The sequence below is a fragment of the Synchiropus splendidus genome, chromosome 18 (assembly GCF_027744825.2).
Source record: "Synchiropus splendidus isolate RoL2022-P1 chromosome 18, RoL_Sspl_1.0, whole genome shotgun sequence".
In the NCBI taxonomy this organism is placed as follows: Eukaryota; Metazoa; Chordata; class Actinopteri; order Syngnathiformes; family Callionymidae; genus Synchiropus; species Synchiropus splendidus.
In genome coordinates this window covers 10961794-11972500 of record NC_071351.1, presented here as the reverse complement: position 1 = coordinate 11972500, position 1010707 = coordinate 10961794, and the positions used below count along the sequence as shown (strand labels likewise).

Here is a 1010707-nt window from a genome sequence, read left to right as displayed (position 1 = left end):
TACAGAGGACTCAGAGATTAAAAGAGGTCATAAAGGAAGGGGGCGTGCGGAGGTGCTGTATTTATGGCGCTGGGATTAAGATTCAGCCGCTTTTAGGGAGTTGGAGCGAAAGACAACTTCAGCTGGTCAGATTTACAGCCAAGGAGTTTTCTACCTGTCGGCAGAAATTGGTATTCGGCGGCCAGTTTTGTCGCTTGCCGCGTCCTCATTAAATCTGGACGTTTCACTGGGCGAATTAGCAGGAGATGAATCGTCTTTGGGAAAGTTTGGAGCCGCCGAACATGTTCATTCACAACGCTCGGTTGCTCGAGGGAACTGCTGGCTGAACCAGGAGTGGGCGGCGGTAGAATGGACAAATGACCCGTGTCTTGCATGGTCGGACACTTGTCTCTACAGAACTAGCTCACTGACAAACCAGGCTAAAGATTCAGGATGGTGAATCGAACAGGGATTTTTTGGATGTTTGCTACTTTTCAAAGAGCCATCAGCTCTTCATACACCCTCATTGTGAATTCCGCTGCCTTTTGCCTGAACGCTGATGTGTTCGTTTTTAATCTCCTGTGTGAGAATGTGTAGAGGAAAGCGCCAGCACGAGGCTCCCGCCGCATCCCAATAAATCCTGAGACGCGATACAGATGTCAGAACGAATAGCTTTCCGGGCGACGGCTGTTTCCGCAGCAGCGACTGCCGACAAACAACGCTTTAACAATCTTTATTTACCCGGCGAAGGATTCTGCTGAGGGTGCATCTTCTTCCAGTCACACCTGTGAGGCGCCTCTTCCTCTCTCTCACACACACACACACGCACAGCTGCCACAGTAGGAGGCGCTCTGTTGATGGTATTTGGACAGACGTGTGTGTCCCTCGGTTTGAGTCTTGTTCCGGAGTCATACACACAGATGACTCAACGGTCCAGCTCCGGGCGAAAGGTGACTTTCACCTCCTACTGACCTGCTGAACATCACGCTGCACACATCCTCACTCACGTGCTGTCGCCAAGTGACTCAGGACTAGATGGGGCGAGAGGCGGGGGACACCCTGGATCGGTCACCGCTCCATCACAGGGCCCATATAGACCTCAGCATTGAAAGTGAACCTGACACAAGGTCGAGCAGCGGTGCGGATTATCGACTCTCCGTTCCGACTCTGATAATCTGTGAGTGGACATCAACCTCCTGTTGCTTTATGAGAACACTCTGTCTCTGACAAAGCTAGCAGCTCGGCCATTACTAACAGCTGCGGGCGGAGAGCAACAGACGACGGCGGTATCGACGGACGGAGGCAGAGCTCGATAGCGGCTCCTGGAGTTGTTAAAAGCAGCAGCCCAAGCTGGGGCTGTCTTTGTGCACTGTGGTGGAAAGCCGCTATCGACGAACTTGACAGCAGTTTAGCCGCCAGAGATCCGCTGCTCCCTGAGGAGGCTTCTGAAAGGTTCTCCTGCCAGTTTCAACCTTGTTTACCAGCCTGCTAATGTCTCCTGCAGCCCAGACGTGGGAACACGCCCGGAAAGGCTGCGGTTTGTGCGTCAAATGTCAGCGAGACCAAAGCGGAATTTTGAGCTTCGATATGAACCTGAAAGAGCAGTTATTTTGCCAGTGACAAGAAAACCTGATAGTCAATGTCGAGCTAAGAAGCTATGCGTGGAGTGCTAAAAACACTGAAGGTGAGATTCATGTTCCTGCCGCACACTTAGGGAATCAGTCTAAAAACGTTCTACATGGTGAGCATTGCAACGTGTCAGCATGTTAATGCCGTCTTTACCGCTTCAACAGTCTTGCTGGCTACAGTACACCGTGTACGAATGGGCAGCAAAGACCGTGGGCTGGAGAACCTTTCAGACGCACGTCACTGGGGATCTGGATGGAGCACTTTAGAAACCTCAAGAGGTCGCAAACAGCTGAGGAGGATGGAGGGCAGCGAAAGGAAAAGCTTCAGAAAGGGAGGAACGCTTGTTCATGTATGGATGCGCTGGAGTTCACGTCGCCCCAAACTGCTCCACCCACATCAGTAAAAGTTGCGAAAATGACTTTGGCAATAAAAGGGGAAACACTGGCCGAAAAACAGCCAAAATTAATCTATTAAAAGGGGAAAAAAAGTAAAGGACTTAAAAGTGGAAATTACTACAAATGTTGAAGATGTTAAAATTTAATTCATAAATGTCATGTAATAGGATTTTTAAAAACTGAAAATTGAAAAAAATAATTTTGCAAATCAGGAAAAGTGAGCATATAAATGTGTTCAATATAAATATTTAAAATGAAAAAAAAAATCAGTGTAATGCATAAATAAAAGCATATATATATATATATGTATATATATATATATATATGTATACAGTGGTTTCTGTCCTCATTTCCTATTTGTTGCAACTCATTTTTACAGGATGCAAACCCATATGTACGCATGTGTCTAGAGCAGACTTGGGCCCAGGGGCCATATGCGGCCTGATGCCTGTGTTTTCACGGCCCTTTTTGGCTTTTTTTTTTTTTTTTGTTCTTTCTCTTTTAGTCACCGCCACCACTTCAGCAGTAAATATAGCATGTTCTTGTTTGAAAACGAAAGGTTTCTTCTTTTCATTGCCCATTTTTGTGTGTTTTTCTTGTTCCTCAAATTACATTGAAGGAATCCTGAAAATCTATTTGGAAATAATATTGCCTTATAATCTTGAACATCTGGTTATGTTTTATATTCAAGTTAGAAGCATAGAAAATGAAATATTTCAGTTGGTTTCATGGCATATTTACACTTCATATTTTGTCCAACATGTTTTGTAGTCATCGCTGTCTTTCTTTGATGATGGCCCCTCACAACAGTGACAGTTTCTACAGTTCCCCACCATCTGGCGGGGGAACATTCACAGGAAAGCCTAAAGGGCGAAGGATAGCATTCGTAGATCACCTTCACCTTCAGTTCATTTTTCTCTCAGTCAGTCTGAGACGGTTGGGCCGTGCTGCAAGGCTTACTGGACCATTTCTGGCCCTCAGGCTGTGGATTGCCAGTGTGTAGAATGGTAGTGAGACAGAGGGCAGTTGCTCATCTGGGGAGGTGATTGTGTAAATGGACTTTTCTGGATGCTGGGCTCATGGTGAGCGTCGCACAAGCCGACTAAGATCACCGAACTGTGACGCTGATCAGTAACGTTTGCGGCCTCAAACCCACTTCCACACTTGGTAAACAGCTCCACGGCCCTTCAAATCAATGCCTCCTATTTAACTCCAGCGATCGACTCGTCTGCCTCTCGACAGAGCCTGGATCTTTGGGGAAACAGAAGAAGGGGGAAAATTCTCCACAAATGAGACGAGGGAGGGAGAACAACAGCCACGATGACAAGTCCCAGCGTCTGTAATGAGCTGCGCGGCGGCGGCGGCGGCGTTGGTGGCGGGGAGAGGAGTGACGGCGCAGAGGTAAAGGAGGGAAGCAGGGAGGAATGAATCGATGGGAACAGATAAGCACCAGAGCCCGGCGACGACCAGGAGAGAGCGTGACATTGCAGGGGCGGAGAGGATCAATGTTGATCTGTAATCCCTAACTATCTATAAGTCATTAACCTTCAGAGGAGGACGAAACAAACGCACAACACGCTTGGAAAAAGAACAAATGAAGAGCTCCCCTCTTTGCTGCCACTGCGATTTGCCGCATCCGACTGGGTTTTATTTGTGTAGGGAAGCACATTAGCAGTAAATGAGTGCGTCTCCCAGCGGGATGAAGACCAGCATAAATATAGTCGAGCTGGTGTTAGCACAACAACGCTCATTTCAATTCAAGGAAGACTGTGGAATACTTGGATTTCAGCCCTCCAAGTGAGGGGATGGAGGAGGGTTTATGCTAGGGGTTAGAGCGCCCCCTGTAGGCTCAGGAAGAAAACAAGAATATGGATATTATTAAGAGCAATAATAAGGGGATTTTAGGCTTTTAAAAACCTTTTAAATCTCAATAAAGCTTGGTTACTGAGCAGACACAACTGTCCACTGGCTTCAGCCAGCTGCACAAATTGTTACAGTAGGCGCAGTAATCTAGTGGCAAACTTGAAAACTCCTTTTAAATGGCAGCAATCCAACATCTAAAGAAGCTACTCCTGCTGGAGTACCTCAAGGAAGTCCTTCAGGACCATAACTGTAATGTTTAGAATGATGAATACACAGAATTTGTGACGCACTTCTCAACAAAGTTCAGCATCTCGAGCAGTTTGGTGGTGTGCTGCAGCAACTCGGTGAGAAAGTTTATTTAACTTTGCTCATACTGTAGCAGCCGCTGTGCCCCTTAATGTTCTTTCTGAGTTATGAGGAATAACTGGTGTGCTGTTGTATCCTTCGCAGTATCAACATTCACACTGTTTCGCTCGGTCGGATTCAAACATCCATTAGCTTGGAACTATATTATTGAATACTCAAACTCTCCTGTGATGTGTTGCCCTTGAGCAGGACTCAGTGGCCGCCTCAAATAAACACTATATATTGTTTGTGGATGTTTTAATGGCACACAAATGTACACAAAGAACATCATAAAGACTTGTACCATCTGTACGACGTACAATATTGCGGTAAAAGGCAAACAAGTTTTGGAAATTTGTCACATGAATATACAAGGATGTTACAGACTGTGTGTGTGGCGCAGGAGCACAGCAGTGTGTTAGTCAACAAACAGACTTTAGGAGTTAACTCGGAGTCAGTTAACTATAACATTGTCATTTATATTATGAATATTAGATTTTTTTTTTAATCGTGTTCAACATAAAAACATGACTCAAGAGAGTGTTTCTGCCAAACTTGATTCCAGTGACGGATATTTTCAGTGGGATTGTCGAGCGTCCCTGGAAGGGCGGTCACCAAAATGGACACCTGCGGAGAGAAAATGATATTTTTAGCTTCAACACACTTCAATAAAAGCCTCGTGAATGAGGCGACTTTGACTTGGAGTCACAGCTGCCCCTCTGCAGAGAATGGAGCCTCAACACTGACCATCCGATGTAGCACTGGCAGAGGTTCTCGTGCGACGTCGCCTGTTTGATCAGCAGCTCCACTTGCGTCGGCACGTCGAGCGTTTCGTCGTGGGAGAAGTCGCGACCTGAAAACGACAAACGGATCAAAACTCAAAATGTCCCCAGGACTTTTTAATCAGCATTAATGAGCTATTTGGGTTCAGACATCACCAGCCCTCGGTGAATTATTGACGAAGGTTGACAATTAATATGTAATTAGAGAGGCTTTTTGATCGCTACATTATTCACCTGTCAGGTTCCACTGCATTAAAGATGCATGTGAATATTATATTATGAACAATTGGGGCCTTTAATTCATCATTCATCAGTTACAAAAATCAGACTAAAGTATTTTGACTATGAGGCGCCGATGCCCAACGTGTGGAGCAGGGGCCATGTGGGGCCCTTCGATCGATTTAATGCGGCCCACAGCACATCATTCAATGTTTTATTCATGGCTTTTGAAGGTCACATCAGCTCATTTCCATGACACCCCACCAGAGAAATAAAAACACCACAAAGCTGAGCGATCAGGCTAACAGCTAAAGCCTTGCAAAGACCCTTGTAAAGTACAGCTTTGCACAGCCAGCACACAAGAATATAAACTGAATGTGGTGACTGTTCTCCTCGTCCATCAGCCAGTAGTGTGCTGCCAAATAATGACAAATTGGCAGCATAACAGCAAGAAAAAATTGGCAGATAAGGCCAATAACTAGTGTTAGGTTTTATTACTTCAGGTTTTGGATGAAAATTTGCCATAAAGTTAAATTTTTGGACCTAAAATACTGAAGTGATCTGAGGCATCTCTTGCCTCATCTAAAAACAGCAGACAAAACAATTCAAGTTCTGTTGAATTCCACTGTTACAAACAACAAAACATCACACAGTCAAAGTCATTTGCCTCTTAAAAACTCTTTGGACGTGCTTTTAAAGCACACTGACGCAGCACAAGCAAATGACTGAAGTGTTCATGACTTTAATGTCGGCTCATGTAACTCACCTGTAAGTTTGTCTCGCACTCTGTTTATAATCTGGATCGCTTTCTTGTTGAGCGCCTCGGGTTGTACAAGGCCGTCACCGACTGAAGGAAGCACATTCCAAACATCAGTCAGACAGCCAGCGCGAGCAGCTAATTCAAATAAAACTTCAAGTGTTCCCTTGATGCTGAGCCTGAACAGCAGTCGCAATTCAAAGTTTAGTGAAGTGCAGAGGTACAACAACAACGGCGGCGGCGGCAGAAATAATTGATGAGAACAAGAAGGCTCAGAGAGACTAACTAAAGAAGCGACGCCACCAGTAATCCAAGTGGTGACTTACTGAATGAGTGAATGGACTCCGGCACTGTGGTCCCCGGTTTCTTATGCGTGGTCTCTCCGAGATCTATTCCCTCGAGAGCTTCTGCAGATGGAACACAGCGCACATGTAAACACTTCACCTGTCGAGCGTAAAATTAGAAGCGGCCTCAGTCGTGTCGGAGGACTCACCCACTGACTGTCCAGCCGTGTAGGAGTCGGTCCTGGTGCGCGAACGCTTGTTGCCTTTGGTGTTTGCTGAAGCGACAAGGACGTTAGATTTCCCAGCCTGCACAACTGATACAACCACATCGAACTCCATCATAGATGCTCATATTTAAGAACATGAATGCACCATTACATCGCAATATTTTCAAACTGAAGGCATAATTCAACCCATTGCAATGATGATGACATCCCCGCTGAACTCGGCAATAACAACCTTCTGACAGCGGCGGCAACAGAAAATCAAAATCGGAGATAACAACAACCGGCGTCAGCAGGCTCTGCCTCTTATCTGACTCACTTCAGCTGGAAAAGACATGCTGACGCAACATTTTGAAGACTGGCCTGCTAATTTGCTGCGGCACGTTCAGCAACCTGCGCGAAGCAGGAGATGAGTTCCCTGATCACAGGGAAGCAGGTGACTTTACTTTTGAAAGAAGCAGCCCACATCCATAAGTGACTGCAGATTAAACTTGCACACTCAAATGAGACGGTCAAAACTCAAATGACTTACTGTCCATGAGCCTCCAGTTAAGCAAAGGGTCGTAGACGAAGGCCTCCAGGACGGCCATGACGCTGTCCCTGTGCTCCCGCAGGACTTCCATCACCGTGTGGCAGGTAATGCGGTAGTTCCCATCCAAGCCTGTCACCTGAAACATGACGGGAAACCTTCATCAGCCAACTCATAAGCAGCAGCGCTGTGACTTGAAGGCTTCACAGGAGAAAACAAATATTGATGCAAATAACACAGAAGCTTCTCTAACAGGGAACTTTTTTCAGGCGCTCCACATTTTCCAAAGTGATGTCATAACCAAAACATTCACGATGAAGGTAAAGTTTATTCTCTGTTTATTTCCATAAATCCATGCCCTCAAAGTGACTTTTATCCCGACAAGTTACCTCCATGGCGTTGGTGAGCATCCGCGTCAGTCGGAAGGGAATCTTCTCTGGGAACTTCTCTCTGGTCATGGCGACCTAAAGAAGGGTCGCAAGGTAAGATGACCTCGACCTAGTGAGCGTACAGATCATCGCCATACCTCAAAACAGTCTCCAAAGTCAATGTGGAGGATCTTGCCACTCAGTCGATCCAACATCAGATTGGACGGATGCCTGAAAGTTTCTCCATATTAGGATCATTGCAAAGAACAAGAGGATCATGGAGAGTCTTCAGTGACTGACTCACCTGTCACCAAGTCCAAGGATGTAGCCAACCATCGACATCACAGCCAGAGAGCGCGTGTAATTGGTCCTCCTGTCGAACCACACCTGCAGGAAATAGGGGAACATTTAGCTTTAACAAGGATATTGCTTTTTTTTTCTTCTATTTTTTTAAAAGCCTGTTGAAGAGTAGCTCTTCATATCTGCAGCAAAATCATGTTTATAAAATAATAACTTATTTGTGGGCCTTCATTGAGATCTCACTCCTTCACCGGGTGTTGCTTAAAATAATAAGCGGGCGCCACTGGAGCGCACATTAAAATGCAGTTGTGGAGGCGCCTAATGTAAAAAGAAGAGATCCGCTGGCATCATTCTTAAGAAAGGAGGGAGGAGGAAATGGCACAGAAATCATTGTCAGGCAAACAAATGAGCCTAAAAATAGCTAAAATCTAAAGGTCTGTTTGTGAAGTTGTGCTCCGTCAGTGCTTTTGAAAATAGGACACGCAACCTGAAAACAGATACTTCAGAGAAAACAACGGCTTTTAAAAAAAACTTATTTTGCATTTGATGAAGGACGTTCCTTAACAATGACTTTCCTGTCCTTAAAAAAAACTTTCCACCTCAAAAAACAGGGAATTAACTCAAGCAAAGTAGGTTTATTGTTTGCCAGAATATTCAGTTAAGTGGAAGGGAAGAAGTCAAGCTTCCGTATTTTGATTTTTAACAACAGATTCTTCAGGCTAAAACGAGCCTAATGTCGTATTCTGTTTCAACACTTACTTATTTAAGGAGAGCCACATGCAGATTGCTCAGTAAATAAAACATTTTTAGCTCCTTGTGTGACAGTTTGTCACCACCTGTGTCAGTGCTGCATTTGCTGAATATAAGATCCACTTGAATACAAAACTCACCTCAGAGCTCGGGCTCTTGAGCCACAGAAGCTTGGCCAGGTCATCTCCGGCTGTGTTGTTGACCGCATGCTCGAACACTTCCACCTTCTCCATCAGTGTCAGGTGGTCGTAGTCCGGAGCCATCTGGAAAACAGAGATTCAGAAGATGATAAAATCCATGGTGGGACAACTGAATCTTGACATTATTGAGATAAATTAAATGAGTTCCAGTGAAAGTCTGCACGTCCACGAGAGGTTGAAGAGAGGCGACAAAGAAGCGGCAAACACACAACTCACAGGGCGAAGATTTAGATCGCAAAAACTCCCTGCTGCAAACCCTCGCCGTACTGTTACCTTCATGACGATAGATTGCGCTTAAATGTCATCACTTACTTTACTGCAGTCTGATGTCATTCCAATTACCAGGAGTGCTGCAATAAACAGCCATGGGGCAGGTGCGGACTCCAAAAAGGTGATTTAAATATCTTTTTATTTCGGCTACAGCACTGCTGCACGAGGCCAACGGCAAATCTCATCACCTCTTGTGTAGAATGGATTTTGGGAAGTACATATATCTTTCAATGAACGTTATGGACTTCGCTTTAAATGAATGTTTACTGTTTTGGCACGGTGCCAGGAGTTGGGCAATTCACTGTCATAAAAGGTTGTGTAGCTTTGACATTCATCAATTGGTTGCTTAAACTGGCCAAATGTTGCCAGTGAGAATGTGAAATTATGGAATGTCGAAAAAAGGTTTAGAAGGTTCCACACCAGAGTAAAATCTGCTGTTGAAATGTGACTCAATGGCTTTTACGAGTACATTTATTGAAGTAATTCTAACCGAGATGGAAATTCATTTTACTATATCTTTTGCTTAAGCAAGACCAGGTCGCAGGCACTTCTCTTCTCCTGAAAACCTTTGGGAGGAATCATGAAATAACCCCAGGTCAAGCAAAAGACACTATCACTCACTGATGTCTTGGAGTCGTAACATGACTCGAACACAAGATCTCAGAAGGCTTATTTCAACGTGGAGGAGGAGTTACACTTTGATACCTGATGAAAGAGCGACTCTCATTTATGAGAGTTCACACTCCCAGCAGAGAGGACGGGGTTGTTGCCCTCACCTGGACATGGAGAACTGAGCAAACCAACCGAACCAAAGTTCAAGTAAACAACTGTTTTGACTAGCACTAGCATCAAAAAATGACTTGTTTTTCCACTTGTCCATTGTGTCTCTGGGGGCACAAAACTAAAAGCAGATGACAAAGTGGCTTTGATGAACCTATTGATTATGCTGTTTTGGGTGTCTCAGAAGATTGAAAAAAGGGAAAAAGAAAGTGTGAATGGTTCCATACCCGCAGCATAATGCGGTGCTCAATGTTCAGGAGGATCTTCTTCTTCTCTCTGTAGTCTCGAATGAGAGCGTGCAACGTGTCGCAATGGGGCACCCAGCCGATCAAGCCAGAGTTGGTGGAAAGAGGGATGACTGCGTAGCGTTGGATGCTAAGAAATTAAATGTTTAGTCAGTGTATAACTCCCACATGTGAACACCTTCTTAAGTGTCTTAACCCCTACCTGAGGTTCTTGCGCAAGGATGCAGGGTCGTTGGCCAGGAGCGTGTTGACCAGACCAAACAGCTGCATGACTCTTTCATCCTGCCTCAGATCTTCGTGTCCCTTCAACAGGAACATGAACTCATCGCCGTTACTGCCTGCAGGGGGAAGCACAATACATGACATCGACACACTCACCGAGGAGGGAAACAATTATGCAAGCATCTTCATTGTTTCATTTGGCGCGGCCTTATTTGGCTCCATCCTCAGCAGCTGTGTTGCCAAAACACCGACCTCAAGCAAAGTTTGTGTGTTTAAAGTGAGTATAAGCAGGTAATTAACTATCTCATGCAAACCTTATTGTTCTTACGGTGGACCGCGTCCGAATAACCCCACAACAAATAAGCAGACAGCCATGCAGTAGGGGTCGAGCAGAAAATGACTTAAGCAACGGTAACTTCATCATGCACTCATCTGTAATCCCCATATTTAACCACTTAGCCGTGTCCAGTGGAGTTGATTTGGAGGGGTCAGGGGTTTCAGGATCAGCTGTGGACCAGCTGCTTCTCCTCAAGTACATTTGTAATGTCGAGAGCTGAAATCCCCAGCTGCGTCTCAAGTGTCTATTTATGGAGCTATTAGCATTCGGAAAAAAAAGTGTAATTGAAAACATGACCATATCCTTCAACAGTTCGATATGCAATGATGACGTCAGAAGAGAAAAGATCTTGCTCATATGGAATGTCGACTTTGTCTGATATTCTACAGCATGAAACATGATGAAGCACATGATGTAAATGAAGCCTAAGTCAGCATGTTTGAGCCACAATCCTGTTCAAGCCAGGTCTTCATTTGGGAAATGTGACAGTAAATCAAGTCGACCCACACAGGCAGGCCTTCATCGGAAGTCGTGCTCCAGAGGTCACTTGATTCATTGCCCATCATCTTTTTCAGTATGTGTTGCGTATCACTGATGGGATATATCGGAACAAGGTATCACATTGTCCAGGGGAGTAAAGCGAAACGCTGGTGATTGATAGTTGAAGCATTTGGCTGCAGGACAAGGTGACTTTATCGTCTAGTGCCATTTTAGAGGCATTTTAGCTGTGTATTTCAGATAAAATGGGGAAGCAGAGGGGATAAAGTGTCACTTTTATTTATTTCTGGCCTCACATTAATGCCAATGAACTGTGCTGCGGAAATTCAGACAAATTGATTTGTGCCTCTGAGGTACACTACTTTTATAACTCTGCAGCTTAGCAATGGGCTTTTGAAAAGTTTTTGCAGCGTGTTGTTCAGATTGATTCGCCTTTTGTTTAACTTGTGTTTGCCGGACTGGCATGAAACACACTTTGGAATTAAATCTATATCCTTTCTTGTTATGTGGCAGACTTATGTTGACTTCTAAAGCTGCCCCAATCTCAAGGAATTGACCTCAAACTTACCCATGATGGTGAGCTTTCGAGGCCTTTGTTTGGAGGTGATGACCTGCAAGGATGCTGCGATGGACTGGATGCGAATGATGGGCTGGTTGGGGTCATATGTGCCCGGAACTGCCAGCTCAAGGTCTCGGCACATAAGCAGCTTAGGAGAAACATATTGCAGCTCCAAGGAGGTCAACTGAGCAGAAGACATGGAGGAGAAGGAAATGTTTTAAAGAGGGAATGAACCTCCGTTTGAATTTAAGATTGAGATTTCGTACCTGAGGGAGCTGTTTGGAGATCCTCCTGAATACATGGTAGTAGAGGTCCCAGGCTTGGGTTAGGTCTTTCACATTTCCAGAGCGCATGTACTTCCTACACCAGTCTTGAGCTTCCATCAAGTCCCTGCCATACGCCTGCATGAAGAATTTCCATGCCAACATTTCACTCATGAGTAATCCTCATTTCTTTTCAAATATGAATGAATGTTTAACTGAAAATAGGTGGCTTATAGTCACCACAGATGAACCAACAAACCTGGTTGAAGGAGGTCTCTTTGAGTGTCTGGGGCCCACGCTCCATCATGGCATGCAGGGGCTCAAGCACAGCGAACATCCCCTTCACGTTGCGTTCACCGAAGTAAAGCCGAGACGCCTCCTCCAGCCCTTCGTGCCACATCTCATGCCACAGAATGGCCACACGGATGAGCTCCTCACTAACCTGTGTGCCGAAGAATTCCTGTCAAAAACCCCTCCAAAATACGTCTGTCAATGTCATTTTTGATTTAACACTGTGAGACGAAATGGTCTTGATATTCAAAGTAATTCAGATGCAGTGCAGGATTTTACATGACCAAAACCCATATCGTAAAAGGAAGTGACAGAGCTCTATACCATGATGGCCTGCTGGACCAGAGTGTTGCAGTGTTCACACATGTTCTTCAGGATTTTGTTTGCAGCGTTGTGGCGGGCCGTGGTTGTAGACTTCGAGGCCACAGTCAGCGGGTAAATCAAAGCCTATTGAAAACAACAACAAGTCAGTCACAGAACACGGACGAGCCTTCAAATTTACAGTCAGTGTCTTACTTGAGGATGATAACGTCCGATGTCGGTGAGGAGCTGGTGAATCAGCCGGCCGACCAGAGCACGGGGGGTGTCAATTCGAGCAATGAGCTGAGGAATAACCTAAATTTGCAAAGCCCAGGTCAACACATTGTTCTGTCCCATGCTTGTGTATTTACACTGAAACATTTTGGAGCAATACCTGCAGCCAAGTGTCTATTTGAATGGTCTTGATGCCTTCCACCAGGGCCTCATTCACTTCAGGCCAGTGACCGTAGTCAAACCACAGAGTCAGGACCCTGATTATCATAAGAAGTCATTTTATTCAACTGTTGACTGGGGTAAATGTAGCAGATGAAGCACCACTAGAGGGCGTCATATGCATATTCAATTTCCCTGACCTGAGCGTGTCCTGCAGGTTGTTGCCCCTGGACAAAGAAATGGAGCGGAAGAAGCCTTGCACAGCAGGAACGGTGTATAACAGCAGCGTCTTTGACAGATCCTATTGAAAACAGAAGTTGATCAACATGAGCGTTAATGCGGAAGATTGTGAGGCACAGCAAAAGTGGAGTCGAACCAAGCAAAAATAAATGTGGCGTTGTGATCATGATATTTCAGCAGCAATATCTGTCTGTTTCGTTCATTACCTCATTGACTTTCTTCTGGCTGGGTGAAGGCACCGGGCTGTGGTCAGTGCTGTCTGCTTCGCTGTCACTGTTGCTGGCTTCGCTGTTGGCACTAGCACCACTCGCATGTCGCAGTTTCTTCTTCTCATCCCGAGCTTGATTCTGGTGTTTGTAATGGAGCACGGCCTCGAAATTCATCACGGCCCACGCATGCCAGGCCTGCAATGAGATGGCAGAAAGTGGGTAAATATTCAATTAAAAGTCCATCACTCTGGAAGTAACTTTTGGCTCTGAAGGAAGTCAACTGCGTTCGCATGGGAGCTTGACATGTGTAAGATATTTAGCCTGTTATGTAACTATCTCTCGAGATGTTTGAAGAAAGGATGGGGAGTTGAAAGGGCAGGCGTGGAAAAGGAAGCCTCTGGTACATCATGTGCCATGATCTTGTTAACAGCGTAAATGAACCACGGACGTGCAAGTGAACTAAACAAGCAGATTTAACAACTCTGTTTTCAAATGTTTGGTTAAAAGGCCATTAAATGGAGTGTGAAGTTTTCCTTCTGACGCCCAGTGTCAACACAGCTGGGATTTTACTGCACACTGAAAGGTCAGAAATGAAAGGTTAGAGTTGACAGGGAGGGACTGACCTTGTACCAGTTGCGGTCATGCTCGGTAGAATGGCTGTAGTACTGCAGAACCTTGGGGATGGTGCTCTCATTGATGCCCTGCAAATTGAGCTGCCATTCTCCCAGCTTCAGGAAACATCTAGATGAGAGACAGAAAGAAAAAAGAACATGCGCTTTGGAGTTTTGAAGCAACCGTATACCCTGATGTTTACGGCAGGGATGACGAAAATGAAATTCTCTGAATGAACATTCAGCATAATGAAATGGAAAATATCTTCGGCACAGCCATCACATCAGTACTTTATCAACATGAAGCCTGACAAGGAGACACGACTCGAGAGGCCGCGAGGTCATCAATCCAAAAAAAATTAGAAAACACAATGGCATCTATCTGCTGAAAGTGTTCTGGGACCAGGTCCAGACATTTTTAATTAACCAAACCACTTTTCCTGTAATGTAACATGATCATGAGCCGAGTGTCGTGCCAGGGAGAACTTCAGCTCGATCCATCACTGGCTGCAACAAAGGCTACGTTTACAGAGAAACCACTTGTGTTTGGTGAGACAAAAATAAATACTTAGGCACAGAGCAACTAAATTAAACTGAGGCTTTTGTAGTGGACCAATCTATCGGCGCTCTGAGTGCGATTCACAAGACTCCAATAAATTGTCATTGGGGATTACATAATTGCTTCTGAGTGCTTTTCCATGCACGGTTCAGGTTGTGGAGCACAAACTCTGACACTGCTTTAACTTGGGCTGAGGGACAGAGGAACAACATGTTTTTCTTGTTTGGATGAAAACACTGGGTTTATTGATCCGGGGCAACATTACTGAGCATTCTTCTGGGAGACGTCTGTGTGAGACGTCTGAGTCGTCCAGGTGTGCTCATACCTGACTGTCGACCAGCATTCTGGAAAGTGTGTCAGCACGTCTGATGAAAGTCACTGAGACTGACATGAGACCAAAGTCACATACCTCAGACAGGCAACAGCAATGTCTACGTGAGGATCAACACCTTTTGTTTGTCACCACAAGGTTGTTGAAATGATGAATAAATAAAGAGAATGTTAGATGATAATAACAGCGACACTCTCAAAGAAGCTCTGTTTGTCTGACAGAAGATCATAAATACGATATCGCAAAACTTTTTCAGACACATTCCAGACACTATATAGCCATCATAGCGTTGGAGCCAATCCATTGAAACTATTTTCATGACACAAACTGCAGCTAGATCCAACTTTGCTATTAATTTGCTTCCTTTAAATTCCGATTCATTATTGAATTATAAATAAACGTCTGTCCACTCCTTGGATGAAGAGCCAGGCATTTGAAAGATAATGTGCAGGTGTAGAATTCGGGGGACAACAACCGACATTATTGGCAATGCGTGCTTTGAGCATAACTGATCGGTTTGTGAAATCACAGTAGAGACGCTTGGAAAAAAAAAAAATCTGTCAGGTTGACAAAAGCCAGTGCCAATGGACTTGAGAAAATTGCTTCACCAGATTGGCTTGTGTACACGGGAAGGAGGCATAGCACACTCTCCGTGACCCGGTGCCTTTGGAACACACAAGCGATATAAGCACAAAGACAGACAGTGTTGCTTTTTTTGCTCTCTTCTTAACTGTATATTGTTACAACTCAATCCATTCCTAATGACCTTCACAAATTATGGATTAAGTTCCAGAGCTCTGTGCACTGCAACAATAGAGCCATGGCATTTGGACTATCAGTGAGTCAGAAATAAACAGCTAAATTGATGACTGATGGCACGGAGACTTAGCTCATTTTGCTTACAGTGACGAGTGCAAAGCCAAAGCTTTCAGGCGACTTATTGGCGGTTTTAAAAACGATCTAAAAAATGTCCTGCCCGTCTGTGGTCGTAAAAGTTATGACAATATGTGAAGCAAACAAACCTGGCCATCAGTTTATGCAGTTCTAGTTTATGCTGCTGGTCCTCCGCAGCGATGGCATGCTGGGCTTGCTGCTGCATTCCCTGCACAAAGTGCTGCATGTGCTGGAAGGCATCAATCTGTGGAGATGAAACACCAACATTGATTTAGAAATACAGTTACACTTCCAACTGGCGTGTGAGGTTTCGTTCACTTTCACAGAAACGCTGGACGAAAAGGAAGAATAATATATTGAGAATGTCTGGTCCAGGACTGTCACTTCTCTTTTCAGATTTACGAGCCTGTTCAGAGGAACCAGTTGCCATCTTGCCAACAGCAAGTCTGCCTTCACCACCTTAGTCTATCTCTGGCATCCTTCCTCACACATATGGACATTCATCATATGCAAGAACCCTACACACATTCTCCGTTCCAAGTCTTTCTTGTGAATCTGCTTGGAGTCTTTATGTCAGACCAGTAAAGCGTCCCTTTCACTCATCGATTCCAGATCGATCATCCGGCCAGCATCCTCTCCTGCCCACATCTACTCTCAAAAAGATAGGATCCAAAAGTTTATAAAAGCAGGATATTCAAAACAACCCAAACATTTTTTAATGTAATTTACAATTACACATTTTTTCCCTTCTATTTTTCCCAGTAACTAGCTGGCTTTAATTCTAACATGCCATACAAGGGCTGTATTTCCCCCAGGCAAAATACAAGTCCACTAAACCATCACAAGGTTTCTGAACCACAATAATAACAACCAAAGTTCAAGTTGGCCAGCCAACAAGCTACTGCTTGTTAGGTCAAAACTTGCCTGGTGAGTGCCATTATTTCAGTACAAAACAATACTAATAAATGTTCAAGAAAGATCAGTAAGTCCGCATCAGCTGATCATTCTTATTACACAGCATTTTATTTAGCGTTTGTTCCAGGAAAAGGGACCCTATGAGGTTTATGATTGTAAGGCATCAAAAGCAGGAGCACCATACACATCCCAGTGGAGTCAGCATGCCTGAAGGAATCGACCCAGCGACACCAACACTTACCTAAGACCCCTAATGAGGCACGGTGCACAAACGCTGCTCGACACCCGGCAGTAAAAGGGCTCACGCTTATGTGCACTTGGGGTTCTATTTCGTGAATGTAAAAGAGCTTAAATACGTGTTTACGCATGTTTGTCAAGAGTTCACTCTGGTCACATACTGTGCTGTTGACAACCGGCATGAAACAGAGTGAACCGTTCAGTCACCAAGGTTGATCGTTTTTCCGTGCTGCCTCGCACTGGGTTGCGAAGTTGAGACAAAAACACTCATTGTCAAGATGGAGGGGCTCTTTCATCCACAGTTGAGATTGTTTCTCTTGTTAGACATGAGTAAATATCAGTTGTATGACACTGATTCCATTCTACTTTTAATGCTTAAATGAAACAACATAAAATGTCCTCAGTATCAAGAAATGACATGGAGTAGACTATGAGACGGAGTTCTTCAGAGGTGCTGGAGAGTCTACAATATGACAGACTCAATACAAGGAGTCAGAATGTACTTGCACTGGGTTATGATGGATAAGGAAAAGTCATGTAGAAGCGTAGTATGTGTCTTACTCAACTAAACTGAGTGCATTCAATCGACAACAAACAGAACAATTTTCATGTTTGAACTGCAAAAACCATGGTGGGCATTGATGCGGGAAAACAAAATTTGGCTGCCATTTTGTCTGACAAATACCAAGTCAAAACCAGTAAACAACATTTAGATATTATGGCGTTGCTTACCTTCAGGGTACTCTTCCACATGTACTTCATATATGCATAGGTGACATGTGGGTGGGCTGTGGGGAGCGGGTGATCAAGCTGTTTGGAGGGGTCAACACCCAGCAGAAGGACCAACGTCTTATGAGCCAAAGCCTTAAAGACCAAGTCAAGAGGAGTAAGTGAATCACTTGAAACCTCAAGCAGAACAAAACTTAAATACACATACATCATTGTAGTATGCAAGATGTATTCAGAGATCAGGCAACATTAAAATTGGTATTTGTGTATTAAAGAGGCCACATTGGCGACATTTCCACTGCAAGGTGAAATGACTGCACCACCAAAAGTGTATCTCATAACTGCCAAGTTGAGCTTTTTTCCAATCCCAAGTTTACTTCGACAAAGAAAAGCATAGTCCAGAGCCAAAAAAAATCGGATCCCTCAAAACACTAATTAGACGTGTTAGCTTATTGTTTGGTCTCTCGGTGGCCAGGTACTTTAAACAACCTCACTGAGGGGAGATTTGGAAAAGGAAATATTTGTGAAAAATGAAGCGTCCAAGAGAATGCCCTTCCAAGCTAAACAAAATCGGATTAACACAGAGTGGCTGGCCTCTGCCACTGTGTGTTCAGGGTTCAACTTTGAAGCAGAAAAACTGGTGTGTTTGTGGTCTCTTTCACAGATTTGGAGCAACATCTCAACAGAAACACAAATATCACAAGAAATACCGACCAGGCGTCCGCTTTTGCCACAGAGGCTGGCATATTTTAACCATGTCCTCATATCCTCGTGGGGACTGATCACAATCGATCTGACCATCAGGATTCGTTGCCAGTCCTCCACGATCCTCTGACAGCCCTGCGGTGCAGAAAAACACAGAATTAACAGGGGACAGATGCTTCAGTGTGTCACGACCTTTAAAAAGAAGCCCATCGCTACAGTTTGGAGAATAGACTCCAGAGGGTCGTTCAGTTGAAAGCCTTGGGATAGATATTACGACCTGCCAGCCCCCGTCTCAGAGAGCCGTGCACGTGAGTGCCTGGTCACGTGCACTAATAAAAACAGAGAAGGTCATAACAGGAGTCATTAAACGCATTAGTCATGTATTGTAAGTCTTTAACAGCCACAGGTTAGAAGCGCTGTACGTCGGGTTAAATGGTAAATCATAACATCATCAAAAGTTGGACCGACGTCATGTTCAACACAAATCAATGCAATGTGACAAGACTGCCTTTGACATCACAGCAAGAGTTCTGAGGTAAAACAGGTCAGCACCACATCATTTGTTTTGCAAAGACAGACAGACAGACAGACAGACAGACAGACAGACAGACAGACAGACAGATAGACAGATAGATAGATAGATAGATAGATAGATAGATAGATGGACAGATGGATAGATAGATAGATAGATGATAGATAGATAGATGATAGATGATAGATAGATAGAGAGATAGAGAGATAGATGGAGAGATGGATGATAGATAGACAGATGGATAGATAGAGAGATAGATAAACAGATAAATAAACAGATAGATAGAACACATATCATGTGTGAGGCTCATAGACTGGGTCACATAACGCCCCAAATTAAATGTTGACTTGCTCTCATCCTAATCTTTCCAGTGCTTTTCTTGGGAGGCCAAGGACAACATGGCTGAGCTGAAGTAAGCTGCTGCACCAGACATCAAGAATTCAACCCTAAACCTCGGCTTACAGAGTAAAACTTACCACAGCGGCTTTATATGGTTATGAATGTGGTGAAAAGGAGCTAGTGGCAGGTGAAGAAGCGGCGGTTATTTGGGTCAAATGATGAACAAGAATGTCAAAAGGAAGAAAAAAACAGACCTGAGGTCTGCCCGAGTGAATCGTTGCTGCTTTACAAGCAACATCTTCTTTACAAGGAGTTCCCTCTTTCTTCATCTTTTATGATTGGAAAACGTCAAGGTGATCCGGATTATCCTCACTTTACTACCCAGGAATCCAAGTGTAAAAATGTTTCCATTTAACTGTCGAGTTATTGACGCCTTGCGGAATTCCGCGGGGGGCAAGAAGTCACAGGAAATTCCACCCAATTTGGTGCAACAAAATAGTTTTTAAAAGTAATGTCTATATTTACCTCTGAAGGTTCGATAGTCTGTCATAACTCCACTGGTCTGGGGGGATCAGGAGGTCAATGTTTGTTTGCTCAGGTCAGAAGAACAAGTGACAACCAGATAGTTGCTTTGGTTAAGAGGTTTGCCCCCAAATTCAAGCAATTCATGGGCCTTATATGAAGTGTGCGTATCAGTGTCGAAGTAAAACCATTGACAAGATTTCCATGTTTCCGAAAACAATGACGCAAAAGGTTCTGTGTTACAGCAGCATTTTCCAATACATCATATTTCAGACCTTTGGCAGCCACACGCAAAAGACAGAGCCGCATGTTTGCCATTAGAAGATCAGAGCTGTGCTACAAAACAGCACATTCAAGCGCTCAGCTTGGATGTCATTTTATTAAATGTCAGCAATGATGTCACAGATCAAAGCTCTATTAATTAACCGCCTGAGTACCCAAACTTGTACGGATGAAGCTTTTCAAATAAGCAGTGGAAAGGCCGACATGGAAAAGATGGCCCAGAGTGACATTATTGAGTATCAAATTGTCTCGTGCTCCAAAGGCTTGGAGCTGAACTGATTTTTTTCCCCAACCACTGATGGATTTGTGGTTCTTTCATCTGTCTAACTGTCACATTGAGTTGATCATAAGAGTCTGTAACTTTCAATTGACGGTGACAACAACAGTAATCATAATCACAGGCGGAAAGGAGGAAATGTTGGGGTGGGGGTCCAAAAACTATGAGTCATATTAGATATGAGACTTGAAGAAAATAAGCGAATGATTACACCTGGAATAATGGGGAGAATGCTCAAGTCTGTTGACATGTATTTGTAAATGAGTTGACCCAGTTTCAAATCTGTTTTCTCATGAGTCAAGCAACACATGCTAATCAATCATGAAAAAAAGACATCCAGACTTAATATTGTGCAATTCATGATGATAAAATAACAACACACATGTGGAGAAAGGGGTCAACAGACACTTCAACACTTCCTTTCCTCTGCCACTTCAACCAGATTCAAACCAGGGCACATCAAATTCCCCAAGCCAAAGGGACAACTCAAGTTATATACTGTACATGGAAGACTCAAGCGCACTTGGTGTCCAAGTCTGAATCTGTTATAACACCCTCCCCTTGTGTATTTCAGTCATGAGGGACATCTGAGAGTAGAAACAGAAGAGTTGGCAATGTTTTTCTTCACAATTATGATCTGGTCATATTGATGTTATTGTTGAGTTGATGAATACACTAACTAATATTTGTGTATATTTTACCCAAGGTAAGACTATCTAAATCTACAATAATTTGACCTAGAGGAGTTTTTGAATTTTTTTATTTTATTATGTTTTAAACGCTTGTGTATAACACCAATGAGCACCTGACAATTTTTATCGACAAAAACATAATCTCTATGACAGTAAGGCCTTATTCACTTAAAGCACTTGTGTCTCAGTGTGTGTGTGTGTGTGTGTGTGTGTGTGTGTGTGTGTGTGTGTGTACACCGGCTGCGTTCCCCATTAGTAACAGATGCCGCACAGACATCTGGTTTACATTGTGTTTTTACTTTCACACGTAAAAGTCTGCGTGCGTGCTTCCATATATCACAGTGAGCTGCGGAGGTTACCTGAAGCCGCTCCCACCACGTCTCCCTGATGATGTCCCTCCTTTCTGGCACCAGCTTGTACTGGATCACCTCCTCAAGTTCAGACAGCATTTGACATGACACCATTGCCTAGGAGACGGATGTGAAAAACACCACATTTGTCCAATGAGAACACAAAAACAAATCTTATGACAATATGGAGGTTTGCAGGAAACAATAATTTTTACCTTTGCTAACCTCAATGAAACGAAACGAACAAATCTGGATCATGAAACCTTTTAAGATGGCATTAAGTGCTGACTTCATATATAAATATCTGATGAATAAGATGTCTATTTAAATTTATGGGAAAATTGCAGACAGAAAATGCTTCGCCAAGTCAAATGTTTACATAAAATAAAGCATTCTATTAAAGCAAATCCATTTAAGGTGTAGATGAAGTGACAGAGGAAGCGCTGACATTTTAAAATGGACAGATTGAACTTAACAAAAAACAAAAGTTATGGCTTCATCCCAAACCGTAGCTCATGATTTAAAGGAAAAAGGATGCCAGTTGCTGGTCTCTGAAGAATGCTTACCCCGTACGCTCGACTGTAGCTCTCTCCTGCCATGGCTGTCAGCTCAGCATCCAGGAGGTCTCTAGCTTTGTCGATGCACTGCAAACGCAATAAAACATGGTTCACCTGTCATCTCAGATTTGAAAGTATAAGCACAGCTACAGTGCAACAAAACTTCTATGCCGCTCACAATTTTCCACTGCTTATTTCAGAAATTTAATGCGACATACGGGGGAACACAAAACAAAACAAAAGGAAAAGATTATACAAAAGACTATACAAAATAAGGAGGAACTACAGGAAGTACAGCAGAGGGCCTTCGATATTAAGAACAAAAATATCGGTGAAAAGAGCAGCAGACTTTCACAAACAAGTTGAAGAGCAATTAAGATCATCATAATGGGGCAAGGATTTCACTGAAGAAAAATTAAAGTGCATTATTCAAGATGCCATGTGCTTCCTCTATGTCTTTTCTTTTTCCATTGAAGTCAATTTTTCATGCTCAAAGTGCCACTTGCATTTTATCACAAACCATCAAGCTAAAAAAAGAGGTTAGATGCGAGGATGACCCACTTCTGAGCATCAAGAGGAACAAATCAGGGCAAACAATTACAGGCGAAATATTCATTGCTTGGCCTTTTCTGTCTTTGCATCTGTGATTAGAGGGATGGTAAAATGAGTGAAGAAGGCTGAGGAAGTGTTCTGAGGCCAGGACACACAGCTGTTTCAGAGCCACTCTAAGCAATTATTATTTTTTTCCTGTGGGAGGGAAAGGAGAAATGGCGTGCCAAGATGCCTCTTCAGGCATGCACAACAAGGGGAAGGGGTTTTTTTGGGTGGGAGGGTTCCTGGGATGAGGTGACAATGAGGCAGCTTCTTTACAACCTCGGTTATGGTTCTGTTTACTCTTGAATTGCTGCACCGGAGCCTTGTTGAAAGTGTGCAGTCCAGACGACTCCTGATAAATGCAGTGTCTGGCTTCTGGCAACAGAAACGCACCGTGACCCAATCTTTCTTATAGATGTGTGGGTCACATGTCTTGTATTAACATACTGTCGGGGGTGAGTCAGAAAAGAAAAATCAATGGTACCTCATCCCAATACTCCTCATTCACACCTGCCCAACTACGCAAACCACTTCTGCGAACGCATCATCAAAACTTGCAAACAGTCCACATATTAGCATCCAATGCTCATCTATTTTCTTTAGAAAGCATTGACTCTATAATCATATGGACTTATAATAACTAGTGATGCTTCAGTCATCATTCCGGGAGAGATAAGATCCAGTCAGACTCACCAGGATCTAAGTGTGAGGATTACCAACCACATCCGGATGGGTAGACTGAGCTCATGCTGACATTTAAGCTTTCACTCATGCTCCATCTGCTTTTCATTCTTCATCATTCAGCATGAGCGGCTCCGGTGCCCCTTCAAAGAGTCAAACGCTTGCTCCCACTATTCAGCTGATGAAGAATCCACACATGGTCCTAATCTTTGAATTACAGAAGGAGGCGAGCGTGTGGTAATCATGGGGCACAGAGGGCAAATCCAGAGGGTAAAAAGTGACCGACCGGTGGCGTTAAATTGAAGGAGCAGGTGTTTACTGATGTCACAGCGCAAGCTTGTGTCGGTTTGAGATTCTGGCATTTAGCTTGAATAAATCTATGAGCTCATTGACCATCGGTAACTGGGGCCAAATGAGAAGGGGAAAAAAATGTCCCCCAGACATCGATGACAGCCGGAGAGAATGGGCATCAAGCTTTTGGATTTAAGGCTGAAAAGTCAAGTGCTATGCGATTTCTCTCGGTGGGAATGTAACGCAACGTTAAGAGTCATAGAAAGATAAAAAAATAGTTTTGTCTGAAGGGGAATAATATCACATCTGGGATAGCGGTGATGATATGATTCTGTTTTTCGACTGCAGTGATTTTCACTTCCCATACATCGATGTAAGGGCTAATGAAATTTCCAGAGCCTGGGAGACTCGGCAATGTCCCAGAGTTGAGCTTTTATGAGACTTGTTCTAAAAATATGCAACTTTAATGGGCCGTGAAGAAGAATGGAGGATTGCCCTTTCATTCATCGGTGCAATGATGTAACCCACCTGCTGGGCCAATGAGTAAAGGTCCTGATGCAAAGCTAGCACCGCTCGATAGAAGGCGCCGTCATGCGTGTCTCTTGGGATCATGCATGTGTACTCCTCCATGCTGTCCCAGTGTCCTAGACAAACGAAGAGCAGTCAATATTTGGAAGGCAAATATATTTCGCCACGCATATGATACCAATCAAATACAGTGGCGGTCATAAAAACAAATCTTGGAGTGGCATCATCTCATGGTTTGAGTATGAGAAGCAGAAAACCACAGACCACGAACCGTCTCCCTTGCATTTATTTTAAAATTTCACATGATATATTGATGTTATGGCTGAATAATGTGTGGGTGCACGCTGCCTACTTTTCAGGGCAATGCAACATACAAAACAGCCATAGAACATCAATCAGAAAAACAGTCAATAACTCATTCAACACATTTTTCAAGTCACAAAACCACAGCTTGTTGGAGTTAAATAGAAGAAATCAAAACACAAGATTTGGATTGAACCTTACCCAGACCCCAGGCAGCAGCAGCGGCCATTCGAGCCATCTTTGCCTGGGTCTCCTCGCTGACCAGTGTCCACTCCTCACAGCACCGCTGGTGCAACTGGCCCCTGAAATGTAAAGAATTTGTTTCGTTGATAACTTATTTCAAAAGTGTTCAGCTTCATCAGGTCAGAACAGCACAAGTAAAAATGCCAGGAAGCTGGAAAAAAAAAGACCCTGAAGATTGCAGAGTGGGTGGGGTGGGTATAAAATCGAATCAAATCCTGAGGTCAGAGTTTTGAAGAAGCAAATTGAACACCAGGAAACATGCTTCATCCTTTACAAACTACAGAGTTCTTGAGGCCAGGTCCAAAAAGGTATGTACACAAAAAAATAAATTAAACAGTAATGTTTGTCCTTTTTTCTATTCTGGGTTAGCAAATAAAGGAGCCGGATTTTGGCATCAGATTTAAGAGTAAAAGATAAAGATCACTCCTGTTTATTTGTCCGTAAAAAAGAATCATCCCAGAGAAGAGATGAGGCATCCTGCTGGGGTCAGGTGGCCCTCGCCATGACTAATTCCTCAGTAACAGTTATCAGTGGAGCATTGTTCAGTGGAAGATCAGGCCGCTGCATGTGTTGAACAGACAGAATGTTGTGGTGGGCTGACATGAGAGCGAAACAGAGGGGGACTGTCCAGGGAGGATAAAGAGCTGGAAGTTGGTGGTCAGTGAGTTGAAGCTCATTTCCATCTTTAATGTGATTAACAAGACCAATGGGGAGCTTTTGATGATAAAAAAAAATCTTCATTTGATAGAACTGTATTGAATTAAATGAGCAACCAACAATGCTAACATAACTCCAATAAAAGTAGTAAAGGTGGACATGAAGGCAGTGATTTCTGAGTGACTACCTTCCAAGTGTTAGGCGTAAAAAATGTCACATTTGATTTTACAGTGAGGAGAACCTGGACATTATCCATCACCAGCACGGGGAACAATATGTCCTCCAATGTCCAAATTCTCTTTGACTCAGTCAAGTGTTACATAACGTCCATCCACACGATCTGGAAGCAGCTGAATCATCCTTTGGTAAAATTACCTAATCATTTTTGGTGAAGCGAAAAACAGTGTATACAACAGTGGCGCAAGTTACATAAGCAAATTCACATCTGCTTAGCGTCACAAGTTCGAAAACCTTCCACATTAAGGGACCTTTTTTTCGGGAAGCATATGACTTTCTTTTTCCTTAATAGCGCTTTCATGAACGTGGGCGGTCCTTGAGGAATCCCATGTGCGGTGAGCCTTGTTTTCACAACACCCTTTTGGTGTCAAAGCCAACTTCTTTCATAAAATCTTCCTAAACGGGAAATGCAGAGGGTTGATTTGAATTTCGAGGGAAAGAGTAAATCAGAAAGAAATTCACCAAAAACCAGTGTCTGCGTTTGCGTTTGGTACCCACAAATTTCAAAGCCATCACTGAAACTCAACATTCACACATTTCCATCTGGATTCATTTAAATCTGACCCAGTTACGCTGAGATTGAATTCATGGCACCCCACATACCTCTTGAAAGTCTGTAAAATAAGGTATATAGAAGCCTCACTTTGAATCATTTCATAAATAAAATACAGGATTCAAAAGTCAGATTGGTGGACGGCTGAATAGGAACATTCAAGTGTATGAAGTTGGCTTTTTGCTGTTGCGCAGCATGATAATGAGAATTCAAATCCACTTGACTTAAGTTACTTTTGGGACCTCACAGAACGCCTGAACAGCACCTGAAATATTTGCTTAAATATAAAAAGCAAAATCAATTTGCCTCTCGCCAGGAGAACCTCAAACTTTGCATGAATATGGTGTGGCTGTAACTATAGCAGTCACATTGCGCAAGCATTTCCCAGCAAAAAAATGACTTTGGCAAATTCATGGGGAAGTGCTTTCACACAGGTTTCGAGGGCTACAGTCAGAACTGGTTGGGATCAAATACCATTACACAACCAGGAAGAAGGGGATCCAAGAGTCGAGGGAAAATCACAACTTTCTTACTTTGTATATTCACACCACACTTCATAACGTCAGACATTTATTTTAATTTAAAGGGACCTTTTTCATCACTTACCATTCTCCCAAAGCCTCCAGGCAGCGCATTTTCCCTAAAATAAGCTCGGGATCCTCTTTGTTCATGTCGATCTTCTTGTCATATGCGAGCAGGGCATCTTCCCACTCGTGCAGCTTCTCATACCATGTGGCTTGGATTTCCTAGAACAGAATGATAAAGGAAAAATACAAATTTGTATTTTCCTTTAATATTGACATGTATGCTTTAAAATGATACAGATCGACACACTTTCACATGCCGCATTGTTCTGACATCAATGTGACGGTTTTATTTATTCAGATTACATCTGAAACCCCAGTGCAACAACAATATTTCTCTCAGCAGAATACTCCTGAGTCATACAGGGAACCCTGGGAAACCACACGGCCTTCCACAATGAGCTTTTCAATGGTCACCTCGTAAACAAAGTTCCTGGGAGTTTTTCCATTTTTACCATGTTGTTAAGCAGAAACATTGTGCATGCTTGGAAAAGCAAGCGGAAAGAGCTTCTACACAAGAGCTGTTATGGCTGGAAAACAAGTTTGCCTCTGTTTTACACTTTCATTGAACGCGACAGTGAGATGAAACACCACAAAGGTCTCCATCTTTAAAGTGGGAAAATCTTTCGTGATAGTTCAATGAAAGTGCTGAACAATGACATAAAAATTAAAGTGGTGCAAGGACAGATCCTTCAAATACTAGTTCAAAACCACCTGAGGACCTATCTCAAATCTGGGCTCTTGTTGGAAATGACATTTTCAGTTTAACCTCAGCTCATCCCAAAGCCAAAATCTGGAATTTCACTCAAGAAGACAAACACTATTGTACTTGTATTGTACTTGCACCACCTGAAATTCACATAAGGAACTCATAAACTGAGCAAAAAAATGACTAAACAAGTGTCAGGTAAATATACATTGACATCTCACCAGCTCACTAAAATGCTTCATGGCGTACTCCAGAACCCCAGATGCCGCTTCTGGCTGCTGCAGTTTATTGTTGATGCTGCAAAACATGAGGGGAAAAAAAGTGAGATTAAACATCGAAACTGATATCAATTACAAAAAATATAAAAAGAGAATACAAGAATGCTTTCATGGTCAGCCTACTGCCACCATGTTGCAAGTGCACAGTACTTCAAAAGATTGTTTTGCATTTATAGGTCTGTTAAACGACAGAAGAGAAGCTGATGTGGGTCTGACTTTCTGGATAGATTACAGAAGATAGATTTCCAGAAGAACTGGAGGTTTCTAGGGAGAGGTGGGTCTAGGTTTCTTTACTCTGGCTGCTGCCCCCACAAGACCCAATATTGGTTATGAGGAAAAGAGTTGAATATTGGATCAAGCAACTTAAACGTTTGAGAAGGAAAAATATATATATTTGGTACATTAGAAAATAGAATTTCACTTCAAGGTAAGGATCATATCGATAAAAACAAAAGGAAGAATTTATTCCACAAAGAGAAATACAATCATTTCACCTGTTGAGACACACAGATTACTGTTTTCTGTTCCGTACACCCTTCACTTATTTATACTGCCACAACATCTGGAAACGCTTGAGTGAAGCGCAAGTACAATAGATTCCCCCGTTGAAAACCGACTCATACATCTGTGAAACGAAAAGAACTTTGAGGCAACTAGAAGGCAGCGGCGAGATATTGCACATGTTGATGAGAAATTATTGAACTGTTCTTGACAGAAAACTGGCAAAGAAGTGCTAAAAGGACACAGCGAGAGCTCGGTGTAATACACAGAAAACCAAGTGTGAGGACGACAATGGTTGGTTGGCATGTTAAATCACTCTTCTCACCAGGCACTATCATCTATGGAGTGTGTATTTGTACCGTTGCAACGTTGAGTTGTCAAGCCATTTTTTTGTAATGTTTCAACGACATTTTCTGCAGCAGCCTTTTAACTTCATTATGACCATTGGACACAACAGTTGCTACTTGACCATCACTTGGCTAAGTGAATATCACAAGACAGAAGCTTTCCATCATTTCTGTTGTCTCGGCTTGTCACATGCTCACGAGGAGCACGTGGAAGATGTCAACTCCCTATCTCACAAGAAATGTTTCTGACTGCACGTTTTTAATATCCTACAGATTTAAACATCCAAATCCATGGTGAAGACAAATGACTACTGTTGACAAATACCCAACGATCAAACACTAGTTCAACAAGAGCAGCAGGATTTCATGTGTCTGTCGCACACAACGTGCGCAGGAGTTGCTCAGATGTGGTTTCAACAGCACAGCCTGAACAGAATAAAGAACCATCTCTTCTGCATACCCAAGAGATTTCATTGTCCCCCAGCTTAAGTCATCTGGCTGCCAGCTCCAAGCAAACGCCGTCTAAACACATCCAGATGACAGGGCTAAACTCCAATACATCCTACTCAAGTACAAATTCCATCAAACTATTATCAGGCCTACAACCTCTGGGAGGACGGTTGAGGCTCGCTCTTGGTCAAAGCGAGACACTTTGGAAGCTTTGGAGCTCCAGAAAAAAAGTGCAGATCTGAATGCAAAGACGTGACCCAACTTTTACATGCCTCCAGTCTATAGTTAGTAGCAAGCAAACATAACAAAAACAGCTGACTGAGGAATAAATGTCTCTCAGCACAAATTACGACCTTTCAACTCAATTTATGGCAGGAGACTTTTTATTGCCCATTCTATCGCAAAAACAGACGCTGCTCCCCAAATAGTTCTAACTGGGTGGGGAAATATCGATTCAGAATACTGTTTAAACGCAAAAGAAATTATGCAGAGTTCATTTATTATTAATAAAAAAATGAGTAACATTCAATAATAAATTAAATCATGAATTCAACTAGAAACTAGAAAGATAAAATCAAGTGAATTCTGTTTAAAACTCATAGTTTTTAGAACCAGCTTGGCTGAGGAACAGGAAAAAATAAATGATCACAATTCCTGAGGAAATTGAAGATATTTCCTCCCAATACCGGAAAGAAGGTTGTATAAAAGGCTCAAGGGTAGTTGAATAATGTGTTATTGAGTCACCTTTATTGAACTAGACAGGTTTTAAGCTTCATTTCCCTTTTGCTTTCAATCTATTATGTAATATTGGCTACAATTTGGTGTCAGGTATACATTTCCACTCAGACCTCACGAAGCCGTGAATGTGAAATTGAGAGTAACAAAAAGGAGAAGATCACAGATGCAAAAGAAAGCTGGACGATCATCAAGTATTTCAGACACGGAAATAACCTTGAAAGAAGGCTGCAGATTGTATGAGATATGGTTGAAGTTTTGGCTTCCTCTTTCATCTCCTTGAACGCGTTGCTCAAATGTTAACCAGCCTAGTCAACGTGATATCCCTGGGCTTTATCTTCAATTGTGGATTGTCCAGAATGCAGTCATTCTCAGAAGACATGAATAAAACACAGCACTTAACACCTCCTTGAAACTCTTTCCATTGCACGGGGATGAGTTAGTGATGATGCGAGGATGAAAGAAAACAACAACAACTGCATCAACTGTTGTCTCCCAAACAAACAATGTACATGGCAACATGGCATAAGGAGGGTATTTGGAGTAAATGGAATAAAGTAAACATGACATCCCAGATGACTTCATGTTTACAAGAGTGGTACTGCAAGCTGCGGAAGCTTTTTTATTATTATTCCATTACATCCTATCTTGTTCAGATATGTTCTTTTTGTGGAAACATTCTCACAGTTGACCACACACTGACAGAGGTAAAAGGCAATTTACTGTAGAGTCAGAAATCTAACTTGTTAGAGGAAAAGAAGACCTTCAGGAAACCTGAGGATGCCCGAGGATTCAAACCAGCAACCTTCTTGGCATGAGGCAGCTATGCAATAATAGTAGTAATAACAGACTTTTCACGAACAAGAAGTTGAGTTCACTTTGTTACACAGAAGTTTAGCTATGTTTCAATTCATATTTGTAGTAAAAAAAAAAAGCTAGAATTGGTGGCAAATTGGTAAAGTTCCCTTTGGAAACATTTGTGGCTTACAAACTATTAATTTTGAGGGCTAAAATTGAAAGATTGCAAATTGGTAAACAGTAAATATTAACAAAAAAAACTATTTCCAGTGAAATCCAACGCATCCTTCATGAGGCAAATATATCACCATATGGAGCAGGCTTTCAAATAAAGGCTGTGGCCGTAAAACATGGAAAAAGATAGAATGATCACATTTGTGGAAATAATGAGCTGGGTGCCGTCATTATTAAACACAGACCTTGGCCACTGTCTTCAAAGAACAATAAACACATCACTGTATGAGATAAGTATGGGGCCACAGGGTGGAGTGAACACGCATCCGACCATGGTCAGGAGCACATAAACAGAGATTAGTTGTGTTTAAGAAATATGTTGTTTTAAAAAAATAATCTTTTCACTCATCATATCTAACCCATTGCTTATGAACATGAGAACATTTTGCTTATTTTTGTCAATGAGCATTTTGAAAGCCTTAGTTTGATTACACAGGGAATCGGAAACATGCCTCAGGTCGATTGCGTCACATGACATTTTTCTGCTTCCTTTTTCCGTGAGCTCCTCATGTGTTTTGTTTCGGGGACCACATGCGGTGGTGTCATGGAGACATTTGTCTGAGAAACCGGTGTTGACATCACACAGTCACCACATTGGGACGCGACTACAAGATGCGTCTCCCCGGCTCCTCACCTACAGGTCAAGAGGGCAACAGAACAAAGTGTCTTTGGTGTCCCCTGCTCTTTTAAGAAAGGCCTCTCAGTTAGGTCACTGGAATGCTGCTGTTAGTTACCATGTCAACAAAGAGACAAACAACATTTTGAAGGAAGCAGAAGCTAAAAAGATACACCAGCACCAGAATAAAAAAAATAAATGGGGCTATCTGATTTCAGTTTTACTTTTACACCGGTAATAAAGGTAAATAAATGGAAGTAAATAATGTATCCCTCATAACCTGCGATGTAAAAGTTTTATATAACATTTTCACAAATAGTCCCTCTGAAAATGTGCCATAAAAGGAAAGAGAAAGTATACTCCAGGGATAGTAGCAGCTCTTTTACCTCCAGTACTATTTGTCCTGGCTCCTGGTGCTCATGGTGGCAAACACTGTCGACGCCAGGAAGACAGACGCCACATGGTAGCCATCATCAGCCTAAGCCACCAGACCAGCCAGGCCATGAACCCAGTCGTTCAGGGAGCTGACGGACACCTCAGCGCATACAGTTTCCCTTATTATATGAAACATGTAAGCAATTTTTCTGGAGACATACGTGACAGGGTGGAAAAGAGTAGCTATCCTGAAGTTTTCTTCAGTGGCAAAAGAAGTGCCGTCGGACTGTCATCGTGGCCGCGCTTTCACTTTACAGTGAAGTGATTCTCAGATATACAAGTGATGCAAAAGGCAAGGGGAACGTATGACAGAGCTCAAGCTCCACCAAGACTAAATACAAGATTTCAGATTAAAATAGGAATTATTCACCATGACAGTTAAACAATAATTCCCTCAAACCGTTCCGGCACTGCATTTGTGAAGTCCAAACAGACTACAGTGACAGGTGAAAGCTATTACTGTTATAAAATATTATGTAATTCAGAGCACTGAGATAAAAACCCTGAAACACACTGGCTCCAGTTTTCACCCCCCGGCCTTTCCGTAATCGAACCCATGAGGGCTTCGGCTGACAGTTTGGCCCCAGGGGTCAGCGGTGGATTACGTTTTTCCCACTGTATTTAGAAATGTAAGAACTGTCTGCAAGCATATTCACTCAGAGACCTTGTTATCTCAGCTCACTTTAATGAAAGTTAAATGACGATAGCACTGCATGGTGTCTGACTTAACATCAGGGGCAGAGATGGGAAGAAGGAATCAATGAGATGTCATAAAAACGGGGGGTTTTGGTGAGCGTGTAGAGAATACTTTCAGTGCTTGGAGGAGTTGTGCATTCCTCATACTGCCTGGTGACATAGTTGGGGGAAATGATGTTTTTAAGGAGTAGCGTCGAAGGAAAAAACAGCATGACGCTTCGCATATCAAACAGTCTCCAGCTGGATGCTGGTGTACTCGCTCTGAATGATAGAATGCAGGGCCAGAGGAAAAGTGGTGCCGGTGGGATGCAATGCTGCAGGGTGAGATGTGACTCACTGAGGAGCTGGGCCAATAAGAGAATCCAGGAAGGCCAATTAGCAGTGGTTATACAAAATAAAGTGACGCACAGTTATGAGTCAGGGTGAGGTATGAGTCAAGTTCTCAAGTAATGTCAAAGTCGCTTTGGGATATTACAGAAAACATCTTACATCACATAAGATGAACAGCATTCAGGTGTTGATTTTCATCAAAACTTCAGAGATTCTTTGATCGATTTTGATTCTGAATTCCCAAACTTCTTCTCTGCCAAATATTTGACAAAACACAAGTCATTTAATTGTTACACATTTGATCTAGAAGAGATGGACAAGAGCTAATAGCTGTAAGTTAAACTGGACTTCACTTGTAAAGTTCTGCCGAAAAAGACGCTTCCAACTGGCATTCACCATGACGCAACAAACAACACTTTTGCCAATTATTCCGACTCTTTAACCGCATGAATACACTTAATATAATGATTGAAGTCGCACTAGACCCAATGCAAGAGTGATGTTTGCACCCAAATCGACTCTAATATCACACTGAAATGAACATCGACCAGAAATATTTGAACCAACAAATACTTTCTGAAGACAAACTGGCCGATCGCCTCAAATCTTGATTCTTTTTTAAACGCAAGAGAAAAAAAAGGAAAACATTCATCAGTATCAAAACTGAATACGGGAAGGATGAAAAGGAATAACAGATGGAGTGAGTAAAGGAAAAATGTCTAAGTAGTGACCAGTTTTACAAGTGGCCAGGAACATTCAGTGAGCAAAGTCCCGGGAACGACACAAGAGCGCACACTTCTAAATATTTGACTTGGACACTGTCACACCTCAAAGCAGAAACAGACAGTGCTAATTGGCCAGTATATATTTAGTAATATAAGATGGTCGTTTTAGTCATCGACTGTAGCTCCTGTCTCATAACAATGACACAGAGCAGAAGCACTTGAAACATCCAGCACAGGAAAGCACAGGAGAGCTGTGAAGTTTCATTTTAGAAGTTTTGAAATCAGTAAACTTATTTGTTCCAGAGTCATTTAGAGAAGCAAAAGAACGTAAAAATCTCTTCATGCGAGTGTCAAATTTGCAAACAAGCAGCAAACTGTGTGGTTTCTATGACCATTAACACATTTCCCAAAAACATAACCAAGAAATTACAATGCTTGCCTCACCGTACCACAGACTTGCTCTGTGGTGTTCCTCTCATTCTAACTAACAAGAAATTTTTTCCTGCCTTTTATTGAATTTAAAATTGAAATTTCTGTCTTCACTCATGCGAGACCTGTATTTTAGAGGAACAGCAGCGCTCTTCACCACAAGTTGTAATCCATGCTCTTGGATAGTTTTCCCCAAAGTATAAACACAAGAAATCAAAACAACCGCTCCTAAATACAATGTCATTCAAATGAGCCACAAAACAAAACAAAAAGTCCCCAGCATCTCTCTAAATAGAGGGAAAATAAGTGATAGATTTCCACTGCCCTGTGTTTTTTTTTATGTAAATTAATGCAATTTACACTCAAATATTCTTTTTGGAGAACGCAAACTGGCCTCAGACACTCAGTGTGCAGAACCGCCTCACATCTGCTTTAAAGTGGGAGCATCAACTGCATGCCTAACCTGTTATTAAGAGTACTTAGTGACTTCACACATCTCTTGGCATGTTTAGGCCAAATTAATACTCAACCCCAAGGATAGATTAAAATCTATCATTAGCAGGGTAATTTCAGTGTTCAAACGGAAGGAAATTACACTTCAGTTCAAAGACTTTCCACTGAGAATGAATCGAAAAGGCTTGGAGATGAAGAAAAACAGGAGTCTCAAACACCTGACAAAGTGACACGTGAGCTCGACTTGTACAGAATGAGAGAGAAAGTATGACGAAAGGAGGTAAGAGGTGTTAGGAGGGGGGGAAGGTCTTTCAACTGGAGAGGGTCAGTGTGGAGGGTAGAGCACAATATGGCAGGGGGAGGGACCAGATGCAAAATATTTAAGATGCTCAGACAGAGGAGGGCTCCAACAAGGAAATAAAAGTGAGTGAGGGTGAGCCACTGGTCAGAGAAGATCTGGGCGACTCAACCTTTGAAGAGACTTTACAGGCTACTGAACTATCTATTACTTACAAATGGCAAACTTCGGCTTCGTAGCCATGGGGCTCATGCTGCTCCTCCTATTGGAGACACAAGCTCAGAGCCACAAGAAGAGACTCTCGCCGCAGAAGCCGGTAAAAGCCCAGTGTTGCGATGAGGTCCGCTCACTCAAGGTTCAGGTGGCCAATCTGACCAGCCTCCTTGAGGAACTGAGTCGCAGGCAGGAGGCAGATCTGATGAACGTTGTGAGGCAAATAATGGAGCTGGACAAGCAGAACCGGCAGCAAGAAGCCCGGGTCACCGAGGCCGAGAGCAAGTACTCAGAGATTAACAACCGTGTGGAGATCATGCAGCTTCAAACCCTGCAGTCCGCTACTCAGACTTCATCAGGTGAGTGTCTTTCATTATTTTCAATGGTCTGTTTGACAACTTTTTTTAAAATAATAAATACATTATTACATTCAGACCATCTGCATGCTACTATTTTAGTTGAAACATGTGTATTTTATGGAAGCAAATAACCGATGTCAAGCAAATACCACCAGACAAGAACACACACTATGAATGAAAAGTATAATTTGAAAGGAATGTTCCGAAATAGACCAGTAATTTCATCTCAGCAACATCCCCATACACTTATTCCACCTGTGAAAATTCAGTCTCCGGCAGATTAAAGTGCGCCCACGAATCGGAGTTGCCCTAAAGGAGTTGGAAACCTGTACAGCCTCATCAAAGCCATCTCATCTTAACATTTAAACACAGCAAATCAGCACTGGCTGCCACTGAGAGTCGAACCAGGCATGACGTCGTCTATTATTTCAATACCTTGACCGTGCTGCCAAGCCGAGTCATATCAATGCCGTCACTGAGGAGAACACAGGAGTCTTTCATGAAGACCAGTAAATACGGAAGAGAAGGAGATTAGAGGAAAAGTCACACAAAAGATACAAACTACGTCAGAAATGTGGGAATAAATCTGATGTTTAGCAAATATTTTCTCCTCCTCAGATGCGATATATGACTGCGCATCACTCTACAGCAAGAGCTACAAGATCTCTGGGGAGTACAAACTTCCTAAAGACGAGTTCTTGGGAACCCCAGAACAAAGCGTGAGTAGCAGCTTCACTATATTACAAAATGTGTGGCTACAGACTCCCAACTCATGGATCTCCCTGAATGTCTTCAGGTGTTCTGTGATATGGAGACAAATGGCGGCGGCTGGACTGTGATTCAAAGGCGTAAAATTGGTCTGACGTCATTTAACCGTGACTGGAAGCAGTACAAGTCTGGATTTGGATCCATCCGTGGAGACTTCTGGCTGGGAAACGACAACATCTTCCGACTAACAAGGCGGCCCAGTGTGCTCAGGATTGAGCTGGAGGTAACGGTTGGCAAACACATCTTTAGACACTTCACAGGAGGAAGATATAAACCATGCATTAGCCATCTAATAGCACGTCTGGAGCGTAATGACAGAGCTCCTCCAGTGCAATTACTGATTTTCAAGGAGGTTCCCCGAGACATTATGCAGACGTAATGGTCAATATAACTGCTTCACTTTAAATCACGTTATATGTGTTTTCCGATGCAGGACTGGGCAGGAGAGACCCGCTACGCCGAGTATGGCTTTTTCACTGTCAGTAATGAGCTCAACAGCTACAAGCTCCTGCTCGCCAACTACAGTGGAAACGCTGGAGACTCTCTCAGGTACCACAACAACACCAACTTCAGCACCATGAACAAAGACAACGACAAGTGTGTGGATAACTGCGCCTCCCTTCGCAAAGGTAACACCTCGATAAATGCTGATTTATTTGGGGCCATCTAACCCTCCTTGCCTCTGTTCTTGAAGGTGGCTACTGGTACAACTGTTGCACCGACTCAAACCTGAATGGCGTATTCTACCGCTACGGAGAGCACATGAAGAACACAGATGGGATCACTTGGTACGGATGGCATGGGCCCAATTACTCCCTCAAGAAAGTGGAGATGAAGGTTAGGCCAGTGGGGTTTCAACCATAAGTGCATCAGATGTGTCTCCTGGCTATAGATCCCTCACGTGAGCGGACAGAGGATGCGCTATCGCCTGCTAGACTGAATTGTGGTTTTTCACTCGACTGCGGAAAGAATGGAAATGTTGTTTTTGTAATGCTCTGGTTTCCTCTCTGATGAATGTGGAGATTTTACCGTCTGATTGTAAATTGTATTTAAATGCAAGTGGATGCTGATTCTTTCACAGAACTTGAAAGCACTCGTGTGGGTTTTTAACTCCAAAAGACAGAAGCATCTATTTCAGGACTGTTAAAAACATATTTAAAGGAAATGTCAGGAAATGCTGGGTTGGGACCAAAGACATGTGAATCATCCATCAATGTATTATTTCATTCATTTATTCATTTTGTAAAGCTTATCCTGAACCTGTGTGGCCCGCGGGGGGTTTGTAGCCGATCCCAACTGATATTGCTGCAGTTAAACACTAACCATTGATGACTGAACTTGTAAAATGTGTACAGCTCTGTAATTAAGTTTTGTGACAGAAAATAAAGATATTTTTAAAACAACTGGCTGACGACTGGTGAAAATACAGCCATACACTTCCTGTTGGTGGATTACAACCAACAAAGGAGTGAAACTGAGTGATTGCCACATTGACACCAGGGTTATAAGAATTATTGGAATAAAAACAAACAAAGTTTTGATTTGTGTTTGCTACAACTGTCTCCACAACCTGAAGTGTCCCCAATACTGGCTACCATTATGGTTTGTTTATTTTAGCTTCTATGAGTTATCACAATGATGAATACAATAAATCAATAATATTATTATAGAATTTCCAAAACTGCCTCTTGCCACAGCTGTGGCAGTTTCTATACTTGTATCCAATAATGACGGGAAATGTTCTCCGAGCCACCGACCTTTGACCCCAAGGTTACTCCTTGACACTGTGGCCAAAGGTCCCAGGGCATCCAAGTGATTTTGGGAATGAGGACCACACACCGGGGTCACGCTTGGAGTCAAAATCCGACAGGTTAAACCACAGTTAAAACAATAACAACCTTTGTTCAAGACCGGGAAAGAAGATGCTCTGAGAAACTTCACACTGTTAAACTCTTGCCATTTAATAGGGTGACAGGGTTGAAGTTAATATCCATTTAAAGCTTAAAAACTATCAAGCAGCCTTTGAGGAATGCAACCCCATGGAAGATGAGAAGCCTTGGTGGGCATTTAAAAATGACCTTTGGTGAGGCTCTCAGCAACGAGCATTTCTGACAGGGAACCCGAGTCATTTACGAAACGTGCCCTCCAAGTGTTCTAAAATTGCTTTATAATAGGGCACAGCAAATCAGTCTTGCAGGCCTACTGAAGAAAAAGTCTGTGAGGGTGGTCTGACTTAAATTTACTGAAAGCTGAAAACAATTTTTTTTGAAAGGACAATTTGAAATGCTGCTTCCAGTTGTACTCATTTGAATAATATAATAAAAACAAACCTCTTGCACTGGATTGCAAGTTCTTTACCTTTCCTTGATGCAAATATACACATGCTGTTTCTCAACAAAGAAGCTCCACAAACTACAAATATGACAGAAAAAGCAGCCTCTAAAGTTCAACCTTTTGTATCCATTATTCATTTATCACAGTTTTATAGTGTTTTACAGAGAATGGGCAAACCAGAACTATGAGCCATACCACCAGCACCATCTAGCAATAAACACCTAAAGTTTAGGCTCAATTAACTGGATATTTTTGGTGTAATTACATGGAAAATCTGACCTTTTTCCTGGCACCATCGAGAATCCTGGAGCCTGACATTCAAGTCTGGCCACAAACTTATCCCTGCCCATAAGTTGTACCAGTTCGAACTAATAAAGTCACTACTATTAGCGCACTTACTCGGATCCCAAGTCACTCAATGAAGGAAAAGGTATAAAACTTTGGTGCCAATGAGGAATGGGGACAGAGGTCATGGCCCTGCTTCCTCAGAATGAGCTTTTGTGTACATATAAATAAGGCAGGTCAAAGTCAGGTCTGCACAGTTCTCTTAAAATGCAGGCCTCTATATCTTCTACGGGATAACACTCCAGAGGTGAGAACCAGATGGGGATATTGAAAACACCAGAACGCCGGCTCCCATCATTCATCATCATCAAGGCTCCTGAGAAATCGAAAGCAGGCCGACGAGAAACACAAATCCAGACACTCGTAGATGAAACGAAGGAAAGCTTCCAATTAAATGCCTGGAAAACAGATTTCTCTATGGCATTTCGAGTCAGAGGAATCGAGGGGGATGAGAGTAAGGGGTGGAAAAGATGACAGCTGATATCAAAGGGTTATAAGAGAAGGAAATTTATACTGTCATATATTTTGTATTTATTGGGGCAGGAATTTAACTTTGGTGGAGTCAAAGTTTGTAATGCAAGATGCATACATCAAGATAACTCCACACGAGGAAATGATAAAAAAATGATATTATGCAAAAGGCTTTTTGAAAAGCACTTGGATGGAAATAAGAAATGTTAAGGGTCAGTTTATATTTGTAACCTACATGTACAAAAGACAGGGTATTGGCGCCCCGGCTTGTTTTATTTGGCAAAAGTAGATGCACTTTTTAGAGCTCTGTTTGGAATACAGTGCAATATTCCAATTTTGTTGACATTAAGTGGATGAAGTCGGCCAATTCATGCTGACCTCACCAATCACTTGTCCACTCTCCGACGTCTCTCCCTGAAATGCATGATAATTGTGGTTCACATTCTTATTCATCCGCCAAGCGTTGCGTCATTTTAGAATATGCCTTTGAAAATTTAAACAGCTTTTCACACAAGGTCACACGGTGCTTTCACTCGCTGGAAAGATGCACAGCAAGTATATCCCTCCACATCATCGCCTCTTATCTTCTTCACCTAAAACGCTATCCTGCCAACCAACTGGCAATCAGTAAGTTCTCCCTTGGCATCTTTTTGTGTTGCTCTGCTAGCATTGATCTCCTCCAGGTGGTAGAGCTTACAGCCAGGTGGTAACTCAGAGGTCAATAGTTTTCACTCAACTAGCTACAGAGGAAAACAAACAAACGGACACATCTCATTTAAGAACTTCTGATCGCCCGACCTCTTACCTGATAAGGGACTCAAGGATCAGAGGAGAGGGCCCTTTCTGGAACTCTAACTCTTTGTAATGTAGTGCTTTGGCATATGCTCGACATTTGGCAGCTCTCTCTCCCAGCAGCACAATGCCGTTATCATCTCGTAGCGGCAAAGGACCCTGGAAAATAGAACAACGAAATGCAGACAAACCAGCAAGCATCGTGCTTCATGGTGACTGACTGAAATCACTGACCTTGTCACTGTGCTCCATGAACTCGGCCAGGTTGAGAAGCGTCTGTGTAACCTCAGCGATGTCTTGGGAAGTCAGCGCCAACTCAATACTTCGAATTAGCTCATCCTGTTGGTCTTCACTCAACTCAGACCAACAAGACAGGAAGGCAGCGTTGAACAAGTCCCTAAAGGAAAACAAGAATACCACATTAATAAAAGCCATTACGAATACAATAGCAAAGCAGAGGGGGACAAGAGTAATCCGGTTTAATGTTCCAGGTCTGCAGCAATAGAGATACTTCTTTAAACAATCTGCTGCACATTTTCAAATCATCATCTCATCTGGATCCTGCCAGCCAGTAGCAGACTGGAACTGTTTTACTCAAATCGCCTAGGTTTTAACTGTTATGACTCAACTATAGATAAATATTATCCATGTGGAGACTAGAATAAGGACAACAGAAGATACTGGATACCAAATTAAATAAACAGGAGCTGGACTACAAAAGCCGACGAGAGTCAAGTGTTGTACCTGGCAAGAGGAATGTACGTTTGGGCCAGTGACCAGCACGACCGCAACGCCGGGGAAGAAGACTCTTTGAGCAACACCACACTCAAACGCCTCAACCACTCGAGCCAGTCATCTTTAGATACTTTTCTGGCTGCTCCCCACGCCTGAGGAATGGAGAGAAAGCATGATGAGTCGCTTGGTTTTTGACAATGGAATCAAAACACCAATGTCCAAACAAAAGTAGAAATGACTGTTTTCATGAAGTGTCCATGAGTGTAGTGTGAGAAGAATCGCCAAACCATTCAAGCATGTCACAGGAATCTAAGAACATCAAAACTTAACCTAAGATAACAGGTTCTTATCTGCTGAGTCTCTGCATCTTTTGAGCAGCTGTTGAAATTAAAGCGATAGACAAAACACTCAATTTCAAACCAGCTCTCAACAATTTTTACCAGCTGAACCACTTGTTATTCCGCATGACTGAAATGTTGGGCTTAAAGTGTCAATGTCTGTGTAAGAATTGGAATTTTCATGAAATTATGACAATGAATTTTAGAGTAGTGGTCATGTGCACGATGTTGCAGTATGAAAGTGTGCCTTTTGACTTTTAGGAGGAAAATGAGCTGAACACAAACCATATTAGAGCAGTCGTGTACAACTTTTTAATCTGGCAATTTCATTCGTGCCATTTTTACAACCACTCAATTGTGTTTCGCTGGACTTCAAATAACACCACATGGATTATTCTTATTTAAAAGCGTTTGTGTTGCAAATAGTTCCTATTTGAACAGCTTGATGGAAGCATCTGCACTTGATATTTTTTGTGAATCGTGTTTGTCTTGTTTTTTAAGTTTGTCCGTGTGTCATCACCACAGGAACAACAACAAGGAAAGAAGAAAAAAAAAAGACTCTGGGATGGAAAACAAGACAACTGATTCAGACCTTCTGCAGGGCTGTTGTGCTGACGTGAAGCTTCTTCATGGGCCCCGCTTCGACAGGCCCGCTGACCAGAGTATCGCCTTGGTTGCCTCGGAGCTGGCGATGTTGAAAGATTAGAGGATCCTCCTCTTCCTCTGCCAGAGTGTAACCCTATTATGATCGCAAACACACAGACCACACACAAAAGGCCCACACACAGACCAAAACTGTGAAGTCATCACTGAAAAAAGACCACTTTGTATAACACAAATACATTTCCTTGCTGTGGGGTAATTAATGATAAACAGAATGTAAGTGACGATCAAGTGAAACAAGGTTATTGTTTTTTTTAAACACTGTGTAATCCTAGTCTTGACCATGTGGAGCCACTCTGTGTTTGAGCCTGCAAAAGGACAAGGAGTTTTAGAGAAACTGCCTTCATAAAACTCACCTTGACAATCCGACAAATAAGTATATCATAGCGTTGGTGGTTGATCCTGTGCTTCAGCATCACCTTGTTTACCATCGGTATGAAGATTTGGTACTGCAAATTAGAGGGGAACAGGAAGAGTAAATACAAGGGTGTTGTGTACTGCTGCTTGATTATATGGTGCTGCTTTAATCCAGATTATCTTCAGTCTCAAAACTCACTATGTTAAAAGCTAGATCAAAAGCTTCCTTTTCACATCAGTTGCCAGATGTGGCTGGCCTTTAGAGGTTAGACAAGAAAATGACAGAAGCGTCGAGGAGTAAGTGAAGGAAAAGTTCAGGACTGAAGTGAACGTGACCTCATCCGCGCCCATAAACACTACCCCCCACAGCGGAACCGTCAATGACATCAGCAGTCTGGCAGGAAGTAATAAAGATTTGGGAAGGGGCGCTCATGTGAACCCAATGGTGCGCTGTCGTCGGTGTGCTGAATAATGGCGAGATCTAAAGAGAGCCCTGGAGACAGCTACCTTCTTGCCCAACTGGAACACTAATGAGGAAAGGGTGTCCATGGAGGTGGAGCGCAGCTCAGGGGTACTGTCGAGCGTCCGCACAATTGGGTGGATAATACGAGAGGCATAGTCAGTGAAATCCAGGGACTCTGTCAAGCGGTCCAGTGTCTCCAAGGCAACTCTGCAAAACAAATGGAAAAATATAGCTTTGGCTATACATCCTAGAAAACTTCATTAAAGTTTGTCTGAGCAGTTGGGTAAAACAACGCCATCTAGGGATTCTGAGAGCAGAAAAATGCATCCCATAATATCATTCTGAATAATGAACAATCTATATATTTTGTTTCATTTCATTTCATAAAACATTGAAATTGTGTTGTACTGACTTCCGGGCCTGCAGCGGCACATCAGGAGCGTCAAACAACTTAACAATGGGCGGCAGAAGCAGGTGGAGGTAGTCATCGAGGTTGGCACCAAACAGCTGGATGGCATTCAGAAGCTGGAACAGTGATATTATTATTACACTGAGTAAGTAGCACTGTTTTCTAGTTTGCCACCCAAGTTTTCCACTGTTTAGTTTGATAAGACAAAATGCTGTAAACATCTAAAATGTGAAGAGGTGAGTCATGACAAACTCGATTGATGTTTCATTCTTTTCTTTCATCATGGATATAAAAATAAGCAGCAGAGCGGCGCTGGAAAACAGACGCAGGATTTATGTTATCACTGTGTTCTTTCAGGAAAGGTCAATGGGCTTCTAAATGAATATGCTATTAGAAGGGCCAGACATGTCCATCACCATGAGAAATAATTTCACCTTGGTTCAGACTCGAATGGATTCAATAATTGTAAATGTGGAACAGGTTTTTGGCAGAAGTTGTGAAGCAATCCTCATTTATAAATATTCAGTTAACAAGCCATTTTAATTGTTAACTGCATTCAGAGGTTAGTGCGCCACACAGGTTGGTTTACAGTCAATAGTCAAATGAGGTGCTGCCTCTGGAAAAAACGTCATGCTGACGCAGTGTTTAAGAGCGTTTGGTCAATAGATGAGGAGAAAAGATGACGTATGTTCCCGCAGCACACCCCCCAAGCAACACTTCATGAACACAAGTCAAAATTGCGCAGGCGAGACAGCAGGAAGTCGAGGTGGAAGTCAGAACGTGTGTGTGTGTGTGTGCATGTGCTGGGGGTGGATCAGCTCAGCTTGATGAGCTGCTTAAAACGATGGAAGTATATTTTTCTTGTCCTCCCTTTCGCCCTGGTGGGAAACACGATTCCTGCTCCCTCAATTTTAAGACCTCACGTTTGGGTCTGGCTTATACTAGAGACCCCGGACTGAGTTATAGACTATCCAGACTGCGGGGTTATCTAACACTGCAGACGTTGAGATGAAACAGTGCCGCACAAAAAAGGCAGACGGATGACCACACTGCTTATCATTAGATTGTGGTCTGAGTTGAAAGTATGAATTAAGATTTTAAGGAAAAGCCTGACAAGTACTGGCTGAAACAGGAGAGTGAGTCAACTCCAGGTCTATGCTGTCTGTGAACCACTGTGGCCATGACTTAGACTGGCTGAAGAGACATTGAAGGAAACCTCAAACAGAAAACAGCCCTCTCCTAAGTCAAATGTGGGCAGAGTTGTTGTGCTTTTTCAAAGAGTGTGTGGTGACAAGAGCATATTGAAAGACCCGCTGCTCTGTGCAGAGCACATTTAAAGGAGTGGAACTACTCAAAAAACAATCCAGGCTGTCATTTGATCTTTAAAATGTAATGAAAAGACTGGAAATAAATACAATGTGTAGGTTTTGATCAATTACTCAGCACTACTCTTGGTAATAATGTCTTGTATGAAGGACTTTGCATGGGGTGGAGTTCACAGTTGATATCAGAAGCTCCGAAACACTTCAGAACAGGAGCTCACCTTGATAGTAACGCTGCGGCCGGTGCTGTTGTCATGCATGAAAACGCGGAGCATGTGTGGGATGAGCTGAGGCAGGTAGAGTTTGAACTCTCCACCCAGGGCCACGACAATCTGCTCGATCAGAAGGATGATGGTGTTCTGCATGGGGTTGTTGGGGGTCCAGTACTCCTGCAACACAGATCAAAACAAAGCATGTTTAAGGGCTCAGTAAACTGATATTGTTTTATACTCATAAAGAAAAGGATTCAGCTCTACTTCTCTTCTGTTTCAAAAGTGTGTTCCACAGGTGGTTTGATGTTGGTGACCTAAATAATGGAAGGTCCAGCTCGGACTGGTTCCAGAGCACTAAAAGTCTGCGTGGGTCTGAGACCTGAGGTAAAGCGTGCTTTAATCACTGAGCTTAGCCTGTGCGAAATTCCAGCCAACTTTCCTTGAACGAATACGTATTCACTTGGCTGACGCAGACCGTCACGATTCTGGATGACCTCAAACAAACGCACCTTCCAAAAAGGTGATATCATGAACTATCCGGGTTTGGACCGAGGAGTTTATTTTATCTAGACATGACCTCCTTATATATATTAGAGATAGGGATCAGAAGTGGAGGACCTGGGGTCATGCGGCACGTCAGTCAGTCTATGGGCTTCAGCCGTGAGACCTGGCGGAGGTGTTTTGTCAGTAACTAGAGTCCTGAGCAGCTCCCAACTTCCTGCTCTCCCTGCCTGTGGCCACTGACTGGAGTGTACGTCCTGAATGGCTATACCAGCCCCCTCATCTGGATGCAGAGGCTGAGCTGGAGCACAAATGAATAGATTCTTTGTCCCATTTATTAACTCACAGGGACCTGAGACACAGTGGTCCAGTTCTTGCACCAGGGGTAACCGTCATTACAAATGTGTTTGTAACTGTTCCTCAGATTCCGATACAAAGGCGGTCATATGATATTTTGTTCCTCGCTTTGTGATTATGTGTGAGACAAGTCGGTTCGTCCAACTTCATGGACTATTACTTTAGCAGTTGTTCCACCTCATACGATAAAGGTGAACGTGTGATGTCAGCGCCACCAGTCTTATCCTAAAAAGGAACAAGGGAATGTGAAGGAAGAAAGCAGTCAACTGTAACCGCTTCAACAAAATAACAAAACACTGTAACATAAAACTCACCTAGACCTTTTCAAGCCTTTTGACAACCAAGCGGTGCTTTAGTTTAGTTTGCTGACTCAGCTTCATTTTTTTATTGCGGGTTAAATATTAATGGAATAATTGACAATTAGATACAAACAGAATAACATAAGGCAAGACATAATACACAATTTTTTCGTTAAATGAGCATCAGACGGTTCATGCTGTGTGACAAGGAGCCAGGATTTATCCAGAGGCCCTGAACACATTAGTCCTAATGAGGAAAGGGGAGAAAACAACCAACTGCAATTAGAGTTTGCAGCTGTTTGCTCGACTTGAAGGAAAATAAAATCGGCTGGATGGGGAAGCAATATTGAAGTGGTCCTCACCAGAGGCAAATGGAAAAATACAGCAGTCTGGAATAATTCTGGAGACTTAGTGACAAAGGCTGGATATTAAACAAGAACTGAAGAAGTTTCACTGACCTACTTGGTTGATGGGAATATACTTTCATGAAGGATGTAACAATATAATTGAGGAAATGTTAACATTTTCCACATCCACAGATCTAGACGTGCATACAGCATATACTTAAGGAAACATATTTACTACAGTATCGCCACTGGCCTCCAAAGTTGAAAGATAATGCACTTTTAAACCAAAAGTTTGGATTCTTAAGCGGATGAGTTATGATCATAATCAGAATCCTTTTCTAAATTCAACTTATTCATAAGGCCGCTGTTTCAGAGGTCGAATTCCTCTGACAGATGAGCAGCTTTGCCCGATGGGTGCGGGTCAGATCAAAATCTTGTCCATCTAATCCACTAACATTCTGCACTCAACTCAGCTCTTTAAATGTTTCCAAACTTTTTGCTCTGCACACTTACTTCACCGGCTGACGAATCGTTTGAACAAAGGAAGAAATGATACCGCTGTACAGAGCGACAAAGAACATCCCTACTTCCCTTCTCTAAGCCTCCCAATCCCCTCATTCCATGCCTCATTCAAGGCCCACTGGAAAAAAACGACCAACAAAACTACGGGTGAGGTGAGATAATGACTTACTCTGATGAGGATGAAGATGTCATCCATGTACGGCCGGATGTGGATCTTCACGAAGCACACCACCATTCCCATCTGCTGAAAGAGGAACTGAAGGAAACCAAAAGCACGTGGAGTTAATAGAGAGACCACAACTTCAACAAAAGGCTTTCAAGTATACCTCTCGGATACTGGCGTCGCAGACCCTGATGACATTGAGAAAGGTGGGCATGACCTGGGGCAGAAACTGGACACACTTGAGACCCAGAGACTTGAAGATGAAAGTGACTGCCTGGACCACCATGGTGTGGTGGTTGGAGAGCGAGGGGTCTCTGAGGATGCGCATGAGAGTGACTATTGCCACAGCAGGGTAAAACTCATCCAATGGCAGGTTTCCCATGTTGACAAGCATCTCACTGGTGCTGTAGTCAGCTGAGGGGAGCAGAGACGGAGAATTAACAAGGGCATTTCTCAATACATCACTGCTTTAAAACCTCAAATATTAGAAACCATCAGAAGCAGGAAAATAAAATAGTGTCCAGCCCCTTCAGTCAGGTGAAGATAATATCAACATCCTGAGAATATTGAAATTTTAGGTTTTATATTTGACTGAAAAATGACATGTTAAACAGCATTTTCTTCTGTAGAGTTCAACCGTAATAACAATCAGACCTGTTTTCTGTTCCACACTACGGGTCTACTCAGGTCTGCAGATTGTATGCAGACACATGACTCGAGCGAACACAACAACAATTGCAATCATTGTGTCTTCCAAAACTGACATGAACAGCCGAGCTGAAGCCAGTTTCCATCCCACAATCTGTCTTATCAAAGTAGGAATGCAATGCAAAGCACGCCTCAGAGAGAAAAATGGGTCGTCCAAGTCGTGGAGCAGCAGCCACGATTACCACTCGGTAATGCGGCAACGTTGCTCAGCCGTATTTGAGCGCTCATGATCCCCTTAGATTGACCTCGGTGCAACTTCATGAGCATCACAACTTGACTGTCAATTCGCCTGCACTTAATGGCTAAGAAACCTGCTTGCAAAAGCTGCTTTAAATAGTTTTCATAAAGTGAAACCTCATAATAATAATTGAAAGTGTAATGGGAAAAAGCAATATTGGAGAAAGCATCTGGAAACTTGCAATGCGTGACTCAAAACTTCATTACCAGAAGTTATATGCTCACTTGAATGAAAATACAATAATTATTCGATGAATTCACAAGTTCATGATTCGTGAACTGAGTCCAAGCGCAGTATATATTACAGAAAATCCTTTTGTTCAGCATTAAAAGCCATCACTTATTTCCCAGATAAGCAAATTCTGGAAAGTGTTTTTTCAAAGACTGGCAGAACTAAAGGGGCAAGTCTGTCAATGTATCTATGTCGGGCCATTGAGCTTTACAAGCAATCCAAGAAAACAGACGTCTGGTATTCAGTGTTTCATTGGCTTTCTGCACGAGTTCAGTTTCAGCCGCTCCAGTTGTGTCCCTGAAGACTCTAGAGTGCAGACAAAACAGACCGTCGGATCGCCCACGGGCTAAAGACAGGCTTTACAGTTGGACGTTTTACTATTCTAGTTTCACCGAGTCAGGATTGATGGATGTGATAGATGGCTTCATCTCTGCGGAACACAAACACAGTGTGTGTTGAAGGGAGCGCTGTTGAAGTAGTGATCGCACACAAGTAGAAAGGGAAATTTCATAGGCGAGACTGCAAAGTGTAAAAACACTGCCGTCCTTTGATTAAATACCACAACTGGTTAAGCTATGAAAAGCGCTAGAGGAGCAGGTCGACAAGTCACACACGCGTACAGGAAAGAAGATGGATGCTCTGCACTCTCAAAGCACTTTCTGAAATCCAGCAAGAATTAAGAGCAGAGGTAGAACCATTGAAAACAGGATCTCATCGCTCATCATGTCAATAAATCTTCCAGTTACTCTGCATAAAGAAGCAGAGAGATGCAGCCAGCACTTATACATTACTGAGAGTTTAAAAACTTTCATTGCAACTGGGGCGTCTTGCAAAATGATGAAACATGATCGTGATACATGGCCCACAGAAAAGAGATACATTCTTCAGAACCTCGCAGACAAGGTCTGCTTTGATCAAAGTTGAGGCCCAAAAAGAAAAAGAAACAATTCCCCAAAGTTTCAATTCTCTTTGGTACTCTGTAATCATCCTTTCCCGGTTTTATTCAGGACATATTCCACATCAACAGGCCCAACTTTCAGGGCATTTGGAATAAAATATCTCATTAATAAAAAGCATAAAGTCGGGATCTTTTCATGAATAATTAAAGGGCACTATTCATTTTCATTCTACTAAAATAAACACATAACATTTCCCTTTCAACAGACTTCTCATTTGGTTCAAATGACATGGAAAAAAAATGCAATGTTAGATTCTGTTGCTTTTTTACAACCAGCAGATGTAATTTTCTTGCAGACATATCATTTCTGAGGGTTCGGCTCATAAACAGCTTTGGATTTATGAACTGTACAACAGCCAAGCTGTAAAAAAAAAACGGGATAAATGCAGAGCGTTTTCCCAGACAGCATTTTAATAGTTAATGTCAGCCAGATTGAGAAATTCTAATAAGTACAATGAAATATGTTCTTCACTTCAAGATATTCAGTGAAGGAGAAGACACAGTGGGCTGAGATGCACAGAAATTGATCACATGCTTGATGACTGACATTTATTTGATCTAATTTTGCGGACTTATGAGGGAGCGCCAGGGACTGCAGGTTCGGGGAACCTCGCTGCCAGGCTTATAAAGACGTACTGCTTGAGGCAACTTTGGGTTTGGAATGAATCAAGGTGCTGAATCCTGACTCCTTTCTCTGTGGCAGTCCGCGGTACCCCGGGCTCTCACACCCCCAAAAGAGCTGAGCCCATCGAGGGAATATGTAGACTATATTTTATTCATGAGCACTCATGAGCATGTCCACAAACTGAAAACCGCTGAATGCATCGTGACACACTAATAATCAGATCATAGCTAATGTGAGATTCTCTTATTTATACTTGCTGCTACAGTCGGAGTTCAAATGTTAAAATATTGGCTGTGGGTTGCAAATGAAGAGTCTGCGACCAGAAGAATAACAGAGAAAAGGATGCAAAGGCCTTTTCCAGCTGTATCCCAGGATATCCGATACTTAAAAGAACACAAATCAGGAGTTTTAACTAATCCATTTTCAAAATTTCGCTGGGGAAAGCGCAGCTTCTACAGCTCCCAGAGCGGCCATTAGTAACGTAATGACAGGCTTACCAGAATCCTGATTTGACTTGGACTCGGAGAGGCTGACAGCTGAGGCGTCCCGCGATTGGTCAATCATGCCGATGTTCACTTTGTGCTTGTAAGGGTCCAGCGCTCCGAGCAGACCCAACACACGGATGGCCTTTATATGACACACAAGTTAAAGCTTCAGACATGATTTCAGAACAGGCTCTCCAAGCTAAGCTACTCCTGCGTCCTTTCATTTGAAGAGCAACAATATACAAACGTTTTGGTCCAGTGCTGACCGCAATAACAAGGCCTAACATTTCCACACCAAACGTACACAGAACAAATGATTGACTTCGTATTCATTAAACAGCAAACATCTAGTTCTCATAAAGTCAACGAGTGACCACAAAAAATAAACAATTCATTACCAAAAAATACACTCGCCACGTAGTAGATGATTTGAGGCCTTTTTTACATGAGAATATACGAGAATAAAACAAACAAAAAGCATAGCATTTCACAGACATCAACCTTAACAAGAGTTTTATTTCATATTAGTTTTGTTATCTATAATGATAAGAACAGCGGAGGAGATGCAGCGTAACATTGAATGCAACTCCCAAGCGTTCCCACTGAAGGCACTTTCATGGGTGACAAATCTAGTTTGAGAGACATTCTGGGTCACATGGAACGCTACGTTCAGCCCAAACTTCAGACCTGAATAAATTATTTTCACTTTTTTTTCTATTCATCATTTGCACGGGTTATTTGAGTTGCGACATTTCGTTCTGATTGTAAGAGAGCAGTATATTTATGATCCTTGCAATGAGACGAAACAGGTAGGATGAAATTGGGAGCCTTTACCTCCCTCCTGATGCCCTGGTTTTGTTCCGTCTTCAGGAAGTTGAGCAGCACCTCCAGCAGGGACGGGTACTTGCGATAGGGTTCCACAACATAACCTGTGCTTGCAACCTGTTGGCCCAAGGTCCACAGCGCCACCTAGTGCATGAAAAATAGACCACAACGTTGTCATGTGCAGGGCGGTCTGCAATTTGGGGAAAAGATTTTGTTTTTCATTGAAACATAAAAACAGAATCAATGACTTCATTGTCTGTTGCAGCAGGATGTTTACACTTCACTTCAAAGTGTGTCTGCAGTGCATATGGGAGTTCTGCAAATCAGATCTGATCAGTCAGATGGCATTATAGAGAGAAGAACTGTTTTCACAAGTTGCCAACTTGTTTGTTGAATACAATCAGACCAGGCCTTGTTAAATTTGGTCTAGTTTAGAGTGTTTACTTCACTTTTAAGTGCTTTCTTGGCGCATTGGCAGTCTTCCTTTACAATGTTCCACTAAATCCTTTTTTTAATTTTGACTCCATTGAAGATGAAAATTAAATTAGGTCGCATCAAGCTACAAGTACCATCCATAAATGAACCAAAACAACATTCATATATCACGGCAATCGTATCAAGTAGAAAGCAAGCTGCTGGATTGCTGAGGACATGTCTGGTTTCTATGTTGACCCGCCACAGCAGGTCACAGGCAGTAACATAAGGGACATCCCTTATGTCAAATTGTTGTCGTGCTACATGCTATATAAACAGAAATTGGTGGAGGCCACTTTTCAAACACTGAGATGATCACTACAGCTTGCTATGAAAATAGTCAGCGATTTCAATGAAAACTTTCTATGGCCCACATTATCAACTGGAGTGTAAAAATGAGAGTGCTGCACGGCACTTAAATTAACAATGGGCTGATGCTGATGTCAAAACAGCTCAAAAAAGAGGGTTCTGTTTCTCTTCTATTTATTCCTTAGGTCTTTCAAGACACACAGAACTTTTAGAACAGTCATTTTATAAACACACATGTCTCCTGTGACCTAGATGAAGCAAAAATGAAAGGAATTAAATCGAACCCTGTCAATAAATTCTAAAGGCAAAACTGTCAACAACAGTTTCAATTGCATTAGGATCATTTTCACGAGTGTAAGAGGTCATTTTAATGGCACTCAGTCGTCTACAAAATACTGTGTTATCAGGAGAGATGCTCATGTTCATCAGATATTACCTGATTTACATCAGGTATTGATCAGTCCAATGATAATATTTAGGACTGCGCAAAATGTTATTTAAACTAACATACCAGAATTCCTACTCCTCACAAAAAGACATGTAGGTTTCTGGCTGCAATCACCACAAACAGTTTTCTGGTCTCCATCAACGCATCACCGGTTAATACCTAAATGCACAATGAGTCCTTCTTGCATGAGCTTCTGGCAAACAATCGTGTTTAAACAGGAAATACCAGACACACAATACTCCATCTGAAAGACTTCAAATGCTTCCAGAACTTGCATCTTGTCATGTTTACTCAAAAAGAAGTGAATTTACTCGAACTGGGGGATAAATATTTTTCAGGACGATGAGACATTTGGTAGACATTAGATGGAGTAAATGAGGAGCAGATGAGGGGAATGGCAATCCTTGTGTCATACCTGTCGTTTGGCCAGTGAGGACGAGTCCTGCAGCATGTCCATGATGATTGGAAAAAGCTCGTCCATCCATTTCCTCATCTCGAGGCCGCTCACCTGACACAACAGGAAACATCAATGGAAATTTGGCTCCTGCAGATAAAGCGTCTCACAGGAGCGGATGATTCGTCGCTTTTATTTTTAGCATATGTTACCATATCATTGTACTCCTTTAGAGGAAAAAAGTGAGTTGCTCTGGATTTTATTAGAATGTTTTATCTAATATTTCAGTCCAGTCTACATCTCATTTCCTTTTCTACAACATTGCTTCAAACCCATGAGTTCACCTCACCTGGGCCAACTCTCCAATGGTGGCAAGCACGCTAATAACCACTCCAGGATTGGGATCTGGGTCTTTCAACTTGTGGATCAGAGCCTGCAGAAGAAGAAAGGAGGTAAAAAAAGATCACAGGGCGAGTGTTACCCATGTAAGTTCCAGACTCTGGTCAAATCAAAGCAGTGAAAAGGGCGGCCCTGTACCTTGAGAATGGGTTCCATGTATGGTCGTATGAGTCGTGGGGCATTTGAGACCAGATGGCCAAGCATGCGAGCACTTTGCTCTTTATTTCTTCCAACACCACTGTGCTCCAACTCAGTAAGAATCTGCAACATCAAACAAAACATCTTAAGTGCTTGCTTTTTCCCAGTGATTAAAATAGTCAGCGCCCTTCGCTCTGTAACTGGTAACACGACTGTTGTAATGCGTTATGATGTAGGGATGGAGAGCATGTACAAACAATGCATGTATCTGCACTGTATCTTTCTACCTGAATGAGCATTTTGCGCAGGAAGGGCATCACAAAGGCCGGGTTCATGCTGCTGAGTCGCCCAATTGTGCAGATGGCCAGCTCTCTGATCTCGAAAACTTCATCATTCAGCGCCACAAAAAGAGCCTGCAGGTTCTCAGCCTGTGCGAGATGAGCATCGAAGCGCTCATCTAGAGACGCCAGCACACAGTAGCGAATATCCGGATCTGCAGAAGACAGAACTCAGTAAGTCATTCTGACTTTGATTCTTTCTAATTGTGAAATTACCAGGGTCAGTGATGCCAACCACCAACAGCTTGCTGAGCACGTCTGCAACCACCTGCACCGCCGTCTGGCTCACAACATGGCCACTGATCAGATGGATCGAAGGGGTGAGGAGGCGTGAGCAGGTCCGGGCCGCTTCCATTCGGATCTCCTTGTGCTCGCTGTTCAAAAAGTGGTCCGCGCAGTGTCGAACAAATTGAGTCAGAGAATGGCCTGTTGGGAAAGTTTGAAAGTGTTGCATTTGACAGTTAACAATTCATGTCAGCAAAAGACAACAGCAAATTTAGTTATTAAATAACACAATGTGTAATAAGTCCTACCTTCAAATTCAAAGCTTCCTAGTGTGCGTAAAGCTAACGTGATGCTGCCGACATCACTGGCTTCTGGGATGTTTGTCAGGCTTGGTGAAGCCAACTGGTGGGCAAGACCTTTGGGCATGCCAGGGTGGCGAAGCGGTTTGTGCATCAAAACAAGGGACAGCATTTTTAGAAGACCATCCTGGATGTCTTTCTTCAACAGTGGGATCTGGCGGCTCAGGTCGTACAACACAGCAGTCAGCGCAGGACTGGAATTAAACAAAGCGAACAGCATGTTACTAAAGTGTCTGGCCATGTATATTTGTCACGCACGAGAAACAGCATCTAGATGTTGAAATAATGAAGCAGCTCACCTGAGGCCTACAGCTAACATGGGCTCAAGCAGCTCCTTGATATCTGGCTGAATGCTAGGTCCCATTGCTCGAGACAACATACTAATACAAGTGAAAACTGTTGCGTCGACCTGCATGGTTTTCTGCCTCCTGCAGTGAATGAAAACAACACGGTTGTTAGCAGTGAACATTACAAATAAAGTGGCTCTCGTGAGACTGACTTGTGTGCGAAGTCTTTTGGTGGCAGAGCAGCTTTGATGATCTCAAGGATCTTGGAGAGGTACGGCTGGATTTCAGCCTTAACGGCCACAACTAACAACCCCAGAGCCTGGAAAGCTGCAGTCCGCTCCTTCTCCTTCTTCAGACAAGCCAGCAGGTAGCCCATCGTGTCGGACAGGTACTGATCTGTACGGAAGGAACCAAAACATTTCTCATGATATCAAGTTACAAAATACGTATATCCAGTCAAAAGAACTTCAGAAATATGATGCCAAATTATTTTATCCTTCAGTGAAATCTTGACCTTCTCACCTGTGAACGTATGAGGCTGGAAGGCTGCCAGTCTGGGTAGCAGATTAAGGATGGTCATCTGGATCAGAGGGTTCTTACTGGTTCTATATTTCAGCACCCACCGGCAGACCTGGACAAAACAATGTTCAGGCAAACATAATCATACAGAAGTTTATATACATACAGAATACACATTAGAAATAAATGTTGCATTTATACCAGTAAAATCATGTGTCCATTTTGGGGAGAGTTAAGGCCTTCTAATCTAATCTAAAGTTTGGTTACGCTTTGGAATAGGAAACAGATATTACCATAACAGTGATTATATGTTATAAAGCACTGACTGGTTAGTATCTTGCTGAGCATAGGTATATATTGTACCCTGGTAGTTAGGTAATTAACTTGTTAATGTCCAATATCTGTGCCGTAATATTAAGTGTAATAAATATATATCAGAATATAAAGTTGTGTTAAAAACCAACAGCTGTATCTTTCATTTTTGAAAGTTCATCGTGGAAACAGGAAATGTGACAAAAGATATGATGCAGATACCTGGTCAAACCGCTCTTCCATCAGCTCTCTGCAGTATCTGCTCTCCACCAGCGAACTCTTGGCTGGCACTGGCGTGGCTCCAAAGCTGAGGAAGCCCTGCGGTGTGCTGTAGCCCAGCAGACCCAGCAGGGCATTGGACTGTTGCGGCTGCACTGATTGAAAGCTGGTGAAAGGTGTAATGTGGCGCGGCTTTGTTCCAAATCCCATCAGCTCCTTGCAGTACTTGTCATGGACAAGCTGCTGCTGCGTGATCTCCTCCATGTCCTCACGCATGCGCTGAAGGTAACAGGCAGTTACTGGAAAGTGTCGACTATCAGTAGTTTCTGCATTAGAAGCACTCTCACCTCTCCTTCCATGCTACTGATGCGAACCAACTCATTGAGAATAAGTAGTGCTCCATGAACTCTGTCGTCTCGATTCATGCCTTTTTCTTTTGCCAAAGTTTCATCAAAGCCCTTCTCTGCTTCCTCAAAGGTTTGCTGTTGGTCAAAGACAAAACATTATGCTCACTATGTGATCAAATAATGCTCCTGAACGACCACAGCAACTGGCATATTAAGGAAAAATATGAGCAGTGTCATGACAGTAATAAACAGTAGTCGTACTTTGTACCACTGTGGCTTCTGCATTTCCTTAGTTTCCCTCTGTGTGGTCAGTATGAGACAAGCGCGCAGGGCAGACACCGCCCCTTCACGGATTGCCTGCTTTTGATCCCAAACCGCATAGAAGATGTTGTCAAAGAAGGGCTGCACTTGCTGGAAGAAGAAGGTGGGGGCGCTCACAGCCAACTCCCTCAAAACCAAAACCTGTGGTCAAATAATAGATACATATCGAATTCAAAAAATATATTTTTCATTGTAGTTCCATTTACATGTCATTCTGTCATAATCACTTTGAACAGGTAGTTACACAGTCAAAAGGCTTAAGAGTCATGGCACCTAAACACACAAACATTAAGAGGTGTTTAAACCATAAACAGAAAGGTCTTTGGTCTCGGCATCACTTACTGCAGCATGTCGCCGGCCTTCATTCCTGTCTGCTCCCAGCCACTCCAGGGCTCTTTTAACCTCAAACTCCACATACTCTGCAGTAAACGTGTCTCCAGCCATGGACAAGTGACCCATGGCTTTAGAAGCCATCTCCATCACCACCGGGTCACTGGACGGGAGCAAGTTGCGCAGATAGTTGGCAAAGCGACTGATTCTTGTGGCATTTCCTCCCTCCACTCCAATCAGACTCACTGGAGGAAAATGGCACAGAAATGTGGTGACGATGCAGTCAGCCATTTTATCAGCCATCACATGGAGGAGAAGATTCGTCTTACCAATGGCAAGAATCCCTCCCTTCTTCTCATTTACATCAGAGCTGGACACCAGCTCAAATATGTGGTGGTTTAACTCATCGTAGAATGTTGTCGCCTCATCTTGGCTTAACTGAGGAAAGCAGTTAAAGGATAGATGCATGTCAAACAAGCTTATCACAATACCACTTTATAAGTCTTTCTTGTAATAATTTATGTATGTATAGACCTTGTTTATCAATAACAAAACCATGCTTGAATGAGGATTCTTCAATCTATATAATCCCTAAACTCTTGCATCACTCTTTATTTGCAAGTACATTGTATTTTCAATTCAAAACATGCAGTTGAACATTTAAACTTAACTGTTACACATTCTAATGAAATGCATGTTAATACCTCTCTCAACTCAGTCGTCACATAGTGCTGGAGATCTTTGGCTGACTTTGCTCTGGTGTCTTCGTTTCGACTCTTCAAGCCACCAACAAACTGTTGCAGCACAGTGGCTGTGCCCGACATGATCACCATTTGGACTGCCAGGCCTGCAGAACAACACATGGATGAGAATCAATGTCCAGATATAGTCGCTATAATTTACTGCGAAGACTTAAAAGTGAGTAAAGTAAAGGGAGTAAAAGTAGGCTTTTACAAACTGGTTTGCTTACGTGGGGATTCTGGACCTGGAGTCCAGTTGAATGAGAACGACCACGACTCGAATTCATTAAGTGTAAATACCAAGACGGAACATAATAACGCCTTTGTTACCGGAAGTGTTTACAAGTCGACGGTAAATACCACATTAGTGCTGCTGCTATTACAGATGTGTTAGCAGAATTGTTAGCCGGTAGTAATGCATTAAGTTATCGAAGATTAATGAACACTAAGACAACACCAACGATGATTGAAGTGTTACGGATAGTATATAATAAGTAGGTTTCCCAGATTCTAACTATTACAGACTAAACAACAGCCAACAACTGAATTCATTATTGTCATGCTGTTTTTGTTTAGCTAAGGCCAATCGAGGGAAACAACGATATAAGGATAGTACAGCTGCAGTTACACACTTACAGGTTTCCGGGTTTCTGTCGAATTCTTATGCGTTATTTTCTTCATGCATTATGAAAAGTATTCATCGACGAATTCTTTTGGGGCAAGGTTAGCCTGCTAAAGAGGCTATGTTGTTTGACTAGCAGGGCGCTTCATGGGCGTAGTTGATGCGCAGCATGCGCAGCCAGCTCAGAGTGGAAAGTCGCCTCTCATTTCTAAATCTGTCGGTTTTATAAAATGTGAACAGGGTATACTATGAATAAATAAATTAAGAAAGTTAAATCGTTTTTTTAATTAAATCTCTTCGAATTTGAATGGAACGTGAACTCGCGAGAGGCCATCCGTCGATAGAGATCTCGCGAGTTTTCGCACAGAAACACGTTCTCATTTTTATTCTTATTTTTTCATTTTTTTTTCAAATAACACCAGGTCGCGGCTTTTGTACCTTTTCAAAAGAACTTTCAGTGAATTAGGGCAGACGGTGTCACTAGTCAGATTTCCGCACAAAAATATTTTAATACCTATTTGCTGTCTTTCCCACATATTTAAGATTCAAAAGATTTAAAATCCAGCAAGCATGCTAACCATGAAATAAACGAAAACATGGGATTTAAAACTACTTTTATTTCATGAACGCAAAGTTTAAATAGATATATTGTTTAGCCGCAAGATGGCAACATTGGACAGGTTAAACTTTTACTTCCTCATGCTTTAAAATGACTCATGACTGTAATATTAAAACACAAATGCAAATTATTGACAGAATAAAGGTAATAAAAAGCATACTCATACTTTACGCATATTTTAATGAACTGTCAGTGATTGCTTTGTGCTCACCTCCAAGATCCTTGCACACATACAAAGTCCTTATCCTCCCTCCATGCTGGCTCTCAACACTGCCTTCTCCTACTTGTGGCATTCTAAACATGGGTTTGCTCCACTTATTTGGCAGCAATCTTCAGACAGCTGTTCCCCTCTTCCATCCAGGCACATATTAGTGACTGGCCTTGTTGCACATGTGGCCAAGAGATGTCATTGCCTTGTCTCTCAATGCTGATCAATTTCAGTAGCTCCGCCCACCTCTTATCTGTTTAAAGTGAGAAAGATGGGATTAACTCACATTTGAGTCCATTTGATCACCTCAGGGCAAAAATAAAAACATCCTTATCATATACTAAACAGATCACATCGTGATTTGTGTACTTGGTTTGTGTCGGACTGAACAGCTAGATGCGAATGCATTTGAGTTTGTGTCGGGGGCCATTTATTGAACTGCATGTCAAGGCTTGAGCAGGTTATGCATCACTCTGCAGTTCTTTGCTGATAAGAACTGCAGATAATAAAGTTTAAATTAAGCAAGAGAAATATAGAAGCAGATGCTGGATGTATCCGATGAACAACATGAACCAACGTGTAGGCTGAATTGCACTTTAGGTAGAGTATCACTCAGTGGTTGTCACTTTTACAGCCTTATTTCTGGAGTCTAAAGATCACAAAGCTGGCATCTAAATAATCTCAACAGAACCTCAACAACTACTACAATGAGATGTGTGTGAGTGTGTAACCTCAAGTGTGTGTTTGATGTGGTGCCCAAGAGGGAAGAGAGGCGAGGAAGAACCTGGCAGCCTTACAACACTTTACATGAGGAAAATGAGGGTGAATGCTTGAGAGGGTGGGAAAGGGAACGCAGGAACACGATGAAGGTGAGCTACTGTTCCACAGAAAGGTCCCGCCCACTTCAAAACTCTGCCAAGATGGGCATATTTCACCGATGAGACACCACCGTGCTCTATCAGCACGTCCCTGCCGTTTGGCCTTCAGCGTGGAGACGAAGAATGAAAGAAGGTTTCACTGCCACTGAAACACACTTGACTTCAATGCACAGATAAAACCACTGGAGCCGCACAGATGTGAGCGCTGACTAAACTCCTGCCCCGACAGGCAGCTGGACGCTGCAGTGACAGACAGGATGTTGAGCCCACTTTCATCAGCCAAAGGCTTTGATTTCTCGCCTTGCGTCTTCACTCGGCTCCAGCTTTTGAAATATCTCCGCTGTGATGGGGCCTGTCATTATTTCCAACCCACAGAACAAAGATTGGGGTCGACAAACCGACCAAATCCTGCTTTTACACCCCTGAACACACCATATTTTGACCATCAATCCATCTGCTAATTTTATCTCGGAGATTAACTGCCACTCCAAGGAGCTTCTCATTCTTCATCAGGGAGACAGAAGAGTTGTCTTCCACTTGCAGATTCCGTGGCAACATTTCATAAGGTAACATCTGGTTGTGGATGTGATGGGCGGCTCTTGTCCCCCAGCTGGCTTCGGCCCAAAATCTGCATCCTGGCTTATGTGTACCCACTTGCCCAGACAGCATGCCTTTGCTTCCGACCTGTCTGGCACTTTCACTGCATCCTCTTTTGGATGCAGCGGCATCATCTGCAAATGATTGTTCAGTTCAAAGCATCTTATGAAGCCTCACCAGATCTTTATATATATTTCAATGAGTTTCATTCATTTCATTCCATGCGCCTGATGTTGTGCAGTATACCAGGTTGTTGTGTAATCCAAAAGTGTTGCTTCCACAAAATAGTTTGAGCCTTTCTCACTCAAGTTTGAAGAATAAGTAAAAACCTGGCAAGAATGAACCTGAGTCACCTGCAGGACTTCAGTACAAGAGTAGCTGTTTGAAGGTGTGTTCTGGCCATGACTGGTGGTGGAGTCAGGACTGCAGACTGCATGCTCCCGGACATGTCCAGCTCTAATTTACCACACACAATCATGCCTGTTTGTGCATCACTCCTTTGTCTTCAGATTCAAAGACAACCCATTTCCTCCCCAACTACAGCTGAAAAACCTGCAATATATTTAAACTAGGGGTGGGATTTGATTAAAAATAATAACATAGTTAATAAGACAATTTGTGGTTAATTCATAGTTTAATGGTATAAGAATATTTGCCACAAGAAGCCACATTTTTCAATTTAAAAGAATTTGGTATATTACTGAATCAATTATGGACCCATTCATACATTTAAACAAGAAAATATTGTTTATTTTGCATCAGTTTGACAGTAAATCACGATGGCTATATTCAAGTTTTTATATCGCCTTATTTAAACTAAAGCTCTTTTCATGTCTTGAAAATATTTGTATAAGAATTTCAATTGTATAAGAATTTCAAGTACATTCAGAGTAGTGGAAACCTTGGTCATTGTGTAGCGAAAAACCTCCCTGAACAAAAGCTAACAGATGCTTTTGTTTGCTTTTGTTCAGGGATTCCTCCATGTTTGTTGTTGCTGTTATCATCCTAGCTGCCACGTGTCTTGTGCATCAGTGGACCAGGAACTCCTGCACTTACAAAGGTTCCCTGTTGTCTAGAGAGCAAACTGTAAAATTAAATTAAATTAAATTAAATTATTTTTGTTGTAGTTAATTAATTGTAATAAAGTTGTAATAATTATGTTTACCAATTGCGGACGGACGGCAAGGCTTATTTTTCATCTGCCAGGCAGAGAACTGCAGTGGGTCAGAAGAGTGCTGCAATATGATACAGGCATAAAGAGGTAGGAATTATGATCAAACGGTCCTGACAGAAATGCATTATCTTGCATTTAAAGGAGCTCTTACGCTGCAGATATGCTAATATAGGACGGGGAATTGAGAGTTAAGGCTCCTGGCCATCTCTTCTGGCAGCTCCGCCTCACCGTCATCAACCTTGCTTGCAGTTTGTTTCTATTCTTTGTCACAACTCCTACCCAGGATCACCAGCCTGAACTCACCATTGACCCCTCCTGTCTGTAACGTTCAAGTTTTCGGCATTACAAACCAATCAGGATGAGTCCACAGGAATACATATGAGAATTAAGAGCTCAGTGAAATATTCACTGTCTTCTGAAACTCGACTTCCCTGTAATTGTATCAAATGCAAGCCGCATTGAATCAGTGCTGCTCTGATGAAAAAGCACAAAGTGCTCCAAAGACAGTCAAGTGTACAATTAGCTAATGCAGCCGGGCGGTCCTTTTGGGGCCCGACCAATTCTGCAGAGAAGGAGGTTGTGATGACTCCGCGCTTTCTTTTCACAGTTCTGGCAGGACGCGAGGTTTTTGGTCTTCAAGGGCAAAACGCAAAAAGATGCGACCAAACACTTGGGCGAGTCCTCGCCACTGAAAATGCCTTTATCTCATTCAGACCTTTGCTTTTCTTCCAGATATCGAGGAGAGAAGCCTCCGAAAATGTTGCACGAAAAGTGCACAATTATTAGACATTTATGAGCTATGAAAATACTTCGACCCAATTGAAATAAGTTACAGGCTTTATTGTGTTCAGGGTTCAATGAGAGTGTAAAATTATGAAAAGCATGCTCTGGTTCTTCATCCTCAGACCTTATCCACACCTTCATCTGTCCTCACTCTTCACTGTCTGTGGTTTGTCCTTAGTCTTCGCTTCAACTTGAAGACCAGCAGAGTGTTTCCTAAATACCTAATAAGTCAGAGCACTTATGTTCTTTTGCATAGTGATGCTTTTATTTGGAGACTTCATCTTTCTGGTCTGGAAATCAGTCATGCTATCGTACCGGAAACAACCAAGACCCACACACCATTGAGCACAGTTTGCATAGAAAAACAGCAACTGGAGACTGCACCTCAACACCTGGAACCAACGCCCATCACCACACTTGTGTAGCACCAGTGGATGAGAGGAAGTGTTTGTTCGATGTGGTACATCAGGGTTTAGAATGAAAGAAAAGACCTTGTGTGGTGTGATGGAGAGGACAGTCTGAGTGAGAGTTGGCAGTGCGACTCTCCAACAGGATCAACTCTTCATCGGTCAGACAGGAAAAAGGTTTGCAGCATTTTGTTGCCTCACTTTGCGGTGGTCCCTTTTATTTAGATGCTCCCTGCCTTGCAGGAACCAAGTGACCTTGTCCTCTAAGGCGTCAGTGAAATATAATCAAGGTCTGCGAAAGGCCCCTGTGGCCGACTTGACGCACATTACATGCATTTAAAAGTTGGATTCATGGTAAATGTTGAGTTAGATTAGGGGTTTTGAAGGATATTTCACAGGCAGTGAGTCAGCCAGCTCGACCGAGAAAGCAGGCCCGATTTCTCATGGTGCAAAACCCAAGCATCACTTACACAATGGTCAACATGCAAACACCTTTATTTCTTTCAATTCAATAAGATCATGGTTGATTCTGAATCTATATCTAAATCAATGGACACAAACTTTCATCATACAACAACGCATTTTACTCAGTTTTAAAGTGAAAACTTATCTCTTCAAAGAGCAAAGAAGAACAATGCCTCATGGTGGAAAACGTACTGCAATTTGATTGTGTGGGACAAATACTTGACTTTTAAACAAAGTACAGGCATAAATTACGACCCTTCACTGTGTATAAATGTAGGATTTTTGGAGGACGACCAGTTTCACTTAAATACATATGACATAAATCAAATGAAAGTGAAGAAGTCTGGAATATAAAATGGGTTTCGCGTTGATGTTGAAACCATCGTCGGTCGAAGTTTGATCGTGGCGTCCATCTGCAGTGGCGTGGTCGAGGGCGTCTCACAGCGGGCTCATTTCTTAATGGAATCTGCGGCACGCTTGCCAAGGGCTGAGATGGGAATGAGAGCAATTTATCTGACAAACGGCTGCTCTGTAAATTGTGTACTCTTCGTGAACGGACAGGAGCAGATGAATACAGCCGAGTCACAACCAGCTCAGCTGTAAATTGTGGTGACTCTGCATGAGTTAGCAAATGAAGATCTTACATAACCTGCTAATAGTACTATGAACCTTTTTCTTGGTGTTGAGGGGATTGGATTCAAATTCAGCCGCTCCACTTCACAGGGCTATAATGGCTCCCCAATAGTAGACCCTCTTTATGACAAGTGTGGTTCACCAGTTACAACGGTTAGAAAATTATTTTACTTCCCGTTTAATATCTGTAACTGAAGGAAAAGCTTCTACAGATTAAGACAAGCTGTTGTTCTAGTGTGAAGATGTTCCCTATTCTTCTGAAAATTTTCAAGAATCCCACTGAAATGAGGACGTGAATCTTCATGTCAGAGGACACATGTAAAAGTGACGTCCCTCAGCGCTTACTCCGAAACCACAAATACTCGAAATTGGGCCTGCAGGTGAATAGGAATGACTTCTTCTTCAGTGTTTGTTTGATGCTTTATGTCGCCAAAATGTGAAATATTTGACTTCTTCAAGAGAATATGAATATGAAAGCAACGAAAACTCGCATTGAAGTTCGCAACATTCCAGCTGAATGCGCTGAGATAGAAACCAGGTGTGAGAGCGCTGATCCTGTTTGGACTTGAAGGCACAAAGCAGAAGGGCATCTGGCAAGATGTCAGAAGGCTAAACATGGTGTGACTGCGCTCTCCCTCAGCAGCCGTCTGACTGTACTGCTGCACCAAAATGTCCCTTGTCCCTTCTCTCTTTAACAATAATGACAAGACCATTTAAACAGCCATCCCTTCGTGTTCAGCCTCTAATCAAAAAGTAGAGATGCTGTTCAGCTTTGCTCACCATTGTTTAATGCTCGAAAACATCATGATGTCAGATTCAAGGTGAAGAAAACAAAGTGCAAATGAGGTCTGGATGGATGCGAGGTACAGTGAGGAATGTTGCGGCAAGAATACTTGCAAAATCTCTCCCTGTAGAGCGCAGCAATTGAGAGCTGAATAGTCTCTTGGAGCTGTGCATTATAGATGCAGCGTGTATTGAGCTGTATCACTTTCAAAAACGCTCTCGGGTTCAGGGTTGTACTCTGCCCCCTGAAGCAGTTCAGTGATAAACATGGGTGCAGCATTGCAGCTGCTTCCCGCTGAAGTTTGCATCCAATTTGGCTGCCGGTGTTGAAGCTCATGTTACGTTCCTTTCTTTCCAGTGACACACGAATGGATGCCAGGCAACTGGCTCCAGCTGTAGCAAGTTCCTCTATCTAAGCCATTAACTCGTGCCCAAGTATCACTTATCAAAATAGATGACTGTCACAGATTCCATGTCTGTCATGGCTGCTGGTTGACCAACTTGAGTTTTTAATGTCAAGCGTGATGGTGCTGACAACCATTAATAATGCCTCTTCTGGCCTGTGTTTTAAATAGATGCGGTTATTTTATTCCTGCTGCGCACTGCAAAAAATGTTCACAGTTGATTGTATTTCATGAAGTTGGAGCTCATCCACTTATCTTCATGTTCCGAGGGTGTTGAGGCACGTGCATCACCACCCTCCATTGATGCCTTTCAGTTGGCCAGCTTTCTACCCAACCATCTTCATAACAGGCAGGAAATAGCAGGGAAAGTTTGAGGGCCCAAGTAAAGACAAAGACGAGCAGCTGTCTCACTCAAAATCAGAACCTGTTTCTTTCTCGAATTTTGTGTACGAGTCATTGTGTGTCATTTATAGATCCTAAAAATACATTGACTACTAAATATTACATTGAAAGTAATTTGTTATAAGTATGTGAGTAAGTACGGTACCTGGTTTTAATATAAGGTAAAGATGAATTAATTCATATTTATTTCAATTTTACATCAATTCTTTCACCATCAACTTGATCTGATGGATTGAAAAGGAGCAGCGAGAATAGCCTTTCTGACCCTTATTTGTATTTTATTTTCCTACCAAAGTTTAGGTGTCTCTTATGAAAGTCCATTTTTATTTCCAGAGTCAAATGAGTAAATTTAAGTGAAGATTGTTGTACAGTTGGAGCATAAATGCTGATCACTTTAACATTTTGACTGTGTTGTTACACTTCCATGACAATTTTTTATGACTTCAGAAGATTTCTGAATGCATAACTCTCATTCAGTCAGTGCTCCTCACTGCTTGCTTTCTTTAGTGATGCGGCAGTGGCCATAAAATGCCTCCTCTGAGGCTTGGTAGGTTACCACACGACCCTCTTGGAACTTCGCTTTCAGCGTCGCAGCGAAGAGAATATGTGCCTCTGCCTTCATTTCCTGGGGCTTCTCTATTGTGCCATTAAAAAGGCACAGCATATAAAGCTTTAAACAAGACATTTTTTTCCTTTATATTGCTCAGTAAATGGGTGGGAAAACAAATCTATGTGAAACGTAAATGGGGAGGGGCAAAATCTAGTATCGAAAGAAAAAGGCAATATCATTTGAAATAAAAACATGAATAAAAATATTGATTTGACTCAAATGTATACAGAAAATAAAGAAGAAAGTAAATTATTGAGAGCACAGGTCGACTAATTTCTCCATCCTCCACGTCAGCCATGCATCAAGAAGCCTGTCATTTTCCAGAAATAGAAGGGTAGTTAAAATTACAGCTTTTGAGGAGTGGAAATTCACTGTCTGTTTCAGTTGTAGCAACCCTGAACCATCCATATGGAAACGTTTATAGGTTTAAGTACCAGAAAAAAGGGGCTCCTTAATGATACATGACATAGCGTGCACCCAGCATCCCTGGAGCAGCTGTGGAGTTGAATAAGCATGCTGTCATTCGGGGAGATGATGCGTCGGAGGTGTGGCACATTTGTGGAAATTGAACTCTGCTTGATGCTTCTGAGGGTCATGAGATCGCTTTGGAGACGATAAGCTGCTACAGCAAAAAACAATAAACTTTCAGTGTAATGACATTTAAATAACCAAAATGGAAGGTACAAGAATAAGAGGTTGATTTAGTGGGTACTTTCAAATGGAAATAAAAGGAGGAAGTTGGAGGAAAGAGGTTTTTTTTTAAAAAAAAAAAGAATGAAAAGTAATTCGCTGTACACGAATAAATGAAATATTCTTCATGAAGAAACAGACGTAACTGTGAAGAACATTTTAAAATTATTTATTAAACGGATTATATATAAAGCAATGGACTGAAGAGAATAAAGAGAAAAACACTTCTGTACTGTCAAACAATTGCACTTCAATATACAAAATTCAAAATATACCTAGTTGCAAATAACGTTAATCAGTTCACTATAATAAAAAGGTAATTTTAGATTCATAAATAATAATTAAATTCTAATTTATTCAATAAATAATTAAAGGTCAAGAAAGGTTCAGTCTACAATTATGTTCATTAAAATTAAAATTTAGTGTGATCATACTATGATGTTCCAATATATATATATATATATATATATATATATATATATATATATATATATATATATATATATATATATATATATATATATTTTTTTTTTTAAGCTCGGAACTTAAATTGCCTGTGTTTGATGGAACATTTTTAATAGACGGACTGTCATTGTAGCATCCGGAACGTACCACTGACGTGACATATTGATTATTCTTCTGAGTACATTTCGTGATAACGACGAGGTATTTTTGTGTATAACACTATGTTTAATGTTACGTCACGTTGTATCTGTTGAATTGATTTTTCTGTTTGCTTCTCACGGGGCCAAATGGTATTGAATGACCAAAGTGCCAGAAGTGTGGTGATGGAGTTACAGGTAGGTTACAATCACAAATGATTTATGAATTATAAATAATTTGTGGTTCATCTATCATAAATTATGATGGATGATAAAGCATATAATTGGCCCGGTGCTGTGCTTTTCCTCTCCAACAGGGGGCGGTATTGGACAGTATCTTCAGGCAGACACCCCTGCTGGCGACCCCTCTCCCCCACCGGCACCTCACTTGTGGGATCAGAAATTCAGATTGCATGCAAATCCTGGAGCGTCACGGGGAGCGTGTGTGTGTGTGTGTGCGTGTGAAGAGGGGGTGAGAGAAGAAGTGCCGTTGCATTCCTAAAGAGAGATCTGCCCCTTCCTCCTCCTTCCTCTCTGCTCTTCCAGCCGGCGGCGGCAGTCAGGGACACTTCACCCGGGCATAGATGCGGGGAGCTGGGCAGTGCACTCGTCGCTAGTGGGAAGTAGAAGTTGCAGCCCGGAGCTCCATTTAAACTCAGTGTAGTTTGGAATTAACTTGGGGAAGTTTGTTGGTCATGGGTTCACAGCGGACACTAGGCGCCGGCCGGACAGCGTTGCTCCTGGCGGGTCTGCTCGCGGCGTTATGGTCGCCCTGCTCAGCGAGCTGCCCGGAGAAAGACCTGGAGGACCGCGAAGAGGAGGCCAACATCGTCCTGACCGGCACCGTGGACGAAATTATTAACATGGACCCGGTGCACAACACCTACTCCTGCAAGGTGAGAGGGACTCCTGGGGGGTTTCCGAGAGCGAACTTTCCGCGTTGCTTGGATGATGTACACCTGCTTCGAGGTGGCCGCCTCGGTTCTGATTCCAGGCTGTAGCTCTAAAGTAAGACTTAAGTATGAAGTTTCTCTCTTTAAAATGACTTATTTGATGTTTCATCCGCAATGACCCCATTTTGACCCCTACTTCATGGACTTTCCTGTTACACTCATGGGTCATTTGAGTATTTACATCTTAAAAGGCTGTTGTAAATTTGTATTTACATTGAAAAAAAATGAGTGTATGTTAATAATATTAATATGTGAATCAGAAGAGACTATCATGTTTAAATGACAGCTCAGAACTTAAAAATATGTGACTTAACTTCTGTATTTTTTAGGAGAGAGGGTGTGATTTAGGAATTATAAAACATCCTTCACCACATGGTTTGCAGTGAAAGAGGAAAGGGCGTAACTACTGTACTATTACTGCGGATGAGAGTGTCTGCAGGTGCTGAATTGCTCTTTTTACTGTTTTTCTCACATAAGCAACCGGTGGCTTGAATGTGTGCATATGTGCAGTGACTCCTTTGCAATACAAATGTCTTGAACAGCACAGAAGAAGACACAATGTCTACTCAACCTGAGCCATTCACGTTGAACACGTGTCAAACTCAAGGCCCCGGGGCCCAATCCAGACCGCAAAGTCATATCATGTGGCAGGCAAGAGGTTTAAGAGCGCCTCCCTTACATTCAATTCTGCAATAAACCCACAGCATGTGGGGATAAGTGTTTGTGGTTCAAGAGGATGTTTTTCAGGCCGAAGATTCTTCCACAAACGCCCCAAAACAAAACTGATGAAGGAAGGGAATTTGATGAGTCACAGTTGCGGGGATGCATTTTTGATTCACAATACAGAAACACAATGCAAGGATGCTGACTGGCAACCATTTGCCTAGTCATTCCACCTTTCTTGATGGCTGGAGCATCAAACCAAGGGCTTGTTCGCCTCATTGAGATGCAAGGGATTTGAGCTTTTTAAGTACCAAGTACTATTTTTAGAAAATGATTGAAATGGTGAAATGAAACTCCAACCAGTCAGGAAGCTGCTCATTTAATATGAGATACAGTAATACTACTAATCTGATCTATAATATGACTCACTGGCACATTACTCAACTGAACCTTTATTGTCTTTGAACAAGCACAAGTGAGTCAGGAGACAATGGAGGGAATCACCTCTGTCTGCTTCCGGGGGTTTTGAACCAACACCTTGTTGGGCTCTGGGTATCGCCCAAGTTCTGATCATGCTCTGAAATGCACTATTTCACAACATTATTATGTGTTTTTTATATATATGTGTGCCTTAAATAAACAGCAGATTTGACCCACTTGAGATTCAGGTGATATGCTCCGAGGTTTCCCCCTGAGAATGAGAGACTAATGGTTATAATAAATCTGAATTAAAATCCTGTTGAATCAAACACGAGTGCTCCGTCGTCACACGCCTAACCCACGTCATCTTCCTCACTCCAGCGACTTGGAAACACTTTCTGGTTCCCAAATGAGAGTCTCTAATCTTCTCCCCTGACTCACTGGAGACAGGAAGCAAGTGGGTGCTGAGGAAAAGAACAGCGAGTGAGCTGACCAAACAAGACGTGTTTATTTTGACAGATTACAGAGCGGTTTGCCACTACTCCCATTATGGTGCAATGGTTCAGGAATGAATGAATTGTCCAAATGTCACGGGACTTTGGAAAGTGGAATTTTTTTTTTGACTGGGTGAAAAGTTTGAGTTACAAATCAAGTAAAGGGGGATTCCAAATAATTGTTTGGACATATAACTTCTGACACAACTCTTTTTTTTTTTGTTTACATTGGTTGCACTGAATTATGCAAGAAAATAATCATTCAATATTCATAAATATTTGTAGATTGTGCGCTATGCTCTCAGTTATTTCAAGTTTATACCCATTGAAGTGGAACAACATAGCAAAAATATGTTGTACTTTAGTGAATGAGCTTAAGTGCGCAGTAAGCCGGTAAATCAAAAACAATGTTTTGACATACAGTATAGTCTAGCAACGACTGTTGAAGCTATTTGCTACATTTTATTTGGATAAAAGTGCTTTTAGAATGATGTTTTATTGTGCTGTTTCAGGAAATATGGGGCTGCTATACATTCATTTGATTTGCCTTCATAGCCTGCATCCATCTTGGCTCCTGAGTGAAAGTGTCATGACTTTGTCTCCAGGTTCGAGTGTGGCGCTATTTGAAGGGGAAAACCACCATTGATCGAGAAATCCTCCTGGACGGTGGGAACAAAGTGATGATAGGCGGCTTTGGCAACCCGAGCATCTGCGACAATCGAGTGGCAACAGGCGACACTCGCATCTTCTTCTTGAACCCGGCGCCTGAGTTCATGGGGCCGGAGCACAAAAACGAACTCATGCTCAACTCAAGTTTGATGAGGATTACGCTGCGCAACCTGGAGGACGTGGAACACTGCGTGGAAGGTAAGGAGAACTTGACGTCTGTGCCCGCATTATTTAGCTGTTTCCACCTCACCTGTTCTCGCCATCAAGCTGGTTTGTGAATGTGATGCCTCTGCAGGTTTGGTGCATTTAGTCCGTCAGAAAAACATGCTTTGATCACTCTAATACAGCGAACAGGAATATGCTGTTATTACTCGTCGCTACTTTCCTGATCATGTCCTAGCCTCTAGGCCGAGTTAATCACTGCAAACCAGATTCTCATCCTCCAGTTGCTGCTGTAATGACATACCCTCAGGCTCCCTAAACTCCAAAGTTTCCCAGAAGTCTGTTCAAACCATGACACCTGAGTCAGCGCAGGAGCTTTGTTGCCATGGAGAAGCTCCAACTTAGTGTAGCCTTGACGTGGGTGTGTCTGAAAAACACCTGAACAACAGCAGCTAAGTGGTTAAAGGGTGATTCCCGACCTTTGCTCTTTCTTACTTGGGCATTTTATTAAGTCAGAGGTGAAACAGCTTAACACTTAGCATCCACATTACATGTGTCACACCAGCTTTATTGTGGGGGCACACTGGTTCCCACACTCTTTAAACAATCTGGTTTTAAGAGTGCTACTGTGTTAGTCACATGTGCTTTTACATGAACAGTTGCATCAAATACAAGGGTGAAAAATAAAATCAAATTTAAACCAAAATATCAACATAGTGAAATCAAAGTGGCATGTTAAACCTAGTAAAAAGCCTAAAGGATATTCACCATTAAGGTCGGTCTGAATTGCACTTAAGCATTTAAACCTAAGAAACGAAACAGTATTACTCAGTCATGTATTTAGGGGCAATTTTGTGGATTATTAAGTGAATAGATTTTAAGTGCATTTTAAGTCAGACAGACTAACAATTTTGTGTATTTTAATAGTAATATAAAATACTAAGGTTTAAAAAGTATACTCACTTTTGTCTCACACTTGACAGAAAAATCGTATTTCTATACTGCTTCTATTTCATTTGATAATTATGGCCTGGTCTGCTGTGTCTTGGGATTAATAAAATACAGATATTCTCTGTATTTATGACAGTTAATCATACATTTTTATTTGGCATTTACAGTGGCATTTGATGTGTTAAAGTAGTAACAATATTTTCATGCTTTTCAGCAATTATGGACTACATTTAAGAGATGGATTACGGTTACATTTTTTGGGGACAAAAATCCATTAAGCTGAATGAGGAAGATTTTATCGCAATATACATGAGGCATGTACATGAAGACAGACAACATGAAACATGCTTTTCCCCTCAGTTAACACGAGATCATTAAGAGTTGATTCCCCACTGTCATTTGTAGTCGAGAAAAAGATTTGTCAGCCTCTTATCACAAATCATACATCCATGACTAATGAATCTCCGCCTTCACCGTGACTGCGAGACTGGAGCCTCCCCCCTCTGCCCCTGAAGCTCACTGCTGTTTAACTTTTACTGGTGCTTGACAACGTTGGCATCCGTTCAACGTTTCAATCCAACGCTCTGTGCGATCGGGAGCACCAGGGGATGTGAATCAGAGCATGTATCACATTGCCCGCAGGCTCTCTGTATCAGAGACGCCGGCGCTACTTTGTGGCTCTCAACAGATACGGTGGCAGGATGTTCCAGGAGATGGAAGCTTGTTTGCAGTGTTAAGTTGCATTTGGCACTCAAATAAAACTTCTTCTGTTTGTCTGTCCGGGCACGAAATACTGCACCCCTAACCTTTTTATTCTGCTTCCTTTTCTTCTTCTTGGACTGCTGTTGTGGAACGAAGAGTTTTTTGGCTTGAACAAAAGCACTGCCTATTCCCTTATTTTAAGGAGCTTTGCTTGAGAAAGAGCTTGCTTCAACTGTTTGGTGTGACAAAAGAATTACATCACAGATTTGTTTGAATTTTACCATATCACATAATGAGCATTTTAACTTTAATTTGGTGAGTCAAGTCCGACGCTGTGGGATGTTCGCAGCGGGACAAGACTCTACCTGCCGCAGCACTCATCATACCCTTGTCTGCTTTCCCCTCATTCTTGACATTTCGATAGCTAGGATAGACACAGGAATGCCTGGCAGAGAACAAGGTGGAAGTGCTTTTAGGCAGAAGAAAAAAAGCTTTGTTAGTTGCAGTTTTAGAAGAATAGAGAAACAAAAGATGGCAAATGCTGGGGATTTTTGTTTCGGCTTTATGTTTAATGTGGCTTCAATAATATTTCTTTGTTGAAGGAAGTGAGGTTGAATAGTTTGGGGTCATGTGGCTCTTGGTCTTTGTCTCTTCGAGTTTGCTAAGAAGATACATTATCAGTGGGTACTTGAAGAAGGCATGCAGGAGAATGTTTCTGATGCTGTAGTGTTTCTCGCAGTGATAACATGCTGTCTACCCTAAAAACCTTTATTTAGCCAAATGATTTCGAGTGATTTTGTTTGCCAGTTGAGCGCGTCATCTGTTGCTGTGCATTATGGGACAGGTGTGAGTGGTGGCATTGCTTGTTATTGACAATTATTCTCTTGCACAATGCATAAATATGCACAATGAAATGATCATATCTCTTTCATCTTCAAATTTTGGTCTGTTGAACTACAGCACAATGTAAGTGGAAATCTTGTTCTAAGTGAATCAAATTCAGAGCTGTGTTGTACAGAGCGAGAACCCAAAAGTGCCATTGTTGACATCACTGGGGGTAGATCCTGACTGTGCACCATTATTAAAAAACAGCTCTTCAGCTTCAGTATCAGAGAAGTAATGCAGATCCATTGCATGACTAGGGAGTGTGGTGAAAGGGTTAAATAAAGTTGTGATGATTTTCCTTTTGGCTAGCATCTAGCGCAAAGGTGGGGGTTGTAGCTTTTTTTTGGGAGGGGGAAAGGAAGCTCTCTTGATGGAGAAGTGTTGAGTGTAAAGAGATCTTATCCATCTTTTCCTTTTTATCAGCTGCTTTTGTTTTAGCCTTTTGATGGCTTGATGCAAGCTTCCCCCGGGGCCACTGACAACAACCAGCAACCAAAGACTTTTTTTGTCTGTTCTACTTCCCCTGTTTTAGTCTGTATTTGAAGACAGGCTCGAAAGTTAGGGGCCCGCTCTTGCAGTCATTTTCCACAGTCTATTCTGAATTGAATCCTATAACCGCGAATGTGTCCATATCAGCGTTTTAAGTGCTCGATTTGCATCATGCGTTTTTATGATGCTTGTGCATCAGTCTGGAGGCTCAATGCCTAAGAGCTTCGGATGGCTTGCTGAGAACGAGATGGGGGTCCTGATTTAGCAGCATGTGGCCTTGCTTAATGATGGCCAACCAGACAGTGCTGTGGAATGCTGGTCAGAGTGGGTGGGATGTGTAATTACTGTTTGAGCCCACCACCCCCCCGCCCCCAGCTCTCTTGAAAATCCGTTTTTCCCACTGACAGTGCAAGAAGGTGACCTGAAATCGACTGACATTCCTAACCTGCACCAGCTACCTGTTGACCTTCTCCTTCCTCACCTTGATATGTGAGAAGATAATGAAGGAGCGATAAGGCGGGGAATGGAGAGGAGGGAACACGTTGCGTTTTAGCCTTGTATCCTCTTGTAATTCTTCATACCACACATGACAGTCATTGATAGCATGACCGACCTCATTTTAAATTGCAATACAATTTACCCACCTAACAGATTAATGATTTTAAAATAGATCTAGATCAAAATAATAATGACTTTAACCCTGTCCACTCTCTTATATTGGCTTTGACCAGCATACGAGGGCTGTGACTGCATTGGTGACAGTGCGTGTGGATGGATGTTGTTTTTGGGCCACAAGGCAAAGCAATGAAATAGACAATGTTGTTTACGTTTGAAGTCTCAACTTGGAAAAATGTACTCTCAGATTCCATTTGCTTTGTTAAGGGCTTCTAAAACAATGTCACCGTTACAGTGTGTTTTTGTCTGCCCCCGTTATGTCAGTGTAATTACATACTGCAGTTTTATGTGTGTGAGAAAGCTCCCAAGCTGCGCTCAGGTGATGAACTGAACCTGAGGGGTCTACAGCCCCTCCGTGTCTGCACAGGCAGACTTTTGTCTCGCTGGAGTCATGAGAAGTGAAGACTGACTTTCAGGATTGGGCTTTTCTCAGGGTCTTTGAATGGATTAAGGTATTTTCGTAGCAAGAGTTAATTCGCTGACATTGAGTGGAGTCTCCAAAGGTGAATCCTTAAAGCACTGCATGGCTTTGTTTGTGCTGAAATGAACAGTTCGGGGAATGAATTGGTGGGGAGGCAACAGAGACTTGTGGAAACATGGTGCCGGTTGCCAACTTGTGCACCGTCTCCTCAGATATTTTAGGTTTTAATTAAATTGCTGGAGTGGGGTGTCTTGCTGGCATAGTAATAAAGGCCTCCGGAATGAAAAAGCCATGAAAGATGGAAACGACACACAAGAGGAACAGTCCGCTTACCCACAGTCTTTTCACCTCTGCTTGAATTCCAATCTCAAAGCAAGCTTATCAACGTGCAGGAAACATTCATGGATGCCACTGACTGAGCATCAAGCCCTCGACATGTCTGGACAGACTACATGCATGTCAGATGCTAACATGCACTCAGTCAACCTGTCACAACACACCGTATGCGTGTGGAAAAAAATGTGTTTAAGATGACTTCACATCTTGACTGAGTGATGTGAGACTCAAAATTAGTTTGAATTTATTGATCACTGTAACTCTCTCTCTGATTATGGCAACTTTTATAGATGCAACTTTTATAGAAGATATATGTTGAAACCGAACATGACCCTCCTTGTAACAGCTATTTTGAAGTTTAATGCTAAATATTTGAGCAAGATGAACTGACCTTGGTCCTGTTTCTTCTCAAGTGCAAAGTACCTTCAAGTGTCTTGTTTGAAGAACAAAGTCTAGTTCCCTTGTAAATTGCTTGCGAGCTGCGGTCGAAGCAAACCTCTCAACCGGATCAGCCTGACAGTCTTTTTGAAGTTTAAAAGATGAGAATATGTTAAACTCGCTGGTGTCAGTGTCTGAGTCAAACTTTTCTGTGTTGAAGAACGGGGCCAGAAGAGCCGCCAAGAGAGACGCTGGGCAGGGACTTGGGTGTACAGTGACCCGGAAAACATCCCTTTTCTGTTCCAGACATAAAGAACTTAGAGCCGATTTGGGCTCCCTCCGGGGAACTGGATCAGTGACAAATTCTTGCTCTGGGACCGGGTTGTCTGAAGCTGGGCAGCTGCTGTGACAAGTGCAGCTTCTTACTGTCAACCAGCCAGAAACATCGGGTTTAGAGAAAGGGGGTTTGGTTCGGCAGCAGATGGATTAATAAGACCACATCTTTTGTATTTAGGTCGGCTCTGTTGCTACCACAGAGCAGTTCAACTCAGGAGACAGCTATTGATGAAGGTATTTATAGCTGGTGTATCATCTCTTCAGAAGTATTTGCTTATCAACTTTTCGCAATGGCTTCTTCTCTTTACTTGACATTTGCAGCGGGTGTTAAATATTCTCCGTTTTCTGGACTTTCCTGAGTGTCAGTGTCGAGCAAGCTCACTAATGCCCAGTGTGAGCACTGAAGAATCAAATAAAAAAACCGGTGAACTTGAGTCACATGACTTGGAGTCAGACTCCGGTCACTGAATTGGTGACTTTACATTCAACTCTAAAGAGGCTTGCAACTCAAAACATTACGTCACATTACCATTCTGGTACCTTTTCATCAGTTTTTGACAAATCTATGTGATCACAGTGACCTTTATTTTTATTCGGGAACAGCCCACAACATGATTTGAAAGGACAATGGCAATAGCAGCTTGTCTTTTATTAATGCAGAGAAAGCACGGGCGCTTGGAGCAAAACAAAGTAGTGCCCTTCTAAAGGTTAATTGCATTCTGGATGTAGGCTCAAGAACCACTGACCCAAAACTGGTCAAATTGGCTGATCATGTTTCCCAGTGGTCTCGTGGTCAGCGCCTGTTGCGTACCACTGCACATTTCAAACTCATTAACACTGTGCTTTTTACTTAGTTACTGGTGTTAAGTTAGAAGGGTGTGAATATCTTTAGAATCTGGCAACACAGCTGTGATCGAAGGAGGCCGTGTTCCCAGTGCACAGCAATCTCGTAACTGAACAGGAAACAATGCAGCCTTAACAGTAGTGGTCCCACGTGAAGAAACAAATCAAAGGATGTTCATGTTGTCTCCCTGTTATTCAACCCATCAGTTGTCTGCATGACTTTCTTTCTGCCCCCGCCACCCCTTTTCATCCCTCTGTTGATGTGTTGTCATGTTAAAAACAGCCTCTTTTATTTCCTTCTGTGTTGGCGGGACATTTTATTGCCCTCTCTGCTTTCAAATGTCAGTCAAGTTATTGGTGATTTAATCTCACAAATATCTGCCTGTCATCATGTGCACCTCCATCTCACTGGTGGGTAACTGGATAGAGCTGTAGCAAGAGCAGGACGAATCGGTGACCCATCGTGTATAGCATTTCATGTCTTCACTGCTTTGTGCAGACACATTTTTGTCTGTTTTTTTTCCTGGCAAGTGTGAGTGGCACTTCAGTCTGTATTTGTGGCTAAATATCTCTCCTGACTGACCTTTTCACTCTTGAAATGCCCATTTTTTGTCTGTGCAGGGCATATGGAGGTCTCATAGTATAATCTTAAGTTAATCTTACATACATCAGTGTGGTTTGTTTCTCTCCCATTAAAGTGTGAATACTTTCAGTTTTATTTTTTTTTCCCATACTGTCACAATCTTTATTTATTTAATTTATTTTATATAACAACCTTTATGTTCTGATCCATATACTGTATATAGTGTATGGATATCAAAGTTACTTTACATCCTTTGGCAACACTTGACATATGTAGCGCTTATGCTTCACATGTAAAAACCTTGCAGTATAAGAAACATCATGAGCCGGGGAAAGCAATACACAGGCAGGAAATGGTGTGAAATATCCGACCTTGGTCATGAAGATCCCACTGGAGTGTTTCACATCTGGATCCAGCAGCAGCGTATGGTTGCACAATATATTGAGCTGTGGTGTTTTCAAGACAGAGCAGAACGCTATTTTGAGGGATGGACTTTTAATATTCTCATGTCCGGGGTAATGTCAGAGCAAATTTAATGTGTTTTTTCATGACATTTTCATTGAGAGGGATACATTTTCTGAAACAAGCTTGTGTTTGATTTGTGCTCGAACATTTGTTGAGTGATGTTGGAGATAAATAAAGACTGCGCTGCATGTTTTCAGAACGTTCACTTTAAAGTTGCATAGTAGCCATATATCCAACCCTTTTGATTTTCTATGGTTTTGTTGATTATGAAGCAAAAATGTCTCCGTTTGTGCATTATTTTATTTTGGAAAAGTACGATTTTAATACTGGCATTGCATGGGTTTAATTGAAAACTGAGCCAAAATGAACTTCAGAATGGTCGACGAGTCATAAAAAAACTTGTGGAAACTTTCAAATCTATTGCATCATGCTTCTCTGAAATTCAGCGGCACCTTTTCAAATACTGTTTTATCGCTTGATATGCCTCAAGATGACAGCGCTTGTTGGAAATAAACCCTTCCACCTCCTTCCCCTGGAGGTCGAGTGTCTGCTTCTAGTCAGACTAAGTCTGTCAGCCTCAACTCTGCTGTTGTTTTAGCCAACAATGACAAGGACGTGACAGCTTTCAGAGACAAACAGAGATAGCTTGCAAAGGATGTCTCACTCAGTTGACCATATATGCACACACACACACACACACATACAGGCTGAGACTTTAGTTGCCCAACACCTCAGCTGAAGTTCACTTTATTTTACCCTGTGTGAGTTCAAGTTTGCCATTTTTTGGCGACTGGATTTTCTGTAATATCAGATTTTCACCCAATGAATGCAAATCAAACTGTGTTGAAAAGCCACCAAAGATCTAACTGAATACCTATGAGGGAGCTTTTGGCATTTTCCACCAGAAACACGGAGTCTCTGTGAGCGCTGGCTGGAGGGCACAACTTGTGGAACAGACTGTTGCGAGCGGTGTGCCCCGATTGGCTTCTATCCCCTCCCACTCTCACACAAATCCCCTCATATTACCCAGACACTATTGTCTTCTTATCCGGGCGCGCTGTCAGACATTATGATACATTCTTATATTTTGTTTCCAAGACGGCGACAACAAAAGAGGGCAACCGTTTCTACCTGAAGGGCCTGAGCAGGAGTTTTGATATTTACTGGATAAAAGAGGTTGAGTAGGCGCTTAAATAGTGTGAGGTTGCTTTATCACCTCATATTTTTTAATCGATGCCCACATTATAATAAATTCGCTTTCTTCGAGGGCAATCAAATATAATGTATGAATTAGATAATCTTGTTACATTTTTTTGGGTCTTAAAAAAACGGTTGAGGAACAAAAAAATACTGTGAGTAAAGCTCTTATTAAGTGTTGTGATGCAACATTTACATTTTCACTTATTATCCTTTACTTTTTGAATAATGAGCAAATACTTTTGGCCCTAAATGTGATACTTTGAATTTAAAAAAGTCACATCAATGTAGAAATATCAGTAAATAAAACATAATGAAATAATTCAAAATTAAAAGCGGAATAAACTGATTTGAAGGCTAACAAGAGACAGATAGAAACCATTTCAGCAAGCCATTGTGTCTCACTGCGGCGTAAACATCAGTCCGACTTCTTCCTTTCCCCTCAAGACCATTCCAGGTCGGCAGGTTTAGGGTCTTCAGTTATCCTCACCGGAGGCTAAAGGAAATATGAATGAGGGGGTAAACCAGGGGCCAGGCTTGTTCACAGCTTTCCCAGAAACCTTTGTCACATTCCTGAAGAGATGTTAATGGCCTGGAATGGTATTAATGAATAACTTTGAATGGCATGTTGTAAAAGTCAAAAGGGCGGTGCTTTAATACCTCCAGCGCACATATGCAAGGGCCGACGAGAGGGGATCCGTCATCGTAATAGGCATGTAGGTACGTGGATGATCCTTATGACTGAAGTACTCTGGAGCCTCTCCATTCGACTGACACTGAGCAACCGCCTGGTCTCTCTCGTCTCTCACATACAGGATCCTAGCCATGCAGCTCAAATGAATATTGACGATCAGAACTATCTCTCTTTTCCATTTGCAACACAGGCAAATTTGTTCCCCAATTGGAGTCTTTGGGGAAATGGAGTGTGTGGCTCTGCACTGGGTGCAAATTGAACTTGCCGGTTTAAATGCCGTCAGAATGTTGATCAGCTCTGATTTACATCAAAACAATAGTTGGAGGAAAGAGGCGATTTCTCTTCTCTTTATTTCCCTACTTGAACCTCCGATCCCTCTTTCTTGTTCCCTCAGCACTTTCTGTGTTGCTGCCAACATTCCCGTCATCCCTTATTGTGTTTATTGGAAAATGGCTGTCTTGAGAGATATAAAGGATGAAGAGAGGCTCCTCAACACTAGACTAAACTGAATAGCTCTGGACTTCATCTGAGCTCATAAGGTCATTCCCCTCTTCGTAATGAACTCCACTCGGGACTTTGCTTACACTCACAAGCACACACACATGCTTGTGTCCACCATTGAAAAGCGACATCTCCTCTTGGCTGCTCTTCACCATGACATGCATTTGCTCTGATTTTGCGTTTTCACTTGGACTAACACACACACACTTCCCACTTGTTTGATTCCTGCTACACACCTGTCTTCATACATCTGATTTCACGACATTTTAAAGACAAATTTAAAGACAAAACAACCTTTACATTGTCCTACTCCTGACCCACTCGTTCACTGTATGTTGCTTGTAAAATCTGTAGGCATCCAATGTAATATTGCTCTACACTGTTACCACTCACTGTACCAGCAATTCCTTGAAGTGCTTCAAATAATCTGATTGAAGTAGTCCATTATGAGTGAGATAAATGGTGTAATCTCATAAAGGTGTAAGTTTTTTTTTTTTTTTGCATGACCTGAGCTTGACTGGTATTTGATCACGTATTGCCGGGTGATTATCCATTCCATGCACGGAATAGTTTTCCCAACTGGACTGTTAAGATGTGCAAGATTTTTTTTCTCTTTAATGAGCACCTAGAAATTGCCATTTTTCTCTTTGTTTTTCTGACACACAATATATGTGAAGTTGTTTTATCAAATATCAGTATAAAAAATCATTTTGGAAAAATACATGATGACAATTGGTATATTGAATATGATGCATTTATAGTATTTCAAATGAAAAATGGTCTTTTTTTTTAAAGCGTTGTGAGTTTCTGGTGTTCTATGAGGTAGAAAAGAGTGTAAATCATAGTAAGTGTGTCTCAGTTGACTTCCAGTATTACTGTATATTGTGATCCATTTTGGAACCTTACATAAGCACACTGGGGGACACCAGTCATCGGCCCTTCGCAGAGCACATGAGATGTGCTGGTGTGGATCAGCCATTGAACCCATGAGCTTCATGGATGTGGTAAATGGCAACATGAAGAGAATGGGTGTGACCAAGGTGGATGAGCAAGATAGGCTAAAGTGGAGGAGGCTGACTGAGTGGGGCAACACCCCATGTAAGTCTGAAAAGAGCAAACAACATTTTCAGATGTTGTTTGCCCAGACATTTTTCCAGATGTGCATTTCTTGGGAAGTGGGAATGTCGGTCTTGGATGAATTTATTTTGTTTCTTTAAGAGTCAAAAATGGGCCTTTTCTGAGTTAATAAAAGTAGAACTGTTTTTATTTCATTTAAAATGATGAATGCACCTGTAAGTGGGTATGTTTGTGCTCTTGAATAACAAAGGAGAACCAGAATAGCTTGACTTTTAACTTTGCAAAGCACGAGTCTTTTTTTTTTTTCCTTGTGCTGGCTTCAGCAACAAACTTTTGAGAGATATTGTTCCAGCCATCCATCATCTGCCATTCAGTAATGAGTCGCATAATTACAGTAATAAAGATTTGGGGAAAAGATAAACGGCTTGTAGACTGAGAAATTAAGATGTATTTTGCTTTGCTCTTGAACTGAAACACAGAGATGTAATAATTGATCTGCTTGCTTTCGGCAAAGAATTCAGTCAAGTTAAAGATTTCCGTACGTCAAGTCATTTGTTTCCATCTGCCCTAAGATGTCAAATGCCACCTCACAGTCGTAACCTCAAGTTCATGGGGGGAAATGGGATCTAGGAGACGGACCATGACGGATCAGAAGAATGGAGCTTGTTCATTTAAGCATGGAGGGAGATCTAAAAGAAAAAGAGGGAACCTTGCAGCAAACACATATTTAACAATGTTCGGTTAAAAACAGTTGAGTTACAGTGAAACAGTGAACTCACATTGAGTGTAATCTTGTGTCATTTTGTATGATAATTTTTGCATGAACAATCTGGTAAATTAGGGCAGAAATAACTGAACAGCACACTGGAAAACCTGTGCATTCATCCAGGCATCCTCCATTCTGGCCCTTCTGGGTGCTGATGGCATCCCATATCGCTGGATTATTCACGGGGATTTCATTCTCAATGAGGTGAAATCATTTCTCTTTGTTGAGTCGAGCCCATTCAGAAGTCACTCTCAGTACTTGTGCGGCTCCTTTTTGTTCCGCTTCTCTTTGTTGGCCGGCGTGGCAGAGTAACCTGACCTCGGATGTGACATGCGTCTGACTTCAAGCGGGGGTTCTGGAAGAAATTACTTTTCTCCAGCTTGTTTGGATGCACAAAGATTCTCGATGAGGCACAATCGATGTGTTGAAATTCTGAAAGTTGTCGCCAGTATATAACGGACACAGCATTTGGTGGTCAACTTTAAGAATGATCAAAGGAATTTAATAGTTTTAAAAACAAATTACTGAGCTTTAGAAATATGTCATGAAAGCATCTTTAAAAAAGATGGTAGAGTAATCCTATTTTATATGAGGTATGAGAAGAATGATTAAATCCAAAAATGTGTGTGCCATTTATTACAAACTGAAAATTAAAAGGCAGTGTGGAACCTGTGTTGTTTATCCTGAATCGTGCTCTGTTTATCTTTGGGAGGAATCTAAGAGATGAATTGTCCCACTGAGCACTAGTTCCCAAATTCTTCCCTGATCCAGAGGGAAGCACTGAGAGAGACAGTTTCATATAGGCTCTCTCCAGGCTTGGCGGCCTGACTAGTTTTGGTCCTGAGGGTCTCTTGATGTACTTGTGTGGCCTTTCACTTCAGTGGTTGATGTTGTACTTGCAAAAAAATAAATGTTTGAACTGGGGTTTTAGCTCAATATTTGGAGTAAAACTGTTGCACCAAGGTCTGTGTGTGTGTTTACTGAATCACGTCACGCACACAAATCTTTCTTACAAACCTGGCCATCCGTCAGGACTCTCTTCCTGACCCTCCCGTGTCATCTGCAAACATTGTTAACAGACCTGCTGCAATGACACTTCCCGAATGAGTCTTGTCGGAGCCCTGCTCAGGTCGTGTTCAGCCATTCATATGACTTTGGTTGAACAGTGGCCAAGCACAAACATCCACTTCATTTTTCCATTCCAGATTTATCCACTTTCTTCAGGCTGGGAGGGTCTTGTTCTACTCTATTGCACACAGAGGGCCAAAGTGTGAGAGGAAGCATGAGAATAGATGGTGGTTGCAGCGCAGAGCTACATTTGGACTGCGATCGGGGGTCTTCTGCTGTTTGGCCTGCCCCTTTGTCTCCTTAATGACCCGGCAGCGTAAAGTTAGCCGCCCTATTCAGAGAACGTTAAGGGTCATTTTACCTGACGATGGCTATTTCCCCTTGACCTGGGGGAAGGGAACGGTTTTGTGAGAAAGTAGCGGCCCTCTGTTTTAACCGGTAGCTTCTTTGCAAAAAGAAAGTTTTGGTGTGCAAGATCATCCATCTTTTATTGTTTCTAAATTAAGCTACCTCCTTATATATAGATATGAATATTTATGTGAAATATTTTGAGGGAAAAGGTACCCACATTTTAGTGCCTTCATGTGACCCTCCACAAGCTTATATCCTGCGACAGGTATTAAACATGACACACAAAATGCAAATCTGTACCTATAGCATTAAGCTAATAATAAACATGCATACTTGCTGAAGCAATACACATCAGAAGCAACTTGAAGCACTTCCAGTGTCTTCTGAGGTCTTCCATTAGAGTTCAGACGGAGGTCCGGTTACATAAAGTTTCAACATGGTTTTCCATCTCATGGCTATTTTTAAAACTCAAGATATCATTAGTGTTGCCTTGTTTACATCGGTGATCATAATTGTGTTACCCAATTGTTACGATGCTTTATTATGCTCCGGGCTCTGATAGCGCCCCTATCAGTCATACTAAATCAAATTATCAGGACATTTGAAAGACACTGAGGGAAAAACGGGAGTTCTTAGTGTCCTGGCACCAAACCAGAAAAACACTTAGATCTATTCAAGCATGCTGCTTTAAGATATTGATTCACCTGCCATAAAACAGGCCTGGCATGGAGTCAGGATGTCATTTTTATGAGTAAAAGAAGCAAATATCTATATGCATGGATAGTTATGCCTGTTTTAATTTTAAAAAATGGGTTCATTGAAAGTCGAGTGTAGACATGCAGTGAATATTTGTCTGTTCTTTGACTTTATAATGTTGAGACAAGAGCAAGGAATGTAGTCTAACTGCAAATGTTACTTTCAATTTGGCTTCTTAACATTGCTTTACTATTATAATGAAGAGTGTCGCTACATGTTCTGAGGTGCTTTCCGTTCACTTCATCAAGAGTACTTTTAAATCTGTGCTGACCTTGACTCCTGCACCCGATGGCTCTGCAATGTTTTTATCACAAACAAGGCACCACTTACACTGACACTGCCTGTAGCTGCTTATGCTTCCCTCAACTGGTCAGCTAACAGCTGAATAGACACACAACAACCCAAAATTGAGAATGGATTTATCATTGTTTTTAAAAAGACAGCTGTTGCTTCAGCATATTCACACCAGCATTGGCCTTCTCATTAGAATTCAACTTTGAGCTTAGGGTTAAGTGCTCTGGTACCTGCCTGGTTGCTAAGGAATTGGCACTTAGGTAATGAAATGCCCATTGCCAACGGGGGCACTCAATTGTGCTGATACAGAGAGAGCGGGGCCAAGTGAAGGGAATGCAAATGAAGGCAGATGGAGAGCCAGAACTCAGCAAATTAAGTAACTGGAAATGTTTTTTTTTGTCATCAATGTAATTGCAAATGATCGTTTCCAAACGCGACCATCAACATCTCTTTCTGTGAGTGGTGCAGTGGTGAAGAAAGAAGAGAGGTGGAAAGAGAACATGTCAGTGTACTTGATATTTGTTCCTGCACTCTCTGATGGCCACAAGTTTTAGGGAGTGAAATGAGTGATCTCTACATGGTCAGGAGCTTGGTCATTCAGCATCTATGGAGGCCAGTTGAAGTGTTCTGGGCATGTCCAACAAGAAGGACAGACCCTCGACAGGACATGCTGGACAGATGATCTCACTTGGTTATATCAACGTTCTTAAGTTTGGTTTTATGGAGGAGATTGTGAGGGAGAGCAGCCATGGTTCACACCGATCTTCAACAGCGGATTATAAAACAGGGTGATAAGGCACTTGAGTTAAAGAGACCAATTGCCCGAGTAACACTCGACTTTAATAGCCATTCCTTGCACGCATTGATTTTATCCTTTTAGCATTTCTCTGAACCCTCCTGGAATTCTGCTTGGCCTGATTTGAGATGGAGTGGAAAGTCCGATTAGATTAAACAGGTTGCTCTCTGTACAGTCTTGAGAGCCGTCCACTGAGATTTGATCCTTTTCTGACGAACTCAAGATGATCCCAGCTATTGATCATTGCGCCGTTACTCTTGGTGTTCACTGACAATTTGTCATGTTGCCTCAGAGCACAAAATGCCTATAAATGTCTTATTACGATGTGATTCATCTTCATTGTGAAACTTGCTTTTTTACTTTTTAAATCTGAAGTTTTTCTTTTGCATGCTAGAACAGCAGGAAGGATGGCCGTCAGGTGTGGGAACATTTTCAAGTGTTAAAAATCATCAGTTATTCGTCTCTGACCCAGATATTCAGGCGTCCTTTGCTGACTCGGCCTCTTGTGTGTAAACCAATAAATCGGCTGACGGCTTTGTTCCTCCTCTGAAGTGGGATTCTGTGAGGTATCAAGGCTGTTGGGGTAAGCTGATTGAAGATCGGGAAAAACAGGTGCTATGAGTCAGTGTTTGCAGATTTGGATTTGTGAGTGAAAATCTCAAGGATAAGGGCCGGAGTGAGGGAGAAGGTATGACCGACCTGTTCATTAAAACGGTGCCTGCTAATGATTAACAGAGGTGCGGTGAGTGAGTTGAGAGAGGAGCTGTGGAAGAATCGGTGTTTGTCACATTCCTGAACGCCCTTTTGACAAACACCATTGAAGCAGTGGTGCTGAAAATCACAATTGTCTTATGAAGGCTAGCATACTGAGGGTTCATTACCTTACCTCGGTCGGCTTCTCGAGTAATCATTCAGCAGCAAAGTAAAAATGTACTTGGTCGGAATAAGTTATAATTTATTCACGTGTGTATAGCAGATGTTTAAGGACATGTTGAGTCCCTATAGATGTATTTGGAACAAGCACCTTGCAGTGGAGCTGAATCTCTGCAGGTGAACTAAGTAAATTGACACTTGGCGGAAAAAGTCTCGTGCAAAAAAACATCCTCCATGGCTAACATCTGCTTTTCCAACTCACCCTCATTTAAGGCTGAAACATAAACCTTTGACATCTGTTTATCATTTCTCAACTTCTTGAACTTTGGGATTATCCCCGGATCGGTCTTCTTGCTGATGTAACTGTACTGCCGAGCTTAAAGTGGTCTGACTTTCCCAAGGCTCATAAAACAATTCAAGTACTTCCCCAGCGCTGTTATTAGGGGCTGGGGGGCTCCACATTGACCACAGAGGTTAAAACCCAAAGCCAAAACAACCACTGCTATCATCACCATCACCACCAGACAGGGGGAAGAACTGCATGCAACACAGCTGGTCACTTGAGCAGCATATTCAACGATTCTAAGAACAACATACAGATTTAAATGCTGCATTTTTTATTTAATTTAAGGGTCAAGGCCAGACATCTCATTTCCAGAGAGATTATATACATAATCCTCTGCGATTCAAGGTTGCATGTGAACAACAACTTCATTGAATTAATTCATTATTTCTTTCTTTGGTAGCTACTGCACACAGTTCGGGAGGCTGGGGACACCATGGTCAAATCAGTCGTCCATCACTGGGCTCAAATAGATAGTGGCATCAACTCATTCTGTTTAGACTGAGTTATGCCATTCTATATGAAACAAAAGCACGCCGTCTGACTGAAGCAACAGTTCCCACAATAAATCTAATTCTGCTGATCTTTATCTGATTAGCCTTCAGTCATCCTTGAGTCACGTTGAACTTCTAAACCCTGACTAAGAGGTTTTTGTATGCCACACAAGTCTGGTCTTATCACCCATTGTTGAGTCATGTTTGCACTCCCAAATATTGAATTCCTCTCTGAATTCCCTCAAGATATTTTGTCAAGTCATTATTTGATTCCGTGTTACGGGGCGAAACTTAAAGCGTGAACGTTGCATCAAAGGGGAGTCAATTTGTCATCTTGCAGATGTCTTCTATAAGTGGAGCCTAGTATCGCTCTTTCTGCCTGCTTCATGTAAATGAAATGCATGGCCCGGGGCTTAGCACCAGCAGATCATATGGCTTGCTGAACTATTAATTGACGATTAAGGTTATGTCACTGCTTAATCCATGTAATTATTCATCCCTCCATCCTTCCATGTCAGCCACCTCAGTCACCTTGTGGGAAAGGGCCTTTGCTGCTATGGGGAACCTCCTGCCAAGCCTTGTTAACCTCTGGTCTCACCCCCGATGTCTCTTGACAGATGTGTTTGATCACGGCTCGATCATTTGGAAAGCCATGAAATTGGTCTTGTTTACGTTGAACAAATAATTCTATTTGATTTGACTATGTAATTTGCCACATGCCTCACCAGTAAATGCAACACCCATCCAAGTGCCAAGTTTGTCTCGTACAGACAGCCATTGCTCCTCATAATAAGAAACAGATTCCAAAGCAACTTAACTTGCTAAGGCTCTTGGAGGAAATATTACGTTTCTGTGGCACCTGTTAGCCTAGTTTAGCTTTTATTTCCTGGTCTTCAACTATTGTGAAGACGACCAGGTGCTTAAATTGCGCTCATTTTCTTTTCTCACACACACATATGCTTCTAATGCTTGTAATGGGAAACACAGATGGATGAATAGTTCGAAACACATGTTCCCAATCAGAGCAAATAGTGCACGTTCAAGTAATCAAAGGGAATATTTATTCTCTGAATCTGTGTTTGGATGTATAAATATAACTCTGATTTAACTTGCTCCAATGGTCTGGACCCAAACCCAAGGCTTGTAGGCCACATCTGTCCCAAGATGTAATTATATATGGGCTGCAACAATCCACATCCTATATGAATGACCTGTAAAATCATCTCCCATAATGGTATCAATCTAATGGCTTGGTTCTGGAACCAAATGACTCAGAGGCATGTTAGGCTTCCTGCCTGGTTAATTCAGCGATGGCATCTGTTATCTACTTTGTGTTTGTCTGGAAAAACAAACAACAAACCCTCTGAAAGGTCAAAGAAAACCTGATAAGGACGTCCTGCAGCAGACACTTGTTATGGGCTGGTTCTACTTCCATCACTTCATCATTGGGCTGATACAATTTCATGCACATTTCATGTGTCAGATCCTCAGTTTAACAGAACCAGGACAAAGATGAGCTTATATTCAAGACCTGTTCAGTTCATCATGATGTGCACTAAGTGTTTATTTTGGCTTTGGCTAAGACCTATTGTCAGGATAATTCATTATTAACATGACTTTAACAGGCATGATGCTAATGAGGATTACATTTTGCGGTTATGTTTTTGTAACGTGACCTTTATAGAGATCGTGTCAAGGAATAACAGTCTTGATTCACTGAGTGTCGCTCTGTCATCTGTATCACATTTAACCATCCCTGCAACTAAACCAGCCCCTGACTGATCATCCAACTGTTCACTCCGGTGAAATGATCCCCAGTCAGTCAAAATACCAGCTGACAGACTGACAACTTTCATTTTAATAGTGTTTATGTCTGACAAAAGGATTAGAGGAGTGTGACATGCTTGGCCTTTTTTACTAATATTAATCCTTATTTGAATACTTATGGACTGTCTGTCACGCAACAGTTCATCCAAAAGGTTATGCCCAACTTAACAATAGTAGCAGCTTGAGAACATTTTTATAAAATTTTATAAAAATTTTCTATAATAATTTTTGTTCCTGGTATTATTTGCAAAGACATTTATATTATATCACAGTGTGTTTTGCGTTTTCACAACTCTTTTTTTATCTTCATGATAGGAAGATAAACAGTCAGCAATTTGAATGAAACAGCTTTGTCCATCTTCTGGCCATCCTCTTATTCAAAGGCATCTTAGCAACCGTGGGAACAACAGGAGTGCTGGTCATGGCCGCTGTGGTTGTGTGTGGTCCTGTCCCGATTGTAAAACAGCCAAGACAAAGCACTTTGCGAGATCAGTCTCCGGCTCTGGCAGGTCAAGCCGCTTCCTGAGGTGGACGCATGTTTTTGTTGAGGAACAAGCCAGAGGAATGCTAGCGCTGTGACACTGTGACACAGACTTGTGGTTGTGATAGTCTGCCTTGTAACTGTCACATTAACAAGTCAGGCATGTTTGACCTTTTAGCCTCTTATCGCTTTCCTGTTTGAAAGTCTATTTTTGTATTGGATGGTTCAATAGATCGCTATGGTTTGATGTTCCTTCTTCAAGACAGGCTCTTTGTTTTTCCTTAACTAAGTTGGGATGACTTTCATTTTGGAAACTGCAGCTGCACAGTGGATACTCTTGATTCAGTGCCAGCAGAGATCAATGTAGCCACATCAGTCAATGGTCCCTGAGCTTCTCTGTAGCTAATGGGTGTCTGCATTAGTTTTGTCTTGGCTGTGATGAGCTGACTTGATGCGAGCATCAGACCTCTTTTCTATTCAGGGGAATGTTTCCGTCTGCCGTGCTCTGGGAGACAACTTCATTTCGCCGCTAATAATTAGATCACAGTAGCTGCTTGCTGAGAAGCTGGGGAGAATGCACATTGAGGTCCAAACCGCACAGTCCAACAATGGATGAATCAATGGCACCGTATCTCCAGTTAGCCTGGCACTGCCTGGGCAACAGTGAATGGAATGCTCTAACGGTAATGCTGTGGCAACCTGGGAGGAGTTCCATACTGAGTTGTGGGTCGCCATCGAATACACAACCTTAAATCATTTATGCTTGTATGCTAATCTAAGAAAGTGCTCGGTCTGTCGATGCAAACTCTGTGTTTGCAAATTATCTAATTCTATTGACTCAGCGAAAAATTCCAAGCTGATAGTTCTCTTAATGCTAAGTATCCTCAGTCTCCAGTATTTTGTGTCACGCAGTAGTGCAAATGATTATTAGACTATTAGACATGAAACCATGAACAATAATATTTTATGAGGCGGTGTTTCTGGACCACATGGCTTTCCCTCCCTTCGGGAAAGATGCATGTATCTCAGCACAATAGCCTCCTTATTGAACAGAATACCTGTGTCACACTGCCTCTGCACTCAAAGATTCCTACAATGGGATCCATTCTCAAACCTCTCCTCCCTCCTGTTACCCTGTTTTCCAGTGAGAGCGCTGCAGGCGGTCTGCCTTTTGTCGGCACATGCACACACACATTCTCTGCTCCAATACTGTACATGAAGGTTAATGTCACCAAGGCAAATGCAAAACCAATGCCAGCTTGACCACAAGAGGTATCACGTTCACAACGGCCGCCGTGTTACTGTAATTCAGCCCTTTTGAAGGAAGGTTGTTATTTTAGCTCGACCGTTTTGTGCGTGTTGCCGGGAATACAATGAGGGGAATGTTCATGCACACATCATCAGCAATGACACACGCTTTGCATCAGCATGGCTCATGTATGAGAGGTTGCGGCATGCTCAATGACTGGGATTATAATGTCACAGCAAGCTCACTCTTGTTTCAGTCGCTGAGGTCTTTTGTTGATCTGTATAAACTCGGTTTGTTTCACAGTGTGAGGTTCGTACCTGCAGGGCTAGATTTCCTCCTTCCTTTTAACTGTAATGACAAACATGCTCAACAACTGTAGTTTGGATTATTGTTGCTAACCAAACATGTCAGATTCTATTGTTCCTGGAAGTGACTAACTTTATGAGACAAACACCTCATCCAGGGATGGGTCCAAGAGGCTCGAAGGTGTTTTGGTCCACACTGACAGCTCCTGTCTGAAGAGGTTTTTAGACTACTTCATTAATATTGCAGGGGTTTCTGTCATGTTCATGTCATGTCTTCATGTTTGTTGGATTCATTTAAATTTCCCCTGAGTCATGCTGGCCTCCTCGAACTACCTGTCATTCACTCTCCGCTCTTGACCTATTCAGGGTCATTTTCCATATTCCAGCAGTTAAGGGTTTGCTTCCTGACCTCCACTTTTACCTATTTTGATCATTGTCCTTGTGTTTCTCTATTCCTTCTTCGTATCTCCTTTATTCTTCAGTCACTTCCGTTTGTCCACACCACCTACTTTTGTCTACTAGCTGCATTGATATACTCATCTCTGGTCTTCCAATTTTGCTGCTTAGAGTGAATAATGTCATTATTATTATGAAATATATTTCAGATTGAAGCTTGGTAATGAGGCTTTTCATTCAGCTATCAAATGAGTTCGACATCTAAAGATGTATTTCTACTCAATATCTGTTTACTCTTCCTGATCTCTGTTCCCTATTTATTAAGTTTCATTGTTATTAAAACATTCCTATGCTGAGGAGGGAAATATGTAGCTCATCACTCCATTATGACTAAGACACGGAAAAGTCTTTGTTTTTCTTGAGATGAAATTTGGGGACCGCTTTGTGGTGTTCTACTGAGACAAGGAGTCATCGAGGGGACCATTCTAAATAATAAATGACAGCGTGATGAAGGGAGCATGTGTGTATCTACATGAAAGGAGTCAGTCCTGACTTGACCCATATTTGGCTGCTCACGTGACTGGTGGTTCATTTACTACTGTGAATAGGGGGTGTTGGTGCCATGAATGTTTCAATAGGAGAGTCACACAGTCAGTCTCAGTGCTTTACTCTTCCTCTCAGCGTTTACTCAACACTATCTCAGCAGCGAAGATACAAATCTGTCCTGCAATTAGACCTTTGATCGTAGCGCATGTCTCAGTTGAAGGGGACCAACTTTCCCATATCCTCAGGGAAGAGGAGGAGGAGGAGGTGGTGGGGGCAAGAAGGGAAAGTATGTGCCAAAGAGAGGAAGGTTGGAGAGGAGAGATAGATGCAAGATCACAGAGCTGACCAAGTTCTCACCGCAGGGGGTCAAAGGTGAAATCCTTGAAGTGGCAGGAATGGTAAGGAGGGATAAGGCATTGGGTCAGGTAATCTCTCTGGATGGAAGTCAATGGAAATTGGCCGCCGCACACACTTGGCCACTTTAGCTCTGCTGGCAAAGTCAGCAGAATTCTGAACCGTTAATCCGTTGACGTTAAATATTCATATTTAATATTGAGTAACATTAATCAACCGACTGTTTGAAGTATGATAATGATTTGACATGTAAATCCATCTCTCTGTGATATGGAAGTTCAAAGGAGTTCTGTTTTTACTTTTCAATATGTCATAATATGAAATATTTCTCAATGTGTTATTGTTGTTACTTTTCTTTAACCATGCATGCATGTATGTAATAAATCAGCTGATATATTTATGATATATTTCTTATGCTCTCTTCAGTTTAAAATGGTAATGCACAAAAATGCTGAGTCATAACTGTCACATCAAAGCGGGGAAGTGGCTATTAAACTGAAAGGCTGGATTTAGCTGTAATGTTACCTGAACGAACTTGACATTCCCTCTTTATTGCTCAAATGAGTCCTGTAAGGCAGTTAGGCTCTATAAATCTTGGTGAATGCCAATTTGGTGAAAAAGCCTCGAATGTCAGCACATTGCTCCACAGTTTGTGCAGTCAAACCTACATAAATCACATTTTATATTTTAGCCATCCATTGGACTGCAGTTTAGTAAAGTGTTAATAGGCTATTCAATCTTTCCCTGGTTTCTTTTGGAGAAGGAGTCTGAGTGTAGAGTGTATGAGTATAATTCGTTGTGTTGCTACTGACAAGCATTTCACTAGGGTTATATAAGTGTGTATCTCAGCTTGAAAAGAGGATGTGCTACCTTAACTTAGGCAGTGTGAGGTTATGATTGAGAGTGTGGAATGAGACGTGGTCGTGCTCATTGATATACTGTGGATTTTAGAAGGTGGAGACCAGTGGGCCGACCCAATTCCAGGTCGCTATGAATTCCTCTGTGAAAGTTTATTGTGCTAATCTGGATGCACTAGGTTTCACATCCACTGAGGTTTCAACACAGTGCAACATTGAAAACTATCTCTCTGGATTATTGTTGTCAATGTTCAATAGAGTTGCTCCTCTTCATGACTTGGCCTTGGGGGGTATGTTTTGCATCTGAACTACTCGTGACAATGTTATTGTCAGTGTAACCACTACCCAGGGAATGTAACCTGCCACCCTTGAGACACAAGTCATGCTGCTCTGTGCAAACAAAGATGCGTTTTTGTCAGAAGATTTGATGGTGTAGGAAGTGTGTGCAAACACCTGCTGCGGAATAAGCCAGAGCTTAGCCATTCAAAACTTCTTGAGCTCTCGAGCAAATCTATAGCAGTGGTGAATTGGAAGTGAGAAGAAACCGAATGAATCCCCAGAGCGTGTAAAGAATGTTTAAATGAATTGAGTCCATCTATCTCAGTAAAACCAGCCCAGAGCGTGCCAACTTCTTTCACCTAGCACATAATTCTTGCACATGTCAAGTGCTGGTCAATATGCTCCTGGCAGTCCAATCAGGTCTGATGTATTTCCGTCTTTCCCGAGCAGCATTTTGTATCGAGATCTTTGGTCAGAGCTGACTGGAAATATGTTCTCAAATGTTTTGATTTCAGTAGTTGAAGAGAAGTGTGATTTACTCACACTCATACTCAAGCATTTTTATTCTGTTACGTTACATTCTTTGCTGCGAAAAAGCTTTAAAGACGAAGCTGTCCAGGATGTTGTCTTAGCACAAGATTAACTGCTCTCATGAGCTCTGTGATATTTTCAGTTTGTTCTACATTGGGATCTTACATCGTTTTCATTTGGTCCGTGAAAAGTTGAGGAATTTAGTCTATTTTTTTATGAGTCTGACATAAATGTGTAGCCTTAGGATCACTTTCTCACTGCTTAAACACTTAAACCAGTGCGTTTGCCCGAAGTTATTATCACCTAATTTATCTCCGCCTGGTTGCTGTCTCACAGCTAAGGCACTGTTTGACTTCTTTAATGTGGTTCAATGAACTCAGCAAGCATCTCCTGATGTTTAGAAACATCTTAGAAAAGCTCCAGAATCCTAAAAGTGGCATAAATTGAGGTTTTACTGTCCACTTATAGAATTTGATTCTCTTCTCTTTTCCCCCCGCGCAGATTCATTTGTACTTTCACTTTGTGTCTCTGTCTTTTGATTCATAACCAGATGCTGAAATCAATTTCTTGTACTTTGAAGAGCTGTAAATGTGCTTCTTAACATAGCTTGTCAGTTTTTAATGTCATATATTCACTATACTATCTTCTGTTTTTGACTATGTCCATAGCCGATTGTTGACATTTATCATCTTTTTTTTTTTTTTGGAAGACTTAAATGTTCCAAAATTAATGTGAATTGGGGGCCATTTAAAGGTTGGAAGCACATTTTATCACAGCTAGCTATTCACTTTTAATGCCCTCATCTACCACAACAAGATGTCTCTGCCAGATGAGGCCCCCAGGGCACAAGACTAACAAATGAAACCTATTTAAACACTTTATTTTGTTTTGCCTTACTATTGATCAGGTCGGCTGTCTAGATTTGTGAAGTGTGAGTTGTTTACCCTGGTCTTCTTTCATCAAGCGCTCCATTTACTCAATTTTCAGTGTTTCAACAAAGGCGTCGCGCTCGTCTCCTCTCTCTTTGCACAGGTGTCAGGGGGTGAATTGACAAGTGGCCCCTGGAGCATGGCACACACCGTTTATTGCAGCGACCAAATAAGTGAAGGGTCATCGGCGGGACTAGCGGGACAGGGACGGTGGATGGAGTTGAAAGGGTTAAACAATGAGTTGACAGAAGTGTCGGTGGGGGTCGTCTGGCTTGTAGTTCAGGTGGGGAGGGGGGTGGGGGAGATGGGATTGGAGGGGAGAACAAACAGCTAGAACACATGGCGGACAGTAGAGCAGTCCAGGAGGCTCTGGTTCTGTTTTTCCTTACCCTCTCTTCTCTTTGTGGGTTTATTTATCTCCTTTTCTCTTAGTTTGTAAACCAGAGCCAGCTGCCCTTGAGGAAAGTAAGAGGAAGAGAAGCCAAATAAATCACTCTTTGCAAGCTAGAAAAACTTTCAACATCCTTCCACATCTTGCACTCTCTCATTTACCCAATTACTGATGGCTTTATTATCATCCTTAGATTATCTACTTAGCTTCTCTGATCAATTTGAATGTTAAATTGATTTGTTTATATCAGCATTTATCTGGTAAAAGCCTTCATTTTGTGTTGTGCTCTCTTTTGCGATTTTGTTGCCGAGCAACAGAGTATTCGAGCTGCTCTTATGATTCCCTCTGCTCACCTTTAAAACTTTGGTTTCACTTTTCTTTTAATAGCCAACGGTCAGCACAATGACGCACTGTGGCTCCTGTTTTTGAATTCCTCGCACCGCTGGAAAACACGACGTTGTGGCTTTCCTGTGACTCATTTTCACGAGAGGAGTCAGTTCATTTGAAAGTATGCTTTGGAAGTGGACATCTTAGCTCTTTGGAATGGGAACGGTGCCCCTTATTTTATTTGAAAGATGATAGTAAACATAAAAGAAAAGTCATTCAAAGCTGAGTGCAACGGAGAATGCAGTGTGGCTGTTGGGCCCTGTTATGAAATGAAGCCATCCCACCCCTGTGCACAGTCATTGAACTGTAAATGAAGTTGACCGATTATGTACACAAGTGTAATCCTCTATTGCCAAGAAGATCAATACCATTCTGACATTGGTTCTCTAAATAGAAGACACTTTATTGAAGTCTGTCAGAATCTCTATGTTCCCATACATCTGCTTTATGTGTTTTATTGATCAAAATGGAGAGTCAGTGTCTCCAGGAAATGGCTTTTCTCTGCCAAGAGTCATGTGGATGCTGACAAATCTTCATCGCCTAATGTGAAGAACATCTAGTCTGATGAACCAGCTGAGCTCTCAGTCCAGATGAGCATCTATCTCACTCACTTCTTTTAGAGGTTGTTCGTGAACTCCTGGATGTTTGCACCTGTGATCACCCGGACCTTAGCGGTATACGCTCGCCCTATGGCTGCAGAGAATAATGAAATTGTTGCATCGGACCCTGTGTGCTTATTGCATTAAGTGCCAATCAATAAGTGCCTTTTTGTGCTCAACCAACCTCGCTGAGCCTGGATCTCAATATAGCTGAGTGCTTTCCGTGTAATGAAGATTGCTCAGGAACTTGGTTATTCTTAGTGCCTGTGAACATGTAGGCAACACTATCTTTTGTCACGAACACTAAAATGCCAACTTAAAGGCAGCATTGTACGTCTCAGTCCCTGGGTTTAAATCACTGTGAGGCGACTTTCACTTTGTTTTGCATTGCATGACACAACATTTTATGACGGAGCCTGGAGGAGAGTGCAGCTTTCAGGCAGCAGTAATCGCATATACAATGTGATCATTTGATTTGTACCCCCAGTGAAGCATGCTGTCTGCAGCTTGGCATCTAGTACAGTGCTGGGAGATGAAATGAAAGTGAAGGGTTGTGTATATGCTTCCATATTAGTGCACAACCTGCAGCCTGCAGCAGCACTACTATGACATCCAAAAACATGCAGAGGTTAAGTGATGACTCATGTGAGTGGATGTGTCTGTACAGGATGTTCCTTGCTTCTTAGTCTCAGTGGCTATGGCAGACCTGGGCAAAGTGTGGCCTGGGGGCCAAATGTGGCCCTTTGACTGTATTTATGTGGCCCTCCTGAACTCAGCAAAACTATCAAACTGACATTGTCTCTGACATTTTTGTCTTGTGGATTGTTTTTTGGTCATTATGATGCAGCTGAAGCATAACTTTCTTTGAAATGTAAGACACATAACACATTTATCATTGTCAGTACTCACTTAAGTTTACTGTTTGTATGTTACTACGCCCCCTTTCGCCTTCTCTTTCTGCTGCACTAAGCAGGACGAATGTCGTGCTTCACTGCAATTGTTCATGTCCTCTGGGTGAGAAAAGCTTTGGGGACCTGGTGGATCCCTCCCCCTCGTCCCTTGATCTCGTGACCCAGACAAGATAGATTGAAGTGGATAGCAGTGTTGTTTTGTCTGGAGAGCTTTTCCACTTCATCATGTCGCTTTATCAAGGCACCAACATGGAGATAAACCTGAGAGCGTCTTTAAATATAACTGTAGTCCTTCAAGTCATCCACGAAATTTTTTAATGTCACTGAGTTTTGTTTCCTTCAATTTTATGTTCAAAGCAGATGCAGTAAGAAAGTGGAAATGTTTTGTCTGGCATTATGTTACGTTCAAAATGTTGACTTTTCACAAACCATATTCGTCTGAACCAAATTCAATTGAAATATCTCCTGCATGTGAACTTTCTTTTTCTTACCCCACATTCCTGACTTGGCTCTGAAAGATTTTGTTTGGAATCAAACAAGATTTTTGTTCCGAAAAATGCACCGTTACTCTTGTTTAAGGGTAAAATGAGACAGCACAACTGCTTATATTTGGAAGTGAAATAAGCAGAAATGGCTTTGATTTTGCTGCAACTTTAACCAGAAGATTGATTGGCCTCATTTTTGCTTTCCACTTTGTTCCTTGGTCGGATTGATTCTCCACTAAAGTGTGAGCAGGGTTTTGACTCTTAAGAACACTTTAACTCATGCAGATGATTCACTCAATTCTTCTTTCTTTTCTCTCTTTCATGTGCTGCTCTGCTGCTGCTTCACCAGGTAAGAGATGATCTTTTCTTCAGTGTTTTTGTCGTGATGGCCATTGTCTTTTCCTAAAACATCTCCTCAACACACCTTCATTTCAGCCTCACTTTTATAATTATCTCTCTATATTATATTTCCATCTTTACGGACTTCAGATTAATAACAACACTGCATTTCTTGTATTTCACAATTATTTTCAAACTTTTGTTGCCTTAAATGATAAGAGCTTATCAGAGGACCAATGTGTCTTGTTCTACGTTGCCGATTTATTTGTATATTTATTATCTAGTATTGGAACTACTCTGATAAAGCAAAGGTGGAGGAGAGTGATAAAGCAGCTTGTCTGAATCATTAAAAGCAGTCCTTGCTGTTGTGACTGCGTAACATTCTTCAGGTGAATCCACGACCGTGTCCAATGAAAATGTGATGAAATTTGTTGACAAAGGGGGAAAAGTATGTCAGGGGATCCTGCCTTGTTTCCAGGCACTCTCAGAGGGATCTCTTTTGTTATGCATATTAAGAGAGCTCTTCAGTCAAAACAAAGCTGCCCAGTCTGTCATTAAAGCTCCCAGATGACAGAGCACTCCTTTCATGTGTTACCCACTCAGGGCCCTTCCCTTCCTGTACCACGAGTCCCGGCCAAGTGCCACTCTGTGTGCATAAGCAGCTGACAAACTGGAGGAATGTGTAAAATGCCTTTATGGGCACAATGGGAACAGCTACCTTTTCGTTTGGTAGGATTTGAATATTCACCGTCTTGGATTTAGACGGCTCGTTTCACGTTAGCTTGTAAGTCTTTTCTGTTGCATTACCAAGAAACAGTGAAGGCTTTGTACATTCTAATAGGATTGCGATGTCTTCTCTTTGTAGCTTAGAGATTTCGGCTGATTAAATTCCAGACCGACTTGTGAATTAAACCAGTCTTTTTGAATCAACACACCTGAAAGCGAAGACGTTCCAAAACTGCATTGAAGACGGCTGACTTTGATGTGTAGCGGGTCCATTCACTGGTGTTTATTCTTCCTTATTGTTCCGCAGGCGTATTGATTGATGAAAGGTTTGCCATAAGCGTGTTTGTAAAGGCGGTCATGTTTGTTGTAGCATGCCTCAGCTCTTCCCCTACGTGTTTGGTGTGGGGTTCCTTTGGACCATTCAGTGGAAGTGGCCGCACTGAGCCGCACTGAATGAGACAAAACACCTGTCAGGAGTGGTCACGCCTCATCACTATGCCTCTTCAAGTGGGAGGTCCTCTTGTCTCCCGGAGATCTACCCTCATCGTCAACTTCCACTTCTTGTTTGCAAGAAGGACGACCCCGAAAAAGCTTTAGAAGTATTCCAGTTGACATGCACAGAAATGGAAATCGAAAAATGCCTGGCCATCACGCCTGATCGGTGGAGTCTTCTCGACTTGAGGCACCTTTTACCGTCTCAAGTATCTGTGTGTTGGCTTGTTTATCCTACTTTGTGAGAACTGTATGACTTTGGAGGGATATTTGACTGGACCCCACAAGGTTAAGCCTCATGGTCATGGTTAAGGTTAGCCATTTGTTTTGGATGGTTAGGTTGAGGGTGAGTGGCCGGGGGAAGCGTGATGGCAATGAGAAACCTCACAATGACCCCACAAGGATAGAAATACAAACATGTGTGAGTGTAGGTACATGTGGTCTGAGCAGGTTGGAATGCAGATTTCATATCCTCTGAGATAATGAGATTAGGGACGTGCCATCCCAGGAAGGAATTCCAGTTATTCCTCTGAGTCCACATCGCTGCCACTTGTCAGCAATCGGACCATAAATGGGTCACTTTTACCTTAATACAACTTGTGAAATGCAACACTTTTGATGGCCCACAACCCCCTGAATAATTTAGGTGAAGGAAGAGGAACGCTGAGTCATGCAGAAGCTTCCAGTAGCTGCATGTTCTGGCCAAGAATGTTGCTGATTTTGCGCTATATTCTGTGCAAAGCTAGCATCATGATGCCACCTCTACGTCAGACATTTCAACACTTTCAAACACACTGAAAATGCTTTTCCTTTCATCACCTGGTTGACTCTTGCTATTGCTACTGAATCAGTCTCAAAGCTCAACCAGATTTGCTTGCACTGTGCATCACATGTTTTGTCATCTGTGGACCAAAATAAGGATTCCACTGGCAGTTCAAGCTCCTAGTCTACAAACTGAAGAGTGTTGTTTCCTAGTTTACGCTGACAAAATGACAATGCGCGGTGTGTACATGTGAAATGGCAACAATAAGCAGCCAGTTTCCTCGAGGTCAACATTGATCAGGAACATCCAAACACTGACTGAAGTGTCGAGTGTCAGTGCATGCGACAGAACCAACTACATGACTGCCTGTGTGTTTGTGTGCATGCATGTGTGTCAAATGTACTGGAGCCCACACAGTGACAGGCACCGGGACACCCACTACTTCATGTGTGTGGGACTGCGTGTGTGGAACCTGAGCCCCTCCACGTGACACTTCTAGTCCCATCCTGCCCACTCACCCATAATGGCTGGCCCTCCCCAGACACACCAACGCAGCATGAGTGACTTCCGAAATCGGACTTCTCTGGCATTTTCCCAGACCTCTTGCCTCGGTTCATCAGCAGACAAGAACATGATGCACAGCACCGACTTCAAAGCCCATACAGTGCATGCGTGCATGTGAGTAGAATGGGCGGCACACCTAAGCAAAGAGTGAAGATGTCAGGAAAGAATTGTGCAGCTCCAAGAGGCCTTTAGAGACACGACTTGTTCGTACATGTCTGAGCTGATCCTGTGTCAGCCTGCTCCAACATTCTTCCCTTCCAAAATCATGGGAAGGTAAAGGCAAAGGTTTTCCTGGAGGAAGACAAGGGATTGAAAGTATGGCTTTAGGGTTTAATTGCATTGTTTGATGAATTCAGATGTCTCCACTAAGGATGGCATGCGGCTGCACTCTTTCAGTCTCTGTTTGTTGTTTCTGTTGAACGACAATTGTGTGAATGTTGTCTTTATGACGTGATCACGTCGTGGTTATTTCATTCATGGGGAGATAAACGCACGGGCCACCAGCCTTTTCAGCGAATCCCTCTCCAATTCCATCGTCTCACTGAATTTGATAGCAAATGGCTCTGTAATGTCATTTTAATGACAGCGTAATGGCCTAATAATGAGCAGCCAATAATAATCATTTGCCTAATGGGCACACCCTCGCAGTTAATCACTTGGACATGCAGATGATTTCAGCTCCCTCCTGTCCTCGCCCCCACAGATGTGACATTTCTGGTTGCTGGCACCTGTAATCACATTTGAGGTGAAGCTTTTGCAACTGACTACAATATGCTTTCCTTGGTCAGTACAATTGAGGAATGGAGAATAATGTCTGGACTCATCCCTGACATGTGTTCCACTGTTTTCTTTTGAGCATCGGTATCAGAAGAATGTCGCTTGGAAAATGTTCCTCACTCTTCGTCACATCTGCGTTTATCAATAAAACCACTGCTTGACTTATTTGAATGGACACAAGGTAAAACCAGGCTGTCTGCACTCTAGTTATGAAACCTATATGAGAGTTGTTGGTCCAGATAATTTAACAGATACACAGTTAAACAGGGTTCCGGGTGACTATGAATATTGAAATAAAGAGTGATCACCCGGAATCTTTTTGGAATAACAGAATCTGATCATATTTTCCACTATTTTTAACTCATCGAGATATAGACATCGCTCACCATCCATGTTCCTGTTATGTCTTTTTAATTGACTTGTGGTATGGATTGCTGTAATAGTCTTCCTGTCTTTATTTATATATTCTGTTTAGAACAGGTACCATGCATCTTCGACGCTAAAGACATTTAAAATTGTATGGTTGAGTAGGCTAGCGAAGTTCTCGTTGAGAAGAGATATTTTCGATGAATGTTAGAGGTGATCCTGAGTTACTGCCTGGTGATGGGATTAGCAGGATCTCAGATGGATATGTTCATCCCAGATTAGAATCAGGGGTTCTGGGGTCAAAGGAAAACGTGGGGAAAGATTCCTTGTTCGTCATGGTTGCTCTGCTCTGAAAATCTCAGAAAGCATTTTTTAGAGTTTTGTTTGTGAAGCCCATTTATTTCACGGTAAACTCCTCCTCAGACTGTTGCTGGGTGTGCTTCATATTTTTTGTCAATGAGCTGTCAGTACGTGACTGGTACCATGTGAAGTGTGCTTAACCGCTTGTGTTGGTGGTCTGTTCCTGTTGTAAATCGACCTGTCGTCAAGTAAGCGCTCTCTAGGAGCATCCTTGGGTCACTGTCACGTTGGGCTTTTTCTCGCACTCCGACCTCTCCACAGTAATTATACACTTGTATTGTCTTTTAAAGAGTCATTGTCCGTCTTGCATGTCGTCAACTTCACACAAGCGTTCACGGTTTCCCTCCTGAAAGATGGATCAGGCTCTTTGTGCCCCATACAAACACTTTGTATGTAACTCGACTCTTCAGCTCACAAAAATGGTTCAACCAGATGCTGCGGCGGAGCTGTCCTGCCCTGGATTCCACTTTTCTCTCTCTTTTTTTTTAAACCTCTGACAGCTCTTCTTTCACTTGAATTCAGGATTTTGAGGGGAACAGTGGACCTGTGACTGGCGCTCCAGACCTGCTTGTTTTGATCTTTATTGTGGGGATTAGATGAAAAATTGCTGCTTGTGTAAGGTGCGGAAGAGGAAGGTGTTAGCCCATGTAAGTGAGTCTGGCGCCATTTCTTCAAATTACCTCACTACAAGCACATTTACTGCTGCCTGGAAACATTGGGAAACACATGCGTTTGTGTGGAGCCGCCGCAGTATCTTTCACATTCTCCCCTGAGACTATAAGTGGCCATTGTTGTGTGCTGGCGCTAAATCTGGAAGGAAGCCCAAAAATTCCGGGGCAACGACACACTTTGGCGCTTCAGTTTTTGGGATGAACCAACCGTAGCACCTTCAGCTTTTGAAACACCATGTGTGATGCAGAATGGATTTCATTCTGATGGACAGTTCTTTCGTTCACTGTGTCAAATGACACTGGCAAACTGCTTGTTGCTGGACTTTCAACTGTCAATATCAGTGCAACTCAATTTCTTAAAAAGAAAAATATATGAAAATGGACCTTTGCATTTGCAGGACCATCTGCTGCTGACTAACCCAAGTCCTGGCAAGCTAATGGATGTTAAATATGGCTGCGGTATGCCTGCAGTCCCACAAATCCATGATGGGCAGCAGCCAGCTCTCCACTCCTACTGTATCACCAGCTGTTAGTTTTTATTTGTTGATGCAGCAGTCTTGTTTATTTATTCACTCTGATTCATCAAGGCCTGATGAGATGAGTGTGGAAGAGTCCTGTTTAGTCTGTCAGTCTGTTTTCATCTTGTATTTTCCCCTGGTGAAGTTAAGAAAACAACCATATGATTAGTATCACAGAAATAATAGCCTATTAAAAATAGGTTTCCTTTATTTGTATCCCACCACAAAGCACCAATTGAAGTTGGAAAATTCTAACCAAGGTTGAATTATTTCTGATTTAATCCGAATAAAGCAACATTTGGAGTCCGAGGGCTATTAAATAAGTCATCAAATCCTGGGGTGGGCTGTTAATTTACTCATGGAACGTTTTTTTGACTCAAAATAGAACTATTCCCAGTTAAGTTTATGTGGAAAATCACAAGCAATGAAAGGGTGAATAGCATTTAAAACTGTTTTCATAACAAATTAAAGCCAAAATGTTGTAAAACTGTTATAAAGACAACCTGAATATTACATGCATTACCAGAGAGTATTTGATCTGACAGTAATCCAAGAAAAAATAGGACAATAAAAAGTAGATCCATGCCTTAAACATCATAACAGGTGAGGAAATAAACACTTATTTTGTAATATATGGATAAAATAAGATATATTATTCATGAAAAATAGATGACGGTCTTGCAGTAGAAGTTTTTGGTAATGTGTAGGTAGTGAAGTTAAGTATTCTTTTATTAGGAAGGAAAACATCCCATTTGAGCATCGACCACCTCGGCCAGTTCACACATCAGTGTTTTACCTCAGGGTTACATTGTTTTTATTCATCACCAGAGAGCAGGGTCGGATGTATGTGATCGAGTGGGGTGAATTACATTCATCTGCTGGAGGACAAAGATCATTGGTTAAGTTGTCTCAGCAAGATATTAATATACTAACTACAACAACATTGAAGCCCATTGTCATCAATACAAGATGTTGGAATTTGTTACCCTTTAGAATAGGGAGCATATAGAGTATAACCACAAATAAACGACTTGCCACATGTGTATTAGCAATGTATTAGCCTGTTCTGATTTGCGTCTTATTAAGCCAGACCAAACTTTGCCCTGAAATACTCACTGAAGGTTCACTCTAAACAGCACCATAATTACTGATTATTAACAGTTAATAAGCTAGTAATAATGCCTGTATTTTATATCTCCTGCTCCATAAATCATTTGTCAGGCTACTCTTACCTGTAAAAAGCTCTGAAATGTCATAATATTTTCTGAATATCAGTGTTAATCTTGAAGAGAAAATGGCGCGTGTGGTGCTGTCTCATGCTCGGCACTCCACTCAACCTTTTTTCCTCATCTAGAAGCAAATAATTTGAGCCGAAAGAAATGTAGAAAAGGTCGCTGTGTCGACGGTCTTGTTTTCCAATAACAACAGCGACTCCTTGTCGGCCTGACCAGAGCCCACCGGCCTCGCATTGGATTCTCTCTAACACATTCAAAAGCTCTAAATCACCTTTTTGTTTTACTGTCATCGAAAACTTCCAGAAAAAAAAGATGCACAGGAACAGTGAAATGTGTTAGATGAGCTTGGTGCATTTGTATGCAGCCCGTGTGAGTACCTCCACCACCCAACATTCACAGGACGGCTTCTCATCACATCTCATTGTCAGGCAGAACACTTAAGACGATTGCTTTGCTACTGACCTGAGATGTGTGGGAGGCAGAGATGAAAGGATGCTGAGTGAAACAGGAAAGGGTGGAGCAAACTAGAAAGGATGCGAGCGAGGCGAATGAGTGATGGATGGATGGATAAAAACCTGTCAAGAGGATGTGTTGATGACATCATGGCTAGTCCTCTTCAAACTGCCCTGAGGATTCTAGAGGCTTCTACAATTGCAACGTCTAAGTGAAAAGGTGAGCATGACTACTGTGTCACAGGTGCGGCATGACTGAGAAAGCTTTTCCTAAGGTATGTCATGTGTGTTCCTGTACATGTGAACGACAACGCACTGAGTCAATTGACTTCTTAATGAAGTCACTTCCATTTTGGAGGGGAAAAGAGGTGGATACACTTCATTAACCTCGACGTCACCTACAACACACACACGGACACACACAGGGGAACAGCAAAAGACATTGAGGGCGGAAGTAACTAAAGCACATGCCAGGCGGATGAAGATGGATGGCAACCTTTTCACTGGCTCCTTTATCTCGGCCCACGAGACAAAAACAGCTGCTTTGTCCACGTCCAGCTCTGTTTTTCTTCTGAGTGAAAATGTCTAGACATTTATGGGTATTAATGACGTGCTTGTTTAGTATTCATGTTCGTAAACAAGATCAATTAATTTTCGCACCAGCCAGGAAATTTGGGTTCAGGGCCGGTTCAGGGCCGGTTCCTGGCGTGAATGAAAATGAATCTTGACTGTCAGGCCACGTGCTGGTGCTAGTGTTGAAGTGCTGTCTCAAGATTTTATCTATTTGTCATTGAAATGCATTGTCTGAATATTTAGTTCTCATTGTTATGTAACCAAGCTTGTTCGCAAGTCATAATGTCACCTGAAGACGTACAACCACTATCAAAATTGGATGAAACAGCATTTATCTAAACAAAGTAAGAGTAAAAGAACAAGGGCATTGCAATATTACATTACAGTGTTTCACACTGTGCTTTTTTTGTCTTTTGTTCCTGAAATAAACTACTACTATTACTAGTATTACTTGACATTTACACGTACACGTACCGTCTGTCCTAAATCTACGTATTTGCGGTGGTTCAGGCAACACCTTCCAAACATTTCCAATTTGTCGCTCTGCCATTCCCGCGTCCCTCCATCACTTTATTAGCCGCAATGCTTCAGCTCATGTGCAGCGGACATGAATCAATTTAAAATTCCCCTCATCTGCTGAGTGCTGGTATCTGCCAGCAGCCAAGGACGTTCTCAATTACTGTGCCTTGAGAGGCCCTCAATAATCACTTTGTCAGTTCGAGATTCGTCTGCGATATCAACACAATCTTCAACGTGTTCGCGTTTCCGTGTTTAACCAACCTAGATCATTCACTTCATCCTCAAATGTCTTACTCTGCAGATTAATTTATGAGATTTCTAATTGGCGAAATAAAAAGCTATTTCCTCTAACTGTCGGAGCTTTGGGGACAGTTAATGGATCAATCCTTTTTGCTAAAAGGCTGATCACGCTGTTGTTCCGATCAGGGTGAAGATGATGTGAAGGGAGGCAGAGTTGGGTCGAACTTGGTGATGTCATCCGCGAGCGAAGGCTGCATGACTGTGCGTTTTGCTTTTGGACGCCGTACTTCTTTATTTTCTCTTGACTTCTTGACTTTGTACATTAAGCTTTGAAATGAGCTGGAGTTAATGTTCGGCCATTTTAACATTACACGGTGCTTAAGAAATAGAATTGGCTGATGAATTATGGCATTTGTGACTCAGCCAAGACCGCTGCAGTCTCCTTGACCACAGACGAACTGCTCTGTCTTCAATAGTCAAAACATCAGTGAGTAACCACGTTTGATAATCTGGCCCTGAACACGTCCCAAGGCGTCACACCTTTACAAGTGAGGAGGCAGAATCTCAGGAACGTGCCTGGAGCCTCCATATTTCAGCGAGGTTGAATGGAAGCTAACATTTGTTCCCACCTTTGGCTTTTCAACAGTGGCAGGGGAGAGTTTTATGAGTAGGAGGAGTCACTCCATGTTAACTTGACAGGACGGAAGTGGAATTCATACACTCCTGACGACAGTGATATGATGGAGTGGACTGGAAATTCTTTGTCTCATTCAGATCTTGTATGGTTCTCCCTGTCCTTCAAACTAAACCTGGATGGATAAACATGGACAGAACCTGGTTTCCATGGCAGCTCTGAATGTTTCTCTAAACAGTAGTCACGTGCCTGGAGTTTGGTTTATTATTGAAGGAACATGACATTAAGCCACTGTCCTCACACTTCTTTTTCTCTCTGCCATACTTTGTGAAATAAATGTAGTTGTTGGCAGATGTCATCTTGAAGCTATTGGTTTACAAGACAAGTCTTTATTTTGACATCTGCAATGAGACTTGAAGGTCCTGATGTGGTTTTAGAATCATATCCTCAATGAGCGCCTTCTGAGACTGACCTTCAATTCTTGATCTATGAAGTCACATCTATGAAGTAATCGCTCTCTTTCATGGACAGCACCCTCCCTTTTGCTCCTTTTATCAGAAGATTCAGGAAATGAAAACACCAAATGGTGTGAGCAGGTGGACGGGGATCACACTCTGCAGCTCAAACTTTCACACCCACCGCACCCAGATTCAGTTAATAATAAAGACACACTGAAGAACTTTGGTGAGCGCTTGCTCGCAGGAGTCCTGCGGGTCCACGTAAATTGGGGCAACATGAGGGATGGGATATATGAAGCAAGCAAAGCACCAAAGGGATTCCTTCCCTCCTTTTCTCTCACTCGCCCTCCGGCCCATTTCTCAGCCGTTATTTATTCAAGTGTTGGAGAAAAGGAGGGGACAGTGAAAGGGTTGTATATACTTCACAGCTGGAAGCTGATAGGACGTTTTACAACCCAGTGTCCTGCGTGTGAGAAAAAAACTGTAGTAGGTCCAAGTCCCTTAGAAATCTGCCCCCGCTTTCGATTCTTGTGCCTGATTGAGGCTGACCTGTAGTCCAAACTGCCACATGCTGTTTGAAGCTGCCCATATGGCCTCATTGCATTTCTGCTTTGAATCCCACCATTAATTCAGAAAAAAGAAGTTATTTCAGTTGTGTATTGCTCGATCGTCGAACGACTAAAATATTTTTTTTTCCTTTTTGGGAGTCTTAAATTGTGTTGCCAGCACCTTCACAAACTAAAATATTTTAAGTTAGAAAGCGATTGTTTTCAAATAATTAATTTATAAACTCGGTGGCAAGTTTGGGTGATGACCTTCTTTTGTTACCATTTCTTTGACAGCAGGCAGCAAAGCTACTCAGAGCTCATTGTCTGTCTTGCGCAATACCAGCATTGGCCTTGAGTTTGGAATGCAACATACTGCAATTTAAAAATGTCTTGTCCAGACAGGGAAATCCCTTTCAATTTTCTACAGTGCAGCAGTTGAAGCTCCCCACTCCAGCCAAGTTTATCCACTTAATGGGAGTTAGGATCTTCAGAATTTGACACGTTCCCTTTGATAGCCAAACCTTTACTGTGCCACAGCAGCTTGTACATACCTTAGATCAGGGATCTCTTGTGGCCCTGAGGATGCAGATATGGGGCCTGCTACTGGTGCCCAATTTTAGCCTGGGAGTGGCCTCTAGAGGGCGTTGATGAACTGGTAAACTTCCCCTTGCTTTAAAACATTTACAAAAATACTTTCACCTACCTCAGTCATGGTCCAAGAGTCATGACTTAAGGTGCATAGGGGGAAAAATGCTCTTCTTTAACAATATTAATGGACAAAAATGTGTTGAAATTGAAGAACCAGGTCGCTGATGTTGGTACCAATGAGACTTTGAATGTGTTACGGTGCTGTGAACCTCCACAGTCCAGGCCTGGCTGCTCCCTCTCTGACTTAATCACATTAGCCTAAGTGATATGGGAACGCCAGGCCAAACACACTCTCCCTCCTTCTTCGTGTCTTTCAGCCCAAATAAATGGCCACTCCTCCTGAGTGTTAAGTTGTCTTAAGCTCCATCTTTGGAGAATAGACTGTTTGCTCCCCCTGAAGACCCTGATGTGGAATAATGAGGATCAAGAGGGAAGCTCAGAATACAGAATGAGAGAGAATCGAGAGGGTGGAACCGAAGGCGCGCTGACATTTGGCTCGTACCCACCCTGGGACAATCCCTAACCTATCTCATCAGTGTTTGCTTATTGAGCCTTTACTTCTTCTTCTACTTCTTTTCCTTTCCGAAATGAGATTCTGCTAGTTGTAACTACCCTTAAAAGACACCCTGGCATATTTATCCTCGCACACTTGACAGTGTTATACAAAGTATACGGTGATAGCACTGTCATTGGAGTGTAATGATGGTTTTCCGACACATATGTAGCCGAAAATGTCAGAGGATGTGGCCAACTCAGGAGATATTTTTGTGATGCTTTCATATGCATTTAGTTTGTATTGTGATTCTCCATGTCATTGTCAATTTCAGAGGCATATTTAGAACAAGCTCGATGACAGGCTGGAAGGGAGAGTCCTGTGATTGTTAATGGCGGTTGACATAAACGATGTTTGCAGTTGCCAACGTTCTGATGCATTTTCTGGAACAATTTCTCCGCAGGCCTTGTCAGCGTGAATCTAAATCAGATGGGCCAACAGGAGGATTGACAGTCTAATGTGAGCCCTAGTGTGTGTACATGACAGCAAGACGGGTAAAAGGGGTAGATGTATGACTTCCTGAATGAAGTTCTCATCTTGTTTAAGTCCAAACATTTGCAGCAGTTGGTTGCCGACAGGCTTTTCGCCCACACAAGTTTGTCAATCTTGTTCTCTTTACCTCAGAAATGTTCAGTATACACTCAAGCTTTCACTCATTGTTGACACTTTCAATGCATTTCAAGCCTTTGATTATTACCTGATATAAGATACGTTCATCCACATCTGACATTCATCACCCCCCATCAATCATCCACGTCTTTCCTTTTCAGCAACCCACACTGTTCTTATGCAGCTTACCTTTTAATGATGTTGACCTTTCTTTCTTTCATTGCCTTCGGAAGCTCACAAATATCTCGCTGCAGGTAAGAGCCTTACTTTCATCGACCTGCTTCAATGATGTCAACAAGCTAGACAGTGTTAAATGCATATTATTAGTCGTGAAGGCCTGTGCTGGCCGAAGTGAGTCCCATATTATCGTGGCTCCAAGTCATATGTAGACAATAACAACCTCAGGCAGGTTGTGTGTCTGTTTGTTAGGTAGGATAATGACAATACAAGAGGGGGTGGTGATTGTTGTTGATGATTCCAGGATGCATCATTTCACCAAACAGCTGCTTGTCGAAGATGTCAGCGGAAACTTGATCCTAAATATATGCTGACGGAATTCAGGCTGGTGTCTACTATTTATGTTCTGTCTATTCTGTACGAGACGGAATTTAAATGAAATGTTTGTAGAACTGCGGCAGCACAACACAAGGTTGATTTCGACAACTTGCACGACAGACAGCATCCAAGTCTCATACAGGAAATGAGAACCCATGGGCTTCACGTGTCGTCTGTGTTTCATGCAACACTTCTTCATCACAGATGCCATGTACTTACATGAGCTCAACAGTGCAACAGAGAATAGAGAATACCGAGATACACAGGCTTCCACATTTCAGTCGTGTGTACTCAGCTTTCTTGGCCATGGTTGTGGCTAGGGACCAATGAGTTTCAGTTCATCCTAGCGCACCAAAAGAAAAAGAAATGGATGTCTGAATAGGCTTTGAAGGCTTTCAGGAGACCAAATTAAATCAAGGATGAAGCCAAACTGATTATACAGTCGAGGCTCAAGAACAAAATCCACACCACAAGGCCATTAATGTGTTGTTTGCTTTTCACACACAGCCAGATGAGCTCTGGCCCACATAGAAAAGCTCCGTTGTCGAGCCAGAGATTTTAACGTTGGAGAGTTGCCGATACACTTCTGGAATTTGTCTGGTCAGGGCGTGACCGTTGCTCCCACCTGAACTTGGAAAGAAAAGCATGTCGAGTTTTTGTTTTTGTCGACTTTAGAATATTAAACATTCATTGAAAGGGTTTGTTTATTTCTGTTCCGGTCCGTCGATTAAAAATGACGTTAATAATACAGAAAAAAATGCATTCATCTTGCTGCTCTCTTGCCTCAGAGTCAAAACAAAATAGAAGCTGTTGCGGCGGAAAGAACTAGAGTAGAGAGATGAAAACGGTTCATGTCTGAATAAACCTGCGACTGTTCATATCTCTGTGTGGTATCAATCCTCAAGCAGGCTTTAGACTCACACAAGTCTAACTGGCAAGGATAAGGGTAAGGTGAAGGTCAGAGGTCACCTGCAGTGGGGTTTATGGAGGCTCTGGAGCCTGCAAACGTCTGTGCCCCGCTCTGACTTAAGTTTCCTTAGGGAGCTCATTAACGGCCAAACAAGGCCGAGTCAAAGCAAACAAGCACCTGCAGCAGAAGAATGCAACACAGATCGTAAAAGCCTGCGAACAGAGCTGCAAACCAGACATGAGAATTTCACTTCATGTTGGCTGTCGCTCGGTGAAAGGCTGGGCACCTCACCCTACCCTGACGGGTCAGATACGCTGCTACTGTAGAGTTGTCTGCCCTGACCGTGACATGCTGGTTCGATGGACCTTCTCCACCGCCATCATCTCCAACATGTTTATGTGACGTGGGGGTCCCGTCCAAGTACCCTGAGACTGACACCCGGGGAGTCCCAAAAGGCCAAATCTCGACTAGCCTGAGCAGACAGCATTAGAAGTCTGTGCTTGTCCCTCACCGGGTGTAATTGAAGGAGGCAGAACCATCTCTGAAGTTGTCTCATATGACCCAGTCACACGACTGGGTGCGCTGCCGCCATCAGACCCAACAGTGACATCACACTGTGTGCTTGCACCTTGGACTGTCTCTCACCTTGCAAAGCTGGGTGAGTCGTGACATCATTCTGGAGTCTGACAGCTAACTTTCTCCACCGGTCCGAACAGGGAGTCGTCTGTAATGGGCGCTCTCAGGCGTGAGGCGGGGCCTCGGATTGGCCAATCGCGAAGCCTGTTAGAGGGCATTGCATGTATTCATAGAACTGAAGTTACATACTACGAAGTTACTAGATTTCTTTTCCTATAATAATGGACTTTTTTACAATCTCAACAATGTTGTTTTCTTTTAAAGACGTTGCCAGCAAGACAGCCTCACACGCTGTGACTCCTGGCTGTCCAAAATCCCATTTAAATCGCGAAAACCCTCACCAGTCATTCATAGAATATAAATTGTAAATAAACATAAATTATAAACATACTGAGATTATCATTAAACTCGCAATATTTCACATTTTAAATCATTTTTTAACTGCAAAACTGCAAACGTAAAAATAAATGCGACTAAATTAGATTTCTCAATGGAGTGGATCGTTTTTTCGTTGTAATGACATGATAACTGCTCACCTTTCATCTCTCTATTCATGGCTGGATTTCATTTGAATATGACCATAAATATCTAATGGGAGCCGGCAGAGCTGGAGATATTTTCATCTTCTGTCTGCGTGTTCCATTTGACCGTGTTCTGGACCTTCGTCACAGCGCCTTTGTCAGAGCTGGAGCGCTTGATAGCACATGAAAAGAACATTCTGCCATTTACTTTGTGAGTCTCATCACTCACAGAGCCCATTATCTTCCCTGCACACACTCGTCCACCCTCTCCTTTCACACCCGTACAGGTAGTTTGGATCTTTTCAGAGAGCAACACCAGAGGACAATCTTTTGGCTCCACTGCAATGTGTCAGACCCTTGATCCCACTTCCTCTGCATTTCTGAACCAGAATCCCATTAGCCACTTTTTAATGTGAGGTCAAGATGTTTAGAATGCAATTATCGAAGTTCCTGTTTGTGAATTTTTGCTTTTCATTCCTCTCTAAATGCGGTGCCATTGTGTGATGTGCTATGCTTCCAGTCACTGCCAGACAAAAATCTATCCGCTTTGCACATTTTATGCTAATATTTCCCACAAGACCCTTCTTTCTGATCGACAGCCGACACCCCGAACTGGCTGAAGTGCTTGTTTAATTCACACGGATCAACCTGCAGGGTCAAAAGTAATGAAAGTGAAATGACCGCAGAGAGGAAGAGAGCCATGAAAGGAATGAAATATTTTTTTTGTGTGTGAGTAGTTCGACTGAAACCTCTTGCTTTGACCTTGATGTACGACGCTGGGCTGGTGTTTCCTATGGATGAGTGAAAATATTTCGTAGCCAAGGCTGATTGCTAAGTAGTCCAGTGGGGAGGCATGAGAGCTTGCTGCGGTCCTGAATGCGTGAGAATGTGCTGCAGCATGAGTCAGTAGGAACATGGGTTGGTTTTTTTTTTACTATGTTTGGTTGATCAGATGTTCTTGGCTTCCACTAGTCTATCGTGTTGTGTTCCTCCAGCCAAAGTTTGTTTTGTGAGTCAACGCAGTCATTGAGACAGAAGTATATAGTACTCGTAAACAACAGTAGATTGACTTGTAATGTATATCCATATCAAAGGTCCATGTACAATTTTAAAGAAGGTGTCTCTGCATCTTCTTTACCCTGACTGGGAAACGGCTCATTATTTGTGTCCGTTTTAATTCATGTGTAACACAGGAACCATGACAAGTTCCGTTCACCCTCCTACACCCTTCCATCCTTGAGGTCACAGCCAGCCCTCACTTCATGTCCAGTTATCCGAAAACCTCCCTCCCTGCATTCAAGGCCATCCTGACCTTCCTAATCTGCCTGTCTGCTGACACCAGCCTCATGAGATGATGTGCTCCCCAAACAGTTTCAAGGACCAAACTCTCTCCATCACCATGTCGATGATAAGCAGCGATCCTTCTGTTACTCATCATTGTTCCGAGACAATGTTGCCGTTCCAGGAACAGCTTCGTATTGCTGTGACTCTTGTGATGCATTGTCATTTGGTGACATTCATCTGATGTTGTTGGGTCATGAGAAATGCGGAGGATATCCAAACACCAAAGACTGCCAAAACAGCTGCCAAAAAGAAAAGCCTTTAGAGAATGCTGAGAATTAAGTCAAGTGACACCCTGTCCCACTTTTAGTCTGCATTTTTCCATATTTTATCAGGAAAATAAGTGATGTAGCACTTATTATATGCGTGGTTTCCCCTCTAGCTGACAAGTTATATTGATTTCAAGGTGTCCAGGCTTGGGAAGTTTACATGTCTGCTCTTGCTCACTGGTATATGTGATCTCTTATTTCCAGAAGAGGATGTGACTGTTTATTTCCACGACTGTATGTATGCACAGACTTGTTTATTTCCAGCCCGTCTGCGCTGCCTGAAGTTTACTTTCAAATGTTAGTGTGTAAAATAGATGTGTACATGAAGCAGATGCTCAGTGTCATGCAGCATGATTGTGTTTCTTTTACACCTCCTGAATCATCTGCAAGATAAACTTCCCTTGATTTCAAGAGAGGGTTAAACACTGGTCTTTTACAGTGTCAATTCGGTGGCAAGTGAAACCCAGGGAAGCACTTTGAGAGAAACCATTGAGGTGCTCTGATGTCTTCTATTGGTGACTCTTAGGGGCTTTTCACACTGCGGGTTCTGTCTCGGGTGGCCCGAGTCTAAGCATTTCCAATATGGAGGTGACCCTGAGGCTGACCCCAGGACACACATCCCAGTGCCTGGGTGTGTCCGTCCTATAGTACCATGAGTTGTTGTTGTGAGAGGGAGCTCTTGGCCTCTGTACTTTGACTTCGACCCTCAATACATAATCTCGTGGAAGTACCTTTAGGTTGCAATTGACTGCATGGATTTGTTCGGACTTGCTTACTTGTAACCCGCAGGCCTGCTTATCACGTTTCCATGTTGGTATCACCAACTCACCAGTTTGCTTCTCCTTTGTGGAGTTGTTCTGAGAAGCAGCTCACAAATGGACTGGCATTTCATTCCCCTCTTGCCAGGACCGCAGTTGTTTCTTCCTGACTCCCACCCAATGGTTTATATCTGATGCCATGTGCTTCTGTTTTCAGTGTGTTTAGCGACACATCGGTGGCTTTTTTTATTTATTTATTTTTTACATTTGCGTGTCGATGCGTGGAGTCGCAGAATTTTATTTACGCGTCTCAAGACGCGGGGACGGATCAGTGAGCAATTGCTGCCATCTATCGATTGCAGCTGTACACTACAACCCAGACTCGAATAGTCATTTCCGATTTTCCTCGCCTGAGAAATAAAGACGAGGATGACCATGATGTCATTAAAACCAAACAAGAATAAATTTGTGTCATAGTAATGTTATTGCCGCTTCCTCGCCATTGGTTGAAGAAGTCTACAACAAATGTTGATCTGCGCATGAACTTTACATATTACATGTGAGTGAAACATTTATTGGGAAGTAAATATAAAATATCAAAAATGAATGACGTTTATTCTGTTTAATTGCATATATATATATATATATATATATATATATATATATATATATATAATTTAGTTTGTTCAGTTTTGACTTATTGTCAATTAAACGTTCTATGATTTTTTACTTACTTTGTCGCAGTAAGTGGTAGAATGAGCAGAAACGTCACTGAATTGAATCAAAGCATTTATAAAATGTGTTCTTAGAGATGAGAGATTTGTGTATGTGCATGTGTGTGTCACAGTCACAATGGGCGACTTGGTTCCTCCTTACTTTGAAGATTGGTGTCTATATCTCATGAGCTCTTTAGTTTGACATTAAACGCCTCTGATCCTCAAATGTCATGGTAATTCCAAACGGGTCCACTAGGGGGCACACACGCTCCAACAGCCGTCAAAGTGTCGCCTCCAGCTGATCGACTCTTCCAGCACCATCCACACATCTGGAAGGACCTTACCCTTCATCCTCCTCTCATTCCTTGGTATCAGCTTTCTCATCCCTGCGCCCCATGAAGGAGAGCTCTATTGCTCTCACCTCGAGAAAGAAAACAAATGTGGAACTATAAAAGACATTTCCGTTAATGGTGTTTTTTTTATATGTCGCATCTGTTGTGCGTGAAGATTGACTGGATGCTGGGCTTGACAGGATGAAATGTATTTGGGCAGAAATATTACGAGCACATTAGATTCAGTCTGGTCATTAACAGAGAGAAAGTGGGCATGTGAAAAAGAGGACAGTGCTTCATGCACGTTCATATTTAATTCATCATTCGAGCTGCTGTTGCATCAGCTCCTGTCACTCCCATCGCCGGAGTGAAATCTTTGGCGGCCCATTGCGCTGCTGGGGTTATTGTGTTGCCAAGGGCAGCGCCCCCATCGCAACCCAGTAGGTCATGGGGGGTTAGAATATCTGGGTTATGGTAATATAATCTCCTTTACCCATGATTGCGCCTTCTGTATTTCCGCATGGCTGCGGTGGCAGGATAGTGGTGTGTCTGCAAAATCCACGTGGCCGGAAGCATGTTTAGCTTGCACACAGGGTTGGGGGTATCTAGTGTGTGTGTCCATCTCAGATTAAGAGGCTGACCCAGAATTTTTCAGCCCCCTCCCATGCTTAATGCCCCCAACAACTATCCCTATTTCCTTCTGAGGCCTCATGGGAAAGACATGGGGTGAGGTCTCCATTAGCACTTCTATCCCCTGATTTGTGGCTGCGCTGTTGCACTCAGAGCCAAAAAAAAAGGGCAATTGTGTTGGCGGTGGATTAAGGAAGGGGCGGCTGAAAGGAGTTTGGGGGAGACCGCACGGGGTAAAATGTGTTTCAAGTACCTTCAGTCAAAGTGTATTTTCTAAATTGCACGCTTTCATTGTCACCATGCAGCGTGGCGGGGCTCATTCCATAGATCTTGGGGTCACAACACGCACGAGCAGATGAAACTGATATCAAACCTCACTGAGCCGATTATCAAACGATTAGATTGCTCCGATCCCTGCCGGCACAAATGGAAATGCAATTTTCATTAAACCATATCTAAGTGTCGTCTCCCCCATATTACCATCTGTTTCCCTCCTCTGGTTCCCCATCAAGCCACTGACCCACCCTGAACTGTCCCCATTGCACTCACCCATGCAGCACACACAGACAGCTTCCTTCAGCACTGACCCACTACGGGGGGAGCTTTGTGAGAATCCAGGCCACACCCAGGGAAGAGGACCCAGTTTCTGTCTTGTTTGTCACGTCCAACAGCGCTGGAGGGCTTGTTAGAGCGCCAAGAAACACTATTCTACTGTTAATGGATCTTCACTGACCTTCAGACAATGAGGTGGAGAGGCACGCAATGTAGGTGACACCAACCAGATAGGCTTGAAATAACAGCCGAAAAATACAGTGTTATGGTAAAAACAGATGAGATGAATGTTAAAAAAGGGGAAGCTGTAGTGTCATTAGTATCAACAGTGAGAAATGTCGCTCTCCAGCAGCGTCGGCACAGCTTGCTGTAACTGAGCATTCTCATCTACGTCTGCACCGGGGATGTAACAACCCAACATATGGGGCTTTATGACGGAGCTGTAAGCATCCAAAATGCTTTAATGGAACGCATGGCCCATCAAGTAGGATGGAGGCGGCAGCACGCAAAGAGCCATTTTAACAGCTCAGCATCCTCTGAATCCTCAATGACTCGCCTTGGAAGACGGCGTACAAGGATTTCGCTTCACTGCTGGTCAATAATAAAAAGTCCCAGTTTAGTGTTTGAAAATCATCGGTTTTAATATCCTCAAGTGTGCGCTCCCATTACCACGCAAATGAAGCTGTAATCTATTGTACGGTAAATTGATTTAATTGGTTTTGGGATTTATTTAGCTGTGTACTTTATTCATGAGGCGATTGTGCCCTGTGGCAAGCCCCATTTCTCATTTCAGAAGCTGTTATGGTTCCCTAATTGATAAGATAAACCGGCCCTTTATGAGTTTTCTTGTGTTGCAACACCTTGCAGAGTGGATCGAGTCTTTCCCTTCCAGTTGTAAAACACATCTCAGCCTTGTTAAGCGCCGGCAGAATCAAACACTTCAAATCTGCCCGACTCGAACGGATTATTTATGCCAGAAGCAGAAACATCGCTCCGTGCTTTTAAAATTGAATGTGAACGTAGACTTGCACCAGTTGTTTGAACACCCCCATCGACGCAACGAAGCTTACTGCCGCGGATGAAGCGGGGTGGAAGCATGTAAATCCGTTTAAGGTTGCTGAGGCGAGGGAGGTGGAACCGAGCTGGCAGAAGGGGACGTGGTAGTCCAGAGGTAGATTGGTCTAATTGGCACTTTTGGTCGTCTTGTCACATCCCGTCTTAATTGGCGTGCTGAGAGGTCAGGGCAGAGAGTAAGCTGCCGTCGGTGGCAACTGGCTTGCGGCTGCAGATGGATGGGAAGTGTGTTTGTTTGAGCTGCAGGAAGGATTGACAAGAGAACATGATGTGGAGAAGCAATGCATCAGCTCATCAGCATAAGGCATTAAACATTTAAACTGACCTACAAACACAGACAGTCTCCGCTTCCGTCACACCCATTTCTTCTCTCTGTGCTTTGTGTCCTCTTCCTCAGTGCTCTCGCCTCATGCTCACGAGCGAGTCTCTGCTTGGTAATAAGCCTGGAGACATAAAAACTCGCTCTTATTAAATGTGTTCGATCCAACACAGCCAGTGTTTTAATGTGTTTGGGTGGAAAAATGACAAAGCTAATCCCATGATGGAGCGTTACACATACTTCCTTCAGAAAAGTCGCAAGTAAATATGTCGACAGTTGTATGACACTAATAAGCTGCAAGCATCACAGAAACGGGAACTCTTGACACTGATGTAATGCAGCTGGATATTTTTGGACAGCAGTACAGTAGTCTCACGAATATTGGGCGGATGTAAAAAACATTAAGAAAGCCTATTCTAATGAACCTTTTCCATAGTCTTCCTGGCGTGTCTCACCATCTCTGCCTCAGCGTCCTACTTCACATCACTTAGAAGATGCTGAACCTGTCACTGCAAGCCTTGAAGTAAAGCCACAATTTTACATAGTACGCATGAAAACAGTGCAGAGACATCACACGTGGATGTGAAATGAAGCAGCTGGGATGCAGAGATTAAGGCTGCTTGGCTGAGCCAGTCACAGCCTAGGATACCGAATAGCTTGCTCAGATTGTCACATCTCATCTATTGGCCTGTTGTGTGCTGCCTCATAAGTATACAAAAAAAAAAAAAAGAAATGGCTGTGTGACAGAATCCTGTCATCTGAAAACAAACCACAATATGGTGACACATTTACATACATTTACGAATGTCTGCTATCAGGAGAGTGACTGACTGTGTCATTGAGCAGGCAGAAGCTACCACACAACTCAGACACAGCAACACCATGGCACTCAACTGATGCTTATATTATTCATAAAAAACGTGTTTTGAAACCTATTTACTCAGAAATTATGTTAACGTGAAAACGTCCCTAGTCTCAAGTCTCTTTTTAATAACAAAGAACAGGCACAAACCAGCACTTCCCATTGTTTCTATAAATGTAAACCTTCTGCGCAAACTAGATTCTTAATGTCTGAATTTCTAGAAAATACTCTCTTATACTGTGGAGTTCTCATATGTCAATGATGTGATCTGTCAGAAGGGTGTGTAAACCTTGTCAAGATGCATCATATTCTATCATAAGCTTTTTGATTTAGTGGTGATTAATTTGTATGTATTTCAGTGCCTGACTCATATCAGCTGAAATGAGGCGAAACAAGACTGGAACAATGTTTCAGTTAACTGAAAAACAAGCATCTGAAGATGTATTCCACTCGCAAAAAAGAGTAATTGCGGCGTTACTGTTTCAAATTGAAGTATTTTTCTTAGCAACGTGGGTTCTTGTGTGAAGGATAGTTTTGTTGTTTACAGGATTCTGTCTTTGAGATGCTGAATTTTTAATGTTGCACAGGGCATTTGGAACAACAACAACAACTCCTCTGCAGCTGAAACCAGCTGTCAGGTCTATCGCTGCAAACTGCTCAGCCGGACTATTTCGGGTGACACAAATGTTGCTTGGTGTCCTGTTGCGTCATTGATTCACCAAGAGTCACACAAAAATCAAAAAAACATGGAATACGAGGAGTCACCTCTGGGTGCTTGATAGGAAGTTGTAAATGTCCATATTGAGTTTTGAAGTGTGTTAGTGCTGTGTGAAGACCATTTGTCACATTGGTACTTCTTATCGAAGTGGACCCCATGGTGGCTAATGAGGAGGTCGCCACCTTTTGCTCGATTAAACAGATTTTTAGAATGCTGATTTAATCGGTGGGAGAGGTTCTTCACACATGGTCCACAACGGAAGCTGTTCAGATGATCAGTCCAGATCGAGACACTTGCATCCAATGGGAAGTGAAAGGCTGTGCTCGGACACGTTTTTCATCAGCGATGGGATTGGAAGGTTAGATGGTGATACATGATGATGTCATTACCTGATATCAAGACAGGGAAGTTCATTCACATAAATACTTCTCTCACAGTCACACGTCTGCTTGTAAAACATAACCAAATTTCAAGCTTCAGTGAAAAAAAAAAAAGTTTGCTTGTGATTCCAAAATATCTCAAGAGACACGTCCGAGTGTTTTAGCAGCTGCATTTCACCGAACACCAATGTTTCCCTCACCAGTCCTGACGTCATGATTTAATGCAGAGAGCACTCAGTGAAGATGTGGCAGCTGCAGCTTTTACTCCTGAAGCTCTGTGGTTTGTAGAGGAAACAAATGGAAGTGATGAAGACTGTTTATCGTGATGGACTGCAGATGTCTGCCTGTGGCCCGTGCACTCTGCAGTGGAGAAGCGTTTGGGCAGTTAAAGATGGGAGAGAAATACAACCTGGATAAAGGGGAAATGAGAGTCTCCCCTGGTTCGTCTTTCTTGCTCTCATTCTTCCTCGGTCCATCGGTGGCCAGTAATGGAGGTGATGAAAATTGATTTCCAGGTGAATTATTTTGTGGGTGCCACAGTCCTGGGAGAGCATTAATCTGCTTTTCTTCCCCTTGTTCTCTCTTCCTACACACTATCAGTCTGGCAGAGTGTTTTTATTGACCATTTCCATATTTTAGACTATTTATGTCTCTTTCACCTCAGCCGGTGCTGAACTACCTGTCTATTAGGCCGCTGATGTGCCGATCGATAAGCTGGAGAGTGATGTGAAGAAAGAGCAAAGCTTGATTCTCTGGAGAAAGGAGCGATTTAAAGGGCATGAGCGCCAAAATACTTCTGACTCCCCAAACAACATCAGAAGTACTTGCCCTTCCAACAACAATAAATAATCTTGTTTGTAAATCTTTGCTCTTAGATTTAACCCTTGTGCTGCAACTTCTTTCATGTGAAACAAAAAGCGTTGGATTTATCTGCAGCAGCATCTGCTGTGTTTGTTTCTCAAAGTGTTTGAGGGTCATTTGCTTTGTTAGTTCTTTTCAGAGTCTTAAAGGCTAAAGTCGGCTAATGGAAAAGAGAGAATGTTTTGGTCGATAAGTCAACACTATTGACCAAGGATAGTGGGACTGAGTGACGATAAACTCTGCTGAAGGGAAGAGCGAGCTTACTGTTGCTTGAGTTCTACAGCCCTTATGACTTTTGGAGTCATCACCCGACCGAGCCGTAAACCAAAGCCATACGTGAGGATTTGTGTCGATGAAAAGCAGAGCAATTGTCGTGTCGCTGGGAACTGTTAGCACTCTGAAGATGGTGGTGCTGCATGCCATTTGGGGAAGTTGTAAAACATCAAACTGGATTATCATTGATTTAATTTTTTTAAAAAGATGGCAATTTTTTATTGCTGCAGTGCACTATGGGACCGGTGTTCGAGGAGTGGCTCTAGTCATTAAAAATACATGTAAGAATATAATCCAACTGGATTAAATGGAGTTTGATGGCATCAATGTTTTATTTAAATGCCGACATGTCACTTGTCACTGAAGGAAAAGTAAAATCAAAGGTACAAATACCACCATTTGAAAAAGGGTGGTGTGATCTTTTTGTCATGTGAAACTACAGAAGTATTTTTTCATGAAATTTATTCAAATGAGCAAATAGGTATTGACTCAGAAATGGCTGCCATTGTATCCTTGGGGAGTTCATTGTTGTAAAGTTAGTTTACACTGTTGCATTAGGGGAATCGGTGGGGAGAACTTTTTATCCATGTGAAACAATCTTCTGCCGATATATAACTTCGTGCTTAACTGATATGATGGAATTCATCTGGATGTGTTTGTTATTAATGATCTTGCTTGTCCTGTTTCTAGGCCATTGTTCGCAAACATACACACATACATTATATGTTGAAAAGGTCCTGCCTCATTTGGAATATACTCACCGTGGGGTTCCTCCACAGATATTATTTCAACCTGGAGAAGCAGACTAGCCTGACAACAACTCCTGAACCTGCCAGTGCAGAACATGAGTCTTGTCAACATACACATAGCTCTCCTCAGCAGACAGCTGGGTCTGCAAGGTTACGCTGCTCAATTTCTCTCCGCCCCCATCCCCGAGGGTACTTCTTTTTTGGCAGCAGCTTCTCCCATCTCTCCCATCAGCGATTACCCCTCTTGCTGCTTCACCCTCATTTTCACCCTTTCTGCCTTTCACTGTCATTCCTGTTTTCTTCTCCGCTGTTGTTCATTCACCCCTTTCAGCCTCCGCTCTTGTGTTTTTTAAACCTGAATCCTTTCAAAATCATTGCTTAAAAATGTCTCTTTAAACAGTCCGTCGATCAGCTCCCACTCCCCTCTCACCTTTTGCACCTCTCCACCGATTTCCGTCCAAACCTGGCCCTGATTCCCACTCCTTCTCCCGAGAGCTGCGACTGGCTGCAAAGGCGAGAGTTGAGTTAAACTGACTGACGGGTGTGAGGGTTCAGTCTACTGTGCTTGTGTGTGTGGTTTCACCTTCAGCCCACGCATTTTCTCCTGTTATTAAGGCAGATTTCATTAGCAGAAAGTGGGTGCCATAGATCTTAATGGAAGTTGCCCACAGGTCTAATAGGTAACAGACCCACACGCCCCTCACACACACACACATACACCCTGACGCACACCTCCCTCAAGGCAGCCTCAGCAGCTAGAAAATCATTTATCACACAATAATGGCTCCGATGATCTTTCTCTCCCCTTCTCCCCATCGCTCCACTTAAGGGGTTTGCCCCAGATTCTCAATCACAGGCTTCTCTGCCCGCAAGCAAACACATATGTACATTGTAAAGGGCACATATTGAAGTCTTTAAGCTCGCTGAGTTGAAAATTAGTCAAGGAAATTCATTTGTGCTACTTGTATGCAGCTCAGAAAACAAAGTTGGACCCTGGTTGTGAGTCAAAATGATTGAAAATATCACGTATAAGTGCCATGAGTGTGTCTTAGAAGACTGACTGAGCTGGAGCTGTGACCAAAAAGAACTGATCTGGTTCCAAATAAGGATTGGTGGATCAATAATTAAACTTTTCTAACACGGCGGCCGACTAAGTAAACAACTTGTAGTCTCCGATTGTGATTCCTGGAACCTTCGCAAGGTTCCCAAGAACTATTGATCCACTCCAACCTGCCTTCTGGCAAGAAAGCGAATTTTGCAAAGGTCACTGTCTCAATGTTTTCCTCAGTGCGGGGTGGAAGTACAGCGTGTGTGGTGTGTTGGTCTTTCCAAATATCAGAAGACTGCTTTGTATGTCACCAATAGCTCTGTGTCCAGAATGATGGTGTGAAGTCTAAGGATGTATTGTTAAGTACTACTGAATGGAATAAAGTGGAATCTTGCATTGGAAATCTGTTTACCCAAGGGGTAAATGTTTGGTGAGCTTCAACTGTTGCACTGCATTATGGGGTAGTATGATTTGCAGGGCTTTCAAGCCCATGTTATGCGTTCCAAACATTCTAAAATGCATTCACAAGCCTTGCACAATGATACAGTCCACTTCAGGCCCACGGGCCTTAAGTTTGACATGACGTTGCCAGTCGGTTTTTCATTCTCACTCTGAGAAAAGTTCCATTTAAAATTTAAAAAAGATTCAATAATCGCAGAGATCAGAGACAGAAAAACAAATTCCAGGATTACCTCTGAGCTTATCTCTTATCAATTTGGTGATGTCGGTGTGAGGCGTAATGCACTGGCACCAATGTGAAGTTCTCACTTTCCTAATCCCCAAAACTGTTTCTGGAGTGACATTTTCAGGCTAACTATATGCAAGGCTCGGATAATTCTGCTGAACACCATCATGCAATTATGAACCCGTTCAGTGCGTCAATGTCTGCACCGTTTCCACGTTTTTTCCTCTTTAAAAATGAATAGAGCTGAAGTTTACAGAAGCTGTCTTTATTTGTTCATTTTCTGAGAGGTCCTTAAATCATTTATGCATTCATCATCTCCGACCGAGTGCCCACTGGATGGTGCGACTGGAGCCACTCTCTGCTGGCTGGTGCCAGTCTTTTTTTATTGTTGCTATTTCTAAACCTAATTGTCCGATCTCTTATGTGATTCCCAACCACCATCACTGGCTCCTCCATGGCCAACTTGATTTTAGGTTGTTGAAACAGCTACATTACCACCAAAAAAATGGCTTGTACACATCGACTGCTTTAGACAAACTGTCATAAAATAAAAATATACGTTCCACAATGAGTTAAATAGTCCATTAAATACGTCTAAATGTTGATATTCAATGGTGCCATTTGTATCTCTCCTTCTTCTTGGCTTGTGGGTTGGTATAAGCATTCATTTCCTCATTTATTTCCATAATATGTTGTATTGTGGCAAAGGCAAAGGCAGGTGGCGAGACAGGAATCTTGTTACAACTTTATTTTCACATGGAGAAAACCACTCCCCTCCCCTCACAGTGAATATATGTTCATCAACGCCCTCAACCCGTAAACCATCTGGGTGAGAGAACACACCCCTTAATGCCTGCCACGGCATATATTTATTTTAAAAACGTTTTCATATCGTTTCCTTTTGTTGTTGTTTACCAGTGAAAATGTGTTAGAAAGCACCATGTGTCTCCTTTTTTTTCAAATCTTGTTTTTCTCCAATTCCATTCACTTTTTTTCAAAGCTTGGCGTCAGTCTGTTTTTCAACAACTGATCTTTGAAACATTTTCTTTAAATACATTACCATATTTCAAGTAGCATTAGCTTAGAAGCCCTTCATTTTTGGAATGCAATGTTGTGTCCATGGAAGACGAAATGTTGTCCACTGTTTTAAAGTTGTATGGCAGTAAACGTTTAAAAAGATGAGCTACCGTAATTCTGCAGTTAATATTTTGCATCTCACACGCTCGACCTTGCTGTAACTGAGTATTTTGAGGGTTAGTTTTCTCAGACAGCTTGATTTCTCATGTCATAGTTCATGGTCTAAACGCGGAATAAACCCGTCCAGGAAGTCCCGCAGGTTTTGCCTGATCAACTCCTGTGACCCTGAAGTCAAAGAAAGTCAAATAAAACTAATGCGTAGATATCTGAGGTGGATAGAAAGTGAAACCAGCCTGATGTAAGGTCACTCTTGTGTTTAGAATCATATTAAATTAAAACGAGTCGTGATGTTTACTGACTATAAAACGCGCCTCATGACCTCATCTGACAGAATCGTCGATGGGTGTTTTTAGCATCTCAGGACACCTGATCAGGCGAGCCATTTAGCGCCTGGCTCATTTGTTGCTGCGGTGAGGTGAGACACATGATATGGTATGGGGTCCCTCAGGAGTCACCAGGCTCCGTAAGGGCTCGTAGGGTCAGGTGGTGAAGATCTGGATTCGATCAAAAGGTGGGAGAAAGGGGGAGGCTGAGGGGAAACTTGAGAAGAGGATGGGGAATAAGAAGGGGGGGGTGAAGGAGTGGGAGGTAAAGAAGCATAGATTTGCCAGCATCTCTGGATGTAAGTTGATGTTTCCTTCCAGCGCGGCTATGGCGGAGCAGCAATTGCCAGTCTGTTATCATTCAGGAAATGTAGTGGCACGCAGAGGAATGAAAGCGAGAGCCTCAACTGACAGAATGCAAATGGATTGCAGGTGTGGGAATGGAAATGAAATGAATGGCAGATGAGGTGTTCTGCGTGCCTGATAGGAATACAGTGACAGAAGTGACCCAAATTGTCTAAAGCACTCCTGCAAATTGCTGCGAGTAGAGCCTCCACCCCCTCCTCCCTCCCACTGTATCGGCCCCTTCTTTTCTGTTTTCTCACCGTGAATCTTTTGCCTCTCGTCTTCCATCCCTCACCTTCTCCTCCCAGCTTGTCGTCACCGCGATGGTGTTTGAAATGGAATCTCACAAATCACCATTTTTCAAACCGCGCCTGGTGTGTTCTCCATACGAGATGTTGCCGTAGCAACCGACCAATAATTCATCCCCCTGCTGTCTCGCGCAGATGATGTTGCATGAATTTGGCATGACTTTTGAGACCTGCGACAATCCCTCTACCTGGCCTAATGTAATTTTGGCCGACTGCAAAGGGGATTAGTAGCTTGTTTTCTCATAGGAAACATAATGCCTGTTTGTCATCGTCCCATTTATGTCCTCGGGATGAGTCCGGTTTTGTGGACTCTGACCATAATTCTCCTCTCAAGGATAAGGCCTGTCTATGACTGACTGTGTCTGGACCTTGCTTTCTGGCAGATTAATATACACTCAAGGATGCTGCAGTTTCTGCCACCAGCTTCTAAATGTCTTATTCAGTCCACCGCTATGATTTTCCCTGTCATTGTTCCTCTTCATTTACCTCATTTATCAGTTTGTTACACAGATGAATAATGGATGAGGAGGCTTGTTGCCTCGGCGACACGCCAAGCTCATCATTGTCATGCTTTTTGCACGCAAAAAGTAGATGCACTGACCTCCCGTCTGCCTCCCCTGGACTCCGCCCCTGTCACTTTCTGGAAGACAGGCGACGTGATACATCGGTACAATTCGCTCCCGTTGTGATTGAGTCACAGCTGTTGGGCTCGAGCTGAAGAGGGCAGGCCACAGGTGAAGGTCATGCCGACAGCCATTTGTGTGTTCTAAATTGGCTATAAACAAACTTGGAAAAATGCTCCTTTACATGCATTTTGGAAATGGAAGTTATGGACTGCCATTATATGGGTGTCAAACAAGAAATCAATCATGGTGTCAACCACACAAGCATCCCTCCAGTTCTCAAGGGCGGATAGACATGTCGTCGTTCCAGTGGATTGAATTCAAAGATGGCGGTTGAAGATTCCTGAGGAAATGAAAAATCAAGTTGGAAATCGTTGTGTAGCCTGAGGGAACGGTATAGAAGCACTATTATAGATGGCCTGAGGGGCAACGTTCACGCTTTCATCTGTAATATATTTCATTGTCAGACACTGTAGAGCTGTTCTGCAATGATATATACAAGTGCAGGTGTCGTGATCATTCACAAATGAAAGCATAGTGTTGCTGGATTCTGAAGAAATAGTTCTAAACAGGTGTTCTGTGCGGACTTGGGAAGTCGCCCTATTAAGAAATAATAATTTTAAGTGAAAGTAATGGTTGCTTATGATGAATCAATAAAGCTTGTCAACAATACATTCAAAATGGCAGCAGCTCCAAACTCGGGTCCATCAGCCGCCACTGAAGAGTCTTGGTTGGACTTTGACCACTGTAACAAAACCAGGTTGCATCAAGTCACTCGCACAACTGCTTCAAAGGTTGAAGATTTGTGAGACACTCGGCGAAGACTAGTCTTGTATTTTACTTGATTACTTGTTTTTGATGTCGCTTTGTAATGCATCAAATTACTCGAGTTCAGTTTTATAAAGAAACTCTCTTATTTGATAGTTTAATTCTGTACTTGGAAGTTTTCCACCAGTCATGTGTTTGAGAGTCATCCCTAAATCTGCATCACATGACACCGTATTTGGAGAATAAGAGAATCAGAGAGAGAAAACTTCCAGATTTAAGTTGGCACCTTTGAAAAATAGTGCTTGTAAAACACTAGAGTCTATTCCGGATGTGTAGTTTCCTCACCTTTCTGGACTTTTTTTGTGGAGACCCTCTTAATAATTTGACAAAACACATGTAAAACTGAACCACAAAGAACTATAAGTTCTAACATACATGAATCAACTCGCTTAAAAGAGGAACTTCGATACACATTCCAAGTCCGAACTGTAATTTTATCTGCAGACTGAATGAGTTGTTTATCTCCCTGAATTGTACTTTTGCTCTCAGCTGTGACTAATAATCCAAATTCATCAGCAAAGAAAAGAGGCCGACAGACAAACCGAAAGCGAGACTGAAGGGTTGGAAACAACAAAAGGCGGATGTGGGGTATTTTGGAAGAACAATAATGGGGTGAGGAGTCAACCAGGAGTTCAGGAAGGTCATTGTTGTTTTAAGAGGTTGTAAGAGAAACACAGTCCTAGTATGTATAAAGGAAGCGATTTCAGTATGAAAATGTATCAGCAACTCTGAAGGTAAACAGATGAAAAGAATCAAAGGAAGATTTTCGCAGCACTAGCTACATCAACTACTTCAGGTCTGAGTGTAAAGGGGTCAGCTCCCGAATTCAGTAAATGTTAAGCCCGATCTACTAAGTGGTGACCGGCTGTGCCAAAGGAATGTTGTTGCGCTGTGTACTGTACTTTCACCTTGTGTCAAGATTAAATTGAGGACAATCGCCGTCGCAGATTGAGGTTTCCATTCCCTGACCTGACATGAGAAAGAATTATACTTTATTGATCTTGCCTTCTAAAAATGGAAGACAAAGGTCAGGTCCGGCCACAGACTCAATAAATTGGCTTCTACGGGGACAATCTGGAAGCAAGTAAAACGCCTGTCAGTGCGCAATCTTGTTGAAGGGTTAATTGGATAATGGCACTCGTGCCAAGCTGGAGAAAGGCCATGCTCGCTGTGTACAACCAAATATCGCTCAATCTGCTGAATCTAAATCTGGTTTTCTGAGACCAGACAGTCTCCATGCCCTTGTCTGTTATTCGCTTGTAAATCTTTTGAGTCCTCAATTTTTCTTTATCCTTCGGCATTGAGAAGAATCAATGTCTGCTTTCCGTCTGAGTAACTGTGTAAGTGATTCTCGGAATTGCCAGACTCAGCTAATGAAATGGTCGGAATCCGTGTCAGTGACTGATACTCAGTCGAGTTGTCCAGCAGGACGAGGGGCTTCATCTGGTAACAGGCTTTAATGACCTTGCGGCTTTGTTCCAAGAAACATTCTACTGTTGACCCACTTCATTTTTCAAGGTTTTCTTCAACTGCAGCCTCTATGAAGTGATCTAGGGAGAATATCTACGGCAGGTTCTAAGACCTTTAGCTTATTCCTGCTCTTCCTGACACACGTCCTCAGTCTGGTTCCCTTGAGCTTTCTGCCTTAGTCGAGTGAGTTGTTCATTCCAATGCGACTCTGTAGCACATGAATTTGGCATGATGGCGCACAGTGTCATGTAGGATATTGTCACCCTCACACTAGAGCAACCTCTGTAACACTAACCCTAATAAGGACATTAATGATACGTACATGACTAATGATAAGTATAAGTCATATATAATTTCTCATAAAAATGACACAACCTACTTCACTTTCAATACATGGTTCCTGACTAGCAGTTGTGGCACTATTGTGAATGCAAACTTGTTTCGTTGCTGTACTGAATGCAGTACAAAGCACTTTTTAATCAGGAGGAGACGTGTTGTGTTTCATTCGTCCAAATATCGATTGGTGGCATTTGCAAATGTGTTATTTAGGCACAGACGTTGCCTGTTAAAGTTGACGGAGTGTGCTCCCCTGTATATAATTCCTTGTTCCAATAAAAGGATTAAGATAAGTGGTTATTATCGACTGTCGCAGTTTAAACCGATGACAAGCTTTTGTGCTTTTCAGCCAGCCATCAACAAGTATTGTTTATTTGTCAGAGTTGTCATGTTTTGTGTTGCTGTCAGTTCAATGTTGCTAGGCAAGAGAGCTTTCTCTCCAGAGTCTCTTTATACTTGAAACCATCAGAGTTTCTGTCAGCGTTTCCAAACAAGTTTAACATTTCTCGCCGGATTTCAATACCTACTTTCTAAAACAAGTCCAAATATCATCTGTCAAGCAGCCAAATGTGCCGTGTCCCGACAGAGAATAGAAACTGTCAGAGAACAAAGTTGGACTGCCCCCAATTGCAACTGCACGCTGCGTCTGAGAGCCATTATAGCTGATGAGTTTTCCTCATTTGTTGCACATATTTGTAACACATGAGCCAAATCCTGTGTGGTTAAGTTAAAAATTAAATATTTTATTGTTCACTTGCGCTTTTGTTGGGTCACTGGACACACAGAGGGACACTACTTCACTCTTTTATACTACTGTGTTTGCGACATCATGGTTATTAAAAAGTAGCAACTACTTCTGTGCCCTGCCCAAATTGTTGCCATTTGTTTGTGCATCGTGCACGGAGGGAGCTATAGATTGTGAAGTTGAACTTCGATTTTAATGCTTAATGGAACGTCGTCCACCAAGTTTAAAGGCGATTAAATGGATCAAGTCTAATTTACTCTGGGAAATGAACACACATGAACACAATTGTCTTTTGCTGTGAGGTTATTGAACAACAATTGTGAAGCAGGAAAGGAACATCCTCTTGTACTGTTCCGTAGTTGCACCTGCGAAAATCGTCCTTTTTGTCCGATCTTGCCCACCTGTTCTAGGTTGCCTTTGGTCTCTGTAGACAAGCCAAAATATAAAGCAAAAGCTGGTTCTACTCATCAATTCACCTGGGTATAAAGCGCTTTGATAACATGCTGACAATTGCAAGGTAAAAACTGCTGTAATTGTGGTTTGTTGTTCCTTTGAGTAGATCTGCTGTATTCTGACTGTCTTGTGACCCTGGATGTGTCCTTCATGGATCACTCATTCTACATTCACAGATGGGTGCTAATATTCATCCCACCTCGTGCAGATTTACACCTGAATGTTCCTGTTTTTGAGGGAAATAGCAGAGATGCAGTGCCAGAACGCTCCATTTTCCGGCTGCCAAAAATTGTTTTGCCATGTGGCGCCATATTGTCAGAAGAATTGCTGCTCCCAGCCTTGTTTTACCACTCTCTTAAAAATGAGAAGAGCATTTATTTATCGGAGAGCGGATGAGGGAACTGTCTTGTTTAAAAGGATAACTTAAGCACATGCAGTCTGATTAAGAATATAAATTATTTATAGGCGTTTCATTTATGGGCTGCGACTTAACAAGGAGGTATTGCGCCCCAATTAATATTCTTCCTCTATCAGAGAAGCAGCCAGTGCCGAGGAAAAGAAGGAAAACTGTGGCAGGAAGCGAAAAGCAAAATGCGAAGATGCCACTTTATAATTGCTGTTCAATGTCAACGCGTGAAATCATCTTCTGTATAGATGTGGGATGCTTGTGTCACAGCCAGGTTAGTTTCTGTATGTTTCTTTTGTCAGAAATAGCAGCTTCATCCGTGTTGGACGCCAGGGATTTGCAGTACAGAGGAACATAAGGCTTTTGATGGACTCGGAATATTTCTGTTTTTACTGCATAATGACCGTGTTGTGTGCCAGACGTGCGGCTCATTAAATAACAGAAACCTTTTATTTACATAATTTTTTTTTTGCCGTCATTCCTCATCAGTTGGAAACAGCATTTCCCTGCGGCTTTAGCATTGTTAACTTTTGAAATTACATTTCCCTGAATCTTTTACATCGGTGTTAACTCACTGGATGGTGGTAATCAGCGTTCCACGCTGCTATTGTCGCTTGTTTTATTACACACCCATGCTAGCTTTCAGCTCGGGCGCACCACAGACTCTTGCTAAATGTCTGTAACGGTGAAATTAAAGCAAGTCTCAAGGTGCCCGTGCATCCATTTATTATAAATCCTGCCTTTACTCATGCAACAAAACCAACTTTTTCCTCATCAGTAAGCCTGTTAAAGTTCAGGCTCTTGTCCCTGTGAATTCTGTTCATTCCCATATTGTTCACTGAGTCTAAAAAGGTTGTTTTATGCAGCTCATCTCTGAGTTTAGTTTTTGTTATTGTGGTTGCCAATGCACAAGCCACACAGTGAAAATGAAGTCAGAGTTCAACTTGGGCGCAGTTCAATGATGAGGGTCCGAGCCTTGGAAAACTGACAAAAACATTTACACCTCCAAACTATTCAAAGGTTTCACGAGGCAACCATAAACAGTAGTGTGGACAAATATTTTAAGTTCCTTATTTACAGCGTAAATATGCCATTTTCTTAAGGAAAAAAATAACTCGGTCCAACACTTTCTGCCATGATGAGAATTTTAAACAACTAATGCCATGCTGTGTTATGCTTGGGCTTCACACCAACATCAAGCAGAACAATGAAATACAAATGTACAATTTAGAGCTTGTTTGATGCCATAACTCCATTGAGCTCCTCAGCATGGTGGACAGAATCCATGTAAATCACAGAATAGATCCAGCATTAATTTGAGCCTGGCACCTTGATGCCGCTCATCACCACACCAATATAACGCCCCATTTTCAACCACTCTTGTGGTTCGTGGTTGAGGAGAAATGCTCCCATCTTCCAATGACTGGCCATCACATCCCGTCCCTTGCTGCCTCTCTGCAGTAAAGGGCCAGTGTGACTTGGCCGTTCTATCTTGACAGATGGTTGACTTGGCCATCACTGGACATCTGCATCATTTCTTTGCTCTTTTTTGGGCCTGTTTTCCCTCTGATTCCCCACTCTTGGCCTTCCACAATTGGCTCCATATGCCATGCACATGGAAAAGAGTCAGACTCCATGAGCGCTGGTCAATGGTGCCCAGTTTCCAGATCACTCTCCTTCTCCCACTGTTCCTCCTTTTTTATCATTTCACAGTCTGTGGACGCTTATTGTAATAATTTCCTACTCGGCCATTAAGGCTGGAGACTTGAATAAACAGGGCCAGGCAGTGGAGCGGAGAGGATATTACATCCTGTAGTCATTATTGTTGTGGCTGTTGATGTGCACGGAGCTGAGACGCAGAGGTGGCGAAGAACCAGTTGCTTCTTTCCCAACAAGAACAATTCATTTGAGGGATTGGTGGGTAAGAGGAAAGAATTTTGAAGGCAGGAAGAGAAAAGCGCATTTTCTTCTTTTTACTGATGTATAGTTTTTTTTTCAGTATATGCACTGGTACACTCATCTATCACAGCATCAACAGTTCCAGTGATCGGGAGCACTGCAGCAAAATTTCCTCAAAGATAACTGGGGAAACAGCATGAGAAATAGACTTTCTTATCCTGCAGAGAGCTAATCAGGTCTGAAACCTCATGCAAAGGAGGCTAAAGGTCAAGCCATGCTTTCAACAAGGTCGGCACAAAAGAATCAGAAAGTCCAATTAGCAACGGTTTGGTTGGTCTTTGAATATTCATCTTCGTCTGTGTGTAGAATCACCTACCTGAGTCGCTCACCCAGGCTGTCTCTCATTCACAAGCTTGCAACAACAGCTTCACTTGTAACCCAACATGATGCTCTTACTGTAAATGCTCACATGTTTGTGTTGTGCTATCCTGTCACCTGCCTGGACGCCTTGTGATGTCATCCTGTTTGTATTGGCAGGCTTCCTGACCTCCACTGCTGGAGGGCCATCACTATTATTCTGCCCTACAAGTTGGAAAGCAGGATGAATGAAAGCAAACTGATGAATATAAATACTCCCATGCACCACAGAAGGGCTGAAATTACATACCATAGCTGTTGTCATCAAACCCCAGCCCATTTTGGGATCAATGCAATCACGCTCAAATAACTCGGGATGACAAACTGCAGCCCTCTCGCTCCTTTCGCTGAGCTCCTCCAACAGGCTGGACTGGTCGCCATGTTGGTACTAGCAGTGGCTGATCAACACTTGACCATTGTGTATGTAGTTGCATGAATCATCGGCATTTGTTTTAAAATTTTGTGCTGTTACTTACCCCCACAGCATCACAATATTACTATTATTATATTACTATTATAAGGACAAGTGAAGATCCCTTTATAGACCTATTTTCATTGAATACTTTGGTTTGTTTTTGTGGACAACAGTACTCAGGAGTGTCCCTGCGCCTGTTTGACCCTCCACAATCTCAATCTCACTCATAACAAACCCTCACCTGAGTCATGACAGATCATCGATGAAGAAGCCTCATTGAGAAACACAGCTCATAAACATCAAAAGACCTCTTCATACAGTTCTGTTTAAGTGCTTCAAACATAACTGTAAATGAAAATTGTGCCTTGGTTACACTTGTCACACAAAAGTAGGAGCACAGACTCTGGATTCCGAAGCCTTATATTTCATAATATCGGTTTTCAAGTTGTAGATTATGTTCATTTTCCGTTGACAGGTCTGATTAATCATTTTTGTCAAGTCCCAGTTCAGCGGAGGTTAACTCCTCAAACAGCTGCGAGAGGCCCCCGGTCTCCTCCCAGCCGGATGAGTGAAGCCCCTAAGACCTGGAAGTCTGGGAATCATCGGAATTATGAGGGCTGGGTTTTGGATCTCACCAGTTCACCTCACAGGATCTTGGCGGCGCTCTTCCCCGCGTCGTCCAGTGGTTCATATAAATGTTATCAAGTCATTTCTGTTTCTATCAGAACGTCTAATAAAACAAGTGATTTAATGGACAGGAAACAGTTTGGGGGCTTCAGCGCAGACAATTACGGAATCCATTGAAAATTTAACCAGACTCACGACTGTCATTAAAACCCTCATTTCGAATGGACAGGGGGGAAGATGATCTCTAACGCCATTAGCAAAGCTTTTGATAGCTGCTGCTTTGAAAAATGGACAGAAGCTGCCTCTAATGGGGTTTTAGTGTATTCATCAGCATATTTTTATTTATTTATAAACTGTTGTCACTTTCTGCCTGCACTTATTAACTGGAGCTTTAGTTCTCCGAGCTGAAAAATGGACCTCCTCTGCTGTTTTAACCAAACTTCCCAAGTACAAAGACACAAAACTTATTTCCTTAATGCACATTTTATGACTCTCTTTTGTATTAATTCTGCGTCGGAAACATGCTGTCGGATGATAAACACATCTCTCGGGTGCTTAGTCATTCCTTTTTTGACAGGTTTGTCTCAGAGTTGGCCCCTCAGCTGAAATATTGTGGATGCAAATTTCATATTTAAGCCTTTGATTTTCGCCCGCGGGGCAGACTTGTGTATCCTGCACTGATATTGACGGTTATTGCTCTGAGGCGATGAGGAAAACAGGATCATTCTCTCTTTCACTTTAAACTCAGCCAATTAGTCTCCACTCTCTGCCCGTGGAGTCACCAAGAACCAAGAACCTTTTTGAAAATGACACTTGCTTAATAGAATGTCCACCATGCACCTGTGGCAAAACCTTTCATGCTGTATCTTCTAATGTTAAGAGGTCAGTCTGGATGGTCAACCATTGTTTTAATTCATTGTCTTTTGGTGCCTCCCATCATGGGTTGCGTCCTCGGTCACAATTTGTCTCTTAAGACTGGTGATTTTGTTATTTTTGGACATGTAAGAGAGACCATATCCATCTAGTCTTAAGGGCTTACCGCTGACTAGGACCACTGGTGATGTCTGACTGCTGGGCCCCAGCTCTCTGTAGCTGTGTATGCCTCTGTGATAATGTGTGTGCTACCTCGGTTTTATTGTTACCCTTTAGCTGTACAAATAAATATTGATTGAATGGCACAATGAATAGGCAGCAGAGGTATAAACAACTTGAATATAGTGATTAAAGCTCTCGCCCCGACCGGGAGAGTTCTTTTTGGGATCGACGTACAAATCGATCTTTTTTATAAAAGCACTTTTCATGTTTTGTTCAATTGAAAACGCTTCAGAAATAAAATGCAACATGAATATATATTCCCAAAATAAGTCAGATGGGTTTTCAGTGGGAGGGTGGGGCTGAATGTAACTTGAGTTTCTTTTAAATCCTACCCCCCTGTGGGATGCCTCCAGAAACATTGACTGGAAATGACTTGGACCGATCTTTTGTGTCCATCCTTTTGTCCTTCTGAAGAGAGCACTCGACTCATTTCTGTTCAATCAATCACCTGACTTCTCAAGACTGAGCAGCTGGAGTCGCACTCACGCACTGTCTTATTGAAGCATCATTGTTTGATGATCGAACTTGACAAATTTTCTCACCCCGTACATGAAGTGCAGACGCACACACTCCTTGGTATGCACTCACAAGTGCACACACACACACACCGACTTCTCCCCCTACTCGACCATTAAACAAGAGCACGTCTCCTTTGGCTCCTTAATGGAAATTGCCATTTCAAAGCCTCCATGAGAGAGATGTTAACCCTCTGCGATACTTGTGGCATAAAAAATGGATCAAAGCAGAGAAGCTTTGATGTCAACGGAATATTTCATTTGCATGAGCGGGCTAGCGCCCGACTGACTCCACACCGCCCTCTGCTGGTGGGAACCAGCGCGTTTTCTTCAATTAAGAGTTGTTTTTCAAGAAATGAAAAGAAAAAAAAAACAGCATCTGTTTCCTTTTTCTTTGAGCGAGTCCATCAATCAGGTTTTGTAATGTAATGAGAAGTCCGGGTCCGACTCTCCGGGGTGTCATGTCTGAAAAGATGTGATAGTGAAGGGGCGTGGTGCCGATCAGCCTAATGTGCTCTGAACTTTTGACCCTCAGCAGGTTGCCTTTAAAGCCCTAAATCTTGGCTCCATCCAGGGAATTAACTCAGAATGAAGAAGTGAAAAACACTTTTTCATGGTGGAATCTAACAGTGAGATGGAATTGAAGCGCCCACTGTCCGTCAAGCAGAGGAAGTGAGCTTGAATAGAGGCGATCAACAACTGAAACAGTGATGTATCTGTGCGAGTCCTCAGAGGTTGTGCACTTGCTCAGCGTGTGTGTGTGGAAGCCCAGAAAAGATGGAGTTGAAGACAGATATAGAGAGTGAAAAAGCATACATAATTGATGCTGGATTCTGGCTCGCATCTGCAGCCTGCTGTTGTTGAGTCTATTCAAAGTAGATGATGCAACCTCTTCGGGAAAGCTCAGTTTGACCCCCTCTTCATGATCCGACCTCAATAACTCGGTTTTCATTTCACTTCCATGAAATCAACGTTTTTTTTTCTCCAAAAGTTGGCTGTGTGCTTCTCAAAGCAAAGAGGAACTCCAGAGCCAGTTGTCGCAATGGACTCAGAAAATTGGATTTTTAATTAAAGTGAATATCGGCGTGTATGTGCGGAACACATGTGGTGCCTCTGTGCTGTGGAGTGCACGTCATTAATGAAAAAGTAGGCTATGCCGTTTGAGAGACCCTCAAGTGATTGGCTTTAAGTTTAAGGCCCTCTTTTCTTCCGCTCTGCCTCATTCAATGTTAGGAGAAATCCCCCGCCCTTATGGCAGAGACTTTCTTTTTGATTGGGATAAGAACAAACGGCGGAGTTTGTTGACATCTTTTAAGACCATGCCCTCTTTTGTTTTGTTGCTCCACTGTTGCTGCCCCCCTTCTCTCTCTCTGACAGGACTCGAGTACAATTCCCCAATGCTTTTATTCTTGCTCGTTTTTCCCTATTTTCCAACCCCTCCTCCTCCCTGTCTTTGTTAAAGACGGCCCCTCATTCAGTCCCCCACCTCTCCCGCTCTCTGGCGCTCTCTCTCTCCACTCCCCTGCTCTCTCATTATGCGATCAGCCGTTCTGCTGGCTGAGAGATGAGCGTGCTGGAGGATGGTCTTCGGGAAACAAGCAACACAGTGCTTCTGTTTTTTTAAGGAGAATAACAGATAAGGAAGTGTCAGGAGCTGCTTCTCCACCTCCCTCTCATTGACTTCAGCCTTTCTCGGCTGTCATCTCTGCGCACAGACTTCTCTCACTGCGCTCGTCTCAGCCGGCTGTATTGAGCGAGTTGACACCGGGACCACTACCTGCTGCCCACGGATTACTAACCCTGCCAAACATTGCTCTGGATCCTCCGACCCTGTCTCTGAGTGAGGATTTTTGACGAACCAAAGAAGGCAAAAAAGGACCTGAGGTTATTCTAATTCGGAAGAAGGATTACTCACAGAAAGATGTGATGAGAATATTCATTTTTTTGTTCAGCAAGTGACAAGAGTAGAGAAGAGCGGCGCAAGTCTTCACCTCAGGCTTGTGGGTTGGTTTGATTTTTGCCCTCCTTCTTGCCATGATTTCGTCCAAAGTCTCCCGAGCAGCTTCACACTGACAGGTCGAGCGGGGTTGCCCCAAACAACTTCCACCTCCTTTTCTTTCACTTCTTCAGTCATGAAAGATCGAAAGGTGGAAACAACAGACCCTCGCTGTGATCCCGGGAGCATATGGTTCAGCGAGCGGCATCCAGCTGCCTCCCAGTCATCCTGCTAATCAGCTACAGCTTCTGGTGACAGCGTCAGGTTTGGTGAGATCCAGGGAGTCCCTGACCAATTGTTACTGGACCAGAAACAGTCAGGAGCCGAACCCCGACGATCGGATGAGGCAGGAGAAAGAGGGAGGCAGGAAGAGAGAGAGATGCTAGGCTGGGGGAAATACTTGTGACACACATTGGAGAGCGCCGGACCTTGACTTGGATTGTAAGGGATCTTTTTTTTTCTTCAAGTATAGGAGGGGGAGTGCTTGTGGAGCGGCATCCCCAGACCCTCCTCATTACCAACCTGGGTCAACGGAGTGAGAGGCGAGCATTGCCGTTGTGGATTTACTGCCTGGGAAGTTTTCCTATTCACGCTGCATCACTTAGACTGGAGAGTTGAACAGCACTTTTAATACAACACATTTCTTGATCCGGTTCTCTTTAACACATCACCTAATTTGATGTACATGAATATAACTTGATCCTAAAATGTGTTGCTTGGATGCTGATGAAATTTCGATGCTGAGATATTCTACCATAAACGGGAACTCTGCCACGGTGCACAGCTGGAGCCGCGGCTGAGTCACCAACCATCCCGCTCTCCTCTTCACGTTTTCTCATCTTGCAAAAGTTCCCCACCAACCGCCATCATTTTTTCAAACGGGTCCTTGGGCACCCCTCGCCACCCTCCCCGCCCCATGGTGTCTTCCGCCCTGGAGGGGAGGGGGTCGATGGAGTGGACTATGAGCCGATGCCACTATCCTTCGCCGACACCGCAGGAACGGGAGCGTAGGTACCAACACAAAGTGTCCCTGGTGGTGCGCTACTTCATGATCCCCTGCAACATCTGCCTGATCCTGCTGGCCATCTCCACTCTGGGTTTCGCTGTGCTTCTCTTCCTAAATAACTGTAGGTTCACTTTCCTCTTCATTTCAATGATCAGAAATAACCTTGCTTTTGTGGAGCCACAGAACGTCACCCTTAAAAACAAAACTTTTCCTCTCTTAGCTCAGTCAGAGACATCAGGACATTTCAAATCACTGAGGTGACATCCCCCCTCCAAAGCTGTGCCTCATTCTTTGACCTATAGGTTTAAACACGATTAAATGCCTAGAATTTAAATGAAGAAAACAGCTCCCATGCCTCCCAATTATTACCTTGCATTATGCTCTAAGTCGAGTTGCTAATTCAAGGATGACGTGAGCATAAGAAAATAGCCCTGAGTTGTAACTGTAGAGGGAGTTGGTTCTGCTTTCGAGCGATGATTTGTTTTTTTTTGTTTTTTTAAACATGATCCAAATTGTGTCATTACTGACGTGTCTGGAGTTGTGTTCATGTGTGGGTTTTAATTAGATTTAGGGTCATGGTTTTATTGCCCAGTTAATTCACTTAGCTGCACCTCGAATTGTCGAGGTCAATATGCCACCCAGAAGCCTGTTTACGACAACAAGCCTGTTGATTTAAAACCATATATTAGTCTTTGTATTCAACATTTTAGATCTCTCTATCTATCTATCTATCTGTCTGTCTGTCTGTCTGTCTGTCTGTCTGTCTATCCATCTATCTATCTGTCTATCTGTCTGTCTATCTGTCTGTCTGTCTGTCCATCTATCTATCTGTCTATCTGTCTGTCTGTCTATCTATCTATCTATCTAGCTATCTGTCTGTCTGTCTATCATCTATCTATCTATGTATCTATCTATCTATCCATCTGTCTGTCTGTCTGTCTGTCTATCCATCTATCTATCTGTCTGTCTGTCTGTTTATCTATCCATCTGTCTGTCTGTCTGTCTGTCTATCCATCTATCTATCTATCTATCTGTCTGTCGATCTATCTGTCTATCATCTATCTATCTATCTATCTATCTATCTATCTATCTATCTGTCTGTCTGTCTGTCTGTCTGTCTGCCTGCCTGTCTATCTGTCTATCTATCTATCTATCTATCTGTCTGTCTGTCTGTCTGTCTGTCTGTCTGTCTGTCTGCCTGCCTGTCTATCTGTCTATCTATCTATCTATCTATCTATCTATCTATCTATCTATCTATCCATATCAAATTCTCCATTGGTTTTCCTGTTTGAAGCTATTTGCAAGGCTTCATTGTGAAGGTTCAATTCTATCATTATAAGATGGTAAAAGCGGCTGTGTTTGGACTTCTGCTTCGATGTGAACATGAAATGAGCTACTAGTTGTTTGTATTTGTGATGCAGACATGAGTCCTAATGACTGCCTGATCACATCATCACCACTAAATGTCTGACTTTTTGAATCTGAGAACAAGATGTCAAGCATTTACACATGGATTGCTGTGCTTCAGCGCAACACCAACTAAAGTCCTGCAATATAAATGGTTTAGTGACTTTTGGCTTGGTGACTTTTTTTTTAGTTGTGTAGCTGGAGCTAGTCCCTTTGAATGTTGCGATCACAGATTTTATAGGATTGTTCTCATTCATCTGGACACCAGCAGGTTGTGCTCATCCAGGGTGGTCCTGCTTCCTTTCTGCCTCATCTCCATGAAAGTTTCCCCTCATGAACTCCTCAGTGATGGATTTACCTCCTGCCTGTTAAAACAAATCTGGTAGCGAAAAGCTAGTCCTGGGGAATGGACCATTGCTTTTTGGTTCAGCTCCTCGCTGTGCCTCAGATCAGAGCAACGTGCGGCTCAGGGACCACACGCGGTCCACTGCTTGTAGTGGCTTGGCCACTGTAGAACTGGACGCTGTGTTTCTTTTTGCTCATTACATTTTGGGTACTTTTATTTTACTTTGCATGCAGCTATTTAATTCATCTTCTTCCTGTTTTTTTCTTGCAAATCCCTTTTTTTTTGTTATTTATTTTTTGTAATTTTATAGTTCGAGTCCTTGTTCTAGTTTTACATTTTGTCCATGTATTTATATATATATATATATATAAATACAGGGGTAAAAAAACACAATAGACAAATATTCAATATTGTGTCATTATTTATAAACTGGCAGAAATTAAATTAATTGCAAATAATCAAAGCTAATTTTTATTTTTATATTATCATTTTTATGACTAAAACATTTTTTGAAGTGTTTTTGATGTAGCTCTTTTCTGAAAAAAATAAAGGACAGCTGGTAGAATGAAACTGGTGTGACGGCGTTCATGTCAAATATTACTCGACACTGCAAACGTAATAACTCTGATTGCAAAACGCTGTCATGCTGTTTAATATCACACACCGGGCGAGTAATGCCATTCTCATTTGATTCAGTGTAAACTCGCAAGGCGGAATAATAATGGAGGTCTTCTGAATGCTAATAATTTGTATCTTGTTCGACTCCTGTGCTCATAAAGAATTCAACACGTCTCAGTTACTGTCACAATATAATGAGCGCACGCTGTATGTTACATGGAGACATTTGTTTTGTTGTCTTTTATGACTTCACCAACTTTAAGGCTTAGTTTGTCTAAAGGCTCCTTGAAGGGGTTTTATTGAGGTTGATGCTGATGTTTTGATCAATGTAACATCACATGAAATAACTGAATGTAAGAATGTTATGTAAAGCAGACATTTCTGTGTGGAGTTAGTTTGTTTGGCGTGGGTTGAGTTTCCTCTTGGTGCTATAGTTTCCTCCCGCAGGCCGAAAATATACAGAGGTGAATTGGTCACTGTAAATTGTGCTCAGGTGTAAATGTGTGTGTGTGTAAAGAAAAAGGGTGTAGGGTTGTAGGGTTAAAAAAATACTGTAAATAAGGAGTAATGAGAGTAATAGGCAAGAATAAATATTACAAATGAAAACACCAAACAATTGCATCCATGAATATCAATGAATTATTAATAGAAATAGATATCTTCATCCTAATAGAGAATGCAGAAACCGAAACATTGCGACAGGTGGTTGCATTCTAAAATAACTTGTGAAAATATAATGAAATTGAATGTGAACTGGATATGGGCCGATGAAGGCTGAGAACCACCTTGTCTTGTTTAAGTATGAGTACGCAGAAGAGTGCCATTAGCAGCGGATGAACTCTAAGAGTTTTCACTGCACGCCATCCGCCCTGAGGAACCTTTACATCATCAATATTTGAGTCCATTCTTTATTTTAATTGCTCTCGCTGTAGCGAGGAGGGCTAATCTGCAGCCTCACGATGTTCCTGAATCAATTCCAGACAGATTCAATGCAAACTGTGTAAAGTGGACCTCCACCTCTGAGATGTCTGGGTGAAAAGGAAAAACGTGCACTTGAGAATTGGATGAAGTGAAAGAGGCTGCACTATGCTGCCAAGAGGCCCCAGCATGTGGTGGCCATGACAGCTGGATGGGATAGCGATAGTGCCGGCGCTGGTGACGTGTGCTTATCTGCGACCATGTGGTTTGGAGGAGGGGTGCGAAAGGAATCATGCAACCACCACCTCCTCCTCCTGTTTATCATTCTGTGTGCTGCTACATCACACAGCAAAGGCTGAAGTGACACACATACACTGATACACACGTCCCCCTGCACATGGCTAAATGTCACACTCGGACATGTATTGATCTGCCGGAGATATAGAATGAGTGATGGCCACGCTTTGAAATTCGCTCGGCGGCTTGAGGAAGATGAGAATATGTATGGAAATCCTTATCTTGGCCTTTTTGTTATGGAGATGTGTTGAAATTGTTTAGCTTGGCGGCTCACTCTGAACGTCACCTTCCCTGTCGGACCCTCTCCTTCTCTGTTTGTTTTCTGATTTGCTTATCTTCTCTCCATCCAAGAGGACTCTGTGCATGTCCTTCTCTCCATATGTTTTCATGATGGAAGTCATTTACTGTTGTGACGGACTGTGCCACAGCTTCGACAGACACTTCATTATTCACCTCGAGCTTCAGCCTCGCCTCGTTTTTTTTCCCGCACCCCTTTTCTTCCTCGAAGACCCAGCTGTTGACAAGCAATTTTAGTCAGCCTGAACGTAAAAGTCGGCTGTGTCCAGGGACGCCGGCGGCTCACGCACAAGTCCTGAGCACGGCTCCGGCACAGTGGCTGACAGGGTCTCAAGAAAAATGTGTTAGTGGGGTAATTGATGTGATGCGTTTTATCTTCCTCATTATCCTTCAGTGCAGAGGCTTTAGGGAGCAGGCTGATGGCTGCACATCCTGGAGTGTGTGTGGATGTGTGTGTTGGTGTGCAGCAGGTTGTGACAACTCAACAGGGCTCTGCTGAGTGAGTCAGACTTCTGAGCTGTCTGGAAGAGTGCAGATGGTAGTTTGGTTTGGCTTCGCTCTGTGCCCTTGGACCCCGGTTCCTCTGTGACCAGTGTATCATTGAGAAACACTGATTTGCAGACTGTGCCAGACTCTTCATTTGTAAAGTAAATAATTCAGACACACCGAGTTTCTTCTTGGTTTCCTCTCCGGTGTTGTCTTTTGTTCTCTTTTATCGAGGGCTGTGTCTCTATTGAAATTCCACAGTGAAGAGCAACTAGCTTCTTTCATGGACATGCTCTATACTGTTGGACTTTTCACTGTAAAGCTCAACCACACAGCCATCCATCCATATGTAATAATACCCAATCTTCCCTTGTTGCTGTATCCATCGTCTCCCCAGCATGTGCTCCGAAATGACATCTCAGACAAGTCAGGAGTTCTATTCAGCTCTCTGAAGCACAACTACAGGAAAGAAGTGGAGGCTTTTGTTATCTACCTTTCACCACATCTAGTTAAACAGTAGGCTTCAATGACGAAAAGCAAACTTTTGGCCCCATTCACACAAAACCCGAGTCCATCTTGCACCACACAAATGCACCATTTTCAGTCCAAACAACTGATACAGCTGAACTGCAATTTTTTGGGAATGACGACATCATAGCCTCATCTGTCTCATTTCTCTCCCATACGATGGAGAAGTGCTCATTCGGCAACAGCTGTTGAACTCATTGGAAATATCAACCAAAAACCTTCGGTCACTCTTTCTCTCACTCTTTTGTTGTAAACAGTGCACACGTGCCTCCGTTTTTACTGTGCGTTTTTTTTAGAAAAAAAATGTTGTGTACATTGTGGACCATGCCAGATCTTCTTGTGTGCTTTATCCAAGCTTGAAACCCTGAAGTTGACTTGAAATAACATAATGAATACTGATTTAAAAAGTGTGTTGAACATAAACTCGATCTCTCGCAATGCCAAGCGCTTCAACCAGTGGAGGTGACACAAGTTAAAAATGAATCCACGAGAGAAATAAAATGTGGACAAGAAAGATTCTTTACTGGATGATGATGGAGCACATTTTGCTGCGTGTAAATTAGGAGAAAAGCATTTGTATCTTTTTTTTTGTGGTGAAGGAGAACAATTGTGACACCAAACATGGAGGTACTTCTGCTAAATTTAGCCACCCAGCACAAATCATCTGAGAATTGAAAGGGCGATTGATGTTTCTTTATTTATTGTTGAAGCTGTCAGGAGAGATTCAGCCATTGTGCTCCTTTGTTATCTTGTAGTTTGAGCCGCCTAAGGTGTGCTCGAACCTGCATCTGTCTTAACTTTTATTCGCCATATTCAGTCAATTGACACCTCAGATTTGGCTTCTGTGCTTATGTTTTACCATCTTGTGAACTCATGGTGATGTCATGCTCAAACATGTATCTTGAAATCTTGAAGCCTTCACCTACACTATTGTCATGCGCTGAGCTTTGAGACATGACTACAGAATGATGAGTGAGAAAACTATGGTGATGCCACCATCACGCCAGCGTAGTCTCAGCGGGTCCAAGCGCGACACACTCACTGCATTAAATTGTGTTTTATAGAAAAGCGTCTTTTGTTGCGAGTCTATTAGCCGCCCTTCACCCAAGAGGAGTCCCTAAACCCCCAAACTAAAAGGCTATTTCTGCTTTATCTCTTTCAGACAAACCTCCGCACTTCACACCAGCCCAGCCTGTTGATGGTAAGTCCACCGAGGTTTCTGTCTTTTGTTGACCACCGTCGCATGTGTTGAGGGGTGAGGAGGGTTGGAGGGGATCGCATAAATAATGGCACTGGTTATTTCAGCGGACAGTGTTGCGCCAGACTTGTTGTTCTGTCACACTAGAGTGGTGTTTAATTGCTCAGGGTGTTTTTAGAGCTATGGGCAGATGAAAAAAAGCACACGGCTATAATTAAATGTTGGAGACGGCGCTTCATTTCAACAACAACAACAAACGACAGTCAGTTCTTTGACTCAATACGCTTATATGCACCATATGGTTTACTTTGTCTGGGTCACAACCTGGCATTAGGTAAGGTGGGTTGTGATTTTGCTGTTGACTGATCTATGCTTATACCTCTTCATGGTCAGTCATGACAAAACTAAACTAAAGAGTATGACTCAACATTCAAGGTGAGTTAGCTTGTTGACCAGCAGTGTTTTTTTTTTTAACTTTTTTATCAGCAATCCTGTTGGAGCCAATGCTCAGTACATGGGTGTCATTTAAAATCATATTTATTATTTTTTAAATCTTGTTTTAGTTGAGTTCGAAGGCAAGTTGGAGCCGTAAAACCATTTGACTGTGCGTTTGTTGTAAACGTGTTGTTTCAAATCCATATTCTCTTCTATTAAATATTAATCCTTAAGCTCTTATTTGGTTGTAAAGTTGAATATTGCTGCTGTGTTTTTTTTTTTTTTGCTAAAGCTCGCTATTATTTTGAACAACTACCTCAGTACCTCAGTTTTGTTTCACAGAATTCTGCGACCATAAAATCCAAATAAACTCAGGCTTAAAGTACACTTTAAATTGTGTTGTTAACTGGTGTCCAACAACTCTCTGTTGACATCAGGTTATATTCTGCGTGCTAAGGTGGAGGTGTTTTGCCCACTAACAAGGACAAGACTTTCAGGATCTAGTCTTCTAAATACGCAGTACAAATCTTGTTTCTGAACATTTCATATTCACCAATGTTCAGCAGCATCTTTTTATACCAGAAAGAGTGTCCTCAGTGAGCTGGGCTGCACATCTGATCTTGAGCAGTAGTTGCGGCTCTGTTTTGATTCTTCTCCAGCTTTGGAGTGCAAGGCTTTAATTAAAAAAGCAACAATGAATTTCCAAAACAATGGCTCTCGGCGCGATTTAATTGGAGCTAAAACAGCTGGTTTCCAATGAGCGTCTATGAATATTGAATCATTGCTGTGAGATAGCATTTGAAAGTGTTTATTTTGCTTATTATTGACAGCCCTGTATTATTCTACGTGTGTGTGTGGGCTGCACAGATGGGGGTTTTGGGAGGAGAGAGTTGGGAGAAAACTATTTTAATGATCCACACTGGTGACAAGCCTCTGCATTAGATCTAAGGGCTTCACATGGAAAAGAAATGATGATCAAAATCGCACTTTTAGAACGGGTCAGTTTGGATTTTGTTGGCATCGAGAAAATAAGGTGTAATTTTCTTCCATTTTTGTGGCGCGCGTCGGAATAACAACACGCGATACAAATACACGCGGCACCAATTACAGCCGTGATTGTTTTTGCTTTAAAACTAAATGAAATTGACTTGACAAATAATTACATCTCCCATTGAGGTCTCCATTTGTCTGGGTTCCAAGCAAATATTGCCACAAAATATGGCTTTCTGCTGCGAAAATGAGAAACAGCATGCGGGCGGCGGAGCAGCCCATTTCAGCCTCCCATTGAATTCTCTTTTTACAATAGACGTAATGCTGTGCTGATCGATTGAGGCTCCCATTTCCCATGTATTAAAGTTTCTCTTCGCAAGGACTGTTTTTCTGCATGCGTCGAGCGTTTAAAATCCACTATGAGCTCTTAATTAGATTTCCAATAGCAATATAGCTCCGTTTTTTTCCGCCAAAAAGGGGGAAGACACGAGCATCTAGCTCCTAATGGTCATTTTGCACTGAAGATTAGCCAGACAATTGAAAAGAGCTCCGACACAGGCATTTGTGCAGACGTGGTAGAGGTCTAATACAAGCACACCATTAGTCAAATGTGTGCTGGTGTTGGATTTGTCCTCAGCAACAAGGACAACACACTCTCCAGAACGTAATTACAGGAAATCCCAGACAAGATACTGTGCAGTCCACATTCTTTCGCCGAGTTTGTCTCTAATGAGACACTTGTATGAGGAGAAATTAAAGGAATTTGTTCGGCAAATCTGAGTGGTGAAATTGCTGGTCTTCAGGGAGGGAAGAAAAAAACATGCAGGTTCGGAACAACACAAGCAGAGATAGTTATTTTGCACTTCGGCCACAAATAGCCGATGAATCCTTCTCATAATCACCCTTCGAAATACAGTGACGAAAGTCACAACGCAGTCAATAATTTGGATGTTTTCTTCCAAAAGCTGGCGGCAGCACTGTGTGTCATCCCTTGAAGATATAAAACACTTGTTTTTCGGTCAGCAAAGGGGAGGAAATAGGCGTGTGAGTGATTGGTATTGGAAGGGATTCTTGATGGGATGGCAGTGATAGGTGAGTTGCTTGTGGTGCTACAGTCTAAAGTAGAGTTTGCGAGCGGCAGTTGCATCGAAGGAGGTGCAGTAAGCTAGCTTTCCTGTGAGAAGGTCACAGATGAGCAATTCATGCAATACACAATATTTCAGTCAATCGCTTGGTGAGTGAAGAAATAGACAGATATGTTGACTGATATATTCTTGACATCCCTTGTAGGATATTTTAAAAGTGTCATTTTTGGAACTTAGTGGCGGCTCGATGGGTTAGAATGTGTCAGTTTTGGTCCGACTAATAGGAAACTTGGTTTTCGTTCATCAATCCATTTTCAATTTGTCGTTCCAAGTGCAACAGAATATGTAATTTTTGGGAGTACTTTATGGGGGTTGGTCTCTGTCCTAGAAATATTGGCCACACAGAGGGGGAGGTCGCCAATTCATCACAATTTCAAGATTAGTTCCTGAAAATCCCACGGCTTGTTCTGGTACCACATGTGTCAGACTTCATGGTTCGAGCTATTCCTGGCCACCTTGTTGCCTGGAGCTGCCCCAAACTTCGATGCATAAATTCATTTTATGACAATGTGATCTGTGTCTTGAAGCCATCTACCGACAATTAAGTTCTCCTAAAATTATGACGGATCATTCACTGCTGCCTTCAGGCTCTGAGAGATTGAAGGTAGCGATTAACAAAAAAGCAGAGCAATAACAAAGTAAGTTAAAAGGAAATGGGTTTCGGACAGACTGCGTTCCCGGGTGACCAGCATCGTCTCCAGAACAACCTGGCGGCCCAGTCGCCATGAAGCCTTCAATTTCACATACTTTAATGACGCTAGTCCCAAGAGCTTTTAAAAGGCCGACAGACAAAATAAACCCCTGGACTCAAGCGTGATTTGATCTGAAATGGTGGGACAACTTTAAAAAAAAAAGAGTGGCACCACTGTGCTCACTTCCTCCGCCAAGAGATTTGACAGTCTCTTTATCGACTCGGGGAGAAAAGAGTCACTAAACTCTCCAGACCAATTACCCTCTCGGATGCTTTGGAGGACATGCATACATTGGCGCACATGCTTTTATAATTTATTCCACTTCATCCTTTTCCCGGGTTCTTGACAGTAAGCTTGACTATAAGAGCGGCAGATTTAATTATGACTGCTCGGACAATCTTAATTAAATCTTTTCACATCACAGATTTGACACAACAGAAAGAAAATATCTACCTCATCTTAAAAGTGGGATGTGGGAGGGGAGGGGGCGGGGAGGAGTGGCCGCAAAGGTCTCACAGCGAGATATAAAAGATGCGGCGCCAAGTTGTTTTCGCTGTGAAAGAATTTCACAGAAGAGCTGTCATGTCTGGCTTTTGACAGAAATCGTCTAGTTAGCCCAACTTTGTCGGGAGAGTAAAGAGCCTCGACTCTATCAACTTCAAGTTCGGTGCCCTTTGAAAGTACACAGAACTTTTGCAGAGCTGAACCTTTGGTCAGGGTTAATCGTTTGTGTGGACTCAGCATCTGCTTTTAAAACAGAAGCGCTCGGTAGAATGAAAACATTGTCTCTGGCTAATCATTTGTTTTGACACAGAAAAGCCCCGGGGGGGGGGCGTGGATTTAATGTTTGGTTGGCAGCTCTCGGCCTGTCAGAAGATATTGACATCATGAAGAGGAGATTTATTGCCGAGATCAGACTTTTTCTCCTCATGAAAATGTAAATATTCAGCGACCCCTCCCTCCCCTGTGTAGGAGTTAAAGTTATATAACACCTGAAGCAGCGTCTGTGCACATGTAAGTTACTGAACAGAAATGGGGGTTGATTCATTTAAGATATTTCACCTCAACCTCAAATAGGTTGTTGGTGATTAGGTAAATGCCATATTCATACATCCATACTATCAGTATGGTAATTTGCATTCCCGTATTTTCCGAACTGTAGAGCGCACCGGAATATTAGCCGCACCCACAAAATTTCAGAAGGAAAATAGCTCTTTTGCTAGCATAAGCCGCACCGGCCTATAAGCACTGGTGCTGTCTGTGCCACAGAAAATGCTTGAGGATCACATCTAGTGATCGTCTAGTTCTAGTTTTGAAAACCGGGTCCAGCATCAAGACAATCTCGGCAATGTTCTGAACTTGAATCATGAACTCCTCATGTCTTATTTGTGTTCAAAATGCGCTGTTTTCACCCTCCAGTAGATCGTCTCTGTTGGCAGAGCTGTGGACTCGCACAGTTTGAGCACTTTAAAGGTGAAGAAAACGCCCGTGATGTCATGGGTTTGATGTGGGGATGAGGCTCAACATTGTTGCCAGCATGACGCTCTTTAGACTGTAAAAATGAGGGATGCCCCGAGATACGGGAAGCAGATGTCTACAACCTCCTTTCTGAAAGTTCCCACTCTGGACGTTTGCTAAAGTTTCAGATTCAGGTGACCAAAGAAAGCTGCCTCTGACACGTGAAAAACAGCAGCGGATTTGGTCGATCACGTCTCAAAATGACACCGGAGTTTGGCTGGTCAACTGGCTCAGGGAAATTAATTTTTTGTGCAATATGCTTAGCCTTCGAAATGTCACGCTCAGACTGAAGAGTGTCTGCGAGTGACCGCTGCTTCCTGCACCTTCATGAGCACGGAAAACTCCGTCAAGAGCTGGTGTTTTAAATATCGCATTTAATTGTGGCATTCACCGATCACACCGAAGATCCCTATATCCCCTATATACAGGGTTCAGTCCGCGAGAAAAAAGTAGCGGCTTATTTGAAAGGGTCGTTTTCATTTTGTAATCCTACATACTTTGTGACATTTGCATGTCTTTGAAAACGGCTTCTAAGAAAATCAAGACGTGAGCTCGATTCCGGTGTGAGTCGTGGCTCTTTGCTCATTGGGAGATGCCAACGCTTTTTGTGGAGCAGCTGGTTGCAGTAATTACATCTCAACGGGTCTTCTGATCCGCCCAGGATCTTGTCACCTGGTGTTTTCTCACCTGAGCTGACCCGGTATTGATTCAAAGACGGGCGATGGAATGACTTGACGTGTGAAAGACAACAAGCTGATTGCTCTGTCTTTTGATTTTAGTGACACTGTCATTGTTAACTCCGACATAAATAGGCTTTGAAGTTCTGCGGGACGATTGGGGTTACATCAGGACTATGTTTGGATCAGTCGATCTTTGAAGTGTACGGACGTCACGCTGAGATATCAGGCTGCCAGACGCTGGATAGACAGATCGGGTTTTAGAAAATAAGTCAAGAAAGATGCTACAGTTCATGCACCTTTATTGAGTGTAGCTACTTCCCATTGGACAAACGTTGCACAGACTTTGCTCTACTTGCTTAAAATGCTCATCCTATTTGGTGTATGTTTCGACAGCGTTACATGTCTGTAATTGTGTCTTCAGGAAGACAGTTAGTAGAGGAGGTGTGCGCCATTCTAGGAGCCAACTCAATGCTCAGTACAAACATAAGACCATCCCTTCACAACACAATGAGACGCCATGACAAAAGGTGTTCTTATAGAATCACTCTGACATGCCACTCCTGGTTTTGGACACTGCATCAGACACATGGATTTGCAAATTGCTAAGTGTTCGGTTATGTTTTTAGCGAGCAATTATGAGCTAATTAGATTTTGAATTAAATTAATAAAGCAGAATCACACGTTTCCTATTCATCTATTGTCGCCAAATACAATGAAGACGCCCAGGAAAAACAAATTATCTTCAATAGAATGGATCGACATCCTTTAACATTTTCCCTTTAGCCGCGGAAGCGTTTATTCGGAGGCGCAGTTGGCTGCTTGGAAACACATCATTTCCTTTTGTCATTTATTGGCAGTAATTAAAAATGCAAAATGGTCTAATGCCACTTTAAAGCTTAAATATGGCTCCCCGTCCTCGGCATGGTGACGGCAAACATTCTTCCGGAGTGAAAGATGCTGTTGTTCTTCCTGCCGCCCGAGTACAACAGCAAATTCATTTAAATTGGGAGTCGTCGCTCCAGTTTGAGCGGTGATGGGCAGGCTGTAATTTAATTGTTGCGCGAGGATGTCAGAAAATAACCAAAGCATGACGCTAACCACTGTGACAAATTTCATTGTCAGCTTGTTCATTAGAGGAAAATAAGTGGCTGGCAATGTCACCGTGTTGCGCAACAACATCGCGGTGTGATATCCTCCGATTAGCCTGAGTCACATTCCTCCTGTTGGATGTGGAGCGTGACGGGGTACTCTGCAACCCCCTGAAAATACAGCGGATGCTCCACTCTTTTTTTGACACACGTGTGTCACTTTTGCTCCTGTTTCCAACATTATCATCAGACTATTTTGTGTTCATTAAACTGTGTACTCTTGTGTTCATCTCATTCTCGAACCTCCCACCTACACCGAAGATTAATTCCTTCTCTTACTCTAAACACAAAGATTTGTCATTCTCTCGTGCTCGCCTGAGCATCTCTTGGGTGTTGTCATGGAAACCAGGTTTACAGTAAGCAGCCCAATGAATCCCAGTTGCTCCATCCACTCTATAGAGTCTGTTTGTGTTTAGAGTTTAGAGTATAGGTTGTTTTAAAAGGTCTGACTCTGATTATCACGGGAATTGTGGCAAAACCTACATTTACAAATCGTTCATTGTGCCGTACTGTTGTGTGTCTTGGACAGCATTGTCATCGTACTACGTACGTCTCCGGTCTGTTGCTTTCGAAGCAGAGGTGATTGTGATGCATCAACAACACATATTGCAACACATTGTCCGTCACCAGTAGTTGGATTTGTCCGGGTCGATGCCTGCTGGTCGATTCTATGGTAACGGGAACATGTTGAACTTGGCTGTCACATCATTCCCAGCTCTGACTTCACACTTCTGAGGTAACAGGACGCATGTTCAGTTAGTATTTGGATTTAACTTTATTTATTATTATTGATTTGTTTTTGATGTACAAACATTCTAATTCTATGATAAATTATGTGCATGGGCAAATCTTTATGATTTTCTCTCTATGCTGTGTTAATTTAATACGTTTTTTTATCAGCTAGTGATCGCGTAGAGTAACATGCTGCTGTTTGCCAACATTATTTGGAATAAAGTTCACCATCATCTCAGTTCCAGATGTTTTTTAGATGGTAGAGTAGCTTGAACAATGTGGATAAATTGTGTGAAATCATGATTTTGTTGAGGGAAATGCTTTTAAAATTCACCTATATGTGTGTTGATCATTACAGAGACACACACAAAGTCATCATTTATCGTTTAATGTGAGTTGTTTAAGGAGCTGAAGAGTTGAGCGGGAAGTGCAGCGCAGTTTTCTCCAGGCACTTTTCATTATCATATGCAATTATGCCAAAACTATTGTTTAACTCACTAAACTGCTTTGTGCTTCCATTTACCTCTCAGCGGGATGTGATTTGAAGTGATGCCGAGCTGTGAGTGACAGATCATGGGGCGTCAGTGGCGTGATGTTTTGCCCAGCAGTTGATACTGAAGGCTGAAGGGATTCAGAAAGCTGACGGGTGTCGCACTTGCAACCGTCATCGGCAACACAAAGGTAGCATCACAGAGCAGGGACGACCTGACGCATTAGAGAGAGTTTCCATTCCACCTCTTTGCAGGCAGCATTTCCACTTCTAATTCAAATAAAAAATGCTATCTTGATCACAAGCAAGTCTCACCAAACAAGCAGCGCATTGGTCCAGATTATTATCTAAGCTATCAAGACTTTGTTTTTTGGAGGAGACTTTTGTGTATTTTTGAAACAAAGCCAACATTGACCCAAACAGATTCGCTACAAGACCTCAGGACATAGCAATGCATCACTCATGACATGCTCCTCGGTCGAGTTTATTTATTTGTTGGGTCTGGATTCTGTTTCTGAACATATTTATATCATTGATTCATGACCAGATTTTCTATTTACTCCTTCAACATGGTGTTTAACTTGCCCCTGAGTGTTCAGGCAAGCTTGGAGACTGCGTCTCAATATTCCTACTTCACACATGTCAGCTCCATCTGCAGCATGCATCCACGACTGTATGTAACACCGGAACACATGCTCACACTGGACTTCTTGTTTCCTCCATATGTCGTGGTCGTCCCCTCTCATTTGACCTCCGGACCCCGTGGCTCCCGAGGTCAACGAGAATCGGTGTGTCGCCTGCACGGGCTTCACTCCACTGAATGCAATTACGAGGCACAGAAACATGGCCAGCAGCATGTCAGTGACACCATTTACACCCCACTAGTTCATTACAGATACACACACCATGCAAAAAGAGGGAATTCATCGAGTCCCGCTTCGCTTTATGTGTGCACATGCTGGGCGCTGAGACTCTCACTGAGCCTTAATAAGATTTATGATGCCCAGACTCAGACAGAAGGCACAGGAGATCGAGACGCACAGAGAGGATAGGATTGTAAATCACTGTTATTTAAATGTTTCTCTTTGACTCCTTTTCTCGGTAGAAGGAAACACATATAATATGTAAGCAGCAGCTGGAGGAGTGGAGGCAGACGGTGCGTTTGAACAAGTGACAAGGAGCCAGATGTCCACCGGAGAGCAAGACTTTCAATGTTGCCATTGCGGAACAGTGTTTGACAGTAGTCTGGCATACCTCATTTGTACACAATAAGTGACGTTACAACACTTTTTTAAGGGACATTTTTTGTGCAGTTATTGTAATCGGGTGGCAGAGTCAGGGCTGCAGCCTTCCTATTTCCTCTTTCTTACCAGTGGGTTCGGGTGAGCAAAAGTTCGCTGAACTTCTTGCTTTTGTAAAAGAATCTCAACAACGGTTGAGAGAGAATCAGCTGTGCTATGTGTCGATGAATGAAACTGGACTCTGACAGTGAAGATTCATGATGTTCCGCACATGTATGGAGGTCTATGTAAATAACAGGTGGCCTCTTCTTAAATTAAAATGGAGCTCTGTGGTGAGTTCTTCAAGTGTATCATGTTGACCCGAATTCACTCTGTAAGCAAGATTCATATAGCAGTCACATATATATCAAACACCGATCTGACAGTGAGACAAACCCATTCCCCCTTGAGAATATTGTGACATTCAGAATTCGCAAAACTGGCAACAAATTCAGTGAAAATGACAAGCCGCAATATCTCTTTTACTCAACATGACTCTTGCGTAATCGCCCTGTCAGTCAACCACGGGATGGTTTTGATATTTAATATGTATCACAGACATTTAACCCTTGTGCTTGACTTTTCGGGAGCTCTTTAATATAAATGCCAAAAGGGCTGAGTTCAAATTGGATCACGTTAAATAATGCATTAACATTGAATTATTGAAGGGACGAATGCGAATTGTGAAATCGTAGCGACAAGATCAAGAGGGAGGAGACATCTTTCCGGATTCATTAGAGTTACACTGTTGGGGAACTTGGAAAACAGAATACATTTGTGGGTGCAATCCAAATGTTCTCAGAGCTGTTGTACAACAAATACTTTCAGCTTTGCCTCATATTTAGCCGTTTGAAACTTTACAAACCACAACTTCACTTAAAAAAAGGGCTAATTATGGTGGAATCGCTGTATTTGTGTCTTCTCTTCGATGAGCCGTGACCGCAGTGAACTCTGCATTCTCCTCATTAGGATGATGTGGAAGTGTGCCCTTTGATAATCTTCATTTACAGAAGGGTTGGAGTTTAAATGTAAAGAAACTCAATTTCCTCAGATTTGCCAAAGATTAATCTTAGTTTTTCAAGGTTCTTTGAATAGTCACATCATTGCGATCTATAAACCAAAAGTTAGCGGGAGGATGACTGAAATTAAGCTGAGAAACATGAGCTCGTATAATATCAGCTCAAATGACTGAAAAGTAGCTGAATGTCTCCACATATGATGTGAATTAGCTGTGACGTTTCCCAGTGGTGTCAGTCGGCTGGAGACTCCCACAGCTGCCTCCTGTCACGGTGACATCCTCCCACAAGTCACTTGTCATGTATAAAAGCTGAAGGTAAAAAGTTCATCAGCACCATGACAAGTTTGCTCTGGTTCTGTTGTCATACTCAAGTTAAAAAAAAAAAGGTGATTTATCTTCAGAAGCGTTGACTCATGTTTAGCTGACTCAGTCAATCGATAAGTTTTATTTTGTTTTTGTCCAGAACTCTGAATAGAAACTGATATTCTTCAATTTTATCGTCAGCTTTAAACACATCAGAATTTAAAGATGGGGTCTGTGTAATTCCATAGATATCATGAGCAATCCCATAATGCACTGCAGCAAACTAATAATCAGTTAGTGAATAACCAGAATAAGTATTTGGAAGCATATGCGTTGTGTTAAGAAATGGAAAGTTCAGTTCTGTTGTGCTGACTCAGAAGCAAGATGAGTTATACACATGGCAAAAAAACCTTCAAGTGTGTCTATAAGAAATGTTGAAATACGTACGACAGTGAACGGCGCTGGTGAATAATGGGCGTTTGTGCAAGCGTGCGTGACTAATGCAGCCATTTGTCGTGGAGGCAGCTCATGCATGGTATTTGGAAGGAAGAAACGGGGGCACAAAGCTGCAGTACTTCTGCTGTTGAAAGACTTATTTGCTTTAGCTCAGTGGAAGTCTGAAAGGTAGAATGGGACAAAGAGAAGAAATTGAACTCAATGATCTGTGTAATGGTGACGAGTCGACGCCAACAAGTGGTTCAACTCAACTCACATTTAATGCATTTAAGTTTATTTTGGTAGTAGATTGACGGATTTGTTTGCTTTTTACACTCTCAGAAGTCACCATCCCCTGGCATAGAGTCTTCCTCAATGTCAATGTAGTTTCTCACTTAATGTCTGTTGCGTGAGTGTTTTCCTAGACTGCGAAACAAATATAACATTTCTGTGTAACAGCAAGGCAAAAAGATTAACATGATGATACAGACAAGAATATGCTGGTCTCGCTCACAACTTTAACGTTGCGCACAGTTTAAGTTTGCTACGTAAACATGAAGCAGAGGGGTATTATCTTCCAAAAAAAGGTTGATATTTTGTTGTTCATATTCCCATTTCTAACCACCCCATGAATTATGAATTCAGCTTGACAGGGACATCCTGTATCCTTGCTATCAAAGGGCTTATTTGGCCCTCATTTATTGTTGCCTGAACCGTCACATACTCATCTTCATGAAAAACCACGTTTGGTCCACTTTTGAAGGCAGATTTTAGCTTGACATACCTGTTTTAGTGACTCTAAATTGTCCTCATGATGGACTGGTGGTGGCCTGATCCCTTTTTACCGAAGACCCCAGGCTTGTCTGATGAAGATATGATTCACATTTTCGTGGTTGTAAACAGAGATGTCTCCACCTGCAGTCGATATCCAGTTATTTAATAATTGATAAAGATTTTTTCTCACCAAAATGCACCTGAACTGTTGCCATGGTTACGGATGGTCGTACTGAGTGGTGATTTGCTGTTTTAACTCCCTGATGAGAGCTTCTCACTGGAGCTCTTTTTTTTTCTTATTTTTTATGCATCCTTTTCATCATCGTTACGTTTAAATAAGCGCCAATGCACCAGTCAGTGGTCGACTACAAAAGAAAAAATGTTTTTTTGGTAGCGATACATGGGTTCGCCCAGATGAGCCCCACCATGCTCTTGCACCGAATGGCTTTTTGATGTGAGATCAAAGTTGCAGGGCAATAAATCACATAGAAGTTCGGGTCCACATTGCCAGGTGAAGGGTCATCGCCGTGTTTTTCTTCTCAAATGCAGTATTCCGTCACCACGTTTTCCACAGCGAGGGCTGAGGGTTAATTCACAGACTCACAGTCAAGTCATCAATCCCCCCCGCGAGAGGCGATACATTTCTTCTTGTTCGAAATGAGACTTTTATGTGTGAGCGAGGTCGCTCACACACACACACAAAAAAAGAGTGTGCAATTACTTGAGTGCCGTGCTGTGTTCGTCTGATGCAGCCCTACGATTCAATCACTTCCATCGGCACCAGAACACTTCTATTACATCTGAAGGGAGCAAGGATGTGTTTGGGCGAGGAGCCTCTCCCTACTTCAGTCTTTCCATCAGCATATTCTCGCCTGTTTTCTTTCCTACACTCACAGTTTTTGAGCATCAGAAACCGCATACAAAACCTTTGAGCAAATATTATTGATGCAAAAAGCACAGGTGAAAGCGTAAGAATTTGGGTCCTTAATTCTCTAACATTCCAGATCCGTATTGTTGGTGAGCTGAGCTTTAATCTAGTATCCATTTTATTCGTGTTATTTTTCAACCCCCTAAAGCAGAGACAGAAGGGTGGATCAGGAGGAGCTCTTGATTTCTCACAGCAGCCCTGTTGAAGATGGGGTACTGGCGATAGCAAGAGGCAAGTCTGGGCAACTGGACAACACACACGCCACCTCACCCTCTCGGATGCAGACACACTCATTTGTCATTGGTATGCATCGGCACACGCCTCAGCCTGTGACGGTAAACAAGTAGAATTGGTGTTTGTTGCCATAACTTAAGTAGGATGTCCAGCTCTGCTCTCTGACCAAATGCAGCTCTCTATGTAAATGTGAAACGGCTCAGAAGATAGTCAACACCAGCACATATTGAGTAAATAATGAAACCTCCGCATGGACGTTGGGTTGCGGATGATAAAAAATGAATGTTTGCTCTAGTTTTTCTTGACTCTTAGATGCATGATGTTTTAGAATTTACATCCCAAGTAATTGCGGACAGCATCCTGTGTGATCAAACCTATGCTACTTCACTATGTTCGTGAAAAACGGGAGTTTCGTTGTGATGCTGTGAAAAAGTGTTCGGTGGCGTCCATTCACATCACAGTGTTTATCTGCATTAAGTTTGAATGAGTCAGAAGCGAAATCAGCAGCAGACTTTGGCGGATGATATGTGGTTGAGCGCTTCACCAAAGCGATCCAGAAGTGACACCGTCGAATACAAAACCATGTGCCTAATACAAAGCCAGTTTGTATTACACTTGTTAAATATTTAAGCTGTTATTGGGTGCATGGGCAGGCCAGTGTTCCAGGGATTTGTCAGATGGGGAGATGCATTAAAATATTTTGGATCAGATGGGATAAACACACGCTTGTTACAGTGGTACACTGTGTTGAAGATAAACAAAATGTCATCCGAGATAAAACCGATTAGTAGTTGAACCCACAAGCTGATTTTTTTTTTGTGTGTCAAGGCTGGCTCACTGTCACAAAAATGACAGATGAAACGGATTAGAGGATGATATTGTGCATGTGAATGTTCAGTTTCCGCTGCCTCACTATTAAAAGTAAGCCTTTAATTGAAACAGGAACGTGAACTGAATCACTTTAAATGAATTGCACACACTGGATCCGATCATTCTATTAGTAATCTGAGTCATATTTAGTCATTAATCCAGAGGTGCTGATCCTCCTCTGAGTGCTTGAAGTGAAGCAAAAAAAAAAAACATTGTGTTTGTTATATTGCTCATTTTCCCCTGTAGCACCCAAAACTTTCAATATGGCCGGCCTCAAGTATTTATGAGCGAACATATAGACACCCTATATTGTCTCTCCCTTATGTGTCTCATGAGTGTGACAGGAACCCTGTCTGTGTGGTCCTAAAAATGGCAGATAGGTTGTACATCTGTAGCGTGATCATTTACCTTTATTCATGTGGTAATAAAGTGGAGTGTCATGTTGCAAATTGCGGTGTGAAAAGTGCAGTTGTCGACGAATTGCGCTCTTATTTATCCACCATTGACATTTACAGTGTGAATGCGGATATATTCTGGGCTTCCAGGTGGCAGGTGATGGTATCACTATGGGTGGGTGGGTGTGTGCGTGCAGCATCCTCGTGGTAAGGTATCTTATAGAGATGCATCACACCTTTGATGCAGTTGTAGTACAAGCACGTACAGTACAAGGCGCGCTGCATCTCGAGCCACTATCAGTGAGCAGAATCAGAAAGTAAGAATCACGGTTTACTCCGCCACTTCCCCAGAATAAACCACAAACACACGCAGGGATACACACACCATCTGCATTCACAGCTAGAGCTTCTGCCATGTGGTTATGGAGGGTTTTGCACAAATCTGTCAGAAAATTGTTCACAGACATTTAGCGCAGTTTGGAACTGAAGGATACTCACTGATACTGGTGTGTGTCTGTGGTTGTCAGTTGTTTTGTCAGTTTGTAAAAACACTGACACAAGATAGCAATGTGGAGCATCACCTTAGATCTTAGATCTGTCTTGTCATGTCAAGGTAAAGTGATCTCTTCGCTATCTTCCGTTTACCTTTTTTATTTTTTCCGTAGGGCAGTGTCTATCCCACGGAGCACATTAATACAACGTTTGGGGTTGGAATTGGGAACCCAATGCTATCAAGCCACAGTAATAATGATGTAACTAACATGCAGATTTTAAGTTTTCCATAGTTACAAAACAATATTTTTCATTGTTTTCCCAACACCGTGATTAGAGTTTTCCCACATGCTGCTTCCAGAATGTTACTTGCACAATCCCGCTTACAGGGCATTGTTATTGTTCTCTTGGCTTGTTCGCGGGTCGCCACCGACTGGCTCACCTCCTCCGCTTGTTTGTCTTGGCATGGCTAACCGTGCCAGCTGCCCTTCTTGACTCAGCTCACGCTCGTTGCTCATATTTTGGTTCTCGAACCTTTGTCCTCTCGCCGCCAGAATGTCCATCTGAGTGTCACATGTTGTTCAACACTGCCATTTCTGGATCTATATCGTCCCAATAACGTATTTTTTTATTATTATTATTACTTTTTTTTAATATATAGCTCATGGGTGCAAAAATGTGATTTAAAATTAAGTCGTCACATGGACGTCTGTGCATCCTAAAGTTGGACAGGTTGCTGTCCATGCTCGCCAACCTGGCTCCCAGTGTTCTTGTCCCAGCCAACTAACTCTCCTCTGCCACTTCAGGTGCTGCTGCAACCGGAAATCTCTTCAAAAATGCTTCATTGAAATTGTTTTCAAATGTATCCAAGCCTTCCCAGTCAAACTTTTCCAGGTTTATAAACTGCTGGATCATCCACATTTGGGAAGGGACTTAAGGATCTGCAGGGATTATGCGGGATTGCTCCTTCACTGCATGAGCTTATATTCCGTCTTAGTCGCTTGATGAGTGTTTGGGTGTTATTGAGGCCATATGGTCCCGCCTGAAGCTCTAACTGTGGATCAGTGCCGAGCAGGAAGTGTAGTGGTGTTAATATCCCAGGTGTAACATAGCACTTCCTCCTCAGGCCCTGTTTTTTAATATATTCTTCTCCTCTCTGGACTCCACTGTGTGATTTTCTCCTTGCATTCTGTCTTTACTTGGTGAGGAGTGTTTTTTCGAGAATTGTATTCTACAGCTTGTGTCAAGAGGTTTCAGTGTTTGTCTGTGTGGCGGAGGGTTTGGGCTGTGCAAGATGGTGGATTCAGAAAAATAGTAAAAGATTAATAACAGACCGCAGAGATGCAAGAGTAAGGCAGTGTGGGCACGCACAGACCTTACACAACCTCGCTTTGCTGTCACTTTAAGATTCAGCCAGGATGGTGTTTGTGATTATAATCCCCACAAATGTCCTGCGTAGAACTGTGTGCATGTGTGTTGCTGAAAAGGCGGGGGTTGGAACTGTCCATTATTGTACCTGTGGTGATAATAACACAGTCTCTCACATTCTCTGGCACATTTTTCACAGTGGAGGCAACCTTAACAGGCCCAGAATTGCACTAGTCATCTGAAGATTTCGGATTTGCTGTGGTTTCAGCTCGATGCTTTTAAAGTCTGTCTTTCAGAAATGACATCATTCACCTGCCAATATTCTCCCTCTCTGAAGTGCTACTCAGTGAGTCCAACAGATGCGCCAATTAATTTCCGAAAAGTAACTAAAATCACAAAAATTCCGGGGCATCATATTCTCAGACATGAAAAACATGATATATGCTTTGAAGCTGTCCTACTCATAACCTGCTCCACCAATATTAATCCAGACAGAAATTCTCCTAAAACCTTCTGTGGGTCGGAACCTTCTGAACCTCTCCATCTCATGAGTCGGTTTCATTACCATCAGAGTCAAATCCTGTAGTTGAGCCAGTTCATTTCTGTCCTCCGGCTTACGTCAGGCACTCTCAGTCAGTTTTTATTTCCTTTCATTGCTCACATCCAAAACAATTTCCTTTGACTCTATTGTGTATGGGCATCATTGAGGATTTAAGGATTTATTTGAGGATTTGTGACAGTTCAGACACTTTGGTTTGAAGAATTGCAGCAACAGCCGGCTCTTGTTGTTCAAAATGAACCTGAAATTGTGAAATGTAAAATCCTGTTGCAACACATCTTTTATGCATTTGCGGGGAGTGTTGCCGTGCTGGTCCATAAACTACATCCCTGCACTGTAGCCTTGGCTTAATGTTGAACCTGGAGGTGTTTTGTCAGGCTTAATGAAGCCTTTCGAAAGTCACTGAATGTCTATAGAGCCGATTTTTAATTTCCCCCACATGGAACTGCATCTGCTTCATCATGTGACAGTACAAGCAGATCTTGTTGTCCACCTTTTCTTCATTCATACATTAAGATGGTGAGACAAAGCAGAAATAACTCAATCATTATCGTGTTATTCCCTTGAGTTGTGAGTTGTTTTCGGACTGTGGGAAGAAACTGGATGAACCAGAACCTAAGTTGCAGCTATTTCCTGTATTATTTTCCTTCACCTACTGCCAACTATTATTCTCATGTCGGATACCTACTTACCCGTGTTGACATGAAAGCAAGTCCACCCTTGACTCAGATGCTGTTTACATGGAGGGGCGAACGATCAAATCTGCGACTGTTTTGCCCGCATTGGAATTTTAGTGGTGAAGACAGCATCGTCGGCTTGTAAATGCTCCACTGGAAAAAGTTCTGGTGCTATGCGTCACCTAGGCCTTCATCCTAGCTTAGTGCACGTATACAAGCTTCACCATTTTCGTACACAAGCTTCGCCACTGATCCTCACATATGCAAAAAAAAGCAATACAGTATAATGAGACAACAACATACATATTTTGCGTATGCACACCCCCCACCCTTGGCTGATCTACGCTTCGCTTTAGTGCCGCATGCGCATTGTGACCTACCCCCCATTTCTGCCTGGGGTAGTGATCAGCACTGTTGCTGTGTCGACACGTTCCCACATGGTGAGTGAATTTTCTCGTATCCAGTCCTTTCCACTGGTGCGGCGTAAACGTGCCTGCCATGGCCTAAGAGCAACAGAAAACCTGTATCGTTCTTATTGGTTCCTGCAATCGGCCCATTTCACCCCATCTGGACCAATAAAGACTATTTATTTGAGCAATCGCACACTGGGTATAGGTTGAAGGTCACACTTCCCCCCCCACGTTGCCTACCATTGTATTCTGCTCTAATTTCCTGGCTGTTCTCGTGTGGCGCCGGATTTATAAAGCTCAAGCGTGAATATAGGCGAACACTTCCTTGAAATCACACATGGAAAGACTCACAATAGCTGTTCTCAACCCCCCACCCTCCCAGCAGCTGCCGATTATCGAGAGAGATGATAGACATTGAACTGCCTGACTCCACCCTCCCTAATGCACTATTCATGATGACCTTTCCACTGCGGCCCCTCACTGACATCCACACTTTCCAATGCTGAAAAGAAAACCATGACTGGCTCCAGTGGCAGATTTATTAACAGCCAAATCCCTAATACCTGATGAACCCACCTTCACCACTTCAGACATCCGCTGAGCCGACCGAAGTGCAATGATTTACCAAATGAGGATCTCCCAGCAGAGACTTGGGGTCTGTTCCCATATTTGAACTGTTAGCAGATTTATGTCCCGGCTGCATGAGGTAACCATTGTGCACAAAGGCGTGTTTATACGTCCGAAAAAGACATTACGACATTCAACGGTGATGCTAACAACTCTCACTTCTTGTAATCTGGCGGCTTTATTCAAGTCTATTTTTGGGATGGTAATGTGATCAGATTAAAGACCGCCCCCTTGAAATATCTCCCAACGCTATTATTTTACCTCACTGCAGATTCGTCATCTTGTTCTGGATTCATTCAAAAGTCCTCTCACTTTTGTAGTGGCACTTGAACCTCCTCAACCCATTCAGAGCATATCATTAGTCAGGAAATGTTATTTGAATTTGACTCAACAAAGAGAGGAAAACAGAGTTCACAAGGAAACCCCAACACAACTGCAACTATAAAGTACAAGGGTTGGCAACAAGGCAAGATGCTGGATGGTCATAGCCACGTTATTTTCCATATTGTGGCCCAAGCTGGGAATAGGCATCAGAAAATTTAAAAAGTGTGAGTGAAGTAAATAAGCCTATTAATATTTTGACCGTCTTGATAAGCTTATCCACTACAGGGATATCACCATCATTAGAATCGTTGACCTCCCCCAACATCAAGAGAAAGTAATCGGTGTTCCCTTTCTTTATCATTCAGAATCTCTATTTTGTACACGCAAAAGAAAGTGAGTGAGGACTTTGAGCGTCTCACACGTTTGATAGCGCGTAACTACAACTTGACAGCTATGTCTGCGAAACATATGGCAACCTCGGCTGCACGCATCTGCCATGGAGCGGTCTAACCTGCAAGTCCCCGTGTAGCTCCGGCTCTCCAGCAGAGACGTTTGCTGTCACTGCTGTTGGTGAGCGTTTTTCTTCATCCAGGAATTTGTGTGTGCACGCTGTGAAGCCTGATGTCTGATGAAGGAAACTAGACACTGAGTGAAAACACTCGAGCCAGATGAAAGAGAAGAGATGAAAACAAATGGATGAATGATTATTGGGAGCTATCTATCTTCATGTGAGAGCACTTTTAAGACCTAACCTGAAGCTGACTGACTTCCCTTCAGCCAAAGTCAGTCCTTATTTTGCTGTTCTTAAAATGGGAAATCTGTCTTTGCTATTGATGAGGATCCACTGGGTTTGCCTTGTACCGAAACACTCTGTTTTCCTCCCACTGTCAAAGAACATCCAGAGGTGACTCGAAATAGCAGACTGTGTGACCGAGTCTTCTGCTAATGTGACCTGTCTTTGGTTCTTGTCGCTGGGATTTGGCTGCCATCATCCTGGGCTGACAGACTTTGAAGATATTTTTTTGCAGATGCAGAACATTTTCTGCATTTCTCCGCTGCCGCCAACATTTTTCTTCTCTTATTTTGTCTCCCCTTTATTTCCGATATTATTTCAGGTGACCACCCAAAATGCAAGAACCATTACCATACCAAACCATACAGAACATACACTTCCATCTACTTAACTGTTAAACTGAAGAGTCACTAAGAGATTTTGAATGCAGCTGATAGCTGCCTTTTTTTTTGCAAGAAAACAGCAGAATATCTTCTTTTATTTGATGAACTCAGATGTTCTACAGGGGAGATAAGATAGTTGCGGTCAGTGGGGGCACAAATTCAGATTGTATTTGCGGCTCGCTGCTTTTCATTATTTGTGAAACAAGCAATATCTAACGTCGACGACCTCTGTGGCGTTCTCCTAGCAACATCATGGCCGTTGTGTCCACCATTCACCCCGCACACGTCTGGGTCAAGCTTGTCAATATGACCCGGCACAGATGATCATGGTGGCTTTACCTTCTCACATACAGCGTTCCAGTGCAGGAACATTCCTAATACCATGGAGGGTTCATTTTTATGCGAGTCCATTATCGTCTTCATTGTGTATGTATGCAATGATTGTTTAATTAACGCAATTATCTCTTGCAGTATTGAATGTTTGGACTTCAAACAGGCATAATTACACACGTTCAAAGAATCTCACATGTGTGGAAAGGCAAACAATGCATGCATAACAGCCAACAAGCTTCGGCTCTGTATCTCTGCGTTGTGTTTTCCTAATGAAAGCTCTTGCAAGTTTTTATATCTGTTCCACCCAGATATCCATAAATTCACAGTGGAGAAACACATTCGCCGCACCACTTACCATATGAATAGCCCTACGTTTAGCCCTTAAGTGATTCAACTTAATGCAGACTGGCTCTCCATTAAATAGGAATTCTGATGCAATCTAAATTTCAAGGCTGCGTGCCACAAATGTTCTGGCTTCCACTGCTGTGACACACTCCATTCGCAGAGTTTAGCGGAACGCAAACCCACGTACTGCTGTCCCCTCATTCTTTCTTTAGAATATGAGTTCAGTCCAGAATTGGAATTGGATTCAACTGGAGACCAGTTTATCAAAATGCTCAAACACACCAAGAACCTTGAAAAATGAATATGTTCATTTAAAAGCGCGTGCAAAATACACATAGTTTAGCTAAGCTAGATATTTTTTTTTTCTTTTTGCTGCAGCTAAGTAGCTTTGTCGCACTCACTTATCCAAAACACTTCCGCCGCAGAGTCTGTTTTCCAACGTAAGAAAATAGGTCACTTTGTCAACTTGGAGGATGGAAGTTTGTGAGCGAAGCTCTCAGCCACTGTGAGACAAAAGCAGCCAAATAAATTTTAGAGAAGGTCTTTGTATGAGAAGAAAGAAAAAAGGCTTGCAGTGAGGAGCACATGCTGTAATGCTTCCCCGTGCCAAGGACTCCTCTCATCAGTTTCAAAACACGATTTCGCTCAGCAAGGTTCACCTGAAGTCCAAAATGACATGCTCTTTGTCTTTATCTGTGGGTCACTTATTATACACTCATTACATCCCACCTGAGTACTATAATGGCATCTGCAACACCACCATTCTCAATTTCCATGTGTCTTCTGCTCGGCAAGCAAGAGTGAGGAGTGATCGCATTGTGATGATCTTTGTCGTGGCATTGAAATAAATCTGACAATGGCAAACAAAGCAAGTGTCCAAGACTACAGCTATTATCCATCCAGATACCCGTCTTGAGTGAGCAATATGAAGTCCATCATTTCTCGAACAAAGACGGCTTGATTTGGCCCCTCACTGTAAACCGCTTCACTGAGCACAGAAACCGTGGTAGCCTTCCAAATGTGCCACAAAAAGAATCTCATTCATTGCAAAAATGATGGCCCTGACTTCTGTCTCGCCACAGCGCTTGTTTCAAAGTTAAAGGGGTAAGTGGATTCATCTTCACTGTGGATCAGAAGTTTTAAAAGTGCACTCTGTTTTTCACATGTACCTGCCATTTTATGGGGAATTTGAGCTCTTCATCTGCTTGATGCGTGTTTGGTTGTGCTGACAGGACGTCAGGTTGTCCTGACTGACTTGCACCACAGACCAGTTGGAGCGACCTTAATTCATCTGACACTAAGACCCCTCTATAAACGGACTGTTGTAGTAAGGTGGTTTTCTTCCCTTTATTGAGGCTGGTTCCACTCGGCTGCTTTTCTCTCGCTATGAAGTCGCCCACAGTGACGGCACAGAACAGCTCCATGGTGTTTGTTCACCAGGTGCGTGTTTCCGCTGAGAGAACACAAACCCATGCATTTCAACCCCTCACACTTGTTTTGCTTTTAGTTTCCAAATGTTGTTGATGCTTGCGCCATTGCAGACGAGCACTGAGTGAGTCAAACAAAACCAAGGTAGTGAAGGAAGGACTGCATGATAAGGAAAGTTTCATTTTGGATTTGGAAGTCAGTGCTGGTTTGAAGGAGATGTGGATCATCACCTAATCTTAACTTAAGGCTTACATTATAAATAGATGAAAAGCTAAATGAAATGTTTGACATGAGCATTTTAAATGCTTTATTGTCTGTTGTGTTCTGAAAAAGAGCTGAGACACGCTCGATTCATGGCCAGCTGATCCAGATCTCACTTGAAATCGGGGTTCAGTCGCAGGTCAGAGACACGACTCTTCATTTATTTCCATCACATTGTTAGCTCAACACTGCTTTAGGTCATGACTCACTGCTTTTATCTCTCGTAATGATGCTGGAATTATTTGTAATGTTGAAACCCCCCTGTTTAATTCACTTCCCCTTGGCTAGTGTCTTGATCTGAGAGATAGTTAATAATGGTCGGCTTACAGTAGCATCTTCCTCCTGCTGTTTTCAGCCTCTTGTTGAGCTCTTGTTAATGCGATTGTTATTGTGTTCCCTTCAGTCAAATGAAAGACTGTGCGTTGATATATTTTCCCCTGAATTTCAGCGCTCTTGTACTCATTTGGAGTTCAGAGAAAATACGTTGCTCGCCGATAATTGATGGGAATATTCTGATCGTCACTTGAAATGACTTTGGAACAGATTGTGGTTTTGTCAACTATGTCACCTTCCAGGCCGTAAAATGTCCTGTCGAGTGTGAAGTGTATAAGAAGCAAAAGATTGTGAAGAACGCTGGACGGCTCACGCTTTAAATGCCTCCGTGTCAGTAATCATTCCCCACGATTAGCACCACACATCAGCTATTTCCTCCAACCTTTCTTTCTGTCACCGAAACTGCCGGCTCGGAAACGGGAACAACTATGGCAGCCAGTAATTATGTTGGTGGTAAGTGCCAAGTCGGATCTTGCTTTTATTGACATGTGAATTAGCCGCACACCCCGTTGGCTTGTTGTGATTCGTTTGTGAAGATGTCTATGTGTGTAAATTGTTATTGACTTGTCCTTTTTTAATGATGGAGAGAAATTCCGGATTGTTAAATACACTGCTTTTAATGCCAATGGAAAGTAACTCAAATCATTCGAATGAAAATGATGATATTTAAGCATGTTCTCATATTAGTTTCTGCATACAAAATATTTTTATCATGAAGATGTAAGTGTGCAATGTATGTATTGTTTTTATTTTTATTATTTTATTTTTGGGGTTTTTTTTATCAGGTGTTCCTGAAAGAGAAATACAGATTTGTTTATTTGGCCTTATTTCAGATCTGACCTTTTGCTGCTTGTGCATTAAAGTCTCTATATCTGTCAAAAACTGTTCAAACCCCATCGTTGTGCGGGAATCCATCGTGCCTGCTGATGGACCCCGGGTCCATGGCTTCAAAACCCTGAACACTCACAATCCCCAAACACCAAGCTGCGGGTTTAATGCAGAGATTTTCCCAACAGGGAGCGGTAATCCATCACGTAGTAGTATTTACAGTAATGGGGTCTGTGTTTCAGAGTTAACCTTGTAAAGTGCAGATTTAAGAGCAGCGCCTGTGCCGGGGCTTCTTCGATTTATCACCCAGATTATTTTAGGCCCACTTACATTAAGTCAATGTGGTTGTCGTAATACACCCATGATATTTTGTCAAGCTGATTTAGCCTTTTACTCCGCAACCACTGGTGGGTTTGTACCACTGACAGCATTGTCCCTGCGAGAAGAATCTGAAGGCTGTTGAGCGTCGTGTTTCAAAACATGTCTTATTGTGGAGGACATATGCAGGAATGTGGGGTAATTTGACAAGCGAATGCCAGGCCACATTCAGAGACAAATTAGAGGACAGGAAGGGAAGGACAGTGAGTCAGGTTTGACAGCAACAACTACCTAGTTGCCCTGAGCAACCAAATTGCAACTGTTCTGACTGAATCGTAAGCTCCGTGGGCAACCAGCGTTGTATGTTACAGATGTGTTTACCAGGTGGAACAGAAGGACTATTATTAAGGAACTTGGCTTTTCTTCCAGCCAAGAAAGTTATATGGAATTTCCCATCTGGTTTTCCCACTGCCGCCTCCTCTTGTCCTTTCTTGTCCGAACCGATGTTAAAATTTCGATTAGTTTCTTTGAATGTCATATTGTGCCAGAGAATAGATTTGTCAATGTTGGCGGGGTTTCATAAACTACAGTCCAAGAGAATGTTTATAGAGTCTGGCCTGGAAACCTGTTTACGCATTTATGTGTGTACTGTAGGTCTCTGCACCGCATTGCTCAGCCATTATATAGTGGGCGCTCTGTTGTGGGTCAGGGGAGGGGGCTAATGTTCCGAATGAACAGAAATGAAGACGAATGAACAAGAGAAGAGCCAAACTCTGTTCAAGGCAGCTCCATATTATCTGCTGAAATCCTCCCCTAAATTTCTCATCCTTCACTGATAAACCATTGCAATGCTACACACCCACTTGTGCTATGAAGGGACCAACGTGTGTGTGTGTGTGTGTGTGTGTTTTGGAGCCACTGTGGCAGCAGGGGCTCTGCTTTAATAGGAAGATTCACTGGAGCATTTGTGCTGGCTTTAAACTTGAAAAACCACAGTGTCTTGTTTTTGAGACTTAAAAGGCAGCTTTCCGAAGTCTTATATTGTGATTATTAATGCAATATATATGTTGTTGTTAGGTACCAAGCAGATTCTAGAGGGGAACAAGACAGAGCAAGACTAGAGACAAATACAAATGTGATCCCATCCCGGATCCCCATGTTCACTCTCCCACTGCTTGGATGAGGAAATGAAAAGAAAAGTCATTTGTAGATGTATTGATCTTTGGGCGTAGGCAATTGATCTATGGGAGGAGGAGCAGGAGGACACAGAAGAGAGAGGAGGTGAATGATGAGACAGGAGAAGTGGGTCAAGGGGAAGGTGACCTCTGGCTAATGTTATGGATGGATGCAGAAATGGGCTGACGGCTCCCCCACGCTGAGCATTTTTTGTCATCTGTGTCATTTACATATTCTGCTCAGGCTAATTTTAATATTCTTTTATGAATCTATCGGAGTGAGAAGTCGAGGATGAGTCTTCTCAATGCAGCCACCACTGGAGACGGTTGGCCATCGTTCAGCGGTTAAAAACTATGGTGCTCCCCTACAACTGAAGGAACATTCATAACCATAATGGCAATGTTGCTATTACAGAAGAGTGATAGTTCATGCAAAGACCCTTTTATAGCCTCCACCACGGCGGAGAGGTAATGAGGGAAACGTTTTATTGAGCGGACGGGAGCTGGAATTAATTATTTCCAGATGTAAATGTGGTTGTTAGAGATGCATGTGAATGTCCCGTGTTCAGCCATTCATGCGATGATCAGAACCAGCACCTCCTTTCAAAGCCACATCACCTTCTCAATGCAGGAACTATGGGAATCCCATCCTGCGTCGCAACAGCAGCTCTCTGAAAGGTTTGAATGGAATTTGTATTCTAATTTAACACGGTCACTTAAGAATGTCACCTGTCATCGAATAAGTTGCGTTGGAAATGGTGGATACTTTTCTAATGACTTGTTCAGCGCCAACAAATCCCCAAGTGCCAGCGGCACTTAGTGCATGGTCCCACGAATTTGATTAGTCATAGCTGTGAAGGGCGCGTGGAGGAAGCTGCTTCCCTCTTATTCCGCGAGGAACTGATCAGCACTTGAGAGCTTTCTGGTTCTGGCTGACATTCCAAGCTTTCCCCAGGTTGCCTCTGACACTCATCCTGCTGCCATCTGTCTCCGTCCTGGACCTCCTCCAGGAAGTTAGTCAGAAAAAAAAATAGAATAGTGTGAGCTGAAATGGAGGCAGAAAAGGAGATTCTTGTGTGAAGGTGTTGAAGGAAGTTACACTTGTTGCTTGAGAGTATGAATCTGCGGCAACCATCGGAAAATCATAACCTTCTTTTGTAAGACATAAGATGCTGCCCAACGCAGGTCGATGCTTATTGATCGAAGCTTTGTTTACTTTTAAGCCCACCGCACTGTCCTGAACCAGCATGTCGGTTGGTTATTAAGGCCATAAAACCCGACACACACTGCGATAACTGTTGCACCGGGCCATCTTGCTCGGCGCTCCCCTCCACTGACACACAGCTCTGCTGTTTGATTCATGAAGTGAGAGGAGTTGTGAGGCTCATTTTTGATGGTGATGAGACCTGGTGTGAGTGGAAGTCGGACGTGTCAGAACAGTGATACGTCTGTGTGGGTCTTGTCACATGCGTCGGAGGCATTCACCGCTCGTCACCGTTGGAATGATAGAGATGTCTCTTACTCACCCAAAGAGATGCCGATGTCTTACTTAGTCTCTCTGTGTAACAATTCAGGTCTACTGCGTGACTTTTAGAATGTGCGACCCCAAGTTGCGGCACCTTGATCTGTGATACCATAAAGTCGTTGCTTGCCAGAACCATTAGAGGTCGCTGAGAGGTGACGGTGAGCTCCACGATACGAACAAAGCGGCTCCGCTCTCCTCTTAAGACCGGTTTAGTTGAATAATTAAAGGCAGGCATCACGCTGGCAGCAATGCTGGTTGTCTTCATGTATTTTGCAGACCAGCAGAAATCTGTTCGGCTGCGTTTCGTGGAGGAGATGCGAGCTGACAGAAAAGGCTTCTGTCACCGCTGCGTTCAATATTGATAACGCCGAGCAGAGGAAAGCTATAAAGAAGTGCGGAACAGAAATACTTTGAAGCTAAAAATAATCTGCTCAGGCCTCCGTCGATTTTTTTTTTTCCCCCCCCGATTAACTAGAGGTAGGAAGTAGGAATGATGAGGATTAGAACTGGCTCAGCGAAGCAATGCTGCTTCATAATGGCAAAGTTTATCAGGATACTTGCATGGCATTTCATTTGGTCTTAAATCACACTTATTATCAACACTATACTAGTGAATTAGACAAAAAAAATGCCTTGGAATCTTTTCTTTTTTATTTTTTTAGCAGTATTTTATGTTTAATAATGTTTTTTTTTTAAATCCTCGTCTCAACCAATGATATACTGTATCATAGATACCCACAATATTATGTATAATCCCACTTAACTTGAGTTTTTCTCGATGACCAGGACAACATGAACAATTTCAGGATTTAATTTTTTTTTTTTTAATGACACACTCATTGCTCCTTCCCTTCATCCGCCTGTCTGATCAAGACAAATAAGCAGGTTCTCTTCCTTCACATCGCCATCATGTATTTTTCTCCCATAACAAGCGTGATTAGGCAGATGTTCGAAGCTGTCACAAGCTGTCAGATTTTGGGCTTGATTTATGAAGACCCGGCACCTGCTCCGCAACGCCTCGAAGATGAAAATAGAAGAAAGAGGCGCTTGACTATTATTTGAATATGCAGATACAGTGGTTGTCAGATTCGTCAGGGATATATTTAGACATTCATGCCGCAATGTGTCAGAAATTGGGACCTGATCGTACGAGGGCTCACGCTCATATTTATGTTGTGTGTTTAAACACTTAATGCCCGGGGGACTTCATTAAAAATTAAAGGAAAAAAATAGGTACTATAGCCGGGGGAGACTAGAAATAGAGACTGTGATAGTCTCAGAGCAACAAAAGCAGCTGAGGAAAAGATCAGTGTTGGGTACCTCTAAAGTTTCTGGACTCCCTGCAGTTGTTCCCAGACGGACACGTCGCCTCCCGCCTGTTGTCTTTGGAAATAGATATTGCAGTCGCTCGGAATATGTTGAGTTGTTTGTGCTATTTCATGATGTTTTCATGGGCAGCATGGTGGAGTAGTGGTTCATCCAATTACGGTGATGCAAAATGAAACATGGTCATATTTGCATTGCAGGTTCATCACGATTTCCTCACATAAGTGAAGTTTTTTGTAAATGTCTGATATTGTTTGAATGTTTTTCTGATCTTGTAGTGAGTCAAACTTATCAATAGCTCATTGCTATGAAGTTGTAGTTGTTTATTTTATTCCCTCAAAACCTGCTTATTTAGTTGCTCAACAAAAACAAATATGCGTTATAAAGAATTTAGCACCAAGGAACCTACTACAGGCCTCATACATTGCTGCTGGACAAACACGTGACCTCCTTGCTAGCAACCATTTATCCCAGCTTATCAACCCATCGCCACAAAAAATGCTCATTTTAAAATGTAAACCTTTGAGTAACTCCCATAGAAGTAAAGTAGGACGAGTCCCAAATTTATTGCTGTTTGGCATTTTTATAAAATCCCATCTTTTCGTCCCAATTTTAGCAGCAAGAGCGTCTCTTTATGATTAAATTTGCAAGTGACTTGGCTCATCATAACCCTCTGAGTGACTCTCATCTCCTTCATCCACATCCGCTAAGGAACAGCTGCTTGTAACTAGGTCTGCCCTGTGGTCTCTGGGTTCGGCTGTTAAGTCTCTGAAAGGAAGTTTCTCACCTTGAATCGAGTGAAATAAAGTTTAGGATTGTGCTGTGAGCCACTTCCTGTGCTCCTCAATGATATAAAAATACCTTCAGTGTCAAATCAAGTCAAACACACCAGTCGGTGTCATTGCTTAATTCGATTTCCTTTGACTAAAAATACGTCTCAGTGGAGTCATGTGCCTACTTTTCATCAGGAAATTTTTGTGCCTTTCATATTTCTATTTAACCTCGCCTCACCTTTGTGGTGTCTCTTTTAATAAAACACTTCCTTGCCCTCGACGGCGCTCATGTGACTCCAACTTTATCTCCCAATTTCTTGATAGTCAGAGACTGGAGCCGATCGGGCCCCTGCATGCTGAATGGAGGCTGTCGTTTGGTAAATAAGTTCATCCTGCATGTAGCCGGGGTCAGGGCCCGCTGCTCGCCTGTATGATTCTGTGCTGCATTCAGGCAAGCGGGAGAGGAGGGAAATTGATTTCCTCTTTTCTTTTTGTAAAGGAAGTGGAATATACAATGCACCCGTGCCACACACACAGACCAATTCATCAGACTTGAGGAATAAAATAGCTTTTCCCAGCTAATATCTCCGTCCTGCAGGTTAACACCAAGCTGTTTATTTGCAATAATTCATGTTGTCATTCTGCCTATTTGATCAGCGGAGATCATAATTCATGGTTTCGACGGAGGTCTTTGGGTTCATAAACCTGCGTCCATTATGTTTCAATTTAATTTCCAACCACTGGAGGTGAGCTGGTAACACGGAGCTGAACATCAGCTGTTTGTGTGATCGCAGGGAAACCAATAATTGATCGCATCGGACCCGCCAGGGGTTGCTAATAAGAAGACAGTATGGATCTTGTGGGGTTGTTTTCCCCCCTTCACATTTTTTTTTTTTGAAAGTTTCAGCCAGACACTATATAATCTGGAGTCAGTGTTGACAAGTGAAAGACCAACTTTCCTCCAGATGCTTATTAAAGATGATTGTTTCTGCTCCCAACATGGACACAGCTCAACTATTAAATAAAAAAAAAAACAGGCGATCTTTAAATGTGTCCCGAGAGATGTGTGTGGAAACAAATAAAATGTTTTTGTATGCGGAAGAGTTTCCACTCCCGACCACACAAACTAAACAGTTCAGTGTCAATTGCATCAACGACGTCGCCATAGCAACCGTCCCCTCATTGTGAGAGTCTCCTGCGCGTCATGATTTCTGCAGAAGAAGAAGGGAGTAGTAGACGGGTAGCAGACGGGCACAGCAGCTGTATGACTTGAACAGGAAAGGCTTCCTTTATTAGCAGGTAAGTGGAAGATGTTGCCCCAGAGTGTTGCGCCGTAATGGATTTTGGCTCTTCCAGCATTGACGTGATGTCACTCCAGTGGCCCCCGCCTGTGTCGAGCTACTTCCTGATTCCCTAACACGCTGGAGGTCATCTGTCTGTGTTGGGCGCCGTTTAAACTGCAGATTAAATCGAATCATGGGCACAGTTACTCTCACCTGGACAGGCTGTTCAACAAATTTGCCATTTCCGCATGACCGCGCGTCGTCTCTCCTGGTATTTCAGCAGTTGTTATTGTCGGCCATGTAAAGATCATGACTGTTAATTATTCATGATTACCCCCCGCACCCGCCTCTCTCTCTCCTGCTCCTCCGTGGACCGCTGGGATGAAGGCAAATGGAACCACGGCGAAATAATTTGCCACCTATCCCCCATGTTGGGGAGTCTGTTCTTCCCCCAAAAGTATCAATTTAAGTTTGTCGGGGCGGCTCTGTCAGGCCTTATTGGGTCTGAGCGCGCTCATGCTTGCCACTACAGTCCATTTCTCCCCTCCTCACTTTGTTTGAGGTAAATGCAACTCGGCAGGAAAACAATGGAAGTGAACGCTGTACCACAAACACAGGCCGCGGGGACATTTTCCTGACACCGTGGAGACAATTTCAAAGTAATGGGAACCACTGGTTGGGGGGCAAATTTATTGAATCTGTGTCTGTCTGGATCTATGTCAAGCACAAGAAACTAAAAGAAAATATTGCACAGATAATATGATGAAATATCTATTCTTTACTCTTTTCGCTGGAGTTTGCTCAGACTTGGTGCAGAAAACTTGCAGCCACATTTTGAGGAGCAGAGTTCTGTCTTACTTCATTGCTTTTTCAGTTGTACTATGAAGAGTATGCTGACGCCGATGTGAGACAGATGAGATGTTAATATGCAGGGTGGTGATCAAGATTCTAGATGCGACTGTCTGCCCACTCGTTCAGGGTGTCCACCCTCTGCCCTGGGTAGCTGAGATGAGCCCCATCTGGGATATTGGGGATATAAAAATGGGATATTTTTTCCCATTTTTTTGTATTTTATGATGATGAAAAGCCCAATAAAACCCACAGGAAAATCAGATAAAGACGCATATATATATATAAAAAGTTAAGAGAAGCGATATTGTTGCACCTTAATATCATTGCCGCTATTTGACCAAACACGTCAACAGTTTTCGACGCCGTAACCAATTAAATCACAACCTCCACTTTCCTCTGAATGAACATGTGGAGAGCACCGACTACACGGAAAAGGTGTTTTTGTGCGCAACCACAAGCCGACAGCTCTCTGCAATGGGATTTTCATTCTCGGTAGCCAAGAGGGAGAAAGAAAAAAAAATACATGTAAGTCTAGCTTTTAGTGCTGCAGGGCTGGACGGAGATTACCTTACACACTTTCATGGACCAGAAAACATGCGTTCTTGCTCTCATTTAACCCTCTGAGACATATTGGACAAAAAGCTTTGACGCTTGCTGTTACACTTACTTTGGCCTGCGCACGGTGGTCCATATGTTTGGCTCTAGTTATGAAAATAAGGCATGACCAAGATTGAGTCACTCATTTTATAGAGTGCGGTAATGGTGACGTCGAGAGGACGCTCAAATAACTACCCAGAAACACATGATTTGAAAGTGGTTACAAGGTTATGAACGCCTCAATATCACTGGCAAAGCTCCCCAACGGCAGTTGTGAGGGAATAGCGGTGTGTCACAAAATGTGACATTCATTCAAACGTCTTCATCTGCCAAATGTGCGTATCATAACTACTGTAAGATGTAAAATTTCGACGTAGCCTGCATTTCTTCAAATTCACGCTACAATGCTTTCACCACTCAAGTTTGGAAAAAGTCGACAAAGGTCACGGCTATTAAACTCGAACAGCGGCGTATTGTTCTCATTATATCTGCTATCAAGAGAGTCGCTTCGCCTGGATTAGATGAGGCTAAAGTTTACCATTTATTTAACTGTTGTGCTTGTGGAGGTTTTTTTTTTTCAGCTGAATGGACTGAATATTATCTGACAGCAATATCAGAAGACGGTGGATGAGTTTGGAAAGAACAATATGCTCAATATTTCATCAGCACAGGGGAGCTCATGAAGTGTTAAATCATGGAGGAGACTTGAGGATTCAAGACATGGAGCTTGAAATAAACCCCAAAAATGACTTCTTCTTGCTTAATTTAATATTATATACAATCATAAATAATGGATTGTGGTCAAAATATACTTCTTGGACTTTAGTTTTATTCATTTTGATTTTTGCTTTAATGCAATATGTACTGTTTCTTTGACAGTGGTTATCATGAGACATATTGTTCACTGGTATGGTGTTTTGGAGTTCTCTTCTTTTGGCTTGAGTTGTTAAACTACAGAGTACGGCTGAGCGCCTGAACGTTCCGTTTACAAACCAGGGATCGGGTGGGATAACTACCTCCAGTGTTTGTGGCTCAGATGGATTCTTTGTCAGAGTTATCGTTTTTCAGCGGCCTGCAGGATTTTTTCCCAGGAAACTTGCGGTGTGTGTTGCTCGTGAGCTCAGTCCAGGCACTACACTTGATACCTCTGTGCTGACAGAACCCTCAGCTCTGGTGTCAGTCTTTCCTCGCTCACCTCAAGGCTACATTCTGGTTCACTTCATAAAAAAAAAAAACCTGAATCTCTGGTTACAAAATCACCATCGGCCGTCCTGATTTTCATGACCTTCTCCCGTCGTGTGTTCCCGTCTTTGTCAACTTTTTACGTGAATTCATGCCGGTTTTTAACATTGCTTTTCCCCGCTGATCTGTCTAGTCATGTGCATGTCTGGCAAGGCTGGAATAAACATTGTCTTCAGTGAGGGCCCACTGCTTGATGGCAAAAGTCGTGGGGGATTTATGACCCTGACAGACTCCCAAGCAGCTATATGTATGTATGTGAGAGACAGAGGGAGGGTGCCGCCTAATGCTGACACTTCTCAGACACACGCAGAGTGTCGGGAATACAGATGCGTTCCTGGATAGATGTGCACATACACACAAGCATTTCATCTCCCCCGGTACAAAGGGGAGCGAGTTCAGGTAGCTGTCAGGGACGCTCCCACAGGGAACAGTGGGCGAGTCGAAACAGTCTACAGACACACACACATGCTGCTGTGCTTTGGTGTGTGCAGGGAGAAGCTTTGGGCAGATGCTCGACCAGTTGGCTCTGCTGCACACAAAGATTCAGTGTATGTGCATGCCTGAGTGTGTCTGTCGGTCCAGTAGCGTGAAAGCCACCTGCCAGCCGGCCCGAGTGGACATGCCGCCTTGCCTTTAGTCCTGGCCTGGAAGACAGTGATAAGAAGTAGCTGTGTGTGTGCTCACGTCTGTGTCAATGTGTGACATGTACTGTATTTCCTCGACAATTACACTCTCTCCCGCCAGGAAGACTCTTTTTAGTGTCTTCTCTTGTGGGTTCAGATCCTCAAATCAGCCCAGGTACCTGGGAGAGCTTGCCATCTCTTGTGGTGTTGAGGCGAGACCGCCAGCTGGCCGAACAACAGCGGCATTCAGGAGGTGCAGGAGCTGACGGATCAATTACCTTCTTAATTGATGTTCCTCACACAGCTTCAACTGCAAAATGAAGTGAACAAGTCAACCTTCAGTTTTGCACATCTCCATACTGAAGAGTTGGATTGGCTGAATTTTTTACATTTGAGGCATGAAACCTATGTGTTGTTAGTATGTACTTTTTCCTTCTCGTAGTTTGCCAAAAATACTCTGGAATGATGTCTTTTTGTAAAGCTGACTGTCTATATAAGCGAACCAATATGGTGCGTCTTTAAACTTCAATATGTACCATTGAGGAAGCTGCATCCGGAAGTTTGCGATTGCTGTGGTAGCACTTGACTTTTAGAGCCTTGAGTGGTTTCAGCTTGCTTCCTTTCTTGTGTCTTTGTGTCGTGGCTCCCCTCCTTGAAATCCAAGCATCGTGATCATTGATGTTTTCAAAGCCTCCTCCCAAGTTTGAAAATGAACCGTCGGGAAGCCTGTGTATTAGCCGGCTGTCTCTGCCATTGATTTCAGCGCTGTTGCTGACATTTAAAAAACTCTCAAGCCTTTCCAAACTCTGCGATAGGCTTGGCACGTACGACTACACACTGTGCTCGCTCTGCATGGGTGGGCAGATTCTCCCGGAATGATTTGAAAGCATCTGTTTGCTTTATGCCAGGATCACATTTAATCCCTGATGCGCTTGTGTTGCTGAACTGATCTACATAAAAGATCCACCATTGGCAAAAATTGAGACATCGGATGGGACGTGACTTATTTTGCTGAAAATATGGACAACTTTTGCTCAGGTTTTGCTCCGCTGTCATCAGTTTATACTGGATTAATGAAGATGAGAATTGAATTGAGCAGGGTGTCGAAAGCACTGGACAGAAAGCAACAGTCCAATCAGATGGTATTGATGTTTCAATGAATTCTAACACCTTCTCTCCTCCGACAGGCTGCCGAGGAATGCTGTGCGGTTTCGGCGCCGTATGTGAGCGTGACCCCGCCGACCCTGCCAAGGCGGAGTGTGTTTGCAAAAGAACGGACTGCCCGTCTTTGGTGGCACCTGTCTGCGGCTCTGATTCATCTACATATTCCAACGAGTGCGAATTGGAGAAAGCTCAGTGCCAATCTCAGAGACGTATCAAGGTGTTGCGAAAGGGCCCATGCTGTAAGTACACATCATCGCAAGCATCCAGTTAGCACTTGTAAATAGGTGTTCACTGCATAATTATCACAATGTCACTATGGGGCGGAAAAGAGTTTCATTTTTCCAGCAGTGAAATTTAAGCAAAATTGTATTGTATTGTATTCTAAATGTTTTTTAAGTCTTTTGAAATGATATCTGAGATGAAGGGATCATAACATTGAATCCCTGTTCACATTTTGTGTATGTGTGCCAAGAAGGCTTCTTCACTGACAGCTGTAGGTGCTTTCAAGTCAATATTAGTTGTCAGACAATAGATACAATGGCCCTGAAAGATTAAAATAAAACAAATGATTATATATCTCTTGTTGTTAATATTGAATAAATGGAATGCAATTGAGATGACGACAGATAAAGGTGAAATGATGAATGAGGTAGTGGAGGTAAATGGTGCATGTGAGGGCAGCTCTTAATAGCATGACAAATAGGGAGGCAGTTGCTCCTGTTGTTGTGTGCAAGAGCTGACAAGAGAGACCAGTGAACTATGACAGCTTATGACAAGAACATTGAGCAGCAGTATGGTTTCTCCCCCCCGAGAAATAGGAACTCAGATCTGCTGTTTGCTCTCAGGGTGCAGATACAAAAGTGCAGAGAAGATCAGAAGGTGTTGATCTTTGCGATTGACACAGTGATCTGTAGTGAGCGTAAAGATGAGTTGGAGGAGAAGGTACATAGTGGTGGTACAAGCTGGGGAGATGAGAAATGAAGGTCAAGAAGCATGACAGAATACATGTGTGTAAATGAGAGAGGGGCTGGAAGACCAGAGGGAGTTTAATGGACAGATTAAAGGAGTTTCAGAGGAGAGTGCTAGCAGGTTTGAACAGGTGGAGACGACTGTCAGGGGTGATCAGTGACGTGGCGAAGGGAAGGTCTGGAGGATAGTAGTGAGACTGTGACACAAAGACAGTCTCAGCTGAAGGTTGTCAATGGGAGTGTCTAAGAAGGGCAAGATGAGAAGCAATTATATGGGGTAGCATGGTACATTCCTATCCTCGATTATGCCAGATATGTTGACGCCAGTCCCAAAATAAGATCTTGTTTTGTTGTGTTAGGTACTGAAGTCGTCGATCAGCTCACTTGGGAATCACAGTGCGATTCATTTGATCCAAGTCTTATGAAGAAGAGAACATGCTAATGTATTTGAAGTTGCTATTTTGAGAGCTCCTTTTCAGTTGTGCGTAGCATCCAATATTAATAGATATTACTCAGTAGTTACTTCTGCGACTCATATTTCACACTCCATTGCTTTAAATCACATCCATAGGCTCCTGAAAATCCACAATAAATAAATGTATATAAAATCTATTGTACTGCTGGCGATATGTGATCGGCCTACATGTCGCTGACAGTCATTCTTTTCAGAAGAATAGTGAAAGAATGAACTGGTTTTCTCGTCCATGCTTCAGCCAGAAGAGCTTGCAGGGCTACTTCATCAGCTGAGTACAAAGCTGCAAATCTCCGAGCACTGCTAAATTGCATGTTATTGTCAAGTAAATGGATTTCTATTACAGCCTGTCCAAATACAAGAGGCTTAGCTTTCCTATGCTTCCCTAAATAATAGAACCATAGAGCTATTATGTCATCAATTCCAAAGAGGCAGTGTCCCCTAGTTTGAGCACCACCTGCATGTCAGAAACAACAAGCATTTCACACCCAGTTCAAGGCTTTACAGTGGATGATTTGTCTTTTTTTGTAACTCTGAGAAACAGCCGATTCAAAGCTGTGAAGGGAAAAGCACCATCCTGCCAAAGATGAAGCATTTCAGCCGAGCGTTTTGTCAGTAAGGCGCCTTCCTGCCACTGTGGCGCTACCGCTAATTCTAACAATTCTGATTACTGTGCCAGCTTGAAACTGGCACGGAGAGCGACACGAGTGCTCGTCGCTGGCAACTCCGGAGATAAAAAGGGCAGAGAGAGGACAGGAGGGTGCAATAATGATAAGATGTGTCTGGAGGCGGAATATTTAAAGGCAGGTTGGAGTGTTGGACAGGAAATGCAATATCTATGAATTGTGATGAAGATAAAGGTTTGTGTCAACAATTGTGACAAGTACTCTTCAAACACTTGAAATGAAATAGGATAAAAAGAGCAGTGCAGGAAAATGAGAACAGGTGATTACAAAAATGATCTCATGGAAGATAGATAAAAGCTCAGCACAATTCATATCTAGTCTCCACAATCTCTGGATTGTTTCCAGTTGTTGGCCACATCCTTGTGTTCCACTGTCTCTGCTGGTGCCGTTAGAAGGTTCGGTTTAGCTCCATGTAGCTCAGCAGGTGACAAATGTCTTTTAACACCGTGATTATGTTCTTCACCCGTGGCCCAGAAACTGTCCCCCTCGATGTTACCGTAGCAAGGTAGTAGTGTGAGTCTCCTCCTGGAGGCACTCACAAATGGCCCTGGCGTAGTTGAGGCTAATGTCTGCCCTCTGGTGCGGCGTTGCTATATTCGCATAACCTGCTTCTCCATGCTTTTGTCTGGCTTCTTCATCATCATCCCTTTTGTTCTACATGGATGATTTGAGATCTGTGACGCTCGAGGGTCCAGCGGCGAGAAGATAATGGCTGTAGATACCGTGTGAAAATGAAATGTCGAAGCTGTGCCTTAGTCTGCCCAGCAGGACTTTCTGATAACAACACAAAGTGAAAAGGAAAAGATGGTCAGTGAGAGCCCGAGAGAGTAATAGTGGTTTCTGCTTCAAAGGAAGCAGCACCGCTGTGAATGAATGTGTCCATGTGCTGTGCGTCCACACGCTTCAGGCAGCGAGGGACCTTGGACCATGTTGGCTTTTCCAATATTGAACTTCGGAGCAGAACGGTAAATACTCTTCCCCCTTGGTGAGCCCCGTGGAGCTCATCCAGTGTGTCCACTCTGCTGGAACACAGGCTTTCAGTTCTTTTTCTCTTCCCACTTTTTCTTGTGGAGGAAGTGCAACAAGTAATGCAGAGCTTCCATGTGGCCGTGAATGACAGAGTGATCAATGGGAAAAGATTTGTGTCTGTCTGAGTGATTTTTTTGTGAGTGAGTTTCTTGTTCTGAGCACAGGCTGCTGTGCTATCTGTTCACTCGGCTTCACACCCTCTTCTTCACTCCCACCATGCGTTGGAGAGGGCCTTATCTCGCCGGCTCCGGCACACTTGCGTCCTGACAGTAAAAAGAGAAAGGCATCAGCGCCCCACACCTGCAGCACCGCATGAGCCGACACCCGGGCCAATAGAGCGAGGCAAGAGCCTGCCTTTCCATCATAAATCCATAGATATATATAAATCACAAATATATATTTTTGGGGGTGGGATTCGATTAAAAAAACTAATTTCAAGTACATTCAGAGTGGTGGAAACCCTGGCCCTTGTGTAGCAAAAAACATCCCTGAACAAAAGCAAACAGATGCTTTTGTTTGCTTTTGTTCAGGGATTCCTCCATGTTTGTTGTTGTTGTTATCATCCTAGCTGCCACGCGTCTTGTGCATCAGAGTGGACCAGGAACTCCTGCACTTACAAAGGTTCCCTGTTGTCTGGAGAGCAAACTGTTCAATTAAATTACATTTTTGTTGTAATTAATTAATCGTAATAGTGTTGTAATTAATTGATTGGAATAAAATCATAATATATATACATATATTGCAAGAATGTCGGGTAGAACACTTGCACCCCAAAGCACATTTTGGCCCTATCAAGTCCTGAAGCAAATTTGGTCCCCCCTGCCTCAGCCTCAGACGCTGGCATCCTGCTGGTTGCCTATTTGTGCTTTGATTGTGATGCAAAATAAGGTTTTAAAAAAGATTAAAGCCGTGTCATAAGTTCAGCTGTGGAATGTCACGGACTGAATGTGCATGAAAACACCTGTTGTGTTATACATACAAGCTTTGGAGGTGGATGAGTCAGATGCTATGGTAGGAGATTTTAAATGATGTTGTTTCCTTGCCATTTCCCTCAAGTGCAATTGATGTTTTTCTCTTCTGGTCACATTTTCACTCGCACATATAGACGACTCTACGCATGGATTGTACGTGCCAACACATTTTACTCAGTTCCGGTGATTTAAAAATATTTCACTGCCGTCTCTTTTGCAAATATTTTCAGGGCTCCTGCTGCACACGTCCTTGGTCATTTAAATATAAGCTCATGAATTTATCCTTCATTAAATGTGGATCAGAACCTGTCCTTGTGGAAGAGACTGTAAACGCTCCTATATTTTAGAGTTGTATAGATCTTGATCATGTATTAAGGCTGTCTCTGTCTCTGAGGTTGACACGACGTAATGGCAGTGAATTACAGCAGTCATGTGTCCATCGGCAATAATTCTCCAGCTGAACTGGCTTCTTGTCCACTGTATCATTACCTGGGAAATTCATATTTTAGAGTCCCGAAAGCCTTGCAAAGCTCTGTGGAAGCCTTTCTACACTCACCTTCATCTTGCTGTGTAGCTGAACATTAATGAGGAACCATTCTTAAGCCTTACATTTTTCTCATGATTCAAATCAGCCTTCCATGTTGTTCACCAGTTGTGTGTCTATTGTTGTTTGTTTTAAACTGAAGCCAACACCGAGGCTATAGTCTTTTGTGTTGCCGGGCTTGCAGATTGTTAAGGTGTCTACGTTTGGCTGGTTAAAGCCCTGATTTATCCCCTCAGAGGGTCCAAAGCTGGGCGCTCGCTGAGGTTTCAGGAAATCTCCTGTAACCAGAATCCTCATTCTACTGCAGCGCTGTAAAGTCTGGAGATGAAACCCATCCTGCTTTATTCCTCCTTTACCCCACATAACTCCTTCCTCTTGTGCCATTAGGTCCAATTCTCTCTCTCTCTGCTCATGCTCCAACGATCACTTTTGTCACCCCGGTGACATGTCGGTTGCCCCCGGTGACAGTGGACAAGTGGTAATAGCTGTAGAAAGTCAAAGATGAATTTTGGCATCCCAGGCACTCGTTTAACTTTCTATCTTTTTAACACTTGTCTTGTTACCGTCCCTTCACTTTCATATTTCTGCTGCCACTTCCAACCTCAAATTGTGAAACCTCCTCAGTAGCAACATTTTTCAGTGCCTTTCCTATGATTGTTTATTATGGATTAGCTAGTTCTACAATATTCAAAATATTTAATTTAATAAATATGAATATACACATTGTGCTATTGTTAAAAATGTTCAGTAATTGAAAACTGTCTGTATTTATGTGCACTCACTTCCCTGCCCCAACACACATCCAGGGGTCACAGTGAATAACTCTGGCTCCTATATATTCTCATTTCCCGGAGGCATTGACTGTTGCTCAGCATTCACCACCGCAACATAAACATAGCCAGTGTAAATATACAGCACACAGTCACATTTTGTATACTGCTAAAATGCTAAATGCGTGTTATTGTTATTATTGTCGGTGGCCGCACAACTCCCACGTAAAGAGATGATAATGGGCTGCTCCATCCATTTTTGCTCAATCTTCCACTCGCCTGTGACCAGAGATACTTGTAAGTTAATTCCTGTCTTCACCTCTGAAACCCTGCAGGCAAAGAAATTATGTTCATGCACCTCCCCCCCCCCAAAAAAAAATTATCAGCACACAAACACAACTGCTTAATAGCAAACACTGGCTGATGTTTTCTCACTCATATGTTTATGTATTTGGCTTTGAATTAAACATTGTGGGGTGTAGTTTTGCCCTCATATTTCAGTGAATGCAGAACAGTGTGGTAGATGAGCACTCGCTCCCTCGACAGTGCTGGACATTACATTTTTATTTCTGTGGAGGAAGAATGGCACTGGCCATCTGAAGGTGAATTTATGAGGACTGTCAGCACGTCTGTTGAGACTGCATGCGTGTCCAGCTCGGGTGCTGGGACATGTCCTTGTATAAACCTTCCCAGACACAGTTGCAGTCTCTGAATCAATTAGAGAGGGAATGGACTGGTCTGCACACACATTAATTAATGCAGCAAGCAATACGCTTCATCTCAGTCGAGTTCATTTGCTGACTAAGTCATTCCCAGCCAAGTTGGCAACAACAATCGGAAAATATTTGTCTGAAATATCCCGCATATTTTGATAGCCTGGTCTTTTTGGAAAAATAATACTACTGCCTAAATTGTTCAAAACATTGAACAGAATAATGGGGGACTTTTGTATTTTAGACATCTGTTTTGTGCCGTAAATATAATGATGTTTATGTCAGCCATTTTTACAAAATGTTTGAGTGGCTTGAAATGTTGCTGCTGGCCTTTTTTCTGGTGTCACTCCTCTCCAAATGACTTCCAGACAATATTACAACGCGAATGTTTTAGTTTATCCAGAATTGAAATGAAGCTCTTGAATCATAAGGAGACTCAGTGAAGACTCAAATGCTAATCTTGGGTTTCAGTATAACCTGCTGACGGCCAACAGCCATAGCCTCCATCATCTTTGGAGCTATGTTATCGATTGCTAAACACCAGTCATACAATACCACCAACTGCTCACGAATGGGCTTCGAGATGTCAGGTGAATGTGCTGCACAACATGAGGCTCTTCTTTACTTTTAAACCCTATATGTGTCGAATACAGTTCTTGCCCCAAGTGGTGGAGTTTAAGTATCTCGGGGTCTTGTTCACGAGTGAGGGAAAAGGAAAGCGGCAGCATTGATGCGGTCACTGTATCGGACCGTCGTGGTGAAGAGGGAGCTGAGTCACAAGACGAAGCTCTCGATTTACCCATCAATCTACGTTCCCACCCTCACCTATGGTCGCGACCTTTGGGTAATGACCGAAAGGATGAGATCGCGGCTACAAGCGGCTGAGATGAGTTTCTTGCGCAGGGTGTCTGGGCGCACCCTTAGAGACAGGGTGAGGAGTTTGGTCATCTGGGAGGAGCTCGGGGTGTTGCCGCTGCTCCTCCACATCGAGAGGAACCAGCTGAGGTGGCTCAGGCATCTGATCTGGATGTCCCCTGGACGCCTCCCTGGGGAGGTGTTCTGGGCATGTCCTACAGGGAGGAGACCCCGGGGAAGACCCAGGACTCGCTGGAGAGATTATGTCTCCAGTCTGGCCTGGGGACGCCTCGGGATCCCCCGGAAAGAGCTGTAGGAGGTTTGTGTGGATCGGGAAGTTTGGGCTTCCTCGCTCCGAATGCTGCCTCCGCGACCCGACCCCGGATAAGCGGCAGAAAAAGGTGAAGGTGAAGGTGACTTATTTGCTTTCAATTGCAACTGAATGTTGGCGGACCAGTACCGTACTACAGCTATGTACTTGCACCAGATGTACTATGATGTGTTAAGTATGGGCGTATGGTGCTGACGCTAACTGCTCTTCAACACTGCCGTCACTGCACTCATTTTATCAGCTACCTCACCTGGTAATTTTTCCAGCAGAGAATGAAAACAGACTCCATTCATGTAGTCATGCGTGAAAGCTGCGTCACCGCCAGCAGCAGTATTGATCCAGGGCGCCTGGTTCTAGACCGCTGTCGGTGTTCTGGTTAGCAATCTAATGAGACTCTGTTAACACTCAATGTGGGATTTGAAAGGGTCGAAATGAGAGAAACGGAGACGGACGATGTGCTCTGGACCTGAAGAAGTATTCAGAGGAGAATAGGCAGGAATTTCTGCGTCAAACTCCATGCTTTAATTAAGTCTGCATTTGAGCGAATCTGAATGAATATGTATGTTCTTCCTTGTAATAGGTTTATATGCGATTATAATTGTGCGCTCCAATAATGGCCGCCTCTGTTCATAGGGAAAAATGACTTTCTGTTTTTGGGCTGTACATGTTCTTCAACAAATTATAATTAAACACCAGTCACGAGTGGTGATGGCTAATTGCCACTTATGACCGGAGTTACTCACCCATTGCTTTTCATTCAACAATTAATTTTCAGAAATGAAGACAAATAAAATCATATTGTTGTGTGAGGGTTTATATTTTCATCATTTTTCATCTCAGCTTTGACAGAAGTGCAACAAACAACACGTTCTGAAAGTGCGAGTCTGCCACTGGATTTAAAGCTGGTGTCGTCGTAGCATCACATTCTCTACTACAGAACCCTCCACAATAAATATACTGTTTCACTGAGGCTTTTTATTCTAGTGGTTAACCAGAGTCACTTGACTCTCAATCATACGACATGTTTTCTCAGGCTCCGGCATGAATCTGCTTATTGTGAATACATTTATGTGCAATTCCACCTTTATTAAGACAGCGAGGATGCAGTGGGCTGCTGGTTTGTCTTGTGTAGTTACCAGACACGCACTTTACTTTTCTGTCAGTTTGACTGAAATTGAAACAAATAACACAGCCACAGTGTTGTCTGTCTTTTCCTCTGGCTTGTCTCCATCTCTGGCAGTCTTTGGTCATGTCTTAAATTAAATTGTTGTCATGTTAAACTGTCTCCTATATCCTATAGCTGCGGTCCGTTCAAGGGACTTGTCTGATACCAAGTTGGGGTAATAGGAAGTTGATATGTAGCGAGGGTCTTTGTTGCGTTTACAATCGGGCTTCACTTTCTGCTACTAAGCACTCATTACTCTGACATTTCTACCTTGCCTCCCCCCCAAGAGATGGTGCCTTTTTGCTGTGGATGAGATCCCTAGTTATCTCCATTGTTGTTGCAGCCAACTTCAAAACTGTGGGAAATATTAAAATAATAGCAAAGCTTGTGCTGTGAACATTTCGATCAAACATTGATTTCCTCGCGAGAGATTAGTTCCTTTGAAGCCGTTTTTAGCATCCCAGGAGATAAAAGGTGCAAGACAGCAGTCAAAGGATGAGGCACAGCCATATCCGTCGCAACATCAGACCGCTGCCTCTGTTTTAGCCTTTTCATTCTGTGACAGTAATATCCCAGTTTACTTTCACAGGTATTTTCGGACTAAGAAAGTTTTTTTTTTTAATAAATTGCATGTACCTGAATGAGAAATTCCCATTGGCCAGTGAAATGCTGCGTAAAACATGTCCAAACATTTGATTTAAGTGCAGTTTATAAATGTCATTTATTAAGACACTAGTAATGTGCTTTGATATGTTATTTAACTTTATCTAAACACGGGGAATTCAACCATCCATCCGTCCTCACATCCAAGGTCGGAGAGAGACCCCGGCTTCCCTCTCCCCAGAAACCTCATCCTCCTCTCCATGGCAACTGAGAGGCATAATCTATCCAGCCTTGCCCTCCATCTGCCCCTGGGTCTCCTGAGAGTAGGACATAGCCAGAGAAGGAGGCACCCTGACTTCCTCCCTCACTGTGGATGGGCAGCAGATCGACTCAGAGCCTCTCCTGGGTGACAGAGCTTTTCACCCCCTAACAAAGGGTTCCTCTAAATCCAACCTGTTGTATCATGAGTCTTGAAGTCGACTGCAGACTGTAAGAGGTCATTCCTCATTCATGATCAGTTCATTCAGGCCATAGCATGTTATGGGTTGCCTTGAACGCAGGTTTCAGCAGTCTATTTAAACAGGCCTTTTCAATGAGGTCATGGTTAGCGGTGATGAAAGATATTGTGCAGGACCTTCATCCATCTCAAATGAATCACTTTCCCTGACTAAACCTTTGGCTCTTTCATTAGCCAGGTTCAAATCTCTGTTCGGTTTCACTTCGAGGTTGTTTATACAGACCACTTGCTGAGGAAAGTTCCGGTTGAAGCAGCTTTGGATTTCAAATGTGCCATCTTGCTGTGAGCTTAATAAAGAGCTGTTTTTTTACACCGCTTTAATACATGGAGTTTTTATAGACACAAGCAGTTGAAAGCATTTCCCAAACAAATCACCTCTTGACCTATTCCAACAAAGATCTTTGTTGTTTTCAAATGCCCCAGCTTTAATCTAAGACTCTCAAGTCTTTTTATTAAAACTGGCAGTTCTCCAATCGATTCCACAGAGCCTGTCCCAAAGGCCATTAGGATGACAGTGAGGCTTTCCAGTTAAAGAGACCGTCCATCAGCTTGTATCATCTCTCTTTTTTGGCTCCCTCTTTTCTCGCATCTTGGTCGTATGTATGAACGCTGTCAGATAAAGAAGCTCTTTGATTTCCAGCGGGGGAGGGAGCCCCCCATCTGTGCTCAATGGTGTTGTCTTAAGAACGTCTTCTTCCTCTGAATAGGTTCGATCTGTAGCAGGCAGGTTTGTAATTTCAACATGCACTTGTTAGAAATGTTATTTATTTATTTGCCAAATTCTCAGATGGTTTAGTTTGGCTGGTATTCTTGGTGGTGGGTTGCGGAGCTGCATTCACGATGGGTTTTATCCGAGCGCAAAAATGATGCTTTCAATAATCTTGATCGAGTGGGAAACTTCAACTTTTTTATTTTTGTTTTGAAGAGACAAGCATTACATAGGAAACAAGATGTGCTACGGCAATCAAGAATTTACAACCCACATTTTATGGCGCGTATAAAACAGCCAAGTGCCTTTGCGTTACACCCGGAAAGTTTCTGTAAACGTGTTTTCAGCATCAACGACTTTTAACTGAGGGTAGTTTCCATGTTGGCCGCCCCACTATAAAATGTCTTTGGGTTGTTGTGATTGATTTAGCTCTGCTCAAATATGTTTCCTTCCTGCTGGCACTCAGTAGAAAATATGTGGCACCCTCATTTTTACACCTTTTAAATTGGTAGTCGCAGAGTGACAGCATTTTCATCAAGATGATGTGTTGAGTTGAAGGTGAGACAAATGTGCAGTCGCATCAGAAAGTCAGCCGACGGCCTTTTTAAACACTAGAACTCATTGTTTTCACAGATATTTCTGTAAATTAACTCCAGGTATAAAGTCAATAAAAGTGCAAGTATTACAATTTATACTTCTATTTTATGTTCCTGAGTCTGTGTTTTTAACAATTCTTGCTCAAGTCGAGATCCAGGAAATGTTATTATTGGAGCAACAATAATAAACATAACGCACGACAATGTTATGACTCAAGAGCTAAAATAAAAAAGGTCAAATCGAGGATACGTTTGTGTACAAATTTAGCACCACTGAATACATGATGAGAACTTCTCCACCAGAGAGTATCCTACGAGCCTACTGAAATGAAAGCTTCAGCAGTCCATGTAATTACTCCGAATTGCTACAGAGGGAGACAAAAGTCAGAGACAGGTCCTCCTCACATTGAGTCAGGCCTCACAAGGATGGAAGCATGTACCATTTCACAGGGCTCTACTGCGCTGCAAGTGTGGCCAGGAGTAATGAGGATGATGAGGGGTTTTCATTTATGTTCTCTCCTCTTGGGGTAAAACGGCAAAGCATTTGAACGAGAGCAACAGCTGCAGTTCAATGCAGCTCTTTGAAGAACTACATCAAACACTAAATCATCTTCCAGCCATTGGCCTCATAGAAGAGAAAGTAAAATGTGTGTGTTGCTGTGGAGGTGTTGAAGTGTTAATCCTCCAGCCCTCCCTCCGCTCCTGCCTCCTGCTCCGCTTGGTCTGGAAGTCGTTGTCCGTATTTACTTTCTCTGTTTAATCATGTTTATTTTCTCATCCATCCCCCCTGCGTCTCTCCGTCTCCCCCGCTGACCCTCCTCCTTATCTCACGTCTGCACGTTGCTCTAGTTCAGTCCTCCACCTTCTCAGCACTGCACGTGAACCACTTCTCCTCACAATCACTCGGTCATGAATCTTCAGTTGCGCCTTCATCTTTTGCACATAAATCAGCAATTGTTGTGCAGGTACACATATATACGAGCATGGTTTGTCCTTCCTTTTTGGTGGCGGTTGGGGGGGATAATAATGGATAATGGAAAAAAGAAAGCTTTTTAAAGAAAATAGAGTAATATTTTATTTTTCACTGTTATTATGTGCTATAATGCAGTTATTACATTCTCATGTGTAATGCAGAACTATAGGCTGATGTTATTCTCTGGAAGACCTCAGCTTGGTGTCAGTACACTGTTTGATAGACGTAGTGTGGCATGTGACTGAAGACTGACCTTTCTGTCTGCCACATTGTGCTGATACACTTAATGGTCTATGCTTTATCATGTGTGTTCAAGATCATAAAAACAGCGCTGAACTTTTTAGCTTTAAGTTCGTGAATCTGCCCACTCTCTCGCTGTGTGTCACCTGACTGCCTGCCGGTCATGAAACAGTCCCCCCACATTGTGTCACTGCAGTTGATCAGCTCCAGCACAGACTTCTCTTCCACTTAAACCGCAACAGGATCTGTGGAGCCACACAAACGTCAGTTTTAATGCCATACAAATATGTCTATAACTCACTTGGAAACTGATCTGAACCTCCATCCCTCCCTCTCACACTGGTCTGGGTGGCTGTTGGCACAGTGGCGGCGGGGCGTCAGGTAAAGCCGGCATGGGTCTGACAGCTTGCTGTCCCTAATGAAGCTTTAATAAACCGCAGAGTAAAACAGTGTATCAGAGAGCAGCAGGGCTCCACACCTGCCTGGCTGTCTGCCTGCTGCCAGGGGACGAGATGAGAAGGGAGAGGATCACTGTAATCCTGCACATCCTCCAAAATTCCTCTGCCCCACTTTTGCAGGGAGAAATGGAGCACTCCAACCACTTGGGTGAAAAAACGGCTGTAGCTTCCTCCGTATTTCATAGCTAGTTATATCTAATGATCAAAACTGTTGCGTCAAAACAAAAAGAAGCGTAAGCAACAAAGCCAACTGTTGAGTCAAGTGCCAGAGCACAAGCAGGGACAGCGAGTCGACGAATCAATGGCTGGTTAGTCACCTAATTTAACCCTGAATTGTCATTGATCATATGCAAATGAAATGAGTTAGAGAGCAGAAGCTTTTCAACATCATCCTTGGCTCCTCCTTGGAGGGATTGTACAGTTGCACAGATTGTTATTTAGCATTGACGGCTCCATATTCTGTGCGGAGTGAGTGGAAAAACAAGACTGAATCTCCATGAATTTTCAGCTGTTGGAGTGTTTCCAATCGAAAAATTTCTGTTCAAGCGTTCGCTTCTTAAATTTCACCGTAACCAGCGACTTCACTGCGGCGGACATACATCACAGACGGTGAAATTCCGCCCAAAATTTTAAATCCCAATCTGCACAGGTTCTGAAAAGTGCACACTCCGAAATGGCATGAAATCACAATGAAGCACAAAGCTGGTGGAGCCTCAGTGTTTCCCGACTGGCAGCAGATGCCGGCACTAAGATTTAAAATGATTCAGACCTGCCGCGTGTAGATATAGCAGGAGGCCTGGCTATTCAAATTCTGCTGGGCAGCGATTACGCCGTTGTTTTTATTTTATTCAAATCCACATTGTACTCTTTGATGCTGCAGAATTAGAATCAAATTGGCTGGATTAGGACTTGATGGAGTCTTCTTTGGAACCCACTTTTATTTAGAGGTTCTCTACTTATTTATTTATGTCAACATTTGTTGAAGTTAATATTCTTCCAGTGCCATACTCCTTATCTCTCTCTGCATCTTTATCTGTCTCATTATCCGTGCTGCCTAAACCTCGCTGAGCTTTACTCCGCTGATCTAATTGGCACTAAGGATCATTTTAATTTCACAACGGGACCTTCGCTGACTTGTCTGGCTGCTTGCTATTCTTCCCATTCCACCTTTCACATGATCATAATGAGAAAATGTGAGCGAGAAGTCCCTTAAGTTAGCGGTCATGTTGGGTGATATATGTGTGTGTGTGTGTTATTCTTTCTTTGTAACGCTGATCACATTCGCCCAGGCAGTTTTCCATGTTGTCCTAGTCTTGGGGGACACTTCTCTCTGCTGATGGCCCATCGGGGCAGTGCCCGCGACTAACATCAGTCTCGGTCGGCATTTAAATCAGGATTTCACGCCTGGCTTACTAATTCTACCTGGCTCATGCGCCCCAATCCCATCACAGTTATAAGTCAACTACTCTTAAAAACTGAGGCAAATAAAGTGGTGCTTATCATTCAAGACAGTGAATGTTTTGCAAAAAGTACCGGCAAGTACTTCTGGTTGGTCATCAGAACAGCATGATGTTTTCAGCACCACAAAGGTTATGGTGCAATTGCAATGTCAGTTACAGCAGTGGTGCCCAACCCCAGGGCCGTGGACCAGTACCAGTCCGTGGATCAATTGGTCCCGGGCTGCGCAAGAAATCATCTGAGTTTGAATGATCTTTTATTTTGAAAAAAATGATTATTAAGACCAGATTCTCTTTGTTAAGCCTCATGTTACATGAGAGCCAAGATGTAACCCACAAGCTCGCAAAATGAGTCAGAAACTGCCACCTTTGGAAAGTCTCTTTGCAAAGAGGAAGTGGCTCAGTCAAGAGACAAAAGAGCCCACAGCTTACAAGATGAAGAAAGTTTTGACAGACAATAGCAGGAGTCGTACTTGACCGATGGAGTCGTCATGGTCTGTGATTCCCACGTGCCAAGCACACAAACATGCAGAGGCCTTATCTGATGGTTCAAAGTGGCAACTTCATACCCCCCGGGGCCACGTACAAATGGTCAAAGGTAGACGGGTCCGTGGTGATAAAAGGGTTGAGGACCACTGAGTAACTGTACAAATCCCAAGTTTACGTCGTCGCCATGATCTTTAGGATAAAGCACTTCTTCATGAAACTTCATCCTGCAAATGATGACTTTTTTTTCAATAATACAGCAAGTGTGGTCATCTGCAACGACTCCTGCTCGGATCCATATTTGCGCTTCATGCTTAGATTTGAAGGTGAAGTCACCAGCTGCTGATGTTTTTGCAGTAAACTAAGGAGTAAAACCACCACAGATGTAACTCAGCACAACTTTTCTGAGGTTGTTGAGCTCTCCGGCACATTCCCATGTTCCGAAAACACGGCTTAAATCTTTTGAGGGTTAAAGAAGAGTTCCTTAATAAGTCGCACTCAGTGGAGCTCAAAGGGACTTTTTTGACGGGAGGGAGAAAGGAAGAGGCTGGAAATGTGTCACAAACATGAGGGATGGAAATTGGGGTGATATCCTTTGATCAAGAGCAGTGCTCTTATCATCTCCAGCTCCTTGCTTATCCATAATATATCTGCTTTCACTCTTTTATTAATAGGACACTGGTGCCTCTGCTGAAGCAGTGCACCAAACCTAAAACTGTAGGAGGCTGAATCTGAAAATAGGGGCCCCTGTTGATCCTCAAATGTGCTGTCATATGTGATATGGTTATTATAACTTTTTTCTTGCCTATATTGCTTGTCTTGTTATTGTTCTGGCTTGTAATATTAAGTACCATGTGACCATCACTTGAAAAATGAAAGGGTATTTTAAATTGTATTATTTATGTTGGTCTATTGCACTGGCAAGTTTTTTTTGACTTTTTATTGGAAACAGACGTTCTAAATGTACGTCATGCTCAAAAATGAACGCTCAAAACTTCACATCGGAAAGCAGCTTGCGCGGCGAAGCCTTGCAAAATTAAAAGTTGCTCTCCATTAGGGACACGAGTGACTCAACATCAAGTGGCTCGGCGCTTGATTAAGGTGCAAACATAGTCCTCGGGGAGAAATATCAATTTCAATTCCTCCGTTTCATTTCTGTGCTCATTTCCAGAAAAGGTAAATACTCGGAGGGTGTTTTTTTTTGTGTGCCAAACCAAAGTGTTGGGGATCCAATTGTGGAAATAGAAATGAGACTAAACTGGTGTGCCGGGATAAACAGCCGTGAAAGTGCATCCTCATTCCACTATCAAGTAGTTGTTGACACCCGTAATAACTGTGCCTCGGCTCCCAAGTGCGCACCAGCAGCCACTTAAAGATAGTCAGTCAGCAACGATGCACTCTCGTGTATAATAGCTGTTACAGTCGGCTGACAGGTGGACTCTTCAGAGTAATAACCACTGTGCGTCTGAGGAAAACTAAATACTTGTATCTGCCCACTTCCGCAGCTCTCAAAGACCCGTGCAGCGACGTGACCTGCAGCTACGGCAGCACCTGCGTCCAGTCATCTGACGGCTTGTCCGCTAAGTGCATGTGCCCGCTCAGCTGCGAGGGGCGGACGGAACAGACTGTCTGCGGAAGCGACGGAAAGGACTATCGCAACCAGTGTGTACTTCATCAGTACGCCTGCAAGAACCAGAAGAACATCAGAGTGCAGTACCAAGGACACTGTGGTAAGGACTTTCATTTTCTTAGTGCTTCACTCAGCTTCCATTCTACAGGATGAAATATCAGCGCCAGAAAAAAACGCAGTGGCCACTATTTCATGCTTTAAAAAGCTCTCCAGTGACAATGGCAGCACCATCTTCTAAATAATATTCTCATTGAGAGATGGATCTGGTACATTTGAAACAGCCTCTCGGCCCTGCTATGAGAAAAGTGGAAGGTTCGAAAGCAGAATAAGCATCATTGCGTTATTAAGAAAACTTAAGCCCTGTAATGCACTTTTTCCTTTTTTGTCACATTGATAAAATAACTCGAGAACTGTCTGATGAAGTGTATATAAGTATATAAGTGAATTTCATGAAAATTTAATCAAAACAAATTGAGACTTAAATGTGTTCTGTTGATCAGACGTTTCAATCCCTCTGCGCCTGGTAAACAGATTTGTCAGAATCCATTTTGCAAAAATTCTACTTTAAGACTCCAATAAAAATGAAGTTAGCTCCCCGTTTCTGTCAGTTCCAATAATGTGATGGTATTATTAGAATGCTGTCATATATTGTCTCCATGCTGCTATTAGATTCTAGTTTCGATCTCAATATTGACTCAGATGGGATCACTGATATATACTGAATAACCCCACTGTGAAACACGCAGCCCTTTTTCTGAGTGTGCCTTTCACGACTAGTAGTCACCACATATCTAATGTATTCATTACTGTATTTTCTCGACCCCTGAGGTTGTTTACCGCCGCGGTTCCTTGCTAGTCTTTCCACTCTAATTCCTAATGTTGCACATGGGCTCTCCAGTGGTGCAAATTATTGTTTTCTTTCAGTAGACCATTGTTCATGTTGTGTCTTGCATTTCGGCTCCTGTTGCTAACACCCACTTCTGGCTGTTTACTCCCAAGGCAAGGATATTTTTTCTTAAAAGTTTTTGGAAAAAAAGTTATTTTGTTGAAATTAGCAGAATGAAGCAGCTGTGGGTGTCTTTCTTGAGCTGCTTTATTAACATTCAGGTCACTGTGTGTCAGGTCACACTGGGTTTTGTCATGAGAAGCAACTGTGTCCCCTTATGTCTCCATGTCTTATACTGCCAAAGGTCCATGGAACCCTTTCCCAGCGCTCCCTCCTCGCTGTGATGACGGGGCGGTTCATCCTTGGTGTGTCTTAAATGACTTGTCGGCAGCTTGGCAGTGATTTAATGTGTCGCGCCGCTGCATAAATCCTTTGTCTTCCCGCTCGCTCAAAGCGTGGTAAACTCTATAAAAAAAAACCAGCTCCAATTTTAAAGAGCAGCAACCTTCCCGTCCCACACATTCACAAACCAATTCCATTAAGATCCTGGGCTGATACAGCCAAGTGTGCAACACCTACTCTTGTCTCTGAGGGAAGGAGAACTCATCAAATTGTGTCTTTATCTGTCTCCTTGTCTTACCTTCATATTTAACATCCTACTATGAGGTACTTTCAGATAATGTCTGTGGAGTGAAAATGATGGCGATCTTGCCGCTCTGAAAAAGTAGCGTCGCAGGCTCGTATATTCTGTTTGTGTAGATGGGTTTGCATGAAGTGTTAAGTGTTTTTGTAAGATGCTTGGCCGCGCTGTTCCTCAAATTCAAGTGTTATGAGTTTCATTCTGTCTCATGAATTGTTGGATTCACTGTGGATTCTCCTCTCAGATCCATGTAAAGGCAGTGCCAACAGTCTGAAGACGCTGTGTCGGGTGGAGGCCCTCACCCGGGAGCCGCTTATCTTCAGCCTGCCAGAGTCCTGCCCACCTGCTAATGAGCCTCTGTGTGCCAGTGATGGTCACAGCTACCCCAACGAGTGCGCCATGACGGCAACTGGCGTGCAGAAAGGCGTCAAGCTCAGGAAGGTCCACGCGGGACGCTGCCGACGGCTTGGTAATTCTCCTTGTCATGTATTGCTTCAGCACTCGCGAGTGTCTCAAAATGAGGCGATTAAAAACACAACACACCCCATGAAGTCGGGAAAGTGGACTTTTACGGCCTATGTTGACGTCAAAGTCAGCGTTCCACGTTGCATGTTGACGCATTAGGTTTTCATTGAAGTGCATGTTCCGCCTTCCGCAGTATATCCTGACACCGTGGGCAGTGTGGTAAGTCACTTGAAGCTATTTGAAGCCCCTCAAACGGCAATGTGTTTCAGTCAGAGAGCCACGTCAGGGGCTATACATAGCCCATGACATCACTCACTCCCTCGGCCTGGATCACGACACAGGAATGATGTTGACATGTATCTCCGACCGTTGTCGTCAATTTAGGATGCAGTCTTCTTTCCCAAAGTCAATATATTACAACATGGGAGTGACGGTGTGTTGAAAAACCTGCATGGTTCTATGATTTATTTGGAACTCCATGATTTTTCCTGCAAGATAAATGGAGGAATTATAGATATAAATTGTTAAAAACTGCACGTTAACACATTTCCTGATCATAAACAGTGTGAGTTGGGTTTTGGGTTACAAGCTATTTGTTGTATACCCATTACATGTCTACTCTGAAAATCCAAACTCCAAATAAGCAAGCATTTAAACTATTCCCACAGTCAAGTAGATGATAACTAGTTGAAGACAGCCTTTGGTTGATGCCACTTCAGTCCTGAGATCCAACCTCATAACTGTTGATCCCCTCAGTGGCACTAGATAAATGGCCAAGGTCCGAGAGTCTGACTGGTTCCATGTGAGTGGCAAAGTCTTTCCACCGGACAAGAGTCTTGGGGGATGTTATCCGTGTTATTAGACAGGGAGTTTAAGCCTCAGTCAACACAGCGGTCTGCTCCTACTGTACGCCTGACACTCCGAAGGTGATGGAACTCTCCCTCTATTACTGTTTGACTCTTGCCGGGTAAAGAAGCCTTCAACCCTGGTAAGAGTTATTAAGCAATGCGGGGGTCAGTTCAGTCAAATGTCTCTTGTTTTCACTCTCCTGCATTATTGAGGAAGAGGCGGTTTCTAGTGTGTACCATGTCGTCTTCACTGCCACTTTTTCCAAACTCCAATGAAAGAATAATTCAATTGGAAAAGGAGATCCATGAAATCATATCCCAAAGCAAATGACAAATTGGTAGCTCATCACACCGGCCATCTCCACTTGTAACCATGACATTGCACATCCTTGTCGTCCTCTCGCCGAGTTATTGCCGCGATGTGATTAAGTGTGGCATGACAGGCTTTTAAAGAAAGGAGAGAAAGGAATTGAAAAGCCGCGCAATTTTGATCCGCAGATCAGGAGTCAGGGTGGGAAAAAAAATAAAATACCGTCAGCGCAGCTCCAACAGAACAGGCGACGGGCTCAAATTGGATTTTCTCACTTGAATAGCAAAATTGCCGTTTTACTTTTTTCCCCTAATTTGCGCTATGGATTTCTGCTTAGCCAGTCAAAATGAAAAGAATATAATTATGTGGATTTTTTTAACGTGACCCTTAAATTATGCTGTGAAGTGAAGTTTTTGGAGAGAGTGAAAGAACTTCGTGGACTTGAGTTAAATAAGAAGTTTGATGGAGAAGCATGACATCATGACACCCACTTTTTTTTTTTGACTGATAATTTTCTTTAGTCACCGAAAATGATGAGCTAGTGAAATCACAACTTCTGACAGAAAATATGGCCAACTGCTGTTGGTTTAGCTTCACTGGATCAGTACGGTTAATAGGTGAATATAAATGTTTATGTTTTGCCAATGTATACAAGTCAGAGTATGATAAATATGACTCATTTTATCACTTGCAGAAGAGTGCAGGGAGGAGTGTGTCTTCAACGCTGTGTGTTTGGTGGAGCAGCTGAGCGCACGCTGCTCCTGCGAGCCCATCGAATGCGACGGAACGTACAAACCTGTGTGCGGCAAGGACGGCCACACCTACACCAACGACTGTTTGCGCCGCAAATCCGAGTGTCTCGGCAAGACCCACATTCCTGTCAAGCACCCCGGGCCTTGTGGTGAGTGGAGGCAAACATGTTTGACGGCCCGATTTGGGGCTTTTAATCCTCTTTCCTTCAGTGTGTTATCTCCGTTGGCTTTAAGTGTTGTTATCTGTTCTTCATCTTTCAGGATAACAGGCTTTTCTGTCTTCCCTTGTTCCCAAATGTGTCTAAAATGATTTAACCATGTGGGAGGGGTTACACAAGTGCCGTTCATTTTGCGCTCTCACTTCACTCGTTCATTTTTTTCCATGCCAGTCATCCTGATTTCTCCAAACCAAACATGCCCCACACTGTCTCCTGTGGTTAAGTCTGTGTCTGTCTTCGTCCTCCCTGTGGCGTTTCTTGTTTAAAAAGCTATTCTTTCTTCTTCCAGCGTCAGTCTGTCTGTTTGTCTTTGTCCGTGTGGCCGTCTCCCCGGCTGCCCGGCTGCAGGTGGTCACCTCATCAGACGGATTCTGAGGGGTGAAGCCTTCACTCTCACCCTGTGCCACCCTAACCAGAGGGGTCTTGTGCCGCTGTCTTTTTTTTCCTGCTGGTCTCTGTGCCTCCTTACTGTTTGTGTGTCGTTGATTTTGTCCAGAAGGTCATCCATGAGGTTGGAGAATCTGTCCCCTCTCTTGAGTTTGAGCTGCTGTTTACCTCCCTCTGTACTCACCTATTTCTTCTGCTGCATGCTGCAAGCCACTCCTTCTAACTTACACAGCTTCTCCATCTGAGGGCCTGCAAAACACAGACGCCTGATATTAATACAACTAACTGCACCCTCTGGTCTTTTGAGTTGCTCCATAGATGAAAGGATGAATGCAATAATAGTTGAGGCAGAAGATAGAAGAGACAGGTATCACAACACTCAGGACATAAAGGGACAGGAAATGTGACCTCAAATGTGGGTTTCTTCAAATGAAAACTTGAGCACTGCTGCAGTACTAGACTTTTCTTTTCAAAGTGGTGGAGTAGAAGTTGGGGAGTTTGAGTGGAGCGAAGTCAGAGTCACGATCAGAATCAGTTATGAAATACTATATATTATGTCGCAAGCTTTTTCATCAAGCATCAAGGTAATCTGGCTCTCAGATTCCTTGTTCTGAACATCAGACCTTGCCTCGACACCAAACAATATCATGCAAAGTATTCCTCGAAATACGTCGCATTGACACCGGTATTTCTTACCAAGTCATTTTAGCTTATCAGATGGCTTCTTTTACTCTGTGTTTTGGAGGGAGTCGCGACTCCAGTTGGATGAATGAGTCTGTCGAGCAAGTGTGTTGCAGTGGTACGTCTTTGTCACGTTGTCTCAATCAAACCGAGCGCGCACCGAATGTGTTGTTTCACGTTGTCCAGAGTTGCATTTTAATTGTCGGCGTGACACCAGCTGATAAAGCAGCAGTGATCCGTCCCTTCTGTAGGACTGTCGGAGCACCGCTGAATAGCAAAGTTATCTGCAGTTGTCAGCATCAGCAGGCACCGACACTCATTAGCATTATTTGGCCGTCATGGCTGTGAATAAATTAGGCAGCGGGAATGGCGCCGCGCAGGTCTCGCTGGCTCCCATTATTCCTGGCAATAAGTGGCTCTGTTTTCAATCCCCCGTTCCCGTTTGTGTTACTTTCTCTCGCCATGTTCCCAGCCATCCCCCCTCGCAGCTCGCACCACTATGTTTTTTTAATGCAATTCCAGTGGCATTTGCATATATATTTTTCCAAAACAGAGCATCGCAAACACACTCAGCCAACACCCTCCTCCCATTTGCTTCAATTAAACATCAAAAGAGATGCATAGGTGTCTGTGGAGACGCTGGGTTTGCACCGACAGACGATGTATAGGAAGACAGTTCCGCTGCCTCCTCTTGCCTCAACTTTTACAGATCATCTCACACAATTCAATATTTCTGCTTTCATTCGTTCTGGGCCAAAAAAAAATCGAGTTTATTTGCACATTATTTGAATTTATTGGTTCACTGCATCTCCTTCACACACGCGGTTTAAATTCTGAAATGCACTCAGTAATTCAGATGATATATAATAACATTCAGTTCATTTTAAATAATTTATTACAGTACTACATGGAAGTCATTTAGCCTTCTTTACCATCTTTTTTTCCACGTTTTTGTTACAATTTATTTTTTAGACATATTGTTTCGTAAATCTTTTATATATATGACTGCATATAGTATACAACAATAAAAGAAAAAAATATAAATGTATTTTTCTTTTATTCCTGTATACTATGTGCAATCATATATATAAAAGATTTACGAAACCAAAACAATTTTTTTTCGATGATTTCTTTTTATTTATTCATTTATTGACACCACAGTGTATCATCTGCGCAGTCATGCCAGGAAATGCTCCCATAGAAAAGCATGCGATCACTATTTGACGGACAATTATTGCCTTTCCATTGGTTAAGTGGAGAACAGGGCAGTTTGATCGATCGCCCTCCTATTTGTCAAACTGATGAAATTCTCCAGAGTTGACAGCGTAGTAATTCTCTTTTCTAGTAGCCCCAAATGTCGCCCCTCCCCGAACAGTGCTCGCAGCCACAAAGTATGCGCCTGTAAAGGACCCCACATGTCCACACCGTCCTGACTGCTGTCCTCCCACGGCGTGATTTATATGGGACGCCCGTTCATCTTCTAGATGCAGATGCCTTCGTGCCATTTGGCTGATGAACTCGTGTCCAGGTACAGTCACAAATCTTCTGGAGGAATTTCTGGGAGTGAGTCAGAGCTGTGGCAGGGAAAAGACCAGGACTTCACTCCACGATACAAGTTCAAATATCGCCTTTTATTCTGGCTCCTGATTGATTGTCTCTGAGTTTTCATCTTAAGAAAAGCTCTCTGGCCACGTTGAGCCGGTTCTCCACCGTCGTGAGCAGCTCCTGAAATTGATTAAAACATGAGTCAAACTGCAATAGCCCCTGGAGTCATGTGTTGCCTGATTAAAACATGAAAAAGGATGGTGTTCCATTGAAATTGATGATAAAGCCATACTTCTGGTGAGTTGTTTTAACTGGTCCTTGGAATACTGAATACTGACTACAGAATTCTCCACACCAGCCTCAATCCAAACACTACTGCAAGGTCGAAGACAACAGCAGTTTACCTGCAGCTGATTGATGAAAAATGAATGTCAGGCTGCAACAATTCAATGGTTCATGACTAAGTTGAACAATAATAACATGCTCATCTCCATTATGAGGAAATGACAGGCGAAAAGTTTGAGTTTTAAGCAATCCAATTCCAACATTTGATAAATGTCTCAGCATTGTTTTTAAATATGGGTTTAAAATTGAAACCAGGTTCTGTTTTTCCTCTTTTAACCTCAATTCTAGATCACTGTAGTTAATTTTCAAAAGTAAATCTCCTTATTGAGTCCTGCTTTAATCAAAAATACCTGCAGGATTTCATGGATATCACATTTTTGCCATGAAGATTGTAAACACTCGACACTGCAAAAAATGATATGATGAGTCTAGGAACAAGATAGTGAATACCAAAATCTAGGGGCAATGCCTGGTTAGTTCAGGTAAAAATATCCTCATCGCAAAATGAGTATTTTTCAAAAAACATACTGCAAAAAAGCATATAAAAAACAAGAGAAAACAAACTCTTATTGAAATAATGTCACAGGAAACAGGTCCTCTCCTCACATATCCTACAAACTTACAATGCTAACTGTATTTGTGAGAAAGGGAAACATTAACACTCTACACAAACATACCAGATAATAAACATAATGTCATAACAATGCTCTTAAATATCTGTTTTTACACCTCAACCCAGCTCCCATAATACTATCTTCCAAAGCAGGCCTGGATCGCTACAATGTTCTAAATTTAAGCATAAAACATCTGGTTTTAAAATGGTGAAATAAATGACTGTTTGATGATGAGTTGTGATGTGGCTGCATCTGGACATCCTTGGAACTAAGAGCAACAATAAGCACTTGAATGAAAGAACAAGTTTTAGCAATGTAAAACATCATGTTTTACCAGATACCTCATTTTAGGATTTCCTGTATATTGAAGACAAAAAAAGATTTTTGTGAAAAGTCAAAAAAACAGAAAAAAGAAAGCCATGCTTAAAATAAGATAAATTATCCAGCACTTCTAAATCTAAGTTTCTTTTATGTTCAGAACCACATAATTTGCAGTGAACGCTCGGGACGTATTGATGCAGTTTTGCTGAGGAAAAGACATACGGCAATTGTTTGTGTGGAATGACAAGCCAGCTTCATTGGACTTCAATTGAAATCACAGATGCCTTTTTGAAAGACAGATTCATAGCAGACCTTAAAGCAGACAACTTGTCTTTTGTAGCATTATGTGTACAAAGAGCAGTGTGCCGGAGTGCTGCATTACTACACTTCATGTCTTGGAAAAACCAAAAAATTTGCAAGTGTGAATGAGACGTTTGAAATGTCTCGTCTGTCGCCTCCGGAGGTTAACAGAAAATCACTCAGCAGCAGATCCGTTGTCTTTGACAAAAGAGCTTTGCGTGGCAGGAAAGAAAGGAGCGGCGTTCACCTTCCTTGTCGAGACTTGAATATCTAATGTTTATTTGCCGAGCATCTGAGCCGTGGTGAGGCGCCGGTGATTGTGCAGGATGTGCAGCCGGAGAAGTCAGTCCCAGATCAGCGGTGCTGTTTTTCCTAATCAAGTTAATTCGAGGAAGTGCCGCGGGAGCCAGATTGACAGCAGGCACTTTTAACAGCCTGCCAGTCGCCAGCACGGAGGCGCGGCGCAGGGACGTGAGTCAACAGGTTGTCAGAAGCCACTCAAGGTGATGTGGGTGTAGCATGTCATCACGCTGTGATCCACCGCTCATTTCCAATTTCAGGAATCAGAGCCCCTGCTGACGCTTTGGCTCTGGACTTTATTGATGTATGTTAAATGTGTTGATGCCACCATGTAAGATGCCCTTCATCTCCGTTTTGAGAGGAAGAAAGGGTGGTAATGTTAAAGTTAAGGCTGTGCTGACATTAAATGACAGAACACTGGAACATCTGGTACTTGAGCGAGGTGCTGACTCCCATTTGGACAAAAGGAATCGTGCTGCAACCAATGAAGATGCGACTCCCGTAGTGAACATGCCTCTTCAAGGAAGCGAAAATGTATACGAATATGATAATCCACTATGAATCTGCATCAAGCACTTTGTGTCGCTCACATAAAAAAACACAAATCCAATCAGAATTCCTTCGTTCAGGGTAAACAAAAAACACAAAAGGTGGGTCTTAGCGCCTTTGTAGTCCAGTGTTGTACTGTGCATGTAAGTAAATCTTCCATTTGGCGACTACATGCATCGCCAGGATTACTCTGACTCACTGTCCTGCATAATATAAAGGAACCATTTGGAATAGCACAAAGACCGGCATGGAAGGCTCCTATTAACATATGTATGAGATGGGAAACATCTCTCGCCAAAATAATCTCCCTGCATTTTAGTCGAATGTAATGGAGGTTAACTGTGTTTGTGTGCACACGGCAGCTACAATTACAGGCGCCTGCTTTGCTACCAAACAGGTGACATGTCAGAGCCCTGTGTGAGCAGGACGTTTCCATCCATGAGCACGTCGTAGTTCCTTCAGCAAGGCCGTCCGGTTTCCCAGGGGCAAGTTGGCTCGGCACAGTGTGGCCCAGAGTCATCTGTATCCTGAAGCAGGTTTAAAATAGCGCTCTAATTGAATGTGAAATGTTACACAAGGCATGGCAGGGAGGGGGGGCAGGTAGAGGCGATGCTCAGAATGTGATGTCCGCCCAACTGGCAGCGCAATACAGGACAAAGGTGCGCAATTCCTGATGAGAAGGAATATTCATGGGTGTTTTTGTGAGTCTCCCTTCTGCTGTGCCAGGCTGGTCTCAGTACCTGCTCAGATATTGATGTCCAAAATTTAGCTGCGGATGTTGTGTGGTGCCATTTGATGGCCACAGAGAAAAGGGAGAATTTGCCCCTCACCCAGAAACCCCAACAGCCGAGTACTGAGCTAAAACTGAAGTCACTCAGGACGCAATGAGCGACCGCAGAAAGGCAACGTGAGGCTGGAAAACAAGCATGAGAGGAAGGTGAGTGGTCACCATCACTCAGCAGGCATGTGACCACCAGCAGTGTAGAGCTTCGGCAAAATTCCTGGAGGGAGAATGAAAGACAGCTTCAGGTTTCAATTGTTTTTTTCATTTTCTTTACGCTTGGGAAAGTTGGCCTTGTCTTCATAGACCCGCTAAAGATTTGGCCCGTAGAGGGAGTGCATGATAAAAATTAGTTTTGGAGGGGAATTCTTTCATCTTTTTTTATTTGTACTGAGACAAAGACAAGAGCAGACAAAGGCGTTATCAGAGGCTGCAGTTGGGCTTCCCGAGCCTGTCCTTGGGATGTGGGCTGCCGAACTTTTACGGATGCCAAGGTTACACAGTTAAGCTTGGATCACAAGCTTAGCGCTGGTTACACACACCAGCAGACACACAGGAGAGGTGAGGAAAGGATCAGTTGTTTTCGAACCCTGCTAAATTCCGCGGCGGGTGTTTATGTGGAACATCGGAGCTTTTTTGAGCTGATAGAAAGCCTCTTTTTGCAATAGCCTGGGGTTTATTTCCCCTCACAAATCACAAAGCCGTGGATGTTCAGGTGCCGCCGATGCTTATCCGTCTCACCCCTCTTTCATCTCAAATATTTAATTGCCTCAGTTTGTGTTATCAGCTGACAATTAGCATCAGCGTTAGAAAAAGCTGCGGCACTGGAGGCTTCTGAGCTGATAAATAAATCATCGGGCTCCAAGCATGCCAAGTGTGCATCCCAGTGAGGCCATTTAATTCCATAATGGTCTGATAATAAAGCCACAATGGGTGGCTTGATTGCTAAGGGCGATTTTTTTTTTTCATTTGGAACTGAGATTGACACTCGTACAGCACTACTTGCGTGACATTATTTGAAATTCAGAGCTAAAAAAATGCATGCGTGAATGCAGCTTATCTTGTATCATTTTAATACTCTCATTTTTAAATATAGGTGTATTTATTTTACGTTTTTTATTCAGTCCTATGTCACCAAAAACTTTACGTACAAGTTATGGTCAATAAGATTCAGAGCACTAAAAACATAAAGATGTAACTGCACAGGTCTGTGAGGATGACAGGTGATGACTGAGCCCATCTTTTACATGGCCTTTTCAGGTTTCCCTTTCTTCTTGTCAATTCCACTCCGTTAGTCCAGCTCCGTATTACAGCTTGAAAAATCCAGTCCGGGTTTTAATGAAGTCATGTTTCCAGACTCAAGCAGACACCTCTGTGATGTCCATATTTCATATCTGCCTCTGCCCAGAAGCTAGCCTTTTTTGAATTATTAAGCAACAGCCCCTTTCTTCTCTTTGCTTGTTTCTTTTTTTTTTTAATCTCCGTCCCCTCTCACATAGATACTGCTGCTCTCTTCTAACTAGCTTTGACGAAGCGGTGGCTCTCACTGAGATGCAAATGGAAGCCTTTGAAAGGGCACATGGGGAACGTCAATTAATCCAGACATTTACTTGCCCAAGAAAAGAAATGCCGGTGCGAGCGTTGTTCGTCGGCTGTTTCATCTTGACTGTGCCACAGGGCTGGGTTTTTATCCACCGTCCTGCTGCCACCAGATTCAGCAGCCTCCTCAAAGATTTAGAGCAGGTACAAAGGCATGGCGATGACAAAGGGAGCGAAGGTAGACAGATATATCATTCTTTTAGTTCCCCCGACCTATCACTGCTGCTCTCCTAACCTTTCTAACCTGCAACCATTCTCCAACCTCTGTCGTAAACACCCCTGCTTCAGTGGTGCTCCACTAACTTTGTCCTGTTTGGATCCCAGATCTAGATGCGCCGAGCCCCTGCCTGGAAAAAGTGTGTGAACACGGCTCGGTTTGTGTGGTGAAAAACGACGAGCCGGTGTGTGAGTGTCCCGAGGCCTGTCCGCAAACCTCTGACCCGGTGTGCGGCTCTGACGGCCACAGTTATGGAAGCCCCTGTGAGATGCGGGCGATGGGTTGTGCACTGCAGAAAGCCATCCACGTCCAACACAAGGGGCCCTGTGGTGAGTACTTAAACATACATGCACACTGGTATATAGTTCTGCATGCTCCTGACGCTCCCTGTGTGTGATATACTGTCGCACTGACCCAAGATAGTTCGACAGCTTCACATCGTATCAACTGTATGACTGTTAAACTTCAGGTGCGGGGTCTGAAAACGTGTTCAGTCTGTTGTATTGTTGACCTCCCTTCTATCACAGTCATCTCACATCCCCATCATGTTGGCCGCTTTTGAAGACACATTATGTGCCAATGATAGTGTCATTATCACAGTGAATTTTCAGATGAATTTCTTCAGCCGCTCTGTGCCGTCACTGGAGCACCAGTTTGCTGCTTCTGACCTTTTAAGTGTGATGCTGTTTACAGACTGGAAAGCCAGTCTGTAATTAGCACCATGACTCACTTGGCTTCTTCAGTCGCTCAGTGAGTCATTAACAAAGACATGCATTTGCCAAGTAAAAATATAGTGGTATTCAATGTTCACATTTGCACAGAGAGGTACACCCACACACCAGTCATGAGTGGGTATTTTTACATTTCTTTTCCCTCATCCACCCTTTGACGCCAGACAAGTGGCTTCTTTTTTAGATTAATTCTCTATTTTGTGTCGGAATTCTTTTAAAAAAAAAAGGCAGACATCCTGGGAGATAGAAGTTGTGATCAGAAGCCGTGAGCATGAGAGGAGCAGTCCTGAAAATGGGTGAAGTAATACCATTAAATCGCTGAGTCATGGTCTTGCCGAGCATCACCCAGCTGAGGAATTACGGCAATGATAGCGTGGCTTATTTCTAGGCTGTTTGCTCGGCTTTACGAGTCTTTATTCAGCACTATCACAACTCACTGACTGACTGTAGCTATTATCTTACCTAATTATCTCAGGCTATTTCCTCCTCTAATATACTGTTTATGAAGCAGAAAAGGAGAGGGAAGAGGCTTGGAATGACTCAAAGCGGAGTCAGGAGTTGAGGACGTTTTTTTAAGGTGCTGTGTGTTCCGTTTCACGCAAGAAAAATATCATCAAATGCCGAGTTTATTTGTGTGGAGACATGTACATCGATAAAGTATATTGCGACTCATGTTCCATCCAACAGTAAGTATGAAAAAGATGCGCATGTTAACTACATGTGGAGACACTTGAGCTCCATGTTCCAACGAGGTGAAACAAAACAGCCGTGTGAGGCTTACTCAGCCGGAATTTTATTTCCTCTCCTGCCCCTGAAAAAAACGAGGGTGGTTATCTATACAGCTCAGGTTCAACCCTATAGCGATATGACTGACATTTGTTATTATTCTTCTTTTTCCTTCCCTTTTCTCTGTGAGTGAGGGGCGACCTTGTGTGGGAGAGAGAGGGCCAGCAGTTAATAGACACCCTACTGAATATCCTCCGCCTTGGAAAAGTGATCTTTCATATAGATTAAACTAAATCACTGCAAGCCAGCCTCCTGGAATATTCCAGAAACATGAATGACAAATTCACATTTTCGTCTTCTACAGGTGTCGGAGATGATACACACCGTTGAGTATGAAATATAGGCCGCATAAACAGCACGAAAGAGGTCTGAGAAAGGCTGCCAAAAGAGCAGAGGAAGGCAATAAAGGCGGCAAAGAAAGTAAATGAAAGTAAATAAGATGAGGCGGAGCAGGAAAGTGGGGGGCAGAGTTAATAGTGCACTAGGCAGACAGGCTTCAACAGGGGAGTTGTTATCATCCGGCCATGTTCGCGAGCCTTCAAAACATAAACAAACTACCTCTTTGGGCCTAATCCTCAGGTAACACTTTGCCCAGACCCCCGGAGCTGCAATTCTGTCCCGGCGAGGATATCAACACAACAGCACACAACCAAAGAGGCATTTTTGGGGTTTTTTTTACATTTCAGTGGCTCCATCCTTTGTGCTTTCAAAGGTATTTTGTATTCCAAACTGGTTCGATAACTCACCCTCACATCCACCTTTAAACCCAGAGCACACTTCATCCGTTTTTGGAGGAGGTCAGGAGAAGGTTCCAGGAGGCGCACCTGGACTGGTTAACGGCGACACGTCCCACTTGTAACCATTGCAGAGACCTTTTCATTATTTGTCTTCAACTTTTATGGCATTAAACTAACCATATCAAAGTTAATATTCGGGCGGAATTTTTTGTTTTATATTCATTCCTGCATCAGTTTGAGGTCAGATCACTGAGGTTAGTTGGAATTCTTGTGTGGCTACAAGTTGTGTGGCAACAAAGTTTTGATTGATTTGTTTGTATGAAAAAAATAATACCTTAAAAAAGAAAACACAATAATTATGGAGGAACCAATTTTGAACTGATTCAAAGTACAGCCCCAGCGTCCACGCCAAATAGCGGTCCAAAGTGAGCTGCGATGACGGAGGACTCCCGCCAACTTGTGTTGCGAGTGGTTTATCACAACTGCACTGATCTGGTTGCCAGTTCTGCCTCAAAGGTTCTCTGAGTGTTTCTAAGTGTAGAAGCTTCAAAGCTTGGCTTTATTTGTCAAAAAAGAAAAAGAAAAAAAGTCGCCTAATCTGCCAGCTCTTTCTGCTGCAGATGTAGGTCACTTTTGCTGCCAACGCACAAGGACTGCCAGAGCTGACTATGTCGAAGTAATTAGTATTTAACTCATTAAATCTCTGAAATGAGCATTTTGGGGAGATATTATTTCTGTTTGTTGGAATTTGATGGGAACATTTATGACTTGTGAGAGAAAGGCTGTATAAGCTATTTTTCGTGGAGGCAATTATGTTGTTTTATCAGTTCTGTGCTGGTTGAAATTGTCAGAACATTTCAGGAACATGACAAGCAAACATTGGTAATTGATGAACGCAGTTTTTACCGGGGAAGAATTATCCGTTTAACAGTCCACAGGCCTTTGAGGCACCGACTCTGGTCTCAGGTGGCTCAGGTTAAAAGTCAGGGTGCCAACTTTTGAGTAGTTGTGTCGCTCCAGTCACCAGCATTTTTTAAATCCTCCCAAGAGTTCATGAACTACGCTTTTTAAAACTGCTTCAGCAAAGAACTCACTCCTAATTTGGAAAGGAAGAAAGAACACTGCTTTGAAGCGTTTAGCACAGATTACATTCTGCAACTGTGATGAATATTCTCGTCATCCAACCAAAAAAAATGGAGCGGATGAAGCACCATCTTCTTAAAAAGGGCTACCTGGCAGTTGTGAGCGCTCCATTAGGATGAACACATTTCCTCCCTGGAAACCTTCAACAGCTCCATAAGAGATGAAAGAAGAAGAACATTGCGAACATATCAAATTCTTACAAATGACTCATCTTCCTGCTTGGAATCTATCGCTGCTGCAGCTTGTTGTCTGGAGAATCAGGCAGCGTGGAGAAGCAGGTACGGCAGGCCCGCGGCTGATAAAGGGGTGCTATCGGGACACGAAGCCAGATAAAGGACGCCTCTCAGCCTACACCAGCTGATCTATGACAACCGCAGCCACTCTACGTCACACAAATCTGTGTATATTTTTGGAATGTAGTTGGGCGGCAACTTAATTCAAAACTCGGAGTATTCTTCACGGTGACTTAAAATTGTATATTTATATGAAAAGGAAATGGTTTTCCAGCATCCGAACATAATCTTGTATGACATCACATACGTCTCATGAGGACGGGCAGGTCATTCTAAAAGTGGTTGGACACGCGAAAATGATTGGATGACAACTAAAGCTCAATAAGCAAACAAATGTAGTGCAGCCTCTAGCGTGCACCTCGCCTCTCTCAATTAGCGCTAGATCAGTCCTGGTTAATAGTGTGGCCGTAATTGAATGTGATAGTGAGCCGTGTTAATACAACGCAAGTAATTGGTGTCAGAGAGAAGGTACATACGCCGCTGTCTGTTGACAAAGTCCGACATCCACTGGTTGGATCCTTTGCGCCTCCGTGACAAGACAGTCGCCTTTTAACATCGGTCATCCATTTGGGGTGTTTTTCTGCAAAGCTTATGTTAAATTTGACACTACTCAGCAAAGTTAAGGCAGAAGTGACAAAGTTTCAAGAGACAAGGCAAACTTCAAGTCTTCAGAGAGAGGAATGAACTCCGTAAAAGTAGCCATTGTGAAATAAATAGCTGTGTTTTTCCAACCCTGAGTCATCCAGAGCTACTCCAGTGGAAAGAAATATACAGCTGGAGATGAGCATAATAGGTCTCCCTGAACATGTTCTTCTGGGGAAGATTTGGCTCTTGAAGCAGGCAATTTCTTAAGAGATGGTCCAACTGAATCCCCCAGCTAATGAGGAGGGTCTCAAAAGCTCTCTCAGCCCTTTCGAGTGCAGATATCATCTGTGAGATTCTGCTACAAAGTGAAAAAGGCGTATCTTTAGCAGATGGGGATGATAGCCAGAACCAGCGCACATAGATTAAGAATCTCCCTTTTCATTCGGAGCAGAAATCCCTGCACAGGCTGTCTTTTTTTGGGGGGAGCATGCTCAGGAGATCAGCTCCTCTGGAGTCTTGTCTTCACCTGAAATGACCTTCTTGTCATCTTTCAGATCCGTTCTCATCAAATCAAACTATTCAAGTTTTCGCTGTGGCTTTGGAATACGGTGTTCTCTGGGCACATGAGGTGTGGCAGTGTGATTTTAGAGGGCTGAAACTTGAGAGTCACTTTAAATTTCAGTTTATTTGTTGTTGATGGTGATGTCCTGTTGGATTTTCAAGACTAGGTTTTGTCACTGCCCATAGTTTTTGAGAAGATTTATTCTGTTTCAAAGACATGTTTGAGGACCTGCTTTTTATTAGTGGTACTGTGGCTCTTGCTGAAGCACAAGTGTATGAGTCATCCTTTTATGAGGTGTATTGAGAGGGAATATGCTCTGTAGTGCACCTCAAGTGAAAACTTCAGATTTGTGGTATGTTCAAAACGTGACTCCACAGATTTGCTCAATTGAGCGAGAGTTTTTAAAGCGGTAGTCGTTGACACTCGACTTCTCTTCATCACTTCACGAGGTCCATATTTACAAATATTGCCATGCAACCATTGATGGTTTTTATGTGTGAATACTTCATTTAATATTCATGCCTCTGAAACCCCTTCTACTTTATCGCCATCTAGACAAGGCCTGTGCCAACTGCTCATTTGGTGCGATCTGCGATGCCCAGAGCGGAGCGTGTGTCTGCGCCCAGGAGTGTGTGGAGTCGCACCAGCCTGTCTGTGGCAGCGACGGCAACACCTACAGCAGCCAGTGCCAGCTGCACGTGGCCGCCTGCACCCAGCAAGTTGACCTCAAAGTGGTCAGCCAAGGGAAGTGCAGTAAGTTCCTCGCCCCCGCCTTGAGTTATCGTCCATGTTTGAGCTCATAACTGACCACCGTTCTTTCCAATTCAGAGACGTGCGGGAACACTGTCTGTGCCTGGGGTGCCGTGTGCGTTCAGAATCAGTGCGAGTGCCCGCAGTGCTCGGCCGAGACCCTTTCTCCGGTGTGCGGCAGTGACGGAAACACGTACGACAACGAGTGTGAACTCCGCATGCTCTCCTGCAAGCAGCAGACGAGGGTTGAAGTCGCCAAACCCGGCAGCTGCGATGAAGGTAGGAAATGAGCTTTGAAACGCTGCGATTATGTTAACCAGTCGTCCATTGAAATGGTGTAATTATCTTTATCAACTGGCCTGTGGTGCTGCATTCAGTCATGTGTGAGGTTTTAATAATGATGCAAACGCCACCAGCAGCAAGCTAAGGCTCACTGCAGGTCCAGAACATTTCACTTGAAACAATATATTGCAGGAGATAGATGTAAACAAATGATCTTTTGTTTGTCAAAGGGCTTGTGACATTCCCCTCAAATACAGTATGTGTCTCCTGCAATTCACTGTGCAAATCATAGCTGGCTGATGGACTCCACTGAGTTACCTTGTTCTCCCGCCGGGTCTGCCTTCTGAGAGAGCAACAGGAAAACAACTGGTCGCCATGCAGACGGTGGCGAGTGAATCCCTCACGGGCCGGTGGGCCTTCACTGCACACGTAGTCTTCTGACAAGGTGTGAAGGGGAGCAGATTACGACTGCCTGCGCCGGGTTCTGGCGCGAGGAAAGAAAAGTGAAGAGGACACAGCAAATTGAGATGAGAGGAGCCTAGTTTCATTTTGACTGCTCCCCTGGGGTGCCCATCCGTTCTTGCCTTTCTTTGCTCTTTTTTCTTCCCGCCATTGTCTACCACAGTGGCCCCAGGCCTGAGAGGCGAGTCCTGCCGCCAAAGCCTCATGTCGTCGATTTCACATCACTTTATTGAACCAGAGTTTTTGTATGTAGAGCATGAAGAAACGGGACAAGTCTATTCCCACATTGCCGACTCACTGTACCCGCTCGCTCCACATTGTCTTTTAGGTGTGTGACAGCTGACGAAAACACACTCCTCTCCCTCCCAAGGGGTGTTGCAATGCTCGTGGCGCCTCAATGTTGAATTCCATTCTCTCTCTCACGCTGCCCCTTGAGCATTCTGCTATTTTCCCGTCTCTTGCTCATTTTGATTCAAAGAAAACCATCAGACTTACACAATAGAATCATCTTTTTTCTTCCTTTGCGCCCCATCGTGCCATGCCAGTCACATCTCTCTACGTTGTGCGCTCCGCTCCATCAAAATCGTTCCCCTTTACAGCGGGGGGCATGATGCTTTCCAAAATGGGGGCAGACAAGGGTTAGTCTGACATCAGTGCAATTTCCCTCCATGGGCGAACACCTGCCCTGTTGTGATCAATTTTCGACCAAGTGTTACCCAGACCTACCTGGGGTGTGGACGAACCTGACTTTTTAGTTGTGTGACTTCTGAGAAAGTACTCAACCCCATTTTCCTTTTAGCAGTGGACTTGAATTTCTGTGCTATGACGCTTGTTAAAATACAACTTTCACTGCCCAACTTTTAGTATTTTGTTCATCTGCCAGTTGAGCACTGCAGTGTCCAGGCATTTTAAGCGAGTCTGGGTCGGAGCAGCCTGGTGGTCTGACCTTGACTGAGACTCACACAAGAGAATGAAAACTACCTTCCCAAACTAGCCCTCCAACCAAAATGAATTTTTAAACTGCTGTAGTGTCTGCCAGTTCTTGCCTCTTGAGGACCTATGAGATACTCTGTGTATGCATTTGGATCAATCGCATTTGTGCAAATGGAAATATACTAGAGTGAAAGCCAGTTAATATGACTAGAAAATAAGGATAATATCTTGCAGAAATGGCAATATCTTGCTGGAGACTTCATTATTAATTCCCTTTGTGCATAGTTTGCTTCTGACTTCAGTCAAAAAATATGATCTTCCATCATCCAAACTTCTTATGCCATGCTAGTCTGACTTGATTTATCTGCGTACATGCAGCTGACGGTGAGACCATCCTCATTAGTCTTGCTGAGGAAAAGGAGGGTGCAGCGCATCAAAATGGAAGTTGTTTTCTCTTTCCTTTTATTTAGCACTAATGAAAAATGACAGCGCTCCAACTGTTGGCCATACAGTCAAATTTATCACCTGTTTAATTTCACACTCTGGTAGGTCTGGCCGCTGCTTCTTCTTTTTGACACTGACAGAGTGGCAACTGAGAGCAGCGTTTTGCCATCAGCATCGGGCCCCCTTTTTTTTTTTTACGTTGACATTTAATAAATATTTACTTGAGTTCAGGCAGTTCTTTTACACCACTGAGAGTGGATCAAGAAAGTCAGGACAGGAAGTGAATGGCCAGGTGAGATCAGCAGGTTGTTGTTTTTCAGTCCATCTATCACTGAGGTTGTAGCAGTCTGTTGAGGCTACAAAGCTGCTTTTCTCTGTCTGCCACCTCCAAACACCTCATCCTTCCTTTCCACTTCGCACTCGCCCCTTCAATCTTGCTGGGACTTTATTTGGACAAGGTGCCTTCACATCCATCAAGAGCAGGTTGCACGACAAATAGCGAAGGAAAAAAAAGTAAAGGTCGTCGCCATATATCATTTTCACAGTAAAATGCCGTGATTGTTTGTTTGGACTCTAAAGCTGACGTCAACGTGGGTCATGATATCATAAGTTTATTGGTGTCGCCCCCTTCCAGGTTACCAACATCACCAATGACATCTCTTTTGTCCAGCTGTATGCTCTTTCTCCTGAGCGCCACGCTTATTTGCCTTAATGGAGCACCCACGGCGAAACAGACCTGACATGATAAAGAAATAAAAGGATGAACGGGAGTGAAAATAGGCCGTGTACTGTCGCTGTCTTGGATTAATTGAAAGGTTCACAGGCAACGCGGGTGGTGGGCACTTCAAAGACTAACAGCTAATGAGGACCTTCACTTTTATTTATTCAATTCTAATGTCTTACCTCTTTTTTTTATTTATCTGAGCACTGTGAGGTGTCCTCCCTGGAATTCATTGGCTTCTGCTTCGTGTTTTTCTGCCTTGCTGAACAAGTGTGTGATGGTTTTTGCATGTCACTGAGTGTCTTCAGCTTGTTTCAACTCTGATGCTCTATTCAACTGGGTGTTGACAGAGTGATTGTTCCACTCCCATCTGGGTAAGCAGGACGCCAAGCAGTAAGGTCGAAACTGTGGCTATTCTTCACCCTTCCAAAGGGCCTTCATTGTCACAGTGTGTTGTAAATCTCATTTTCTTGACGTCACCAAGAGTCCAGGGCAGAAATGATTGTCACAACGGGCTCCTGCTGCTGGATTCTTTCTTTCATAAATCCCAGTGAGCTGCCTTCACTCTCCAATATGGAAGACTGGAGAACCATCTCCCTCTCAATTGTGTTCCATTAGCGCTGGATATTCCGCTGTTTTCCTTTTGCCACCAAAAGCATGGCCATCGTCTCAAAGAGCCCCGACTTCTGAAGGTTATATAGTGTGAAAAAAAAGTTTCATTGGTGGATTTATTTATGCCAATGTGTTTTGGTTGGTATCTCAGTTGGATGCAAAGCTCCAGCGTTGTCTCCTTACTAATGAGGTAAAGGAGTCACCATGATATCGACTGTTCAAAGCCGCCACAGACTATTGCAGCGGCTTCATCAAAGAGCATCCACAGCGTCATCCGCCCTCCTCTGCACTGTGACCCTCTATAATCTAGTTTAGAAGACAAATTATACTAAAGGCTGCTTCCATCACCACGACATTGATTCCACCATTAGACCTGGTGCATCAATACTCAAAGAGTTGAATAAGCCCTGAAAGCAGACAGGAACAAGCCGAACTAGCCTGTTTGCCTGATGCTTTTTATTCTCTCTGCTGCTTTGGGAGCTTTTAGTGGAATTGTTTCCTGTTTTGAATCACAAATTTGAGTCAAATGAACCCCACGCCTGCCCCCCGCGGATAAATCTCTGTTTGTCTGACACTTGTGCACCACCTGATTTCACTCCCTTTCTTGGTGCGCACTCCCCTGGTCTCCCTCAGGACAGCGGCGATGCACGCCACAACATCCCGCCGATTTGTTTTACATAAATGAATCGGCAAAAAGGCCTCCTGGAAAAGGTCCTTTTGCTCCTGTTGTGGATTGACTCTCTTGATGCTGTTGTGTCCTGGAAGACGTTGCTTGATCATTATGGATTTCCTCTTGGCCTCGCTTGGCTTTAATTAAAAGAAGTTCATTTGAAACAGTCATCGGGAAGTTGGCGAAAACTTTCTAATTAGATTTTTAAAACATTGTGCAATTATTTGCATTAGCATATTAGAAGGCAGGCACCCATGAAGAGGTGCTGTCGTCGGTTCGGGGTGCACCCTCCGAGTCCAGCGTTACTAATTCTCTTTGCATTTTGTCTGTAAAGTAATGACATGAAAAGGAAGACTGGCCTATGGAGCTGAGATGTTAGTTAGTCAATCTTTTGCCCTCGCAGCAGCTGGTCATTATCTGGCGCTTTGGAATATAAATTCTTCCGACCCGGGTGCCTGTTTTAAAACTTTATCGCTCACATTTAAAGGGAAATATCATCTAAAGTCTTTGTTTACCTGGTGTTACGGGCAGGTGATGAAGGGGTGTGTGTTTTCCTGCAGACTGTGGTTCAGGAGGATCCGGTTCAGGGGCTGAGAGCTGCGAACAGGACCGCTGCCGGACGTTTGGCGGATCGTGGGACGAGGATGCCGAAGACGACCGCTGTTTGTGCGACTTCACCTGTCACAGTGTCCCCCTCAACCTGGTAACCTCGATTATGATATAACTGACACAATTGTCGCTGATGGGGTTTTTAATTTGGTCTCAAGCGGCAGATGACTTTCGACTCACGCAGACTCCCACGCCATTACTTTGTTGCACCTGCTATTTATGAATGAAATTCCCTCTTACAGTTTCCCCGACATTTGTTCCGTGTACAGATGTGATGAATCGTGTTGTGACGTTGCTCGAGGCACAGTGGCACCAAAGGAGAACGCTACAACAATATCACTCAACACTGTTTCTTTTTTTTTTTTAGGTCTGCGGTTCAGATGGCAAAACGTACAACAATGAGTGTGAGCTGAAAAAGACCAGATGTGACAAACAGCAGCACTTGTTGATTCAAAGCCAGGGAGCTTGCGCAGGTCGGTGCATTCACAGCAGCCACTCATTGGCATTGACTCATTTCCTCATTCATGTCGTCCATGTTGAGTGTTTTTGTGTTACACATCTGTTGTTTTTATGTGGTTTCACCATGCAAATCTGTGAAACACAGGGGCGCCAAAAACAAAAGATGCAAAGCTGAAAAGGGTGGAACATGTGTTGAAATTGGTAAGACACAAAAGGTCGATAGAAAATGGTCTTGATTCATGGTCAACCCAGGTTCTGCGATCTACTCGAGCTGTGGGGTTGCCAGGTGTGGGTAGTGACCGAAAGGATGACATCATGGAGTGGCCAAATAGAGATGGAGTGAGGAGTTCAGCAATCCTGGAGGGACTCAAAGCAGAACTACTGCTCTGCCACATGGAGGCAGGAGGTTTCTGTGGATGGATTAGATGGGTGGATGGATGGTTGGATCGATGTATTGGGGAGTGGGTGGATGGATAGGCGGGTGGAAAGATGGATGGGTGAGTGGTTGGATGGAAAGATGATGGAAGGGCTGCTCCATTAATGTGGACTGTAGTGGGGGTTCACCTGTTGCAGTACATGCACAGTGCATATGCCTTGTTCCATAGGAACCTTGCCCAAGTAACGTAGTACACTGATGGAACCTGTCTTATGTAAAGAATGTTGGTACTAGGAATATGGATTTACACAACAGCAGGTATAACAGCTATAAAATAGATTACAGAAATAAGTGTTTACAAATATTGATGAATATATACAGTCAAAATTCTATGTTGGGTTTTCTATTCTATCAGAAGCTTCTCAGTAACAAGGTCATGGCTGGTAAGCCAAGGTTACATGGATGAATGTTCTCTGGCCTTCCTCCCATGGTTGGGAACTAAACATTGAATTGCATTGCAGTTCTACTCGTGTGTATTGGTGTCCAGTGATGGACTGCAGACCATCCAGGATGGCCTGGACCTCCACCACCCAATCACGACTGTGATAAGATCCTGTGCCTTGCTACCTCACGCTTTTCAGTCCCACGTTCGTGCTCTTAGGTCGTCATGGGAAAGTCATTTTCTGACATTACAAGAAGAAAAAAAACATTACTCTCGGGAGAAAGCCGTGATGTTTACGTCTGTAAGTCCAAATAAATGGCCTCAATGCTACCCCAGATCTCTGAAGTGCTCCTGCAACTGGTTTAAATCTTGTTCCACCGCCGTTCAAATGCATTACAATTTGTGGCGAATCAGAAGGATGTGTTTAGCTCCGCGCCAACTCCAACAATCCACGACTTTAACTGCACAGGCGTGTGATTAAAGGAGCCCAAATCTTTCTTCTGGACAATCAGCGCACCACCTCCCCCTCCCTTATTATAAGATTTAAATCCTCGGTAAGTAAATGGACTTTTATCAGATGGTGGCGTATGTTCGACTCCTTCCTCTTCATGTTAAATTAAAAGCTTTGCCTGCCTGTTACCGTGGGCTGGATAGCAGAGCAAAAGGCACTTAAGGGATTTCTTGTGATCATTCCGCCCCGTTTGATTCCCTCGTGGGCACAGACAGGAGAAAGATGGAGAGGGTGAGCAAGAGGGAAGCTGCGCGTGTTTTCAAAGACTCCCCCTGCAGATTCCTCCTAAGCTGGACTCCTTTGGCGCTGACTGTCACGCCTCGCGACCGTCCATGGATAATCAATCCTTTTTTGAAGAGTCCTCTATTGGGCACAAGGGCTTTGGGCTCTCCTATCCGCTTGGCTAATGGAAAAAAAAAGAAAAAAAAAACTCAGGTCTTTGGGAATTTCACTGCCCTCCGTATTAGTTATGTAAGTTGAAACTTGGTTTGACCTCAACTTCCCGAACTTATCAAAACAGCTGAGGTGCAAAGCAACGCCGTCTAGTTTGCATATGTCAACAATGTCAGCAGCCGCATCGATATTTCTGAAGTTCACACTGCGTTTTGTTTGAGACACTGACTATTTTAGGTGAATATTCATGACGCTGAAGCAACCATTTTGGCCCAGCGTAACCAAGTATTTCGCTTGGTGTAAGTGCATCATCACTAGATCAGCTCATATCCACGCCACTAACCGTGTGAATCACCAGCCCAGTCTGTCCCCAAATGGAAAGCCTGGAGTATTCAGAGCAGCAATAGATGTAGAAAGAGCCCAGGAAGAAAAAAATCCCTGCTTTCCATTTTACCAACTTTACTTCTCACTCCAAAGCCTGGCAAGCCTCTGCAATTTCTCTTCTCTCCAACTGTGTCTTTTGTTGTTCTCCGCCAATTTCCCAATGATTTTTCAGGGGGAAATATGAATGCATTCAGAGCTGCTAATTTGAATGGCTGCGCTGGAAAATATGGAAGACAGCTTATCACATTTCGTCATATTATCCGGTGTGTCAGCCGCGTGGATCCATGGTATTACACAAATGAGGAAAACTCGCCTTCCTAGTTGGTGGTAAATGTGAGTTACTGCCGATTCAGCAGCGGCACTATTGTTTGTTTGCGCTGGAGGTAATAGCATCATCCTCCTTCGCCCTCTATGAGCCATTGTGGAGGTTGCAAATGGAATTGTTATCATGGAGTCTGCTTCCAGCGTTTCTAACTCTGGTGCTCCAGCAGATTTTATTGTCCATGTGAACTTGTCATCGCCATCCTAATGATTAAAAATCCCTCTCTCTTGTCGCCACTCCAGACACGTCCCCACCTGAGCTGACAGCCCCGAAACACTGCAGCCAGTCCACCTACGGATGCTGCTTGGACAATGCAACGGCTGCCTTAGGGGTGGGACTGGCTGGCTGCCCCAGTGAGTCTCATGAACTTTCACCTTGTGTTTGTCCTGTGCTTATTATGTGCACTCAGGGAAAGATACCATCAGGCTGCTTCAGCACGCTGAGCGTATTGTCCTTGACTGTAATTACAGTGCCGATTTTTGCAGAGCCAAAACGTTTCATCCTAATCCAATGAATAATTATTGTAACTTTTGAAGATTTCCACGAATGATAGCGCGCAGATGGGAGAGAAAATGCTGCCGCTTGCTCCTTGCAAGAACCCGCTGCACGGATGGAGAAAATGCAGGCATGGAAAAAAGGATAAACAGATTTAGTGGAGGGGAAAGTCACCGAAGAACACTTTATCCACATTTTATTTGTGGAACTGAGCTTACCCACCGTTTGAGCTGAGCATAAATCTTTAATGCCGACTTTTCATCACAGCCGGGGGTATTGAACTGTTGTCACTCGCATGGAGATCAGTGTCTCTCAGACAGACAGGGTCAGAAAGTGACATCTGTGTTGTTTGGTTCCGCTCAGGTACTTGTCAGTGTAACGTCTACGGCTCCTACAAGGGGACATGTGACCCAGCCACCGGCCAGTGCTCTTGTAAGCCGGGCGTCGGGGGACAGAAGTGTGACCGCTGCGAGCCGGGCTTCTGGAACTTCCGCGGGATTGTCACTGAGAACATGAGCGGCTGCACACGTGAGGAGATTTGGGTTTTCATTTGGTGTTTGTTTGCTTGTCATAACAGTGGTAAACATGTACTCATGAAGCTCGAAGAACAGGGTAATGTCTGTCCTGTTGCAAATGATTTCATTCAAGCTAAAAGATTTTTCTTCCACTCTAAACCTGGCTTTCGATGATTCTTGCTTTTGCTTCTAAGTCGTCACATGCAACATCATTTATCCACCGTCTATTTTACCCCTTGAAATATTCTCAGATAGAGTCTAATCGGAAGCCGTTCTCCATATTAGTAGATGGATCATGTTTTAATCATTGCTAGTATTGAAAGGCATGGACATGAACAAGGTTTTAAAATGTGTGTGCCCATGGTCTTATAAATGTAGTAATCACTCTTTGTCTTTGGGATTTGCCTGTCAGACCTCCTGTACACACAGGAATCTGTGCTAACACATCAGAGCGTGTGAGGTTTCATTATACACCTCAAACAATAAGGCTTGTTACTGAAATTGAAAAAGCTGTGAACAAACGTAGCACGCAATAGGATTCATTTATTCGTAAACCAGCCAACTCAACGACACTAGATATAACTCAAATGTTTTACTTTGCCCTTCAGTTGTGTCGGAATTGCGTGGAATGACCTGCTTTCATTTGTATTCCTGCCGAGAGCCGGGTCGAGGCTTGGTGTTTGCCAAGTTGTAATGCAATGGAGTGGCCGGCTCCGTCTCCTGCTGCTGAGGTATCATAGGACATCAGCCCCCAAAGCTGTTGAGCATTTTCAGTCACCAGCAGGAAGCCTGCAGGAGCCTCACCCGTGCCCTGACCTTAACAAGGTTTACCAGCTGATAGCAGGGAGCATGCTGTACTCCAATAGAGGATTGAAGGGGCAAGGAGGAAAAGAAAGACATGCATTATTGAGTCCAGAAACATGGCGGGGTTGATGTCTTCCCCGGGCTTTACACTGATTCCCAACGTGAAAAAAGTGAGTCAGAAGTGAGTTTTAAATGTGAAGGTTTATAGGTCTTCTTTATTTGCTGGCAGCCTGTAACTGTGACGCCGCCGGGTCTGTCCGGGACGACTGCGAGCAGATGTCGGGTCTTTGCTCCTGTAAGACGGGGGTGAAGGGCATCAGGTGCAACGTGTGTCCAGATGGAGAGAAGATGGGCATGAACGGCTGCGACAAAGGTAAAGACTTGAGCGATTGGGAGTGATCTGGCAACTGTCCCGTTTAGCTATTTAAAAACCATCCTATCTAGTCACATCTGTGAACCTCATTGGTTGTCCTGTTCTTTGTCCGACCTGTCTCCCCTTTAAATGTCTCCAAGACATATGGTCTCTCTGTCAGCTGGAGCTGTCCCTCTGATGACTCATTTCCAATCTTCTCCTTCCTAGAACTGTCCCATTAAGATTCCTTTTCAAGCCAGTTGTCTCCACCCTGGCTTCACTCTCTTCTTCACCTCCCACAATTGCTTTCCATAGTTTAAAAACACAACACTTTACCTGTCTTGTCAGCCGTATTACAATACAAGTAACATCCGACTTACCAGTTCCGACCAACCGGGACGTAAATCGAATGCCATTGAAAATAGCCAACGCAAGGGTTATAGGTGCTACTGCAGTGGTAGATGGCTGTGTGAGAGTGAGATGCTGGGATACTCTGCTGCCGTAACTCTTGTACGCGATGCCAGGCTTCTACGTCCTGCGGTGCCAGACATTGGAAAAAAAAAATAAAAAAAACGTAAGTTGACGTAAGCAGGTCCTAAGTCGGATGTTACTTGTATATGTTCAGACAACCAGATGGGAAAAAATCCGACAGCTTGAACTGTAACAGCCACAATATGCTTTGTTAGCATTACTATAGTCAATGATGATTACTGCCTCAGTGTCATGCACTTGGATCAATTCAATACTTTTGTTTATTCTCTGGATGATGCACTTCTGCACAAGCACTATCGATTACCTGGATAGGTAATGACCCCCCCAGAGATAACACTAGGTAAAGAGCAGTGCAGGGAAGCTGGAGGTGGGGGTCCCACTTCTCCTTGATGAAGATACACTGTCACATACAGTATCGACTGGAAGTCAAACACTTAATGAAGCCAGCAGTCCCAGAGCACCAAAGGGGCACTAGGCCACACACACACCCTTCAGATGAAAGGACAAGCGACTGAGAGCAGGTTGCACATGAAAGCTGTAGCCATAGGGTGGGGGCCACTCTGAGCCCGTGTGATGTAGCAACAATGCAAAGCCCCCTTACTTAGCACCTAGCAGGTGGATGGCGAGCTCCTGCTGCAGACATTTCAAAGCTTCAAAGGCTTCTTTGGAATGCCCTGGAAGATATGTGTGGAGAAAATGGCAGAGCCCAAATGTCGCGGGCGCTTACCTTCACACATCCTCCGTGCTTAGCTCTGCACTACTCCGACAATATTCTCTGTTCTCTGCAGAAACTTCTGACTTGAAGAAAAGTTTTCCACTTCTTCTTGAGATTCAAAACGAATATATGGCAAAGGGTTTTAAGTCGTTTGGCTTGTCAGCAATGAGCTTTTTCTAACGGAATATTATATCCGCCATATACTGAGAGGGAGACAAACGCAGGGTCGCGCGCAGTTCACATGTGAGCAGAAGAATACTGGATGAAATTGGCTATTCATGAGGAAGAATTCTCTCCGACTGTGACAGTTTTTTTATTTTATTTTATTATTCGCAGGAACTGAGGGCCCCAAAACATGTGAAGAATTAACATGCCATTTTGGAGCTTCTTGCATCGAGGAAAACGGTCAGGCCCATTGTGAGTGCCCGTCGCCAGACTGCAGTGAGAGAAACAAAACCAAGGTGCGGCTTTCAAACAGACTTTATTGGATTGGCGTCATTTTCCGATGCCATCGATTCAGTCTCCTCTGGGGAGATAACATGTGTTCTAATCTCTGCACTCTCCACATTTGTCACTGGAGCAGGTGTGCGGCTCAGATGGGGTGACCTATGCTGATCAGTGCCAGCTGACCACAATCGCCTGCAGGCAGGACAAAGACATCACAGTCAAACACTCTGGACAGTGCACAGGTGAGCCTGCTGGAAAACCTCAGTGAGTCACACCTCAAGTGAACTGTGTGACTTCAAGATAATGACCCACCACGTAAAAATATCCACACATCTACACCTTTCTGATTTAGATGTTCCCTATTAAATATTGCAGGTAATGTCTGTGTAATTTGCTGCTTGACAGAACAGTAGTGACAGCTTTGTTTGTACGCTCTCGGTTCCGTTTATACAGGTGTTGTCTTGCCCATATTATTGTATCATATAAACAAGGGCAATTACTCTTTTTTACTGCTGGTTCTACACAATAGTTTAATAGAAAATGTGAATCTTGGGAAAAAAAATAAGTGGAAATATATATATATATATATATATATATATATATATATATATATATATACACAAGGAAATTTTAAAATATTAAGGCTCAGTAAAAATGATAAATTTACATTTTTTTTTTACAAATAGCTTACAAGAAAGTCCACAGAATATCTCGGTCTTGAGCCACAACTGATATCCCAAATTGTGAAAAGCTTGGAGCAAAATGACACGACTCGTCCCGCCAGGTCAGTTCCAGTGAGAGAGTGCGTATCCATCTGAGGGTAGCTCCTTCCGATCACCCTTTGTTTGCAACTAAAAAGTTGTTGACTTGAAATGTAAATTTAACATGGAGCAAAAATCATTCAAATGTGCTCAGGGCGAGGTCCACGAGGATTTTAATAAGCCCCTCAACATCTTGCACTTACAAATCCGGAGCTCTGGGTTACCTGGTGAAGATACCCAAATCCATTCCAGATTTACATTTCGCTGTTGCCTGGCAATAGCGAGGTGGGCCGTGTGATAATCCCTTACCCAACACCGCTGTACGATGAAGGAAGTGCCGACCCTCGGGAGAACCAGACAGGCCAACGTTGGTCCCCGCAGAGGATGTTTCATTTCTTCCCCCGGATGTGGTTGCTCTGCGGGTAGCTGCTCTGCCACCGTGGCTTGCTCCAGGGTGAGATCCTGAGCTCATTTCACGTGTGGCTGGGTGCGAATTAGCATTAGCTCTGCCTCCACCCCTCACCAGCCTGAAGCCCGGCCCGCCGCCCTCCACCCCCACTGTTTACACGTAGCGCTTCCAGACGCCCGGCTTCATTTCTGCGCATGCAAATGCTGGGCGCGCTGCTCTGGTGCTCTGCTCAGAGCAAGTGCCAAGGGCTTTTATAAACGAATGAGCCACTCTAATGTCACTGATCTGTTGAAAGTTTTTGCTTAAATGAGGATGATGATTTGTGCACGGTTGGCCACTAATGCCAGGAGAAATTCATTATCCGGCAGCAGATGCTCAGCTAAGTTGTTTGGAGTTTCTGAAAAGATCTAGTTTATGGGGGAATAAACAAGCTGACTGGGGAGTGCATTGGACCGTTCCTGGTGCCGCCGCAGGATATGACCAGTTGGCAGGGACCGGTTTCTCCCATATGCTGACCTGTAGCTTCACAGTCCGCCATCTTGCCTCCGCCTCCCCTCCACCTCCTGATATCTTCTGTCATTATTCTGTCTCTACTCTGCTCTCACAATTTGCAATTCAATCGCTTCCCTTTGGACTTCTAACAATCATTATCCGTTTTTTTTTTTGACGAAACTCCCTTTTGTTTTGGTATTTTGTTGCAATCATTTTCTTCTTCCAGGCAGTTGGCTCCATTGTTTTTCCTTCCTGTCCTTTATTCTGCTTTCTGCTTCTCGTAGTTCAGTCGGGCTACCAACAGTCTTAGTTACAACCTCTCAGCAGTAAATACGCGCGGCTACAGATAAGACGGGAGCGCTGATATCGCTCTCGGACCATTGCTTAGGTGAGGGAAATGTAGACACGGAGAGCTCTGCTTCCATCCTTGCTGCCATTGAGCGGGAGGTGCACACTCCCCTGCACACATTTGGCAGATCTCTGAGTGCGGCCTGACACTAAGCCGGCCTCCTGAGTGGCAGGTGTAGCCAAGAGGAAAAGCAATGCATGCCACCCCTCTCCATGATAGCATCGCTGCTCTTTGCTCAGCACTCCAAATCGCTCTCCATACAAATATCTGCTGTTCCTTAAGCTGACACCTCCAGCGTCTCTCAACCCGCCGCGGTAGGTGCCACGTTTCACACCTCAGTAAATAATTGCCATCAAATAGAAGATTATGTCTGTATAATTAAGTCCTACACATGATGTTTGTCAAATCTTAATGAGGCGCAAATCTTTCTCTGGCGTCTGCTGGTGTCATCTTTTACTCTTGGGAAGGAAAGAAGTAAAGTAGGAGGCTCAGTATTGTCACGGCAGGTTGCCTTGGCGGAATGTGAAGTGCTGGTTTCCCCCTCAGGAGTTTTTGTCCTATTTATCAGGATTTCATCACAGACAGTTTGTCCTTTTGCACCAAAGCTTTCTGCATTAGTAATGAAGCTCTCTCAGAGAGCCTCTTTTGCTGCATGTTTGTGCGCATCTGTTGACACTGTGGTGGCGTTGACGGATGCTCACGCTCTCCGCAAGCCGCGGTCTTTGAAGCTGGAGCTAAACTGGATTTTTTTTGCCCCATTTCTATCAATCATTCATCACCAAAGGCTCTGGCTGTTGGTGATTAAAGCTTTGCTTCTGCAGGGCAGCATTTGAATATGGATCTATAATTCATAGGCGCTGGCAGTGTGTGAATTAAACACACAAACATGTTCCAAGTGCACACAAATGCATGGTTGAAATGCACATCCTCTCGCCCGCCACCGTGCATTGATGGTTTAACCTGCGTGGGCAGCATCGCTAAATGACACAGTGCTGGGAATAAAAGTCCATTCTGTCGGCTGCATATGGATGTTCTTTCATTACATAAGATCGGTAATTTTGACATTTCATCAGTTCCAAGGTTTCCCTTGTGTGTGTGAGTCATTTTCAGCTCCGTCATGACTTCGGCGAAAAGGGTTAGACATGCTTGTGAATAGTCCAAACCGGGGGTCTCAAACCTGTCCTCAAAGGGCCGCAGTGGGTGCAGGTTTTTGTTCCAGCGTGGCCCCTTTGTGGATCAGTTTGAGGCCCCTGGTCGAAACAATCCTTGACTGGCGAGTTGGGGATGCAAAACATTTTCATCTTTGCTCAGTCATTCATCCATTCCTCCCTTCCCTCTGCCAGAAACCATCACTGACCGGGCAGATCGACCCACACCAAACCCACCCACTTACGGCGTCATGACCACGCCTGCCCCCTTGCATCCCAGCATCGTATGGGCCATTCCGCCTCCAAGAACAGAGACCAAGAGCAAGCCGCCGGCCGCCACCCCCTCTACCACCGTCACCCACGATCACACACCACCAAATCACCACCGCCGCATCAACATTCAACCAACACCGCCACCTTCACCCTCGCCATCCCACAGCGGCGCCGCGCCCTCTGTCGCGTCCTATGAGGAGTCCGGCAGCGGCGATCCAAGTGGTGATGATCAGACGGGAGAAGAGGAGGAGCCAGAGCAAGAACCAGGTAGCGGCGTTGCCCCGGAGGTCAGCGGTCAGCAGGCAGAGGACTCTGTTGGTAAATCCCTTTCACTTCATGAACCATGATGCTTCTCATTCGTGTGTTTGGGCGGGTATGAAGCAGCCATGTGATTGGTGGACAACATTTTCGTGCTCTCATTTTTGTTTTTGTTATAAAAAATAAAAAAAAGTTCCAGCTTTTTAGATATTTATGCAAATAGTTTGTTTGACATTGTGAAAGTCAAACATGTGGGGAAGATACAGTTTGTCAACAGAGGATGTTCATCTGCTCTCACGAACTATCTCAATTTCAAACTAGACACAAATCTATTTGCATGGTTCACTGTTGCTACATCGCCCATGCTCCTCTCTGTCTCGTCTGACTAGCTCGCTGGCTTGCTGCAGCTAGCAAAACAAACCCTCTGTAAGCGACACTGCAGCAAGACAGATGAAACCGTCGGTCCGTATCGTAGGATCTCTGGAGCCTCGACAGGCTGATTTGACCGCGAGGTTAAGGTGTGAGAGAATGCAGAGGCTGATTATGTTGTCACATGACTGGTGCCAAGTCTCACGGGACGTGGCCTACAGACTGCTGCGGTCTGGTGTGATTTGTTTTCCCATTGACAGTAATGTATGGTTGAGATATTTCAATCTTTTGTTGTTGTTTTTTTCTCCCCCTCTCGCTACCTCCTCATCTGTCAGGTTTCAATAACAGGCTTGATGGAGGAATCTCACTTTCCGCTGCTCTTCCCTCATCCTTCCCCTGGAGATTCACACTTGTCCGTGGTCTTACCGCCGCTCATAGCGTGTCTGACAAGTAGCCCAGCTGTCCTGTTGTTATGTCCCTGACATTCCCTTTACTTTGTGTGGCTTCTTTGCAAAATCCAAACCGGCTTTCATATTTGATGTTTATGTAGCCACCTGTTACGAATGTGTGCGTGAGTCGGCATTTAACTTAACTCCCCTGCCTCCCTATGGAGTCGTTCAGATTCCACTTGTTATACTACATTGCCCTCTGTCCCCCTCCAGTGCGATCTGAGCATCTGTAAATCTGCAGACCACACGCCAACAGATGCCCTATAAACCCCCGCCTCCCTCCTTCGCCCGCACCCCTGCCCCCCACTCCACCCTCCCTCTCTGATTTCCTTTGACCCTCAGTCCTTGAGCAGGGTGTCCCTCGCCGCTGACGTCTTTACGACTTGTTTAGCCGTTAACTGTTTTCTACCGCGATTATTTCTGATCGCTTCGCGGTCATAAAATGGATGGCTCAGACCAGGACACCAGCAGCCGCATTAATAAAGTCCAAGGTTCAGGCCTGATCCCTCTCACTTCCACGGGCCAGCCATCTTTAATATTCAAGATACAGTGAACACATCCACCTTTCTTATCCTCTGGGAAACACTGATGGTAACTCTGAGCCAATGAGCACGCTGCACTTAACATCCCTCATCATTTAAAGTGCTCAGTGCATGACATTACCAGTAAAAGCGTCCAATAATGCTATTTAATCTTTCCTCCCTGCCGCTTGGATCCACTTTCAGACTACAGAAAGTTCAGATCCCAAATGAGCAAAGTTAACCTTTGCGAGGCTGAAGATTTCAAGTCATCTGAAGCGTTTATCCCCCTCAGGGGTCTCTGACTCTGGTGTCTCAAGTTGAATGAATTCTAAAAGCCCCCGTGTATCACCCTCAGGTCCCAAGGTGGCCAGCTCCACCGTCCCCGCAGCTGAGGAGCGGTCCTCGTGTGACAACACAGAGTTTGGCTGCTGTCCCGACGGCAAGACGGCATCCAGCACTCCAGAGGGCACCAACTGTCCCCGTAAGTCTCTCAGACTGTGACTTTGATAGATGTGAGTCTCTTTCACCTTGGGATATCATATTAGGTCGGACCGCTCATCCGCCTCTTTATTGCTTTCAGCTTGGTTGTTGCACTACTGTGTGTTGCCATACTTTCAACCTTGAATTCTTCATGAGGGTTATTACAGATTAATGTTGTCATAGATGGTTATACTGAGCCTTTCTTACTATATGATAGCAGCTCTGAAAACAATATTGTAGCCTTAGAATGGTTTGAGGAGAGGAGAGACAGGGAACATGAAGGATAAGGAACTTTGGAAAGGGAAGCACCAGGTCAAAGAAAGGGAGGCAGACAACCACTGATGTGATCAAGGAGGACATGAAGATGGGCAGGATGGTCAGGGTAGGTTAAGGTGGTGGAGACAACCCCAGAGGGGAGAAGGGTTTCCACAGAGTTTCTCTTTTACACACTGCATTAATAACTAATGTATCACTTATTTATCATCTGCTGTGTTGTAATAATCATTAAATAGCCTCTAAATTCATAAGAACAAAGTACAGACTTGTACTCATAAATCTTCCCTTTTATCAGTCTTTTATAATTCTGACTTTTTTTATTTTGTTGAATTAAAAAGAACAACGTTGGTATGATGTCCTTTATTTTATCTGAAAGAAGGCCACATAATAGAGCCACTTGGACTTGAATACCAATAATGGTGCTTGAGAGTTGGTACTTTTTGTGATACAGTGTGATGTGTTCTGATCTTATTACTCTGCAAATAGTCTTTGCTCTCTCAATAGATCTGATGAACACGCATCAAAATGAAGCCTGTGAAGCAGTAGCTTTGGCATTTACATTGAAAACAGCTGAAACCAAAGGGGTCTTGTCAAGATTGAATGGTATTATGAGCGGGTTCAATGTTATTACACGTTGCTGGAGATTAAAACAAAATATTGTGAAACATGTCAAGACTTAACATTTCCAAAGTGTCATTTGATTTATCAGGGTGAAAATTCTGTGGAAAAGAAACAGAAATGAAGTTGAATAGCCACCCTCTATTATTCCATACAGTGCAGCCCCGAACTGCATGTCCTTACTGGACATGTCAATCCTAAATCTAGAAAGTTAAGTGAGGAGATTTATGAGCATTATTATTCGAAGCATCATCCCAGATTTTACTTTTTAATGCTTAGTGAGAACCGTCCAACTTAAATGAATATATTCTCTTAACTTCAGATGCATAAATTATCGGAGGTTAGAAATGATTGAATGACCTCAGTAAACCAGGGGAATTGGTTTTAAAATTCCCAGTGAATTCTCTGACTGTTCCTCTTTGACAGACCTCCTGCCCTTTTTCTTCAACCCTAAACCACATGAAGAAAGTTCCCCGCATGGTTTCAGATATATGGACACACACACACACACCTTTCATTGTATTTCTCTGTCCATATCTCATCTATATCAAAACCGAATTCTCTCTCTCAGACCAAACTGGCAGGCTTTAGTCGTGCTCTGCTTCATTTCTCTCAGGAATTGAACAACCAAAGGCCAAGACGGAGCAGTTGTACCAATCAGGGGCTCCCGCCAGGCCGGCTTCATATAGATAAAGTGCTCCTTATTCTCTTTCTCGCCCTTATCTCTGTTCTCCTTTTTTATTCTTCAAAAGAACCATGCAAGATGTGGTGAGTGGATGAGGGTTCTTCTTTTTAAATCTTGACTCACTTATATTTGCCATGGAAGTCAATTGGAGTTAACCTGGACTGGCGATGGCCCAGGGCCATGAAAAGGCTGCGAGCTTGATGTTGATAGTGGCACCACGGAATCGCTGAGTCGATATGAAGGCGAAATGACTTCTAACCTGTACTTCGTACACAGTGCCAGAAGCAATTTTAAAAAATCTGCAAAACACAACTCACAGGAAACGGTTTAGCATGACTGGCTCTGAAAGTTTGAACTGTCTGGGCAAAGAGATAATTGAAGAAAAGAGGCGAATACTCTGCAACCAATGGGATAGTAGAAGGCCAGAGTACGAGAAGGAACCATGTCTTCATATGTGGTGCGATGTGACAAACATGAGGTGAAAATGCAGTGGCACATTCCAACAGTCCTGTCATATATGTGGTGTAACTGGACAATCGCAGGCAAGAGAGTAGAATAGAGCTGAACATGTTAAGTGCGGACACGGACAATTGTGACTTTAAAAAGTCTTTTCATCGTAAAAGATTTTTGTTGCTCCCCAAAGTGCGTGACCTTAAAAAATGGTATCATACAACTCTCAGACCAATAGGACTACATTGTTCAGTTAGAGTAACACATTAAAACGTGTCTTTCTTGTCGTGAAATTAGTCTGCCATAATTTGTTGGTATTTATCTGGGATACAAGAGCAAATAATGTATTGTGTTAGAATTACAGCAGCCCTTACAAATTGTCAACAATGATGTACACCAGAGATCAATTCTCCCGTCAGCTCGAGTGCCACCGATAAAAGCTGGCGGCACAATGAACTGATCGATTGGCTGGATATTTTTGTTCTCCTGAGAACATCTCGGCACATCCCTCGCTCATTAGGAGTGAAGTGACGCTTCTCTCTCGTAAGACTATCCATCAGATGGTTTCATTCCGTCCAGCGCTATTGATGTCACCCTCAGCCTTATTAAAACAAATTTGTTGAGATGCCAATACACCTGCCGTGCCAGCCACATAAGACAGTAGGTTTGTCAACGAAGATAAAGCGTGGCCACGGAAACTCTTCCAGCAGTCAGGCTACTTGTGACACCCCAACTATAAAAGCTGATTGAGCAGGAAATCAACTGAGGAAAGTGAAAGTGAACCTGCTCACTAACTGTTTTCATAGTGGTTATTGTTGGTGATTGTTTTTGTATGTCAACAATTGCATTTTACACATCATATCATTTACAATAATGGCAAATACTTACTATTTTTTAAAGAGCAAAATAAGGGAACACAAGAATATAAGGAATGTAAGAAACATCTTTCAGTGTCACCGTGGTATCATTAACTTCCCTGCTAATGAAATATAAAAATCACTCCATCGTTCTCGCCATTGACATCAGTGCAGCATGTACCTTAAGGCTCTATATGTCTGCTTAATAGTGTCAGTTTAATGTTTCAACAAACTTTGTACATAAAATACTTTTTTATCACGCCGCTTGAGACCCAAAGTGCAACACAAGATATTACATTGAGGCAAATAAAAGGGAGAGAAAATGCGCGGGGCAGGCAGCCTCCCCAGTCCCACGAAAGGGATACAGTTGGTCGTGTAAGCTTTGTGACGTGACTTTAAAATGAGATACTGCTCCGACTGCATGATTACAGCGGGAAGCACAAATTGGTTATTGACAATTTGCTGACTTTAAACGCTCGACCCCGCCGTGATACTTTGTTACTGAGTAAAAATGTCAGGTTACTGATCTGGTTTGCTCATGTTTCAGAGCATCTCCTACGGCTGAACACGGTTGCTAGGCAACTGGGCGTGGTGGGAATGTAAAGAGGGGCATTATACTGCTGTTATCACATTGTCCAACCTCCAACGTTCGCATCAAAAAGGCTACAAAGTTCGATTGTTGCTGAGAAATCTGAATTGGGTTTGTGTTGGAGAGTGTTTTTTTTCCCCCGGCTGAAACAGTTATCTAAGATCTCGGGCGTGTTACTGAATGTGGAGCACTCATCTGTCATGGCTTAATGTGTTGTTGCTGAAGGCCACGAGGTAATACCTGGTTTGACATCAGAGGTAATGACCAATAAATGGTCCTGGGCGCTTGAGCGAGCCGCTGAGCCACCGCCACTGTAGACTCTTCCTTATGGCTCTGCTCACATGCATTACAAGCTCCAATTGAATCTGGTCATCAAATGGTTTTTTTATGGCTCGGTCTCCAACTTCGTACGCAGCGAGCGAGAAAATCGCCGTCTCTGATGTGCGTCTTGGTCGCGGATGAAAAGTTTGATCTGCCTTGCCGTGCTTTTCCCCTCCCTCCAACCCTGTCTTACTGACCGCAGCCATTTGCTTTTGTTTTATGGCCGCCGTCCCTTCTTCGGAATTGATGTGTGCTCGCGGGGAAAGGAACTCCAGAGGATGATGGGGCAGTGTCTGCTGTCTCCGCTGTCCTTTGCATGCAGTTTTCACCAAGCGACGCCAGTCGCTGTTCTTCAGCTATAAGGAGACAATTACGGCTATCTTTCATGATAATCATACAAGTGCTCTGCTCCTTCTTCCTGCCGCTGCGCAGGAAGGGGGAGCCATGATTGATTTGGGCAATTTGTTCTGTTGATTACGAGCGGCGTGGAAGCTCAGCATCAGCGTCTCACGCGCTCTCGCCCCACGCACACGCTCTCTCATCTTTATTCTTCTCTTCTCCGGCAAACAAATCCTACAGAGCACTGATAGATGTTGGACTCTGTCGACTCAAGGTCGCTCACCGACAGAGTCTCTCCCTGCTTAGGGAGGCACTTTTGAGACAACCTGAAAGATGTTTGATCCAGAGCTTGTGGCCTGTCTCTCTGTGTTTCTAACTTGTTGTCTCTTCACTTAGCCCTCCGTGCTTCGGCCAGCTTTTGGGATGAATCTCCGTCTGGTAAAACCTGGCCCATTTTCCTCCAGCTTATCTTTTCCCCCCCTCATTGTTTCAGTTCCTCACAACGCACATCCTTCACCAGCACTTTTTACAGCCACAGCCGTTTTGAGAAGTTCAGCAACAGTCGCACTAACCCTTATTTTACACCAACCATCACTAACCTGGAACGGGCACTACTCTCCCAAAAGAGGTGGACGGGCTTCAGCAAATTTAAAAGCCCATGTAGGAATCAATATTTCTTTCTCTCTCCAGCTACCATGAGATTCAGCGGTTTCCTGCATTTGGACCAGGTGGAAGGGCAGGAAATCTTCTACACGCCGGAGATGGAGGATCCAAAGTCAGAGCTGTTCGGCGAGACGGCCCGCAGCATCGAGAGCGCTGTAAGTGCGGTGAATCTAATATCTAAAATTGGATTTACTCCCAGTAAGGAATTGGTTTTAACTTGATTAAATGTCACTGTCAGAGCTATACAGTGTTCCGGAGGGTAAATATAATGGCTTCATAACGTGCACGTCCAACAATCATACTTAATGTCTCGCAGTATTAGCAACACCATGATCCATCACACTTTGAATCCCATCATGGACTGCAACAGTTGATGATCAGATAGCAGTAGATATCACCATGATAGACTGACAAATAGACAGAAAATTCTCTACAAATGGATATTAATACGACGGAGGAAAGGTAATCGGAACAGTGGAGTCAGTTATTGCATGCAAGCTCATCTATATGTATCTTGAAATAAACACATTTACTCACTGTGATAATACACACCCTTCGTATCTATGCATAAGATGAAGAAGAAGTCATTTTTTAAAGGATATTTAAAATGAAAGTGGTAAATAAAGATGCCAGTGACTGAGCTGGTACCGCAACATTTTAAATAAAAGCTCGAGTCTGGGTCCCAGGGCAGGTTGTTTAAGCCAAACCTCTAGTTAGATGAATATTCTGTAAGGGGAAATCAAAGCTCCGTGCTGTGTAACAGTTCTTGTTTGCGCAGCATTGTTCAATTTTTCATGGGGATGAACCAGTGGTGCAGTTCAACCAGGGAGTGAAGAAAAGTTCCACAACTTTGTTCAGAAATCTGTCAGAATAGTTTTTCCAAGCCCGTTTTGTTGTTCTCCAGCGCGTACCATGAACGACTGACGCTTTGAAGCAGAAATGAAAGAACGCGTCCGAAGAGCTTTTGAACAATGCTGCTTGTCAGTTTCATACATTCCGCTTGTGTTTTTGCCATGAGCCGCACACACACCAACGCTGGGGTGGCGTTTCACTGCACTTTTAATTAACTCCTCTGATGCTGCTTATACAGTCTGCCGTCACCACAGGAGTTGAGACGAAAACAGCAATATTAGAAATCATATAGGCTCTCTTTGATCTTAGGGAACTCTTGTGTCAGTGGGAAACTACTTGATCTTGTTTTAACTTGAATATATCTGTGGCACGTTTTTAGTTATCCAGGTGATCAAAGGATCCATTTTCTTTCAACACAAATTAATATTTTCAACTCAATGCGTCTTAGGTATTGAGCATTATTTGAAGTTAAGGGGCTAAAATGTTGGAAGAAGCGTCAGAGTAAAGGCATCTCTGCTGATTCAACCTGTCTTTCTTCACGAAATGGCTTGCCAGGTTTTGTGAGGCGACTCAACAGCCGTGACTCATAGGTGGATTGGGACGCAGAAGCAAGGTGGGAGATGGCAGAAAGGGAAAGGAGAGGAGACCATGTGGGTTTAAACAGGTGGCAACAATAGGAGTCCTCACAACATGAATGAGGTCGATGGGATCCTGCTTGTTCACGTGTTCTCCATCTGAGTTGTTGATAGTCTCGAGATAGATCGGAGATACTCAGAAGTTAAAGCACTGCTCCTCCTCATGGAGACATGCCAGATGGGGTGGAACCCTTCTAGGATGCCAACTTTGAGGAGGCCCAGAACACATCAGCAATGCAATGTCTCTGCATTGCCTTGGGAAAAGCGTGAGGAGGTCACTGGGTAGAGGAAAGTCTGCGCCTCTTGACTTGGATAAGTGATAGAAACTGGCTGGAATGAAAAATGATTGAGAGGCCACGGACACCCTTGAGACTTGAGGAGTCTCAGTGTGACTCACAACAGGGAATTGTGTGGTGTGGTTCCCATGTAGTCAGCCCAGTCTTCTCCTCAAATGATGAAGCAGGTTCTCCAGTGTGTGAGAGCTTCATATATGTGCGTGTGTGTCGACACATTATGCATCCACCAGCTGTCAGTAGCACCCACGGGACCTAATCTACTACCTCACAGCAATGTGTGTGCACGTGTGTGCTCTTGTTAACACTCGGAGAGGGCGAGCCTCTGAAGCCTGGCGTGCCACTTGACAGCAAGCAATCTCCTCTTGCTACAAACTCACCAATTGAGCCTTTGGTTTTGAACAATGAAATAAGATTCTGGTTAATTCCTGCCCCAAAATAGACCTTCTGAATAATGCCTGTTTTAGCAACTCTTCAGTCCAGTTCTTCATGAAACCGCAGCCACCACAGAGAGGATGAGATCAGGCATAATGTTTCTTCGTTCCCAATTCATACCCGTAATGACTTCCACGTCCTGCTCCCAAATGCCAGTGGTTCAGGAAATGGCAACAGGTTTCTCCTTGTATGGCAGCAGGCCTTGCTCTGAGCCTGACTTGTGTGTATCGTGGAGCTCATTACTCGCCCTTGCGATTGTCTCTCCTCCTCCATGTCCACTCTTGAGCCCACTCTTATGCCTCTTTTTTTGCAGCTCAATGAGTTGTTCAGGAAGTCAGGAGTGCGCAAGGACTTCATGAGCGTTCGCGTTCGAAACCTGGCGCCCAGCAACTCCATCCTGGCTTTTGTGGAAGCCCACTTTAAACCAGGTGAGTGAGCATTGCAGTGTTGGTTCACTTTTGCTTGACATTTTAGTCATGTTCACATTTTTATTGGAAGCATTAAAACTATTCTAAAATTTCATTTCAGCTTAAATTAACAATTGCGTTGTATTTCTCAACACATTTCCCGTCATGTGGGCTGTGATCAGTGCCCTTCACACTTTTATCTTAGGCGACGGGTGTTGTTAAGTGGCCGTCCTTTGTGGCCTTTGAAGCGAACATCTGCGGCGAACGTTATGAGAGCAATTCATCTGGTGAAAGCTGGACAACCAGCAGGTGGAGGACAAGTGAACCCCAGGGACCCTCAGCCTGTCACACGCAGGGTTTTCTCATATATCTACTGTACGACTTAAGAGGCGCAGGTCCTGTGTTTGTTCTGGAGAGCTCCTGCGAGGCCTTGTGCTCAGCACCTGCACCTCTTTATTTCTTGTAGATACACGGTTCACTGTGGAGGACATTGAGGGGCACCTGATCAAGCAGCTGAAGGCCTCCAAAGACGCCGGCATTTCTGTTTCCAAGCCAGAGGAGGAGAATATTCGCTTCAATAATTACGGTAATATAAAACATGGGGATTATTGAAATGAGAATGGACTTCATCGTAAAATCCCAGAAATGCAGGATCATCATGTTGAGCTCCCTCTCTTAATTCCTTATTCCCCTCCTCAGGCTTGTCGTCTGTGCCGCTCTTCACCACCACGGCGACTGTGACCACCGCCGCACCCACCACCACCAGGATTGCAGCCACGGCTCCCTACGTCACCCGCCGCCCTCCGGGAACCACCCGCCGGCCTTTCGTCAGCAGACGCACCACCACGTCCATGCCGGTCACCACTCGGCCCCCGACCACCACCGCTGCCCCCATGACCACCACGGCCCTTCCTCCCTCCACCACCGTCTCCCACAGGGACAAGACCCACAAGAAACCTCAGAAGGCATGCGACTCCCACCCATGTCTCCACGGAGGAACATGTGAGGAAGAGGGCTCCGACTTCAGTTGCAAATGTCCAGCGGGGCGAGGAGGCGCTGTGTGCGAGAAGGGTGAGTCAACCTGGGCCTATAATACCAAAGTCGCACAGGTAAAAAAATGACTCGGGTTCAGACCCAGGACTAGATGGTAGCGTTACTCCTACTTTGCCGATGCTTGTCCAGCATCTCTCAATGTGGAGGAGCAGCAGTTCTATTTTTAGCCTCTCCCTGAAGCTCCTCACGGTGTCTCAAAGGTAGCGCTTTCCTTCGATCACTACCCAAAGCTTATGACCATATGTTCGGCTCAGAATCTAAATCCAATGGTATATTGGCACAGATAATGCCCATGACCCTGCTGAGTATGTGATAATAGATTTGCCTTTTTCTGTGCTTAAACTACAAATTTAATGCCAGTGTTCAAGATTTTCTGATGATTCTGTGGAACACTTTTCCAGGTGTAATGTTTAATTTAACTTTTTTTTTTCTTTGCAAGAATATGCCTTAAACAGGCACAAAAATGTGTCTCCAGGTTGTCCATTTTTCCGCAGTTTAAATTCAATATTTATGAAGGCTCCCACTCATTTCAGTGAGAAGAAAAAAGCAGGTTGATTCAGTGCGGAGGCAAATGAGTCAGCGTATGCCTCTCTTGGGCAACCCTTCCAAGACCGATCACGTTATTCAAAGATGAAAACAGGGCGCTGAAATATGGAAGAAATCTTTTTCCCGTAATGTTTAATTCTTCCGTGCGGAAGTTTTAACAGGTTTTTCCCACGGCTGCGTCTTGACAAATCTGACAGTAATTGCTGTGATGGAGACAAGGTGGTTCGAATCAGCACGTGCGTGTGATGGCGAGCGAGTTGCCATCTGCACGCCGGCTCCATTAGATCAGTCAAGCCAGCGGGATGGAGAGATCCTCAACACTTGCCATTGTTCTCTGACTAATGGACAGACTGAGGAGAAAATGGATGATGATCATAATTATTGTGTTGGCGAAAAGGTTGTGTGCTTGTGGCTGGAGAGCACATTCCCCTCCTTCAGTAGAAAAAAATCATACAAAGAGCAGAGTCTTGTCATTAACATGCACGGCCGCTTCACTTCATTACACACATCAGACACCGATTATCGCATAATGGAGTAAATGCCGCGCTAATGGATGGTCCGCTGTCTGTCTTCATTCCTCCGCAGTGATAAAGTATTTCACTCCGTCTTTCGGGGGGCAGTCCTACTTGGCCTTCCAGACCATGAGCGCCTACCACACGGTGCGCATCGCCATGGAGTTCAGAGCGTCGGAGAAGAACGGAATCCTGCTCTACAACGGCCAGGAGGGAAAGAAGGACTTCATTTCGCTGGCTCTGGTCAACGGCAGGGTGGAGCTCAGGTGAGCTCCGTCGTGATCTGGACCTGCAAAATGAAAAAAAAATGATAAATGACATATCAGATGGCAACTCCTACACAGCTCCCATCGCTATTCATATTCGCCGCACCTGTCTCAGGACCTGATATTTGAAAGTACTGTCTGTTTACATCATCCTTCATAGCACAAAGCAGTTTCAGCTGAATAACATTATATCAGTGATCTGGCTGAGTTTAGCCTCAGTCGTCTGTGCGGTTACCTTCAAAACACAGCTCAGGAGCCAGTCTTGTTTTCCTCTTGAAGCACAAACCATCATCCACCTTCCCAGTAAATTCCCTTTTACTGGCATCGGTTTTTAGGAATTTTCCAGATGGATTCTTGATGTTTATCATTGCCGCTTAGCAGGCAGCTGAGGACAAAGCTTGCAAGCTAATATTTGTCATCGACTTGCTTTGTTGACCGCTTAATATTTGGGGCCAGATTTGGCTCCTGGGCCTTTAGTTTGATGCTGTTCATCAGAATCAGAATCAGAATTTTATGTATTGCCATGGTTAGTGGGGAGCCCACCAACTAGGAAAGTGTTTTGGAATATAGTGCTGACAATAAAATAAAAATAAAAATAAATAAAATAACAACAAGGCTGTTCAGGAATTCAACAGTCTGACGGCCGAGGGGAAGAAGCTGTTCCCTTCACACACAGGCCTGTATCTGCACTCTGCCTTCGGAATGTCTTTTGAGTCCTGTGATCTTAGAAAACCTTTAACTCCTCGTCCTCGGGTGAAGCTGACCAATCCAGTCGGCTGTGTTGCTCAGATCATTGCTAAGTCTATCAGATCTGTGACGTCGCCATCTGGAGAATTAAGATCCTGGAACGCTTCACTCCTTATTAAGGAGCTCCAAAAAGTCTCTTAGAAGCCTGAAACAGATACTTCGGACCACGATAACGAATGAAATCAAGCGGCGCTTTGATGTGGAGGCTTTAAAGCTCGCTTGAAGAATTTCTGCTGATCATTATCATGGCTGGAAATGTATCAGTATGTGTGTGAGGTCTTCATCTAAAACAAGTTTTTGCTTCGTTTCTCTGTGACTCCACCTGGGTCCTAATCACAGGTGGACACGATCGGAGTCAGATAGATTTTCTGTCAGTCAAGGCTGGAGTTCATATTTCACAAGTTAAGTCCACTTTTCTATCTTGAGCACAAAGTGTGAAACTCCAGCTGAACACAAGCATGTCTGAGAAGGTCCAGTATCACAGTCATGAAGACCATTGATGTCAATCCAAATACGCAGAATTGACTTCCGCTCATCAGCACGAGAAGACAAATCCATTTATCGCCCAGTAACAGCTCATATTTTGATGCTTTTTAAACCTTGAAACATGATCCGATGGTTTCCCTCTGCTGATGATGAATCATCGCGCGCTCTCTAATGAAGCTTGTCGATGAGATCCAGCCGTGAGTGCCTGCTCACGTTTCCGAAATGTGATGAAGAACAATTACACCGAGGAGAAACCTGCTCTCATGAATATGCAAATAGATTGTTGTCGCTTCGAAGTCAACATATTCACGGCAAACTTTTGGGGGAAAGTTAGTTTGGTCTGGAATGATCCCGTGTTGTGCTCCTCCTCCTCCTCAGATTTAACACGGGCTCGGGCACCGGCACAGCTGTCAGCAAGGTGGAGATCAACCAGGGCCGCTGGCATCAGCTGGTGGTCACTCGCAATCGTCGCAACGCCATCCTCAGCGTGGACAATGAGCAGCACGTCTCTGGCCAGAGTCCCCGCGGCACTGATGGTCTCAACCTGGACACCCACCTGTTCATCGGAGGAGTGCCAGGAGAAATGTCGCAAGAGTACGTGGTCTTTTACACTTTAATGCCCACAGTGTTTGACCCTGATGTTTTCTGTTTACAGCGAGGAATGTCGATGCAAGACATACATGTTTTCACCTTTTGTTCTGCCTCAAAATTAAGTTGTGTTTTAGCTCAACAAGATAGTGCAAGTATTATTTATGACCTCCACCAAAGAGGTCAGGCGACCATCTTTTAAGCAAAATCGCTGGAAAGCTATTTCACAGAAAGTGTCAGGAAATATAGATTATTACATTCTGGTGCCCAACTTGACTTGCAAGTGCCGAGACAGTTTGATCCGGATATGACAATTCTCCATCCGTCTTCAGCGTCAGGGAGAGGACTGGGGTGTCCACTGGCCTGGTGGGCTGCGTCCGCCTGCTGGACATCAACAACCGACTGTTGAACCTGCAGGAAGCCGGCGGCGACAGCCTGTACGGCAGTGGTGTTGGCGAGTGTGGCAACAACCCGTGTCTCCCCAACCCTTGCAAGAACGGAGCAACATGCCAGGTCAAAGAAGCGGAGATGTTCCACTGCAAGTGCACCACAGGATTTTGGGGTAGGTTCGCTGCGCACACCTCAATTTTGCTTGGGTTTGGAGGGAACCTGGGTTTTGGTCTGTCAGCTGAGATCAAGATCAAGTCCCAAATATGCCTCTCACTCAATGAGGGTAATTCACAGGCTGAATTCGGGAGCTCCACTGAACACATAGTTTTAGATTATTATTATTCAAATAAGACCTTTTGATGTGGATGTTGATCAGATATTTTATATGAGACACAAATAAAAATGATGATGATTTTAAATTCTTCTCAAGGACCAATCAAGACCTACGTAAATAGAAATTCAACACGGGTCCAAACAAAGGTAATCGCCATTAGTCGTCGAAAAAAATCGACGAATAGAGGAGTGGACAATGAAAATAATCTTTAGTTGCAGCCCTTGAACCATTTATATCTATCTCTAAAGTCAACCATGGTAAGAAGTTTCTTTGCTTCCAGAAAGAAAAGATCAACAAGCATTTGGAAGAACCATTGGTGTAACCAGGCATGGAGCAGTGAGGGGTGATAATGACTTTCCGACTGCTTACCACTCACTTTACAAGTGGCTGGTTATTATAGCAGAGCGATGTGGATGCTGAATGTCATTGTGCAAAAAGGATCCTAGAAAAAGGAGTTAGATTCATGGATTTTGAAAGCAGCTTTTCAATGATGACTGCAAAATAATGAAATTAGATTTGCTGCGGGCTGTTTCGTCTCTCATGTCTGGTTCTGTGTTCGCAGGTCCAACATGTGCTGACGTCCATGACCCATGTGAGCCCAACAGATGCCACCCGTCCTCCCAGTGCCAGGCCCTGCCAGAGGGAGGATACAAGTGCGAGTGTCCAATGGGACGCGAAGGAATACATTGTGAAAAGGGTAAGGCTTTGCTCATTTTACAGTCAGTTGCAGTGTGGATGAGTTAGAAACAAAAAGCGGTGAGGTCTGAACTCATTGTTTTGGAGTTAAAGCAAAAGGAGGGAAATTGGATAACACTCTGAGGGGAACAATTCAAGTTGGATCTTCAGGTATTTTACCGAAGCATCAGTCCAATTTGCCTCATTTGTACGCGCTGATTCATACCGTAGCATCGCCCTCTTCAATATCTGTGTCGCTTCCCCACCACTTTCTCGCATCTAGGTTTGCACGACAAGATCAAACGCGGCGAGAAGGAAGGGAAGTAAGCTAACTAAGGTAGCTGATTAGCCCCTTCGAGCCATGACAGTGTCAGATCAGCCACGCTTGTTTGCCAAATAAACAGCTACAAAGGCTTTCTCCCGATCCCTCTGTCCCGTCTATCCGCCCACAGGTGGGGTGTTCAAACACGTTCGCTCCCGCTTAGCGCCACATGACTGTGTCGGGACACAACCGGGAGAAAAACCAGCGCGGGCCTCGGCCGCTTTTGATGCGCATCATTAGTGCGTTTGCCGCCTGTTTTAAACTTGTCGCACTTTTCTTCCTTCTCCTTTAAAACGTCTCTGACCAACTGTAAAAGGATGTCACTTTTACATTGAGACATTTCCAAGAAGAGGCATGAGAATAAATAAATAGACGGTGATAGAAGGTGGTGTTGTGCGTCCACACGTTCCCGAGGCCAGTTTTGCCTCCAAGAATCAATGAGATGACTAATCGCATCACTCTTTGCTGCCTGCTGTGATGAATGGGTGCGTCAGTCTGCCGGTGTCAGGCGCTGACAGATAAAACAGCAGCCAGGCGGAAGTAACCTGTGAGGGTTCAAAAGAAGAGACGGCCCTCGGAGCAGACGTCTGGAGGTCGAACGGTCACAATGTAGGTTTGTGCGTTCATGATTTGCTGAGCTGCATTCACTGCTCTGGTATCAGATTGGTCTGATTCTGAAAGAGAACTTCACTTGGCGGTCAATTCTGAGGCTTTAAATGATTCGAATTTGGCAAGCAGGACTTGAAAACGTCCAGACCTTGAAACACTCACTGCAGGGGGAGGTTCAAATGTGCTGACTTCCACTCAGCACCTCATTAAAAAGCTTTTGGAAGTGAAGTAAAATTGAAGGCTTAAACTGGTGAAAAAAGGGAAGCTGTTTATAGTTCTTTTCAAGTTGTGAGTAAATCTGGAGTTGTCGAATGTTAGGAAGATAATCTGTGCCTCAAAAGCATGGCAATTGGAAGCAGTACGTTGGAGAAAAGCTTTAGATGTGAGGCATCCTTACTCAGGAGACAAGCTGGACCCTGAGTCTCCAGTGGATGCCCAGGCTCCCCTCCATCCACGTTTGTCTTCTTCACACTTCACAAGGATTGTGCTTTAGCCACCCACCACTCACTATCCTCCAACAGTTCCTCCTCACCAGCAGAGCCATCGACCACCTCGACAGGCATGAACAATTCCTCCTGTCTCCCTCATCCAATTCTCTCCTGTCTTGTCAAAAACTTTCTCTCTGCCATTTCTTCACCCATCACAGGCATCATCTTCTACACCTGTCACCCACTGGAATGTGGAAAATGGGGAGCATCATGGCCATCTATGGCCTGCACTTTCTGTTGCCGCCAAAGTGATGATACCTTCAGTAGCGAGATTATTACCCTTCGCATCACCGATGAAGCATCTCAGTCCAGTTTCACCAAGAAAACCTGTCAAGAAGTGCTGTGAAATAGTCACCTCTCTGCAGAATCTGTCCACCTCAGTGTCGTTTTCGACACACATGGTCCTCTCCACAGCCACTAAGGAGGCACTGTACCTTTCTGGTTAGGGATTACTTGTATCCTGGAGCTTTGCTGGTGTTTATTCCTCCAATATAAATGTAGCTTGTTGTTGCGATAATAGTAGCAGTGTATGTCTCTCCAAAATTTCCCGGCACCATCTTCATGAATCCACTCCCACTTCAAACTGTTGCCCTTGTGCTTAATAAAACAGGCGCAGCGCCTGCATCGCTGGTATCCTCCTCGAGCTTCACTCTTTTCAAAATCAAATTTAAAATTCCCCTCGTTCACAAACCCGCAAATGGCTCCTCAATGTCAGTCCTTCAACTAGCAGCCGACCAGGAACCTTCTCAGCCGCTCAATGTATTTGTTCTACGACTTATTAATGGAGCAGCTTTCATCATTCAGTGATGAAAGAAGGTTTCGTCAAACACCAGGGATCCACTTCCTCTCTGCAGTGACACGAATACGGGGTGTCAAACCCATGGCACGTGGGCCACATTAATGCCAAAATATGAATGCACCTGTCCCATAACGCACTGCAACAGAACTGTTTGCCGTCTGAATGTGAGATGTAGTGGCTATGAGGGGAATGTTGAGTTGTTTGAAGCCATGTTTAAAAACATTTTTTGAAAGAGCCTTTTTTTACACCCCATGTCTCTCATTAGCTCAGAGGGGAACATCAATGACCACAACATACCGTGTTCTCCCACTGCTTCTAAGGCGTAATATTGGCTTTGAGCTGAGGATTACTATGAAAACTTTCTCGTGGTCGCTCCACTTATTCGGGCGGCAGGACCTCTAGTGACTTATTGATTATGTTTCACATGAGGGAGAATAGAAAACTCCCTCCTCACTTCTCAGTTAGAGACAGATCTTTTTCTCTTTTAAAGTTCAGTTTGGAGCTCGATTCCCCGCTGTCCGTGCGAGACTATTTCTCTCTCCCCTCCATGGTGCACGCCATCATCATTAGCACTCCTCTGCACAAAAGCTAATTAGCTTTCTCTTTGCCGTCTGCCTCCTCATCCCGACTCCACTCAGCTAATCCCAGCCAATTACGAATAAAAGCTTTCTTGCCGGCTACATAGGTATTTGTGTTTCTTTGTGTGTGAGCCGCTATTGCGCCAGTTTTGAAGAAGAACACAGAGACCCGCGGGTGGCTCTAATGTCATGCTGATAAATATTTAAGTGCCATCAAGCCATGTTTGCCTCTTTAGAGGCCTGTCAAAGTCATATCCTGCACCATTCAGCCTGTGTCAAGGTGCTGGAGCTCTGACTGTTATCGGAATGTGCCGACATGTTATCTGTCTGACATGAAGGCTTCTTTAGTTATTTTTGTTTGGAAGTTCTCAAACAGAATCTCTCTATCCCCAGGCTATGGAAGAAAAATCCATCTCTCTCAATAATACCACCGTTGGAAATGCACAACACTTGAATTTTAACTAGACAAATCCTGACTGGTGTGTGCGTTTTCAGTGACAGAAAGGAGAGGAGCGTACATGCCCCAGTTTAACGGAGACTCCTACCTGGAGCTGAAGGGACTGCAGCTCTACGGACACGATCTGCGGTAGGTCATGTGTCGGCATTGATCTCTCGCACTTCTCTGGAAATGTCTTCACATATTTGGCCCTGAGTCCTGATAACGCGAGGTTTTCATCTGCTGAGCATGTTCGCCGCCTGAGGCAAAGAGACCTTCTTTAAAATTGAATGGGATTGACAATGAGCGATGCCGAGACAACACCGCTGAGCTCACAGATTATAGACTACTTTCACCATATTTTCAGCCTCCAAACGTGTCTGTCCTCAGTCAGGTTTGTTTGTCTCCGCAGCCAAAAGGTCAGCATGACTGTGGTCCTCATGGCCAACGACTCCAACGGCCTGATCTTCTACAACGGCCAGAAGTCTGACGGCAAAGGCGACTTCATCTCTTTGTCACTCAACGAAGGCGTCCTCGAGTTCCGCTACGACTTGGGCAAAGGACCTGCCACTATCAGGTTTGAAACCGAAGTGTAATAACTGCAGAAATAGCCCGTCTTACTGTGAATACCCTGTCTGTGTGTCATTCAGGAGTAAGGACAGGATCCAGCTCAATGTCTGGAACACCGTCAACCTCGAACGGTCAAACCGCAAAGGCGAGATCGAGGTCAACAAGAAGGACCCAGTCCGAGGAGAAGCACCGGTAAGAGAGAAACTCATTCATGTTTCCAGGCTTTGGGCATGCAGGGCTTCCGCTGTGTTCGCTAACGCTTGTGACAAATGGACTGTACTCGTGCGTCCCATCACTTCATCCTTCAACTTGCCTCAGGCACAGTTGAACCAGCAAACGCCCCTCCCATTCTTTGCTGACTGGCAACAGAACCCCGCCACGACTCCCATCAAAGTCATAGCTCCACATGCGAAGAGCCATTTTGACGCGCTGTCTTAATTCCGCCAGCCTAATAATCCCAGCTGTCTGCCTTTCATCTTTCTGTTTGAAACTGAAGATAGAAGTTTCTCTTGCGCTCAAAAATAGCCCCAACCGTTGATATGAAGTCAATGCTACACACCCCGCCTTTGAGGTGGTTGTCTGGAGTGCTGGAGGCAGATGAAGGAGATAGCAGCAGCCAGGAAGAGCGTAATGAAACTCCTCAGCTCCTCATGTCTAAAGCAATAAAGCAGGTACAGGCCTCTAAATAAAGGCGCTCCAATAGTGCCATAAGTCATCTAATTATATTAAACGCAATAATTTGTGATTATGAACATGCACTCTGCACTCCATCCTCTTCTGCTCTGGTTTCTCCTTTACTTCGGCCGTACTTTACAGCAGCAGCGCAGGCACAAATCTTATTAAAGGAGTGGAGCACTGAGGAGAGGTGGGGGTTTTAGGAAGATGATCCGCTGCCTGGCGATGGAGTCAACGCAAAGACGCCATGCAGCGTCACCCTCAGCGACGCGTCTCCTTTTTTTAAGAGCAAGCATGGAGATGCTGAACACTCTCATCACATCAAAGGCAGTCACATACATGAACAAGTATGGCGATATATATAATGCCACATGCTGCGGGTGATCAAAGATGGCTGCACAAGCTTTCAAAGGAACATGCGAGGATAAATAAAATACTTGTCGTGAGAAGGGGGAGCAGTTTGAAAATGAGGTTTGGTTAAGGACCACGACTCACTATTCAGGCTCCTGTTTTTGTTCTTTGCTTCTCTGCTTGGTGCATGGCCTTTATGTGCACGCTTACGTGTCTGAATCCAGGTGTGTTTTGCTGTCTGTCCTTCACTGCTGCTTTGATTTTAATGAGGCTGGATTGATGGATGCTTGCATGGAGCTGCATGTCATGTGTAAATCTGTAGTCGAAGGTATGAACATAAAATAACATTTAAATGATTATAAAATCATGTGCTAGTTTATTTGCGTAAGCACTCAACTGTAGTATAATAGCATCGCATAGCAGTCTGTTTTCTGAAACACACTTTTGAAACGCTGATATTAGTTTTATGAATTTGCCTCTTTTCAACGCTAATATTGTTTTGAAGTACTGATATGCTCCTCAAGTTCATTCTTGATTTAAAGTAGTGGGGTAAAGTGAATGTAAATGCAAATTAAAAGTGAGTTTAAATCATCTGTGATATCAGAAATGAAGTGGGACATTACAACTTGAAGTCCTTAAAAACATTTGCGATGAGGAGGGGACTAAAAGCTGTTCCCAACTCTGGCTTCACCACAGTGTTTGCCAGCGAATTGAATTCCATTCGATTATTCATACATACATACCAGTGACTGCTGTGTAGTGTTCAGCTTTTGCGATCTCACTCTTGTGCATGCGGACAAGGTGTTTTATTAGATCTATCATTATTTTCTTCGGCTCAGTCCACGAGCTCTGCATGTCTTACCCGAGCACAGATGCCTCCTAGTCCACACCTAATAACTTTCTTCCTCCTTATTGTTTTTCTTTTCTCTACGATGTGCTGTCTGGAAATAAGAAATCACGCAAGGTAATGAGACAAGTCCCAGTCACACCTTAGTTCATATTTCATTTGAGCCGCTCACCTCCTCGATCCACTCTCACTCATCGCCACCCGACAACAGCACTGAGTAAAAGGTGCTTATTCAGAGTGACAGGCAACTTAGGCTCTGTCAGTCCTATTAAAAAAAGAAAAGCCATTTCATAAGCCTGTGCGCACACAAGTGGCGCCGCACTCGAAGAACACGGTTTGGCTTTCACCTCGGTCCATCTGCTGTGGGGGTGGAAAGGGTGTGAAGGTGGGAGGAAAGGAGGCAGCCATCTTTGCGATGGCCATTGTTTTTTAGCAACAAAGGAAGGTCTTCATTAGTCGAGCGTAGGTGGGCACATCACGCCGGTGCTGTGCGGCTGGAAGTGAAAGAGAAGACAGCGGAGGCAAGCGCAGGGGAGGAAATCTACCATGGAAGACAGCGAGGTGTCAAGCCAACACCGCTCGTTCTTCTGTCATCTGCTCTCAGTTCCTTCGCAAACAGTAATGCCTCATATCATAAAGTCGCTCACTCTTTCACCCACTCAATCGCCTGTAACAACACAAACAAGCTTCCGCGATCCGAATCACTTCATGGAAACAGCTGTCCCATCTGCAGGTGCGGAACAAAACCCTTTCTGTTGCATGAATTTCTAACAAGAGGGTTGGGTTATGAAAGATCATGGATCCACAGATCAGGCCGGATTAGTATCGGCAGAGGTTCCAGAGAGCCTGAGGATCTTCCCTGTGGACGGTGACAAAGCTCTGCTCCGTGTGCCGTGTGGTTTCCCGCCTTGTTTTTGTTGGACCTAGCTGGAGGTGCAGCGACACATCCCAAGGCATCAGTCAAGCCCCGTTGCTCCTCGCACTCCAAAAACCTGAATACAAAGCCGGTGCCAGCTTTCCCTCTCATTGCTGCCTGTTTATTTGGCCCCTTCCATCATTTTTCCAGCAATTAACTCCACTTTATGCCTCTGGCAATTACTGTCCTACATAAAAAAGCCCGTTAATTCCCTCCCTCTGAAGTGGGCCCACGTTTGCCTGTAAAATAATCCGGCAACACCTCGCAAGTACAAAACAATTGTCTCAAAGGTTCTGTGGATAGAGTCAGATTTCACCGCCGTCCACTGCCAATGAATGTCTCTTTATTTCATAATTGAAGCCAGAGTCCTGGCGCCGCCTCATTTCTTCTTTATGTCTGGGTGATTATTGACCTCTCGCACAGGCAGCCTTAATCAATTATGTTGTTATGAAGTGTGAGCATATTGATGCGGTCGGAAGGTGGGAGCGTCTGCGGCGTGAAATCTTTTAATGCCACAGTCGAAGCCATGGTTTGTTCTCACTCTTCATACTCAACTGAAGCAACCAACTGGTTTCTCAGCTGCACGTGCCTCCTGCTTGTTTTTCATTGTTAGTGGCAATAAAAAATCCGCCCTCGGCGAGCGAGACTTCATAAGACTGGTGGTAAGTAAATAGAATAGATGCAGACAAAAACAAGCCGTTTCACTGGTACATTGGCCGTGGAAGGTGTGCTTGATAAACTCTCTGGAAGCATTGGATATGACCTCAAATGTAGCTGGACGTTCGAACAGCAGGTGTTGATTTCTGCCATAAGTTCTGCATGTTAAATATGTTTCGAGGTAAAACGTACGCCTGATCTCAGTCACTTCCTTTCTTCCTTTGTCAGAACCTTCATGTCGATCTTAACCTGAAAGAGTCTCTCTTTGTGGGCGGAGCACCGGACTACAGCCGGCTCGCAAGAGCAGCTGCCCTCACCGAAGGCTTCAAGGGAACTATCCAAAAGGTATTTAAGCTTATCTGTCATGGTGTCTCTCATTTACATGCTGTGATGTTTACTTTTTAATGAGTCCTCGATAGTGGTCTGTCCAGCTGTCACCCTCCAATCCAAATTACGAGCCGGCACTGTGACGGCCAGTGGCTCTGCTCATTTGGATTAGCATGCGCTAATAATAGAGTGCACATTTTGAAGTCCTTCCATTTTGCTTGTCTCAGATCTCTCTCTGACAGTCCTCCAGTTTTTCTCCTCCAATATCCAAGGAAAATAGCGCCTCTCAGAGAGCCAAAAATAACCCGGCAGAACAAAAGCCGGATGTTTCTGTTTGCTCAAACTTGTCATTAGTTCTCCTCTGCAAACTTTCCCTTGACAGTCTGGAGCAAATCAAAAGTTAAATGTGCCGTTTGTCTTACTTGGCCCATGGGGAGTTGGTTAATTATGAGAAAGCTGCTTTGCATTCTCTGTTTGATGCGCTGCTTAACTGTCTTGTTTACACCCTCAGCAGACATGGAGATCATGAGAGATTACAGCGCGAACGGCGCATCCCGTGTCCACTGGTGACACTGCTGTGGTTTTTATTCAGATGATGATCCCATTGAGAAGTCAAACCTCATAAATCATGTGTAATCATATTTATAAACACTCTAATGAATTTTGAAACCGTTGGTAGAATACTCTTCCTGTAGACAATTGTATTGAGTTTGTCATGGCTTGTCAAGGAGATCGAACCCAGTAGCTGAATTGGTGCAGGTTTACAGATGACTTGGGAGAGCGAGGGTAGTTTTAACAATTGATGACAATAAATAATATAAACAGGAACGATGAACCAAGGGCGTCAACGCCAAAAGAGTGAGGAACACGAGCAGGGGCGGGGAAAAACCTGAAACAGAAATGAGGCAAATAAGATTAAGCCTGACTAAGGGGGACAATGGAAAATGCACTTGGCAGTTGCTCAGAGGCCCAAATAACACAAAGCGCTCTGTGGTGGATCTACTCTCACACACACGAGGAATAACAAAAATACTCACACGCAAACTAAGAGCAAGAGGCAAGAAACACAAAACGGAGGAATGAGGAAAACATCAAGCACGCACAGAATTTAGATAAACAGGAGGACGAGAGTCAAAGGAGTTTACCTTTGAGGATGCAAAGCAACCATCTGGCAGCACAGACTGGAACCCAGGTGTAGAAATCAATGGAGTCTGGGATCCAGCTGCGCTGCTGTGAAGCTGAAGAAAGAGAAGGAAACAACGCAGGAGCGCAAGAAATAACCAAATAAAAGCACAGCAGAAACAAAACAAGACGAATAATTTTTGATCGAACAGATTCCTAAAAATTGTAAAGCAAATAAATGAACATAAATTCAAGATAGTAGCGTACAGAATATCAGAACTGCAACATTTTATATGCTCCCAAAGCCATGTCAATTTCAGCATACAGTTTGGAAGTTTCTTTCACAGAAGGGTTGAAGAATAGACAGGGCTGGCGCCACATTTGTGTGGATTTGTGGTTCATTGAGCGCAAGATTGGCTTCATGATGTGCTCCAGTTTGAGGGGAATCAGAGGCATGTGAAAGGTCAAGAGTGTGTCCAGCAGCTGAGACCACAAGCCAGTCCTGGAAGTGTTTTCGAACATGTTTACAACATTAAGTTGGAGCCACTATTGATTTTCAAACCTTCTCTCCCCAGATCACCCTGATGGGAACTCCTATTCTCAGAGAGGAGAACGCTCTGCGCTCCAGCGACGTGGCCATGTTCCAAGGTCACCCCTGTTCCCAGGAGCCCTGCCACAACGGCGGACGCTGCAACCCCATGCTGGACACTTACGAGTGTATTTGTCAGAGTGGGTTCTCCGGCGGACACTGTGGGAACGGTGAGTCCCTTCACTCAAATTGATGTGGTAAATACGGGTGTAGGGCGTCTCGCCTTCTGCTTTGGTGGAGTCAGTGTGGCTCTTTAGCGTCATCTGACATGTTAAAATTAAACTGATATCATTTAGTCAATGGCCCATACTTATGGCTGAGTGTCACCTTTTGTTGTAATGACAAACCGTTGGCTCCAGTTTCTGCTTGTACTTGTTGCACTCTACTCTCAAAAGCCTTGCTTCATGTTTATCCAGCGCTGTTTGTTTGTGTATTGTTCTGTAATGCGCACTGAGCTCCACAGCACCCCCTCGACCCCCACCCTCATGTGTCCTTCTCTGCCACAGTGCTGATATATTGTTTTCACACCAAAGCAGCAGTTATGAAAATGACGAAACATGTCAATGGAATATTCATGAAATGATCTTTTCGAGAGTTGCAAGCGCCTTTCATCATCCGCAAGTCACCCCGCCAAACATACACAACCCGGCTCTGATCTGTGCCGCGGCAGCAGCCGTTAACCTTGCTCGCCCCTTTTATCCAAATTAAAACAGAACAGCCGCTCTTCCCTTCTCCGCTAGCCTTCCGATTTATTGATTTCTATGATCTCATTCTCATCTCCCCTCGCTCCCTCAGCCATCCACGAGAAGTCTGCAGGGGAGACGGAGGCCATCGCCTTTGACGGGCGGACGTTCATCGAATACCACAACGCTGTTACAAAGAGGTAAGAAGCAGGACAGTGAAGGCGTCACCGTTTCGTTCCCCCGGCGTCTCCTGCTAACAGCTATTAGCCAAATAACCTTCCCTGGGACGCTGTGATGATGATGTGGCTGCGCTCACAGATGACTTCAGGGGACAACTGTGTGTTCACCTCTTCCTTTCTTCTGTCACGCTTTTGTCACTAATGAGAGAAATGTATCTACTTCGCCATGAGCGTGCTCAGCTGGCTCCTTTGTAAGTCGCTGCAATATTACCCAACAGATCTGAAGACACAGTTGTATCTCGCAGCGCTACAGCAGTGAAGCACACCACGATACAGAACTATGATCCCTGGCTGAAGGAAACATCTCCAGGATGATCCAGCCTTAAAGTCCAGTCATAGGTTACTGATGAATAAATACATTTATAAAAAAAGCGTGTGAGTTGCACTGACCTCATCGCGATTTACCTCCATGTGGTTAGCGCTAGAAAACTCCATCAGCCAAGTCCCATTCTGTAGTGCAGGATCACCACCCTCTTTAGATGGAGTCTAGTCCCAGGACTTCTGAACTGGAGTCAGTTGGGCTCAATAAGAAAACTATTGTTGTCATGGGATAAACTGTACCGCCAGGAAAAAAGAAAAAGAGTTGCACTTAGCTGCTGATCAAAAGTTGGTAACAGTGGTGTTATTAATATCTTGTTATCAGTGTCCAAATACTCCAAAATACTCAAAACATTGATATTGATTTTGTGAAGAGCGATCTATTCAGGGACCTATTTTTCCGCTTTGGTAGTTTTCATGTTGCTTTCTATTCAGTATGGGAACATGACAACAGTGAGTGTTTTATTGACTTTACTTCTGTTGTTTGTTTGTTGGGAACATTCATTTGTTTATTTTTATTAGTTATTTTGAGAGTGTTTTTTTTCTTCCATTTTTAAATATTTATTATATTTATCTTCTTTCTTTTTTTTTCACCAAGTGAGTCAGCAACAGGATTTTTTTCGTTCGCTTTCTCAAATGTGTCCTCCCCTTTCCATGTTCTAAAAAGATAAATATTGACACATCTGATGGGAAACTTTGTTGCACAGACAGCAAAGTGTAGAAGCCAGTTCACGTCAGAGCTCAGCCCACATAGAAGTAAAAAGGTTTCAGAATAGAGCTGAGGATTAATTTGGCTCGTGATGTCGTTTTAAACATTAAAAAACTGTCCCTTTAGGGATCCAATGTTTTTATCCGTGCGCGTTCATGCAGAGGGTTGGCACGAGGCAGCCTGCAGGTTGGCTTAATCCAAAATGTTTTCGCGCTGAACCTGAAAGACATAAGCATACGGCACTCTCCTTTTGTTTTTTTGCTCACACTTTCTGTGAACCCAAACAGCGGGGAAACTTTTCTGTGTGCATCTGTGTTGTTGAATCCGTCTTTGGTTCTGTCTGCGTCAAGTCTTGTCTCACATACGTCCTTCGCTGTCTTTCCTTCTCACCAAAGCCAACTGACCAATGAGATCCCAGAGTAAGTAGACCTCACCACTGGCAAAGGTCCAGTCAAACCCTGACTAACAGCAACAACAGAGCCCATCCTTAACCCCCTAAACAAAAAGACCTCGCTCATTCTGAGGACATCTATAATGTGTTTGTTTTACTCATGCTCCATCTCCATGATTCAGTTGGAAATATCCGATGTTTCTCACACAGATTTTTCCACAGTGCAGCCAAGAACAGCATGAATGTATGCATGATGAGTCTTGTGCTCATGTCCCGGAGAAGATGAATCGCTGTATGAAGAATGTGCAATATTTCATGCATGGTTGTTACTCCTTCTTTAACAAAATGAATTGCCACGCGCTTCTCCTCTGAATGGCATTATCTCCTAATGAGGAGAACCAAGGAGGAGGACGCGCTCTGCTGTATTTATTTCTACATTTGCTGGTTCTGAGAGCCAAGCGGCGATAGTTGCCGTAACTTGCTGCTCATTAGCTGGGTAAGTGGAAGCGGATGGAGCCCAGGGTCGGGCCGCACGCCGGGCCTGCTGAGTCCCTTCTCTGTTATTGTGAATAATTACAGAACTGGCCCATGAAAAAGGGACCGACTTGTTCATCACAGATTTGTCCCCTTATGTGCATCAGACTCTCCGCGGAGTGCCGCCGCGGGCATCAATCTAACTTAGCGGGGGGGCGGCCACCGGTCCTCAGGGGGGCGGGCTGTCAAAGGTCTAATGGATGTCACATTTTCTAAAAGCCTCCATGATTGTCAACCAAAGAGGAGCACCCTGGCTTCTCTCCGGGGAATCAATTCTGCATGAGCAACAAGAAGTGGAATTAATTTCTCTAACAGACGATTGAGCGCTGCGCGGCGGGCCAAAATGTCAAGCGCTCACCTTGGGTTAATGTTGCTGTTGCTATTTACTGGAGCCTTTTTTTAGGAGGATCATGGTCTTTGACAGAACTGTTGGAATCGTGACGCTGTTCAACGAACCGTGGCTCAGATTTGATCTCAGGAAAAAACACATTTGTAGGGAGTGTTGCAGAAATGAAACTGATAACTCCATTAAAAACCTTGCTGCAGAAACCTCAAAAGAACCAGTGTATAGTGCACAGAGGAGGAGCGTGACAGAGAATATATCTGTGTTTTAGGTTTCATTTTGTCAACAAACTGAACTACTCCCTCCCGCCATTTGGAGAACAGTTCAGTTAGTAGCTGGGAAGGGTTCAAAGCTACAGCTCAGTTGGGTTAAGAGCATAAGTCAGGAAGTGGAAAACTCATCCAGTACATGATCCCGGAGTTATTAATGAGGTTTTTTTGACCCCTTGTGAGTGAGCCGAGACATGCAGCATCGCCGCTGACGCTTCATTCAGGATGTCAGCTTTTGTCGCTTCAGTCGACGCTACCAGAATGGCAGAAAGAGCAGCAGATTTTTGCAGATTACCAGGATGCTCAGCAGCAGTGGATCGCTCCCCGGAGTATTCCCGCTCCCTGAAAAGCTCCCCTGTAATGACAGCTGGGATCGGCTCACACGCTGGGAGTTAGAAAGGCGCGCGGTGATCAACACTGACTGAGCGCTTGCTGGTTATTAACACGACAGCCGCTTAAATAACACCGGCGAGCGCGAGACGGGCTTCACACATGAAGAGAGAGTTTTAAACGGGGGGAGAAGTTACGCAGAATTGTTTTGCTTGATTTGTAGTTCAACTGTTCGCTTGTTTTGCAACAGCACTGGGTCACTTCTTGCTCAGCCACTTGCTGCGTGAGGCCAAACAGCCATTCCCAGCTTGACAAGAGAATGAAGTTCAACATATAGTCTGATTCATATATTTCTCTTATGGTGATAGAGACCTTCTTCAGTTATGGAATACTGGATTCTTTCTGCCCTCTCAGGTTTTAATGTTTTTATTCTATTTAGAAAAAGGGGGAAAAAATGTCTAAGATTGCATGTTTAATATGGGATGTAATAATGGGGTTAAAGTTGGGTTTGTGTCCAAGTGACGCTATTGTATGGAAAAACAACACATTAAAAACAGCCATGATACTTCCATTTAAGTAAAATATGACAAGGTTATTTCCTGACACACTAAACATGCTAAAAATATGACAGAAGACAAGATTTTTCTCCAATATAAATGTCTAATTTATGCTCAAGAGGGCCATACGAGGGATGCTTCCGGGCCTCATGTGGCACCCACACCATGTATTTCTCTCTCAGTGTGTGATTTAGGCCACTTTCTTGTCACTGTTGCATGGATCAGAGTCTTCAAGCTTCAAGCTGACCCAGGACCGGTTGAGCTGGGTTCACAGTGGATGTTGCTAGGTGATGCGTCTGGATGGAAAATAATAAGCCGCAGTGAAACCAGTCAGCTGAAGACTTGCTAGGCAAGAGTGCAAGGTTGAAGACAGTTATCAGTGAAAGCTTCCCAAGCGCTCTTCCTCGGACAGTCTGTCACCGGGCTCATCCATCTCGATCCGCCCGTCTCCCCAGGCAGCCTCTGGTTTTTGTAGCCGTCCTGTGTTTGGGCTTAAGTTGCACACTTCCTCTGATCACACAACATTTGTTATCGACTGCTGCCACGGTCGATATGGTAGTGGAGCAGATAAGCTTCTGCTGCTTTAGGTCTTAGAGTGGCCTCTGTGAGTCGACACATGGACTCACACCAGCCTTCCCTCCCTCCCCTCCCTTTTGTTTCCTTCTTGCTTCCTGCGCTTACACTGCATGCGTTGACTTTCTGCCCTGCTCCGTTAAGTCCCGAGTCTCTGGAGAACCCTTCTGACCAGAGGTGAGTTTCTCAAAAGCCTTCAGATCGCTTCCCTCCTCATCCCACCTCCTCTCCAGACAGACCCCTCCCCGACCTCTCAAGGGCTTCATCCTCCTCCTCGGACGCAACACGGTTGTAATTAGTCGGCTGAAGTCACTAACGTGAATCACAAAGAGCCTCTCAATTAATTCTGAAGTTCAGAATTCTGATAACGGCATCCTGTCTGCGCCGGCTGCCCTCCCCTTTCATCTGAACACCACTGCCACCTAGGGGTGAAAAGCGACACCGCACCCTTTTGGAAGCCTAGAAGTTAAATTCATGCCAAACGATGGAGGTTCTCAGCTCCTTCTGAGCTCGGAGGGTTTGTCTGCAGAGGTTCCTCACGCTCTTATCCCCTCACCCCTCAAAAAATATGATACTCAGATATCATAACTTTTTTGTTTACCTCAGCGACCTGAGCTGCGCAGCATGTGTCATGAGACGGAAATTAAATGTACATTCATTTTCTACTTCTGCTGAGGTGAACTGTGGATATTGCTGGAGCGAGCTGTCAAAAGGATGTTGCCTCAGGTCAACACAACATAAAATATCTCCTGCCATCTCTTTGTTCTGTCTCATTTTTAGAGAAAAAGGGAGACGTAGTCACGCTCCTTGTGCTCTCTCGTCACACTCCCTGAGCCGCCGTGACTCCTCTGTTGTGTCATTTGTCTTGTCTAATCTTTGTTTCCAGCTCAGTTGTGTGGCTGTGTGTTTTGAAAGCCATGTTCCATCGCTTCTGTGACGTCCGTGTCCTCGTCTTGTCCTTGTCTGCGTGTTCCTCTGACGAAGACGGAGGAAGCTGATCGATAGCACGTGTGCTCATCTTGTGTCGTACATATTTGCAAATGGCCGACATGACGCGTCCCCTGCTGTGGGACGTGCGAAGGACAGAGATTATCAACACGTCTCTATGCAGGATGGATGTTCCTGTGTTGAGCGCTTCTCAAGTCGGACGACTGGCAGAGCTGCTCTCACGCTCACTCTTGATGGAGAAGAACTAACTTGGTTGTGTTTGACGTTCCAGCGAGAAGGCTCTGTTGGTCAACAAGTTTGAGCTGAGCATCCGCACCGAGGCCACCCAGGGACTGGTGCTGTGGAGCGGCAAAGGCGTGGAGCGCTCCGACTACATCGCCTTGGCCATCGTGGACGGACGCGTCCAGATGACGTACGACCTGGGCTCCAAGCCCGTGGTGCTGCGCTCATCCGTGCGTGTCGACACCAACCGCTGGATCCGCATCAAGGCCAGCAGGTGAGACGGCGGGCGACAGGTTGCTCGGGAGGAAATGTAATCCATATTCTATTTGTGTCGCTGGAAAACTGTGGGATCTGGCGCGTGTAAATCCTCGGCTCCGCTGTGATCCCAGATGATGCTGATTAGTTCCAGATTAAGGTTATTTTCATGCCTGGTCGTGCGTTCGTGTCACACATCCAGGAGGATGCACTGATGAATGTTGGGCAACATTAAACGCCTTTTCTAAACCCGATGGAAATAAGCAAATCCATCGTACATCAACTCCTGCGGTGCGGAATGAATCGCATATTTAATCATGTTTAGACGCCACGTGATGTGTTCATGCAGGAAAGTCATGCTCTGGTATGTTGAAATGACGCCATTCCGTCGACACATATATACTGTCAGGCAGCTGAACGTTGCTTCACTCCTGACTAGTATTTATCTCATATTTATTTATTTTTGGACATTACATTTTGTTTCTGGAAACCGGAGGCCTCAGACTGAAATTCCGTTGCCATAATATAGTGATATGTTTTTGTGCAATGACACTAAAGAAAGTCTAAGTATTTCATACGTGTTATGAAGTGAAATTGCAACCTTTTTCTTGCATTATTCACAATAAAATATGCTACAACATGACCAAAACATCCACGACGAAGGAGGAAAAGCTCCACCCTTTTGTGTCCAGCTTCAACTTCAATTTGATCCTTTTGGTATGTTGTTGGATAATAAAGAACTCCTCATAAACCTTTGCTTTTTACACACTTCTAAAGTCGTGGTTTTGTGAGAGGACTTTAGACAAATGTTTGACTTGGGAGCGCTGATAAGAATTCCCGGTCTTCCCAACATGTAGCGGCACATTAATGGATTCCTTCATTAGAAACAGATTAACTGCCTGAACTTTGAAAATGACCCATTTAGCACCTTCATCCTTATCGCGGCCGAGCGTTTGCTTTCGCCGCGGCTGCGAATGGAAGTCGGGGGGGATAATTAGATTGGTTTCCTGGTGTAAGCCGAGCCGAACTCATCCAAGAACATCCATTTCAGACGAGCCCGGCCTGATAATGTGATGTAGATGATGGTGTAAATCACAGCATGTGCCGAGTTAGACGCCGATCATTGTTTGACTTTAAACACCGCGGCCCCCCCCTCGCTGTGTTCCTCTATTAGAGGCGTCAAAATAGCCTCATTGTCACAAGTGTTCGGCGCTTGCTAATGCTCTGCTAAAGTGACTCACACGGCATCTGTTCGGTGTGAGACAGGTGCTGCTGGAGTGTGTGTGAAGCACAACCTGTAATGCATGAAGGATGGATAACGTCTCTCTCTGCTCTCCTCTTTAGAGCACTTAGAGACGGCTCCCTTCAGGTGGGCAACGAGGCTCCGGTTACAGGGTCATCGCCTTTGGCAGCCACACAGCTGGACACAGACGGAGCTCTCTGGTTGGGTACGTCGGCCTCTCCTCACTTTACGGCATAGTTCGCACCTGTTCAGCTGACACTTGGGGGCGGCTTTCAAAAAGCCATGCAGGTTTATGAAAGTCTGGGTCAAAGAATGAATGAAAGCAACCTTTGAACTCTCTTGCCTTGGAGGTTGCCCATCCCTCCTCTTGCGTAAGGTAAGGTTTATGAGTGATGCTGTTTGACAAACATGCAGCTGGAACTCCTCCTCTTACCCTCCTCATCATGTAACACGCATGAAATTCACCCTGTCGATCCCGTGCTGGCCGCCGAGCATCCCATTAGAGTGGGGCAGAGTGTGAGGAGCTCGACAGGGATGTGAGAGGCGAACCACCAGACAGACGGTGAGGAGGAGAGCAATGAGAGGGAGCTGGGAGAATGGAGTCGTCTCCTGCTGGGATGATGGGAAGAGACGCTAATGACGGGCTGGACAGAAACCTCATCAAAGGCTAAACGGAGGAAGACCCCGCCATGAGCGCCGCTCCTTCTTTTAGGGGGAGATGAGCTGGAGTTCAAGGGACTGAGCTGCTCACTTTGAAGCCCGTGATACCTTCACATTAGTTTTACTCAAACAACATCATTAAGAGAGCTGCGATCTTGAGGGGGAGCGTGCAGCGGTGAGAGGAGGAGGAGGAGCCTTCAGTGGGGCTCGACTAAACTCTTCTCTCTACCCCCCTCAGGTGGCCTGGAGGAGCTGTCGGTGACCCGCCGACTGCCGAAAGCCTACAGCACCGGATTCATGGGCTGCATCAAGGATGTCGTCGTGGACGGCGTGGAGCTCCACCTGGTGGAGGACGCTCTCAACAGCCCCCAGATATTACACTGTTCAGCTTCAAATTAAGCAGAGACAAATGGGAGAAACGGAATCTTAAAAAAAAAAAAGAAAAGAAAAAACACCACCCTTCACTCACCCCTCCCTCCCCTGCATACAGCCCACGTCTCCTGCTGTAATTATTTTCTATTTTTATATACGTTTTATCGCTTTTTATATTGAAAGAAATTTCTAATGTTTTGTTTCATATGATTTTTCTGTTCCACCTTTTTTTTTATCGCCCCCCCCCTTAAAGGTTTTCTTCTTTTACCCCCCATTTTTGTGCTCATTCCCGAGTCGCCTCATCCTGTTGCCACATTCCCCCAAATCGAGGCGCCTCGCATCCATTATTAATGAACATTCCCCCGCCAGAGCCGGACGACCGCTTCAGACGTGGAGCTCTGCATCTCCTGAATTCTTCTAACGGGACTTGTAGATATCCGTCAAGCTGCTATGGTGAACAAGTACAGTCGACTCATCAGCAGTCATCTCACAGCGCCCGCAAAATATCAGCTCGAATCCTTTAGTTTTGAAATGTGACTCACTAACACTCGAGAGAGGGAGGGAGCGCTGTGTCCACCACGCGTCATTAGTCACCATGCATCATCAATAAATGTTATAAATATAGAGTATATAAATAAAACCTGAGACTGTGAATATGTGCGATGGGTTTGGAGAAGTTGTGCTTTTCATGTTCTGTCGTGCGTTCAGTTTTACAAGCAGCAGATTGATGACGTCCACTATAAATGCATGCACTTCTGCGGTGTTGAATCGATTCTTTTCATGTTTGTTTCTTCCCTTTGGTTTCGGAGTGGAAGCAGGACTTTAATGGTGCATCAGGGCAAACGCTGCCCCCGCCTACAGGAGGCGCTGAAGAGACACAGGGTGGCGGCGACGACAAAAAAAACAAACTCTTCAAGGATTTTTTTGAAAAAAAAAAATTTGACTTAGCAGCATTCCTGAAAGACTCTATTTTCCGGCTGATGTTGAAGCCATAACCACGGGGGAGACGGACGCAAAGATGTTTTGATATGGCAATATTCTGAGACGAAATCATGTCTTGAGTTTTTTTTTCCTTTTGTACAGCCAACAAGGTGTGATCTGTGGAGCTGTTTCTTTTTGTCCTCCTTTAGTGATATACACTGGAACTACGTCTGACTCGTACACCTGTTTGTGTCATCTGAGTGCGGATCAGGACGTTTCTTTTACAACTGTGGCACTCGCTCTGTTTAGTTTACCTCACCCGACAGTAATAAAGGAGAGTGTGTGTGTGTGTGTGTGCTGTTCACGGACTCAATCAATAATGAAAAATGGAGTCTGTGGATTGATGGGAACAATGACTTGCCTTAAAAACTAGTCGCCTGGACTCTAAGCAGGCGACACATCCATGTTTCCTTATATCCAGTGTATAAGCCTCATCCCTGTTATGTACATGAATAATACATGAGAATAATAACAATTATATTAGTAATAATTCTCTGCTTTTTACGAAAAAAAAAATGCTTTTTTTTTCACTGTTTCTTATTTATGTCTCATGTGGATCTCGCGTCATCGCTGGCCTCCAAAAGTGTCTGCAAATCTCCCCTGAAAAAAGAGCCAGCGCACCCAGTTAAAGTGGCATGACCTCAGCATTACTAACTTTATGACCTTTGTCTTGTGTTCCTCCCACCAAAAATAAAATGTCAAACAAACCGAGTCAGCGCTGGTGAGACGCCTGCCTTCTTTCTGTTCCCGTCACTCACAGTCAGCAGGTCGCTGGTTCGAATCCAGCTTGAGGCAACGGAATGCTTTTCTGTTGAGTTTGGCACTCCGCTTTCCTCCCACAGTCTGAAAAACATCCGGAAGATAGTTGATGTTACACAGTTGGGTGTTGCCTTGTGGACTGTCGGAGTACTGCACTCATGCGCTTGTGCTTACATGAAAAAACAGTTCTAAAGAAACAGAAAAATCTTGTACTAAAAATAGAGGGAATAATGAAAAATGTGTTATAAGTCATTTTAAACATGTAGAGAATATAAGGCTTTATGTTCTGTATACATCAAATTCATTTTTTATTTATAGAAACCTATTGGGAAATAAACACACTGATTTTTTTTTCAACATTTATGCTGTCAAATATTAGGAAACTGATGGTTTCATGTGGTTTAAATGTAGTCTTCATCATCAGAGGTAGAGAATCCTCTTCCTCGGTGGCTCATTTTTCTGTCCCAGGTTGGCAAATAACTGTTTGACGAATCGTTCAGGAGACCTTTCGACTAAATGTCACGGGCTTCATCTTCAAATGGATAAATCGCGGAAGTGTCAGTGTGTGACCTCAAAACCACCGCGACCTTCAGGGATCTAGAGCGGAGAGGGGTTGCGGAGATGGGCGACGCCAAAAATAGAATTAGTTACTTCTTTAATGGTGAGTTTTGTTTAAAGAGACCCTCCTGACGGGGAGAGGCGGGGCAAGCACAGGTGTGATGGATTCCTAAACTAAAGCTAGGGAAACAAAAACACCAGGAAAGTTCGATTTAAATAGTTAAATGATAATAAGTTTTTGGCTCTCTGTGTTTTGTGCAACCTTGTGAGTTTGGTGTCCGTCTGCGGCATCATAGATGAAGAGCCGCCGTGAGTCATGACCCAGAAGTTTGGCCTTTTTGACCTTTCCTCCTGTGTGAATTAAAACGTCGTAATAAGGAATATTTTCCACATTAATGTGCGTGGTTTAGATTGACGGGGGTGGAGCTCAGGAGCAGAGGAAGCTGCTGTCTCTGGTTCAGACTGTCTATTTGAGCCGTTTCCACTTGTGGCTGAGGTGTGTGTGTTCAGACTGCGAGCCAGGGTCAACCACAAACCACAATTACAGCCAGTTATTGTTCATTGACATCACAAAAAAACAGAGCGTGAAAGTCAGAAAAAAAAAAGTCCCCCGAGGCCCTGTACATTTTGTCCGCGCAAGCAAGTCAATAATATAGAAGATTCGAAAGTACAATGTAGCGCATTTCACACCAACGCAAGGGCATGTGAAGCCCACTTTTAGGACCTGACTCCAGCTTTTGGGGTCTCCAGCTGCATCGCTTCACATAAGTTCTCTTTGTTTCAGATCTTTTTAAACACTCAAAACCAGTCTGGAGGCGAGGAGGTCAAAGGTCAGTGGTCTATGCCGGCCCCCAGACCGGGGAGAAAGGGGGACATCCTGGTTCAAACAAAGCTTCTCACGACAGGACGTCTTTCTGGGTGCTGATAAAGCATGAACCATGCGACCTATAAGGTTAGATGCAAAGCACGTTTATCTGTTTGTGGACCCCATCAAGCGCTGCTAATGTTCCCTGAACGGTGAGTGAATAAGCGCTGACACAACAATCGATGCGTCCTCTCCATGTGTTTATGAGAGGCCAGCAACCATCACTTTGAGAAAGAAAGCTTCCTCAGGGGAGAACTTCCTGCCTGGGCCGGTGGCAACGCGCCGGGTGGAAAACCAAATCCTGACATGTGAGGCCTTCGGGCTCACAAACAATTGCATAAGCCCATCCATCCCCCAGTAGATTAACCTCCGCTGATAACCACAGGCCGCTGACGTCAATGCAGCGCTGCCTCATCACCAACGCCTCCGTCCTGCACAGCTCAGAGGCGGGTCACGTGACCCGGCACAGCAAACTGAACCCATTCCTGAACGTTGTGGATGAGAACAGAGCAAGTCTGCTGAGCTCCTTTGTAACCCTGACTGGAAGAGGAGTCTCTCTCATGTCATACTGAGAATGATAGTGATGCATTGGTTGTAGCTTCTCAGCTTGACACTTACTCATTGCTGGCTTGTCAAGTTCCCTCTTAATTTGCTGCTGTCACGGGCTTCTGCTTGTCTTTTGTTTTGAAAGCCTGACCGGAAGCGCCGCCGCGTATCCCCGCCAGCTTCTCGCTGTTGCCTCAGCTCGGCTCAGAGTTGCCAGCGGCTCAGAGCAGACGGCAGATTCGAGACACACGGCGGCTCCCAGAGACTGATATGACATCTCGCAGGTACAGTGGCTCTTTCCAAATTTTGTTCGCACGCGTGACCGGTGTCTGACGCCGTCCTGCAGTCGTGGCCAGGTTCATGTGCGGCAGCTCGGCTCGGGCTCCCGGAGCACCTCAACTTTTCCTCCCAGACGTTGTATCATGTCCTTTCAATGGCGACCGTTTGTCGGGTTTAGAATCGTCCTGGATCCCTCGCAGCAATGGCAGGTGACAGGAGACTGCAGGGAAACGCTGTGTTGACATGTGTCTGAGCTGCAGGCTGCGAAACTAGTCCTCCTCTATCAAAGTTTCTGGATGAAATATTCTCCAAAATCAAATGCAGTAGTCTGTGAGGAGCAAGTCTGCTGGTTAGGTTGGTCACTGAGCCACACTGTCCGTCTTTAACCCCCCTGAAGTGTGCGTGAACCCTCCAATCTGAGCTCGTGAGTGTCAAGAAGTTCAACTCTTGCAAGTGCTGCAGCAGTGAGCTCTGCATATCCCGATGCTTGTTAGCTGTTCACAACAAAGGTGCATGAATGTGATTGAAACCTGTCATGTTTGATACTATATATTTTTTGTTTTTCAGAAAAGAAATTTGAACAGCGTGTAGTATTTAAATATGCAGAATCTAAGCGCCTGTTCTTGAATAGAAATAATAGGACAGAATGGTATTTGGGTCAGTTTGACAGGTATAATAAATGTCAGAATAATATATAATATAATATAATATAATATAATTTTCTTGATGATAAAAATAATGACTGTGAAATAGTGAACATGTCATGTAGAAGAGTGTTTCCCACACACTTTTTATTTGAGACTCTTGTGCCATGGAGTGGGGGGGTGTTGGGGGTGTGATGTGGGATGTGAAGGTGTTGGTAGCTTTGCTGGTGGTTTTGCTCTGTAAATGCACAGCTTGCTTGGCTTGCAAGCGGTGCATCGCTCCTGCAAACAGCCATGAAGCTCTTGTTGTCACTGACTGTCTTCTGTCAGCTTTATTTTGGGGTCCAATTGCCAAAGTGACGGGTGACAGAGAGTCTGGTTTTGGCTTCTCTTTTGGGGGCGTCTTTTCCATCAGCATGTTTCTCGATGATCAACCATCGCCTACAGCTCAGGTGGAGACCGAGATGTGTGTTTATGTCCCCATTCTGGGGGATGTGGTCAGAAGCGCTGCCTTAAGTCCTGTGGTTTATCAGTTATTCTTTCCATTAAACTCTCCTCTGTTGTGTCGTAAGCACTGTGATAATGTACTTATCTGTGGATAACATGTGGAGACACACATGAGCTGAACATTTGTGGAACGTTTCTGAGGAGCTCATGGTTTAGTCACCGCAGTAGGAGTGGAGGAAGAAGTTATTGTCATTTGAGCAGGAGGAGACGATTCATCATGGAGACCATCATATGATCATGGCTGGTCCTGCCGTTTGTCACCGTGTCTCACAGCACGAGGTCAGGCCTGAAGTCTTGCAATGATTGTCTGAGTTTGTTCACTCAGTCGCTCGCTCACACCGACCTTTAAACCGCCCTGTGCCTGCATAACTTTTATTACCGTCACATTTGCTGTGTGCTCCTAAAAAGCTCACAGATTGCAATTTCTGAGTTGTTAGTGGACACAGCGCCGTGTGGGTCATGAGAGAAGTCTCATGATTCCTTCCCTGCACCGTGTCAGGTGTGTGTTGGAGGTTGTTTTTATCGGGCTGTGGTCACAGACGTGGATGACTGTTGCAGCAGGCGGGCTCTGCACTTCCTGCTCTACCACAAGCGAACAATACAACAGCGCATGCCATCTTGATGCGACAGACCTGGGGCTGCCGTTACATAGTTTCCACGTAAAAACAACAACAAGAAAGATCAGTTGATGAATTCCAGGAAGATTCCATGAGCCACTGTCTTTGTGGAATTCCAAATTTACCCCGAGTACCAAGTCATTACTTTTAAAGCATAATAGCCCTTTGACACAAAGGAATGCTCAGAAAGAAATTGTGTAACATTTCACTAGTTTTAATTTCCCAGAAAGAGACTGAAACAATTTGCTGACTTTTGTTGAATAAGCAGCTGAATGTTTCAGAAGAGGCTGGGATCCTGCATCTCAACTCCTGGAGTTTTGATCTTTAACTTGACTGTGATGGAGTGCAACTATCGCCAGACATATGAATTCAACTTGGATTCAGGTGTATCAGTCTTCCGTCTGCGTCTCCTCCTGTCAACAAACTTTCCACTTTTGGAAACGACACTCACCAGAACAGCCCTCATCTGTCACCGGAGCTCATTTGGCCCAAACACTCGATAAGCTGACAGGAAAACAAGAGTGTTTGGAGGAGTTAGATTGGTCACGTTCTGAGCCAGTGATCTTTGGATCTTTAGCTGGTCGCTGTCGCTCTTAGCTTGCTTATTCAAACTCAGATTTGTAGTCGATTTTCATGAAGGTGACAAAAATCTCTCTCGTGTTCTGGCCACTGACGCACAAGTGTATTTCTGGAAGCCAGGAAAGCTGCTATTTGTCAGCGTGTTTTGTGCGCCAAATGTGCTGGCTGGTGGGGAAACAGAGTCATTTTTCACACTTCGCTGCAACTAAACCTTCAGATTTGCTCAGTTAAATATCATGGAAGAGAGGAAAAGAGTATGTATTTCTAGGGCTGGAAGTGGCAAATAAGTGGGTGGAGATATCAAGTATCCATCCATCCAACCAACCAACAAACCAAAATCTATTATTGTTTTTATCACTTCTCAATTGTAGTGGTTGTTCGTGTGTGTTCAAGTTTACTTCGGAAAAACTATCAATGGATTTGGATGTACATTTTTGGCTGTGTGTCCCCGAGTTACTCCCCCCATAAAAAAGAAAAGAACAGAAAAACAAGGAAGCAGCAGGAGGAGTCGCCTTTTTTTGAATTGGTATCAAGAAATGGGAAATAAATCTCTGCCCACTCCGTCCTCATGAGGTCCATCCGGTTGCATGGCTTAAGTTCTGCAAGGAGCGGCACCTTCCTGATATTTTGTTATGATTTTTTTGTTAAAACCACGTCAAAAATGATTGATTTTCAATGTGATGATTTCACTCGTAGTACATTTTGCTCTGTGAACGAGAGTATTACTATCTGTGTGGGACTTCACCAGTTGACTATTGTTACTGTGCTCCACATCCTACTTCAGTATTCAGCTGTAGCAGGAGTGTTTTGGGGAGCGCGTCGTCGCCCGACTTCAGACATCAAACTACCTGTCCAGCCCTGTTGGGGGTCGGGGTGCCTCATGTAAATACCACAGTTCCTCAGCCAAGATAAAAATACCCAAATCCACACCCCGGGTTTGTCTGCAGCAAATATAGCGTGGGTCATGCCGCGCTACAGATACTAAGTTTAACACCTATTTGTCAGTGAGCCCAGACAGGTCGGCTTTAAATATCTGACCCGGACTCTATTGAACTTGAGACATTATGTAAGAGGACGGTGCGCCGGCTGGATGCACGCCGTCTGCCCGAGGCCTCCCCTGCAGCTCTTCACCAGAGGATTGGTTTTACTCTCCTGCTCCCCGCCGCCGCCGCCGCCACCGCGTCAGACAATAGCAGGTGATTTGGAATGGTGTTCTCTTTATCTTGGCTGTGGCTGGTAATCTCACAGACAGGACCAGCAGCGGGAGAGTGGGTCTGCTTGTGGAATCCTATTCTTGGAAAGACCTGAGTCACTCCAGCTGCTGGAGTCATGATCTGGAGGGGGGAGAGGGAGGAGGTGATACAGTGGGGAACTGTTGTGGAGTGCAGGCTTTAGGTTTCCACAGGAAAAAGAAATCAATGAAGGGAAGGCTGTTTGTTCATCACTGTGGCTAGTTGTTGGTTTTAGTTTTTCATTCTCAAGAAAGTCTTTCTATATCCGTGGGATTGTATGATGTAAGGCAGAGAGATGTGTCTTAATGATTTTGGCGATCTCCTGACCTTTTTGTGACAAAGCTTTAAAAAAAAAAAAAATCAAATTTAAACATAAAAGTTCAGCTTTAGACAGATGGATTTCTGCGCTTGGATAATCTGATTTGAAATCCCTGAATATTCAGTCCAGTTTGAGGTGGACTGTTTGAGGGGAGACAATTGAATTCTGCTGGGAAGTGCCCTTTCCTCACTAAACCCATTTGAAAAGCTTGTTTGCTCAGGCTTGGTGAAACAGGAAACTTTTCTCCTTCTTTATCATCTCAAACAGCTTCGCCATTATACCAGACTCCAATACTCCTTTTTTCTGGACTTTCTCAGACAGAAGAAAGAATAGAGCCCATCTACTTTTAAAAGCCTGTGTACAGGGTTCTCCCCAGCGCTTTAGCAGCGCGTGGGAATATACTGCATTTTTTGGTCAACGTATAACTCACAGTGCCCGTCGACCTTAAAATAGCCTGGAGGAGGAACAGTGCTCTCTGTTTTTGTCGTCAAACTGCAACACATCCGAGGCGCCCCCGATGCAGGGGAACATCCCGGGGAGAACCCTGCACTATTTTATTGGTCTCATGTCTATAGTGTCTCCGGTAGTTCCGCCCAGACTGCGCTGATTCGCAACCGATGGTCTGAGATCTCAACTTGGTGCCCAAGGGGAGTCTGTGTTGGCCATAGCTTGTTGACTGACAAAAGCGTGAAAGACTTTATGCCTGTTCTTACCGAAATGTTCAGTCACCCTGGTGCAGTCGATTGTTCTTCTCTTTACTTCAGAGAGAGGTGACCCAGTGGTACTAAAGTATATTCCCCTCATGCCAGGCTTTTAGCAAGGGGGGCGTCTGGGCGTCTTCAAAGCATGGAAAAAATGGACGCCAGATTCTCGACCATTGCTTGGCCGGCATATATGGCAGCATCTGGTGGCCAAGCTCTGGTCAAGAATCGAGCCTCACGCCCACCTATCTTCTCTCCTAACCTGTCGGTGCTGGGTGAGAACGTGAAGGTTTCACTTGAGAAAGTTATCAGGCCTCACCGAGGCCATTTTAGGGGTGGTGCCAACTTTTGTCTGCGACGCCTGGTTCACTGATTTACATATGGACCAGCTCACCCGTGTGGTTTCCTAATCCTTACTCCAAAATTAATAGCCTAATGGCAGGCTGCTGAATTGGCTGGATAGAGGGATTTGCCCCGGCTAGCGCTGCCGATGATCCGGTGTAACTACTCGCTCAGCGATTAGGTGTAATCTGCACAGGCACGGCCAACACAGCTGTTGCATTTAGCCTGCGACAAGATAGCGAGGACCTTGTAGCCCCGCCGGCCCTGGCATCCTGATGTGGCCTGGCATGTTGCGGCCGGTGTCTCAGCCAGGGAGAGCTCCGCGGTGTGGGATTAGTGCCGCGGGGTTGGGCCGCAGCACCTGTTTCTTCAGACTGCTCTGCTGAAGCAAGTGTGTCTGAGGGGGAAGAAGAAGGTGTTTGGACAGAGATTGCCAAAGCTCACTGCATTGGTGTGAGGTGAGGAAAGATGGCGGGCGAGGGAGGCTGATAGCACAGGCTGGAGCTACTATCAGACTTGCTCATGCTTGTCCAAATCCCAGATTACAAGTCCCCCACCCCCTAACTTGAGCTCCCATCTGCCCATACTCTCGCTCTCTCCAAGAACGTACCGTGCATTTATTCTTCCTCACAGTCAACTAGCGACAGGGCGACCGGCATCTTCCTTTGGATTCCACCTCATCCCCCGGCTGTAATTTGTGGATTACTAATCTGAGGGCAGGCTTTCTCAAGAATGGTGAGGTAGGACATCTCCTGAGTTACAACAGCCTCTTTCCAGCTGTGAGAAGCGTGTGTTTACACCGAGTGTGAAGAGCTGGAGTGGCATCCTGCTCCTCTTCACTGTTTCATGGATTGTCAGAGACTTTCCCCTCGCTGAAGGATTAGATATGGATTAGCAGCGTAAGGCATTTGTGGCTCCTGCTGTATTATTTTTCTCTATGAATCTGAAGGATTAAAAAACTGTACCGTGCGTAATCTGTCCACCAGCTGACGCTCCTGACCTGTGGCTGGCGTCTCATTGTAGTAGCCCGCCGGCCCCAACCAGACAATAGAAAGTCAGATTGCATTTCAGGATTGCAGCTGCCCCATGTGTCGCCCGTGTTGTACGAGGAAGACGACTTGTTTTATTGTAGCTGGCGTGCAGGTGAGGTCATGAATCACATCTGCGAGCCTGTTGTCTGAACATGTCGATTAAATATTTTCTAACATTAAAAAAAGCAGTGTATCTTCTCTGACAGATACACAAATATGAATGTGCTCAGGGACTTCAGTTTCAGGTCTCGATCTGGATCTGACTCCCAGTTTAGATTGTTAAATACGGGACTTGACAACGCAACACAGCTTTTCATGTCGTCTCACTTCTTCGTAATTTTTGACGTTCAAGACTCCTGATGTCAGAACTTCCAATCTGTGGATTCATGAGTCAAATGTTGACGTGCAGAATTTCTGGTTGCCAATGGTTGAATTGGGATTTCAAGTTCCATCGCATTCATGACACTCTCATCTGGGACCTGTACTAGTCGAAGGAGAGATTTTCCTCCTTGAACTACAAGTCATCTCGTAGAGTTAGAAAAGCTGTGAAATGAAGAAGAACCTTGGACCCTGACTTCATGTCCTGAGGAAATACACATTCTAAACACAGATTATGCTGTTTCTTGAATGACTGAAGATTGAATTTAATGGTGGTAAAAGCATTTATCGATGCTAAATACGGCCTGAAGTCCCAGTTTCCTCTGCTCTTTTCCCTTCCTCGCTCCAAACAGTATAGTTTTAACCCACCTTGTTGTCATCGGACATTAATCATGTCCCTGCTATAATCTCTTCCCTGAGCTCATGGAATGAGAGAAACACCCCCCATCCCCCACCCCCGATGGGGATAAGGGGTCAAGTGCAGTCTGGGTCAAATGTCTGGCCCAATCCGAGCAGTTTCTCTGAGTACAGTTGATCAGCCAAGACTCCTCTGGATTGAAAGGGGTTTTCCAGCAGCTTGGTCCTTGTTTGCTCTTCCTCTACTCGACCACGATAAACCTGTATCTTCATGCTGAGAAGTTGCAGGGCACGTTACTGCAGGTGAAGGAAACTATAAATGTTTGGTTTTTCACCTCTAACGTGGTGACTGAAGGTAGAATATGTCGCTGTGCAACAATTTGGCAGAATAGCTGCTCTCCTGTCAAGCACCCATCCCACAACATACTTGAGGATGTGTCCTCAAACCCACAGAGGGCGCTTGTCCTGGCTCCACTCGAAGCTGAATAGTTCCAGAGACATTCTTGAGTTGTGCTTCTGTCAGAATGGGACGTTTGGCCGGATCCCCGCAGTCTGAATTCTTCCACCAATCTCCTCCAGGTGCTCTTCCATCCTCCAAAAATATGCAGTCGTAGCTTAAAGTAACAACGTGTAGTATTTGGACATAAACAAATTATTTTCAGATTTTCTGAGATGACAGGTTTAATTTTGAACGATCCAAAGTCCTGGAGTCAAACTCTCCAGCTCTCTGTTAAACGCTCCCTTGGAGTATGTAACTTTCCCCTGGCGGGCCGCCTGAGGCGTGGTCTGAGAGTGGCGTCACAGCCCCAACTCCACCCCCACCACAACACTTTACGGCAGGGCTACCTCTGCAGCCAGCTGAGTTCAATTTACACCACAGCAGCCTGGAGAAAACTGAGAGCTACCCAAGGATTTTCTTCTGATTCTGAAGTGGCGATATTTCTACTGGACTTGGAAGTCAATTTTGTGTTCACTGCTGTCTCTGTTGTGTTCGCAAATCATGAAACAAATGTCTATATGCTTGTTGTTTGTATATAGGTGTAGTGTATATATGTTGGCAGCGAAACAAGTGAACTGCGATGCTAAAACGGGATAGATATATTTTGTGTATGGTGAAAATAGTTTTTCAATGAATTAACTGCCAGCGCAAATTGACAGTTATGGATGTTTATCTGCTGTTTGTCATATTGCACTGTGGAAGCGTACAGTGAACATATAGCTGGCCAAACCGATTAGCCACAATTCTTTGTGCTAACTGTGGGTCTGGGGTGTGTTATCAAATGTGGGCAACTTATTTTTGAGATGATGACAAACATGCAAGTGTGCGTCCAACAAAACATTAGCCACTAGCGGCTAACTTCCACGAGCATTCATCAGACAAAGAAATGGTCTCACTGTCATTTGCAGTGTTTATTGTCCATCTGGTTTGGACAAGTGTAACATGTTATACCTCACGTTCTATCTGTAGCTGCTGCCGTTGAGTCCTCTGGTCTGCAGACCTGCTCGGAGCTGCTGAGAGGCGCGACCAGCGCCACATTTCATCATCGCTGGCGATTGTTCTGGAAGTGATTGAAGAAGAATAGTTTCTAACTCTGACGTCTGTGTCGACAGTCAACTCGAAATAAACGTGTGAACGGACGTGTTGATGCTCACGCTCTGATCACTGTTTGTCTGCTGCTCATTGAAACACATGACAGTCATGATGTAATAAAGCCAGAGGAGAAAACGCTGCTCCTTCGTCTTTAGTGTTCTACAGCGCTGTAAATAGGTTAGGTAACTTTACTGTCAAATAAAGTTAACCTAACCTAAATATATGAGAGCCGATGATGGTTTCAGCAGGACGGTCTGTCTCCACACCTCCGAGACTGGAGCGAGAACTCCAGGGTTTTGATGTCGGACAGAGATGAGGCGAGTCTCGGACAGAGTGTTGGTTTATGACTGTGTCACAGCCAAACTGCACAGAAGCGCACATTCAGAGCTGGACACGCACCGGGCACCTCTTCACTTCTGGAGAGACGTCACTCACTCGGCAACCCCTCCCACATGCAGCGGCCACACACATAGACGACATTCGACGTTCACTCCTCCAACACTCTTAACTAAAAGATACCGGTCAGTAAATGTTGAAACTACCCCCTTTGCTTCGTTCTGAAACGTGCAGTCAAAATAACGTTTTATAAGTCTGGGTCCATCGGTCTTGCAGCTGCTTCCGCCTCTCGCTGGATCCTGCCTCTCCTCACTGGCTGCATGACGGAGTGTTGAATGATGCTTCGCGAGTTGACTTTGCAAGTACAGGCTGGACAGTCTTGTGTATATTGCCATCTGTGATTTTATTTTTCGCTGTTTGTCGCGGTCTCTGCTCATAAACAAACGTGGGAAGGGGGGGCGGGACCGGAGACCCAGCTTTACGACAACCTGCAATGACACTCGTTTACCTGTGGCGCCGCCAAAAGCAAATATTTTCAATCCTGCCTACAGCTGCTTGAAGCGCCTGCTCTTGAAAGGTGTGTGAGATGACTTCTGGAGGGTTTCGCACTGGCGCTCAACTCAAACTCGCACTTTTTCCGTGGCGTCTTTCTCAGTTCCATTTGAATCATCCCCTGTCTTCTAATCCTGCGTTTGTGCCGCGCAGGTGGTTCCACCCCAACATCTCTGGAATCGACGCAGAACAGCTCCTGTTGACCCGGGGTGTCCACGGCAGTTTCCTGGCCCGGCCTAGCAAGAGCAATCCAGGGGACTTCACCCTGTCTGTCAGGTGATGCCTTCTCTCAGACGGGTTTTTCAAGTTAATGTTTTACATGCGCAGCGCTTGCAAGAGGAACACTAACATGACTGTATAGAGCATATGCTGGCAATAACAGAGCAGAAGACTTCAGGATTGAAAATGGAGATATTGTTGTAAGCAGAAGATTTCATGCGATGCATTTATCTGCCCAGACTAAACCCAGATTCTAGAGATGTGTGCACTTTGGTGTGAGGGAGAAACACTGGCTGTTAAATGGGCATTAGCCAGCACTTTGAAGTCAGGGACCTGCGCAGACTTTGACCTTCACCGGCCGTGGTTGGTGTGTGTTTGAGTGTTGTCATAAATCACACACTCCACGGGAAGACTGCGGAGGTGATTTGTAGCCACGTTTTGTGGACAACTTAAACACGCACACAAACGGACTGAGGTCAGGTTGCCGGCATGCACAAGCCCACCATCTGCCGCAGAAGTCGGGTCACTTTCAACTCAGAAAAGAATCTGAAGTGACTTAAATGCAGTCACTTTTAAAGTGAATTCAAATGCTTTTTTTGTTATTTAGTACAAGGCCTTTGGGATCATAGAGAGTGTTCATATTGAGGGAGCTTAAGAAAACTTATTTGACTCTGCTATTGTTGCCAAAGCCAAGAAGATCTCTGAAGAAAAAGGTCCGATCGTTGACCTTGAAATGTGAGGAAGGGCTTGCATTTGCCATGTTTGTGATTCACACGTGTGATGGGGGAAGTGGCCACCAGCTCTTCAGTTCAATGGTCACACTTGACCGATCGTATCAACTGATGTGGGGCGTGTCATCTCCTCTGGGGAATAGGCTGCGTGTGTGTGGTGCACAGTCTTTTCACCAGTCCGTCCGAACAGAATGGTTGATTTCAAATGACCATAGAAGGTAGAGAACCGTGCGCTGCTGTCTTCATGAAGCAAAAATGTCAACATTTGCAGCAAAGGAGGACACAGTGGTGAGGAACCACGTAATGGCTCACTGGAAGACTATCCTTTAACTACAAGTCCTTTCACAGTTCTAGTTGTAGTTTATCATTGGCCTTCAAAGGAGGTCGCTGCGTGTTTCATATGATGGTGTTAGCAGCACATACCACTCAGTAAAAATGCAATACAAGATGCAAAATATAATTTATTACTTTTTACTTTTTTTTTTTAAATGAAGAGACGCAATATTCATGCTCTACCAAAATGACGTTCCCACTAAGATGGTTATCTCTCTCTTTTAAAAGTGGGAAAAAAAGTTTTTTTTATTTTTTGGAATAGTTATTGAACTTCTTTTGAAGAACTATTTTCATACACCATGCCCTTTCTTCGTGCCTTCAAAAGCATCCAAGGAGGAAATTCAAGAACAATCATGGGAGAGAATTTTGCTGGGCGAATTATCGCTGTGAGCAAATGGATTTTCTGCTTGTATCTATTATATAATGCCAGGCCGGGTGCACTTAGATCTCTTTCCATCGCTGCCAGGCTATTTATAGGGCTTCACAGTTTATTACCCGAGCATGAGTTTATGTGCAGTGAATGCATTTGTCAAATCATTGAGCCGTTGGCTTCAAATCAAAAACATTTTACCCAACATTCTGTCAAAGCAAGTGGCAATGGCTCCAGCGCCTCCAGATCCAAAACAATATTCTACCTTTTCTTTCCACTGGGGATTGTGTTTTTATTACTTTCTGTTGTCTGCCAAATCTGCCTGTAAATTCAGTTGTGAAAGGAGAAAGAGATGCAGTTTACCCTCCCTGTCACTTCCATTGTGTCTGAGAAATCTGATTTAGGATCTGTTTATTTGTTTGCCTATTGGTTCCTAGTGTCTCTAGTTTTAGGTTAGTTTCATGTTATACTGTAGTATAGGAGGTAAATAATGTTGCAGGTAGTTTAATTTGAAGTCGGTTTTCGCTGCCTGGATGATAAGAAAGGACAAATCCAGCTTGTGTTAGTTGGCAATGTCCAAGATGTGAGATGGTGTTTGGTTATATACCTGAGAAATTGCTGAGAATAAGAAACTTATCAGGAAAATTCAGTCGTATTGTAGTCATATAAAGTGAATATTTGTTTTTCTTTTCTGATAAAAGAGGGATTTAGCTGCGGTCGTGTCCCTGCATGCCCGCGCCGGGACTACCATGAACTTTGTTAGCGCCAAAGAGACGGAGAGAAAAGTGCACAGAAACGTAATAGGCTGTGTTTTGACTCGTTTTTACATTAACCGTGTTTAACTCTGGAAGAGGCTCTGAGGAGGAAGCTCTTACCGGACCATCCGCTCGTGGCATCCTGCCAGCAGCCAGTAATGGCCCCATTAGACAGTTATCAGGAGTGATGGAGCTGCAGGGAGGAGACGACGGATGATGCTGGAGCAAGCAGTGTAACATGAAGGCGTGAGACGGCACGAGAAGTTTCATGAGCATCAAATTTGGGCCATTCGATATGATCATTTCCCGCCCATGAGTCGGAGAGTGCGAGCTTTCGTTTTGTTTTGTTCGCTGAATCTGTTGGTTTGAAGTCTGCGCCGCTGATGTTTACAGGATGTTTAAATTCTGAAGAGCTCCGGAAGATGACGTGAATAGAGAGGGGAGCTTGTAAAGCCATCCACGTAATGGGCTAATAAATGCGCTTGCAGTCAAAGAAGCTGCAGCACTGTGAGTCTTCGGTGAGTGAGTCGTGTTTCCTGTGGCGGTGTGGTCCTCCGTATCGCCCATGGAATGAAGAGTGGAAACAGTGGCTCACGAAAACGTGAACATGTCTACCTTTCATGTTTCAGTGAAGCCTCAAACCTGACACTCTGATTTCCTCCCACGGTTTTAAAGCCTCAAGCAGTGGAAAAAAAAAAGAGTAATGTGGCCTTTAGCTTCACAAAGCTCCCCGTCACCCCTGTGTCGTTACACTGTAGTAACTGATCATTTCACCATGCGTTCATGCTGAGTGGGCGTCGGTGAAAATTCAAATAACCTTCAGTTTGTGTGTGTGAGTGTGTGTAGGTGTCGGCTCGCTTCCCTCTGGCGCTCTGGAGAACTATGGAAGAGCATATAAGAGCGAAGACGCTGCCTGGGTTGTTTAGTTTGCTTTTCCTTTTCTCTTCTCTTCAGGCGTAATGAGGAGGTGACCCACATTAAGATCCAGAACTCGGGGGACTACTACGACCTTTACGGAGGCGAGAAGTTCGCCACTCTCGCTGAGCTGGTGCAGTACTACACGGAACAGCAGGATCTGCTGCGCGAGAGAAACGGCAATGTCATTGAGCTGAAGTACCCACTCAACTGCCAGGACCCCACGTCCGAGAGGTTGGTGCCCACACAAGAGCGAGGCAGAGCACAAGCTGTACATCACACATGTCAGTCATGTGCCCCCTGATCATCTCTGCTCCCCTGTGAGCTGACAAGGTTGGAGTAAAGATGAAGTGGTGATAACAGAAGCTCCAGAGCTGACTTCCTCTTTTCCTCTGTTGAAGTGGATTCTTTGACCCCCCTGCCCACCTTCAACACCTGCAACATGAGCTGTTTACGTCCGGGTGTTTACACTCTCCTGGATGTCCAGGGAAGATTTTCTGGTGGCTGTGTAAACGAAAATGCAACTCCTATACTGCATGCACAAACACTGGTATCCTCTCGTGCGACTCATTGACTCAGTGGGCGTTTTTGTTTGCGGCAGCCGTTTGCAGGCATTTAGATCAGCGCAGGTGGAAGCCTTCTGAAGATGAGACTCCCTCGCATCATCCATCCAACGTCTCCATTCCTCCTCTGCCATTGTCTCACGTCGTGTCCACACATTCTATTTTTACACGTCAGCGTTTGCCGACGTGTCTGACTGACTTGTTATTTAGGCATGTGAAGAACTTGTAGCCTATGGTTTTGGTTTCTGTGGTTTTTCGTGCAACAGGCGTTTCAGAACACGGTTTTGCTCACCACAGTGGAAAAAGTGCTGCTGTGTCTTGATCAGCAATGTTCACAGTTGATTTCTTTCATATACTGACACAAATGCTTTAACTTGAGGCCACGCACATGGAACTTACTGGTTTCCTGAATATGCTTTGTGACAGTTTACGCTGTCAGACACGCGGGGACCGATGGTGTCTCCTTGTATGGAACATAATACTACTGTGTGTTGCTCCACACTTGGTGCCGCATTATTCCTGTTTTCACCTGTCCTGTACTAGAGGTGTGAAAAAACATTCATGTGACTATACTGCTATACTTTGACCTCCGATATAGTGTTTACATCAGTTTAACGTCACAGTAGTTTCTGTGACAAACTTGATGATGTTTTCTGGTCCTGTCTACGTGTCCACGACATTTGACTCCCAGTGTTCATAAAACGGCAACATTTGTTTTCACTGAAATAGTTTCAACTTTATGGGTCCTGTCCAGTTTGAGTAATATTGTGTGGTTTTATTGTATATTTTAATGTAATTTGTTATGAATATTGGTGCTGTAGTCAAGAACGTAGTGAGACTAAGTCCAGACCAAGACCAAATTTGATTTGAAATTCAGAAGCTGAAGACTACTATTACATAAAGACACAATTAATCAAGAAGTTTCATGCCTTCTTTGGATGAAACCAGTCATTTGGAACCTCAGCCTCTCAGTTTGGTTTCACTCCTCATCGGGCTGGACCCAATGAAACTGCGCGTGCTGCTCTTCCAACTTGAGTGTGTCTGCGCTTCAGGTGGTACCATGGACACCTCTCTGGCCGTGAAGCAGAGAAACTGCTCACTGAGAAGGGCAAGGCCGGGAGCTTCCTGGTGCGGGAGAGTCAAAGCAAACCAGGCGACTTTGTCCTCTCTGTCCTCACCAATGAGGAGAAGCATGACAACGTTGATCGTAAAACCAAAGTCACACATGTGATGATTCGCTACCAGGTACGTTGGTCCTCCGCTGTTTCCATCCCGTCTCCTGCTCATCGCACCGGCGCTTCCTCCAGCAGGACGGCAAGTACGACGTCGGCGGTGGTGAGAGGTTTGACACGCTGACCGACCTGGTCGACCACTATAAGAAAAACCCAATGGTGGAGAAGAGTGGCATCGTGGTGCACCTCAAACAGGTGAGCCTCGCCAAAGATACGGACTGTTGTCTGAGCTGTGATTCATGTGCTTCTTATCTCTGCACTGTTAGCCCTTTAATGCAACCAGGATTAATGCAGCCAACATTGAGAATCGGGTGCGAGAGCTCAACAAGGTAGCGGACAATTCTGAGAAGCCAAAACAAGGATTCTGGGAGGAATTTGAGGTATGACTCACAGCTTTCATTGAGTTTTGTCTCCTCGCTGTGAGGAAATACTTGCAGAAGACGAGGACACGGAAATACATTTAAGATCAGCATGAAGTGGGAAGAGATTTTTGTGTTGTGGCGGGTCAGTGTCTGATATTTTGCTTCTTCTTTAGGTACTTCAGCAGCAGGAGTGCAAACTGCTGTATCCCCGGAAAGAAGGGCAGAAACAGGAAAACAAGAGCAAAAACAGATACAAGAACATCCTCCCCTGTGAGTGAAGTGTCAAGCTGCCGCTTCCTGCCGCTCCCACTTCCTATGGAAAACATGACGCAGGCTGAGTGAACACTCGCATGTGCCTGATCAAGTTTCCCTCTGGTGTTTGCAGTCGACACCACTCGCGTTGAGATCCAGGAATCTGATCCAGAAGTTCCCGGTTCAGACTATATCAACGCCAACTACATCAGAGTGAGTCACGTGTAGCTGTCGTGTGAGGTGAAACCTTTTGGTCGCCCACCTGAAACGTTCCTCATTAGAAGAAACGGCAAACAATGAACTGAGACACAGATCTGAAGCAGCAAGACAGGAAGTTGAGGCGCTGAGGCAGACAGACACCTGGTTTGTGGTTAGAATCAACATTTTCCATTCAGGTTACAAATGGAAAAACTTGAAAGGCTGGGCAGTTTATTTTTGCAAACACTGCACTGCATGACTTTTGTTGATACTGATCACTAAAGTTCATGCTTTCTCAGCTTTCAATTGATTTGGTTTGATGCTCACAAAGAGTCTCCTTTGTTCTTATTCAGTTGCCGGTGAGAAGTAATGCTCTTTTCGTTCTGACTCCAGCAACCTTTCCATGACGAAGGTCGCTCTGCGGAGCAGGGCAAAGTCTTCATCGCCACACAAGGCTGCCTGCAGAACACCGTGGTGGACTTCTGGAAGATGGTGTACCAGGAGAACACGCACGTCATCGTCATGACCACGAAGGAGATGGAGAGAGGGCGGGTGAGTCGGGGGGGGGTGACAGAGCACCAACCTCTGGTGTGAGAGGTCAGAAAGTGCCAGTGAGGTTTGAGGGTCGGGACCGAGACGGCTCACTGGTGTACAATGACAGTTAAGCTGCTTGGAAAGCTGCTTGACATGATCTGGGTCTTCAGGTGGTCTCATCCCCCTCCCCCTTCTGTCTCTGTTCCTCTTCAGAACAAGTGTGTGCGTTACTGGCCCGACGTGCACGGCACCAAGGAATTTGGAAACGTGCTGGTGAGGAACATGGAAGAGCGGCCGGCGCAGGACTACATCCTGAGGAAGCTGGAAGTTACGCGTCTGGATCGGGTAGGGAAAGCAGCGTTCTTAATCGGCACTGACTCACTGACCCGGGGTCAGATTATCTACCACACGGTCCGACTGCTGCGTAGCTCACTGGCCTGCTGCTGCTTGAGACTGCAGGAACTGTGAAGCACATCCTGTTTGTGGTGAAGTGAATGATCACTCTGAAGTGAACTCTCCTGTTAAATAAATGTGAGGCGGAGCTATTGAGATCTATTTTTCACGGTCACTTCATGAACGTTTGGGCTAAGGCAAGTCCTCATCCTCTGTGTGTTTATTCCAGAAAGAGCGAGCCAGGTACATTTCACATTACCAGTACCTCAGCTGGCCCGATCACGGCGTTCCTAATGAGCCAGGGGGTGTCTTATGGTTCCTAGAAGAGGTCAACCGCACCCAGGCCACCATTCCTCAGACTGGACCCATCGTTGTCCATTGCAGGTATGGTCCGTTTATGACTATAGTGGCACTCATCTATATCTTATTATTATTATCAATATTGCGTGTTCTTCTTTTTCTTCCACTCATTTTCCATTCAAATGAATAATCCTGACATGATTTTATCAAAGTTGTTGTGAGCTGATAAAGTAGTTAAACAAATAACACCCAACTTCTGGTCTATAAGCTGCGACTTTTTTCTCACAGCCTGAACCCTGCAGCTTTTCAAATGACGTGGCTAATATATGGGTATTGACAGGGGAATGCCGCCAAAATATTCAGCCTCGGCACATCAAACTGATGAAAACACAGGCGTTTTCTTTCACCTTTCGCCTGCGTGTCCACAGCTCTGCCAACAGAGCTGATCTCCTGAGGACCGGAAAAAAGAAGCAGCAGCTGAGACCGGCCGTGGTTTCGGAACATAGGACTCGCGGGCGAATACAGCGCATTTTGAGCGCTTTAATGTCAATAAAACATGTGAGGAGTTCATCATTCAAGTTCAGAACATTGCCCAGTTTGTTTCATGAGTCAGTCTCAATGCTGGACCCCGTTTTCAAAACAAGTTTAGAAGTGATTCTCATGCATTTTTAAGCACCACTGACCTTTCTATGGTGCAAACAGCACCACTGCACCTGTGGCTCGTGTATGAACAAGATGTATTTCCCTTCTTAAATATAGTAGGTGGGGCTAATATTCAAGTGCGCCCGGCATTTACGGTATATATAAATCTAAACGTTAACTGGGGTTGATTAACCTGTGTGTTTGTTGACCTTCTCAAACTTAATCCTGAGAAATCACATATTACTAGGGATACTCTGATCGATCAGTGACTGTTCATGATCGGCTGAGAGTTTTCTGGGCTCATGAAAGTGACCGCTGGTTGTTAGCACAGCCTACGCTTAGCAACACCCGCCGGTCTGAGCCTGACACTCAGATAAGAAATAACTTTTAATTTCACCGAGCTAGATGACCAGCCTTTCTCAGGCGTTGTCTACGCGGAAACAGAAACAGCGTCGACGCTTTAGAGTCGGGTGCAGCGTTCGTCAGCCACCTGTGTCTGAAACTTTTGAAAACATCCGGAGTGGAAACTTTCATAAATGTGGTGCTCTCTGTCTAGGAGTCTTGCTACAGCATAAAAATATTTCACAGACTCAGCACAGTCTCTCGAGATTCACCTGCGACGTCTCACATAGAAATACATGTTTTTCAGTTCTTCTTTTGACGGAATAGTTGCGGACACAGAAGGTCATTTTGATTCCAAATTCATTGTCAAGCAAAAATCATTTCAGTTGTCCTCCATGATCACAGCTTTCAAGGATTTACTGCCTGATAAGCACCAACGTGTTCTAACCTGTGGCTCTGTCGTCCTCTGCACAGTGCTGGCATCGGCAGGACCGGCACCATCATCGTCATCGACATCCTCATTGATATCATTAACCGTCAAGGTGAGATGGCATCATCTGTGGTGGGGTTTCTCTGACTCATCTGGGTGTGTGTGGAGCAGGGCTGGACTGCGACATCGACATCCCGAAGACCATCCAGAGGGTCCGGCAGCAGCGGTCTGGAATGGTGCAGACTGAAGCCCAGTACAAGTTCATCTACATGGCAGTGCAGCAGTACATAGACACGTTTCAGAAGAGGCTGGAGGAAGAGCAGGTGCCGCAGTCTTTCTAAACAAGACGTTCATGAGTAAATGTACTGTGAGGACGCTGCACCTTTGAGTGTCTTTTTTCATTTCTGGATTGTTTTTACTGATAGAAATTTAGAGTTTCAAATCTGCTCCTCGATATGTAGTTTTTGGGAAAGACAGTTCCAGGCTTTTGTTGAAACACTGTCCCATTGTTTTGGGAAAATACTTGCGGACTAAACGTTGGTACTCATTTGCTTAATGGTGGTCAGATCGTAAGGATTTTCATGACTGCTCTGTTGTTTCTGCAGAAGAGTAAGTCAAAAGAGAGCGAGTATTCCAACATCAAGTACCCTCCGATGAGCAACTCCAGGTCCAAACACAGCGTGGCGTCCTCGCGCTCCTCGTCTGTGTAGGTTTGACTCCAGGTGGAAGGCTTTTGTTCAGAGCTGAGCTGGAGCCCTGTCCTCTCTGTTGTGTTGCAGGATGACAAACGACGACTCGTCCAGCGTGTACGAGAATATCAACTTTAAAAGCCCACAAACGTCCTTCAGCAGCAACACCAGGAGGTAGAAGTGTCTCTCTCCGTGTCCACTGCTGTCTGCCTGCCTCACTGTGAGTACTTTATTGGCTGCATATGAAATCCATCATTCATCCCGCTGTTTCCCCCGACATGTTGTGCTTCAATAATACATTTACAAGAGCTCAGCAAGTCTTAAAGGTCAGCGGACTTGACTACTTTCACCTGTTTTTGCATGGCTGGTGGCAAGACTTGTTACTCAGGTCACAGCCTGTTTGTGGCGTGACATGAGGGTTGTTGCTGAGCCAGTCTCTTTAAGATCTCTGTCTGACGTAAAGGATTTCAAAGCCATGTGTAACGTCAAGGGCCCCTTTAAGTTAACAAAGTGTTGCTGCTCCATGTGCGTTTGTTCTTCACCATTCAAGTCTGACCTACTACTGCGGGAGCTTGACATGACATGTTTAGATTTTGAAGTGAAAGATTACGAAGTGGCCGTCTCACTCGATGCACTGACTTCCACTTCACTTGCTGAAGTATAGCTTGAATGTACAGACTAAAAAGACGGTTCCATCTCGCCTTCTCGCCGACTCTTCATTCACCTCGACAGGTGAAGTGACAGCAGAGTAAATCTCCTATCAGTCTGCGACGCCCCTCCCCTCTGATCCTTGTGCTTATGATTCAGACAGACAGCAGCCATTAACTCCGCCTGTCTCTCTTTGCTTCAGTTTTGACTGAGGTGGTTTCACCAGCAAGTGAAAATCTCCCCGGAGACTCTGGACGGACTGAACCTGGCAGCAGGCGGCTCCTCCCTGGCAGGACAGTGGCGAGCCGACTGTCTGACTGGGACCTGTCCGTCCGTGACCTTTGTGATGTGGGAGAGTCCGGCGCCAAATGTGAGGACCCCTGACCTTCCCTGCCGCTCTGCTCCAGCCTGCAAAGCCTTTACCTCTTCTGAGCTCAAGTGCCTTCTCTCCGGAAGTCGTCGTGCTGATACGTGTCACTTCTTTCAAAGCCTCAACTCCATGCCCTGGAGGGAAAAACAACGCTGCAATCTAAACCACAAAACAGCATGATGGGGGGGCGGCGTTGTCAAGGTCAGACATGACCAGCTCCAGCTCCTCCTTTTTTTGTTTTTGCCAAGACAGCAGTGCCACTTCATAAGGTTGACATGAATCTGATGAGTGAATCCTGTGAGAACATCATTGAGAGAGTGTCTAAAGTTGCATCATAAGAACCTCAAACCAGTATCTGAAACAACCGTCTGTGGTGGAGCTCCCCCTAGCGATCCTCCACGGGATTTGCCGTTTGTCAAGGAGCCCAGATGGAGTCAGGCGGTGGTGCTGCTGTTGGAACCTCAGTACTGAGTAAAAATGCCCAGGCTGCTTCCCGGTCAGCTTCCCTTTCTCTGGATCAGAGAGGCCAATTGCTTCGGTCAGAAATGATGCTCCCGCCAAAACAAGGCCAGCACTGGTTCCCTGCGAAGGTTTTATATCTCCGCCTCATTCGTCCCACATCTAGCAAGGGTGTCAAGGCCAGGCATGCGTGGACCACTGTGGAATCCAAAGATCGTACGCCACCACGAAGGTACGGACGCGTGGCTGTCAGGGCTCTGTGGACAGCAACAGAGATTCCTGGAGCAGCGTCTGGACCCGGTCTGAGTTGGGTTTGACCGGCCGTCCTTGTAAGTCAACACGTCTGATGTGGTCCAACATCTGTTGACCGGGATTTGTCACAGGAAGGCACTGAGAAGGGGGGGGGGCGATTACAGCGGGCCAGATGGCCATCCGCCCGAGATTGAAGAATAGATTTGTCTCCGAAAAGTAATTTAGAAGATGGCGGTAATCCAGGCCGGCGTGCCCGCGTCACCTGACGCGATAAGGAAGCTGCCGATGTCACAAAGAGCTGAGGTTTTTATTCATTTATTTCAGCAGAGATGGCGTCTAAACAACTCCCAGTCTATCTGCTCCAACCATTCCTTACCTCTCGTCTCCATGGTCTCTGGTCAGCTCTGGCTGCTGCGCTCACTCTTGAGCTTCAAAGGACGGATGACAGATCGATATATATATTTTACTCTGAAAAACGGCACTGGAGGAATCTTTTGGCTGGATATTTATATGAAAAGCTTGACGCTTATTCTTCTATTTAAAAGGCTTTAACAAGCACAGAATGTATGTGGAAAAAACTCAGGATTCAAGTATCTCGTCCATCCAGATACTCGCTGGCAAATCTGTTTTTAACATTGATGTTTAAGGGATGTTTCGGCGTCGATGAGGTTTCCGTTTGTTTTCCTGATTCTGTTCCTCCTCACGTTGTTGTGTGTCCCGCGAAGGAAAATGACCTGTGTGCTTTGTGTTGATGAGCTCCTGGGTATGTTTTGAAATTGTTTTCACTTTGCCTCTTGAAACTCACTTTTTGAATATCAATACTTGAAAGTGTGAAACTGCTGAATCTGTCTGCCGAATGTGAAAGTATCTTTTGTAGCTGTTTAGTTTTTGCCATCAGTGTTTTTTTTCCTCTCTCTCCTGACGTCAAGTCTGATTGTGTTTCTTTCATGATAATTCAGATTTTTATTTATATCGGTGCATATTTTTTTCACCACAAACTTGGAGGGATGCTGAGTGACATGTTACGTTTGTATCTGCTTTTCTTCAACTTACTTGAACATCATGGTGAATCATGTTTCCATTGTTGGTCCTTCCGATGGTGGCAGTCCACATGAACTCGACTGAACTATTTTGGGGGAGGTGCTTCCTCCTCTTCCTCCTCCTCTTCCTCCTCCTCCTCCTTCTTGCACTGGCTGACTTGACCAGCCTCCTGCTGTACAGGCTTCACCTGCTGATGCTGTGAGCTGCCGGGAAATGATGATAAAGTTCAATAAAAAAAATTTATGATGGAAACTGATCTGATTTGTTTTTTATCCTGGGCCACGATTCTGGTTTAAGAAGGTCAAAGTGAGGCCTATTGACCCCATTTTACCACGAGGTGAGTCACTTATTATCAATGACATTTCCTTGTCTTTTAGCTGGAAAAGGTTTAGGTCCTGGAGAGAACATTTTCCAGGTACAACATGCATCCATCTGCGCCAACAACTCAAACAAGAAAAGTGCATAATGCATGACTTTTTGCTCTTTTGTCCCTCACTTTTTTACTTATTTAATAATGCGCATTACAATTTATTTTATTTTATTTTATTTTTTTAATCTGTGTCACAGTTTGTACTGTGCTGTGACCCATTCATATTCAAAAGGTCATCCTTAACAATAGCGCAGTAATATGCTCCATTGAAAGTAAACGGAACACCAAATCCTTGTCTTGGTGAAAGTGACTCAAATGTGGTGTGATGCCTGACTATTTAAATCCAGTCACACTGCGTTGTAACCGCGTGCTTTTACTCTGACAGTGACATGTTTTGCAAGAGGTGTCTTTTACACTGCTGCAGTACCAAGAAGCAACGACTCGGGGGCGCTAAAGTGCCAGAAATGTAGCTTCAGACCCCAGTGTGGTTTTGAAACTAGTCACCGACTATTTCAAGCGTTTTTTTCTGTGAATATTTAGCCTCTCATATTAATGTTATTCATATGAATTAAACTTAATGTCCAGTTCAGCGAGATAAGAGGTGTTTAGGAACTGTTATTGAGATTCTGATCTTCCTCAGATTCATGATGACTATTTTGAACTCCCATATTTTGTTATTCATATTGGATCAGGTGACGATTGACCGAAGCTGTGATTGCTGGTGGCAGACCTCGGAGGTCACGTCTGAACAAAAGCGCCCTTGAGTTGAACCCTGAGCAGGTTTTTGTCAGTGTCACTGAACTGTCGTCTCTCTCACAAAGACCCCTCAGTGCTGCGGTCCAGTCCTGCCAGATGGCCGTGGATCTAAGTCTTGGCTGCTCCCTGAACACTGACCTGGATGTGGCCCTCTCAGCTCCACAGAGGCCAGGTACTGGTTTTCATGTTCACACGTGTGTAATCTGTTGGCCTCAGTTGCCTCTCACCCTGAACTTGAGGCTGAGTTCTAAATAAATACAGTGAAATGGGACATATGTGGTGACACTGCTGCCCCACAGCAAACATCGGGTGTCCTGGATGGCCCGGGCCACGCGGCTGGCCTACTTCACTCTGTTTGGTTGAGTAAAGATCTCTCAGTGACCAGGTTGGCGAGCGGTTTCCAGCGTTGTTGTCAAGTCAGAGGAGAGTTTTGGAGGGAAAACAGCTGTGATTGTGGCCACTCCCTCTGGTAATTCACTATTCCACCTCATGAGCTTTGGTCTGATGACTCATGTTTCGGTCCTGACCCTGGAACTCACATGTGCGGGTGGTAAAACCATTCACCTTTATCTGTTCGAGGAAGCGATTGCTCTCCCATGGCTCCGACTTTCCTTCAGTTTACAAACATTTACCGGCACTTGTGCGGGATTAATTATTGCCGTCCTCTAACCCGCCTTATCTGTGTCCATAAAAACCCACTCCTGTTTGTTTTGAGACATTTTGTACGTTCCCAAAAACTTCCTGGAAAAAGCTGGGGTGGGGTTTTTATCATGATCCAATAGAACGTGAGCTCCAGTTAAGAGCAGCAGAGAACCTCACAGTGGTGGAGGAGCTGCGGATGGTTGAGACTCATTTACTGTCAATGGCAGCAAAAAAAAATGCAGGTGTATTTTGGCACAAATGAAGTGGCTCCATCTCCATATGACAACGCTCACTGATGTTAGGGATCAGTTTGGCAGCTGAGACTGCTTGACTCCACCATGCAGAGGGCGCTGTTTGTGTGTCACCCCTGGATCTGGAGCTGCACTTCTTGGTGACACCAAGATGCCGAAGCTTTACCTTCATGGTCCACTGTCTTTCTCCTGCTGAAGTCAGAGAAGAGTCAGTGTAGAAGAAACTTGGAGAATGTCATTATAAAACAAGGACGACGTGAAATCATTTCCGATTTATTGACAGCCTCCTGTAAACACGATCATGAAATCAGACTTTCAGCCTTGCCCTTCCATTCTGGTGCGGCTTTCAAACAGGACTGTCTCGACATGACATGCACGCTGCTATTCCAAACAGCTGGTTTCAAACTCCAAACTGATTAAAGTGCAAATATAGGACATCTGTCTGTGTTTTTATGGCGGGGAACGTGACTTGAAGGAAAACAAGGAGACACACATTGAGCTTTATGGCTGTGTACACAGTCCACTCGCACAGGAGCGGCACAGAAAGGCTTGGCTGACTCTATCGCGGAGAACATGTTTGAAATGCACGCGCTGCTGGAAGCTCTGAGGAGTCGCTTTTGTTCTCCTGACTCCCTTCATGCTTTTACCTGACCAGTTCAAGATGGCTGGTGTTCTACAGGAATACATCGCGAGCAAACATGCCAGTTTGCTGGTCCAGTTCCCAGCAAACTGTTCAACCAAGCTGTTTAAAAATAAGTTCATTCAGTGTGGAAGGTCTCGGCAGCAGCAACTGGGATCAGCTGTCAATCATCTAGAAGCGGCACGTGCAGGTCCTGGCAGGTGAACTGGGGTTCATCTGGGCACCTTGGATTAGATACAGTTTGTTTCCTGCAAGCCGGTTCCCAGGCTTGGAAAACAGTGTTTAAAATGTGACATTTCATTGTTAAAAGTCCAGTGATTCGCTGTGCGTTTGTGATCTGGTATGTTGAGGCTTCTAAATCAATGGGATCCAAATGCTTTTCAACAGTGAACCACCGGCAAGTCACTGCTGTAAACCCTTTGTTCATCGGTGAATCATAGTGGAGTTTGGGAGATAAACAGGTTGGAGCTGTTTTGAGTCCAGTCCAAACCTGGGTGTCTCCCCAGCGTTCTGATTTTCAAGTTCAGGTATGTACATTGAGTCCGGAGATCACGCGGCGAGAGTCTCTCAGTGGTGGAGGGGGGGCCTCTCAGTGGAGGTGTGCGACGTCATGCTGGCCACTGTGGTCAAGGGATCCTTGGGTCTCTGGGTGCAGCGCATGTTCCCGGTGCTGAAGACGCACTGCAGCGGCCACAGGACCACCACCACCAGCAAAACCATGAGCAGCACGAACAGCAGCACCCGCCTCCAGTCGCCGAATCGACCCGTCGCCCTGTGAGTCCGGGTCTCCGTCTCTACCGGGGAGTCGACCGACTTGCTGACCCCGATGTCGATGCAGATGCAGAGGGCCGTGGGGCTGTCGGGGGCCTCCGTGCTGGGGTTGTGCCTGGTGCTCTTGCTGCACAGCTTCTGCCCGTCCAGCCACACCGACTGCTCCTGCCGCTGGTGCGCCGGCAGCTTGCACAGGACCTCGGCGCTGGTGGTCAGAGCCGGGGGTCCGGCCTCGGGCAGCAGGGTGGGCTGCCGACAGAAGGGGCAGGAGAGAAGAGGGGTGCTGTTGCCTTCAGCGCGGGACACGGACATGAGGCGGGAGAGGCACTCCAGGCAGAAGATGTGCGTGCAATCCAGCAGTTTGGGCGTCTTGAAGACGTTGTCATAGCTGTTGTAGCAGATGGAGCACTCGGGCTGGTTGGCAATGGAAACCTTCTTCTGCAGCTCGCCTGCCTGGTCGGAGGGGGGCATGTGCCAAATCTGTGGAGGCCTCTCCATCCTGGACGTTTCACCCTCTTGTTCGGGGATTCACCTGGAAGCCAAGGAGAGGAGGATCTGTCAACAACATGGAGCGCAGCTAAAGACAGCTGCTGGCCACAGTCGCGCTTGGACCGGGACTCTCAGTGAAGTGGTCTGCAGCTTCAAGGTCATGTGACGAGCGAGGAGAAGACTGTTTTCTGGTCCGCACACTGGGTTTGATCTTGGAATTGGTCACATTTATGAAATCAGCTCATGCCTAACTGGGTTATGGACCGTGGAAAGCTTGTTGCCGTGGATTATCTGAGGAAATTAACAAGGAGTAATTTGATAGCATTCATTCTGGAATGGACGTCCGTGTAGTTGCTGTTTGACCTCCAGCTGCTGCTGACCCTGTCACATTTGCTCTTCTTAACGTTCTGATATGAATGTAAACAGTAACACACACCCACCCCAACATTTGTGACCAGTTCTGTCTGGACTTCCGACAAGGTCACATGACTAGTTTACCGTCTCCTCACTGTTTCTAGGAAGACAGGTTCTTTCCAAAGCCTCCAACACCAGGAGGTGCGGTGACGTCAGCGCGACCTGGTGTTCCCCCACACAAGTCTCCTCTTGTTCTGCTTCATATCTCTCCATCTACCCTTGGATTCACACTGAGGATTGTCATTCAGATATGAAGTGCCTTCCATAAACCGGTTCCTTCCTCAGTACCAGTCAGCCGATTTATAGCTTCATGAAAAATACACTGTCTTCTGACGCCTGGAGGAGGCACCGCTCTGCTGCTGACTCAAGAGCCTCAAATATTTGCTCGAGTCTCCGATTCAAATGAGGCAGCGGGGAGACTCTGAGGTCTGCCATGAATGCTGGAGCTGAGAAGAAAGTGCTGAACACATGTGGACTGGATGCACTGGAAAGAAGTGATGGATACCAAAGGTTGAATTATGAACCCATGAACGTTGACTGGCATTTGACTCTCAATCAAATATTTATGAAGTCGTGCTTCATTTTGCTGGTTTTTGGTCCATAAACATCACTAGCAACAAGTGGAGTAGAATGAAGTATATCTGAAGTAACGTTATTCTCATGAGTGAGTGTTTGAATTTCGCACATACGTGATGGTTCCTGGTGTTATACGTGTGTTTCGACGTGCAGTGTCTTCTGTGCAATCATTATTCTTGTTTATACATTTGAAATAAGGAATTGATTTGTGAAACAAGCTTTTAAAAAAATCATCACCAAATATATATATATACACGCTTACTTACTATATACATATAATATAATATATATCAATATATATATTATAAAGAGACATATTTTATATATATATATATAAATAAATTATAATCTTTATGTCTTTATGTGTCTGACTCAATGCAAATGACTGTTCAAAGTAGCTTTTAAATTCTGCAGCGGTCATGACACACATCTATAGTCTATCACTAAAGTCAAACTCTTGACATTTAGATTCGGTCATCAATGGTTTGTAAGTGAAGAAATATTTTTTTACAATGAGTTTCTGTTAAACCTGTCAATTCTACATGAAGATACTCCGTCCTCTATGACTGGTTCATCTGAGGCGACGCAGGCTTGAGGTCGCACGCTATAAAGGTCAGAGTTGGCAGGGCGCCATTTTTCGGTCCCTTGTGAACAACATGCTGCAGAGTAAACAGCAGATATACTGCTGTTCCTCAACATAAACTGTCTGAAGTGAATGTCAGAAAGTCAGTCATTGGTCTTCTTCTGTTCACTTCAGGGTGGAAGGAGCTGCAGGAGGGCCCATCACTGTTCGTCTATTTCATGATGTGTCTGACCTCTGACCCAGCCCTGACTGAGGACTGGTCCCGAGCCAGTGTTGAGAGATGACTCTTCCCGTCTGATGTATCCAGCAGCACCTCCTGAAGAAGTCTGCCTGGTAAGGTCCTATTTTTCTCAGAGAGAAACTCCCAACAAGCTCCTACATGTCCTGCCCCTCCCTGTGCATCATGGCCACGTGCACCTGAGCCACTGACCCATTTTAGGCTGGGTCACGGGAGCTCATTTGTCTCTCAGTCAAATCGTCCTGCTGGACGTCCAGTTGTGCTCGTGCTGCGCTTCCAGTTTGGAAACCTGACGAAACTTGAGCAGCCTGCTGTTTGAACTTTGGGTGGGGGTGGGGGGGGGCAAACGGTTGAACTGAGCGCACGTGTAAACTTCACAATGGAGAGCAGTGCGGAAGCAGAATTTCTGGTCAGATGAGATGAATATCTCCTCATGAACAGCAACATGTTTGCAAAGCCAAAGGTGAGCTTTTCAAACGCAGTCTTTCTAAAGACATTTTCACCTGCCAGAAATCTGTGAAAGCACAACATAATGACGGGAATAAGACGCTGCTCTTGCTTTGACCTACATCTTCCCAGGTCCCATCTCCTCTGTCAGTTAACAAAAGACAAACAGAGCAGAGCAAATAACACGCAATTATGTCATTATTAGTTTTCCTCTCCGGGCTGTGATCCTCTGTTGATCATGTTGATCTGCCCTCAACTGCCACAGTGTCCGAGAGGAGAGTCTTTACATGATTCTGTTCTTTTTTTGTGGGCGTCTTCTGGCGTCACGATAATGTGTAACTGTGGCTTGTCGAATGGCACACTCACTTGTTAAATATTATCTTCTCCGTGCCCATGTTTCAGTGAAGATCACTCAAATCCCCCTGACCTGCCTTCTGAAAAGCTTCTCATCAGCGTGCCATTCGTGCCTGCAACACGTCCTCATAAGCGTCACTGAACAAGTGATGCTTCTATGCTTCAATAGCAGCCTGTGAAATGAGTCTTTAGCGTGAAAGCCTCGGGCAAAACTGGGAGGTCAAGTTTACCTAGTTGCTGAAGAAGGTGTCAGATGATTTCCTTGTGATCTGCCGCTCACTCCTCTCAGTCCAAAACCATCATTTCTTCCCAAGCGGACTCGCTGGCTCCTCAGAGTGGGACTTGTCTTGCTGTCCTGTGGTGGTTTGCGCTGCAGTCTCAGGTGAGCCGGAGGTGCCGTGGCTGACTCCCCTCCCTCCTTTGCATCTGTGTGCTGGTTTCACCTGCTCTGCTCCGCCGACTGTTGAGCGCTTGATGCTAGTGCTGCTGTGGGTGGGGCCTGCAGGAGAACTCTCGTCCGGACGTCCCACCCTCCTCCTCTCTGTGGAGTCTCCTTTGTCCTCGACTGTCCCCGCAAACAGGCACACGTCATGCAAATGCACCCAAATAACCACCAGCGTTGGAAGCACGTTTGCCTTGAAAAACAATGTGTGCTCATTCTAAGATCTCAACTGGACTACTTTCCACCCTCTACCTCGCGAATTTGTCACGGTCACATGGTTTCAGTCTGATGCATGTCATGCATGCAACTTTCAGTTGAGCTCATTCACTTTTCACTCGCCGCTGTTCCAGGACAAGAGAAGTTCAGAGCGAAATGAATGGGTCAATTCCATTTGACTGATGTTTCGCAGAAGGCTGATGTATGGCCTCTCACATGCCGCAGTGGAAACCTGATGGGAAAAAGTAACACTTGAATTATCCTGCCGTAATTCACTGCACTGGGAATGTTATTGCATTTGCTGTGGTGAGTGACGCTTGTGTAACATCTAGTGTCATGTCAAGAAAGCAGTTCAGTTTCACGCCCAATTCCAAAGACTCCTGAGTGGATAAGAGTCAAAGCAAGACTCCTGAATGAATGATTTGTCCTGTGTTGTGGTTTATCAGGTTTTGATCTTCATGTCTTTGGTGTTTTGGTGGCAGCTCCTGTTTAAAGGTGTCCAGGCTGAGGTGGTCGTAATGCAATGGCCAGTCACAGGCATTCTGATACTTGTTTTCAAATTATTTCATGGCGCTGCATGAAGAGGAGCGGGAAGTCCGGACTTGCCCGCGTGGACCGACGCTGAGGCCGACAGACATAAACAACCGCTACTGTTATCTTTGTTATTCCCACTTCATAGGTGTGTATTGCAAGTGGGGCCGGGGGGAGGGGTTGGGGGGGTTAGAGACACTGCTCAAGAGCATCAACATCCTGTCATGGCGACGACTGAAACAAAAACAAAGTGACCAAAACAACTTATGTGGGGGGAACATCCCCCAGTTTGGGTCAAGCTGTATGCTGATGACACATTGTTATCCTGAACGTGGGTTTCTATGGCATCCTTCTTGGATGAGTCAGCAGTTTTTCAAGCCACTCATCATGATGCTGACATTTTATATGAAGTATTGCATCATCACTGTGTGTTCTAGTGATGAAATAACCGTGAATTTTGTATCGGAATGAAACCAATTGAGGAAGTTGGGCCAGCGTGTGCTTTTGTCACTCCGGTTTAGCGGCCGCTGGCAATAAAAGCTCGAGCCGACTTGCTTATCCATTAACCGGCGCTCGAATGCTGCTGTGGAATACGTGGCAGGCAATTCTGTTTTTATCGCCCTGTGGGAGTTGAAGGAAGGGCTTGTTTAAAACAGCGTTTGCCGGAAACTTGTGAACTTGGGTTCAGCTGTGGTCAGAGATTTATGATTTGTTGTTGAATCTTTGTGTCAACAGAGTGTGTGTCTTCAGCCGGATCATGTTTGGGAAAATAAATAAGAATAACAGGGTAGTCTTCCATTTTGTGGGATTGATGTGTAAACGCTTCAGGTTGTTGGACGCTGACAGTGTTGGCTGCTGCTCCATCGAAAGCCTTCAGCCTGACTCCGTCCACGGGTTCTCCAGGCGAAGACAGTTTGGTGGCTAAAATAACAAGCGTGAAGCGATGACTGGAAGAGAAGGATCAAGGATGTGACTTGGTTATCTAACGCAGGATGTGTTTCTAAACTGCGGCGTCCTGGAGAGACGCAGGCAGATGGGTGTTCTTCCCTGGAAGCGTCCATTCAGAGGGGTCTGGAGGTCACAGAGTTCAAGTGAGGGAGCTCTGTGTGAATGTTTTCTCAGGAGAAACAATGGCTTTGTTGGAAGAGATCAATCCAGAATCATCCAGGTTGTGTTTCTCTGTACAAGGTGTGCAGTTTCAGAAAGATAAATCACCTGCCCAGTGCAGTGTTCTGACAGAAAATGCCATTGTCAGCGTCTCTTTCGTTGATGGTGGCATCACGTTTTGGAATGAGCGCAGTGAAATGTCTTTATAGAATGACTTTACAGGGTTTGTGTTTGTCTTGCTAAGTTTTATTGTAGCCCAATACAGTGCAATATTGGCTTTTCCAATGTTTGCTGGCAAATAAAAATCATGTTCATGTTGTCTTTTTATTTTATCGATGGACACTTTTGCTTTTCGACATGGCCTGAAGAGTCAGTGTCTAAGTTCATTCAGAGTCAGGATAACCTTTTTTTTTTCTCATGCAATTGTCAAAAAAAGCTAGTGTACTCCACCAGAAAAAATGACGCAGGGTTGTCCCTCGAGGGTTTCTGTAATCCCCTCCAATGTTTTCTCCTGCGTCGTGTTTATCGCATACCAGATCTAGGGCGACTGCAAACATGATTATTCACATATTAATGACAATATTCCTGCTTGTCATGATATCAGGGTGTCCAAAACTGTCTCTAACCTTGAAGTGAATGTTCACAGAAGCATTGCGTGATCGAATTTTCAATGAATTCGGTTAGTCTAAAGTGGTTGTTTTAGTTTTTAATGAGAAGGTGCTCACAGTTTTCTGACTTTAACATTGTTTGCGTTCAATGTAGGATCCATCTGAGGAAACAATGTCATTCCTGGTGAAGGCGTCACCCTGTGGCGAGGTGAGTCAGGGGTTTCAGACCTGCTGTCTTGCCAGACAAAGCTTGCCTTTGTCCTTTTCAGGTCCACGATCGCACGTGCACGTGGGACACAACCAGGAAGCCTTGCGGTTTTCCAGCCACTCCGACTGTGATCAAGGTTGCTTCAGGTAAGGCGACGTTTAGCAAATGAGAAACCAGACTTTATGATGGTCACTGATGGAACTCTGCTCAGTTCCTGGTTTGAAACATGCGCTCCTGTCGTCACTTGGATCATTTCAGTGCATCAGTGTAAAGGACACGGTCTTGAAGCAGCATTTCTCCTCTGGGTTGCCGAGTGTGTCCGTGGCACCACACTGTAACAGCAATGACAAGACACAGGAGTCAACTTAGGTCCGGCAACCCATCCAACATCTCATGCTCTGGCAGCTGACAGCCCTCCTGCTTGGTGCTTCACTCTGTCGACACTGACATCAGGGTGACCGACGCTCCTGATGCACCTGTTGGGTGGGAGGGACAATGTATTTTGAGGGCATTAGCACTTCATTCGCAACACACATGTAGCAGATTCACTCCACATGTTTACATCACCGACACATTTTGGAACTCCGGTTTAATTCGGTTGTTGGCGACTCAGTTTTTCCTCTACTGCACCAGAATACACATTGTTACAGATATACAGAGAGCAAGGTTGGAAGTGCGCGCCCCACCATCAAGGCTTTTCGGACGCTCCACTTGTCTTTTTTGCTTACACGAGGTGTAAGGTCAATTACGCACCGGTTACAGCACCGACACCATGGATGTGTATCCACTTTCCTCCGTCCTCTAAATGACACTTTACGTTTGCTATTGTCTCTTGAATTCTTTGCTTCTGAAGTTGCTTATTTTGATCCGTGCAGTCAGAAAACTGGATGATTCACACCAGTGCTTTTAAAAGCCAGGATTGTCCAGCAGGTTGTGGGCTCTGCTTCTGCGGCTGGTGACGCAGAGGCACAGGTTGAACACAAGAGGCACGTGATGAAGTCAGATTTTACCTTGAAGCGCGTGTCCCACCATCACGGCTTTGTCGGACACTTCACTTTCTGTTCTGATACTCATGAGAGAGAGAGAGAGCAGGAAGTGACTGGACACTGAGCCGACACCAGCGATGCAGCAATCGTGAAGCAGCATCATCACAACCATCCTCACGTCCTGTGGTGCGCGTGTCCTACCATCGGGGCAAGTTCGGTCACTGCACAATATGTTTTGTGGATGGTTGTGATAACGCTGACATCACGACTGTCCTGAATGACCAATAAACAAAGCAGACGCTCAGATAAACTGCTCTACGCTTCGTGCTTCCAGGTTCCAGAGAGAGGAGATTGATCGAAGCCTTCAACGCAGCGCGTGCGCCCCACCATGAAGGCATGTCGGGCACGACACGAGTTCTCCGACTTACAGCGGCGTGTAAGTTTAGCCAGCGCTGCTGTTTCCTGTTGGAGCACAGTTGACATACGGCAACAGATTAGTGGTCACAGTCGGGGTCAGACACCTTTAAGACACCAATGTTCCCACAGTGCAGCAGCAACTGATCTGAACTGCAGCTGCAGCGTCCACACTTTCTTCAGTGGGTCTCAACCGTCGGGTCACCGAGCCTGCAGGTGAGAGAGCTCTCTGGCAGGAGAGTGGTTTTGTGTTGAGTGCGCATCCCACCATCATGGCATGTTTGGACACTGCACTAAGGATCATTTAGGTTTACATTCTGAAGGTCTTCTGCAAGGCAACCTGCCGTGTGTTTGCTGTGCTTCTGCTACGCCTCAATAGCGAGCCACGACTTACCTGCCAGAGCACACGAAAGGCTCAGGACCGACTGTCACACACCGTCGATACGTCACCATGTCCAGGTCACATGGTTAGTCATGTGTGCCTCTTGAATGAGACTGGAGTGGATCATGATTCTGAGCGTGTTGCTGGGTGTTTTACCAACAGTCATGTTGACAGAGCTTTGGCCCAAGGTTGTTGCTGTGATCGGCGTGAAGCGTGGACAGCATCTGCTGGTGTCATGGCACTGTTCTGCTCACCTGAAGACAAGCTCAGGGTGCAGCACTTATATAGACTCTGCTCCTGTGTTTGGCTGTGTCCTTCATACATCATCAGCGGCATCACTTGACTCTTCCTATCCTGCAACACACCATAAAAAACACCTGTTATTATTGGCGGCAGCTTTTGTAGTTCTTGTTGTTTGTGAATGATGTGAAGTTAGAAGGCGACTACATGGCGTTTTTACAACTTTCCTTGGTCGCTTTCCCACCATGTCACTTTTCAGGGTGCAGAGGAGGGAGAGGTACGAGCGGAGGTTATCTTCTCTGCAGGTCGACTCAAGTCAGCTGCTTTGTTTTGTCCTGCTGCTGTTGGACTTGTGACCTGACTGACCTGGACATTCATGTCAAGTTCAAGGTTCATGTGCTTCAGTCACCAAACTCCTCACAGCGTCTCTCTACACTGGTGACAGGTCTCTTTGAAGCAAGAGTGGCGGAGCATTTGGACACCAGTCCTGACCCAGGACCCAGTGGAGTCAACAGGTTTCTCAAAGGACTCGGTGAGCGAGTCTCTGCTGTCTTGTCTTTGTTGATGTTGCGATGAGATGCTGCCTTGAACCTTGGCAGAACGAAGACAAATCGCCTGTAGTGTGTATGACTGACTTCTCTCATGTGGAGTCTGCGTGTAGCTCTGTTGTTGTCGCTGCTCCAGTTGTTGACCTGTCTTGCCTCCATCTTCTCTGCCTCTTCAGGTTTCTGTCCTCTGTTTTCTTCCCACCTCTGGCTCTCTGATCTCCTTCCATCTCTTCCTCCCCCCTCACCTTGTCACTCTGATGCTCTGCATCCTTCCCTTTCCATCCATGGATGTATTTGCTCCAACACAACAGATCAACCTCTCACACTCTCTTCAGCACCATCAGCAGAGCGACGAAGAATAACTGGTCAAACACCGCCCTCGTGTGGTTGGACTTAAACACAATCAGTCAATGAAATAACCCACTGTTTGTCCATGACGTCATGACGCCTCCTCATTGGCCAATGGCTGGCCAACTGGCCCCGCCCCCGAGCGCCAGGTGAACTAGTCCGCTGATGAGCAGCTTGGTGAACAGGTGGATGAGGTGAACGACAGGTGAGAAGAAGAGGCGCTTTGTCTCCGGGAGCTGACCTTTGTCGTTGTTGTTGTTCAGGTCAAACGTGTGTGAGCTGGAGGCTGCAGGTGAGCTGTGTTTGTCTTGGTCTCACTGACACTGGGTGATGACGTCTTCTCACGCACGGTGCCACTGTCTGTGGTTCAGGTCACTGACATGACGCAGCAGTGTCTGCAAGATGTTTCATGGTCATGTGGAAGAGATGCATGTGAGTTGTGTGGAAGTGTTTCCTCAGGAGAAGAAACCCTGCAGCAGCTGGAGGGTGAGACGTCACTTTGCCATTTCAAGTGTTTCCTTTTGGATTTTGGGCTCTTTGACATCCTCAGAAGACCCAGACCTTTGTTGGTGTGAGACCATGCTGCTGCTCACTTGCTTCCTCTTGTTCCAGGTAGCTGCACTCAGACGGCCCCTGCACACAAATGGAGTCAAATCTGGCTGCAGCACAGTAGTTGGTGACGCAGCACTTTTCAGTGAGGGGCGACTGCTGTTTCTAACCAACTGTCTTGGTCCTGAAGCTCAGCATTGGAGGTTGTAGTCCTCCTGAGGACTCTGAGGCTTCCTAGAGTGCCTGGTGACCCTGTGGCCCCTGTATTCCTGGGGGCCTGTGATGTGTGAAACTGATCATGCAGGAATGTTTTGGTGCTTATTTGCTGAGACATCACTCTCAAGTTACTGATGAACCTTCTGTTTCGTCTCTTCAGATGGACCCGCCCTCCTCAGAGCAGCTCACCTGGGCTCTTCACCCACCTCCCAGTCACTTCTTTGTACACCTGCTGCAGTGACTTCCTGTTTGAGGTTGAAGGTCCTCTGCACCCCTGGAGGTCCAACTGGTGAAGAGGTTTACTGCAAGCTAACATGGTCCATGTCAGAGGACCATGGATGTCACTGTGTTTCCCAAGTTATTTTGACAAATCATAATCCCTGTTCTTGTTCCAGGTAACGTTTGACTCTGAGTCTTTCTCCTCAGCTGCACTGAACAACCTCCAAGAGGGACGAGGAGCTTGAGGTGGTCCCTTCCTTCAGTGGAGGAGCAGCCCAACTCTCTTGTAAGTTCATGCATCCATGAAAAGTGCTCAGTCCACAGCATGTTCATGCTGGTGTCTTTCACAGAGGTACTTTCCATTCAACTAGATCCATGTTGTTTGTGGAGAGGAGCCCAGCACTGGTGTGTGCTGTCATGTTGACGCCATGTTCTTCAGCAGTTGCCAACATGGTAGTTGACATCTGAGGACGTGAAACCTTGAGTCTCAAGAGGTGACTGGCCTCATGTTTGACTCACCTTTGTTCTCACGTCATGTTGATGCTGAATAAAGTGGTGTCTTGGTGACTGTTGTGCCAGGTGGACTCTGCTGCTTTCACTTCACTTCAGAGGAGTTTGTGGACTGTAAACAAGCAACTCTGAGGTTGAAAACCAAAGAAGCTTCTCTTTCTTTCTAAAGTTTGTCCTCCAAAGGTTGTTTTGAAACGGTCTCTCAAACGTGATGTCACATGACACCCATAACTCTGACTTTTCCAACGGTTTTCGCGTGACAGTTGCGATGCCTTCAGGTGAATCATGGCCACATGGATGTTGGACCTTTGAAGTTGTGTGAGGGGGGTTTGATTTGTACTGAGTTCATAAGCTCCACTCTCATCTTCACTCTTTCATGGGGCCGTTCCTGCTGCTGTATTTGCTCTTGTGCTGTAGCTCAGGTCACGTGACCTCATACCTCAGACTCGACTTTCATTTTCCCTTCAAAGCAAAGTCCTCATCAGAGGCTCAATCATCATCTGCTGCTGCTGTTAACACTGGTTTCTAACTCCAGCTGGTACCAACACCCTCATGGTGCATCTCCTCCAACATCTCTCTGAAGACAAACCTTTGTCCACCAAAGTTCATGTCTGGAACTTGTTTGTCCTGCAGTTCTCTGTGACTCGCTGACTCATGCTGACCTGACTCACGACTCACCCAGACTTCCCTTCTGACTCATGTTGCAGAACTCCATGTAAAGTTGGTGACATCACATCTGTCCACACTCTCATATCATACATTCCAGTGGTATCTGTTATGATGCAGCACGTTCACTGACTCCTCTGTAGCGTCTGTACTGCAAGAGCTGCGTGGAAGTGTGTACTTCCCTCGCAGCTCTGGAAGTATGTACTTGTACGTACTCCTCCTCTTGGTAGTAAATCTCTCTGTATTGCTCAGTCTTTGATCTGTCAGTGTTTCCATGAAAGCATGTCCTCATGAGGACCAGTGGCTGCTCCACATGTTCCTCTCTCACTGTAGCAAACACCAGCAGTGTCATGGTCCAGCTGTGCTGCTCACGTGGCCCCTGAAGCCTCTGGAAATCTTCTGCTCTGACTCTCTCTGAAGTTTCTGCTTTTGCTGACGTGATCCGTCTGAAACCGTGACCAGTCTGACCTTCACAGTTTGGGATCTGAGAGCTCAAAACTATGGCTGTTTTGAGCTCTCTGATGCCAAGCCTCAGTGCAGAGAAGCACATGAACATCACAAAAGCCCGGGTCAAACTCAGCTGAGACTCACTGAAGCCTGGTGGTGAAGGAAGAAAGTCCTGCTTCCTTCAGGGTGGTGTGTTCCTCTGAAGTTAGAAAAGGTGCTGTTCTTCTCCTGACACTCGCGGAAAACGTGGCCCTGTTTCCCTGCGTCGTGTCTGAGTCATGGACCAAATTCAAGACTGAACCCTGCTGCTGCCCTTCTGATGGTCCAGTGCTGCTTCTACTTGGGATCTTGAGTTTGACAGACTTTATGGCTCCATCTCTCATTCCTCTGGTTTCTCCATTGCAGCTGGACAGTTGTGGTTCTGCTGGAGGCTCTGGTCAGGATCCTCAGCTGCTGTGGAGCGACGGCCATGAAGAAACTGAACCTGAGACGTGATCACATTTGTGCCTTTTGACTCCAGTGGAAAGACTCAAGAGCAGCGTTTTTCCTTATTTACTAAAGCAGTGACATCTATTGATTTGGTGATGAGAGTTTTTAACCATGAGACACAAGTCTCGCTCCAGTCTTGCAGCTGTCCTCATCCGCTCCGTCTCTTCAGTTGTCCGGCTGGATGCGCCACTTTAGTTCCGCGAGCAACGGACGCGTTCCCGTCATTGAGTTACATATAAACACGCGTGACCAGCGCTCGCGGTGATCGTCCTGCATGCAGTTGTGTTTGCAGCCACAGGGGGCGCTGCAAGAGGACGACTGACTGGAGCATCCTGCCGGGATTAACGTGGTCACCTTCTTCTTGTGAGGTAAACCAGAAGGTGGAGGCTGTTTTCTTTGGTTTTTAGTTCTTGCAGAACATTTTAGACTTGTTTTTATTCGTCAACTGTCACGCACATTCACTCAGTTTTGTTACAACGATGGCGTCACCTCGTCATCGTCATGAGAAAATTGCGCGTTGACGATCGTGTTTCGCTTCGTCTGACGAATTTAACGCTGACGTTGACAATGTTGGAACAATATAAAGAAGTATCGTTTCGGAGGTTATGGAGAATATAATTTATTAAAATGATTTAAAATATAAAACGAGCGCTCTGTTAAAACTTTTTTCAGTAGATTCATTCAGTAGAACTAAATACATTAAAAACATAAATGTTGTCATGTCAACATATAAAAGTCACCATCACTTGAGAATAACTTTAGGAAACTGTTTCTTCAACTCGAACTCACGTCACTAAAGGCAGAAGTGGAGAAGGAACTCAGTCGACGTGTTCAGTTTTCTGGAGCTGCTGTCGACAGCGAGGCTCGTTAGCTTCAGTTGCTAACCGAGGTCCGAACATTTCTTGTCTCGATAGTTGCTCATGTGACGCTTATTCACTTCAGATCAGCCTGGATTTAAACGCGTGACTGATCTTGGCGTCACATCCACGCCTCCTCAGTTGAATTGGGTCACGGGTTGTTGTTGTTGTGAGTCAGGGATGTAAAGTAACCGGATGTCACCTGTGTCTCCCAGGAAGCCATGAGTCAACTGTCGGATATGATCGAAGCTCTGTTCCACCAAGGTCAGGTTGATGCACCTGATCAGGAGCTGGTGGTGGTGAGCCAGTCCTGCTCAGTGGAGACCAGGGAGCCTGGTGACATCGACCTTCAGCCCTTCACAGAGGAAGTTGCCCCCCGCCAGCCACGGCCGCTCCTCTCTTCAGCCGCTCCTCCGTCGCTCCCTGAAGCAGGTCACTTCTCCACCTCCAACGCAGACGGCGGTCAGAGGGAGGCACGTGGAGCCACGCAGGAGGTGAGCCTGGTCGCCACTGGACCATTGATGCCAAACTCCCACTGAGCTGTTTGTGTTTGTTTTGAAAGAACATGGACCCTGTTCACAAGCGTCGTCTGCGTCTCGCCGCTCGCCTCCCTCCCCAGAGTCAAGCTTTAAAAGACAGCAACAAGAAGCTCACAGCAAACAAAGGTGATGTTTTACATCAACAGTGTTTGAATGTATCCAATGTTAGCAACAACTGACTTGGCGCTCTCTTCAGCAGATCAAGGTTGTTGTGTTCATCCTGGCCCTCAGACGACTGGGCTGAGTCTTCGGAAGGAGAGACACAACAAGAAGGAGAGGCAGCGCAGGTGAGAGGTCACATGGTGCTGCTGCTGTTTGTTGACCATTGGTGCCGAAATGTTTCAAACTGGCATCAAAAGAGCGAGACGTTTTCCAACTGACTGACCATGTTGGGTTCATTCTTCTGCTGAATGTGACTCTGTGTTCCGTGCAGGGTGATCATCCGTTCGTGTTGCGACAAACTCAATCTCCTGGTGCCGTTCTGTACCAAGTTTTCCGACAAAGCCACGACTCTGAAGTGGACCACAGCTTACCTGGAGCACCTGCAAGACACCTACGGAGACGCGCTCAGAAAGGTGCGCGAGCTCTGTGCATCTCAGCACTGACCTCCAGTGGTGTGCAGCGGAAGTGCATGTGATGAAGCCGTCTGAAGTGAAACACTTTGCTTCCGCAGGAGTTTGAGACGATCTTCGATGAGAGTGTGGACCCCACTGAGAGATCCACGCTGTGAGCGACACTCAGCCTTGTTCCTCCTGCCGCCGATCACTCGGCTTTCAATCGAAGCACATTCACTTTGTTGAGATTTTGTTCTGATCAATTGTCAAACGTTTCTTGAGTCAGTTTTCAGTTCATTAATATCTCTGTCCTTTAAACGTATTTGTTCCTTGTATGAGTTTAGTGAGCTGCTCAAAACGACCCTCAACTCACGCGTGCATGAATTGGTGCGTGTGACTCCCCCTAGTGGTCATCAGTAAACATGGCAGTTGGATGAACTTGGACCTGTGTTGGAATGTTGTTCACAGCTGGAGAAAAGAGGGACGTTTTCCTGAAAAGTGGCTTTATTTGTTCCTTCTTACAACATGTCGCTGTATCATCTTACTGTACATACAACAGTCACCAAAAATAATAAATGGTATTTAATAGTTACAGCACCGAGAGCACAGGTGTTGATGCTGGTGGAAGAGTTTCAGAGGTATTTTACACTCTGAATCTTCCATCTACAAGTTTCATTTTGTTGACTCACATGTTGAAACAATAAAAGCAGAGCGTCTCCGTCCTGCCGGGCTGGACACCTGTCACCCCCGTCCTTGGTGACTCCTGACACTCCAGGTCGACCTTGGAAAAGAGAGTGAGACGTGTTGGTCTCCATGATTCCACTGAATCACAGGTGAAATGTACAGCGCTCAGTCAGCATCACTTGAGAATAGAAACCCTCATTCTCATCAAAGCTACATCTGAATCACCTGAGTGTCGCTGCCAGCAGACGATGGCGTCGGTTCTCTGCAATTCTACATGTTGACCACAAGACGAGGTTAATCCAGTGAGTGGTTTTGGTTGACTGAATGTGCAGGACAAACCATAATGTGGAAATCTGGATGAACACACAAAGGTCAGGCAAGCAGAAACCGCCTGGGTTCAAATCCCACTCATGTCTCAGTGAAGTTTTCCAGGTGCAGTTGTTGGAGAGAAACGTGCTGGCAGCCCAGCGTGAGGTGTGAAGGTGAGCTGGTGTAGTGGTGGCTTCAACCGAGTCCTCAGCAGGCAATGCAGCAGTGCTCGTACGCCTCGATTGGTACCGAGTTCGAATCCCACGCTCCCCCGGTGATCTGGATCGGCCGGCCTGGGCGCAGGTCGGGGTGGGGGCCGTGTCCCCACCTCGGGGTTCAGCTGGGTGCTATAAGGGCTTATGACAAATACTTCCATCCTCCATTGGAGTTTTGAAAGAGAGAGGGGTGTGGCTAAGCAAGGGATAAAAGTGTAAAATAACGTCAGGAAAATGTCACAAAAATAGTGAAAGAGAAGGGTGAAGAGGAGACAAGAATCCTTTTTGTCTTTTGGTTTCTCATTTTCTTCCCTCTTTTTTTTTTTACTTTCTTCCTTGAAACAAATAGTCTTTGGGATCCTGCAACACGCAGGAAATAAATAAAAAGTTATTATTGAAAGTAAAAAAAAAAGGTATGTATGCGAAGTTAGTTGGCGACGACATTGCATTGTCACTTTTGACGACATTTGCATTGTTCATGTTACTGAGGATTCTTTATTCTTGCCTCCTCTTCACCCTTCTCTTTCACCATTTTTGTGACATCCCCACTTTATTTTTACGCTTTTACTATTATTTAGTTTTGTTAAGCCACACCCCCTCTTTCATTCTTTCAAAACACCAATCAAGGATGGAAGTATTTGGTGGGGACACGGCCCCCGACCTGCGCCCAGGACGGCCGATCCAGATCCAATCGAGGCGTACGAGCAGCTCACCTTCACACCTCTCGCTGGGCTGACAAACAGAACAACATAATGAACAATGTTAAAATCATGAAAGAGACAAACACAAGTGAAAATATCTGTGACACATTATAAAGTCTTTATTTAAAAAAAAAATCTAGCATCAACTGTTGCTGGTGTCACAGCCCCAACAGTGTTGCCCTCAGTTGTTTCAGTTGATAAGGTGCAATTTCAACTTCATAAAAGCCTAAAATTGAATTGTAAATTCCCATCAAACAACAACATTTGAGAGAGATGTGCTGAGTTTCTCAGTTCTTGGTTGGGCCTCTTTGGCTCAGGTGGCTTTGACTTAACAACAGGATCTGGTGCCTCATGTTCCTCTTGACAACCCTCCATCAGTTCTCCATGAGCCACAGGTGAGCAAGAGCTCAGGTCACATGAGCAGCCTTCTGTACCTTCAGCAGTGTGGCAGGTGCCACTCCGTGAAGCTGAACAGTTTCCTGGTAGATGTTTGTGCCGACAGTGGACTTCAGGAAACACTGTGACCCGACCTGAACAGACAACAAGGCAGCCACTGCTGACTGTGGCTTCACACTGGACCTCCAGCAACATGGACTCTGGGCCTCTCAGTCCTGCTTCTGACGTGACAACATGAAGGTCAGGGTCTGGTTCTGAGGGCCAAACACAGCAGGGCAAATCAGAATTGGAACCTTCCAAGTCTGGGATCAAAACAGCTCAATGGTTTTTGATGACTTTTACTTTCGTTAGCAACCTCTCACTCCACTGCTACATTTGTCATGACAAAAAAAAAAAATTCTGAAATATATTGGGAGGGTGGGGGAGGAGGAAACCATGAGGCAGTGACCAACTCTGCAGAGAGCCAGTCAGTTTATTCAAACAAGCAAGACAGTTGTTTCTTCAAGGCCAGCTGAGGATCCTGACCAGAGCCTCCAGCAGAACCACAACTGTCCAGCTGCACGTGAGCAGCACAGCTGGACCATGACACTGCTGGTGTTTGCTACAGTGAGAGAGGAACATGTGGAGCAGCCACTGGTCCTCATGAGGACATGCTTTCATGGAAACACTGACAGATCAAAGACTGAGCAATACAGAGAGATTTACTACCAAGAGGAGGAGTACGTACAAGTACACACTTCCACGCAGCTCTTGCAGTACAGACGCTCCAGAGGAGTCAGTGAAAGTGCTGCATCATGACAGATACCACTGGAATGTATGATATGAGAGTGTGGACAGATGTGATGTCACCAATGCTGTGGACTCAGAGCACTTTTCATGGATGCTTGAACTTACAGGAGAGTTGGGCTGCTCCTCCACTGAGGGGACCATCTCAGGTGGAGCCAGGTGTCTCCTCATGTGAAGATGCTTCGGTGAAATATTCCAGCTGCACAAGCTCAAACGCATCTATCTAAACCACCTGCTCCCAACCAGACTGTTGACCCAGACCATCTGGAGAGGAGGAGCAGACGCCCTATAAATGACAATGAGTGTTAGACTTCAGTGGAAACACAAGTTCAGTTCACCCAGAACATCACTACATCCTGAGGACATCAGCTTCCAGGGATCCATCACCACCACCAAACAATGTGAATTAACCATTGCAGCACAGTGACAAAACAATTGTGCTGCTGCCTGAACACCAGTTTGGCCATAAAACCGGTTTGGCTCCAGATACGGTTTCCTTTCCGTAGTGGTGTCAGTCCTCCAGAGTCTCCCATCAAGTCCACTTTCAGCCAAACAGACTCAGCTCAGATGGAATTTCCCTGAGAGTTCTGAGCTCACAGTTGGAGTGACAGGTTCCAGTTTGCTGGTGTCCTGAGAGACAACTCCTTCACTTCCTGTGTGCAGTGTGGTGCACAGCACAAACGGAACTCACCAGCTTCACTGATCCAGCTCTGAGAGGAGCCTCGAGGAACCCAGTCACACGGCAGTGAAATCACACCACAGTCATGGATCAGAAAAACAGGGTTCCACTCTTCATCACAGCGACTCGACACACGTCACAGCAATGTTCCTGAAGCATCTTGCAGACACTGTTGCGTCATGTCAGTGACCTGAACCACAGACAGTGGCACCGTGCGTGAGAAGACGTCATCACCCAGTGTCAGTGAGACCAAGGCAAACACAGCTCACCTGCAGCCTCCAGCTCACACACGTTTGACCTGAACAACAACAACAGCAAAGGTCAGCTCCCGGAGACAAAGCGCCTCTTCTTCTGGGCTGACAAACGGCCTCACCTGTCGTTCACCTCATCCACCTGTTCACCAAGCTGCTCATCAGCGGACGAGTTCACCTGGCGCTCGGGGGCGGGGCCAGTTGGCCAGCCATTGGCCAATGAGGAGGCGTCATGACGTCATGGACAAACAGTGGGTTATTTCATTGACTGGTTGTGTTTAAGTCCAACCACACGAGGGCGGTGTTTGACCAGTTATTCTTCGTCGCTCTGCTGATGGTGCTGAAGAGAGTGTGAGAGGTTGAGGTCCTCAGAGAGGATCTGTTGTGTTGGAGCAAATACATCCATGGATGGAAAGGGAAGGATGCAGAGCATCAGAGTGACAAGGTGAGGGGGGAGGAAGAGATGGAAGGAGATCAGAGAGCCAGAGGTGGGGAAGAAAACAGAGGACAGAATCAGAATCAAATGTATTGCCATGGTCAATGGGGATCCCACCAACTAGGAAGTGTTTTGGAATAAAGTGCTGACATAAAAATAAAATAAAATAAAATAAACAACAAAGGCTGTTCACGAATTTAACAGTCTGACAGCCGAGGGAAGAAGCTGTTCCTGTGACGGGAGGTTCTGGTCTGGATGGACCGTAGCCTCCTGCCAGAGGGAAGAGGAACAAACAGTCCTGAGGGACCTGATGGTCAGCTCCCATTTGAGGCCCTCGGTGATGGTTGACGGTGGTTCAGGATCGCAGTCTTCCAAAGGTTCAGCTTCCTGAACTGAGCACGTCCTGCTCCACGATGTCAAGAGAAAGAGAAAGAGGGGGGAGGTGAGGGGTTGGCTCATCAAAAGTGACTGAAATGATCGACTTTGCTGTCTCAGTGACGTCGTTCGTCTTAGTTGTGTCACTAAGAGACAGCACAGTCCTTTGTTTTAAAGTGGAACAGGGTGCTGGAGAGACCACAGAGGTGTTGGTACAAAAAAGTTGCTCAAAGCGACAATGGAAGTTGTTCAGGTCCTGTGCAAGAGCGAGGTTGTTCAGACTGTGGGGGTCACGTGGCTTGTAGTTAGTGACCACCTTGAGCCCTCTCCACACCGCAGCCGAGTCATTGGCTGAGAACTGCTGCCTGAGTTTGTCAGAGTATGCGGCCTTAGCTTTCTTCAGCTCCCTCTGAAACTGATACTTCATCTCTTTGTAGCAGTTCCTGTGCCCACTCTTGCGAGCTGCCTCCTTCTCCCGTCTGATCTGGCTGAGTTTAGCTGTGAACCTTGGTGCGCGTTGGAACTATGCACTCTTCACAGTAGCTGATCCATGAAGTCACAGTGTCTGTATACTCATCTAGATTATTGGTCGCAGCCCTGAACACCTCCCAGTCTGTGGTCTCCATACAAGCCTGCAGCTCCTCTCTCGCTTCACATCCTCATGCTCCTCACAACAGGCTTTGCCAGCTTCAGCTTCTGCTTGTATGTGGGAACAAGATGAACCATCATGTGGTCAGAGAGTCCCAGTGCTGCTCGAGGGAGGGCGGTATAAGAGTTGTGGAGCAATGAGTAACAGTGATCCAGCACGCTCTGCTCTCTGGTGGGACATTTTACAACCTGCCTGTACCTGGGAAGCTCCTCGCTCAGTCGCCTTGTTGAAGCCACCAAGCACAATCACAGGAGAGTCCGGGAAAGTCCGCTCCACATGCTGAACCTGAAGAGGCAGGGAAGATGGAGGCAAGACAGGTCAACAACTGGACCAGCAACAACAAGAGCTACACGCAGACTCCACATGAGAGAAGTCAGTCATACACACTACAGGCGATTTGTCTTCGTTCTGCCAAGGTTCAAGGCAGCATCTCATCGCAACATCAACAAAGACAGCAGAGACTCATTCACCAAGTCAGACTGTAAACACTGCCCCTGCAGACCATGACGTGCATCACGTTAAAACATTTCAACTTAAAATGACAGTCCATATGAGGAGATGAAGTCACTGAAGTGTGTAGAAAAATATATCTAATATATTCTCAAAGTATTTACATAGAAACGTTCTCTTAGAAAATACTGTAAACTGGTCCCTCCATTGTGCAAAGTCTTTAAAATGTATTGACACTTCCAGTTAGCAACAACAGCTGACACAACAACACATGGAGCTCAGAGTGTAAACAGAAATGCTGGACTCCTTTGTGACCACTGAGTCCAGGTGGAACATCCAACATTACATCCACATCCCAAGCAAAGTTCCTGACACACTTCTTACGTCGCAGATTTGATGGAGTGTGATTTCACAGAACAGTGCTTCCCGCTTTGTTCTTCTGACTCAAGTCCTTTGGGTCAGGACTGGTGTCCAAATGCTCAGCCCCTCTGGCTTCAAAGAGACCTGTCACCAGTGTAGAAGTTTGTTCTGTGGTGACCTCGTGAACAACAATGATGCACACACAACAAGTTCCAATCGTCTTATGTTCAGAAAAAAAAAAAAAAAAAATCACAACAAGTGCTCACACTTTGTCTTACATAAAAAAAAAATAATTTGCAAAACACACAAAATAAAAGAGATCACGAAATCCTGCCCGAGGCCAAAATAAAAACACATAACAATATAAACATCCTCACCTCCTCTCTCACCGTGTGGGACAGCAGCGCCACCTCCAGGGACAAGGGCAGACTACAACGCACTGGTCGGTTACAGCCTGCCACCTCCTCATGACCTGTTTGCCTCCAGGACCCAGAGACCCTTCTCACCCTGGTCATGGACTGTTCATCCAGACCAGAACCTCCCGTCTGGTGAACTGCCCTTGTTGTTTGTGGTGTATTTTTATTTCTATGATTATTGTTTCTTTGTATCCATTTATTTTTGTGTATTTTGTCAATTATTTCACACAATAAAGCTGATTCTGATGCATTGTGAAACCTCTTTCACGTCTCCAGTATTTTCATGAGAAGTGAAAGCACCACGCTAAGTTTCGTTTTCCGACTCCTCAGCTGGCTTTCAGTTTCCATTCAAAGCAAAGGAGCCTCGGTGCGTCTTGCTGCACTGCGCAGCCGCGATCTGAAGTAATATTCGCTCTCGGCTCTTTGCGCTCACATCATTCGCTCATTCGTTTGGGAGGGCAAGAAGTCTGGAAGAAGACCTTCGACTCGAAAAGAACTGCTCATCTTGAGGTCAGTCGTTGTTGCCCAATACTTATAATAAGTGTTATTAAAATGATTAAAATGATAAAATATCATGGTAATTCTTATTGAAAGCAGAGCAACTTCTCATTTACTCTCATGCAAAACGCTGTGTCCTTTTTAAATATCGGCTATATTGTATTGTATATTATCTTCATGATTCTCTCTGAAAGGAGGCACTTGAGGGCGTAGCTGTTACGTGTCAGTTTGGCTGAAGGGTTATCAGATACTTCAGCAGATACTGGCAGTTATAGAATTATCCATGTTACCATCCATATTACCATGTAATACGCCATGGCCTGTGTATTACAGTGGGAGTCTATGTTCCACACCAAACAATTTAACATGCTGTTCCGCATTGGAAAATTGAGGCTGGAGTATTAACCTTGAGTGATTTATTTTTTTGTTTTTTTTTGTGTAATAGAACGACCCTCATATCCACAGCTTTAGCCTGCGTCGTTTGATTTTTTTTTTTTTTTTTGTCATTTCTCCTCCAGTAAAGTAAACCATGGAGGCAAGACTGGAAAAACTGCCGTGCCACTTTAACTGGGATGACGTTCTGCTGGACGATAATAAACTCTCCACAGGAAGATACAAGCTGGAAGACTTTGGCGACGACGAGGGAAATGTCTGGCTCGGTCCGATCTACAACGCCTTGGCCTTCGTTCATCACCGTCTGGGCTCCGACGCCGAGGCCTTGCAGTGGCTCACTAAGGCCACCGAGGTCCTCCAGCTGGGTCGAGAGGAAGATGCCAGGGACGGTCCCTGGCTGGTGGTGAATTACGGGAACCTTGCTTGGCTGCACCATCACATGGGAGATGACAGAGAGAGCCAGACGTACCTGTCCAACGTGGAAGATCTGCTGAGCCGATATCCAAACCCCTCCGAGGATGAGCTGCTGCCAGAGGTCGCCGCTGAAAAGGCCTGGACACTGATGATGCTCACCAACCAACGGGAGCAAGCGGAAAATCTGCTCCGAGGGGCCGTGGAGAAGCAGCCTGGGCGAGTGGAGTGGAAGAGCTCCCTGGTCCTCAGCATGCTGAAGGCTCGCAAGCATGATGAGGGTCCTCTGGATCCGCAGGTCTGGGAGGAACTAGAGAACGCCAGAGAAGAAGATCCAGAAAACATGTGCATTGCAGTCAAGTACCTCCACTACTCTGGTGCAAGAGGAGAAAGCGTGGAAGACCGAGCTCGAGAGCTGGCTCAGAGGGTTTTGAGTCGACCTCCTGGGATCCACAACGGTCTGAAGTCTGTGTTACGCCTGTACAGGCAATACCTGTCTCTCTCCGAGGCGGTCGATCTGGCCGAACAAGCTCTGAGGAAGGACCCGGATGAGCGTTACGTGAAGAGATGCGCCGCGCTCTGCTACTGCTGGAGGATAACGTTCAACTCCGAGACGCCGCCGTCAAGCAGAACCATCGACAGAGGGGTGGCACTCACCCAGGAAGTCATCGCTCTCTACCCTCGAGGCAATCTTGTCAAGAAAATAAACCTCGCCAATATATACGCAAACACGCGTCGCCTGGCTGAAGCTGATGAGATCTACGATGACCTGCTGGCTCGGCAGCTGCCACCAGCTGAACAACAAGTGCTTTACCACCACTACGCCAAGCATCTGGCCTTCAATCGGAATGATCGCACCAAGTCAGTGAAGTACCACATGAAGGCGGCCAGGATCTCAATTCCTTCCTACTTCCGTAACAACAGCATCAAGTCGCTGCGGAAGATTGTGGCCCGTGGCAGAAACCGAATGTGCTCAGAAATCCAAGAGTTCCTCCACAACCTGAACCTGGATGAGCCCTAAACTTGGTCTCCACCGTGGGATCGGAACCGGCAACTCCCTGCTCCACAGCGCAGCCCTCCTCTGTTACCTAAACCGCTCAGCCTTAGCCTTCTCTGCCAGTCGCCTGTACTCTGATATAACAGCCCATGGGTGGAATCTTCTCTGACTTCTTTTTGTCTTTCCGCATCAACTGATCGTTGCCCCATTTCTGATAACAATACCGAGAATGTTACACACTCTATCTAAACTTGTCTTGTAATGTTGCTTCACCAGATATGAACTTTGCTTTCAACAATGTGAGAATAAATCATGCCTTGTGTGCGTTCGTCGTGCCGTGTTTCCTGGGTTTGATCGATGCTGTAAATATGCAACATTTGCTTGATCTAGAGTTGAAACTAGAAGAAACAATCATGGATGTGATGTGTGTCTCTCATTTCACTGCTATTTGAAGTTGCCTATCTCTTAAACCGTCAAACCAAACTCAAATTGATGTCACCAAAAGTGCACCCGCTGTCATTCTGGGGTCCTGTGTGACCCAAACATAAACTGGCCTCGGCTTCATAGAAGTCGTTTTGCCTTTGAAATAATGCGGAGAGCTGATGTTTGCGCTTTTCCCAGTAGGGGGCGCCCTTGTCACGGTTATTGGAGCTCTCGAGGTGGACTGACTTTTTGTGTCGCCAGGAGCCATTCAAGGTTAAGTCCGAGGAGGCGTCATGGTCCAGGACTCAAGAAATTAGTTTCACCATCTGTTTGAAATTGTCCATCCATCCATCCATCTTCACCCGCTTATCCGTTGCCGGGTCGCGGGGGCAGCAGCTTCAGGAGGTCACGCCAAACGTCCTTCTCCCGAGCGACATCCACCAGCTCCGACCGGGGGATCCCGACCCCTCGCTCTCCTCCCAGCTCCAAAGGGAGGCGTCCAGAGGACATCCTGATGAGATGCCCGAACCACCTCAGCTGGGTTCCAGACGCTCCATCTCCTGCACTGACTCAGGTTCCTTACACCACAGAGAGGTGACATTCCACGTCCCCAGAGCTAAGCGATGCAGCCCAGGGTCTCTGTGCCAGCCTTCTCTCCTTCCACTGCCACCCAAATGACAGCGCACGTGACTTCTGGAATGCCCTCCACAGGTGGTGAGCCCATGGGGCGACAATGGGATGGATGGAGTACGGTCCACGCTGCACAATATGCAGCTGTCACCAGTTTGCTATTGCGAGGAGTGTGACGTCACTACCTTTCTGTGGGTGGAAGTGTACACAGTAGTTTGAATCGATCGTGTCTTGTGAGCCTCCGCTGGCTGATGTCAACAAGTGGTGTGTTGCTTCTCGTCCTGGAGGGAGTTCAGAATCTAGACACCAGGGAAAACATAAAATAACACACCGAACCAAGGTGCAAGGTGCTAGTAAAAAACAAGCAAATTGGCATCATCCTTTAATCAAAACCCAGATCCACGTTTTTAAAGATGCAGACAGAGAAGACGTCCCTGGCTGAAAATATGGGAAGATTTAGAGAAAACCTGCTACATCATCGGATCTTGTGCTACATTCTTACTCTTGGAATCAGTCGTGTAGAAAACTTCAGCTCAATCGCCACAATAAAGAAAAGCCATTTTTTAAATCGTAGTAAACCCACAGAGCTACCGAGACACAAACTAGTCCGGTAAAAAGACATCATTGAGCGCTTGCATCTCAAGCTTCACATGCCAACAGTGGAAATATGTGCAGGGTAACACTCTTTAAATGACAGTCATGCGATCGACACATTCCGTAAAGCATGCGCTGCACTTTGGCCTCATGCAGGGAGCACATCATGGCATAAAAAGGAAGAAGACGTCGTTGAAGTTTCTCATCTTGACCTGGTGTCTGCATCAGGTTTGTGTGGATTGAGGCTTTAAAATCTTAGCGTCTTATCTTTCCTAGCCCTGAGGAAATGTGTGGGCCCGTGATGTTTTAAACGTAGCATTCAAGAGTGAGAGTGGAAGGTTAATGTTGAGAACCGGCTTCAGATCCAGGTTTGTTTTTCAACGTTGTTTTGCATGCAGAGTCAAACGCAGAGGGGACACATGGGAGTCATTTTTAGACTTTTGCTGTGTTCTGAAAGGGTGTATTGTCGAGTGGAACGCAGCTTCGTGCTGCTTGTTTGACAAACCAGCAGTCGCTTTAAGAGAAGCAACTCATCCGCTGAATTCTTTTCCGATGCATTGGTCTGATAATCACTAAAAACACAACCTCTGGTTTCCGATGGCGCCTCCTCTCACATGCGTCGAACACCGGATTAGACGACGGTAGTGCAAATAATGATTCAGTAACTTTACAGCGAGTTCCTCCTGAAGCGAGGAAATTCCCGGAAGCTGCTCCCTGGGGAGGAGAGTCCAGTGTGGTCCCTGTAGACCGGCGAGCCACCTTGGATCCTGTAGGAGACTGAATTGTAGTACACTGAATTGAAGCCGCAGTGTTTATGGTGTGCATCGTGGATGCCGAGCTGGTAACACACACTGGAGCACAGCGAGCTGAGGCTGGAGCCCGACCCGTGGGAATGCAGCTTGTAGTCGCGGGGGCCCCTCTGTGCATCTTCAACGGGGGAAGGGATCAAGTTGGTGCGGCTGGTTCCCTCCTCAATGGGGAGGAAGAGCGTGCTGGGGCTGTTGGGCCTCTTGCTTCTTTGCCCGCGGTCGTCTCGGCCCTTTCCCACCACGTGCAGACGTAAGGCACCGTCCAAAAAGCCACGCTCCCTCTTCAGGGAGGCCCTCTCCTGAGCATCCCTCCTCTCATCGTCGCTGTTCATGGTCAGAAAGCGGAGGACCACCAGATTCAGAAAGGCCCCAATGACTGTGAGCCCCACAAGGATGTACATGAAGCTGAAGGCCACGTAGGGCGTCTTCTCCTGGAGGTCCTCCTTTTTCTGCAGAGCCACAAAATCTCCGAAACCGATGGTGGTGAGGGTGATGAAGCAGTAGTAGTAGGCGTGGAAGAAGCTCCATCCTTCGAAGTGGGAAAACGCCGCCGCTCCGACACAAAGTGTCCCCAAGCAGGACAGGAAGCCCACCAAGACCATGTTCTCCATGGACACCTCGGTGCGACGGAAGCCCAGACACTGTTTCAGCTGGTGGAGAAGGAAACGGACGAAGGTGTTCATCCGCTCCCCCAGGCTCTGGAACATGACCAGGGTCAGAGGAATCCCCAGGACGGCGTAGAACATGCAGAAGACCTTCCCGGCGTCGGTGCCCGGCGCCGCGTGACCGTAACCTTTTTCACACAAATACGTCGGGATTAGTCCACAAGAAGTGGAACAAGTCAAAGGAAACGGCGTCATGACTCACCGATGGTGGTGATGACCGTGATGGCAAAGTAGAAGGAGCCAGCAAATTTCCACTGCCTGCCGGCGCGATGGGGCTCAGCCTGCAGCACCACTCGCTCGATCTCCCGGTAGTCCTCCTCGGAGAAGCGGTACTTCTTCTTCATCTCGCTGCGCTTCTGCTCCAGGATGCGCCTCCGGGAGCTCTCCGACTCGGACTCGAGCGCGTCAAACACGGCGGCGCCGACCAGCAGGTAGGAGAACATGCAGAGGATCAGCGACAGAGTCCGGACGTTCTGCTTCTTCATCCTCGGTGTCGGCATCAAAGTCTGGCTGGTAACAGGTGGCGGTCGCCTCAGCGAGGACTCATCACATCACCGCAGCCTGTTGCGTGGTCGGTGGGAGCGAAGTGGCGGTGGAAGCGGGACGAGAAATCCGGAAGTGAGAAGCGCCTCGTCTGAACTGGACGCTAAACAGGAGCATTTTCTGTGATGCTAATGATTTACCATCACTCCAGTCAAACACAGGAGACTCTGGAAAGTGCCCTGAGGCGCATGCGCAACCAATAATATTAAAAAAAAAAAAAAAAAAAGGAACGTGCATGTAATGTAAGCGAGACGCGTCATCCGGGAAAACTTATCAAAGATGCGCAACAGGTTGATAGATGGGAGAACATTGACGCGGGAGCCTGCTACTATTGATGACGCTGAAGCAGAGGTGACGTTTCTGAGGGTGGTGTCGCTTCAGGTGGTTTGGACTTCACTTGAAATGAATGGTGGCAGGATGGTAGTGGCGGTGATGCTGTCAGCATGTGGGTGACTGTAAACACCATTGCAGTCGGTGGTGGTCTGAGTGCTTCACCCAGCTGTCCCTGGTGCTGAAGATGGAGGATGCTGAAGGTGGTGCTGATGCTGGAAAAGGGTGATGAAACCATGACAGGGGATGACAGAGGATGGGGAAAAAGGGGGGGAGGTAGATGAGACAAAGTGGCCACCATGTTAAATACTCGAGGACAGTATTGCTCCACTGAGCAAACGTCAGCAGTATTGAAGAGCACAATGTCAGCGTGAGCGCGCGCATGCCTGCTTGTGTGTGTGATCTCTGCACATTAGGCAGTTGAAGCATGCAAGTACAGGAGCTAAGTAAATAGCATTGCTGCACTGGTGTGCTTCAGGAAAAAAAAAAAAAATCAGATGGTTGCCATGGTTACCGGTACCTGCTGCACAGTCCTGGTCGAGGAGGAGTTGAATACTCACCACATGTCATTTGTGTTACCTGTCACGTGCTAGAGGAATCCACGTTGGTTGTTGGTTTTCAGGCCCCCGGTTTTTGAATGTCAAACCCTAGAAATGGGTCTGCAACTCTCACCATCCAGAGGAGAAAATTGCCTTTTATAAAGCAGGTTTTGCTGCTGTGCTCTGAGACTCTGTCCTCTGGGCAGAGAGTAAAGTGCAGATTGAAGATCTGAAATTCAGATTTGAGATTTGAGTATTCTCTCCCACGCCTTTACGGGAACTGCAAAAAGAAGAAGGAAGAAGGAAGAATAGGATCTAACTCGAGGGGAACTTGTAGGAAAAGCAATTTAATATAGTGGAAACTGTGTAGTTATTACTATGTCACCAACATCTAATTCCAACAGTCAATGTTTTTAGCAATGGACCTTACAATTGATGGCCCTTGCTGTAGCATAAATGGTAGCACTGTACAAGACTTTGTATGAACTGGAACGGTCATAGAAGATCAGGGTTTTGAGTTTGCAGACAGTGTTTCGTGTCAGCAGCACGAGGCAAGCAACACTGTGTTTGCATGTATTGAAAAAAAATGAGACTAAATAGCAACAGCAAATAGTGAATGCCTGCAGAGTTCACTGGTCTCCACAGTAACCGTGGCCAAAAATAGCATCCAGCGCCAGCGGCCATTCAACACTCACTCCCCGGTGATAATACATGACTCTATTTATACCTTCATGTACAAACGCGTCGACCAAATTACTGCCAGATTGTGGGTGGCATCAAATGTTGGCAGGTGCATATTTCTGTCGTTTGCATTCAGCGCCCATGAGACGGAGACTGTGCTTTTGTTTGGTTACAGAAGCTTCTGTTTTCAGGACTTTCTTGAGCTCCAGTTCGTGGACCTGGATTTGTTATGGGGTCTGCTCGGGTCAATCCAGTTGAAGTCAGGACCGTTTCCCACGTCATGTATCCTTGTAAATAGGCAAGGATGCACAGCCTCAGATGATCTTTCTATCTGACAATTTCATCTGAAATGTAATATATATTTGATCTTGACCTAATTCACATCACGTTGACTAAAAAATAATTTTACTGATTATTCATAAGAAATTATAGGTTACATTTATAGGTGAAATAACTGGAGTATTTTTGTCAAAGTTTGCCGGGTTAGTTTCAGAATCATTTTTTGTCCATTTCGTCACCAATCGGTCTCAATTGAAGAGCGCTCGAGGGGGGGAAAGGAAACATGGTAATGTTGCGTTCATGACTGTCGGAGAGTATGTTGCGCGCTGTCAAATTCGGTTGTCACTTGAAATCGCCTTGATTTAAAAGTATATTTTGGTAGTTTTGTTTAATTTTTCGACAGAAACATTCAATTGCTCGACATGTGTTTATTACGTATTTATTTATTTTAATTTTTTAATAGTGTTTTGAACTTAGTCGACCTGCAGTACTGTCGTGTTTGTGGAGCTTTTGTGTTTACAAAAGCGTTGTAATTGGTGTTTCTTGATGGACAAAAAAGTCATTTGGGGAAGGCGGCGCGCGGTGAAATGTTTACGGGTTGGCACTTGAACGCACCATCATGCTGCATCAGCCAGCGGTGCGGCTGTGAGCCGAGTGGTCGCCGAGTCCGGGCCGCCCCCGTACTGCCCTGACATGCAGGTGTAGCCGCGCTCGTCGGTATTCACGGGGAGTTTTTGCCGCTGACGCGCGTTGTTCGCCTGTTTCCAAGTCATGGAGGACGACTGTGCGTGCGAGTACGACTCGACGTGGGACACCGAGAGTGATGGAGAGGAGCCGGCCGGGGACGGCCAGAGCCACCGCTCCAGCCAGGACAAGAACAAGTCGAGCTGGACTCTCGTGACGGTAAGTGCTTCGTGGATGAAAGGGTGACGCGTGGGACTCGCCCCAGGAACTCGGAGACTTTGACCTGAAGCGCCTTACATTGGAGCCACCTTTGGGAAGCTAGCGTTAGCCCCATGCTAATGCTACCGCTCGCTAACTGGCCTAGCCCCTTCTGGCGTGAACCTACTTTGAAATTCACCGTCGTTGCTCTGAAGTGTTCTCTCCAATATACGGGCGGCCGGAAGTGGCGCGAGACCCACGGACCGTGTGCGGTTCGAACCTCCGTGACTTGTTGAAGCGGCGTCTCCTGTCACGTCATTGTTCGCGACACTGCTGTGTTTTCATTCTTACGTAACGGCGAACTGTACTTTGCCGTCCATGTGGGTCTGCAGTGGCACCACACGCCCCGGAACATGCGAGCGGCCAAGGACATGCAGAACTACAGGAGAGGGTACCCGGTGAGTGCCGCCCCCCGCCTCTCTCAGCCGCGCTCCGCTCATTGTTGCTGTCCCACAGAACCTGACTGAGGACGACTGCCCCGAGGACAAAATGAATAACCTGCAGTTTTACCTCAACAAGTTCCCGTCTGCACCCGACGGTAGGGCTTTGTCACGTGAGAGAAAAGGAGCGCTCCCTCATGCCCCTCTGTGTCCTAGACGTCTTCATCGAGTCGTTCCTGAAAGAGTGGAAAAATGACTACAAGAGGCTGGAGCGGGTTCATTCCTATATACAGTGGTAGGTGTCGTACGTACCTTGAAACATGAGTGAAAATCTGATTCAAATGTTCCGCTTGTGAGGGAATAAATAGGAAGTCCTTCAGAAGTGGGATCTCTTCCTGGACCTGCTTTTGTTGTTGTTGTGTAGCGGTTCAATTCAAATCTCAACTCCCTCCCATTCCAGGTGGTGAGGAAAAGACGCCTTGTGACTGCCATCGACGTTATTCACTTGCAATTGCTTAACAGTTTTCCTTCCGTTTCCCGCCGTCCACTCGCAGGCTGTTCCCCCTGAGAGAGCCGGGCGTCAACTACATGGCCACGGAGCTCACCAAGAAGGAAATCGAGGTGAGTCGCAAGGCAGCCGCCCTCTGAATCATTCAGCTAGCCCAATTTCTGTGAGAAGGCGCTGTGTTTTTAAAATGTCATTCATTTTTAATGTGCCGTGTTTGCGGCCATCAGGCGTTCAAGAACAGCGAGGACGCCAAGCGGAGGCTGGTGGAGTCGTACGAGCTCATGCTGGGCTTCTACGGCATCCGCCTGCTCAACAAGGAGACGGGGGAGGTGAGGCGGGCGGAGAATTGGAAGGAGCGCTTCGGGAACCTGGAACGGTGAGAAGATCCGCCGAAGGCCTTTGATGAATCTGGATTTATTTCCTGTTCTGGTCTGGTTCTGCAGGAATATGCACAACAATCTGCGCATCACTCGCATCCTGAAGAGCCTGGGGGAGCTGGGCTTCGAGCACTACCAGGCTCCACTGGTGCGCTTCTTCCTGGAGGAGACTTTGATCAAGAAGACCCTCAGCAGCGTGAAGCGCAGCGTGCTGGACTACTTCCTGTTCGCCGTGCTGGACAAACACAAGCGGCAGGAGCTGGTGCGCTTCGCCTACCAGCACTTTGAGCCAAAGGATAAATTCGTGTGGTGTCCCAGGAAGATTCAGAAGCAGTTCCGCAAGGCAGAGAAGAGATCAGAAGCCGCCGGGAACGGAGAGGGACGGGAGGATTCGCAGGTGCGAGCGAAAAGCAAAGATGGCGACGCAGCGGCGGAGAAGACTCCGAAGGGAGCTGAGAAAACAAGTAAAGGCAAGGCCAAACCGTCGGAGTCGTCCGTCGACTCCAAGTCAGAAGCTTCAGAAGGTCTAGTCGACAAAGTGGAGTCGAGCAACGGGACCGACTCCGTCGACGACATGGATCAGTCGACAAGCCCCGAGAAGGAGTCGAAACTCCACCCCAAGTTTGCCACCGACTCTATTCAGGAACCCGACATCATTATGCAAACCGACGACGGCACGGAGAAGCCGTCCAAGAAGAAGAGAGAGGACGACGCTGCGCTGACCAACGGTGCGGCGAAAGACTCCGAGGGGAAACCCGCCGCCGGCACGACCAGCCCGTCAGCCCAGACCCCCGTGAAGAACTCCAAACACTCGCCGTCCCTCTCGTCGGGGCGGGAAGAGAAAATCCCCAGGACGGACTTCAGCGAAGTTCCGGAGAGAGAGCGAGCCTTGGACACGTGCGGCTCGCAGATGAGCACGGACAACAACACGGACCTGGACGAGAAGAAGTCGGACGATATCGACATGGAGTCCAACCCCGACAACTCGGATTGAGTTAGATGACTGGACATAGTGACATTTCAATGATGTGGGCCTTATTTTACATTCTTTTCTCATAGGATTAATTTATTACTTTTGAAAATAGGAGACTGATTGATGGCTCATTGATGTGAGTTTTACTCTGTGGAGGAGCAGCACCTCCAGCTGTGTCCACGGCAACGTCGCCCGGAAGCTGTCAGAAGGAGATCAGTTCTCAAAGGAACCTTCCGTCAATGGCTCACACAACCTGTTTATTTCCGCTGTTTTCTTTGGCCACTCCGATCAGACTTTGAACCTCACTGAAATCTTTTTATCACTTTATATGCGACTCAACTTGGGGTCTGTCCTGAGCGCCTTCGCTGATGTTCCTGTTCTTTTGTGTGAATGTCACTCGTGTTTCCAAAATGTTGCACAGTCTGCTCGTCTCCCTGCAGATTCCGGAAGCGTCTGTCCACGACTTGCCAAAAAAAAAAAAAAAAAAAGAAAATTGATTGTAAATTGTCCGTGTTTACTGAATCGACAAGACGTTTCTTATGTATTTTTATTCTAATGTTCCATGAGCCACGGCATTTGACTTTTTCTGACCTTTGCACTTCGTTCAGAAGAGATTAACACGATCAAACGGCGGTACCTTTCTATACGACCTCTCCCCACATGATGATACCTGGCTGTGAAGGAGAATAAAGCTATTCTATTTTCTGACCGGTTGTTTTGTAACTCCCCTCCTCCCACCCCCAGCACGGAATGCTTCCAGAAATGTTTTATTTTTGCACCCTGCTGTGAGTCATGACAGAAGGCTGGACGAGAGTTCTCTTACACAATGCTGCTCCAGAGCGTTTGGGCCACGAATAGAACTCTGGTTGGTAAGACGGTAGACAGCCTGCTTCTTCCTCCGCAGTGACCTCATCGATCATCCTCCCGAGTCAGCAGCTGAGTTTTGACAGCCATCATACCTTGCATCAACAGTTCCTCTCCAGGTGTGTGTTCATCGTCCTGTTCTCCGTCTCCGCAGATGACATCGCCCTGATCCGACTTGGAGAAGGCCCTGCAATAAGAAGTGAACATCAACAGCGCCATCACCATCTGGTTTGCTGCTGCAACCACACACTGCACCTGACAAAGTATGATGCTAGTAAACAGTGCTGTGTGTGCCTCCATTTTTTTTTGATAGACTGCCTTCATCCTGAGGAGAAAATTGGTTTATTATAGTAAACATTAATAAAGAGCACTTGTAGTGTCATTGTTGCCTAATATTAGTGGCTGCGCTGGCTTTTAAGGTTCAGCCAGATGTTTCTCTTGTCTTGACGTGAAGCTGAGCTCCAGGAAAAGAGACCTACATAGTTCCTGACTTGACCCAAATACTCGAATGTAAATGAATGGCAGGGCAGTGTTGGTCGAGCTGTCCCTGCTCAGATACAGTGACGCGCGTCGCGACGTCATCGGCCAGACGGATGTGACCGAAAACTTCTAATGGGCTCGGCACGAGCAAGTGCCGCTCAACCCACCTCCCTCCATCCCTCCCTCCTCCCCGAGAACAGAGGGCCAGTTTGAGGTCGGCCCCTTCTCCTGGAGGCTCGGGTTTATCTGGAGGCAAAGAGGGACGCATTTAGGAAGTGCGCGCCGTCAGGTGAAGGAAGGACCGTTGGGGGGAGTGATCCAGCGTTCGGAACCGGGGCTTTGGAGTCGATTATTCCGCTCTTTCCGTTGGTGCGCGAGGGCAGGGAGCCATGGCGGTGTTCTGGGCTCTGTGGGTCCTCCTGCTGTGCCAGCTGCTGACATCCTCGTCCGCCCAGGTAACGCTCCTCTCCTGCTGCTCGGGTTTATCCGAACTACAACAGCGAACGTTCGCAACGCAGTGGGATCGTTTGCCCCACTATTCATTGAATTCATAAAAAGCGTGGCCTGGTGGAGCAGGATTTTTTTTGGTAACCTGTGGAATGCGCAGATTGTGGATCAGCGCACAATAGCGCCTCTGTTCGCTCAGACTTGCGGGGACGCTATCGAGAGGTGTTTGCGTCTAAGCTTTTAAATTAATGTGAGTTAATGTTCTAACGTGTTTCATCCACATTTGCCTCAGGTTGCGCCTAAACGCGCCTTTTACGCATGCGTCTTTGCGCACTTGCTGCCTCTGATATTCTTCAGCAGATGCATTACTTTTGTTTTATTTCGGCTTGAACGAAGCCACGTCCTCTGATGTATTCTGGATGCTTTTCAGAGGCCAGGACCAAGAGGTGCCACTGGGCCACCCGGGCCACCAGGGGCTCCAGGACGAGATGGCACAGACGTGAGTGACCTCCTCCTGCGCATTAGATCAATGAACTCGTGCTGTAGCACATCTTCACTTTTGATCCCGCTGACTCCTCCTGAGGTTCCGCCCACCAATGATGAATCATGATCGATACGATCCGGTGGGCAGGGTCGCAGTCTGAGGCAGTCCAACTGATTTATATGTGTTTTGCGTCCTAACTGGGTTTTCTTGAGCGTCAACTGAGCAAAAGAAGGAAACACGATAATGGGATGGACTAACAACAGTAACCGTGTTAGAGGACTGACTCAAAGATCCTTTGTCCTGGCTGACTCGGTGTTATGATCCATAAATGAGTGGTGAAATCAAACGGATCCTTGTTGGTGCCGCAGTGAAGCGAGGTGCACAGAGGCTCCATTCATGCATTCCCCATCTGAGTGAGAGCATCTAGGATTTCAGCTCGCACCTCCAGACCCCCACCCGAGCCGAGCGGAGGCCTTCCTCATGTGACCGCGGCGGGTCACTTTAGAGCTGTTTGTTCTTCCAGTGGCGGTGCGGAAACTAAACACTGGAGGCAGATCACTGAGCTTCACTCATACAGTCCTGTGTTGAGGAGTGTGGAAACTGTTTTGTTTTTTTTTATTTGTGAATTGTCTTTTTTTTGTGCTCACGGACAGGGCAAAGATGGGCCCCCGGGGCTGCCAGGCAAAGCAGTAAGTTGTGTCACTGCATGGGCTCCACAGCACATTGAAAAGATCTACCACGAGTGACTGCATTTTCTCATGCTCAGGGTCCCAAGGGCAAAGCAGGAACTCCAGGGTCAGCAGGGAAGCCAGGGCTGCCGGGACTTCCAGGGGTCGATGTAAGCCATGTCACTCGAATTCAAACAGAACTGAGACCCGCTTCTGATGCACGCTCTCCGTCCAGGGCTTGACGGGACCGGACGGCCCGGCCGGGAAGGACGGACCCCCGGGGGAGGCGGTAAGTGCGTCTCATGATGCTGGTGCCTCCTCTGTCACCCCTGGTTTGTCAGGCCGGCTCTGTGTCCTGGTGGGGATCTTTTTAATGAGCCAGCACAAACCTGCGTCTCACTTTTTTCTCTTGCTAATCCGGCCCGGAATGCGCCACGCACTTCACCTCAGGAACCATGGCTTGTTGCTAAGAGACTCCTCTCGCAGTTCACTCCAACCATCGGAATCAATTCCCCCAATCTAAACCATCATCATAATTGGTGTCTGAGTGCGAGTTGTTTGGTCTGGAATCAGTGTGTCAAACTTCACAGTTAGCTCTGTTTGTCTGGAGCCCTCTGACCTCCACACCACAAACACAGCTGGAGCAGGGTAAAGAGAGGAGGCGCTGGGACCAGCAGCAGGGGTTAAGACAGCATGGACAGATGCAGCAGTGACTGAGGTTCTGCAGGAGAACAGTGCTCTCCAGTGTTGGCTCCATCATGCCTCATCATTTGGCCTTCAGCGATGGTTCGATGCAACTTCTCATCCTAACTGGTGCCTCCTCTGTGCCTCCAACAGGGTGACGCTGGACCTCCAGGGCCTGCTGGACCTCCTGTAAGTACCCACCCCCTCAACAAAAAAAACCCAGACGTTACTAGTATCTTGAGAAGCTGTTTACTCTGGACACCTCTGGAGTTTTGATTTCTTGATTCCCGGACCTGCCCCGGGGCTTCCACCTCCTGGGTGGGCCATCTCAGCCACTCATTTTGGAGGCTGGTCCTTCTATCAGCACATGTCGACTTGCTGTCATGATGTATTGGAGCTCACTGTTTGTGTTTTCGGTGACTTCATTTCCTGTGTGTTCCGTAGGGCAGAGGGAGACCAGGAGCTTCAGTGAGTACTTTGGAACCGGCTTGATGCTTTTGTGTTTGAGTTGTGAGCTTCACTCACTGTCCCCTTTGTGTCCAGGGTTTGCCCGGAACCAATGGGTTGCCTGGCGGACTCGGGCCTCAGGGTCCCGCGGTGAGTCGACAAGTGGTCCTCGAGTAATATTGTATCACTTTGTCACGTCTAATAATTCTTTGTCTGTCAGGGGCCTGAGGGTCTCCCAGGACTTACAGGACCTCCCGGCCCAGATGGACCTCCAGTGAGTTGTCACCCTCAGTAGTGTAATGAGGCCGTTTCTAAAATGTGTCCGTGTGTTTCCAGGGTCTTCCGGGAACTCTCCAGGATCTGAGCGGTGACCTCCTGGTGAGTGGCCCCAAATGAGGTGGTCTCACTTGAACCTCATTGTTACTGGAGAGAGAGAAGGAAGTGCATGCCATGAGCTCCATACTGCATGGCAACAGTTGAAGCTCTTAGAAGAGTGAGAATGTATTCTTTAGTCATGTTTGTGAGACAAATGTGTGCTGCTCTTCAGTGCCCTGCCATCTGCCCGCCTGGCCCTCCTGGTCCACCTGGCATGCCTGGATTTAAGGTATGATTCCCGGGTGTAGTCTACCAAAGAACTTTTGGGGTTCACCTGTGCGTCGCCTCACCCGCAGGGCCACACCGGACACAAGGGAGACAAGGGGGAGGCCGGAAAGAACGGCGAGAAGGTGAGTTGGCGATTGGACTAAGAGGTCGTGAATTGACTTGCTGTTGTCTGTAGGGGGACAGCGGCCCACCCGGTCAGCCTGGGTTCCCCGGAACAGTCGGTCTCCAGGTAAAGCTGTTTATATCAATATTCTATTGTACTGTTTCTATTCTCACATTCTGATCTGGTTCAGGGGCCACGGGGACTGCGAGGCTTGCAGGGCCCGATGGGAGCTGTTGGAGACAGGGTAGGCGACCTCGTCTCATCTCCAGAGTCACAACACCTCACGACACAATGATCTTCTGTTGGTCTCCAGGGCCTGCCAGGGTTCCGCGGCAAGCCGGGCATCGCCGGCCTCATCGGCAAGACAGTGAGTCTCAGTTTGTCAGAGTGCAGACCTGGCGAGTGTTGGGGCTCCTCTGAGGAACAGGTGTGGGGTCCCATCAGTGAGTAGCTGTGTGTGTTTGATCTGATTCTTACAGGGGGATTCAGGAGAGAGAGGACCTCAGGGCTTCAAAGGACCCAAAGGAGAAATCGTAGGTTTGACACAGCAGTCTCTGAACCCCACAGACTTGAGCTCATCCTGCTGCTTCTTCTTCTTCTTCTTCTTCTTCAGGGTAAAATTGGTCCTAAAGGAGCTGTTGGTGGAGCAGGGATAAAGGGGGAGCCTGTGAGTGAGTCACTGTTGCTGCCTGCTGCAGAAGACTCGAGGCTCACGTGATGTCTTCTCCTTCAGGGGATTCCGGGTCGAGATGGCAAGGACGGCACCCCTGGCCTGGATGGTGAGAAGGTGAGTCCGCCTGGCTGGCTGGGGTCGTCGGACCCTTGGGCACAGTAACGTTGGTCTGCGTTTCAACAGGGCGATGCCGGGCGCCATGGGGTGGTCGGAGAGAAAGGGCCAAATGGACTTCCCGTGAGTGGTTGCTCTGTTCAGGCCTGAAACTGAGGCCACTGGCCACTCATTCTGATCTTCTCTGCCTGTAGGGTCTGCAAGGAAAGGCGGGCGCCAAAGGGTCCCAGGGAGAAGTGGTGAGTACCAGTGAAGTCCTCCCTCCCCGAGCGCCTTCAGGAGACCCCTACATTTGCTTTATTTCCCAGGGTGACCCCGGAAAAGCAGGGGAGACGGGACCTTCTGGAGAGCCAGGTATTCCAGTATGTATCAAGGAGAGAAGATTGCAAGGCCTCAGATCTGACTCAATGATTCAACCATCCTTCTTCTTCTCAGGGTGACATCGGTGTTCCGGGAGAGCGAGGCATTGCCGGCCCCAGAGGAGTCGCTGTGAGTAGTTGCACTCGTCTTTTTCATGGAAAAACACACCACGATTGACGTGTTTCATCTCTGTATTGTGCTTGAGCTTGTGTTGAACCTGAATCTCACAGTGGCTCAGACACCCTTGTTCTTGTGTGCAGGGTGGTATTGGACCTGTTGGTAACCCGGGTCCTCTGGGAGTGAAGGGCTTCCAGGTGGGCTGCACCCCGGCTCCTCACTTCTAATAACTTATGCTGTGCTAGATATTGAAAAAGTGTGTTGTCGCAGGGCGTCAAAGGAGGTCTGGGTGACCCGGGTCTTCCAGGACCGACTGGAATTCGAGGGGAGTTTGGAGATAGGGTGAGTGTGATCACATTCCTAACAGGAATAGGTCCGAGTGGCCTGTAGCTCGCAAGTGATGGAACAAAGACGCTCTTTATACTGCTGCGCTTGCCGTCCCTCCACCCCCCCACCTTCGCCCTCTCCCACCCAAGTTACCCATGTTATTCACATTCTCTCTGCCTTCAACCCTGCAGGGTCCCGTCGGAGCTTCAGGAGCTAAAGGCGACATGGTAAAAGCACGACTGACTTCAAAATGTGGCCACTTAGCTGCTGAACCTCTCAGAAACGGCTGTGTCGTTGTAGGGTGTGGCAGGAAGTGACGGTTTACCTGGAGAGAACGGAGAGCCTGTAAGTTCTGCTCCGACTTTCGCACTCTGTCTGTGCTCCACGGCGCTTCTGACACTCTTCTCGTCCTCAGGGGCATTTCGGGCCAGTTGGACAAAAAGGAGAGGTGAGACGCTTTTCTTCCAGTCCCAGTTTGACTTTATGAGTCAGTTTTGACCAAAACAATTTCGGTTTTATTTCGGTGGCTTGAGCGTGTGCTCCAGCTCTCCCCGCACCCGTGAACAGGACTCGGCGCTGGTTACCTGAAGATGTGTGTTGGTTTGAAGGTTCGAGAGATAAGCCGCTTTAAATGGCAGTGAAATGATTCACGAATATGGTTCCGAATGTAGCATATTTACATGAAACTTTGACTCCATTCAAAACCCGTGAGTGTGACATTGCCTCTGTACAAAGAGCCGAGATCCCACCTGCATAGTCCAGGTGGGTGAAACTCTGAAGGGGAAGCCTCTCTGTTGGGGAGGCACCAGTCCTGCCTCAGGTCAAAGCTAAACTAAATGACATGGAAAAATCCTGAAACAGCGTACATTTGGTTCACACCGCTTTTGGAAACCTCTCTGTAATCTAGGGATTCTATAAAAACAAAAATATAGATACATATATAAATAGAAAGAGGGAGACAAGTTCAAACCTACCTTCCACCACAGTAAGGAGAGCAGCTACCGTTGAGCTTCGCCGCATGATGTATTGAGTTCCCAACAGTGACAACACTTCAACTCCTTTAGGCCGGGAAACGAGGAGAGCTGGGACCGAAAGGTGTGACGGGGCCACAGGGAGAACTCGGAGCTCGAGGACCACCAGGAAAGCCGGGTCTCATGGGCTTCCAAGGGGAGCAGGGGAATCCTGGAATCGCAGGGAAGACTGGCGTCCCAGTGAGTGGCTGCAGGAAGACAGCAAAGCGTCGGTGAAACTTCAGAGAGCGCAGCGCTGACTTCATTTCTGGTCTATGTTAAAGGGTAAACTGGCGAGTGAACAGCACATCAGAGAGCTGTGCGGCTCCATGATCGATGGTGAGGGTTACGATCTGAATTCCGAGGTCAGTCAGTGGATTAACACTTGTGCTCTCTTGAATGGCTCAGACCAGATCGCACAGTTGGCTGCTAACCTGAGAAGACCCCTGGCACCTGGAATGGTGGGTCGCCCTGGACCTGCGGGACCATCGGGGGCACCTGGGGTCGCTGGTTCCATTGGCCATCCCGGATCAAGAGGTCCACCTGGATACAGAGGCCTGCCGGGAGAACTCGGGGACCCGGGACCTAGAGGTACTGAGATGAAGGCACAGTCAGCGGGGGGTTCCTCTACAATCGTACGTGATGACCACAACATTTGTTCACTTACCAGGTGATGTGGGTGAGCAAGGAGACAAGGGACCCATTGGAAAAGCTATTGAAGGTCCCCAAGGAGACCAGGGCTATCAAGGTAGGCTTAACTTTGTGCAACCAACCCACACAACACTGATGGAGAACAGAGCATGCGTGTCCATGAAGCTTGGTGGCAGCAGGGGGCACTCTTGATCCTGCGATCCCTCTGGCTTCAGCAGACAGTGGGACGGCATGGCTGACTGGACACTTCAGGCTGGACTGGAGGCAGCGTGGATTCTGTGCCCCTCCTTCCTTGCCTCAAGTCCAGCCTGAAGGTTTCACTCTGAGCTTCAAGCAACGTGGATTCTGAGCCCAAGTTTCTCCTTCCTTGCTTGAAGCTCAGAGTGAAGTCAACGCCATGTTGCCCGCTGTTTTCTGCTGCGCACAGGCAACACGTGTCATGCGAGAAATGCAGCAGCATTACTCCCGGAAAACAAACAAAGATGGTCTCCAATGACCACAATAGAAACAGAATGCTGGATTATTATTTAGACATCTGAGGAATAACTGTTCCAGTTTTCTGGGCAGTTTACTTCGCCCATTTAGTTTTCCAGAGACACCAAAAGCACTTCATCATGATGACTTCTGAAAACACAATGCTGACGTGAGAAGATCACACTTGTAAGTTGTACTGTGGCATGAACTGTTGGGATGACACAATCTCATGACCATGTTCACATGAGGGACATTCATAACAAGGAGAGATTTCAAGTGAAAAATTCAAGGCATCAGAAAACTGGAGCTCAACGAAAATCCTGTAACGCGACATGTTGGGAAGAGCATCTCCGTCTCTGCACTCGGTTGGGCCACTTCGACACGAGTCACGGCATCACTGCAGGGTGGCGTGGAGGCGGAGCCGCACAGGTTCCTGTGAGGTTCAGGGCTGGAGAGTTCACCCATCGACCTGCGATGCCGGTCACTGAATCAGCCCCCAGTACTTTCAGTGGCAGGGGCCACGTTCAGACGGAAAATGAAATCGGCATCTCTGCGACACTCGCCAGCAGAAGGAAGCAAGACGTGCTCTCCAGCCTCTCAGGAGTTCTTGTGCTGACTGTGGACTGCTGGAACCAGCCATCAGTGACTGGGAATTCAAACTGGACTTCAAGCAAGGAAGGAGGAGGAAGAGTCAGAGAATCCACGTTGCTTGAAATAGAGTGTGAAGCCACGGTCAGGCTTGACAGACTCTAGAGCACTTCACGTTTCAGTCCACTGACCAGCATCACAGAGGCGTCGGCTTCAGTTTCCAGCAGGACGTGGCCCCTGTCGCTCTTCCAAAGCTACCGGAGGCTGGTTCAGTGTTAGGAGTCACAGACGTCTCCAGACATGAACCTCACGGGAACCTGTGCAGACCCGACGACTCAGACCCATCGCCACCTGGGATGCGTCGTCCCTGAGCTGCACCGCAGGATGATGGCTCCACAGCACCCTGCAGTGACACAGTGACTCGTGCCGAAGAGGCCCAAAGCGAGTACAGAGAGTAGACAGTCAAAGACTATTCTATTATGAATCTCACACAGCATTCACTGAGCAACCAAACCTGAGCTCAAGAGCCTTAACATTGACATTTCAGATGGTTTCCTCCCTGTTGCACATGCCCAGAACACAGGGGTCCACTTGACAATCCACCACACCTCTCTCCCTCCTATTTGGAGGAGCAGTACTCTGACCTCACTTTAAAGTCCAACCACCTCCATAGACTTCACTCCATAGACAGCGCCCTCGCAACTGATCCATCTGTTTAGCGGAGTCATGGAGACCAACACGTCTCACTCTCTGTCCTAAGGTCTACCTGGAGTGCCAGGAATTGTCAAGGACGGGCGTGACGGGTCCCCGGGAGACCCGGGCGAGCCTGGAGAGCCCGGCAGGATGGGAAGGACTGGCCACCAAGGACCTCCTGGAATTTGTGACACGACGGCTTGCCAGGGAGCAGCGGCTGCAGGAAAATCGTCAAATCCCAAAAACCATTAAACGCCACCCCTGGAGAGGAGCGACGGCGGACAGAGGAGTGAAGGAGAGGGGGATAGTGAAAGTGTCCTCTGTCCACATCAGTAGAGGAACGACTGAAAGCACCATCTCAGTCCCAGAGACGATCCACCAGCGTGTGCCGGAGCGACGCCCACCGCTGTGACTGGACATCGACAAGTCTTTTGTGTATACACCTTTGTACATGCTTCCCAGGCCCCACCCCCAGCGTGCATTCACCCCGAGAACAACAGTGAGACTGAACACGCACAACTCGCAGCCCTTTCATGTCCATCTCATCTGCCCAAAACACCCGTGTATGAAATAAAGAGCAGGTTCCCAGAACGTGTGTAGATTCCCTTGATAGCTTTTTTATGTTTTTTTTGTTGTTTTTTTTACAGCTTTCGTTTCAACATGTGAGTCTTAAGGTATTTAAACCTGCCAAGTCAACAAAATAAAACTTGTACATGGAAGATTCAGAGTGTAAAATACCTCTGAAACTCTTCCACCAGCATCAACTTCTGTGCTCTCGGTGCTGTAACTATTAAATACTATTTATTATTTTTGGTGACTGTTGTATGTACAGTAAGATGATACAGCGACATGTTGTAAGAAAGAACAAATAAAGCCACTTTTCAGGAAAACGTCCCTCTTTTCTCCAGCTGTGAACAACATTCCAACACAGGTCCAAGTTCATCCAACTGCCATGTTTACTGATGACCACTAGGGGGAGTCACACGCACCAATTCAATTTTTGACAAATAATAAAAATATCTCAACAAAGTGAATGTGCTTCGATTGAAAGCCGAGTGATCGGCAGCAAGAGGAACAAGGCTGAGTGTCGCTCACAGCTTGGATCTCTCAGTGGGGTCCACACTCTCATCGAAGATCGTCTCAAACTCCTGCAGCGTTGAGCACAGAGACGCACAGAGCTCGCGCACCTTTCTGAGCGCGTCTCCGTAGGTTTCTTGCAGGTGCTCCAGGTAAGCTGTGGTCCACTTCAGAGTCGTGGCTTTGTCACGAACGGATGATCATGGTCAGTCAGTTGGAAAACGTCTCGCTCTTTTGATGCCAGTTTGAAACATTTCGGCACAAATGGTCAACAAACAGCAGCAGCACCATGTGACCTCTCACCTGCGCTGCCTCTCCTTCTTGTTGTGTCTCTCCTTCCGAAGACTCAGCCCAGTCGTCTGAGGGCCAGGATGAACACAACAACCTTGATCTGCTGAAGAGAGCGCCAAGTCAGTTGTTGCTAATATTGGACACATTCAAACACTGTTGATGTAAAACATCACCTTTGTTTGCTGTGAGCTTCTTGTTGCTGTCTTTTAAAGCTTGACTCTGGGGACGGAGGCGAGCGGCGAGACGCAGACGACGCTTGTGAACAGGGTCCATGTTCTTTCAAAACAAACACAAACAGCTCAGTGGTAGTTTGAAATCAATGGTCCAGCGGTGACCAAGCATGTTCTGGTTTACCTCACAAGAAGAAGGTGACCACGTTAATCCCGGCAGGATGCTCCAGTCAGTCGTCCTCTTGCAGCACCCCCTGTGGCTGCAAACAGAACTGCAGGCAGGACGATCACAACGAGCGCTGGTCACGCGTGTTTCACGTAACTCAATGACGGGAACACGCCCATTGCGCGCGGAACTAAAGTGGCGCATCCAGCCGGACAACTGAGAGGGGACAGCTGCAAGACTGGAGCGAGATTTGTGTCTCATGGTTAAAAACTACTGATCACTATTGTTACCAATTCAGTCAATGTCAAAGCTTCCCTTTTTGACTGGCTGCTTTCCATGTCGGTTTTATTTATTTATTTGAGGCATGTTCCAAAAATCCTGGCAGACACAGTGCATTTTAAGTTTATACACGTTTTGAGAAACATCAACACGTTTTTAAGACCATTGATAGTTTGTTGGTGTTTCTAATTCAAACATGAACAAGTGTCACAAGTTTTGTGACCTTTAGTTGACCAAAACACGACTCACAAAAATGATAAGCAAATGATTAAAAGTGACAAAAACTAAGACCAAATTGTAAAAATGGGCAAGAAATGAAAACGAGTCATGTCCATGTAGGGTGGCATCTATTTGGTCAACATAAAATCTGTCAGTGCCAACCAACATTACAAGTTATTGTATATATTTCATGTTATTTTGCCTTCGTACAAACTCAACACACTTAGAAATAAAGAATCGTTTTATTGGTAGATTACTTTCTTGACGAACCACTCCATAAGAACAAACATAAAACTGACAACAAAATCTTCAGGTTGTCTTTTTAAACAAATGCTATACACTTATATTTACATGGAGATAACAGTCATGTCACATTTAAAACAAAAGTCTGAAACATTTTCGTCATGTGCCAGATCATTGTCAACACTTTCAATCTAGTCACATTTTGATGCGACCACGTGCATCAACGTCTGTTGACCATGTGACTCGGTAAACACGGGGGGCCTTTTGGTGTGGGCAGCAGAGCAGCTCTGTGAGCCAAATATGCTGCTTGCTGTTGAGGATTTCCGCGGAACTTGGACTGTGGCCCCAGTTGTCTTCTACGATCAGGTCTGGGGACTCCGCAGTCACCCTGGCTGTCTGGCTCAAAAGCTCCCTCCACTCTGAAACGCTCGGCACCAAACCGGTCTGAATCGCCGCCATGGGATGGTCTCGCCCCCCTGTCGTCGATACCCCTCCATTCGTCTCTTGAATGTCCCATATTGGCAGGAAACCTGCCGCGGGAGGACCTGTTTCCTCTATTTCCAGGATGCCCCCAGTTTTTCTCTTTGTTTTGCTCAAATCTGCCCTCCTTGTTAGGACCTCGATCGTCACGTCTAAATTTATCGACTTGTCCTTCAGTTATTTGCCCTTCCACATCAGGCCAGTGCGTCTCACAGTCAAAGTTCCTTGACTCTGGTCCCGATCCTCTGTGAACGGGATGACGACCACGTCCTCTGTTATTTCCCCTCTGTGGACCAAAACCTCTGTAGTTTGAATGTGGTCTGAAAGGTTCAGAAGTCTGTTCGGACCTTTCTTGAACACGATTGGAAACAAATTCCCCTTCTTCCCATCCCTGCCTGCTGGAATGTCTTTGAAGCCCCAATGAACCATCCGGGACAAATTCCTCATCGTTGAAAGGTCCCATGCCATATCTTCGACCTCGTCTGGCGCTGTTCAAAGACCCCCTTTCCTGTCCAACCCCTTTAAATCTCGGACATTCAAATTCTCTCCCGTTACAATCGGAGTCATTTGTTTGTAGATCGACATGTGAGGGTTGGCACCTATTTATTGTTGGATCTTCCATCATGGGTCTTTCGAAGACATTTTTCCCAAAAGCAGGTCCATCTTCCATTCTCACACCAGGCTCTAAGCCTTCGGCACATGGGTCCATGTCGAGTGTTTGTCTCGGGCCCCTTCCTTCTGTTAGTGGTCTGTCCCTGTCCAAAAGTTGCCTTTTAGGATCTCGACCTGAAAAACCCGAGGGTTCTGGCATTCTTTGGCCCCGAACATGGTCACTGAAATTCAGTCCCTCACATTGTTCACTGGATAAACGTCCTCTTGTGGGTTCTGGCCCTCTGAATTCTTGATTTTGTATACCAATGCCTGGGCCTCTAAAATCGTTTGGGTGGCGTTCTGGCCCGTCTACATTCCTTGGGCTCGGCCCTCGAAAATCAGGAGCTTCTCTATTCCCGGAACCTGGACCTCTAAAATCAGCGTTTTCCCGATCTCGGTTGCCTGACGGTTGAAAATGAGAACTTTCTCTATTCCTGGGGCTATGTCCTCTAAAATCAGGGCCTTCTCTATTACCAGAAACTAGACCCCTACTATGTGGACGACCCTGGCCATGAATGCCTGGCTGTTGAAAATCTGGACCGTCTCTGTTCCTTGGGCTCGGACCCTTATAATCCAGACCTTCCCTGCTTCCGGGACCTCTGTAATCAGGACTGTCCCGATCGCGAACGTCTGGCTGCTGGATATTTGGACCTTCATTATGCCTAGGGTTCGGGCCTCTAAAATCTGGACCTGCGAAACCTCCGGAACCTGGACCTCTAAAATCAGGACCGTCACAACCTTGGACGCTGTGCTGTCGGACATCTGGACCTTGTCTATTCCTAGAGCTTGTCCCTCGAAAATCTGGACCTTCTCTATTTCCAGAGACTGGACCGCTAAAATGAGGACGGCCCCGGCCTCGAATGCCTGGGTGTGGGATGTCCTCTATTTCTCTATTTCGAGAGCTCGGCCCTCTAAAATCTGGACCTTGACTGTTTCCGAAACTTGGACCTCGAAAATCGGGAGCATCTCGACCTGGAATGCCTGGTGATTGACTATCCCGACCGTCTCTATTCCTTAGATTGACCCCGCTAAAATCTGGACGTCCTCTATTACCCAAATCTGGATCTCTAAAATTAGGACCGTCTTGGCATCGAATACCTGGTTGTATGACATCCGGACCATGTGGACCATCTCTATTTTCGGAACCCATACCTCTAAAACCAGGACCGCCCCGGCCTTGAATACCGGCCTGTTGAACATCTGGACCTTCTCTATTCCGAGGGCTGGGACCCCTAAAATCTGGCCCTTCTCTGTCTCCGAAACCTGGACCTCTAAAGTCAATACGATCCCGATCTCGAACACCTGGCTGTTGAATATCGGGACCTTCCCTATTCCTAAGTCCTGGGCCTCTAAAACGTGGCCCTTCTCTATTTACTGAACCGTGACCTCTAAAATCTGTACCTTCCTGACATTGAATGTCTGGCTGTTGAATATTTGGGCCACCTCCATTCCATGGGCCTGGCCCTCTACAATTCTCATCTCCTCTTCTACAGCTGCCAGGTTCTGCACAGTCTGGATGGCTTCTTTCCACAAATCCTGATTCAGTAAAATCGGAATCTGGTCTTTTCCAAAACTCGGGTCCTCCAGAATTTGGACGTCCTCTTTTCTCAGGCCGTAGATCTCTAAAATCTGGATGCACCCTTTTTCCTGGCACGGGTCCTTTGAATTCGTCAAAGATTCTTAGTTCAGACTCATGTCCAAAACAAACACCTTCGGGACGCTCCGTGTTGGATTCCCTTCCGCTGGGTTCAGCCATATTGTACACGGGGTCTTCACATATTCTGCTTTGTGAATCTGAGTCCGGTCTAAACCCCATTTTCAGTTGTCTCGAGCCCTCAGAGGTTGGACTTCTGACGTCCTTAGAAATAGGACAATTTGGAATCTCTGGAACAGTTCCTCGAAAATCCCTCTGCGTTTCGTTGTATCCCACTGGCTCTTGAAAGCGTGGTACTTTTGCCTCATGCCTAGTGAGTCCAAAATCCCTTCCGTTGTGACTCCTTTTGCCCTGAATTCCAGTATTGGGAGTGCTCCAATCACAAGGAAATTCTCTCCATTCCTGTTTTGACGGTTCAGTTCCTCCACTTGGACGGCATCTGAAATCCTCCCTCGGATTTAAACCGGGAACATTGAAGTCTGGATTTCCATTTCCGTCCCGCTGTCTATCTCTCACTTCAGGACTTGCATTACTTGAAGCAAAATCTCTGCGATTCTGATTCATAAAATGTGAAGACGCAACTTGTCCTGCATGATTGCCGATTTTAGGTCTTTCATCAGGATCTGTGACTCTCTCTTCTTTAATTGTAATCGATTCTCCAGTGATTTCTGAAGCTCCAGTGTCACACTGAGGTCTGTTCTTTCCGACTTTAGCGTCTACCCATGGCTCAGCGAACGCCGCTTTATCTATGTCAGGTTTAATGTTAGCGTTTACTTGAGTCGTGGATGAACCGGGTTGAATCTCGGGATGTCCAACTTCCACAAGCTTTTCCATGCTGAAAGGGTTTGTGAACTGTGGTTCAGGATCTGGACTCTGAGGAGAATCACGCGTGGGAGGGTCAATTTCTCTCAGAGGAATAGAACTTTCTAGTTTGTCGTGTACAAACGTATCTCTCGGACACGGATTGGTCACCTGCGCTGGGGCGATTTGGTCAGGTTCGTTCTTAATGGTCAACGACATTTGTGATGATTTATCATCATCGCCAAGGTGAACTTCAACGGAGCAAAGTTCTGAGTGCTGAGGAGGATCAACGAAGGAAGTCTCTATTTGTATTCTGGGAGACGGAGATTTTCCACGTCCACGTGAGCGGTGGCGTGTCGAACGGTCTTTGCGATGGTGCTGGTCTCTCGTTCTATGCTTGGACCTGTCTCTTTCCCCTTTCCTGTGGCCTGACCTTTCTCTACGTTTCCTGTGCTCCGAAGAAGATCGACACTGGGATCGTTTTGAGGGGCGGTGACTGCGCTTCTTTGGAGAGGACCTTCGTTTTCGGTGGCGTGTCGGACTGTTGCTCTTTGTTCTCGACAAGGAGGAATCCCGGCTTTTAAAAGATTCATCTTGAAATACCTGTTCCTGGATCTCACTGAGAAGCGTTTCGTCTTCCGGATCGTAAGCTACATCGGAATCGTCAATCTCTCCAGCGGAAGAATACTTGTCACCTTCGTTTGCACCTTCCAGAACTTCATCTTCTTCTGGAACAGAATCTCCTTTATTCATTTGTGAATCTGTTTTCCCTGTTTGGCTGCTATCATTGCTTGACGATTCCAGTTTACCGCCGCCTTGTTGACAAGACAGTTGACTGAGGGCTAGAGACTGAGCTGAAGAGGACTTTACCGATTCTGAGGCCGTGAACTGTGCCATGAACATTCCTACAGCCTCTCTTTGTTGACGCAGTGCCTCCTCCTGCTCCTTCAACTGGCGTTTCTGCTGTTCGATCTGTCTATTTAGTTCTTCGAGCATCCGCTGTTGCTCTGTTAGCGTTGCGGCAGATACAACAACTGTATCTGTTGAAAGGTTTTCGACCGCCGCAGGTTGAACTGAAGGGGGTGCTGGGGCGGACTTGACGGCACCTGCCTCGGTGTTGTGTGAGGCTGGAGTTGAACGGGTAAGGTTTGAGGTTAGAGGGTTTGCGACAGTTTTAAACAAAGTCTCGTCCTCTGGATCGTAAGCCACGTCGTCGTCTGCCGGATGCGGTTCACTTAGCTGACTTCGATCAACACTTTGAGATTTCTCCTTTACGTAACCCATTGCAGGGTCGTATTCTTCCTCTGGATCGTAAGGTCGCTCAAAGTCATCCTTGCCTTCTTCTGCCTCCTTGCCTTTGGATTTTGCTTTATATTGCTGAACGATGGGGTCGAACATTGAAGTGGACGCACCGGAGGCCGGAATCTTGGCGCTTATTGTCGTACGGGGATCGGTGGGGGGAAGCGAGTCGGCAGGTTTGTTTCTCAGCAAAGTGTTCAAGACAGACTTCCCGGCTGTGTCTGCACTACTCGAGGTGCCAGCCATCAGGGAAACAGATTGCGTGGTATCCGACGGCATGACAGACGGGGTCGGTACCGTATCTGTAGAGGACCCCAGGCTGCCAGCGCTTGGTTTGAAAACGTCTATTTTGTCAGAGCCGTACAAGATTGGAGGTTTTGGGATCCACATATCATCTCGAGAGATCGAAACGTTTGGTCTTTTCTCCTCAACTTCCTGTGCTGGGTTTGGCTTCAATTTCTGGACAATTGCCAAACCCAGGAGAAGGTTAGGTCTGTTCTTTTCAAGCCCTGTGAATCAGTGACAAAGCAAATTCTGTGTTTTATTTTCAAAAGGAATACGCAGCTATTTTATAGTTGAGCTTCAGTATTGCGTGTCTTAACAGAAGATTAACTCTCATGGCATAAGTAATCTTCGACAGTTTTGAAATGAAACTGTCGCCAGACCATTATTTAGTCCGTTGCCTAACTTCAAATTATAGATTACCTTTCAAATATGCAAAACAAATGTACCACACGTAAAAAATGAATGTACCACACATAAATTTGCGTCACTTTCGTGTATGCACAAAATAAATGTGTGTACAGTCTGTCCACTTAACAGAACTATGCCTGCAAAAGAGTTGAGGGATCACACCTGGTCCTTCCAAAGGTTGAAGCATGGATGGGATTGATTCCTTTGCACTGAGTGGTACCAGGTAGATGTCTTTCACCGAGTTTCCACTGTTGGAAACCACACCAAAACGACCCCTGCTGCTGAAATATGAAAACAGGGACACGTAGGCCACCGCTTCCTCCTCTGTTCCAGGGTGAAATCGGATCACGCACAACTCCTGAAGGGCCCAAAGTCAACAAGTCAATGGATTGGCACTTGAAAGGACCTCTCAATCTTCACTTGCCTTGGTCAAAGAGGTCTTTAATTTTGCAACGTAGTCCCACACCGTTTGAGGCATGATTCTCCCACCAATTTGAATGGTGTCGGGCAAATCCTAAAAAGAATATAAATATATGCTGTTTTACTGAAAACTAAGTTAAGTGTGTCGACATGCTAGTGTGCATTATTTTACCATTTTTAAAGGCTCGGCAGAGCCTGAAACCAAATATCCCTTGGTGACAAACTTGGTGACGGTGAGCATGTTGATAAAGCCTTTCCACAGCACCTCTTGCTTGGCAAGAAACTGGGAAGTGTCGCCATCTGCTGGCGACTCAGATAACACATTCCTAAAAATTACAAAGCACAGTTTGAAAGTGACCTGAGACAGAGAATTGGGGAAACGTCGTACCTTGACGGGGTGGCGTAAAACCTTGGATCCGTCAGTGTGGACGGCTTCATTAAAATGGATTTTGGCATCAGTTTGGGAGTCTGTTGTGACGGCGCTGATGGTGCGCGCGGAGCCTCTTTGAGAGGAGGGCGAGAGGTTGGCGGGATAAAGACTGAGGTTGGAGTCGGGTCTATAGATGGAGGAATTTGTCTGGCCGCCGCCGTGCGAGGGTCACGCTGCGTGGCGCTCACAGTGGAGAACGATGGGATTACAACCGGTGCGTACGCTCTGTGCTGGACGGGATTACAGTCGGCACTTGGGGATGCGGGAGACTCCAGGAGGGGAGAGGCAGGGGATTCCAACACGGGGGAGGCGGGAGACTCCAGCACAGGGGAGGCAGGCGATTCAATGATAGTCAAAGTCGGCGAGTCGATAACCAAGCGGGATGGATGTTCCACGATGGTGAGGGGTGGAGAATCCATGTCGGGCGAGTCGGGGGGAGCCCGGAGAGGGGAGTCACCCCGAGCAGACAAGGGACGACGAGAATAATGTGGCTCTTTAGTTTCCGATATCTTTGCCTTTTTCTTCACCGGCTCCTCCTCATCCCCGGGTACTAGTTGTCCTGTGACAGAGAATGAGGCGTTAATTCTTCAGACACCATAAAACCTAAAAATATTGTCCTGTGCTCACCGGTGCATATCTTGCATTTCAAGTCAAAGAGGTGAGCCTTGTGCTCGGATGTCGTGTCTTTCAGCATGCAGGTGAGAAGATCTGGCGACCCCACATTCTTGCTGGAGTCGACAAATCTGTTCTTCACATCGGACGCGGGAGGCTTCTTCTTCTGCTCCTGAGCACATTATTGTCACAATAAAGTTGGAGTTCATGTTGAATGAGCTCCATTTAAAGATGGACGACATACCATTCCTGGTCGTTTGTTGGGTTTGGTGGAATTTAGACAGGACAAATCCACCTTGGCGACGGAAGAATGTGGTTCTCTTGTCTGAAATAATTCACAGTATTGACATAAAAAGGACCAAAGTGGAGGTAAAAGAATAAGAGAACTAAGTTCAAGTCCATGACGCACTGCAACACTGAAATTCTTTTTACAGTTTACAGTGTCAGACCTTGAGGTTCCTGAGGACCAAACGCTGTAAATGACTTAGGACAGTAGCAGACATTTGAGCATAAACTATGTTTACCATGGCATTAAAAGCAGCTTCAATCGAGAGATATACCTCCGCGGTGCTTTGGGGTTCCGGTTCCTTCATGGCCTGCATGTCCTTCTGACTCATTCTGACCAGCCTGAAGGGACTTATCTCTCCTCGTACGAGTCGGTAAAGCAAGCCCTGTGAGGGAATAAACAAGTCATTCGTCACTGACGTGTCCGTCACCTCAACATTTGCATTCAGTGAACGTGTGTGCGTACGAACCCTGTTCCTCGGGTCCTTAAGGTTGAACATGATGGTCCGGTATTTGTTCATGTACTTGCTGTCCGTGTTGCGGAATATGTCAAACATCTCAGACTCGATGTTGGCCACAAGTTTGGCCGCGTCGTTCTCGGAAATGTGCAAATCTTCACAGTCGCAAACCCTGAAAAAAGAAACAGCCGTGGAGTCAAAGAGGTTTGGCACAGCACTTGAACTAAGCCTACACAAATATTCAATATTTCCCAGTACTATTTATGCAAGTTGTTTCAGTAAACAATGGCTATTGAAGTGTTTTTGATCCCTACAAAAACTAACTTTGGCTCTTTGTGAGGCAGTGACTGATGTATTTGGTTAAAAGATGCACATGCACAAACACAAGAACATCATGTGTATCATTCATTTCAGCCTCACCTCTTGACCAGGATGCCGGAGAGGGTCTTTTGGATGCTCTGTCTGACCTGAGTATTGGGCTGGGAGGGTCTGGAGGAGGGAGCGCTGGGGGCAGGGGGCACCAACAAATTCCGGGCCTCATTCAAGAGCACTCCTGATGTTGGCTTCTGCTGTGATGCAGAACTGGGCGCGGCGTGGGTCGAAGGTGGGGGAGCTGCCGGCTTTTTCGGTATCACATATGACGTCTTGCTGATGAGGACGGCGCCGCTTTCATGACGTTTGGTGGCTGAGGAGTCTGACGATGGAGCAGGTTGACACTTTGGTTCTGGCGCTGCGGGATCTTGATTTACGTCTTCCACTGGCTTTTTGGATTCCCTCTGTGGGTCGGTGGTTGTCTGAACTGGTTGACCAGCAGGCTCGGCAGAATCAGTAGAATTGTCCTCTGGTGTTTGTTTGGGGGAGTTTGGAGGTTCAGTCTCGGGCGGTGACTCTTGGTCACTTGCATCGCCTGAAAGACATGTGACAAATATTCATAAATCTGCTATTGAAATAGAGGATTCCAGTTCATTTCATAAAGGAATATGACCATGTAAAAAAATAAAAATGTAAAAAAAACTCAAATATATGAGAGTGTTTTAATGGGATGAATTGGGATTATGAATTTAAATTCAACCAAGGACAATTCAAATAGCTTGAAGCTAGTATGACACGTGCTTCACCCAGAACAAACACCAGTTTACCAACCACCCACTACAGTTGCTATTATCCAACTCCTGTGACAAGGGCCTTCAGTCATCAGTGAGTAACTTTCCGTGACCATCTGATAAGAAGCCGACCACCAAGATGGCACTGCCCTCAAGTCACCAAGATTCTCAGGTTTGTGCAGAGGAACTGTTCTTTTCAAAACCCACTCCAGTCACAAGTCTGGTATCACCATCCTGATGGAAGCATCAGTGTTCTCGAGGACAGCTGGGCAATATCCCCAACAAATTCCCGTAAAATGATTTAATCCTTCTGCACCACGCTGGGTTCCAGAGCCAGAGGAAGCGAAGCCGCAGCAGAGCATCACTATGCCACCACCAATCCTCACTAAAGGCATCCATACATCCAGAAAATTCTTCGTCAAAACATATAACTGAACTCCTAAAGCTCTTTGACGCACAAATTCTGCTGCTTGGGGACCTTTCCATTTGGTGTTAGTCTGCATTCGACTGTATTTCAAAGAACATCCAGTGTATTTGTCACATTTTGTTTCTTTTCCCTTGAATTATTTGCATGATTTTCTCTCACAATATGGTGCGATCAACAGCTAAAGCCAGCCAGTGGCAGACATCCAACTTTCTAGATCCTGTTGTATCTTTTATTGGCACTAAACCCATTGTCACACTGCATCACATCTACTGTAATTTCCAGACTATAAGATGCGATATATACCGTAAGTTCCGCACTATAGAGCGCACTGGAATATGAGCCGCACCCACTAAATTTAAGAAGGAAAATCTTGTTCATACATAAGCTGCAGGTTATGAGGTGTGAAATTTTGGTCACAGTATGCAACCCTAATTCTCTGGCAATAAATGCACCAAACATGAGTGTCGTGAAACTCAGCTGTGTCACTATGAGCTGGTAAATGCAGTACAATGAGAAACGCTATCCAGGAAACTGACTCATTTTCCATGATATGTCAACAGAAGCAGGAGCTACTAGTTGGTACATTCGGAGAATGGAAACACTCTTTCAGGATGGACACAGTCGGCCCCACATTGGTCATAATCCACACCCATGACCCCGGCACACAGGCAGTGAAGGGAGAAAACAGATGCAGACCTGTTATTGACCTGTATAAAGTGTCAATGAATCATGATATTCTTTTTGTTTTAAAACGTTTTTCAATGATCACTTTAATTTCAACAAGTCATTTGTTATGTACTGGACAAAAGTGTATTGGATTTTCACTTGTCCACTGCTGATCATTCACTACACATTTAAATATATCTGATCACATACCATATATCACATTCTACTATATCTTAAAACCATGTGATGGTGATATAGCTTGAAAAAAGTACACGGTGCCGAGAAAATATCGGCAAATACTAGCACAGGGAGTGTGTAGACTTGAGGAATAAAAAAGAAAAAAATCACATTTGTACGATCGAGCCTCTGAAGTTGGAAATATTGTAATTATTAATATGACCAGTAGGGGGTGTCGAGTGTTGTCTTTCAATACAGCCGTTGTATTATTATAGTTTATGGGGAGAAGGAGGAGGAGGGTCATCATCTACACAATTGGCACTCATTTGTTGGGGATGTAGAACTTTTAACAAATAATAAACCACTGATAAAAAAAAATAAAAAAAATCTTTGGTGAGTGCTGAATAGTTGAGTCACAGTGGTGAGTGACATGGCAACTTCTTTCTTTCAATAGAAGTGCTTTCAGTAATTGTTTGCTTTATAGGTTCACGGATTCTAAAGATTTTTTGAGCGTCATAATATGTTTTTTTTTTTCAATTTAAAGCGTGCTGAAGACTGAAATGCTGAATTTGCTCTGCCACTACGTTCGCCAGCTTTGTTATAGTGGGGTTGCTGACGCTGCACGAATAAACCTTGAACTATTCAAGAACATTATGGGAACACTTGTGGCAAAATCTGGCATTTGTGAGCAAGAACAAGTTCATTTGTGAACATTAGCTTTCAAAACATAATATCAAAAGAAAGCCATTATGAATTATATCCAAAAGAAACATTTTATTGAAGTTATTTTTGTTCTATATCCGTCACTCTTTCAGGGGTCGCCCTTTATAACCAGGCCAAAATACAAAAGGGGACTGAGGTCACCTGGCCCCTGAGAACTGAAGAGCAAGTGGGGGGTCAGAGAGGACCAGGTGTCAATGTTGTTGTGCCAGTGAACCATTTAAATACATGCAAAACACCTTCGAAACAAAAATCGTACTATTGGGACGTCTAAATGTTCTATCTCCTTTTGCGTAGACCTTAAAGTCAATAGAGCATCTGTGGATTGTAAAACTAGGAAGAACCAGTTCGGTGTTTCAGGCCTGCTGAGACTGAAAACACAAAATGGTTATTAGATGAAAATGTAAACTATTATTGGGCTACTCCCTTGGTCCCTGCAGGCTACCGTGTTGGTGACCCCGGTTCTAAAGGCTACTTTTGAAAATGCTGTGGAACAAGTGGTTGCACCCCAAAATACACGTCCTGTCAATAAACCATTTATATAAAGTCAGTTAACTCTACTGAGATGCACAGTGAGGGTGGAGTGCTGTGGGGAATATGGGGGATTTGAGTCAGCTGTCTTGACTATACTCTAGACTATAGACCTTTTCACAATCCCCTAAAACAGCCAAGTCATTCTGAAACGACTTCCTCTTCTGCTCAGAGGTTTCCACATCAAGTCATTCTGGCCTCTTTTGCATCTTCCCTGGTGACTCCTTTATCATATCCACAAAACTAAACTTCCTCTCCTTTTGCTTTTTCCAAACGTGGTACATTCTCCAACATTGGGCTTCCTACTGCTGTGTAGCTCAACAAACAAACACAGCCATCTTACAACCTTCACGACCACCTATGACTGCTTGAGCAAATGTTAAGGCACCAGTCATCGAAGTGGTATGGGAAGCTTCCCTTCGGTTTCCGAAAATGGGATTTGAATCAAAGGTAGGTTCCAGCAGGATGTTGTGATGGGTATGTGAAGTGTACAGGGATATTCTTTAGAGAGAAACAGACTGACAGACTGAAGAACATACTATCCAGGATGTGGGTGACAGGACTTCAACAGACACTACGCAGCCTTTTTGCTTGGCTCAGAAGTATAAGAACAAAACCTCAGTATACGTAAGAACCAGAACAGTCCTCACACATCACAAAGAAAGGCCATTTTGTGGAACAACTACTTGCATTTTCTATGCTTCCTAAGTGTAGAAATGGACCACTTTATTGTGGACAAGGTGAGCTTTGATGCACAGATTATCCCTGTCAAGGACAGAATATATATGTGGGCCAGATGAGATTTACATATTTATAAGAATTCAATGTAAACAAATCAAACGCTACATTTAGAGGAGGAGCTTCTTTAGCCTTCTAATTTATATTTCCAGGGCAGAAATGATGACATGAATGATAAAAAATGATGGACTGGCATTGGAATTCAAGAGATCATTTCAACGTTTGTTTGAGCAGGGAGAGAGGGTTATACAAGGCACTTTATCCAGGACAAAAAATGCCAAAAAATGAATGTGAACAATGAGAAAAAGTATAGTATTGGTAGGTCTCCAGTGGTACTGTATTTATCCAGCTGAGTTCCAGCGGTCTACGTAAAAATGTATTCCGAGAATATTCTGCTGCATACATGATGCGTTTGTGGCCACCAGGACAGAAGACTTTATTTATGCAATTGTTTATCTGCTTGCACTTCTGAAGGTGTACCAGGGAAAATAAGGGTATATTTAAAAAAAAAACTGAGAAACACTGAAGAAGTACTGTCTTATGGTCATCCACACATGAATGCCAACATAAAGGGGCAAATGTGCGAGTACATGATGGTCGGGTGGTCCAGTCTGGTGTGGTTTTTCTCTGCCACAGAAATGATAAATGGGCCGTGTTTACAGGAGAATAACCCACAATCTTGGGGGTTGGGAGTTCCATGATCCACTCACAGACCAAAGTCGGCTCTGCGGCCACACTCTTTGGGTTGCAGGACTTGGATTGGAGTCGAGATGTTGTCTGACCATGGTTTCCATTCAACTTGAAAATCTTGAACATGTGATAGTTTGGCGCATGACTGGGTCGAGTCAGTCTGGACGGGCCAGACCTGGAGATTTGCAGTTGAAGGCGTGTTGCAGAACGGAGCTCATTGGCTGTTGAATAGATTTCCGACACATGCTCTGAAACCGGTCATCCAGATGGTCCATCAGCTTAAGTGCGGCTTGTTTGAACACTGTGAGTCACCTGACTAACTCGGGTCCTGCATGAGCGACTGGCTTCAGCCCGGATGGGAGCGGTGGACCACAGCGTGTGGCATGATTTCCAACAATGACAGTCGACTGGAGAAGCATCTCAGTTATGAAGTGAAGTGCTGAGGAGATATTGGTGCATTTCTGCCTGTTTTTGTTCACGGAAAGATGCAAGATCAAGAGTCCAGGAGGAGCAAGGTTTCACAACTTGTGGTGATAGATGTATGTAGTATGTAGCGGCTCCAGAGTCAACAATGAGGGCAGCTTTCCAAAATCTCAAGAGAGGAAACCCGAGGTTTCACTGATCTTTTAGGCATGCAGGTTTGAGATGACCAGGCCCAAGGCAGAGGCTCTTGCAGAGTGAGGACCGAACCGTTAAAATAGTACAAAAAAAAAAAAAACCTCACCACTATGGTCAGGACGTGTTGACTGTCCCGTCGAAACTACTGAATAAAAATATAAAAGCAACACATTATATTGGTCTTCTATTGGGCCGGTAAGATTATTATTTATAAGACCGCCGTGTGCCATTATTTTGAGTAAAGTTGAGGGTCAACCACTTGTGTCTTCCAAACATACTGGACAAGCAGCGTGAGCATATAAAAAGCTGTTGTCGTGTCAACATGCCTCCGATGGCTGCAGGTGTGTGAGGGAGTGTGCCATTGGCATGATGGATGCTGAGAAGTCTCTCCGGACAGTTGCTGGATGTCTAGGAGTCCGTTATTCGACGGCCGCGCCCGTGAGTTGAGAAGCAGATCTACAGGTCACGTGGGCCACGTGTTGCCACCAAGGTTGGCGACCATGACATCCAGCTCCTGCACCCGTGCGATCATCTGCGACCTGCCATACCTACAGCTGGAGCTGGTTTGCGCAACAACCGATTTTCCGAAGTCAGGCACCAGCCACATACAAGGTGATTTTTGTGAGAAAATTGGCATCGACCCCGGGTGCAATGGGGAATAGTTTTACACATTAGACCCTGGATTGTTTGCATTTGACCCCCTTTTGTTTCTGTAAATATTGGATACTGTGACAGAACAGGAATTGCAGAATTGCACGTCACGTTTACACTTTTGTTCAGTAAATATTGTGCCCGTTGGAAAGGCAAGTGATCAGTTATCGAGGTGTGATATGGCATGTTTTAACAGTGAAGGGATGCAAGGAAGTCATACATGTCTCCAGGTGTCAAGTAGAGAGGTTGCAAAAAGAGGAAGAACCGTCGCTGCAGATTGATAAAAAAAAAAAGCTGAGGTGAGCTAACTGGATTTGTATTTCGTATTCTGTGTGTGGAGCGGCTGCTTTTTAAATACATTTTGAACTGCCATGCCATACTTCAATGTTCTTGTGGGTATTAGGTCCATCAAGAGGTGGACTGCTACAGCAGTAACAGGTAGCCATGAGACTGAAGCAGGAGGAGACTGGTCAGAGCAGCCTGCGGCCAGCCAGCCTCACAGGAGGGTGTATATCATGGGAAAAGGCCAAAACACCCCGTGACCGGGTGTGCACCACTGACCATGTGATGTACTGGCACCAGGGCAAGACCAGGCCAACAGTATCAAGGCACGTTAACACCAAGTGCTAGTACGTATGGGGACTCTCGATTTTGTGATGTCTGGATTTAGATTAGTCAACTGCATTTAAGAATGTATTTGTATGAGTATTTCTTTGTGACAGTAGGATTCGGATATAAAAATTGTGTGCAGTGATCTTGAGGTATTCCACCAGAGACTGTTTATACTCATGACAAGAACATTTTGGTTTAGCTAGCGACCTCACTTAACCGACCAAAGTAGCAACGCTGATCCAAGGGATCCACCAGAGCAGTCATGTGCGTAGGTCTTTGTGCTTGCTCACAGTTATGAACCAGGTGCTGAGGAAGAGGACTGCTGGAATACATGAGAAGGTAGGTGGGATAGTCGCAGTAAGATATTATAATAGCTCAAAGTCAATCGAGTTATTTTCCTCTGGAGTCACAACGATCACGTGTTCTCTGTCAGTCCAACCATTGGCTGTGTTGTGCACATATTGCTATTGAGGTGTTGCGTGACCATCAGAGAGGCGGACTTCAGGTCAGACCCCACACTAGTGAGAAGACACCAATGGACCGTGAGGGCATGGGTTGCAGAAGTGTAAGGGGGAAGAGCAACTCAGTATGTATGTGGGCACAAGAGATGACAGAGATAGATGACCGACTGATTCTGTCACAATAAGTATGTATTTATCCCGCAGCTCTTTGGTGTAGTCAACACTGAATGTGCACCATGTCGACCAAGATCCACGGCTCATGCTCATTCTCGAAAGACAAGTCACATCAAAGTTTGTTTGACCACAGTTGTGTTGATTTGTGTGTCTCACTTTCATATAAACCTGAATACATATTAAATTTGTAATGGAACTGGCAGTGTTTTTGAAGACTGGAGAATAGATTCTACATTTACAGAAAATTAATTTCCAGCTTGTTGGTTGTATTTTAGGTCTACTCATAATGGTCAGCCAATAACGTAAAAGTGGTGATCATGCTATCTCTCGATGATAAAAATATTTAGTACATTTTCGTGCAATTATTATTAATCATCAAGAATTAATACAAAAAAAACAGGTGCAGGTGACGTGGTATGCTGCAAAAGTAACTGTTGAGAGCTGAGACCACTCTTTTTGGGACGATGCGTGTGACCTCGGATATTATATAGTAGATTTCAAGTTGGACTTACGAAGGCATTTGCGTAGTTGCAGCTATCATTCGCTACTTCGGGCCAAATGTGACTTAATTGTAGTGTATTTGTTGTGTGTGTGTGTGTGTATATAGATATAGATATATATCTATAGATATATATCTATATATATATACACACACACACACACAAAGTGGTACCTCGGTTCTCAACCACAATCCGTTCCAGACGGCCGTTCGAGAAGCGATTTGTTCGAAATGTGAATCGATTTTTCCCATTACAATGAATGGAAAAAGAAATAATGCGTTCCAAGCCTTAAAATAGGCTTTTGTAGGAGTGAATGTAGAGTGTCTGCTGCAGGTGCGCTGTTCCTCTATGTGTGTGGCCGCTGCATGTGGGAGGGGTTGCCGAGTGAGTGACGTCTCTCCAGAAGGGAAGAGGTGCCCGGTGCATGTCCAGCTCTGAATGTGCACTTCTGTGCAGTTGGGCTGTGACAAAGTCATAAACCAAGTAACGCTCTGTCCCAGACTCGCCTCATCCCTGTCCCAGCTCCAGCCCACAACAGGACATCAAACCCTGGAGTGCGCTGCGCTCCAGCCTCGGAGGTGTGGAGAGCGAGCACCCCCCCTGTGACACTCTACCACGGTCCAGTGTGGAGACAGGAAAGGTTTTACACCTCAATATGAAGAAAAAACAGTCAGTAAATGTAGCTAACGGGACACGTCTGCATGCAGAGGCTGCGTTATACACAATAAAGCGCGTCGTGGGTCAGCTGATCGGTCCGCGCAGGTTATGTTTTTTCCTGCTTTTTTTCAGGGGCGTTCAGCGAAGTTTTTGTTCGAACGCCGATTTGTTCAAATTCCGGGATGTTTGAAAACCGAGGTACCACTGTGTGTACACACACACATTATTATTTCAGACACTCATATTCCATTCATGATTTCAGTACTTATTTGATCATTTGTGGATTCAGTTTTTTTTTTAGAAACATATCTGTTCTTTGACTGGAAGAGATGTGTGTCTGTCATACACTGCCATGTTTTCCCCAGCGGAACGTACCGTTAGTGTGTTGTGATAGTTTAAAATGGGGAAAAAAAGATCATATACTTACCCACGGCTGATTCCTGCAAAGGGAAGATTTCTATAGACAATGAACATGGCAGTGTGTGTGTGCTTGTGACACCCAGCGATCAAAGAGGGAATAGTCTCGCCGTAAGAAGCGATAGTGTTTTGACAGTGGCGTGAGTTGTAAGTGCATGAGTGGTGTCGGGTACATACACGCTGTGTAAAACTGAGATGATGGTATGGCAGTGGCCTGAGCGTCTGTGAGAGAGCGGTCACAGACTGAGGTTGCAGCCTCCTGCTCCTCTGCTTCTTCATTCTTCAACTCCTTGACTGCTATCTTTGCCAACCTCTGTGAGGTCCTACCTGATTTCTGGCCCTGAAATAAAGATCAACATAAATACGTAAGATACAAAGAGTTGCTTTATCACAGAAACATGCAGTGAAGCAAAAATTACCGGAACAGGGGGCTTGATCTCTGCCTTCCTCTTGGGCCGCCCTCTGGCTTTGGGAACTTTTGGTCCCGAGAGTGATTTCATAGCGAAAGCTGCATGTTTTAGAATGCAATCACTACCACAGTAAACAGAATCAGCCAGTGCCGACTTCAGGCACTCGGGCCCGATACAGCGAGGACGCGAGTCGTCATGCTCGACCTCCTCTTGTAAACCAGATTTCACAGTTTCACCAGGACTCTCCTCCTTCTTTTCCACACCTGTGCATTCCTGAAATCAGATTTTTCATCTCTTGTAAGAGCGCAGACTGTACACGACTTCACAGATGACTTTTTTTTAATTCAACAAATTCACAGACATCAGTATTGCAATCGCATTTTGTGCCATCTGTTATTGCTTTTTTTTTTTCTTTTTTTTAACAGGGCAAGTTATGCCAAAAATAAAATCCTTACCACAGTGGACTGCAGCGGCGCCAGCAGTTGTTCTGAATCGTTGGGTGAAGATGTGCCAAGGTGTGATTCAAGTTGTGGCTGAGAGAACGATGGAGCCTGGTTCTGCGTCTTGATGGTGCAAGAAGTGCACAAGTAATCTTTGCCTTCGCTCTTCATGATTTGACTCTGGGCGGCAGTGATACCCACACACTCCCCATGAAGGCACTTCTGGCAGGAATCGCAGCAGATTGTGAACCTTGTGACCAAAATAAAAACAGATTAGTTCACCGGGTCAGGACACGAACCCAGTGCTCCGCCTCCATAAATATCAACAAACCTCTCGCCGCGTTTTTCACGACAGACGCAGTCGAAACTGTCAGTCGCCGCTACAATTGAACTGTCTGCCAAGTTCCCATCATCGTTGAGAGGCTTCTGATCCGCTTCTTCTGGAGCATGATCAAACTGTCCTGTGTTTGATTCTTCCACCGGGTCTGAGTCTGTGTCTATGATGATGCAGTCTTGCTTTGTTATTTTGGACTCGCTCGGAGAGAGTGCAGGTGATCGCTCCGGGGACACAGGGGTACTATTGTTCTCCTCCTGGTTTGGCTTATCTACTATATTATTTGGCTCATCGTCATCGCTGTCATCTAAAATAATAGGCTGCATTCCTGCTGGCTTGCCCCTCCCTCTGGCCCTACCTCTTCCTCGCCCTCGACCTCTGCCCTTGCCTTTAGCCCTTCCACGTCCACCTTTTCCTCCTCTCCCTCTTGCGGGTTTAGGACTGTCTGCCCGTGTTATTCGCTCTTTAATGGCCATCAGAGTCATTTCATCACTGTCCTCTGCCTGACTATAGACGGACAATATATTGTCAACTTCCTGGTCGGTCACATCGTCAAGAACAATGGGGTCAGGAATGTCATCGCTAGCGTTGACCACTTCAGGATCACAAGCAGCTTGGGGGGGATGAGGCTCGATGAAGTCATTTGCTTGGAAATTGTTGGAGCCAGCCAATACGTCAGACATATCCAAGCCGTCACTACCACCAAGTAGGGAAAACGCTGTGTCAAAAGCAGACCCAAAATCCTGCCACATGAGGGAGTCCAGGCCTCCTCCTCCTCCTCCTCCAGTAGACGCCAAAGGGGCAGGCTGGCCATCATCTGAGGCAGGTGATGAAGGAGCAGACCACTCAAGGTCATTGATTATATTCTGAAATGTGCCTTGTGTTGCATCTGGGTCGTCGGCTGTGTTGTTTTCAGTTCTATTGGACCGCCGACCTCTTGGTCTCCTTGCAAGTGCAGAACAGTGGGCCAGTTCTCCAACTTCTTCGAGGAATTCTCTTCTCGCAATGGTTGACTGCCTGAAGCCCCATGACTTTGTAACATGCGAGTGGCATGGCTTAACATTCAAATCTCTCGCCTCTGACTGACGATGGTACTCATCTAAAAGGAAAATAGAAATTAAAAACACGGATCCATCGAACAATTCTCATCATGGCAGACAAATACAAGCACCTGAGTTCTCATCGATTGTGATGATGTTTTCCATGGTCCAGTCAGTTGCCTAGAAATGAACGATGGACACATATTAATCCTGATGTTAATGATTGAAAAGAAAGGTGGAATCCTCAGAATACCTCTGGAATCCAAATGTTTTTTGGTCAGCCAAAACCTCATGCTTCGTTTCTAAGTGAGAGATGAAAGCACAGCATTGAAATCGGGTGGGTTACGTTTAACAGACAAAGAGACTGTCATTGACCGGCAATTAAAGGTATAGCACTAAACTACAGTCTGGATTACATATTTTATTACTCTAAAAATGCATTATATCGTTGTCTTTCACATCTAATGCCCGTATACATTGGAATAACTCACCTCAGGCAATAACAATAACTGGTTTACAAACTAATCCTCCCACTTCATTGTTGGTTAAGTAAACACGTCAGGTCCAGTTTGGATAAACTGCTTGACCCAGATATGCAGTGTACTGATACGTCGCCAGCGTTTTTGTTGAAGACGAATATAGAATGGCACAAGGCTGCTATAGTTATGATTACAACATAATTGTATGTAATAATATGCTCTTTAACAGCAAAGTTGAGTCAAATTGCGTTACGACTAATGTATATTCGTGCAGGTTTAAGTGTTTAAAAATGTTTAAAAACAAGCGTAATACTAACAATAAATAACTACACAATGCTACATATCTTCGTGAGAGAAAAACATAGACATTATTCTTGACGAAATCGCGGTCACAACCGACATTGTGCGGTTAGCAGCTAGCTTTTGCGAAGCCTTGTATCGACGCCATACGAACGACACCGTAGCCCCGAACTTGAGTTCGGCAACTAAACCACGCTTCGACGATGCAAAAAACCCCCACAGCATTTTAATCCAAACGTTACCTAGTGAGATAGCTCTTCAATTGCGACCTTGCAGTTTGTTGTTTTAGGCTAGCTACGTAGCTCAGCCTCCATTTCCGACTGAGTGTGTGCGGAGTATCGCGAGATCTGAGTGCGGGATTTCAGCTTCGACGGTTTGGAAAGACAATAAACTAATCTAATTTCCAATTTATAGCAAACACCTTTGTTGCGATACAAAGAAAAAGGTTGCATTTAAACGGTAGCCTTTTATGAGAAACCATTGAAGCAGCCTTGCCATGAAGATCTGAAATTGGGACCCTAAAGAGGTATTTGTTTTTTGAAAGAACTCAAGCGATGACGTATAGAAACGTGGAATATTGTGGATTTTTATTGTTTTGGATGAATATCAACACCAGCATGTAACAATCAAGTGTGTTTTCATTCAGTGATCACTGTACAAATGAGTTTTTATGACTGAAAAAGAACATGGTGGATTGTCTGGCTGTCTTTTGTTGATGTGACACTTAGTTTTATTGTGTTTACAATATGTAAACGAGAACAGGACACAAGCTCACATGGACATGCTCACAGGAAAGAATACAGGCCCCATTTAGGTCTATGCACCTTTTTGACACAGTATAACCAGAGTTTACATCAGCTTTGGATAACCAGTTCAACAGACTTTGCTCAGCACTGACATTCATGGTAGTAAAATCTTTTCAAATAACTTTTTTAGACACATAGAAATGTAATTTAAATTTGCATACTATAAAAACATATAACACAATAAATATCGTTTCGGTATCTTACAAAACTTTGTACATTTAAAACTTTCCTTTTAATAAATCACACCTTTTTAAATGAAGGCCTATACAACAAACAACTGAAGTACAAAACCAAAGTGTAAGCCACTGAGAAGGACATGGATGAAGGGAACAGTTCCCACTGGGAAGGCCGAACGCCCCAGATGGCACCGACGAAATGATGAAGTGCTTCAAAGCAGCATTTGAAGATCTGTAGACAGTCGGCTGACGTCACCATTTCCTGATCAGAAATAATGCGACATCATCCAACACAACTGTTAAAAACAAACACTCACATTTTATTTCTTGAGACAGACCAAGTTCACTTTAGATAAATCCACTAATCGACAGAGTTCTCCTGAATAACCACGTCCACTATGAATATGGGAATGAAAACAAAAAAGGCAAGAGGATGGGTTTGACACCCAGCCGCATGAGCCAATATTTACAGGAGTGTAGTGTTCCAGTTATGTCACAGTAACAGCAGCATTGTCTTTACTCTTCTCTATGTACGTAGGCGAGTTGTTTTTGTCTGCTACGGCCCCTGCTGCGGGGGCCAGTGCCTGAGAGGCTGGAGAGTGTCCAGAAGGCTTGGGGTCAGACGCGGACTCCGTCTCTGGCTCCTGCTGTGATGCGGTTGCTAGAAGAAAACCATGACACATCAGGTTTGTTTGGTGATCCCTGCATTAAAATGCATCATGATAAATAAGTACCATTTGATTGACTGTACTTACTGTTTAATGTTTGACAAAACAGGACGGAAATGATGTTTAATTTTGCGTAAAGAATATATATATATATATATATCGTTGCCACCCCCTACATCTGACCCCCATGCAGATAAATGTTACCTGACTGCGTGCACGACTTCATGTGCTCAGGCCAGTGGGCTTGCTGACACGGGTAATCACAGTAACTAGTGTTCCAGCAGCAGTAGAAGATGGCCTCTTTCCTGCAGTTCGCACACCACTGCTTCTTCTTGGTCTCATCAACCGCTTGTTGCTTCTCCATCTCACACTGCTTCTTCACATCGGCGACCAGCCGATCTCTCTCCTGCTCCAGACTCTGCCTCATCTCTGCCATGGTCAGTTCTGTCAATGAGGAGCAAGGATTATGACAGACCTCTTGGGTCAGGACTCTTTTTTTATATTTTCAAAATGTGACACCAAGGGTAAATCTCAATTCCATCCTCAATCCTAACCCTCAACCTCACCCCTCAAAACCAAGACTTGAGGAAGATATTGTTCCAAAGAAATGGGACACGCTTTAATACATAGGTACATGCATATAAGCTGCAATCTCTACTATACAACAATATTACCGCTGAGAAAAATAACTTAAACACTTGTGACATCGTAAAGTAAAACAAAATAAATATGTGGTGAGATAAAAATCCATAAAAAGGGCATGAACTAAGAGAATAAAATGTTTTTTGTAATTTTATATCACCATTAACAATGAAATCATTACATTTGAAGCACGGTCTTTGTTTTCGACGCCATCTTTGATACTACAAAAAAGGATTCTGGGTATTCCTTTATACTGAGGGAGGTCGCAGAGTTCCTCATGATTGTTCCTCTGGAAGAATTGGGATAGTCCTTGCTCCTCGCGAGAACACACATTTTTGAGGATTGAGGTTGAGGATTAAGGAAGGAACTGAAATGCACCCCAAGACTATTCAGCATTGCTTCCTGGCAAACTGTGGCATGTATGCTTACAAAACAAAAAATAAAAGATGTCTATGGAAAGTTCTCAGTGCAAATATGAACAACGCACTGACTTCTTGTTTTCACTCATGTCATCCAGAAACTAGGAACTCACCCAGGTTGTGCTTCATCTCTGACAACTCTTGTTGATGCAGCCACTGAAGCTTTTCAATCTCTATTCTTAACCGTCGAATCTTTACAGAAAGAAACGTGAATGAGCACTGAAGCAATTCAGATGTAACACAGTTATGTTCTCACCTCTGCAATTGTGTTTCCCGATGTGCTTTTGGAGAGATCATTATAGATTTCGGTCATTGTTCCTTTAATAGTGTCCATAATCTGGCAGATGAAAAAATAATGTGACATTAGAGGAAACCTACTTTTTACATGTGGTTGATTTACAAAATGACTTACTTTGTTGGTGTACTTGGCGATATCAGCAGCCACATCCGCTGACACAGTAGGAATCTGAATGTCACTCGTGCTGCTCGAGAGCTGAGACGTTGAAGAACTCTGACTCGGCTCCTTCTGTTGTCCTGTGAGGGATGAAAAGGAAGCATCAATAGGGTCTTCCTTTCTTATGCCGGGGTCACTACCTTTGGCTGCTTGTCTGGTCTGGTAGCGGCCACTCAAGGAGGAAGTCTGCTGCTGTGGACCCTGTGTCTGTGCCGGGTCGCCCAGTTGCTGCTGCCTCTGCACCTTCTGCATGTGCCATTTCTGAGAGGACGTCTGGATCTTCGTGGGATTCCAAACAACTGCCCTCTGTACAGGCTGTGGCGCTTCTTTGGGCAACAGGGGGCGCTGTTTCTTCACAGCAGCTGATGCTGGAGCGGGTGCCGGGACAGGGGCGGGGGCGGGCGAAGCAGCGCTGGTATTTGTGGGAGAACTTGTCTGACCGGACGTTGCAGTTGATATAAGGTTCACAGCGGCTTGTAGAGAAGACTGCAACGAGTCTTTGCTATTTGAGTCTTTGTCTTTGGCTGTTGCAGACGTGGACGAACTCGCCGATTTACCTGAGCAAGAAGAGCATTTGTAAAGAGCATTAATAGCTAATAGAAAGAAATAAATGACTCCAAAACTGCACCTTCAGATTTGACAGCGCTTGAATCTTTGAGCGTTTTGGTCGCAGAAGCTCCAGCTTCCCGTCTGATCCTCTTTGAGTCCCGCCCACGCTGGTCGTCCCCCAAATCTATCACCAGCTCTCTTTCGGAATCAGAATCTTGTTCAGCCACTGGTGGCGCCCCAGCTGCTCTGCCCTCCTCAACGGCCTTGGTCTTCTCCGAGTGGCTCGTCCGCAACCTGTCCAGAGCTTCCTTCTCTTGGTTGCTGCCGCTCTGTTTCTCCTTGATTTGGGCTTCAGGTGGAGGTTTCTCCGCCGGAGCAGCGACTCCTTCCTTAGTGTCACTTTCTACGCTCTGCCTCCGTCTCTTCCTTTCCACTTTGACCTTGACGTCCTGGTTGGTGCTCTTTGGCTTGTGCTCCTCGTCGCTCAGATACTCGCTGTCGCTGGAGTCCGATTTGTCCGAATCCTCCGACTCGCTGTGGTCCACACCTTTGTAGACGTCCTCAGAAATCTCATCGATCCCTGAAATAGAGGGCGACGAGGATCTCAGCGGCTTGCAGCAAGCGTCTGCGACGACTGGGTAAGACAGCTGAGAACGTACCAAGCTGAGCCTTGCAGCTTTCAATCGTCCTGTCCAGACTCCGGAGGGGTCGCTTCGGAGTCGGCGGAGGCGCTGCTGCCCCGTGCTGCTGTTGGTTTTGCTGCTGCTGCTGTTGTACTGTCTCACTCAGCTCTTTCAGGTCCATCTCTGCCTTGACTCGGTCTAAAAGAGGCAAACATGAAACCAATGATTTGACCCTTTAATGTCCAGTGAGCATGAAAGCAAACAGACTGCACAGCTACAGACGCTACTGACCCAGGTTGAGGTTAAGGATTCCACCAGTGGATGCGGTCCTCTCCTGCTTAGGAACAAGTCCTGGGTTAAAAGGCTTGGGGCTGCTTGTGATGCTGGCAGCATGACCTGCCTTCCCAGACACAGGAGAGGCTATAATTTGAACGTAGAGAGACTATTTCAGTGAAAACCTCAGGTAAGTGTCACATAAGCACCATTTGAAGGGACATTTACCAGTGCAGTCCATTGACTCCTCTCCAGTGCTGTAGTGGAAGCCAGAGATCCGACTCGATTTATCCAAATCCTGCTCCCCATCTGACCCCGTGTGAACAGAGGAGTTGGTGCTCATCGGCGAGCGAGGCATGTCCGTCATCGAGACTCTCCGACTCATGCCGCTGGGCGTGGAGTTTTTGCCAAGGACCATCTTCGGGGACGCGGTGATATCGAAGTTGAAACGGAGTTTATCGGTCTTCTCGGTTTTGACCGTGCCAGCGCTAGGATTCGACGGGTCCAGCAGCATCTGCAGCTGGTTGTTGGGCGTGTACGGGGTGCGGAAGGGCGCGTAGTTGAAGACGCCGAATTTCTTGCGGATGTTTTCCACGTAGACTTCCATCTCCTGCATGGCGCTGTTGAAGATGCTTTTTGTCTTCTTCACGGAGAAGGGAATCTCTTTGGACATGAGATAGCAGTTGTTGATGGGGACCCAGGCTCTGCACGAGACACAGCCACCGTAAGAAGCCTGCCACACACTTCCATACCAGAGGAATCATCCATCTCAAGTCATGAACCTGTCGTGTTGTCCAAAGAATCTTGCGTCCACCTGGCCATCTTTTTCTCGCAGCGCTTTCGCCGGCCAGAAGGGAAATCCTTTGAGTTTAGCCCAGACTAGAGTGTGAGGTTGACTCTGTTATGAATAAAAAAAAAGTCACAACGATTCACTTGAAGACATTTCAATATGAATCCCCTGATCGCTTGACTCACGCAAGGCTCACAAAACCAGTTGTCCCGTTTCTGGCATGATGACAGGTAACACTCTGGACACACCTCGATCTCATTCATCTGCAAGAAGAAACAAGTCACTCTCTTCTGCTGCCAAACACAGCCAGGATGATTCCCATCTCTCACCTCATGTTCACAGATCTTGACTATGACTTTTGCAGTTGCTGTTAATTTGTGATTTCCTGTAGCGAAAAGACATTTGACAGCTGCACGTTGTGATGTGGAAACTTCAGAGGAAGTGTGTCATACCCCCATTATAGATGATGCAGTTGTGTAATATCCACTTCATGTCGGCCAGGAACGCTTCTGTGCAGCCATACATTTTCTTTTTGATATTCTGAAACAGATGAAATGATGTGAATGATGTGGTTCGTTTCTGACTCCCTCACCCATAAGGGTTGTTGACATATTTACCTTTTCTAAAGTACTTAAGTCCATAGGATGGAAGATGTACTCTGCGTAATCCGGGTGCTGCTCGAGAGACACCGGCTTCAGAAAAGGTTCCGTCTGCAGGGTCAAAAATAGGTTCAGGTGATTTCCATCGAGTGTGAATTGACTCGGCGGTCAACACGCTCCAGCGCTCTTACCCCCGGCTGCTTGATCTTTTGAAGTGCAAATTTAAGTAAGTATGACAGTTGGTCTATAGACAGCATGGTCATCGCCTTGCTCTGAGTTTCGATGCATTCGGCAACCGTTATCTTCTGCAAAAGGCAACACAAATGATCCATAAAAAACAAGAAGCAACTCTTCATATTCGGACTCTTTTAAAAACTACATTGAAGTCACGCTGAATTTAAAATGATTTATATTGACGTCACGAAACTTAAATGGGTGTCACATTATGCACTGTTTTCAGGCTATTTCGGATAAAGCACTGAAGAGCGTGCCAATATTTTCCTCATCTCAAGCAGCAGCACATGGTGCGACACCCATTTCGTCAACAGATTATGATTTGAGTGTGAAAACAGTGTGCAAGAAGGACACTCAACTTTCCTTAACACAGTAAAATGAAATCCATTTGAGACCCGACGGCTGGACGGCAGCACTCATGTGCGTTTTCCTGTTTTTTTTTTTTTTTTTTACTGCAGATTGACCTTAAAGAAATGAAGTTCCACGATCTTGTTAGCAATATTAATATATTTACATAACTTTTATTTGATTTAAATACTCGCTCACTCGTTGTAGCAGTGTCCACAAACAAACAGCTCCGGCGATTCGGAGACCCACACCAGCACCAAAAAGGAAATCTGAAAGTGAAACCGACTGAACGTCGGCCGAGTGTCCCTCTTGCACATCCTTGCTGCACATCCACACACAAAAACACTTCTCCACAGTGATACCTCACACTCTGGACAGAACCAGTCGCCCTCGGGCTCGGCTGGTAGTTTGAGGCACTTGGCGTGGTACACCCTGGGGCAGAGCTCACAGCAGAGCACCTGGCCCTCGCGGTGGCACAGCCAGCAGTAGAAGTCGTTCCTGCCGTCCTGCGGTACAACATCAACAGGGTCTGTGGTGAGTGCTGGCTGCTTCATATAGTAAAAGGGACCATGTCTTAGCTCTGACTGAAATGCAGGCAAGAGAAACAAGGGGGCAGGTTTCAAAAACACGCAGGAACACAAAGGTGCAGTGAAACAGAAACAAGGCAGCAATACAGCAGGGTAAGCAGGGTAAGCAACATGTAAGCAACTTGGTTGCACTAAACTTTTTTTCACTATCAGTATCCTTAGCTTCTGATACATTGACATTATCATGAATATTTACACTTCAATTTCATACTTCATTTGCTCTACTTAAGCAGCTAATCTGTTAAACTCGGCTATCAGTATCAACACATTAAAATGTATTTATCTCTGTAAATTAAAGCTAGATGTCTATTCAAAACACACTTTCTGCTTGTGGTTTAGCTAACTCAGAGGCATTTCGATTAGCGACAATGCAGACTACATCCACACGACTGAATTTCCGTCAAAATGAGAACCAAAGACTGAAGGTCTTACTTTCACTTTAGCGCATGAGCAAACCAAAGGAATCCCTTCAGATTTTTCTCCTATTACTCACACTTTCTCGAGAAAAGGTTGCAGCATTTGAAATCCATTTCCGTCTCACTGACCAAAACACGCCACATTTCGTCTCAGCTCAAGCACAAGTCAACAACTGACTCAACTACTGTAGCCAGAGAGGCCATGACGCCACCTATACCACATGTCGATTGCAGTGAGTTTTATTTTTGCCTCAATAGGGTCTGACTGAGTGAGTGCAGCGGATTCCAACGTCAGCCCCTTCTATAGTGACAGACAGACAAGGTTGGACAATGATGTTTGTTGATGAAATAGTGATTAGAAAGTGAAAGTAAGTTGGAGAGGAAAGAAATGAAAGGGACAGAACATGTTTGTGAATGAGAGGGAGGCACTGATGAAGATGCATGGAGCAGAGGGAGGGAAAACCAAGTCAATGAGTCACTGTTGGACAGGGATTATGGGTGGTGAGGAACAGAGTGCAGACAGGGTGGAGTGGATGATGTGTGGTTTAGACACAGCAGCACTGACACACAGACAGGAAGCTGAGCGTGAAATAGCATCGAAGAGGATCAGTGGGTCAGTTAAGTGGAGTGGTACAAACACATGGTATCGAAGGTTGGATGGTTTGGACACGTTTAGACAGTGGACACGTCGGAGATGGAGGTAAAAGCAAGAGAGGAAGACAACCAGGATGATGAAGATGAAGCTCCTGACTCAGCAGCAATTGTGTATTGACATCATGGGCCGCAGGACTAAATCTAGAGGGTGATGGCGGCTCACTTGACTATCCTTACAAAAAGAGTGGAAGACTGAGGACCCTGAAAAAAACAATACACCCTCCTTAAAATTCCCAGACTTTAGAGGCCCAAGATGACCGCACCACAAAACGAAAATGAACGACTTCCACTTGTTGAAAAGCTCCTGTACAACCTTAGACTCCAAAATATTCTTTCCATTTTGGCCAAAGCTCTGCTCCCAAGAAAGACAGTCGTGTGGATCAAGCCTTCAATGTCACAATCTGCCCCACAAACAAGCTAGCGCCTACAGTTCCGCGCGACACGCACTTACCTGGTCTTTGCTGTTACTGTTCACCGCTCCGGGTTTCTTCTTCTTTTTGTGCGGGCTGGGGGAGCTGTCGGAGGGAGAGTGTCCATTGGAGGAATGGGATGGACTTGAGACCTTTCTCTTCTGTGGCACCACTGACCGCTCGGTTGACCCCGGTGGATCGGGGACTTGAAAACACAAGAAGACCAGGTCAACACATGACACAACCGGTCCACAAAAACACCACAAACTGCATTGCCCGGCTCATAGCCGACAGTGAGCTGCTTCTTAAAGGGTAAATGGCAGCCTCAACTAAACCGATTCAGCCGTTACATATACATCAGCCTTGGACTACTCTAACAAAAGGGGATGACCACCATGAATTAGACCTACTGCTTTAAACAGGGAGGAATGAGCCTCTAAAGGCAGCATCATGGATGCACTGCTTTGCAAAGGCCAACACTATGTCGTCATACGTTGCCAGTGAAATCCTCAAGGACCAAGAAAATGCTCTCCTATTCGTCTCAGCTCTGCCTTCTCCGAAGCGTCGAGAAAAGGTTCAACTCCTAAATGGCATCAGGCCTGGAGACTTACCTTTGGATCGTGCTGATGCATCCATCCCCTCTACCACATCAGACTCGTTCTTTATCTCCTCCTCAGCCAGACTGCAGCGCGCCACACACACACATGCAGCACACAGAACCACAGGAAGAGATGCAAAACACAAAGTCAGAGAGGGTGCTGAACAACCACATCAGCATAACAGTAAACAAGTGGAACACCTCTGAAAGCACAAGTCCCTCATGGCCCACCGATGGGGATTGCCCGTTACTATCACTAAGGCTTTCTGCAGCTGCTGTTTTAAAAAAATGCTCTCCGTTTTATCAGCCGCTAATAACTGTAAAAAAAAAAAAAGAGGTAAGGTCAGATCGCCATAGCAACACTCCTTGGTGGCGAAAGCCAAGTTGGTATTCAGAACACCACCTTGGCCGTGTCGCCTTCCTTCATGTAACCACACCAGCGCGGAAGTTAAGATGAAACAGGTCCGGTATCTTTGCACCGCTTTCTGTTTGGCTAACAACCTAAAACGGCGTGGGACTGATCCACACGAGGAGAAGGCAAGAGGTCTCTGAACAACAACACACCCAGAGGAACTGAGGCCATTGTTGGCTGAATCACATTCGAACGATGAGCACGACCAAAAGGTTTGAGAGTTAGTTTCAAATGAAAGACAGTGTTTGCACGGCCTAATCCCGTAAACAGCTCGGGTTTCTGCTGCCTTGATAGCTAGGATCCTGTTTTTGATGCCCAATGACCGAGCGATATGAAGCTTAACAGCCCAAAACAAGGGCTGGAAATTAATATAAAGGGTTAAAGCACATGCCAATAGCAGAATTATGTCCATTAGTGCAGAGCAAGCTCATGGTTGCAGGAGGAAAAGGTCGGCAGTGTCGCTCCCACACCTACTGCTTATGCTTCTAAGTCATGTAACTATTAAAGCACGATGCAGCGTAGCAGTGTCAGTTCAAACAACTTCCTTCCATAAAAGGAGAAAATCCAAGCAAACGATCTGAAAGTTCAATTAAATTCCAGACCATAAAGGGTACAAAAATGCTTTGAAATATTACGAATGGATTAGCATTCTTGAGAAGGGCAACCTTTTTCTTGCCGTCTTCTGGAAAGCAGCTATAAAGGTTGGTCTTTGAAATGTAAACAGCATCAAGGCAGACTCCAAACAGTCGTCTAGTGTTCGTTAATAACGTGACGTGAAAACGCCTGGCCACATCCCTTGTTTGGGCCAAAGATCACGCAGGCAACAATGGGTTACACTTCACGACTCAAAGGTCAATCCTTCCTTGCTACCAACAGCTGCCCCACTTCTAAGGAATGTAGCTCATGACTCATTGACTGTTTGCGCTTCCTTCAACAGCAGTTGATTTCAAATAAGACCAGATTGAAACACATCAAGATGATGGTCTCTCTCACTCTGAACAAGTCAACAAGTCCAAACCAGTCGTGCCACAACTCTTCCTGTGACTGAACAAACAGTGGCCGTGTTCCTTTGTTCTTTCTCAGAACTGGAAAATCCCGGTTATTAAACTGAAACCAGGAAGAGTCCGGAGACCTAAAATGGCAGACATGGGTTGAGCAGAGTTTCTTTCAAGCCAGTGGCACATGGGGATCTGGTTTCAGCCTGCCAACAGTCGCACACCCACACACATCCAAACCCCTTCAGGGCCTTCCTCTTCCGGACAGAGAGAACAAACAGGGCCCACATGAAAATAAGAGCCAGCCAAGTCCCTTCTGCCATGTGAACTAAAGCAACAAGAAGAGAGCAGTTGCCATGAGTGAGCGAGTCCGTGCGGCCGGAGGAAAACTCCCAACCTGCAAGTACAGTGCACAAGCAGCAATGACAAAACACAATAATGACCATTGGATATCCAGACAGTATTCCCAGCCACATTAGGAGCTGTGATCCATCACACAGGAAGAGTCAGCAAAATAAATCCACGGCAGATTCTGGGAGAGATTCCTGACAGCATTCCTCTTGGCGAGTGCTACCTGATGGACAAAAATGAACAATACTGACTCTTTATATTCCTCTCCTGTGAGAGCCGAGCAGGGTTCCCTCGTCACAGAAAATGGAGGCCACAGCTTGCTCCCCTCCCCCCTCGCCCCCATCCCCCACTCCAAGGCTCAGACTCAGGCACTGGCACATCCATGCAGGAGAACCAGAGAGATCTGTGGAGATTACAGCCTGACATTAAAAATAGAGATATCTGGAGCCACACTTGTGCCAGGGAGGACCATCTCTCCACGCACGCTTTCAGGACCACAAACCGGCGCCCTGTAATCTTCCCCTCTTCCATTCACTGTACCTTAAATTGCACATTGGAATCGACCAAAAAAGTAGAGGGTAGATGCTCTATGTGTGGCAAACCACAGCAGGAAAGACACCGGCTCATGTGTCATTCTGTCATTTTCATCGTGAAGGAGCTGCTCTCAGGAATCATGCAGCAGACTGGAAACATCCTCGCCCCTTCCACTCTGGAGAGATAACTCTGCTTGCATTTTCAAACCTCTCAACACAAGGCGGAACAGAAAACAGCCCACTGAACTACATCCCCTTCGTCATTGTCATAGCATGCCACCAACACAAAGCAAACACTCGCTTCATACAGAGCCTCGAATAGAAGAGAAAAAAAAAATTGACCTTAATTGTTTACACGGCTGTAAAGCTTGCATCAAAGAAGGCTGTGGAATTTTCCAGAAGGCCCTTCTCGCTGCTGCTCTCTCTCTGATTGTCAATCTTTAACCTCAACTGCAGCAGCAATTGGCTGCAGGGCCAACAGCGCGGAACGCCATTGGTCGAGCCAGTTATGCCACACGGATCACAGAGAGCACACTACCCTCTTCCCCTTAAAACACACTTTTTGCTGCAATGCAGAGATTTCTTCATGTGCCCGTTGTGTTTATTTAAACGACTGCAACTTATGCGTGTCGATCCGTGATGTTAGTATCGATCTTTAAAACACATAAATATAACGTTTCCAAAACATGCACGGGCGTGCGGATGACACCCACTGTGCCGTGGTGGGAGTGTCATCCTGTGGCTTTATAGGATATTTGCATCAGTTGAAACAGAAAATATGTCCTGGCACTTCCAATTCAGAAAAACTATCCTGTCAAAACAAACAAGTAGCTGTGTCCTCATGCTCACATGACACCATGTAACAGATCCCACAACTGCTACTTCAGTCACCTTCCATTTTGCTTATTTTGTGGACACCTTTCCAGGCCCTCTTTCACTCTGGAACCAGGAGTTCAGCCCGTGCTGTGCTTCAAACAGCTCTGCGAACATAAAATGGCCACGCTCAGAGTGGAGGAAGCAGTTTCACAACACTGCTGCGTCCTTGACCGTGCCAGGGAAAGTAAACTCTGTCAAGAAATCCTGCCGTGCTTGAATAATATAAGTGAATGAGCTTTCTTTCTCGACGTGTTTGCAGTGGTAACGTGGATGTGTCATGCACACGGCTGGTTGCAGCCTCCTGTATAAATGACGTGGCAGGAAAACGTGTGCTTCCGACACGCACACATCTGTGACATGTGAGTTCAATCCCTGGTCTGGCACCATACACGTCTACTTACAAAGGGTACATGATACCACCCCCTCTCTCCCCCCCCACGCCTCCTCAACTGCCCATCCCCCATTCTCTCTCTGCCAGGCTGCAACACTAGAGAAGTAGAGGTGGGTGCCATTTTTAAATCCAACTATTAGCATTATAAAACAAGGAAAAGGATTTGCCATGGTCCACTCTGTCCCCTGTATGGCAGCCCGGTTGTCTGGGGCACCCATGTGACCCTGAGACACAGATAAAGAGCAGAGGTGAGAGTCGTTCTCCAACCCCCCTCCCCCCAGCACGGAGGAGCACAGAGGCCTGTGAGGCCTCCACTCCACCCCAGCTCCTCCTCCTGCACACTAAAGAGATTTTTTAGGTGTATACAGTCATGAGGAGAAACAAGCAATCACAACAACACGCAGGAAGCCATGTCTGGTCGGAGAGTGGATATAAAAAAGACAGAGCTTACCTCTGTGGATGCATGGCTGCCTGAACACACTGTTAATGTCAACACTTATAAAACATGGAGGACACTCTCAGTGTTCAGCCGGGGAAGGCTCCGCTCTTCAGGCAAGGCGATCAGGCCCCGGCGATGACAGCCCGATCCTGACTGGCTGCTCTCGGCATAGGCAGGATGTAAGGCCCCGCCTGATTGGCCAGAATGTTTCCTGAGTAATTATCTTTGTTCAGTGCAGGCAGGGGCAGCACTGTGAGTGTCACACACAGGGGAAGGAAAAGAAGCGTCGAACACAGCTCACAAACCCGAAATAACACCATCAATGACGACAATTTGGACTTACTAACCCTGTTTGACTTCTGGGTTTAGGATCCTGCGGCGGTCGTCTTATTTGGAGGCTCAAAACGTACGAAAGGCAGCGAGCAGAGGCCGAGGAGCATGAGACCATGGCTTCACTGCACAAGCCTGCATTTTTTTTTCTCGCGGAGAGGGCCTTTGTTTAAACTCCTCCCTTCCTCCTGGCTGTCTTCAGGGAGGACGAGCTGCAGATCTCCACTTATTCTGCAGGAACATACATGAAAACATGACATTATATCACGTTTGCAAACCACTGTAACAAAAGCAAAACAGCATCGCAGGAAAGCCTCGGTACAAAAAAACCCCCAAACACTGCGTGTCATGTCACGCAAGCATGACAGTTTCACTTGTATCTTTGAATGTAGTGAGTCATCTGAATTAGCAGTGGTTTGGCACTAGCTCTTGCATTAAATACTGTTTGATTGACCATTGTTTCATTCAGCAAGACTGAGGCTCCATTTTCATTCACAGTGTAATCTAATCTATTGGGAGACAAACAGCCATTAGAATAAGGAGGGCTTATCTTTCCACTAATCACAAAGTAAAACACTCAACAATTTGGACAAGCGTATAAACTATTATCATACACATGACGATTACAGCGGTCAATATATTTGACCAGAAAGTATTCTGCTTTCAGGTTTGTAGGACTGTGACCTGAGACAGAACTGGAGGATTGAACCCATGACCCTGAGGTTAAGAACCTCATCCACTACCAACTGAGCTTCCTGAACAAAACGATTTTTTAAAAATCCTATGAATATTGATTCATCACCAAAACAACAGACGTACAAAAAGTGTATTTACAAAACGTAACTGACGAATGCTTGCATGGGTTGACCATGGCATACAGGAGAACGCAGTGGAATGAACAATAAAAGTCCAATACTGCACTCTGGCGGTGAACACGGGGAATGCATCTCGACATCTTGCTGTGTGACAAGTTCGACCTTGATATTACTACAACCGCCGCATTATATTAAAACATAAACGACCATGCTTTGAGCATAACCATGCGACAATAGCCCTCGGAAACAGCAAGCCCTAAACCCCTCGGTTAATTCCTTCACCCGAGTAGGTTAATGTTGCGTTCATCATTCCTGCTTTTTAAGTCTCGTCAGCTGTTTCCTATATGATCCACTCGTTGCCTTAAAAAAAACTCATCGCAACAAAGAGCAAACAAGTTGAGTACAAACCTTCGGCAAGCAAGAAGGTAACACACCAACTACTATTTAGGATCTCTTTGCTTCCACGTGGCTGGAGGACAGACTGTGTTGCTAGTCATAACTTCCGGTTTATACTTTCAACATACTTTCAACGAGCATGAGAAGAGGAGCGAAATAACGGCGATGCGTTCGTGGTTCTGGTGCATTTTGTACAGCAAATATTCACAAGTTAGATTCGACCTGTACAAACTAAACTTCCCTCTCGGATTTCGCATCACAGAGTTATCAAACAGTTTAATTTCTGAAAACAAAATAGCACAAAACAAAAATCGTGTGCTTCCGTAAACAAGACGTTCCTGACCTGCCTCCATTTGCTTGTCATTTTCTTGACATGAGCCGGTTTTTAAATCTCATTGAATAAATTACATCGTGATTAACATTACGTTTTTATAAAGAACAACATGCTTTCGTGAATTGCGAATTTGTGCTTTGACATTTTCTGAATAAAAAGGCGGACGAAGGACTCCAGGACATAGCGGCAAGAAGGCGACGTGGGTCCCTGAACGCAGCACGGGCCTTGGGCTTTCCTTGTACGTCGATGACGCTCGGTGGTTCATGAATGGGCTTTTCGGAGTGGGAGGGCCCATCATCTGACGGAGCAGGCTGGAGGGAAGTGGGCTGAGTTGCGGCGTGTCTCTGGGCTGCCAGCATCTTCATGAATGTTGTTTTTTTTTTTTCTTTCTTGTGAAGACACTAGCAGAGGTACGCGTGCACCTAACCGGGCCGCTTCGGAACCCCTCTCTGCACAGGCGGCTTGCTGAAGAGCCTGGAGTGGAACCACTCAGCCTCCGGGAGCCATGGGTTTCCGCAAGAAGAACAAGAGCCCGCCGGTGCTGAGCCACGAGTTTGTGATCCAGAACCACGCCGACATGGTGTCGTGTTTGGCTATGATCATCCTGTTGGGCCTGATGTTTGAGGTACCGTGCGATCCAGTCCTAGCCCGGGTTGCTAACTGTTAGCGGCGCTCCAGGGGCAGGGCGCTTTGCTTCTCATGTGTCTCTTGATCCACAGAAGATGGGGAGGAGGCCCACTGACACAGCAAGCAGGTCGTTTTACCGGCTACATTGCGAATCATCCCACCCGTTCCCGTTTTTAGCCACGCCATGGTGTGTGCTTGGATCAGGATTTCAGCTAGCAGCTGGTCCGATCCCGTTTACATGGCACAACTTGTGCATATTCAGAACGGAACTGGTGCAGAAATGGCCCTCAAACATGAATAGCTGCGGCCAATATTGAGCTGTCACGTTCAGAGGACCCCCAAGAAGGTCACTCAACATGGAGCCTGAACCCACTCAGTGTCTTTCCTGTCATGGCTTTCAGGTGACGGCAAAGTTCGCCATCATGTTCATCACCGTCCAATACAACGTCACGCAGGTTCTAGGTGAGCAGAAGGTGAGGTCCACCACCAGTGTTGTTCCTCAATGTTTGTTTCCCGCTGTGGTTTTAGATGAGAGGCACGAGCCGGTGAACTTCTACCAGTACGGCCCCAAAGATGTGGCCACCGTGTTTTTTTACCTGCTTATAGCCGTCATCCTTCACGCCTTGATACAAGAATATATTCTTGATGTAAGTATTGAACATTAATGTGTGTTATTGCCGTCATCTGGAGCAAAACATGCTGTGAATGAACTTGTATTAAGTTCATATGATGTGTTTCTGAATAGATTTTCAGGAGCATTATTATTTGTGTGGAGACTGGCTTTCTAAGTGTGTTACCCTCTTGACTTGCAGAAAATGAACCGCCGGTTACATCTGTCGAAAACCAAACACAGCAAGTTCAACGAGTCCGGCCAACTGGCGGCATTCTACTTTTTCTCCTTCGCCTGGGGATGCAGCATCCTGACAGCGGTACGAGGTGCAATCGCAACATCTTCCAGCTGAGACTAATGAATGATTTCTTTGGCAGGAGGACTTTGCAACGAGCCCGACCTTCTTATGGGAAGGTTATCCACACACTCACATGGTGTATGTAGACACCTTTTCACCCCTCTCAAACACTCAACATTGTGGTTCAACTCTGACTGTGTCCTTCATCCAGATTTCAGGTGAAGTTCTTTTACATTTGCCAAATCGCTTATTGGCTCCACGCACTTCCTGAGCTGTATTTTCAAAAAATACGAAAGGTATGGACCGCAGACAATTCAACTTGGAATAAAATTCCCATAGTTTACATTGAAGTATCTCAGGCAGTCTTGTATAAACTATAATAAAATCCACCACTAACATCTTTCTTGACTTCTTTCGCACAGGAAGACATCCCTCGTCAACTTTACTACATTTGCCTTTACGTTGTTCACATCACTGGTGCCTACATCTTAAAGTAAGTCAACTTTTGTCACTACAGATGTTCTTATTTTGAGAGAATTGCATTTGAATTGCTGCGAGGTGCAGATCGTTGTTGATCAATTGGAACTAGTCCGAGAGAAGTTGGATGCCCTTTTTATGTGGAAAACCAATGTCAAACAAGTGAAGCTGAGTTGTTAGATGAGTTCCTGTCCAGAGGATTTGCTCCCTATTTTGCATCTACGACATGGTGCGATCTGTTTTTAGACCTTCAAGTGCGCACACCCTTGCTCAGCTTCCTCTCTTGTGTTTCCAGTCTGCACCGCCTGGGTCTGGTGCTGCTGGTTCCTCACTACTTGGTGGAGCTTTTGTTCCACGCTTCCCGCCTCTTCTACTTCAGTGATGAGAACAAACAAAAGGGGTATTAAAAACTTTTGCCGCTTCCACTGTTCAATGGTGAATTCATTTGGAATCGGTTCTTGTTTGGTTGCAGTTTCACTCTCTGGGCGCTGCTCTTCGTCATCGCTCGCCTACTCACCCTCACCGTGTCGGTTCTCACCTTCGGTTTTGGGCTACCCCGAACAGAAAACCAAGGCTTTTCTCTCGCAGAAGGCAACTTTAACGTACTTACCATAAGGCGAGTTCATCAATCATCTTCCAGAATATCATGACAGAATTGAATGTATTATTAATGTACATCTCTGACCCCTCTTTTTTCCGACCCCTCAGGATGACTTGCCTGGCTGCGATCTGCCTGACACAAGCTTGGATGATGTGGAAATTCATCAACTTCCAGTTGAAGAAATGGCGGGAACACAGCCAGAACCAAGCCTCGAAGAAAAAGACAGTCAGTCCAAAGAACAAGCCTCATAAAAGAGACCCAGGAAAGGGTGAGTCCCGGGCCCGAGCAGCATCCTACACTCTGTACTTCGCCACAAATGAAGCGCAGTTATGGAGTCACGTGTGTGAAACTACTTCGAGGTTTCCGCCCACTTTTCAGGCTAACTCTGTCCTCTTCTTCTCTTTTTAGGAGGTTCTTCCAATGGAGTTGTGAAATCCGAGGATAAAACATCGCCACGGGCAAGAAAACCTAAAACCCTCGTCGGGTGAAAGCAAATCTGGCAACGTGGGTTAAAAATACACAAAGTTCAGAAAAGAGTCCTCTGCTCTTCAAACGAAATCTTAAACAGCACTAAGCAACCTTACGTAACCGTCCCTGTGGAAAGCTTCGTGTTCCTGCCGTTCGAAATGTTTCGACTTATTCATTTGGTTTCTGTCCAGACAGAATGTTGGACGCGCCGGGCTGGTTGTGACGCTTTAATGGAATATTTGCTTGATAAAGTGTCCTTCTTCATGAGGCGATGATCTGTTTTTGGGGACTCTGGAACTGGCTACATCCACACTTCTCTGGGCTGATGTCAGATTTTGGCTCACGCCTTCATTGACACTGACATTATTTGACACATCAGTGATCCTCTTATGTGTTTTGGTGCCTTTTTTTCCCCTCACTGACTGAAAGAGATTAATTTAATCATGATGTTTTCTTCAGCGTTTTTTGAAAGTTGAACCATCAGTGCCGTTTTATTTTCTTTTTTAGTCCACTAAATGAGGATTTATCTCCCCCTACTGGTGAAATGTAACTTCAGCTGCATATCAAGTGGTTTTGCTTGAGCAATACCGCGATCATTTAAATGCGAAATAAGTGGAAGACAGCCAAGTTAGACCTCACCAGTCACTGCCCACGTAATAAATATGTAGTCATTTCCTCGGGTGAAAATGACAGGAGATTTGCTACGTTCCTCCCTCCGTCTATTCTGTATGTATGGAAACCAATTGCAAGGTTACGTCACATTTGGGCCGATATATATCCAATTAGGAAGCCAGTTATGTCATACATTTTATAGTATTTAATGATCGTAATGAATCACTTTCTAAATGTGAACCACATAAATGTTGCCCTCCAAATTACACTTACTGTATATTATGGTGAAACTGAGGGAGTTCTGGAGGAATTGCAGTGTGGATGTAGCCAGAGTTTTGTTCCTTGACTGGTTACAATGTTATTACTTCTCAGTAGGAGCATGTTGATATTCCGAAGAACAGTTGTGTTCCAGCTCTAAATATCGCCGGTTTAGAACCTTTGCTTCTGAAATCCAAGGGTTATTTTCTGAAGGCATTTCTTTTTCCACGTAGCTCTCACGACAGTGGGCTTGGCCAGATGCTGCCCAGTCTGTACACAGTTTTCACTTGACTATGGCATGATTTGCGCAAGTGTTTTCTCCGGTTGCTGCATGATGGTCTGGGGTGTCATGGCTACCTGCGGCGTTCAAACACTAGCATTCAGTGGCCTTTTTTTTCCACAACTGCTGCAAGAGTTTTCAGTTGGTTATTTTAGTGTCACGACGGATCACTCGACGCTTTGAGGGGCTAGAACCAGCAAACACAGCCGCGTTTTCCTTCGAGTCCTAACTACAATCGTTCTTCAAGTGCCCTTACGATGTCATTGGTTCGTGTCACTTCTTTCAGGTCTGCTCTTGCTACTCCTCAGTATCAGAGGAGAAGCCAAACACTTTTTACTCTTTCTTTCGATGGTGCGACATGTTTTTGCCTTGTGTGAGTTCTCGGCCTCAATGATGACTATTGCTCGTCCTGTATCAGATGAATTGCCTGTGTGCGGCGCATGAAACGTGACAATCCGTTTATTGACTGTTGTGTTTCAGAAGCTTGTCTTTTTCCTCACTTTGGTTTCGTCTCTCGGCCGATTTGTGGCTTTGCCGGTGGTGGAAGGGTCTTTTTTCTAGTGCTTCTGTGTTGTCATGTTTCCTGTGTGAGAGACCTTGTGATACCCGTTGGTGTGTTTTTACTGGCTTCACTTCTGCAGTGATCTTGACATTGGAATGGCGCACACACATCCAAACCCGTCTGTTTTGATCGCAGGGTGCAAGAAAGAATGCTAACCTGCGCACCTCTGGCACTGCTGGCTTAAACCACCAAACTGTGTGCATCAATGTCATTTGAGCAAAGGAGAAGTCACAAATGAGTCTCAGCAAAAAGAGGAGGGAGAACTTAACCTAACACTGTACTGAAATTAGTCAGATTTCTAAGCTATTTTTATAAGACTAGTTTGTGTCACTGTTGCAATTCACCCAGTCGGTGTGTGTGTGTGTATTGTACCTGTGCTTTAATGTTCTTTTGTTTTGTTTTTTTAATCCAAGAATGAGCTGTTAAAGTGAGTCAACACTATTAATGTGATTCAGAGCTGATCCTTTGACTTAACTGCCTTATCAGCCAAACACTTGTCCCGAAGTTGGGAACAGTCACACTAAACTGCCGGGGTGATGGCAAAAGACTACTGGTGCAGTCATTCCTTTTCTGCTTCCGATCCCTTTCCACTGCTCCTGAACTATATAAATAATGAATTGCCAGCTGGTAGAAACACACTAACACGACCAGTTCCATAATGCACTGCAACAGTTGAAGTACTAGAAGCAGGTTGTGTGCAAGGAGCAGTTCTTACAACACTGTTTTAGCTGACTCATACATTCTCAAAACACATGATCTTCATCTCACCTATGAGTCCAATATTCTTAATGCAACCACTTCATGTATGGCATCTCTATTCTTCAACTATATTAAACATTAATAACAGTTTTTGTTGGAATTAATCACAGAAAAAAAAATCTATATAAATTACTGCAGTTCTGATAGTATATTTTAGTCCTGTCCCACTGAACACACACAACTTCCCTGCTTCAAATCCCGCTGTTTTTCAGTGAAGATTGCTCACACTTGTGTATCAATCTACTTCTTTTTGGCTGCGAAAGTATTCTATTTTTTGGTCAACAAATTTTGATCATTATCCGATCACGTGACATGGCACATTCACTCTTCATTACTTTTCTGCACCTTCTTCGATGACTTTGCTGCTTGTTCGCTGTGTATTTTATTTCCAAACAAGTCTCTGAAATGCTGTAGTTCTATATAAATATATATATATTTATGAAAGGTCCTGTAAGTTCTGCTCACATTTATTGGTCTATTTTTTATTTCATGTTCCAATAAATCTTCTGTTCGACGCACATGTCTGATCGTTTATATGTTACTTATATGTTATTTATTGGCCTCTCAAAACCGCCCCGAAAACCGCTAGGGGGCGAAGATGAGCTAGGAAGGAATAAGAGTGAGCCGTTATCCAAAAATCACAAGACAAAGAGAAGTCAATTTTTTTGTTTTCAATAAACTAAAGACTACGGCAGGATTTTCATCGGGGTCTGGAGAGTGAAATAAAGTGACGATTGAAATGTTGACTGAGCTCGGCTGGAATGATGTATCTGCGGATGGTGAAGAATGGACAATACCTGCAGATCGCTGCTAATGCATGACGCTGTTCCACTGTAATGGCTCTTCTCTGGGAAGCCTGGCAGGTTGATGGATCAGTGTGAAGCAGAGAGGCAGACTGGAGCTCTGCAGGGTCAGCACAAGGACAAAAGTTCACACACATGCTCTCCATCACACACACACACAGCCTTGTGAATGCATCCTGAATTGCCAAATACAGATGGATATCTTTGTATTATCTTGACCAAAATTCATTTTTTTAGCAAATAATTACGACTTCGAAGGACTGAAATTTACCTAAACAGCACTAAATGTAATATATTCTTTTAAATTCAAAGAAACATATTGCGTCCTGTTTATTATAATGTCTTGATCTTAAAAAAATAGTTCACCGTCATAATAAAATTGGGTCAAAATATATCTAATTTAAGTTGAAGTTCATTAAATGAGTATGAATCTGTTGAGAGATAATCTGTATTATATGTAATTTCCATATAAATGAGCTTCATTAAAAGGGGAGTACTTCCTTCTTGAACCAGCTCATTGTAAATTCTCTATTTAATAGGACGTGTAATCCCAGACTTGCAGACTAATGGCCGACAATTAGCAGAAGAGGGGACGTCGCCTGTGTGTGCGTGCAATCTTAGGGACGTGACGTCGCCATGCTGGGTTTTTATTTTCACCGAGGATCTCAAATGAGCGGATCTGGGCGAAATACGGAGGAGGATTTTACGAGCCAATGTCCAGCAGACGAGGGGGGAGTGTGCGAGGTGGGGCGGAGGCAGGTGCGGGCCGGAGAAGGATGGAAACATCTGGAGAGATCTGAGGCATGACAATGTTAAAAACAGACGGGAGGGTGGATGGAAAGATGTTGGTCGGGAGACAAAACACAACAGTATGTGAAAGCCACTCTCTCCTATGGAGCAGGCTTTGGCCAGGGGCCACAGGTACCCCTCGATGGCCCCTGTCTGTCCAGTATGGAAGCGGTGTGGATTCTTTTATGAATCTTAAGGCCCAGGGGCCAAATCTGGCGCTGCAAATATTTTTTTTTATGTGGCCTGCAATAGGTGTAGATGCTGAAAAGTTAAAAAAATAATAAAATGCAGTATATGCAAAACTAGATCACCTGCAAACTCTTCAACATGCGAGGAAAAAAAATGACAAATGCAAAAAATTATTCGGAAAATTCCAAATGCAGAATGCAAGAATTCCATGAATAAATTGTACAATAATAATAACATAAATATACAATACAAATTGGACTTAACTGTTGCACTCGTAGAGGCTAAGAGGAAGGGCCACCCCATGAGACATGTGTTTTAGATGCCTGGTGACGTTCTGTGTGGCTCATGGACTTCTCAAGACGCTACCTTGAGATGGTGAATATGATATCTGGACTGAGGTCATGCGCATGCAGCTGTGGAACAACAAGCCGCATACCTACAAGCATGCGCGCACACCAACACATGTAGCGCCTCACTACTAGGACGGCTGACAGCTTCAGCAAGGTCACGTGTGTTTACAGTCTGTTCCTTCATTTCGACTGCTTTTTGAGCAAACCACACACACACACACACACATATATATGTATATATATATATATATGTATATATATGAATCTCATGTCCCTGCGTTTGCTATAACACAGAAATGGAATTAGGTTGAAGTGCAAATGAATCTACAGTAACCTGTTGTTTACACAAAGGAGGCCACCTCTTCACCTTCCCGTGTCCTTAAGTCACTCTTGCTATGGATCAAAAAGATGGCTACTTCAGAAATTTCGCCGCAGCTTGTGTCCAGACGCGGCTGGTGGAAGTACTTCACTGTCAGATTAATTCACAGTGATACAGCCTTCTCGCTCACGCTTATGTAAATAAGATACATATTTATTTTTTTGTATCCAGGCTCGCCTGGTTTCTGACACACGTGTGTGTGTGTGTGCGTACTGGTAGCAGTTCCTCTACCCTCCTGAAACCTCGTCTCTACCTGTTTGGAATTTTAAACAGCTTCCCTCTTCTTCACCTTCCTCCAACTCTCTCTGCAGTCTCCCAAATTCTCATGGAGAGGCGTCTGAACAATAGAGTGTGCATGGGTCTGTGAGCTTCTGTCTTTATCGGACCGCCCTGAATTATTCTAATGGATTTTTGTTTGATCATGCGTCCAGCATTATGAAACTATCGCTCATATTCGGAGACACTTTTTGTCAACCGTAGGCTCTGATGGAATTTTCCTGTTGATAAACAACTTTTTAAAAATATTTCGGCGCTGCAGAGCCAGTTGTTGAGATGCATAAACATGTAGTTTTAATTGAATACCACTGGAGACCACATTCCATTATGAAACCTGTTGACCTTAATATTGACAGAAACTATGTCACTAACAGTGATAAGAGCTTATTGAAGTGCATTATGGGACTTGCAATATGAGTGGTGGGAGTGGACGTAATGAAAAGGAGTTGGGGGCCATGCAAATTTACATACCAGGCAGCCCACGAGCCTTGCGTTTGACATTCTCATTCTCAAATTTATATCCTCCAAATATGGCTAACAAAGTTGCCTTTGCCGAGTTTGCATCCCTCCTTCAACCTTCAGGCAAATTCATGTTATACTAACAAAACAAAACCTATTATTTTGAATATCATTTATGAGAGCGCTTTGCCAAATCCTTCCATGTCAAGTGTGTAGCCTTCAGTTAGCATTATAGCATGATAACCTGTTTTATAACAAATATTTGCCAAAGCGTCCTTCTGGTGTGCACCAGCTGCTCCAAAAAAATATTCCAGTTCTCAACTATTTTTCATCATTCCATAGTGAGCTGATAATAAAGGCGGTTTGTGGTGCGACGTGGCGATGACAGAAACAGCAACCTGCTGAGAGGGTTGTGTTCAGTGGCCGCCTTTCCAACAAGCCGGATCTGAGGTGTGGAGGTGGGAGACAGGTTCTGTAAACCTCCCTCTCCGTGATGGATCTGGAAGCATGGAGGCCCGCTGGATGTGCATCCAGGACCCAAAGTAACAAGCGACACCAAAGAAGAACATGGAGGAGTGTAATTATAACGGCCAGCGTTATCACTCCTGCAACATTATTTTTATCCATACTGACTGTTAATCTAATCAAAGGCTCTTTTCCTTAGTGAATTTTTCAAATTTGCTTGACGAATTATGTCTGACCCACAAGGCTAATTACTTACTTAACCCTCCGGAATCTTCCCGAGTCTCTGTGGTCGCCCACACTTCATTCTTCCTGAATAACTTTTCCGTGGAACTTGTCAAGTCCCTCTCTTTGTTGTCCAAAACAGACTCCTGATTTTCCTCGCTTGAGATTAATACGCCATAAATATGTAAAACAAGGATTCCCACCCCCCTCACTTGTATTCAAACACTCTAGTCTGTGTACATCTGTCTGTCCGTCCTCTTGACTACCTGCTGTCACCATGGCGACAGATTTCAGTGCTATCTGTCCATGCCTTGTATGTTTTGGCAGCAGTGGAGGCGATGTGTCGATGTGACCTGGTTCATAGGCCACCCGCCACCGACTTCACTCCTCAGCGCTGACCCTGCCAGCTCACATATGAAGCACACATATGGACCTCATCTTTAAGAGATAGCTGGCCTGAGGAAGAGGGGTGGACGCGGGGAGGGGCCGCTTCGGACCCAGCAACAGACTCTGATCACAGACGGAATGGCTGCAGGATGTAGGGTAGCATTTCATTGTTTGTTTGTGCCTCGAGGAAGGAAATCCTGAGCTGATGGCATAAAAACGCTTCGCCATTTACACGAGTGCACAATTTATCTCCGGAAGGCTCCCAAGAAAAACAAGTGGAAACTGGTCGTAACAGGGAGTTAACTCAACTATTAAACCAAACCCATATTTATACGAGGATCCCTCTTTGGCTGCAGCACATTCGAGGTGGGGTACGAGTCGTTTCCTCGACAGAAAACACTCGATATGTGTGAACGCGAGTGACAGCTCCTGCGAGCAAAAGAGTGGTAGCAGCAGACTAAATGGGTCGCCTGAGTCTCTGCTCTTGTTCAAGTGAAAACCAAGTGTTCAGAGTCAGGCCAATGGAAGAGCTCACCTCCACTCTGACTGAGGAACATCTCTCAGCAAGAAGGTCAGGACAATTTAAAACAAATGGTGAACTTTGAATAAAAAACGTCTTATGGAGTAATTAAGCTCTGATAATGTTTTTGCTTGTGTTCAGTTTTTATGTTTCACTTCAGGAAACAACAGGGCATGTTTACATTTTTTCGTGACAAATGTGAGTTGTAAATGTACATTCAATATATTTATGTTTTTAGGCATGTCAGAAAATTGGTTATAAAGGCGAGCAAATATGGTTTAATGTGATGTCATGTGTAATACCGTATTATAACAGTGTAGTACATACATCATGTACATAAATGAGTCTGATTTTAAAGACTAGAATGCAGTGCAGTTTTATAACTGGATGTAATTCATTGTCAAATCTGGATCGGTAAACTAGATTAGTTTGATGTTTTAGATTAAAATGTCAATTACAGTGTTCATTGTTGTGTGTGGTGGGAGAAACATTCATATATAACGCCCCATGATTCTAATATAATATTGCTTTGGAAGCAAAATAAAAGTGCAATACATGGCATGAACTTCATGACTTGTATTTAATTTGCTGTCAGTTTTTTGAAGCAGCATGATCTATATTTCAGTTCAGTCGTGATTCGACAGCGCTCTCCTCTCATTCTAATCGTGAGGAGAATTTCGCCGAGGTGAGCCAGAGTCTCACCGTGGCATCTGTCCTGGCTCTCGCCGCTGACATCCGTCTGCAGGCTGCGAGACAGACAGCGCCTGCCCCCTGCTTCTCCACCTCCCCCACCGACTCCTGAGCTCACGGCTGCGTGTAGTCCGCATCCGGGTGTGGCACGGGTGCCGTAAACGCGCCACCACGCGCTAAGAAACATCATTACCCACAAGCCCCCGCGGCGCCTCAACTTACAGAACTGGCTTCTTGGGCTCCGGGAGTGTTTCCCATTTAAACAAACAGTGCCGAAGATGGCGGAGAGTTAATGGTGTAAAGAAGAATTTATCGACCCGGCGGAGAGACACGTTCGTAAGGTAGGACTTTGTCTTTTGGCTGGCACGCTTGAAACGAGGGTTTTTATTCCGTTGGAGTGCAGCTCACTGACTTCCCGGCGACGGTGCTCGCAATATTGGCATCGGCTGCGACGTCGGGCACCGTGTGTTTGGTCATTTCCATGACAGTGGAGCACACCGACGCGCGTTCCGCACACCTGGCGACACCTCGGTCCTCAGGTCCGTGCTGGGTGGCGGAAGGGCACTGTCATGTCGAAACTTTCGTTCGCACGGACAACACAGCCTCTGCCTTATATGTAGCGGGAAGTTTCGCGCAAGCGGACTTTTGCATTCGCACACTTTCATCCCAGACTCGCGCGAACCAGCCCGGCGAGTTGAGCGTTTTCTCGCGGCTGAATGTGTCGAGCGGCAAGTGAAGCAGATGCTGTCGCGCGCGACCACGGGCTGGCGGTGGAAATGGCCAGGTAGTGCAAACACGCCGCGCGGAGAGATGCGGGAGACGCTGCACGATCCGAGCCCTGGCAGGTTCAGAAAAGTCCACCGATTCGACCTCGGCGGTTCCGAGCCGCGTGTTCGCATGGAAGCACCGGCGTTGACTTCAGCTGACGCGCGGGTGGATGTCTTACTTGCACGCTTATTTTTGATGAAAAACCACACCAGTCCTGTCACGTCTCACAGTGCATCTGCAGGGGGCAGCAATGGGACCATGTAAGGAGACTGTCCTGTAACCCCGCAGGTCCCGAGTTCGATTCCTAAGCTGTATTTTTTTGCGTCCTTGAGCATGACACTAATGCTCTGTTACAGTACTGGATAACAGTCGTCCGCTCCTCAGACTGTGTGTAGCGTGATCTGGATGGCCACAAATACTTCACAATAGGGAGCTGCCTCCGCTGCCACTGTGTATCGATCAACCCCAGTGGAAACATATTCCAAATTCATATGTGCTTGTGCTATGTATCCTATCGATTTCAACATGACATACTTCATGAATCACAGCAGCTCTTGTGACTTACGCATTACTGTAGAAAAATAAACTTCAGTGTATCAGTGTGCAGTAATAACTGATAATAAAGCGATAACTACACACAAAACTTCAGCATTAACAAAGCCAACAGTTGCACACGTTTAATTTCTATGATTCTAGTCGGAGGTGTTTCCTATTTTAATATCGGATCATTGGCTTCATATAAATAATCGGGATGAATTAAAATCTAGAAGGCTGTTTAAGGGTGTAAGAAAACTAGGACGCGTCATCGACTGCTCGACCCAGCTGGACTGGGTCCTGCCCTCAGACTGAACCTGCGACCTAAGGTGGAAGCCATAACCGGGAAGTCTATGAAAATAAAAAAAGCATGAGCATGGCATGACCGTGGGCCAAATAGCGGTATAAAATAATAAACAACAAATGGAAATTGAAGGACCAAGTATTGATGAAATTTAACATGATTTTTGTCTACTAAACTAAATAAAAATCAGTAAAATCACTTATTGATACATGGAAAGCTGTACACTTTGACAGTTTAGAAAAGGAGAAAACTGACAGTGTTTTGTCGTCGGTTATTGGAGCTAATTTTCTCATGGAAACGCTTGTCTGATGTGGCGATCAGAGCTGGAACATGAAGAGGTGTGGCAGCATGGAGCTTGTGCCTTCCTTCCTCAGCTGACAGATTTACAGCCATCTCGCACGTGTGCGGACGCTCAACACGTCCGAGCGGGCAACAGAGCCACTAGCGCCTTTTGGGGGTCTTGATGCGATATAAAGAGGAGGTAGATGACATTGACGGATGATGTTTGCTGAATAGGGAAAAGAGGTGAGCCGGAGATGCTGGTGACTAGGTCATGCACTGGGGGTAGGGCCCATGAGGCTGAGTGAGGATGAGGCTGGACCTCACACATCAGGCTAGAGAGAGGTCGTGTATGCACAAGAGCAAGCGTAGTGAGGATGGGACCTGAGAAGGATGAGATGATCGACTGAAAAGGTGCGACAGAAATGTTTGCATGGAGGACATTTCCTCTCGAATGTTGATTCTGTTTGCAGAATGTTCTTGGGAATTTAGATGGCTTTCCTGAAGTAAATTGAACACACAGCAGTAGTTTCCGAGATGAAACGGTTCACTCGTCGCTCCCCCTTTTGGTGGCAGGTCCCTTGTCCTCGTCTCACCCGACTGCAATGTGCGGCTCACTGTTGTTGTTGAGGCCCCTTCTCCATGTGTCAGCTTGGGTTAAACAGGAATTAGTCTTAACCAGCTCGCATTGATTTCCCTCAATGGAGGAGGGGGCCTTTTTGTGTCTTATTTTGTCCCCCTCTCCCTTATTCAAGCCTCTCTTGTAAGGCGGTAGATACCCTGTGTCTGATTGCTTCTTCTCCAAAGGAGGGGGATTCAAGGGCCGATTTCGATGGTCATGGTCACACTGATATTATTTTTAGGAGGATCTTTTTAAAAAATCATCCGCACCACTTCAATTCAATCTTCTTAATAACCGTTTGAAACTTAAACAACACCAACTGATGATTCTTACCAGCTGCCGTCTCACTCTCAAACTGGCTGCCTGTGGTCTACTTCCTGGTAATACATGACTGTCTGACAACTCACTAGAAACACACGAAGACTTGTTCGACTCTTCAAACCTCTTAAGCCGGTCTACCTGAACCAGGGGACGTACCAAGCGCGTTGCTAAGGGATCACTCGACTGAGCCTGTCTCGTAACACTCGAGCCGTTTTTTGGATTTCAATAACTGTGGAGTCAGACTAAATGGGATGCACACGTCACCCATTACAGACATAAACAAAACTCATGTTCAATGTAAAATTGGCTTGTACATTTTTATTGCAGCTAATTCTTTTAAATCCATAGACTCATGTGAACTAAAGAGATCGACTAAAGTTGATAAAAATCCAAGATATATTTTCAGTTTAACAGCAAAATGGATTTCTCTTGGATTGATCGAAGAGTGTGGGGCGACGGGACACTTGAAAATTGCAATTGAATTTTGTTTTTCACTTCAGCGAGAAGCAGCGTTATCTTATCTGTCAGCGTGACTTAGCCACGTGTTGGTTACTGTTGGTTTTAAAAGCGCCGTCGCACGTGAAGCAGTGCCATGCAGGTAGCAGTAAACCACTCCCTTTTTGGAACGTGGCTAAATATGTAAACAACACAACACGGAAATGTTTTCAGTCAACTATTGACTCATGTTAACGGGATGTATTTACCATGCATAACTGACTAGACTGTTATTAATTGATAAATAAGTCTTAAAAAGTAATCGCAAAACATTTTTTAAAAAATTGTTCAATTCCTAATCTCTTCCCGTCATGTTTGCAAACACCTCTTCTCATAAAGGGTGTGTGCGATCGTGACTGTGACTGACCAGTGCACAGTATTGTCTGATCTCATACCTGCTGCGGAAACTGGGTCGTACCAGTTTGAAATCATTTTCCAGGGTAAAAGGTAGCCCCTAATAATCTGCAGCACTTTGTTGCATGGGTCACAATCATAAATCATAATCGATCTGAACTCCACGTAACAATGTACATCCATTTGACGCAGAGAAGTGATACGAATTCCGCAGATAAACAAGCAAGTCCCCCCTCAGTGTCAGGTCTTTCATCTGAGAAAGATGAGATGGTCATAATGGATGTGCTCAGTCATTAATTCAAAGTTGATTTAGAGTCAATCACTGTTGCACTTTCTTGACTCCTGATTGAGTGCCAAACCTGCCCTCAGAGACCAACTGATGAAATTTAAAATATCATCTTTCACTTCATACCTCTGATGCTACTGTTGACAGCAGTGATTTAATTCTCATCAAGCCACAACTTGCTTTTGAACTGACGTCTTAAACCTTTATTTATAAACCTGTGGCTTCACTATTGTGTACGGTTGATATGATTGATCATTCTAGTCTTTGATATGAAAGTTAGCAGTGTTATTTTGACATTATAACATGAGCGTCTTATGGTTTCTCCAGGTGCCATTGTAACCTTCAGTTACAGAGGGACGTGAACACAAACTGTCAATATCAAGGCGTAGTGGGAAAGTTTATTAAATGGTGAGATGAAGTACTGTGACTCCAGCATGTGTTGTCGACATATTTCCTCATTAGATGAGAAACTTTTCAGGATGCTTCGTGTTCATGTCAGATTCCTGCAGGTGTTAATTCACTTGCCAAAAGAAAGGCAGTGAAACTGAGCGGAATGACAGGAAGACTTTCTCCAGTCTCCGTTTCTGTCTCCCTTCGCGAATGCTTCATTGCAGCTCGTGTCCTCGGCTGCTTTATTTTTCTGAGAGCCATTTCTTCTGTGAGAGGAATGTCAAGTGCCCATCTCGATGCGCTTCTGGTGTGTGTGCGTTTTGTTTTGTTAGTTGCGCTGCGCTTTCTTTTTCAGTCTTCCCCGTCTGCCAAGTACTTCACCTCAGCCCCTGTTCTGGTTTTGCAAACTCCTGTTGTCAATTAAACAGCGCCAGGCGTTTATCCCTCTGATGAAGTCAGTGAAATGCGCTTTCGCTAATATCATGTCAGCGAGTGTTTTTGGTACGAGGCTGGTGAACAGTACGAGGTGGAGAGAGTCCTTTTATTAACGTGGTGACTCCCGCTAAAATTCAGGGAGTGCTGTTGCATCCAGCTGTTACTGGTTGCGCGAGGCTTCGTTGCCGTAGCAACGCAGCCCTGTGCGCCTGCTCAAGGTCGTTCATCCAGTTCTGAACTGTGCAGCACGCCGCACACAGATGCACATGGTGGTTGAGCGGGGAGAAATGGACCAACTACGTGAAAGTGACCAATCGAATGTGCCTCATTGACGCCGCGTACGCTCACCGTGTCTCACGCTAACCCACTCACACCAGCATAGAGGGAGACTTTTGTTCAATATAGAAGCAGACAACAAGGAACCCCTGGCCTTGGGGCTTGTTGGTTCTTTTGCCAGCTGATAAAATATTAAACTGGTCAGTAGCAGAGAGAAGAAACCAGTGACTGAGGCGATGATCAGCAGCAGAGCTGGATTTCATATTTTCCTTTTTCTAATGCTGCTGCATTGCTCGCAGGCTACCTGAGGCTTTGTCTCCTCCTCTTCATCTCCTCTCCTCCTCATCTCCTCTCTTCCTCCCCTCCCTCCTCACTCCGGTTCTCCGAGGGCTGCAGATCCCCTGGGGGGAAGGAGGGGGCTGTTAGTGCTGACCGGACTCAACACATTGATGAACGAAGAGCCTCTGTTATTGCACAAATTGGGAAACATTTTGCCTCAGAAATAGCAACGTTTGTATGTCAACATTTAGATTCCCCCCGGGGAAGTGAGGCAGACGCATTACTGCATTCGTGGGCTACAAATTGGAGCAGGTTTGTTGGGAAAACTTGCAATAGTTGGTTGATATTGCAACAATAGTTTCACGCGTGTGCAGGTGAATGAAGACATCAAACCATAATTCCTCCTTTTGCACTGAAGTTTTCCAGTTTAGAAATCATATTTAGATTGTATCAACAAATAGAACTGAGAAAGTAAAGTTTTGGAAAACTGAATCATTCAGTTTTCTGACTGCTACTGGCTGGAATTCAGCGGCGAAATTCCCACTTCTACAGAAGAAAAATCCTTTTGTTGGGAACTGTATATGCAAAAAAGGTGCACAATAATAAGTGCGAAAACTTTGTTGGGAAAGAACGACACCTTTACTTTCCACTTTTCATCAGCCAAACTAGTGTTGGACTGAATCCTTCTTCCGTGGATGAGTTCAGGTGAGCTGAAAGAAGCTCAGCTACGCAGAAAAAGAACTTGGCTCCTTCACAAATGGTCATGGTGGTTTTCTTCTTCTGTTTTTCTCTTCCCTGTCCAAGGGGTGCACGTAGAGTTCAGCGGGCTAGTTTGCGAACTCGGAGACCCTAATTCCGGAGTGAGTCAATCATCGAAATGCAAGGCTTTTTTTTGACCGTGCTGTGTTTTAAGAAAGAAAAACTTGGTCTCGGTCCTAGAGCGTGGTGGGTCTCATGTTTCTACTGGCTGGAAGGTACAAGATGGTTGTTAGAGGGGTCCGCCGAGGGGGGGGCGTGACTCTGCGAGGGGAGTTCATTACTGATTTTCCATTGTAAAAATCCAACCCTACTTTGTGCATTTTGGAGCGCCTTTATTTGCACGAACACACACATACACACGCAAGGGTTTATGAGGTAGGACTTGAGGTAAATGTTACCAGCTGCAGCACAGTGAGCGAGTGGCTTCAACTTTGCCTGAACCCGGCTGTTATGTGACCGCCTCCTCAACTTAATTCACTCCCATCCTGCATTCCCCTCAGCCACCACACCTCCTATATCACTATACATCCGTATAGCGCCGTGACACACACACACTCATCATCTCAGTTCGCTCGTTCTCTGCACCGTTGGCAGCAGCATCCCTTGATGGAGGAGAGAGCTCCGAGCCTGGCGACACCCTCTTTGTCACCTTGGTGAGGGCCGAGTCGGTGTCACATGACTGGCTACTACTGTGACCATCCTCTGCTCAAGTCAGCTTCAATATCCTGCAGTGCTGAGTGCAACACCAGTGACAGTCCATACAACGGTGCCGGTTCCACGTGTGAGATGAATGCTGGGAGCAAATACATAAAAGGGCAGCGGGACTTCAATCAATGTCGGTGGAATCCAATTTAGCTCTGCGCTAACGTCAAATTACCTTTGTAATAGGTCCTAAATTATTGATTGTTTGGTTTATCGACCAATTGATGGATTGATCGTTGAGCTTGCAAATTCTCCACGGCTGTTTTAGAATGGCTTATTTGGATGGTGTTATAGACAAGGCTGCACGTGGGTTCACAAGCTTCTCTTTAAACTTGAAAGGCAGAATCGGATGTCAAACATTAGGGTGGAACCGTGAACAATGATGATGAAAAAGGGCCAAAACATGTTGTGTTTTGCTCACAGCTACAGGTGTGTGTCTTCATTGATGTCTTCAGTTGTGACTAAGTGCATGTTCCTCTGTCAGATCACTTGTAGGCATGAGGATGAAATATCATCTCCTCTTTGACACGAGCTCAGGTAACTATTAGATGAGGAGTTTTAACTTGCCCACTACGAATGACCGCTTTCTGGCGGTGGATTCAATGCGAATATCGGACCAAACTTTCTTTCTTGACATATTTTGAGGTGCAACCACACCTTTGTTCTCCACATATAATTGTTAAATTGTCATGTACGCCACTAACTAATGGTCACTGACTATTATATCCTCACTGAGGTCCATTTTTCAGTCTCCACTAGGGCCCCGACGAGTGTTAGCTCAGCACGATCTCATCTCTACGCAGCTAAAAATATCACCCTTGACTCTGCCACAAGACAGAGGAGAAACAGGGGAGAGAACATGGAAAAGCAGGAAGAGTATAACAACAAAGATAAATGAGCGATAAAGGAGAGTGGAGTGGGGCAGAGATGGGTTGGAGAAAAAGAAAAACAAGTCATTAATAATTTACCTGTGGGACAGTTCTGCTGCGACCTTTAGATCTGGTCAGTGCTTGTGCTGCATGTTGGAGTATTTCAGATGCCGTTCCCTCTGGATCATCAGTCACAGGATGAGTTATGAACCAAAACCAGCAGATTTGAGTGAACAAATAAGAGTTGTAACTGGTCGATTAATTACCATTCACTCCAATTTTGGGGAATCTTTAGTCCCGCTGCGCTTGTCAAGCAGATAAATCCTCTCCAGTATTCAAGAAAACTTCCAGGAATTGAAACTGTTTAATCCACGCATCAAGTGATTTTGTCTCTGCCCAAATCGGGTTTCAATAATTTGTATCAGTTGACTTTTGCAGTTGGCATGAAAGCGATTGGGTTTATCTGATTTTAACTTTCACTCTTTCTGCATGGTGCAAAAACCGTGACCCTTGCTGGAGTTGATAGCAATAAGAATGTGCTGGTTATTTACCTTCACTCCTCTTAAAAAGTGGGGGTGATTCTGCATTGTCAGACATGTGGTGTGGATGTCTGAGGCTATGTGTTGGGATGTCTAGGGTGTTGCCCAATAAGGGCTTGCACTGGCTTTCCTGAAGAGGGAAGTCTGGGCATCTTAACTTAAGCTGCTGCCCCTTTGACCCGACCACAGATAAGCAGAAAAAAAGGATGGCTGCAGCTTTCTCCAGCCTGGTTTGAAGAGTTCAGCCCCAGCATGTCAAGAGTGAGGGGCTTCCCTGACTTTCCTAGAAACACTTTGCCGGGAGTGTTAAATAGAAGACTTGATCAGACAAGGCTGTCTACATTTAGTGATTCGCACATTCTAATGAGGCAGCTTTGAGTTGGAACATAGTGATAATAAGGTTATCACACTTCAATAAATTGAAAGCTTAACTCTGATTAAAAGCAAATTAAAATGTTCCTTTAGATTACTGTCTTTTAAACCTCCGGAAAAGACGACATGTGGCCGCAACTCCATAGCTTTAATCTTCATCTTGATAGTCTGTGATATGACAGTAAGCCTCTGCCTCACCTTGACTTCTTCAGTGAAGGTTTCACTGCTCTGAAATCTTTACCTCGCTCTGTGCTATCAGTCTGTCAAGTTAGTTTGGGTCAATACAGATATCACTCCCCGCATAACTATTCTCTGTATTTAATATTGGCTTTTCTTGTCCTTTTGACATTGTATCGCTCAGAGGCAGGCGTGCGTTCACCTTCTGACGGCCGAGGGCTTCATGGTGACCAATATCCTTTTAACCTTTGCCTCTCTGCAGACACATGAGGCATATCTGCAGTGTTGGGTGAGAACCTTGTTGCTGCATGACTGTGCTGCAGAGTCGAAAAACCTATTTCAACTTTCAAATGCATTCAAAGTGCCTGCTTGTTTGACTTGGGTTCGCTAAGCTCTTTTTAAATTTCACTTGGAGACTCAAACTGCTGGACTAGATGTCAGGTTTTGGAACCACCCGACAACAGCCTCAGTTTGATTTCTTAAACAGGAAGAGAGGGTGACGATAAGTGCTGCTTGCTTTGTTGTTGTAGGCCAAGTTGTATCGTGGCAAAACTAACTTTAGGGCACCTCGAAGGAGACAAGGCTGTCAATGAGACTGATCATCAATGAGTTCTGCGCTGTTTCTGTTATGGTTTTCCTCTTGTTTACCAACATCTTGGACTAAAGAATAGAAGTACACCTGTACAATTCATAATATAAGTTGTTAATATTGCTCTTTTAGATTTGACTCATTGTTGGTTGGGCACTCCAATGTTTTTGGATGGGCTTCGACAATGGCCTGCCATGCTCCATTTTGTTTTGATGTTCTTGAAGGTTTTCTTGGTTTCTTTCAGCACCTAAATATGATACAAAAATTGGATGCATTGGATATCATCATATCATAGCGTAGACAGCAGCCCAGTCAAACAGAAATGAAACTTTGTCTCTGTGGCTTGATTCACTTTCTGTGTCAAGTCACCTGTGTGTACAAGCTGTTCTGCAAATGAGTATTCACATACTATTTGTCTACTGTTATTATCACTGATGAGGTTTGAGTTATTTATCCTCAACCTTTTACTGAAATGAGAATAATATTCAACCTGTTGATCCTTAGTCGACTTCACCATCGAGGACATGCTAAGATGTTTGCTTTGCCAAAGAGCATTTTGAGAGAGGAGCGCACTCAATGTTTGACTCTTCAAATAACTCCTTACAATGGGAGTTACATCGAGACTATTTATAGTCCACACAGACTGTAGTTTAGAATCTTACATGAGGATTATTTATTTATAGGGAAGTGGAAGTCAATCTGCATGGTGTTTGCTTGCCGCAGACTTCATGTCCTGCAGTCTATTTGTCCATATGAAATCAGGAATTATATCTGATAGCGATTCAGTTGAAGAAAGAGCACAGGGTTCTCATAGTGGAGTGTAGGGGGCCCCGACGCTGAGTTTAACCCAGGTCAGGGGGCCTTTTCTGTTGTCTGCGTCCAGTTGTCGTGACGTGTGATTCGTAATAAAAGCTCTGCCATGTTGTTGGTTCACACTACCATCTCCATTTCCAGCGTCTTGCTTGAGCATTTTCTTTGTTTGTAGCGGAGCATTACAACGCCACCCATAGGACTGGCAAGTGTACTACTTACTACTGGATTCTAGCAACCTGAATTTCAAAGTATGTCGTTGATAATCTGTGATTGGAGAATATATATTGAGGAAGGAGTTCATAAAAGGGATTGAGATTCAATGTGGGATGATGCAAACAGATGCCAAGGGACTTCGACCTAATGGCGGTTTGAATAAGTGGGAGATAAATCACAAAATATATGGGCTGTTAAGCCAAGCTCAGAAGGTTCTCGAGTTTCTAATGATAGAGCCTGGGGTTTTATATTGGCTCGTATTTTGTCCCAAACCTTTGTGATGTGACTGATCCGAGTGGCAGCAGGGTGACTGGGACTCTTATCGGGTCTTAAAGTCTTCATTACATTCAGGTTATCTTTCAGCAGAGGATTGGACACCACCCTGCTCTCAGGAGGAGTGCGAGTCTTATTATCACAGTCAGGTGAATGGAGGAGGAGGGCGTAGGCAATTGTGCTGATGATGTAAGGGGGGGGGGGAACGACGGGGGGCTTCTTTCGTCGCCATGACTGTTAATTAATCAAACACACAGACAGACACGGGCGCGCGGATGCAGATTGCACGCACACACACACACACACACACACACACACACAAACCTGGACTCCTCTCAGTACGCCAGGCTTGAAGCCATTCCTGCCACTGACTGCTCGCTCTATTTGCAGAGCCTCCCCTCCCCTCACTGATGCTATGATCAAACTACAACCTCCTCCCCCCTCTTAGACACACACTGCACACTCGTCAGACACACACACACGCTGGTGTTAAAACACACTGGCAGCAAGTGGGTGTGTCTCCGCAGTTTGTGTGTGAGTGTACAGTAAACGTTGTTTCCCTTTAAAGGCTGTGTCGCTGCTCGGGTGGCTGCTTTGTGCAGAAAGTTATTTCCAATTCTGCCCCCCTCTATTCCTTCAGATCAACAATTGTCTTTTTCCCTGATGTTTGTCTTCACTTGCTTGTGAGGAGTGGTGTGAAAATGGAACAAGTTTTTGTGGAGTCGGCGTCCGACTGTCCGACTGGGTCAAAGTTCCTCAGCAGCCGAAGACGCAATCCGATTGGCTGCGCAAAGGTGAAATTAAAACCACGGTAAACTTTTGACCTCGCAGGAAACCGGGGAAAGAAACGCCCATCGCTGTGGAGAGAGCGAGCTTATCCCACCCACTCCAGTCTCCCTCACTCTCTCTCTCTCGCTCTCCCCCCTTTGCTTTCCATCTCATCTCTTCATTTTCATTTCATCACTTTCATTTGCCTTCTATCTAAACTAGCTCATTTTTTTTCCGTTACTGTTTCCCTTCTCTGTGAATTTGCGCCTTCCTGCATGCCGCCTGATGCGAGGGAGGGGTGCTGGGAGCAGGAAAGAGTTGGGGGAAGGGTACAGAGAGGGAGGAGACTGCCTGGGAGGGGGATGGGATTAGAGACTGAGGGAAGCAGCAGAAGAAGACTTGCAGCGAGAAGGGCACGAGGAATGTAGCCCTCTTGAACGTGTGCCATACGTGCACAGACTGCTCCCTGTTGAAGAAAAAGAAAAGCCGAAGACGAGTGAATGTATAAATAGACGTGTAGCAGCAGCAGCCCTGACTTCCATGCGATGAGTGGCGGGGCGGGGAGAGCCCGTTTTACTGCTAATGCTTTCTCTCATTACACATCAAAAGGCTGGAGGGGCTGATTTTAAATGATTTCATGAGCCAACTAAAGGAGCTGCTGGCCTCCCGCGTGCCGCTTTGATGCGTGTCCATGGACACTTGTGGCCGCATTCTCTCCTTAGTGTTTCCTCAAGTACACGGCTTGCTCGAGAACCCTGTAATTGTTTCCTGCTTTAAGTCTCGTAAGGATGTAGAAGTTATGTCAGCAACTTCCTGCTCTTGTTTTGCTCTGAAAACCACACGTGTGCTCACAACTTACAGAGGCTTACACAAAATATTGCATTCCGGCTTGGAAAAATACCCAAATACTGCTGCGTATTTGGTATATTTTCACTTGAGGAAGTGAATAAAAAGTGTCTTGATCCTGGAAGTCTGTGATCTTTAATGCTACCTTGTGTGTGGAACTTCGAAGGAAAGTTTACTGTGACTGCAGCCATGACAATTTTAGCTGAGGATGAGGTCTTTATCGAGCACTTTTCATTTTACAGGCTTGAGAATCCAATAAGGAAAGTGCAGTAATGCATATGTAATTATGCAGTACTGTATTGTGTGGCGGTAAGACAAATAAGACAGGTAAGATATAGGTATGTTTGAATGCCGCCGAGCGCTACACTTGAGTCCGCAAATGATTTTCGTCGATGCTCTGCCTTCTGAAGCGAAGAGAAGATGAGAGGCAGTCGACGGGGATGTGAGGAAGCAGGAGGGGAAAGGCAGAGATTTTCTCTCTTTTCTTCTCTGCCAGTAAAAAACAGCGAGTTAAGTGAGGAGGCAGTGGATGCTATTGAGTAAAGCAGACAGAGCTGGAGAGAGGGCGGGAGAATAGTGGGAGCTGAGAGGCTGCTTCCATAGACTGGGGCGGTGTGGCAGCGCTCTGATGCCGCACCATATGGTCTCAGAATGTAAAGAGCACGTGTCAACTTATTACTACCTTCTGAAAACTTCTCTTCCTGGCTTTGTCAGCTCATTACCTCACCCTGGAGACAGCCTATTAGATTAGCAAACCACACACTTGCCATGAGACAGAGCCAGCGCCCCCCCCCCCCCCCGTTGACACCCACCCGACGGGAGAAACCCACAACATACATGTGGGTCTTTACACACAGTTGGAGGACGAGCCCCTTCCCCCTCTAATAGGAAAAAGATTGATACCGACAGGAAGGAAAAGAGATCTCACAAGATCTCTCTCAATACTTGCTTAGCTCGCTCTGCTTTAAATATTTAAAGCAGCCATTCTTCAGTTTTACAGTCACATCATGATGAAATGTATGCTTCTGGTCATGCACAAGTTCGCCTCTCAGTGCCATTTTAGATTCACGACCAAAGGATATTGTGAGGACGGACGTCTCGGCAAGGTGTGACGGCTGCTGGGTGTTTGTTTGTGGGTGGTTCTGCATGTTGCCATGCCGTTTCCCCCGACTTGCTGGCATGTGCTTTTGTCTGTGGGAGTGATGGATGGCAGGCAGGCAGCTAATGTGATTTAGATGCGCTACCAAGAGTGTGTCTGCGCCTGTGTTCGCTGCGTGTACTGGCCACATGTGTGCAGCAGAATCTGCAGTGTGTTTTGTGTATTCTCTCTTCTACCTCTTCTCCTCCACCCCTCCCTCTGCCATATTTTTTTCCCTGCGCTGTGCAGTTTTTGGACTCTGAGCAAATAAATAGAAGTCAGGGGAGGGGGGGGCTGTTTATGTGGCAAATGTGCTCTCTCACTGTCACCGCAGAAAACAAGAGGAGGAAAGTAGAAGTGGAGGGAAGATGATGTTTTTCTGCTAAGACCTCACTGATGGGTTATTGTGAGCCAATTATGTGCCATTCCCACTTGGAAAGTCTCACGGCTTATTCTCTCACACGCTCTCGCGAACGTATATCAGCCAAACCAAATCTCTTTCTCCTCGCTGCTCGGCCATCGAAGAGCTTCAGCTGTAGCTGCGTGCAATTACCTGGTGAGGAAAACAACCTTCGCCGTGACATACCGTTTCCTCACACTGACCACAGCGCCCCCCGCCAATCATTCATCAACTTTCATTTGTCGACCTTTACGTCCGCGCTTTAATCTGCCGCCGCTTTCACGCTTCCCAGGTCATCTCTGTTTACGCAGACGCGCAAAACTTTGGATTCCCGCTAATCCGGGAAGCGAGGCTTCAGCCGTGAACACACGCTTCTCTTCGCTAAATCTCAATCTTATGTCATTTTTTTGTTTTTTTTTTCAAAAGTGCACCAGCCTGTTCCCACAAACTGTCGTGTATGGAGGCAGATATTGGCCTAATGAGCTCATTTGCATGTAAATCACTGATGCTGCTCATTCACCCTTTAGTCAAGGCAGGGAAACAAAATTGAAATCATGGGTGGCGAGGTTGAGTGGAAGAGAGTGATTGCGTTTCCACCAGCAACATGTTCCTCAATCCCAGCGTCTCACTGCTCTAGAGCTCTTGAAGCCGACACACTGTTGCTCTTCCTGTGATGCCACCTCCATCTGCATGTCACTGAAGTAATCTGATCCAAACTGTGTGTCACCGAACAAAGTCTTCTCCCACAACTGGGACCAAAACATACTCATATTCATCTCCAGTATGGTTGTGAATATCTTTGAGCGTATGACATTATTTTTTGCCAGGTCCTCAGGGTGAGCCTGACGTCCCTCTTCCCAGCCAACTCAGACGGTGGGATCCAGAGGAAGAGTTAATAATCACTCCATCTGGTCCCGGATCTCCAACCAACTGGAGGACCCTGGAAAATCCCCAAAAGTAAGGCATTCGCCAAATAGACTGTGTGTGATGTTTGTGAAGGCTAACTAATATTTCTCTGGCGTGGGGAGACTGATACGATCTTGCTAAATGAAGTTTAAACCTCAGAAAGACTTTGGCCCACCAGCAACTATTGGTATCAACTAAGGATGAATCTTCAAATGAAACATAAATGCAGAGAATTATGGGACCAAACTTGAGTCGTGGAGTGGATATGGCAAGGAAGGGTTAAGGTTATCCGCCTCTCTGGCACCACAGTGATGTTTTGCTCATGTTTATGTTTTGCCTGTTTCGCTCCTATGGTCCCCTTCTTTATGCCGGGGAAATGCAGTGTAAACAACATTCATCATCCGTCATTTGCAGATCTGTCGCTCTCGCCTCTCGTTTCGGAGTTAATTAATTGGTGGAAGTGGCCTCCATGCCATGATAATGCATCGCTCGTGCATAATTGATGGCTTCCAATGAGGCCCTCTGATTGAACCTATTTCTCCGTTTGACTTGCTTCACTGTAACTCTGAAGGTCCACATCGCACTCAGTAGTTTTGACTGCTGCTGTGTAGAAGCACATTGTGGCTGCAAGTGTAAACAAAAGGTGGAACTACGGCGACCGTACAAGAACACAAGCTGCTGAAATGTATGCAGCCGTCATTCACAAATCGTCACGATTAGAATGACACCAACGATAACTTGAGCAACAAGCAGCACGTCACCTGGGAGCCAACAAGGTCAGGAGTGAATGACTTGCAATAACACATGAGCCACAACAGCACGAGCAGTCGCTACAACATAAACAGCTGTGACAATAACAATGACACGGCTGCAGCAAAGTGAAAGGAAATAAAAGAACACTTTCCACAGAAGAAAGTTGTTGGGTCTTTAGAAGTCTCAAATGTGCAAATAAAAAGAAATGAAGAAAGTTAAGTCGACCTTTCAGGCTTATTTACAGTCTGATGATGTCAGCAGTTTGCTGTGAGCTTTCCACTTCCAGTTTGAGGTGGTGAGAAGAAAGCTACAAGAAAGATGGCATGATGCTGTAATGCTAGTGTTTTTCCCAGCTGATACCACGTCACAAAGCCTGAGACTTCACAACAGCAATGGCCTCAAACAGCTTCCAGAGATTGGAACAAGCTGATGATCGTCGACATCATTTGAATTTCTTTCCCTCACCAAACAGGATGGGCACTAACTAAACATTAACTCACCAAAGCCAGTAAAACCAGTCATCAACAACCTTTGTTTGTCGAAGCGCACAAAGGCACTTTCTATGCTATCTTAATTAGAAACTGCGAGCTGAGTGTTTTTCACAATTATATTATTTACCCAAGACAAACAGCACGGCGGCGTGGCAGCCAGTTCTCTGAGCAGAATTTGGACCCACTGAGGCTTTGTGTGTAAATAAGTGCTAAAGAAATTAACATCCGCGTAACAGTCTTGTGCGAGAAAACGAGTCAGTTATAATAGAAACGGAACAGCTGACTCATCTTTTCAACAGTTTTATGAAATTAAATTATATATACATATATATATGAATATATATATATATATATATAATATATAAAATGTATGTATACAGTTCCGATCTCTCTCTCTCTCTCTCTCTCTCTCTCTCTCTCTCTATATATATATATATATATATATATATATATATATTTACACACATAATGTGTCCGTCTATATGCATGACCTGTTCAAGGTGTCCCTAAGCTCCACCCCCTGCAACACCATTAGGGGATTGGCAGAGGAATGACCCAAGCTGTTATGGGTAAATTCAACCTGCTCCATATGAAAGACACAAGTTGAACTGAGGTCACACAGTTCTGAAGTCTGCACACAGATGAGTAACGTGGGTGGCGCTGTAACTTTTTGCCCTACTGTAAATACTAATTTGCCCAAGGTGTCGAGAGCTATGCTCGGTAAATAATTCAGAATGTAATGTTAGTTTCTCAGTTCAGTTCCTTTATGTCATGTGTATTGCAAGTACATGAGATCTCAAGAGCACAAAACAGATTTAGATAGAAATACAACCCATGGTCCAGTTGATTTTTGTCATGATATTTGAATGTGCCGGATGAGTGATTTTGAATGCAGAAGCCAGGGACAGGAAGAAGTTGTATTGTTGCTCTGAGCGACACACACACACACACACGCGCGGTTTTTAAACACAGAAGTGGAGGACGTGAGTGCCAGGCGAGCTAGATTGGAAAATATTCCCCGAATGTGTGTCAAAAAATAATTTCCTGTTGAGCTCTGATGTAGAAGTTTAAGACTAGATGGAGGATTTAAAATGACTTTGTTCGACTCGTCCTCCACCACTCATCCATTGCCAGGCCGTGGGGCATTATCAGATAATCTTCAACATCCTTTTTTTTCCGCGGAATCCCAAGATGTTTTTGAGAAGAGCGTAATCTTAGTGCTCTACCTCCACTCTAGATTTGATAATCCGGACCTTTTCCATGAACAAGTTTGAAGTATTTACTCGCTGACGTTTGCTGTTCTGAATTGACCTGCACGCTGACTCACTGCTGTTTTTGAATGTGATGTAAATTCACGCCTGACACACCCTGCGCCGTGGAATTTCACTGTCGAACCTGCCGCTCCTAATTGAGCCACACGCTGTATTCAATACTTCTCATTAACCGGCATCTCCCTGTGAAGTGTGAAGTTTGAAGCAGCGGGCTGTGATATCATGATCCTGCCAGTAATTTGTCTAAAGATGGAAAGCTCGCTCGTGGAACTAAGAAGCAATTTGTTTTTAATAAGCCCTTTTAGGGAGGCTAGCTAATAACAATGTAACATCAGAGCACTATTTGGCTGCCAATAGAGAGAGTTCAGTTGATAAAGACGTTGCGAGAGACTGGCCCTTTTTGTCCGAGCTGAAAAGCGGCAAGTTCGTTTTGGACGGCGAGTGGGGGTATTTCAGAACAGCCCCCCCCCTCCTCTCCTTGCCCACTTGTCAATGGAGGCGAGCTGTGGACTCTACTTTTTTTTTTATTAGCCTCTGTGGTCCCATTTGTTTAAGAACAGGCAACACGCCAAGATGTGTCTTGGATCCGATTTTCTCTTCCAGTTTGGGCGCTGGATTTGTCGGAGCAGACTGGGCGAGCAGAACTGAAGCGGAGTCACCCAGAGTACAATCACGCAGACTTACTCACAGTCTACTTTTATACATTGTTCATTGTGCGCAGTGTGTATGCTGGCAGCGCCGTCGCCTGCCTTTATTCACACTTATTACAGTAGCAGAGGGCTTCGTGCGGGAAGAAAAGACATCATAAAGAACAGTGAGACTCAACAGCCCCAGTGAAACATCTGAATATAGAGTCTCAACTCGCAAGTGCTCGGCAAACTTATAATTAATCGTCAAAATCTCATTGACTAAAATGTCTTTTAATAGTGTTCATTGTACGGAATAAGACGAGGTTTTGAGACGATAATGAATATGAAATTTATAGATGTTATCATATGTTAATAAGAATGTATTCTACTTTCATCATTTAGGATTACAGCCCAAGAGTTGACTCTTCTGCTGCAAACTCGCAAAAGACAATCCTGCAGATCCAAAGTCAAACGCTCAACTTTTAATTTTTTATGACTTTACACAGTGCAGGAGGATGATGACAGAAGGTTAAATTCACTTTATACTGGCTTTGTGTTTAATAGAGGGGGACCCAGCCCCCTGAGATTAACCCTTCACAGCCGTATTTTATTATTGTATTCTATTGCTTCCGAAGGAAAATGTCTTGTTTTGAAAACATAATTGAATCGGCTTAGTTTGCTAGACTTTAACGGAGTCCCTTTCTAACAAGAAACATTGTTTTTTAAATATTGCCAAATAATAAATCAATATTCTGAGTTGGTAGCCTTAATATTTTTGATCAAATATAGTCCATAAATCACCCAGAATGGAGTTTCAAAAGCTGAAAAAGAGCATGAAAAAGCTTTGGGAGTCAAGGCATTTTGATAGAGCATATTATTAACTTGACAACACGTGGTCTCACTTTTCGCCTCTTGTATGGACTTGGTTTTTATTTCATGAGCCGGACTGAAGTATACATCGTGGTGTGGGGCTGCTTGAATGGCAGAAGATGTACCACTGAGTACAATCATCCTCTATCACCAGCAGCGTTTCCTGAGACAGCATTTTGTTTAGACTATAATGCCTGCTTATGATGGTCTTTTTCTGTTTCACTGCCGTCACTTGGTTGAGAAAATGGAGAACTACTCTCTGGTTGTCTAAGTAAAAAGTAATTCTTAGCTGTATTCTTATGTGTAGGGATTGAATTAAACAGAAGTAAGGAGTATACTTTGAGATAAAACACATGGCTTTTCATCTATACATATTGCCAGCAGCGTATGGTTATAGGAGAGAAGTTAAGCACAACTATACCCATGTGTGGTTTGGTTGCCATGACAACCTGGTTGAGCACAAGATTAAAATCTGCACCGTTAACCAAATCTTTTTTTTCTTCTCTGAAACTAATTTTGACATGTTGGCAACTGTGTTTTGTCATTGTGAGTCAAAACCCCAGAGTGAGTGCTGTTGAGCTGAGCCCAAATAAAAGTGGTATTTTTAGCGTGAAAAGCCAGTAATGGCTTTTGTCAAGTTTTACTCAACTTTATTTAAGACAGGCCTTCAGTCGTCCATGTGATCTAATGATGCATTACATCCATAAAACCTTAAGTATCTCCACTGCTTTGGTCGATAAAAGTTCGTGACAATGGCGTGGTGCAGGTGATGCACCCCTTCACTTCCACAACTTTTAGTACAGTAGCTCCTCCAGCACTGTATATTTATTGCGTGTTCAAGTGTGTTGATGAAACATTCATGCCGCCTGCGTGGAAAGCTTGATCAGCTCCGTGAAGAGGAGTAATTGAAGAGCAGGAGAAGATAAACAGTGCCAGCTTAACATTTTTCCACTGAGTCAACCCCTGAATCTTAAGCTCATTCATACGGCTTTCATATTCAAGGCTGTATGAGCAGCGCTGCATGCCATTAACTAACATTTTTATTCACTCACTCTCAGTAGCTGTGTCAAAGTGAGCATGAAGAGTGGTAATGATCACACTGAAGGCTTTTTTTTCGCTTCTGCTTGCACATTTTTTCCGCCAAACTTGAGCACCAGTAGTTCTCCTGCCATCCGGCAGACGGTTCCGCAGCATCAGATGCAGAACCACCAGATTCAGGAACAGTTTCGTTCCTGGTGCTGTCAGGCTGCTGAGACAATAGCTGCAATACTGTTTATTTGTACATCTTCCTGGTTAGTATTTATCTCATATTTATTTATTTTTGGACATATAGTTTTGTTTCTGGAAACAGGAGGCCTCAGACCGAAATTTCGTTGCCATAATATAGCGATATGTTTTTGTGCAATGACAATAAAGAAAGTCTGAGTCGAAGTCGAAGTAACTCACACTTGCTCTCTGACTTTATTTTCTTTGACTAGCCAATACCCTTGTTGGAGAGAGTCCATACATCACCTAAACTATACACTGTCTCTGCCTCTTTAGCGGCACACCAACAGCCTCCATCTGCTTCCATTCAGGAGTGCAGCCAGGGGTCACGTCTCTACGCGTGCAGGCACTCTTAAGTCAACGCGCACATGTCAGCATGCCCTATAGGAACGCGTCATATATGGTGCTGCAGGTTAGCGTTCCAAAGTGCAACATGCAAGTGTCCTCCCTGTTTGAAATCTCTCTGAATGCACCAAGTACTATGGACCTCACACACACACACACACACACAGGCGCAGTGACAGATGAGCGTGAGACATCCTGGCAGTGTGCTTTCCTGATGACAGGGTGTCATGGAAACGCCCCGCGCTCTCCATGGTTACGTACGCTTTACCCCCACGGGATACTCTTGTGATTGTTCAGAGAGAACACTTGGGCTGCGACAGCGACACTGGCAGAAACGGAACACACACATACACGATTGTTTTTTTTTTTTTATCAGGCCCCAAATGGACACAAATTTGTTTATGATGAATTAAAAGAGTGATTTATCCTAATGGTTTGTTTTTCCTCGCCTGAGTCCATCAAGCACAGGGAAGCAGACCTGTACTCTATGTGTCTTTCCTTTATTGCTAAAATGACTGATGTCATTTGCTTGACATAAGCCAAAAAATGGGAAAATACATTCAAGAACGTCCGGAATCTATCTGTGAAATGATCGGTTCTTGACATATTGGTTTAAAGTAAGTCATCTTGAGTCTAGAAATAAGCTGTCTGTGGTATGTATGTGGCCTGGAAATAACTTCATGAATACTTAATTCAGGTACTTAAAATAAAATGGATGTTGAAGGGAGCGAGTTTGGGTAAATTCCCATGAGGTTTTGTCACTACTTTTAGTAGCCAGTCCTAAATTTACCTGACTAGATGTTACATGCTGTAAACTCAAAGTTCGTAAATAGAAAATGCTATGAAATTTGCCGTTATGCACGTAAGTTTGTTGAGTTTTGCTTATTGTGTGTTGCATGTCAGAGCTTGTGAAGAGCTGTGTGGAGTGACTTTGTAGTTGCTTTAAACAATATGGCTGCTGTTCAGCTACTATTCTGACCTGTTTTTGTGAGGTGCCCCATGTGGCTCCACACTTAGTCCAGGTCCAAACACATACGCCTCCCCAGCTCGCGCGTGGATTCCTGCCAAAACATCACTTTCTCATACTGTAGTGACCAAAATACAACTTCTCCAAGCTCCACCCATGTTCTGCAATCTCTTTGGTTCTGCATGCAGAGGTTGTAAAAGGTTGAGAAACTCATGAGTACCTGTCTGTAGCTACAGTAGCTAGGCGCATAAAGATGGCTTGAGGGTTCACTAGTCTGTTAAGTGTTCAATAAAATAAAACTTGTTTTTATTGATATCATCCTCGTGAACTGACTCTTGAACTTTCCCGTCTCCCTCCAGACTCCAGTGACCAGCTCCACGTCAGACCACACCCCCCTGCAGTAAGGGAGGCATCTGATCGTCCATCATCTCCGCACCGACACAAGGTGGGCTAACACCCCATTACGTTGGCATAGTAACCGCCTGCTAGGTTTAGGTTGAGCGCTTTCCCAGAGACAGTTTCTTGTTGTTGCCACATTCTTGCAACATCTCCCTGACCTGACCGCGGAAACAAAAGAATGAGGGCGGAGGATTTTTTTTTTTTTTCCCGAAGTTTTCCTGGGGTTTCTAACAAGGTGTACACAGGAGTTGTTTTGGAGAAACAAAGGGAATGATTTCCACCTCAGTAGAAGTCAAGAGAAGGGAGATATTTGAGAGACAGGAGGAGAAATCGAATCATCCTCAGCGCTCTACCTGCCACAGAGGCTGAGGGGGAGCATTAATCTTTCAGCCCTGACAACTGCACTCACACACAAATGAACCTAAAATCAACAGCCAGTCTCCGCTCTGGCGTGGTGCTCCACATGCTCGTGCAATTACAGAGACGTCAGGAGTGACCATAAGAAGAGCAGGTCATTCTGGGGAGGATGGAGACGTCATGTCAGAGGAAGGCAGAAGAGCTACTGGTCACTGGGGATCATGAGCTTATGAAAAAGGGGACACTGATTTATTCCGGAATTGTTCAAGTAACAACTGGTTAGATCATTATTAAATGTTGTTGATCTAATGTTTTTGTCTGCTTTTACTGGTGACATGTCAGACTTCATGTGACTGACATTTTTTACATTTTGGGGGAAACTGATTATGAAATCTGTCAAATAGCTTCCGTGGCAAAGCTAAACTGCGGCAGAACTTTTTTCTCTTGGGTTTAAGTGGTGACTTCCTTGTGGTTACATAGCCTCCGTTGTCACGGCGACCGTAACAACAATAACATTTCAACATGCTGTCATTAATGGTGACTTGTGGTCAAACACGTGAAGGTCACAAGTGGAGACAGAAACTCTGTGATACGCCTCAAACTCCATCTCTGCTGCCTCAGAATCCGCATTACTACTTTGATACTGCCAAAGCCTGGCTGGCTCCAAGTGCCGTTCATTTGCTTGTCAGCTGTAAAAAGTTAGGGAGCATCCAGATGTAGCCCCATGCCAATTGTTGGTCTTATATTCCCTTTTAACTGACAGCAGGGCTCGAGCCGGCGGTGAGTTTGCACGCGAGGTGTGTGATCCGTGTTGACGAAACCGATTATGAAAGACAGGTGAAGCAGTGACACTGGGTTTATTTGCATCACCAAACTTGAACACACCTTTTGTTCGGCCATTTTTTTTGTCCCTCCCTTTCCATCGAAGCTTCACAAGAAGCGAAATAAACCCGCCTCGTGTGCAGTTCAGTGGAACGTGAGCTCACCCTGCATTTTATTTGTCGTCTTCAGTCATTTCCATGCAGATTGTTGCATTCTTTTATTTTTTTTGCTATGACTCATCGCACACTTCCTACGTCCTCAAACTACTTCATATAAATCAAACTTAAATTCCCCCTTTTATTACGGCAAAACAACCTCCTCTCATATCTTCTGAAAAACAGATTCTAAAGGCTCAGATGTTGCAGGTAAATTAATAAAAGATGTCGCCTCACAGTGAAATGATTGTTAATATTGCACATTTAATATCAACTCCAAATTAAACTTTTATTTGAGGATATCTTTGGAAATAATAAAGTCGTCAGATATAATCGTGTTTGAGAACCGGGGGATTTTCACACAAAAGGTGCTGAGAGGAAAAGAGCTTTCACACTTAAGTTTGCAAGAACTAACTTTGACTTGAGCATGATGGATCATAAAGACGTGACAGGAGGAGTTTTGGGGTGGTCCTCCCCCATGAAATGAAACTATGAAATATAGTTTGAATATGAAAAGACTTTGCACCAATATAATGGAATATTCTCTTCGTTAATAAAGATCAAGGAATAGCCTTTCATGTTATTGTCACTGTGCCTGTATGGGGAGAATTGCTCCACCATGTCAATATGCCAGTCAAATACATGAGGAACTCCTCACCCTCCCTCTATACTCGACTATAAAACAGCGTTTTAGCAAGGCTTCTTATGAAATATCAAGCATAGAGTAGCTTTTTCAGAGGTTGGCTGAGCTGGATTCTCTTCTATATATCTGTGGGAACCATGACTTTTGTTCTGAAGCTGTCGGGCTCCTGGACTTGACCACTGTTCTTCAGGGTCACTGGCAGGCCAAAGAAGCACGTGGGTCAACTCCCATCTTGAAGGCGTTGACCTTTTGAATTTCTACGGTCACGATCAGGGTTCAAGAGGAGTTGAGGGCAGACACCGGTGAGCATGTAGACTAGCTCCCTCACCTTTGACAAGAAGGTGAAGATCTCAACCCGTGTTGCGTAACTGTCCCTGGTCTGATTCACCTCACCATGCAATTCAGACTCGAGTTAACTTGTGACCCAGACCGTTTTAGCACTAGATTTTACAGATGTCAAATGTCCACCACACTTTTACTCTTTCAATTGCTTGGTCTTTATTCATGAAACAACACAATAATTTTAGTGTTTTTAGTTTGAAATCCAAACTGGAATGGATTCATCGTGTTTCTATTCAATGGGTTCTTATAAAGTCTTCCAGTCAACAAGTCAAAATAATGTGCAACTCGCTCTGTCTTCACATGAGCTCCGGCTCGTTCAACTTAACATCATTCTCTGTGGACTCACCCAATTTGTGACCGCACCACATGACATTCTGTCTGGAGCCAAACTGATACCATGGTTTTGAGACCGACAGAGGAGAACTTCAAATGTATCTCACATTTTTCAAGCAACTTTCAAACGAATGCTGCCTATATTTAAGAGCTGAACTCCAAATAGGCAGCAAAATATTTGGTTTCTACTCATTTTCTGTGGCCACCTGTGCCCTTCTTTTTTAAAATGACTACCTCCTCACCAACATATCGCTCCTCCGGTGGCTCATTCCCGCTGCCCCCTGCTGCTGCATTGTGTCCCCCACAGCCCGCTGCCTCTCTGCCACCAGGCCCCATTGCCTGTGGCATGTAATTGACTTTCTCCCTGCACTGGAAAAGCGGGCGGCCCGCGCCAGGCTGGAGGTGACCCATTTCCCTGGGGCATTCAGCAGCCTCCTCATCAAGCGTTCTCAGGGGCCGCCTCATTCACTCTGCAATTAGAGCAACTCTCCCTTTGAGAACTCCATCAATAGGCTGTCGGGCAGACGAAGGCAAAGATGGAGTCTCACTCAAACATCCACGTCAAGTCCTGAACCCCACGACTTGGAGCGCTGTCCTCACTGTTTTCCTTCTTTTTTTTTTTTTTTTGCCTGGGCCCAAGTGGGAGGTTCCAGCAGGCAACAGTGAGTGAGGGTTTTGTTTAGCGCCGCACATCAGACGGGCACATGGGGAGGCACACGGGCTGATGGAAGAGGAGGTGCAGGTAGGCGAGCAGACAAAGGCAATAAGAGAGACAGACAGATGGGAGGTGCTCAAGGGAAAGATTAAAAGCAAAATTTGAAAGAAATTCCTTCCAGACGGGATGGAGCACGAGCATCGGCATGCCTTCGGTGCATCTCCAGCTTTTATCACGAGATTCCCCAGCGTTCCCTGATGTTGTCTTCTGAGGGAATGCTACTGTGCCTCACCTGGTTTCACACACACACATATCTATATGAAAGCAGCTATTGACTCAACAACAACGTGTTTGCCTTTGTGTCGCGCCAAGAGTCTCTCCAGGAATGAAAAACACAATCGCTCATCTGCACGGTCCTTAAATTCAAGGTAACTCTCAACTCAACAAAGACTTTGTGTGGTAATAGTCAATCCATATAGTTACTCATATTTATATAGGATGGTGCGCTACTTCTATAATGCTGGTAAAAAGCATTTGAGCTGATGGTTGGTGATGATTAAACCCCCCCCCCCCGCTGCCATTGGCCTGATTTGCAATGCAGGAGAGGCGACGCTCTGGTCAGGGGATAACCATGTAATCAATGGAATGAAAAAGCTACTCTGGCTGTGAAGGTTAAGAGGGGGACCGAGGCTTTCAGCCCAGCCTTCACAGCAGACATCCAGAACACACACAGCAGACTGTCTGAGTCTCCTCTCACCTGAGCCCCTCCCCTCACTGCCACCAACACGTCTTTCCCACTGTTGTTTCACTTCTGCGTTTGTTCGGTATATCCTCCTATGCTTGTGCTTTCCCTCCCCCGCGTGCGCTCCCCACCCACCCACCAGCTCTACCACCCTTTCCCCCCTGTGTCAGCGCTGTCACTGTGGCAAAGAAAGTGACAAATCACGGCAAGCATTTCTCCCGCCCGCTCCTATTTCTCCTGTATTCCCTCCTGCTTTTCTCGCCCCTTCTGTCCCATCTGCCTCTCTTCCCCGCAACCTTTATCAGCTCACTTCCTGGAGACGAAATGTGATGCATTGTGGGAGACGGACGAGCGTCTAACTGGGTTAGTTGTGTAGCGTGGCTCATCATTGGATAGCCTGCTAATCCTGTGTGTGTCAGTGACGGTGCTGTGTGAGGTGATGAACTCCTACATACACTAGAACACAAGCTCGCTTGCTTCTGCTCATTTTCTCCGAGGAAGACATGTTTCTGATCGTCTGTCTCTGCTGGAAGAATATGATTTGCATGATATAAGCATATTTTATCCTGGTGTGCACCATGACACATTTACATGCAGCCTCTTTGTTGCAGAAGACCCCCTTAACTGTCAACCCGCAGCACACGATCAGCTAAGAGGCCTTTTGGGGACAGTTATCCTGACGTCTCATTTTGCCCTTTTTCTCTCAGGTGCTGATGTGTGTGCACGATGAGTGGATTGGGGGAGAACTCCATGGAACCGCTTTGCTCCGAGAACCGGAAACGAAAACTCTCCACGTGCGAGACGCCGGGTCTCGGGTGAGTTCAGTAAGAATGGTCGGATTAAACGCCAGACTTGTGTCATTCAGAATTTGACTTTGTAAGTGTAAAAATAACTTCGATATAAAAGTACTGAATCTTTTTTAGGCATTCGAGAAAAAAAAACGTGATGGCTGCTCTCGAGTGTGATCAAACACTGTTGGTTTGACCCTTTCGGATTCATGCTCGACAAGAGTGACCCGAACACAAGTCATGAATTCAGAATGAAATCATAGTTATAGATTTAAAAAGCAGTGCTGTACGAGTTGAATAGATACAGATCTCGGTGTCAGCGTTTCACTTCAGAGACATAAGATGGCAGAAATTAGGGCATCATCATTTGCTTTCATTTCTGCACGTCCCCTCCTACAGGTGCGAGAGGAAGCGGCGGGAACAGGAAAGTAAATACATCGAGGAGTTGGCAGAGCTGATTTCCGCCAACCTCAGCGACATCGACAGCTTCAATGTCAAACCAGACAAATGTGCCATCCTGAAAGAGACGGTGCGCCAGATCCGGCAGATCAAAGAGCAGGGTGAGTGGACGCCGCCGTCCAGAAATTTTACTGAGGACAGGAGACACCAGCTGTGAGTCAGACGCGCTGTTGTGAAGCTGCATGACGGAATAAACACAGGCTTTTATCGGAGCCAGGTGCAGGGACCAATCGTTCTTCCACCAATCATTTCAAAGGGTTCCTGTTTATGTCTCCGAGGGAACCTTCCGAAGCTACCCGTGATTTAGCTCTGCGTGTGCGTTGTGGGCTCGCACCACTGGGTGCTCCCCTCACCAATGGTGGCTGAATTGGTTGCAAGCAAATGCATGACCATCTATCTATTCAGCTGCCATTTCCATGATTCCAACTGGATGTGTCATTGCAATAAGTGGCAGCGACACTTTTCTGTTTTGTGTTCCTCGCCGGCTCAGTCGGCGCGTCTGCCACCTCGACAGGAAGGGGAAGAGGCTACAGCTGGCCCTCACTGGCTGCTGACAGGTTGCCATAGTTACAGGAAGTGAAGACAGACATGACACGGGCTTTTAGACTCGTCTATGATTTTGCACCTTGTTCCTTTTCTCTTCTTGGCACGTGCTGCTGCTCTCCTGACCAGCGTGTGGTACACCAGTCCCCGACATTATACATTGGGTATATTGATAGCGAGGCGCACAAAGGAGAGCAGCTTTTCTATCACGCTTGTCCCTTCCCTGTCTGCAGTTCTCTTGCTGGTAGGCAGCAGTTTTTTGGATGTGTGTGGGTATCTGCGCCCCCCGGGAGCTAATCAGGTAGAATGATTCCTGTAGCTGAGCAGCCCCCACGTCGTTCTTAGACCCAGCATTAATACAAGAGACTAATGCTGCCTGATGTTTTGTGCAGACATCCTCCCCCTCCACTGTCCTCTTGTCTGTTCCGTTCCCGTCTCTCTAGCTGGATGTTTCTCTCCACCTATACGTTAACTCAGGTGCATCAGCTTGTGCCCCTGCACCATTGCGCCTCCCAATCCCCCTCTTTCTCTCTCTCTCCCTCTCTCTCTCTCTCTCTCTCTCTCTGAGCCCGACCAGTCGACGGTCCCTCAGAGTCTGACACTGAATATAAAGCATCAGGACAGCTGCTACCTGCTCCACATGCACGCAACCCTCTGCTGCTTCTGACGGGCTCTTCAGAAACCTGCTCCAACCTGTCTCTCCCCTCACCTGCTATTTGAAATCCCCCCAAAATATATATAAATAAATTAATAAGTCAGTCTTGAGAAACGCTGCCCCCTAGTGGCCATGCAATGCCAGTGACGGACGGTTCAATTAAGGTGCCCCGCTTGATTCGTGGGTCGAAATATTTGTCATGGTTCTAATCTCTTTCTTCCTGTGCTTCTTCTTCTCCGCAGGAAAGTCATCGTCCAATGATGACGACGTCCAGAAGTCAGACGTATCCTCAACAGGTCAGGGGGTCATCGACAAGGACCATCTTGGGCCACTTCTGCTGCAAGTGAGTTCACGTGTTCATTTATGACTACATCAGTTGGAAATGTAGCAAAGTCTTTTTTGAGTTGAGTTTCCTATTCATGCGCTTAGAGAGTTGACAAACAATGTCAAAACAGTCTCTATAAAGTTGCTATTTAATTTATACAGGGGCCACATGAAACCAGTTGGGTGTTGACTCCCAAAAAATACTCTCTTCAATTTCAAAATAGTCTCTTCAGGAATAAAAAAAAACAAGTAACTAGTTTGATTCATGATTTTTAAAGGTAGAAAAACACAAATATTATTATTATTATATTATGTGTTTGAATAAAAAGTACTCAAAGCGTTGCTATTTTACGTATTTGATATATTATATTTTGATAGCCATGAAAATACTAAAGCAAATTCTCAGTTGTTTTCATCATTTTATACACATATATAGCTCTAAATATAGCAAAACTATATTCCTCAATGACTGTTGGGTTTTGTGGTTCTAGTGATGTTTGCAATTATTACTCTTGCTTTGTCACCAGGCCCTGGATGGCTTCCTCTTTGTGGTGAACCGTGAAGGCAACATCGTGTTTGTGTCTGACAACGTGACGCAGTACCTGCAGTACAAACAGGAGGAGCTCATCAACACCAGTGTCTACACGATCCTCCATGAGGAAGACCGCGAGGAGTTCCACAAGAGCCTGCCCAAGTCCAACAGTAAGACACCCACACGACACACTTCACGCTGGGAGGTTACGACGACTCCTCAACCCTTGGTTATAATTATCTGCCCCTGGGAAGTTGATCATGTGCAGGGCTGAATTTCAAAAAGGCACACACACCTGAGAAAACACACGTGTGCCATTGGAGCCCGCCCACTCAGAGCTAAAGAGGTAGAGCGTAGCGCAGCTGTCAGTCACACTCAGTGGTCCAGACAGTGTAAAACAGGCCTGAGCTTTAGTCAGATCCCATGGCAGCCATTTGGAACCTGCTCACTGCTGAATAATGTGCCTCCACATCACTCAGCGCACACATGTGCTTATGTATGTTCACATTTGCATGTCAGCCATGAGCCTGTGTTTTGGGAGAGAGAGAGAGTGAGTATGTGTTTGAAGCCACCACTATTTATTATGCTCATTAATTATAAATATGTGCTCAAATGAAGCGGACTTGATCAACATGGCAACCATTTTCCACAACATGGGTTTGGCACGTCCACCTTTTCACTCTCTCCTCTTCAACTACCTTTCCTCTCTCCGTCCCTTGTGCCCTGCCCGACTCGCTCATTTTCCGGCTCATTCATACTTAATATGGCTGCCTGCTAAGATGAACATTTCGGCCGTCTGCTCCTCGGTACGCGCTCATTGTGTCTCACATCGACGCTCAGCCCCTTTATTATCTTTTTCGGACTGCTGAATGAAATGCCCCCGCGCTGCACATTCCTGCGGGACGGTGCTGACCACGCAGGCGACAGTTAGACACACACACCAAACATACTGTAACAGACGCTCTTGTTCTGCTGTGTTTTTGGTGGTTCATTGTCAGCTAATTATGTCTGGGGGGAGTCAGCTTAAAGAAAAAAAAAACCTAAGGCCTTGGTAAATCACCTCGCCTTATCAGCTCACCCCTCCTCAGGACTTCCATCTTCCTCCTCTGACATCTGCCTCCCGAGTCCTCTATCCTCCCCTGCACCTGCCAGGCGAGAACTCCAGCCAAACTCAAGGCCACGATAAGACTTTCTGGAGACCTTGGAGGGCAGTGGGATATCTCTGTGAAGTTTTCCTCCCCTTCCCCTGTGAAGGTGACCCCGTCTAAATCTGCGAGTCTTGATGAGGAGTCAGGGTCTAAATGAGGATAGATGGCTGTGTGTCCCTGGCCTCGACCCGCCACCGAGCAGCTTGAGAGCTGGAGATATTGGAAATCGACACCTTAGCTACATTAATCCCATGCTCCATTTAGCAGTTCTGAGCAGCCTGCGTTCTCCATTCAGGAGAGCAAATATGTGATATAGTGAAGACCAGAATCTTCCGGGAGGATGTCTGGGTATGAGGGGAAAGCAGAGCTCTTATTTACATCACGTTGGTGTCTGGCTATCAACGCTATCTGGAGTGTGACTGTGATGTTTTATCGAGCGCGGTTGAATAGAAAAAAGTCAATTCACATCAATATAGACAATTCACACTCATAATTCACTAATCCTACATTAAAATCTATACATCTTTGTTTTAATATAATGTTTTAAATGCAGTTTATTTTTGACCAGGCAGGGTGGTCTGGTTTCTCTGCCAATCCTAAATTTGACATCACTTTGCCTTTGCTTTTAGCTGAACACATATTCCTCTGCTCTTGCTTGTAAATGCAGGTTTATGACATTGTTTCTGTTTGCTCCTCAGTTAATGGAGTGTCGTGGGGGAACGAACAGACCAGACAGAAGAGTCACACCTTCACCTGCCGGATGCTGGTCAAGTTTGGCCACGGCACCATGGAGGAGGCTCCTGGGGGACCACGCTACGAGACCATGCAATGCTTTGCTCTTACTCAACCCAAGGCCATGATCGAGGAGGGAGACGGTGCGGCTGAGTTCTACAAAATCATAACCACCTGTTTATTTACATTCTAATCTAACAATTTCACATAAAAATCTGGGACTTTACATTGCAGTAATGCTCACAGTTTTCATCATTTTTTTTCTCTTTTAATCTGCAGATCTGCAGTCATGTATGATCTGTGTGGCCCGGCGTGTCACTGCCATCGAGAGGACTGAGAGTTTCAACACTCGGCATGAGCTCACAGGTCAGCACCTTCTGAAATAATAAAAAAAAAAAACATCCTTACCGCTAAGTTGGTTCCACTTCTTGTTTCGGCTTCCCTGACTCGTGTCCTCCTCTTGTCCTCCCCGCCAGGTAAACTGATCCAAATCGATCAGAACTCTCTGCGAGCATCGATGCGCCCGGGCTGGGAGGATTTGTTGCGGCGCTGCATTCAGATGTTTCTTCAGCACAGTGACGGACAGCCGTGGTCACACAAGCGGCACTACCACGAAGGTCAGTCGCTCACAACTGGAGTCTTGAAAGTAGACAATGGCTGTATTAATGGAAGCATCTGACTGAGCTCCACGTCAATTTAAAAATTAGAACAATAACAATTTTTCCTCTTTAATTATGTTATTTTTAACTATTGTTTTACTGGATAATTGTAAAAGAATTATAGAATATATAAATATATATTAATATAGGCATATAATAATAGTCAAAAACTGTGAGAAAAAGAAAGTTTGAAATGAGTTATGCTTGCATTCAACTGGCTTATTCGTGAATCTTGACTTTCTGTCTGCTCAGCCTTCCTCCACGGTCACGCCGAAACCCCTCTCTACCGTTTCTCTCTATCTGATGGTACTCCAGTCACGGCCCAGACGAAGAGCAAACTGTACCGTCATCCGATGAGCAACGAGCCACAAGGCTTCATCTCCACTCACTTACTTCAGAGGTCAGAAACTGAATGTACTCGCTATTCAAGCAGAGCGATGAATCTCATAGCGACAATAAAGCACTTCCAGCAGATCTATGTAAGGCAGCCGGGGTATTCATACCACAAGAAAAGCTCAAGTAGCTGGAACAGCTTTTATATGCTCTGGTCTTGAACAGTGAAAAGACACTACTCCGAACACTGTGGCTGTGCTTTTTTGGAGATGCCGAGGTCTTTTCATGAGTTATTCAGTGTTTGCAGGGTTTTAGCACTTTCCAAGCTCTAACATCGCTTCTTTCTTTCCTACCAGGGAGCCAAACGGCTACCGCTCCTCTCAGGGAGGCAGCATGATGTCAAACACCATGAGACAGCAGAGCATGGGTAGCCAGAACCCCAACAACCAAGTCAACATGAATCCCGGTGGGGGGATGGGCATGGGCAACATGAACAGGGGCTTTGGGATGAACGAGCAGGCTCACATGGGTCAAATGGGGGGCAACTCCATGTATGGAGGGAGCAGCGGTGGGGGAGGTATGGGCAGCCGCATGATGCAGATGAATCAGATGGGTCAGATGAATCAGGTGGGACACATGAACCAGATGGGCCCCTTGAGTCACCCAGGGCAAGGGATGCAGCATCCGCAGCAGCCCCCATTCCAGAGCAGTGGAGGGTTCGGGCTGGGCGGACTGAACAGCCCATCGGGAAGCCCGAGAATGGGCGGTCCCCAGTCTGGCCTTCTGATGTCCCCCAGAAACAGAGGGAGCCCAAAGATGGGGGCCAACCAGTTCTCTCCAGGAGGCAAGTTTTTTTTTCTTTTACACCGGACAAACTCTGACTCCAAACCAACCCCTACTTCCTCCCGAGATTGAAATCTGTTGATGGAGTTTCTTTTCTCCTTCAGGCATGCACTCTCCTTTAAGTGGGCTTGGAAGTGGGGGAAGCACCACCACCTACTCCAGCAGCTCCCTAAATGCTCTACAAGCCATCAGTGAAGGAGTGGGGAACTCTCTCCCCTCCACTCTGGCGTCGCCTCCACCTCCAAACAAACCTGACAGCTCGCCCAGTGTGCACTCATCCTCCTCTCAGCCGGGGCAGCCAGCTAAACCATGTACTGATGGAAGCAAGAGTCCAGCTTTGGGTCCTGGTGACCATCACAGCCATCATCAGCAGCAGCAGCAGTCGACGGATGAGGTGCTGGGAGAGCGGCCAGACAGCCAGGGAGGCAGCAAAGAGGCTGCTGAGGGAAGCGGCGAGGCAGGCGTGGGGAGCTCCGAGCCTGCACGGAGGCTGCCGGACAGCAAGGGACACAAGAAGCTGCTGCAGTTGTTAACATCCCCAACTGAGGAGCTGGGAATCAGCGGGAGTGGGCCAGCAGGACCTTCGGTTCCACTGCCTGCTGCAGGCACCACCCCCCCTGCTTCCTCAGAGACCAAGGACTCTGCTGGTGGAGTGACGAGTCCTTCATCCACAGGAGTGTCCTCCTCCTCGACCAGCACAAACCAGACAAGTGGGCATGGGGGAGTCTCAGCCGCATTGTCTTCCGCCCATTACACCGGCTCATTGCAGGAGAAGCATAAGATCCTCCATAAGCTTCTTCAAAATGGCAACACACCAGACGAGGTGGCTAAAATTACAGCAGAGGCCACGGGAAAAGTGACGCTGGGCGGACAGGAGGGCGGCGAGGGCACAGGGGGTTCAGGAGCTGGAAGTGGACCCGGGCTGATGATGGAGCCCAAACAGGAGCAACACAGCCCCAAGAAAGAGAAGACTCACGCCCTTCTTCACTACCTCCTCAACAAGGATGATTCCAAAGAGCCGGTGGATGTCAAACCCAAGATCGAAGAGCTGGAAGGGAAGACAGGCCCACCACGAGGGGGTGCAGGGTCAGGACTGGGGCATGGACTTGATCACACTGACAGCAAGATTAAGTCAGAACCTCCGGATGATGTAAGACGTGTTGACGATCGATGCAAGTGATGCTTTGAAGAAAAAAAAAACAACTCTTGTTTGTATTTTGATCTTCAGTTGCACAACCTGGAGTCCATCCTTGGAGACCTGAGAGGATCCAACTCGGACTTCTACTCAGATCAGGCTGGAAGCGGGGGGCCGAGTGAAGCGGGAGGCAAAGCCCAGGGTTGCCTTGACGACAGCTTGCAAGGCATGTTCTTCAGAGTCACCTTCGTGTTGACTGATGTTGAAGAGTGTACAGTTGACATGACTCATGACCTTTTCTTCAGGTGCAGCAGGCCTGGGCCCAGGATCTCGGGCATCCTTCCAAAGGACTTTGTCCATGGATGGGAAGCCTGCTGCTGGTCCTGGGGGTGGCGGGAGACGACCCATGCTCATCAAGCAGGAGAACATGATGGGAAGTCCAGAAGGTTTCCCAGGAAATATGGGTGTGTATCACTGCGGTGTGTTCGTGTTCCTCCCTGGTCTGTTTATGTTTCAAGTGCTGCCAACTTTGCTGTGATAGAACCCCCCACTCACCTTTAAACTGTTGCCAAAATATCTTATTGTTACACTTAAACTCACCCAACATGATTATGAATTGGAGTGACAAGCCATAACCATACGTCTTGCTGTGTACTACCTATTGTTTCCATCCTTTATTCAGGACCGGTGAATCGGGCAATGGTTTCCAATAGATCCCCAATGGGTGGTTCTGGAGACTGGACTATGTCCCGGTCCAGTGCTAGCCCAGTGGGATCAGGAGGACACCCCTCTATGATGCGACCAGGGATGGAGTACAACGGTGGAAAGGGAATGATGCCAGGAGCAATGGTCAGCCGCTCCAACACCGTTCCTGGGTCTCGGTCCATGCTGCAGCAGCAGCTGATGGATATGGGTATGATGGCTGCTCAAGACTTCTGCTCTTGTGAGTGCTCACCCAGACAGAACACGGAGACTGTTACTGTCTTGTAGGTGGGTCAGGTGACATGGGTTTGAGTCCATTCAGCCAACAGCCCAACCAGTCTCCGTCCTGGCCAGACAGCATGATGGGAATGGAGGGCAACAGGTGAGTTGTGCAGTCAACACCCTCGTGTTTGTGTGAGCTTGAGCTCCAGTGTTGAGTGTTTCCACATTACAGACGACAGTTCGGCAGCACCCTGGATGACCTTCTTGTGCCACCAACCACCAGCGAGGGTCAGAGTGACGAGCGGGCGCTTCTGGACCAGCTGGACTCTCTGCTGAACAACACAGATGGCATTGCACTGGAAGAGATAGACCGAGCGTTGGGGATCCCAGACCTTGTCAGCCAGGTGAGGAAATACAGACGCGTGTTGTCCGCCGCATCGTGCTAATTTCCTTTGGTGCTATCCCAACCAGACGCATGGATCAGAGCAGCCGATGGAGCCCTTCCCAGGGCAGGACCCGTCTATGGTACTGGATCAGAAGCCCCTCTATGGACAAGGCTACCCAGGACCCCCCACCATGCCAATGCAGTCTGGTTACGGAGGGAACCACATGCAGGGTCAACCCCAGCAGGGAGGATTTGGACCTATTCTGTCTCAGATGGGCCAAGGCGGCAGCTTCCCTGGTATGGGTGGGATGGGGGGCATGGGTCACCCCCGGGCCAACATGATGAGACCCAGAATGATGAGCGCCAACAAGCCCATGAGACTTCAGCTGCAGCAGAGGCTCCAAGGACAACAGGTACACACCTGTCGAAAGCCTATATTCCCATGGATCTTACTATTCAGATGTTAAGCCCCACACTCTCATGTGTGCGTCTTCAGTTCATGAATCAGACGCGGCAGGGGATGGGCATGAAGATGGAGATGCCAGGCAACAACAATGGCATGAGGTCAACCATGCAGCCCAGCATGCCAGGACAGGTGAGGGATCTTTCAGTTGACGCTTTTGAAATTGAGATTTTGTTCTCATAAACCTCTCTCCATGGGCAGCCGGGCTTCCTCAACACTCAGATGATTTCTCAGCGCAGCAGGGAGATGGTCACTATGCAGATGAGGAGGCAGCGCATGATGATGCTGATGCAGCAGCAGCAGCAGGCGGCCGCTGCCGCCGCGGCCGGTGGCTTCAGCCCGCCTCCGAACGTGACAGCTCCTGGTGGCATGGATGGCCCAATGGGTGGGCCGAATATGGGTCAGCCCGGTGCCCAGCAGTTTGGCTATGGTGGAAGCTACGGTGGGTAAAATCATTTTTGTACTATTCTGGCTCCCTCTAGTGGTGTATAACTGCAGGAGCAAGTATAGAGATCTGACTTCTGCCTACAGGAATGAGTCAGCAAGGGGACCCCTCCTTTGGCCCTTCAGGGAACAGTCCACAAACTGGCATGATGCCAGGTCGCCTGGGACCTCAAAACCCCATGATGCAACAGCACCCACAGGGTGGTCCAATGTATCAGGGTGCCGATATGAAAGGGTGGTCACAAGGAGGAATGGGACGCAGCAGGTCAGTTGGGTGTGTTGTGGGGTTTGTTTGGTGTAAAGCAGGTTCAGAACTCACCACGTCCTGCTTCTTGTTTTCCAGTTCCTATCCTCAGCCGCAGTTCGGTCAGCAAGGCCCACCTGGGCAACAGCAGTTCGGGCAACAAGGGAATCCTGGCCAGTATGGTGGCATGATGATGAACGGGGGCATGCCAACCAACGGAGGAGGTGGAGGCCACATGAGTCAGATGGGGGGTCAGATGGGCATGAATCCAATGGTGATGGGCCGGATGCAGATGGGGCCTGACCAGGTGAGTGCAGATGTTTCTCTGCTCTTCTCTTCCTGCAATGAAAAGCAAACATTTAAAATGTGTTCTCTCACCTCTTTAGAAATATTGCTGAACAAAGTAAGGACTTGCTTGTAGCCTTGGAGAACGGTTCGTGTGAAATACGAAAGGCTCCCCTGGACTGGACAAGGTCACGCGTGCAGAGGAGTCAGAACCTACAGAGAAAACAGTAGCAATGAACATTGGAGAGACTTTGTCACACACACGCAGACTGCAGTGGATGCTTTCTTCTGTTCAAGCAATGTGTGCGCCTCACTTGAGGCACACCTCATGCTGTGGACCAAACATGTGGACAGACACAGTCACCGACCTGAACACGGACAAGCGTGTAACCTCAGTGGAATGTACCCAAGAAGCTGCGCTCAAATTCAACCTGCGCGGATGCTCGGGATTTTCACTCGGGTCCGTGACGACCAACCATCTGATTGTGACGCTCGGATGAATGTCAGACCGCAGTAGCACATTTTTATTTCCTTTACAAAACACGGCGAGTCTAAAGTACGACTGAATTACTCGTTGGCTGACTGCACTTTAAGGAAGAGGCCAACGTCATAAAAGGATTGTGGCAATATAGAGGCCTTTACCAGAGAGTTGATACTTAGCAAAACCATAATATTCTTTATTTTTGTGGCTTCAGCTTTCCACTTTCTGAGAAAAGGAGGCCTGGCGGTGGCGATAGCTAACCATTGGAAGGTAAATGAGATGACAAATTGTCCAGTTTTAAATCAAATGTAATATAATTTTATCTATTTATACAGACCTATTGCTTCAGAGGTCATTTACAATTTGCAATTCAACCTGATATTCAGTGTTAATGATGAAATTAAAGTGGATAAGGAGTAATGAAAAGTTTAGCAATAAGCCTTTCTGGTTTCCATGGTGGACGAAACATCAAATACCCAAAGCAACGGTACTGCAGTATTAGCCGTGGGCATTCTTTCTTTTGTCTGTGAATATAGAATTGTAAATATGCTTCAGATGTACTATATAAATATATATAAATAAATATAAATATATATATAAATATATGCTTTTGTAGGTCACATACTGTTTTTGCACAAGGCTTAATATTTAAGAGTGTAATTTTCTTATTTTGTTGTAGGTCAGCTTTTACTTTTTGAATTCGGGACTCTTATTCGTCACCATCTAGACTTCTCTTGGAAAGCACTTTCTTTTCTTTGTGATTTTTAGTTTTCGATGACAAATAGTTGTTTTCTTTTCAGGATTTAATCTTAGCTAACCAGGTGCTAGTGATTGTGTCATTTTTGATAATATAAATTATTATTTTTTTGGAGCATAACATGAAAAAGAAAACAAAAAAAGACAACAAAAAAAAAAACGTTACATATGCCGATAGAAAGCAAGTTGACACATGATTGTGTTTGGCTTCTAGGGCCCAGATGTCTTACCTGTTTGTGAGGTGATATTTTAAAAACCTTTTGCTTCCATGTGTGACTTGAGATTTGCTCCAGAGATTTTTCTGCTTTGAATTATGCCAACTTGATTCTTCAGCTTTGTCTCCATATGTGACATTCTGAAAAGCAGTTCATCACATAGAAAGCAGTGTCAGTTGCTTCCATAAAAACACAGAAATGGACTTTAAATTTGAGTAAAAGACAACAGTGGAGTTCCACTGTAACTGAATTTAAAGAGTCGTGCACAATCCAAAGATTTTAGTTTCTCATTCCGCAGCGGTTTCCGTGTGCTTTAGATGTCGCACATGAAGCACAGTATGTTTAAACCTCTCCTGTAGGTCGTAGAGACCAGTCTGGTTCTGCTGAGATGGGTTTTGTTTTCTGTGATCGTTTCCTCTTTTTTGTGTCGGCCAGTTTAAATTGTGGTGCTGAAAATAGTGATTTCACAAGAGATTAAGACTTTTTAAACTGGAACTGTATGATGTCATAATGTCTCATCATGATAACAGTTTGGGGTTTTTGTTGGTTTCCTCAGTCTCGGAAAAAAAATAAAAAATCTACGATATTCTGCTTTAAAAAAGATGATAGAAAAGCTCCACCTGGGGAAGACGCAGTTGTTAGTACAGGATGTTAACTACTGTTTCTTTGTTTTCTTACATTGTTTCTTGATGTTAATATTGATGTAAATACAAATTTATATTTAAACATTGAAAGCCTCTGCTCATTTATTTAAATAAAACATTCCCTGATATCCTGAGTACGTCATTGATAGTTATTTTAACATACGTCTATGTTTTTCTCACGAGATTATTTCATGCTGCCCGTTAGTTGGCTTATTACTATGGTTATAACTGTATTACTATTATGTTGTTGACAATTAAACGGCTGTAACGTTGTTATATGACCACATGGTGGAGCGGGTATTGCTCCTCAATTCGTTGGGGAGGTTGCAATACATTGGTTCGCCACTAGATGGTGCTAGATCGTTTGTGCTGCTGGGCGGGAGCGTGCGTCTCAGAAGGACGCACAGATCGTCTATTGGGTCGGTGGACTCGCATGAAACCGCCCCCTTTAAGCTGCTAGACTTTGCCCCCTTTTTTCTGGGATGCGAGAAGCGCTTGTGAAACACCTGTCAGCGACTGAGAACCCCCCAAAAACCACATCGAGGATAAGGTTATGACGGACGGGACTAGATTTTCCTCATGAATCACTCCGCCGTGGCTTAAAGTTGCAGCTCTTCTTCGACGCGGTTTTTTATTTTTTATTTTTTTTTTGGTCATGACTTCGCCGCTGTTTCTGGGTCACCTGGCCGGGGTTCCGTTAGAGATCATGAACCCCGCCAGCGACAAGGACACCACCTACACGAAGATATTTGTGGGGGGCCTGCCGTACCACACCGACGACGCGTCTCTGCGGAAATATTTCGAGAGTTTCGGGGACATCGACGAGGCGGTGGTGATCATCGACAAGCAGACCGGCAAGTCCCGAGGATACGGCTTCGTAAGTGCTGTCAAACAGTCGTTTCTGACCAAGTTTCTGCTCCAACTTCTGTTTAAAAACACCCGACTCCTGAGTGAGAACAAGACAGTGACTCAGTGTCAGCATCAGATCAGTGTCACATGCCGAGAGAATGAGAGGCAGGTCTTGCCAATAAGTGTGACATCAATTGCACACACACACACACACACACAAGGATATTACAGCAGCGGATGGGCAGCACCAGGGTGCAAAGGTCAAACCATAAGGGAGCATTTCACACATTCCGTCCAGGATGAACAGGTGGACATATGTCATGTGACATGGCAGATCCAGGAAAGAAATAAAGAGATCAAGTGGAGAAACCACAGCAACAATATCCATTCAAGGATCCTGGTTCTGACTCACTTATCAGTTTCATGCTCAACACTGGGCAGATGTTCTGTGTCCAGTTGCCTAATATTTCAACTGTCGTGTGTTTTCCATCACGGAACCTGACCTATATCAAAGACCATGTTGGGAAACTGAGTGTTTACAAGAATTATTGGTTAAAAAAATAGTTCCCATCGATATTCTTGTCTTAGCTAGTCGGAATCTAAGTGTCAAACTGCTCTCTCTGGCAGAAACTGCTCTTATATTTTCACCGGTTGAAGGATGAGTGTTGAATCTCTGACTACAGAAATCCATTCAATGAGTTCATTATGGTTACTGAGTGTGTGTGTGTTGACCTTTATCACCCTCCTCCCACTGCTTTCTGCCCACTCCTCATCTCCCTCCAGGTAGATCCCAGCATCTTTGGCATCCCAGTTTGCAGAGCGATAGCTCAACTCCTACGACACAGCCCACATCACAACTGAAGCTCACACTAGTGCACACACACACTGCATCGTCCTCGGAAAGAGCAAATGCTTTATATCATTAGAGGACAAGGACAGATTCCACCCCGCCGCCAGCGCTGACTGTCACTTCCTCTTAGCACTAATACACGGTTGAACACAACATAAACCAAGGCTGTCTTATCGATCAAATGGTCACAGTCATGTCACCACGGTGATCGTACGTCTACAGGTGACCATGGTGGACAGAGCGGCAGCAGAGCAGGCGTGCAAAGACGCCAACCCCATTATCGACGGCAGGAAAGCCAATGTAAACCTGGCCTATTTAGGAGCCAAACCTCGCAGCACACCGACTGGTGAGTGAAGAACGACACCGTTGTCTCATGATGTAAGGGGAAATATTGATATTTCTATTGCTTTACTAAGAATGTGTGACCACCTGTCAAGGAAAACAAAATATGTAGTCACCAAGGACTAACAGAATAAACATCAAAACATCAGGTAGACACCACTGAAATGTAAGTCGGCCATGTTATGTACTGAAAAAAGTGTCATGTGTTTTATTAATATATAAAATAAAATGTTAACTCTACCTAATATTATTTTATTCTCTATAAAAACAGTTATATATACCGAAAGATGGTTAAACAAATATGTAAATGTCGTGAAAATCTCTGGCAATCCTCTCCATTTTTGCTCCGTCTATAGGCTCTTCCTGCACATCATCAACGTCCAACAACTTCCTCACCATCTGAGTCTTCCTCTTCCATGTCACTTTTTTGTCACTGTTTTCTAACTGGATTTTTGGCTCCATTGTCAAATGAAACTTGATTTATTTCAGTAAAATGATGGAGGCCTCACTTTCCCTAGACTTTGACCGACACTTTATAAACCCCAAAAGACAAATGCAGAGTCAAAAACTGACCACCCTGCTTTGGATTTAATAATGAACTTCATGTGATTTCAACCCTCCATTTGACTGGGAGATTACAAACTTCTAACTCGGCTGATTCACACCTACATGCTTTAGTTTGCTGTTTTGACAGTCACACATTGCAAAACCTGTGATCTTCAAGAAGGAAAACAAAAAAACAAGGCCACTTGTCAAGCGTCAGAAAACCAAATTTCATGGCTTCACTCACATTTTTGTGGCATCAAGTGTTCTGAATGCTTTCAGAAATGTTACCCAACAAGCTTTCATGTGGAGCTGAAGTTTGTTTTTTTTGTCATGCATCAATCCACTGTCATGTTATGGAACTTCGTGAGCCACAAACCAAGCAAAACGCACAGTCTTCCTCCTGGAACATCCTCATTTCATTACATGTCAGCAAGCTAACACTTCTATCTGAGCGGACTTACAACAAGTCCATTAAAGCATGACCTTCCTCGGCTAATCGACTCAATGATCCACTCTGTGAGAGAGCAGCTCCAGGTGGGCACTTTGGTTCAGAAATAGAATTTCAACACGGCTTTCCACCAGATGTAATGCTGAATATAACAACGAAGGGTGAGCGAAATAATCCCTCCCCATCCTCTGATCTCAAATAAGAACTGCTGGGAGCAATGCAGTTGTGACACCAGCCAACTCATTTAGATTTATTCAGTGATTAATATTTAGAATTGAGATCTTCTCTGGGCTCAGAGCCATCACACATCGGCGCTTTGTTTGCTGTGTTTTCCTGGGCACATCTCCTGCCACCAGGCTTTCTCAGCTTGAACCCATGCTGCGTTCAGGGCCCTGACAGCGGCGCTCCCTCGCTGGCCTGTGCTGGTTCAAATACCACAGTGTGTAGGTGTAATTGACAAACAGTGGCTCCAACAACAGCTGCCCTTATTCCGAGCCTGCGCCGCGATCCCTCCCGGCTGATGAGAGATGGCAGTGCTTGGGAAACTGTATTGTTGTGATAGATGGGTGGAGGGGCTTTTCTCTGAACGGTCAAGAAGAAACATCGGAATCCGGAGATAGAGCTGTGTCCTTCTTGCCCGTTCCTGGTGAGGTGTTTTGGTGCGAGGAAGTGATATCCTCATATACATGGAAACTTGTGAAACAAACTAGCAGAGACAGGCTGAGAGGGAAGCGGCCTCGTCCTTGTCTGTTCGTCTCTGCTCAGTCGTCTGCGGTGCCGATAGCTGAAATCTTTCTCTGTGTATCCGCAGCTCTCTCTGTTGGAGTTCAGCAAGTCCAGCCGTCCTGGGCTCAGAGGCAGTACGGGTAAGACAGAAGCTCTAGCCTCCTTTCCTCCTCTTTCTTCCCCTGTCTCTCGCAGGCACATGGCAACGCTGTGTCACTCCTCTGACCTTGACTTTTCTCACTCGTCCACACTCGGTGATTGAGAAAGACCTGCCGCACATTTCAGTCTCAAATCACTGCACGCCCCACTGGGTCCTTTATCTTCTACCCAGCTGAAGTCACTGTCTGGCTACATGTGTGTTACCCTTTTCAAGAGCTGTCGCAGAGTTACTGTGCTTCCATCTTGGTGAACAAAAGAGCTCAGCATGCTTGTAAGAAATATCAACACAGCAGAGCATTGTGATACTTGGTCTGTACTTTGATTTTTAAATTCTTTATATTGATTTTTTGGGAGGATAAAAATAAAAATAAATATTTTGAGTTTGGCTCGCACGACTCGGCTGTGTGCCACCTTGGCATTTCCTGCAGAGGCAGTCCACAGTTTACAGCCGATGTTTGGATGCGTTTCGGCTTCCAAGTGAAAGGAGGGTGCAACACTCGTTCCAAACTTGACCCACTTTGGTTCTTGGGATTTATCGTGCCGCAGGTATCATGAGGTTGTTGAGCATTCTCTGCCTCTGAGGTTATTCTAAAGCACGTTCTTGACAGTATCTGTTATGTCGGGTTGTTATCGTAAACAAATGTTTGCATGAGGAAAACATCTTCCTTTAAGTTACATTTGGAACACATACCGAAAGTGCGATTCATTTGTGATTAATCCTTGCCTAAACTATGGCTGTAATGTGTGTATATATTTAAAGGCTGTAATATCAAAATGTGCCAAATATAGGTTTGAAACACAACAGTGTTTCATAGAATGTCAAAAAAGTTGGGGTGAAGACTGAAGACCGCATCAAGTTGGAGATCTGACTTTGCCAAATACATTCAACCTTCAGTTTCTCAGAGTGAAGGATGATCTGGCTGACGGGAGAAAATCCCATTAAAACCCTCAACTCTTCTGAGTGCTATTAATATTGCAGTCCTCAATTTGTGAATGAGTGATGAGGGAGCTGAGGTTGACCCAGATGAGGCTCTGAATGAGCGGTGAGGGTTTGATTGGACGTCTCCTGCGGTTCTCTGCGACGCATTTTAATCTCAGCTTCCGGGAAAAGTAGCAGCTTTGGCGTCTGACAGACCCGCACAAAGAGGCGTGAACGTCACCTCGCCACACGCCCGAAAGGCAAACACCAACACACACAAACACGCAGCAAAGCTCTTTGTTTGGATAAACAAAGCAGGAGATACTTGGTCTTTACAGTAGCCTCCTTGGATGTGTCCCAACATGACTCCACGGTACCGAATTATCGCCTCTCCAGACCATCTCAGACTCTGACAAAACAAGAATTGTATTATTCCAACCAAAGCAGGTATTAAAATGGACCACCGCTTCCTCAATATTCATGGTGCAAACCACAGACTGACACTGAACTTGAACTATCACAGCAGCTGCAACATTCACTCCTTCCTCTTTTGTAAACCGTCAGCTTTGCATCCACCTGCATTCACCCTATGACCAATCGGATTCTGCAAAGTCAAAGAATTGCCACAAATATATGATATTGGAGACAAGTAGATATGAGTATGAATACAGACAAATCTGAAGTTTATATCAGGTGAAGGGTGAATGTGCTGCTCTCAGGCGACTTGTATCTTTGACATGATCAGGATGACTGCATCATCTTCTCTCTAGATGCGATGACTTCTCATCGCGCCCACAATATTTTAATCATATCTTGGTCTTATAAAACCATTTTCTGTTTTATATTTAAGTTGAAATGTGTGCGGGTAGCTGGTCATCCTTGTTAATTCTGGGGTTTAACACACGAGCTGTTGTCTCTGTGCGCCGCACCCCAACAGCAAACAACAAAGATAAACTCTGGCACTGCCAAAGCTCATCCTGCTACTTCGTGTGTTTGGAAAGGACAGCTGACGCCAACAGTGGCTATGAGCGGGGGTGAGGGAGGGAGTGGAGGGCGGGGGGGCGTCTGTCACCAGTGGGGTGCCTGCATCTAAAACCAAATCAGTCGGTGGCTCAACACGAAGTGAGTTGTTTTTGTTGTGGAGGTGGGCAGCCAGTAATGTGTCATTTGGGAGATCATAGCGCGGCGAGGGGGGGCGGCGACACCTGTGGCGTCGGGGTTGGGGCTCCTCTGACATTTAAACCAGGCATTCCTCATGAAGTGGAGGGTGAATAATGTTCGATGTGAATCATTGAAGAGCCCATGAGGTCGACGGAGGTCGGCTCCTTAAAGCCTCCGCGCCGCTCATGATGAACTCCGCTCCTCAACACATCGCTCAACACATCACTCTGGTCCGGGCCGCATCATGTATCGAGGGGTTTCAGTTGATGACAAAACTCCCAGGTGGATGTGCCTCTCGCCCGGAGACCTAATTAGCGGCAGCACTTCTGTCGGATAAAAAATAAAATTTGCTGAGGAAAAAAAAGGGAAATGAAACCTCCAGACTTAGGAAAAACTGGGGAAAAGGAATGTTGAAGTTGGAGCTGGAGGTTTTGGTGTGAAGCTGTGGTGGGTTGTGTTCAGGAACCAGTTTGGGGCTAAAACCCACAAGTGTGAGGGAAGTGTGACAAGTGACATTGGAGCAGAAGAAGATTCTTTTTGATAATTCGTGAGCGCTAACACTTTCATCACAATGACACGCTGTCAGGAGGATTTCGGTTGGCCTCTGATTGAGGAGATAAATGTCCAGCGCTGATTTGGGCCATCCATCGCTCACCCCCCTCCAGCTGTGTGTGCGTGTGTGTGTGTGTTTACAGAGAGGATGGAGGGTCAGCAGTGGATCTGGTCTGACTCACCCTCTTCACATCCCTCGTCCGTCAGACTATTAAAAGCAAGGCTGTCTCAAGGCATGAGAGATATGATGGCTGATCCTTCACCTCTGAGCCCCCGCCCCTCCACCTCCTCTGCCCCCTCCCTCAGCAAAAGTATCTTGACCCTGAACCCTGCGCAAAGTAACAGAAAGTGTCTTTTTAAGGGGGTGGTTCGCTGTTATCTGCTTCAGATGGGGGAGTAGAGAGGAAGCTGGCTTGGAGGGAGTGAACCCCGAGCGCAGGGGGTGGGGGGGGGATTCTGCTCTCATGGGTCTGTTAGTGAGCAAACACCCATGCAGCTGCACCAATTAGCCCGCCATGGCTCAGCCCTCACACATCACTTTAGAGGACTTTACACCGAATTACATTCATTTCCTGGAGACTTGCTTAACCACTGCTTGCTGAACTCTCAAACGCTAAACATCATGAATTATGAAAGAGGGACTTGCTGTCTTGCCCCACAGGGAGGTGAATCCCCACAGTGGATGTCTACATGTGCTTTTTAATTTGTGTTTGTACGAGTGCTTGCGTGATGCGAGGGGCGCTCCCGTCCAGTTAGTGCGTGTTTATATTTATATAAATCTGTCTTTGACAGCCAGTGATGATGCCACGCACGGGCAGGATGGAGGCGAGGAGCGCGGCTCTCGTACGATGCGGCTGTCACATCACATCAGTGTGTTTGGGGCGCAGGCAGGCGGCGGCGTACAGCCGTGGGAATGACACTGCACTTCTGGGAGAGACTCTGAGGGGCGAGCGGAGGGCTTATTAAAGACAACTCTTTTGAACTTATTTACTGCTCTCTTACTTCGTAATCGGACTAATGGCCATGTTTCGGAGCACATTCTAGAAATCACAGAACAGAAGCTACAGCTCAGTATTTAGCTGAGCAGGATCAAAACATGAGACCATAGTGCCGTCAGTATAGGTGTCTACATCATAGATGTTCCCAAAAATATCTTTTTTTTTTTTTTAATGACATTCAACAAAATAACTCCATTTCGCATTTGAAGCTTGAGACAAATTGTCTTTTAACTTGAAGTCTTTTAAATAACAACAATAAAAGCTGGTTCTGAAAATACAATTCAATTCAATTGTTGTCACCATAATTTCAGTATTTCATTTGGGACGCATTCATTTTAGTTATAAGCTAATATTACTTGGCACTAGTTCAGATACGTGCCACTAAAAATAGAAATGCAACTACATTCATTTAACAGAGCTGCTGCTAAGAATGTCCTCTGACCTGCAGCATCAGTTTGTGGAGTCTTGTTCTGCCAGCATATCGATACATTTTATTTGGATGTATTAGGATTGTCCTATATATTATACAGTTGTGAAAAGGGCCACTAATTCACCTTGCTGTCAGTTTGATAGTTTGTATTAATTCACCTGAAAAAAAGTTGATGTGATGAATCAGCAACTGTATGAAGGACAGCAATGTGCTCTTGTGTTCATTTGTTCATGAACTGAGATACAGTTGGGTGTCAGCTTGTCCTCACACAACTACTACTACTGTCTGCATGTGCCGGACTGTGACTGATGGGAACGTAACAGTCCAATTCCAATGAATTAATCCCAGGGGGAAAAAAGTGATTATTCTGAATTAAATTGAATAGATGGAGGGAAAATTTAAGTTTGAAAAACTTAAACATAGAGGCATGAAAGCTGTTTTTCCACCCTCATGTTTCAGCTGATAACTTACATCGGATGAATCTAGTATTGAAAATCATGGTGATTCATCCAACATAAAAACACAAGCTAGATTTTTTTAGATTAAATTCATCACGTTGAATAGAATCTTTTTTTGGTTCATTTTTGGCATTAGTGGCCACATTTACCATGATAACTACAATTTTACGGTCGCTTTTTTTTGCTCAATCTTCATGTAATTTGTAATCCAATCTCTCCCATAAATAATCTGGAGTCCAGGTGCAGACATCCAGAAAACAAGTCCTCACATACACTCATGAAATTCTGGCGTCAACTAAGTGCTCCCCTGACTGGAGGTGTCACACTATATTCCCGCCAACATGTGGTGGCTGTGAGGCAGACAAAATGTTTGTGAGCCTCCACCTCATTATAATGTTGGCAAGCATCTTGTGCTTCACATCAGTGGGCTTAAACACAGACCAGTGAGTCAGTCAGATATCATCACTCAGGAAGCTGGAGGGCTCCAACATTCTTACTAATTGATTTAATTACGCTTTGCTTCTGGAAGGATGACTGAAAGGCAGACATTGGCGGTTCATGCCAGCTTCGGAAAGCTAATGTGTGTGTGTGATCCGCATGTGCAGTCGGTGAGATGATCAATTTGGTCGATGTGGCGACAACAACAAACATCTGCATCGCATCATAATAGTGAAACAGGCTTCCCTCGGTGACCAGTAGCTCCTAAAACAGACCATCAGGGGAGGAAATGTGAGTCAAAAGATCGGCGATGTGGAAGCAGGAGCTTCCCTCTAACCCCATTTTAAATCTGGAGCAACATTAATAAGCAACTATTAAAGAGGCTGGCAGGCAGGAAGTCAAACCCAAATATCAGCAAAACAGTTATTGTATTAAGATAGAACTTCACAAACCAACATGTTGGCCTCCTGGAGCAACTCTACACAAAAGCTCTTTCAAGAAATCATTCGGATAGAAATGTGTTCCTGCAGAGATCACGTGGAGGTCTCCCAGTGTGCGGCGGTGTGTGTGTTGTGTATACAGTATGGTGGCTATGTTTGTTGTGTATGCACTCTGATGCCCATGATCTCTGTGTTTCGGGGGTAAATAGCAGCAGCAGCAGCAGCAGGCCGGTGCTCGCTGCCATCGTCGCCTGAGTCAGTGACAAGGTGACCAAAGGGTGAAAGGCCGTAGGTGCCGATTACATGAGCGCTCCTGTTAAATTCTGTCATCTCCACTTTCTTCGACTCCACTTGGCCACTCCAGCCAGATGTTAGCGCGGGTGCAGGTTAAGTGGGCCGCCTCAGGGGAGGTCATGACTGAGCATGAGAGGACAGCATGTTATTTTTCCTCATAAGATGGGTGTCTGTTTTGGCAACGTATAGGAGTGTCTGACTTCTGTGACCCTTCAGCTCATTTTACTTGACTACATTTAGTTGTGAAGGAGCCAGTGGAGTGTCTGTGTGCTACACGCAGACAAGATGGCTGCCACAGTCATGACAGCATTGTGCTTGTGGAATGCAAAGTGAGCGATTCAACTCTGCTGATATACACAGCTCTTAAAATGTAGCATCCATTATCCAAAACAGAAATGCATGGTTAAGATAATCTAATCTAATCTAATAGTCAAGAGGTTTGCCATGATTCAGACTCAGTTTTCCGTAGAACAAAAACAGGTTGTTTTTCAAATAACTGAATCTGAGGTCAAATTTATTTTGGAGAAAACATAGAGAAAAAATAGAGAAGACCAACATGACTTAATTTACTGCCAATTCAGGACTGTATTGTCTCAATATAAAAAAATCTTCATCTCCTGCTTGTGTTTTTTAGAAGTATAGGTGTTAGCTTTGAATATGACCTTGTTTTAAGTGGACATTTTTGTCCTTTATTTTTCTATATAATACACATTTCCAGAGTCACATGCAAGGGAGGCCAGTGGAGAAATAAAATTGGCCAAAAGAGGCAAAAAAATGAATGTCATTTACCTAGGTAGATACCGTGCTATTTACTGAGGCTCACCCAGGAACGGACCTGTCATGAGTGACAGAATGACACCATGAGTATCAGACGTCACCCAAAGCTGCACAATTCTAACGTTGTCTTGCTGTTCTGTGTCCAGGCTGATCCAGCAGTACGTCATCCCTCAAACTTTCCTCCAGCCCAGTCTGGTTCTGCAGTCCCAGCTGGGTCCAGCAGTGGCAGCACTGGCCTCCCCTTACCTGGACTACAGCTCTGCCTACAGCCACTACACCCCCACTGGACTGGAGCAGTACACCTGCACCCCCTCACCATCACCTTCTGGTGGCTACCTCGGCTACAGTTACTCCCCAGGATGCGCAGCGCCCGCTCTGACCACGTCGCCAACCCCCCCAACCGCCCTCCATCCTCCTCTTGCTGCTCTGACCACTGCGTCGGTCACGCCACCACACGCCTTCTTCCACTACCCTCTCCACTCCCCCGATCGCCTGCAGTGATTGATGAGTCAAAGCAGCGTGACCTCCTGACCTGTGACATCATCAAGATGAGACAGGATAAAGAGATATCATCAAAGGGCTTGAGGCGGGAACATTGTTTTTTATGTTGGTCAACTCCACGTTCTACTGGTTTCTCAGTGTTTGATGTGAATGTTCTCTGGAGTTGATGTTCAACCGTCACGGCTGGAAGCGTTGTGACTCATGGACACGAAGAGACAATGTGTTTGACATGATGCTGCTGCAGCACTTTTCTTTTTTAGAGGCACTGAGGCCTGTAGGTTTGCCAAGGAAAGACAGCGCTCCACTCCTTTTCCCTTCAAGATCTCAGTTCCATGTGGACGTGAAATGTCCACATCTGGTGTTGGAACTCTAACATCATGCTGCCTTTTTTGTTACGTTGATAATCAGAGAAGTGGAGCGTCGATAAGAGACACTTTGTATGGTCACATTCCAAATTTAAAATGCTCCAAAAGCTGTTTTTTCTTCTCTTTTATTTTTATGTTATTTTTTTATTTAACAAATGAAGAGGTAGGACAGCAAATCTCCAACAGTCCACTGTTAACTTTCTGTACCTTACAATTGCATGAAGATCACAAGTGGTTGTAAAGATAACTCTATTTATTTTAATTTGTCTGCCTCATCGTGTGAGAGGTTTTGCTTGTGGAGTCTGTGCACTCCACAGATAAACCTGAAGGTAATCCGTACTGAAAAATCCCCATCGGAGGGAGAAGAAGACTACAATTTCAACTGAAAAAAACAAATCTAAATACAGAGACAACCTGATATATGGACCGGGTATTAATCGTCAATAAAAATGGAGAAAAAAAACCCAAAAAGTAAGTAATTCACCTGATTTTCTTTACTATTATTTTCAAGAATAAACCAATTTGGAAGTACTTCTCCCTTTTATTTAACCAAATTCACTAAGGGAGGATCTGGAACAGCCTTTGATTCTGATCAAAGCAGTTCACTTTGCTAGGAGAAGAAGAAACATGTTCTTATAGTTCTACAGTTATACAGCGAAAGATTTAAAGTTCGATTGATCAGGTTCGACTTGTTCCTACATATCATGTCAAATGTGGAATTGCTGCTGAATGTGTGTGTGTGAGACACATGCTGTCGCTCTGTGTGAGAGACAGCGAGAGATTTATGGACACAGTTGACATCCGTGTCAGGACCAAGCTCGTCCTGCAGTCTATTGTGCCCCTCAGACTCGTGTCTTTGTTTATCTCAGCTGCAGAACAAGAAGCTGAGGCAAAGAGGCTCTCGGTTGGTGTCTTAAAACTAAGCCATATGCCAACGTACGATATGCAAAGTGAAGTTTAATAAAAAAATGTTTCCTTTTCTGAGGGATTCATTGTGTCATGTTTATTGTGTATGGTGATCGACAAATATGCAATGAAATAGTATTATATAATATTATTATATTGTTTTGATAACAGCCATTTCAGTCAGGATCTCTATATTTATCACCTGTTTATCGTAAAATAAACCTTCAAGACATCACACTGAAAGGACGTTTGCAAGTCAGAGCCAAGACATTATTATTATATTATTATATTATTATAAGGAATCACACAGGACAGGTGAATGAACCCTCTATATAAGGAAAATATATACACTTTCAATAAAACTCCATAAGACACGGACCTTATATTCTGCACCTTTAAGCAAACTGAAGTATACATTAAGTCATACACATCAGTCAATGAAATTGGCTTGTGTTCCAAGTCGTTTATCAGCACGATGCAGCACAGCAGAAGATTAACGCCTGTTATCAATCCTAAATTCACAGTCAGCACCAGGGTGGATTCAACCTTATCCAAAGACGACTTGAAACAACATACTCCCATTGCTAAACCACACAAATACCTCCAACCCAGTCAACCTACTCTGGAGGAAGGGGAGTTCACGTCCCTCAAATGAGTAATGTAACAATCTTGCCATCTAGTGGATAGTAATAGTAACTGCAAATTGTTTCACATTCACAATGGATTGAGTGAATTCGTCGGATAAGTTTCGTTCACATGAATTAATTTCAAACATAATCTTTATCATTCGACTCATAATAAAGTATTGAGTTTCTCAGAGAGCAAACGAATTCCATGAAAATATTGGACTTATATTCTATACTATTGTGTCTGAAACTTAACATATACTTTGACGAATAAGAGTTAGACAAATTAAACGACACTTAAAGTTAAGTAAAAGAAAGAAAATGGCTTCTCACCGGTGTAGAAAGTGTCCGGCTTCCAAACAGTTCGACGCCTGCGGCTTCACGCTGTCTCGTGTGGCACGGTGGGTGACTTATTTTGAGTATTATATTACTTTTATTTTTAATTAAATGTCACTTCTAAGAAAAAAAAACACGAACCATATTCGAAGCCCCCTCAACATTGAAGGCAAGCGTGAACTGCACTGCGTAACATCATCAGCAGGTGGCAGCTCGGTGTAAACAGAGTTTGGACATGACGCAGCTGTCGTCAAGCACGCTGTAACTGCCGTAAGTGAGTGTCGCAAAATTGTTGTCGCATGAAAAGACGCAGTTTTGTTTTAAGCAGATTAAATATATACTCGAATTAATTTGCATCGCTGTATATTTTTTTTCCACAATGTTTGTATATTTGTTTTTAAACAGTTTTTTGTGCTTATCGTTTTTAAATCGACACATTTTAAAGACCGTTTCTCCACCCGTCGATTATTCTTCTTCGCTTTATGTTTCAGTATTTACATTTTCTTACAATGACCCAGGTACTAGATAAAGTAGAAAAAGACAGACACAAAAACCAAAGACTTTTTATTATCAAGTTGTTTTTTTTCTTGATGTTTATTATCATTGAACTGTAATTGAAACACTTTGTGCTCAACGTAAAGCTTGCACGACTGATCTGTGGTGAACAGACCGTTATTTTTTATCAAAGTTTGGGGTACAACATTTCCTTGGGAGTGAGCTGGCTCAGAACAAAATAAAGCAGGTGGTTTGTGTAAAAATGAAAATCATAGCAAATACCACGGTGAAGGTCAGAGAAGTGATCATGTCTTAAAAATGAACACATTGAACATCGTTTTTGTACAAAACAGGAGCTTGGTTATGAAAATAAAACAAAATAAAAAGTTCTGTATCTGCAGTCTTGATCTTCAGGCACATGAACACACACATACAGTATGCACGCTCACTTGCACGCACAGACATGCACCGACTCTCACTCTCTCACATTCTGCGGCAGCGTCCACACACACAAACACACAGATAAAATGTAATGATGTGAAAAGAGTGAAAGCCTGGTCAAATCTAAAAGTATCATACCTCCACGTCTGGAGTCTGAAGTGCAGAAAACAAAATGAACTAACCTAAATTGGAGATAAATTCAGATGAATAATGAAAAGCATGCCCATCTTCACTGGTCTCCCCCCGCAGCATGACCCCGTCCCTGTCCCTGCACTCTGATCTCACCCTCCGTATCACCCCCTCATCCTGTTCCCCCGTCCCGAAAATTCCCATTTCAAGTCTCTTGATGATCCTCCTCAGCGCCAGCTAGCAGAACACAAACACAATCTCCAGTTGTGAACACAGAGTTAAGGTCAGGTTTAATTATGTGTTGGTGTTTACACTTAAATGATGTGTGGTGTTGGGGTCAGCGTTGCTGGTTCCTCAGCTCCAGTCAGTGATAGCGGGCAGGTTTACAGAGCTTGAGTCTTGAGCTCGATGGGCTCCCCGCGGGGGTCCTGCTGGTTGTCGTTGTCCTGGGATCGACTGCCCTTGAGCACAGCCAGACGCTCGGACAGACCCTTCACCCGCGGGAAGAGGATGAAGTCGTAAAGGACAGCACCGATGGCACCTCCTATGATGGGGCCGACCCAGTACACCTGCCAGAGACGTTGTCAAAATTGTTTGTCTGGGAGCCACCAGGGAAGAAGGAGACGCCTTACCCAGTGGTTGGTGAAGTTCCTGAAGAGAACCGCTGGGGCAAAGGACCTGGCAGGGTTCATGCCAGCACCTGTGTAGTACATCTAGAACACAAAACAATTGTGAGTCAATGAGGACCAGGGGCGTTTATGGCAGGGCGTCTCACCCCCATGAGATGGCCGATAGTGACGGAGAAGCCGATGGAAAGGGCGGCTGAGCCGAGGCGGCCGTTTCTCCTCTCGTCAGTCACCGCGAAGGTGCAAACCACAAGCTGCAGGGTGAGGATGATCTCCACAGTGGTGGCCATTCCCTGGCTGATACCAGGCTGCAGCTGTGGAGATAGTTGGTCCGTCATGAGAGGAAAAACGTGAGGAGGTTATGGAGAGCAACGACGGTACTTACAGTGTTCAAAGCCATGTTGCCCCTCATGTTGGCCGGCGTGACACCGTACAGTACAGCAGCCCCGGCGACAGCACCCAGACACTGGGCGATAATGTAGAAAATGGCACGGAAAAGAGACAGCTGGGCGCCCACCAGGTAGGCGAAGGTGACGGCGGGGTTGATGTGTCCGCCGCTGATGTGGCCGATGGACTGGATGAGGGTGGCGGCAGCCAGACCAAAACATAAGGCCACGTGGAGGACTTGATGAGGCCCAGTGGTCCAGCGCAGGGCCGCACCCATGCCGAAAAACACGAAAAACATGGTTCCAAAGAACTCGGCAAAAACTGCCCGCCAGAAATTAATTGACCTAAACTCCCACATCTTTGGCTCTCGACGCAGCTAATGGATTCCTTTAAAAAAAAATGAAAAGGTAACGCACACCTTTTCAAACGCCGATTCTTTTTTTTTTTTTTTTGCTAAGTCAGCAAACTGTGCTGACCAAAAACGTGAAACTGAGATTCTCCAAAATGTCCCAATCTTCACCAAACCAGGTTGATAAAGCTCAGCTCAGGTGCATTCGCTAGCCACCTCTGTCCACGTGTTGCAAAGACATAGGTGAGTGGGAGCGTGGGTGGAGGTGAGCTGTCAAGAGAACATCAATTCTAGGGGGTGAAGATGAAGTAAAGATGGACAAGACGGCGTGTCCGGTGGAGCTTTCAGCCTCTCTGACGGAGGAGAGAGGGCCAAACATGGGGCTTTATAATACCCCCCAGGGGCCCCAGGTGACGCCATAATCCCGCTGTAAGGCCAAGGGCGGGGACAGCAGAGCAGGACATCCTAAATCAAACAAACTTAACCCCTCAGATGCCCCTTCTGTCTGTGACTATCAAACTATTTCTGACAATCAAAAAGAATTGGTGTCACTATCATAAAAACAAATATCATGTAAATTCCCAACTTATTTTCAGGGTTCTCATATTCATCTGCGGTTGCTGACGTGGAGCCGAGTCCCGCACCAACCAAGAAAACGGATAATACAGTAGGGGGCCCGGGTGGAAGTGCCCAAAACTAACAAGCTGACCTGACCCAGACACGAAAAAGCCTGACCCCGTGAAACCATTGTCAGCAGAGGGGACGTGACAGAAGTCCCACCTGCATCATTTCACCACGGTTTTCATCACTGAGGTTTATAAGTGTGAACTAGAAACGGTGGGGTAGAAACAACAAGCAGTCGGCCGTGACTGGAGCCTTCTACTCTGGTGTCCATTCTGCCTCTGGCTTGAACAACCAGTGTTTGTTGGGAGGACGACGGGGTTACTGAGTGGCCACTGACCAGTCCAGAGCCGTCAGTTTGGTCGGAGCTGTGGTCAAGGGGGGGGGGTGGAGATGAATGCAGAACGCTGAGCTCGCCATTTAAATTAACACACACAATGCAAAATGCTGGCTGCACATTGGCAGTTATGGCCTTTGTGCGGATTTGTGAGGGTCGAAGTGTGTGGATGGCTGTTTGTGTGATGCTGGGTGTGCAAGGATATGATACATGGCTGATGTATTTTTGATCACGTCTCAAGATGACAGACTTGAATGTGCAGATCTTTATTGCAAAAATGACATGAATAGCTTCGTCCCCCAGTCCAAAGGCTGAAAACAGTGGCTTGCTGTAGTGAGCTTTCCAGGGTGTCCCTCACCTTTCAACCCCCAAAATGTGACGCAAATGTGCTTCCTTCAAAGCGCCTCACGCCTTCCGCACCTTCATCTTCTGTTTATGAAACACTAATTAATCTGAATTGCAGCACTCATCTCCAAAGAAGGTGTTTTGTCGCTCTTTCACTGAGGTTCATTTGCTTCTGAATAGGAACCTGAAAAGCACGAGGCAGCAGATGAGAGATGATCGAGCGGAGCGAGGGCCTTTTTAGCATTTCAAAGCAGCGAAGACACTTTAGTCCAGTGGAGTCTGTTGGCAACAGGCTTTTAATGAACCCATTTTGTCACACGTGGAACATGCAGACGTTCTTCATCAGCATCTGATACATCACAGCTCTTTTATCATCTCTGGCACAAGACACTTCACTTGCGGCAAAAACACTTTCAGCTGGAGCATTAGAAGATTTGGAAAATATAGTTCTACATTTGGTTCATCACATAGACTCCCATTTCTTTTTCTCTGAAGGCTTTGTCCAAGTCACATTCTTCAGTACTCAGTTGTCTTGTTTGTGGATCTGCTTGGCTCTCGTGGGGTTCTGCGTGACCGTGGACAGTGAGGACCCAGTCATGCTGGTGGTGTCCACGATCTCAATATCCCGACAGGTCAGGCACGCCACCAGCTTCTGACGGGAGGCGCTTCGAGCGAAGAAGAACTCGTGGGAGACTCCGGCTAGCATCCCACCCGCGACCGGTCCGATCCAGTACACCTGTCGTGGGGGGGGGAGAATGCTTAGGGAAAGGTTTCCAGGTAAAGGTCTTCCAAGTTCCACCTCTAAAATATGCTATTGTAGAATCAATAAAGTGAGAAAGAAGGTGGCCATAAACATACAAACAATGCCCTCACCCAATGGTTTTCCCAGAAGCCAGCGATAATGGCAGGACCCAGAGAACGTGCTGGATTCATGCTGCCCCCGGAGAACCTTCCCTGCCGGGTCAACAACAGAAAACATCTGACAACAAGCCTGATGCCCTGAAAAAGGCACTGAAGCTAAATAAAAACATGAATTATGTTGTTTCATGCAGTTTCTACAGCCCACAGAAAAGTTAACTTTAACTTTCTTCAAGTTGTGGGGGCAGCAGTCTGAGTAAAGAGGCCTAGACTTCCCTCTCACAAGAAACCTTTACAAGACGTTTTAGGTTCTTCTCTTACTCCGATAAGAACTCCAGCAGTGTGAGCGAATCCGATGGCAAGGTTCCCCGGCACTGGGTTCTCCCTGCGGTTCTGTTCCTCAACGGAGAAGACTGTGAAGACCATCTGGAACGTGCAGAGGATCTCCGCGGCTAGCGCTTGAGCTGCGTTCAACTCCAGAGGAACCTGACAGGAAAAACAGTGGAGTGAAGTGGCGCTGAAGGAAACAAGATCGGCCGGGGAAGAGGCGACACGCACCTTGTTTACAAAGTGCTCTGCATTAGTTTTAACAGGCAGAGCCAAGTAGAGCGCCCCGGCTCCGAGGGACGCCCCAAGACACTGGGCTGAGATGTAAACCAGGGCCTGGAGAACCTCTAGCCTGCGAGTGGCCAACAGAGCCAGCGTCACAGCGGGATTCACCTGACGACAGAGGGATGTTATTCAACCATCAGAAACATGAGGGGTCATAAAAACAGTCGGTACCTGCGCGCCGCTTATTTCTCCAAAACACTGCCCCAGAGCAACAATGGCCGCCCCGACAGCCACTGCGGGATACATGGGTCCAACAGGGGCTCCTCCAGGAGCTGGAACAGAAGCCCCTAGGACTGCACTCACTAGCACCAGGGTCCCGATCATCTCAGCCAGCGTGGCACGCCAGAACTGCCGGGTGCGGAGCTGGTGGAGGAAAGAAGTGCTGAGACAAGCCAGTCAGGAGGTCGGCGGACACCCTGGACAGCCACAGGGCTCATATATAGACAAGACAAACACATGGGCTATCAAGAGTCTGAGCCCAGAGTTCACAAAAAATAGTGCCTGGCAACTTCTTTCTGGAAGATGAATTTAGACTCCACCTGGCTCGATGGGAAAACCAAAAAAAAAAAGAAAAAGAAAGAAGAAGGATCTTACCTCCCGCCACGTCATGTCGGAACCTGGCTGTGTCGGTGCTGCTCCAGTCAGGCCGCCTGTCCGTCTTCTCTGAATCCTTCATTAACAAGGGGCTTTGATAAGAGCAGCCTCTCCCCCCGCCCCTCCTCCACCCTTGATCACAACACAGTCTGCAGCCTCAGTCAAACGCATCTCTTGAGGTTGTGGGAACAGGACTAACCTTGAGCAATCTTCACGGGAAGCTCGAGTGATTAGCCCACTCAGTGACCCTTGACAGTCCCAGCCAGCAAGGGTTGTGCCGAACGCACCTCAGAGTTATCATGTCACGTCTTCACACGATGACTCAGACTCAAGAAGAAAATATTTCTTCTCAGTCAGAGCTGCATTTTTCATTTGCACTGAAAGGCGTGTGTTATGAGGCTGGAGGCCCAACATTTTTGGGACAGCGTTGTTGTTTAAGGAGGGCAAATGGCGTCAAGCTTGGGATGAGGCACGGAAACACGTTTTCACTCCGAGTTAGAGACATACTGGGAATAAGAAAGCTGTAGTCACTGAGCAACAACCCCAGGTGTGTCACAATGAGCGAGTCACAGTAGTTTGATGGTGACAATATTGAGTTGTGACTCTAATCGTGCTGTTGCTACGGTAACTTCAGTGATGGAGCATAGTATCTTAAAATGATCTGACCTCAATAGACCAGTTGATAATGCCATATAGGTGTGGAGGCCGGGGCGCAGTGAGGGGCAGGGATGGGGGGTGTTGCATGGATTACCCCTTTCAGCCCAGAGCAACAGTTTAACTGTCATCCCCTCTTTTGTGGGGCTAAGCCCGAATGTGCAGAGCTGGACGGGCATGGGGAGGGGGGGGCACGCTAGAACCCGCTGGCGTGGGGAGTTTTTGCCCCCCCCTCACCCTGCAGTGCTGACACCGACACAATTTCACATAAATACACACAAAAACGCTGACTCAGAGGTTTGAAGAACTGAGAGAGGGACTATGCACCTCCCTCTTTTTGTTTTTTTTACATTTTAAAAAATTTATTTTATGTCTGCTGGCACCTGCTGGGAGACTTCGAAGGTGGGCACAAGTGCGCAACAGCTGAGATTGAAAGGTTTCCAGCAGCATGTGTCTGCGACAGCACAGTCATTGTCATTACACCTTTATGGCTGTGTTCAAAGCGGTTATGTGGCCGACATTAAAGCATTACAGCCTCTGAAGCCAGTCATTTTTCTTCAGAAAATAAATATATACTGAGGATGTGAAGTTGTCTATAATATTCAACTGTCTTATTTCTTATTGGGAGTAAACAACTCCCTGAGATGATGGGGTCGCAGACCACTCCACATGCCAACTAATCTTCACCACAGAGTTTTCTAAAAACACAGTTTGCGGCAAAATGCACTGCTTTAAGAGAGTTGATGCTCTAATATTGTTGACCAAGTATGTTTAGTTTGAGAAAATCTGACCCACTGCCATGAACCACAAGTGATCCATTTAACAATGGAGAGATTGCAGAATAAAAACAAAGACAACAGACAAGACCGCTCCTAGATGTGTTTTTAATTCAACTCACAGTACATTCTACAGATGCACACGTGTTACATCACCTTAACACAACAGAGTCCCGGAACGACTCTGCTGGAAAATAATGAATTGGTCCTAAAAATATAAATGAACAAAATTTTAAATCACCAAACTGTACATTGTAAAAACTCACCACTGAACACCACATTTGGTTGTTTTTTTCTTTTTTTCTTCTTTTGTCTGGTCTCGTCCCTTTAGGTGTCTGAAGGAACGTCGTTGGTTGGGGTTCGGTTTTCGGTGCGATCCACCAATTAGTTTTCAGTGTAAGAAACAAGTTTAAATAAAAACCAAGAATGAGGGGGGTCGCCCCGCTGCCTTCAGAGAGCATCAAGCCACGCGCACACCGCTGTGTGATCGCTCCCCGGCGACATGAAAGAAGGGTAAAAACCAAAGGAATGTGGTACAGACAGAAGTGCCAGCTTTCTGAATGTATAAGCGGCTCCGAGGACTTGACGTCGCCATGACGCCAGTCCAGAGTTGGTGATCCGCGACAATTGAAAAGCAAACCGGTGAACTATGCAAAACTAGTTTACTGATTTTATAGAATTTGTGCTGACACATTTACAGCTGATTACTCACGTCTAAGAACAAGTCTTCCAGTTTCAGTGTACTTCACACAGCAGCAGTGTATACCTGTGTGTGTATGTGTGAGTGAGAAACAGTGCGTGTGTGCGTGCAAGACTGGAGGTTATCATACAACATCAATCCAAAAAACAGATTCCTTTAAACTGAACTGGCCTCATATGTGATCAAGACATTGCTATAAGGTCGTCTGTACACAGTCACTACGAGCTATTGCTATTAAATAATCCCAGCTATTGAAGTCTGTATATATAGTTTTATATAGAATATATAATAAAAATATATTGAGCGGAAGAAAAAAAAAAGTTCTAGGCGTAAGACCACATTACATTACATTTTCATAAAACCGGGTCGAAAATGGTCCGAGAACAGTTTGGATCCATTTTAGTCTATGGGTGTTGCTAAGCAGGTCCAGTACAATTCGATCCAAAAGCCGAAATATTCAAGGCCTTAAGCGAAGGCGATGCTACGATGGAGAGCTGGTGACGGGGGAACGTACAAGGGAAGGGAAGATTTGATGCACAACATGAGCTTTGGGAGGTGAACGGAGACGTGTTCCCGGAATGGTTCAAGTCACTTCAGCTGTCGGCCTTTTAAAGTTCAGGCCGGTGGACTAAACATTAACAGACAAATAGCCAAATCTATACACATATATATATTTATATATATGTACATTAGCGAATACCCTGGAACGACTCCAGTCAGTCTTAAAGTGGAGGGTGAGACAGGGTGAGGGAGAGCACCGACAGTCTGTAGTCCCACCATCAGGCGGAATGTTGAAGGCTTCTATTTGTCCTTGTTGGAGTAGAACTCGGCCCAGCGGCTCTCGAAAAAGCGCCTCATGGAGTGTCCTGCCACACCCACCTCAGAAGTGTCCTCGTTGAAAAGCTCGCAATTGTTGAAGACCAACTGAGCATCGGCGGCGAACTCTTCGTGGCTGCAATATCTTCAGGAGGAGAAGGAGAGAGTTAAAAAACAATTACGAGTCAAGTCTGACTAAAACTTCAATGCCCAGTGGACAGTTTTTCCATCTCAAATCTTAGATCGGGATGACAGAAGTAAAGTGTAAATAGAAACGGCGCTGCTCCAATGTTTCACCACTAGATGGCGCGGACTCCAGTGAAGACAGTTTCCAAGCAGTCACTCACCCTCCCTGCAGTAGCCGTTCCCTCATGGTGAGGAAGTCCATGGGGTTCTTGATAATGCGACGGTAGCCAGGCACCAGTCTGGGGTTTACAGGTTCAAGGAAGGGCCATGCGTCTGCATGCGCCTCCATCTCCATGAGAATGATCCTGCGTGACACAACACACCTGCGTCACTGCACGGTTCCAGCTGAGCCGGGCCCAGACAAAGACAGTCAGCACTCACTCGCAGAAGGTGAGGTCAGGCTGGTTGCGGGTGGTCATGCGTCGTCTTTTAGCAGCACCTGCATCCCCAGAGGAGCGCGGGGACGAGGAGGAGCTTGCAGGCTCCTTGTGTCGCGTCGCCATGGCAGCAGTGCGGCGGGGCGGCATGTCTTCGTCCGAGCTCCCCTCTTCATACCGCTTCCTTTTTACCCTGGTGCGCTTTTTGGACGAGCGGGGCGAGTCACTTTCCTCCTGAGGGCGGAACACAACCATGAGCACGTGCTCGCCTTCATTTAAAACAACCAGTGTTCGCACCTTAGCAACACAGTGTGGACAGAACCAGTCTCCCTCAGGCACCCGGGTGATCTTGGGCTTCAAACAGTACATGTGACATCCTCGATCGCATCCGTCGCACAGCAGCAGACAGTCGTCGTTGTCTCCCTTCCGACACACCTGGCACGTCTGTCGGAAATCAAATATTTGTCGAGGTGTTTTCCGAGAGGCGTCACAGACAGAATAAGCAGACTCTCTTACCACTTTGGTCACAGATCTCTCCCAGGCGATGGCCCTCTCCAGCTGGGCTAAACACAAACACACCTGCGGAGCACTTCGAACCCGATCCAGAGCCTGCCGCCACGTCCGCAGTCTGGAAGTGATCTCACTTTCCAGGCTGGTGCACAAAACAACCCCATTTGTTCATACTCCATGATCAGCACTCTGGAATTGTAATCTCACCAGCTGGCATCCATGGGCATCTCTTCCTCTCCCGGGGTCGGGGTGAGGGGTGCGAGCTTCATCACCTCAGCAGGGTTCCACAGCGGCTCCTTCAGGTAGCGCCTCTCGATGTTGCGCTCCAAGTTGGCCAGCCGCAACACCGCCAAGTCTAACGGGTGCGTGGCTATCCGAGGAAGGCCGGACCACTCCTTCTTCGTCCGGACGATCCAATCGTCCCTAGGGTCGGCGTCGTGCTCGTAGTACTGTAGGTCGTCACGGGACGAGTCCGGATCCGGGACAGTGTAGGCCTAGAAGACAGCAAAACTCACAGTCAGTCTCAACAACCACACTCTGGTGAACCTAAAACTACTGAGAAATGCTTTTGGTTTTGGGGGATGTGTACCAGAAATTCTGCTATTGGCGTCTCAGTGTTTGACTCTGCATCATTTCCTGCACTCTGAGGAGGGGCCTGATTGAGACACAATAGCTGAAGTTTGCATCCATTTCATTTGCTTGACATCACAACAGCACAAATCACCCATGACTGGAAATCAACTCGCCTCAATGAATGGATTTTCAAGCGCTGCTTCACAAGGGAAAAAAAACATCTTTGTTTACCTTGAGCTGGAGGTCGGCAGCAAGCACACGCTGTTCTAAGTCCTCCACCCACTTGAGGGCGTCGATGTCCGTCTCCATTGCTTTGTCTTGCACTTGCCAGGGTTGCTGCAGAACTTCCAGGAGACCATCCTTTGCTTCCTCCTTCAGATCAAATATGGAGTCTGGAACATAATGGAACAGGTATTATGAACACACCAGGCTGCAACACGCACACACATTAAACAGGAACTGACCATTAATGGATTTTTTGCACATTTCAGCCAGACTCTCCATGTGTTTTGCCAAATGCTTGTGAAGAACTTTCTCTCTGATGCCTCGCGGATGTAACGCTTGCAAGGTGCTGTAAAGTTCCTCTGGATCACTGATCCACCACCAGCCACGCACCATCGCTGCCACATAAACATTTAAATGAGTAAATTGAGAACACGTTTGGTCACATGTCTTTGCCAGACTCACATGTTGGAATGGGCTTGACCACCATCTGAGTGAAGTACTGCTGCTCAAGCTCCTGGAACATGGAGTTGGGAGGACGCCCCCTGCGTTTGGCAGCGGGTCCTCGCGGACCTCTACGTGCCGGACTGCTGCCTCTACTCCCGCGGCGGCGTCTGCGACCCGGTCGGTTCGGAGTGACTGGTGTGCGGACTGGATTGGTGGCCGGGAGAAGAACAGGGGGTGCGGACTGAGGACAGGCGGGGGTCGCAGGTGGTGTGGAAACATTATGCTGCATAGAAGGAAGCGCCGGTTCTGCCATTGGAACGTCCTGCTGGTCGGTCACCACATCCTGCGATGCTGTGCTATCGTTTCCTGGCACCGCTTGAATGGCCGGGTCAGTGGATTCCAGACCGGTAGGAGGTAAGAGAAGATCCGTCTGACGGATCAAAAGCAAAAAAAAAAGCAGTCAACAGTAAGTCTTCATGAATCGATTTTGAGGATTGCAAACCTGCACTTGTGGATCATCGACCACAGATGGAGGACTTGAGACCTGAGGGAGGAGTTTAGGTGGCGATGAAGGTGCCTGCGATTCTGAAAGCGAACTGTCATCACATGGTTCTTTTGGCAGCAGGTTGAACCACTGGCCTCGTTTCTCAGCCATCTCCTTCACACTCTCGTCTGGTTGAGCAGCAGGATCAGACGGATCGGTCGCGGCGCCAATGGTCATGGCATCCTCTGACTGGGCATTCCAATCCTGAATGGAGGTCTGCATGAGGTCGAGCGAACAATTGTCCGGAGACTGTGGCGCATCTGCAGCCCCCGATCTGATGCTGCTTCTGCGGCGACGGCGGATCTTTGCGGTACGGAGGTGCAGCTCCACTTCTGGTTTAATTTTTCGGGGTCGTCCTCGTCCTCTCGGCCTGCTCATGAGGGAGGCAGTGCCAGGGAGCGGATCGTCGTCTTCAGAGAACTGGGCTTTTACATGGGCAGCAGAAGACGGTGAGGAAGGTTGCGTCAAAGGTGGGGAGGTAGTTATTGGAGATTCCTCTGTTTTGACCTCCTTTTTAAAGAAGGTGACAGGGACATCAGCCACCAGCACGTCTTCTGACGCTGCAAGAATAAAAAAAATAAAACGTTTTGTTTGGCATTTAAAAACAAACTATTCCATCAACTGTCTTCCACACTCACTCAGGAGCTCCTCCGGTCCCTCGACCAGAACCCCTCCGAGATGAGGTAGAGCCAGGTATCTGCGGCGGTAACGGTCCTGACCCAACATAATCGCTCGCATGGAGTGAGAAGACTGCTGCAGCTTTTTGCGGAAAAAAGCTTGGCGCTACAGACATAAAAACATAAATTGGTGAAAATTATACAATAAAATGGTGAGGCTGCAATGGTACCTTTGTTAATTTATCGATCTGTCTCTCTAGCTCTGGAATGCTCGCAGTAGTGGGGCTCTCATTCTGTAAAGGAAATAAGGAAGTTAGATGTAGAATATTGAAGAGTCAAAAGCAGCAAGTTTCTCCACGTACGTCACTAATTTTGGGCTCTTCTTTACGTGAACGCCGGCTGCTCCTCTCCAGCAAGACTCCACTCTCCTCCAGGTTGAGGTTCTCCTCTTCAGCCACTCGTGCACTGCGCCGCCTCTCCTCAAAGCACAGCTCTTCCTCTGATCGTCCAGTGCGTCTTGCAAGAGCTGCCTTCAGTCTAGGGAAAACAAAAGATGATCTCACTGCGAATAGAAATATGCCTACCTTTCCAGGAATAAAAAAGATCTTACTTGCGAAGTTTCCCCTCAATGACCCACTTGTTTTTCCTGTAGGTTGACATGTTTTCCATTGTGTTGTCAATGTCACTGGAAGGATATAAGGCAGTGTCAGCAAGAAATATCCATGTGGAGAAGAAAAAAAACCCAAAACATCATGCTCCTCCTACTTTGTCACAATGTTGCAACTGTTCAGTTCATCCACCACGAATGCCAAGATGGCTGCCTTGGTGTCAGGATTCAGAGCGTGGAAGGGTTTGGTTCTCAGTGTGTTGCACACCTCGCTTTCAAAACCGTAAGACTCCAGAAAGATCCGAAGAACTTCTGAAACAGTGCTGCGGGTCAGCTGCAGGTCAGCCAGCTTGTCGCCCAGGATCTTCACCGACTGTTTGGATGAGAAGGTCAATGGCTGAAGGTTAATTTGGAGAACCTAACAATGCAGAGAAAAATGTTTCAAAATATAACCTCACTTGATAAAAGGATGGTAGACCAGGGTCATGCAGTGCAGCATCCATTAGCTTGATCAGGAGGTCGAGGACCTCACCCTGGCTGTCCCCCAAGCCAAGAAGGCCCTCCTGTAGAGTAGCTAGACCTGGGATGTCCTTTGGCACATTAAGACCTATCAATTTTCCATAACCATGGAGAAATTCGACCACAGTCAGGAGGTGTGCAAAAGCAGATCCAGAGAGGACCAGCCCCCGGATGCGGGAGAGCTCTGGCAAGGGCTGCAAAAAGCACATTGACAATGTAAAAATTAAACTTATGAGACAGTTCTGAGTTACAGATGACGAAGACCTACTTTGTGGTCAGTGAGACACATGTCCTCTGCAGGCTTCCTTAGCTCTTCTGTGATCAATTGCTGCCTCTTCCGTTCCTCCAAGCGTCTCTGCGCTTGCATCCTCCTCTCCGCGGACCTCTTGGCTGCCCGTGCAGCCTGAGCAGCAGCTTCTGCGTCAGCCTGGGCTTTAGCGATGGCCTTGGCTTTACTCCGAGCCCCCAGCACCCTCTTCCCTTGGGCAATCCTCTCCTCATCTGTCTGCTGGACAGGTGGGGCCTCGACTGGAGTTGATCTCTTTCGACCAGGCCTCTTGGGCTCAACTAAAGAGGCAGCGTCAGGGGCGTTGGGACCCACTGAGCCATCATTCTGTTCAAGATGTCTGATCTCTTGCTCAAGCTGCAGGGGAAGAATGTAAGTGAATAACTGAGACAAGTAATTTTTCCAAAGATGCATCTGTACCTTGGCTCTTTTCTTTTCCTCTTTCATCTTCTTGATCTTTGCATCCTCTCTTCTCTTCATTCTGGCCTAAAAATCAATGAAAAGGAAAAAATAAGACATGTTGTACAGCATTACTTAAGGAAATTAGACGACTATAAAGAACAAACCTTTTTCTTCATTTTCTTCTTGATTTTTGCCATTTTCACCTTCTCTTCTTCGGTGAGCGTCTCTGCAACAAAGCAACAAATGTCTGAATGCATGCATCCACACATGATGGTACAATTAAAAAGCAGCAGCTGCTCACCCTTGGCCTCGAGTCGGTTCAACAGCTTTGCATCAACTTTACTGAGCAGGTCGATCATCTTGAGTTTCGGGGGCCTGCCCGGGCGACGCGGAGGCCCTACTCTGAAGGGACGAACTGCAAGGGGCTTGTCGGGATTCGGAGGTCGACCTCGCCGTCCAGTGATGGCCATGATCATGGAAGGGATCTCCTCATTAGCCAAGAGGAACCACTTCATGCCCTGCAATAAAACACAATGAGACATTGAAAAACATATTCTGCTCAAAGGTCACTTTGTTCATCAGTTATTGTTGAGGAGTAATATATCATTATGAGGGGCCAAAAATGATACAATTTCAAGGTCTATTCATGACAGTAAGGTCACCAGCTGATAAAAGAACTTGCAAAGCAAATACCTCTGGGGTTTCTTTCTCAATGTAGTAGTCGCCAACAGGCATACGGGGGCTGAAACTGAAGTGTTCCCTGGTCACAATACCATCCGGGTGCTTCTTCAAGTACTACGACCAAGAGGGAAAAAACAAAGTCAAGTTTAAACCAAATATACATTTGAAGGAAAAATGCTTTCAATGTGCATCTAAGGTGTTCCACCTTGATTATTTCAGGGAACTGCTTCATCCTTCGTCCACATGGTGTATAGTACCATGTTTCACCTTTCAAGCGATTCTCTGTTTTCCTCACACGAATCTCTCGCCGCCAGCTGTCAGAAATAGGGCAACCATTAGTGTTGAGTCATGTTGACAAGGGAGGAGACGTGAAGTCAAGAGAATATGAGACACTGACCCATGCATCAACGGAAACTTGACCTGCTCCTCTGTTGCCACTCGTCGTTTGTGAGGCTCACCTATAAGGACAAAAAGCGGTGTGAGCATCTGAATGTGTCACAAAACACAGCACGAGAATCTTTCATTTTTACCAGTTGTATAACTGTCCTCGTTGTCATCAACATCATCTGCAGTGCTGTCGGCATCTTGTCTGGGGAACTTGATGACCGTTTCGCCTTTCTCGTGTATTTGAATTTTTCTCAGATGCTGAGGAATCTCCAGTGTTGTGCTGAGTGTGGATGTGCTGGCAAGAACTGCCTCTATCGTAGCAGAAATGGAATCCATCACATCTGAACTCACACCTGCAGACTGCTTCCGCTTCCTCCCCCGAACTCCTTTCTCTTTCACATCTTCATCAGGCTGGACCTTGGGGGTTCGAACGCGAGGTGATCTCTGAGGCCCCCCCGGAGTACCCGGAGCAGCATTTGGAGTTTGAACTTTCCTCGGTCTCCCTGGAGATTTCAGACGTCCGGCAGTGGTCGACAACATCTGTTGAGCGGCAGGTTGAAGTGGCTCTGCAGCAGAGTTGTCTGCTGAGGCCTTGAAGGAGGACATCTTGAAAATAAGAGGTGCTTTTTTACACCCCGCCGAGTCTGTTGTGTCAAGCCCTTTGGATTCTGAATCTGCTTCAAGCTCTGAAAAAAAAATATATATATATTTGCACGGTGTTAAAACAAAGGACGTTCATTGCTACATTACACGATGTACACGTTTCACATTCATACCTTGATTTTGGTGGTACAATGGCATGCTTGAATCAGCTTGATGTTTTTCCGTTTGAGAGGACCCAACCATGGATTCTTCAGTCATGCTAGAGGTGTCCATAATGTCACCTGTCTGAGAGGTTTCAGCTTCATTTCCTAGCATGTGATCTTCTGAGGATTCCACAGAGGAATTGCTTCCTTGAGTGGTGTCAAAAGGAGTGGAGAGGTCGTCTTCGGCATTTGACGTGCAGTTAAACTGAGACGTTCTGTCCCTTGATTGAGAATTGTCTAAGTAGCTGCTGTCATCATTGAATGAGGTTTCACTCTCCATCGTTTTATCCAGAGCGGTGCTGCTGTCAAGATCCGAAGGAACGGCACACGCTGAGCTGTACTCCAGCTGAGAGGCAGAATGTGATGAGTGGTCCATCTGTTTACTTGCTGTGGTACGCTCTGCCTCTATGCCCGTAAAGCACGCTGATTCCACCGATGCTGTGACCTCTGAAGAACTTGTCTCGTCCTTGTCTTTATCGCTATCCATATTTTCAAACTGGCCCTTGTTGGGGTGCCTTCGCTCAGGAGTTGAGGTTGAAAAGGGTAATCTGGGAAGGTCAACTGATTTGTGTTTGTAAACTTCAGAATTCTGAGTCGCAGCTGATTTAATGTCTGGCAATGTTGATGCAGCGCCAGCATTAATGTCAGAGAGGCATCCGTGTGTTGTTGCAACTGTCATAGATTTCCAACCCTCGCCATTGTTCTGGTGCTCCGGCTGTTGAGACAAGCTAGTGGCATTAGGAGGATGCAGCTTCAGTGCAGAGGTCACTGACACCAAGGCAGGAGGGGCAGACAAAGGTGCAGTCCTGGAGGCTTGAGTGGTTCTAAGAGGTAGGGTAGACAGAGGTTGCATTGCACTACTTTCATGGGGTGTTCCAGATGAGTGGGTCTGGGTTGTCAATGGATCTACAGAAGACAAGGAAGGACCAGAATCAAGAGCCGGAGGAGTTTGCTGCTGAGGGTTGAGTGCCGAGCCAGAAGATTGAAACACAGGAGTTTTGACCGACGGCAATTCGGTGGTTGATTTATAGGAGTTGAGATTTGTTGTTGTCCCTAAAGTGGGCATCAGCATGGGCGGCCCGCTATTAGAGGAATGTACATTTGCTAGCATACTGGACCCAGGGGACACCCCAGGCTGTAATTTTGAGGCTCCGTGTTGTGGCGGCTTTGCATCTGGACGGTAGGAAGAAATGAGAGGAGGCATTGACCCTTGAACCATTTGTTGAAGAGAAGAGATTGGGGCAGAGTGAGAGGGAGTGAAGCTTTGGGAAGAAAATGAAGGGGGTTCAGATGCTGACGGAGTCAAAGTTGACTTTATCTGGTGAACTACTGATTCCAATGACCGCGAAGGAATTGAAACCCCTGCTGAAGGCCGAGTCACATCGTCAGCATGCAACTTTGGAATTGCTGAGAGGGGAGGGGAGTGATGCTTAGATCCCTCAGGAGATATCTCGGTGGAAGCAGGAAGAGGTCGGATTTCTTGTTCTACCCTGGCAGTTGGGAACAGCTTTGGAGGAGCAGGTAGAGATGTTGCAGAAGAAACATTAGATGGTGGTGGTAAATGTGTCTGAGGTTCCATTTCACTGGAAGATATGGTCGCAGTTGTTTTGGGAGTCAAAGAGGGCGGTAGACCCACAGAAGAAGAAGAAGCTTCAGGGGGTTTGGACAACATGGTGAGGGGAGGAATGGTTTCTGCAGAATCCCGTAAAGGAGAGACCAATTCTTTTTGGAAGGATGGAGCTAAAGACTGATGAAAATCACCCTTGTGTCCCACGTCGGCATCAGAATGGGGGGATTTTCTTGGGAGGGTCTCTGGAACGAGTGCCTTTTTCGTGCCATTGTAGCTATTGTCTATGATGTTGTGGCCTGAAAAACACAGATGAGGGAAAACATTCAATAATTTGCTATATATCTAGTAAAACAGCATGATGTAAATACTTCAAATGACCGTCTTGTTCTCCAAAACACAAGGCATAACATGGATTTTAATTAGTCTGTTGGAATAAACATAAATAATCCATAACTTGAAGCAGGACTACATTTATTAGAAATTCATGGATGGACAAAATTATGGTGAGACATGAAGCATCACAACTGCCCCATTTGGCATAAGATCACTCCAATGTAATGATAGGCGCTGAGATTTATGAATAAAGAAAAACAGTAATGCAACAGCAGATAACAAAGTTTTCTTCTAACTAGTGGCATTTTCAGTGTGTATGTCTGCGTGTCAGGATAACAAATGTTTTCCAGCCATAAGCAACAAAATCCTGAGGTAGTTTGTTCAAACTTCAAGCCTGACAAAACTAATGTCAAGAGACTAAAAACGCAAGTAAACAGTGACTCCCACTGGTAGGATCAGGCACGAGCCACAACAAATTCACTGAAATAAACTGGTACTTTGCGGAGGAGGAATAGAATTATAAATCCCTCAGGTTGTTGTGTAAAGTATGGACTAACATGTTTCTAAATAACTACATCAAATTCTTACTTGATGTGGAACTATGTTGCCCATGACAACAAAAATAAATAAAGCAGCTGTATACCAAGAAATATGAAATCTGGAACTCATTTACCTGGGAAGGAAGAAGACAAGCTTCCAGCACTTGGACTCCTCTTATTATCCTCAGTTTTGGCTGACTCCTTATCCTGCAGATTTGGTGATGACAGCAATGATGTTGAGGACACCACTGCAGGTAGAGGACTGCCAGGGCCTCTTGCTCTGGGGTTCAGAGGACTGTCACACAAAGGGCTAAAATTTCGGGGACCTGGGTGCATCAGCTGAGACTGTCCAAGGGGCAAGGGTTGCTTTGACATCTGCTGCTGGGTGGATGGTTGCAAAGATGGCTGCTGCGGCTGATGCTGGTAGTACGGCATTCCATTCGGCATCATGCCATATTGTTGCTGGTGTAGATGATGTGGCTGACGGTGGGACTGGAGGTGCTGCTGCAACAGTTGGTTCGCTGCCGAATGCGGAGGTTGCTGCTGGTGATGCTGTGATGACGAAATAACAGGATGTGTTTGACCCTGGTAGGTTCCATACATACTGTGGGAATTATAGGGGAGAGACTGTGGTCCAGGACTGTTTCTGTTCCAGTACTGGCTCCCGGCAAGAGACATGTTCGCTGAACCTGTCACAGGAGGCGGAAGGGACCCTTCCCCATTAAGTTGGTACTGTCCACGATCCTGAAATTGGTGCTGTGGCTGAGATTGCACAGTCCCAGGAGGAAGCTGCTTCTGGTGAGCACCAAGCCCGGGAGACATAGCTGGACCATACTGTGGGTGACCTCCCCATCTGTAGTCATACCCCATGTTGCTTGGGTGGTGGTTGCTCACATTAGGAAAAGGAGCGGTTGGTGGATGGGAACCAGCCACACCAGACCCGGCTACAGTAGAGGTGCCATTCACATTCATTTCGCCGTTCATATCTGTCCAGCACAAGTCAGTTTGGTCAGAAAGAACAGTTAGATGACATCACAAAGACCAAGACAAATGTTGGGAACTCACTCTTTCCTTGTTGAGAAAAACTCATGGAGGAACCGTTAGAATAATGAGAATCCCCTGAGGAGAGTTTCAGTCCTGAGTTTGTAGAAGGGGGGCTGCCATAGTTGAAATGATCATTTGCTTCCATCTATGAAACGTAAATAAAGGAACAGGATAGAAAAGGGTGGTTAACAGTCACTCTTCCTGGCCACATGATTGCTGATGCTCGACATGCGTCATCGCGTTCGGCGTTAAATGTTCCTTTTAAGCACTTTGTTGGACACAACCCGTACGACAGAAGAGTATCGCACAAGGCAGAGTCATTATAACCATGGGATAAACTGGCCGTTACACTTTTGACATCCGCCGGTCGTCCCTTGAGGAACAACCCGTCAAAACGTCGCAGTCAATGTGAGCAAAAGCAGATACCAGGCCCCGGCGAGGCGTAATGGACAAATGGAATATTCCGATAGACGCACTTCATTACTGCTGATGAGGCGCTGCTAATGTGCACAGCCTGTTATAGATGGCCCTCCATGGCCTCCCCATTCCGAACTGGACCACTTCAAACAGTGTTCACGTTTGTTCGGCGACCAACTGTCTCAAGTCAATGAATACTTGATTCCCTAATTCAACAAGGCCGATGCCGTAGCCGCGGAAGCTAAGTCGCGCTAGCCGCATTCTCAAACAAACCTTCCCAACTTACCACCTTCATAGCTCCACGGAGGAGTCAAAGCGTTCAAAAAGCGAGTTGGGGGGGTTAAATCTACACCATAGATGTTACTTTTATGTTCCCAGATAAATTCGCTACATCATCATGATAGAGCGTCGCGTGCACGCTTTTAGCATAATGGCTACTATCATCAATAGTTGAAGTTAAGCAGGTACCGCAGCCACGCTGCTTGTATCCATGGTGTCCACTCTGAATGGGGAAGCCTTGCAAAAACCCATCTATTTATTAGGTACTACTCAACATCGTAAACTCACTCAGACTGCCGGAGGCGTGCTCCCTTTTGTTCACGGGCTAACGTTCGTTAGCAGCCAGAAATGAAGTGACATTGTTTACGCCGCACAGAGCATCATCATCCTCATCCTCCCACACAGACGCCGTCAAAAAGTTTGACTAATATCGCACCCGAGCGGCCCAAACGGCACAGTGGCAGCTCCCACTAAGTCACAAATACCTTTTGGAACCTTGGTTCGGCATTAAGGACAGTATTGATGCGGTGGAGACTCTTAACAAGAACTATTCACTAACCTTTGGGTTTTAAATGAGCAAACATGGCTGGTGATCCAGCGCAGCCATGATCACAGAACAAAGTGAACTACGTCAATGGCCCGGCAATTACCACACACACATCCGGTCACAGTTGCTGAACACTCTTCAAAAGAAAGTGTCGATCATATTGCATTTTAAGTTGCATCCTCTTCGAAGATCTGCGAGGGTATGACCGCGGCCACAAAAAACAAAACAAAGACTTTTAGCAGTCTTTGATATTTCTTTCTGACGCCACTGCCCCATATTACGTCATATAGACGCACACATTGGTGTATTTCCAAAGTCGAGAATATTTTTCTGCCTTCGAGGACCACATTTTGTTTCCTCTTTTAATTCACGCTATTGAATCTATATGATCTATTTACCTCATACTATATTTTCAATCCCAACAATACAACACATTCATGAGACTTTATTTGTCCTCGTTTTTTGTATTTAGCATGTATTAGATCCGATTTCTCTGTGAACCCTTTAATCCTGAATCTCACTTTGCATGACATGCCGTGATGTCATTTTGATTTTACAATGTTGCCTCAAACACGGATTGTGGATTCTTTTATTATTTCACTGTTTGCCATGGCATTTTTATTGAAACAATTAAAAGCTTCAGCGATCCATTAAGGCGATGCTCTTATTGTAAAAAGTGTGTTTACGTGGGCAGGAAACAAACACTCTGATGTGACAGCTAACTTTTTAAAGACTGAAGAGAGGAAATGAGGCCTAAAGAGGAAGTATGCTAATAGACGTGACCGGGCACATGAACGTTCCAGGGCCCTAGCGCCGACTACGTATGAGTCTGCAGTGCAGGTTCAGCCTAGTTCCTGGTTTATTCATAAAATATCCACATTTTAAATTATTAAGTGACAAAATTAAAAGCTTTTCTATACATCTAGCACATGCATTATCATATGTATATTTATATGGCTTTATTTATTTATTTTTAATGGTGAAAGTTAAAAGACAAGTTACTAGATTCTGTTGCAGGATTCAGGAGTCGTCGTGGAAGATACAATATGTAAACTCATCCACAATGAATAAAACGAGAAATAAGTCTTAAACAGTTTATTAGAAAGATGGAGACAATAAAAAAAAGAATTTTTCCCCATGTGTTTTTTTTTGACAGTGCAATTACAATTTGGTCACCAAACACTGCCACATCGATCCAAGTCCCATTACTGATGAAAGAACGGAAAGATCTCAAGAGGAGAAGAGTGGGACATTCAAAGAGGATTTGAACTTCAAACCTCACTGCAAACCCACCAATTATGCGATCCGAGCGTGCACATCACACGGGTACAAAGCAACAACAGTCAAGATTCTTCATGTATGGGGACAACTGCAAGAGGTGGCAACCGGAGGGGAAGAAACAGTTTCCGTCGGATGATTCTCAGAATTTCCCAATTTAAAGACAAAAAGCAAAAAGTGAAAAGGAAAACACTTGAAACTGACTCGCTGGATATCAAAATTCAAAAGCACGTGGAAGTGTTTTAGTCGGAACCCAATCAGCAAATGCAACCAATTCCCTTGTACACATAGCTAGAAATGTATTCCATCAGGATAAACTACAATTTCACTAACACAATATCTGGAAAAAAAGAGTGCCATATCACCTCAATGCACAATTTATATGAAAGATGGTGCTTTTGAACACAAATCGCTCCATATATTGGGCACAATTACAGCTTTTGGTAAAATAATGTGTGCTTGGTATTAACAGTAAAACAATATATCCAGAAGGTGCAGTACAGCAAAAGGAAGTAGAGATAGCGCTGTACAGTACAATGCCATGCACATCACCCTTCAGTGGACTGATCAGTTTGGAGCTCAGGTTATGGATTTAAATATGGCTACCGACTCATATGTACAGTTGTTTGTCACCGACTTTGATTTCAAGATAAAACATTTATTTTGATTTCACTTGGACTCTGGTCTTCAGTTTCAAACAAGTGTCTCTTTATTCCAAGTCCGGCATTTCTGAAAGGTGAGAGAAAAAAATACGTCAGTTGGGCATAATATTTATATTTTCAAAACAATAAGCAAACTTACTTTCATCATCGCTATCTGCGGAATCGTCCTTAAAAAAACAAACAAAAAAAACATTTAAATGCATGAGTAATTTAACAAAGCAACATTTGGGAAAAAAGGGTTCTTACTTCATCATCTAGATCAGCGGGGTCGTCGACACCTCCCATGCTGTTCATCATCTGGAATCAAAAACTCATGTGAGCAATCTGGGAGACGCTATCGCCGATTTGAATGTGCTCATCTGTTGCTCAATTAAAGACTGTTATATATGCAAATTGTATTCATTAAAAGGCATAAGGTTGACATGACAGCACTCGAAAAAAAATCTGACTCACGTCGGAGAATTGATCCATTTGGCCAATATCCTCATCAGATTCTTCCTCCCAGTCCTTCCAATTGTTGAAGTCAACACTGAGCCAACTTGGCTGTTGAGACACGCAGAAAGGTTAACAGATTTTAGTCACACGATATTTACATATCACGTCGCATCTTACCTTTGGCTTGTCTTTTGTTAGCCTTGGCCATGCCTTCCCTGGTTCTGCTTTTCGGAGACAGCACAACACTGATCGGTCTGTGCGTTTGTGTTTGCATTCCTGCAGACAGAGAACATTTAAAAAAAATAATAAAAGCAAGCATGAACAAGACATTCACTATGAAAACTGTTTTGCAAACTTACATTTTCATCAATGGCTTCAAAAAGTTCTATTTCGTTCTCATGTTTGACATGGTCAGTTGCAGCAAGGCAGCTGTAACAACAAGATTTATTTGAAGATTTATTTTTTTTAAACAAAGAGTTTAAGAGTAATTTAAACAACACGTACCTGAATGCACATTTTGTTTTGGCAAAATTGACCTTAACATCTTTGCTGTCAGCAACATAAAACTCTATAAAAACAGAGTCTCTGCGGTCATACCACTTTGCAGTAGCTGGATGCCTGTTGGAAAGAAAAGATTAAAATGAATAAACATATATATATATATATATATATATATATATATATATATATATATATATATATATATATTCAAAATAGGGCTGCAACTGACAACTATGAAAACTGTCTTCATGTCAGCATGTGATAGGTGACGTTTAACATGATTATAGTGTTGCAAATAATTATTAGAAAACTGACAAACACCAGTATAACAGATGACTAGTAACGGCCAACATAGTGTTGTGAATAGGAAACACTTGTATTGTGTTAAGTGTTGTCAGGCAGTTTGGATGGTTGCGGGGCCTGAAGTATCCTGACAAATCGCTGCAGCCCCAGTTTAAAAAAACATTCTTACAAGTCACAGTTTCCTAGCATCGCTGTCATAATTTTAAAAAGTGTCCTATGAATTAGTCATATTCAGGGTAGGCAATACGTTCGTGGGCTTCAATGAAACAAAAGCTGGCTGTGAAAGGGACCGGATATAAGGTTGCCACATGGCCTCCAGTTTCAAAAGGCTCGAGTTCCACGACGCTACCACCTTGACTACCAAAACAAAAGCTCACGTTTTACAACTTTCACCATTTTGATTTGAGGCTCAGGCGTTTGAGAAGAATTAAATTGGACAAAATAAAGCGCGGGGTTCACAAAAACTCTTTCAAAGATGCACACAGGAAAGTGGAGTTAGGTGAAATTGTGTCAAATGAACACGAGCATTTGCTCCACTCCTGTCAACGGTTGAACCACCACTTTATAAGTCACAAAATGCTAACAAGGTGGTGACGACATTACTGAGGCACTCGAAATATCGACTTGGTTGGCAACATGAATCAGCAGACGACTATTTAAGCGTCTTTGCACTCGTGAAAACAGATCATATTCGCAGTATCATGCCAAAGTCGCCATTTACTTAAGAGAAGACTAATCTGGCGTTAGCCTGCGTGCTAACGTTTCAATGAGTGGCAGCTAACCTAAGCTAACGTAAATAACGGTGCGTAAGCGGAGCCATGCGGCACGGAGTTGTGAAAGTCTGGTCAAACGGGCCAAACAGACATAGAATATGGGATATTTTTTTACATTACGGTCGCGAATGAGAACCATCTATGGGTCTACAGTTAACCGTCATGCGTTCAGAAGCAGGGCCAACCTCCCGCCTTTCCCCAAAGCATGTTGTAGCATTGCTAATCCTAACAAGCCAACACAAACTACAGTGCTACGTCGCCGATTTCTAAATCTAATGCAGTCACTTACATGTCTCGGCGTCAAATGAACGTATTTGTCCCAGATAATATGCTCTTGAGAGAATCGAGTGGAGCCCAGAGTAAGGTAAGGTTCCAACACTCAGTCAATGCAAACTCATCTAGCCTGTGGACTTTACGCCGGTTATTCTTGCGTATAGTGGCCCCCAGAATAGGAGGAATGACGCAGTTTGAGCGTAGCAGTTTCTAGACCTTTCAATGGCAGCTGAGGACGACTCGAGGGAGGAGGAAGCGTTTCCCGGATTACGTCGATCAGATTCATTTCAAACTTCACACTATTGTGCGAAAAGATTAGCAAGTTTAACCAAAAGTGTTTTTGGATATTTGCAATTATATATGCATGAAAACATGGCGGTAATCCAGACGCACATTGAACAGTGATCCAATTTGTCAACGCTCGGATTAACTCAGGGTTGATGTGTGTTGTGCAGGTGCTAAAACTGTAAACGTAATAAAAAGAGAATAAACAACGAATACGGATATCATACAAAAAATGATATCAAAAAATATTTTTTCTCTATTATTTATTTGTGACAACGAATCTTTACCTCACCTGGCAACTGATTTCCCCATGGTTGCAAGAATAGGAGGATTACGCTCCGATTCAACAAGGAGACTTTATAGGTGGCATGTTATCTCAAAGCTTTGACTTCAAAAAGGCACCAAAGGCAAAACCTGCCATTGAAAACTCAAATGTTTTGCTCCATTATGATCTAAGAGGTCAAAGAGTGGCAGTCATGACTTTGCAGATCGGCACAATATGAGATAAGATTGGCCTTTATTCTTCCAACAATGGAGATCTGCAACTGAACCTTTGATATAAGTGGTATGTCGATTCGCATCTCTGAAGTTCACATTTCACACAATCAATATAAAACCTTACTAACATTTGGCGCTAAAAAAAAAAATCTTCAGAATCTTTAAAATTAGAGTTGCAGCTCCAGCATTTGCAAAAAAGCACATTCGTCATGACACTATATTGTGGACCAGGGAAGCATCTTTATTGAATGTGTGTTCAGTTATATGGAAGCTGGACAATTCACATTTATGGATTCACGATCAGGAGTGACTAAATTTTCCACCAACTATGAACATGGCAGATTGAGAACATAGTTCTGGACATATTTCAATAGTTTTAAACCAATGTGGGATTATGTATTGAAGCCGATTTGATTCAAGGAAAGAAACATGGTCATCCACATTTATGCGAGGCATGCTGGAATATGAGTAATATGCCATTTCAGACACATTACTAGTAAGACAAAGTGGAAAAAGGTCATTTGGTGGAGATCGCAATCCTTTTGGATTCTTATCTGAACAACCATTCACCATAATCCCACCAGTCATTTCACCCCAAGATTAAATACTGCTTGAATAATGAAATGTGCTGACTTATGGTGTGCCTTAAACATTACCAGTGGTAAATATGGGGAACACAAAGACAACATTTGATTTTATTAAGCCACACGTTTATTTCCATCTCGGTATAAATTGCTTTTTCACAATCAGCAACCGCTCTTCAAATCTGTCCTCCAGGGTTCCTTTACATTGTCAACTCCTGAAAGGACAGAAAACATTGTCAGTAGGTTCAAGACCGCAGCAAGACATAACCAAAGCTTTCAGTTTCTCTCCTCAGGACAGATTTTTTTGTCTCCAGCAATCTCAGAAGAACGAAAGTCACTGTATTAAATCATCACAGAAGAGAACTTCACACCACTTCCTCAACAATTTGAACATGTCAACACATGAGAAGTTTCTGTAACATACCATGATGGCATTGACAATGTCGTTGTTGTTGTTTTTCAGTGCCCGTACAGCCTTCGCCCGCGACACGTTGGCTTGTGACATGACGAGTTCAATGTCCTTAATTTCAACGCCAGTCTCATCAACCTATGATGAATAAAGACAATGAGAACGATACAGAGGCAATGCAATGCATGGTCAGAACAGTGATGAAATATTACCTCTTCCTCTTCGCTTTCCTCCTGTACTGTTGGCGTTTGTGTGTTTTCCTGGATGTTTGACACAGGCTCTCCTTGTACTTTGAATTTTTCTGCAGCTGCAAGTTGAGCCTGCTGAGACAGGTCCTCAATCTAGAAGGGGAGGAAAGAAGTTTAAACTTAAACTTCAGGACTTAACGGACACGTTCAAAGCAACTCCAGGGTTCTCCCCAGGATTGTTATCCAGCTTAGGGGGTGTCTTAAGTGGACAGGGTGATGTGTTGGAGTATCAAAACAGGGACCACAAAAGCAGAGCCAATTGTACATCCATCATGCTCCACCTTCAGGTCCATTCATGGTCTAAACATTCGGAATCTTGTTCAACTAACAGAGGCAGTCATAGGCGGCCCCTATGCTGTTGAAGCACTGTGGAGAACCCTGAACACAAATAAAACCCCAACACGTCCAGACATCACACCTAATCGGCAAACCACGTCTCACCTTGGCTTCACCGAAGACGATGTATGTGTCTGATGCTGGGCTTTTGTAGACGTCTGGTTTAGTGATGACAAACAGGATGTTCTTTGACTTGCGAATGGTGACTCTGGTCACCCCTGTCACCTGCCTGAGGCCCAGCTTTGACATTGCCTGAATAGGAGGAATATTAATGAGTGATGGAGAACCAAACTCAGGTTTTTAAAGCCATTGTGAAGACCAATGACATGTTAGTCACCTTTCGTGCTTTCTTCTCGCTTCTGCTCTGTTTGGCTTTACTGACTGGTTCCTCATCGATTTCAGCAGCTGCTGCAAGCTACAGGGAAGAAAAAAAAAAAATCAAGCATTAAAAATCAACCTCAGGTAAATGTAGAAACTTTTGACATATTAGGCTACTCCATTCAGGACAGAAAGTGAGTCTTCAGTAGATTTCAGAAGAACGAAAGTCACTGTGTCAAACATCATTAGAGAGTCCACACACATGGAAAAATGTGGCCGTATTTTACATCACCTGTGCTTGCTGCGTCTGTGTCTGTGCCGAGTCCTGTTCTTCCAATTCTGGGACCGAGTCATCACTGTCAGACTCTGTGCCAGATCCTGGAAAATTCATGTTTGTTAGATTATCATGAATAGTTTTCTGTGGCGATGTGTCACTCCTGAAAATAAGTGTCAATTTCATCATCATTCAAATAGTGATTTGATCCAGAACAAAGCACAGAACTGACTATGAAATTCACATTCAAAGCAGCGGTTCTTTCAAAAGATTCCTAAAATTTGAGCAAACCCAGGTAGATTACGATTACAGACGCACCGTCTAACGGTCATTAAAAAAATGTCCCTGAGGGGGAAAAAAAGCAGTTGAAAAGTTGAATGCTGTGTAGGACCGAGCACAGTAGCAGTTTCCAGGTCACACTGACAAACAAGGAAAGAAAATTGAAAATACCCTCATCATTCTTGATGACATCATCCACCTTGGTTGAGGTTTTAGCAGATTTGGATGTTGGAACTGTGTCTGACATGGATGTACCATTTACCTCAATCTCAGATTTAACAGGAGCAGGTTTGGCAACTGCTTCTGCAAACGTGAGCTTACGGGGAACCGGTTCAACAACCGACTTGGCTACATTGGTAGCAGTCTTTGCCTCCTTGGGGGCGGGCTTGGCCGCCTCAACAGGTGCAGCTTTGCCTGCCTCAACAGGTGCAGCTTTGCCTGCCTCAACAAGTGAAGCCTTTTCTTTAGGGGTGGGCTTGGCCGCTTCAACTGGAGCGGCCTTTTCCTTGTGTGCGGGCTTAGCCGTCTCAACAGGAACGGCCTTTTCCTTGGGTGCGGGCTTGGCCGCCCCAACAGGAACGGCCTTTTCTTTTGGTGCGGGCTTGGCCGCTCCTGTTGAAGCGGCCTTTTCCTTGGGTGCTGGCTTGGCCGCCTCAACTGGAGCGGCCTTTTCCTTGGGTGCTGGCTTGGCCGCCTCAACTGGAGCGGCCTTTTCCTTGGGTGCTGGCTTGGCCGCCTCAACTGGAGCGGCCTTTTCTTTGGGTGCGGGCTTGGCCGCCTCAACTGCAGGGGCCTTTTCTTTGGGTGCGGGCTTGGCCGCCTCAACTGCAGGGGCCTTTTCTTTGGGTGCGGGCTTGGCCGCCTCAACTGCAGGGGCCTTTTCCTTGGGTGCGGGCTTGGCCGCCTCGACAGGAGCGGCCTTTTCCTTGGGTGCGGGCTTGGCCGCCTCGACAGGAGCGGCCTTTTCCTTGGGTGCGGGCTTGGCCGCCTCGACAGGAGCGGCCTTTTCCTTGGGTGCGGGCTTGGCCGCCTCGACAGGAGCGGCCTTTTCCTTGGGTGCGGGCTTGGCCGCCTCGACAGGAGCGGCCTTTTCCTTGGGTGCGGGCTTGGCCGCCTCGACAGGAGCGGCCTTTTCCTTGGGTGCGGGCTTGGCCGCCTCGACTGGAGCGCCCTTTTCCTTGGGTGCGGGCTTGGCCGCCTCGACTGGAGCGGCCTTTTCCTTGGGTGCGGGCTTGGCCGCCTCGACAGGAGCGGCCTTTTCCTTGGGTGCGGGCTTGGCCGCCTCGACAGGAGCAGCCTTTTCCTTGGGTGCGGGCTTGGCCGGCTCAACAAGAGCAGCCTTTTCTTTGGATGCGGGCTTGGCTGCCTCAACTGGGGTGACCTTTCCCTTGGGTGCGGGCTTGGCCGTCTCAACTGCAGGGGCCTTTTCCTTGGGTGCGGGCTTGGCCGCCTCAACTGGGGCGGCCTTTTCCTTGGGTGCAGGCTTGGCTGCCTCAACTGGGACGGCCTTTTCCTTGGGTGCAGGCTTGGCTGCCTCAACTGGGACGGCCTTTTCCTTGGGTGCAGGCTTGGCTGCCTCAACTGGGGCGGCCTTTTCCTTGGGTGCAGGCTTGGCTGCCTCAACTGGGGCGGCCTTTTCCTTCTGTGCGGGCTTGGCTGCCTCAACTGGGGCGGCCTTTTCTTTGGGTGCAGGCTTGGCTGCCTCAACTGGGGCGGCCTTTTCCTTGGGTGCGGGCTTGGCTGCCTCAACTGGGGCGGCCTTTTCCTTGGGTGCGGGCTTGGCCGGCTCAACAAGAGCAGCCTTTTCTTTGGGTGCAGGCTTGGCTGCCTCAACTGGGGCGGCCTTTTCCTTCTGTGCGGGCTTGGCTGCCTCAACTGGGGCGGCCTTTTCTTTGGGTGCAGGCTTGGCTGCCTCAACTGGGGCGGCCTTTTCTTTGGGTGCAGGCTTGGCTGCCTCAACTGGGGCGGCCTTTTCCTTGGGTGCGGGCTTGGCTGCCTCAACTGGGGCGGCCTTTTCCTTGGGTGCGGGCTTGGCTGCCTCAACTGGGGCGGCCTTTTCCTTGGGTGCGGGCTTGGCCGCCTCAACTGCAGGGGCCTTTTCCTTCTGTGCGGGCTTGGCCACTTCAACAGGAGCGGCCTTTTCCGTTTGTGCGGGCTTGGCCACCTCAACTGGAACAGCCTTTTCCTTTGGTGCAGGTTTGGCTACATCAACTGGAGCAGTCTTAGCTTTTGGAGCAGGCTTGGTTACCTCAACAGGAACAACTGTGTTCTTGGAGGCGGGCTTGGCTGCCTCAACAGAAGCTGCCTTTTCCTTTGGTGCAGGCTTAGCTGCCTCGGGCAGAGCAGCATTGTCCTTGGATGACGCTTTGTCACACTGTACTGGAGATGACTTTACTGTGGTTGACACCTTGGGTTCAGCTGGTGTCTGAATTTGCACCTTCACTGGTCTCTGGGGTGGGATAAGAGGAGGGAGGTCATCATCTGCAGGAATTGAAGCAGGTTTTAAAGGACTTGACTTCTCATTTGGTTTGAAAGGGCTTGAAGGAATCGCATCAGAAAATGAAACAGGAGCTGCTACAGCAGCCTTAGATGTAACTTTAAAAGCAGTTGGTGCTGCAGTTGGCTTTACTGCAGCTGGTGAAGTGGGTTTTAGGTCATCAGAGGAAGGACTGCACACAGATTGAGGTTTTGATTCAACCTGAACCGGCACAGGTGACGGCACAAAGGCCTCCACTTTCTTTGGATTGCTCTGTTTACCAGCTTTAACAACTTTTGGATTTGAATGGCAAGCTTGGTTAGAGGGTGACGATGCCAAGGGAGACAGCGGAGGTGACAGGGGAGTAGAGGAAGGAGTAGATTTAGGTGAGGTAGGAGATGAAGAAGAGGCAGACATTGAAGAGCGTTTCCTTCTGCCAGGGACAGCCTTTGGGGCAGAAGCGCCCTGAGCGCCCTTGTTATCTTTGCCCTTTGGCTTAGCAGTGCCAGAAGCTGCCTGAGGATTCTGGGAAGAAGCTGAATGGAAAAATATATATTTCTTATTTCCAATTGAAACAATGCCAAAACAAATCCATGCAAATTAGAGATCAAATCCAAGCGTTAACCACCTCGGAGAGGTTTGGTGAGAATAATGGAATGCTTTTCCAAAACCATTTTATATATATATAAAAAAAGACTTTGTTGCTCAATCCAGAGTCCACACAACTAAAAACTTTGCCTACTCCAGCATGCAACACAGGCACAAAACATTGTGATTATTGACCAAAGAGATTAATTTAAAATGTAAAAAAAAAAAAACCCAAAAGAAAAGTCTTTAAGACACTGTCTAGTCTATGGCAATAAGATTCAATGAGCCAACTAGTCGACAAACAAATTAAAATTAGGTTCACATCTGTTTCGAGCATCCAGGTTTTTACAGAAATCTGTGTTCAAATTGCTCATGTTTACACATGTATCGTGATCTGAAACAAAACCTGACTCCAACTTGCCACTGAGATTCTAATGTCGTAGGTGAAGAATTCATCTACCTGAAGCTTAACATTTGTTCTAAAAATGGAGGTCAAGAACACTTCAAAAGTAACTAACCTGAACCAGTGTGGGTGGATGATGGCTGACCTTCACATTTTTGGGTCTTCAATTGACTGGCCTTGGCGAGGTGAATAACTGACCCTTTGTCACAATTTTCATTTTGAATTTCTGAACAGCTCTTTCCAGCAATAACTTCGGTTTTTGGGACTTCATGGCTCGTTTCTTCAACAGGCTCTCCACAGACCGGTGATTTTTGGTCATCGTTTTTTACTATCAGAGTTGGAGGTTTATCTTCGGATGCCACCTCCCCCACAGACTTATTCGCAGCTGACTGTTCAGGTGTCGCCAGTTCTTCGCTTATTCCCTCACCCAATGTAACAGGAGGATCCTGAGAAACACCAACACCTTGCTCAACTGCTTTTGCTGCAGTTTTTGCAACTTTTTGATCATCTGTGTTTTGTGTTATAGCTAAGCCATTAGGTTTCTCAGCATTAGGCTGATTGCCAGCTGAGACGGCCAGCGAAGAAATGGAGTCTGGAGGATTCTCAACTCCTGAAGCCGGAGGGGCTGCGGCCATCAAATAAGGTAAATTAGTTATTTTCCCAATGACAAATAAAATGTAAATGTGTATATTTTTGCAGTGAAGTAAGGTGGAAAAAAGGTGCCCAAGTTATCCACACCATGCAGTGAAAAATTCAGATGTTAAATTTGAGATCTGGTGTACACTGTTACTTTTTAAAATACTTTTGTGGAGGCATTAGGATTCACAACTTTCTAAGCCACAAAATGGTCATGAATGGAAATTAAGGCATTTATCCATTCCCAATTTGGAGAAAAAAAAAAGTATTAGTGAGCTCTTTGCTTGACTTGAAAAACCAATATGCATAGTAAAATTAATAGTTCTTTTCCAAAAATAATTCTCATACTTGCCAAACATTGCCAACAGTTATGGCATTAAAACAGACATTTCAACATTTCAATGTGAAACCAGTTGAGTTATGAAATAAAACCAAACGCCTTGTTACATTTCATCAAAACACCTACAAAAAAAGTCAACCAACCCGCTTGTCATTTATTGTGCTACAAATTAAAAAAAAGATTAAAACTATATAAAAACAAAGCTCTGGGATAACATAACACCAGCTGTAACAAATCTTTCAGACAAAACCAACTTGTGCAACCTTTTTAATAGTGTCAGTATACAAGCAAATAAAACATTGTACATGCACTGTGGATCAAACCTCTGTGACAACCACTCCACACCATTGTGAGTTTTGAAAAAATGGGGGAAGGGGCCCTGGATTACTCATTTGCGTCTAAAAACAACACCCACCAGTCGCAGCAACTGTCACAACACCTGGTTTGAGACACTCAAGTGCCTGATGTCAAACATGACTCCCATCCTCGTGTTTCAAATTTGACAATTATGTTGACAGTTAGCGCACTTCAGTATACCGAGTTCCAGGACCCCTCAAGTCGCCTTGGTGCAAAACGTGCAAGTCAATGAAAAGTAAGAAGAAACATACCAGTCTCCACTTGGGGCTGCTGCATCTCCTGCTCGGCAACAGGGACAGTTTCTGTAGCTTCACCGGGCATGGTTGCTGTTTGGAATGGAGAACAGCTTTTACCGAAACATCAACACACTTTGCTTTGGTTTTCAAGAAGATTGCGTTCATATTTGAGCATATTTCTAAAGTAATCGGAAAGATGAGGGAGGACAAGTGACACTCATGCTTCACGGTTAGCTAGTTTAGCTTCGCCTCAGTTGATCTGCCTTTTACTCTGCTCTGTTCAACAACAGTCCACTTTTAGTTATTGAATCGAAGCCTAACAAATAAGCCTCACACCTCAATAGATACATGCAAAAACCATTCCAAATGGCTTTGACCACGGTCTTGAAAAATGTTAGTCATCATGTTCCCCCATTTTGAACCAGTTATCGACAGAAGCACATATCATATCGCATTGAAACAGGGCTAATTCATTGACATAATCACCGCAACCCGACGATGGCAGTTCCCTTTATCTGATAGAGTTAAAATGAAGACCGAAAAGTGTTTCAAACAACAAGATGATGTTAGATTCAAATCGGAGGGTCTTACCGACTTGGGATGCTATATCCAAGATGGCTGTGAGAAAGATCGTTCAACCTTCCGTCTTACGCAATATCCGGTTGGAACTCGCTTCTTTTCCGGATTGCTTAAAGGGCCAGTAGATCATTTGTACGTGCAGTCTTTTAGTTAAATGCAGAGCCGTTTTTGGAATCTTTGAAAAACAGCTTTCGCAAATGTGTATGTCTTTAGTCCACATTGCATTAAGAAAAACAATTAATGACGTTATTGATTCATTTTTTTCATTTACTGTGCCAGGAAATTGTCAGAACTACTCAAATTGGCGTGTATAATTTATGTATCTGTGTGTTATGGTTTGAAATAATATTACTGTTGCCTGAAAACTTTACTTATAAGAGAGGATTAAGCAAAATACTGTGTCCGCTGCCAGGAATACCCGTTTCCAGTTAGGACTGCTGAGTCAACATCCTAAAACATACATCCTTCCCATGAAGTAAAAAAAAAAAACCTTGAATAGCACACAATAAATGATTTCCCACATCACCTGTTTTAAGTTCTCAACTAAAGAATGAATTTAAAATTGTATAACTTATTGGCTGTCACACCAAAGTGACAGATGAGAAGTGTCCCACGTTGTTTACTCCCCTTATGTTAGTTGAAACCCTCCAAGGTTGTTGGTGGGACCCACAGAGTACCGACTTACAAATCATCATGCTAATAAAATGTAAATGTAAAACAAAAGCAAACGGATTAATGTAGACTGGGAGCAGCAATGAACAACTTATTTTTTAATCAATACTCAAAAAAAAATTTTCTCTCAAACTAAGATCATCTCTGGCTGAAAAACCACATTCCTACACAACAAACAGGTTGTGTGTGTTATCAGCTCAGTTTATCATGGATTCCATCCAGGTCAGAAATCTTTCTGAAGGTCTGCAAAAGAAAAGAGTTAATCAAAAAACAGAATGGTTATTTCTTTAGATTACGCTCCAGCAAATATTTACCACTTTTCTTAAGAAGCTCTCCTTTCCATGATCGACAGAGGTCGTCCAGAAACTGATCGAAGAACTTGACGTACTTGGCAAGGCTGGTTCTTTTGTAGTCTGCAAAGAAGAGTGGTATTGAGAAGACTGAGTAATAATAAGGCATAGGCATTGGGATTTACTTCAAGCATTGATGCCACCTTGTGGACATGTTGCAAACAATATTTTAATATCACCCCAAACTCTAAATTTCAATATCTAATAACTAAAGAATACCTACAAAATATTATTTAAAGAAAATATTTTTACTTTTCAGTTTGGGATTGCTCCCTTTGCCCATGATAAAGAATGACAGCTGTCACCTCTGATCTTTCTTTTCTCTGCCCCATCTTCAGATTCTTTCTCGTAAGCTTCTTCTTCTTCCCCAGGTTTGGGGCGATCCAGCTCCTCACAGATCATACTGCAAAATATGTTTCAGGAACTTAAATGCGTCATTCAACATGGTCTCCATCCCCAAACCAAACCATTACCTGATTGTAGGAACAGCAAAAGGATCAAATGAATCCAAGTGCTTTAGGTCAATGGGGACAGAAATTCGACCTAATACAGAAGAAAATAGAAAGGATTCACTGAGGACAAACTGGTTGGTACAGGTGGACAATTATCTCACAACATTTACCAGTTTTGGGGTGCACACTGAAGGGGCTCTTCAGTAAATGATTGACTCCCTTACTGACGTTGACGTCGAGCCGTGGGTAACAGTACTGCAGCATGATTTCTTTCTCAAAGTGGTGGCCCTTTTTGGAAGTGCCCTTCAGGGGAAAAACACAAATTAAGAACATAATAATAATCATAATAATAATGTAAGATATGTTGGGTCATTCCCGCAATGCAAACCTGTTTCCGTTTGGCTTGATCTTGTATTAGTTTCCACCGACTCTCTGGTTTCTTCTCATTTTGGAAATCCTGTTGTAATTCTTTTCTTGCATGTGAAAGCACAGTTAAGAATAATCGCAACATTTTTTGTGAAAATCTTACCAGGGGTTCTTATTTCATAACCTTATTGTGAAGTAGAAGAAAAGGATATCTTCAGGGATGAGTCCCAACACTTTGTCGACAGACTTTTTCCCACTCAGTATGTCTTGGTCTTGCAGAGCATACTTTGGAAAGTATCGTTCCACCACAGATAAAGACTCTCTATTAGGATGGAATGGAAAGATAAGACTCCTATAACAATGTATTGAAATCACTTCAAACATTACCTGATGAAGGGGTGAATTGGATCAGACAGAACTACTTTCTTCACCATCTCATCACCACCCTGCAAGAAGAGCAGTGAATACGGCACAATAGCATCATAGTTATAAAGTTTATCATACACCATGGCCACTGTACTTTTAAGATAAAGAGGTAAGTCCAAGTTGTTTAGGAATTATGTTTACGTGAGCTAGTTCAAATAACAGGCTATATTCAGTTTGTTGGTGTAGAAGCAGAACTAAGCCAATATGATGCCTGTTTACCAAGCACTTTCTAAGGGAAATCTGCGTGATACACGATTGTTTACATTACCTTACCTTTACAAGGCTGAGGTATTCTGCCACAGCAGAACGTGCTGCCACTGACAGCTTCCTGGCTGATTCATCACAGACCCAACAATGTACTCCTCTTCTGCCAGAGTAAACCCACAAAAGGTACTGGAAACCAAAATCCTCTGGAATAAAAACATAAATTAATGAAGACGTAAAAGTTGTCGTAAATTATTGACAAAAGAGTTGAACCTCTGAGCGCTCGATCGAGGATCCGTATGGCAATGGTCATGAGTGTCCAGCACTTGGAGCAAATGTCTGCAGCACTTTAAAAAAAACAAAAAATTTTCTTGGATCTTAAGTTCAACAGATAACTGTTCAACACAAACAGGAAAATGAGAAGTATTTGAATAGTACCTGCAACAGCTTCTGACATCATCATAGTCTGTCATATCAATATCAAACACCAGCTCTTTCTCAAGTGCCTGGAAAGTTCCTGACTTGACAGTGTTGTGTTGGTTGGGCTGCACAAGAGACAAGGAAGGTGCTTTTAAAATGAGCACTGAAGAAGTTGTGTGGGATCGTGGACGCTCACCCTGTGGCTGTATATAGCTCCGATGTCAATTTTGTACGGGTTCATCTTCTGCATCTCCTTCTCCAGCTCAGCTTGTGTACTGAAGGACTGGTATCGGACGTAGATGTCGTCTCTCAAAGTGAAGGAGAACTCCCGGTTCTGAAAGTAGTTCTTCTGAACTGGTGGTAGGAGGAAACATTTACATTTAAAGTATTGTTTCTTACTAGCTAACTGGGACGTCATGCTAGCAACACTCACCTCCCCCATAGTTTAGCCACCGATAGTACTGGGAGAAGGGGAACAGTCGTCGGTAGTAAAGCGGTAAGATATCCGGTAAGCAAGCTGGGTCGAAATCTGACGATGATGGCATTTTAGTGACCGCAAGAATACTCAATATCCAATAAACTATCAAAATATGGCGAGCTGACAGCTAGTTTGCTGTTTTGCTTGGAGCTCAGCGCGCGAAAGACGGAACCAATGAAACGAATGTAAATGAATGACGTCACTCAGTCCAGATTATTTTAGAATTTCAGATGATAAAAATGCATATTATTTCGTGTGTACATCATTGTGGCATACAAAAAAAAGGAATATTGGAATTTGGAATATTTTAAAAAATCAGACAGAATGTAAACAATTTCATTAACTTTACACAAGGAACCGCCAGGAAACCGGATACGTCATCGCGACTGAGACTAAGAGAATCATGGGAGTTGTAGTCATCACAAAGACCTTGTCCCCATTCAAATTGAACTCAACTTAATCCAAAATTACTCATGATCAAGATAAATTAATAGATGTATTTGCTTTAAATGATGAGTATACATTGACGTATTTTGAATTGATGTCAACATCTTGTATTATTAAAATATCAACACTTTTGCCAGAAGTACATAGAGCATTTCTGGGAGTTTATATAAATAGGATACGTTACGTTCTGTTCACGAGCGTTAAGTTCAATAAGAAACAAATCGCTTCCACGTTGCAGCCTATAGAGGGCGATGTAGTTCTGACCAGTTCAAAACGTTTCACTATGCAGCGTTTATGACTTACTCTCAGTGTGACAGGAGTTGTGTTGTTGTGGCGTGTGGTTTATCGATCGAGGCGGATTAACATGAAAAAGTAAGAAAACACCGAGAAAAGCTGATCTTGGTGGATGCAAAAAATCTCCTGGTGGGACAATTAAAATGTAGTAGTCAACAAACTTTTTTAACAATTTCTAACAATTAATAAAAAATAATCAATGCAAAACATAAGCGGATGCTTTGGTTTCCTGTGTTTCTCTCCACTTCTACACTGCGTGAATGCGCACATTAGCTTTAAAATAACATTTACATAACCTTCGTAATTTGTTTGAATCACCCTGTTTAATCTTCAACCTCTAATTGGCTTATGCAAATGACAGAACAGTGGAGAAATTCAATGTGATAGACGACTTTCAGTGGTGTGAGACTTCCTCTCAGATTAACACATGAGCGCCTTCCATTATATTCAGTATCAGACACCATAGTTCAATAAAGTTATCCCGTTACAAACCGTGCCCTCATAGACTGAAGTAAGAAAACACTATTACAGCGTAGGTCTGATTTGCGTCTGAGAACTTGGAGTTCAGGTAATATCTAATTTCATTAAAATTTAACATAATGAATTGCAGTATCCCTTTGTAGAATTGAATGACAAACTTTAGCAACTTGTTACCTTGGAGTTATGTGGGTTTTTATGTATTATTGTGTTCATAATAGTTGTTTTTAGAATTAAAATGGTTCAGCTCCTCATGTTTTCGGCGGTGTTTGTGTGTGACACTGAAAGATTTGCATTATTCGTTAAGGAATTCCAAGTCGTGAGATGCATATTCAGAGTTTCGCGTGACAGTTTTGGGGCCGCCATCATGGATGCTCCAGCCGCGTGCGCTGTCCTCCGCCAGCGCTGATTGGCTGGCGCGTCAATATAAAATTCCGCAGTGTCCCTCCGCTTCGGCGAGACTGCGTGTTCCGCTGCATTCACCGTCAGCCCGAGCCGAGGACCGCACGCTGCACTGCACTAGAGGAACTTTACTCCTTTACCCTCCACTGATCCTGAAGAAAAGGCCGCCGCAATTTTAGCCATCGTCAACATGAAGGAAAGAAGAGTCACTCAGCCGTGTGTAGCGAGATGCAAACTAGTGCTGGTCGGGGACGTCCAATGCGGTAAAACTGCGATGTTACAAGTCTTGGCCAAGGACTGCTATCCTGAGGTAATTACACAACACTCCGTCATGCGGGTCTAAAATATCTATAGCAACGGTGATTCTGTCGTATATTTGACAGTCGAACTGATCCAATGTATTCATTTTCTGTGATGTAAATGAGTGCTTAGTGACGGATGGATCGTTATTGAAATTGCATCATATAGATTACGAAAGAGCCTTTTTCCAATGCTACTTCCAACACCGCCAGGATTGCAATATAACGCACAGTTTATTGCAACATTGTGAGCTAAAATAGAGCCTCTCAGCTCATCTTAATCTGAGGACCTAGTTGTCACATTTAGTGATCTCCTTCTCCTTATAATTTGCATGTTTGACCAGGGTTCATGCCTTTCTCCACAGACGTATGTCCCAACTGTGTTTGAGAACTACACAGCCTGTCTGGAGCTTGAGGATCAGCGGATTGAGCTCAGTCTTTGGGACACATCAGGTGAGAATTTGACTCCATGAAGCGCTGTGTTTTTGTCTGCCCACTTGTCTCCTGTCCCACTTTTCACATTTAATTAGAACAGCCGTCTGTGTCTTTGCATTGATGGAATTAGTTTCAGTATTGTATTCAAAGTAAATTAGTGGAGCTTGTTTACCCTCCCAACACCTCAGTCTGCATGGAGTCAGGTAACGTCTGTAAATGAAGCCCCGTCTCCCTCACTGATATGCAAAACGGTCTTCATTTCATTTACACAAGCGTGACTATCTGTCAATCCTGTTTTGATACAGTTAAGCTGCTTTCTCTGATATCTGATCTCACAGCTTCCTTCAGTACCATATGGTGTAGTCAGCGGATGAGAAAAACATCCAAACAAAGGCCAGATTCTTCATGCACATATGTTACATCTTAATAAAAAACAGTAGTCACATGGGATTTTAGAAAGGGAAGCATTTATGCAGTTTAGTAGGTCAGTTGTTAGGGTCAGGGTTTACATTACATTTACCCACGTATACAAACACAAAAAGACAATAGCAATATATAGGGGATGAACTTTGGAAGCCTACATTGGGTCTGTTATTCTCTCATATTTAGCACACAATCCAGCATTAGAATGTGCTTTGACACAGATAAAGTTTGTGTGTAATTTTCCCTGTGTTATCCTAATTCCACTAATACCAAATGACACTTCTGGTTACACTGGTGCAAAACCCATCTCACTGGTTTCTGGTTAAATTTACCATTCCCTGCCTGCATCTCAAAGGGTTTTTGCGTTTCTTTTCCCCATGAGAAAGGGGTGAGAGACCATCCCAAAAACAGGTGATTGAGATGGGATCAATGTCTGTATGCCACTGGAGTGAACTCAAGACTTGATTTCAATTCAGCGAAAGTCTAATAGTTCTTCAGTTGAACCCAAAATCTCAGAGTTCAAGAAGTGATAATGAATGAACCATTTCTGCCTCGCTTTCGTGCAGAGGTTTCGACTAGAACCTGTTTGTTTTGTTGTGTAAATGTTTGTATATCTTGAACTTGTGGGGATTCTTTTGTCCTCAGGGTGGTTGTCTGGTGATGTGTAAATAGGTTAAATACTTCGGCCTACTAACATAAGTAATGGCTACTCACCGTGACGTTGATAAGGTCATTACTGCAGTTGTAAAATAGTTTATAGATTTGTTTCATAACATGGGTTAAAGAGGCATGGTGCACAGAGGAAGCTAAAATTGTGCCAGTTGGCCGGCGGAGGGGTTGTTTTCCCAGTGCAAAGGGGTTGCCTTGACCATGCGGGGGGTGGAAGTGTGTCAAGAGCGTGGGCATGTGTGTGTGGAAGTGTGTGTCCTCTCCTATTGTATGTGTGGCATAATGTTGCGAACAGAAGGCAGAGGGGAGGGAGGAGCGTGGTGAGAAAGTAGATGAATGGCCTCCTCACTGCCTTATGGTGTGTGCTGCCTGAAATGGCTGTATAATTAGAAGCAGTAATGCCATTGTACAAAAGAGGACAACTTCACAAGCTTTCCTTTTACCTTAGAGCCACGTTACTGTTGCCAAAAAATAACCTGACTTTGACCATGACTCCTTTGTCCAAGCATTGTCTTCATCAAAAGTTGGTTGTACTTATTCCTCCTCCTCGAACTATAGATATATTCACGTTGTTTATTACACCTTATTGAACGGCCATGATCGGTGTGAAAAGCCACTCATGTTTTCTTTACTGTCACTGTTTGTGGCGCAGCATGTGTCTGTTTGTTTAGCGTTAACAGCCAGGCAGGGGGCCTGTTGATATGTGGGAGTTTGTAGATGCCAAATGCTATGTCCTCTTGGATCTGTCTGCCTCCTCTTTCTCAAGTCTTACGTCACCCTGGGCAGTTATATGACAGGCTCTTTGATACCAGCTAAAAGTAGTATTGATAGACTTGAGTTGTGTAAGATGCCCTACTTGCAAGTTTAAGTTTTGGTTGTATAATGCTGGAGAAATTTTAGGATATGCTCCTTGTGGTAGATAATGCTTATCAGAAGTCTTTTTCACTTCCCAGAGTTTCAGGAAACAAGGAGGAAATTTCAAGTTGTTGGTGTGCTGAGTGATGCAGTTACTTGGGAAGACAATAGTGAACGGACATCCTGCCAGTCCAATTTTAGCATGGCAGCTTTCTCTATGTGTGAAAACATTTCCATAAATATAACTTGATGCTATTTATTGAAATTCATGACGGTTCCTAACTGCAATGATCATAGGTTTTTCAGATAAATAATGCTCTCCCTCATCAGCTTATCATGGTATTGTGGTGTTTATTTATCTAAAAAATAGTGTAATTTTATATTGTAGTAGTTATTTTTTCCTTGTACTTGTTTGTATTTTGAGTTCTTCGATTATGCACAATTTAATAATGACCATTGAACACTCAATAAACTCGGAAATAAGTACAGTAAATGTTACAAGAAAATGTTTTTACAATGGGTGAGGCAGCTATGAAGCATCCTCATGAGACGCCTGAACCACCTTAAATGACTCTTTTCAATGTGGAAAAGCAGCAGCTCTACTCCAAGCCTCACCCAGGTGACAGAACTCCTCGCCTTCTCTCTACGTGAGACGGCTGCCACCTGTTGGAGAAAGCTAATTTCAGCTGCTTGTATCTGGGATGTCGTTCTTTCGGTGATGACCCACAGCTCATGTCCATACATAAGGTTCGGGACGAAGATTGATCGCTAAACAGAGAGCTTTGCCTTTTGGCTCAGCTCTCTTTTACTCATAACAGTGGCAGCAGCGCAACTACAATACAGATCCTGCTGCCCCGATTTCTTTCCTTGTTCTGTTTTTCTTTTATTATATTAAAAGTCAGTTTCATTTTCTGTCTCACCAGGTTCTCCTTACTATGACAATGTCAGACCCCTGTGCTACAGCGACTCAGATGCAGTGCTCTTGTGCTTCGACATCAGCAGACCAGACACAGTAGACAGTGCGCTGAAGAAGGTATGAAGTGTTGACTCCTTATCACGACTCTGACTTCATGTGTGCTGTACACCTTACATTTGCTTTTTTATGTATATTTATACACTTCATATTTTTAATTTTTTAAATTTTTTTTTGTTTGCAGTGGAAAGCAGAGATTCAGGATTTTTGTCCCAGCACAAAAATACTGTTAATTGGTTGCAAAACAGACTTGCGCACTGACGTTTGCACACGTATGGAGTTGTCAAATCAGAAACAGACTCCGATCTCCTATGAGCAGGTGCGTCCAGCCACCGTTCTTCCTGTTTTATTTCTCATATATATGAGCTTGACCTCACATATTTTCCCTCCACAGGGTTCTACCTTTGCCAAACAGCTTGGGGCGCAGACGTACCTGGAGTGTTCCGCCTTCACGTCAGAGAAAAGTATTAACAGTGTCTTCCGTGCTGCAGCTCTGGCCTGCATGAACAAACTCCAACCTACAAATAAGCCCACCCCAGCTCGCCGTCTCTCAAAGAGACTCCTTCATCTGCCGAGCAAGACTGATCTGCTTTCCTCCACTTTCAGCAAGGACAAATCCAGGAGCTGTGTTATTATGTGAGCAATGAGTGGGAGGCATGGACTAGCTGATGCTGTGTCTGCAGGGGGAAAAAGAATGACCATGTCAAAGCAGTCTCTTCAAATCCCCTGTTGGTCCCCCTGAGAGATTTCTATCATTTGCTTTGTTCAACCCTGAACTCTTGATCATGACTCATCACCAGCATCCAATGCAGAGAGATTATCTGTGTATCCTTTGTAACCAGCACATCTGCCCATATAGAACCCTGCAGAGATCAAAACGGGCCCACTTATTGGTCAAGGATGATCGTAGGACTATTTGACCATTACCCATTAACAAGAGTAATAGCTGCGGCCAATTGTGTAACCTGTTTTAAAGAATTCAGACTGGGCCGTTCGGAACAGTGTCTGTGGAATAAAGGTGAAGATTGAAGGCAGGGCTTTGGAGACTTGTTTACAAGAGGGCAATATTTTGATGACAGGCTGCCATGAACATTCTTTGTTTATATACTTATAAAGAGCTTTAGCCTGACTATAACGTGGAAGGATAAGATGCCACACTTTCATACGTGTATTTTTATGCAACAGTATAACATCATGGCAAGTTTAGGTCCCTTACTAGAGAAACTCCACACAGTGCTGTATGAGAAAGTGAAGATAAATGGAAGTTGATCACATAAGCCTGTGCCGTTCCATGTATTGCTGTTTATTTATTTTGGTGACTATTTATTTTTATCTGTTATTTGACACACTTGATGGAGCTGAAACAAATGGCTTTGAGCCTGTTCTCCATTATTTAATTCAAACCAACGCCGTCCAACTATGATTCAAATGCACCAATGATTTGATTCCATATTTAACCAAAGATGATTTTTATGAACTCATTTTGGTAAAAGTCTTCCTGTTTGTGTTGCGCCAGTTTTGTAAACTAGTTGAAGGATCCCGAAGACAAAACGATCAAGATTAGTCCTGAGTCAGGACAAAGTCTTCTTAGATTAAAAGACATTATGAAATCATATAATATTGCCTTAAAAAAACATCCAAATATGGCTGCCCTTTAAGAATAAGCCTCGGTCTAATTGATGTTACAGTATTACCGGATAATCCCATCCTGCTTCAGAACTGATCCACCTGTTTTTCCTCTTTCATTTTCAGAGAAAAATTTAAATGCTGCATCACTATATTGCTAAGAAACCAGTGACCTAGTGCTGAGGATTAAATATTACTGCGGCCTTTCTATGTGGACTTTGCACGTGACTAGTTTCCTCTGCGCACCTTTTTAAAAATTGCTGTCGAAACGCATCCTATTGCCATTCTTTTAGATGAGTATAGGCAGAGACATTGTGAAGAACCATTGCTTAAATATGTGAAAAAAGACTACCCCTCTGCAACCTACTCATGATGTTTACTCAAAACTGTTGCACGTTTGAGTGAAGTAGGCTGATGGTGGTCCTTTGTCTTAAAAGTACGATGTCCCAGAACAACTCTTAACCCTTTTGAAATGAACATTTCCTTTGTCTGATGTTTTGTTTTTTATTTTTAAGCTATTGGTGTTGTTGTATTCACTTGAGTCTCCTGGCGCTATTGGCTGTTGACAGCTCAGCTAATGGAAGATCCCGTGATTTGTAGTTCTGCAGCAGGAAGCCCGGCGTTGTCTGGATGTAAAGACCACTGGAATTTGACAGGTTGCCTAGCAACAGCGCGAGAAGGGTCAAGCGTGAACGGGGTCTATGGCTCACACAGAGAGGGAGTGATGGCTCTCCTAGAGGGCGCCTCACCTTTCATTTGTAGCATTAGACAGCAGCCACAGTGCACAGGACGGATGAGCAGTTACGGGTGCGGCGGTCTGAACGAGATCTCTGTGGGCGTTTAAAGACCCCAAGCTGGTAGCAGCCAAGAATAAGATGTTTCAACTGACATCTAAAATATCTGTAGCTCTTCTGAAGTGGTTCCTTCCCTCCTCAACATAATGGATATATTTCAATCAAGCTTCAGTGGCTTTATATACCTTCGAATATATTCAAGTATCTCGCTTGTTCTGTAAGACTTTTTGTACATATCCTGCTTCCTAAAGCTTCAGAAGAATGTGACTGATGCAAAAGAATTATGTGTGACCACTTTGGGTTTCATTTATCGACAGGATTCTGTATTTGTTATTATGAAATTCAATGTTGAAATTTTATTTTAAATAAAGACGTCTGAAAATCAACTTCACTGGTTGGGAATTGTCTCTGTTGTTATAAGGTTAGCACTCCACTCCACAGGTTTCATTCCCCTGACACCAGTCATTCCATTTATTTTGGTCATTCGTGGTCCTCTCTAGAGAAATATTACCATCCTCAGTGAGCCATTTCTGGTTTGACTATTTATGAAAAACATCGGAATAATTTTAGATTACAAAAACAAAGGTTGTTGTTTCAGGTGTATCCTTTACAGTGAAACAATAGATGCACGCTTTGATGACATCTTGCTTCACAAAATGTGTGTCAGTTCAGCTGCATGTCATCAACTTCCAAGACTAGGTCAGATTGTTTTTCTATAGAACTGAAATAAACCCTTCATTATTTTCACAAGCAAGTGTTCTGTACGACCCCAATCTCTTTAACTAGCAACGTACCAGACGTCAATGTTAGAATTCCTTCTGAAGGATCACAGTTTGCTGAACTAATCCCACCATTATAGGATTGAAGTCATTGAAACTGTGGAACCTTGTGTCTTCGCTGTGGCCTCCCACATAGACAGTCCAGTCCAAGAGCGACTGAAAGCAATTCACTTTCCCTCCTGCTCAAAGTGTAATTTCAATCTGTTCCATTGAGTTTTTTGCAAATGGGAAATCATTATTTGGATCTGAAACATTTCAATTTAATTTATTTATTTTATTTGGTGATGGTTTGTTTCATGACTGAATGAAGTCTAAGGTCAATTGCTCCAAGAATGGTGCAACAAATACATTCTTGTCAGTGATCAAATATTATTTTGGTATCAAATCAAGGACTTGTGGGAAACACAGTTAGATCTGAGCAGCACACTTCTTTATCACCAAGGAAATAAGATCCACTTACATGCCATAACAAAGTTCATCTCAGTTCCATGAGACATAATAATTATTCAGCTCCACATTCAGGCCAAATTTTCTATCTGAGTAACTGATGCACTGGTACAGTGAACACGTCATATTTGTGTCGACTTTTTTTTGGCTCTTACACATTGAACATAACTTTATTTTACGCCGTGCCAGGGGGATTGTGTGGCCTACAATCTGATGACTGCAGCTGCGTCACAACTAGACTGTGGAAGTTTCAGCAGTGAAGCATGAGCGTAGCCTCTGGGCATTAACCCTTCCCCCATATCACACGGTTGGATACGACATGCATACATCATGTTACATGCATGATTCAGTTGGTCAGTAGGGGGCATTTGAGTAAGTCAGGACCGATGGGAGAACATTCTAAAAGGCTCCACTAGAGTCAGGTTTTTTCATCCCAAAATGTATAGCTGAACCTGTCCAGCGTGTACTGTAGCGTTTCCCCATTTGAGCTGAGATCATTTCCACGTCATGTGACCCTGTCATATCAGAATTAGGTGGTGAGTGTAGTGTAGCCCCCCTGATCTTGAGAGGTGTAAGCTGTTCAAGTCATTTCTTAATACTGAAGTTGATTCCTGTGGCCCTGGTGTGGTTTTACTGTATTATTGATCCTTCTCCACCTCCCACCATGCAGATATTATGTTCGCACTTCTCACCCATGAGACAAAGAAAGCTGCATCTTCGAAGATAGTTTGAAGTTAGTCTCCCACTGCATCTATTTCCACTGCATCTCTTCCTTATGTAACCGAGCCGTCCTCCATAACCCACATCACTATATTTACTTTCTTCTTATCGGGCTCTTCCTGTCTTCTGCATCCTTGAATGCTTGTCATTCCTAAACTATCACAGACGTGCCACGGTGACTCATGACCTCCTTATCCGTCACCTTGAAGCACCCGCAGTGAGAATCCAGCCTGCATCACTTGACCAGATAAACCAGATCTCAGTCTGCTCAAACATTGATTTCTCTTCTCTGGAAAATGGAGTAGCAGCTCTAATGTCTGCTGGATAAGCTGCTCGACCGTCCGTCTGTGTGACACTTCTTTATCTGCCTCTGCACTTTCAGTCCCAGACTCTCTCACACAGATACCAGAGTGCATGCGCGTCAGTATTTGTCTGCAGCTCCTGCAGATCAGCTGGGCCAGTGAGCCGGGACATAGTGAACACACCAACATTGACTGGTGGATGTGTTCGTGATAGTATTTGGGGGTATGATATGTTTAAGAAGCAGATTTCCCTTATAAACGCCCTCAAAATTATGCTTTTCAGGTCAATATTGTCACATTCACTTGTCCTGCTTGAGTGCTCTCGGTATGATTCATGTCAACCAGTTATGAAATAATAAAATCCGAACTCTGAAAGCACATTTATGGTTGCAACAGAAAGCATGATGATAAATCTCCATGCTTGTGTTGGCACACGTTTGATGTGAACGAATAAACATGACATTCCTTCTCTTTCCCAGCGATTTTGTCAGTCCCAGCCATGAAGCAAACAGACGCAAGAGAGGGATGGTTTGAGGAAAAGTGCAGCAGACTGAAAAGAAAATGGACGCAGAGAAGGTTGGCTCATTACCACACAAGCACATCGTCGATCAGACATGGATTCACGGACACACTTCCACCTCTCCGACTACGGCGATGCAACTGTGCAGACTGTTTACTGATAGCCATATCTGGGATGACATATAGATCACATTCCCTCATGGTCCTCTCACTGCACGCTTTCACAAAGAGTGTTGCCTCAGCTGCTCTGATGGCATCATAACTCCTCACTGGTAGGAAAATAGGGCTGTATGTCAAAGGCTCAGCTGGGTTTAAAGTGACTTCTGCAGAGTCCCATATGTGCATCTGCGCTTCAATCTAGCGGCCACACCGTCTTCCCAGATATGACTTTGATCTCATTTACTCGGAATAACCCACTCACTTCAGCAATTTACTACAATTGTAACATGCATCTTCTTCTGCCAGTAAATATTCTTCTAGTCCTGATCCATTTTTATTCCTGCTGCCCGGACTTGAATTGTGTTCCCCAATAGAGAGATAAACCGGATTCAGGAATAAATGACGCCCAATAAATATCCATTGTTTTGGTGCTAATATGCTGAAATGTGGCTGAATTTGAGGCTATCGCTAGCTTATTTACAGATAGCGTTTTACCTTTCAACAAAAGTCAGTTTTAAATTTGCAACCAAACAAGTTAATATAGGACATGATGTATTTGTGCCAAATATCTGAATGCAGTTATTCTATTTAAAATGCAAAATAATGATGATGAAAGCTGCTAAACCTTAATTCTAAAACCCTTGTTAAAAGCATGACCCCTGAGGTCTAAATCATATTAATATTCTCCATATCACATTCTATTAGTATATGCTAATTACCCATGATCAAGATCACAAATGCAGCCGCTTTTTTAAAGTGAACATGAAACATCTTTTCCCTAATCTGTGTCAAATGATGTGTTCATGTCAGGGAGAAGTGTATTTGGTCCTAAGGCGTTCATGCATGATGCTGTACATGTGCATGGATGTGTGTCAGTGTCGGCACTTCCTCACCTCTCAGAGAAGTGTTGGGGTTCTCGCATGTTGTTGCCCGCTGCAGCATGCAGGTCTGAAGCGGATGGACCCCATCCTTCACTTATCATACAAGAGCGTGCTTCACATTGTTCACCTTCAGCACATCCACCTCCCTGAACACGGCGCTCCCTGCCCACTTGCTCGGTTTGGCACAGCCTGAGGGCATGTCATGAACCAGTACGCTTCCAGTGGTTGAATTAGACAGCACACTTGGCATCAGTGAATTCGGGGGGAAGGGAGCTCATGCCGGTGCACATGAGGTGCATGGGGGTTGCATCTGATTTTAAGTCCAGAGAGGGTGTTGTTGCTTTGGAAAAAGCCCATGCTGGAGTCACGGCAGTCTTATCTGTGTCATCCAATCATGAACCTCCAGCAATATCACTGTTTCTATGGCTCCAATATGCTGATCACTGAAATCTAAAATTCATTTCATCCACCTATTAATATTCCTCAGCACTCTGCCATATCAATAGTCTGATATTGATGTTTCACATGCACAACTCGAGCAGTCGATGATCAGAGTGAGGTAATAGACGGCATTACACAACATCTGGATCAGAGGAATCATTAACTGGCGCAAACATCATAATAAGCATTAGTGTGTCAGTATGTTGCAGATCATTTCACAATATTCATGTGCTTTTTTCAAACTTTGTAGGTATTGATCTTAAACGGATCATGATAAATTTAACCTCCATTGTGTTCATCGCATTCGCATATGTGATCACAGATTAATGTTAACATAAAATACCAGGATTAATGTATTCAGAACTGTGTTTTTCATATTTAGGGATCAAACATAGTCTACTGAATTTATATTAGTCAAGCGTAAAATACATTTTCATGGCGAAATTAGCCAGATGTCTTGGTATTTTTGACCCAAAGTTAGAAAATCTATATTTTCCTTTTTATTCTGTGAAGACCAATTGGAATTTAATAATAGAAAAACCTTCACTATTTCACCCAGTTTCAGCGTCTGAAGGGTTCACTGTGTTTTCCGTGCAACATTTCCCCTTCATCTTTCTATTCCTCCTGCTTTGATCTCCTCCTGCTGAAACTGTTTCACCTTCATGAATCTGGCCTGATCTCTCTGAGGGTGGAAAGATAGGATCGGAATATGAATCAGCATCAAGTCGATCTGCAACAAAGTCATGCACAATAGAATCCATCAATGTGCCGGAGCAGGAGAACTCACACACACACTCTTGAGCATCACTCACACAGCAGGCCCCCAGCTCAAATTGCTCTTTAATGTTTATGTTCTCCTCGGGGGAAGGCGTGAAAATATGTGTGTGGTGAACTATGTGCTGTGTTTATAATGTACATTCACAATACTATTCATGATATTAGGGCAGGGGCTCTGTGGCATGTTTGTCCAACTACATTTAAATCATTATTTTACAATACCGTCCTAATCTACATCGCCCTCTCGTGGTTTAAGAGAAGCATAAACCTTTAGTGCTTATAGTGATGTAATTGTATCGTATAAACTGTATATTACGCTTCTTGTTATAAAGAAAAAGCTAAAAATATCATAAATATGTAAAATTAGTGTCATGTGTGGACAGGCAGCAGGGGAAGATATCATTTTCTAATCCATTTCTTCGCAATTGTTTAGTGTATATATTTTTTTAAACTAATAAAATACGTCTTCATGTAATTTAAATTTCCTTCATTTTATTTCAATGTTCACGGTGAGCATTCCGCCATACAAGGACTGGTTGATCTGTTGACTACAACTCCCATAATCCCTTGTACTTACGTAGACCGCGTCTTTACATGGCGTCTGATTGAATCGTACACACGTCGCAACAGTTCTGTTGACAAGAAATAACAGGATATTAATCGTAAGTATTGCTTTTCTAAGTAATGCACGGGTGTGTGTAATTGTATAATTGCAATGGTGCTCACATTTTTGGTTAACATTCGGCTGTATCATGCTTTGTATGTAGCGTGTTGCTAAAGTGTGTGCTAACTCTTGAGGCTAATTCAGTGTCGCTATCACGTTTAGTAAGGTTATCGTGAACGTTGCGAACAAAATGCCAGTTTAAAAAACGTTTTTAAAGGACGTACGCATCACATTCATTTTAGGCTGAATCGGTCCTGGCACGCAGGTTATAGCGACATTGTTGATCATGTCTAAATGCGTCTCTTTTGAAATCTAGATTTATGGATAGTGAATGTCTATCACAGTTAATAAAAGTACTTTGAATCTTGTATGAAAGCCTCTCTCAGTGTTTCATTTTCTTGTCCTCAGATGGCAGCTGACTCAATGGATAAGAAGGATTCAGAATCTTCTGGGACCAAAGACAGAGAAAGAAGACGAAGTCGCTCCAGAGACAGGGATAGAAAACGACATCGATCTCGTGAACGCAATCGGTCCAAATCAGCAGAAAGGTATGTAAAATTGTGTTTTGGAAATGAAGTAACAACTAGGTTGTTAAGTGTTTTCATTACTCTCATTCTAGAGATCGTCGGGCGAAGGACAAAGAGAGAGACAACCAGCGAGACAGAGAAAGGGACAAGGATAGAGACAGAAATCGCAAAGAGAGAGATGCACGCGATCGCCGTGACCGTAGCAAAAGATCCAGGTACAAAAACTATTTTGTACTTTGTAACTATTATATCTTGTAGTTGTTGGAAATTTGGGAAAGATTTGGTTTTGGTGGTCGTAGTTATTGTTATTCATTGCATTGTATGCTGTGTTTTAGTTTTGAATTCACAAGCATCCTTCATTGTTTCTGTAGAAGTTCTTCTCCAAAGTCCAAGGATTCCAAAATAAAAAAAGAAAAGGAAATAAAAACAGAAGAAGAGGAGGAAGAGAAGAAAAAAGAGAAGGTATGAGTCTGAATCATTAAAATTTCTCTGGTCCTATTCAGTTTAATTCGTGTTTTAAAGCCTTACTTTATCTCGTCAGGTCCAGCCTCTGTCATTGGAAGAACTACTCGCCAAGAAGAAGGCGGAAGAAGAAGCAGAGGCCAAGGTCTGAGTAATTCTAAAGTTCACCTCTGCCATTGGCTTTTGATCAGTCTTTGTCTCATGTTAAATCTGCTTTACTTTCCAGCCGAAGTTTCTGTCACAGAAGGAGAGAGAAGCAGAGGCTCTGAAGCGACGAGAGCTCGAAGTTGAGGAGAGGAGGAAAAAAATGGATGAGGAGAGACGGAAACGAAGGCTTTTCCAGGAAACAGGCCGAAAGATGATGGGTGTGCTCTTGCTGCTGATGCCTGTGTTGTCTTGTAGCTGGCTTGTCATGGTTTATCCTAATTGTTGTTGTCTTTAACAGAGGATCCTCAAGAACGAGAGAGAAGGGAGAGGAGGGAGCGAATTGAACGTGAGAACAACGGAAATGAGGAGGACGATGGACGACTAAAGATGCGAGAGGAAAAGGATAAAGGGAAGGAGCTAGTAGCCATCAAGGTTTGGGAGATTTTTCTGTTTTAATCCCATAGCAGGCGAAAGAAATCTTGCTGAAATATGTGTGCATCCTGCAGGAACGTTACCTGGGAGGGATCAAGAAGCGCAGAAGGACACGTCACCTCAATGACAGAAAGTTTGTTTTCGAGTGGGATGCTTCTGAAGACACATCAGTGGATTACAACCCCATGTAAGTGAAAATAGTAAACAGATTATCCTCTTTTTTGCCCTCTGGATTCAAACTATTTTGTTTGACCGACCTTGCAGCTATAAAGAGAAGCATCAGGTCCAACTCTACGGACGAGGATTCATCGCTGGCATTGACTTGAAGCAGCAGAAAAGAGAGCAGTCTCGTTTCTATGGCGACCTGATGGAGAAAAGACGAACACTGGAAGAGAAGGAGCAGGAAGAGTAAGTGCTGCATGATCCAATTCTTGGAAGTTATTAAGTAGTATTGAGCATATGTTTTTAATGAGATGTAAATAAGATTTAGCGGAATGTGGTTTGATCTCTGCAATCATTCTCAGGACAAGGCTGAAGAAAATGCGTAAGAAGGAAGCTAAGCAGCGCTGGGATGACAGACACTGGTCACAGAAGAAGCTGGATGAGATGACTGACAGAGACTGGAGAATCTTCAGAGAGGACTACAGCATCACAACCAAGGGAGGAAAGATCCCCAACCCTATCAGGAACTGGAAAGAGTACCAGCTGCCCGCACACATCCTGGAGGTCATCGACAAATGTGGATACAAGGTGAGCATGATATCAGTTAAACTGGTGGTGACTGAGTTGTTCCAGCTGTTATTCTGCTTTTATACAATTCATTTATTAAAATAAATAAAATATGGTGCTTTTTCCTGCAACACAATTATTTTTCAGAATCTTTCTTGGAGATTGGTTGTTGAACTTCTGTTCCTACAACTTTGTAATGTACATTTCTCTCTTCCCATTCAGGATCCAACACCCATTCAAAGACAGGCCATCCCCATTGGTCTGCAGAACAGAGATATCATCGGCGTGGCTGAGACTGGTAGCGGTAAAACGGCTGCGTTCTTGATTCCATTGCTTGTCTGGATCACAACACTGCCCAAAATTGACAGGTAATGTGCTTTTTTTTATTGTCAGTATTGTTGAAGACATTTATTTTTGCAAATGAAATATCCTGTGTTTCATTTTTGACACATTTTTGCCTGACGTTTGATAGAATTTAGACTCTTACTTCATGTATCGTCTTTGCTCTATCACACAGGATCGAGGACTCTGATCAGGGTCCGTACGCTGTGATCCTCGCACCAACTCGTGAGTTGGCGCAGCAGATTGAAGAAGAAACCATAAAGTTTGGAAAACCACTCGGCATCCGTACGGTTGCTGTGATCGGAGGAATTTCCAGAGAGGACCAGGGTTTCCGACTCAGGATGGGCTGCGAGGTAAATGCCAATTTTATTGAAAATTTAAAAAAACAACCTCCATCCCAGAGCATTGCCCAGAGCAAGGTTTTGAACAGTTATTGGACAACATGAAACATGAAGCTTTTGTCTCCCTCGTGTCACAGATTGTGATCGCCACTCCTGGTCGTCTGATCGATGTGCTGGAGAACCGCTACCTGGTCTTGGGCCGCTGCACATACGTGGTCCTGGACGAAGCTGATCGTATGATTGACATGGGTTTTGAGCCCGACGTGCAGAAGATTCTGGAATACATCCCAGTGACCAATCAAAAACCTGACACGGATGAGGCAGAGGATCCTGAGAAGATGACCATGAACTTTGAGTCTGGAAAACATAAATACAGACAAGTAGGTTTAGCTGCAAGAGGGATGGGACCATGTCAACGGTCAGATTACTGAGCTCGCGTTTTACTTTGTTTTACAGACGGTCATGTTCACAGCTACTATGCCTCCAGCTGTGGAGAGACTAGCCAGGAGTTACCTGAGGCGTCCAGCTGTGGTTTACATTGGCTCCGCTGGTAAACCTCACGAGAGAGTGGAGCAGAAGGTTCTGCTCATGTCCGAGGGAGAGAAGAGGTGAGAGTTGTGGGATGTCCAGCAATGTAAAGAGAGAAAAGCCTGACCTGTTTCTGATCTCGTGCGATGCAGGAAGAAGCTGCTGGAGGCGCTGTCGCATGGCTTCGAGCCTCCTATCATCATCTTTGTCAACCAGAAGAAGGGCTGCGATGTGCTGGCCAAGTCTCTGGAGAAGATGGGGGTGAGTTATTCTTCAATGGGTTATATTGCTTTTTTTTCTTTTTTTTTTAGAATATCTACCTTCCAAACCCTTGGAAGAATTGAGTGAAACATTTGAAGACCTTCCCAATGATCTGCATCCCTTGTTTCTCTCCACAGTACAATGCTTGCACACTTCACGGTGGCAAAGGTCAGGAGCAGAGAGAATTTGCTCTCTCCAACCTCAAAGCTGGAGCCAAAGACATCCTGGTGGCCACAGATGTCGCTGGTCGTGGTATCGACATCCAGGACGTCTCCATGGTTATCAACTACGACATGGCTAAAAACATTGAAGGTGTGGATCCTCAATTCTTATTCAGTGTTTTTCTTTTTATTTGACTTCACTGACCAACTGCTTCATGTACTTCCTCCAGACTACATCCATCGCATCGGTCGAACTGGTCGTGCTGGAAAGAGCGGTGTGGCCATGACCTTCCTCACTAAAGAAGACTCGGCTGTGTTCTACGACTTGAAGCAGGCGATCCTCGAGAGCCCAGTCTCCACGTGTCCGCCAGAACTCGCCAACCACCCAGACGCTCAGCACAAGCCTGGAACCATCCTGACCAAGAAGAGGCGCGAGGAGACCATCTTCGCCTGAGTCACTTACAACTTCGTTGTCACGGGTTATATCTCATTCCCATGATTTGCTAATGAAAGCTTGCGTGGGATCAGCCACTTTGGTTGATACATTTTTAATAATTAGGTTTCTCTGTTTTTGATAATTATATGCTTGGTGGACCGACGTTGTGTGTACCGATGTTACCATAGACAAGCGGCTTATCCTGAAATGAGAAAAGTAAAGAACTTTTTGTACATGATTGTTTTCTTTCTTTTGTCAAATACGAAAAAAAACAGAATTGGCCCCATTTTTTAGGCGCCTACTTTGTGAGAATGTGTGTGACTATCATGTGACTACCGCAAATGTATGGGGTGAGATTTGTTTCCAGAGAAGAAGTGTTGTCACTTTTCTGACCTCATCAGACTGTGTTTAGTTTAAAGGTCCTGTCGTCAAGGTTGTGTGGCCGAGGGAGCAGAATATAGCAGGGTGTCAGGGTGAGATGGTAAGTCTGCCAAGTTGAATGTAAATCAGTTGCAAATGATTGATATTTAATTCAGTGTTGTGTTGCGAAGCTGCTTAGCCAGCCAGCAGCTGTCTTGCAAGTCCCACCAACTGCAACTGAAGGACAAAGCTCTGTGCCTCAGGTATGATGACGCTAAAAAGATTTTAATATCATTTAAAAAGGTGTTTTTGTGTTTCAACCATTCAGAATGCAGCCTAAACCTAACACTTATTGAAATAAGTATAGTCAGCGACTCGGAGCTCTTGAGGGCCAACTAGTGGCCACTCAAAATGTAAATTGACCTATTGACCAGCTTCGTGAAGTGTGTATCCTTGCTGGTTTGTGTAATTTTAAGTAAAAAAAAACTATGGTAATCTATGAATAAAAACTGACAGGAACTAAGTAGCTGAAGGTAGGTGAAGGTTTTGTGTCCCAAGAAAACATTCAGGGTGTTGGCGACAACAACATAAAAAGACCAAACCAATAAAAGTACACAAAATGTCATGTTTATTTTCTTACTCATCTTTTTTAATTTGTAAATCTATTTCCAAATAGAAAGCATTCTTTACAGCATCAGGCAGGGAATGTCTCACTTTGCACATGTTTGATAAATCCAGGGAGTGGCGTGTTGCCGGCCCCGTGTGGTAATCCAACTGATGGTTATATTTAGTGCAGTTATTGCATTACAAAGCAATCATCCCAAAAATAACTAGTGCAATATATTTTTTTAACTCACACAAAATAGGAAGTCCAGATGGTCTAAGGCGTTCACATTTTTTTTTTAACATGAAGCTTCATATTGCATCCAGAATAAGAGAAGAAATCAATAATCACTCTTGTAAAAATTGTGCTTCAGAGGAAACTGTTCTCATTTGTGTTAATTGGTCCATTTTTTTAAAAATAAAAATGTAAAGTAAAGCGCAAGATGAGCTACAAACTAGATATAGTGGGTTTGAAGGTTTTGTTAACATTGCCAAATTGCAGACAATCATCAATCACAAGCTGTGACAGAAATAATGACATTTATTCCGATTCAAATTCGTGTTTTTGCAAACATACCCTTCTTACAAATAATCTTTGAATGAGTGACTTGTGCACGAGCCCCCGACGTGTCAATAAAAGTTAAGAAAACCTGAACTGAAACATGCAGGGCTCTCATGTTTCCCAACAAATGAGATTCATCATCAGGAGTCACCGCGATCGGTTTGAAAAATAATCCCATAACTAGGTGGGGTGTCAATCGTCCAGCAGGGGAGGCAATCACTAAAAGACGAGAAGAACCAGGTCAATGCGAAAATACATCAAAAGAAACAATCAATTCATGCAACACTTGCATAGTTTTTTTTCTTTTTTTTTTTTAAATCATGCTGTTTTATTTTTCGTCTTTAAACTATACAGAACACTAGATAGAGCAACCTGTGTGACACGGACACTGTGTACCAGATCTGTCTTGACAGCAAGGATACATCCTTTGGAACCATATCTTGCCACTCGAGAATCAAATTTGACCTCTTTGACTGACTGGTGCATTAAAATACATATCTTTCTGGGTAGCTCATGTTAGGTGGAGCCTTCTCGGTTAAGACTGAATGAACTGAGCTTGACTTGAAGAGTGCAGGATGCATCCTTGATAATGAGAAATGACGTGTGGAAGCAGCTGTTGTTGGCTCCCATATCAATGACGCAGAAACAGAAGAACTTCGGCAGGTGCTACAACAGCGACTCCTTCAGCAGCACGTTTAGAATGACAACGGTGTCGACCTCGCTCGAGTATCAATCGCAGCTGCGGCTGTAAAACTGCAGTACATCAACAAAATGTGTCGAGGGGAGGGGAGTCGGATCCAATGGATGCTACAATCAGTAACGTGCTACAATCGAATCACGGGAGGGTGGAGACACCAGGGTGGTGCAGGAGGTGCAAAGGCATGCAAGCTTACATTCTTTGCAGGTGTGGAAAGGAGCTGCAGCCGGCAGCGTGTGCTTGAGTTAAGTGACGGTGTAAACAAACAGTCTATATATCCTGGAAGTTTCACATTCCCTTTCTGAGTGTATTTACATTCGGAGTGTGCCCTTTAGAAGGTGTGATAGTGCAACGGCAAAGACGAGGACGGACACTGACACTGTACTGCAGCTTCACACTGTGACCGCGTGGTGGCTCAGTCGGAGGAACGGTGAGTGTGTCTTCCATATCTTCTGGGGTAAAACATATTTGCACATTTCTCTGAAACAGGAAACCCATAAATAAACAAGCAACTGAATCAGATGCCCAGTCAATATGTACATCTAATTTAAACGCATCACGAAGAAAAAAAATGGATTCTGCAGTTGACATTCCTACATTAAATATCATTCACTTCCTGTTCTGACGTTAATGTGCAAATAGAAATAATTAGAGTGGTGCATGCAGAGAGTAGAAACTGGGAGGAAGTTTAAGGCCAGTATGAGACACTGAAGGAGCAGCTGAAGTTTGTCAGCTTGTATCGGAGGAGCAGCCCTGTCGACCAGCTCAAGTGTTCTCTAAAAATAGAGCTGCGGATTTGAGCTGGGCATCTGTTTGGGTGTGACGTCTGTCATGTGAGGGGCTTTCTCAGTAGGTGTCTCGGGGCCAAGGGCGGCTGCGCTGCCGGTTGTTCCTCTGGTTGTGACCTTGCTGGGCTTCACGCTGGAGCAGCCGGTTCTGCGACTCGTGTCCGTTGGTGCTGTGTGCGCCGCTGACCTGCCCGCGGTGAGGTGGGTAGATGTCTCTGTACGTCCGAGTGTGACACGGGGAGGTGTACTCATCCTCCTCTTCCTCTTCTTCGTCTTCCTGGGCGCTGCGCTGGCCCGGGCTTCCCCTCCGACCTCGGGACAGAGAGTCGCTGGCCTCGTCCGACGGCATCAGACTGTCCTGCTCCAAAGGAGAGTGGGCCTCTTCGCCTCCCTCCTCCTCTTCCTCCTCCTCCTCATCCCCCTCCAAGCCTACCTCCTCACAAGGCTGCTGGTTCTTGTTCTGGTTCTGATGATGAGAAGGATGATGAGCACTAACTCGGTACTGACGGAGGCAAACTATGAAAGCACTGAACGAAAATCAAGAACTTAAAATGGGGCCCCTGCAATGAGTCTTCACTAACTGTCTAATACTACATGAACTTTGGGAACAGGAGCATGCATATGTTGCTTTATAGCATTTAAATGGAGTTTTATAATGAAGTATGAACATTTAGAATGGAACTTGAAAACATGTGACACAATGACATGTGATGGTGGCACTCTTCTGTGTATTTATATATACACAGCGCTGTTTATACAATCTTAAAGTGACAAGCACAACGTGACAATATCATCTATATTTATTCGATTTTACATTTCACTAAAACCTATTTATTTTGTATTTTATATTTGGGGGGGGGCTGAACATTATGGCTACATTATTGTGGAACAAAAGATGGCATCTTGCGTGTTACACTTAAGTATGTCCCTCTTCCCACGCAAGCTTTATGTGAGTGCAATGTGGAGAATGAAGAAAACACAAGTCCACAAGGGTTAGAGTTTGACCTCTTGTTTGGATTAAGCGCAGCATATTCAATTGAAATGATGCAGCATTGTGACGTGTTGCTGGGAGCAAAGAAATCATTCACAAAGAACAAAATATTAAAACAAACAAACCCTGTTGTTCTGTTTGTTTTACAGTCTTGGCCAAATATTTAAGAACATCATCATCACATGACTTCATTTTAGATTCAATAATGAATGTAACTTAAAGATTAATGAGGCAGAAAATAAATCAGATCTTTTACATTTATCGATGTAAACAACCTGAAGCCCGACAGTGTCAACACTGAAGATACAAATTTTGGTGATGCTCTCAGACGTTTGGCCAAGACCGTGTAGGTAAAAGCTTTGTGAATATCTTCCCAGAGCAGCATTGAAGAGTAAGAGGCAGAAGTGGAAAAAGTCAAAAGAATAATTCAGTGATACATCAGAGAATAAAACACTGACTTCGCCTCGTGTTTTGTTCTGGAGTTAGAGAGTGTGTCAAGGGATACTTATAGAGATGTGTCATCCCTACTACTCACCCCATTTGTAAGCGATCATTCAATTAATCCCTGTGTTTCAGAAAACTGCAAAATGTTAAGCATGGATGAGTGAGAGGACATTTTGGGACAGCAAAGCAAAATCACAAGAGATGAAGGAGCTGGGAGAGACAGTGACAACACGGTGAGTCGCAGACTTTCTGACTGTGCGAACTCACCTGCAGGCTGGAGAGGGCGGAAGGTGGGGTCATCAGGTTCTGATCCAGTAAAGGATTCAGAGGCGTGGTGCCGGGGAGATGAGTGGCCCGCCAGTACACCTCCAGGTATTCTGACAAATGCTCGCACGCATCTTCCAGCTGGTTTTCATCCAAAATGACATCAAACATATCCTACAAGGCGATTTCAAAGTTCTGTTATATTATCACTGTAAAGAGTTTATGTTTAGTTTAGGGGCGTCTCTGCTCACCGGGGGACACTGAGAGAGTTTGTCTGCAGCCATCATCTGCACGTTCAGGTGCTTGCTCTGAGACTTGCCCCTGGATTTGATCAGCCTCTGGAGCACCTGAGAGGAGGTGAAAGGTCAGTCAGCCTCAGTCTGGATAGGGGTAGTGTGTGACCAGGATGGCGACCTTTGGTGAGGAAACCTTCACGTAGACAACGATGGGGGCCAGGGAGGTTTTGGCGAGCTGAGCGGGATGATTGATGGTGTCTGCGTCCAGAACCACCAACTGCAAGGTTTTGGCGAGTTCGAATATCCTCTCGATCTCACTCTGGACTTCCGCTGCAACACAGGCGACACATTTTAAAAGCTTGTCTCACCTCAGCAAACACTTTTCGAGCTGATACCGAGACTGGAGCGAGCGTTGGATCTCTCCATGATTGGTCTCTTGTTGAGGACGGATCTTTTAGCCAAGGACAAGTCCGCTGTGACACGCGTGATCGAGATTCTGTAGAAACAGCATCAAAATATCATCAAAGAGGTTTGTTTAGATTTGTATTTCATTTCATAATTCAGCTGACCTTCCTTCAAATCTGTGCTTCAGGAAATCGAAAAGAGCTTTCTGCATCATGTCTGTCACCTACACAGAGGAGATGAAGGTTTTAGACACACAAAAACATTTCCAAAGCAAAGGCGTTCTGACCTCATAGCCCTTCAGTGATGGTCCCACCAGCACTACCGGCCTCATAGAGGGAACCACGTCATAGGGAGGGACATGTTCCTACCAAAAATAGCAGCCAGGTGAGAGGGACATGGCCGATGGTTAATAGGATGCTTCTTTACAATGTTAAAGCTTCACTTTTAGAATCACAGTAACAAATCTTGTCGCTCAAACTTACCTGTTTCTGCTTCTGTTTGGCTTGTTTCAACAAAAATGAAGAAGGCAGTCAATTGAGGCGCAACAATATATGATCATATTGTGGTTTCACTCCACATTCTGTCCAAATATGATCCATGATCATTCGCTTTAAATAATGACTTTTAATACAATGAATACATTTTTTTGTTATTATTGCCCCCCCTTGTTTTTTATTTTATTTTATTTGTATTATTATGTAGTTGACTGCACGTTTTCCAAAGCACTTTCCTAGTTGGTGGGATCCCCACTGACCATGGCAATAAATCTGATTCTTCTTTATTCTTTATTTGGGCATCATCTACAGTGTAGTACTTACATTCTCCAGCCGATGGCGGCGTCGTCCTCCAGTTGCCAGTCACCATGTCTCCCAGACTGGAGGAATTTCCTCCAGTTTTCCTGCAGAAACAACGAGATATTACAAAACGAGTCTGAAGTCCAGCTTTGTCACCGACCTCTGCTTCTGCTCCTGCTTCAGTCGCATCGCCTCGAGTCGCAGTGGACTGGGGATGAAGGTGATGTCGGCACCCTCTTTAACCAGCCTCCCGATCCACCAGTCATTGTTGTACTTCTGTGAGTTTCAGAATAAGAGGCGCTCTGAGTGGCAGCGTCCTTCCCTGCTGCGATGACTCTCTGTGTTTGACTCACTTCTTTAATGTGCAGGAAGTCTTTGGCATCAAAGTTGACCGCAGCTCCCTGGACAGGACAGTCCTCATCCAGAGCGCCACAGTAGCTCACATTGGTCTTCACAGCAAAAGCTACAGGTTTGGACTGACACAGAGATATACTTGTTAACTATAGAGTAATACGTTTTCCAGGATATTTAGAAATGTATCGCAAGATGCTCTCCTTAAGTTGAATCCAATTGTTCCATGTGAAATAGCGTCCGGTATGATGTGTTCTTTTTTTTCCATCAGTTTGGCCTAACTTGCCAACTCTGACCCACCTTTGCTCTGTCGAGCTGCAGTTGTGCCTGGCGCTCGGCTTCACGCCGATACGCCTCGCGGTCCTCCTCGGCTGACAGGTCTGAATCCGACGGTCTACTGGTGTACGAATCAGCCGACCCCTGCCAGAGATGAAAAACACAAGGGTCCCTGAATGCACCTTTCTTATCGCTACAGATAAATACTCAGGATCATGTGGCTCTGTGGAGGAATGTGCTTTCACCCCAGCCGTCATCTGGAAGCCCAAATATAGCACAAAAGAGGAAACTGCTTCCTCTGCTCTGAGCCTTGGCCCCGATCCATCCCATCATCCCCCACAGTGCAGCATATATTCATCCTTTATCCCCTTGTTTATTCTCCGAGGACACCTTCTCATTAGCAAAATATATTCGAGGCATCATTTTTCATTGTAAGTGGGTTTAAAAAAAATAAAAAAAAAAAAGTCCTGGCGCTGCCTTACATATTTACTCTGACAATGACGGATAACACGAGCAAACGATGCTATATTCAGAGCATACACGCCCAGGGTGCTGCGGATGTGTTGTGACGTGACATTTTCCCACTTTCATCTGAGATATTATTCATTAGAACACTTGTTTTACAGCCAGAAAATATGTCTTTGGATTAATCTGAACTTATACGTGGCTCATGTCTGGTTTAATCTGACATAAAACATAAGAAAACACAAGTTTAGCCTTTTACAAATGTTTTCAACTTTGCCCACTAAACTCAGTCAGACAGTCACAGTCCAAACTGTCATTTTCTGAGCTGAAAAAGCTTCAGTTTCCGGGCAGTTTTTCTGTTTAGCATTTTGATTATACACTTGTTTATGTCTCACAGAGCCTCTAAATATAAAGTGGAACACAGAATTGGACAATCTTGTCCTGCTAAAAAGTCAGCAATTCCTCCTGAAAAATGTTGAAAGCAAAATGGAACGTGTCCTGTGCCTACAGTTTTTAATAGTCTGAGGTGTTTGGTTAAGAAAAAAAAAAGCCACGCATGGTTTAGTTTTTATACCGCCGTTGTGCCCACACTCCGTCCTGGTCATCCATCATGCCAACATCTAGACAACATCCTCCAGAGGACTCATTAGCCGCAGCACAGTGGAAGGAAATTCAAGCTCAAAAGTGCCAATACAAGTAAAACAGGCTGCACATTTGCTTGCTCTGCACTCCTGAACGTTTACGTGATACATGTGACTCTGTTCCGGCTGCAGCTTCGTCTCTGAGCCAGTGCGGCCGGGAGGAGCAAATGGAGTCCGGGGGTGGGGTGATGTACTGAAGAAGATGGGAATCATGACTCGTATGACAGATAACGGGGGAGACAAAAGAGGTGTACACAGTTTACACAAAGAGATAAAGGCTGGCGATCTCAGGAGGAAGATGAGATTAGAGAATAATAAAAAGCTGTGAGGGAGTGAGGAGGAGAGACCTAGATAACCATCTTCATCTCAGAGGGGGGACACAGGCGGTCACCACCAGGGACGCAGATGGAGACTCGCAGAGCAGAAAGATGAAAGTGATGGCGCTAGATCGAGACATAACTAGTATAAGACTCGTGCATAGCTTGTTGACTGAGCTTCTTATAGACACGTATTTCCACCAGACAACAGACAAAATAAGACACTATTCTGCTAATGTTCACATGTTCAGCAAAAGCATGCAGATGACATTCAAACATGCAAACCTACCCCCCAGAAATTAGGTAAACAAACCTCTCACGCAACATTACAACACAACAGTGAATATAGAGATTGCATTCCAAGAACTAGGCAGATTTTAGGTTGTCATTTTGTCTGAGTATTTGTGTGAAGAAGAAGAATGCCTGTGCTTTACAGCAAAAGAAGAGTGTGCTTCACTCTATTTATCATCAAATATTTCCTTTCCCCGTGTGGTTCATTCTTCAAAAACGGAGTGTCTTTTGGCCTGTTTCCTACATTGGAACGTTGTGGTCAAAATAGGTTTGTGTTATTGTGATCATCTTATTGTTTGAATATGTTCCGCTGAAACATCGAAGGCGAGCGATTCTTTTCAGGAAGTTCAATATTTCACGCCACTCCGTCTTCTCCTGAGGTGTCTGGTGTATTGTTCTGGTTCCGAGCAAAGTTTATTTAAGTAGATGAACAAAGTTATCTGTGCCGTTAGGACAGAACTGCAATGCAGAGACATGGTTGTGTATCTCCCCAGTTAATGCCCCCGTCTGGCTGCTAAATTTAACTCCATTCCATTCTGCTCCTGTGATTATTCTTCACACACTGCAACACTGATGGCCTCCCCTCCACAGGGAGGAGCAGACGGGGAAGTGTGTCATCTCAGACCTCCAGAGGCCCAAGTCATCCCACAGACACAGGCATCAGAACCACAGGGGAGCATTGCTCGGAGTTCATTAAAATTCCTCATGTGCAACACTTTAAATATGTAGAAATGGAACAGAACGCACTTCACTTCTGTGCGACCAACAGCTTTGTTTTGGTCTGCAGAGATAGATCCTTCATTGACATGACGACAACTGGAGTTAATTCTACTTTGAGAGGCTCAATAAACTTTTGTGGATATTTGCGGGTTTTGAAATGAATGAATCCCATTTTAATACTTTTCATTAAATTTAAGTTGCATCTGCACACATGATCTTAAACATCAGGATGGAAGTGCTAAGTTTTCTCCCCACTTCATGGATGTATTGCCGGCGACATGACATTGTGTAATGTGTTGCAGCTGGATTCAGGGCAAAGAAAAATGTTCCCTGTGACAAAAGTTAATATGCGATTGATCTGTGACTTGCATCGATTAACTGTCTTTATTTGAATTAATCGAAATTAATCTCTTAAAGTGTTGACCACATGAAGTCAAAGGTTACTGGGAAACTTTTCAGTTATAGCTGTTCTTTGTTTCACCTGAGTGAGTTTATTTCCTAGTAGTGGCACTATTGTGACTCCATAACCTCGAACCCATGCACGGAGCATTGTACAGCTGTTCACAAAATTAAATAGAAACATTTCTTTATGTACTTTCAACCTTTTTTGTTTGGGACATAACAAATATGTTATTCACAACACTGACAACAGTTTTCCACCTCTACCTCTCTAACAAAATGCAAGCCTCAGCGATCCCTCGGGTAAATATCCAATGTCTCCCCACGCCACCGTAGTTGGAGTTGGTGCAGTACATCACACAGAGCTGACATCAATATCAAAGTCAGGATCGGACCAGTGTCAGATTAGTCACGACAAGCGAGGGACGATTGAGAAGGGGAGATAGAAAGACGGACAGAAAGGACTGACAATGGGATTAGAAAGGAGAAGAATACTGGCTTGTACTCACTCAGTTCATCTGCTGCTGCTGTTCCCGCCCTCCTCCTTCACTACATGCTGCTAGCAGACACATCCGCTCCGTCCCGTCCACACACGTCTATTTAACCCCTCCTCATCCCTGCACACACACTCCCTCACGATCAAAGCACCCCTCTACAATCCACCTCCATTATTCTCAGTGTCAATATAAGATGACATCACCGCACACACTGACATACATTCCCGGCTCCTGCTGCTTCCTGGTGTCCTACATACAAACATACATCCACACTTATGGCAGCAGCTGCTTATTGCATCCTGCTGCAGAAATGAGTCATACTCGGCTGCTCCCGCGCAGACACCCCACCTCTATCGCAGACCGACAACTATCTGCTCTGCTCCTGAAAAATGACTCTGTCCGCATAAAACGTCACATCAGCAATCGACGAGGGATGTTTTACCGATGGAGGCGAAGGAGAAACGGGACTGGAGTGAACAATAGAGTGGTGACCGTGAATATTTTAAGCAACATTCCAGTGGAAGGTTGTCATGAACACTAGGATAACTGATGTCTAATGATGTGAAGACACTGTCTGCTCAGCCCTTTTCTGATCATCATCCTTTCACCACAGTTTTCTTGTGCTGTTCAGGTTAATATGAAAACAATGGCTCCAGTCTGTTTGAAGATGAAACTGCTTGCTAACTGATTTTTTTTTTCAACAAGGTTTAATTCTTCTTTGTACACATTAACACTGTTAAAACTGTTAAAAACTCAAATCTTAAATTCAGCTGACCCTGAAAACATGATATTTTCACTCAATATTAAATGTTCAAGAGCAGAGTTTGTGAAACAACAATGACTCCATCATGCTATTTATGAACAAATCAATACTTGTCTGATCAGTTGAAACCTTATTGCTGCTCCGTATTATATGAAAGTGAAAAAGGAAAACACAGATATTTGATGTAAATGCAGGGAGAGAATGACAGACACACTTCCTGTCTGGACAGGAAATGGACATGTTTGAAGAGGCAGTGATTCAACCAATTGAATTGTGCAATTGAAAAATAGTGAGAAAAGAGGCTAAAGCTAAGTACAGCTGCTACACTTCTCCTTGAATTTAATGCTAAATGGTTAATGCTAAAGGTGATATCAGTCATATTTTAAGGGTTATCAATTTGTTGGTTGGGCTAACCAAGCTAGTGACCTGCTAACATTTCAATTAGGTTTGACACGTATTCTAAACTGCAAGACAGCTTTAAAATGTGCTCTCTACATGCTAACTTTTATCTGTGGGGGTCTGTCAGCAGGATTATTATGAAATGACTCAATGGTGATCGACAACCATCGATACAGGGAATGCAAAACAAAAGTTTAGTTTAGTACAGACTAGCACTGCTAAGCTAACTTTGAGATGTCTCTTCTGTAATATAGCAAACTCTCGGTAGGTCACAGTGAGAGGTAATGTTTATTATTCTAGTCTTGATAATATGTTTGACACTTTAGAGTCTGGATTTGGAACAATTCTGCCTCAATAGGTGTGAATGGATTGAAGGAACTAGTCAAAGGTTTCCGAAAGAATCTCTTGGTGAAGGTGTGGAGCCTGCCGGGATCAGGCGAGAGACTCTTGTACTCTGCTATTAATCCTGTATTCTCTATTGAAGAGAAGATTTTTGAATCCTTCCTGCTGCTGACTTTCCCCTCTTTGATGTTTTCAGGCTCCAGGGCTCGAGGGATCTCACACTTTGAGATGAGCTCTGCGTGAAACACTCCGTCGGCAGGTCAGTACAATGTCTTCCGATTCCTCACAGAGGTGATGAGTTCTGCGGCAAAACTTGGCCTCCATTGCGTTCACTCTTCCAGTGGCCTAAATGAGCGTCATTCTATTGCAGAGAGTTTTAAATAACAGCGTGTATCCATCAGGGTCTCGCACACATGCCTGACCTGAAAACATTAATTATAAAACCAGCGTTGTTTTGCAACTATATTCAGTTTTGCAGCCACGCATCGCCCTCTAGTGGACAATATTAGAAATGTCGTAGAAATGGATGAAAAGTAAATAGAACTAGTGAAGTCTACTGACAGGAAGTAGCATGGCCTTCATCAAAAAATGTGTATTTATCTATCAATCTCCTCTTATACATTGTAAATGACATTTCCATAACTATTATGTAACATGGCTTCATGATTGTTACATTGCATACAATACAGCCAGTGTTTCACCTTACATTATACAAAGATTGAAAAGGGCCAGAATGAAGAATTGTTCTTATAATTTCTGCCCCTTATTCGACTTTTCACTGTTTTTTATTGTGTGTAAGTGTATGTAAGATTGTGTCTGCGATCAATCCGTTTTTTTTTTTGTTTATATAGAAATTGGACTTGCTCCAAACTCATGTTGAAATCATGACCAAATGCTTCAAGTTGTAAAAAAAAAAAAAGATTTTGTTACCTGACGTTTGATGAAACTGGATGTCGTGTCGCTAGAGGTGCTGCCATCAGAACGTTTAAAGCGACTTTTGCGTTTAGGCAGCTTCCTGGGCAGCTGTGGAAAAAGTAGAAATGAAATTATTAAAACAAGTAAACATTAATATAATGGACATTAATTCCCACCATAAAGAAAATAAATTAGTTTGTCATTAATCCATATCTAAATTATGAATATATGTAAATATTTTGTCATGACCACATCTCTCTATTGTAGTTGCTATTCACTTAATGTTTTTTTTGTCACGCCAGGATCTATGTGAATCTCACTCAGTGCCCAAGAGAAGCCCACATCTGAGTGTGTTCTTATCTTTAAAACCGCCTTTGTGTGTGTCACAGATGGTGTGGAATTCAATGAATCAGAGCAAATCTCAGGTCTGAGCGCTATAGCTTTCAAACAAATGTAAGCACAGGCCCAGTAGAATCTGGCCACAGGTGAGTCAGAGCGCTGGTGTGGACCTTAAACGCATCACGGTGAAGCCCCCGCTCGTCTGATGCGATCGTCATGGAATTAAATCGTTAACTATTCGTGTTTAATGTGACAGTAACCAGGAGCTTTAGTGATGTTTAGATGCTCTTGCTGGACATCGCCGGGTCCTTTTTAACTGAGCCACCATCAATCTGCAGTTCCAGAAAAGGCGGGGGTGACAAAAGTCGCTGCCAAAACGCGACGCCTCGTTTTTCCCTCAACAACAAGTAGCAAGACCATCGCCTGCAATGTCGCACTTGTAAACTCATGTCATCCAAAAGAAAGAGGGGTGGCTTACCTGGAAATAGTGCGACTGCGAGCCGGTCTCCACGGCAGACAGAGGGTCTACGGGCGATTTGGACATTTTGACTTGCACCATCTATTGAGAGCGCAGCGAGGCGGACTGCACACAGACATGAGCTGCTCGAGGAAGCCGCGGACCCTGAACGCATCGAGATGCAGATAAAGCAGCAAGGACGAGTCGAAAAAATGTAGTCTGATTTATCCCAGATCACGACGAGCCAAGGAAATATGCGTTCTGAAGAGGCTCAGTGAAGACATTTAAAGGCAAAATCTCCGGCAGGAGACCGAAGCGTCATCACACGAGCAGCCCAGCAGGGCCGTACTGAAGGGGCGTTTCGGCCGTGGGCGTCAGTTCATCCAGCCTCCTGGATTTTCATTTGAAAGAATAAAATGTATAAAACCATATTCCCTATAAAAATCCACTGCAACTCATCATCAATTCTAAGCACATCATGCTATGTTTGAAACATACAAGAGCTGAAACTGTGAGGGGATGTGGGTTCCAAGAGGGCTTTCTTTTCTGATCGAAAGTGGGCGACCACAAGTTACTAGGATGGGGCTTTCTTTGAAACAATAATTCAGGCCTTTTATACGCACCAAATTCACCTGTCCTTTTCAAACAAGGCTACCGATGTGTCCGCTTACCAAATGTGTCTGACCTGCCGCGGAGTGATGACGTTTTTTTAATGTTTTAATGAGCGAGAGGAAATTGAAATAAAGGATTTCAAGGTGCTTTCTACCACATGCGTGGCATATATTTCCACGAAATACGATGTTTGTCATTGAGTCATTTGCGAAAAGTTTATGTCCATTCTTCACTGCAGTCTGTGGAACAATGCGTCGTTATTGGCTGACATGTACGGAGCTTTGTTTATCTTTGATATCGCGCAAGAAATCACAATAGTCTCCACAGTAGGCACTTATACACATCCAGATAAATTTTTGCTCATTCACCAGGGAAAATATGCATCTATGAAGGAGTTTTCACCCCTGCCAAATGGTCCTACCACCTAAAAACAATATCCCGTACATGTCAGCCAATCACTACATGTCTTTCAGCTAACGTGGAAGTGGTATGACGGATTTGGCAGGGGTGAATCCTGGATGCACATTTCCCCTGGTAAATGAATAAAAATGTATCTGGATGTGTATAAGTGCCTACTGTGGAGACTATTGTGATTTCTTGCGCGAAAACAGAGAAAAACAAAGCTCCGTTCAAATCAGCCAATCACGACGCGTTGTTCCGCAGACTGCGCAGAAGAATGGACATAAACTTTGCAAACAATTCGATGATAAACATCGTATTTTGAGGAAATAAATGCTATGCATGTGGTAGAAATCGCCTTGAAATCCTTTATTTCAATTTCCTCTGGCTCATTAAAACATAAAAAAAGATATCATATATGCCGGATGTGACGTCATCACTCCGCGGCAAGTAGGACACATTTGGTAAGCGGACACAATTGGTACCTACACCGTCACTGATCACATACTTTCATACGTTATTTACGTTGGTATTGCTGTTCACCAATATATCCACTAGGGTGGGCAGCCCAGACAACAAACTCTAAAACCAAGATGGCGACTGCAGCAGAAGTATTGATCATGTACCTCTGGCACAGAAGACAGGCAGTGGTGAGGCCATTAAATGTTTCATGACTGGAGGACGGAGAATTTCTTCTTCGTGTCTCTTTAGAGCTACGAGTCAGCACTGCTAAGCGTTGTCGAAAGAAATAGGGACAAAATGAACACAGAGCACCGGCAGCAGGCTCCGCCCATATCCGGATCGATATGCAACGTTGAGCATAAATGCATAACAAAGGAATTTGTGTCATGATTAAGAAAGCAAAGGTTATTTTTGGTATGGAAATGGATTCATTGCACAGATGGGAAGCAACATGCAGCTCGGGTCATTACTATGGCTCACGACCCTGAGACCAACTGACAGAACCCCCTGTTGTGTTCAATCTGGCCGACCCTCTTGCAGCTCCAGAGAATACCGCAACAATTAGAAGTAGATGCAATACCTTCAATGTTTGTCGCAATTGCACCATATAATATTTTTATATTGTGGATTATGTTTTCTTCATGTATCTTCTTGCTCACATTGAGCCTTTCTTTTCTCTGGGATCCATGGGGTTTGTTTTTGGTATGAGCTCGGTGAAGAGTTTGTGAACACATCTGATTCTCCAGCATTTTATCACAATACTGGCTGCTTTGACCTCATTGATCCATGGCCTTCAGCATCACCTAGTCTGAGGACATGACCTTTCACAGGACAATAACAATTCTCACTTAGGAGTTGTGTGTACGAAATGTGTCTGTTTATCTACCATGCTTTTCCACTCACAGTTAGTTTTTTTTTTCATTCCGTAAACTTAACTTTTTAATGTGTTGGTTTTTGGATGTTTGGATAATATAATACATCATTCCTTTTTATATGGATTTATTTCTCCATTTGAGCCCCCCAGCATGAATATATTGTGACGTCTGGCTGTTGATGCTCATTCGATAAAGTGACAGTTCTGAGTTTTAGTCGAAGCACTTGGGAAGCATGACAGCCATTCCTAATTCCGTGATGGCCATGTGCGAAGTGGAGAATATTGCTGTGACCTGAGTTAACTTGTCCAATCGCTTTATGACCAGTAGCTTGTAGTACTCAAGTCTAATTCCTTTGAACATAATCATAAAGTAAATATAGCCTTGTTATCATAAAACAACAGTAGTCAGCCTTATTTTAGGGTGTGGACACCATGTGACCACCGGAGCTTGTCAATCAGGAACGATGTGCAAACACTGCTGGCTTGGCTGTGTCCTTCCAATGGTGTTGGTACGTTTTCATGGCTTCCACTGAATCTACATGAGAAAATGTCAATCGTGATAAATCACAGGTGTGTGGCTTTGCTGTTCACCTGCTTCCGTCTGGACGGCGAGTAAGCAAAGTGAGCTGACCATTTGAAATTCAGCCTGCTCCTGCTTTTAAGCAGGGTTTCCCACTGTGTGGGTGCAACAGTTTTGCCTCACGTTTCTAGCATGATTCAAGGAGAAAACGGTTGAGACATAAGGTGAATCATTTCTAACCTGCTTAATTACACCCCTGTTACAGTCAGTGTCATATGAAGAAAAGCATATTTATATTATTACATTATATTTCTTATTCCACCTTTAAAATAAATAAAAATAAAGATCCAGAGGGATTTTTAATTGTTAATATTTCCATGATCAAGCAGCATATTTGTTAGCAGTGGCATAGATGTAATGAAGGTCTCGTTTTGAATGCGACACTTTGTCGCCACACAGCTGATGCTGCTTATTTTCACAGGATTTTGTCATTCTGGGAATATGCGGGGATAATGCCGTACCAAAGTCCGCCACTAGAGGGAGCGCCGAGGACCTGAAAGCTGGCGAGTGGTGAACGGCGCCTGAGGACAGATGAGTCAATACGCCAAAGTTAGACAGTAGAATATCGGAAGTACGAGTCCAAACACTTCAAAGTATGGAGTTTACGTTTGAAAAATTCGTAATTGACAAATGCTGACCAAAAATGACTGTAATGAAACGATTGAAGTGTGATTAGATGCCTGCTGTGCTTCCATAAACAGTATGTTTACATTCTTCTTCTGTATCATGTTGTTTTGGAGTTAGGGTGGCATCACATTATCATCAGGGGTCAGGAGAAATGTGATGTTGGGAAGGGTGATTCTGGCGACCAGTTCTCAATGACATCATGAAGCAATACAGCAACCAATGACACATTGTTTTAGCGGAGGAGGTGGGAGACAAGAGGACTGTGGCCAAGCTGGCCCTCCCCATCCAGGACTCAATGATGGCACTGGGCAGCGCCTTCAGCGACTGTGTTTTCTGTGTTCCTTCCTGACCACTGCTGTCAGGTTGCACAATATTACTTTGTGACTGGACTCACTTTCATTGTCATTTCTTTGGTCACCTTCAACTTTGTATTATTATTATTATGATTATTATTAAGGTTATAATTTCCAAGTATTCTTTTATCTTCTACTTCTCATCTTTAGTGGAATAGACTGAAAATATATTTATATTTAATCTGCTTTCTAAACTAATTTAATCGAAAAACATTTTTTAAAACATTTAGTAAAGAAATATTTTTTGTTGTTGTTTTCATTCAGGATATTATGTGAAAACCAACGTCTTAAATGTCAACCTTTTCTTAACGATTAATCTACTTGTACGGTAGTTCAGTTTAGTGGCGTCATGTGTTTTACGTTGAAAGTCTGACCGGAAGTGTGTTGTCTTCCTTCTCTTTAGTTTACCGCGAGTGTTACGAGCCGAGAGGGTCAGGGGGAGGAGAGGCAAGGGAGTGGAGCGAGAAGACGACAGGAGGAGCTCCACTGGGTGACCAATTCAAGCGGACCATCCTCGGACAGCTACCCAGTTAATGCTCCTCCACCCCGGCTTAAGCCGCCGACCAGCTCGCAGAATCGGATCATCCGCAGCGGCGCTGTCGGGCAGCAGAAGCGGCTGAAGATGATCATGGTGAGTCCTTCTTTCTAGCGGCAACTGCTGGTGCACACCGCAGGCCGACATGTATGATATATATCTGCAAACACACACCGATCTGGAGACACCTCCTCCACTTGTCTGGCAGTCCCTGTTGGCCGGGGACAAGAGCTTCTGCTGGGCCTCCGCTGGAGGAGAGGTCTCCACTGGAGGCTAATAACAACAGTGTGTGTGTGTGTGTGTTTGTTGTGTGTGCACGATGATAGCCGCATCACTGTCCCATTATAAACCTGCAAAGCTCCAGAAAAGGATCTCCAACTTCCAGCTCCTCACACTCATCCATCCTCCGCTCATCCAGCGGAATGATGGAGCGTTAATGTGAGCTGATGCTGAGGAATGCTCAGCAGCAAGTGGATGTTTAGATCGAAGCCTGTTTATGCGGCTCCTGGATGACATTCATGCGGTGATGTGTCCGGATAATCGGCTGTCAGCGGTGAGTCCGAGCCCTAACTTGGGCTACAGGAGGGGTTCGCGTCCCCGCCACGGTTGTCACATAGGCCACGGTGTTATGTAACAAGGCTGCTCCAATGCGGGCCACAGACCGGGATTCTACTATTATGACGGCTGCTGGTGATCACTGCGCCTCATCGCGGATATATATATTTGATGAAAAGGCACACACGGCTGAGAAGGCGCTTTGATTTTGCTGTCATTTCTGGATCTGTTTTCGCATCTGGCAGAGATGGATGCTCAGCCTCGGACATCTAAAGTGGAGCAAGGCCTCGCTAATGACTGATTCTATGCCGCTTGTTTGTGACCGTAACGGCGCTGCTGTAGCGGCTGACAACACAAGTCCCCTTGGTTAAGTCGGTCACACGCCGTCCCCGCCTCCCCGCTCCTCCTCTCTCAGCGCCGGCGGGGGGAAACCGGAGCCGCGTGCGAACACGCGCCGGGAGACTGGCAGCACCGCGCCGCGTGCAACCGCTACAAGCTGGCCGACCTTGTGGAGGGGGAGTGAGGTGCAGGGGTGGAGGAGGTGTGTGAGGGGGTGGACGGTTCTCCTCGAGTCTAGTCGATCGGCTCGGGAGGAGGGCTGTGGTTTGGAAGAGCCAGTGAAGACATGCTATTTTTTGCACATCACGCCCATGGAGTGGGGATGTTGGTGAGGCTTTGGAGGCAGAAAAGGAAAAGTGCGGTTGAAATCCGTGTTACTCCACTCCAAGACTCCGTCCGATGACTGAGCTCATGCTAGTGTCTTTTAAGAATCCTGTGCTTTTCTGTTGGGATTGATACTTTTCTCATTTTCCACGACTTTAGAAATGAATGAACGTCTATTTCAATCTCCTCTCTCATGTCTTACATGATCAGTTCTATGGCAGTTGTATAACTATTATATCACATACAATCCAGTCAATAATTCTTCCTACATGATAGGGAGATTGAAAAGGACCAGAGTGAAGAATAGTTTTGATAATTCCGCCCCTTATTTCAGATATCTGAATGCATTATATGAGACGTGATGAGTGCATAAATTTGGGATTCTCTCACCCGAGTATTTATGTTGCCCCAAGCCTCAATACGAATCATAAAAAAATCGTCGACACTGACCTCGTGGGTAGAACTGAATATTTAGATCGCCAGTTTGAAATTAAATTCAGTAGTACTGACAACATCATAATGGATCCATTTGTCCCTGACAATACCCAGTCCAAGGTCACAGGTGGTCTGGAGCTATTCCTGTCAGAAATTAACTATCCACCTTTATATTTAGCCGACCTTTCTAAATGTAGATTGTTAGTGTTGTTTCCCCGCCTGATGGACCACAGAACCAAGAGAACACGCAGTTTCCTGGGCTCCAGCCTGTAAACACTTGTTCTTTACTTACACATGCTGCTGGTTAGGAGTGTGACCACATGTATGCTGGCCGCTAAACACCCTGGACAAGTGGGTCGCTGCACAAGGTTTCCCTTATGAAAGAATGTGACACTAGCTTTGGTCAGGGAGGACATAAGTCACACTGGTCAGAACTTCACCGCGCATAATGCTATCAGAGCTTAAGGTATTTCGAAATGCAACATGAAATTCCTCGCGGATCAGCTGGTGACATCAGAGTTTCACGGTAGATGACAAAGATTTCACTTTGAGAATGAATTCATTTCCCTTTCCTTCCTTAAAAATGTGTTGCATCTTGAGATGTGGATTTGAATGGGGGTCAGAAAGAGTTTTTGTCTCACCGACCTCTAACCCCATCTGTGTCCTCTTGAATGTTCCGCAGCAGCCTGTCCTTCTTGATGCAGACTTGAGGAGACCGGCATCTGGTTATCCAGGAAATTAAATTTATGTGCGTCTAGCTGACAATGCTCCATTTTATTTCCTGTCAGATTTGGGATGAAGGAACTCTTTGTTAGCAGGCTAGTGAAAACACTGGCTGCTTTATAATTACATTAACGTCAATGACAGGCTGCACATCCATGCATCACTTGCATGTCTCACCTCAGAGATCTTACTGGTTCCCTTTGTTTTTTTCTCCCACCACCAGGCCCAGCAGAAGCCATGGAGATAAACCAGTCCTCTCATTAACCTTGCTCTTTGATCGCTGGCACGAACACCAACTGGAGATTTGTGGACGGCTGGTGCCCCCTTTGACCACATCGAGTCACTCCTGCTTCGTGGCCTCTTAAGTGTGGCCTCCAGAAACTCCTTACTCCTTCATCAATTGTCCAGGTGGTATAAATGAGTGAACCGGCTGCAACAGAAAGGGAGGGGACATGTACCAGAACCCCAACAGGTAGAAGACTATTTGTGTTTGCAATGACATGGAATTGGGTCCTAATAGTGCTCTCCTCTTTGTGCTCCCAGAATGTCCTGGTTCAGTGGTTTCCTAGTCGCCAGAGTGGACGACCGCAAGACTGCGTGGGGGGAGCGCAATGGCAAGAAGTCCAAACGAAAGGGAGGTTCTTCTCTCTGCAACCCGCGTTACATGAGCTGTCTGCGGGACCCAGATGCTATGGAGCCTCCCTCTGGAGCCCCCCTCCATCAGCACCACCGTGGAGCAATGGCGGGGGCTGTTGGAGGAGGGAGCAGCTTCGGTGTCCGTTGCGGATGGCAGGAGGACCACTACGGCAAAAGGCCAGGGGCTTCCGGTGAGGGTGTGGGGTTAAAGTCCGTTGACCTAGACTTTGAAGATGGGGATTTAAAAGGCAGGAAAGGCGGGTGCAATGGCGGCAGCGGCGATATGGGCGAAGATGGCCCCAACGGCTCGACGGGTGTGGTGACAGCTGCGGACTGCTGGCTTAGGGTCGTGCAGGTTTTCCAGTCCAAGAAATTCCAATCCCGCAAACTGGAGCGTCTATACCAGCGCTACTTCTTCAGGCTGAACCAGAGCTCCTTGACCATGCTCATGGGGGTCCTTGTGATTGTGTGCGGCATCATGCTGACCTTCCACTGTGTCCACGCCCCCCCTCATGTGGCCTACTCGTCTGCGTTGTCTGTCGCGATGGCGCTTTTCATGGCCCTTATGGTGGTGTGCAACCGAAACGGCTTCCATCAGGACTACATGTGGATGGTCAGCTACCTTGTGATCGGAGTACTCGTGTCAGTACAGGTGTTTGGAGTGCTCATGGTGGCCCCGCGCAGCGCTTCAGAGGGGATTTGGTGGTCTGTGTTCTTCATCTACATCATCTACACACTGTTACCTGTCAGGATGAGGGCGGCAGTGCTGAGTGGAGCAATACTGTCCATCATACACGTTGTCACCACATGGCAGATCAACCAGGAGGACAAGTTTCTCTGGAAACAGGTAAGACAGTCTGTGTTTCCGTGGGCATTTCAGTGTTGTATAGGACAAGTTCAAAATAATTCATTGTAAAAATGACAGTTACAGTCATGAGTAAGTAGTGTTATAGTGGTTTAATTTAATTGAACTTTACAGTGGGAGATTGTTGTCTCTAGTTTCTCTTCATGTACTATGATATGCCTCTCTGCTGTACACTGTGTTGTTTGTGCATCATGCCAGAGATCTGGGGGCTTCTTGAAGGTCACTGGCAAAGCTTTGTGTCTGCAAGTATATGTCAGTGGGAGAAACCCATGATATAAAGCATGATCACTCAGATCTCTGTGCTCACCAACAAAGGACCTTTGTACCGTCCTGACAGTGGCGGAATGGCGAGGGACATGTATTCCTACATATGAGCCAGTTTTAATTTAAAATTTTTTTTTTAAACAAACTAGACTGCAGTCTTTCTTTTGAAGGTTCTTTTGTGGGAGCTGTGTTACCGCAGCGCATCATTTAAAACCACGCATGATATACAGCACTGCAATCCATCAGGAAATGCTGTTTGCCATTGTTAAGTGAATGAATGTCATGAGATCGCTGCAGCCCAACTATAGTGTTTATTACTGAGGGTCGTCTCCGTACTACGAGACACGGGAGAACACTGTCATTAATCACTGTTTCACGCTTGCATGTAAGTATTTCCTCTTTCTCCAATAACTCATTAACCTCACCATGTTGCCGGAGGTGCAGAGCGCTGCAGATAATGATAAACTTGTGTCGGAAGTATGATGTAAATGGTCGTCCCCGGTTGTGTGTGATTTCAGTGCAACCGTTGCAGGGTTTATGGATGGATTGGTGTCCCAGTCCAACCAAAATAATGCTGGAAATATCAGTGAAATGTGGTTTTGTGGATGCTGTAAGATAAATATGCAGGAAAAATTGGAGTTGCTTGAAGGGGACAGGAAGTTTATAGGACATCAATGGCAAGCGGTGGTAAATCGGTGAACAAGGAAGGTCTTATTTTGTATAGTGTCTGTATATGGCTTTTAGTGAAGATATTGCATGCTCCATCCTGAACACGCTCCCTTCAGATGCATATGTTCCTCCTTTGTGCTCGACTCTCTCCGGGACGCTATCATGTTTTGCAAGTGCATTGTTTTCCCCTGCAGATATCGTCACGAAAGAAACCTCACATTTTGTCCCTGAATCTTTTCAGCACTTTCTCAATGCCGCCCTTTTTTTGTGCAATGCCCCACTTGACAATGGCTTTCATTGTGGGATAGATGTTTCTGACACGAGTGTTGTGAGAGGTCAAAGACTGGCTCCTAAAAATACCCAGCCTGTTGCGTTTCAGCAAAGCGTTGCGTCACATGGAACACTCTTATCAGAGCCTGCGTCAGAGCAACAGGCAGGTCACTCTATCCCTATTCTCTCTGCATACATGGCTCTGCTGCTTTGTGATCACTTTAAAATGTATGGAAATGATAAACTCCTTTGAATAATTACACCCTAATACATTGGTCTGTGACTTGACTGCAGTATTATTCAGACTCTATAGTAATGTACTAGTATATAAGTAGTGTCAGTCTTGCTCAGGTGGCGGACTTTGGAGTCCAGTACTGGATTTAAAATGTGACTTTATACTTAATATATTGTTATTATTCATGAAAAATCTACTAAAGACTCTAAAAGACTTGGGTCCAGGTGATGTGGAAGAGTCAGGTGCTGTTCTACCTGTGCAAAGCCCTAGAATAATACACCATGTTTACAGGAAGGCGGAGGGATCGCAGGAGAATCCGATATTCTCCCCACGCAGTCCTTCCACTGCCTCCTTGATAAATAATTTGTGTGTTTAATGCAGCAGCAGGATTTTTAACGAGGATACCTGTCACATGTACACTTTTCTCACAGAGCGGATGGTAGCTGACACACACACACTCACATCCAGCCCATTTAGCTGATCAACACCATCGCAGCGACGCAGTGATTAGAAATGCAACCTGATAATTATAACGGCTTATGTTTGCTTTATTCTCATAAGCACACAATAACACACACGCACATACCACAACAGAGAATTTATGAGCCAATGGGAGTGCTGGAAATGAATTATCAGTTTAGCATCACTTCTGAGAATGATGTGTAATAAACAGCATCACTAAGTGTCTCCCTCAGTGCTCGCGCTCAGTTGGTCCCGAGGTTGCCATGGAAACAAGTAGGACTCAAGCAGTCGAGGCCCGGTTCAGTCTGCTGCTATAGAGTTTGGCAACCGTTGCTTCCAGTGGAAGATAAAAAACAATCTCCGCTTTGTTCCGTTTCTGCAGATGTCGAGAATGAAGAGACGTTTGGAAAGAAATGTTGCTGTTTTGACAACTAGACTAGATTCCTCTGATGTGACAGGCCACAATTGTACCGGGGCGATGACACCAAGAGGTCACACGAGTGATGTAGTGGAGTTTGTTATTGCTAGGAGTCTGAGGCCAAACAGCATTTGACTTGTTGGCTTCAATTTGAGAATGTCCAGAGTCATCTATGTTTCTTTTGCTTGTATTTGTCCCGTCACAGCAAATTCTGGTTTCTTACCATAGTGGGCTGCGCCTGACTACATGCTCATGACTTGCATTGTCTGCAGGTAATGCTTGTAATTTCAAGATACTAGCGAGTAAAAAAGGACATTTTCTGACTGTACACTTTTTAAATGGCTCATTTAGAGTTTAATTTAGTTGTCCTCCACTTTAACAAGCCTCTCTCTGTGAATCCTCAAGAAGTGAATTGGCCTCTTTTCTGTTATGGAAATGTGTGTGTGTGTGGGCTGGACCGTGGAGCACACTGATCATGTGAAAACATTATTTTCCACAACCATACATCACAAACAAGCGAAGCATGCATTCTTCACGGATGCAGTTTGCTCTTTGTGAAGTCGTATCACGAGATAAATGGAAGTTCTAAATGGAACATATTGTTTGACTTCTAAAAAACAAATGGCTTTATTTCGGTTCACAGAGTTTGTTGAGATGGGAGCAGCTTGTCTTGTATGTTGCAGAGAAATCCAAGTTGTGTCGACGTATCCGGCGTAACTTTGAGGATTTGTGGCCTCATGAATTTAGACAGCTGTATTACAGGAGGAAGTAGTTCGGATGTTCTGAGAATTTGTTCACTTGTAAATCAACATTTAATGCCTTTTAGTCCTGAAAAGATTTTCCAAGTTTACAGTTGCCTGTGCAAACCAGCAGGTCAATCATTAACATATGACGTGAGGAGGAGCCTTGTAGCATGTAGGATTGAAAATGAGAACAGCGGGGCAGGATCAAATGACTGTGTGGAATTTTTCTGATGAACAGGGGAATGGATCACTTCAGACAATAATTGGCGTCACATAATCAATGTATAGCAGGAAGGAGAGGTAAAGAAAAGTTTGACCTAGATATACATGAACAGCATGTACAGAACAGGGGGTCGATTCACAGCCAAATAAAGTAGACAGAAATAAAAATATATATCTGTATAAGTAAATCATTTCTAATGCAAACATCGGTTTACTACAACAACCAAACTAGAGACACTGTCAAGAACTGTTTAGAACAACCTCAGAGGCACTAAAATGGCTCAAAAACATGTTTAAAGCACAGCATTATTGGTCACTCTGGTGTTGAGAAACTCTACCTTTATATTACATTTACAACAGAAACAAAATGTGTGATTCATTTGGCATTAGTTGTGAGTTAACACAGCTTTAGTGCGATTAATTTAGATTAAAATAATATTTTAACCCATGAAATGCCTGTGACCAAAGCTCACAGTTGTTTTTGTAAAAAAAAAAATTCAAATTTAAATAAGGAATTGAGTTGATCTAAAGGATTGGAACCAGAATAAATCTCCATACTTTCTGTGGCAATTTTAGAAGTGTGAAATGCATATTGAACTGGATTCTCTGCCACGGTTTAACATGTTGTCCTGTACATTTAACATGTACAGGACAGTAACAGAAAAGGCTGGGGTCTAATAACTTTTTACACCGAACATGAGTCTGCTTTGTGTCAGTTGATGGCTGATTTTTAAACCTTTGCAAAGCTTCAAAATAGTTTGATGGATATCATCCTGGAAAGGTCCTGTAACATATTTAGAATAGACAAAACTGTACTGCATTCCTTCAACTGGCCATTGGATGTTATAAATTATTCATAGTATTATGTAACTTCAATGTATACTTTTAGTATTTTTGAACAAGACTCAGTAGCACTTGGCCCAGTAATGGAGCGTTGTGAGCAGGCGGGGCTTCACTCTTTATCAGCTGATGTGGCTCTGGTCATTTGTGATAAGGCCAGTGAGAGCTGTGTGTAGACATGAAGCTCAGGCTGAGTACACAAACCCAGCAGATGCCTGGTACGGCACACACACTCTTTCACAAAAGCCGGAGTGATATGGTGTGCAGGGGAGGAGGAGTGAAAAAAAGGATATAGAATTAAATAACCGACGCTCTCTAGGACAGATAAGCAGTCACGAGGAAAAGCACAGTCATTGTGTTTGGGCTGCTTGTTCGGAGCCTGATCTAACACAGATGTTGGAGGGAGTTCCAGATGCCGCACAAAAGGCTGATGAGCTTTGACTTCCACTCTCCATGGCCCCGTTTAACCAAAATCCCATCAGTCAAAAGGTCTTGTAAATTTATCCTGCGGTCCACACACTTTCCTTGACAGCACAGTTCAGCTGAATTATGATTTTTCCATGTGGAGCTGACACTTGATTTAAGTTGATGTTTGCCGCATGTCCTCTCGCTTGATGCAGGTTTTTGTCGTGTCTGTCAGCTGGTAGCTTCACAAGGGCAGCGAATGTGTTCAGCCCACTCACACAGCCGACGTTAACGCAGTTACCATGCAAGCTGCAGCTGATAAAATCTGCTGGTTAGACATGAGAAGCTTGTTTTTATCTACCTCTGTCTGAGGCTTAGAGGTAAATCTGTCAAGGTAAACCGCTGTGCAAGAACAGAACTCCTGACAGGAGGAGGAATAGCAATAAAGGGTGTTAAGCCAGAACTGTCAGGGCCGTATTATAGCCACGGTCAATATCAAAGGCTGATGCTTGTGATCTGAATCTCAAAAATGGGGATTGCTGCAAGTAATGATGTAAATATATGTCATGAAATGTATAGGACTGAAAGTCATTTTGTCAATTGTCAAAAGTATTGATACTTTGCAGTGGTATCGATCCTACTATGCGTGCGAGAAACCGCCACAGCTGGCTTCCTACGGGTCATTTCTTGTTTTGTTATTATTGTTATATATATTGCTGTGGCATATTTTCTACAATTAAAAATGCAGACTGAAGCGGAGAGGAGTCGCATTCTTACTAAAGCTACAGCAGCAGGTTGCAGCCGACTCCACCAGTCCAAACAACAAAAATATGACGCTTTGAAATGAAACAGAGCTGTGGCCGAGTTCGTCTGTGAAGCTCTAGCACCTATAACTTATAGCTGTTATTTATTTTGCTTTTCTACGCAAAGTAACCCCCAAACTTGTTTCTGTTGTATTTTATCGCAGTTTTTTTCCACATACTCAAATTGTCCATAATGCTTCACTATTTGTTTTTAAGGTGGATATGAGCAGAAAACTATGAATCTGTCATGTTTTATAGTGTTTTTCTCCTTGTTTAATTTACAGCTTATAAGAGGGTTGTAAATTAAACTGGAGCACCAAGGTTCACATTATAAGTTCCTAAAACTGACTGACCAGGATTATGACCTTGAATATTATACTGAATATTAAAAATGTGCTGTCAATAAATGGCAGCATAACATAAACCTCCATGGATTAGAAAAAATGTCATCCGCGCTTGCCTTTAATCCTCACCTCTGTTGCTTGGTCCTGTCTCTGTACTCCTCCTGAACCCGAGTGGGGGGCTGCAGGTCTTTTGTGGGAGGATGAGGAATGTATGTGATAGTTGCTAAGTGAAACTGGGCTGCCATTTTTGATAACGTACAGTCAGGATTTGGTCAAACCTCCCGAACACACATGCGGTTGTAGAAATGCTGAAATGAAAACAGACGGCTTTATTTTTACGGTTAAAGTTTGTTCTCTGTCACTGCCTTATTTAAATATTCAAAGTATTGATTTGTTGTCCTTGAGTTGAAGTATTTTAGGAAACCTATGAAAACTGTATGCTGCCGACAGAATTCTACTGCTTATGAATTTGTTCTTGTGAAAGCAAGTGTTGGGAGGAACGCGCGATCTTCAAGACCTGCTAGTTTTTGCATTTGCATGTCTGCCCACACACACATGTACACACACACACACACACACACACACACACACACACACACACACACACACACACCACTGTGTGATCAGCGTCAGTGTTGGTAGTGGGCCGGGGATACTTGAAGTGGGAGGAAGAGTAGCATAGGAACTGGTCACTTGCTGTGGTGGAACTCTCTTCGACAGAGTTTGACCTTTGTGAATTAGAGCCTCTGCTGAACAACACTACTTGTATTACATCATACTATCATATCAAGCTATGAGCTTTCTATGGAGTAATTACATAGTAATAAATGCTTACACTGCATTTGTGAGAGGATAAATTAAAAAGAGTTGAAGTTAGATGGGCCTTCAGAAAGTAAATGTAAACTGAACTGTAGAAATTGAAGGTGCCCAGACATTTTATTTCCCGAATATATTTGAATCCTTACTGTGCTAAATCTGTCTTGCGATCATCCTGTCTTGATCAGAGCAGCTTTTACATAATGCCATTATGATCTATGGGGATTAGAGTCCTCCACCCTGACTGGTCCCAGGCTGGCTTGTCGCCTACAGGACACTATGGCGACCTCTGCCTTTGCGTCCAGCACCTACGTCATCCAATCCCCTCTTTCCTCTAATGTCTCACAACCATGCCAAATCACTGTTTTCAGTCAACAATTCATCAGTTTTGCTCAATTCATGACAGCCTCACGTGAGCCTCGGCCAAACTCTATTTTGAGGAACACATGTTTTCATCACAATGGAAGTTTCAGTCTTGGTAGTCAAATTTAAACCTCAAAATGACTACTAATATACACATTTTAGGGGCCTTGCATGACATTTTTTCATGTGCTTTTATTAAATTGTTTTACTGTATTCCTGCTACAAAAAGAAAAACAAAGTGCCCTTGGAATAGCACAAAGATTAGTGACCCCTGCTATGAGGGGTCACAGAGTCACAGAGTTGGTGACCTGATCTCATCTAAAAATATAATAGATTATATTAGTAGAGTAGTTTGGCAGGGACCTGTTCATAAAGGGAAGGCAGTGCTCCATTGTTTTCGTTATTGGAGTGTTATTGAGTGGAGAAGACGTGTGCAGCCGTGAAGATGGCACCACTCATAGGTAGCAGACCGTCTGAAGAGCTCATGTGTTAACACAGGTCAGCTCTGTGTGCTGTGTCAACTCACCGTTTACTCCAATAAAAACAAAACCTAGCCATTAGTGAAACCACAAAAACGTGTTGTGAAACACATCATATAAATATGCTCATAAAAGGTGGAGGGATATGAGCCAATATAGAAGTGTGGACGGGCCACTTTGTGAACCAGTTCACCTGCATACAGGACCCACACTTCACTCTGGTGTCTGTTTTGCTTGAACAGTGAGAGTAATGTAAACAGAGCTCTGTGAGCCATCTGCCCAATGTCACTGTGGCCCACATCTGTCTCGTCTCTCCCTCTTTTCATCTGTTTTTCCCCCTTCCTCCTGTTGCTCCTCTCAACTCTTCCTTCCTTCTCCTTCTCAGTGTCTGTCAGTCCTAATCTATTATGCCCATCAAGCTATTTTTACAGCGCCCTTTGTTTGCCGTCTCTTTAAACTCATCTGTCCATTTACCGTCAGTCTCGTCTTAGACTTCACTATGACCCTCTACTACGCTAAATACTTAGTGTTTTGACTCAGAAATGCATTTGACTTCTGTTTTTTTGTGAATATAGACCTTGTGACAGGAGTTGAATGCAAAATACATGTCATTTTCTCACCCTTATTCATAGTTGTGAGAGGTCTTGTATTCCTAGTGCTGCCTTAAATATAGTTTGCTGCATGATGCAGCAGCCTGTGACTTTACATGCATTATTTTTGAATCTCACTTTCTTTGGGGCATTTCTGAAAATAGCGAGTGAATAAATGAATCGTTACTTTTGTGGCTTTTTGTCTCCTGCTTGTGTGCACGCGTGTACTCACATGCCAAGCTATTTCTGGCTGGGTGTCACCACTGACATGCTTGAATTCTAGTAGATGTTTCTCATTGCAACTAAGTCCTGGCAACCGTGATGTTTTTGTGTATGACTCAAGAATTCAACCTCAGTCATACAGTCATGTGACCTGTGCACCTGAGCATTCTGGGAAAGCTTCTGCTATAAAACATAAATTAAATAATGGACTATCTTTTTTTGAAAGCTGATGAGTACTCTTCCTTTGCTGGTGTCCAACTCGCCCTCCATCACTTCATCAGAACAGACTCTTGCAGGAAGTGAGGGGTCAGCACCAATTCCCAAGATGTTTGTGGGGCCATTTTTAGAACACTGTGGATTGAGCTGTGTGCTAGAACACATTAGGTTCTCTGGATTTGCTGGCTGGGAAAATGATCAGCTGATCAGATGCTGCGAGGAGCTGTGGAGACAAATGATTCCATAAACAGAAGTCTTTCCTGTTTTTAGGAAGTGTGTGGGTGTCATTGTGAGTGTGCATAAGCGAGAGAGACATATATGGCAAAACCCTTCTTCCCCAGGAACATGGTGATATGCAGCTGTTTGTGCATATTTGATATAGGTGATGTATTTATGATGTTCACTGCTGCAACATAACTGAACACGCTTTTATTTTTGTTAAAATAAGCAGCCACTTTTTTGCCATTTCTAACAGTATAGTACATTATCGTGTCCACGGCAGATATATTTGAGGATGATGTTACACAGATTGCAGTTTATCTCAGAGGAATATTGCATTTTGACTCAGGGAGATGAACAACAGAAGTACTGGGGAAAACAGACCTTGAATAAGCAGATTATATTCTTTCTAAAATGGCATAATCGCATGTTTAAATGAGATAAAGTGATAGAATAACTCGCAAAAAAAATGGAATGGAGAAGAAGCGATAGAGAACCATTGAAGCAGAATGGAAATTTTGACATTACTGAAGTACGATAAAAAGGCTTCTTGCATTTCTTCCAGGATTTATTTCGTGAAGACGTTACATTCATGTCCACCTCCATGATGCGTTGTTTTATCAGTTTGTTTCGATGTTTCCACTTTTAAATACCTTTGAAACTTGATTTTATCATCATTTTTCTGAAGGTGTGGCGCCGCTGCTCCTTAGATGCAGCAAAAAGTTTTTTTTTTACTTATTGTTGCAGTTAATTGTTGTTTTAAATGAGTCTTTGCCCAGGTCCATAATGTCTCTGGTTTTCCCTAGAAATATGGGTGTGGCATGACATAATGTTGACTTTAAATTTCCACGCTGTTAAAAACGTTCATTCACACATTTGCATGCTCAATATTAATCACTTCCACGTGAAAGTTTGAAAATGTCTCATATCATTTCAATATTGTTTAGCTATTATTAAAGGGTGCTTTGTTTCTGTCGCCCTAGTTTCAAGTGTTTTATGGGCTCTGTTTTGCAGGTGAGCGCCAACGTCCTGATCTTCCTGTGCACCAACATCATCGGGATTTGTACCCACTATCCGGCGGAGGTTTCCCAAAGACAAGCCTTTCAAGAGACCAGAGGATACATCCAAGCCCGACTACATCTGCAGAGGGAGAATCAACAGCAGGTTAGTGAACACAAATACACAAAGTACACCAACAACAACATGACGATTAATGTTAATGTGTTATTACTCCAGAGAGGTGGCTGGCAGCTGCAGACAACATGAAGATAAATCATTCAGTCAGTTAGTGAGTGTGTGAGGGAGTTTTCCCTGCACGTGTCGCAGCGATGAAGTCATTTTCCAGTGACATGAGAGCACTGGCTTGTTTGTCATCAGCGGATACTTGATCCGCTTCGCCAATCCATTTCAGTCAGGTAGCTCCTTTGCAATAGGTTATTTACATGTGAAGGCAGCGCAGCAATAATTAATGTTTGCCATCTGAGCTCTGACCTCATTACTTCCTGCTGGACACTGTGAGGGGTGGATGTAGTGAAGTCAGGACCTGCAGGTGCCGCATGAAAGGACTTTTATGTAATATACTGCCCCACCTGCGAAGAAGTGCAACTCTTTTTATGGAGTGCATCCAGTTAAAATGCGATTCACACTCCTAGGCTTGACATCATTAGCAATACAATTATACATTAACTCTTCTTTTGTGTGTTTCAGGAGCGTCTGTTGCTTTCAGTGTTGCCAAGGCACGTTGCCATGGAGATGAAGGCTGACATCAATGCCAAGAAGGAAGACATGATGTTCCATAAGATCTATATACAGAAACATGACAATGTCAGGTCAGCTTGGTCACAAAATCCTTTGAGCTTGACAGCGGTTATTTGGAAGATGATTTCATATTCATTTTGGCCGGCTCCACGGCCAATAGATTATCAGCATCAGGTCACTTCCTGATGTTGCCTATAGCTTTTGTGAAAATGAATTCTGTAGCGCCTGGATGAGACTGCTGGGAAGAATGAGTGAAGAAATATAATATCAATTTACACATGAATCCACCTGACATTGTGGCGCCTTGCAGATGTTTACAAGCTTGGTAGGGATCCGTAGTATCCTTTATGAATATGCAAATGTTGTTTCAAGTTTGTAGGGAGACCTGCGCATACACGCACAGGTTTGTCACACGTTGACATAATGCTCTCACCATAAACCTAACCATCCAAAACAGATGGCTAAACCAGGACTCTGAACCAAACGTAAACCTCATACCCTGTTGTCTTGGAGTCTTCAGCCTCAAGTTGAGGCTTAACCTTGTGGGGTCTGGCCAAACTGCCCCACAAGGAGGTGTTTTCCCCCACATGGTCCTCAGTAGGATAGATATGCTTAAACACACACACACACACACACCGGCAGAGTGGTTTGGCAGACAGGAGGCTAATTAACACTCGTGAGGGAATACTTAATCACCAGCAGCCAAGATAAGATAATCCCAGAAGAAGAAGAACTTCTTCAGCGCACATTCAATTACTCCACTGAGCAAACGCTCCGCACACAGTCAGCCCCATTCAGACACACACACACAACTTCAAAGAACACCACATAACTAACTGTAAGTCGCATTCGTCGATTCGAAACTACGAACATCCGCCACAACTATGTTTATAAATCTGTGTACCAGTAACAGTGACATGAGAACTTTAGAAACTCAAACAAAACTGCTCTGCTGCTTCCTAGTTTTAATGAGGCTGCTCAAGCCTTTTTTTTTTTTTTAAGTTAGCAGTCGAAGAGAAAACTAGCTCGAAATGAAGTTCAGAAATTCCTTTTGTGAAATAGAATAACTCAGTTTGACATTAAATTCGGAACTTTATAATCTGTTCTGCATTTGAATGAGCCAAAAAATGTCATTTGTATCTCCTCAGTATTCTGTTTGCCGACATCGAGGGCTTCACCAGCTTGGCATCGCAGTGCACGGCGCAGGAACTGGTGATGACACTCAATGAACTCTTCGCCCGCTTTGACAAGCTCGCGTCTGTAAGTGCTGTGTTTTTTCTTGAAAATATGTATTTCTGCTCTACATCAAACAACAATATTGATGTATTAATTCATATTCATCTTCACTTTTGATTATTATATACTTATTTCACAAGGTTTTCTTCCATCTGATGTGATACTTTTCCTGTTGTTCACCACTCCTTTGTTGTTTTCTTTGGCGCCGCCCTTCAGTTTGACCAGTTCTCATTCTTTCCTGTCTGGGTTTGATGACTTTTCTCAGGAGAACCACTGCCTACGGATAAAAATTTTGGGCGATTGCTACTACTGTGTGTCTGGCCTGCCTGAACCTCGGGCTGACCATGCCCACTGCTGCGTGGAGATGGGAGTGGATATGATCGAAGCCATCTCGTGAGTTGCTCGCCAAACACCTTTTGCATACCAGGTGGTGTTTTCTTTCATCATGCGTGCGTTTCGCAGGCTGGTGCGCGAGGTGACGGGGGTCAACGTCAACATGCGGGTCGGCATTCACAGCGGGCGTGTTCACTGCGGCGTGCTGGGTCTCAGGAAGTGGCAGTTTGATGTGTGGTCCAATGATGTCACACTAGCCAATCACATGGAGGCGGGAGGCAAAGCAGGGTGAGGGAAATGGCGAGATTTGCACATGCAAATAGGGACACTTAGATGCTGCTTAAACTTATGTGAGGGTGATAATAAAAAGGGGGTCTTCCCTCCTTGATTTATGTCCTAATATATCATATTTTATCAAGATAATAATTGTTTCTGTTTGGTTTTTGACTACTAACATACGTTTTATATCTAGCTATACGTGTCTTGCTTTTATAGGTCGCAACACATACCTTTGGTGACACTTTTAAGATTAAGTAAAAGATGTTTGAATGCTGATGTTTTAAATGGTGATGTTTGCCTTGCAGTCGGATCCACATCACCAAGGCCACACTGCAATATCTGAACGGAGACTATGAGGTGGAACCAGGTTTCGGAGGGGAGAGGAACGCGTACCTGAAGGAGAACAGCATTGAGACCTTCCTGGTGCTGGGCTGCAGCCAGAAACGGGTCAGTGCATTAAACCATCCAACACTTGACTAACTTCAAGTGATAATCGTGAATACTGGTTTTATTTATGAACCTAACTTTTCCAAAATATTAGTAGAGAAAATGTTTGAATCTGAACTCATCTTCAGCTGGATTCAGTTCCTCTCATCCGGTGAAGTCAACACGACGTGGTGCTACTGAGGCGTTCACGTGATCAGCCCGTGTTTTAGTCATGAATACATTTTAATGAAGAAATTTGTGAATGAAGTGTCGGTCCAGATAGTCAGCTGATCAGTCTCCCACGTGGGTGTGAACAAAAGCCAGAGTGACAAGAGAGATCTTCTGGAGTATTCATGTTCTCAGTCAGCGTGGGCTGCGTGAGAACAGTTGGTCGAGCCGTCATGTTTGTCCTTCTGAGCAGAAGGAGGAGAAGGCGATGATGGCGAAGATGCAGCGGACCAGAGCCAACTCTAATGAGGGGCTGATGCCGCGCTGGGTTCCCGACAGAACCTTCGCCAGGACCAAAGACTCCAAAGTCTTCAGACAAATGGTGAGAGTTCCAGCCAAACAGCGGTCAGATTTCAGATTAAACGTTGATCTCTGTCTTCATCAGGGGATCGACGAAGCCTCCAGCAAAGACAAGTGAGTATTGTTGGTGAGGCTGTAGCACCGATTAAGAACCGCCTCATCTCTCCATCTCTGGTTTCAGCCGAGGCGTTCAGGAGACCATGAATCCTGAGGATGAGGTGGATGAGTTCTTGGGACGAGCCATTGACGCTCGCAGCATCGACCAGCTCAGAAAAGATCACGTGAAAAAGTTCCTCCTCACGTTCCAAACCTCAAGCTTGGAGAAGAAGGTACAGTGTGATGCTTATGTTTTAATGTAATAATATATTTAATATTCATTCTTGATGTTTGCAGTACTCCAAGAAGGTTGATGACCGTTTTGGTGGCTATGTGGCTTGTACTCTTCTGGTGTTCTGCTTCATATCCTTCATCCAGATTGTCATCTTTCCACAGTGAGTATCATTCAGCAGGAAATGCTGTTGAATTATTGCAGTATGAATTTGCATTTTTTCTCGCAGCACCCCGGTGATGCTGGGAATCTACATCAGTATCTTCATCATACTTGCCAACATCCTCTTCATTTGTGCCATATATTCTTGTATCAAGGTATTGAAACCTCCTCAGCACATACCAAGCAATTGATAAATTGGTACAGTCCAGAGCAATTTTTCCTTCCTGTTTGGCAGCTCTTTCCGGCTGCTATGCAGACTGTTTCCAGGAAGATTGTCCAGTCTCGCACCAACAGCACTCTCGTTGGAGTATTCACCATCCTCCTTGTCTTCATCTCTGCCTTTGTTAACATGGTGAGAGACGAAAAAAAACCATCTGTTTGGTTCCAGACTCTAAATAGTTTGTGTGTCTGCTGCAGTTTGCCTGTGACACCAGGAGCTTAGCAGACTGTGTTGCTGAGCAGCTGAACACGTCGGCAGACTTGGTGACTCCGTGTGTGATCCGCAGCTTGAATGTGTCAGTAGATGGCGGTTTAGAGATCTGTCCGAGCGAAGGAACCCCCTGCCCCTTCCCCGAGGTGAGACACTCGCCGTCCTGCCGGTGCTCGTGATACATCGCTTTGTAATTTGCATTTTGTTTTTCTGAAATCTGTGGTTGACACAAACCCATGTTTTTGTTTGTGTCAGTACTTCAGCTACAGTGTGCTGCTGACGCTGCTGGCCTGCTCGGTGTTCCTGCAGATCAGCAGCATCGGAAAGCTGGCCCTCATGCTGCTCATCCAGCTCACCTTCCTGCTGCTGGTCGAGTGGCCACAAGTAGCTCTGTTTGACAATGCAGACCTCTTTGTCACCTCCAATGCCATGTAAGTGCGGGACAATGGCTGAGCGATGGAGAGGCAGGAAGCAGGATGTTTTTGTGTACACAACAACTACGACATTTGCACGGAACATTTGTTTTCGAGCAATTCGGATCAACACTTTCATTTGTGTTTCACAAAAATATGCTCGAACATGAGTGAGAGGAGGTGATTAAATTACCATATTGTGTTCACTTCTATTGTTCATGTCAGTGCAGGTGACGCAATAGAGTCCACTTGGTACAAACTACTTTTGATGAACAATAACTCAACAAAATTATTAATTTCTCATGGGATATTGGAATGATTAAGAATAAATATATGAAATATGAAAGTTTAGAATGGAAAAAGAAACTTGGGGTTATTTTAAAAGACAATATTTATTGTTTCTGTTCATAACCATAATGTATTGTCCCAGTTCATCCACTTTATGTGAGTCATCTATGATTATTATTATTATGGTAATTAATCTATATTTTATTTTGTTGTTTTTTTTTAGAAATTTAAATGAAACAAGCACTCAATGGTGAGTAATTTGTCTTCAAAGTATCATTTTATTAAATTATTCGTTTTTTTTAATACTAATTTTCTTCCATGATGATTCATAGGTCCAGTTTCAATGAAACTATAAACGAGTGGTAAGACGACACAAACTTGTTTAAAGATTTAAAGTGTTGCATAAGATCCGACTTGATGTAATATTTTTTGTTGCAGTCCATTTGTTGTGACCAAAGTGTCCCTAAGGGTCATGACTCCAGTGATCCTCACAGTCTTTGTACTGGCTTTATACCTGCACGCACAGCAGGTAGAATCCACTGCACGCCTCGACTTCCTGTGGAAATTACAGGTACTTCATATCGTCAGTAGAGGGCGCCATTGCACCTACTTACATTTATGACAATATGAGAGTGAAAATGCAACCGTTCCTCCAAGGCCACAGAGGAGAAGGAGGACATGGAGGAGCTTCAGGCCTACAACCGACGTCTCCTCCACAACATCCTTCCTAAGGACGTAGCTGCTCACTTCTTGGCTCGGGAGCGACGCAATGACGAGCTCTACTACCAGTCGTGCGAGTGCGTCGCCGTCATGTTCGCCTCGATCAGCAACTTCTCCGAGTTCTACGTGGAGCTGGAGGCCAACAACGAAGGAGTGGAGTGTCTGCGGCTGCTCAATGAGATCATCGCTGACTTCGATGAGGTAGGTCGGCACGTCCTTTTGACAAAGCAAATGCTTGACCGCCGCATTGTTCTGTGTGAGCAGATCATCAGCGAGGAGAAATACAGGCAGTTGGAGAAGATCAAGACCATCGGCTCCACCTACATGGCTGCGTCTGGACTCAACGACTCCACCTACGACAAAGAGGGACGCTCCCACATCACCGCGCTGGCCGACTACGCCATGAGACTGAGGGAGCAGATGAAGTACATCAACGAGCATTCCTTCAACAACTTCCAGATGAAGATAGGTGAGACGATGTCGACGCCACTGAGGGCCAGAACATACATGCTCTTTATACGTTCCTTTTTATGACTCCAGGTTTAAATATTGGTCCGGTGGTCGCTGGGGTCATTGGCGCCAGGAAGCCTCAATATGATATTTGGGGAAACACAGTTAATGTGGCCAGTCGCATGGACAGTACAGGTGTGCCTGACCGCATACAGGTGCGTATCGGAGCAGGAGCCATTCTCTTCCTCGCTATAGTCAACTGTCTGTCTGTCTGTCTATCTATCTATCTATCTATCTATCTATGTGTCTATGAGCTATCTATCTATCTATCATCTGTCTATCCGTCTACCCCGTCTACCTGTCTATCTATCTATCTATCCATCCATCCATCCATCCTTCCATCCTTCCATCCATCCATCCATCCATCCATCCGTCTATCTATATAACTATCTATCCAATTGTCTATCCCAGCTAGCTAGCGTTACTGGATGGTCTCTCACACAAGCCTGCGGGTCCAAATTCATTCTCTCAGTCAGCTGAGAACCTCTTTAGCATGTTCCAGTCTGAATGTTAGATAAAATGGTTTCGCAAAGCGGGATAATGCATCCATAACAAAGTGACCTTTTCGTTTTGCTGGTGACTTTTTTGTCCCAAATCACATGGACTTTGAAGAAACACTGGGGGCATGTTTATGGTTTAAAATCAATTCCAGGAAACGGCTCAGTATTCTGTCAGATTTGTGTCACCAGACTTCAATTTCATTTCCGCCTCTGGCTTCTAAGGTTAGGAGTCATGTTGTGGTCTGAGAATTATTGCAGGATAACCCAAAGTAAGCTTATATAGTTGGTTATTTGACTGAGGCAGCTTTTGTTTCCGACCGGCGTTGGCTGGTTCCCAGTCTACAGCCCTGACCCTACCACCAACCAGTGCACTTTAACATGATAAGTTAATAAAAAAAAAAACGATTAATGTCACTTCCTGATTTACATTTCCATCTCTCTCCAGGTGACCACAGACCTCTACCAGGTGCTTGCAAAGAAGAGGTACGTCCTGGAGTGTCGCGGGGTCGTGAAGGTAAAAGGTAAAGGGGAAATGACCACCTACTTCCTGAATGACGGGCCGCCCAGCAGTTAGCAGCCGTGGTGAGCGCAGCTGCAGGGACACTCGACACCGAGCGAGGACTCACCACGTGAGCACGCGGCTGACAGAAACGACCATCACTTGAATCTGGAGGGAGGAGGGAGAAATAACTGTTAACGGATGGAAATTTCTCGGCCACTTTGGCTCCCCCACCCAAGATGAAGGACAAGAGTTCTCACGTCTGGCCTCTCTCTCAGGCTTCTTGAAAGATAAAGTCTGTTTATTAAGAAAAAAAACAAACAAAAAAAAGCCTTTAAGCCTGTGTCAAAAGAAGATTAGCGCTGTACATAAGGCTACTTTTTATTTCTCTTTTTTTTTCCTTATTTCACATGAATTCAAAGAAGGTACTTTTGATTATTTATTTTGACGTTTTGTGCAAAAGGTCCTTTATGACTCAAATGTGCGCACAAATATCCGGTGGAAGACACACTCGCATATTTGTGTGACTATATGTATAAAATGAGGAGGAATATATTTGACCAAAGACTAAAGTATTTACTGAAAAGCAAGATCAGACATGTTTGATATGTTCTCGCTGAAGATCACCCGCTTACATGCTAGGAGTCCGTGCCGGCGGCGCTGACCGCTTCTATTTTTTTAATAAAGTATGGACATTATTAGTTGTCTGTCATTTTGGCAGCAAAAGGGAAGAGAGTTTGACCTTAACCACGAGATGGAATGTGAAGCAAATGTGACCTCGGAGAAGTTCTGTTGAGGCTTGGCAGAGAATTGGAGAAGTCGGAGGTGAATATCTTCTTTTATTTATTATTTATTTTATTAAATTCATTTGCTTACTAACCTCACCTGTGGACACGAACAACAGTTTTTTGAGTCTTTGGCGGCTCTCCTTCCTTTTTAGGACGTCTTTATTCAAAACCCCATCACAGTCAACAATTGAATTGAAGAAAAAAAAACACACACTAGCCCTATTATATTTTGAGGAAATTCCGAATGAAGGGACCTGGGATTGAAGCGCAGTGGCACCACAAAGCCTGATTCTTCTGTGAAGAGGAAGTGGATGAAGGAAATAAACATATATATTGACTGACAACTGTGCTTTGTAATCCTGAAGGGGCAGAGCTATTTTCACTGTGAGGTTTTTACGACACAACAAAACTGCTTTCTTGCCAAACATAACCGCTATGAAGCATGTCTGATTGTGGTATTTCTTTATATTTTGGTTTAAGGTATTTTGTATCACTTCTGTACCCATTATTTGTATATTCTTAATGTTATTATTACTGATTCTGATTGATTATTATTCTGCGTATTATGACGATGATTCCATTCCGATGAGAAAGGATCAAAGACCAGCACGCTTTCTTTGTCAAATGTCAAGCGCACTGGTACCAACGGATCAACTGCAGCTACTGACAGTTCAGCTGTTCTCCTGATGTATGATATGAAGTATTTCCACTGGTGCGACTGCAAGGAGGAAGTAATAACCATTAGCTGCCTTTTGCTCACTGAAACATGGCAGTCAACACATAACAGTTGATTCACTGTGCTTTTTTATTTCTACCACTACTGCAGTATTGTAAACGTCGGAGGCCGACCTCCTCTTTTCCGACAGATTGGGCAGGTCAACACTTCTGGAGAGTCATTCCCCTTCTTGTATTATTTCCCCCGGGTCTGTCAGTGAAGTGCTAAAATGCAGAGAATGAATTGCCTTAAGTTATTAGAAACAAATCATAGAATAACACTATATCGGAACTGTGCCTGCTTGCCCTGTCTGGACACTTTTGGACGGAGAGAAAGAGAAAAGGGCTCGTCGTGGTTATGATTTCACATCTCATGGTCACCCACCAACATGTCAGCCCTGACTCGTCTCTGCAGCGACCAACCGTTGATCTTGTTTGTACCAAAGCCAGCTGGCGCAGCCTTGGTCCCTCCAGTGTGACGACCCGACGGTGTACACGCACCAGTGGACTGTAATGTAGACCAGATCACCCACTAACATGAACTGTGACCAATGAATAGAGAGATTCATATAAGCAGAGCGTTTATAGAATGGATATGAATTTATTTAAGACGTGTATGTATTCTATTTCTATCAGCTGTCCATAGACCTGTGTTCTTGTTCACTTTTGGGATGTTTTTTGGGGTGAGTGGGAGAGAAAGCTTGTCACCCCCATACTACTGAAACAGTGTTTTTTTTAATTATTATTATTATTTCTTTTTTTTGTTCGTTTTGCTCAGGCCTGATGAATTCTTCTGTTTTTGTTTCATTTGTATTTTTCCCTGAGTTTGGTGGGTTTGAAAGGGAAGTCAAGGGCAAGACGAGCAGAGGACTAGGACAGAGAAAAATAACATCTCCCCTTAAAGAAAAAGAATAAAAAATATATATATCAATTCTTGATGTTTGAGCTCTTATTGACTAAGTAAGGTGACATAACATATCCTCTTTATTATCTTTGGTTCGGTGCTGCACTTGTAAAAGAGTGTCTCTGGCTTCTGTTATGTCACATCGATCATGCATGGAGCACGGTGGTGACGACAGGGCGGGATGTGGGATGGTGTTTTCCGATGTTCTGAGAACCCCTGAGCCATGCTTAAGTGATGTGCACACCTTTTTGGACTCCCCAGGAGCCTGTTAAGGTGCTTAGGCACAAAGGAAAAACGGTCCAGGAACAGTTTAAAGACCATAACAATTAGCTGACCTCTAAGGCGATCGTCACTCCAGCATGTTGGATGCGACAGAAAAACAAGTCTGATCCATCTTAGCTACATCTAAGAGCATCTGCTGCACCCCCGTTGCCAGACTCCAGAGCAAGCCTGGGTCAGAGAAGGGGCAGGAAGTCACAATGTATAGCACGGGCATCTCTGCCTGGGTCCCTTTAACACAGAGTTCATGCTCACTTGGGCTTCCTCTGGGGACTCCGTTTTCCTCCCACAGACAGCACGCAACGGTTCACTGATGTCTCTATAGGTGAGTGAGAGTGGCAGAACTGTATATGTGCAATTGCCTGTCCAGGGTGACCCCCATTACCCTTTAATGCAGGGGTGACCTATTACATTTCCAACACATGCACAACAAAAATATTGTTTTATAAATTCATATTTTCAATTCATAATTGGAAAAGTTCAAAATGTGATTTATGCTAAATCATCCTATATACTGTTCTAAGATTAAACTAGTTGGTTAATATATGAAACAAATACATGCAAAAAAAAAAAAAATAGGGAAATTATCTCTGAAGAATATTATCCATGCTTTTTATTGGATTGAAGAAAATAAAGATGTGAGAAAATAAAGAATTGAAACAATTATTTTTTAAATGCTATGCATTTAAATAAAAGGCTGAAGGAAACTTATTATATTAAAACATATTAAAACAAATTCATTGTCATTTTCATTCATTTTACTTCATGCACACGTGGTTGGATTTTATTGTAAATTCTGAGTCAGTTTCTGATGTTATTAACAGGTCGGATATCATTACAATGAATCGAATGTATTTTAAAAAACAGTGTTGCGGAAACTGAAACTCCTCACCTGCGTAATAAGCCACGCCCATCGTCGGCTCGTGTGACGTCACAGACCGCGGGAGTGATGGGGAGTCGAGCGAGCGCTGGTGAGTAGCTCTCAAACCAATAAAAACACGCATTTGTGCCTTGTCACTGCAACAGGGAAGTAGACGACTAGCAGCCCTGCCTCCTAGAACTAGTGTACACCAAGCTATTCGCCCCGTCCCTGCTCCCTTTATTCTGGAATTATCCCAACAGACGCCGTAAGTAACTTTCGCTTCAGTAACCACTTAGCTTAGCATGCGGCTAACCGTGCCGTTGTCATAACAGCATGAGAAGCTAAGACGTGATGACGGAGCAGTTTGACTTTGCTGAACGTTCCGAACTCATGTTTCCCTGTTCATCTTCTTAGCTGGATATGTGGATGCAACACAGCCGCTTTGTTTGGCATCTTGCACTAACGTGTTCTACTCATCCCAGCGTCGCGTTCCTGTAAATAACTAGGGCTTTAGGGGTGGATTTCACTAATAACATTAAAGTGTGTTTGTGTGTGTGTGTGTTTGCCGAGCTATTCCTGGTACCAACACTAGGAAGGCCATCTGACACAAATCCACGTGTTGACCTCAGTGTGCAGCTTGTCATGTAAATACAGTTACAGCACCTCTTCCCTCGATCAATGTTCAAGTACGTCACATTGAATGTCCTTCACTGGTTTTCTGTTGCAGAGAAAATGAGCAACATCCCCCTCTCTCGCTCTGAGGTGTTCGGGGAACTCAGGAAAGAGCTGCACGATGACAAAGAGTTCCACCAGTCGGACGCTCACGTCTTCATCATCATGGGAGCCTCGGTGAGAGATGCTAACTTCCTCCAGAACAATGCGTTGCATAACAGTGGAGGAAATGTTGACAGTGATTTCACAAAGCTTCTGCAAACAAGGCTCAACCAAGATTTCAAAATAATGAGACGGCGATCGCTTCTCTTTCGTGTATGGTGGCGCAGCTGAGACAAAATATAGTTTGGGAATGGATTATTGTGGAACACCAAGAAGAAGGCAGTGTTTATGTGCAGGCAGGATCTAAGTGGTGCTCTGGGGGGAAAAGTTAATTCAGTTAGCAAGCTGATTGTTCTGACTGCACCAGCTGTGGTGGATCGTAATGGAGTTGTTTCACTCAGCTCTGTGACGCTGGACCTCAGATGCTCATGTTCAGAGTTTATTCCCCTGAGTACTGGCTTTCCTGAATGACCTCATTGTCTGTCGAGTATTTCCTTATGAGTCCAGTGGAGATGAGAAACTGAAGGAATCTCTGGCATCTTCTCTGTACTTCCTTGTGTTTGAATTAGTCAATGGTGTTTCCTCTTTCTATGTCTGACACGACAGGGTTCTTCCAAAGTGTTTCCTTCTCTCTGTTGAATGAAAGCAACCTTGTGCTTTGTGCACTGAAGTGTGCAGATTTAAACAAAATGTTCTTGCACGTTCGTCCTAACAATGTTAACCGCCCATTTTCTCTATGAAAGAGGCTGGTTCTATTGTCACCACTTCTGCAGCGTCATGGAGTGTCAGCGTTTTCTTTCACTATCGTGCTGTCGGACTGGAAAGGGTGGAGCTCGAACTCATACACGTGAACTTTACTCCATTTATTAAAGCTGAACAGTCTCATGACATCCCCAAAGTAGGAGCATATTCTTTATGTGAATTTTATGATGATATCTTCTGGCCTTTTGGCTGCTTTTCTAATATGAATTCACTGTGGTTGAGGGTGGTAGTTTTAACTCCACGCTGTTGTCCCCTCAGGGCGATCTGGCTAAAAAGAAAATCTACCCAACTTTATGGTGAGTAAATCCCTCCTCTGCGAATCTTACTAAAAACTAAAGTGAAAACTGAATTGCAGGTGGCTGTACAGAGATGGTCTCCTCCCTGAGCTGACTTATTTTGTTGGGTTTGCTCGCTCAAACCTCACAGTAGACGCCATCCGGAGGGCGTGCCTGCCTTACCTGAAGGTATAGTGGTGCGGCCAGGTTGTGACAGGTTTCAGGAGGGTTAAATAACAGTGGAACATCTCTTGCTCAGGTGGCAGACACAGAAGCAGACCGGCTGTCTGCCTTCTTCAGCAGGAACTCGTACATCAGTGGGACGTACTCGGATGAGGAGTCCTTCTCCAAGCTTGACAGACACATCCTGGACCTGCTGAAAGATAAAGATGGCAACCGGCTGTTTTACTTGGCTCTGCCTCCCACCGTCTACCATGACGTCACCAAAAACATCAAGCTCAAGTGCATGGATCAGAGGTCAGTGAGCTCATCGGGAACCGCAGAACGATGCCTCGAGCAGCTTCTGCAGGATATGCAAATAAAACCAAACATAAATTTGAATTCTGTGAGAAATAACTGTTGTTTGTCTAGTTCAATTGAACAAGGTGGGAAAACAGAAATTTGCATTCTACTGCTGTGAAAGATGCTCTGGGTAAAATGGAGGTTGCTTCTCCACCAGAGGTTGGACCAGGGTGATCGTGGAGAAGCCGTTCGGGCGAGACCTTCAGAGTTCCGAGGAGCTGTCCACTCACCTCTCGGGTCTCTTCGCTGAAGAGCAGATCTACCGTATTGATCACTACCTTGGCAAAGAGATGGTGCAGAACCTGATGGTGCTCAGGTGGGAACTGTTCCGGGTCCTAGCCAGAAGATGGACGTGCAGCTTTGAAAGAGTCGTTCAATCTTCAGCTGTGGTTGTGTCCTCCTGCTGCGGATGAGACACTCATCTTTTCTTTCCCCTCCTCCTGGCAGGTTCGGGAACCGCATCTTCGGTCCAATCTGGAACCGTGACAGCGTCGCCTGTGTTGTTCTCACCTTCAAGGAGCCCTTTGGCACGCAGGGGCGCGGCGGCTACTTTGATGACTTCGGCATCATCCGGTGAGTGCAGTGAGTCCTGCAGTTCAGTGGCCAGTCGATCGTAACGCTGACTTGCTTGGTCACCAGTGACGTCATGCAGAACCACCTGCTGCAGATGCTGTCCCTGGTTGCCATGGAGAAACCGGCCTCCACAAGCTCCGATGACGTCAGAGATGAGAAGGTAAAGACTCACAGTTGGTCGGTTTCCCTCACCATGTGGACACGCATCCCTGCTGCTGCAGGTGAAGGTGCTGAAGTGCATCAGCCCAGTGTGCATGTCAAACGTGGTGCTGGGACAATATGTTGGCAACCCAGAGGGGGAGGGGGACGCCAAACTGGGCTACCTGGACGACCCCACTGTCCCTAAAGGATCCACCCAGGCTACGTTCGCGACAGCTGTGCTCTATGTGAACAACGAACGCTGGGACGGTAAGGAAACTGGAGGCGTGTGTTGACTGGACCATGTGACGCTGTGGTTTGCTCAGGGGTGCCCTTCATCCTTCGCTGTGGCAAAGCCCTGAACGAGAGGAAAGCTGAGGTGCGTCTGCAGTTCACCGACGTCCCCGGGGATATTTTTGAGAACCAGTGTCGCAGGAATGAGCTGGTGGTGCGCGTGCAGCCCAACGAGGCCGTCTACGCCAAGATGATGAGCAAGAAACCTGGGGTTTACTTCTGGCCCGAGGAAACTGAGCTGGACCTCACATACAGGAGCAGATACAAGGCAGGTTTGAGCGAATCTGCTCCGCCATTCCTGTCTTTTATTGAACGCAATTTTATTTCAGGATGTGAAGCTTCCAGACGCGTATGAGCGTCTCATCCTTGATGTCTTCTGTGGGAGCCAGATGCACTTTGTCCGCAGGTCAGTCAGTCAGAAAAGGCGTTTGACAGATGAAGCTCGAGAAGTCTTTTTTTGTTCACGTAGTAATGCTGTTTGACCACAAGGTGGAGTCATGGTGCATAATTTCTCGTCTACAGCGACGAGCTGAGGGAAGCATGGCGGATCTTTACACCTCTGCTGCACCACATCGACAACGAAAAACCCAAACCTATCCCTTATGTTTATGGAAGGTGAGTGGAGCCCAGTTAATACCCACTGCTTTCAGACGGATTTCATCACTGCTTCTCTTCTCAGCCGGGGTCCAACTGAAGCAGACGAGCTCTCGCAGAGAGTTGGTTTTCGCTACGAAGGCACTTATAAATGGGTCAACCCTCACAGACTTTAAAGGAGGAGGAGGAGGAGGCTGCGTCTTTCTGCTGTGGGGGTTCATCGGGAGCTAAAGAAAAGATGACTTCTCAGGGAAATTGCTCTGAGCCAACATCAGACGATGACGGATTCAAGTTTCCAGTCTTACATAGCACTTAGTTTCAACCACCGGGACCAAGTAGTGAAGGTGAGTGACAAGAGCAGCACCCATGACCTTTAGCAGAGATAGAAGTCACGCAGCAAAGAGGTGGAGCCACAGCGAGGGCCAGCGAACGCTTGCATTCATTGATTGTAACAATGCTTCCAGAGCATTTATTTATCGCTCCCTAGTCTTTTCTAATCATGTGCACTCCATCGCGACATGTAAACCTCAGACCCACGGGAAGTTGTTCTCTTCTGTCAAGTCTTATCTTCTGGTCAGGTGCAACACTCTTTAGTTTCAGCAGCCTTTACTGTCTGGCTGGTTTACATGTGTGAAGTGACTGATGTGCATTCCAGAGTCCAGACACACAGCTGTGAATGTCTTCGTCAAAACGTGACGCTAATGCTGCCCACACTTCCTGTAATAAACTAGCTTTGCCACTTTGAAGACGCTTGTTTCTTTCCTACTTTCACAGACCTGATCCCATTGTGTTGAGCAAAAAATAATATCCAAAGTGAAAGTGACTCCAGGGGTTGTTGGTTGCTTAATTTATTCAGAGACTTAACTAAAAACCGGGTCACAACTGGACTGGACAGACACGGAGGAGTTCAGTCTTTGGTTAAAGAAAACATGAGGATTAAGACTCGGCAACTGCATGATTGAAGGCACTTGCATTGGAAGTGATACAGTACTAGACAGGAAAAGACACGGATGACACAAAGACACGGTCACGTCTATGGCGAAGACCTGATGATGGACGGCACCACAAAGGTTGGTTAACTTCACTGCCACCACTGAAGGCTCTTGGTCGTTGTCCTGAGTTGCTGACACGGCTGAAGTCTTAAACATTGGGTAGTGTTAATAACGCAAAGGCAGTGGAGAACTATAATGATCACAGCAAACTGCCCAGTTATCCTTCAAGTCTTGGGATAAGGCAGAAAGTAAAAGCACTTACAACAAAATCCAGATATGTAAAGACACAATGACTCTTCAGAGTATCAAAGTTGAGTTCTGTAAATCTGTTGCCGGACAGCTGGAGCTGGTTCTTTCAGGTGGAAGTCCAAAAGGCACGCGGTCGCCGCAGGTCTCACATGTGCTCCGGGTGGTTCTGCAGGCAGCTGATGAACTCGGAGACTGGATGGCCCTGGTAGCAGATCTGGTAGACGGCGTTGAAGAGAGGGAACCTGTGGGTGGGAGCAAGTACGGTCAACCAAAGAGAATGATCTGCAGTGTTGGCAAGATGAAACGCCATCCTAATATATATTTACATGCTGTCACAGACGTCACGTGGCGTCAACGTAAAACTGACGTGCTGAACTGCATGTTGTTTTTTTTATGCTTATGAGCGGTGCTAAATCTTTTGTATCAGTTGAAACATACAAGCACATGTATGTTTCAACTGAAAACAAAGATACTACCTTGCATGGGTTCATTTCCATCCACTGTGGCCTGTTTTCATAATGACACCGTGTGAATCGGGGTGGTGAGGATCAAACAAACAAAGGACAAAGAAAGGACATGTCTGGAGATATGTCATACAAGTGAGTGCCTTCACTTCAAATGACAGGACAAGATCTAGCTTGAAGGCGTGGTAGAGTCGACAACTGCCCCTCACACTGGATCAACTTTGAAAGGAAGAGAAGGGTTTTGAAAAAGATTGGTCGACATTTTTTGCCATGCCTAAAGTCTATTAGCATCCTGCTCTCCTCCGTATGGATGACGTGTGGCTGCAGTCACATGGGTGAAAGAAGAACTCACTTCTCCACAAGGTTCTTGTGCTTAAGGATGGTGAACACCTCGGCGGCTGTAGCTGGTCCCTGCAGCTTCTGACCGTTCAGCATCTCCTTCTCCAGATCTTCAATGGACTGCAAGGAAAAGTGCTCTTAATAACCACTGTTACTAGTTCTGACCCACGGACTCCTCACCTTCCCAGTCTTCACAAAGGCTTCAGCCACTTTGCGGTTGCGTCCCCCATAGCAGGTGGTAATGAGGTCGGCCACGCCGCAGCTCTCCAGGAAGGTGGCAGAGGATACGGGTCCGGTGGTGCAGAAGATCCGAGCGAAGGCGATCATCTCCATCAGACCTAACCGGATCACCGCCGCCTTCGTGTTGTCGCCGAAACCCAGACCGTCGCAGAAACCGGCCCCGACTGCCACGATGTTCTGTGGGGCAAAAGTGATCATGAGCTGTCTGTTATTAACCTGAAAAAAAAAAATGAGCGTCTCTTACCTTCAAGGCGCCACAGATCTCCACCACATCACTCTCCTCCACAACTGTCACTCGGAAGTTGGTGGTCTGCATCAGTTCCTTCAGCAGAGCCCCGTGGTTTTTATTCTTGCACCCTGCAGCCACAAAGCCGATGTACAAGGGGCTTCACTATCACATCATTAGGGCTGGTAAAACCTGACTCTGCCCACAGGGCCATTCATCATGAGGACCGCAGCCTCGGTCATGAGATGTGGCTCACCAGCATCATCCAGCAGAGAGTGTGCAGGAAACTCCACAACTGTTTTTAAAGTGGTCATGACTGTTTAGTTACAATTGAATGTTGTATTTGTAGCGACAAGTTTAACCTCTCACCTACATGATGACCAGGCAGAAAACTCAAGAACACAGACTCACTTCCTCTTCGGAGCCTTGTGATTGACACTTTTGTGCATTTGGTCTAGCTTCGTCTGGAGTCAGATTTAACCCTTTCACTGCCGATTCTGTTTTGAAATGCCATTGAAAACACTCAACATATAAGCTGTAATTGAGGGGATTTATGCAGGCGAAAACTAAAAATGCTGGTCTGTTATTCAGCGGTGCTCGAGGTTGAACTCAGACTCACCGATGGTTGTCTCGCAAAACTTTTCATCGGCGACCTCATTTGCGATGTTGGCCCCCATCAGGACGCTCATGTTGATGCCCAGCTTCTCCTGGATCACGTCAGAAATGAGCTTCAGACCATCGGGACCCTCGTCCACACCCTGCGGGAGACGAGAGGACACTTCTAAAGTCGAATCTCCACACTGGCTTTTATGACCTGGCAGAAGATGACCTGGCCGGATGAAACTAACATTTGACTTGGAGACATATTCAGAAGACAAAATTCCCATCTTCAAGCAGCTCCCTCTACGTCATGCAAATTAGAACTCGATAAGAAATAAAAGACTCCCAAACCTTTATTAAGGAGATCCCTAAAGCGTCCGTCTTTATTTTGCCTTTCATCGTGTCGCACACTTTCCCTATGAATTGGTGTGGAATCACAAACACTAAGATGTCTGCATCAGTCGACGCGTCCACCAGGTCTGGAACCGCCAGCTGGACAAACATGAGAACAGAGATAAAATAAGTCGACACAATACATGACTATGTGGTAACTGTCACCATTTAAATGGGCAGTTGCTGTCTTACCACATTAGCAGGCAGCTTGTGCCCGGGGAGGTACTTGACATTCTCATGCTCAGAGTTGATTATTTCGGTCAGTTTGCGTCCATTCACCGTCTCCTCAAACACCCACATTTTCACAGTGTTGTCAAATTTGGGGTTCTGGGCAGCGTTGGCTCCCACGATTTTGGCAATGGCGGAGCCCCTGAAGTGAGTTTGTGAAAAGAACAACACATTAGAAAACACCTTGACTAAACCACACAGAGCTGCGTGACTCATTTCTATTGGTAAAACAGTTGTTTGGCGTGTACTTTGAAAGTCACTTGTCATCACACACCCACTGCTGTTTTGCTGTCACCTACTTGTTTTTGTTCAGATCCATTTTTTATCACTTTCAATGACCAATCCAAAACATCTGTAGCGATGACCTATTGTTGGTTTTAATGCCAGGTGTTGTGCAAAAAGACGACCACTCTTCGGTTAGTTATTTGTGGGGACGCTTGTAGTGTGCCATGTTTATTAATAAACACGATGCCTGTTGAGGTGTCAGCATTTTTAAAATCTCTGCAACACTATCTGTCCTGTCTACTACAGGAATTACCGCACAACTTTCGCGATACCGTTAGACAAACGCGCGGTATAATTGGCTCTTTACCGCCATGTGACACAGAATGCGCTCGGCGATTGGCTGCGAATTGCTGAGGCAGCCACCTTTAGCAATATTACCTTAAATGCTACATTAATAGCGCAGAATAAAACGCACTCTCTTTAACTATAAAGGTGAGAAGGAAGGTTGTTAACCGATCGACTGGTGACTAAGAACCGCGGATCAGAAGTGTAAATGACAGATCGGAACCACTACATCAGAGTGGCTAGTTAGCTGCCCGGTGATGCTAAGTTGGTTAGCTGCCGCCTGCTACACATTTGCACGCCATTTTTACATGTCACTGTCAGCCGCTCACCAGTTCCCGGAGCCGATAATGCAGACTTTCTGTGGCGGCGCCATCGTGAAGCGATGAATGGACACTGAGCGAGAGTGGACCTGCGGTTTGTTATGCAACCAGGCTGCTGGCGGTGCTCCGATCTCATTGGCCGGAATGTGGGGAGACTCAGGCCCGCCCACTGTGGCCGCTGTCGGCAAGTGCACCCGCATGAGAGGGAGGAGAAGTGGGGGGGAAACACAACAGAACCGCTCAGAAAATGGACTCATAATGTTTAATCTTTCATGTTGTATAGACGCGACAACAGAGTGAAGGCGTGCTGATCATGATAAACATCTCCGATTGAACATTGTACCGTCACATTCAGCAGGATTCTCACGCAGGTGCGTCTCGCCCTCTTCTGCCTAAGTGCCTGAGGTTTGCAAAAACCCAGCTTCTTCTGGTGACTTTTGGGAACTGTTTGTTGAATTTTAACTCATAAAGGGTGCCATCAAAAGCATGTTTAAAAGGTGAACGCTTCTCAAAAGTCATATCATATCTACTTTTGGATCACTGTTTACACCTTAGATTTAACCTGAGCGTCGTGAGTTTCAAGATCCAGACATCAGTGGAACTGACGCCTACAAACTATAGTTTGACAAACTGTGGAGACAAGTGTGTTGGTGCCAGATCTCCAAGAGTCACAAGAACGACCTCAGAAACACTTGGGGTCTGGAGACAAGTGGGGACTTTGTTGCGCAACGTTGAGGAACTGTGGCCAGACTGACTCTTCTGAGCGCAGGAGCTTTTTTTTCTTTTCCTTTGTGGGAACTGTGCGGGTGTGGAATACGGACTGCAGGGTCTCCTCTGTCTGGAGTGTCTACTTGGGTTTCCTCTTCTGACTCTGGTTTCCTCCCACGGTTCAGAGGTTAAAAGGTGACTCTAAATAGCCTGAGGTTGTGTGTGCACATAGTTGTTGTTGTGTGTTTTCTGTGGTGGACTAGTGACCAGTCTGTCCTGCCCCGTGTCTATCTTGCCGGCCATCACTGAATAATCTATACCAGAGCTTTGCAAAGCTGATTCAACGCCTCAGTCTTTCTGTTATCTTGCTTCCTCTGATTCAGTCACTGGATCTCGTCTGGCCTAATCATGTGTAACAGTTGTTTGGTGTCCCTCCTCCTCCTTTTGGGTCTCGCTGCACCGACTTCAGTTGTCTCAGAAGGAATTTAACAAAAATGAAAACGGCAATTTAAAAAGAAAAATGTGTATCTAAGGACTACAAAGTTGTAAGGAACAAATGTGTGTCTGGAAAATGTTGCATCTCATGTTAGTTTTTGATGTTCCAGGGGAATGTTCCAGTACTCTCCATGTTTTGGGTCACGATGGTCCCAGAGCCTGAGCCATATCTCCTCTTAGGTTTGGAATTTAATAGTCGATCACAGTCAACTTCAAAGTAAAGACATGATACAAAGCTGATGGGAAAATGAGGTGCTGACTTAGCATAGCATTGTAGCATTGTATAAGTCGACTGAAAAGTAGTTTTCTCTTTTCAATGAAGACAAATGTGCCTTCAATCCTTGCTGCCTATTAAAATAAAGACAAGTCTTCTTCAGTTCAGTACTGCAGTTATCATTGTAAATCCTCGATGTTAAACATTACCCATGCTAATGGCTACATTATGAAATCGATTCTCTTCTCCTGGAGGACGTTGACTTTTGACCATGAGTATAAAGAAGTTGCACATGAAGACAGGTCAGATAAAGTTAGACCTTTAATTCCACAATGACTCATCTATTGAACATCATGAATCAATCCTCTGTTGCTAAAAAAATAAATGAACCCCGACAAGTCGATGGTCTCATGCAGCCGACAACACACATCAATCCGAAGACAAATCACTGATGGGGAGTCTGGGAGCATCAAAGAGTAAACCATGATTCCTGACCAAAAAAAAAAAAAAAAGGCTGTCGCACAAGCCTTTAGATTGTATTTACAGAAAAATAGACAAACATCTGTTCAGACTATGCTAATTCAATATGATTATTCCTCATAGTCATTGCAGTATTTACATGTAATTACAACCGAGGTTCAGTGCCTGTAAACATGAACCATCCCGACAAGGCCGATACTGTCAGACGATGATACCCGAAACAAGAGGGGTTTCCATTCTGATGATGTCAGCTTCAGTAGCAGTTTGTGACTCTCACAGAGGAAAACATGCTGACACAGTTGAGCTGGACAGATGACTGGAGGTGCAGCGCGTGTCACAGTCATGGCGTCGAGTGCTACATGCAGCTGGAGCCCTAGAACATGGAGAACATTCAGCAGAGCAAGTTCCTCATCCAAGTCATCTTCCTTGTTTCGAGTCCTGAACATGGTCATATCTATCAGATGTTTGGTTTTGGCGAGCAGTGACATTTATGTCATCAATAAACATTGTTACAAATACATTTAAACTAATAAAAATGATGCTAAAATAGGTTATTCAATTCTGGAAATATTTAAAAATGAGACAGTTGTGAGTGGTCTTTTATATGAAGCAAATACAAATAAATATGATTTAAAATATGACACATAAAAAATATATAAAATGAAAATGCTATAAAAACACTAAACATGTATGGATCACAACAATTTCAAAATACAATATTAAAATGTAACTGACAAAAAAGTGGCCAATCTAATATAGAAAGAAATGGATACATTTCATATCATTATGACAATCATGTGAAATCAAAATGGGGTATTGTTTAAGACCAAAAAGACAACATCAATAACACAAATATGCTGCATTGACATGACTTGGTTTCGTTTTTAATGATGATGAATTTGAAATGTTTATTTCAGAATTACGCATCATGTTTGACATAATATAATATATTTGAGATAAAAATATCCAGCTTCAATTTGGGAGCAAAATATCGATTCTGCACTGAAAACTGAACAGGTATTTTAAGGCCTGGCACGGAATTGAAACATTTTTCAGTTATTTAAAAAGCCTGTTGAATGTTCAAATTGTTTTGTAAATGTTGACTCAGGCAGCCCTCAGGACTCTTCCTCTCTGCAGGATGAGGTAGTAAAATCTGTTTGCCAAATTCACTGAAAACAAACATGAATGCAAAATAGAAGCAAAGAATAAATCAGCTCGGTGGTCTTCATCATAAAGCTGGAAAACAAGAGCCATGCAAGAGCGAAAAGGAATAACTTGTGACTGGAGATAATGTGTGTTGACCAACTGAAGACGTGATTCCTGTCTGCTCCCCCACTGTTCGAGTGACTCCGGACGGACATGCAGGTTTAGTTGATGCTTCAGGGTCCACCAGATGATGGTGTTGGTCTAGAGCAGCGTCCACTTCAGCGACACCATCAGGCGCATCAGCTCAGTAGTCTGCGATCACTAATGGAAGTTACTGACGTGACACTTGACGTCGTCCAGGCTGAGGACGGTTCCCTGGTCGCTGATGTCGTGGTGCTGGTGCTTCCGGCCGCAGCAGCGACACAGCTTGTGCTTTATCACCTGAGGAGAAGGCCGTTTCTTAGACTAATGTTATGGTCAACACAGCTGAACACACAGCCCCGTCTCACCTCGTACAGGTAGTCAAACAGCTCCAGGATGGTCAGAAGGCTTGCACCAATAAAGAGTCCCATTTGCCCTCCGATATCACCTGAAGAGGCAGAAAAGATAAGAAACAGCCAGAGCAGCCATGAGGATTTGTTTGCTGAAGCGCGACAAATTGTTGTGTCAGCAACTTCACCCAATAATCCAGCCACTTCATATGCCTTCTTCTGTTCGATGGTTTCATAATTCAGAGCCTCAAAGAAAATATCCAGCACCAGGATGTTCTCCCTAAAACCAGATACGGATCAACAGTGACAGATTAGTGTACTGCAGTTTCCTTTGAACCTTGTATCATTATGGTGTTCAGCATCACTTGAGTGCAATGAGCGCAAATGGACAGCAGATGGCAGTCGTGTTACGGATTACAGGAACGCAGGAGATGAGGCGAATAAGAAACCTTTAAAACATGTCACATGAAAGTTGATTGATCACAGTTGCGTTTTATAAAATCCGAACTTCCGCTATCTGCTGGTGATGTGACCCAGTGTGTTGCTTTCAACGAAACTTTAAAACATTCATTAATCCACTGACTACCACTATAATGAATCGATGGCTTTTTTTTAACTGACCCTGAAACTGAAATATGATGGTCCGTTCTGGAGTTACTGTGTTTGCAAACAAACAAACAAATGAATGGATGACATACGAGTTTTTGCCTTTTGACAAATAATTTAGGAACAATATTCATAATTCGTCTTTTAATGATGTGCATGAATGTGTTATTACCCCACTACCACCTGATATTGCCATATTTTACGCCGCATTATTTCACTTCTTGGTTTCACGAGTGTTCCCACATATTTATCGATTTAAACATGTAACTTTAACAGCTTATACAGTGGTGCCTCGGTTTTCGCACGTCCCGGACTTCGAACAAATCGGAGTTCGAACAAAAAATTTGAGACAGACGTGTCCCGTTAGCTACATTTACTGACTGCTTTTTCTTCATATTGAGGTGTAAAACCTTTCCTGTCTCCGCACTGGACCGTGGTAGAGTGTCACAGGGGAGGTGCTCGCTCTCCACACCTCCGAGGCTGGAGCGCACACTCCAGGGTTTGATGTCCTGTTGTGGGCTGGAGCTGGGACAGGGATGAGTCGAGTCTGGGACAGAGCGTGACTTGGTTTATGACTTTGTCACAGCCAAACTGCACAGAAGCGCACATTCAGTGCTGGACACGCACCGGGCACCTCTTCACCTCTGGAGAGACGTCACTCACTCGGCAACCCCTCCCACATGCAGCGGCCACACACATAGAGGAACAGCGCACCTGCAGCAGACACTCGACATTCACTCCTACAAAAGCCTATTTTAAGGCTTGGAACGCATTATTTCTATTTCCATTTCCAAAAATCGATTCAGATTTCGAACAAATCGCTTCTCGAACGGCCGCCTGGAACAGATTGTGGTCGAGAACCGAGGTACCACTGCATTATATGTATATTGATAGCTAATCTCTCGAATTATACAGTTTGTATAACAGCCATCAGGGGGTCCTGTATACAATGAAACTAAAAGGTTGGGGGGGGGGGCACTCTTACTTGATGTACTGCTCTGACTTGTTGTACTTCTTGGCCAAATATTTCGCCGAGGCCTTGCTGGGAATTTTGACAAAAGACAGCTCTTTGCTGAAGCGGGTCATGTTGCACGGCGTCTCACACGAACAGTAGTTGTTGTCCCTCTGCACCAGGAAGTCTGTTGTTGGGACCAAAGATGCGTGGTCGTAAGAAGGGATGCGCTTTCAGTGAAACTCTAGACAAGTTAGTAGCTCACCTAGAGCTGGGTCGGCACATTCTTTGTAAAGCTCAGGGGTGCAGTACGGAGCGTCACCTGCAGACAGCACAATGTTCAGCTCAGAATTGAGATATTATGGCATATTTTCTTTTGAACATCAATAGTTTCCTGACCAGGCATGTGCACCATGCGGCAGTTGCAGTTGTCGACCAGGTAGCGTGTTTCACAGTCGATGCGACAGGCGGTGATGCTGTACGTGTCGTAGAAGTCCGAGTTCATGGAGGTCACCTTGCAGTCGCCCCAGGGCGGTGGAAGGTAGATCAGCTGCGCGCAGACACAATGACCCAGAGTCAGAGAAATGACATGATCTTAAAAAGAGCCGTTTCATATCACACGTCGTGCAGAACTGCAAGTACCCGCTGTTCCTGGCAGGAGACGAATGTCTGGAATCCAGGAGCGACACCGAAGCCCAGCTGATCAACGAAGGAGGGTTCGTCCTGACTGTGAATCTGGACTTTGATTCCAGCTTCAAATGAGGTCTCATCTTCAAAATAAAGCGGAATATTCAATGTCATCTCCTCCAGAGAGCATTTCTGAGGTGATAAAGTGAGTGCCCTGGAGTTCAGTTCAAACATTTGACATGTGTACAAATACTTTTTTGCTCTTGTTGACGCTCACCTGTCTCTCCCCAGACAGGCAGGTACTCATCCTGCTGGATGTCTAGCATCAGCTCCAGGCCGTTTCCCATCCCTCCTTTCGTGGTGACGAGAGACGGACGTCCGTTTCCTCCAGCGTTGAAGGTGTAGCATTTCCCATACCGAGTGAAGACCTGAAAACCAGACACTCTGAATTCCAGATTTACTCAAGTATCACATGTTTTCAGCTCAATTTCCCAGCTCCAAACGACCACATTTGACCTCACTCCCAACAGAACACCTAAGATAGATGTCCACTAGGGGTCAGTAAGTCTTCACGTGTGACTGGTATATGGGTGAAGGCAAAAAGGATGAGAGGACACGGAGCCTCTGAGAGAAGAGGGGGGGAAATGAAGCTGAGAACAAAAGTATTCTCCTGGGTTGAAAGTTACACAATCGACTGGCTGAGGTGATGGAGAATGGCAGACTGGTGATTTAAAATTCCCTCACATGCACTTCATCGCACTTTTAATGGACCTGGTGTTACCATGGAGACCGAGGAAGATTGGGGTGCGATACATTTTTAAAAGAATCTGATGTTAGATTAAAGAGCTGAAAGGTATCAGGGAACAGAATCGACACATTGCAAAGGACGGAGCATTGCAGAACAATTTTTTTTCTTGAAATGCAATGCATGCAACGCTCCATTTTGGATGAATCATATGTAGCAGGAGTGAGGGGGGGGAGGAAGGGACGCAAAGTGGAAGAGACAGAAAGAGACAGAGCGGAGTTCTGCAGTGACTGCGGACGATTGTTCCGTGTTGTGGCACAGACTGACAGATCTGTGATCAGGAGGAACAAAACCAGTGCGATAATGCTTTGGACAGAGTTTGGCCAGTGCCCCGGGCCATTTCTGCATTCCAGTCATCTATCAGTGAGAGTCTGCTGCGTTCAGGAGCATCCATCTGACCAGGAGGAACAAAAGGCTTTTGGATAAACAGACGGCAGAGGAAGCCACAAATAACCAGATACAGTGATTGATTCCATGTGACGCTGACAACCAGGCTGCTGAAGCGCTTTTGTTTTGAAGCACACACTGGAACAATTCGCTCTCTGAAGGTTTGACCCTTCAGAATCGATTCAGAGGGTTTAAAAGTATCAATTCTGGTGTTGTGAACAGGAATTTATTAATAAAAAACACTTCGTAAAGAACATTTGCAATTGTTTATTTTTTTTATGAATGACGCACCAAGCCATGTAAATATTCAAAAGTCGGAAATGATATTTTGTCTGGTGAATTTTACAAATATATGGTTCTTCAGATTTGCATCATTGACAGAAGCTTTCCTTCACTCATTCTTACAGGGAGAAATGTTGTTCCAGGTCGTCTATATTTCATGGCTATGCCGTGGGCGGCGTATAGATCTTTACTTATAGATCAATCTTTCAGACTCTCTGAACGCTGACAGCGTGTCGAACATCTGTAGTGACGAATTCAGCTGTCAAAAAAGGCTCTGCCTTTAGCTGGGAGCTGAAATACGTCAGCCTGGTAGCACACTATATCTACACATAGTAGATATGAAAGTGATGCCGCCATTGATGGTTTATTTTATGAATATTTGTTCTTAAGACAGATCTTTCTACAGCATGTTTTTCCGGACAAAAAAAACCTTGTAAAGCACACATCCCATAAAATGATGTTCTTTTTATGAAATGTGTTTTGAGCTGTAACTTTGGACCGTGGATGAAAGCAGAACAGCATGTTGGCAACGGTTTCAAAAACAATATTGAAAGACGGTGGTTTTGTCAGACGTTAATGCTTGCTGACATCCAAAACCCACTAACACTCATCTACAATTTGCTGGAAATTGAAAAGCACTCAACATGCTTTTCATGTAATTCCGTATGCACATCTCTGTTCAGATGACAGCCATAATTCGAATACAATCACAAATACAAGCACTTTCTCACCCACTTAGCAAGATTTTACTGTCAATAAGGGGGTGTCGGGATGTGAGCTTAGACCTCCATTCCTCTAGAAGAATGTTGTCTTTTATCGCCGGGTGAAGTATAAACACATTTAAACAGAAATCCCAAGAAGTCCACTGTGTTTCGCCATGAAACAGTCCAGGTTTGTGTGATTCGTTTTTGTTTTTTTTGGCGGTTTCAAGGCAGATCAAGAGAGTTGGACTCCCAAACACATGAAATATTCCATCCGTGTCTGTGGTGTGATCAGAATTAAGAGCGCCACGTCCAGTGCTTTCCTTCAGTGTTGTAGCTCAGAGTTACGACGACACCAAGCCTCGTAGAGAGCTCTGTACTCCAACGTCTTGTATTTAACATCTAAAATACATCTGACTGAATCTCCTCGCCAGACGATCAATGAAGTCTTATCTGGCCTCTCTACTGGCTTGGGCTCAATTTCCTGTAATTCCTGTTTTTATTAGCATTGCTAGGGTGAGACAAATGAGTTTATCATGAATGTCAGATCCCATCCTGGGCAACATCAATAGGAATGCACATAGGAATCAAAACACACACACACATTATATATATATATATATATATATATATACACATATATTAGTGGTGGTAGTAGTTTAACTAAGGTTATATAAAAACTTGAATATAACCACCATTGTGGCAAATATTCTTATACCATTAAACTGCGATATATTGATATTAATTTCACAAATTCTATTCGAATTCTATCGAATTATTAGATTTTTTCCCACCCCAATATATATATATATATATATATATATATATATATATATATAGTTTTGAGACTTAATTACAAGTTTATTGCAATAAAATAAAATTACATTAAATTCACAGTTTGCTCTCCAGACAACAGGGAACCTTTGTCAGTGTAGGAGTTCCTGGTCCACTCTGATGCACAAGACACGTGGCAGCTAGGATGATAACAACAACAACAAACATGAAGGAATCTCTGAACAAAAGCAAATAAAAGCATCTGTTTGCTTTTGTTCAGGGAGGTTTTTCACCACACAGTAGCCAGGGTTTCCACTACTCTGAATGTACTTCAAATTATTATAAAATTGAAATTCTTATAGAAATATTTTCAAGACATTAAAAGAGCTTTAGTTTAAATAAGGTGATATAATAACTTGAATATAGCCACTGTCCTGATTTATTGTCAAACTGATGCAAAAGAAACAATATTTTGTATTGATCATACACAGAAGTGGTGTCATATTCTCCCCTCTGCTTGACCTTCTGATAGTACTTTCCGTACGCTGGTGTTGACTGCCTCATGTCTCTCTCTGCGCCGAGCATGTTGTGGCTTCCTTGCTACTTTCTCTTAGATGGAAAGACGCCACGCTGGTCGAAAGTCTCCCGTTATTTACCCAGGCTGCTGTCGTGTCCATAAACTTCGGTGACTAATCTTAGTAGTTGGCATTGCTCTTGGAAAAACAACCCGAAAATAAAGCTACGGGGTGAAAATGCAAATGAGGGTGGGTGTTTACGAGGAGGGTAATTGATCAGACCCGGCTGGCCTGCAGGGAGCTTGGGAGGAAACCCAGCCAAGGTGATGACAGCCACCACATAAAGCAGCCCACTCCTCTGTCTGGTACTGAATGATCCGCTGACTCACCGCGTGAATAACTTGTCTAAGATGGACAAAACACGCACAAAGGAAAAGGGAGAATCAGCAGAAAGATCGGAGTGTGTCGTGCGTGTGGTGGAGTCATGCCCAGAAGATGGACTCACGGGCTCTCAGTCATCGCCTGTCAGGATAAAGGATTCACGTTGGGAAGTAAACAAGACTAAGAAGGGGGGAGGGAACGGTCCACAATCTGAAGAGGTTTTCACCGAAAGCATTTTTCCTTAGATAAATAAAAACATGAGTTCAGACATTGTCAATGCAGTTCGCTAGCAACCGAGCGCTAAAAATATCTTTGCTACTTTTCTTTCTCGAGGTATTTTTTTAAACACACGTGTAACACACACTGGAAACCTTGCAAAATTGAAACCTTTAATAAAAGTCTGCCCACAGAGAGTAAACACCTCCTTAGAGTAATTGATAAAAAAAAATGCTTTTGCATTCAGGGGAAAAACATGAAAATGAAACCAAACAAAGGAAAATATTTTCTTGTGTTTCTTTTGTATTACTTTGTCGAGCAAAATCTAGTTTTAAAAAAAGAACAATGTGAATTGTTCGGCGCACCTGCTCCTCTTGTGTGTCATCATTTTGCCCGTTGTTGTGTGTTAATGGTTCATGCAGCGTTTTCTTAATCTTGTCAGAACTTGCTCGTGAGGCAGCTGCAGCCACCACAGATCAGGGCAGGTTATTATATCTGGAATTAAAAAACTAATTGCCACAACAGAACACCCTTTTACGTATCCTCCTTTTGTATCTGCTCTTTGATGCTGGTTGTCTTCGGAGCTCCTCTCCCTGTGGACCCCCCCCCCACCACCCACTCCTGCTCCACTCCTGATGAATATTTCACAGGCCAGTAGAGACGTTCCTCCTCTCTCATCCTATTCCCAGGCTGCGGTCGGCCTCTCACTACCTATCACCTTCATAGACGATAGCATCATCGCAGCATGAAGGGCCAACCTCAGGAGACCCCAGCATATCATAGGAGGACCAAAACCTGCTCTATACCGTCTCAGGGAGTCGCTGCCGCCGACTTCAAAACAGTGCTGAGCTCAGCACTCCCACAGCATGACTGAGTACATTGGAGATTAAAACAGAGCGATGTTTCAATCCCAAACTGCTGCACCCAGCATGTAAAGCAAGACATTATTCATGACCTGCGTCCGACTGGAACATCTTAAGTGAGAATTATCGGTGTTCAAACAGAAGAAATAACTGATAAAACATCAGTGAAAATATGGTGCTGATGTTTGACTTTAGTTGAAATCCTTGCGCTGCAAAGATAAGAGCGAGACTGTGGATAAAAAAGCAGTCAATCTCAGCTCAGACAGGGCTGTCGCAGGTGTGTTTGTCTTTTCTTGTCTTTTATGGTTAAGATAAAGCTGACTTTATGAGACAGCAGAGAGCCAAAGTTTGAGCTCAAGAGCTCAGAGTGGCTTTTCTCCACAAATATTATGGAAGCTGATCATGAGCAGGCAGCAGAGGCGAGGTCTGTCTCGGTCGACGGCTAATTGTTGATTCAGTGCGATCTCCGCTGCCTGTAAAGGATTGATGTGCTGCAGGTCCTCTGTCTCAGAGGAAATAACAGCGACTTCAAGTCTTCCGCCAAAACTCTTGTATTACATTTTCGCGATGACCACGATCCAATCTTTTTTCTCTTGACGGCGATGGCTGCGCTGCGTCGGTATGTTTGCTTGTGTGCAGCGTGACTCAAAAAGCCACGGAACGTAATGAAGCGACAACATGATGACGTGTCAAAAACAGGTAAAACAACAAGTTTTAGGGCAAATCTTCTGGTTTGTTTGGTTTGGCTAATGCTCGGAAAATTTCCCATTCATTTCTATTACTTCCAGTCATGTGATCAGCCCAGAATATCCGGACTTTATTCTTCGTCTTGAATGTACCTTGGCCTTCACAATACGCTGGTGTATGGCGGCATCTGCCGGCCAAGATATGGTCGTTTTTTCATGTTTTGCAGACGCCCTGACGCCCTCCTAGCTAAAAGCCTGCTGAAGTACATCGACTTTGTGTCTATGCTGACAACCAAGGTTTACTCTCTGTGTTGTTCATGGAGCTGCTAGCGCCAATTGCTGTCCAATTGAACACATTGCACTCCGGACACATCTTAAAAAAATGTATAGATAAAGTATGTGAAGGGCAATAATGTCAAAAGTGTGTGAAAATGAGTAGCTTGGCGGACATTTATGAAGATATTTAGATAGAATTACAACGCAACATACCCTGATATTTAACATATTCACTCCCTCAGTCTCTTAAAGAAACCCTCATACATTTTAATCCTGTCAAAGACTTATTTTTTTTAATCCTTCCAGGCCTCACTTGCACCTTTAGTTCCGATTGTTGCCTTTGTTTCTCTGAATAAATTTGTCCATCAAACCCAGCAATATAATAAAACACTGTAAAAAGCAGAGCCAAGCTTACAGTTCCATAATGCACTGCAACAGTTGAAACTTGTTCGTAGTACCTGAGGTGGCTGTTTGTTGTCACCAAGTGTTGCAGGGCTTGAGGAGGGCGGGTCAGAGCGACAGCCTCTTCGACGTTCTCTTTATATTTTTCCCATTTCTGGAGCTGACTGGGGAGATTTTCCAGCTTGTTGGACCGTCATCCTGACAGCAGGGAGGCAGAGTTCTGCTGACTAATTGTTACCTACACTTCCTCCCCAGCCTCTATTTTTAACCATAGCATGCAGCAGACACATCCAGACTCATCCTGCCTTATTCCTCCTCATGTTCCCTTCACCACCCACAAATCTCCAGCCTGCCCACTCACAGCAGGCATGTGGAGAGCCCACGCTTCCATCTCCGCTGCGAGGAAACACGGGCGGAGATGCTGCCTCTCTCTTTACAATGACTCCAGAGATCGCTGTCCCCGTCAAGCACAGCTGAGTAAACATGGAGGCATAAACAGCCTCGGGGCCAGTCAGCGCCCAGATACAAGCAGTGACAGTTTAGGGAGCAGACAGAAGGGTTAACTAGTGCTGAACTCATATGTGCGAGTGCAATCTCTCTCCCCATCTATCACGTTTGAATTATACATTCATACAGTCTGCAGCATGAGCAGCTGAGCAGCAGGACATTCAGCCACCATGTTTTATTCTACTGTAGCTTTATATTAAACTTCATGTACAGTAATGTACAGTAGTGGGAACCAGACGGGGAAACGCTTATTTTTGTTACTGGGAAAATGCCTTGTCCATGTGTACAACCACATGGATTCACGTCATTCAACATCATATGTGATGACTGGTGGTTTCAGGAGAGTCAAAGGTGGGAAATAAAATTTCCAAAAGGGCCACATTATAAACTGCAACTGTTGTGAGGGGCCATCACGCCAAAAGAAAATCGGCGATGACTATGAAACGTGACGGAAAAAAGTCAATAAATAAACATTTTACACCCATTTTATTCGTATATAAATGGACCAAACATCGAAGATGAAAAGGCAATTTATTTCAAAATATATTTTGAATTTTCTTTCAACAAATGTTGAGGAAAATACCAAAATGACAAACTAAAAATTAATTATGATTCATGAATTACAATGAAAAATTTATTTAATTTGATTGAGCAGTTTGCATTCTAGACAACAGGGAATCGTTGTAAGTGCACGAGACACGTGGCAGCTAGGATGATAACAACATGGAGGAATCCCTGAACAAAAGCAAATAAAAGCATCTGTTTGCTTTTGTTCAGGGAGGTTTTTCACTACACAGTAGCCAGGGTTTCCACTACTCTGAATGTACTTGAAATTCTTATAAAATTGAAATTCTGATACAAATATTTTCAAGACATAAAAAGAGCTTCAGTTTAAATGATACAAAAACCTGAATATAGCCACCGTTGTGATTTATTGTCAAACTGATGCAAATATTTTGTTGTTGAAATGTGTGTATGGGTCCATCATTTGATTCAGTAATATACCAAATTCATTCAAATTGAAAAATGTGGCATCTTGTGGCAAATATTCTTATACCGTGAAACCTCACAAATCAGTTGTATAGTTTTAGTCTGACCTCATGAGGGCCGCAAAAACACAAGCAAAGGGCCGCATATAGCCCCCGGGCCGCACCTGGTCTGGTCTAAGTGAGTCTAAGTGAGAGACCGGACAAAAGGTACACTGGAAACAGCTCAGGACTAGTGCTAATAAGTGCTGGAGTACCAGCGTTTTGTCTGTGACAGCGTCGTTCTTTATTCAAATGTGAACGGATCTCTCTTCAGAACATGTCGGATAATAAGCCATAATCGGTGGCGAGGAAGGGAATTCACTGGGCAAAGCTAAAAGCCTGTCACTGACCATTTCACCCAACACGTGAACCGGACCCGCTAATGGTCTCAGAAGGCTTCCCAAATTACATGTTTCACTTTGGTGGAACGTTCTCTGTAATTAACCCTGACACAATCGATACCATCTCCACTGGTGCATGAAATTGCTAATGCAGGGGAGTTTTTTAAAATGTGTTTATGGGTTAAGAATGTCAAACATATTTTGGAAACAAAAATGCAAATAAAGGAAGGTGGCCACAGTTCTGTTCATAGACTCCATTGGAGTCACTCAAAGCTGCAAAGCAAATGGATGGAAAGCCACATGAATAAGTCAAAGTCCATGAGAACATTGTTCTTGTTCATACTTACTCATGTCAAAGGGTAAAACTACATGCATGCACAGACGCACCGAGTAGATGTGCAGAGGATGCGTGATATTTATGGCATGCCAGAGAATGTGCATGAGTTTATTTTAGGAAAACCTCTGTGATTCAACATCTGCAGTTGAAAGAAAGCAGCTGAAGGCCTCAGGGGTCACGTCTGGATCAGCTTTACAGTAGATCAGCCCAGGGGTGGAGGTGTCAGAGCAGAAGGACGGCGGACAACTGACTTAAAAAAAAAAAAAAAAAAAGCTGTGTTTATTTCCACAGATGTGGGAGAGTAAGAAGAGTCATTTTACTGATATGCAATATCTAACTTTGTTGTATATATTTTATCCCCGTATGCCTCATCAAGATATTATGCTGGCTTGCTTCTTGCCCTCTAAAAATATTCCCAAAATACCACCTCGCAAAGTTAAGATAAGCCTCAAGTAATGAGAGCAGACTTGACAAGGTTTCCCATCACTCCTGCTGCAGCTTCAGGGCTTTGGCTACCACAAAGGGAGACAAGCCACCGCTGCTCCTCCTGGGTAGTGAACCTCCACCGAATTTCATGCTGCTGATAGAATTCTTTCAGAAAGTCAAAAGATGGAGCTGTTTTTAAACTGGCGCACACGAGCGGCTGCGACTGCTGGACGCACATCGCTGCCGCGTGATTCATCTCTTCTGCCTCTCGCTCTCGCAGGGAAGATGCCAGCTGGGAGGGAGGGAAATAGAAGTGCTGTAGTACTGTAGTAATACTTAGAGATCTTATAATATACATCTGTTTTATCCTTCTGAGTCACAAGGCGGGATGTGAGTCCAATTGAAAATGGTGCTGGAGTTTTTTCGCCACTGCAAATACATCTCTTTAAAGCACAATGTTCTTAGAGTTTAATATGTTTTATATGCCTAAAGCAAGGCTGTAAAAGCTATTGAGGAAATCTCCCTGAGGTTTTTGGTTTGTGTGCGAGTCAGAGCAGGCTGTCGTTGTCCAAGCAAATATAATTAATTATGCAAAGTAAAACGCTTGAGCCGTAACTCACACTTGGTGGTTAAGAAGGGGTGAATAAACAGCGAGCGACTCTTTCCTGTGCACTCATAGAGCTCAGAAAGACCATACTGGTAACATTAAGAACAGCTGGTTTTCTCCATCTGGCTGGTCATTTCTGCCGCAGAAACACCGCCCGATTGTCATGGCTCCGCTTCCAGGCTCCAAATCCTGGTTTTGGTTTCTTCCCCTCTGTTCCTTTGGCACACGGCTGGAGCCGATTAACCTCTAATGACTGGTCTTCAAAAACACCTGGGCTCCAGCAACGGGTGCCAGATCGTTGTGTTTGTTTCCTGCCAGTTCTCCTAGTCCCGGTGTGTTTTCCATGTTTCCCTGTGATGTTTCCTCTGGTTCCTGTGTTTTTTGGACTCCTCTCGTTCCCCTGTGGTAACTCCTGGTTCTCGTGTCTCTCCCTGTGTTCGGCTCCTGTTCTGTTTGCCAGCTAGTTCATTTAACTCTTGGTTCTCATTGTTTTCAGTCTCTTATGCCAGCTAGCTCATTTAACTCCCGGTTCGGTGACGGTCCTCGTGTCTCTCCCTGTGTTCAGCTTTTATTGTTCTGTTTGCTAGCTCCTGTTGCAACTCCTGGTTCTCGTGTCTCTTGTTCGGTGAGCTAGCTTATTTTGGATTTGTCTGATTTAACTGTGGTTCCTGAGTTAGTGTCTTTGGTTTCTTGCTGTTGGCCGTGTGTTTCTTGGTTTTCTTTTGTAGTTTATTCTCGGTTTCATTTGTGATTTAAGTTCATTTAACTCCCGGTTCGGTGACGCTTTCTGTTTTGACTTTTTACTAATGTTTGTGCACTTCTGTTAGTTTCATTACTGTTTTTACACTCTGCGTTTGCTCTGTTTCTTCCCGGTTCGGTGACGCTTTCTGTTCTATTTTAGTTTGTTTAATTATTAAATATTATTTATAATTCCCTCCTGCCTCCTGTGCCTATAACCACTTGCACTTGGGTCCTACACCACGTCCTCCTACGTGGCTTTAGCTCCCTCGTCCCTTCGTACTTGTGACACCGATGTCGATCCATCCACTGAATAGCCGTCATTGCAGCACACATCACCCGTTCAAGTATATAATATAATATATATAATAATGCGCGTCCTTATAAGAGCAGTCTGTGGCTCATAACTGAGCTGCACTTGAGACTAAGTTTTCTTCTTTCTTTCTTTCTCCATCCTCCACATTGCAGTTCAGAACAGACACCCACCAGAACCTCACAGTAAGAGGGTCCCGAGGGCGCACCAGTGCATGATGGGATTTTGCTTCTGTTCGTCCTGTGACCCCTAATTAGAATTGGAAAATAAACCGAGCTGCTTTGGTATTCCTCACGCTGAGGTTTGAATCTGTGCAAGTGGCCGAGCGCCGCCGCCTCATATCAGTGTCGGATTGGTTGTCGCTCCCTGGAGCAACGCGAATAATGGTTTAATATATCCACGCGAAAACTCAGCAAAATATCAGGAAAATGTGGAGGATGTTGCAACGCAGTGCAATATAAGTTAACTGCGGTTTGTTGTCATAAAAGAGTGACATAAAACAGAGCCATAATGCTTTTTTTACAGCACTCATTTTTGCTTTCTTTTCATCCTCTAATCCCAAGGGGTCGACAAAACTTTACAGTGACAATTTAATTGAAACAGACATTTAATTTTAAAAAAACTTTATTTGTCCATAATGAGGTGGCAGAGGTGACAACACCCAGTGAAACAATGCTGCTAGAATTAAGGACTTACTCCGGAATATTGGAACAAATGTCATGGCCGCGGGAGATAAGTTAGTGTCTGCCATTTATTGAGCTTATTAATACTATTTTTTCCGACAAGTCACTCCGCTGAATTGCTGTGATAGCCGATCATAATTACTCAGTAATAATGAGTTTTTTAATTACAGCACCCTTGTATTCAGTTCTGCTAGTGTTTTTTAATGCGGGGATCTTCATTGTAACTGTTTCATGAGAAGCGTGTCGCTGGTGTTATCTATAAATCTACCTATTTGAAAGGTGAGCCGTGACATTGATGCAACATCAGGAGAGATCAGAAGATGTGTAGATCATAATGGAACCTGTCGTGTTGTTGCGGTCTACTGTGAAGTGAGAGTCCAGGGAGACGCTGAGTTTTATCAAACTATTTTTGTGCTTTTTTTAATTGAACTCTGAGGGAGTGTTGAGGCTGGCAGGTAGGCAGGGTCCTGGGGGTCAGCCAGCAGCAGCAGACCCTGGTGACTGGAGGCGCATAGCAAGTCTCTGCTGCCGCTGCTTAAAGCATGTTCCTGTCAGCCGGAGGACACACACACAGATGGAGGTGGACAGGACGTGAAATCTCTCCCTCTGCGTGATGAGAGTCGCCAACGCTCTTAGATCAGAGGAGAGTAAACAACAAACGGCAATTTGTTTTCCACTGATATGTCAGTCCCGAGCGAGTGCCACGACTCACGCCGGCGGAGTTTGTCTGGACATAACTCACGCAGTGGTTAGAGCAGTTTTATCAAGTGCGATTTCTTGGCAGCTTGAGTGATGGGTTTAATTCCACTGCATTATGTCTTAAGGCAACATTTGTATCAATGTGGCAGAGCGTGGTGACAGGGGAAATAATTGAATCTCCTCAACATTCATTTTACATTCAGACTTATTATTATTATTGTTATTAGTAGTAGTATTCTGCATGAAGTCATGGTAATATATTCTGTATTTACAGCAATGTTTTACAAGCTTTTTGTTGGGGTGATCATTCCTCTCGTTGAGACCTCTGCGTGTCAAAACAAAGTTGTTAGCTTCAGCCTTGTTAGCTATTGCTAGCTCTTCCAAAGCGTCTCCTTGGTTTGACTGTCGCTCCGGTTTAGCAACAGACACCATCGCACCGGCATCTTGTGGCCCTGCCGCTGTCCGATCAATTACATCTGTGTGAAAACATTCATGCTTAAACGTGGAAACACTAGCTTAGCAATGTAGCGACAACTTGGTCCGCAACCAGGGAGTAATAAAAAAGAGGGAGTTCTCTATGTTGAAGACTGGATTTGACACACAAAATACACAAAAATAGATAAAGATATTTTGTTCTTTTATTTGTGAGATGAAAAAAAACAACGTACGTCTGGGACAATAGTAGTTTTAGCATGATGCGCTCATGAAAATATTGCCATCTCCCAAACGTCAAGCCAGTAATCCCAGGGTGATACACATTCTGCCTCAATGACGGGAAATACAGCCACTCCTGCGACTGAATGAAACAAGTCAACAAAACTCTAGCATCGCGCGCACAACCCGACATGCACCGACGCCTTGTCCTGCCGACCATACACCATCATGGAGGAGCAGTCCCCCTGGCAGGCCTGTCGACTGAACCCCGGCAGCGGAAATCTCAGTGTGGGGTTGAAACAAAAGTGCAGGGCTGATTCAGGAAATTCGAATGAGTCAAATCACCTGTGCGTGTTTGGCCTCCCGAAAACGTTCTGACCATTTTTAGTGTCGTGCATTTTGAGTTTGAGTTCCCACACCTGTCACTCCGTCACTTCTACTGCTCCCATCTGCTCCCTCACTTTGTCCTGCCCCGCGTCTATTTCTCTGACATCGCTACACACACGGAGGCTCCGTCTGCCTGCTCTTCAAAACCCAACAAAACAGCCAACTCACTGGAGAATCCGGCAGCTGCTGCTGCCGCTTTCTCCTGTTGGTGTTTGTGTCTGTGCTGTTTGTTTCTACTGAGGCTGGAATGTTTGATTGTTTACAGCTCTTGTGTTTGTAGGCACAGTCCTGGAGACACATTTATGTACATGCCTGCGTTGAGCCTTGTTTACTTTAAAGCTGATACCACTGACCGCCTCGAGCTTTACAGATTCTTTAATCCGTGCCATATGCGCTTCATTACGGTCAAAAAAAACGCCTTCACCTCAGGAAGCCGTCTGCTTCGAGCCCACACAGAACCTGGCCCTCTAGTCACCTGCACTAATCTTTAGGATAAATAAACCATGCACAGAGCTGTGCAGTCAACCCGCTCTATTTTCAGACCCACTGTGCTGCTTTTCCCTCCTCCTTCCTCCCAGTGTCCAAAATGTCTATGAAAAGCATTTCCCTCTCAAGCATGGGAGAAATAGACTACGCTTGAGCGGCATTACTGATCCGTCTACGAGAAACCAGCTGGAGTCATGGAGAGCCTGTGCTGCTGTCTGCCCTGAATAAACAGTAAACACAACAGAATCATTGAGAAAGGAGGCCTAAACCCGGCAATAAGCACGGCAGGATGATGGAAGGCTTGTGGAATGTTCGCTCGCCTCGATCCATCACACCTACGTTTTATGATGCAGCAAGAGCCCCGTGTGGATCTGCTGGTGGGGTGTCTGGGAACTCAATTCTCAGGAGGGATAAAGCAAAAGTTGCAGAAAATTGAGGGGTCTACTTTAGGTCGACACGCTGAACAAGTCGATTTGGTATTTAAAATAGCATTAAAGTTGCATGCTGACAGGACAGTTTACACTGGGGTAGGACATGTTATCATGAAAGCTCCTGCTGTTTTTCTGAGAAACTTTTGAACTTTACATTACAATCTACAATATGACTTGTGAATGAAAATGAAGATAAAAATTAGGAATGTTTGACCAAATGCTGATCATAAGTATAACTAGTACTATACCTGAGGATGCATCTGTCTGTTTTATTGTGGATCCAATGCTTTGCGATATTGTGTCAGCAGTATATTGTCATAAGAGCCATCATTTTAAGAGAGAACATCAGACAATGCACTACAGTATAATGCTCATGAAAATGAGTTTATTGCAATGATGTCAGTCCAGTTAGACTTTCAGTTCCTCCAACTGAGGAATGAGTGGCAAATAAACAAAATAACTCCAGTATACGGAAAGAAAAAGTTAAACGTACTACACACGTCACAGATTCAGCCGCATATCCAAGTATCTATGTAACCAATATTGATATAGCCGACATAAAATATCAAGTCTTTCATACCTATCAAGTCTTGCAAACATATTGATGCTATATAACACCATCGAGTACCACAATATTTGAGCATATTTTCTTACACAGACTTTCAGTTCCTCCAACTGAGGAATGAATCGCTACCAAACAAAATAACTCTAGTGTATGGATAGAAAACACGTCACAAATTCAGTAGCATATCCAAGTATCTATGTATCTATGTCTATGTAACACTCCTACTATTGTTTCCATGAGAGTATATGTCAACCATTACGCTTACTGTTGTTCCCACCACATAAATATCTCACTGTTCCCTTACTTATTTTATGTGGTTAACATCAGAATGTCTGTTCCAGGTCTGTTTGTTTGTGTCTGTTGTGTATTTCATGTTTTACTAAACTGTTAAATTTGCTTTTTACTCCATGTTTTCTAGCCCTGGAGAACTTGCAATAACAATACAAATCAAGTCACAAGTTGGTTTGGGTGATTCAAGTTTCAATCCATGAGGCAGCTGCTAGTGTCGCAACTTACCCTCAAAATCTGTTTTTTTTTCTTCAGTATTTATCTGGGATGCTGTGCTACTGTCGTTGACAGGAAATCTGTCCACAACTCTTTCAGTTATGCTGCTCCCAAACTGTCGGAACACAAGGCAGAAGAAAGCAATCTGACTTATATAAACAGCATCTAACTCTGAGGAAAAAACAAAACAAGTTTGGTGATAAAATCACCGATGTGTAGCTACACTAATCATACTCATAAAACACCCAAGGCTGACTCGGGAATCTTCACCTAAATGGCCAGAAGAAAAAGAATCGACGATCATGAGGGAGAGGAAGAGGTGAGAGCGTGACATGAAAACATCACTAGCATTGCTGTGCCCATGGGGTTTGATGTGAAGAGGTAGAGATAAAGAAGCGGTGAGAAGAGATGAAAAGAGGATGTAAATCGAGGATAAGTCTCAGCGGTGATATAACTACACGCTCAAAAAAATGGGAACGCAGCCGATCCGCGGTGGCCGACTCGCTGGTGGCAGTGTGGGCAGTGGCTCCAGCTTCACATCTGGAGCGCTGGGTCACAAACCCCCACAGGCAACGCAGGTGTTGGCGTGATCTTGTTGAGAGCTAAACATCAAACCGTGTCACGAGTCGGTGGGCAGTCAGAGAGCGCCGTGCTTTTAGAGGGATCAAGCTGCAGAATCAGGCGGCGCCACTTTTGCTCAGCCTGGCGCAGACAGTTTAAAAAAAGTCAATGCCATTGCATCAGGATAATAAAGACAGATGTTTGAGCTTTGACTCAGTGATTTGTTTGTCACTGTATCTTCAGACGATGACTGCTGACCGGCGGCTAACACTTGTTTGGGGAGATGGCTTGTCATGTATCGTTCCAACGTCTGGCAAAAGAGGAGCCATGATGGAGGAAACGCGATCAGCCAATTCTCAAACATTTTTCTCTTTAATTTTGCGTCACTCTTCAACTGCAATGCCAGTTTGAAGCGTGTTTCTGCGGTACGCGCAGAGCATGCAAACTTTTATTCTCCTGGTAGCACTGTCAACGCATCACAGGCTGTCGCACGGTAGAAGGGTCCAGAGTGTCAGAGGAAGAGTGGGACTGGAGCTGGGATCCACTGGCGAGTGGGTGCTTCAGTGGCCACAGCAGCAGTCCAACTAAGCTGCAATGACTCTCCTAGGTGGCCAGGAGTGGGACTCCAGCTTCCCTCCATTACACTCGGAAGGACATTAGCTGCATAACTTCTGATGACTGTACAGTGAAGTGCAGACTCGCAGCAGCATTCATTAAAGATGTGCTGTAATTGTTAATGCTAAAGAAGTAATTGAGGTTTGTTTGAGGCTTTCCAGCAATAATGAGGATTACTGAGGAAGTCGGCTTGTTTTTAAACACAATTGCAAGATAACAAATGACGACGGGCAGTTGGGATATACAGTATACTGTGAAACATTGTCACCAAATACAAATGAAAATGACGGAAATAGGTTCTGTTCAGGTTATATTTTACATTTCTTCCCTATAATATTGAACAAAAAAAAGAAAAAAAAATCTCTCTCTCTCTCTCTCTCTCTCTCTATATATATATATATATATATATATAAAGAAAGTCATACACTACAAAAACAGTTGTGTCATTTTGATATTTTTTTTAACACAACCCAGTTAGTTTTATGAAGTAATAAGAGCTATTAGTGTGACTTCCTGTATTGCCATTCTGTATTACTGCAGACGTGCAATAAAAACCCTGAGTACCTGATACCTGAGTACAGTAGAACACATTTGATTCAGTTATCTCCTCAACTGCCTTTGTTCAGAGAGACTTTATCGACAACTATGGATCTGTGTTTGCAATTTTTTAGGCGTCTTTTGTGTACACTCTTTTGTGTGAATTTCTCTCGTATTACAGCCAAAGATGCGACAGTGCAATGAGGAAAACACTTCTGATTCAGTGTGTCTGTACATTACCGGTGGAATGACTTTCCCCTGGAGACAAAACACCGGTTCAGTTCTTTATGCGACTGTTTCAGATCTTATCATCCCTTTTTCCCCAACATTTTTTCTGCCGAAAAAAAAAAAAAAAAAGTCATTTGGGATTTAACCCTTGTACTCCATTCACTGAGCACTGTACAATGAAGAGATTAGCGATGCAATGCCTCAAAGACACTCTTGGAAAGGAAGTGCATTTTCCAGCTTGATGGAGCTGCTGAGATAAGAGAGGATTGGTGGGGAATGAGAGCACGCGCCCCCCTCTGGGGGGACCACCTCTCTGCTGCAGACAGATGCAATTAAGCCTTTGGTCTTAAAAAACAAAAGCTGTTGCTGTCGAGTCCTGAACTATTTCCCGATGTCAGAACTTTGCAAAAGAACCCGTAAAGGTCAAACGAAAGCCCGGGTGGGTGAAAGCCTTCTACATATGGCCACACATGGAAAACAAGGGTGTGTTTACCAAGTGAGATTTGCAAAGGTCAGTACAGAAATGAATGATCGAAGCAGCGCTGGCTAAATATTAGGAGACATTAGAGCTATTGACAGTGCTGTATTAGTCAAGCAGAAGGACAGCGAGAACAAACAGGGTCTAATGAAAGGGCTTCACCTGGGAGGTGAGACGGCTGCTTGTTTGGAGAATCCAATATTCTTTCAAACAAATTACAGCCTGTTTATTGATGAGAGCCGAGGCGATCCCTTTTGTTTCCCCGACAAAGGTCCGAAACTAAGCGTGGTTGTGCGATGGTTCTTGTTCTATGGAAATGCTAAACATGGAGGCGGATCACAACACGCTTTGTTATTGTGTATAACGCAGCCTCTGTATGCAGACTTGTCCTGTTAGCAACATTTACTGACTGTTTTTTCTTCATATTGAGGTGTAAAACCTTTCCTGTCTCCGCACTGGACCGTGGTAGAGTATCACAGGGGAGGTGCTCGCTCTCCACACCTCTGAGGCTGGAGCGCTCACTCCAGGGTTTGATGTCCTGTTGTCGGCTGAGTATGGTGCTAAACATGGAGGCGGATCACTCAAAGCCGCTCAGTGTCACTAAGTGGCGCCACTTCTTGCTCACTTCTGTAAAACATGAAAAACGCTTCATGGATTCCATGCATGCGAGGATCTCTTAATACCTCCACCAGCAAAGATGCTCTTGAAAAAAAGGAGGAGAGGGAAATACTGGCATTGGCCGATCGATTCTTTGTGACCGCTGCGTGGAATGATCAATATCCAGCTTCAAATTAATATCCAAGTGCCAGCCACTATTGGTGTTGGAGTCCATGTGGGCCACAAGAAACAGTGGGGCTTTGGCAGATAGATTATTGCCTGGAAGACCACGGCTCTGCTCTTTGCCACAGGGAGAAATCACAGCCTGACACATACTGCATTTCAACACGTCCAATCTCCTCTAATGGTCAAAGCTGCGGGGCACTGCTGGAGTAATTATTGGAGTTTGCAGCACAGAGTTGATTTCATTATAAAAGAAGTGAAAAGCGAGCTGATCTCTAATGGTGCGGCGTATAAAATAAAAACCTGTGGCGTGTTTTTGAAGGACGAGGTCATTCCACCATTTTGTGCTTCAGACGATTAACAGCGGAATTATTTGGAGGTTGAAACTTGTGTCGATGAAAAATTCAGGAGAATCTCCAGAAATATGGAGCTTTAATAGCAGCCTGTCGCCCAAAATACAAATTGAGATGTGAATATCACTGAAGGTGACATGAGTGTTTAAGGGACACATTGATGGTGGGGCATCAGTACATGAGTCAGTACATACATACATATATATATATATATATATATATATATATATATATATATATATATATATATATATATTACAACATTATTACGATTAATTAATTACCATTTTTAAAATAAATATAATTGAACAGTTTGCTCTCCAGACAACAGGGAACCTTTACAGAACCTCCTTTCAGAGCAGGAGTTCCTGGTCCTCTGATCACACTGATGCACAAGACACGTCACAGCTAGGATGATAACAACAACAACAAACATGGAGGAATCCCTGAACAAAAGCAAACAAAAGCATCTATTTGCTTTGTTCAGGGTGGTTTTTCACTTTATTGTGCCATTGTCAAACTGATGCAATATATAGCCCCACCCCTAATATATATATATATATATATATATATATATATATATATATATATATATATATATATATATATATATATATATATATATAACGCCCCTGAAAAAAAGCCAGAAAAAACATAACGTGCGCGGACCGATCAGCTGACCCACGACGCACTTTGTTATTGTGTATAACGCAGCCTCTGTCCCGTTAGCTCCATTTACTGACTGTTTTTTCTTCATATTGAGGTGTAAAACCTTTCCTGTCTCCACACTGGACCGTGGTAGAGTGTCACAGGGGAGGTGCTCGCTCTCCACACCTCCGAGGCTGGAGCGCACACTCCAGGGTTTGATGTCCTGTTGTGGGCTGGAGCTGGGACAGGGATGAGGCGAGTCTGGGACAGAGCGTGACTTGGTTTATGACTTTGTCACAGCCAAACTGCACAGAAGCGCACATTCAGAGCTGGACACGCACCGGGCACCTCTTCCCTTCTGGAGAGACGTCACTCACTCGGCAACCCCTCCCACATGCAGCGGCAGCTTTTGTTTTGTGATCAAAAGTCAAAGAATCTGGGATGAGGTGCAATATCGAATCACTTCTACCACATCCTGTTTGTGACGTGTCATGAAAATTTCATTAAATTCTGTCGGTAACTTTGTGAGTTATGTTGCGCCGAAACAGACTTGAAAACATTCAAAACTGTGATAAGGAAGCATCTTATCATCATATTGTTAAACACACCACGACAGTTTTGTTTTTCAGAAAGTTCTGGACTGATATTTCCTTTCTGTGTGGCCACACGGGGGTCATCATTATTCATTCAACCAGAACACCTCACCATTCTTCAACCCCAGCGTTTCCTACAGTTTGGCTGTGTGTCTACGATTCATCCGAGTGTCTTACGCAACATCCCAGAAACCTTCTGTCAACATCCTATTCCCACACCCCAATGTGTCTGAAGCGGAGCCAGCGGATGTCCTTGCAACAGTGTTTTTCTCGGAAATGACTCTCGCTTTTGGGGTCTTCCATACGCACCAGCACAGTCCTCCAGCAACACAGAATAAACATATGAGTAAACAGCCGAGATAGGCCCCATTTGCTTTAGAGGAGGACAAGTTCAAGCCTCTTCTGATCTTGAAAAAGATCATCCTGAGGTCAGACAGCCACATGGCTCTACAACCTTTAATAAATGTAAAACTCATGTGCATCATCATGTATACTAGTTGGATCAGGCGGTGTTTGTGGTAAAGAAGTGCTTTAAACTAATCGATAACATGCTGAGATGAGCAGTAAATGGTGCTGAGAAAACATTATGAATGCGTTTTCCATCCCAACACTCAGTGCTTTGTGGTTCATGGAAGCACCTTCAGAAAGTTGGATGACTTTGCTTGAGTCAGTGATGTCCGAGTCCTCAGACAGTCCGCTGACCTTTCAGATCCAAAAGAGAGCGAGGCCATCTGTTGTTGCTGCTGTTGTCGTAGTGGTGGGTTTGTTGTGACTCCTAACGCCATTGTTTTAAACCTGGGCTGCTGCAAGCGTTCTCGTCGAAGTCGAGTGTCGTCATTCATTTTTTTGTCTCAGAGTAAAGCTGAAATTTCAGCACTGCTGGATGCACTGAACTCCCCAGCGTTCTCTCTCACCTGAGAACGTTGCAGCACGACAGCCAGACTCTGCCTCAACTGCAATGGCTCTCCATTAAGTCGCTCATCAATTATAAAACCCTGCTGCAGACATCACTTGCTTCAACTGTCTCCTGCGATAATGCCGCGAATATACATTTCCTGCAGTAAAAAACTTGTTATTCGGGATAGTGGTTGTGGCCAGGAACTACTAGATGCTTGGCATTTCGTGTGAAAGCATTTCCTTCTGAGACATTTGGTCAACTTTAAACCAAACCAAGACCTGTCATGATGCATTTTCACACCTGAAAACTGATATTATTGTTGGTCGTGTGTAAAAAAAAAAGTTCCTATTTCTCAATTATTCGTTTGTTTGGAAAATTGGTTTGAAATTTAAATTTAATAATTTAGTTATTTTCTGTTACATCTCATATAGCTTGGTGACTCATGATCTATTGCTTGAGAGACACAAAATTCCTGCTGTCTAATAACGTGAACTTGTGTGGTGCTAAATACAGCAGTAAAAATAAGATGTGAAGAAGCTTCTCCTACCACTTTGAAGTCCGCTGCTGTGCACTCTGAGCCGTGGAAGCGGCAGGAAAGGAGCATCTCATTGATGTCATGGCCGGTGCGATCGTAGAACTCCAGCATGTTGAAAGGTTTGGGCTTGAAATTGTGGAAGTCGGCTTTCACCTTCAGACTCTCCAGGACGCTCTCCTCGACAAGGTGAACGTCTCTGATCTCATACCTGCCGAGACAGCGGCAAGTCAGATTAACACTTCTCACAGCGTTGATCTGTCCTCTCAAGCAACACGAGCTCCATCACTCTGTCGACAAACTGAAAGGGAATTTTCTCTCTTTTTCAGACTTTGTTCAGCAAAGTTCGGTACCTTTGAATTGGACAGGAAATAAAACGGTGTCGAGAGAAGACTCGGCGACCGGGCTACACCGGACCTGCTCTTCATCTCGACAAGTCCATGATAATTGAAACCAGAGCCAATGATGAATTTTTCATGAAACGCTTGAAAGAACTGCTGTCGCTCACTCAAAGTAGGTCTGACTTAGATATTAATGATCGGCGATAGCAAGCCAAGAAGAAAGGGAATTGTTGAAAGGATTTTTGAAAATGAAATTTTAATCTCCTAACTTGGAATTACTGTTTGGTCTGCTGAGCACTCTCTTATTCCCTTCTTTGATCATCTCAAAAGGTGGTTTTTGCAATTATTATCAAGGGAAACCCAAAACCAAGCCGCTGGTGAAATTGGAATTTACATCAAAAACCTACCTTTGACAGTCAAAAATAATCAACATTCACAAGGGAGTCCTTCCTTTCCCCCCCTCATCTGAGAGCGTTCCAGGGCGAACCTCCCAAAAACTTTTCTCTCCACGGTGAGAAGTACATTTAGCAGCTAGGGGCTGACATTTAAGAGTTTTGCATGATTGATGAAAAGCTGTGAAAGAGAAGCGCAGGCCCAACTTTGAATGTCGCGAAGGAGCCGGTGCTTAGGTCTGTTGATAGAAGAGAAGCACAGTCGACGGTTGCGTGAGGAGCCGTCCTTTTGCAAATGCTATTTTTGGAGGTATTATAGCAAAACAAAATGCCACAGCACCAGCAGAAAATATGTTTACAAACAGAGGAGTCTTTGCAATGATTCCTCACCGGGTGGTTTGGCAATGGCTGGATAGCTTCCTGAATTCCATTTACAAAACACACATACAGTCGAAGCGGTTAACTGGCTGTGCCACAATGTGTTCATTTGAGATTGCGCCAGCGCCGCTCAAGAAGATAACTGGATGCTCACCCGCTCAATAACTATTTATTCACAATAAAAATCTGGCGGCTAAACTGTCAACATTAAAATAAAATAGCAGAAATTGATATGGCAGCAGACATGAACGGAAAATGTTTTGTTTCCCTTTTTTTGTTTTCGACATGCACCTCTTGTGTAAGTGTATTTTCATGGAATAGAGACAGAAAATAGCTGACCACCCTCTCGATTTCAGCTCCAGAACACCCTGGTGTGAAACACCGTCCACGAAAGCCTGATCGCTGGTGATAAAAGTAAGCAGAAAAGCTACAATTACATCCGTGCTGTGACCCCCCCGTGCTGCTATTATCAACCTCACCACTTTTAAGGGACTGAAACACAGGGCACAAGACTTACATGCTGTATTTCTGTGTTCAGATATATGCATGGTGAGAATGGTTTTCACTCTGACCTATTTTTATTTATGCCGCCGGTAAGATTAATAAATCGTGTAAAAATAGCCTGTACAAAGGCTCATAAGCGGAGGTTTGACAGAGATCCTAATGAGGTGTAGCTTGGTGCTCCCCTCTGGTGCGAGGCAGACAAACCTGCCAAGAAGGCACTTACGAGATAAAAGCACAAGCCGGCGGAGTCAGTGGAGGCTGACACTTCAGCATGTATGAAGCTTAAATATTGTGCCACAAGACATTTCCCAGACCACTGAGTCCAAACATGGGAAGAGGTTCGGGAATATTCCTAAATGGATTTCATGCCACGAGCGCTTTCATTTCAGGCCAGAAGTGTAACAGCGACTAAGTGTGCCATCGCATGGCCCCGCTACCTTGCCAGGGGAGGCGGGATAATGAGCACTGAACTGAGCTAGGACCAGTACACCGAGAGCATCTTCCAGACCGAATCACAGCCTTTCACTTGTGTGCCAGCTGATGCTTGTAAATTTCAATTTTATAAATTAAGAATGAGAATGCAGGGGTTTGGATCAAGACCAGACCAAGATATTTTCTAGAGGTTTGACATTTCCCCAGGGCATCTTTAGCACCTCCACGGTTCAAAACAACCGCTTCTTTATCTATTTGCGGTTTTAAAGGTAATCCAGTTAAGAAAAACACTACGTAAGTTCTGTGTTGCTGAATACCTGCTGCTGTGGAAGCCCAGGTGTAACAGCTTTAAGGTGCATTCATCTGTGTGTGTGCACCAGGTTTGGGTATTTCTTGGTGATTTACAAATATAGAGATCTTTTTTTTATTATTTATTTCATGTCTGAAATTAGATTTGTCAGCTATAAAATGTGTTTTCCAGTCCAAAGATATTTTAAAGATGAAAAATCAAGGGAATATAAACATATAGCAAAAAGTAAAAAAAAATTAAAAATACATAAAAGAAGCGGAAAACTCAACACATTGTTTTTATATTAAACTTAAGAAGGGTGTGATTTGCTCATGTGCTGTAGTTAATATCCAGGGCTAAAATAGCACATATCTTTAAAGCAAAAATCATTTTATTAATTAATTATATTTATTAATTTTTTTTCAATATGATTTCTGCTGGTGAGCGAGCATGACGCAAAGCATTTTTATTTTTACTTTATTTGTATTTAAATCTCAAGTGCTTTTTCTCGCGGTTTTATTTCGTTGATAGTTCTTTTAGCTGTTGGTATTAAATAAAAAAAGTGCCTCCTTGTGCCTTTTTAAGACACACTTTAATGTTTAATGACATTTCAAAACTACTACTGCCTCATGTGACGCTTTACTATTTAAAACCAGAGACAAATTTTCCAGTTTTAGAAACCGGATTACGTCATTGTCAAACCCGGGGTCGTGTTTGAAAGACATGACGAAGGTGGTGGAAGCGACTCACCTGTGGTTGAGGAGAGCCAGCAGCTCACCTGCGTGGTACAGGTCGTTGCTGCTCACTTGGCTGAAGCGGAACGCGTTCAAGTTGCAGAAAGTGACGGCCGGAAAGGTCATGATCTGCGTCGCGACCTCGTCCAGTTTGGTGACGTGCGGGTATTCGAGATAAAGGTTGATGCGGTCCACGCACACGTAGATGAAAAAGGACAGGCATCCCAGGAAGAAGACGAGCCACAGGCAGCGCTTGACGCAGACGCGCTCGTTGGTGAAGATGTGCGAGATTCCGTGGAGCGTGGACCTGTGGGCGAAAACTTCTAAAGGCGGTGGCTGGTCGTGAGAGTCCGACTCCTCTGGTTCTACTTTCAGATCCATGTCGTGCGGATGAGCTCGGAACATGACCTAGAAAGGAGCCGTCGCGCGTTCACCTGTGCGGTCCATCATCTCTCGTGGTCATCGGAAGAGTCAGGTGTTGTTAACATGGCAGCATCGTTCGGGTGCGGATGTCCGGATCCATCAGTCACAGCCGCGACTCGCTCACGCTGACAAGAACAAGTCTGTCATCCGATCAGATCAGCACTTGTCGGACTGGCCAACGCTCATTCACGGCAATGAGTTGCTTCACGCCTCTCGGTCCAGTCGCAGCTCCATTGATCCCCTTCACTCCTAGAATTGGGAAGCGACAGTGGTCGGCTCCAGTCGAGGGCGAGTCGTGAGCTTCTATTCGTTTGTCTGCCAGCAGGAGAGAGAGAGAGAGAGGCAGAGAGGAGGAACTCTCACTCCCAATTTCAACGTCAGCGGAGCGATTCCAAACGCCGCTGACAAGAACTCGGAAACGGTTTCCAGGCTGCAGGTCATCCGGGAGAAGCACATTTTTACATGTTTGCTCTACTTTCTCCTCCAACGCTTCAAGTAATTTTGAAATTCTGCGAACGTGCATTCTATAAATAGACCAAAGAATTACTTCAACTTCACTACTCATTTGTTGTGGCACGTAAAAATCAAACTATAAGGAATGTATTTAAATGTCGAGAAATGTGATGTTGAACTGTCACTGATCTCTCTCCTGGTCTAAATGAAGCCCCCCCAGTGCTTTATAAATTGTAATAATTGGAATAATTATCAGTGAAATACAATGAACTCTATGCTTCTCACGTCTTCAGTATTTAAAGTGTAAATAATGTAATAATTTTATTGTTCTGCTCTTCTTTTTTGGTGTTTTGTTGGAAGTAACACCTATTTGATTTCACAGTTCAAAAATGGCAACACTAAAATAAATATTGAGAATTGGCGATAAAACAATATTAAAATGAAAGAAATACATACAAATATTGGCTTGTGTGATAAATCGTGTGCTGTCCAAGGTGCTGGTTGCAGTTCCTCTCCTGTCCTCCAGCGGGCAGAAGAGTGCGCCAGCTCTCGGAGTAGCCGCAGAAACAAGGAGCACATGAACAGGAAACATGGCGTCTGCAGCGACTGTCGCTCGCCTTCTTCGCCTGACGGGGCCAAGTGTCCACTCTCTGTGCACCAAGCTGGCTCCGTTGGCCGAGCTGTCTGCGGGGAGATGCTTTTTGTCCACTTCCAGTTTGCACCGTAAGTCGATCTTTGTTAGAATTCCAGAAGTGGCGTTGCTTTTCGAGGAAGTCGGTCAAAGGTCATTGCAGCTACTCTGTTGTTGTCACTGCCCAGAGGTGCATGTTGGATGCCCAACTCCAGTCAGCGGTTAATCCCCGACAAAAGAGACACGTTTGCCTCTATGGTTTGGGCAAACAGTGTGTGTACTTTTGAAACAAAAATAAGTAAACAAGATTACAATCATTTACTCTTACTGTCATACAGTATGTGTGTCATATGTGCAACGTGTTTTACACATTTACTTAATGGTTGTCGAAAAATGCTTGATAAAATTGAATGTTTAGTAGTTTATCAGCAATGCAGTATCACGATTTCGTGAAATATTTTGCTTGGCTGTTTCAATTCCCAGAAAAACAAACAAGGCATATCGATTTTTGCTTCTGTGCATGTACTCAGATGGACTGTGATTCAAGTCAGTCAATTTCCGACCATGTTGTTATGTCATATTGGAGTGAGATGTTGTGCAACACGTGTTATCTGGACATCAAAAAAGGAGTTACACCGTTTGTTTCTGTTGTTCTCAGGGCTACAGTTTAAGCTCGACGAGAGAACAGCTCACAGCAGTTTGGACCTGTTCAAAAAAGACACTGGCGTCATCTATCGCGTGTTGGGCCTGGATCCGAGCCAAGTACAAGACAACCCCGAGCGCTTCCGAGACTGGGCGGTCGTTTTGGGAAATGAGAAGATAAGCAGCGGCCGACACTACTGGGAAGTGACGGTAAAAAAGTCCCAGGAGTTTCGGCTGGGTGTGGCAGAGGCAATGATGTCCCGTGACGACTGCGTGGGCACCGACGGCGCCTCCTGGGTGTTTGGCTTCGCCCAGAGAAAGTGGTTTGCCATGACCAACAACAAGATTGTTCCTGTGGCGCTGGTGGGGAAGCCAGACCGTGTGGGCATCCTGCTGGACTATGATGCAGGTCTCCTGGCCCTGGTCGACACTGAGAAACCCAGGCTTGTTCATAGCCTCAGGATTCACTCTAAAGCTCCCATTTGCCCTGCGTTTGGACTCTGGGATGGTGAGCTGCTCACACACTCTGGCCTGGAGGAGCCCGACGGCCTCAAGTGAAGGCGAGGCTCAGTGCCAACGTGGGCATGATTGCCTAGAAATGAATTTGCTGCCAAAGCTGGTGCTATAACCGATGCTCAATAATTTCAATGCAATGCGCTGGGATCATTTCCTGCTTTACTACGAGTGATTGTTTATTTTCAGCACGACAGCATCAGAACATTTCTGAATGAAAGTTTACGGTTCTCCCGACTTAAGCTACTCTGTGTACCTCATGTTTCCTACAACTACACCACACTTACAAGGATACAACAATGTAATGCCTGTTTATACTTATGTTTCATAAAATAACCAATAAAGATCATTTTCATTAAATATGAAGACATGAATTTATTTTGTGCACAAGTCTTGGATTAGTATTCATCTAAAAATAGAAACAATATTACACTGACACACACGCCGATTTATTCCCGTTTATTTTTATTTGAACAAAAATGTACAGTGACAACAATAACCATGAAACAAATAGCATGTGGATGAGAAAGAAATGAAGCATTACAGAAGCATATTCATCGTGTTTTGATGACAACTCTAAACAGATCACGGATTGATAAAATATTTAATAAATAAATTGGCAAATTATTTATATACAGCAAGGACAATAGAAAAAGGCAAAAAAAAACCTGCCACCTACAGTTTGGAACACTCTAAAGTTGAGTGTCTCAAACCACCACTGGCTGCACATTAAAGGAAAGCGTTAAGTCTAAGAAAGTCTATAGACAGTTGTGCAAAGAAAAACATGTCACATTTTATCTTAAAGTGTGATAACTCATCCTACTTTGAAACAAAAGTACCAGTCTCCTTTTAAAGGCTGGACTGAACCTCAGTACTTTCATTATATTAAGAGTTACAAATGAAGTACATGGCGGTTCATCTATTATTGACCGAACTCACATCTCAGCCCGTCCACTTCCTTTATTTCAGTTTTCCCCTGCTTAGAAAATGCTTGAATAAATGATAGTGACAAGGCACGGTTCGACATTCCTCTGCCACTTGAGGTGATCCAAAGGGTTGGACAAGAGGGGGGATTTTGGTCGAGTGGCAACATTCTCTTCCTGCTCCACACATTATTCACATGAAGTTCAGAGAAGTTGTGAGGAAATGATTTTGTGCCTCGATCTCTTTTGGAAATAATCTTAATTTCTAGCACAAATTCTTATGTTTATGCAGTGATCTGGGAAAAACGGATGACCTGGTTTCCTATGTGGCTTTAATGCTGGAGGTCTCCTGGTCCTCTGTGTCGCTCGCTGCTTCAGCGTCCATGTATCTGGCCTGATACTCCCTCAGGACTGAAGCGACGCCATCGTGGCCAAACTGCAGCGCGTCTTCTATCGGCGTGTTACCCCATCTGACCAACGACAAACTGGCATTGACATTTTTCCCCGCTTTTAAGTCACAATTTTCCATGTGTTTTGTTGAACTCTAGCTGTAGATTTTCATCAGAGGTGTGTAATGTAGCTGCTAACTTCATTTCACTTCCTTTACCTGTCTTTCATCAGAGGATTCACTTTGCATATCTCAGTGAGAAACATCACGGCCTCCACGTGTCCTGAAAGAGTCCCCCCCCCAAAAAATAGTCATCTCACTTCAAAGCGACTCACTTTTGTCACATTTCCAAAAAACACACAATGATGCAAATGTGATATTTCATTTTCAATATCAAAGCCGAGACGATTGAGCGAGTTAATAAAGTGTCACCTTCAGCGGCGGCAATGTGGAGCGCCGTGCGAGAGTCGTAGTCTGTCTGCTCCATGTTCAAAGCCGAGAGTGCGAACCTGCGGGGAGAGCAGAGATGGAGAGGGAATTAAAGTGGGACCAAAGACTTTGTTCCTAACTTCAGATTTGTGTCTGCCAACTGAAAACTGGAACACTGAACAGAAGTCAGTGATCAGCGTGTGACTCCGTCAGAACAAATCAGTTTATTCATGAAGCATAAAAATATTAGGCTTAATGGATGACATTTGTAAGCATATTTTTGCTTATAATATCTGTACTTATTATAATTTGTATAATTGTACATGATAAAAATATGTATATATTATATTTTTATGAAGCATAAAATATTCAGACTCAAAAATTCATTCTGCCATCACAATCCAACTCTTGGTGTCTCTATTTCATACTAAATTTTTCAATATTTTACTTTTAAATTCAATAAACATTAAATTATCTTGTGTTATTGTAACAGATTTTACATATTAAAGGAGTCTGAGTAGTGACTATGTGTCATGGTTTGCCTGGGAACGCCTCAGTTTTCCCTCTGTTGAGCTGGCAGAGAGGACAGTCTGGGTCTCTTTGCTCTGGCTGCTGCACCTGCGACCCAGCCTTGGCTCAGTGGAAATAAATGATGGATGGAATTCATGAACTGTTTTGGATTATTTAGATTTGGGGGGGGCAGGATTACATTGAATACAAGTATATTTTTAGAGGTGGGATTTAATAGAATGTATTTCAGATGTTTTTTTTTGTCCATCTGCACACTGTTCATCCTCCTGGATGTTTTGGTTTTGATCACATTGTATGATGTGGAGTTGGAATATGCTTAAGATAGAGATGGAGGTTTTACCTCCTGAGAGCAGCGACGTCTCCACTGTAGGCTGCAAACATCAGGTTTACCACTGACTTGTTCTGGAGAATCAGAGAGCAAATATGATTCATTTGGGGAGAATCTCAATGGCAGAAAGAGGACAGCTGGATTGGAGCTTACTGGGTCTTCATCTGATCTTCTTCTGGGATCATGTTTCTTTGTGAAGTGTCTCAAATTGTCGTAGTTGTGAAAGTTAAAGTGGGAAACCAACTCCTTAGGAGGGGAGGATGTGATCAGACTTGAGTGAGGATTGGCTTTGTGGCGTGAACTTTACCTGACAGAAGTGAATGGCCCTCACACTGTTTCCCAGTCGATCCAACGGTGGAGACCAGCACATCACACCCATGACATTGGGGACCACCAGGAGAACAGCGCCTGATATTCCAGATTTAGCTGGCAAACCCACCTGCATGGTCAGAACAAGCAAAGCATAACAGCGTCCTGGCTGCCGCGCTCAGTTAGCGTCAAGAGCGAAGACGTTTCCGTGACTCACATGGAAGGCAAACTGGCCAGAGAAGTCGCACATTCCACACGAGTGCATGAGACTCAGGGTGTTTCGGACGGCTTCAGAGCTGAGCACCCGCTCGCCGGTGATGGGACAAATACCCCCGTTGGCCAAAGTGGCGGCCATGACACCTCCTGACTCACAGGTCACCTCTATGGAGCACAACTGGAACACAAAGAGTCAATAGAAAAATGGAAGATGATGGAAGTGATGATCAGAGACACTGATGATCTTCACCTGGAAGTAGAAATCAAGCGCCGCCATCATGTCTGCATTGTGCGGGAAGCACTGAAACACACAAAAGCTCTGATGAGACTCTGGCAGTGGAGTGGGCTGCATCTCTCACCTTTTTCTCCCTCAGGTAGTAAGCAATGGCGTAATTCCTGTCGCCCAGCTCCCTCTCCGACTGGAAGCTGCAGATACAAAGCAGAGGCTTGAACAATCTGCAGCCAAAGCCATCTTGACTGACACCTACGTGGCGTTGCTGAAGCCCACGTACTCCGACCCCGCCATGCTTTTTAAGAACTCCATCACCTGAAGGGGGAATTGTCATTACAGCAGACCTTTCCTGCACGCCAGACGGATTTAGAAAGTGTTCACTTACGTAATCAAATCGTGCAGCTTTATTGGCTCCGGGCTGTCAGGAAGAAGGGAACACACTTTTTTTAATGGCAGCGTTAAGTTACAGGTGGCAGTGACTCATGTGTACGTGGTGTATCCTGTTCATGAATTCCTTTCATGGCACTTTTTGAAGTGCATGTCCCTGGAAACTTTCACAGTTCACCAAGGAGTGAAGTATTATACACACATAACACCTGAGTCAGCGATTTATTGTGTGGCTCTTTGACCATAATGTTAGAATCGGTTGCCATTTTGCTTTCCTTCTTGTACCTACCCTTTACTTCATGTTTCCCGCTCCATCTCACGTTTATAAATTTGAATCTGTGTAGTTTTAAGACTGTGTGAAATCTCATGGCTAAAATAATGACCTTCAAAACACGACTCGTCCGTTCGTGTGAAAAAGCTTGTTATCTACTTATAGCCAGTTAAAGTAAACATTTGCATTCCGACGTGACTGTAAATTGTAATGATTTGCTACATTGACCATGTTTACATTCCGCTGCCCTTTCTCAACCCCGTCTGGAGAACACACCCTCTCGATGAAGGCTGCGATTGGTCAGACACACACACACACCCTGCTTCACCAACAGCCCTATCTTTGACCTATATTGGGTCAAGTTGTGTAATGATAAGAATAAATCTGATCGTACAGTGTAAACTTTACCTGAATTAAAGAGCTGATGACGATGGCTCCGGCGTTCACCATCGGGTTGTGAGGTTTATCTAAGCAGAGAGAGTTTTTTTTTCAATGATACAGTCAGTAAAACTGGACATAAAGAAACTTGAGATTGCTTCTGAAAAAAAAAAACACTCAGCGAGCGCAGACCCCGACCGAGCCTTGAAGTTTTGTTTTTGTTTTTTTTATTAATCTTAAATTTAAGACAAAAATTATTATCATTCAAACTCGTATTTTATGGTAATATTTCACGTCATTTGTTCTGAGTGTAATGAGCTTAAATGGACAGCAGATGGCGGTGGCGCTATGGGATTCCTTGCGCCGTGAAGAAGAAGAAAGGCATTTTTAAAATAACATTCAAAACACAGGTAAATCCACTTCTTGTTACCATGCAAGATGATTAGTTACAGTTATTCAATAGTATGTTGCGTTTTTTTACCTGTTTTAACCCCCTGATATCAAAACATCAAATTAAGTACCATCATACCTGCAAAAGTAATAAGATTATATACACACTGAACATCGGCAGGACTCAAATAAATATTTATAAATAGAGCTAAGATGTGAACTGTCTCTCGTCCCAACATAAACGGTTCTATTCCCACTGCAGCGCTCAGACTGGTGCAACTGCATCAGCTGACCCACTTTCCTCAAAAAGTAGGTTTGTTATTCAGTCCGATTTTTTGTAAATATTGTCCAACCTTGTGCCAAATTGTCAATAATTAACAGCGCAAGTGCATCACCAGAGTGTCGACACTCATTCGTCGCTCACGCCAGACAGAACTGGGGTGAAAGTCTCTGAAACTCTATTTGCTTACCTTCGTCACTTAATGACAGTTTGTTGAACTTGAATCCACTGGGCTCTTTGCCGACAAAGTGGTGCACGGCCTCGCTGCCGAGCTCGTGCACGGCCATGGCGTATTCCAGAGGCTTTATGCACGACTGCAGACAGAAGGGAACCTTGGTGTCACCTAAAGACTGTCTGTGGGATGATGGGATGGAATGGAGACAGAAGAATCAAGGACGGAGTGAGCTGGAGGGTTAGTGAGTCATGAATGAAGGTTACTGACGCACAGAAGTACCTTTGTCCGTCGATGGTGCAGAGTGACATCCCCCACAAATCTGGGCTGAACTTGGCGAGCTGAGGGAGATACTCTGCCACCTGCATGGCGACACAATGCGTCAGCTTGAGCGAGCAATGCACAGGACTTTGTTGGACTCACCTGCCCTCCCTCCTGCTGTTTAGCGCTCATGTACATGTTGTTGATTTGCTCGGCGAAGTCTTCAAATTCAGGGATGATGAACTTCTTCCTGAAGGCCTTGGTGAGCAGCATGATGTTGTTTCCCACACAACTGGAAGGTCACACATAGGTCATGATTCACATTGAGATCTGAGAGGATGAAACTAGAGATGTCTTCTAAGATGTTTGGGTGAGAATTCTCGTGCTTCTCTGTTCACATAAATAGAACTTACACAAGATGTTTTCTATATTCATGTGCTTGACTCAGATTTCAGCGGCCAACAACCACTTGTTTAACACAGTTTCTGACCTCTAAATTTAACACCCAACATGTGCGACTCACTAAATATAGGCCTGCCTGCTCTTGCCCTCCAGCTTTGACAAACTTCAAGTGACTGATTCATCTGGGGGTGGTTCCAAAATTGTGTGATACAGTATCAGTTGGATTTAAAACTTTATCTCTAAGACATGTACTGCGATAAAAATGACCCAAACGTGAATATTATTTTACTCGGCAAATGAGAGTCTTTGCTGTTGTGATATTTTAGGTGCAGCAGTGAGAATAAGCCGGTATAGTTTGCATTATTAATAAGGGTTCCCGCTTTCCAAAGCCAGATAGCGCTCTCTTTCTAATAGCATATTTATGGCGAGCCGTTGACTGTTCTTGGAGAATAACTTTACAAATGAAAAAAAAATGAATGAGTGCATTTAACCTAATTCAGCTGTTGACGCTCTCCAGGGAAAACCATCCGATTCATTGGACAGCGGGGATGCATACGTGGTAGCGCCGGAAGAAAGAGCAGGTTGACGGTGTTTGGCCTCACATGTGTGCAATGTGACTCAAAGCAGCTGCTGGCTCTGAGAATGGCCGCCCTGGTCACTTGTTCGGCCTTTAGGAGCCACAGACTGCCAACCTTATGCAACCTGGAGTTAGATTATGACCTTCCACAGCTCATGTTAAGTCTGTGACCCACTTGCTTTTTGGTTTAACATGTTAGAGAACACATAAAAGAGACATTTTGAGTGTTTTTCTGAGCCTATTTTAAACAATTGGAAAGACTCTCACCCTGGAGATTAACCAAACCTGGTGCAAATATAAATATTGTTGCCTGTTTATCATCTCTATGGGGTCAATTTTTTTGTTTTTTTAATTTGGTAATTCCTCTTAAACTCCCTTTATTTCTTTCAGTAAGAAGCCGATTGCTTATTTAAAATCCGTGTCTAGTCTAGTGACAAGTATTTCATACCTCCTGAAGAGCCGCTTGTCCATCATGACTTGTCCGACTGAGTCACGTGCCGACTGTCGCATCTGACGCACACAGTCACGCAGACGGGGATCGGAGGTCAACAACCCAGTTTTTTTCAAAGCCTGAATGTTCAAGAGAGAAATCCATCAGACCAAGTAAAGTGATTCAACTGGAACCTGCTGCAGAATCATAGTTTTTTTTTTTTAAATAATTGGATGCACAGCTTCATAACCATGACTGATCATTTGTAGGTCATGTCAGAGGTATACATCTGGGTCAGGGGAGGAAATGGAGATAGGTTCGCATGCCAGTGTCTGCGTTATCAGTCGTAAGCGACACTTAAAGCTGACCCAAACTGCATCGAGGTCTATTTTGGGGACAACATGTGCATGGCCCTCTTTGCTCGTGAGCGCTTCACTTCAACTTATCATATGTGTAAACAGAGACATCACGTGGCTGCTACTGTACATTGAGACACCAGGCTCCATCAGAGGGAGGTCGAAGACTTCTAAGCTATAAAAGAGTTGATCATCGCTGGGATCAAATATTCCGATATGTTATTGTAATCTCAGTTCAAAAACACGGACAGCATTGTTGTAACTGGACTCTTGCTTTAACACCTCAGCTCTCTTCAGATGCCTGTTATCTTCAACAAAAACATGCTGGCTCCGGTTGCATAACTGCTGACTTGTGTTGACACATGCCTCTCCTACATGCGGGCTGCTTTTAAAATTCTCTGCTTCCATGAACACTAAGGTCACCATATGTCTTTGTGTACCTTCTGGCATTTCATGTGAAAGACCAGTCTGCAAAGCTAAAATAAAGAAGGACATGCCGCCCCCCTCAGTATGTTGGCCTGTGACTCAATGTTGGTGCCAGTATTCGACGTGACAGTTCCATTTAAGCTACTTTTTTGGCTCTTGAAATAAAATTAGAGGTTGTTTACAACCCCAAAACCCAACTATATTTAGTCCTCTTATGTAAGAAAACATTAAACTTGACCCTGAGTCCTACGGATTGCGGCCCGTCACATTTTTGTTGTGTGTGTGTCACTTCTCAGGTGACTTACAGTGACTTGCTTGTGGGAAACACAACAACAGGGAATGTGTGTACATGTCCACACACAATGTTATGGAAAATGACAACAGTAGCGATGCATACATGTGGTGCTGACTCACAGATATGAAATGAGAGAGGGGGATCATCTCTTTGCCCTCAGTGATGGTGTAGAAAAGTAGGTCTTCCATGCCAGACATCAATCTGCTTCTGTCAATACAAAAAGTCCACATCTTTAAACACACATCGAACACTTTATTGGCAAGCATCTACCTTTCTGCTGAGAAGCATTATACAGATCTATTCTTGCATCGCTGGAAAGAAGTAGTGTATTAAAAAAAAATAAGTTAGATGCTTTATCTCGTGACTGGTTTATTTAATTTCAATTTCATTTGACACTTTAACTATGGCACTACAACAAACGGACGCGTCGAAATGATGTTTAAAACGAGATACTTGTGTGCACACCGAACGCAAACGGCGTTCTTTGAAGTCACGTGACACACGAGCTTGTTCATGAGCTTCATCTGTTTACGTTACGTTATTTGACATGGACGTGCTTTGGTAAGATAAGTCTCCCTTACTGCGCAATTTCAGAATGTTTCCGCTGCTGAGCAAGAGCTGGAAACTTACGCCCCGGTCATGCGGTGTGACACGGTTTTGGTTCGTTTGTCTGCCAACTTTGCGTGATGTTGAACAATGCGCTAACACGTTAGCACGCGGAATAATACTTTGTACTTCATGTATTTGTCCGGAGTGTTAGTATGTCATTCAATACACGGTGTAATGATAGACTGTTGTTTTGTATTTCCTGAGTATATTGCTCCATTTAAATGTTAAAAGGTGAATGAGGTCTACGTGTTGTGTTTCAGTTGCATCACTTTAAATAGGCAAACTGAATTGTTGCCAGATTGTTGACACTTGACTGTATCACATTCGATCATCAAACGCGTCCCTTAAATAGAAATGTTACAAGCAAGAGAGCCATCATTAAATTTATTTTTAAATTCAGTTCATCATGAACAAGCCTATATCAAATGGTTATGCCTCAGTTGTTTTGTTACGCTCTGTTTTATTTTACTTTTGCACGTTGTTTCACAATCAAACATCTTTTACATGTAAAACTAAATGGTGTACATTGATATTGTAGACCTACTTGGAGTGGCCGTGGTCTTCTTCCAGACCCGTCTGGAGGTGCACTGCTCTCTGGGAGTAGGTTGATGCTGCGAGCCAGCATGGATGAGGGGCTGCGCTCTGCGTCCTGGACAGAACACTGCTCTCACCTGCGAGTCTGCAGGGGATCCCTGCATTTTTCAGGAGCTGCAAGATTCCCAGGTTGGCTGTCTTCAGACTTTTCAGAAAATGCATGATGAAAAACGTATATTCAACACGTCTAAAAGAAGATCTTCAACAGCTGATCTGAAAAGTTACTCTTGACCAGTGCCCTTGCTTCTCCAAGCATAAGTGGCAGCTGCTATCTCTTAGACTGGAACCAGTATAAGTTGCGACTGGGGTCCAGGGGGGTGGAGCAGTAGCGTTGCATGGTGGGTGAGATAGCAGGGTCAGTAGCCAGCAGCTGTTGTAACTAAACAAGCAAGGTAATGCCCATATGTGCCTGAACTATACCCACAGCTTTTCCAGTCAATACATATGAGCAGGAATGACTCACCCGCACCTTTATTGAATAACAACAATAATTCATTCCACTTTAAGGTTAGTAAAACAAGAACACTAAACAAATAGGAACAGTGGAAGGGCTCATAGTTTTCCACTCCCAACAACAAAAAGTCACACCCACTGATAAGTACAAATGAAAATAAATGAATAGATACATCTAAGATTAACTTGTATTGCTTATGTATTTATGGAATTGGCATTTAGGGGAACATTACACCTCATTTTTAGGATCTTCAATGGCTTCTTAAAGAGGCTGCATGTAACATAAACTATAAGGAGTCGAGACCTTAACACCGATTACTGAATACTCTGCTCAACCGAGGCCATGTTCCTCTTCACATTAAACACCAAGCAAAAGGTAGTAGAAAGTGCTATGAATGTGTGTGCATGAAGACGTGAACACACACAAGAACTGGCCTCTTCAGTTAAACACTGACAGTGAGATTGTCCCCAATTTTTCCTTTTTCATATTGCTTATCTTGATGCCCACGACTGGCAGAATTGGTCAGATAAATCTGGGTCAGAATATTTTTGAAATGTAATCTTTTAATATTGATGGCATGGAAGTGAGAAGAATTCTGTCAGCAAAATAACATTGATAGCAGTTGGGGTTAGACATATCTAATCGTGTTATTTTAATTGTATTATTCAATGTATTTTCAGAAAATAAACATAACATTTGCTCAATATTTACATCTTAATAACAAGTAAAGATACACAGTTTTATTAGCATTATGCCAAGCAGCTTGTTTTATTACATTTCTTTTAATTTAGTATTTTATGGGTCAAACCTTGTCATGATGTGGAGCCAAAGCGCTTGTGCCTGCTGCATTTTTGCAGAAAGAGATACCACAGTGACACCGTGTGGTGAGACCACAGTGGTAATGTCTCGCTCTATTGTCCCCTAGGTGGCGTCCTGACTCCAGGAACCTCACCTCAGGTGATCCAGTCTCGTCTTATAATGGGACAGTCACTCAAGCCTGTGCAGACTTTGGCAGCACATGTGAGCCTTTGACACGCTTAACTGTATAGTTTCAGTCCTCATGATCTTCATGACTTTGATGCGCTCAGAGGGTCTTCGCATCCTTTGCTTCCTTTCACTGAATAATGCTGTTCATCCGAAGAGGATATTAACCTCTGTAGTTTTTATCTGACCACCAAGATACCACACTTAATACCAGACCAGGTGATAGGAGGCTACGGGATCAGGACCAATACAGATTCCTGTCAGCAGGGTGTGTGAATTGACTTGCTGTCATCAATTCAAGACCGTCTCGGTAGGTTCAGGTGTTTGACTAAGCCATGGCCTCCCTGCACTGCTTCTGCTGGTCGTACCTTCTCTGTTTTCAGGAGAAAATGTTTTCCATTCCTAGGCCAATGAATGCCACCTTTGTCCCTTCATCCTCCATCTTGTGTGAGAAAGCCCCCCTTGCTGCACTCACCAAGCCTGCACAAACTTAACCTCTTCCCCCCTCCGCCTCACACAGGAAAAGAAACATACCGGCTCTGGGGCTTTGATACAGGCGCAGTTATCTGGTGGCCTGAATGAAGCAGCGGCTGTAACTGGCCAGTCTGGTGATGTCTGAGCACATGCTTGAATGAAGCGAAAGGCCTAGATCTGCTACATTACTACTACTGTGAAAAGGTTGTTGAGTCTAATGTGAATCTCAACTGAGATATGACTATAATGCTTTTTATCTAGGCAATGCATAGCTGTGTAGTGCATGTGAGTTTGGTGTTCAGGCCTCTGAATTTTAATTATAATGTGAAATACTGGATAATAGTCTTTCACAAACTCACCTTGTGTCTTGGAAAATGGTACAGTTGGAGTGAAAATGGTTTATGTTGATGCCTCTTGAGCAAAGTGCGACCTGTGGGCCACATAAGGTCCTCATGAGGTGAGTGTAAACTACCAAGCTGATCATGTTGAGGGCCTTCTTCAGCATATTTGGATTATTATATAGAGACTATTTTGTTTGGCTTAAAAAAAAAACTGGTCATTCTTGGTTCAACTTGAAATATAAAGTTAAAATTACTTAGTTTTCTCTTGTTTTGTTGTATTCATTTACGTAATAAAGTGAAAAAAAATATTTTATGTCATCTTAAAGTGTTGCGTCTTCAGCTTGTCATTTACTGTTAAACAAAAGACCTGAAATATATCCAGTGAAGTTACACCTGTTGCTTATTTTTACAATGGCAATACATTATGATGGTTTTAAAACCCTTATTTGCCATATATGATCTTCTTTTAGGTTCATTTTTTTAGCTTTTTGCCTTCATATTGAGGCTCTTTTTAGCTTTTACCTTGATATTGAGGCTCTTTTTCTTTATTCCTTCGGTTTTTTGACAGCATGGCACAACATTCTCACTGTAGAATGTGGCCCCCTAGGGAATGTAGTTGCCCACCCCCTGTGTTAATGTGACAGTCCATGTTGGAAGTGTCCTATAATACACAACCTTGCCTCAAATATTTGTTTTTTCTTCTTTATATTAGTTGAAACAAGACGTACGGCGTTCATTTTTGGACTGCTTCCCGGTGACACAAATTTTAGCAAAAAGGATCAGCTTCAGTTGAACACAATCTTTTGACAGGGTTTCAGCAACCGCAAAATGGGTTCAGTGTGAATTTCTGATGTGGCAGCGACAAATCTACCTGACTTCCAAGTGGAAGACCCCGTTGTCCTTCAATGGGAGTGGTGGCTATTGATGTGGCAAAGAAAGGAGCAGTTGCTGTTGTAGAAAACTGAATTTCCAGATTCATATCTGCGGGACTCAGTAGAACATATTGAGTGGTGAGTGAGTCACTCTCAAGGGCCGGGTACCGAAGTGGTTTATGTATAAACGATAACAGCTCATTATAGCAACAGCCCTCTGTTTATTCTGCCCCAGACCTCAAGACGAGAATAACCAGGTTGTTGTAGCTGCGCACCATTCCCTTCTAATAAAGTAGTAGGCGCTAGTAAAGAATTATTCATCACAAGTGTTTACCTCCTTCTGACTGGACCCTGTTAACCTACTGGGCCCGTGTTAAGCACTGATGATGCTCTGACTGTGCTCATACCCAGACACCCTCTAGACCCCAGGAGCCTCTCTCCTCCCGTACAGTCAGGAAGGATCACCCCCATCTCTGCCATCTCCTCTGGTCACACTCCAACCAACCCCCCCTGCTCCGTCCGTCCAGGTTCCACACCCTTCCTCACCCACCAACCCCCATCCTCACCATGGAGCTATCCCACTGCCTTGCCATCTCACAGCATTCCGCGGGCCCTGCACACAGAGGCCTATTGTATGTACAGAGAGACGGCAAAAGTCAGTATACAGTCCCAGCAGCAGAGAAAAAGGCTGCGCACTGATGAAGTGGCCTCAGTGTTGCCTCTGGACACCAATGAAGTCTTTAAGATATATTTTTATCAGCTGTCCTTCAGCTAAGACGGGCACCGCTGAGAAGGGATGTCTCATGTGCCTTTGAAAAGGAGTCAGATGAAGCCTTCTATTGGTATTTTGTCACTTGTTTTTGAAGTATTTAAGCTTGCATTCAATGTATTGCTCAAACAGCAGGATTGCAAAGCAAAGAAGCATTTACCAAAGAGCTGGAGAATTTATGTCCCCAACCTCCATGTGACAATGACTTGGCCCGAGACAGCAAACTGACCGAGTGAGGCTGTTTACCCTTTCTGTTGTCAAAGATTATTAGTTCAGCTGGTAAACTGGCTGTTGAAATTCCTGGGATGTTGAAACTGTACACCTGAATTCAGCTGGTGCGCTATCAGGAAAACATCTAGATGGAGTGGAGGGTGTCTTATTCTTTTGTGGGTCTTCTGGTGGGAAGAAAAGCATTGAGATTTCCGATCAGTTCACATTTGATATCTTGTAAGGCTTAGGGTGAAGAAGCCACGTCCCAAACACCAGCTGTCACAATGGCTTTCCTTCAGCAAGTTGCTCCTTTAGATGCCTTCGGAGGTGGCGCTTCTTCCCGTGGAAAGTTGCTAGCTCAGGTGTTTTAAGAATCTATTCAGGATGTCAGCTGTTCCGCTTCTCTTGAGTGGTTTTCAGTGATTTATTGTGTGCTAGAGTTTTGTTCTTGCTGGGAATTGTCTTTGGGAATGGTGGGAATAGATGGATCATATACAGGGAAAGGAGAACCATTTGTCCTGTATTAGTTTAGATTTGTTTCTTGCTGCTTTTCTATCCATCTTCATCTTGGCAGACTGCAGTCAAGATGGTGAGGCTGAAATCTTTCTTTGCTGTATGTGGAATGAGGGGGGTGCTGTGGTGGGTCACGACCCTGGAATTACTGTGCCTTTTTACCAAACAAAGACTTGCTTTCAACCCGTCTCACCTGCCTCATCCACTACAGAGGGATCCAGGATAAGATCGCTGTCATTATCACTCACGTTTTTCAAGGGTAGATGGAGATATTTTCCGGGAATGCAACAAAACCCTGACTGAAGTGAAACCGATAACCGATATGTAAAAATCGACTCAGTTTATTTGCAAAACTGCATCTTGTATCTATTCACCCGGAGCTTTTTACTGCTTTGACAGACTACTGTAAATGGTCTTTGTCCAAACACACAAGCATCTAAACCGGACTGTCATGAGTTTGAAGACCTGAACTACAGGACTGGTCCACTGAAAATCTAATTGTGTTTCACAGTCTGATGATTAATCCATAATCCAGCAGCTAGACCAAAACAGGAGCACCCAGCTGACCCATTCCAAGTTCCCACCGTTTTTTGTGTCTTGTGATCGTGTGAACTTTGTATTTTGTTTAACAAACGTGTTTCGAGTACAGTGCTTTAGTTCACTGATTTATAATTCATCTTATTCCTTTTCATTTTAACGCAGATTTTGGTAGTAAATATTTGATGTCATTCATATATAATCCATTTCATTTCATGAACCTTATGAGCTTCAACATTGCTTTAAACTGGGTAGTTACATTGTAGTAACCGGTATCTTACCTTCTAAAAAAGTTCAATGTGTTATTTGCTGTGTGGAGCATCACAGAAAGACTGAGATATGTGTCCAAGGGCGCAATAACTTTATGGGTTTATGCAGGCCGTCCACTTGATACTTCCTGCATAACACTGATGCTTTGAAGGTTCCAGGCCCATAGACACAATCATTGGGTCAAAGAAAGGCCCCCTGCCTGCTTCCATTTTTAATGTGGAAGTGATGGTGCATTTCTTGGCCCGGCCAGGCAGGTCAAGGGAGGAAGGAGGGTCAGAGTTAAAAAAAAAAAAAATCCCTGGGAGAGTGGATGCAGCTGAATTGAGGGGAGGGAGGTGAGGTTCAGGTTTCAGCTCGACTGGGGGTCTGGGGGAAGGACTGGTATTTTGGAATATACGAAGATCCAAAGAAGGCACAGTGGACATAAAACCGCGGTGCTTGCCCTGACGCGGTGGGTGCAGAGAGCCAGCTGGGGCCCCGCGGTGGATTCCACTTAGACTTTGGAGGGTTTGACTGCATGGTGCCATTAGTCTCTGGGAGCTCACACTTGACACAGCACTGACTGAGCTCGCCCGACTCCATCACTTCATCTCTCACCCGAGCTATTGCATGTCTAATATTTAGACATGTTCGGCTTTGTGGACTCAAGGACAGTTCTGCTACTTGTAGCATCCCAACTTGTTTTACTATCCGTCGTCAGGTGTCAGGAAGAAGACGACCGTAAGTAACTTTTTCTTTCTCAAAACTTAAAAACTGTGCCTAAAAGGTGTACTTCTCCTTTTGTTCTCAATCTGGAGTTTGAGAAACATATTTCTAAAGTGGGGTTATGTCAAGCTAAATTGGGGAAACGACTGTTGAGCAGAGCTCTGGTGTAGATGCTGCATGAAGAAAAGTTGAGGATGTCAAGGTGCATCTCTCTTGGATGGAGCACCAGGTGAACAGGTGCTCATTTGTTATTGCGCAACCAGCGTCTTTGGCTACTCAATAAATTCTCTCTCATAAAATAGCTGTCGACTTCAGGGTGTTTGTTATCAAGCCCTGTGACAGGTTTTGCTAAGATCCAAGTTGCGTGGCTGTGAAGTGACCGGGTCAAAAAGTGCTTGACCTCAGACTAGAAGGCTCAAAGGGGAGCAAGAAGGGCAGTCCTGAACTCACCGGGGGTGTCAACAGATGAGTTGTATTTATAGTAAAAGGGACTTAAGTTCTGTTGAGATAAACTTCAAATATTTTTGTGAGTATATTTTGTTTTTTAATGAGAGCATTTCTCATGTCAGTATAACCATGAATTGAACAGGTCCCCCGGTCAAACAAGTCACCCCCTCTTCACTCCCTGGTGTGTTTGTGCTTCCACTTGACACAACCATGGGATCCAGATGAGGACATTCAGAGAAACCACTGTTGACTCAAGGCAGCAGCCTGTCAATTGGGCACAGTATCCTCCCAAGAGTGGGCTCATTCATAGAGGTAGCCGAGCAGGCCCAGGCGATTAAATATCCTCCGCCAGCAAGGTGAAATACCTCAGCTGAGTCTTGGGACACAACGGTCGACTGTGGCTGTTGTTGATGTTGGGTTTCATGCTGCTGTGAGACTGTCTGCCCTCCGCAGTACACAGCGTCATTGCCATTTTAACCCGTGAGTTATAGTTCTGTCCAAGAGTGTTTGTGTATTTTAGGCTCCGTTATAGACAGTAGTTGAGTTAAAATCTCAGCGTTGTTAACAATGTTTTTGAATATTTTGCATGTTATTAAGCTGACACAGGATAACCTTTACTTTTTTCTTCCCCCTGCTTGTCCCTTGTCCTCTTTGACCGCCCACTCCTCCCTTATCTTGGATGCTGCTCCCTTTCCTGCTTTGCTCATTGACCCCCTCGATCAATATCTACATTTGTTTTCTCGATTAACCCCTTGTTTTGTACTAACCCTGAATCGTTTCCTTCCATGAAACCTTTCCTCACACCTGTCCTCTGTTGCTCCCTCCGCCTCCCGCCCCCTGCTGGTCACCACAGAGGAGGCAGGTGGCTGCATCCAGGACGGCCAGCAGTATAATGATAAGGATGTGTGGAAGCCAGAGCCGTGCCGAATCTGTGTGTGTGACACCGGAGCGGTTCTGTGCGATGAGATAATCTGCGAGGAGATCAGGGAGTGCGCCAACCCTGTCATCCCATCTGGAGAGTGCTGTCCCATCTGCCCCGCTGACGCCACTGCCCCCACTGGTTGTAATTTATTTATTCACACACCCATAAATAAATTACCCTTCCATCTTGCCTGACACTTTTGAATGGGAATGATCCGAGTGATCGCAATTCCGTCACCTCGATCATTCCCATTTCAAAGTGAGCCTCTGCACCAGATGAGCAACATTCACAGAATTATCTCAGTGGAAGTGTTTCCATGGGCCATAATGACTGTGGCTTGTTGTCTGGCTGTGGACCTGCAGAGATGCTTTTGCTTATTGTTAACCCATGGCTAAGATGCTCCGGAAAAAATGTACCATCAAATAGTGCCATAGTGTGAAGTGATGACGGCCATATTTGTATTTTTGTATATTTATTGATCTGTGGAGACTAAAGGTGGTTTTGTCAAACTCTAAAGTTTTTACGACAAGGGAAAACATTGAGAAATATTTTACCGTTCATGCACAGTTGACTGAAATGCTAACGCTTGATCACAAGTTTAATATTTGGTGAACACTAAACTGTAAATGATTTGTGTTTAGTGCACATATTTTAATGTCATTTCTCTTTTATTTCATCTTCCGCTGGCAACATCAGAGACACTCGGCGCTAAGGTAAGCTCCTGCGTGGCGTTGTCATGCATGTGTAGAACAAATGGAGATGAGAGTTTTAATGCTGTGGAAACGTCAGACTACTCATGTATGTTTCCGTCATCCCTCAGGGGCAGAAAGGCGAACCTGGAGAGATCGCAGATGTAAGTAGAAGCTTGTTTTTATTGATTGTTGAAACATTGTTTACATTGATGGGATAAGTTTCCGTCCCTCTATCTATTTAATTTTGCTGTTGTTATCCCCTTTTTGGCCTGAAATGAAACCATGCCTCTGACAGAGTGAGCCATTTGGAAGATTAGCCGCAAAGTCGCAGAGTTTCTGCTAAATTAGGGGTAAAAAAAAAAAAACAGACTAACATTCCTTGAACATAATGAACCTGATCAAATCCTGTTAGATCCTCTCAGCAGCTCTGCTGCAAGTGCACCCATCAGCTGCAAGCAGAGGTTAAAGAAGGGTGATGTTTTCAGGGAAACTAGGCTTGTCGAGTAAAATCAGCATCTGATATCCACCTCTTCTGGGGTGGGAATGAACATCAAAGCTTTCATTTTTAAGGAACAGACACAAAGTGAGTGAATGCTTTTGTTTCATTTTATTTATTTATTTATTTTGTCTTGGTGCAGGTTGTAGGACCAAGAGGACCAGCGGGCCCCATGGTAGTTACCACACACATACGCATTGTATTGATGTATTTGCCTCATATATTTATCTGTTATCAACCCAATGTTTCTTCTGTTGCAGGGCCCACCAGGAGAGCAGGGAGCACGAGGACCAGCTGGAGCTAAGGGAGACAAGGTAGAAAATAATCCATCTTTGAAACATTGTTTTATTGAAGAAAATATTTTATATGAATGACATCATTTAAGATAAGTTTTATAATGCTAGCATTGCATCAAAATGTTGTGTGTAGTATCTTACGCATGCATACGTTGCTAACAATAGTCTATTAATGCACCTCAAAGGGAAACGTTGGACCGCGAGGAAGAGATGGTGAACCTGGTATTCCTGGAAACCCTGGACCTGCCGGCCCACCTGGACCACCTGGCCCACCAGGCCTTGGCGGGGTGAGTCACAGTTAAATTTGCTGTCACATGGTGTTGAATATAACTTTTATTTAGTGTTCTAGGATCATGTACTATGACTCTGTGGGCTGCAAAAAATATAATATTGTAGCTTAAAGCATTTCAGTTCCACATTGGCTCATTTTTAAGGCTCAAATATACCAGTCTTTGAATATTAAAAATATGGGAATCTGATCAGTAATTCTAATCTGAGCTAAGACGTATTTAATCATTGTTCCCTTGCGTCTATTATGTCTCTGCAGAACTTTGCTGCTCAGATGGCGACAGGCTTTGATGAGAAATCTGGAGGTGCTCAGATGGGTGTGATGCAAGGACCGATGGTGAGGAGAAAGGCGTTCACGGGAATGTTGACAAACCTGCCACCTAGTGGCACTTTAGTAGTAATACCACTCCTGATATATTTTTTTTATATAATGCTGTGAGAAAATCGATAAAATTGGGACTTTTTCGTCCGAATAATTGTGTGCTTTGTATGTGTACACAGTAAGATTTATGTTGAGCTTCTACGAATTGAAATGTCTGCTGCTACAGATTGATCATTTTATCCTTATACAATAACATCTTTTATTGTAGGGTCCAATGGGTCCCCGTGGTCCCCCGGGACCTTCTGGAGCACCTGTAAGTAAATAATTGTTATAATATCAATTTAATATTGTAATACTAAACAATTTCATGTCATTACATCTTCAGGGGCCCCAGGGTTTCCAAGGTGGCCCAGGTGAGGCTGGAGAGCCTGGCCCTGCTGTAAGTATTAATGCAATAGTTCAACTTGTCATCATGTCCATGACTTTACTCACAATCCATGTAGACCCGACTGAGCTGGCAGTTCATTGACGTTTTCTGTCTTCTTAATTTGTTGGCAGGGATCTATGGGACCTCGTGGACCACCTGGCCCTTCAGGAAAACCAGGAAGTGATGTAAGAGTCACACTTGACACAGGAACGTTTAGAACTGATGGATAATATTACTTTTTTATTAATGCCGTTTCCACGGCAGTGACACAGAAACATGCTCTTCAATATTATATTGTATTTATATATTTTTTTAAATTGAGAAATCATGTCGTGAACTTTAATTTCTGTTATCCATACAAAAATATGGTAAATTTTTTATTTTTTACATTCAGGGTGAGGGTGGAAAGCCTGGCAAAGCTGGTGAACGTGGACCTGCTGGGCCTCAGGTAAACAACCCACCTTTTTTCATGTCAGATAAAACTTAAAAAAAATATTGTAATATATTTAGGTTATAAAATATATATATTTTTTAATAATTACATTTGTTTTATAATTTAGGGAGCTCGTGGTTTCCCTGGAACTCCTGGTCTTCCTGGAATCAAAGGACACAGAGTGAGTTTCTGACCAGTCAGCAAGGAAGCTCTTGCTTCAAAAACAGAAGATTCAATCAGGACTGAGAGGTTTTTTTGTTCTGATATTTAGGGTCACCCTGGTCTGGATGGAGCAAAGGGAGAGACTGGTGCTGCAGGAGCCAAAGTAATGCAGCATCTCACATGGTCATTTAATACTTGTTGTGGCATCCTTCCTTTTAACATTTCTGTCTTCATTAGGGTGAAACTGGAGCAGCAGGAGAGAATGGTGCTCCTGGTCCTATGGTGAGACTTCAACAGAGAGGGGAGAATACGGCGCCAAAGATTCTGTATGATCAAAAGTGAATTCTGTCGCAGGGTCCTCGTGGTCTGCCTGGTGAGAGAGGTCGTACTGGAGCTGCTGGTGCTGCTGTGAGTGAACCGTGACCTCAGATGTTTCTGATGAAGGGAGCGATCGTCGCTCTCTTTTGACCAGCCACTGTTTTCTAATGACCTGTGTCTCATCACAGGGTGCCCGTGGAAACGATGGATTGCCTGGTCCTGCTGGCCCACCTGTACGCATCAGTTCTCATTTCCCTTGCTTGTAGGCCTCTGCCGTGTTTCAAAAATTAGAGGTTGAATTTGTATTTTTATTTTCTTCAAGGGGCCTGTTGGTCCTGCTGGAGCACCTGGTTTCCCTGGATCCCCTGGAGCCAAGGTCTGTAGCTTTCCATCATGAACAAATGTAATGAAAATGTATTGAATTATAGTGATTTATAAATGATGTAAAACTGAACGGTGTTATTTGTCTTATAAAATCTTAATTGTTTGCTGCCAGGGAGAAGCCGGTCCTACTGGATCCCGTGGAGCAGAAGGACAACAGGGACCTCGTGGAGAGGCTGGAACCCCAGGATCTCCTGGACCTGCTGGAGCATCGGTTTGTCTTTCTTCTCTCCATTTTAATTTTGGTTTTTCCACAGATTTGATGTCAATTTCTGATGTCTGTGTCTACAGGGCAACCCTGGAACTGATGGTATCCCCGGAGCTAAGGGATCTGCTGTAAGTCCTCGTACCAAATGCATATGTCCTCATGAAATAACTGTCATTTATATTCTGATTTGATCCTCTGGTCAGGGTGCTGCTGGTATTGCTGGTGCCCCTGGATTCCCTGGCCCACGTGGACCACCTGGACCGCAGGGAGCCACAGGTCCTCTGGGGCCAAAGGGACAGTCTGTGAGTTGCTCGAAATGTACTCATCTCAATATAAATGCTCTATATCCTGACAATATAATTCTTTTAGGGAGACCCTGGTCTTCCTGGATTCAAAGGTGAAGCCGGACCTAAAGGAGAGCTTGTGAGTATCAATAAATATTGACTGTAGCTCCAAGAATTTTGGAGCGTTGTTGTTAAACTGAGGTATTTTTTAGGGTCCCGCTGGTCCTCAAGGTCCACCCGGCCCTGCTGGGGAGGAGGGAAAGAGAGGCGCCAGAGGTGAGCCAGGTGCTGCTGGCCCACTTGGACCACCTGGAGAGAGAGTAAGGAATAGCTGTTTAAATATCCGAAAATATATCAAAGCTTGATATTACATTCCCACTCTAATCCAATATTTGTTCAGGGAGCTCCTGGAAACCGTGGTTTCCCAGGTCAGGATGGTCTTGCTGGTGCTAAGGTGGGTCCTTCTCTAGATTTCTATCTACAGTATCACGGATTTAGCCTTGATTCCTGTGTTCCTGATGTTAAACCCTGTCTCTCTGAACATGTAGGGTGCCCCTGGTGACCGTGGTGTTCCTGGTGCTGCTGGGCCTAAGGGCAGTACTGGTGACCCAGGGCGCACAGGAGAGGCTGGCCTTCCCGGAGCAAGAGTGAGTGCTGCTGCTCTGAGGAACACACATCCTACATAGGTCTTTTCTGAGCGGACATCTCTCCTTTTCCCAGGGTCTCACTGGTCGCCCTGGAGACGCTGGTCCTCAAGGAAAAGTTGGGCCCTCTGTGAGTGCAGTTATAATCTCTACCATATCTTTAGCTTTCATGTCTGTTTCTTTCCAAAAATAAACCTACAAATAATGTTGTTGAGTCTAGTCGTGTTGGCTAATTCACTTGATGTAAAATTGGGATTAAATCACGTGCTTCCTTGTTGGAAATACTATTGAAATACAGCTTCACTTCAGCAGATCTAGGTCATTTCTCCCTCTGCACTTAAACTGAGAGAAACATTTCCTCAAGTAAAATGTGAATCTCCTTCCAATGACAGGGTGCTGCTGGTGAAGATGGTCGCCCCGGCCCTCCTGGCCCTCAGGGGGCTCGTGGACAACCCGGAGTGATGGGATTCCCTGGACCAAAAGGAGCCAACGTAAGTTTGTGTGGTATTGATAAGAGAAGCAGTCGAATCTTGTCTTAAGTGGATGAGTAGTGATGAACATTCCATCCCATCAGGGTGAGCCAGGAAAGACTGGAGAGAAGGGTCTTGTTGGTCGTCCTGGACTGAGGGTAAGCTCCTCTCTTCAATGACACTCTTCAGTAGATGGGGCAAAAACCTGATCTCAATCTCTTGAAACAGGGTCTGGCTGGAAAAGATGGTGAGACTGGAGCTGCTGGCCCTCCTGGACCTGCTGTAAGTATTCAGCTTCCACTTTTGAGAAGATAAAATGATGTTTTGCTCACTGTTTTTTGGGGTTGTAGGGACCTGCTGGAGAGAGAGGAGAGCAAGGACAGCCTGGACCTTCTGGATTCCAAGTACGTTCATTTTCCAATCTGGTTAATAAACGTGTAAAAACCCTCAGTTAAAATACTTTACAAGAGGTTAACAGAGTCTGTGTTTTCCCCAAACAGGGCCTGCCTGGACCCACAGGAGCCCCTGGAGAGGCTGGCAAACCTGGAGACCAGGTGAGATGTCAGCCCACTGTGTGATCAGATGAATGTCACTTTCAAAGTCTGCAACGATAAAAGGGATAAAACTGAAATTACGAACACGATTAACAAAATTGTGAATCCGATGAACATAGAGGGTGTTTTTTTTTTCAATTGTTTATGAAGTGGAATGCAACCTATGTCATTCTGGCTGCAGGGTGTTCCTGGAGAGGGCGGTGCTCCTGGTGCTGTTGGTGCTAGAGTAAGTTATATTTTTAAGTGGTTTCTTCCGAACATTTTGGAGATCACTGATCGTCTGTATTTTCTTTTCAGGGTGAACGTGGTTTCCCTGGCGAGAGAGGTGGTGCTGGACCTCAGGGTCTTCAGGGACCTCGTGGACTTCCTGGAACACCCGGAAGTGATGGACCCAAGGTGAGCAGATGATACTTGAGTGTCACGTATGAGGACAAGCACATTGAATTATACAGACCTAAACTGAGATATTTGGTTGACTAAAGGGTGAGGATAAAATAAATATATCAATAAATACCCAGTATGAAACAGAAGTCAGTACTCAGTCAATTTGACTGTTGAGTCTTCAAATCTTGGTGTTTCGACCAAAGCAGCAATGACTGAATCTCTGTCAAAACAGGGTGCTATTGGACCTGCTGGAGCCCCAGGATCTCAGGGACCCCCTGGTCTGCAGGGTATGCCTGGAGAGAGAGGTGCCGGTGGCATTTCCGGACCCAAGGGAGACAGAGTCAGTCGAACCTTCAGTGTAATTTTTAAGCAAGACATGCGCATCATTGCTGAGTTTTGTTGTGTCCTTTCTAATAGGGAGACAACGGACAGAAGGGACCTGAGGGAGCTCCTGGAAAAGATGGTTCTCGAGTGAGTGAATCAAACTCAACAGCTCAAACAAATATGAACGTTGTCACATATAAATTATGTTTATTATTTCTCCCAGGGTTTGACTGGTCCCATTGGTCCGCCAGGCCCATCTGGACCCAACGGCGCCAAGGTAATATCATCTCCTGGTTGCGTAGAGCAGTGTTGTACCTGGTCTCACCACTTGTGTTAATTCCAGGGAGAGACTGGACCCAGTGGACCTAATGGTGCTCCTGGATCCCGTGGTGCACCTGTAAGTCAAAAAAAATTTCCCCCACTTCACAGCATATATCTGTCCTTTTTTAAAGTTATAGACGTCTGATCAACACTTTTCAATCAGGGAGACCGTGGTGAGGTTGGTCCTCCTGGTCCCGCTGGATTTGCTGGACCTCCTGTAAGTCAAATTCCTCTTCAAGCATAAGTAGCATAGCCTTCATTAGCGCTGTTGGTAACTCTGTTTCGCCACACACAGGGTGCAGATGGTCAGCCTGGTGCGAAGGGAGAGCTTGGAGAGAGTGGACAGAAGGGAGATGGAGGTGCTCCTGGACCACAGGGACCTTCTGGAGCCCCCGGACCTGTTGTAAGTGCCTGGACCTAAAAGTGAATTACGTCCCTGTAGCATGAAAGCTGAACACTTCACTTCATTTCAGGGACCCACTGGTGTATCTGGACCTAAAGGAGCACGTGGAGCTCAGGGAGCACCTGTGAGTCAACGCTGATTTCAGGAGATGATGATGTTAGAAATCATGATTCATATCATAATGTCAAGCTACAACCTGGTCCTTCTCTCATCTGCTGAGCTCATGGTGTGGTTTTGCCATAGTCAACAGGTTGTTTGTTTCCCTCTCTGACAGGGTGCCACTGGTTTCCCTGGTGCTGCTGGCCGAGTTGGAGCTCCTGGTCCAAATGTGAGTCCTCCATGAGGGACACATGTCTCACAGGCTCCATGAGGTTACATTTCTGATGTTGAGCTTTTTCTTCACAGGGCAACCCTGGTGCTGCTGGACCCGCCGGTCCTGCTGGTAAAGACGGACCGAAAGGTACTCGTGGAGATGCTGGACCACCTGGAAGAGCTGGAGATGCTGGACTTCGTGGACCTGCTGGGCCTCAGGGAGAGAAGGGAGAGCCTGGCGAGGACGGACCTCCTGTGAGTTTGCTTTATTTTCCATGACTTCAGTTGGTGAGTGTGCTGTGACTAATGTCATGTGCTGTGCTTCTGTAGGGCCCAGATGGACCTTCTGGCCCTCAGGGTTTGGCCGGATCCAGAGGAATCGTCGGTCTGCCTGGTCAGCGTGGAGAGCGAGGTTTCCCTGGTCTTCCAGGACCTTCTGTGAGTGCGGTTTAAAACTCACTTGGAATGACGATGCTCTCCATGAGCTTAAGGACCAGCATGTCCTTGTCATTTAGGGAGAGCCTGGCAAACAGGGAGCACCTGGTTCTTCTGGCGACCGTGGACCTCCTGGACCAGTTGGACCCCCTGGACTCACTGGACCCGCCGGAGAGACTGGAAGAGAGGTCGGAACCCTCACATCAGCAGATTAAAGTCTACTCCCATAAAGATCTGTTCTTAGTTTGTCTTTCTTTGACTGCATTTACTGACAATATTCACAAAGGAATATCAACTGTTTCTGCATGGCAGGGCACCCCTGGATCAGATGGACCTCCTGGTAGAGATGGATCCACTGGTGTCAAGGTGAGAAAGGACACCATGAGATAAAGTTCTCTCAAGTTCACAGTCATTCAACATGTTGCTCTCCGTTCCAGGGAGAGAGAGGCAACACTGGACCTGCTGGTGCTCCTGGAGCTCCCGGAGCCCCTGGTAGTCCTGGACCAGTTGGACCACTTGGCAAACAGGGAGACAGAGGAGAGGCTGTAAGTAGCAACTAACTTTAAAAACATGACTCCATCATTCTGAACTTGATTCCACTCTTAGGGAGCACAAGGACCTGCTGGACCTCCTGGACTGGCCGGTGCCAGAGGAATGGCTGTGAGTGTCATCGACTACAGTATTGTCAATACAGGTTTTCAGCGGCGCATTGAATGCCTTGTTCATCCTTTACAGGGCCCCCAAGGACCTCGTGGTGATAAGGGAGAGGCTGGTGAGGCAGGCGAGAGGGGACAGAAGGGTCACCGTGGTTTCACTGGTCTTCAGGGTCTCCCTGGACCTCCTGTGAGTTGCTGGACTCTTGCTCTCCTTCATATATCTGCCTCTCTTTCAACTCACGCGTGTGTTCCACCAGGGCCCCGCTGGAGACTCCGGAGCAGCCGGACCTGCTGGACCTAGTGGAGCTAAGGTGTGTGAAAACAGCTCGTGGTTCTTTTAATATCCTGTAAATGTGATGTGAATGAAGGGCAGGGCTGAGTCTCTGTGTGAGTCACCTGACCGGGGCCAGAGAGGCCACCTGCTGTAATTACCCGCCGCTGTGATAAGACCGTGTAATTACTCTCTGTGAGGAAAAAAAGGCACCAGACAGGAGAGACAGTCAAATGGCTGCTGCAGAGATTTGAAATGGAGCTGGAGTGGGGCGACGCTGAGATGAGGAAGGAAGGGACATATCACAGCGAGAGAGCGTCGGGAATGTTAAGCTCAAGGAACTGGAGTTGATGTCGGTTCATGTGATGTCTTCCTGTGTCCGCAGGGACCGCCTGGATCAAGTGGACCTGCTGGTAAAGATGGAGCTAATGGACAGGCCGGACCTATTGGACCTCCTGGACCCCGTGGGCGATCTGGAGAAGCTGGCCCTGCTGTGAGTAACCAGGAAACACCAACATATGGAGGATGGATGGAGTGAGTGGTTCCTATTCCTCTGCAGGGTCCTCCTGGTAACGCTGGACCTCCTGGTCCTCCCGGTCCTCCTGGACCTGGCATCGACATGTCTGCCTTTGCCGGCCTCGGTCAGACCGAGAAGTCCTCCGACCCACTCAGGTACATGCGGGCCGACGAGGCCTCCAGCTCCCTCAGGCAGCACGACGTGGAGGTGGACTCCACGCTCAAGTCGCTGAACAACCAGATCGAGAACCTGCGCAGCCCCGACGGCACCCAGAAGAACCCAGCTCGCTCCTGCCGGGACCTCAAGCTGTGCCACCCTGACTGGAAGAGCGGTACGTGGATTGAAAGCCTCCGCATCAGCTGGCAGAGGAAGAATTGCGGAGATCTAATGGTGGTGCTTTCTTCAGGTGACTACTGGGTGGACCCCAACATCGGCTGCACTGCTGATGCCATCAAGGTCTTCTGCAACATGGAGACCGGAGAGACATGTGTCTATCCAAGCATCGCCAAGGTTCCCAAGAAGAACTGGTGGAGCAGCAAGAGCAAGGACCGCAAGCACGTCTGGTTCGGAGAGGCCATGAACGGAGGCTTCCACGTGAGTCACCAGTGAGCTGTTGACTGATGCCGCAGTTCTCTCTGACACCTTCTCCGCCCCACAGTTCAGCTACGCTGATGACGGCCCCGCCGCCAGCGTCCAGCTCACCTTCCTCAGGCTCCTGTCCAATGAGGCGTCCCAGAATCTGACGTACCACTGCAAGAACAGCATCGCCTACATGGACCAGAGCACAGGCAACCTGAAGAAGTCTCTGCTGCTGCAGGGCTCCAACGATGTGGAGATCCGGGCTGAGGGCAACAGCCGCTTCACGTACAGCGTGTTGGAGGACGGCTGCAAGGTCAGTGCTGAAGCTGTCGACCGAGCTGTCGTGACCGAGCGCTCACTAAACACCTTCTTCCCTCCCCCCACAGAAGCACACAGGCCGGTGGGGCAAGACTGTCTTCCAGTACAAAACACAGAAAACCTCCCGCCTGCCGATCGTGGACATTGCTCCCATGGACATCGGAGGAGCCGACCAGGAGTTCGGAGTGGACCTAGGCCCCGTCTGCTTCTTGTAGACTGGAATATCACCCAAGCCCCCAGAATAACAGGAAACGTATAAACTCCTCCATGTAAAGCAGAAAACACTCCACGATCACGAAGACTGGAAATAGCAAAGAAATTGGATTTTCACAGCAAAGTGCTCTCCGTAGTTGTACTCCCTGGATGTTAGCACTGATGGGCACCGGCAATATCTGTGCATCCTCCCAGCATTCTCTGTCAACCCACTCCTGATGGACGGGAACCAGTCGGAGCCGGGAGGACGAGGGACCAGTTATGAACATGAGTATTTATTGTCCAGCGCGAGTGGACAGAGCTGAGGTAGGACTGGACGGGTTCATTTCGGAAGTCAGAGAAGCCCATTTCCACTACAGAGTCGCCGCACAACTCTGTACCAGTCCTACTCCAACTCCCTCCCAGTGTCCTTCCTGTCATTCTGAATCAGTGTAAACCAAAAGCAAAGTAAAATACCAGTGAAACCAAGCAGGAGCCGAAACTTTCCTGTGTATGATATAAATCCTTGGTTCTATTGTTGTAAAGGTTCATGTTTATAAGCGACCAGAGATGTGTAAATCCACATGATGTGTGTACATGTGTGTGTGCGCAAGCTTGTTTTGAGTGAGGTTACATGAAGAATCGAGGTTCCTCTACCCATCAGATTTCAACCCCCCCCTCACCCCTCGTCCCTCTAACTCATTTTCACTGTCGTCATCCAGATTGTTGAAAGCTACCTCACGCTTCAAAACAAGGTGAAATATGGAGATACAATCTGAGCTCACCTAATTCTGGCTCAGGTGGAGCTGAACGGCCTCTTTACTTTAGGTTGCTCTCTTTTCAGATGGTGCTGTGAGTTCTGTAAGTCCACCCAAAACACCCCCCGCCCCTTTCCCTTAACTCCCACTAGCCTCACACCACACACTCACACACCACCCTGCAGGAGGGGGGAGTCTCACAACGAAGGACGGACGGAGGTCGCTGAGGGAGAAACAGCCAGGGTGGGATGTCTCTGTGTGCGTGAGGGCATGTACATTTTTAAATTAATTTTATTATGATTTTTCTTTTTGGTTTTTATTTTGTTACACTTCTTATTGATGTAAATTGGAAATAAAAAGAAGAAACGAATAAGAGCGAAGCTGCTTTTGGGTTTTGAATAAAAACCAAAATAATAGTGTGGATTTTACAGGAGTATATGAAAAAATAATATTATGATCAGACCTGAAACATCAAATATCCCAGCAGTCATTGTGTGAGAGTCAGGAATACACCCTGGATGCAGGTCACACCATTCATACACCGACTTTAGTGCGCATGTCTTCAGGCATTGGGAGGAAACCGGAGTACCAAGAGAGGACGTGAAGCGACCCACTCACACGGGGAGAAAATGCAAAGCAGTCTGACCTGGGAACCAAACCCACAACCTTCAATAAAATGATTGGGACTGATGTTCTGAGGATGTAAGTTCAAATCCAGCTCATGGCAACTCTTCCATGCACGTGTTGGGTACTTCAAGCCACTCTGATTTCCTCTCACCAAGGCATCAAGCTTTAGCAGTGACTGAAGGTGTCTAGTGATGGACTTGCAGCTAGTCCAGGGTGTCCCTCACCTTTCACCCTTTGTAGCTGGGATAGGAATAGCACAAACCTTGAAGACCAAAACAGCACTGAAACCAAAAATGTAGACAGTTGAGTTGTTTTGGTGACTCTCTTGTGAAAAGATTTCACCTTTTAAACTCTGAGAAACAGAGTCAACCAACTGAGTCAAATAGTCCAGCGTGACCGCAGAACAAGACAACACTAGAAAGTCAGATCAGTTCCAGCATTTTATTAACAAACAGCAACAATAATCCTCACAGTTCAGGAGAGGAGCTCCGTGAACAGCGACTGATTGCCAAAGTCAGCCGTGCGCTCCTCAGGCCGTGGCACCGCTGGGCTTCCGTTGGCGCCAAGATTTCTGGCCGTGGCGCTCAGAAAGTAGAAAGGCACATGTGTGATTCTTCCACTGGACCAACACTGCAAGAAAGTTGCCTCGTGAGAACCTGGACATGGCTGGACATCAAGGTAAAACAAGAGGAAGAAAGCTGACCACGGTGAGCAGAGCTCCGTGCTGGAAGTTTGGGTGAAACTGGATGAGCCTGGGCTCAGCATCAGGCTCCCCTTGAACAAAACCACTGCAGAGAACCACAACATGACAAACCATTAACAAAGGAGAGGAGTGACCTCTGAGGAGACGGTGCGACACCAACCACGGCAGCAGCTCGAAAATGGGGTGAGTTCTTGTCTTAAAAACGGCAATGACAGCCGGTCGGTTTGCTATTTGAGGATCACCTGAGACAAAGGGAGAAAACTTGGGATGAGCACAGATTAAGGGGGCAAATACGAAAGAAGCACCTTTAAGAAGAACTGCAAGTCGCTCTCCTCTCGGGTCCCAAATGAGTGACTGGATTTCTCCGCCAACACTGTGAGGTTTCATTCAGTCAGATGTATGTCTAGATATGAGGAGTTATTGAGTGCGTCTTGCTCACATGACACTTCCGTCTGGCGTGTCAAAGCTGGTCTCGGACAGGTCGGCCACCACAGCCGCCGCCTGGGATCCCTTCAGAGTGTCGGTGGGCGAGCCTGGAATCCGTACACAGAAAAAGTCTCCATCAGATTTGAGTCTTTAATTCCTGCCTGTAAATCCCCAGTGACCTGGCACGTCGCTGAAGGTCAGAGCGTAGATCAGCGACTCCCCTTGCACAGAGAAGAGAAGGCGACTTCCATCCGGACTCCAACAGCCAGACTTAAAAAAAAAAACAATGCTTATTTGAGGAGTTGTTTTTAAAAGTAGCAGCGGTTGCTTCTACCTGGCAGCGACCTTTGACACTGGGCCAGCGCTCGCAGGTCCACATCCTCGTCTCCCAAACCCTGGCGTTGAGGAGAATCCATGAGCCACAGCAGCTGGACAAAATGCTGATTTAACCTTGAATATAACTTCAGAAACCTGAAGAGAGCCGAGGGCGTGGAGGCCAGAACGTGGCCGTCATCGGGGGACCAGGAGAGGAAGGTGACTCCGCCTCCTCCCACGCGCTGCAGGGGAACACAGTTCTCAGCGGCGACGTCCCAGACCTGTGGATTCAGCACAGGGATGAGGGTTTTCGGACGGGTTGTGGCAGGATTCCCTCTACCATCATGGCTGTGTCCATCGGCGAGGCTGACACCAGCAGGGAGCCGCTCGGCGACCACGCGATGGAGGTGACCGGAGAGTGGCCGGGGTGAGACAGGATTTGAGCACAGCCAGAGGAAGGCCTTCAGGAAACAGACACTTTAAATCAAACTGCTGAAGGAGGTGACCAGGGAGGTCACTCACCGAGTAGAGAGGGAGCAGGGATCCACATTCCACACCAGGATGCAGTTGTGGCAGGCGACGGCCAGAGCGGAGGCGCACAGCGGCTTCCACTGCAGCGCCGCCACGCTCTTCTGCAGACGGTGCTTTAGCGTGGGAGTGGTGGCGCTGCCGGACAAACCAGCTGTGAATCTTAAAGCAGCGTTTATGATCGACTTTCAAAATTAACTTCAAAGAACCTTTTGGGGTTGTAGATTTTAATGGAGTCGTCCAGGAGAGCTACGGCAAATTTATCCGTGTGAGGGTGCCAGGCGAAGGCTCGCACCACCCCGTCTGACCTGACACAGAGGAGGACCACCTTCATAGGAAAAGATTTTCACATCTGCGGCGCATGCTTCATCCCTGACTCACCAGTTCAGCACTTGGGAGAACTCTGCAATCATGTCCTCACTGCTCAGCTGGAGAAAACACCACCCGCATTAACGTGAAAAATCCTTTGTTACAAGGGGAAGAGAGCGGGAGGATGCACTTACAGTGGCGTGTGGAAAGAGGGAGTTGTGAAAGGATGAAACTTTCTGCAGCAGCGCCAGAACACATGAGCAGCTCACCGACAACCAGCGAGGCACTACGACAACACAAGAGAGTGACGTCACCAGGCGCCTTGAGATTCATTTAAAAAAAGACCAAACCTTCTGTGTGAGAGTTTGTGATTTCAGAAAGTAATCCAGTGAAGCCCTCATCTCGCCTGAAAACAAACACAGACAAGTAAATAAAAAAAGATGGCTGCAGTACATGATTTAACCGGCAGGTGCTGCTATTGCTCAATAATTAAAAAGCATTTCAATTACAACTATTTTAAGACAAAAACAAGTAGAGAATAGGATCTTAAAGTAGACAGTACTGCAGCAGGGAACTGAGGCTCCTCGCTTGACCGTACCATGCAGCTGCACTTCTCATCCAGAGAGTTTCTGAGTGGTCCAAAAAGGCTGCTTTACTGCTGCTTTCTGTGCGATTGTGCGGCTTCAGACTCTCTCGAGGAAAATACAGACTCAGTGGACTTGACTCCTGCATGGGGGGGGGGAGAAATAGGTGTCATTTTTGGTCACTTTGTATCAAGTTTTTAGTGCGTCATGATTTATTTTCAATATACTTTGCGTCAACATGATGTGACGGCGATTACGTTGCGTTTGCTCGGGACCTCGGTGATCAGTTATTGTAGCTGATGGATAGTTATCAAAACATTAAATAAATCAATCAATATGAGGTGAAAACTGGCAGTTTACGATTCGTAGACATCACTATGGAGCAGTTAGTTTCATTTTGACGGACGAACTGAGAAGTAATTTGGACAGGAATGACTATGTTCCACGGTAATTGAACGCAGCAGTCGGTCAGTGACAGCGATCACTGCAAACCTGGGCCAGTAGTTCATCAGTGGCAGTTCTGGACAGGAGCTCGTTGTTGGACTCGCACAGGGTGGTCTCCCCCGATGGCAAAGGAGGGGGGAACAGCGCCAAAGAACACATCTGCGGCGACACAGAAACAAAAAGTCCAGGTGAGAAGCTGGTGCATATGATGTTAGCATGTTAGCTAGTGACAAATCCCGTCACGTCTCTGCCGTTTTGTCATCCTACATAATGTTATAACGAACTAGGTTTGTGGATAGTACCTCGTAGAGTCCCAGTGATCGGTCGTTAAACGTGGAAAGACACGTATAACGTGCCGGGTGAGTTGTGTTTGATTTCAAGCCCGCCGTGTGGGAGTAGTGAGCTACGGGTCTTGCCGAGGACCAAACCTCGCTCCTGAAGGAGTAGGTGCTGCCCTCTGCAGGGCAAAAGAGAGAACTCGCTCACCTTTTCGTCACAAAAACTTATTTTTGGAGCTTTTACTGACTAAATTCTGGTCGCAAATCGGACAAGTCAATTCTTGTGCAGTGATCCACTGACAATTAATGACAATTCATTTCTCTCATTGGTACGAATAACAGCCATATTAGATAATTAATAATGAAATACTTTACTTTTAACCCCACAGTTCTTCAACATAAATAAGGCGATATGCTCCTGATTTTGCACCGTCGAACACAAGAATCATTAACATGGAACAAGCTTGTCTAACTGCAACAGTCTGACTGGTTCATTTGTTTTCTTCTTCAGCTGAGAATGAGTGAATGAATGTGCATGATTTTTCAAGTGTTGCTCATTGTCATTTTTGTAGTCATCGCCATACATAGTGAGTGAGTACTGACAGTCACTCTCTTTGCTTTGGCCAGCTGCAAACACACCAACATGCCTCTGGGGAGCAAGTGTTGTTCAAGGACACCTCAGGCTCCGTCGGTGGAGTGGATGCATGCGGATGTCGTAAAAAGGTATGACTGAAGTGACGTGCTCCTCACAGTTGGGAGTAAAAAGTACCGATCTTCCGGGTGTCGAACTGCAGGTTTGATGTGTTTATGTAAAGCTGGCAGCCTAGTTTCTTCTGCTAGCACGGCTGCTGCAGCGACGCCTAGTGGTGGAGCTTCTTCTCCGTGACGTCAATTCAGCACTGGGAAGGAGACAGCTCCCTCCCCCCAAAACCCAGCGCGCCTCACGTTGCATGGGTCCCCGCTTATTGATAACACCATTTTCCCGCTGGGATCCATCCCAGTAGCGTGGATCTCGTGGATACAGGGGTAAACAGAAAGATAAGAAGCGCCCCGCTCATTCCCGCGGACAACCAGAACCGAGCCCACCCCGTCACTTGACAACGACTCATCCAGCAGAAAGGTAAGGGAATGTCACTGTCTCCGCTTGAATTCGGAGCGAATGTGATGGATGTGGAACGAGTCGACGGTGAGATGCGACGCCGAGCTCCCGCGCGGTTCCACGCCGCTCACCCACTGCACCATTCCGCCGAGGCTGCCGTGGAATCATCGTCGATGGGAGCTGGAGATTCATATTCGCGCAGGGAAACGCGTTTTCGCCCGATTGTGTACGCGGATGAGACTCTGCGGCAGTTTCACTTGGCGTGGAACATAGTGGGCTCGCAACTCATGCACGTCGGACGTGTGTCACCATCTTCACCATCGTCTTGGTTATTTAAAGATTGATCTCCGTGCGTGCGCGTGTTCATCACCAGGCCACCTCGGCTGTTTATTGGAGATGATCTCCACGCTTCCTTCTCGCTCCCTCGCTGAGGGTCTTGTGCAGTGGTGCGGAGCTGGTGTGGGATATGTGAATCATGCACATGTGCGCCGTCGCTTTCCGTCACGCACACAGCGTCTTAAAATGCACCTACGTACCATCCACACACAGGTGATTATGCAATTCTCCATTCTCTCTGATGCTCAGGCGTGAGCGAGTATGAACTCTGATCTGCTGACAGGTTGGGACGAGGCATTGAAAACACGTTTGTAGTCCTGCATTTTCATTCATAAAGACCCCCCTGAAGCTCCGCTATCTTGCCATCAGTAAACTCAGGATTCGGTGCACAGAAATGTTATCATCTTGTTCACACTATTCTAACCCAATAGTGCCTTTTAATATCACATTTGACTGTACGTATAGATGCATATGTAGTGGTTTATGTAATGTGCATGAATGCATGTGTATAGTGTGAACACAAACGTTTTAAATCAAGTTTTCAAATGGGTTGTAGACATTTAGTATTACTAGAAAACAACTGCAGAGCTTATACAATGATATATTTAAAGAGGAAGCTTTGCTTCTGGAGATCCGCAGATAAGTGGCGGCAGATTTATGGACATTATGAATAGGAACAATACATGGCGCACCCCGGACTACCTTTGGAAAATGGGCTGAGATTTAAAAAAAATCTTTTGGACTCTGAGGGGTCATTGTTGGACGTCATGGAATTCTGCTAGAAACTAAAGAGCTCCTGAATCAATGAGTTTTAAGGACTTGGTCCTGGACTTCATAAGGATGCCACATCAGGCTGTGAAGTGAAAAACAAAAGAGTTTAGTGACCCCATACAGTTTCAGAAAAATTATACAAAATAATCCACAGAGGTCTCACTTTCAAGCAGCAAAAGTTAAACACGTTTCTTCATCTGAGTTTCTTTGTCTCCTCAGGCTGAGTTCTCTTCTTTGTATCCTCCATCCACCCTGACCTGCTGTGGTGGGGGAACCCCTGATGAGTGGTACCTGTATCCATGAGCCCCGTGCCCCTTCCCCCTCCCTGTCAGGCTTCAGCACCCCCATATCAGAACCGCCCTATCGACGACTGGATGGAGACACCCCTGCCTGCACACCAGAAACGGACCTGACCCCGACACAGTGCGTCCTCCGGAATGTCCTGTCTATTGACACCGGTTGTCAGGGGGCACCGGGCGGCGGCAGCCCCACGCCCAGTGATGGACCTTCGGGCCACTTTGACAACAGTGTGCTGAAACTTCATGAACATGAGGCCTGCCAGTGCGGCGGCGGGGCTGAGGCGGGCCTCAGTCCGGAAGCCGGTGCTGTTCGGAGCCAGTCGGAGAACATTAGGCTCCAGTCAGGAAGTGGGGGGTTTTTGGAGGGACTGTTTGGCTGCCTGAAGCCAGTGTGGACCATGATTGGGAAAGCCTACTCCACCGAACACAAACACAGCTATGAAGGTATGTGAAGAGAGACGGCGACCCTCTTTGTCTCGCCACATCAGCCACGTAGGAAACTGACCGCTGCCTTCTATTGTGGGTCTAGAGTCTTGGGAAGTGCCGTTCGAGGAAATCTCAGACCTGCAGTGGGTCGGCAGCGGAGCACAGGGAGCCGTCTTCCTCGGCAAGTTTCACGGTGAGGATGTAGCTGTGAAGAAAGTGCGTGACATCAAAGAGACCGAGATCAAACATCTGCGCAAGCTGAAGCACCCCAACATCATCACTTTCAAGTGAGAACCCCTACGGTTGATCTCACCGCGACGTGTTTGACTGAGTCTTGTTTGCTATTGTCATGTGACTGCCTCCCTCCAGGGGTGTGTGTACCCAAGCTCCCTGTTACTGCATCCTCATGGAGTACTGCGCCCAAGGACAGCTGTACGAGGTGCTGAGGGCCGGCCGCAAAATCACACCCTCGCTCCTGGTGGACTGGTCCATGGGGATAGCGGGGGGCATGAACTACCTACACCTCCACAAAATCATCCACAGAGACCTCAAGTCGCCCAAGTAGGTCACATGAGCGTGTACAGCCGCATCAGTCCACACAGAGGTTCTGCTATTGTTGCTGAAGGGTTTCAAGAAATTGTTGACAGGATCCATCAGCTTGGGTTTCTTCATGCCAGCAACTAAGATCAGATCAGGAGGGGATCTGCTTTACGGGTCTATGGGAAGAAAGTTGAGATCACAGGGTTTCCTGATCAGTCTCAGTCTCATCTTTGTGTGACCTGCAGCAGGGTGGTCCTCCATCCCAGATGACAGTTGTGATTGCCTGTATGTCTCAGCTGTAACCAGGCTGTCGAGACCATAATTGAAAATGAATTCGCAGCAGCAGCATCGATCCATCTTAACTCCTGTCCCTCATCGCAGCATGCTGATAACCCACGACGACCTGGTGAAGATTTCAGACTTTGGCACCTCGAAGGAAGTCAGCGACAAGAGCACCAAGATGTCCTTCGCCGGCACCGTCGCCTGGATGGCTCCGGAAGTCATTCGGAATGAGCCAGTTTCAGAAAAAGTTGACATCTGGTAAGTTACAGCTCTGATATTATTTCAGTTGGGAAACAGCAAGGCATCGCCGTCATGTCCCATAATGCACTGCAACAGTTCACACATGGTCAATTTCAGAAAACACATAAAATAGCCTGTTTTTTGTGATGAGTTTTGACACTTTTGATGTGTGTGTGTGTGTGATTATGAATGGGAATATTTATTGGAAAAATTGCTGATGATTCATATTTAAATGAGACAACCAGCATTCAGATGTGTATTGTGCTTGAGTTTGAATCGACGAGTGGAAACCCGCCTGTGATCTGGGAGTCAAACTTGCTAAGGCTGTGTGAGCGTATAAATAAATCAGTTATGGTGTGAGATCATTGACTTTCTACTGAGGTTTTCATACACCAACGGCAGGTGAATGAGTGGTTCAGTTGTGCAGACGGGATGCTTTTATTAGTTTCCATTCAGATGAATGATGCATGAATAGATGACATTAAAGGTTTCCAAACACCGTCATCCATCATCCGCAGCGCTGATTTTGGCACCTCCATCCAGCTGCATCTCGATGGAGACAACATTAGTTTAACACGATGTTGCATTTATGTCATTTAGCGTCAGCGCTTCCCTCCTCATACTTGCTTCCCTCATCCTTAAAGGTCGTTTGGGGTGGTGCTGTGGGAGATGCTCACAGGAGAGATCCCCTACAAGGATGTGGATTCTTCCGCCATCATCTGGGGGGTGGGCAACAACAGCCTGCAGCTGCCGGTGCCCGAGAGCTGCCCTGACGGCTTCAAAATCCTCCTCAGACAGTGCTGGTATGTTGGAAATGGATGTGGAGAAGCCAGCAGTAGTGGCTGACGTGCACTGGGTGTTTTGCTGTGGTTTATTGATTCGGTAGTGAGTTGTAAATGTACTCCGTTCTCTCTTCTTGCAGGAACTGTAAACCCAGGAATAGACCGTCTTTCCGCCAGATTCTCCTTCATCTTGATATCGCCTCTGCTGATGTGCTGTCCACCCCGCAGGAGACGTACTTCAAGTCTCAGGTGTGTTGTTTGCAAATTTGTTCACAAGCAGACAGGCATTCTGGCACATGCATCCTCAGTCATGGCATATTGATTCAGTAGCGGTTCAGGCTCGACGCAGCTGGTTAACAGACACTGTGCTCTCATCAGGCTGAGTGGCGAGAAGAGGTGAAACAGCACTTTGAAAAGATTAAATCGGAGGGTACTTGTCTGCATCGACTGGACGAGGAACTGATCAACAGACGTAGAGAAGAGCTCAGGTTTGTGCTGTTCCTCTCTTAGCCCAGATTCTGATCATTTCATGCATGAAAGTGTAGGAGAAAAGTTACTTTTTCATTGACTGATGAGCAATGATCTCAGGTAGAGTTGGTTTCTGCTGTTGAGCTTAGCATATTGTCATGTCAATAAAAGACACTTTTTCTCAGAGGCCCATTTAGCTGAGCACCATCTATTATTGCCACTGAATTTGTCCGACACGGGGCGAAACGGCGGCCTTGAGCGTGTGTCTGTGGGAGATGATTCGGGTGCTCTCATGCGGATGCACAATGACATCATCTGCCTCTTTTCTTCTCAGGCATGCGTTAGACATCCGTGAGCACTACGAGAGGAAGCTGGAGCGGGCGAACAACCTTTACATGGAGCTGAGTGCCGTCATGCTGCAGCTGGAGCTCAAAGAGAAGGAGCTGCAGAGGTGCGATTTCCTCCGCCAAAAGCAGGGAGGGGGGTTCACTGCTCAGTACTGAGACGACGTCTTTCTTTCAGGAGGGAGCAGTCGTTGGATAAGAAGTATCCCGGGTTGTTCAAGCACCACAGCTCCAGACAGAGCACCTCCTCCAACACCGTGGACAAACTTATAAAGAAGAGAAATGTCCCACAAAAACTTCCTACTGGAAAAAGGTGCAACTCCTCCTTTCATTTCTTTGATCTGCCTTTAGTCTCTGCCTAACTCAGTAACCCGATTTCAGGCCTGACATACTGAAGTCTGAGGTCATCATTCCCAAAATGGACTCCTCTGTCATGCAAGTGACGATCCCAGCGTGTCCCAACAGAAGCTCCACCTCTCCCAGCCGCTCCCGCAGGGTAAAGACTCGCCACAGGAAGCCCGGCAAGGGCAGCAGCGGCGACCTGGCGGGACTTAAAGCCACGCAGTCATCTCCCAGTAGAGACAGCACCGCTCAGACCGACACCTCAAACACAAACGCCTCCAAGCAGCTCCTGGACCCGTCGGCCGCCCTGAGGGGCCACGAGCAGCAGCAGAGGCTGCTCTCCTCCTCCAGCCCTGACCTCATCTGCACCACACTGGAGGCTGAAGGTCATGGAAAGGGGGACACCTCTGTCGGTGGGCTGGAGAGAGGGGGGAGTCTCAGTGCCTCTGCAGGATTAGGGGGATCAGAGGGCGGAGGAGCGGGTCTGGATGATCTCACAGAGACTCCTCCTCGCAGCGACACTCCCAGTGAGGATGCAGCGTCTTTCCCTTTCTCCAGCAGTCCTGATTCCCCGTGTGGGAGGGGTGCAGGTGCAGGGAGGGGCTCGCTGGGTTCTCCCCGTTTGCCCCACGATGGGGAGGAGAAGGACGATGCAGCTGGTGCTGTGAGGTTGCCCAGGGGGGCTTCAGGAGGAATCGGAAGTCAGCACCTTACACCCTCTGCTATTCTCTACAGGGCAGCTATCACACGGAAACAGGTGCGTGACTCTTTTATCCACTCTTTTAAAATCATCTTGTGTCTTTATTTAGCGTTTTTGCCCTGAAGATATTTCTGCGATTGAATTAACCAAACGTATTTACAAGTGTTTACACTTCAAGCAACAGATAATCATACATTTAAAGCGCTACGTTGTCATTGCTCAGGGCACTGTTTTTGTGGATGTCCCACCACTCTTCCAGCTTCAGGGATAATTCATGTTCCTCTGCTCTTGATTCCAACCACAGAGACGTGGAGTGTCATCTGAAGAAGAGGAGGGGGAAGTTGACAGCGAGGTTGAGTTGCCACGGAGACGGTGAGTGAGTCGATGTCCTTGCAAAATCACTGCTAACTATTTTCTCTCTCTGACACTTTATCGATGAACATGCTGAGGCGGAAGAGGAATGTTAAGTCTCCTTCCTGTTTCCCCCTTGACAGTCGCCCGACCAGCATCACCAAGTGCCAGTCGGTGTCCACCTTCAGCTCTGAGAACTTATCTGTGTCGGATGGCGAAGAGGGCCACACCACTGACCACTCCCACAGCGGCACCCCGGACGTGGTCAGCACCAACACAGACGACAGACTGGACGACCGAAGCGACGACCTGCTATCTCAGGGGTCGGAGATCCCGGCGGACAACACCGATCCTGCGCAGACCTCAGATGGCCTCTTGGAGAGAGATGGGCCAGCGGGGCAGGGCAAAGCTCAGATGGATGCAGGGCAGAATCCAAATGAGGTAAATCTGCTCTGTTCTGGAGCCAAAGTGTCAGCTTTGATGGTTGAAGTGAGAAACCACTTACGTAAACAAAACATGTGTGACATCTCGCCTCTTCCCCAGCAGAGTCGGGCCTTGTGCGACGATTCGGACTGTGACAGTGCCGAGCTTGACCAGTCAGGGAGTGGAGAGCCCAGTCGTCCTCCAAGTGCCGGAGCCTGGGTACCACCAACTCAAACGCTACCCTATCAGGGAGCCCCATACACAGGACCACCATAGATCACCGGACACGATAAAAATACCTCTTAACACTGAACAGCCATCACGCCATGGAGGGTCACACCTACGTCACCACTGACTCATGATGACTTTCATCAGGACACACGGGGCATTTCTCATCCAAGATTGTTTGGCAGCTTTTTGACAGATAAATGTCTTCTAAGTTTAGTAGCGTCTTCTTTTTCCGTTTTAGGCAAAATAGTTACCATGGTAACCTTAGCCACTGAACCAGTTGAGCAAAAGCCACGCACAAGACACTACACTTACTTCCTCACTCTGGGACCATCCTGATACACGTAATGCATCAAAAATGAATGATTAATAATGTAAATATAATAATGTGATGTACCACATAAGAAATATCAAACTTTATTTTAATTGTAAGATAAAATGTAACACTAAGACGGTATGCAGCCCAGTAAACAAATGCATGTCAAAAATGTCTATACTTTATGGTTCGAATGTGTGCGTTTTATATTTTGTGAAGGTTTACACTTTTTTAATCCTCGGAGAGATACTCCAGTTATCTTGTTTATGTTCATAAATGTCAGCACTTAAAAAGAAGAAGAAAAAAAAGAGAAAAATATTGAATGAAAATCATCAAACATTAACTAACTCTCAGTAGATTAAATTTTATTTTTTTTAAACCCAACTACTGAGTTTCAAATGTGAGGTTTTTATCAAGGTTATCAAATTTGTGATAGACCAAGGACCTTTGACTTCACTCAAAAAGCACTCGATGGATTGTTGTCCTTTGACTGACGGGTGAAAAAGAAAACAAGTCCTGCGTTCCTCATGAGCATCACCAACCCGAACCATGTCCTCTGCTACAACTACGACGTTACGGTGCTTTTCTAATGAACCAAAAGGAATCCTGCTGGTCATGATGATGGTAGGCTTCATAAAAACCTTGACTGTTGACGACCTTTTTACCCTTTAAGATTATAGCAGAAGTAGCCCGGAGACGGAGTAGAGCACTTCTCTTAGGTGGATCACATAGACGAGCAACTATCCTTTTGGGTTTGAATAGAAATGTTTTGTTTTTATACAGCATTGCACATTGTACCTGTAAGATAGGAGTTATATTAAAAGAACAAAATATAATGAAACAAAATAAATAATGTATTGGTTAAAAAGGTGTGGTGTTTATTTATAAAAGCAAGAAACTGGTTCAGGAAAGCTCAACAACTGACGTTTCTGAAGTTTATCTGACACAGTTTAGTTGACTAACTTTGGGAGCAACGCTATTTTCGGATAGTGAAGAGGTCAGAGCCGTAAGCGACCGATAAACACGTCAACAAAGGGTGCGTCAGAATGATATTTGTAAGCTATTAATGAGTCATGTCTGACAAGTACACGGAGGATTAACACAGGAGCGGACTTGATAATGAATGCCTTTTTAAAGCACATTGTTGCCGAAATAGAATTCTTTCAAACACCTGTTAAATGAAATGACACACATTTAAATGAAGCATAATATATATGTGTGTGTGTGTGTGTATATATATATATATATATATATATATATATATATATATATATATATATATAAACGTGCACAAAAAGTGAGTTATTCATCCTGCAAAGAATAAAAAATAAAATCTGAGATTAATAATTATGTAATAATAATGTAATACTTCAGCATTTTATATATATATATATATATATATATATATATATATATATATATATATATATATATATATATATATATATAATTTATTTTTTTATTTTTTTAAGGGTAATTCTGCCTGATTTATCACGAAATAACGCTAATGTACAATTCGAATTTTGAATAAAACAAGTTTTATATTGACTTATTTTTATTCAAAATTAAAATTTTATTTTAAAGTTCACTTTGCTGGAGAGTTCCAGACTCTTCGTTTGACCGTTTCACACTTGAACTCGCGAGCCCATCTCGGAAAAGCGGCGCGAAATCGATGGATGAGGGACCGACAAACCGGAAGCAGACAGTCGGCACGACAAAAAAAAGGAAAGGTAAGGTATTCACCACCTGGTTTTATATCTTTCTCAGTGTGTTTATGACCCTTTAAGCGATTTAAACGAGAAACAATGGCAGTGTTTCTCAATAGCACCCGTTGTTTCTGTATTAATTCGGAAAAGAACATCGAAATTATTCGTGTTTTAATGTTTAATATTCCAAAAACAATGAAATGTTTGAAACGCATTTTGGCTTCTGTGACGCTCTACTTCGTGGAAGACTTGTTGTTGAGGTAAATATGGAACATAAACATGGAATTTTAGATGAGCGCTTCAGAGTATGAACAGCCATGACAGTTGAAGTTCTTTGACTTCCAGGAAGTTTCCCACACTTGGACGGTTCAATGGTGGAAGCTGACGCTGAGCAGAAATGATGTGATGTCGAAAGAAAGCGACACATCCCCATCCTCCTTCACCGCGACGATAAGATCAACAGCAAAAGTAAGATTAATCTGCGTTTCCGGTCCAAGACTATGTGGTGTTAGACATTGAACTGCAGTTCACTAAAGAGAAATCAGATCCTTTATATTGATAGAATTGGGTTTACAAATGAGGATGTTCACCCTCCCTCTATTTTCATCTCCACTTGCCTGGTTGAACAACCCACTGCGTTTCCCTTCATAAATAAATCAACATGTCATGGGAGATCAACAATGAAAACAAGCCACACTGAAGCATTTCACATCATTTTTTAATTCTGCATTTCATTTCGTCAACAATTTATTTGCACCAAGATCTACAATAGTTTGAAAACGTGCACAAAAAGTGAGTTCTTCATCCTGCAAAGAATAAAAAATAAAATCTGAGACCCAGGCAAAAAAAGATAGCAAGAAACTAGTGCTAATTCTATAATTCTCCTTCTTTGTTAATCATAATTTAATACTTCAGCATAATATATTCATAAAGACCAATGTGTCTTGTAGTTTTTTTTTTTGCCCAGCATTCCCCGACCCCGCAGTTAAAAAAAAATATTTTCTCTATTTAAAACAAACCTTTCAATATTATCATTGCGATTACTGTGGTAATTTTAGAGGACAGAAAATATTTTCATCTCATTCAGACCCGCACCTGGTGACCAAAGCCCACCCACCCGCGTCAGAATCCAACAGTACACAAAAAGACCTGATCAAGAATCAAAGAAATGGAAACACAGGAATGACAGCAAATCAGAGGTGAGACATAGTGTTGGTTAGAACTCTGGTCTAACAAGGAATAAATGACATTTCTGTCTGGAGAGGTTCCACGACTCATTTAAAACCCGTCATGCCAAAAACACCCCGTTCAGGAAATACAGCTTCAAATGGCTAATATCAAGGATCCTACTCTTACAAGCAGCTGTGCATTAAATAAAAATAAATAGATTTTCAAACAGGAGGAGGGGAAAGAACAGTCCATCTAAGTTATTGGATGTTTTTTTTTTCTTCATTTTTTTTACATTTTCTAAGAAAAATCTGACATAAGTAAAACATGTCTTCAGATTTTTCTAAAACTTTTTACCTATACCAAGATCATACAGATATACAGCAAAACAGAAAAAAATACAGTAGAAGAAAGTCTTAAAAACTATGAGATTGGAATATTTAAAACAATAAATAATTCAAATACTAACGTCATGATAATGCTGTAATTACAACCCAGGTGACTAACAAAGACAGGGGAGACTGGTGACTTCAAAATATATAATAGCTGATTTTTGCATTAAGGGTCATATTGGTAGAAATTAGTGGAGGGGGTGACGTTATTAAGTGAGGATGAGGAGTCTCCATGTCAGTTGGCAGCCAGTCCAGTAGCTTCAGAAGACAGCCTGGAGGTGAGGGACAAAACGATATGTTTACCATTTCAAGTTTGGTATAGAACCAGAGAAGCACTCAGCACATTGCAAGAGGGGGAAAATATCCCTCAGCAGCTCTAAAGCAACGACACAGAGTTTGTTTCTGGGAAATGCCATTGAAATAGCTCTCCAGTCGTTATTTTACAAACAGTGGAGTGGGGCACCCACAAAAATGTGACCTCTTTTGCTCTTAAAGAAACGTTTGCAGTTGTCATGATCCCCCTCTAGAGGTCACCAAAGCGCGCCTCCTCATCTTCGCACACAAACATCGGTGGTTTCTCACCGAGCGTTGATCAGGTACTCCGCCAGGTTGATGCTAGCATGGGAGCCGGTGATGGTGACCTGTCTGCCAGTCGATCCCTCGACAGGATTGGCGATCTTGATCTGAGCCCCTGACATCTGACGGATCTCATTGATCTTGGCGCCTTGGCGGCCAATGATGCAGCCAATGAGCTGAGAGGGAAACAAACAGGACTTCAGTTCGCTTCGGGTTTCCTCAGCAGTTTAAGAAATACCCATCTGACGTACATCATTTGGAATGGTCAGCTCCTGAGAGCCGGTTTGTGCAGAGGCATCCATTCCAGCTGTGGAAATAATAAAGCAGGATTTCATTTAATGCAACACCGCAATCCAGTTTCCTGTTATGCTCCACCCAAAATACTGATTTCCTCTGCCACATGTGGGACTTCCCTCTTTCATAACTGGTCCTCAAATAGAAATTATTCGCCTAAGAAGCCGAGTATAAACGTAAAGAACAACCCCTCATTCTTACCCTGGAAGCCATGGTTGCCGTGTGCAATAGGGAAAGGACTCTGCTGCATGGCCAGCTGGTGAAGTTTGGTGAGCTGTTGAAGGAACGAACAGGAGGACACACAGAGAGCCAAGAAAGGGGTGCAGAGGGGGACATTGTATGAGAACAAATAATGCTTTGATAATTGGAATTTTGCTCTAATCCCCTTAAATATTGACTGTTGTGATGAGAGGAAATGTGGAATGGATCGCGGCAGACATGATATCTGGAGGTCTAAAAATACCGTTTGCAAATCGACTGGATCTGTGTCGTAAGAGTGGTGGGCTCAAAATTAAAAAAAAAAAAAGGATGAAGAAAGAAGGTGGCATGGCATCCCAGGACCTAACTGGCAAATATATAGGATCACTTACAGAGGGCCCTTCACTTACATCAGGCTGTGGAATGGCGTGCTGCCCTTGGACAGCGTAAGCCTGCATGGAAAAATAGCTTCATTGAAACTGATCATTTCAAACTCGGAGTCCAAAAGTGCAGGATTACTTACCTGACCCCCTGCAAAGATGACAGAAGAGCCTGAGGGTTTCGGTCTGTATGGGATGGTCACTCCCTTTGGTGGCGACTGAGGAAAAAAAAATGGAAGAATTTACAATGGAAATGACACAGTCAAAGATAACGCTCCACTGTACCTCAAGCATGACAACGCAGATCTGCTTCACACACTCGATGATGGACTGTGGAGTCCCTGCAACAGTGATGGCACGCTCGGTGGAGTTGGGCAACATGTCCCCTGCTACTTGTACCTGAGCTCCCGCTGACTGTGGAAAGAACAGCGCTCAGACAAGGCCAACTTCAGAGCGCAGCTCGGAATACAAACCTCTCTGATTTCCTTGATTTTGCAGCCGCCTTTTCCTATGAGTGACCCACACTGGCTGGCAGGCACGACGAGTCGCATGGTGACGGGTGGTTTGCTGGTGGCCGTGCTGTTAGTCATCGACGTGCTTATGTCCTAGAACAAACAGGTTAGAGCCCAACAGATGTCAAGCATCAGCAATCCAAGCACCTACCTCCTCCAGCTTCTCGATGATCATGGAGAAAGCTTTGAATATGGAGGTGGTGGGTCCTGCTAGAGTGATGATCCTCTCTGGACAGTTCCCTTCAGAGATGTTGATGCGAGCGCCACTCTGCAGGAGCAGACAGCAAACACTCAACACCCTTCCTCTCGCCACCTGATTTCAAGTCATGATTACCTCCTCTCTCATCTTCTTCACCGACTCTCCTTTCTGGAGCAAAGACCAGTGAATAATTATTGGAAAGCACATGGTGCAGAGCTGGGCTAGATTGAATCATTCTGGCAGGAAAAACAACGTACCTTTCCAATAATGCTGCCAACCTCCTACAGACAAGAGCAAAAATACATGTTGAAGACAGAGATGCACCCACCACTCACCAGAACACACAACTAAAAACCAAAGATTACACTCCAGATTGAGACACATCACAGAAGAGATCAATAAATGCACACGTACAAGAGACTTCAAGAAGAGTATGTTCAAAATTTAAGCATAAAAAGGCGTCACCCAGCCGTTCAACACGCCACAAACACTGTGATAACTAATGATTTAACCTGAGCCAGACAGAAACTACATCATGGTGCGTAAACACAATTCACTGCTTGAAACTTGCGAGGGATCTATAGTGACTCTTACCTTCCCATGCATGAGCAGTCTGATGGTTAAAGTGACGTTAAGTCCTCCCTCAACAAGGCTTGAATCCATGTCTGCAGTGCAATCCAAAACACGAGTGATATGATGCGTCTTTGGTCACCGACTGTGCTCTGCAAATCATCACCAAAAACTACAAGTTAATGAATGAATGTTGGCTGGAAACGGCACAGACTCTTAATCAGCTAAAATACAGTGCAAGTTTAGGTTAAATTTTGTAATATTTTGAGGTTACAGACTTGTTGTGACATTGAAGTGGCCCGTGTCACCAATTCACGTTGGCATAATAAGCCTCTGTTTCGCGTCGGCATCGTCTATTTCATGGAAGTCAACGGTCGCGGAGACCCGTCATATTCAATGTTCAGCGATTAAAAAAACATTCCGACTCCACCGATCGGTCAAAAACTAGTGTCGACTGTGATGCAGCGTGAGAAGACCAGGGTGAGATCACGAAAACATCGCAGAGGCCTTCACGGGGAGAGCATCACCGGTTGTCACGCAATCGCAAGCTAAGTTGATCGCCTTACGGTTCCAACCGTTATTGAGCAAATCCGCTGCTAAACGTGTGACTGTAAGGACATTAACGCCTAAATATGTGTTAAATAAATTAAATGCATACAAGCCGCCAGTGGTTTGTTTACGATATCCATTCAGCTCGCTGGCAATAGCGTCCTGCTCCAGAACATAGTCGCTGCCCGCGGCCTATGGAGCGCACCGGGTAGCCCCCGTCCTTCACTCGGAGTAAACCAAAACACGCAGAGATCCAGGAGAGACTCACCCGAACCGTCCCTGGAAGTGCGTTCAGGGGGTGGGTAGGGTGACAAGGGAAGAAAGGGAGAGGTTCGGGAGGGAATTTTGAGAGGATCCGGGGAAGAGGGAAGCGACGCCGCTATTCGATCGGACTCCACTCTTCTGCTCGGCACAAAAGATTCGGATGTTGTCAACTTTGACCCGGCGATCTCCCCGCCCACATCCACCGTAAACCCACGCCCACTACACCCCCCAAACCTCGACCCCTTTAAATTATAATTTCGTCCTGAAATCTGTTTTTTGCATGGTGGGAAGTGTCTCTCTTTCATGTCAAATAAGATGGCAGGATAGTTAAATTTCCATTACTATTCTATTTATAATGTGTCTACAAGCAGAATATCAGGATAAGAATATGTTTTTCTATTACCCTGTTGAAAGTGTGAAATGAAAAATGAAATGGAAAAAAGTCTGTACTGTGTTTTAAAATTGATTCCGACAGTTGAAGTGAAACATGCCCCACTACTCAGGGAAGCTTTTTAATTTCCCGTTTAGAGCTTACGTTCTGTGTAAAAATGAAATAAACTAACTATTTTCTCGTCAGAAATTTACACTACAACTGAAAGAATATACCACGATAACCCGTAATATCACTCGGTATATTGTCCTAATGTAATATTATTATTTGGCAAAATATTGTTAGATAGATAGTTGTGCGTCGACACTATTTAAGGTGTATTTAAATATTAGTTTCATGTTTTGTAGTGTTATAGGCCACTAATCTTCCGTCCCATCTTATGTTCTTCCTTCATCATGAAATGTAATGCTTATTATAAAAACGCATACTGCGTCCCTCAGTGTTTGTGAAGTTGCTTGAATACACTCTCTAGCCACTAGATGGCAGAGTCGCACCGTTAACTCTATGTAGCATTGATGTCAGTGATTCTAATCCCCTTCATGTTTCTGGCAACATTGGGCCCTTTGTGTTCCGAGTGCCCTGACCTTTCTGTGTGGAATTGGAAACGCATTCAAAGGGAACTGTCGCCGCAATATTGGACGACACTGCTCCCCCCCCAGAAATATTACACAGCGACAAATGAGTGAGTGCATGACCCTGTTTAGTTTGATTTAAAAGGAGGGTTTCACTCACTCTGTGATCTTAAATAATTTAGTCAATTTTAAGATTGAGTTTCTCTTGTACAAATATGATTGATGACAGAGAGCTGTATAATGGAATGCTTCATTTATGTTGCATGAGAATTGTTGCTGAAATATTGATGGACAAAACCAGGAGTTGATTTCTCTGCTGGCTTTTATTCAGAATGAAGGCAAAGCACTGGGCGAATCAAAGCGTAAAGATGACGGATCATTTGCAGCCAGACAGCCCCGTGGTCATGTGTTCATGGTCTGGTTGACGGTGCATTTTCCCTGGACCGTGAGCACGTTTGTTAATCTGATGCACATATAAGCCTGTGGAATTAGATAATGAACAGAATATCCTGCTCCTGACGCAACATCTGTCTGCTTTGTACTGCACTACTTTTAGCTAATTCATATCATTGTGAGTGACTTTTGGTTATGTTTGTGTTCCTGAAAACTAACATTGAAACTGCTTGATAATTTACATGTTTATCTTGGGCACAATAAATGGTCAGCCAGCAGTCATGAGTGGTTTGTACTGTGAATTGGACGACAAGTGTGTGTGTCTTTTGATCTGGAGAGCTAGCATGAGGAGGTCGTTCAAGCGAAAGGAGATGTGGCTCTTCAACTTTTTCATCAGCACATGGTCTCCCAGGTCTTTCATGTCTCCTCCTTTTTTACTAAATGTAATGTCCTTCCCTTCTATTTTTACACAGCTGATTTAGTGAAGCTCATCCTCTCACCTGAGCTCCTGCTCTCAGCCACGTCATGCATTTAAAACAGTTAAGAAGCGAGGTTAATGTGAGATGTCATGACTTCCACTTTCAAAGTGAAGTCTGAGCACAATTCTCCTGTAGAACTTTGAGCGTTAAGATGCGCAGCAACATTTCAAATGAAGGTTTGACTTGTCTTACTTCACAGCAACATTACTATTTTAGGTTACTACATTATACATGTGGGTGTCTGGAAGTTCTAGTCTGACTGCTTCAGGCCATGAGCAAGCCTTAAGAAAGGCTCGACTTGCATAACTTAAAAATAAAAACTCATTCAATAAGTGAAGTGACGCACATTCTCTTGTCTATTTTTTTGAATCCGCGGTAAATATTCCTCTCTGCTGAGGTCAGGGGAAACAATTTAAAACACAGCTAATGCATCGCGCCTGCGATGTCAGCGTGATTCCATTGAAAAAAAGGCTGTTCTCTGCCATGAGAAAACAGAAAGGTAATTTATTCTCGCTCTTTGTGTGTAGCTCATCAGTGCATATTAAAGTAAATGATCTGGATTAGATGCGCAAAGCCTTTGAAAACACTCAAAGCATGCTTTCAATTACAAACCTAATTAGCGACTGAATGTTAACTCAGATATTAAAGGTTGCTAGGAGGACGGGAAATATAATAACAGAGGATTGGTAAGAATCATGGACCTTCTCAAGAGTGTTAAATGATGAACAGTACTATTACAAAACTGTGGCGTGAAGTCAGTGTGTGTATCTGTGGTTGATCCTTACTTGTGAGGACCTCATGCTTTTGTGGTGACCCTTTTGCCATACATCACAAATCCAAGCCTCAATTTGAGGATGCGGATGATAAAGTGGGTCATTATTATTAGTTGTAAGTTTGGTTTATTGTCCTGGTTAATGTTTGCCATTTGTTTTGGATGGTTAGGTTGAGGCTGAGAGGCTAGGGAAAGTGTTATCGCAATGAATAGTCCCTTCTGTAGCTGTACTTGGGTCCAAAACACACCTCTTTGGGGGAACATTTTGTGGGGGACGCCACACATGTTTAAGCCTCACTTTGAGGGTTGCAACTTCTAGATTATAATATTCAGCAAAATAACAACAGAATAGGTCATTTTAAATAGTTTGGTGAAGGGTCATGGCTACTTTTATCCATTTGTTTTGGGTGGTTAGGCATTATGTCAGTGAAATGACCCCACAAAGATCATGGTACAAGTGTGTGTGTGTTTTATAGACCTGTTACCATTGTAAAACAGAGATAAAGAGATGCACAGTGGGATTGGATTGTCTCTGCAGGGGTGTGAACCGAACCAAAAATCTGTGCAGCGACATTACTTTCCACAGCCATAGTTAGATGAGCCTGCAGGGTCACAGCAAGAGCTCAAATGCAGCTTGTCATTTGTCCACTCAGAGACCCGGAAGGATGCAGAGCGCCAGTGACTTCCACATATTTTAAGAAGATCTCGCTCAAATAGGGTTGCACCCACAGAGACAAATAATTGGCGTGGTATCTTACAGGCACAAGCATGAAGAGCTGCATGCATTTTAATGCCAGCGCTCCGCAGGAAGACTCCAGTTCTGTATGCTAGTGGGTTCGCTCTCTGCTCCTTCTGTGTCACTGGGTTTAGTGGAACAAACAAAATGTACCACATACTTGACAAAGATGAATGCATTTTCTCTGTTCAAAGTGGAGGTTTAGTTGTAAATACAATCATGGTCACGCACTCAGCATGTAGGTTATCCGTGTCCATGGTTAATCCCACTGGGGGGCAAAATTTGAAACGCAGGCCAAGTCGCTGACCGAACAAAATTCATATCTATCGAACAGTCTGTAATTTGCATCCTTTGATCGGACCAAGTAGTTCAAACAGACTGCGATATCAGCGTCCCTTTGAATTTTAGGATTCTAGTTTTAGCTTCTCTGTGGTTAGCTTCACAACACATAACACAATTGTCCGCCTTCCCCACCGCAAACACAGGACACAGTCTGGGAGTCCAAAGTCCCTTTCACCTGCATCAGTTTTTAGGAATTTTCCAGATTATTTTTTTACATTTATAATCTCCACTTGCTCGCTTGTTTGAGGGCTAAGCTTGAACGCTAATCCATGCAGGTCATGATATCGACATGCTTGGTTCATGGTGTAGTTTCACTGTACTTTAAATTAGTTTTTAATCTGATTTAAACTATATGTATTTTTAGCTGCCACAGGCTACATGAAGCATCTTGGACTGTGAGCTTTGGCCCCAAGGCCCCAGTTGAATTCGTGCACTGTACCGACCTTGACTTCAGTTTAGACCTGTAAAGCATTTCACTGAATCCAAAAGAGGGAAAGAAGCGCCTTATAGACACGACTAGAAAGAAGCTGAGGGACAGTTAGGCAGGACAAGTCTCTCAAGACTTAAAAATCAACCCATTTAACTCGTGATCATCGTGTTTAAAAACTGTCATGAAGGATGACAAACGGTGTGAACTGTGAGTTAACTGCTATAGAGAGAGGTGTGAAATGTGTTTCAGCAGAGTTTCAAACAAGCCATGAGTGCAGTACATTGACAGTTTTCAGTTGAGTTGAATGAGATAATCTGACCATTCAGGATTTTTTATGGTGTCAAGCTTGAGGTACACAGTCCACACCTGGTCCACAACATGACTATTTTTGTGTCGAACTCCGCAAAAAGTACTGACTTAACCGGTTCCATGGTGCCCTGCAACAGTTGTGCTGGAATCAAATGATTCCAGATATGCGTGTTAACGCCTTTGACCTTGACAAAGTTTCATAGCAAACTGGACCCAACAGACGCCTCACCTCAATAAACGTGCTGTTCTTGAACATATTATAGACAGGCAGCGCGACCCATGAGGCTCAGAGGGCTTGTGAAAAATCCTTTTCTGCAGACATCACACTATTGGTTTTCCTGCGTTCTTTTACGGCTTCCTCTCTTTGATCGCATATACAGAGTCATTAGTCACGGTCTTATCCAATCTGCAAGTGTTAATACTTGTGCCACCAGGACTCAATAGTGAGGACAGATTGTCTTTCAGTGTCAGTTTGATTGGAAACTACAGATTTGTCCTGTGTACTGGTCAAGTTATCTGATGATGTGGTACTGTGAGGAGTATCGCTAGGTGTGTGTCAGTCAAATGTGTTGACATCAGTGGTTTGTGGTTCAGTCTTGACTGCGAGTTCAAATTCAGTTCAGTCACAAGGCGTAGATGCAGATGCCATTTTGTTGTGTGCGAGCTCTCCCTTTGAATGATATTTGCGATGCAGTTTTTTGAAAATATTTTGCTCTCTGACGTTTTCGTTTTCTCAAAATTGAGAAGATATCTGTGATAGTAAAGGACATGTGCCAGAGGCTGACGTATCAGTCACTTCCCCTAGAGAATGATGGCGCTTGTTCTCGATCAGATCTGAGTTGTTTACGATGAGAGTTTGGATTTTGCCCAACTGATGCATAGACAAATTCATGAGACCTTAAATCTTGTTCTGTTGATGTGTACTTCAGTCGCTGACAGCACCATAAGGCATGTCTGTCGCTGAGGTCTGCAGTCTCTGTAGATTGACACCTCATTTTTTCTAATCAAGTGACTGCAGGGATGTCAACTGGTTACTAAAAATAGATCTCGAACTGCCACGACGGACTTGGTCTGGGAAACTCATGACTTTTACTAAATTGTTGATATTACTGTCAAAGAGATGAGAAAAGTGGTCAATATTTGAAGTGCAGTTGAGGAACTCTCATGTGTTAATGATGCTTTAATACTGTTTAATTTACAAGCTGGATTTCAAGCGATTATTTGTGCCCAAAACAGAGATAGAAAAGCGTGGATGTCTCTGCGGCACTCCACAGAGCAGACAAAGGACTGGGGGGGAAATAGAAAGCTCTAAGGAAAGACTTTTTGTGACCTCACAATTCTGCTGAAAATAGAGCTCCAGCCTCAGTAGACAAGTCGGCTTCTTGGGAAATGGAACACATCCAAACTCATCTAGAAAGACATGCCTTTACACCACACAAAAGAACATTACACTCAGAGGGGAAATCTTAAGGTCAAACAGCACTCAGTGATGAATACAAACCAAAAACATTTTTTGACCATGCTGTCAATAAGTGGGTGGTTCAGTTACATCAGATATTTCTATATGTAGATAGTATTGAATTATTTGGGGGCATTATAAGTGAGTGTCTTCTAGCCTAAAATGGTTAGCAATGTCAATATAGAGGCGAGGAGCCATTCTCAGCTTCACACTTCTGGTCATGTGGACTTGAATTTGAATGGCTTCATCTTAAAGATAAGTGAATGTGACTTGTTTTAGTGAGCTCAAGCATGTGTCGAGAACTACCAACTCGGAGCAGAACCTGTGGTTGACCTATGACACGCTTGAGAGACTTCATCTTCCAGTTGGTCTTGGTGTTCCCTGAAGAGGGGCTGGAGGAGGTTTCTGAGACGAGGGAAGTGGTGAAAAAGTGGTGAATAGGTTGGTTTAAGTACTACAAATGAGAGCACTGAACATTATTTAAACATGACAATCACCTTTCCATGTCGGAAAAACAACGGGCATATTCATATTATAGTATAATAGTAACAACTTAGTGGTCATTTAAAAAGCAAGAGAAAGCAACGTAGATGAAATGTCGCGACTGCGTGAGTCCGTCACGAGTTGATCCGACTGAACATGTGTGTTAGAAGTCGGTGTCGTGAATCATCTTCGCCTCGAATCACACAATCCACTCTTTACTCATGCAGCCTCTCATGGTGATTCATCCAGCCACTGTTTGCTTATGAGACTGGGTCCTCTTCATCTTTTTGGTGGGTGTTTGTTCGTGGGCTCTCGGATGCCGCCACCCCATCTCCCCCTCCTCCCCCTCCTCCTCCCTCTCCTCCTCCCTCATCCCGCGTCTCGACGGAGCGAGAGCTTCTGCAGCATCACTGGCTGCCTCCTAACTGCGTCTCCTCCACCGCGATGGATCCGTCTGTGAGGCGGCCAGGGCAGTAACCGAGGACGGACCCTGGAAATGACCGCAGCGAGGCGGTCAAAACGCGACACCTCTCTCTTTCTGCTGCGTCTTGTTTACCTGACAGACTCGGGCGTCATGTAAGTGCTGGATAACTATTCGTGTGTGACCGACACCCATCGCCAGCTGATCCCCATCATACTATGAGCGAGGTAAGCTCCACTTCAGCCCTCCACATCGGGCGTTGCGGGTCTGTCACAAATGAACCCCGGTGCTCGTCAGGCTGCATTGTTGCGTCGTCAATCCTTCTACTTGAGTTGGAATTGACAATTTCCTGTGAACGGCGCGTCTGTGCTCACCTGTCGACTCGTGAAAGATGTTGCAGCATCCGAATGCCGATATGTGACTTGTAAACGTCATGTCAGCTGCCCGCTTATGCCGTCAGTTTGGTGATTCACTCTGAGACGTTTGGGATGCTGAAGCCTCAAGTCTGTCTGGGATCTGTGCGGAAAGTGGTCCTGTCTTCCTGTGGTCTACATTTTCACACTTACAGGATGATGAACTGGATTCCTTCATGTCTCTGTCGCATTCCCAGCTGGTGAATGTGGATCTTGAAAAGGCTCACAACATGAGGCTTTTAAAGGCAGTTACATGTTTGGTTTGAGGATGGAATTGAATTATTTCCTATAAATCTAGCAACATATTCTTATGATACCTGTCAAACTTTCAGCGAAATCTGTTTCACCTCATCCGATTTTTTTTTTGCTGCCTTCAAGCCCATTAAATACCTTTTCATAAATGTCAAGTTTATCTGGAAACTTTCAACAACCAAAAATATCGTGGATAATTTATTGAGAATTTATGATGAAAAGATGTAATTTAACCATAAAAATTCTTTGCAATTAAATCAGATAATCTGTTTAGGCTCATATTTGCAGTTCAAAAATGTGTTGTGCCCCCTGATACTTCTGCATTACATCACCACTTTATCTGCATTCCTATAGTAGAGGGGTGTTTGGTGATTTCAAAAACTGTGATTTACAAACCATATAAAAACAATATGAGTGTTTGTCTGAAATACTTTTTTCCTCTAGCACACACAAACACACGGTGAATTAATGTCATAGAGTGAACGACAACAGGAATGGGTGAAATTCTTCACCAAATGGATCAGAGACAAAACACTTTTAGATCAACATAGAGCTACATTTGGTCACCCACGTTTTGAAATTTCAGCATTTATATTAGATCTCAAATGATCCAATCTGCTTGGATGAGACATTACATCATTTAACAAAATATTTTTAGTGACCTTTGTGCTTGAAAAACAATCTCAAATAAAGATAAAATCAATATCATTGTGATGTTTAGAGCCAACAAATTTGATACTTATATTTAAAATTTTAGGACGTAAATTTTAAAGTACTTATTGATATGTGTGTTAGTAGATATCAGCCCGGGAAGAATCACCTTAAGTTCACTTGTAACAACACCGTCATTACTGATTATTAACAGTAAATAACAAGAAATTTGCTTATTAAAAGTTAATATTAGCTGTCAAATGGTGTTCTCTTTTAAATAAGAGCAGGAAGACATCACTTAGAAAAGTATTTTATTTTTCTTACTGTAGCCTTGTACACGTTTCTGTACCCTGGGTTTCATAATGTAATCAGCAACCTCCATCTGAAGTCCCGTCTCCTTCAATATCACAAACAAAAGAGCGCTATCTGGGCGATCACACGCTCTGTGTGTGGAAATAAACCCGCTCCCTCTGAAGCTTAAGATGAGCATCAGCCCAGCGAGGATGATCGATAGCACTTTGTATCACAGCCTGTGTTCGGTTGTTGTTGTCAAACAGGAACCCTTTCAATTAAAAGCCCATTCTCAAAGCGAAGGGCTGGTTAATAATTAATTCAGCTCAATGGGACCACAAATCTTTGGATGACATGCTGAAGTGTGTCATTGTGTAAACACGCTTCCCGATCATATACATCCTGCAAATTCTGTGCAAGTGTTTGCTCTGTCAATAAGAAGTGGTTCGCACAAGTGAGTCGCTGCAATATTGCAGTGGCCTCACCGGCGGCAGTGTTGGTGCTGGACTTAAGCTATTAAATTTCAATGTCAAATCGCTTGCCAGAAAACAGTCATGATGATCCCCAAGAGTTTGAAGGAAACCCAGCTGGCGTCGACTCAGAGTGGTGGATGTTTCAAAGTGGCTCAGTGGGAATACTGCAGGGAGTGATTAGACAATATGTAAACTGCTCCGCATCACACGTTGGTATGATGTAAAAGGACACACCGCAGCACTGATTGTTTTCACAACAGGACCCCGAGGACTCCTTCAAAATCTGAACCACTTTCTCATGAGCTACGGTCACCCGTCAGCCAATTATCAGGAGGCGTCACCATTTTGGGTTTCAAATATGGATTCCTCCATGTGGTAGAATACTGTTAGATTGTGGTGCTGCTATTTCACTTTTGAGAAAAAGGACATCTATCTGGCTATATATCTATCTGTAATGGAAAAAGGTAGGACTTGTATGTTGATGAAAAATAGGTCAAACAAGCTGGATTTCAAGCGAAACCGTCATTTGAAGAAGGGTGTGCCAATACTTTGCAGTTGGAGAAAAAGAAATTCAAGCTACTTTGTTTTGTTTCAGTTTTTGTTATGTTCTCTCTTTCTTTTTAACACATTGAAAGTGGCCCACATGAAATGACTTGGCTGGCCAAATTTGGCCCCTGGGCCATGACGTGGACACCCAGAAGGACTCACCCAACTGTGATAATGGAACCTTGTTTTTTAATTTTAAATCTGGAGTACGCCCTGGATAAAGCAAAATGTGTAGTGCAACACACCATTGTGTTGATCGTGTTTACCAAGTACGAACTATAGGTACGGAACAGAGTCCTATCACCTACAGTAAATGGCCAGAATGTCTTTGAAACCTCCTCTCTCTTTGCTCCTCATGCTCTGCTGACTTATAACTGTAGTTCCTCAACTGTATTTGATGCGCTCGCTTAGTGTATGGCCAGTTTACATCAACGTGTTTCAAGTCTTTCCCATGCCATACTCCTCTGTATTCAATCACTGCCTGAGCCTGCTCACTGGATTTATGAATTGCCAGTGTCTCCATGTCTTCAGCATGCGCCTGATGATTCAATAATCTGTCTCTGCTCTTCTGAAATATATCAGATAGATCGATAAAACCTTCATTAATGTTCTCCATAGCAACAAGGCATCGGTGTAACTTCAGCTCATGCCCAAGAATAAACTGTCTGTTTACTTCCTGCCACTGGTACAAATGTCTCAGTGATCCATCTGTCCAGCTATTGTCTCATTGTCGCTCTCCCGAGTTTATGATGAGAAGAGATTCAAACTGCGACCCTAATGCTGTGAGTTAAAGTGGATTTATTTTTATTATGTCCCACGCCGTGACTTTTACTTTGGAGCCTGATTTACTTTGATAGGTGTAATGAGGACGTGTAACCTGGGGTAGCTGGGATTACAGCTGTCCCCGGTTTAATTTGAGGAAGAGCTCCAGTGATGTGGATGGAGGTTTGAGAGCATTTGTGATGGTTATATTGTCAGACTCAGTCGGTCCCTGATTGGGTTTTATCTTTTTCCCCGGCAATATGTTTACCTGACGGATGCTGTCTTCGCCGCAGCTTTTTTCTGACTGGTTGATCACAAACACACTGATTTTGAATTGAGAAGAAACAGTTTCATCTATCATCACATTTGTTGGATTGTGAGTCTTCACTGGCGCAACATAAGTGCACGTTTCTCAAGATATTTCTTCCTCGCACTGTCAGCAGTTGCAGAGATACACCACTAGTGAACGGTGCGCTCAGTCACATGACCTGTGATTTAAAGGTCACTGCAAGTGTCAGATGTTTTTCTCCCTGAAGTTTCAAGAAAAAATTGCTGTTTTCTGACTTGTGGGTTGCATCAAAAGTTCTTGTTAAATATGATGTCCAATTTCAGTCCAGGTCATCAGTACTTTGTACCGGCTGCTCTGGTTCTGAAGAACCCACTTGGCCTTTGATGCTACTAGTTTCACTTCTTGTTGACCTTGTCACATTGACATCCAAACCGTGTTTATATAACATGATTGTCTTTAAAGTAAATACATGGTACAGAGGAATGCGCTCATGTTTTCCCTGCAGGCTGACAGTTTGACCTTGCTTGTGTTATTTTCAGTTCATCTCATGCAGGAGCAGCTCAAGTGGCTTGAGGTGTTTCGCGTCTGCTTCCCATGACGCATCCCGCTTGCTGTTAAGTCATTGACCTTTCCTGTCGTCAGGGCAAACCCCTCCTGCACGCTCATCCGGATTGTTTAACACCGCGAAACACGACTGATATGAAATGATAACAAATCTGTTACATCACTGCAAACTGTTTTCCTGCCTCCGAAAATAGCAGCGACTGGATTGCAGCAGGCCTCTGACGAGAATCTTGTTATCTCACCGCATGTGTCATTTTACAATAAGTCCTTGCCGGGGCCGCGTCGCCGGATGGATCCTTTGACACAAATTTGCATGTTAAGCTGAACGTTCCTCACCAGGGACAATTAATCTGCGCGTTGCAATTAAAAATCTGTGTCTATTGGTGATTAATTATCTCTCAGGTGTCCGACGAGAGGAAGAGCCAACAACATCTGTGCTTTTCAATACCATTAAAACTATGTAATCCAATGTCTGAACGGTGGCAAGGAAACAGCCCTTCTTTTCCATTTAAATTCAAATACATTTTATTGCAGGCAGATTTTCCATGAGCTGTTCTCATTCAAAAGAAAACATTGCTCCATTTTTAGATGAAAAGAGGCTTGTGTTTGGTAGCTGTATATATTGGCTGTGGGCTAACATGACTGAGAGGCATTTGCTGTGTGGACGAAGAGGACGTGGCAGATGAGCAAAGCAGAGCAGCGCCAACAAGGCTGTGGACGTAGCGCTGGTGATATATGGAGCTCGGGGATATTTTATTTTGCAACTACAAAGACAATTTCTTTAACCTCAGATTTCTGGGGGCGCTCTGTGGCGTTTGTGTCTGTGGGTTGTTTATAATTTTCTGACCTGCTCGCAGCGTTTGGATCCACGCTTTTTATCACGCGTTGGCTTGTTATTAATGTGCTCTAAATATCAGGAAAACAGGCTCCGCTTCATCAAATCACATACAAAAATGCGCAGAAGAGAGGATGAAGACACATTTATTTTATATATTTATAAATTATTTTTATATCTTTATATATATAATACATATTTATTTATTTAACTACCGAAGTTAGAACACATAGCTTAAATAATGCGTAAATGTTCATACAACTGATAAATTGATATTTTAGTTGAACTCCATCTCTGTGCAACAAAGCAGTTTAATGTCAGGCCGTTGTTATGGTAGATCTCATCTTTCATGTGTTTTCCCAGGCACTGCACTGGCCAGGCTGACCAGCATTATTATGTCTGCAGGCTATTGCAACATTGTTCTGTTCTATTTTGCCTTTTCCACCTTTACCTTCCTTGTCCTAGTTCTCTTCTTCATCTGCTGTATCTGTGAACTGCACTGGTTGTCTCCTTCTTTTACCAGTTACCTTCATCTCTAAAATTCTTGTCCATCGTGGTCTGGCCTTCCAAACTGTGTCTCCAAACCGGCCAAGCCACATCTGCTTTGGGTCTTGATATCTGGGACTCGAAACCATACGTCATGGCTGGTCTCACTACCACCATATGAAGCTTCCCTTTCACACTTTCTGCAACTGTCCTGTCACAGATGACTCCAGTGGCTGTCTAATCTCCTCCTTATCTCCCTCCTTTGGATGATGTCTTTTGGCATCATACAGTATATATTGTGTTTTTTGTTATTTGGGGGCACTGACTGGTTGGTTGTCAGATGAAATAACATAAAAATAATTAGTAGACAGGGACTACGATTAACACCATGGAATGCCACATCACTTTCACATCCTGCCCATGTCTGTCACAGCTTCTCACTCTGGACGGCCATATGGACGCTGCATCTCATATCCGTCGCCATTTGCATCTCAGAAAAACAAACCATGTTCCAAGAATCTGCTCAATACATGTCAATAAAGACAAGTGACACTTGACCAAGACAGACTTTCTCACAGAGCTATTCTCTGATTTGTTGCACTTCATATGCTTCATACAGTACACTAACTCAGCATCTTCAACCTCTACCTGCTGATGTATATCATCAGCCAAAACTAAAAAAAAACAGCAGATGTTGTGTGATTTTTGACTATTGTTGGGAGCACCAGTGAGCTGAGAATGTAGCTAAATGGATTATGTATTTGGCCACTTAAACAATAGGAAGATTTGCTCATATTTGACATATATCTCAACAACAGCAAACACTTTGTTTCCTGCTCTCATTCTATTATTAATCCTGACACACTCTGGTACACTGTGTACTACAAACGCCAATAAAACTGGTCTTTTAATTGGTGTTTTTAAAATTCCAATCACATGTGACTGGCCCCCTCATGTATGTATGGATGTGTGCTCACTCATCACAGGAAGAAAAAAATCTAGAAAGCTCTTTGGGAAGTGCAGATTAAACTAAGCCTGACTTTGAAACTGGAGCATCACACCATGGCTTTTTGCTTTGAGATAATCCCGAAGTGCTCTGCCAAGATCCTGCATAATAAATTGGTATGATAATCAACACAGTTAGAAAGTTTGGGGGTTATATATTGAATTTTTTTCAATCTGTGTATGAGCCTATTAAGGTTTCGGAACAGTGCTCCCTCTGGATCTTTGAAACACACTAACAATCGAAGCACCAAATTGATTTTGGCGTGGCAGCAAGTCTGCCTTCACAGCCAAAGTAGATGTATTACACCATTCACTTCCTAATTTCAATTAGGCAAAAGTGTGTCTTACACCACTGAGATTTCTGCCAACACTGATATAGTCGTGATTAATTCCCGGGACTCCAAGAATGTGAGCCATAGTCGATCGACAGAGGTCAACGGAAAGGCAAATATTTTTATGTTGCAATCAACTTTTTGCTATCCTCACATTGTCTGCTGCTGTCTTGGAAGCAAATGGTTCAGTCCAGTTCTTGCTTGGATTGACCAGTGAGTGCTTTACTGTGAAAAGGTCCATCCTACTGTAAGATAACCGGTGTTCATCAACCAGGTAAATATTTAGTTTTGTGTGGCTGTAGAGCAAACACAGAGTTGGTTTGGTTCTGGTACTGTTATTTTTTTCATCGCTTCTGTATGAAATGCTTGAGCATGGAATGGTTTTAGGAGCTTTGTTTGACAATGTAATATGTCAGTGGGAATGGTAGTCGCAAACCTGACACCAGAGGATTTATGCGATGTGCCACAGGCATCAGCCTGCTGTCAGAAATGGTATACTTTAGCCATTTCATTGCTTTCGAGGTTGGGCAGGACTGAATACAGTGCTCCTTTTTTTGTCTCTCCCCCTCTTTATTTTGGTCTTGTCATATCAGAGTGGGGAAGAGAAGATGTGATGAATGATCTGGGCCGTGTTAAGAGAAATCTGCTCAGGATGGTAGATACTGTTGGCAGGAAATACTGTCTCCAGCACAGGTTTATTGACTAAAATGATCTGTGCCTGCAGTTCAATGGAAAGATGATGAATATCACGCTGTAAAATACCATTTCATAAGAAACTGGGTTCTACAGTTTAACCTTCTAGTCTTTTGCAAGTATGACTGTCGGCTTCCTTGTGTGCTGTTGAGTAGACTTTTGAAGGGACACCTCACTATGCATTCACACCTACGTACCTGCAACAGGGTCCTTGAGGCCAAGGTTCATTGAAGCATACTGGGAGCCTGGGATTTCCCATGGGATTTGACTGACCTGAGCTAGTTTAGCGGTAATTAGACAGAGGGTTCATTATTGCGATTAAAAGGCATCAGGGAAGACAGCAGTTTGGGACTGTATCTCCACAGAGTAGTTGCCATGGTGACCCTCTCAGAATGGTAAATCCCAAACAATCTGGACTGTGGATCTTTGCAAGATGGTTTCTTCTTCAACCTGTATTAGCTTTGTTCGGAAGCACTGCTGCGTGACATCAAAACATCACACACGCATCACAGAGCGTTCGGTGCCCCTCAAACAGGCAGCGCATGTTAGGAACAACACGCTACAGCCACCTCTGTCTTCCTCATCACCCAGGGTAACTTAAAAGATGAAGAAGAAATCCGTCTCTCCCTGCTGTCGAAATCGATTCTCTCAGCTTTTATTTTAGTGGAATTTCCAAAGGTTCTCTCAGTTCAGCGCCGCTTTCATCCTTAGCGTTCCCAATGCTGCAGCAACACACAACCTTTGGTGCTGCGGTGCTGAATACTTGCAGTTCTGGACCTTAGAAGGGTGAAGAACATTTCATGCTTTGCTACTGCATGTTACAACAGGTTTACCAGGACAACAGAACAGTGATCACCAGTCTTTGGAATTTTTAACATGGAGCCAAATTGTTCGAAAATTCACGCTAATGAATTTCTCAGTCATAAGTTCCTGCCATGTTTGACCAGCTGAGATCTCCAACACAGGAGTCTTGGCTGGATGGGTGAGTGCCAAAAAGATGAGCAGACCACTTGATGCGCTGTAGCGTCCCCTAAAATAGTAAAACTAAAAACCAGATGTTAAATAATATATCTGCCCTTCTTTTCAAGCTGTCTCCACTCTGCACATGCACACTCTGCCCTCCGCCAGTGTGAGATGAACAAAAAGATTTGAAAATAGCGGCTTATTAATTTTCAAACAGTGTACATTTCCCCTGTGTTTTTAGTCCTAACTGCTCACCTTTTGGCAGATTTCAAAAATGGCAATGGCTGAGGTTAAACATTTAATCAGTCCGAGCTCAAATATAAACAACGGAAACTGGAACTGGAAAACATTCCATGCATGTGATCATTGAGTCCACCTCCTCCTCCTATGTACGTGCATTGGATGCTGCTGACTTTATCTCATGGCTTCATCATGTGCACTGTATTATTTAACATGCTTTCATGTACAATCAGACTCCATGCAGACACAAAGGCCTGATGTGTTTAAGTGGCTTTCAGAGTCACATGAATAATTGCCTAGTAATTTGAGAATCAGTTATATTAGCACTGTGTTTATTATATTGTGATCTCTTCCATTAGTGGTAGGTGGCGAATAATTACCTTAAGATAAGACACGATTCATTATCAGACTTTCTGGTCTGGTATTTCAGTGTTTTATTCTTTCAATATTTGAGCTCTTGTTGTCTTTCAATGGAAACTGCATTCATTGATAGTACAGATAAGACAATCATTTTGGGGGAAATAACATTTTTTATTAAAAACAAGTTTTTAAAAAATGCCAACAAAAAAATTATGAAAAATGATTATGACCTGAAGCATTTACATTTAAAAAAAAGATTTAAAATCTAATTATAACTCATTTGGAAAGACAAAAAGTCAGAGTGAAATAAAAAGTAAAACTCATGAAAAACTATTATAATATTATATATGTAATATATATGTTTTTTATATGTAAAAATGGTAATATACACACAATGTAACTGATTTGTATTTAGTCATTAAGAGAAAAAATACCCCATTTTAGGGGAGCGAAACAAAAAAAGTGCTCATATATAATCTGAGTTCCTTCATCCTGTTTTTGTCGCACTACTGTTCCATCTTTCTGAAAGTGGAGCTCTGGTTTGACACGGGAGCTGTGTGACATCCCCCACTTGACTGTGGCACCAGAGAAACAAACACGAAGCATTTGCAGCTGACTAATGACAGATCTCATGTCTGAGATTCACCACATGCAGAGAGAGCGCGTCTGTCTGTCATCAGGCGGCAATTTCCCTCTTTATTAATCTGTCGTGTCGAGGGTGGTGATGAACTCAACCTGGAGGATCCCAAAGGTGACTCTCCTCATCTCCTGTGAATGTCACTTTTGCTGGTCGGGTTTTTGTTTACTTTCAATGTAATGGATTTTCTGTGTGAAATAGATCTGAAACACCAGTATTTTGGGGGCGTCCTGCCATTTAAGGACATGTTTCAGTATTTAGTTTTGGACTGACAAAGCAAAGATTAAAAAAAAGGAAAGGAATCCTTCACATATTTTAATATTAAAACTGATATGAAAGTCCTGTAATTACAAATATTTATCTCAGTAATGTGTAATATTCTGGCTGGTGATAATGTTTGTCAATGATTTAAGGTCATTCATGTCGGTTTTAGTGCCCAGTTGATGTCAACTTAACTTAAGTACCTGCCATGTTTGATGTGAAACTTAAATGACAAGCGGGATTTTGCAAAATGAATGTAGAGCTAATAGATGTTTGGCACTTGATAATGATGGTGGAGAAGGAGGAAAGGTTGCACCGCATAAAAGCTGGTTAAAATGCTGACTGCCTGCACAGTCCAGGATGAAAGTGAGCTGAAATTGCAAAGCGGCTGTTTTCTGTTTCCATCTTGTTTAGATGCATTATATTTAAGTGTGAGAATAACATGACTCATTATCAGGCTGTTTTTTTTTCTCCTCTTAAAGGTGCAAAAATCTAAATCAATATCCCCCAGGCAACACTGCAACTACCTGCTCACAAGAAAGAGGCGCCCATAACAAATCCACAAAATAGCCTTTAGCTGCAAACTATAAAAGGTGAGCAAAGATTTGTCTGGTTAAATGGAACGTTATTGGACCCGCAGTTAAGTGCACTTGAGCCTTCCTGATGAGCAGAGTTGCTTTCTTGCCAATTATGTTGCGTAACATTGTTCTGTACGTAGGAGCGCTAACAATACAAGATAATAAGCGTCATTGTGAATTAATTCAATTGCAATTCAATATATTCAGCCTGAATACATAAGGGATTTTGTAAATCACAGTGTGGACCAGGTTGTTTTTGTTGCCGCAGTAACAGGATTGATAAGTGCTCTTCGTCTGGATTCTCTCTTGCCGATGAATTTGTCAAAGTGTTTCCAAGCTTGAGAGGATTGCGATGAAAAAGGAGATAAATGGAGGCAGGAAGTGGGTTTCCATGTGGTGCCACGGGATTGTTTCTGCCTGATCCTCCTGCGTATGTGTGGTCACCGTGTAGGCTCTCATTAGTATGAGTGTCAGTGTCTCTCCTTCAGCTGAACCGGCCACTACAGTAGTGGAGCTGCCGCTTCACTGCCGCATTGTCCCTGGTCGGCTGATCTGTGACTGCCAGCTCTGTCTTGGAAATGACCCTAATGTCACATTTCAACATCACAGGAAGCGTTTGAATGAACTGAGAGCAGTCGTATGGATGCATCACAATGAGGGAACATAAAAGAGGCCATTATAATATTCCGCAGCAAACACATGCAAACATAATCTCTCTGTCAGAGGGAAGCCGAAAGTGTGGCAAATCAAAATGCTCCTTGTTTTCTCTGACGTTGTTTCAGTTGAATTCATTTGTGGAAGCTGTTATAAATCACTTTCCTTTGTTGGATTCATCTCAAACAAGGTTTAATAACAGAAATAATCACAGCGGTTTGTACCGATGCTAAATGATTATATTTACTGTAGAAAAGTAATGCGCTGAAAATGTTTGTGGAGCACTTTATACATTTAACTGTAGTAGACTGGGGCCACAAAAGGCCAAAAACTACAAGCTAAAAAGTCCTGTTTTTAGAGTCCAGTGCGCCTCTAAGTGGTGTTTGCAATGTCAGAGCATCGCTGTTTGTATGAGCTTGAAAAAGACTTGGTAGAAGGACTGTCTCGTATTGTCCAGCCCTCCTCCAGGCCTGATGTGACCTCATGGTGCTGGTCTTGTCCTACAGTCATTTGTGAGATTCTGAACTATAATAGAATAGAACAGCCCTGGACATGTGAGGCTACCTGATTATGCAATATCCCATTTTTGTTTTACATGCAGCTATTTATGTACCACTGTTGCAGACAGCTAAATGGCTGCCAAATCTGGGACTCAAATGGAATTGACACCACATTTGTTCCCAACATTGATCCCTAGACGTCACAGCAGGGTTGAAACCTGGTCTCTACCTTTCTAAATGACTTTAAAAAAATGTCAATTAAATATGTTAAAATAATGTTTTCATTTATGTACAGGATGTGTTATTTTGACAAAACTTGAATTTGACGTTTCATATATGTGTTTATTTATTTATTTATCTACAGATGGAGTTGTAAACTGACTTTGGTCCATAAGTACAACCCTCACTCTCTTTCTATCTATTTTCCAATTCTACATTCTCTGCATACATTTTCCGACCCCACATGCTGCTTTCCGAAAATACCATTTCTCAACAATCAGACAGTAAACACCAGATACAATGCCATTTAAAATGAGAGCGTCTGGGCCTTTAAATTAGCGGCGCTAGCAGCCCTCGGGTCAAGACAGACTCATTTGTCACCAGCCGCAGCCATAAAGGCCCAGCAGACTTGGCAAACAGGTGAGAGAGGTAATTTCAGCTGAAGCCGCGATGTCGTCGGGTGATGAGGAGGTTGTTTCTGTGATTAATTGACCATTAGCTGGTATTGGAAAAAGGTGGACGGAGAAGTCCAGTGCACCAGGGGCGTAAACACCACAACATATATGTACTCGAAAATACAATACTGGTGAAGTAGGAAGGTAGTATTTTCAGTGTCGGACTGGGTCTTAACAAACTTTTATTCATTCACTGCAATGACATAAAACCGTTGAATAATTGTTTCTTACGGTGCTTTGTGTCATTTAAAATAAAAAAAAAGTTATTATTGTTTTAGTTTCTTTTTTATTTTAAACCCTTTTACTGTGATTTTTGAAAGATGTTTTTATTTTTATTCCACACAACTGTAAATGACACAATCACTAACACTCGTTCCCAGTCGCATTTTGCATCATTCTTTTTCCACGCTTGCAGAAAAACAGCAAATCTAAAATTCATAACTATTTTCTCTGTGGGTTGATGTCACGGCGCACCTCGTCTGCGGATTGAAGCCACTTTGTTGTGAGATCAAGGCCTCCCCTCCTGGCTCGACATGTCGTCAGTATTAGCATTTCCACATCGCAGTATCAAAGAGTTCTCAGGGTAAGCTGGCACCCAAAACGCTGATCCCTGGTTCTGATGTATCCTTGAATGCATGAGTTTTGTATTATTTATGAGATTGATGTTTTTTTTACCCTCCCAGGTGGCTGGTTTAGTCAAAAGCAGAACCTGTAGTTGAACTAGATTTCACTCTGCTGTTGCAGTAAGTGCAAGTATTTCATGATGACTGACATCTGCAGCTAATTTTCTAGCGACGCAATAAAACGTTTCCTTTTCACTGCAACTATTTTCTCTATACAATTACATGCAATTGAAGTAGCGCTCTTGTTGCTAAGGTGCTGTTTAAACAGACACTTTATGAAATATTTGATTAGTTGTTGTCCATCTATTTCTCCACCTGCTGTGCTCAAATTTAGTTTCAGGAAGTTATGAAGAGTGAAAACCATTCACACACCCACCTAACTATCCATAGTGTCAGTCATCCAGAATGTCTGGGCTGCTGTGGAATCACACTGGTCCATAGTGCCCTTAAAATAAATTCAAGAGGAATGACTCAGGCACAACTTGTGTAATCAGTCGAGAGAAGTTTCCATCTATTGTGTACCATAAAGTAGTAGTACTTTATGATGCGTTTAATATGACTACCCATTCCGTTGCCCTCTGGTATTTGTTTGAAATTATTGAAGTTACTGAGGAGAATTCATGAAAGAATGCAACCGAATAAATGCTAGTTCCTGTTGTTTATGTTTGATAACAAAATGCAGACTGCAGTATTTTGCTGTGTGTTCGTCGTCTATTGTGTGCAGTGATGGTTTGCTGAATCCCTGCACTCCCGTTCAAACTTTATCCAGCCTCACCTCTGCCACTCCGCATTATTCCCGACACTGCAGAGGAGACACAAATACAGATATTAATGAACTGTGGGACACCAGCAGATTCATTTGCTTTAGGTGAAACTTGTCATCTTTTCTGTGTTCCATACAGCCAGGATGAAGTCGAGAATTACTGTGTTAACTGTCAGATTACAGGATCTGAATTCACAGTGTTTATTCCTTCTTTTTATTCATGAAATGTTTTTTCAGTGCTTAAATTTAAACTCTTTCAAGGCAGATTCTGATGTAATTACCATATAATTAACTGTGGGTATGGATTGAAAACTATGATGAATTGTTATTTTTTAAATATCATTACAAAAGTTGAAGACAGTGTTTGTTGTTGAGCCATTTAATCATTCATTGATCATGTATTTGGGCAGAGGCGGAGTAAGGGTTATTCAAGGTCAGACAGGAATGAGTTTTAGTGTTCAAATCTTCATCTACCCCTGTGATGGTTACTTTTATATAACAACTAAATATGTACATCATCTTTTTAGACATACTCTTTCTGTTAAGGTTTGTTGCCCTCCTACTGTATTAAATCTGCCCAAATATTCTTCTTCTTCTTCTTCTTCTTCTTCTTCTTATTATTATTATTATTATTATTTATCTGTTTAGTATGCTGTCTTAGCCAGAGAGCTTTTGCGATCAGGTTTCTTTCTCGATGTCCAAACAATACCCACCATGACGTCGCTCCAGAAAATCTCCAAATGACTCAATGAAATCTCTGCATTTCCGCTTAATTTAGTTAAATGGAGTAAAGAATTGGGGTCATCCAGCTGCTGCTCAAACAGCCGCTGGCTTTCTTGGCAAGCAACAACCCAGAGCTCAGTGAGCAGTCGCTCATTAAACTTGCTGAGAACTCATTTTGCTGGTGATATGTTTTGGGCTGTTTACTGACACAAATTTAACCTTCTTTTTGTGACTAAAGTATCTTGTGTTTGACTGGTTGTCTTATGTCATAAATCATAATGATGAATCCCTAGTTGATTCACCTTTTATTATTTCGGATGGAGTGCGCCCAGTGAACGTTTTAAAATTGCTTATTGCAGTCATTTATTCGACGACAAGGTTTCCTGAAGTCGTGTGTAAGGTAATGCATATTCTTTCAACCAATTCAAATCTATTTTGACTTGCAAGCACAAAAAGAATTTCTGTTTGTGTTGTCCACCTGAGCCTGGGAGGAAAACCTTAATGGTGGTTGAGAACATGTCAGTCGATACCTCTGTGATAGATGCCCCCCTTACACATTTATGCATACATAACCATTGATTATTGTATCGATTACATCATCAATTTCTGCTTGTTTTTTTCCCTCTTTGTGCGGACACATCAGTGACAAATGAAGAAGTCGCAGCAGTTTACCGATGAAGAATTCTCTCTTGACGTCAGTGAGCCTCGGTGATGCAGCTGATCTCCGTCCTGACATTGTCCCCCAGCATAAAAGGTTTGCAGTAGGTGTGTGTGTGTGGGGGGATGATGGAGTGCTCAGAGTCGGCTGACCAGCCTAATGAGAAGTGCATGGTTGTAGCTGTGACCTCATGCCATAAACATAGAGCATTTAAACGGTAACAGATCACCTCACAATTCAAGCATTTCCCAACACTATTCTTCTCCTGAGAGGGAGATTCATGCGTGATGCTACTGTGGTTTTGTAAGTGTTGCAAGAAAGTTCGACCACCGGGAGATAAATGATCTAATATGTTAATGGAATCTTCTGTTGGCTTTTCTCGTATTGCACTTGCCCCAAGTCTCCACTAACCACACGAGCTGATGTCATTTGCCCTCAGGGACTCGTCCTCTACGAGCCACTTGGCAGTTATGTGATCTGACGGCAGGTTCGTACTTAGCACAAGGGCAGCAAGTGTTCGCTTTGGCACAGCTCAGGTAGTGGGCGAGTCCCTCCTTTAGATGCGTCGGCGCTGCACAAATACATTTTTAGTCTCATGACATATGTCGACTTTTCACAACTAGATATTCTTATTAGGTTATTGGCTGTTCCATCAACATTATAAACTTCAGCGTGATGACTAAATGTTAGCATAGCCACACAGCTGTCCATGACCACTTATTATTCTCTTTGGCCTCATTGTATTTCTGTTTTTTCATTACAACAATTCAGTCATGTGAAAAATGTTAAGGCCCTAGGGCCAGGCATGGACTGCCCCATGAGCTTGACACAAGTCAACCACACCTTTTTTATTTATTTATATATATAGATACATTAATCTCCCAGTAATATTTAAAATAAACACTCTTCATTTAATAGCAAAACAGCTCACAGCACTGGGTGAATGTTAATATAGTAAACAAAGTACAGACTATCAATAACTGGCATCGTGTAGCATTCTTTGCTGGGAGGGGTTGCTAGGTTACGGACGGTGGTTTCTTTACAAATGGATCGAGGAAGTAGTGCGGCAGAAGAGTCTCTTCATCTCTACTTCTGGCTATTTGCACTCAGCTGTACGGTGGAGTAGTTCAGTTCCGATTAAATGCTGCTTGAGCATGCACCTCTGAATTGGACTGCGTTTTGCGTGAAGCACACAGGGAAGATTCAATCTGTGATCAGAACACATGCTTTCAGATAGTGGGAGAAGTGCCCATGAAACCGCAGCTGTAGTTTGCTCGTGGTTGCTCCCTGCGACATTAGAACTGGTGGTTTTTGATGGGCCAAATGAAAAGTTTTTGTGGCCCGGATGTGGCCCGCGGGCCTCTTACTGAGTAACAACTCATGCCATTTCACATCAAACGTTGGCCGCTCCTTCATCGCAGTTGATCATGTTAAACTTCATGAGAGAAAGGAAATTACGCCACAATGAACTTGAACAGCGTGTTGCTTTAGAAACACAGGATTGTAGACTGGAGCCGTCCAGCCACACACACTCAATGAAAGGCATTTGAATTATGAATCCACATTTGCATCATTTATTTCTTTCGTTCCCCTCTGCCACCTGCAGTGTTTGGCTCTGGGCTGCTCTTCTTTGTGGGAACGAAGTAGGTGCTGCCAATGTTTCTGTTGTCACTGATGACCATGATGGAGCAACAGCGCTTGATTCTGCTAATTTGTCTGAGTGTACTGTTTGCTTGATCCTGATTCAGTTTGTGACTCGCCTATTTCCAAGTGCCTTGATGTTCACTTCAGGTTGAAACCAATGATCTTTTTTTTTCCCACATTTGTGTCTCTCTGTGTCACTTTTACGGCGTGATAAATCATTCCTCCCTAATGCTGAAGCATTAAATCTGTTTTTGACTGCCATTTTAGTCTCCATAAGTAGCTTATTCTTCAACATGCTTAAACTGCGTCTGAGAAAGAGGTTTGTTTTTACACTCACTCTGACTTGAGAGTTTGAGTGATTGTTATTTTGGGTGCTCTCTCTCCCTCCTCCTCCTCCTCTCTCTTGGCGTGTGAATTTCTGTTTGCTTTCTATGAGCCTCGCAGTGTATAACTCACACCAACCCTGGCTTTGTGAGGCATCGTTCTTTATCCTATTTGATTTTGAAACAAGTCAACACCAGCCAAGAGAGTCAAACCAACATCCAACTTTTGTGAGCGCAATGATTTTCACTTTTCAAAGACCTGAAACCAATGGATTTTTGTCTGTTAAGGTGTTCACAAACATCATTTTATACCGTACTTATTTGCAGATTTAGACACGCACAAGTGTTTCATGTTTCTGGCTTCAAACCAAGTGACCTCATTTTTAACCAAAATATATTACAGTCATCATGATCATCAAAATGACCATTTGCACTGTCATATGACTGCTGCTTCATGGTGCTGCAGTGAGACGTTATTGCTCCTTGGAAAGTTCCTGAGAGAAATTATTAGTCACTCAGGTTCTGTTAGTTCAGAAGCAGCCCTCTGGTACAGCAGCAGCTCCTTCATGCTAAAGGGAGGATGAAGTCACTGAGGGGGAAGAAGAAAATCGGAAGTATCCTTATATATAGCGGGGCCATATATAATCCCACAGATGGTAAAATGTGGGTTTAATTTGAGAGGTTGAAGCCTTTACTCAAGATGTTTGTCCAAGTCTGTCAGCAAAATGTAATTGCTCGACAGCCGCGGCCAGCTTTGTGTGTTTATTTTAGTATGGAAGTCTGTCTCATTAAACCCTGAGGTTTTCTCGGCGTGGTCAGCGTTTCTGTCGTTTAATTGCGATCTCTGGACACCCACTTTTCTTCTTCACTCGTCAGCTATTACTCTCCACCTCCATGACCTTGCATCTCACCTCACGCTGCTTTTCTCCAGGCGGAAAGCGGAAAACAAAATTGGCACTACAGATTGTGGGACAGCTCCACTGTGTAGACACTATTAGGTCAGTTTAACAATGTATATGGGAAACAAGACACTCAGGAATCGGGAAGGTGGCAAACCACAAATGAAAAATCTGCTTTCAGACTGATATTTCATTTTTATTTTACTTGTGTTTTCAAAATATGCATTTGTTGTTAACCTCTCTTTTGGTTGAGTTTCCACTCTTGTTTACTGTTGTCAATGAGTGTCACTGAAAGACAATGACCGACTGTTTGACAATGTTGGGGGCGATCTGACACACTTTTTGTCTGCATCTCGCTTCCACCTTCCAAAGACTTTTGGCTGTTTTCGGCACCATACCTAATGTTCTTCAACTCCCTGTCTATTAGAGCGTGATCAGCAGTTCATTATGTAATCCAGCAGGAGCAAGGACATTGTTATCGCTTGCTTTTTCCCGTCATCTGATTTTTGAGACAGCTGTGTTTTCCGACCACCCCCACTTTTCAATTCTGCTCCCAGGGCCAAATGATTCAGAGATGCTGCCACATGACACAAGATAATGAGTCGGCTGCAGCATGACAGCAAGGAGGTCGACTCAAATACATTGCGGCAAAATGTGCCTGAGCGTCCAAGGACATAGCTTTGCCACTTAAGGGCTGTTTGAGTTGTGTGGCTGTCTTTGCAAAGTTTTCTGTCTTCAGCAAGATCACCTGATAACCTCACACCCCCCTAGCTTGGCTTTTCTCTGCCCCTGCAACATAATAAACATGGTACTAGCTAGCGATAGTTTTTAGAGCTGCCATTAAAATAACTTATGTCATGATGATCAAGCCACTATGGAAAAGTAGTGTTGAATTTAAACAGATTTTTTTTGTCCAAAAAAACATAGTACATTTATTTTACTTTCTTTCTTTTTGTCTTTTTTTCTATATTTGATTTTTTTTGGGGGGTTCATATTGTGTTTTGTTTGTTCAACACACCAGCTTTAAATAGATTGATATTTGTGGACAAGTACCTTTTTAAGTTGATGCAACATGTCTTTAAAGTACACTTTCTGGTGTACTGTTTATAAAATTCCCTTAGTCTCACGATTGTATTGCCATTTCTCTTCATTACAGCTTCATGTCTAAAGATTTTTACTGCCTCCGCTTCCATATTTGGGGATATTAAAAGAATACATTTTCGTATTTTTCATATTTTGTGATTTATTTATTTTATATTTTTACACGTTGGATAAATTCCATTTGGATTTTCTGTCGAGTTCTTTTTGCACTCCAACCGTCTTGGAGCTCCGTTCACAAGAAATGGAGGCGTTGTCTTCGAGGGCAACTACGAGAAGAAACAGCTTGACTGCTTAAGTACGCTCAAAAATTAAGCAATATTACCCTTGCATTCATTATTTCCATGTGCTCATGCTGTCATGGTCACATAAAAATATCACTTTTTTGAAGTGCCTACATTTAATAAGTAACTAATGGTTTATGTGTGGTCTATGCACAGTTTCATATGATCTAAGTGAGGAAGCGTTTGTTTAAATATTAAAAAGATTCTGCGCCATGTTCAGCCTTGAAGGGTTGAGTCATATTTCCTCGCTGGTATTTGATTTATTTCATATTCTTACACCCACTTGCCCTGGTGAAATCACAATGATGTCACCATCGTGAGAAGTTGTGATTCACCATGACCTTACAAATGTATTAAATCTGTTTTACATTGTGGCCTTCACTTTATAATGGAACAGTTGATGTTGTGTCCTCTAAGATCCCTGTGTCTTTACAGTTGCAGAAGCAAATGCAATAAAATGATAAATGCGTCAAATAGGAACTTTTTCATGAGCTGCTTCAGAAGTCAGCCTGTCACTGCGTTTTTTCCCCCCTATCACGCTCCAGTGAACTTCAAGACAGACTATTCTCCCATGTTCTCATAAATGTACTATACATGTCGGCATCGTGCTCTTTTTTTTCACTGCAGAAGGAGCACAAGGGAAGATCAGTCTGGGCACTTGTGAATTCAGGCAGAAGGAACAACGGTCGGCTGAATTGTAAAGTGAGGACAGTGACTTCTAGAGTTTTGTGAACGTTTGGAGGCAGATTTTAGACCGCACTCGAGAATATGCCGATCCTAACATTGAAAATGTTTTTGGAATTCGAGTTCATATTCATAAACATTTCTCTCCAGCAGGAGTCTTCATGTGGAGATGTTTTGTCATTGTTTGCGGGTCTTTTTTTAGCAACCCTTACATGGGAGCTGTTTTCATAGCTGTGAATCGAAGCACAACCTATGAAAGCACATATGCTCTGTACTTACCCAGCACGAGTGCAGCACAAGTGGCCTGTGCATCAACACAACACATAAGCCGCCATTATGAATATGGATTGTAATGAGCTTTCCCTTTATATCTGGGTTCACACTGTCAAGAGGGGATTTTCCCTCGTGGACGTGGTGGCGCTGGCACCAAATGAAGATATGAAGTTCATCTAATATTGAATATCATCACGGATGGGATCCATAATTCATTATCTAAGTGAAAGACGTGACTCCTGTGTGGTGGATGAGATTTAAAAGCTTAGTGGGAGGGGTTGATAGAACAAGGGCCAACGCCAGTGGCGCCTTTTCATCCTGATAGCAGAGCCCGCCGTCTCTTACACGTCCTTCTAAGACTTGGAGTTCAACGCAGTCATTTCAGGAGGTTATCTTTTTAAGACTCTGTGGTTATACTAATGAAGCGCTTAGATGAATGTAGTTTGTGTGGGTTGACCCCGGATGAGGTGATTCCAGAGTGGAGCAAAAGGAAACATCCACGTTTCATTGTCCATGTGATGTCATTGAATTTAAACCATTATGTAACATGAACTGTTTGACTTGGATACATGCATCAGTATGGCGTGTTGTGGAGCTGACGGTCATGTGTTTGACTAAAACAGCGTTAACCTTCATGTGTAATTCTACTTTGCAGACATCATGTCATAAGTACCGTACGTTCACACCTGATTTATTACCATGTGGAGACGCTTTCCCTTGGAAAGTAATGAATTTGAAACTAAGGTCACAACAACCCTGTCCTCAACTGTCCTTAAGAGACACGTCAACTGCTGCAAAGGCAACATGTTGGCAACCCTGGTTCTTTTTGTCCTTTTATTAGCAGGTCGGTGTCAGCGATGCAGTTGGCGCGACCACAAAGGGTGTTTCCATCCTGTTCCGTAGGTGCTACTATCGATTGTATTGTATAGTGAGGAGGGTTTGTGGTGAAAGTCAAGACTCAGAGCAGAAGGACTGGGGACAAGACGAGGAAGAAGAAGATGCTGTTATGGAGGACATGAAGAGGATAGATGGTACTAGGGAGGATGGATGTAAGAAGACGGTGGACTTAGAGAAAAGCAGGCACTTAAAACGTAAAAAATTCAAAACAAACATCAACCTTCATTTTTTGTGTTTTCCTCTTTTCATTCAAAGCCATTCATTATAATGCAGTTATTTTAATCACATTATACACAAAAATACTCCTCAAATATTTGATAAATAATTTTATTTGCTGTATAATGATGGTGTATTTAGTGTAGATCTGGGACTGTAATACATTACTTTTGATAAATTCATGGCAGAAGAAATAATACTTGCAAGATTAAGATTAATTGCATATAAACTTTCTTCCACTGCCAATGCGATATCACAACCAAAACATGAGATCACAGTGATGGATGGAAAATTGTAAAAGTAAAAAAAAAAAAAAGAAGCACAGAAACTCCTGTCTGTGCACTTCATTCGACAAAGAGTTCCTGCTCTACCAGATGTCTGAAAGATGGAACTGAAATTTGAAAGCTTTGCATGTGTGAAGAACAGAAATAAAAAGTGTGACGTTGCAAATACTGCAAATACTCAAGGCTCTGGGTACTTTAAAGATGCCACCTCATGCTTTGAAAAAAAAAGTATATATATACGTATAATATTTGTGAGTTATCTCACCATTAATAGTTTCTTACTATGACATAAGCAGAAACATTTTATTATTTTAATCTACATAAAAGCAACGTTCTGACCCAACTTCTTCAAAAACTTTCCAAAATAAAAAGGCATTCTTTCTCTCTAGTTGTTGGGGGTCACCTGTGGGAAAACCATGAGTTTGGGAGGTGAGTGTCAACACAGCAGATGTACAATGAGTACAAATCGATCGAACAAAAACCTCGCTGAACACGCAGTAGCAATTTAAGGAGCCATAATATAAATTTGAAGCGTCATTGTAGCTGCTGTAGACGGCACTACTGTGAATAAATTCACTGCTATATTTAGATAAATGCCTCCCTAATTGTTCTGCGCTCCTCACACATTTATTCCGTTTTGCCAATTTGAGTAACCAATTATCAGTGTGGTGTAGTCAGACTCCACCCAGCGTGTGACTGTGAGGCAAATGTGGCCGACTATCCAAACTCAATTTATTCTTCTTGCTGTTGTAAATCTGAATGTGTATTATCATGAATAATTCAATGAAAGTGGACGGCCACTTTAAATTTAGAGATTCAGAGTGGGTATGTTTACCACACCGGTCCTCCCTGTCAGCACTTTTCACTTGGTGTTGTGCTCTCCAGTACGAGGGGCGGACAGGAAGACAATACAGCGAAGGAATACATGAGTAAGCATTTATGCAAGTCTGTGTTTGTTAGAGAGTGAATTCTACTGGAGGTATGTCATTCCTAAAACTGTCGTCCAGTCAGACCCAGTGGTGTGCTCCTCTGCACCATTGACATTTCACGATTCAACCTTGTTATTGACAATCCTGCCCTCTATTATTGGTAACTATAGCTGTTGCTTTATTAGAGCTGATTGACAGCAGGGGGTTCAACTGCTGTGTTAGTTTGGATTCACTCACCTTGTAAATAACATTGATGATGTTTACTGAAGTATGTAATGGACTGAAGACACACACAGGGCAGAATAATCTGAGGGTGACTTCTTGACACCGTCTGCATCTATATTTTTTAGTGGTGGGACTTTAACTAGTGAATTACGATTAATTAATTACAACATTATTACGATTCATTAATTACAACCCAAAATGAATTTCATTTCATTGAACAGTTTGCTGTCCAGGCAACAGGAAACCTTTGTGAGTGTAGGAGCTCCTGGTCCACTGATCACACTGATGCACAAGACAGGTGGCAGCTAGGATGATAACAACAACAGCAAACATGGAGGAATCCCTGAACAAAAGCAAACTAAAGCATCTGTTTGCTTTTGTTCAGGGAGGTTTTTCACTACACAATGGGCAGGGTTTCCACCACTCTGAATGTATTTGAATTTCTGAATTTGAATATAGCCACCATTGCGATTTCTTGTCAAACTGATGCAAAATAAACAATATTTTGTTGTTTAACTGTATGTATGAGTCCATCATTTGATTCACGAAATTCATTCAAATTGAAAAATGTGGCTTCTTGTGGCAAATATTCTTATACCATTAAACTGCGATGAATTGAGAATTCATTTTTTTTAATCGAATCACACCCCTAATATTTTTTTAAAAGTCTTGTACATTCTTTTTATGAAAACAACTTTGAGTGATGCAGTTAATGGCAAAAATAGGCTTCTGTTTGGCACGCGTGACTGAAGAGTGATGTTCTGCCACCTTCTTTGTGCATTACTTTCATTACAGTAATGTGCATTCAGTCGAAGTGCTTTCAATTAAATGTATTTTATTGATGGAACTTAATTCAACCATTTTAATGTTTTGTGGTTCGGAGAAAATGAAAACCAGGACCGCGCTCAACAGCGCTAACTAGCAAAACTGAAATGGGCCTTCGAGATGTGTCTGGTGAAAGGGCAATAAGGAGAGGCAATAAAAGGTGTAATTGTGATTTTGCTTAATGACCTGATCACTTAGCTTTTAATTACATGCTTCACCGTGGTCTGGTAGCCAATCCTGCATCTCCCTCTGCTCTCATCTGCTTTTTCATATGTTAAAGATTATTTGGCACCGACTGGCAGTTTAAAGTCCAACATGAAAAGTAACTCTTAAATGGATGGTTTTGAACCGATAGCTGTGACGCAGTCATATCACTATTCAGCTCAGACATGACTCATGGAGAAGCAAACCTGTCTTAGCCTTGGGTCAAGAAAACAGAAGCCATGACGCACTTCAGGGGAACATTTAGAAGAGGAGCATAAAGTGAAGGCTTTTACCAATAACTGAAGAGCAACCAGAAATAGCTTCCAGTTTATCGTTCGGTGGGGAAAAAAAATCGTTTTCAGGGCCATTGTCTATTGAGATGATTCATCTTTTTACACATCGCACAGGCAAAACTTTTATCCAGATAATTAACACCAGTTTAGTCGAGGGTCAACACCCCGCCAAATAAAGTCCTCACACATTTGTCTCAGTGTCACTGTGCATTTACGTTTCCACCTTTTCCCTGGTCCTCAGTGGGCCAACGCTGACCGCTCATAATGCGCCACATTTATTTATAGGCAATATAATTACTTTGGAGTTTGGCTGACTCAGCAGAAACTAGTGCAGGGCGACCTGACCAGCTGCACGTCTCTTCACTCAATGCATCATATTGTTCATTGACAATGGCGGTTTTAAAAACGGAACCTCATTGGTACATCTTTATCACAGCACTTTTTTTATGACAGTCCAGCATGCACTTTTTTCTCTTTGATCTATGGCTTTGGCGCTGTGCCTGGTATGTTAAACACCAAGTGGACAAATGACTTCCACATCTTTGTCAATCACGTCTGGACGTAAAATGACTGATAAGGACAAATCCTCCGCAGCACACCTCTTTCCAAAAGCAGCGATTCCCTCCACCACTGATCTGCCTCCTGTGACAGATCGCCTCTTTAGTAAGAAGGTGGGCTTGAACAAAGGCGACTGGAGAGGCCGAGGCTCAGCCAGATTTGTCACATTCTGACACTCGCTTTGCTCCACTAACCCTTGTCGCCCCAGGTCAATGTAATCCCCCGCTTTTGTGCAGCCCCATACATCCATGTGGGTAAAGGATGCTGCCAGTGTTTTCAGTGTAACAACACAATACAGCAGTCTTAACTTCAAAGAAAAAGCCCATTTTAATCTCTGTTATTGTCTCCACCATTGTGTTTCTGTGCACATCACCATTAACCTTCATCACTCCACATACTTAGCTTAGAGAAATAACCTAAACCGCACACATTATCACCTCCCCAGAGATTCTCCGATTTAACTATTCCCGAGCAGGAAGATTTATGTGCTGCTTCTTTTACATAATTCCTTATCTCCACCTGCATGAATAATTCATGTGAAAGTAGAGACGAGAAGACAATGTGCCAGAGAGAGCTGGGATGAACAAGGACAACTCTCCTCGTCTTCTATCCGTGTTGTTAAGCAAACACCGGGGAAACGTTGTTTGGAGACAAAGCACTTAGCAAGTGGAAACACCCGGCCTCGTCGTTCATTTGGCTAAATTGTTGCTTCACCGACAGTGACGCATCAAAAAGTTTTAATTCTTTATAATCTGAGAAGTTCCATTAAACCTTCTTAGGAATGATGGAGCATTATTATCTTTGAAGGTGTATGCTTGATGATGAGACGGATATTTGAAGAGCGAAGATCCGGGTGTGGAGAAGAGAGCTTTTAGTAGAATGGATGGAGAATCGTAGTCATAGATTTGAATTATGGATTTCTTACAAATGTAACTGGTGCTGCTTTGGAAAACACTCTTGGAATGTGGACTGTGTTGTGTGCTTTTTTTGTGGACTAAATAAATACATGCCATTTAAGGAAAGTGCTTCTTACTTTGCTCTGAACTCTCCAGATGGAAAGTCTAAAATTGTCTCTAAATATCGGTACATATTTGTAAGTATTGTGAGTATGTAAAAGCACTTTGAAGATGCAGCATAGTTACTCTATGATCCAATCTAATTCCCCGTACCTTCTGGTGTGGCCCGGAGTCAGATAATAGAACTCATGAATGGTTCCGGATGTCATTTGCTGAAGGATGTCTTCAGCGTTACTCAAATATCCATGAACTTGGCTGGAGGTTTGCTTACGAGAGACCTCCGATGAGAAGAGTTCACGACTGATGTTCCTTGTGCAACTCACAATTTGAGCATGCAGAGTCATTAAAGCATTTCTGCGAACCAAAAGGTTCATCGTCAATAATGAGGCGACTTTTGTGGCTGTAATTTACGAATTGCCTTCTTCCAGATCTGGCCTATGGCATGTATCTAAAGGGCATGTCAGTAGCTTTTCTCTAGTGTGCCGGTAGGTCACTCACTCCTTTTGACCCCAACTAACCTGCTCACACTGAGCATTCATTACAACTGAATTACAACCAGAATTGCTGACTGAAAGGCAACGTGTTTTTGAGGCCCTGTGATGCACGATAATGTAATGCATCAAAACATACCGGCTGATGTGAAATCTTATGTAACATTGCAACACCAAGAGTTGTGCTGGATTCTTTGAAAGCTGGCAGCGTCTTCTTCGCTTTAAAATCAATTAAGTCCAAAAATAGCCGCGATTTTCCTTGGGAACGAAGGCTTTATTTTCCCATGATGCATTTTGAATTTGAGCCCTAAATATTTCATGCAAACTCTCTTTCTCCCTGTCAGAGTCCCGCTTTGTGTCTTCTTAATACTCTATCATCTTACAGCCTTTGAATTTGATGTCTGTTCGCGTCATTTCACTATTCAGCAACTGTCATGCATGGTAGCTTCCTGACCAGGTCTCTGTTTGTCAGCTTCATAGCTCTACACTGCTAAATAGTTAGCTAGCCTACAGTTGTCTTAGCCGCTAGCAACCAACCCGATATTGACAATCCTCATGGACTTCATGAAAAAGAGTGCAAACTGATGCTAAAGCTAGCTGTATGAGAATGAAAACATCCTTCAGTCCAGCGCTGAATATTTTTTCCAGCGCTTCAGGATTGCTTGATATCTGCCAATTCGGCTCATGCTGTTTGTTTACTCCTAGATTGATCGCTGAGTGACTGCCGCAGAAGCTGTTGCTTATAAAAACTAATGAGTCCTGCCTAGATAGCACTTGTGATGGAACTGGGCCGAGGGAGATTAGAGTGAAGGCCACCATCTCTGGATCAAGTCGCCCTTCCCAGTGTGATGAACAGACAAAGCTGGTGACCTTTCGACCTGTAAACCCAAGGCGCAAATGAAAGACAGCTTGAAAGGATGTGACAGATAATGAAGCCGCATAAGCTGCGATTTCAGACTCTGCTGAGGCTCCTCGCTTATACAAGACTCCGGATCTGCCTGCCGTGGCGACGACTGAAGCTTTTCCTCCGGCTGATTGGAGAGTGGGGAGGAGATTGATGGAGACCAGGGCCATGACCTTATGGCTAGTGTGTGGTTCTGCTCTTCATGGCGACCCAAATCACACAACTGCTGAATAATTTAGTCAAAGTCTAGTTTGACAGAAGACCACATCTGTGACAGTGTCAGAGCCAGAAACGAAAACAGAGTTTTGAGCAGTGAATAGCCAGTCTGTGTTACACTGAGCCTACAAAGCCTTAAAATAAAGTGTCAAAGAACAGCTTCGATCATTCAAACAAAGCACACAAAGCCCGTAAATTCAGTACCATGGACAGCACTTCTTGGACCACGCTGCACAATATCAGGATTTCTAAAGCCAGTTGTGGTAATAGAATGACCAGAAAAATGGAAGGTGAAATCACCATACCTTAAGTGCAGGTTTCCATGTTTAGATTTGAAAAAGTGGAAAGGCTTTAAGTGGGATTTTTCAGCATTTATAGAAGCGTTTTTGGATAGTCACACCTATTAACAGCCTGAGCAAGGACATTTCAGCCATCTCATCTTCTCTCCAGGGCTTTCTGTAAAGGTAGTCTTCCTCCCACTCACCGAAGACAATTCATTACAATGGTCACAAGGCAATTATTGTCCCAAACACACAGTATCTGTTTCAGGAAAATCAGTTGTGATCGTTTCCTGTGATCCAACTCAGGTTCAAGCGCTTGTGAGCTTTAGTCACTGCAGAAGAACATTCTTGCAACAGTACCGCCTGAAAGTAATTACCACCCCGCTGCTACTATCTGTATCATTCAGTTAAAAAATGATGTGCTTCGTGTTTCAACCATCCGAACGGAAATCTAATCGCTGTATAACATGTCGTCTATTGGCACCATTGAACCATTGGACAGACATCACTGGCCTCTCAGCTCGTGTCTCCTTGGAGCATTGTTACTATTCATCAGGAAGCCATTCGCCGCGGTGTATTAAACCTGCTGATGTCGAAAATGTGACACTTGATGATTACCTGGAGGAAATCAATGGTGATCACCACACCGTAAATGGTCCCTCAGCAGCATCGACACGCAGTTTGGTCTGGAATCAGTGGATTGAGGACTGTGGTTTAAAGCCTGGATGGAGGTTTGAGGAGCTGCCTCGAAGGAAAAGCAAATAACATTGTCTTCCTCAGGTAGCGAGGAGGAAGTGGCTGCGCCCAGCCTTTCGTGCAGAGGGTGATTCGGCTTAGTCCTGCGGACAGAAAAAAAGGTGCTGTGTGTGTCTATAACAGAGAGATGTTGGGGTCAAAGGATTATTAACTCATCGTTTACTGCCCTTGACCTGCGAAGGGTCAACGTGTGGGAACAAGGTCTGTGGCATTGACTTACAAGTCTGTGCAACCATGTGTTCCTCCTCTTCAGGGGGATGCTGTCCGTATGGTCTCAGTAATTCATGGTCTGCTTCTTCCGTGCGCTTTCATTTGAATAAGTTATCACACGTGTGTGCTGTATGCTTTGAGTCGGTTTAAAAGGGCCGCAGGGCGTGTGTGAGAGATCAGGTGTGTGGAGCCAAGATCACTGGGTTCTCCTTATTAATGTATGGAGCTCACAGCAGGTCGCTGATTTGATCATATGTTCAACAGTCAGCCAGTCACAGAGCGTTTTATATGCTTTTATTATCTCCATTACATGATATATCCGTTGCGGTTGTATCTTGAGGGATGGAGTTAGTAGAAGCCGGGGGAAAATATCACAGCACTAGCAGATTTGACATGAATTCAATCATTTTCAAGTGCATATTTGGGAGGTTGGGCAGTTCTCCTTTAGTGTTGTGAATGGTATTATGCTGGTGCTTCCTTCTGTCGGACCCTGCTATCACAGTGCGGGAAAGGTGACCTTCCCTTCGGCCTCACTCTCCAGCTCTTGTACACAGTAACGTACCGCCATCTCCTGAACTCTTTTCTGCTGTACAAATCTTGTCTTCTTGGGTCAAGGTTGAAGTTTGCGAACCTGCTAAGGTTAAGATCCAGAACACAGTCAGAGGTGTCACATTAATCTTGCCATTCAAATTCAGAACTTGTTTACAGAAGGGGGAATGAATTAGAGGAGCTCAGCAGCAGCGGCAGACCTTTTAAGCCTGCGTTTGACCAGATGTTGTTGACGTTAACCAACGTTGAGGAAGATAAGAGGAGTATAATTTATGTCGTGCTTTATGTGTGTGACTCTCTGTCGGGAGGATAAAGAGAAGAGAGGTTTAAGGAATGAGGGGATGCTGCGGGATGTGAGGCTGAGGTGGCAGGCAATAGAACTCCTCATCAATCCAGCAAATGCGCATCCTTCCTGTGGAGGATACTGCTCAGTGTTCATCAACCACAGGCTTGGACCTTCCTCTGTCTTCCCTCCGCCTCATCCCAGTGTCGAGGCTGAGCTGCTGTATGACTAATATTGCAGTTTGAATGAATTAATTTGTGAGAAATGAAGCTTTTCGAATAGGCCAGAATGTTACTGTATCATGACGAAGCAGTACACTACTAAATTATGCTGACTTTACTTTTGCTCTTTTCCCCCCCAAATATCTCACACTGTTTCACTGTTTCAACACAATGGAATCTTATCTGCGAAGCACAATTGTTTGCAGCACATAGACATTTATCCCCAAACATAAGTCTCCCAGTTGCCTTTTGTTGATTATCACTTCAATATTCTTCGCTCAAATCTGGCGTATTATATTGTGTTTTTGTGTTGCACAATAAAGTTAATCTTGTTGGTGGGAATGGGAGCCAAAACGTTTTCTTTTGTTGTGACACAACCACGCAATCGCACCGCTGTTGGTGTTGATGACAATGTGAGAATGAACGTTGGTGCTCATGCGAACATGGAATGTCATTGTCAGCCGCCAGATATTGAAGCATTCGGTTTCATCCAAATGAGGGTAGTTTTTTTCGACATACGGCTGCTGCACACTGTTATGCAACATTCCTTATTGAGTTCATCATTGACACTTTTGTTCCCGTAAGCTTGCTGTTTATTCCTTTTTCACTTCTGATGTGAAATCAGCGCAGAGTCCCTCGAGACTCCGCCAAGCGCATACACGTGACTGGTTTGAAGATTTCAGTCTCTGACCACTTGAGAGGATGAATTTGAGAAGCGCTCCCATGGGAATAACAGTGAGAATCATACTGTTTTTGCCCTATTATTTTTAATGGGGTTTCATTGTTAACCATTGTAGCATAAAGAAATGAAAATTAATAATTTAAATGTGGGATTATGAGAGTTTCCTGGGAAAATATCCAGGAAATGACAGTAAAATCATAGTACAAATTTGTTGAATAGAATTGTGGGCAGTTCCTGAATATTTTTATTATTTATGGTGCTCTGCCACTTCCCCTAATAGTGTGCTGAATTCCTGCAGGAGCTTACGTCAAAAGAACTAAAACTTTACTCAAAATAACAGTTGAGAATGAGCTGGTAAATGAATGTCAGATTTTCAGAGAAGCGAAAGCCGGGTGTAATTACACTGCAATATGTCACCTAATTATTCTCAAAGGGATAATTATGATATCTTTGCAATTCCTAAAAGAGAAATGATTCTTGTGTTTTCTGTCTTTGTTTGCAAAAATGTAAAACAAAAGCCAAGAGGACGGCAGAGAAACCTATCACTTGATCTGACTTGTCATTTCCTGCTGGGTTTTTTTTTAAAAAAAGCCTTCAAGCAATAACTCGAGCAGTCGGCTGGTTAAAATGTACACTGCTGTAGATGCACACGCAAAATGGAGTTCCACTGTCCGAGTGTGCTGTAGCGCAAGAATTCTCTAATAATAATAATTCCATACAGAGGGAAGTATTAGCTGTAGCAAGCACACTACAATCATAAAAATACACCTGAGCTTCTAACTTACTTCATAATCTCTCAATAAAACGGGTATCTATGTAGATGCTGAATCCCTTCTGTCCATCAGTCATGTCGGCAGACACTCCAGCAAGCGCACAATGCCAGTGATATTTGTACTTTGATCGCCATTAATAACGGCTGACATCTTGTGTAACACACACAGATCCTTAGCTGTCAGCTCCGGGCCTGTACTCGACAGCAGGCTCTAGGAAACAGGAACACTCGGGAGGCTGGACCCGGCTGACACTCTGTCCTCCAGCATTTAACTGTCCCTCGGGAAGAGCCTCACTAACCTTCTGCTTTACAATAAAACTGCTGCTGCCGTCTCAGTGTAGATGAAGCCAGACTTGTTCCTGTACTTTGGGCCATGATCCCAGTCTGCTGCTCTCCTGGTGATAGAGATCTGATCTCAAATTGAGCCACTTTACTTCACTGCTTCTGGAGTCGATGCTAATTTCATTTCACCCCGCCTGCCATTTTTGTCGTGTGACACTCAATTCAGCTCCAGTCATTAGAATTTCCAAGACTGTCATTGCTCAGTCAAAACAAAAGAGGTGTTCAGATCATTGCAGTGATGAGAACCCCTAACTTGAACAGACAAGATTTTTTTTCTTATGTTCCTGACTGTGATTATCTGGACTATTGGGCTGGACAACTGCTGAAACCTTGCAAGGTGGAACACGTTTTCAAATAGTAAGATTAGTACATGTTGAATGCTGTGTGAAACCAATTGGCTGCTCACAACAATTCTGTGTCAAGTGTGCGGAATCAGTCATGAGTCACTGCTAAACTGATCAGTGCAACACCGGTGGGATATTATGGCAAGATGTCTATCTAGAAAAAAAAATCTATCTAGAATGCAGGGGGCGCTCTTGAGGCCGTGGTCAATGAACTGGGGGACACACAAAGGCGGCCAGATGATTTGTTTTGGTGCCGAAGACTAAGGCTGGAAGTGCTAGAATGGAGCTCACAGAGCTCTCAATATTCACTTTACGCTTTACACTGAGGTACTACTAAGTAAGTGTCTCTTGTGTTTGTGTTAACCATGAGCTACAAACCCATATCATGGAGACTTGGTCCTTGGTGTCGCGCCATTTGAAAATGGCTGTAGTGCGCCCCCTCTGCTGGTACATCGCTCCATACTATTTTCTTACAGTTTGGATTATTTATTCTGAGGCTGGAAAACAAAATATTAATCTTGTTTTTACTGCCTCTGCCAGTTTGAGCTGCCTGTGGGAGCTGCTTCACCTGAACTTGCCTGCCGACTGGATTTATTTTTTATTATAAATCCGTTTAAAAATGAGAACTGTAATCGCCCATGCGTCTGCAAATATGAGCGGATTATTAGAATTATTAAGTTGTTTTAGAATTTAGATCTATTCAAATGTTCTCATGCGTCCCTGCAGAAACACAGTTTCAGTTGGATCCTACCGTATCTGTGTCAGGTTTCTACGCTCTCCCTGTGCTCGCAGAGGTTTTACAAACAGTGAGGTGTGAACATGAGTGTCAGTGGTTGTCCGTCTCTGCTGCTGTCTCCTGACCCCTGCACGATGTGTCTCTCTGGCTTGTCTGGGCAAAGCATGGAGGAGTGATAAATGATTTCACAGAATGACTGTGTTGCAATTGACATGGGTCCAACTGTCCACTATCCAAAATGTTGGCACAGAAATGTTGCGACCGGTTGTTTAAGAGAATGCGAACTGAATGCACTGTGAGACCTTTAGGGCAATGATGACTGTCCAAACTGAGGTAGAGGCAAATATTGAATTGAGTACAATGCCTTCAACTTAAAACAGCTTTTTAAGAAGTACTAGGTTAAAGTATTAGGTTTGTTTGTCTAGTAATGTAACACAAATGCTGTTTACATTTCAGCTCGAAGGACAAAACCAGTGGCTTAATTTGAGGAGACATTGCCGCTTCGTATAAAAAAACAAGCAAGTTCGGAGACACATTGATTATTTTGTGATGGATTTGGAATAAATCTGAGGGCAGACCTTCGGTGACAACGATGCTAAAATCAGATCCCTGTTCAGGGTGTCCCTCTGTCTCTTTATTCAAAGTCAACTGAAAGTTGCCTTACCACCTCAAGGAGTCCTGGTATAGAAGGGGGATCCTATAGAACTCGCCCGATGGACGATCCAATTTAGTCCAGTCTGGGTCAGATTAAGTACCAGTCGTTTTAAAATCGGACCCACTAAGGGACGTAAAGCCAGATGGTGGTGCTGAGAGGAAATTAGTTTGAAGCATGACCTGGAGCTCAGAAAGCTGAAACATGCTAACCAATTATCATGGTGTTTTTCCTATGTCTTTTTGCTGTTTTTGAACCTGACGTTATCTTCTGGTTCTGATGGGGCTTGTACTGCATTTTAATGGCGCACTGGTGGATTCACCCACCCTGCTATTACCCAATAACATGCAATAACTCCCCATGGGCTCTTGCTCAGATGCATGTGTGTTTTGACAGTGCTCACATCCCTTAGCTGGCGTGTGGCAGCCTAGCGTGATTGCCGCGAGTATTGCGTGCAGCTTATTGTTATGTTCTCACCCACCTCATATATCCTGACAAATTTTCATCCAAACGGGAATTTCACAGTGTCCTGCACTTGCCCTCCAAAACTGCATCAAGGTCGCCTGTGCTGCTATAAGCCAACTATTTGCTTCCGCAGTATGTCATTGGCTCAAAGGCCTATTATCTTAATAATTGTCCAATCTCATTAACAAACCGAGGGGGTAATTTATGCGGGGCTCCATTTATACTCCATTGCATCGCTACACAATGAGGCGATTTCTGGATCCCGTCTATTTTAAACGCATGAATATCAGCCCGGACTGCTCTGAATCTTGCCGAGTCACTGAACTGGATCTTTATGGTCAGGCGGCGCTGACTTGCTGGCACAAGATGTCACTAAATGAAAACATGTAGAAAGGAACCAGCAGAGGTACAGTCAGGATGGTGAGTGGCCCGAGGGAAATATTCAGCCTCTCTCTCTCTCTAATTACACTTCAGTGCGTGCGGAGGGGGAAGAAGGCAGCGCCGCACACTGGGATCGCTTTAATGGGCAAAGCAGTGATCAGAATCCTATGAGCGCCAAATGCTCTTAGCTCTGAATATTTCAGCATGCTTCACATTCAGCAAGCAGCATCTCTCATGTCCAACAATGTGAAAGGAAGATGCTTTCAAAGACATGTCTGTGTGTCACTGAAGGCATCCCCACGGCTCCCTGACAAGAATGAAACAAGCAGGTGTTTCAGGAAGATTCTACCTGAAGACAATACAAAGGGTAGAAGCTGTTGCTAAGTTAACCTCTACTGCCGCCCGTCTGACTTTTCCCCTAAACTATTTTGTCAATGTTGGCCTTAATGTGATTCATCAACATGTGGCAGTTGACTTCCTGCTGTGCAGAGAATTGCCCGCTGGCTTTATCTCCATGCTTCCGGTTTGCTGGATTTGCAAAGCGACGTTGTCCTAAGGACTTCATCTGAGTTGCTTTTGCTGCAGGCTCATTGTGCATGAAGTGGCGATGATAATCTTTGAAAGACGCCAGAAACTCAAAACACCCCATGGGAGGATAACGCTGATCCAGTTTGGCAATAAAGTGCTCTTAGTTTTTATCTGTCAATGCTGGAAAGTGGTCCAAGGTCCAACTATGGTGAGATGTGGTTTCCGAAGCATAGCCAAGAGAAGAAAAGAAATCCAATCATTGAAGCAGAGTGAGGATTTCAATGCCCAGCAGCTGTATATTCACCTCGAGAACAAGGAGCACGACTCAGATCAATAGCAGCATCATTCCTCTCTTTCTTTTCTGCCTCCATGCGCTCTTCGGTGCTGGCTGGAGGGTAAGTGAACGCTCCAGGAGACATTTATTACGACTCTCCTGGTGGCTCGGTGGGACACAGCCCTGTTACTCCTGGTGCTGCTTATTGCTGTGTCTTGTGTAGATCTAACAGGAGCACTGTGTCAGCACTGTTACGTTCCCTCCCAATGGACCCATGATGGGGGTTCTGACAAAGCAGCCGCCTTTGCTTCAACCTTTCAAAGAGAATCGCTTCGTGGAACCAGATTTATGCGACAAGTTAGATTTATTCTGTCTAAAGAAGACAGTCATATGTTTGAAATCTGTTAGCGTTGTGCTCACGTGGGCGAGGATAGTGTGCCAGTTTATTTCTAGTTTACATTCAGCGGCAATAATGACTATTGTTAGTACAGATGACAAAATTTATATCGTCGGATTCTTGACTGTTTGAACTAAAAACGCACTGAGACAGTGCAAACTTCCACCGAGGAGCTCCTCTCTGATGCTCAGTTGACACTCAAATTAATAAAATGACTTCCATAGCTCTAGAAATGTGCGTGAAATCAAGGCTCCCTGACCCGGACTCGAACCTCCCTAGCCTAGCTGCATTTCATAAGCTTTCAAAGTGAACTTACCTTGTATTGTTTAAAAAAAATGAGTGAATCATCGTGTGTTTTGCCTCCATAAGTTTATTTATTTTAGCGGTTGCATGATAGTCATTTGTTTCTTGTCACATCACAAATATTTCCTGAAAGTTTCATCAGAATATCTTGTGTCTTTTGTATTTTGCGACGTGCGTACACTGACATACACAGCATTCAGTGCGGCAATCATAAGCACTACCGTAAAAATGCCATTGTCTTTACTAGCAAATGTCACCAGGCAAGTTGGATGGCTGTGTTTGAATGTTGAAGTGCGACGTGTCATTCTTGGCGCCTGAGTTATGTGGCAGTCAGCGGCCAACTGTTGTGGTCAATGCTGTGGTCTGAAACAAACACTGCTCAGCCACAGAGCAGTGCAGGCTTTATTAAAATTTACACAGCTCTGCTTCTGAGTTGACAGAGCCCGTTGAGAAAAAACGTTGCGCATGCCTCCTTACAATGAAGCCAGTTTATGTTTTTAGATTTTCTGGGGTAGATTCATTGTTGTGCATTATTTTCTAGTCAGGTGAATGATCAGTTAGTGCCCCAATGAATTCCCTGTATTAGTTGTGTTTATGTTGATTTTTAGGAGGGAGAGAACACCAGGTTTTGTGTGATCTGTGATATTATATCAATACTATCCTGTCATTCCGAGGCTTCATCAGTGCATGGATAAGTCTGTGGTTTGTCAGCCGGTGTGTGTCAATGTGTAGGTGTGAGTCAGTTTGTCAGCAGTAGCGCCTACAGGATGGGAACACGTGGGGCTACAGTGGATGAATTACAGCAGTGTTGTAAACGCGCTGGTGTGTTTGTCAGCATGCTGCTGTGGAACACTGACTCAGTTAAGTAGCTGTTCTCGCTCAGCAAAGATCGTACGGGAGGTCACAGAGACGTAAGAAGTGGCAAAGCAATGCGGTGAAATGAAAACGTGCGTCGTTAACATTCAGCTTGCAGGCAAGATTTGAAGCCTGCTGTGGGAGAGAGCTCTTACCATTGACTGATGGCTGACTCACTCCACTGTGATACACACAGCATCTGTTGGAGAGAATTTGATGCAGCACACATTTCTGCTCTGCGAGAACCATGAGTTTTCATAACCTTGATGCAATTCTGCTCTCTCTTTATAGTCAGATTAAAGCTGCCTTTTGACGAATAAGAACATTAGCATAGCCGTGACACACTTCAATTTGTCACATCAGGCAGCATTGTGTTGGTTTGCCTACAGCTGAAGCGATTGGCTATCGCTCCCGTTTTTCGCTGCAGACGTATAACGTGCGGTCAATGGCGAAAATAAACGGACCTCTTCAAGTGGTTAATTATCACCATGGCATTGGAAAATGTTACTTATTGACTGGGGGGTATGTTTAATTCAGCCGGATCCAGTTGGAGAGGGGAGAAAACGGCATTAGCCATGCGTCAGAGCTGTCAGCCAATGTCACCTTTTACCTCCAAAAAGAAATCCTGTTTAACAAATACTCATTTATGTTAATCACATTACAGCTGCCGGACGTACATCACTGTGAAGTCTGGGCTCTCTTACATGAATCTTTGGACACAGTGAAATACCGCCATAATTATGATGCACTGTGATGAGGGGAAAAATAAATTATTAAATGATTCCAATTCACTGAACGACCGATAATATTTTCTGAATATAAAGTCAAAAGCAACAATATTTTTTGAACTGTTTTATGTAGTACTTGCCAAATCTCGCTGACCGAAAACACTGACTGGTTAAAACGAGATTCATCACCGGATTTGTGCTCATTCTGGTCTGGATGACTTCTTGCTCTGTATACAGCTCTGTGCGCCACCTGCTGGCTGTGGTCCGTATGTTCCTCTATGGTGACGTTCCGGCTTCATTGCTCAAATTTACTGTCTGTGCCACGCTGCCTCTGAGAGCTCCACACTCCACTGAGAGCATGAAGACATTTACTCAGAACAATTGCTGCTCCAAGGACACACACAGAGACGGTTCTGCTTGGAGTCCAACTCTAATGACAGAACTGATCTCCTGAGCTTGGACGCCTACTTCAGAATAAATGGAGAATGAGTGGCTGTCGCTCAAGTATTTTAGTAGTAAAAACGGCCAATAAATGTGTTTGTCAATTTAGTTGTTTTTAAATGTGATTATTTCTTTTTATATGTTATTTTATCTTGGGAATATTGTGTTTAAAAGTCAGTAAATAGATGATGGATTTGTACTTTGTAGATGAAAAATTGATTGGAAATGCATTTTTTTCTTCTGCTGCAGGTTGGAGCATTCAGGTCTGAAGACCTGCGCTGATGTTCTGAGGAAAACCGCCGACATGAAGGGGTTAGGAGCCAATCGCAGTCGCCATCTATCAGACTCGTGCGAACCAGCGGGGTGCCCACAGAAGCCTCTGTGCCCTTTAAACTCGGACCCTCACAGCGCTTTTCTGTTGAACCCTTCCATAAACCATTATGGCACCTTGGACCCTCATATGCACCAGTGTTCCCCCACCAGCCCGACCGCCTTGACCCCTGACTGTCTGCTCCCCTATGGTCAAATGTCCAACAGCAGCACCTTCCCTCGTCTCCATTACACTCCCCAGACTGAGACGGCCGACTGCCCTCAGGCCTGCATGGCTGCAGGTGGGCCAGGCAGAGGGGCAAATGCGCTGACCACCTCCCTCTCGATGGGTATGGGTCTTGGCCTGGGTCTCACTGGTGCTCCGATGATCACAAGTGGATCTGCGACCATCTCCTCTGCAGCTGTAGCCAAGATGAACCGGTTACCCACAAACCTTCTGGATCAGCTTGAGAGACACCTGCCCCTCCAGCGGGATGGCTTCAGCACTCTGCAATTCCACCGGGGGCGCATGTCCAAGCAGAGGAGCGAGAGTCCGGGCCGGATACGGCACCTCATGCACTCGGTGCAAAAACTTTTTGCCAAATCACAATCTTTGGAAAACTCTGCAGTCAAAGGCAACATGAACGGGCGCTCAGCAGGAGGAACACCGGGGTCTGCGTGTGAAGAGGTCGGCCGGTACAGAAGCAAGAGCAAGGACCGGGCGAAGACTGAGGGAGCAAAGACAAGAGGGAGACCCAACACACTTGGACTCTGGGGCTCAGATGACGCCCTCGACTCTGAAGCGACCAAAGCTGGCACCCTGGCTGTCGGTTACCGAAATCCACTGAGCATGATGACTCTGGGCCGCGCAGTGTCGGACAGCCAGGCCGCCCCCAGATACATCCCACAGGGCTACAACACCATCTCTGCACATTCTCTAAAGACCTCCAAAAGCAGCAGTGACCTCAAGTTCCTGGCCTGCCAGGCGACACAGGTAGGCCCCAAAGATCAAGGGGAGCGGATGAGGAGCAAGGACGACACCATGGTGAAGAGAGGGTCCTGGTCCACTCTCACTCTGAGTCAGGCTCGCCAGGTGTTACAGAAAGGATCGGCAACTGTGAACAGAACCCTTCTCAAATCCAAGTCCTGTCACCAAGAGCTGGCGCAGCAGTTCCTTCAGGTAGGTATCCGTCAAAATGATATCAAATATATGTCCACAACATTTTTATTTTTCTAATTTAGGTGCCGCTGGGGGACTGGGCCGGTACTTTGGGTCACGGCCGCACCAAAGGAACTGAAATCCCGTGTCGGAGAATGCGCAGCGGCAGCTATGTCAAAGCAATGGGTGACCCTGAGGACAGTGAGGAGTCTGAGGGGAGCCCCAAACCATCACCCAAATCGGCTGCTCGTCGCCAGAGCTACCTGAAGGCCACACAGCACTCCCTGAGTGAGCAGCAGGCGCCCCCACCGTCACGCAGGTGGGTCCCTAAAAATCCTATTTTAATCATCATACACGCCAGTGTGTTGTCAGCAGGGGGCAGCACATCATCACAAACAAATAAGCTAGAGCGCGCTGGACGCTCTAACTACTGCTGAACACGTTTCCATGCGTCACTAAAGCGAATTGATTTTACCCTCCGTCCTGACTGACAGGCTTTGTTGCCACACTCATATGCGGGAGGATTTTCTGTGGTCTCCGCTGCAGGCTGCGTGTTCTATGCAGCATCTGAGGTCAGTGTCATGCGGGAAGTATGACCCTCAGCCCTCCCTTCACCAGAACCACACTTAACCCACAGCCACGTCTGGCCCCTCAATGTCCCAGTGCTTTTGCTTCCTGCCTCTGCACCAAGAAGGCCCCTTGTACAACTGCTTTTAAGTTGCAAATTCACCATGCAAATCACCCACCACACAGCCTTGTCACCACAGATGTATATTAGCATGAAGTGCATCAGCCAGATGCATTTAAAAATACTACTTGTCACTTCAAAACAAGCTTTGAAATGTCTGTGTTGTCCATCTTGAGTTCTTCCATTGATTCCCACAGCTCCCTGCCGTCTCTGAAGGAGCTGTCCACAAACCGCAGCCTGGACAACCTGGACTGCCTAGTGAGTCCTGTTGAAGCCCCAATGCGACACAGACACAGCGATTTTGGACAAGGCTCTAGCACATTGGGCAGAGGAGGCAGCTCCCAGGTACAGTTCTTCAATTCTGTAGCGGATGGAGATCGATTTTCCCAATTTAAAATGACATAAATTACAATGTAAGGTGATGAGGTGTGGTTCCATATAGCATCACTGCAACTGATTCACACTGCAGTTCTTGGCCTGTGTCAAGATTTGTTGCTAAAATAACATCAAATCTTGACACAGGCAAAGAACAGCCGTGTGAATGAGTTGCAGCGATGCTATATGGAACCACAGCTGTGGTGCTGGTATAAATGTCAACCTCTTGTGGCTCTGTATGCACGTGCAAGTAGCAGTCTGTGCTGGCCAAACAGCTTCAGAGACGCTTGAAATGTCTACTGGGGCTGTTCAGTTGGCAACTCAGTTGGCCAGCTGGGAATAAGCAAAGGGAAAAATAGAGCTCAAGTGTGATTGCAGACTGACAAAGTGGGATGTATGAATCACCCCTTGAGACTAAATCTTCTCCATAGCTTTTACATTTATTTATCTCTTACATTGTAACTGGTCACATGGGCAGCTATTTTTAAACAACTGTCGCTCAAGTAGTTAAAAGAATCATCCATTGATGATGCTATTTTAGGAACTGTTTCAATGCTCAAAGCAAAATCTTGACAGAGGTCACTAGTCGAATCAGACCAGAACAATCTGTTAGAGGTATTTTGGGATTGAACCAGATTCCAGATGAAACGCCTTCATAGTATTTGCCAAGTTAATTGTGATTAACTTGATAACCCAGATTGACCCACATTCCCATTGAAAGACGCCTGTCTGCCCTCAGCATGTGAGTCGGCACATGTTCTTGCAGGTCTGTGCGCAAGGCTTCATGCACTCAGTGGCCCACTGTGAGGGGGAGTCGCAGGCAGTGGAGGCACTGGACCTCCCTGCTCCCACGTGCTTCCGGTCCCGCAGCCACAGCTACCTGCGGGCCATCCAGGCGGGCTGCTCCCAGGATGATGACACTGCTTCTGCAGACTCAGACTCACCGCCACCCACCTCAGCAGGCTACGGCTACAACACGAGTGAGTATAACATCATGATATAGAGGCCAGCGGCTCTGAAACAGTAGGTGAAAACATCCATGGAAAAGTCTGTGGAAAGATGAGATGAGATGAGACAATCTTTGTGTGTATTTTTTACAGCATCCCATGATTATTCATTGTTATAATAAAAGTGATAATGTGTACATCAATCAGAACTTTTTTTCTCACACACAAACACGTTTTATTTTCTTGATTTAACTTGTAAGTTTCAGGCTTATAGTGTACAATAAAATAGCACAGTCATATACGACCAATTATTTTTATGGAAGGTGGGTGTTGGTGAACAGAAATCAGATGGTGTTGCCGTCGAATAAACGCACTGATCGTCTGCAACTATTGTTGCTCGGTTGTGAGAGAGCATTGTGGTCCAGCTCTAATCTGTTCCCGCGGAGTCAGAGACCAAACCAAGCACACCTATCATGACGTCAATGTCCAGCAGCGGTTTGAACCTATCACGTTACTCCTCGCTGAATCCGACTCTCCGCGGTGAACCGACCGGCCAATCACAGGCCGAGGAGAGTTGCAGCCACGCCGATGACTCCAATCCTGGCCGTCCAGGGCGTGTTCTAACAGTCTTTTCTTCCCAGCGTCGTTGTGTATCGTGTGGCAGCTCCCTACATCTTGTCTGTGCTTCATGAATGACTCGAATATTGGATTATTTAAGACCTCTACAATACAGTAAGATTTTTTTTCCCAGCTCGTTTTACCAGACTGAGGACCATTACCCGTCGAACGCTGTCGGAGCCACATCAATTCAGCTAACGCAGGCTAACGGTGTGGCAGCTTAGCCTGCTAACGTGTGTGAAGAAAGAGATGCTTCTCTTATGCAAGCAGAAAGCGCATGTTGGGCTGCTCGTGTCTGTGCGAATGGGACCCGAAGAAACCGGCACCATGTCTTTGTTCGCTCGCCCATCGATCAAGTATGTGCCGCCCCGGGCTAACATTCGTGGTGGCGGCTAAGGCTCTCGGCAACTGCTGCTGAAGACAAATAGATAAATGTGCCTTGAATTTTGTATTGTGTTTGTGCTTTTCTTAGCTCGAGGAATGTGTACTCAGCTCTCCTCCATCACCCGATTGATGGTGGACAGTCAGGTGAAGGGAACACCTGTGCGTGCGTGGGTTGATGGGAAGTGTTCCGTAGCTGGTGTGTGCCGAAAGCGGAAACATTGTTTCAAGCAACATGTATTAGTGGATAGTATCCCCAAATCGGCTTGTTTATGATGCTCGATCTGCAGCGGTCAGTACCTATCTAAAGAGTGACAAACCCAGGCAGGTGTTTGTCGCACCTGGAGGCAAACAAATAGTTAATGTGCTGGTCATTGAATAGTCTGACTGCATTGTATTCAGTTGGTTGCTCTCTGTTTGTGCATGTGTTTCACTAGTTCACAAATCGTATATGTAAGTGGCGACTAGAAATAGTTGTAAGTTACAGCACTGGCATTCATCACTCAGAAGAGATATTATTACATTTAAGAAAGAAAAGGGGTCCTCAGGGGTTGCAGCGTGAAAAAAAAAACCTCCACATGTTAAGACCCTTTGAGTGATAGTGTTGCTCCTGAATGTGTTTCATAGCCTCTCAATAAGCACTTCTTATACTCCATCTTGAGTTTTGGTTTGTTACTACAAGTTCAGACTGATCCATTCATCTGTCTGTTTTTCACTCACCATTAATTCTAATGCTCGATTGTTGACATAAGGTGTGCTTGTTGCATACATTACACAATATTCCATGGCTCTACATATTATCATGGATAGACAGTGAGTCATCCCTGGTATTGTGACACACTCTTCCTATCACTCACTGATGAGGTCATCTCTTTTGAATGACTCGTTTGTCTCAAGTCATTTTAGGGATGTAGGTGTGGCTGAAAGTCAACAAAGACTGGATCGAAATTATTTAAAAATATTCAATGTTATTAATGTGGGAACCTAACTGTTCTACTTCCCACATTATTATCCTGTTGTCAGTTTGGTGGTAATGACTCCTAGAGGGGGAGTGAAATGCTGGTCAGAGGTCTTGTAACGCCACGTGTCCCAGTTTAGTCTCTGACAGTTCACAGTCTGTCAGCTTGCCATACTTTATTACAGCAAGACTGCTAATCTTAGCCTGAGCTTCTGCTGCCACCTCTTCATGATTCTTGGGCCACATCCAGCGAGGAAATGGTGTCGGACATATGAACTCCAGTCATAAGGTTCAGCTGAAAAGCATTAGGGGATTGTGTTAAGCTTGGTAGTGTAGTTAAAACGAAGGTGTGAAAAACATCTCGCTCTGCAGCGTTAAATTACACATTAACTGTAAGTGGAAACCGCTGAAGACTGGGTTGAGCAGTAGCTGTACAGTACTGCAGAAGCCTTTTCAAAGGAGCCCCACTTTTAGGGCAAAACACATGTTGACTAAGCCAAAATTAAAAAAAACCATTTACATACAGTCAGTTTTTTATTTTCTGTTTTCTACTCAGATTTTTTTTGTATTAGTTAGAGTGCTGTATCTTCCTGAAACAACAATTTTTCTGTGCTTAATTTCTCCACCATATGTACTTGGTCCAATCATTACTCTCTCAGTAAATGTTTTCCCCTGACTGGAAACATTCTCTGTGGCCCGTCTGAGCTTCTCCTGAATGTCGTGGTTTGAATTCCACAGCCATGTTTGTGTATGTTGGTGGGATGTAATGAGGGGCTTTACTGCTGCTGTTAGTCACCAACTGATGAGGGAAGTATGACGCCCTCACAATTGCAGGGTGTTTGGAGCTTTTTTAGAAGGAAACCGCTAGACTCAATAAGTTAAAGCCCAAATAAGAGAGGCGTGCATTGTTCCTGAATTTTTTTATTTGCTGTTTTTTGTTGTGTTGGTCTGAAGTCGGTGTGACAGCAGCAGTTTCTTGTCACTCAGTTGCCCTGTTTTCATGGGCACAAAACTCTTGAAGAGAAGAGTTTTGACATTCAGCACCATCCGCCGTCCAGAATGAGAAGAGTTTGGAACTGAATCAGTCAGATGCAGCCTGGTAGAGCAGCCAGCCTGGCAATACAAAGGGTGCAGAGCGGCAGCCAACCGAAGAGGGCTGCTTATTGTTTAGGACATGGTTGTCGACCTATGATGAGTGGGGCCCAAAAAAATAAAATATCACGACACACAAGGCTCAGGAAGTGTGTAAAATGGCTGAGTCGCAGAGGACTAAAGTAGCGTTGATGACATTCTTTCATAATGTTCTGAAACATTTGACATTTTTGTTCGGAAAGGAAAGGAGCAGGAAGAGCAGGGATGGTTCTCAGAAGTGAGGGCCTGTCAGGTAGCGGCAGGTTGAGGAAGATCTCCAGAGACACACTGACGTCAGTGGAACGCATCGACAAGCAGCATGGTAGGAAATCACGAGTGGTTTAGGAGCCAAACAAAGTCCCTCCAAGGCGGATATTTCTACACTGTGCAAACAGCAATTTTTATTGTGCTTTATAATGTCTCTGAGGTCATTCTAATCTTCAATGCTTCCTCCTCTCTCTTTGTTTGTCCACAGGCAGCAATAGAAAGGCCCCTCCTCCAGTTCCTCCTCGGATCACTTCCAAGCCCCTTATATCTGTGACGCTGCAGAGCAGCACAGAGTCAGCCCAGGACACTTACCTTGACCAGCAGGACCACGGGAGTGAAGTCAACAGCCAATCCGGACACAGCAATTCTTCGGACAGTCTCTGTAGCATACGCACAGGCAGTCTGGCCAAGGGGTGCCAACCCTCCGCCGCTGCCCCTACTGCAACCCGTGTACCTGCTGCAGCATCCTTGCCTCCCGTCCCAGCACCTCGTGACCTCCCTCCCACCACCACTGCGTCCACGACTGCAGTCTCTACCTGCTCTTCATCCACTCAGTCCCAAAATGACTCCCTGGGTTTTGGTCTTACACTAGAGCATCCCCCCACTGTTCCCAAGAGGAAATTATCTTCCATTGGCATTCAGGTGTGTTTACCACGTCTTCCACACGTTTTCTGAAACCGTGCCTAACTTTGTATTGTTGTGTTCCATTAACGTCTCAGGTGGATTGCATTCAGCCGACTCCAAGAGAACCACCACTACCGCTGACTGCACCCTTAAAGTTTCAGTCGATCGGCGTTCAAGTTGAGAACGGCAGGCCGTATGTACTGTCTTTTATTTCTAAGCATAAATATTAACGTTTGGTTGAGAAAGTGTAGTAATTCTAGTGCCAGAAACAGTGGCGGGAACAGCTGCTCAGTGAGCTTGCAACTGAAGGAATGATGAATTCTCTAGACCTGGGGGTTAATGGGATGCTTTCTTAAGGCAAAGCGCTTAGCCGTGAAATTAAGCCGCTATTGTGGGACGGCTTTTAAATGCATCTTTCTATCATAGTAGTTAGTGTTTGGTACTGCTGTCAACTGTCTCCACAAATCTAATAATAAGTAAAGGACTGTCGATCATGTAGCAATGTAAGCTATAAGTAGAGATACTTGCGCTTCCACAGTGCTCACAGTTGCACTTGGATTCTTCTAAAGCAGCAGCAGTCAGGGGAGTTGACCATTGTGACCTCATGAAATATACATTATGTTCAGCCTGCGACTTGGATTGTGTGTAACGTCTCAGCCCCTTGTGTGTTTGCGCCCCCCCCACATCCACTGTTGTAATGGTTTCAGTTTCTGAAGAGGTGAACTGACGTCGAAGGTCACTGTGACCAGACTAACTACAGGAAAGTTCTGTGCTTCTCAGTCACAACAAAAGCAGTCTGATATTACTTATCTTATCTTTCCATTAAGATTGCAGGCAAAGGGTTCTAATGCACAATTAATGATTTATTAAATTGGCTGTGTTCCATCCCTCCGACGGTCGTTACTCTGAAGTACTTGTGTATAAGTCTGCTTAACCTGCAGCCAACGGTTAAAGTGGTCTGGTCCAGCTGAACGATTTCCTTTCCTGAACAGAGCCAGAAGACTCGATCTTGTCTGTCCAGAACACGGCCATTTTCTCTAATCCCATTTGTTTGACAGGCTGTTTCTGCTCTCCTGCTAAGTGTCTATGAAGTCGGCTATCGGCGATGGTTCTGTGTTGTGTAACTGCTCTGCTGATTCCCTGGTGCCTGTCACCCTGGACACACATTTGTTTTCTAAGTCAAGTGTTAGGCTGTGATGTCTTCGAATTAATCGTGATTCCTCAGTAGGGATGGGCTATAACTTATCGTACACTATATACCGCCAAACACAATCTCCACAATTCTGCAGCTCATGATAAATTTCAACAAACACACGGCTCACTCGCTGCATTGGACCTGCATATGTGAACATGACTCCAGCTCTCTCCAGCTCCGCGGCGTTTGACAGCCGACACTGGCGTGTGACAGTTGTGGAGAGTGAGGCGGACTTTGGTTCATGATCCTAGTTTTAAACTTATTTCTAATACAGGGAAGCATCGATAATGACACTGGTTGACAGGAGCGTGTTCTGCCAGAGACGGGAAACATTGAATTTCTCATCTCTACACTTAGTTAGCTATTATATTTATACATAAACTAATAATGATGTTGGAGACAAACTCCACAAATAAGTTTCATCATGAAAATGTTTCAAGAGAGACTGTAGTGTCCAATACATGGAATAAAATGAAAATGTATTTATCGTGATAATTATCGTTATCACACAAATTTATCGTGATAACGTTTTTTTTTGTCTATTTCGCCCATCCCTACTCCTGAGCGGTTGGTGAGGAGGAAGGTGATTTATGGGTTCAGTGGCAGGCCTTGATGTGCCTCGTTGTCTCTGCAGTCTGAGCCGGGACAGCAGCATGGCCTCCAGACAAAACACAGAGACCGAACCACTGGAGCCCCAGGAAGCCGCACCCACACATAACAAGACAGCCAACTGCAGCAACAATCAAACAGTCAACACAAACGGGCAGGACAAAGCCATGGACCCCAAACCTCTGCAGCAGACCTCCTCCCTGCCCACAATATCCAACTCTCCGCCGGAGACCCTGGACCCGGCTTTAGACCCGTCCTCGCTGCCTCCGCCGGACCCCAGCCTGGAGGCTGGAAACTGCGGCGATGCAGCTCAGCCAGGAACACAAGCTTGCCTCCGAGATGGAAACTGGTTTTTGAAGTTGCTGCAGGCTGAAACAGGTCGAATGGAGGGCTGGTGTCAACAGATGGAGCAGGAGACCAAAGACAACAAGCTGTCAGAAGAAGGTGAGTGACATTCAGCGTCCTGTCGCTTGGAGAGTGGTTCCCTGTTCGTGCACGTGGGATTGTATCAGCTCATTCCATTTAGAACACAAATCTCAATCGTGTCCTAAATGTCGCTGCAAGTGCTCCCCATAACGCTCCTCATTAGGCTGGAGCTGCATTTTGTTTTGCTTTAATGGAGCCACTGTTTCATTTCCCGTAACAGTGCGCGGCCTCTCTCTGCAGCGCCTTAAATATGAATGAGCAAGAAGCAGAGGAGCCTCCGAGGCTCCTCCACATCATCAGTCCCCCCCACTCTCCACAGACATGATTCATGGCTCCTCATTTATATGCAAATATCCGATGGAAATTGCTGAATGGAGAGTGATTGTGTTGTCCTCCATGAGAATGACTTAATAAATGACTTCCAGGGAAATCACTTACGGTCATCTGTTGTTTATTAAATAACCACCGTGATACAGGTTCTGTCACCCAGTCGTCATATCTCAGTGGCACTTGGCTGGTGTCTTTTTGCGCCCTAACTTTGCTGTCTCTCTCTCTGCACCCCAGTGTTGGGAACAATCCGCAGTGCCGTCGGCAGCGCCCAGCTCCTCATTTCGCAAAAGTTTGAGCAGTTCCGTGGGCTCTGTAATGAGAACTTGGTAAGCGTCCTCCAACGCTCTTGGAACACTTTGAAAATGTGTGGTTTCACGTCCTCGTCTCCAGGCTCTTGCTCATCTTCTGTCTCCGTCTCCAGAACGTGAATGCCAACCCTCGGCCGACGGCGCAGGACTTGGCAGGCTTCTGGGATTTGCTGCAGCTGTCGATAGAAGACATCAGCATGAAATTCGACGAGCTCTATCAGCTCAAAGCAAACAACTGGCAGCTTCCTGAGAAGAAGGTGATCACCTGACTGTCGCCGGTGAGCGCTGATCTGAGCGATGTTCAAGAGGAATCATATTGGGGGTTTTTTCCCAACAGGATGAAAACAAGCAGCTTCCATCGTCAGTGCCAAAGAAGCCATCGAAGCCCCGGCTGTCGGCAGGGAAGGACAGGAGCGTGGACTCGGCCGTGGACAAGCAGAGGCAGGAGGCCAGGAAGCGCTTGATGGCAGCAAAGCGCGCGGCGTCAGTGCGGCAGAACTCCGCCACGGAAAGCGCTGACAGCATCGAAATCTACGTCCCAGAGGCCCAAACGCGCCTCTGAGAGCGGACCCCGCCGATGATCACTATCTTGTCCAGACACTCAAAACACTTGGATGCAGAGACGCTGAGTCGTCAGAGTGGCGCCGACGCAGAGCCCGCTGCCATTGGACAGAAGTAACTTTGATAGATATTTAATTCTATTGTTATATATAATTACCTGCTCAAATATATCGAGACTCTTAAATGTTTAAGTATCTTGCAGAAGGATGCCCCTTGTGAGATTGAAAGTCAAGGTGTCCCAGACGTTTACTTTCTCTGCTCTTCACTTGGGTGGACCGGCAAGTTGTGGCTGCTGGTTAGCGAGCGGAGCTAGCATCCACATACACTCAGGATACACATGCAGGTGTGCTCACTGTCCACACAGTCTTCCTGTTCTCTATTTATATTTGGCTGCCACTCATTCTGCGTGGTGCGTTCACCCGACTGTGGAAGGATCGCTTCGACCGGAGAACCAGAGGAAGGCAGTAGCATATATATAAATATATAATGTAAGACAAATATCACACTATGACAATGTTCATTTTGTAAATTGTTGTATACCAGATTATTTGTTAGAAAGAGGTCAGTGTTCTGTACCGAGGTAGTTTTTTATAGATTGAGTACAAGTACTGTCATGACATATTAGCACTTGATGCAATCGTTCACCCCCACACCCCACGCTCTTGTCTCTTGCACCAAGACACACTACATGGACCGTGTCTGTGAGCGTCCATTGTTAGTCTTAAACCCCTTTTTTTCCACCGAAGGTTTGTCGGAATGACTGCGCAGCCATTGAGCCTCTGAGGAATGTATGAACGAGTACCCCATTGCATTTGTCGCTCACGTTCAAACTTGATCATTGCACTTTTCCCATTCACCTCAGATCAAGTTTGCCCACATTTGTTTCATCCCATCATCCACCTGTGATGTGAGGGGACCAAGGCATTGACCACTCGATGAGCCATTCCTGTTCCAAACCAAGCTCTGTGTGCAGGGTGCGGGTTTGATTCCGCTGGAGGGAAAACAGCAATAACATCAGTTAGTTCTGGAACAGGTGGCGCAGCCGGTACATCTGCGTTATGGAAATTGGCGACAGGACTTTCTTGGCTCTTGGCTCGAACGATGAATGTGTATCTCAGGTTTGACAACTCAGCAATGAAACCACTACGACGAGGATTATTTATTTTAAAACAATAAAGTGCTGAGGAGACGACAGTCATTTGTGGATTGGAAAGGTCCCAACAGACAAACCCACACGGCTGCTGCACACAGGCTTGAATTTTTTTTTTCTTCTCTCTCTCTCGCTCTCTCTCTCTCTTCACTCTACAAGCTTGAACTTCCACCTGCTTGAGAGTGAAGAGCTGTGGTACATTTGTATTCTTTATAGTTTTGTTTTTACATGTAAAACGGGCTCAAGTGAGTCATCTCTTGAATAATCCAATTATAATTAATATTGGTGCTTGCGGCAGGTTTCATATTGTGCCAACACAGCAACGTTTCAATGTCATCTGATTTTCAAACCTATTAAAAGTTTATTTTGTTAAATCTGCTCACGGTTTCAGTTGTGTATGTTTGTGCGACTTGCTTGATACCTTCATTTCCTTTGTCTCAACTCGACGAGCGAGACTGAAAGGTTTCTTTAACGAACTTCAGTGCCAAGTGTACATGAGTGGAACTGAGCAGATACTCGTGCACTAATGCAGACGAACTTGTTTTTTCTGTTTGTGATATTAAGAGCTGGCTCTCCCCCTGTTGGTCAGTCTGTGTGCTGCACTCAAGACATTTTTCAATTTTCATAATGGTAAATGAAGTTGGAATGTTTCCACAACCAGTTGTTTTTATTTGAGTTCATCACGAGTGGACATGTGCATTTCATTGTCCAAACAAAGCATTAAACATCCCTTTGCTACATGTCCGGTCCACCATTCTTGATTTGTCTTCTATTGCACTCATTCATAATGCTCTGTAATATTGGCTGTACAGTTAATATTACACAGTTTTCTCGACTGTCACTGTGTAAGCGATGGAAGCATGGCCTTCCGACATCTAAATATGGACCAGTTTTTAACCATTACATTGGTTTTGCGAGCGAAAAAAGTCAAGAGGCGTTCAGGGTGCGTGGTGTTCATGAGCGTTTATAACTGTGACACATTGTGGAAGGTCCTCTTTCTTTTCGTGGCAAACCCAGATCGCTTTATCCCACTTGGACTTTCACTAGAGGGTGATCAGGGATCTTCACTTTGTTTACCTGTACTTCCTGTGTTATAAAGGGCTACAAAATGGATGATGCAACTCTGGATATTGATTTTGTGCATGTGCTTTCAACCACCATGTGGACGAGGCAATATTCTTATTGGTGAACACTAGAAGCCGACATTATTTAGGGTAGCAACCGAGTCAGTGTGTCGCACACTAACGCTTTCTGTCATAAGCCCACTGTCTTGTGCTTCCTCACTTTAGCTGCACCCCCACTTTCAGCGTCAGCCCCCCCGCCCCAAGGTCAAACCAGAACTCGGAGCAAAAAACCATGTAGTTCCTATAAAATACCTTTTAAGGATAAATGTTGGCACAAGCACACATCTTACAGATGAACAGTTATCATGTTACTGTGCACTAGTTAGACACAGGAGGCTTCTTACAATGATGGGATTCAAAGTTGTGAACGAGACATTTGGCATATTTTCTGTACCAAACAAACTATAGAACAAAGGGGGAATGCCAGACTATTTTGCATGTATGTTATTTTCCTCGACATATGTTCATACAGTTTACCTCAACTGTTGTTCCTTGATGAGGAATAGATTAAAAGGTAGTGTCAAGAAAACCACTGGACTCGAAGCACATCTTTATTTTGTGGTGGGTGAATCATCTCCGAGCAGGTCACGATGAACAAAATTATTGTTTTCAATGTGATTTAAACGCGGAAATGAGTTGTCATTGAGAAACACTCAGCTCATCGCTGATTGGCCTGAACTCGTGAGTGATTTCTGATTGGACGACGCGCTATACTCATCGCTGATTGGTCACAGCATCCTGACGTAATGCTCATCAAACGCTGGTCGCAGGTGAGGCGGGACGTCATAGAACCACCTATTGACCCATTCTAATATTATAAAATGATGTTGTCTGGCATGAAGGTCATGTTCAGCTCAGGTTTCTTGCACAGCATGAGCTCCTGTTCTCTATATTTAATTTGTCGGCTGTGTAGGGCGTTAAAACTCTCAACCACTTTGCGGCCTAGTCGTAGTGGTTGAACTATTCGATTACAGTGCCTTTATTCTTCCCACAATGGGGATATTGGGTGGTTACAGCAGCATGGCTGCATAAAAATAAAAAGTCAATGAACGCTGTTCATTTCAGTGTTGTCGTAAACTGCGTCGCTCTGTCTACAGGTCGTAAAGTGACGAGTGATGAACTCTCGAAGCCTCATGTTTGCGGTGAGTCCTGAAAAGTGTCCAGTCAGTTTGGATTTGGATGCAAGTGTTTGCACATTCACTGTCGGTGGGGGATGATACGTGGTGTAAAGGCGTTCGCTTCGTGTTATGTCTGCCAACGCGCCTGTTGTTTGAAGCTCAATTTGAAGCTTAATGAAAATGTTTCGTTTTATTTTGTGAGACTCTCGGAAGTAGTGGTAAGAGCTCCTCGCCGTGTTTCCGGTGTCGGCAAACTGCGAGGGGAGGAGCCATAGACTCGCGTACGGGGAGGAGCTACGTCATCCGCGAGGAGGAAGGTGTCTGCCGCGGCGGACACACTTCAACAAAGAAGCGAGGCGTATTCTTCGACGTTCTCTCAGTCACTTTCGGTGAGTTGAGCAAGTTTCGGCAGCGGTTTTCTGTCAGCTGGTTAGTGTTTTGTGACACGACCAGCGAACTGAAGTGATGCACTTGGCGGGCGACACATGCCTGACCCGGTGTGTGACAGGATCAGTGCTAATGATACAACTACCATGTTCATCATTCACTGAAGAATATTTACCCACGCGCGTTCATTTGCCTGTGACATGTAAATAAGTGAAAGATAATGTAGTTGCAACAACAAAGCTACGAACTCCTTTCATCCCTTTTTGGCTTCAGCGATTGCTTCAAGGATGCTGTCTAAACCCTGTTTCTACTATTTAGTATTTTGACATCTCCCTTGCTCAAACTTCCTCGTAGCATGTGTAATTTATTGTAACTTGAAGGAAGTGACTGAGAGTTAATCAACGTTGAATCTTTTTTTATTTTTGTGTCTGATCAAATAGGATTGGTTACTTATCTTCATATTTGGAGAAAGCGCCCAGTTATTCCTGTGGATGTTTAACTTCAGGAGAATGGTCAGGCACACATGTAGATGAATATGATGCAAGTTCTGATCTTGAACGTCCACTAATGTCTTGTCTTCATCATCACAGAGATGCTGACTTCGTAACCAAGAAAGAGCCAAGTTCAGTCATCCAACCTCAAGTCACAACACACCTTTTAATATGGCAGCACAGCTGAAAAAACCCTCTGCGGTGTCCGATGGCCCCCCTGACGCTAAAAGGATGGACCTTCGAGTGAATGAGAAAAAGTGCTGTGAGTCTTTCCATGGAGATTGTTTGTGTTGTGTTTCTCCATTGATGTTAATCCCCTGGTAGAATTATATTCTAAATTCCACGTCATGTTTTGTTATTGTTGTCAGATGAAGGCTATCTAATCTAAAATTCCTGTTTTTGAGAGTCAATATTGAGTGAGCTACCCAAGTCATATTAGATTACTAAATACGGTTGCTTAGCAGCCAGACTTGGGGAAATATGAACCAGCAGATGTGAGATGACGGGGGTATGAGGAAAACATTAAGCTAAATCGTTGAAAGTCTGGTGAATGGTTACTACAGCGTCCAACCCACTGACCTTGGCAAGAGTAAACCATGAAAGTATGTCTTGAAATTGAGAAAGTTGAAGGTGAAATATCACCTCATCTTTAAGTCCTTCAGTTTTTGCCTGCTAATCTTGTTGTGTTTCCACTCTAGCTTGGGCCTCCTACATGACCAACTCTCCCACTGTGATAGTGATGATTGGCTTGCCTGCCAGAGGAAAAACCTACATGTCCAAGAAGCTGACACGATACCTCAACTGGATCGGAGTTCCCACCAAGGGTCGGTGCTGACCATTTTTATGGGCAGTGTAATTCATAGTGGGAAAAACTGTGGTCAGGATCGAACAGTTTAGGTAATTGGGGAAAAAACAAATGCAAGCAAAGTAGATAAATATGTTTTCGATGTTTTTTACTTCTCTCTTTTACACATTTTTGGAGCAATTAGAATGTATGTATTTTTGTTACTTAACTGGATTTAAATGCATGTATATTTCTACGGGCAAAGGAGAGTGTACCAATTCATTTACTGTTGTTCTGGTAGATTAACAATCCATGTAAAATTTAACGTTATAAACTGAAATAATCAACTTTTATGTGTCTACTGTGACAAAAACATATGCATGTTGTTTTGGGAAATCATCCAGAGGTTGCAGGTTCGTCACCTGCCTCAGTCGGTTTTGAATTTAATGCATTTTACTGTGAGCTAATTCCACATGTCAAACAATCGAACAAGACACATTGGTTGTGTTTTTAACAACCAAATGATACATAGGGCAATCCAAAAATACCCTTTTAAAATGTATCACATGATGCGGATTGTAGGGCTGCGGCTCTGCCTGGTATGAGCAGATGCAGGTTGCACAAATTCCAATAATACGTTTTTCCTCCTATTTTTCAATGAAGAAAAAATGGGCTCCAGAAGGGGTGCTTTCTCAGTCAGGGAAAAGGGCCTTGTGGCCAAGCACTACTAGGGGTCTCTCTGTGCATGTCCCTGCATGAGAGTGGCCTTCTCACCACCACCTCGCTGCTGGCGGAGGTCTAAGGAAAACCTTGTGATTTCCTGTTGAGTATTTATGGATCAATCAATCCAACACTTGAGCATCCAGTTCCTTTAGTGGAATTACAAAATAAATAATCAATTGAAAGATGACTATGAGGTTGGAAGGAATTTGTGCCCTGAATGTAAATAAATGTTTGTCTGTTGATGTCTCATTAAGCTCCTGCATCCCAGTCAACAAAGTAGAATGTAGAAGAACCTGTTCTGCGGATAAAGCTTTGAAGAGGAAGCTCTCATACTCTCTGCTGTATTTGCATTCTCTCTCGCCCGCAGTGTTTAACCTTGGCGTTTATAGAAGAGAAGCAGTCAAGTCGTACAAGTCATATGACTTCTTCAGACATGACAATGAAGAAGCCATGAAGATTAGAAAGTAAGTAATAGGCACGAGAATGAGGTGAGAGCAACAGTGTCTGCTCTGATGTCTGGTTCCAAAAGTTAAAGGGACACAGCTGGCTCCCATATTGTTGACCCACTTTTAGCTGCATGCCCTTTGTATCAAAGTTCTAACAGCCTGCCAGAGAAGTGGAATTATTTTTGCAGACGATGACTATGTTCTTGTGCCTGTAGACAGTGTGCACTGGTGGCGCTGCAGGATGTGAAGGCCTACCTGGACCAGGAAGGAGGGCAGATTGCTGTGAGTAAATTGAAAATGTAGCCACCTCTCAAGCGTTTTCTGACAGTTTTCATGTCAACCTATTCCCCTCTTCCTCTCTCGTCACTTTCTTCATGGTCCTTATGTACCTCGGCTCTTTTCCACATCTTCATGTGTGACTCGTCAACTAGATCCTTTTAATTGCTGCTCTTGTTGATACTCTCGATTGTGTTCAGCAGTCCTTCGATTTCTTCTGTACAGGTTCACACCTCAGCTGATGTGTTCTAGGCCATGCTATCATGTGACCTAGCTTATTCCTTACAATGCTTCATCATTTTTTACTGTTCTTTCTCTTTACTGATCAGCTCCTCAAACCTCTTTTACCTTCGTCTCTCATCCACCTAACCTGCTGCACATCTTCTGCTCCATTTCCTCTTCAGTTTCACCCCAAGCTTTTGCAGTATATGCTTCTCCCATATTTCCTTTGCCTCCTCAAAGGCTTGGGTTGCACAATTGAGTAAAGCGCGATGTTCCGCTGCGCGATTACTGAACTCATCGCTGACTTACATCGGCTGTTCTGTCCTCTGAGGTTACATGGGGGACGAGTCAGAAGCACCACAGAGTGATCTCTCTTTCTCTCTCTCTGTTATTAAGCAACATTTAAGCACAAGTGTTCTTGATTGTCTTTATGATGGTCACTATTATAGTTGGTTGTATGTTATGTTGTATGATACCGGAAAAGTTGTGAGAGCTTAAATGCCTGCTGCAGTATCAAAGTAGCTTTGTCCCAGGACCAGTCATAAATGCCCTCCTGGTTTTGGTATGTCATTTCTTTATACAATCATTAACTCAGCTGCTGGTGTTTTTTTTTCTCTATTAATTTCAATTAACTCACCCTCTTGATTCAAACTGAGCCAGCATTATCTATAGCTGGAGGAAAAGACATTTAACAGGTTCACAATGGATGCCAGCTGAAAGGCATTAAAGTTTTATTTAAGGATTCTCATCTAACCACTTACGAAAAAAAATTAGAAACCTCACATTTTGTCATTTATGTGTTTTGGTCTAGTTGATAACACTGGTATTTTGTGCACTAATCGTGCGTTGCGCAGCACTACTGTGAGCCTCATGCTTCCTTCCCCACCTCTCCTTGTCCTCACGTCTTTTCCTTAATGATACACTCGGCACCTTCTCTCAGGCTTCTCTCACTGTTTTCACCAGCTGCCCTGGTTGACTGAGTTTTACGTCCTCTGCTCTCCTACAGTAGTCTTGGTTTCATCACTCAAACGATTGATGTCTGCACAGTAGGGGACTGTGGCCTCCACGATATCAGCCATGTTGACTCGGCAAGTTGGTCGAGTGTTTTGACGCACGCTCTTGGTGAATCATGGGTGTGGATTTATGGAGGAATGCTTTTGCATCGCGACCTCTTCAGCTCAATCGTAGTTAGCATTAGAGGTCAGTGGATCTTGGATGTCGGCAGAAGTTTTGCCCATGTTTTTTAAATGTTCAGTTCATTGTCTCTGAAGCTCTTTTCCACTGTTGAATGTTGGGTGCATTCTTTACCTCCTTGAAAGGGAGTAAGCAGGGGCCATCTTCAATGATGTATGTCTTGCACTCCGATGTCTTTACTTCCTTATCACATTCCTTATTTTTTGCCCCTGTCACTGTTTTACAATTCACTGCTACATAGCAAGTTGGCACTTTTCTGCTGTGTCTTTAACAGACTACGCTTGTTTTTTCAGAAGATTGTTCAGCAACTCTCGGTAGGTTGGAGATCACTGTTAGTGTCCCCACTTGCGGCTGCCATCTTGGATGATGGCTGCCTGCAGGTCATCAATGTCATTGAGACTGACTGTCTTTTCCGCCTGAGATACGAAGCTGTTTAGCACAGGAGTGGCTCTCCAACATCTCTGTACCTGTTGAGTGTGTATCCCTCTACTGCTTTTCAATTCCGGGAACATTGTGGAGCAAGTCACGTGACAGCAGTCTCCATGTGACAGGTAGCTGGGGTGGCTGCTGGTGATGTCCCTAACGGCGGCAGTTATTTTCATGAACAATGTTTTAGAGATTCTTAGTGTTGCAGCTACATGTCAGTGTCTGCTGTTGGTGTGTCATCTTTACTTCCTCCACGATGACATTGTCATCACTTTTCACTTGGGTGGCACAGTGCCTGTTGTTTCCAAACCATGTTTTTTTTTTTTTTACCTTTTTGCTACTCCACTCTTGCGTCTCTCTGCAGTCTCCAGTGGATCTAGATGCTGTTTGGCATAGCACTATGAGCATGGATGATTGCTCATCCCTCTTCCTCCATGGTGACTGCGGTGCTAAGCGACCTTGTAGCCTCCCGAGAGGTCATGGTCCTGCATAGCCTGTCACACTCTGGACGGTGATGTATGGTAGCTGGTAGCTGCCCCCAAGTGTATGTGACAACCATCCATGGCGGTTCCTTGTGGGCCTTAGGCAGGACCTTCTCAGTGGTCGTCCAGTCATCCATGTTTCATGGATGCCTTTTGTTTCTTCTTCTTCTTCAGGATTGTCTTCTGCCTGAAACGTGACAATGTCCCCACTGACGTGCAACTGGTTTCATGACCCTTCATGATTTTGTAATGACTTTCTGTGTTTGTGTGTCTCTAGGTTTTCGATGCCACCAACACCACAAGAGAACGGAGGGAGCTCATCCTTGGTTTTGCAAAAGAACATTCATACAAGGTGACATGTCAGGGCTTTTACGCTGTAAGAGTTGTGGTTTGACCTCATGTGGTTTCATTGAATTCTAGGTTTTTTTTGTGGAGTCAATATGCGACGATCCAGAGGTCATAGCTGCCAATATCCTGGTGAGAGACGAATCACGCTTGTAACTACACTTGACTGAAAATGAAAATCAAAATATCTCTTCCAGGATGTGAAGGTCTCCAGCCCTGACTACCCTGAGAGAGACAGAGAGAGTGTCATGGAGGATTTTCTGAAGAGGATAGAATGTTATAAAGTCACCTACCAGCCTTTGGACCCTGATGATCATGACATGTAAGAATTTTGATTCTAACCTGCATGTCATCTGAAGTTATTGCTCAGTGCTGGTGGATTGGACCCAGGTTCTGTGAGTAGGGCTTCAGAATTCCAAAAGAAACTGAAGCAAGAGATGCATGTATTTGTCATCTTGCTGCCATTTTTAAATCCGCTGTGTATGTGCAGTTGTTCACTTCGTCCACCAGGGGTCCTCATTTCTTCATGTTGTTCCGTCATCACAGTGCATCAGAACCTTCATGGTCCAAACCTTGACGTCTGAAATTCATCATTGTTTTATTTAGTCTGTAACAGGGTATTGTGGTGATAATTCATGGTCTCTTATCTCCGCTTGCTTTGACTGCAGGAGCTTGTCCTTCATCCAGGTCATCAATGTGGGCAGACGTTTCCTGGTCAACAGGGTCCAGGACTACATCCAGAGTAAAATCGTCTACTACCTCATGAACATCCATGTGCACTCGCACTCAATCTACCTCTGCCGTCACGGCGAGAGTCACCACAATGTGGAGGGACGCATCGGAGGAGACTCTGAGCTGTCGGCCCGGGGGAAACAGGTGCGTCGCTCACTGCTGAGGTCCATGTCAGAGCGGCCTTGGGTCATGGTTTCTTTCATTCATTTCAGTTCGCAGCAGCCCTGAAGGCTTTCGTGCAGGAGCACCACCTGTCAGACCTGAAGGTTTGGACCAGCCAGCTGAGGCGCACCATTCAGACCGCGGAGGAGCTGGGCGTTCCGTACGAGCAGTGGAAGATCCTCAACGAGATCGATGCTGTGCGTCACCGTGTGACGTCGCCGGTGTTGACTCTCTCTGATCCCTGACTCACCTGTCTGCAGGGCGTGTGTGAAGAGATGACCTACCAAAGCATTCAGGAAACCTTCCCGGATGAGTTTGCCCTGAGGGACCAGGACAAGTATCACTACCGCTACCCTGGTGGGGAGGTAAGGCTCTGCACCCCGATGGAGTCTGAAATAAACTCCCACTTGGAGTACAACTCTGGGGTTTATTTCATTGGAATTTGAAAAGACCAAACCGCAAACAAACATGATCACTGCCTGAACCCTTCCCTAAACTCTCTGAGGCCAAGCATGTCTCGTCCTGCTGCCAAGGAGGATCAGTCGCTGAAGGTTGGATAAACCCTGAAACTGTGGTGTCGTAATGAGATTTTGCAACTGATAACTACAGTGAGAGTGTGTAGCTTGAAAAGAGGAGGAAACGAAGCATGGACCCCAACCATCATGACCTCAGCTGAAGCTTCGCCCAAGGACAAGAAGCTGATGTTTTACACCCATATTTCATGTTTAACATTTTAATGAAGCAAAGCATTTGATGTTTATTCTGGGCAGAATGTGAAGCTGCTGCCAGAGTGTGGTGCAACAGGACAGAGAGTAGCTCTCAGGAACTAACACCACTGTCCCCCCTGTAGTCGTACCAGGACCTGGTGCAGAGGCTGGAGCCGGTCATCATGGAGCTGGAGCGCCAAGGCAACGTGCTGGTCATCTGCCACCAGGCCGTGATGAGGTGCCTGCTGGCCTACTTCCTGGACAAGAGCACGGGTGAGAGACGGGTCCATGTTCTGGAGTTAAATCGGTCAGTTTACATTTCAGTGACCCAAGGATCAAACTGGTCTTTTGCGACTCGATTAGAGGAGCAGATACGAGCGATAATTCTCATGTGCCAGAACCAAGGCCGCTTCTTATCTGCTGCAGACTGTTGGTCCTGTGTCACCAGATGTTTTTCAGAGAGTGATGTCTTTTCTCTTCTGTTTGTTGGCCTGCTGAGGAGCCGAGATATTTCTGATCCAAAACAAATTCCATGGAAAGAGTCTGGTGTGACTCTGTCCCAGAAATGACTGGGTGGGTGAGGAGGGAAGTGGTGGCCACAGCAGGGTGCGGTGGCCATGACGCTTGTCTGCGGTTCCCGCTGTGGTGATGACAGAGCAGACGGCTTCTGCGTAATCCCTTGATGCCGAGCCGAGCTCATGCTGGAACCACTCACCTTTGTGTTTACAGAGAACCTGCCGTACTTGAAGTGTCCGCTCCACAAGGTGCTGAAGCTCACCCCTGTAGCTTATGGTGAGTGGCCGGGACCCTGGTGTTCAGTGGGCTGTGGTGCAGCTGGCGTCACGCGCTTCCTCTCCCTCCCCCAGGCTGTAAAGTGGACGTGTTTGATCTGAAGGTGGACGCCGTCAACACTCACAGGGACAGACCGTTGGTGAGTGTTTCGGCTTCCAATCTGCAGCCCGTCCTGGAAGAGTGAGTGGGCGCTGGGAGGACTCAACATCCTGTATTTTTAAAGGACCCATAATAAACTGCTGGCGCCTCTGTTCATTGATGCTCGTGCTCCCTGAAAACACTCGGCGTATTCTTCACTGCTGCTGAGGCTGCATCCGAGTTAATATTACACAGTCCAAACACTTTTCTGCATAACTGAAACTGGGTCATGGAGGCATGTTCCAGTCCTTCCTGAGACCTCCTCCCCAGGCCTTTCCAAGAGAACATGTCCTGGCTCTGACCCTGAGATTCCTCCCAGCGACTCATGACCAGGACACCTCAGCCAGTTAGCTCCTGACTTGGATGCTTCCTCAACTATTGAGTCTCTGTGAGGTCGCTTCTATCTGCGGTCCTTCAATTCGCCCATGAATCTGGGGGCTCAATGTGATACTTGAATATATTTCCACACTGGGAGATCATTTCATGCCAGTGGCCCTGGGTGGCTTTTTCACCTTCAGCCCAAACCAGGAATCGGTGCCAAGTGAACCAATGGGCCAGTGCTGCTCCGACTTCCTGTTTTGAGTCTGACCTCATAAACACATTCACTCCCCACATTTAGGTTTATCCTGGTTGAGTTGAGGCAGATGAGTTCCACTGGAAGATGGTCAGGTTTATACTTGGTGGTTTGGCCACCACTTCCTGTTGTTTTTCATCCCTATTTTTAAGCAGTCGCTTCTGTTCATGAAATGACGAATGTCACCTCTGTGTGCAGAATCCACTCCAGTCCAACCAACCTGGCACTGTGGTGAGGAGGAACAGCTTCAGTCCGCACTCCAGCCAGGACCAGGTCAAGCGTCCCCGCATGTACAGTATGGGCAGCTCCTCCCACGCCCACACATCTGAGGCCCACGCTTTGCCCAGCATGCAGTTACCAGAGGGGGCAGAGCTGCTGCAGAGTGAGGTCAGTGTTGAGACTCCAGCGGCTGTGGGATCGGAACACTGTCACTGGAATTGATGGATTCAAGGCTCTGAAGAATTCACCCCAAATGTCATGTAGCAACAAGAGCTGTGTCTCTAAACTTTGTAACCACCTTTTTCTCCACTGACTGGTTCTGCTGGATCCAGCAGCCTTTCTTCTCTTGCGATTGTTTGACCCTGTGGCTCTCTTCAGGAAACTCTCAACGGCTTCAGTGCGACGGAGGCGGACAACTGCGTCCGGAGTTGAAACCAGAGCTCCGGCTCCATGCCTCCGCCACCTTCACGCTCTACACCTGAGGTTTCCAAATGAAAACTGCTGTTGGACCATAAAGGCCGTGCCTCTTCAATAAAGTTCTCTGAGCTCTTGGGTTTCAGGTTTTGTCTTTATACTTGTCTGAGTTACATTGACTGCAAAAGTCTTTGTTACATTTGGTACGGCTAGTTTGTAAAAATGACCTTCTTTGCTGTAAAGTTCGGGTGACTTGTGTCCAGTCAGTGCATTTGTAAAGTGCCTCTTAATAAAGGACTGTGGGTCAAGAGAGTCCGTTTCTGTAGCTTTCTTCACACGTGACACAGCTGTGCAGCGTCACTGAGCGAGATGGGGCACAGTTGGAGGTGAAAACGGTACCGTCTTGGACCCGCCTCCTGGCATCCGTGGATGAGCTGTTCCCTCCCTCTGGTGGCTTCATTCCTCCCTCCAGTTCTTGGTAGACGCACAGGAGTGATGATGGCGACCCTCAGCTGGACTCTGATGTTGCTGTGTGTCACTCTGCTGGACGCAGGTAAATGGAGATGACTCCCCTGGTTTCCTTTCCAATCGCAGCCTCATCATACCTTGTCATTTCACAGCTCGGGATCGAAGCCAATGCTCGCCGCCCCCGCTGTCCACGCAGACCGAGCTCTCACAGAAACGCAAGTTCCGTGACGGCGAGAAGGTCAGCTACTGGTGCGCGCACGGCAACAGTGCGACCCGAAGAAAGGGCTGGCTGCAATGCACGAACGGAAAGTGGAGAAAGCTGACTTCGAACTGCCACGGTAAGTTCTGACCCCGCAAGTGTTGACCGTCTGAAGTGAGGTGTGTTGTTTGTGCTGGACACGGGCGGTGATGGAGGGCCCCCTGGTGGCGCGTGTCCGTCAGAACTCAGCGAATTTAAAGGGGTTACGTCAAACTCGGACTCACTGAACTTGGTGATGGTTCATCTTTGACACCAGGATGATCCAACATGGATGTTGTAGTGGTGACGTCACGTGTCAGCATCAGAACCCGTCACTGTCCTGGTTGTTGTTGGGGCCACTTGCTGCCTGTATGAGAGAGAGTTTGAGGTGCTCACTCATCCAGAGACACGCTTCTCACGTCAGTCGAGTGCGAGTGAGAACCTGTGTCCTAATGTTGAACACCAGGAGGTAGACCAGGAAGAAAGGGAGGGAGGGAGGAAGGAGAGGAGAGGAAAGGAAGGGAGGAAAGAGAGTCACAGGTGAGGAAGAAGGGTAAGGGATGTTGAGAAAGGAGAGAAGGAAAGGAAAGGATGGAGGGAGGGAGGAGAGGGAAGGAAAGGGTAACAGGACAGAGAGGAGAGGAGGAAGTAGGGTCAGGGATGTTGAGAAAGGAGAGAAAGGAAGGAAAGGAAGGATGGAGGGAGGGGAGGGGAGGGGAGGGGAGGGGAGGGGAGGAGAGGAGAGGAGAGGAGAGGAGAGGAGAGGAGAGGAGAGGAGAGGAGAGGAGAGGAGAGGAGAGGAGAGGAGAGGAGAGGAGAGGAGAGGAGAGGAGAGGAAAGGGTAACAGGAGAGAAAGGAGAGGAGAGGAAGAAGAAGGGTCAGGGATGTTGGGAAAGGAGAGAAGGAAAGGAAAGGAAGGGTGGAGGGAGGGGAGGGGAGGAGAGGGAAGGAAAGGGTAACAGGAGAGAAAGGAGAGGAGGGGAGGAAGAAGGGTAAGCGATGTTGGGAAAGGAGAGAAAACATGGAAAGGAAAGGAAGGGTGGAAGAAGGAGAGGAAAGAAAAAGGAGAACAAAGAAGATAATGGGAGGAAGGGAAAGAGAGGGCAGAAGGGAAGGAGGCAATTGTGTGTTTAAGTAAATGAACATTGTTGTTTCATTTTATAATCTACTGACAAGATCTCTTCCAAATTCCACATAAAATATTATCATTTAGAGTACTAATTTGCAGAAAATGACAAATGGTCAAAAAAACAAAAGGTAAATAAAATAAAAACATCACAACACTCATGTTTTAACTGAGCAAGAGTTCAGGAATCAACATTTGTTTGAAGCACAGCTTTCGTGCGTCTTGACCTGCTCTCCACCATTGTCTGAGAGTGTTGTTGTGAGACTTTGTTCCTCTCCTGGTGCAAGAGTTCAAGTAGCTCAGGTAGCGTAGGTTTTCAATGGGGTTCATTTCCGGAGATAGGGCTCCAGGCTATATATATATATATATATATATATATATATATATTCACACAGACACACACCTTGTATCCATCAACTCATGTTGTTCTCGCTCCCTCAGAGGCACACACCTCCTGCTCTCCCCCAAAAGTCACAAACTCCGTGAAGAGCGAAGGGTCCCTGACCGTGTACCAGGTGGGGCAGAGTGCCATCATCACCTGCAGTCCAGGGTTCCAGCTGGACGGACCTAAGAAGATCACGTGTAACCGAAGCGGCCAATGGCAGCCCCAACCCCCTCGGTGTCGCCTCTCCCCCACCACTGACAAGCACCAAGCCGCCAAAGAGGGTGAGTCTGAGATTCAAACCCTCGTCCCTCCGACTCTCACGCTCCCACCTGCCGTCCAGGCGGCTGCGCTGCTCCCAGGGACGTCCACGATCCCAACATCCACATCGCAGAGCGCCACGCGAACCGGGAGACTTTTGACCACAATGAAAGAGTTCAGTTTGTGTGCGGCGTTGGATACACTTCAGCAGGGGGCAGCAGATTCCGCTGGTGTGTGGACGGCAAGTGGACTCCTCTGCTGCTTCAGTGCGAACGTAAGACCAAATCGCATTCATGCTGGACTGGAGCAGATCATAGATGTTGTCCTGCCTCCTGACCGCTCCCTTCCATGTTGCAGGTCAGCTGTGCGGCTCTGCCGGAGAGATTCTATACGGCCAATTCGCCTACACTGGGGTCCAGTTCGGGGACACGGCCACGGCCTCCTGTGACGAAGGGTGATACCAGCCTGTCGGCGAGGTGACTGAAGCCTCAACCTCTTGTCCTCCAACAGGTACAGGCTGGTGGGACAGGCGACCAGGCGCTGCCTGAACTTCGGCTGGGACGGACGAGTTCCCGTCTGTGAAGGTGCGCATGACCTTTGACCCCCACCTGGCTGTTTATTTGAAGTGCATGATGTTTCAGCGGTGCAGTGTGACAAGCCTCCAGTGGTGGCCAACGCAGAGCACGACGGTGCTCCGGAGCCTCCGTACATGTACAGGACCGTGGTGCGGTATCACTGCAGTGTGGGCGTCATAGTCGGGTCGAGGGACGTCTGGTGCACTAAAGATGGCACTTGGAGCAGCACGCCTCAGTGCACAGGTAAAAATACTTTACCGCGCGTCATGACACTTGTCCACTCACCTGCTGAGCCCTTGCCACCCTCCTGCTGCCTCGCGAGACTCCTCCAGCTCACTTCCATCACACAGCGTTCCCCTCTCAGTGGGCTGCTAGAGGGAGCGCTGGTATTTGAATCCACACTTGACACAATCACCAGTGTCTGAGCCACTGCTCTACCCACTCCACCAAGTCACTGTCACATCCACACAGTTCGTTTCTCATATTTCTCCAGCTCATTCACACCCAACACTGAAAAAGATGTGGTGTGTGACACTTAAAGGCCAAATGGGCCTTGAACCCCCATCAGTCTGAGCCTGTTGCCTTCCACCCTGGCTCCTCTGCCTCTGCACCAAGAGCACCAGACAGCTTGACCTGACACATTCATCCTCCACATGGAGGAGCAGCACTTGAAAACAGCCAAGACAAGACACTTGGTCCAAGAACCAGCTCCATTCCCAAGATGCACCAAGGTGCTGAGCTGGTGACAGAAGCAGCTCTGCACAGCTGCCACACAACCTTCTACCGAGCACAGCAACTCATAGAAAAGGACCCACCTCCAAAGAACTCCTGCCAGAGCACAGCACCAGCTGATGGTTTCCACAATCAAAGCTTTCATGTGGAGGAGCATCATGTCAGCTCATGCATGAGACACACTCTCTCTCCATCACACACACATGGATACAGCAGAATGATGCTCTGTGCAAATGACAGACACAAAACCAACAAAGGATTTGTGAAAGAACAAATTAAAACCATCATTCTTCAGTGACATCACAATCCCCAGATCTGAACAGCCTGAGGCCTCCCACGTCTGGGCTCCTCATGATACATACATGCGAGTGTATATACTCTGTGTGTATATATATATATAGCGTGTTTAGGATCATTGTCTTGCTGGCACGTCCAGTTGTGGCCAAGCTGGAGTTTCACTGCGGATGCCTTCACATTTTCATCAAGTATCCTGATGTAATCCTCCTTTTTCATGGTTCCTTTGGACCTTGACGTGACTCCCTGTGCCAGTGGAGGAGAAACATCCCCATAACATTATGCTTCCACCACCATACTTGACAGTAGGCACAGTGTTCTTTGGCCTACAGGCTTCTCCTTTCTTCCTCCAGACATACTGAGCATCCATATGGCCCAATAACTACAACTTTGTCTCATCAGAAAAGATAAGATCAGATATCAGATAGTTAACCAAAAGCTGGGATCTTGCTTCAGATGGCGTCTACAAAAGGCCAGGCGAGCTGACAGATGTTTCTTACTGAGCAGCGGTGTCTTCCGAGGTTTACGTCCATGGAGACCTCCTCCATGCAAGACTCGCTCAATGGTGGACTGTGACACCTCTGTCCCTGCCTGGTCAAGTGTTTCCATGAGGGCCTTGGTTGCCATCTGTGGGTCGGTGTTGACCTCTCGGCAGATTTTCCTCGCAAGTTTGGGGGACACCTTACGCTTCTGTCCACGGCCACCGAGGTTTTTAAGGGTGTTGAACCTCTTGTACTTGTTGATGATGCTCTGGAAACAGATCATACTGCTTGGAAATAGTCTTGTAACCTTTTCCTTCACTGTGGCTACAAACAAGACGCTGATGCAGGTCCTCGCTGAGCTGCTCCTTCTTGACCATGATGACCAGAAATGAAGAATGACCTGAACACTTTCCCCCTATTTATAGTGTTCTGGAAAGATGTCTTTTTACACTTTAACATTTGGCCAACAATGTTTACTTCATTGTGACATCTTGAAGTCAGTACTCGACAAAAAATACCACATTTGGCACATTTTTGTTGAAAGATTGTCAGGGGTATGAATCATTTTGAACATGCCATTTTTTGGGACGCCAGAAATAGAATACCCCAGAAATAAATAAATATATTTTTGTCATTCTGTCAATTGTTGGCCACATATAACTGACACACACATTTGAAAAAAATCATTCATTTCATCACAAAATAAAAAAATCACAAGAATTAGCAAGGGTGTGAATAATTTTGAGGACGAGTGTATATATATATATATATATATATATATATATATATATATATATATATATATATATACACAGACACACACCTTGTATCCATCAACTCATGTTGTTCTCGCTCCCTCAGAGGCACACACCTCCTGCTCTCCCCCAAAAGTCACAAACTCCGTGAAGAGCGAAGGGTCCCTGACCGTGTACCAGGTGGGGCAGAGTGCCATCATCACCTGCAGTCCAGGGTTCCAGCTGGACGGACCTAAGAAGATCACGTGTAACCGAAGCGGCCAATGGCAGCCCCAACCCCCTCGGTGTCGCCTCTCCCCCACCACTGACAAGCACCAAGCCGCCAAAGAGGGTGAGTCTGAGATTCAAACCCTCGTCCCTCCGACTCTCACGCTCCCACCTGCCGTCCAGGCGGCTGCGCTGCTCCCAGGGACGTCCACGATCCCAACATCCACATCGCAGAGCGCCACGCGAACCGGGAGACTTTTGACCACAATGAAAGAGTTCAGTTTGTGTGCGGCGTCGGATACGCTTCAGCAGGGGGCAGCAGATTCCGCTGGTGTGTGGACGGCAAGTGGACTCCTTTGCTGCTTCAGTGCGAACGTAAGACCAAATCGCATTCATGCTGGACTGGAGCAGATCATAGATGTTGTCCTGCCTCGTGACCGCTCCCTTCCATGTTGCAGGTCGGCTGTGCGGCTCTGCCGGAGAGATTCTATACGGCCAATTCGCCTACACTGGGGTCCAGTTCGGGGACACGGCCACGGCCTCCTGCGACGAAGGGTGATACCAGCCTGTCGGCGAGGTGACTGAAGCCTCAACCTCTTGTCCTCCAACAGGTACAGGCTGGTGGGACAGGCGACCAGGCGCTGCCTGAACTTCGGCTGGGACGGACGAGTTCCCGTCTGTGAAGGTGCGCATGACCTTTGACCCCCACCTGGCTGTTTATTTGAAGTGCATGATGTTTCAGCGGTGCAGTGTGACAAGCCTCCAGTGGTGGCCAACGCAGAGCACGACGGTGCTCCGGAGCCTCCGTACATGTACAGGACCGTGGTGCGGTATCACTGCAGTGTGGGCGTCATAGTCGGGTCGAGGGACGTCTGGTGCACTAAAGATGGCACTTGGAGCAGCACGCCTCAGTGTGAAGGTACCTTTCATGACACATCCAGTTGCTGGCTTCAAGTGACTTGGTTATCCCCGCAGAAAGATCGTGCCATGGTCCCAAATGTTGGCGCAGGTTCCAGTAGCTTCCGGAGGAAGACACGTTGCCATGGAAACTCACAGAGCACTTGGACTTTCCTGACCATTGTACTGCAGTTCACCTTTCCTATGTTCCAGCACCAAACTCGCTGTCTGCAAGTTGCAAAATACATACTGTTAAAAAAAATGAAAGACAAAAAAAATTTACAACAATTCAAGTGAAAATATCACCAACTCTATGACACATTATAGTCAAGTCTTTATTTAAAAAAATAAATACAACTTCCAAACATGTTCTGAAGCTTCACCTTCTGCTACAACATGAAGGTCGGAGTCGGGTTCTGAAGTGACAACAAGAAGGTCGGGTCTGGTTCTGAGGGACACGGTGCCAAACAACAGAGCAAATCAGAATTGGAACCTTCCAAGTCAGCAAAGATTTTTGATGACTTTAACTTTCATGGCTCCAAACTGGTCCCCGACCTCTGAAGGGGGAGAAAACACTTGGTTACCAGTGAAATCTGTGCAGATTGTTGAGAAAATACTGGATCTTGTGACTCTAAGGTCCTTTGAGGGAGAAAAGTCTGTGGTTTCTTAATGGACTGATGTGTTGTGCGAGATGCCGAGACAAGCACACACCTTCCAGCATCCGCAGGAGCTGAGTGTAGAGAGAATGGTGAGTCACAACACTGCTCCCCCTGCAGGCGAACCATAGGCACAGCAGCGCTCCATCACCAGTCTCATTGGCTGCTCTCCTGGACATACACAGCAGTCCCTCACTCATTTGCTACATTTGTCATGAAACTTTATATTAAAAAAAAAAAAAGCCAGCAGTCAGATACCAAGTCAGCAGAGAGCCAGTCAGTTTATTCAAACAAGACAGTTGTTCCTTCATGGCCGTCGCTCCACAGCAGCTGAGGATCCTGACCAGAGCCTCCAGCAGAACCACAACTGTCCAGCTGCAATGGAGAATGAGAATGAAGCTGAGAGATGGAGCCATAAAGTCTGAGGAGAAGAACGGCACCTTTTCTAACTGCAGTGGTGAGGAACACACCACCGTGAAGGAAGCAGGACTTTCTTCCTTCACCACCAGGCTTCAGTGAGTCTCAGCTGAGTTTGACCCAGGCTTTTGTGATGTTCATGTCACTCGCTTCTCTGCATACTCTCAGATCCCAAACTGTGAAGGTCAGACTGGTCACGGTTTCAGACGGATCACATCAGCAAAAGCTGAAACTTCAGAGAGAGTCAGAGCAGAAGATTTCCAGAGGCTTCAGGGGCCACGTGAGCAGCACAGCTGGACCATGACACTGCTGGTGTTTGCTACAGTGAGAGAGGAACATGTGGAGCAGCCACTGGTCCTCATGAGGACATGCTTTCATGGAAACACTGACAGATCAAAGTCTGAGCAATACAGAGAGATTTACTACCTAGAGGAGGAGTACGTACTTCCAGAGCTGCGAGGGAAGGGTTTACTGCAAGCTAACATGGTCCATGTCAGAGGACCATGGATGTCACTGTGTTTCCCAAGTTATTTTGACAAATCATAATCCCTGTTCTTGTTCCAGGTAACGTCTGACTCTGAGTCTTTCTCCTCCGCTGCACTGAACAACCTCCAAGACGGACGAGGAGCTTGAGATGGTCCCTTCCTTCAGTGGAGGAGCAGCCCAACTCTCCTGTAAGCAAGGGATAAAAGCGTAAAAATAAAGTGGGGATGTCACAAAAATAGTGAAAGAGAAGGGTGAAGAGGAGACAAGAATAAAGAATCCTCAGTAACATGAACAATGCAATGTCGTCGCCAACTAACTTCGCATACATACCTTTTTTTTTTACTTTCAATAATAACTTTTTATTTATTTCCTGCGTGTTGCAGGATCCCAAAGACTATTTGTTTCAAGGAAGAAAGTAAAAAAAAAGAGGGAAAATGAGAAACCAAAAGACAAAGGATTCTTTATTCTTGTCTCCTCTTTCACTATTTTTGTGACATTTTCCTGACTTTATTATACACTTTTATCCCTTGCTTAGTCCCACCCCTCTCTCTTTCAAAACTCCAATGGAGGATGGAAGTATTTGTCATAAGCCCTTATAGCACCCAGCTGAACCCCGAGGTGGGGACACGGCCCCCACCCCGACCTGCACCCAGGACGGCCGATCCAGATCACCGGGGGAGCGTGGGATTCGAACTCGGTACCAATCGAGGCGTACGAGCACTGCTGCATTGCCTGCTGAGGACTCGGTTGAAGCCACCACTACACCAGCTCACCTTCACACCTCACGCTGGGCTGCCAGCACATTTCTCTCCAACAACTGCACCTGGAAAACTTCACTGAGACATGAGTGGGATTTGAACCCAGGAGGTTTCTGCTTGCCTGACCTTTATGTGTTCATCCAGATTTCCACATTATGGTTTGTCCTGCACATTCAGTCAACCAAAACCACTCACTGGATTAACCTCGTCTTGTGGTCAACATGTAGAATTGCACAGAACCGATGGTCTTGTGGTCAACATGTAGAATTGCAGAGAACCGACGCCATCGTCTGCTGGCAGCGACACTCAGGTGATTCAGATGTAGCTTTGATGAGAATGAGGGTTTCTATTCTCAAGTGATGCTGACTGAGCGCTGTACATTTCATCTGTGATTCAGTGAAGTCATGGAGACCAACACGTCTCACTCTCTTTTCCAAGGTCGACCTGGAGTGTCAGGAGTCACCAAGGACGGGCGTGACAGGGGTCCAGCCCGGCAGGACGGAGACGGCTCTGACACACGCGGCTTTTATTGTTTCAACATGTGAGTCTTAAGGTTAAGTCAACAAAATAAAACTTGTACATGGAAGATTCAGAGTGTAAAATACCTCTGAAACTCTTCCACCAGCATCAACACCTGTGCTCTCGGTGCTGTAACTATTAAATACTATTTATTATTTTTGGTGACTGTTGTATGTACGGTAAGATGATACAGCGACATGTTGTAAGAAGGAACAAATAAAGCCACTTTTCAGGAAAACGTCCCTCTTTTCTCCAGCTGTGAACAACATTCCAACACAGGTCCAAGTTCATCCAACTGCCATGTTTACTGATGACCACTAGGGGGAGTCACACGCACCAATTCATGCACGCGTGAGTTGAGGGTCGATTTGAGCAGCTCACTAAACTCATACAAGGAACAAATACGTTTAAAGGACAGAGATATTAATGAACTGAAAACTGACTCAAGAAACGTTTGACAATTGATCAGAACAAAATCTCAACAAAGTGAATGTGCTTCGATTGAAAGCCGAGTGATCGGCGGCAGGAGGAACAAGGCTGAGTGTCGCTCACAGCGTGGATCGCTCAGTGGGGTCCACACTCTCATCGAAGATCGTCTCAAACTCCTGCGGAAGCAAAGTGTTTCACTTCAGACGGCTTCATCACATGCACTTCCGCTGCACACCACTGGAGGTCAGTGCTGAGATGCACAAAGCTCGCGCACCTTTCTGAGCGCGTCTCCGTAGGTGTCTTGCAGGTGCTCCAGGTAAGCTGTGGTCCACTTCAGAGTCGTGGCTTTGTCGGAAAACTTGGTACAGAACGGCACCAGGAGATTGAGTTTGTCGCAACATGAACGGATGATCACCCTGCACGGAACACAGACTCACATTCAGCAGACGAATGAACCCAACATGGTCAGTCAGTTGGAAAACGTCTCGCTCTTTTGATGCCAGTTGGAAACATTTCGGCACAAATGGTCAACAAACAGCAGCAGCACCATGTGACCTCTCACCTGCGCTGCCTCTCCTTCTTGTTGTGTCTCTCCTTCCGAAGACTCAGCCCAGTCGTCTGAGGGCCAGGATGAACACAACAACCTTGATCTGCTGAAGAGAGCGCCAAGTCACTTGTTGCTAATATTGGATACATTCAAACACTGTTGATGTAAAACATCACCTTTGTTTGCTGTGAGCTTCTTGTTGCTGTCTTTTAAAGCTTGACTCTGGGGACGGAGGCGAGCGGCGAGACGCAGACGACGCTTGTGAACAGGGTCCATGTTCTTTCAAAACAAACAAACTGCTCAGTGGTAGTTTGGCATCAATGGTCCAGTGGCGACCAGGCCCACCTCCTGCGTGGCTCCACGTGCCTCCCTCTGACCGCCGTCTGCGTTGGAGGTGGAGAAGTGACCTGCTTCAGGGAGCGACGGAGGAGCGGCTGAAGAGAGGAGCGGCCGTGGCTGGCGGGGGGCAACTTCCTCTGTGAAGGGCTGAAGGTCCATGTCACCAGGCTCCCTGGTCTCCACTGAGCAGGACTGGCTCACCACCACCAGCTCCTGATCAGGTGCATCAAACTGACCTTGGTGGAACAGAGCTTCGATCATATCGGACAGTTGACTCATGGCTTCCTGGGAAACACAGGTGACATCCGGTTACTTTACATCCCTGACTCACAACAAACCCGCGACCTAATTCAACTGACAAGGCGGTGGATGTGACGCCAAGATCAGTCACGCGTTTAAATCCAGGCTGATCTGAAGTGAATAAGCGTCACATGAGCAACTATCGAGACAAGAAATGTTCGGACCTCGGTTAGCAACTGAAGCTAACGAGCCTCGCTGTCGACAGCAGCTCCAGAAAACTGAACACGTCGACTGAGTTCCTTCTCCACTTCTGCCTTTAGTGACGTGAGTTCGAGTTGAAGAAACAGTTTCCTAAAGTTATTCTCAAGTGATGGTGACTTTTATATGTTGACATGACGACATTTATATGTTTTTAATGTATTTAGTTCTACTGAATGAATCTACTGAAAAAACAGAGCGCTCGTTTTATATTTTAAATCATTTTAATAAATTATATTCTCCATAACCTCCGAAACGATACTTCTTTATATTGTTCCAACATTGTCAACGTCAGCGTTAAATTCGTCAGACGAAGCGAAACACGATCGTCAACGCGCAATTTTCTCATGACGATGACGAGGAGACGCCATCGTTGTAACAAAACTGAGTGAATGTGCGTGACAGTTGACGAATAAAAACAAGTCTAAAATGTTCTGCAAGAACTAAAAACCAAAGAAAACAGCCTCCACCTTCTGGTTTACCTCACAAGAAGAAGGTGACCACGTTAATCCCGGCAGGATGCTCCAGTCAGTCGTCCTCTTGCAGCGCCCCCTGTGGCTACAAACAGAACTGCATGCAGGACGATCACCGCGAGCGCTGGTCACGCGTGTTTATATGTAACTCAATGACGGGAACGCGTCCGTTGCTCGCGGAACTAAAGTGGCGCATCCAGCCGGACAACTGAAGAGACGGAGCGGATGAGGACAGCTGCAAGACTGGAGCGAGGCTTGTGTCTCATGGTTAAAAACTCTCATCACCAAATCAATAGATGTCACTGCTTTAGTAAATGAGGAAAAACGCTGCTCTTGAGTCTTTCCACTGGAGTCAAAAGGCACAAATGTGATCACGTCTCAGGTTCAGTTTCTTCATGGCCGTCGCTCCACAGCAGCTGAGGATCCTGACCAGAGCCTCCAGCAGAACCACAACTGTCCAGCTGCAATGGAGAAACCAGAGGAATGAGAGATGGAGCCATAAAGTCTGTCAAACTCAAGATACCAAGTAGAAGCAGCACTGTACCATCAGAAGGGCAGCAGCAGGGTTCAGTCTTGAATTTGGTCCATGACTCGGGCACGACGCAGGGAAACGGGTCGACGTGTTCCGCGAGTGTCAGGAGAAGAACGGCACCTTTTCTAACTTCAGAGGAACACACCACCCTGAAGGAAGCAGTACTTTCTTCCTTCACCACCAGGCTTCAGTGAGTCTCAGCTGAGTTTGACCCGGGCTTTTGTGATGTTCATGTGCTTCTCTGCACTGAGGCTTGGCATCAGAGAGCTCAAAACAGCCATAGTTTTGAGCTCTCAGATCCCAAACTGTGAAGGTCAGACTGGTCACGGTTTCAGACGGATCACGTCAGCAAAAGCAGAAACTTCAGAGAGAGTCAGAGCAGAAGATTTCCAGAGGCTTCAGGGGCCACTTGAGCAGCACAGCTGGACCATGACACTGCTGGTGTTTGCTACAGTGAGAGAGGAACATGTGGAGCAGCCACTGGTCCTCATGAGGACATGCTTTCATGGAAACACTGACAGATCAAAGACTGAGCAATACAGAGAGATTTACTACCTAGAGGAGGAGTACGTACTTCCAGAGCTGCGAGGGAAGTACACACTTCCACACAGCTCTTGCAGTACAGATGCTACAGAGGAGTCAGTGAACATGCTGCGTCATGACAGATACCACTGGAATGTATGATATGAGAGTGTGGACAGATGTGATGTTACCAACTTTACATGGAGTTCTGCAACATGAGTCAGAAGGGAAGTCTGGGTGAGTCGTGAGTCAGGTCAGCATGAGTCAGCGAGTCACAGAGAACTGCAGGACAAACAGCAAGTTCCAGACATGAACTTTGGTGGACAAAGGTTTCTCTTCAGAGAGATGTTGGAGGAGATGCACCATGAGGGTGTTGGTACCAGCTGGAGTTAGAAACCAGTGTTTACAGCAGCAGCAGATGATGATGATTGAGCCTCTGATGAGGACTTTGCTTTGAAGGGAAAAATGAAAGTAGAGTCTGAGGTATGAGGTCATGTGACCTGAGCTACAGCACAAGAGCAAATACAGCAGCAGGAACAGCACCATGACAGAGTGAAGATGAGAGTGGAGCTTATGAACTCAGTACAAATCAAACCCCCCCTCACACAACTTCAAAGGTCCAACATCCATGTGGCCATGATTCACCTGAAGGCATCGCAAATGTCACGCGAAAACCGTTGGAAAAGTCAGAGTTATGGGTGTCATGTGACATCACGTTTTTGAGAGACCGTTTCAAAACAATCCAACCTTTGGAGGACAAACTTTAGAAAGAAAGAGAAGCAGAGTTTCTTTGGTTTTCAACCTCAGAGTTGCTTGTTTACAGTCCACAAACTCCTCTGAAGTGAAGTGAAAGCAGCAGAGTCCACCTGGCACAACAGTCACCAAGACACCACTTTATTCAGCATCAACATGACGTGAGAACAAAGGTGAGTCAAACATGATGCCAGTCACCTCTTGAGACTCAAGGTTTCACGTCCTCAGATGTCAACTACCATGTTGGCAACTGTGGAAGAACATGGCGTCAACATGACAGCACACACCAGTGCTGGGCTCCTCTCCACAAACAACATGGATCTAGTTGAATGGAAAGTACCTCTGTGAAAGACACCAGCATGAACATGCTGTGGACTGAGCACTTTTCATGGATGCATGAACTTACAGGAGAGTTGGGCTGCTCCTCCACTGAAGGAAGGGACCACCTCAAGCTCCTCGTCCCTCTTGGAGGTTGTTCAGTGCAGCTGAGGAGAAAGACTCAGAGTCAGACGTTACCTGGAACAAGAACAGGGATTATGATTTGTCAAAATAACTTGGGAAACACAGTGACATCCGTGGTCCTCTGACATGGACCATGTTGGCTTGCAGTAAACCTCTTCACCAGTTGGACCTCCAGGGGTGCAGAGGACCTTCAACCTCAAACAGGAAGTCACTGCAGCAGGTCCACCAACAGCTCAGATTCCTATGTACAAAGAAGTGACTGGGAGGTCGGTGAAGAGCCCAGGTGAGCTGCTCTGAGGAGGGCGGGTCCATCTGAAGAGACGAAACAGAAGGTTCATCAGTAACTTGAGAGTGATGTCTCAGCAAATAAGCACCAGAACATTCCTGCATGATCAGTTTCACACATCACAGGCCCCCAGGAATACAGGGGCCACAGGGTCACCAGGCACTCTAGGAAGCCTCAGAGTCCTCAGGAGGACTACAACCTCCAATGCTGAGCTTCAGGACCAAGACAGTTGGTTGGAAACACCAGTCGCCCCTCACTGAAAAGTGCTGAGTCACCAACTACTGTGCTGCAGCCAGATTTGACGCCATTTGTGTGCAGGGGCCTTCTGAGTGCAGCTACCTGGAACAAGAGGAAGCAAGTGAGCAGCAGCATGGTCTCACACCAACAAAGGTCTGGGTCTTCTGAGGATGTCAAAGAGCCCAAAATCCAAAAGGAAACACTTGAAATGGCAAAGCGACGTCTCACCCTCCAGCTGCTGCAGGGTTTCTTCTCCTGAGGAAACACTTCCACACAACTCACATGCATCTCTTCCACATGACCATGAAACATCTTGCAGACACTGCTGCGTCATGTCAGTGACCTGAACCACAGACAGTGGCACCGTGCGTGAGAAGACGTCATCACCCAGTGTCAGTGAGACCAAGGCAAACACAGCTCACACACAGCCGCAACAACAACACGTTTGACCTGAACAACAACAACAAAGGTCAGCTCCCGGAGACAAAGCGCCTCTTCTTCTGGGCTGACAAACGGCCTCACCTGTCGTTCACCTCATCCACCTGTTCACCAAGCTGCTCATCAGCGGACTAGTTCACCTGGCGCTCGGGGGCGGGGCCAGTTGGCCAGCCATTCACCGATAAGGAGGCGGGCTGAGTACGGTGGCCGAGAGGTGCAAAACACAAAACAATTAACAGGAAACACCACACCATTAACGGCACACTGATTGTTTAAACTGTTAAACTATTAGTTTAGAGATTGGTTATCGAATGACGTCATTGTTGGCGTTCTTTGGTATGTTAGTTATCAGTAACATACAATTGTGTGTTGCGTTGACCATTACGGTTACGACGAAAAAGTAAGTTTTATTTACAGTAGTTTTCACTCTAAATGTTTCTCAAATTGTTTTTTTTTTTACCTTGACCGGTCCGGACTAAGCCTTGAAAGTATCAAAAGCCTTTCGGTTTTTATTGCATTGCACCGTTATATTACCGTTTGTGTACCACACGAGGGCAGTGTTTGATAAGTTACCCTTCGTCGGTCTAATAAGCATGAAGAAAAAAAAACACCCATCAACCCATTAACACTTTACTTTTACTTTTGAATGCGCCCGTAAGCTGCCATCTTATCGACTGAATAAATGCGAGCCACCAATAAATGCTGTCATAAATATATGCATGAATGCACATTCCACTTCCGGTTTACTTCCGTGTTTGCCGCCGTTGTCTCCTCAACTGCCGAAATGAGGATCGTGACCTGGAATATCAACGGAATTCGAACATTTGGAGGCGGGATAAAGGAAGCCCTAGATTCCTTAGGTGCTGATATTGTTTGTGTTCAAGAGACCAAAGTGACCAGTAAGTGATGACACAAACACTGGCTGATCACGTGCAGCAAATCCAACTTCATAAACCCCGAATGTTTCTTTCGCTCACGCTTAGAAACACATATATGCGCGGTATTGGTGCATTCCTCACGTCCCAATCCCTGTTGGATTTTTAAAAAATACTTTTCTAAACTGGAGATCAGTCATCAATTCGTCAAATCAATCATTATTTGCTTTTGATTTAAAGATAAACTGAAGGTTATTCGCGTGATCAAACCAGCAGATACGGTCCAACTTGCTCATGATGTGCCAGGAACTATTGCGTGTGATGTGTGTGGTCAGCATCTTCATGTTCATGCCTGGACCACAGGAGACCTGCTGACTGAAAGGACTGCGATCGTGGACGGCTACACCTCTTACTTCAGTTTCAGCCGAGGGCGGAGCGGTTATTCAGGTACACTGCCGCACCAGTCCTCTGTGGAAGCCACTGGATTTTTTTTTAGTTGTTTCTTTTCTTTTGATTTCACCCAGGCGTTGCCACGTACTGCAAGAATGCTGCGACACCCTTTGCTGCTGAGGAGGGTCTGTCAGGTCTGCTGAGCAGCCAGAAAGGAGCTGTCCAGTGCTACGGCGACCAGTCCGGCTTCACAACTGAGGAGCTCCAGCTTCTGGACAACGAAGGCAGAGCTGTGATCACTCAGCACAGAATCAAGTCAGCTCAAATTAAAACCAAATATTTGTCTTCTACTGTCAGACCACTTTACTGCTGACTCTGCAGGTGCAGGGACCAAACCCGAGCTCTGACTGTGATCAACGTGTACTTCCCCCGAGCGGACCCCGACAAGCCCGAGAGAAAGCAGTTCAAGCTGAACTTTTATAAGCTGCTCCAGTTGCGCGCGGAGGCCTTGTTGCAAGGCGGCAGGTGGGAACTGAGTTTTCTACTTTCACCGGTGATACTTTTGCAGTTGACTGAACCAAACATCCTTTTACAGCAGCGTGATCATCTTGGGGGATGTCAACACTTCTCATCGGCAGATTGATCACTGCGACCACAGCGATGCTGTGAGTTATCAACAACAACGTCACTGACTTCACACCTTTCATTCCTGTTTTCTCTCCTCCTCAGGAGAACTTCGAGGACAACCCTGGCAGAAGATGGCTGAGTAACTTCTTAACCAGCCAGGAAGACTCTGACCAGGCGCCGGAGGATGCAGGGAAGTTCATCGACACATTTCGCCTGTTCCACCCGACTCGCACAGGCGCCTTCACGTGCTGGTCCACCCTCACCGGGGCGCGGCAGACCAACTATGGCACCCGCATCGATTATATACTGGCTGACCGCTGCCTCGCAAAGCAAGAGTTTGTGGCGGCCGACATCATGCCGGAGGTGGAAGGGTCTGATCACTGCCCTGTGTGGGGGGAACTGAGTTGCGCCCTCCTGTCCAACTCCAAGCCTCCTCCTCTCGCCACTTGCTACCTGCCGGAATTTGCTGGCAGGCAGCAGAAACTCTCCCGCTTCCTTGTCCGGGTCGAGCAGAGATCGCTTCCATGCAAGCAGGAGGAGGCGTTGCCTGGGTCTCAAGAGGAGGAGGAGCAGAGGGAGAACTTAAAATCCTTCCGTGCTGGGATCGAGGGTCGAAAGCGTTTGTCGCAAGCAGAATCTGCTCAGTCAAAGGCGAAAAAGACAAAAACAACAGCTTCTTCAAAACCAAAAGGGAGTCTTCTGTCCTTTTTCAAACCCAAACTCACAGATGCAACGTTGCCAAACCATGAGGCTTCAATAGTGACATCAGCATCTGTGAAAGGTGAGACAGATGTGAGCAGCAAAAGGGTCAAGGACTCAAGCGAGGAGTCGAAACTCCAAACTGATCCTCGGTCACCTGCTGGACACTCAAAGAAAGGAGCCTCCATGGACTTCTGGAAGTCGGTGCTTCACGGCCCGCCCCCACCACCCAGCTGTAAGGCTCACGGAGAGCCTTGTGTGCTGCGGACGGTGAAGAAGGAGGGGCCAAACCTGGGCAAACAGTTTTTCGTTTGCGCACGTCCTCAGGGTCACGCTTCCAACCCGGAGGCTCGCTGTAACTACTTTGCCTGGGTGGAAAAGGGCCGCTCATAAGCAAAAGTTTTTTTTAAATCTTGTGGAGAAAAATCCAAAAACACTTATTTTAATAAAGTATATTTTCTGTTCCTGTGCAGTCGTTCATTGTGCACGTTTTAGTAGCACAAAGTCTGTCGAGTAAAATTTTAGGAATTAATTTTCCAATTAAATGTTTCTACATTTTCACTCAACATTTTCAGGTTGGATGGCATTGTGCACCCTTGAAAGTACATCATAACAACAACAACAAATCAAAGAACAAGAGTGTCATGTTGCTATCAGACATCATTTTTCAAATATTGTATAACACAAATAAATGTATAATTAATTATTCAATGTATTTGGTTGGAATATAATGAAGTATTTGTTGGAGTTAGAAAAATATGGGTTATTATTATTTAATAATAAAATTATACGAAACAACACACTGATGTACAACTAAAAACAATCATATGTTTTTAAGAAAAAAAAAACATGGCTTTTTCGTTGCTGGGATTTGAACCAGCAACTTTCTATCTGATGCTAGTGTTTTGTGGATATTTTACTTACGTTGTTATTACTTATCTTCCAAGACACAGGGTCACTGGCAACCTCTAAGGGCCTGTAAATGAGAGCATTATGAGGGAAACCCACCCATGTGTGAGTCAGGCATAGGAAGTGGGCGTGGCTTGTGACATGGCAGGAAGTGTGTTGCATGCAGCCACCACCACCACCCACCCCCCTCTTCCTCCTCTCCCATGACTGCCGCTCAGGTCTCAGTGAGCGCATGTTCTCAAACAACGCCCCCTTTGTCCTGACGTTGGCCCTGACTTTTAAAGTCGATCCCTGATTTTAAGAGCCTCCACTGGTGAAAAAGCAAACTGCCTCACGAGTACCAGGGGATATTTATAAGCATCTAGCTCCTGTGACATGCTGGCAGTGCTCACGGGACTGAGGTGGGATTTGAAATGACTCGCCGAAATTGGAGATGATCTCCAAATGCTTGTGTAAAAATAACATTCCGAGTTTTCCTCATGGAATGATGCTCACCTTTAGAAGAGGCGGTGAATTTCGTGGTGGAGTGGAGTGAAAAATATACCCCATATAAAACTATGTTGTGGGAGAGATTCACCTCTGGGGTCAAGTGTCTGGGATGGTGGTGAAGCTCTCACCTGCGTGGAGGAAAGGCAACAATCCTCTCTTGCGGATGAGCAGAGGTCACTTTGGTGTCCGTTGAAGATAAAGGGCCGGAGGGTGTTGTCTGGGCGCGCTCAGTGGCGTTATCAGCCAACGGAAATGCTTCTGTGAACTGAGAGATATTTCCATTACTGAGGATCGTGGGCCAAGCCTCTGTTCACCCCTGTCACGGAGCCCAGCTCTATACCTTCTATTGGAGTCATTCGTGCCAGCGAAGGGCTTACGCTTTGTTCTGGCCCACTGCTGACATGCCAAGCCTTTCACATGCCGCTATCTTAAAAAAGCCACCTAAGCTAATTAACCACGTCAAGGGAGTGTCTTTTCTTGCCGCTACATCCTGAGTCATCACTCACTTTCTCCCTGGACCGGGCTCTCCGGACTCACTTTTGCTCAGAGTCAAGAGTCACCGCTACCTGTGAGCCCTTTCACAAAGGGTTAATGGGTGGTTCCAATTCTAGCTCACTCCCCTCCAGCCTGTGAACTCTCCCCCTCTCTCCCTCTCTGCAAGGAGCTTTGGAGAGACTCCTGAGACAAACCCACACACAAACATTGGATTAGTCTGGAAATTGAGCGCGTAAAGATCCATCAAGTTTCTGAACATTTGCTTGGGAGAAAGGCAAGCTGTGTCCCGGGTAAGTGAGAGCGGCCGAGTGTGTGGGAGTGTGTGGCTGTAGTAAGGAGGGGAACGAAGAGGCTGTCAATCGTGAGCAACTCTTGCATCAGACAAGGACCATGTGGTAGAGAAAGCTGAAGGGACAGGCATCGGCAGTGGATCACACAAATGTTGACCAGTATCTCATTCCTCTTGAGTCTGTCCACCAAAGCTTCTGTCTTCAAACATGAACTTCAGGTTTGACTTGTTGCTGCTTCCTCACATTTATGAGTGAAAACTAGCAGTGTTTTCCTAAACAAAATAACCTGAAGCTAACATGTCGGAGTGAACCGGCGTCTCACAAACCCGTCCTCAAGAGGAGGGTGACCCTGCGACACACACTTCAAAGCTGGTGTTTAAGACCAAACTCAACATTCCTTGCTGTGTGTAAGCCTGACCGCATGGAGAGGTCGGGGGGTGGGAGGGGAATAAATATCCACACGTCTCTGTGTAAAACAGAGTGGAACTGGCCCCAAACTGCCTCGGCTTATAGGTTCCACTGTTACATTTCCTGAATCTGTAATAACATGTTCATGACAGCATCAAAAGAACCACCATGACAACACAAACCCTCAGGGGTTTCCAGGATCCGGATGAATATGACCAATAAAATGCCGAATCAGCACATTTACGTCAGCAGAAACGACGCATCAATGTGAGAGTGGTCACAAAGTCAATAGTTCTGCTTCTCTTTCAGCATCTTTCTGGGCTGAAAAGAGAAACAGAAAAATGGAGCTTCACAAGCTGAATGGCCACAGCCAGGATGAAGGGTGAGTGAGAACCAACAAACCTGTGAAGGCTCCACTCAAAACCTCATTTGTGTTTACCGCTGTAAAAGGTTTGACGGGTTGGAATCAGTGGCGGAGCGCGTCGTCTTTATCCAAGACAAAAACGGCCCGAAGAAAGAAGTCCACTTCACTGATGTAAGCCGGAGCATTCGTATTTTTATTGGACAAAAATGTGATTGTGATGCTTTCATGACCGCAGTTCGAGGGAAAGACTTCCTTCGGAATGTCTGTCTTTAACCTCAGTAACGCTATAATGGGCAGCGGGATTCTCGGATTGGCTTTTGCAATGTCCAACACTGGAATTCTGCTCTTCATGTGAGTTCTACTTCCTTTCTTCCATTCCACCTTACATTCAATTCAACAACAACTCAATCAGAGTAGTTTACTTTTCTCTACTGCAAACATCAACTCTCTGATTTGTCGTCATTTAAAGACCATATTTCCTATATTTCCACGCAGTGAAAGCTCCGGGGGCCCGGTCTCCTTCGAGCCCTGCGGGGCACGGTCCGGTACACTGTGTGCTTTCCCAAGCGCGTTCCTGAATACACAAGTGTTTTAGCCCAACATGAAAGTGAAAAGCTGTTTGTATAGATTAAAAATCGATACATTTTAGAGCGCCGTTCCTTTGAACACCTCAAAGGCACCTGAGTCATATGAAATGCTGAAGACTATTTTTATTCTGGAATATTTGGTTTTGTTCTCAGAGCAAAAACAAGTGCTGATCTGTTAGAATATACATTAGAGCCACTGCACACCAAGCCTCTCTAAATCTGATTTAAGAGTTTAAATATAGCGCATGGCCATCAAATCCCAGACACGCCTGCTTGGCTCTGGCCTGCGAGGGGGCAGGGAGGCTTAGAAAGAACTGGGAGTTGTAAATACACAAAAGACTTAGTGATGACATCATTGACTTTGACTCCGTTCGCCTTCCCCAGAGTGCTGCTGGTGTTCATCGCCATCCTGTCGGCGTATTCTATCCACCTCCTGCTGAGATGTGCAGGGGTTGTCGGTGAGTTCTGCTGACTCATCAGTTTACTCGACGGTTGCTAAAGCCTGGGCCGAATGGTTTGTGGTCAGGCATCAGGGCGTATGAGCAGCTGGGGAACAGAGCCTTCGGCCCCACTGGGAAAGTTCTCGCGGCCTGCATCATCACAGTACACAACATCGGAGGTACTGTAGCGATGCCCGCCATTTTGTTTCGGTGAGAGTCACATGACTAATCGCCAAACCTTCCAGCTATGTCCAGCTACCTCTTCATTGTCAAGTCCGAGCTCCCGCTGGTCATTCAAGCGTTTCTGGGTCGGCATGACAACACCGGGTGAGTCAAAACCGCTGCCACTCTGTGACTCAACAAGAGCAACCCCCCCCCCTCAAGTTCTCACACTTTCATTTGTTTTCGTAGAGAGTGGTTCTTGAATGGAAACTACTTGATCATCATAGTTAGCATTTGCATCATTCTTCCTCTTGCACTCATGAAACAACTTGGTATGTTTGTCATCTTGTCATCACAGTTTTGTTGTCATTCAATGTCATCACGTCCAGTGTGTTCCAGCCCTGCTGCCCATTGTAAATAAATGCATCTCCGCAGGTTACCTTGGCTACACCAGTGGCTTCTCTCTCACCTGCATGGTGTTTTTCCTCATCTCGGTAAGCCCACAGAGACGCACGGGTCTCTGTCGCTGGAGCTCTGACTCCTGACTTCTTTCGCAGGTGGTGTATAAAAAGTTCAACATCCCGTGTCCGCTGGATGACCCGCTTCATAACGCCAGCCTGCTTGAGAACAACCACACCGAGACAGACAACCAGCTCTGTGACGCCCGGATGTTCACGGTGAACTCACAGGTAAGCTGTGGTTCGGCGTCTACCAGCAGACAGACGTTCCTCAGCCAGAGTGGAGGTGTAGTTACACTTTTTAAAAACATCTGAAACAGAACTAAAATACACTGTGATGGAGAAACTAAATTCAACAAAACCCTTACCGATTATATCGGTCAGTTTTATGTATTCGTAACCCATGTGAAATGACTCGATTTTTCTGTCGTACTCTTCACTTCACAAATAATCCAAAAAACCTTCTGGAATTGATGATTAGATTTTTGTTGTGTTCACTCATCTTTTGAAGGAGTCTTGCTCACTCCCACTGTGTGTGTTGTTCAACGGAATTCCGGAAGGCTACTGTCACCTTCTGCCCCATTGAGCTCATCGCAATGAACGATATTTCAACTGTTACAAAAAGATCTATCAGTAAAATAAATCTAAATTTATATATCACCCATTCTCTTGAGTTTGAGTAGAATTTTGGTTCCCCGTCTCATCGTCGCAACTCTTCAAAATGAAGGTTTAACTTCAAGGCTCCTTGTCTTCCAGACAGCCTACACCATCCCGATTTTGGCCTTCGCCTTCGTCTGTCACCCCGAGGTTCTACCCATCTACACAGAGCTGCGAGAGTAAGACAGCATGAATCCCTCCCTTTCATAAACCCTACTCATTCTCTCTCTCCCCAGCGCCACCAAGAAACGCATGCAGGGCGTCGCTAACGTCTCCATCTTGGCGATGTTTGTCATGTACCTGCTCACCGCTCTGTTTGGCTACCTGACCTTCTTTGGTAAGACGAATACAAGTCTGAAACCTCACTGGCGGTGACCACATCTAAAGGCCCCGTTTCCCTTCGTGTTCAGCTGCGGTGGAGCCTGAGCTGTTGCACACCTACAGTCGGGTGGACCCACTCGACGTCTTGATTCTCTGCGTGCGGCTCGCTGTCCTGGTCGCTGTGACTTTGACGGTGCCTGTTGTTCTTTTCCCGGTAAGAAAATAAGGCTTGTCTATCTCACACAGCCGCTTTATTCTGGCTTCCTACGACACTCCGAATGTTTCCAAGACAAAACAAGATCTACTCTGTCAGTACTAGCAGGTGAAGGCCAAGGTTCTGCAGGCCGCAAATGGCCCGTGGACCATGTGTTTGACACGCCTATAGTGGATGACAGCATCATGTGCAGCTTTCAGCCCAGGCTAAGCAGTAGCTCACAACTTTGGGTTTGAATCCCGCTTCCTCACACACACACACACATGCAAAGCAGACACGCAAGTCCAGGAAGACTGGCAGGACCAAAAAAAAATCAGGTCACCAACTACTTGGTCACACAACTACATCTAGAAATCCTGCACATAAAAACCAGGAACTGCATCCGCAACCATGAACAACCCTGGCCAGCCGCACCCACCTACTGCCGACACACACACACACATACCGTGTTTGTTCAAGTCAAATGCACAACCTTCGGAGAGAAAACATCAGGCAGAACCGATTAAATGCATCGTTCCCTTCGACTACATACAAACCAGACTGGAGTTTTATGACCAAACATCAATATTAGGTGCATTTGAAACAGACCAGAAGTAGAATCTGTCCACAAACCTTTGCGATGACTGCACTGTCTTTTAAAGAAGCCATTACATGTAAACAAGTAGAGTTCAGAGGCAAGAAAAGTCAAGAATTTCATTTTTTTCAAGGTGAAATCGGAGAAAGAAAACAAGCTGACTTGAGCGCTGTACTATTCCGGCAACACTATGGCAAACACTGTCGGCACAGAGCAGTGAATTCCTCACGTCAGTCGTTGAGTTGTTGAAAATGCTACATCTCAGTTTTGGCTGTTTTCAAACTAAAGAAAAATAGATCCTCATCCCTCACAGAGACACTGCTCCAAACTCTCGCTCCAGCCTCAGGGCGCTGACAACTATTCAGATATCAACAGAAAAGTCTCTCTCGTCTCCATGAAACCACTGAATTTACATGTCTTTTGGGTTCCACTTGACTCATAAATCAGAAGACAATGTAGAGGAGCATTAACTGGTGAAATAGGGACGAGTATATAGCTATATATAGCAGAGCGACCCAGTCATATACTGCACAGAAAAGCCTGGTTACTCATCCAGTGCAATTCCATTTGGTGATAAAGGTGCTCAAGAGACAGTCTCCAAACACACCATCTTCTTCCCAACAGATCCGCAGAGCCATCCTCCAAATCCTGTTCCCCGAGAAGCCCTTTCACTGGGCCCGGCACGTCGTCATCGCCTTTTGTCTCATCTTCTTTGTCAACATTCTGGTGATCTTCGTGCCTTCCATCCGCGACATATTTGGCATCATTGGTAGGCATCCAGCTCTGCTCTCCGTCATGGTCAAAGAGTCTCAATCCGCCGTCTCTTCGTAGGAGCCACATCGGCCCCCAGTCTCATCTTCATCCTGCCCGGGATATTCTACATCCGCATCGTTCCCGAGGACCAGGAGCCTCTGCTGTCCAGACCTAAAGTCCAGGTACGCCTCACACAGCTGACTCCATTCCTCGCCGTTTTGCTGATGTGTTGTCCTCACTCTTCTAGGCTGCTTGCTTTGCTGCTTTGGGATTCATCTTCATGGTCGTGAGTTTGTCGTTCATCTGCGTGGACTGGGTGAATGGCGGGGGCCACAGTGGAGGCGGGCACTAGTGACTGGCAGGCGGCGGAGCGACTCCAGGAAAGAGTTCTCCCTGTCCAATATTCATCCAGATCAGCTACATTGGCATTTCAAGCCTCATCACCCCCCCCAAAAACAAAAACACAAAACGGCTTGGCCGCACAAGAGTGTGGCAAAATCTGGGAAAATGTTAAGCACGGAGACGGGGAGGACACACTTTCTGGACGTGGGGGAGGAAAAATAAAGGCACGTGGATGCAACAGCGTGCGCCCGAAAAAAAAGGCTGGGATCGGAAAGTATGTCAAGAAACACCAAAGATGTTGAGACCCATGACTCAAATGGAAACTAGGATTGTCAAGCAGAACTCAAACAATCTCATTGGTTACGACTTTGCAATGTTGGAATGAACTCAGCTGCAGCGAGACGCGAACCGTTCCAAATTATGATGTGAAGCTTTATTTCAGACACTTGACTATTGAGGTATTTGAAACTAACTTAAAGGTCTCGAACCAATCCCGAAACACCTTTGCTGCTAACCAAGAACTAGTTACTGACAATCACATGTGAAACACAAAAGGTGCTGTGTCTTCTGCCGTGATACCAAAGTTACAACATCCATGCGCGGTACGTCCTTTTGTCTTGAAATCCTTCGCCGGTGGCCAAGCAGAGAAGTGTTTCACTGAGATTTCCGAGTGACAAATGATGATCGACAGATCTGTTATTAATATAAATGAAGTCTTTTGTTTGTGGCTTGATGTTAAGATATGTTGAATTTATTATTCATCCTGTATGTTTTTAAATTAATATTGCTGTCTCTTAATAAAGTATGTCATTGATTTTGTAGGTCGCACGCATGAAATTGCTCCATATGAGATCAAACTTTTGGGGTTAAAAGAGTTGAGCTGAGAACAATGTTCCCTCTGAGCTGCGCTCGTGCGCAACTGTGCACAGCTGATACCAAAAAAGTATCTACGCTGCGCAACAAAAAATAATCCTGACTTGAGTATAAATCACTGCAAAGCCTTGTGACATTAGACCAATAAAATGAAGCGCTGTTCGACCGTGTGTATCTATCCATAACCGGCAGATTCATGAGCCTTGCCAGTTTGAGAAAGGATAAAGTTGTTTGAAGTTCTTTGATATCCAGCACCCTAAATGGTGTAATGTGACTGTGTGTGTATATATATATATATATATATATATATATATATATATATATATATATATATATATATATGCTATTTGCATAATTCAATGTGAATTATGCGAATTCAAAAACAAAATTAAAAATTTAGAATTTAAAAAGATTGTAAAAAATAAAAAATAAAAAATAAATAAATTAAAAGCTTAGAAACTATTACAGCAGTCACCACAGCCGACAACTCACAGCGGTCCAGTTAACCGCTCAGACACATGAAACATAAGAGGGAACATTGTCTTAGAGGCAGAAAAGACAGCATTGCTACATTTGGGTTGCACCTGAGAGAGCACAGCTACTTCAAGGAAAACTGTCGAAGACGCCAAGGGATCTGGTGAAAATACCTCCTGAAGTGTATTCAATGTCAGAAAGAGACGAAATAATCATAAAAATAAATTGATTCATAGAGTCTTTGTGTGGCTACAGGACATACCTGGAACTAGTTTACACATGATCCAACCCGGTTCCATTTAATTGCTAACTTACATGATGAGAATATTCAACGACTAAACGTTTGTAGACGACAAAAGGCCGCTGTACATTCTGAATTTTATGAGGCAAATAATCAATATGAAGTTGTAGAAGAGGCAGCAGGTGGGCATCTCTGTAGCCAGTCAGGTCACCAGAGGTCAGAGAAGCTAAAGAAACAAGAGTCTGAGAGTGTAGCACAAGGGGCGCCACAAGGATTTGAATATTCTGATTTAACACTGCATATACACTGGCGCGTTTAAAGGAACCTTCTGCTGACATTGTGTTTCAAGATGACCCCCGAAAAAGGCGATATTTGCAGTAAAACATAAAATAAATGTATGATCCTAACATAGACATATTAAAAAAAGATTTTTTAATGGAGTGTCACAAAATGAAATATAAACTGATTTTTTATAGGGAACTTGAAAACATTTCTGCATCTTATGAGGTAGGTGACCGAAGTAGTGACGCAAACGCGCAGCGGATGTGTGGAGATGGAAGTCGCACTGCACTCCAGCAAAAGAAGAAGCAAGTGTGATCGTCTATTTCCTGCTTGTGAAGAGTGCAGTTCACAGAGGAGTAACTTCCTTGATCACTGCCAATGCTCCGCGGACCTTCTCCGCTCATGCTGCACCTGATTTAGAGGAGGCTCAAGAGGACCCCGACGACAATGAGCCGAGGATCTAAAACTAAAACGGAGAGCGTGAGGAGCTCCTTGCTGAGCGCTCAGGAGAATGACAAGCTGGTGGAGCTGCTGGGCAGAAGGTGTGCTGTAAGTTCTCCAGGGAGGTTTGCTCTGTGTGTGTGTGTGAGTCACTAGTTTTCAGAGGCGGCTGGCTAAAACTGGATATTCAGGCTGTGAGTATTAGTATTAAAAGTAGTTATTTGGATTCCCCCGCGGATGATGATGAAACACATCTTGAAAAACATGTATTTCTACTCTCCATGGCAACCTCATCTCCATATAAAAATACACTCTCAGTGAAGTTTCGCGACCGTCTGAAAACCTCCAGACCGTCCACTCTGACAAAGTTTAAAACCCATGAGCTCATCAAGAAGTTGGCAGCACGAACAGGAAGTGGTGCGAGAGCCATGTCTTCATCTCGTGTGAAAATGTCAGTGTGATCTTCCTCCAGAGGCCGGTCGGTCTGTGCTGCAGGTCCAGAAGGCCATCACCAACCTGGACCAAAGACCCGACCTGCAGCCTTCACCAGCAGATTTTCGTTTGTCGGTGCAAGTGTAAAAACTAAAACGAGGAAGTGCCTCTTCACCACAAAGCTAAACTCAAACTATGACTTCACTGTGTCGTTCTGAGAGGTCAATGTTTGTCCTCTGGTGGAAAAGCTCAAATGAGACGTTCCCTCTCTTCCAACCCATGCAAACTGTTCTGGAGTCAGCCTCAAAACCTTCAATGTCTTTCAGTGTAGAGTCCATACAGGGTCAAATTCACATTATTAGCACCATGTATGATCTAAAACAACCCCCAAAAGAACCTCTAAAATTGCTGCTTTACAAAGAGCTTCTTAGCGCGACACAGCCAGACCTGCTATTGAAATTATTTTTCATATTAGTTCAGTTTATTTTGACGCAAAGATTCTCGAGACGCGTTGTGGTTTATGAGTTTCATGAAATCCTGACTGGATTTCAGTTAACTATGTCCACAGTCAACAAGGAAAACCATCTCCATAATAAACCCGGCTCACTTGTTTCCTACTCAAACAACAGACAAACTTCCTATGGAAAATCATGATTTCAGTGAAAGTGAAAATGACTGACAATCAGTCCAACAAGTAAAGTAAGAAACCGAAATTATTTCATGTAAATAAATACCTCAAATGACACAAGACGTACATGACCGTGTGTAAACCAACATCCGATCCAGGTGATGCTGGAGGGACAGGTAGGGCAAACACACAAGACAAAAGCAGCTCGACGACTTCAAGTACATTTTGTGCACTGCCTTTGAGGCAAAAGTAAAACGTAGAGTAGAGTAGAAAGAACAGTGCAATGTTTGTCATTCAAATGTAGTGTATTGAAAGTCAAATATTGGCCTCAGAAAGAAAAGTACAGACATCAAAAGAATAATAGCACAATGCTAATAAGTCAAAAACATTGCACAGAAACAACAAAATCGGATATCAGCTGCTGAAAGTGACTCACCGCTGAAAGCCGGTAAATTTTCTTCCAGTTCTGAATCACTTCTCTGCTCCACAAACCACAGAAGGTTGTGAACCTTTGCCAGCTCTACAGTCAAGACAGAGTGTTGTCGCGTGGTGATGACATCACCAGTGTTTCCTGCTAATGCCAAACCACCCTCAAACTTTTCAGGGCCACATTCCATTTGTGTTTTTAACAGCGGTGAATGTTGACAGCAGAATTATGGTCATCATTCAGAAGAATTTCAGAATATACACGTGTTCAGCCTTGATGGTGATTTGTTGTGTGTTCAGTCCATGGCCACGACAGTCGCACAGCTGTTCATGGCTCTGCCTCACAGTCCCTCGGTCTGGAGCCTGCAGCAGACCGGGGTCGTCTGTTTCGTCAAAGACAACCCGCAGCGCTCCTACTTCATTCGCATGTTCGATCTGAAGGTAACAATGTGGGCTCTTCATGTGCCTCCCAAAGGTCACGTCTGAGTGCTGCTGGTTTCTCATGTAGGCTGGGAAGCAGGTTTGGGAGCAGGAGCTCTACGACCAGATAGTCTACTCCGCCCCGCTGGACTACTTCCACACCTTTGCTGCAGATGTAAGGACCACCAGTCGCACACATCTTTGTCGAACAGTGAGCAGCGTCTGATGGTGAAAACGTTCTGCAGGACTGTCAAGTTGCTCTGAACTTTGCCGAACCACGGGAGGCGCAGGGGTTCCGGGTGGCTGTTGAGGAGAAAATTGACCAGAGAATTAACCGTCAAGGTTGGTGAAAGTTCAGCAGCTATGCGCTTCCAAAACATTATGACCACTGGTCAAAGGTATTTCTCTGGAATAATATTTATTAAAGGAGAACTATGTTTTTCAGAGAAGAAACAGCGCCCCCTGCCGAATCACGGTAAGTCTGCGCAATTTCGCCTGAACCATCCGGACGGTAAAAACCATCCATTCCCCACAGACCGAGGCTCCTTACCTCCACTTCCACTAGAGAAACGTATGTTGCTTCTTCTCTTTCTGACTCTCGCTCGGCGAGTATTTCCTTGTGCGGTGCGTGAAATCGAATAATACCTTGCCCGAACATCCTGCAGCATCCAGCGGCCCCGGTTCATTTCACATGGCCACTGTGGAAATCCAGAGTCCAGAGGCCTCCCGCCTCCACTCCATGCCCTCGCCTTCCGCTTTCAAAGCGAAGACGGACAAGAAAAGCAAGAAGAAGGGGGCCAAACTTTCCAAGGCAGACATCGGCGCCCCCAGTGGCTTTAAGTGAGAATTCATTTGTCACCTAGCAACAGTGAAAACAGCCCCGCGGGTGGGGTGCGCTCCTGACCTCCTGCTCCCGCTCTCAGGCATGTTAGCCACGTTGGCTGGGATCCCAACAACCTGGACCCTGACCTGTGGAAGCTGCTCTCCAAAGCTGGGATCAGTGAAGACCAGATGAAGGATAAGAAGACCTCCCAGCTCATCTACAATGTCATCGAGCAGTCTGGAGGCATGGAGGCGGTCAAGAGGGAAGCCAACCAAGGTCAGGCCGCCTCCCTCTCCCCCGCCCAGACCATGTGGAGCTGTATCATAAATGTATGCTTGGTCTGTAGCCGGGGGACCTCCGCCCCCTCCGCCTGGCAGACATGGGCCGCTTCCTCCTGTGCCAGGTTCTGCACCAGCTCCTCCTCCACCTCGAGGTCGCTTGGGCCCCCTGCCTCCGATTCCAGGCCCCACGCGGAGAGCGAGCCCGCCTTCTCACCCGCCTCCGGCCAGAGGGATGGTGCCGCCGCCTCCTCTGTCCAGCCGAGGCGGCCCACCACCTCCTCCACCACCGCAAGTCACGTCTCCCCCTTCCTCCAAGTGCCCGCCGCCTCCCCCGCCGCCGTCCAACAGCGTCCCGCCGCCGCCTGTGCCACTTTTGCGGAGTAGTGGAGGAGGCCCGCCAGCGCCGCCGCCACCCCCCATTGCAGACTTCCCGCCCCCACCTCCTCCATGTGGGGCTCCACCACCACCTGTTCCTGCAGCATCCAAAGGGGGAGACAGCAGAGGGGCTCTGCTGGATCAGATCAGACTTGGAAAGAAGCTCCGCAACGTAAACCCCACCACATTTTCTGAATTTGTCCGTTGATGTTTGAGCTCCTCTTCTCTGCGTTGTAGGTGACCGACAGCCCGGATCCCGCTCCACCCATCACACCAGATGCAGGTGAAGGCATCGTGGGGGCTCTCATGATGGTCATGCAGAAGAGGAGCAAAGTCATCCATTCATCTGGTAAAAATCTGCTTCATAAAGTCACCCAGTTAGTGAGAGGCATGAACCGCCATCTTTGTTTTTGAAGGTGAGAGTGAAGACGAGGGCGGAGATGATGATGACGAAGATGATGAGTGGGATGACTGAGGTGTTTGGCAACCTTTTCCAGATCTTAACTGTAGCAAACTGTTATTAAATATTTGTTCACATTTTGTCTCTTATTCAACGGACCTCCTTTTTAACATCCAACTGCTGGTCACACACAAAAACTTAGCGAGGTGTGGGAGGAAGGCCTCACTTCCTGCATCTAAACACAGCACTTCCTTTTCTTCATTTAACTTTGACCAACATACAGAGCAATGGATGGATCTGCACTCCAGAGTCAAAAACAACTACTGTATGCTTTCACCATGGGAATTGTATTGTGAAAGTCAAGTGCAGCCTCATGGCAGGACGGTCGCTCAAGTCGCCTCCCTCTCAATGAAGGTCTAAAACATCTTGATCCTAAAGGGCCTCTTTGGTGTGTCAACCTGGCTAGCTGGGACGAAGCATGAACAAATCCGACGGTAAAAACATGGATCTTTATTGACTATTTAAACATTCAGCAGGCATATTTTGCACGTCAATTCTGATTCAGAAGTCATATACGACAGTGTTCTTGTTCATCTAAGATGAGGAAACTTAAAAATAAATTTGAACGAGAGATATAAAGTAGCTCAAAGAGGCCTGTAATCTGGACGTTTCAACACTTCCTCGCTGCCTTGTCAGTGGCAGGACACTCAACTGTTTTCATAGCAGATTTTGCTTCATCTTTTCGCGGATCTTGTCACATCAACGAAAGAAAAACACACACACCTAGCTTAGCTTGACCATACAGCAGACAGCAATGCAAAAAAAAATTGCTAGCACATAAATAGACCTATTAAAGGATGGATTTTTTTTCCACACGCTCAAAATAAAGATGAACTGGACTATGCTCCAAATATCAGTAAACACAGCAGATGAGCTATTTTCTCCCCCAACAACTGGTACATTTAGAAAAATGTGCAAACATCCCATCCCACCATCGCTCCCCTCGACAAAGAACCACCACCAAAACAAAAAGTGCATAACTGGAAGAAGACTGAAGGTCAAACAAGGTCAACACTTACGAACTGTGTTACAGGAGGGGTCATCAGATGTCAACATCCGACGGCGTTAGCTTAATAGAAAACATTCCACCTCACGGGCTGCAATATACCACCAGATTGGAAATGAAAACAGATACAAGCATGCAACACTGACATCTCCTGACAACACAACACAAACGCTCATATATTATATTCACAATTAATATATTACATTTCTCTTTTATATACTCAGAAGGACCATAAACGTGGTTTCCCATGTTAGTATCTCACTCGCCTCCTGTTTCACAAGGATCAAGTCTGGATGATTCATCTGTGCTGAAGATTCAGGGGGAAAAAGAAATTGCCTCTCTGCAGTGCAGACGACTAACAACGGTGAAGTACACAACACAAGCGAGTGTTTATCCATCATGTATTTGATAACACCGTGTATGCTTTTATTCAAATCAACCCCCGTTGGTTGAATTATTTATAAGCTTGGACTTAACCCTGCAGCCATTTTTTTTTCCAGCAGTGAGTTTGACCTTTGACCCAGTTTATGAGCAGATGGCTATTTAACGTGTTAACTAGAAGCATATTTAGAGAGATAAATGAAGATAATGAGATAAATAATGTATTTTTTTTAAAGTCCTGTAGTATATTTAAGTTGAAACAGTTGGATTTATTTTTTTTGTTTACTAAAATAACTGGTTTATATTGATATTGGTCTACAGCTGCATCTTACTTGTAAAACTCTCATTAGGATTGTTTATGATAGTTACTTCCCTTACATGTGTTTACTAGTCAAATAGACCCCTGAAAGCTTCAACGTTTCAAAAGAGTGAGCAAGAAACAGGTTTGGAATGTGGCCTGAGTGATGGAACTCTACACAGCACTGAATGTAACCAGGCAAAACCACTGATGTAGCACGTCACCGACCGCGTGGATGGAGGGAACACACACACATGTAAGTCAAACATTGAAGTCCACCGTAAAGTCCAGGAGCCTTGGAGGTCTAGCCCAGGCCCTGGTCCTGACTCTCTGTGTGTCTGCGGCTGGTGCGCTTACGCTGCTGCTGCTGTTGTTTGGGGTTGAGCTGCTCCCAGTACGACTGGCAGTACTGATTTATTAACCGGATCTCAGGCGGGAAAGGTGTGGAGGCCAGCGACTGCGGAGGAGGTCGGACCTGGTGAGACTTGAGCTCCTCGTCCTCGTCCTGGCCGGTGAGAGCCAAGACGATGTCTCTGTCCAGGATGCGCAGAGCCACGCGAGCCACGGTGTGTTTGAAGTTGTTCTCCGTGGCGAGGCAGTGGTAGAGTCCCGAGTCCGACTGGTTCAGGGACTTGAGCAGGATGCCGTGATTGGTCTTCAGGACGCCTCCGCCTCGGTTCAGCTGGGGTCGACACAGAGAGTTGGGGGGGTTGGAGAGAGGACGTCAACATGATGGCCTGTCAACCAGCTCTTCATTCAAGTCAACATCTGATACTCTGAAGCAGGAAGCCTGCCCCCTCCAGGATGGGAGCTGAGTTTAGCTTTTTCAATCTTAATTCTATCATTACTTTTACTGAAGAGTTCTGTACTTGATTTCACCATAAACTAATTCCTTTCCAAGGCTGTCAAACTCATCAAACAAGGGCTTTGTCTTTGACATCAAAACACTGCCAGTATTTGCTTTCCTTCGTTTAATTCGCTTCCTTCTGTTGAACGTTTTTATTCTGTCATAATAGTTGTCGCTTCTTATGGGGACATTCAAAGCGGAAACACTGCCATCTAGTGGCACGAGAGTTTCTCTTGTTGCAAGACCGATTGTTTGTCAATATTAGGTGTGAAAAAAACAAGTTACACCCCCCCTTTTATGTCACTATTCTGAATATATAAAGCCGTGATGCACCATCAGGGCCTCCTCTGCTCACCAGAAGTCATGAGCACATTTGATATGAGCATTTAATAATCATATTCATTTTATAGTATAAGCCGGTGATGTTTTTCTAGGTTACATTCCAATCAGAATTCAGCTAGCTTGTGTTGCCAGGTCATATGGAATCAGTCCGATGCCTTCAGAATGGGCAGTTATGATTTTTTCCAGGCCCAGGTGTGAAATGCACGGTAAGCCATGGATATTAATGACACACTGAGTGCAAAAACATGTCCTTGTTTCAGAATAAATAACGTCAACACTGGAACTCCTCCTCGCTCACTGACAGCTCACATCATTTCCAAGTTTCCTCAGAATTTAGCTTCAGCTCTGAAGACCATTGTGGTGTGGTTGCCAGGAAACATGCCAGGGTCGATAAGCAGAGAGCGAGAAAACCTCTCATATTTATCTGTGCTGCTGCGCTTCAGCAAAAGCACACTTTGTTTCCCAGTAATTGTCGCTCACCACTTTCCTCCGTCCTTCCCTCTGGAAAAGCCACTTGACGGTGGCCTGAGGAGACCGAGGCTGACACTCCAAAAAGGTGCTGCTGCCCTCCACCCCAAACTGCACCGTCTCCCTCAGGCGCTTCTCCACTTCACACAGACAAAACAGTGTCAGTTGCAGGAAGTGAAACCCACTCAACAATGCTACTAAAAAAAGAGACACCTTTGGCGTTAAATCCTCTGCACTGCCTCAAGGGGTCGCCATGTTTCACGTCCTGTCTCCTGCTCCTCCTGCCACAACAAACAAATGAGGCTTAAGCGTCACGTGATGGCTCAGCGACCTGAGTCTGACCTCTTGGTGGAGGGAGTGAAGGCGGAGCAGCTTTCACCATCCCAGGCGCAGTAGGGGTCTCGTGCCAGGCAGCAGTCGGAGCAGGCTCGGCCATACACGCCGCAGCGGTGCAGGGAGACCTGGGTCAGCCCGGCGTCGGACGACACGTACAGCTGTTGCTATGGTGACCAAGAGACAAACTCAGCCCACGATCTTTGGCTTTGACAGACTCATATTTAAGCAACTCACCCTTTTGGAGGAAATCTTCATGGTTTTGACTGGAGCATTGCTCTGTAAAGAAAAACCTCAGCATCAACAACACAAGCTCCATCAGAACCTCGGAGGACACCTACCCGGAACACTTCCACCTCCTCCAGGGTCAGTTCCTCCATGCTGGTGGGGTCTTTGGGCAAAACGATCACTTTCTGAACGGTGCCTCGATCTGTGAGGGAAATAGACTTGTGTGATGTGTTCCATGCAAAAATCCTGAAGGTGAGGACTGGCACTCACCTGTGCCCAGGAAGAGCACCTCGTACCGCCCGTCCACCGCGTCTACCTGGTCCACCACCAGAGCGGTGAAGCGGTAGTCAACTCCCGTCCTGACCACCAGGGGGCGACGGTGGATGGGATACACCGGGTGGTACATGAGGGGATGGGCACGGATGAAATTCACTGCTTCATCCGAGAAGTTCTTGGAGGAGCGCAGCCCCGGAGTGAACGTTCCTCCTGGACACTGGAGAAGAAGGTGAGGATTAGTGAGTTTCGCCCGCTAATTCAGGGTTTGTAACACGCACCGTCCCAGGCCGAGGGTAGGGAATCTTGCCGGTGTACTCGGTCCATTGATAGTTATGTCCGTGCTTGTGGGCGAAGGGCCCGTTGAAGACGTTTCGGATGTCGGCCATGGAGTACACGCAGACAGCAGAGCCCTTGAACACAGAGCTGTCAGAGACAATGTCAGGTCTAAATGTCACTTCTCATCAGGGTGAATGAACACACAAGCACAAAACTGGAAAAAAAATAAATGAAAACATGGATGTTCCAGTGAGGCAAACACATTTCCTAAAGAGGTCACAGGTGTAAAAGATGGACTCTGAGGAGTTACAATGTCAAAATGACCTCTCTTCCCTTAATTCCACTTCAGACTCCATTAAAATGGTGGAATATTTCAGCATAAACCCTCCTCTCTTGAGCATATTAAACCTCAGAAAAGGCCCTACTTCTGACCAAGTTGTGCAGCAGAGGTTCACTGCTGTTGCCATAGCATCTCTGCTCCGCTTTGTGACTTCGGCGAGGCCATGAGGGAAACCTCTTGTGAAAGCCACGCATAGATTTCCCGCACCACGTCACACGAAAACATCTCCAGTGTCCAGCAAAGCGGAGGACCCTCACTACTGCTGCGACAAAGGGAAAGCAGCGCCAAACAAAGACGGGGGGCGTCTTTACAGGGGGCCACAGCCACCCAGGAAATTACTACGGCCACCCATGTGGTCTCTGGTCAGCGGGCGGAACTGGTCACGCCACAATTACTGACTATAAGCATAGAAATAATACCTTTCATCATCAGTGTGTTCCACACATTCAACATACATAATGATGGCTTGTAAAATAGCATGTTATTTTATTCATCATTGGCCATCTATAGTATCACATTTCCTTTGATTCTAAAGCGCTGAAAAACAACACCGATTCGCAAGTTATAAGTTCTTAGATGAAGGTGCATAAGGTGCTTTCTATTAAAAGCTTTCTATTCATTTTTTCAAAAAAAAATTATTTTTTGCTGAAATCACGAAGCTTGTTCATAACAAACCTTTCACTGTTACCCGATTTGTATAGTCAAGTCCTTAACTTGACTGGACTGAAATAACAGTTGAGGCACAATAACACATCACATATTTGAACTGAATTTGCCAAAATGTAAGAAGCTTGTTTGACTCGAGTATGAGTCAGTTCGCAGCCACATGTGATAGGTGCTAATAGACTTGCTTTGCAACGTTTTGCTTTGTTGTCAGGCAGGGAGAGATGCTGACTACTGTAGCGCCTTCCACATGCTAAAGCAAGAGGGAGCATGGGAAAAGGGTCAGAAGAGGAGAGTCTTGAAAGGCTTAGAGCTGAGGCTTTGACTTGAAAGACTACTGTGGTCCGGTTGGATGTTAACTTTGATTCATTGATGAGAGAAAGCAAATAATGTATCGATGCAAATAAGAGATGAATTGTGTCCGAACTTTGGATGGGAAATTCAAGGTTAAAAAAAAACTTGAGGACAGCAACGCAAAAGATTCTGCAGCCAAGAGTTTACTTGTCTGAGCTTATGTGTCCAGATTTAACTTCATTCTGGTACCAAATATTAAAATGTGAGTCATTCTAAAAACCTTCAATAATTAGTCCTTCATCTTTATTAGGACTTAAACAACTGAGAAGCTTGAGAGTGGACTGAGGAGATGCAGAGCAGACTTGAATGCAGAGTATTTTCCGTTGTATTGGTTCCAGTTCCCACAGCGAGTGTAAATTTAGTTCCCTTGCAGACATTCCAGACATCTCCGATCGAGATGTTTTCAGTCTATTTATTGAACAACTTCTTCAAACACAGACACTTCTCTCAACCCCTTTTGTATTCCATTTATTCAACCTTAGAACCATGTTCAATATTTGAGTTGATTCGGGTCTTGGGTTTGTGCAGCGCAGGTATGATTGTGAGGCAGCTGTTGTGATTACTTTGATCCCACACAGATACCAGTAGTTATCGGTGGTGATAACTCTGATGAGTCAGCATTCTTGCCTTTTATACGGCGGAGGAAAGCGCTACAACTGCAGGCCCAATTTAGTGAGCTCTTGATGTTTGTATTCCTCTGAAATGCGAGCGATGTTCTCTCTCTCTCTCTCTCTCTGCACCTCTCTCCATCAGATAAAAGTGAAATGAGGCAAACCTGCTGAAACAGGGCGCTGACAAGTTTTTGTTGTTGGTGAATTTGATGCTGCTGACCTCAAAAAGAAGGCTACATCCTCTGTTCTTCCCGACAGAGGTAAAAAAAAAACAGCACACGTCCTCCTCAAAGATGCTCACCCTGCTGTGGTGAAGAGTGCGTACACCGTTGGGTTTCGCTCATCCTGTGTCGGCTGGATAAAAACATCCCCTGCAAGACAAACGGCACACGAGTCAAAGACCTGGTGCCGCACAATCCATAAGATTATTTCTGGTGCCTCACGTAGTTCGTCGAACCGTGTTTCCACTCCGTCTTCTCCTATCACGGAGCAGATAAGGCGAGCTTTGAGAAACGTCGTCCAGCGGTTCACTAGGGACTTCTGTCCTCCTTCATCATTCTGGACAGGACGGAAATGAGTTCATGTTTCAAGATCTCAGACGTACAACGCAAGATAAGCCGCATTTCTCTTTTTACGTGGCGCTCACCAGACACACTCTTCCCACCCGAGCGAGCACACTCGGGCTGGAGCCGCCGCTGGAGTCTAAACTCTTCTCCCGAAAGAAGAAGTAGAGCTTGTCGTCATTCCTTTCTGCACTGTCAGGGATCTGCTGGATCTGAACAAACACCGGCTCTAGACGATAAACCCAGATAAGCAGGCGGAGGATTCAGGCAAGTGGTTGTCAAATAAAAGGCAGGCAGGCAAAACCTGCAATCAGCAAGTTCTCGCGGCTCACGCCCACACTAACTCACCGTTGAGCCACCTGGAGTCGTACTGCTCCGTCCTGATGGCCGTGCGGCCCCCCATCGTCCTGAACACGGCGGCGTCTGTGCTCATGAAGTCGATGTGCACCCCGGCGTACAAGTTACCGTCTTGTAAAACAAACAGTTATTAGGACTCAAACTTGAACGTTTTCCAGACCAAGAAGTCCAAGAGGGAGCAGAAGTTGTAACTGAGCTGCATTAACAACACTACTTTTCAAATATAATTCAATATCTTTTTTAGATTTTGAAATACTATTGATCGCAATGAGCTCATTTGAACAGTCGGTGGCAGTAGCATGACAGAAATGGCTTGCATTAGGCTCGAAAAAGAATTGACAATGCATCGTGAACAAGTTTAAAGCTGAAGCAATGTTGGAGACTTAGCACACTGCTCGTACCCCAGTGGTCTAGCAATCCAAGCAACTTCACCCCATCTCTCAAGCGGCATGAAAAGCAGGTCAATCTGCTGAAAAGTGGAAAGCTAACATGGCGGTTCGCAAAGCCCTTTATTTAGGTAAATTAGAAGCAAAAAAATATTTGGATTCTGAACATCTGTTTTTCATGCAGTAAATATTGCCTGAAACATGCTGCTACCCTTATGCTCCAGATGCATCGCACCCCCTGCTCCCATATTGTTTTGTGGCTCAACATCACAGCTGCTCTACACTGACCCTCGCTTTGATCAAAACCCTCAAAATGAGGATGTGTCTGGCGAACAGTGGGCATCTAGTCACCCAGATTAAACTAGTTTGGTCGTATTATCTATGTGAAGATTTCATTAAAGTCTGTTGATCTGTGTTTGAGTTACTTTGCGAACAGACACATGAGAAGTAAACTATAAGTTCCACCGACTATGTAGGGAAGCAAAGAAGACTGAAGAGTTTTCACACTCTGAAGTGATACATGAGGCTTATCTTACTGATAAGAACAGCAGTGCTCTCCTGCTTGGGATCGTAGGAACACTTTCCTTTCCCTGAGTCCACATACCCGGGGACCAGCCTGAACAGGTAATCCTGCAGAGACAGATTAGAGAAGAGACAGTAAAAATAGATATCAATCCAGCCACTCGGGACCAAAGCGGCGGCGGCGGCGGCAAAAAAAAAAAAAAAATCATAAACAAATCAGTGTCCTACTTTGGCTACTGAAATATTTAACAGGAAGGGACTTGCAGACGACCAGCAGAGGGATGTTTCGGTTCAGTAAAACCCACTGTGGGATCTGTGCTCACCTCTGCCCTCCAGCCCCGGTTGATGAATGTGCAGATGGGTTGGTATGCCCCGGTCCCACAGGTGTAAAGGTGGGTGCGGTTCCACGGCTCGATCAGACGTACGAAGTTGGCACATTCACCCTGGACAGCGGGAACGTCAGAGGGATGGAATTCAAACACCAATAAAGGGATTGTCGGGACGTGAAAGAGAAGGACGTCAGCGCATGATCCCACCTGCTTTCCCTTTCCTGTCATCTGACATTCTCCCTTTCGCTTGGCTGACGCCGGCCAATGGATCTGCAATGTGGAAGCCAAGAATGCTGGATAAGTACGACACACAGTCCAAACACGGAGAGCAACTTTAAAAATATAACTAGGAACTGCTAAAGATTTTATTTAATTTTTTCTGATACTTCCAGATGAATCTGTGCTGGAAAACATCCTGCTGAACGGCAAAACTAGATTTCATTTTGAATAAAGAAGGCCGATCCGTGTGAGTTTGACAGGTGAGCCATATCAAATCCCATTAAAACACAGTGGAAAAACACCATACTCACTATCAAAGGCTCCTTGTTGACATTGTGCATGTCCAGAGCCACCAGGTACTCCCTGCTCCCCAGATACAGCCGGCCCTGATCCTGATCCATGTGCAGGATTCTGTAGTCGCTGGTGTTGAAGGAGAAGCTGAAGGGCCGCGCTGCCCGAGTATCCATCAGCTCTGAGAGGGAAGTGGACACTCATTGTTACAACTTTGAAAAAGCAGACGCCATTATTTTGAGATGATCTGAGACCCTAATGTGTCTCTCTTTCTGGACTGCCTTCAGTTTTGGGTTTACAGCGAGACACTGATCTCAGTCCTGAATGATCTCTTTTTTAACCTGCTCCAAATGAATGTCTACGTCTCCACCATGTTTCACTCGCAGCTTGGATGAACTTGTGTTCCCGCTAAGCAGCATTTTTTCACTTGGACTCTGGAAAATGTGTGTCACTGCTTAAATATAACTCAACTCGCAGCATTTAAGAATCATATTTGCTTTTAAGACGTGAATATTTCATACGTCCTGACTGTCGAAATGAGTCAGAGGCGCAGCGTGGCCCACGGAGTTGGACTCCCCGAGGAAAGATGGTCAGTGGAACTGGGAGCTAATTCTTCGGATCAGGATTGTGTTCAGCAGAGCAGAACCTGTTAAGACTTGCTGCGTAGAATTTTTTTTTTCCCTTTTTGCCTCCGCTGAAAGCTTTGATTGAACAATTTTCATTCGCCACATGACAAATGGGCTCGGCGCTGAACTCCATTCTTCCACAGCATTATGAAAACATAAAGAGGACCGACTGTGACCTTACACACACACACGTTCGTATCTCTATCTTTGTGGGGACCTCTCATTGCCGCAGTGCTTTCCCAGCCTCTCACCCTAAACCAAACCATCCGAAACAAATGGCTAACCTTAACCAGCACTCTGAACCAAACTGAAAACCAGTTATGATGACCTAGCTGTTTTGAAGTTTTTTAACTGGCCCCACAAAGCAGACTGTCACTACAAGTAGGTGTGTTTCCAAGAATTATGCCCCGCAAGGACAGCTACACAAGCACACACACATACGTCCGCTTGCCAAGAATAAAAGAAACCGCATCAAGTTTTACCTTGAAACAACTTTCTCACTTCGCCATAGTTTTCACTCAATACACTGTTGTGTTGCACAAAAAGCTGTTTATGTCGTGGACTCATCATATGCTTGAAGGACGCTGTCAGACTCCCACCCTCCCCGTCCCCCAGCTCATTTCCAATCCCTTTCGTAGCAACATAAATCCTCTCTAGCAACAGATACAGGAAAGCCTCTAACAAAACACACTTTTTTTAAACTATCTTGATGTTAAAGTTCATCAAAACGTTTCATCATTCACTGGTCACTGAGGCGATGTGAACCTTTCTAGAATATTTCTTCCTTATTTGTTCACAAAAACATAAATTCCATTTTATTATTTAACATTACAACTACCAGATAGTCTTGACTTTCTAGCAACTCTGAAGCAGAATATCATTTTTTCCACTTTAATTTCCATCTCACAGTGGGTTCGCTTTCCCTGGTCTTACCAGCATTGTTCCTCATTGTGGAGCCGCTAAGGTACAGATGTGTCTCTATAGCAACGTATACCTCATACAGTGTTTGATGTGAGCCATTAATATGTATAAAAACCGCACTGCTTGTGCTTGACAAAGCACATAAATACAAGTGTATTACCTCATCTAGGGACCTGTATGGGAGACTGGGATGAAACACAAGTGCAAAAATCCAAATTCGCTGATGTTTTTCATATTTTATTTTATTATTATTTTTATTTTCTTTTTCTCATTACCCAAGACCGACGCCATAGGAGGTCCTTTCGTCCTGTGACAATAAAAACATACAATTCATCCATGACAAAATTACAATGAAGGATTCTTTGGCACATTTTTCTGTTCTTGAACTGCATTTTCGAGCACATAGTTTTTCTAAGCTCATTTGTATTGCTTTTTTGCACTTTATAATATTATTTCTTTTTAATTTATTGTTATATGTTGTGTACAGAGCATGTTATGAACACTATTTCCCTTGGGATTAATAAAGTTTTCTGATTCTGCTTTATGCAAACACAACTGAGGCATCCGAAGACTGACCGGGCACTTTTGTACAGTCCGTTTTGAGAGCAAACAAGACTTTATGAGGCAGATTAGAAGCTGAAAATCTTTATCCTGAGGTAAGCATTCTTCAACAGCAAACCCAAATCAGCATTGTATTCGGGCTCCCGCATGTTTGAAGCAAATTATACCCTGTCTTTTGTTCCAAGCTGTCATCAAAATAAACACACATTAGCTTTAGCACCTGAGAACAATCCCCCTACTGTGTCACCACGGCCACACTCATGTTCAAATATATCAGGATTTTACAACAAGTAAGGGCAGCGCTGTCACTGCAATCTGATACAGCTATGGCCTCCTTGTTACACAGACCTGAATCACTTCCTATATGATATGCAACATTGTCATGTCAAGCACAAGGCTTTAGGAGTCCTCCTGGTGGGGATTTACAACATAGAATGGGTTACTTTTTGTCTTAATAATAACAAACCACAACAGTTTAATGATAAACCAAAGTCAGGTGTTCCTGAGCCAGAGTGGGGCGTGACACCTCAAACCACGAGTCCAAGATCCTCACCCCAAATTTGATGCCTCTGGAAAACCTCCACTGACATTTTGGCTGTGGTTGCTGTGATCGAACTTTCAAGTCACGATCGCGATGACGTAACCCGCTTTTAGAGTCAGTAGTCATACGCTAATGTGTACCTTTCATACACACCATGCCAACATGGGATTTCTGTCGGGGCTCTTATCACATTCGTACGCTAATTTTCCAGTCTTTCGCAAGACAAAAATGACAAAAGAAGAATTTCCCGTGGGGAGGGTTTGACCTTTCAGACTGACCCTACCCTGGTTCTGGTAGTATCTCCAGGGGCGTAGCATGGGGTCGGAGGGGTGGAACTGTTCACACGGCGGGATTAATTGGGCATTGAGCAGGTAGTGAAAAAAAGCCGTGTGAACTGTGTGGAGGAGGACTGAGGCACCAGAGCTGTGAAATGCGGACACCATGGAATATTAATTATGATCATGACAAGATCAACTCAGCCTCACGATTTGCCAGTGTGTATCCATAACTGAAGGTTGACATCTGTGACAACAGGTTGTACACGGGTCAGGCATCCCACAGACCGCCGGCTTACGCGCTGACAAATGTTCCTCAGAGAGCCTCAGAAGCCGGCTTACAGGGATTCAACAGGAAGCCCCAGCTTTTTTTACATCAAAGTGTCTGCCATCTTCCTTTTTGAGGTCAACGTTCACAGGATGCGGCCAAGGTGCCACAAAAACAAGCAGCTCACTCGGACGTCCGGTCATGACAGAGTCGGGCCTGGGTCCGGTTCTGTGAGTGAGAAGTAAACACCGGATAACAGGAATCTGGCCGAGCTGTAGTGGATTCACTGATGGGTCTAAATGTAGAAGCGCCACACCCCAATACATGTCTCCATTCTCCAAAAATAGCAGACAATGTACCGCCATCATCCGGTAAACATGCAGCAAACACTTACCCCATGACGGCACTGGCGGGGAAACACTGGGAAGGACAAGTTATTCAAGAATGGGGCTCGAAATATCACGTTGCAGTTGGCTGTAATGACCCCGATAGTTCAGTCACAGGCCGACAACATGATGAGGGCAGCCACGCTACAGTTACAAGGCACATTTTGCTCTCGAACAATGCTGACTCACTCTTTGAAATATAGATATCTGACTAGTGACAGACCTGATTTAAAAAAACGACGCCTCTATTCTGCCGGTCCATTTGCTCAGAGGAGTCACATGAGCTCCGGCCACCACAAAAAAAAAAAAAAAATCCTCCTCCACAGGCGCCTCGAGGAACAAAGAGGCTCGCTGTCATAAACAATGAACAATAAATCCTTCGAGTGGCATAAAGAAATGGAGACAACCCACTTTTTTTGTTCAGCAGTTGAACAAAGGGCATTTTTATTACCTTAAAACACCAATACCCAAAATCATCTGCCACAGCCAGCAACAAGATTAACCTCCAACTCCTGCAATTAGTCAGATTATGAGTTTGTGCGCCAAAAACATGTCGGTATGTATAAGCTGTTTACCAAGAGGGAATTAGTGAGAAAGGTCAAATGAAAACGCAAGCGAAGCGACGCCAAACACAGCGGCCGTGAACAGCTGGTTTCAGTCTCCTCTGGAACCAAAATAGAACCATCCAAATGCAAGTTATTGATCTTGATATTGGCCTTGTTTTAATTCGGTTCAGATGGTTGGTTTCAGCCTGGAATGCTGTTCGTGAGCATTTGTTAATCCCACTTTAGGCATGGATGAGCAACTCATTCAACATCGCAGGAAACTCACAGCCATCACTGAGAGTCAAACCTGTGTCCTGAGTTAGCCAACATCGCGCACACACTTGCTTTTCTCCAGGAATAAACCATTCATAAACAAGCTTCAATGCAAATGTTTACCATGAGAATTTGAAGAAAATATATTATTGTTGATGTGAATTGATTTGACCACTCTGGGCTTGTTTCATTCCACTTTGGTTTTTACTACTGTTGAAGTGTTTTTGAGTGCAGGGTTGCCGGGCTCAGTCAGGCGTGGACACAGTCCAATTCCACTCTTCTTCAACATCATTTCAGCATAAAGCCTCTCCGTGGGTCAGCACCAGATAAGATCAAGATGGAGCATTACGCGCATTTAAAGCTCATGTAAAATGTTCCTCAGGACCAGATTTGGCCCCCAGATCCTTGAGTTTTTTGCGCAGTTGTTGTATCATCATAATCCGCATTTGTGTCCCCTATTAAAAAGGTTTGTATCCAACATCAAACTTCACTGACAGGATCACGGACCAGAAATGTACAAGCACATTCCTCTCCACCTCAGATCAGATGTTGTTACAATCTTACCCATGTAGCAAACATATTACAGTGTCTCCTTTCCACAGCAGCTACCTACCTTACAAGAGCTGCGGTTTGGCAGCCAAAAAAGGGGAACTACACAATGAGCGTCAGGTTGTCATGATGCAGATGATTGTCGAAGACTCACTGTCGCATTTTTTGACACTTCTACTTGAAAATACAATGAATAGTCAGGGCGAGATGCAGGGGACACACTGGACAGCACCCAGATAAGTCATGCAGGAACCAGTGACAATGGGATGAACCGACACACAACACATTACAGGGAGCAATTCGTATTCAATAGCAGCAAAAACTTGACTCAGTGCAGTTTACAACGCTCTTGTCTTGACTCACACCCACATGAAAGCGCTCAAGAATGATCCCCACATTGAATACTTGCGTGTGACATGTGTGAAGTCATGGCAGAGCCGCAGAAATAACAGTTATCACCCTCAGCATTGTCCCCATCAAAGAGTGGCTGGCAGATGCTTGTAACATGAATCTGCGTTAATGAGGAGAGGAGCGGGCTTCGTGGGAAAAACCCAAATGTCAACGAAAGAATTTCAACCACAAATCCTACCCCATCTTGGATGAACACCTGAGGGCAAGAGTTACGGCGCTAAAATATCATTTCCAGCCCCGGATCATATTTCAGCTGTTTCCTACTTGTGTCATCTTGTCAGGTATCCAAAACAAAGACCAAATGACAGGTCAGGATGCTGTGCGTGTGAGTTTTTGGGTGTGGAGTCAAAGTTTCTGGAAGGGGCACAACCGGAACCAAACCACACGTAATATCCACCTTTTGTTTCCAGTGTTTGACATGAGACAGGAAACAACCTCTTCGCATACGTACAGAGGGGAAGCGGCTTGGGAGAACGTACACAATACAAGCTCTCTATAAAGTTTTCAGTATGACTGAGCTCACCTTTGAATGAGAGGCGGACCCTCGGCGCAGACTGCAGCAGGCCTGAGCCTTGGTAAACACACAAGGCCAAAAGCAAGAGGTGGACTCCAGGTGTTGTCATGGCAACAGTCATGCAGGTAGCCCACAGAGATCTAAATCTGTACAAAAAAAAAAACTATTATTAAAGAGCGCCCCATGAGAAATGGCAAGACGGGAACAGAAGGCTGGACATGAAGGAGACGTCTTCCTCGATTCTCTCGTTCCTTAGATCACAAGTTTGCCCCGCACGCTTCCAAGGAGAAAGGTATAGTTAGCACCCGAAATCTCCACCTGCACTGGAAAATTTGACAGGTCTATTATTTATTTAAAAGTAGCGAGGCATGTGTGGAGACTGTATAATCCTATCTGCAGACAGACTGGGGTGGAAAATGGCCTACTGTACATGAGAAAGCTGGAATTTAACCAAGTGCTTTTCACAGAGGAGAGAATCCCACTGATGCCCATCGCCGATTGTCATTCAGCGGAGCACGTCCGCGCAGAAGTTTGACGAGTGAAGTACATGACAGTTCAAAGAAGCGGCCCGTCGTCCCTGGAACCATCCCTGACAGTCTGAAGGTGTTGAAATGAAGCCTAACTGTTCGACTTTAACTCAGGCATTCATTATGCATCTGCACTTTGCTGGAGAGGATCCCATATGAATTATGAATACTAAAAGCTGAGTCCCTAACATCCATTAAATAGTTCCCTGAAGGTGTGCTTGGTGCGGGCTATAAGCTGTCCCACAGGCGCCGCTGCCTCTCAAGACGGGGCCCCCAGAGGAGCCTGCTACATGTGCTGCTGGAGCCAGAGCTTTTAGGGGGAAAAAAAAGCACTTGCCTTACAACCAAATTCAAGCCACCTGAAGTGCCCAGGAAAGATCACACTGCTAGAATGTTCAACATTTGGAAATTAGAAAAAAAGAAAAGCAAGCCTGGGCCCTGATCAACAGGAACAATGAATGTCCTCGAGAATAAAAGCAGGATTGACATAAATGCTTTGTGTACAGCACCACATTTTTGTGAAATTATGTATTCACAAAAATAACATTCTTCTGAAATATTTCTCTATGAGGACCTAAGTTGGCAGAACCGAATGGCTCTTAGCAAAGATTGGATTTAAACAAACTAAATACTGAAGATTGAAACAAACTAAATATTGGAGATTTAAACAAACTAAATATTGTTGCCCCAAACAGTTCCAGAGCAACCAGTAGTCCTGAAAATATACATCTTTTACCTCTCTTAACTCTGTATTTGTTAGTTGGGACTGAGTTAAATTCAGTTAATACACCTTATATATTCCTTTTACTAGGCTGAACTTTATTAATGCTAGCAATAATATTTTTTTAGAGTAAATACATTGTGCTTTATAATTCCTTGCATCTGTCCAATCCCCTGATTCTCCATAAATAAGAATGAAATCACCAATTTAGAATACAAATATGACGATTATGTTTAAACAACGGTTACCAAAATAAATACAATAATAAAAAGACGCCATTTTTGTTTATTTACTCGAACTGCTTTTGAGAAAAGAACGCAAGAATAGCACAATCAGCCGTTATAAACGGTAAAAATATAAGGCAACACATCTATTAATAATGACGATAGAAACACGAAAACTACTCAATCAATAACGGTAAAATAAGTGTATGTTAGAGACAAATAACGGTTTCAATCACATTAGGTTTGAGGAGAACGCAGGTGTGTTGCCAAATAAACTCAAAGATCGCTGTCTTTTTAATACACAGTTGAACGACTGACGCCCACTGGCTCAACTGAAGCATCTCGTGTCGTCATATAAACATCTTTTCTTCACATAAACGCAGGTGAGACGTTGGAAGTGTGGAACCAGGTGAACACAAACGTTTCATGGAATCAGTGGGGCAGTTTGAATAACACAGTGTCAAACAGAGAACGGTATTTATGAGGTATAATCACTCCTATTTTATTGGTTTGTCTCCACAATATGAACTAATTTCTGTGGCGGAGGGAGTGTGGTGTGTACTGTACCTGTCAACTCCACAGCCCAGAACTGCGTCCTTCAGCCATTAAACCCTCCGGGCGACACCGCAGAGGAACCCAACACCAGTTAAAAGTTAACCCCCGCCCGGGTCAAGTTCCCTACCTTGGATTTGGGGACTTTTCCCGGCACCGGTTCGGGCTGTGAGATACAGGAACTGGCCGGATGTTAGCGCGGCATTCCCCCGTGTTCCAAGCCCCTCAGTCGGACTGTGGTGAAATCTCCCTCCGCGCTGCTCCCGACTGTTGGATAAATCCACTCCAGAACAAAAAGTCGATCAGTTCTCCCCGCTGGTCCGTGAACGCCTCCTTTTTGCTGAAAAGTTTAGGCGTGAATAAGCGCCTCCATCAGCAGATGTGTGAGTCCGCGGGAGTCTGTGTGTGTGTGACTGAGTGAAGGGAGCAGGAACAGGTGAGAGTCCTCCCCGCCGTCCTCTCCTTCTGCTCGGCCCACAGCAGCCGTGGACCGAACCTCCTGCTGCACCATATGGGGACGATTAACCCTGTCAACGCTGCAACTGAAACCCCAGGCTGCCAAAAAAAACCCCACTAATACTGACGATCAAGTCTGTCGTTTTAGGTATATTATTAATTTTACTCGGGCATTCTTTTAGGTTACGCACTTGCGTTTATTTTACTGAAAGCTGTTAAAACTGACTTCCCGTGAATGCACCACAATCCTGAAAACAAAAGAAATTCTCACTCATTGTGTGACTCCTTAAAATTGAATTCTTTGGTGCCATCTGGCCCAAATTACTCCGCATCCCGTCTCTTATAAACTATTCCGGAGCTCGCTCTGGTTTAGCTGTTTTTAGGAGCTCATATTTATTTCAGTCACGCTCGACCTCCAGTTCTTCTTCGTCGGAGACAACTGGAGTGTGAGTCCGCACCCTGAGGTGGAGAATCCCTCCATCACTGTTTGGTTCTCCACTGCAACCTTCAAGGACCTGGACGCACATTATTTGTGAAAACACAAATACATTTCAAGCATTTCAAACTTTAGACAGCATAAGTTAAATACCTTTTTAATCATAACCATGTTTTTTTTTTAAATAGGTGGTGTTACTAAAACATTAAAAACCAATTCACATCACCAGATTTTTTTTCTGTTGGTATTTTTAGAAATAATGATGTGAATGACAAGATTCAAATGACACCAGGGGGCAGTGGTGCTCCAGAACTTGCTCGATCAGCACACACAGTCAATGAAGAAGAAGAAGAGCTGCATCTCTCAGGGAGTGACAATGTTTTCAAAAGGTGGATCTGGATGGTGAATCGAAACACCACCAAATTTTAGTCATTGGAAGTGAACGGATGTTCCTTGGCCCATGAGCAACATTCTCTGAAAATTTAAAGTTTGTTTTTGTGTCAGTTTGCTAAGACAAGGACACGGCAGATTGTTATTGACTTGGCAAGTGCAATTCCTGTCACCTAATGTCTCATTTTACTGGAATTTTGGTACAAATGACGCTTTGGTTGCAAGAGACCGTCTCAGTTCGCACAACCAAAGATGAACAGAAGTAACAGCTAGACGTAGTGGCAGATTCATAAACGTTTGTTGTTGACCCAGGTGCAAAACAAGTGACCTGGGGGCTGCTCAGAGGCTCCTACTGATGTCACTTAAAAGAAGCTCAACAAATGGATTATTTGCTTTAATTATGGCTGACTAGAAATGCTCTTAAAGCGCCCAGAAAATCTCAATGAACCCACAGGGCCACCATTAAGGAGAAGCCGGGTCTTAGTTAGGACAATGTTACCATCACTTTTCAGGCCAGCTTGAAAGCCAAGTCAGCCGAAAAAGATTCCAAAGATTCCTGTGTGACTGGCCCTGGCGCTTATGACAACGGTGACAAAAGTCGCGGGAGGGTGGGGCCGGGGGTAGGGGGCTGAATGTAAAGAGTTCTGTTAACAGGGGTTTCTAATGGAAGCTGTGTGTAAAGAGACTCTCATAATGAAGCTCTGGCTGCAGCGGAAACATAAAGGCAGAGAGGGCGATGTGGTGACCCCACAAGACTGTAAAAATCAAGCAAACACAGGAACAATACGGTGCCAGGGTGTGAAGGATTAAAGAGGACATTTTAGGACGGCTCCATCCTCAGAGTTGCATCATTCCCTGAGCGGCGCGGAGGAACGTGAGCAGAGACCTTCTCTCAGCGTGAAGCTAGATCTGAAAACAGAAGAGTCAAGACAGTTCCGGGAGGGAGTCTTTGTTTCCCGACCCACAGGGGACGTCCCACTGTTTCCAGCTGAGGAAATGAGTCATGAGTTCAAGTTTCCGTGTTCGCTCAACTCTGGCACTGGACACCGGGACACTGAGCACTTCCCCAGGTCCTCCTCGCCTCAGCCATCCATCAGGGAAGCCTTGTGTGACCCCTGTGGACCCACCTATGCCTCAGCTTGCAGAAAACACCCCTCCATTAGCCTGTTTTGGCTCTGTGTTGGTGAAAACAGGGAAATCCTGAGACCTGAGGAGGCTCAGATGATTGATTTTGTATCACCGTGACTGACAGCCGGGTTCGCCAAACTGCCTCTGTCAGTCAGACGAGCAGGAGCTGTGAAAGGTGAGGCAGACGTTTCTCCCCTGGAGGCGACCCAGATGAATTCAGGGGCTTATCAATCATGACAATTGCAGAGAGAGTCTTTTGCCTGGCTGCAGGGGAGACACCAGCCATTAGTGCTTATCTCACCTGTATTGATGAATTGAAGCGTGTCAGGACAAGGCTGCGGCCGTGACAAATAACACACAGAAAATGACCTTGAGAAACTTGACCTTGGATTTTGAGCAGGAGCAGATTAAGTTTAATCAGGAATAACTGCTTACACGTTGCGTTATACTTAGCTACAGCCATTTATTTATGTTAACATTTTTTAAATTCTTTTTTTAAGAGGTTTACAATCTGTGTACGTTTCATTGATTTTTTTTTTTCAAAATAAAATAAAAATATACTTTTAACGGAAAAATACGTTATATTTACAAGTTGAAAAAAACAAAGAACGAAAAAAGCAAACACAATCCAGGTACTCCAGCAGCGTTCTGTGATTTCCTGTGGAGTCGGTTAGCTACTCATCGGAACTGGAGTTGCGGGAGTGGTTCAGTTCAGTCGATCACAGAGACGTACATTCTGCTTAGAGGGAGTTTTCCCATTTTAAAAAGATTGTTTATCATAGTATCATAGTATAGATGAAGTGTGGCCGCCATAATGTTGCATTTTTCAGTCTTGCCTTCTACTTCGCGGCAATGGCCGAAACGTAGAAACAAAACAAAACAATGTTTCATGCTTTCGTTTTTTTTTTCTGTTCTTGTCTGCAAAACAGAAAAAATGTGGTTTCTCAGTTTTTAGTTTTGAAACAAAAACGGAAAAACAAATCTTAGTTTGTTTGAAACAAAAAAAATGGAAGAAGGAACGGTACGCGGATTGTTGCACTCTGCTGCTGCACATTCAGACATGCCCCAACAGAGAAAGTCTGTCAGCGACGCTGGCAGATTCAATATAATTGTTATCTCAATAAAAATGTAAACATCCAAATAAAACAGAAAAGAGCAGGTGCCGCCACTTCACACGCTGCTGGTTATCAAAGCGCGGTGACCACGAGGCGTGGACTCCAGCTGCAGCCTACAGCGGCATTAAAAATAAGTTGATTGCAGGTTCTTTAAGGGAATCTGTACCATCTCCCCGCAGTTTCCATGAAACGAGGCTGTGCCTGAAGATGCCACGTGTCAGCCAGCCGCCATCTGCCTTCAAGACAAAACTGGCGTCCTCCCCGACCATTAAATGCAGCGGGTAGATTCAACAGCTGTCAGAGAAGGAGCTCACATTGAGTAATAATGGGTGCGCTACTGTAAATGAAAGGACGGATGTGAAGCTGCGGAGCGAATGGACAGTGAAAGTCAATCTGTCAGCAAAAACGTGTCAGTCAAGTGAGATCTGGCGACACTTCCTCTATTTTAATAAGAAGTTCCAGCCAGTTGAGCTTCAACTAGTGAAAAAATATATACTGTGAACAGGTTCATGATATAAGCTATTGTTGCTGTTCTCAACTGTCAGTTTTTCTTTTTTGATAAGAGGCTGAGCTGGTTAAAATTCAACTGAAACAAATGAAAGTGTCAGTTATTTATGATGTTTGACTTTCAACTGATCACAAAGTCAACACTCACACCTTTCAAACAAAAGAATAATGAGGATGAAAGTGTGGGTTATTACATGTTTGTCAGCCAGAAAAAAATCACTGTCCTCATTATATCCACCCAGAAAGCAAACACTGTTGTTAAATTCTCCAGTTTCATTTCACACCCAGAAATGTCTGCTTCTGTTTTCCCTCTAAAGCACAGTCCGTTACTGTTTGATTTATGTCTCTGCTGGTGTCTGCAGCGTCTTCTGCCAGTCAATAATGATACAAGTTTCATTGGGTAATGATTTCTGGAGGAAAACCTGGAATGCTGAAGCAGTTTGAGAACTCCCGTGAGGCTCTTGAATAAAATATCCAGCCATGACATTTGTAGTTTTACTACCTAGAGAATCTCTTTTCATTGTGCAGCTCAGTATTTACACTGGGTTCCAAGACCAAAAAAAGAGAACAGTCGGCAATATTCCTTTTCATTTGAGGTCTTTTTTCATCTCCCTTCATCACAACATCGATCATTTCCCCAATTCTTTTGACTTTGTATTCAAGAAAAATATGTTTTGATGCATTATATTGATGGAAAGGGTCTCATTTGTCATCTAAAATTATTGTCCTACACATGCAATGAGTTCAAACGGACACCAGATGGCGGTAGCGGCACCGAGCGGCTCCCTCATTATATTATACACACAAAGAAGAGGCCGCTTCGCTGAGAATTAGTTAATGAAAAAACGTCCAAAAGGTAGAACCACAGCCACAAGAAAGCTGAGTTATTACAGTCATTCAAATATATATTTATATAAAATCTGTCTATTTCAATCAGAGCGAGTATTTGTCTCATTTAAAATCAATGTGGAGATATTTCCAATATTATGTTCCAATGCAAATCCAAACGAGAACCTACAGAACAACAGAACAATTACTTCTTTTCATACATTTGTCCGTTTCAGAGTTATTTAGATGGCAAAAAGAAACAAAGAAATGCCAAATTAAAGCCCAAATACAAAACACTTTAAACTTTAAACATTAGCTTAAAAAAAAAAAAAATAAATAAAATAATATATATATATATATATATATATATATATATATATATATATATATATATATATATATATATATATATATATATATATATATATATATTACTGAATCAAATGATGGACCCATACATTGTTTATTTTTAAAAATATTGTTTTTGCATCAGTTTGACAATAAATCACGATGGTGGCTATATTCAAGTTTTTATATCACCATATTAAAACTGAAGCTCTTTTAATGTCTTGAAAATATTTGTATCAGAATTTCAATTTTCTAAGAATTTCAAACACATTCAGAGTAGTGGAAACCCTGGCCATTGTGTAGCGAAAAACCTCCTTGAACAAAAGCAGAAACAGATGCTTTAGTTTGCTTTTGTTCAGGGATTCCTGCATGTTTGTTGTTGTTGTTATCATCCTATCCTATATATATATATATATATACACAGTATATTCATCATGAACAGGAGCTGCTGCATCAGTCATCTGCGGCCTGTGTGCGGAGGATTGGCAAACTAAAATGCCAAGGAAAAAGCGAGAAGCGCGTCCATGTGGCTCGACACATTTGACATACATGTATGCAGCGTGTGCGAGTTCACAAACACACGCACACCTGCTGCGCTTGTTCCAATTAAAATGAAAATGATTTCTCTTATCTGCCCTGGGCTGCAGGACTCCAGGTGAATGTCAATGTGGACGGCACGAAGGTAAGGCTGTGCTCGCAGGCCGCTGGTGGAAAGGTTCTGTGTGCGTAGGTGTGGCGCAGTGCGATTGGAGGAGGAGGCCTATTCATCTGTCTGGTGTGATCATGGCTCTGTGTCACCGGGTCTGGGCGCAAGTGTGCACTCTGTGATCTCCCGGATAAGAGTCATCCATCTGCTGTGTGTATGTGACAAGCAGCGCCGCTTTATCGCTGCACCCATCCATTCCCGTCGCTGCAACAGCCCCCAACCTCAGGGTTCGAATCCTGCTGTGTATCTTGATAAGCAAGGGAGCAGAGGCGAGGCGAGGCGAGGCCCAGGTGAAAACATGCATGAGAGAGCTTTCAAGCATGGAGGCAGGTGGGGAGGCACACACAGGTAGTTGGTATTCCATCTCCCACCTCGCCCCCTCCAGGGCCTTTTCATGAACCTTAACATTCGCCCCGAAGAAGCTGACGTGAAGTTTCGCTGGGAGTTGAGCACATGAAAGCGGCGTGACAGGATGATTAGTGTACAGTAGCAACAGAGGCTCAAGCGCAGGGAGCGGAGTTTACACTGCCAAGCCTTTGAGTCCGACGCAACTTCACACTTAACCAAGGCTTTAAGACAAGCCATCAAAGCCGGGCCGCCCAAGCTCCTGTCGCGCTAACAACCTGTACTTGTTTTGTCACGATCAATATTGCAGGGACTAAAGCCCATCATTAATTCATGGCCATGAAAACATGTTGGCGGGTTGGGGAGGGGCGCCTCAAACAGAAGGCAGCCCCTGCGCTCCACATGGGATCATTTCAGGGGGTATAATGTAATTCCATCATCAGTATTAATAGTATGGGCCCATCCGAGACCACATACCCCGGCTGCTGCGGCAGGACGGCTTTTTTGCCGGTGGAATATTTATAGCTGTGCATTAAAAGTGGATTCAAGGGTTTAAGTGTACCGTTGCAACACCGCTGCCGTTCCTTTGTCAGGGCCTGTCCAAAAAATGTAGCGCCCGCAGCTATTTGCAGGCCTTCGTTGAAAACGTGAGCAGCAGTTGTCATGAGAGACGCGCAGAAAAGTCCGTCTCTATCGTGATAACTGACCGGTCGCACAATAAAGGTGAGCAGACTGATTGTGTCTATTGAAGAGCAAGCTGCTGGATTCGTATTTTATAGCAGAGATTTATCACCATATTCACAAGCTGAACTCCGCTGCCACCTCCTGGTTGTGTCGTTATTCACAGCTACGCCACGTTCAGGCTTCCTGTTTGCGCCATACACAGCATGAGCAATAACATTTCATGGCACCTTATAAACCAAATGTAAAATAAACTGAAAAAACCTTATAGAATTATTACACCTTTTGTATTTACAGCTTGGTGCCCAGTCACAGATCTGTGCTAAAGTCATGAAATATAACTGTATTTCTCATCTTATATTTAATATTTCATAAAACTGAATGATAATTCCATAATACAAGTCAGAAATGTTTCACATTATGAAATAAAACTTTGTGAAAGTGCTAACTTAAAACCTCATGTAGTAACCATAGCAACCGTGGATCGCCACATTTTGTTTATTGATGTAACTGGGCGTGTTAAAGAACCAGCTCAGTGTATGAACCACTGCACCCCAAGCAATTAGGGGACATTTTTAATGTAAATATTTGCCTTTTGTTGTATATTTTGGTGTCATTGATTAGTATTAATTTCCAGAAGATACACATCACTAACTGAATCAGTTAACTGAATTACAACCCACAATATCACAAATATTCTCATGTGGAAACCATTGCAATGTCTTTTTTTAGCCCATTTATGAATGCACACATTATGCTATAATTTTTTGAAATTAAAATTTGTTTTTTATTACCTCTACTTGACTGCACTGAAGTCGTTTTTCACCACAAACTGCTGCATAAACCTCATGATAACATTCCTCCCCCACAATTTCTAACTTTCTTTTATGTTTTTAAGTGGAGGAGTGGGGTGAGGGCATTCGGGAACGATCATTTTAATGGGCAAAAGGAGGAATGTTTAGGTGAGAAAAAGCCTCCTTTAAATGGTTGATTGACCAGATCTGGTTCATTTACAAGCCTTTCAAAACCCTCACTTCCTCTGGTTGTTGCTTTTTAACAGTGAAAACAGCAGCTTAAGAATGCCCACGCTGTTAAAGCAGCCTCAACCGGCACATTTTGGAACTGAGGTTCCACCTATACAAGTCTCTTATGCCCCACGTTTCCTGATACCAGGCCCTTTATACACCACTCAGCCGGTCTCTGTCTGCATCTTCCTTCAAATAAACCCTTTGTTGGGCCACGGTTCTGGGTAAAGAGAAGACGTTTCCATGTGCTACAAGTATTGGAGGGAGTCAAATGTGATATGTTTTCGGATCAATTTAATCCCTGAAAACAACTCACACTCGATGTGAGAGGAAGAGAAAGAAAACAGGTAAAATACCACTCTACTTTATTACCAGGGGAATTGAAGGACATTTAAAGCCAACAAACAAATGAAATACAGCCTCAGGTTAAAATGCACAAACAAAACCTTCTAACTCTGTTGATCGAAAACAATTCCCAGGTTCTTCACTTGAGTTCCGTCTGGAAGATTATTTACATTAAAAGGAGTCCACTGGTTACTACTCCAGACATCATGCCATAAACCGAATGAGTAAAAAAACAGCGCAAAGAATAAACAATAAATTAAAGTGTAACTACATGAATACCAGGAGAGTGTAATTGAGGGTGTGTATGACACGAAGTAAAGGGAAGAACACATGATTAGCTTATTAAAAGAATACTTCTTGCTATTTACTACAGTAGAGTACAAGCTGGCGTATTCACAGCGCACAGGAACCAGAGTGGAGTTGGTTTTGATTCAAAGAAAACATCTACAACCACGATTTTCCCTGAGAACAAGTTTTGGTTCAGTACTTATTCAGTGTACTCTCATTATATCTAATCATCTTATATTTTTAGATTCAGAACAAAGGATTTCTTCAAAAGGTATCGCTGTCAATTTAAGGATGTTTCTCCTCACATTGTACATTGAGGCCTTTCACACCAACACGGTTCTCAAACAGCCTCATTGTGGTGAGCAGTTCTACAAAGTCAGAACAGAAAAGAGAGACAGAGCTGTATAAAACAGAGTCGCAATGTGTCGCCGTGGCTTTATCTTAAGTTTTACCCTGATTTAAAACCTATTAAAGGAGTAAAACAACAGTGAATTTCTGTGCATATTATTTATGATCAGCAGGAAGAAGGTTGAGTGTTTGCTCTTGTTTATTATTAACCTCAACCTCAGCGTGAGCGTCCTGAACTCAGGTCCCTCGACGATTTGCCTTCTGCTAGTTCTCAGTGTCCACATCCTCCTCTTCCCTCTCCTCTTCCTCCGACTGATGCTTCTCATCTTGGTCGCTGTCGTCAGAGCCTGACGGACAAACAGCAAACATCAAATGGAAGCATAAGCAGAATGAGACTTGCGCTCCGACACAAAAGAGTTCTCACCATCAATCACTATCTCGCCACCATCCTCCCCGTCCTCCTCAGCCTCCTCCATTCCATCTTCTTCTTGACTTTCATCTGACAGGGGACATGTTTTTCAGCAATGCATTCACCCTTTCAAAGTATTTTTGGCAATTCAAACAAAGCTATAAATGTATAATTTACTTGTGTCTTCAGTCTTGTAGCAGTGAACTGACAGGGTTTTCCATTACATTTCTCAACGCAACAGATTCTGTGATGCGTTCCGACAGTTTTATTTTGGGGTGAAATTACGGCTTTGATGGAGTGCAATGCAATATTTACATTTTATGCCTTTTCAAGAGCAAATGACACCCAGGTATTATTGATACAAAACTAAATTTCACAATACTATAGATTAAGTACTTCACTTGAAGTACTACTTCCATTTATTTTGGGGTCTTGAAGAGTTTTCACAGTTGCATGTGGTTCACTTCGAACATAGCTGAGTCCCAGTAAAAAGAAGTTTCCACATCTTTTAACTTGTGCATGTGATCCTGCTTGTGTTCACCTTAAATCCATCACCGCACAGAATACAAATAAACGTCGGCACACACCTGCACTTCGTTCTCGGTCTTCCTCATCCTCCTCATCGTCGTCGTCGTCCTGACCTCCATCGGCCTTCTGCTCTTCCTCGCCAGGATCCTCTTCATCAGAGTCTGATATCACCACGCAGTCGTCTCCACTGCCGTTGTTTGCTGTTCTGGCTCCACCAGCGGCACTGCAGTAACACAAGACAAACATGTTTCAGTACACTTTATTCCAATGAACTTCATTTTTCTTGTTTTTTTAAAATAAAACACCTTCCCTTTAATGACTTACAACACTGCAGCAGATTTCTCTTGCTGCTAACCTGTGTCTTGTCAACATGAACTATAAAACAAGCTCAGGTTGGACCTCAGAGACCTGCCATACCTGCCGTTCTCCCTGGGTTCCCACAGTGGAGTGAGGTAGTATCGCAGAGGGTCTCTGTGGAGATCATCCTTCAGGATCTGTGGACCAAAAAGTGAGGGACTATCAGTGGATACGTACTTCTCTTTTTGGTGTTTTCCTAAGAGTGTACAAGGATACACTGTCCTGCAGGTGTAAAAATAAAGTAGATTATATGAATTAAAGTAATGCATGGTGTTAAGTGAGGCTTGATCATAAAATATTTTTATTTCCCACTTCATTTCAAGACAGTTTTCAACAGTCTCCCTTTACTATTAGGAGATGGACCGTGTAACTTCCTGGGAACATCTGGAGCATAATTAATGGTTGGAAAGAAGGCTACAACGTTCCTCCCATATGAAAACATACAAGCAAAACCAATGATTCCAGTCCTCCATATAACTTCACTCAAAAGTAAATAATAAGGTCAGCTGTACCTGTGCCACGTCATCTTGCCCGGGGTTGCTATGGTCACCAAACCAGCTGAAAAAGGTCTCGTAGACTCCGCGAGACAACTTCCTGGGTTCACTGTGGGCTGTTAGATTGTGGCCACGATGCCATAAGATGGGGTTGGAGAAGGACATGGCCTGACCTTAAACAGAGATTTGAGAAACAAGAATTGGTGTGAACACAAGCTAAAGAAAGCAATATCCCAAATGTTTCCACACATTCTTACACACAGGAATCTGTAAAAGCAATTATCGCGATGATAGGATTCAGTTGCACAGTTACCAAGTATAGAATAATTTGGATTTAAACATTTAATATTGTGCACAAGTTCTTGTGACTGCATCTATAGCTCACCTCCCACCCCGAGGTGCAGCTCCTTCATGATGATGTTGTTCTGGAAGTAAGGGTTCCTTCTGAAGTGGAAGCGAATCCGAAAACCCAGCTTGTTGTTCTTGACTGACTCAACCTACAAAAGACATTGGTTTTTCAATTAAACCACACTTCTTTTTGTCTTACAAGGAGCTGTATTTATTTTTTTACCTCCAGATCTGTCATGTAGCTGAGAGCATCCTCATCAGTTTCATCGATGTGAGCAGATAGATGGGGGTGGTTCAACAGCTTGCAGGTCAATTAAGTGAAAATATTGTTGTCACAGTGTGATATATAGAATGTGGGATGACATATAGAGGGAAGTACACAGTGCTCAGTTTAGGATACAGCTGTCACCCAGAAGCCTGGGATTGTTTTGGTGATATTGCTGCGCTGATCCAAATGTGGTTGTCTCAGGCGCCCAATCTTCAAGTCCAACCGCTGGTGCAGTCGTGCACTTTTCTTCTCAAGAGCATCAAGCTTGGTCTGCACCTGAGCCAGGAGAGCCACTGACTGCCTCATTTCCGGCGCCATCTTCACAGAGACAATAGCACACTCGCCATCATCGTTCTCTTCATTATCAGACGGGAAAGATGAGCTCGGTGTGGAGGAAGATCCGCATAAAGAGTCGTCGCCTTCATCAGGAGCCTCGTCCTCTTCTTCTCGATCACTGCTGTGTAAAGATGTGGAGCTATCTGCCACAGCTGCTTGTGTTTTTAAGCCTCCTTTTGACCGCTGCTTGAGTTTACCACTCTGGTTTTGGTGTTTGGGTTTGCCAGAAGTGCCAGCTTTCCCGTCTCCTCCGGTGAGGCTGGCGAGTGCTTCGGCTGCAGCGATAGCTGCGGAGTCAGACTGGTGGAGGGATGGGGTTGATGATCGCTCTGGTTCTGGGGTCTGCTCGGCATCGCCGGGTGTCAGTTCATGAGGCGGTCTCCCGCTGTGGGAAGGCGCTTCAGCATCAGTTTTGGAGTTGTTGGCGGATGTTGTGTTCTCTGTAGCGACCTTCTCCCCAACATCTGCTCCGCTTTCCTCTCGTGCACATGCTTCTGCTCCCTCTGCTTCACTGTTTCTCCAACTTTCCGATGGTTTTTCATTTGAAGTGTCAGCGACTTTTGTGGACTTGTTGGGAACAGAGTCGACTTCATCGTTGTCGGATGATTGACAGCGCTTCCTCGATGCGGAGTCAGTGGAATGTTTGCAGTCTGTCACTTCACTCATGCTAGCTGACAAGTAAAACTGCTAACAGGGTGGTCGCCCGGGAGCGTAAATTGCAAACCAACGAGTAAGTCTAGATCACGAATGCTTAAGCTACTTTAATAACCGTAGCCTGTTGCGTGTTTAAGTGTAACATCCCCAACAGGAAGCTGCTCTCCTCCCGCTCAGGCCTTGCGACGAAGCTAATGCTACTTAGCTTACGTTATCCAATTCGCGCGTCCACACAGTGACGGCTGCACCGCGTCCATGCGGGTAACAGTTCAACTTGGAATCCTGTGTCCAAATGAAGGCTTTTCGACGCGTTGCGTGTTGAGGATATCGCGGCGTTGTTCTTTGAAATAGTTTATTTTAGCATTATACTTTAGCTTACTATCCGTGCGTCGACGTGATAGAAAAACAATCATCTGATTGGCTACGGACCGTCGCGCTTAAACGTTTCAACCAATTACGTTCACGGGTGTGATCACGTGGTCATGTGTGGCTTAGCGTACAAAAAACATACAGAGTCCAGGAGAGGGCAGCATTCAGCCACGAATTCATGTTTAGCGTGACAGGAACGGCACTTGATGGAAATTAAATATGATGTGAAATGTAAATAAATGATAAAATGAAAAAATAAGTAACAATGAAAAGACAAATATATTATTTTTGCACAGGCATTCGGCAAAAATGTTTGCAAGCGTAAATTATTATTTTAAATCCCATAAAATTGTATTGAAATTGTTATATTTACACACAAACGCGAATTACACAAATAAATCAATCTGACTTTTCATGAATAGATTTCTTACCTTCGAATGAATTTATGCTTAATTTATCTCACATTGTGAATACATCACATGACAATTTACAGTTGCTTGACCGTGAAATACCATTTCTACACTGCACGTTTGATGTCCAGCATACATTTTTATTGCTTTTATATATGGGAGATTTTATGCACATTTTCATCTCTTTATTTTGTTTTGATCGAAATTGAGTGGGACATTTTGTCGTTCACATGACATTGCGGGCGCGGAGCGCGCCTGAACCAAGCGAAGGGGGCGCTGCAGGATTGTACCAAGTTCAGAGAGAAATTTGGGGCACGGGAGCTGGTAGGTCAGCGCTAAAATTAGACTGCTGCCACCACAGCAGCCAGCTCCATGCGATTCACAAATACATGTACACCCAGGGATAGGCCATCACAAGGGCTGGCAGCGGAGGCAAGTTTCCACGGGTGACATTTAACGCCATAGGTTGGCGTGAGGGGGGAGATGGGAGTAGCTCCGGATCCATTGGGGCCATTTCTGTACGGATGACGAGTGTGTGACCCACACACATGCGCTCTCACCTGCGGACTCCGAGTGCGCATCTCAGCAGACATGTCGTTTTTAACTATTCCCTGTCAGGAGAACCTCTTCACCACCATTAAACAGTCCAAGTCATCCGAGCAGGCGGAGGACAAGTCCAGAAACAGCGACGAGGAAGAGGAGGACGAGGACGACGATGACACGGAGAACGTGCGCCTCATCCCGAGATGCTCACCGGTGCCCAGGAAGAGAGGGTCGTCCATTCACGACGAGACCGCCGAGTACATGCGCATCCACCAGGCGCTCTCCGCGGGGAAGAGAGTGTCATTTGCGGACACGACAGGGGGCGATCTGGTGGATGTGAAGGAGTTTGTGGCGTTCGACTCGGACGATGAGGGCGAGAGATGGGACGAGGAGCGAGCCAAGTATCGGAGGCCCGACCAAGAGCCGACCTATCACGTGCACCCGGAGTTCAACTCTCCCACCGGCAGCGCTCTGCTGCAGGCGGTGCACAGAAGCAAGGTGGAGGTGGAGAAGCTTTCGTGTGTGGAGAGCGAGCCTCTTGCCTTCACAGGAATCGTGAGAGTGTTGAACATCTCTTTTCACAAAGCTGTTTATATCAGGTCCACCATGGACAACTGGACTACTTACTTTGATCACCCGGCTGAGTACGTCCAGGGATCCTGTGATGGAGACACCGATCAGTTCTCCTTCAGGTTATCTTTCGCACCTCCCTTCATCACGCACGGCTCTCGGATAGAGTTTGTAGTGCGCTATGAGACTTCAGACGGCGACTTCTGGGCCAATAACTCCTCCATGAATTATGTGGTGACCCTGCTTCTGACCTATGAAGACGATTCCACGCAGTCCAACACAGACATGCAGCAGATAAAGGGAATTTTGAGACCCCCAAAGGCCTACAGGTAATATCCGAGAGACATTTTCACCAGTCAATCTCGAGCCTTGATCTGAGCTGAGCCACGAGCCAAACCCAAATGGAAGTTGAGGTTTCACTTGAGCAGAACCAGAGTCTCATAAGAGAAATCAAAGCGTAGCGACAATGGAGTTGGAGATGAGTGAAAAAGATGGAGCGACTCCATTGGTGGACCCAGCAGCTCTCTGCTCTCAGGAGAACTGATACAGGGGCTGATCAGAATGAAATGTAGGTCAGAAAATAATCAACTTTATGGACAATTCATTCAGAGTGAAGTCAAAAAGAGGGTGTGTATTTCTGAAACCAATAGGGACCGATGTGATGAAAACCAAAAGTGCATTTTCATAGCAGCAGATGGGTTCAGCTGAATGTTTCATTGGTGCCACAGCAGTAAACAGGTTAAATACCAGGGGCAATTGTCAGCACTCGCACCTCTTTAAAAGATGCTAACTCATGAGTGCGAGTGGTGATGCAGCACATCAGCTGCTGGACGCCTTTTGCCTTCTAATTCCCAGTGAGGCTTTGTTGCCTTAATAGAACATTGAGTGTTTTTCCACTGCCTGGAAACTGTGTCCCTCGAGTCGGAAGTTAAAGCCAGTTGTAACAAACACAAGGCTTGTTTCATGCTAGTAAAGGTTGCTTCATTTTTGGCCCCTGACTGTCGAGTGATAAAAGACTGCGGTGAATGCTAGTCATCCAGTGTTGTGAGTGTTGTGAGGAGATGATCAAAATAGGCAAAGGGTTGGTGTCGTTTTACATCCTGGCGTTTCCCTGCACTTGTTTAACTTTGACCTTTGCAGTTCGACTCAACATCTGAATGGGCACATCATGAAATACTTCTAAGTCTTCTGTCAACAGGCTGGCCACGTGCAAAGCTCAGAGCTGTGAGGCCACTGAAATGTACGTTCAATATTGTGCACATGAAAAATGGAACATGAAGATTAACAGATTTGGAGGGAAAATAAAACAAACCTTCCCCTAATCTTTCTGAACTCAAAGCACAAGGGAACCGGCCAGTGGCAATATTTCAGGTCACCCATGAGAGCTTGAACTGAAAATGCCACAATATAATGCCATGTCAATAGCATCTGACTCATCACTTATAAATGCTGCTGGATTAGAATAGGAATCACAAAGGGACTCAGAGAGCGCAGACCGCCACCGAGTCGCTCATTCACGTCCATGTCATTTTCAGTTTTATTGCCCTACATTAATTTCATCTTTACAATATAACTCCTTTTTAAGCATAGGCATCCGAATGAATTCCAGCATTTATTATTTTATTTAATTCATTTCATTTGTTGAATAAAAATGATCCATATTTCCCCCTAATCTTTCTGAATAAGAATGAGCAAACTAATTCACTAATAGTCTGAATACAATAAACCAAAATAAAGGTAAACTATTGTGTTTTAAAAAGCCACTTTGTTTCCCTCCTTGCTCACAGCTTCAGAGAAAGACGCCAAGGGTTGCCAACTATTTTACATTTTAGAGTCAATGCTACAGCTCTAACAACTTTTAATACAGATCCTAGGTTGTCAGTCAGCTCTATTTGCGTTGCTCCTGTCACATGCTGCTCACATGTCTTGACCTTTTCATCCAACCTGGCATCCTTTGCTCTGCTCTAGGTCAAGTTACCATTCTCTTCATTTGCCTGTGTTTCGCCCCAGGTCTGATTGGATCAAACAGGATGGAATGTTAGCAGTAGCCTCGATTACATTTGCTTATCACTCACACAAAAGGACTGAACATCAGTCAGTTCGACTGTTTTGCTGACCTTTAGTCAAAGCCAGTCAGATTTCACTGTGTTATTCATCACCACAACAGTCTAATCATCGCAGCTGAGGCTTGACTTTCAACCACTGGACCTGTTTCAGAGGCTGTGAGCTTCTCTGCCAGCTAAATATCTTAAGTTCAAAAGACGACAGCTATTGAATATGAAATCCAAAGCCTCACTTAGCCTCCTTATCTGGAGTGTCTGTCAGTTAGTGCGACAACAATGACCTCATACTTCACGCTTTAAAGGTCCAAAACATGAAGACAGTGTGAAGCGAGGAGATAAGATCCAAATCTCTGTACAGTCATGGAAATATTCTTTCAATTTGGAAATTCTAAATGAAACATTTAAATATTTGGAGTTGACAAAAGAGAGAGGCAGTCGGCTTGTCACCCTGGGGACAGAAAAGCACCAGAGAAGCGGACCATGAGCCTCTGAGAACTTTAAATCCTGCAACCTGGCAAAAATGTGAAGCTCAATCTGAAGCCAGTCAAGTCAGCCAAAGAAGCAGCTTCTGCAGGGAAGTACGTCAGCAAGAGGTCTCTGTTAATATTGGAGTTATTACCTCGTGATCTAGAACCTAGAACCATATTACACACTTATGTAGAGATACCTAAAGTTTGTACCGGACTACCTGTGAGATTCAGTGATGTAGATACTGAAAAATTGCCATCTAAAGAGTTTCATTTCACTGGAAGAGCACAAACATAAGGTTTATGTTTATTGGGTTTAAATGAAAGGTACTGGATTCATGTGATCATTGGCGTCAGTTAACTTCGCCATATTGTCCCAGCCACACATGAATCCAGGAAGCCATCGTGACCCCGGTTATTTTCAGCAGTACAGAAAATTCCGACAGTCCTGAAGGCATCACCCGCACGTATCTGACATCCGTAGTTCAGCGCTTCACCCGAACGTATGGAGAGAAAGAAATGAAGAAAAGCAACGAAAGAAAACCAAACCACCGTTACGTGCAAAAAAAAATTATTGTAGACGAATAAACTCAGATATCGTAAATATCTTGATCTATGGTGGCCTGAAGTGGACAAAAAGTAAGTCTCACTAAAGTCACTTCTCAAAACAAACTGACATTCTTGTATGACACCTTATTCACTTCTGATTTACTGCACTTTGCTTGGTTAGAATTCTTAAAGAGGTTTATGCAGTCCAAAATAGGCAAAGTAATCCTGAAACTCTCGTTGCTGCTTACATTCAGCTCATTATTATAGTTGCTATCATTTTGCCAGACAAAGGAAGACATATGTTTTTAATGCAAAAATATTTTTACGACTATCAATATCTATAACCCCTGTTCCCTCTCCTTCAGTGATGTGAATGATTTCGACTCAGAAGATGAAGAGGAAAACAACAAAGGTAGAGAAGAGATCAACAATTTATTGGGATAAAAATATCATATTCTGACAAAAAGGCACAAAAAAAAAGTCATTGTTTGTTAATATCAGATACTGAATGCTGTTTTGTCCTACAGAATCAGCATCAGAACCTGCTGACCGTGCATTTCCCATGGAGTCAGAGATCGATGTTGAGGTAAGAATCTGGTTTTAAAAAAAAGAGCAGATCTGTAGAACCTAAGCTTTTTAAGTCATCTACTGAAACATATTTGATCAGCAGCATTATAAAGTGTATTTGCTTGTGAGAAAGCTTTTTATTGGCTGCCTGCTTTAAGACCATCACTTAGCAATGGTAGAATGATTTAAAGTTTTCACAGGTAAGCGACCTCCTCATCCTTCAGTGACATGTGCCCAGAGAACATGAGTCTTGAATAACCTGACATCACTGGCTTTATATTGTTCACAGCTCATTGAAGCTTCAGCAGCAACTTAGGTAACGTTGGGCTTCTCACCACTGAAGCACGACTCCCTCGGCTGCCTAACCGTTCCGTCATGCATGCTGGTCATGTGGTTGCCGTTCACCATTTCACATGTGACTAATGCGCACTAATATCAGTCCACCCGGGTTATGTCTCACTTCATTAACGTTTTATCATCCAACCTGTGACTTCGCCTTGTGGTGTAGATGGAGTACTGCATGTGTATCCTACATTTTATTTTACAGACGGGCTCAGAAAAACATGCTTTTATTGATCTAAAAAAAGTGAAGTATAAGAGATCGAATGGGAATACCAGAGTGCACTAACAAATAATAAACATATGTGAGTTTAGCAAACCAAAAACAAGCGTAGCAGAAGGGAAATAATGGATCATAAGTGAAATTATGTTTTTTCAAATGGAGCCTCTGTTTAGTTTAGTGTAGAAGCTGGCTGTACTGTATGTGCTCATGTGAAAGTGTTATTTTGAAGGAATTGTAGGCCACAGAAAATGTGTAGCCAAAACTATTTGTCTTATAAACTGAACTAAAAAACCCTCCTCGACCTCCCAGACCTTGCAAAAATGCTGGACCTCAATCACTTCACTGCTGAGTTGATATTTCCACGACCTTCTCCAGCTGTCAGAGGCTTCAAACACAACAGCCGAGAAAGTGAGTGGAACATTGCCTGTCTCTTCAGCTGAAAAACTTTGAAAGACAGAAGAGTAGAAGCAAAAATATTGAGACTAAAAAAGTCTAAGAGTTGACTCACTGCCATGCTTCACTCAGTTTCCTAAACCTTCTGACTTCAACTCACCAAGTACTAACCCCCAATTCATTTGCCACCAGTTCCTAATACTGTATTTAATCACCAATAACTGAGGAAAAATATCCTATGACTTAAAATGCTTTCAAACACATTGGAATATATAATGAAATTTACATTATTTTTGTTTCATCTTTCTCTTGTGGCCAAGCCTGCACCTCTTTATCTGACTTCATGTTGAGGAATTATAAAGTATGAACTATAAAGATAGCAGAAGAGAACAAGTAAAATGCAAAGAAACTGATGTTGTTCAATAAAAGTCGTCTACGTCTCATAACTTTGGGATGGAGGGTTTGTCCACCTTTGACTGTTGATTTTAAAAACACAGGAGCCAGAAAGTGTGGGCAGCCATGCTTTACATTTGAATCCAAAAGTTCAAATCCTATATTTATCGTCTGACAACCCGCACCTGCTCTTGGATCAACATGAGTACGCACAGATGAATCCTGCACTTGGATTTGAGTCTCAATGAAACCTGATTTAGCCTCTGGACTGATGGGTGTCTGTACTGTTGTTCTGTTCAAACTGTGTCGGCATGATCACAGCAAAGCATTAGAACATGCTTTGGTTCCATCCCAGTGTGAAAACACGGTGTACAGGTCACCCTTGCTACCTTTCTCCTTCCTATTGCAGCAGGTGGAAGACCCCCTGTCAGGTGCCCCTGCAGCGACCCAGCAGGAGACTCCACCTGCCGATGGCATCACTCACACTGCATCATCAGAGGAACCTTGTGAGTCCTTTCAAACCGCACCTGACTCATTCCTGCCGTCATCACTGGAACTTCTGAGTGAGTCAGACAGCCACGCACCAGAAATGAGTCCAACAACTCCACCCAGCTCCTGCCTGGACCCAGAGAATCCAGGGAGAGCGGAGGAAGCCACTCCCTTAGATGTTCCCTCCACAGAGGCGTGTAGCCACACTCAGACTTTTCAAGCTTTCATGTCTCCAGGAAGTGAAGAGGATGTTTCAGTGCCGCTCAGTGAAGAACCAGAAGAATCACTGAGCTATGACGAAAGTGACCACTCCCCCTCCTCACCCCCCGATGAACACCACTATGTCTCCCCTTTGGACAAGCAAGAAGACGCTTCTCAAACATCAGAGAGGCCTGCAGAGTCTGATCAAAACATGAATCTAATGCCATCCGTCTATCTGCTGGGTGGAGTGGTCTTCTTCACCATGGTGTGGCAGGAACCCAGCGTGCTCGTCTCGACTGCACTACTTTTGCTTTTGCATCGTTTGTGATGGCATTTCTGATCCAGTTCTGTGCCTTCTTAGCTGCTAGCTGTTGATCTGTGGTGTCAAATAAGTCTGTTGTTCACGTTTGTATTTGTTGCGTAGCATCAAACTTCACACTGCTGCAGAGCAATAGCAGAGATGAACTCAGCTTTAACTACAGGCTCACTGGTCACCGGCTTCTAAAATGAAATCATAGCACTTTCCCCCCTTTTTTTGAACGAACCTGGTACCTCATTTTCACTCACTAAGCAAAAGAATAAAAAGGTAAACTTACCTAAATAAAGTAGTGGGCGTTGGCCTTGCACCTCATAGTACCTCCATAAAGCAATACAGTGCATATATTTATTTTTATTTTACATTTTATTGATCATTTTTTGTTACTATCTTGAGTAAGAGTCTCTTCAGAGTGCACTATTACATGTCACCTTTGAAATATAAATCAGTATATTGTAATTTTTCACCTACATAAATGATAAGGTATTGAGATGTGAGGGAATTATCGGTGGCTCAGCAAGAGTTTGAGAAAGACTAGCTATAGTAAAGACGTGGTACGGCTCAGGAGATGTCTGAGGTAAATACGAAATAGCTGTTTGGATTAACCATCTGCTGGTTGCTAGCTGAAACTTGGAGAAGAGGTTGTGATGGTAACTAGTAGGTTTGAAAGAATAAAAAGATACAGATGTTTTGATACGTTTGATCATGGCTGAGGAGGTTTGACATGACCGTGATCCAGTATGTGATCCAGGAAGGTGTTTAATGGAAGTAAATCAGAGCAAGGTCTGGGGGCCATATGTGGCCATTTGCTTTCATTTATGCGGCCCTAAGGGAGGTCAGAGTAAACATCATTTATTACAAATAGAATTCTAAACAGAACCCAATAGTTTTTGGCTATTTGAAAATAAAGGCCTAAAATTATACATATATATATATTTTTACATTGTTTTTCTGTAGATTGGAAATTAAAATCTTGATGTAAATTATTGTCTGTAAAAATAAATACGTAATATATATTGAAAAAATACCTTGGAATAAAATGCCTTTATATTATTATTTACATGTTTTATATATCATAGAATATTCATAAGCCACATTGAGAATAAAATATATTTAAACTGCAAAATATATAATCAAATATAACATTTTTTTACGTTGTTTTGTCACATTTTCTCTGTCCCTCTGTCTGGCTTGACAGCCCAGAACAACAGTATAAAATATGGTCCTTTAGGAAATTTATTTATTTGCCAACAAATCAAAGCTTTTAAGATAGTTATTTGTGTGTTTAGGGTGTGGTTTCTGAAACATAGTTTCACTTGCCATAAAGCTCAGAAGGAGCTTGATGCTGCTAAAGAGAGGGAGCCGTACCGACTGACCCATCAGCCTGTAAACACCTTCCTCCTGTCCTCGTGCTGTAGTTTATATGTCAACCTTCTGAAACGGTTCAACTCACTTGTGTCTGTGTAATGTGTGACCTGTGCACATTGCTGTTTGTGTAGCTCTGTGGTGTTGCTGAACAGGCAACAAAACTCTTTTGTATGATACATATCACGAGGAAGTCAAGGTATAAAAGCACACATAGAATATCTTGTGACTAACTCCTGAGCACCTTCTCCTGCAAATCCTTTCATTATGCAGTCATTTTTGGTGTTTTATGCGTATTTGCGAAACTTTTTTGTGTGAATTGTGTCTTTTATTGAGGACATTGGTGGGGCACTGAAGCATCATTTGCTTGAGGTTGGTGACATGCCTTAATGCGAGTACGGATCGAGCTTCTAAATGAGAGTAAAAGTGTCCGCTATTATGACGGTCTTCCTCTTTTTTCCTGCTAGTGAACCCAAATACTATCTAACTCCTGCAATAGCTTTCTGTTCGACTTTTGATCTGACAACGATAGTTTTGTGCAGTGTGTTGCCATTAAATGTGGATATCACAAGATGTTTCGGCTCAGTTCATTCTGAAGAAGAAAAAAAAGGTCTGCACGGTGAACTAAAATAACATCAGAGGGTTTCTAAAGCCGTGCAGTTGTCACGCAACATCAACATGAGCTGCAGGCCAACACACCTTCCTGTGCATTCAGTGCTACGGCAAGCTGCAGGAACTCTTCCAACCACTAGAGGGCAGCAGATACGATAGATACAGATACGTAAGGCTAAACAAGTATTTATCATCTGAAAGACTGTATGTTGTGTTCACAGATTTAAACAATACATTTTGGGTAAGAGCTGATACTGTGTTATTTTAGAGGTTGTTGAGTGAGTGGGGCCCATTCAAAACTCGATGGTAAACAGCTACTAAACAGTGTGCCACATTTCAAGGTTTCCAGTAGGTCTGTGGTCATAAAATAGATTTCATCATAAGTCAGGTTATTTAACTTTTATGGACATAAAAAACTGATTTATTTAACATTTTACTGTATGACTAGCATTTTTAAAGAACACAACTAGCATTCACAGTTGAGATCAAAATTCTAAAATATCATTTTATGTATAACAGTTTTGTTAGGTGCAAAAAAAGAGGTCCCCCTACATATTGTCACCGCATCAGAACCAGGCATTTCAGAAATTAATTTGGACATCCCTGATGTGGATCATTATCACGGTGAGAGAATAAAGAGCGGGCTAATGCTAAATTAATGGGGAAGAAAAAGTCAATTAAATCATGGGCCAGAGAAACAGCGAAAAGCGATCATAACTCACTGATGAAAATAAAGACAGTAAAGCACGAGTTGCTGTGTGGATGGGGTTGATGAATTAAATCATGGCGAGTTCATAAATAAAGAAAAAGAAATGAATGCTTATAATGAAGAGTAAAGTGACATTGAGCGATGAATGAGTCACGTTATGAATCAGAGGTGAAGAGGAGTGTGTTATTCATGATGTATGATGATGAAGCCTGATGTGACAGAGACGACGGCGATGAGGACGGCAATGTTTAAGGGTCACATGATCAAGAGTGCAGCGCAGAAGAATGGGATAATAAATGGGGCGACAGTTGGATGAAAAGCGAGTGTGATGGGGGGGGTGATATCATGTGGAGGATTATGATCCTCAACAGTAGTAAAGGAAGGAGTAGTGATAAGGAACAATTCATGATCAACAGCGTTGGGTTAAAGATAGTGTGGGGTGAACAGTAGAGGATAATAAAGAGAAGAGGAAGAGCTGATGACTGTTGAGTCATGAAAGGCTTGAAGAATGTTCTGTGCGTCTCGTTGCATTTTTGCCTTTTAAACCTTTCACCTCATAAATAAGGTAATAAGGTAAGGTAATCCCTCGCCATTTTTTGTGTCCATCGGAGATTTTTACTTTCTCATACAGCGGTACCTCGGTTTTCGAACGTCTCGGAATTCGAACAAATCGGAGTTCGAACAAAAATTTCAAGATTTTTTTGCTTCGGATTTCGAACGAAAATCCATAACTCGAACACAAAAACGTGCGCGGACCGATCAGCTGACCCACAACGCACTTTGTTATTGTGTACAACGCAGCCTCTGTATGCAGACGTGTCCCGTTAGCTACATTTACTGACTGTTTTTTCTTCATATTGAGGTGTAAAACCTTTCCTGTCTCCGCACTGGACCGTGGTAGAATGTCACAGGGGAGGCGGTCGCTCTCACTCCAGGGTTTGATGTCCTGTTGTCGGCTGGAGCAGGGACAGGGATGAGGCGAGTCTGGGACAGAGCGTTACTTGGTTTATGACTTTGTCACAGCCAAACTGCACAGAAGCGCACATTCAGAGCTGGACACGCACCGGGCACCTCTTCCCTTCTGGAGAGACGTCACTCACTCGGCAACCCCTCCCACATGCAGCGGCCACACACATAGAGGAACAGCGCACCTGCAGCAGACACTCTACATTCACTCCTGCAAAAGCCTATTTTAAGGCTTGGAACGCATTGTTTCTTTTTCGATTCATTGTAAAGGGAAAAACTGATTCAGATTTCTAACAATTCACTTCTCAAACGACCGTCTGGAACGGATTGTGGTCAAGAACCGAGGTACCACTGTATATGGAAGAATATATCACATATTTTTCATGATATCATCAGGCTGTGAGGCTTGCATTTTATTTATAAGTGCGAGCACTAAAAGGAAGATGAAGAGTGTGTGAAAAAGGTTTAGAAGAACTGTCCACACGCAGGGCTGCTACTTTATCCCAAATAAAAAAAGGTGAAAAGTGGAGTGCGGTGATGGAGACGGTAATAATACTCGGATGACAGGAAGTGGGATCTAAAGAGCGTTGTGTGAAGTGTGTAGTTGTGGAGGTGAGATAAAAATAGTGTGACAGTCAAAGAATGGGGAGAAAATGAGAGGAGGAGAGTCAGGTGGGAGGAAGTGCGTGACTATCGTGAGAAATAAGAAGGATCAAGAAGGCTAAATATTAATGACAGACTTGTGAAATGAGGCTCGGAGTCAACTAAAATTCAAAAGCTCCGCTACCATGATGCTCTCTGCTGCATCGCTCATCCGAACGGCCTCTCTCTCCCCATCGCTCAGCCTCCCGGAAAAAGCCGAAGCGCTCCGTGAACGCACGAGTCGCATCCTCGCGAGCAGCCATAATTGGGATTATTCAGGAATAATTCGCCCATTCCTGCCGTTTTCTTTTTGTCCTTTTTCTTTTTTAGCCACCGGTGTGATGGATCGTGATGTGAGTCGACTGCGTGGGCGATGAAGTGAGTCTCCGGCTGCCGTCTGTGGATTTGTCATCGGAGCAAAAGCCATGTATTTATTCCGCCATGGAGGCTTCGGTTGTGGACAAGTGAAGATGTAGCGAACCTTCGCAGGGGAGCGAAACAAAGCCCGCATCCTCGCCGTCCTCGGGGTCGCCTGCTTTTGAAGGATGAGAGAAGAGAAGCGTCTGTGTGGACGAAACGCTCCGACGATAAACAAGACGCTTCGCTTGCGCGATCTTTTTTCCCCCTTCGTTTTTTGTGTCTCGCTGGCGATAACTGTGGGTGGGTTATTGACATCGTTTGGATAAACGGACACCAGAAACACACAGCCTTCGACGTGATGCAACATCAAATCGGAGCAAGTGAACAGATCCCGTCCGTGAAGCTGTGAAGGAGGGAGGCGAGAGGATATTTTTATATGTGGCAGATCCTCCATCCTGCTCTCTGTTTATCACATCCAGCCCTGCTCGATGAGCCGGCGATGAATTGATGCATAACAGGTGTTGTTGGAGCACCGAAGAGCATGGGGCGTTATTACGATGTGTTTTCATCTCAAGTCAGGCTCCGGTGAAACAAAGACCAGACGTTTTCCTCCAGTTGTTTTTGCGAAGGAGCTCTGGAAAATGAGGGGATGAAAGGTAAGCCACCGTTTCTGTCTGGCCCTCACACACACACACATCTTGCCACCTGTTTTTCTCTTCAGCTGATGTCTCAGGCCTAGCAGACCTAGCAGCCTCCTGATCAGGTGGATTGGTGTTTGTCATGGACGCAGCAGCCGCCGCTGTCAAACACAGACCCAGTCCACTGTCATCCAATAACCTATTGATAATGATCAAGCTGACTTTGGATTCCGATTCCGTGTACATTGTCTCCGTTCTGAGCGATGTGTGTTTGTATGGAAACCATCCAAGCCCCGTCTCGCTCGCACAGACAGCAGCAGCCCAGAGCATCAAATGGTTTCTTACTGCTGGTTGGACATGCGTCGGTTATACTGTGTTTGCTCCATCCCCCTGTACACCCCCATGCATTCACCCAAACACCCACACTCGCACAAAGTATGTGAGCTGTTGTATCTTAGCAACGGGCAAGGTAATTACTGAGAGAGCCAAGGAGCTGGCATGCTGGAGAGCTGCTGCTCTGATCCCAGCCTTAGAGGCGCTGGAAGGCTGCGACTCCCAATCTGTTGCTTTACACATCATTTTCCTTGGTTTGGTTTTTTGTGTGTGTGTAAAATGGTGTGTGTCTGTTCGCAGGCGGGTCTTTCATGTGGAAACGATCCTCACAGTCTCTGCGTGTAAAGACCAGAGAGTGGTGGGAGCTGTGGGAGGATCACTTGGGCGTTTAAGGCGGGCTCTCCAGGAAAGGAGGTAGAATGGCGAACCAGAGCTTTGCCATCGATGGTCCGGGGAGTTTACTGGCTGTGCTGGCGTCACAGAGCGGACTGGGGCGAGGAGGCAGCAGCAGCAGCAGCAGCAGCGACCACAGCGGCGGAATCTCCGCCACAGATGTGTCCGCCTATTTCAAGCTGGTCTTCTTGGGTCTGATCATTTGCGTCAGCCTTGTGGGCAACTTACTGGTCTCTCTGCTGGTCTTGCGAGACAGGACACTTCACAAAGCCCCCTACTTCTTTCTCCTGGATCTGTGCCTGGCCGACGCAGTCCGCTCCGCCGCCTGCTTCCCCTTCGTGCTGGTCTCGGTCCACAACAGCTCGGCCTGGACTTACAGTGCCTTGAGTTGCAAGGTTGTGGCCTTCATGGCCGTGCTCTTCTGCTTTCACGCTGCCTTCATGCTCTTCTGTGTGGCCGTCACCCGCTACCTTGCCATTGCTCACCACCGATTCTATGCCAAGCGCATGACCATCTGGACCTGTGCCGCTATCATTTGCATGGTGTGGACCCTCGCCGTCGCCATGGCCTTCCCGCCCGTCTTCGACGTGGGGACGTACAAGTTCATCCGCGACGAAGACCAGTGCATTTTCGAACACCGCTACCTGAAGACCAATGACACGCTTGGCTTCATGCTCATGCTGGCCGTGGTGGTCCTGGCCACCCACGGCTTCTACGCCAAGTTGCTGCTCTTCGAGTACCGGCACCGCAAAATGAAACCAGTGCAGCTGGTGCCAGCCATCAGCCAAAACTGGACCTTTCACGGTCCTGGGGCCACGGGTCAAGCCGCCGCCAACTGGATCGCCGGATTTGGTCGTGGTCCGATGCCACCGACTCTGCTGGGCATCAGGCAGAACCTACACAATCAGCACCGGCGGCTGCTGGGGATGGAGGAGGTCCGGTCAGAGAGGCGGCTGGGCAGGATGTTCTACACCATCACCCTGCTCTTCCTGGTCCTCTGGGCCCCGTACATTGTGGCCTGCTTCTGGAGGGTGTTCGTCAAGTCCTGCAGCATCCCACACCGCTACCTGTCCATCACAGTGTGGATGAGCTTCGCCCAGGCTGGGGTCAACCCCATCTTCTGCCTCCTGCTCAACGAGGATCTGAGGAAGGTGCTGAGGGCTCACCTGCCCACCTACTGGAGGACTAAACAACACCTTCCCCAAGACGAGGCCTACTGCATCATGTGATCACATAAAGAGAATGTTCCCGAGGGAAAGAGTGGAGAAAAAAAATGCACCTTGGTCAAACATAAGTGTCTCTTGTTGTTTTGCACAACAAAATCACATTCTCCAACAGATGGAACGGTGCCAATTCATGAAAGAATGTGAACTCGAAAGGTAGCTTTCCTGATAACGTACTGTACCATCCACCAGTCGGAAAGATCCAAACAATCGCCAACCAAGTGTGACAGATGCCATTTTAAAATAACGTTGCCTTATTTGAGAGGGAGGCTGAGAATGAATTCCACGTGTGAGATGAAGAACAGAACAGACACTCGCGGGGTGCAAATCCTTAAAGAGACCTGTGTTCCGTCTCTGGGTCGCATCAAGGAACTCAAGGGGTGTGAATGGGCACCCCGGACTCCTTTTTCATGTAACGCAAAGGAGAAAATCAAAATGGACTTTTTCGTTTCTCTTCAAAACATTTCATTAGCTGTTGTGAACCCTGAAGGCTCTAACACGGTTTGTTTTCTTGGACTTGGCTTTGGGCGTGTCAGGTTTCTTTGTATCATAAAAATGCCTGTTTTACCTTTCTTTGTAAGCGATATATGTTAAGCAGATGACACTATTTTCAAATATGACTTAATTTCATATTGTACAGACTGTATAGGAATGTCTGTTCCTGCTTGTGTGTTTTTATATCACGTGTGTGTATGTGTGCGTGTAACATGTAAAGGAAAGACATGGAAGACAGCAGAAGATGGAAGAAAGTGGATTTACAGTTTCATCCTGTGGTCTCAAGATAAAAAAAAAAATGGAGTCATCACTCAAATTTATCTTTTAAACCGGCCTCTCTGATAGAAACTGTCATGAATATGAATGTACTTAATAATCTAAAGCAGCACGGCGCGCCAGTATGCTCCTGGATTCTCCACTTGGCATCAAGGAAAAGAGCGGGGTGACAGTTCAGGAAAAGATTTCTCTACATCCAGTAAATATCCAGGCCTCAATTCAGCATCATCGACCTTAAAAAAACAGCCTTTAATGTTGATATCATTTGCTTTAAATCAGTTGGAGATAAACTTGGAGACTGGTGGCTGAGAAAACAGTGACTCGCGAGTAAAATATCAACGTGTTCCAGTCAGTATCCTCGTAAACATAAAGTGTTTCGCTTCACTCTCTCTCTTGGAACAAAAAGCAAGAGGGATGTGACTCGTAGGTTGCTGCAGAGGCCAGTACCTGATGCTCCAGGAGCGTACGGCGCTAACCAAAACGCTACTTAAAACCTGAATTGGACCGGAATGCTGCTCAAAAAGTGATGATGGTAATTTGAAAAATACTTGTATATTTAAAAAAAAAAGGCGACAGGATTAAGTGAGTCAAGTAATGATGTATATTATATAAAAAAATCAATTTGCAAAACAATATTGATTTGTGAATGATGAGCTTGAGAATGTTTTTAAAGTGCTGTTATGCTCTTACCACGACTCCAACTAAGGACAAGGTGTAGTGGCATCTGACGTGAAGGAAACTTGAATGTGACCCGACCCCCCTCCGAGTAACTTGCCCCGCCCATTTGAGTGTCTGGATCACGCTACGTTCGAAAACCCACATGTCTTAAGGCCGGATGTGACCCCCCGTCTGGAGGAAGGAAACCGCTTCAGACCACATTCAGCTGTCTCTCCAAATCTGATGTGATGCAAACGTCCGACCAGCAAACTCTTCAAAGCGTGGACACTGTACTAGCATGTTCTCCACTGCATTTCATCGAGGCTACAGCCCAGGGAGGGGGGAGACTTGTACACATGTGAATACGGAAAGCGGGACATGAACTGAGGTCCATGGTTTTTACATCTGGCATTCCTTCGCAGAGATGATATTCTGTAACTGTACAGTTTAACTGAGGTGGTTCTTTTGCCCACTCATCAATAAAGACTCTACTTTTGATGCATTTCAAGTACCGGATGTTGATGTGGCTCCAATCGAGAGGGAACGTCATACATTTTCCGGCCTTTTTTTTCTCCGACGTAATAAAAAAAATGTGCGCTGTCACTTAGGCTGTGTACACATGACTGCATAAACTGAAACCAAATCTTTCCTCCTCACTGAGCACTGACCGACAACAAGCAACGTCCCAGAGGGCTGGAGATTTCTTACTTCCAAATCAGAGAGGGACCGTAAGACGAAATCCAGTTTTGTCCTTCAGATGCAATTGAATTCAGTGATGTGCAACCAAAGACGCCGGAGATGATTATGGTCAGAACTTTTCAGGCATTTTGAAGACTTCATATTGTCACTGTGTAGGTCAAAATGGCTGACTGGAGTTAGGTGTGTCAGGAAAAAGCATGTTCATGTTGCTTTGGCTTTCAAAACTGCCATCTTCCCTAACAAGACAGTCAGAACCTGTGCGCCTCCATCCATCAGTCACACCTGTTTGTGACCTCAATACCCGATGAGGCGTTCACTGACCACCGCGTGGTTCTACACTAGCTCTCACAAAAGCACTGCTTGAGATCTGTCAATATATAGTTGACTAATCCCCTCCTTCTAAGAAACCTTCTTCCAGGGGAAGACAGAGGTGCTCCCTGACCAACCAGGAGACACCAGAGAAAACTAGTTCCTCTCCAAGTGGAAGAGCAGCAGCTCTACTCATACTGTGCCCTGCAGAGCTATTGAACAGTCTCCATCCTAACCTCACTTCTGGAAACCCCTCAACATTATGTCATGGATTTTGATCTTCAGTTTCTCCAGACTCAGAAACAAATGGATCCTCTGCCGAGCTCAGACAAGGCTCCTTTAAAAAACGAATCTCCTTCAGAGCTGTTACACAACCATCCATAACAATGGAGGTGATGGAAACTCTGCATGACTGACACTCAGCCACCAGATTCCATATTAAGAGGACAAACAATTTTGAATTAGCGCTCATTTACGTGGAGAGCTTGAAGTGAAAGGCTTTTAACAGCAGAGCATTAACAGGTTGTATGAGACTGCCTCTCCGTAAGTAATGCCGAGGACTCATCAGGGCTTATTTTTAGTCTCCTTCCCACTTCCCACCACAACAAAGGCCGCCTTACTCATTTGTGAGAACTAGTCCTTGTCCACTGCGGGCGCAGAATATGCTGAATTGTGCAGGGCCTTGTTATGCTGTCGGAAAATTGGCCCATTTCAAACTCAGCTTTCCCTGTATAAACACGCCAGTCCCCAACATTTGCTGCAGCGAATATTCTGGAGCCAAATAAAAACATTTTTATATGAAAGTCATGCTGCTGAAAATGATAGATGACTGCAAAATTGGGTGATTCCGTATGGAGTCATCTGTGAATGCACAGAGCAGAGATGCGTCCCAAGTGCCTGAATCACCTCAAAGCAGGTGCATTCATCACAATGCTATTTGAATGCTACACCCCTCACTTGAAAACAAAACATTAGGAGACCAGGAAACCTGTAGAGGTTCTTCAAAGACCTATGGAAGTGTCAAGTTTAGAGCCGATTCCATTGGCTTATCTGAGCCTCTCATGGATGAAGCAGCTTCCGACCCGACTATCCATCAACATAGGTGAGACAGGATCGAAGGAGGCCCATCCAAAGCCTTGCCAAGACAGATCGACATGTCTAAAGGTTTGGCGAAACACGGCCCACCACTACTTCACAACGGAGCAGTGTTCACCAGCATCATTCCACTTGAATCAGTACCAGTCTGGATACATTAAAGACACATTACTTTTGCAGCAGCCAGAGTAGAAACATCAAGTACTCAGCACACATTTGGACCCCATGATGGAGTTGGATGTTGAAAGTCTGCAGGATTGATCTTCAGCACGAGGAATTTACTCATTGAAAGTAAATGTCACCGCGATCCATCATTTTAGTCTCGAACCTACAGAGCCACTCGCCGGCCTGCGGCATGAGAGCGCTTGGAAATATCATTATTGATGTGATTAACGTGAACAATGGACACACAGGTGAGGAATGCAGTCATTTCACCGGGAGCAAAAGCGAGAAGAGGTCAAGGAAAAGACCCACAAGGCAACTCTATAGTGGGCAAAAACCTCATGATACAACACATCACAATACTTCATGACCACAATATTGTGAACAAAAAATAACACAATTTAAAGGACAACTCATATATATATATATATATATATATATATATATAGCCATTTTTTGCTGGTAGAGATCATCATATGCGAGAGTGTTCAGGGAACGCCTGGCTGCACACACGCTCCTCTCTAAACTCAGTGTCATGCTTTCACAATAAATCATTCATGGATTTCTTGGAGACAAACAAAATACACCAAGAGTCGATTACAGTCATTTATTCTTCATGTGCATCAAATAAATATAAACGTGACTCTGCAAACAGCAAGGACAAAACACACCAAGGGACGCTGCGATGTACATTGTTTCTCTTCAGTGAGGCTTGGCTTGTTATTCCTCCTGACATCAAGCACACAAACTGGAATGCAAAGGAGGGAATGAGGCCATTTCACTAGACGTGATGACTCAGCTTTAAGAACTGTTACGTAAACAGTCAGCCAGATCTCTGACAAGTTTCGCATCTGCTTGCAAACGTGATGTACATTCCTCACACCAATTCAGTCATGTTTTAAACACATAAAATAAAATCTTAAACTTCATTGCACTTAGAGTTACGACACGGCTCTGGAACACATGGATATGCAGTATGAAACTATCAAATATCGTCTACAAAGTTGAATCTGCAATAGTAATTGAGGATAAAACTATAAATATCAGAGGAGAAATGCCAACCCATGGCATGACAGCTGGATGTGCTACAGGTGCCAGTGAGCATTTAGGCCTCTTCTTCTAACCAAAAGATGAAGAGCGTATGAAGAAATAGATGGAGCAAGTTTCAGGAAGTGGCAACCCTCAGCACTGTTGGTTCTCTGCAGCGTTCATTTCACTGCTCTTCCTCAAAAACCATGAACAAATCGCTCATTACTTGCTGATATTTTTGTGACTTCTTCCACTTGCAGTGCTTGTGTTTGTAATTATATATGTATGTTTTGTATATGGAAATAATATTCTATTCTTTTTTTCATATACATAGAATGAAAACAGAGCATTTGTTCTTCTTCTACTTATGTATTGGTGGAATTGATGTTGGTGACCCTTTAAATTCGCTGACATTCAAAGTTAGTAGCAGAAAACATCCACAGATGTGTAATTGGACGGTCCAAGTAAAAGCAGCGGAGGAAGCCTGGTTACTTTTGCTCCCGCCTCCAGATGATGACCATGCCGGTGGAGTCCGCAGAGGCCAGCAAGCTCTCGTCGCAGTTGAAGCTGACGTCCAGGACCGGACCGCCGTGACCCTGGAGCTTGTTCACAATAGCCTTGGTGTTGCGCTCCACGTCGAAAAAGTACACGCAGCCATCCTCACTGCCTGTCACTGCGGAAGGAGATGAAGCGGCAGTGAGTGAAATCCTGCCACAGTTTGGCGATCTGGATTTTACTGTGTGAATCATTCTAACCTTGACTACACACGAGGCGAAAACATTCTGAATGATAAAAAGCGGGCTTCACAATACCCCTTAAGATTGGGTATAGATGGGAAAACGCACGCTTATAAATATATTCTTGTTGGTTTAAGTTTAATGAAGAAGCTAGGATACTCGTGGATGACCGCTCATCTGACTGGCGCAGTCTCTTTTCCTCCTGGGAGCCCAACTTTTCGTCGGAGAAGAAGTGCTGCAGTCCAACGCTGAAATTTGAAATATCAGGAGGGAACTGGACGAGCCAGAAGGGACCTCGCGCTCACGTGGAGAGGCGACACGGAAACATGAGAGAAAATGCCCAGTGAAAAGGGTTTGGGGGGCTCACACTTCACACAGCTCACATATGGGAGGACAGCAGGCTCATCTGACTGTGCTGGTAAATAAAGCTTGCCGTCACCGACAGTGAACCCATTCCTGCACGACTCTCGGGGGTGTGCTTCACCAGGAGCATTGCTAATGGGCCGCGCTGATGAGTCTCCATCCAATTACCTGACAATTTCACACTGTTGTGTGTCCATCAGAGGAATGTTGACAGCCTTCACTCCCAGTTTCGCTACACTAAACACCTGGAGGTTTCATGACGGTGCAGCCAACTCTCACTTCACTCACCAGCTGTCATGTCGCTGCAACTGTCTTGGACCAGAATAGACACAGGTGCAGGTTGCAGGTTGAGCTCAATGAGTAGTTCATATCACAGACATTGGTACTGTACAGGTCACATGACAACCGACTACCTTTTGGACTGTGGCAGCCATTTTGAAACATCTTTCTTCTGAACCATTTGGACTCCACAGTTAATATCAGAGAATGTGACCTAAGGATTTTAAGAGAAGAACAAAATCTCAACTTAAAAAAAAAAAAACTAGTGAGTGAAGGAAGAGTTTCCATGTATTATATAATGCTGCAGGAGCAGCTTCTGCACAGCCTCAAGAATAACATTGTTGTGTGCTGTGATGTTTTAAGAAAGTGCTTCTGGGGTGGTGTTACTATACAACTCTGTACAACACAACAACTTGAGTAAATAGAACGAAACAGAAGGCGAGGTTTTCGACGCCAGCTCCTGTTCTGATTCTTCAGTGTGGTGAGAGGTGTTAAAAACACCGAGTGCAAGGAGAGTAGGAGACACTGGCTACTCTCAATTCACAACTATCAACGGCCCGACTTCCAACTGTGATTAATAATGATTTAGCAAAAAGACTAGGTCACCAACAAAGATGGGGCATGTGAAGAAATGTATTGTTAGACATATTTCACAATATTTTATGCACCAGTTAACTGACACGGCTCATCTGAACCATTTAATGGCTACTAAATTATAGATATAGATGCAACGGCAACATGAATGTAATATGATCAACTTATCAGACGATAAAGCAGGATTTTAGTTTTACAAATGGTGAAACTAAATGGTGGTTCAGGTGAAGAACCAAAACCAGGGTTGTTAATATTATGACCTCAGGCTCTGCAAATAGTTTTTATCATCAGTTCGGAAACGTTTAGTGCACTCGTGTCGACTATCCTCCAACAGAAGACAGAATCTCATCCCGTGTGTGCTCAGACTAGAGCGTGTCTTACCGACACAGGCGCCCTGTCGAAATGACATGAGTGGACAGAAGATGCTGTGGACATGCTGGGAGCCATGTTGGATCGGGAAGCTTCTCTTCAGCTGCAGGGTGCCTTCATTGTCCACCACCCTAAACAAAAAGATATTCTTTCACTCAAATGCAAGAGGGGAAAAAAAAAATCTACTCAAGTCAGCTTGTCACTGAAATACTTTTGGACTGTTTTAGACACGACACAGCAGATGATAAAGAGGAAACATCCGCTGAGGTAGTTGAGGGATCAACAGCCGGTGCTTTGAATTTGTTAATCAGAGCTCTGTTTTATCTGAAGAGCCTATTAATAAACTGTGACCCGTCCCTCACAGACCTGTAGAGCAGCAGCTTATTGACACAGGCGTTGACCAGCAGGGAGGGGTCTCTGGCCTCACGGCTAATCCAGGATCGAGCAGATATGCTGCAGATGGAGCTGCCTTCACTCACCACCAGACGCTTGGCTTTGGTCAACTTCCCTGCAGGAGGGGCGCAAAAAGGGAGGATACAAACATGAAGCACATGGAGAAAAGACTGAGTTGGGAACGACTGACTTCAATATAAAGCAGTGCACCTGTGGCCATGTCAAAGAGGAAAGAGAAGATGCTCCCCCTGTCGTCGCCGGCCCACAGGATCCGCCCCGGCGCATCAAACGACAGAGAGAGCACTCGCCCCGTTAGCTTACTGGAGCCCCCTTTCACCTTCTTCCCAGTGGAGATGTTCACCACCTGCAGGTGGTGCTTGCTGTTCCCCACCTGCAGCAAGAGACAGGTGAGGCAACGATGGTCATCATTGTGTAGCCTCACACTTCATGTTCCAGCCTTCATCTCTCCTCACGGTAGATTTCGCAAATCAACCATTGCACATAATTTAATTGGCACATGATCTACAACAGATGCCCTTCCGGATGACACACACCCATATTTCCCCGGGTTGGGAGCAGAACCAGAAGCGCTCACAGGGTGAGATACAAGGCAATTCAAACAGATGGAAAAAGAGAAATGAACAGATTCTTTGACTTCAACCTTAATCTTTAAACACAAAAAAAAGCAATGCTCGGACTTGACACATTCTGTAATCTTAGAAACAAAATGCTCTCAAAGGCACTTACAACTGTCAGGTTATTGTTCATGGGCTGGAAGGTGCAGCAGAGCAGCTCAATGGACTCTGGATCTCTGACCTCTCGGATGCAACGTCCGTCCCCAGTGTTCCAGATCCGCAGAGTCCCGTCTAATGATGTCGACACGATGATGTCATTGCTCAGGGACCAGGCGAAGTCTGTCACTGGACCTCCGTGACCTTTCAGAGTCACTTTCACGCTGGCAGGGGGCGGAGACAGCGTCATGATGGACAGGCTGCCGTCCAGCGAGCAGCAAGCGAGTAGATGCTTGTCATCATTGGCAAACTGCAACCTTGGAACTAAAAACAAAAGCCAATACTAAAAACTTTTTTTTTCCACAGCACAGAATCTGTATTTGTGATGAGTAAATATTCACCAGCGGAGTCGACATGTTGGTCAAATATGTGGTGCATTCCTGCAAATGCATAATTTTCACTCAGGGTCGTGTCCCCTGCCATAGCACGGCTGGCCTCTGCCACTGATGTGGGCACCAGGCTGCCCGGAGGCCTGAAACAGAGAAAAAAAATGAAGTTGCAACCACAACATCTTAAAATGAATATGAATGAATAAATAATCTTATAAAAGGGAATGGGAAATTACAGCTACACGGCGGAACATTAATGCAAAAGAACTTTTTTTTTTTTTTTTACATTTTCATCAATGGCTGGACCCTTTCTTTTTCCAAGTAGCCTTCAAAACTGTGAAATACTTAACAGCTTAACATAGAGAATTGTTAATAACAGGAGAATCCATGAGTCCAGTAATTATTTTATCGCAAAATTTTAGGAATCCAGAAAAGACCATCACAAATAGCCAGAGCTCTTCAATGAGACCTGATAGAGCCGATCTTAATAACCATGGCAGCAGAGAAGGTCAGAAGAAAGGCTGGTCTGGGATTTGCAAGACATCTAAACTATACTGAAAATGTCCAACAAAGCGCCGACTTCCCCACCTGACTCAGACCAGGAATCTCTTCCCGGTAAAGCTGAGGGTTCAGCTCTAAGGAGGCAAAGTGGAAACCTACCGAGCCCCAGGTGACACATATCTTGCCCATATGGTGCATAACAGCGGTACAATCGTCAAAAAATGGACAGACAAGTGTAGCAAAAGAGTTAAGAATGCCAATGATGATCATTCATATTTTATCTCACTCTGGAAATCAGAATGGATGAATAAATCACACTTAACTGTCCGTCTGGGAAGAGAAGACACATTAAATAGGGAGCGATATTAAAGGATTTGTTCTCCAAGTGTCCTGTAAAGTGGGACTCAAACAAACGTCTTCTGGGCTTCTTCACCAGTGTGACCCTGGGAGTCATTTTGGCGACTAGATGTCCTGCTCGGTACCTTTCATCATAGACAGCTCTGTTCATCTGGGCCTGGAGCTGGTAGGAGCCTCTGCTGACAGAACGGCGGTGACCACGAGCCCCCTGAGAGCGGGGGTCTTCCTCGAAGTCCTGTGCAAGTGGAGAAGGAATCACAGGGTCGGAGGAGACCAAATCTAGTGCAAATGAGCTCATGTATCTAAGGCTGATAAGAACAGTAGTACATTGATGATTCTTATAAACAATTCAATTTGTTTGTTAGTTATTGATGGAGTCAGCGTACATGGGTAATGAAAGCCATTTCAACCAAGCTGCTCAGCTTTATGTGCATGGTTAACCAAAGTGGTCTTTGGCATTGCTGTTGCTTTAAAAGTCTCTCAGCCCTTTGAATGTATACGAACACCCCTTATAGTCTGCCCAGTCTGTTTCTTTGGCTCTGACCTCCATGCGGTCCAGTGTGGTGCGGGAGCTGCGCACACTGCTGGCCCTGAAGCTGCTCTGCTCAGACAGGGGCCCATAGCGCAAGGCCAGCAACTGACTGCGCAGCCTCAGGTACTGCCTGCGCAGACCCGGCTCATAGCCACACTTGGCGTTCTCTCTGAGCAGCTGGCTGCGTCGGCGGATGTACTGAGTGCGGAACTGAGGGAAGGTAGGCGTGCGGTAAGCATTGTACCTGGGGAGAAAAGGAAGTGACACAGCCAAAACCAGAATGCATTAGTCATCCACACAAACCGTGTGAGAGAATAAATTATTTACAAGTACAAACCAAGTATGGGAAGAGGATATAATTCTTTAAAACTATTTTTTCCCAAATAAGAGGGAACTTCTTATGGCATCTAGTTATAGGTTCTCAGCTCAAAAGCTATCACTCAAATGTATCGCAATTTAAAGTTCAGATTGAAGAACTACTGAATAGTTTGTGAACATAACAAATTTCACACCTTTGAATTTCATTTGAATAAATTTGTTTACTTTTTTTAATTTTTTTTTTTACAGGCAACAATTCTGCTGCACATAAAAATAAAAGAAGCGTGGGAGGTATCTGACTTTTTAATTGCCACTTGCCCCCAAACATGCTCGGGCCATTTACATTACAAACACAGAGCGCCCCCAGGTGGACAGCGAGAAAGAAAACTATGTCACCATGAACGAATTCGAAATACTTATTTGTTCTAGTTCATTATTGTAAGGAAATTATTTTTGGAAGGCATGCTAAATTTGATATAATTTTCTTGACTATTTTGACTATCACACTTGGGATATTGAGATTGTAATAATAAAATCCAAATAATGTAGATGACACTAACAAAATGAACATTATTTTCGTCGGGATATACATCATTTTTTTAGTTTTTCAGGGCAAGTGGGAGTACAAAACCAGATAGTGGTGTAGAGCTACATTTGAAACATGTCTACATTCCGTCGCCAAAGGTGACTGGTGAGGTGGTTTGGAGAAGTTACATGGACCGTTTCACACAACAACAAGATCAACCTACTGTATAAACTCTTGAAGCTGAATGATTCAATGAATGGTGTGCTACAGATTGGTGAGTTGTTATTCAAGCACATCGGATGTGTCTTACAAAAGACAGTATTTGAGGGTTTATTTTTCTCCTCCAAGTATTTCAAGATTAAATATATTGACCTCAAATTCTCACTCAACTAGACTGTACTGGGTCTCACCTTGCGTCCACTGCCAACACCTGCTGCCAAACTGCTGCCATGAGACAATCCCTGTTGGATGAGAAGCAAATATCTGGTTAAGAATCTGACAAAAACACACAGTTGGCATTCCATTTACGTAGACACAACAGTGAACCCTGTTTACAGTTTAGTCCCCATCCTCGACAAAAAGGAAGACAACCCGCATCACGCTGAAATGAACAATTTCATTATTTTTCAGCGACATACACGTCCGTCGAATCCGAAAAACGTGCTTATTTTTGGCAGTTTTCCATGCGGATATTCTGACACTTCGAGACGCTAACCTGGCTAAAGCTACCAAGCTAACCATTAGCAGCGTAGCAACAACATGGTTCCTGGCGTTTCGGCGCAAACAAACCGCCCCCAGAGAACGAACACGTCTACAAGAATAACATTGACGGCTGGAAACGGAAGATACAAGCGTAAAACCCAATTTAAAACGGAGAGAATGACACACCTTCTTCAGCTGTTCCTCATCACTGACAGCGCTGCCAGGTCACATGACAACGCGTTAGCAGCTGCTTCTGAATAAAAGAGCATCATTTTATTTTTATGATTGTGTTTATTACGAATGGACATAAATATTCCTTATATGGTGTCATACACAGTGTGATTTAAAAAAAAATAAATACGTATACGTAATACGTATATATATATATATATATATATATATATATATATATATATATATATATATATATATATATATATGTGTGTGTGTGTATGTGTGTGTGTGTGTGTGTGTGTGTGTTGTCTAAGTTTATTTATTTATTCATTTTTTAAACGCTATGACATGCAGTTATAAGTGAGTGAATGCGCTCCCTTGTTAGTGACAAAAGGTGAACCGCACAGTTCCAGTTGGTACACTCCAGAATTAAAAGGTCAGCTGGCAGGTTTCGGCTTGGTCAGCAAAGGCCTGCAGGGTAGTGGGACACTGTATGAAGCTGACAGGGCTCTTTGCTTGTTCGCGGGGCTCTTTCTCGTGGGGGCCCCTACGACAGAGCCATTGACAAGCACGGGCCATAAATGGCCGAGTTGAAGGGCATGTTAAACACTGCATTCTGAACAAAACACCACAGTATCTGGAGCACAGCCAAAATGCCAGGCACAAAAGGTAAAAAGATACATCATAATTTTCCAAGGGTTTCTAAAATGATTTTTCTCATAACCATTTGCAGGTAACAAGTCAGACAAGAAGTCAACTACCAAGGTAGAAAACTGTCCATCATGCTGGTACACAATGGGAATTTTATTGCACGCAGTTGACATTGTGTAAATTTTCATTGTTATTTACAGCAACCTCAGAGTCCTAAAGAACAGCCGAAGAAAGGTGATCAGAAAGGAGATGATAACAAGAAGCAAGGAGGTAAGCATTTATAGGAGTCGACAGCCGGGTGGGATATTATTTTTTCAATCCGTTGTCAGCACATAAATGAAGTATTTTGATTTAGATCCAGACTAGCAACATGAAGATTTAAGCCGACAATTTAAGATCTACATGGCGCCCCCTTAATGTGTTATTTGAATCTGCAAATGAGAGCATGTTTTGGTCAATGAATTCATGTTATTTGAGGAGGGATTATGGTCATTGTTGAGTTCCCAGTGGAGCTATCTGTCTGTGTTTCATCCCCTCGCAGGACAGCCGAAGGGAGAGAAGCAATAACTTCCAGGCATTCGTGAAGATGGCTTTAGAAACACTGCTGGGGTCCTGCCGTCGTAAACATGGGGGTCCTCGAGGCAGACAGGGTTGAGTGCACGTCCCCTCAGCACATTCCTCCTGAGCCTGCACTTCCCTCCTGACTCGGCTTGGCCTTCCTTCACAACATCTGCTTACCTCACACTGAGGGAGCAATGAAGCTGATCTTCATTCATCACCATCTGTTGTTCAACCTCTGTCCCCCCATCTGCACTCCTCTCCTGTCCCCCTCTTCCAGCTTACCAGAAAATAGCTGGGGAAAGGCAACACCGGAACACTTGTTTTTGAGCAGAAAATACAGTTTGTCAGCCCTTTTTCGCATTTTTTCCCCCAAACTCACACTGAGAATTGACTGTCTGACAGTCCACACATTGTTATTGTAAATAATGATTCAAATAAACACATATTTCTTACAGCAGTCTGGTGTGCATTCGAGCATATTTTGAAACTTCCTCAGTGTAAAATCTTTATTGAAAAATATCACAGGTGTGATGGCTTCACATTTACAGGGAACAGTTTTCAAAATCAGCCAGTCATATGAAATTTTGAATAAACATTCAGGCGCTAATCTAAAACACTACATCTGCTCTTGCTAGACATTGACTTCAAAGAGGGATACACGATTGATTATTTCATAATCGGCCCAGTGCTCTTAAAGATGACTATTCATCTATTAATAATAATAAAACAAAAACTTTTTCAGGTTAAGAAATCCAACTAACAATGACAAATAAGGTCATAACAATCCAAATATATGTGTGCTCTTTTCACCCCTCCCTCTTAAACATGCATAAACTGTCCAAATCTGTTTTTTTCCATAACATTTCCCCCACAATTAAATATATATATTTCCATCTATGCTTTCTGTTGGTCACAAAAATATACTATCACGAGTGAGTGAGCAGCATTGGGAGATGTTTGGATGATAAAGCTCGGGAAAATATCATCGGCATAATCTGAGTGCGATTGTAAAACACCAGGTGAGAGGAGAGCAGCATGTGGAGGAGACCTGGGGAAGTAAAGGACTACAGGAGCAGCAATCCCCGCCGAGCCGACAGCTCTATTGATTGTTACTCACAGTGAAACATCAGCAGCTGCAGTTACAACATGACAGTCGGACAACTGCAGCTCCAATTTAAAACGAGAAAAAAAAGGATATAATATGAAAGGAGCAGGTCAGTGTGTCATAGGTCGGCTGATTCTGTTTGAAGCTATTTCAGTCTGATGCGTTGAGAAGTCACAGTAAAGAGGTGAAGTTCTGGCTCTGTGTCGCATGTTATTGCTTCTCTCTCTGCTGTCCTTCTTCAGAGTATGAGTCGGTACAAGATCCAGCTTCCAAACGTGACCCAGTGGCTCGTCCAGCTCAACTCGGACCATTTCTGAATGGTGTGATGAGTGACGTCATCCTGTAGGAGGCAGCACAGTTAAATGAGGGGATATACGTTTTACATCTTAATATTTATGAAAGATGTACTCAGTGTCTAGTGTAATAATAATCCAGCAGTGTATGGTCTCCTGAAAATAAATATGCTTCGGCCACAGTCTGAAATGTCACATAGTGTCACGTACAGTGGAGAGCAGAAGGTAAACATGTATACATCTCATCCTAAACCTAACCTCATCTTCTTCCATGTAATCCACACTGGAGTTGAACACGGAGCCCAAATACGTCAGATGAAGGACAGCCAACGCACTGAACACTGAATTTATTAGATATACCCACAGTGCCTGCGGTGGAAAAGACAAACATGCAAATAAGTAGCAATGCCATGAGGAAAAATGAATAAGAAGAAACCTCATTACATTGTTCAAAACTGAAGTGAAGGGCGTAACTCAAGGATAAAGACAACACTGGAAAGACATTTGAAGTTAAAAGGCACCTTTTTGTTTTGGTGATTGCAGTTTGCCGCGCATTTCTTTGAAAGTATACAGGCGTTGAAAATAACTGCAAGTCTCTTCCGCAGCACTGTGTAGCAAAGACAAGTCCTAGTTTTAGTTGTTGATCGCAGCCAACACATGTTAAAATACCTTTGGATTTCTGATGACTTACCATGTTCAATGTACGTGATGAAGCCCAGAGATATCAGCACGGCACCCAGGTGAAAGCTGAGACCCTAGAAAATATAATGTTTCCATTGTGCTTGGGTTGCAGATGCAGTGACCATCTCTGGTGGACAGGAGGCGGGAGCAAAAGTGGTGAAATATCATCATACTCACATGTAAAAGGGCGCTTGCTGTGTATGTCACCATGACAGCAGAGAATGGCCCAAATTTTAAAGCACTTTTGAAAACATCTGAAATGTAAAAACGTATTATAGGAGTGACTTCCTGAAAGCACCTTTGCCGACCCCACGACTTACAGGTGTGCAGGAAGCGAGACATGGGCATGTTCCAGGACGTCACCACCTCCACCATCGACCGGGGAAACTCGATACTCAGCGGCTTGGAAACGGCCAAATCCCTGGAGATATCAAGAGGTAAGAACCTGTCTTTTTTGGGACTGATATGAACAGTTTTCTGACCATTTCAGGTTGTCTTTCTCGTCGGTGAATCCGGCACCGGCAAGGGTCGTCGTCGTCTCACTCAAATAGCCGACAAAGTAGTTGCTGAAGTGGAACGACATTGTGTTCTCGTACGCCAACAGCCACCTGGAGTTTTGTAAATAAGCAGTCTGATGAATTACTTATTGAGCGGTTTATACATCTATAGATGGCCCAACAACAAAATTCCCAGATTCATTTTTAACATTAAGGCACTCACTTTGCAGGGATTCCTCTGTGCAGCAACAAAGCAGACAGCAGACAGTTAGTAAAATAACTCAAGTCCACAAGTGTCTCAGAAGCTGACATACCTGATCTTCCTTCTCTTTTTTCTGAGGAAAAGAATCAAAGAATATCACAATATAATAAAGCAGAAATAGGCTTCACATGTTGCTCACCCTCTGAGCAGCTTGTCTCCATAGACAGGGATGAAGTACGGGAAGAGGTAGGGCGCCACGCAGTTGGAGATAACAAGGCAGATTTGACTCTTTATCCAGCTGACGCACACTTTCCACAGCCAGGAAAAGCTCTGCAGGAATTAAAGATGCAGGTTAGAAATCTTTTTTTCCTCACATGCAGTGCAGATACTGTTTAAATCTTACCATCTTACGGCCCTCGAGAGCTTCTTTGTAGCTGCTGAAGCTGATCCAGGGACCAAAGATGACTGTCCCGACAAAGTAGATGTAGCCCATGAACTCAATCGGAGAGGGCACGCTGGTGACCACACCTCGGTCCATGTCGAAGGCCAATGAGATGGCTTTCATGGCCACCACCATTTGTGAACCTGCAACGCAGAAGAGTCTGACTTTCATCTGCGGGTAGGCGATCGAGGTTTGTTAAACCATTGTTACCTCTCATCTTGTGCCAGTTGGTGGTGTCCATCATGTGCAGCTCCCTGGAACATTACATTTGTTTTACACTCAAAATAAACGATTAAAAAAGGTTTCTAACATCAGATTTTGTTCTCAGTTATGTTTGAGCTTCTTGTGGATTCTTCTTCTTCTTCTTATTGTTATTATTATGAAACAATATCAACCATCATATTCATAATAATCATAATAAAAAAGAGGCATTTTAGAATATAATTTTCATTTTTAGGGCTTGACAAAATGGTGGTTTGGTTATTACTATTCAATTTAATGCATTTGAACAGAAACAAATTCAGATTTTTAATAACATGACAGGAGTCAGCTCATCTTCTGATTCCTAAAAAAAAAACAAAAAACAAAACATCTCACCCCAGCAGCAGGTAAATGAGCACAGTGATGGAGAGGAACGTCCCCCTCATGGTTGAGTGGCGGCACAGGAAGAGGAAGAGGTAGCAGAGGAGGCTGAGAAGCACCACCCAGATCATGTGAAGCTCAAAAAACAAGTAGAGGGTGTAGAAGCCTCCTCCTATAGTGCCCAGATGCTTCACAACTGCAGGGAGGCCTGACACAGCACAGACAAAGACGATGAGGATGATGCAGGTGAAACCAAAGAAGCAGTGTTTGGAGCCAAAAGCGGAAGCTCACCCAACATCCAGAGGAGCCGACACAGCAGGCAGATGACCAGCAGTTGCCAGACCTGCTCCAGACCCTGCTGGGCGGTGGGCAGGAGGCAGCCATGGGCCAACTCCTGGAAGAACTTCTGACGGCTGAAAGTTCCCATAGCTTGACAAACCCAAAGACAAAATGTATCTTTGTAAGCAGAGGAATATTGGCTTGTCATCCCTCGGTTCTCTGTGTCCATACATGTGACTACAGTAAAGGAATTCAATTGTCACTCCAAACACCAGACTAAATCCCACCTGTGTCTGCTGACCAAGTGACCCAGATCTGCTCAAGTGTTTAAAGTGAAAAGAAAACTGGAAGGATACGTCTCTTTAATTCCTAACATGCTGCCAGGTTGTTTCTCAAATGCATGGTGTTATATCTGTTAAGGGTGTTCAATGAATTTTCAAGTATTAAATGCATCTAGAATTGCATATATTTATGATGAATATTTGCTTGAAATTTAAGCAATATTTTTATTATAGTTACGTTGAAGATGGTATATACTAGTCAAAGATAACACTGCTGGATGGGATTACTTTTGCTTTCTACTGTGGACGGATGCTCGGACACACGCTTGTCTCCATCTCCGCAATGCAGTCGATGAGACTTCACTCAGGTGCAGCGATCACCGCCACCGACACGGAATAAAAGTCACGTCGTATTTGTCAAACGGAGCTGGAGAAGACAGCTGAGCTCCTTCCACCGAACCTTTGCGGACCGGCGACCGTCGCACTGAGCTCCCCAGCCCCCCACGTCGACTGACCGGGAGCGCGTCGATGGCTTTACCTTCTCACAGCGGCGGCCGGAACTTTCTCTCCACGCTTCTGAACAGCTGCTTCTGACGTTTAAAAGTCGGTCCCGAGTGCGTGTGTCGAGCATACTAGGACCAGATTAAGGGTATCTGAAGGAGTCCCATTGTCACAGCATCAGCACCACTCGTCTGACATCAGTACAGCCATGCGAAGACTCATCAGCCAATCAGCTGCGCCAGAGCAGAGACGTCGGCCAATCACAGGCGTTTTTGTTCTTAGGTGGCAGCGAACCGAGCCAATCAGAAGGACGGCTCAGTCGCTCCGGCGCCTGAACGCCAATAGAAGCTGTACAGCGTGCAGATCAACACACATCAGGATTTTAGAGGCAGCTGCGAGGAGCAGTGATGATACTGACATGATGATATGGATAGGTCTCGACTCTCCAGAGCCATTAAAACAACTTTTTGAGCAAACTTCATTCGCAGGGCAGAATATCGGAGGTAAAATATTGGTTCAGTGGGTGATGTTTCATGATTTGTAGAGGGAGTAAGGATGATATTGAGGAGAAGCTGGAGAAGTATATGACAGTGAACGTGACAGCTACAGGAAATGTTAAGGTACAGGAATGTTCAAGTAAAGTACTTTTTAATTCTCATGAGTATTTGGGTGACAGGCTGGGATTGGAAGAGTTAGAGTGCAGACAGGATCACTGGCAGTAGAGCAGCAGTCGGAGTGAAAGGGAAGCTTTAAACTACAGTAGCCAGAGCAAAGCATCAAAAACAAATTTGTTGAAATGTAGTTGAAGTCCTTGTAAGATCTTAACGGAAAAGTGGGCAAAAAGAGTCTACAAAAAGAAGGGTAGCTCATAAATGACTATTTTGTTTGGTGCCTTTTCTGTGCTTTTCTCAGCTGAAACAATCGGCTGAGTCTTGGCCTGTTGGGCTTCAACATTCATCTTCAGCTCCGTTCCTCCTTTCAAAAGATAGTCATGGTTTCTCTTCACCTCCAGATAAGAGGAGGTGAGGTAGTGTGACGCGAACATCTCCAGTCCAGGCGGCAGCTTTGGATCCCTGGACAGATGTGGCTGAATGAAACCAGCAGGGTAGTCAGCCGGTTTGGGTTTGAAGTTTGAGGTGGTGAAGCTGGCGGGTTGTGGTTCAGATGACACAGAAGGGGAGCATTTTGGTGGTGAAGACGGGGCTTTTGATGGTGTTTTGAAACACATGTCTGACGGCTGTGAAGGGAGATTAGGGGTAGCAGAGTCATGACTGAAAGTGGTGCCATTTTTGGACAACAGAGGTACAAAGCTCCATGGGTCGGATTCAGTCGACTGGTCAGTCGTTGCGTTCGATTTGGCCGTTGACGTTTCAATAGATTTCTGTTTGAGATCTGAACTCTCCAACTCCTCAGTCGATCCATCCTCCGACTCTGAAGCTGTCGTCTGAGAGGAGATTAAAATGTTGCTGTGGAGTTTACAGAACAACACGCCACAGGTGCGGCACCTCCGGCCGTCCATGACGTGCAGCAGCTTGTGGCGCTTCAGACTGTTAGCGCTGCTGAACCGCCGGGCGCACATGTTGCACGGTAGCGAGGCTTCCACGACGGCATCGTCATCGGTGCTGCAGGAGATAGTTCCATCCTTGCACTGCTGGTGCCTGACGAGCTTGGAGACACAAGTGAAGGTCCGAGTGCAGCGATCGCACTGGTACTCATCCTCTCCCACAAGCACAGACTTGAGGAGGACAAATGGTTGATCTTTTCTGTCAAGTTTGGGACATTGTAAGGGACTCATCACAGGCGGTGCTGCTTCTTCATCATCCTCTTCAGACCTCGATTCAGATTCCAATTCAAATTCCGATTCAGATTCCATTTCAAATTCCGATCCCGATTCCATTTCAAATTCCGATTCTGAGTCACTTCTCTCCGGCGTCTTTGCCAGCTAGGAAAAGAACAGTACATAAACAAAGTGCAGAATAACCTTCATAATACAAGAATGAATGAGGATCTTACAGATGTCTTTGGAACTCCCTCTTTATCCTTCAGACTAAGACACGGCACACGACACCTTTGAAATAAATCAAAGAACAAATCCAAAAAGAGTCATATACAGGTTTGCAGTGCATTTTAAACAGTTTTTATTTCATCACATTATAAGACATAATTTTGTCCTAAACATAAGCACTCTGACATGAATGAGAAAACAAACATAGTTCAGTTAAACTGTAGGCTTATTGTTTATATATAATTTAACAGTCTCTATTCATTTTTAATACGTATATCAGCATGACTAAAGATTAACAGCAGCTTTTACAGTGTTAGAAACTGAACTCACCGGACTGCTTTGGGTTTCTTCTTATCACATGTTAAGGCAGATGGAGAGTCACTCTGGGAGTTTTCTGATTCCACCACCTAAGTAGACGAACAGGGGAAGTGTCGTGTAAATACAGGTTGATATTTTGTTGGCTTAACTCAAACGCTATCTACCTCTGCAGACTCTGACGTTGTGTGAGTCACATTGTTTTTAGACTCCACATCGTCAGGGTTAGATGAAGACGTCTCTTTATCTGGTTTTTCATCCAGTTTCTGCATCTTTGTAGCACTGCGTAAGCTGAAGAAGGGAGTTTTGAAAAGACAGTCTGACAATCGAATTTCCAACTGAGCTTAACAATACATCCACCAGGGGGCAGCATTCTCACCGTACAGATTTCCTGAGGTTCGAATTTGCCTCTGAAGGTTCTGCATGTTCTGGCTCAGCCTGTGGCTTTTTCAGCTGTGTTTTGGAACACTATACCCAAACCAGGGGAAATTGAGAGGAGACTGTCAATGTTTCCTTGTATATGCATATAGAAAAAGCTCATCAGCTGAAGTTTACCTCTGAAGTTTTCATCTTCTTTTTAGGATTTTCACATGCCAACGCATCTTTTGTGCCAAGAATCACAGACGAAGGATCAGATCCTTTGCCATTGTCTTGTCTGAGGCGTAGACTCATTCGACGGTCTCCCACCCTGCAGACACACACACACGTGTCAGCAAACGCTGCCAGAGATGGACTAACTTTTATTTTCTTTTAAGTCTTGAGTGAGTACTTCAGGCTTTTTATACAGTTTACTGATGTAATATTTCAATGTCCGACACCCATTTTACAAACACAAATATGTACATGAGATTCACATGTCGGGAGAAAAACAATCTATATAAAAAAGAATGATAAACAGTAATAATCAGCAGCATATTTTGGAGGGAAGGAGATCTTGCTGTGGTTCATACTTCAATTGTACTGTGCATACCCTTCATGTGCCCTCTTTGCTGTCTGCCTTGTAACAACTGAAGGTTTCATTTCAGCACTTTCAGAGACCACCACCTTTTTCCTGCAGGTTGGCTCCTTGAACAAAACACAAATTTAAATCATTTATGTGTCCTTATATGAAAAGGCAGGCTCTGATTTGCCAGTAACCTTCGAAGCAGCTGTTGCACTTTCCATTTCTTTCTGTTGCACAGAAGAGTCACTGGATGTTGACTTGATCCAGGTACTATTGCCCTGCAACCACACAACCTTGGGAAATCTTCATTTAGAATTTCAGATTTAAATGGATTATATCACAATCCAGGATGTAGAATAGTGTTGCATGATGATGATGGAACAACTAACACAGGCCAACAAAACATGGCTTATAACAGCCATTTTCAACTCATGTGACGTTAAGCCAATAAATAAATACATATAAACAATTAAGTGAAAGTTTGACCGATTGTCAGCGCATTATTTGTCCGTGTAGGTTTTGCTGTGCACATGGAAACTGCATTCACACCAACATTTAAACCAACAACTTAAATGAAAATGAAATAAACATCCAACAATCGTGTGTTTACCTCAAATAAGGTGGTCACCACTCATCACAACAATGTTGGGTTAGCAGCACAATCGGTGACGGTTTGAATCGTCTACTCCTTTGTCTGGAGCGATACGGTCACTACTGCATTGTCATTTTAGACTTGTTGACCAAAGTCGCGAACGAAAACTCTCATGACAACAATGCCACTCACAGACACAACTCTAGTTCGCCATGTTTGGCTCAGTACAGGACCCGGGAAAGCTACCGTAGCGGTTCTGCGCGTGTGCGGGAGTGACGAGCGGTTGGTGACGTCACTACCGTTACTCGACATGGACACGTTTCCGACATAGGAGCGCATATTACTGTACATTCTTTAAGACAAAAATCGAAGAAATTTGTCGTTGCGAATGAAGAACAAAAATGACATTGTGAAAATTCGACAAACGATTTTTAAGGTAATAATAGATAAAAACTAAATATTTGAGTTATTTCACTAGTCTATTGTTAAATGTTTCTCTTTGAAAATGTTTTTCCTTCGTTCTTTATTGTTAATAAGAGACGTCACCATGCGCACTTTTATTATAAGTGTTTTGTGATTCACTAAATACTAAATAAATATGATACAAAATACGGTCCCAGCTGACGATGGGGTAACTATTGTGCAGTACGTGTGCTACACCAGCAGATGTCCCTGCTGTTCAACAAGAATGGACTTCTTTCTCGGATTTAAAAACACCGGTGTCGTGTCGAGTATTGAGTTTCCATTCAGCAGATGTGGCTTGTCTTATTCGAGTTGGAGCACATTTATTAAAATTACTTACACATGAAAATATATCAGGGTAGCAAATGTTACATTTTTAACTGTGGTATTTCAAGTTCTTGTTTATTAAAGATGCATACTCGACTTTATTATTTAAAGACACGATTATTCAAAACTAGTTGGGGTTCATGAAAGCAAGCACATGACCTTAACAGATTTGTATAGACTCGCCATGTGATGATGTCACCCTTCTCCCTCCTCCTCCTCTCCCCTCAAGGTGACTCCTCCATCTGCACCTTCCTGGGTCTTGCCAATACCCATCGGTGCATTAGCTTTGGTACCAACCCTCAGATCTAATCCCCCTTCCTTTCTCTGATCTCCCCATCAGAGCACCTTCTTTATTCCTCATCCCCGAGCTCAGCACCAGGCTTTACTGGCTGCTTTGTTCTCGAGCGAGCCAGATATATATATATGGGCCATCAGAGAGGACCACTTCTACAGAAGAAACGGACGAGAACCCCACCAACACAAGTGTTTCCATACTCTCCAGTCAAATTCATGTTTTCCATTCGCAGCTGCAGAGGAAGTATGTGTCTCATCTGACTGAGCAGCTCCCCCATTTTAATTACCCTCTGCTTCACCTGTCGTCACCATCGCATGAAGGACTGAATATCAATGTAAAATATAGAAGCAGTCAGTCAAGTACAAACTCATAGCTCTCCAGACAGGGCTGCAGGAAGAGGCTAGAGCCTTGCAACACTGTGTGACCCATCAATAAATGAGGACTTGAAGCCAAAGAGTCAGTCACTAGCATCAGTCACCATTGTCATAGAAACCTTCAATACATTGACTATGTCATCCTTTGTATTCCTGCCTCTTGACTTTCTGGGAAAAAGTAGTGTGCTCGGGGTTGAAGTTGAGACTTTCCTCGCATGTATGGACTGATAGTGGGGCGCTGAATGTCTCCACCAATAGCAAGACCAGTGGGGGCGCCGTCACGCCTGTCACAGAGTTGTCAGGTAGAGGTTTAGCCACTACGACTAGATCACATGCAAGAGCACCAGTCCCTCACTCTCCCATCCCCCCCAACTCATGCTCCCCATCTCCACCCTCTTTTCTCCCCACACATCTCTGCTCTCTGCTACCCCTGATCTCCATCTGCTGGTCAAAGCCTTTAACCCTTATCTTCCATTTAAATCCCTCCTTCACAATTCCTAACGTGTCAGCAGCAGGTTAAGGGAGACACCCGGGGCACAGGAGCTGAGCTGGAAAGAATAGTGGGGGTGGAGACGAGACACGAGGTAGAAGAGGAGAGAAACAGCATGAAATAGTGAAATGTGAAGGTGTTTGAGGGGCACAGGAGATGGTGGGCAGGAGGGGAATGGAGAGCCTGGTTAATGATATATTGATTTAGTTCCGCCGGGGGCAAATGTGTGGGAGTGCGTGGGAGGTGGAGAATAGTAGCTCGCAGATGTTTAGAACACCTGGATGAGGGGCTTAAAGAAATGTGCTTTCACTGAAAGTCGATAATGTTTGTACATGTCCACTGCGGCATAAACCCTCAGTGATCAGTTCTGTCACCTCCAGTGTTGTATCTAGTACAAGTCACTTCCTACATGATCAAATGTAAAATAAAGTATGGACCTCGGCCATCTGGGAGAGACTCGAAGCAGAGCTGCTGCACTTCAACATCAAGAGAAGCCAGTTGAGGAAACCTCATCTCTTTCCACTCGGAGGAGCTGGAGGAGGCTTCAGGGGGGGAGGACAGGCTGGGCCTCTTCGCTCTAGCTGCTGCCCCCATGACCCACGGATGGTTCCAGACTGAACTGCAGCAACTTCTGTTGTCGAAAGGGTAGCAGCTTCCATCGCCTCGTCGCAAGATAAAAACACAGATTTGATTTTTGTTTATCACAAGTGACAATGAACCACAGACCTTCCCACAGTTGGATCTCATTTCAAATTCAGTTAGCCTTGTGATTTAAGGTGAAATTCACATCTTAGCGCCTGAGGGTTTTCGCAGTTAAGCTTTCCATTGTTTGAAAATATTGGAGAGAAAAGTGAGCGGCTGTTGAATAATGTTCCTCCTCCAGGCTGTTAATGCTGCCATTTGAGCACAAGATGGTCATTGGGGATGTTATTACTGAGGGGTGGAATTAATAGGATTTGGCTTGTCGTAATGTACAGAGGTGTGCAGGGATGCTTCCGTGCTGATGGCTCCCTGTAGGACGCACATTTCTATTGATCAACAAACACATCACTGCGCTTAGATACGACCGTTATTGATCTGCAGACAGACAACCAAGCCTGTGATCTGGATGTTCTGTTTCACAAACACTGCAGGCACATGAGACCGAGTTCATTTTATATATTTATATATCGTGTTTTCAATCAAGCGTTTTAATTTTTTATATTTACACTTATCTATTTTAAACAAACAAGGGAGCAAAAATTTTTTTTTTTTCATTGCTCTTCAGTAATAAAGAATACATCACACCAGGGGGCGGATGAAACAGCTAAGGGGCTATAAACTTTCCTCTCTCATCTGCTTCTCTTCTCTCCCTGTTACTCATGTTCTCAACTTTCTTCTTCAGCTTTAGCTCCCACCTAACTCTCAGCACACCTCTCCTAATCCTCCTCCTCTCTCTTGTACTGCACAGATGCCACCAGAAGCCCCTTTGATGCCCTGAAATATCTGTAAATCTCAGGCATCCATTCCTCCGTCAGTCGTGAGACTGTGGTTCAAAGCGAGTCGCTGCCTTTTATGTTCTTCTTTCTCTGCCTCTCTCTTGCTCAGAGTCGTGTCTGCTGTGACTCGATGGCAGAGAGAGGTGGAGGAGTTTGGACTCATGGAAAGGAGAGGAGGAATGTTAGGGTTTAGGGAAGGAGGAAAGGAAGAGAACCAATGAGGTTCATGGGTGAGAATGGGATACAAAAAGATGATCAAAACAGCTTTTGAGAAGACTTTGGACAGGCCTCCTGGGAAGCGTTTTAAAAACATTGTTTCAGTTTTTCATTCACTCAATTATTGGTCGGGTCGGAGCCAGAATCCAACTGATATCAGCTTTTCCTTCAGCCCATTCATCCTGCTCTATCTCGCCGCCCTCGCAGTCTTCTCTTTAAAATTGCTTTAACTTTTCCTCCACTGAATGTCAATGAATCTCCTCTCACACTTGTTTGCTCACTCAGACACACACACACTGGTTTATTCTCTTCCTCAGAGTGATAAATAAATAATGAGAACAATGTTAAAATTCTGCCAGTATTCTATTACTCTGCTGCTGCTGCTCGCCCTCTGCCCTTCACTACAGGGTGCTTTCTTTGTCTCTTCTTCTCTACATATTTCTATCACGCTTGCCTTCATTCGCCTTCTCTCTCCATATTTCTCAGCGTTATTCATTTTTGTATTGTGTTAAGAGTTTGGAAAAAAACAAAAACATAAAAAAAAACATGTTCCACTTGAAGGTTCCAGAGGGTTTTTTATTTATTTATTCAATAAAGGAATATTCATTTCCCTCAGCTGCTCTGTGACCACGCCCACTCTATATTGTGATTGGTTAAAGGCAGACCGTAATAAAACAAATAACACATACAATCATCTGATGGTAACATCTATTCTTTTACTAAAATTCTTTCGAAATATTGTTTTCATTTTTATATTCAAGATTTAGGGCACTCATTTTCAGTAACAAACTATCACAGTCATCAAGTTAATGTATATGGGTTGGACAAAATAACGGAAAACACCTTCAAGAGGCTTTAAAAAAGCTTTAAGGTGTTTCCATTATTTTGTCCAACCCCTGTAGTTGCCAAGTTGTGTTAAGTTAGAGTTTACAATATGGCCGCCTCACTCGCATCATTTTACATTGAAAGAGTGACCAGGACGACAAAAATGGAAGACGTTTGTTCCCTCATTTCATGTGTTTATGCTGTGTTACTCCTGGGCAGTACCAAGCTCCGCCCCCGAGGACATCACCCTACCTTGGATTTCTCACCCCTAGTTCGCAATCCAAGATGGCTACCTTGAACGTAAACAAGTTCAGAATAAATTAAATACCCCAAACACATTCCGTAAATTTGTACTTCCGCTTCATCCCATGGGTTTCCCTGCTGTAAATGGGATCAGGTATAGGTTTCAAGAAGTTGCTCATACTCCAACAACGCACGCTTGAGAATAGCTTTCGTGGATGACGCCATCTTTCCAACCTTGATAACTGGAACACAGTGAACTCAGCTGTGACATATTTCCCAGCTTGGAGTAAAGTAGTAGAAATAAATGGTTATGGGTTTAGAATACTTACAGTATTTGTAAATGAAGGAGAATTGGTCATGAAAAATCATGTCACTATTATAAATGATAACTTTAAGATAATAACTCGCAACTGTTTGAGCTGGAACCTTAAATAAATGTAAACAGGGCCCGAGAATGCACAGCATTTTCAGCATAGGAAGAGTAAATGTAATGATTTTAAGACGGGAGACCCAAGTGCTGCAGGAAGGAGACTGAGACCGGAGTCAAGTCCAACAAATTGAATAATAAAACTAACAGAATTCACTCAACTTCTACACTAGTAGGAGGCTAGAATAACAGAAGGACCAAAATACTAAAGACAGTCTAAAATAGAAGTGAAAACTCGACTTAATACCAGAGAGACACAGTGTCCAGAGAAAGAAACAAGCGTCCATAAGCGCAAACGGAGGGGAAGGAACCAGTGTCCAGGGCATGGAAATAAATCAAACCGTCCACAGTGAGGAAAAGAATCATTCACGCAACAAAGGGTCATACCAGGAAGGGAAAACGCAACGAACTGAATGGTTGTCTTCTGACCGGTGTCCAAGTTGAGGAGTCACTGATGGGAAGATTGGGCTCAGGTGTGTGTGTGAAGCCTGTTATGGTGGGAAGAAGACCCCCAATCCAGGAAGAGAGGAGGAGAGAAACATGGGAGCAGGAAGTTGTCCAAAACAAATAAGACCAGACGGAGGGGGTTCGTGACAGTAAGGAGCATATTGTGCAACCATGGCGTCCCACTAAAGCCCCGAAATCAGACTGTGAAAAGTCATGTTTCCATCCTATGGGACCTTTGGGGGCTTCAAAGTGTTCAATGAGCACTCATCCAGTCCTCTGCTTGTCAGAGTTGCAGGGAGCTGGAGCCCATCCCAGCTACTTTAATGACTACTCAGCATTAACGCTCTGAAGTGCCTCCACACCCTTCATTGTTTATTCACTCTCCCACACAGTCGTCTCCTCGCTCATCCTCACCTCTCAATTCACCCACTCACACCTGTTATTCGACATCATTTCGGCGGCGACACACAGCCTCATGGAAATTCACGACTGGTTCTCCACCTGCTTTGGGTTTGTGAAGTGATTCCACAAGGTGTGGGTGCGCTCCGATACTGTCCTGCTTAGAGACTCCCCCTGCTGAGGAGAGGTGGCAGGAGGAGCATCAAATGAGGTGTGGGGAGAAACGATAGGGGGCTGCACGGCCCAGCCCTTGAGCTGAGGAGGAGAGGGAGAGAGCTTCAGTTGAAATTCAGTTGCGGCAGGGAAGCACAGGCATCAGCATGCTCCTTCAGCAGCAGCAGACACTCCGCCTTTTGTGAGCCCCCTCGCTGCAGTGGGAGGGGGAGCGCGTTACTATCAAGCCCAAGGGGAGAGGCCAAGAAGTATCCTCCAATCCAGTGATTCCTCTCATTTTGAGAGGCTGCAGATGAGTTGAGACACTCGCCTCAACACTTCCCTGGAATACTTTTTTTTTTTTAAACACGCATCAGTGGATATTTCCATTAGGCTGCATGCAGAAGGACTTAAATGGACTTCCATTCTTGACTGTTTCCTCCTCATTGTGGGCTGAAGATGGACTGGCTTCAATAGAGTTTCCACTCAGGGGATTTAGAAAAGTAGTTGGAACGGAAAGAGTCTGGGAGGAGATCCCGGGCCTCCCCTGAAGGCTGGGTGAGTCCACCCCACTTGAGTAATATGAGTCAGAGTTCAGGTGTAGTGGAGTGTAAGTGGGGATTAGCAGCTTCAGCCGCTTATAGCTGGCAGCAAACAGTGATTTGAAAGTGCGGAGATTAGAGTGAAGGAGGGGACAGGAGGATGTGAGAGCCTGCTCTCTTTCTGCTCAGGGTGCAGCTATTAACGCACCCAGGTCCTTCCCAGCAGCCAGAGGACAATTGAATCAGTTGGGCTCAGACTCGGTCAATACCCGACTCCGTCTGACCTGATGGAAGCCACGTGAATCGATCGCTGGAATGTAAATATTGATGAGGAACGAGCCTCACACGTCACAAAATCCCATCGATCTGGGAGCAGGTTGTCGCTCCTGTCTGCTTAAGAGGTCACTCACTCAATTGCAGTCCAGACTTGGAGTGCTGAGTCGGCGTTAATGTTGAGAACCGGTGGTGTTTATCATCGCTGGCAGGTGCTGCTGAAACTCTTCATCATGACTGAGGGACGTTTGTGTTGGAGGCCAGCTGACGGCTACTGAAGCAGACACAGAACTGAAAGAAGTTCAAGTTTTAAGAGCCGCCATGTCATGGCAGAGAGCAGAGCGAAAGCCTGAAAGTTGAAGAAGCAGAATGCTTCCAAGCGATGGACACACCAAACACGTGTTTCAGGATTTGGATTCTTGAGCTGTGAAAGAAGAGGACCAGCATGTGTTAAACTCAGGGGCTGAAGAGGCGAGCACGGCGCTGAGGAAGAGGGTGGGGTTCTCCCTCTGCCACAGACAAAGACCTGGTCAACAGACCTGCACACAGATCCGCACAGAACCGCACACCTTCACCAGTCAATATGGGCTGCAACATGTGTGTGGTCCAAAAGCCAGAGGAGCAGTACAGAGTCATGTTCCAGGTGAGCTCTTTCTCCTGTCACATAAAGCGCTGTGTGAGTCTCTCCCCGCCCCTTACATGACCCATCATCATTCAGAGGCGCCTGACTCGCACGATAATAACACTCATTCAGAGGATTTTGGGATTCCTGTTCCACTATCCAATATCAATTCCTGAGAGGCAGCAGGCAGAGAAAAGTTTTCTGACCTCTGTATAAACTAAGTTAGAAAAAAAATGTTCTTGTCTGTGGTTACTTAATAGTGGAACTAAATACAGCAGCAATGCAAAAAAAGTCAACATCATAAGATTACAAGCTGCAACTATCATGAACTGAATCAAAGACTCTTGTAGTGCTAATGCATTGTTTTATGCTCCATTTAGCCTAAAAAAGATCATGTTAAGATGCAGCTTTATATCTGAAAATGATCATGAGACACATTAAATCTTGTTCAGGACATAAAGTGCGTAAATGGCTGGAAGCGAAGCGAGCAAAGTGCTGCAGAGCCACAGGATGAATGGGGCTGTGGAAGCCGGGCTCACGCGTTGCCATGGTTACAGCCTCAGCACCAATGAGGGACACAGGCTCTTTCTACTCTGGTTTAGGAAACTCTTTCTCCCCGACGGCAGGTTAGTGGCGCCCCTCCCTTAGCAACAGATCTGTGGCACAGGACGCCTCAGCGGAGAATTAACTCCACTCTTTCTGGTGCCACGAGAGAGGACGAGTCCAATGGTGACAAAAGCCAAACAATAAAAGCTCCCAGTCTGCTTCTCGGCCTCTCTCGTGTCAGGAGTAAATTGGTTTCCACGCTCCACCGATCGGAGCTGAGCACAGAAGTGGAATGAGAAATGCGCGGGGTGGCGTTAGAGGGAACAAGTGTCGTGATTATAGAGTGTGACCCGGTCTAACGGAGGTTGTGGACAACGCTTTGTATCGTGTCACTTGAGTGAAGCTTGTTATACAGCGACAGGTCCGACAGGAGGCAACGTATTTAAAAGAGAACGTCTTCAAGTCGAGAAATATGCCTTATATTTGGAGGTTAAAAAGCGATTGGGAATGTTAATTCATTCAACACGTCATATTAAAGGTTACACATCATGAAAGGGGTTAAGACGTTGTTCGGAACCTTCATTAAATGCGAGCTGATCGGAGCTGCAACACATTATTGTTGTGATCATGAGCTGTCAGGTAATAGCCTGCACATTGACCCCAGATAATTACATTTTTTTTATCGAATTAAACGCTTAAAAAATGTCACGGCGCTGAGCGGGGCAGGTATTTTCCACAAGAATGAGCCGTTTTGTTTTCAGCCAGATAATAAGAGAAGAGCAGCTTGTTAGATCTCTCCATCAAAACACCAAAGGAATCAACCTCATGCATTATAAATGGAGCTGCTGTGCCACACGCGCTCAATTATATTTCCCCATCAGGTGATGAAATTTTCAAAAATCATCTGTTGAGTCTTGGGCTACGCGCCTGTCCCACACAATAAACCTGTCCCCTGCAGCCGCTCCTACCTTCTCTCCTCCGCTCCCCGTCTTTGTAAATCAGGTCTCAAAGGAAGTCTGTTTCCATGGCAACCGCTGTCATTAAACAAGCCCAATGTGGTTTATTCACAATGACCCAAGGAAAGATGCTGACACGGGGAAGAGCGTGGATGAGTGTGTGTTGCTGGCAGACAAAACAACAGCGTGAGCGCAGAACAATAACGCTGATACTGCATTGTTTGTTTATCTCTGTTTCTGTCGCAGCACTTTTCATTCATGGATGAATCGGTGCTTCCTTCACTGGTCCTTCCAGCTCCTGCTTTCGCTGCAGGTTAAAGATTTCAGGAAAGAAGGACACACTATTATTATTATTATTATTATTATTAGCTTACTAGCACTTCACAACAGGGCAGGAAGTGTTCATGCTATCTAATGCAAGCCTTTCAAAATCCTGTCCAAAACATCCCAAAATATCAAGATGAATTGATTTTTGTAGCACAGTTTACGCCCCACGTCAGTAAATAAACTGCTCTCATATTCATATTTTCACACCTGTCCTCCCCAAGATAGAATGAACCCCTGAAAAACATGGCTGAATGTAGCTTCAGATTTAACTTGGACCTGTTTTACAGCGGAAAGTCAAGGAGTTTAATCGGCAGATGAAGAGTTAAAATACTCAAAATGTTTGGTCCTTTTGAGCACAGTCTAAATATTTATAGAGATATTCATTATAATAGAAGTTTTGATCCACACAAGGGAATAAAATTAGTCCAAATGGAGGGTAAAGTTGAGAAACAAGGAGCAACACAACACTTCCTGTGTCCAGTCGTGTGGTCCAGTGAAAAAGAGAGCAGCCTGGCAGATGTTTGAATCACTTTACTCAGAACAAACTCTTTCTAAAGGCAAGAGGAGGCTGGGATTCAGTATTCTCATGTATTCTCATGTATACAGTTTGTAGCATCTACATTGTCATTGAAATGAGAAATGAAAAGTCATACGTGGTTTGAAGAATATACTCATTTCAAAAGTTAAAATGCAGAAAAGAACTGAGCCTGCTGTTGGAGCTCGAGGTTCTCCCTCCCATCATGCATCGCTTTTAAAAGACTCTTGAACATGGAGCTCAAGCTTGAGTGCACACTCTTAAGTCACAGCTCAGTCACCATTGAAAATGTACTGACTCCTGACTGGTCTGTTGCCGCCTCTTTTGCTGTCGCTCAGATAGGGTTATCATGACAGGAGAGAGTGGAGGTGTTGATGTCAAACTACCCAGACTTGATCATTAAACCTAACTTGACCATCCGTTCCTCCCAAAATCCCTCCGAGGCTTGTTAGTTCACCACCATCAGCTGAGCAGCCCCTCAGATCAATACTTCCTGCTGTTATCAGTCCATCCGCCCACGCCGGCCGCTTGTCTATTTCAATTTCCTCACTGATCGCAGCGGACTGTTTCCAGATGATTCTATCTGAAGGTCACTTCTTCCACTTTCACACTGAGATGAAACGAATCAGTTAACAGGAACTCTGTGTGGTAGGAGATGAGATGGACTCGCAGAAGACGAGGTCGGTGCCGTGGATCAGACGGTGGAGTTACACTCAAACACGAGCATCATAAAACTATGATATTAAGTAGCAGAGAAATCCTCAAGGTGAGGGATCTCAAAGTGTCTGAGTAGTGACTTAGCCGCGTGACTTTGTTCTGGTTCACACCCAGACCTCAGAGTGAAAGAAACTAGGTGACTTCCTCTCCAAGTTTCCACGCCTTCTGAGAGATTTTCCTGCTTCCATTCTCATGGCCACGGAACCCTCCTGCTGCCTTCAGAGAGCAGCTTTGTGGCCGTGAGTGACAGGCCTGAATCCTGAGGACGAGTGGGGTGGGGTCACCTCATTCATTATCAATGAGAGGAGCTTTGAACGTGACTCATACAGGGCAATGCGGACCCCTGTTCAACAGATTTCGCTCCTGCTCTCTGGGTTAGTAGGTCGCAACTCTCTGAGACATACAAAGCACCGCAGACACCCCCTGCAACCCCCCACCCCTGCCGCGGTCGCTATCTTTGTATTAAAAAATGCATTTTATTCAGAAGAAACAACAAAACATCGACAAAACTCTGTGTCGCACAGTTGGGGGTACTGGAGGCGGCTGAGGGTGGAGGCGATGCGGGAGATGAAAGAGAACGGGGTGAGGAGTGGGGGAGGCACATGGAGGCTAATGATGCTGTGAACAGCTTTTCAAGGAATCGCCTTTGAATGTAAACAGAGCGAGAAGGTTGAATAAATACACACAATGGAGCCTCACGGGAACAACTACATGCCGGATGAATAATTTCCCTTTTAAACTGGATTGTAATGTTGAAACACACACAGATAGCAGGCTAAATCCTGGAACATTAACACGGCCACGGCAGCACAGGGAGGGAGGCCTTGGCTTTAATGCTTAACTGTTGGTGAGTACAGGTGGCAGAGGGGAAATATGGGCTTGTGAGAGTTCCGCCAACAAATCCAAGCTAAATCATAATGTAACTGACCTAAGATTGTGTACTTGAATACTTTACTGTATGAAAGGAATGGCTTCCAAACAGCGGTTCCAAGAAGAACATTGTTTGACTTCAAATCCAACCTTCTCTTCTCAAAACCATAAAGAGGCAGGGAACATTTCTGCTCGATACTTCAGAGGGCAAGATTTATGAGGTGGGAAAAGCAAAGGCACAAGCGGAGATGGACCTGCTGAATTGGATAAAAACAGGGGAGCATGAGGGACAGGAGGGATAAAGTGCTGAGACAGCATGTGAGAAGGGATGAATGACACAGAGACGGAGACGTGGCGCTAAAGGGCGGAGGTGGCGGAAGGTTCTTGTGTGTGGAGGAATACTGGCATGTAATTACTGGAAGCAGACGGAGGAGGTCAAAGACGGAGGAAAAGTGTATAAAAAACACATTATGGATCTATAAAAGCGTCTGATAAACACCCGTGAATGCATCGTTCTCTCAACTGAATAAAAAAACTGTTCTGGCTCTGCTAACAAAGAGAGAGTCGCGCGCCGCTGTCCGTGGTGCTGAAACGAAACCTCGATGCAAAAGGCGTCCTCAGTGAAAATAAAAACATGCACGAGAAAGAGGTAACTTTCACTTCCTCTGCTTCTCTCCTCAGAATGCTCACAACACACTGTGCTCTTCTGACTCCCAGTATGACAGCTTGTGTTCAGTCACCAAGGAGTGTTCGACTTCACAACGTTCACAACACTGTATTTTGGTCTGTTACGATCTCACTATCCATCACCACACTCCCAGAGTAAAATTGATCATAAGGACCTTTTAAAAATATTTTTCACGAGTGCATAGTTCCTTCAAACACACAGAAGCCCGTCCTCCATGTGTTGGTTGAATCCTCGTAGAGTCACAATGCATATGTTTTCCAATGCCTCCACTCTAGGTGAACACAAAGCAGCTCACTGGTCTCTCTGGGGACCCCACCCTGGGTGTTCGGAACCCGGTTCTGTCTGGTATACTGAGGCATGGAGCCCGCCATCGCGCCGCTCTGAACGGAGCCCCCGCAGGTCTGGTGACCGTGGGCACGGCCGACTGTGTCGACAGCTGCACCCAAACAGACATCAGCTTCCAGCATATGTTGACCCTTGGTCGGGGTAGCCAGCACCCCTGTGGAGCCCCTGCACCCCCGCACCCTCCCCCTTCTCCCCCTCTGCCGCCGCTGCTGGAGCCGTATCTGCTCAATGAACTGTGAGTGGAAGTGACAGACCTCAGTCTTGGACCACTTCCATCCTGAGTAACAGGAACTCTTTTTTCACCCACAGCTTCATGGACCACGTCTACTATGATCCGGTGGACTACTTTGACGTGGCTCAACACGAGGCGGACCGGCAGGAAGAGCTGGAGTACGAGGTAACGCTGGATGTCACACAAGGTCTCCCTGCTGCCCCTCTCACCATCTTTCCTCCAGGAGGTGGAGCTGTACAAGTCTCAGCAGCAGGACAAACTGGGCCTGACTGTGTGCTACAGAACAGATGATGAGGAGGATCTAGGGATATTTGTGGGCGAGGTAAAGAGAAGCCCCACTCGCTTGGTCGAGAATCACCATCAACCCCTCCTTTCACAGGTGAACCCCAACAGCATTGCCGCTATGGACGGACGCATCCGGAAAGGGGATCGAATCCTGCAGGTCTGCCTCCCTCCCGACCTTGTGAGACTCGTTCAGAACCAAACCGCTGTCTTTCAGATTAACGGCGTGGACGTCCAGGACAGAGAGGAAGCAGTGGCCATCTTGACCAGAGAGGACAGCACGAATGTGTCGCTCCTGCTCGCGAGACCCGAAATAGAAGTGAGGAAATGGAATTGTGTTGAGCAAATACACTCTCTCACACACACACACACACACACACACACACACACACACACACACACACACACACACACACACACACACACACACACACACGAGCGTCGGCCTCCGGGGGGACTGCTCATTAGCATGAGACAAATGGAGACCAGAGGCAACACAGCGATGGACACGATAGTGAGACCGAGTGTTTCTGGATTCAAGGTGACTCCAGCAACAGATACAAGACTCACCTTCATCACCTGAATTCAATGCAAGAGTAGGTTTCGTAGGAAAAATCAATCTACTCACTAGTAACGTTAATATTTTACATGAAATGAAAAATCTAATACATAGATTCATATTTTTCCTAGTAAACAAAGACTTCATACTTACACGGGTTTCCTTTCAGCACTCTGGTTTCCTCCCATGAATAAATTCCAACCACCTTTTAGACCAACAAAGCTAACACTTTTTAGTCCAGACTAAATAATATAAAAACGTGTCCAGTGATTCAATTCTTGCAGTGATTTACATCATAAAATATAAAGAATTTGCCGTGTTTTCTATTCATTACATTTATTATAAAGTTAATTTTATATTTTATTTTTAGCGTTTGACATCTCATTCTAGATTTTTCATCTGTCCTGACACATTTTTATTGACTTTTTTCCCCTCAAAATATGTTAAATGCATTTTCTGGTTTTAAGAAAGAATTTTGGTGCCACTGTGAGGTACAAAAAAAGTTGTATTATGAAGAACAGTGGCTCCGTTGAGAGTATTTGAGGAGAGACTTGTGGCTGAGGTGGTTGAGAAGGAGCCAGAGGGCAGATCCAGACGCCGCTCATTAAACCCAGCTCACACACTAACACACGGCCGCCCTGTGAAGTACGTCCTTGTAGCCAAGACATGGTCAAAGGAAGCACCTGTGGAAGGCAGCTGCCGGGTTTATCGGGTTCAAGCTCGCATTAAGATTCCACAGAGGAGAAAGGCTCATCAGAGATCGGAGCGTTTTCTAGCGTCGAGGGGATGAAAGAGGATCAGCACAATAAGTGAAAACAGCTTTCAGCAGTATATAACAAATAATATTGGGTCGCTCCAAACCTTCTGTGAGGGCAAGTCAGCTGGTGGTCAAATGGAGTTTGTCTTCCCCAGGATCAGGACGTGGAGGTGGATCCTGAAGAGCCTGTGGACAGTTCCGCCCGCCTGGCCAGCGACCTGATGTCAGGCAGCAGCACGGTTCTGGGGACAGTGGCGTGCGGTGTGAGCAGCTACTCGTCAGACCTTCTCCAAACGGTGCTGAGCAACAGCCAGGAGCTGGACAGCGGCGTGGGCCGCACCGATGAGAGCACTCGCTACGAGGAGTCTTCAGAACACGACCTGCTGGGGGACGACCACACCAGCGCCCCCAACACCAATGCCACCAACACCCCAGGCAGCATGCGGAGGTTCCTGTCCAGCCGCGGAGGAACCCCACCGCTGCTCCGTTCCCAAGACCTGCAGTTCAGCACGGACTCTCTTTTGGGACTGGACAGTGGGGATCCGGTGAGGGCGGCGCTGCCGGGGCTGACGGAGGAGGAGTGTGAACGCTACAAGGAGCTCTTGGAGATCAAGTGCTTCTATGAGAAGAACAGAGACGGGCCTCAAGATGAAGTGTCTCTGGATGTGAATAGGAACGAGAACCTGACTCAGCACGAGATGGCTCTGCTGGAGGAGGAGCTGCGTCACCTGGAGTTCAAGTGTCGGAACATCCTGAGGGCGCAGAAGATGCAGCAGCTGAGGGAGAGGTGTCTGAAGGCCTGGCCCCTGGAGGAGAGCGCCGGGACGAGCCCGGGAGCAGGCGGCCTGTGGGACATCAACGAGCTCCCCGAGAAGGAACGCCTGGACAACACAGGAGGGGGGGGTCGCAGGAGCACCCCTCTGGTGAACCAGGGCCTGGAGAGGGAAGAAGCAGTGCCACCCAGGCCGAGGGGCGAGGAGCAAGCCAACCTGAACCACTCCACACACTTCAATAAGAGGGGCTTTGAGCCAAGGAGCTCAAGATCGCTGTCCCAAAATGGGGGTTCCCGTCGGGCCTCAGAGGGAGGAGGGGTGAGGCGTAAGGAGAGCGACGGCTCGGACCAGAACAGCCCGTATCTGTCCCAGCCACCCCAGAGGTACCGGAGCTGCATGCAGCTGAGGTCCACCTCAGACCGGTTTGGAGGACTCCAGGAAGCCTCCAGGGAAGACGACATGGACCCCGACGGGGACAGCAGCCCGATGAGTCTGGGGAGCACGTGCAGGAATCTGGAGCTCATCCCCAAAGCCACGCCCACCTCCCCTCGGATGGAGTGGAAGGTGAAGATCCGGAGCGACGGCTCCCGTTACGTGGCCAAGCGGCCCGTGAGGGACCGTCTGCTGAAGGCGCGCGCCATGAAGATCAGCGAGGAGCGCAGCGGCATGACGACGGACGACGACGCGGTGAGTGAGATGAAGATGGGCCGCTACTGGAGCAAAGAGGAGCGCAAGCAGCAGCTGCTGAAGGCTCGGGAGCAGCGGCGGCGTAAGGAGTTCATGATGCAGAGCCGCTTGGGCTACCTGAGGGAGCGCGACACAGGCCAGCAGGGGGCGACACAGTACGAGTCCAATAACGTCCTGGAGCTGTGCCATCGCAAGAGCAGCAAGAAGCGTAGTCGCAGAATCCTCGACAACTGGTTTACAATTCAAGAACTTCTGACTCACGGGAGCAGATCTTCTGATGGGTCAAAGGTCTACAACCCCCTGCTGTCTGTTACCACCGTGTGACGGTCTCCAGGAGCACAAACACGTCAAAGATCAACTGAAGCCGTTTTCAGCTTCAGTTTAGCCACATTCAATTCAATTCGTGACTTTGTTTTTTAACAAAAAAAAAACCCTCCCATTTTGACACAACTTAACTAAAAAATCACTTACCATGGAAAAGTTCCACACATACATTTTTCCAAGACATTTCAATTCAACGAAGAAAAGCACAAACAACTCTGGGCGTGTCGGCGTCTCCGTACTGTAAACCAACAGCGACACCTGCTGTTAGAAAGGAGCACAACCCTTATAGTTTCCTAAGTTACGCTCAACATCGATGTTACCTGAAGCACTGACTAGATCAGCACTAGCTGAGTTTCACGATGCTCTTTGTGTATATATATATTTGATTTGACGCCAGCCATGAAGCACATTTTGTGATACGAAAGTACAAATGTTCTGTGTACTAATAACTGTTGAAGCAAATAACCAGGTTGACTGACAGACCTGAAGCATGTTTGAAGCCGCAGGGCCTTTTTGAATACAAACTTTTCTTAATCTGTTCTTGTTGGTGTTTTCTAGAATAGAATGAAATCCAGCCGTTTTTTCGACTTTGTGGCGTCTTGTCTAATGTTTTTCCAGTCAAGTTTTTTTCTAAATAAAAGTGTGTTCTTGAAGTGTGTCTCAGAGTGATGGTAAGAATCAAACACATCTTAAACAATGCTAAAACTTTATTTTCTAACAAGAGTGAAAAGAAACAAAGGCAACATTAAAATGAACATTTTTTTTACACAAACTCACGACAGCTTTGTGTCTGTAATATCAATAATAATAATAATATAATTATAAACCAGTGAAACAAAAGAGTAAAGTTTTGGTGAAAGTGACAGGGAGAAGAACATAAACAGCATCACAGGGGAGAAAAGAAAACAGAGGTAAAGGTTCCTTTCTGGGGGAAAGTAGCACCAAAAACATGGAGTCCTGTTTTTAAACACTTTCCAAAAGTGTACTCAGTTTATACAAAGTCTATGTCCTCTCAAAACAGCCAACACAAGAGTCAGTAGAACTCAGAAGAGTGTAACAATGGCGCCGTTGTCCAAGTTCAGCTGTGAAAACCTGTGGCTCCGTGGCTCTGGAATCTTGCTCCGGACAACATCCGGCGCAGGAGGCTGGCTGGAGTGAAGCTGAACCGCCGTTGCCTCATGGAAACGCCATTTAATACAGTTGGGTAACATACTGACCAAGCTCAGTGACTGGATATGGGCGAGTCCCACCTTGCTCAGACTTCGTGCTTTTGAGGGAGGAGAGGTGAAGGAGGGAGGGTGGAGTGTAGCGGAGAGGTGGCTCTATCAGGGAGTGGGGTGATGGTGGGGAAGGATGTCCTGCATCTTTTGTTTTCTCTACCTAAGCATCCACCTGACCGGTCCGCTCGGTAGATGACTTATTCAGATAAACCTCCATCGCTGATCACAAACTCTGCCAGGAGAAAGCAAACATCAAGACGTGTGTCGGTAGAAAGGATGCGTCAGCTCTACCTCTGGCTGAGGGGAAGTGCTGAGTGGCGGGGGGCAGGTTTTCTTGGACTCTGAGGCGTCCAGTGACGGGACCCCAGCCTCGTCTCCACGCCCTGCTCGGTGGCTCTTCCGCTTCCTTTTGGAGTCTTTGTTCCTGTTGCGGCTGTTGCGCTGCTGCTCCTCAAGTTCAATCTGAAAGGGAGGGAAGGAGTGCGTGAAAGACTGGCCAGACATGCAGGCAGGAAATACAGCGCAACTACAAAATAAAAGCACATAATTACCTTCAAAATAATATTTTTCACTGAGCTCTTCAGGACAAAAATAAATTACCGGAACAATCCTCTTCCGCTCGACTTGTGGGAACAGCTTTTAGAAATGCAACAGCGTCGGGACGACATGGAGACGCAACGCAAACGTATCCCACCCGAGGTCAGCGCGAGGTCATTTAAAAATTTAATAACATCAAGACAGAAAAAAGGTTTTTAAATGTCCTAACTATATTAATAGCCAAAATGATATTTGTCTTTCAGGGTCCAATAACATGTTTCATTATCTTACGTAAACACGTTTGTAGGGTTAGTCAAATATATGACTCCTCTGTGAACAGAAACCTACTCCAGCAGGCGGCACTGACCTGGATTAGAGTCTGCAGCATGAGTCTGGGTGGCTCGGAAGCTGCCTGCAGAACTCTGTTGATGGTGTGAGTCTGGTCCAGGGACACCTCCAGAAGGTCTCCTTCCAGCTGCAGCTCCTCCAGGAGGACCCTTGTGGTTGCTGAGATTTCGATGACGTGTCCTTTGAGGCCGGGCAGAAGGGACTGGAGGGAGCCCACGTCTGACAGAGACAGAGAGTCAGTGAGGAGTCTGCGGTCACAACTGACATGAAGGGAGGTGAGACACTCACCGGTGACGGAGGACTGCGTCCCAACACCGTTGACACTTTCGGCCTGAGGATCAGACTCATATTAGGCAGGGTTGTCCAACAGTCAAAAAACGTCTCCATCTGACTCACCTTCTTCTTCTTCTTTGGAGACTCTTCTGTCAGGTCTATCACACCCTCTTCTTCCCCTCCTTCTGAGTCTGACAGAACAATAACTGCTCCCAAGTCTTTCTCCTTCTCAGTTTCTGCAGCAGACTCACAATGAAGAGTGTCTTTCAGTTCCCGCAGCTTCTTGAGAGCGAGCTGCAGCTCGGGGGTGTCCAGAGCCTCCTTGGCGCGGCCCTGCCAGGTGATGGCTCTCTCAGTGAGACACTGCAGCGCCTCTCCTTCAGGCAGCCGCACCGGAAGTCTCTGCAGGGCCACCAGAAGAGCCAGGATAGTCTCCAGGCGGGGGCGCCGCGAGCGCTGGCATTGCAGGCACAAGAAGCGCGAGTCCCAGTCCCACCAGCAATAGGGGGATTCCAATGGTCCAGAAGAGGGGAGCAGGGCCGGGAAGGGGACACAACCTCCATGAAACCATTCTTTACACAGATGGCAGCGCAGCTGAGGGGCTCGTGGACGCCCACCACAGACGCACACAGACTGGAGAGGAGACGTATGATTTCCGTTTTCTTTCAAGGGCGTCTCAGAGGGGGCAGATGAGCTTGTGTCCATGGCACCGTCCTGATGGTCATCAAGTCCAGGTTTACACATGTTGACCTTTCGTAGCCGGAGAAGAGCCTCCTTCTCCTGGTGTTCTCCTTCTTTGAAGGCCATGACCTGCATAGTGAGAGAGAGCACAATATCAGACGAGAAAGCCACAACACGACTGAGTCAAACGGTGGGACGTTTTCCTCACAATGGCGGCTGGGTCTCTGAGATCCTGAGCCGAGAGGCCCAGGGTGTTTGTGTCAGGGTCGTCGACAGGCTCCCCAAACGGCTCTGTGCCATCTCGCCTCTCCCTTCTCTTTGCACACGGACATAAGACCTGCAGCAAAACATTGGTTTAAAGCTCGAAACTGAGACAATTTCATGCTTTAATTCCACACTGCAACCACTTCTAACTTTGAGACGAACCATAAACAGCTCATTCAGTTTCTTTAAGTTGCAGCTTAAATCTATCACTAAAAACATATTTAGATATTAAGGGTTCACTAAGTTCAATATTCACCTCCAGCAGACTGTGCTGGCTGCTCTTTTTCAGGAAAGTCTTGCTGGCTTTGTCCCTCCAAGAGTGGGCGCTGGTCACCTGCAGCTCCAGTTGCCTGAGCTCTTCCATAAAGACGGGCAGGTCTCGACCAATAGCCACCAGGCCCTCCAGGTCGTCCAGACACGGGTAATGCTCCCCATTCTAGCCCACAGGTGCAAGGTGGTTAGTGTGTGGCGTAAACAAACCAAATCCAAACAGGCTGTGAGCAAGTGTCACCTGGATCTCCTCCAAGTCTGTGACCCAGGCCCGGGCTCGGCTCAGGCAATCCTGCAGTGCCAGAATGTTGGGCAGCCGCACCGGGATGAGCTGCGCCTCACTCACTATTGCTTCAAGTGTGGAGAGTGGGTGTTTTTGCCTGGAATAAAAAGGCTCTTTAATGTGTCTGTCGCTGGCAGGAGGAACAAGTGTGTCTCACCTGTGTTCCAGGCAGATCTGTGCTTTCTCCTCCCAACGCTCAGCAATGGTCAGCAGCTCCTGAAGCTCAGCCATAGCCGTCTCCACAGAGACGCTCTGGTGAACGTTGCACCCCGCCTCCAGGAGGTTCCTCAACACTGAGAGCGTCACCTCCTGCCTCTCCCCCCCTTCTGTGCCCAGAGTGCGCCTCACGTCTGCCAACCAGTGGCCCTGCTCCAGATGCCCCCGGAGTAAGAGGCACTCCGGCACCACCACCGGCAGATTGTTTCCCTCCTCCAACAACAACTTCAGTTCATCCGAGGGCATCGACTCTCTCCTCCAGTCCTTGTTTCCCATCAAAACCTGGGCGCGTGTCTGAAACTCGTTGGCAGTCTGCAGAATTGCCTGAAATGTACGATGTTGTGAGTCGCTGCAAGATGCACCAATCACGCGTTTCTTCTCTCACCTTCACACCATCCATCTGCTTCATCACGCATGGGAGGTTCTGCATCTTCTCGATCAGGGACGTCAGCTCCTCCACAGTCATCTTTTCGCTAAAAGTGCCAACAAACCTGTGAGATTCTGAGCCACAGCTGTCGACAGGGTTTTTAATTACCTGGACTGGGAGCGAGTGAGGAGCTCAGTGCTGGACCTCTGGCAGTGCTCTACATCTTTGAGAACAGTATTAAGCTTGCGGAGCAGCTCATTGTCTGGGAACTTCTTCTCTGCTGCTTCTGCCTTCAGCGCCTCCAGATCAGAAATTTCTACAGAGCAAGGAGCGTCTCATATTAATGTCAGAGGTCAGTCAAATAAAAGCATCACTCATTACCTATTTTGTTTCCTTCCTCCTGCTCAAGTGCCTCTTTCACTCTGTTGGCCCACGAGTCAAATGATTCAGAACGGACTTTGAGGCGGTGTAGCATCGCTAGCAACTCATCCAGGGTGTATCTGTACCTGCAAAATTGATGAGTCATGAGTAAATCCAGCTGGCTGGACATGCTTCTATTAATAAATGATATAATAATAAATACCTGAGGTAGAGCTTGTTTGTGGGACAGTTGCAGAGGTCCTGAGTGTGATACAGACACACTAGCCGCTCCGGACAGTTGGAACAGGCCAGAGCAGAGAGGAAACACGTCGTCTTACATTTGTCACACTGTCTTTCGTCATCAGGCAGCAACTCAAAAGCCTCCCGCTCGGCTTCAGTGATCCCCTAAAGACAAAGGTCAGCGGTTACCAAACTAGCGGTACAAGAGCGAAGCTCTCAACCAGACAGACATTTCGAGCTCTCACCCGTTCCATTAGACCCTTGCGCAGCTTTCTCTCCTCCTGCACGATAATAAACATTTCTCTGTGAGTCGCCGCGGCCAGATTCAGGTCGAGTTTCTCAGGACTGGCTGCCATTTTGCAGGTGAGCTCCTCGTGAGAGAATACACAATATCTTCTCAGCCTTCTGTAGTGTTCAATACATGATCGACCAGCAGGAAGCTGGAAAAAGAGAAGAACATTGAAGGCAAAATATCCTTGTGAAAGCAATGACTCACACCAGGACACACATACCCAGTCAGCGGTGCAGAAGTTGACAGCTTCAGCAAAGTTGTATCCCTGATTAAACCCACTGTGATATGCTCGGGGGAAGGTGATGACAAACTCACCAGCACACTGGTTGGTGCGCACAACCTACAAAGAAAAAAAAATTCAAAGGTCACCAAAATCTGCCTTTGGGAGTGAGTGTGCCCGCCTGTGGGAGTGAGTGCGTTCATGACAGACTGACCGGGACCCCGTGAGCCATGAGGATGTTTGGGTTCATGATGGTGACCAGTTGGTGTAGCAAATCCGGTTGGTACTCGAAAAGCTCCGGGGTCAGCTTCTTCATCACCTCCTCCAGTCGCTCAGCTGCCACAGACGGGACCCCATACCACGTCTTGGGTTCACCCCTAGAAATGAGAGTGTTAGAGGAACGACTTGGCAACACAGAATGAACAAGAGAAAGTCAACAAGCAGTACCAGTGCAGATAGTTTATGGAGTAGCTCCAGTGATCCTCAATGTGCCAGCAGAATGCTGAGAAAACCATGCCAACATAAAGCCACGGCACTTTCATCCCTGATATATCTCCATTAATGTGGCAAAGTAAGGACTGCTCCAGCACCGGCATGACATTGAGATTCCAGCCGGATCGAGCGTAATCCTGGGAAACCAAAACATTAACATTATTTCAGCCCCACAAGAACCTGTCTTCAAAACCTCCTCACCTCTTCCTCCTTTGTCAGAGTCCTCTGGCCGTTGTTCATAGGAAAGCCACTTCCAAACTCTTTGGAGTGTATATCCGCCCCATACTCCACCGTCACATCCTCCTCAATACTGCTCACCAACCTCCAGAACTCTCTCTCCACGAGCTCAGTTGGAACCATCTAAATGCATGCGGCAAGTTCAGTCAAAGTCAAAAAGCGGCATGACATCGGCTGTGAAGTCGCTCTTACATGAACAGGCATGTTGAAGTAGTCTGCTTTGAAGGCATCTGCCATCTCCCCAAAGCTCTGCAGCGAGTACTCCCGGGTGGCCTGCTCGAAGCCAAAGGCTTCCGAGGGCCTTTTGCACTCCTGTTAACAAGATAGATACATCAGAGGGACAACTTTTTGCACAAAAGCAACGACAAGACGTCAACTTACCTCTGCCACACATTTTGGACAACGCCAGTTTCCTTTGGGGGGTTCAGTGAGAGGAGGCAGCAGACAAAAAGTGTGGTAGTTGTCATCACAGCCATCACACAGCAACAGTTTCTCATCCTCATCTCCTCGTCCACACATTCGACAGACAAATGAATCCACCTTTGAGAGGAAAAAACAATGGATGAGGAGTCTTGGATAACTTGAACGACCACTCCAGTTTTCTCTCTGTACACGTTGACTTTGACTTCAACGTTCCTTCTTATCAACACTACATACACTCTGCGGGTTGTTCAGATTCCGTCGAACCCTCATGGTCATTTTGGTGCACGGCCCATCCATAACATCCCCTTCGTTGTTTTCTTTCACGCTCCCCTCTAGTATTGGGTCTTCTTCCTTAACCTCAGGCGGTACGTCGGCTTTCACCACAACACTGGGGGGTGGAGGTAGCAGGACTGCTGGGGCCCCGTCAACGTGATTTTGAGGATCCGTCTGCTCCGATTTGACTGTGGTATCAGCAGGCACGGAAGGAGAAAGGTTCTCAGTGACTGTCACGGTTTGTGGCAGCTCATCTGTAGGAAGACAAGTTCCTTAATTCACTACAATGCTCGATAACAACGCAGCCACGTCATCACTTCACCTTTCTTCCTCATTCCTCTGTCTCTTGCTACGAGGCCCAGGCCCATCATCTTTGGTCCCGCACCATAGATCTGAAGCTTCTTCAATTCTGGGTTCTTCTCTATGTCTTCTTCCGTGGGTTCAGGCTGTTAACGAAAAAATGTTTCTCATGAACGGAAATTTCCTTTGTTTTCTCTGCTGGCTAAGCAATGCTTCAAGCTTGGCAACACAACGGAAACTTGCAATGCAACACAAGAAGGGATCACACTTGGGTTAGAAAGTAAAAACAAAGAGTTACAGAGTCACTGTTCCAGACAGAGGTTAAAAGTCCACCACCAGAGAACACAAAACCACCTTGAGCAACCACACAAACTGTCAAGTGCATCACTATTTAGTCAAGACAACTGTCCAGTACGATCTAAGTCATTCATGCTCGGCGCATGAGCTACAAAGAAAAAACACTCAAAAAGCAAGCATCGACTCAGCCAAACTCTCCTCTCATACGCCCCTTCTAGATCAGTCACACTCAATGAAAACTGAAAAGCAAATTAAACAGCTTAGCAACAGCATTTAAAAATGAAATGAGGTAAGATCCATGGAAACAAGGGGGACTGATTATTAGTTTGCGCAAACACTAGAGAAGTCAAAGTGTAATATTTTACATCAATATTACAGTCAAAACTAGAGAAACGGTGTTCAACAAAAGGTGAGCTTGATTGACATCCATAACCAGTCCTGTTCTCCTGTGGTGTGGAAAATAGTTTTGAAAATGTGAACACATTCGTATTTTGAAATTAGTGAAAGCCGCTAGAAGTGTGAAATTCTATCAAGACGCTTGCATTGCAGGTTAATGAAAGTGTCGCATTTGTTAGCTCAAAGTAGGAGGAGGGCACAAGTGGTCAGAGAGGAAGACGTGAAAGAGCAGGGGCGGAAGGCGAGCTCATGGGCTCGAGAGGCAGTACCGCAGAGATGAGTTGAGAGCCATTGGGAAGAGGATGAGGGGCCAGATCCTCCTGACCCTGCAAGGGGAGACAACAACAAGAGCAACGATAAACTAAGACAAAAGGACAAAGAAGGGAAACCGGGGAGGGGGAGAGAGGGGCGGGGAGCCTGAAAAAAAAAATTAAATCTCTTTTCTGTAGCAGGTGTGTGCAACCATTTACTGACAACACACTCCAGTCATTTTAATTCAATAGACTTCACAGAAAATGAGTTATGTGTAGGATTAGTGAGGCAGAATCTTGCCCACTCTCTTGGCTAGCACTATATCAAGATCAGCATGGCGATGTAATAAGCGAGGGAGGCCAGGGAACATACAAGCAATGCTGTAACCAGAAAATGATCTTAACAATACAAGTACATAAAACACTGGTCCAGTCTCAGCTCTGTTTGGACCATTGTGATTTATGCTCTTTATATGGTTCGTGAACTAAAGAACAACCTGTGGATCGTCGGGAACAAAGAACTGAAATACAGACGACATGAAACGGAGAGCCAGAGCAGCAGCACGGATGCAGAGCACAAGAGGTCAGCAAGCAGGGATGTTGCGTCTTCACATGACTTAGTGGATAAACAGATAAATGGAAAACATTGAGCAAATCAGAATCAGCATCAGAAAAACCAAAATCCCATTTCCTTTGAAATGCTATGGATCATTGAGCTAAGCTGGAATGTTCATGTGAGACACAAGACATGTTTCAGGTGGAGGTCTGTTAAAGCAGAAAAAGACAAACCAACTTATTTCCAGGGAGCAATATTTGACGTGCTTGTCCAGGTAACCCCACCTGCACTGGACGGTTTAAGGCTGACATTCATTTCAAAGCAAGCTTTGTCTCGATGTATATAATGGTGAATGTTATATCTCTAATGAAATAGAAGGTTCTCCCCAGCGCTTTAGCAGCAAGCTCGGATTTTGGCTGTTTTGTGACATCACTGAAGGTACCAATTGTCGACATGGCCGAGTGCAGTGAAGCGGAGGACGTTGCGAGCAATATCAACGAATACCGAGTGATATGTTTTGGATTTTTTAAAGGCAGAAGAGCAGGTCCAAGGACAGGGACTCTGCTGATGCCGCCAGTGGTGACCAGACTTTCAACTTGTCCCCCATTCTTCAGACTTGCATCACCCATTTCTGACTCTCTTTTGGTTAGAAGAACTGACCTTGCATTTCTTTATTCTCCAATACTCAAGCTGGAGAGCCTGTTTACATGCATTCTAAAGGACATGCTGACAGGAGCTTCTTCTAGTGACCTCAAAGAGGCAGGTTTCCGATCCTGCTTAGCTCAACACTGTGCTGGACCTGAGGACTATAAAGTGTGGACACGACCCTCTGCTTTTGTGTTCCCCACAGACACGTCGTTGCCCCCACGCCCTGATCACAGACATCCCGTATGCTCGGAAAAAATCCTGGGGAGAACCCTGAAACCTGTTCATTCGGAGACAAGCTCACATGCTAATCTGAATTACAGTCCAAGTAATTGAAACTTTTTGTCATACAGACATTTGCTTCACTTACATCTGGCTGACAGCGATTGGCCCTTCGACCATAGGTGCTCATTTTTGATGGCTGCACAGACTGTCGGAGGGGGATGGAGTGGGGCTTGTATTCTTTGTCCACCTCTTCTCCATCATAGTGCTTTGGCTTGCAATGCTAAAAAATATTAAAACAGAATCATTAGGAAGACAACAACCACATATTTCATTTATATATATATATATATATATATATATATATATATATATATATATATATATATATATATATATATATATATATATTTATATATATATATATATAAATAAAAATAAATGAATGAAGGCATTTCTGTTGCACTTTTTTTTTAATAACCAACTAACCTTTTTTTCTTCAAAGACAATTTAAGAGCAATTTAAGAGAACTTATAATTGAAAAAAAATCTTCATTTAGTGTACGAACCGGATGCTCCTTGAACATCCAGAGCTCTTACAAAATATAAAAAAATTACGTTTTATTAGTTTAGTTTTTATTTCAATAAAACATAAAAATCCAAAAAACAGTTTAACAATGTTTAAGGATTTGTTACATTAGACTCTGCGACGTGGCTGTTCAGGACAGCTTAAGACTTGTGCCACTGTATGTGCTGTGATAAATATATTCACCCATGATTCAAGACCCAAATTTTCATTGTATTGGATCATTTGGTATCAATAACTTGTGAAAGATTAGAAGCTTTAGGCTCTTAAATGCAGTATTAGCATCACTACATCTGTCAAATGTGTCTTATTGAAACAACACCATTTCACTTTTCACACCAAATCATGAGGTAAACGTCAGACACAGAATTCTATCAAAAGAGGACTTTCAGATACCGGCAGACTGGCACCAGACTGGAACATCTCGAAGGGGTACACAATTCTCTCGTAGTGCGAGCGCAGGAGAGAGCCAATGTTCCTGCCATGAGGGTATCCCAGCCTCTGGGCTACCCGAGCCCAGCGCCGCTCCTTGCAGACCATCTCAAACCCTCCCTCATCTGTCACGACCTAGAAACACAAATACAGTTAGAGCAACATACGACCTGATAACAAAAAAAAAATCACTCTGGTCTACCTTCGACAAGCTGAAGAGGTCAAGGATCCGTCGTTCTATATGAGGGATTTTTAAAGAGGAGCCCTGAATCTCCCAAAACCTGGCAATGCGATCCAAATAATTCAGTTTGACTCGAGTCTCCGCCTGAGAAACAAAAGACAGGAATAATCAGTCACAGGTCCACAGCAGCTACGGACTTGATTTGAGGGTCACACAAACCTCCAACTCATTGAGCCTCTGGATTCGAGGGGTGAAGCGGAAGCTGTCCAACTCCACTGAGAACGGTGGCTGCCAGTCCTAGATTGCAACAGGCACACATTAAACGTATGGACAAATTTAACTTTCCAATCTACGATTGTGATCAAGTCTGAGGTGGGTATCTGACTGCCACCTGCTGTCCAACTGGGCTCATTTTTATGTGACAAAAAAATTCAAATGCTTAAAAAGTTATTTCTGCCAATAAAATACATGTATGGCAATGATATTGGGTGAAAATGTGGGAGGATATTAGCAACTAGGTGGAGGTCTGCACTCTGAATGCTTCACTAGTTCACCACCTTTATATTTATGGCAATCGATTAACTATATTTTGTGATCATAAAATTTAAACACTGAGGTACAAAGTAGGTATATTGAAGGACGTTCAGAACATAACAGTTAATCTAGAAAATATTGCAAATATTTACAAGTGGAGGTCGAATTTTGCAGATTCCAGATTTTTCTGCGATTGGTCTGATCTTGGCTATGTAGCCCAGGGGATCCTGGAACTCCTCCCATGACGGCTCAAAAACTGGACACTCCGGCGGAGGTACAAACTCTTCCCCTTCCATTGCCCTGACCAGAGAAAGGAAGGAAAGTACAACATAAATACCTTAGATGTAAGTATAAAAACTACGAAAATAGCATTTGGTTTATAACAGAATCAGTTATAAATTATTTATAAATGAAAATACACAGTAGGTAAATTAAAAGCTTTACACAAAGATACAGACAGACAGTGGCTCGATGCAGAAGACTATAGTTTAGACAGAGTTTGGTTGGTTGTCTACAAAGTACAAATTAATAAACATGCAACAAAGATGTCACCGGCTAATAGCCTTTAATACCCTTAATGCCTGGTGAAAAAAAAAGTCTTCTGCTATTGAAAATATAAGTGACATCAGAGGCCATTGTAGGAATAGCATATTAGAAGAAATGGACTTCCATGTAACCCAGAAGCAAGAGCAACAATCACAAAGTAGTGGGGTTCCTTTGTCGGACGATTATACTTGAAAACATTTTCTCATTTTTAACCAGACAAACTCGTGATTGACAGCAAGAACAATTCAGGTCCAACACAAACCAAAACATTCACAGTTGGTCCGTTAGTGCTGCGTTTGACCCTGGCCTTGGTAGCACCTCGTACAGTTTTCAACGGCGTTACGCAACACTCCACACTCCAAATAAATTATAGAGCCTACTAACCCAAATTCATGACGCTACAGTTTGTTGTGGTTTTCCCATTTGTTCGAGGCCTTCCTCAAACAATGGCGGAGAGGCCATGAACCTTGAGGGAAGGAGGCCATGAAGGCATCACTTTCAAGTGGGCTGGGCTGCACCCCGTATCACAGATTAACGCAATAACTGCACACTTTCTGGACACAGAAACCCAAAACTGGCCGCACTTGGAAACGGAAGCGTGAGAAACAATTCACGTAAGCGTCAACTCAGAACACCGGCGTCAAAACTGATGCTAACGTCACAGGTCACTCATACACGACAAACGGAGTAAACGTGTATTTTACCGGCGCAATTGAGCTTAACAGCCATCCAAGTCACAAATGTGGTCAATAACGATGACTTGGATGCCTAGTGTTCGACTATTTAAGCCTGTAGCACTCGGAATGCTAACAGTAGCACCGAGGCCTCCACTTTTCCTCCCACGGTCTTAAGTGTCTGGCGTCAGTTAGCAGTCGGCTCACCAACATGACGACGTGCTCACCGACGTTTCCATCAAGAGGAGAACAACCGGTGACCCGTGCTCGCGGCTGACTACGTGTTTCGGGAGCCTAAGCCATGTATGAGGTCACAGCCACAACATTAGTCTGGTTAGATTCCAGCCACTGACCCGCAGACACCTCGATGTCCCGGGGACAGACGGTGGAGCTGGTGCTCGCTCTCCTCCCTCTGTTGTTGTGATGACTGGTGGTGGGCTAACGTTGGCCAGCTGTGCTCGGTGCAGTAGGAAAGTTGACCCCTTTCAGCCTCAGCACTCCATACACGCCGCAGGTCGGAACACACACGAGACCGAAATACGGATTAAACACGCTCGTTTAATCATGAACGGAGGTCTCGATCTATTTCGCTGGCAATGTGATCAATCATTCTTCGACTAACGCCGTCAGTCTCTTCTGGCTATCCCATCTTTCTTAACGAGACGCCATCTTAGTTTTTTTTTTCTCACGGGCTAAGAACGCTCTTGTATCTTCACGCCCCTTCCGCCACGTTCACTCCCAAAAAAGTAGTGCCCACGTGCGCGTACGTTACATCACAACGCAGATGAATGACGTCAGGTGGGACTATGAAGAAAGTCACTTTTGATCATTGACATCAACGACTATCATAATAACCACAACTTCATCCTGGCGTGTAAATAGATTTGTATAAAAATACAAGCACACTCCAGCTAAACTCCAACTTACTGCATTGATTCGTGGAAAAAAATAAAATATTATTATGCCATTTTTGTACGATTTTCATTTAATATGCAAAACTGATGGTAATCAGTCTATAATCTATAATAATCTTTTACGCCGTTTTCAGAATTTCTTTCTATGTTTATTATTTTTACAAAAATGTGTGTCATTATTATTGTAATATCAGTACCTTTATATCTTTTCAAATCTGATCTGTATCCAATACAACATGAATATTCTTGCTACAACTGAAAGATATTTTTCTTAAAAAAATACAATAAAGTCAACAACGGCAGTATGCTTGCTCTTATTTATTTATTATTTATTTATTTTATGATTATTTGTTAAACATATGTAATATGTTTAATAAATACACCGATAAATCAATAAAAGAACCTGCTCACGATTATGGTCCAAATCAAGATGTCGATCTCAAAATGCTGCCAATCTGAATGAAATATTTAAGCAACTGTTCATCGCATGTCCTCCACCTTAGAATGAAAGCAGTTGAGGCAAAAACTCCCTACTTCAGTTGAGAGTTCTGGTGAGAACCATTGAGAAGAAAAGTGCTGCTCCACATCTTGTTGTTGTTGATGCTTGAATTCAAATACAGATTAAATACTCACCGTATTGATGTCAAATACCTCAGAAGTCACAAGGCCAAAAGAAAAAAAATCTACCAAGTGAATAAATATGAGGGCATTAATGATGATGTCAGAAAGCATTTGAATACTGCAATAAGGTGAAGAAAAACAAAGAGAAAAAACACATCACTTTACTGCATGAACACTTTATTAGAAGCAATAAATATTCACATATCTCATCTCTATTCTTCCAGCACACAAAGCACATCAACAGAGCAAAATTAAATAATCGGAGAAAGTGCACTGAGATATATATATATATATATATATATATATATATATATATATATATATATATATATATATATATATATATATATATATATACTTTTCCAGGCTTCATATTTTATTACATCTTTCTCTGCCACCTTAAAGTGAAATAATAAAAAGAAAGAAAATGAAGCATATATTTATTTTTGGCCGGTATTTCCTGTCACAATCGCTCTGAAGTATGTACAGAAAATGGCACTCACATGCACACACCTTAATACAGACTGGGAGTAATACATCCCGTTGATATGATAGCTCTCTGTATCAATATGTACATTCATTTTGTATAGTAAAATCTATTCAATAAGAGAAGATATATTCATGCAAGAAAGTTAAAAAGACACAAGAAAAGAAAAGATTAACAACTTGATTGTATTCTCAAAACTGTATTTAGTCATAGTGGTTTTAACCATATTAAACCTCATTTTTTTTGCATTATGACCTTGATGCTAATGACACATAATATCTATAAAAATACAAAAGTAAAAACATTTACGCAAGGCTAACAGAATGGCAACAGATCGACAGTAACACAATTTTACATTCTTAATTCTCATTTTCAATAGTTTTTAAACAAGAAGCCCTCAGCAGGATGCGACAGCATCAAGTAAATCTCAGAAGAAATGATCAGGAGTTGGGGGTGAAGAACAAGGCCATTTCTGACTTAAGACATCACGTGTGCAAATTCACAAAAAACAAAACAAAAAAAAACTCATTTATAAGCGTGCTTCTTCACAACATGAAAAAAGAAAGACGCCAGAATATAACAGCGCAGAAGTGAAGGATTGAATTTCACACATTTATATTCCCGACTGAAATAGGAAGGGATGTCACTCAAATCGACAAAATGAAGTTTGTCCCCATGACTTGCATCAAACAAGACATCACTGGATATTCGAAAGGCTTTACATGAAAGCGTTTTTAAAAGGACAACAAGGGCAAGAACGCAAGTTTAAAGGAAAACAAGATCACATTTCACAGCACCCCCAGTGGTGTAAAGAGGACGTGTGTATGTGCTTGTACTCTCGATAACCATTGATATTAATCACTTCTCAAAAGACAATATTGACCATAATATCAGGTGTATTTAAATATAAACAAAACGGCAAGAAGCATTATAAACATTCAAAATATATTGTTGTGTCACAAACGAAACACCCCTGAAGGAGTGCTCGAGGGGCTCATGTTGACACACTAAAGAACACCCTGTCAGATTGTCAGGAAACCACACAAGTTGTTGTTGTTTTTTTAAAGACAAAAGATATACATCATAGATCCACTTTGGGAATAAAAAGTTATTTGCCAGCAAAACGGAATCCGTAGAAGCGGACAGACATCATGAAGCTAATTTATTGCAAAGTCAAGTGGCAGTTCTTGCAATTTCAAACTGAACTTGGTGGTTAAGTCTTTATTTACATTGTCATGTAAGCAGCTGTGTGTGTATCTATATACTGTATACGATCTCTGACTTGAGCACTGTACATGTAAACCGTCTTCGACAATCACAAGAGAGGCAATAGATTTATTTCATCTTATATAATATGGCTCTACTTTTTCTGTGTGTCCCTCCACTAAGATCTATGCGGCCTTTTTCGCCTACATATGCGGGAACCGGAGGTGGAAGTAGCAGAGACGGAGCAAGCTGCGCTTCCTCTTGTCGGCTGTGCTGCTGCTGTTGCTCTCTGTCCGGGCGGACCGAGTCCGTGCCCTGGCTCTGCTCGCCTCCTCCACCCTATCATCCGACCTATGAGCTCGGTGGACCCACATTCTGCTCACACCACGGTACTTATCCGGTTGATAGGTTTGGATTTGGAACTGCCCCCTGTACCGGTCGCTCCAGCTCCTGTCACCTGAGGGCCCTGCGGAGGCTGCCCTGGGTGCTGGGGGGGGAGAGGGGAGAGAGGTGTAAGAGGGGTAAGGGGAGTCGAAGGGGGGGGTAAAGGGGAGTGCGGTGGGGGAGGAGGGATGGAAGAGAGCGGAGGGTACTGGGGCAGATACTGGGCGACGGTGGCAGCGTGATGCGCATTGACGGATGCGGACGGCAGGTTGTGGGGGAGCGTGCCGAATATGAAGTGGGTTTGGTGCGTGGAGTGGCTGGCTGGGTGTGGTGTGTGCACGTGTCCGGGGTGTGTTTGGGAGTGTGCGTGGGGGTGCGGATGGGAGTGCGACAAGGTGAGTGGAGGTTTGGTGCCAGGGCCGCTGCCCCCGCGGACAGAGTGTGTGGGTTGAGCGTGATACAGGGTAAACTGCGGGTTCTGGGAATGTTGGGAGAGAGGAGAAAGGGGGGGGGGACACCCCACCACCATGTTGGTGTAGCGACCCGTAAGCCCATGCTGGGAGAGCTGGGAGAGATGGGCCAGCTGCGGGTGCTGAGCGAGTGGAGGCCCAAGCGGTGGACGACAAGGAAGAGGGCCTCTCTGGATGGTGTGGGTGGGCACGCCTTGCAAGGGTGGGGGCACGGCCTGGATGTGGAAGTGATGGTGATGGTAGTAGGGGGGAGGCGGCTGCACCGTGGCTGCGTGACAGTACTGTGCGTGCAGCGCCTGGATTTTGGAGGGTCCTCCCTCCATCTGGCAGAGCGATGAAGGGGAGTGAGGAGGGGGCCCTCCCGTGGTCGGTGGGGGGACAGGTGCGGGGTAAGGTGGCCCCGGTGGTATAAGGGGCCCTGGTGGTTTGGCGCGTTTGCTGCCGAATAGGGAGCCCAGGAAGGAGCCGCTGTTGTTGTTGCTGCTGCTCCCCCCAGTGCTGCTCCCCGCTCCTGTTCTCTCTGCACTGCTGGAGGCTCCCCCAACTCCTATCCCAGCAGTGGTGTGTTGCTGCCCCGGCCCACCCCCCACCCCCGACCCGGGGCTCAGGATGGGGCGGTGAGGCCGGAAGTCTTCTGTAGTGTAGCAGCCGGTGACGACTCCTGTTACCGGGTAGCGCTGGTGCGGCTGCGGGCTGCTAATAATGGAGCCCTGCGGGACACAACGTTGTACAGCGTCCGTTACAAAGTGATACCTTTACCATTAAAGCATGTTTGAAGAAAGCAATTGCTGGGACATGAAACGCTCAGAACGACCTCGCAGTAAGGCGGAAGAAAAGATGCTGCAGTGTGGAGTCGCAGAAAGAGGAAAACGGAAGCGAATGGAACTTACTTCCATCGTACTGTCCAGAGAACCAACACTGTTTCTGCGACCACGTTTCCCTGTGCACCACCAGAAAGAGTGAGGTTAGTGAAGAGGGGGAAGGTTAATGAAGAAGAGCAGGGGAAGACGCCGGCGGAAAACAGAGGCCAAGCAAGGAATCCGCAGTCTCACCTGTGTCTGAAAGGTCCCTGAGAGATGAACTAAGCGCGGTGCGTTTGAGACCCTCGCCCACCGAACAGTTGTCGTCAAAACTGGTCCGTCCCATGGTGCCGTTCACGACATCGCTCTTGGCGCCGACACCTCCTCCAACCACACTTCCAGTGAGCAAGCCGGGCCGCATCACACCTTTCTGCTTCTCCAACTCAGCTGAAGTTTACATTTTGAAATCATCACAGCCACTCTGACATAACAATATTGAAATGTACTCTTTGGCCAGCAGATGGCGCACTTACACTCCACTCTATATTTCTCCATCTCTTGCACTTCAGCAACACTCTCCCTGAGGTCACTCACAAATCGGGTGCGGTCTTGCTGACTAGGTGCCATGAAGACTATAAGAACCTTCCTTTCCCCACCCAGGATTGCTGAGGTCAGGCGAATGCCGTGTGGGTAGTCTGAGAGACAAAGGCAAAACGCTTAGTCATCAAAATGACGTGTGAAACCGAGGGGAAAACATTTCTTACATGAGTTCTGGAACAAGTGCACTTGCATCTCAACTAAAGGGAAAGACTGTCTGAAACTGTACGTCACGGATGTTTTCTTCTTCTGGAAGATTTTGGTGACCTGTCAGGACATGGCGAAGAGACCATGGCTTTAGTTTGTGGACGCGAATGACAGATATATAAGGTATAAGGAGTGCATTTCTATTTTTGGAGGTCATTCAGAGAGCAACCTCACCACAAGGAGGTCATTGAAGAGGAAGACCTCCCGCTGATGCACCCCAGTTCTCTGCGGTCTGTTGGTATCAGGAACCTCGTACAGCTGACAGCAGCACACCAGTCGCCGGTGAGGTAGAGACAGCACCTGTATGATGGAGCAGAGATAAGGACGTCACCAATAGTCCAAGACTCATCACGCAGCTGGTGCACTCACAGGCTTCTTGCCCACGATGACTCGCTCCACCGCCTGCACCTGGGACACATGGTCGTCGTTGGTTCGCAGCTCCCATTTCTGTATCCGCTGGTAGATGCCAACCAGCAGGTCTCTGGGAATATCCTGCCCGTTGTCCACACCTTCAGTGGAAGAAATAAGCAAACAGAAAGAATGAGTCACAAAGAATGCAAGTTTTCTTCTGAGGTTTAAACACAGTCACGCTTTCACATGACTTTGCAGGGTGAGCTGGCACCTCTGAGGTTCTTAATGAAGTCCTCCAGTTTCATCTTCCGCTCTGCTTTCACGTTGGGACTGTACATGTCCGTGTTGAGGAGGATGATGGCGAAAGCCAGGATGAAGATGGTGTCTGGATTCTGGAACTGTCGGACCAACGGCGGGTTGCACACGCAGTATCTCTGGCTGTAAGGAGGACAGGTCTTCGCTGTTAAAAGCCGGGCTTCTCTTCCCACAGCGGAGGTTCGGACTCACCTGAACGCCTCGATCAGACGCTCCACTTTTTGAGCTTCTCCTTGAACTTTAATCTGAGCCTGGAACTTCCTTAGCGCGTCGTCCAGGTCCATACCTGAGAAGTCCATCTCATCCACCACACAGCTGCAACAGTCACGGTCAAAACATGAAGGCGAGCAGCCGCTGTTTTCAGGGCAAACGTACGATGCGACTCACTCTAGAACGTCTTTGTTGAACTGCTTCTGCCGGTTTCCCAGGAACTCTCCGATCATCTGCCGGCTCAGACCCTTCCTCTCCAGGATGAAGCGCGCGATGCCAACCGGGGTGTCAGAGACAAACCCTCTCTCGATCAGATACTGGATCCCTTTCTCTGGTTTTCTGTTGGATGAGAAAGACAGGCGTTTCCCACCGTGACGTCCTGTGACATCACCGCTGAATTGCAGGACGAGCTCCTCACTTGTTGAAGAGGTTGAGGCCGATCCGGTACTGGCGCCGCTGCACCACGTCGCTGTTGAAGGGAGGAGAGTCCCAGCTGTGGCGGCTCTCTCTCTGATAGGTCTGCTTGCCCAGCGAGGTCAGCGGCTCCCGCAGGCTGTCCTGAGACGAAGAGCCCGAGCTACAGTTGACTGTCTCATTTGAGTTGGTGGTTGAGTTCAGAGAATCATTGTCTCCGTCCGAGCAGCACGGTTGCTCCAGGACGCCCGACTGCAGAGCTGCAGAGGAGGAGGAGGACAGAGGGGTGGTGGGTGGCTGCTGCGGGGATGAGGATGATGATGGAGTGTCGGGGTACTGGTGGTGATGGATGGGGTGATGGTGGTGGTGGTGGTGGTGGGAGGCCACCTGGTGGGGGATGTGAGTCGGGATGGCTCTGCCTGGTGCTCTGATCTGACCCTGTGCTGCTGCCGTGGACGACGGACGAGTGCTTGTGTTTGGGGAGTTTTTGAGGGTCCCTTGAGGGGATCCGGAGCCGACACCAGGCTCCTGCTCATAGATCATCTGTCGGGTTAGGGACCCCCGATCTGAGCGGTCACTCATGTCCACCGAGCTGTCGCTTGGCGGTTCAATGGTGAGGAGCGGCAGATGAGTTCCCCGCAGACGGTAGTCCCTGCACTCTGTACAGGGGGTGCTGCGCCGGCTGTTACTGCTGCCCCCGCCTTCCGTGTCTCGGCTGTCCTCGCGGCCCCCGACACCTCCACCGGGGCCCCAGTACTCTGTGTCCGTGCTGCTCGGGGCCCGGTCCAGGGACAGCGGCGAAGACGGCATTCCATCATCCATGTAGAGAGTGACATCGCTGTAGGAGGTGGCCGTGCTGTCGCCGTGCATGCTCAGCCCTGCTCCAGGACCCCGAGCTCTTTCCCCCAGACCTCTCTGAGAGGACGGGTTGCTGCTGCTGCTCCACACGCACTCGCCAAAGTCTTCACTGATGCCTCCACCCTCTCTACTGCCTTCCTGGGAGTCACCGCGACCTGCACGGCAGGTCAGAGCGTCATCTATGGAATCAGCCAGGGACTTGACCTGGACAGACACACACAAATACTTTCATCAGTTGATGTACTTCTTCATAATACTTAGAATTAGTCTCAACAAGTTGTTATTCGTGTATTACCCACATGATTTAAGTCAGTAGCCGAACCATATTGTCCGGTCTGCTTCATAAACATGTCACAACTGCACTTATAAGAATCAAAACTGTTCAACAAGGCGTCGTGAGATGAATGTTTCCATGTTGTGCAGGTTGGATCAGAGCCCCTCGGCCCTTGTTGTTTGTGGTTTATTTATTTCTTAGTTACTTCTATTATTATTGTTTAATTTATTTTAATTTTTGTTCATTATTGCACAATGTACCAAAGCATTTAGTTGGTGGGATCCTCACTGACATTGGCAATAAAGCTGATTCTGATTGTAGCAAATATAAATGAGTTTTAAGATCAAGAGATAAAAACCCATAAAAATACCACCACAAAACTCCTACACATCTTGGCAACGATGCTGCTTCTTTAAGCGACATCACAGACGCCCACGCAGAAGCCAAGGTCTCTGCAAGTTGTCACACAATACAGGTAGAGCACCGTTTTATCGGTTCTTTTTGTGGTTACAAAGTCTCCCTTAGTGTTTAACTACACCACCCCAGACACATAACTGGGGCTGCAACTAACAATTATTTTGGTTGTCGACTAATCTACTCATTATTTTTTCCAATTTAAATTTCTGTTTAACCTAAAGTTGCTTAAATCATCTTGCTGTGATACTCAGACACCATACATTATTAAACAAGTACAGTGGTACCTCGGTTCTCGACCACAATCCGTTCCAGACGGTCGTTCGAGAAGTGATTTGTTCGAAATCTGAATCAGTTTTTTCCCATTACAATGAATGGAAAAAGAAATAATGCGTTCCAAGCCTTAAAATAGCCTTTTGTAGGAGTGAATGTCGAGTGTCTGCTGCAGGTGCGCTGTTCCTCTATGTGTGTGGCCGCTGCATGTGGGAGGGGTTGCCGAGTGAGTGACGTCTCTCCAGAAGGGAAGAGGTGCCCGGTGCGTGTCCAGCTGTGAATGTGCGCTTCTGTGCAGTTTGGCTGTGACAAAGTCATAAACCAAGTAACGCTCTGTCCCAGACTCGCCTCATCTCTTTCCGAGGACATCAAACCCTGGAGTGTCGAGAGCAAGTGCCTCCCCTGTGACACTCTACCACAGTCCAGTGCGGAGACAGTAAAAGGTTTTACACCTCAATATGAAGAAAAAACAGTCAGTAAATGTAGCTAACGGGACACGTCTGCATACAGAGGCTGCGCTATACACAATAACAAACGCGTCGTGGGTCAGCTGATCGGTTATGTTTTTTCCGGCTTTTTTCGGGGGCGTTCGAGTTCTGGATTTCCGTTCGAAATCAGAAGCAAAAAAGTCTCAAACTTTTTGTTCGAACTGCGATTTGTTCGAAGTCTGGGATGTTTGAAAACCGAAGTACCACTGCATATTGAAATAATGACGCATTGACGCACTGATTTAGATGTCGATGACATTTTGTTGTCGACGTTATGATGACATTGAGAATCGTTGCAGCCCTACACGTAACCCTATGACAGGCTTTGCCAACTTGATAAGAATCAAAATTCTGTAAATCTCCAATTAAAATACTTTCGTATATCAAATTGAGACTATTATTATTATTTACCTTTTTTTATTTTTTTTTTTGCATGTCATACATACAGAGTGGATGCCAGTTCTGCAAAATGACTCATGGCTTCAGCAATGTACTGACTGTGTGGTAAACCTTCGTAGTGTGCACCAGACTCTACCTGTTTGGAAAAGGAGTCCTCTAAGTGAGTGTAGTCCCCCGGCCCATCTGGGTCGGGGGAGTGCGGGGGGCCAATGCCCACACTGTGGGTGAAGCTGGTCTGCGTCTGCGCCTGCTGCTGAGGCTGTCGTTCATCGAAGGAGTACTGCAGTCTCATGTTGGACAGGATGATCCGACGTGTCATGCGACTCTCCGAGGCTGAGCTCCGGAGCCGTTCGAAGTTCTTGTTCATGCGATACTGTCTGAAGGCGGTCTGGATGGTTCGGGCCGCCCTGCGACTCACGAAGGAGCCGCCGTACTTTCTTTCAAGCATCTCCACCTGAGTGAAGGAGAGGACAGTGATTGGTGGATGGATGGATGGATGGCGGGATGCTTACTTTCTTATCCTGCAGATCAGTGGAGAGCTCATAACTATCAGAGAGAGCCTTGCATCTCTTGTGCTCTTCCTCCTCCTGTTTGCGGAGAGCCAAACTCGCAGGCTGGTGACGCGTCCGCAGGGCCCAGGCTAAGCTAGCGGAGCTGGACACAGACACGCAGGAAGGGCCCCTGGGGGCAGAGGTGGCACCGCTGCTGTCACTGTAGCGCTCGGAGCCACGCAGGTACGGCTTCTGGCTGAAGGTGCTGTCTTTGTGGGTGCCACCCTCTGAACTCTGGGGCTCCACCTCCACACTGCGGAAGAGAAACCATGAAGACGTGTAAGACAAACCTCTTTATGTGTTTACATCAAAGACGGCTACTGCACTTACAGGTAGAACTGGGACCGATGGGAAACCAACCGTCTTCTAGTGGGTTTCATGGCACACTTACATCAATCACTTAATATAGTGTGTTCATCGGCCCATTGTCCTTTAAAGCAACTTCAAAGGCGCCTCCTGAGGTGATGTCACAAAAGTAGTGACTGAACTGAACGAACCAACTCTCAGACTGTCTTTATTTTCTTCTAATCGTTTCCCGGAGTTAGTGTTCCACACAGAAACAGCCTACTTTCACACAGGAAAGACCAGGTTGTCAGCATCAGGTAGCACAAGCACCCGCAGGTTAAAGGAGGGACGGAAACCATGCAGTTATGCACTTCCAAATTCACTCTCGCTTCAATCGTCAGAGCTAAAATCATTTACAAGCAGAGTAGACAGAAAAAGAAACTTATCGGAGAGTTGGGTAATCCTTCACTGCTGAATCCCGCTCAAACAGATCCCTGAAGGAGTGGAGCGCAAGTTTTGTTTGGAGTAATAACTGGTGTCATGTGATCATTCCAGCATTTCCTTCGTTTCCTGACCAAACCCACACGTGTCCACAGCTTATGCAACACAGTCAGACGTGTGTGTGGGACCAGACTCCAACTTTCTACACGGATTTTAGTGAGCTGAACTCACACTCTTCAATAGAGAAACGTCTCATGGCTTGAGCTGACAAACTGGTTTATTTAATTATTTAAGGTCTAATGCATGAACTCAGTCGCAGGATGTTTAGGGGGAATGTGTCAGCAGGATATCCTCTTCATTGAAACCCAACTTCATTCTGATACAAACAAAATCAGCGACACCTAGTGGCGAACCGGTGGACTGTATTTTTAAAAACGATACTATTTGCAGAGGCATCCACATGCTTTGCTGTGAAAAGTAACTTGGACTATCGTCCATTTCTTTTGGCCTCCACCGGCACCTCTCTTGCTCACACCTCTTCTTCTGCTCCTCATTTATCCATGATCTTTATCTTCCTACCTCCACCTCTAACATCCTCCACCCAGCACTTTCTCCCCTCTCCTTCTGTCCAAACAAACCTGAACTTTATCTCCATACTTCTCCATAATCCGTCCTCATAAAAATATATTAGTGATCTAATAATATACATTTTGCCAAGTTTAGAGGGGCCACATTATTTAATAGCAATGCTGCAAGGTGCCATCAAATAATAATGTAAAATGTAATGTAAATAGGAGCAGGTGATCATTTGTTATTACTATGAAGTAATGAAATAAATATAGTAGGGGAAAAACATAAATTACTGTACATTAAAATATTAAAATAAAATTTAGGACATATTTTTAAAGTTACGATTCTGCATTTAAATTTATAAAAAATAATGGACAGGAGAAAAAAATGCAGATAGATAAATATTTTAATCTAAATTAATGGTTTTGTTGAGGTTTGTGTTTGAGCTCAATGTAACAATGAGTTTACTCTGAACATTATCTGCAAAACTTTCAGTTACTCATTTAGTGCAGATACAAAATGTGCGATAGATCGCGAGTTAACTCATCTTTAGTGTGATTTATTGAGATTAAAATTTTACAATATTGGCAGCCCTATGATAAATATATAAAATAAATACTAATGCAGTTAGATAGGTACATTATATTTTGTTTCACAGCAAAAGAAATAAAGAAGAATAAAATGCAAAATAAGTCTGTATATGAATGTTTCTTTTCAATTGTTTTTAACAGTGAAGTGAAATGTAGAGTGTGATGAGTAATTCATGAACTGAAGGACTGTTGAAATACCAGAACCATGATACAAACCATTTCACTCTGGCTTCATGAGAGCCGGCTAGATACAGACAAAGGGCCCTATGTGGCCCCCTGGCCACACTTTGCCCAGCGCTGACCTACTACGAAACAATACTCCAAAATAAATCAATAAAACACAGAAAAACGTGATTTTTAAAAAGACAAAAAAATAATAATAAATGTGGTGAAGACATAAATCGTTCAAGAGTATTATAAGTATTCTAACAAAAATTACTGATAGTACAAAGACAATATTTAATTTAAATAATAAGGAAAATTTGATTTTAAAAATCTTTCTTGAACAGGGCAACAAAATCAAAGGGACATGTAGCTTAAGGGGTCACCAGTAAACTGGAAACAAATTTGAACTGTGCAAGGAAGTGTGTTATCTCCACAAGTGAAGGAAAAAACAAGCGTGCTTCATCCCGACCCAGAAATAGAATGTGATCCTGGTACCACGCTAGTTTTCAAATTCCAAGAAGCAAGCTGTTGCACAAAACTATGTATCTTTTTTCCCCTCAGCGGCGCATCATTTCTCATTCCTCCTCCTCGGTTCCTTAAATAGAGAATGCGTGAAGGGGGGGGGGTTGCTTGGTGATGGTACTGTGGGACCTTTGTGGGCGGCGAGGCAGTTGTTCGAATGAGAAGTGTGGTTGCCATGACAATGTATTGAGTGTTTCTGCTGTAAAGGTGGGTGATGTCACGTCAGTTGTGAATGACAATCGATATAATGCTTCTCTCATGATGATGCTGTTAGCTGAATTACAGCATCTGCTCGCGCTGAACCTCTCAAAAACCACAGCAATATTTGGCGACTCATCTTAGCGATTTCTTATTAACCTTTGGAATTGCTTGCCTTCATGCTGGAAAGGGCTTCGTTGGTTGGAATGGAAATGAGACAGACTCGGGCGGTGACTCACGTAACGTCCTGCTATGCACAACAGCATGAGCAGATGGTATTTTCATCTTACCAGTCGCACAAACCCCAGACACATGCGAAGCACCATTAGGGCCTCATAAACTGGTTCCTTCATCCGTCGAGTCAAGATCAGGGCTTGGAGGGAGAAATACTTCACATAGATGGAAGGGTTATGTAAGTCATAAATTCTGAGCAGCAAACCTTTGTGTTCACCTTGTAACCCAACCTTGACTTCACTCACTTCAGGTGCGAGTCCAGAATTCTCAGCAGCTCTTGACAGACGCAGTACACATGCCATTCTACGTGTGTCTTTTGTGTCTAGTTCTCTCAAAAAATGCGTCAAAATGGATTGGAAAGATGTTCATTCAGTTGATTAAAAAGGTGGTGTGAATTGCAAAATGCATGTTACAATGGCATTGTGAAATGAAACCCTAAACTTTTCAGTCTTTTTCTCACTGAGAACATGTCATTTACGCATGGAATGAGCACAAACTATTACAAATTTAAAATTATCCATTATCAAAATGATTCCATAATACTTTCTTTTTAAATCAAAGTAATATTGCTTCAATTTATATTAATGAATATTAAAAAAATCTTGTATATTTACGATACCACCCCATAACACTATCATGTTCTGGCTAAGACACTGTAACAAAGTGAAAAGAACCTATTTATAATTCGGAAATTCGGTTTATCATTAAAATATTACAAAAAAATGTCAAGCTTTGAAAGAAAATGACACCTGGTTCATGATAAAAATGATATTCATGTGTTTTGTATGTATCATAACAAGCTCATCTAGCAATCCACCAACCATCTTTTTGGATTGGGAGGAAACCAGAGTCACCAGAGGAAACCTACATGAGCACGAAGAGAACAAAAAACCACACAGAATGGACCCAGGTTCAAACCCCAGCTGGAATCAAACCCGTGACCTTCTTGCTGTGTTTATCTTTATATATTTGTTACAGCCCACTTTAACATCATACATATCCTTCTATGGGTTTGAATTTAGAAACAAGCTCCTGTACATGTGATGGAACTATTTTTCTGTGTTTTCCATCTCATTTTTCTTCTTGTTGCCGTCTGTCGCATCATGGCATTGGCCCGCGCTCTAAAATTCAGCCTCCATCCCAGTGCGAAATTTGTTTTATAAAACATGAGAGTGGCCATCTGACATCTGCTCCTCATTACTTATGGAACAAATCCTGTCGTCCAGCTACAGGAACACAGAGACTCTCCCTCCAGAGGAGCTTCCACGAAGAGCAACCTGGATGGGCCCATATATAATTAGAGCCCAAACAGATGGCGGAGTGTAGTAAACAAAAAAATAACATGAAGTTGTGTGAGCACAATTCATGAAGAAATAAATCTATCAGTCCACCTCTCTTACAGTATAATTGTTATATCACCTCACGTACAATACATCGCAATGTATTGTATCAGGACTGTATCGGGAAATGTATCGTATTGTCAGATGATAATACAGTAGTCAAAAGTGTCTTTAGCATCATGACATTTTTTTAATTTAGTCATACAAGAGTGGCAGCAAAATGCACATGAGAACAGTATGAAGTGACTCCAATATTCATCCCTGTCTCAGGCACTGATTCATCTCAAATGAAAGCAAACAATCCCATCATTCATGGGTCAGTCGGGAGCATTCCTCTGCCGCCAACTCTGCGAGCAGCGTTCCAGCTTCCCGCAACACATGCAGGCAACTACTGGGTTCTGTTATACATAACACTGATGTATAACGCTGTGGCACTAGTTGAAAAAATGATGATGGAGTCATAATGTCAGGTGTGTCATGGTGACCTCTTTGCTTTCTCCTCCTGCTCTCACCTTTCAAACCAATAAGGCTGGTTTGATTTATACGGACGAGTCCATCACGCGATGAGCTCGACACCCCGCGACAGGTATTCACGCTTAAATCCAAACCCTCTTTAATTCAGAGCGAGCAAAACCGATGGAAATGAAAATATGTTCTTACCATGCTGTCACTGTCAGAGAGAGGCCTCACACTAGTTGGAGCAGTGTAATAACAAACACACCCTCTCTTTCTCGCACGCTCTCACACACTCGCTCATTGGCTCTTGCTCACCCGGCAAAGCTGTCCAGGCCACATTCTCAGCAGTCTTTTGACAGTTCCCAACTTCCCTCGCCCTGCTGGCTCTTCCCACCACACCCTCCCCATGGCAGACACTCTTATTACACAACACAGAATCCAAGAAAAGAAATATGTCACAGAAACTAGAGCAGAGAGGCTGAGAAACACACAGCGTTTATTTCAATTACCACTGGTCTAGGAACAAAACACCGGTGCTAGCGACATGATGCTCATGATATTAGACCGAACAGCCTGGCATTAACTAGGTATTAAAAAAGGAAAAAGTTGGGGTACAAATAAACATATTGTTGGAACTGTGTGAGCTCAGTTCTAAACATAACAACAGAGTTATGAGGGTGTCAAGCTCAGTCATGCCAGGGGCTTAAACATGAAACACAATTCACTATCACTCTCTCTTCAATGACTGGAAACTAACTCCAGCATGAAGCATCTCTGCGGTTTCAACTCGTAGCACAAGAGACACTGGTTTTTCTCCTTCAAGCGGTTTCTCATCATTTATCGAACTCGCTCAGACTTCAGAGAAGTTTCCAGATTGATTGTTGATATTCAAGATGCTGTTTGCTACAGGCCGCTTTAAGGGCCGCGAGCGCCCCCTAGAGGCCCGGTAGAAGTTTTTTTGTTTCATACCTTTGGGCCGCGATACGCTCCGTTTTAATACATGAGCCACGTATGGTGGCAGTAGTGTGTCGCTGAATTGACTTGACAGCTGCAGATCTGTGATAGTTACTATGGAGAAGTTCCTGAAAAGAAATATTATTTTATTTTAAATGAATGTTATTTTTATTTTATGATATTTAGACACTGTTTTATTATATTTATTTTATTCAGAATTTTATTCCGCTTCAATTAAAGTGTATTTTTTTTCCTTTTTTTCTTCAGTAAATGTGATGAACATGGTTCTGCTGCTGGTTGGACTTTTCCATGACAAATATTTTGAATGGGTCCATTTGTTCTGGCAAAGGTAGGCCCCCAGATCAAAAAGGTTAAGAACCGCTGCTATGGACCCATTGCAGTCATCAAAAAATACGCACAATTTAGCAGAGGAAAAAGATCTTAGCTCCAGTTATGTAGTTTTCACTGTTCTACTGATTCCTCACATGATATTGTTCAGGTCTGGAATCCTTTTCTCATCCGACAGTGAGAGTTTTTGCACATAATATCCGGGATGTTTTAACAAAGATTGACAAACAATAGCACTCCGCCATACTTCCGCTCCCTTTCTTATTTCATCACCGTTTACACACACTGAAAGGGTCCATAGCTAACACCATTTAGAGCAACACATTCCCCATTCAAATGACTTGGTGGGCCGGATTTGGCCCGCCAGCCTTCAGTTTGACACATATTTAAGTCGAAACCAATTTGAAGATGATCAACACTTGCAATATGATTGATAGAGCAGGATTTGACTGGAATTTTCATTGAAATCCATTCCTTTTTTTGGCTAATAGACAGGCAGACATTTCACAAATCAAAAATACTTCACGTTAAAACAACTGCCAAAGTAAACAAAGAGCATGTTTGACGGCGCCGTAGCTGTGGATGACGTGACAGGACAAACATGGCAGGATGTTGTTGCCCTTGAAAAGAGTCTAGCTGAAGAGAGGCGGATAAAGGTGGCGTCCAGTGAGAAGAAAACAGTGAGCTCTTATTGGAATTTGGCAGGAATAACTTTTATAATAAACCAGGAGAAAACAGAGAGAGGTGTGGGCGCTACAGCTTCAGTGACATCACCAAGTGATTCAACAGGATTTGGCATCGTAAATCGGCCATTCATGGCCGACACGTCGGCTTATTTAAACTAGCCTGTTGAAAGCTTACAGGAAAAAGAGGTTGGGCTTCCGAGATTGCATAATATTGAGTGGCTTTTCAAGGTGAATAACATCCAGAGACTTTTGAGCATCGACGTGACTCAAGCAGAGGAGCCAAGAGAAGCACAGGCGCAGAAGAAATGAGTGGAAATGTTGATGCGCTCTGACAGCTCCACATGACTGCGAGTAAAGGAAGAACACAGCATCTAAATTGTCAAACAAGAAAATAATGAAACAGAACACAAACAGTCACATGCATTTTTTTGGAGCACAGTGTGGCCTCTCTTGCAGCAAGAAGTCAGTCAGTTTATTCACAGGTCGATTGAGTCGTGGTGCTGGGCTCAGCGAGAGGAAGGACTACTGCAGCCCGAGGCGGCACAACAGAACTGATGGTCACTGTCATCCTCACACGTCTCTCTTGGAATGGCGGAAGCATGAGACAATGAGAAAGACAGAAGATTAGAAGGGAGGAGGGCGAAAAGCACAGGCGGAGTGTGGGGGAAAGTTCCTTCTCATGTCTGTAGATGGCAGTGGTGAAACATAATGCAACATCAGTTTGGGGGGTGAAGTAAGGGAAGGCAAAGACGGAGGGAAAGAAAGCATCAAGTTCACATGTGACTCAGTCCATCATGCACCAATAGATTATTAAAGATGACTGTTCCCTTTCATTCCGAGAAGTGCCCTTCCTGTGGCTGCACCAAAAGCACTTATTATGAAGACATTTCAGACTTGGCTTTGGGGAGGTGGGGTTGCAGGCAGGGGAAGTGGCGTTCGGGACAAGACGGAGGAAAAGTTTGGGTTCATTTTCAGGTCCCATATTGTGTGCATTTAACTCATATTTCAGTTTAGTTATTTCCTATTTTATAAGTGAACAACTCCAGCCCCTGTGGCTAACCACCGCCGCAACTCGAAACAGACGTCAACATTTTCAGTCAGCACCAGGAATTGTATGAGTCATTCCATCGCTCAGAACAAACAGGTTGGATGAAAAGACGACTGTCTTCAGATCACGGAAGGAAACTATTAAAGCTGTGACTTGCAAATAATGAGCAAAGTCAACTTGCCTTTTTTTTTAACCACAACTTGACAAAGATGTTTGTTTAGACTGCCAAATATTGGAGGGATTAAAGGCATCCACAGTATTTTTGTCTTCATAATAAAATCTCATGTTAATAGAGTAGCTGGACACCAAAACAACATTTCTAATCATCATGATATATTCAGTCCATGGCTGCTAAAATGGAAAGATCTGAAAGGACCCCAAAAATCCCACAATCCTTTGCAAAGTTGTGGTCGTGAGTGACTCAAAACTAAACTGTTTGCAGTACTTTTTAACGCAAGAAACACACATCTGTGCTCCAGAGCTTTAATCCATGAAGTCCCATGATGCTTTGCATGTGTCACAAGGGCATGTATTGTTCACAGGGCTGCTACTAGATTTGGGAAGAGAACCATAAAATCTCTTTTCCAGCAAATGCTAAAGTGCTTTTCATAAAAAAAAATAAATAAAAAAAACACAACAACAATGGCTACTGTCACAAATATCCTTTTTTTTTTCTCTCTGAACACTATTTTTTCAGCGTGAATCAGCGGTGACAGTGAAATTAAAGGGACGCCGAGTTTATTTTCTTGAACACCGACTGTATATTTGGTTAAAGATGACACAATATGGGACCTCTTGTTCAGCCCACGCCCCCCTTACCTGTCCTTGTGTGGTGCATTTTGGTCGGCAGTGGGGCAGCAGTACTGATGGAGACTGACGAAGTTGTGAACGGTCAGACTGGTTGGGAAAAAAGAGGCAGAGCTGCTGGGCGCAGTGGGCGTGGAGGGCGCCGAGGTCGGCTGCCCTGAGACAGACGCTGGCCTGGCACTGACAGAGACGACCGGACAAAAAGCACAGACACATGGAAAAGCAGAGAGACAGACAGGACAGTCAGTACCCAAGCCCAGACAGACAGACAGATAAAGCTTGGATTAGAAACACTCGATGAGCTGGATCTTCTGACAGATGTGGATGGTGCATGAATATGGAGAGCAGTCGGAACAAGGTGCTTATGTACAAAATGGACACACTCTGGAGCTGCTAGAAGACAAAGCTTTGTTTGACGCATTAAAAAACTGAAATCATCTGTGGTTTTTCTGGAGTAAAAAATAAATGCATGGAACGTAAAAGCCTCTCCGCTCAACATCAACGCCTGCATGGATTAGAGGTGTTCCATCTGCAGATCGTGAGCAAGAATGAACCATCATTCAGATTTGCATGTAAATGGACGCTTTCTCACTGCGGCCAGCTGCTGTCAAGGACACCCAGTCCCTCTCAGCCTCCAGTGGAAACCCGGGTATTAAAACATCCAGACTTGAAGTTCACATATCTGTAAAGTTACAACAGCTAACATGTTAAGATGGAGATGGAAAGAAGCAGTCAGTGCAATGCTCAACCATTTCCTCTTTGACTTTTGCTGAGATAGCCAAAGTAGAGGTTTTGTTCAGTTGAAATCCTTCTTTAACTAAACTATATATGTATATATATAGCAGCCTCTTAAAACCAGTCATTTCAAAATAATAGTTTACTCCTGCTTAATGGGCACATTTGATCATCGCCGCGCTGCCTCCACCAAACGGCTCCTTTATCCTCCCATCTTCAGCGCTCACTCTCGCCTGACCTGCTCACTTTCAAGCTCACCGTGTTCGCCGGCTTTCATTCCTAAATCCGGCATGTTCGCATCGGCTTTAGCGAATCGGTTTGTTGAGTGTATTTCTGGAGACAAATCATGAGGAATGAAGAGATGGTTTTAATGAGGTGAAATTAATTTGGTTTGGGGCTTGTGAGGATGCAGCCGCTGAGCAGCTGGAGTTGCAGCAGAGCGGAGGGGAATGACATGACTTTGGTTTTGACAAACAATAAGGCACCACAATAAACGCCACACATCTCCTACTGTGAGCAGGACAAAAAAAATCCTTATAAAAAACAATGCATTCCTCCTGGAGAACTACACGGAATGGAGCACCCCATAAAATGCTTGTGAAGAGAGGAGTTCACATCGCACACGTCTACTTTCATTCCACAGTACTGCAGCTCAAGACACACACTAGCAATTGCTATTTCCAACAGCTCCATACGGACATAAAAACAACATGAAGCTGACTGATTCATTTGAATTTACTCTTGAATTTTATTAAGAAAATACCTTTAAAGCAACCAAAATTGCATTTTCACTCAGCTAAAATGTTTCATCAGAACTAAATTCAGTCACAGATTTGACAGTTTCCAATCCTCAAATATCCTTCTTATAATGAGTTGTTTTGTTTTTCAGTGCAACAGCAACCTGCTTTAAAAAAAAAAAAATCAATTACGAATCAGGGTCATCACCACGGCCTCTTCTAGTTTCTCAGCAGGGTCCAACTTTCTGACATCAATCACCAGATTCTATTAGAAACACAATGAGGCTTAAGAGAATTAAGAAAATAAACCACAGTAGCGGCTCGAGTAACTTGAGAAACGCAGGCCCAAAGAACTGGCAGTCGCCTCCGTGAGTATGTGGAAAAAAAGATGAAAGTGCTGACTCAGCTGGACACCTGAAACTGTTCAGATTTGTGTCATTATTAGTGCAAATTCCAGCTCATCTTCCACACTACAATCCACTTGACAATGTTGTGCAAACGCTGCACATAATAAAGAGACTATTCTTTGGGTTAAAGCTTGTTCACTTCCTCGTGTTTAGTAACAAATGCATTTTCAGTTTTTAGGAATTTGTGGCGTGAATGTTCCATCAAGATCATGAGGAATCTTGTGTTTGCGCTGTCAGTAGGATGCTAGGTTTGGTAATGCCACTGTAATTACTATCTAATCATAAAGGTTTGACTTGCACGTGAACCAGCTGACCATTTCAGCTATGGCTGGGGAGAGGTGCCGTTATGTAACACAGCTTCTACACACTGCAGCGTCTAAAAACCAAGATTTATACTTCACCAAAAGAACCCAACGCCCCCTGTTGGGGCACTACGGCTGGTCCAGAATAGAATATCTTGCTCCACCTGCAGAGGAACGAACCAGTTCCTTCCGTTCCTCCGCGGAAGACACATCTAAATGGCAGCTCCAGACGACGCATTTGTACGATGAGCGGTGGCGATTAAGACGCCAATGTAGAGATCACAGGACGTGTGTGCGGCGGGAGGCAGGAATAAAAGAGGGAACACGTGAGGTGGTGTGTATTTTAAGCGGCGAGTTGACAGAAGCTGGAGGCTGCTAGAAGAGTGGGAGGAGAGAGAAAACTACATGAGAGTGGGAGAGGTTGAACATGTACAAGGGCAAAGGTAAGAACGACGTGTCAACGTAGTGCGCAGTGACGCGCGGTTAAAGAAGGGGGCGCCACCTGAACAAAGAGTTTAAATCCCAAACTTAGTGTTTGAAATGATGGTCAGTAAAACGAGAGGGCACTGCGTCATCCCGCCCCCAGCATGTGACCCGCCTGACTTTTTTTTTTTCTGACGATCACAGACGTTTGGACCGCGCTGCGTAAAGTTTAGAGTGTTCCATGCGCCGCCCGTCCCTTTCTTTTTCACAACCGACACCCCCTCCCGTCCGCACTGCGAGCCTGAGTCTCCTGCTGCTTGGCAACAGCGCGCACTGCCTGTGTGGGCGTCTGCCGCCGAGAAAGCATCGACTAGGAGGGGCGCAGTTACAGTTACGGCTCAACATGCCCGGCACCTGCTGCGCCGCATGAGCCTCCGCGCACATGTGTGCCGCGCACAGGCACGCGCGTCAAGTCAGTGCGGTTGGAGCGAATCTGGAAAGTTCGTCAACCTTAAACCTGGTTTCGGACTAACTTTCCACGGTGTCCGCCCATCACTATGACACGTTCGGCACCGGCCCGTCGCGTCCGCGCCGCAACTGTCATTCAATCCCGCTCCTGTCTTTCACCCTACTCCAGCTCCCACTCCTCTCCTCTCTTCACATCCCTTCTATTCTGTGTCTCTCGCCCACAGAGTTCTTCACAGAAGAGCTCACACGTTCCCACGGTAACCGGTCTCTCCATCCTGCAGCAAAGAACGTGCGCATGTGCGTTTGACTAACATGCCGCCGAGGATGTGGCACCGACCGGCATTTGAACGTAGAGGATAAAACCAGCAAATAAATGACTAATCTGAAGGCGCCACTGTCTACACTTAATTCATAATAATTTTACAATTTTATTTATTACAGATTCTGACTAATATTTACAGTTCAATATAAACTGCAACAGTTACCGTGTACGAAAGACCGTAAATAATAAAATATTCTACAGATACGTATTATTGGCCAAAGGGTAGAAAAAAATAAAATACAATGTAAGATAAAACACAATCATTTCCAAATGTGGATTTTCTAAATTAACCAATGAATATGTGGGAAAACGCATGTGGCTAAACATTTTTCAGAAAAGAAAATGATCAGTTAATATTATCAAATTATATAACAATTTCTTTTAAAAACATTCTGTTCACTGTAGGTCATTAATATCTGGACTAGGAACTACAGAGGAAGCATTGAAATTACTTATGAGAATTAAATGATACTGTACCACAAAATATTGCGTGAAAAAAATGAAAATAATGAGTTTATTTTCTGAGAAAATCTAGCTCACAAGCTGAACAAAATCCATATTTACTGAGGATTTTTTGACTAAAACCACTTGACCTGGAGTCAGGCTGGCAGGATTGGCCCACGGGCCTCAGGTTTGAGACACGTGGGCAGAACCGAGCTGGCTCCGGAACCATTATTCCCCACTAGTAATCACAACGACTGCCAGGGCACCGTCGTTCTCTCACACAGCTGCACGCCCGTGACACATGCCTCACTGAGAATGTGCATAAAGATTCGGATGTTTACTTCAACCTACATCCCGCTGCCACCTCCGGAAAGGTGAGGAGAGCTGGAGGAGGAGTGTGGCTGTGAGAAAAGCCAAATAGACCGGAATGTAATATAGAAGTTGCCTGGGGGACAAATTTACAGTTTCCACAGCAACTGCAACTGCTCCAGAAGACCGTGGACGCTGCCGTTTCTGCGTGAAAACTTAAAGTAACAAGCATTCACTTGGTCTCTTCAGGAAGTCGGCTGTAATGGAAGGAAAATGGGAGAAGCGAAGGCGACGGACGGCACCAACATGACTGGTGAATGATAGGCCCACAGCGCGGTTCCAAAAATAGCAGGAGTTACTAGAGATGCTTGGTTACAAAAAGCTCCAAGCATTAAAAGGCTTTTTCCTTTTTCAGAGAGAAAGACATGTCAGATCCCAGCCCCTGCCCCTGGTCTGAGCCCCCCCCCCCTTTCTGTAGAGACAGCATCAACGTCAATACATATTCATGTGAATGTCTCTGCAACACTGCTCACACACATGCAGTTGCTGTAGCAACTTGTTTTGAAATAGTCTTTTCAGTTTTTGCCATAATGCTTTTTGTTTTCGTATCTCCACCTCCAACATGCTTCACCCAGCACCTCATCCTTCTCTAACCATCACACTTTGTCCACAAACTTCCCACTGTGTCAGAATTACTGTCTTAAAGACATGCATTATGGCTTCACTTTAGCTGCTGCACTTCTTACACCCCTGACAGTCATCTCTGACATTCCACCCGACCTGCACTCTCTTCTTCGCCGCCATGGCTCTGGACTCCTCTGGAGCTCCTCCTGATACTCACTACAACTCACACCATCATTATTCCGCCGCAATATGCCACTTGTTTCACTAAACTTCAACATAAATTTAACTTGTTTACATCTGACATTGAGTAGCATTCAATATAAAACACATTTTCAAAACACTCTACCTTAAGAAATGTATTTATTACATGTAATATTTACTATTTAGATCAGGGTGGCAAAAGTCAATCACGCAACTGACCCAGGTTTTAAATATAAAAAATCTATTTTTTAAATGTTTTCATTTATTAGGCACTGTCGGCCTCCATTTTAATCGGACCAGTTCTTTGAAGCACAAGCCTCCACTCCTTTCAGAAAAAACACAGATTGACGTTTATAATCTCTGCTTTAAGAATCTCAGCTTCAATTTCATCAAGAATTTCTTTCATTTTAACCAAAGTTGCGGGCCACATAAAACTATTCAGCAGTGCCACATCTGGGCCCTGGGCCTGAGGTTTGACACGCATGGTCTCTCTGCAATCAATGGATTGACATTTGAAGTGAACAGGTTTTTACAGCTCCAAATTGAGCAGAAATACGAAAACCAGACGGCTGCAAGCAAGCGTTGACATTTAGCAAGTAAATACTTGAAACCAAAGAAACTTTCTTCCTGAAACCAACATCTCTCCGACGGCATTGGGAAACATTTAGGAGGCAAGATTGCCACCCACAGCAGCCGCCCACGCACAACCAATCCATCAATTACATTTACTTCAAGCGGCGCACAATCCCCGTCATCATTTCTCCGAGGTTTAACAAACCCCCAAATTAAACACTGTTAATGAATCCGCCAGCTGAAACGCATCCTCGGCTGCCACTTGTGTTACTACAGTGCTGGAGTCAGGACCCGAGTGCAGGTCAGAGCATGTCCCACCGTGTTAACACACACATTTGCTTGATGCCACTTCTCACTTCCGCGCTCCATTTAAGCAGTTAACATGTGAGAAGTGCTTCTCATCCAGGCACCGCTGTGGGGTTCTCGTAAAAAAAAAAGATACTTCAGGCGATAATGAGTGAAATGAAAGGAGGACAGCGATTGGCTGAGCAGTAATTTCTGCAGCTAGTCTGAGTCATATCTGCAGCAAAGTATAGCAACCAGCAGGAGCCAGAATTTTTGGGTGAGAGGTGTGGGAGGTTATGAGAAGGGGATGAGAGCCAGGCCAAAACATCGGACAAATGAAACACATCGCCGAAGCGCTTCAACACAGGAAAGGAAAAGGGGGCGCTCTTGGAGTCTCTTTGACCCAATAGTCCAAATTCAGAGTTGAGTTTAACCATAAGGCAACAGTTTTACAAGTCCTTAAAGTCAAAAGGAGCGGTTTATTCCCCTGACTGGAGCCAAAACAAGGTGACTGGGTAGAGCTCCAGGACAGGTGGTCCATCCACATCACTGGACACACACAGACAGACAACCTATCAACGTGACCCACCGCAGTTCTGAGGTGTAGAACTGCTGTGATATCTGCGATTAAATCCAGCTCCAGCTGTGTTGTCTTCTGCCGCGTCTGAGCAGGGAACTCAGATCAAGAGTAAATAATACTCTTTTTAAATACATCAATTCCTCCAGACGTTCCTGAGGGAAACTCTGGAAAGCAATGGTGTTATTGAGAAATAACCAAGCAGCTCCAATATTAGTAAGAAAGATCTGAATGGATCTGAAAGCTACGTCTTGACAATAAATGAGATTCGGAGCATTTTGAAAAAGCGGAGGTGGTACTGTAAAAAAAAAAAAAAAAACAGCTCGACCTCGCAGCATAGCTCAAGATTATAATCAGAGCCGCATTGCCTTCAGAATAATGGTTTTTATTAGGGATGCTCCGATCGACCGGTCACCGATCATGATCAGCCGACTTCAGCGTGGGTTGCTCAATTCATCAAACTTTTTAAACTTTTATTTTTAAACACGCCATTTAAGGCGCCAGCACTTGACGGGGCATGGAGAGTTTTCCGGGCTCATGAAAGTGAAACCGCTGGTTCCTAAGCACCTGCTAGCACCTGCTAGCACAGCTGACACTTAGCAACACCCGCCGGTCCAAGCGTGACATTCGGAATGATGAGAAATGTTTATTAATTTTACCGAACTAGATGACCAGCCTTTCTCAGGCATCGTCTACGTGGAGACGGAAACGGAAACAGCGTTGCCGTTTTAGAGTTAAGTGCAGCGTTTGTCAGCCACCTGTGTCTGAAACTTTTGAAAACATCCGGAGCGGAAACTTTCATAAATGTGCTCTCTGTCTCGGAGTCCTGCTACAGTATATAAATATTTCACGTAAATAGCACAGTCTCTAGAGATTCACCTGTGATGTCTCACATCGAATGAAATGTTTTCAGTTGTTCTTTTGACAGAATAGTTGCTGCATTCAGCAAGGTTTTTCACCTTAAAGAGGTATATTAAAACATGTCTGAATTAAAATGATTTAAAGTTCATTTTTTCACATCATAGACACAGAAGGTCTTGTCATTTTTATTACAAATTCATTGTTAATCCATGTGATCGGTGTCGGTGATTGGCAGCAAAAGCATCCCTAGTTTTTATGATGAAATCTCATGTGGGAACATATGAAAACAAAATGTAGACATTAAAACAAGCAGATTTTTTCCAGTGAAAAATTAGAATAGCTAAATGGAGGGAATACGCCTTGCTTGCATAACTGAAGTCACATCTGCTAGGTAACCTGAGATCTGCAGACTGGAGAAAGAGTTCTGCCACGGTTTAAAAAAAATCGAAGCGAAAACCCTGTAGTTGGAAAGTGATGTAGTGAAAAAGGCTGCTTCAGGACCACGGCCAGTTCACTCAGGTGGCTCATATTAAGAGAGTCCATTTAAGAAAGTCGAAGACGAGAACGACAGCAGTCAAGAAAAGTTAAAGTGCAGTTGAAATTCAGCACTCAACACCAACATATCACTCTATAGACTGGTGACTACACACAAGTAGAAGGTCAGGAAACTTGTGGAAGTGTGAAGGACACCTGGCTGTCAAACTGTCAAACCAGGAAGCGAGGACGGGTCTTCAGCGAGTGGATCGCAATGGGTGTTGAAAGTCTTTCATACCCAACCAATATGCTTTTATCCAAATACAGAACAAGGTCTACTGGACAGGAAGAAGACAGTTGGAATATACCATGCGCCCATTGTGGATGTCACCGTAGCGCTGAGAGTGAAGTGAAGAATGAATAAGATGGCTGCAATCCATTTGTGGTGTTACATCACAATGCTCATTACTGCTCAGCCTGTCGCCAAGACCCCCGGCGCCCCCTGACCCGTGTCCTGGGTGCGGCACGGACATGAGTGTCGCACATAATGAGGACGCGACCTCGCAGCCATGCGGCACACCGTGACATGACAGCAGAAGAATATTAGACACAAGAAAGGTACACACTGATCGCTGATCACACACCTTGTAACAATCACCCCGGGGCCAGGTGTAATTACACTTCATCATTTCGCATCGCACACTCAACACACAAAGTGAGTCAAAACACAAACAAAACCACAGCAGAAACATCTGCTGCACCAGAAGGCCCGGATTCTGCTGCTCATGAGAGGACCTCAGTCGGATTTCACCCCTGGGGCCTCGCGTTGTTCACACTGCCGTTAACAGGAGGAGCCCAAAGAAACAGGGCAGCATTTAGTTTGGCTCTTTACACTGCGCTGCCACGCTCTGACTTCACTCTCAGATAGGGATAAAATGGAGCGATGAAACTAGAGGAGCGCTCTCAGAGGGTTGGAGGAGCAAAGATGACAAGAAGATAAGTGAGGTTAGATTTCTTGAGGTGAAGAAGAGAGTGCAGGCAGGGTGGCTTTACGGGACAGTGGGGAAGCTTGGCAAAAGTAGTAGGACCATAAGAATGTGGAGAGATGGGAAGGACCATTTTTGACTCAAAAGAAACATCCAATTTTTGACATTCAAAAAAAAATCTTGGCCATCCAGCATGAGCTTCTCTGCCAAGTGACCCCAGCTAACAGGACAGTTCTGGTGAGGCTGAGTCACACTTACACAGGGCCAATATGGCCCAGCTCAGTGGGAGAAATGAATGTGACGCCTCATATGATGCACTTGTCTGAGCCACGATCCAAAATCAGCTCCAGGCGATAAACAAAGGGAGATCTGATGAATTCCAGCATCGGTATCTAAAGAAATGTGCTTCTCTCTTGTGACTCAAAACAGCGGCAGACGGAGAAGAAAGGGAGCCGCATCCAGCTGGGGTTTAAGACGACCGGGACCATAGTCAAACGTGTGCCTCTGAAAAGCAAACACCAGGAAGTGTTTGTAAAATCTGAACGGCACTTTCCAGCAGCCAGGGTGGAGATGGAGCAGGAGGCTCCCGAAGGTCAGGCCAGTCGAGCAGTTCAGAAGAAAAGAAATAAAACTCATTGTTACATAAGAGCTGTGTGGCTTATGTAAGTGGAGCAGAGCACCAACCCGCGGCGGGTTCATCCAGTTCCCAATGATTCTCCTGCACAACCAGTACATGAACTCATGAGGAGAAGTTACAGTGTAATAACTCGCCCACGCCAAGTCGCTCATCCACGTTGGGATTTTTTCAACCGGAGTTACGGCCATTTTTCAAGCCCTTCCAATGAAACTTTCAGGATGGTTTAGAAGTGCTGTGTCAGCTCTTCTTCTGGCGCCTACTGTGTGTGTTGTAAGAGCTCCGTCACGCTACTGCCACCTGCTGTCCGAGCTTATTATATATTATATATTATATCCTGGGTTTCCGCACACTTCTTCTGAAAATTAGAGCAATATTTTTGTATTATTTCAAGATTGCACTTGGATTGTGTCACTCTGACATGTCATTGCAATTCGTTGTTTGCAAAACCACCTCATGAATGCACAAAAACATTATTGTGACATGAAAGACAGTCTGGTGTTTCAGTTACCTTTTTTTAACCGGATGCTCGTGTTATTTTAAGGATGAGGGAAACAGGTCTATTGGCAGGAATTGAGGCAATGAGGCCTTAAAACATTGTGGGTCATCAATATTTCCCAAAAATGTGACATGTTTTTTAGCTATCTCGCAGAAGGCAGTGACCAGTGCTGATCAAGTAGAGGTTTGGGGTCGAGGGTCAGGGTTCTAGTCTGAGAAGGTTTTCACCCATTAAGAGCAGCAGGTTGAGTCGACTTACTTCCTTCGGATGGTGGAACTGGCGTTGGTGTCTGTGCTGTCGGTGCGTTCAAGCCGCTCCGTGGTGGAGGAGCTGCAGGACAGGCCTCGGGTCAGCCTGCCGTGCCTCCTCTCTCTGCCGGGCGCTGGAGCTGAAGCCGGCCCAACGTTCGCCGGAGGCGCCGAGGAGCCGACGTTCCCGCTGCTGCTGCCGGTCCCCTGCTGGCCGGGGAGGGACGGCGGCTGGCCGTGGTCGTGGTTCTGCTCCGGCGTGTCGGCCCTCGGGCTGCGATCCTGCTTCAGGCCTTGGTTCTCCTGGCTGACCTTGTCCAGCTGGCCTTCCAGCTCCTCGATGCGCCGGCGCTGGGTCTCCAAGAGCTTGGCCTGGCTCTCAATGATGTTGTTGAGCTCCAGGAGGTACTCCACGGCCCGGTTGGGACTCTCTTGGGTGGCCTCCATGTCGAGAAGTCCTTAACCCCCGACCGGCCGCAAAAAGGGGTTCAACCCCAGAGATCCACCCCCCCCACCAGCCCTGATGAGTGGGGGGGAGGGAGGGCGCTACAAAAGTCTGGTGAAATGAAATGGGGGCGTCAGATGTTTGGACAGAAACTCAGTGGGATTCAGAGAGCGGCTCTTGGTGGGGCGACTACATATTCCTAACTCCGACGGAAAAGCACAAGTGTCACTGCATCCTCGCAGCTTTCCCACCCACTGTGATGCAGAGAAATGAAACAGACCCCGGCCCCGATGGCAAAGTCATACTCGAGGTTTGAGCCCGACCGGCGCCAAGCAGCTTCAAACGTTCCTCCATCGTGATGAGCAGCGGCTCACGCAAGATGAGGTCAGAGCTCTCTTCAGCTTGAAGACTTCAATTGGCAGGAACATCAGTCACCAATTAATAGACGCTGTCAATCATTACATAAGCGAATGTTCCGCGCCCTCCCACACTCAACATCTCCGCAGCGTCTTCAACCCATGACTGGACTCCTCTTCACAGCACTGAAAGTAGCAAAAGGTGTCGTACAAACTTCATACTCGAGATCCGGCCGCTTCTTCTCCCCCGACAAGTCCACAGGAAACTACATCCTCCGCGCGTCTGTCACTCCCCGCAGTCGTCCTGACATGTTGGTCGGCGCGCGGAGCTCCTCTTAATATCAACTTTGAGATTTCAGCCAAGGTCCTCGGTGGCGCTCTGATGGGAGAAGTCACAGGCGGCCGTAGCGGAAACGATGGCAGGAGCTTGGGTCACGCCGCCAAAAAGCAAAGAAATGCGATGAAGCGTTTCCTACTTGGGAGGGATTTCAGGAGTTCGCTGTTCCGTGCGGTTGGACCAGCGCAGGTGCAGCTTCTGAACTGCAGAGACGTGAGCGGGGTTTCCGCCGACCTGTCAATACAACAATAGAGGTTCCTGTTCAGACCTTCAAAATAAGAACTACCTTGCGTTGTAAATCAAGACGACAACTGGTCGAATGGGACCCTCTTTTAAACCCGTCTGTGACGATGAAATAGCTCATCTATTTAACTTAATAAGATATTATTGATTTCAAACAAACACGTATACGATAGAAACTAGCATATGAAGATCGGATAATCTTGCCAAAATAATCATAAATAACTATATATATATATATATATATATATATATATATATATATATATATATATATATATATATATATATATATATATATATATATATATATATATAATCAAACTCAAGGCCCTGCAAGCCATTTAAGTGTATATTATTGCCTCGAAATTCAATTGATGATCAAAGAAGATGCTCTTCTCACAATGTCTCTGCATTTATTAATATGGAAACTTCCAAAAAATTAAGAGTAAGGCTACCTGAGGATTCCCCACGACCTTAACGGAGTTATTTATAAATTGAAAATGAGTGCCCCTGTAAAAGATGTTTATGGTGTGTTCATATTAAACTCGAATCAAATTAAACTCAAATACATAGTCTGAGGTTGTGGAAAATGAGTGTTATTTTGCATAATCTTTCACGTCACGATCAAGATTTGAAATTCCAGGCGAAGTTCATTACGGTCCGAGTGGCTTTTATTTTGAAAGGCAAGGCAATATTTGGAGGATACAGTTGTATCTTCATCTCTAACTCGACGCTACTGAGAAGCCCTGTTGAGCGTGTGTGGGTCACGATGACGACACATGCAGGGACAATAACAATGTCCGAGTCCTGCGGTCATTGTAAATCACAAGCTTCTCGCGGAATCAAACAACAGTGTTTGCACAGTCACTCGCTTTGCTTGAGCTCAGATGCAGGACTTCATTCTGCCCAACAGCCAGTTCCGCTGGGGGGATATTATTGTGCGCCTCAGCAGACTGGAGCAGAAGGATGAGGCTTAAGACAACAAGCGCCTGGGAGCAATGTTATTTTTAGAGCTCATATTTAAACCCTCAGTTCTCCTGCTTCTGTGCCAGTGTTTGACAGAGTGGAGATGGAGCTAATAGCATCTTATATACTTCGAGATTTTGTGGGAAAAAAACTGGCAAAATACGAATATAACAATAAAAAATAAAAAATAACTCCGCCAAAATATCAATAAAAAACCAAAGCAAGGATTTGAATACAAAATTCAGGATTTGAGGAGAGAGTGGTAAGGAATAGACAATTATATATTGTTGGCGTTTCGAATTACCATCTGGATCCAAAACTGTTTTGAAGATTGTGTTGGTTTCTGTGGTAGTGAGTCGCCAACTCTTCTTCACTGCTACTGAATGTGTAATGTCACACTACTGCCACCTGCTGTCCCAGGAAGCTCACTGCTATCAGCGATGCTAAAAATAGTATCGCATTTTCCAGAGTTGTAAAAAATAAATATTAGGTGCAAATGTCACGTGCATGTTGTACATATGTTTAATTTCGTTTACCACTGCGTTGCCATGCAAAACCTGATTTTAAGAGTCGAGGGCAGTTAACTGAATTCTCCGAGTTCGCCACAAGATGTCTCTCTTTCTCAAATTTCTCAATTCAATGCTCGTAGTTTCGTCAGAGAAGTCCATTTTAAAAAGAAAAATAAAATAAAAAATGCTTTGCGTCAGAACAAGTGGAATCATCTCAACTGAAAACCATATTGAGTTTCAGATATATTTATATATTTCGCATGAAAATAAGCTTTTTTTTAATACAATATTTGAATAATCATGAACAAAACACAAAGACAAAAAATGAGGAAATTAGTTGAGCACTTTATTATCAGAGTACAGTCTCTCTTGACACGTAACAGTCTGAGAATAAGCAGAACAAAATAAAAATAGGTCTTATAGTCTATATTTATATGCATTTATATCGATATGGCTAGCAATTATCATGTCTCCAGAGATGGTTTTTATAGGATGGATTATACAAATATATATAGATATATATAAACGATAAACAACAGTCATAGCTTTCCAATATCACCACCGTCTTTCGAAAGTTAAATAATATAGATCTGTTATTTTATTACTCTCTCCTTTCAATGGCTTGTCTAAAACACAGTATGTTGTAACCTGAGTATTTCAAAAAAGATTTCATAGAAAAATAACGAATCTTTCTGCCTGGCTCCTTTGAGAAGGAATAATAATAATAATAACGTTCTATTCCTGCCAGCTGACGCGCAGCAGGGACAGCTCGACTCTACAGATGTTCTGGAACAAATTCTGTGGATTAACAATGAGCGCTTTTTATTTCGTCATGACTGGAATGACTAAAACTCACCCACCTGTGGGATCACAGAGCTCACATGAAGCGGTTTTCACAGTCAAATCTGTTTTTAGAGTACAGTGGTTACCAAGGCAACGGTACGTGGCACTACAGAAACAGCACTCTTTAGAATATGACTGTTTTTGTTCTGACTCTTAATACACAATGATGCTCTTAAATATCTGGACATTCAGTGAACAATACAGGTCCGTCCTTCACAAAAGCTACATGTTTCATGACACATATGATCGGAGAGTTGAATATAGATATCTATACAGATGTATATTGATGTTTAAATACATATTTGAGTTCAGTTATTTACATGGTACTGTACAGGGGGTAAGAAACAAGCATCAGTGGTGCAGGTGGGTGACCAGATCATTGGTTATTGCTCACTAACATGACCAGGTAAAAGAGGCAAACGTGGGTGTCAAACAGGAATAAGATCACACGGACGGTGGATTTAATAAAAAAAAAAACACCTCTTGGATAGGTGATATTCATCAGCCAGAAGTCGGCTGCGAAAAGGCACAAAGAATATGACGCATCAAAGTTATGGAGCGAACCAAAGTAGGTGTGAAGCGGCGTCGAGCCCCTGCTCCAGTCAAGAGACAGCACTTCTTCGCCCTGCTTGCTCTGTTCGTCCCCCGCCATCCTCCTGTCCGAGCTGAGGTGCCCTCTGCTGGCTGGGTGTGAGCCAGGGACCGGGCTGCACAGGCATCCTGCGCCCAGCCAGAGACAGGCCTGAGATGCTGGCGGCAGACGCGCTGCCGTCCGATTGGCTGCCCCCCGACTCGGACTCGTCGTCCCGCGGCTGATCCGGAGCGAGGAAGGAGAAGGGCTTTCTCTGGGACGCCGGAGCTACGGCGGCTTCACCTGATAACCACCTGAACTGTGCAACATCTTCGTCGCCATCTCCCTCATCCTCAGCCCACCACACGTCCTGCAGCTCTCCCCTCAACTCCCTGTACTCGGCTGCCATGTCCCACGTCTCATCCTGCTCTGAGACCTGAGGTCTGGGAAGCTTCCTGACCCCACCTGGAATAGGTAGATTAAGTTCCTCTTCATCTTTGGCTGATTCCACTTTCACGTTCACTTCTGCAGTGTCATGCCGTTGCTCCTCATCTGCAACCCTCCTCACTCCCTCCTCACTCCTTCCTCCTCTCTCTCCACTTCTACCTTCAACACTCCTCCCTCTTCGTTCATCCTTGTTATTTCTCCACTCATATCTTCTCCCTATTTCTTCCTCACTCTCGCTGCTCCTCACCTCATCTCTTACCTGTCTTTCATCCACCCTCCCATTACTACTGCCCTCATCTCTTCTCCCTCTTTCTTCCTCCTTCTCATTTCTTTCCCGTCTTTCTCCCTCCCTCCCTCTACTGCTCCTCTCATGTCTTCTCCCTCTTTCTTCCTCCCTCTCTGTACTCCTCCTCTCATCTCTTCCCAGTCTTTCCTCCTCCCTCTCTCTACTCCTCACCTCTTCTCTAGTTAAACTCTCAGACCTTCCTTTTCTCCTCCGACTCCTCTTCCTCCTCTCCCTGGACCTCCCTCTTCTCACGTCCCTCGGCTCTGAGTCGGGGCTGCGCACACGTGAGCGCCCCTCTCCCTCGGACGCCCAACTCCTTCTCCTTCTTTCCCTCCTGCTCCGCTTCCCTCGATCATCAGTAGACTTGCTTCTCTTCTTGTGTTTGGAGCTGCGCCCCCTCTGCCTGGTGGACCTCACTGCAGCCAAACCCTGCTCCACGGGGTGATGCAGGTTTGAGGGGGAGGTGATCCGGTGCTCACGGCCTGTGCGGAACGTGACGGTGGAGAAAAGGAGAAAAAAGGAAGAACGAATAAGAGAACAGAACGGAAGAATCTCATCTTAATAAAAATGTGTTTGTCAGCTACAGAGAGGCAATAAATGATGTGCAGTGCAAACTGTTAAGAGCGTTCTACAAGTGTCTTCAGTTGATCGACCACATCAGCAGAGAAATGTAGAGAAACAGAAAATGGGAGAACTAACAGGAACCATTACCAACCGCGTATTCTCGGTCCGCCCAATGACATAGAAGCAAGGCTCTCCGAGTTTGGAGTTGGTCATGCACAGAGACAAACTGGAGAGCTCCACTGAGGACACAGAGAAAGGAGGGAAGGAAATGGAAGCAACGGAAAGTGGGAACGGTTAAAAGAACAAATGAGTGGATCCCCAAAGGAAATGGACAAAGGGGACAGATAGTTAGTTGGAAAAGGCAGAAACAGTGAAGCAACCATTACACTGAAAAAAAGCTTATTTTGGTTTGCAATTTTCGCTAAGTCTTGCTAAAAAAATTGATGCTGTAAGGACTGATGGAGAGCATTTTTTTTTTAGTCTTTACCATAATCAGGGACGTAGCCGTTTCCTCTCTTCAGGACGAGGTGGATGCGGTGGCCTCCTCTGCGGATCTGCTCCACCGCCTGGCTGTGGGTCATGCCCGCCGTGCTGTCGCCGTTGATCTCCACCAGCTGATCGCTCACCTGAACACGAGCAAGAGGTTGGGCAATACACTGTTTCAAGACACTAAGATGAGTTAAAAAAGATGGTCCAGAGCCATCATAGCTGCACTGCTGTTCTGGGAGCTAAGCTCTTCCGCCCAGAAAGATCATGGTGACACCCACAGCCTCATCATGGATATGCTGCTTTCTACAGAGAACCGAAGGCTTCAGTTTGCTCTCCCTCACACCTGTATTTTCTGGCTCCGCGACGCTGGGCCTCCATCCATCAGCGCGAGAACGTACAGCCCCATGTTGTACTCGCTGCCTCCTCGAAGGCTGAAGCCGAAACCGGAAGGTCCGCGATCCAAGTCCACGCTGTAATACCTTGAATCACGCTGGAAGTAAAAAGACATGCGTTAAATGCCGCACTTTTTTGTTTTGTGTCCTTTCGTGTCCTCTACCTTGGGTCGTGACCTTTGACCTTTTCTGCTCCTGTGACCGAGGTCATACTCAGCTGTTTCTGAAAGGCTTGATGAATCTGTTGAATGGACAGGTGCCAGGTTAAAGGCAAACAAGAGGACAAACTGGTGTCGGTTCCGGTTGTGTCCGGCCTACATGTGCTCGGCCGAGGCACTATGGTGAGCCGGAGTGTGTTTCCGGCTCGGCGGAGAATCTGGGCGAGCTCCCGGTGCGGCAGGGTCACCACTGAACGACCTTCCACGGCCTCTAATCGATCTCCAGGGCGGATCTGACCACTCTTGGACGCCGGGCTGCCTCGGCGCACCGTCACAAAGCGGTGTGGGAGAAGGGAAGCCGCTGCGGAGAGGACGGAACATCAGACCTTCATGTTTTATTCCGCACTTGTGCTTGTCAAACTCCTACAGAAAGCCAAACGTTCATCCGATTTCCAGACTCACAAACTTTCCTTTTAGCTATGAATAATATATGGGACGGACTTCAAACTTTCAAAAGCAGGACAATTTACATTGCACCGCTGTGTCGGCCAGAATCCCTCAAACATGCTGTAATGAAGTGTTGGTGCCAGTGACTCTCCTCCACTGTCTCCCTTCATTTTCTATCCATCAAACCATCTCTCCACTTGCTGACAGTGGAAAAACTCTGCTGCTTCGATAGTTTGTCTTGCTCTTAAAAAGTCTGTCGACTGTTTAGTCAGCCAAAACCTGTCAAGCTGCTGACAACAACTCGGAAACAAGGGCGGGTGATTACACTCCCTAAGGAGCCGCATCACAGACTTGAGAGGTGAAGATTTTTGTAAAAATGCACAAGAAAAAACATTCTAGAATACTGCATCCCTACTTATTAGACTACAGCAATAGGAATACGGTATATTTGAATAGCTTCATTACATATATTATGTGGTTTCTGGTTTAGCAATTGGTTGATAAAATGTACTGTAAAAAATGTACTTTAAACATGGATTGGATTCTGAGGCATGGCAGGGGGATGGATAAAACTGTCCAAATGATAACTTAGTCAACACTGAAAATAATAATTTACAGCAGGTTTTTATCAATATGACATTGAAATTGTAAGAGCAAAATACAATATAACATTGCAGCCGTACCATCTACTTTCTGGCCTCAGATAAAACAGGCAAACAGCCACATGTGGCCCCGCGTTTAAGGCAGAGATCACCTTCCCAAAACCACAAACTGCCATCAAAGTTGCAAAATTAGTTTGTGGATTTTCCACAGCTGCTGCCAAAACTACCACCCATGTGAAGAGAAAGTACACAAGCCCAAATTTGATGGCTTTAAAATGACTATTACACACTAAGGCAGAACATTTTAACAATTCCATTTCATCATTGGGTCAGTGGAGTGCATCATTTGGTTGTGACTGGGACGTTCCATTGAGTACATGAACAGAAAACATCTCAAAAGTGGAACACTTGAAAGACTTCAACCACCACCATGGTGATCGATGAGTCCATTTACACCAGGTAAGTACAGACGTGGTGCTGAAACAGTCCCACTGAAATGAAACTGTGCACAGTGACATCATTTTTGTCGGTAGGAATATAGGAAGTTGTGTTAAATATGTGAACTTAGATGAAATTTTTCATGATGCATAGTGAGGCACAAGGTGGCACATACTGTTTTCATGTATGGGATGAGCCACACTAGCATTTACTACTGAACAACCCAAGGTTTGGCTGAGTAAAATGAATAAAACATGCTGTGTATTAGCGAAAGCCCAGTGATAAGAAGAGGTCGGAAGGCTGCCCAATAATTAAGAGGTGGCGCCGTTAATCCTGAACCATGGTTTGACAGCTGATATTTCACACGGCCACAATGACGCTCGCCAAAAAAGCAGAAGCAGAAGCTCGCTCCTGTTAATCTCTTGCTCGACTAAAAAGCTTCTTACAGTTTATCGCCGGGCTGTCTGTCCCTGTTTACTTAGTTTTCTCGCAATAAACCACCTCTCACTCTCGCCCTGACCCCTCTTTTGAGGAGAAGCTCTGCTTCACTGACAGCTGCCTCCTCTTCACTTCTGCCTTATGTAACCCACAAACACCCCGACACTCTCCTTCAGATATTCAAAAACCTTCAGGGGACATCAGATAAAAATAGCAGCAGTGGCTCAAAAACTTTTGTCGTCGTGGCATGTCATTTATTTATGCAAAGACATTTAAAAAGGAGTTTAGTCCCGAGCCCGCGGCGACACGTCTCCCAACCGGACCTAATCTGAGTGACCCAGGCAGAAACGGCAATCAGGTCACGTCAAAGCCAGGGCTTTGCCAACGCTCTTCTTATCATGCATAATACATCGGTTGAGCATAAACGGCTGCCAAATACATGGATTCACATGCGACAGCCACACACACACAAACACACCAGGGTCGACACAGCAGCCGCACACACCAGTGAGACATCAGTTTCGTCCACGTCGCCCTTCCCTGTGTAATCCTGCTGCAGTGCCCAGGAGCGCGGAAGCTGCATGATCCCACCGCTCAGGAGTGAAAGCAATGGTAAAGCCCCCCTCCCTCTTAAATCCCCCTCTGCAGCCCAGATGCATCAGCAGACATTCCCTCTGCAGCTTACCAATGCCAGGCTGGACAGCACACTGTTGATCAACCTGCCCCTCTGAAGTGCAGCAGCTGCACAATGCCCGTCATGTTTAAATTCACTCACGCCGTCCCGCCACAGCGCCAGGCAAAAATGAAGGAGGTATTTACCAACTTTAATCCCTCCGACACACAGCGAAATAAGAAAACAATGGAAGAAGAAAATCAGCATTACGTTTAGACTCCTTCACAGTTCTCAAAGCAGACTGTAGTTTCTCCAGCATCTCTCTCTCTGGTTGGCATGTGAAGACAAAAGTATTCCCTTAGAATTCGGGGAGCTAGGATTTACAGGTGCGGCGAAAAGAGAGAGTTTGGCTGTCCCCTGTAAGAAGCTTGGTCAGAGAAATGTTCCGGCATCCGAGCGTGGAAGGAGGCAGAGAGACTGTTTTAATCTGTTAAAAACTAGACTGGACGCTTCCACCGCATCATGAATGGGTGGGAGAGGAGGAGAGAGACGGAGGGAGGGGGCTTGTGAGAGTGCGAAGACTGACGGATGGGAAGGATGGGACGTGATGAGATGGAAAGAGTGCGAGTGACGGGGCAGAGAACAACGTTGCGATTTGCGATTGAATGCAGGCGACAGGTGAGACTTTAATCCCCCCACGAGGGAAGAAATGTGTGGTTTCTTGAGCCATAAATTCAGCTGCTGTTCAGTGGACCACGGGTAAGTCGTTCCCAAAACAAGGACAAGAGCAGGATCATCAGTGAGAGTGGCCAGCCTCGGCATGAGGAACATAAGGAATGAACTTGAGAAGTTCACCGGATGGAGGAAGGAGGCATGCTCCATACTGAGTTTCAGGGCGCTGTACACAACATCAATGCTTAGGAATAAATACTGTATAATATGCTGATGACTCTTCAGTTGAAGTGAGGCAGGCATGTTATTACACAAAGCTCCATGAAGGACCGAGATGGGCTGAACATCCTTGTGTGTTATGACTGTGGCTTGGTCTTTTGCTTCTCCTCCACATGCTATTGAGGTGGCCCAGGCATCTTTTTAGGAGGCGGCCACATAAGGCACCCCTTGCATGTCCAACTGGGAGGTAACCGAACTGAGCAACTATGGCTACCACCACAATAGCAGGAGGAAGTTCCTGGGGAGGAAGAAGACTGGGCTTCTTTGGAGTAGTGGCTGCCCCCGCCACCTGACCTCAACTCAGCGATGGAAGACAGATGGATTACACGTTTAAGATACAAAATGTGAGTCCCAAAAAAGTCTAGAGCATGGGAAATGGTGATATGTCGCAGCGATTCGCCAACCTGATCAAAGAACAACAATGAAACCAAGACCAAACAAGGGAGCTACAAAGCGGTTCCAGCAGGGAGCACTAAACTGGCGTTATCACTTTCATCAGGGCTACTCCTATAAAGCCACTCGAGAAGAAAACAGTGATGCATTGTGAGCCACGCAGTGGCACCAAGCCACTTTATAATAAGTAATCACTTAATGGAGCTTGTGTTGACAAGGGCAGGGGAATAAAATCTGCGTGAACAAATCACCAAATGGATCTACTGGAACAGACACAGAGAAGTTTGCTAATAGACAAAGCTAAAGTTTTCTCTTACCTTTGCCGTTCTCCACATCCTGTGAGGCGATGACAAACCCAAATCCTTCCCCGGGTTTTCTTCTCAATTCCACATCGAACCCCCGCAGCGGTCGCGTCCTGTCTTCCCCATGTCTCCCCAGCAGGGGGTCAGGAGTCGCCTCGTCCTCCAGTCCAGTGTTGATCCAGTCCTTAGGCTCCATGGTTAAAGTGACGGGGATGGACTCCAGGAAGCTGGTGCTCTGGATGAGAGAGGAGCGAGTGGGAACTGGAGAGGGAGGCGTGCTCCTCGACACTCGGGGCATCGGAAGAACGTCTGAGAAGATGTTGGAGTCTGAGCCTCCTGGTGGAGGAGGAGGCCGCAGCAGTGGGGAGGGAAGTCTTCGGAGAGGTCCCGGGGAGATGGAGGAGTGGTAGATGCCTGGAAGATAAGCCGAGGTGAGCTTGGTCTGTGAAGCCACTGACAACCCCTGCCAAGCAGCTCATTTGAGTCATCATGTCAACATCAACGTCCAATATCACTCTGCTTAATTCAAATCCTGGGATTATTTGTGGTCATACAACATTGCACCTCTTTTTGTGTGGGCTTTATTCTTATCATTTTTCTATATTGTCAATTAAAATGAACATAACAGAGGAACACTAAAAATGGACAAAGGACAAAATGGAAATATGTGAACATATCTGGAAAATATTTTCACAATAATCACTTCACACTCAGCACTGCTAAGTTTTAAGTAATTGGCGCTTTCAAGTGCAATGCAATTGTTGCAAGTTTTTTATAATGACATTTTGTAGTCAATGATGTTAAAATTGATTTTGACTGCACAAAAATGTAATTGTAATTTACATGGAATGAAGAATTAAAGGTAAAAAAAAAGGTCAATATACTATTATATATATATATATATATATATATATATATATATATATATATATATATATATATATATATATATATATATATATATATATATGTTTATTCAGAACTTACATTTATAGGATTCAAAATGAAACACATACAACATTTAGAGATTCATCTGGACCCTTTTGGGGAGAAGCAGTTTATTTCATGTGACATTTGTTAGTGAGGACTCCTTTAGTTCTCACTGAGTGCCACCCGAGTGAAGGGCCACACAAACACCCAAACTAAAGAGCCGCCCATTATCTATGACTCTTTTGCTTCACACTAAATGGATCTGTTTACTAATATTGTTGCAGCTATTGCAATGGTTCAAGATACTAAATTTTATTTATGATTTTATTTCAACCACAAACGTACATGGTGGGATCATAAATGTATTTTAAAGTTGCTTCAAGAAGCTCATAATGTCTGAAACATTAAAATTAAGGCAAAAGACAATTGTTTACTGACCTCTGTAAACCAGCAAGATCACCTCATCCTGTTTGGTGTGTTCCTGCAGAACTGTTTGTACCTGTCAACAAAAGTGTTACTTAACATTACATTACTGACATTTGTGACATAAAGTTTAAAAAGGGTTCTGGAAACAACCTGATATATAATGCATACTATTTATAGTGCCATATTCATAAACATCTTTTTGCTACATAACATTGCATATTTATCTGAATTAATTTTCTAAATATCTTGCCCAGACAGCAGCTCCACAATATTTCAATGCTGCAACATAAAATCTACAAAAACAATGATACACACAAGCACACATCAAAACTTATAAAATAATTGTGAACACTGTCAAAAGGAAGTAAATGATGCTGCGTCATAGTTAGCCCATATCCACATCTACTGTAATCCATATGAATTTAGCTTTAGCTGTTGTAAAGTAAAGTTGTAAGTAAAGAACTACCCAGTAAACCATCTCACTTATGATGAAATGTCAGCATGAAAAATTCAACTTTTAAAAGATGATCTTAAGTTTTTCAGCTTGGGTAAGTTACCTGAGGGCAGCTCAGACTCTGGACATCTGCTCCATTTATTTTGACGATAGCGTCCCCTGGCTGTAGCGTGGTGCACTGCTTCCTGTTCCAGACCCGTTTCACTACTGAGAACCTTCCAGCGGGACCACCGGTCATCAGACTGAAGCCCAGGTCTCCCTCATTCTTCGTCAAGGCCACAGGCACCAGCTCGCCCCCACTCAAGCTGCCGTTCCCCAAACTCATGCCGCCAGGAGACGACATGCTGCTGGGGCTCATGTTGGTGCTGGTGGTGTTGCCACCAAAGACGCGGCGCTGGGGGCTGTCCGGGGTCGCAGGTCGCTGGTTGGTGGTCTGCAGTCTATAGAGGCGTGAGTTAGTGCTGGTGGGTCCGCCCGGGGAGGAGGAGGGGCGCCGGGGAGAGAGAGGCAGAGGAAGGTGGGACACCGGCATGTTGAAAGTGGACAAGTCACTCTCTGAGGACTTGTACGTGCCGTAGCGTGAAGGAGGAGGGGGCGTCGACAGAGAGTTGTTGTTGTGGTTACGGATCATTGATGCACTGAGGGGAGAGAAGATGGAAAGTGAATGCTGAGAAGGCAGAAAAGTCTCTTCTCATTTTGTTTAGCATTCAATAGAATAGATAAAATAAAGTCAATAATGTTCAAAGTAGGTGCTTTAGATTTCGACCAAAGAACAATTGCTTTTTAACATCAATACTAACATCATCAAATACTTTCATCCACATATCATAATTCATTCTTCTCAATTCCTGCTTGGTGGACATGATACACCATAACTTTGCTTTGCTGACGCTTCGTTTCTCCAACAAGGTCATGTTTGGTCACCATTAAATGCTAGAAAAAAAAGGTGTCCCCTGACCTAGATGACCCAAATAATGAGTGTTAATGCTGCTGTTTAGAGTGAACTTTTGCCGACTATTCCTGGGTAAAATGTAGTCAGGCTAAACAAGGCAAGTACTTTATCATCATCAATTACAGGCTAATATGCTGCTAATACACATACATATCAGTAGTTTATTTATGATAATGTATATTCCATAATCTAGATTGTGCTTTTCCTCTAAAAATCACAATTCAAAAGGCTGTCAACAAATGTCATGGTTGCGCTTCAGATTCTATCACTATGAACCACTTACTTAAGTGTATTACCATCTTATTCAGCAACACTATATTCTAGTTCACTCTAAATAACACCTTAGCGGTAAATAACTAATAAATAAAGGAGTTTATTGATATGTGTTGAGTGTTACCGGTGTGAGCCGATGGCTGAGACCACCTCACTGTCGCTCTGACTGGCCAGCGTTGGGTCAAAGGACTGCAGCCTGGCCAGACTTCTGAAGGTCCGCGGCGCACGTGCTGGAGATGGGGAGACAGCGTTGCTCATGCTGGAGCGTCTATAAGACGGCTGTCTGGTTATAAAGGGCGACCCATTCCCATTAGAGTCCAGAAGATCCATGTAGTTGCCGTCATTGGGCTCTCCGTTGTAGTCGTAGTGCTGGTTCTGGGGGGTCGGTGTTAGCCGGCGAGGTAGCTGGTGCAGGGGCTGAGGCTGGACGGTGGTGGGGAGCAGGACAGGGTCATCCGGGTGCCTCGGGGAGAGCTGCTTTGGACGCCCGTCTGGGTTGTATAGCATGGGGTAGCCCCTCCTGACCTCCACATCCACGCTGTGACCCACCGGCACTGTCTTCAGCATCTCCACCACCTCCTTGTGAGAGACTCCCAGCACACACACATCGTTGATGTAGACCAGGATGTCAGCTGAAGAAGAAGAAGACAGAGCTATGCTACTTGGGTTCTTGACAATACATTTGTGCCTATAAATTTGAATAAACAAAATGTTTATTTCAAAACCATGAAAAGTTATTGTGCCGCGTACTTCACATCCACGCAGCCTGCAGATGAAACACAGAACCATGTTCTGTGTGGGTTTGTACTAATCCAAAGAACTAATCCCTGTCAAACAGCCTATTAGCAGATATGGACCGGATCCCTCCCAGCAGAGACAGTCTGACTCTTGAAGCGGCAACATCAGCTGATTCTGTGCGAGTGCATCTCTCGACTCGGTGCGTGTGTCTGCATCAGTGTGTGTTTTGATCGTTAGATTACAGCACACGGGCGCCGAGGATTAAAGTGGGATTGAGATGCCGACTTTTCTGTAGGACATCAGATAAACTACCAAACTCAAACATGTTTGGATAAATTGAGAAATGACAAAGAGCAAAGAAGAAAAGCCTATACTAGCAGAGGCTTTATCTCAAATATATATTTAAAAATGAGAAGCTGAATGAATTAAAGGATTTTCTATGTCAATTATTTTTGGAATATTTGACATGCCATAATTCTGATATGTGGATATAGCAGTGGAAAAATAAAGTAGAGTATAAAATATTATATAATAAAATAGTATATAATAAAAAATATTTATTTTTTTATCTTAAACTTCTGCATTTGTTCCAGTTAATTTATCCTTCTTCACCAGTCCATAGAGAGGCGGTAATAACACAACAATGAAAGTACTTTTCTTACCTGTTTTCAGTGCTGAAGGTCCATTTGCAGTCACACTGTAGACCTGCAGCAACTCTCTCGGTCTACTGCCGCCGACGATGTTGAACCCGAACCCTCTGGAACCCTTGATCAGGTGAGTGTGCACTGGGAAACCCCGGAGATCGTCAGGGTGCTCTGTGAACCCTGGATGTCCACAAAATATTTCAAAGAGGTTTAAATGTAGGCAATAAATGATGGCAAATATCTGTAGAATTAATGGCAAAAAACAAACATCACCTCAAAATGTTAGTTAAACAAATAATAAAATGTTCTATCAGAATAAAATAATTAAATTGTTTATTTAAGGCGTTAAAATAATTGTAAACATGCAAATGAAAAGACATTTTGCATTGAGTGACGGGCATAAACGGTTACTTTACTGCCCCCATCTGGCAATATCTATGCACTTCACCTAAGAGGAGTAATCTCTTTGCCACACATGAACGCCAGAAAAACATCCCACATTAGAGCATAAACATGGTTCCATAAATCACATATTGACGTGAGAGGCCAGGTCACATGACCTCCATGTCTGGACCGCCTCTGGAACGTCCTGGCTTCCCGCCAGTGGGTCCAAGCTTTAGGCCTTAATCACTTACTCGTCTCCGTTCAGCTAAAAGCTCATTCAATCTCATTTGACTCTAACAAGCTGGCTCCGTTTGTGGTTTCCGTTCTCAACAAATGCGCAGCTTCATTTGGGCTGTTGAACGGTGAAATGTGGACTAATAATAACAACGGGGAGGGGGAGAGAAAAAAAAAAAAAAGGCGAGACAAAGAGAGCGACTCACATTCGTTTTTGTAAAGACTCTCCCTGCTTGACGCTCGAGGACTCTGCCAGCTGGTCCTCTTTGGGTTGTGACTTCAGGAGGCCAAGTGGGTAATGAGAACACAGAAGAACCATGATCACATTTTTGGGCTTTAAAAGTGGAGCAGAACGCCACGCAATGATGGAAATTCTAGACAATTTTTTTAGCATGTTTTGGCCTAATATCATTCCTCTTATTTTTTCTAATAAACATATCGAAGCAGAGTCAAGAGGTTGGAGAGGCACTCACTCGATGTAGTGGCTCTCTCCGTGGTCGCTGACGGCCTCCTCCCAGTGGTCTGGTGTCACCCCTCTCACCCTGGACCCTCCTCTGTACCCATTGACACCATTCTCCATGACATGACCCTCACCTCCGCTGGACGTCCGAGGCCGCCTGGGGGAGCGGTGGCGGGGGCGAAGGCCGCTGCTGACGCCGGCAGATCCTCCTGTAACCAATGACGAAGGTTAGATATAATATCGAGCGGCAGGTGTGTTAATCTGCCGGAAGACTGACTAATGAGCGGATGCTATTCTATCGAGGCTTGTCAAGCCAAAAGACCTGAGGTCAGCATCTCAGCGGGCTTTGTCCTCCCTCAGAAGAGCGTGTGACCGTGCATGCCATCCGACCAGCCGGAGGGAATAAGCAGATTTTCACCAAACTGTCCTTGTCGCTGCCCTTCAGCTGTGAAACTGCGACTCGTGCGGCATCTTGAGTTTGATAAGCCCGCCCACCCACTTCAGATGGCACAGATGTCAGGTTGCTGGACGCCTTGCTGCTAGTGTCCTGAACGCAGCAGCGACATCACTCCAGTCTCCTTGTCTTGGACTGGGTCGGTTGTGAAAAAGCTTATAAAATAAAGTGTCATAAAGTTGGGTATTAGTAGAGAATAAAATATAATGAGGAAAAAGAAGAAAATGTCCAAAAAGAATATTGAAAATGCAAGAGAAAATACATTTATACTCTCCTTAAAAATCAATAAATTCATCCAAATAACTTCCCTATAACAGCCGGCCAGTTTAGCTCACTTTTAAAGCAACACAAGAAATCGATCAAAGTGTTGGGTGAGATAGATGTTGTAATTTACTTTCTGTTCTGTTCTGTGTGTGTGTGCCTCTGAGTTTGTGTGTGTGTTTGCAGATATCTCTGGTTTCCTCCTCCCCTGCTGGCCCTGAAGGCATGCTGACCTTCCTCTGGTGGCGATCCAGCGATCGATGAGGCCGCGGCACCGTGGCAAGTTTAGAGCATGCTAATCGTGCTAATGATTGATTCATCTGCGAATCACACACCATGGTGCTGCGTTATAACCACCGCAGCCGCCGGAACATCACGACAGAGACGGGCCGTGTACACGGTCATCACGTGCCTGAGTCGTCCTCGCTGTTGTCGGCCTCCTCTGCGGTTTTCTCCAGGTTGCTCAGCGATTTGCTGCGTGTGCGGAATGTTCGGAGCAGGTTGCGATGTTCCTGATAGGTGATAGGGGGCGTCTCTGCGGTGATGTGGACAGGCCGAGGGGTCCCGTAGTAATTCCCTAAAGCACAGGTGGAAAGACAATTACATGTCAAATTTTGTAAAAAGAGCTATATTCATTTCCTTTATTGTCCAAAATGAAGCACTCAGATACTGAAGAAAGTTATTACCACACCAAAGAGGTGAAAAATGAAAAGAACTGGGGCCAAAAAAATTCAAACAATTGCAAACTGCATCTCTCCTTTACAACCTTCTCTGACTCCTCTCTGGACACACAGATCCAAGGCATTGCTGCTCAATAACTTAGCATTGAACTTAAATATAATTTCATTTAAATTCCATCCAGTTATTTCCACCAAGTAATTTCATCTAAGCGCCACAGTATTAACTGATGAAAATACGCATCATAAGAGACTCCAGCTCATATTTGAATGTGTGAGGGGGAAAGCCCAGTGAGGGGCCGACCAGGCTATCTTGGGGGGGTCGCGTCAATGGCACCAATGACATCAGCAAAATAGATTTCTGCAGAGCCCACTAAAAATGTGCTGAGTCCGCAACAGTGAAAAAAAACCCAGACAAAAAGCATTTCTTAAAACCAACAGTGATGGTTTAAAACTCAACACAATTGTTGCAGCACAATGTATTTGGGCCACAAGCTGGATAGGAATAGACTTTAAATAAGTTTATCAACAGGATGCCCTTTGAACCTAGTAGAGGTGTTGGTTGGATGTCAGCACACTCTCATCCATGCTGAAGAACCCGTGTCACCCACATCAGCACACTCCCATCATCACTGCACTGAAAATAATGTGGTTCTTAACAAGATAAATAATGATAATTTATCTTGATTTAAGCATGAATTTCTTGATGACTTTTCAGTAATATCATAAAGCAAGCAGAACACTATCTATTTCCTCGGAAGCTAAGAAAATACCAGCTATTTCCTGCTCACATTTATCATATTACATTTATTTTTGGGCAGTCAAAAGTTACATTTTAAGTAATAGCAACTTAAAATTCGTATTTTTTATCTCATTCCTATATATAGCAAACTTTTATCCTGCAGCACACATCCTGCTAATTTCACTTATTTCAAGTCCATATTTACTCATCTTGCTTATAGATGTCCCTTTTTGCAGCATGAGAGGCTCTTTGAGACACCTCAGCATCATGTGAGACTTCATCATCAACTCTCAGTTCACAGAACAAACCATTCAAAACATTTATAAATAACTATAAAACCACAGTCTTGACTATTTAAACAACACATTTTATAGTCTCCCTGGCTTCTGTTATCTTGCCCTCAGCTTTTACTATGTAAATCATTTCTGTATTTATCTTGACCACTTCTACGCTCTTTCTTTTAATTCAGTTTTATATTTATTCTGAGTCGCCCTTAGGGCAACTTTCATCAGTTTTCTTTGAATGAATCTGTGTAGAAATCCAATCAACAACAAATTGTCTCCATAAACCGACTACTGTTCCTTCTCAGAAATGCCAGTGCAGATGCAGGCATGTCTCATAATTAAGCCCATGCACACTGAAGCAAATGTCACAGCTGATATTCGCACCAGGGCGACCAGCTGCATCAATATTTTACCAAAATGGAATGAGGCAAATAAAAGCCTCTATATTCATATATTCTCCTGCAAAGCAGGCCAGAGCTGGGGTGCGTGCGCGGCGCACTATAGACAGTGTGCATTACAATTCCCTGGAGATCATCTACTGTACATGGTCAATACTCTGGTTTATAGCCAGCTGCTTCAGCTGCTTTAATAAAGTAAATGAAATTACCTCCCCCACATGTTCGCCTCATGGAAATCCAAGCCGGTTGGGGAATAACATTAGGTTAGTGAGATCAACATGGTGAGGCCTCGGTGTCAACATTTACGGCCGTCTGTGCCGGCGCCGCTGATTGCTCGGCAGCAGCTACACGTCCATCAGTGTCGCAAGTGAGGGCAGTGGGGATGACATTTATTGCCGCCACCGAACACTGATAAATGATGGAAGTTAATCTGCAGAGGGTCTTTCATCAGGAGCGGAACCATGACCCTCCGAGGAGGTGGGTTCGACAGGTACCCAAACAACAGCAACATATAGAGTTAATATTAACACCTCTAGTGTAGGCTGCATACACCCTCAGAAGATCATGGGCCTAGACAGACACATTCATGAAGTCTTCAGTGACTGATGTCTGGAATACAATCTTCACAACATCTTCTCAGGCTTTTAGTATGTGGAGCATTCCACAGCCAGAGTGGTTCAGAGTCTCCAGGAGGCTTGGAGGCCAACAATAGCGTCTGTCTCCAGACTAACAAGCATATATTAAGAAGAAGAATCAGACAGGACAATGAGGTAAAGCACAGGGACCCATTTCTTGATGAAAAGGGGGGGAGAGGGTTCCATACTAGGACCCGCAATTCAGAGATGTATTTCTAATTTATTTATGGATTTATGTAGGTGGACTGTGCGTCGGTGGCTGAGGGTTGTAAGTTCAGTTTGACTGAGTGATGAAGACACTTTGATTTGCATTGATTTGAATGAAATATATATTGATTTTTGACTGAATTATGCATGTGGAAACAACAAAAACGATGCGGTGACTCCATGAAAAAATGATCAGGACTTCACCTGGATGTTCGATAATTCATGGCATGGTTAATTTATGCATCTGAGAAATTCCTCTGCACATCTGCTGCGGCAGCATATTTGACCTTCCAGACAACGTGAAGGGAAAAGTTCAGGGTTGAACAAATACATGGTGTTTTTTACTTCAAGATATTTCAACGGCTTCCATATCTATATCATACTAAGCAACATTTAGTTTCAAGTTTCAGATGGATGGATGGATGGATGGATGGATAGATAGATAGATAGATAGATAGATAGATAGATAGATAGATAGATAGATAGATGGATGGATGGATGGATGGATGGATGGATGGATGGATGGATGGATGGATGGATAGATAGATAGATAGATAGATAGATAGATAGATAGATAGATAGATAGATAGATAGATAGAGAGATGGATGGATGGATGGATGGATGGATAGATAGATAGATAGATAGATAGATAGATAGATAGATAGATAGATAGATAGATAGATAGATAGATAGATAGATAGATAGACCTCCTAACCTTTAAACTTGCCACTCTCCAGCAGAGCTCCAGACTCTTCCAATGAGAAGAAGTCCTCGACGGAAACAAAGTTATAGTCGACTCCTGAGATTTCGCCGGCTCTTGGCAGTCTGGTCGTACCTGTCAAGAGAACAGGAAATAAAGCTTCACACACCGCGGGGAGAAATACTCTCGATGGTCTCATTTCACAACCAATCAATGTTTTATCCTTCGATCTGGGGGTCATGAATCACCATCAGTTTCCTGTGTTTAAACGTGAGAGCAATTCAGTGGGAGATAGATCATACAACAGAGGTGTGTTTAAAAGAAGGAAGGCGTGGAGGAAAGATAACTGACCTCCTCATTGAGCGTGAAATGACTGAAATATTAATGGACAAGAATTGCGTGGCTTGTCATTTACAGCAGCAGCTCACTCTTGTTGCGAAATCACACCGGCTCAATAACTCATCTGCGAGCAGACCCAAGCGTGCCCTTTGGTTTGTGAGTATAATATCAGGCATTTACCAAGGCTGCTTTATCATAACCAGCTCGATAAAAATTGAATGAAACTTTAATGAGCCTTTCTGAAAGACTCTCCATCACCATTCATCGACGGAGCGCTCACATGATCAATGAACAGTCATCGCTATTGATCCGTCTTGACCTTGGCCTGGAAGACAACATGGAGTCCAGACCACCATGTAGGGAGAAAAAAAAAAAAAAACAGAATCTCCTCAGCGTTAATTAAATGTAGCGTCACGTGGTGTTCCATTAAATGTCACATCAGGCTGCAGGTTTTTATTAATCTGATTTGTAACCCCAGAGTAACCAGTCTGTCCTTGAGATGGATGATTCCTCTCCCCAGACGAATGCAGGGCCGAGACTGAACGGAGGGCAAATCTGTGTCCTTGTCCTGGAGGACCGTGTGTGATGTCAGCGCTGGGGATCGCACTCACACCCATCCTCACTATAAAACTGATGATGAATGCGCAGCTGTCCTGGCAACACGGAGGAGACGCCCAACACACAGCACCTAAAACACTGCAAACTACAGGACAGTCTGATTTCACAACATGAGCCCTTAAAGTGCCGTTCCTCAGAGAGCCACTATCTTCTAAGTACAGCAGAGAAAAGCACAATTAAGGCAGCAAGGTGGCGCCGCGGTTAATATTCCTGCCTCACAGCTGTTCTCTAATGTGCTTGTGCTCCTCAAACAATCAGCAGGATGTCGCTTCTAAACCGTACGTGACACTGTCTCTGCGTGCCCTGCAGCAAACTGACCACCTGTCCAGGGTTGAACCGGACACTGAAATCTATTAGAGCGGACTTAAGCTGCCCACCATGACCCTGCCGGCTTTACAGCGAGCGCGCGGCGATTTTAAGCTAACAAAGGACCACTTTAAAGACAGAATATTACGTGCACTTTAACTTAGATGTTCGGGTATGAAGCACGATAAATGGCATATTTATAGATCAAGAATTACATGTATAAATATTAGGGATGGGATTCGATTTAAAAAAATAATCTAATTAAATACAGAATTTAACTAATCACAACACAGTTTAATGGTATAAGAATATTTGCCACAAGAAGCCACATTTTCAATTTGAATGAATTTGGTATATGACTGACTCAAATGATGGACCCATACATACATTTAAACAACAAAATATTGTTTATTTGCATCAGTTTGACAATAGCACAATAGGATGGTGGCTATATTAAATTTTTTTATACAACCTTATTTAAACTAAAGCTCCTTAATGTCATGAAAATATTTGTATAAGAATTTAAATTAAATTAAATTATTTTTTGTTGTTATTAATTAATTGTAATAATGTTGTAATTAATTAATCGTAAATAACTCATGAAAGTCCCACCACGAATAAAAATATAACTAAATGTACAAATAAACAAATAAATGTCAAAATGTCAAAATAACACAAATGAATGAAATCTGATTTTATTTTATCTAAGAATGTTGCTTTTTCTATGTATATGTACATTTATTTATTTATACATTATTTTTCAACATTTATTTATTAATGCATTTATACATTATGCTTTTTATTTTTTTTTCGACAATTCGCTTTTATGATGCAAATTAACAAAGCTCAGTCTGACCTCCATCATGGCTACAGAAAATACAACTGTCTTACAAAAAAGAATAATAACAACAATGAATTGGTGGTCATTTGAGGGCGGTACTGAATGTTCCGCACCAAACATGGAGGGCAGTTGCTTTATCACCGCTGTTAATGAGACCGCTATATCTGTATATCTGGTACAAACATGCCACTGCAATAAAGCAGCATGGCGACGTGTTCATTGAGAGATTTTCCTTTGGTGGTTTTAAGTGGCTAACTAACAGTGAGAAGCAGATTAGCCCCGGGGTAATGGTCATGACTTTGGAGGTTGAGGGTTAAAACCTGAGGTAAAGACGGTGGCCTTCACGGAGATAAAGGAGTTGGTCCCTTCAACAAGTTCCAGAGGGGTGTGGCGTGACACACCCTGCTCTCTCTCTCTCTGGATTTCGCCTCCACCTTCCCTCAGCCTTCACCTAAAAGCAGCTGCACACGCAGGAATTTAAAAGGTCTTGGTGTTTAATGAAAGATCTGATAGGAAGTCTCCTGGTGACAAGCCACATGTGAGTAATTCTTCTCCTCCCTCAGGACATGCACAATCTCTGCAGATGCTCCTGCATGAGGCGAGCATTCATTATCTATGTCCCCTCCTAACAGATTTATTTGACATGTCAGCGGGGGGGGGGGCAGGATGGATTATTGACATCTTCTTCCCCTCCCCACCCCGCCCCCGCAGGTGCCGCGTGCCAATACCCAGAGACGGGGTGAGATAGGGATTGAAGAGGCAATTACTGTGAGCACTGTATCAACACCCAGAGAGCGCTGTCTGTCAAGATCATCACACTGCTAACAATGAACGTTGAAGCGGAGACACTGCAGACCGTCTGCCTGGCGACAGCGAAACGAGCATATTAGGAGAACCAAATGATGTCTCTTATCTCTGACGCGCTCGGAGGACAATTACAAAAAGTCTTTTATAGAGGAGACGGAGACAAAAGCGCTGATGACTTTGGCTCAGAGCGATCCAAGGGCATATGGATAAATGGATAGTGCGATGACTAAAATCTGGACGGGAAAAGTTGAGGAGTGCGTGGTGATGTCTGAGAGCACTCTCTGAGAGTGACCATTGTAACATGCTGAAGGACTGATGCTGGAAGGGAGAGGGCACTAAATCTGAACCAGATGTCTTCTGTCAGATGGTGAGCCAGGAAAAGGAGCCTCAAAAGAGATGCACACAAATGCTTGGAACGGTTTAGGAGGAATTAAGAAATCCTCGTGGGCCACCTCAACCCAGCTCTTGGAAGCCAGACAGCAGTATACTGTGGTAATATATTTTCCTCAGAGGGTTTTTCTGTGAGGGAGAGGGACGTGTTCGCCTTCCTCAGTGACCCTGCAACAAAGGTTCAGTGGATTTGATCACATTTATAGGTCAAAATTCCATGACGGAAAATTGATGAATGTTGCTGATTTGGGCTTTAAAGATGGAGAAACAGTGTCTCCAACCAAGTCACTGAAACACACACAGACACTGAGGAGGGCAGTGAGGCAGAATCCCTGTCATGACGCACCTCAAGAGCCAACTCTTGTGGTCAGTTTGCAGTATTGTTTGGTTTTAATGCTTAATGCAACACAACAGCCTCGAGGAAACACAGTAAAACTGAACTTCAAAAAGTCCACAACAAGAATCAGGACAAACAGTATATCCAATAAAAACTGCCAATAACTAGTGGCCGAAAGTGGTTGTCTACCATATCAACAACTTACTTACACTGAGTAACATACTCAATACTCGTACTCAACGGACACTGTAACAATACAGTGCATTCCATCTCCACTTCCATCTGACCGCAGTGGTCCCCTCCTCCACTTCGGCGCATGCTTTTAATTCAATTCCACCCTCTAGATTATTGATACCCTCGTGTACATTTACTTAATTTTGTGCTTCATTTGCATTTTTATGTACTGCCTTCCTGCCTGAGTGAACCACTGCAGAGCTCTCCGCCTCAGTGCTAGCATCAAGAAACATATTCAAAAAATGATAATAATGTTGGGACACTTACACGAGATACATCAAGAAGCAGGAGAGGCGCACACAAGATCCTGCAGGGGGCCACACTGAGCCAGTGATGGCGTTGCTTCTGATTTACATCCCTTCTTCAAAACCCTCCTTGTAGGTATGTAAAAGCTATGGGTGAAAGCAGTTTTGTCTCTGGCTATTGTCTCTCAGAGAAGCATGTGTGTGCTGGTGTCTTCATGTCAAACGACGGCATCTTACTGTCTCATCTCTCGCAGCTCAGAGGATTACTGTCCAGTGGGCGGACCTGGTCTTACTGTCACTTGTACTACAACAGAGAGGGGACGGAAAGTTGCTTACTGAGCATGGCTTCGATCTCAGTCACGACTTTGGAATATTCTGTTCCAATTGTAAATCCTCTTCTAGTTTTTATACTAAACTGAGCTCCAGAAAAGCATCATGGAAGAACTACCTGAAACTGAACCTTTAGATTGTTTTGCATGATCTATTATTTGAGCAAAACCTGTTGCAGTGCGTTATGGAATGTACCTTGTTTGTGTTCGGAGGGCTTTTATTGCTACTAATATCAGTCATTATGAAGCCATGTTTCTGATCATATCATGAAAACAGACTGGAGTTTGAGAAGTCTGCCATTGCACCAATCCTCAGACAATAGTGGCAGTTGTCGCAGTCGTAGTATTGCTAAAACAAAGGTTCAAGGCCCCAATACAGACACAATGTGTTATACATCTATTCATATCTATAGTAAATGTAACAGACACATTTTCACCACAACAGTTGAGCTAACACTGCAAAACGTTTCAGAATTAATTAAATCTGTATTTTAAATTCAAATATATCATATAAAATAATGTTTTTCAATTTTACTGCCCTATTTATATATAAATATAAATAGGGCAGTGAAATTCACAATATGAATTATATAGACGATATTTTTAATACAAACTTAAAAAATAATCTACAACAATGAAGGTGAAGCACAAATGCAATTGTAAAACTAAGACTCTTAATAATCATCTAATATGCAAAAAAAAATGCAAACTGTAATGTATCTAAAGACATTGAAACTGTGGTGAAATGAAGTCATTATTTCTGGATATTAAGACATGTTTGCTGCTAGCATCCAGGTCATCTGATACTGCATCTTGGGCAGCTGCCCGCGAGGGTTATGTCGAGCACAGACGTGTTGCAAAAAAAGGTCAGTTTATTTATGTTTTTGCCGGGTTCTGACCTGTTCTGTCAGCGGGTGCTCGGTGTGGCACAACCACCAACTCCCACATGACCTACTTCCTGTATTAAAGGAGAGATTAGCAGATACTCCACACACAGTGACACTGAAAGGTCAAGGCTGTGAACACACGTGCGGTCACTCTGGTCCACTCTTGAGAAGAAAAGATCAGCAGCCAAACTGGAGTCAGATATGTACTACTCAGAAAGCTGATTTGTTTTTGTGGGAGAACGCCACACTCATCTGCCGTGTCCTCTGGCTGCATCCAGTGACGTCATCTCATGGAGGATTAAGATGGCAACAGATGCACTACAACTAGCTGCGTTTGGCTGCCATTGTACATCATTTTATTTATAGCCATCAAATAAGACTTTGGACGGCCAAGCTCTTTTTTCAGGAGATTAAATGAGAAATGTAAAAATAACCTGTCTACACTGCAGCAGCACCAGGAAGGATCTGTGTTTCAACTTTCTTTCTATTTAAAAACCTTGTTTCTTTACATGTTGTCACCAGTTTGCCAAACAGCTATGCAGTGAGAGCAACCAGATCACCCAGGATTTAATTCAGGTTTTGGTCCTGACACTGACACAGCCTTATTAAGAAGATTCTGTCTGATAATATGTAGGGAATTTAAAAAAAGGGCTGTACTGGGAGGTTCCTCGAGTGACAATGAAGGCCTGGTGTTCACATAAAATAAAACCCTGCAAGGCATTAAAAAATTCAGGCTATAAATAAATGGAATTGAATGGGAAATGTCAATGACAGCAACTGATAAAACCGTCCATGAGAGGCCCAGAGGGCATGACGGGGTGTGAACATACAGGAGATTAAAGGTGCAGTCCGTAGTTGTCTGTATTATGAGACACTGTCACTGCATTTCTACCATTAAACAACCCGCAAAATGATTCACGTGTGCGTAGAATGCAGGCCCCATTTGGTGTTTAATATGTTCCTTCCATATATTTGACCTTCATTTTTTTCAATTTTGCTCCAAGTTTTAACTTAGTGTTGCCAGTCTTTTTAATCTTAATATATTTTTAATATATTTTAATATATTTTTAATATATACGTTTTCACAATCTTGTCAATTCCAGATTTTTATTTTGTTTTCCCACATCATCAAAAACCTTTCATAGTTATTGTATAGTAACCACTTATCACTGCGCTATTTCTATCCTAAATAATTATACATCATAGCTAGATTTCTTTTCATTTACATTTCTTCATAAAACATTGACAATGATCTAGGAATAATTTTGTATTTATGTCTCAACTAAATATCAAATTTTCTTTTGTTGAGTTTTGAATTTTTCGATTTAATATTGAAACCTTCGAGCAGCTCAAACATGGCACACATTCATTTAACTAATAATATTGTCCATAGGGAAACAAACAAGCACAACAACCCCCTTTATCTATTATGTTATTAATACAAGTTTTAACCATTGCTAAGATCAGCGGGCTCCTGAAACTCGTGTGTGAGGGAGAGTGGGAGGGACTTACAGGGCACAGCCCGGAGGTAGAGGTTCTCTCTGATGACCTGCTGGAGTTGACTGTCCACTGATCCGGGGGTGAAGCACTTACTCAGATACAGCCTGAGATCTTTGCACAACGTGGATCCTGAAAGAAAGAACATGACGATGACTTCACTGTCTCAACCATCTTCAGCTCATCAGATACATGAAGTGTTTAGCCATACATTGCATCATTGAGTTGATATGGTGTTGAAATGGATCTGTCCTGACTGCACTGCCGCACATTCTGAGCTCTCTGTAGCACCTCTCCAGATCCAGAGTATCAGATGAGTCTCTGATGCATAGAGAATAATCTGCTGAAGTTAATTGCTCCTGACAAACAACCGTGGAAGCTTCCACCAGGGAGTCAGAGCTTATCACCGGGCCTCACTCGCTCCTCTCTGATCTCTCAATATCATCTGCGTCGCGGACGAGATGTTATTGATGAGCCCAGCGCATGGTCCACTTTGTCACTCTGACAGACGCTTGTGCTTCGCCTTCAGGCCGACAGTTTGAAGCTCTGCCCCGTGGCAGACGGGAATTTTTGACGCTATTAAAAGAAGAACATCCCTTTCAGACGTTGATAAGCGGAGGCAGCCGAGAGCGCGCACGTTTGACTGACCACATACGGCTCCAGCCTGTGGGGGACGGTGGACCATGACTGCTGCCTTTTGGGAGAATTGATGAGCTCGTGCTCGGCCTGTTATGAAACAAATAAGCTTTTCAAAGAAAGTGAAGTAAAAAAAGAGCAACCTCAACATTGCTTCTTCTTCAACGCCAGCGACTTATTCATGAATGGAATGGACGGCTGTTTACATACAACGGAAATTCAAACAAAAACATGATGCATAACTGTGATTCTCCAATGTTTATCACCTCAGAAAGTGGTGTCAAAAATGAAACTTTGTTTTTGAGACACTTGAGTGACCTTTTGGGGTTTGATTTAGAGTTTAATCTACTCTCCTTTTGAATCAGTCAATAATATTCCTGCAGCTTATTCTCAAAATGCCAGGGTGGTGTAATAGGTCTGGGACGTCCTGAACCCGCTGGTCTGCCACCTGCTGTTGCTTCATGCTCACTCAAATTGTACAGAGATTTCTAATGCTAAAAAGGCATCAACTCGTGAAGGTTTCACACTCCAGATGGGGTTGAGCTGGTTTGCCAGAGGCTTGTGAGTGCTTTTCTACTTAATTGATTATTTGACTTTGGCTTCTTCGCACTGATTCAGTTAGTGATGACACTGCAGTTCATGACTGCGACAGGACTCTGTCACTTCGTCACTCGGAAGATCAGTCGGAATAATAGTCATTTTCAAAGCGTATGAAGGTGAAAGCATATTCACAAATGCACATGGGTGTACTCTATTAACATTGACTGGAACAGTCACAGTCCAACAACATCATGGACAATGGTCGCCAGGCCTCAAAAATGAACAGTTCCAGACAGTATCAAAGATGGCGCTTCATATTGTCTGGCTCTCATAGCCAATGGTGGGTGTGGAATTGGGAGAAGAAGCAACCTGGTGCACCAGCTCATCCATCACTGTCCACACGCAGGCAAATTGTCCAGGGAAGGCTGGGCACACTTTAGGAATGATAATGGATTCAACAGTGGCAGAAGGACTGGGGGCAAAGGTCCCCATTTACACCCTTGGGACCAAAGCGGCTATCAATCAACAGAGCAAGGCCATCGGGAGCCGCAGTCAGGTGACACATCAGTGACATATTCCCTGCTCAGAACCAACTAAGACATCCGTTACCCCGGCCCCGAGATATAAACATCAAGGTCCCTGGCGTCTGATAGACAACTATATCGCTGTGCTCTTGTCATGTGTCATACAGGATTTTAACCTCTTAGCCACATATTGACAGATCGCCTTGACACATGTAAAGTAACCGATGGCTCCACATTTGGACCGGAAAGCTCCGAGCTGCTGAACTGGCTAGTGGAGCTCCGTGGAGGGTGACTCAGAAGGATTCCACTGGACAACCTGTTGCCGTGCATTAGCACTAGGAAAGTGCAGTGGCGTGCAACATAAACAAAGTGAAGTTAATCCATCTTCCAGGGGAAAATCAAAAATTAGACGGATCATAATGAGTCTTGAATAATTCATCGTGTCATTAAAAAGCTATGAATACTTGATCCTGGTGCATTTGCTTGATTATCTGGGGTTAATTGTTTTCATAATTACAGGGAGAACACTGACACTGTTTGTCTGAGTGGACGCTTTCCAGGCAGTGGCAGTGAGCAGAGGGTGCAGACTTCCACCACGCAGCTCCATTTGCATCCAATATTATTGCCCTACTTTTGAATTATCTCCATAATTCAAGACCTTTTTTTCTTACCTGGAGACACAGTTCTAATCCGGATTGGCGCAGGGCAGGAATTGATGACACCGCGGACATCTCCCAGAGTCATCCCTAAAACAGGGGTTCCACCAATCTCTAGGACGATGTCCCCGACTGATGGACCGCCTGCAGGGGCCGACGTCACGAAAGGAAACTCTCCATAATCCGCTCCTCCGCCGACAGAGACGCTTGGCTCGCCCAAGGAGCCCAGCAAGGGGACAAAGCTGTCCTGTGCTCTAGATCGCCAGTGCTGCTTCTTGGCCCCTGTTTTAGACATGGCAAATGAGCTGGAAAAGAAAAAAGAGATTCATAGTGAGCAACTGTGGGGGGGCGGGGTGTGTGCGGTGTCTCGATATTCCATCACATGCGCTGCTGTTTGACCTGTCGGAGATGCGGACCGGCTCACATCAGAAAACTCAACGTCATGAATAATTCTGTTTACCTCCGCAGAGGTTTGGCAGCCTGAATATCAAGAATAACCACAGTGGGATTGTGTTTCTGTTTTCTCATAAATATGGTCACGGACCAGCGCCGGATGCCAATCCAACACATGCAGGTACACTGCTCCCATGACGACATGTTTCCAGGTAAACACAGCAAACCTGATCCATCAAGCTCCCAGGGAAAGGTGTCGCAAAACAATTACGTCAAGAAATATAGTCGTTCTGCTCATCGACAGAAAAAAACATCTTGTTCGGTCAAGCTCAGCGGTGCATGAGGATGTCGCTGACAGTGAGAAGATTTCCTTCCCTGACTGGACACGTGATGTCTCCGGGGAGCAGACGGTGTTCCTTTGACCTGAGCTCTGCCACAGCGTGACACGAAGATGTCTTTCCAGGAAAATGTTATCTTAACCACTGTGCAGTGTAAGTTTTTATACGGGCAGTTTAGTGTTGACCGTGAGGATCAGGACTTATCGTGGTTTAGTTGGGGACAAGGGCTTCCCAGAGAGAGTGATCCAGGATTTAGTGGGGGGGGGACCTCTGGGTCCGCTCGTGCCAGAGGCCTAATAAAGAAACTGAAAAGGAGAAGCATAGTGTTTCTACTTGACTGCTCCTTGGACAGAAAGATCTCATACCACTGCTCATTTTGAGGGTCCCTTGTGACAGTAGTTGGTGAGTTGAGTTGGACGGAGGAAGAAGCCAGGAATTGGATTTGAACGCTCGGAATTAGTGTGCATTTTATTGATTTTTCATGTATTTGTTTATAATTTTAATATTTTAGGAGGTGGGGATTACTTGAAATTGGAAATTTGCAACATACAATTTGAGTAAATAGAACCAATAAATACAATCAAAAATATTTTATTCCTTTTTAACTATAGCACAAAAATATCAATATCAATATCTATTAAAATATGCCTGATACATAACTATATGACTTTTATTCTGATCATAATTTGAAATATCTGTCAAAATTTTGCAACAAAACTTTGTTTTTATTGAAATGTCTTTGTTATTTTCAAGGTTTCAGATTTGCCTTTGGAATTTACAGTAGACACAAACAGTGGTAAGTCACAGAAAGGTCACAGCGTGATTGTGTGTGCCCGCCTCACGTGTGAAACAGGGCAGGACGGTGACAGGGGGCGGGTGTGGAGGTCACTCACAGATGGAGCGGCACCACTCAGCCTGGGGTTGGCACGGGACTCACTCCAGTGACCTTGCAGGATTCTACTCTGGCGACATGAGTCAGGCCTTTGCTCATAACGCCCAACACCAAAAAACACCAATCTTCCATTTTTCTCTGAATCCAAGCCAAGTTTTGTCAGCGGATAGTGAGCGTTAGAGTGTTTGCACTGGCACATTTCAACCTTTTTAAGCTCATTATTTCATACTTGGCTGGTCACTCGGACCCTCCAGTCCTGAGCTCTATCCCACTGTGCAACCTTCTGGAGCAACATGGCCGACCTGCTTTGCCATCGCAACAAACACACGCCCACACGCACCGCATTACACATGTCGTGAGGAGGGCATAACAACAGCACAAACTTTCTAATCACATACACCACTTCCACTGCCTATAAGCCATTGCCGTTTTAATCGAAACATTTTCCTGGACAGTTGGAGGGAAATGATTAAAATGCTAAAAATAAAATTGGTCCTTGGTTTCACCAATCCCTGTAGAGTCCTGCTGTGAGTGTGTGTACTTGATAAGCACGGAGACAGTGTGTCGCCGGTACCCACGCTGTTGTCTTGACCTCCCGCGTCTGACGGGGGTTTAATGAGCCGCAGCCTGTCAGGTCTGCTGAAGTCTGCACCCGTCCTGTCACAGACTCTTGTCCTGACACTGCTGCGCTCTGGCCCTGCTGTCGATGCTGCCATTGAACCCCATGAACAGATTCCTATCCTCCCTAGCCACTGGAGTTCCTGTCACAGGGACGACTTGGAAGTCAACCACATAACAGACAGTCATCACTTTCTATTGTTTCGACATGCAAGATCTGATGGATGATTTTCTTTAGTACATGGAAACTACACACCAAGGACCCATGTGTGCACTCAATATTCAGCAGCATTGCCATGTCGCATCAATTCTGATTTGAGCTAGAAAAAAAAGTGCATTCATAAGTTTTGGCATAGATATTGCAAATACTGCTCATTTTTCAGTGATAAATATCCAAGCCAAACACTCCAGACATTTTAAATACAGAACCCAAGAGGTTTCTTTTTATTTTTACTATTATTTATATGACTTAGACATCCATTGATAGTCGGAAAAATGGATGAAATAAATTGGGAACTTTTGTAAATAAAAAGCCCAAATTTCCCCCATGGCATTTCAAATCATAGTTCATGAATAATAATATTATGGTGGTCACGCGTCAAAACTGTCAATCTGGTCGGATGAAATCTAATCAGGACGTGACCTTTCTGAATTCTCACCTAATATTTCAGCGGTTATGAAATGAAGGAAACTATTTTTGACGCCCCTTGACGATTCATGTTGGGATTCCATCTTCTGTAAGAGGAGATTCATGACGGAGAAGAAATCCAATTAAATGCAAGCAGACAGGTTCCTCACTTGTCTTTATGACACTTATAGGGAAACCAGCAGCATTTGAGATATTTAACTACGAAGGACACTTCCTGTCAGTCTGACTATTTCAAACCTTGTAGCTGTTTGAAAAGACTTTATGTGTCTATAAGATGCTTTAATTGGCACAAACAACAGCCTGGGACATGAAACACTCGTGATATTTACACCTGAACGAAGCAAAGAAGAACGACGGTATGGAGAGCTCTGACCTTTAGGGCGCCAAAGAGCTGACCAATACATATCTTGTTTCACTGACTTCCTCCCTGTGCTGCTTCTCTCCCGCCAGAGATCCTCCAGTGTAACGTCAAACCAAAGCCATCCGTCAGTGTTGGACGAAAACTGCCACAGAGAGCTATTCTTAGTGCTCATTTTTTATGTCTTCATTAGACCTGTCTGTTAAAAAAGCAAAAGCATACGCTCACGGCCGTTGTTGCCCAGCAAACAGCTGTGCCACCCAGAGCTGTGTGAAAAAAGTTTGTCTTGAACTGCATCGTGGTCATGGCGCTGTTATTCATCACACCTTGTTCATTAACATAAATAACGTGTGTAACAAAGTCCTTGCTAGGTTCTCATTCCCAGAGTTAACACTCAGTTCGACTTAGCAGTCTTAATATTCATCCGCATGTTACTACTCTTCATCCCCACAAGCGCACAGACATGAGCTGAAAATCCTTAACAAAGGCATCATTTCAGGATGACTCTCTCGGGTGTTCGTTTTTTTAAGCAACACAGCCATAGATGTTAGTTTTAGATGAGCTTTACTGGCGCTCCATAATTCAAAGTCAACTTGAAATAAGGACTCAAGGACAAAAGGGGGATCGCAGTTGACACAGGACTGAGGTCATCGGAGACTTTGAGGAAGAGCCTGTGAGCTGAACACATCAATTAGGACCAGTGAATAATTCAATATCCCACTACACCCCGTGGAAATGCACGGGCGAAAAGTGAAGCAGCTATTTCTTCAAAATCCAAGGGAGGTCAGTTGATGGAGGTGGAAGACAGTGACACATTTTCAGGCTCCTCTGTCTCTTCAAAGCCTCAGTCCTTAATTAATCTTGTTTAATTCTTCTCCACAAGAGCCCTCCAGTCTCCTCGAGGCTCCTTCTATCACACTAAAAACAAAAGCAGACAACGCTCAATACTTGCAGGGAAATTCTTTTCTAGTTAGTTCTACAAGTTTATTGACAAAATGAAATGATTTTTAATGACACATTGATGACTTTATGCTTTTTAAAACGTCTCATTTTTATTTAATTTCACGGTTAGTGCATCTGCTTTTGTGTTTGTCGTAAACGCCTGTATAAGTGTGTATTTGTTCCTCAAATACAACACAGGAGGAAAAATGCACAGAAAAAATAACGAAAATAAAATAAAATAATAGTACAAATAAAAATACTATTTATTTATGTTTAATCTTCCTTTTTTACTCCTTTATTTTTTGCTAAATTAATGCAATAAAACGCCATGGTATACACAGCATGACATTTGCACTGTATTTTACTGTAAACTAGTGATTTACTTTCGTGAAATATTAATGCCAACACTTTCATAAATCTTTGTATAACTACCTAGCTCACTAAGTGTGGCAAAAATAATATGATGGCAAAGAAATACATTTTTAGTAATTACAATTAAATAAAAAAATGCAGATTTCAATAAACATAAACTTTATTTCCAATGTTTTTTAAGGGAGTTCACTCCTTAAAATAATTCATTTGAATTATATACCAATTCCAACTATTAAGACTACAATGTGGGCATTTGTTATTGGACTTCATTAGGGCTCGCGGTTTTTGTTTTGGTTTGAAGGAGAAGTTCAACAGCAATGAGAACCTCTGTGTTGTTATAAACTCCAAGTACACTCACATCCATTCTAAAGACTCAACACAATATTCAGCTTAAGGGAACAAGCAGCACAAGTCAGACCCCCACACTTGTAAACAAAACCTCACCATTTCATTTTAAAAAGCAACCCACCACGGAAACATGGTGATGGATCATAAAGTCTCACAGAGGGACGTGCCAATAAACCAATGCAAAACCGACAAAGAATCCATCAGAATGACATGATCTGTTCAGATCGAGGAAATAAATCGCAGACTTCACTAGCACAAACGCCTTAAAATGATGCTAATTGTTGTGTGTATGCTCTGTATCAACATAAAAACTTTATCCATGTCCTCATAGCAACAACTACTGGAGGGATGAGTGAGTGCCTTGGCAACACCTTTTAAGCTGCGTCTTAACTTCAGGTGTAAATTAATACACTCATGTGTTGCTGAAGCCACAGCATCACAGAGAAAAAAATGAGGGCTACTGTAATACAATAACGGAAGTGACTAACCTACTAAATTATATTCCTTAACTACGTTACAACGTTGCTGTTAAAAAGCTGTCACTCTTGCTCTCATTTATACTGAACATAATTTCATGTGAAATATGGGCTGTTTTCAGTTGACCAGATTTCAAAACTGAAAGGGCATTGAAATTTGATCCCACGATTAATTCTAGCCCCCTTGCTAATTCCGATGTTCCTTCTGGATCGATAACCAGAGCCGGGCTCCAGGGTGAAAGATTGTCTGTCCGCTCTTGTGGTGACCCCCACGCTGGTGTCCGGATGTCTATCTCCACGCCGACCCTCATCTCCATCAAAGCCGTCTCTCAGCTGCCGGATCACTCGCTGACATAATCGGCTTTGACCGCGGCAGAGTTAGAAGAACTTGGGCAAACATGGTTAACTTTCCCGCCTCTGCTGCTTAGATACCCCTCTAATCTTGCTCATCTAAAGTCCAACACAACTATTTTCGGGTCACATGAGCGTGCATCCGCGCTGTCTCCCGTGCCAAACTATTTCCGCTCTACATAATAAACTGCAGTCATAAAAATGAGGTTGCTCAGTCATAATCCCAATTATTCCATGAATTCATATTTGTTTATGTAACCAAAAAGTGATGGACTGGCTGCATGCTCTATTGGCTGGAACGTCACCAGCATTCATAACCAAGACATTTGTTTATTGTTCTGAAGGTGCTCATGAACAACAGACTCCTAAACTGCCCTGAACCCAAGCTAGATGGAGCCGCTGCGAAAAGTGCAATAAATATAAGAGCATTAAGGATTAATAATGTATAAGTCTTGGTCACTTCAAGGTGACGAGAAGCCAAGCGACTGAATGAATAATAAAGAAGCAGAAACAATTTATCGTTCGATCAATGGACAGCAAGTCAATCGATGTGTAAATCATCAACGCTTTGGAATCATTCATCAAAATGGATCCTGCTCTCTGAGGCGACCTTTAAACTTGTGTCCTTGTGAAGTCGTAAATTCTGCACATTTCCTAAATGCACTCACTGTTTAGGAAGCTGTGGAAACACCATGCACTGAAGAACTACATATTTTCTCAATGCTTTTCGAACTTAAAAGCTTTGTTTTATCTTCGTATTCCAGTTTTCCCCAGCAGTCCGGAAAGCGCAGAAAGGTTAATTGGAAGCTTTGGATTATCCAAATGATCTTTTTTTGTGTGTCTGTGTGTGCGGCTTTGGAATGGCCATTGGACGAAAAATGAACTACATTCGCACTTTTATTTACTCTCCTGTGTTTATCGCATTGTTCTGAGTAATGGCTTTGTAATTTTGAATCTAGTAATACAGAAAAATGAAACGCTCTTTGAGAAATGGCCTCATGAATGTAAGCAATCACTCCATCGAAATGTTTCCTGAGGTGTCGACTGTAGAGGTGAAGTGAAGCAAAACGAAATCTCCGATTACCTCCCACAATCAAGCACAAACCAGAAGAAACTAGTGAGGACTGAAAAATAATGCAGAACACCATTCCAGTTTATAGTTTGTAAGATGAGAGGCACACAAAATATCTGCAAAATTCTTCTTCTACTCCATCTTCAGAAATATGATGTGCATATAATATAGATTTAGACATTAAACACATGACCAAAAAACATGATCCAAGGAGGTCAACATTTCACAAGCTATTGAGAACGATTCCACACCCAGAGCATCGAATCTTACAGAAATCACATGGCTGACATTGGAGATGGTCCAAGTGAGGCATCTATAACAGCCAAGAGGGACCTAATCTGAACCAATAAACCCAGAGAGACTTTATAAGAGCATTCTCCCCGCTACACCTGGCATCTGCGTCCTGACCTCTCCATCCAAAAATCGTTTACATCCAACAACACGGCAGGACTAAAGCCGCCTGGTGCTCACTCACTTCGAAATCTAGGGCACACGAGTGCTGAACACAAAATAGACAGCAGTAGCAGCTTTAAAAATAAAAGATTAAACGTTAGAGGCTTGAGAACACATTATACGTCCCCTCCCTGCCCCACCACAAAAAGCAGTGATGACAAGCCTAGAAAAGTCATTCTTCACTTTCATTCTTTAGCCTTGTGAGCACCGTAAGATGGTAAGTGAGAGGTGTAAACAATGATTCAAATGGTAAAAGAGTCCGCCTCCAGGCAAGTAGAGTCTCGGATCAGGATCAAGACAGGGGGGCAATTAGTCTGCCTTGTTTTGTTGTCTCTGTGAAGAACACCAGTGTGACAACAGGTTCTCCTCCTCAATCTGCCAGGAAGCATTGCATCCCATGCTGCGATCAAACGTGAGTTCTCATTGGGAAAACTCAGCAGTCCGATTCCTTTAGCCGAGCTTAGGTGGAGCAGACAGCGAAGCAGACCAGTGTTTTCATTTAAAAAAAAACAGCCTGGTGCAGACACACATTTCAGCATCAAAGCTCACACAGACAAAGAGCTTGTCTGTGATGCAGGATAAATGCCTGGAATCTAAAGAACGGGAGTGGTAACCTTATAAAGAATGAGGGGGAGCGTTGATAACAAAAATGAATAATTTATCCGGAAATGAAAGGCGGAGGTTCAGTTCACCGTAATGAGCGAGGTCACACTTTGGTAACTTAAGCAGGGCTTCAGGTGTGTGTGTGTTTGTGTGTGAGAGAGATAGTGCTGATTCAGTAGGGATGAGTGAAGGTGACCCTCGCCTGCTCCAGCAGCCTGTCTCACCACCTGATATCGATCCCAGTTGTCCAACTAAGATGCGAGTCAAGGATACATGGATTCATTGCCTTCTTGACATTTCAAATATGGCACCATGTAAATTGTAACTCTTAATATTGATCCCTTATTGATTCCCTTCCTTAGACGGAGTCTAACTACTTAACAGCAGCTTATCTGATGCAAATTGAATCTGCTGCTTAGTGACAAGGAAGTGGCGACATGCTCGGGCAGAGGAATGCTGCCGTGGAAATTTCATCTCAGACTTCGCATGAACTGAGATGAAAACTAAGAATAGAGCAGGGAACAACTGCAGAATCTAAATGCAGTGGCTGGGAGCAAAGGTTTGGACCACAGATGGGAGAATGTGCCTGCACAGCCCTGCCCTGTCAAGGATAAACTACCTTGCACACACATGCGCGCGCACATAGACACTTTGTTTTCCTCTCACCTTAAAACAGCAGCATGAATATGCATATTCCCAAGGACACAGGAAGCACATAATTAAACAATCAACAACTCCCCGAAGACGTTGCATTTGTCGGACTGAGGAGAACTGCACCTCGCTACTTCCTCCTGTCTTGTTAGCGGTGACAGAGGTGTCATGTTTGAGTGTCAACACATATTTCCACTTACTGCCGGATCAAGCGTGAGCTGAGAATCAAAGAGAGCAAGCTCAGAATACAACCGAGAGGTTTAGTTAGCGAGCTAAACAGGTGCTAGGCTCTGTCACGTGTGCTTCCTCTGACACGCCGTGCTTCCCACTTTCTGGCAACAAATTATTGATCCATCATAACTGTATAACCTTGACGGGCCACAGCAATGCACAGCGAAGCCAGGGTCACACATCCATCATCTCAAAACAAGCACACCATGTATTGAGCACAGACACACCCTAAACAAACACACACAAACACCCCCCAGGCAGGACCGCTCACACCTGGCTGCCAACAGATTTCAAGTCAATTGAAATGGAAGAATGGAGCCAGCGGCATTTCTGGGTTATGGAGCGATAACTTACACAGAAAAATAGCTCAGTAGAAACTTTTTTTTTTAAGATCAAAAGCTTCCCGGGGGAGAGTAATCAGATAAAAGTGATGATCAGACAAGCCACCATCATCGCAAATGTCCAACTCCAGCAGACCAGTTTACATGCACACATGTTTACACGGTTCACACACCCCCACCCGGAGTCTCACACACTCACGGATTACACATCACAGATCCTCAGATTTCTCATGTTTTGGATAAATACTGACCTGCCCTGGCGCTGACACACACACATTCTTTTCAAGCAGTTGAGCCTTTCAAAGAGGATCCGTTTGAACGCGTCTATATACATTGACCCGGTTGATAGAAGAGCTTTACTACAGACATAAACAAAGTGGATTGAGCATGCAGTGGCGATAGTTGGCAACGCGGTATCCCAGAGAAAGTCAGAGGATGTGCACGGCGGATCAGATATTTGGACACTAGTGATGCTCTGAGAGCTGTGATGCTGAGGAGAGAGAGGGAGGAGGAGGAGGAGAGAGAGACAGACACACGTACGCACACATTTAAGAGCAAACAACAGCGCATTGAAACTATTTCCCTTTAAGAACATTTAATGATCAAAAATGGAGCCATACCTTCATGGTCTGTCCAGCTGTCCTCCTCAGGTGACGAGAGATTTTTAACCGTTTAAAACGACTCCAATAACCCGTATTGATTTTTAGGCGTCATTGAACCGCACGCGGTGCGTTCAAGCTCGGAACACAAACAACCAAACGTTATTGGATACATCCATTATGGCCATAGATTGGCTCTAAACGAGGCTGACAGCGACGAATTTGCCGACACTTTGGTGTGAACGCTAAAGTGGAGAAGGTTTCCCGTTTAAAGTTGATTTAGGGGAGGGAATAGGAGAGTTAGAAGTACCGCCCATAGTTAGTCTCCCACACTCCGAACCTGCCTCGACGAGTCACAACCCGCATAAGGGAGTGAAACAATAAATATAGCTATGCTACCCAATTCATAACCCCAATTATTAATGACTAAAATTAGTTTATTTACGTGCCACATTTAAAGCTAAGTCGGCTTTGCTATATCAGTGTACTGGTTACCTCGTAAAATATAGAAAACTAAACAGAAACATACATTGTTGTTTTGATGGCTGGCTTGCGGGAAATTCTGTTGAAGTAATTCCGACACGAATTATGAATATAAATCAACAGTTAATTGTCTCGTTTCGTTTCGCTTGACAAAGCCCCATTAATTAATTGAAAAAGGCTGCCGTTTACTGCCACTGTCCCTTTAAAAGTGTTGACTCATTGGAGTTGTAGTTTTACACTGTCATGGCGGAACTAACACCCCGGGTAGAAAAACTACAACAACCATCGTCCAGTTCTCGAGCGTCTGCGGTTTCTAAATAGTCATGGCGTCGAACGGAAAGCAGGCAGATTTCAGGTCTGAGGAACACGATGAGAGAAAACAAACCGCCGTATCTTTCGGTTTCACTAAAAAATTTAGCAAATTCAAAGGATCAACTGGCCAACCCGAGAGCAGAAGCGAGGACAAAGATCTTTTGACTGGGATCAATGGAAATGAGTTTCAGAGGTAGGGTTTGCTAATGCTAACAGCGCAATAATAGCGTCCATCATCATAACATTAGCTTCATGTTGCGTTATTAAGCACATGAATGCTGGGTATAAACCAGCATCTCAGCGTTGTTTCGTCGTGATCCACTACTATATTTACGGTCTCTGTCATTTTCCCTCCTATACAGTGTAAAACCATGTGAACAGCCCAAAGAGCTGATCATACCTCTGATCAAAAAGAATCGTTGGCACAAAGCTGACCAGAGCAACCAAAGTGAGCGGAATGGAGAGGAAAAAGTGGGCAAAAGTGATGATCATGACTCAATGGAAAGCCAAGCTGTCAAAGAACTCATTGAGGGTGAGTAAAAGTTGATATCAGCATCATACTGGAGGACATTGATTCAGGTCTCTGGAGATGTTTCAGACTTTCTCCAAAAACCCAAACCTGGTGCTGATGTTCTCATATTTCTCACTCCTTGCCTTAGATTCACGGAGGCAACTTGACTTGTGGCAGAATGGTCCTCAGTCAGAAACAAACCTCAACCTCTCAATCCCCCTGCTGATGCAGAACAAAGTGCCCGATGGTTTTGAGGATGGTGATCATATCAAGGTGGACCTTCGACCTGAATCGGTAAGTGTGTCACACTAAGAAGGTCAGGACCAATTTTGTACAATGACTGTGTTCATCCCAAGTTTAAGCCTGATGCTAAGTGCACAAATATTAGTTATAACACACAATGTACAAAGGGCAAATGTTTTGACTCATGTTAGCAACTGCGTGAATGGGATGGTTGTAAAAAGAAAATGTAAATGTTTTTCTCTAAATTCTAATTTTTGTTACAACAGGATCTTTGGGATCCAAACAAAGAGGGTGATTTTTAGACTCTAAAGTTTTATCAAGAGAAAGAGAAAAATGGACATATCTTCATGTGTTATATTGGCATTTTTTGGGTGGAATATTTTCACATTCATTCGTACAATAAAAGGAAGGAAATATTTAATGAGCGGTGTAGAATTAAAATTAAAATAGCCTAGAACACCTGTCCATTTGAGAGTGAGTCCATTTGCTTTTGAGTGTATGTATACAGCTTCAGATTGCTTCGCCAGCACTGTGGCAATGGGGCGTCAAATCTCTCTGCAGAGACACACACACAAACCACAATCTGATCTTGTTTGTTGCTTTCCATGTGAAGCCCGATGCAGCATCACTGTCACTCCGTATCATCTCTCAGTCACAGTGGACGTGACGGTCAGAGAGAGTCATTGAGGGAGGAGCAAGAGCAGTGACTTTTAGTCCGCCCGGTCTGACAGCCCAGAGTCAAACGGCTGACTAAGACCAATGTCACATGCTGCACGTTTTCGCTTGATCGCTGACATAAGCTTTTCTTAATTCAAACAAACATAACACATCACCAACGCACCAGATTCACTGATAAATTAAATCAGTGTGTTTTTACATTCCATGTCACTTAATAGCTGTGTGCTTCTCAGTCCACAGAGGCAGATTATGAGAGCGTTCCCATTGAAGCTTATGGACTGGCCATGCTGAAGGGGATGGGCTGGAGCAAAGCTGAGGGAATAGGAAGGACCTTTAAACAGTAAGTGTCCCTTTTGTCAAAAGAAAACCACTGTACTGAATTGTTGCTGCCTAAAAATGAATTGCTTTTCATTTTTTTCGTCTTGTGTTGGTATATTTTTTAAGTGAAAACTGGTTTCTTTTTTTGAACTGTGATACACATTCCGTTGTCATGAGAACAAGAGCAAAACTTACACAGTCCATTGTGTGGAACAGTTGTGGAGTCTATAAGATCCTTTTTTTTTCAAGTGCGTTACTGACATTTTTCAACTGCCTGTTTTCTCTAAATGAAATGTGTCTTCTCCAGAGATGTGAAGCCCATCGAACACCAGCTTCGCCCTAAAGGTTTAGGTCTTGGTGCGGATCGTTCTGCTATCAAAGACCTGATGCCAGACAAACATCGTCGCCCCCCTAAACCGGGTGAGGAGCCAAGCAAGGACGATGAGCTTGTAATGGGCCCCGGAGGGTGCGTCCTGGTGGAGTCCGGGGCACATAAGCAACTATATGGCAAGGTACTGTCCACATACGTCAGTTACAGTCTTAAAGAGAAAGAGACACTCAAGTTTTAATCCTCCCTGTTTTGGCACTGCAGATAGAAGGCATCGACCCAGACAACGCCCGCGTGGTAGTGAAGCTTGCCATCGGCAGCAAGACTGTGACCATTAGCCAGTACGCCGTTAAACTGGTCGGGCGAAAGGAATATGAAAAATACAGCAAAGACCTGAGTGAGTGACCACATCATCATCACTTGTGTCATGAATGTTATGGTCATGTCATATTTTCGTCCAGAATCTCAAAAGCCATGATAGTTTAGCCTAGTCCTTCAGTTCTAGCATTTCTACTCACTATATGTACTATGTGTCAAAATATGGCATGTAAAGAAAGTGGCAGCACTGCTTTGAGAGGCTTCCGTGATGTGGAAACATATGTTTTTAAACACTTTCCAGGTCGCCTCAGTAAAGCTCATAAAGAAAAAGAAGAAAAGGAGAAGGCTCGAGAGAAGGAGCGGCACAGACGGGAGGAAAAGGAGAGGTCAAAAGAGTCAGAAAGAGACGGCCGAAATGACGACAGGAAGAGGAAACACAAAGACTCGCGGACAGACAGGTTCTTTCATTTTTCCCTGTCTCGTCCACACACCTCGGAACTAAGTGAGTTAAGAGACTGGACGGTAATTGTCTTTTCTTTGCTCTTTATCAGAGATAAGCCGCCAGAAAAGGAGGCGCGGAAAACTCCAGCTGCCCCGTCTTGGCTCCAGAGAGACCTGAAAGTTCGCTTTATCGACAAAGCCTTCAAAGGGGGAAAGTACTACAACTCTAAGGTATTAATATTGACTGTACTCATTTGTGCTCTTATTCTCAATCATGTAGTTAAGTTGTTAATCAGAAATATTCTCTCTTTAGATGCGAGTGGAAGACGTCTTGACTCCGGATACATGCGTGTGTCGAACAGAGGAGGGGCGACTTTTAGACGGTGAGCCCTTATGAGATAAAGACCCTTAGTAGGATGAGCTTCTTCACAGTATTTCAGTTTTATGTGACGAAAAATTGTTTCCTAACAAGTTTGTTGCGTTTCTTACTGTCAAAACCTTATTTTGGACTGGTCTTTTTCCCTGTGGCAGATGTGAAGCAGCACATGCTGGAAACTATTGTTCCCAAAAGCGAAAATGATCTCATAATGGTGGTACTTGGCGAGCACAGACAGCAAGTGAGTTAAGATTTTTTAAAAATCTTATTTAAACATAGCTCCTTGTATGACTTTAAGTTGAATGTTTTTGTTTCAAGGTTGGTCGCATCCTTCAGCGGGACAAGAGCAGATGCAAAGCGATGGTGCAGCTAGACAGACACGAGGAGAAAGTGTTCACATTGGACTATGACTGCATTTGCCACTATGTTGGTGCAACGGAACACTGAAACAAGGTGTAAAATATGTTGAGTCGATTCCCTCTGACACTCTCTTTGTACCCCTCCGACGATGCTGGCTTCCTCATGATCAAGTTTGGGAATTAACATCTGTGATGGTTCAGAATGAAAGTCAATGTATAACTGGATGGGTCTCAGGAAAAACAAAGGGTTGTGTCATGTGTATATAACACCTGTGCCAAATATAACATCAACATTACAGGGAGAAACCCAGACATGTTTTTCTGTATAGATTTTAAACTACTTTGTTATAAAATCTTGTCAACATTTGTTTTCTATATTTTATTATTTTAGATGATTGTAAAATAAACAAGTCTGTAAGCTGAATTGTGTTTCTGTCCTAAATGAAACAATTTAAATAGTAAAGAGTCAGACTACGTCAAAGCAAGATGTATTTTAATGAAGCTCTAAAAACTAGAGGTCGTATTTACAATCAATGAAAAATTTAACCTGTTCATCAGCCACATTTTTAAGGTGATGGAGAAAACAAGTGTGTGTTGCTGACAAGCTCTGGTTACTCTTTTGGTGGGTGGTTAGCTGCGTTAGCTCGAAGTACAGCTCCGGGACTGGGGTACGGCCGCTGTTGGAACAGAGGGCCTGCTGCTGTCGTATCTGCTCCGGTCTTTGCTTCATTTCGCTTCGGGAGGCCACTTGACCATGAGCCCCTATGAACAAAGTCTGTTAGGAAATGCTTTTAGACAACAGAAAACAGGGGTAATCGAGTACCTTGGCGCATCTGAGTAAGCACTTGGATCCATTGGGTCCATTTCATCATCTTTTCTTGCTGAATTAAAAGAAAAAATAAAATATTAAAACAACAGTTGTTGATTTCATACTGACTTTATTATTTTCACTGTTACCTCTTTTGGTTTTGTGGTGCGAAGCCGACTCATCCCTCCGTTGTTTCCTTCTGTCTCTGTCCCTTCCATCCTCACGCTCCCGGTCTCTTTCCCTCTCACGTTCTCGCTCACGGTCTCTGTCACGCTCTTTGTCTGGCTTCTCAAGCTGCCGCTCCGACCTTTCCTCCTCCGCTGAAAACATGGTTAACAAATCTATTACAATGATGTTTCACATGTTTGTAGAATGAATTGCGCAACATAACCTTTCCATACCTCTCAGTTTTTTGGCAGCTTTTGTAATTTGGGCTGATGGATCATTTGGAGAAAGCCAAGCCACCAAATCTGTTTCCACATTCCAGTAGTAAGGCAAACCGCTGGGGGAAATGTCACATCATTACACTGCATGACACTGGCTCCCACTTTTTTTTAATATGTGAATTTCAAACAAAACATTTGTAAGTAAAACGGGAAAATATCTCAAGTACATACCATGTTGGGTCAAACACTTTATACCAGTTTGGCGGCAGATTCTCCATCCTTGTCGCTTCATAATCCACATTGTTGTCGTCGTAGTCCTCTGCAATGATTTCTTCATCTGCTTCTCATTGAGAGATGAAAAAAAGCACGATATTAACTGGTTGTGAGACTCCTTTGTCGGACACAATGTTATCACTCTCCACCTTGATCTGATGGTTTCACTATCCCTCTTTTGGCCAGGCGGGCCAGAAGAGCTGCTGGTAGAGGCATGCTGGAACACAAAAGCAGACATGAACACACTATTTGATTTCAAATCAATCTTAGCACTGTTATTGAAACAATACTAAATCACTAACGATGGTATCACAGGACACAGACCGAACAGAAACCCCCCAAAAGAGGCTCATGCATACAGTCGTTTTAAATTATTCTCCTTATCCAACACCGCTACGAGATACAAAGCAATCCATCCAAAACAACTGACGGTCATTTAGACTACGTCTGCACATGTCTTATACTGATACAGATATTTTAACTGCAATAACGAGGCAACGAATGTAAAGACAAATGCAAAGCTGTAACACTCGTCGAAGTACTCACTCCTATCAACATCACCGTCAAATCATACACAAGCGACACCATTCCAATGCAAAACAACGGTTAATTTAAAGAAGAACAGGGCCATTACCTGATAAATAAGAACCAAGCGTCGAAGAGAAAAATAGATGTGCGACTTCGTGATGAGGCACACGGGTCGCGCTATGATGACGTAGACAGATGAAACGGAGCGCATAAACATTTATCAATAGGGAATACATATATTTAATGAATGGCAAATCAATGATTTTTTTTAATACAAGGTGTATTTTTAATACAAATATTTTGCATTTATTTTATGCTATGTCCCTATGCGACGCAAGGTGACGCCATTGGTCACGATGACGTCACGTGCTTGTCTTGACTACAAACAAGATGGAGGAATATGCTCGGGAACCTTGGTGAGATTAGTAACATATCATGGCGAGTTACCTCGAATTGACACCCGTTAAGATATGCGTCGCTTCGATTGCCGTCAGTATAGATGTTTTCTTTATCTTAGTTATGTGCGGATATGTTTCAATTAGCTCGTTAGCTTAGTGAAGGAGGGGGAAGCCAAATAAACAGGCAGTCAAGTGTCTATTCGATAAATTATAGTTACGATTATTAAACTGATTAAAACATAGTCTTTGTATTTAAAGATTTGCGTTTATCCGTATTATACAGTTATAGTACAGAATATACACATTTAAAGTGTTTCATTGAGATGGGTATTGAAGACATTGCAGACCTTCACACTGTCATCTCTTTGAATGCATGTTCTACACAACAAGACGTGACCAACAAGAGTTTTTACACAGTTATCATTACGCTGTGAATTCAGATCAGAGTTATTTCTCTCTCTACCTACAGTCCCTGGAGGATAGTGGACGATTGTGGGGGGGCTTTCACTATGGGAACAATTGGAGGAGGTGTTTTCCAGGCTGTGAAGGGCTTCCGAAATGCACCTGCAGTAAGTTAAATCACTATGTTTCTTGCAATTCATGAAACTTTGAAGTAGTTATTTGATAGCATTACTTCTCTTCAGGGTGTGGCACACAGATTAAAAGGTAGCGCAAATGCGGTCAGGATACGAGCCCCACAGATTGGAGGTAAGGAAGCAGCCTACAGCCTTACATCACAACACAAAATAAATAAATATGTTAAATGCTGGCTTCAATGGGCATAAAATGCTTCAAGATATTTGTGTTTGCAGGTAGTTTTGCTGTATGGGGCGGCCTTTTCTCAACTATAGACTGTGGTTTAGTCCGCCTGAGGGGTAAGGAGGATCCCTGGAACTCCATCACAAGCGGTGCAATGACTGGCGCAATTCTTGCTGCACGCAGTAAGAAAAATCACTTGAGTTTGCTGTGACTATGGTCAGAGTTAGGTTGTTTTTTAAAAGTCTCATTTATCCCCAGGCGGGCCATTAACCATGATGGGCTCTGCCATGATGGGTGGCATCCTCCTTGCTTTAATTGAAGGCTTTGGAATCCTGCTAACCAGATATACAGCACAACAGTTCCAAAATCGTAAGTAGTGTGACGGCTACTTTACAGCGTCTAAGTCTACTTGCTGAAATAAAATAATGATGGTTACGTTTCCTTCCCCAGCTCCTCCCTTCACAGAGGACCCAAGTCATCTCCCCTCAAAGGAATATGGCCAGCAAGGACCTATCACGAGATGATGTTGAGCTTCAGACCTGAACAACAAGAAAGCAGGACTTATCCCCATATGCCCATCATGATTCTACTTGCTAGCACTTGTCTGAATCATACCTTACACCTCTTTGATACTTATAAGTGACCATTTAAACTGATAGAGGTTGATCTTGCAGTATAAATCATTTGGGCAGCCATTCATGTGTTCATGTTTTGCACCAGCACTGTATAGCTTTATTTACCAAATACTGCTTGCTGTTGAGTATTGCTGAATTTTATGTGTATCTGCAGGGCTGGACTTCAGGACACACTAATCTGTAGCTTCACTTGATGGTTCAAAGACCAAGATATTACATTTTCTTAGACCTCATTGCTCTCAGCGTGTTAAGTCAACGGTTACCTCATTGTGTATTGTTGTTAACCATTTGTATTATTTAAAAAAAATAATAGCCTCCTTCAGTGTTGGTGTGAAAGTGACTGGTTTGTTTTGATTTACTCCCTACAGTGTTAAAAACTACAATCTCTGATGTTGTAGTAAGACAGCGCCACAGTTTTATAGCTGCACAATCAGGGCAATAAGCACTTTAACATTGTTAAATTAAAAAGCAGAATAATGATGATGTGTTGTATTTCTTTAAGAGACAACCGTATATATTGTTTATTTAGTGTAAAATTGTATTTATAAAACTCTGATCCAGTAAAAAAAAAATGGAATGCTGATTCAGTTGATTGTGTTCTTGTGTTTATTTCCATTAGTGAAGTAGAATTTCGATGAAAATGTAAAAACAACTACACCTCTGTAGTGAGAACACTGCTATATATTATATTTTCCGAACATATATTTTACTCAAATGAAAGAACCATCTGGTCGGTTTGTAACGCGTGATTAAATCTATAAACAGGGAAACAGCGCCCTCAGTGTTTTGTTTGTTGCTATTGTAGCCCCATTTCTTCTGTCCATGGTCCTGAAAACGTTTCGAACTGGACAACGATTAAGTTATGGTCCATTTTTGAACACGCAACCCCGAATTTATTGCGAGTAAAAAGAAATATTTGTGGTAAACTCCAGAGCCAAACGGTTGCTCTGGAGTATTCCTCCACCTTCGCCGGGAAGATTTCCTCTGTCATCCCTTTAAACGGCTCAGCTGCTCTAATCCTGCCGGCTGACCACCGTGGACATGGGGACGTGTTCGTTCTCGACCATTTTGTGCCTGCATGGTCGGACACTCAATGAATAGCACTTTGTATTCTTGACTTTAACTTCTTCAGGTTTCAGAATTGCATGACAATAATCATGCGGCGGCTGACACGCTCTTCCACCTGATTCGATACGGACCTCGTGGTTCCTTAAACTTATTTTTGGAGGACAAACAAACATCTGTGTTCCTTTTGGATTCGCAGAACAACTTTAGAGTTGATGGTGGGTTTTTACGTTCAGCTTTTTTTTAAGCCGCGGTTATGGACGGTGCAAAGAAAGGTAAGAGCTCTCTGCAAGTTCAGATCAGTTGTTTCAGATCAGTCACAATGTTTTACATTGTTTTATTGAAACAGTGTGTAGAAGTTAAGGTTTAAACTTGATCACAGCCAAAGATTTTTCATTTAGTTTATAGTTTATTATCAGGACCTTTTCTTGATAATAAAGTGAACAGTTTGGGTGTCAACAGGTGTTCATGCATGTAGGTGGGGAAGGTGCCGGGCTCTGCGCCAGGGCTCCCATTAAAGAAGTAGGTCACATCTGGTCTGTAGTTGAGGGATGAAAATGTTCTTACAGTGGGCGTATCATTTCACCTGTCAGAGTAGCTGAAATGCGAAGGCTTTTTTTTTTTACTTGCTATAAGATTTAGAATGTGAGAAGACAACTCGCTGATCTAACAACTTAGTGCCGCTGAATAATTCATTGTTTTTGACAGATCCACCCGCTGGAGGCGATGGAGGAAAAACAGACACCCTGGGGTCGACTGGCTCAGCCAGGAAAAGAGGAGGGGGCGCCAAGAAGGCCATGCAGGCAAACAAGTCTGCTCTCAGGGCCCCCCGAGCTCTGTGCTGTCTCACCCTCAGCAACCCCATCCGCATGGCAGCGCTGGCCCTGGTGGAGTGGAAATATCCTTCAGTGAATCTGGTGGTGGCGATTGTTGTTGTGTAAAACAGTGTTAAAAGCCTTAATTCAAATTCCCACGCCATTCGATATCTTTATTCTGCTTGCCATTTTTGCCAACTGTGTGGCCATGGGGGTCACCAAGCCCTACCCAGACGATGACTCAAATGCTACCAATCACCAGCTGGTGAGTCCTCAGAAACTAGTGTTCAGTCAGATGGGGAAAGCTCCAAAAGTCAGTGAGAAGTCAGTTCACAATGATGGCTGTGCTGCGTGTGTTTTCATCTAGACGTTTACCATCTCGCAGCGCCTCCAGTTCAAGTCGAATGTGTGAGCTCTTCTGTTAAGCACTTTGATTAAAGCGCTTGTGTTGACAGTACGAACAATCGGTGACAAGATAATGGAGCTTTGTTAGACGCTAATAGTATTAGAGGGGAAAAGTTGTGGAGCGACCTCAGTCAGGTGACCCTGGCAGGGATCATGACTGACTTAAACACCAACCATCTGTCCCACCGCTTTTTTTGTTCTTTTGTTTTGGCTATAGTTTGGTCAAACATCGAGGAATTTTGAAGAGATTCAAAAAGATTTCTGTGACAGTGTCATTTTTACAATTCATGAATAAGATATTCAATAGAATTTATGTGGTGCATTTTTTAGTTCAAAGGGAATCAGGGGACACACTGAAATTTTCTGGGACAAATGTTGTATCTTTTATCATTAATCTACTTTGTGGCTGAACTTTGTGTGAAGTGACGGTTCGGCGGGGATAATGAGCATTAAGCTGAAGGTAACAGCAGTGGGATCCATGCCTCAGCTTAAGTGTGTGTTAGGCACTAGGTTAAGAGGTCAGAAAGCCTCAGCACCAGGAGAGCTGTGGCAGTAAATAATAGGTTAGAACTCTTTTATCTTGTCTCCACAGGAACAAGTGGAGTACGTCTTCCTAGTCATCTTCACCATAGAGACCTTCACAAAAATCCTTGCCTACGGTTTAGTCATGCACCCGAGTGCATACATACGCAGCGGATGGAACTTGCTGGATTTTATTATCGTCATAGTCGGGTAAGCTGCGGCTCCCTAAAGTCTCAGCGTGAACTTGAAGGGACTGTTGTGTTGCAATTGTGTGTTTGCACAGGTTGTTCAGTGTGATAGCGGAGGGCATGACGGATCACAAGCCCGGGGAGGCCCATCATGCTGCAGGGAAACCTGGAGGTCTGGATGTGAAAGCCCTGAGAGCGTTCAGGGTGTTGAGGCCCCTTCGACTTGTCTCAGGAGTGCCAAGTAGGTCTGACAAAGTGAAGAACTTAACAGGGAAAACAAGACTGAAGAAAACATGTAACCGGGAAATGGGGTGATGGAGTGTGATGGATACTTAGGCACAGATCTTTCTGCTCCTGATCAGGTCTACAGATTGTGTTGAACTCCATCATGAAGGCCATGGTCCCCCTTCTCCACATCGGAATGCTTGTCATGTTTGTCATCATCATCTACGCCATCATCGGCCTGGAGCTCTTCATCGGCAGGATGCACAAGACCTGTTACTTCCAAACCACAGGTACCAATAACAACACACTGAACTGAAAGAGTCTGCGTAATCCAAAACAAATACATCTCCCGCTGCAGGCCTCATGGTGGAAGACGACCCGTCCCCTTGTGCGTTCGCTGGTAGCGGTCGCTTTTGTGTGACTAACGGAACTGAGTGCAGGGGCAAGTGGGAAGGGCCCAATGGTGGCATCACGAACTTCGACAACATCTTCTTCGCCATGCTCACAGTCTTCCAGTGCATCACCATGGAAGGCTGGACAGACGTGCTCTACTGGGTGCGAATCTCAACCCCCTTTCTTTATTTCTCCTCGCTGCCTCCTTCATTCATGTTCACTCTCCTCATTGCAGATGAACGATGCAATAGGATTTGAGATTCCCTGGGTCTATTTTGTCTCTCTGGTCATCTTCGGATCCTTTTTCATCATCAACCTTGTGTTGGGTGTGTTGAGCGGGTAGGTGTTTTTCTGAAGTGTAACAATCACAAGGCCACAAGGCTGCTCAAGGCTGTTTTGGTGTGCTCAGTGAGTTTTCCAAGGAGAGAGAGAAGGCCGTAGCGCGAGGTGAGCTGCAGAAGGCTCAAGAGAGCAAGCAGATGGAGGAGGACATGATCGGCTACATGGACTGGCTCATCGAGGCTGAGGACGTGGACGAGGAAGGGAACAAAAGTCAGTGGCAAATAACCCTCATGTTTCAAAGACTGCTTTCATAAATTTCATCTGGGCTTTGCATTGTCCCCAAAAAGGAGCGGCGATTGCAAAGAAGAAGATGATGAAGAAGTTTGGATGGTACAAACACAGCGAGGATGGAGGAGGTATGCACGTCACGGTGGTCTCCCAAGTATTTGGAAATCTGCTAAATTCTTTCAATAATAAGTGAATTAAGTGAGTGCTTTTATTTTGACTGCTCGTGTCTACAATTCCCATAATGCACTGCAGGAGTTGATGCTCTTATATCGTCCTATATTGTCCACAGAATCAGACTCCGATGACGATATCGCTTACCTGGATGACGACAACGGCTGCTGTGCCTCACTCATGTATGTCACCCACTGGAAAACATCTTTTTCTGCTTCTCTTCAGTCCTGACAGTGTCATTCTTGTCTCCAGGGCAAAGATGATGGCCAACAGCTTCTGGTAAGATGCGTAGAATCACACCTTAGAAAACGATCATTATTTCCCACCTATTATGTTACTAAAATTGGGTTTTTATGAGAAATGCTGCTCTTACTCTCAACACCCACTTTGTTTTGTTGCATCTGGACTTCCAAGGACTTTGGAATGTTGATGGAACATTTCTGCTGGACAGTGCAAGATCATTTCTTTCTTGCAGTGACCAGCTGTGCCAGCTGAACCACACCTTCAGGAAGAATTGCCGCGTTGCCGTCAAGACCACTAACTTCTACTGGCTGGTCCTCCTGCTGGTGTTCCTCAACACTGTGGCGAGTGCCTCCGAACATTATGGGCAACCAAAGTGGCTGACAGAGATGCAGGGTAAAAATCTGCTCTGGCCTTGACTCATCGCCTTCTGCTTCTACTTCGGTGATCTGCTTCCCCGCAGAGAGAGCCAACAAGATCCTGCTGCTGCTCTTCACTCTGGAGATGCTGATGAAGATGTACGCCTTTGGACTTCAGATTTACTTCATGGCGCTCTTCAATCGCTTTGACTGTTTCGTGGTGTGCGGCGGGATCCTGGAGACGCTGTTGGTAGAGATGGAGCTCATCCCACCCATTGGCATCTCAGTGCTCCGCTGCATCCGCCTGCTCAGGATCTTCAAGATGACTCGGTAGAACCAACACTCACATAATAGAGTCATTACCCTTACAACTTGATTCAGTTAGTAATTACTGCATAACGCATGTCGTTTCCAGGCACTGGGCAGCTTTGTCCGACCTGGTTAACTCCCTCCTCAACTCCATGAAAGCTATCTGCTCCCTTCTGCTGCTGCTCTTCCTCTTCCTCATCATCTTCGCCTTGCTCGGCATGCAGCTGTTCGGGGGCAAATTTAACTTTGATGAGACTCAGATGAAGAGAAGTACTTTTGACTCCTTCCCTCAGGCTCTGCTCACATGCTTCCAGGTGAGTGCTATGTTGCCTTTAGATTCATAATACTGGTCGACTGACATGGCCTCACTTCAGATCCTGACTGGAGAGGACTGGAACGCTGTGATGTATGACGGCATCATGGCTTATGGAGGACCAGTATTTCCAAACATGGTGGTGTGCATTTACTTCGTCATCCTCTTCGTCTGTGGCAACTGTATCCTCGGAACATCACTCCGATGTCACAGTATGCTTGTGTTCTATGAGTGTTTGAATCTTAACTCTGCGGTCAGACATCCTGCTGAACGTCTTCTTGGCTATCGCCGTCGACAACTTGGCAGGAGGCGGAGGAAGCAAAAAAGTCGAGTATGTTTGACCAAAATATATGTCTATGCTGAGTCCTCCAACATATTTCAAATGTCTGTGCCTATCTTAGGGAGAAAAAGGAGGATGAAGAGGAATGGGATGAGGATGACGATAAAGAGGATGAAGATGCTGGGGTACGTGGCAAACAAGGACTTTTGACTCTCAGTGGGAGTAAAATACACGTGATGTTTGTAGAACGACGAGGACGACTGGCAGGAAAACGAGGAGCTGCGCGCCATTGAGGGTCTGGAGGGTGAGTTTGACTGACATCTGGCGGCAGTTTTAATAAAAGTCCTGCTTATTTGTGATGACAGATAACATCGATTTAAAGGTTTATAAATATCTACATAGAAACGTCTGACATCACAAGTCAAGGAAGTGATCAAGTCCTGCTTGAACTCACTGATGATCCCAGATATTTTCAGTTCATCGCCACAATATAACCTAAATCTGTGTTCCACTATTCCTATGGAATTTATGTTCTACTTAGTGATGTGTATTTTCTGGTCTATATTATTGCAGGAGTTGCTCCAATGAAGCCAGAGTTTTCCGGGCCCAAAGAAAAAATCGTGCCGATCCCTGATGGAAGCTCTTTTTTCATTCTTGGAAAGAAAAACTGGTACTTGACAATCTTCTTGTCCTGCTCCAGCATGATGTTTACATCTGCCTTTGAACCATTTCAAGCCTGCGAGTGGCGTGCCACAACCTCATTCATCACCCCTACTTCACCAACTTCATCCTCATCTTCATCATCCTCAGCAGTATTTCACTGGCTGCTGAAGATCCCATCAAATCCCACTCCTTCCGAAATATAGTAAGATGAGTCACGGTAGGAAAGGTCATTTCTGAAGACCAGAGCTAACGGATTTGTGTCCCGCATCAGGTGCTGGGTTACGCCGACTATGTCTTCACTTCAGTTTTCACAGTGGAGATTGTTTTAAAGGTAAAAAACTTCAAATATATTTAAAAAAAAAATCCTAACCCTGATTGATTTCTAATGTTCCAGATGACAGTCTATGGAGCTTTTCTACACACCGGCTCCTTCTGCAGAAACGCCTTCAACCTTCTTGACCTGTTGGTCGTCAGCGTCTCTCTCACCTCCTTCTTTCTTCAGTGAGTTGAAGCTCCTATTTTAGAGTCATAAAGAGATATTCTCCAAACATCTCAGCTTATATTTTTTACTTGCAGCTCAAGCGCGATCTCAGTGGTGAAGATCCTCAGAGTGCTCCGAGTGCTGAGACCCCTGCGAGCCATCAACAGGGCCAAGGGTCTGAAGGTATGTAGCCACAATGTTTCTAGGACTTGCTTTTGAAGTCTTACACTCACTTCCAACTGCGGGTTTGTGTGTTCACAGAATGTAGTGCAGTGTGTGTTTGTGGCCATTCGCACCATCGGCAACATCCTCATCGTCACCACGCTCCTACAGTTCATGTTTGCTTGCATTGGAGTGCAGCTCTTCAAGGTTCAGACTCGCCCCGATTTATTCCTCTGGTGTCTGTGATGAAGGAAATCATTCAGGTTGGTGTGTTGCTTAATGCTGCAGGGTCGATTCTACAGCTGCACAGATGAAGCCAAACACACTCCGGACGAGTGCAAGTCAGTGTTTTTTCTCACGAGTTTCATCGTATTGGAACACTCACTGAATACAGTTTGTTTTCAGGGGGACTTTTGTGGTCTACAAAGATGGCGATATCAACCACCCCATGTTGAAGGAGAGGATTTGGGAAAACAGTGATTTCAACTTTGACAATGTGCTCATGGGCATGTTGGCGTTGTTCACAGTGTCGACGTTTGAGGGCTGGCCACAGTGAGCGCAGCATTGCTCAGTTAAACCCATTTTTTTACCTTATTTCGACCAAAGAATGTTTGCTTTCAAGGCTTCTCTACCGGGCTGTGGACGCCAACGCCATCAACCGAGGGCCCATCTACAACTACCGCGTGGAAATCTCCATCTTTTTCATCATCTACATCATCATCATCGCTTTCTTCATGATGAACATTTTCGTGGGTTTCGTCATCATCACGTTCAGAGAGCAGGGAGAGGCTGAATTCAAGAACTGTGAACTCAACAAAAACCAAGTGCGTATTCCAGCACACCCCTCCAAATCAATGATCCCTGACTAACTTTTCACCTCCCTCCTCAGCGCCAGTGTGTGTACTACGCGCTCAAAGCTCAGCCCATAAAGATTTACATTCCCAAAAACCCATCCCAGCTCAAGTTCTGGAAAATCATCAACTCCAGTCAGTTTGAGTACATCATGTTCGTGCTGATTCTGGGCAACACGCTCACCCTGGCTGTCCAGGTAACACCCTCAGGTTGTTGGTTCAATTCCTGCTCCAGGCGGCCCTTTAAGTGAACCTAGTGCCTATCTGTGTGGAGTTTATTTGTCCCCTCACACTCGGGTGGGGGTTTCCTCTGGGCACTCCGGTTTCCTCCCTCCCCACTCGGGAATCAGCAGTTGAAAATCATACTCTCTCTTCCTTGTGTAGCATTACGAGCAGTCAAAACTCTTCACCTCCATCATGGACATCCTCAACATGATCTTCACCGTAGTTTTCACAATCGAGATGATCGTCAAACTCCTAGCTCTTCGTGCCCATGTAAGAATCTTTTTTTTTGCCTTTAAATAATGTATTATAGTTAGTGATTCACCCCTCTGTGTTGGTCCACCTGCCACAGCACTACTTCATTGATCCATGGAATTCGTTCGACGCGTTGATCGTGGTTGGCAGTGTGTTGGACATTGCCGTTTCAGAGTTCAGTGTAAGCCAGATCTATGGACTTTGGATTTGTTTTTGTCACGTTGTTAAGTGTATGTTTGTGTTCTTTTGATCCAGGGAGGGGGCGGCCATGGAGAGGTGAGAGCCTGTCACACTCGCTCCTCACACTGCACTCATTTCTAAAAACAGCCTATTTTTTTCTTTGCAGGGTAAAGGGGAGAGTGGCAAAGTGTCCATCACCTTCTTCCGTTTATTCCGAGTGTTGAGGCTGGTAAAGCTGCTGAGTAAAGGGGAAGGTATTCGAACTCTCCTCTGGACATTTGTCAAGTCTCTGCAGGTCAGCGATGCACAACAAATGGGAATATTGATGCTGATATTGTGAGCTAACAGTATAAACATGAATGTTTCTTGTACAGGCGTTGCCTTATGTCGGCCTGCTCATCGCTATGATCTTCTTCATCTACGCTGTGATTGGGATGCAGGTGAGTCCAGCTGGTATTATGAACCATGCGGAATATTTAGACGCTCACTCTAGTCTGTTTTTTGGCAAGACGTTTGGGAAAATCGCCATAGACGACAACACCAATATCAACCGAAACTGCAACTTCCAGACCTTCTTCATGGCAGTTCTGGTGCTGTTCAGGTGTGACTCTGCACAGTCAGTGGTTTTGAGATCCTGATGTGTGATAAGAACGTCTGCACAGATGTGCCACTGGAGAGCAGTGGCAGGAGATCATGCTGGCAGCTCTGCCAGGCAGACGCTGCGACCCTGAGTCTGACACCGAGCCTGGCGAGGAGTACTCTTGCGGCAGCAACCTGTCCTACATCTATTTCATCAGCTTCTTCATGCTGTGTGCTTATCTGGTGAGCCACGCTTGTTTAACCTTAACTTCTTCCTCATGTCAACCTTTCTCTCCTGTTCACAGCAAGTGGAATTCCAGTGTCATTTATTGACATTTTCATTAATCCTGCTTTCTCCAGATCATCAACTTGTTCATCGCTGTCATCATGGATAACTTTGAGTACCTGACGCGTGACTGGACGGTGCTCGGGACGCACCACCTGGATGAGTTTAAAAGAGTTTGGTCCGACTATGACCCAGAAGCCACGTAGGTGTTCCACTATTGCGTTGTTCTCTGCCTCCTCTTGACGTATCTCATCCCTCCGTTTTAGTGGGCGTATAAAGCACATTGACGTTGTCACCATGCTGCGCAGGATCCAGCCACCGCTGGGTTTTGGGAAACTGTGTCCTCATCGTGTTGCTTGCAAAGTTAGTTTGCTTTCTTCGCTTCTGTTTATGATGGAAGTGCCTGACCTCCGTGTCGTCTCCAGAGGCTGGTGTCGATGAATGTGCCCCTCTATCCCGACGGGACCGTCTCCTTCAACGCCACTCTGTTTGCTCTGGTGCGCACTTCCCTCAAGATCAAGACTGAAGGTCTCATCTCACACGTTTAGCTTCTTGCTAAAATACACCCCTGCTCATAAGGTATGCTGTTTGTGTCTCGCTCAGGCGCCATCGATCAGCAGAACGAGGAGCTGAAGCTGATCATTAAGAAACTTTGGAAGCGGACCAAACCCAAGCTGATAGATGAAGTCATTCCTCCTCCTAGAGGTGCAAAAGCAAATTACCCAAATCACTCCTCACTCTTAAATGATTTAGTAGTGGATGTTATTACTCCTCTGGAAATGCTGCAGTGTTGCAGTCGAAATATTCCAGATATCCTCATTCGTTTTAAAAGGAAAAACAGTGTTAGAAAAACAAACCCATTTCAGATGTAGTGAATAAGAATGTTGTGTCTTGTTTAAATGAATCTCACATACTCTTTGAGTAGCAGTGCATCAAAGTAAAGTTTGAAATAATTGTATTTACCAAGTTATGTTTACTTAAAATGGCCGCCTTACTCTAAAAGCTTGAAGAGGACAAACAAAATGGCCGGCATGCTGTGCCAGTGACTCACACTTGATAATCACTGAAGCGTTTAGAGCCATTTTTACATTCCAGTATATGTTTAGGCAACATTTATCTCACTAGCAATGGAGATAAATCTTAATAATAGGGCCCCTTTAAAGCCACTCTTCAATGCAGTAGTGAGGCACTGGGAAATCTTTAGCTGTAAAATATGCAGGTTACTGGTCTGAACAGATTTGACTGTTAACATGACCTCTGACCCCCAGGTGATGAGGTGACCTGTGGAAAAGTTTACGCAAGCTTCTTGATTCAGGACTATTTTAAGAAGTTCCGAAAAAGAAAAGAGAGGGAGAGGAAATCCAAAAGGAAGGACAGGGCGGCTGCTCTCCAGGTGATGTCCTCTTTAGGGTCATTTTCACTCCAAATATATGGGAATATTTATAGTGTTTTTGTTCTCCTAGCAAGGGCTGAGGACTCTGCAGGATCTGGCTCCAGAGATGCGACTGGCGATGGCCTGTGACATGGAAGAAGAAGACGACATATTCGACAGTGAGGCCGGTACTTCGGTCAACACCACGCCGGCAGCCACGCCCATGCCGCCAATAGAGGTCCTCGTGGAGCAGACCGCTGTGATTGTGGAGCCTCCACCGGTGAGTGTGGTCACAGAGCAGGTGACCCGGATGCAGGAACACCAGCGACCGGGCTCAGATCTAGCAGGACGGAGTGTTGTCACAGAGCAGCCCGTCAGGTCCACTCCACTTCCTGTTAGGTGAGTGTCGATTACCCTTTATTGGCTCATCGGTCAACTGACGTATGTCGTGTTCTTGAATTTCAGTGAACCGGCTCCTCCCCCGCCCCCGCCCCCTCCACCTCCTGAACCTTCTCAAACTGAGGTCATGGATGTTAGACCTGAAGAATCGCATGTGCCGACGTCATCTGTGGCAGTGGAGCATCTGTACAGCAATGAGGGAGACGCTGCCAGTTTAGCGTCAGTGGACAGGTACGTCAAAAAACATGGTGCTCCCTGAGCTTTTGAATGAATTTGAATCATAGTATTTGTTATGTTTTGCCGGCAGGTTTGTGTATCCAGAGGCCATCTCACCGACGCCGACAGAATCCGTCTGTATCGGCGAGGGAACCTACGACAGCACCAACACCAGTGGCTATGTCAATGGTTACAACGGAGAGTGCACGGCTCCCAGTCCCTGCCCGACATACGGGTACAACGGGAGCAGTTACTCCACCTACAATGGAAATGGAAGCGCGCTCACTGCAAACGGCAACGGGAGCATCGTAGGAGGAGGACTTGAAAACGGCAGCAGTGTTGGCGGCTACAGCGGGAACGGCTACAATGGAAGTGAGAACGGTGGGCAGCAGCAGTTTGTCAGAAGACGGCTTCTTCCTACGATTCCAAAAGGTTAGAAACCAACTTTATTCAACTTCACTTCAAACAATCCTATGTCTGCGCTTCACATTAATATGAACGGTGAGTTTGCTGAAGACTCTCCTGTCTCTCTTACAGGACGCAGGCCTTCTTTTAACTTCCAGTGTTTGAGGCCACAGAGCAGTGTGGATGACCTGCCCATCCCTGGAAACTACAGAGGCAGCACGTCCCCTTTAAGATCCCGTTTACAGGTACAAAGCTGAGCCCATCATTGAGAAGTTTTCCACTCTCTGATCTCTCTATGCTCCAGACCCAGCACAGTCTGGACTCCAGACGCAGCAGCGTGTCTTCCTTGTCCTCCTCATCCTGGGCGAACACAACTGCTGCAGGACACACTCCAGTTCCCGGGATTATTGCTCCGTCAGGCCGCCGGGGCAAGCTGATCTACACCCCAATGATGCTGCTGGATGAAGGCACCGGAAAAACCCAACCGGTGTGGAGCGACGGCACTGCCAGTCTGCCTGCAAGAAGTCGCCCAGGCTGGTATCCGGGTCAAACTAGGACCTTCACCAGTACCAGGATGCCACCAGTCCACCAGGGATTTATTGACAAGGGCAGTGCGGACAGTTTAGTGGAGTCGGTGAGTGTGATTTATTCACTCATACTCAGTGCTGTAATGAAGGATTACTAAGCGTCTCATAATGCACTGCAACAGTTGAGACTCTGAATCTAAACCATTGTTTTTCAGATCCTGATCTCTGAGGGTCTTGGTGCCTACGCCAGAGACCCAAAGTTTGTGACCTTTGCCAAGCGGGAGATCGCCGAAGCTTGCCACATGAGTCTGGACGAGATGGAGTGCGCTGCTGCAGATCTGATCGCTCGAGGAGCCAGTCGATCCGTGCCTCGCTTTGAGGACGAATTAGCCGACGAAATGAACTGCGTCATCTCATACTGACAAACTTGACCTTTGTACTGATGTGATCATGAAATGCTTTGATTGCAAAATGCCAAAACGTTGGTTGGTTAAAACGTAGTCCAGGAAAGTAGCACCACATGTTTATGACAGCAAGGTTTTGCTATCTACGTCACTGACTCTTTATACTCTGCGATGGTGACCGTCGTACACAATAGTTTTTTGAGGCTCATGTTTTACTTTATACCGAATTTCCTCAAAAACAATGAGTATAATCCTGTCAGCTTTAATAAAGAACCACATTGTTTCAGCAGGTCTTTGTTTACGTTGTCACAGGAGCCATGAAATCTGACATATCTGTTTTATATAGATAGATAGATAGATAGATAGATAGATAGATAGACAGGCAGACAGACAGACAGACAGGTAGATAGAATAGGAAAAACACCATTGTCTTTTTTTGGCTATTGTGTTTTGCCAAAGTGTTTTCTAGTCTATGTGTTGATTCAATTGTGCATATAGGAATCCGTTTTAGTGATTCTGGCCTCATTTGTCATTCGTCAGATCTTGGTACCAAACCTTTACAAGCACAAAGGAGCCATATTGTTGCCATGGTATTCAGGAAACATGCCTCTTGTATTGGCCGCTTCACCCCCATCATCCGTTCACTGACCTTCTGCCCCCTGGGTCCTTTATATGGGTCAGATTGTGTCCATCTGATGGTACAGTTCTGTTGGGCGCCCAACCACAAACATAGCATTAAGGCCACAGCTAGCGACTTTTGTTATAATATTCTGTAATATATACAAGATAGATTGACAGTTACAGAGCTCAGATTGTTACTGAAGACTGAAGTTATCATCTTCCAGCTACTGATGATGTGCTGGCATTTAGCACTTTGCCTTTACACAATTCCCCTTTTATTATTAACACAATATTAATATTTGCAATGGCAGCTGCTGTTTTGCGACTTATATAATCATCCATTAAGTATCTGGCAGATGGACAGGCATCTGGACTCTGGCTATCTAAGGACAGCACTCGGGAACAAAGCGGGGTGCAGCTCCATACACTGTGTTGGATAACATGAACGACATGGTGGTATATGGACGGAGCGCGTCCACTCCATCCTTGCTGCCTACTAAAGCGTGAACGCCGTCAGTGTCGCTTCTCCTCCCTGCATCCTCGGGCCGTCTCATCGATGCCGCGATGTGATTGGGTGGCACGTCTGCGACGTCAGCACGCCGCGCGCGCCCTCATCCAGGCTTGTGACGCAGTCGGCTCTTCCTCCTGGGCGTCTTCCTCCCCTGGGCTGTTCCAGATGAGACGCCTCCATCCCTCCGCCCCTCTGATCCTCTTATCAGCGAGTAAGCGGCCGAGATGGATGTCGTAAACCAGGTAGGACTTCGAGCAGGAAATTGTCTATTTCGCCTCATCTTATTCAAAATGTGCGGCTCTGTGTCATTTTCATCGCGTTATTAAAGATATTTTCGCGACTACACGGGACGTGACTGCAACACCCTGGTGTCGACAAATCAGTGTTGCGAAATGCATTTCTCCCTTTACAATTGAACATAACTGCACAACGCCGGATATTAGACGGTGGCGGGCGTTTTTAATTTGTGTATATTAGTAATGCTCGATGCTGCGGTTGGTGAGATGGGTTCGTGTAGCCGCAGTAGGCCACACACACACACACATATACACACGCATATGCACGCACTCGTTCTCTTCTGGTCCGTCCCCGAGCGCCTGGCAACAGCGATGACACCCGGTCAACATCAACAATTTACGTTTTCGTGCGGGATTTGTGGCAACATCGTTGGTGATGGTCGGCACTGCTGTGCGGCCATTGATGCGCGCGCGCGCGCACACACATACACACCGACGGCCTTCTCCTCTGCGTCGCATTCACCTGCGCAAAAACACACCACTCGTCCTTACGCACTCGTGTGACATCGACAAAACGAAGGGTGTTACGTTTAGAAATGGAAAGGAGGAATCGAGGAATTCACGGCGATGCTCATGGAATACATCGCTCTGTCGCCGACACGCACGCGCGCCGCTGCGAGAGCCATTTTGGTCAAATAAATGCAGATGTTCCATAGTAGTTCCACCTCGATCGGCGGTGGGGAATCTCCCAATGTTGAAGCTCTTAAATCATTGCTGTCCTTCTGATGCTGCAGCAAATCAATGATGTCAACTGAAGCAGTGAAACGCTCGACAAGTCAAATGACATGATGCTCAAGGAGCGCGACTGTCAGAGGTCAAAACCTCTTTTACCAGCTGGATTCAGTGTACTGATATTACTGTTAGGAAATGACAAGATAGAGGGATAAAGACAGTGTGAGGGCAGGATGTCACTGTCAGTGGTGGCACACAGCTTGAACCCTCACAGCTAAACTCATCTATTCAGATGTTTATTGGTTAAAGTATAAGATAATGAGACTATTATAGACGTGAACAGATTTAATGATGTCTTATAAAACCAATATCAAATTCTACAAGGCCCTAGAAATAATGATGGTGGCTGTTATGTCGACCATTAAATTCTCTATATAAACTGTAGCCTTTTGCCGAATGAAATCACTTGGATCCCTTTTATCCAATGCGTATTTACTCATTCAAAGGTTGTTTACTGATGAATGTTATGTGTTTGCTTTGACAGTTGGTGGCGCAAGGACAGTTCACAATAATCAAACAGCCATTGGGATTTATAAAAGTCCTACAATGGGTAAGTCCTCCATTTCGTCTGCTTGTGTCATTTATTAATGTCAGTTTTTCGTGAGTGAAGATAATCCCGATGATTGTTGTGATGCTGGTGATGGCAATGCTGGGCCCAATAGGAGCTGTTGCGTCACCAGTGTGGGACGTCATGCTAGACAGCAGTATCATGATCACTTCTCCAATCCATCTGGAAGGACATGACCTCTGCATACTAGTGCATTTATTTCCTGTGTTGCCTGTTCACTTCCTCTTCACCACATGGTGGAGCCAACAGCTAGTCTCCGGGGAGTTTCCCCACAGCCAGGCTTCACAAACACTAAACTAATGGTACAAACCTCTGTCACTCACAGAGCGTGTGCTTAGTCTTCAGGGTGGACAGATGTAGCATCCCACACTGCTGGTCCACTTCCACTAATTACACTTGGAGGCCTTTGGCGTTAACCAGGTGTCTTAATTGTGTGTGTGTGCGTCTGCCTGTGTGATGTGGAATTACATCATGTCTATTTACTGCTGTTGTCATGGGAACAGTTCCTTCACACCATGTGGCATCTGCTGTTTGTGGCTGTTCATCAGTGACAGTTATAATGAATCATGCAGTGACAAATATGGGCATTTGATATGAACAATTCATTCTTTCAGTCCGCGTCTGTGTTATATTGTGGAATCTCTTTTTTTTTTTTGTAAATCAAATAGTGGTCGAAAATAATATTAAAAATGGAATTTAATATATTTGAATTATCTTAGAATTATCAGGCTTTTTCAACAATATTATTTATTAGTATATACTACATAAATTGCAGATTTAATCTACAATTAAATCTACTTTTTCATTGTAGATTATTGTGTTGTTGAACGTGATTATAAAAATGGCTGTATTTATAGGGAAATGTCGCTGCATGTTATTGATGGGTTCAGAAAGATATAAGCCAAACACACATTTGACTCATACTTGGCCAATACGTTGTTGACAATAGCATTCTAAACAGGACGCAAACAAAATTCAAGAAACAGCCCCTGCACATCCCATAATGCTCGGCTACACCTCTGCAGCTCCTCAGCATCACAGTTGACTCCACGCGAACCCTGCTGAGAAGGTGCATGCCAAAGTGGCTCTGACAGAACGCCACACTGCAGATCTGCATGACTCTGTAGTCCTTCCCTGGAGCTGTGTGAGTGTGCCAGCACCTCATCACTGCCCCCCCTCTGGGTCACTACGAGCCCACCACCAATCAGGAGGCTCGCTCAAGAGGCCAGGGCTGTGAATCATTCGTCAGACAAGAGGAGGAGCTGCTGCTCTTTCTGCTTCCTTGTGGCTCTGCATAAGCAGCCGTGTTTTATTGCAGACAGGGGCCATTACAGTGAGCTATCTCTGCAGGTTTGGTTTCGCTTCTGTGAGAGACTGAAAATAATTTTCGACCGAGTCCATTTTGCCTTCATGTGTGATGAAAATATCATCCTGCGTGACTCATGTGTTTGCCCACCCACTCACATGCTCACTCACTGGCTCAGCCCCACCCACATCCTCTCCCCCCGTCTATCTCTGGGGGAAAGTGCTGATAAAGCCAAGATGTTAGAATACCTTGGTATCTCTAAACCAGACAGAAGAATGCACATTTGTGGGCGAATTGAACAAGAGCGCTATTCGCTGTGGTCTCGCCGGGTAATATAGGTTGTTGATCAAGAGGCCTTCACCTTTAAATCTTCAGAGTGTAGCGAAGCTGCGCACACTGTGTGGTGCTCTGCTGCACAAACACACAAGACCCACACATTTCTCGGTCTTTGTTCAGTTATTCCTTTCCAGTCATGTCCAGATTAGCTTCTAGCTTCACCCTACTCGACCTGTTTGACAACCATAGGCACAGCTGAGAGGTTTAGCAGTTAGTGGGACGCTCCATCGCTTTGCTGAATATTAAAAATGTGACGTGTCATGGAAAGGTAAGGAATGGAAAGCTCCACTTATCTAAGTCAGGTAGTTTAAGATGAGAGCGAAGAGAGGAGTGTTAAGGTTGAATGGATCAGTTTGTTTTGATCATGAAGAGCAATCAATTTCAGCAGATTCCTGATTACATTATTGAAGCCGCATATTACATTAATAAAGCGATATCGATCCTTGTGTGGAGACAACATCCTGCTGCTGATATTAGATACTTATTGATGGCTTATGAGAGCAAACAGTTTCTACAAAGGATGTGGAGCTACTATATGCTCTGATTATCATTTATTATTAGAATCTTTTTTTTTTTTTTATTCAACTTCCATGAAGTCGTAATGTATGCTTTAAAAGTGACATTTTTCCCTGTATCGACCAGGTGAAACACCTTAATGTCCAAAAGCGTGTGTGAAGTGACTCGTAACATGGCAAGGATAATAACCTCCAATGATCACTATAATACGATGGTATTATTTATGTTGTTTTCACCAAATAATGTGGCAGAACATTTAAAGTGGAAGACAGATAGATGATGGAGTATTTCAGCTGTAAGGACAGTTATTTTATATTCAGTAATACAATACAATACAGTCCAGTATACAGTAATTATAGATATAACTGCAAAAATCGTGTTGTTGTTGTTGGAACCTGAGAAGGGCAAACATTGTAGTCGTGGTTTTAGTAGCGGTACTTATTGCTATGTTAGTCCCGATAGCAATGGCTGCCAAAACAGTCACAGCGTGAAATGTGAAGGCATTTTAGTCGCAGTAGTCATAACTGTTGTGGTGAGTTCCGGAGTTGAGTTGGTGGTTAGAGAGGAAGTAGAGAAAAGAGGGTTTTCAGCAATTTCCGCAGGGTTATGACTAGGTGAGGCAGTAGTGGTTGTTGCAGAGCTAGTTGCACTAGTAGTCACTATTGTAATTATATTGATATACAAAATAATCTGTATTTGTAAGCCACATTAGTGATAACAATGGTAAAAACAATAGAAATATTATTAATGTCATGGAAAGAATACTGCAACATGTAATCGTAAGTACTGTTAGTGTGGGTTGAATTGTTTCATGTCTTCAGGATTATCTTACTGGACTGAACACTGATGCAGCCTCTGCCTCTTTATTCACGACATGATGATTCATGCCTAAATGCTCATGTGCGCCGTGATGCCATTGTCTTCACCCCGACTCCATTTTCTCTGAGATAAAGCGGCACGAGAGACAGCGAGAGCAGCAGACTGATTGTTACTGTCCTTGGTGTCGTGAATCTTCTTGTCTCAGAGGAGTTGACTTCCGGCCAATTTACCAGGGTGGATTGAAACCAGCCTCCACCTCCACATAATGTGGCACTGCCAACGGCGTTGCCATGGCAGCAGAAACACCATGTCATCTCTTCGCCAGGCTGGCCGTCACACCACTCTCCTCCATTCTCACTAATGATGCGAATCTATTATGAATCTTTTATTGTTGAGGAACGTTTATAGAATTCAAACAACTCTGCGTAAATGTTAAGAAAGAAATGTTCGAATTAAAAGTTTGAATTAAATGCTTTTGATTCTAACAAAATGGCAGATATTCTTGACTATTTTTACACAATCTACTGTCATTTGGAGGCTGCACGTGATACTTTTATTACCATGTACATCAAGGTGAAACAATATTAGAAAAAATAATTTTCATAGTGACACTGTTTTTTATGATTATGGCATGATTATGAAAGGATCCCCAGTAAAAGAAGGCTATAGTCCTCTCTGTGACAACTAAATAATGAGAATAGTAGCGAAAAGCAGGCAGGGATTTTGTAGTAATGGCTGATGTGAAGTGTGCAGCTACAGCACAGATGGCTTCTCCTTTCTCACATTCGCACTTGCTTGCTCAGATGGTGAACAAGAATTTTAACTGCTGCGGAAGAAGGTGCTAGAAATGTTAACACAGCGAAATAATCCTGCAGGGAAAACAGGTGGATGAGTGCGACTCTCACTGTTTGATTTGCGGAAGGCTATATTTTTGTGTGATGCCGATAAGATCCTTCTGGGATTCGTAGCCGCTCAAGCGCTATTGTAAGTAGTTTAGTGTGCTGCTGCCTGCGGCAGGTAGACACGACTGCAGAGGGGTGTGTGTGAGCTCACGTGCCGGGGTGTGGCTTTGTGAGTGTGTGATGGCAGATGGTGGAGCACCTCAGTCAGATTAATAGCTGGATTGTCCATCCAATTGGATCTGGCCTGCAGCGCCGGGAGGGTGTGGTAAAAATAGTCTGACTCCTCTAATCTCTCGTGTGTGTGTGTGTGTGTGTGAGAGAGAGAGAGACAGCTCATCTCCACACGCCTGGTTGTTACGTGATGGTTAGATCAAGAACAACAGTCATGTGAAGTAGTTAAATTGTTGTGAAAACACAATGCCTTGGTAACAGCGTTCAGCATGAAACCGACATCATTGGAATGCGCTGGTTACCATGGCAACAGTCGCAGTCTCAGCTGTATTTATTTGCACACAGAAACGTGACAGGTGGGGGAACCTCTGCAGCTCTGGGGTCCCACCTGGTTATACTACGATGTGCTTACACACTTATGTCATTGACAGCTGAAGTTGGGTTCCTCTCTCAGCACGTCTTTATTCCCCTTTCTCTGCAGATCTTCGCTATCTTTGCCTTCTCCACATGTGGCAGTTACTCTGGCATGTTCAAGATGAGCGTGGAGTGTAAAAACCGGTCGGAGAGTAACCTGGGCATCGAAGTAGAGTTTGAATACCCCTTCAGGTATGTGCTGGTCTCAATAGAAATGTCACAGTCGCACTCATCTGACATCACACGAGCAGAAATAGTCAATACAGTTCATTTCAGAACTTATATTCTGCATCAACGAATGTCTATTAGCAGCATGAGCTATGAGTACTACAGCACATGTGTTACTTCAACACTGATCAGAATGTAATTAAATTATTTTAATTAATAAGTTTTATTAAATACTGAACCACACGCCACAGTGAGCAGCAGTGGCTGGACATGACTGAATGCAGGAATCAGCTGCAGCAGCTGTTGTAACAGCATATTTTGTTGCTGAAGTCGTAATATTGGTGGTGGTCATAATAATCGCTTCAGTCATATCAGTGGCAGCAGTTTAGTCGTAAGTAGTGGCACTTGTCGGGTGAGAAGTCTTAGTTGCAGCTGTGGAATTGGTGGTTGTACTCATGTAGTAGTCATGAAAGTTGTAGTAATTGGAGTATTTGTCGACATTAAACGCAGTAGTAGAAGTAGTTATTTAGAGCTCTTTGGAAGTGCTAATATGGAAGTGACTACTAATGGATCGACCACCGAGATTACTGTTGCTATTACTATTAACTTTACTTGTACTAGTATTACTACTGATACTAATACTAATATCCCAACGTCTATATCTACGACTGCAACTATATATTCTCCTGCAAGAACCTATACTACTAATACTGCTGCTAGTCAAATGCTCCTACTATTGTCAAGAGTGCCACATTCAGAAGGTAAGTGACATCACAAAGAATTGAGAAAAAAAAGGTAGCAGGATGAGGACACTGAACAGATTTTGTCGGTGAATTGTGCTCCACAACACTGCCATATAAATAGGACAGAAGCAAGAGACAGCCTGCGCTGCTGCGTCGCTCTGATCAGCAGCATCTGAAGATGTTTGGAATCCTTTTGTTCGCAGGCTGCATCAGGTTTACTTTGATGCCCCCACCTGTAAGGGGGGGAACCCCGATCGTCTGTTCTTGGTCGGGGACTACTCTTCCTCAGCTGAGTTCTTCGTCACCATCGGTGTCTTCTCCTTCCTCTACTCCATGGCAGCGCTCTCTGTATACTGTTTCATCCTGGAGAAGTACCGCGAGAACAACAAGGGCGCACAGATCGTATGTACTTCTCCTGCCTTTCTTTCATTCTCTAGTCCAGCGGACATTTCAGCAAGGATCTTGTCTTGTAGGACTTTGCAGTGACGGCAGTGTTCGCCTTCATGTGGCTGGTGTCGTCATGTGCTTGGGCTAAAGGCCTGTCGGACGTGAAAACAGCCACTGATCCGGAGCAGGTTGTCACTCTCATCCCAGCCTGTGACGAGGGGGAGAACCGCTGCCGTGAGGTCTACGACCCCAAAGTCTCTGGCCTCAACACCTCTGTGGTAAGTCTCATGGCAATGTGAAGTATTTACAGCCCATCTAATGGCTCTTTTCACCTCACAGGCTTTTGGCTTCATCAACGTGATCTTATGGATAGGGAACCTTTGGTTCGTGTTTAAGGAGACAGGGTGGATGGCTGCATTCGCCGGAACGTACGCCCCCTCACAGGAGAAGCAGCCTGCCCCTGACTCCTTCGCTCAGGGAGGCTATGGTCAGCAGGACCCCTACGCCGGCTCCCAGGGCGGATACCAGCCCGAGTATGGCCAGCAGGGCGGATACAATGAGGACGGAGGCTACAACCAGGGCTACGACCAGCAGCCCACCTCCTACTCCAATCAGATGTGAGCTGGTCCTGTGACGCTACAGCAGCAGGCGGGTGAGTGTGAGGACTCAAACACCCTGTTATGTTGCCATTGTTCACTGTCTTAACTCACCTCAGTCATCATTATTGGACTTCAGTTTGCTGGCATTCGAGGCTGATGCGAAGCTAGTTTTAAAGTGACAAGTTAACATAACATGTCATGAACTTCCTGTTTTTGAATCAGAAATAAAATATTTGTTTTGATGAAGTTCATCTTGGTCGATCCCAAATGAGCAGCTCAACAGTTTATCTAACTGTTGAACTGGCTGTCTTTTGAGTTGTTTTTATTTTCGCCACTGTTTGTGACTTGCAACCCTCCAATCAAAGCTTCCTCCAGGTGCTGATATGCTTTAGAATTTCCTCCACAGATCATCGATATAGTTCCATCCTCTGTTATCTGACAACAGCATAACTAACCTGAACAGTCAGAAGCTTAAGTGTGAATAAACAACGGACAAAAGCTTCATGATAGTTACAAAAATAAAGCTATTTTTAATGAAAGCACACCTGTAAAACAGTTCAAAGTGTTTAAATGTTTGTTTTTCAACATATGCCAAGGATTGCTTTTTAATATTCTGCTCCCTTGTACCCTTGTTTCCTCTCCTCAGGGTGATGTTGTGTCCGTGGAGTGTGGCTCTCGACCACCACCTGCATTTCTGCACTCCTCTGTTAGTCCGTGTGTGTATTTGTGAGTCGACAGGTGGAGGGAGGGAGGCATGGAGGCCAGATCCTGGTGGGGCCTGGGGAGGGAATCACTACTTGGGGGTGGGCGGTCAGGATGTGGGGGGACACTGGTGGGTGGGGGGAGTGGGGTCTTTGCTGTAACATGATGTTTATTCTCGTGCTGTATTTAACTGTAGAAGACAACAGAGGATTGTCTGTTTGGTTATACGAGAAAAACTTGGATACAAATACCAAAACATTCATTGATGAACATTTAAGAAGAAATCTTGTCATGGAAAAAGACATTTATGGAAAAAAATGTAGTAATATTTAACTTGAGAGAATGTATTTGTCTGTGCTGTGTAAATATCAACATGCTGATATATATGATTAAAGTGTATGTCCACAGTTGAATAATTGTGCACTCCATATTAGTTGTTATACAACAAATGTTGAGCACAGAGTTATTCAATTGCAATGACTTTGGTTCTGTTCTGGAGCTCACATAGGTTCGTCCTCGCCCCTTCAAATCCTCTCATTAATGACATTGCAATACTTTTATCTTTTTTTTTTACGACCATTATTTATGTTCTGTTCCAGGATTTAAGGGTGACGGCATATTCCGGGAAACAGCAGAGAAATATGTCGAGTGAGCAGTGGTTATTTATAGTTTCTTTAGCTTTGATTTCATCGTCGGGTCCCACTGTCCAGAGAGGATTACACTCTCATAATCCACTTCATGTTGAAAACCTAAAATTGCATAGGGTTAAGAAATTTAGTGAGCATGGTAGCATCCTCTATTTGCTGTGCTGTTTCTGAAACTACCGCTATTGTGTGCTATCAGTATGAAATTGTGAAACCAAGGCAGTGAGCATCTGTTCTAGACGCGTGCGTTTAAATGTCAGAGTTGTGTCCCGTTTTTCGATCGCCTTTTTCGTGGTCCGGAAAGTTGTAAGACAGAGTCATATAGTTTTTTAACCGCTGTTTCTATCACACTGTAACCAGTGAGGTACACATTCAACTGTTGCTCCGTAAGAATAAAGTCTACTCCAGCAGGATGACCTTTGTTATGCCACGGTGACCTAAATATTTAAGGCGGTATGAAGAATATGTTTAAATATATATACATATATCTATCTATATTTCTCCCGCATCTTCAGTCCTTTGTCTTTTCTCCTCCGGAAGGCAAGTGAATTTACTGCATGCATCTTAAACCTTATATCCTCAAAGCACCCCAAGTGAGAAGCAGAGGTTCAAAGGCTGCAGGGGAGTGTCATATTGTGGCGTTTTTCCTTTACCCAGCCTGGTTGTCACAGCGCCCCCCGCAGCTCTGCTATCTTTTATACAAAGCACAAAGTCAGTGCTGCAATGACAAATCCTGAAGAAAACCACAGCATAACAGTGCACATGTCCCGCTGCCAATCCTGGACGACGAAGATCATGTTCGCCTTGACTGGTAGTTTTGCTTCCACAGGCCTCATCAGACACAACTGTCCATCTTATCTACGCAGCCTTGGACTCACCCATTTGCTTTTATAATTCAGGGTCTTTTGATTCAGGCAGTGTTGAAGCACCTGGCTTTCTCTCTTCCTCTCGTCCCTCACCTGTTTCTTTTCTCTCCCTCCCCCCGTTTCTCTCGTTCACTGTAGCTCTTATAAATATGCTGAAATGAAATATACTCTGTTGTTAGTGGTGAATGATGTCTTGTGGTACTCTCTACACCTTTGGATAGTGCTGTGTTTATTGTGTATGATGTATTCATATTAGTATTTATGATAATGATAAGTCTGAAAAAATATCCAAAACTCTCCAGAATTCTGCTGTATTCTTATTCTATGGGATCCATGTGAAACAAAAACGAAATAAACTTGAAATTATTCTGTTGAACGTTAAGTGTGCTGTTCATAAAAATTGGTTTGTTTTGTGTCCATAGTCTCTAATTCGAGGTCATTTGTAAAATATAAAAATCAATATTAGTAGATCCAATTTTTGGGATATTATGTAAGATGCTGGAATAAAAATAGGTGCACAAACGGTACAATAAATACATATATATTTTTTAAATAATATTTCAATGTTACTCATACTAGTGTATATAAGATTAGATTAGGCTTCCCTTATTTATATAAAAACATATATAAAACTGTCAGCTGTTTACAAGGACAAACAAGCTGGACATCCACTGTTGTCAGGATTCAAATTGTAAGATAATAATTTCACCATAACTTCCTCATTTATTGTCATCATATCATCATACTGGAAAATAATTAAGATTGTAATGACGGACGTGCAAAAGTATGCAAATATATAGTATATACATTATTATGTTAATATTATTTGTCCAAAATTTGAAGTGATGTTAAGGATTTTTTGAAGACCTAGAGAGTTATCAAAGAAAAATACAAAGTCAAACATAACGTAATTGTGGCTTCAAAAACAAACAAAAAAAAAACAAAACTTTTTTTTCTTCTAGTTTGGAAATTATGAAGTTCCAAAGATTTCCTCATTCATTTCTATTACTTCAAGTCACATGACCAGCTCCAGCTAGTAATCCAGACTCCTTGAAGCACAATATGCTATTGAATCACTGAAATTAATAAACTTTCATCTACAGTGTCTAAATGTGGTTGTGTCAATGTTTGTGTACTTGATGGCGCTACAAAAGGCTACTGTCGCCTACAGTCCGACTGAACACATTGCACGCCTTAAAGCTAAATAAAGCTTTAAGGTGTTATATATATATATATATATATATATATATATATATATATATATATATATATATATATATATATATATACATATATATATATATATATATATATATATATATATATATATACATATATATATATATATATATATATATATATATATATATATATACACCTTCAAGTCACACCTCTTTGTGACTGTTTTCAAGGTTAAAACTCACGTTTCGCTGAGAACTAGCTCCATATATTGATATACTTTATATAAAGCTTTAAGATGTATATATATATATACATATATATGTATACATATATACATATATGTGTATATATATACATATATGTATGCATATATATACATATATGTACATATATATATATATATATATATATATATATATATATATATATATATATATATATATATATATATATATATACTTTAAAGCTTTATATAAAGTATATCAATATATGAAGCTAGTTCTCAGCGAAACGTGAGTTTTAACCTTGAAAACAGTCACAAAGAGGTGTGACTTGAAACTGGTTTATTTATTATTATTAAACAATTATTTGCTTTGAATAATTGTCTGAGCGCTACTCCCTAACACGCCAGATCGGTCACATGGCCGTGACGCATTCAGAGTACTTCAAAAGCAGGCACCACAAAATGTAATAACTAGTAAGTATAATTGGACCTGGTGTACTCCATAAGTAAATATGGCTCAAGTTCAAATAAGACTTCAACGCTATTAGTGTGTACAGAAGTTTGATTATGTGAATCTCAGATCTGGAGTGTACCTGGTACTTTTAAAAACATCGTGTTTTAAAGGCGACGTATTATTTATTATATGAGTAATGGAGCCAGAATCGAAGTAACAGAATTGACCAGGAGTCCGTGAATGCACCGCACCTCGGTTGTGCCAGACTGACAGCAGCGAGACTTCGCCCACTCCCCCTGGAAAGCAGCAGAAGCCAACGCCCCGTCGTCAGCCACACCGCCCGGCCCTCCCTCCTGCAGCAGCGCGTAGAGACTCGAGGTGGCCGCGATTTGAGCCTTCTCCGACCGTTAATCCGGGAAGTTAAGGGAAAGAACTTAAGTGAAGTTAGCTCGCCAAAGTTGCTCGCCAAGTCAGTGGTTCTTTATTCCAAACACAAACGAAGCGTTTTTTGTTGCAGAATGGCTGACTCCTCGACAAATTCCGGTGCCAACTGCATGGATAAGTTTAAAAGCTACGTGAAGACGCCGAAAGGTTTCATCCTGGCCGCAGAAATAGTAAGTATGGAAGTAACGCTTCACCTCGGAAAACTTCTAAATGTCGCCACTCTCGCTCACTCTCACTTGTACAAGTACAAACCCAATGTGTTGAGCTTGTTACAGAGCCACAACGTTGGTTATAATATCGTCGTTACGCTATCAGCCTCCCGTCTCTCACCGACTTTGAATGACTGTTGGTCGTGAGAGTGATCCCCACTTTCTCGGTGGTCTAGTCTTTTGGGAATGTGAAGCATCTGTGGAGGATCGAGACCAGGGGTCGGAGGTTTCCACCTGTCACTCCTGATCTTCTGCTGTCTCACTTGGCACCAAGTTTAAACCGAGAGAGACGCCACGCTGAGGAAAACGGCTTCCTCTCCGTTCAAATGTAGCACAGTGCTGTCGCTTTCACATGTTCTCTAGAGACACTGGGTTCTCATCAGCCTGAGCCAGCCCCTCATTTTCTCTCCAAGTTGCTAAAAAAAAGCCAGTCGGAATGTCTGGACTTGGCTGAAGATCAAGCTGCTGACCTTTCCAGGGTGTCCCCCATCTCTTGACCTTTGTAGCTCCTACCCTCCAGGATCTAAGGAGGGTCATGGATGTAAACGGTCATCCGTGTTGGTTGGATATATGTGATAAAGCTAACACTAAGAAAAGTACAGCGGAGGTCCCCAGCTCTTGGTGGTCAGTGGTTCCCCGGCTTTACAGACTTTTCCAGAGGTCATGGAAATTCTGTGCTGTGTGAGAATTTTTGGCTTGGAAACACATAATTTCTTGAAGGGAGCGCTCCGTCTTCCACAGTGTGCCTCCCTCCACTCCCAGCATGATAGCTGCTTTAGGAAGTAACCAGTATTGTTTACTTTGTCGGGAGCGGACAAGAGGGACAGTAGCCAACACTCCAGAGGAGCTCACGCTGGCACTCACAACTCACAGGACCTCAGTTCACAGCTGCCAAGACTCCACGCCCTCACAAAGTGACGTGAAGAATTAATCTATTTTCACAATCGGACATGACCCTACACGTGTATTTTGGATGCAGGAACTCTCTCTTTCCCTTCTTGTGAAAAGTGTGTCATGAGCAGTTCTCAAAATGAGTCTGATATTTATGGTAATAAACTTTATTTCAAGGGGTAGATGAAATGAAGTCGGAATTTTCTTTTTCCCGCACCACAAACACATGGTAAATGCTTTACATTGCCGCAGTGTTCACTGAAATCTCAGCGACTTCCCTAGCAACTGTTGCTGTTTGGGATATCTCCCTGCCACTGACTGGCTCCCAGCGCTCATGTATCTGCTGACTAAAATTAGTCAACTGTTAACAACAATTTCCTTTCTGACGTTTAAAGAACAGCTCAGAGTGTCGCTGATCTGAGACCTTAAAGGTGTGGATGGCTCAGAGCCCGCCTTGTGTCTGCAGTGTCGTGGGTGTTTGGAGTGTCAGACTGAATAGAGGAGCTTTTGTGTGGGACCGCGGCCCCGCTCCACTACAGAGGCGGCCTGTGCCAGTCTCAGGAACACACAAGCTAGTGATGCGCCTGGCCGGCTGCGTGTTTGTGTAACGGTTACGACCACAGGGAGGCAAAGCTGCAGCGACAGATGCAGGGCTGGTGTCAGCTCCTTCACATCACGTATGGATCAGTACAGGGATCTGACACTCGGCTAACAAACTATTTTTAGAGTCCAGATTTTCTCAGTGATTTAAGGGCATAACCAAGCATCTCCTTCATGCAAAGGATTTTGACCCTATATATATATATATATATATATATATATATATATATACAGGGTTTGGACAAAAGAATGGAAACACCTTTTCCATTATTTTGTCCTACACCTGCATATATATCATTACAGACATCTTGTCACATGCTTTTGATGTCTAGCACAAATATACTACTCACAAAACGTGTTCTGGGACTTGCAGCAAGAGTGGTGTTGTTAACCTCGTAAATGGGTCTGAGAAGTAGCCAATCATAAGGCAGGGAGGAGTCATGTGATGAAGCATGGGCTCTGATGCCCACCCTCTGTAGTGGTGGAGCATTTCGGAATTGACATGAGCTTTCCACTAACTCCCAAGTGTAAATTTGTTTGGTTTTGTGTTTGAAATGTTCTTTAAAATATCAGATTTCAGTTTTTATTACATAACGAGTGTAATTACATTGTAGTATCATAAAATAGAAAAACATATTGTTGTTATATCCGTCTATTAATGATCACATATCAATAATTATAAAACACTTCTGTTCCAAATGACCAGCATTTTTATGTTGGGACGTGCAATTCAGTTTGATCATTGTTGTGTTTCCTAAGTTCATCACAGCATCTGAGGACACGATCACAAACATCCACAGCTTCATGGCTGTCATGTGTTTGTCTGCCCACATAGTCTGATGGTAGCAACAAAAGCGGCTTTGATGAAAGGCTGGTTCTGATCCAAGATGTGGGCCGAGTAAAAATTTATGATGGCTCTGGACTGGCAGAATCTGAGAGCAGAAGAATGCAGGGTTCTATTTTTCCCTCAGATGGAAAACCATGATTCAAAAAAGATGCAGTGTTTACCATGCAAAAGGTGTGTCTTGCGGTTTGTTGTGCAGCTTAAGTAAGCAGCGCAAGGGAAGGTTGTTTGTGCAGACTTAATATGCTCAGATCACTGATCTAAACCTTCTATTTAGATCCTCAGTTTGATCATCATCATCTGCTATGCCGCGTCCCACTACGGAGGCTACTCCGCCGTGGCCATCTGTGAGATGGTCTTCGCCATTGTCTTCTTCGGCGTCTTCATGATGGAACTAGACAAGCAGTTCCAGCTGGTCAACTGGGTGTGGAGTGTGAGTCAGAAACACACTGGCATGCTAGTGTGAGTAACCCCTATAACACTGTCTCTTTCCACCGCAGGATCTCTTCCGGGCCGGCATCGGTGCCCTGCTTTACATCATCACCTCTCTCATCTGTGTGATCGGCGGCTCTGGTGACGGCGCTCGCATCGCCGGCGGCGTGAGTGAAAGCTAGAGAGACTTTCATGCTTCAATTCTCCTATTGTCATGAGCACCATGTTTAACATGTGTTTATACTCCGTGTTGCACCTATAAAAACAGCCGCAGAGTTCAAACTAAAGAAGCAGCAAAGTGAAAATCAAACCAATGTGGAAAGTTATGAAATTCTGTTCAAGGTTATGGAGGTTGAACACATTACAGTCATTGTTCAGATGCTGTTTCAGGAGCACCTTGCACCGAGGACTTTATCCTGTGTGCACCAATAAGCCTCACACCTATAGTTGATCAGTCCTTTTGTGCTCCTTGGCTCCTATAACTGACCGTTGTGAGCGGTGAATTAGCATGTGGAGAGCAGAAGCAGCAGTGAGTGAAGAAACATTGTTCCTGTAACTTGAAAATAAGCTTGAATCATGCTTCCTTCTTATTTCGAGTGTTTCCTGTGGGTGGACGTTCACTCACAGTCAGCTCTCCTTTCTCAAAGCTCGATGAATGAAAATGAAAATAAACCTGTCCCTGTCGTAAATCAGCCATAATATTATGACCTTTTGTGACGTGTGTCAATAAATGTTGATGATAACATTGTTTGTTTTCAGGTATTTGGTTTGATTGCTGGTCTGGTGTTCGCCTACGACACCTACACCATCTTCTTGCAGATCAAGAGCACCAGGCAGCACACAGCAGCCGCCACTGGTGAGATGTTTGTGGGTGCTTAGTGCCCCCCCAGGAATACAAGCTCATTGTGTCTCCACTTCTTTTTACAGATGACAGAGTGTAAGAAGTTTGGAGCCGGAGCAGCAGGTGGACAGTCGCAGTAACTCAAAGATGGCCGTCACCAACAGTGGCTGTTCCCAAACATCCAACTTTTGGAGTTAACTCCTGATGATGATGATCTCCCTGCCCACACCTCGACGTGCCACTAAACGCAACTGTTCAAGAAGGGAAGTGTGTAAATAATAGGCAATGAAAAAACTGTTTAAATATTTGTTTCTAATGGTCTGCTGTAGTTTGTAGTTGTCACAGGCTGTTCTCACCTGACTCAACAGTGGTGCTTGAAGAAAAATTTAACAACTAGAGTTTATTGTGGGTTTCATATTTTCATTCAAAATCCATGTGTCTGAGTCAAATTCGCAGTGGCCTCCCATTCTGATGAAGCATTCTTGTTTTATAACAGTTCAAGGCGTGGTCTTGTGTTTGCAAAGGTCTTGTCATCATTACATTCATTCTGAATCTCACTCAGGTTGTTCATGCTACAGTTGTCACAGGTTTTGCCTTTTTTTTTCCAAGTTGACCGTCATTAAAATGTTAAATTGTTGCCTTGTTTTTTTGGATCTGCTATGCAACTATTGTCATCAAAGAAGCTCGTGCTTTTTTTGAAATAAAGCCAATTGAACAAATGGAATCTGTGACTTTTATTGGACTCTAATCCCACGTGATAGTCGTTCAAGCGACAGCTTTCTTCAGCCGTAATATGGCTGCTGAAATATCAACCACAATTCAGCTGAATTCTGCAAAGTCACCGCTAGGTGGCAGCAGTTGATAGTTTATCTTGGACTAATTCCTTACTGAGGTTTTAAAATAACATAAACGAATCGCGAAGACATATTTTCATTATAAAAACAACTGTAACGGATGATCTAAATACACAATAGAGTTTCACTAGATTTTATTAAAACCTTTAAAGCAGATAAAATCTTGACTCCTCCCATTTTCTGATCCTTTTCCTGAGTCAATCGCCCTTACCGGGCTCTGGATGTGTTTAATCGACGTTTTAACGGTAGCATCATAACCAGATGTCATTAGAGAAAAGTCTTAACCTTCATCGTGTGCATGGTTTCCGCTCAAATCCGGACGGCCAGCTTCTAGTAAATGATCAAGCGAGCGGTAGAATTAACACCCAAACGGATCGTACTTCAAAATAAAGGCACTATCCAATTCATTTAAATCATGTTTTGTTTTTGTTTTTTTGCAAGAAATATTCTTTTCTGTTGGAACTGTTCAACTTTAAGAAAAAATAAATTAATTGAGCGCGACAGATTTTTCTTGGTCTGAAAATCCGGGAAGCGGAAATGGAACTCTCACAGCTGTGCTCGGAAGTTTAACCCTTGTTGCTTTTTGAACATCCTATCCCGAACATGTTCCTGCGCGGCTCGAAAAAGCGACGGTCAACCCGATCGGTAAGTGTTTACACCTTTTTATTTTCACGGACAAAGACGTCACGTGCCGAAGGAAAACTATTTCATCGCGTATTTTCTGTTATTTCCGCTCGACTTTTCATTGTACGAGCAGCCCTGAACCTGAACTCTTCAGGGCTGCTCGGAGGAACTTTCTCCCTCGTTCACCTGGCTTCTTCACCACTTCCACGCTTTCTTTCACACCCGCGATAACTTCATTGGAATTAAACTCACAATATTTTTGTTTTTTTACGTCTTTTTTCCACACAAAAGGGACATTCTTTGTGCCTTGAGTCACCGGGGCGCTCTGGATTACGTCACAGACCATTACCTGTGCAGGTCAGGATGTCGGGGAACGGAAACGCTGACCATTAACACTGAAATTCAAAGCGTATTTAAGTGACGAATATTTTACTGGTTTCAACTCTTAAGCCTTTATTCGGTTTAGTAAGATTGAATGGTTTTACATTCTGCTTTTATACAACATAATGATAATGTTTTAGTGCCTGATATTTAAAAGAATACTACACTGAAAACTATTTTAACTTATATTTTTGTTTATAAATAATGCACACTGTGACTATGTGTAATTAGCTGTGTTTAAGAACCTGTGCCTACTCCAGTATTAATAAATGCCATCTATAATTCAGAGTACACTCCATTACAGTGGTTCTACAAAAGTGAGTTTTGACTCATGTTACTGCTCCGCTCGAAAACTGTTCCTTTAAAACAAAAAGTTTGGGTTGCATTGTGGAAGGGTGAAGAATAAATATGCATCATCCTTTTCTTTAAACACACTGCCTCAAGATTAAAGTTTTTGTATATTCAGTCTTTATTTTGTTTATTTTTTTGTACATTTGTTGTCATTTTAAGACGCTAAATGTTATGCGCGCTTGAGAATGGAATGTTGTGATTCCTTGATTTAAAGTTTTTCCTGTACAATTTTACATGCAGCAATTGTTACACGAATGTAAGTGACATTTATAACTGCAGGTTTGTTCAGTTCCTCCTGATTCTTCTTATCCACAAGCAAAGTACAAACAAAGTAAGAAGGACGTCATTCAAGCATTGCTCTTACCTGAGTTATTATCGTGCATTGTTCTGTACTGACAGACGACTAGCTGTGTGCTTGTGGTGAGATCATATTTCTGAGTTAAAGACGGATTCAGAAACTGACTGAAACTCAACTAGATTTGAAGGAAACTCAAAGTATTATACATTCATTTTTTGAGTGTGTGCATGATGTCGCATTGTCTGGCTTCATATACATAAACAGTACAGCTTTGCTTCACTCCGATGGATGGGTTGGTTCTGTTTATGTGTGGCGTGCAAATTCCGCAATGGCTCTGACCTTTCACCCCTTGAGTTAAAGTTTAACTCCTGAGATGTTGCACAGCTTGAAAGCCTTCATCAACTTGTTACTTCCAATGGCATCCAGGTTTTGTTGTCAAAATTCAGACTCAAGAGTCAATGTCAGACTTTATTTTGGAGCTTTTAAAAACCTGTCAAGTTCTAACACTGCAGTAAGCTACTAGTAATGGGCCTGAAATATAGTGAACCCCCTCATATCGGTTGACTAGTGTGTGGTCTGTATCATTATAATTCGTACAAGCTTCCATCTTGCTAGGATATGAACTGGAATGGCTAATGTCGAAGACAGTTTTACCTTGCTTGCCTGGGTGTGCGTTGGCATTGCTACTATCAGGATGTCCTACATCTGGAAAACCACAGTTGTTTTGTTCAATAACGTTGGATCACCCTAGCAGCACGCCGACTTCATTGAGGTCGGTCCACACTTCAGGTAGGGGAGTCGTGATCATACGCTGCTGTTGTTCTGTAGAAAATAGCCAGTATCACCCGCTCCAGTTCTTCAGTTTCCCAAGGTGTTTTACTATCCTGCAGCTGTTTATCTATTATCTCTTGGTCACCTCGGTAATATTAAGCAGTGTAGCCATGCTGTTATTGTTCGCTGTACATTGTCCGTCTGCCTCCCAGGCTCTGCTAGCATGTCGGGACTTCTCAGAAGAAAACAAAAAAATCAAGCGACGAAAGGTCCGGTCACACAGAAGTCATGGGTGCACTTCCTTTAGCACTTCATGTCACCTCTTGTCGCTGGTTTTGTTCACACAGTGAGTCAAAGCGATGATTAATGAAGGTTGTTTGTCAAGAGTTTCATGCTAACAGAGGCAAGTGTGTTCATGGTATTGTGGGGAAGCAAAGTCCCTGAGCCTAAAACCTGCTACTGGAGGGAACAACTTAAAACCTATACCTTTTTGTCCTTTATATTCCGGACTCAATACTGGTTTAAAACCTGCATGTTGACGTATGCAAGGCACTGTGATAGAACTGGGGTTGTGTGAAAGCAGTGATCTGAATTAAAAAAAAAAACCCACACACACTAAAGTAAGCCTCATCCCATAATGTACTGCAACAGTTGAAGCTTTCCATATTTCACACCTCCAATTTTATACCCTTGATGACAGGGTGGACACGGTTGGAGAAACTAGACAAAGAAACATAAAAATAAAATAATAGAAAAATAATGTGCTACATAAACGTGTGGGAGCCTCTGCCCCGTCCAATTCTCACTATCAATGTCCTTCCTTGTAAATCATTTCAGGGAAACATATCCAGCTTTGATAAGCAATGAAAACAGTTTTTGATGATAAAAAGCAGAGGAAGAGAACAAAGAACTCCAGATGGGAGAACAGGCTTGACGTGAAAACTGATTATAGTGTTTAGAAGTCCCCATGAGGTGCATGTGTGTGAGAAGAAAATGAGAGATCAGAACAGAAGAGCAGGTACACACAGGTATGCGCACATCACTGTGTTTTATTGCATTGCTCATTAACCTGTTACTAGGCGTTTGCAGGTATTGCGTGCCGACTTTTACGAGCTGTATCAACTTCAGCTGCGAGGTGCATATTTTCCAGATCACAGAGATGAGATTCTCCCCTCGCTCCAATCTAAAAGCGGGATATATTGATTTCAGGAGGAAAGAAAGGGACAGATTGTAGCGAGAGGGAAAGGGTGCAGCTCTCATCCTGTTTCCACTTCCTTGCCACTATCTGTTTTGAGGCCAGTGGCACGCACGCACACTCACAAGCGCACACAAACACTGGGCTAATGGGTGTTATTACGCCGATTAGGTCTTTGGATTCAGTTTGGGGCTGTTTAAACTTAGATCAGATGCCTGGCTCAGCACTTTAAGGAAGAGCCAGATTGTTGGTGTGTTTGCAGGTCTGGAAAGTATTTGAAGACAAAAGATTCTCATGTTTACCTTGGAGTTTCAAACGTATGAGTGTGGCTCAGTGAAATAAATCTGTTATATTTAAGATGTGTCGGTTATATACAGCGTAAACAATGTGTTCTGTCATGATCACATTTTACCTGAGAATGAGCTGATGAAAAATGCAGCTAGTGATTTGTTTTAAACTATTACAAAGAATGGAAACCTATGTAAGTCAAATAAAAATTACATTAATATGAAGTGTAATGTACTTGTTGTTATGTATGTTTTTGCACACAAAAATGGGGATTTATGATGCAGCGCCTTCTCCTCATGCTTTTGATGCACATGTTTAGTGATCCCCATCAAGTCCTGCAGCTGGGAATGAAATCCACAGCCACATACCTCGGAGGATCAAAGATGGACGGCTTACTCACAGAGGAAGTGTCCAACAGTTAAATGGTTGCACTTGAGCTCTCAATGTCTGTTAATGTCATTGTGTTGTGTAAACAGAGACTGAACAGTGCATGGAAAACAGTGAGCCAAAAAAGGAAACATTAAGTATTACCTGAAGGTTTTTCAGATGTGACATGGAGGTTTTAGTTATTACCAAGCATTGCACTGTAATAACAGGCTGATATTATAAGAGGCTGCTCAGAAGCTGTCCCTGCTATACTGTTTCTTCTGCCTTGCTTGCTTTGTGTTTCCACCTCTGGCCTGACTCTCTTGTTTGACTGGGCTGAGGAAATGACTGAAGTCGATTGTCTGTCTCCAGCAGGAGGAAGAGGACCCGGACAGAGGGCAGCCGTGCATACGATGTGGAGACCGGTGCCCTGGTTTCCGTGTCCATGGCTGGAGGTAAGAATTTCACTCAGCCTGCATCTGGATTTGTTGAGCTTGGGCGACATCTTGTGACAGTGTATCTCTTCAAGCAGCTCTGAGTTCAATCCAAGAGAGTGAATGTCAATATTCGTGGAGAATGCTTTAAATATGGAGTCAATTCAGGCGCCATCAAGGGGCTGCACATTTCCTAGATTTAATCTCCAACGTTCATAACTTCCTCTGTAGACGCTGCGACTTGTGTGTACATGTGTGTTTGTGTATACGTTAGGCCGCACTGCAAACAGTATAAATCAGCTTAGCTTCAATCTCTGTACACATTGAAGGCATATACGTACATTATAAGACAACAAACATGACCCATCTGGACCACCACATGGTCAACAGCAGATCAGCGGCCCTTGACTCGTGACGCTAAAAAAGATCCCAGTGATGCTTGCTAGCGCCGTTAAGCCCCAACCGCCGCAGCAGCTGCATCGAGTTTGAATTATCTTAATGGGGAAACAGAAGCAGTGGAGAGCTGTGGGATTACCAATAATCATCCTGCAACATGTTGTCTCTCCGAGCCGCAGTGGTTTAAAGTCAAGATCAGGCCAGGTTAAATGGACTGGAAAACCTGGGTAATGCAAACTATATAGTGTCACATGCGGTCGAACCGGATGTTGCATTGTATCCGCTTCCAGGGAGGAACTGACTTTCGATTCTGTTCGACTGTTATTGCCTTCACTCTTTAGTGAGTTTGATTTTATGGAAATGAATATTGTAAGATCAACCTATTAAAATAATAATTATTATTATTATTACTATTATTATTATAATGTCACACCTAGGGGCTGTGAGGTTCGCTCAAATATCGCAATACTTGACTGCGCAATATTATATCAATATTTTACGTTGGCTATATCAATATAATGTACATAGATAACTGGATATGCTGCTACATTTGTGACGTGTTTAATACCAACATTTCCTTTTAGCACAGTGGAATTATTTTGTTGATTAGCCAATAAATGCGTTTTCATGCACTTAATATGTAATATATATATATTGATTTAATATATCTGATTTCCCCCCTTAACATGATGGTTCTTTTTACGATATATGGTTGAAACAGCATTGCAATATGTACCTGCCAGTACACATTTATCGTCTCAGCCATCAGGGAACCACAAAGCTACTTCATGCTAATATTTGTCTCTCACTTACTAAAATGGCGACTGATCTTGTTTATATTCAAATTTCCAGTCATACACTATTCATTAAAAGTATGTTTTTTTTGGCCTAGGTCTTGGGTTGTGTATACACTTTTGGTGTCTTAGGCACTTGCAATACTGTTACCTCATCTGAACTACTTCTACTTACATCTTGTTGGGGCTGTTAATGTGAGTGAAGTTTGTGCACTGGAAAAGAAAACTGTGCATTTGTCATGATGAAACAAAACTGGGATGGCGAGTGGAACTATGAGGTGCATGTCTGTTCAATCCTAATTTAAGATCACAGAGTACAAACAGGTTACGTGCATATTTCACTGACTTAAAATAGACTCATTCCAAACATGGCTACACTATCAAACTAATACCTTCTTCCCCGACTGTGACTTATTTAGCAGCCATTCTTCATCCTGTCTGGTGCCAACTAGTCTCCAAGTCTGTAATAATCTGGCTGTTCGACACGAAACAAAATGGAACGACATGTAATTCAAGGCTTTGTGGAGCAGTCATTTTTGCGTTGTTTGTTCTGTCGAGGGAAAGAATCCTTCATTAAAACTGAGTGATTATAAAGGAGAGTAGTTAAAACGCAGCGGGACGGTTCATCTGGAACTGTTTCTTTTTTTTACGATGTCCGGTTTGTGCTGGGTTGTTTAATTCCTAACGTTGGAGAAAGTCAGGCTCTGCCGCTAAGTTGATAATGTCGAACACATCCTGATCTGAGACTCCAGCTGCTTTTGTTTAAACCCCTTCCTCTCTTTCTCCTTGTCGTTTCCAGTCCTATCCTGTCCATCTTTCTTATCAGATGAAAGCTGCGATCCCACCCCCAACTTCCCACTCTATACCTTCCCCACTTGACACCTTGAATTCATTTACATTAAATCAAACTGCTTTGTGAATCAGTCGATTGTGAAACTCCTGGTTAGAAACTTTACAGCATTTTAGATGTTCAGTTCAGATCCGGAAGAATGCAGACAAAATTAAAAAAAAATGGGAGCTGCATTATTATTCCCAGATGGGCAGTGTTTGGCTGTGATGGAGGGATGGAAGAATGTGTTCCTCGTGTAACACAAAGACCGTAACTGTATCTTAAAGTGCATTCACTTCTCTTCCCTCCATTCAGCTCTAGACAAAAGCTTCAAGTTAGGGTGTAATCTAAAACACATGTGGACGCTAAAACCTGCAGCGTCTTTCTGCACAACCTCTCACTGCTTTTCATGCATGAATGCCGGGCATGTAACGCTCATTAATGTTGGAGATCTTGATGTATGTGCACTTTATATGGAGCCCATCATCCTTAGCTTCTACTACAGGCAACTTAAACTGAATTCCCCGAAGTAATACACCGAAACAGTATGTGAAATAGTTGGCAGGATAAGCAACTTGCGAACACTAACATTACCCCATTACTCCCAAATGTTTATTATCAGTGACTAGAACGCAGTTTAAGGTAAAAAGAAGTCACAGCAAAGCCTTATTATCTGGTTTATCATTAGCTCTGTTCAAGCTAGGGTAAAACACGTCACGACAAATGACGACAAAGGACACATCTGCTCTTGATTCGGAACACACAAGCAAATCCAGAAAAGTGTAAATCATCCTCAGAACAAGACGATTAGTACATGTGGGTTCATGACTTCATCTGATCTTGTAGTCATTTGTATGGAGCACGTCTGCAGTGTTTGCATCACTGTATGTTAAACACATGGCTTCATGATGTTGGCTGCCTCTTCATTTGCTCGTCTTTCAAAAGTGTGAGTCCCAGCTAGATGCTAGGCCTCTTAGCTAGATTAAAACAATGTCAAAACACTCTCCGGTGTGAGTCCTGTTGAGCTTTCTAATGTGTCTTTTAGACTGATGGATGGCAAAGGGCCTTCAGTTGTCTGAGTGCTCCAATAGAATAACAAATAGGGAAGCGATGAATTGATCAAGACGAATGGGGGTCAGTCTCTTCAGACCCCAGAGTCTTGTGCTAATGATATCTTGCTTAATAACGCATTTAGCGTGGCACCTTTTTTGAGGACGGGCGAGGCCCGGCTCAGCTGGTGCTGCTGGCTGAGCGGGAGGTGATCCATCTTCTGTCTCCAACCGGGCTGCGCCCTGGCTGAGGGCAGATGGTGCAGGCCATGTCCAGCAGCTCGACTATTGAGTTAGCAGTGACCCGCGGGCCCCCGCCAGCTTCAGACGTCTTCAGAGTGGCCCTCAGTGTGAGTCTGAGGGGCCATGTGGAAACACTCTCCGTCGCTAATTGGTGGCAGAGTTGGAGGACAAGGCCCATCTGTTTCTTAATGCCAGATCTAAGGAGGTCTTTAGTATTCTGCTCTGCAGTCTGCAGAGATTATCTCACAGCAGCACACGGCTAATGCCAAATAAGAGAGTCCTCTGGAATAGCTCATGTGTCCGTTTGTTCAGTCGCCTTGAGGGTTAGAGAAAAACTCAAGATCTTGAAAACATTCCAGGATTCCTCTGATGCTTTTTCAAGATCTCCTTTCATCTCGCACATAGCCTCTGTTTTCCTCCTCAAGGGGACGTCTTTTAGCACGGCTGAAGCTCGCCAAGTTATCAGACCTCGTCTTCAGGGTTTCGAGGCAGTTTATGGGCAGTTTCTTCATTCTTGTCACCCAGTGTCATCATCATTGGTTGGCCCCAAGTGGATCTGGGACCTTCATGGGTTCTGTAGTGGCCCCACAAAATCTGTCCATTCTACTATCATTCAATTCTTGAAGCCAGATTTTTGCTCATCTCATGGACAGTCATCCATCATGTTGCATTTCAGTCCAGTGAAACAGCTTGGGTGGAGGTGGTTTGTGAGCTGAGAACAATAAATATTTGTAGCCTTAAACGTTTTTTTGTTTTCACATTGTCACCTCAGGTAATTCTTTGATCGAAGCATTTAGAGCTGCTGTGGATTTGAGTAAAGGTGCGACAAAACTGCGTCTGTAGATCGGTATAAAAGGATGGAAACGATACACAGATTGCGGCGATCGCGTCTTCAAAAGCGTGATTCATGGTGCTCCTACAAACTTTTAAAAGGCAGTGTTTTTTTGTGTTAACATTGTTACTCCACTAGAATAGACCACGACTTCATAAATCAACCCACCGAAAGTCTGTTTGATGTTTCATCACGGCATGATGTCATGCACCTCCATCTTTCTCACGTACAGTCATATGACATACCGTTGCTCACAGGCTGAAGTCTGCTCTCCGTATTTCTGTGATTTAAAACTGCATGAAAGCAAACACGGCCATCTGGTCTGAGTCAGTCCAGCAGCCCGGGAGAGCGGCTGAGCATGCAGGCTTGTTTCAGTGGGAGGGTCTTGGAGAGAGAGCCAGGCTTTTGAAAAAGTGCTCTCTAAGATTTGTAAATGTGTTGCTGACGTGTGTTTGTGTTCAGGGCCAGGCGGTCTTTTGTTTGAGCCCACCATCGGCATCATCATCTTCATCATCATGAAGGAGGGTGGGAGTAGAGGGGAGGATGAATAGAGCTGTGCAGAGGGAGAATTCACCACTTTGAAGGAGGCTGCAGGACAATATTCTGGTCTGACTGGTAGATGAGCACCTCTATCTTGAAGAACCTTTTCAAACTTTTTATGGAGGAGACCTCAGCAGCCCGGGCTTCCTGGACGGATTTGCCATGAGTGAAGGTAACCGAGGCTCTGAGGCTTACAGGAGAGTAATCAGGTCTGGGCATCGAGATGATGTTCAACAAGGGCTTTGTTGTGTACACACTGATTTATCTCAGGATTTAAGTCGCTCCACGTCATGCTCTTGATGGTTCTCGTCTCCTCGGCTGTCGTCGTTGTTATTCCAAACGTTTACAGAGCGAGAGAATTATGAATTATGAAATCACAGCACTCCAGGTCAAGCATGGGTCAGTTTAATATGAAGATGAGCAGCGCCAGTGATAAACATCTCTGTACTCTGCTAAATGAAAATGTCAGGACATCCCCAGATGAAAGTTACATTTATTTACAGTTACAGGAATTATTAACTTTATGTGTTGTTAATATGTTATGATTCTGTACCAGTTTCCTCACTTTTTACAGGCACTTCTGACTTAGCTGTGATTTGTTCCCTGTTTCTTTTTTGTCCTCTTGCTCACTCATGGAAGTCCTATGATTTACTTTTTCTAATAATGTCTTTCAAAACCAACTGATCGTGCAGATGAGTCAGCAATAGCCAAATACACTATATCACTCCACTTCAATGTCTCTCCTTCAGGAGCTGCTCAGTTGCAGGGGATGAGACTTGTTTCAGTCAAGACCTCCCGTCTCGACAACATGACAGGACTGAACAAAACTTTTTCATTTTGAGTCTGTTCAATCTTGTCCTGTCAATATTTGTGACGCCGGAGAACAAATGTGCTGCTGACATCACAGTCATACTGAGATGCAATCATAATAATAATAAAGTAATAATAATAGTAATTACTGTGTACTACAACTTATGGAAGTAAGACTTTAATGAAATAGAAATGTTTTAAAAGATGTTTTTATAAAAAATATAGTCATATAATGTATTTTATATAATGATAAAAATGTAAAACCTTTAAATTCATTAAAATGCGCGACAAAATAAGTTACAAAATACTTTTAAAAGGATCTATTTTTTAAAATTCTATTTAAATAAGACAAAGAAAGTTATATGTGTTAGAAGAGTCCTACACTGTCAAGAACATTTTTTTAACCTTTATTGGGGGAAATATTCAAAATTAGATCAATTTTTATTTTGAAAAACTAAAGTAAAATGAGGAAAATGGTTCTCATGAAATTACACTTTTTCAGTATGTCTGAAATAAATGCACAATGATGAAAATGAAATGGAAAGGGCATATTATTTCCATGCACAAAATCATTTCAAACAATTAGAAGTACTATGAAGTGGCTTTAAAATGTTCTGAGAAAATATATTAAGCATGAAGAAATACTATTGTATATTAGCAGAAGGGATTGATATCCCCAACCTTTAGTATGATCGGTGTTGTTATTCACATAGTGAAAGGACTGCTTGTGGACCTCACTTGCTCTACCACAACTGACATGTAGGACCACACTACCTGGTTAAACCAGTTGTTTATCCCAGTACTCAGTCAGAATGAAGCTGAGCATTGTCGTACTAGTCAGCTCCGACTCCACTGTGCAGATGTTGGCCAGTTCAGGGAAACTGGTGCAGGTGGCGTGTTTGTATGTGTGCCTTTTGGTGGTGGAGGTGGTGGGGGTGGTGGGCTGGAATAAAGCAGCTTTGTGCCTCGCGAACTTGAGCTACAAGAACCAGCTGGCATGACATTATGCAATCACAGCAGCGGCGTCCACATGCGACTCCCGGCGTGTGACGTCACTGTCCGATCCACAGCCACAGGAAGCCCTCACCTCACTGTAACCCCGAGTCCCCTCACTCTGCCCCACATTGCTGAGGTGTTAAAGCAGGGAGTTAAGTATGGTGTAATATGAAGCGGGGGGAGATTACTTCTCCCATCTTCACCTCCCTCCCTTAACTGCCAGAGGATTGACAGCCAGGCTTAGGCCACTGACCTCATTTCCTCTGCGTTCGGTGGAAAAGAAAATCACGGGACGGTCCTGATGAAAAGCTGGTGCCATGTTGATGCGCATAAAAAACACAGTCTGATCCTCCGCATGATGAGTGATGGATGTAAAGTCAATTTACTCTGCCGTCTGAAACACTATTTATAGATCAAATAATAAGTTAGATATTCGGTATATATTCCACTTAATAAGAAAAAAAAACATGCCGTCGGCGGCAACAAGTCTGGTGGAGTGAAACTCAAGAACGCGTATGTGAGGACTGATTTATGAGGCTCCAACACAACGTGTATTCATGGACGACATAAAGCAGAGGGGAGTGTCTGTTGGCGGGGAGGACTCTCATGCTGACAGGTTGTAATGTGCAGCACGGATTTCTCATATTTTTCTAAGGCAGGGAAGGTCACTTCCGAGCAGACATTCCGGATTAAGAGGTGGAAACTTTTGGTTATTGAGTTTACTTGGCGTAAATGTGTGTTCATATCAGTGCTGAAGTGCGATGAAGGAGGCTCACTTTAACAGCCACATCTGTTGTTTGTTAGGATTAGATCTGGACTTGGAGATTGAACCCTCATCTGAGAGCAATTTTATCAGATCAGGCAGGTTTGGATTGGCTTTTTCTGGTGTTGAAAATATTGAAAAGGTTTCCCCATCATGTGGATCTGAGTTGAGACTTGGAAGAAGAGACAGTTTAGACATCTTGCAGTGGGATGTCTTAAGAGCCAGTTTCCCCCAGTGTTATTGTTCACTTTAGCATACTTTATTTTTGAAATCTCATTGATATCACTAAATATGAGCCCATTTAGACAGCAGGGGGCAGTAGCATTCCAGAAATCAAATGTATTTTCAAAGTTCCTGTCAGCAGTTATGTGGATGGCAAGTGAGAACTAGAGTTTGCAAAAGAATGAGCTTATTATATGATCCAACATTTAAAAGGTTCATGATACAGATAATGACCCACGGATATGTTCAGGGGCCCCGCCCTCAGTGGCAGCTTCAGACACTCTTGACATTAAACCTGACTTGAGGTGTAAATCACTGAACACATCTCCGGAGCCTGAAGCCCTCTGTGTCTCCACAGAAAGATCTGCGTGCACTGCAAGTGTGTGCGTGAGGAGCATGCTGTGCGCTCGGTGCCCGGACAGCTGGAGAAGATGATGACCAAGCTGGTGTCAGACTTTCAGAGACACTCCATCTCAGATGATGACTCGGGCTGTGCCTCAGAGGAGTACGCATGGGTCCCACCTGGACTCAAGCCTGAACAGGTAACCAGTGAAGAGAGTGGAGTCTTATCATTTCCTGAAACTCATTGATGTGCTGGTGCAGGTCTACCAGTACTTTAGCTGTCTGCCCGAGGACAGGATCCCCTATGTGAACAGTCCGGGGGAGAGATACCGGATCAAACAGCTGCTGCATCAGCTTCCAGCCCACGACAGTGAGGTAACTTTGAGTGTTAAAACAGAAGAAGAACACATCTAGTGAAGCAGACTTGATGGATGACGTGTCTCGCAGCCTCAGTACTGTCACTCCCTGGACGAGGATGAGAAGAAGGAGCTGCGCTTGTTCAGCCACCAGAGGAAAAGAGAGAACCTGGGCAGAGGCGCGGTCAGACTCTTCCCCGTGACCATGACCGGAGCCATTTGTCAGCAGGTGACGCTCACTATATTGAAGATGGCTTGCCTCCCTGACGCTGAAGATTCTCCTTTCTCTGGCGGCAGTGTGGCCGGCAGATCCGAGGAGGAGACATCGCCGTGTTTGCCAGCCGGGCGGGACACGGCAGCTGCTGGCACCCGCAGTGCTTCCGCTGCGCCTCCTGCAGCGAGCTGCTGGTCGATCTGATCTACTTCTACCAGGACGGTCAGATCTACTGCGGCCGGCACCACGCGGAGAGACTCAAGCCTCGGTGCCAGGCCTGCGATGAGGTGACCTCTTTCTCCGTAAACCTCCACCCAAAAATCCTGATCCAAACTTTTCTATAAGTTTCTGCCTGTGAGACATTTCTCTTTAAATCTAAACATTGTTCTGCCGCAGACCAGAGAGGAGACATTCTTGTTTTATGTGGCGTCTCGCTGAGCAAACAGATTATTTACGAGTGGATTTTTTCTAAGACTAATGAGATGGCACGGTGACAGGAGTGACTCTACACCAATAAAGAGATCCTCCCTTCTCTCCAGATTATTCTAGCAGACGAGTGCACGGAGGCCGAGGGCAGATACTGGCACATGAAGCACTTTTGCTGCTTTGAGTGTGAGGCGGCGCTGGGTGGTCAGCGCTACATCATGAGGGAGAGTCGACCGTACTGCTGCTCCTGCTATGAGTCGCTCTACGCTGAGTACTGCGACACCTGCGGGGAACACATAGGTACAGTCTCCAGCATGCGAGATTAAACTCTGGAACTATATGTTTGTATGTTTTTTTTATTATTATTGTATTTAAGTGATAGAAAAATTTTTATTTTTATTTTTATTATTGCAAGTTGTCACCGTCCTTTATTTAATTCCACTCATTTAAACATGGCTCACAACCTTGCAGGTATCGATCAGGGTCAGATGACCTACGAGGGTCAGCACTGGCATGCCGTGGACGTTTGTTTCTGCTGCGCCCGCTGTCGCCTGCCCCTGCTCGGGAGACCCTTCCTCCCACGAGGCGGACTCATCTTCTGCTCTCGGGCCTGCTCGCTGGGAGACGACCCCAACAACTCTGACTCGTGCGACTCGGCGCTGCAGAGCAGGTCCCCTCAGCACCGGCGCTGCGCGTCAGCAGATAAATACCAGTCGCTGCACTGCGGTTCCCCTCTGCAGCCGCGAGAGGGCGCTGATCACCGGCTCATAACGAGGAGCAGCCCTGCAGTAGAGAATAGAGGTGACGGATAAGCATGAACATCGACCTGCTGAAGTTTCTAACTCGTGTTTTTTCTGTGATTCAGGGGTCCACTGCTCTGCTCCGGTTCAAAATGGACTCTCCTCTCCGTGTAGTCGGCCTCACCATAAAGGGTCCTACTCGCCCCTCCCTCACATTCATTTAGGAAACGGCCTCGGGCCCTCTTGGCCCTGCGACGTCCCTCACTACAATTTGCTGCCGAGCGACTGCAGCATCCCTTCTCCTGTGACGGAACCACATGGCTCGGGAAAGGCTGGCCTTCCCAACGGTGTTCTGACCTCCAGGGGAACCTCTACCGCTGTAGACTGCAGGAACTGGGTGGAGCGGACCAACCAAGTCATGCAAGGTATCCAAAACTATTGATGCATTATTCACATCTTTTCTGTGAAGCTGAATGATCAGTGTTGACCGTCTTCTCATCCTCAGTGTTTCCTCTCCAGAAGAGTTCCGCCTCCCACGGGGGGCTCATCTCACCTGACTCCCCTCCGCTCCCGCCTCCTCTACCGGTCAAGTCACGTGACTTGACTCCTCAGTCGTCGCCCATGATGAGCGCACGCCCCCTAGAGGTCACCTCGTCTGACTCTCCACCGCCTCTCACTCGCAGCGGGACGGCCCGGGTGAGTTTCAGGGAGCCGATCAGCAGCAGCTACTCCATGGAGGAAGACGAGGATGAAGAGGAGAATGAGGAGGAGCAGCGGAACTGCGAGGAAAGCCAGCCGCCGCAAGAAGATGAGCCAGAAGAGGGAGGATTCGGAAGCAGGCTGAACCTGCAGAAAGGAGTTCCAGTGCAGATGGATCTGCTCGGTGAGTGACTTTCTGAGGTCAACCTAAAGAGGTGACCTATGTCCTCGCAAGATTTATAGCAGTTTATTGTTATTTTTTTATCTTGTGTCAGACTTCCATTATCTCTTTTATATGCTCCTTGCAGATGGATCTTCTTACCACCAGCGCAGTCCACGACGCGGGTGGAGTCGATCCCGCCTCCCCTCAGACACTATGCTACATGCAGAAAGACGTTGCCGCCGCTCCCGTTCCGACCGACCAGATCGACCCAGACTGGACGCTCTGGAGTGGCGAGGTGAAAGTCGGGGGGAAACCAGCGGTCCATCGTCGTTGACCCTGCAGTCGGGCCGCTACAAGCACGAGGACTCCTGCTCGACATGCTCCTCCTCATCAGACTCGGAGGCTGAAGGTTACTTCCTGGGACAGCCCATCCCTCTTCCCCCACAGCTGCAAAAACCCCACTCTGTGTCGGGAAAAGGCACCGAAGTGGACGAGGAGCAGGAGCTGCAGAGGGAGTGGGGGCTGAGGGGAAGTTTCAGACGAAGGCGGGCTCACAGTCTGGGGGCCAAGGACAAAGATAAAAACTGTGCCATCTCATAACTGAACCAATTGGTCAGGAGAATTCACAGCCCTCAAAACAGCAGCTCCACAACCATTTCAAAGTTGAGGTGGATGACTTCTCATAGTACTCTTTTAGGAAGCAGCAAGATAGTAAAAACCATGTAATCGAACACACAATGAAAAATAATGTCATCATATTTGCACACAAGAGTGAACAAATGATTGCTATTTATGCACAGGAAGTAGTTTTTATATTATTTTATATGAGCACAGCATCAGTGACAAGTAAAGACAGCAGCAGTTGTATCAACCCACAACCTCTCAATGTTAAATACACAGTATTTAATGCTCTCTTACTTCCTTCCAGGAGTGTTACACATCTGAATATTGATCAAAGTCAAGCCAACACGTTCATTGTAAATGTGCTGGAGTGTGATTCTTTTTATAAAAAACAATGTTTGCCTCTAAGGTCATAACTGTTTGGTGAAGGTCAGTGATGATATTTTGAGAAACAAGTTGTGTTTGTTTGTGTGAGAATGGTGGCAATAAATGTGTCCATATTGTTGTATGAGTCTCACATTTCTTTCTGAAAGCCAGATGAAAAGAGTCACATCATTTGCTTCACTAGATCGCGCGCACTTCTAGGACTCCTTCTGTCGCTCTAGCAGGCGTTTGTGAGCTTGCAAAGCTTTTATTATTTACGGTCACAATAAATGAGAGCTTTCATGACTGTGGCTAAAGTCTAACTGAAATCTGAATAGGAAACAGGAAATGGCCTCAGGGTCGAGCCAACGCGACTGACCTGAGGCCGTAAATAAGTTGATAAAATAATAATAATAATTTAGCTCAATAGACACAAGTGAAAACAGAATTTCGGGTGATATTCTAATTCCTCAAATTTGTATACAATTTCAAAAACAAGAAAGACCTCAGACAGTGTTCAATATATTGATCAATAATTGATTCTAAATGGTAAAATTAGCTGTAAAATTAAATATGCTATCTACAAAGGACCCTGCGAAAACTAGTAATATTCATAGTAGTAGATTCGCTTCTGCCGTGTTCTGACGTCCTTTTGAAATACGTGACGATATGACAGGTAACAAAACAAGGAAGCGATAAAGTGCGACAGCCAATCGGCGTGACGGGGCGGGGCTTGTGCAGCGGCTCATAAGTGGTGGAACAGGTTCGTCTTCAGCCTCAATGGTTTCACTCTAATTTCACTCGGGAAAAGTCAACATGCTCGAGTAAATACTACGGAACCTTCCTCGAGAACCTCCAGGTAAGCGACAGAGTTTATTGTCCAACTGAAGAAATGAGACTGTGTTTGACCTGAAGACTGACATTCCTCCGGAGAGTCGACCTGTCAGGACACGACTGGAGGCCTCCGAGTCAACAGCACATGCTCGCCCCTTGTTTACCTGCTCCACTTGTTTCTTTTGTCTTTTTCCACGAGACATGTCTGCGCTTGAGCTGGAAGCCCCGTTGTTTGTCACTCTGCATTCCTCGCTGGTTAGTAAACACTAATGTCATCGGCTTTCATGTTGTTTTGGGGACTTCCAGGTGAGAAAGGCGACTCCAGCTGCAGCTGAGTTTGACTGACTAGCCAGGGCTGGAATGGCAAACACGTGGAGAATGTGGCTGGCAGATGCAAGCTAGATATTTAAAACACCTTATATCTATAGTGCGATGGAAAATGCTGCTCAGTCAAGTCTAACCAGGAAAACGTCCGCTGCCAACTGACTCTGAAATGTTAAGATGACAGTCTATTGTTTCAGTAGCAGCTGTTGGTGTGTGTGTGTGTGTGTGTTGCTGTTAGACAATGGCGTGGTACCTCCCCGCCGCAGCTGCTCCTCACACAAAATGAAAATGAAGTTTGGCTTTCATTGTGTGTGTCTGCCAAAGATGGATGGCTGCAGGTTCGAAGCTGTCTATCATGTTCCCGTGGCTCTCATTGGCTGAGGAGTTACAGAAAGGGGCGTGTCTGTCCTGGGGGAGGAGGAGTGTCAAACATACTTGCGTTGAAACTCGGAAAGCACTTCACACCACACTGTTGTGTTTCTACAGGAAGACTGAGAGTCCAGGAACGAGTGAGGATGACACACTTGGAATAACACTCCAGGAACTTGGTGGAAAGGAGTCCTTCGCAAGAATGCCGGTGGAGGCCCTCAAGAAGCCGATAAGACCGCCAGCAAGAAATGTGGTCAATGCTACGTACCCGCGACTGAAACCCAAGGGGCCTGTGGGTCCAGACTTTTTCCGCCGGTTTCCACCTGCCACAGTGGGTCCGAGGCAGAGCGCTGTGGAGCGTCTGGAGGCGGACAAGGCCAAATATGTCAAGAGTCAGCAGGCTCTTTCCAAGCCGCCGTCTGTTCGGCCGCCTGATTCGCGGCAACCACTGCTCAGCCCCGGTTCTGCTTCTCGACCCACGAAAAAGACTCCCACACAGCCAAAACCTAAACAGGAGGGCGTCCAGCTCAACCTGGAGCATCTCAGCAGCCTGATCAGTGATGTGAACGATGAACCGGCGTCCGCTCCCAGCCCTGAGAGAACCACAGCGCGCAACAGAGAAGGGCCGCCTGTGCCGACCCGAAACTGGTCCAGCGTGGCTAAAGTCAGATTGAAGGCGTCCACGCCGGTCAAAGTTGAAGGGACTCCTCCTGTCGGGACTATACGCAGGGTGGATGTGAAACCCATGGCCAGTCCGGTGAGGACACCCACCAGGCCGCCCCAGTTCATCCGCCAGCCGCTGCAACCCATTCCACTGCACCCACAATTCCCACTCCGCCCTGCTACTTCTCACCGACGCCTCTTCCCACTCCGACCGACGCCCTCTCCCCTGAAACCAGTCGTGCCTCATTCTGAGCCGGAAGACTCCCCTCCTGCTCAACCCGCTGTAGCTTCCCCCCCTAGCATCAAAGTGTTGGCTCCCCCATCCCCAGCTTTCACCCGTTTATCCTCCTCCAGCTCCAGGAAGCGACCCTCCCTCACACGCTCCAAGTCCGACATGAGCGACCGCTTCTCCAGAGCCGGAACGGAGCTGGAGCGCTTCTTCAATCTGTGTGGCCTGGACCCGGCCGACCTGCAGGAGCTGACCGGCTCCAGCTCCGACATTGTATCGCTCGCTCGATTCCGCAGTGTGAGCGCGCCAGGGTCGGAGTGCGCAGGCTCTGACAGGCAGGAGGATGATGGTGATGATGATGACGATGAAGGAAAGGCCACTGAGCGGGTCCCATATGGAGTTTCTGTGATCGAGCGGAATGCCCGAGTGATTAAATGGCTCTACGGAATCCGGCAGGTGAAAGACGCCTCCCCGAAGAACACCAACCTTTGACCTTCATGTTTCATTAGCTGTGACTCACACTCCCATCGCTGCTGTGAAAGAAACTCTGGCTGAGCAGGATTTTCACCTCAGTAATTTCAGCACTGTAGTGTGCCATTCCTCCAGTGTGTTTTTCTACACGTTTCCTATTGAACAACATAGGAACCATCAAGTGTGTTTTTAAATGTTCTTCATGGTGTTTAACTGTCCGGAAGTTGCTGCTCTGTGAACATTAAAGATTGAACGTTGTAACTGATGCAACCAGAAATTCTTTAATTCGCAGTTTCAAGGTATTTTGCTCTATAAACTACTGAGTGTGACTTATAAATGTTAGAAATATGGTTGACACCAACACGAATTTCTGAATTTTTATGGCTATCATTAGAACTACTGTCTGACGCTCTTTCATGTAGCGTTGTTTATTCCGTGTGAATGAGATTCTCTCTTGTTCCACAAGAGGTCAGAGCAGCCTCATTCATCTGTAAACTGAAGTTGGATTCTCTGATATTTTACCGCGTTTATTTAGATTTTTACTTTGAAATGATTGCCGTATTCTAAAGTTTGGCTTTTATAATTGTAATATAAATATATTTTGTTATAGTATACATATAACAAAATGAATAGATAAAAATAAAACAAAGTAGAAAAAACAATATATAAGCACCATTGCGATTCACATATTTGTTTATTTAAAAGAAAACCATTTATAGTTCAATTGATATATTGGAAACATACATAAATACACATAATCCCTGTGCTGATTATTTCATCTATTCAAAATGCTTCATCCCTTTCATGAATAATCTTGACTGTCTATTGTCTGTGTTTATGTTTTTATCACAATCTTCATTCAACTATCGCCCCACTTTTGCACTCATATGAATATGACAGGCCGACGCTCATCTATTGGAGAATGTGTATCGTTGATCATTCAGTTCCTTCAAGTGGGGGCTGAATAATCCATTTAAAACTTGTTTAACCAGATTCCATGGTGGATTAAGTCGCACCGAGTGTCAGAGTGGAACAAGACTGCACCCTGCACATCGAAGGGCAGCAGCTTCTTTTTTCAGGGGCGATGAGCAGGCTGTTCCAACGGGATCTGTCCTCTGAAGGTCAGGTGAGTCCTCGACGCTGTACCTCTATTTGGACTTGACCGCTGACTGGTCCTCTCAGGACAGCATCTCCCTGTTCCGAAAGTTGTGCTACGCGGTGGGCGGAGTGCCGTATCAGATCACCACAGTGGCCATCGGTGTTTCCCTGCAGATTTTCCTTCTGGATGTTGTGCGGGTGAGCTCGACTCTTGAGTCTGAGTGTGTATGGAGTTATGTTTTGATGTGACTATTCAACTGAACTTCCATTCCTGGGCAGAAATAGGGGTGTTCTTTATGTCTGTTTGGATTTCTATAGTTTCTCCTCTGGGTCAGGTATCACATCCAGTCACATGACATGCATTAAAACAGACCAGAAAACGGTCATTTTGATGCCTTAAAACACAACATATAAACCACTCCAGTGAACCAACTTCCTTGTGACTATAGAGGATACATCAACTTTTTCATAGTCAACTCTTCACGTTTTTCACAAGCTTGTCTTAAAGGAACTGCTTAGCACTACCGCCACCTGCTGTAGTGTAATAAAAGCATTATTACACTTGGTGTGTTTACCACCAAATGTAATAATAAATACAAGTAGGACAGTGAGTTCAGGTTAAAGTGAGGTGCAAATGCGTGCAACCTTCACCTTCACCTTCTTCTGCCACTTATCCGGGATCAGGTTGCGGTGGCAGCATTCAGAGCAAGGAAGCCCACACTTCCCGATCCGCACAAACCTCCTCCAGCTCTTCCCGGGGCATCCCGAGGCGTTCCCAGGCCCGACCGGAGACATAATCTTAACAGCGAGTCCTGGGTCTTCCCCGGGGTGTCCTCCCAGTAGGACATGCCCGGAACACCTCCCCAGGAGGCGTCCAGGGGGCAGATGCCCGAGCCACCTCAGCTGGTTCCTCTCGATGTGGAGGAGCAGCAGCTTATGAGTGCAACTCGACATAAAAAAAAGAGAAATGTTTCCATTCCAGCTGGAGGCCTTTTATGTCTCCTTGATTTTATTCGTGAGCCGGGCCTGGGACGCCGTGACAGACCCTGTGGTTGGATATCTGGTGAGCCGCAGCAAGTGGACCCCCATCGGGAAGCTGACTCCATGGTTGGTGGCCGAGAAGCAGCCGTCATCCTGAATTAGCTGCGGTTGTTCCCCTCCGGCTGAGTTCATCGATGTTTATCACGCAGGCTGCTGCTCTCCACGCCCTTCGCTGTTCTCTCTTATCTCCTGCTCTGGTTCCTGCCGCGGGGGACCCAGAGTGTGATGTGGTTCCTCACAGCCACTTGCCTGTTTGAGACCCTCATGAGTGTAAGTCAGTGCGGCTCACATTTACTCATCTTCCTCCACTATGGCTGATGGCTTCCTCCCTCAGTGCTTCCACGTCCCATATCTATCCCTCAGCATGTTCCTGGGAGGAAATCAGAGGGACAGAGACTCCGCCACAGCCTACAGTAGGTCTTGACCCTCAGCCATGACAAGTGCTGCTGCCTCACACTTCCTGTCTGATGGTGCGTGTGCAGGGATGAGTGTGGAGATGCTGGCCATGCTGCTGGCCTCGGTGATCCAGGGTCAGGTGGTGTCGGTGTACAACACGGAGAAGCAGGAGGTCTGTGGGCAGTTGGACCATGACGCTCCTGGCAGCTCAGCCCCGCCTCACACTGCTGCTCTTCAGGAGACGGTAGCTTGAACTGAAAGGGTTAACTCAGCAGCATTGTGTTGTTCAGCTCCCAGGAAGATTGTGTTACACTATAATTTAGAGCTCAAAGGTTGGTGTCGTGTGCTCTCTCAAAATGACACACAAAAATAATGTGTGCTGCATTGAATTGGCCACGACTAGCAACAAGTTTGAGCCTCTAAATGAATGTGTTTTGCTGAAATTTGAGGGAGTCATTGTCCCTCCGCAGTTCATTGTGTTAAAAAAAAACAAGAATCTTTAATGTCCTCTAAAATGTTTCAGCAAAAAGCGTTCCTGACCTCAGCACTAGTCATCGGCGGCGTGTTTTTCTTCTGCAGCCTTGTCCTTTTCTTAGGGGTGAGGGAGCATAGAGGTGAGTCACTGCGATGGTTTGTTTGAGTCTGACTGTTTCGTTGTGGAGGTCAGGGAAAATGTCACAGGCTTGTCGTCGTCCCAGCTCCTGCGGTCACCAAGAACCGGCCACGGCTCTCCTATCTGGCGTCTGTGAGGAAGCTGATGTGTCATGCTCCCTTCCAGCGGCTGCTTCTTGGCTTTTTGTTCAGCAGCTTTGCATTTCAGGTAGATAATGAACAAGAAACACCGCTGCAGAGACACAGACATTTTTCAACCTGCTATATATATATATGCACGTAATGAAAACACAATTCAGTTACTTTGAATTCATGATGTTCCAGGTGGTAAATAATAATCATAAAACTCTCTCCTTTTAGATGTCGTTGGGTAATTTTGCATTATTTTGCAGCCATGTGTCCGGGCTCGGACCTGAGTTCCAGCACCTTCTTCTGGTTCTGCTGGTAATGAGTTTGCCTCATGTTTTGCTCATAACTATATGATATTATATTGATAATATGAGATGACATAATAATGATAAATGAAATCAAATGAAAGCTGCAAATCCCAGTAAATGGAATATTATCATTACTATACTGGTGCAAAACAAATATAATGTTACCTATTGTGTGACATATGAGTTAAAATAAGTAAAAATAATTTGCCATTGTAATGATTTGCATTATTTTTTTTATGAGATTTTAAATCAAGTTGTGTTTATAAATACTCAATGATATCATTATATATATATAGAATGTAATGTTGACGTTTTTTTAATGAGCACTTTCATTTTTGAAAATGAATGAATCATCCCTTCCTTGTAGGTCTCTGCGTCTGTCGCTGTTCCAATCTGGCAACTGGTCCTTCTCAGAATTGGAAAAAAGGCCACCGTTTTTATTGGACTATCAGTGAGACTTGATGAAAAATGAGGCGTCAAGTCCTGAGGAGGAAACTCACTGGTGTCGTGTTCGCAGCTCTTCATCCCGGCGGTCATAATCGTCGCCTGCGTTCCCAGCAGCCTGCCTGTTTCCATGACTATGTGCATCCTGATGGGATTCAGTGTGGCGACTGTGTTCCTTCTCCCATGGTGAGTCACTTTTCAGCAGGAACATGTCAGTCCCACTGACTGCCAACATGACTCACCGGCAGCGCCTTCCTCCCAGATGAATGCTCTCACAATGCTTTATGCCTCTGCTAAAGTCAGACTCCACTCTTGTCTGGCCCGTGGCAGGTCGATGCTGCCAGATGTTGTGGACGACTTTGCCGCCAAGCATCCCTCCTGCACACACCAGGAGCCCCTCTTCTTCTCCTGCTATGCCTTCTCTACAAAGCTAGTCGGGGGTCTCTCTGTTGGCATCTCCACTATGACCCTGCAGTGAGTCAAACCTCCTTCAGACTGCTGGGGCTCCATCACTTCCATGCTTTTCTGCAGGTTTGTTGGCTACAGAGCTGATGACTGTCACCATGGTGACGGGGTGGTGACAGCTCTGGTTGTGTTGTTCACGCCGGTTCCCATCACACTGCTGCTCATTGGGATGCTCTGCTTCCACTTTTACCCAATAGATGAGAGGTCCAAGCACCAGACCACACACGAGTGAGTTTCATCCAAATCCCTTCCTCAAGTCCTCCAAGTCCCGTAATGCACTGCAGCACTGTTCTTTCTCACTGTCTTGCATGTTTGGGATACATATTTTATAAAGACCCTCAGACCACACACTGCTTCTCACTGTCTTCCAGCAGCCCAGAGGCTTCGCTGCCACCACCAGACCAGAGGGACGTCGGCTGTGCTTCAACACCATCAGATAATCCTGAGCAGATTGGACCCCAGAAGAGCTCCAGAAGGACCAGCCGCTGTAAACCTGGCTTTCATTCTTACTTCCAGAAGCTTCATCGCCCCTCTCTTACGGAGAATGTTTCCAGTTCTGCCACAAAGAAAAGGTCCAAAGTCTCCTGGGTCTAGTGGGATGACACCCATCCATCCATCAAGTTTCTCATGAAATAAAGTCGACTTTCTAAATACATTTTAAAAAGCCCTTTTGTCATATATTACACGTCTGATCATTTTAAATGACTCTAGAAAGTATGAAATGTGTGAATAGAAGTGTAAATACAGTCGCAGTAACATAGAGAGGGACAAGGTTTCGGTGGCAGTGCGCTGCGCAGAGATGACAGTGAAGATGTTGTGGAGGCGGAGGCGGTGGGAGCCGCATCCATGCCCTCCCTTGCTCCCACCAGCCGCTTCCGCTCACTCTGCACGGTGGTCGTCAGTCAGTCCGAGGAGCGAAATGGGAGTAGAAATCGAGACCATAACTCCCGGCGATGGTGAGAAAACCAGCCTAACGCGCTCGTTTCTCACAACTTCAGATCTGGCGATTCATTGTGTTGTTCTCACTTTCAGGGAGGACGTTCCCAAAGAAGGGCCAGCGGGTAGTTGTCCACTACATCGGTGAGTGCGCGGTTAAATCAAACCACCCAGTTAAAGTCGCCCTGCGTTGGCTAATATTAACTTTACAAACCCAATTAAGTGAGTGTTGTAAATAGTTGTGTCACGTGTGCGTCGACTGCGTCTCCAGTTGCCGTGGTTGCTTGTGTTAGCATCGTGGCTAACGCAAACGATGCAGTGTTTCATCGTCAAAGTTGGGCCGGTTTTAAAGTCTTTCTTTTACACGAGTGCTCGTGAGCCTAATAGTTAAATCTCACCGCGTGTGTTTTCGTCGAATTGACCATCTGCCCTTGTTGAATAACTGCTGCATAGCGAACATTAGCTCGTCGGCCTTGTGATGCTATTCGGCTAACTTCACCTGAGCTCAGTCTGATTCTGAAATAAATCCATACGATTGTTAGAAATAGTGAGAAACTTCAACAGCATCGCACTTTATTACAGTCTGTGCCTGTCTGCACCTTTCTCATCCAAGGCGTTGCTTGAATAAAGTCCTTAAAATAAGAGTCAGATTTGTGTAAGTCAATGAAATCTGTGTTTTCTTCCAAAAGGTGGGATATAAAATGATGTTATTGCATTTCAAAAACTGACTTTTACCCAGGTTTGATGGTAGTAATTTGATTGTGGAGTTGGGTTTCAACTGTAGATGGACAAACCACCATTTGTAATGTATGTAGAGTGATGCCAGCGTCTCTCTCTGACTAGGAACGCTGTCGGATGGGAAGGTGTTTGACTCCTCAAGGTCCCGTGGAAAGCCATTCAAGTTCAAGATTGGGCACCAGGAGGTGATCCGCGGATGGGAAGAAGGAATGGCGCTGGTAGAGAGGAGTGAGATCAACGATTGACCTGTGCTTGTATTGAGCTAACACCAATGATCCACAGATGAGTGTCGGTCAGCGGGCCAAGCTGATCTGCTCACCAGACTTTGCCTACGGCAGTAAAGGACACCCTGGCATCATACCACCCAATGCCACTTTGACCTTCGACGTGGAGCTGCTCGGTCTGGAAGCTTGAAACAGCACTGGCTAATTCCCCTCAGATTTTCAGGGTGAGTTAATTCCTCTCATTTTGTAAACCATCTTTTCATGTTTATTTGGTCATGTTTATTCTCTCATTCCACATTGTTTTTTTGTCTTGGTGTTTGCACTTGGGCAGAGCCATGATCAAGGTTGTGTTGATCTATGACCACAGGTTGACGCTTATCCCAGTGACATGGACAAGAATCAGATGACACACTGGCGATTCCTGCGTAGGACCTAATGTCGAGAGATCATCCGCCTACTTTGATATCCAGGTGTTATGTCACTTCATGCTATTCTTTGACCACCATCCTGTGTTTTATTTCCAGTTTTTTTTAAAAATCTGAATCAAATTGCTTTACAGTCAGGATTTTAACGTGTCATAAATGTTCAGTGAGAGTCAGTGGCCTTTACGAAATGTCTTGTGTTGAATTGTCTTGGCTTCACTAGAAAGGAGAAAATGTTTTTGGTTTTTTTTCTAATTGTGATAAAGCTCATATGGAATCCATTGTTGCAGAGGAAGCTGAAACAAGCACATTAATGCCGTCACCAGAGCTTAGTATTCATCAGCAGTTATTAATTTATGAAGATGAAATCCCTCACGCGTGTTTGACATGTTGAATGGAAAAGAGGAGAGTTTATCGTAAAGAAAGTTGCGGTGGGAAAGTTCCGGGCAAAGATTCGCAGGTCACACCTCCAGTTGTGCTCCAGGACGTCTGTGCGTTCCAAGCTGTACGTCAAAGCTCTGCGTTTTACTCTTGACATTAAAAGAGTCATTTTAACACCACATGCTTTTTTCACCATGACTGTGCCCTCCACACGTATGAAACACATCAGAGACGCGGACAATAAAGAAAGACATTCTGTTTATTGTGCAATATTTGTGCAATTTAGCAAGAATTATACAGGAATAATATTCATCTTCTGGAAGTCCTCATTGTCGATTGCAGGCCGTGTTTGAGCTGAAATGAAATCAGTGCAAAATCTCTTTATAGAAATGAACCATTACATTCTAAGATGTTTGTAGGAGACCAAACATGCGTCACACAGAGGTTGTGTGTTTTCGTATGTGTAAACTAAGTTTGACAGTTGTTTTTTTTTGGCTTTTTCTTGATCGAAAACTTGACATGAGTCTGTCATTATTGTGATGCAAAATACATTATCAGTGATACAAAATACTGCATGGTTCGGTGCAAGGAAAGCAAGCCACACTTGTAACATTCAGTCTTATCGCATTAGATGCAACACACATTTTGTCAATAATTTTTAAAGTAACAATGTAAAAGTCACTCTAAACTGTACTGATGGAGAATCTAAATGGCTGGTTATGGATCAGTCGCAGGTCCTTCAGAGGTGATGTGTCATGTTGTGAGATGCTATTGTCATGCAGAGTCTCAGCTTTGCGAAATGACCTCCTTTGGAATCCCTGTTGACCTTGGGTCGCTGCAGCAAAGTCACCTGATTGAAAGTCTTAGATGACTTCCTGTTCTCAGAAAGCAGTTCCTCCGCTGATATTGGGGGGTCTGCGTCCCCTTCCGGCGTTCTGGCGTCGGATCGAGTGCAGAGCCACGGCGCAGCAGCCTCTAAGCAGCGAGCCTATGTGACATACAGGCATGACGTCCCCTCTGCAGAGCCACGCCATGGTCGGCATCATCGGCACGGCCAAAGCTAACAGATCCACCAGGAAGTAGCGGCTCCAGTGGTATCTCTGCGGAGGATGTGCTGCCTCACTTTCATCCTCCTCGATCTCCACCACGGCGGCTTCTTGCATCGCCGGGAGTGGAGTGGGCTGGCTGATGAGGGGCTCTGTCGGCAGGTCTGGACTTCTGGACACTTTGACCTCCAGGGGAGATTCGAGAGGTAAAGACAATGGGGCTTGATGTGGTTCAGATGGGCTAATGTCCACCACGGTTGAGGACACAATGCTGAGCTCTTCAATGGCGCTGTCCTCGCCGAGCCAAGTCATGGTGGGGCTGCAGGCCTGAGAGCGCACTTCTGGCTTCCTCTGCTCCGGAGCGGTCGGGGTGGGGATCGGCTCGCTGGCCGGAGCAGCTGGGTGCGGCTCCTCCTGAGGCAGGTGCAGGAACAGGTGATGATGAGGGAGGTAGCTGTGTCCGCTGCACCTGCAGCTGCTGCTGAGCGAGTGACAGGAGTGAGACAGCACGGCCCCCCCACTGCACATCCTGTCGCAGGTGAAGGAGCGGGACAGCGTGGCGGGGCTTCTGAGGTGGCTCTGCGGAGGCAGCGTGTCAGACAGCAGAGCTGGATCCAGAAGAAGGTGGGTCTGGTGAGACCCCCTGCTGGAGTCCGGAGCGTTGGGACCGCGCTCCAGCTGCAGCGCTTCACTGCTCAGGCGGCTGTGGGTGGTGCTGCGGCTCAGCGTGCTGGCAGGAGAACAGCCGCAGGAGCGAGACTTGCCCCTTGACTCGGATTCTAGTTTCGGGTCATGATCCCGAACCCCTGAACTGGACTTGACTGACTCCACCACCTCCTGAAGGTGAAGGATCTCCTTGCGGGCCTCCTTCAGAGCCAACTGAGCCTCCAGACGTTGACACTCTTCCACAATCCAATCTTCCTGCATCTTGTAGAGCTGACTCCTCAGGTCGTCTATTTCACAGTCTCTGGAGTCAGAAAGTAAAAGAGCATGATGGACCTGCCGAGGGAAAACTACGGTTTCAGCTTCACCTGTGCTGTAACCTCTCCACGTTCTCCCTCAGCCTGGCCCGTAGGTGCCGGATACACACCTCCTTCTGCTGCAGGGGGGTGAGGTACTGCTCTGGGGTCGGGGGTCGGATCCCATGGTTGTCACTGCAAATGCTGTGCTTTGCCTGACGCCTGAGAGAGCGCAAACGATCACTGACAATAGCTCATGCATGAGCACGAATGTGACTGGTCAAAACTGGGGATGAATTATTCAGCACTGGTGGTTTTTTTTTTTTATAACTCGAACATTTAGACTCACAAAGTTGCGTAGTTAGTCTTCATAAAATATGTATTCCACACATTCATTCTCTGGATTTAGAGTCATAAAACACACAGCAAAGCTATGAAATATGCATTTTTCAAACACGTGTGTGTGAAACATGGTTTTATGGAATCAAAGCAAATGAATGGAATTTAAGTGAGTGCTATTATCATTTAAGTGTGGATTGTTTTGGGTACCTGGGGGTTGTGGGGTGCATCCTGGGTGTTGGGCAACCCTCTGCTGCTCTGAGCCGACTGGCATACATGCTGGTGCTGTCATTGTGGGACTGTCTTCCACTAGTTCCCACTGAACACCTGACACAGACACAGCTCTTGAAAATGTTCTCTGCAGTGGTGTTGAAAACAGGTGAAGATTTACCTGCGCTGATTTGCGGTGGCCCTTCGACTGGGTGTGAGTGACATGGATGTGCTGGTGACTTCTCCACTGCTTTGAGAACCACGCTAGGAGGCCTCACCCTGAGCCTGAACACAGACGTGTTGGTCAACGATAGAGAATCAAGAATGAATACTTACTTTAGGACCCATTTCTTCAGCAAAACTCGAGCACCCCAAAACAAATAGTAATACCTCACAAACCTGGTGTGTACAGCTGGTATCATGAGCTGAAAAACGTTAAAATGTATTGAATGCGTTTTAGTAATTTTAGAAAAAAGAAAAAAATCATCATTTATATCACAAAGTTACATACCAATCTGGAACGTTTACATTCTCTATTACAATACGTTTCTTAATGTGACGTCACGGACAACAATGACATCACTCAAATGCCTGCAGGAGCCAAATCCCTTCCTTTTTTTTCTTCTTTTTTTAAACAAAATTTAAACAAATCTAATGTTAATCGACGGAAATTTGAGGTGAATTTGAAACCGATAACAGCGCTAGCAATGGCAAGTGAAATTTGCATCCCTGAAACAACAACACTTTAATTTGAATTTTGTAAATAACAACAAGCCAATAATTTCGAATGTCAAATGAACAAGTTTCTACAGCGGGAAAACGCTAAACGTTTCGAAGTAACTACATGAATTGTGTCCCATGTTACTGGGTGTTAAATAACTGTTTTTGAAACAAATATCATACAATACTAGAGATGTATGCCTGAGGTAGGAAAATATTTTGTTGCTGTCCCTATGCTATTACGTATTTTAAAACGTATGTGCAGCAAAGATTAACTTTTAATGGATGGAGATGTATTCATAAACAGGTGAAGCAACAGCCTGAATCATCGCAAGAGCTGCAGTGTCACAGATGAGCATCCACAATCTGGGACACTCGGATCCGCGCAACAGGTGTTTAGTGCGTAACTGCTGTGAAAATACGCAGTGTTCTTACGTAAGTGTCGGTGTGGAGGCGAGGATCGCAGCTCAACTGTCCTGTGGAAACAGAGTCCGCTCTGCCTTCACTTTAGACGGAGGGTGCTGCGTCCTTGTGGGAGTCATCGTTACATCTGCCATCTGTCCAAAAATAAAAGTGGCGGATAAACAAGCGGTGGTTGCGGATTAGCAGAGACTCGGAACACGCCGGGAAGTCGCTGATATTTTCATTGTTTTCGCGAGAGATGCGATGAAAACTCGATGTGAATAACGTGGAAATACGAATTCTAGACGAGGCAGAAATGACAGTCCCGTCTCAGCCATGTCCTGCTCGCGGATGCTCGATATGGACGGAGCTGACCAGCGACATAGCGAGGCTCACCCTACCATATCTGCAGGAGGAAGTGTCAGGAGCGAGGAAGGAAGGTGTCGATGTCCGAGGCGAGGAGGCGCAGGTGATGGTGAGAGTCCATTCTGCATCCATGAAAACAGGATGACGCGACTGCAGCGTCCCACAGTCCTCCGGCGTCAGCAGAGGGCGCTGCTGCACTCATAGAGGTGATTTATCGACCATGACGAAGCTCCAATGTGGACAGGCAGCGTTTAATGTATTATTGCACTATTTTTTTTTTAACAAACATGAAGTTCAACAAGCTTGTGTACATATCTTTGCAAGTCTTATAAAGCTGGAAAGGAAAAAATAACTGAGATAATGTTGCATATAACTTTACATCATGGCAAAACTGTTGTGTTTCAAGTGTCGATATGATGACCATATTTTGGTGTTTTATTATATGTAATCGTTGCCTTTCATTGGACGCCACATTGTCTGAAGAAAATGCACACAGTCATTTAATTTCATATTTTACTTTTGTAACCAACTTCAGCAGTAAACCATGAAATTGCATTGTGATCCAGGATACAGTCAACAGCCCCACATTTCAGGGAGGTAAACAGTGAGTAGGACAACAAAAACTTAGAACAACAGAATAAATTATCACCTAAATATATAAATACATTTAAATACACTTGAAATGTATAACTCTCAACAGGTAAAACTGTGTTAAGACTACCCATTACGAACAAAGCTCCAAAACTAGCCTTACATTCAGTTCATTTTATTTCAGTAAATGATAAATTATCGAATAGCACTGACCAATTTTGCCATAGAACAGATCAAACTGAGCATGCTCTCTAAAACTAGAACCTTGGTCCTGGGGTGATCAGGATGTCCCCGTAGGTTGCGTTCTGGTACAGCTGGACGACTTCCAGCTTCTGCAGGACGAGCAGACTTGAGAAAGTGCCCGCTGCCTGTGAGCGATTGTTGCCGGCGCACAGCGCCATCAAGCTGAACGAGGCGGCATTGCAGCTCTGATACACAAACATTTCATTTGGCCAGTTCTACACTCCTTCACATATTACTTCATTAGAAACAAATGAATGACGAGTCGTTTGATATCCAAAGAAAATGTTTGAAGGTTCTTACTTTGAGGACACGATGAATCCTCCACGCCCTCTGGGTTATTCTACTGTCCATGAATTCTTGGTAGTTCACCGCCGACTGATGATAAAAGCGACATTTTTCAGGCAAACAATGACTCGTCATCTCTCTTTTCTCCCAACAGTTGGCAGTATTTATCATTAAAACGGGCTGTTTATTATCTCATTTCAAAGTAGATTGTTCCAGGCTTTTTCAAATGCTGGAGTGTGTTTGCTTTTACCTGAGTGGAAAGAGTGTCGGGAGGCTCAGCAGATGGCTGAACACAGAGAGAGTCTTCTGATGGGAGTTCTGGCGTGGTCAATGGTGGTGAATCACCTAAACTGCTGCGGACACTATTATCCTCTCTCTGTTCTGCAGCTGACCAAAAAGCAGAATACTTCACTTTAAAAAGTCAAGTGCAATCCTGATTTTTCGCTGTGGATTATATACCCCGGAGTTTCTCCTGATGTACCTCCTCCACTCCAAAGTCTACGTCAGGAGACTCCATCATGAGACACCTGGAAAAGAACTGTAGAAGAGGACGTGTAAATGATATGATAATATCCTCGTGCTTGTTTATACCTCCTTGATGGTAGAGGAGTCGACACTGCTGCACATCTGTGAGAAGAGGTTGTTTGCACTGCCGCGCTCCATCCACTGCATGAGTGTCCTGGTCGGCGGAGCCATCTCCATTGGGGCGAGCAGGTCAGAGTAGTCGGCAATCTGCTTTCTGATGGTGTCAGTGCTCAGTTCTTTAACATGATCGACGACTAACTTGCGTTTTCGTCTCAACCGCTTCTTCTCCTCCATGTTCACTAGAAGCAACGTTTTAAAAATTTACTGCAGCACTGGGTAACATGAAGAAACCAAACATGCATACCAGGAGCCGCCACAGGTTTAAGGTGGGACGCCTCCTTGTTCAATGTGGAGTTCTCAGCTTCCACAGGCTCTACTGTGTCAACATCTGCAAAGTAGTTTCCATGTCACCAGTTGACTGAATTAGCCAAGATATTTGGCTAAATGAGCTTTTACCTTGCTTCTCATGGAGTGATAGGTTCTTGGAATTCTGGTCGGGCGGTTCCTTATGTAAGAAGTCCACGGCGTGGTCACTGCAGCTTTCGAGGAAGGCTACAAGATGACACACGTGGACAGAGAAGACATGTTTGAAGTGACAGCTTTGCAAACAGCGTCCCGTCAATGGTGAGGGTCATAAGTAACACTTCTCTACCGAGCAGTTCATGTTCGTTGCCCTCGTCACCAAATCCATCCTCTCCAAAGGCCAGACTTGGGAAAGTCAGGTCCTTCCCTACAAGACAGGGACAAACACACAAAGAAGGCAATGTGGACAGTGTTGATCTGTTCAGAAACAGAACTGCACCTTCCACAGCCAAACAAAATCATCTGAGTTGAATCTCATTTGTCTTACTGCTATATTTGTTAACTTCATTTTAAAACAAATAGTATTCTCCTCTGCAATCACCACATGTTTTTGAAGCTATAACTAAACAGCAACTACAAAAAGAGCACAATAGGATGCAGCATTTCGGACCAGAAGCCACAAAGTTCAGGAAATTGTTCCCCAAATCGTCTTTCAGAGTGATTTCCTCTGGTCGACTCTGGTGGTGTGAGAAGCAATCCGAGTCGCTGGAACACAGTGCAGTGAAAGAATTAGTACTTGAACCCGCTCACAATCCGGAGACAACATGTGTACCTCATTTCTGGCATTGAGCTATCAAGGCAAGTGAAATCTTCAGTTAAAGTCATGGCTCTAGTATTCACAGGAGCACCTGTCAAGCCTGATGGACGAGGAGAGACAAAATATGACTTTTAGTTTCAAGTCTTTTCAATTTGTTATCCACCTTTGTTCGAAGTTACTGGGTACAAGAGAGGCGTCTATCAAGAAGATATTAAAGTGATCACCTGGACGGAAGGTCATGTTGATTTTCACAAGGGCTTCGCTACTGTCAGCATGTAGGTATTCGGCTTTTCTTGAGAGGATGCGAACCACACCGAGGAGTAGATGTCCATATGTTCTCATTCCAACATTCAGCTATTGAAAAAATTAAACCGTTCAGTCCGTTCATTTTGTTTTCGCTGAAATGAACGAATGCCTTGGATACCTCAAGCGACTTTATTTCTTTGACAGCTGACTCCACGCTACATTGAAGCACATCTGCCTTGGTGACTTTTCCCTGCCAAAAGGCTGCCAGCCAGACTTTGCCTAAAGTCCCCTGCTCAGAGTTGAACTGGTTGATGTAGAACAGCATCTTGTGCTGCAGCAAACACAATTAAAAGCAACTTAAACTGCAAGTCCAACCAACCCACTGAAGGTCAGCTCTGTCTGAAACATTCTTTCTTCCCCACCACCACTGGAGACAGCGACCAATCCAGATTCAAATGGTAAGAACAAGTTGCAACGCACTGCAACTGTTCACAGTGTATATATGACATTCCACCGGCAGACTATTCTGTCACTATTCTACCATTCTACCAAGTGAAATATTAAGTGACGACTTATTGGTCGGGGAATAAGTCACCTATAATACTTTTTGAACACGTCCACCGAGTGTCTGTACGCGATACGGTGAATAAAATATATATATGTTGAACGTCGCGAACTGAGCTGCGAACAAGATATAAGTTTTCAACGAACTTGACACTCAACGTGGCGTCGAAACGCGGATGGAATTGTGAAGTTTAGTCGGGAAATTGGTCGTTTGCGAGTGGAGGTTCATGGATGACGCAGCATCTTACCTAAGCCTTGACGTCAAATTGTTGAGTGACGCCCCGCGCGCCAACGAGCGCGAGACGCTATTGAGGCGGTATGTTTTTATGCTTTATTGTTAATTATTAGCATTAGTATGAGCATGTATAATTTATAAACAGTCGCTGTGTGTTGAACATCAAAGCCATTATCGAGTAAACGTCACATGAAAGCGCATAGAGGGGTTTCACGGTGCGTCATCACTACGTCATCCAACTCGGAAGCCGCCATGTTGGCGATACTCTGTGGATGGAGTGCGATGGAAAAACGCACAAATAAAACAGAAAGGCTCGTCGAAACGAGTTGGGAGTGACTGGACATACAGAGAGTGACTTATGTGTTTATAAGGAAGCGCATCTGTCAACAGGATGCAACTGCTGAAACAATCTCATCTCGAATTGTGAATGTCTTTGAGGATTATGAAGCAGTTCCAAGGGAAACAGAAGGAGTCTGAATCCTATTTCAGTTTTTACCCAGTTTGTCTTCGATTTTCTTTTCCATTCTAATTCAAATTAATTTCGCGGCATCATTTAATTTAGAAAATGTACACATTGGATTTTAAAATTTTAAAAAGTTTTTCAAATGATTATACATGTTCACATTATCTAAAATATGGAATAATAATGAATGCAAAGACTTAAATGATGTTATTATATACAGTAGGTCAGCATTTCAGTCTGTCAAGTAGTTTGCCTGCAGAGATTTTTAATGTCCAGCAGGTGTCAGTATTCAGTGACACAGTATCAGCACACTGTGTCATTGTGTCGAAACGCTTTATGATGCCTCACTTACCCTTTACTACTCAATGTGGTGGTGCAGACCCGTACGAGTTGGCTCCGTCGTCGTGGGTGAGCGACCCGGACCCGGTCTGCCGTCGGTGACGTATCCTGGTTTCGTCAATTACCTGTTTTGTCACCTATTCCATCCACCGCCGAGGACCTGAGATGTCACCGGAGTTTGGAGGCGTATAACCAGATGGTGTGCGGATGGGCCAGGAAACTGTTACACCAAGCCATCGACATTTGCACCTTATACGAGAATGTGACGTATTTAAATATTTTGATGTTGACATTTTAGTTTGTGCTGAAGTATTTTTTTGTGTGTGTTTGAGACAGCTTTTTAAGGGAACGTTTTGAAAACTGTGTTGGCATCAATAAATATGTTCTGATAAAAGTTCTGTGTGTTCTCTTCCACAGCAGTATAATGCAAATTAATATTCATTTAGGCTATACTTTTTTGCAAAATATTTGGATGTTGTCCACAGTTTTGGCACAAAGGTCCTGGTTCAGCTTCCCTAACCACAAGCGCCTCCTTTCTTCCATCTGGCATTGTTCTCCTTGAGTTGTCATAACTTTTGGAAGTTGATAAAATTCCAAATGTTTTTCACAATTGGAACGATTCGTACAATCCAAAACATGACCGTAATTCACCATTTTTTCAAGGAAACACTGCAGAATCGCCTTCAGTACCGCTCTGCACTGAGCAGTGACTATGTCCAACATGGCAAATTCCAGGTTTGACACGCCATGAAAACTCTCTATAAAAGCTTATGAATAAATGTCATGTTTATTAACTATTAATGTCTACTAAACTATTGTCATTATACAGCTTATTCAATTTAAAATAAAATAATTATCTCCTCAATAACTATGTGGTATTTGCAACTGTTTTCTTGTATTTCTAGTTTATCCAATAGAATTGAACCACCACAGCTAACTCATTTTATTCATCTGTGTAGCTCCAATAGATGGCTGCAGTGTGGAGTAGTGGTTATCTGAACAGTAAGAGGGTTGTACCCGGAGGAGAAACACTGGCAGACTTCCAGAAAACCCTCAGGAGCTGAGATGTATAATCTGGTATTGTTTTTTTTTAAGAGCGCTGTGTTGGTTTGAGGCACGTGTGTTGTTTAAAATTGACTTGCTAAAATGTCAGCCAATCCGGTTAAAGCTGTCCGTGCTGCCACTGGTAAAGAGGAAGCAATTACGAAGCATCTGGCGAAGATTATATGTGGTTAATGTCTTCTAATTTTAGTCGATCCTTGTGTGTTAAACACACTATATTACCAAAAGTATTTGCTCACCCATTCAAATGGTCAGAATCCGCTGTTGGAATCACTTGGCCTGGCTGCAGGTGTATCAAATCAAGCACCTGTTTTGGCAAATATTTGTGAAAATATAGGCCGCTCTCAGGAGCTCTGTGAATTCCAGCCTTATTATAAGAAAATGGAAGAGTTTGGGAGCGACCGCAACTCCGCCACAAAGTGCTCGGCCATGTAAACTGACAGAGAGGGATCAGTGGATGCTGAGGAGCATAGTGCAAACGTCAGTTGCTACAGAGCTCCAAACGTCATGTGGCCTTCAGATTCGCCCGAGCACAGTACGCAGAGAGCTTCATGGAATGGGTTGCCATGGCCGAGCAGTGGTGTAAAGCAATCCGGCCTTCTCCACTAATATCAGTGTGTGTCCTCACCAATGCGATTTTGGAAGAATGGTCCAAAATTCCTATGAACATGCTCCTCAACCTTGTGGACATCCTTCCTAGAAGAGTTGTTCTAAGTTCTAATAGCTGCAAAAGGTGGACTGACATCATATTGAACCTTATGTGTCAGAAATGGGATGGCACTTAATTTCATATGCGAGTCAAGGCAGGTGAGCAAATACTTTTGGTTATATATTGTAGTGTACACGCGCTCTGGTTTGTTCCCTTTGTGTACACTAGAGGGCAGACTATTCCATAAGATGCAACTCTTCGTGGAGCATTTTAGATATGTGTTGTGCATATGGACAATTTAAATAATAATTGTACAATACATGGAACGTTGTATTAACGTGAATCATTTTTTCTTTCCTAGACTGGAGTTGACATTTCCCCAACATAAACACAAAACAATAGAGGATCAGAAACGTGCATTGACATATGCTCCACAAAGTTCTCCAGTTTATCCCATCACGTCACTTATTTTCTCTAATACCCAGTGAAACAGTGTCTCATTGCTGTTTGCCAGAGAACAGCTTATCCTCTTGACTTTTATGACACTGCATTTAAAGAAATAAGAGTCAATTATTCATGGATATTTGTGAAGGCCTCCTGCTGTGTCAAATTCACGTCTCAGTTGAGCTTTAAATAAATAAAATTAATAATAAAATAAAATGTCTATATAGTTGTTTGAACAGGGGTGGGTTTCTCAGCTCAGGGTTCTGTGTGCATATTATGTCTGATTTGGTCTTGTGTCCAAGATTTGGTGAGTCATTACTGCATCATTTATATTTCTAATAAGAAAGTCGTGTTGCCTTTTATCTAAGAATATTTTCTAAACCATATTCATAAATATAATCTCTTGCTGTAACACAATTTTAACAATGAAACTACAAAATGATTATTTCTATCTGTTGTTTATTCACATATCTCGTCATAATCATACATTGATAATTATGTAATAATAATTTATAATTTAATCTATGTTATTAATATAGACCCTTGAATTAGGATGATATTAGCCACTCCTGTGCTTGTGTTAAGTGTCAACTGCTGTGTTGTATTACGAGGCACACTTAATCACAGTCGTACTCTGCTATATCTCAATCATTTTGAGGCTTTTTGAAGCCATTATAAAGTGAAAATGATTAAAAGCATACATTTGTTTTGTGAAATATGAAGTTCACATTTTCTAGTTCAAGCTTTATTTCCTAATTTAAGGATTAGTTTGCCTGTAAATAATTTTAGCACATGCCAATTCACTGTAAATTACTTGGTAAATGCATATTAAAACAATAAAAAAGAAAGAAAGAATCGAGAGATGGAATGATGTTGAGTTTTTATTTCATAAACAAGGCTTCATAGGACTTCATTATCATTATCATTTACAAATTTGTTGATACATTGAAAGACACTTTTACGCATTTAAATACATGACGTCACAAAGACTTTTCGTCAGGCTTGTCTTTATTATTAACAGTACCAATGATACATATTTTTCCTGTTCTTATATGGAATAATATTGTCACATCACGCATGTTCTCAACTTCACAAGTCAAAGTGCCCTCAGTAATTTGAAAGTCACATGCCAGTGCTTCATGGAAAATGTTGAAATCTCACTGAGTTCCAATAAACGAAATGAATAGTGGTAGTGCATAGCTCCAGCTTACACACTGAATCAAAGAGTCCATTTCCTTCATGTCCAAATGGGTTTTTTGTGAAGGTCAACATAGTGGGGACAGTCGTCCACCAACACACAGGAGATTCATCGGGATCCGTGCCATCCATATCAAATGCTGGCAGTTGTAAACTTCGACATTGTCTGTTTTGTCCTGACAAGGAAACAACAGCCATCAGTTTGATTTAATACTTCTCAATTAATTTTCCGACAAGGTCATCATGGACCCTCAAGGAGTTTCTGATCACATTTGCTGAATACTTGATCGACTCCACTGTGTTGCAGTTGTGACTGTCACATTACTGACTTCACGCTGTGTTCAATTCCCAGCCAGCAGGGTTTGCCCCGTAGACGTCTCCTTTAGTATCCAGCTCAAGAAACAGCCATTCACTTGTAAACCGTATCAAGCCACACAAATATTACATAAACACAAATTTACATGTCTATTTTCTTTCTTCTGATGAAGCCATCTGAAAGTATCAACCAGCTCCGTTCAACGCTGGTAAACCGATGACCTTAAAGAACTTTTGCGAGTCACGCTTTTTCAAAGTGAAAGACTCAGTTGCTTCATCACTTGGCTGTTGGTTCCTCTTCAAAGAAAGTCCGTCTGTGGCTGGGCAGAGAGCTGGGTGACCCTCACCTCTTGGTGAGTCGTACCAGTCAGTATGCAGGCAGTCCTCTGGGGTGTGGTCATGTGACACAGAGTTGTGTTGTCAGTGCAGTGGTGGCACGCCCCGTAGCTCTCTGGCTGTCCGTACGAGCAGCGGGTCGAGATGCTTACGTCCCGGTTGCGCTGCGATGTGGATCCCAGACATTCTTTCGGGTCTGACTGGGGACTCGCTTTGTAGATCTTCTGCCGGAGTCTCGAGGCGTCTCGTGAGAGACATTTGCGAAAGTTCGGTTTGCAAAGCAGGTAGACAATGGGGTTGTAAATGGTGGAGGATTTGGCGAAGACTGCGGCTAAGGCAAACATCGTCGGAGGGACCTGGGTGGCGTCCCCGAAAGCAGCCCACATGGCGACAGCAGCATACGGGGACCAGGCTACCAGGAAGCCGATGCACACTGCTACCGACAACTATGGAGAAGAAAAAATATAGATCATCATAAACAATTAAAATTGGGTTTAAAACATTGAAACACCAGGCTCCTGTCTGGCCTTTTTAAATGTGACTCAGCAAGGTCTGGGAGACGTTCTTTAACCAGCTCATTCATTTATCAAGCTGTTTTCTATTCTTAGTTTGAGGTGTCCTCTGTCTCCTTCCTCCAGTTTTTGCCTCATTTTCCGGGCTGAAATTTAATTTTAGGTTGCTTCTCCTTCCAACCCGAGCCTGTAAGCAACCCATGAGACAGGCATTGTGCAGTCACATGGAGGCTTTTGTCGCCTTGCCAACATTGCACATGCGTAGTGGTGTGACGCTCCCACCGCCTTTAGTTTCACCTACTTCCGTGCTCAGATGCACTGACCTTGACAATAAGACTGTGTGCGTTGGCTGTCTTAGTTTGCGGTGACACATGCTGCTGGACGGCTTGGCGTGACCCCCGCACCGTCATCAGGATGAACGTGTAGGATAGGAAGATGACGGCGCAGGGCAGCGCGTAGCAGAAGAGGAAGAGGCAGATAATGTAAGACATGGCCGTTGACTCGTGGTTTGGTGCGTGCCAGTCGATGCAGCAGGCGGTGCCGTAAGGCTCGGCTTTGTAGTGCCCCCACTCAGCCAGGGGCCCCACCGCAAATATGCTTGCATAACACCAGGCACCTGCCACTAGGAGGCGGGCGTGTGATGGAGAGAACTTGTTACCTGGATACAGAAGAGAATTTGCTGTTACATATAATTCCTTGTGTCCTATCGGGTTTGTTATTTACTCACAGTGATTAGGGAAGCAGACTTTGAGGCAGCAGACTAAAGAGAGAGCTGTGAGGTTGCTCAGGCTGCAGAGGCCAAACAGAACGCCACAGGTGGCGTATATCTGACAGACAGTCTCGCCAAAAAGCCACCTGTGAATATACAATAGATTAGAAATGATTTCCCATTCAATAGTGCCTGTTTTAGACCCCACAAAAAAATGAAAATCTTTTCAGCCCTCAGATTGAAAATGTTGAGTGATGTCGTTTTGACCCCCCCCCCCCAAATTTTTCAACCGCACAAAGGTGATGCAATCATACGTTGCGGTGGCTCGAGACCTGACTCACCTATGAGAGAAAGCCGAGGGTATTGCCAGTGGAAATAAAGTGAGTGTCATTCCAAGGTCGCTGATGGATAGACTGATGATGAAGAACTCTGCAGGCTTCAAAGTCGACCTCTTGTGATAGGCAACAAGTAGGAGAGTGCAGTTGCCCAGCAGGGACAGCACACCTGCCGGCGGTGGAAGCAGCTCTGCTCAGAAATACGGCTGAAATCGACTGGTTATTTGGACTTACAGAAGACGCTGTAGATGGCCCCCATGAGGATGTCTTTCTCCTTTGAGATGGTGGAGACAAAGACAGGAGACGTGTCCGAAGCGTTTCCCATCCTGAACGATTCAGAGAGCAGAAACAAAATGATGATGTCAATGTCTTGGTCTGTAAGCAGGGATGGCACCGCCGTTGCATTTATGATACGTGTCACAAAAACAAAAATATTTTGTTTCTCTACATTTACTCTACATGTGGTATTACATGGATGTCTACTTACTGGACCCAATGGTGCGGAAACACACTTCAAAGTACAAGTACAATGAAAATATTGGGGCGCTTTTATTGACAATTGCGTTCTGTTGCAGTTCTTTGATCGGGAATCTTGACATTCTGTCTCCCAGATATGTTGTATAATCTCCTGTCAGAACCCTTGGGCCTTCATGGTTAACATAATGTGTCTTTACAGTTCAGTGTAGTCAAGTAATGAGCCTGAATGGCTGAGAACAAAATGCATCTAGGCATGACAGTGTTGTTTGTAAGACAGCAGAACAAATGTGGTATATAATAATTACACATGACGCAAGAGTCGTGCTGTCAAGTCGTGTTTCAGCATCTCTGTCAGAAATATTGCCGTTTTAGACAGAACTCTTTCACAGTCACTGCGTTCATGCTGTAAAGAAGCAAAATGAGAACGGGAAATATGTCGGTTCTTCGTTGGACAGTTACAAAGACAAGCAATCTACACATGTATTTTGTTAATTTTACCATAGTTAAATCCATAAAACATGCTTCAATTTCAAGGTTTAGTCATGAATGGTGTTTCTCGAGAAACAGTGAGCTTCTTATCATGAAAATGATTCAGGTGTAGCTCTTAAAAAATTCTATTTTTACAGTACACTAGAAAAGCACTCCTCAAGAGCACTGATCTCATGCAGCCCATTTTCACCCATTATTACGGTTCCACATTTATTTAATCTATTGGTATAGAGTTTGAAGCATTTTTCTGAAGTGAGGAGTCAAAACACTGCTCTAAAAGATGCTGACAGCTTGTTAAAACATGTGATATGCAAATCATAACAGCATGAGTCAATTTGCACTGACTATTAGTGCAACACATGCACTGTTTAGTTAACACACTGAAGCAGTTGATTCATTGTTCTCTCTTTTCAAAATAATTTAAAGAGTCCATGTATCGTAAACTGGGTTTTGACATGATAAAAGTTCATTATTTATTTAATGGTTAAGAAAAAAGACGCGTAGACGTATTGGCTAATGGGACCCACAAAAACATCATCAGCGTCTGAAATCTGAGAATGAAACAAAGCTGGACAATTCAGAGTTAATACATTGGTGTAACTGGCTGTGAAAATGACACTCTTCCACCATGCTACGCACAAGACCTGATCACTATCCCTTCGGCTGGCTGTCCGAGAACAAGGAGACGATTGCTATTCAGAGCATCACGTTTCTTGTTAGAGCAATGAAAAATGAGTCGGATCAGAACGCTCAGAGCGCCGGGACAGATCTGCAGCAACACTTACAGTGCTACCAGAGATGACGCTGCAGCAGCATTGACACTCAAGGACTGAAGCATTACGGCTATTGACCACCAGATGATGAAAAAGCACCTGTAACTCAAGGTCTCGGAGAGAAACCGCCCAGTTGCTATTCATTGTTAAATCTGGACGGATTCAGTGCACTGTGGCAAACATTTGGAAAGTTTGTCATTGGGGACATGGATTCCTTCAAGATTCATAATGTCATCTCTGTTGTTGATTCTTTCTTTCGTCTGCTCTGTTGGTTTTTAAGCCTCATTGCCTTTAATAAGCGTTCGCTAGCAGCGTTTCTCTATCTGAGTACAATATATGCAGCACATCTCTGAGGCTCCGCTTCACCATTAACATGATACTCAGTAATGAACTCTTCTTTGTCAACAAGACAAGAGGATGATGAGCCTCAGCAGAATGTGTGTAACAATCAGAGGGAGGAAGAAGAAAAGGGTCAGGGATATAAAGGAGCTGAGGTGTCACTGTGTTCTGTATCGATTAAAAAAATATTTTTCTAAATCTCAGTAAAATGCAGTGGCAGTTGAACTCATCAAAGCGCTTTCATGGAAAGGTTTTAAGGGGGGCTTTATTCCCCACTGTCGCAGGGAAATTGTAGAAGCTCGACAGGCGCTTGCTGTGTAACAATTCTCTCCTGCTGAGCGCAAGTGTCACCTAAACTGAGGTTTAGTGACAGTGACAAGCAAATGTCATCACCACCTCAGCTGAATACTCCACAGTAAAGAGACGCCTGGAGCAACACTTTCAAACACACAGTCCCTATAGAAAACTAATGCGTGCGTGCGACTGATGTAATCGTGTGTCTAGGTCAGGACTGACTTCAATTAGCCACGTCATTTTTCATTGCCCTTCAAATGTGTAAGTAAAATTGGAGATAGATTGCCACTAAGCAATTGTACGACACCTTGAAAGCCTCCGTGCCCCACCACTAGATGGCTGTGTTTCAGGCAGTCTTCCTGATATTATAAATGTTGGAATGTTTATGAGGAGGAAAGCCTTGGCTTCTTTGCTCCGACTGCTGCCCCCGCGACCTCACTTCAGATAAGAGGTTGCAGAGGCACAGGTTGCTACTGGTACTGATGATCAGATTCTCAAGCAACAGTGGATTTAAACACTAAATAAAGCCACAAAAATCCAGCATTATTATCACTTTCCGCTAGACAGTGGATGTCAAATTGCTCCACAATACAATCACAACCAATTGTTTACCCCGACATTTAAAACACAAAGAGAAAACCATGTTAATCGCAAATACTGAATGAGCACAGACACTCAGAGCAGTGGCTGGGGAAGTTGCCACACTGCTGCAAGAAACACCTTCGCCTGTCACTTCCAAAAGGACAGGGCTGGAAGACATATCCAGTGTGTTTACGCTGCAAACGGACACCAAATCCTGCACTTGGCTCGACCGAGGACATCATTTTGGTTTAGCATTAAACAGCAATGCAGTTTAATCATGCATTGTGTGGCCACAGACAATAACAAAGTCTTGTTTTATTCATTAGAATACTGTGCTTGGCATTGGCTGAATTATTGATGTCATATTCATAGTTATTTGTTCATTCCCAGTGGACAACAACGCAGCTGATGGCAAAGCACAACTGATACATTTTAAATAAATAATCCAACATTGCCAGCCCCGAATGTCATTTTCACTCATCCCTGGCTGCCTTTATGACACAAACATGTTACATAACCACAGAATGATTGAATGTGACAACAATATTTATGTTTCTGCGACGACTGGATTTCGACAGCTGCTTTCTTTTTGTTGTCTCCGACGTTAATGTGGAGGTTGGACTCGTGTTGACAGCGTGTTACTTTGGGTTGTGTAGCTTGTGGTGATGCTTATTCAAGTGACAATATGCATTTGTTGATGTTGAGCTTCAGTCTGCAGGATGAGTTAACTCCAAAATGATGGAATGTTTGAAGACTGTTTTACATCAGTAATATAACTTATTTACTCTGGACTCTCTGGACTACAGGCTGCCGCATCTTTTGTCTTAATCTGTAATTTTTTTTGAATATTTGAACCCTGAATGACCTTAATACATACACAGTGTGCTGAGGAAACTTTATTTTAAATACCAATTTCAGTTCAGGAACCGCACAGATAAAACAATATAATTTCTCGAGAAGAAAGTCTTACCTTCAGGGAGGTTTTGCTCGTCCTCAGTTAGACTCATGGAGGCCAGGTGGAGATCAGGAACAAGGAGAGAGGAGCTTAAATAGCCACAGAGGAGGAGAAAGTGAGACGGAAGATGATGTGGAAGGTTCAGGCACTGGCTCTTTTTTAAGGAGCACAGTGAAGTTTTTGGTCCAGGTATCCTTCCTCTCTCTGCAAGTGTGACACAGAAGCAGTCAGGTGGACACACACATACACACACACTCGCGCCGTCATTGTGGGAGGCACACACTGAGGCAAAATGAAAATCCCACAGTGACGGCGGGCCAGAGACGGAGAGAGTGAGAGAGTGAGGGGAGGTGAGTGGGTGGGCACTGGTGATCAGAATAATACTAGTTAGAATGGATGATGAGTCAACCCCCACCCTTTTCTGGTTTTGCCGATGTAAAGCTATGCTTGTCCTCTTCTTTTTTATCTTCTGATGGTGTAGGGGCAGCTGTCTTCAAGAGCAACATCTGACATCCAGTTGAAGAACGGTGTAGCATGCAAACCAGAATTGCCTGAGGGACTATTTACTGTTTATATGGAGTTTCCTTCCCTGGATTCAGACCAGCAACCATCCCTTCAATGCCATCTGTGTTTGGCTGCTACAGAAGCAAAGCATGGTTTTTGTAAACAGAATATGAATTGGTCACCAATTCACATGCATTAAATTACTTCTGTGAACCATTTTTTTCTAAAAAAAAAACCAAAACAATAATTTTCTTATCATCTGTCAATTACAAATCTCATTTTTTGATCATTTTTGATGACTATTCTAGGGTTGTAAAAGGTGTAGAATTCATTTTTGCCATTTCCAAAGCACCATGAGGTAGGCAAACCCTTAGTTTTTTAAATAGTAGGCTTCATCAGAATTAAAAGAACAGGTGAGTCATTGAAAAGCTACAACTGCAGAGTCTATTAAGAACGTGCTTTAAGCGTAGCATCAAAATCGTGGCTCGTTCACAGTTAACAACTCATAATGGGACACAATTGTTTCACTCTGAATTCAAATATGGTGAATGACATGACTATGACAAAATGTTCCTGCGAAGTGGTCAGTCAGCGAGCGCAGTCACCCTTTCCTTTAAGTCAAAACAATGACAGATAATGCCGTGGCTTTGTGTGGGTTCTTTCAGCACAAATGAATGAGGACCGTAATTTCTTCCTGACCCCAGCCCTGGCAGGAGACAACAGCACTTCACTGGCACGTCCTCATCCAATTTTATCATTCCCGCGCATGCAGCTTGCTCGCAGCTTTCTTGCCCGCTGACTGACAGTCACAGAAGCAGCTTAAGGGAGTGTGCGCTGGTTGCTCTGGTTGAGCTGTGCTGAGGCTGCAGGCCTGTCACAGAGCTATAAAGAGCAAGACTGTCATTTTAATACTTGGGGGCAGTGTCCTGGCCTTTCTCAGGCCGCTGCCTCTGACATCTCTTGATGAACTTCTTGTCGGGTGTGCAGTGAGATTACGTAGCGGGTGTGTAAATGGAAGGTGACGGCCGACAGGGAATGATCAGAATGACAGGAAGTGAGAGAAGCTGGTGGTCGACAAGTCTGCGGAGAGACCGCGCTGTGGCCTAATGGTTCCATTTGTTTACAGGAGAAGATAGTGTTGGAGACTTCATGACTTCCTCAAGCTTCCTCCCACACTATATGAGCTAAAGTCAAAGTCATTTTTAGTATGATTCTGCCACATTTTAATTCAAAACATGATTTTTCTGTGTTGGATACTGCGGCAGATCCTCATCATCGAGTGGATGAGTCATGTTTTGTTTCACAACGAAAGTTTATGGCCTCATTTGAACTAAGAAGTAATACTTGCCATGGTAAAAGGAGGCAGAGTGATGTCCTGCACAGTTTTGTTGCCATCATATTGGAGAGTGCGGGAAGTGCTCAGATGTTATTGCCAGAGGTGAATTGACTATGACTCAGGGGACTCTTACGAATGTCCTTACTTTAATTACACAAAGAAGACTGTGCATCTTTCAAGTTCAGACGGCACAGTGTACTGGAAAAGTCAACCACACTCAGCATAAGTATTGTTGATTTCATAAAACCACAGCTCTCTGTAGCTTTTTACCTCCGCTCATTAGGCAGTGGTGATGCATGGTGCCGTCACTGCTCTAAACTAATTCCAGCAACAAAGCCCAGAAAGGTGAATGACGGTGACGCACAGTGATACATACATGAATGTTTTCCTGTAAGCAGCGCCCACATTAATACGCGTGACATTCACTTCCTCTTCAGCAGAAATGGAGTGCAAAAAAATTGAATCACTACATTGCAGGGATCATATGTTTTACCTGTTCTTATCACTCCATATTGAAAATGTTTGTCATCCTCCTAGGACTTTGCTTTTGTAGGATAACACATTTTTCAGTTTATAAACAAGGTCATCTAAGGACTTGGTTAGCTAACATGGTGGATTCACAGTTCAGCGATATGAGGAAGATATGACAGGGCGTTGAGGTGGAGCAGTACTTGGCAGGGTCATTTTAACCTTGGCAAAAAATGCCAATGTTTTTTTTTCCCTCATGGCAGGGATGGGCTGTCTACAAATCATCATTTTTGGAAGGCAGGGTTTAATTTGTGCTCTGCAAAACAGCCAAGTCTCCCCAGGCGACTCAATTTATTCTCTAACTCCCTCTTGCGGTGTAGTTTTCAACAGACCCCACTTCTCATAAGAAGACCAGTGAATTGCAACAGCAGTCTTTAATTCAACTTTTGGATGATACATATATTACCAAAAACAGGAGTAGAAATTCCTAAGTTCACAAATTGTATAAAAACAAAACATCATATTTTCAGTCTCACTATATAATAAAAATCACATGTAAACGCTTTTAAATAATCATTTATACAACGAAACAGAACCATATTCAAGAGGCAGGTTGTGGCGTTGACTCATGTGATCTGAGTGTTGACCTGTGTAGCAAAAGCACCTTCAGAATCACGGAATCAATTGTGGCATTCAGGTAAAAGTACAAAAAGTCATTTTTTCAGTGCAGGTTTTTCCATGACTTTTTCCATTAAAGACTTTTCCTCACATCAGCTAAACTAATTTGAAGTAAAAGTGTCCCCTCTTCTAGAATCATCCTCCAGCTGTAAAACTTGTGTTGACTCCAGTCTCATCGTGCAATTTCTGAGTTCGCTGCGAAGGTCAGAGAGCTGCCGTGCGTGATTTGAGAGTGTGCCATTAAACTGGAGGAGAAGCCCGTTTGATTGTTTTTCCAACTCCTGCCTGATGGTCTCCAGGTCCTCAGCCAAGAAGTTCAGACCCTTGCACTTGTCTTCAACAGTGGCCACGCGGCCCCCGACCTCAGATACCTCTTTCTTCACACCCATGGCTGTGCTTCGGCAACCTCGCACCTCCTCCACCAGGCGTCGCTTCATCTCCTGGAGCTCGCTCTTCAGTCGGGTCAGCCTCCGCTCACCTGTCCCAAGCATGGAAGCTTGATGTCCAACCAGCTGGACCACTCCCTTCATCTGCTGAGCCAGACGAGCCTCTCTTTCATGCCAAGAGTTGTTTGCTTGACCGACTTGATGGACCACAGACCCAAGAGAGTCCTGAAGGCCTTTGAGGGTTCTGTTGACTGAGTGCACATTGAACTGCAGAAGCGTCAGGGCTCCCTGTACGGATGGCTCTCCTTCCTCTTGGGCCTGCTGGTTCGTGCGCTCCAGATGTCTCATGATGTTCTGCATTGTCGTGTTGAGGATATCAAGGCGGTCCTCATGCAGTCCCATTTCCTCTTCAACATTTCCACTCCTACTATCAGACTCTTTCTGAGTAGATATCGTGTTGGGAGGCGTTGAACAAGAGGAGGAGCAAAGACTCTCAAGGCCGATGAGTTGTTTCTGAAGTCTGTCCACATCCATTTCAAGTCTTCCACGAAGTGACTCCAACTCCAGCTCCAGGGTTGGAACTGCATGGCCCTCCAGGAGGACTGGGGCAGTAGCATTGCCAAGCTCTTCCAAAGCTGTCAGTAGGCGACCTTCTAGTGCCTTCATCTTCCCCTCCATGCGAGCCTCCATGCCATGTCCCTCCTCAACTGGGTCTAAGCTAATATGCCTCTGACCATACTCATCATTCTTCAGCTGACCAGTCAAATTAAGCTTGGACTCTACATACGCCAACCGGCCCTCCAGTATTCCCTCGATGTGGTCTTTATGTGAACCCAGTTCTACCCTCAGATGGCTCTGGGACTGATTCAGGCCAGCCAGTGACGCCTCCAGCAACTGCACCCTCTCACCCAGCCCGCTCATCATCGTACAGCAGCTATCTGCCTGAATTCCTTGAATCTGTGTCTGGAGGTTCCTCAGCTCGGTCTTTAAATCAACGCTGGTTTCTTCCAGTGTAGATTCCATTTCCTTTTGACTCTCACTTTGCTCCCTCTGACACAGACGCTGCACATCCCCAGCCTTCTCCTCACATCTTCCCTCCACCGTCTCCACACGCTTCTCAAACCCACCCAAAATGTCCACTCTAGCGGCATTCAATTTGTCATCTAATAGTTTCTCCACAGTGTGTGGAGAAACTGGAGAATTGACACTTTCTCCATTTGCAATCCTCCTCAGTGCTCCGTCATGAGTCAGAATTGTGGCTTTCAGTTCCTGCAGCTCAGTAATCTTGGTTTTCAATTCACTCCTTAACTCTTCTACTTTGCTATTGAGATCTGTGAGGCTAGGAATGACATGCCTGCTGTCCAGACCGACGATTTGTGGATCACCCCCGGGGATTTCCACAAAACCTACTGTGGAGGAACTTGAAGATACAGCTTGAGCAGCAACTGGACCGGGACCTGCAGAGAGAAGAGCTGAGAGCATCCTGTTGGCATCCTCTCGTAATGAAGCCCGCAGACTTTCTTCCAGTCCATTCACAGTCCCCCTTAGTGTCTCGAAGCCCTGGTTTAGACGTCGGACATCCTCCTCCATTCTGTATAACCGTTCCTCAGTTTCAGGGTCCAGAGCTTGACCTGGTGAGAGAAGGTGCAGTGTAAATAGTGGCTCTGATTCCCTGGATAAGAATGTGTTTCCATCTAGAGGGCTAAGAAAGAACTGCCCTTGTAGTCCACAACAAAATGTAGTGGTGTTGATGAAGTGGTGACAAAGTTCAGTGAAGAACAGAATGAATGTTGAAATGTGGTGTTAAAGAGACGCTGCGATAGGCTCCAGCATTGTTTAGTCTGTACAAACCTGCGGTCTGTCCGGGAGTCTCTTCACCTTCAGAGATGGGAGTGGCCTCCTGTGGCACATGACGTCGTGGTCCCAGACTCTGCTCAAGCTCATGGTTCTCTTCCACGTCTGTCTGCAGGGAGTCAATGTGATCCGGTTCTCTGTGATGTGTTTCTATGTGATCTGGTTCCGATAGATGCGTTTCAATATGGTCTGCTTCTGGGTGATGCGCTTCAATGTGGTCTGGATCTGGGTGGTGTGCTTCTATGTGATCTAGCTCTGGCTCATGTGTTTCCAAGTGATCTGGTTCTGGCTCGGATGGATAAGGTTCAAATGAGGTGGCTGGAAATGAAGAAGATGCTGGGGGTCCAAACTGACGCATTGGGTAGTGATGGATGCTGCTTGGAGGTCCTTTGGGTTGCAGCCGTTGGCTAGATTTCATACCATAATTGATGGGTGGGCCTTTGAGCATTGGGCCTTTCATCATAGGGCCCTTAAACATTGGGCCTTTTTGCATTGGACCTTTATGTGCAGGACCCTTAAACATTGGTCCTTTTAGCATTGGACCTTTATGTGCAGGACCCTTAAAGATAGGGCCCTTTCTAGGTGGCCCCTTAAATTGTGGGCCTTTAAAAGATGGTGGCCCCTTGAAAGGTGGCATACTTTTCACTGGATGGTGATAAACTGGGGGACCCTCCATACAGTTGTATCCTGAGTACCCCGGACAACAACGCCACTCCAGTTCTGTGACAGTTTTATGTGCCACTTTGTAGATTGGTTTGTACATCATGCGATACCTGTCAGAAGCAAGGGAAGCGACTTGTCAAAATCCAACTGTGATGTTTGCTTTTCATTGCATCTAAATCTAGTTGACTCACAAAAGCGTTGGACATTTTTTCCCCCAGGAACACTTGTTGTACTCGGCTTTGACATAAGGTGCCACTCCATCTTGCATTGTGAAGGACATTGTCTTTTCCACTACGTAGGCGCAGTGGTTCCTTGGATGGAGAATGAGAGTAGATGATGAATAAGATGCTACAGAGTTGAAGTTGAAAGAAAGAACACCTACTTGTGTCTGCTGGTGGGTTTCCCTTGTTGGTGAAGTTCCACTGCATGATGGTATTGGCTCATCTGAAGTGGTCTGTAAAACCTGGCTTGTCCCAAAGCCAAGCACAATGCAAAGATAAAAAAACAACCTGCAGCCATCTCTTCAAATACGCCTTAAAATATCCAAGCCGGGAAAGGAAAACAATCGTATTCCAACGTGGAGGGATCCGGGTCAATTTCCCAATCCAGTCACTTTTCAGGAGTCCGACCGGGGTGTGAAACAGCTCCTCTGGAGGAGAAGTTTTCAGCCGCACCGAAAGCAGAATGCCTGTGAATGGCAACCTTGACGTTGGTAGTGGGTGTGGTGGTCTCTGTTAGAGGGACAGCAGTCCACTGTGAGTTTTGGGGACTACAGACTCAACAAATAGGACCCCAGAGACAGAAATCTACATATCTCCTCCCTGCTGACCACCTCTTAGTAACACCAGTGTGACAATTAAGAGCTTGCTGCTGTTATTCTGCTCCATGTTTAATGTTTGTTTGAAGAAAAGTGTTTTCCAATGACCCATTTTCCATACTGACATCGCCCAAACGGAAAGAGAGAAACATCTTGTTCTCAGGATTCAAAGCAGTGCCATGACTTAAGCATGTAAAGAGCATCTCTGAAATATTCTGACATATTTTTTTCACAAACAAGTCCTCTTGCCCTTTATCTATTATTATAAGTTACAGCCTCACATAGTGTTAACTGCTATCTATGATTTTCAAGCCGTTTCCCAGGCTAGTTGTATAATGCATTTATTACTTTGGCATTAAAAGGGAAGTACTTATTCATTCTGGTTACTCTCAGAAACCATTGTGGCTAATGGTGTCAGAATATTTTCACTCTGGGTGGTAATGACATTATCATCCTGAAATAAAAAAGATGAATTCAGTATGGTGTAATTTTCAATAGGCAGACAAGCTAATGCCTTCTGCTTTACCCTGGTTCTTCTGTTTTCCCTTCACACATGTTCACTAGCAGATGCTAAACACCAACACCAGAGCAAACCTCCAGGAACTGGAACAAATAAAACCAAATGAGACTGGCATGGTGAGAGCACCACCCCATCCATCAACAACACAGGTTTATTCAGTAAACAAGTCCACTCCTTTAAATATAGTAACAAGTCTGTCCACTGTACCACACTAAAGGCGTGTTCCAGCTCACTCCTTGAGATTTACATCAATTTTTCCTGCACCAATCTTCATGCTTCCCTGTGACCATTCCAAACACAAGCGCTACATTATGTGCACATTATAGTCCAGGTATCATTGACTGTCCCTTTTCAGCGAGCCAATTTCCTCTGTGGAGGTTTCACCCAGGCACACCTTCTCTTTTCTTGGAAACACCCTTATTTCTGCAGAGCCTCGGCAGTGTGTTTTTCTTTCTCAGGCAGAGAAAGACATCATTGTATGATGTCAAATGTGCCCCACCGGTTGTGATGTCATTTAAGGCACACAGGAAGGGAATTCAAGGGGCCACTATTGAAGGCTGAGTGTGGTGGAAGCCTTTCATACAGACCCATCAATCGATCACTGGTGTATCTGTGTGATGGTGTCGGTTTTTCACTTTTCTGTGAATTTGTCGGACCTGGTTCCGGACCACGATCACCCCCATTGTGTATAGCACACTGTAGAGAGTTGGATTCACCGCTGAGATGCTGGTGGGTGGCATGATGACTCTTAAAGACTTGTTATAAACATATTTTTATGCATATTGTTCGCTGATGCCCCTTGTGAGAGAGAGAGGGCCTAGTGGAAGGTAGGAATCATCATTTCTTGGCAGTTACATTACAAAGTCTTCAGCTATTTTGCTAACAGACAGGCACAAATGCAAACCAAAACACGGAGGAGCTATTTATTTACAGTCACTCTTTCAGAACCATCAACGCAAAGCCACTGACGCAATCTTGTTTTGTTGCTTCTCTCTGTGACACAGTTCTCGACTTCTCTGAGAAAGAATTTATTTGAGTTACCTCAAGGAGTGATTGAGCATTTGAAAACAGTTTCAATGTCAAGCTGACTAATAAAAACCTGCTTACAACACTGCAGGACTCAACTTCCAGGCCATCATACTGACCATGCAGAACAAGTGCAGCCTTATTTTGGAACCGTCCGGCAGCCCCACCTTGAGTTTTACATGTATGGCAAAACACAAGCTCAGCTGTTCAATGGTGCACTCACTCAACAGCCTGTCAGCGCTCTGACGTCAGGCCATACGGGTTGTTTAGCTCGTGCAGTGAACAGGGTGTGTATTACTGGCACACAAATCTGAAGGGAAGATTCTCAAGATATTCCGACTCCATGGACAACCGTGGGCTTCTCCGCCATTTAGACTACTTCCCTGAGTCTATTTAGTTTTGACACCAGCTGTCCACATTCTGAGTCAGCATGCAAATCCTTCTGTGTGTGTGTCTAGTGTTTATGAATGAGTCGGTCTGGTTCAGGTCTGTCTGACAGCCAAACCACCACCCCCGCCCCCCACCTTGGACAATCATAAGGCTTTTTCTCTGTTTTAGTTTGCCAAAGCCTAAACAGGAAAACACAAAATGAGAGTGCCATGTCCACAGTTCTGTTTTAAAGAAGACTGTTGAATTTGCTACAACTTCTGCAGCTCATTTCCAAATGGAAACAGCCTAAGTGATATACACTTATGAGGACCAGTAATGAGGAAACCAAGCCATAATATTAGTTTTACTTTGTGAAGATATAGTAAGCATTTTTAAGTAGCCCTCACCACATTTCCCCCATTTTTCCTGTTTAACTCCACTGTCTGTGCTTCAAAGCCAGCTTAGGTTTAATAGATTTGTTTTTAACTTTCGAGTGCTTGGCGGAAAAGTACTTCTAGTCGTGTTTTATTTGCTGCTTTGTTTGTTTTTTGGAGGCCAGGATCTGCTCTTCTGTCTTCACAGCCAGGTTTAAGAACAAACAAGAGTAATTGGACAAAATCCCAAGTCGGGATTTTCAGCATCCTGTGTTAGAGACATTACAATTGACTGAGTTGAGTTTTTTTTCATATTAAATCCCAAGTATGTCATATTTCTACTGCTGCTACTACTCATTTATAGAGAGAAGATTGAGGTGAATCTGAACTGCCATATAGGGAGCCAAAGGTCGTGCCACACTTCGCATGTCAGGCGAGATGATCAATGAGTTTGTTGTTGCCAGACTGACGCCAATGTGTACCCATCTGGACAACTCCACATGTGCACACACTCACTCACAAACACTTTGCTTAATAGCAGCTTTTGCTGTTTCCCTGTAGAGATATTGTAGCTTTTCTTCATGGTTATAAGTGAATGCATACTTTGATAATGGAGCTGCAGTGATGACACCAATTCATTTTTATTTAATTGCAGTTGGTATACCGGGAATAAAGTCGTGAATGAAACTAACACCTGACAGTCTGTCCTCACAACTCTCTGTTTTTCCTGGGGATTTGGAAAGCAGAAACATTAAAAGTAATCTCTTGGTTTCCAAAGTATTATGACTGAAATCCTCTGCGCTATATTTGGAGCTGTCCTCAGTATGGACATAAATTCCAAGCAGTAATTTAAAATAATTTTAATAAAATTGTTTTTGTGATGCTCATTTGAAATGTTTATATCTGGAGGCAAATGTGATCATGTGCGCCGAGAGAAACAATGCCATCTACTGGACTCACGTTGCAGTTATCGTAATATTACAAATGAGCAAATATATATATTTGCAAACGAGTGTGTATAACATGCAATAATATTGGTATTTGAAACATATCCGAAGACCTCGTGTACTTTAGCTTGAGGGTTGGCAGCTTTTGCATTGACGGTGGTATTGTCTGCACTGGGGTGTGTTCCCTTTGTTAAATGACTCAAGCGGTGTAATTTACAGGTCACACATTTATCTACAAACTTTCAAAGTTCTTGGGTATGGGCAGCTGAAAGACTCTCACATGGTTAATGAAAAGAAAGCAGAAAATATCAAACGTTAATCTGTCTAACAAGACAAAAAAATATTTGAAACATTTTCTTGTTAGAATATATATATATATATATATATATATATATATATATATATATATATATATATATATATATATATATATATATATATATATATATATATATATATATATATATATATATATATACTCATCCTTTGGTCCTTATAATTAATAATAATTATATATTAATAATTTATATAATTATATATATATATATATATATATATATATATATATATATATATATATATATATATATAAATTATTAATATATAATTATTATTAATTATAAGGACCAAAGGATGACAGTCTCCGACTTAAGTTCAAATACAATGGCGAAATATATTTTACTAAGACGGTGATGTAAAAAGGCTCTTGAGCGACAACATACACACTCACTATGTGACGATCACGTGTAATTCGCTATTCATCCACTTAGTGGCGCAATTGTACCAACTCGCCTTTTCGCGGACTGCCAATGGAACAAACGAAGAAGGTTGAGTTGTGACGCCGTGTGTGTCACGTCGCTGCAGCGGTAGTTGGGAGCAGTGCTAGGGTAGCTGTTACACTCCGATGGTCCCGGCGGTTCCACCGCAGGCCCCGGCACCCACAGCTCCTTAAGACATATACCCAGGCTCGTCCGGGAACGAGGAGCATTACTGAAGCGGCCTTGGTCCCGAGTACAGCTCGGAAACACGCCTTGCTTCGGGGGTTTGGCTGGGAGGTGCTAGCGGAACAGGTTTGAGGGGTGAAAGTTCGGTTCGTACGTCGGCCAGTGGAAGTCGAGCATGGCCAAAGAAAACGACTTCCAGCCGCCCGAGGAGAAGGCGACCAGTCCTAGTCAGAGGGACGGTAAGAGAGTCTAAAAGAACTGCTGTAAACGGACACGATAGTGTGCATTAATATTTAATACTCGAGGCGTCACTGTTGTTTACATTCCGATCGGCGGATGACTTGGAATATAACGTGTGACTGACTGAATCAAACTTGTCCAGCCTCCGCCTGCCCACGCAACTCAATCTTTAGTAGTCATTGAAATACATAACATGGCTGTCTTCCGCCAGTCGTTGTTTATTATTGGACGTGCTCCAGTTCAGTTGCTCTGTGTAATGACAAGTCGATGGTGCTCAGATGCCCAATGGGGTGAGTCAAGACTTGTGGTGACGTGGAGAGTATGAGGTCAGGTGCTGGACCAGGAGGGCGTCGCACTGGAGAGTTTTGTCCTGGATACTCGAGAGGATGCCGTCAGGTTTGACGACATTCTGTATTTACCGGCTGCGCCCGCTTGATAAACTTAAAAGATTACACTGTCCCTGATGTTTGGGTATTGTGTTTGAGCTATTTTGATTCACCAACACACTTCGTCTGTGGAAAAAATAAACATTTGGGGTTGCAACTATATATATATATGTATATATATATATATATATATATATATATATATATATATATATATATATATATATATATATATATATATATATATATATACACACACACACTACCACACTAGACCTGACTATATTTTGAGTAATGATAACGTTACGGTTCTAAACAGCACTCAACGCTCCACAAGTGTTCACTATTCCATTCCATTTCCATTTTGTAATGACTATTTTCAAAGCTATAATCACACAGCTATTTTTGTTAACCTCTACACGTCATACACCAACAACTTAAGCGATCGACTGTTAAAATAATCTGTAGTTTCAGTCCTAAAAACAACCACCTTCACTGATGACATCTCTGATAGGTGGTTCTTCCTCCTGGGTACAATGTTTTATGTTATTTTTTGTCTGCTGTAAGGCTGTGTATTGGCAGGTAACTTGCGATACGTGTCCCGATACAGGAGTGGTGATACGATGTATTGCGATATATTGAGATATTTACATTCAGCAATCTATTCTAACAACAACCATCATTTTAAGGGGGAAAATTAGATAATGCAGTACAATATTATGTTCATGAAAATAATTTTGTTTTGAACTCAGTCCAGCTTTCAGTAGACTATTTCAATCCAACAGAGGAATGAATTGCTCCTTTACTCAACAAAATGACTCCACTGTGCAATAGGAAAATGTGTTAAACATGTCACAAATGCAGCAGCATCTCCAACTATTCATGTATTAAATATCATTATATAGAAATTGAAACATATAGACAATATCACACCTAGTATTGTGATATCTCAACAAAAATATCAATACAGTGTATAGTATTTGTGCATATCAATATATTTCTACACCCCGAGTCTGCCTTAATTCTAAAAGCGAGACAAGAGAATGCTTTCATGACTTGGAAGGACAAGGTCAGAGACAATTTAAATACATGAATACATTACCATAAAACAAAAAAAAAATCTCTATTATCTCCAACTTTGAGGATTACATTAAATCTTAGTGTTCAAATTATGTCAACGATAAAAGAAAATTGATTCCACGAGTCAAATTTTCTTCTTTATTTCTGAGACATAGAATATTCCCAATTTATACAAAGACAAATATTTCGTAGCTTGTCCTTTTTAAAGGAGTGTGGAGGACTGGTGGTGAAGCATGGATGGCATTTGACTGAGTTGGAGTGGCAGGACGTGATTAATTCAAATTTGACATTTGAATCTGAATTTTCTTTACCTCTTCGCAGTGAACAGGAGGCTGAAGTACATCAGTTTGGCCGTGCTGGTGGTCCAGAATGCATCACTCATTCTTAACATCCGCTATGTTCGCACGTTGCCGGGTGACCATTTCTACGCTACGTCTGCTGTTGTAATGGCAGAGCTCCTCAAGGTTCTGACGTGCCTTCTCATCATCCTGCTGCAGAAGAAATGTAAGTGGGGCTTTTGAATGTTTTATGTCCAGAAAAAAACTCAATTTCTCATGTGGAAAAAAGTGCTCCTATACATCGAATGCAGGTTGTCAGAATTTTAAAAAATGGCAGGCACAAAGATGTCAAACAAGTGAGAGAAAGAAGGATATACTTCTGTATCATAAATGAATAGTCAGGAAACAGTGGGGCCTTTTTGGCAGGAAATGTGGGACTACATTTTCTTCTCAGACTGCTTTGATAGATAAGTGAATATTTTTTAATTGAACATACAGCAGGAAGTTATTACAGAAGTATTGGCTGACGCTCATGCCTGACAATGTTCACCTAAGTTTGGCAAGTCTTTGCTGCTTGCTGATAAAAGCCAAACACTCCGTTCATCAAAGTAGTCATAGTCCGTTGCCTGTGTGGAGGACAAAACAGGTTTTACGTGCTCCACTATAGAGACGGAAGTCTTCAAATCAAACATTGAAAGACGAGCTGTTTACTATTGACGCTTAAGTGGAAAAAGTATTAAGATGATTAGTAGAGGACTGCTTCGCTGACACCTACAAATACATTTAAAAATCTGTATCTGAAAGAAACATTTATGTAAATATGTCATAAACCAATATTCATGAACTTTATAAATGTTGTCAAAATCATTTCAAGATTATATTATGGACGTATATTTGTGTAGAACTGTTTTGATTCCTCAATTCTACATGACATGGAAACACAATTAAGATCTTCAGGAGAAGAGAAGTCTGACTTGAGCCTGTCAATCTCTCTATTTTGACTGACTTCAACTAATGTTTGTCTTGCTAGTCAACGTGAAGGAGATGGTGCGCTTGCTCCTCGACGCCATCGTGTTTCAGTACAAGGACACGCTGAAGCTGGCCGTCCCATCTCTCATCTACACTCTCCAGAACAACCTGCAGTATGTCGCCATCTCAAACCTGCCAGCTGCCACTTTCCAGGTCAGAGGGTGACCTCATTGTCTTCTGACAAAGGTCCACTGTGGGACACTCCTTATCGGATGTTCAGATAATATAAGTCTATTGTCAGATCCTTGACTGAAACATAGTTCCTGTGGCTTTTATGATGTGAGGTGGAACCATTATGTTTGTATAAGCTTGTGGCAAATATTTATGACGTTCACAGCCACCCACAGAGTTTCTATAAGAGTGTAGGTGTGGTATATAATACATAATGTGGACATCTACCAGAACCTGTTTGAGATCGGAGATAAATTGAGTGAATCCGGTTTTGCTGCCTTGCAGTCAAAATGTTTGAAATCGTAAAAGAATCAACGACTATGAATATATTTTTTACAGTTGGTCCAGTATTCCAGGGATGAGGACCTGTTTTTCGGGGACCAATCGAGCCAAAATACCACCACACTTGACCTGACTGTGTAGCCTTTGTATTGGGTGAGGGAGTTGTGCAATGTAGCTCTCCCTCTGCCAAGTGGTTACACACAAGCCTCAGTATATTACGATGGCCGCAAGGGAGTGTTGTGACCTCACAGAATATGTTGACGGCTTAAGTTACTTCCTCAATAGAGCGGCATGGACACACAGGCAGGTTTATTTGTACATCGCAATATGCAAAAGTTAATAAAAAGTTATTAATGAAGACAATAGAATGAAGCCTTTCAAAACATTACAAACAGCAGGAGCACATTATAGCTGTGGTAAGCAAAAGTGTTTTTAGTAACAGTTTGTCTGGACTCCCAGTGCTGGTAGTGTTTCACTATTGGTGGGGGATTATGGATAAACGGCCGCTCAGTTCTGACTCAGGGAGCACTGTGAACCTGCCTGAGTGGTCTGGATGTCTGCTGTCCTCAGCACAAATCTTGATTGGCATTTTGCATTCTGTGCAGGTCACCTACCAGTTGAAGATTCTCACCACTGCTCTGTTCAGTGTGCTGATGCTGAAAAAGTCTCTGTCCAAAGTTCAGTGGATTTCACTGCTGCTGCTGTTCGCAGGTGTCGCCATTGTGCAGGTGAGTCACTTTGTAAACAGGCTTTAAATAGCTGTTGACAAAAGAGATAATCTCTGTGAGATCAGAGATACAGTTTTTCTGGCCAGCTTGTAGATCATGAATTTCAGATAATACTTATTGATGGTTCATCCTAATACCAAGAAACATTGGATATAACCATTAGTTGACTAATAATGAATTTCATAACCGGAGCCTAGGTATATACAAACAGGTCAAACTACATTTTATTTTACGCAAACTCACTGAAGTGATTTGTTTTTGTAGCCAAACAAAAGATGCGTAGAAGTTGAAAAACAGTCCAATTTTCTTAGTTACGTCACCTTGGGAACGGTGGCATCTGTATTGCTTATCCATTATAGGCAGTGGCATGATTTGCTAACAATAAAATGAAAACAAAAATAAAATAAAAGCTGGATTTGAAACCACATGCGTTGGTTTTCAAGTGTGAAAGTCAATTGTTGTGTAGACCTTTTAACGGAGCACTGACCTCTCTCCAACTGCAAGGTGTATGTGTCACCTCTAGTGTTCCAAGGTTTGCTCATGACTGTGTCGGTGTCTCTTGCAGGTGCAGCAAGAGGGGAACAAGGAATCCTCCGTATCAAGCAGTTTCAAACAGAACTACATGGTGGGACTGTTTGCCGTGGTGATCAGCTGCCTGTCCTCTGGCTTTGCCGGCGTTTACTTTGAGAAGATCCTCAAAGGAAGCTCGGCGTCCGTCTGGGTCCGCAACGTGCAGTTGGGAATCTTCGGCATGGCCCTGGGCATGCTGGCGCTGTGGTGGAACGACGGCGATGCCATCGCTGAGCGCGGCTTCCTTTTCGGCTACACCAACATGGTCTGGTGTGTCATATTCAACCAAGCTTTCGGCGGGCTCCTGGTCGCCGTCGTGGTCAAGTACGCCGACAACATCCTGAAGGGCTTCGCGACTTCCTTCTCCATCATCGTCTCGACCGTGCTCTCCATATACCTTTTCGGCTTCCACATTGACCTGCTGTTCACAGCGGGGGCAGGACTTGTCATCGGCGCCGTCTACATGTACAGTCTCCCAAGACCGGCGGGCCCCTCCTCCTCCTCGTCTTCCTCTTTGTCATCAAGGACTGACCGTGGCGGCGAGATGGAAAAGTTTCTTCCAAAGTCAGTGTTGGTGAAGTGACATGTTTTTTTTCCCCTCTTCTCGCTTCCTCTCTCACTTTCTCTCTGCACTCTTCCGGGTCAGAGGTGAAACCGACGACAATAAAACGACTGAGGTGCTGGCTCTCACCGACGAGGGTCAATAACTTTCCACACCTCACGCTGAGCCCTGCTACTGACACTTTCTCCTGCTTGTTTTTGTCCCCTGATCAGCTGAGCAATCACCTCCTTAACTGACCTGACATTGTTGGTGGATGATGGATTACTCCTTCTCATGCATGCTCCAAACACCCTTACCAAACTGCAGCTCCCCTGATCTTTCCCACTCACTGTGCTTTTTAGATGACTGCTTTTTGGGGGTCTCCACCCGCCACCTTCTCTTTGACTGACCAAGGAGACAAGGACGAGGAGGAGCTCTCTTCCTGCGTCTGCTCTTCATCTCTACCTTGAGAGATGAGGCATGAGAATGAGCGGAAAACCATTTCACTCTAACGTTGGATGTGACGCAAAGGAGATCTGCTTTCTCGGTTCAATCCGCCCTTGCTCACTCACCAGGATGAGAAGATACAGGAGACAACACTTCCTTACTAACCCTTCAGTCTGGTCCTGCTGCCTCACAACTCAGGGAGTGTGCACCCCGCTCCTTCCTCTGACATCCACATAACTGACTTCTCCCAAAGCACAACAAGAGGAAGAGGTAGAGGAAGCTCCAGCTACTAGGATCCCCATCTCTTGTCTTTTGTGTTACCGCTTCTGCCTTAAGAATTTGGACCTCACTGACTGAATAAGGAAAGAAAAAGCCTTCTGCTAAAATAGATGATTATTTCTGCTGCTGGAAGAGCAGCATGTCTTTTCACTGTGCAGCTTCCCAGGAAATGAAGGTGCTATTTACACTTTTCATTTTTTGTCTGTCTGCTTTAAATCAGAATATTCAGTTGTTTTCCTGGCCCAGCTCTGAGTAGAATGTCGCTAAATCCATCCAATAGTAACAGCTTCCATCAGTCGTACCTGAAATAAATAAATGTTTAAGGTTGCCATAGTGAGGGCTTTAGATGTGCCAAATAACTTTGGCCTGACCTCATCTTCTCACTTCAGTTTTAAGGGGCAAATATAAGCTGCACAGTGAAAACGCCTCATAGTTTTAGAGTTTTGTCTTGGGTGGCCAGGTTGGTGTGTGTATCTGCAGACAGGCTGTTGCTGTCTGGTGCCTTTTCTTCTCGCCTGTACAGAAGCCATAACTGTTCAATGTAAAGCTGCGTGTCATCCCCCCCTCAGAAACAAACAAAAAACAAATACAAAAAAACTCAAGTCCTTCAAAGCTTGACACTAAGTGGTTGTGTTGAAGCGGGGATGTGCTCCTCGATTATTTTGATAATTGTTCTCACCAAATGTGTCCTGCTGCGGGTGTCTTGTGAAAGACGTCCCGTGACGTTGTCCTGAATGTTGCGGTCTGCAGAGCTGGACAGAAGTCGTGTCGCCTGCCTCTGTCTCGCTGCTTTTCTGTGTTCCCTGCGTTCGACTTTGCGGGAAGTTATTGTGTTTGTGTCTCCATCGCTGCTCACCACAAGGTCTTGATCAGAAGTCTCACTGCATCATGCTAATTCGACAAGGTCATGTGATCATAGTTTGCGTCGGAGCTCTAGATTTTGAACCTGTGGCTGATGTCTGTGTTTACTGATGAGCAAGGAAGCAACAGAGGAGTCGCTCTGACCTGTTCTGTCGTTGATAGAGTTGTGTTATTACGTATTACACAACACTCTTTCTGTCTTCAGCTCAGGTCGCTCTGGCAGCCGGTCACCATGGAGACAGGAAACGCGCTTCTTCTCCCGTAGCAAATTATTGCATTCAAGTCGGGTCATCTTTCAACTGTGACTGTTTTTGTGGAATTATAATTGTTTTATTTATACAAATATGTTGCTGGGAAATATATTGGAAATGATCTTTATAATATATATCTATAGTTTTTATGTGTGTGGGACTGGATGGGTGAGTTTCTATATTATCGGTGGAACAAAGGTGGCCTGGTTGGGTTCAGACTGCAGGCAGTGTTCGCAGACATGATGCTGATGTTGCCACGAAATGTGAAGAGAAGGCTTTGGAGTGATTTGGTTGTAAAGTCCTGGTGAGTTTCAGTGGAGAGGTGACCACAAAATAATTGTCACTACATCATGGACCAGAATGATTGCCTTGAGTCCGATATACCAAAATACACCTTTATTTATTTAGAGAGTGGAAAAGTGTAGTTTGTAGTATGTTTATTATTTGCTTTAATTTTACAGAACAGAAATCAGACCTTAGCTGGAAGATGTAGCAGGTGACCCAGATAATAACTGTGCATTTAAATCTTGCCTGCTTGGCTTTTGTATTGTCCACTTGCTTACGATTTTCTGGGGGAAAAAAAAGAAGAAAAAAATGCATCTCTGACAGTAGCTTCTGAAAATGAAGCGTCACCTTTTGTTTACGACAAAAATCCGGCAGCAGTCGTTTTCCTCGAGGACGACGGCAGAGATATCCGGGTTAAACTTCCTCTTCCTGTCTGGAAGATTTAGTTTTTGTTGGTTTATCGTTTGTATCCAAGGATCGAGCCGTCTCATTACTGATCTGTTACTTTGCACTTAATTTGTATCGATGCCTCTGAATTTGTACATACTTCTTTTGGTAAAGTTTTATAAAAACAAGGATGTGGATTCAACTACTCTTGTCTTTTGTTTTGATTTTTATGATGGAAAATTGACCATTTCTACACAGGTTTCTAATTTTAATGCATTTTTAACATCTGTGTGACATAAAATTCATATTATTCTAAAAGAAAAATCTGTTCATACATTTTGAATTTGTATGAACACTAATATTTTATGAGCTGCATAATTGCTTTGCATTGTTATGCTCTAAAATGAAAATGCGTCTGTAGTTATTTTTTTTTATTTGATAAAATATCACATAGCAGCATAGCTTAATTGAAAATTGTCTAGTGTGTTCTCATTCGGAGTTTTATTTCTGTTTCACTCAAAGGTCATTTATAATTTTTTTTTTTTCTGTTCATTCCACTTCAGTTAAGCGTACATAAGACGGGGTGATCTGACTCTGCAGTGGTCAGTACCTCATCAAGTTGTCCTTGGAAGCTAAGGAGGTGAACTGGTGAATATCAGAACTTTCCAGTTTTGATATTCACATACTCAAGTGTTGTTGTAATGAAAGTGGCAGGAGGTCTTTGCTGCCATCTCTACAACAAACTGAGGATTCTTTTCTTCAAGGGCCGAGAAGAAAAGACTAGCCGTGGCTACTAACAGATACATCTTTTGCCACCATGTTCACACTCCGACCCTCCTTGGACTTCATTGTACTGCAGAGCTGCTCTTTAGTGACCGTAGTGAGTGTGTACTTTAACCATCAGATTTAGTGGTGAAACCTGGAACCAGTTCCAGTTTTATCTCTGCAGGATCTCTAACTTCTGCTGCTCCGTTTCTGCCCCTCTTTCTTCCCTTGTCTGTCTTTCAGGTGTGGCGGGAAGCGTAAAGGATCCTGACTGAGGCGCACCCTCACCTGCTGCCTCCACCAGCTCCTGGACCCAAGAGAAACCACGAGCCTGACCCGGTGACCCTGTATCCATCTGTAAGCTCAGTGATGACAAGAACCAGTACCTCGTCTCTGCTCAGTAATGGTGACCAAAAAACACTCCAATACAGTTAGTAGCCACAGTATTTATTTCTATCCAAATAATACTACTTATAACATTTCAGTGTCCATGTTGACATGCTTGTTCATACTAGTGTTATTTTTTATGTTTATTGACTCTAGCTAAATGACTGAAAACATTTCATAACGGGGAGAATAGGGTGAGCCATTATGGAAGCATCCATTTCAGTGAGGTAAATATGGACATTATTTGTCATGTGACCTTGAAATCCTCCGACTCTTCCTACTGCAGGCTTAATAGTAACCTATTTTCCTCAATATTGTTTTACCTATGTGCCTTTGTTTTTACAGAACTAGATTCATTTACTGCTCAACTTTTGCAGTGCAGTTTTCTATTTTTGTTTTTGCAATTAAAGTCTTGGGGAAAAAAAGGATTGTGTTTGTTTCTGTTCTTATGATGTGCTCTGACTTGACATGAGTGACAACACAAAATGAAAGCCACTATAAAAATGTCGTAACTAGTTGTGTTGGGATTCATGCGTGTTTTCAGAACCAGTTCATTTTCAATAACACGTTTCTGTTTTTAACCGGATTCATTGCAGTGTATTGTCAACACAATAAAATTGTAATGGCATCCTTTATCCAGCAGAGGCCAGTAAACTACCAGCCATCTCGACAGAATGCTATTTTAGGAAACCTCATTCGTAATTATTCAACCTTAAAAAGTTGCAGCGCGTTGATGTTTCCAACACGCTGTTCTTAACTGCAGTCGCGTGGATGACACGTGAGATTAAAAAAAATGGATTTTGTAATGGCTTCCTATGTGCAGGTTCATATGTCGCCACCAGAGGGCAGACTACTCCATTACTTATCGCAGGTGCACTTCGATGCTCCCGCGAGCGAAACCAATAGAAAAGGCGCCAAAGTGAGTTTTCCAAGCAGCAGGAATGGACTCTCCCTTTGAGAGGAGGTCGGTCATCCGGGAGAGACTCGAAGTCCGACCGCCGCCTGTCAAGATAAGACCCATGGGGGAGAGAAGTGGACCCCTTAGCCGCATTGGGGACGTCTTCTGTGGAGAGTCAGCGGTAGGTGCCAGAAGAAACGACTCTGGTTTGGGGTTTTGTTTGTTGCTGTGTGGACGTTTTTATACATATACACTTAAGCCCAAAAACAAAGTTTACACATACTTCTGATTTAACTTAAACAGGTCACACAAGAAAGACTGAAGCCGTAACAAATTTATTTAAGACAGAAAGTGCAAATATACATCTTTAACAGGTTGAAAACCCAAAAAGCCACAAGCTTCTTGTATGTATCAACAGGAATTTTGGACCATTCCTCCTTTGCAACTGTTCCCAGATCTTTGAAGTTGGAGGGTTTCCGTGCTGCCACCTGTTTCTTGAGCTCCATCCAAAGGTTCTCGATGGGGTTTAAATCAGGACTTGCTCCCCCAGGTTCAGGTTCTCTGCTGCCTGCGTGAGGTTTTTCTTGAAGGATCTTGATGTGCTGCTCTTTCCTCATGATTCCTTCCACTTTAACCAAGCTGCCAGGTCCATTGGCAGAAAAGCAGCCCCACAGCATGATGCTTCCACCTCCATGTTTCACAGTTGGGAGTGTGTTCTTCGGTTTAATGGCTTCACCCTTTCTCCAGATGAAAGCCCAAAAAGCTCCATCTTTGTTGCATCTGACCACAGAACAGATGACCAGAAGCTTAGATCTGTCTTTACGTGTGTCTTTGCAAAGGTCAGACGAACTTTTACATGCTTTGGTTCAAGCAGGGGGGTCTTTCTTTGTCAACGTCCTTAGAGGCCACTTTGGTGCAGTATTCGCTGGAGTGTCTGCCTTGATAGAGTCACAGCACCAGAACGCAGTTCCTTCAGAACAGCCTTACCAGTAGTAGCTTGATCTTTCTCCCAAGCTGAGGTGAGACTATTGACTTCCGTCCACGTCCTTTGAGGTTCTATTTCAATAGCCTTCACTATTGGTTGAACCACATCGAAGCACTGGCCCAAGAAGGCACCTCCCACCACGTATAAAACACTGCCACTCTGCTCCTTTTGGAACTCAGCGGAAGGCAGGCCTGCTGGGCAGCCAGTCAGAAGGCTGCGCACATATTCATAGAACATAGGTTACATTTCTATTTCATATGTGCTCCGCCCTTTGCTATTAGTGGCCTGGAGATGGTTTAACCAATAGCGAAGGCCATTACAGGGCTACGCACATATTCATAGAACCTCGGTTACGTGTGAAATTTTTGGTACTTCTGTTTGATACTTTGCACCGTTGCTACTGGCACCCGAAATTGTTTTTTTGTGCCCTTTTCCTTCCTTTTTAGTATTTACAATGCGTGTTCTCAAGTCCTCACTGAGCTCTTTGCCATGGCAAGTCTTGTGTTGACTGGAAGATGACAGAAATGTCAGAAGCAAGTCAACTTTTATTGTCCGAAAATGAATCTGAATCTGAATATAAATCTGAATAATTTTGGGCTTAAGTGTAGTTATGTCGAGGTAACACCAAACTATATTCAGTAAGCAGCTATTTGGAGTACGGAGGATTATAGCTGTCACTGTTTTGGAAACACCACGGCTGTAACAGTAGATGTTGGGATTGAGATCGCACAGCCAAGATGAGCAGGCAGTTTTTGCTTGTCATTTTTCAACATGAAAATAAGAAGCTTTCCCTCTGATCTTGCCTTGCCAGACTTGCCAATTTGAGCTGTCGAAAATCTGTTATTATCAGAAGAACAAAGGCAAACTAATTTTGACCTCACAAAGTGGAGGTCTGGGTGTTCATCACATTTAAACACTAAGCCAACAAATCGCACTTCGTCAATTGACATGGTGTGTTCCGTGACAGCTGACTCCTCCAGTTCCCTACGATCAATCGCGTTAGGAAGCAGATAAATGTGGCTCTTCACTCACCGATGCAGCTGTATTGCAGCTGTGAGAATTGTTTCTCTGATGTAAATAAGTCTATTCATTGTCAGTCAAGGGGGTGTCATGGATCTTGTTGGCATGTGAGGCGAGTAGCGGACGCGGGAAACCCTGTGGCGTCACAGATCGAGAGCGAGATCTAGGGAGAGACGGTGCGAGGGGCGGGGTCTGACGTCACACTCTCAGCCGCTTGTTTATTTAAAGCCGCTGTCCGGACAGACGGACATAGTCAGACGTCGCTGGACTTCACGCTCTCCTCCCCGTGTCTGTGAATTTCGACTGGAGCGGGACGCTGTTGGGACATTTTGACACCACCTCCTCCCGTCCTCTCCGGATGGAGCTGCATCCATTCCTCCACAGAGAGACCCGCTCGCCCGCCGCCCGTTACCGGGACTGAAGCTGCGTGTCGCTCGGTGTCTGAAGGCATCGTGGTGATTTCGTCCTCTTCGTCCTCTCTGTCTTCCAGCAGGCCTTCTTCTCCTTCGTGACTCTCTGTTCCCATGCGATTCTTCAGACTCACATTTAAGTGTTTCGTGGATTGTTTTTGAAGGTCGCTGTCCAAAATACGGTGCAATTCCCTTTATTTTTTATTTTATTCTTTAGTTATTTTAAAATCTATATGTATATTTAACAATTTCTAGATTTTTTTGATTCGGAAAAATTAGATAAATCTCGGTTATCACGCGATAATTCAGTATTTCATCTGGAAATCCAAGTGACCTTTCCTGGATCATTGAGATCCAGTTCATAATCCACGATCCACCTGCTGACAAAACACTGCAAATATAAACTGGAGAAGAGGAGGGACAGTGATCTGAGTGTGATTCTAAGAAGGTGAGGAAATACATTTTAGGACTCAAAGAGACTAAAATAGCTGGAACCAACCACCTTCTCCTACGGTGTGACTGCTGCTAGTGTCTGACTTGTCTTGGGAACCTCAGAACTGATAACAGAACTTGATATTCAGGAGAGAAGTTTCTGACTAACTGCTGCCTGATTGAAGTAGTATTTGAAAGTATATCAACAAGGACTCTTCAGGAGACTTGAAGTTGTGTGCCCCATTCTAGACTCGTTCCTGACTGGGTCCTGACTGGTTTGTGGATAGAGACTAATGGAGAAGCAACCCCTGCCTGCCTCTTCTTGCTCTCTGGATCTTCTGGAAGAGGCGAAGAAGAACCACCATCTCCTGCCCAATGGTGATAGTGGTTACATACCTGAGGCCAGCAATGGGAACCCGGTCCCATTGGCGCCAGGGTCCAGTGGTGACGATGGGGGCGTTGTGGTGGTCGGCGCTGGTCCCGGTCCGACCAAGAGAGGAGGCATCTTTGTGGAGGGCTCGGCACCTGTGCACCAGGAGCGGGAGACCTGGACCAGGCAAATGGACTTCATCATGTCCTGCGTGGGGTTTGCAGTTGGCCTGGGTAACGTGTGGAGGTTCCCCTACCTGTGCTACAAGAATGGAGGAGGTGAGACACACAAAACATGTTCACTTTATGAGTGTGAGTGAGGGAAAATAACATTCATCATTGTGTGTTCAAATGAAAGTCACATTTAAGTTGTGTATGTCAACAAAACAAGTGAAGTTTTACTGACCTTTTATCTGTGTGTAGAGCTAAAAGAGCATCATATATCTTTATCTTCACCGTGGCTCTTAGGGCCATAGGAGACTGACAGCATAGATAATACTTAAAGAGAATATTGTATGTTGTTGTGCTGCGAGAGGGTGTCTGAGTTGCCTTGACCTGCTGCTCCACCTGTTTTATGAGTAAACCTTTATTTGGTTCGAAATGCTTCGCAGTTGATGATTACTTATTTCCATCAACACTGAGCACTCCAGCTAAATCCGTCTCCACCACTCTATGTGATTTAGTTTGGAAATATTTTGGGCTATATGTAGAGCACATTTAGTCTTCCCCATGGTGCTGGCATGCTGGACTCGTGGCTTGAATCGGTTTCTTGAAGCAAAATAAACTGGATTGTTGAGTCAATTGCGGCTGATAAATGGTGAATGGCAGCTCTGTGTTGGCTTTGCTGCTTGTCCAGAGTGAACCGAGCTGCGATGTCTGCTGCTACTTAAATCCTTCCTCACTTCAGCGCACACTTGGTGGTGATGTTTGTCCTTCCTTCCACTTTCCGATGTATGAGTGGATGTTTGTGCTTTTATGGCTGTTTAAGAAGGTGCGCCCGCAGAAAAGGGAAAACTTTGTCATGCTGAGCTTCTCTGGGATTATTTCACTTGGATAAAGATGGCTTGTTCAAACCAGGCGTGATGGAATGGTCAATCTTATCACTGGATGCAACTGATTTATCTTACGTCTATATTCTGACGTGAATAATTCATTGGCATATGAACCTTTTCATTATATCATCGATTATAAGCCATTCTCTAGATTTTTTATATTTTATTTTTTGTTATAAGTAATATAACTATATATATATGTGTGTGTGTGTATATATATATATATATTATAAGTCTAACATTTATAATAACATATATATTATACACTTAAGATGTCATTTAATTGACTGACCTTTTTTTTAAACCTGTAAAACAGTAATAATTATTAGTAATAAAACGCTGAATTTCCCATCTTTATTTCACCATTAAATATGATTTTCTTCATGAAAACACATCCTGTGTCTGAGGGCCATCAAATATGGTTGAGGACACGACTGTGTAGGGGTTACAACACTCTCATTAATGAGCCTGGCACCGAGGGAATCAAATGTCCCTCCTCAATTTTAAAGTTTTTTGTTCCAACAGTCAGTTGTTGGGGAGACCTGAGAAAGGTCTGAATGTTCACACACAGAGGAGGAGGAGGAGGAGATGAAGGTCGCACTAAATCAGAGAGCATCAAGAGAAAAGTTCACTTCTCACATTACACAGACGAGGGATGTCCTGCAAAGGTCACCTCCTTCACAGACCGTTGCTTCACCTGCTCGAAGAAACAGGAATTGAAGCCCCGTGTTACTTTTACTTCTCTCTCAGTTGAGTGCGCAGGCGGGGAATTTGACTACATTTATTTTGTAAACTGAAAGTCATTCTCAGTGATAGGTTCTAGACTCCTCTCTCTATGGTTCCTTTCCAGCTGGAGTTTTTCTGATGGACGGCTACCAGGTAACATAAAATTAAAGGGGCAAACTCCATTGAGATAACCAAGGTGTCTCATATCAGTTTGGCTGCTGTAAGAGAGGTTTAACGCTGGAAACAAAGGCCACAAAGTCAGTGGTCCTCATCCTTATTTCTCACCCTTTTCTACGGACAAACCTTGAGAGAACAGATGTTGAAAAGACACTATCTCTTTGTAAAAAAAACTGCATATTAATGACATTCTATTTTATTATAAAGGTTAGACTCTTGGCCTGCAGTTTGCTGATGAAGATAATACTTGAACAAAAATGAAGTGGAATGTAACTCATTCCTATGCATGATACCATTTTATGGTGAAGAAAGGTTTGTCTTCATTCTGCTGGCATGTGTGGGTTTGCTTGACCAAAGGTTCGTGGCATGAGTCATTTGTGAATCACATTTCTTAGTTGGACTGTGTGATGAAATGTTAGTGAAAGAAGACCCACTAGTTGGTCCAAAATGTCACTGTAATGGACTGATGGCCTTTCCAGGGTGTCCCCCCCATACTTTGCATACCTGGTCCGTAAATAAAATTTGAAACTTTTCCTCTGTTTATCGCCGATTTCCAGTGTCACGTGTGATGATAATGTAATCCCTCATTCATTAATCCCTTCTTTAATCCTTCTGTTTGAAGTACCTTAAAAATAATCCCTGTTAGATCAATAAGTCATTCACTCATCTCAAAAGAAAAATGGTCCGTCCTTGTGTCACTTTAATCATGTGAAGCTGTGTTGTCCTTCACCTCCTGAGCAAGATTGATGATTGTCGCACGACAGGTTGTTTGCTCTTTGACCTGCAGCTCTTGTTATTCAGCTGTAAACAGAGGTGCCAGTCTGCTAGTCAGAGAAGCAGTTCTATTAAACGTTCCCATCATTACCTAGATTATTATTCCTGCCGTCTACCTTTTCGATCTTTAACTATTTTCAACTACCCTTTTTCTCCCTCCGTCTCCTCTTGTCCTTCCATCCATCCGTATCACCGCGCAGTCTCTTAGATTTATGATCCTGCAGTCTGCCCTGACAAGGACACACTCACACACTCGCGCGCACACACACATGCACGCACACAGACTCCAATCGTTTTCTGCCTCGCCGCTTACAAAATGACCCGCAGCTCGGTGTTCATCACTCTGAGATCGCCGTTGTCCTTGGGCAAGCGCACCACAATGCCGTGCCCCACTGTGCGAGCGATATAGTTCTCCCGTCTTTATGAGGTCTGCTATGTGGTTTATACACGGCAAGTGTATCTTCCACGTGCTTTTGTTTGGCGGTCAAGTTGAAGTCGAAGTTTGACGTCACATGCTGCAACATTTATTATGTTATAAAACGTGTGAGATGGATGGAAATCAGCTGCGCTGCCACTGTAGCACTGCTTCATAGGACTGACCTGAACATTGTTTATTGGTTGTCACTATATGTCCACTATAACACCAGAAACCCTGATGCGATAGAAGAACTCTTTCTAAAAATAAACCTGAATAGATATGATCTGACAAATAGCATATATTTTGATTGTTACATATATTTTATTAGGAATGTTTTGTGTGTTGCTGAAATATTACAAGACATAACTGTAAAAATCAAAAATGATTCATCGAAACAAATACTCATTTGCATAGTTATTTGCAGACACAAGTGGACCTTTAAGTTGAGTTCTGTAACTTCCATGTGACTCTGCTCTGGACATTTTCCCCAAGTGTGTGTGCAGCTGCTCCTCCACAATCTGGCTTTTATTGCTGGAAAAAAGGGTGTTAAATGATGTGACACATCCATGCGTGTGAACCATGTGTGAAACCTGTCACGTATATTCCCATACGTCCTTGAGTTGCTCGGCGTGGTCCGTCTTTATATGCATTTATTATTGATGAGTAGCTTGTACAGGCAGTGTGCTTGACATGTAGCCTTATTGGTTATGGAGTGCAGAATCCATGGCCAGACTCGCATGCGTCCCATACGGTGACTCAGGTTGGAGGGAGGTGCCGTTGTGGAGCGGCTAGCTCCCAAAACCTCTGTGTTTCTCACTCTTGTCTGCAGCTTTGCAGGGTTATTCCTGAGCCCGTAACACCCTGCTAGCTAAGCTCAGCTGTTTCATCTCCATACACAGGTGAGGTCAAAGGTCAGAGCTGTATAAGGAGTCGGGGTCGCTGCCGGGTGATATTTTTAGCGCTGGGGTTAATAACCGCCGAACAAATGAAGTTTAATGTCGACAAATGTGTGTGTGAACTTGTGTGTGACTGGCTGCCAAGTGTGACGTCATCATCCCTGGCACCACGTGGACCTCAGATTAACAGGAGTCGTCTATAATCTTTTAATCCTGTTGACAGACCTCGCTGCTCCTATGCCCTCCCCTCTCATCGGGTAGGCGTCTCCTTTCCTGGTCTCATTTATATCCCAAAACATAGCAGTTAATAAATCTGGCCGCACATGACTGTGACTGTAGAGATCAGTTTGTACCCTCACACAGCTCGGACACCTGAATAAGCACTTCCATAAGTGTAATATTAAACATGTGAGAGATCATGAATGGGCTCCTCTTGATGTTCAAGGCTGCGTGGCTTGGACTGGACTTTGATCTCATCGCTGACCTTTTTAATATCATTGACACTCACCCTCGATTTTGGGCAGTTTCTTGTTCACTACAGTAATTGTGCACTGATGTCTCCACATACAATCTATTTAACAACTTCGCTTTTTAAGTAGATTTGGCTCTGAAAATGCTGTCATGTTTTTAATCATTTTTGTCTCTAAATGCTGCTGATTGTCTAATTCTGCTGCATTTCATAAAGTTGTTCAAAACCTTCTCTGCAGTTCTTCGACCTGTTTGTAAATAAGTAAATTGTTGGTTACATTTCATCTAATTATAATACAGAAGTGGTTAAACAGGTCACAAGGCACAGGTCATCCAGACTGACTGAAGTTGTCGTATGCAATTTAAATTGTCTCACACACGGTATATGGGATTTTGCAGCTGCAGTTCAGCCGATGAAGACTTTTAGGTGTCGTGTTGACACTGGTCCAATAATCCAGGTTTGTGACAACTCAACTTGGAGATAAGATTCCGTTTAAACTCAAAGGCTTAAAGCAAAATGACGCTGCAGACAGACTCCTTTTTTAAAACCCTGGAGTAGATTTGTATCCTACCAGGTTCAGTATTTATCAACTGAATTATTGGATTTTAGATCCAAAATTAGCCTGTGATGCTCATAGTATTACCATCATATTAAGTCAGTGGTTGGTATGTTGATGAGTAAAATATTAAGGATGATGATGATGGCGCTCGGCTCGGTCTTTATTCAACCACCCGTCAGCATTTAGCCCAGTGACTTACCCTGGATTAGCCAGCTTAGCTCGCCAACAGAAGTGCTTTCCTTAAGTGTGCTAAGTGAAGTACTCCGGTACTAACTGGGGATACACCTCTATTTTTATCGGCCTCATCAGGTCACATGATCTGGGAGCTTTGACCCCAGCACACTCTGGACAAATTTGAGTTCTAGATTTGTTGTATTGTTGCTTGGTATTATGACATGATGGTTTGATCGATAGATCTGTCACTTGGGTTTATGATGACCATTGGTTTTAGTGAGATCAGAGAAGTCTGGAAATCCCTCTTGTTTTCTATCATACCTGAAAATAGCATTTCATCCTGCTTGCGATCGTCAGCTACTATCTCGCCCAGTCAGCATTTAAGATGTCTACAGCGTTTTCCAATGAACCCGACAAACTAATTACCTGCGTCTTGTTTGTTCGTCAATTCTATTATGCCCCAGCAGCTCATTAAAAATGCATTAAATGCACCGTGGTGATGCAGTTTGGCAGTCGAGGTCGTGATTTCATTTGGATTGGAACCATCTGGATGCTGAAGAGAAATGTAGAAAGACCAAGTGAGTTCATCTGTGAGTCATGTGTAGCAAGTGGTCTGTAAATAGTTTCCACGCCTTTGGGTTGCAGCAGGTGCTTGTGCGTTTCAGCACCGATCATTTGACTGTGACGAGGCCGCGATGCGCAGTAATCTCATCAACACTGAGTTACTGACGGGCTAACAGCATTACGCCACTTAGCTTAGTGCGTGTGCGCGTGCGAGCACTGCAAGACAAGGAAGGGGAGGCATCCACTTTAACCTCACGAGAACGGTCATTGTTGTTTGCGATGAAAGTTCTAAATGAACTGTATTGAAAGACGCAGAATAAGTATTTTATTAAGTAGCCACGTCGATATACTAACTGCAGTTATTGGGGGCGCCACAGGGGGGCGCCTGCTTTTGACGCGCCTGTGTCATACGTGCCAACACGCTTTTCTCCGCAGGTGTTAATAGACCGCAGCTGTTGTCACGCTATAAAACTTTTTAACGTCTTATACCTGCAAAGTAAACGTGAAAACCTATGACGCTCCGCAACACGATGTTCACGTGAGTCGTACTTTACATTACATGCGTCTATGCTATGAACTTGGCAGCTCTTTAGCTGACGCCCTGAAGCAAAGCGAATTTTCTTCATCACCCAATAGAGCCGTGTAGCATGTTAACAGAAGTTATTGTTAAAACAGAGTGAATTCTTCAGTGTTGGCGGCAAGAAAACCCATATTTATGGCAACAACGTGACGTAGACTAGCTGTGCTAACATGCTAACGCTAGTCAGTCTCCCCTTGATGGCGGGGCCTCGAGTCAGGTGTGTTCATGTCTCAGGGTCGATAAGTTCACTTTGAAGAAAAAAACACTTGTCTAAACTAGGTCTTCCAATGAGAATACTGTAATGGCGCACATGCATACATAGTAACCTCTTAAGAGCACTTATGATGGGTATGTCTTCCAGGATAAACCGTCTGTTATGTTGTAGACATTTTATCTTTTTGCATGTGTCGTTACTTGCCAGTTTCAGAGGACGCAAGAGGGTTCCGTCTGTCTCCCCCGACCACTGGCCTTTACCTATTAGTCGCCTTTATTTCTCAATAATAAAGGCTGTCGAATGTAATCCACAGTGCCCCCAGTTATTATAACAGATCACTTAGACTGCAATCAAAACAGGAAGCGTCCGTAAATTGGGCTTACTTTTCATATACCACACCCGCATTGCCATCTAAATAGCACAATGGTGCCGTTATTCATTTAAAGCAATGAGTTTATTTGCGGGAGGCCATTTGAGATGAGCCATCTAATTTTAGCAACGATTCACCCCAGTATAAACCCCACTCTGGCAGCTCCCTCAGATATTGAAATGATAATACAGGAATAGCAATTGTTGGATCACACTTCCTGCAGAGTATTTTGAGTTCTGCATGTGAAAATGAATGAAACGTAAGGCTTCTACGAACCGTCAACCTCAGCGTTTTGTCCCATTATTGTCAGTGTTGCCACAACGAGAGGTCATGGGATGTGGTGATGGATTCAGAATATAAACGTTCAGTGTGTTGAGTGGCTGCTGCTGTTATGTAACTCTTGGCATGTGCCGTGGCCTTTCTCCCTCCCTCTCACTCCCAGTATCATTCCAGTTTGATTCCATTCATACCAGTTTTCAGTGGCACTGTGACCCAGTTCCTGCTTAGTGTGTGTGTGTGAGGACCCCCTAATTAAAATACCAGCATCAGACAAGAGTGTTACTTGTGCATTAGAGGTGCTTTGGAATGAAATGAAGCAGAACTAATATTTTTGTGTTTCTTCTGGAAGTTTACCCGCCTTTAACCCCTGTGTGCCAGCGTAAGCTAAATACGTGGATGTAAATGCTGAGAACACGTAGTAAATTCCACAAAACAAACCCATCAACTCAGAATTCTGGTTATTTATTCGTGTTGATTACTTCTGGAATATTAAAATGAAGTGTAATTATTTTAGAAAAAGCTCATCATTTATTTAAAGACACGGCTTCACATGGTTCTGATTCAGTTACGTAAATCCCTGGCCGTGATCAAAGAAACATGAGACCTAAATTGCAAGTGACAGGCAGCATTAAAGGACAAGAACAGTGAATAATAATTAAATACCAATCCCAAAAAATAGGCAGAATGACTGCTTCAACACCTCCAAGTGTAATGTAATAAAAAGTGTTACCCGAGTGTGTCATGGAATGCCACTTAAAATGATGCTCTTTTAGAACTTGTTCATTATGTTATATAATGGAATGGTTAAGACATAGTAGGATAACATGTGTAGATTCCCCTTTTCCAGCCCAAAACGGCAAACAAAACACAGAGCACACTTAAAGCGGCTTTTGAGACAAGAAGAAAATCAATTTTTTTTCTTGCTTCCTTACACCTGTTCTACAACACGTTGCATTCAGTTTAAGCTAATGGGCTTCATCTCCTGTTCAGCACTCCCCAACTAATTCTTCAGAATGACAGGTCCTGTCTTTGGTCCATAATGATTTTTATCATGGTCATTTTTTCCCCATTGTTGCCCTGAAGTTGTTTTTCGAACAGTTTTGTGTTTCTCTTGCAGGTGTCTTCCTGATCCCTTACCTACTGATCGTCTTTGTGGGGGGAATTCCTGTCTTCTTCCTGGAGATCGCTCTGGGTCAGTTCATGAAGGCAGGCAGCATCAACGTTTGGAACATTGCTCCTCTCTTCAAAGGTGAAGATCCAAGTTGCTGTACATGTCTTTAAATTCAACATCAAGGTTGGCCTCTGATTTTCACTGATGGCAAGATCATGATAAATTGAGCTTCAGTGCTCTTGTTAGTCAGTCTTGGTGTTGCCTAACAACAGGAAGGTCCTGGGATCAAACCTCACTGGGGGTCCTGCAATACTGTGTTTACTTTGTCTGTCTTTCAAGAATGTGGGGTGCTGACCAGCGCTAGAAAATGTTTCATCTTCTCTTTATATGTTCTTTACCAAGTACCACGTCTTCACACTCACTCTCACAAACTTCTGGTTTTGCGTTAAATCAGTGTGTTTCAGCTGCTAACATCAGTGCCAGAACAGGAGGAGTGAATCTCTGAAGAACTGGTATATAACCCTGTCATTTCCAAGCTGGTCCAAAGTAAACATTAATGTCTAGTGCTTGTTTAAACTGATGTCTTTATCTATCCCAAAGTATCTGTTGCATTGTTAGTGCTGGGAAAGTACTCTGTACCACTGCATGGTTATTTAGATAAAGATTACGGTTCAATCACAGTTCAATCTGACTCTTTACAATCACTTTATCAGCTCCGTCTTTGACTTTTGAGTCTTTCACCTTTAAATATTGATATATTACCAAACATTCCAAAAACCTATTTTAATACATTTAAAGAGAAACTGCTACACTAACACTAAAAAGGAAACATAGATGCAAATTGTAAACCATACTGTAGCAATGTAAAACTTTCTTCAGCACGTCTTCCATGCTCAGTAATTACGGGAGAGGACATATTTCAATCTTTGTATTGAGGAAGTTATATTTAAACTAAAGTTAACAAAATGGCTCTGTATAATATAGAGGACTACAAAAGTGCAGCGAGGCCTTGACTCCTCCGTCACAACATGGGAAGGATCAATAGTCGTAATGATTATTCAAATTCTTATCCAGGGTTTCTTGACTTGTTTGTTCGCACGGTGTTCAGTCCAAATGGAAAACATAGTGACATTGCTGTTGATGTTTTTGCCTGCCAGGTCTGGGGTATGCCTCCATGGTGATAGTGTTCTTCTGTAATACTTACTACATCATGGTGTTGGCCTGGGGCCTCTACTACCTCGTCATGTCGTTCAACACCGTCCTGCCGTGGTCCACCTGCGACAACGAGTGGAACACGCCAAGCTGCCTCGAGATCTTCAACCACCAGGACTGCAAAAACAGCAGCTACGTCAACACCACCGTCATTGGCAACCTGACGTGTTCAGATCTGGCTGCGGGGAGATCGCCGATCATCGAGTTCTGGGAGTGAGTTCCGCTCTGATTCGGTTCTCTGGCTTGCTTGAGCTCAAGGATTCTGTTCTGAATAAGTGGTCGTTTTCATTGAGAGCCATTATCAATAAAGCATCTTAAACATCTGAGTTCAGATGTTTATGAACTCAGATGTTTTTGGATGAACTCAGATATTCATAGAGATAGAACCAGCCACAAAATATTGACCCCCAAAATTAAATGCATTATTAAACTTAGCTGTAAAATAGGTGGAGGTTCACTCACCGTGCTGATGTTCTTCTGCTCTGCAGGAACAAGGTCCTTGACATTTCCTCTGGTCTTGGCGAAGCTGGAAGCATACACTGGGAGCTGCTGTTGTGTCTGATGGCTGTCTGGGTTATGGTTTACTTCTGCGTGTGGAAGGGAGTCAAGTCCACTGGGAAGGTAACTCACTCATGCAATATTTCAATTTTTTGTGTGTTTGGAGTCAGAATAGCATCTGATATGAAGGGATATAAAGAGCTCATATACTGGATAGAGCTTGTTCATCTAGTTGCGGTGCTCGCATTCAAACAACCGTTTGACACTTCGAAGTTCAGAGTCTGCTCTCCCCTGATACTGTCAGATCGCTTGCAGTACCTGTCACTATCTTTCTATTGTGTTGAATGTGAACGTTGACACGACAGCCTCAAACATAAATAATAATCATAAGGTGTCTGAATCAATTTGTGTGGTGTGAAGGCTGACTAATCTCACAGACCTTTGGGGCACTGGAGAAATTGCTCATCATGCAGACATAGGCTACTGATCTGTTGAATATATCTTCTCAAGATCACCTTGAGGTCCCCATTATATTGGCCTCAGTGTTGCTTCATTTTTTGATGAACTCTGTATCTAGTAGCATTTCTCGACACAACTCTGAGGAATCTGTGGGAAATCTGACCTGATCATCAAGCATGTCGAACTCAACGCTTGCACACCACCTCTGACTTGTGATATAATTATATATGGCCCTGCATATGAAATATTAGTTATATGATTTAAAAAATGACTGTACTGCTAAAAAGGAGACCAAACAAGTTCAGTGAAAAGTGTTCAAAAGAGCCTTTTTTTCGTGTAATTGTGACATTTTGTGTGTTTTGGTTTCGGTTGCACACACACACACACACACACACACACACACACACACACAGTCTCACACACACACACACACACACACACACACACACACAGTCTCTCACACACACACACACACACAGTAGCACTGTAATTCTATATGTTGGCATGCTGCAGGCAGCGTCAGTGCACCCCTATAGAGTACTAACAGCTGTAGTTACATAACTGCTGAAGGTCAGAGGTGACTTGACAGCAGATTGATCAACTTTGATATGTGAGGGAGATTTTGTACCATAACCAATCTGTAATCTGTTACACGTCCAATCTGTAACACTTAACGTGGAATTCATTTTGTTGACTGCATTTTCACCTGCTTATACCTTGCATAACTCATTTTATGCTCTGACTTTGATCATCATCTTATCAATGTCGCTCATAAAAATTGCCATTGAAATGAATGTATTGAAACTGGATGCGTGCGTACGTGTGTCGTGACACTCATACACAGTGCCGTCACATGGCTGGGCTAAGCGTTGCCATGACTGCAGCAATGAAGGGTAAGGGGGGATGGAGCAGGCTATGAGGTGGCAGCATGTGATTGGTTGACCAGCTGGAGGGCAGGTTGACTGCAGTGGGACGTGACTGAGAGACACGCAGAGAAATACTTGCATGTACACTATCTACTGTACTGATACTGTGCGTGTGTACAGGTTTACTGTATAGATACTTGAATATCTGTATACAGGACTGGGTACAGCATCGTAATATGCAAATGTTTCATGACAGTGTTGTTTTATTGATGCAGGCAGAGAAGTGATGATATAATAAACCCTCCCTGGGATCACCACACTATTTGCAACTATAGTAGTCGCTGCAACTTCGACAAGCCTTATCAGCCACTTCTGATGAAAGTGATGATGCCTGAAAAGACAAATGTATCACGTGAGGATAGACCATGTTCATGATTTCGATCAAAAGACAGCAGTGGAAAGGATGATGACTCAGCTTGTAGATGGTTGTTACTTCGGAAAGATGACCTTCCATCTTTCATGAAACGCATCGTTCAGTTGTGATGGTCAAATTCATGAAGTGTATCCCGGGTGATGTAAGAAGGAGCCCTATGTTCTGGGGGCCCCTTTGTCTGCCTGCTTGGAATTGTAAGGTTTTGCATTGCTGACCACCTGCTGAGTGACTGAGAGTTAAGAGTTTTCTTAAACTGAGGTCACCACATGTTGAAAACTAGCCACGAATCTGAAGTCAAAATGACATATTTTCCCAAGTTAGTTGGTGCATGTGTAGGTCTTGCAGGGAGGGAGGTAGCCAACATCCTGTCCTAAATTCCATGTGTACACTTCATTTTATTTTTTTATGATGTTTTTCAGAACCATTTTTTTAAGATGAAGATATGCCAGCTTTCATATGTCTGCCGCAAATGTTCACTCATAGTTTTGACGAATTTGATCCATGATGAGATTCTTATGATCTTTATCTTGATGTGTTCTTCGATCCAGGGCTTTAAATTTTTGTGCACCTACATTATTATCCTGGTGCAGGAGCACATCTAAACTGCTCTGTGCATTTCAAACTTTGTATATTGCATCTTCTGACAAATGAATACATATTTTTGATGTTTGTCAAATACAGTTTGGCCACATACAGTTTTAATTTTTGTACATTGAACAGCACCAGTCCACAATGCCCCAGACCTTTCTCATCCACTGTTTGTGTATAAATGCAGCCATGGAATATGACATTCATTGATGTAGTATGTCAGTGCACCAATCTCAGAAACTATTTTGTTTCCTGCTTTGATTGTTGCACTACTGTCTGGAACATGCCTCACTAACTCTCTTATCTTTATAACTGATTTATGGACTCTTTCATCAAACTGCTATTATCACTTACCTTGAAGTTATGACTTTATTTACCCTGACAACGCACTTTCTTATTCATCAAATCCACATCCCGACTTCACATGCGTCTTATCAATTTACTGTACCTGCTTTGCCTGTCTATTTTCGTTGTGCCCTCATTGACCTTCTCAAAATTTCTACTTGGTTTTACTCGCCCTCAAAGTATCATCTGTGCTCAGACCTTTTTGTTTCATATTTACGGCATATTAAGGTGCGTGTACTGCGTGTGAATGAAGTAATCTTGGTGTAAGATTAGTTTTATTTTATTTTTATATCTGAGACAAATACATAACCACTAACTGTTATAGAATCTTAAAATACTGCTGACCAATTTATCTTCAGACATTTAACTCAGTTTAATAATCACTGTCAGGACCATATCAGATGTCGAGATGTTGCTCAGTGAACTATTTATGCAGCTGTCGACAGTGAGTGTTTTCCAGACAAGTTCCTCATCGCATCTGACTAATAATATGATACAAAAAATCCCCCTGCTCACATCCTAGTGGCTCTTTAATCATTTCATTGTTTCTCTCTATACCTATATTTATATCTTTATATCTTATATAATGTAAAGGGTTCAGAGCATGAAGGAAACATTTCTTTCATCATTCCCTTCATTTGGTCCTGAACACTCATCCTGCTCACTGGCCCAACAGTCCCCTCACTCATTTTAATCTCTGAAGGCCCTGTGCTTATTCTGGTCACTGAATCCCTGATGCCTATTTTAGTTTATGGTGCCACACCATGGTCGTTTAAGTTCCTCAACATTTTGAGTGTATTTTAGTTGCAGGCAGCGTCACAAGGTCCAACTGAAGTCCAGAGTTCTTGTTGAATTAATTTAATCTGACAAGCACAGGACTGGATGAAAGTGTCCTTTAAAAGTGCAGGGTTTGCAGTTGTGAACTTCTGAAGCAAAGAGCCTTCAGTGTCTGAAGCGCAGAAAAGCAACCTAACGGTCTTCCTTCTTGGTCCTGCTGTGTGAGTGTGAGTGCGTGTTTGGATAATGAAGTGTTCTCACGGCTCTTGGGTACCAACAGAAACAGTTTCTGTTGTTGATCCACAGCGGGACGCTGAGAGTCGAATGTGGGGTGAGAAAGGGCGGGAGCCCTGCGACAAGGCGCTAAGTCGACCGTGTGGAGTCGATGCATCTATAGTACGCATTATCGCTCTTCCATAAATCTCAGCACGAACACTTGATGATGATGTTATTGACAAGATCAGATGTGACTATTTGACCCCCTGCTGGAAGGTATTTGGGTCCCATCATCACAGCAATGAGCATTAAAAGCGAGATTGCTCAACTGCTGGCTAATGCTTCTCTGCTTTCTGGTGTCAGGTCAACCAGTCCAGGCTTATCAAGGTCGTGTGGCATCACCATGATGACCCTTATCAGCTGTCATATGATTAGATAAAGCTTTATTAATGCCATTGTGATGAAGTTCAGTTGCCAAGAAGAAGCATTACAACACATGAAGGTTGTCACAAATCACCAGCACGTCAACTATCCCTTGGTTATTTTGTCACAGTAGAGTTTTCATTATGAATGCAGATACAAGAGGCCTGTTCCAGGGAAGGCAGGGAGCGAGGCAGAGAGTGTATGTCTGTATGTCATGCTGTGTTGGATCGTTGAAAAAACAACCCTGTTTCCCACAAGGATTCCAAGCAACCACATTCTAGTCCAGCTCACAAACATCCTTGTTTCTCCTCGCCGTGTTTGTTTTGGAATGAATAGCGATAATTTGTGACACTACATTTTTCTCCCTCACATTGAGTTAACCTGCCCCCAAATGGTCTCTCATTGTTGTGTTTTTAAATAAAAGCAATATTGTTGCTGGATGTGTTTTCAGATCGTCTACTTCACAGCAACGTTTCCATATGTGGTTCTCATCATCCTGCTGGTCAGAGGGGTGACACTTCCTGGAGCTTATGATGGCATCATGTACTACATCAAACCTGACTGGTCCAAACTGGCGGAGGCTCAGGTTAGACTGCGCTTCTTTCACAATCACTTTCTACTTGCAGCAATCGTCAGCTGATGAAGCTCAGGTTGTTAAACTTTGAAGTTAAATGTTGAAGCGTCTATTACATCATTCTTTAAAAAAAATATTTGACAGCTTTTACTCCCGACAATGCGCCGCGGTTTCAGTTTTCACTGTTACATATTTGAGGCTCCAGACAGACCAGTGCACCACATGGTTGCGTTCAAGTGTCAGTGCTTTGAAGCTTCCATTTCCAGATTCTGCTGCTAAAACAGAGCCCTTTGACCTCTCACTCTGCAGGTGTGGATCGATGCTGGAACCCAGATTTTCTTTTCATATGCCATCGGACTGGGAGCCCTGACTGCTCTGGGCAGCTACAATCGTTTTAATAACGACTGCTACAAGTAGGGAACACATCATCACCCCTTTCAGGCAGCGCCTGAAGCGGTTTGACAGTATTGACATTGCTTTGCAGAGACGCCTTCGTCCTGGCTCTGATCAACAGTGGGACCAGTTTCTTCGCTGGGTTCGTGGTGTTTTCTATTCTGGGGTTCATGGCTGCAGAGCAGGGGGTCGACATTTCACAAGTCGCTGAGTCAGGTAATACATGCACCAGCTGCTTCCTTCACACATGAACACGTGTGAGAGCATGTGATTCCACCTTCTACATCCCACATTGTACGTTGATCAGTATTAAACATTCAAGAGAAAATTAAGATCCTCGTTCCCGTTAGCATCACTGCTTTCCTAGACAAATGAAGAAACAAGACGTTTTGTAATTCTGTATTCTTATTTTTTTAACAACCACAAACGAGAAGTAGCTGATTTCCTTGTGTGCTTTTTGACCTAGAACTGTGGAGCAAAATGGTCATAAATGAGGTGAATTCAATTTTATTAGTGAGGTGCACTTCATTTTAGGCCTTGAAGTTTTAGAATTTTAATGTCATATCTGTAAGTGTGAGTTCATACAGTAATGCTTCTTTCTCAACTGAATCTTACAAATGCAAATTATTTGAATGTATATATATAACTGTTTAAAAAAAAAGGAGTATCAGTCAGTCTGGGAAGCAGAAATTGCTTCACAGTTGGGTCCAGGTGGAAAATTGTCATTTTTCAAGACCAAAATAGGTCGGCAACTGTTGTCACTGTGGTATCAATGAAGAAGATGAGTGGAGAGAGTGATTTGTTTGTCTCATCTCAAGTCAATGTTTCCTGAATTTATTGCAAATGTCAACCAGCATGTCAAGTACATCTGATGTCTGACATGAACAAGTGTTACAGCAGCCTGTGTTCAGATCCTTAAATCTAGAGCTCTGATGCTGAACTGAGCCCCACGTTGTTGCAACGCTCCTCTCTAGTGAACAGAGCGTGCCCTCACTGCAACATGCATGTGTGCTTTGAGTGTGTGTCGAGTGTTAGCTGTCTGCCAACTGTATGTGTATTAATAGCGCAGAAGCACATGATGTGACATCACAACACGTTATATTTGGTCACTCCACAGAAGGCAGTGAGGCAGTGGGCTGCTGGGGTTCATTCTCTTGTCATACAGGTCATTCTTTGACGTCGAATTGTTGACTTTCTGCTTGTTGTGCACTTTTGGAGACACAAATTTGAATTCTGATCATCAGCAAAAGGTTTCCTCTGGAATTAGGGCTGAATGAGTTTAGGAAAATATTGGGATATTTATGGGGAATTTTGCGATTTCCATATAAATCAGGATTTTCAAGCATGTCAAGCATTGGGGCAACATTCCCATTGTACGATAACATTTACACTAACAACAACACGTCATATGTTTAAATATGATGTCATTCTGTACAACTGAAGAGCTCAAGCATCACCAACAGTTCCCAGAAACCTGGATGTAGTTGGTGTGAGAGGGAATCACATGATCCTTGCTGTTTTTCTTGTAGCCCAGGTCCCCAACTTCCCAGCTTTATCACAGTAGTGAAAGTCCCCAAAGCAAGACTTGCACTGTGGGCTGCTGTTGTCAAGTGGTTAGTGCAAAACTCCCTGCTCATGAGTGTCCCCAAAGGCAACATTAAGTTGAACGTGATTGATTTAAAATGACTGGGATTAATATTAGAAACGAAAACTTCACCTGTGTGGTCGTATAGCTCACTGGGATCTGCACCTGAGTTGCATGCAGGTATGGTTCCTGGTTTGAATCCCACAGCTGGATAATACGACTGCTATTTTTGAGATTTTCTCGCGACTTATTAGAATTACCAGGATAAATATTAGAAACAAAAACTTCATCTGTGTGGTCGTATAGCTCACTGGGATCTGCGCCTGAGTTGCATGCAGGTGTGGTTACTGGTTCGAATCCCACAGGTGGATAATACGACTGCTGTTTTCAACATTTACTGCCGATTTATTAAAATGACTTGGATAAATATTAGAAACGAAAACTTCAGATGTATAGCTGAGTAGCTCAATGCGATATGTGCCTGCGTTTCATATTGCAGTTTCGATTCCCAGCTAGGTCAAATCAGTGTGAAACTCAAAGATAAAAGTGTCCAGACCAAGTGTCTCAGTGTGAACGGCTGTGGTCGAGTGGTTAGAGCAAAAGTCCCTGCTCAAGTGTGAAACCCTCTGTTCCGTTTCTGTGCGAGTTTGAATCCCACTCAGGAACATTAACCCGAAAGATGGTGGTTGGTCGGCCGGTGTTGCGTTGATGGTTGTGTGAAGGATCGGAGTGAAGTACAGAAGGAGTCAGGTGGAGTGACAGAGGGAAAAAGAAAAAAAGGTGTTATGTTGCTTTTTTTTTCCTCCTTGGGCGCATTGACCTCGGTGAACTCAGCTTTCTCTCTTCAGATGTTGATCCAATGTATGTCAGGGAAATGTTGAGGGAATCCAGAGGCAGAAAGGTGTTGTAGACGTGTTCCTCACCACCGTCCTCTACAGGTCGGCACTCAAACCACCTTCACCACTCGGACAAGATGTGATATTTGACACTTCCTTTATTAAAATAGCTTGGATTGAAGCAAGTCGATACAAATCCAACCTTGACTACATTTACATGTGAATTAAAGTTGGACAGATTGAGAGGTGAAAAGAAGTGATGACTCTGTGTGTGTGTGCGCCAGGCATTTTTAAAGTCCTAATCCTGCTGAAAAGGCAACAAAGGTTCATCCAATTTACTGAACCCTTTCCGACACGTTCATGTGGTTAAGGTATTAGCATCCCCTCCGTGTGCCAGTGTGTGTGTGAGCGCAGCATTAACTTCCTCCACCTCATGACATGTGACTCATCTTTATTTCATGGAACTGCTCACTATCACGAGCTCCCAGAGCAAGTGTAGGGAATAAAGAATGTGGAGTTCACTGTTGTGCATGAACTCACTTGAGTCTTCATCCATCTGATGAAGATGGTGGCTCATACTTGAGCACTTTCCAGTCTGAGTGACCAGCTTCTGTGTGTGCTTCAGGTCCAGGTCTCGCCTTCATCGCTTACCCCAAGGCCGTCAGTTTAATGCCAGTGGCTCCACTGTGGGCGGCGCTCTTCTTCTTCATGCTGCTGCTGCTGGGCCTGGACAGTCAGGTACACACACACATGCACACACTTAACCCTTAAAGCGCCGAGCAACACAGCTGCAATTCGACCAGCCCAGCTGCAAATGCCTCTCATCTCTCACAGTTCTCAAGCGCCAGCCTTTTGAAATGGATTTCAAAGTAGAATGTTTCATTGAAAAAAAACAAACTGGCACCTAAGCTGAAGAAGCACTGAGGCCAACTTGGTGAACATGACAACCATGATCCGGTCTCTTCCCAGTTCGTCGGGGTGGAGGGCTTCGTCACTGGGATCCTGGACCTGTGTCCTGGAAAATATTACCACAGATACAAGAGGGAGATTGCTGTGGCTATTTGCTGCTTGCTCTGCTTCATTATTGACATCTCGATGGTGACGCAGGTCAGTGAGTTGTTTAGCGCCGTCCTGTTGTGCTGCGGCTGGATGGATCTCTCACCCTCTCCCTGCAGGGAGGGATGTACGTCTTCCAGTTGTTTGACTACTACTCCGCCAGCGGGATGACGCTCCTGTGGCAGGCCTTCTGGGAATGTGTAGTAGTGGCCTGGGTCTACGGTATGTCACGCCCGCCTTGTGTTTCATGAGATGTTTTGCAACGGTGAGGCAGCTTAAGAGTTAAAAATGGCCTTCAGCTGTCTGCTGAGGTTTGCTCCATGAAACCCTCTAATTGAACTCTTGAGTCTAATGTGGCCATAAAGGTGACAATGTTCCACACAAATCCTTTATTTCAGGGGTTAGACACGACACTAGGGGGCAACGTTTCCGTCCCTCACCAAGTTGAGGACTGGAGATGTTCATAATTACAGCTTCATTCCTCCTCATTCCTTCGCTGTGTGTCATCTCAGGTGCCGACCGCTTCATGGACGACATCGCCCGGATGATCGGCTACAGACCGTTCCCCTGGATCAAGTGGTGCTGGTCTTTCATCACGCCGTGTGTCTGCATGGTGAGAGCAGAGGAGGGTGTCGCACGCTCTGCTGGAGCGGCTGCCGCATGATGCTGCTGCTCCTCCTCCTGCAGGGAATCTTCCTCTTCCACCTGGTGAACTACAAACCGCTGACGTACAACAACGTGTACGTGTACCCGTGGTGGGGCGAGGTGATTGGCTGGGGCCTGGCTCTCTCCTCCATGCTCTGCATCCCCGTCAGCGTCCTCTACAAGTTCGTCAGGGCCAAAGGGACGTTCAAGGAGGTGAGCCAGCAAACACAGGAAGTGGAAACACCTACTGACAGCATTATGGAGGGTCCACCTTACCCGGACGCGCCTCGCTCCTGCTGATATTTAAGCTGAGGAATGTTGGACTACAGTGTCCTATAGAGCACCATAAAGCTATTTCTGACCCCTGAGTCTAATGTGTCCTGGCAGCCCTGCTGTAACAGCCCTGCTCCGGCTGGAACTCAGGCTCATGAACAGGGTTTAGAGCTGAACATTGTCGAGGTCTCTAACTTTTACTTATTACTTTAAAAACATTGCGTCGCAGTTTATGTGCCTCAATGACTGAACTCATATTTGACTGTGCACACCAAACTGGAAAAGCCAATTTGTTCCAGTTTGGTGGATGGATTTATTTTGCAAAAGTGACTCATTAGTTTGTGTCTGTGACAGACCTGTGTATGGAGTTTGGTTTGGTCCCTGCGTGCTCTGGTCTCGACACCTCCCACCTCTAGTTTAGCAGATCTGAGGAGCCACCCTGCATCTTGAGCGTGATCGTCTGTGTAGTACTGCAGTACCGTCACGCTCCTATCCTCCTCTGTTGCAGCGTTGGGTCAACCTGACCACTCCAGTGTGGGGTCAGCATCACCTGGAGTACATGGCCCCGGACATCAACTCGCTGAACTCCATGTCTCCCGGCACCAACGACAACAAGGTCATCATCTTCGAGAGCGTCATGTGAGTTGGCTCCACCAATCGCGGCTCTCCCACCTGCGACAGGACGGACACACGTCATCATCACCACACAACATGGTCCGTCACGTGGAGCCGGCGATTGATGGTCTCGCGGCGGGGCGGCGTCGCCCTGCTGTTAGTGGGAGTCTGTAAATACATACATCACACAGGGCATTCATGAGGAATTCACACCGGAGATGGAGAGGATCGCAAATCTGTCAAACTTACATAGGAAGATGCTGCTGGACGAGGTGGAGGTGGCCTCAGCACTTATCAGCTGTAAATAACAGGAGGAGCAGACCACAGAGTTCTAGACTGGCCTGGCCCCAGCAGCACCCAGAGGCGGCGGGGCTCCACAACCATGCTGCCAGGATGTTTGTGGAGCCCCGCTCCGACACCGACCAGGCCCAGTTTCAGTCTGACGCACCTTCCTGAGCACTTTATTGGACCCATGATTGTTGAAGCCCGACAGGGAGCTGGAGACCTGAGCAGGACTGTTCCATTCACCGCGGTCACCATGGTCTTCCTTTTCAGTCCTACAACACTGTGAAGTCACCCCACGCACACGACTGCTCGCTCTCTGACCTCTGGGTGCTGCTCTCACTTTGACCTGACTCAAACCCAAGCCGCTCACGTGGGTTTTTTTTTTTTTTTGCGTCTTGTAAATAAAAAAGTATTTTTGTCCGTTTTTTGTCGCCAAATTCACTTGCTTTAGGAGTCAACTGGAGTTCAGATGGACTTTGTTAGAGTCCTAAATTGACCCCTCGCTAGAGGCCAAATGATGTTGGTGACAACAGGAAGGCGATGCGGCGTGTGAGCAGGCGGGTCTGACTCACGGCCTCCTGCAGGTTGGACTCAAGTGCCATAACGGATCAATAGTGCGGCGCTGATCCAGGACCAGGACTCCAGACTGCCAATCTTAAAGGCTTCGCTCGTCCTCCCCACTCTGTAGTGGTGCTTTCCTGCCATGCCAACTGAAACCTTCCAGGTGCCAAGTTGAGTCGTGTCTGAACCCAGTTCAAGTCAAGGCAGCTTGGTGCGACTCCACTCACCGGCCCCACGCTGCGCTCCTGCAAAACAGACCCGTGTCAGCCGGCAGGTCACGTGACGTGTCGAGTGAAGAGGGAGGCGCGACGCCAAACGTGGCCTTACGTCCCTGTCTTAACGGTAGAGTCCGCGCAGTTGACGAGCCAAACCCCCACAGCTCAAGAACGTGCGTTTGCACGATGACATCGCTGGCACTTTCTCAAGAATCGTAGAGTTTAGTTGAGATCTATTTTGTGAAGGCATATAGTAGAGCATATGGTGTATATTAGACAAGAGCGTGTCCTCTATATTTGATGCAGTAACTCCGTAGTGCAGTTCAAGGCGAGTGGGCGAGCGTCAGGCTACCTCACCAGCCAGGGGGCGGGGCTTATTCTCCAGCGTCTCCTGCATGTGTGACATGTCACACGGTCAAACTGAATCTTACTCTTTGATTTTTATGTTCAAAAGTGCTGAAATATTTGGCGGGTTTTAGTTTAGCTTTAACAGTGTGTGTTTTAATGAATACCAGTGTGTTGGCTTCCACCTTCTGACCCTCCCGGGCGCCAAAACACACAGGCCAAACTGACTGACTATTGTAGCATTGCTCCTCAACATCCCATAATCTCTGAGTCCAAACAGTAGCAGTGTTATATGCATCCACACAGTAAACATTTCATATTTGAATGTCACATGAGTCATTTCCCGCTGGAGCCCGGGCGGGTCAGGAGGTGAACGCCAGCGAAGACACAAGGAAAAGATAACAACTTGAAATGTATATACAACCAAAAATGTTTGTTCGTCTGTGTACGTGCTCTTCTGCCAAACCTTGCTGTGACAGTACAGTGCGTGTGGAACTGGGCCGAGCGCAGGACGTCACGTGACTGTGGCCGGAGTCAGAGGCGCGGCAGGTATCGAGGCCAGTCGCCTGAAAGGAGGAGCGGATGACGGCGCCTCGTCCGGTTCAGATGCTCTTCCTTCTGGGGAAACCCTCCCACAGCTCCAGCAAGTTCCTGCTGACAGGAATCCCAACACCCGCGCAGTCATCACAGGGTTGGAGGAGTTTAAAAGCCGCGCTGTTCACCTCGTGTTTGTTCAGTGTGGCGACACCAGCAGGGGGCACTCTCCCGCAGAAGGAAGTTTGTGATTGGGCCGGAAACTGATCCAAGCAATTGGCTGGAAAAACAAAATTGTAGAAATGAGGGTTGGGTTTCGACCTTTGACCCGAGTTTCCCGCCCAAATAACCCAGGCATCTGTCATGTGACCACATTTCTGCATCTGTGTCTTCCACATTGATTGTAGATTGCTGAGCAGCTCGGAACTGAACTCTGTCAGCGACGATGCCTGCAGCTCCATGTTCACCTGATGATGATGATGATGGTCTGTGAGCACTGTGTCCACTCACTCCACTGACCAACCAGGCAATAAAACTAACATGACAAACACTGGTCTGCTTCCCACTCCTTCCTTTGAGGAACACATGCATTTATGACCAACATGGGAATCATCGTCTAATGTATGTACAGTGTGTACACACACACACACATGAAAGTAATGATTTTTTTCAAATGTGTGTCAGTTATATGTGGCCAACAATTGACAAAAATTAAAAAAAATAATAATAAATATTTTTTTTTTATTTATTTCTGGGGTATTTTCTTTCTGGCGTCCCCAAAAATGTTCAAAATGATTCATACCCCTGACAATCTTTCAACAAAAATTTGTCGAGTACTGACTTCAAGATGTCACAATGAAGTAAACATTGTTGGCCAAATGTTAAAGTTTAAAAAGACATCTTTTCAGAACAGTATAAATAGGGGGAAAGTGTTCAGGTCATTCTTCATTTCTGGTCATCATGGTCAAGAAGAAGGAGCTCAGCGAGGACCTGCATCAGCGTCTTGTTTGTAGCCACAGTGAAGGAAAAGGTTACAAGATTTTTCCAAGCAGTATGATGCCCTTGTTTCCAGAGCATCATCAACAAGTACAAGAGGTTCAACACCGTTAAAAACCTCAGTGGCCGTGGACAGAAGCGTAAGGTGTCCCCCAAACTTGCGAGTAAAATCTGCCGAGAGGTCAACACCATGGACGTAAACCTCAGAAGACACCGCTGCTCAGTAAGAAACATCTATCACCTCGCCTGGCCTTGTGTAAACGTCATCTGAAGCAAGATCTCTTACTGAGCAGCGCTGTCTTCCGATGTTTACGTCCATGGAGACCTCCTCCGTGCAAGACTCGCTCAATGGTTTCCTTTAGGGCCTTGGTTGTCATCTGTCATCTTGGTCAACACCAACCCACAGATGTAAGGTGTAAGATGTTCCTCTCGCAAGTTTGGGGGACACCTTACGCTTCCATCCACGGCCACTGAGGTTTTTAACGGCGTTGAACCTCTTGTACTTGTTGATGATGCTCTGAAACAGGGACATCATACTGCTTGGAAATAGTCTTGTAACCATTTCCTTCACTGTGGCTCCGTATACATATGTATGTGTGTGTGTATATATATATACACACACACATATACAGGTGACATTTGTGTCAGAGAAGCATCTATGACTGAGTGTCAGGAGAGTCTTTGCTCCTCAATGATTCCCTCTCTTGACTTGACTCAACCAGGCTGAGGCTTAAAAAAGCACTTCTGGGGCAGAGTCGACGTGTCAGCAATTTTAGACACAAGGTCCTGGTCATCTGTGAAAGTCGATCCGGAGGATTCTGGAGAAGCTGGCCGTAGCAGCTCAAACCAGATCCTCATACCAAACATCCGCTCGGGTCGACAGCTGACTTCATCGTAAGAGGAGGAGGAGGGAGGAGGAAAGGATGGGGGCCTAAATTTGGACGACTGGCTTCGAGGAAGAGTTTAGTGATGAGCGGAAGACAGACCATTGGTGCTTCAGGTCAGAAATACATGTGAGGATTTGAACCCTGAAGATTGCAGAGCTGCTGCTGCTGCTTGAATTCATTCTGAGTAAATCGCTGACAGACCAGTCGGGCTCAGCACGACAGGCAGTGGCTGGTGCAGGAGCCGTGCAGCAACAAGGTCACAGGTGCAATTCCACCTGAGGACAGCACTAAGTGAGTCCAGTAAGGGGAAGTGAAATGACTACGTTGAATGAACGGTAAAGCCAATAGAGTGACAATAATAATGATGATGATTATTGGGGGGGTTAACATAGTGGTCTAACTGATAAAGAAGCAAAACCAATAAGTGCATCATGTAAAAACAGTCACTGCATGACAAAATATATAAATGATACTGCCACAAAGCACAGCGAGTCACAGTACGATCAGAGTCTAAACTTACATCGAAAACATGTAAAGAAAATGTTTCATCATTAAAAACAGATTTACTGGACACGTGTTGCTACGGTTTGGTCCTAGTCACGGTGCCACCTAGCGTCATGGAGGAGACATTGCACGGTACTTCGACCCAGACGCTGGATGTGAACCAAGATCGCGACAACAGGGCTTTTGTCCTGTCTGCGGTCAAGAAGATTCACACTTAATATGTTAAGGGTCAAACCTTGAGCTTTTTACTGTCACTGTGGTCTGCGTGTCCACACACACCACACTCGGTGACCATGGTTGAACGACCGCAGAGGAGCCGGACCAAAGAGTTTGATTTTAGGAGCTCGTTCAAAGCATCTTCATGGACAAGTCACTCACCTGCGACACGTTGCTGTTCAGGCGCCCGACC

General features: G+C 44.6%; 69 protein-coding genes, 4 long non-coding RNA genes and 2 other non-coding genes across 144 annotated transcripts; 40 read left to right on the top strand and 35 right to left on the bottom strand.

Annotated features, from left to right (window-relative positions):
- Positions 1–4440: 4440 nt before the first annotated feature.
- Positions 4441–57629, bottom strand: mtor (mechanistic target of rapamycin kinase). Its single transcript, XM_053848990.1, has 58 exons — positions 57304–57629; positions 56632–56774; positions 56257–56365; positions 55940–56172; positions 55538–55738; positions 55277–55411; positions 54933–55208; positions 54402–54510; positions 54092–54275; positions 53892–54020; positions 53542–53786; positions 53225–53434; positions 52958–53163; positions 52671–52793; positions 52483–52566; positions 52155–52247; positions 50518–50652; positions 49696–49825; positions 46602–46852; positions 46445–46531; positions 44259–44426; positions 42719–42831; positions 42351–42513; positions 41843–41935; positions 41416–41562; positions 40495–40637; positions 39985–40147; positions 39764–39909; positions 27365–27440; positions 26457–26596; positions 24362–24462; positions 23858–23973; positions 21773–21850; positions 21216–21323; positions 18222–18347; positions 17511–17642; positions 15755–15870; positions 13855–13972; positions 13229–13426; positions 12983–13083; positions 12784–12880; positions 12606–12704; positions 12414–12536; positions 12058–12240; positions 11802–11936; positions 11545–11719; positions 10122–10257; positions 9902–10049; positions 8565–8687; positions 7679–7761; positions 7533–7605; positions 7396–7470; positions 7010–7145; positions 6463–6528; positions 6296–6376; positions 5979–6059; positions 4959–5064; positions 4441–4838 (listed from the first exon to the last, which is right to left on the bottom strand). The coding sequence occupies exons 2-58, from the start codon at positions 56758–56760 to the stop codon at positions 4823–4825; spliced, it is 7551 nt and encodes a 2516-aa protein (XP_053704965.1). The 5' UTR covers positions 56761–56774; positions 57304–57629; the 3' UTR covers positions 4441–4822.
- Positions 34573–37211, top strand: angptl7 (angiopoietin-like 7). Its single transcript, XM_053848991.1, has 5 exons — positions 34573–35040; positions 35659–35759; positions 35837–36031; positions 36242–36437; positions 36503–37211. The coding sequence occupies exons 1-5, from the start codon at positions 34686–34688 to the stop codon at positions 36670–36672; spliced, it is 1017 nt and encodes a 338-aa protein (XP_053704966.1). The 5' UTR covers positions 34573–34685; the 3' UTR covers positions 36673–37211.
- Positions 57630–66572: 8943 nt separating the features above from the next.
- On the top strand, positions 66573–261253 carry agrn (agrin). Of its 5 annotated transcripts, XM_053849443.1 has the most exons (40): positions 66573–66742; positions 66862–67440; positions 69680–69941; positions 108985–109005; positions 144004–144042; positions 178169–178384; positions 194194–194418; positions 196089–196313; positions 198162–198368; positions 206184–206405; positions 211469–211666; positions 211742–211942; positions 216348–216490; positions 216764–216869; positions 219526–219636; positions 220142–220306; positions 221327–221470; positions 222993–223117; positions 223240–223345; positions 226458–226853; positions 228488–228613; positions 233438–233565; positions 235939–236053; positions 236499–236618; positions 236732–237103; positions 238217–238409; positions 240021–240236; positions 240563–240792; positions 241517–241651; positions 244921–245011; positions 245274–245438; positions 245512–245623; positions 249106–249222; positions 250902–251085; positions 251711–251798; positions 253260–253283; positions 256006–256038; positions 257081–257305; positions 258631–258734; positions 259428–261253. In XM_053849443.1, exons 2-40 carry the CDS (start codon positions 67240–67242, stop codon positions 259586–259588), a joined length of 6252 nt encoding a protein of 2083 aa, XP_053705418.1. In that variant the 5' UTR covers positions 66573–66742; positions 66862–67239; the 3' UTR covers positions 259589–261253. The 5 variants fall into 5 exon arrangements, with proteins under 5 accessions (XP_053705418.1, XP_053705419.1, XP_053705421.1 ...); XM_053849444.1 differs by lacking the exons at positions 253260–253283; positions 256006–256038 and having other exon boundaries at positions 66574–66742; XM_053849446.1 differs by lacking the exons at positions 108985–109005; positions 253260–253283; positions 256006–256038 and having other exon boundaries at positions 66574–66742.
- Positions 261254–263398: 2145 nt separating this feature from the next.
- On the top strand, positions 263399–285036 carry ptpn11b (protein tyrosine phosphatase non-receptor type 11b). 5 transcript variants are annotated; one of them, XM_053849339.1, is made up of 17 exons: positions 263399–263554; positions 272889–273011; positions 276098–276292; positions 277674–277866; positions 277929–278048; positions 278120–278233; positions 278389–278485; positions 278601–278680; positions 279059–279217; positions 279413–279544; positions 279826–279835; positions 279916–279976; positions 281351–281418; positions 281478–281629; positions 281912–282012; positions 282086–282215; positions 282846–285036. In XM_053849339.1, the coding sequence occupies exons 1-16, from the start codon at positions 263541–263543 to the stop codon at positions 282171–282173; spliced, it is 1707 nt and encodes a 568-aa protein (XP_053705314.1). In that variant the 5' UTR covers positions 263399–263540; the 3' UTR covers positions 282174–282215; positions 282846–285036. The 5 variants fall into 5 exon arrangements, with proteins under 5 accessions (XP_053705314.1, XP_053705311.1, XP_053705310.1 ...); XM_053849336.1 differs by having other exon boundaries at positions 277932–278048; positions 279822–279976; XM_053849335.1 differs by having other exon boundaries at positions 279822–279976.
- Positions 285037–287058: 2022 nt separating this feature from the next.
- On the bottom strand, positions 287059–291731 carry LOC128749857 (RING finger protein 223). The gene is made up of 2 exons (XM_053849816.1): positions 291527–291731; positions 287059–288727 (listed from the first exon to the last, which is right to left on the bottom strand). The coding sequence occupies exon 2, from the start codon at positions 288691–288693 to the stop codon at positions 287992–287994; it is 702 nt and encodes a 233-aa protein (XP_053705791.1). The 5' UTR covers positions 288694–288727; positions 291527–291731; the 3' UTR covers positions 287059–287991.
- Positions 291732–295574: 3843 nt separating this feature from the next.
- Positions 295575–298359, top strand: LOC128750201 (uncharacterized). The gene is made up of 4 exons (XR_008413034.1): positions 295575–296707; positions 296876–297531; positions 297590–297618; positions 297698–298359. It is a non-coding gene; the product is annotated as an uncharacterized LOC128750201 (long non-coding RNA).
- Positions 298360–300453: 2094 nt separating this feature from the next.
- LOC128750200 (uncharacterized) lies at positions 300454–302966 on the top strand. Of its 3 annotated transcripts, none has more exons than XM_053850572.1 (6): positions 300454–300790; positions 301495–301773; positions 301842–301944; positions 302015–302105; positions 302252–302393; positions 302492–302966. In XM_053850572.1, the coding sequence occupies exons 2-6, from the start codon at positions 301501–301503 to the stop codon at positions 302546–302548; spliced, it is 666 nt and encodes a 221-aa protein (XP_053706547.1). In that variant the 5' UTR covers positions 300454–300790; positions 301495–301500; the 3' UTR covers positions 302549–302966. The 3 variants fall into 3 exon arrangements, with proteins under 3 accessions (XP_053706547.1, XP_053706549.1, XP_053706548.1); XM_053850574.1 differs by having other exon boundaries at positions 300461–300790; positions 302018–302105; XM_053850573.1 differs by lacking the exon at positions 300454–300790 and adding an exon at positions 301179–301311.
- Positions 302967–304464: 1498 nt separating this feature from the next.
- On the bottom strand, positions 304465–307031 carry LOC128750026 (uncharacterized). The gene is made up of 5 exons (XR_008413008.1): positions 306516–307031; positions 306412–306440; positions 306155–306332; positions 305572–305749; positions 304465–304931 (listed from the first exon to the last, which is right to left on the bottom strand). It is a non-coding gene; the product is annotated as an uncharacterized LOC128750026 (long non-coding RNA).
- A 2444-nt stretch (positions 307032–309475) lies between these two features.
- LOC128749720 (interferon-induced protein with tetratricopeptide repeats 2-like) lies at positions 309476–311689 on the top strand. Its single transcript, XM_053849592.1, has 2 exons — positions 309476–309589; positions 310096–311689. Exon 2 carries the CDS (start codon positions 310107–310109, stop codon positions 311400–311402), a length of 1296 nt encoding a protein of 431 aa, XP_053705567.1. The 5' UTR covers positions 309476–309589; positions 310096–310106; the 3' UTR covers positions 311403–311689.
- Positions 311690–312817: 1128 nt separating this feature from the next.
- LOC128749075 (potassium channel subfamily K member 15-like) lies at positions 312818–315591 on the bottom strand. Its single transcript, XM_053848284.1, has 2 exons — positions 314702–315591; positions 312818–314627 (listed from the first exon to the last, which is right to left on the bottom strand). Exons 1-2 carry the CDS (start codon positions 314997–314999, stop codon positions 313693–313695), a joined length of 1233 nt encoding a protein of 410 aa, XP_053704259.1. The 5' UTR covers positions 315000–315591; the 3' UTR covers positions 312818–313692.
- Positions 315592–317468: 1877 nt separating this feature from the next.
- ogfr (opioid growth factor receptor) lies at positions 317469–321432 on the top strand. Its single transcript, XM_053848283.1, has 8 exons — positions 317469–317570; positions 317641–317774; positions 318146–318211; positions 318270–318351; positions 318410–318488; positions 318748–318814; positions 318929–319077; positions 319145–321432. Exons 2-8 carry the CDS (start codon positions 317643–317645, stop codon positions 320070–320072), a joined length of 1503 nt encoding a protein of 500 aa, XP_053704258.1. The 5' UTR covers positions 317469–317570; positions 317641–317642; the 3' UTR covers positions 320073–321432.
- A 144-nt stretch (positions 321433–321576) lies between these two features.
- Positions 321577–330743, top strand: col9a3 (collagen, type IX, alpha 3). The gene is made up of 32 exons (XM_053848282.1): positions 321577–321850; positions 322273–322341; positions 322980–323015; positions 323093–323164; positions 323230–323283; positions 323832–323867; positions 324123–324146; positions 324222–324275; positions 324346–324399; positions 324462–324503; positions 324673–324729; positions 324797–324850; positions 324904–324957; positions 325022–325075; positions 325145–325198; positions 325311–325364; positions 325445–325498; positions 325565–325618; positions 325688–325741; positions 325813–325857; positions 325927–325980; positions 326054–326107; positions 326239–326292; positions 326366–326437; positions 326614–326649; positions 326723–326767; positions 326838–326870; positions 327487–327633; positions 327717–327771; positions 327841–328023; positions 328103–328180; positions 329906–330743. The coding sequence occupies exons 1-32, from the start codon at positions 321785–321787 to the stop codon at positions 330088–330090; spliced, it is 2037 nt and encodes a 678-aa protein (XP_053704257.1). The 5' UTR covers positions 321577–321784; the 3' UTR covers positions 330091–330743.
- Positions 330744–332263: 1520 nt separating this feature from the next.
- LOC128749072 (uncharacterized) lies at positions 332264–352578 on the bottom strand. The gene is made up of 17 exons (XM_053848281.1): positions 352454–352578; positions 351686–351734; positions 351564–351612; positions 350390–351491; positions 350074–350308; positions 349628–349891; positions 349386–349548; positions 340487–340973; positions 340079–340238; positions 339884–339994; positions 339568–339648; positions 339339–339495; positions 338670–339270; positions 338454–338607; positions 338286–338375; positions 338024–338219; positions 332264–337677 (listed from the first exon to the last, which is right to left on the bottom strand). The coding sequence occupies exons 3-17, from the start codon at positions 351595–351597 to the stop codon at positions 332504–332506; spliced, it is 9009 nt and encodes a 3002-aa protein (XP_053704256.1). The 5' UTR covers positions 351598–351612; positions 351686–351734; positions 352454–352578; the 3' UTR covers positions 332264–332503.
- Positions 352579–352786: 208 nt separating this feature from the next.
- Positions 352787–415108, bottom strand: LOC128749443 (protein kinase C-binding protein 1-like). Of its 9 annotated transcripts, none has more exons than XM_053849068.1 (25): positions 414844–415108; positions 409747–409977; positions 383779–383875; positions 373679–373784; positions 365802–366015; positions 365467–365704; positions 361471–361541; positions 360901–361064; positions 359155–359298; positions 358402–358515; positions 358229–358321; positions 358064–358151; positions 357941–357996; positions 357797–357874; positions 357604–357719; positions 357050–357525; positions 356840–356968; positions 356585–356746; positions 356005–356505; positions 355517–355933; positions 355335–355456; positions 355179–355259; positions 355036–355114; positions 354066–354305; positions 352787–353854 (listed from the first exon to the last, which is right to left on the bottom strand). In XM_053849068.1, exons 6-25 carry the CDS (start codon positions 365478–365480, stop codon positions 353682–353684), a joined length of 3318 nt encoding a protein of 1105 aa, XP_053705043.1. In that variant the 5' UTR covers positions 365481–365704; positions 365802–366015; positions 373679–373784; positions 383779–383875; positions 409747–409977; positions 414844–415108; the 3' UTR covers positions 352787–353681. The 9 variants fall into 9 exon arrangements, with proteins under 9 accessions (XP_053705043.1, XP_053705041.1, XP_053705038.1 ...); XM_053849066.1 differs by having other exon boundaries at positions 359155–359376; positions 414844–415107; XM_053849063.1 differs by lacking the exons at positions 365467–365704; positions 365802–366015; positions 373679–373784; ... (1 more) ...; positions 409747–409977; positions 414844–415108 and adding exons at positions 361659–361774; positions 361861–365045 and having other exon boundaries at positions 359155–359376.
- zgc:113278 (Translocating chain-associated membrane protein 1-like 1-like) lies at positions 367567–373394 on the top strand. 2 transcript variants are annotated; one of them, XM_053849072.1, is made up of 11 exons: positions 367569–367954; positions 368358–368418; positions 368485–368603; positions 368769–368885; positions 368944–369002; positions 369076–369160; positions 369287–369357; positions 369637–369741; positions 369814–369957; positions 370050–370210; positions 370351–373394. In XM_053849072.1, the coding sequence occupies exons 1-11, from the start codon at positions 367835–367837 to the stop codon at positions 370428–370430; spliced, it is 1122 nt and encodes a 373-aa protein (XP_053705047.1). In that variant the 5' UTR covers positions 367569–367834; the 3' UTR covers positions 370431–373394. The 2 variants fall into 2 exon arrangements, with proteins under 2 accessions (XP_053705046.1, XP_053705047.1); XM_053849071.1 differs by having other exon boundaries at positions 367567–367954; positions 368358–368603.
- On the top strand, positions 378620–415189 carry LOC128749807 (nuclear receptor coactivator 3-like). The gene is made up of 23 exons (XM_053849727.1): positions 378620–378751; positions 393039–393168; positions 400069–400154; positions 404865–404972; positions 405345–405505; positions 406845–406945; positions 407454–407628; positions 409305–409481; positions 409618–409704; positions 409815–409955; positions 410250–410397; positions 410687–411174; positions 411278–412323; positions 412402–412534; positions 412614–412772; positions 412991–413221; positions 413299–413392; positions 413465–413636; positions 413704–414030; positions 414114–414212; positions 414282–414522; positions 414612–414789; positions 414868–415189. Exons 4-23 carry the CDS (start codon positions 404884–404886, stop codon positions 415187–415189), a joined length of 4569 nt encoding a protein of 1522 aa, XP_053705702.1. The 5' UTR covers positions 378620–378751; positions 393039–393168; positions 400069–400154; positions 404865–404883.
- A 2390-nt stretch (positions 415190–417579) lies between these two features.
- Positions 417580–429375, top strand: rbm38 (RNA binding motif protein 38). Its single transcript, XM_053849073.1, has 4 exons — positions 417580–418026; positions 419071–419194; positions 420996–421050; positions 427683–429375. Exons 1-4 carry the CDS (start codon positions 417805–417807, stop codon positions 428035–428037), a joined length of 756 nt encoding a protein of 251 aa, XP_053705048.1. The 5' UTR covers positions 417580–417804; the 3' UTR covers positions 428038–429375.
- Positions 429376–430845: 1470 nt separating this feature from the next.
- On the bottom strand, positions 430846–433069 carry mipb (major intrinsic protein of lens fiber b). Its single transcript, XM_053850118.1, has 4 exons — positions 432347–433069; positions 432111–432275; positions 431968–432048; positions 430846–431904 (listed from the first exon to the last, which is right to left on the bottom strand). Exons 1-4 carry the CDS (start codon positions 432704–432706, stop codon positions 431719–431721), a joined length of 792 nt encoding a protein of 263 aa, XP_053706093.1. The 5' UTR covers positions 432707–433069; the 3' UTR covers positions 430846–431718.
- A 1249-nt stretch (positions 433070–434318) lies between these two features.
- Positions 434319–436120, bottom strand: LOC128750016 (aquaporin-4). Its single transcript, XM_053850117.1, has 6 exons — positions 436065–436120; positions 435642–435833; positions 435417–435578; positions 435180–435344; positions 434874–434954; positions 434319–434736 (listed from the first exon to the last, which is right to left on the bottom strand). Exons 1-6 carry the CDS (start codon positions 436077–436079, stop codon positions 434524–434526), a joined length of 828 nt encoding a protein of 275 aa, XP_053706092.1. The 5' UTR covers positions 436080–436120; the 3' UTR covers positions 434319–434523.
- Positions 436121–437588: 1468 nt separating this feature from the next.
- baz2a (bromodomain adjacent to zinc finger domain, 2A) lies at positions 437589–451097 on the bottom strand. 4 transcript variants are annotated; one of them, XM_053849629.1, is made up of 29 exons: positions 450842–451097; positions 449682–449805; positions 448751–449602; positions 446145–448040; positions 445512–446054; positions 445379–445439; positions 445187–445295; positions 444994–445095; positions 444602–444818; positions 444465–444526; positions 444319–444384; positions 443881–444255; positions 443552–443806; positions 443252–443466; positions 443097–443171; positions 442849–443023; positions 442717–442779; positions 442508–442652; positions 441828–442429; positions 441344–441755; positions 441121–441276; positions 440888–441048; positions 440673–440738; positions 440291–440577; positions 440090–440225; positions 439871–440017; positions 439578–439807; positions 439358–439501; positions 437589–439155 (listed from the first exon to the last, which is right to left on the bottom strand). In XM_053849629.1, exons 2-29 carry the CDS (start codon positions 449803–449805, stop codon positions 438996–438998), a joined length of 7836 nt encoding a protein of 2611 aa, XP_053705604.1. In that variant the 5' UTR covers positions 450842–451097; the 3' UTR covers positions 437589–438995. The 4 variants fall into 4 exon arrangements, with proteins under 4 accessions (XP_053705604.1, XP_053705603.1, XP_053705605.1 ...); XM_053849628.1 differs by having other exon boundaries at positions 450916–451097; XM_053849630.1 differs by lacking the exon at positions 450842–451097 and adding an exon at positions 450645–450810.
- Positions 451098–451983: 886 nt separating this feature from the next.
- On the bottom strand, positions 451984–455759 carry LOC128749287 (prostaglandin E synthase 3-like). 2 transcript variants are annotated; one of them, XM_053848712.1, is made up of 8 exons: positions 455706–455759; positions 453783–453896; positions 453638–453707; positions 453456–453554; positions 453297–453386; positions 453090–453140; positions 452983–453010; positions 451984–452910 (listed from the first exon to the last, which is right to left on the bottom strand). In XM_053848712.1, the coding sequence occupies exons 1-8, from the start codon at positions 455723–455725 to the stop codon at positions 452891–452893; spliced, it is 492 nt and encodes a 163-aa protein (XP_053704687.1). In that variant the 5' UTR covers positions 455726–455759; the 3' UTR covers positions 451984–452890. The 2 variants fall into 2 exon arrangements, with proteins under 2 accessions (XP_053704687.1, XP_053704688.1); XM_053848713.1 differs by lacking the exon at positions 455706–455759 and adding an exon at positions 455145–455312.
- An 840-nt stretch (positions 455760–456599) lies between these two features.
- LOC128749286 (nascent polypeptide-associated complex subunit alpha) lies at positions 456600–464075 on the bottom strand. The gene is made up of 8 exons (XM_053848711.1): positions 463987–464075; positions 463411–463485; positions 458099–458184; positions 457826–457903; positions 457594–457740; positions 457117–457245; positions 456920–457042; positions 456600–456710 (listed from the first exon to the last, which is right to left on the bottom strand). Exons 2-8 carry the CDS (start codon positions 463478–463480, stop codon positions 456696–456698), a joined length of 648 nt encoding a protein of 215 aa, XP_053704686.1. The 5' UTR covers positions 463481–463485; positions 463987–464075; the 3' UTR covers positions 456600–456695.
- LOC128750320 (small nucleolar RNA SNORD59) lies at positions 456780–456855 on the bottom strand. Its single transcript, XR_008413122.1, has one exon. It is a non-coding gene; the product is annotated as a small nucleolar RNA SNORD59 (small nucleolar RNA).
- Positions 457984–458058, bottom strand: LOC128750321 (small nucleolar RNA SNORD59). Its single transcript, XR_008413123.1, has one exon. It is a non-coding gene; the product is annotated as a small nucleolar RNA SNORD59 (small nucleolar RNA).
- LOC128749284 (mucin-1-like) lies at positions 458193–463404 on the bottom strand. The gene is made up of 2 exons (XM_053848709.1): positions 461942–463404; positions 458193–461371 (listed from the first exon to the last, which is right to left on the bottom strand). The coding sequence occupies exons 1-2, from the start codon at positions 462459–462461 to the stop codon at positions 458412–458414; spliced, it is 3480 nt and encodes a 1159-aa protein (XP_053704684.1). The 5' UTR covers positions 462462–463404; the 3' UTR covers positions 458193–458411.
- Positions 464076–464215: 140 nt separating the features above from the next.
- prim1 (DNA primase subunit 1) lies at positions 464216–467503 on the bottom strand. Its single transcript, XM_053848710.1, has 13 exons — positions 467298–467503; positions 467061–467218; positions 466883–466989; positions 466718–466791; positions 466514–466650; positions 466202–466260; positions 466027–466136; positions 465837–465928; positions 465619–465751; positions 465470–465539; positions 465302–465399; positions 464961–465059; positions 464216–464889 (listed from the first exon to the last, which is right to left on the bottom strand). The coding sequence occupies exons 1-13, from the start codon at positions 467407–467409 to the stop codon at positions 464870–464872; spliced, it is 1269 nt and encodes a 422-aa protein (XP_053704685.1). The 5' UTR covers positions 467410–467503; the 3' UTR covers positions 464216–464869.
- A 1508-nt stretch (positions 467504–469011) lies between these two features.
- Positions 469012–475422, top strand: LOC128750050 (rho-related GTP-binding protein Rho6-like). The gene is made up of 5 exons (XM_053850189.1): positions 469012–469272; positions 469627–469714; positions 472567–472676; positions 472801–472935; positions 473011–475422. The coding sequence occupies exons 1-5, from the start codon at positions 469153–469155 to the stop codon at positions 473254–473256; spliced, it is 699 nt and encodes a 232-aa protein (XP_053706164.1). The 5' UTR covers positions 469012–469152; the 3' UTR covers positions 473257–475422.
- Positions 475423–480641: 5219 nt separating this feature from the next.
- Positions 480642–485326, top strand: ddx23 (DEAD (Asp-Glu-Ala-Asp) box polypeptide 23). The gene is made up of 17 exons (XM_053849373.1): positions 480642–480723; positions 481134–481273; positions 481345–481467; positions 481624–481714; positions 481794–481859; positions 481941–482079; positions 482160–482293; positions 482368–482480; positions 482558–482701; positions 482818–483043; positions 483245–483390; positions 483540–483717; positions 483843–484085; positions 484162–484313; positions 484386–484494; positions 484632–484806; positions 484886–485326. Exons 2-17 carry the CDS (start codon positions 481134–481136, stop codon positions 485107–485109), a joined length of 2403 nt encoding a protein of 800 aa, XP_053705348.1. The 5' UTR covers positions 480642–480723; the 3' UTR covers positions 485110–485326.
- A 744-nt stretch (positions 485327–486070) lies between these two features.
- cacnb3a (calcium channel, voltage-dependent, beta 3a) lies at positions 486071–498743 on the bottom strand. 2 transcript variants are annotated; one of them, XM_053849375.1, is made up of 15 exons: positions 498429–498743; positions 497627–497719; positions 491887–492006; positions 491589–491711; positions 491396–491511; positions 491260–491339; positions 490924–490943; positions 490728–490805; positions 490606–490664; positions 490432–490532; positions 490215–490366; positions 490052–490147; positions 489804–489974; positions 489628–489672; positions 488438–488567 (listed from the first exon to the last, which is right to left on the bottom strand). In XM_053849375.1, exons 1-14 carry the CDS (start codon positions 498507–498509, stop codon positions 489643–489645), a joined length of 1320 nt encoding a protein of 439 aa, XP_053705350.1. In that variant the 5' UTR covers positions 498510–498743; the 3' UTR covers positions 488438–488567; positions 489628–489642. The 2 variants fall into 2 exon arrangements, with proteins under 2 accessions (XP_053705349.1, XP_053705350.1); XM_053849374.1 differs by lacking the exon at positions 489628–489672 and having other exon boundaries at positions 486071–488567.
- On the top strand, positions 491407–524691 carry adcy6a (adenylate cyclase 6a). Of its 3 annotated transcripts, XM_053849369.1 has the most exons (28): positions 491407–491513; positions 491604–491704; positions 496893–496955; positions 501756–501905; positions 502718–502945; positions 505449–505697; positions 505769–506708; positions 516321–516470; positions 517014–517135; positions 518213–518324; positions 518566–518693; positions 518763–518921; positions 519218–519359; positions 519760–519888; positions 519952–519980; positions 520048–520195; positions 520260–520357; positions 520424–520511; positions 520592–520708; positions 520774–520932; positions 521042–521217; positions 521711–521737; positions 521820–521849; positions 521926–522058; positions 522145–522408; positions 522472–522676; positions 522748–522872; positions 523663–524691. In XM_053849369.1, the coding sequence occupies exons 6-28, from the start codon at positions 505678–505680 to the stop codon at positions 523789–523791; spliced, it is 3630 nt and encodes a 1209-aa protein (XP_053705344.1). In that variant the 5' UTR covers positions 491407–491513; positions 491604–491704; positions 496893–496955; positions 501756–501905; positions 502718–502945; positions 505449–505677; the 3' UTR covers positions 523792–524691. The 3 variants fall into 3 exon arrangements, with proteins under 3 accessions (XP_053705344.1, XP_053705345.1, XP_053705347.1); XM_053849370.1 differs by lacking the exons at positions 491407–491513; positions 491604–491704; positions 501756–501905; XM_053849372.1 differs by lacking the exons at positions 491407–491513; positions 491604–491704; positions 496893–496955; positions 501756–501905; positions 518763–518921 and having other exon boundaries at positions 502489–502945.
- Positions 524692–526563: 1872 nt separating this feature from the next.
- Positions 526564–531941, top strand: g6pd (glucose-6-phosphate dehydrogenase). The gene is made up of 14 exons (XM_053849376.1): positions 526564–526726; positions 527269–527372; positions 527991–528112; positions 529058–529095; positions 529155–529263; positions 529334–529551; positions 529754–529912; positions 530044–530169; positions 530236–530329; positions 530391–530577; positions 530634–530869; positions 530931–531007; positions 531124–531216; positions 531281–531941. Exons 2-14 carry the CDS (start codon positions 527351–527353, stop codon positions 531369–531371), a joined length of 1572 nt encoding a protein of 523 aa, XP_053705351.1. The 5' UTR covers positions 526564–526726; positions 527269–527350; the 3' UTR covers positions 531372–531941.
- A 72-nt stretch (positions 531942–532013) lies between these two features.
- On the bottom strand, positions 532014–535966 carry LOC128749622 (glycerol-3-phosphate dehydrogenase [NAD(+)], cytoplasmic). Its single transcript, XM_053849377.1, has 8 exons — positions 535826–535966; positions 534891–535068; positions 534657–534797; positions 534325–534463; positions 533724–533836; positions 533420–533656; positions 533253–533359; positions 532014–532678 (listed from the first exon to the last, which is right to left on the bottom strand). The coding sequence occupies exons 1-8, from the start codon at positions 535867–535869 to the stop codon at positions 532582–532584; spliced, it is 1056 nt and encodes a 351-aa protein (XP_053705352.1). The 5' UTR covers positions 535870–535966; the 3' UTR covers positions 532014–532581.
- A 72-nt stretch (positions 535967–536038) lies between these two features.
- On the top strand, positions 536039–542916 carry LOC128749711 (uncharacterized). Its single transcript, XR_008412979.1, has 3 exons — positions 536039–536187; positions 541539–541740; positions 541827–542916. It is a non-coding gene; the product is annotated as an uncharacterized LOC128749711 (long non-coding RNA).
- LOC128749709 (acid-sensing ion channel 1-like) lies at positions 537555–566582 on the bottom strand. Of its 2 annotated transcripts, XM_053849581.1 has the most exons (10): positions 565839–566581; positions 562768–562963; positions 541813–541963; positions 541551–541678; positions 541308–541458; positions 541174–541230; positions 540942–541095; positions 539539–539630; positions 539369–539448; positions 537555–539300 (listed from the first exon to the last, which is right to left on the bottom strand). In XM_053849581.1, exons 1-10 carry the CDS (start codon positions 566225–566227, stop codon positions 539181–539183), a joined length of 1518 nt encoding a protein of 505 aa, XP_053705556.1. In that variant the 5' UTR covers positions 566228–566581; the 3' UTR covers positions 537555–539180. The 2 variants fall into 2 exon arrangements, with proteins under 2 accessions (XP_053705556.1, XP_053705555.1); XM_053849580.1 differs by having other exon boundaries at positions 539369–539630; positions 565839–566582.
- Positions 566583–567265: 683 nt separating this feature from the next.
- spryd4 (SPRY domain containing 4) lies at positions 567266–568820 on the top strand. Its single transcript, XM_053849582.1, has 2 exons — positions 567266–567421; positions 567988–568820. The coding sequence occupies exons 1-2, from the start codon at positions 567289–567291 to the stop codon at positions 568527–568529; spliced, it is 675 nt and encodes a 224-aa protein (XP_053705557.1). The 5' UTR covers positions 567266–567288; the 3' UTR covers positions 568530–568820.
- Positions 568821–568944: 124 nt separating this feature from the next.
- LOC128749152 (glutaminase kidney isoform, mitochondrial-like) lies at positions 568945–577942 on the bottom strand. Of its 2 annotated transcripts, XM_053848455.1 has the most exons (18): positions 577619–577942; positions 576585–576672; positions 575407–575528; positions 574142–574271; positions 574001–574080; positions 573737–573900; positions 572907–572965; positions 572226–572258; positions 572097–572155; positions 571968–572034; positions 571859–571909; positions 571610–571786; positions 571391–571522; positions 571237–571329; positions 571096–571157; positions 570228–570304; positions 570015–570078; positions 568945–569877 (listed from the first exon to the last, which is right to left on the bottom strand). In XM_053848455.1, exons 1-18 carry the CDS (start codon positions 577828–577830, stop codon positions 569730–569732), a joined length of 1818 nt encoding a protein of 605 aa, XP_053704430.1. In that variant the 5' UTR covers positions 577831–577942; the 3' UTR covers positions 568945–569729. The 2 variants fall into 2 exon arrangements, with proteins under 2 accessions (XP_053704430.1, XP_053704431.1); XM_053848456.1 differs by lacking the exons at positions 574142–574271; positions 575407–575528; positions 576585–576672; positions 577619–577942 and having other exon boundaries at positions 573737–573860; positions 574001–574078.
- col2a1a (collagen, type II, alpha 1a) lies at positions 576960–596954 on the top strand. Of its 3 annotated transcripts, none has more exons than XM_053848451.1 (56): positions 576960–577026; positions 577613–577797; positions 579048–583812; positions 585098–585304; positions 585863–585879; positions 585987–586019; positions 586497–586529; positions 586615–586668; positions 586836–586937; positions 587198–587275; positions 587529–587573; positions 587646–587699; positions 587819–587872; positions 588082–588135; positions 588248–588301; positions 588392–588445; positions 588520–588564; positions 588637–588690; positions 588789–588833; positions 588923–588976; positions 589097–589195; positions 589273–589317; positions 589393–589491; positions 589559–589612; positions 589686–589793; positions 589874–589927; positions 590022–590120; positions 590194–590247; positions 590510–590608; positions 590692–590745; positions 590816–590869; positions 590938–590991; positions 591088–591141; positions 591323–591367; positions 591439–591537; positions 591758–591865; positions 591943–591996; positions 592073–592126; positions 592193–592246; positions 592334–592387; positions 592466–592573; positions 592644–592697; positions 592848–592901; positions 592979–593140; positions 593216–593323; positions 593401–593508; positions 593633–593686; positions 593758–593865; positions 593927–593980; positions 594056–594163; positions 594234–594287; positions 594633–594740; positions 594807–595095; positions 595171–595358; positions 595423–595656; positions 595730–596954. In XM_053848451.1, the coding sequence occupies exons 3-56, from the start codon at positions 583719–583721 to the stop codon at positions 595874–595876; spliced, it is 4464 nt and encodes a 1487-aa protein (XP_053704426.1). In that variant the 5' UTR covers positions 576960–577026; positions 577613–577797; positions 579048–583718; the 3' UTR covers positions 595877–596954. The 3 variants fall into 3 exon arrangements, with proteins under 3 accessions (XP_053704426.1, XP_053704429.1, XP_053704428.1); XM_053848453.1 differs by lacking the exon at positions 576960–577026 and adding an exon at positions 577079–577125; XM_053848454.1 differs by lacking the exon at positions 585098–585304.
- A 723-nt stretch (positions 596955–597677) lies between these two features.
- On the bottom strand, positions 597678–600982 carry aaas (achalasia, adrenocortical insufficiency, alacrimia). Its single transcript, XM_053850266.1, has 17 exons — positions 600850–600982; positions 600596–600706; positions 600118–600245; positions 599870–599925; positions 599714–599805; positions 599592–599638; positions 599420–599518; positions 599205–599348; positions 599023–599143; positions 598839–598963; positions 598702–598762; positions 598547–598637; positions 598381–598474; positions 598247–598314; positions 598102–598183; positions 597942–598026; positions 597678–597868 (listed from the first exon to the last, which is right to left on the bottom strand). Exons 2-17 carry the CDS (start codon positions 600704–600706, stop codon positions 597713–597715), a joined length of 1560 nt encoding a protein of 519 aa, XP_053706241.1. The 5' UTR covers positions 600850–600982; the 3' UTR covers positions 597678–597712.
- On the top strand, positions 600575–609654 carry map3k12 (mitogen-activated protein kinase kinase kinase 12). 3 transcript variants are annotated; one of them, XM_053850263.1, is made up of 15 exons: positions 600575–600735; positions 601453–601548; positions 603251–603774; positions 603860–604043; positions 604126–604317; positions 604678–604836; positions 605463–605621; positions 605741–605849; positions 605979–606088; positions 606403–606519; positions 606591–606725; positions 606794–607511; positions 607759–607826; positions 607949–608246; positions 608349–609654. In XM_053850263.1, exons 3-15 carry the CDS (start codon positions 603312–603314, stop codon positions 608502–608504), a joined length of 2868 nt encoding a protein of 955 aa, XP_053706238.1. In that variant the 5' UTR covers positions 600575–600735; positions 601453–601548; positions 603251–603311; the 3' UTR covers positions 608505–609654. The 3 variants fall into 3 exon arrangements, with proteins under 3 accessions (XP_053706238.1, XP_053706239.1, XP_053706237.1); XM_053850264.1 differs by lacking the exons at positions 600575–600735; positions 601453–601548 and adding an exon at positions 601718–601945 and having other exon boundaries at positions 608352–609654; XM_053850262.1 differs by lacking the exons at positions 600575–600735; positions 601453–601548 and adding an exon at positions 601718–601945.
- A 1531-nt stretch (positions 609655–611185) lies between these two features.
- Positions 611186–615753, bottom strand: pcbp2 (poly(rC) binding protein 2). 2 transcript variants are annotated; one of them, XM_053850174.1, is made up of 13 exons: positions 615584–615753; positions 614791–614918; positions 614454–614477; positions 614332–614364; positions 614149–614265; positions 613959–614090; positions 613771–613899; positions 613629–613703; positions 613498–613557; positions 613109–613181; positions 612865–612920; positions 612620–612789; positions 611186–612309 (listed from the first exon to the last, which is right to left on the bottom strand). In XM_053850174.1, the coding sequence occupies exons 2-13, from the start codon at positions 614857–614859 to the stop codon at positions 612273–612275; spliced, it is 975 nt and encodes a 324-aa protein (XP_053706149.1). In that variant the 5' UTR covers positions 614860–614918; positions 615584–615753; the 3' UTR covers positions 611186–612272. The 2 variants fall into 2 exon arrangements, with proteins under 2 accessions (XP_053706149.1, XP_053706150.1); XM_053850175.1 differs by having other exon boundaries at positions 613516–613557.
- A 6477-nt stretch (positions 615754–622230) lies between these two features.
- On the top strand, positions 622231–673924 carry dlgap4a (discs, large (Drosophila) homolog-associated protein 4a). 6 transcript variants are annotated; one of them, XM_053850168.1, is made up of 13 exons: positions 622231–622593; positions 637578–637688; positions 660305–661544; positions 661607–661842; positions 662018–662095; positions 662409–662556; positions 663326–663566; positions 667097–667530; positions 667608–667705; positions 669342–669760; positions 670307–670398; positions 670494–670637; positions 670718–673924. In XM_053850168.1, the coding sequence occupies exons 2-13, from the start codon at positions 637609–637611 to the stop codon at positions 670940–670942; spliced, it is 3435 nt and encodes a 1144-aa protein (XP_053706143.1). In that variant the 5' UTR covers positions 622231–622593; positions 637578–637608; the 3' UTR covers positions 670943–673924. The 6 variants fall into 6 exon arrangements, with proteins under 6 accessions (XP_053706143.1, XP_053706139.1, XP_053706138.1 ...); XM_053850164.1 differs by lacking the exon at positions 662018–662095 and having other exon boundaries at positions 622248–622593; positions 663353–663566; positions 670718–673921; XM_053850163.1 differs by lacking the exon at positions 662018–662095 and having other exon boundaries at positions 622249–622593; positions 670718–673921.
- Positions 673925–674210: 286 nt separating this feature from the next.
- LOC128750042 (6-phosphofructo-2-kinase/fructose-2,6-bisphosphatase 2-like) lies at positions 674211–684155 on the top strand. Of its 3 annotated transcripts, XM_053850171.1 has the most exons (18): positions 674211–674357; positions 674536–674722; positions 675161–675232; positions 675311–675473; positions 675910–676035; positions 677086–677182; positions 677380–677446; positions 680042–680116; positions 680185–680241; positions 680307–680431; positions 680778–680985; positions 681054–681200; positions 681264–681368; positions 681854–681983; positions 682440–682502; positions 682577–682641; positions 683413–683601; positions 683812–684155. In XM_053850171.1, the coding sequence occupies exons 4-18, from the start codon at positions 675383–675385 to the stop codon at positions 683863–683865; spliced, it is 1599 nt and encodes a 532-aa protein (XP_053706146.1). In that variant the 5' UTR covers positions 674211–674357; positions 674536–674722; positions 675161–675232; positions 675311–675382; the 3' UTR covers positions 683866–684155. The 3 variants fall into 3 exon arrangements, with proteins under 3 accessions (XP_053706146.1, XP_053706147.1, XP_053706148.1); XM_053850172.1 differs by lacking the exon at positions 675161–675232 and having other exon boundaries at positions 674212–674357; XM_053850173.1 differs by lacking the exons at positions 674536–674722; positions 675161–675232 and having other exon boundaries at positions 674217–674357.
- Positions 684156–684165: 10 nt separating this feature from the next.
- Positions 684166–692081, top strand: LOC128750041 (complement receptor type 1-like). Its single transcript, XM_053850170.1, has 13 exons — positions 684166–684400; positions 684468–684653; positions 686122–686346; positions 686406–686597; positions 686681–686777; positions 686834–686907; positions 686965–687141; positions 689268–689492; positions 689552–689743; positions 689827–689923; positions 689980–690053; positions 690111–690287; positions 690344–692081. The coding sequence occupies exons 1-13, from the start codon at positions 684277–684279 to the stop codon at positions 690385–690387; spliced, it is 1884 nt and encodes a 627-aa protein (XP_053706145.1). The 5' UTR covers positions 684166–684276; the 3' UTR covers positions 690388–692081.
- LOC128750044 (uncharacterized) lies at positions 684803–695542 on the bottom strand. Of its 6 annotated transcripts, XM_053850180.1 has the most exons (11): positions 694881–694972; positions 694423–694701; positions 694254–694356; positions 694093–694183; positions 693805–693946; positions 693654–693706; positions 691180–691296; positions 690977–691092; positions 690649–690822; positions 690292–690493; positions 684803–684920 (listed from the first exon to the last, which is right to left on the bottom strand). In XM_053850180.1, exons 2-9 carry the CDS (start codon positions 694693–694695, stop codon positions 690767–690769), a joined length of 951 nt encoding a protein of 316 aa, XP_053706155.1. In that variant the 5' UTR covers positions 694696–694701; positions 694881–694972; the 3' UTR covers positions 684803–684920; positions 690292–690493; positions 690649–690766. The 6 variants fall into 6 exon arrangements, with proteins under 6 accessions (XP_053706155.1, XP_053706156.1, XP_053706152.1 ...); XM_053850181.1 differs by lacking the exon at positions 684803–684920 and having other exon boundaries at positions 690063–690493; XM_053850177.1 differs by lacking the exons at positions 684803–684920; positions 690292–690493; positions 690649–690822; positions 694881–694972 and adding an exon at positions 695397–695542 and having other exon boundaries at positions 690889–691092.
- A 3738-nt stretch (positions 695543–699280) lies between these two features.
- Positions 699281–701799, top strand: apex2 (APEX nuclease (apurinic/apyrimidinic endonuclease) 2). Its single transcript, XM_053848323.1, has 6 exons — positions 699281–699516; positions 699856–699939; positions 700017–700197; positions 700264–700407; positions 700478–700547; positions 700612–701799. Exons 1-6 carry the CDS (start codon positions 699300–699302, stop codon positions 701599–701601), a joined length of 1686 nt encoding a protein of 561 aa, XP_053704298.1. The 5' UTR covers positions 699281–699299; the 3' UTR covers positions 701602–701799.
- A 1306-nt stretch (positions 701800–703105) lies between these two features.
- On the top strand, positions 703106–709813 carry LOC128749094 (sodium-coupled neutral amino acid transporter 3-like). The gene is made up of 16 exons (XM_053848325.1): positions 703106–703391; positions 704109–704181; positions 704250–704334; positions 704399–704514; positions 705135–705208; positions 705277–705369; positions 705436–705517; positions 705602–705684; positions 705788–705846; positions 705910–706041; positions 706567–706646; positions 706704–706804; positions 706878–707002; positions 708201–708345; positions 708408–708511; positions 708577–709813. Exons 2-16 carry the CDS (start codon positions 704141–704143, stop codon positions 708679–708681), a joined length of 1425 nt encoding a protein of 474 aa, XP_053704300.1. The 5' UTR covers positions 703106–703391; positions 704109–704140; the 3' UTR covers positions 708682–709813.
- Positions 709814–709923: 110 nt separating this feature from the next.
- On the top strand, positions 709924–714907 carry LOC128749093 (actin nucleation-promoting factor WAS-like). Its single transcript, XM_053848324.1, has 11 exons — positions 709924–711090; positions 712769–712909; positions 712977–713063; positions 713134–713230; positions 713334–713363; positions 713424–713459; positions 713554–713728; positions 713812–713987; positions 714058–714539; positions 714605–714716; positions 714784–714907. Exons 1-11 carry the CDS (start codon positions 710989–710991, stop codon positions 714840–714842), a joined length of 1497 nt encoding a protein of 498 aa, XP_053704299.1. The 5' UTR covers positions 709924–710988; the 3' UTR covers positions 714843–714907.
- Positions 714908–715261: 354 nt separating this feature from the next.
- sema3ga (sema domain, immunoglobulin domain (Ig), short basic domain, secreted, (semaphorin) 3Ga) lies at positions 715262–732585 on the bottom strand. 4 transcript variants are annotated; one of them, XM_053848320.1, is made up of 18 exons: positions 731942–732575; positions 729797–729933; positions 723938–724098; positions 723615–723692; positions 723402–723521; positions 723093–723186; positions 722162–722281; positions 721897–722042; positions 721694–721808; positions 721552–721621; positions 719285–719429; positions 719001–719223; positions 718844–718932; positions 718740–718781; positions 718512–718669; positions 718383–718450; positions 718182–718309; positions 715262–717194 (listed from the first exon to the last, which is right to left on the bottom strand). In XM_053848320.1, exons 2-18 carry the CDS (start codon positions 729906–729908, stop codon positions 716817–716819), a joined length of 2247 nt encoding a protein of 748 aa, XP_053704295.1. In that variant the 5' UTR covers positions 729909–729933; positions 731942–732575; the 3' UTR covers positions 715262–716816. The 4 variants fall into 4 exon arrangements, with proteins under 4 accessions (XP_053704295.1, XP_053704296.1, XP_053704293.1 ...); XM_053848321.1 differs by having other exon boundaries at positions 723615–723677; positions 731942–732570; XM_053848318.1 differs by having other exon boundaries at positions 721552–721808; positions 731942–732585.
- A 7539-nt stretch (positions 732586–740124) lies between these two features.
- tspy (testis specific protein Y-linked) lies at positions 740125–744567 on the bottom strand. Its single transcript, XM_053849449.1, has 8 exons — positions 743294–744567; positions 743117–743194; positions 742931–743042; positions 742564–742718; positions 742112–742188; positions 741754–741917; positions 741182–741256; positions 740125–741104 (listed from the first exon to the last, which is right to left on the bottom strand). The coding sequence occupies exons 1-8, from the start codon at positions 744161–744163 to the stop codon at positions 741022–741024; spliced, it is 1614 nt and encodes a 537-aa protein (XP_053705424.1). The 5' UTR covers positions 744164–744567; the 3' UTR covers positions 740125–741021.
- A 669-nt stretch (positions 744568–745236) lies between these two features.
- Positions 745237–753981, top strand: si:ch211-167b20.8 (protein phosphatase 1 regulatory subunit 3A). Of its 3 annotated transcripts, none has more exons than XM_053850400.1 (5): positions 745237–746372; positions 749488–749534; positions 749650–749708; positions 749979–750005; positions 751447–751591. In XM_053850400.1, exons 1-4 carry the CDS (start codon positions 745522–745524, stop codon positions 750003–750005), a joined length of 984 nt encoding a protein of 327 aa, XP_053706375.1. In that variant the 5' UTR covers positions 745237–745521; the 3' UTR covers positions 751447–751591. The 3 variants fall into 3 exon arrangements, with proteins under 3 accessions (XP_053706375.1, XP_053706376.1, XP_053706374.1); XM_053850401.1 differs by having other exon boundaries at positions 751450–751539; XM_053850399.1 differs by lacking the exon at positions 749979–750005 and having other exon boundaries at positions 751447–753981.
- Positions 753982–756473: 2492 nt separating this feature from the next.
- LOC128749729 (probable G-protein coupled receptor 173) lies at positions 756474–762636 on the top strand. The gene is made up of 2 exons (XM_053849605.1): positions 756474–757353; positions 757969–762636. The coding sequence occupies exon 2, from the start codon at positions 758088–758090 to the stop codon at positions 759288–759290; it is 1203 nt and encodes a 400-aa protein (XP_053705580.1). The 5' UTR covers positions 756474–757353; positions 757969–758087; the 3' UTR covers positions 759291–762636.
- A 934-nt stretch (positions 762637–763570) lies between these two features.
- On the bottom strand, positions 763571–771034 carry wdr13 (WD repeat domain 13). Of its 2 annotated transcripts, XR_008412980.1 has the most exons (11): positions 770984–771034; positions 770506–770556; positions 769264–769495; positions 768845–768954; positions 767874–768004; positions 767489–767796; positions 766952–767132; positions 766715–766856; positions 766361–766479; positions 765520–765599; positions 764568–764679 (listed from the first exon to the last, which is right to left on the bottom strand). XR_008412980.1 is itself a non-coding variant. In XM_053849604.1 (10 exons), the coding sequence occupies exons 2-10, from the start codon at positions 770544–770546 to the stop codon at positions 764495–764497; spliced, it is 1449 nt and encodes a 482-aa protein (XP_053705579.1). In that variant the 5' UTR covers positions 770547–770556; positions 770984–771034; the 3' UTR covers positions 763571–764494. The 2 variants fall into 2 exon arrangements, 1 of the variants encoding a protein (XP_053705579.1); XM_053849604.1 differs by lacking the exon at positions 765520–765599 and having other exon boundaries at positions 763571–764679.
- A 480-nt stretch (positions 771035–771514) lies between these two features.
- LOC128749501 (uncharacterized) lies at positions 771515–772640 on the top strand. The gene is made up of 4 exons (XR_008412937.1): positions 771515–771640; positions 771705–771736; positions 771823–771892; positions 772164–772640. It is a non-coding gene; the product is annotated as an uncharacterized LOC128749501 (long non-coding RNA).
- Positions 772099–777241, bottom strand: LOC128749500 (protein-serine O-palmitoleoyltransferase porcupine-like). The gene is made up of 15 exons (XM_053849167.1): positions 777084–777241; positions 776277–776414; positions 776001–776193; positions 775614–775657; positions 775365–775546; positions 775161–775291; positions 775074–775094; positions 774983–774997; positions 774745–774870; positions 774583–774683; positions 774440–774516; positions 774273–774336; positions 774103–774188; positions 773840–773950; positions 772099–773628 (listed from the first exon to the last, which is right to left on the bottom strand). The coding sequence occupies exons 2-15, from the start codon at positions 776410–776412 to the stop codon at positions 773527–773529; spliced, it is 1389 nt and encodes a 462-aa protein (XP_053705142.1). The 5' UTR covers positions 776413–776414; positions 777084–777241; the 3' UTR covers positions 772099–773526.
- A 436-nt stretch (positions 777242–777677) lies between these two features.
- On the bottom strand, positions 777678–781133 carry LOC128749885 (zinc finger and BTB domain-containing protein 17-like). 2 transcript variants are annotated; one of them, XM_053849871.1, is made up of 9 exons: positions 780920–781133; positions 780504–780602; positions 780337–780431; positions 779922–780054; positions 779746–779834; positions 779534–779657; positions 779382–779458; positions 779060–779114; positions 777678–778988 (listed from the first exon to the last, which is right to left on the bottom strand). In XM_053849871.1, exons 2-9 carry the CDS (start codon positions 780528–780530, stop codon positions 777894–777896), a joined length of 1695 nt encoding a protein of 564 aa, XP_053705846.1. In that variant the 5' UTR covers positions 780531–780602; positions 780920–781133; the 3' UTR covers positions 777678–777893. The 2 variants fall into 2 exon arrangements, with proteins under 2 accessions (XP_053705846.1, XP_053705847.1); XM_053849872.1 differs by having other exon boundaries at positions 780504–780587.
- A 6062-nt stretch (positions 781134–787195) lies between these two features.
- On the top strand, positions 787196–797684 carry LOC128750157 (PDZ domain-containing protein 4-like). 3 transcript variants are annotated; one of them, XM_053850442.1, is made up of 7 exons: positions 787196–788495; positions 793389–793693; positions 793768–793855; positions 793914–794012; positions 794070–794132; positions 794190–794291; positions 795444–797684. In XM_053850442.1, the coding sequence occupies exons 1-7, from the start codon at positions 788436–788438 to the stop codon at positions 797070–797072; spliced, it is 2346 nt and encodes a 781-aa protein (XP_053706417.1). In that variant the 5' UTR covers positions 787196–788435; the 3' UTR covers positions 797073–797684. The 3 variants fall into 3 exon arrangements, with proteins under 3 accessions (XP_053706417.1, XP_053706418.1, XP_053706416.1); XM_053850443.1 differs by lacking the exon at positions 794070–794132; XM_053850441.1 differs by having other exon boundaries at positions 794070–794291.
- A 110-nt stretch (positions 797685–797794) lies between these two features.
- On the bottom strand, positions 797795–811257 carry kdm5c (lysine (K)-specific demethylase 5C). Of its 2 annotated transcripts, XM_053850437.1 has the most exons (29): positions 811136–811257; positions 808620–808767; positions 808153–808230; positions 807955–808077; positions 807717–807887; positions 806884–807018; positions 805331–805387; positions 804391–804514; positions 804030–804322; positions 803754–803912; positions 803565–803684; positions 803337–803495; positions 803091–803272; positions 802858–803020; positions 802644–802763; positions 802377–802571; positions 802115–802296; positions 801913–802037; positions 801700–801847; positions 801550–801637; positions 801106–801488; positions 800907–801045; positions 800652–800831; positions 800340–800468; positions 799574–800260; positions 799466–799508; positions 799197–799396; positions 798584–798754; positions 797795–798524 (listed from the first exon to the last, which is right to left on the bottom strand). In XM_053850437.1, the coding sequence occupies exons 1-29, from the start codon at positions 811186–811188 to the stop codon at positions 798516–798518; spliced, it is 4764 nt and encodes a 1587-aa protein (XP_053706412.1). In that variant the 5' UTR covers positions 811189–811257; the 3' UTR covers positions 797795–798515. The 2 variants fall into 2 exon arrangements, with proteins under 2 accessions (XP_053706412.1, XP_053706413.1); XM_053850438.1 differs by lacking the exon at positions 805331–805387.
- A 1879-nt stretch (positions 811258–813136) lies between these two features.
- iqsec2b (IQ motif and Sec7 domain ArfGEF 2b) lies at positions 813137–840020 on the bottom strand. The gene is made up of 14 exons (XM_053850439.1): positions 838684–840020; positions 819882–820173; positions 819506–819823; positions 816668–817725; positions 816427–816588; positions 816232–816354; positions 815996–816162; positions 815743–815882; positions 815548–815673; positions 815334–815433; positions 815103–815264; positions 814822–815016; positions 814660–814709; positions 813137–814479 (listed from the first exon to the last, which is right to left on the bottom strand). The coding sequence occupies exons 1-14, from the start codon at positions 839118–839120 to the stop codon at positions 813295–813297; spliced, it is 4515 nt and encodes a 1504-aa protein (XP_053706414.1). The 5' UTR covers positions 839121–840020; the 3' UTR covers positions 813137–813294.
- A 1843-nt stretch (positions 840021–841863) lies between these two features.
- Positions 841864–878876, bottom strand: LOC128749590 (membrane-associated guanylate kinase, WW and PDZ domain-containing protein 3). 2 transcript variants are annotated; one of them, XM_053849331.1, is made up of 17 exons: positions 878212–878876; positions 868519–868808; positions 866163–866279; positions 859333–859452; positions 856086–856250; positions 854972–855167; positions 854705–854775; positions 853899–854060; positions 852623–853130; positions 851377–851911; positions 850832–850892; positions 849479–849877; positions 845440–845640; positions 845286–845362; positions 845073–845219; positions 844728–844866; positions 841864–844158 (listed from the first exon to the last, which is right to left on the bottom strand). In XM_053849331.1, exons 2-17 carry the CDS (start codon positions 868796–868798, stop codon positions 842975–842977), a joined length of 4362 nt encoding a protein of 1453 aa, XP_053705306.1. In that variant the 5' UTR covers positions 868799–868808; positions 878212–878876; the 3' UTR covers positions 841864–842974. The 2 variants fall into 2 exon arrangements, with proteins under 2 accessions (XP_053705306.1, XP_053705305.1); XM_053849330.1 differs by lacking the exon at positions 878212–878876 and adding an exon at positions 877843–878053.
- Positions 878877–878961: 85 nt separating this feature from the next.
- On the top strand, positions 878962–883404 carry gpkow (G patch domain and KOW motifs). The gene is made up of 11 exons (XM_053849332.1): positions 878962–879178; positions 879348–879517; positions 879645–879790; positions 880651–880757; positions 881043–881247; positions 881328–881460; positions 881683–881839; positions 881933–882053; positions 882136–882205; positions 882354–882439; positions 882517–883404. The coding sequence occupies exons 1-11, from the start codon at positions 878997–878999 to the stop codon at positions 882643–882645; spliced, it is 1506 nt and encodes a 501-aa protein (XP_053705307.1). The 5' UTR covers positions 878962–878996; the 3' UTR covers positions 882646–883404.
- On the bottom strand, positions 883048–884736 carry pqbp1 (polyglutamine binding protein 1). Its single transcript, XM_053849333.1, has 7 exons — positions 884659–884736; positions 884174–884241; positions 883983–884091; positions 883767–883867; positions 883515–883685; positions 883381–883438; positions 883048–883319 (listed from the first exon to the last, which is right to left on the bottom strand). Exons 2-7 carry the CDS (start codon positions 884238–884240, stop codon positions 883169–883171), a joined length of 657 nt encoding a protein of 218 aa, XP_053705308.1. The 5' UTR covers position 884241; positions 884659–884736; the 3' UTR covers positions 883048–883168.
- Positions 884737–884932: 196 nt separating this feature from the next.
- Positions 884933–887056, top strand: timm17b (translocase of inner mitochondrial membrane 17 homolog B (yeast)). 2 transcript variants are annotated; one of them, XM_053849722.1, is made up of 6 exons: positions 884933–884968; positions 885420–885519; positions 885595–885658; positions 885763–885891; positions 885968–886078; positions 886160–887056. In XM_053849722.1, exons 1-6 carry the CDS (start codon positions 884943–884945, stop codon positions 886231–886233), a joined length of 504 nt encoding a protein of 167 aa, XP_053705697.1. In that variant the 5' UTR covers positions 884933–884942; the 3' UTR covers positions 886234–887056. The 2 variants fall into 2 exon arrangements, with proteins under 2 accessions (XP_053705697.1, XP_053705698.1); XM_053849723.1 differs by having other exon boundaries at positions 884951–885041.
- A 324-nt stretch (positions 887057–887380) lies between these two features.
- Positions 887381–899487, top strand: cacna1fa (calcium channel, voltage-dependent, L type, alpha 1F subunit a). The gene is made up of 47 exons (XM_053848532.1): positions 887381–887684; positions 888118–888307; positions 888384–888489; positions 889222–889361; positions 889435–889580; positions 889702–889854; positions 889923–890119; positions 890193–890296; positions 890367–890509; positions 890587–890655; positions 890817–890880; positions 890951–890977; positions 891174–891334; positions 891402–891627; positions 891713–891920; positions 891981–892101; positions 892178–892250; positions 892321–892384; positions 892446–892503; positions 892773–892869; positions 892935–893064; positions 893134–893193; positions 893257–893363; positions 893439–893526; positions 893605–893712; positions 893794–893846; positions 893911–894057; positions 894128–894329; positions 894395–894553; positions 894741–894851; positions 894931–895014; positions 895089–895109; positions 895180–895308; positions 895388–895453; positions 895523–895614; positions 895676–895835; positions 895953–896080; positions 896145–896241; positions 896304–896406; positions 896482–896583; positions 897147–897271; positions 897342–897649; positions 897716–897880; positions 897957–898297; positions 898403–898515; positions 898575–898904; positions 899013–899487. Exons 1-47 carry the CDS (start codon positions 887666–887668, stop codon positions 899217–899219), a joined length of 6102 nt encoding a protein of 2033 aa, XP_053704507.1. The 5' UTR covers positions 887381–887665; the 3' UTR covers positions 899220–899487.
- Positions 899488–900472: 985 nt separating this feature from the next.
- Positions 900473–910878, top strand: sypb (synaptophysin b). The gene is made up of 7 exons (XM_053850020.1): positions 900473–900575; positions 901846–901911; positions 906461–906585; positions 907508–907706; positions 907778–907969; positions 908031–908343; positions 908937–910878. Exons 1-6 carry the CDS (start codon positions 900558–900560, stop codon positions 908310–908312), a joined length of 882 nt encoding a protein of 293 aa, XP_053705995.1. The 5' UTR covers positions 900473–900557; the 3' UTR covers positions 908313–908343; positions 908937–910878.
- A 1782-nt stretch (positions 910879–912660) lies between these two features.
- plp2b (proteolipid protein 2b) lies at positions 912661–917332 on the top strand. Of its 2 annotated transcripts, none has more exons than XM_053849880.1 (6): positions 912661–912739; positions 912879–912975; positions 915627–915782; positions 915850–915948; positions 916541–916637; positions 916709–917332. In XM_053849880.1, the coding sequence occupies exons 2-6, from the start codon at positions 912880–912882 to the stop codon at positions 916720–916722; spliced, it is 462 nt and encodes a 153-aa protein (XP_053705855.1). In that variant the 5' UTR covers positions 912661–912739; position 912879; the 3' UTR covers positions 916723–917332. The 2 variants fall into 2 exon arrangements, with proteins under 2 accessions (XP_053705855.1, XP_053705854.1); XM_053849879.1 differs by having other exon boundaries at positions 912679–912799.
- A 703-nt stretch (positions 917333–918035) lies between these two features.
- prickle3 (prickle homolog 3) lies at positions 918036–933317 on the top strand. 3 transcript variants are annotated; one of them, XM_053849361.1, is made up of 11 exons: positions 918036–918121; positions 922123–922205; positions 930017–930200; positions 930262–930375; positions 930448–930585; positions 930654–930857; positions 931110–931296; positions 931468–931797; positions 931862–932161; positions 932242–932619; positions 932744–933317. In XM_053849361.1, the coding sequence occupies exons 1-11, from the start codon at positions 918080–918082 to the stop codon at positions 933196–933198; spliced, it is 2415 nt and encodes an 804-aa protein (XP_053705336.1). In that variant the 5' UTR covers positions 918036–918079; the 3' UTR covers positions 933199–933317. The 3 variants fall into 3 exon arrangements, with proteins under 3 accessions (XP_053705336.1, XP_053705337.1, XP_053705338.1); XM_053849362.1 differs by lacking the exon at positions 918036–918121 and adding an exon at positions 920747–920929; XM_053849363.1 differs by lacking the exons at positions 918036–918121; positions 922123–922205 and adding an exon at positions 926643–927039.
- Positions 933318–934310: 993 nt separating this feature from the next.
- Positions 934311–936720, top strand: LOC128749955 (protein FAM110A-like). Of its 2 annotated transcripts, none has more exons than XM_053849988.1 (2): positions 934311–934441; positions 935227–936720. In XM_053849988.1, the coding sequence occupies exon 2, from the start codon at positions 935312–935314 to the stop codon at positions 936491–936493; it is 1182 nt and encodes a 393-aa protein (XP_053705963.1). In that variant the 5' UTR covers positions 934311–934441; positions 935227–935311; the 3' UTR covers positions 936494–936720. The 2 variants fall into 2 exon arrangements, with proteins under 2 accessions (XP_053705963.1, XP_053705962.1); XM_053849987.1 differs by lacking the exon at positions 934311–934441 and adding an exon at positions 934480–934671.
- Positions 936721–937556: 836 nt separating this feature from the next.
- mfsd2al2 (major facilitator superfamily domain containing 2a-like 2) lies at positions 937557–941197 on the top strand. The gene is made up of 13 exons (XM_053849726.1): positions 937557–937598; positions 937655–937768; positions 938553–938677; positions 938761–938881; positions 938946–939024; positions 939094–939251; positions 939531–939621; positions 939706–939827; positions 939980–940063; positions 940424–940507; positions 940574–940686; positions 940831–940974; positions 941032–941197. The coding sequence occupies exons 1-13, from the start codon at positions 937557–937559 to the stop codon at positions 941195–941197; spliced, it is 1443 nt and encodes a 480-aa protein (XP_053705701.1).
- Positions 941198–941788: 591 nt separating this feature from the next.
- On the top strand, positions 941789–943930 carry LOC128749978 (peptidyl-prolyl cis-trans isomerase FKBP1A-like). Its single transcript, XM_053850041.1, has 5 exons — positions 941789–941921; positions 941998–942045; positions 942745–942857; positions 942922–943087; positions 943231–943930. Exons 1-4 carry the CDS (start codon positions 941885–941887, stop codon positions 943051–943053), a joined length of 330 nt encoding a protein of 109 aa, XP_053706016.1. The 5' UTR covers positions 941789–941884; the 3' UTR covers positions 943054–943087; positions 943231–943930.
- Positions 943904–947881, bottom strand: LOC128749976 (syntaphilin). Of its 2 annotated transcripts, XM_053850037.1 has the most exons (6): positions 947744–947874; positions 947376–947497; positions 946402–946505; positions 946221–946337; positions 945744–945893; positions 943904–945679 (listed from the first exon to the last, which is right to left on the bottom strand). In XM_053850037.1, the coding sequence occupies exons 3-6, from the start codon at positions 946443–946445 to the stop codon at positions 944548–944550; spliced, it is 1443 nt and encodes a 480-aa protein (XP_053706012.1). In that variant the 5' UTR covers positions 946446–946505; positions 947376–947497; positions 947744–947874; the 3' UTR covers positions 943904–944547. The 2 variants fall into 2 exon arrangements, with proteins under 2 accessions (XP_053706012.1, XP_053706011.1); XM_053850036.1 differs by lacking the exon at positions 947376–947497 and having other exon boundaries at positions 947744–947881.
- A 342-nt stretch (positions 947882–948223) lies between these two features.
- Positions 948224–951758, bottom strand: LOC128749977 (double-strand-break repair protein rad21 homolog). Of its 2 annotated transcripts, none has more exons than XM_053850038.1 (13): positions 951591–951758; positions 950957–951109; positions 950757–950886; positions 950548–950632; positions 950386–950480; positions 950065–950142; positions 949869–949964; positions 949717–949800; positions 949419–949651; positions 949287–949365; positions 949078–949214; positions 948843–948917; positions 948224–948727 (listed from the first exon to the last, which is right to left on the bottom strand). In XM_053850038.1, the coding sequence occupies exons 2-13, from the start codon at positions 951101–951103 to the stop codon at positions 948557–948559; spliced, it is 1410 nt and encodes a 469-aa protein (XP_053706013.1). In that variant the 5' UTR covers positions 951104–951109; positions 951591–951758; the 3' UTR covers positions 948224–948556. The 2 variants fall into 2 exon arrangements, with proteins under 2 accessions (XP_053706013.1, XP_053706014.1); XM_053850039.1 differs by having other exon boundaries at positions 948224–948631.
- Positions 951759–955544: 3786 nt separating this feature from the next.
- opn7d (opsin 7, group member d) lies at positions 955545–962116 on the bottom strand. Its single transcript, XM_053849736.1, has 6 exons — positions 961863–962116; positions 958173–958264; positions 957945–958107; positions 957622–957749; positions 957218–957552; positions 955545–956828 (listed from the first exon to the last, which is right to left on the bottom strand). Exons 2-6 carry the CDS (start codon positions 958261–958263, stop codon positions 956346–956348), a joined length of 1200 nt encoding a protein of 399 aa, XP_053705711.1. The 5' UTR covers position 958264; positions 961863–962116; the 3' UTR covers positions 955545–956345.
- A 2818-nt stretch (positions 962117–964934) lies between these two features.
- On the bottom strand, positions 964935–968255 carry emilin3a (elastin microfibril interfacer 3a). Its single transcript, XM_053849725.1, has 4 exons — positions 968119–968255; positions 967928–968047; positions 967071–967846; positions 964935–966850 (listed from the first exon to the last, which is right to left on the bottom strand). Exons 1-4 carry the CDS (start codon positions 968253–968255, stop codon positions 964935–964937), a joined length of 2949 nt encoding a protein of 982 aa, XP_053705700.1.
- A 4366-nt stretch (positions 968256–972621) lies between these two features.
- On the top strand, positions 972622–982018 carry slc35a2 (solute carrier family 35 member 2). Of its 2 annotated transcripts, none has more exons than XM_053850126.1 (6): positions 972622–972972; positions 974761–974943; positions 975748–975899; positions 976805–976927; positions 977493–978061; positions 981557–982018. In XM_053850126.1, exons 1-6 carry the CDS (start codon positions 972909–972911, stop codon positions 981582–981584), a joined length of 1119 nt encoding a protein of 372 aa, XP_053706101.1. In that variant the 5' UTR covers positions 972622–972908; the 3' UTR covers positions 981585–982018. The 2 variants fall into 2 exon arrangements, with proteins under 2 accessions (XP_053706101.1, XP_053706102.1); XM_053850127.1 differs by lacking the exon at positions 981557–982018 and adding an exon at positions 978401–981548.
- Positions 982019–982640: 622 nt separating this feature from the next.
- Positions 982641–1008503, top strand: slc6a8 (solute carrier family 6 member 8). 6 transcript variants are annotated; one of them, XM_053850120.1, is made up of 15 exons: positions 982641–982779; positions 985695–986093; positions 994184–994315; positions 995335–995602; positions 995878–996010; positions 1000446–1000580; positions 1000878–1000981; positions 1001053–1001177; positions 1004008–1004120; positions 1004352–1004489; positions 1004558–1004660; positions 1004951–1005051; positions 1005126–1005296; positions 1005865–1005995; positions 1007862–1008481. In XM_053850120.1, exons 2-15 carry the CDS (start codon positions 985739–985741, stop codon positions 1008160–1008162), a joined length of 2310 nt encoding a protein of 769 aa, XP_053706095.1. In that variant the 5' UTR covers positions 982641–982779; positions 985695–985738; the 3' UTR covers positions 1008163–1008481. The 6 variants fall into 6 exon arrangements, with proteins under 6 accessions (XP_053706095.1, XP_053706096.1, XP_053706094.1 ...); XM_053850121.1 differs by lacking the exon at positions 982641–982779 and adding an exon at positions 984500–985461 and having other exon boundaries at positions 985733–986093; XM_053850119.1 differs by lacking the exon at positions 982641–982779 and adding an exon at positions 984504–985461.
- The last annotated feature ends 2204 nt before the right edge of the window (positions 1008504–1010707 follow it).

Excerpts from the sequence above, each read along its gene's own strand:
- LOC128749955 (XM_053849987.1), top strand. The coding sequence starts at position 934,562 with ATGCTCGCCCCTTGTTTACCTGCTCCACTTGTTTCTTTTGTCTTTTTC. Across the intron at positions 934,672-935,226 it reads TCACTCTGCATTCCTCGCTG|GAAGACTGAGAGTCCAGGAA; the intron begins GTTAGTAAACAC and ends GTGTTTCTACAG.
- wdr13 (XM_053849604.1), bottom strand. The coding sequence starts at position 770,546 with ATGGCAGCAGTTTGGCAGCAGGTGTTGGCAGTGGACGCAAG. Across the intron at positions 769,496-770,505 it reads GTGTTGGCAGTGGACGCAAG|GTACAATGCTTACCGCACGC; the intron begins GTGAGACCCAGT and ends TTTTCTCCCCAG. Across the intron at positions 767,133-767,488 it reads TGAACAATAACCTGACAGTT|GTGGGGAACAGCAAGCACCA; the intron begins GTAAGTGCCTTT and ends CTCTTGCTGCAG.
- LOC128750200 (XM_053850572.1), top strand. The coding sequence starts at position 301,501 with ATGAGTCAACTGTCGGATATGATCGAAGCTCTGTTCCACCAAGGTCAG. Across the intron at positions 302,106-302,251 it reads AAGAAGGAGAGGCAGCGCAG|GGTGATCATCCGTTCGTGTT; the intron begins GTGAGAGGTCAC and ends TGTTCCGTGCAG. Across the intron at positions 302,394-302,491 it reads ACGGAGACGCGCTCAGAAAG|GAGTTTGAGACGATCTTCGA; the intron begins GTGCGCGAGCTC and ends TTGCTTCCGCAG.
- agrn (XM_053849443.1), top strand. The coding sequence starts at position 67,240 with ATGGGTTCACAGCGGACACTAGGCGCCGGCCGGACAGCGTTGCTCCTG. Across the intron at positions 211,667-211,741 it reads GGTCAGCCAAGGGAAGTGCA|AGACGTGCGGGAACACTGTC; the intron begins GTAAGTTCCTCG and ends TTTCCAATTCAG. Across the intron at positions 220,307-221,326 it reads GAACATGAGCGGCTGCACAC|CCTGTAACTGTGACGCCGCC; the intron begins GTGAGGAGATTT and ends ATTTGCTGGCAG.
- col2a1a (XM_053848451.1), top strand. The coding sequence starts at position 583,719 with ATGTTCGGCTTTGTGGACTCAAGGACAGTTCTGCTACTTGTAGCATCC. Across the intron at positions 591,368-591,438 it reads CTGGTGCTGTTGGTGCTAGA|GGTGAACGTGGTTTCCCTGG; the intron begins GTAAGTTATATT and ends TTTTCTTTTCAG. Across the intron at positions 592,388-592,465 it reads CTGGATTTGCTGGACCTCCT|GGTGCAGATGGTCAGCCTGG; the intron begins GTAAGTCAAATT and ends CGCCACACACAG.
- mipb (XM_053850118.1), bottom strand. The coding sequence starts at position 432,706 with ATGTGGGAGTTTAGGTCAATTAATTTCTGGCGGGCAGTTTTTGCCGAG. Across the intron at positions 432,276-432,346 it reads GCAACATGGCTTTGAACACT|CTGCAGCCTGGTATCAGCCA; the intron begins GTAAGTACCGTC and ends CTATCTCCACAG. Across the intron at positions 432,049-432,110 it reads CTATCGGCCATCTCATGGGG|ATGTACTACACAGGTGCTGG; the intron begins GTGAGACGCCCT and ends TTTGTGTTCTAG.
- adcy6a (XM_053849369.1), top strand. The coding sequence starts at position 505,678 with ATGTACCAGAACCCCAACAG. Across the intron at positions 516,471-517,013 it reads AGAGGGAGAATCAACAGCAG|GAGCGTCTGTTGCTTTCAGT; the intron begins GTTAGTGAACAC and ends TGTGTGTTTCAG. Across the intron at positions 521,218-521,710 it reads TTTGTCACCTCCAATGCCAT|AAATTTAAATGAAACAAGCA; the intron begins GTAAGTGCGGGA and ends GTTTTTTTTTAG.
- opn7d (XM_053849736.1), bottom strand. The coding sequence starts at position 958,263 with ATGGGAAACGCTTCGGACACGTCTCCTGTCTTTGTCTCCACCATCTCA. Across the intron at positions 957,750-957,944 it reads CCCTCGGCTTTCTCTCATAG|GTGGCTTTTTGGCGAGACTG; the intron begins GTGAGTCAGGTC and ends GTATATTCACAG. Across the intron at positions 957,553-957,621 it reads AGTCTGCTTCCCTAATCACT|GTAACAAGTTCTCTCCATCA; the intron begins GTGAGTAAATAA and ends TTCTGTATCCAG.
- kdm5c (XM_053850437.1), bottom strand. The coding sequence starts at position 811,188 with ATGTGGAGCAGCACTTTTCTTCTCAATGGTTCTCACCAGAACTCTCAA. Across the intron at positions 800,469-800,651 it reads GCCAGCACAGTCTGCTGGAG|GTCTTATGTCCGTGTGCAAA; the intron begins GTGAATATTGAA and ends GTTTTGCTGCAG. Across the intron at positions 798,755-799,196 it reads TGCTGCAGACTCTAATCCAG|ATTGAACTTGAGGAGCAGCA; the intron begins GTCAGTGCCGCC and ends CCTCCCTTTCAG.
- col9a3 (XM_053848282.1), top strand. The coding sequence starts at position 321,785 with ATGGCGGTGTTCTGGGCTCTGTGGGTCCTCCTGCTGTGCCAGCTGCTG. Across the intron at positions 323,868-324,122 it reads CAGGGCCTGCTGGACCTCCT|GGCAGAGGGAGACCAGGAGC; the intron begins GTAAGTACCCAC and ends TGTGTTCCGTAG. Across the intron at positions 324,504-324,672 it reads ATCTGAGCGGTGACCTCCTG|TGCCCTGCCATCTGCCCGCC; the intron begins GTGAGTGGCCCC and ends GCTGCTCTTCAG.
- g6pd (XM_053849376.1), top strand. The coding sequence starts at position 527,351 with ATGGGGAGTCGAGCGAGCGCTG. Across the intron at positions 528,113-529,057 it reads TCATCATCATGGGAGCCTCG|GGCGATCTGGCTAAAAAGAA; the intron begins GTGAGAGATGCT and ends TTGTCCCCTCAG. Across the intron at positions 531,217-531,280 it reads ATCCCTTATGTTTATGGAAG|CCGGGGTCCAACTGAAGCAG; the intron begins GTGAGTGGAGCC and ends TTCTCTTCTCAG.
- LOC128749590 (XM_053849330.1), bottom strand. The coding sequence starts at position 877,925 with ATGTATATAGACGCGTTCAAACGGATCCTCTTTGAAAGGCTCAACTGC. Across the intron at positions 851,912-852,622 it reads TCAGCCATCGGCTCACACCG|TGCATCAATGATCCGTAACC; the intron begins GTAACACTCAAC and ends CTCTCCCCTCAG. Across the intron at positions 850,893-851,376 it reads AGAGTCTGAGCTGCCCTCAG|GTACAAACAGTTCTGCAGGA; the intron begins GTAACTTACCCA and ends TTTTGTTGACAG.
- LOC128749287 (XM_053848712.1), bottom strand. The coding sequence starts at position 455,725 with ATGGGGAAATCAGTTGCCAG. Across the intron at positions 453,897-455,705 it reads ATGGGGAAATCAGTTGCCAG|GCATCCAGCTACTGCAAAGT; the intron begins GTGAGGTAAAGA and ends TCTTTCCAACAG. Across the intron at positions 453,387-453,455 it reads TAACAAAAGACAAGCCAAAG|CCAAGTTGGCTCAGTGTTGA; the intron begins GTAAGATGCGAC and ends GTGTCTCAACAG.
- spryd4 (XM_053849582.1), top strand. The coding sequence starts at position 567,289 with ATGGCGTCTGCAGCGACTGTCGCTCGCCTTCTTCGCCTGACGGGGCCA. Across the intron at positions 567,422-567,987 it reads GTCCACTTCCAGTTTGCACC|GGCTACAGTTTAAGCTCGAC; the intron begins GTAAGTCGATCT and ends TGTTGTTCTCAG.
- ptpn11b (XM_053849335.1), top strand. Across the intron at positions 277,867-277,928 it reads ATGTGATGATTCGCTACCAG|CAGGACGGCAAGTACGACGT; the intron begins GTACGTTGGTCC and ends CGCTTCCTCCAG. Across the intron at positions 278,234-278,388 it reads GATTCTGGGAGGAATTTGAG|GTACTTCAGCAGCAGGAGTG; the intron begins GTATGACTCACA and ends CTTCTTCTTTAG.
- LOC128749857 (XM_053849816.1), bottom strand. The coding sequence starts at position 288,693 with ATGGAGAGGCCTCCACAGATTTGGCACATGCCCCCCTCCGACCAGGCA.
- LOC128750157 (XM_053850441.1), top strand. The coding sequence starts at position 788,436 with ATGGGCTGCAACATGTGTGTGGTCCAAAAGCCAGAGGAGCAGTACAGA. Across the intron at positions 788,496-793,388 it reads AGTACAGAGTCATGTTCCAG|GTGAACACAAAGCAGCTCAC; the intron begins GTGAGCTCTTTC and ends CCTCCACTCTAG. Across the intron at positions 793,694-793,767 it reads CCGTATCTGCTCAATGAACT|CTTCATGGACCACGTCTACT; the intron begins GTGAGTGGAAGT and ends TTTCACCCACAG.
- LOC128749720 (XM_053849592.1), top strand. The coding sequence starts at position 310,107 with ATGGAGGCAAGACTGGAAAAACTGCCGTGCCACTTTAACTGGGATGAC.
- LOC128750042 (XM_053850171.1), top strand. The coding sequence starts at position 675,383 with ATGGCAGCACAGCTGAAAAAACCCTCTGCGGTGTCCGATGGCCCCCCT. Across the intron at positions 680,986-681,053 it reads TGTCGGCCCGGGGGAAACAG|TTCGCAGCAGCCCTGAAGGC; the intron begins GTGCGTCGCTCA and ends CATTCATTTCAG. Across the intron at positions 681,201-681,263 it reads TCCTCAACGAGATCGATGCT|GGCGTGTGTGAAGAGATGAC; the intron begins GTGCGTCACCGT and ends ACCTGTCTGCAG.
- cacnb3a (XM_053849374.1), bottom strand. The coding sequence starts at position 498,509 with ATGGTGCAAGTCAAAATGTCCAAATCGCCCGTAGACCCTCTGTCTGCC. Across the intron at positions 497,720-498,428 it reads CGCAGTCGCACTATTTCCAG|CTGCCCAGGAAGCTGCCTAA; the intron begins GTAAGCCACCCC and ends CTTTTTCCACAG. Across the intron at positions 489,975-490,051 it reads AACTCTCTCAGTGTCCCCCG|GATATGTTTGATGTCATTTT; the intron begins GTGAGCAGAGAC and ends ATCGCCTTGTAG.
- dlgap4a (XM_053850168.1), top strand. The coding sequence starts at position 637,609 with ATGAAGAATTCTCTCTTGACGTCAGTGAGCCTCGGTGATGCAGCTGAT. Across the intron at positions 667,531-667,607 it reads TATCTTCCATTGGCATTCAG|GTGGATTGCATTCAGCCGAC; the intron begins GTGTGTTTACCA and ends TTAACGTCTCAG. Across the intron at positions 670,638-670,717 it reads GGCAGCTTCCTGAGAAGAAG|GATGAAAACAAGCAGCTTCC; the intron begins GTGATCACCTGA and ends TTTTCCCAACAG.
- LOC128750041 (XM_053850170.1), top strand. The coding sequence starts at position 684,277 with ATGAGCTGTTCCCTCCCTCTGGTGGCTTCATTCCTCCCTCCAGTTCTT. Across the intron at positions 686,598-686,680 it reads TCTGCTGCTTCAGTGCGAAC|GTCAGCTGTGCGGCTCTGCC; the intron begins GTAAGACCAAAT and ends TCCATGTTGCAG. Across the intron at positions 687,142-689,267 it reads CAGCACGCCTCAGTGCACAG|AGGCACACACCTCCTGCTCT; the intron begins GTAAAAATACTT and ends TCGCTCCCTCAG.
- slc6a8 (XM_053850120.1), top strand. The coding sequence starts at position 985,739 with ATGGAGAAGCAACCCCTGCCTGCCTCTTCTTGCTCTCTGGATCTTCTG. Across the intron at positions 986,094-994,183 it reads GTGCTACAAGAATGGAGGAG|GTGTCTTCCTGATCCCTTAC; the intron begins GTGAGACACACA and ends TTTCTCTTGCAG. Across the intron at positions 1,005,297-1,005,864 it reads CCAAAGGGACGTTCAAGGAG|CGTTGGGTCAACCTGACCAC; the intron begins GTGAGCCAGCAA and ends CCTCTGTTGCAG.
- LOC128750044 (XM_053850177.1), bottom strand. The coding sequence starts at position 694,695 with ATGAGTCAACTGTCCGATATGATCGAAGCTCTGTTCCACCAAGGTCAG. Across the intron at positions 693,947-694,092 it reads AAGAAGGAGAGGCAGCGCAG|GGTGATCATCCGTTCATGTT; the intron begins GTGAGAGGTCAC and ends TGTTCCGTGCAG. Across the intron at positions 693,707-693,804 it reads ACGGAGACGCGCTCAGAAAG|GAGTTTGAGACGATCTTCGA; the intron begins GTGCGCGAGCTT and ends TTGCTTCCGCAG.
- cacna1fa (XM_053848532.1), top strand. Across the intron at positions 889,362-889,434 it reads TTTATTATCGTCATAGTCGG|GTTGTTCAGTGTGATAGCGG; the intron begins GTAAGCTGCGGC and ends GTGTTTGCACAG. Across the intron at positions 897,881-897,956 it reads AGTTTAGCGTCAGTGGACAG|GTTTGTGTATCCAGAGGCCA; the intron begins GTACGTCAAAAA and ends TTTTGCCGGCAG.
- mtor (XM_053848990.1), bottom strand. The coding sequence starts at position 56,760 with ATGGTGATCATGTCGGGCACAGCCACTGTGCTGCAACAGTTTGTTGGT. Across the intron at positions 55,412-55,537 it reads AGAAGCCACAGTGGTACAAA|CAAACCTTTGAGGAAGCAGA; the intron begins GTACGACTACTG and ends TTTGACCAACAG. Across the intron at positions 17,643-18,221 it reads GTGGCAAAAGCGGACGCCTG|GCTTTGGCTCATAAGACGTT; the intron begins GTCGGTATTTCT and ends TTGGTCTTTAAG.
- pcbp2 (XM_053850174.1), bottom strand. The coding sequence starts at position 614,859 with ATGGATTCAAGCCTTGTTGAGGGAGGACTTAACGTCACTTTAACCATC. Across the intron at positions 614,091-614,148 it reads TCATCGAGAAGCTGGAGGAG|GACATAAGCACGTCGATGAC; the intron begins GTAGGTGCTTGG and ends TGTTTGTTCTAG. Across the intron at positions 612,310-612,619 it reads GAGTACCTGATCAACGCTCG|GCTGTCTTCTGAAGCTACTG; the intron begins GTGAGAAACCAC and ends CCTCACCTCCAG.
- apex2 (XM_053848323.1), top strand. The coding sequence starts at position 699,300 with ATGCGAGCCACCAATAAATGCTGTCATAAATATATGCATGAATGCACA. Across the intron at positions 699,517-699,855 it reads TCAAGAGACCAAAGTGACCA|GAGACCTGCTGACTGAAAGG; the intron begins GTAAGTGATGAC and ends CCTGGACCACAG. Across the intron at positions 700,548-700,611 it reads ACTGCGACCACAGCGATGCT|GAGAACTTCGAGGACAACCC; the intron begins GTGAGTTATCAA and ends TCTCCTCCTCAG.
- LOC128750016 (XM_053850117.1), bottom strand. Across the intron at positions 435,345-435,416 it reads CAGAGCACTTTGTAAACAAG|GTTCCTCTGGAGTTGAACGC; the intron begins GTGCGTGTCGCC and ends TTTTCCTGTCAG. Across the intron at positions 434,737-434,873 it reads GCTTCTGGGAAAACCATTGG|GTGTACTGGATCGGACCGGT; the intron begins GTGAGGGCATTG and ends CCCCCACGACAG.
- LOC128749729 (XM_053849605.1), top strand. The coding sequence starts at position 758,088 with ATGGCGAACCAGAGCTTTGCCATCGATGGTCCGGGGAGTTTACTGGCT.
- timm17b (XM_053849722.1), top strand. The coding sequence starts at position 884,943 with ATGGAGGAATATGCTCGGGAACCTTG. Across the intron at positions 885,659-885,762 it reads ACGAGCCCCACAGATTGGAG|GTAGTTTTGCTGTATGGGGC; the intron begins GTAAGGAAGCAG and ends TTGTGTTTGCAG. Across the intron at positions 886,079-886,159 it reads AGCACAACAGTTCCAAAATC|CTCCTCCCTTCACAGAGGAC; the intron begins GTAAGTAGTGTG and ends TTCCTTCCCCAG.
- plp2b (XM_053849880.1), top strand. The coding sequence starts at position 912,880 with ATGGCTGACTCCTCGACAAATTCCGGTGCCAACTGCATGGATAAGTTT. Across the intron at positions 915,783-915,849 it reads TGGTCAACTGGGTGTGGAGT|GATCTCTTCCGGGCCGGCAT; the intron begins GTGAGTCAGAAA and ends TTTCCACCGCAG. Across the intron at positions 915,949-916,540 it reads GCGCTCGCATCGCCGGCGGC|GTATTTGGTTTGATTGCTGG; the intron begins GTGAGTGAAAGC and ends GTTTGTTTTCAG.
- ogfr (XM_053848283.1), top strand. The coding sequence starts at position 317,643 with ATGGAGGACGACTGTGCGTGCGAGTACGACTCGACGTGGGACACCGAG. Across the intron at positions 318,212-318,269 it reads ACTACAGGAGAGGGTACCCG|AACCTGACTGAGGACGACTG; the intron begins GTGAGTGCCGCC and ends GCTGTCCCACAG. Across the intron at positions 318,815-318,928 it reads TCACCAAGAAGGAAATCGAG|GCGTTCAAGAACAGCGAGGA; the intron begins GTGAGTCGCAAG and ends TGCGGCCATCAG.
- pqbp1 (XM_053849333.1), bottom strand. The coding sequence starts at position 884,240 with ATGCCTCTACCAGCAGCTCTTCTGGCCCGCCTGGCCAAAAGAGGGATA. Across the intron at positions 883,439-883,514 it reads GCACCACAAAACCAAAAGAG|CAAGAAAAGATGATGAAATG; the intron begins GTAACAGTGAAA and ends CTTTTAATTCAG. Across the intron at positions 883,320-883,380 it reads GCTTACTCAGATGCGCCAAG|GGGCTCATGGTCAAGTGGCC; the intron begins GTACTCGATTAC and ends CTTTGTTCATAG.
- baz2a (XM_053849629.1), bottom strand. The coding sequence starts at position 449,805 with ATGGAAGCAAATGATCATTTCAACTATGGCAGCCCCCCTTCTACAAAC. Across the intron at positions 445,296-445,378 it reads AAGTTTCCGTTGATGCATGG|CTGGCGGCGAGAGATTCGTG; the intron begins GTCAGTGTCTCA and ends TATTTCTGACAG. Across the intron at positions 439,808-439,870 it reads GTCCACACTGTGTTGCTAAG|GAGGAAAGTGACTCGCCCCG; the intron begins GTGCGAACACTG and ends TTCCGCCCTCAG.
- LOC128749976 (XM_053850036.1), bottom strand. The coding sequence starts at position 946,445 with ATGTCACTCACACCCAGTCGAAGGGCCACCGCAAATCAGCGCAG. Across the intron at positions 946,338-946,401 it reads GCCACCGCAAATCAGCGCAG|GTGTTCAGTGGGAACTAGTG; the intron begins GTAAATCTTCAC and ends TGTCTGTGTCAG. Across the intron at positions 945,894-946,220 it reads ATGCACCCCACAACCCCCAG|GCGTCAGGCAAAGCACAGCA; the intron begins GTACCCAAAACA and ends GCGCTCTCTCAG.
- tspy (XM_053849449.1), bottom strand. The coding sequence starts at position 744,163 with ATGAGTGAAGTGACAGACTGCAAACATTCCACTGACTCCGCATCGAGG. Across the intron at positions 743,195-743,293 it reads CAGGCTTCTGGGTGACAGCT|CTGTTGAACCACCCCCATCT; the intron begins GTATCCTAAACT and ends TTGACCTGCAAG. Across the intron at positions 743,043-743,116 it reads GCTACATGACAGATCTGGAG|GTTGAGTCAGTCAAGAACAA; the intron begins GTAAAAAAATAA and ends TGTCTTTTGTAG.
- prickle3 (XM_053849361.1), top strand. The coding sequence starts at position 918,080 with ATGTTCCTGCGCGGCTCGAAAAAGCGACGGTCAACCCGATCG. Across the intron at positions 918,122-922,122 it reads AGCGACGGTCAACCCGATCG|CAGGAGGAAGAGGACCCGGA; the intron begins GTAAGTGTTTAC and ends GTCTGTCTCCAG. Across the intron at positions 931,297-931,467 it reads CACCTGCGGGGAACACATAG|GTATCGATCAGGGTCAGATG; the intron begins GTACAGTCTCCA and ends ACAACCTTGCAG.
- rbm38 (XM_053849073.1), top strand. The coding sequence starts at position 417,805 with ATGACTTCGCCGCTGTTTCTGGGTCACCTGGCCGGGGTTCCGTTAGAG. Across the intron at positions 418,027-419,070 it reads AGTCCCGAGGATACGGCTTC|GTGACCATGGTGGACAGAGC; the intron begins GTAAGTGCTGTC and ends GTACGTCTACAG. Across the intron at positions 419,195-420,995 it reads ACCTCGCAGCACACCGACTG|CTCTCTCTGTTGGAGTTCAG; the intron begins GTGAGTGAAGAA and ends GTGTATCCGCAG.
- LOC128749622 (XM_053849377.1), bottom strand. The coding sequence starts at position 535,869 with ATGGCGCCGCCACAGAAAGTCTGCATTATCGGCTCCGGGAACTG. Across the intron at positions 535,069-535,825 it reads ATTATCGGCTCCGGGAACTG|GGGCTCCGCCATTGCCAAAA; the intron begins GTGAGCGGCTGA and ends AACTCACTTCAG. Across the intron at positions 534,798-534,890 it reads ACAAGCTGCCTGCTAATGTG|CTGGCGGTTCCAGACCTGGT; the intron begins GTAAGACAGCAA and ends ATGTTTGTCCAG.
- sema3ga (XM_053848318.1), bottom strand. The coding sequence starts at position 729,908 with ATGACTGTTGCCATGACAACACCTGGAGTCCACCTCTTGCTTTTGGCC. Across the intron at positions 722,043-722,161 it reads CGACTCCAGGTGGCTCAACG|AGCCGGTGTTTGTTCAGATC; the intron begins GTGAGTTAGTGT and ends TTTATCGTCTAG. Across the intron at positions 717,195-718,181 it reads GGGAAGGACGGAGGAAAGTG|CTGAACCGAGGCGGAGGCGT; the intron begins GTGAGCGACAAT and ends TGTCGACCCCAG.
- LOC128749709 (XM_053849580.1), bottom strand. The coding sequence starts at position 566,227 with ATGTTCCGAGCTCATCCGCACGACATGGATCTGAAAGTAGAACCAGAG. Across the intron at positions 562,964-565,838 it reads CTGGCTCTCCTCAACCACAG|GTATGAGATCAGAGACGTTC; the intron begins GTGAGTCGCTTC and ends CTGTCTCGGCAG. Across the intron at positions 541,459-541,550 it reads TCTCCTGCCAGGAACAGCGG|CTGATCTACCTTCCACCGCC; the intron begins GTACTTGCAGTT and ends GTCTGCGCGCAG.
- LOC128749500 (XM_053849167.1), bottom strand. The coding sequence starts at position 776,412 with ATGGGAACTTTCAGCCGTCAGAAGTTCTTCCAGGAGTTGGCCCATGGC. Across the intron at positions 775,547-775,613 it reads CAACTGGCACAAGATGAGAG|GTTCACAAATGGTGGTGGCC; the intron begins GTAACAATGGTT and ends TCTGCGTTGCAG. Across the intron at positions 773,951-774,102 it reads GCAATCACCAAAACAAAAAG|GCACTGTGGGTATATCTAAT; the intron begins GTGCCTTTTAAC and ends TTTCCACCGCAG.
- si:ch211-167b20.8 (XM_053850399.1), top strand. The coding sequence starts at position 745,522 with ATGTCGTTTTTAACTATTCCCTGTCAGGAGAACCTCTTCACCACCATT. Across the intron at positions 746,373-749,487 it reads AGACCCCCAAAGGCCTACAG|TGATGTGAATGATTTCGACT; the intron begins GTAATATCCGAG and ends CCTCTCCTTCAG. Across the intron at positions 749,709-751,446 it reads AGTCAGAGATCGATGTTGAG|CAGGTGGAAGACCCCCTGTC; the intron begins GTAAGAATCTGG and ends TTCCTATTGCAG.
- iqsec2b (XM_053850439.1), bottom strand. The coding sequence starts at position 839,120 with ATGGAGGCCACCCAAGAGAGTCCCAACCGGGCCGTGGAGTACCTCCTG. Across the intron at positions 820,174-838,683 it reads AGTTCCACCATCCGAAGGAA|TGTGGAGGTGGAGCCCCAGA; the intron begins GTAAGTCGACTC and ends TCTCTTCCGCAG. Across the intron at positions 816,163-816,231 it reads CGTCTGATCGAGGCGTTCAG|CCAGAGATACTGCGTGTGCA; the intron begins GTGAGTCCGAAC and ends TCCTCCTTACAG.
- map3k12 (XM_053850263.1), top strand. The coding sequence starts at position 603,312 with ATGAGTGGTACCTGTATCCATGAGCCCCGTGCCCCTTCCCCCTCCCTG. Across the intron at positions 606,726-606,793 it reads AAACTTCCTACTGGAAAAAG|GCCTGACATACTGAAGTCTG; the intron begins GTGCAACTCCTC and ends ACCCGATTTCAG. Across the intron at positions 608,247-608,348 it reads CAGGGCAGAATCCAAATGAG|CAGAGTCGGGCCTTGTGCGA; the intron begins GTAAATCTGCTC and ends CCTCTTCCCCAG.
- prim1 (XM_053848710.1), bottom strand. The coding sequence starts at position 467,409 with ATGCCATCATCGTCAGATTTCGACCCAGCTTGCTTACCGGATATCTTA. Across the intron at positions 466,792-466,882 it reads GATGTCAGAAGCTGTTGCAG|TGCTGCAGACATTTGCTCCA; the intron begins GTACTATTCAAA and ends TTTTTTTTAAAG. Across the intron at positions 465,400-465,469 it reads TTTGCTGTTCCTACAATCAG|TATGATCTGTGAGGAGCTGG; the intron begins GTAATGGTTTGG and ends CATATTTTGCAG.
- LOC128750050 (XM_053850189.1), top strand. The coding sequence starts at position 469,153 with ATGAAGGAAAGAAGAGTCACTCAGCCGTGTGTAGCGAGATGCAAACTA. Across the intron at positions 469,273-469,626 it reads CCAAGGACTGCTATCCTGAG|ACGTATGTCCCAACTGTGTT; the intron begins GTAATTACACAA and ends CTTTCTCCACAG. Across the intron at positions 472,936-473,010 it reads CTCCGATCTCCTATGAGCAG|GGTTCTACCTTTGCCAAACA; the intron begins GTGCGTCCAGCC and ends TTCCCTCCACAG.
- angptl7 (XM_053848991.1), top strand. The coding sequence starts at position 34,686 with ATGGCAAACTTCGGCTTCGTAGCCATGGGGCTCATGCTGCTCCTCCTA. Across the intron at positions 35,041-35,658 it reads CGCTACTCAGACTTCATCAG|ATGCGATATATGACTGCGCA; the intron begins GTGAGTGTCTTT and ends TCTCCTCCTCAG. Across the intron at positions 36,438-36,502 it reads CTGCGCCTCCCTTCGCAAAG|GTGGCTACTGGTACAACTGT; the intron begins GTAACACCTCGA and ends CTGTTCTTGAAG.
- emilin3a (XM_053849725.1), bottom strand. The coding sequence starts at position 968,255 with ATGGCTGCAGGTTGTTTTTTTATCTTTGCATTGTGCTTGGCTTTGGGA. Across the intron at positions 968,048-968,118 it reads AAACCCACCAGCAGACACAA|GAACCACTGCGCCTACGTAG; the intron begins GTAGGTGTTCTT and ends TCTCCATCCAAG. Across the intron at positions 966,851-967,070 it reads GACTCCCGGACAGACCGCAG|GTCAAGCTCTGGACCCTGAA; the intron begins GTTTGTACAGAC and ends TTCTCTCACCAG.
- LOC128749977 (XM_053850038.1), bottom strand. The coding sequence starts at position 951,103 with ATGCTGTTCTACATCAACCAGTTCAACTCTGAGCAGGGGACTTTAGGC. Across the intron at positions 949,801-949,868 it reads ATCACTCCATGAGAAGCAAG|ATGTTGACACAGTAGAGCCT; the intron begins GTAAAAGCTCAT and ends ACTACTTTGCAG. Across the intron at positions 949,215-949,286 it reads ACATCAGGAGAAACTCCGGG|CTGCAGAACAGAGAGAGGAT; the intron begins GTATATAATCCA and ends CTTTTTGGTCAG.
- slc35a2 (XM_053850126.1), top strand. The coding sequence starts at position 972,909 with ATGGCCAAAGAAAACGACTTCCAGCCGCCCGAGGAGAAGGCGACCAGT. Across the intron at positions 974,944-975,747 it reads CATCCTGCTGCAGAAGAAAT|TCAACGTGAAGGAGATGGTG; the intron begins GTAAGTGGGGCT and ends TTGTCTTGCTAG. Across the intron at positions 976,928-977,492 it reads CAGGTGTCGCCATTGTGCAG|GTGCAGCAAGAGGGGAACAA; the intron begins GTGAGTCACTTT and ends TGTCTCTTGCAG.
- mfsd2al2 (XM_053849726.1), top strand. The coding sequence starts at position 937,557 with ATGAGCAGGCTGTTCCAACGGGATCTGTCCTCTGAAGGTCAG. Across the intron at positions 937,599-937,654 it reads ATCTGTCCTCTGAAGGTCAG|GACAGCATCTCCCTGTTCCG; the intron begins GTGAGTCCTCGA and ends TGGTCCTCTCAG. Across the intron at positions 939,252-939,530 it reads CTGCTGCTCTTCAGGAGACG|CAAAAAGCGTTCCTGACCTC; the intron begins GTAGCTTGAACT and ends AAAATGTTTCAG.
- LOC128749152 (XM_053848455.1), bottom strand. The coding sequence starts at position 577,830 with ATGCATTTTCTGAAAAGTCTGAAGACAGCCAACCTGGGAATCTTGCAG. Across the intron at positions 574,272-575,406 it reads GACAAGCGGCTCTTCAGGAG|TTGTGTGGGAAACAACATCA; the intron begins GTATGAAATACT and ends GTGACCTTCCAG. Across the intron at positions 571,523-571,609 it reads CTGGCCAGTTTGCCTTCCAT|GTGGGTTTGCCAGCTAAATC; the intron begins GTGAGTCACGGA and ends CTGACCATGCAG.
- LOC128749072 (XM_053848281.1), bottom strand. The coding sequence starts at position 351,597 with ATGGAAAACATCATCACAATCGATGAGAACTCAG. Across the intron at positions 350,309-350,389 it reads CGTGAAAAACGCGGCGAGAG|GTTCACAATCTGCTGCGATT; the intron begins GTTTGTTGATAT and ends TTTGGTCACAAG. Across the intron at positions 337,678-338,023 it reads TCAACCTTTGGAAGGACCAG|GGCTTGAAAAGAACAGACCT; the intron begins GTGTGATCCCTC and ends ACTGATTCACAG.
- LOC128749075 (XM_053848284.1), bottom strand. The coding sequence starts at position 314,999 with ATGCCGACACCGAGGATGAAGAAGCAGAACGTCCGGACTCTGTCGCTG. Across the intron at positions 314,628-314,701 it reads CACGGTCATCACCACCATCG|GTTACGGTCACGCGGCGCCG; the intron begins GTGAGTCATGAC and ends TGTGTGAAAAAG.
- LOC128749094 (XM_053848325.1), top strand. The coding sequence starts at position 704,141 with ATGGAGCTTCACAAGCTGAATGGCCACAGCCAGGATGAAGG. Across the intron at positions 705,847-705,909 it reads TGGTGTTTTTCCTCATCTCG|GTGGTGTATAAAAAGTTCAA; the intron begins GTAAGCCCACAG and ends CTTCTTTCGCAG. Across the intron at positions 708,346-708,407 it reads CGACATATTTGGCATCATTG|GAGCCACATCGGCCCCCAGT; the intron begins GTAGGCATCCAG and ends GTCTCTTCGTAG.
- aaas (XM_053850266.1), bottom strand. The coding sequence starts at position 600,706 with ATGTGTTCTTTGGCGCTGTTCCCCCCTCCTTTGCCATCGGGGGAGACC. Across the intron at positions 598,964-599,022 it reads CGATGGACACAGCCATGATG|GTCTGGGACGTCGCCGCTGA; the intron begins GTAGAGGGAATC and ends CTGAATCCACAG. Across the intron at positions 598,763-598,838 it reads ACGCCCTCGGCTCTCTTCAG|GGTTTGGGAGACGAGGATGT; the intron begins GTTTCTGAAGTT and ends CCTCAACGCCAG.
- LOC128749284 (XM_053848709.1), bottom strand. The coding sequence starts at position 462,461 with ATGGCCGCAGCCCCTCCGGCTTCAGGAGTTGAGAATCCTCCAGACTCC. Across the intron at positions 461,372-461,941 it reads ATCCACCCACACTGGTTCAG|CTTCTTCCCAGAATCCTCAG; the intron begins GTTAGTTACTTT and ends TTTTCCATTCAG.
- ddx23 (XM_053849373.1), top strand. The coding sequence starts at position 481,134 with ATGGCAGCTGACTCAATGGATAAGAAGGATTCAGAATCTTCTGGGACC. Across the intron at positions 484,495-484,631 it reads AGTCTCTGGAGAAGATGGGG|TACAATGCTTGCACACTTCA; the intron begins GTGAGTTATTCT and ends TTCTCTCCACAG. Across the intron at positions 484,807-484,885 it reads CATGGCTAAAAACATTGAAG|ACTACATCCATCGCATCGGT; the intron begins GTGTGGATCCTC and ends TACTTCCTCCAG.
- LOC128749093 (XM_053848324.1), top strand. The coding sequence starts at position 710,989 with ATGAGCCGAGGATCTAAAACTAAAACGGAGAGCGTGAGGAGCTCCTTG. Across the intron at positions 711,091-712,768 it reads TGCTGGGCAGAAGGTGTGCT|TCCATGGCCACGACAGTCGC; the intron begins GTAAGTTCTCCA and ends TTGTGTGTTCAG. Across the intron at positions 713,231-713,333 it reads CCAGAGAATTAACCGTCAAG|AGAAGAAACAGCGCCCCCTG; the intron begins GTTGGTGAAAGT and ends TATGTTTTTCAG.
- zgc:113278 (XM_053849071.1), top strand. The coding sequence starts at position 367,835 with ATGGGTTTCCGCAAGAAGAACAAGAGCCCGCCGGTGCTGAGCCACGAG. Across the intron at positions 367,955-368,357 it reads TGTTGGGCCTGATGTTTGAG|GTGACGGCAAAGTTCGCCAT; the intron begins GTACCGTGCGAT and ends CATGGCTTTCAG. Across the intron at positions 369,958-370,049 it reads TTTAACGTACTTACCATAAG|GATGACTTGCCTGGCTGCGA; the intron begins GCGAGTTCATCA and ends CCGACCCCTCAG.
- sypb (XM_053850020.1), top strand. Across the intron at positions 907,707-907,777 it reads ACAACAAGGGCGCACAGATC|GACTTTGCAGTGACGGCAGT; the intron begins GTATGTACTTCT and ends CTTGTCTTGTAG. Across the intron at positions 907,970-908,030 it reads CTGGCCTCAACACCTCTGTG|GCTTTTGGCTTCATCAACGT; the intron begins GTAAGTCTCATG and ends TTCACCTCACAG.
- gpkow (XM_053849332.1), top strand. The coding sequence starts at position 878,997 with ATGGCGTCGAACGGAAAGCAGGCAGATTTCAGGTCTGAGGAACACGAT. Across the intron at positions 880,758-881,042 it reads ATAGGAAGGACCTTTAAACA|AGATGTGAAGCCCATCGAAC; the intron begins GTAAGTGTCCCT and ends TGTCTTCTCCAG. Across the intron at positions 882,206-882,353 it reads GGAGGGGCGACTTTTAGACG|ATGTGAAGCAGCACATGCTG; the intron begins GTGAGCCCTTAT and ends TCCCTGTGGCAG.
- LOC128749443 (XM_053849061.1), bottom strand. The coding sequence starts at position 362,281 with ATGGACATAATTCTGCTATTGGCATGTGCTTTAACCCTTTATATTAAT. Across the intron at positions 355,115-355,178 it reads CGGGAAACACAATTGCAGAG|ATTCGACGGTTAAGAATAGA; the intron begins GTGAGAACATAA and ends CTTTCTGTAAAG. Across the intron at positions 354,306-355,035 it reads AGAGATGAAGCACAACCTGG|AACTGACCATGGCAGAGATG; the intron begins GTGAGTTCCTAG and ends CCTCATTGACAG.
- LOC128749286 (XM_053848711.1), bottom strand. The coding sequence starts at position 463,480 with ATGCCCGGTGAAGCTACAGAAACTGTCCCTGTTGCCGAGCAGGAGATG. Across the intron at positions 457,741-457,825 it reads GCGAGAAGAAAGCACGAAAG|GCAATGTCAAAGCTGGGCCT; the intron begins GTGACTAACATG and ends CCTCCTATTCAG. Across the intron at positions 457,246-457,593 it reads TCGTCTTCGGTGAAGCCAAG|ATTGAGGACCTGTCTCAGCA; the intron begins GTGAGACGTGGT and ends CTCCCCTTCTAG.
- LOC128749807 (XM_053849727.1), top strand. The coding sequence starts at position 404,884 with ATGAGTGGATTGGGGGAGAACTCCATGGAACCGCTTTGCTCCGAGAAC. Across the intron at positions 412,535-412,613 it reads CCTTGACGACAGCTTGCAAG|GTGCAGCAGGCCTGGGCCCA; the intron begins GCATGTTCTTCA and ends CCTTTTCTTCAG. Across the intron at positions 414,790-414,867 it reads GGAGGAATGGGACGCAGCAG|TTCCTATCCTCAGCCGCAGT; the intron begins GTCAGTTGGGTG and ends CTTGTTTTCCAG.
- LOC128749885 (XM_053849871.1), bottom strand. The coding sequence starts at position 780,530 with ATGGAAAGTGCAACAGCTGCTTCGAAG. Across the intron at positions 780,432-780,503 it reads GTGCAACAGCTGCTTCGAAG|GAGCCAACCTGCAGGAAAAA; the intron begins GTTACTGGCAAA and ends GTTTTGTTCAAG. Across the intron at positions 779,459-779,533 it reads CAACGTCAGAGTCTGCAGAG|GTGGTGGAATCAGAAAACTC; the intron begins GTAGATAGCGTT and ends TCGTCTACTTAG.
- LOC128749978 (XM_053850041.1), top strand. The coding sequence starts at position 941,885 with ATGGGAGTAGAAATCGAGACCATAACTCCCGGCGATG. Across the intron at positions 941,922-941,997 it reads GACCATAACTCCCGGCGATG|GGAGGACGTTCCCAAAGAAG; the intron begins GTGAGAAAACCA and ends TCTCACTTTCAG. Across the intron at positions 942,858-942,921 it reads GGGAAGAAGGAATGGCGCTG|ATGAGTGTCGGTCAGCGGGC; the intron begins GTAGAGAGGAGT and ends AATGATCCACAG.